Source organism: Salvelinus fontinalis, chromosome 28 (assembly GCF_029448725.1).
Source record: "Salvelinus fontinalis isolate EN_2023a chromosome 28, ASM2944872v1, whole genome shotgun sequence".
NCBI lineage: Eukaryota > Metazoa > Chordata > Actinopteri > Salmoniformes > Salmonidae > Salvelinus > Salvelinus fontinalis.
Window position 1 is genome coordinate 2461869 of NC_074692.1, and position 1153433 is coordinate 3615301.

At 43.4% G+C, this 1153433-nt stretch overlaps 13 protein-coding genes, 2 long non-coding RNA genes and 1 pseudogene across 34 annotated transcripts in view; 13 read left to right on the forward strand and 3 right to left on the reverse strand.

Annotated features, from left to right (window-relative positions):
• The first annotated feature begins 2957 nt into the window (after window positions 1–2957).
• LOC129825951 (cysteine dioxygenase type 1-like) lies at window positions 2958–12663 on the forward strand. The gene is made up of 5 exons (XM_055886116.1): window positions 2958–3168; window positions 4856–4933; window positions 5539–5693; window positions 7702–7871; window positions 11343–12663. Exons 1-5 carry the CDS (start codon window positions 2999–3001, stop codon window positions 11370–11372), a joined length of 603 nt encoding a protein of 200 aa, XP_055742091.1. The 5' UTR covers window positions 2958–2998; the 3' UTR covers window positions 11373–12663.
• Window positions 12664–60859: 48196 nt separating this feature from the next.
• On the reverse strand, window positions 60860–63052 carry LOC129825803 (uncharacterized). Its single transcript, XR_008754943.1, has 3 exons — window positions 62776–63052; window positions 62451–62523; window positions 60860–62035 (listed from the first exon to the last, which is right to left on the reverse strand). It is a non-coding gene; the product is annotated as an uncharacterized LOC129825803 (long non-coding RNA).
• Window positions 63053–78845: 15793 nt separating this feature from the next.
• Window positions 78846–81875, forward strand: LOC129825952 (transmembrane emp24 domain-containing protein 7-like). Of its 2 annotated transcripts, none has more exons than XM_055886117.1 (4): window positions 78846–78947; window positions 79271–79479; window positions 79578–79823; window positions 80081–81875. In XM_055886117.1, exons 2-4 carry the CDS (start codon window positions 79312–79314, stop codon window positions 80315–80317), a joined length of 651 nt encoding a protein of 216 aa, XP_055742092.1. In that variant the 5' UTR covers window positions 78846–78947; window positions 79271–79311; the 3' UTR covers window positions 80318–81875. The 2 variants fall into 2 exon arrangements, with proteins under 2 accessions (XP_055742092.1, XP_055742093.1); XM_055886118.1 differs by having other exon boundaries at window positions 78857–78947; window positions 79307–79479.
• Window positions 81876–83550: 1675 nt separating this feature from the next.
• LOC129825953 (protein fem-1 homolog C-like) lies at window positions 83551–88383 on the forward strand. Of its 2 annotated transcripts, XM_055886119.1 has the most exons (3): window positions 83551–84769; window positions 84981–85094; window positions 85436–88383. In XM_055886119.1, exons 1-3 carry the CDS (start codon window positions 84226–84228, stop codon window positions 86737–86739), a joined length of 1962 nt encoding a protein of 653 aa, XP_055742094.1. In that variant the 5' UTR covers window positions 83551–84225; the 3' UTR covers window positions 86740–88383. The 2 variants fall into 2 exon arrangements, with proteins under 2 accessions (XP_055742094.1, XP_055742095.1); XM_055886120.1 differs by lacking the exon at window positions 84981–85094.
• Window positions 88384–111550: 23167 nt separating this feature from the next.
• On the forward strand, window positions 111551–132800 carry LOC129825861 (geranylgeranyl transferase type-1 subunit beta-like; annotated as a pseudogene).
• A 5033-nt stretch (window positions 132801–137833) lies between these two features.
• LOC129825957 (E3 ubiquitin-protein ligase TRIM36-like) lies at window positions 137834–162849 on the forward strand. Of its 6 annotated transcripts, none has more exons than XM_055886128.1 (11): window positions 137834–138769; window positions 145234–145474; window positions 150168–150236; window positions 152390–152733; window positions 153184–153330; window positions 153902–153997; window positions 154673–154926; window positions 155610–155731; window positions 157536–157844; window positions 159456–159753; window positions 160016–162849. In XM_055886128.1, the coding sequence occupies exons 1-11, from the start codon at window positions 138683–138685 to the stop codon at window positions 160371–160373; spliced, it is 2325 nt and encodes a 774-aa protein (XP_055742103.1). In that variant the 5' UTR covers window positions 137834–138682; the 3' UTR covers window positions 160374–162849. The 6 variants fall into 6 exon arrangements, with proteins under 6 accessions (XP_055742103.1, XP_055742104.1, XP_055742106.1 ...); XM_055886129.1 differs by having other exon boundaries at window positions 137835–138769; window positions 150168–150200; XM_055886130.1 differs by lacking the exon at window positions 137834–138769 and adding an exon at window positions 140314–140747.
• A 503-nt stretch (window positions 162850–163352) lies between these two features.
• Window positions 163353–266030, forward strand: LOC129825956 (serine-rich coiled-coil domain-containing protein 1-like). Of its 4 annotated transcripts, none has more exons than XM_055886126.1 (11): window positions 166272–166558; window positions 169700–170951; window positions 172872–173065; window positions 179059–179149; window positions 182262–182382; window positions 198354–198510; window positions 200807–200884; window positions 203485–203562; window positions 205347–205424; window positions 212224–212269; window positions 261508–261695. In XM_055886126.1, the coding sequence occupies exons 2-11, from the start codon at window positions 169721–169723 to the stop codon at window positions 261594–261596; spliced, it is 2163 nt and encodes a 720-aa protein (XP_055742101.1). In that variant the 5' UTR covers window positions 166272–166558; window positions 169700–169720; the 3' UTR covers window positions 261597–261695. The 4 variants fall into 4 exon arrangements, with proteins under 4 accessions (XP_055742100.1, XP_055742101.1, XP_055742099.1 ...); XM_055886127.1 differs by lacking the exon at window positions 212224–212269 and adding an exon at window positions 226851–226886 and having other exon boundaries at window positions 166275–166558; window positions 261508–261590; XM_055886125.1 differs by lacking the exons at window positions 166272–166558; window positions 212224–212269 and adding an exon at window positions 163353–163485 and having other exon boundaries at window positions 261508–266030.
• A 43454-nt stretch (window positions 266031–309484) lies between these two features.
• On the forward strand, window positions 309485–905073 carry LOC129825955 (glutamate receptor ionotropic, delta-2-like). Of its 3 annotated transcripts, none has more exons than XR_008754971.1 (17): window positions 309485–310360; window positions 398969–399124; window positions 668969–669256; window positions 676960–677165; window positions 714500–714553; window positions 718775–718948; window positions 723173–723334; window positions 727965–728084; window positions 760863–760964; window positions 765701–765898; window positions 771758–772070; window positions 810167–810305; window positions 821393–821588; window positions 878740–878906; window positions 893600–893840; window positions 900032–900102; window positions 902598–902685. XR_008754971.1 is itself a non-coding variant. In XM_055886121.1 (17 exons), exons 1-17 carry the CDS (start codon window positions 310273–310275, stop codon window positions 903024–903026), a joined length of 3279 nt encoding a protein of 1092 aa, XP_055742096.1. In that variant the 5' UTR covers window positions 309485–310272; the 3' UTR covers window positions 903027–905073. The 3 variants fall into 3 exon arrangements, 2 of the variants coding, with proteins under 2 accessions (XP_055742096.1, XP_055742097.1); XM_055886121.1 differs by lacking the exon at window positions 900032–900102 and adding an exon at window positions 900344–900589 and having other exon boundaries at window positions 902598–905073; XM_055886122.1 differs by lacking the exon at window positions 900032–900102 and having other exon boundaries at window positions 309486–310360; window positions 902598–905073.
• Window positions 905074–910334: 5261 nt separating this feature from the next.
• LOC129825804 (transcription factor ATOH1-like) lies at window positions 910335–912130 on the forward strand. The gene has a single exon (XM_055885945.1). It carries the CDS (start codon window positions 910492–910494, stop codon window positions 911389–911391), a length of 900 nt encoding a protein of 299 aa, XP_055741920.1. The 5' UTR covers window positions 910335–910491; the 3' UTR covers window positions 911392–912130.
• Window positions 912131–948072: 35942 nt separating this feature from the next.
• On the forward strand, window positions 948073–973692 carry LOC129825958 (SWI/SNF-related matrix-associated actin-dependent regulator of chromatin subfamily A containing DEAD/H box 1A-like). The gene is made up of 23 exons (XM_055886135.1): window positions 948073–948688; window positions 949720–949846; window positions 949966–950110; window positions 950225–950288; window positions 950560–950651; window positions 950848–950943; window positions 951080–951158; window positions 951293–951849; window positions 964470–964666; window positions 965205–965295; window positions 967799–967898; window positions 968148–968207; window positions 968839–968914; window positions 969558–969693; window positions 969993–970124; window positions 970281–970376; window positions 970508–970625; window positions 970979–971094; window positions 971287–971475; window positions 971805–971923; window positions 972168–972350; window positions 972629–972738; window positions 972949–973692. Exons 1-23 carry the CDS (start codon window positions 948577–948579, stop codon window positions 973008–973010), a joined length of 3057 nt encoding a protein of 1018 aa, XP_055742110.1. The 5' UTR covers window positions 948073–948576; the 3' UTR covers window positions 973011–973692.
• On the forward strand, window positions 951860–964463 carry LOC129825960 (uncharacterized). The gene is made up of 3 exons (XR_008754972.1): window positions 951860–958451; window positions 959051–959123; window positions 959328–964463. It is a non-coding gene; the product is annotated as an uncharacterized LOC129825960 (long non-coding RNA).
• Window positions 973693–976300: 2608 nt separating the features above from the next.
• On the forward strand, window positions 976301–985429 carry LOC129825959 (tetraspanin-36-like). 3 transcript variants are annotated; one of them, XM_055886138.1, is made up of 8 exons: window positions 976301–976463; window positions 978480–978671; window positions 979083–979157; window positions 979300–979395; window positions 980487–980651; window positions 982588–982671; window positions 982795–982879; window positions 982957–985429. In XM_055886138.1, exons 1-7 carry the CDS (start codon window positions 976404–976406, stop codon window positions 982834–982836), a joined length of 714 nt encoding a protein of 237 aa, XP_055742113.1. In that variant the 5' UTR covers window positions 976301–976403; the 3' UTR covers window positions 982837–982879; window positions 982957–985429. The 3 variants fall into 3 exon arrangements, with proteins under 3 accessions (XP_055742113.1, XP_055742111.1, XP_055742112.1); XM_055886136.1 differs by lacking the exon at window positions 982795–982879 and having other exon boundaries at window positions 976304–976463; XM_055886137.1 differs by lacking the exon at window positions 982795–982879 and having other exon boundaries at window positions 976306–976463; window positions 980487–980636.
• An 18071-nt stretch (window positions 985430–1003500) lies between these two features.
• LOC129825961 (mitogen-activated protein kinase 4-like) lies at window positions 1003501–1023570 on the forward strand. Its single transcript, XM_055886139.1, has 7 exons — window positions 1003501–1003806; window positions 1006553–1006994; window positions 1007228–1007816; window positions 1015502–1015646; window positions 1016599–1016766; window positions 1016988–1017195; window positions 1020624–1023570. Exons 3-7 carry the CDS (start codon window positions 1007274–1007276, stop codon window positions 1021558–1021560), a joined length of 2001 nt encoding a protein of 666 aa, XP_055742114.1. The 5' UTR covers window positions 1003501–1003806; window positions 1006553–1006994; window positions 1007228–1007273; the 3' UTR covers window positions 1021561–1023570.
• Window positions 1023571–1029018: 5448 nt separating this feature from the next.
• LOC129825962 (G kinase-anchoring protein 1-like) lies at window positions 1029019–1049512 on the reverse strand. 5 transcript variants are annotated; one of them, XM_055886141.1, is made up of 13 exons: window positions 1049406–1049511; window positions 1045691–1045870; window positions 1037198–1037430; window positions 1036904–1037062; window positions 1036553–1036630; window positions 1035675–1035810; window positions 1034540–1034568; window positions 1034220–1034366; window positions 1033984–1034070; window positions 1033805–1033868; window positions 1033628–1033698; window positions 1033460–1033540; window positions 1029019–1029413 (listed from the first exon to the last, which is right to left on the reverse strand). In XM_055886141.1, exons 3-13 carry the CDS (start codon window positions 1037420–1037422, stop codon window positions 1029372–1029374), a joined length of 1119 nt encoding a protein of 372 aa, XP_055742116.1. In that variant the 5' UTR covers window positions 1037423–1037430; window positions 1045691–1045870; window positions 1049406–1049511; the 3' UTR covers window positions 1029019–1029371. The 5 variants fall into 5 exon arrangements, with proteins under 5 accessions (XP_055742116.1, XP_055742117.1, XP_055742115.1 ...); XM_055886142.1 differs by having other exon boundaries at window positions 1049400–1049501; XM_055886140.1 differs by lacking the exon at window positions 1045691–1045870 and having other exon boundaries at window positions 1049406–1049512.
• A 7642-nt stretch (window positions 1049513–1057154) lies between these two features.
• Window positions 1057155–1065474, forward strand: arrdc3a (arrestin domain containing 3a). The gene is made up of 7 exons (XM_055886145.1): window positions 1057155–1057670; window positions 1060066–1060147; window positions 1060338–1060485; window positions 1061254–1061356; window positions 1061506–1061762; window positions 1062235–1062537; window positions 1062661–1065474. The coding sequence occupies exons 1-7, from the start codon at window positions 1057391–1057393 to the stop codon at window positions 1062727–1062729; spliced, it is 1242 nt and encodes a 413-aa protein (XP_055742120.1). The 5' UTR covers window positions 1057155–1057390; the 3' UTR covers window positions 1062730–1065474.
• A 33994-nt stretch (window positions 1065475–1099468) lies between these two features.
• The window catches only part of adgrv1 (adhesion G protein-coupled receptor V1), a 197971-nt gene continuing 144006 nt past the window's right edge, over window positions 1099469–1153433 (reverse strand). For both annotated transcript variants that reach the window (XM_055886148.1, XM_055886147.1), the window contains 7 exons: window positions 1144064–1144180; window positions 1139225–1139403; window positions 1132193–1132350; window positions 1117774–1117895; window positions 1109047–1109238; window positions 1106172–1106349; window positions 1099469–1099927 (listed from right to left, as the gene is read on the reverse strand). In XM_055886148.1, the coding sequence (XP_055742123.1) occupies window positions 1099809–1099927; window positions 1106172–1106349; window positions 1109047–1109238; window positions 1117774–1117895; window positions 1132193–1132350; window positions 1139225–1139403; window positions 1144064–1144180 (1065 nt within the window). In that variant the 3' untranslated portion in view covers window positions 1099469–1099808. The remainder of the gene's footprint in view (window positions 1099928–1106171; window positions 1106350–1109046; window positions 1109239–1117773; window positions 1117896–1132192; window positions 1132351–1139224; window positions 1139404–1144063; window positions 1144181–1153433) is intronic.

The window sequence follows — 1153433 nt, forward strand, 5'->3', positions numbered from 1 at the left end:
AATTGGAGTGGGTCTAGGTTTTCCGGAATGATGGTGTTGATGTGAGCCATGATCAGCCTTTCAAAGCACTTCATGGCTACCGACGTGAGTGCTATGGAGCAGTAGACATTTAGGCAGGTTCTTTACTTTCGGGGGCACAGACTAATATATTCTGCTTGAAACATGTAGGGATTACAGACTCTGTCAGGGAGAGGATGAAAAATGTCAGTGAAGACACTTGCCAGTTGGTCCATGCATGCTCTGAGTACACGTCCCGGTAATCTGTCTGGCTCCACGGCCTTGTGAATGTTGACCTCTTTAAAGATCTTGCTCTCATTGGCTACGGAGAGCATGATCACACAGTCGTTCTGAACAGCTGGTGCTCTCATGTATGCTTTAGTGTTGCTTGCCTAGACGCAAGCGTTAACGGCATTTAGCCCATCTGGTAGAGCTCGCGTCTGGGTGTCCTTTTGTAGTCCGTAATAGTTTCCAAGCCCTGCCACGTCCGACGAGCGTCAGAGCTGGTGTAGTTGGATTAATTCTTAGTCCTGTATTGCCGATTTGCCTGTTTGATCGTTCATCTGAGTGCATAGCAGAATTTCTCATAAGCGTCCGGATTAATGTACCACTACTTGAAAGCGGCAGCTCTAGCCTTTAGCTCGGTGCGGATGTTGCCTGTAATCCATGGCTTCTGGTTAGTATATGTACGTACAGTCGCTGTGGGGACGATGTCATTGATGAAGCCGGTGACTGAGGTGGTATTTAAAAAAATTATAAAGTCAGTTAAGAACAAATTCTTTTTTACAATGATGGCCTATGAACAGTTGATTAACTGCCTTGTTCAGAACTACAGATGTTTACCTTATCAGCTCGGGGAATCGATCTAGCAACCTTTCGGTTACTGACCCAACGCTCTAACCACTAGGCTACCTGCCACCCCTGTACACCTGTATACTCCTCAATGGAATTGGATGAATCCCGGAACATATTCCAGTCTGTGCTAGCAAAACAGTCCTGTAGCGTAGCATCCGCGTCATCTGACCACTTCCGTATTGAGCGAGTCACTGGTACTTCCTGCATTAGTTTTTGCTTGTAAGCAGGATTGAGGAGAATAGAATTATGGTTAGATTTTCCAAATGGAGGGCGAGAGAGAGCTTTGTATGCGTCTCTGTGTATAGAGTAAAGGTGGTATAGAGTTTTTTTTTGTTTTGTTTTTTTCCTCTGGTTGCACATGTGACGGATTTAAGTTTGCCTGCATTGAAGTCCCCGGCCTATAGGATTGCCACTTCTGGATGAGCATTTTCTTGTTTGCTTATGGACTTAAACATCTCGTTGAGTGCGGTCTTAGTGCCAGTGTTGGTTTGTGATGGTAAATAGACGGCTATAAAAAGTATAGATGATAAACTCTCTTGGTAGATACTGTGGTCTACAGCTTATCATGAGGTACTCTACCTCAGGGGAGCAATACCTTGAGACTACCTTAATCGCGCACCTGCCGTTATTGACAATTAGACACACACCCCCGCCCCTCATCTTACCAGACGTGGCTGCTCTGTCCTACCGATGGACGGAAAACCCAGCCAACTGTATATTATCCGTGTCGTCGTTCAGCCACGACTCGGTGAAACATAAGATATTACAGTTTTAATGTCCCATTGTTAAGATAGTCTCGAACGGAGCTTATCCAGTTTATTCTCCCAAGATTGCACGTTGGCTTATAGAATGATTGGAAGAGGCAGGTTACACACTCGCCGACAAATTCTCACAAGGCACCTTGCTCTCCGCCCCCTGTATTTCCTTATTTTCTTCATGCGAATGACAGGGATTTTGTCCTTCTCTGGAAGCAACATTAAATCCTTTGCGGCCGACGCATTAAAGAAAAAATCTTTGTTCAGTTCTAAGTAAATAATTGCTGTTTTGATGTCCAGGAGCTCTTTTCGGTCATAAGAGACGATAGCATCAACATGATGTACAAAATATGTTACAAACAATGAGAAACATACAAAATAGCACAATTGGTTAGGAGCCTGTAAAACGGCAGCCCTCTGCTCTGGCACCATTCTATATACCCCCAAAAAATCTTTAAGTAGTACTTCAAAGTATTTTTACTTAAGTAATTTACACCACTGTGAATCTGTGACATGGTACCGATGTGATTAAGTGGTTTGTAACTTTGCTCCACGAGATTGTGTTAGCCCACTGAGCTAAAGCCTTTACTCGGGGCGCAAACGCATCTTTTCAGATCTGAGGCATGGTTACTCTTCAGTGTAGTTCACTGCCCAACCACCATTACACTTAAATTACTGGATGTGAGCTCCAAATTGGTAGTTTGCACAGATGTATGAAAAGCTTAGGTGGTATTATGATCTGATAGACTTTAAATAGGCCTATTCTCCTTATTTAACCAACAATGATAACAAAATATCTTGATTTTTCTTAATGCTGTTATTAGAATAAAATAATAATTAATAGTTATTATTACAAATCAATGTCACTGTACGAAACAGAGAAATATAATTGTTTTAAATTAAACTCTTGATTTAAATTTTCACAAGTGATATCATGTTTTGTTATTAGGCTACTAAAACTCTGATCTCTCGCTTTCTCTCTGACTCGTTGACTCAATTTCTAAGACCTGCCTCATTAAGGGGCTATTGCAGAAGTCAAAGCCAAATAAAAGAATGATGAAAAGAAAGAAGATTTTGTTAACAGCTGCGGCCAAGGCAAGGATTGGTCCAAGTTCTTGATGTGGGGGTAAATAATTAATAATATTTTAACACCAAGAACTTAAGTGTATCTGGTAAATAAAATACCTGCTATTATTTACAATGTTGATTTTAAATATTGATGTTATTCCCATAAAGGTTTTTCATATTTGAACTAATATGTTCACCCTTTTTCATAATGGTACAGTCCAAAAACAGTTGGCCCCAAAAAGAGTAGGCGACGCTATAAAGACTAGGCGATGCTCAAAAGTTAGTTAGAAAGCAGGCTTGCCGGGAAAAATACTCACTGAACCATGGAGCAAACCGAAGTGATGAAACCAGAAACTCTTGATGATCTAATCAAAGTTTTGCATAAAATCTTTGAAAGTGACAATATCAATGTGGAGGAGGTGCAAAATATAATGGAAGCATATGACAGCAATCCACAGGAATGGATGAAATTTGCAAAATTCGACCAGTTCAGGTAAAAAATAAACGAATAAATAGGCCTATTTATTATCTGGAAAAGTATTATTATGGCTCCTGTATTGTTGAGATTGAGTAGGCCTGTTTAATTTAAAAGATATCCTATGGCCTGATGATAAACGTACTATTTATTTTTTAAATCTGTACACAAATGTCACTAATTAGGCTGTATGCAGTTATCACCTTATCGTGAAATCCTGCAACTAATAGTATTACAATGAGTTGCAAAAACGCCAGTCATTAACTTGAAATTGGTGGGGTGCTGGTGCAAACTTTAACTTCACAAGTGATCAGCAGGCAAAGGCCCTAAACATTCAACGCATGACAAAGGCTTCTTCTCAGGGGATTTAACGGCAATTTTATTGACATTTTATTGAACCTTTATTTTACTTAATGTGATGTCTCTCATAATATATGTGCAATTATTGATTGTGTTATATATTATATTGTTAATATAGCCTACATGTTGCATTTTATCTGCAAAACTCATTTGAATAGGCTACTAAAAAAAGCATAATTATATAAAACTTTTGCCATGTAAAAAGGTGTAAGCAATAGATGTAATATTTGTCAATTATAGCCTAGCATGCATGCTCTCACTTTAAAACGTTCAAAAAGTTACTTTCGAGGATGTTTACAACAGAATGAGACTTTCAAAATGAGTTTCATTGTGTGCTTCAACAAAAGAAAACGCTCTATCCACAGTTTTCCCGGCTTGCACCATAAACTGGGGGTTGTTTTGGTTCTTGTGGGGGTAAATCGAGGGTGGGAACCCGTCCGCCAATCAGAATCTAGAGACCGATTCCTTTTGCGTTTGCTGTATGGTCACACAATCGGGGTTGCAGCTGCTACAAAAACACGATTTTCAATTCGCTCAAAAACGTGACTAGTGTGCCCATTGACTTTCGTGCAAAACGAGGGAACAGCATGTCTGTGATGGCTCGAATTACTTTATAGACGTAATGCACGTGCTGCTTACAGCACATACGCTATTAAATATAATTTATGATTAGAAACATGAACTGGGCCATAAGCGGTTCTATATCATCTGATATTAATACTCCTTTTTCAGTACTCCTAATAAATGTATATAGGTCAATCACTTAAGAATTTGAGAGTAGCATTTGTAGGTCTTTGGACAGAATTGTGGAAATTAGTCGATAAAACAGTGTGGAGCTAAAACATAGTTTTTTAAGTTTTCTGAATGCTTCACACCACTGAACAAAATACATTGCAATCCATCTGTTCAAACCCCTATTCCTCTGGTCTTACTCTTGCACTAACTGTAACTGTAATGACTGTAGACTCAAGATAGTTATGCCAAGATAGTTATGCCCCAACTGACTGTGCAAACGAATGAGCTTTGCATTCAATAATGTGAATGTCACTGCTTGGCATTAGTATTTGTGGCAGATGTTTTGCATGTACAGTATTGGGGTAATCAGAAATCAGTTTGTGGCTATACCATACGATTCAGTTTCCTAAATGTCAGTGAACAAAGGCAGTGGATGTCCTACCTTTTGTTCTCGTCAAAATCATGAGTTGACACACACCCCCAAAATGTTGGCGTGGTAGTCATTTAAAAGTCAGTCGCACACCCTATATATCCTCCCAATCATTTAATGGGTGAGCTCTACCTTTGCTCTAACCCACACTTCTGTTTGTGTTTTATGTTTGTGTTCCAGGTACACAAGGAACCTGGTGGATGAAGGGAATGGAAAGTTCAACCTGATGATACTCTGTTGGGGAGAGGGTCACGGCAGGTAAGACATTTTTTAGAAAACAATGATGCAAGTTATTCGGTCTGAGGCCATGAAATCCCTCTCGTTCAGAATGAATGTGGTAATTAAGGTGCTATGTCTATACCAGTGTATATATTGGCAGTGTCATAAATATTGACAGAACCAGTGGAATTGCAATATATGACTTGTCAGATAGAACATCAGTATAGTTCTAGTGAAATGAAGAAACCGGCTCCAGGTAGAAAGTGTGTGGAGATAACAAAGTCCAATGTTCTTGTGGAAGTCGATGTTATGCAAGTTTCATAAAGATAAATACATTTTTGGTAACCATATAATAAATTGCCCTTTTGAAACTTAACAGATATGAACAATTGGTCACGTTGCTTGAGGCACAGAGAAAGGAACACTATGTCAGATTGTAGCTAATATAGTTTGAGGAGTCAAGTTATACTTTTTGTCAGTAGATGTGTAATATCCAACACAAAAAGCAGAGTTTCTCTTTAAACAAGACTTGTATGTACACCACCATTAGTTCTAAAATACATGTAACCACATGTTTGATTGCTGAGCCCCACATAACACTGTTCTGGCACATTCTAAGACTGTCTGTTTTCCACCACGTGCAGCAGTATCCATGACCACACAGACTCCCACTGTTTCATGAAGTTGCTGCAAGGCCAGCTGAAGGAGACGCTTTTTGAATGGCCCGATAAAAAAACATGCAACATGGTTCAGAAATCTCAGAGAATCCTGCAAACAAACCAGTGTGCCTACATCAACGGTAAGACAGTTTAGTATTTCTTCAACATTGTGTGTGAGACAACATGAGGAGGCATTTGTTCATATGATTTACATGCATAATATCATCACGGTCTGATAAATGTCGTAATGCAATTTCTCATTCTTTAAAAAAATATTTTTTGTTTGTTTATTGAACGCAGCAAACTTCCCTCAATGTACTCTGAACATTTCATGACTCTAGGACCAAGAACATGAATAAAAATAGCTTCTAAAGTTTCATAATTGTATGTTTGTAAATAGGAAAATATGGTAAAGTTTCATGAGACAGCGACGATATGCATGTATATCTTTATAAACATTCACTTACTGAATATCTTCACTTTCATTTATTTGATCCTGAAATCTGGTTGTATATGTTAAAAAAGGATGGTACGTATTATACAAATTCTTAATGTATACTCTGGGACTCTGTGCTTTGTTTGGTCAATGTGCTGTGCTTGGTGTGAAATTACCATAAGCGGATCTCACAGCTATGTGATACATGAATGTAGAGATCGACCGATTATGATTTTTCAACACCGATACCAATACCATATATTTGAGGACTAAAAAAAGGCCGATACCGATTAATCGACCAATTTTTATGTATATATATATTTGTAATAATGACAATTACGACAATACTGAATGAACAATGAACATTTTTATTTTAACTTGATATAATACATAAATAACATCTATTTCGTCTCAAATAAAAAAATGAAACATGCTGAATTTGGTTTAAATAATGCAAAAACACAGTGTTGAAGAAGAAAGTAAAAGTGAAATATGTGGCATGTAAAAAAAGCTACCGTTTAAGTTCCTTGCTCAGAACATATGAAAGCTGGTGGTTCAATATTCCCAGTTAAGAAGTTTTAGGTTGTAGTTATAGGAATTATGACGCGTCGACTATTTCTCTCTATACCATTTGTATTTCATATACCTTTGACTATTGGATGTTCTAATAGGCACTTAAGTATTGCCAGCTTAATCTCAGGAGTTGATAGGCTTGAAGTCATAAACAGCGCTGTGGTTCAAGCTTTGCTAAGAGCTGCTGGCAAACGCAGTAAAGTTTGCATGAATGCTTATGATCCTGCTGCTGCCTACCACCACTCAGACAGACTGCTCTATCAAATATCAAATCATAGACTTAATTATAATATAATAAACACAGAAATACAAGCTTTTGGTCATTAATATGGTCAAATCTGGAAACTATAATTTAAAAAACAAAACGTTTATTCTTTCAGTGAAATATGGAACCATTCCGTATTTTATCGAACGGGGGGCATCCATAAGTCTAAATATTGCTGTTACATTGCAAAACCTTCAATGTTATGTCATAATTATGTAAAATTCTGGCAAATTAGTTTGCAACGTGCCAAGTGGCCCAAACTGTTGCATATACCCTGACTCTGCGTGCAATGATTGCAAGAGAAGTGACACAGTTTGCCTAGTTAATATTGCCTGCTAACATGAATTCATTTGAACTAAATATGCAGGTTTAAAAAAATATACTTCTGCGTATTGATTTTAATAAAGGCATTGATGTTTATGGTTAGGTACATTCGTGCAACGATTGTGCTTTTTTCACGAATGCGCTTTTGTTAAATCATCACCGGTTTGCCAAAGTAGGCTGTGATTCGATGATAAATTAACAGGCACCGCATTGATTGTATGCAATGCAGGACAAGCTAGTAATATTATCAACCATATGTAGTTAACTAGTGATTATGTGGAGATTGATTGTTTTTTTATAAGATAAGTTTAATGCTAGCTAGCAACTTACCTTGGCTCCTTGCTGCACTCTCGTAACAGGTGGTCAGCCTGCCACGCAGTTTCCTCATTGAGAGCAATGTAATCGGCATCCAAAAAGGCCGATTACCGATTGTTATGAAAACTTGAAATCGGCCCTAATAAATTGGCTATGCCGATTTTAAATCGGTCGACCTCTACGTGAATGTTTCACAATTTGGTTCTTATAAATGTGTGATGTTTACCTGTTTTAGATTCCTTTGGGCTGCACAGAGTAGAGAACGCCAGTCATACAGAATGTTCGGCCAGTTTGCACCTGTACAGTCCTCCCTTCAAGACCTGCCAGACCTTTGACCAGCGGACTGGACACAAGAACACTGTCAAGATGACGTTCTGGAGCAAATTTGGAGAGAGGACTCCATTTGTAAGACTTCTTTCAGAAATTGACCAAACACAGAACCATAGATGTATAGCTTATCATAGCCATATCATTACCTGTTCTTCTGACTGCAAAATTGGCTTATCTAGGGGGTTAACACTTAATATTATCTCCAATCACTGAGGTAAAGTTGTACAACTTTCTTTTACCTAAGCGGATAAGTGCATCACCCAAGCCACAGGAGAGTGATGCAATTTGTGAACGTATTGGTGAAAGGTGCCATAAACTTGTTTATATTATTCAAGTGGCTTGCTGTTGAAAGTCTACAGAGTACCGTCAGGCATTATATTTAATTTGATTGTCCCATAACTTTATTGAAACAATGGGACACCTGTTGTTGTAGCATGAATGACGCATGGATCTCTTTGAAAAAAAGTCCTGAAAATGGCTGGCAGCTTATCTTAGGTAGTTAAGATGCAATTACAAAAACAACATTTTTTGAAAGCTGTAAACTTGATGGTGTGTGGACCTTCATTAACTAACAGCATTGTTGTAAAAAGTTTTTTTCAACTTGACTGAGTGTTGTAAAAGTACATTTTTGGTGACAATAGGACAATGAGATGATATGTGTTTTGGTATCTAAACATCATGACAACACCTGGTTTGTGAGCGCCCCACACTATTCTGTAAAGATTACCTATTCCGTTGCCTGCAGACACATCCGTACTGTTAAGGCTACATTTACTTTTCCTTCCAAATGTTTACAGATGTTTAATTACACAGGAAGTCTAAGTCGTTTCAGCCCAGTAAAATAACAGTACAATCAACAATTCCGTGACACTCCCCTAGTATTTTAAAATACATTTACTGCATTTTCTATGAGTTTAAGTTTAGATTTCAAAGTTAGTTTAAGAATTTCAGGATTCTGTTTCCACAGGCCGCCAGATGTGTAACAGAAAGACCGTATTCTACACGGTAATAGCTTTTAATCTATAGAGCAGGTTGGAGTCTGCTTTTACATTTACATTTACATTTAAGTCATTTAGCAGACGCTCTTATCCAGAGCGACTTACAAATTGGTGCATTCACCTAATGACATCCAGTGGAACAGCCACTTTACAATAGTGCATCTACATCTTTTAAGGGGGGGGGGGGGCAGAAGGATTGCTTTATCCTATCCTAGGTATTCCTTGAAGAGGTGGGGTTTCAGGTGTCTCCGGAAGGTGGTGATTGACTCCGCTGTCCTGGCGTCGTGAGGGAGTTTGTTCCACCATTGGGGTGCCAGAGCAGCGAACAGTTTTGATTGGGCTGAGCGGGAACTGTACTTCCTCAGTGGTAGGGAGGCGAGCAGGCCAGAGGTGGATGAACGCAGTGCCCTTGTTTGGGTGTAGGGCCTGATCAGAGCCTGAAGGTACTGAGGTGCCGTTCCCCTCACAGCTCCGTAGGCAAGCACCATGGTCTTGTAGCGGATGCGAGCTTCAACTGGAAGCCAGTGGAGAGAGCGGAGGAGCGGGGTGACGTGAGAGAACTTGGGAAGGTTGAACACCAGACGGGCTGCGGCGTTCTGGATGAGTTGTAGGGGTTTGATGGCACAGGCAGGGAGCCCAGCCAACAGCGAGTTGCAGTAATCCAGACGGGAGATGACAAGTGCCTGGATTAGGACCTGCGCCGCTTCCTGTGTGAGGCAGGGTCGTACTCTGCGGATGTTGTAGAGCATGAACCTACAGGAACGGGCCACCGCCTTGATGTTAGTTGAGAACGACAGGGTGTTGTCCAGGATCACGCCAAGGTTCTTAGCGCTCTGGGAGGAGGACACAATGGAGTTGTCAACCGTGATGGCGAGATCATGGAACGGGCAGTCCTTCCCCGGGAGGAAGAGCAGCTCCGTCTTGCCGAGGTTCAGCTTGAGGTGGTGATCCGTCATCCACACTGATATGTCTGCCAGACATGCAGAGATGCGATTCGCCACCTGGTCATCAGAAGGGGGAAAGGAGAAGATTAGTTGTGTGTCGTCTGCATAGCAATGATAGGAGAGACCATGTGAGGTTATGACAGAGCCAAGTGACTTGGTGTATAGCGAGAATAGGAGAGGGCCTAGAACAGAGCCCTGGGGGACACCAGTGGTGAGAGCGCGTGGTGAGGAGACAGATTCTCGCCACGCCACCTGGTAGGAGCGACCTGTCAGGTAGGACGCAATCCAAGCGTGGGCCGCGCCGGAGATGCCCAACTCGGAGAGGGTGGAGAGGAGGATCTGATGGTTCACAGTATCGAAGGCAGCCGATAGGTCTAGAAGGATGAGAGCAGAGGAAAGAGAGTTAGCTTTAGCAGTGCGGAGCGCCTCCGTGATACAGAGAAGAGCAGTCTCAGTTGAGTGACTAGTCTTGAAACCTGACTGATTTGGATCAAGAAGGTCATTCTGAGAGAGATAGCAGGAGAGCTGGCCAAGGACGGCACGTTCAAGAGTTTTGGAGAGAAAAGAAAGAAGGGATACTGGTCTGTAGTTGTTGACATCGGAGGGATCGAGTGTAGGTTTTTTCAGAAGGGGTGCAACTCTCGCTCTCTTGAAGACGGAAGGGACGTAGCCAGCGGTCAGGGATGAGTTGATGAGCGAGGTGAGGTAAGGGAGAAGGTCTCCGGAAATGGTCTGGAGAAGAGAGGAGGGGATAGGGTCAAGCGGGCAGGTTGTTGGGCGGCCGGCCGTCACAAGACGCGAGATTTCATCTGGAGAGAGGGGAGAGAAAGAGGTCAAAGCACAGGGTAGGGCAGTGTGAGCAGAACCAGCGGTGTCGTTTGACTTAGCAAACGAGGATCGGATGTCGTCGACCTTCTTTTCAAAATGGTTGACGAAGTCGTCTGCAGAGAGGGAGGAGGGGGGGGGAGGGGGAGGAGGATTCAGGAGGGAGGAGAAGGTGGCAAAGAGCTTCCTAGGGTTAGAGGCAGATGCTTGGAATTTAGAGTGGTAGAAAGTGGCTTTAGCAGCAGAGACAGAAGAGGAAAATGTAGAGAGGAGGGAGTGAAAGGATGCCAGGTCCGCAGGGAGGCGGGTTTTCCTCCATTTCCGCTCGGCTGCCCGGAGCCCTGTTCTGTGAGCTCGCAATGAGTCGTCGAGCCACGGAGCGGGAGGGGAGGACCGAGCCGGCCTGGAGGATAGGGGAATGTTCAGGCTAGCTGTGTGCTGTTACGCTAGAACAGAACCAGACTAGTTCTGCTTGGGGTTTGCCAACAGCGGAGAGCTTATCTAAAATCCACAAATTGCACAACTTTACCTTGACCAAACCACTGTCTGGCCTGCACTATTACAACATTGCTTGCATATAGGATAAGATAAGAGTATGGGCACACAATGATCTACTACCACTTACCTTACCACATCTCCCCTCAATGAATTGAGAAAATAAATGCTTATTCAGGTTTCAAATATTGGTTTAGTGCTGGATTCCTCTCATATTTCTCCTTTGATGCATATCATGATGCTTCGGGCTATTGTCTAACTTACTGCTCATTTGTCTTTTACAGGAAACAACAGTGTCACAAGAAAATAACTAAGAAGCTGAAGACATTTGCGTTTTGAATGACAATGTTGTAAATTCAGTCAACATGACACTACAAAGAAGCAAAATGCGGACCTACAACTAAACAACCGTTTATATTGGAGCGGACAGTTCAAAAGGACATGTAGGTAGTTAGAATGGCTTTATCACTGGCCAGTGTGAGCTTGGCAAAAACTGATGAGCACAGGATGAATGCATGAATAGGCTTAGCCATGGATTGAATCTGCTCTTTGTTTGGTAGGCCTGAGGAGACCCCCTTCCCAATAACAGCATTCCTATGTGTCTGTGACCTCTAACCACACCTTTTGGACTGTTACGGCGGACGGTTGAAGTGTATAATGTATGAGTGGAAATAGGTTGTCTATTCAATCACACAAAGTGATGATCTAAAAGCATTCTGTGATCAACAGTTTTACACTCAATGGAGCACTTTTATTACAGTATAGATTTTTACACAGAATGATCTTAACACTTGTCAAAATAGTGATGTAACATGAAATAGTTTTGTAAAGTCAAATTAGAGCATTTGGCAAAGGTAAAGCTTTATAAATGTATTGGAAAATACGATGCCTGTAATTTATATTTGCCGTGTTCCGTTTTTAAGGATGAGAAGGGGTGTTAATTGGTATTAGCTTTAGTGTCATTCTTGAATGTGTTTCATAGGTTAAAACCAATGTATTAGGAGACCAGTCAAGGAGAGTCTGGACTTTAGGGGCAGGGTTGTATTATAATAAAGACAATGTTCTCACTTTTTCTCAGGATTTTGCCTGTTTTAATTGTAGATGTATTTATATAGTTTACAACATAGTGCCACAATAGCATTGTCAGTTAAAGAGATTCTACAGGACTTTTGTATACTTTTTAGCCAATAGTTCTGAAAGTAGCGCTCACGAGCCAAAAGTGGTCCCCGGAAATTGTGTTCTACGTCACATGTGCAGATATGTGCACCACATCATTGCTCTCGCTCTGCTGTGTGTGCAACTTGTTAGCTGTCACTCAAATGGCGAGGGGCTGAAGCTCATTGGCAATAACTCGAATTGCTTGGGGGCTGGCCCATGGGGAAGATTTTGGGATTTCGTAGCTAATTGAGGTCAGACAGTAATTCTGCTCATAGATTATGCATGTATGAACTAAACATAGACACATCCAGCCCAAATCTGGAGGCTTAAATAATTAGTAGTTGCCAAAATTACACAACATGACTGTAAAATGCATGATATAAGATATTGTGAATGATAAGCCTTGCTTTGACTGTTGACCATTAAACATTACATATGTCATGAGAAGTTGTTGTGTTTGTTTATTTGATCAATCTGTACTCTCCAACAAACAAAATGTTTTTGACATTACTGATATAAAACCCACTTTATATATATTGATATAAGTTCTCACTTAAATGTTTGCATGTACAGTACATTTGTTCTTGAAACAATATTTTATGAATGTGTTAAAATCTGAATTTGTCCCAGTATTGAATGTGGTAAAGTCTTGTCCTGGTATATGCTACACTGGTTAAAAGTGTTTGATAACAGTCCAGTTTTAATGAGGTGAATTAATAAGGCAATTGTAACTGAGATAGGAGGAACACTTTAAATGTATCGTAGTTTGTGTTCATTGTGTGCCTAATGACATTTGAATGAAACTTGAGAAAATGACTTGATAATGGAAGTATAGTTCCTCTACCAAAATTATCCTAATGCCAGTGATTCAGCTAACACGCATGTCCTCAAGCATAGCAATACATCAACTCATTGATGATGAAATGGACTGCACACACAACATATTTTACCTAATGTTTTTCACAGGGTAATATTTGGTGTGTGTGTAGGAAAATGCGTGCGTGTATCAAACTGTTTTATAATCTCAGCATGATACATTAATCATCGACTAACAATGGATTAATAGCAGTTTAAGGATATCAAATCAAATGTTCCTTCTACTGTGCCAGTGACTGTAACAATCTTGCTAGCTTGGAAATATCAGATGGGCGGGGTTTTGGTCTAGCACCAAAGTACATCAAGTACACAAGCAACAGCTAAAATTAGTGGAGTTAACTTCATGGCTATGGTGTCAGAATGAGTATAAATGTGTAATATAGGTTTGAGTTAAAAGACAGAGTTCATTATATTTCATAACCATAGTCTGTTCCTTTCCTAACGTAACCTTGCCTATGACCACAAACATAAGAGTTTCAAGCTGTGTCAGAGCACTGTGGTTTTACAGCCCCGCCAGTAATGTAGCTACGGGTCAGACAAATGCCAAAATTTGCCACGTTGCTCATTTAACTCCTCATGGTTCAGAGGAGGCTCATTAGTATCCTATCAATAACTAAGAATTTCTAACAGACAGCGAGAATGGTTTGTGTAAAACTAAGGATGTGTCCAGTCGAAACTTTGTGACCAGACTTTGTGACCATAATGCGACCAGACCTGAACACACACGGAGTTTGTCACAGATAAAAATGGTTACTGCATTGTGGTGGACTAAAGCCAAAGTTGCATAACCGTCTGGAGAGTACAGCATGAATATTGCCAGTGTGCACCTTTTATTGGAGGGCATATTAACCTACCACACATATTAATGGCACCTATTCCTAGGAACCTTGAGCTTAATCTGAAATCTGATACTTGTACTGGAAACTCAAATTAAACTTGATGAACACATGAGTTTGAAAACTGAGTAAGCAAAAATTGACGCAGTCATTTTCTAAGTGGTATAACCATAGAAAAATAAATAAGCTATTAATATGAGGAAAGATACATATAAATGGCATGGAGGGTGGTGACTATCTTATAGGTACTTTGAAAACTAAAGTGAAATGTTCACTTATGTGATCAGGTATTTAGTGCAAGAAACTGACTACCCACTGGACATTATGGTTGGAAATCATTTTGACTGCTGATCATTTTGTTCAGGAAAAACATTCATGTAAAATGCCCTCTCATTCATACCACTGACAAAACGTTTCTAAATGAAGCTCATGCATGGATGCAGGCCAATACAACTAGTCCCTTTGCAAGATTCTTACAAATAAGAATGAAAAATGTAATCATAAACTTGAATGGTTTTCGCTGTTGCACCAAAAATAATCAGCAGCACAAGCATGCAGAATTTAGTAGATTATGAAAATATATTTCACAAAATATTTGACCTTAATGAAATGTTTCCTCTTCATAGGACATCTACGGTGCACATTGTTCTCAGTGGACCACAGTATCATATCTTTAGACCAGTTGTGACAGTCCATAAAACATAATTGCCATGTTTATTTTCCAAACCACTCCTCTGTTCTGCTCTGACAATTCATTCTTATTGACTGGGAAAAGCACACAGCAAAGTCTGCATTCTGTCCACAAATGAAAACGCAGTGTTCTATGATTTATAACCTAGAGAATTGTTAATACCACTCCTGCCAATTCAGAAAACAGACAGGGAATCAATTTTATGAAATAAAGATCAACTAGGCCATCATTCTAAATTATGATTGCTTCTCAATTATAATTTCACCGTACTCTAATCATTGTAATTTCATAATTTCCAAATAATTTATATATTTTTTTTAAATATTTTTATATCAGCACCATACTGGTAAAAATATGCTACAACTTCCCGGAAACATAGAGCAACATAAAGTTCATCTTTACCCGAAACCTCATACAGGAACATGTGGTCTTTACCCAAAATCTTTACTGGCAAAACGATATGCCAATTTCCCAAAAACCTCTGATGACCAAAGTCTATGAGTGGAGTGGGGTGAGTGTGCATTGCATAACCACCAGTATTAGTCTCTGTCTCTAGAGATCTGTATCCTCCAGCAGCTCAGGTGGGTCAGATCAAGCAGCAACAGGCTTCACTGGTGACCGTAGGTTCAGGAAGGAACAAGATTCATCAAGGCAGACAAGTGTCCCCAAAAAGGCTGATATTCTGTATGGAATTGTGCAGTTGAGTTACCCAATAATACAAACATGCTTGTGAAATAGGCCCTTTTATATGCCATTAAATATGCGCCAGTGCTGTGAAAAGAAGCACAGTGTAGTGGCATGAAGTCAAACACATTTAACTGGTCACTAGAGAAACATGTTGAGAAACTTTTTTTCTTGGCCAGTCTTCCTTAAGGAGAATACAGAGAATCGAAAACGTGTCTCCTCCAAAAGAACACTTTGTTCAAGGTCTGGCAATCCACTTGCTGAAACAACTCCATTGCCTTATGTCACTCTGCATAACTGAAAGGAAGCCTGGGTAAACAGTAGCACATCTCAAAAACACAGTACACAGATGCACAGTGCTTGCCAGGTGATCAATGGGAGCATGGCATTCATCCTACTATTTAAGTGAGAATGGGGATATATTGGAGTGAACAAACTTAAGCAATAAGGCAATAAAAATGTCCAAAAACATATTTGTTTAAAGAGGTCATTGTGGATACAAATACATCAGTCCAGGACACAATGTGTTCTCTTTCCAATGATTGCTCCATCCTTTCAACTCCCCTTTACTTTATTATGTCACCAGTTACGTTTCCACTAACTTGTCCAGTTTGGACACACCTACGCATTCAAACTACGAAACAACAAATATGGAATCATGCCGTAACCAGAAAAGGGTTAAACAAATCAAAATCTATTTTAGATTTTAGATTCTTCAGAGTAGACACCTTTTACCTTGAACAGCTTTGCACACTCTTGGCATTCTTAACCAGCTTCATGAGTTATTCACCTGGAATGCTTTTCCAACAGTCTTGAAGGAGTTCCCACATATGCTGAGCAATTGTTGGCTGCTTTCCTTCACTCTGCGGTCCAACTCATCCCAAACCATCTCAATTGGGTTGAGGTCGGGTGATTGTGGAGGCCAGGTCATCTAATGCAGCAGTCCATCACTCTCCTTCTTGGTCAAATAGCCCTTACATAGCCTGGAGGTGTGCTTTGGGTCATTGTTCTGTTGAAAAACAAAATGATAGTCCCACTGTAAGTGGTGCGTGTTGGTGGCAGGGAAGTCAGGCACAGAAGAACGAACTTGGTATAAACGGAGTTGTTTAATAAATGCTGATAAAACTCCAAAAACCAAAATGTACAAAATAACAAAAGTGGGTACAAAACCCGTCGCACACCAACACAATACATACACATCACATACAAGCAAACAATCTCCAACAAGGACATGAGGGGAAACAGAGGGTTAAATAGACCACATGTAATTGATGGGATTGGAACCAGGTGTGAAGGAAGACAAGACAAAACCAATGGAAAATGAAAAATGGATCAGTGATGGCTAGAAGATTGGTGACGTCGACCGCCAAACACCACCCGAACAAGGAGAGGGACCGACTTCGGTAGAAGTCGTGACAGTACCCCCTCCCTTAAGCGTGGCTCCAGCACGCGTCGGCACCGACCTCGCGGATGACCCAGAGGGCGAGGCGCAGGGCGATCCAGATGGAGACGGTGGAAATCTCGCAGCATGGAAGGATCCAACACGTCCTCCACCGGAACCCAGCATCTCTCCTCCGGACCATACCCCTCCCAGTCCACGAGGTACTGAAGGCCCCTCGCCCGACGTCTCGAATCCAGTATGGAACGAACGGAGTACGCCGGGCGAGGGGCCTTCAGTACCTCGTGGACTGGGAGGGATATGGTCCGGAGGAGAGATGCTGGGTTCCGGTGGAGGACGTGTTGGATCCTTCCATGCTGCGAGATTTCCACCGTCTCCATCTGGATCGCCCTGCGCCTCGCCCTCTGGGTTGTCCCAGAGGTCGGTGCTGATGCACTGCTGGAGCCGCACGTCGGGGGGTACTTTCACGACTTCTCCTTGTTCGGGCGGTGTTTTGGCGGTCAACGTCACCGACCTTCTAGCCATCACTGATACATTTTTCATTTTCTATTGGTTTTGTCTTGTCTTCCTTCACACCTGGTTCCAATCCCATCAATCATGTTGTGTATTTAACCCTCTGTTTCCCCTCGTGTCCTTGTCGGAGATTATTTGATTGTATGTTTGTGTATTATGTGTTGGTGAGCGACGGGTTTTGTACCCACTTTTTATTATTTTGTCATTTTGGTTTTGGAGTTTTGTGAAGCACTGATTAAACAACTCCGTTTATACCAAGTTTGATTCTCCTGCGCCTGACTTCCCTGCCTCCAACACGCACCCATTACACCAAATAGTGCTATCTTCTGTATTCCACCCCTACCTTGTCACCACACAACTGATTGGCTCAAACGCATTAAGAAGGACATAAATTCCACAAATTAACTTTGAACAAGGCACACCTGTTAATTGAAATGCATTCCAGGTGACTACCTCATGAAGCTGGTTGAGAGAATCCCAAGAGTGTGCAATGCTATCATCAAGGCAGTGTGGCTACTTCAATGCATCTCAAATATAAAATATATTTTGAGTTGTTTAACACTTTTTTGCTTACTACATGATTCCATATGTGTTATTTCATAGTTTTGAGGTCTTCACTATTATTCTACAATGTATAAAATAGTCAAAATAAAGAAAAATCGTTGAATGAGTAGGTGTGTCCAAACCTTTGACTGGTACTGTATATAAATGCATTTAAATCAGTCAAGGATATTTGTATTGTCGTGGTAATTATTCTAATCAAAGGAGATACTTTTAGATTTCTTCAAAACAATCAAACTTTAATTACTGCAGTTATGGAGTTGGTCGGTAACCACCCTGGAGGTGATCACTGAGAACTCAGAAGAGCAGAACTGAGTTACAGCTCAGCTCAAGACATACCCTTCTGAACACATGACAAACAGCAGATGTGTGGAATGGGTCAAAAGGTTAGGATTTGCATGAAATAAATTAATAATTCACAGCAGTATCTGCTGTGAAGACTGTTCTCATTTTAAGGAAACCGGGGTTTGGCCCCCAAAACGAGGTTCCTCTCAACCCGAGCCATCTCTTCCTGGTACCTTCCATTACACAAACACCAATTCAGTCTGTGAACTGCAGGCTCAGTCAGACCGGAGCCATCTGCCTCACATGAATGGAATGTGGCTTGTTAGGTTTATCACCTAAGGCTACTGTCAGCGTTAACACAGACACATGAGAGTTATAAGAACCCTACGCTACGAAAACGTCACTTCCAGTCGTAGCTGTTTCGGAGTGCCGCTTTTTTAGGGAATCGCGTATCGCCACGGTCCGTGCCATGATGAAACTTGTACTCCTGTCGATCTGAATTAATTGGATGGTGAAGCTTGCATCCAGCCAACCAGAAAAGCAAGGGAAAGCAATTTGGGTCAGGCGATGTGCACTGAACACTCCTATGAAATCCTGAATAAGGTACTCGTCATCTATAGCTAACGAGACTCCAGATATAACTCTTTTGGCAGGCGCCCTGCTCTGAAGATAAATGGAGGTCACTTCCGAGGTGGGCAATTTTGCCAGATACAGTGCACGATTCTTCTGTTGTTCATTGACCAAAAACAAAACAAGGCCGCTTCTAGTCACCTTGATTGAATCCACCTTTCCCACTACTCTCTTCACAGTCCTTGATAGTAAAAATGGATCTCTCAAATGAACGTCCTTGTCCAAAAATCGCAGTCCAACAAGAAATACATTATTAGACCTATCCTTGTCTTCCACTACCACTTTTGCTAATTCCGTTCCATTTTTTTGATTTCACCGTTTTCCATTCATGGTCACAAACTTCAGTTGCTGTACTTTCAGATTCAAGCAACATTTTCACTTCCGCCAGCTCCAACCTTCTCTCTATTGACCCCTGGAGCCTTCATCAAGTTTTGATTCTGCAAAGCTGTGGTCCATCATAACATTCAATAATCAATCATCAATTCATTAATTAATTATTGCACCGTATGCGATCAATTATCAGTTCTAAACATGTATTCTTCTCTATGCTGCCTGCAGCATTATCTATTTTACCTCCGCGCTGTGGCAGACCAGGGGGTTTGGTCAAGATGTTTACACAGATCAGACACGGACAGAGTAGGATTAGCTCAGTTTCAAAGGTGTTTATTAAAATAATAGTTCAAAAGAAAAGAATAGGTCTCCCCCATGAGACCCTCTCCGGGATACCGTCTTCTTGGCTCCGGGTCTTACTGTATCCTGTGGGGATCAAAAACTGAACTCACTCCTGTTACCTCTGCAACTATCCCCAACTATACAGGAGTCCTTTCTCCTTTCTCCTTTCTCCTTTCTCACCCCCCACCACCACTCTCTTCCCTGTGTGCTGCTCTTCTGGCAGCTGTATGGGACTTGTACAGCTGGTGAGCAATCAGCCCTCGATTACTCACCAACTCCCAATCAGCCCCAATTAGTCCTGGCCGGAGAGCCCGTCGAGACCTGGCACATCCAGCAGATGAAGCCATCGCCTTGTGATGTATACTCCGTCTGTCACCAGGCCTGGACGAGTCTCCCCCTGGTGGCTGACCTGCTATACGCCACAGCGCATATTTGACAGTCGTTGGTCGGAGTCACCAGAGGAGCCAGTATTAATCCTGCTGTAGAATTCATTGCAGCCAGCAGGTCAAACTAACTACTAATGAAAACTGTTTGTCACTAAATCCGGCGAGAACTAGGACAATGAAAAACAGCTAGCTGGAGCTCTTTTGAGCAGTTGGCTGGATATGTCCTCACCCGCTATATGCTATAAGCTTAATGCTGATTGGTTTTGGTTCTGCCCACTATTGTGCTGTCCGGTCAGAACATGATGAGGCCCATATTGAACACTTGGTCACCACCAGACACAAACACAGACACAGCTGACTCCATTAAAGTTCTGTATATTGTTGTTTGGTTATTTTCGATGGACGCACAACACTTCAAGATAGTAAAAGAGCATGTGGGAGTTCGTCATTATACAATACTTGCTTCTTCTCGAGATGGCAGGTGAACACACTCTAACCTGATGTGTGCGGGGTGGAGCCCTGAGTGCATCCAAGCACCCTGATTGGTTGGATGGCGTGAAGGGTGATTGACAGTACTGAAGGCCAGTCAGGTTAAGAGGGCCGGCCTTTTTTACAGCCACCCCTGGATTTTTCTGCTGGAAATCCACACATTTTAAAAGGCCTCGATGGGGGGGGCTATTCCTGAAAGTGCCTAGTCCTATCCAGCAGAAGCCTAGTGGGATGGGAGACCAAGGGCCTAGAACTAGGGCAGGAGGTTTGGCATGTAGCACTGTGGGAGCTGACTCCTTGCCGACTGAGGCTGGGGGCTGTGGACCAACTGAGGGCAGAGACTGCAGACCTAGTGGGGTAGAGACATAGGCGGAAATCCCAGGGGGGACGGGGGGGACACGACCCCCCCGTCCTGGGGAAAATATGATTTGTCCCCCCAAATATATCACTGTAAACATAACTATGTAATTTCAATAATATTAATAATACGCAATGAAAGCACTTGTACTGATTATAGACACTTAATAGCACGTTTTTAAATTTCACAAGATTGCGACCCCCCCGCCCTTTGCCTCACAATGGTTTGATCCACTGCCAGTTCTTTAGCTGGCAAGGTAATAGAGGGCTCGTATCTACTGTCCGAAAGGCACTCAATGCACGTAACTGACGTGAGGTAATCCAGTCAATCGCGCCTTAGCAATGTATATATTTTTTTCATGTTGCAGGGTTCACACACTAGCTGAATTTGCAGAGCTAGCGCGCAAACTAAAGCAAACATTAACTATCAAGCTAGCTAGTACCTATTCCATTTATGTGGCGTCGTCAAAGATGGAATATTTGCTATCGTCAGTTTATTCCAAGATTAGCATGCAGCTGTAGTGCTTCAAAGTCCCCGTGATAAGGTTAGCGATAAACTGAAGTCCAAACTGAACAAAACTACACTCTCTTATACCATTGTCTTAAATATATTTAATGGTCTCGTTGCAAAAGCTAAATTGTCGCTAGTGAATTTTTTATTTTTTTCACCTTTAACCAGGTAGCAAAGATTATAGCAAACACCACAGAAACGGAATTGGTGCTCGCTAGCTTTGCAAATTCAGCTATTGTTGGAAGCCTGCCAATATGAAACAAACTATGTTAACATTTCAAAACGTTGCAGCATGTGTTGTGTAAATGTGTGTGTGCAGCTAGACCGGTCAGCCAGCCAGCCAGGTAGAAAAATGTCAGAAAAAAGTAAAAAGACGGACATCAGAGTATTTTTCAGTACACCAAAACGCAAAGTAAGAACTCTAGTAGCCTAATATCTCAAAGACCAGTTGATAAAATGTTCATAAGAAAGAAGTGAAATGCTAATGGAAATATTTCACAATGATGTCATTAGGCAGAGCAGGCAACAGATGGCACACAGACAGCAGAGCTGGGGACAGATATGCAGGGACAGACTGGCAGAGACAGGGAGTCTCAGGTAGGTTGTTGAGTCTTTGTTTGGCAACATTATGAAAGGTTCTCAATTTTTTTGATTTGTAAAATAGGGACATAATTGGAAAATGCCATGAATACCCCCACTCTCAATTTAAACTGGTGACTGAACCAAGATTTGTTTAAGGCAATGGTATTGCTGTTGTGATTAATTGTGTAGTTTTGGGTACCGGTAGTTAGGAGTACAGCAAACACCTTATTTCTTTTCTAGGAGACAGACTGTGAGTCAGTGAGGGTGGTGAAAGGGAAAGAGCCAAGGAGAGAGACTTGAGGACAGTGTCACAGCCACGGCAGGACCAGGTGTCACCCTTGTTGCCAGCAGCACCAGTATAGGGGACAGTGGCACAGCATCGTCCAGTTACCTCAGTGATGACACAAAACCATATCAGCCACACCCACAATTTATAGAACCGCAAACTCTTGCAAACGTTTCAAGAGAGAGGAACACTGCACTGATAAGGAACATTGCTATAACTATTATTAGTAGTAGTATTATAATGATTTAAACAAGTTGGGACAACCCTTCAGTTAACTACTGTACCTAACAATTATCCAGTAGTAGTGATTATGGTCCCTCAATATACATTTAACATATTACAACATAGTCTATGTGTTACAACACTACTTTTGGTGTCCCCCTCAGGAATTGCTCCTGAGAAAATTTCATGTAATTGTCCCCTCCAAGGTTGATATCAGATTTTCGCCCCTGGGTAGAGAACCTATAGCCTGGTGGAGCAGTGGACTGAGCGCTGGAGACAGCGAAACTAGAACGGCTGAAGGCTGGGAGCCTAGTGCTAATAACATTGGGCCTGCCAAGGACACCGATTCTGGGCCTGCCAAGGACACCGGCTCTGGGCCTGAGAGGGACACTGACTAGTGCTAGTGACACTGACTCTGGGCCTACCATTGACACCTGGTCTGGGCCTGCCAGGAAAACTGACTGAGAGCGATAGAGCTCTGGGCCTACTAGAAGAACTGGTAACACTGAACCTAGCCGGGCAGGAACCTAATGACCCACCTGGGCTAGGGACTGAGGGGCAACAAGTGCTTGAAACAGCAGATTTTATACACGTTAAAAAAATTTAGTTAACATTCCGCCTTCGGGCTAACTCCTCAATTTGTTTTATGCATGCCAGCAAAGCCACTACACAACACTAAACAATACATACATTGCACAAACTGTTAGGGCCTACATAAAGCTGTCCCAACAGCAAAGCTTTCATTTCAGCAGCATGGAGTGATGCTTTATTGCTGGATGACAGCATGGCCAATGTATTCAACCTTTTCTGGGCCATTGTAAGGCCTGGGTGTCGGAGTGTGAAGGAAAAGCGCAGGAGCAGCAAGTGCAATTACGAATGTTCTTTAATGAACACGTAACAAAATAGGCCACCCTACTAACACATAGGGAGGGGGAGAAAGGATCAGTGGCAGCTAATAGGCCGGTGACGTCGACCGCCGAACGCCACCCGAACGGGAAGGAGAGCCCGCCTCGGTCGAAGTCGTGACAGCCATGGTGTTGCATGTGAATTTTTGTCCTTTTAAGCTTGGAAAAGAGACCCTTAAATCCAGACCTGGACCACACACCCTCTCCACTGAATAGCAGGCTAGTGATTGCTTTGCAACGCTTGCGGTTAGCCATTGAGTCCTTCCAAATCACTCATTGTTGAATTTGCGATTTCCAAATTGTTGTGCATGTTTATGTCCAATGGCCGATGAGCACCGATACATTTTATCTATAATTTCACTTCATATGACAAGGATTGAAAACGATTTGCCAGTAGATTGTCGACTTGATTCATGATGATGACTGCTAGCTTACTAGCTAAGATTAGGAAAGTATGATGTTGACATGATCAGTCCATTTAAAGCTATGGTAGATATAACGTGAATTGACGTGATTTTATCTGTGGCCAATGACCTTGAGCCTTCTTGGATGGGCACTTCTAATGTAAATCTACGGCAGCACCCGAGAGGCTTGAATTTTCGAGCTCTCCCCGTAGATTTTGAGGTGACGTAGTGTCCCAATGAGTGACAGAACACTGAGCTAATCACAGCGCAACTAGAGAACATTACCAACCCCTAAGCTCTGTATTTTCCGCTCGCTGTCCCACCACCACAGAAAGCACTGAGCGAGGCTGAAACACATGCATTTTGGAGCTGTCTTACTCAAGAAAGCAAAAAAAAGAGACCATGGTTTTTTAAACATTATTTGCAAAAAGATATGTGGCACGTAATAATGCCAAAATAACATGCAAAACAGGCCAAAAAAACAGGTGGGGCTCAAAACACCCTGAATGACTGTTGCCACTAGGTACAACTATGGTACTTTCACTTATACCATGGTATAGTCTGTATCATGGAAATGTACCATGGTTTTATCTTTGAAGTATTATGGTACTGCCAAGCACCTAAATAATACCACGGTATTACCCAGTTTTTACTATGGTATACAGTGCATTCGGAAAGTATTCAGACCCCTTGAACTTTTCCTCATTTTGTTAGGTTACAGCCTTATTCTAACATGGTTTAAATTATCAATCTACACACAATGCAACATAATGACAAGGCGAAAACAGGTTTTAGAATTTTTCCTCCATGGATTGATGAGTAATTGAAAAACGGTACGGTTGAAAAAGATACGGAAAAAGGAGTGGCTAATAAGTCTGGCTGCACATCTGACTGGCAGACTTACTGCAAATTGAGAAATTATGTGTCACGTTCCTGACCTGTTTTCTTTTGTCTTGTATTTATTTAGTTGGTCAGGGCGTGAGTTGGGTGGGTTTGTCTATGTATGATTTTCTATGTTGGGATGTTTGTGTTCGGCCGGGTATGATTCTCAATCAGAGGCAGCTGTCAATCGTTGTCCCTGATTGAGAATCATACTTTGGCAGCCTGGGTTTCACGTGTGTGTTGTGGGTGTTTGTTTCCGTGTTTGTATTCGTGCCACACGGGACTGTTGTCGGTTGTATTCATTTTGTTGTTTTGTTTCATGTTAGTGTTCAGTTTCGATTTAATAAATTATCATGAGCACTACCCACTCTGCGTGTTGGTCCGATCCATGCTCCTCCTCGTCTGAGGAGGAGAACGACTATGACGACCGTTACATTATGTGACCAAACTCAACAAAAAGAAGAAGAAGCTTTATTATGAAGCCAAGATCATGATATAAAAACTTTGGAGTGGTTTAAATGACATTATGGGCAGAAAGCCAAATTCACTCCATCTTTCATCGAATCAGATGGCTTATTCATCACAAAACCATTTGATGTTGCTAATCATTTTATTGATTACTTCATTGTGTCACAACCTGATCTGTTTCACCTGTCTTTGTGCTCGTCTCCACCCCCTTATCTTACGAACTCTGCCCTGGACTACCGACCCCTGCCTTCCCTTGACCTTTCGTTTTCCTGCCCCATGTTTATATAATAAACGTCTGTTATTCGAACTGTCTGCATCTGGGTCTTTTCCTGAGCCGTAATACATTCGCAAAGTGGGCAAACTTAGGCAAGAAATGCCAACAACGAACAGTGAGCCATTGTATTCTTGCACAAAAAAAACAAATAATGAAAGAAAAGCATTGCAAGTTCGAATTTTGTAAAGTTAGTGTGGGAGAGGTGGAAATATTATTGTTATCGATCAATAATGACAAACCTCCTGGCATTAATAACTTAGATGGAAAGCTACTGAGGATGGTAGCTGACTCTATAGCCACTCCTATCTGTCATGTCTTTAATCTGAGCCTAGAGAAAAGTTTTTGGCCTCAGGCCTGGAGGGAAGCCAAAGTAATTCCGCTACCCAAGAGTGGTAAAGCGGCCTTTACTAGTTCTAACAGCAGACCTATCAGCTTGCTGTCACCTCTTAGCAAACCTTTGGAAAAAATGTTGTTTGACGAAGAAATGTGTCCTACTTCTCTGTAAATTAACAACAGACTTTCAGCATGCTTATAAAGAAGGGCACTCAACATGTACTGCACTGACACAAGTGACTTATGGTTAAAATAAATTGATAATAATAAGATTGTGGGAGCTGTACTGATACATTTCAGTGCAGCCTTTGATATTATTGAACATAACTTGTTGTTGAAAAAATGTATGTCTTATGGCTTTTCAACCTCTGCCATATTGTGGATTCAGAGCTATCTATCTAAAAGAACTCAAAGGTTTTTCTTTAATGGAAGCTTCTCTAATTGTCAAACATGTAAAGTGTGGTGTACCGCAGGGTAGCTCTCTAGGCCCTTGACTCTTTTCTATTTTTACCAATGACCGGCCACTGTCATTAAACAAAGCATGTGTTCATGTATGCTGATGATTCAACCATATACGTATCAGCAACCACAGCTAATGAAGTCACTAAAACCCTTAACAAAGAGTGGGTGGCCAGTAATAAACTGGTCCTGAACATCTCTAAAACTAAGAGCATTGTATTTGGTACAAATCATTCCCGTAAATTCTAGACCTACACTGAATCTGGTAATGAATGGCGTAGCTGTTAAATAAATTGAGGAGACTAATTGACTTGGTGTCATCTTAGATTGTAAACTGTCATGGTCAAAACATATAGGGTGGGTTGCACCAACATGGATTAACTCTTAAACTGGATTAAATCAAGGTTTATCTATTCATCTTGTTGCACCAAATGTTAAACCTAGTTTTAAATTAATCATAGTTAAATTAAATCCTTCCTCTAATCTAAGTTTAGTTTTCACTTTAAACCTATATTAATTTTAAGCCTGTTGCTCAATGAAAAAAAAAATATATATATAAACTTAGATTGGAGATTAGTTCTAAACTGCCACTTGAGGTGGTTTAACTGATAAAATGGCAGCATATCTACTGTGGGGAGACCAACATGAATTAATCAGAAAATAATTAGAGACAGGTTGAATCCTGTTGAGTTTTATGATAATTAACTCATTATTAGTAGGCTATTTACGTGCATATTTTGTTCAACAATTGAATTGGGGCTGATGATATGCCCAGCCTTGGTACGAATGATGATGTTATGCAACATGCTGGAACGGGCCTGATAACGGTAACTTTGTAGTGAAGTAGTATTGACGTTAGTTTTAACGTGCATTATAGGCATTGATATTTACCAGTTATTTAGACTTACTAAATATCCGTGGGTTAAATTGTCCGTCATCGTCACAGGGGTTATGGAGAGGGGCAGACTGCTGGGGAATCATCTTGCATATCTTCTTGGGTGATAGGACCAATTCCCTTGGACGGAGACCCCCCTCTGGCTACGGTCTGAAATAGCCCCCGCCTCTCCTCTGCCGCATCCTTTTTGGCTTTCGCTTTTACGTTTTTATTCCAGCACATTTTCATCCGATTTGGCTCCCTCTTCTCTTTAATCCGTGTCGATCCTATACATTTGTCACATAAAATGGCCCAGGTGTCTTCCTTATTTTTGACAGTCATGTTGTCTGGCTTTTTATCCTCCAGTACGTTATTAAATTCCTCCATCAGCTCTGACAAGAGTTTTTTTCATGGGCGAAGAAATTTGAACCTCTTTGACATGCCATGATCAGGTGGCTAGCGGACAAATAATACATGGCTAAATAACATTAAGTAACGGCAATAATAAATCATATTGTATGCTAGCTAGCTTGTTTTATAAACTAGCTAGCTACAGTAGCTAACGTTAGCTAACAAATTCGTTTTCTGTCTAGTACTGGCAAATAACAGATTTTATTTTAAATCAGCCAACCCATGAGAACCTTTCACGATGGAGTTGCAGTAGTTCTGTAAGGTTCTATATTTATTTTCTTAGTCAACCTTGTGTTCTGTTTCATTATGTTCTTGAACGTAGCCTTGTTTCTTTGTGTTCTTGAACGTAGCCCTGTCTTTCATTTTTGTTCATTGATTTCACCTGTATTAGTTACTCACCTGGTCTCATCAGCTTCTTATTTGGTTCAGTTCATTCTGTTTGTGCCTTTGTTAGGTATTGTTCGTTTTGACGCTCCTAAAGCCTTTTCCTAGCTTGTTTGTGAGAACAAGTTATAGCCTAGTTTTGATTCACCTACCTGTTTGCCTACCTGTGTATGACTATTGCCTGCCTGTGACCACGATTCCTGCCTTCTGCGAAGGCGAAATAAACACCTGCTGCGATCTGCGCGTGAATCTACACCTTTTTCTCCCTGAGTATTCATTGCAAGTTCTAACATTACATTGTTATTATTTTATCAAGGAACAGCAACTTTGTGGCCTCATTTGTCAAGTAGGTTAGCTACTTCATTTCAACTCACAAAATACCTCATATATTGGTGTAACATGTCACTAATGAAAGTTTAAAACCGTTAACCACAGATTTACTGATCCAGATTTAAAATTAAGTGGTGCAACACATCTCTGATTAATTATAAACCTAGATTGACAAAACCAGAATTACCTCTCATTCTAGATTAATTTAAACCATGTTGGTGAAACCGCCCATAGATGCAATGGTTGTAAAGATGGGAAGACACCACACTCCAAAAAGCAAGTTCTGCAGGCTCTAGTTTTGTCTTATCTTGATTATTGTCCAGTTGTGTGGTCCAGTGCTGCAAGGAAAGACCTAGTTAAGCTGCAGCTGGCCCAGAACAGAGCGGCACGTCTTGCTCTTCATTGTAATCTAAGGGCTGATATAAATGCTATGCATGCCAGTCTCTCTTGGCTAAGAGTTTAGGACAGACTGACTGCATCACTTCTTTTTATAAGAAACGTTAATGTGTTGAAAGTTCCAAATTGTTTGCATAGTCGATTTACACACAGCTCTGACACACACACTTACCATACCAGACATGCCACCAGGGGTCTTTTTACAGTTCCCAAATCCAGAACAAATTCAAGAAAGCGTACAGTATTATATAGAGCCCTTATTTCATGGAACTCCATTCCATCTCATATTGCTCAAATGAACTGCAAACCTGGTTTAAAAAAAACAGATAAACTAACACCTCACAGCACAACGTCTCTCCCCTATTTGACCTAGATAGTTTGTGTGTATGTATTGATAACTAGGCTATGTGTGCCTTTTTTAAATGTTTTATTATTTAGTTTTGTCCTTGGGCTGTTCTTGTCTGTTGGTTAGACTGGTTAGACTGTAAACTCTCCTTCCAGACTCACATTAAGCATCTCCAATCCAAAATTAAATCTAGAATCGGCTTCCTATTTCGCAACAAAGCATCCTTCATTCATGCTGCCAAACATACCCTCATAAAACTGACTATCCTACCGATCCTCGACTTCGGCGATGTCATTTACAAAATAGCCTCCAACACTCTACTCAACAAATTGGATGCAGTGCCATCCGTTTTGTCCCCATACTACCTACCACTGCGACCCGTATGCTCTCGTTGGCTGGCTCTCGTTTCCTATTCATCTCAAAAACCATTGGCTCCAGGTCATCTATAAGTCTTTGCTAGGTAAAGCCCCGCCTTATCTCAGTTCACTGGTCACCATAGCAGCACCCACCCGTAGCACGCGCTCCAGCAAGTATATTTCACTGGTCATCCCCAAAGCCATCTCCTCATTTGGCTGCCTTTCCTTCCAGTTCTCTGCTGCCAATGACTGGAACGAATTGCAAAAATCACTGAAGCTGGAGACTTATATCTCCCTCACTAACTTTAAGCATCAGCTGTCAGAGCAGCTTACCGATCATTGCACCTGTACATAGCCCATCTGTACATAGCCCACCCAACTACCTCATCCCTATATTGTTTTTTGTTTTTTTGCTCCTTTGCACCCCAGTATCTCTACTTGCACATTCATCTTCTGCACATCTATCACTCCAGTGTTTAATTAATCAATTGTAATTATTTTGCCACTATTGCCTATTTATTGCCTTACCTCCCTAATCTTACTACATTTGCACACACTGTATATAGATTTTTCTATTGTGTTATTGACTGTACGTTCGTTTATCCCATGTGTAACTCTGCTTTGCTTTATCTTGACCAGGTCGCAGTTGTAAATGAGAACTTGTTCTCAACTGGCCTACCTGGTTAAATAAAGGTGAAATAAAAAAATAAAAACATTTAAATTAATGTTCTGTATTATGCCATGTTTCATATTTTGTGTGGACCCCAGGAAGAGTAGCTGCTGCTTTTGCAACTGCTAATGGGAATCCTAATAAAATACCAAATACCAACCTGAAATGTGGGAGAATGTAAGATTTATGGTAGCCTAATCTTTGGCATTTTGTAATCATTTACAGTATTTATAGTCAAGGGGTGTTGTGCTGGTTTCGGCCTGCAGAAGGTGCTGCCCGCTCTAGTGGTTGCTTCACGCGCTCTCACTCTACAGTGGCTCTCGCGCTAGCCTGCTTAGTCAGTGAGTCAGTTGAACGAGAGAGCCAACTGAAAAGTGACGAGAGAAGCATCAGATAAGCAAAATATTTTAAATGTTATGATCACGGTGAGCGAGTTATAAAGCGTAGGATATGAAACACCAAGTTAAGCGGAGTGTAATTATATAATTGTTGTTCATTTTTTATGATGTTTTGATAGTTTAATTATTTATAAAAGTCTGTAAGCACAGAAGCTAACGTCGGCGGCATGGGATCAGGCGACAGGACCAATGAACGACCAGCATCCCGGAGTTGCCTCTTCACTGTTGACGTTGAGACTGGTGTTTTGCGGGTACTATATAATGAAGCTGCCAGTTGAGGACTTGTGAGGCCTCTCTTTCTCAAGCTAGACACTCTAATGTACTTGTCCTCTTGCTCAGTTGTGCACCGGGGCCTCCCACTCCTCTTTCTATTCTGGTTAGAGCCAGTTTGCGCTGGTCTGTGAAGGGAGTAATACACAGCGTTGTATGAGATCTTCAGTTCTTGGCAATTTCTCGCATGGAATAGCCTTCATTTCTCAGAACAAGAATAGACTGACGAGTTACAGAAGAAAGTTATTTGTTTCTGGCCATTTTGAGCCTGTAATCGAGCCCACAAATGCTGATGCTCCAGATACTCAACTAGTCTAAAGAAGGCCAGTTTTATTGCTTCTCTAATCAGAACTGTAACGGCTGTCACTCTCCTCATCCTCGGATGAGGTGAGGAGAGAAGGATCTTCAGACCAAAACGCAGCTTGCGGGAAATAAGCCATCTTTTTATTTATAACAACGATGAAGATGGCAACACGAAAACAAACACTTTAACAAACTTACAAAATAAGAAAACGACGTAGAACGAAACCTGAACATAAACTTACATAACTAAACATAAACTCACGTACAGGAAACAGACGACATCGAAACGAAACGAAACAAGCAAACGCTACAGTCCCGTGTGGCACGAACATACATACTGACACGGAAGACAATCACCCACAACGAACACTGTGACAACGCCTACCTAAATATGACTCTTAATTAGAGGAACGCCAAACACCCGCCTCTAATTAAGAGCCATACCAGGTAACCCAAAACCAACACAGAAACAGAAAACATAGAATGCCCACCCAACCTCACGTCCTGACCAACTAACACACATAACAACTAACATAAATAGGTCAGGAACGTGACATTACCCCCCCCACAAGGTGCGAACTCCGGACGCACCAGCACAAAGTCTAGGGGAGGGTCTGGGTGGGCATCTAACCACGGTGGTGGCTCAGGCTCCGGGCGCGGTTCCCACCCCACCATAATCCATCCTAGCTTCCTCCCTCCAAGAATGTCCACCCTCTTTTTTCCCCCACAAAATCCTCTTAATAACATACCCAATAAGGACAACACCGGGACAGAGAGATAAATCAAGACAGAGGGATAGATAAGAATATAGAGGTAGATGAAGATAGAGAGGGAGATCAGGATAGAGGGGCAACTCCGGACTGAAAGGCAGCTCCGGACAGAGAGACAGCTCTGGACTGATGGGCAGTTCTGGGTATCTAGCCTTTTCAGGCTGAAGGGCAGCTCATGGCTGACTGACGAATCTCGACGCTCATGGCTGGCTGACGGCTCTCGACGCTCATGGCAGGCTGACGGCTCTCGACGCTCATGGCAGGCTGACGGCTCTCGACGCTCATGGCAGGCTGACGGCTCTCGACGCTCATGGCAGGCTGACGGCTATCGACGCTCATGGCAGGCTGACGGCTCTCGACGCTCATGGCAGGCTGACGGCTCTCGACGCTCATGGCAGGCTGACGGCTCTCGACGCTCATGGCAGGCTGACGGCTCTGGCTGCTCATGGCGCTCTGACGGCTCTGGCTGCTCATGGCGCTCTGACGGCTCTGGCTGCTCATGGCGCTCTGACGGCTCTGGCTGCTCATGGCGCTCTGACGGCTCTGGCTGCTCATGGCTCTCTGACGGCTCTGGCTGCTCATGGCTCTCTGACGGCTCTGGCTGCTCATGGCTCTCTGACGGCTCTGGCTGCTCATGGCTCGCTGGCGGCTCTGGCAGATCCTGTCTGGTTGGCGGCTCTGGCAGATCCTGTCTGGTTGGCGGCTCTGGCAGATCCTGTCTGGTTGGCGGCTCTGGCAGATCCTGTCTGGTTGGCGGCTCTGGCAGATCCTGTCTGGCTGACGGCTCTAGCGGCTCCTGTCTGGCTGACGGCTCTAGCGGCTCCTGTCTGGCTGACGGCTCTGTAAGCTCATGGCAGACGGGCGGCTTTGCAGGCTCATGGCAGACGGGCGGCTTTGCAGGCTCCTGGCAGACGGATGGCTCAGACGGCGCTGGGGAGACGGATGGCTCAGATGGCGCTGGGGAGACGGATGGCTCAGATGGCGCTGGGGAGACGGATGGCTCAGATGGCGCTGGGGAGACGGATGGCTCAGATGGCGCTGGGGAGACGGATGGCTCTGGCCGGATACGGTGCACTGTAGACCTGGTGCGTGGTGCCGGAACTGGAGGCACCGGGCTAAGGATAAGCACCTTCCTACTAGTGCGGGGAGCAGGAACAGGGCACACTGTATTCTCAAAGCCCACTCTATAACTGATGCGTGATACCGGCACTGGTGACGCCGGGCTGAGGACAAGCACATCAGGATTAGTAGGGGGAGAAGATACAGTTTGTACAGGGCTCTGGAGACGCACTGGTAGCTTAGTGCGTGGGGCCGGAACTGGAGGCACCGGGCTAGATACACGCACTACAGGGAGAGTGCGTGGAGGAGGAACAGGGCTCAGGATACGCACTGGTAGCCTAGTGCGTAGTGTAGACACTGTAGGTACTAGGCTGGGGCGGGGAGGTGGTGCCGGAAATACCGGACCGTGGAGACGTACTGGCACTCTTGAGCATTGAGCTTGCCCAACCTTACCTGGTTGAATACTCCCGGTTGCCCGACCAGTGCGGGGAGGTGGAATAACCCGCACCGGGCTATGTAGGCGAACCGGGGAAACCATGCGTAAGGCAGGTGCCATGTATGCCGGCCCGAGGAGACGCACTGGAGACCAGACGCGTTGAGCCGGCCTCATGACACCTGGCTCAATACTCAATCTAGCCCTACCAGTGCGGGGAGGTGGAATAACCCGCACTGGGCTATGCACTCGTACAGGAGACACCGTGCGCTCTACTGCGTAACACGGCGCCTGCCCGTACTCCCGCTCTCCACGGTAAGCCTGGGAAGTGGGCGCAGGTCTCCTACCTGCCCTTGGCCCACTACCTCCTAGCCCCCCCAAGAAATTTTTGGGAATTACTTACGGGCTTTTCGGGCTTCCGTGCCAGACGCGTTCCCTCATAGCTCCGGTTCCTCTCCCCGGTAGCCTCTGCTCTCCTCAGTGCCTCCACCTGTTCCCATGGGAGGCGATCCCTCCCAGCCAGGATCTCCTCCCAAGTGTAGCAACCCTTTCCGTCCAAAACATCGTCCCATGTCTATTGCTCCTTCTTCTTCTGTCCCTTACTCCGTTTAGTTTTCCCTTGCCGCTTGGTCTTAGCGTGGTGGGTGATTCTGTAAAGGCTGACGCTCTCCTCAGTAGCCTCGGATGAGGTGAGGAGAGAAGGATCTTCAGACCAAAACGCAGCTTGCGGGAAATAAGCCATCTTTTTATTTATAACAACGATGAAGATGGCAACACGAAAACAAACACTTTAACAAACTTACAAAATAAGAAAACGACGTAGAACGAAACCTGAACATAAACTTACATAACTAAACATAAACTCACGTACAGGAAACAGACGACATCGAAACGAAACGAAACAAGCAAACCTACAGTCCCGTGTGGCACGAACATACATACTGACACGGAAGACAATCACCCACAACGAACACTGTGACAACGCCTACCTAAATATGACTCTTAATTAGAGGAACGCCAAACACCCGCCTCTAATTAAGAGCCATACCAGGTAACCCAAAACCAACACAGAAACAGAAAACATAGAATGCCCACCCAACCTCACGTCCTGACCAACTAACACACATAACAACTAACATAAATAGGTCAGGAACGTGACAAGAACAAAAAATCTTTCAAAAACAAGGACAATTCTTATTGACCCCAAACTTTTGAACGGTGGTGTATATATCAATATATAAACATAATTAATCAGTGTACTGGTAAAACAGTTGGTTATGATTGGGAAACCAGCTATACATTTAAACCCTACATGAAAATGTACATAGGAGGAACCACCATGTGGGTACAACATTTAAAATTACATAGAGTAATTAGAAAATATTTTGATGGAGAAGAAATGACTCTTTTCAAATTATAAGAAAGAAAGAACTTCCTTACCAAATACTGTTGTTTGTGTGTTTGTGTCTGAGTGTGCGTTTGTATAAACGGAGAATGATAAGAAAATAAGGAGAAACAGGGATGATGATGATAATGACTGTGCACCACCTAACTTTGCTTGTTACAACTGTGGAAAAGAGGGACACTTCACTAGAACGTGTCCAAACCCAAGAAAACACAGGGCAGTGGGGGAAGGTTGGAAAACCGGACCTTCAACGAAAACAATCCTTTACAACCCACATATGGACTGACGCGAGTTAGAGACTGTTGACTCCCTTGGACAGCATTGAAAGATTTTTTGTAAAACGCTCTTGAGAAGCCAATGGTTTGTCTCTTCGTCAACAGTGAGATAATATATTTTCTAGTAGATATTCGAGTAGATTTTTTTTGTAGATACTGTGTTGTTTTAACCCCCACCTTGATTAGTCTCCCAGATGCAAGGATGATTTTGAGACAATTCGAGATTACGTTCTACTCTTCCAAGCTATCCCTATCTCAGTTACACCCACCACATCTTGTCTATGGAATGCAGTCTTTAACTCGTTTGTCAGCTCAAGCCATCTCTTGTGACCATATGCCCAGATTAGCTGTAGGAAGTGGACACCCTAAAGACACAGCCTTAGTAGAACATAAATATCTTACTATTAGTTAAATATGAATTGTTAACCATTAATATCAAATAAATCAGATAAATTCGTTATTTCTCTCACACCAGATAAACTATTTTACATTTTCAAGGTGTCAAGACTCCCTTCATTCTTCTCACATGCTGTCCAAGGGCGTCAACTGTCTCTAACTGGCGTTGCAATGTCTGTCATAAATTCACATGTCCAAACCTCCCATGTCAAATGAATCAGTCAGCAATGTGGAGTGACTATGAAAGAGTTGCTCACAATGCCTCTCCCTACCTGTTAGAATTGATAGCACATGCATAAAACATCAATTCATTGCATGTTGTTCTGTAAATTTGGCAGGAAGAGATCTTCTCTGTAAATTGGGGATTACATGTGACTGGTACTATGCATAGGACGTATAAGATATCTTCTCAACTGCTCACAGTGGTTGGAAACAGAAAGACAGTTTTGTGTCACAGACTGGCTGACATTGCAGTGCAAATGTCTCACCATTGACAAGACATTTATATTATGGACAGATGATGGACCCTAATTTTGATGAATTAATGTGTTGTCAACATCAGTGATATTTGAAGCGTGAGACTGGTATAAGACATTACTTCCCACATATTCTCCAGTAGTAAATTGGCAGACATTCCAGTATTGGTTCTAATACAAGGTATCACACCCGTTACCAATTGAAAGGCACAAATACCATAACTACTCTCCAGGGAAGTGGGTTTCGCTAACTTAGAAAATTGTTAAATTGGCATATATTAGAGCGGTGAGTGAGTAAATCTAAACACTCTGGCCATGGTCAGGATGAGGTAAACTATAGCAAAATCATAGAGGCACTAAAAGAAGCAAAAGGGATTTCTAACAACTCGGCTTGAATATGAAAAAAATCCATGGATAAAATTGGGAAGCATTTTTCCTGCTGATGGGAAATATGCGAGAGCGGATACAAATTCATTGCTTTAACTAAATATGACATCCGCATAGCATAACATTACAGCAGTACAGTATGTACTGGTAATATATGTTAGCTAGCTACCTAATGTTAGTCGGCTACTAAAATATCAAAATTGTCAGTATATTAACTATGCTATCCAATCTTTATTGATTGATTATTCACGCCATTAGCTTAGCTAAATGGTATAGACATTGTGCGTTCTCAATGGACATTGTTAAATGGGGTGCTTTGTAAATTCGCTCTGGGTATTTAATTGGATTTCAGAGCACTCTCTATGAATGTACCAGAGCGCAGAATAACTGATGAATTTACGAAGGCTCAACACCCGTTGAATTAAAAAATATATATATTTCACCTTTATTTAACCAGGTAGGCTAGTTGAGAACAAGTTCTCATTTACAACTGTGACCTGGCCAAGATAAAGCAAAGCAGTTCGACACATACAACAACACAGAGTTACACATGCAGTAAACTAAATAATACAGTAGAAGAAAAAGTATATACAGTGGGGCAAAAAAGTATTTAGTCAGCCACCAATTGTGCAAGTTCTCCCACTTAAAAAGATGAGAGAGGCCTGTAATTTTCATCATAGGTACACTTCAACTATGACAGACAAAATGAATAAACAAAATCCAGAAAATCACATTGTAGGATTTTTTATGAATTTATTTGCAAATTATGGTGGAAAATTAGTATTTGGTCACCTACAAACAAGCAAGATTTCTGGCTCTCACAGACCTGTAACTTCTTCTTTAAGAGGCTCCTCTGTCCTCCACTCGTTACCTGTATTAATGGCACCTGTTTGAACTTGTTATCAGTATAAAAGACACCCGTCCACAACCTCAAACAGTCACACTCCAAACTCCATTATGGCCAAGACCAAAGAGCTGTCAAAGGACACCAGAAACAAAATTGTAGACCTGCACCAGGCTGGGAAGACTGAATCTGCAAAAGGTAAGCAGCTTGGTTTGAAGAAATCAACTGTGGGAGCAATTATTAGGAAATGGAAGACATACAAGACCACTGATAATCTCCCTCGATCTGGGGCTCCACGCAAGAAGGAGTGAGCAAAAATCCCAGAACCACACGGGGGGACCGGGTGAATGACCTGCAGAGAGCTGGGACCAAAGTAACAAAGCCTACCATCAGTAACACACTACGCCGCCAGGGATTCAAATCCTGCAGTGCCAGACGTGTCCCCCTGCTTAAGCCAGTACATGCCCAGGCCCGTCTGAAGTTTGCTAGACAGCATTTGGATGATCCAGAAGAAGATTGGGAGAATGTCATATGGTCAGGTAAAAACTCAACTCGTCGTGTTTGGAGGACAAAGAATGCTGAGGTACATCCAAAGAACACCATACCTACTGTGGAGCATGGGGGTGGAAACATCATGCTTTGGGGCTGTTTTTCTGCAAAGGGACCAGGACGACTGATCCGTGTAAAGGAAAGAATGAATGGGGCCATGTATCGTGAGATTTTGAGTGAAAACCTCCTTCCATCAGCAAGGGCATTGAAGATGAAACGTGGCTGGGTCTTTCAGCATGACAATGATCCCAAACACACCGCCCGGGCAACGAAAGAGTGGCTTCGTAAGAAGCATTTCAAGGTCCTGGAGTGGCCTAGCCAGTCTCCAGATCTCAACCCCATAGAAAATCTTTGGAGGGAGTTGAAAGTCCGTGTTGCCCAGCAACAGCCCCAAAACATCACTGCTCTAGAGGAGATCTGCATGGAGGAATGGGCCAAAATACCAGCAACAGTGTGTGAAAACCTTGTGAAGACTTACAGAAAACGTTTGATCTCTGTCATTGCCAACAAAGGGTATATAACAAAGTATTGAGATAAACTTTTGTTATTGACCAAATACTTATTTTCCACCATAATTTGCAAATAAATTCATAAAAAATCCTACAATGTGATTTTCTGGATTTTTTTTCTCATTTTGTCTGTCATAGTTGAAGTGTACCTATGATGAAAATTACAGGCCTCTCTCATCTTTTTAAGTGGGAGAACTTGCACAATTGGTGGCTGACTAAATACTTTTTTGCCCCACTGTATACAGTGTGTGCAAATGAGGTAAGATAGGGGAGGTAAGGCAATAAAATAGGGCATAGTGGCGAGGTAATTACGATATAGCAATTAAACACTGGAGTGATAGATATGCAGAAGATGAATGTGCAAGTAGAGAATACTGGGTTGCAAAGGAGCAAAATAAATAAATAAATACAGTATGGGGATGAGGTAGTTGGATGGGCTATTTACAGATGTGCTATGTACATGTGCAATGATCTGTGAGCTGCTCTGACAGCTGGTGCTTAAAGTTAGTGAGAGAGATAAGAGTCTCAAGCTTCAGCGATTTTTGCAGTTCGTTCCTGTCATTGGCAGCAGAGAACTAGAAGGAAAGGCGACCAAAGAGGAATTGGCTTTGGGGGTGACCAGTGAAATATACCTGCTGGAGCGCGTGCTGCGGGTGGGTGCTGCTATGGTGACCAGTGAACTGAGATAAGGCAGGGCTTTACCTTATCAAAGACTTGTAGATGACCTGCAGCCAGTGGGTTTGGCGACGAGTATGAAGCGAGGGCCAGCCAACGAGAGCATGCAGGTCGCAGTGGTGGGTAGTATATGGGGCTTTGGTGACAAAACGGATGGCAATGTGATCGACTGCATCCAATTTGTTGAGTAGAGTGTTGGAGGCTATTTTGTAAATGACATCGCCGAAGTCGAGGATCGGTAGGATGATCAGTTTTACGAGGGTATGTTTGGCATCATGTGTGAAGGATGCTTTGTTGCGAAATAGGAAGTTGATTCTAGATTTAATTTTGGATTGGAGATGCTTAATGTGGGTCTGGAAGGAGAGTTTGCAGTCTATAAAGACACCTAGGTATTTGTAGTTGTCCACATATTCTAGGTCAGAACCATCCAGAGTACTGATGCTGGTCAGGCGAGCAAGTGCAGGCAGCGATCGGTTGAAGAGCATGCATTTAGTTTTACTTGCATTTAAGAGCAGTTGGAGGCCACGGAAGGAGAGTTGTATGGCATTGAAGCTCGTCTGAAGGTTAGTTAGCACAGAGTCCAAAGAAAGGCCAGAAGTATACAGGTGTTGTCTGCGTAGAGGTGGATCAGAGAATCACCAGCAGCAAGAGCAACATCATTGATGTATACAGAGAAGAGAGTCGGCTAGAGAATTGAACCCTGTGGCACCCCCATAGAGACTGCCAGAGGTCCGGACAACAGGCCCTCCGATTTGACACACTGAACTCTATCAGAGAAGTAGTTGGTGAACCAGGCGAGGCAGAATATGGCCGGTGTCAGTAAACGTCAGGGAAAGAACGTAATTAAATTGTTGCCAGCAGCACAGTTAATCACCAATGCTTTGGCTAAACATGGAAAAAGCCTAACCAGCTCTGCTGAAATACACAGGAAACTGTTGTGTGAAAAACCCAGCAGTGTTGCAGTTCTTGACACACTCAAACTGGTATGCCTGGCACCTACTACAATGCCCCGTTTAAAAGGCACTTAAAACTTTTGTCTTGGAAGTAGCAAGCAAGCTAGCCAACTTTAGCCAGTTAGCTTGGGTGCTTGATTGACTTTGTGAGGTCAGAGAGCTTGGATCAGCCATGCTCCTTGGCCAGAGCGGGCAGTGTGCGCTCTGAACAGCCGAATTTCCAAAACACATGAAGAAGTCAAATGTTTAACTAGTAATTTGTTATGCTAACAAGCTAGCAAGAGGCTGCATAGCAACAGCATCAACTTCCGGTAGACATGCAAAGCTCATCTGAAAGGTTACCGTTTGTTTACAGTATACTAAAATGAACTAATAGTATATTGTATGAAGTATATACTCATTAAGCATGTAGTATATAGTATATTAGTATGGTATTTGAACACAGCTTGGGTATCTGAGTATATTGATAAAATGTGTATGTATGTTTTGATGGCAGGTTTGAAACCTGTTATCAAGATGGATAATGCGGGGGTAGTGGGAAAATATCGAAGCGTAGTGTGTGGGGCATTGGTCATTCGAAAAGTGAGTGTAGGGGCAATATTGGCAAAATTTATGACAGGAAAGTATGGTGAATTCCCTTACCCTAACCAATGAAACTATAAATGCTTAAGGGATTTTCTATGTCCGGGTAATACAATTAAATAAAATAGCCCATATGGCTTGAAAATTATTATTTTTCCGCAGTAAGAGTTGTAGACATAACTTGAATGTAGACATAACTTGTAACGACGTAAAAAAACGAATGAGGGTTTCCATCAAATTAAAAATCATTGCGGAGCAAATGTGTTGTAATAAAGGAATTTCATTATGTCGCAAGGGAAAATATATTCTGCTTTTATTGACCTCGCCAGATCTGTTTCCAAATCATCGACTATCGATTCAACTCGTTGACTGCTAAATCCCCTTTGCGCATGTAAAATCTTTGCAATGAAACACTTGGAAGAACTTTAAGGTTACTTTCTGGTAATTCTGTCATTATTATGTGCCAGATGTTAAGACTACAAACCATTATAATTGGATTATTTGCGGGATATACTGGTAATTTCATTAGCATTGGGTCTGTGTTACTGACTGAATTGACGTTGTGGGCAGAAAGAGGCTCAAGTATTGTGAACTATTTTAACTCCCAACGAAATGTAGATTTTCCCTTAAGAATTGGCTGATGTATTTTGTGGATTTGGCGCATTACATGTTCATCTTATAATAATACATGTTTAATAAGTGTGAAGCAGAAAGGGAATATCCTATAGAGGTTGGTATTAAAAATACAGAGTAATATTGTTTGGGTAGACTGAAATGAAAACAATGCCTTCTAATAAGGTGAATGGAAATATATTATTAGTTATTAGTGGTTTTTGGATAGTCTCTAATAATACCATGTTTTAGTATGCGGGTGAAAGTGAGTCGTGCTCGCTGGGCTATATCAGGCTGTAAGGGACGCAGTGGGACATTTGAAGCAGAGGTCTGAATAGTTGAATTGGAAAAGTTCTTTGACCGCTTCTGATTGACGTTGCTCAGTTTTGTAGTTTAGGTAACACCAGTGAATTTGAGCAGAATGTAATGTAATTTAACCCTCCTGCTGTGTTCCGGTCTAATTGGATCGATTTACAAGTTTTCTCTCTGAAAAATGTAGTTAATTTAATCTGATTGTCATAAGGTTCCATGACTTTGTCCACACAGGGCATCTGCAATAGGTAAGTAAATTATAATCAAAATAAATGATGATTTTCATAACATTCTGGGTGTTTTATTTAACTTGTGTACGTACACCTGTGGTGAACGGTTATCAGAAATTAATGGGTGAGACTACAATCAGTGTATAAAATTGAGTTCATGCACATTCATCAGATGGACACATGACCCCCACATACATGTGTATTTGAGCACACACACACACACACACACACACACACACACACACACACACACACACACACACACACACACACACACACACACACACACACACACACACACACACACACACACACACACACACACACACACACACACACCTCACTCCCCTTCTTGGCTTCCATGGCAACCCCCACGGCAACCTTTCCCCAGTAGAATCTTTCCCCCACGGGAAACACACCTGTTGGCATTCTCACAAACAATCACAACATTGTTTCCAAAATATATAGAACTTTTCTCGCAGCTCTGGTATATAAAGCTTTTTTGAGGCCTTGCTCACAATTCATTCTGTGGCAGCACAATGACCAAACGATATACTGTATGTGAGCCCTACTGGCCATAAATAGCAAATAGAAGTTCAAAACTTGTAATGTTCACAAGAACTTAAGTTCATAAAAATATCAAACACAACTTTAGATGATAATATATGTATTATTATGGATTTCTATTCAGCTATAATGGGTCGCTCATTTTGGACAGGGAACACAGCATTAACATGAAACGACACAACAGGAGGGCTAAAACCATAATCTGTTTCCATTACGTGGGACAGTGGAAAGTATCTAGTGAATGTGAATGTTTTAGTATTGAATATCGAGCTGATGAATATTGAACTGATGACGCCAACTTTTTGAAGGTCCTAGATTTGTTAAAACAGGTTTTATAATTTAAATAAATGCAACAGGTTAAAATGATAGGATTACCAGAAAGGGGCTCTGGGATTATTTGCTTTAGAAGGTGTATATTCCACTTAATGGAACACTGTATTATCTGATGTGTCTTAAGTAGGATTCTTTCTTCAAAGTCCACTACAGTATGTATGTTAAGGGAGCTCCCAAATATAATAAGGCCTGGCAAATTCTGTTTGTTTTTACCTTACATTATGACAGTTTTTAATACCATGTCTGGTTTGTGGTCTATTTCTATTGGTTTTAGTGGGTTTTCATGGGTTAGAGAATGTATTCCAAAAAAAATTTAAATGCCATTTTTATTTTCTGAGTTTTAATTGAACACGTGAATTATTTTGATAAGAAATGTACTGAAGAAACTTATTGTAACCTGGGATACAAAATGTATGAAATGTTGACTGTTTTTACATAATTAATCTAATAGAGAAATAAACACTTGTTTGAAGGGTTTGAATGACCTCTGACCTCTGTCCTGACTTTCCAGTGTGGTTTGATCATCCTCACTGGAAATTGGATGATGATTTAAAGGTCATATGTAATACTGAATTGAAGGTTATTTGTAATACTGATCACTACGGAGAAGTTTAAAATGAATAGTTATATGTGGGATTCGGACCACGAGAAGGATAGACCTGTCTCTAGCCAATCTTTCTATTCCTTGAATTAAGTTATGAGTACAATATTTTCTTCATTGAGTTATTAAGGGTAGTAATTATAATTTGATTTGCTGTGTTGTTGTTTTTTTACACATTAATCACGTTGTGAGTCATGTGTCAAAATGGGGCCATTACCATCATTTGACGTTTTGGGATTGAAATGTACAAACCTCGAGTGATATATAGAAGGGTATCGAGTGATATATGAACGTGTGTATTGTTGCGTTGTTTGTTTGTTTTGTTTTGATACAAATCTCACCAGATTGGGATCTCACCAGATCCTTACTCCCTAAGGATTAGTCCTCTAACTTCCTGACCCTGCGAATCTGCGATGAGGTCGACAATGTGATAAGGGGAGTATAAGCCAATTTGAACAATTGTTTGAACAGAATGTGCTGTTATTCTTTCTGACATTTGTCTTAAAAAGAGTTTTGTATTAAGAATAATTGGTATAAGTAATTTGTCATACAGTCAATGCTTGTCTGGATTTCCTGAAACAGAAATGAACTGAACTAAACTGTTGTTCTGATCTGTCCTCTTTTGAGATTATGGCGAAGGTGACTACAGATGGTATCTGGATGCATGGAAAAGGATCATTTGACCTGTAGTGTCTTAGCTCTTATTACTTATTTATATAATAAGAAATACTCTGAATACAAGAAATGGTACTGCAGCTTCACATTTTACTGGAATCAGTTAGTACCAGAATAACATAGAACAACACTGTGCATGACCAAGGATGCTCCATTCTTAAAGGGGACATCAGTAATTAACAGAACATAACATTCCCTCTCTTATACAATCAGAGTTACTTTTACCAAACCACAACTGAAACACTTCCCAGAACTTGTTGTAGTTATTTTGCATCTTTTAATTTGAACCTGAACAGTTAGTTTTTGTTTGTTTGTTTATAAGTCCAGTCTGTCTGGTGGACGGTGCCTTCGTTCTGGGTAGCGCCTAGGATTGTCTGGAGGCTCCTGAACATCCTCAGTGTGTGCTTGCTCCCTTATAGCTTCTGCTATAGCAGCACCTTCATCAACACGTTCCCTTCTTTCAGCCTGGGGTCTCTTTACTGCTCCACCGCCCTCTACAGTTCCCTGTGTGTCACTCTCAGGAGCTCTCTGTGCCTGTTCTCTCTCGATTGTTGTGCTGTTTTCCGTGGAATGCATTTGGTTAATGTGACGCCGCCACATTATGTCTGGGCTCACTTGAACCTGGTAAGTTCTGGGTCCCGTTTGTGTATGTACGGTCCCTCTTGTCCATTTCCCTCCTCCTCTGTAGTCTCGCACCATCACTTCCTGTCCTGTTTGGAGATGGCGCTCCCGGCCACCGGAGAGCATCTTGGCTTGTTTGTTCAGCACTTCATTATGCCTGTTAGGCTTCATGATGTCCAGCCGTGTGCGGAGAGGCCTCCCGAACATCAGTGCGGCTGGGCTTTCATTTGTCGTGGCATGTGGGGTGTTTCGGTAGGAGACCAGGAACTTGGCCAGTTTTGTTTGCAAAGTCCCTTCGTCTCGTTTTGCTGCACGGAGTCCTTGCTTTAGGGTTTGCACAAAGCGTTCTGCCAGCCCATTGGTGGCAGGGTGATACGGAGCTGAGGTTGAGTTTTTGATTCCATTTACTGACATGAATCTTGTAAACTCGTCACTTACAAAAGCTGGCGCGTTGTCACTTACTAGCTGCAGCGGCAATCCGAAGCGTGCAAACGTTGTTCTGAGACACTCTATCGTCTGAGCTGAGGTGGAGGAGTCAGTGCAAAACACCTCTGGCCATTTGGAATGGGCATCAACTATAACCAGAAACATGTGCTTTTCAAAGGGACCAGCGTAGTCCACATGAATTCTCTGCCATGGCCCTGTGGGCCATTCCCAAGGGTGGACTGGGACAGGAGCAGGCATGTGAAGGGTTTCCAAACATCCGCTACAGTTCTTTGCCATAATTTCTATCTGTTGATCCAGACCTGGCCACCAGAAGTGGCTCCTTGCGAGCAGCTTCATTTTGACAATTCCAACATGACCTTCATGTAGTTGCTGCAAAACCTGATGTTGGCATTTCTGGGGTATCATGACTCTCATTCCCCACATCAAACATCCTTGGTACGTTGTAATTTCATTTCTCCGCTGGAAATACGGAGTCAGCTCCTTTCTGCCAGTAGCTGGCCATCCTGACATGGTGTAGGTGTACACTTTTGACAAGGTCACATCTTTCCTTGTCTCCTGTTTGATAACTGTGCTTGTGACCGGTAGTGACTCGAGCTGAGCGGTATGGAAAATGTCCACTGCATCCACACTCATTTGTCTTTCTCTTGTACACGGCAGTCTGGATAATCCATCTGCATTTGTGTGGAGGGACGACGGCTTAAACTCAATGTCATACATATGACTGGCAAGGAACAAGTCGTATCGCTGTAACCTGGCTGCTGTCATTACCGGAATGCCTTTCTTTGGACTGAAAATGGAAAGCAACGGCTGGTGATCCGTAACCAGTGTGAAACGCTTGCCATATAGGTATGCGTGGAATTTCTTGACGCCCCACACTAGCGCCAGTGCTTCTTCGTCGATTTGTGAGTCGTTTTTCTCTGCATCGTTCAATGTTCGTGACGCGAATGCAACCGGCCTCTCTGACCCATCTTTTAGTGTGTGTGAAAGGACGGCCCCTAAGCCATAAGGGGACGCATCACAAGCCAACTTCACTGGCAGTTCAGGGTCGTAATGCATCAGGACCTGTTCAGATGTGATGAGCCGTTTTGCCTCCAGAAATGCATTTTCACACTGTTCTGTCCACCGCCATGTCCTATTCTTTTCCAGGAGCTGATTTAGAGGCTGGAGTACTGCTGAAAGGTTTGGGAGGAATCTTCTGTAGTAATTGATCAGTCCCGCAAAAGCTCGCACTTCTGTGATATTTTGTGGTCGTGGTGCCTGTACCACTGCCTCGATTTTGTCCTGTGTTTTGTGCAATCCATTGCGGTCAATTTCATGTCCACAGAAGACAATCTTGTCTTTGAAGAACTCACACTTCTGTAAGTTTGCCTGTAGACCATACTCTTTCAGTCTTTTCAGGACCTCTTCCAGGTTAGCCAGGCGTGCTTTGTCGGTGCGTACTGTTATGATCATGTCATCCAGGATACACTGGGTTCCTGGGATTCCTTGCAAAATCTGGTCAATAGTTCATTGCCAAATGGCTGGGGCCGATGCGATGCCAAAAACCAGGCGGTTATACCTGTATAGACCTTTGTGTGTGTTTATTGTCAGGTACTGTTTGGAGCTCTCTTCAACCGGTAGCTGCAGGTAAGCCTGTTTCAGATCGATTTTACTGAAGTGTTTCCCACCAGCTAGTGCAGAAAATATGTTCTCCAGACGTGGCAAGGGGTATTGGTCCACATGCAACATTGAATTCACAGTTACCTTGAAGTTCCCACACATTCTAACAGACCCGTCTTTCTTCACAATAGGAACTATGGGTGTGGCCCATTCGCTTCTGTCCACTTTCGTCAGGATCCCTGTATCCTGCAAGCGATCGATTTCCGCTTCCACCTTTGGTCTCAGGGAGTATGGAACCGATCTGGCTTTGCAGAATTTTGGGGTTGCGTCATCTCTCAGTACAAGTTTTGCTGTGAAGCCTTTTACTGTTCCCATCTGACCACTGAAAACTGTATTGTATTTCTTCAGCAAGTGTTCCAGTGTTTGGTCTGTGTCCTTCTCTTTGGACTGGAACGTGTGGAGCATTTTCAAATCACACCAGTTCAGCTTTATTTTTGAAAGCCATTCCCTGCCAAATAATGGGGGGGCCAGTTCCAGGCACCACATACAGCTGTAACTGCTGTGTTTGCCCCCCATAGCTCACTCTGACCTGCAACGCTCCCATTGGGCTCAATCTCTCCTGAGTAGGTCTTCAGCAACACATTTGTGTTCTTCAGCTTGATAGCCTTGAAGTGCTCATTGTAGACAGTAGTGGAAATTATAGACACTGCAGATCCTGTGTCCAGCTCCATTTTGAAGGGTTTGCCTTCGATATCTGGTGTCACCCATATTATGCTACTGCTGGGAGAAGTCACTGTGTTTAACTGCATTGTACCAATTAATCGTTCATCTGAATCACTGCCACTGTTCTCTGCTAGTGCATTCACAGACCCTTTAATTTTCTCAGTTTTCCTGTTGTGACTGAATTTTGCTCTGCATGCTCTTTGAATGTGCCCCCTTCTACTGCATTTGTGACAAATTTCATCTTTGAAACGGCAGTCCTCTGCTCTGTGACCATCTCTGTCACACCTGTTGCATTTTTCGGCCAAACGGGGGCGCTGTCGGCTGCGCGAAAACTTGTGCAGGGAAGTTTGTGATAGGTCAGTATTTCTTTTACTTTGCAACTCAAATGCATCTTTCGTCGCGATTTCCATAGTCACAGCAATTTCAACAGCTTTTGCAAACGTGAGATCTGATTCTGTGAGCAAACGTTTTTGAATGTGTTCATGTTTCAGTCCACAAACAAATCTATCCCTTAATGTGTCATTTAGGTTCTCTCCAAACTGGCAATGTTCAGACAGTTTCTTCAACTCTGCTACATATGTACTAACACCCTCCCCCTCATTCTGATCTCTCTTGTGGAAACGAAAACGTTCCGCGATGAGGAGTGGTTTAGGTGATAGGTGATTTTGCAATATCTCAACAATCTCTGTGAATGCTTTATTTGAGTGCTTCAGAGGGGCAGTCAGATCTCTTAGCAAACTGTACGTTTTTGGGCCAATTAAACTCAACAACGCTGGTACTCTCTTGCTATCAGCAATGTCGTTTGCAATGAAGTACTGTTCCGGTCGTTCAATGCAAGTTGCCCAGTTTTCTTGCGTGTCATCAAACGCATCTATTTTCCCGATGCTAGCCATTCTCTTTACCTCCGGCTCCACGGGTCTTTGATCTGCCGCCTCGTTCTCGTTAGCTCTCCCCTCGTCGTCACTGCTTGCTAGCTGTTGTGCTACAGGGTCAAAATCTTCCTCTCTTCCTACGAGCTCCATCTGCATTCGTGATGCACACTGCAGGTAATCATCCTCGTCGCCATTGTAGTGTCTTAGCTTTTATTACTTATTTATACAATAAGAAAGACTCTGAATACAAGAAATGGTACTGGAGCTTCACATTTTACTGGAATCAGTTAGGACCAGAATAACATAGAACAACACTGCGCATGACCAAGGATGCTCCATTCTTAAAGGGGACATCAGTAATTAACAGAACATAACATGACCAAACAGTGTGGACCTCAACCCCCCTAACCGGATGAAGAAATGGCGTTTACTATGACCTTGTCCTTCACCACTCCTACCGTGAGACCTGAGTCCAAGCCAGCAACCTGCACACAGCATCCAGTCGAAGCTATCAACTGCCTTTTCTCTCATGCCTTTTTCTCTCAGGAGTGCGACATAAGTCCACGTGGAGTGAGCATGGAGAGAAATCCTGTCAACTTCTTTCATGCTGCTGATGTACTGGTAGGAAAAATGGACAAGACATAATGGACTGTAAAGGACAGGTGAGAGGCATTATCAAGGGCCATCCACTTTGAACATGAAGAAGAACACGAAGACATGCCAGAAGGAGGAGTGCTGGGAGGAGGGGGTGGTCAACAGTGCCCGTAATTATTTATTTGGGGTATCAGGTTGACTGTGGAGGTCTGCGCACTGCAAAATGTACAGTAATTTAGATTAAGAATGCATTGAGATACCTATCTGTCATTAACATGCCACTCACGACAATGTGAGACAGGGATAAATGGGGGCTGTAATGAAAATAGTTAATGCTGGTAATAAGTAGTTCAAACTGTCAATTATTTTATTTAACCTTTATTTAGCTAGGCAAGTCAGTTAAGGACAAATTCTTATTTCAAATGACGGCCTACCCCAGCCAAACCCGGACGACGCTGGGCCAACTGTGCGCCGCCCTATGGGACTCCCAATCACGGCTGGATGTGATACAGCCTGGATTCGAACCAGGGACTGTAGATATGGTCCCCTGTTTGTAAATACACATTCTAACTGTATTGGTATGTGCTAAGTTGAATTTGAGTGATAGACTCAACGTGAAGCATTGAAGACTGTAATTGATAGTAGGGGTTTTATTTTACCATATTATCAGAATTCTCATTTTAAAGCGCATCAAAACATATGGCTTTCTGGATGATACAGTACAATTGACTTGAGCATGTTTTAGTATGTTTAATACTATGTTATAGGTTAGATAGAATGATTCATTGTGCAAAAGGCATTTGAAGCCAGAGGCTAATTACATACGGGGACCGAATGTTTGCATTAGAGTGTGCCAAATGATATGTGACCATTGCTGTGCATTCATACCCCAGCGTGAGGGTAACTTTACTATTGTAGTGGAACATCTGAAAGAGCTCAGTGGTGTTTGGAATCCATTTGGATGGGTTCAGTCATTATTTGGTGTTATGGGAGCTACAATATTTCATTGGTTGATTTATGGCTTAGGAATCTTTTTTACAATTATAACAATTAATGCATTATAACTTGTGTTAAGAAATTGTACAGCAAAGCCGTTGAGACTATTCTTGCCATGCCATTACTGACCCCTGAAAGAGATGCTTCAGAACCCTATTTTGTCACGATCGTGTGGTGGATTGACGGACCAAAACGCAGCAGTTGGAAAATAAGCCATCTTCCTTTTATTATGAAGAAGGCCAAAACGAAACAAAACACTGACACACTATACAAAACAAGAAAACGATCGTGAAGCTAAATACGAAGTGCACACACAGGCTACAAACGTATAACATAGACAATTACCCACAACCAATGAGAGCCTATGGCTACCCTAAATAAGGCTCCCAATCAGAGACAACCGAAATCAGCTGTCTCTAATTGGGAACTCATTCAGGTAACCATAGACTCTCCTAGATAACTAACCAACATAGACAACGCTAGACATATACACTCAACACAAAACCATCTACTACACCCCATAACCCCTTTACCAAATAAACACCCAAAACCAACAAAACATAAACATTCCCCATGTCACACCCTGACCTAACTAAAATAATAAAGAAAACAAAGAATAATAAGGCCAGGGCGTGACATATTTACCTGATTTATTTCCAATGCCTGATTTACATGTCTGTTGAAGACTATGATAATCCATAACACAGAGGAAAACACATTGAGTTAAACGTGTAGCATGTCCATAGGCCATGCTCACAGCAAGGGTTATGTGAATGGTTCTCCCAAGGTTGGGTTAAGGGCCTACCATCATGGTGACCATGTGGCAATATGGACAGTCTCAACCAAGCGATTGCCTTGTGTGTGATGATAAAGTATGTACTGATGTTTCAATTCATGTGTTCCTTTCCCCCTTCTGAGAATGAATTGCACCATGTGAAGGGTTCAAACCCAATGACAACGGAGGTCATTTACAATTGTAATGTACTAAGTGTACGAAAGTCTTTCCTTTTCCCTCTTTTTCCTCATGTTAATGCTTGTTTAATGGAAATGCTTATAAGTCATTTTATATTAAGTTGAGAGTTAGTCTCCAAATGGAGGACATATCATGGAAAATTACATAATTAGTCATGCCATCCCGTGTTTTACTGTTTTAAAGAATTGTCTCGTGTTAAATGCTAGTGTTTTTTCTAACCTGATACAAACTTGTCTTTGTGGGACTTAGTCATAAGACTGGGCCTGTAGCTAAGGTCTGCTTGGGTGCGGCCGCAGTATGTGACATCCCGTGGGTTTACTATCTACAGAAAGTCACATGTATGGAAACTTGCAGAAAGGAGTACAATATATTGTTTTGCTGTTGTGAACGCAGTTAGAAGGTTGAGCCATCGGGCTATCAACCTTGTGCTACCTTAAGTCTGCACAGACAACTAGTTACCTTTTACACACTATCTGCTGACTGCCACGTATACAGAAAGGGGTTGTAGCAGAGACCCGGCTATGTTCGTTAAGCTTTCAACTCTGAGCCGTTCTCGGTGATGGTTGATTTGCTTCATTTTTGCAAATCTTAGAATAAAGTGTTGTTTGAAGGAATCTGCAGTCTCTCTTCCCTTTGATTAGATATTCCACAACAGTGTTTTTTTCCCCCTATGAGCTAACTGGGTTTAAGAGTGTACTAGGCCTATGCTTTGCCATTGCAGAGCGAGTTGTCAACGTTGCATTATGTGAGCACCAGAAATTACTACATTTTTGGTCACTTTACCCGAAAAACGGTGGGACACTGAACATCATAATACATTGTAAACAACTACCATTCTTTCATGTTTCACTACATACTGCTAGTCCATTTTTGTACCATGGTTGCTAGTACAATGAAATAAATGTTTTTTGGGTCACTACCATGGCAGGAAAATACCATGGTATTTGCACCTGTACCATGCTATTTTCCTGCCCTGGTAGTGACCCAAAAAACATTTATTTCATTGTACTAGCTACCATGGTACAATTGCTATTGTACTCCCATGGTACATTTTTTGTAAGGGGTCAATGACCTACTTGTGTCATCAGTCTTTCATTCATATCATCCACTGTGTTGTAGTCCGGCATCTGATTCAGCCTGGCCACTTGATTTTATTTTATTTATTTGGGATCCCCATTAGCCGACACCAATGGCGACAGCTAGTCTAACTGGGGTCCGACATATAACGAAATAGACATTACAGACAAAATACTTTACAATTTACATACATTTAAAGACATTAACATGTAGTGTGTGTGTAGATCTATCAATTAAGCATACATGTCAGTACATACACACAACAAGTAGGTCACATGGGGAGAGGCGTTATGCCGTGAGGTGTTGCTTTGTTTGTTTTTTGAAACCAGGTTTGCTGTTCACCTGTGCTATATGAGATGGAAAGGAGTTCCATTCCCTCATGGCTCTGTATAATACTGTACGTTTCCTTGAATTTGTTCTGGACCTGGGGACTGTGAAAAGACCCCTGGTGGCATGCCTTGTGGGGTAAGTGTGTGTGTCAGTCCTGTGTGTAAGTTGACAATGCAAACATTATGGAATTTCCAACACATTACTGTTTTTTATAAAATAAGAAGGGACTCAGTCAGTCTTTCCTCAACTCTTAGCCAAGACAAACTGGCATGCATAGTATTAATATTAACCCTCTGATTACAATGAAGAGCAAGACGTGCCACTCTGTTCTGGGCCAGCTGCAGCTTAACTAGGTCTTTCTTTGCAGCACTTGACCATGTGACTGGACAATAATCAAGATAAGATTAAACTAGAGCATGCAGGACTTGCTTTGTGGAGTAAGGTGTCAAAAAAACAGAGCATCTCTATATTATGGACAGACCTCTCCCCATCATCACAACCTTTCAATCTATATTGAAAGGTGAAACATATATCTATATGTTTTGACCATGACAGTTTACAATCTAAGATGACACCAAGTAATTTAGTCGCCTCAACTTGTTCAACAGCTGCACCAACCATTACAAGATTTAGCTGAGGTCGAGAACTTGATTCGTACCAAATACAATGTTCTTAGTTTTAGTGATGTTCAGGACCAGTTTATTACTGGCCACCCATTCCAAAACAGACTGCGACTCTTTGTTCAGGGTTTTAGTGACTTCATTAGCTGTGGTTGCTGAAATAGAAAAGAGTAGATGGCCTAGAAAGCTGCCCTATGGTACACCACACTTTACATGTTTGACATTAGAGAATCTTCCATTAAAGAAAAACCTCTCAGTTATATTAGATAAATAGCTCTGTATCCACACGAGTGGTGGAAAAAGTACCCAATTGTCATACCTGAGTAAATGTAAAGATACCTTAATAGAAAATGACTCAAGTAAAAGTGAAAGTCACCCAGTAAAATTCTACTTGAGTAAAAGTCTAAAAGTATTTGCTTTTAAATATACTTAAGTATCAAAAGTAATTGTAATTGCTCAATTTTTACTCAGAAGTGAAAGTATAAATAATGTCTAATTCCTCATATTAAGCAGACCAGATGGCACCATTTTTTATTTACGGATTGCCAGGGGCACACCTCAACACTGTGACATAATTTACAAACAAAGCATATGTTTAGTGAGTCCGCTAGATCAGAGGCAGGGATGTTCTCTTGATAAGTGTGTGAATTAGACCATTGTCCTGTCCTGCTAAGTATTCAAAATGTAACGAGTACGTTTGGGTGTCAGTGAAAATGTGTAGGAGTAAAAAGTACATACTTTTCTTTAGGAATGTAGTGAAGTAAATGTAAAAGTTGTCAAAAATATAAATAGGAAAGTACAGATACACCAAAAAAACTACTAAGTAGCACTTTTTTTTAACTTAAGTACTTTATACCACTGATCCACGATATGGCAGAGGTTAAAAAACCATAACACAAAAGTTTTCTGAACTCTAACAGTACAGCTCCCACAATCTTATTATTATCAATTTCTTTCAACCAATCATCAGTCATTTGTGTCTGTGCAGTACATGTTGAGTGCCCTTCTCTATAAGCATGCTGAAAGTCTGTTGTTCATTTGTTTACAGAGAAATAGCATTGTATTTGGTCAAACAACATTTTTTCCAACAGTTTGCTAAGAGCTGGCAGCAAGCTGATAGGTATGCTGTTAGAACCAGTAAAGGCCAATTTACCACTCTTGGGTAGCGGAATTACTTTGGTTTCTCTCCAGGCCTGAGGACAAATAATTTCCTCTAGGCTCAGAATAAATATATGACAGATAGGAGTTGCTATAGAGTCAGCTACCATCCTCAGTAGCTTCCCATCTAAATTGTGAATGCCAGGAGGTTTGTCATTATTGATCGAAAACAGTAATTTTTCCACCTCTCCCAAACTAACTTTACAAAATTCAAACTTGCAATGCTTTTCTTTCATTATTTCATTATACATCAGTATGATGGCTCACTCTTTGTTGTTGGCATTCCCTGCCTAGGTTTGACCACTTGCTAATGAAGTATGGTTTTGTCATGAATAAGCCATCTGAGTCGATGAAAGATGGAGTTGAATTTGTCTTTCTGCCCATAATTTCATTTAAAGGACTCAAAAGTTTTTTCCATCATTCTTTATATCATTGATCTTGGCTTCATAATACAGCTTCTTCTTTTTGTTGAGTTTAGTCACATAATTTCTCAATTTGCAGTAAGTCAGTAAAAAATGGGGCAAAAGGAGTGGCTAATAAGTCTGGCTGCACATCTGACTACCTTAAAAACTCTGGACAAATCAGATTATTCCCCCGCAAACCAGGGATGGTCTCTACCTCTTACTCTGTATTTTTTGAGAGGGGCGTGTTTATCACAGATAGTAGAAAATAGGAGAATGCCTCTTCGATGTCTGGAATAAGCACAATCCTATCCCAGTTGCTTGCATAAAGTTCATGCAGGAATGCCTGCTCACAGAATTGCGTAAAATTTTGTTTGACTATGAATGGAGTGGGTACTTTGGGGATGTTAGTGTCTGTAATGCAAGCAACTGCACAGTGATCACTTAAATCATCAGGGAAAATACCAAAGGCCGAGTATTTATGCGGATTGTTAGTTAGAATAACATCAATAAGTGTTGATTTAGAGATGTCTTTTGGATTGAGACAGCCTTTATAATTTGAGGAAAATTCAGTGTAATGTACAGTCCTCTTCTGGCCTCAGAGTTTGGAGATAACCAGTCCCAGTTTAAATTGCCCCCATGAGCACTATTCATTTCCCCCCCAACCATGCATCAGTTCAGCCTGAGCATCCAGGGATTCTACTTTTGCAGATGGAGGTCTATAACATCCTATTAAATCTAAGTTCACAGCTTTCGATAACTGCAGTTTCAATGCTAAAAACTCAAACTGTTTTGGTTTAGATAAAGACCTTAGTTCAGTAACCACATATCTGTCTTTAATATAGATGACTATACCTCCCCCTTACTTCGTCGGTCACATCGATAAACATTATAAGCATCCAAGCCTATAGACTTATTTAGAACAGATTTCTCAAGACAGGTCTCGGACAGAACTAAGACATCTGGGTCTGCAGACTTTTATCATGTCCATTTTCGGCATCAGACTCCTCACATTAATATGCATCAGTCCCAACCCTGATCTAGTTTTTAAATAATTTGGAGTTGGAAGTTCATCCATAGCCAATGGGCCTGGGTTTTGGGTGAATGTTTCCTGACACCAAAAGCAGAAGAATAATAAAACACCTTGATTTGTTGCTCCCTAAAATCTTTCTGCACGTAGATGATTTAAACTAATCCAAACTACAGTCATCTGATACAACAAACACAGTTTTTAGCCAGACCAAACCTGTAGATGATCATTATTTTTTTGAGCATGTCACAGTAGGAGTCAAATGGTAACAAAATCAGATCCATCTGAAAGATTAAAGCTGCTATACCATCAGTCAAAGTAGCATTTAGAGGTATCTCTGGGGTAAGGAGATGAGATTGTTTTTGATAAGTGAGACTATGCAATGAGCCATAACCCATGTAGGCAGCAATTAAAACCATTTGTACAAAAATACCATTTTTAACCACTGAATCCAACACTTTACTAAAACAAAAAGAAAACAAATTAAAATATTATTTTGAAACCTTAAATCCCCAAAATGATCAGCCGTACCCGACAGGTCTAGTAGAGTCAGAAACCAAATGTGTGCCCGAACGTTGCTGCCTTACTTAGAATGCCATCGCGTTCAACAGCCGCTGCAGGAATGTGCTGACATGGACTTCGCCCAGTGTGTGGATCTGGTCAGTGCGCCAAGGTCATTGGATGTGCAGCCAGACTTATTAGCCAATCCTTTTGCCCCATTTCTTTCAACCATACAGTTTTTTAATTCCTCATCAATTTCAATGGAGCCTTAACAGCATTAGCATACTGGTTATTGTCCAGAATTTCAGATGACTGACGTGCCCAAAGTAAACTGCCTGTTATTCAGGCCCATGCATATACTTGGTAGCATTGGATAGAAAACACTCTGAAGTTTCTAAAACTGTTAAAATAAGGTCTGTGAGTATAACAGAACTGATATGGCAGGCAAAAACTAGAGGAAAATCCATCCGGAAATTTTGTTTTGAGGTCACAGGCCATTTCAATGCTTGCCTATGGGATATACAAATAGATAGTACCCAGATTGCAGTTCCTATGTCTTCCACTAGATGTCAACAGTCTCTAGAAAGGGTTTCAGGCAAGTTTTTTGAAAAATTAGCAAGTAGTTGGAAAAACTCCAATTTGTCTCTCATTAGAAATGTAGTCTTGTTGGCGCGTGAATGAGGTGCGCGCTCTTTGTTATTTATCTTCCCTATTGAACATACTATTCTCCGTCTTAAATATTATCATTTATTTAGATATTAGAATACCTGAGGATTACTTAGAAACATTGTTTGACTTGTTTGGACGAACTTTACTGGTAACTTTTTGGATTCGTTTGTATGCATGTTGAACGAGTGGATTACTGAATCAAGCATGCCAACTAAACAGACATTTTTTGGATATAAAGAAGGACTTTATCGAACAAAACGACTATTCATTGTGTAGCTGTGACGCTTGGGATTGCAAACAGAGGAAGATCTTCAAAGGTAAGTGATTTATTTAATCGCTATTTGTGATTGTGTGAAGCCTGTGCTGGTTGAAAAAGTATTTGTGTGGGGCGCTGTCCTCAGATAATTGCATGGTATGCTTTCGGCGTAAAGACTTTTTGAAATCTGACAACGTGGTTGGATTAACAAGACGTTAAGCTTTTAAATGATGTATGACACTTGTATTTTCATGAATGTTTAATATTACTATTTTTGTATTTTTGAATTTCGCGCTCTGAAATTTCACCTGATGTTGACGTAGGTGTCCCGCTAGCAGTTCATGCGCCAAAAATAGGTTTTAACAGATCAAATCAAATACAATTTTATTGGTCACATACACATGGTTAGCAGATGTTATTGCTAGTGTGCAAAATGCTTTTGCTTCTAGATCCGACAGTGCAGCCGTATCTAACAGGCAATATCTAACAATTCCACAACAAAACCTAATATCTAACAAATTCCACAACAAACCCTAATACACACAATCTAGTAAAGGAATGGGAGAATATGTAAGTATAAAATATATGGATGAGCAGTGACAGAGCGGCAAGATGCAATAGATAGTAAAGAATAGTGGCCATTTATTAGTGGATTTAGAACGCTCGTTTAGAACGGCCAGTTTCGAATGACGCAACAATCTGCATTTGAGTTGGCCACACTTTTTTCAGAAACAATTTACACAAACACAGTCCTTACAAAGTTATGTCCAGAATGTGAGCAGTTTATTTTTGGATGCAATATTCAGATATTCACAGAAGTATCTATAGCATAACACAATCATCCTAACCAGAAAAATGTAGGCTACAATTGTGCTAACTGAGGAAAGATTGGAAAGATTGACGCAACACAAGCGGTCATATTTTCTAACTCTCGGCTGACATAAACTACAATATGGATTATCTAATAGCAATTACTATGTATAATTAATCACATCACGGGTGATCAAAATAATTGAGTAAAACACTTTCTAGAAATCGAAAGTAATCTGAGGATTAGTTTCAGCGTGCAGCCAGGCTTTTTTCCCCCTCACAGAAACCAAATATAAATCATCAAATCAAATTTTATTAGTCACATACACATGGTTAGCAGATGTTAATGCGAGTGTAGCGAAATGCTTGTGCTTCTAGTTCCGACAATGCAGTAATAACAACAAGTAATATAACCTAACAATTCCGCAACTACTACCTTATACACGCAAGTGTAAAGGGATAAAGAATATGTACATAGAGATATATGAATGAGTGATGGTACAGAACGGCATAGGCAATGGTGCAGTACATGGTATAGAGTACGGTATATACCTATGAGATGAGTACTGTAGGGTATGTAAACATAAAGTGGCATAGTTTAAAGTGGCTAGTGGTCCATGTATTACATAAGATGGCAAGATGCAGTAGATGATATAGAGTACAGTATATACATATACATAAGAGATGTGTAATGTAGGGTATGTAAACATTATATTAGGTGGCATTGTTTAAAGTGGCTGGTGGTATATTTTTACATAATTTCCATCAATTCCCATTTTTAAAGTGGCTGGAGTTGAGTCAGTATGTTGGCAGCGGCCGCTAAATGTTAGTGGTGGCTGTTTAACAGTCTGATGGCCTTGAGATAGAAGCTGTTTTTCAGTCTCTCGGTCCCTGCTTGGATGCACCTGTACTGACCTCGCCTTCTGGATGATAGCGGGGTGAACAGGCAGTGGCTTGGGTGGTTGTTGTCCTTGATGATCTTTATGGCCTTCCTGTGACATCGGGTGGTGTAGGTGTCCTGGAGGGCAGGTAGTTTGCCCCGGGTGATGCGTTCTGCCGACCTCACTACCCTCTGGAGAGCCTTACGGTTGTGTGCGGAGCAGTTGCCGTACCAGGCGGTGATACAGCCCGACAGGATGCTCTCGATTGTGCATCTGTAGAAGTTTGTGAGTGCTTTTGGTGACAAGCCGAATTTCTTCAGCCTCCTGAGGTTGAAGAGGCGCTGCTGCGCCTTCTTCACAACGCTGTCTGTGTGGGTGGACCAATTCAGTTTGTCCGTGATGTGTACACCGAGGAACTTAAAACTTTCCACCTTCTCCACTACTGACCCGTCGATGTGGATAGGGGGGTGCTCCCTCTGCTGTTTCCTGAAGTCCACAATCATCTCCTTTGTTTTGTTGACGTTGAGTGTGAGGTTATTTTCCTGACACCACACTCCGAGGGCCCTCACCTCCTCCCTGTAGGCCGTCTCGTCGTTGTTGGTAATCAAGCCTACCACTGTAGTGTCGTCCGCAAACTTGATGATTGAGTTGGAGGCGTGCATGGCCACGCAGTCGTGGGTGAACAGGGAGTACAGGAGAGGGCTCAGAACGCACCCTTGTGGGGCCCCAGTGTTGAGGATCAGCGGGGTAGAGATGTTGTTACCTACCCTCACCAACTGGGGGCGGCCCGTCAGGAAGTCCAGGACCCAGTTGCACAGGGCGGGGTCGAGACCCAGGGTCTCGAGCTTGATGACGAGTTTGGAGGGTACTATGGTGTTAAATGCTGAGCTGTAGTCGATGAACAGCATTCTCACATAGGTATTCCTCTTGTCCAGATGGGTTAGGGCAGTGTGCAGTGTGGTTGCGATTGCGTCGTCTGTGGACCTATTGGGTCGGTAAGCAAATTGGAGTGGGTCTAGGGTGTCCGGTAGGGTGGAGGTGATATGGTCCTTGACTAGTCTCTCAAAGCACTTCATGATGACGGAAGTGAGTGCTACGGGGCGGTAGTCGTTTAGCTCAGTTACCTTAGCTTTCTTGGGAACAGGAACAATGGTGGCCCTCTTGAAGCATGTGGGAACAGCAGACTGGGATAAGGATTGATTGAATATGTCCGTAAACACACCAGCCAGCTGGTCTGCGCATGCTCTGAGGACGCGGCTGGGAATGCCGTCTGGGCCTGCAGCTTTGCGAGGGTTAACACGTTTAAATGTTTTACTCACCTCGGCTGCAGTGAAGGAGAGCCCGCAGGTTTTGGTAGCGGGCCGTGTCAGTGGCACTGTATTGTCCTCAAAGCGGGCAAAAAAGGTATTTAGCCTGTCTGGGAGCAAGACATCCTGGTCCGCGACGGGGCTGGTTTTCTTTTTGTAATCCGTGATAGACTGTAGACCCTGCCACATACCTCTTGTGTCTGAGCTGTTGAATTGCGATTCAATTTTGTCTCTGTACTGGGACTTAGCCTGTTTGATAGCCTTGCGGAGAGAATAGCTACACTGTGTGTATTCGGTCATGTTTCTGGTCACCTTCCCCTGGTTAAAAGCAGTGGTTCGCGCTTTCAGTTTCACGCGAATGCTGCCGTCAATCCACGGTTTCTGGTTTGGGAATGTTTTAATCGTTGCTGTGGGTACGACATCGTCAATGCACTTCCTGATGAACTCGCTCACCGAATCAGCATATTCTTCAATGTTGTTGTTGGATGCGGTGCGGAACATATTCCAATCCGCGTGATCGAAGCAGTCTTGAAGCGTGGAATCAGATTGGTCGGACCAGCGTTGAACAGACCTGAGCGCGGGAGCTTGTAGTTTTAATTTCTGTTTGTAGGCTGGAATCAACAAAATGGAGTCGTGGTCAGCTTTTCCGAAAGGAGGGCGGGGGAGGGCCTTATATGCGTCGCGGAAGTTAGTATAACAATGGTCCAGAGTTTTGCCAGCCCTGGTAGGACAATCGATGTGCTGATAGAATTTAGGGAGTTTTGTTTTTAGATTAGCCTTGTTAAAATCCCCAGCTACGATGAATGCAGCCTCAGGGTGTGTGGTTTCCAGTTTACAGAGAGTCAGATAGAGTTCGTTCAGGGCCATCGATGTGTCTGCTTGGGGGGGAATATATACGGCTGTGATTATGACCGAAGAGAATTCCCTTGGTAGATAATGCGGTCGACATTTGATTGTGAGGAGTTCTAGATCAGGTGAACAGAATGACTTGAGTTCCTGAGTGTTGTTATGATGGTCACACCATGTCTCGTTAATCATGAGGCATACCCCCCCCCGCCCCTCTTCTTACCAGAAAGATGTTTGTTTCTGTCTGCGCGATGCATGAAGAAACCAGCTGGCTGCACCGACTCCGTTAGCGTCTTTTGAGTTAGCCATGTTTCCGTGAAGCAGAGCACGTTGCAATCCCTGATGTCTCTCTGGAAAGTTACCCGTGCTCGGATTTCATCGACCTTATTGTCAAGAGACTGGACATTGGCGAGTAGTATGCTAGGGAGTGGAGCGCGATGTGCCCGTCTCCGAAGCCTGACCAGGAGACCGCTACGTTTTCCCCTTTTACGGCGTCGAGTAGCTTCGCCGGCTGGGATCAGGTCCATTGTATTGGGTGGAAGGCAAAACACTGGATCCGTTTCGGGAAAGTCATATTCCTGGTAGGAACGGTGGTTAGTTGACGTTAATCGTATATTCAGTAGTTCCTCCCGACTGTATGTAATGACATCTAAGATCACCTGGGGTACCAATGTAAGAAATAACACATAAAAAAACAGAATACTGCATATTTTCCAAGGAACGCGAAGCGAGGCAGCCATCTCGCCCGGCGCCCGGAAGTCCAAAGAGAAGACAAGATGAGTTTGGTCTGTTTATAATATGCATATTGAAGAGGTGTCGTCTACCATCGTTCACATCCCACATTCACTTCCTGAAGTTCTCAAAAAATGAGTGAACCCTTACTCACCTCATTTTGTTATAGCCTCTTTGGTCCGACAGACGATCAAGTGAAACCCAGAATGCATTGTATGTCAACAAACATGGCTCCAAACACAGCTGGAATTAGCTCAGTTCATCACAATCAGTACAACCTTTCAAAAAAATATTTTACACATTCTATGTGCCCATTACAATCTATGCAAAAATTGGAATGCATGATTTATCACCGGTAATTGAAAAACGTGAATAAAATAGTAAATATATCCATAATACCACACAAAACATTTTCTGATAGTGATTTATTGATACAAATGGCGCGTGCAGGCAGTCAATCACTTAACCTCTCACTCCCACTCTGAGCCATTCAGTGTTGTTGTTTATGTATGTAGCTAATGAGCATTAGCATTAGCAATGTCTTTCAAAAGGAGACAACTCACAAATGCGGAAATTCTGGAGATTTAAAAATATTCTGACAATGAGTCTGAGTCTGAAAGTCAGGAATCAGATTCTGACAGTGCCAGAGGACCAGTTGTCTGAGGACCCCTAATCCACTGACAAAGTCCGAGTTCCCTTTGGAGATGCTGGTGGTGATGGAGGCAGACCAACAGAGGATGAAGTACAGGAGTTCTGTGGTAGCTGGAAGGCTGCCAGCCATTTCACCCCTCCTGGCAGTGCTGTTTGTATTGATGAGTCCCAGTCTGGAGTGCAACGCCCCTTGCCATTTCCATCTGAGGCAGAGTGCTTCAAGTTGTTTCTGACAGAGGAGCTGGTGGGAGACATAGTAGAGACCAATCGTTATGCTTTGGAGCTACAGGAGAAGAGAGAGCCAGGAGTGGGGGGGACAACCACAATTAGTGAAATGTATACCTTCCTGGTGACAGTCCTTCTCATGGGGATAGTAAAGAAGAACTCCCTAAGAGAATACTGGAGCAGAGATCCTATGTTTGCAACTCACGTCTTTGCCACCCTCTTTTCCCAAGACTGCTTTCTAGTTCTGCTGCTATGACTGCATTTCATCAACAATGCTACTGCCATCCTAAATGACCCGTTATACAAAATAAGAAATGTCAACAGCTGGCAGTAAAGTGCCATGACAAACGAGACGTCCACGTCCTCTCCACTGTCCATACAGCAACCATGTCAGCCACAGGGAAGGTGGACCACCTGACGGGAGAGAGAAACAAACCAGAGAGAGAAACATCAAACCAGACTGTGTGCTTGACTATAATCTCAAAATGAGGGCAGTGGATAAGGCTGACATGATAAACAGCTTTGTGGAATGCACTCAGAAAACGACCAAGTGGTATAAGATATTTATCAATTTTTCCAGGGTAGCTTCAAAATACAACATGCCATTACTTCTGACGCAATTAGCAATGTTTTACAGAACTAATAGAATAATGTAACTAGCTACATCAGCACGATTGAATATAACGCCATAAAAGGATATGACATGAGTAACGTTACCTCGCGTGTCTGCGGTTATAGGAAATATACACAAATATATTATGCTCCATACACACAGTGAGCTACAGTAGAAACGGTATAACACGACACAATAACGTAATAAGGCACTTACTTTGATTGAAACGCAGTCTGGATTTGAAGATGGGTGTCTGTAGTGACATCTCTAGCACTGAGACGCTGTGCCACTTGGGAGTCATAAGGCCAGGGTAGTTTCAAAATACAACACATGCTAATACTTCCCTGACGCAATTAGCATTGTTTTCCAGCGCTAATCGAAGAATGTAGCTAGCTACCTAAGCATTGGGTATAACACCATAAATGTTATGAAATGAATAACGTTACATCGCGTGTCCGCGGTAATAAGGAATATACACAAAAACATTATGCTACAGTAGAAACGACATGCAGAAACTATTATAACGTAATAAGGCACTTACTTTGATAGAAACGCACACATTTCCAAAGGTATTATTGGTAACGAAAACAACTTTGATTGCGATGCAGGCAACAGATGGACAATATGGACACGTATGCTGGACGGCAGATGAGCAAATGTCTGCAGACTTGAACTGCACAAACAATTGAGAATTGTTTAGGGAATTTTGTCAGTGTCAGAAATGTCCGCAAAAGTAAAAATGACTAATTTTATGTGAATGAATAAGGCGGAACACACCTCAATTCAAACTGTTATTTGAAAATAAAATAGTTGTTAGAAAATAATATAAAATTGACAAGTTGAAAGCAACTTCTAAATAAAAACAGGCTGCGTGCTTTGGTTTGAGGGCAGGGCGGAATGAATGTACTGTTACGTAACAATCAAATTCTGGAATGGAGAGAACGTTCTAATACCACGCGCATAAAGAATTCATGCCCCAGCGACCATTAGAGAGATTTGGAACTCACGCATGAAAAGGTAAACATTTTATAAACTGCCTTAATTTTGCTGGACCCCAAAAAGAGTAGCTGCTGCTTTGGCAATGACTGGAGACCGTCGCTGGAGGCTCCGGACTGGGGACCGACTGGAGGCCGTCGCTGGTGGCTCCTGATTGGAGGCTGGAGGTTCCGGACTGGAGGCCATCGCTGGAGGCTCCGGACTGGGGACCGTCGCTGGAGGCTCCGGACTGGAGGCTGTCATGGGAGGCTTCGTGCCATGACTCCTCACTGGAGGCTTCTTGCCATGGATCATCACTGGAGGCTTCGTGCCATGGATCATCACTGGAGGCTTCTTGCCATGGATCATCACTGGAGGCTTCGTTCCATGGATCATCACTGGGGGCTTCTTGCCATGGATCATCACTGGAGGCTTCTTGCCATGGATCATCGCTGGAGGCTTCGTGCCATGGATCATCGCTGGAGGCTTCGTGCCATGGATCATCGCTGGAGGCTTCTTGCCATGGATCATCACTGGAGGCGTCGTGCCATGGATCATCACTGGAGGCTTCTTGCCATGGATCATCACTGGAGGCTTCGTGCCATGGATCATCACTGGAGGCTTCTTGCCATGGATCATCACTGGAGGCTTCTTGCCATGGATCATCACTGGAGTGAGGAGACTGCAACAGGGCTCACCAGGCTGGGGAGACATACAGGAGGCCTGGTTCTGGCAGCAGGCACAGGACTCACCAGGCTGGGGAGACATACTGGAGGCTTGGTTCTTGGCGCTGGCACCGGATACACTGGGCCGTGGAGGCGCACTGGAGGTCTCGAGCACAGAGCTGGCACAACCCGTTGTGGCTGTATGCCCACTTCCACCCGGCAAATGCGGGACGCTGGCACAGAGCACACCGGCCTGTGAATGCTCACTCGAGACACCGTGCGCATCACCCCATAACACGGTGCCTGACCAGTCACATGCTCCCCACGGTAAGCACGGGGAGTTGGCTCAGGTCTAAACTCCAACTCTGCCAATCTCCCCGTGTGCCCCCCCAAAAATATATATTTGGGAGCTGCCTCTCGGGATTCCGTGACCTTGCCATTCGCTCAGGGCGTGACATTAGGTAGCATTGTTCTCAGATTAGCTTTGTTAAAATCCCCAGCTACAATAAATGCAGCCTCAGGATGTATGGTTTCAAGATTGCATAAAGTCCAATGAAGTTCCTTGATGGCCGTCTTGGTATCCGCTTGCGGGGGGATATACACTGCTGTGACGATAACCAAAGAGAGTTCTCTTGGGAGATAATACGGTCAGCATTTGATTGTAAGGAATTCTAGGTCAGGTGAATAAAATGACTTGAGTTATTTTATGTTGTTACAATTACATCATGAGTCGTTAATCATGAAAAATACACCCCCACCCTTCTTCTTACCAGGGAGATGTTTGTTCCTGTCGGAGCGATGCACTGAAAATCCCGTTGGTTGTACGGACTCTGACGGTACGTCCCCAGCTAGCCATGTCTCCGTGATACAGAGTATGTTACAATCCCAGATATCTCGTTGGAAAGCAACTCTTGCCCTTATTTTGTTGACTTTGTTAACTAGGGACTGGACATTAGCGAGTAATATACTGGGAAGCGGTGGGTGGTGTGCGCGCATCCGAAGCCTCCCTAGAAGACCGCTGCGGCACCCTCTCCTCCGATGGCGTTGTTTTGGGTCGACCTCTGGAATCAGTTCAAATGCCCTGGGAGGTGCAGACAACGTATCCGCTTTGGGAAAGTCATATTCCTGGTCCTAGTGCTGGTTGTGCTGGTAAGTTGACGTCTCTCTGATATCCAATAGTTCTTCCCGGCTGTATGTAATAACACTTAAGGTTTTCTGGGCTAACAATGTAAGAAATAATACATAAAAAAACTAAATACTGCACAGTTTCCGAAGGACTTGAAGCGAAGCTGCCATCTCTATTGGCGCCATTTTGTACAAGGCACATGTTTATCAATAATTGGAAGAAGCAATTTCAGCATCTGGATGCTCCTTATTAATCACATCAGACCAACAACTATTTTAAACATCATCCACAGGGATACAGGGATAGGGATACAGCTTTAGAACAAAGTTCTACAGTATTGGTAAAAATGTGATCAATACTTGTGGATGATCTTGTTCCTGTTGTGTTTGTAAACACCCTGGTAGGTTGATTAATAACGTGAACCAGATTACAGGGACTGGTTACAGTGAGACACTTCCTCTTGAGTGAACAGCTTGATGAAAACCAGTCAATATTCAGGTTCCTAATAAAGTAGACCTCTTTGTTTACATCACATACACTATTGAGCATTTCACACACATTATTTAGATACTTACTGTTAGCACTAGGAAGATTGAAAACAACAACAACGACAAAGACCTGGGGTCTAGACAGCCACAAGCCTGGAACAATCCGCGGTCCCAGCCACAATGGCTAACCGCGTCGCGGGCTGCGTTCAAACCCTCAAGAAACCCCTGCTAGCTTGATAGGCAGCTAGCTAGCAGCAACGCCAAACAGCTTCTCAGACCCGGCCTTGGTCGGCAGAATCACTGAATAGATAGTAGCGGTCCCAGCAAATGATGCTAACCGCGCATGGGATCCAAACTCTAGTAACCAAACATTTTCAATAGACTTTCAAAATTTCCCAAAACAACACACTTTACAAAACACACAAGCTGAGCTCTCCCTTGTTCCGCAACATTTCTATAGGCTATGCAACTGCATGAGAAAACAGAGCGATAGCCTATATTAAAAAATGGAGGATCCCATCAGCTTTCTATAGGCCAGGCCTATATTTATTTCCCAACTTTCCTAATATTATTAAGCACATTGCTTCTCTTTACAACAGCCTTCTACCTGGCTGGCATGAAAATTAATCACAGGAAAAGCCTCCTCCATTCTCTATTGAAGTGCATAGATTTTTTTTTTTCCGCTTCCCCTGTTTTGAGACAGCTGCATGACAATGGTCCATTCTAAATCAAAACCAATTTCACACGTACAGTACCAGTCAAAAGTTTGGACACACCAACTAATTCCAGGGTTTTTCTTTATTTTGACTATTTTCTCCATTGTAGAATAATAAAAGACATCAAAACTATGAAATATCACATATGGAAAAAAAATTGTAACCAAAGTAGTTTGGTTACTAAAACTAATCAGAATGTATTTGAGATTCTTCAAAGTAGCCACCCTTTGCCTTTGACAGCTTTGCACACTTTTGGCATTCTCTGTGGATTTGTTTAACACTTTTTGGTAGGTGTGTCCAAACTTTTGACTGGTACTTGCAATGATACGCGCTGAGTGTTGGGACGCATGTTCAGGGAGTGAGTGTTTTAATAAAATAAACGGAACCAAAGGGAGTTACATGTAAAGGGCAGGTAATCAAGGAGGTGATGGAGTCCAGGTGAGTGTCATAATGCTCTGATGCGCGTAACGATGGGGGTGTGCCATAACAAGCAGCCTGGTGACCTAAAGGCCATAGAGGGAGCACACGTGACAGTACCCCGTACCCAACGTGTGGCTCCAGCTGCAGGATGCCGACCAAGATGACGATCAGGAGCGGAGCGGTCACCTCTGCTAAAGTGCAGGAACCTGTCAATCCAGCTGAGGCGCGGGAGCATGGTGACCTAGAGTGCTGGAGAGAGAGCATACGTGACAGCACCCCCTCCCCGACGCATTCGGCCCCAGCCGCAGGACGCCAGCCACAGGGACGATTCCGGGGATCAGGAGCGGACCGGTCACCCCTGCAGATGCGCGAGAACCTGTCACGCCATCTGAGGCACGGGAACCTGTCGAGTCAGCTGGGGCGCGGGAACCTGACAGATCGGTTGAGGCATGAGAACCTGACGAGCCGGTGGAAGCAGGGGAGCCTGGTGATCTGGCAGAGGCATGAAAGCCCGATGAGCTGGCTGAGGCAGGGGAGCCTGGCGATCTGGTTGAGGCATGAGAGCCTGTAGCAGTTCCCGGACCCGACGTCATTACTCTGACACAACAAATGTACTTGTGGCTGCAGAGGCAGTATTGAGTAGCTTGGATGAAAGGTGCACAGAGGTTCCCAGAGTAAACGGCCTGCTCCTTAGTCATAGTTGCTAAAATATGCATATTATTATTAGTATTGGATAGAAAACACTCTGAAGGTTCTAAAACTGTTTGAATGATGTCTGTGAGTATAACAGAACTTATATGACAGGCAAAAACCTGAGAAAAAATCCAAACAGGAAGTGGAAATTATTAGGCTGGTCGATTTTCAACCAAGATCCCATTGAAATCACAGCAGATATGAATGAGTTTTCATGAATGAGGCTTCCACTAGATGTCAACAGCCTGTAGAACTTTGTCTGATGCCTCTACTGTGAAGGGGGGCTGAATGAGAGAGGAATTAGTCAAGTCTGCCATGACTTGACCATGCTCGTGCACATAAGAGGGAGCTCTGTTCTATCGCTCATCTGAAGTCAATGTAATTCTCCGGTTGGATCGTTATTCAAGATTTATGTTAACAACATTCTAAAGATTGATTCAATACATCGTTTGACATGTTTCTACTGACTGTTACGGAACTTTTGGACATTTGGTCAGCTTTTATGGAACGCGCTTCGTGACTTTGGAATTGTTTACCAAACGCGCTAACAAAAGTAGCTAATTGAACATAAATGATGGACATTATCGAACAAATCAAGCATTTATTGTGGACCTGGGACTCCTGGGAGTGCATTCTGATGAAGATCATCAAAGGTAAGGAAACATTTATCATGTAACTTCTGGTTTCTGTTGACTCCAACATGGCGGCTAATTTGACTATTGTTCTGAGCGCCGTCTCAGATTATTGCGTGGTTTGCTTTTTCCGTAAAGTTTTTTGAAATCTGACACAGCGTTTGCATTAAGGAGAGGTATATCTATAATTCCATGTGTATAATTTGTATTATCATCTACATTTATGATGAGTATTTCTGTTGAAACGATGTGGCTATGCAAAATCACTGGATGTTTTTGGAACTAGTGAATATAACGCACAAATGTAAACTCAGATTGTTTTATATAAATATGAACTTTATCAAACAAAACATACATTTATTGTGTAACATGAAGTCCTATGAGTGTCATCTGATGAAGATCATCAAAGGTTAGTGATTCATTTTATCTCTATTTGTGCTTTTTGTGACTCCTATCTTTGGCTGGAAAAATGGCTGTGCTTATTGTGGTTTGGTGTGACCTAACGTGATCGTTTGTGATGCTTTCGCTGAAAAGCATATTTGAAATCGGACACTTTGGTGGGATTAACAACAAGATTACCTTTAAAATGGTATAAGACACATGTATGTTTGAGGAATTTTAATTATGAGATTTCTGTTTTTTTAATTTGGCGCCCTGCACTTTCACTGGCTGTTGTCATATCGATCCCGTTACCGGGATTGCAGCCCTAAGAAGTTTTAAATACATTTTTAAAAACACTCCCTGATGCTTCCCTTATCCCTCATTCTGTAACATTGTGCGCTGAGAGTTGGGAAGCAAGTTCAGGGAGTGAGTGTTTTAATAAAATAAATGGAACATAATGCAAAACAAGAAACAGTAACAGCACACAGACATAAAACAGAAATTATGACGCCTGGGGAAGGAACCAAAGGGAGTGACATATAAAGGGCAGGTAATCAAGGAGGTGATGGAGTCCAGGTGAGTGTCATAACGCGCTGATGCGTGTAACGATGGTGACAGGTGTGCGCCATAACAGCAGCCTGGTGACCTAGAGGCCGGAGAGGGAGCACATGTGACAGTACTGTATGTAAAGACAATATTAAATCAATAATAGTGATGGGTGACAATATGAGCCTAACACTTGTGAATGATATATTATCACTTATGAATGATGCCCAGCTTAAGGCAAGAAACAGTTCATGCTTTTTCGCGAATTTTTCAAATCAAGGTCGCACACCACATGTAGCCTAGCCCATAGGCCTATATGTTTTGATAAAGTTTGTATCACAACTAAAGTGGCCAAATAACTTCTTCAAATTAAGCACATTAATCTGCTTTACAAGGGGTGTAGAGCCTGGCATACATACGCAGCACATGAGTGACAAGTTTGAGGAAGATAATTTTCACCATAAAAATGCCCCTTTATAATAAAAGCATTACATGCATAATCGCGTTTGTGGTCACTTTTGAGAATGGTGTTTTTCTGCTAATGGAACATTCCCGCTTATAACTTACTGCCGTGTGCGCATTGCTGTGCTTATAATGTGAAGAAATACTGCCACAGTCATACTCTGGACCTAGTTTTGTCCCGTGGAATAACTGTTGTGGATCTTAATGTTTTTTCTCATAATCCTGGACTATCGGACCACCATTTTAGAACGTTTGCAATCGCAACAAATAATCTGCTCAGACCCCAAACAAGGATCATCAAAGTCAGGCAATAAATTCTCGGACAACCCAAAGCTTCCTGAATGCCCTTCCAGACTCCCCCCGCCTACCCAATGACGTCAGAGTACAAAAATCAGTTAACCTCTTTGGGCTCAAGGGGCAGTATTGAGTAGCCAGATAAAAGGTGCCCATTTCAAAAAGGCCTCGTACTCAATTCTTGCTCGTACAATATGCATATTATTATTACTATTGGATAGAAAACACTCTCTAGTTTCTAAAACCGTTTGAATTAAATCTGTGGGTGAAACAGAACTGGACTTAGAACAATTTTCCTATGACACCTTGCGTTATCGCAGCCTGTATTGCGCAGTAAGGTTAATTTTAAAAATGTAATTCAGCAAGTGCATTAAGAACTAATTTGTCTTTCAATTGCTGTCCAACCTGTGTTTTTTTAGTCAAGTTTATGAATAGTTTTCGATAAGAAAAGGTGCCTTTACAAGATGGCGCCGGACAGATTGCTTGACGTTATGGACACTATTCTCATTGTCTAAGCACGATTTGTGCCGCTAAATATGCACATTTTCGAACAAACTCTATATGCATTGTGTAATATGATGTTACAGGACTGTCATCTGAAGAATTCTGAGAAAGTTAGTGAAACAATTAATATATTTTGGTGGTTTATACGTTATAGCTATTTTTGCCTTGAATCAATGCTGTTGTTACGTTTGCTATTGTGCTAAGCTAATATAACGCTATATTGTGTTTTCGCTGTAAAACACTTGATAAATCGGAAATATTGTCTGGAATCACAAGATGCCTGTCTTTCAATTGCTGTACACTATGTATTTTTCAGAAATGTTTTATGATGAGTATTTAGTTATTTGGCGTTGGTGTCTGTAATTTTCTGTCTGCTTTCGGTGCAATTTCTGACTGTAGCTGCAATGTAAACTATGGTTTATACCTGAAATCTGCAAATTTTTCTAACAAAACATATGCTATACAACAAATATGTTATCAGACTGTCATCTGATGAAGTTGTTTCTTGGTTAGTGGCTATTTATATCTTTATTTGGTCGAATTTGTGATAGCTACTGATGTAGTAAAAAACTGATGGAGTCAAAATAGTGGTGTCTTTTGCTAACGTGGTTAGCTAATAGATTTACATATTGTGTCTTCCCTGTAAAATATTTTAAAAATCGGACATGTTGGCTTGATTCACAAGATGTGTACCTTTCATCTGGTGTCTTGGACTTGTTAATGTGTGAAAGTTAAATATTTAAAAAAAATATCTTTTGAATTTCGCGCTCTGCACTTTGAGCTGGCTGTTGTCATAAGTGTACCGACGTCGGGCTTGCACGCCAAACAGGTTAACCACCTAACTGAGGAACTCAATTTAACCTTGCGCAATACCCTAGATACATCTGCACCCCTAAAAACCAAAAACATTTGTCATAAGAAACTAGCTCCCTGGTATACAGAAAATACCCGAGCTCTGAAGCAAGCTTCCAGAAAATTGGAACGGAAATGGCGCCACACTAAACTGGAAGTCTTCCGACTAGCTTGGAAAGACAGTACCGTGCAGTATTGAAGAGCCCTCACTGCTGCTCAATTATCCTATTTTTCCAACTTAATTGAGGAAAATAAGAATAATCCAAAATTTATTTTTGATACTGTCGCAAAGCTAACTAAAAAGCAGCATTCCCCAAGAGAGGATGGCTTTCACTTCAGCAGTGATAAATGCATGAATTTCTTTGAGGAAAAGATCATGATCATTAGAAAGCAAATTACGGACTCCTCTTTAAATCTGCATATTCCTCCAAAGCTCAGTTGTCCTGAGTCTGCACAACTCTGCCAGGACCTAGGATCAAGGGAGACACTTAAGTGTTTTAGTACTATATCTCTTGACACAATGGTGAAAATAATCATGGCCTCTAAACCTTCAAGCTGCATACTGGACCCTATTCCAACTAACTACTGAAAGAGCTGCTTCCTGTGCTTGGCCCTCCTATGTTGAACATAATAAATGGCTCTCTATCCACCGGATGTGTACCAAACTCACTAAAAGTGGCAGTAATAAAGCCTCTGAGAAAAAAGCAAAACCTTGACCCAGAAAATATAAATAACTAATCGGCCTATATCGAATCTCCCATTCCTCTCGAAAAGTTTGAAAAAGCTGTTGCGCAGCAACTCACTGCCTTCCTGAAGACAAACAATGTATACGAAACGCTTCAGTCTGGTTTTCGACCCCATCATAGCACTGAGACTGCATTTGTGAAGGTGGTAAAGGACGATTTAATGGCGTCAGACAGAGGCTCTGTATCTGTCCTTGAGCTCCTAGACCTTAGTGCTGCTTTTGATACCATCGATCACCACATTCTTTTAGAGAGATTGGAAACCCAAATTGGTCTACACAGACAAGTTCTGGCCTGGTTTAGATCGAATCTCTCGGAAAGATATCAGGTTGTCTCTGTGGAGGGTTTGTCCTCTGACAAAACAACTGTAAATTCCGGTGTTCCTCAAGGTTCCGTTTTAGGACCACTATTGTTTTCACTATATATTTGACCTCTTGGTGATGTCATTCAGAAACATAATGTTAACTTTCACTGCTATGCAGATGACACACAGCTGTACATTTCGATGAAACATGGGGAAGCCCCAAAATTGCCCTCGCTGGAAGCCTGTGCGTTCAGACATAAGGAAGTGGATGGCTGCAAATGTTCTACTTTTAAACTCGGACAAAACAGAGATGCTAGTTCTAGGTCCCAAGAAACAAAGAGATCTTCTGTTGAATCTGACAATCTTAATGGTTGTACAGTCGTTTCAAATAAAACTGTGAAGGACCTCGGCATTACTCTGGAATAACTGTTTCAAGGACAGCTTTATCCCATCTACGTAACATTGCAAAAATCAGAAACTTTCTGTCCAAAAATGATGCAGAAAAATTAATCGATGCTTTTGTCACTTCTAGGTTAGACTACTGCAATGCTCTACTTTCCGGCTACCCAGATAAAGCACAAAGTAAACTTCAGTTAGCCTCTTGACGCTAGGGGGCAGATTTTTTTAAATTTTTTAAAATAACGTTCCCAAGGTAAACGGACTATTTCTCAGGTCCAGATCGTAGAATGTGCATATAATTTGCAGATTAGGATACAAAACACTCCAAAATTTCCAAAACTGTCAAAATATTGTCTGTGAGTATAACAAAACAGATTTTGCAGGCGAAAACCTGAGGAAATCTAACCCGGAAGTGATTTTTTATTTTTTTTATCTGTGTTTCATTTCCCGTCTTTCTTTCATTTAAAGGGGTATCAACCAGATTCCTTTTCCAATGGCTTCCTCGGGCTGTGACCAGGCTTTAGACATAGCTTCAGGTTTTTATTTTGAAAAATGAGCGAGATTTTTCAAAACTAGTCAGGTGTCCTTTGATTAGTTCCTGCGCGCAAGAGGGGTAGCTCTCCATTTTCTTTTCTCTCTTTTATTGAATAGGTTACGGTCCGGTTGAAATATTATCGATTATGTATGTTAAGAACAACCTGAGGATTGATTATAAAAAACATTTGACATGTTTCTACGAATATTACGGATACTTTTTGGAATTTTCATCGAATGGAACGAGGCTGTGGTTTTCTGAACATAACGCGCAACCCAATTGGCGTTTTTTTGTTATAAAAGTAATATTTATCGAACATAAAGAACATTTATTGTGTAACTGGGAGTCTCGTGAGTGCAAACATCCGAAGGTTATCAAAGGTAAGCGATTCATTTTATTGCTTTTCTGACTTTCGTGACCATGCTAATTTGGGGATAGCTGTTCTAGCATTGATTGATACACTCACAAAAGCTTGGATTGCTTTCGCTGTAAAGCATATTTTAAAAATCTGACGGATTAACAACAAGCTAAACTGTGTTTTGGTATATTTTACTTATGATTGCATGATTATAAATATTTTTTGTAATATTTTGCCTGCAATTCAGCGGTTGTTTAGGAAAATGATCCCGCTAAAGGGATCCGTAGCGCAGAGAAGTTAGTGCTAAACACAGCTGCTAGAATCTTGACTAGAACCAATTTTTTTTTATCATATTACTCCAGTGCTAGCCTCTCTACACTGGGTTCCTGTTAAGGCAAGGGCTGATTTCAAGGTTTTACTGCTAACCTACAAAGCATTACATGGGCTTGCTCCTACCTATCTTTCCTATTTGGTCCTGCCGTACATACCTACACGTACGCTACGGTCACAAGACGCAGGCCTCCTAACTGTCCCTAGAATTTCTAAGCAAACAGCTGGAGGCAGGGCTTTCTCCTATAGATCTCCATTTTTATGGAATGGTCTGCCTACCCATGTGAGAGACGCAGACTCGGTCTCAACTTTTAAGTCTTCATTGAAGACTCATCTCTTCAGTAGGTCCTATGATTGAGTCTGGCCCAGGAGTGTGAAGGTGAACGGAAAGGCACTGGAGCAACGAACCGCCCTTGCTGTCTCTCCCTGGCCGGTTCCCCTCTCTCAACTGGGATTCTCTAACCCTATTACAGGGACTTAGTCACTGGCTTACTGGTGCTCTTCCATGCCGTCCCTAGGAGGGGTGCGTCACTTGAGTGGGTTGAGTCACTGATGTGGTCTTCCTGTCTGGGTCACCCCCAAAGCCAATTCCTCCTTTGGCTGCCTCTCCTTTCCAGTTCTCTGCTGCCAATGACTGGAACGAACTACAAAAATCTCTGAAACTGGAAACACTTATCTCCCTCACTAGCTTTAAGCACCAGCTGTCAGAGAAGCTCACAGATTACTGCACCTGTACATAGCCCATCTATAATTTAGCCCAAACAACTACCTCTCCCCTACTGTATTTATTTATTTTGCTCCTTTGCACCCCATTATTTCTACTTTGCACATTCTTCCACTGCAAATCTACCATTTCAGTGTTTTACTTGCTATATTGTATTTATTTCGCCACCATGGCCTTTTTTTGCCTTTACCTCCCTTATCTCACATCATTTGCTCACATTGTATATAGACTTCTTTTTCTACTGCATTATTGACTGTATGTTTGTTTCACTTCATGTGTAACTCTATGTTGTTGTATGTGTCGAACTGCTTTGCTTTATCTTGGCCAGGTCGCAATTGTAAATGAGAACTTGTTCTCAACTTGGTTAAATAAAGGTGAAATATATATATATTTTTAAATACAGGTGTGCCAAGCTTGTAGCATCCTACCCAAGAAGACTCGAGGCTGTAATCGCTGCCAAAGGTGCTTCAATAAAGTAGTGAGTAAAGGGTCTGAATGCTTATGTAAATGTGATATATTTTTTATTTTCATAAATTAGCAAACATTTCTAAAAACTTGTTTTTGCTTTGTCATTATGGGGTACTGTGTGTAAATTGACGAGGCGGGGAAATAATTTAATCAATTTTAAAACAAGGCTGTAACCTAACAAAATCTGGAAAAAGTCAAGGGGTCTGAATACTTTCCGAAGGCACTGTATATCACACTGTACCACAATAAACAAAGTTCAAATGCAGAGACTCCGAGACCATTGATTGAGTGCTTTTGAAGTAACAGGTTGGCACGTAATCTGTTGCCGATCTCCGCTGCGCTGTATCAGCACAATGGACAGCGCTCTACACACTTTTGGTAATGAATATAGGCTACAACACAAATGCTGTAAATCACCTATTACAAACAGTGTATGTGAATGCAGCCGTAACTTCAGGAAGCTGCTGAGGGGAAAATGACTAATTATAATGGCCGGAGCAGAGCAAATGGAATGGCATCAAACACCTGGAAACCATGTGTTTGATGTATTTGACGTCATTCCACCCATTCCACTCCAGTCAATACCACAAGCCCGTTCTCACCAGTACCCAGTACCACGTAGGCCTAGTAAGCAAATGTTTTTATCGGTGACACAATCTGTATTTAGGCTAGTTACATTAACAGTAAACAAATACATTAAAGAAAAAGCGAATGGCGATTCAAATAACCAAAACAGCCGACAGCCTACTACAGTGAGATGCAGCTGTCTTGCCAAAAAAGTAGGCCTGTAGGCCCGCTTCAAACATGAAAAATCATGCCACTCATGAGTACAGCAACATTGTGATATGGCACAATACACTTCTGTGGATCAAATTCAACCTACGTAATTAATTAAGCAATGCCAGCCTACCATAAGCACGTTTCGAATACGTACAGTTCCATTTATAACCACAAAAACTAATAGGCTTCCAAGAAAACCATAATAGATGGTATCTATTTCTATGATGAAACATACCGACATGTCGCTATACCCAGGGGTGTCATTTGGGTTCTTGCATTGTAATTATTTTGAATTCTGCTTATATCACACTATACCACAATACACATAAAAGTTCAAATGCTGAGACCATTGACTGCTTTTGACCAAGAAGTGACAGGTTGGCGTGAAAACTCCATTGCGCTCTATCAGCACCATGGACAGTGCCCTACACAATAAAGCAAAGCCGTTTTAAACATAGGCTGGCTAGAGAAGTTATTTTGCCATTCCATACCCTAGGTTTTATTGAAATGACGCCACTGGTTATACCACCAAGATTTAGAGGAAAACCAACCAGCTAGATTGTTTCTTACCTTTTCAGAAGAGTTGCAGCCTCCTTGATGCTCTGTGGAACTTCCTTAGTTCCAGATTTCCCTCAAATGCCAATTGGATTAGTTGAGCATGCTTCTTCTGTGCTGACTGAACCCGTTTGTCAAAGTGGAAAATGAGTTCTCGCATGTAGCTGTGGACGCCCCAAAAGTCAATACATGTTTCAGTGCCGTAAGCATGGTCGGCATAGCGGAGAGAGGCCCAGAGAATTGTTGCAGGATATCAAGTGGGATCCATTTGTCCTCATTGGAGCTGGCGATTTCAGTCTGCAAAAACTGGCAAGCAACACTAAACTCAGCTAGCACCAAATCTGTTTGCTTAGATCCAGCACTGGTTTCACCTTTTTCACATCTAGAAAGTCATGGCTCTCTGGGTCAAGCGGCACACAGGGCCTCCACCAATTGGGTGTTGTGTTCTGACAATTCACCAATGACAGCATCAAACGTGTTGAAGTACAGTCTATTACACAGTCTCTTCTCCTCTTTCCTGCTGGCCTACTGTACTGTCCACCATGTATTGCTGGAGATTTTACTTAGATAACGTTGTAGTTTGCTTGGAGCTGGTGGTGCCACTGCACTGTGCCTCAGCTTCTCAATGCACTCCAACGCAATGCGGACCACTTTGACTCCAGTGTAAAGATTGGTTGCTTTTGCCTGGAGTCATTTGTTTGGAGGATCGAGAAGACTGAGGATTCTGTGTACCATGGTGGCCGTAACAAAGCCTGGGTCAGTCACCGCCTTCAGTGGCCCTGTAGCCTCGAGTGACTCTACTTCTGTGTTGTACGAACACGTGCATTCGATGTCAGAGAGGAACTTCACAATGCTGTCACAACTTTTAACAACCACTGACACAGTAGCCAGGTGTCCCCTTCTCCTTAGACTATGTTTGGGTACTTTGGCAAAGCCAATTTCTGATACCCATTGTGGCAGCTTAGCTGGTTTGTGCTAGCTAAATAGGTAAAGGCTAATAACACCAACGCTTTGATAGCTAAGCTAAGCTAACTAAACTCTATAGTGATGGGGCGTGAGGCAGAGTTGAGTGAAGCAGCTTCAACTATAAACTTGACCCCGCCCTTATAAATAATATAATTTTACAGGCAGAGGCGTATCACGTTGTTATTCACTTAGCCTACCAAAGATGAGAAGCGTTTTTTCCCGCGTTTATGGAAACCCTACAGAGTCATACCTTTACTCCCGAGTGGCGCAGCGGTCTAAGGCACTGCATCTCAGTGCTTGAGGTGTCCCTACAGACCCTGATTTGATCCCAGGCTGTGTCACAACCGGCCATGATCGGAAGTCCCATAGGATGGCGCACAATTGGCCCAGTGTCGTCTGGGTTTGGCTGGGGTAGGCTGTCATTGTAAAACAAGAATTTGTTCTTAACTGACTAAATAAATAAATAAATACCTAACTGCCACTCGGGCTTTCCATAGCCCTCCTACTGTACTGTCCACCATTGTGCTGATGCAGAGATACAAATTTCACACCAACCTGTCACTCAATCATTTGAACTTTTTTGCTATTTTTATATAGGAACGTGAAACTAAAACTGAGTGGGCACAAGTTTCAAATGAAGGGCTAAGCCCTTTTTGGAGCTGGGCCTGAGGTGAACATGCTCTCTAACTTGAGGTGTGTGGCTGAGCCCTGGAGTGTGTCCAAGCGCCCTGATTGTTTGAATGAACAGAGTTGTGAAGGTTGATTGACAGGGCCAGTCCTGTTAAGAGGGACGGATTTCTTTTTTTACAACAAACAAATGTTGGCCAGAGCAACAGATGGCTATATCTGTCTGCTAGTACAGGACTGGTAAAGGGCCAGTCTACTACTTTGGTGAGTGTTTTTTTTATACAGATTTTTCAGGGGGTGCTGCAGCACCATCAAACCCCTACTTCCTGTTGCTATGAATGTGTGGTCAAAGTATGTGTTTAGTAGCCGAGGTATGTAGCTGTAGGTAGATTGGAAGAATAATCTGACCCTGGTATCAGTTGTTAGTCAAATTCCCTTTGGGCCTTAGGTAGGACCTATGGTAAGTGACACCACAAGGGATCACATGGTTTATTCAAATGTTAGTCTGGTGGGTTTACAAAAATCTGACAAACATTGACAAGTATTTGATTTGCAAGCGAAGTGATATTGACAAATTTAACAGTAACAAGACTGTAGTGTGTGTGTGTGTGTGTGTGTGTGTGGGGGGGGGGGGGGTCATAGCTAGAATTGCTACAGCTTTTGTCCAATTAGCAGGTTAGGATAATTATGTTAAGGTTAGGAAAGGGGTTAGGGTTAGCTAAAGTGCAAAAATAATTCGAAGTTAATTTGACAAAAGCTTCTAGCTATGACCTTGGCTGCGTTCCGTAATTGTTTACGTTCTGGAACGTTTTATTGAACGGAAACGGTGCTGTAACGAACGACCCGTTGCAAAACGGGGAGGGATTGGGCAACGCTGTCAGCGTGGCAGCTGCCCTTTAAATGTCACTCATTGCTTCAAGCCACACCCAGCAAACGTACGTCAAATCATGTTCAAAAACGTATTGGGGAAACGTGTCGTACAGTACAAACCGTCTCGCAAGGTAGCAAACGTTCAAGCAAACTGAACGCACCTCCTGTTATAGTGCGTCCTCCGATAATTCTGACCAATGGTAGAAGAACGGAGGCGGGCCCATTTCATGTTAGCCAATGGGGTGATTCGTTGATGCTACGTCTCCTAGTAGCTACTTTCATCCGGATGAGGGATCTAAAGTGAGTAGCTTGAAATTAATCACAATATTGAACTAAAATAGCATGCTATTCGACGATGACTTAAAATATGTGTACAATAAATTATTGTAATTGTTCATTGTAAATCTTGCCAACTCAAATTCTAATAAAAACAGATTGCAAATCAATCGGCCATGTCAGCTAGCTATCTAAATTAGCGTATCAAGCTAGTCAATTGTGAATTCCGCTTTTGGTCTGTAGACCATTCCATTTCAGTCATATGTTGTTAGTTCACATGTCAATGTATACGTTTTTCTTATTTAGATATTTGTTTGAAGTGATCTAGAAATAGTATTGGTTTGCAGGTTCACAGCTATATCAGATTACCACTCTTCCACCAGCCACGATGTACAGCTATCATGGTACCATACGAGTGTTGGTGCAGGTTCTTTGGGCCCACCTGCTCTGTGGTTGGACGTTTGGCTCCGAGCTTACGTTTGAGCTTCCAGATAACGCAAAACAGTGTTTCTATGAAGATATTACCATTGGCACCAAGTGTACACTTGAGTTCCAGGTAAGTTGATTGAGGCCCTCACATTATGACATGGAGTTATGGGAATAACTATAGCTAAATTGCTAGGCTGTATTTTAAACAAAATATTTTCTCTCTAGGTTGTCACTGGCGGGCATTACGATGTTGACTGTCGTCTAGAGGATGCAGATGGTACTGTTCTTTACAAAGAAATGAAGAAGCAGTATGACAGCTTTACATTCACGGCTGCCAAGAACGGAACATATAAGTTCTGCTTCAGCAATGAGTTTTCCACCTTCACGCATAAGACCGTCTACTTCGATTTCCAAGTTGGAGAGGATCCCCCACTTTTCCCCAATGAGAACAGGGTCACTGCTTTAACCCAGGTAGGTCTGTTGTTGATGACTATTGCTGAGAGGTGTTTTTCTGTGCAATATTCAATATGGCAGTTCAATCAAAACAATCTGTTAATTCTTTACAACAGAATTAAATGCTATTGGATTTCAGTTTTCCCCAATTGGCAGAAACATAATGGAAAGAACAGTGTGCATAGGCATAGATTTCTTGTTATTTGCACTGCTTGCATGTCAAACCATACAGGGATCTTGTATGCCTTTTTTAAGCCTGTAAATACCTGTTTCAGATGGAGTCTGCCTGCGTGTCCATTCATGAGGCCCTGAAATCGGTCATTGACTATCAGACACATTTCCGTCTGCGGGAGGCTCAGGGACGCAGCCGTGCCGAGGACCTTAACACAAGAGTGGCTTTCTGGTCCATTGGGGAGGCCTTCATTTTGCTGGTAGTCAGCATCAGCCAGGTGGTCTTGCTGAGAAGCTTCTTTTCTGACAGGAAGACCACCACCACGCGTGTTGGATCCTAACATCCCACAGCATCTCATCCCGGTCACCTCCACAAGGGACTTCAGATCCAACGCCACCAACAACAGTTCATGGCAGAATGTTTTTTATAGATGCCATTCATAGAATTAGATAAGGTACGTTCAGGCTTTGAAGTTACTTTTAAAAACCCACTGGATTATCTAAATAAAATCTAGCAAATAATGTTGGAAATGCAACAACGTATTTATCATGTGGGGGCATATTGTCATTGTTGTTTACAACACTGTTTACCAGAATAATGTGAACAAACTGGTAGCCCGTCTTGCAGTTCTAATTTGACACCTACTTGATACATTAAATCATAGTTGCAGAATTTAATTTGTGCACAGTTCTCGCTTCCTTAGTAATGACAATTCAAACTTGGTTGTTAGATTCAAGTTGTGATATCAAACAAATCAAAAGTACTCTGTGTTGTAAACAATTGGTTTGTTTTTAATGTGAGATTCCACTCAACAGGCTTGTGGCAAGCAGAGGTTGTTTTGGGTGGATGGACCTTGACTAGGAGTTTAACTATCTCTTTATTGTAACTGGTGTTTTGTTTTGGTTTATATGGTTAAAACATAAATATGAAGCTGGTGTAAGCACAAAATTATTTAATTTATTTCATATTAGGCATGTGTGTGGTCATATGTTTGCGTACTGTTCATGATTGTTTCTGCACAGTCATCAGCTTGTTGGTAGTACAAGGAATTGTTTCCTTATTTGCATAGCTTAATAAACATTCTGGTAAACCCATTGTCAGACCTTCAATATTCAATCAATGAATAAACTGAGCCACATAAATAGATAGCATTTACAGGCAACTGCCAATATAAAGGAGACAACAAAGTGTCTTAATAGAGCATTGGGCCACCACAAGCTAGAACAGCTTCAATGCACCATGGCAGATTCTACAAGTGTCTGGAACCTTATTGGAGGGATGCGACAACATTCTTCCATGAGAAATTCCATAATTTAGTGTTTTGTTGGTGGTGGAAATGCTTCCTCAGATGCCGCTCCAGAATCTCCCACAAGTGTTCAATTGGGTGACAGACGGCCATGGCATATGTTTTTCATGCTCATCAAACCATTCAGTGCCCTGTGGATGGGTACATTGTCATCCTATGGGGCAAAATAATGGTCTGCCCAGCATTTTTTAAGATGACCCTAAGCATGATGGGATGTTAATTGCTTAATTAACTCAAGAACCACACCTGTGTGGAAGTGCCTGCTTTCAATATACTTTGTATCCCTCATTTACTTGTTTCCATTAATTTTGACAATTACCTCTATATTGTGATGCAGAATATTATATATCAGTATCATCAGGAATAGCTGATACTTTAAAATCCACTCACTGCTCAGGTTGCTAATGATCAACAAGTATTTAATTTTGTTCTTTACAAAGGACACAGCTTGTGGGCCATGTACACTTGTGAACATCATGAAAGGTGTGGTTGTATACAACACTGAGAAATGTGTAATGAAACATTTTATGATTACATTGTCATGTGATGATTTCAAGAACTGCAGAAAGTATTAAACTTTTTCTCAAATTAATCTTGATTCTATATACACACTCGGTGCTTGTTTATCAAATAATTGATCACAGAAAAAAAAAACATCCTCTGTACATTGTTCACTCAACCTCCAGGAGGTGGTTGTAGCCAACAAAATATATGCAATGCAATCACCATCTGCCTGTAAGGATATGCAAATATTTACATTTAAGTCATTTAGCAGACGCTCTTATCCAGAGCGACTTACAAATTGGTGCATTCACCTTATGACATCCAGTGGAACAGCCACTTTACAATAGTGTACAAATATGTTATTATTCGTTTAATACAGTTTTATGCGCAGATGCCAATTTTATTCACTACAAACCCCAAAAACTGTAATGACATCTTGCTCATCTCCTAAACTGATGGAGTCGGGTATGGTATCGCCAGCAGCATACCACCCTGCATACCACTGCAGGCTTGCTTCTGAAGCTAAGCAGGGTTGGTCCTGGTCAGTCCCTGGATGGGAGACCAGATGCTGCTGGAAGTGGTGTTGGAGGGACAGTAGGAGGCACTCTTTCCTCTGGTCTAAAAAATATCCCAATGCCCCAGGGCAGTGATTGGGGACACTGCCCTGTGTAGGGTGCCGTCTTTCGGATGGGACGTTAAACCGGTGTCCTGACTCTCTGAGGTCATTAAAGATCCCATGGCACTTATCGTAAGAGTAGGGGTGTTAACCCCGGTGTCCTGGCTAAATTCCCAATCTGGCCCTCAAACCATCATGGTCACCTAATAATCCCCAGTTTACAATTGGCTCATTCATCCCCCTCCTCTCCCCTGTAACTATTCCCCAGGTCGTTGCTGCAAATGAGAATGTGTTCTCAGTCAATTTACCTGGTAAAATAACGGTAAAATAAAAAATAAAATTTGCCTTTAACTGCTATTGCGTAAGCGAATACAAGCTATGTGATTGGATGGTTTCCTTTTCAATAAATAGTAGATTAAAAAAACGCATTGTTTTCGAATTGACAGCAGTGTACTCTGGGAAATGAGGGGACTCGATTAATCTGTCCGTGTAGGCGTATTGTGCACTGGGTTACAGTTGATTACATTTGTTTTGGAACCGGGCTGCCTCCGGGCGTGAGCCACATGTGCCCCGTTCAAAGCCAAACGGCGAGATCTGCTCAAAACAAATGTGACGTAACCAAGCATTTGGAGTATTGAGTAGGATTCTGAGTTGCAGATTACTTTTCGATTTGAAATAGTGCTCCTCCCTCGCCGTTTTTGCCCGTTTCTGTCACGTGTCCCACACCTCGGCATAATCGAATCCGCCCATTGAGTCGTGATGATCTAACCAGTGTGGTGGGTGGACAAATTTGCCCGCCCCCCGCCAAGAACATTATAGAAAAATAGCCATACTAGCTAGATTTTCTTGTGTTATTCCCTCTGGGATCGATTTAACGGGCGGGAAAAATTTACAACACAACAAGCTGATCAACGAAGAAAAAGAACGCATCTCAAACGACTTCGGCTGCTGGACAATGTTGGCTAGCTAGCGTAGCTGTACATTAAATACCAAGCGGGGCGGATGTTCTGGCCTCACCGTATTTCTTGATATTTAAACTGGATAAAACATCTAGATATACGTCGATTTACACATGATTCTGTGGGGAAATGACATGCAGAATTAAGGCTAACCCCCCCCCCCCAAAAAACTGCTTGATGAAATGAAATTGAAAAGGACGTCGGACAGCGTAGACTGAACACGCCTAGCTGGGGCGTATTCATTACGCCGATTCTTTTGCAAAACGTTTCTCAGACGGAAGCGAACGGGACGAAACAGGGAGGGATCTATCTGCATTTGTCCAATAGAAACTCGTTTTAGTTGCAAAACGTAATGTTTTTCAACTGTTTTGCTAATGATTACACCCCTAGAATGTATTCATTACGCAAACTTTTTACCGTTTAACAACCAAAAGGAACAGGGCGGGACCTACCTGAATGTGCCCAGTAAACTATCGGTTCCCGTTTGGAGTTGTCGGGTTCGCAACAGATTTTGCGTAATGATTACACCCATGGTATTTGGTTGAGCAGTGCCGTAGCTAGCTACCCAGCCAATGTTATTAAGTTAGCTATATTTCCGTCGCCAACAAACTTTTAATCGAGAAGAGGGGAAAGCAGAACATGCCAATGTTAATATATACGTTTTCCAGTCGCTAGCTGGCTGATTTCTGCCTCCCATTTGGCTAATTTAGCAATACGTAGTTAGCTAGTCACCTAGTATCGCGTGCCAAACTATTCAAGGCTAGCTAGCGCCACAAACAAAGGCTTCTGCTCAACACCTGCCACATACTTGTATCAAGACGCTCGTGTCTTAATCAACTGTGTCCGTGAACAAAGCTGCATAAATGGATTTACAAACGGCGGTGTTCAATGCAGCCAGAGATGGCAAGCTACGGTTGCTTCAGAAACTTTTGGAGAACAAAACTGGCGTTGAGGTTACCAAATTAATGGCAGAGAAAATCAACGGTGGGACCTCTTTGCTTATGGCTGCAAGATACGGACACCTGGATTTAGTGGAATATCTTTTGGAGTGTTGCTGCGCACCCGTTGAGGTTGGGGGGTCAGTGAATTTTGATGGAGAGACTATCGAAGGTGCCCCCCCTCTATGGGCTGCCTCAGCAGCAGGACACCTGAAAGTAGTGCAATCTTTACTTGGCCACGGTGCCTCTGTGAACAATACAACACTCACCAATTCCACCCCCCTGAGAGCAGCTTGCTTCGACGGGCATCTGGACATTGTCAAATACCTGGTAGAGCACAAGGCAGACCTGGAAGTAGCAAACAGACATGGTCACACATGCCTCATGATCTCGTGTTACAAAGGACACAAGGAAATTGCCCAGTATCTATTGGAGAAAGACGCTGATGTTAACAGGAAAAGTGTTAAAGGTGAGGTCACGCATTCAAACGTTTATTTCCCTTTATTTTATATCCCTGGGTCTACCTGAGCAACGAGATAAGGCCTAGTACCTGGCAGGTGCATTGCTCTGTTATGTCATGACAGATCATAACCAAAATGATGAAACATTCAGTAATATGCTGTTAAATGCAGATCACATTTGTCTGATACAATTTGCCAAACCTGTGTATGTTTTTTCAGACAGTCTTGAGGTAAATCCTCCATTTGGACATCTAATCAGGTCAACTAACAAGCTGGAGGAATTTGTGTTTAAACCAATTAGGGGACGTGATGCCACCCAGGCCTGTTATAAATGTAAGCCTTGCAATAGCCCACTCACAAGATCTGTCCCAATCCATGAGAATTTTACCCCCTTGGCAGGTGCTTAGATTGGCACATTGCTTACATCACCCTGGTCTACTCGTAGAGGGAAAGGGTTACAGGCAAGCATGTGGGAAGACATTTGCTTACCAAGTTATTTGACAAACATATTTAGTTATGAAATGTGGCAAATGTAACCTTTTTGTCTCTTCACTTAAACATCTACTTTCAATGAATTTGAATATACATTTGAATATATATTTATTTATTGCTAGAATGTCTGCAAAAATGGTTTCCAGTTTGCAAAACATGTATTAGTATTTCTTTCTTCACAGGTAACACAGCATTACATGACTGTGCTGAATCTGGTAGCTTGGAGATAATGAAGATGCTGCTAAAATATGGTGCCACCATGGAGAAGGATGGTTATGGAATGACCCCACTGCTGTCTGCTAGTGTGACTGGCCACACTAACATTGTTGACTATCTGACACAACACCAGCAAACAAACCACATGGAGAGGATAAATGCCCTCGAACTGCTTGGTGCTACTTTTGTGGACAAAAAGAGGGATCTTCTTGGGGCATTAAAGTACTGGAAGAGGGCCATGGACCTGAGATACAGTGACAGCAAAACATTTCTTAACAAAGCAGAGCCAAAGCAGTTGATCATGGCCTATGACTATGCCAGGGAAGTAAGTAATGGGGAGGAGCTAGACAGCCTGATCTCAGACCCAGATGAGATGAGGATGCAGGCCCTGCTCATTAGAGAGCGCATCCTGGGCCCCTCCCACCCCGACACCTCTTACTACATCCGCTACCGGGGAGCTGTATACGCTGACTCTGGGAATTTTGAGCGCTGCATTAACCTTTGGAAGTATGCCCTTGACATGCAGCAGAGCAACTTGGACCCCCTCAGCCCCATGACAGCCAGCAGCCTGCTGTCCTTCGCTGAGCTATTCTCCTTCATGCTCCAGGACCGTGCTAAAGGCCTTCTGGGCACTTCGGTCTCCTTCAACGACCTCATGGGCATCCTCAGTAAGAGCGTGCTGGAGATTGAACGTGCGGTGAAACAAACCCAGCCTGACCTGGCTCAGCTCAGCAAGGCCCTCTCCATCATCCTGCATCTCATCTGCCTGCTGGAGAAGGTCCCCTGTACCGTGGAGCAGGACCATTTCAAGAAGGAGACCATCTACAAGTTCCTCAAGCTGCAGCCCTGCGGGAAGAATGGCTACAGCCCGCTCCACCTGGCCGTGGACAGGAACACCACCTGCGTGGGCCGCTATCCTGTCTGTAAGTTCCCCTCTTTCCAGGTCACCTCTATCCTACTGGAGTGTGGGGCGGACGTCAACTGCCGCGACGAGGACAACAACAGCCCTTTGCATGTGGCCGCCTCCAACAACCACCCGGACATCATGAACCTGCTGATCGCCTGCGGAACTCACTTTGACAGCACCAACTCCCTGAAGCAGACAGCCTGCGACCTGCTGGACGAGAAGGAGATGGCCAAGAATCTGATCCAGCCCATCAACCACACCACCCTGCAGTGTCTGGCTGCGCGGGCTATCATCAAGCACAGCCTCTGCTACAGAGGCAACATCCCAGAGAAGCTAGAGGCCTTTGTGCTTCTCCACAGATAATGACTATTAAAGACATGTGTGCCACCATTCTCCTCACCCCATGTGCACTCTTTTTGATTTTATTGAAGTCCATGATGAACATTGTGTGAACCCCCCATACCCCCCCTGCGAAGCCAGAATTAAAAAGCAACTGCCCCTAAAAAGCAACTTCTTGTTTTGAAAACAGCCTATGTGGCATCGATATGAGTCAAACATTTATTGTAGTGTCAAAATTGACTACAAAGTGTAAATAGGATAATTTTGGTCAACGTCTGTCTCGTCCAAAACTGAGATTTGCGAGATGATAGGAAAAAATAGTATGTCACAGAATGAGGAGTACACTAACATTTTTTCTTCGGGTTGGGTTTATTTCAATCCTGCCCACAGCTGGCAGCAACCAAGTAATCATCAATTTGGAGCAGAGCTGCACGCAACCATAGTAATTCCCATGGCCAATTTGGTTTGACATTAGATATTTCTATGGGGCTAGTTAGGGACCATCAGCAAATTACACACTGTACATGGCTGAAAAAATAGGGCAAATCAGGAAGTGCAGCCCCCATTTATAGCTCTGTGGCAAACTGATGGAGATTTTTTAAATATGCGCATGCACAATATTTTTAGCTTACTAATTTCTACATTTTCCATGCTATTTATTAAGATATCATTGAGAGATTTCTCCATGCCCCCATCTCTTTGTTTCTTTCTATCTATGCAAAGATGGTGGAATGCTGGGACTTTTTTTTCCATTACTATGTTGCCAATATATGGACTCTTAACTTTAATCATACATTCATTATGCTCTCATTCAATGGTTCTGTTGTCATGGTTTTGTATCGGCGCAGTTGAGTGTAATGGAATTAACTAATTTCTCTATTAAAACCATGAAGCTTTATGAAGTGGTAATGTTTGCAAATACCGTAAGTGCTTTATTCCTCCTATGCACAGGCTATGATATGCGACTGTTCTGTTTAGCACTTGTCTGTGCAATATTTTGCATTATATGTGGTGACTGCCTGTTCCTTTGTTTCCATCATTTGTTACACTAAGCAAAGAGGGATGTGACAATTGCTGAATGCTGTTTGATTTTTAGTGTTGCGTGGTTTCAGGTGTTAACCGTAAAAGGTAATTGTGTGCAGATTTTGAGTAGGAGTGTATGCAACCCTTATGCTTCATGTTATTGACCTTTTGAACCTGATTTGTTCTATGGTGAGCTGAGCACAAAAACAATAGACATAGGTTAGTTGGATACTAGTATGGCCGTGCATGTAGTTTGAGGTTACAGGAAATTCATTGACATCTGAGCTTTGTACGGCATATCAATTATCGTATAAACGCTTCAGAGCTCTGACTAACCCAAACGTGAAACCTTTATATTTGTCCAATTGTATTCTAATTGAAAAGAGGGGAGGCCTTGTACAGTGGGGCTGAGCTTTGTGAAATAACCTTGCACATTAGCTTTATTCATGTGGTTAAAGGGCTTTTCATATTTTTAGAAATACATTTCGCTAAGGACCGAACCATGCAAATGTACAGTTCCACCAGGGAACTTGCTTTAATTCTGCACTTTATTACAACAGACTTTAAGACTTCATATGACAAAGTGACATATATCAAGTTAATATTTTAAGAACCAATTTGACAATAAACCCGTATTGCACTTGTCCTCATTGCCCCAGTGTTATGATTCAGCCCCAGATAGCTATGCAACAGGATGGAACTTTTGTAGTGACTTCCCTGCACACACCTAATTTTCTTTCCCCAGCACGTTAAAGATATTGCACAGTTACTGGATGTTCCTTTGAGTCATGGTGAGTAATGCATGTAGGGTGTTACTCTATTGTGAGAGAGTGTTACTCACAGTAGGCCTGTGTAGCTGGCCTTGGTTGGTTATGTTATTGTATTTCTCACTGTTCAACTTGTCTATCTTCTTTGTGTAAAACATGAGTTGTGTCAACTTGGGGTTCTTTGTCATGTTTGATCTCTTCAACTTTTCTCAACTCTGCTGAACAGTAGGCTAACTCGTCTCTGGAATATTCTCAAGTGCTAATTTAAAACTGAAACTAGGTGGTTTTCTACGTCTGGTTGATTGCGCATGTTCATACTTGCAGAAGCTGTAGTCTGTCAAGCATGGAAGTAAATCAAATTGTATTTGTCACATGCGCTGAATACAACAGGTGAAATGCTTACTTACAAGCCCTTAACCAACAATGCAGGTAAGAAAAAAATAAGTGTTAAGTAAAAAATAAGTTACAAATAATTAAAGAGCAGCAGTAAAATAACAATAGCGAGGCTATATACAGGGGGGTACCGGTACAGAGTCAATGTGCGGGGGTACCGGTTAGTTGAGGTAATATGTACAGTACCGTTCAAAAGTTATGGGTCACTTCGAAATGTCCTAGTTTTTGAAAGAAAAGCCAAATAAAATTGTCCACTAAAATAACATGAAATACAGTGTAGACATTGTTAATGACTATTGTAGCTGGAAAAGGCATATTTTTAATGCAATATCGACATAGGCGTACAGAGGCCCATTATCAATAACCATCACTCCTGTGTTCCAATGGCACATTGTGTTAGCTAATCCAATTCTATCATTTTAAAAGGCTAATTGATCATTAGAAAACCCTTTTGCAATTGTTAGCACAGCTGAAAACTGCTGTCCTTATTAAAGAAGCAATAAAACTGTCCTTATTTAGACTAGTTGAGTATCTGAAGCACCAGCATTTGTGGGTTTGATTACAGGCTCAAAATGGCCAGAAACAAATAACTTTCTTCTGTAACTCGTCAGTCTATTCTTGTTCTGAGAAATTAAGGCTATTCCATGCGAGAAATCGCCAAGAAACTGAAGATCTGGTACAGCGCTGTGTACTACACCCTTCACAGAAAAGCGCAAACTGGCCCTTACCAGAATAGAAAGAGTGGGAGGCCCCGGTGCACAACTGAGCAAGAGGACAAGTACATTAGAGTGTCTAGCTTGAGAAACAGAGGCCTCACAAGTCCTCAACGGCAGCTTCATTAAATAGAACCCGCAAAACACCAGTCTCGACGTCAACAGTGAAGAGGTGACTCCGGGATGCTGTGCTTTTAATGTACAGTCCTGGCCAAAAGTTTTGAGAATGACACAAATATTTATTTTCACAAAGTCTGCTGCCTCAGTTTGTATGATGGCAATTTGCATATACTCCAGAATGTTATGAAGAGTGATTAGATGAATTGCAATTAATTGCAAAGTCCCTCTTTTCCATGCAAATTAACTGAATCCCCAAAAACATTTCCACTGCATTTCAGCCCTGCCACAAAAGGACCAGCTGACATGTCAGGGATTCTCTCGTTAACACAGGTGTGAGTGTTGACGAGGACAAGGCTGGAGATCACTCTGTCATGCTGATTGAGTTCGAATAACAGACTGGAAGCTTCAAAAGGAGGGTGGTGCTTGGAATCATTGTTCTTCCTCTGTCAGCCATGATTACCTGCAAGGAAACACGTGCCGTCATCATTGCTTTGCACAAAAACGGCTTCACAGGCAAGGATATTGCTGCCAGTAAGATTGCACCTAAATCAACCATTTATCGGATCATCAAGAACTTCAAGGAGAGCGAAACAATTGTTGTGAAGAAGGCTTCAGGGCGCCCAAGAAAGTCCAGCAAGTGCCAGGCCCATCTCCTAAAGTTGATTCAGCTGCGGGATCGGGGAACCACCAGTACAGAGCTTGCTCAGGAATGGCAGCAGGCAGGTGTGAGTGCATCTGCACGCACAGTGAGGCAAAGACTTTGGGAGGATGGCCTGGTGTCAAGAAGGACAGCAAAGAAGCCACTTCTCTCCAGGAAAAACATCAGGGACATACTGATATTCTGCAACAGGTACAGGGATTGGACTGCTGATGACTGGGGTAAAGTCATTTTCTCTGATGAATCCCCTTTCCGATTGTTTGGGGCATCCGGAAAAAAAGCTTGTCTGGAGAAGACAAGGTGAGCGCTACCATCAGTCCTGTGTCATGCCAACAGTAAAGCATCCTGAGACCATTCATGTGTGGGGTTGCTTCTCAGCCAAGGGAGTGGGTCACTCACAATTTTGCCTAAGAACACAGCCAATGATTAAAGAATGGTACCAACACATCCTCCGAGAGCAACTTCTCCCAACCATCCCAGGAACAGTTTGGTGACGAACAATGCCTTTTCCAGCATGATGGAGCACCTTGCCATAAGGCAAAAGTGATAACTAAGTGGCTCGGGAAACATAACATCGATATTTTGAAACTCCCCAGACCTTAATCCCATTTGAGAACTTGTGGTCAATCCTCAAGAGGCGGGTGGACAAACAAAAACCGACAATTTCTGACAAACTCCAAGCATTGATTATGCAAGAATGGGCTGCCATCAATCAGGATGTGGCTCAGAAGTTAATTGACAGCATGCCAGGGTGGATTGCAGAAGTCTTGAAAACGAAGGGTCAACACTGCAAATATTGACTCTTTGCGTCATCTTAGGTAATTGCCAATAAAAACCTTTGACACTTATGAAATGCTTGTAATTATACTTCAGTATTCCATAGTAACATCTGACAAAAATATCTAACGACACTGACGCAGCAGACTTTGTGAGAAATTTATATTTGTGTCATTCTCAAAACTTTTGGCCACAACTGTACCTGTCCTCTTGCTCAGTTGTGCACCGGGGCCTCCCACTCCTCTTTCTATTCTGGTTAGAGACAGTTTACGCTGTTCTGTGAAGGGAGTAGTACACAGCGTTGTACAAGATCTGGATGGCAGGAATCTTTGCCCCAGTGATGTACTGGGCCGTACCCACTACCCTCTGTAGCGCTTTACGGTCGGAGGCCGAGCAGTTGCCATACCAGGCAGTGATGCAACCAGTCAGGATGCTCTTGATGGTGCAGCTGTATAACTTTCTGAGGACCAATGCCAAATCTTTTCAGTCTCCTGAGGGGGAATAGACTTTGTTGAGGGAGATGTTATCCTGGCACCACACAACCAGGTCTCTGACTACCTCCCTATAGGCTGTCTCATAGTTGTCGGTGATCAGGCCTACCACTGTTGTGTCATCATCAAACTGAATGATGGTGTTGGAGTCGTGCTTGGTCATGCAGTCATGGGTGAACAGGGAGTACAGGAGGGGACTGAGCCCGCACTCCTGAGGGGCTCCCGTGTTGAGGATCAGTGTGGCGGATGTGTTGTTACCTACCCTTACTACCTGGGGGCGGCCCGTCAGGAAGTCCAGGATCCAGTTGCAGAGGGAGGTGTTTAGTCCTAGGGTCCTTAGCTTAGTGATGAGCTTTGAGGGCACTAGGGTGTTGAGCTGTTGTCAATGAATAGCATTCTCACATGGGTGTTCCTTTTGTCCAGGTTGGAAAGGTCAGTGTGGAGTGCAATATAGATTACATCATCTTTGGATTTCTTGGGGTGGTATGCACATTGCAGTGGGTCTAGGGTTTCTGGGATAATGGTGTTGTGAGCCATGACAGGCTTTTCAAAACTCTTCATGGCTACAGACGTGAGAGCTATGGGTCGGTAGTCATTTAGGCAGGTTACCTTAGTGTTATTGGGCACAGGGGCTATGGTGGTCTGCTTGAAACATGTTGGTATTACAGACTCAGTCAGGGACAGGTTGAAAATGTCAGTAAAGACACTGGCCAGTTGGTCAGTGCATACTCGGAGTACACGTCCTGGTAATTCGTCTGGCCCTGCAGCCTTGTGAATATTGACCTGTTTGAAGGTCTTACTCAAAATTGGCTACGCAGAGCGTGATCAAACAGTCGTCCAGAACAGCGGATGCTCTCATGCATGTTTCAGTGTTACTTGCCTCGAACATGCATGAGAGCATCAGCTGTTCCGGACGATTATGTATTCACTCTCCGTAGCCAATGTAAGATCTTTAAACAGGTCAACATTCACAAGGCCGCAGGAAACAATTGCATTGTTTCAGTGGATAAATAGTTTTATAGCCTTATGGCCTTTTTGGCTTTTTACTCAGCCTACTTCTGCCGTGTCTTAAAATAACCCTGAATAATGCTCCACTGAAAAGGTGTCCTACATAAGGGCTGGCTCCAGTGTCTCCCTGCAGGTGTTTCAGTCAGCACAATGCCCAAGGCGAAAGGATGATGGCACACCTTGACTGAAAACAGTGCAAAGTCTTATAGCAGCCAGGTCCACATGCCATGCATAAGCAAATAAAAATCCCTTTACCCCTCGTATGGGAGCTCTTCACTTATCTGATAAATTGTTGGGTTTTCCATTAATAGTGGCCGGTGTGAGAAATTAGTCTCCAGCGTGAAAGATGGCAAAGTATTCAGACCCCTTGACTTTTTCCATGTTTTCTTAAGTTAGCCTTATTCTAAAATGTATTAAATATATACATATTTTTTCAGCAATCTACACACAATACCCCATAATGACGAAGTGAAAATGTTTTTTTTGAAATTTTTGCAAATGTATTACAAATAAAAAAACAAATACCTTATTTACATAAGTATTGAGACCCTTTGCTCAAAATTGAGCTCAGGTGCATCCTGTTTCCATAGATCATGTTTGATGTTTCTACAACTTGATTGAAGTCCACCTGTGGTAAATTCAATTCATTGGACATGATTTGGAACGGCACATACCTGTCTATATAAGGTCCCAGAGTTGACAGTACAAGTCAGAGCAAAAACCTAGCCATGAGGTCGAAGGAATTGTCCATAGAGCTCCGAGACAGGATTGTGTCAAGGCACAGATCTGGGGAAAGGTGCACAAAAATGTATGCAGCATTGAAAGTCCCCAAGAACGCAGTGGCCTCCATCATTCTTAAATGGAAGAAGTTTGGAACCACCAAGACTCTTACTAGAGCTGCAGCCTGGCAATCAGGGGAGAAGGGCCTTGGTCAGGGAAGTGACCAAGAACCCGATGGTCACTCTGACAGAGCTACAGAGTTCCTCTGTGGAGATGGGAGAACCTTCCAGAAGGACAACCAACTCTGCAGCACTCCACCAATCAGGCTTTTATGGTAGAGTGGCAGACAGAAGCTACTCCTCAGTAAAAGGCACATGACCAGCCCGCTTGGAGTTTGCCAAAAGGCACTTAAATGACTCTCAGCCCATTAGAAACAAGATTGAACTCTTTGGCCTGAATTCCAATCGTCACTTCTGGAGGAAACCTGGCACCGTCCCTACGGTAAAGCATTGTGGTGGTGGCAGCAGCATGCTATGAGTATGTTTTTCAGTGGCAGAGACTGGGAAACTAGTCAGGATTGAGGAAAAGATGAACGGAGCAAAGTACAGAGCGATACTTGATAACCTGCTCCAGAGCGCTCAGGAGCTCAGACTGGCGTCACGGTTCACCTTCCAACAGGACAACGATCCTAAGCACACAGCCAATACAACGCAGGAGTGGCTTCAGGATCAGTCTCTGAATGTCCTTGAGAGGCCCCGCCAGAGCCCGGATTTGAACTCGATCGAACATCTCTGGAGAGACCTAAAAATAGCTGTGCAGCAACGCTCCTCATCCAACCTGACAGAGTTTGAGAGGCTCTGTAGAGAAGAATGGGAGAAACTCCCCAAATACAGATTTGCCAAGCTTGTAGCGTCATACCCAAGATGACTCGAGGCTGTAATGAGACACAGAACCACCAGACGAAGAAAGCATGACATCTTACATAAGATCACCCCCCCCCGCCCCCAGAGCTTGGTTAAAATAGGTAACAACATGGGGAACTCTGGATCTAAACCTGGTATGAGGGGCACATGTGGAACAATTTCAACAGGTCCTTTAAGTGAGACCTCAGCTAAGCTTTCACTGGTAAATAGAGGCCTGGGGACACTTGAGCAGGCAGGCACCAATCTTCCAAACCACCACTGTGCCATGGCTTACCCCACTGAGTCAACAGTGAAGACAACGGGGCATATATATAGGGAGAGGTGGCATGATTATAGCAATGCCATTTCAGAGCTATTTTAGTCTCCCAGTCTTCCTTTGGGAAGCAAGCGGTAAGGCAGTGCCCTTGCCAGTTCTTTTACAGTGTTAGTCAGGGATGATTTTATTTGTCCTAGTGGTGCGACACTATTAACTTCTTGAGAATACAGGGGGTGCTATTTCGCATTAGCATAATTGCCTCTACAGACTAAACTGCCTCTTATTCAATTATTGCTGTTACTATATGCATATAACCATATAGCATTGGATAGAAAACAAGCTATGGTTTCTAAAACCGTTCCAATTGAGTCTCTGAGTCAAACACAGGTCATTTCACAGCACTTTCCCTGAGCCTGAAAAAGATTGCAAGATGTGTATGCTCGCTTCAAAGCTCTGCCTATATATGGTCACGCCACCTATGACCCGAATGACACTTCCTTCTTCTTCCCCTGGGTGTCTGGAAGACGTCAGAGGAGAAATTTTTTGTTTATCTTGTACTGACGTGAAATAAGACTTATTTCTTTAGCGTGACCGACAACTTCCGGTTTCTGAGATGCGCGTTTTCAGAGGTGGCATTGTCTTTTGTTATGCTGACGTTACGGATGAAAACTATCTCCGTGTCGAAGTTTGTTTCATACATGTGACCATATCACCGTAATGTATGTTTTTTCAATATAGTTTAATCAGATTATTAGAATTTTTTCGGGAGTTTTGCCGTGTTCCGTTCTGTGAGTTTTTTAACTTTGGACAGAGCCGTGCTAGTCGACCAATACCCAGGCTAAATGAAGAGGGAAAGTTGCCATTGTGAATGGATTGAACGACTCATCAGGACTAAGGACACCTTGATCAACATTCTGATGAAAGATCAGCAATAGTAAGACCCAATTTACGATGTTATTTCATATATCTGTCGTGCATGTGAACTGGTCGCGCGCGTCCAGCCGGTTCTGGCTGGCCTGGTTATGCTAATTAGCGATACATTTTGTTTTCGCTATAAAACATTTAAAAAATCTGAAATATTGTTTGGATTCACCAGATGTTGGGCTTTCAATGTCTGTACGCTGTGTATTTTTTCTGAAATGTTTTAAGACAAGTAATTAGTTATATAACGTTGGTCTCTGTAATTGTTCTAGCTGCATCAGCACTATATCAGATTGCAGCTGCAATGTAGAACTGTGATTTATACCTGAAAAATGCACATTTAAAAAAAAAAAACTATGCTATACCATAAATATGTTATCAGACTGTCATCTTAAGAATTTTTTTGTTGGTTAGTGGCTATCAATATCTTAGTTTAGCCGAATTGGTGATAGCACCTGATGGAGTAAGAAACTGTTGGAGTAAGAAAATGGTGTCATTTTGCTAACGTGTTTAGCTAATAGATTTACATATTGTGTCTTCCCTGTAAAACATTTAAAAAATCTGAAATGGTGGTTTTATTCACAAGATCTGTGTCTTTCATTGGGTGTCTTGGACTTGTGATTTAATGATATTTAGATGCTACTATTTAATTGTGACGCTATGCTAGCGATGCTAATCAGTGTGGGGGGTGTGGGGGGTGCTCCCGGATCCGGGTTAGGTACTCTGTAGAGGTTTTAAATAGATGTATCATCACACAAACTGACACCATTACACCCTGCTATCAGATTCCTGTGTAAAATGACAGATTTACATGTACTATTAAACGGTTTCATTTGCGCTCATTTTGCACATTCCCTAAAACTTGAAATCCATTTGTGGTTACCTGAAGGACAAGCCTCAGAGCAGTAGTGGAAAAAGTACCCAGTTGTCATACTTGAGTAAAAGTAAAGCTACTTTTAATAGTAAATGACTCAAGTAAAAGTTGAAAGTCACCCAGTAAAATACTTGAGTAAAAGTATTTGGTTTTAAATATACTTCAGTATCAAAAGTAAACATAATTGATCAAATGTACTTAAGTATGTAAAAGTATACATTTTTTCTAATTCCTTATATTAAGCAAACCAGGCGGTAGGATCTTCATGTGTTAAATTTACGGATAGCCAGGGGCGCGCGCCAACACTGACATAATTTACAAATGAAGCATTTGTGTTTAGTGAATCCGCCAGATCAAAAGCAGTACGGATGACCAAGGATGTTCTCTTGATAAGTGTGTAAATTGGACCATTTTCCTGTCCTGCTAAGCATTCAAAATGTAACAAGTACTTTTGGGTGTCAGGGAAAATGTATTGTGTTAAAAGTAAATTATTTTCTTTGGGAATGTAGTGAAGTAAAAGTTGTCATTTTTTGTTGTTGAAAAGTACAGATACTGTACAAGAAATATATACTTTAGTAGTACTTTAAAATATTTTTACTTAAGTGCTTTACACCACAGCCTTAGAGGGACAAGCCTGTTATTTAATCCTCCATCATATACTGAAAGACTGATCTAAAAATGTTTAGCATCCAAAGGTTGTCTGGGTGGTTACACTTACACACACTGATGCCCTAGTTTGTATTTTACAGTACTGTGATTCCTATGCTTTGATCCAGTTAGAATCCAGAACAGGAGAGCAGAGCATATAATAAGTAAAGGTCCAGTCACTGTGCTGTGATGAGTTGAGTTTACCTCTCACTGATCTGAGAGATGGGTCTCACTTATGCCTACAGTGATAAGGGGAAGCAGCTGTTAGCATGGGGGGGGGGGGGGGGGGCTTTTTGCTAAGCTATCTGCTTAGGCCCAGTTCACTTGCCTGCCAAGGACGCTCAATCCCCTGGATTTATGCGGTGGTGTGCATTACCCTTGATTAGTCTCTACATTGCAGCTGATACCACAAGGACTGCCTCCAGTCCTCAGCCTGCCATCATGTTTCTATAACCATCCCCTGCCTTTTTTAACAGGGCCTTTTTAGGCTGTCAACCTCTTCACATGTGAGCGTGGTCCCTGGGATGTGCTGTGAACTGTAATTCAACGTTTAGCTGCCAAGTACTGCCTACATGTAATAATAAAAATAAACTACTACTAATTACATGTTTTATTAATTACTAATTAGGAGTTGGCAGGAGAGCAGAAACCGACTTGCAAGTAGACTACTGGACTGATGCATTGCAAACACTTACCATGAGTCATGGTACTTTTCTGCGAATTACAAAAGGTCTCATACATCACAAAAGAAAACAGAGCCAGGTGGCAATGGAGTGAGCAGAGACCCATGAAGGTGCTTAACCAGAGAGGTAGAGAGGAAGCGACAGGGATAATTTTATTTTCACTTTTTCTGAGTTTTTGTATGGAGGCCAATGACAGTGTCACACTTGAATGGCTTATTTGCTCGAATAGACGTTGTGGAATGATTAGGTTAAGAGTACTGATTTATAAGTACGACACGTGACATCCCGCCAACTTTTAGAAAAAAAAGATTTATATCGAAGTTGTGCCTGGTCGTCGCTAGTTACCACAGCCACAAAGTCCTGAACTCCGCCCAGTTTGACCATTTATTTTCATAAAATGTGATTTTAACCCTAACCACACAACTGATCTAACCTTAAATTGAGACCAAAACCAAATGTTGGTTTTCATGAATTTTTACAATATAGCCAATTTTGTGTTTGTGGCTGTGGTAAGTAGTGGAAACCGTTCTGCCTGTTGTTGACACGCGTATCTGTACTCTCATTGGCAATAATGGTCCCACCTGAACTTGCTCAAAGATTTGTTTAACTAACCCAGAGCCTGTCGTTCACAATGGGAGCAAATTAATCATAGTGAGCAGAACAATCAAGATGGCAGAGCCAAGCACAAGCTAGTGATATTCCATTGCTGCGTTCTAGCAGTTATTTGCACATTTCCGTTAGGGATCGCCTACTTTGTGTGTGCGTGTGCAATAACTCAAGTCACCCGTGCACTCCTTCTAAACAACACAATTTTTTGAATATTTTGCAAGGGGTAGTCTACAAAACGCAGTCCACTCTGTTTGTTACATATTCTAGTTTTGGACGCACAAATTTGTATGGAGATCAAATGGTTCATTGATGATAAAATGTGCAGAATTTCGGCCAAAATCCATCTCGCTCCAGCTTCTCTCACTGCCGGCCACTGGGCTTCCTCTCATCACCATATTTGGTAGTGAGTGGAAACTCCAACCGGATGCTTCACATTTATATATCCAGTGAAATATCTGTCTCAATGTTCTAACTGCGATTGAGCTGTAACAGAAGGGAAGAGTGAGTAATAATGAACTTGCCACGTCAATTGAATTGACACCCAAACTCAGCGGGAAATCTGTCTCCCTACAGCAGGTGTCGTTTTTTCGCTGTTTTGTCCACCAAGCAAGGAGTTTTTGTATGGAGGTCAATGAGTGTCGAATTTGGCCAATAAAAAGATAAATGGCTTATTTGCTACGTGATGTATATTAGATCTAATATACGTTTCATAATGCCTAAGTTGTTGTGAATACATATATATTTAGGACACAGGTGACATCCTGGCAACTTTTAGACAAAAAAAAAGTTATATCAGAGTTCTCCCGAGATAGATATGCATATTCATGTCATGAGGCTAGTAGCATAGCATCTCTCTATTGAATACAGGCGGTTGACTTCAACAACCCTCATTGAATATTCAAAAATGTATTGCAATAATGAGATGTACCACCAATCCAAAGAAAGGTTAGGCGGGAGCTAGACAGCCCGCCGTGATGCTTTGTGGACAACGACCCAGAGACATGTTTCTTGTCAGTATATCCATAATATTTGGCTATAATAAGAACTAGAGACAGCCTCCAAGATGGCTGACCGTTGTTTTCAATGTAATCTACTCACTCTCGAATACGCAGATTCGTGGGGGCTGACATCTTGCTAGTTCCGGTTTCAGGAGTCCATTACCAAATATGTTTTACAACTAAACCAAGATCGACCACAGCCTGTCATTTCCAATGTGAACAAATGAGTTAAAGTGGGAAGAACAAGCAAGGAGGTGGGCAGAGCCAAGCACGAGCTAGCGAGATCCTATTGTCGCGTGCTAGCATACATCTGCATATTTATGTTAGGGAACGCCTACTCCGTGAAGTGCGCGTGGGCATAAACTCAATTTGCCATTGCACTCCTAAACAACGCGATTTTAAAAAAGGGTAAAGTCTACAAAACGTAGTCCACTCTGTTCATAACATATTCTACATTTGGGAACATCAAACTGTATTGAAATCAAATGTTTCACAGATGAGAATTTGCAGAATGTCGGCCAAAATCCATCTCGTTTCATCTTCTCCCAGTACCGGTCAGTGGGCACTTCAAGCGGATGCTTCAAAGCCAAGTTTGACGGGCAAGTACACGAGCAAGCGGTAAATCCCCTTGCCGCCCATTGTGATTCGCTTGTGTGCGTGCTGGCAGCATATAACGTTAACACCTTTTTGATTGAGCGTCAAGAATTCAGCATATGAAATATGTATGAATGTCTGGTTATTAAATGCCTAAATAGTTCACTAGTAATATGCTCTAAAACGCTCTGGTGACGAACACACTTTGTTGCCCTGTTTCAAATTGTCCATATGGATGGGAGAACCTATTCAAGTAAGTAACGTTACATACATTTCAAAAATGTTTAAAAAACGTTGTATTATTAGCTAGCTACAGTGCAGGCTAACTCAAATAAGCTGCTAAATGAGCTAGCCAGTAGCTAGCCAACTTTACATACTGTATAGATAGCTAGCTAAGTGAATTAAATATTACCAGCTACCTAACTTCATATTAGCTAGCTATCTTGATGTATTCATCACTGTAAAAAACAAACTCCAAATGCATTTGTAGGTAACCTAGCTAACAACCATGGAGGTGGGTGAAAGGATAGCAGCCCCAACTCAAAGTGAGAGAGTAAGTTAGGCTATTCTGGATAGGGCATGTACTTGTGTAGTTCCAGTCCCTAGAAGTGAGGACGGAGATAATAGTAACATAATATTCAGTGCAGTGTAATTTGAGTGTAATTAAGTCTGTTTCTTGTGAGGTTTTCTGTCCTCGGATAAAGAGAGCAATGGAAGCCTGTATAGAGATGAAGAGGCCCAATGAAGGGCAGTGGTTCTAAGTCCTGGTCCTGGGGACCATTAGCTCTGACAAATTGAAAGATTCCTTGATGCCCTTCCAGACTCCTTCAGCCTACCCAAGGACGTCAGAGGACAAAAATCAGTTACCCACCTAACTGAGGAACGCAATTTAACCTTGCGCAATACCCTAGATGCAGTTGCACCCCTAAAAACTAAAAACATTTGTCATGAGAAACTAGCTCCCTGATATACCGAAAATACCCGAGCTCTGAAGCAAGCTTCCAGAAAATTGGAACGGAAATGGCGCCACACCAAACTGGAAGTCTTCCGACTAGCTTGGAAAGACAGTACCGTGCAGTATCGAAGAGCCCTCACTGCTGCTCGATCATCCTATTTTTCCAACTTATTTTTCCAAAATGTATTTTTGATACTGTCGCAAATCCAGCTAAAAAGCAGCATTCCCCAAGTGAGGATGGCTTTCACTTCAGCAGTGATAAATTCATCAACTTCTTTGAGGAAAAGATCATGATCATTAGAAAGCAAATTACGGACTCCTCTTTAAATCTGCGTATTCCTCCAAAGCTCAGCTGTCCTGAGTCTGCACAACTCTGACAGGACCTAGGATCAAGAGAGACACTTAAGTGTTTTAGTACTATATCTCTTGACACAATGATGAAAATAATCATGGCCTCTAAACCTTCAAGCTGCATACTGGACCCTATTCCAACTAAACTACTTAAAGAGCTGCTTCATGTGCTTGGCCCTCTTATGTTGAACATAATAAACGGCTCTCTATCCACCGGATGTGTACCAACTTCACTAAAAGGGGCAGTAATAAAGCCTCTCTTGAAAAAGCCAAACCTTGACCAAGAAATATAAAAAACTATCGGTCTATATCGAATCTTCCATTCCTCTCAAAAATGTTAGAAAAAGCTGTTGCGCAGCAACTCACTGCCTTCCTGAAGACAAACAATGTATACGAAATGCTTCAGTCTGGTTTTAGACCCCATCATAGCACTGAGACTGCACTTGTGAAGGTGGTAAATTACCTTTTAATGGCGTCAGACCGAGGCTCTGCATCTGTCCTCGTGCTACTAGACCTTAGTGCTGCCTTTGATACCATCGATCACCACATTCTTTTGGAGAGATTGGAAACCCAAATTGGTCTACACGGACAAGTTCTGGCCTGGTTTAGATCTTATCTGTCGGAAAGATATCAGTTTGTCTCTGTGAATGGTTTGTCCTCTGACAAATCAACTGTACATTCGGTGTTCCTCAAGGTTCCGTTTTAGGACCGCTATTGTTTTCACTATATATTTTACCTCTTGGGGATGTCATTCGAAAACATAATGTTAACTTTCACTGCTATGCGGATGACACACAGCTGTACATTTCAATGAAACATGGTGAAGCCCCAAAATTGCCCTCGCTAGAAGCCTGTGTTTCAGACATAAGGAAGTGGATGGCTGAAAACGTTCTACTTTTAAACTCGGACAAAACAGAGATGCTTGTTCTAGGTCCCAAGAAACAAAGAAATCTTCTGTTGAATCTGACAATTAATCTTGATGGTTGTAAAGTCGTCTCAAATAAAACTGTGAAGGACCTCGGCGTTACTCTGAACCCTGATCTCTCTTTTGACGAACATATCAAGACTCTCTGTGTGCGGGAGATCTTCACCTACTTCTTCGAAGAGGGTGCTGTTCCATGGCAACACCATAGGCTACACTATGCACAACCAAAGGCTCTATACAGAAATATAATTTAAAAAACAGTACACTACACTGCCTATGCATCATGTAAATACTAAAACTGGTTCACCTCAATATCTAATTTCCTTCATCTGCATTGATCTGATTAACAGGAAAGCTGTAGTATTTCATCAAACGAGAGACTTAATTTCAATCAGTAGAGAATGTGAAACGCTTAATTGAAAGAAGTTCATTATCCAAGTGTTATAAATACATAATACATGCATTATAAATATTATAAATACAAGTTCAATCTGTACTTCCATGTACGTCTGGTGTGCATTATAAAAACAGGAAGAAAGAGGTGGCGATAGAGGTTTAAAAGACAGAAAGGGAAAGAGGTAAGAACAGAGGAGCAGGGAAGACAGCAAATGATTAATGAATCACAGTGCTGCCCTAATATTCTCTCAGTTCATCACAATTACATAATAGTGTCTCTAGTTGTGTCTCCTAACCAGCCTTGGGCTCCCAGTCGGCCCGAAGGTTATCTTTAGAACGGGTGAGGTGGTGATGACAGGACTGGGGGTTGGCATCCTCTTTCACATCCAAACATACCTGCAAACGAGACAGACAGAGAGAGAGAGATTGCATGTTTAAGCCTCGTGTTTTTTTAATTCTAAAACTCAGTCATCATAATCATCTGGAGGTGAAATGCAAAACGGACCTTGGATCATTAACTCTGGGACTACTAAATCTCTATTTCAATGTAAAGCATCTCTTTAATAATACTTCCTGTTGGCCCGACCAAGTGACCTCTCAACTCTGATCATGCTGTGCTTTCTGTGTAGCCAGTTCAGATGCGGGAAGGGTTCACAGAGGATTTAGGGAGAAGGGGAGAGAGGGATGAAGTGAAGGAGAAAGCCTTATTGAGAAAATAAGGTAGTTAAAGAGACAGTGTTCAACAGGAATCTGTGTGTGAGGCCTCACCTGGTGTCCACACTAAGTGGCTGCAGAGTACTTTATGATGAAAAACATGCAGACACACGAGGACAAACAATATAGCGTAGTTATAGTAATGAGGAAGTGTCTTACTATTCTCCATGGTTGGCTCTCTTACCTATTCTTTGAAGGTGGAAGGAGCAACAGTTATACACCTGAGCCTGCTTACTGCTCAACACAATCCATCAGCCTGCTTACTGCTCAACACAATCCATCAATCAGATTGATTCATGTGTGGATTATAGGGTGTCTAATTGTTCTACGTTTTTTCAATATGGGTGACTTAAAATAGCCTGTTTTTGTTTTGACATCACACCCTTACCTAAACAGCACCCACGCCTGAGAAGTAGAAATCAACTGCAGTTGACATAGCTAAGTAAATGGAAGAATACTCTTATTGCAATGTGGATGGTTCTTAAAAGAGCCTTTGGTTGTGTATAGTATAGTCTATGGTGTTGCTAGGGAACAGCACCCTCTTCAAAGAGGTATGAGGTGAAGATCTCCCGCACATGGATTGCCTCTCTTGCTGTGTTGTTGGACCCCATCCTCGAAACATTCTGCAGAGTAGCAGACTCCTCCTCTGGCACACAGCGGCGAGCTGCAGATCCCCTCCTGGTCCTCGTGTCCATCCTCATGAAGTTATGCAGGACACAGGTAGCCTTCACACGCCTGAATTTTCCCAGGAGGCACCCAGATGGTTTTCACAGCTCTCTTTATCTGAGGACAGAAAACCTCACAAGAAACAGACTTCGTTATACATTCATTATCTCCATCCTCACTTCTAGGGACTGGAACGACACAAAAGTACCTGCCCTTTCCAGAATAGCCTACTCTCTCACTTTGACAGTTGGGGCTGCTATCCTTTCACCCTCCTCCATAGCTGTTAGCTAGCTACATACAATTTTTTTTTACAGTTTTTTTTAAAAGTTCGCTAGATATCTTTACATATACAGTATGTAAAGTTAGCTAGATAGCTAGCTAGCTATGTTAGCAGCTCATTTGAGTTAGCCTGCACTGTAGATAGTTAGCTAATAATACATCGTTTTTTTTACATTTTCTAAATGTATTTACTTACTTGAATTGGTTCGCCCAGCCATGTGGACGATTGGAAACATGGCAGCAAAGTTTTTTGTCACCAGAGCGTTTTAGAGCATATTACTATTGAACTATTTACCCATTTAATAACCAGACCTTCATACAAACTTTCTATGCTGAATTATTGACGCACAATCGAACGTGCTGCCATATGCTGCCAGAATGCCCACAAGCGAGCCACTCTGGGCGGCCTAAGCGTCACGTGGCAATTTACTGCTTGTGCTAATGTGGTAGCGCGAGTTTCGACTTCAAACAAGGAAGCGAAATATAATCCATTGTTTTATATTGTGGTAGGCGGTTTTAGCAACAGCTGTGCTGGACAGTGTTCAACATGACTGATAGTTGTGATGGTATGGGTGGGGATGATGAACGTCAAGGACCTGGATGGTCTGCTATAAGTGCTGCTGACAGCAGTGGCACTTCTAGTGTTGAGAACGTGAAGGTAGTGAAAAACAAAGTAATAATGTGTTGGAGTGGGAAAGTTGTTATCGTGTTTGATGCGACCACAGGGTCTCATCTACACCCTATTCGATTAACCAATGGCCCTAAGAAAGAGATAGGGGAAGTCACATTAGCCCGGTTCATTGGTAATGGTAAACTGTTAATATTCTGTGCTGACCATGTCCATCAAGGGAAGATTCTGAAAATGAAAACTCTCAATGGGAAGAAAACCACAAGTCATGTCCCTGGAGCTTTGGCTAGGCTGAGGGGGGGCATTTCTGGGGTTCCATAGAGTGTATAACATAAAATGTAGAGGGGCATAGTGGTTGAAGCCAAAAGGCTGTTCAGTAAAGAAGAGGGGCAGAGAAGTGAAAGCCTATCAGTATTATTAATGTGTCACGTCCTGACCTTAGTTACGTTTTTGTGTCTCTATTTTAGTTTGGTGAGTGAGTTAGGGTGGGCAGTCTATGTTCTTTTTTCTAGGTTGTTGTTTTCCCTATGTGTTTGGCCTGGTGTGGTTCCCAATCAGAGGCAGCTGTTTATCGTTGTCTTTGATTGGGAGCCATATTTAGGTAGCCTGTTTTCCATTTCCATGTGTTGTGGGTGATTGTTTCCTGTGTTAGTGTTTGTTTCACATTTCAGGACTGTTTCGGTTTTCGTTATCATTCACTTTGTTATTTTTGTATTTTGTCGTGTTCAGTTTTATTAAACTATCATGGACACTTACCACACTGCGTATTGGTCCGATCCTTCATACTCCTCGTCTGAAGAGGAGGAAAATCGTTACATAATGTTTGAGAAGGTTGTACCTAACAAAGTATAGATGGGTTTCCTGGCTTTCACTGTTAGAGAATTTGTCCCACCTCCATTAAGGTGTTTTAAATGCCAAAGATTGGGAAATGTAGCAGCTCTGTGCAAAGGAAAGAAAACAGGTGCCAAGTGTGGAGCGGAACATGATTATGGTGAATGTGGGAACATTGTCAAGGTTAAATATTTGTCACGATCGTCATAATGATGAGACCAAGGCGCAGCGTGAGTAGAGTTTCACATATTCAATAAAGAGAAACTCATTAACAAAAGCACAAACGAAACGTGAAGCTACTGATGTGCACAAAGGCAACTATACGTAGACAAGATCCCACAACACAAACAAGGGAAATGGCGACCTAAATATGATCCCCAATCAGAGACAACGATAAACAGCTGTCTCTGATTGGGAACCATATCAGGCAAACATAGACATACAATACAACTAGATGACAACACCGCTAGACATACAAAAACCCTAGACATACAAAACTAGCGTGCCCACCCTAGTCACACCCTGACCTAACCAAAATATAAAGAAAAACAGATATCTAAGGTCAGGGCGTGACAATATTGTAATTGTGGGGGGCAACACAGTGCAGCATTTGGTGGATGCCAGGTGCAGAAAGAGGCAAGGGAAGCCCAAAGATACAAAATCACTCATAATGTCTCTTATGCAGAGGCTGCAAGGCAGATTGATGGAACTATTAGGCAGAATGATGGAGATAATAGGGAAATAAGTGAAATAATCTGTCTGTAAACAATTGTTGGAAAAATTACTTGTGTCGTGCACGAAGTAGATGTCCTAACCGACAGTATATACACACACACACACACACACACACATATATATATATATATATATATATATATATATATATATATACAGTTGAAGTCGGACGTTTACATGCACTTTGGTTGGCGTCATTAAAACTCGTTTTTCAACCACGCCACAAATTTCTTGTTAACAAACTATAGTTTTGGCAAGTCAAGTAGAGCATCTACTTTGTGTCATGGCTTTAGACATTTCTGATAGGCTAATTGACATCATTTGAGTCAATTGGAGGTGTACCTGTGGATGTATTTCAAGGCCTACCTTCAAACTCAGTGCCTCCTTGCTTGACATCATGGGAAACTCAAAAGAAATCAGCCAAGACCTCAGAAATACAATTGTAGACCACAAGTCTGGTTCATCCTTGGGAGCAAAGATCATACTTTTTGGAGAAATGTCCTCTGGTCTGATGAAACAAAAATAGAACTGTTTGGCCATAATGACAATTGTTATGTTTGGAGGAAAAGGGGGGAAGCTTGCAAGCCGAAGAACACCATCCCAACCGTGAAGCACGGGGGTGACAGCATCATGTTATGGGGGTGCTTTGCTGCAGGAGGGACTGGTGCACTTCACAAAATAGATGGAATCATGATGTAGGAAAATTATGTGGATATATTGAAGAAACATCTCAAGACATCAGTCAGGAAGTTAAAGCTTGGTCGCAAATGGGTCTTCCAAATGGACAATGACCCCAAGCATACTTCCAAAGTTGTGGCAAAATGGCTTAAGGACAACAAAGTCAAGGTATTGGAGTGGCCATCACAAAGCCCTGACCTCAATCCTATTGAAAATTTGTGCGCAGAACTGAAAATGTGCGTGCGAGCAAGGAGGCCTACAAACCTGACTCAGTTACACCAGGCCATGTCTAGGCTTTACAGTTCATGCAGCTTCTGATCATGGAATTTCGAACGCATTATGCATCTACACCTATATTTAAATGTGTCTACGTTGTCTACAGTGTGTCCGGATTCCCTTTTCCCGCTATATTCAAATGACAGTATGTATCCAACAAATGGTGGAATAGGCTAAATATGACACAAAAACTGATGGTAGTAGCTAACTACTGTAGCTAACTAGCCGGCTAACTTCTGTAGCAAGCTAGCAAGCAAGGGAAAAGGGATTGCAAACGGGCTAGCATAACTAAACTAAACATTGTTTTTCAAAATATCAGCTAGCTGGCTAGCATTTATGAGGCCATCAAACACGTTCCTCACATGCTAAGAATGCATTTCGTCCAACGTTATGATGAAAAGGTGCCTCTCGTTCCCAAAACACAAGTTTTCTGGAGAATTGTGGGAGGAGTGCTGATGATGTCGCCCACTGTATGTGCTTTCGGTAGCCTAACTGCATCCAGACTGAGGAGAAAACCGCACACAATGCATCCCTGACCACCTCACCTCAAGCAACAAAATGGAGTCGTGGTCAGCTTTTCCGAAAGGAGGGCGGGGGAGGGCCTTATATGCGTCGCATATAAGGGTTTTACCAGCCCTGGTGCGCAATCGATATGCTGATAGAATTTAGGGAGTCTTGTTTTCAGATTAGCCTTGTTAAAATCCCCAGCTACAATGAATGTAGCCTCAGGATATGTGGTTTCCAGTTTTCATAGAGTCAAATAAAGTTTGTTCAGGGCCATCGATGTGTCTGCTTGGGGGGGAATATATACGGCTGTGATTATAATCGAAGAGAATTCCCTTGGTAGATAATGCGGTCGACATTTGATTGTGAGGAATTCTAAGTCAGGTGAACAGAAGGACTTGAGTTCCCGTATGTTGTTATGATCACAACACGTCTCGTTAATCATAATGCATACCCCCCCGCCCCTCTTCTTACCAGAAAGATGCTTGTTTCTGTCGGCGCGATGCGTGAAGAAACCAGCTGGCTGCACTGACTCCGATAGCGTCTCTCGAGTGAGCCATGTTTCCGTGAAGCAAAGAACGTTACAGTCTCTGATGTCTCTCTGGAAGGCAACCCTTGCTCGGATTTCATCAACCTTGTTGTCAAGAGACTGGACATTGCCGAGTAGTATGCTAGGTAGTGGTGCGCAATGTGCCCGTCTCCGGAGCCTGACCAGAAGGCCGCTTCGTTTGCCCCTTTTACATCGATGTTGTTTAGGTTCGCCGGCTGGGATCAGATCCATTGTCCTGGGTGGAAGGCAAAACACAGGATCCGCTTCGGGAAAGTCATATTCCTGGTCGTAATGATGGTGAGTTGACGTTGCTCTTATATTCAGTAGTTCCTCCCGACTGTATGTAATAAAACCTAAGATTACCTGGGGTACTAATGTAAGAAATAACACGTAAAAAAACAAAATACTGCATAGTTTCCTAGGAACGCGAAGCGAGGCGGCCATCTCTGTCGGCGCCGGAAGTACTAGTATGCCCCCAATGCAATTCTGAAGTATAATACATCCAGTGTGATTTCAACAGATTTTTGTCAAATTAACAAATTATTGTCTTTTGTTGATTTTATATAAAAACATTCCAACCTCGTTTAGCATGATCTATTCAATTATGGCATAATTCTACTATTTGTATTAATTTGCATCACTGTCAATGACATACTTGTATTTTGAAGGCTAACCACAAAGTCCACTTGTGGTTAATCCTTATTGTGGCTAGCTTCACATAGATGGGTCTGACCACCATTAATCAAATAAGAACTGTCTTATAAATTAGGGTTATTTTACATGATGACACCTAGCTATCTATAACTACTGAAACAGATTGTCGTTTTGCTATGTTTTTGGGTAAGGACTTTGCGTCCAAGAGCTAGCTAACTTTTTTGTTATGACCAGCACTGTAGGTGCGCGAGACAACTTTACCAGCATCATAGCATACGTATAGATGAATCGTTGTGACATATGAAATACGAGTGATAGTGTAATCAATGTGTAATAACTACGTAAAAAATGTATGAACGCTTTCAATTATTATGTGACGTGCAGTCGTGTTCTGGTCCTGATTGGTCAACAAGCATTTTTGACATGTCAAATAGCAGCACAGCAAGTAAGTGAAAGAAATAGGTTTTGATTGTGTTTTATTGTTAATGGGACGTACGTAAATGACAACAAAATACATTTTTTGGTCAGTGTGGTTTGTGTATGTGTAACCTTTTATTTAACTAAGCAAGTCAGCCAAGAACAAATTCTTATTTACAATGACGTCCTACACCGTCCAAAACCAGACGACGCTGGGCCAATTGTGCGCCGCCCTATTCTCGGCCAGATGTGATACAGCCTGGATTCGACCCGGGTACTGTAATGACGCCTCTTAAACTGAGATGCAGTGCCTTAGACCGCTGCATCCGTGTGTGTGTTAACTATTTAACTCTACTAGAATACTTAAAAGGCTGCAAAAAATGTATGTATCGTTATCGTTTTTTTGGCAAGGAAAATATTGGATATCGGTATTGGCCAAAAAATGTAATATCGGTGCATCACTAGTCTGAATACTGTAATGAAACCGGCAGGGAGCAGGTCTCGAACCCTCGACCTCCTAGCCCGAGGTCCGGCGCGCTATCGACTGTGCCGCAAAAGCATGCTCAAGCGGCAGAGTCGATTTCCGCGCTTATAAACCCAGGGTCGTTACACTACTCCCTCCTTTCAAAGAGCGCGTCCTCGCGCTAGCTTGCGACTTTACGTCTTACAGGAACGCGCTCACCGGCCAAGCACACGCACTGTCGTGGATGCGAGGTCCGATCACTTCCGACACCAATGTAATGAAACCGGCAGGGAGCAGGTCTCGAACCCTCGACCTCCTAGCCCGAGGTCCGGCGCGCTATCGACTGTGCCGCAAAAGCATGCTCAAGCGGCAGAGTCGTTACAATACTTTCCAAATGCAATTTGTAATTTATTGTTATTCGGCATTTGCATTTCAACGGCCTAGAGGAAGGCTTACACACACAGACGACATTGACTTCGTTTGGTGAAATAGAAGGCCAAACTGAAGTCAGATAAAACCATCTGAGCTTTTTTATCCAGTGGTACATTCTTGGATAATAAAAAGTAACCCTTTCGCCTCAACTTCTAAAGTTAATTGCTAAAATATTCTCTCCACACTGTTAGACGATGTGTACATTACATTGTGTCAAGTACAGTTGGTCGGAGTGAGTTCTAGGGACATTTAGCTATAACATACTATAAATGGTTTAGGTCTACCATAAATCACACAGCACATGATGCTAACACATGTGTTAGACATTGACACAGGTACAGTACCTTCAGAAAGTATTCACACCCCTTGACCTTTTCCACATTTTGTTACAGCCTGAATTTAAAATGGATTAAATTGAGATTTTGTGTCACTGGCCTACAAACAATACCCCATAATGTCAAAGTGCAATTAATTAATTGAAAAGCTGAAATATCAGTCAAATTGTATTCAACTCCTTTGTTTTGGCAAGCCTAAAGTTCAGGAGTAAACATTTGCTTAATATGTCACATAATAAGTTGCATGGGACTCACTCTGTCTGCAATAATAGTGTTTAACATGATTACCTCATCTCATTATTTCATTTTAAATAAATGTGCAAAAATTTCTCAAAACATGCTTTCACTTTGTCATCCATTTGAATTCCGTTTGAATTCAAGCTGTAACACAACAAAATGTGGAATAAAACAAGGGGTCTGATTTCTTTCTGAAGGTAACGTTACTATTTTTATGAGCTCTCATCTGGATGATGCTAATCAGCCACTTCTGCTCAATGCCCGTTTTTTAAATGTATTATTTAGACGATGAACAGAAATCCTACTAGGAACTTGTTTATCGGTTGGATATATAAAAGTTACAAGTTATAAAGTATGTTACTTGTCTGGTCTGTTACTTATCATTAACATTTGTATTATTATGCAGTAGTTTCGTCCGGGGTAGGCCGTCATTGTAAATAAGAATTTGTTCTTAACTGACTTGCCTAGTAAAATAAAATAAAATAGTTTCAGCTGCTGATTTTCAGTTCTATTTAAGTAGTCAGGGACACTCCCATTCTGACAAAGCTAACCACTAGATGGCAGCATTGCAACTTGTTGAGTTGCCTGACAGGAATGGATAATGCCTTGGCTCGTGTTTATATAGGCTAGACCATGGGTATGCAACCCTGGGCCAAGATTCACAAAACACTTCTTACGCAAAAACTTAAGAAGCTGCTTATTAAGAAAAGAAAAAAAAGTTAATAAGGGCAATTCCTCAACAATATCTTAAGATTTTATGTCCTCAAATAGCTTCTTACAAATCATCCTAAAATGTATGTTGCTAGGCAACCGATTTAGAAAGCTATCTAGTTAGCAATGGCAATCACGTTAGCATATTTCCTACTGAGATTACTGTTCTAAAACATGTTCTTGGGTTTAAAATAGTCAATACTGAAACTTTCAGATGAAGTTTGTGTGAATTAAACATGTTCAATTGCTTCCTTGAGCTTATTCTCTCACTGCCCAGAGTTTAATTTGTAAACTTGGAAAAGAGAGAACAACCTCATATAACAAAGTGTTCTTAATAAGTCCAAGTAAAGGAAGTGGAATTGCTTTGCAAACCTTCATATATTATCTCGGAGTAATATTAACCTGAAATTTACCAATGAACTCATCAAATGGCAAACTCCCCAGCGCTGTCTACTAAATCACATTCAAAATGAATACCCTTGTCAAACGAAAGGCCTTTGTAAATTAATTTGAACAACTATTCCAAATCAATGTTTTGTGAGGGGAAAATTGTGCTTGATTTTCATTTTCCAGAAAAATAACGTTTGCTGGTGAAACTTAGACAATTTCACATGTAATTTTGGAGGGTCAAAATCACATTTCATTAGGAATTCAAGTCCACCAAGTTTATTAAACAGACTGTTAGGGATATGATACCACATAGAGGTAGGATTAGAGCAACATAATTTCAACCATTTAATTCTAAAAGCACCTACTAACGACTCAAAATCAATAGCCTGTAAACCTCCACTATCATAGTCTTTCACTAATTGTGATTTCTGAATATAATATAAATATAAACATCAGCAAAACGAACAGTAACACACAATTCCCATACAGCATTGCACAGGTTGAAGTCGAAGGGATTTCTTTGCCATGCCATCAATGGGTTCCAAATACGAACGGAGCAATAGACAGCCATAAAATCCCCATCCTAAAACGATTTAAATTATGTGAACAGAAAAGGCTTCCACTATTTATGCACAGTTGATGTGCAAAAGACACTGCTGATTGTGCTGGCCAGGTGGAACGCACAACTCATTATTCTATAGAACAGCAATGATGGCCTATACACATACATAGAGGGAACTGTTGAGGATGGATGGCTTTTTGACAAGTGTTGCCTACTCATTTCAAGTATACTTAATTGTCCTCTCTTTTGTAGCTATGTTTTTACTGGTCACACCACTTAACTTTTTGGTTGTACAATTTTTTTAAATCTTTGCCAGGTAAGTTGACTGAGAACACATTTACAGCAACAACCTGGGGAACAGGAAGGAATGAGCCAATTATAAGCTGTGGATTATGGTATGAGTGACAGCTTGGGAATTTAGACAGGACACCAGGGTTAACACCCCTACTCTTACAATAAGTGCCATGGGATCTTTAGTGACCACAGAGAGTCAGGACACACATTTAAACATCCCATCTGAAAGACAGCACTCTACACAGGGATATTCTTTTAGACCTGAGGAAAGAGTGCCTCCTACTGGCCCTCCAACACCACTTCCAACAGCGTCTGGTCTTCCATCTGGACCAACCAGGACCAACCCTGCTTAGCTTCAGAAGCAAACCAGCAGTGGGATGCAGGGTGGTATGCTGCTGGCTATCCATCGCTGACACCACCACCTATATTTAAGCCTTGCGATTTTTATTTTGTGGTACGGCATTTTCATAAATGTGTTACTGAACAAAAGTATAAATGTAACAATCTGATTTTACTGAGTTACAGTTCATTTTACTGAGTTACAGTTCAATATTACTGGTGTGCGTATGACGTTGGTAGGATTGTTTGATAAATCAGACTTTTACTATGCGTACGACCATTCTAAATTCTGTTTGTAAGTAGTATTTTAAAATAATTTCTATACAATATTGATAAATGAGGCCTCCGGTGATTTGAATTTAGGCAATCACTGAACTGATCAGTTGGTCTGGTGTGACAGGGTGGCCTATCCCTGGGCTACACTTTTGTCACTTTAAATCATAATCAATAAGAGGGGGGAATCTGATCCTAGATCAGCACGCCAACTGAGATGCTTTATGAATACGGGCCCTGAAGTGAGGACTACACAGAGAGCTACACTACATGACCAAAAGTATGTGGACTCCTGCTCGTCGAACATCTCATTCCAAAATCATCGGCATTAATATGGATTTGGTCGCCCTTGTTGCGGGGACAGTCACGAGCATTAGTGAGGTCGGGCAATGATGTTGGGCTATTATGCCTGGCTCGGAGTCGGCGTTCCAATTCATCCCAAAGGTGTTTGATGGAGTTGAGCTCAGGGCTCTGTGCAGGCCAGTCAAGTTCTTCCACATTGTTCTTGACGAACAATTTTTTCTGTCATGCTGAAACAGGAAACGGCCTTCCCCAAACTTTTGCCACAAAGTTGGAAGCACAGAATAGTCTAGAATTTCATTGTATGCTGTAGCATTAAGATTTTCCTTCACTGGAACTAAGGGGCCTAGCCCAAACCACTTTGAAAGTCACGGAGCTCTTCAGTAAGGCCATTCTACTGCCAATGTTTGTCTATGGAGATTGCATGGCCTGTGCTCGATTTTTAAACATCTGTCAGCAATAGCCAAATCCACTAATTTGAAGTGGTGTCCACATACTTTTGTATATATTGTGGATGTATGTATTAAATGTGAATGTCAAGTTTTTAATTTCCTTCGACATATCCCTTTATGGCCGTGGCTTTACCCACATTTCACATACCCCCCTAGAATCCAATTTAGGACGTTGTGGGTTTCGCGGGTCATCACACATCGGAGTTCCATACAGCACTTTAAAGGTATTGACCTAACTGCCTGCCTATAAGTGTCTATAAGCCAGCTGAATCAGTTGGGGATTTTTTTTTTTAAATAGTCATGGAGTCAGACGTCATATTGCAGTCCTATTCAGAATGCATTGATAAGGCTTGCCTCCTCAGGGCCCAGGAGTATCCCACCTGTATGACAGTGGCCATGACGTACATTGGCCTGGCCTGGCCTGCCTGGTCTTACTGGGCGACGACCTGAGTCGTCAATAAGGAGGCCTGTCTAATGGGCCTGAAAGCCCTGCAGCTAGAGGACGGAAGGTAAACACCTAGTCACTCTCCACTGCAGTTCATTTACCAGATGTACTAACAATGAGTTACTGTTATGTTCTTTGGTAGTGCCTTGAGCAAAGCGCTAAACCATCTACACTTGTTACAGGGCCGCTGCACCATTTGCTTCCAATCCCTCGGGGGAGTCGGGTTGTGAGCATAAAGACACGTTTCCGTTGTCTTTAGGTTGATGGACAATAAAGTATTATTTTCTTCTAATGTTAATGTTTGGTACTTTATAGTTTTTTGTGCTTTATGTGAAGGGAAACCTGTTTAACAATGTCAGCGTTGAGACCACTGTCAGAGATCACTGCGTCCTGATTTAACCAGTAAAACCCTTTGACACAGCAAACCTCGTCCTTACACGTACAAAAAAAGGCCTTTAATGTCTGCTTTCAGTTTCTATGCCATCCCAGAAGGAAGTGAAAAGGACACGAGGTTTGTGTACTGCGCACCATGCATCTGCTACACGCTCGATGACTGGTCGGGCATGGACATCCAGAAGGCCATCGACTACATCAGGAGGAGTACGGTAGGTCCGTTGTTTTACTTTGTCTCTTTCATCAAGCAGCCTGCTGCACTGAGCCTCCTCAGTCTTTTCGACAAGAGTTCAGCCCTCAACCACTACTTGCTAGAGTGTAGAACCGGGGTTTAAACCAACATTGGTTTAACCCAGTGTTTATTTCTGTTGTAGGCAACACGTCATAGAGATAGACCTATATCAAGCATCTGTGTCAGTGGTGGCCTTCTTTTGAAGGTGCGTTGGGATCAAAGGGCCGTCTTGCCAACTGCCTGACTTTTTACAGTCAAAGCCTCCAGAGAGAAACAGTTTACACAAGTCCTGAGTTTTATTACATTCTCACTTTATCCTCCCCTCCAAGTCACAAGGGGATGGTGAGACGGAGGTGATGAGACCAGCCACCATTGTATCCTGCTGGGCCTCATAATAGTGATTGTTTCCTCTGTGATAACCCCTGCCTTCCCATTACTGTAATCTAACAAAAAATGATATAGTACAGTCTGGAGGGCAGGCAGCGGAATTCCTGTCTGGATGGCTGTAGTGGATTACATTGAGCTGTGTGTGTGGTTTGGGGCCATGCAGTTGGCTGCTGTGACGTGGAGACAGAGGCAGGCAAGAACCCCATGCAGCGCTGGTCCTAAGCTCTGGGGGTTTTCTCAGACGCCTATAAATTGAGGATATGATCCAGACGGGAGGGAAGGCCTCTAATCCTCTTGCTGCCAAATTTGGTGGGCTTTTAACCTCTGGGGCAGGGCACTACAGTAAACATGACTACTTTCAACATTGTTACGTCCTCATTGTTATTGTTGCCAAAGCTGGTCTGCCTCATCAAGCGTGTGTATGAAGTGTGGTTTAGTATAGTTAGCAAGCAGCACTGTGGACACGTGGCCGTGGATTGCTCCATGTGGGCATTGATTGAGCAGCTTGTGTCCTGATCTCGCCTTTCCTCATAGATCACATATGTCACCCCATCTTCAAGTTATTGTACCGTTTCAGTGATGGGTATCTATCCCTCACAAGGTCCTATGTTTGCCTAATAATCTGAATGTTGTTTTTGCTTCCTCAGTCATATGACAATGGCATTGGCCAGGGGGCTGGATTGGAATCGCATGTTGAGTATGGCAGGCGGCACCCGGGATTGATTAATATTATGGGTCTAGAGCGGGATTAGCCATTAGCCCAAAACCTTACTCGAACAAATATCCTCTTAATTCCTTCCAATTAAGCCCTATTATTCCAGGGAATCCCCCGGGGTTAGCTAAGCTACTGCACAGAGATATTTGTGTAATGAAACCATGGGACGTTACACAAAGCATTTATATTCAAGTTAAGAAAAAAATGTGGAAATTAGAACCTTTATTTAACCCTGGGGGGGGGCTTGATTATTCATATTATCACAAATAGGTAGGTACATACTCCTAACTATCTGCCGAGTGCAAGGTTCTCCCTCATTGTTAGCGGCCGCCACACAAAGCTGCTACCGTGGCAGATTTATACGCCGCCTCCGCATCTTCCCCCATAAGTACACCTCCGCAGTTGGGAAGTGATCCAAAAGCTCTGATGCTAATGTTGTGACAGTTGAAAAGGGAAACTGGTGATTGATAGTGGTGCTGTGCCGGCGGCTGATAACCCCTGTCATTAAGCGGTCTTTCTGTCTGTCTGTCAGGTGGGTCCACATTCTGTGCCGTCGCCGCCCTGTGTCTGATGGGCAAATTAGAGGAGATGTTCAGCGAGAGTGAGCTGAACAGGATACGCCGCTGGTGCATCATGAGACAGCAGAACGTGCTACTCCTTCTGGGTGGGCGCCACACTCGAGGTAACGGGAACTGGGCTGGAACCTCCGCAGATATATCAGCGTACACTCACTATATGGTTCATTAATGCTGCTTTATTAGCGAAAGGTCCAGCAAATGAATCAAATATGTTCGTAGTATGCATTGACTTTCACTTAGCAGGCCTATGTTAAAATGTTTTATTTGAGTGATACAGCACAATGGGTACCAGTGGTGTTATGGATGGTCCACCCTCCAATAACGGGGTTGGAGGGCGGAAAGAGCGCCGTGAAAAGAGCGTGACCCCGGCTCAACGTGTTTGCTGGTCTGTAACCCACTGACAACGCCCCCGGTTAGAGGGAAATAAAACCGGCCAAAAGTTAACTCATACTGGAGCTTTATTCACACACAGGAAAACTAAGGTATATGGATGGTTCTGTAATAGAGAAATGAAACAAATAATGAGTATACACATGGAATGCAATGAATAAAGCAGGATGAATGTACAGTATGCATATCAATGGGCTACAGCAGTGAATAGAAATGGAACCGAACTGCAAAAGCACAAGGTAAGGACTAAGGTAAAAAGCATGTATTACACAGGACTAATGTTACACAGGAGTAATGAATAGCAATGGCTGCTAACAGTAATAAATGACAGCAGTGCAAGAAAGGACTGTATTTACTTGACAGTAAGTTACCTAAAGCAGAGTTACTTGTAAAGGAGACAGCATAAATGCATAACATAGTAGTTGCTATATTATTATGCTATATTATGACTACTGATAAACACAAACAATGGCAAGTTAGACAACAACAACAAATATCAGCAGTTGTCACAAAGTGCTTATGTTACCGGCCTCAGTTTACTATCTGAGGTGGCCTGTAATAGTAAAAAGAATGGACACAAATTTACATCTGCAAAGTTATGGCGCTTTTTATATTCTGAATGTTTTTTTCTCTGGTTCAATTGTCTATTTTCTTGTTCGTACTTTTAAAACATTCACATCAAACACGTGCACACTTTAAAATACACAACATTTACATTTAAGTCATTTAGCAGACGCTCTTATCCAGAGCGACTTACAAGTACATACATTCATACTTTTTTGTACTGGCCCCCCGTGGGAATCGAACCCACAACCCTGGCGTTGCAAGCGCCATGCTCTACCAACTGAGCTACACGGGACTAGCGGAATTAAAAAATGTTCCACGAATAACCTTTCACGTGAAAACCACAATGTATTTAATATTCATACAATAGTAACACTTACAGCTGAAGTCGGAAGTTTACATAAACTTAGATTGGAGTCATTAAAACTCATTTTTTCAACCACTCCACAAACTATAGTTTTGGCAAGTCGGTTAGGACATCTACTTTGTGCATGACACAAGTAATTTTTCCAACAATTGTTTACAGACAGATTATTTCACTTTATCACAATTCCAGTGGGTTAGAAATGTACATACACTAAGTTGACTGTGCCTTTAAACAACTTGGAAAATTCCAGAAAATGATGACATGGCTTTAGAAGCTTCTGATAGGCTAATTGACATAATTTGAGTCAATTGGAGGTGTACCTGTAGATGTATTTCAAGGCCTACCTTCAAACTCATGCTTGACATCATGAGAAAATCAAAATAAATCAGCCAAGACTTCAGAAAAATAATTGTAGAGCTCCACAAGTCTGGTTCATCCTAGGGAGCAATTTCCAAACGCCTGAAGGTACCACGTTCATCCGTACAAACAATAGTACGCAAGTATAAACACCATGGGACCATGCGGCCGTCATACCGCTCAGGAAGGAGACGCGTTCTGTCTCCTAGAGATGAACATACTTTGGTGCAAAAAGTGCAAATCAATCCCAGAACACGTGAAGATGCTGGAAGAAACAGGTACAAAAGTATCTATATCCACAGTAAAACGAGTCCTATATCGACATAACCTGAAAGGCCGCTCAGCAAGGAAGAAGCCACTGCTCCAAAACCGCCATAAAAAAAGACAGACTACGGTTTTAAAACTGCACATGGGGACAAAGATCGTACTTTTTGGAGAAATGTCTTCTGGTCTGATGAAACAAAAATAGAACTGTTTGGCCATAATGACCATCGTTATGTTTGGAGGAAAACGGGGGATGCTTGCAAGCCGAAGAACACCATCCCAACCATGAAGCACGGGGGGGGGGGGGGGGGGGGGGGGGGGGCAGCATCATGTTGTGGGGGTGCTTTGCTGCAGGAGGGACTGGTGCACTTCACAAAATAGATGACTTCATGAGGTAGGAAAATTATGTGGATTTATTGAAGCAACATCTCAAGACATCAGTCCGGAAGTTAAAGCTTGGTCGCAAATGGGTCTTCCAAATAAACAATGACCCCGAGCAAAACTTCCAAAGTTGTGGCAAAATGGGTTAAGTACAACAAAGTCAAGGTATTGGAGTGGCCATCACAAAGCCCTGACCTCAATCACAAAGAAAATTTGTGGGCAGAACTGAAAAAGCGTGTGCGAGCAAGGAGGCCTACAAACCTGACTCAGTTACACCAGCTCTGTCAGGAGGAATGGGCCAAAATTCACCCAACTTATTGTGGGAAGCTTGTGGAAGGCTGCCTAAAACGTTTGACCCCAGTTAAACAATTTTAAGGCAATGCTACTAAATACTAGTTGAGTGTATGTAAACTTTTGACCCACTGGGAATGTGATATTAAGAAATAAAAGCTGAAATAAATAATTCTCTCTACTATTATTCTGACATTTCACATTCTTAAAATAAAGTGGTGATCCTAACTGACCTAAGACAGGGAATTCTTCTAGAATTAAATGTCAGGAATTGTGAAAAACTGAGTTAAATGTATTTGGTGTATGTAAACTTCCGACTTCAACTGTATACAGTACTAGTCAAAAGTTTGGACACACCTACTCATTCCAGGGTTTGAATTTATTTTTACTATTTTCTACATTGTATAATAATAGTGAAGACATCAACACTATGAAATAACACATGAAATCATATAGTAACCAAAAAATCCAAATGTCTTTTATATTTCAGATTCTTCAAAGTAACCACCCTTTTAATTGATGACAGCTTTGCACACTCTTGGCATTCGCTCAACTAGCTTCATGAGGTAGTCACCTGGAATGCATTTCAATTAACTTATTAAAAGTACATTTGTGCCAATCAGTTGTGTTGTGACTAGGTAGTGATGGTATACAGAAGATTGCCCTATTTGGTCATAGACCAAGTCCAATTTATGGCAAGAACAGCTCAAATAAGCAAAGAGAAACAACAGTCCATCATTACTTGAAGACATGAAGGTCATTCAATCCGGAAAATGTCAAGAACTTTGGAAGTTTCTTCAAGGGCAGTCGCTAAAACCGCCAAGCGCTATGATGAAACTGGCTCTCATGAGGACCGCCACAGAAAAGGAAGACCCAGGGTTACCTCTGCTGCAGAGGATAAGTTCATTAGAGTTAACTGCACCTCAGATTGCAGCCCAAATAAATGCTTCACAGAGTTCAAGTAACTGACTCATCTCAACATCAACTGTTCGGAGGACACTGTGTGAATCAGGCCTTCATGGTCGAATTGCTGCAAAGAAACCACTACTAAAGGACAGCAATGAGAAGGGACTTACTTGGGCCAAGAAACACTAATAATAGACATAGACCAGTGGAAATCTGTCCTTTGGTCTGATGAGTCCAAATTTGAGATTTTTGGTTCCAACCACTGTGTCTTCGTGAGACGCAGAGTAGGTGAACGGATGATCTCCGCATGTGAGGTTCCCACCGTGAAGCATGGAGGAGAAGGTGTGATGGTGTGGGGATGCTTTGCTGGTGACACTGTGATTTATTTAGAATTCAAGGCACACTTAACCAGCATGGTTACCACAGCATTCTGCAGCGATACGCCAGGCCATCTGGTTTTAGTTTAGTGGGACTGTCATTTGTTTTTCAACAGGACAATTACCCAACACACCTCCAGCCTGTGTAAGGGCTATTTGACAAAAAAGGAGAGTGATGGAGTGCTGCACCAGATGACCTGGCATCCATAATCACCCGGCCTCAACCCAAATAAAATGGGTTGGGATGAGTTATATCGCAGATTGAAGGAAAAGCAGCCAACATGTGCTCCGCATATGTGGGAATTACTTCAAGACTGTTGGAAAAGCATTCCTTGTGTAGCTTGTTGAAAGAATGCCAAGAGTATGCAAAGCTGTCATCAAGGCATAAGGTGGCTACTTTGAAGAATATAAAATATATTTTGATTTGTTTAACACTTTTTTGGTTACTACATGATTCCATATGTGTTATTTCATTAGTTTTTATGTCTATTTTCGTTCAATGTAGGAAATAGTAAAAATAAAGAAAAACCAATGAATGCGTAGGTGTCCAAACTTTTGACTGGTACTGTATATATAGACAAAAATAACTTAATGTTTTTCTATATACTGCCACCAATATAGATAACTGACAACAATACATTCAGCTTTAAGATAGTAGCACCTCCGTAAAATCGTCTCTCTCTCATGCAACTGAGCGTGCGCATGCAGTTGACCAGCTTGTCAGCACAATTTTTCCCAAAACCATTAACATGTAAAACGAACTCAGAAATCCTTAACAACTGGATTCTTTATAAAATCTCCTAGACAAAATCCAGTACAAGTAAGCCGCTCATTAAACATAGCCACTGTGACTTGTAAATAGTTTTTACCTCAGCTAGCATCAACATATACTCTCACTCACTGTAAATCACGTTCTTCTCTCACTCAGTTCGACACAAAAACAACACAAAACCTTTCCTAACGTGATAATACCTTGACAAAGTTGTTAAATAGCATGTTATTACATATTCTTTTGATGTTTTGGAAGTTCTGTTACACACCTGTAATAGTAAAAAGAACACACACAAGTTTACATCTGCAAAGTTCTGCCACTTCCTTCATTCTGAAGAATGTGCAACAGCGTCATCTATTGGCCTGATGGACTACTAATGCTGAAGCATGTAGAATATACAATCTAGATTAAGACAAATACATAAACAAATTGGTTTAAAAAATATAATAATTATAAAGGGGTGTCCTTTTTTAGTGACTTTGTTTTCAACCCATTACACTTATACAAAAGCCCAACCTAAAACCCCCAAAGAGCAAGCAATTCAAATGTAGAAGCACAATAGCTAGAAAAAACTCCCTAGAAAGGCAGGAACCTAGGATGAAACCTAGAGAGGAACCAAGCTCTGAGGGGTGGCCAATCCTTTTCTGGCTGTGCCAGGTGGAGATTATAAGGCTACATGGCCATAAAGGCCAGATCGTTCTACAAAAATATTCAAGTGTTCATAGACGACCAGCAGGGTCAAGCAATATCACAGTGGTTATAGAGGATGCAACAGGTCAGCACCTCAGGAGTAAATGTCCGTTGGCTTTTCATAGGCTAACATTCAGAGGTCGAGACAGCAGGTATGAGAGGGAGGGAGATGAAGACAGCGAAAAAGCAGGTCAAGGGACAAGGTAGCACGTCGTGTGAACAGGTCAGAGAATGCGTGATTAGTGCGTTAACAGAGTGGACAGCCTTATTGGCTGAAGCTGTGAGTGATCGATAACTCTCACGTGAGGGGGAGAACTAGACCACGCGGCGCCAGCCAGCCAGACATAAACAAACATACACTCTGGAAAATGTCCTACAGCGCCTTCGGCAGGGAAATTCATAAAATTGTGCATTTAATGGGACTGGGTGGCATGATCTTACGGTCTAGGAGGTCTTACTAAAGGGGTTTGTAATCGAGATGGTAACCTTTGCTACCTGACCACTCATGTTTAGCCAACTGCACAGCGGTCACTGTGCAATGGAGATTATAGAACCGGAGAATATACAGGAGTCTTGAGAATTGATCCCGAGATACACAAGTGGATATTGATAGCGTTATATGAACGAACGGTTCCAGACTGTCCATTGTAAATGGTCTTTCGAAGTCCATGTGTTAGTGTAATGGTTACTTACCACCTGTGCATCTGAAGATTGCGGGTTTGCCTCAGAGAACACATTTTGACAATTTTTTTTGTTTATACTTTTGACAGCCCCCTCACAACACACACTTATTTTCATTTATTAGGTGGTTCTTAAAATAGCCTTAGGGTTCGTGGAGCAGTAGGCAAGTGGCATTGAGTGTTGTGTGTAGCTCCTGTGTAGTTCAGTCGGTAGATTATGGCACTTGCAAAGCCAGGGTTGTGGGTTTGATTCCCATGGGGGACCAGTATGTAAATGTATGCCCTCACTACTGTAAGTTGCTCTGTAGAAGAGTGACTGTAAAATGACCCCAAAACATGTTACTACTGCGTGTGTCTTGCGAGAACAGAGGAGAGATCAGACTCTCAAGGAAGAGGTTGTTGCTCTCATCTGTGAAATGCATGCCATCCCTATGGTACTGCTTGATGGCAGGGTGGTGGATTGTGGGCATGTGCCTGTCATGGAGAAATGCAAACAGTAGCTGGTTGACAGAGCGCTGGGCACTCTCTATGTGCTTGTTGATGTCCTCACTGGAACATCCAACTCCTCTGCTGTGTGATGTCAGAGAAGACCACTGTTGTCCTGGGGAACATTTGGATGACCTCCTCCAAATCAGCGTGCATCTGACACACCAGGGCTGTCCACTTTTGTGTGTCTACTGAGGTTTGGGCCAAATTGAGTAATAGCCATGGCCCGGTTTCCTCATAGCGATGAAACTTAAGCTTACGAGGGTTTTTAACGATGCGTCATTTCTATAACGGCTGAAGAATTCACATGCGTTTCCCAAAACACCACGTAGGGAGAACTTTAAATAAGTGCTTCGTTAGAGCATGTGTCGATACTGATGGGATCGAAAGAAAGGCAGGGCTGGTCTCGGGTCATAACGGCTGAAGAATTCACATGCGTTTCCCAAAACACCACGTAGGGAGAACTTTAAATAAGTGCTTCGTTAGAGCATGTGTCGATACTGATGGGATCGAAAGAAAGGCAGGGCTGGTCTCGGGTCAGCGTTCTCCATTCAAATCTTACCTTAACATTAGATACTGACGACAGATCAGCTCCTAGAGAGAAATTATCACCTATGGCTGCAAATATTGAGGCGGCTTATTCTAATGCTTAGGCTATGTACTAAATCGAATATTGGACACATCATAGCGCACGTGTTGTTAGGCCTACACATCATGAAATTGAGGCAAAAATGAGATGGTAGCCTGCAATTAGCAAAATAGAACTCAATTGATTGAACATGAAATTGATTTCAATATGACTGAAATATATAGGCCTATGTAGGCTACTGTATTTATATTTTAATGCAGTCATCTCGGTTTTCATTTGAAGCATATTTTTACCCTTTGCTCGTTTATAACGATGGCAAAGACATTGTCAACTTTGTATTGTAGTCAACTTTGTTCTGAATTTATCGGCGGTCACAGATGAAGATCAGCAACTTGATTCTATGTTTAGCTGAGATCTTCTGTGAATAAAGGGCAAAAAAGCATTTAACGACCCAGTTAGCATTCTACAAGTGGTCTGAGGCAGTCGGTAAATGACAAGTGTTTTCAAGTGTAACTGTAGTGACGATGGTTTTGGGAAACAGCTCAGAGATTTAACGATGCGCCTATGAATGTTTTGACGATGAACTTTGCCTTAAGATCAGTGCTCAACTTGGGCCGGAGCTGTCTGGAGAGCCCTGTCCGGAGAGCCCACTTCAAATTTTCAAGGAACTGCATACCGGCTCCTCTATAAAACAAAGTGACCTATTATCAGCCCGGATTCACACAGTGTCGAAAAAAGGTTGATCAAAGCGGAATGAAGGCGGGATTTGCATTCATAGGCTGTTTGAGAAGGTTTGTTTGAATCCTAAGCATCCTGCATACACATTGTTTGAAGTACAATATACCAACATAGCTACTGTAGTAGGTCAAAGCTGTGCGCTGGAAAACCTTGGTAGAGCATAGGTAATGTAGGCATTGTGGTGCTCTTGAATTTTCTTTATTTTTCGGTTTCAGACCAATCCCTACTTCTCACTTAAAATGTTTTTTATTTTTTTATTTTATTTAGTAAGAGATCTGTAGAGCGCCGGTGTGCTCTAGCTCTAAGGTGTCACAGTGATCCCCCCCCCCCCTGGCCTAATTCTAACCGCTCCTATTTTCAGCCCTAGACGTCTTTTGTTATACTAATTTTGAGAAGAACGTGGAACTACATCCTGTCCACTCAGGACCATTTGGTGGGCAGCTTCGCTAAATGACCAGACAGTCATCCAGGTAAGGTTACTCTGACTCTGTACAGGTGTAGATGGGGTGGGAGGGAGTGTTGGCCTTTGTCAATGGAAAACGCCCAGTAAGCCAATAGCCAGGGGGCAGGGATGTATAATTTATGAGGACACAGGGGAAGGAACAGGCCTTACGTTAAAGGAACTGTTTGGTTGAATTGGTTCTCAGATCATTTAGATGGAGGGGAATGAGAATAAAGAAGGAACAATATGAGAGAACTATCACACAAAAGTATTGTTAGAGTGCATGCAGTGAAGTGTAACAGTGGTTTAAAAATTATTTTGTGTAATGTTTCATTGCTAGTTTTTATTTTGACAATCTTTAGATGGGTTGCAGTTAAAAGAATGTATGTCATCATGGAAGACATACACTGAATGTACAAAACATTATGAACGTCTGTTCATTCCATGGCAGGCTGACCGGGTGAAAGCTATGATCCCTTATTGATGTCACTTGTGTTAAATCCACTTCAATCAGTGTCGATGAAGGAGAGGCGACAGGAAGGATTTTTAAGCCTTGAGACATGGACTGTGTGTATGTGTGCCGTTCAGAGGGTGAATGGGCAAGACAAAAGATTTAAGTGGCTTTGAACAGGGTGTGGTAGTAGGTGCCAGGTGCACCGGTTTGTGTCAAGAACTGCAATGCTGCTGAGTTTTTCATACTCAACAGTTTACTGTGTGTTTCAAGAATGGTCCACCACCCAAAGGACATCCAGTCAATTTGACACAACATGGGCCAGCATCCATATGGAACGCTTTCGACACCATCGCTATGGAACACTTTTGAAAATTTGTAGAGTCCATGCCTACAACACATTGGGGGAGGGGGGGTGCACGCAAGTCAATATTAGGAAGGTGTTCTTAATGTTTTGTACAGCAATCCTGCAAGAAAATTCCACATGACCTTGAGTCATAATTCATGTTGAAATGACTTTTTAATGGATTTTAATCCGCTTACAATCTGTCTTTTCATTATAATTCAATGATGGTACGTTCACTGTGCCTGGAAGGCTTTTAGTGGGGTCCCATGGAAGATGGACAGTTTAAAGGGGTCATGGTGCATTATTTATGGTCCCTTAAAACCTTTCAGTGATACCCATCCCGGATCCGGGATCCTCCTCATCAAAAAAGGTGACTAGCATAGCCTAGCCTAACGGGACAGGGATATCATATAATATAATTTTCATGAAATCACAAGTCCAATACAGCAAATGAAAGATAAACATCTTGTGAATCCAGCCATCATTTCCGATTTTTAAAATGTTTTACAGCGAAAACACAATATGTATTTCTATTAGCTAACCACAATAGCCAAAGACTCAACCGCATATTTTCACCATGTTTCTACCGCATAGGTAGCTATCCCAAAACCGACCAAATAGAGATATAATTAGTCACTAACCAAGAAACAACTTAATCAGATGACAGTCTTATAACATGTTATACAATAAATGTATGTTTTGTTCAAAAATGTGCATATTTGAGGTATAAATCACAGTTTTACATTGCAGCTACCATCAAAAATATCACCAAAGCAGCCAGAATAATTACAGAGAGCAACGTGAAATACTTAAATACTCATCATAAAACATTTATGAAAAATACATGGTTTACAGCAAATGAAAGATAAACATCTTGTGAATCCAGCCAATATTTCCGATTTTTTAAGTGTTTTACAGCGAAAACACAATATAGCATTATATTAGCTTACCACAATAGCCAAACACACAAACGCATTTATTCACCGCATAGATAGCATTCGCAAAAACCAGCAAAAGATATAAAATTAATCACTAACCTTGAACAACTTCATCAGATGGTCTTATAACATCAGGTTATACAATACACTTATGTTTTGTTCGAAAATGTGCATATTTAGAGCTGCAAACCGTGGTTATACATTGTGAAAATGTAGCAACATTTCCCCAGAATGTCAGGAGCTATTTTGGACACTCACCTAACCTGACCAAAGAACTCATCATAAACTTTACTAAAAAATACATGTTGTACAGCAAATGAAAGATACACTGGTTCTTAATGCAACCGCCGTGTTAGATTTTTTAAAATAACTTTACCATAACAAACAGCTTGCGTTATTGCGAGACAGCGCCTGCCAAAACGGCGGAGAATAGAAATAACATTTTCCACAGAAATACGAAATAATATCATAAATTGTTCTTACTTTTGCAGAGCTTCCATCAGAATCTTGTAGGAGTCCTTGGTCCAGAATAAATCGTTGTTTGGTTTTAGAATGTCCTTTTCTCCTGTCGAATTAGCAACCTTAGCTAGCCATGTGGCGCGAACATGCCCATCTTTTCTTGACGCAAAGAACGGAAAATTCCAAAAGTCCCAATAAACGTTGAATAAACTGATAAAACTCGGTTGAAAAAAACTACTTTATGATGTTATTATCACATGTATCAAATAAAATCAGAGCCGGAGATATCCGCCGTTGTCACACCCTGGCCTTAGTATTCTTTGTTTTCATTATTATTTTTAGGTAGGTCAGGGTGTGACATGGGGAATGTTTGTGTTTTGTCGTTTTGGGTGGTTATATGGTAAAGGGGGTGTTGGGTGTAGTGTATGAGTTTGTGTTGAGTGAATGTTTCTAGGTATGTCTGGTTGAGTGAATGTGTCTAGGTATGTCTATGGTTGCCTGAATGGTTCTCAATCAGAGACAGATGTCTTTCATTTGTCTCTGATTGGGAGCCATATTTAAGGCAGCCATGGGCATCATGCATTTGTGTGTAATTGTCTATGTTGAACGTTTGTTGCTTGTCTGTGCACTAACGTTTGTAGCTTCACGGTCGTTTGTTGTTTTGTTTCTGTTTATGTATAGTGTTCGTTTCGTTTTGTCTTCATCTCCAATAAAAGAAGATGTCTTCATTTCCCGCTGCGCCTTGGTCCTCTCTCTCACCCACTTATTATGACGATCGTGACAGAATTACCCACCAACAAAGGATCAAGCAGCGGTGTAACGGGAGAAAACAACAGGACCCCCCTACACAGGATTTCTGGACATGGGAGGAAATAAGGGACGGTAAAGGGCCAAGGGCTCAACATGGAGAATATCGCCGCCCTCGTGAAGAGCTGGAGGCAGCTAAAGCAGAGAGGCGGCGGTATGATGAGGCAGCACGGCGAAACGGTAGGAAGCCCTCGAGGAAATGCCAAAAATTTCTTGGGGAGGGGCTCATGGGGAGTATGGCGAGTCCAGATAGGAGATCTGCGTCAACTTCCCGTGCTACCCGTGGGGACCCTAAGAAGGAACCTGAGCCAGTCGGGCTGATATTGGAGGTGAGCAATGGGAATGATACAGAGACTGTTAAGGATTTATTGGGGAGGTTGGAGGAGAGGGAAATGAGGTAGCTGCTGTGTTGGTGCGTGAGGCACAAAATCCACCCGACAGAGCGTGTGCGGGAAGTGATGTTACCTGAGTCAGCTCTCCTTGCTCATCCTGAGGTGCGTGCTAACCGTCTGGGAATGACAGTCCCACGAACCAGGCCTCCTGTACGCCTCCCTAGTCCTGCACCTCCTATAGCAGCCCCACGTACTAACTCTCCTGTGGCAGCCCCTCGTACCAGTCCTCCAGTTCCGGCACCACGCACCAAGCCTTTTGTGCGTCTCCAGAGTCCAGTACGTCCTGTTTCTCCTCCCCGCACTAGCCCTGAGATGCGTGTCCCCAGCCCGGTACCACCAGTTCCGGCACCACGCACTAGGCCTAATGTGCGTTTCCAGGGTCCAGTATGCCCTGTTCCTCCTCCCCGCACTAGCCCTGAGATGCGTGTCCCCAGCCCGGTACCACCAGTTCCGGCACCACGCACTAGGCCTAATGTGCGTCTCCAGGGTCCAGTATGCCCTGTTCCTCCTCCCCGCACTAGCCTGAAGGTGCGTGTCTTTAGCCCGGTACCTCCAGTTCCGGTACCACGCACCAGGCCTACAGTGCGTCTCAGCCGGCCAGAGTCTGCCGTCTGCACAGCCGTGCCTGAACTGCCCGTCTGCCAAGCGCCATCTGAGCCATCAGTCTACCCAGCGCCATCTGAGCCATCCGTCTACCCAGCGCCATCTGAGCCATCCGTCTGCCCCGAGCCATTAGAGCCGCCCGTCTGTCCCGAGCCGTCAGAGCCGTTCGTCAGTCAGGAGCCGCTAGAGCCATTCGTCAGTCAGGATCTGCCAGAGCCGCCAACCAGACAGGATCTGCCAGAGCCGCCAACCAGACAGGATCTGCCAGAGCCGCCAACCAGACAGGATCTGCCAGAGCCGCCAACCAGACAGGATCTGCCAGAGCCGCCAACCAGACAGGATCTGCCAGAGCCGCCAGCCAGCCATGTGCAACCAGATCCATCAGCCAGTCATGAGCAGCCAGATCCGTCAGCCAGCCATGAGCAGCCAGATCCGTCAGCCAGCCATGAGCAGCCATATCCGTCAGCCAGCCATGAGCAGCCAGATCCGTCAGCCAGCCATGAGCAGCCAGATCCGTCAGCCAGCCATGAGCAGCCAGATCCGTCAGCCAGCCATGAGCAGCCAGATCCGTCAGCCAGCCATGAGCAGCCAGATCCGTCAGCCAGCCATGAGCTGACCAGCCAGGATCCACCAGAGCAGTCATCCAGCCAGGATCCGCCAGAGCCGTCATCCAGCCAGGATCCGCCAGAGCCGTCAGCCAGCCATGAGCAGCCAGATCCGTCAGCCAGCCAGGATCCGCCAGAGCCAGCCAGCCAGGATCCGCCAGCCAGCCAGGATCCATCAGAGCCAGCCAGCCAGGATCCGCCATCCAGCCAGGATCCGTCCCTTAGTCCGGTGCTGCCCCTTAGTCCGGTAATGCCCCTTATCCTGGTGCTGTCCCTTATCCTGGTGCTGCCCCTTATCCTGGTGCTGCCCCTTAGTCTGGTGCTGCCCCTTAGTCTGGTGCTGCCCCTTAGTCCGGTGCTGCCCCTTAGTCCGGTGCTGCCCCTTAGTCCGGTGCTGCCACTTAGTCAGGTACTGCCCCTTAATCCAGTGGGGTTAAGTTGGAGGGTGGTCATTTGGAGGAGGCTACGAAAGCGGGTAGTGACTATGGTGGGGTGGGGACCACGACCAGTGCCAGAGCCGCCACCGTGGACAGACGCCCACCCAGACCCTCCCCTAGACTTTATGCTGGTGCTCCCGGAGTTCGCACCTTAAGGGGGGGTTATGTCACACCCTGGCCTTAGTATTCTTTGTTTTCATTATTATTTTTAGGTAGGTCAGGGTGTGACATGGGGAATGTTTGTGTTTTGTCGTTTTGGGTGGTTATATGGTAAAGGGGGTGTTGGGTGTAGTGTATGAGTTTGTGTTGAGTGAATGTTTCTAGGTATGTCTATGGTTGAGTGAATGTGTCTAGGTATGTCTATGGTTGCCTGAGTGGTTCTCAATCAGAGACAGATGTCTTTAATTTGTCTCTGATTGGGAGCCATATTTAAGGCAGCCATGGGCATCATGCATTTGTGGGTAATTGTCTATGTTGAACGTTTGTTGCTTGTCTGTGCACTAACGTTTGTAGCTTCACGGTCATTTGTTGTTTTGTTTCTGTTTATGTATAGTGTTCGTTTCGTTTTGTCTTCATCTCCAATAAAAGAAGATGTCTTCATTTCCCGCTGCGCCTTGGTCCTCTCTCTCACCCACTTATTATGACGATCGTGACAGCCGTGTATACCGAACGCTTATCAGAAGACAATGTCGACGTACTTCGCGCACCAGAGAAGACAAAGAAATTTCCAGACCTGTCACTCCAAAAGCTCTTGTTCGGCCTCAGATCAAGCTAGACACCCCATTCCACCTTCCACTGCCTGTTGACATCTAGTGGAAGGCGTATGAAGTGCATGCATATCGATAAATATAAGGCAATTGAATAGGCAGGCCCTGGAACAGATCATCGTTTTCAGATTTTTCACTTCCTGTATGGAAGTTTGCTGCAAGTTCTGTTTTACTCACAGATATAATTCAAACAGTTTTAGAAACTTGAGAGTGTTTTCTATCCAATAGTAATAATAATATGCATATTGTATGATCTAGAATAAAGTACGAGGCAGTTTAATTTGGGCACAATTTTTTCCAAAGTGAAAACAGCGCCCCCCTATTGACAAGAAGTTTAAAGGGCCAGTAAAACAATGCTTCCATTGACTGTTATTACTCACAAAGACAATTGAGGTAGTATCATGTACTTACTATCATGTACTTACTGCATGTACTGTTCTTCTCTCTAGTAATGTGTAGCAGCCTATTAATGCTTTCCTAAGAAGAGATACATCTTGCATAAGACAAAGTATGGAAAAGTGTTGTGATGTTTCACTCGAAACATAATTGGGATCAGCTAGACATTATTGGCAATCTGTCAATTATGTCAAGATCTGTTTTATTGTAGGGGGTGCGTACTGGTGGCAGAGAAGTCAGGCATGGGAGAGCAAAAACTGATTTACAACGGCGCAGTTTAATAAATAAAACCACCGTAAACAGAACAATAAATCAATGGGTAAACAAAACCCGTTACACACCAGCATAACGTGCACAAGCACTACAATAAACAATTCTGGACAAGGACATGGGAGCAACAGAGGGTAAAATACACAACATGTAATGATGGAATTGAAACCAGGTGTGTGGGAAGACGAGACAAAACAAATGGAAAATGAAAGGTGGATCGGCGATGGCTAGAAGACCGGTGACGTCGACCTCCGAACGCCACCCGAACAAGGAGAGGGACCGACTTCGGCGGAAGTCGTGACATTTATTCATAAGCAAGTGGTCCATAGTGACAGTTATTGATGTATGCAATTTAATCCTGTTTTTGCAGCACTTTAGAGTTGCTCTCTCTTAAAACCACATCTTAGTTATTTCATGATATTATTTTTGGGTCTGTACAGCCATCAGGTGCAGCCACTAATTCATGTCGGGCAAATGTGAGGTTGTTAAAGGAGCTGTGGACCCTGTTTTCTATATGATTTTTAAAAGTCTGCTAGTCACATTCCAGTCTGACTACATTGCAGGCACCTGCCAGATCTCACAAAGGTGTTAAACCTGACGAAGATCCGTTTCGGATCGAAGCATTGTCAAAGCGGTAAATTTGGAGCATAAACAGTGTGCGGGCCTTCCTGTTATTTACAAACATACAGCTAACCACATCTTATGCTATAGCAATCTGATGCTTGACTGCGCAGTTGATGACATAGCGTCCAACCATTAGTTGATGCAAAGCAACGTCAGCAATGCAATCGAACGTGGAATGTGACCGAAGCCACAGTGCCCTTTCAGTGTCAGGTGCTGGGGGATGTCACATGTCTGACCTACCTTCCTCTCTCTTCTGGTCTTCGTGTCTGTTCCAGACCCGCTGCACGCCTACTTTGGGATCTGCGGCCTGTCGTTGATAGGGGAGGCCAACCTGCAGCAGGTTCACACCACCCTGAGTGTGAGCAAGAGGGCCGTTGAGTATCTGCAGCATCTGCATCAGACGTGGAGAGACACCTGAAGCTGACAGCAGCATGCCTCCCACCACCACACCCCAGCCTCCAAGTACTGCCATCATAGCCCCTAAGCCATGTGCAGCAGTTCTCTCGGTTACCTTAGAAATAGAAGCGATAGTGGGTCTCATTGAAACAGGGGGGAAAGGTGAATAAATAATTTATTGGGCCCATCATTAATTGAGCGCAAACTGGCGGAGTAGACGCTCAGGCCGGGCGAGAGCTCATTCTGCTTAGCGTCTTTTGAGCCAGATTCAGTGTTATAATGAAATGCTTTGTAGATACTGTATTTATTTCCCTTCCTCTGAGACACGTGCTCTTTAAAAGACTGAACTTCTAGCTGCTAGAAACACTGTAGGTTCTCTGCTACATTCTCAAAAGATCTTTAAGACTTTTTGCCTATTGCGTGTCGTTGTTATTTGGTCCAAATGTTTTTGTCGGAAACTGACATGGTCACTACACCGATCAAGCCTCTTGTGTTTGTCCAGGATAAGTTGTTTTTTAGCATCTGTGTATTTTGTTAACCTGTGTAGCTGGCTCCAGTAATATTTTGGGGTTATGGCAGTTTTCTGTACTCCTAGGCTGACAAGTCACGAGACCACTCCCTCAAACTTCATTCCTTTCTCTGAAATGTTCTTCACACAGCAAAAACTGGGCTCTCTAACCCGAGGGGCCTTTACTGTATGGATTTGCCTGTCGCTGCAGATGTGTTATTGGGTCAAAAGACACATGAATGTTTTGTCTTGACATGAACTATACAGAAAAAAGTTACATTGAATAAATTTTTTCTGTACCTTATAGAAATATTGAGTGTAGATATTATATAAATGTCACCTCTATCATGCAAGTGCTCAATCTTATCACTGCTATTTCAGTGAGGTAGGTGGATTTTATATATATATATATTTTATTTTTTTTTACCGTTATTTTACCAGGTAAGTTGACTGAGAACACGTTCTCATTTGCAGCAACGACCTGGGGAATAGTTACAGGGGAGAGGAGGGGGATGAATGAGCCAATTGTTGTCACGCCCTGGCCTTATTATTCTTTGTTTTCTTTATTATTTTAGTTAGGTCAGGGTGTGACATGGGGAATGTTTATGTTTTGTTAGTTTTGGGTGTTTATTTGGTAAAGGGGTTATGGTGTATAGTATATGGGTTTGTGTGGAGTACAGGTTTCTAGTATTGTCTATGTAAGAACGTTAGTAGCCTGTATGTTTGTGCACAACGTTTGTAGCTTCACGATCGTTTATTGTTTTGTTTGGTGTGTAAGTGTTTTTTTGTTTCGTTTTGCCTTCGTCATAAATAAACGAGATGGCGTATTTTCCAAATGCTGCGTTTTGGTCCGTAAATCCTCCACACGATCGTGACAGAATTACCCACCATAGGACCAAGCGGCATGACCAGCGGCAACAGGAGCAATACAAGGATTTATGGACATGGGAGGAAATTTTAGACCGGGAGGTACCAGGAGAATATAACCGCCCCAAAGCTGAGCTGGAGGCAGCGAAAGCAGAGAGGCGGCGATATGAGGAGCTAGCTCGGAGGCAGGAAAAGGAACCTACAAAGGATCTGGGTTACACTACGTGGGAGGAGATCGACAGGTGGGCGATCAACCCAGGGAGAGTGCCGGAGCCCGCCTGGGATTCTCTGGCGCAGTGCGAGGAGGGATACCGGCGAATGGAGGCAGCACGACGAAGCGGTAGGAAGCCTGTGGGAAAACCCAAAAAATTTCTTTGGGGGGGGCTTAAAGGGAGAGTGGCGAAGTCAGGTAGGAAACCTGCGCCTACTCCCTGTAATTACCGTGGAGAGCGAGAGTACGGGCAGACACCGTGTTACGCAGTAGAGCGCACGGTGTCTCCTGTACGTGTGCATAGCCCGGTGCGGGTTATTCCACCTCCCCGCACTGGCAGGGCTAGATTGAGTATTGAGCCGGATGTCATGAAGCCGGTCCTACATATCTGGCCACCAGTGCGTCTCCTCGGGCCGGTTTACATGGCACCAGCCTTACGCATGGTGTCCCCGGTTCGCCTACATAGCCCGGTGCGGGTTATTCCACCTTCCCGCACTGGTCGGGCAACGGGGAGCATTCAACCAGGTAAGGTTGGTCAGGCTCAATGCTCAAGGGAGCCAATACGCCTGCACGGTCCGGTATTTCCGGGGCCACCTCCCCGCCCCAGTTCAGTGCCACCAGTGCCTACACCACGTAAGAGGCTTCCAGTGTGTCTCCAGAGCCCTGTTCCTCCACGCACTCGTCCTATGGTGCGTGTCTCCAGCCCGGTATCACCAATTCCGGCACCACGCACTAAGCCTCTTGTGCGTCTCCAGAGTCCTGTGCATCCTGTTGCTGCTCCCCGCATTAGCCCTGAGATGCGTGTCCCCAGTCCGGTACCACCAGTTCCGGCCCCACGCACTAGGCCTAATGTGCGTCCCCAGGGTCCAGTATGCCCTGTTCCTGCTCCCCGCACTAGCCCTGAGATGCGGTTCCCCAGCCCGGTGCCACCAGTCCCGGCACCACGCACCAGGCCTACAGTGCGCCTCAGCCGGCAGGAGTCTGCCGTCTGCACAGCAATGACTGAACTGCCCGTCTCCCCAGCGCCATCTGAGCCATCCGTCTCCCCAGCGCCATCTGAGCCATCCGTCTCCCCAGCGCCATCTGAGCCATCCGTCTCCCCAGCGCCATCTGAGCCATCCGTCTGCAATGAGCCTGCAAAGCCGCCCGTCTGCCATGAGCCTGCAAAGCCGCCCGTCTGCCATGAGCCCACTGAGCCGTCCGCCAGACAGGAGCCGCTAGAGCCGCCAGCCGGACAGGAGCCGCTAGAGCCGTCCGTCAGACAGGATCTGCCAGAGCCGCCAACCAGACAGGATCTGCCAGAGCCGCCAACCAGACAGGATCTGCCAGAGCCGCCAACCAGACAGGAGCAGCCAGATCAGTCAGCCAGCCATGAGCAGCCAGATCCGTCAGCTAGCCATGAGCAGCCAGATCCGTCAGCTAGCCATGAGCAGCCAGATCCGTCAGCTAGCCATGAGCAGCCAGATCCGTCAGCTAGCCATGAGCAGCCAGATCCGTCAGCTAGCCATGAGCAGCCAGATCCGTCAGCTAGCCATGAGCAGCCAGATCCGTCAGCTAGCCATGAGCAGCCAGATCAGTTAGCCAGCCATGAGCAGCCAGATCCGTTAGCCAGCCATGAGCAGCCAGATCTGTCAGCCAGCCATGGGCTGTCCCTCAGTCCGGAGCTGCAGTCCCTCAGTCCGGAGCTGCAGTCCTTCAGTCCGGAGCTGCCATTCCTCAGTCCGGAGCTGCCCCTTACCCTGGAGCTGCCCCTTACCCTGGTGCTGCCCCTTACCCTGGTGCTGCCCCTTACCCTGGTGCTGCCCCTTACCCTGGTGCTGCCCCTTACCCTGGTACTGCCCCTTATCCTGGTACTGCCCCTGACCCTGGTACTGGTTCTTAGTCCGGAGCTGTCCCTTAGTCCGGAACTCCCCCTGAATGCAATGGGGTTAATGTGGAGGGGGGTCGTTTGGAGGAAGCCTAAGAGGTGGTTAGGTACTGTGGTGACGTGGGGACTACGACCAGAGCCGGAGCCGCCACCGTGGAGGGGAGCCCACCCAGACCCTCCCCTAGACTGTGTATGGTGCGCCCGGAGTTCGCGCCTCAAGGGGGGGGTTATGTCACGCCCTGGCCTTATTATTCTTTGTTTTCTTTATTATTTTAGTTAGGTCAGGGTGTGACATGGGGAATGTTTATGTTTTGTTAGTTTTGGGTGTTTATTTGGTAAAGGGGTTATGGTGTATAGTATATGGGTTTGTGTGGAGTACAGGTTTCTAGTATTGTCTATGTAAGAACGTTAGTAGCCTGTATGTTTGTGCACAACGTTTGTAGCTTCACGATCGTTTATTGTTTTGTTTGGTGTGTAAGTGTTTTTTTGTTTCGTTTTGCCTTCGTCATAAATAAACGAGATGGCGTATTTTCCAAATGCTGCGTTTTGGTCCGTAAATCCTCCACACGATCGTGACAATTGTAAACTGGGGATTATTAGGTGACCATGATGGTTTGAGGGCCAGATTGGGAATTTAGCCAGGACACCGGGGTTAACACCCCTACTCTTACGATAAGTGCCATGGGATCTTTAATGACCTCAGAGAGTCAGGACACCCGTTTAACGTCCCATCCGAAAGACGGCACCCTACACCCAATGCAATGTTATGTGAAATAAATAATAGTATAATTCTCTGTATCATGTCAAATCAACTAAACTTGTGCTAAAACTGGCTTGGAAGTGCATATTTATGTGAAACATGCCTACCTTTTCTTTTGTGCAGAGTGCGAGATAGAAAGAAACCTGTTTATGTTTCAGTTTAAAGTAACAGTAAATTGTCATCAGAGGTTGTTTAGTCTTAGATCTAATCAAGGAGATTGTCATTGGGGTCTGCAGTTTGCTGGTTTGCCAGTCATCAGTTAGTTAATCCACTCACCACTTTAATCAGCATCTCATGAAATCCAGCATCCCTCCCCTATCTTGATTTTTACTGCAAGGCGAAGGTGTGCCAACAAAATCAGCACGATGACAGAGTATAAAACAGAAGTACTTTATCAGTAGTACAACATTGCCCTGATCTCAGCTATACACTCTTAATTAAGACTACAATCCTTATGAAGACTCAGGAAAATGTCATTTTCTCTGCTACAAATAAAAAGTATACAGCATCGGACCTTGCATGTGACATGACATGCCATCTCTAAGCCAAGGACGACTTTACTTAAAAGTTACATAATTGTACGAGTAATGCATTTCTTAAGCCCTTTTAAACCAGTAGTTAAATAATGACTAAATAATTGAATGACTCAATCACACAAGCCAGTGCCGCGTGGGGTCCATTATGTGGCTTTATATGGTGCACTGATAATGGTTGTAAGACATGACATGGGCTTTCAAAGACCTCCGCTTGTTTTTTTTGTTTTGTTTTTTTAACCATCCGCCTGAAACCGCCATCTGGTGACGCCGTCGCGTTGCGTGGAACAAGTGGCATCGCAGCAGTTATGCCCAATTTAATCCTCTCAATCGCTGACCTATTCAATATAATTAACAGGATTATCATAAATCGCTGACCTATTCAATATAATTAACAGGTTTATCATAAATCGCTGACCTATTCAATATAATTAACAGGTTTATCATAAACGCTTGTCTTAAATTGTGGTTTTCGTTACAGCATGAAATCATTTATTTGAAGGGATATGCTGGGAAGACCACAATAGGCTTTAGCCTCTAAAGATTATTGTTGCTAAAATTGCTAAACAAATTGAACAAAAGAACACGTAAACTTTTAGGCAAAAAGGCATAGCCTATGTGTTTTCAGATTGTAATGAACTAACGTGTAGGCTAAACAACTCTTTATAGGCCTATCATGCATACATGAAGGCACTGTTGATTGAGGTGACTCCAATTTAATTCCTTAATTTTATCTCAGTAAAATCCATTATATTCCCAAACATCATGCGGTTATTATCTGTAATTTCAAAATAGCCATAGTCTTCATTTGTTGGGTGAAATACAAAGGGCTCAGTTGAAGACATCGCGGATGACGCTGCTGATGTCTAACTGCGCGGGTAAACGCACGCCTGAGATGTACAGAGAGGGCGGGGTTACGCATCAAAGATTATTTCTCTTGATAAATCTTGCAGAATGTTCTCCTCAAGCAGCTGGGGAATGAATTGCATGCTATTTAGGCTGCTCGATGTACTGAGGATGAAGATGCAACCATATTTCTCCGAATGTTACCTCCTCTCTTTTGGAAGCCAATCGATTTTTACAGTATTTGTTAGGCTATTTATTTGTTATTGACCCATTTTGTTAATTATAATCCCTGCCTTTTGTCGACATTATAAATCATTATGTCGGATACTGCGGATACCGAAGAAAATCAGGATATGCTACCGAGTTTGGTCGAGCAGATAGTCCAGCGAATAACAGCCGGAGAGGTAAGTGAACGTCAGATACGAGCCTATTGAAGCCACGCTGACATCTTCAGTATGGTGTCAGCTAGATCAAGGTGTGTAATCTTGGTGGAGAGGAAGGATGCTCAAGGTTTTGTGCCGTCCTTGGAACGGGATCAGGGACATAAAGATAACACGTGCATGAAATATGGGCTGCTGTAAAATAAAAATTGTATCTATGCTATCTGAAAGTGTGACTTGAGCAGTTCATGTGGGGTGCAAGATTCACAAAGGTGTTTTTTTCTCCATGAAATCCTATATTTGAGTTAATCCTCTTTATAGGCTACAAACAAATGCCCTGATCTCTTATAGTAAGTAACTCATAAATCAAGATATTGAATTTAAATATATTAATTAGGCTTTACAGGATACCAAGGGGTTGCATAAAGAATAGACTGCAAAAGCATGCTAAATTGCAGTCCTTAGAAATATTGTAGGCTTTTGAACAAGATGAGTCGGGGAATAGACCAGTCCTATGAACATACATTAATAATGACTATAATTTCTGTAAACAGCCTACTCCTACCCATGTAATATTTTCATTTGGGGAGAACTTTATTTGGATGCACCATCCATGTGCAAACATCTTGTGCAAACATGTTTCACTGCTAAACTGGTAGGGTAAGCTTTAGGCTATTTACACAAATTAGCTTAGGCCTACTGTTCAAGCCACTCATAGTCCATGAAGTGCCATATTAATTATCTAAAAATAATAGTGCTATGACTGAATGCACGATCTACACAGATGTCTCAAGTTTTGAGGAAGTGTGCAATTGGCAATGTCCACCAGAGCTGTTGCCAAAGAACTGAATGTTTATTTCTCTACCATAAGCCATCTCCAACGTCGTTTTAGAGAATTTGGCAGTATGTCCAACTGGCTTCACGACCACAGACCACGTGTATGGTGTCGTGTGGACAAGCTGTTTGCTGTTTTGAACAGAGTGGGCAGGCATAAGCTACTGACAATGAACACAATTGCGTTTTATCAATGTTAAATTTGAACGCACAGCGATACCGTAATGAGATCTTGATGCCCATTGTCGTGCCATTCATTCACCAACATCACCTCATGTTTCAACATGATCATGCACGGCCCTATGTCGCAAGGATCTCTACACAATTCATGGAAACTGAAAATGGCCCTACATACTCACCAGACATGTCACCCATTGAGCATGTTTAGAATGCTCTGGATTTACGTATGACAGCGTGTTACAGTTCTAGCCAATATCCAGCAACTTTGCAAAGTCATTGAAGAGGAGTAGGACAACATCCCACAGGCCACAACCAACAGCCTGATCAACTCAATGCAAAATTGGCAAATAGTGGTCACACCAGATACCGACTGGTTTTCTGATCCACGCCCCTACCTTTTTTAAGGTATCTGTGACCAACAGATGCATATCTGTATTCCCAGTCATGTGAAATCCATAGATTAGGGTTTAATGAATTTATTTACATTGACTGATTTCATTTATATGAACTGTAACTCCCAAAAATATTTGATACTGTTGCATGTTGAGTTTTCTATTTTTGTTCAGTATACAAATAATAGACCTAACAGTAACAATTGTGGTAGTGCAACAATATAACGTCTCTCGCTACAAACCTCGAGTTTTGGTCCAGTGAAACCTGATCCTATTGCCTTCCCTGTCTTTTGAATACTCAGGGCTGCGGCATTGTTACTATGGTGATTTCAGTGTCTCCACCCCGCCCCATACGGTTTTGCTGTCCGTCATTGCTTGAAATGCAGCAGCCTTTAGGCTGTTGCTGATTCACGACACTCGGTCCCAGCCATAGTGTCTATTCACGGCGTTTAATTCATTGTCGACTCGACAACGCTCGTGATTGCAGTAGTCGGCATCTTCAACATACGTTGGATACGTTTTAACAAGCTAAAAGACGCAAAAAAATATATGAATTCATCATGTCTGCAGTCTCGCGACGTAACTCAATTTTGCCGGTAAGTGACTAGTCTATGTACTAGTTTTAATAATACAAAATTATATGAAATATCCTCGTGGAACGTTAATCATTGCCTTTCACATTTCAAATGGCGTGATCGAAACTATATAGGCTAATTTTACAGTAATAATTAACTGTAAAAAAAGACAATGGAAGTTTTTGTGCTACCTATTTTTGAGGGAGAGGCTATACCGACACCCCGGTGCACACATTGATGAAGTATGTCGCGCAGCTAAGTGTTGAGTGGAGACGAATGGATTCGGTTCAGTCAGTCATCCTGATGAGCCCTTCCCATCAAGCTAGTTTGCCATGAGGCTGAGTGTTTCTTTTTTTAATAAGCTAAAATATAGGTGTTGACTGTGATAAAGGCACTGGATTATGAGCTGTCTTGTTAAATGAACAAATGAAGTAGGCAGTGGCATTGCACATATAGCCATAGATGCACAGTGACATACAGTGCACTCGGGAAAGTATTTATGACCCCCCCCTTCCCCATTTCCACATTTTGTTACGTTAAAGCCTTATTCTAAAATTGCTTTAATATTTTTGTTCTTATGTGTAGACACAATAACCCATAATGACAAAGTGAAATCAGGTTTTTAGAAATATTTTTGCAATTTTTTTTATGTAAATAAGGTATTTTTGTTTTTAATTAAGAATTCAGACCCTTCGCTATGATACCCGAAGTTGAGCTCAAGTGCATCCTGTTTCCATTGATCATCCTTGAGATGTTTCTACAACTTGATTGGAGTCCACCTGTGGTAAATTCCATTGATTGGACATTATTTGGAAAGGCACACACCTGTCTATATAAGGTCCCACAGTTGACAGTGCATGTCAGAGCAAAAACCAAGCCATGAGGTCGAAGGAATTGTCCATAGAGCTCCGAGACAGGATTGTGTCGAGGCACAGATCTGGGGAAGGGTACCAAGAACACAGAGGCCTCCATCATTCTTAAATGGAAGAAGTTTGGAACCACCAAGACTTCCTAGAGCTGGCCAAACTGAGCAAAATGGGGGAGAAGGGCCATGGTCAGGGAGGTGACCAAGAACCCAATGGTCACTCTGAAAGAGCTCCAGAGTTCCTCTGTGGAGATGGGAGAACCTTCCAGAAGAAGCACTCCACCAATCAAGCGTTTATGGTAGAGTGGCCAGACGGAAGCATGGTGGTGGCAGCATCTTGCTGTAGGGATGTTTTTCAGCGGCAGAGACTGTGAGACTAGTCAGAATCGAGGGAAAGATGAATGAAGCAAAGTACAGCGAGATCCTTGATGAAAACCTGTACCAGAGTGCTCAGGACCTCAGACTGGGGTGACGTTGTCCTGTTGGAAGGTGAACCGACCCTAAACACACAGCCAAGACAATGCAGGAGTGGTTTCGTGACAAGTTTTTGAATGTTCTTGAGCGGACATGAACTCAATCGAACATCTCTGGAGAGACCTGAAAATAGCTGTGCAGCGACGCTCCCCATCCAACCTGACAAACTCCCCAAGAAACCCTCCAAATACAGGTGTGCCAAGCTTGTCATACACAAAATGGCTTGAGGCTGTAAACGCTGCCAAAGGTGCTTCAAGAAAGTACTGAGTAAAGGGTCTGAATACTTATGTAAATTATATTTAAGTTTTTATTTTTAATACATTTGCAAAAAATTCTAAAAACCTGTTTTTGCTTTGTCATTATGGGGTATTGTGTGTAGATTGAGGGGGGGGGGAGAATTGAATCCATTTTAGAAAAAGGCTGTTAAATGTTTTAGGAAAAAGTCAAAGGGTCTGAATACTTTCCAAAGGCACTGTATGCCTCTGGTCATACTTGTGGCTCTTTGGGGGTGTGGCTTTCAGGTAGTTATTTTTGGCCACCCATCCCATGAGTGAATGTCATTCCACTTCAACTGAATGTCATTCCAGTGCACCGCTAGCTATGAATTGTATATGGTGTTTTAGGTAAAAAAAATAAAAAAACATTATTAGGTAAATAATGTCCCATTTGGAACACTGACAAGTAGAGCATTACAAGATCTATATCTCAGCTAAAAAATAAACGTCCCTTTTTCAGGACCTTGTCTTTCAAAGATCATTTGTAAAAATCTAAATAACTTCACAGATCTTGATTGTGAAGGGTTTAAACACTGTTTCCCATGCTTGTTAAATGAACCATAAGCAGTTAATGAACATGCACCTGGGGAACGGTCATTAAGACACTTACAGCTTACAGACGGTAGGCAATTAAGGTCACAGTTATGAAACCTTAGGACACTAAAGAGGCCTTTCTACCGACTCTGAAAAACACCAAAATAAAGATGCCCAGGGTCCCTGCTCATCTGCGTGCACGTGCCTTAGGCATGCTTCAATGAGGCATGAGGACTGCAGATGTGGCCAGGACAATAAATTGCAATGTCCGTACTGTGAGACGCCTAAGACGGCGCTACAGGTAGACAGGACGGACAGCTGATCGTCCTCACAGTGGCAGACCACGTGTAACAACACCTGCACAGAATCGGTACATCCGAACATCACACCTGCGGGACAGGTACAGGATGGCAACAACAACTGCCCGAGTTACCCCAGGAACGCACAATCCCTTCATCAGGGCTCAGACTGTCCGCAATAGGCTGAGAGAGGCTGGACTGAGGGCTTGTAGGCCTGTTGTAAGGCAGGTCCTCACCAGACATCACTGGCAAAAACGTTGCCTATTGGCAAAAACCCACTGTCCCTGGACCAGACAGGACTGGCAAAAAGTGCTCTTCACTGACGAGTCGCGGTTTTGTCTCACCAGGGGTGATGGTCGGATTCACGTTTATCGTCAAAGGAATGAGCGTTACACCGAGGCCTGTACTCTGGAGCGGGATCCGTTTGGAGGTGGAGGGTCAGTCTGGGGCGGTGTGTCACAGCATCATTGGATTGAGCTTGTTGTCATTGCAGGCAATCTCAATGCTGTGCGTTATAGGGAAGACATCCTCCTCCCTCATGTGGTACCCTTCCTGCAGGCTCATCCTGACATGACCCTCCAGCATGACAATGCCATACTGCTCGTTCTGTGCGTGATTTCCTGCAAGACAGGAATGCCAGTGTTCTGCCATGGCCAGCGAGGAGCCCGGATCTCAATCCCATTGAGCACGTCTGGGACCTGTTGGATCGGAGGGTGAGGGCTAGGGCCATTCCCCCCAGAAATGTCTGGGAACTTGCAGGTGCCTTGGTGGAAGAGTGGGGTAACATCTCACAGCAAGAACCGGAAAATCTGGTGCAGTCCATGAGGAGGAGATGCACTGCAGTACTTAATGCAGCTGGTGGCCACACCAGATACTGACTTTTGATTTTGACCCCCCCCTTTGTTCATGGACACATTATTCCATTTCTGTTAGTCACATGTCTGTGGAACTTGTTCAGTTTATGTCTCAGTTGTTGAATCTTGTTATGTTCATACAAATATTTACGCATGTTAAGTTTGCTGAACATAAACGCAGTTGACAGTGAGAGGAGAGGTTTCTTTTTTGATGAGATATATATATCTATATTAAAATGTTTTGCTCATCCCACTTGATTTTTTATTTAGAGTAGGATAACAGCCTACACAATAAATCACTTTTTTAATATTGGTATTTGGTACCATATCACCGGGATACAGTCTACTGCTCAATGGAGGAGAGTTTGCGCTACAAGCCGGCTTGCCGCAGTAAAGTGAGGGAAGTAGCTTGATAGTGTAGCCAATATCAGGCCAGGGTGACGGCTACAGCACATTCATTGTAGTGATTTTCACCGAAAATATACAACTAACGTCCACATTTTTATAAAAAAATAACTCCAGTTGAAAAGATTTCTGAACATGCTTTAAGGCCCAACTTCGGCAGACAAGTTCCTAATTTTCTCTGAAGTTCCTAGCCACATCTATAAACTAGATAGCTAGGAAGGGCTCATCAGGATGACCGAACCGAATCCGTTCTTCTCCTCTCAACTCTCGCTGCGCAACATACGTCATCATTTTGGGCACCAGGTGTGTCCATATAGCTTTCCCCTTTGAGGAATTGCTTGCTCTAACCATTTTTGCCTCAGCTAACCAACAAGCTGATGCATGAACTTCTCTAACTATGTGCATGGCCTACCAGGGTAGAGCTTACACGTAACATTTGTAAATGTATGCCTAGTCTCAGTATCAAAACTGGCCTCTTTCAAATGAAATGTTCAACAAGCGTTTACATAAGCCTATGTATGTTACTGTTGACCAGCGTTTCCCAAACTCGGTCCTGGGGACCCAAAGGGGTGCACATGTTGGATTTTTCCTTAGCAATACACAGCCGACTCAAAAAAAAATCAACTCATCATCAAACCAAAGTGTGTACCCCTTGGGGTCCCCAGGACCGAGTTTGGAAACCGCTGCTGTTGCTAGTCTCGTCCACCAGCCGGATCCATCTCTGTTGAACTGGTATGCGGTAGAAATTAGCCTGGAGATAGTTTACTGTAGACCTAATATTAATGTTTGTGTCCACACCAGGTCCCTATCAAGAACATTGAGCGTGAACTCATTTGTCCGATCTGCAAGGAGCTGTTTACACACCCCCTCATCTTGCCCTGTCAGCACAGCGTTTGTCACAAGTGTGTCCGAGACCTGCTCCTATTGAACCATGAGGATTCTTTCGATGCAGGCTCAGAGTGTTCCCTCCCTGGGAGCCCAGGGCCCCGATCCAGAGTGCACTCGCCAAGCATGGAGAGGTTGGATAGGCTTGCAAGATCAGGTGCGTTTGGGTTTGGCCGTTCATCATCAAGCTTAAATTGTGACAAGTGATGTAAATCTGGCAACATTACATGCAATTTGCAGTAAAGTTTTATGGACATGCCACACCCAGTTTCATTTGTATTTTCCTAGTTATTCTCTGGGTTGTAGAATGAAAGACGACACCACCAACCCCACCCTGTTTAAAATCATTATGTTGGCTGTTTATACTATTTCCTTTAATCTCATTAGGTTTTGAGATGGGTCTTAAGTTTCTTGAACAGAGTATAGAAACTTGACAAGCTTATTCAATTCATCGCTTTTGTTCTGTCTAGTTCCATGCCCTTAAAGCATGCACTTCCCAAAAATGTTAAATGATAGGTGTATTGTGAATATTTTGATTTTTGTAATGCCAAGCAATTTCTTAACGGAATGCCTATCATTTACACCACCTTGATAGGATGACAGGCTTGATTTATGTACACATGTCGGAACAAAGCACGACTATCCCACTAAAGCATTTAAAACGCTTTTGAATTAACTTGTTGGTGGGAGGGGGAGGTTGTCACATTCTTTATTTTGGGGGAAGCTAAGGGAAGCTGAGAAGTCAATGTCTAAATCCAAGGTGCAAACAGCATGGAGTGAGACAAGGCAGTCTTTTACTTAATCATGGGCCACTCCAAAAACACAGCTGCGGAACCCACAGCCCAACCAATTCACATTTGCCCGAACCTGAATGTGACCATTCTTCATGTCCGCATCTATTAACACAGTGGAAACATTCAATGCTGTTTTAGAAAAAGAGTTAGCGCTGGTAATAAAATAATATATCCTTAGTCATCTTAAGAATCATGTACTTCATTTAAATCCCCTTGGCATTAGTAACCATGGTACTTTTGCAGTGGATTTTGTAAACCATTTTCTTGTAAGTACATTGAAGAAATCTTAAAGGACATTGTTAACATGCTTTATAGTAAAAGTCTTAAATCTCTGACAGCATTTCACTAAAGGTTTCACCTCTGCTGAATGGTTGTCAGACCAGTGGTGATCATGGTGACGAAACCTGCCTGCGAGGAATGAATGAGGGATTAAATGAACTGAGCCCAGGGCTATATTTATCAGTCAAGTGCTGTAAAAGCTAATAGGTTTTGTGGAAACTCCTTTTATGTTTTATTAGGATTCGGGCTAGAGACCTTTTTTGTTGTTTTTAGAATGTTTAACTCAATGTACAGTACCAGTCAAGTTTGGACACACCTACTAATTCAAGTGTTTTTCTTTATTTTTACTATTATCTACATTGTAGTATAATAGTGAAGACCTCAAAACTATGAAATAACACATATGGAATCATGTAGAAGCAAAAAAGTGTTAAACAAATCAAAATATATTTTATATTTGCGATTCTTCAAAGTAGCCACGCTTTGCCTTGATGACAGCTTTGTACACTCTTGGCATTCTCTCAACCAGCTTCATGAGGAAGTCCACTGGAAATCAAATCAAATGTCTTTATATAGCCCTTCGTACATCAGCTGATATCTCAAAGTGCTGTACAGAAACCCAGCCTAAAACCCCAAACAGCAAGCAATGCAGGTGTAGAAGCACGGTGGCTAGGAAAAATGAGGGGTGGCCAGTCCTCCTTCTGGCTGTGCCGGGTGGAGATTATAACAGAACATGGCCAAGATGTTCAAATGTTCATAAATGACCAGCATGGTCAAATAATAATAATCACAGTAGTTGTCGAGGGTGCAGCACCTCAGGAGTAAATGTCAGTTGGCTTTTCATAGCCGATCATTAAGAGTATCTCTACCGCTCCTGCGGTCTCTAGAGGGTTGAAAACAGCAGGTCTGGGACAGGTAGCACGTCCGGTGAACAGGTCAGGGTTCCATAGCCGCAGGCAGAACAGTTGAAACTGGAGCAGCAGCACGGCCAGGTATACTGGGGACAGCAAGGAGTCATCATGTCAGGTCGTCCTGAGGAAAGCATTTCAATTAACAGGTGTGCCTTGTTCAAAGTAAATTTGTGGAATTTCTTTCCTTCTTAATGCGTTTGAACCAATCAGTTGTGCTGTGACAAGGTAGGGGTGGTATATAGAAGATGGTCTTTTACCAAATAAGGCTAAGTCCATATTATGGCAAGAACAGCTCAAATAAGCAAAGAGAAACAACAGTCCATCATTACTTTAAGACATGAAGGTCAGTCAATCCAGAAAATGTCAAGCACTTTGAACGTTTCTTCAAGTGCAGTCGCAAAAACTAGGGATGCACGATATATCGGTGAGCATATCGGAATCGGCCGATATTAGCTAAAAATGCCAGCATCGGCCCCATGTCAAGTTTAACGCCGATGTGCAAAACCGATGTCAAAGCTGACGTGCATACTTATATAACGTAAGTAGATGACATGATGACGCCACGAAAAATACAGCGCTGCACAGAACAAAAGCAGAAAAATACTAAACATGTTCAAGTCGAGCGGTCATTTGAAAGAGTAAGAAAATTTCAGCGAGACAACTCGAAGGCGAAATCCGTTAACGCCAAGATAATGGAATTCATTGCCCTTCACAATCAACTGTGCTCTGTCGTGGATGATGTTGATTTTTGCCGACTGATCGAGCCCCGGTACACAAGCTTTTTCAGATGTTGCCCTACCGGAGTTACACAGTATTGTTGAAACTCACATCCATGAGCTTCACGACTGACATTTGGACCAGCAATGTCAGCCCCATAACTATTATGAGTCTGACAGCACAGTGGGTCGACGAGGATTTCGTACTGAGGAAAACCGTATTGCATGCTCAAAAATGTGCTGGTTCTCATACCGCTGCTGCCATTTCAATGGCATTTGAGAACATGTTTGAAACATGAACACTCCTAGCTCCATTCGAACAACTGACTCAAGAAATAAGCTAATCAACTGCGTCTGCAGCAGACATTATACTCTCTGTCATGTCATTGAAACGGCTGCTCAACAAAACTGCCGACAGACCGTGGGGTTAAAACGTACAAAAGTACACAAGGCTTTGAACAAGCACCACGGTGGCATTCTCTCTGAGCTTCTTTACTGTGTCGCCACCATGCTTGATGCTAGGTACAAGGACCACTACTTCGACGCAGACAAACAGGGTTTACGTGAAATGTTACATACATAGCTGGGCAAGATGTAAAAGGACACAGTGACAGTGCACACCGAGGAAGAGAGGCCAGGGATAAGCAGTGAAGTTTCAGCTCTGTCTGACATGCATGATGAAATCCTGGTTGAGAATGAAACGACTGAACAAATGAACAATGAAACAGCACAGGAAGTAAGTGAAATAAATGGGTTTTACTGGTAATGGGGACATATGTAAATGCCAACAAAATAACTTTGGTCAGGTGTGTGTGTGTGTGTGTAACCTTTTATTTAACTAGGAAAGTCAGTTAAAAGGCTGCTAAAATTTGAAATATTGTTTTCGGGGGTTTTTTTTGGCAAGGAAAATATCGGTATCGGACATAAATGTAATATCGGTGCATCCCTAGCAAAAACCATCAAGCACTATGATGAAACTGGCTCTCATGATGACCGCCACAGGAAAGGAAGCCCCAGAGTTACGCTGCAGTTTTGCTCCGCTGCAGAGGATAAGTTCATCAGCCTCAGAAATTGCAGCCCAAATAAACGCTTCAGAGTCCAAGTAACAGACACATCTCAACATCAACTGTTCAAAGGAGACTGCATGAATCAGGCCTTCATGGTTGAATTACCGCAAAGAAACCACTACTGAAGGACACCAATAAGAAATGACTTGCTTGGGCTAAGAATCGTGAGCAATGGACATTAGACCGGTGGAAATTTGTCCTTTGGTCTGATGAGTCCAAATTTGAGATCTTTGGTTCCAACTGCCGTGTCTTTGTGAGACACAGAGTAGGTGAACGGATGATCTCCGTATGTGTAGTTCCCACCATGAGGTGTGGAGATGCTTTGCTTGTGACACTGTCTGTGATTTATTTAGAATTCAAGGCACACTTAACCAGCATGGCTATCACAGCATTCTGCAGCAATACGCCATTCCCACTAAGCACAAACCAGATGGGAAATCATTTGTTTTTCAACAGGACAATGACCCAACACACCTCCAGGCTGTGTAAGGGCTATTTGACCAAGAAGGAGAGTGATGGAGTGCTGCATCAAATGACCTTGCCTCCACAATCACTGGACCTCAACCCAATTGAGATGGTTTGGGATGAGTTGGACCGCAGCGTGAAGGAAAAGCAGCCAACAATTGCTCAGCATATGTGGGAACTCCTTCAAGACTGTTGGAAAAGCATTCCAGGAGAAGCTGGTTGAAAGAATGCCAAGCGTGTGCAAAGCTGTCAAGGCAAAGGGTGGCTACTTTGAAGAATCTAAAATATATTTTGATTTGTTTACCACTTTTTTTGGTTACTACATGATTCCATATGTGTTATTCCAAAGTTGTGATGTCTTCACTATTATACTACAATGTAGAAAAAGAAAAAAGACTCTTGAATGAGGTGTGTCCACACTTTTTTGAAATCTGTGAATTCACATATGTTTTCACCAAAACCTTTTTAAGAAGGCCATTTATTTTAAGCACCATGTTATTGTGTGTTAGCACTTGTCCACTGTAATTGGATGTGCATCAGTTTTAACTCCACTTCTGTTAACATACTGTATATGTTAATTGTTGGTCTCACTTCACTTTTTTTGTCCATTGCTTGCAGCCACACTGCAGAGAAGGTCGTTTGGGAGGAGAGGTAGACGCGGGTTCCATTTTTTGAATAGCTGTAGTAGTGAGTACAGTGTCACAAGATCCCCTGTGAACCCCAACTTAACTGTTACACTCCTGTATGTAACCACACGACTGACAATAGGCCCCTATTGCCTTTTATGTAGCTGATTTGGTAGACGTGGCATTCTAGCTTTTTGAAAAGTCTACTGAGCAAAGTCGCAAATGTATAGTATGTCCCACCAATTTATGTCTGCATTTGGTGTTTTGTTGCATTTTTCGAGCCTGGTGCTTTCGGGCTTTTGTGCTCTGCTTTCAACACGTGCATGTCTTACAAAGTAGGTTGGAGAATGAGTGTGTGTGAGCCACAGCTCTGGGCGGGATGTGAGTCAGAGAGTGGAGACTAGAGGTTAGCGAAATGGCTCAGGAAGTTACCTAGGAGTTGGGTTTAAAGTGGAATTTTTTAATGCCTGGGTAAATGAAGATGGGTCTCCCCTCCCTGTAGCCTCGGAAATATCCAGTACCTTGTGAACAAGTACCTTGTTGGGGCAGCAGGTAGCCTAGTGGTTAGAGCGTTGGGCCAGTAAAAATGTGTTGTTCTGCCCCTGAACAAGGCAGTTAACCAGTGTTCCTAGGCCATCATTGTAAATAAGAATTTGTTCTTAACTGACTTGCCTAGTTAAATAATAATAACAAATAAAAAAAAAGTACTTTTAGAAGAGGCAGGGGACATATTTCTATCTTACACAATATTATATTTTGTTTAGACATACCGAGATTGTCTAGACTATACTGCCTCAACCTAGTCTCACTGACAGTCTTGCCCCAGAAACCTTTTTTTGCTCCACGGTTCAGTTCTAGAAAATGCTTTAGACACGCATGTGTTTGGCTTGCGCGCCATGAGCAATCTCTACAGTGATCTCATCATTTGATGGGAGAACACCCTAGAGCACAATGCTTTAGCAGACATGATGATTTATTTTACGTTGAAGTGCTCAGTAGATGTTTTAAAAATGCTATGCCATGATAAGTATGCATCTGAACAACTCCTTTTTAAAATGGCACCAGAATTATTTAAGTCAGGATACATAACAGTTGTGTCCCTTTCATAGAGCTTAAGTCTTAAAAGCACCCTAAGGCTTTCAGTCTAAAAGCCATTCATCTTGACAGTTAGATTAAAGGAAGATAAAGGAGTTAAAAACATGTAGGGAAGATTAACTCCACTCTTTTTAAATGTATGTTCTTACCTTGTACAGTATTTGGTTTATTCACATACTCCTGGCAAGATTGCCTGCATCCCTTTTGCAATGCAGTCCTGGTTATGGCGATTGGGCTGTGTCGCATTGTGATGACTCAAACCATGTTGTGGTTTTTGCCCTGCCAGAATGGCCTTGCGATGACTTGTCAGTTTCTGCCCTGAGCTCTTTCCACTGCAGCAGCAGCAGGCAACGTGCCTCAGCCTGCTACCGTACACCTTGCCGCAGACACACGCTGCTGCAACACCCTCCCTCCCCCGACCGGCACACCCACCTAGCCTAAGTACACTGTCGTTTTACTCCCAGACCTCTCCCATTCGCTTCAGGCCAGGACACTTGGCCCCCGCCTCATCAACTTCCATCCCAAGACCGTCCAAAACGCCAAGCCTGCTCACTCACGACTACATCAGCACCCTCAGTCTCCCATCGCTACATGCCGTCACACACGCTTGCTTTGTGCCCACCGCATGTCTGTGTGCTGAAATTCAACAAACATCAATTTCTTTTTGCTTGCCATCTTTTCTTTGTACATTCAATCCACAATGTTCTGCTGCTTGCATCCATCATGTGTGTTTGTGAGAGTGTGTTAGGATATATTGAACTGGACAAATCATTTAAAAAATGAATTTCCTCTGCAGGTAGCCATTTTGCTGGAAATCGATATTACTCTATCTTACCCTTAAGTTGATTTGAGTTGATATTTTGGTTCTGTTAGTGGGTTTCCCACTTTGCACCTGATTTGTAATACATTTTACGTGAATCTGTTGGTGTCCAGGTCACTGTAAACATGCTCTTCCTATCTCTTGTGTTATCCATCCATGTTGTGTGAGAGACCATGTAGTGTGAGCTGTCCGAGAAGTTTGTTTCTGTAAGACACTGTGTGTGTGTGCTTGTCTGGTGCAGGCCCATCCTTAGATTGATGTGATTAGCACTCTAATGGCTGTTCTGTCTGTCGTATCAGGCTCTATCTCCTCACCAGGATGGAGGCGTGGCTCTGTGACCCCCCGCATCACCACTTTCCCATGCCCGGGTTGCCAACACGACGTGGACCTGGGCGAGCGGGGCATGAGCATGCTCTTCCGGAACTTCACCCTGGAGAGCATCGTGGAGCGCTACCGGCAGGCTGCCCGCGCTGCTGTTGCGATCATGTGCAACATGTGCAAGCCGCCCCAACAGGAGGCTACCAAGAGCTGCATGGATTGCAAGGCCAGCTACTGCAACGAGTGCTTCAAGTTCCACCACCCCTGGGGCACCCCCAAAGCCCAGCACGAATATGTGGGGCCCACCATGAACTTTAGGCCCAAGGTAGACACTATTTACCACCTCGGGGGGGGGGGGGGATTCATTGTGCTGTTGATCTCAACCATGTTGCTCTGCTGTTGATTTTAGATTGCAGGGATCAGCTCATGTCATTGATGGTGGACAATCATTGACGAGTTGATTGCGTTAATGATGCTGCCTTCAGAGATGTTGGTTTCATTTCGACTGACAATAAGTGTTATCTCTGCTTTTCTTTGTGCTTCTGCAATCCAGTGAAACTCGCTGGTTGTGGGAGATACCTGTTCAGTGCTAATAAATAGAAAGACGATTGAGAGGAGAGAGTATGTCATTTAGTGTTGACAAACTTTTGGGTAACCCTTTGTGCCATTTTGCATATGTGGTGTGACGAGTTTGCGATTAATTTTTTAAATTTTTTAATATTTTTTTTAATTTTTTAAATGACCACTAATCCAATGTGTGCTCATGGCCATCCAGGTGCTGATGTGTCCGGAGCATGAGATGGAGAAGGTCAACATGTACTGCGAGGTGTGCCGGCGTCCAGTCTGTCACCTGTGCAAGCTGGGAGGCTCCCATGCCAACCACAAAGTCACAACCATGAGCAGCGCCTACAAGATCCTCAAGGTACTTTATGACGATAACGATGTCTCCAACCATTCACTTGACCTGACCAGAACTTAATCTGATTTATTTACCAGGAAGCAAACAGGGAGTGAACTACCTGAATTTGTCCCAAAAAGTAAATTTGTTTTTCATTGCAAATGTTTTCTGTTGCAAAATATTTTGCTACGGTGTGTACTAATGAATACACCCCAGGAAAAAATGTTATAGTTTGGAAGTTGATGTTTACCCAACTGGCCAGTGACGCTGTTGTTTCTCAGCCCCCTAATGAAATATTGATCAGTTACCTGTACTAAGTGGCACACGTCCACATGATCAGTTTTCCTTTGTGAGCAGTGTAATCGACGTGTGGTCATCAACAACAAGCAAACCTCGTCTACCCCGCCTAGACGGAGGTCAATCAGCCACTGAAAGCAGAGGGACCGGGGACTCTGTGTCCTCTGGCTGTAATCTAAAAGGCCTGTGGACACGGGCACCGGGCCAGACTCATCCATATTTAATGCAATCATTTGTATCTTATGTTCTATCTATTGAGCATTTCTGCTAATGTTCTTTGTTGTTATTATACCAACAGGAGAAGCTATCAAAGGCTATCCATTACTTAATCAGCAAAGAGGACCAAGTGAAGACTCAGATTTCCCACCTGGAGGTGTTGATCAATGAAACCGAGGCAAGTAACTGTGTTGACAAGTAACTGTGTTGACAGAGTTAAACTAGTCCTGTGTTGTCTATTATGTCCACTAACAAAGGGACATTCTAACAAAGGGACATTCTGTCTGCCCTGAGAAGGAAGGTCACTTATTCAAATGATATATAAAGGCATAAACAAAGGAACATGTACTAATTCACATGAATTCCACTGCAGAAGCGTTTGCTCATCTGTACTGTATTATGTATTTTGTCCCTGTCTTGTTTTCATTTGTTGTAATAGTACGTCTATGCTAGTGTAACAGTATAACTTTAGACCGTCCCCTCGCCCCGACACGGGCGCGAACCAGGGACCCTCTGCACACATCAACAACAGTCAACCACGAAGCGTCGTTACCCATCGCTCCACAAAAGCCGCGGCTCTTGCAGAGCAAGGGGCAACACTACTTAAGTCTCAGAGCAAGTGACGTAATTGATTGAAATGCTACTAGCGCGTACCCGCTAACTAGCTAGCCATTTCACATCCGTTACACTAGCCATGTCCCAGATCTGTTTGGGCTATCATTCCAACTCCCTTGTCATGTCAAACTCTTCGGCATGACAAGAAGGCATGATGTGGCATGATGGTCCATAGGCTACTTCTAAGCAGTTGTAGGTTTCAATTAATTGTCGTGCAACATTTCTCTTACTTCTACAGGAGAACGGCCAGTTGGCGGCGCGTCGGACCAACGAGCACTTTGAGCGACTGTTCGAGACCCTCCAGGAGAGGAAGTTTGAGATGCTGCGCTCCATCGAGCAGTCGAGGACGCGGCGTCTGGACCAGCTTCGGGGCCAGGTGGACGAGTACCAGGGCATGTTGGAGAACAGCGGCCTGGTGGGTTATGCCCAGGAGGTTCTCAAGGAGACGGACCAGTCCTGCTTTGTTCAGACTGCCAAGCAGCTTCACACCAGGTCAGCCTCTCTCCAGCCCTGACTGACACTCCCAGTCCCAGCACATTGCCCTCTGTTATGGATAGTATACAGTAGAGACTGTCACCCAAAGGTTCCCGTCATCAATTGTGGGTAAAGGCTATTGTCTAATGGTGATATAATACTATTGTTTATAAAAGGGCAGTAATTCGATTGGCCTCCATTCTTAATAAACAAAGGGCCCATTTTCAACCTCTTTATTACAGGCCATAATGGCTATTTGATCATGGTGACTTCCCTGTGGCAACTCTAGACCTCTCGGTTTCTAATGGGGATTTGGCCCCTGTTATTTTAGTGCTGGAGAATTCAATCAGCTTATGTGGGTGTGGTGAGTGCCAGAGATCCCGTCAGCCATTGGTGTGGCTGGCCAGGTACCTTTTCCAAGTGAGAGATTGGAACGACAAAGCCTTGTTTACTTTCCCCATGTCCCGCTCTAGCTCTAATCCTGCTTATTGATCTCCATTAGTCAAAAAGCAGCTTGAGGACTTTATTCACGCTTTTACTTTTAGGAACGCTGTTACATTAATACACACACATTTCCCACACTCTCGTTTATCTTCCCCAGGAGATGATTTCCATTCTGCTCTGATGGAATGGCTTCTTGGTAGCGTGTAGTGTTCACTACAAAGTGAATAACTCTGCCATTTGTGTCCCTTCACTCCCAGGATCGCGAAATCCACCGAGTCTCTGAGGACATTCCACCCCGTGGCCGACCCCTCCTTTGATGAGTTTGTGCTGGACACTTCCAGAGAGGAGACCCTGCTGAAGGAGCTTTGCTTTGGTGGAGGTAAGACTCCCCCCCCCCCCCCCCCCCCCCCCAGTATTACGTATGTAACAATGTATACATACATCGTAATGGAATCCTAAAACTCAATTTGTTGACACAATCCTCATCTGTCACCTCAACCTGTTGGTCACTTACACCTCCTCCTGAGCTCTGCTCTCTGTTTAGATGCCGACCACCAGAAGCCCTTTAATTGAATAAGCCGGTTACACTCCTGATATACACGCAGGGATTTTGGCACTGAGAGCATTGCAGGGCTTTTTCTGGTCCACTGCCTTGCATAGACTCCCACGTCCATTTGCCCCGATTAAAGAAAATGGCACTGTGAGGCGGGCTGGATATAATTGTCTGCCATGAAAAGGAACTGATTTGATATGCGCATATTAAGTAAGGGGAGTGTAACCCAGGAAGTAAGCAGAAGGGTATTCATAGACTGTCATCTACCTGTGGCTGTGTCCTTAGAATGAGCTCCAGCCATTCTCACTCCTGCTAGAAGTATTACTGATCATAAAGGGCTCTGCTCTGTCGCGCCATAGTGGATCATGAAAAGGTCATATGAAACAACTATGTTGCTTACATATTAGAAATGCGTCCAAGTAATCAATTTTCCCTTTCTTGCGGGGAAAGCTGCTTGAAAGCCCTTGAAAGGAAGGCCATTGATTGATGTGGTTAATCTAAATGGTAGGGAAGGGACAGGAGGGTAATGATGCACTCTGTCTGAGAGGAGGAAGCTCTAAGAATTGATGCCCAGCAGTAATTGAATTGACGGTAGACATGAAAAGAGCAGAGGATGCAAAACTGTCTCCTATTTAACAAATGTTTGGCAGTCCTCATCACCATGGTTCACAGTGCTTGTAGGGTGGGGATCTGAGGATGGGACAGTGACAACCAAGGACACCTCCCACAAATATCCCCCCAAGAGTCGATGTGTAATTTCAACCCTGCTCATCAAGATGTCATTACAATGCCATTCTGGAGTCTTCTACGCTCACACTGGCTCCATATTTGAATGTGTCCCACTAGTTGAACCATAAAGACATTGTGGTGTGTGCTTTCTCCCTTCCTAATCCAGCCCCTCCAGAGACTGCAGTATGGTCTGAACTCACGGCCAGTAAGAAGGAAATTGACGTCTCTGTTTAGTCTGTCTCTCCCTCCCGTCCCGGCTGTAGCCTGAAAAATAGTCTGTTTCTCTGAGAATAGCTGCGCTCTCGGGCCGGGTGCCGGCTGGGTTTGCAGGCTGCCCAGTTCCATCTGCGGCACCCTCCTCAGCCCTGATCCAATTCTATGGGACCCTAGCTGGATCCGGCTGCTACTGTTTGACAGGAAGCTCTATCCGCAGTGAGCGAGGGGGAGAGAGCGAGAGAGGGTTTTGCAAAGTGCTTTTCCTGGCAATGTCTGTGCATAAATGAAACCTTTTTAAGAGCTTCTCTTATTCGTCCTATCCATTTTCCTGTCTATATTCTGTACTGTCTGTCTATGAGTTCAGTCTCATCTCTGGTCGACTCCATGCTCTTAATAAATAAACTTATGCGATTACATAAACCAATGTGTTGAATCAAGTTTAGGGTTCTTATAATTTTGGGGTTTATTTTTCTATATTTTCTGAATAACCAATACCATTTAAAATAATTTCTAGCATTAGTTTGTCTGGGACGTTCTGGCTCTAACAAGTCTTACTTGTCTAAGGTTTGCCTACTTATGTTAGTTTGTCGATTTAGAGAAAGACATGAATTGGCTGCAGACAAATTACACTTTAAACTGACCCCTCCCTCTGCCATTTACCTTTTCTCCTCCCCTCCCTCTCCAGTCCCTGACCCTCCCATCATCGATCTGTCCCGCAGTCGCGTCTACAACGAAGGCCTGGTGTGCTGGCAGTTGGCTGAGGACACCCTGGCCACAGACTACCAGGTGCTGGAGTACAGGAAGCTGGGTGTTGAGAAGGACGAGGAGGAGGGCAGCAGCCTCTGGCGCCCCACAGTCCCGGTGTACGGCCCCAGCACAGTGGTGTGCGACCTGGAGGCCAACAGCCTCTACTCGTTCAGAGTCCGCAGCTGCCGCAACTCCCTCTACAGCCCCTACAGCCCAGAAGTCACCTTCCACACACCATCTGCTCCAGGTAGGCACCAGGCACTGATGTCATACACACACACCAAACACTGATTATGATGATGTCATATGTGTATGGTTGGCACTGATGAAGAGAGAGTTGGCCCTGGGCCCTTAACCAAAACAGTGACAGACTAATAATTTCAAGCTCTACTGGAATAAATTCTCTGCAATAATTTAACAATGATTCAATTCCATTTTTCAAATGTAGGAACTGGGTAAAAACTAGTATACTGTACTGGGCTCTATAGCAATCATCTCTACTAGGCTGTGAAAGCAGCCCTGAAAGTGGGATGCTAATTATCCTAATTACAAAGAAATACATCTTATTTTCAGTCTTACGTTGGCATCCCGCCTGTGTTGGGCTTCGGGGCTGAAGTTAAGCTTTATTTTTTTCCCCCCTCCCGAGTCTGTCGGTATTTAGCAGTCGGATACACGGAAGATTACAAATTGACAGATGCTCGACTGTTCAAAGTGAACTGTGTGGATAAAATACAGTTGACTGTTAGGAAGCTACGGTGGGTCGGTCATTCATTTATAATTTCTGCGACCCATCTCCTTTGTTGAATCGCAGAAACATTGCCTTTTTGAAATTGCTGTTTTTTTTTCTTCAGACCGACTGAGCAGAGTTTAGATGCAGCTGAGGTCCAGAGTTCCAGTTCATCTGTTTATGATATTCAAAGCCTCTGTTTCTAAGCACTCTGAATAGCAATCACATGCCATCTGTAGAGCACTCTAGGGATTGGTATCACCTGTCTGAAACCCCCATGCATATAGACAATGGCTGATCCATTAGGATTTCGTTGAGTGTTTATCCTCCCCTGGCTCATTAGTTTGCCGTAAACTGAGGCTGGGCCCACTGTGGATGGAAGTCCAGTGATGGGACTGGGAGCCCACATTCCTTTGTCCGGACTGTGGGCACATGTAGCAGTGGGGTGCAAAGTGCGTTAGTAATGAGATGGAATTCTGGGTCAACGCTGGCCTCAGACATTACAGTAGCTTCAACACGCCTCCTATCACAACAACAGTCAGTGTAGGCGTAGACTTTAATCATTGCTGTATGACCATACATTTGTCCTTTTCTTATCCTTTTTAATTAAGCTTATCTTTTGGATGACTCCATTCAATTAAGTTTGTGCCGTTCACACAACAAAGGCTAAAGGGGTAAACGGCCAGTATTTTTGCCCTTGTTTTTATGGGAACGTCATTAATTCATGCGAATGAAGTCATCTCATAACATGGAGACAAAATGCAATGGTTCAATGCACAGGCATAATTATTTTACTTACGTTTATAGTAATTATTGCCTTTGGCGTTGTAACTATTTTTGGAATATTTTTATGTTCAGCAGCAGATGAGGCCTAGAAAATAATTTATATAGACCTTATTTGAGAAATAAGAAAACAAGCATTGTTTTGTATATCTTCACATCTGAAAATGTATCGTTTTGGAAATGTGTTAAATTCCTTAAGTTTGTTTCATTACTTGAACATCTTTATAATGGCGCCCTCATGTGACACTTTATGAAAGTCCACCTTTTCCCTGGCATCCAAAGATGATGTGAAATCCTATCTGCGACTGATGCTGTTCCTTTTGTATCATTGCTCGCTCTCTCCTGTAGTGTTTGGCTTCCTGTTCAATGACAAGTGCGGCTTCAGCTCGGAGCGGCTGACGTTGAGTAAGCTGCGTGACTCGGTGGAGAGTGCGGCCGGCATGGCCTTCCTGCTGGCTGCTGAGCGTGTGCAGACAGGCAGCTACATGGGCCTGGACTACATCATCGGTGACACGGGCATCTCTCAGGGCAGACACTACTGGGCCTTCCGCGTGGAGCCCCACTCCTACTTAGTCAAGGTGGGCGTGGCCTCTGATTCCAAGCTGCTGGAGTGGATCCACAACCCCCGGGACACTAGTAGCCCCAGGTAAACCCCACTTCCTCAGTCTTACTCTATTACTCACTAAGGATCAGGCCTGAGTCACAAAAAAGCCTGTGATGTAAGAAGCATTAACCTGTTAAGGGCTAACTCACGGACCAGGCCTTAGTTTCTCAACAATTCATTGTTATTACCTACTTTGTGGGTTTACTATTATGTATATTTTAACAGGCTTCCAGATAATGATGGTGCGTGCGTCAGAGTATAATTGCAATTGTAGGCTGCTTTCTCTTATCTCTTCCAACTCCAGGTACGACCACGACAGTGGGCACGACAGTGGCAGCGAGGACGCGTGCTACGACCTGTCCCAGCCCTTCACCCTGCTCACCGTGGGCATGGGCAAAGTGTTCATACCCAAAGCATCTATCTCCTCCGCCACCGCCGGCAATGACCACGGCAACCGGGTGTTGCCCATGCCCCAGCGCATTGGCGTGTACCTGGACTACGAGGCAGGCCGTGTCTACTTCTACGACGCAAACACCATGAGATGCCTTTACGAGCGGCAAGTGGACTGCACCGGTACCATGTATCCCGCGTTTGGCCTCATGGGTAGTGGCAAGGTTCATCTAGAGGAGTTCATCACAGCAAAGCGGCTGTCGTATATGTGAGATGTTGGGCCTTCCACACACCAAAGTCTCTCTCGCACTCTCAACACTTGCCTTTGAGCTCATGTTTCTCTCTCTCTGCTTTCAGTCAGGTATATTTTTGTAGTGATTTGTTTGTGTGTGTATGTACACACTATTTCAGTTGATTATGATCATGCCATTTCTTTGTTTTAATGAACAGCTATTTATATTGTACTACTAAGTCCAGTAATATGTAGCCAAGAGAAACCCGAAGAGCCTTGCAGCTAGTCCCACTCTTGTGCCTTTCATGATAAATAGGTAATCTAGCAAATGCTGTAATTTGTCTAATAATAACTGTGCAAAACAGCAAGGTTAGTCATCAGTTACAAAGGTGAGAGAGTGTATCTAAGTCACAAGGACCCCTCGGTGGAGAAACATCCCTACCAAAAACTGAGACAAAACGTATACCTAATCAATGTCCGTTGACAAGACTCACGGTCAACATCGGTTGGGTAGACCGCATTCGAATTTTTGACACATTCTCACAGGTGTTTATTTAAAAGACTACCACACCTTTCACATATTCTCTCAAAACCTACTCACTACTTCAAAGCAGAGCACATTTATCTGAATTGTAACACTAGGCATTCACATGCAGGGTGGAATTCAGACTTGAGATCTGCGTGTGCAACTCAGACTTCCCCTAGTAAATCATGGTGTGAACTTTTGGAATTGTGAGTTGACACCGGCCGATCTCAAGTTAAAATTGCGCTCTCACCGATTTCTAGTTGTTAATCGCAAAATGCTGACATTAATGAATTGAACTCTGACACGGCTGCCTCGGATGCAGTTGTTCAACAGCAGTGAATGTTTTCCTTTTAGCACCAAGAATGTGAAACCTAGGACACCCGACAGGTTCTTATTACACAAACTTTCACGGAACTCTCTGCTACGATGTAGGTTCTTTTTTGGACTACTTCATATTAGAAAAGTCTACAGAACTTACAGCCAGTTGTTACACAAGTTGTTGATTTGGCTCTTGAGAATCAAGAGGGGGCAGCGTTTCAGAACATTTAGATTAGAAAATATATTATGCAAATCGACCAAATTCTCTGTCCTCTAGAAAAAGGTGTCATTTTGACTCTATACGTTACTTTTATCTCGTTGTGAACATTTCACCCTACTGAATACACCTCTGGTCAGCTCTGGCTTTCCTACATGCGTTTCTGGACAGGACTATCTGTAGATCCAGTCATGTTTGTGTTTCGTTGAGGGTAAGGGTAATCGGTGTGTGTTTTCTCAGGTTTGTGGCCTGTGGGCCTTATGCTACCTACCTCCTATCGGCCCTGGAAATCCTTTTAAAACTATACCTTCCTCCTCGGAACAGGACTTAACTTTCCTTTGCAGCTTCCATAAATACATCACAATTATATTATACCGTAATATATAAGCCTTTAAGATTGTTCATATCCAATAATAAACTGGAAATAACTTTTTTCATTTCAACCTCCATATACATATCTAGTGTGACATTTTCTGTCAAATAAAACCTAGATCTGCAATTTATTCTCGGAGTTTGTATCTGCTGTGAAGTTTCTCAAGGCTTAATAGAAATTTGGGAAATTGGTGGAAAATTGTAATTGGACCTAGATGTAATCATGTCTGACTGAATTTGTGAAGTGAGCAATTTAAAGCTGAACATACACATCCCCCTTTCTGTGTTTGATGTGCTTAGGTCCATTTGAGTGTAGCGTTTCCTAGAATTTGTGGTGTTATTTTGTTGTTGCTTATCTGAATCCTATAAGGTCATGTTGAGTAACAACATAATCTGTAGTTTTAAACTCAATTCCTATTTACTTTAGAATTGGTGCGCATCATTTAGAGTTATTCTTTACCATTCTTTATAGGGCACAACACCTCTACCTGTTCCTTTTGGAATGACTGAAACACCTTTAAAAAGTCTATGCACTTAATTAACAGGTTCAGGGTTGTTTATTCATCACAGAATGCATTATTATATACAGAACAAACTGAATGTCTCTTAGATTAGGTGTTTGTGTTCATTTGCTTTTCTTGGGTCAAGTCACTGGTGGCCACAGCAGCTGTGTCTTTCACGGTCGATGTATGGTAGAGGTTTACTATATAGTGCGCATATTTTAGCAACATATCACTGCTAATTTTAGAAAAGGGAATCATATGGCTTTCAGTAGTAAGTTAAACCAAATATTCTGCAGACTCTCAATCAAATGGTTCAAGCTAGCACTTTAAACTGTAGCATGTATGCCTCTCGGCTGTGCAGGTCTGTATGAATTGGTGTGCAATATTACGTAGAATGCAGGAAATAGGCCTATTGTTTTCTCCTGTAAGTAATGGGATGCGATGTTTGCTTTCTGTGAGTATAATGCTTTAATGAACATGAAGCTTTGTTGGTCATCAGATTCTTGAAATACTAAGCTTTTTTTTTTTTAAACTTGCTGTTTTGTTGATTTGTATGAAATAAACTAGTGTTTTAAACCAATTGTTCTCTCTTTGTAGGTGTGCGTGTGTATTTATACCTAGTTGTTTTCACTTTTGAATATGGTTTTGCAAACAGAAAATGCTAAATGTTGATAATCCATGTCACCATATCACTCTACTGGGAATTGGGGTAGCAGGGCATGGAAAACTGGAACATTTTAAGAAATGCATATGTAACCGATGTGAAATGGCTAGCTAGTTAGCGGTGGTGCGCGCTAATAGCGTTTCAATCGGTGACGTCATTGATGATGTTGACCCGGATCACTGGTTGCTGCGGAAAAGGAGGAGGTCGAAAGGGGGGGTGAGTGTAACCGATGTGAAATGGCTAGCTAGTTAGCGGTGGTGAGCGCTAATAGCGTTTCAATCGGTGACGTCACTCGCTTTGAGACCTTGAAGTAGTGGTTCCCCTTGCTCTGCAAGAGCCGCGGCTTTTGTGGAGCGATGGGTAACGATGCTTCGTGGGTGACTTGTTGTGTGCAGAGGTTCCCAGGTTCGTGCCCGAGGGGACGGACTAAAGTTATACTGTTACACATACACACAGACTCCTCTTAAAGCCATGTACCTTTTCTCCTCCCCGCTCAGACCACGATCCAGCCATCATCATCATGTGACGCACGCTACTGCCTCTACAGATAAGGTAAGATTATCTACCCTTACAAAAAAGTCCTAAAGACCTACACAGTTACTAAACAAAGGCAACAATTCCTGCAGGAATCCTGTATGATTGATTAAATTCTGCATGGAATATTTGATAGGACACCTGCTTAATTGGCCTTATCCTGCAGGAATTTAAAAGATCCTGCACATCCTGGCCAAAAAAATGACATGATATTCCTACATTCCCCCCCCCCCCCCCCTCACCTGGTTGTCTAGGTCTTAATTGAAAGGAAAAACTAGAAACCTGCAGACACTCAGCCCTCTGTGGAATGAGTTTGACACCCCTGCTGAAAGGAATCTACTTCTGAAGGTCCTGCAGGTTTCTTGTAGTTCTATATTTTTGGGGGTGCTATTTTGTGCAAATTGAGATGTCTAACAGTGTTTTGAGTAATGTTGTAGTTGGAAACAGTAGTTGGTACCAGAAGACTGCAGCAGAGGACCCATTTCCCCAGACTGCAGCAGAGGAGAGGACTGAGAAGGCGTCAACCCTTCATCTCTGTAAGGCAAGGGGAGATTCTCAATTGGGAAAAGTCAGTCCTCAACTCCTCCGTCTTCTCCTCCATGACCCGGAAACGATAAGTGGTCGAGTGCTCGAGGCAAGTATCAATTTGTTAGTAGATGAACAGGGGAGCCTGTTCACCACCTCTATTAGCTGATGATCAAGAGTATCCTTATGACATCTAGCACGGAAGAAAAAAAAAATAAAAAAATCACCCACAGCTTTTTTCTCGAAGGAAAAAAGCATGCACATATTTCAAAACGATACATTACTTTAGCGTTTTAGCTACTTATTATTTTATCTATAAAATGTCTTGCACAACTAGCTAAATTTAGTTTTTTATCGCTTTGCAAATTTCATTTGGGATTCCACTCCTGTAAAAGTAATTTGCCTGGTGAGTGGGAATGGAGGAGTCTCATTTCATACAAGCACATGTTTCCTCGCCTCAGCTCCTCTACCTTTTTCAAAGCAGGAGAGAGGAGATATGAGTCGAGCAAAACCAATTGAGCTTCTCCCTAGGTTGCCTTGGTGAGGGGGCCTGATGTTGAAAGACCCGAAACACCGAATGACCCCAAGTTACATCCCTGTGTCCAAGAGCATTGTGAGATGTATCCAATCAATAGTACAGATAAGAGTAATGGTAGCAAACTAAATGTAATACAGCACGTGGAAAATGCAACACAGCAAAAAAGCCTATGCAATTATACAGAATGTGAATATGATATATTCTATGAATATGCTCTTTCATGGTAGCCTATGTTTGGTTTCCTGACAGGGCAACGGGGTGATTGAATGGCGGCACACCTGCAATTATGGTAAGCTACAGAACAGATGGCATTAAATAGCCTGTAACTTACTGTTCAACTGTTGTAGCTATGTTATTGCATTTTGATCAATACACAAGGTCAAATTCCATTTGACAAAGAAGTACAATTTTTGTAAGTGGCCATACTGTTACTTGCCAGCATCATCAGGCCAGCAATTGGTCCAGCGCATCACCTGCTTCATGAGGATGCTGCGTAGTCGTCAGGGAAGAAGGGGTGCACGCCACGCATGCTCGTGGGCTGTGTAATACGGAAGGAGGAAGCAAAGAGATTACATTAGCGTCAAGGCAGCAACATTACGATTTCCGTTTTTTCGATTGTGGCTTCAAAATAAAAGTGGTACAACGCTATGATCCGAAATCAATAATTTTGCAGCTTTGCATAGTGACTAATGTTAAAATTAGGTTACAAAATTATAACTACATTGGTGAAAAAACGAATTACTACTTTTCATAAGATAAATAATATAAAGGGGACGACATTGAGAAATGGTTGGAGCATTCAATAAATTAATGTAAAGAACATAATATTCTAACATAACCTACTGATCTAGCACTATAGTCTATGGTGTTATTTCCTGGGGGACTGGTCTACATTTCAAACAGCACTTTCTACTACACACATTCCATTGGTCCCAATGCAATACAGTGTAGTGTAGGCCTATACATTACATATTGGCTTATAAAGAAAAACTATTATGAGCTGATGCAAAAGTGTTGTTGGGAATACTCTGTAGGGTCTGTAGAATCTATATATGGTGTTATTTCATGGGGGACTGAGGTCTTGCATTGGGACCAATTGAATGGGTGGAGTAGAAAGTGTTGCTGGATATTTAGACCTCAGTCCCCCATGAAATAACACCATATATAGATTTTACAGACCCTAGTGAGTAATCCAAACTCTACTTTTACTTCGGGACCTAGAATATTTTGCTCTATGTAAGCCAATATGTATTTAGTGGAAATCAGTAGCTAATACAATAACAAAGCTGCACCCCCCATTGTTTAGGGGAAAAGCGGAGGTGTGGGCCTGGAGAAATTTAACCATTCTTAAATTCATAGACAGCTATGGATGCATGTATTTGGCTGTCAATGATATACAAATTATAGTGTTAACCATGTTTTAAAGCTACATGTACTTTGTTTATAAACATTTAGAGTAAAACAAGCTTATACGTTGGGGTTTGATGGGGTACAATCATTGAACTAAGCTCATGAGGCATTTATAAGTTATAGTCTTCAAGAATCAATGGGTACATATCATGCATTTTTAAATCCAAAAATGGTTGCAGCAACCGCTTATTGCTTCTTTTATTATACAGTATATTACATTGGGGGCATTTATTTTACCTTGAACGTGTTTTAAAACCCACATTTAATGCACATGTTATAAAATATGAGTCATTGTTAATGTTTAGACAATTATGTTTTCATATCCTGAATCAATACAGGGTTTGACACTTTTCTACTATTACGTGGTGACTTTTATTTTTTTTTAAATCCAAAATTCCGTGACCCGGAAGTACTAATTTAGTGTAGCTGGTAGAGATTATACGTCATTGAGGTGCATTTGTGCGATAGATTATTAAATCAACCATGCTATGCAGCCACATGCAAATCTTACAGATATAGCAAAACTATCTGTATTCAAACAATAGAGGTTTGAATATATTCAGACAAGCTTCGTTTGTCATTGGAAGGAGCAGCCTGGACATTGGAATTCAGTTGAAGGTAACACATTTCTGCTATCTTGACTAGCTAACTGCGGCTTCTTCGCCGGGACTCGCGCACACATGCATGCACCTTTCTTTTCAGCCAAAAACAGCGAGATTTGAGTCGTCTGTAGTTTTTGTATTATGGCAGTATTTGGTCCTAATTACTTGCCCGGACCATGATTTGCCCGTTCCATAAATAACATTGAGATTATGTTTGGACATTGGCATTTACAGCGTTGACGTTTGACAGCTCGAGCTGCCATCCTGCGTTCAAATATGGAAGCTAGCGAATGTAAGGAGGTAAAATTGGTTTTATATTGGATATTCGGTTTTCTCTGGTCAATGGCTACTAAGCCAAGCATGCCATGACTATGAAGATGGTATATTCTGAATCAATTTAGATTTTAAAAAAATTGCTGGGTGTCTTTCAATCTTCAGTAGCTGTTACGCAAAGCGTGCTATGACCAAAACAATTATATATTCACGAATCAGGGGAGAATATGTAAAATAAAATAAATCCACAGTTATTATTTAGAAAATGTGTTGGATTTTTTTGTTGTCACTTTCAATCTTCAATTCAATTCAAGACATGCCATGACTATGAAAATTATATATTCTAAATCACGGGAGGATGGACAAAAATTAACTTTATATTTATTTACATTGCTTAGTTTTTCTTGTTGTTTATGGTAACATTTACATAGTTATGGCATGATTTGTGTAAGAGCTATTGATGATTGAAAAATAGAAAATAATAGATTGACAAAATAAAAGCATATTTATTTTTTGTCCATCCTCCCTAGATTGTGAATATATAATTTTCATAGTCATGGTACGCTTTGTCTAAGAGCTATTGATGAGCGAGAACCAAATATCCCCCGAATATCCAATATATATATATTTTTTTATCTCTGTAGCTAATGTTAGCTAGCTGGCTAAATTCATAGCAAGGTGACAATTTACTAGCTACCTCATGATGTTACTCCAGATTACATCTAGTGAGTTATCAAGATACCCACATTAACATTTTAATAGTAATGTGTACAGCAGCTGTAGTTTGCTACATCATATACACCAGTGCAACAACTGTCAGTGTTTTTCAACAGTGAATTAGCTAGCTAGGCTAGTAGTCATATTACTCCATTACCTTTTTGGAAGGGATTTTTGTGGCATGATTGACAACATTACCTAGCTAGTGCATTGCATTAAACTTTAGACCTAGTTAGTCTTTTAAAGATGAGATGATGTGCCTATAGCCATGTTATAACTCCAAAGATAAGGCTTTTTACACATTTTTAATTATTTATAAAGGCATTATAAAGAATACAAATTGGTAAAAAGCCATATTTTTTGTCATCATGGCTAATGTGCCTAGTGAGATGCATAGGTCCTGCATTCCATGAAGACAATAGCATTTATAGTACAGTATCTTTTTGTTTGTATTGTTACGCGTTTTAATTTTTTATTCAGTTAAGAGAAAATTCTTATTTACAATAACTGCCTCCCCCGGTCAAACCTGGATGACGCTGGGCCAATTGTGCGCTGCCCTATGGGACTCCCAAACACGTCCGGGTGTGATTCAGCCTGGATTCGAACCAGGGACTGTAGTGACGCCTCTTGCACTGAGATGCAGTGCCTTAGACCGCTGCGCCACTCGGGAGTCCGAGTGTTGTCAGAACTCCTGTCACTTTCGGGTTGTTCCATTTGATTCCAACAAAGATTTTCTATTATATTGACAAGATAGTCAAGTAACCGCTCTAACAATGGAAATGAATGTCCTCAAAGATGGAAGGGAGGTGAGATCAGATGGGACTCTTCTAGCCAATGAAAGAGCAAAACTATTTTTATATGACAGTGGTTCCACACATTCCCATGACAAGGGAAAACTATTATTTGTATTTTATTCTGTTATATTCCATTCTAATGTTACTATAAAATATGTGTGCTCCAATCAACTGGGCTGCGGTCAAAAAGTGATTGAAATCAAATGGAACCACCCATCCTTTTGCACACCTTGGTTCTTCCATGAATTGAGAGCTGTAGAAAGATTTGTCATGCCAAGACATTACATGACTTGCCTAGTAGGACACGTGATACACAGTAGCATTAAAAGTAGTGCTCTGTAAAGGGTTTAGGATGCAATTTGGGATGCTGTCTATGGCATGTTTATGTTGATTTCATTTTGAAATCAGAAATACCCCCCCCCCCCCCCAAAAAAACAGGTTGTTATTCACCAGTACTGTCAAGTATGGGCATGACAGAGTATTAATTGCTTGTGTGATTTATTAACATTGTTTGCCAAGTAGCTTATTATAATAAAATGTATTTGAGATGTCACTAATGTTAGGCTGATAATATCGATGACCTCCTAGTTCTAAGACTCTTCTGCGGCTTTTGTACTGTGTACGCAATCTTTCCAGTTACACTCAGCCTAACTTGTGTTGAAATTGACTAGGCTTATTAGACATTCATATTGAATCTTCAACTCCAAGTGAAAATAGACCTTACTATCTCTGGTTTTTCTCTGTGGGACTTTGCTCCATCCATGCAATCTGTAACGCGTTGGAGGTAGCCTATCTCTGTATTTTTCATAGAGCTTCTAAGTTTGATAATACCCCCGTGGGCCATTTTTAGCCGGGATATGCAAAACATTCTATTTGAATAGGCCAAGATAAGGCTATAGTAAAGTTAGTTATTGTTTTATTTATGAGGTATTGTGTAATTCTATACATGTTGTGTGATCCATCATGTCTAATGGCTTATTCCAATGAATGTATAGCCTACTCTTAATTATAGGTTTCTGGAATTTTTTTCCCTCAGTTTAAAATTGAAATGTGTGAATGAGGACAATACTGTAGGCTGCTATATAGGTTAGATTTGTTGCATTGAAATGGCTACTTGGCCTATTTCTTCTATTTTGTCACTCTAGACAATACCATGTCTTTCTATCTTACAGAGAGTATAAATATAGTACACTATATTCAATTTTTTTTTTGTAGATTACATTACGCTTGTAGCCTAATAGTTTCAGTAGGTTGTCAAATGGTACTTTTGGAAATGCACACAAGGAAATGGACAGTGCATCTTCAGACTGATGATGGTTGTGGTGTTTGAGGTTATGTGGTTTCTCTCTGACTGTGTCATGTCTGTTTTGCAGAGTGACTGCCGCTGAACCTTGATGGGCGAATCAGGGTCGCGCCGCTCCACGCTCGTCTCCAGGCTGCCCATCTTCAGGCGGAGCATAAGTAAGAGGCAGGACTCGTTGCCCTCCTCCCCATCCTCGGCCGGCGTGGGCAATGGCGTTCACACCTCGTCCCCCTCCAGCACCAACTCCAGCAACAGCAGCACGGGCAAGCGCCGTAGCCTGTTCCGCACACCCTCCATCAGCTTCAGCAGCAAGAGGAACAGTGAGCCGCCACGCATCCAGACCCCTCCTCTGGACCCAGCCCAGGACACCAACAGCAGCCAGAACAACCCTCCGCTGGGCTTCCAAGATGGCGCTGTGCTTCCACGGGCCAAGACGCGCCACTCCTTTGGCTTTGGGGGCCACCGGCAGAAAAAGATCACCCGCTCGCAGACTGAAGACTTTGAGAAGGTGACCTCCACGGCCAATAGGAACGTGTTCATCAACTGCATCAGCTCAGGTACCAACGAGGGCGATGACTCGGGGTATCTGGATGACTTCAGCGGCGACAGCAAGTGCTCGTACAGGCAGAAGAAACCGCTGCTGCCCAAGTCCTTCTCTGCCCACCACCGCTTCTCCAAGAACACTGAGCAGTGCAAGCCCCCAGTGGTGAGTGTAGTGCCGCCGACGTCGGGGGGTACCCCGGGCTCGTGGCCAGGCGAGCTGCTGGGGGACAGCTCCCTGCAGTCGCCCATTTTGTCTGAGGACCGCACCACGGCCCTCACCCCCTCCGAGTTTAATATCCCCATCACAGAGGACTCTGTGTCTGAGGTGGACGTGCTGCTTGCCCCCAGCCTCGCCGCCACGCCAGACAACTTCAGCCATGTCGTCTCTACCTCCCAGGTGTTCTTCATGCCTGCCCAAGCTGCCACAGACAAGCCCCTACTGCCAGACACCAGCACCACAGAGTCTGAGACTGCAGTCCCTGTCACAGAACCAGCAACAGCTGCAACACCACCAATGCCACCGGAACAACCAACACAATCACAGGAAGAGAAGGAAGAAGGGGAAGAGAAGGAGGATGTTGTGATGGTGGAGGTCAGACCAGCGCAGACGGAGACTAGTGAGAGCGAGGCAGGCCCAGTGCGTAGTAAAGGCTACCATTCCAATCCAGAGCAGTCTGAGAGGAGGTCCAGGAACACAGTGCTCATCCAGGAACCAGGCAAGGGAGCGTGCTGCGGTAGACATGAACCCAGGTCATGTCACCTGAGGAAACCCCACACAGGTAAGAATTGAACAATTAATTGAATAACATGCGGAGTACTGATCGATCTCTATGCGATTGACTCATTGATAATACAGAGGAGGCGCATTGCTCTTGTGAAAAGCTAATTGTAAATTACTGACATGTACACTGAACAAAAATAGAGACGCAACATGTAAAGTGTTGGTTCCATATTTCAAGAGCTGAAATAAAAGATCCTAGAAATGTTTCATATGCACAAAAAACACAAATTTGTTCACGTCCCTCTTACTGTTTCTAATTTGCAAAGACAATCCATCCACCTGCCAGGTGTGGCATATCAAGAAGCTGATTAAACAGCGTGATCATTACACAGGTGCACTTTGTGCTGGGGACAATAAAAGGCCACTCTAAAATGTGGAGTTTTGTCTCACGATGCCACAGATGTTTTGAGGGAGTATGCAGTTGGCATGCTGACTGCAGGAATGTACACCAGAGCTGTTGCCAGAGAATTGATTGTTCATTTTTCTTCCATAAGCCGCCTCCAATGTCGTTTTAGAGAATTTGGCAGTGTCTAACCGGCATCACAACCACAGACCACGTATAACCACTCCAGCCCAGGCCCTCAACATCCGGCTTCTTTACCTGCGGGATTGTCTGAGACCAGCCACTCGGACAGCTGAGGAAACTGAGGAATATTTCTGATTTAATTAAGCCCTTTTGTAGGGGAAAAACTCATTCTGATTGGCTGGCCCTGACTCCAAAGTGGGTGGGCCTATGCCCTCCGAGGCCCACCCATGCCTGCGCACCTGCCCAGTCATGTGAAATCCATAGATTAGAGCCTAATGAATTTATTTCAATTGACTCATTTCCTTATATGAACTGTAACTCGGTAAAATCGTAAAAATTGTTGCATGTTGCGTTTTATATTTTTGTTCAGTATATTTTGGCCAAAGTGTTTGTACACAGTATTGCCTACCACCGTTTGAGACTGAATTTGTGTTTTCGGTCACCTACAAATAGACATTTTCTGTTCAAAGCGGTTGAAATTTACACTGCTTTCACATTCAGAAGGCAGAGGTATGGTCTACAATGTAGGCTATACGTTATGTACTCTTTGGTTGGATGATGTTGAAAGTACCAAAGTGAGATCGACAAGACTCATTAGGGGGTTGAGCAGCACTATTTTAGGCCCACGTGCCTGTTCTCAGTACAGTGGGAACTATTTCCTCTTAAAGGTATATTTATTAACCAATGGACAGCAGTTTCCTAAGACATTGTAGGCTGTAGTCACACCTGGATAACACCTCCTGTGTCTTTCTGAAACGGCCCACTAGACTCCACCGTTCACATACCAAACTTGAAACAGTATGGCACTGCTTGTAACATCCATATGTCTGAATAGTTTTCTGAAGACAACTGTTTGTGAACTGCATTGGCTAGTCTACTGGTTTTGGGCAGTGTTAGGCTAGCCATAATGATTAACACAGCACTGTTATTGTTCATTTCTGATGTAAGCCTATTTCTTGTCTGTCTGTTGCTTAGGTTACTTTGTATTGGTGATAACACGTAAGTAGTTATACTTGCACCTGAAAAGTGTGCTCCGTGATGATGTAGATCTATAACCCAAATTCAATCAATTAGTGAAAGTAGCCTTATTCCCTCACTATATTGGAAAAATGCCTTTACATTAGTGTAAAGGTAATCTAAAATAATTTCTTTCCATAAACTCACCGAAGCTGTTGTTGCAAAACACTGGATCGCTTCCAGCCCCAAGGCTTGTGATAGCCAATTGATTGTTTGCTTGTTTTTAAGTTTTTCCCCCACCGTGTAGTCTGCAATTGTTTGTCTGTGTCGCATTCGACAGTCTGCCTACTCGTCTGTTCGCCACTTCTTTGCCTAGCTCCCTGTCTCCACGTCAGCAAAAATATGATCACGTGTCTTGTGCTCTGCCCTCCACAGTGTCCATGTGCAGCAGCAGCGCCAGCCCCTACCACGAGGTGATGCGCATGGAGCGCCGGCTACGTTCCTCCTCGGAGGGTGCCGGGGGGCCACGGGGGCTCCACCTCAACCTCAAAGAGCCCCATTGCACTGCCGAGGGGAGCGTGCTGCTGAAACAGAGGACCAACTCGTCGTCCTCCAAGCTTGGCAGCCTTGTACGTGTTTACACTACACTACACTTCACTACAGCACAGTTACACTAGGATTACAGTAGAGGACAGTGCAGCAGGGGAGCTGGCAATGGTGCTAGCGGATCCTCACTGTAGACTAAATAGCTTAGTCCATGGCCGCATCCTTCTCTGGATTACACTCTCACACGGGGATAACAGACCGCCCTAAATTAAACAGACTAATCATCTCACTAACTGTGCTGCAGATCAGTGCAACAGGACAGCAACTTGTCACTCAAGGGATTGCGCCTGCCTCCTTCCTGTCTGGCCACTCCAATCCACATGCCTGCGTAAACACCCATGCTTTTGCAGCGAAAGTACTCATCGTGCAATGCAGTGGTTCCCAACCAAGTACTACAGGGCGCCACCGGGCAGAGCAAAATTCAGTTGGTGGTACAGTAAACAAAAAAGCTTGGGAACCACTGCTGTAGTGCACCACATTTTTCAGGCTTATACTAAGATCTATTTCATTTTCGAGGTGGCTCGACAACCCTCATCTTCCATACCCAGAAAGGAAAGCACATGTGAAATACGTGGGGCTAAGTCTGCGGTCGATAAAATCTAAGTGGCGGCAGACTCTGCAGTCTTGTTTTTTGCTCTGGTGGAGAATCGTGAAGTGTGGCTGTAGGAGTGTATTACCAATTTAGTCTCTTTTTGCCAGCTTCTTTTTAACTTTGTGGGAATAACAGAAGGCAATCCAGTGCGACGAGTAGAGCTTCAGTGAGACGCTAAAGTGTTCTCCATTGTCTGTTGAGTAGGTTTGTGCTTTCACGAGCAGTCAAGGGTGATGCAGAGGTGGACTAAAGTATGTTTTCTGGACAAGTACAAGGCAATACTGGGAAGATAATCCCTCCCTTCTCTGTGTCATAATTACAATACACTCAACAGCCAACAGGATATGCCTGCTCTGTCTTACACTTTGGGTACAAGATATACATATAATCATTCTAAACTGGCAAAAGTGCCTCAACTGTTTTAAGTGAAATTTTATTATGTTCGGTACATGTATTCACTTCATACGACATGCTTAGAGAACCGTGTGGATGTTGAAGGAACTAGTAAAAAGAACCATCATACTGTACATCCAGAGATTGTTAACCAACCCATTTTTCAAAATATGTGGGAATTGTAGTCTCCCCTGGCCTGTAGTAGACTGGTAAGGAAACATTTGAGTACTTATTTGAGTGACACACTTTGACACTAATCTTTTGTGTGAATGGGAGCAAACTAAGTCCATTATTATCTATATGAATAACCCCTCCTTAACTCTCATGAGGGGTGTATTATTCACTAGGATCCAAATGGGCCAAACTGGGAGGGACCTACTTGAATTTGTCCTGTAGGAAACACTTGTTTTATTACTGTGCAAAATGTTTTGCTATGGTGTGCGCTAATTAGGACTGACCATATTTAGTTGTCTGGTCGATTGTTTGGTCGATAGGCTGTTGGTTGACAATATATATATTTTTTAGTTGAGCAGTGTAAAATATATTTTAAATGATGGCACACGAGACACCTGTCAGATTCATGCCTGTCTGAGTAGACATTGCAAATGGCACACCAGTATCACCGGTAGTATATTTACCGTTAATTACCATAATTTCTAATCGACAATATTTATTTGGTTATGGTAATTTCCTGTTAATGCATTCAATATATTATTATTACTGTCTTGTCTTTGTAGGAGTGGACACGTAGTTTGCAGAGCGCACAACCTAGGCTACACTTATGATTAAAAAAAGTAGTGGTTTATTTCATTCTATTATCCAGTTGTCAATTTATTCATTGTCTTTTGTTTAGAGCGCCCCTGACAATCTTGAGTAAGGACGTGCACCAGATTACGCATAGAAGTAGGCCTAGGCTACCTGTCCTGTGTGCAAATGTAAGCTTATAAATGTGCCCATTTGGGGATCTGATACTATTTCTGATTGACTTAACTCACCATCACTGTGGAGCTTCTCAAAGTAATGTTTTCTTCGCCTCAAACAGCGAGTCAAGTCTGTTTTTACATCCATTGATAATGACAATAGTTCCTCAACAAAGTCTTTAGAGCTCTCTCCCTTTCCATAACCACTCAGCATGAAAGGGGGAAAAATGTCATGCTCTGATTTGGTGGAAACATCATAAAATAGGCCTACCTGATTACTTGTTATCCCTTGTGCAAATAGCTTACAGCTGTGTCTGTCCTGAGCTCACTGGCGTGGGAAACTAAGGGCCCGGAATATTTTATACAATGTCGCAAGTTTGCTAGCACGAGCATCTGGCCCGGACCAAGTTAATAGTTGACACAATGCCTCTCGGTCAACCAATACACCCCTGGAGTCTGGACCTCTACAACGGCACATTTTTCTCTATTGGTCCTCTTGAATTAACTCCACAGGCACAAAATGTATAATATCTACTGACCCAAAGTCTTTCTATGTGCAGAATAAGAGACACCTGCTTATTCTGAATGTTTTCCATATTACTGAGGTTGGCATTGATGAAATAGATCCTTGTTTTAACGAGCCACAGTTTTTAAATCTCTATTAGCATGAAGTTACTCACTCAAACATTATTGCTCTGTAAAAAAGGTCAGAGCTTGCACAGTGAAGGAGTTTTAATACACATCTATTACTGGGGGATGACATTTAACACGCTAATTTAGCTCCAAATTATGTATATAATAGATGTAATTTTACAACAGTGGGTGAGGACTGACTCCCTGTTCCAATAACTAGTACTTGAGAACACCTTAGTTGAGCATAAGGGCTATATTACCTCTTCATAAGTGGAGGCTAATCATTTCCTTCAAAGGTATTATACTTTATGCAGATGCTCTTACACTTGACTTGAGCTTGACATTTAGGGTCAGTTTCCCAGGCACAGATTAAACCTTCAATTGAGAATCTCGATTGAGAATGCTTCTTAGACCAATTATAGTCTTAAAGGGATACTGGCTATTAAGAACGTTATGACAGTGGACAACATGAGCTTTGTTTGGACATAATGACACTGCCTGGTTCTGATTCACATTGATGTACCCAACTTTAAAGGGATACTGTAGAGATTCTGGCAACCGTTTTTCTACTTACCCTAAGTCGGATGTACTCGTGGATACCATTTGTATGTCTCTGTGTGCAGTATGGTGACGACACCACTAAAAAGTAATTACAAGATGAGTAAAATAGGTTTCTTTGCCCATTAACATATTTTGTTGGATATGTGGTACACTACGGTGACATTTTGGCTAGTTAGTAGTACACATCCATCTTCCTGGAATTGTGTGATTTACCAGTGATAACTGCATCACATTTATCTCTCAATGTTATCCAAATGATATGAAATCCTTTTTATTTTTTTTATTTTTTTACCCTACCTTTAACCTTGTCCATAAGAATCGCTTAGATATTTTGTAGGTAATTCATATTTTCTAGCTTCTGCATTTCCTGTGCACCTTGGATATTTCCTTCAAATTTTTACCAACAGACCAACAATGGTAACCATTTTTCTGTGTACCGCCACAAGATGGCAGTGTATCCCTTTGAAACATGACAAAAGGAGAAGGGGTCGGTCATGTACATGATTCCTCAACCACTGCTTAGAAGTGGATGTCTTTGAAAATGTCATCAATGTTTACTGGGTCAATGGCTTCAAAATCTCAATGGATAAGATCATTGATTATGAGATTGGATTTTAATAACCTTTGCTTTGGTGACCCGTTATGGATCCAGTACAGCCATGAATGAACCCTTAAAATACATACAGTACCAGTCAAAGGTTTTTCTTTATTTTTACTGTTATCTACATTGTAGAATAATAGTGAAGACATCAAAACTATGAAATAACACATATGGAATCATGTAGTAACCAAAAAAGTGCTAAACAAATCTAAATATATTTGCGATTCTTCAAAGTAGCCACCCTTTGCCTTGATGACAGTTTTGTACATTCTTGGCATTATCTTAACCAGCTTCATGAGGAATGCTTTTCCAACAGTCTTGTTCCCATATATGCTGAGCACTTGTTGACTGGTTTTCCTTCACTCTGCGGTCCAACTCAACCCAAACCATCTAAATTGGGTTGATGTTGGTGATTGTGGAGGCCAGGTCATCTGACGCAGCACTCCATCACTCTCCTCCTTGGTCAAATAGCCCTTACACAGCCTGGGGGTGTAAGGGTCATTGTCCTGTTGAAAAACAAATGATAGTCCCAATAAGCGCAAACCAGGTGGGATGGCGTATCGCTGCAGAATGCTGTGGTAGGCATGCTGTGTAAGTGTGCCTTGAATTCTAAATAAATCACAGATAGAGCTTTGCTGGTGACACTATCACACCTCCACCTCCATGCATCACTGTGGGAACCACACATGCAGAGATAATCCGTTCACCTACTCTGCGTCTCATGAAGACACTGCGGTTGGAACCAAAAATCAGACCAAAGGACAGATTTCCACCGGTCTAATGTCCAGTGCTCATATTTCTTGGCCCAAGCAATCTCTTCTTCTTATCGGTGTCCTTTAGTAGGGGTTTCTATGCAGCATTTGGCCATGAAGGCCTGATTCACGCAGACTCCTCTGAACAGTTGATGTTGAGATGTGTCTGTTACTTGAACTCTTTGAAGCATTTATTTGGGCTGCAATCTGAGGCTGGTAACTCTAATAAACTTATCCTCTGGAGTATAGGTAACTCAGTCTTCCTTTCCTGTGGCGGTCCTCATGAAAGGCAATTTCATCATAGCACTTGATGGTTTTTGCGACTGCACTTGAAGAAGCTTTCAAAGTTCTTGCAATTTTCAGAATTGACTGACCTATGTCTTTCTAGTTTTAGCGTTTCTTGCTTTAATATGGACTTGGTCTTTTACCAAATAGGGCTATCTTCTGTATACCAGCTCTACCTTGTCACAACTCAACTGATTGGCTCAAACACATTAACACATTAAATAACACACATTTATTTTTAACAAGACACCTGTTAATTGAAATGCATTCCAGGTGAACCTTATGAAGCTGGTTGAGAAAATGCCAAGAGTGTGCAAAGCTGTCATCAAGGCAAAGTGTGGCTACTTTGAAATATATTTTGATTTGTTAAACACGGTTTTGGTTACTACATGACTTCATATGTGTTTCATAGTTTTGATGTCTTCACTATTATTCTTCAATGTATAAAATAGTAAAAATAAAGAAAAACCCTTGAATGAGTTGGTGTGTCCAAACTTTTGACTGGTACTGTACAAAATGTCAATGCAAACAGTGACCTATAACGAAGCGTTTATGAAGTCCTCTTATGTTTTAAGTTTGTCTCTAGATCTCTAGTATAATGGAAACACTTGAGTTAATGAGGGATATAAAGTATATTGAAAGCAGGTGCTTCCACTCAGGTGTGGTTCCTGAGTTAATTAAGCAATTTAAAAATGCTGGGCAGGCCATTATTTTGGCTACTATGGCTATGCCCCCATAGAATGGCAATGCCCCCATCCACAGGGCACAAGTGGTCACTGAATGGTTTGATGAGCATGAAAACGATGTAAACCATATGCCATGGCCGTCTTTCACAAGATCTCAACCCAATTTAACACTAATGGGAGATTCTGGCGCGGCTCCTGAGACTGTTTTCCACCACCATCAACAAAACACCAAATTATGGAATTTCTCATGGAAGAATAGTGTCGCATCCCTCCAATAGAGTCCCAGACACTTATAGAATCTATGCCAGGGTGCATTGAAGCTGTTCTGGCTCGTGGTGGCCCAACTCCCTATTAAGACACTTTATGTTGGTGTTTCCTTTATTTTGGCAGTTACCTGTATATGTCTGTATAGTGCCAGATCCCCCCCCCCCCCCCCCCCCCCCCCCCCCACCTAACCTTACAAGTTAACACACTGGGCTCTAGTTATAGTCAACTCCTGACCCTACTCTGAAAGTAAAGTGCCATGCATCAAGCTTGTTGTTAAACTGTGTCCAGCGCACCGAGTCATACAGATGTCTCCATTGTGTCCTCAGGATGTACTGAACAATCTGGGCTCGTCTGAGCTGGATGAGGATGACCTGATGTTGGACCTGGATCTCTCTGATGACCAACGCCAGCGTCACGGTATGGACACTCCCAATCCATTCAACAGCAAATCCACCGGCTTCATTCCGAATGGCACTATTCCTTACATTCCAAACTTGTTTTTACCCATCAGGCTCTGGTCAGAAGTAGAGCACTATATAGGGTGCCGTTGGGGACGCAGCCACCCTCTCTGCTCCTCTACTTCAGCCACTTGTCCAAGGAAACTTGGAGATTCTAGAATGACCTCTATATGTATCCAGGGACACACCCAAGTTCAAGCAGGACTAACTTGTTTGCTCAGATATTTAGGAAGTTTAGAATAGTTCTACTATAACTAAACCAAATACACTTGCTAGGACAGTTTTAAGCCAGTTCAGATGGTTTGTTCCCCCAGCATTGCTATCATTAGTTCCTTGATATTCTCATAACACTTAGCAACAGAAATGGTTAAATCTCAAGGCTTTTGATAATTTTTAAATATTTTCTCAGCAGCAGAAGACTGATTTTAAAACAAGTGTTGAGTGCGTCATAGGGAAGTGTTTTTGTAAGGATTTGTTTTTATTTTCTTACATTCACAAACTTTGTGACATAACCTCACTGGTTTTTATGTATCCTAAAGATATATTATGCATTATGTAAAGAATTGCAAAACAGAAATTACTGAGAAACAATTAATTGCCCTTATATGAATGCAAGATGAACGCAAAGATGTAGCCTATTATTAGGAGCAGGATGTGCTTGAGTGGAGACAACAGGCCAGATATGCCCCTTAGTTGACTCTTATCTAACGGGAGGTCTGAGTCAGTTCTTTCAAGACTTTCATATCTCTAGGCATGCAACATCTACGCCGGCTTGGATAATTACCTTCAATCTTAATTCTCTTAACATCCCTCTTTTTGGAGGTTGCATCAGAACACGCAAAAGTACCAGTAAACACGTACTGAGGGCAAAGCCTCTAGACAGAGAGCTTCCCAGGATGTCATCGCTAATACACATAAAAAAAAACATTTTTTTGCATAGTACGTTTTTTCTTTATACAGTGCATTTGGAAAGTATTCGGACCCCTTGACTTTTTCTACATTTTGTTACGTTACAGCCTTATTTTAAAAATGGAATAAATTGTTTTTTCCCCCGCATCAATCTACACACATAATGACAAAGCAAAAACAGGTTTTTAGAAATGATTGCAAATGTATAAATGAAGAAAAACTCACATTTACATAACTATTCAGACCCTTTACTCAGTACTTTGTTGAAGCACCTTCATGGCAGTGAAGACTTGAGCACAACTGTAATGGCTTGGCACAACTGTATTGGGGGGTTTCTCCCATTTTTCTCTGCAGATTCTCTCAAGCTCTGTCAGGTTGGATGGGGTGCGTTGCTGCACAGCTATTTTCAGGTATCTCCAGAAATGTTTGATCGAGTTCAAGTCCGGGCTCTGACTGGGCCGCTCAAGGACGTTCAGAGATTTCTCACAAAGCCACTCCTGCGTTATCTTGGCTGTGTGCTTAGGGTCGTTGTCCTGTTGGAAGGTAAACCGTCACCCAAGTCTGAGGTCCTGAGTACTCTGGAGCAGGTTTTCATGAAGGATCTTTCTGTACCTTGCTCCGTTCATCTTTCCCTCGATCCTAACTAGTCGTCCCTGCCGCTGAAAACATCCCCACAGCATGATGCTGCCACCACCATGCATCTCCGTAGGGATGGTGCCAGGTTTCCTCCAGACGTGACACTTGGCATTCAGGCCAAAGAGCTCAAACTTGGTTTTATCAGACCATGAGAGTCCTTTAGGTGCCTTTTACTGAGGAGTGGCTTCTGTCTGGCTACTCTACTATAAAGGCCTAATTTGGTGTAATTCTGCAGAGATGGTTGTCCTTCTGGAAAGTTCTCCCATTTCCACAGAGGAACTCTGGAGCTTTGTCAGAGTGACAATCAGGTTCTTGGTCTCATCCCAGACAAAGGCCCTTCTCCCCCGATTGCTCCGTTTGGCTGGTTGGCCATCTTAGGAAGAGTGTTGGTGCTTCGAAACGTCTTCCATTTAAGAATGATGGAGGCCACTGTGTTCTTGGACCCTCAATGCTGCAGAAATGTTTTGGTACCCTTCCCCAGATCTGTGCCTCGACACAATCCTGTCTCGGAGCTCTACGGACAATTCCTTCGACCTCATGGCTTGGTTTTTGCTCTGACATGCGCTGTCAACTGTGAGACCTTATATAGACATGTGTGTGCCTTTCCAAATCATGTCTAATCAATTGACTCAATCAAGATGTAGAAACCTCTCAAGGATGATCAATGGAAACAGGATGCACTTGAGCTCAATTTCGAGTCTTATAGCAAAGCATCTGAATACTTATGTAAATAAGTTATTTCTGTTTATTTTTAATAGATTTGCAAATACTTCAACAAGCCTGTTTTCGCTTTGTCATTATGGGGTATTGTGTGTAGATTGATGAATTGTTTAAGAATTGTAAAAAAAAAAAAAAAAAAGTAAAACATTTTTTTTTTTTAGAATAAGGCTGTTATGTAACAAAATATGGAAAGTCTGAATACTTTACGAATGCACTGTATACTAGCCTAAAAGGTTCAGACTGTGCTGTGAAATCCCTGCAAAGAATTGATAAATCGCACACTTAAAGTGAAGTGACGATGTGACTTACTGAAAGAGAGAATTAAGTGGAAAGTCTCTCACACTAACTCAAATTAAAGCACACACACACACACACACACACACAAATGCATGGATGCTCCTGTTTTAGTGCTCTCAGGTTGCTGCTTGGCATTTTTATTAAGAACCAGGCAGTTTCACAGCAATTTATGGGCTGCTGAGCTGAGCCACATTCAGTTTTACCTTGAAACTGAGCAAATCCACAACCCTTTTTTAAAGATCTGGTTATTTCTGATTGTCAAAACTGTTTTCTTAGTAGTTTCTGCATTAATGAAACGTTAAAACAGATGCCATTGTGTATTTTACTCTGCACTGTGAATGTAAAGGAAATATTTGATTTCTGTAGTATAGTGTTCGCTTTTAAATACTAACAACACTCGTTATAGCATATTGTCCAGGGTGGACTACTCTAAGCATGTTGTCAACTCTGTAAACGCAAGCCTGTTGCGCCACATGGCATTGACTCAATGGTTTTGTGTGTGTGTGTAGTATTCCGAGAGGACTCCAGCCAGTCCCTAGCATCCTGCCTGAACCTGATGCACTCCCCACTGGAGCCCAATGTAGACAGGATCCCTGGCAGGGAGGCCAGAGACACCACCATCATCCACAGGTGAGAGAGCCCTGCATCTATACCTAGTACATCATACTACAGCTCTCACTACACCTATAATGCTCACTACAGCTCTCCACCTACACTACACTTAGACCCACACTTACACTTATAACATTCACTACAGCTATCACTCATCCTTCACACATTCCCAACAGTGAGCAGTCACTGTATTTCCATGCAGAAAGGAAGGAAGGCTCATTACAACTCCTTAACAGAAAGTCCCATTGCTCTATATAGGAAGCCGCTATCACACAAAGCCATTAGCGCCAAACGCTTCCTTCCAGGGGTGGAACTGATTAGGTAGAACAATGAGAGCCACGAACAGGCATGGATAAAATTCTCATTGCAACTAAAGCATTGCTATCTTAATTGTTTTTTATTAGAGAAGCCTTTTGATGTGGCCTAGCAGGAAACGCTGATGGAGATTATTGCGATTAATGTGTAACATGCTATGTGTACCCCATGGACATGAATGTAACGTTCTGACTATAACTATTGTTCCCTGAAGGAGGGAAACGAGGTACAACATACTATGGGGAGTTGCACTTTCACGTCTTCGGTTGTAATCATGCCTGACAAGGCCAATGTAATCTGTGTCTCACTGGAAGCCCCACCTTCCACAGGCGATAAGTGTGAGGCTTGGTTTCATTCCTTCAATTTAATAGCACTCTTCACAGAGCCCAGGAACTGGCGGCGTTGGGCCAAATTGGTGTTGTACAGTGTTTGCTCCACTTAAAGTTTAGTGATTATGCTGCGGGAATTAGAGGTAATTTGTGGTTTAGTACGGTACCCTGCGTCACAACTTCATTGCTCCAGACCAGCGCAAGGGGGAGTTAGAGCACTGATTATGCTCTTGGGTCCTACTCTGTCTCTAACTGACAATGAATGAATGGCATACACAACATACATACATACATACATACATACACAAACACAACAAAATTACTTGTCATGCGCAAAGTCCTTACTGACTTGTCAAAACTATGTGTTTGAAAAACAAGTTTTAATGAACCCAACCTAAGTGCATGTAAACTTCCGACTTCAACTGTATGTGCATACAGCTCTCGTGGAGGGCGCCCTTGCGTACTGAACGGTAGCAATGACATTCGGAGGTAAACCTCTAGCCATTAGATTGGCCCTCTCATGGACAGGCCCATAGGAACCAAATCTCTGGCCTCACATGCCAAACCTGCCTGTGCGCCCTGGGATGACAGGTCCGCTTTAAAGGTGAATGGTTTCCGTGAACCTAGGCTGCCTGGTCCAACGGGAAGCTACAAGAATCAATGATAAACCCTCCCAGCCACAAGAATGAATTATCAGCCCTCCCTATGAGATAGCAGATCTGCACCCGAGTTGAGGCAACCGGGAACATACATCACCAAAAGTGACAGCAAATGCGCACTGCTCCGCAGCAAGGAGGGGGAGGGACTGTATCCCCCCCTGCCTGTTGAGTATGCAACTGTCGTCATGTTGATGGATCTAACCAGCACATGCCGGCCCGAAAAACGTGGGAGGTGCCTGAGCGCCATGTACATCATCAGAAGTTCCAGGTAATTGATATGCCGGGCACTCTGTGACACTGAAGTGAGTAACACTTGCACAACTCGCCCCACCCTTGGTGCGAAGTGTCGGTCGTGATCATATTGCGGAACAACGCCTGGCCCCTGAGAACCGCTTGTGACAGTAGCCGGGGATCCCTCCACTAGGCCAGTGCTGAAGGCATGTTGTGGGCAACTGAATCAACCGGTCTAGGTGGCGAGATGCATCCAAGCGCATGGTTAACGTAGTAGTAATCCCAGGGGAATGTACACTTTCATAGAAGCCATCATCCCCAGTAGACGCATGGACTGGCGAAAACATACTGTGCACCTCAACCAAATTTGGGCTATGCAGAGCTGGAACCTGGACACCCTCTCCGGGGATAGAAAAAAGCAAAGGGGTCGGGACTTTATGCCCCGTTCTAGACTTGTCCTCAGCAAGCATCTCAGAGTTTGCACTTTCAAAATGCTCTCAAATCAGCGGCTGTCACAGTCTGTGCATTTCAGTGATTAGATTTACCACCATCAACCTAAAGGATCTGTACTTTCATGTGCCCTTGTGCCCATATCACCGACATTTTATGTAGTTTCATTACAAGACGATAGATAGTCTGAGTTTTTAGTCCTCCCATTCAGCTTGTCCCTCTCACCTTGCATCTTTTCAAAGGTGATGGCAGCAGAGTCAAGGGAACAAGCAGTGTTACACACATCCACACAGTGTTACACACACACTTGTTCCTGTACCCAAGAAAGGAAAGGTAAACTGAACTAAATTATTATTGCCCCGTAGCACTCACTTCTGTCATCATGAAGTGCTTTGAGAGACAAGGTAGAGGTGATATGATCCTTATCTGACACCCTAGACCCAATTCAATTTGCTTACTGCCCCAATAGATCTGATCCAGGCTGATGTCCCATTTTCAGTGTCTAGGTTTTCTTTAAACCAGAAAAAGAGCTGAACTAAGCACCTCATAGGGACTAGTGAGCTACAGGCAGGAATCGGCAATGAATCGTAATAATGAGCCACCTATGCAGGAGTAGTGCCCTCTTGTGGACAGAGAGCGAATCACCCAACTTATTACTCTCACTCCTTGAACACGCTTCCAAACTAAGTTGTGCTTCCATGAGACTGTATGCCCTGGATGAAGCCCAGCCCCTTATGGACTCAAGGGGCTCCAGCAATGGATGACATAGCACTCCGTTTGGCCGTAACCAAACGTGGTGGCACTGACGTCACAGTAATGTTTTTGTGGAGGGACTCATCGGTCGCGCAGACCCCTTCTAAGGCCCCTTGCTCCGGGGGTTATCCAAGCCAAGTGCTCGGAGGCTGTTTCCTCATCAGAAGTACCCACAAGCCCCACTCCCTCCGACTCCAGAAATTGGAAATAGGAATGTGATTGGCATAATGCTGGGTGAAATCTAGTAAGCTTCATTCACCTGAAGTTATGCATGCTAGCTGACGTTAGCCATGATGAAGCTTCTAGTCTAGCCTCTTTGACCACAGCACGGGACGTCTTTTGAATAAACAAAATTAAAGCTAGCTACATATATTAAAGCTAGCTACATATACTAAACAAGACAGCTACCCAAGCACGTCCAACTTTAGGAAGTCAGAATATCTTGTAGTAGCTAGCTCGCCTCGGCAATTTGGATAACCTGGCTAGCACATGTTTGTTAGTTAGCCTGGTCTCGATAGTCTACATAGGACCGGATCACCGAAGTGGGACCCGGAGCCTTCTGGGAAGAGAGGCAAGCCGTGCTTAACCAAGGCAGACAGGAGGCGGGGGGATACCCACAGAACCTGGTCACCCTCTCTCTTTGAGTAGCCTCCCGTAACTGGCGACAGAGGGCACAGGAGCCGGTGAGAGAATCGACCCGACCAACGACCTAATCCATCTCCGCATCCCGCATCGGAAACACCAAGCCACCTAAAGCAGGGATCATCAACTTGATTCCGCCACGGGCTGATTTATTCATGAGGGAATGGTCGGGAGGCCGGAAACAATTACAAATAATTAGTAGACTGCAAATGGACCGCAAGAAGCCCAAACCGATATAATATTTGATTCAAACATAATCGTTTCAAACCGTGCTTACTTTTGTATACGATCACGTATTATGCGTGGGAATACTTGGGAACAGATTTTCCGAAATTAAATGTGGAGCTGATTTTATGGTGTTTTTAGTCTTATGTTCAACAATAATAATTCTGAAAATGTAAAATGCGACATGTGTGACTCCATGACTTCTAGCTAAGCTAGAAGGGGTAATCATTCTCCTAAAAGAGAAAACAGAATCACTTAAATTATTCCGTAAATTCAATGTGTGGGTTATAGGACTTGAAACTGTCATGGAAGCGGGCAACCCCACTTCTTTCATGAGCAATCTTTTCAATGAACTGTTCGGGCAGGAGAAGCTGGGTCCCATGCTGCTAATTAACATTGCGCACCGCACGGGTCCTCTCCAGAATGTCTCTTGTTGTATGATTATACAATTCCACAGTTGAAGTCAAACAGTGAATTGTTCGCCTTGCGGTGGAATCGGGGGCTCTGATCTATGCATAGAATAGGATCAGCATCCTGAGTGCCGACACTAAAACAGAGGGGGCGACCTACAACGAGGTAAGATCCCTGCTACACAAGCTAAATTTGAGATGCCGCTTCATCTACCCAGCAAAACTCATCTTGACCTTCCAGAACACAACACACACATTCTCCACTGCCAAGGAAGCTCAAGACTTCAAGAATCACATCAAACCCAACACACAAGGGGACGAGTATGATGGAACCCGATTATGACTGGCTCAACAGGAGAATATTAACACAGTGACAATGCCAATTAATAAACAATGTACAATCTATTGATGTTCCACACGGACTGGGGCTGCTTCCTTCTGGGGCTTTTGTGGCATTGAATCCCTACATGGGCAAAATATGGCAATATACACTGGCCAGTTTATTAGGTACACCTAGTACTGGGTCGGACCCCCCTTTGTCTCCAGCACAGCCTGAATTATTCGGGGTATGGATTCTTCAAGGTGTAGCATTCAATCGTTGCTCAATTGCTATCAAGGGACCTAACCTGGTCCGGAAAAACATTTGCCACACCATTACACCACTGCCACCAGCCTGTACCGTTGACACCAGGCAGGACTCTGCCATCAGCATGATGCAATAGGAACCAGGATTCGACAGATCAATTCGCCAGACTCCTCAATTGTCCGGTGTTGGTGATCGCGTGCACACGGTAGCTGATTCTTGTTTTTAGCTGATAGGAGTGGAACCAGGTGTGGCTGAAATAGCCCATCTGTGACAAGGACCCATGAATTATGCATTCCAAATGGCCGTTCTGCACATTACTGTTGTACTGTGCCGTTATTTGCCTGTTTGTGGCCCGCCTGTTAGCTTGCACGATTCTTGCAATTTTTTCCACCCACAGGATTGCTGCTGACTGTTGTGCGTGAAAAGCCCAGAAAAGCCCACATACTGGAACAGGCATGCCACGCACTGACGATCATACCACGCTCAAAGTTGCTTAGGTCAAACGCTTTGCCCATTCAAACGTTCAATTGAACAGTGACTGAATAGCTGTCTGCCTGCTTTATATAGCAAGCCACAGCCATGTGACTCACTGTCTTTAGGAGCGAGCCATTTTTGTGAACGGGATGGTGTACCTAATAAACTGACCACTGAGTGTAAGGTGGAAGTTATTCCCCTCCAAGTTCTTTTGCTACTGCTAATGAGAGTCCCTTATGGGCTAGTACACAATTGTTTTTATAATTTTTTATAAATGTATTATTGATGTCCCCATTCATTTCGGGCAGGCTATTGAATTTATCTCCCAGGGAGGACTTGGCCTACAGGCCATGATGAATTATTGTTTAGACTGCATTTCTTGCTCACATATCCTCTTTTTTACATAGTATGTAGCACTTAAATGCTTAATAAAAATGTCAAGGGCAAATATATGTTAGTCATATAAACGATATTGCTAATAATAGATGACAATGGATTAAGAACTATTGCTGCTACAGCCACCGTATCCTATTTGACGGTTTAGGCTTGCATATCTGTTATTTACTTTTCTTCATTACCCACCGTAACTTATGAGGTTTGCTAACGATACTGTAAAGGTCTGAAAATTGTTACCTATTTTGTTTTAATTTGTAAAAAAATGTCATACCTAAAGACAAAAAATATGCTCCTAAGAGACTCCATGTATAAGGCTGACACTCTCTGTTATGCTGCAGCCCGGTAATGATAGTGGGGGAGTGGAGGGGGCGGGGGAATGGTTTACAGGGAGGTTTTCTGGGTGGGGAAGAACCAATGGGTGAGTTTCCCTGTGGGTCCTGCTTTTTGTACACATCCATTGGCTTATAACACTAATGATCACAATTTTGTCATCTAATTAATTTTCCAATGCTAGCTATTCTCTTTTGGAATTTGGAAGGCCTAAATTGTCCCCTATCACCTGTTCCAGCTGTCTTGATATCCTAGCAAGAAACCATATTCATATAACAAGAAACACCTGCGTCATAAGGACGCACATAGAGTGCAGAACCATTTCTACAATCTGGCTGCTTTTTCATCAGCCTCAAACAAAAGCTGTAATCATAATGAAACTCAAAATCACCATCTTGGGTAAAGGGCGAAGACCAAGAACGCAGAATCACTTTTCTAAAATGCATCCATAATGGAAAGAGAATTGCTTTTATTAATGTGCACAGTCCAAATTCATATGATCCAAAGTTTTTTGATTCTCTGAACAGCATATTGTTGGAATTAACTGAATTCCATCTGGTTATTGGAACAGACATGAATGCCATTTTGGACATGGGGTACAAATATAATAAGACCAACTACAATCCACATGCAACCAAGCACATAATCCAGAAGCAAACAAATCCACTTTCTACTTAAACAGGCATAAAACATTTTCTCAAATAATATAAAATCTATCTACACTTCTATTTTCTAAAGCCAGCAAAATAGAAATTAGACATGTGAGCTTGTCCAATCATCACGCCTACTACTGCCAATTACAAATGTCCGAATCTCCTAAAAGAGCCACAAAGATGGCGTTTCAACGTTTCATTACTACAAAGTCCTACATTCTGTCATCAATTTTAAATTGAACTAAATTAATGTATAATGATCCATTTCATTCAATGACTCGTGGATTCTATTGGATGCCACCAAATGTTTTATAAAAAATAATGCAACTGCATTTGTATCTGGGTTGAATAAATCACAATTATGGAAGATATCAGAATTGGAAATATTAACAGCGTTAGTGGTAACAACAACAAAAATTCAGACCAGGTAGCTATTATTCTTTCCAAAGTCAAGACCGAACTTAATTTATTGAAAAGACAGAGAGCCGAATTTGCCATCCATTGAGTTGGACTCAACTATGGTAATCGTCCCAGTTGTTTACTGCCCAACAAGCTAAGCAGTAATGACCAATTAGCTGATACAGCAACTATTGAATCTGAAACAGGGGAATTACTATCAGAACCCAAATTAATCAAATATTCTCCTGCTTTTTATAATTCTCTGATTTGTAAATCCACACCAAGCCAGACGAGAGCATGTGAGTGGAGTTGAGTTGAGTTGAGCGGTCCACAATCCCGCTCATCGCTCACCACTCCAGCGCTTCATGTCCTTAACAACCATTCCACTAAAAAACGCTTCTCGCTCACAAGAAGAAAGAAAAAATGCTGATCCATATTCGCTCCATTTGTTAAAATCACAATTTAACCAACACCCATGTATTTTTGTGACTATCTGGACCTACCATTTGGTTTTAATGTATTGAAACCAAACCATATGATTTTAAATGAAAAGTATTTTAATAAACAACATGAAAGGTGACAGTAAGAAGTGCTCATTTCAAATATGCTACTTAATCTAATAGGCTACCTAATTAAACAGCGTACAAATAGGTCAGGAGCCAGACATGTAGCCGAAGAAGGAATGAAAATGAATTATTTAGGCTATTATGTATTTATTTATTTATTATTAGCCTATTATTTCAAGGCTATAGCCTACAAATAAATACGTTGTGAATAATTTGTAAGTGCGACACAGTAGGCTGGCATGAACATTAAGCGCTCAGCATTTAAACAATATTTTGTTGTATTCAATTATTATAGTCTATAAATTGCACATACAGTGCCTTCTGAAATTCAGACCCCTTGACTTTTTCCACATTTCGTTAGATTACAGCCTTACATCAATCTCCTTATAATACCCCATAATGACAAAGCAAAAACAGGATTTTAGAAATGTTTGCTATTTATATATAAAAAACTGAAATATTAAGTTTACCTAAGTATTCAGACCCCTTACTCAGTACTTTGTTGAAGCACCCTTTGGCAGCGATTACAGCCTCAAGTCTTCTTGGGTATGACGCTACAAGCTTGGCCCACCTGTATTTGGGGACTTTCTCCCATTCTTCTCTGCAGATCCTCTCAAGCTCTGTCAGGTTGGATGGGGAGCGTGCTGCACAGCTATTTTCAGGTCTCTCCAGAGATGTTCAATCGGGTTCAAGTCCAGGCTCTGGCTGGGCCACTCAAGGACATTCAGAGACTTGTCACGAAGCCACTCCTGCGTTGTCTTGGCTATGTGCTTAGGGTCGTTGTCCTGTTGGAAGATGAACCTTCTTCCCAGTCTGAGATCCTGAGTGCTCTGGAGCAGGTTTTCATCAAGGATCTCTCTGTACTTTGCTCCGTTAATTTTTGCCTCGGTCCTGACTAGTTGCCCAGTCCCTGCTGCTGAAAACATCCCCACCGCATGATTCTGCCACCACAATGCTTCACCGTAGGGATGGTGCCAGGTTTCCTCCAGATGTGACACTTGGCGTTCAGGCCAAAGAGTTCATCAGACCAGAGAATCTTGAAGTAATAGCCTTGAAATACTAGGCTAATAATAATATAGCATAAATAATTCATTTTCATTCCTTCTTAGGCTACTTGTCTGGGTCCTGAGTTATTTAGAGTGTTCTTGCTCACCTCCCTCACCAAGGCCCTTCTCCCCCAATTGCTCAGTTTGGCTGTGCGGTCAGCTCTAGGAAGTGTCTTGGTGGTTCCAAACTTCTTCCATTTAAGAATGATGGAGGTCACTGTGTTCTTGGAGATCTTCAATGCTGCAGAAATATATTTTGGTACCTTTCCCCAGATCTGTGCCTCGACACAATCCTGTCTCGGAGGTCTACAGACAATTCCTTCAACCTCATAGCTTGGTTTTTGCTCTGACATGCACTGTCCAACTGTGGGACCTTATATAGACAGGTGTGTGACTTTCCAAATCATGTCCAATGAATTGCATTTACCACAGGTGGACTCCCAAGGATGATCAATGGAAAGAAGGATGCATCTGAGCTCAATTTCGAGTCTCATAGCAAAGGTTCTGAATGCTTATGTAAATAAGGTATTTCTGCTTTTTATGTTTAATACATTTGCAAAAATGTCTAAAACATTTCATTTTGTCTGTATGGGTATTGTGTGTAGATTGCTGAGGATTTATTTTTATCCATTTTAGAATAAGGCTGTAACGTAACAAAGTACTTAAAGTACTGTAACGTAACAAATACTTTACAAAGGCACTGTAGGCTGTGACAACCTTAGACTTCAATAAAAACGAAACAAAAATTAGGCCTTTGAATTCACTTTAAGGAACACGAGTTTGGCCATAGTCTGTGCCTTCAGGCTCATGTGATGGTGCCTGGAGAGCAGGCCAGCAGTGGAAAGTAACCTCTCCACACTTGCAAAGCCACTATGGATGCTAAACCACCCTTCGGGCCACTCTTGCCATGCTGGGCAGAGATGCAGAGTTTTTTAAAATTTATTTGTAGGCTGAAAAGGTTAAGCAAAATAACCCTATCAAAACAGAATTCTCCTTGAAAGAGTTAATGTCAGGCCTATTGGGTCAAAATCAATGATAGCCTATAGACAATGGATAATAGAATGAAAATGAACTCAACTTTTAAAATATCCGATTTTTTGTTTAGAAATACTTTGATACATACTTTCCTTTCTGTTCGCATGTGCACGCATTGCCACTGAAAAACAACCCCCACACCATGATGCTGCCGCCACCATGCTTCACCGTAGGGATGGTGCCAGGTTTCCTCCAGACATGACACTTGGCATTCAGGCTAAAAGAGTTCAATCTTTGTTTCATCAGACCAACAGAAAAAGCGAACCTTTCCCGCCGTCCCCTAGTCTCGCACACAAACCAATTCGAGCGAGGGCTGCCTGAGCATGTGCCGAGACATACAAGACAACAAACGTATCTTTTAATTCATTGGGGCATGTCTCAAACCCAAACCCGGCTTGTTAGCTTTCGTTGTTTTGTTCGCTTTAGACATTTTATTTTGTAGCATGAATCGTTCCTGTTCACACAGAGGTGAAGAGCAGAATAATTGAAGGAATGAATCCGAGCCTCACGCGTATCACTTGTGGAAGGCGGGGCTTCCAGCGTGGTGCGTATTTCTTTGTTCTTGTCTGGCGTGATTGTAGATCCTTCAACCGAAGGCGTATGTTGTACCGAAGTTGACTGACTGAAAGGGAACCAGCATAACAGGGACGTATTCATAGAATACATTTTGTGCACTTTTCCCTCAGTAGTAGATATCTGCTAAAACAACACCTGCCATTATTGTGTATATGTGCACCGTGGCAGATTTAGCAATATTGTTGATTTGGCCGCACACTTGGAGGATAGGCTTATTTGAGCTTATAGAGTCAACAATAAAGATTTGCAGTGTAGTTTGTTATTGCCTTCATTATTTCCTGCCTGACAAGTGTTGGATGCAGATTGTTACTTTGTCTCGCTGTACTTTCATGTGGGCGACTTTTATTCGCAACTGCTGTGTTACCACATAGTTTCTGTGTTGGAGGTGTTGCCTCTTCCACGAAACGGGGATGTGCTATCTGAAGTCCAATGAGAAATTATTGTCATTGTTTTTGTTTCCAAAACGTTTTAAAACGTGTGCCCTAATGAACGCAACCCTGGAGACTACCTGGAAAGAGAGAGCTTTTTTTTCTTCCAATCAGAGCTTGGAATGATTTGGCACCGAGTACTGTCAGTGACAGGGGCCCGCCTGACCTCAGAGCAAGGTCGCACAGCTCCAGAACTGGAGTGTCCCAGAAGCGCAAAGTTCCCCTCAGTTCAGACACATTTGTTTTACCCTCCTTCGAATTTATGCTTACGAAAAAAGATTGCTGTCAGAGTGCAGTATAACTGCAGTACGCTCTGATTATTGCAATTATTCTGCAATTACTGCGTCCAAAATACCACAGTCGACTGCCATATTTGAAATCAAATTTCCACCCTTTCAATTTGCTTGTTGCCATGTGAACTGTCTCAGGCTTTTCGTTACACTTTTTTACTATTCAGAAGACATATTGACCAAGTGAAGGGCTCGCAAACATTTGATGGTGTCCAGATCAATCCATAAGGCAAAACCAGTGGCTGTTTGACAGCAGCCATATGTTTATTAAGCCCATGTGAAGGCTTATTTTAGTTGCTTGACAAAAAAACTCTTGGTTAATTGCTTTATTTCTCTGATTTGTTCTTTACTTGCGCTTTCTCTCTCACTTGAGACGATTGCACTGAGTTATGGGCGGCATATGTGGCGATGATGTCCTGAACGGGTCGATCTTGCCAGATGTAGCGTTTTTAAAGATGATGCCGAGTGGTGGAATCGCAGGCGTACCCTGATGGCAAGCTCCTAATGTTGATGCCGTGTGACAGGGGAGAAGGGTGCCACGCACGGGAGCATGCACATGTTTACACGGCAGTCTCGTGTGCAAGCAGCTAATTACTGTAGGAGGAGAAAGTCGTGGCCCGAAACCTGGCCTAGATATGAGATTCATCATCCTCTGTCCTTTCACCACCAACCAACCAGTGATACATAGACATGGTCCATTTGTTGTGAGGACCCTGGTCCTTTCTAAACAGCATTTATGTCTTCCACCACCTTGGTTTCTCATTGTTTTTATGCACACATTGCGTTGTGACGGAGACATGGAGAGTCGAGAGTTGCATGTTTTTTGGGTGACTGTACAGTGCATGTCAAGACTAGTAGGCAAATGCCCTCACAAATTTTACGAGGCTTTTGGGTTTGTAAATGGTTAACAGGCCCCCACATCTTTAGAATAAACAAATCAACATAAATGTGCTTGGAGCACAAACACATCAGGCCCTAATTCAGAGAGTTTTAAATCCTTGCAGTTCATCCCGTGCCAAGAGCTCATGTGTCCCAGCCATCACATGTTGCCCATCATACACACAAGCACGCACATACACACAGTCCAAGTCCAATTAGGCCTATCAGGAAAAAGTTCAGGTTCTGTGGGAGAATACGGTACAGCTGATTGGAGGACTTCACATGTAGCCATAGTCAAAGATTTAGAAGAATACAAACATAACTACAATTAGGAAATACAACAATTACAAATACCAGAAGTCTGAATTGTTCACAATCCTGGCTAGATAGAGGTACTGTATTTTAGGGTAATACTTGACAAAATCGATAACTGGTAATGACTTCTTTCCCTTAAACCGTCTAACTGGGGCAACAACATACATTTTTGGGGAAATAGCTAATTTTGGGGAAAGCACAACAACATCCCACGACAGATGGTTTACCACCAATCCTGTGGAGCATTGAATTATGTGGCCTGCTGTGTGTCTGGCTGGGAGAATAGGCAATACACTCACCGTAGTGTTGGTACAGAATGCTTATGTTGAGAGATGAAAGCAGCCCAGGACACTCTGCCTTTGGTCGACAGTCTCAATGTTAATTGACTCTGTGTTGTGAGGACAATGCAGCCTGGTGAGTGACAAAGATTTATTCATATTTATTGCAGTCCTAGCTAATGCTTTTTAGGCAGCCATAATTCATTTGACTACGTGTAAGTATTTGTCAGTTGGCCTTCTCTGGAAATGGAAAGCATTTACAAAAAGAGAAACATGTTGCCCTGAGCACAAGAAATCATTTTCTGCGGGAGTTCAGTCAAAATATTTAAACTCCAAAGTTAATTGGATTTTTCAGAATAGTGAAATGGATCCCGTTGAATGTTTCTGCAAAGAAAGCTTTGTATTGCAGCGTTGGTAAGTTGACAGCCAGTCACATCCTGTAGTAGTCCTAGTGTCTGCAGGTGCCTGGCTTGGTCTGCTCTGTGCCTGCCCTGCTCTGTTTATCCACTACAGGCCTACAGCACAAGCACCCAGAGACAGACCAGAGGACACTGGCTATCAGCCCTAATCCACAGCCTTGACGAAGTGACAAGATTGATCGTCCTAAGGAGAGACATCACGCCTCCTGTAGGTTATTCATCATCTTGCTGAGGAGACTGTCTGCAGCTGCATACATACACTATATATACAAAAGTATGTGGACACCCCTTCAAATGAGTGGATTTCGCTATTTCAGCCACATCCGTTGCTGACAGGTGTATAAAATTGAACACACAGCCATGCAATCTCCATAAACAAACAGTGGTAGTAGAATGGCCTTACCGAAGAGCTCAGTGACTTTCAACGTGGCACTGTCATAAGATGCCATCTCTCCAAGTCAGTTTTTTACATTTCTGCCCTGCTAGAGCTGCCCCGGTCAACTGTAAGTGCTGTTATTATGAAGTGGAAATGTTTAGGAGCAACAACGGCTCAACCGCAAGGTGGTAGGCCATACAAGCACACAGAACGGGACCACCGAATTCTGGAGTAAAAATCATTTCTACACTCACTACCAATTTCCAAACTGCCTCTGGAAGCAATGCCAGCACAAGAACTGTTCATTGGGAGCTTCCTGAAATGGGTTTCCATGGCCGGGCAGCCGCACACAAGCCTATGATCGCAATGCGAAGGGTCGGCTGGAGTGTTGTAAAGCTCGGCGCCATTTGACTCTGGAGCAGTGTAAATGCGGTCTCGGACAGACCGATAAATCTGGGTTTGGTAGATGCCTGGAGAACGCTACCTGCTCAAATGCATAGTGCCAACTGTCAAGTTTGATGGAGGAGGAATAATGGTCTGGGGCTGTTTTTCATGGTGTGGGCTAGGCCCCTTAGTTCCATTGAAGGGAAATATTAACGCTACAGCATACAATGACATTCTAGATTCTGTACTTCCAACTTTGTGGCAACAGTTTGGGGAAGGCCCTTTCCTGTTTTAGCATGACAATGCCCCTGTGCACAAAGCGAGGTCTATACAGGAATAGTTTATCGAGATCGGTGTGGAAGAACTTGACTGGCCTGCACAGAGCCTGACCTCAACCATCTAACACCTTCGGGATGAATTGGAACGCATACTGCGAGCCAGGCCTAATCACCCAACATCAGTGCTGAGATGTGAGTCCTCCATGGCTCCAACACACACAGAACCAGCCACTGCACACTCACCTCAGGAGAGCAAACCAATTCATCTGTGGCATCATGTAGACGTAAGCATTGATGACTGAAATATTTCAGACCACATTCATCCGCATCCCCTTGAGCAATTTATGCTTAATGTTAATCCGTTAAAAGAAGACTTTCATCTTGACTTCTCCGCATTTCTGAAATCTATAGTTTCTGTGTTTGTTTTGGGAGGGAGAGGCTCCATGTGGCCTGATTGGTCGACAGGCAGGAAATCAGAGGAGGCCTGTGTGATGGATCATGTCTTTAGTCAGGTGTTCTGTGTAGACCCACTCTCTCATCACTACCTATAGAAAACATGTCAATGTAAGTGCTTCTGGGGACATTTGAACGCTTGACTATGTTTTAATTGTTGCGGCTTGCAAACGAGAGTATTATGACGAGACGTTTTTGCTACTAGTTTTCCCAACTAAACACTCGTCTTGGATGGTCTTTTGTGCCAATAAAGCATTGGTGAACCGAATGCATCTCAATGTCCGTGCTAAAACTCTCCTGGTCTAGGTGTTATGAATACTGTTTTATAATGAGCTAGAGCCTCCTGATTTGTTTTTGTGTTGTTGTTGCATGCAGTCGCAAGCTCTCTTTGTTGTCGCTCAACTTTGGAAAATGTCATGTCGCACAACACAGCAGTGTAAAAAAAAAAAAGTCAACAGTATGAAAAATAAATGTCCGTGTAAAGGCCTTCCTTTCAATGACAGTCTGTTATGTATCGCTCAGATATCCAACTCACTCACGGTCTTCTTCGACAATGGCCTGCGTAGGTAGAGAACCAACTGGAGCGAATTTGGGGCCGCAGTCAATTTTGTTTGCAATCAAAACATCCCAATCCCCACATCTCCATTTTGCGGAGGAGGGTAAGGAAGTGAAATGACGGATTCAACTGTTGATAAAGTTATCTGGACACCATTAATCTCTCATTGCTCAAACTCTGGTCAGGTGGAAACTCTAATGCAATGTCTCGAACACAGTTGAGCAATGTTTTACGAGGACCACTCAGATTCCTTTTTACACCTAATATCTGCGATGGTAATCGCTCATATGAAATAATTCATCACAGCTCCTGTCCTCCCGGGAATGAAGTATTATCTCAAACGAGGAAGTGGATCCAATTTATATTTGCGGACATGGTTCATTTTCTCGGCTGCCTATTTGGAGCAACTCTGAAGTGACACCTGGACCTCTTTGGCTGCATGATGAAGGGGGGTTTATCATCAGACGGAGCAACTCTTTTAAGCGAAGTTCACACAGGCCCTCGGAGAGAATGTAGACTCATCTCGTCAACTGTTTTGTTTTTCTGTGTGAACAGGCTCTAGTGTTCTAATCTCTGAACACAACTGGCAAACTCTCAACCAGTCCATTTGAGATGAGTCTAGATTCTGTTTGAACTCTGCATTAGATAACGTGTCATTAAAGAAAGTGCTTTCTGTCTTTTAAAATGCTATGTTCAGCCCACAATACATTTAAGATGCTGTAGGCCTATTGGTAAAGGATGTTGTAAAGGGACTCTTTAGGTGAGCCCTAATCAACGAACAAACAGTGTAGGACATACTACTTTATTTTCAATGATTTGAATTGTGTATTTAAGCAAAAAGAAGTTGTGGTATATGGCCAGTATACTATGGCTAAGGGCTCTTTTTACGCACGACGCAACGCGGACTGCCTGGATACAGCCATTAGCCGTGGTATATTGGCCATATACCACAACCCCCGAGGTGCCTTATTCCTATTATAAACTGGTTACCAACATAATTACAAGACTAAAAAAATATTATTAGTAATTTCTTTTTCTCCCATACCCGGGGTATCCGGTTTGATATACCATGGCTTTCAGCCAATGGACTCAAACCACCCAGTTTATAATAGTGAATAAATAGGACTTTGGCACATTTGTTCTCCTTTGCAACTGTAGTATTTTAAGTTAGGAGCTATCTGTGAATATGCCCCCCCTTCTGTGCATGTTTGTTCCGATTTGTGGGTGTGAAGGTGGTGCTTCTGTGCTTGTGTTCCAGGGAGCCTTGCCGGCCGACCACCCTGCTGCCGTCTGACTGGTGCCTGGGCCGGGAGGACGAGGCCCCGGGGCTGGAGGCACTACCCCTCAGGCTGATGCAGCAGGACTGCACTTCCGTCAAGACCCTGCTGCTGCGCCTCCGGAGGACCCTGCAGGAGGTAGGCTGCAGTAGTACCACCTGTCACACCTTACACCAGGGGTATTCAAATCAGAGCCTAGATGTCCAGGGTCCTGCTGGTTTTCTGTTCTACCTGATAATTAGTTGCACACACTTGGTTTCCCAGCCAGGTTTAAATCAGTCTTTGATTAGAGGGGAAGAATGAAAATCAGCAGTGGAACTGGCTTCGACGTCCAGATTTGAATTTACACTCCACTCACTGCAGTACGCAAGCAAGGGGGGTGGAGGAATAGGGTAAACATGGCTCTTCCCCCTGCAAGTTCATTCATAACTACATAGTAGTCGATAGAAACTGTCATACCCATGGATTACAAAGGTCCTAGATAATGGGCATTAGTAACTCAATCATCCATTTGATAGCAACACATGATGTAGCCTACAGCAGAATGGTGGATGCCCCAGCAGTAGCAGCAGCACAGCAGTCCCAATACCAGCCAGTCTCTACCAGTATTCTGCTCTATCAGCTCTGAACATGGTATATTTAAACCTCAAAAACAAGTGCTGGAAGTAATTTACATTTGTTCATTTAAATAGCTGTGTGCTTTTGGCGTTGTCACACAGTGAAGCCTGGAGCTTGTTAAAGCCTCAGCCTGACGCCATGCCCTCCGCAGCTTTTTAAATGCCTTTGTGTATTTAATGGGGGTTTTAATTCTGGGAATGGATAGTATCTAGAGTGGCTAGGGAAACGCAATCAAATTACATCCCACTATTATAAATGTGATTAGCTATTTGTGTAATGGCTAATTAACTGAGAAATCACACAGCAGACTCCACGGTGTTTGGTTAACATTTAATTCTTGGAATCCATTCCACAATAACCGTGGACCAGAACCAGTCCTACAGTACCAAGCGTGGCTGCTCTGGTAGAAAAACAGTGCCTCTAACAGTAGCAGAATGATTATATTCCTTGGTGACAAGACATTAGGCACTGCTGGCCAAGCAGTAATTCACAACATCCTGTGTTGCTTTGAAGGTCATCTCCCCCTAGTAGCACCTGCTAGTAGCTGCTGTGTTTTAAACTGAGATCCAAGCCAACACAAAAAGATCACAATGCGAGTCCAATGATGCACTGTCTGATTCTCTCTGTTATTTGTTCGTCTTTTTGCGTTTTTCTCAAAAAGACCCATCAGCCAGATAAAATTTAAGTCTACATTAACAATTAGAGGCTGTACAGGAGAAGGGCCAGAGAGGAGCACACAACAGAAGAACATGAATATTGAAGAGGAAATTGTTTGCCCTCTCTGCTGACTCCGTACTCTCATTAACTTGCAAATGTGCTGCCTTCCATCGCCGTATGTAACAAGACCGCTCGGTAACAAGAAATAAGAATGACTTGTTTATTTACTTTGCATTTTATTTGCTTGACCTCGTGATATTGAGACCTGGCTGTTTTTCTTCTCCGTTCCCGCTCTGTGGTGTTTCATCCTCTCCACATCCAGAATAAAACGCTCTAATATTGGATATAACATAGCAGTGCGGGGCATCTCTGCTCAGCCAAAAGAATCTTATTGCACCGCATGCTTTTCAGAGGCTCCTAATACCTAAAGTCAAGTTTTTAAAGGGGTAAAAAGCATTTAGTCATTTGAAGCATTACATTTCCTAATTTGAATATGATGATTAAATACTCTATCGAAGTGGGCCGAGGGCCATGTTATTAATTTATCATCTCTGGTCACTGAGCTCTGGCACCTCAAATAAGGAGAAAAGCATGTCTATGAATGCTTTCAGGGCAGTGCCATGCCGAAATTGCACCTTATTTAATTGTTCAGACATTTCCACGCAAGCCTGTAGAAAAATGTAGACCTTAAACCTGCATGTGGGATACACATTGATGAAAGTTGACACAATCGGGCCGGACTAGTCTGACTACGTTGCACCTTTTAAGTGGACATAGGACTGCTTCTCTGAAAGGGGGCATCCAAACACATAATATATGACGACTATTACCCAGTTTGGGCAATCTATGTATTGATGTATGTTAATAGATAAGTGTACAACTGAACCTACATGTGACAGAATAGTCACTGTACAATAGTCTTGATGTCACTGTAAAGGGCAAGAAGGCGGCAAGTTATTTTAAGAGCTCATGTTTCAGCTACCCATTGCTGTGTATTTAGTCACATTCCTATTTCTTGTGACATATTTTATCCGCTCACCTCAAAACAATATGGTAACATTTCGAAATTGTGAATGTCACAGTTTTTTAATGTGCTCATGTTATTGATGTTTTTTTCCAGTTTCTTTCTAAATGTCACCTTCTCTCTCACCCTCCTCAGAGCACTGACACAAGTCCTGCAAGCAGCCTCCATTCTCTCCCCATCAGCCCCTGTAGTGAGAAGTCACTGCCCCTAAAGGTAACTGTTTTTACAGCTAACAACTCTGTTTCGCAAGGCTCAACCACAACCGGTACCTATCTATGCCATGCTGTATACATGTACAAGTAGTGCTTTTTCGAGCCTCAACACATTCAGAAGTGTTTTCTACTACCCGCAGAGTTCTTTTAAGTGATTTGTTTGTGAGTTAGATCTTCTTTCATGCCTGCTTTCTCTCGGCATGCCCAGGAACATTTTCCAGTCCTTCTGCTTCTTAAAGTGCCATAGAAACTTGACGGGGCTGAGTCTTTCTCAGCCATGGCATCAGTGGAATTTGATCTCAATGAGATGATCTCATTAATCCCTTTGGGAAAGTCTTGGGGTGGCAGGGGAGGTTTATCAAATGGGCTTTTGTCAGGGTTTCTGAGGAAAAGGGGATTTAGTTTGGTGGCGGGCGGCAGAGTTTTTGTTGCGCTTTTGGGGCGGAGAGCACAGGAGTGGAAATTAGGTCTGTGTGTGTCTCTGTGTGTGTGTGTCCTCCTTACTGACCTACATGGAACTATGGCACCAGCAAGAGCAGTAACACTGCACAGGCAGAGCGCTGTGTGACGCTCTGGTCCATTCCTACCTTCTCTTCGCATGGAGAGGGAGGGGGAGGGAGCTGAGAATAGGAGCCCATGCATTTGACGTTGTGTTGGATGACAGGGGAGACGGATGGGTCTCGTCCTGACGTTCCAGAAAAATCTGAGTTTAAAAATAAAACCCCGCAACCCACCTGAGACGAAACCGTGTCACTCCTTGTCCTACTTTGAGCAAAAACTTCCTTTAGGGAACATTTGTTATCCCTGCCTTTTTATAATTAGCGCCCTCGGAAAGCGGCTCCCGTGGAGAGCACAGCTTTTTTCACTGCTCCTCCTCGGGTGGAGGCGATCTCATTGAAATGCCAAGCTCATCAATTGCCTGATGTGTTCCGCATAACCTTTTCCCCAAACGCTACACTTTTGTGTTGTCTCTGTACAAACAGGTGGCAGGACAGGCAGCACTTTCTGACAGTCTGTCCAGAGGCCAGATAAGCCTGCAGATAAACCTGAACTTTTTAGAAAACTTTGGCAGCTTTGGCAACTGTGCCAACTGCTGTTTCTTGTCATGGCCCGGCCACATGTGCTGTAAGCATTCAACCCCCCCCAATTCTTGTTTAATTCAGTCAATTCGGGAAGTAAATTGAAATGACAATTTTCCTCAATGGATCGCTGATGAAAATATTTATGTTTGGAATTGGAATTGAGCCCAACCCTGATACAGACATTGAGCCCAACTCTGTTAACCTTGGGTGGTCAGGATAATTGTGAGGACGGAGAGATGCTGCATACGTAATGTTCTGTTTATTCATAGGGGTGATGGAGGGTAGTGTGCTGCTGTGCTTCCCTGCGAGTCTGTGGGACTGGGACCCTCTCTCACTCCCCCCCCCCCCCACCCCCAGAGGTCCTAGCTATGGTAATGTAGAGATAAAGTGCCTCTCATTGAACATCTCTAATGGAGACAGAATTAAGGATTCCCCTCAGGCGAAGGTTTAGAGGGTGTTTCATTTCCTTGTTTACTCTGTGACCTCCTCGGGACATGACCCCACCTAAGGGGGACAAAAACACAGGCTTTCATGGCATTATCTGGCTTATAATATTGACATTTAGTTTGAACATGTGCATAGCAAGGTCTATTTCAGAAAGAAACAAACTGTTAAGAAGGAGAGCGCAGTAACAGTGGGTCAGAAAACAGTGACTGACAGAGACGTTTGAGGTTGTGTGAGAAACCCAAAGCAAATAAATAACGGGCATATAGCAGCAGAAGGCACTAAGCCAATTCAAGTTTGCAACATGGGGTTACTTAGAACACATGGTATGATAGTTTGGTAACAGACTAATGGTCTTATAATGTTGTTGCCCATCCATTGCCTTGAGCTTACCTTTCTTTTGAAGGGATCTGCCAGGGCTCTCATTATAGCAGAACATCAGTAAGGGCAACTCATCCAAAGTGCACATTGAGCAATCGGTACAGATTTCATAAACAACATGGCCGCCTGAGAAAGCGCAGCAAGGGTTGAGGACCTTTGCACAAAGTATCTGCCGGGGGTTCTGGGCAAGAGATTGATTGGCCTCAACTTGCCTTATGTAACTCACAGCCACATTGTTCTAGTTTTTCTGCATTCGTGCCATACGCCATTTTCTTGGCTCCGTGTTGGTGGACTTTTGTTTCACTCTCACTCGCTCTTGCTCGCTCTCTCTAGACCAGGGCGTTTTGAAGTGGGCCATCTTGGTTGTGTGAGTGGGTGTATGGTTCCTGCCATGGTCTCTCCTGCCTAGGGCCTGCTCCATCCTCTCCTGTCTTTGGAAGTGCCTCTCTCCCCTATCTTTAATGGCTGCGGTCATAGTTTACCAGAGGAGTCCTTGCATGTACTCTCCACACAATTTTCACTCCTTTGTCCGCCTCCCTGTTCACTTAGAACACAGACCACTGTATTATGTTACAAATCCACATTCTAGCCATCACCAACTCTAGGGTAGTGCTGTGGTGGCTCAGTGTTCACCTCCCCTAACTTATTCCCTTTCTGAAGTACTGTATGTGACTTTGTCTGTACTCCTTTCCAGGAGCCGGGGAGGGAAGAGGCTCTGCTGCGGCAGCTGAGGGAGAAGGATGAGCTGATCTTCCGACTGCAGGCTGAACTGGTGAGAGGCGTACTGTAGCGCTACCACAATGTTTGAGAAGACTGTCTGAACATTGAATTTGTGTGTTGTCTTCCATTTAGAAATTCAGATCACTTCGATACAATAGAGTACAATTAAATACAGAATGGGATACGGGATTACAAAAGTGCTGTCTTTCAAAGTTGCCTGTGCAAAACAGAAACAACTTGGTCCGATTGACATAGCAGCTCCTTTTGGGTATGGAACACCTCAGCACGGTGCACACAGACAGCATCTCTGCTTGTAGGAGTTCCTCTGAGTGTCCTGGACTGGCTGCTCTGAGAGACAAACACACAGACTGTGGATAATATGCATTACATGGTTAGGAGCTAGATGGACATACAGGGAGAACAACAAAAAATATTAGCTACTCACCACTAGTGTGGATGATGACGACGACGACGAGCGAGTGAAGTGGGGGAGTCCATGACAACAGCAGAGGGCACTGAGGAGACTCTTCTAATAGTAGTAACACCCCCACCCATTTGTTTCCTTGTTTATGACTTTCTCCAGCCTATCACATGCAGCATTGCTCTCTCCTCTCCCTGTCGTTAATATAAATGAAAGAGAAATATGAAGGGGGAAAGTACAGTGTTGTTGAATGCTAATTTTAATCTGCTTTGACCAAATTTTAGAAAGCTACAAAAAAGTTAAACAAATAAATCATGTTTGGAATGTTGGAATCGGATCAAAACCCAGAATGCTTTAAATGCAAGACTGGAATGTCAAGTATTTTGGGAGGGTTTGTAGAGCTGTTGTCAAGTTGATATATTGCTCTGAGAAAGAATATAATTTGATACGTTGCTCCGGAGGCTTCACACATCGTCTTTTCTTTGTCACATGCCTCATGCTCCATAGGGTCGGTTCTTGTTTTGACATCTGTGTACTTGCACATTCTGGTTCTAGGTACCAATTGCTCCTCTATCCTTCTCCTCAGACTACCATATGGTCCATAGGAAAACACAGACTGAGCAATGTGTTGTTGGCCCAGCTCAGATAAGGATGGCCCAATCAATCAGGTTCCTCGTGAGTTGAGGATCTCAGCCAAAGACGAGGGATTTTGGAAGCCCCCGTACTGTTTGAAATCTGGCGCGGTTGGTGTGACGATACTCACTCTCCGGCAGATTGCATGCTACACACACCAGCCATGTCTGCTACGACAGCATACCTCACTTAAATTCAGGGCATATGCCTCAGATTTCTGAACCCTAATTGGTAGAATTGATATTAACAGAACGTAACACTCACCAGCAGCATTGCAGCAGAATCGTAAGCAGCCCCTCAGAAAAGGGCTGGATTTTCAAGGAAACGGCAGCTCTTTAGCCAAATCTGTCCACTGAGGAGCATTCATTTTGCCCGAGTAAGACCTTGCAGCACATTGGCCAGCACTCCCTGTCAGTTTTTTATTTTTTGGTGCACTTTGCGAGCTAACGTGGTTCAATATTTGCTGACGAAATTCTCCCTGCATGTCTTTCAAAAAAACATTCCTGCCCCAGTGATTTTAGGGGTTTGTTGGATGGAATGGAATATTTTCTGTGGTGCTTTTTTGGCATGTGGTGTTCTTAAACCGCATGCACTAAAAAGAGGTAGTAGTAATACTACTAGGTTCTGTGATTTTTCATAGTCAAACCACATGGTCAGGACAACTCCTGGCACTAACTATGTAGGCTGGGAGTTGTTCCTGACCGCATGACCTGACCAGGAAGAACTCTGGGCCGTAGTATGAGTGACCGTCTCTGACGTTGGTCTGTGTGTTCTGCGTGCAGGAGAGTGCCAAAGCTGCCCTGAAGCCCACCTGCCAAAAACCTGACCGAACTACGCAGACTGACCCTCTTGGACCAGAGGTGAGTCCACAGATCACTCTGCTAGAACAGAGATCCAAATGGAACTGTTGGGGCACCCCTGCCGTTTAGCATCTGTCTCTTTTCAAATGGAATATGGCCTCCCATAGATCTTTCCTTTTGGAGATGTCTTAGACATTCAGCAGCCTCAGCGGTATCTCACTCCCATTGTAAAGTGCTTTCTATTCTATGAGAGCTCTGGGTCCGGCCCAGTATTCTGTTCAACTTGCCTGGCCGAGGGTGTTGGGACCACGGGGCTTAACAGATGACTGCCTAAAATGAGGCATCTCTATAATAGCAACAAAAAAAGCATAGTGAGTTTGTCTTTCTTGTTGTCTCTGGAAACATTCCCCACTTCACATGCACACAATGACAATGGATATGGTTCTTAACTAAGCTACATACTCCTTTACACACACACAGTGCCCATCAACAGACATAGATAGCACATGTTGTGTTCACGTTTTCCTCACGATATTAAGTATGGCTTACTTTTTGCAAAAAAAATTAGAGACAACCAAAGAAATGACAGCTTAAGTAGATTTTAAGAGCACATCTGGAAACGGCACGATGTGACTGACTAAATGTCCGTGGCTATGTGTGCTCCTGTGTTCTTTCATTTCATGTGCCTAACGATTAGGTTAAATTTCAGAGTTACTCGTACTAAAAAGGTTTGTCTGTACAGTGTGGCGAAGCACATATGGACCAAAATGGTCACTTAATCATTTAGTTAAGGCTGTAACGGGCTGGTCTTAGTGGAGGGGTTCTCTTATCGCACATTTATATGGCTGGCATCACACAATGTTTGCATACAGCTAAGCAGTGGAAAAAGCACTGAGAGTGGGGTTCATCATCGGAATCATTAATTTTCTATCACTCTGACATGGGTTTTAGTGGGCGATGCATTCCTCTGCCCATACAAAGATAGGCTCGTGTATATATTTTTCTCATTAAATGTCTCTAGTCTTTGTTTGCTGTTCTTACTAATGTGCTTCCATAATGTACATTCAAATGGCCCCCTGTAATTGCCTCCACTGGTTCGGGGCCTAATGCAACACAAATGTGTCATCACCCCATTATACTTGGCCTTGAGTGTCATCGCTGAAAGGAACACGGGCGAATTGGAGATTGTGCCGATGAAGAAAGCTTGCATATATTATGTTATTGCGTAAGTCTTAAGGACTGCTTTTCTGAAGTTTTCCCTCTTCTTGCTTGGGGTAATGGAGTTGAAGTGGTGTGTCATGAAGATACGCGTGTATCGTCTCGATACATCAGCTGTCTCATGTACTGTAGCGTTCCACATGACCACGTTTTTACCGCTCCCAAGGTTTTACAGGTTACTTTTACTCAACAACAGCAGCAGCAGTAGTAGCAGCAGCAGACGAGTTGCCATCTTCAGGCTCCTGTGCGTATATACTGCAAACCTTTTATAGGTTACAACATCGAGGACAGGCAGTTATCTAAAGTGTGTCTACAAGTGGGTCAGCTATTTCGAAGGCTGGTGTGACTTCAGGAGGACGTCTTATTTTTTTGGAGCACTTTCTCCCTCTCTCCATTGGAGCTAATTCACTTACAGGGAGAGGCAGAGCAAGCACTGTACTCTCCGTCCAGCCACATACCACCACCAGACTGCCCTGTGTTCACTCTGTTTTGGTCATCAGTCCTGTCCACCCGCTCCAAAAGAACCAAGGCTCTGGAGCAAAGACTTCTCAAAGTCTCAGGAAAGTTGTTGGGCCAAGCACCCACGCATCACACAGCCGGAAGTGCATGTTCCTACATAGGTGAACCAATGAAGAGAGGAAGAATTGAGTTTGAAAATACGCGCTTCAAGTGTAGATAGCAAATGCATGAGCAAGGCAGTCGAATGACTCAGCAGAATTAATAGATGGTGAAGCCTCTCGCGTCTTCAGATACTATTTAAGGATTTCCAGCACTGAGAGGGGGAGAAAGAAAAAGAGTAGAGCGAATGTGTTGCCAGACGGAGAGGCTATTTGATGTCCTGCAGAGACTTAAGAGCTCGAGGTACAGGGTATTTGAAAGGTTTTTCAGGAGCTTGAATCGATTGAGATTGCGCATTAAATTGGCTTGGAGAAGTAAGCATTCTTAAGAGGGACATTTTTTAGGGAATCAAAAGTACAAAAGTACTGTGCAGCTCTCTTCCCTCTTTCTTTTCTCTGTGCCCCTCTCTCCAGTCTCCTTGTGGTCACTGTTGTCGCTACTTAAAAGGATGAAGGGTACCGCTAAAAGCCCGGGAATTTATAGTGTTGCCTGTAAGCTGTTGTAGACAGTCATTTAAATGGAAAAACACTTAAGCGAACATTTAGTCCCCCTCTATAGGGGAGATAAGATGTTACATGGATTGCCTTTTTTCCAGAAGATTCCTCTTGCAGTCATAAATCAGTTTTTAGTGGAATGACAGCACTTATTAAAGAGGCTCCATGAACATGGAGCAGACTGGCATCCCTGTCCCATGTGCCAGCCAGATGCCAGCGGGGATTCTGTGCTGGGAGCAGGCCACCAAGCCCTGGCAATGCAATCCTCCTGCTCTCCACTGCTCTGTAAACACCTGTGCAAAGGTACATGGCGACCATTTCAACTCGGACATCAAACTTCACCCTGCTGGGCTCTCACATCTCTCCTCGGCCCTGAACTCCATTCCCAACACTTTCAGCATTCCGAGAGGCGCCTGCGGAGCGTTCTACGCTTTCCTAATCTCTGATCCCAGCAGGAAAGATGGGGAGCGCACCAGGGGTATAAGAAGAGGCTTCCACTGCAAAGCACTTCCCACAACAAACCCTCTCTCCCCTCCCATTCAGTTTCTCGGTTTTGATTGTGTTGTTTTTATCGGTTGTCGTTTTATTCTCGGTACAATCATATTGTGTCTTTGAAGCTCATGTCCTCAACCCTGGCTCCTTGTTCAGAGGGAGCTGTGAATGACGGTCAGGAATGATAAATTATGTGCTATTGACAGCCACTGTGTTGACAACTAGATGCTAGTTGACAACTACACTGAACAAAAATATAAACTCAATTTTAATGATTTTACTATGTTACAGTTCATATAAGGAAATCAGTCAATTGAAATAAAGTCATTATGCCCTAATCTATGGATTTCACATGACTGATGCAGGTGCACAGCCATGGGTGGGCCTGGGAGGGCATAGGCCCACCCACTTGCACGACTGTGGCGCCAGACCCAGCCAATCAGAATGAGTTTTCCCCACAAAAGGTCTGTTTCCTCAGCTGTCCGGTGGCTGGTCTCAGTCTATCCCGCAGGTGAAGAAGCCGGATGTGGAGGTCCTGGGCTTGTGTGGTTACACGGGGTCTGTGCTTGTGATGCCAGTTCAACATACTGCCAAATTTTCTAAAACAACGTTGGAGGCGGCTTATGGTAGATAATTGAACATTTCATTCTCTGGCAGCAGCTCTGGTTGACATTCCTGCAATCAGCATGCCAATTGCATGCTCCCTCAACTTGAGACATCTGTGGTATTGTGTTGTGCAACAAAACTGCACATTTTAGTGGCCTTTTTTTGTCCCCAGCACAAAGTGCACCTGTGTAATTATCATGCTGTTTAATCAGCTTCCTGATATGCCACACCTGTCAGGTGGATGTATTATCTAGGAAAAGGAGAAATGCTCACTAACATGATGTCAACAAATTTGTACTCAAAATTTGAGAGAAATATGCTTTTTGTGCGTTATGGAACATTTCTGGGATCTTTTATTTCAGCTCATAAAACATGGGACCAACACTTTACATGTTGCGTTTATATTTTTGTTCAGTATAGATGGGCCTGGCTCTTTCTACGTGAAGATGGATATGTACTGAGAGTTGAGATCGAAACCGAGGAAAAGTGGGGAGATGATGTTATGGGAATTGTAAAGGAAGAGATTTAGAAGTGTTTTTAAGGCACCGTTTGCCTGTTTAAAATGTATTTAACCTTTATTTAACTAGGCAAGTCAGTTAAGAACAAATGATTATATACAATGATGGCCAAATGCTTGAATGGGACACATTTGTATCAAAGGTATATGAATCTAAACTCAGCAAAAAAATAAACATCCCTTTTTCAGGACCCTGTCTTTCAAAGATAATTCATAAAAATCCAAATAACTTCAGAGATCTTCATTGTAAAGGGTTTAAACACCGTTTCCCATGCTTGTTCAATGAAACATAAATCATTGCACCTGTGGAACGTCGTTAAGACACTAACAGCTTACAGACGGTAGGCAATTAAGGTCACAGTTATGAAACCTTAGGACACTAAAGAGGCCTTTCTACTAACTCTGAAAAACACCAAAAGAAAGATGCCCAGGGTCCTTGCTCATCTGCGTGAACGTGCCTTAGGCATGCTGCAAGGAGGCATGATGACTGCAGATGTGGCCAGGGCAATAAATTTCAATGTCCGTACTGTGAGACACCTAAGACAGCGCTACAGGGAGACAGGACAAACAGCTGATCGTCCTCGCAGTGGCAGACCACGTGTAACAACACCTGCACAGGATTGGTACATCCGAACATCACACCTGCGAGACAGGTACAGGATGGCAACAACAACTGCCTGAGTTACACCAGGAACGCACAATCCCTCCATCAGTGCTCAGACTGTCCACAATAGGCTGAGAGTGGCTGGACTGAGGGCTTGTAAGGCAGGTCCTCACCAGACATCACTGGCAACAATGTCGCCTATGGGCACAAACCCACCGTTGCTGGACCAGACAGAACTGGCAAAAAGTGCTATTCACAGACAAGTCGCGGTTTTGTCTCACCAGGGGTGATGGTCGGTTTTACGTTTATCGTCGAAGGAATGAGCGTTACACCGAGGCCTGTACTCTGGAGCGGGATCCGTTTGGAGGTGGAGGGTCTATCATGGTCTGGGGCGGTGTGTCACAGCATCATTGGACAGAGCTTGTTGCCATTGCAGGCAATCTCAATGCTGTGTGTTACAGGGAAGACATCCTCCACCCTCATGTGGTACCCATCCCGCAGGCTCATCCTGACATGACCCTCCAGCATGACAATGCCACCAGCCATATTGCTCGTTCTGTGCGTGATTTCCTGCAAGACAGGAATGCCAGTGTTCTGCCATGGCCAGTGAGGAGCCCGGAACTCAATCCCATTGAGCACATCTGGGACCTGTTGGATCGGAGGGTGAGGGCTAGGGCTACTCCCCCCAGAAATGTCCTGGAACTTGCAGGTGCCTTGATGGAAGAGTGGGGTAACATCTCACAGCAAGAACTGGAAAATCTGGTGTAGTCCATGAGGAGGAGATGCACTGCAGTACTTAATGTAGCTGATGGCTACACCAGATACTTACTGACTTTTGATTTTGACTTGCCCTTTGTTCAGGGACACGTTTTTCCATTTCTGTTAGTCACATGTCTGTGGAACTTGTTCAGTTTATGTCTCAGTTGTAGAATCTTGTTATGGTCATACAAATATTTACACGTTAAGTTTGCTGAAAATAAACGCAGTTGACAGTGAGAGGACTTAAGAAATATATATATATTACTGAGTTTAGTAGAATTTATCAATATGGTCGGTATTGTTAGGCCTAGAAGTTTGCTTGAGGGATGCAAAGTTTTGAGATTTATTGTATGAAATTCAAAAGTGAAAACTGCATTCTCAACTCTCATTTTAAGCCAAGATTGTTCCTCCTCTGTCCAGATCTACAACCAGCTAATTTAGGTCTCTGCCTCGTCCCCAATTCTAGATCAACCTCTCTTGACTAATGGTAAAGCACTGCAGAAAGTAATCTTTCTGCCCTACTTACACTCCCCTCTTTTTAAATGTCTTCCTACTTCCTCCTCTGTCAGCTGTCCCCCCATCTGTATATCCTTCATCTTTATGGTGCTGGTCTGTCCTCTTTAGACCTTCCTCTCCTTTCCACTCTTTTTGTAATTTCCCTTTTTTTCAATTTTCCTCCCCCGTTCTTCTCCCTCCTCCTCTTTCTGCTGTCCCTCCATCTGTATATCCCAGCTCAGTTTTATGGTTCTGGGTCTCTCCTACTTCTCCCAAGGCCCATATGAGTGTATGCTAAGGTGATTAAATGAGTTCTCGCCTGTGTCCAGACCACGGCGCTTAACCGTAACTCCTTTAGGGCTCCTGACACTGAGTGGGGAGGGGACGAGGATCATACACACCATTAAGCCTGATGTAATGTGTGGGGCGGGCTCCTGTGGCGTCTGCCCAATCTGCATGTTCATGTGCGGTCTGGACGGAGGCAGGGGTATTAGGGCCCTGAAAAGGGAAATCGTGTTTTTACGGTGATTTTACTGTGACCATCAACTTTTACTGGCAGAGGCGTCCCTCTATCTGCCTGCTGTGGTGCTGCAGCAGCTGCCCCTTACTGCAGGAGGCCCCTCCAACGTCCAGACGCAGCCAGGACCTTGTAAACACAGGAGGGCGCTAAGTATGGCAGGTGGAACCTAGAGGGAGACGTACAGGCCTGCAGTCAGGACTTTGGTACTCATACCTACTGGATCAGATGAAGGTTATGTGAAGGAAGCCATAACTTTCTTCCTGTCCTTGTCAACCGACCAGGAGGCCATCGTGCTCAGGACTGACTCCTGGTCCTACATCAACAGGACTAACTCCTTGTCCTACATCAACAGGACTAACTCCTGGCCCTATATCAATAATATCTACCAGAAGGATGCACTGTTTTAAAAATATATTTTAACATTGGTACCTAGTGCACTATGCGGCTGTAAAGCTGCCATGTTATCCACCCCTGGTTCCACCCTATTCCAGGTTTGCTGACATTGATCCCAAGATATTGGTGTGTTTTGTTTGCAGGGCAGAGCTTGCGGGAGCACGGTCATGTTGTCACGCAGGCCGCTAAGTAAGTGGTGTTTGATCTGAACTTGTGTGTGTGTTGTGTTTCCTGCATTGTGGACTACTGGAGAATGCTCCCTGCATTGTACTATACAGTACTGTAGAGAATGTCCCCTGCACCTGAAGCATGGCATGCCAGCTAGGCCCTGGCGACTCTGCCAGTTAGGGCACCTCCGGAACCCTGCTTTTCACCCTTGACCCTGATCTGTCAACCTTTGTCCACCCCTCCGTGTCCTGTCAGCTGAGCCACAGAGGTCATTGCCTTATGCACTAGCTGACCTCTCCAGTCGGATCTAGGTGCACTATGCTCTAACCCAGCCACATACGTCTCTGCTAGTGCACCGGTTGCATTATGAACGGTAGTATGAATCGCTCACTTTCCCTATGGTTCATATTGTGGCCCTTGTCTTCCATGATTGGTTTACCCAGGTTCTGCTATTGTTTCGCTTTGAGTTCTGTGATCGTGGTTTGTTACTAAGCAGTCTCCTTGCATCCACTAACAGCAAGTGCGTGCGTATACCAGGTGGAGTTGTGAGAGGAGTGAACAGACAGTGGGCTGCCTTGTAGAGTCTACCCATAGGGCAGTAGCAGGCATCGATGGATGAAAGCTCCTGTTGGTATGTGCACATGCAGTGCTCCAACATCCTGGACCAGAGTTATAATATGTCACTAGCTCTGGTCCAGGGCATAGCTAGCAGCTATCTAGCTCTGGTCTACACTAGCTCTGGTCCAGGGTGTAGCTAGTAGCTATCTAGCTCTGGTCCACACTAACTTCTAGCTACACCCTGGATCAGAGCTAATTATTGCGGACCAGAGCTAGTGCGGACCAGAGCTAGCTAGCTAATAGCTACGCCCTGGAACAGAGCTTGTGACAGATTATAGCTCTGGTCCAGGGCGTTAGAACACCATGGGCACATATACCATCTGAGATGCAAGCACATGCTCTTTGAGGTTCACAGGCCAGGTGGCCTCCGCACGCATAATCTGGATGCTTTTCATTGTTTGTGGTTGGTTGGGGTACCTGTCTGGGGTGATTACTAGGACTGTGTGTGTGGATATAATTCCTTGATCCTCATTGGTTTCCCTCGAAGGTACATCTTTTTGCCTGGTTCAGACTTGCAACCATACACAGGCAAGTACGGGGATACAAACAACCTCTGAAATACCCCCGAACTTTGGAATACAACCACTTCTGAGGTTGGTGAATTGTTGTATCTGAAAACATTGCTTTTTTTTATTGATGTCTCCAGGTTGTAGTATGTGTACACCAGGATTTTAGTGGTGCTGAAAAATGTGATCAATTTACCGGACCCATATGCATTGGGTGAGTAAACTGATTAAGACGTCCATCCACGGTGCTCAGAATGACAAATAACATTTAGAATACGGTAATTCATTTTTTTTGTAACAGCACGCCGAGGATACAAGGACGTGCGGCCATTCTTCCTGAATTCTGATGTGCACTTTGAAGATGTTAGAATAACTGTTCACATTTACTTTTCCTCGTCCAACAAGACGAGTAACGAACAGCAAAATCACTAGCCTATGTCAATCTACTATCCGCCATAGTAGAAAAGTTGACCTATTTTATTGGTCAGCTTGACAAGAAAGAAATGGCCTTTACCAAACAGACTCTGGGACAGTTGTGGGACGGTAGAGCCCAAAAAACAACATTAAAAAGCAATGAGTCTGATGCAACAGATCAGAATAATTATCTTAAAATGTTGATAAACTATTATTTCTTCACATTATACGTGCAGCAATGCACACAAGGCAGTAGGCTACGTGCAAATGTTTGTTCCATAATGCAATTAGTGGGGGAAAAACTGTTGTCTAAAGCACATGTGACAGAGAGGAAAATATCCTAGAAATGTAGAGAGGGGGAGATCTAATAGGCAACAAGTAGCATGGGCTGCTTATATGACTAGGATTGTGCCTTTTAGCTAATACCCTCTGGATATGGGTCTGATTTTTGCTAGGCTATTTTGAAGCAAGGTAAAGACATACCTCCATAATATGAAGTAAAACGTTCAGGTTTCAAACAATTAAGTCAACTGTATGTTTTCAAAATGCATACTGCCTCCAGCTCATTGCAAATTGGTGTGTGACGCGTTGATGAAACCTGCCTTCCGTTGCCTGTGAATTTGCTGTTTGAGATGCTGTAGCAGCAGCTGTCGCGCTGTCTGACAGATTTTCCGCTCAAAGGCTCCTGTATCTGTATGCTGTACGCTTGTGATGAATAAGATGCATGTTTTCTTGATGTATCTGTTTGTTTGTTTCTGGTTGTTGTGTGTGTCGTGCATTAGCGTTTGCGTGCGTGTGTGCACATTTGTATGCGCTTTTGTCTGTGTTGTGAGAGAAGAGTGCCTCTGCCCATAATTAAGAGGTGCCCTGTGCTGCATCATTGTGCAGGATTAGATTGAGATAAGTGTGCTGGCTCCTGGCCAGGCTGGCGTGGGACAACCTGAATGACTCGTGTGTTCCCCATTCAGCATAATGACATGTTACCCCAAAGGAGGACGGCCTAGGCTCTCCTAGCATCTCTCTGCTCTTCTTCTGGTAGCCACTTCCTGTAGAGTCCTGCCCCTCCACCGAAGGCACTGTATGCACACACACATACAGTGTCTTCAGAAAGTATTCACACCACTTTTCCTCGTTTTGTTGTTACAGCCTGAATTTTAAATTGGTTAAATTGAGATGGTGTGCCACTGATCTACATTGACATTTTTACAAATTAATGCAAAATGAAAAGCTGAATTTCTTGAGTCAATAAGTATTAAACCCTTTTGTTATGTTAAGCCTAAATAAAATTGTGCTTAACAGGTCACAATAAGTTGAATGGACTCAAATTCTGTGAATTTCAAGCATGGATTCAACCACAAAGACCAGGGAGCTTATCCAATGGTTCGCAAAGAAGGGAACATATTGGTCTATGGGTTAAAAAAAGCAGACATTGAATATCCCTTAAGGCATGGTACATTACTAATTACACTTTGGATGGTGAATCAATACACCAAGACACTACAAAGATACAGGCACCCAACATTGTCGTTACTCCACAATCCTAATCTAAATGACAGAGTGAAAAAAGGAAGCCTGTACAGAATAAAAAACATTCCAAAACATGCATCCTGTTTGCAATAAGGCACTAAAGTAAAACCGCCCCCCAAAAATGTTACCCTCTTTTTCTCCCCAATTTCGATTTTGTCTCATCGCTGCGTCCTCCGAAACATGACCTGTCAAACCGGGCTTAATAACATCCGCCCGCTTAACCCGGAAGCCAACTCTTCATATTTTAAAGCGTGGAGGTGGCAACATGTTATGAGTATGCTTGTCATCATCAAGGACTAGGGAGTTTTTTAAACAAAAATGTACAGAATAGAGCTAAACACAGGTAAAATTCAAGAGGAAAACGTAATTCTGCATTCCAACAGACACTGTGAGACAAATTCACCTTTCAGCGATACAATAACCTAAAAATCAAGGCCAAATACACTGGAGTTTTTTTTAACTTAAATCAGCATGAAAATATGTAAAGTCTTAAATGTCTGTCTAGCAATGATCAACTTGCCAGAGCTTGAATATTTTTTTAAAGAATATAATAGCCTAATATTGTACAATCCAGATGTGCAAAGCATTTAGACTTACCCAGAAAGAATCACTGCTGTAGTCGTGGCCAAAGGTAATTTTAGCATGTATTTACTCGGTGTTGAATACTTATCTAATCAGCATATACAGTGTGGCAAAAAAGTATTTAGTCAGCCACCAATTGTGCAAGTTCTCCCGCTTAAAAAGTTGAGAGAGGCCTATAATTTTCATCTAAGGACACTTCAACTATGACAGACAAAATTAGGGGGAAAAATCCAGAAAATCACATTGTAGGATTTTTAATGAATTTATTTGCAAATTATGGTGGAAAATAAGTATTTGGTCACCTACAAACAAGCAAGATTTTTGGCTCTCACAGACCTGTAACTTCTTCTTTAAGAGGCTCCTCTGTCCTCCACTCATTACCGGTATTAATGGCACCTGTTTGAACTTGTTATCAGTATAAAAGACACCTGTCCACAACCTCAAACAGTCACACTCCAAACTCCACTATGGCCAAGACCAAAGAGCTGTCAAAGGACACCAGAAACAAAATTGTAGACCTGCACCAGGCTGGGAAAGACTGAATCTGCAATAGGTAAGCAGCTTGGTTTGAAGAAATCAACTGTGGGAGCAATTATTAGGAAATGGAAGACATACAAGACCACTGATAATCTCCCTCGATCTGGGGCTCCACGCAAGATCTCACCCCGTGGGGTCAAAATGATCACAAGAACGGTGAGCAAAAATCCCAGAACCACACGGGGGGGACCTAGTGAATGACCTGCAGAGAGCTGGGACCAAAGTAACAAAGCCTACCATCAGCAAGGGCATTGACAATGAAACGTGGCTGGGTCTTTCAGCATGACAATGATCCCAAACACACCGCCCGGGCAAGGAAGGAGTGGCTTCGTAAGAAGCATTTCAAGGTCCTGGAGTGGCCTAGCCAGTCTCCAGATCTCAACCCCATAGAAAATCTTTGGAGGGAGTTGAAAGTCCGTGTTGCCCAGCAACAGCCCCAAAACATCACTGCTCTAGAGGAGATCTGCATGGAGGAATGGGCAGAAATACCAGCAACAGTGTGTGAAAACCTTGTGAAGACTTACAGAAAACATTTGACCTCTGTCATTGCCAACAAAGGGTATATAACAAAGTATTGAGAAACTTTTGTTATTGACCAAATACTTATTTTCCACCATAATTTGCAAATAAATTCATAAAAAATCCTACAATGTGATTTTCTGGAATTTATTTTCTCATTTTGTCTGTCATAGTTGAAGTGTACCTATGATGAAAATTACAGGCCTCATCTTTTTAAGTGGGACTTGCACAATTGGTGGCTGACTAAATACTTTTTTGCCCCACTGTACACTACTAGTCAAAAGTTGACACCTACTCATTTCTGGATTTTTCTTTATTTTTATTATTTTCTACATTGTAGAATAATAGTGAAGACATCACAACTATTAAATAACACATGGAATAATGTAGTAACCAAAAAAGTGTTAAAATACAAATTAAAATACATTATACATCAAATTAAAATACATGATATATTTGAGATTCTTCAAAGTAGACACCTTTTTTGCCTTGATGACAGCTTTGCACATTCTTGGCATTCTCGCAACCAGCTTCTTGAGGTTGTCACCTGGAATTAATTTAAATTAACAGGTGTGCCTTAAGTTAATTTGTGGAATTTCTCTCCTTGTTAATGCGTTTGAGCCAATCAGTTGTGTTGTATATCAACAAGGTAGGGTTGATAAACAGAAGATAGCTTTATTTGGTAAAAGACCAAGTCCATATTATGGCACAAATAGCCCCAAATAAGCAAAGAGAAATGGCAGTCCATCATTACTTTAAGACATGAAGGTCAGTCAATCCGGAAAATGTCAAGAACTTTGAGTGCAGTCACAAAAACCATCATGCGCTATGATGAAACTGTCTTTCATGAGGACCGCCACAGGAAAGGAGGACCCAGAGTTACCTCCGCTGCAGAGGATAAGTTCATTTAGAGTTACCAGCTTCAGAAATTGCAGCCCAAATAAATGCTTCAGAGTTCAAGTAACAGACACATCTCAACATCAACTGTTCAGAGGAGACTGTGTGAATCGCTGCAAAGAAACAACTACTAAAGGACACCAACAAGAAGAAGAGACTTGCTTGGGCCAAGAAACAAGAGCAATGGACATTCGACCGGTGGACATCTGACATCACATTTTTGGTTCCACCCGCTGTGTCTTTGTGAGACGCCGAGTAGGTGAACGGATGATCTGGTTCCCACCGTGAAGCATGGAGGAGGAGGTGTGGGTTGCTTCACTGTCAGTGATTTATTTAGAATTCACGGCACAGTTAACCAGCATAGCTACCAAAACATTCTGCAGTAATACGCCATCCCATCTGGTTTGTTCTTAGTGGGACCATCATTCAGAGTGAAGGAAAAGCAGCCAACAAGTGTTCAGCATATGTAGGAACTCCTTCAAGACTGTTGGAAAAGTATTCCAGGTGAAGCTTGCTGAGAGAATGCCAAGAGTGTGCAAAGCGGTCATCTAGGTGGCTACTTTGAAGAATCTAAAATATATTTTGATTTGAACACTTTTTTGGTTACTACATGATTCCATATGTGTTATTTCATAGCTTTGATGTCTTCACTATTATTCTACAATGTAGAAATAGTCCAAATAAAGAAAAAAAATGAGTAGGTGTGTCCAAACGTTTGACTGGTTCCATATGTTTTATTTTCCCTTAATTTAACAAGATTTGTTAGAAATGTTCTTCCACTTTTGACATTAGAGTATATTGTGTAGATCATTGACAAAACATAACAATCAAATACATTTCAATCCCACTTTGTAATAGAACAAAATTTTGAAAAAGTCAAAGGGTGTGAATACTTTCTTAAGGCGATGGAAAGAATACTTTGAGAGGTATATGAAAGGAAGAGTGAGGGAGATAATATTTGTTCATCTCATTTATTGAATAGATAGAGACCAGCATGATCCCAGTCCAAAAGCATGTCCTCATTCAACAGCTGAGCGGAATGCAGAAACAGTCTCACAAGACAATCTAAATTGAATTATTTCAGCTCCTTGAGTAATCCATATCCCTATCCAAATACTGTGCATTAAGAAAGTATTCAGACCCCTTCACTTTTTCCACGTTACAGCCTTATTCTAAAGTATATGTGTTCCTCATCAAGCTACACACAATCCTACATAATGACAAAGCAAAAACAGATTTTCTGATAAGTATTCACACCCTTTGCTATGGGATTCGAAATTGAGCTCAGGTGCATCCTGTTTCCATTGATCATCTTTGATGTTTCTACAACTTAATTGGAGTCCACTTGTGATACATTTTAATTGATTGAACCTGATTTGGAAAGGCACACACCTGTCTATATAATGTCCCACCGTTGACAGTGCATGTCAGAGCGAAAACCAAACCATGAGGTCGGAGGAATTGTGGATATGGGAAAACCTCCCTGAAGGACAAACATCTCTGTCAGGCCTTTATGGTAGAGTGGCCAGACGGAAGCCACTCCTCGGTAAAAGGCGCATGACAGCCCGCTTGGAGTTTGCCAAAAGGCACCTGAAGACTCGCAGACCATGAGAAACAGCGGTTATCTAGTCTGTTGAAACCAAGATTGAACTCTTTGCTCAATGCCAAGCGTCGCATTTGGTGGAAACCTTGCAACATCCCTACGGTGAAGCATGGTGATGGTGGCAGCATCATGCTGTGGGTTTATTTTTCAGCGGCAGGAGCTGGGTGACTAGTCAGCATCGAGGCAACGAAGCAAAGTACCGAGAGATCCTTGATGAAAACCTGCTCCAGAGTGCTCAGGATCTCAGACTGGGGGCGAAGGTTCAGCTTCCAACAGGACAATGACCCTAAGCACACAGACAAGACAACGCAGGAGGTGCTTCGGGACAAGTCTTTGAATGTCCTTGAGTGGCACAGCCAGAGCCCAGACTTGAACTTGATCAAACATCTCTGGAGAGATGAAAATAGCTGTGTAGTGACGCTGCCCATCCAACCTGACAGAGCTTGAGAGGATCTGCAGAGAAGAATGGGAGAAACTACAGGTGTGCCAAGCTTATAGCGTCATACCCAAGAAGACTCAAGGCTGTAATCACTGCCAAACAAAGGTGCTGAATACTTCTGAATACTTATGTAAATGTGATTTTATTTTTTTTCTCCAAAAATTCTAAACCTGTTTTTGGATTGTCATAACGGGGTATTGTTTGGGGAACAGTAAAAATGTACTTACTGTGATACATGGTCGTGTCACCTTGATGACAGGCACACTCTTGGCATTCTCTCAGCCAGCTTCACCTGGAATGCTTTTCCAACAGTCTTGAAGGAGTTCCCACATATGCTGAGCACTAGTTGGCAGCTTTTCCTTCACTCTGCAGTCCAACTCATCCCAAACCATCTCAATTGGGCTTTGAGGTCGGGTGATTGTGGAGGCCAGGTCATCTGATGCAAAACTTCATCACACTCCCTCTTGGTAATGTACATTTTTTTTCAGTGAATTCATCTGACTCTGGGTAAGGAGAAAACTGGTTAATTGCCAGAGTCTCGCACTATCCCTTTAAGGTAGCTTGGTGAGAGAACCACGTATCACAGTCATAGTAAGTACATTTTTACTCAAAGTAGCTATCAGTAAAGTTGGTGCTAGTAAGAAAAGACAAGTTTGAGTGTAACTGCAAGAAAAGCAAGGGTGTTCGTTTTCATTCACTGGATACCACTGCTAAAGTAACAGCTAGTGGGGATCTAATGACAAACTCAACAAACAACCCTAATGTTATGTCCAGATGACATGGACATATTTGGTCAGTCACTCCCTCTCAGGCAGATCGTAGGCCTATGCAACCCAATAAGTATCATTTTTTGCGGCTCTCTATCTATTGGTTATGACTTTGCACCAGTGAGCAGGCTGAACTTGGTGTCCGTGATAAGTTTGTCAAGGTAACCACAGCGGTCTAAAATGCTGACAGAAGGCCCAGTGCCCGCTGGGCCGCTGCCCCTGTACCCGGTGCATGGTGCGCGGTTGGGGGTGGGTGGCCGTCAGCAGAAGGTGAATCGTACTCTAGCAGTCCCCTTCTCCCCTGCGGCCAGGGGGAACAGAACGAGGAGGCAGCACCTCGCTGGGGACAGATGGCCCGACAGACAGCAACAGCTAGGCATAATGAACAACTTAATAAATAATTATCTCAACAATGACACTCGCTACAGGAGGAATAGGAGGACAGAACAGGCAAGCAGCCCACATAAACCATACACAGGAAGGCCAGTTAGATTCTGGAACCAGGCAGGCTTTTAGTAAAGGAGTGTACTGAGGACAACCCACACTAACCCTTTTATAGATGATCCTGGAGTCTTATCACCTTGTTACTGGGAGAAAATAGTTCATTTTCAAGAATACTCCCACACTGAGCTAATTAGTCATTTTTCTTACATGTACTGTATCAATCAGCTACACTATAGGTGCTATATATAGCACGACAGGCAGGGCGATGGGTCTTGGCCATAGTGAAGCCATAGTGCTTCACCCATGTCACCCCCCCCCACAGCCCTGGCGTGTTTTTCTGGAACTGGCCTATTACTGTTCTTATCAGTAGAGTAGGATGTTATGCCTCTTGGCTCATGGCACTGAACTTCTTCCATCTGCCCCTGACAACTCACTTCAAATGGTTCAGTGTAAATATTAATTGACTGGGGAAGCAGGTTAATCTAATTACTGTCATACCGCTGGATGCCAGTGGGGAAGACAGGGAGCGAAATGATTCATAGTCTCTCTCACACCAGCCAGATTACATTGTCTTTTTAGTTTAGTTTTTTGTTGTTGTGTATTTTACCCCCTTTTTCTCGCCAATTTCGATCTTGTCTCATCGCTGCAACTCTCCAACGGGCTCGGGAGGAGAAGGTCAAGTCATGCTCCGAAACATGACCCATCAAACCGCGCTTCTTAACACTCGCCTGCTTAACCCGGAAGCCAGCCTCACCAATGTGTCGGAGGAAACACTGTTCAACAACTGACAAATGAGGTCAGCCTGCAGGCGCCCGGCCTGCCACAAGGAGTCGCTAGAGCACGATGAGCCAAGTAAAGCCCCCCCGGCCAAACCCTGCCCTTGTCCGAGTCCCAGACGACGCTATGGGACTCGGACAACCCTATGGGACTCCCGATCACGGCCGGTTGTGGTACAGCCCGGCACGCCAATAGCACTGCGATGCAGTACCTTATACTGCTGCGCCAGATTACCATTTTTACAGAGTTGTCTAAATTCCCTTGATACTTCGTCTACTCCACTCTATCTAGAGTGGTTCCTCCTTTAAAAGTTGTGAGCTTACACCGCGGGACTTAGAGGTACCCAGAGTCACAGCTTCATTGCTCCAGACCACCACAAGAGGGAGTTAGAGCACTCGGGTCCGAAGGTTTTTATATGACCAATCATATCAAGTGGTTCCGATGACGAATTTGACGCGAGCCACCCGTCCCTGGTGACTTTTTTCAGAAAAGATGTCTGACAAAACATTACGGGGAAGCAAATGTAAGTAATTATAACATAACGAGTCAAGCAAAACATTTACAATTGAGAGGAATATGATAGTTAATGTAGAGATTAACGATTTTGCATATTTTTTGTCAAAGTTAATTTACGATAATCGCTATTTAGCTAGTTAGCTGACTAGCTAACGTTAGCTGGTGTAATGACATGAGTGTGACATTGTAATTCGTGTTGTTTAATGTATTTTAGGGACTCCTGAGAAAAGCAGCAAACCAAGCTGTCGTCTTAGGAAACAGTGGATGTAAAGAATCTAGTTAGCTAAAGCATTTACTGCAAATTGAATGTACAATTGTGTGAGCTTGCCTTGCCGTGCAATGCAGCTGAAGTAACATAGCTAGCTAACTATTTACTTGCTTATTGTGTAGTGGAGGATATAAATGACTGTATGCCTATGGATGTGTAGCTAGCTACAGTATGTAGCCGATCTGTGTATGGACCCTAAAACGTTTGGTATGAATATTAGTTCAGAGCCTGTCTATGAACCTCCGCTATCATAGTTGTTGTATCGACTTCAAGTCTGAATGGCATTAATGAAGCCTATGGATTGAGTAGAATATAATAACTTTATTGTGCCAAGGATGCAAGTCCTATACATGTACTGTAGTTATTACCACGCAAGAGATCCCCCACATTGTAGCCTGTACAATGAATATAGTCACTCATGTACTCCTCCTTGGCAAATAAAGGTGCGGTTCAGGTATGAATCTCTGTGAGACATTCTTTTTCAGTCATATCCAATACCAGGTGTATCAAACTCCATTCTTTGAATGATGCTGTCCCTGCATGTATGCATTACAATTATATACTTTAACAGTGTTTACCGCTCCTGGGACATCAATGATTACACGTTGTAACTATGCAATAGACTAGAAACAGGATTTAAGTAAAGGCTGATTTTGAAATTCACATATACAGAAAAAAAAGCCTATGCGTATCTAACTCCCTTCATCTGCATTAATCTGAGGACACAGGATAGTATTTCAATGAGATACTTAATTTCAATCAGTGGAGAATGTGAAATGCTTTATTGAAAATAGTTCATTATCCAGGTGTTATCAATACATAATATGGGCATTATAATTATGCTAATTGTAATATTATATTATAATTACAAGTTCAAATTGTACTTCAATGCACATGGTGTGCATTATAAAACGAGGAAGAAAGACGAGGTGGGGAGAGAGGTGTAGAAGACAGAAAGGGAAAGAGGTAAGAACAGAGGCAGACAGCAAATGATTAATGAATCACAGTGCTGCCCTAATATTCCCTCAGTTCCACATAATTACAGTGTCTCTAGCGGTGTCTCCTAACCAGCCTTGGGCCCCCAGTTGGCCCGACGGTTATCTTAACCTCTACCGCTTCTCTCTCTCGGATCCGGGATCCTCCTCATCAAAAAAGCTGACTAGCATAGCCTAGCCTAACGCGACAGGGATATCATATAATACACTGCTCCAAAAAATAAAGGGAACACTTAAACAACACAATGTAACTCCAAGTCAATCACACTTCTGTGAAATCAAACTGTCCACTTAGGAAGCAACACTGATTGACAATAAATTTCACATGCTGTTGTGCAAATGGAATAGACAAAAGGTGGAAATTATAGGCAATTAGCAAGACACCCCCAAAAAAGGAATGGTTCTGCAGGTGGTGACCACACACCACTTCTCAGTTCCTATGCTTCCTGGCTGATGTTTTGGTCACTTTTGAATGCTGGTGGTGCTCTCACTCTAGTGATAATATGAGATGGAGTCTACAACCCACACAAGTGGCTCAGGTAGTGCAGTTCATCCAGGATGGCACATCAATGCGAGCTATGGCAAAAAGGTTTGCTGTGTCTGTCAGCGTAGTGTCCAGAGCATGGAGGCGCTACCAGGAGACAGGCCAGTACATCAGGAGACGTGGAGGAGGCCGTAGGAGGGCAACAACCCAGCAGCAGGACCGCTACCTCCGCCTTTGTGCAAGGAGGTGCACTGCCAGAGCCCTGCAAAATGACCTCCAGCGGGCCACAAATGTGCATACGCTGACAGACACAGCAAACCTTTTTGCCATAGCTCGCATTGATGTGCCATCCTGGATGAACTGCACTACCTGAGCCACTTGTGTGGGTTGTAGACTCCATCTCATGCTATCACTAGAGTGAGAGCACCACCAGCATTCAAAAGTGACCAAAACATCAGCCAGGTGTTTCCTCGATATTCATTTAGCAGCGCGTCTCTGCCGAGATGCGCTTTCAAATGGATAGTCGTTAGCTCAATGGCTGGAAGTCTATGGGAACATCTAGCAATGCATGTCCCCTCTCTTTCTGACTATACAGTACTTTTCCATTTCTTTGCTATCTCTCACCATCACTCATTTATAACCCATTCTGCATCCCTATCCCCCTCTTTATTTATTCCCCTTCTACTCCACGTTCTTCCTCCTTTCTTCATGTCCTTGTCCCCTTTTCAGATTCCCCCCATTGCTTGCTCTTCTTTTACTCCCTCCTATTCTTTCCCTTGATCAAATTCTTCTCCTCCTCCAATGCCTTATTCACCGGCTTCACTACCGTGGGTTGCATGTAGTTTCATTAGAATGCTAATTCCCACCATGATTCACTTTCCTTCTCCACATCTGTGGGACCAGGACCACAACATCCTTTTATGTCCTCTCAATGTTACCGCCCAACAAACATCAAAAACATAATTCCAAGTGTCCAGTATTTTTTGATTTACAACTCTCTCCCAAAAAGTATGTTGTCTGAATTCGGGACTTTATGGTGGGTGGTTTTATTTGTGACCATTTCAAGATTACTGCTCATATGTACTGGAACGGATGTTTAAACTATCCACGACCTCATGTCATTCTCATGTGAAGAGCTGTGATAGTTGTTTCTTAAATGTTCAACTTTGCACACTCTTGGCATTCTCTCAACCAGCTTCATGAGGTAATCACCTGGAATGCATTTCAATTAACAGGTGTGCCTTCTGAAAAGTTAATTTGTGAAATGTATTTCCATAATGCGTTTAAGCCAATCAGTTGTTTTGTGACAAGGTAGGGGGGGTATACAGAAGATAGCCCTATTTGGTAAAAGACCAAGTCCATTTTATGGCAAGGACAGCCCCAAATAAGCAAAGAGAAATGACAGTCCATCATTAATTTAAGACATGAAGGTCAGTCAATCCGGAAAATGTCAAGAACTTTGTTTCTTCAAGTGCAGTCGCTAAAACCATCAAGTTCTATGATGAAACTGGCTCTCATCAGGACCGCCACAGGAATGGTAGACCCAGAGTTACCTCTGCTGCAGACTGCAGAGGATAAGTTCATTTAGAGTTACCAGCCTCAGAAATTGCAGCCCAAATAAATGCTTCACAGAAGTCAAGTAACAGACACATTTCAACATCAATTGTTCAGAGGAGACTATGAATCATCAGGCCTTCATGGTCGAATTGCTGCAAAGAAACCACTACTAAAGGACACAAACAAGAAGAAGAGACTTGCTTGGGCCAGGAAACACGAGCAATGCACATTAGACCGGTGGAAATGTGTCCTTTGGTCGTGAGTCCAAATTGGAGATTTTTAGATCCATCAGCCGTGTCTTTGTGAGATGCGGTGTGGGTGAACGGAGGATCTCCGCATGTGTATTTCCCACCGTGAAGCATGTAGGAGGAGATGTTATGGTGTCAGGGGGCTTTGCTGGTGACACTGTCTGTGGTTTATTTAGAATTCAAGGCACATTTAACCAGCATGGCTACCACAGCATTCGGCAGCGATATGCCATCCCATCTGGTTTGGGCTTAGGACTATCATTTGTTTTTCAACTGGACAATGACCCAACACACCTCCATGTTGTGTAAGGGCTATTTGACAAAGGAGAGTGATGGAGTGCTGCATCAGAGGACCTGGCCTCCGCAATCCCCCGACCTCAACCAAATTGAGATGGTTTGGGGTGAGTCGGACCGCAGAGTGAAGGAAAAGCAGCCAACAAGTGCTCAGCATATGTGGGAACTCCTTCAAGGCTGTTGGAAAAGCATTCCAGGTGTGCAAAGCTGTCATTAATGGAAAGGGTGGCTATTCGAATAATCTCCAATAAAACATATATTTGGATATAACACTTTTTTGCTCCCTCTAAACACCAAACAAAGGAAACATTTGTAATAAGGTCATCCAAAATAAATGATTCCATGTGTGTTATTTCATAGTTTTGATGTCTTTACTATTATTCTTCAATGTAGAAAATTGTAAAAAAAAAATAATAATAATAATAATAAAGAAAATCCCTTGAATGAGTAGGTGTTCTAAAACTTTTGACCGGTACTGTGTGTGTGTGTGTGTGAGAGAGGGCTGGGCTACATGTTGTGTGTATTCATGTGTTTGTCTCTGCCATGCTCATCTCATCTCTCCATGTTGTTTTGTTCTTTTGTTTTCCCATCCACCACCTTGGCTTCGCAGTAACCAGCATCATGTGACCGAGAAGGCACTGTGCAGGTAAGGGGTCCCTCTCTCTGTGCTGCATCCACCCAGCCTGCCTGCCTGTGCCATTCTGTCTGTAATCAAGGCAGGTTGGCACTCCTGCCCCTACAAACCATCCCTCTAAACACCAAACACAGGAAACATTGTAATAAGGTCATCCAACATAAATCAAATTTGAAATCTAGGAAATAACGGCCGGTGTTCCGAAGAAAAAAAACATATCTCTTTGATTTGCATGCTCCCGTCTTGATTGGTGGCAAATCACGTTAAACCACTGTCCCTGTAGGTGGCCTGTCTTTCATTTTGATCACTGTCTGTCGGTGAGCATTCTCTCTCGTTTCCACCAGGTCATTGGTCATCCTATGGCCGATTTCTGCCCACTTGGATTTTCACACGGTAACGGTAATAGCGAGTAATAGCTTGAATATGAAAGTAGTATAGTGTACCTAAACATTGTCTTTGTTTATTTAGGATTAGGTTTAAAATCAAATTTGAACAGAAACTGTGGAAATGGGAAGGGTTTAGTCATAATTAGGACTTTGTGGCTGTCCTGTATAAAACAGCAGAATGTTAATAATATTGACAGAAAAGTGTCAATATTAGGGTCCTGTAGTGTCCTGTAATACTAAATTTGAAGTGAGATACCTTCGGTCATTCATAACACTTCCATAAAGACACTATAATCGCATGACGCTGTACTTACATTAGTCAGACCCCTTTGTTCATTCATAACACACACACACACAGGTTTAATGATGCAAACACAAGTTAAGTGCATTCCTACCAAGTGTCTTGAAAGTCAGTGGAATATGTAGAAAAACAACTGTGGTGCACAATAATTACGTGTGTGAGGGGGAGTGGCTCATTTAGTGCATGTAAAGCATCTGTTTGCACTCTCTCACGCTCTCTCTCTCTCGTCTCTTTCTCTCGCTTGCTTTCTCACTCTCGCTCTCTCCATTCTTTCATTAATTCATTCATTACGACTCCAGACATGGACTTATTAATGAAGGGACATCTGTTTCATTAATGCTGAAAGGGGCCCCGGAGTCCGGCGTGCAGGCTGGGCAGACCTCTCGCTTACGGTTGCCAAGATTCACCTTCCATTGATCCAGTGGAGGTGGCCCTTTCTGTGCGTGTTCAGCCAGCACAATGCCCAGCCCAGAGAATCAGTAATGCCCAACTTGGACAGACCGCTCTGAAGGGCACGAATAATGGCGTTTAATTAATCATAGCCCAGGCAGGGACTTTGGTCTGTTGTGTTATAGAAAGGCATCATTGGGGCGGCAGGTAGCCTAGTGGTTAGAGCGTTGGACTACTAACCGAAAGGTTGCAAGATCGAATCCCCGAGCTGAGTTGACAAGGTAAAAATCTGTCGTTCTGCCCCTGAACAAGGCAGTTAACCCACTGTTCCTAGGCCGTCATTGAAAATTAGAATTTGTTCTAAACTGACTTGCCTAGTAAAATACAAATAAAAAACTTACGCGCTATGAAAATGGAGGCCTTGCTCTGGCTGGCGTCCTGGACTAAATAGCAAGGGTAAAGCATCCTTACAAACAGTGAGTCTCTTTCCTGTATGTGTGTGTGTCTCTCTGTGTCAGTGTGTGCGTGCATGTGGCTCCGTTTGACAGTTTGCGCTGTGCTCTTTGGTAAACAAGTAACTAATTGATGTGGCCATTGTAAACAGGGCCAGAGAGGAAGGGGGTGGGAGAGCTGCTGCCTGTCGATGTGCTGTGTCAAGAGAGAACTCTGCGGTGCGGGAATGTGTGGATTAGTTGCAGCTCTCTGGTGGATTGTCGTCAAGGTCAGGTGCTGCAAAGAGGGATCACAATTCCACCGAGGGTCAGGCTAATTGTGACCCAGCTAATTACGCTAATTAGCTGAACAAAATCTTCATCAGAATGGCAAAGGTTCAGGCATAAATGCACGATTAAAGACTGGCACGGATTTAACTGAGGTTATCTGACCGTTATGGTAACCGTTTGACTTTAAACAATGATACCGTGCAGTGAATAGCGTTTTATTTTGTGGGCTTTGTTTTTGTGTAAAGAGAGCATTGTTTTGCAGAATTCGGCGAATAATAGGTTTGTAGTCAACATAAGGAGAGAATTGTAAAGAACTTGATTTGAAAATATAAAATGTAATGGTTGATTATATCATGCATATATGGATTACGGATACAGGATTACATATACAAAGCCTTCGGAAAGTATTCAGACCCCTTGACTTTTTCTGCATAATATATATTTTTTTAACATATTTTTTTATAAATTAGAAAAATGGCCAACCTGTTTTTGCTTTGTCGTTATGGAGTATTGTGTGTAGATTGATGGAAAACAAATGATTTAATACATTTTTGAAAAAGGCTGTAAACTAACAATATGTGGAAAAAGTCAAGGGCATGTCTGGTGGGGGGTAAGTGTGTGTCAGCTGTGTGTAAGTATGCAAACAATTTGGGATTTTCAATACATTGTTTCTTATAAAAAGAAGTGATGCAGTCAGTCTGTCTTCAACTCTTAGCCAAGAGAGACTGGCATGCATAGTATTTATATCAACCTTTTGATTACAATGAAGAGCAACACGTGTCGTTCTGGGCAGCTACAGCTTAACTAGGTCTTTCCTTGCACCACACAACTGGACAGTAATCAAGATAAGACCAACCTATAGCATGCAGGACTTGCTTTTTGGAGCATGGCGTTATCTTTTTATTACAGACTTCTCCCCATCTTTACAACCATTGAATCTATATGTTTTGACCATGACAGTTTAAAGTCTACGGTAACGCCAAATAATTTAGTCTCCTCAACTTGTTCAACAGCCACACCATTTATTACCAGATTCAGCTGAGGTCGACAACTTATGGAATGATTTGTACCAAATACAATGCTCTTAGTTTTAGAGATGTTCAGGACAGAACCAGTTTATTACTGGCCACCCATTCCAAAACAGACTGCAACTCTTTGTTAAGGGTTTCAGTGACTTCATTAGCTGTGGTTACTGATCTGTATACGATTGAATCATCAGCATACATGGACACTTGCTTTGTTTAATGCCAGTGGCAGGTCATTGGAAAAAATAGAAAAGAGTAGATGGCACAGAGAGCTGCCCTGCGGGACACCACACTTTACGTCCTTGACATTAGAGAAGCTTCCATTAAAGAAAACCCTTTGAGCTCTGATAGATATCTCTGAATCCACGATAGGGAAGAGGTTGAAAAGCCATAACACATATATTTTTTTCAACAACAGGTTATGGTCAATAATATCAAAGGCTGCACTGAGGTCTAACATATCTCCCACAATCTTCTTATCAATTTCTTTCAACCAATCATCAGTCATTTGTGTCAGTGCAGTACATGTTGAGTGCCCTTCTCTATAAGCGTGCTGAAAGTCTATTGTTCATTTGTTTACAGAGAAATAGCATTGTATTTGGTCAAACACAATTTTTTCAAAAAGTTTGCTAAGAGCTGACAGCAAGCTGAATGGTCCGCTGTTAGAACCAGTAAAGGCCGCTTTACCACTCTTGGCTAGTGGAATTACTTTGGTTTCTCTCCAGGCCTGAGGCCAAATACTTTACTCTGCTCAGATAAAAAATATGACAGATAGGAGTGGCTATAGTCAGCTACCATCCTCAGTAGCTTCCCATTTAAATTGTCAATGTCATTATTGATCGATAACAATAATTTTCCACCTCTCCGACACTAACTTTACAAAATTCAAACTTACAATGCTTTTCTTTCATTATGATTATTATTTTTTGCATGAATACGATGGCTCACTGTTCATTGTTGGCATTTCCTGCCTAAGTTTGCCCACTTTGCCAATGAAGTAATCATCAAATGGTTTTGTGATGAATAAGCCATCTGATTCGATGAAAGATGGAGTTGAATTTGTCTTTCTGCCCATAATTTATTTTAAAGTACTCTAATGTTTTTTCCATCGTTCTTTATATCATTGATCTTGGCTTCATAATACAGCTTCTTCTTTTTGTTGAGTTTAGTCACATAATTTCTCAATTTGCAGTAAGATGTGCAGCCACACTTATTTGGCACTCCTTTTAACCCATCTCTTTCAACTATACAGTTTTTCACCAATCCATGGAGCCTTAACAGTTCTAATGCACATTTGTGGCCTGCTGGAGGTCATTTTGCAGGGCGCTGGCAGTGTACCTCCTTGCACAAAGGCGGAGGTAGCGGTCCTGCTGCTGGGTTGTTGTTCTCCTACGGCCTCCTCCACGTCTCCTGATGTACCGGCCTGTCTCCTGGTAGCACCTCCATGCTCTGGACACTACGCTGACAGACACAGCAAACCTTTTTGCCACAGTTCACATTGATGTGCCATCCTGGATGAACTGCACTACCTGAGCCACTTGTGTGGGTTGTAGACTCCGTCTCATGCTACCACTAGAGTGAGAGAACCGCCAGCATTCAAAAGTGAACAAAACATCAGCCAGGAAGCATAGGAACTGAGAAGTGGTCTGTGTTCACCACCTGCAGAATCACTCCTGTTTTGGGGGGTGTCTTGCTAATTGCCTATAATTTACACATTTTGTCTATTCCATTTGCACAACAGCATGTGAAATTTATTGTCAATCAGTGTTGCTTGCTAAGTGGACAGTTTGATTTCACAGAAGAGTGATTGAATTGGAGTTACATTGTGTTGTTTAAGTGTTCCCTTTATTTTTTTGAGCAGTGTATATATTAGCAACTAGGACTGAGGAGCAGGCAGTTTACTATGGGCACCTCTGTGCACCTTTCATCCAAGCTACTCAATACTGCCCCTGCAGCCATAAGAAGTTAAAGGCCCAGTCAACTTAGTGTATGTAAACTTCTGACCCACTGGAACTTCCGACTTCAAACTGTATAAACTTCCTACTTCAACTGTATATCCATAAAAATGATGCCAGCCGATTCATGATTTCGACTGGCTGAGAAACGCTGCCTGCTTGTCTGTCTCGTCCCGACTCCTGACACGTTCACTTCTATCCAGGCTGTTTCACAACCGGCCGTGATTGGGAGTCCCATAGGGTGGCGCACAATTGGCCCAGCATCGTCCGGGTTTGACCGGTGTAGGCCATCATTGTAAATAAGAATTTGTTCTTAACTGTCTTGCCTAGTTAAATAAAGGTTAAAAATTTTTTTTAAATGGGAAAGCAGGAGATCAAATTTGAATATTGAAGCAAATGTTGGAAATGTCGGAGAGATACACAGCAAGATTTATACAAATCTCCGCTGTTGAAAACTAAATGTTAGTCTAAAAGAAATGTGAGAATGTCTAGATGCTTTTTATAGTGGAGATCAAGTTTATCAGTTGCCTGGCTGAGCTGATGAGAATGTGGATTGCGCAGTCAGATGGAACAGAGTGAATAGGCACTTTAACGTCATAGATTTAGCCAGTGATAAATTGTGGAATTTTATTTTTTGTCTTGGACATAAGACTGTAAAAACACCAGCAAATTAGCTTCAAGTAATTTTAATTTAATTTAGAAAATCTGTTCCAAACTATTCAGAAAGTATTCACACCCCTTTTATTTTTTTAACATTTTGTTGTGTTACAAAGTGGGATTAAAATGGATTTGGTTGTCATTTCTTGTCAACGATCTACACAAAATACTCATGTCAAAGTGAAAACAAGTAAGTTAATGGAAAATACACTAATATATCTTGATTAGTTAAGTATTCAAATGCATGTTAGAATCACCTTTGACAGCAATTACAGCTGTGAGTTTCTGGGTAAATCTCTAAGAGCTTTGCACACCAGGAGTGTACAATATTTGCCAATTTATTCTATTCATTTTTTTAAAGCTCTGTCAAGTTGGTTGTTGATCATTGCTAGACAACCATTTTCAAGATTTGCCATAGATTCTTAAGCTGATTTAAGTCAAAACTGTATGCCACTCATCAACATTCAATGTCGTCTTGGTAAGTAACCCCAGTGTATATTTGGCCTTGTGTTTTAGGTAATTGTCCTACTAAAACGTGGATTTGTCTCCCAGTGTCTGTTGGAAAGCAGACTGAACCAAGGATACATTTTCCCCCTCTAGATTATTGTCTGTGCTTAGCTCTAATCCATTTATATTTATTTTTAAAAACTCCTTAGTCCTTACCGATTACAGGTATACCCATAACATGATGCAGCTTCAGCGGTCCCGTTCTGTGAGCTTGTGTGGCCTACCACTTCGTGGCTCAGCCGTTGTTGCGCCTAGACGTTTCCACTTCACAATAACAGCACTTACGGTTGACCGGGGCAGCTCTAGCAAGGCAGATATTTGACAAGCTGACTTGTTGGAAAGATTTGAAAGTCACTGAGCTTTTCAGTACGTTCCATTCTACTACCAATGTGTGTCTATGGAGGTTGCCTTACTGTGTGCTCGATTTCATACATCTGTCAGCAACGGGTATGGCTGAAATTGCCAAATCCCCTCATTTGAATTCAGGACAAAATGTTAATTTCTTTGCCACATTTTTTGCATTATTACTTTAGTGCCTTATTGCAAACAGGATGCATGTTTTGGAATATTTTCATTCAGTACAGGCTTCCTTTTCATTCTGTCTTATGTTAGTATTGTGGAGTAACTACAATGTTGTTGATCAAACCTCAGTTCTCTCCTATCACAGCCATTAAACTCTGTAACTGGTGGAACATCACCATTGGCCTTATGGTGAAATCCCTGAGCGGTTTCCTTTCTCTCCGGCAACTGAGTTAGGAGGGGCGCCTGTATTTTTGTGGTGACTGGGTTTATTGATACACCATCTAAAGTGTAATTAGTAACTGTATCATGCTCAAAGGGTTATTCAATGTTTTTTTCATTTACCGATAGGTGTCCTTCTTTGCGAAGCATTGGAAGACCTCCATGGTCTTTGTGGTTGAATCTGTGCTTTAAATTCACTGCTTGACTAAGGGACCTTACACATAATTGTGGGGTCAGAGATGGGGTAGTCATTTTAAAATAATTCTAAACACTATTATTGCACACAGAGTCCATCCAACTTATGTGACTTGTTATGCAAATTTGTATTATCTTATTTAGGCTTTCCATAACAAAAGGGTTGAATACTTATTAATTTGTAAACATTTCTAAAAACATAATTCCACTTGGATATTATGGTGTATTGTGTGTAAATCAGTGACACAAAATCTCAATTTAATCAATTTTAAATTCAGGCTGTAACACTACAAAATATGGAAAAAGTCAAGGGGTGTGAATACTTTCTGAAGGCACGTATACAAATCTATGCAAGGTTTTAAATATATTTTTTTGTCAAATGTTTGGACTTCTTGCGGTCAATTTGCGGTTTACAAATTATGTTTCGGCCCCCTGACCATCCGCTCAAGAAAAGAACGGCCTGCTGCTGAATCTGGTGTAAATTATTCCCTATATAATGTAAAACACTTTAAGACCTTGTGGAAAGTGCTATTTATATTCAGGTAATTTCATGTCATTCTAGTTTTTTTTCAGAGCTTTTCCAATATGTATGTACATCTAGTAGAAGGAACCATTTGAAAGCTAGCCTCCTGCACTTAATAGAGAAGTGTGTGTGTGTGTGTGTGTGTGTGTGTGTGTGTGTGTGTGTGTGTGTGTGTGTGTGTGTGTGTGTGTGTGTGTGTGTGTGTAAATTTCTCTCCATCACTCAGCCCTGCAGTGTTTTCATAGCAGCCGATCCAGTCTCTGTTAACTTAATCCTACTGTATGAGTTTTCTTATTGTTGCTACAGGTGGGGTGCTCTAGTTGAATTTAACCCTAAGTGACAGGCAGAGGGATGTATTATTAAGACTGCTTTAGGGCACGGTCTATTCCTGGAGCCTTTAGCTCAAACTTGTAACACTATGTCCTCTTAGTGAACAATGCAGACATACACAGCCATCCCTGTTGGACTGAAAATTGGGCATTTCAACACTGAACCCCTAAAAAAAAAAAGGCCTCCTTTTTTCTTCTTGTTTTTTTCTGTACCAGAGCAGGACATGAAAGTGGAGGCATTAATTATTCAACAGACACCCTTACAAGTAATTGATTTGATGTTGAGTTGGTTCGCATCACTCCTGCACAATCCAGTGAGAAAGGTGTGGAAAAGTCTAAGCTTTCATTCATGACCTGGAGCATAAAAACTAATCTGCTTATTTTGGGATCTTTCGGTCTGTGTTCCCCTGAAGCATTCAGCCCAAAGGGTGATGGCAAGTCTAAGGCTAAACCATTTTTTAGCAAAGCCCTCTCGACATTACCAGAATGATCGTTCCACAACGGATGACATTCAGCCGTGATACTCATATCTTTTACAAGTGCCAGATATGGGCTATTTTGAAGTTGGCTATTGTGAAAGTTTTTTTCTAGTATTAAAATAGCATTAGATTTAATTACTGCAAGTAACATTATTGGTTATAATAGTTGTGTTAAAGGGCCCTGATTTAATCAAGTGCTACGCAACTAAACTACAATGGGTTTCTCATCCCTGATATAAAACAAAATACTGAACCTGCTTTGTTTTGCATGTTGCTTTGTTTTATCCAGTCAGTGTTTAAGGAGGCAATGTGTTATTGGCATCTGGACTGATGCATCATTGACTCCCATTCAGACTTTGTTATGTTCTACTCTTTAATATCCCTCGATGGCTCGCCCATGAGCCTAGTTTGGTTGAAGTGTAGGTAATGAACACAAGCTGTGCTGGCTACCTGTGTCCATATGGGTCCCAGGAAAGACGCTCCCGACCATCTGTAGCGTCACTGCATTAGCCAGTGGCAAAATCTTTCGCCTCTGCTCCTTTCCTGGTTGGCTATTTTAATGGCTGCTTAATTCAAACTTTTTAATTCATCCTAAAGCTTTTCGGGTTTTCTCTTGAATCATCATGTAAACAAAACCAAAGTTCTAGCCAGGACCCAGTTGTAAGCTAAAAGGAGACTATATCAGAATTATAGTTCCCTGGTTAGCATGCAACCTAGTATTGTTTACCCCCGACTGGTCTAAGATTTTGTCTACACGCGTGAGTTGACAATGGTTTCTGTAGTGTTCTTCATACTGTATAAACACATGACAAAAGCAGAGGTAAGAAAGCCAACGAAGGCCTATTTTTTTTACTGGAAATTAAACTCATCTTGATCGTCCTCACCTCTTTCAGTGTCGATCTAATCATGTAACTGTGACAGTCATTGATCAAAAAGCAATTTTTCATGCTGAATAACCCAATATTAGTCAAACTGCGCACTGCTCTGCTTCGCTCGCGTTGGTCGGTCAGCGCTGTTGAAAATAGTTATATTTTTCTGGAATGAAGTACACTAAGCAATCGCCTGAGACATGACTCATCTGGCTATACAGTGCATTCGGAAAGTATTCAGACCCCTTGACTTTTTCCACATTTTGTTATGTTACAACCTTATTCTAAAATTGATTAAAAAGGCATTTTCCCTCATCAATCTACACACAATACCCCATAATGACAAAGCAAAAACAGAAGTGCCTTATTTACATATGTATCTGGACCCTTTGCTATGTGACTCGAAATTGCAATGTAATAAAGTTACCTTACACGTTATGTTTGCTGACAATTTGTTTGCTAAGCTATCCTTACGAACCGCATAGCTTATCATTACATCAGTATGTACCGATGTTATCTAGCTACAGTGGGGAGAACAAGTATTTGATACACTGACGATTTTGCAGGTTTTCCTACTTACAAAGCATGTAGAGGTCTGTAATTTTTATCATAGGTACACTTCAACTGTGAGACGAAATCAAAAATCCAGAAAATCACATTGTATGATTTTTAAGTAATTCATTTGCATTTTATTGCATGACATAAGTATTTGATACATCAGAAAAGCAGAACTTAATATTTGGTACAGAAACCTTTGTTTGCAATTACAGAGACCATGCGTTTCCTGTAGTTCTTGACCAGGTTTGCACACACTGCAGCAGGGATTTTGGCCCACTCCTCCATACAGACCTTCTCCAGATCCTTCAGGTTTCGGGGCTGTCGCTGGGCAATACGGACTTTCAGCTCCCTCCCAAAGATTTTCTATTGGGTTCAGGTCTGGAGACTGGCTAGGCCACTCCAGGACCTTGAGATGCTTCTTACGGAGCCACTCCTTAGTTGCCCTGGCTGTGTGTTTCGGGTCGTTGTCATGCTGGAAGACCCAGCCACAACCCATCTTCAATGCTCTTACTGAGGGAAGGAGATTGTTGGCCAAGATCTCGCGATACATGGCCCCATCCATCCTCCCCTCAATACGGTGCAGTCGTCCTGTCACCTTTGCAGAAAAGCATCCCCAAAGAATGATGTTTCCACCTCCATGCTTCACGGTTGGGATGGTGTTCTTGGGGTTGTACTCATCCTTCTTCTTCCTCCAAACACGGCGAGTGGAGTTTAGACCAAAAAGCTCTATTTTTGTCTCATCAGACCACATGACCTTCTCCCATTCCTCCTCTGGATCATCCAGATGGTCATTGGGAAACTTCAGACGGGCCTGGACATGCGCTGGCTTGAGCAGGGGGACCTTGCGTGCGCTGCAGGATTTTAATCCATGACGGCGTAGTGTGTTACTAATGGTTTTCTTTGAGACTGTGGTCCCAGCTCTCTTCAGGTCATTGGCCAGGTCCTGCCATGTAGTTCTGGGCTGATCCCTCACCTTCCTCATGATCATTGATGCCCCACCAGGTGAGATCTTGCATGGAGCTTGTGCAGGTCTACAATTTATCCCTGATGTCCTTACACAGCTCTCTGGTCTTGGCCATTGTGGAGAGGTTGGAGTCTGTTTGAGTGTGTGGACAGGTGTATTTTATACAGGTAACGAGTTCAAACAGGTGCAGTTAATACAGGTAATGAGTGGAGAACAGGAGGGCTTCTTAAAGAAAAACTAACAGGTCTGTGAGAGCCAGAATTCTTACTGGTTGGTAGGTGATCAAATACTTATGTCATGCAATAAAATGCAAATTAATTACTTAAAAATCATACAATGTGATTTTCTGGATTTTTGTTTTAGATTCCGTCTCTCACAGTTTAAGTGTACCTATGATAAAAACTACAGACCTCTACATGCTTTGTAAGTAGGAAAACCTGCAAAATCGGCAGTGTATCAAATACTTGTTCTCCCCACTGTACCTAGCGTTAGTTGGCTACTAATACATCAAACTTGCCAGTATATTAACTATATGCTATCTAACTAACTACCCAACGTTTATTCACTTGATTATTCCCGTCAAATTCCAGTTGAATATGGCTGGTGTCAGTAAGCGTAATTAAATTGTTGCAAGCAGCACAGTTACATTCACCAACTCTCTGGATAACATGAAAACAGCCTAACCAGCTCTGCTAGGGTGAGTAAAATGACCAGAGTGAGGTGTTCTCTCAATTGTGTCTGGAAGTAGCTAACAAGCTAGCCAATGTTAGCCAGCTAGCTTGGGTGCTTGACTGCCGTTGTGAGGTCAGAACGTTCGGATCTCAACCCTACTCCTCGACCAGAGCATCCAGTGTGTGCTCTGCAAGATGGTCGCCTCGCTTCACGTCCTTAGGAAACTATGCAGTAATTTGTTATTTTACATATTATTTCTTACATTGTTAGCCCAGAAAATTGTAAGTGTTATTACATACAGCCAGGAAGAACTATTGGATATAAGAGCGACGTCAACTTACCAACATTATGACCGGGAATATGACTTTCCCTAAGCAGATCCTTTGTTCGGACTTCCACCCTGGACATTGGTTCTAATCCCAGAGCCCGACCCAAAACAACGTTGTCGCCGCAGGAAAGGCATACAGAGCGGCCTCCTGGTCAGACTTAGAAGGTGAGCACAACATCCACTGCTTCCGAGCATATTACTCGCCAATGTCCAGTCTCTAGACAACATGGTGGACGTCATTAGGGCATGAGTTGCCTACCAGAGACATCAGAGATTATAACATTCTCTGTTTCACGGAAACATGGCTCACTCAGGACATGTTGTCAGAATCGGTACAACCCCCGGGTTTCTTCATGCGTCACGCCGACAGAAACAAACAGCCATTTATACAGCCATTTATGCTTATAGATCCAGATCCAGGAATTGTGCTTCCAGGAATTGTGTATAGATCTTTGCCACATGGGGCTGTGCATTATTATGCTCAAAACATGAGGTGATGGCGGCGGATGAATGGCACGACAATGGGACTCAGGATCTCGTCAAGCTGTCTTTGTGCATTCAAATTGCTATCTATAAAATTCAATTATGTCCGTAACTTGTGTTTCCTCATATCATAACCCCACCGCCACCATGGGGCACTCTGTTCACAACGTTGACATCAGTAACCCGCTCGCCCATACAACGCTGTCTGCCACCTTCAGATACAGTTGAAACCGGGATTCATCCACGAAGAGCACATTTCTCCATCGTGCTCTTCATCCATGAAGAGCACATTTCTCCATCGTGCAGTGGCCATCGAAGGTGAGCATTTGCCCACTGAAGTCAGATACGACACCAAACTGCAGTCAGCTCAAGACCCTGGTGAGGATGACGAGCACGCAGATGAGCTTCCCTGAGACAGATTCTGACAGTTTGTACGGAAATTATTTGGTTGTGTAAACCCACAGCTTCATCAGCTTTCTGGGTGGCTGGTCTCAGACGATCCCACAGATGATGAAGCCGGATGTTGGGGTTCTGATCTGGCGTGGTTACACGTTATGAGGCCAGTTGGACGTGCTGCCAAATTCTCTAAAACGAGGGAGGCTGCTTATGGTAGAGAAAATAACATACAATTCTCTGGCATCAGCTCTGGTGGACATTTCTGCAGTCACCATGCCAATTGCACGCTCCCTCAATACTTGAGACATCTGTGCCATTGTGTTGTGAGACAAAACTGCACATTTTAGAGGCCTTTTATTGTCCCCAGCTCAAGGTCCACCGGTGTAATGATCATGCTGTTTAATCAGGTTCAGCTCATGAAACATGGGAGCAAAACTTTACATATTTTTGTTCACTAGATATTTTCAAATGCATGCAACTTAAAGGTTTTCTCATGTAATTTCGATTTTAAATCATTAGAGCGATCATGAGGGAATTCTAATTGAGTCTGAAAAGGATATTCATATGCTAGGTAAGATATACAAAACCTTGCAGAGATCCTATCCAACTGACAATCTCTTACAAAAAAGATAAACTATAAGATAAACAATAATCCATGCATATGAGGGTGCAGTGAGATCTGATGGGTTGCCGATACCTTTCTAGGCAATCATCTTGAAAAAACATTACCTTAAAATTCTGGAAATCAACCAATCCTCCATCGTTAACACAATGGAAAGGTTTAATACTTTATTATCTAAATGTTGAAAGTGTGTGGGCAACATGGACAAACAAAATTGTGCCATTTGAGGCCATGTGACGGAGACATTCAGGCGCTGGAGATGGGGGTGTGAGCAGGTGGGTCTGGGCAGGTGTGATGTCACTGGATGTTTGTAGACACAAAGTCTCTTTTTCAAGGGAGACCTGGCCAAGAAGGCAGCAACAATCAATACATTACATAATTAAAACATACAACAACATGATTCCGCCTTTAAAAAAGCATTTACACTCCTCCGATCAATATTTTAAATTCAATCAGTGGTACTAACATATCTAGATGAAGCATGGATTGTAGATTAGCGTCTGGTGTACTAGAAGAGAATGCAGTCTTGCCTAATACTGTGAATGTACTGGGGACTTGAAGTAGCAACCACCTAGCAGAACAGGTATAGTAAATGCTGGTGGTGAAGGAGACCAGACTACAGAGGGAGTTTACCCAAAAGGGCTTTGTAGATGAACACATACAAATGTATCTTTCTGCGCATATAAAGTGAGGTCCAACCTACCATTTGGTACAATGTGCAATGTTGGGTGAGTGACTTGGCATTTGTAATAAAGCGCAAGGATGCATGATAAACAGAGTCCAGTCTCTGTAAGACAGAGGAGGCTGCATGCATATGCAACAAGTCACCATAATCAATTACAGAGAGAAAAGTGGCCTGAACAAACTTCTTTCTAGCCATACGCGGAAAGCAAGCCTTATTACGAAAATAAAAACCCAATTTCAATTTAAGCTTTGTCACAAGATTATCCACATGAACTTTCAAGGACAACTTGTCATCCAACCAAATGACCTGGGTATTTGTAGGATGACACTTTTTCAATGGATAAGCCACCAGATGTGACAATGCTAACATTCTCTGGCAGAGTTCAAGCTCTGGTAAAGGTCATGCATTTAGTTTTTTGTATATCAAAGACCAGTTTGAGACCATAAAGGGAGGCCTGCAGTGACTGAAAATCAGTCTGGAGCTCTTCAACAGCCTGAACCAGAGAAGGAGCACATTTAATATATAACTGTATCATCTGCATATAGATGTAACTTTGCTGGATGCATCCCATTTCCCAAATCATTAATAAGAATTGAGAACAACACAGGAGTTAAAATGGAACCCTGGGGCACACCTCTATTAATCTCAAGAAAGCTAGACTTATGATAGTCAGTATATACACATTGTTTTCTGTCAGAAAGATAGTTCCTTAACCAATTTACTGCCCCTTCACTGAGGCCAATGTTTCTGAGTCTATCTAGCAACAACTGAATCAAAGGCCTTTGATAAATCCACAAACAGCACAATGTTGCTTTTTATCAAGTCCATTAATTATGTTTGCCACTGCCATAGCTGCAGTTGTGGTGCTGTGCCCCGATCTAAAGCCAGACTGAACCCCGCTCAATATGTTATTTTCAATTAAGAAGTTTTTTTAACTGAGTTCACTAGGGATTCATAGACTTTGGCCAGGATAGGGAGTTTAGAGATAGGACGATAGTTATTAGCCTCTGAGGGATCTCCACCCTTTAGCAGTGGGAGGACATAAGCTGATTTCCAAATGCTGGGTATGGAATTGGTCAAGAGACTCAAGTTGAAAATGTGAGCCACAGGTTCAGTAATACCAGCTGCTATCTTTAAGAGGTAGCGGTCGAGGTTGTCTGGACTTTCAGACTTTTTACTGTCTATTGCCTTTAGGTCTTTATAGACCTCAGTATAAGAAACAGGCTCAAAGTTAAAAAGGTTCACATGAGGTCGTATATCATAGTTGACTGTAACAGAGCTTACATTAGAGGCCTGGGCCCCACCATTATCAAAAACTGAACTAGCAGACATGAAGTGCTTGTTAAATCCCCTAAAATATTGGCTTTATCCTTCACTTCATTAGAATCCATCATTAAATGGTCAGGAAGGCCAGAGGATACATTAGAACCTGACACTGATTTGATTAGCTTCCAGAACTTGGAAGGGTTGTTTAGGTTCTCTGTGACTGCATTTAAATAGTAATCTGATTTGGACTTCCTGATCAATCATGTGCATTTGTTTCTTAGCGCTCTGAAGTAGGCCCAGTCAACAGGAGCATTTGTATTTCTATCTTGAGCCCAAGAGATATTTATATTTTATTATGCTGATGGAGCTCATGAGCTGGGCCTTTCTGAGTTGGATCTGTCTGATTGCGCGTTCGATCAATTCAATTCTTTCAATCAAATGTATTTATAAAGCCCTTTTTACATACGCCAGTGTCACAAAGAGATATACAGAAACCCAGCCTAAAACCCCAAACAGCAAGCAATGCAGATGTGGGAGAACGAGGGTGAAATCCAACGTTGTGCTATATATTCATTGGCTATGTCAAAGCAATTTTTTTTAAAGATAAATATTGATACATTACTAGCTCAAACACTTTGAATCTGCAAAAATTACATGAATTAGTGGGTGATGGGGATTTCAGATCAGAAGTTGGTGGATAAAAAGCAAACATTGCCTCCGTTATCTGATAGTAGGGTGGTAGATGCACAGTTTCCCTTATGGCTCAGCTTAGGTGCCTACATACACCATAGACATATACATGTACATCATTTACACACACACACACACACACACATTATGTTCTTCTATCTTAAAATGTATTTCTATTCAAAATCCTATTTTCCCTTACTCTTACCTTAACCTTAACACGTAAACCAACCCTAAACATAACCACTTACCATAACTTTAATTGAAACCCTAAACCTAACCCCTAATGTCCCCACGAAATGTCCCAACGCGGTATAGTTTTTCTTGTTTTACTATCCTTGTGGGGATTTTAGGTCTCCACAAGGATAGAAAAGCCAACCTACTTACACATTCAGAGAGAGAGTGGTCAGGTCAGACCAATCCAGCTCAGAAAGGCCCATCTCACAAGCTCCATCAGCATAATATTTGAATTTAGGATGGAAGTGAATGTTTATGCCACAAATATTAGTGCATCAATCTGAATTCGCATGGATTCGTTTCTCTAATCAAACTAAAACGAACATATCAGAGCCCATGTATCTCCTTATATGAATTGTAACTCAGTAAAATCTTGTTGACGTATCAAATTGTCTTGAAAGGGAAAGATGCACATCCCTAATAAATAGTTATGGTTTAGTAGGTTGAGTCGAGTGACGCTTCTGCAAGGCTGCCTCTTGTAGCAGTGGAAAAAGACAAACTCACTAGTTGTTGGTAAGTTCTTTTTGGCTACCGTAGATCTCTATTTCTCTTTCAGATGTGGATATTCTACTGATGGACTTAAGTATATTAATGAGTATTATTGTTCAATAATAGAGGATTTAAGATTTAAAAGGTGAGATTCATTGCGGCTATATTGGCATTGCCAAAAGAGGAAGGTATTATGTACAGTTGAAGTCGGAAGTTTACATACACCTTAGCTAAATACCTTTAAACTCAGTTTTTCACAATTCCTGACATTTAATCCCAGTAAAAATCCCCTGTCTTAGGTCAGTTAGGATGACCACTTTATTTTAAGAATGTGAAATGTCAGAATAAGAGTAATAGTAGAGAGAATGATTTATTTCAGCTTTTATTTTTTTCATCACATTCCCAGTGGGTCAGAAGTTTACATACACTGAATTAGTATTCAGTAGCATTGCCTTTAAATTGTTTAACTTGGGTCAAATGTTTTGGGTCAAATGTTTTGGGCATTCCACAAGCTCCCCACAATAAGTTGGGTGCATTTTGTCCCATTCCTCCTGACAGAGCTGGTGTAACTGAGTCAGGTTTGTAGGCCTCCTTGCTCGCTCACGCTTTTTCAGTTCTGCCCACAAATTTTCTATGGGATTGAGGTCAGGACTTTGTGATAGCCACTCCAATACCTGGACTTTGTTGTCCTTATTAAGCCATTTTGCAACATCTTTGGAAGTATGCTTGGGGTTATTGTCCATTTGGAAGACCCATTTGCAACCAAGCTTTAACTTCCTGACTGATGTCTTGAGATGTAGCTTCAATATATCCACATAATTTTCCTACCTCATGATGCCATCTATTTTGTGAAGTGCACCAGACCCTCCTGCAGCAAAGCACCCCCACAACATGATGCTGCCACCCCTGTGCATCACGGTTGGGATGGTGTTCTTCTGCTTGCAAGCCTCCCCCTTTTTCCTCCAAACATAACGATGATCATTATGGCCAACCAGTTCTATTTTTGTTTCATCAGACCAGAGGACATTTCTCCAAAAAGTACGATCTTTGTCCCCATGTGCAGTTGCAAACCGTAGGCTGGCTTTTTTATGGCGGTTTTGGAGCAGTGGCTTCTTCCTTGCTTAGCGGCCTTTCAGGTTATGTTGATATGGGACTTGTTTTACTGTGGATATAGATACTTGTGTACCTCTTTCCTCCAGCATCTTCACAAGGTCCTTTGCTGTTGTTCTGGGATTGATTTGCACTTTTTCAACCAAAGTATCTTCATCTCTAGGAGAGAGAACGTGTCTCCTTCCTGAGCGGTATGACGGCTGCGTGGTCCCATGATGTTTATACTTGCGTACTATTGTTTGTACAGATGAACGTGGTACCTTCAGTCGTTTGGAAGTTTCTCCCAAGGATGAACCAGACTTATGGAGGTCTCAATATTTTTTTCTGAGGACTTGGCTGATTTCTTTTGATTTTCCTATGATGTCAAGCAAAGAGGCACTGAGGTTGAAGGTAGGCCTTGAAATACATCCACAGGTACACCTCCCATTGACTCAAATTATGTCAATTAGCCTATCAGTAGCTAAAGCCATGACATCATTTTGTGGAATTTTCCAAGCTGTTAAACTTCTCTGGGATATGTGGGACGCTAACGTCCCACTTGGCCAAAAGCCAGTAAAAGTGCAGAGCGCCAAATTCAAATAAATTACTATAAAAATCAAACTTTCATGAAATCACACATGAAAGAAACCAAATTAAAGCTACACTTGTTGTGAATCCAGCCAACATGTCTGATTTCAAAAAGGATTTACGGCGAAAGCACACCAAACGATTATGTTAGGTCAGTACATAGGCACAGAAAAACACAGCCATTTTTCCAGCCAAAGAGAGGAGTAACAAAAAGCCGAAATAGAGATACAATTAATCACTAACCTTTGATGATCTTCATCAGATGACACTCATATGACTTCATGTTACACAATACATGTATGTTTTGTTCGGTAAAGTTCATATTAATATCCAAAAATCTGAGTTTAGGTGGGACGCTACTGTCTCACTTGGCCAAAAGCCAGAGAAAATGCAGAGCGCCATTTTCAAATAAATTACTATAAAAATCCAACTTTCATTCAATCACACATGAAAGATACCAAATTAAAGCTACACTGATTGTGAATCTAGCCAACATGTCAGAATTCAAATAGGCTTTTCGGCGAAAGCAAACAATGCTATTATCTGAGGATAGCACCATAGTAAACAGAGAGAGAAGCATATTTCAACCCTGCAGGCGCGACACAAAACACAGAAATAAAAATATAATTCATGCCTTACCTTTGACGAGCTTCTGTTGTTGGCACTCCAATATGTCCCATAAACATCACAAATGGTCCTTTTGTTCGATTAATTCCGTCAATATATATCCAAAATGTCCATTTATTTGGCGCGTTTGATCCATAAAAACACTGGTTCCAACTTGTGAAATGTGACTACAAAATATCTCAAAAGTTACCTGTAAACTTTGCCAAAACATTTCAAACTACTTTTGTAATACAACTTTAGGTATTTTTTACGTAAATAATCGATAAAATTGAAGACGGAATGATCTGTGTTCAATACAGGATTAAAACAAACTGTAGCTATCCTTCTGGTCATGTGCCTCTAACAAACAGGACACAACAAGTGACCCTAATTCAAAATGGCCGTACTTCTTCATTACACAAAGGAAAACCCCTCAACCAATTTCTAAAGACTGTTGACATCCAGTGGAAGCGGTAGGAACTGCAAGAAGGTCAATTAGAAATCTGTATTCCCAATGAAAATCCATTGAAAAGAGAGTGACCTCAAAAAAAAGAAATCTGAATGGTTTGTCCTCGGGGTTTCGCCTGCTAAATAAGTTCTGTTATACTCACAGACATGATTCAAACAGTTTTAGAATCTTCAGAGTGTTTTCTATCCAAATCTACTAACAATATGCATATCTTGTCTTCTGGGGATGAGTAGCTGGCAGTTGAATTTGGGTATGCTTTTCATCCAAACGTGAAAATGCTGCCCCATATCCTAGAAAAGTTAAAGGCACAGTCAACTGAGTGTATATACACTTCTGACCCACTGGAATTGTGATAAAGTGAATTATAAGTTAAATAATCTGTCTGTAAACAATTGTTGGAAAAATGACTTGTGTCATGCACACAGTAGATGTCCTAACCGACTTGCCAAAACTATAGTTTGTTAACAAGAAATTAACAACCTAAGTGTATGTAAACTTCCGACTTCAACTGTATGTGCTTTTGCCACATTATATTCAAATGTTTATTACTACAAGTTCAAATTAACACTACCTTTAATAATAAACACTCCCTTTAATAGAAAAAGTCCCTTTAATAGTTTTACATCATTAAAGATATTAAATACATTTTCAGCTATGGTTTTGCGCTAATCTTTCAATTGAACTTGTCTATTTATCAATGAAAGATGCACTACAAAGTTTTTCAGCAGTTTTTACAATGATACATCGCCGACCCAGAATACAATGGGTTTTTAACATCTTAATTGATAGCTAACGCAATCAGCATGTTCTTCAAAAGGTAGAATTAGGATTGTCATTTATGGGAATAGATTCTGAAATGAATTAGCTCTTCTAAATCTCTGGACAGCAGACGGTACAGTGTGAGTGGAACAAGGGGTGACAGCACCAGTGGAGGAACCCGTGTGAGCACAGGGAAGAGAGAGACTGGGAGAAACAGTTGCCAATGTCTCTCAGATAGCGACTTGGAGGCCTCTTGTTAAATTCTACAATGCACTTATTAACCTTATTGTCTCTAGATAGTACCAAGCTGTAGAAAATGATTTTAAATGAGATTGCGGCCAGTGCGAGTGGCCTTGGTTAAAAGTGTCAGTTTTAGGGAAAAATAAGTAGCTAAGTGGTTTACAAATATTTTTGTAAATACTTTGCCTGTCCAAGGCCTAAGGAATGCAACAGCCTCAAAGGTCCTTCGCTGTAGGCAGCAAGGTCTTTTTTACATGCAGAGAATGCAGGAATTTTTGGTCTTTGACGACCCTTTACCACAGAAACCGTGTGTCTCTGCGTATGTGTGTGTGTTTACATACGTGTGCAAGGATTGACGTGCGTCTTTAGTGGCCTGCTATTTTGGTCTGTTCTAGCCAGCCAGCCCCCTGCCTATCTTACTGTATGTGGGCCAGTCAACTATGGTGGTTCAAGGAGATGGAGAGACTAACAAGAGCGGTGACAGAGCAGAAAATGGAGAAAGGCGCCATGGTGGCAGAGCTTTAAAAGCACATCATAAAATGATTGGGTGAAAAGCTGGACAGACTCCCCAGACAGCCTCTCTTAAGAAAGTGGAGAGAGGTAATAAAAGTTGCAGGGAATCTATCATGTCCTGCCCAAATGTTAGTCTGCGCCGCCTGCCCGCTGCCTCCCATTGGACTGAGGAGAGGGGCAAGGTTATATTTTGCAACTCCCTGAACTTGTCAGAACATATACAGCTTTGACTGTCTGTCTGTACCAAGAGAACATTGTCTCTGAGGAATATTAGATGAATCTGTCACTGTATGCCTCTGCTCTGATTTAGATGACTTGGCTCACAGAGCGCATGAATTCCATGTCTCTCTATACTCTAGTAACAGACTCTTTGTACGTTTGTCTTATGCTAATATAATTCCTTACATGTATAACAGGTCATCCTCATACATGATAATTACTAGCCAGACATTGCAAACAGAAAAAGAAAGGGAGCGATCGAACACTTACTTCAAAGCCAAACCTGTACAGGCACGGTGTTACACAGTACTTAAAACAATCCAAAACTCAAAGTATTACCTTCATTGAAACTAACCTCCAATACACCATTAGCGTAAATAAGATCAGCATACAGTGCATTCAGAAAGTATCCAGATCCCTTGCCTTTTTCCACATATTGTTACGTTATAGCCTTATTCTAAAATATATTACATTTAAAAAAAATCTTCATCACTTGACACACAATACCGCATAATGTCAAAGCAAAATTATTTAAATTTAATAACAGAACCTTATTTACATAAGTATTCAGACCCTTGGTTATGAGACTCGAAAAATTGAGCTCAGGTGTGTCCTGTTTCCATTGCCCATCTTCTAGATGTTTCTACACCTTGATTGGAGTCCACCTGTGGTAGATTCAATTGATTGGACATGATTTGGAAAGGCACACACTTGTCTATATAATGTCCCACAGTTGACCGTGCATGCCAGAGGAAAAACCAAGCCATGAGGTCGAAGCAATTATCTGTAGAGACAGGATTGTGTCGAGGCACAGATCTGGGGAAGGGTACCAAAAAAATGTCTGCAGCATTGAAGGTCCCCAAGAACATAGTGGCCTCCGTCATTCTTAAATGGAAGCTGTTTAGAACCATCAAGAGTCTTCCTAGAGCTGGCCGCCCGGCCAAACTGAGCGGGGAGAAGGGCCTTGGTCAGGGAAGGGACCAAGAATCCGATGGTCACTCTGACAGAGCTCCAGAGTTCCTCTGTGGAGATGGGAGAACTTTCCAGAAGGACAACCATCTCTGCAGGACTCCACCAATCAGGCCTTTATGGTAGAGTGGCCATACGAAAGCCACGCCTCAGTAAAAGGCACATGACAGCCTGCTTGGAGTTTGACAAAAAACACCTAAAGACTCTGACCATGAGAAACAAGATTCTCTGATCTGATGAAACCTTGTTGTACTCTTTGGCCTGAATGCCAAGCGTCATGTCTTGAAGAAACCTGGCACCATCCCAACGGTGAAGCATGGTGGTAGCAGTATCATACTGTGGGGATGTTTTTCAGCAACAAGGACTGGGAGACTAGTCAGGATCGAGGGAAGGATGAACAAAGCAAAGTACAGAGAGATCCTTGATGAAAACCTGCTCCAGAGCACTCAGGACCCCCAGGCTAGGGCGAAGGTTCACCTTCTAACAGGACAGCGACCCTAAGCACACAGACAAGACAACGCAGGAGTGGCCCAGCCAGAGCCCGGACTAGAACCCGATTGAACATCTCTGGAGAGACCTGAATGAAAATAGCTGTGCAGCAACACTCCCAATCCAACCTGACAGAGCTTGAGAGGATCTGCAGAGAAGAATGGGAGAAACTCCCAAAATACAGGCGTGCCAAGCTTGTAGAGTCATACCCAAGAAGACTCAAGGCTGTAATCACTGCCAAAGTTGTTTCAACAAAGTACTGAGGAAAGGGTCTGAATACTTATGTAAATGTCATAGTGCTTTTTTTTGGACATTTGCAAACATTTTTAAAAACCTGTTTTTGCTTTGTCATTATGGGGTATTGTGTGTGTGTGTGTGTGTGTGTGTGTGTTGATTGATGAATAAAAATAAAATAAAAATGTAATACGTTACAGCCTTATTCTAAAATGTAACAAACATTTTATGGAGTAAGTCAAGGGGTCTGAATACTTTCCGAATGCCCTGTATATGCAGCAACTAACACGGCTATAATTCAGGAACGTAACGTTACATTTGCTAGACCGTGATCTCAACAATTAAGAGTTTGAAGCAAACCCCGGATCAGCAAACGCCAGGGGAGTATCACATCAGGAGTGCTGAGAGAAACAAGGACAGAAGGCAGAGTGAAGCGTTTAGAGAGATGAGAAATCTAACATAAGCCTCATTTACTTCTACTCTCTATATGTGTGCGTGCGCAGGAATACCTCCTAGAATGGGGGCAGCGAGAATAGAATAGATTATGTGTGGACTAGATGTACTACACACGAAGAATTACAACGCAGAAGATTATATAACAAGACAAATATCCCCGTTATTGCTCCAGATTCAAAATGTTGGAAGATTGTCTTGTGTTCTCTTTTATCGGACTTGGAATTGGGGTCTCCCATAATTCAGAAGGCTCTGGATACTTAATCAGGCTGTTTAATCAGACTGTTTAACCCACACTGTAAATCTGTATCCTAAATGGCACCCTATTCCCTTTATAGTGCACTACTCATTAAAACATAAATTATCTATAAATACATATTTTCTGGGATGGAACACAAGGGAGAAGCATGACTCTTATTGTAAGCCATCTAAATGACTTCACATTCATATGTATGTGTATAGTATAGTTATTCTCATTTCTTCTCATGGGGCGGCAGGGTAGCCTAGTGGTTAGAGCGTTGGGCTAGTAACCGAAAGGTTGCAAGTTCAAATCCTCAAGCTGACAAGGTTCAAAATCTGTCGTTCTGCCCCTGAACAAGGCAGTGTTTCTAGGCAGTCATTGAAAATAAGAATTTGTTCTTAACTGACTTGCCTAGTTAAATAAAGGTTAAAAAAAATATACTCTTTAAGCCGCATTTAAAAGGAGTGTTTCATGCCATGGGGTATTAGTCTACATGCTGTAGGAGGGGAGCTTAAGTTAAATAGGATCGTAAGTGAGAATTTGTGTAAATATGTACAAGATTAGGCTAACGCTCATGTTAGCATCAAAAACACACAAAGCATTACCTTGACTGAGAAGTCATTTAGAACTAACTTCCAAGACACCATAGCGATAATAACAACATCATCGATACAGATATGCCACAATTAGCAGGGCTATAATTCAGGAACGTGATGTTACATTAGTTAGACCACGATCTCGACCAGAGAGAAATTACATTTGTAATGGTACCAGAAACGTCTCTTTGCAGGGTCATGTAGCCTACATTGTTCTCACCTTCAACCAGACCACAATGCCTCAGTATGGTTGTTATGTAATACTATGTCTTTTCTCCCCCTATGCAAAGTCTCAAATCCCAAGATGGCTAATGTACACCAATGCTATTTTTTGCTTTTTCCATCCGTAGCCTGAGGCAAGGACACATTTCTCTCATCATTGGTCAGAGGATGATGAAGTGTTAATTCATGAATGGTCTCGCCATGTGGTACCTGGACCAGAGAGAGAGCGCCCACTGGCAGGGGCTGTCGTTCAGCACAGCACCAAGGGATATGCATCCCTCGCACGTGTAATGCATACAATCACTCACTCACACACAAACGCATGTATGTAATGCGTACACTCTCTCACACACACACGCCCTCTGTGTGGGGTGGGCCAACTCATGCCCCTGCCACTGGACAGATTCAGGACACCTCAGGTTCATTAGTCAAAGCAAAGTAGGGTAGGTGCTGCGTGAGAACAACTCTCTCTGCCTGGATCCTCTCCTCTGCCAGTGCAGAATCCCCGGGCCTATGCTCTCTCGCTACACTCCTCTCCTTCGGCCTGCTGTTCATGCTTCTCCAGTTAGACCGGGGAGAGCTACAGCAGATTGGCGTTTTCCATGTTACCACATGCACGTCTGGTTTCATATTTCGGTTTATGGATGCAGAGACAGAACCTCTGAGTTTGATCTAAAACAATTTACTCCAACATTAATGAAAGCAGAGAAACATGCATATTGATGAGGGTATTCTTTGGAATCTGCACATTCCGGATATCCTTGAGGCACACAGTACGAATATTCTGTCGACAAATATGGCAGATGAATATTCAGTGCTAACATGAAATCTGATAAGCATAAATTGGCTGGGTTCTTTCTTCATGTGGTCCTCTGAGCGAGGCGGGCCACCCACACACACGCACACACTCTTGTTTCGGTTGTATGTGTGTGCCAGACTCGAAGCAAAGTGACCTGAGCTTCTGTCTCAGAACAGCGCTTGTTGTGTGAGATCTTGCTTCCGTGCCCTTAAAGAGGCCGGTCAACCATGAGAATGACCCAGTTTGAATTGTTTTACTGGAATGTTCTCAGAAACGGGTCTTTTTTTTATCCGTCCAATAATATGACGTAAGCCTGGTCCCAGATCTGTTTGAACCTTAATACCGATCCTTGCTACTTCTCGTCACACCAAACATAATGGCACAAAAAGGCTTAGTACCCAGGTCCATCGGTTGGCCTTCGGTGTGGTAGTATCTGGCAAACCCGAGGGTATATTCCACCCCTTGTGTCACGCAGCACTCCATGTCCAAACATCATCGGTGTTGTCTGTCAGTGCTATGATGACAATGTATCTGTTTCTGCCATGTTGTCCTCTCAGTATCAGTCACCAGAATGCCCTCGGAAAATGGCTGACAGAGATGGCCATTAAAGCTGTGTGTGTGCGTGCGTACCCTGAGAGACTGAGATGGGACTTTGGAACAGGCTGCCTCTCCCTCAGCCCCTGTGCAGGCTGTCAGAGGATACAATGGGAGTAATTAACGAGGGCCTCAGTCTCCTCCCTCATCCCTCTCCCCTCTAGCCGTCAATGGGACTAACACAAGACTGGCAGTGCTGGCCCTAGCTGTCAAGGCCCCCAAGGTGAGGGAGACATGAGACATGCAGGCATCTGTCCGTCGGGGCAGCAGCCCTCACTCCAACCACCGTTCCCAGAAGTGGCATGTGACAGCTCCACTCCAGAGGCCCATGAAGGACTTGACCACTCTCCTCTCCTCCTTCTCTCTCTCTCCTTGAGCACATGGTGAACTCTCATCAAACATACATAATTACCAAAACATGGTGCAAGTTTTACCCTATCCATCTACAAAGATAGACCAGAACTTAACCAGCTTTCTCTCTGTCTGATGAATCTTGCAATATAAAAATGTGACATCCAGAGAGAATGTATAGCGATATGTTGTAAAATGTAGGCTAATAAAGTCTAACTTGGGCTTCTTTTTTTTTCTTTTTTTTACAAAATATGAAATTATTCAGAATAAAAAATACTTTATTAAAACATAATTAGAGTTGCGAACTCATTTTTCTTAACACTCATTTGGAAAGCTTCTGGTTTAAGGGCTATATCTGAATATATTTCTTTTTTATTCCACTTTTATTTAACCAGGTAAGCTAGTTGAGAACAAGTTCTCATTTACAACTGCAACCTGGCCAAGATAAAGCAAAGCAGTGCGACACAAACAACAACATGGAATAAACAAGCGTACAGTCAATAACACAATAGAAAAAAAATAAAGTCTATATACAGTGTGTGCAAATGGCATGAGGAGGTAAGGCAATAAATAGGCCATAGTAGCGAAGTAATTACAATTTAGCAAATGAACACTGGAGTGATAGATGAGCAGATGGTGATGTGCAAGTAGAAATACTGGTGTGCAAAAGAGCAGAGAAGTAAATAAAAACAGTATGGGGATGAGGTAGGTAGATTGGGTGGGCTATTTACAGATGGGCTATGTACAGCTGCAGCGATCGGTTAGCAGCTCAGATAGCTGATGTTTAAAGTTAGTGAGGGAAATACAAGTCTCCAGCTTCAGCGATTTTTGCAATTCATTCCAGTCCAGAATTAGGTTCTGGAGATGGTTGTTTTTCACCCTGCTACTTTTTGACCATGTACCACAGGTACAAGATCTTCATTTGCATGTCTGTCCTCAAAGGTTCCGCAGGTGTGGTGAGCTTAGCAGTGTTTTATCCGACATACTCCACAACACCTGCACTTCTAGTGTTAACTGTTCCATTTTGTGGAGCTTGATGCTTGGGTCCATTGTGGACATGAACAACCCTTCCTGCCAATATCAGGGTGTAGGGTGAAGTTGCCTCTTAGACCCTGATCTTGGATCTTTTTTTATTTTATTTCTATTTAACCTTTTATTTAACTAGACGAGTCAGTTAAAAGAACAAATTCTTATTTACAATGAGGGCCTACTCCGGCAAACCTGGACGACGCAGTGCCAATTGTGTGCCGGCCTATAGGACTCTCAATCCCTGCCGGATGTGATACAGCCTGGATTCGAACCAGGTACTATAGTGACACCTCGGGAGCCCAAAGTTTGTCGTATTCCTCACTAATGGTTATGGTTAGGATTGGGGAAGGGAAGCAGTCTGGTTGGTGTGATCGTTGTCTGAGGAGTTTGTCATATTCCTCACTAATGGTTACGGTTAGGATTGGGGAAGGTGAAGCAGTCTGGTTGGTGTGATCGTTGACTGAGGAGTTTGTCATATTCCTCACTAATGGTTACGGTTAGGATTGGGGAAGGGGAAGCAGTCTGGTTGGTGTGGTCGTTGACTGAGGAGTTTGTCGTATTCCTCACTAATGGTTACGGTTAGGATTGGGGAAGGGGAAGCAGTCTGGTTGGTGTGGTCGTTGACTGAGGAGTTTGTCATATTCCTCACTAATGGTTACGGTTAGGATTGGGGAAGGGGAAGCAGTCTGGTTGGTGTGGTCGTTGACTGAGGAGTTTGTCGTATTCCTCACTAATGGTTACGGTTAGGATTGGGGAAGGGGAAGCAGTCTGGTTGGTGTGGTCGTTGACTGAGGAGTTTGTCATATTCCTCACTAATGGTTACGGTTAGGATTGGGGAAGGGGAAGCAGTCTGGTTGGTGTGATCGTTGACTGAGGAGTTTGTCATATTCCTCACTAATGGTTAGGATTGGGGAAGGGAAGCAGTCTGGTTGGTGTGGTCGTTGACTGAGGAGTTTGTCATATTCCTCACTAATGGTTACGGTTAGGATTGGGGAAGGGGAAGCAGTCTGGTTGGTGTGATCGTTGACTGAGGAGTTTGTCATATTCCTCACTAATGGTTACGGTTAGGATTGGGGAAGGGGAAGCAGTCCGGTTGGTGTGGTCGTTGACTGAGGAGTTTGTCATATTCCTCACTAATGGTTACGGTTAGGATTGGGGAAGGGGAAGCAGTCTGGTTGGTGTGATCGTTGACTGAGGAGTTTGTCGTATTCCTCACTAATGGTTACGGTTAGGATTGGGGAAGGGGAAGCAGTCTGGTTGGTGTGGTCGTTGACTGAGGAGTTTGTCATATTCCTCACTAATGGTTACGGTTAGGATTGGGGAAGGGGAAGCAGTCTGGTTGGTGTGATCGTTGACTGAGGAGTTTGTCATTGTGCAGTTTTGTGCAGTTTCACACTTGCCAGAAAAACAACCAGCCAATGGGTTGAGTAGTAGGTCAATGCACTGATCTGGGTGCAGCCCTAAGCGAAGCACTGCATGACACAATAGGAGAATGACAGTTTGCTCAACAAGTCTAAAGAGACTACTGTTCTCATAGCTCTTGACCAGGGCGTTAGCATGTTACTCTAAGTAGAGGTTAGTAAAGAAAACACGCTAAGGCCCTGGACCAGAGCTACTGTTCTCACAAACCACCACCCTGTGGCCTTTTACAACTTTGTATGTTATTATCATCAGTGTCCATTCTATTTATTTCTCAAAATGGTATAGCAAACTTACCAACCTTTTGTCTGTCTTCTATCTAAAACGTATAGGCTATGTCTCACTGTTACAGGTCTAGTGTGTGTGTGTGTGTGTGTGTGTGTGTGTGTGTATTACAATATATTCTGTTGGAACTCTTGTCAACACAGTGTAGTGTACATCCAGTCAGTCTTTTTTGACACATGAGTGGGTAGCTAGCTAGCTGCACTCCCTCTCCCCTCTCGCTGTCTGTTTTTGAACAGGAGTAAAGAGCAGTCAAGCATCGCAGCTGCTTTCTGGATGTGACACGCTGGCAGCTGCAACATTGTTATCAGACTACAAAGACATCTGCCATACTATTTGATGGAAATTCCATTTATGAGTGGCTTTTCTTCTCCTCGCCTCCTTTTTTTCCTCTTGATATTTTTCCTTATTGTTTATCCAGGTCCTGTGCTGTCGGGGAGAACAAGATGGGCCCAGTAAAGTATCTTGTCGGCTGCAGAGCTGACAGCTGCGTGAGGGGTGCTGCAGTAGGTGCCGGGTAGCTTTGATGTACATGGAGCTTTGCCTCCCATCATCTTTGCGCTCCATCAGTCCTCATCATTGTGCTCCCGGCTCCATGCACTCCTACTGCTCCAACTTCCAGACCTCTCTCTCTTTCTGCCTCATCTCTAAACACGTGATGTCACAAACTGGAGGAGCCTTCCTCTTCTAGCTACCTCTTGGAAACGTTGCTCTCCTTACAGTCCTAGGGCTCAATTCAGTCAACTCCACATTACGGTACTGTATTCACGCAGTAGGTCTCCTCCATCCTTTAGTGTCCACCCTGAGATTGGAGGTTGGGGTTTGATCGCTGGCAAAGTCATACCATAAACTCTTTAAATGGGACCCGAAGCCTCTCTTTTTGGCACGCAGCATTAAGGAGATGGACTAGGGTTAAGGCCCTGCGATAGACAAGCATCGTTGTACATCAACCTGCAAAAAAAAAAATTGTCTTGGTTTTGGGTACTGTAAAACTCTACTGCTACCATGTAGTCTCCTGTAGAAGTGACACTGTAAACATTGCTGAAGACATGGTGGGCCAGTGACGGACAGTGAGGTGACATAGGGCAGGCTGCAAGCCGCCTCTGTCAGGACCAATGATCGTCTGTTTCTCCCCTGGCTGTCACACCTTATTCTACTCTGTCTACACTTGTGTCTGGGAACGCTTAGTTGCGTAATCACTACAGAGATCAAGGACACTGATTGTACCACAGCTGGCTCAAGCCTCTGCACCGTGAGCCTTCTCTTCATTTGTTTTACAATACCAAGAGACAGGCGCGACAAAAGCCAGACATCTCCACAGTCCTTAATACAATGTTTTCAGTTTGTTTTGCTAGTTCATTATGTGTTGATCTGGGAAACTGCTTTTAGTTGTGGGTGGAGAAGGGGCTGTTCATGTCCATCCATTTTGCAGGATTTTTCGAGTGAGAGAGTCATAAGGGACTCGTCTTTTTTGTGCTTTTCACTGTCTTTTCTGCTCTTTGTCGCAGAGTGTCCCATGTGGAGTGTCCCAATGCACTAGCCTTAAGATATCTGGTTTTAGGGAACACATGAATGACTGCTGTGCCCAGCTGGTCTGTAGCATCAGTGTTTTCCACTTCATAAATTGCCTACACTTGTTTTAATTTAAAGAATATGGAACATTAACAAATATTTTTGCAGAGGCGCATGTTGAATATGCTAGGACTGTCCACATTTCCTCTTCCTCTGCCAACCCCATAGTAGAATAGTTTACGTATTTACCTAGCCGGCCTGTTGTGCATTCTAGGCAAGAGAAATATTCCACGCGAGGCACGTTCAAGTTACGAGTGCCAATAGGGGAGAAACGGTCATTCTGACAAGTAGTCAATGCACAACAATTCTTAATGCAATCGTGGGGAAAACACTTTTGACGGCAGTTTTGATGGCATTTGTTAAGAGGGGGATCCCAGCTTTCCAGTGCTACCGTGTTTATTTCAAGCATGGTTTGGGCGCAGCTGAGGTCTTAAAGGGGCAATGATGTTTTTAAAGGGCAATGACTTACTTTTCTCAATCTAATAATTCCTAATTATCATTTTAAATAATTATTAATACATAATAAAACAGATTGAAGGTTCTAAACGCTAATGATACTTATATGGTATTATTACAAATATTTATATAGGCCTACTGATTTGATTAGAGTGTCGACAATGGGGTAATCAACTGCTGATTACTGTGTAGCAAAGCCAATGTTTCACACCTGCTTCATTCTTCATGCCTAATAAAAGGAAGCTGGTGGAAGTTAGCAGAAGACTCTTGCAGGATTCTTATAAAATAAATCTGTAGGTCAGTTGCTAAACATGTATTTTATAAATAAATGACATTGCAATATACAAAGAGTTGCAAACACTTGTTGAAATTTCCTTCAGTAATTTAATTGTCAACAATAATGTTTTCAAATACACTGATCAAAAATATGAACGCATCATGTAAAGTGTTGGTTTCATGAGCTGAATTAAAAGATCCTAGAAATGTTCGATATGCTCAAAAAACGTATTTATCAAACATGTTGTACACACATTTGTTTACATACCTGTTAATGAGCATTTCTCCTTTGCCCAGATAATCCATCCACCTGACAGGTGTGGCATATCAAGAAGCTGATTAAACTGCATGATCATTACACAGGTGCACCTTGTGCCGGGGACAATAATATGCCACTCTAAAATGTGCAATTTTGTCTCACAACACAATGTCAGAGATGTCTCAAGTTTTGAGGAAGCGTGCAATTGACATGCTGACTGCAGGGATGTCCACCGGAGCTTAGAGAATTTGGCAGTACGTCGAACTGGCCTCACAACCGCAGACCACGTGTAACCACGCCAGCCCAAGTCCTCCACATCCGGCTTTTTCACCTGCGGGATCATATGAGACCAGCCACCCAGAAAGCTGATGAAACTGTGGGTTTGCACAAACTAAGAGTTTCTGCACAAACTGTCAGAAACTGTCTCAGGGAAGCTCATCTGCGTGCTCGTCATCCTCACCAGAGTCTTGACCTGACTGCAGTTTGGCATTGTAACAGACTTCAGTGGGCAAATGCTCACCTTCGATGGCCACTGTCACGCTGCAGAAGTGTGCTCTTCACAGATGAATCCCGGTGGCGGTGGGGTTATGGTATGGTGGCTGCATCATGTTTTGGGTATGCTTGTAATTGTTAAGGACTGGGGAGTTTTTCAGGATACGGAATAGAGATAAGCACAGGCAAAACTCTAGAGGAAAACCCGGTTCAGTCTGCTTTACACGAGACACCGGGTCCCTCAGTCGAGTAGTGAATTTCAAGCATAGATTCAAGACCTGGGAGACAAATTCACCTTTCAGCAGGACAATAACCTAAAACACAAGGTCAAATATACACTGGAGTTGCTTACCAAGACGACATTGCATATTCCTGAGTGGCCTAGTTAGATTTTCAAGCAGATTTAAGTAAAAACTATGGCAGAACTTGAAAAGGGCTGTCTATCAATGTTCAACAACCAACTTGGCAGAGCTTGAAGAATTCAAAAAATAATCCAAAACATGTTTTTACTTGCCATTATGGGTTATTGTGTGTAAAATCTATTTAATCCATTTTAAAATCAGGCTGTAACACAGCAAAATGTGGATGGAATAAGTCGAGGTGTATGAATAATTTCTGAACGCACTAGGCATAGACGATATCCTAAACAACAATACATTTCATTCATACATTTTCAGTCATTTTAATTGTAAAATCATCATTCTACTCAATACCACAACTAGTGTCACCAATTTGGGAGGTAAACATATAGATTCAATGGTTGTAAAGAGAGGAGCGGTCTGGCCGTAATAAAGAGATGCTCTGCTTTTTTGACACCACACTCTAAAAAGCAAGTTCTGCAGGCTCGAGTTTTGTCTTATGTTGATTATTGTCCAGTCGTGTGGTCCAGTGCTGCAAAGAAAGACCTGGTTAAGCTGCAGCTGGCCCAGAACAGAGCGGCACGTTAATCAGAGGGCTGATATAAATGCTATGCATGCCAGTCTCTCTTGGCTAAGAGTTTAGGAGAGACTGCATCACTTCTCCTTTTTATAAGAAACATTAATGTGTTGAAAATACCAAATTGTTTGCATAGTCAACTTACACACAGCTCTGATCCACACACTTACCCCACCAGACATGCCACCAGGGGTCTTTTTACAGTCCCCAAATCCAGAACAAATTCAAGAAAGCGTATAGTATTATATAGAGCCCTTATTGCATGGAACTTCCTTCCATCTCATATCCATCTCATCCATCTCATCCATCTCAAATAAACAGCAAACTGGGGCCTCCCGGGTGGGAGCTAGGCCACCAGAGACTCTAGGTTCGCGCCCAGGCTCTGTCGCAGCTGGCCGCGACCGGGAGGTTCGTGGGGCGACGCACAATTGGCCTAGCATCGTCCGGGTTAGGAAGGGTTTGGCCGGTAGAGATATCCTTGTCTCATCGCGCACCAGCGACTCCTGTGGCGGGCCGGGCGCAGTGCGCGCTAACCAAGGGAGCCAGGTGCACGGTGTTTCCTCCGACACATTGGTGCGGCTGGCTTCCGGGTTGGCTTGGTTGGGTTGTGTTTCGGAGGACGCATGGCTTTCGACCTTCGTCTCTCCCGAGCCCGTACTGGAGTTGTAGCGATGAGACAAGATAGTAATTACTAGCAATTGGATACCATGAAAATTGGGGAGAAAAGGAGGTCAAATTTAAATAAATAAACCTGGTTTAAAAATGTAAAAAAATAGATAAAGCAACACCTCACGGCACAACGCCTCCCCTATTGTATGTGTGTATGCATTGATATGTAGGCTACGTGTGCCTTTAAAAATGTTACACATAAAAATGTTACACATTACAAAGTAATTTTTGTTTTTCAAAATTTGTTCAAAATTACCAATTTTGACTTTGCCGTTGGCCTATCGAAGAAGAAATCGCTCAGTTCTGCCTCCAGGACAAAACTCATGACAATAAACGTCAACCTGCTCCACTCTTTGGCTACACCTGCACTCCTCCACTCTCTCTACCATCCCTATCCAAACAACATGTCTGGAGAAACACACGGTCACATACACACACCCCTTTTTGCTCAACAGAATTTGTATTTTCAACATCAGTTCAAACATCTCACTATCTGCAGGAATGATCGTACAAATGATTATTTTGTAAGTAGATGTAGCTGGCAATTTGAATGTCAGGAGAAAGAAACGGTCACTTTAATATTACACACTGTTCTTTCGCCTCTTATTTTTGTGTCCATTTTATGTGGAGATGAGATGATAATAATGATGATAACTAATGATGGGAAAAAACATGAAGCGTTAACGCTCCGTTCCTCCGTCCCGATAAGCCCGTTCTGTTTCCCTGGTATTACATTGTGCGATATTACATTGTGCAAGCACGTTGGATTCAATTTCCATTTGCACCTCGAAAGTTATTGCATTAGCTTTGCTCCTTGTAATTATATTGCCCTGCTCATAGATTTGTACCAAACATTGTAAGTCATTTTCTTTACTTTTTGGCTGTCGACTCGGTTCATTTCCTATCTACCCTCCCGTCGACTCAGATTGGGTTTAGTTAGTCAAACATTTTCTGGAGTGTCTGTTTGGATTTGTCAATGCCGACCGCGTGCATGCGTTTCCTTGTTGCGTGGCTATAGTGTAGTGTTGTGTAGTGAAGTAACAGGGTCGTGTTGCATAAGAGAGGCTGTGTTGTGTGACCAGGAACAGGTGTTTTTCTCCTTGGTGCCATGCTTGAGTTGTGTGCCACCTCCCCACACTGTGCTGGAGAGACTGAGTCTGCTTCTTGTTCTCCTTCTTTACAGAGCAAGGTTCCAGTTGATTAAGAAACAATTAGACAAAGCTCCGGGAACAACGCCTTGTCAAAATGTCACTGCAGTTCACCAGCTACGTTGGTGTTTGTATTTTGTTCACTTTTGTCTTTCTCTTTCTCTCCCTTTTTCTCTTGCTCTTTCTCTCATTTCGCAGACCATCCATCCAAGCCGAGCAACAAGCCAAAACAGTGCCAGCACAAGAGACAGAAGGGCGGCCCGGTCTCTCAACGTGGACCAATATAGCCGTGTGGTGGCTGAGCGCTCAACTACCAGTGACGTGCGCCACTGCCCAGCCCCGACCCAAACCCCGGCCCCACCCCTTTCCTCCAGTGGGCCCTTGGGATGCAGGGACCATTCAGCGGCCCCCAGGAGATCAGAAGAGGCTCTGTCCTCATCATCAGAGGCAGGGGCTCTCAGGAAAAGTGAATACCCAACCAGTCAGATCCCCCGGGCGATGGGGGTGGGGGGCAGCAGCTCCAGCCTCCAGAGTCGAGACAGCCCCTGCCGAAGCTGCCTCTCCTCAGACAGCGAGAGAGCCCCCGTGCCAAGCCCCCGCCAGCCTCCTCCTCCCTCCACCACCACCACCTCCTCTTCCTCCTTTACGGGCCGCCTAGGCCAGCCCCCCAGAGGGCCCTTGTCCCTGCACATGTACAGCCGCAAGAACGTCTTCCTGCAGCACTCGCTCCACACTGCTGAACTGCAGGCCTTGGTCCAGCATAACGGCTGAGGCGCGCGCCACACACACACACGCACCTTTCACTTTTCCCATATACCCTAAACATATCATTGAATGGACACATCACCGTCTGAATCATGGAAGTGAAGGTAATCTCTGGAATTTATCCAACAATCAGTGTCAACTCCCAAGCATCTTCCGTTCACCTCAAATCTAACACATTTCGTACATCTCATTCTCTCAACCCTAGCTCCTCCTTATCATTTTGCTATGGCAGACACTTTAAAACTATCTATATCACATCATTGGGACCTTTTCTTCTCTTCTTAGTAACAAATATGTTGTGTTACACTGTCATCCAACCAAACCTCCAAACAGTACCTCGGTAGGTACATGTCTATATGCGTTTCTTTGGTTCTGTGCATTTGACCATTTTGACATTTTATATTACTGTAGAAGGCTGATAGATGTGCTCACTTGAACACACACCAGTCAGTCAGCCTGCCTGCTAGCATTAACAAGGCACTCGTCCATCTATCACTTTAGATTAGCACTGAATGTTGAGCGTTTGCTTAGAGGTGCTAATGTCCACACATGCGTGAACCCACACACTCTAGCGCCATAGGGAATTAACTAATGTGAGAGTTGTAGCTACATTAGCAAAGCTGAACATGACCAAACCATGATGCTCATTGCACTGACAATGTGACCAACATAAACTACATGCCCAAAAGTATGTGGACACCTGCTCGTCGAATATCTCATTCCAAAATCATGGGCATTAATATGGAGTTGGTCCCCCTTTGCTGCTATAACAGCCCCCCCTTTTCTGGGAAAGCTTTCCGCTAGATGTTGGAATATTGATGCGGCGACTTGCTTCCATTCAGCCACAAGAGCATTAGTGAGGTCAGGCACTGATTTTGGGCGAATAGGCCTGGCTCGCAGTCGTTGTTCCAATTTATCCCAAAGGTGTTCGACGGGGTTTAGGTCAAGCTCTTTGCCGGCCAATCAGGTTCTTCCACACCGATCTCGTAATACCATTTCTGTATGGACCTCGCTTTGTGCACGAGGGCAATGGCTGAAACAGGAAAGGGCCTTCCCAAAACTGTTGCCACAAAGTTGGAAGCACATAATCATCTAGAATGTCATTATATTCTTTAGCATTAAGATTTCCCTTCGCTTTAACCCTAGCCCAAAACATGAAAAGCAGCCCCAGAACATTATACCTCTTCCACCAAACTTTACAGGTAGCGTTCTCCTGGCATCCGCCAAACACAGATTTGTCCATCAGACTTACAGATGGTGAAGAGTGAAGCGTTTTACCTTGTCAGCTCGGGATTCGATCTAGCAACCTTTCGGTTACTGGCCCAACGCTCTAACCACTAGGCTACCTCCTGCCCCAACACTCCTGCCGATGCTTGGCATTGCACATGGTGATTTTGTAGGCTTGTATGCGGCTGCTTGGCCATGGAAACCCATTTCACAAAGTTCCAGACGAACGTTACTTCCAGAGGCCGTTTGGAACTTGGTAGTGAGTGTTGCAACCGAGTACAGATGATTTTTACACACTACGCGCTTCAGCACTCTCCGGTCCCATTCTGTGAGCTTGTGTGCCATACCACTTCGCAGCTGAGCCATTGTTGCTCCTTCACAATAACAGCACTTACAGTTGACCGGGGCAGCTCTAGCAGGGAAGAAATTTGACACACTGACTTGTTGGAAAGGTTGCATCCTATTACGGTGACAGTCACTGAGCATTGAAAGTCACTGAGCTCTTCAGTGAGGCCATTCTACTGCCAAAGTTTGTCTATGGAGATTGCATGGCTGTGTGCACTATTTTATACACCTTTCAGCTACGGGTTTGGCTGAAATAGCCGAATCCACAAATTTTGAAGGAGTTGTCCACATACTTTTGTATATATAATGTAAGTGCATCCTTGTATCACCAAATCCTGGAGTCAAAGATCCCAACTCAGATTTTTACACATTCAGATAAGCCCATTTTAGGGAGTTTCATTCATTACAGGTCCAATGCAGCTGTTTTTATTTCAATATCAAATCATTTCTGGGTAACAATTAAGTACATTATTGTGATTGTATGCAATTAAAATGGTCAAAATGAAACAAATTGCTTTTTAGCAAAGAGCAATTTCTCAAGCCACGTCTGAGTTGGGAGGTGAAAACTAGCTGTTATTGGCAGAGATGTTTGTAACTTTTTTTATTGGTCTATTAACTAATTTACCACCTGGAGATTGCACCAGGTAGATCAAAACTCCATCCCACATGAAACAGGCAGAAATTGCAGGCAGTGTTTTCAAACGGCTCTTCCACTGAAAGGGTATGATCATCTTTTTCACTATTTCCCAGTATTATTCCAGCCTCATAGTGTGGAAATATATACAGGCATATATACAGGCAAACACGTTTTTGACTTTCACAGGGCCTTTAACCTTTTAGTAATTGCATGCTTTTTATCATTGTAGACAACACATATTTTGTACAGTGAAAGTGTGTGGGTCAAACATTGATTTTACAGTCTTTAATAAGAACAGACATGTCTGTCTACATTTGACACTTTTTATAAGTGGATATCAGAAACTGGTTGTTGCATCAGGGCCTGTATTCAAAAAGTGTCTCAGAATAGGTCTGATCTAGGATTTGTTTTGTCTTTAAGATCATCATGAATATGAAGACTTGGATAGGAGGTTCCTGATCCTAGATCAGCATCTTACCCCGAGACACATTACAACGGAGTATTGTATGAGAATAGAACCCTATCCTTGTACTGTCACTAATTTAAGGCAATGGTTATTGTTCAAGGCACAGCATTTAATAAGTAAGTACTCATGTTTGTAGAACACCATCATGATAGCAATGTTGACGATCCATGAGGATACTTGTCTTTCGAGATGCGTTTACAAAAACGGTCGTGAGCTGTAACGGTTAAGTGTATAGTAGTATACAGTTGTCAGTAGAGTCTTGCGGGAGAAAGCCTGTCTGTCGTCACGGTAAGCAGTAGAAAGTGGTACAGAATGCGCCATTATAGTTGGAGTGGAAGCAAGGACTCGTAGAGGTGAAGGAAACCCTGAAGAAGCGCAGCTTTACCCCCCGCGGTCCAGCTTCACTCCCTCAGGTCTACTGCTCCACTTTATTTCCCTCCTTTTTCTCGCTCTCTGTTTCTTTCTCCTTCACTCTCGTCCTCTGCTCTCCCTCTCTCAGCCTACATACACAAGCCCTGAATCCTCACACCCAGAGAAAGCGGCCTGGAGGAGGGCGTGTATTCAGTGTGCTATCTATCCTGTCTTTAGCGGGGCTTGTTGTATCACATGACTACAAGGAGGGCTAGTGGAAGAAGCCAGCTGCACTTACCCATGATGACGTCTTGCCAAACACAGCCAGCACACCAGCTTTTATCCCCCAAGCGTTTGACCCCCGATTCAACTATATGTTTGATACGGACCTTCTCAGCTTCTTTACTGCAATTTTGGGATATAGCAACATACTGTTCTTAGAACAAAGATTAATTTGTATTGTAAGGGCATAGTTAAAAGGATAAAGTTGCGTGTTTGAGTTTTGAACAATCGTGTGTACAACTGAAGAACAAGGACGTATTCTCTTGTAGTGGACAGAACGAGAGTCTCATTAACTCACGATTCTTAGCTGACCGTACAGTAGAGGACACTTCGTTCACTTTGAGCTCACCTATTTGTTAGTTTTATTTGATGTTTTGTGAGATTGGATTACAAAGACTAATGTCACCATTTTTATGAAGAACATGACTGTAATTATGCACTGGTGATGTGACGTTATATACTGTATATTGTACATAGATACAACCTGACAATATTAATTTAAGTCGATTTAAGGTTATTTAAAAATATATATATACAGGGTTCACAATGTAGAGAATTTTGAGATTAAAAAAACTGTTAAATGTTATAAAATCGAACTGTAATTTATCTCGACCACAATCGTTGTTGATTAAATGTTTTACCGACTAATTGTCATTGTATTATTTACTCCTAATAAAACATAAGAGGTGTGCGGTGTTGTCTTTGGTGGTATTGAACCAACCTTCTTCAGTTTGTTTCATTTGGGTGTTGGGTTATTACTAATTATGCTTGGATAACTTTGTCCCACATGGTTGACTGCTACTGTTTTCATTATAGTTGAAGAAACTCTGGAGATGTCTACTGGCTATGACAGAGGAGTGGATGAGAACACCTTCATAAAACACCTCAACCAATCAATCCTGTTGATTAACACAGTGAATATCGCAGAACTCCTTAAAAAGAATTCCACGAAGAGCCAAAGTGATTCCTGTAAGAGAGGCATGCTTGTTCTACATAGCACATTTCAATCTGAACGTTGACAATGTTTCACCACTGAATGCCACCCAGGTTTGTCTGGTAGTTTATCAACATTTACATACAGTCAGGTCAAAAATAGTTGGCACCCATGATAAAGATGAGTAATAAAGATTCAAATAATACTTCTACTGAGCAATGTTGTGTGTGTAGAATTACACAATTTCATGTGTATATCTAAGGACCTGCATCGCTATACTGAGATTTGCTCTTTCGACAAGGATGTATTTGGGCGTTTATGGCGCTTTTGTTTGTGTTTTTTCAGGGCCCCATACGACACAACGATGAGGATGTCATTGGCTGTTTGGGCTAAGTTTGTTTAAAAAAACTAAATGAAATCACAAAAAAGGTGTCTGGACCTTTATATAATTTTCCATTTACATACAAAATTGAGATTTGTTTGTAAAAAATTAGACAACTAAAAGATTTGCGACATAGAAATACTGTTACATTTACATTGTGTAATTTATTGACAGTCCAAAACGATCTCCAGAGATAGGCTATCGAAATTCAAAGCAACTTTGCCACAGTAGTGTACCAGCTGGCTGAAGCTAATTGGTAAAATAATTTAGCTGACACTTCCCACATGCAGACACCCGCATCAAACCACACCCCGAAACCAACTCACGTTTGAATTCAGTCATGGCTTATAGCATTTCTTAATGAACCTAACCTGAAACGGGCCAAATCATGAAGTGCAGTCACTCTTTACCAAGGGAAGCAAAACATCTCCATAACATCAAAGATCAACAACCATAAATTACATCAGCTGAGGTTCATTTCTGCAAATGCATCCTCCTTTTGACCCCAAACCCACCACTGTTGTGCGTGGCCAAAGAGCTCCATTTTCATGTCACCAGACCATACACCTGCTCCAATCCAAGTGCCTATGTCGTTTAGCAAACTTCAGGCTTTTGCATTTGTTGGTTTGCTTTCAATAAAGGCTTTTTTTCTGGCAAACCTTTCAAAGAGCCTATAGACATGGTGGTGGCATCTAATTGTAGAACTGGAGACTTAAGATGCGGCCAAGTTCTGTAATTCTCAAGTTTTGTCTCTTGGATTTTACAGTGAACAAAAAATATAAATGGAACACGCTGTTGTACATATCGATCCAGAGCATCCCAACCATGCTCAATGGGTTACATGTCTGGTGAATATACAGGCCATTGAAGAACTGGGACATTTTCAGCTTCCAGGAATTGTGTACAGATCCTTGTGAGATCGGGCTGTGCATTATCATGCTGAAACATGAGGTGATGGCGGCGAATGAATGTCACAACAATGGGACTCAGGATCTCGCTACGGTATCTCTGTGCATTCAAATTGCCATCGTAACTTATGCCTGTCCACATCATAACCCCTCTGCCACTATGGTGCACTCTGTTCACGACATTGACATCAGGAAAACCGCTCGCCAACACGATGTCATAGCGTCTGCCATCTGCCCGGTACAGTTGAAACCCGGAGTTGAAACCGGGAGTCCTCTGTGAAGAGCACACTTCTCCAGCGTGCCAGTGACCATCGAAGGTGAGCCATTGTCCACTGAAGTCGGTTACGATGCCAAACTGCAGTCAGTTCAAGACCCTGGTGAGGACGAGGAGCAAGCAGATGAGCTTCCCTGAGATCATTTCTAACAGTTTCTGCAGAAATTCTTCGGTTTTGCAAACCCACAGTTTCATCAGCTGTCTGGGTGGCTGGCCTTGGACGATCCCGAAGGTGAAGAAGCCGGATGTGGAGGTCCTGGGCTGGCGTGATTACACTTGGTCTGCAGTTGTGAGGCTGGTTGGACATACTACAAAGTTCTCTAAAACAACGTTGGAAGCAGCTTATGTTAAATTGCACGCTCCCTCAAAACAAAAAAAACTTGAGATGTCTGTGGCATTATGTTATGTGACAAAACTGCACAAAGTGCACCTGTGTAATGTGATGGCTTTTTAATCAGCTTTTTGATATGCCACACTTGTCAGGTAGATAGATTGTCTTGGCAAAGGAGAAATTCTCACTAACAGGGATGTAAACAAATTTGTGCACAAAATTTGAGAGAAATAAGCTTTTTGTGCGTAATGGAAACATTTTGGGAGCTTTTATTTCAGCTCATGAAACATGGGATCAACACTTTACATGTTGCGTTTATATTTTTGTTCACTGTACTTTGCCTCCCGAACTGTCTTCCTGTGCGTGGGGACAAGATTCATTTGCGTTTCATAAAAGGCAAGTTTACCATTGTTCCAGTGGTAGTAAACTTCTTCATCTCAGGGATAGGTGGCAGTATTCGGAGGTTTGGATGACAGGTGCCAAAAGTAAACTGCCTGTTACTCAGGTAGTTGTTTGTGTTTGTGGGTAGTTATCTTTGTTAGTGGCACTTAGCCCTGTTAAGCTTCACGGTCGTTTCTTTGTTTCTTGCTTTTGTTGGCGACATTAAAAGAAAAGTAAAATGTACGCTCACCATGCTGCACCTTGGTCTCCTTCTGACGATGGCCGTGACACTCTGATCAATTGTATTAGTAAAAAATAAAAAATGTAAATTGTTGCATACAATATAGCTCAGTATTTACATTTTAAATATTCAATTCATTTTATACATTATTTTTTGCTTGTCTTTCATCAAGTCAAGCTTTATTTAAACAGCACATTTCAGACATGGAATGCAACGCAATGTGCATCACAGGAAAAAACGAATTAAAACTATGACAATAAAAACATAAATATACTACACAACAAACATAAAAGGACAAAAACAAAAGAAGAAGAATAAAAATTGAACAACTAAAATCACCCTAAGGAAAAGCAAAGCTAAAAAGATGTTTTAACATCTCTTTTAAATTTGTCCACAGTTTCGGCCCCCCTCAGGTTATCTGGCAGGCTATTCCTAAGGCTGTGTTCATAATAACTCAAGGCTGTCTCTCCATGCCTCTTGGTCCTAGGCTTTGGGATAGTTTAAAGGCCAGTGCCAGAGGACCTGAGGGACCTACTGGGTACATAACTTAAAAGCATGTCTGACATGTATTGGGGTGCACAATCATGGATTCATTTAAAAACCAATAGAATAATCTTAAAATAAATTCTAAAACTCACAGGCAGCCAGTGCAGAGACCTTAAAACCAGTGTAAAACCAGTGCTCTCCATCTGGTCTTGGTCAGTACCCATGCTGCAGCATTCTGTATGTTTTGCAGTTGACCAATGGCTTTCTTGGGTAGACCAGACATGAGAGTACTACAGTAGTCAAGCCTGCTTGTTATAATCAAAGCATGGATGAGTCTCTCTTCATCAGCCTGAGAGAAAACGGCCGCACCTTGGCAATGCTCCTCGGGGGGGTAGAAAGCTATTTTGGTCACATTCCTAATGTGTGACTCGAAACTGAGTTCAGAATCTAAAATAACACCTAGGTTTTTTTTAAGGGTGTCAATCATTTTGGACTTGCCAGTATAGATAAGGACAACAGTTGGGCTTTTGAGCTCACTTCATCAGTGTTGAGTGTCAGTACAATGTACGGACCCTCCCTGGCTTACAGCCATTTGCGACCCATTGATCGATGTCACCAACATGTTTTGAAGCCCAGCCGCTGAATGTCTCTGTCACGCTGTCGTTTGTCACAATCAGAGTGGACGTGGATCCATCTCTCTGCTCTATCCTGCCTGTCAGCCCTTCTTATTGCATTGCCACTTGTTTATTACTAACAGCTCAGACGCCTGTTAGTGAACCACAGTGTCTTCCCTACTCTGTAAGCCTCTGAAAGTTATCTCTCTCTTTCTCTCTCTCTCTCTCAAGGCTCCCTGGCATGCTTTTCACTTCTCTCATCTCCTTTTCATCCTTAACTAGTTTTAGGCCTAAAAGGAGGCCAGGGCTAAACTTGAAAACGCCACCCGCGTCACAGGGAATTAAGAGTTCCTTGTGAATAAAGGCAGCAAAAGCACCGCAAAGATAAATGGGAATGTTGACTTTGATTGAAATAAAGAAACCTTTTGTTGATGCTCATCTCTGCCACTGTGAAATTGTATCTGTTATGTGTGACACTTTGGTATATATCTCACCGACGCACTGAAGTCTGGGTTTGGGCTGTGCTGTTGCTGGTAGGCGATTCTGTATGGTTCGTGCTGTCAGAGTAGCAGCTTTTTTGATTGTATTTCAATGAAGCCCTGTCAACATTGAATCGGTCATCCTTCCTACGTCTTATTGGAAAGGGAACATAATTCAACCAAACTTGGTTGCATCCCAAGGTTCTCTCTGTAAGGAAATATAAACCACAGCTATTGTTTAAGGGCACATATATTTAAGTATTCTATAATCATTTGATCCTGTTATTCATCCTACATATCAACATAAAGATTCTATTCACCTGCTCAGTAGATGCCATACTGTTTTCAAATTACATTAAATTCATAGCATATCTGGACTCCTGGACTCAGGGGTAGACGTAACATAGTAAATGAAAATCCGGGAAACTCAAATTAGTATGATATGTTACTTTTTTATTTTTATTTTATGGATCTCCATCATCCATTTCGTATGATGTTACAAACTGCAATTTGTACAATATGTTACGAATTTTTTAAACATATGATATCTTACTACTTCCAATTTGTTAATGGCTAAGGTTAGCTAGGGGGCTAATGTTAGCTAGGTTAGGGGTTAAGGTTAAGGGAAGGGTTATCTAGCATTCTAAGTAGTTGCAAAGTAGCTAAAATGCTAAAGTTGCCCGTAATGAGTTTCGAACACGCAACCTTTGGTCTGTTAGACGTTCTCAAAAAGTTGCTAATTAGCTAAATGGTAACGGTGTCCGTGATTCGAAAACGCAACCTATCCCACCCATCCAACCTACTTTTATTTTTGGCTTTTTAAGTAACCTTCTGTCTTACGTAACCATACCAAACCTAACATATCATACTTATTTGATATGTCTAGTGTTAGAGGTTTCTGAAATACAAGACAATCAGCCCTAACCCCTCCAGTGGTAGTGGTCCTCTGTGGCTCAGTTGGTAGAGCATGGCGCTTGGGTTGTGGGTTCGATTCTGGTTGGGTCCACGCATATGAAAAGTGTATGTACACCTGCCTGATTGTAAGTCACTTTGGATAGAAGCATCTGCTAAGTGGCATACTGTATATTACATATTATTATATTAGATGTGGCAGTAGTTTCACATATCCGTAAGAAGAGAGATGTGACACACTCTGACAAGATGTCGTCCAGACACATGTAGCCTTAGCATTAGATCCTAGTTTTAATCTCACTATCCAGGAACCGTGCCCACTGGTGTGCTATAGTATGAGCCACCCTCAGAGCTTCAGGCCACAGTTATCAGGGCGAAAGACTGTGCCAACGCCCCTCAAACCCAGGGAAGGTCAGTGTGTGCCAAGTGACCATGGCCCGCCACTCCCCTCGCCCCCTGTGGAGATGTCCGTCTCTCAGCTGACCGACAGCGATGCCCTCTAGACTCACCCCCAGAGAGACACGCTGGCACATGGAGATACCAGTGCCTGCGAAGGGGAGAGAGGCTTACACAGACTTAATGCAGACCACTGTGAAGGGAGAGGAGGAAGAAAGATAACTGGCAAACAATTGGGTAGGTGACGTCTGCGTTTTACATAAAGCAGTATACGGGTTTATACCACTAGTGTTTATAAACAAGAGACTGGGTAATGATGTACTGTCATATAACATAGTATGAACCGCTGCCCTAAAGGGACGGTTTTGAGAATACTCCCAGCCTCTCTTCCCTGCTTTTATTATTATTGTCATCCAAAGGGATTTATACTCCAGTAGCCCTGGCCATTTTTAAAGGACTGTGTGTGTAGTGTGTTTGCATGGAGGAGGGCAAACAGTCTTGTTGATCTAACAACATCAGATTGGAGTATCTCATTCCTCTGAGGCAATTTCCCAGAGATGAGGTGTATGCCTCATGCACACCGGTTGCGTCAAACTGCATGCGTTCCAGCAGAAGAACAAGATGAGTCACAGCAGTGCAGATTGCCTCCCGATGAAATTAACAGACTTCTGCCCGGAACGCATACAGTTTGATGCAACCAGTGTGTACAAGTCTTGAGGCTGCCTGCCGCAGCTCTGGGGTGTAATATCCGTATCTCCCAGACTTCCATTCACACAGCCCTCTGCTACAGCAAAAGAAAGGACACTACTTGTAATCGCCAATGAATACCCGTATTATTCTCTATGTCAAAGAGAAGGAGAGAGAGCGAAAGCCCATTACCCCTTACGATTCCCTAAAATAACAAAGATGTTCATATGCTCGATGCACAATAATAACGACGGCGGATCTTTATATGATAGCAGCATGTTTCTGGAATTTAAATCAAATCCTAGCGATCGGGCGAGTGATGTGGATTGCAGCGCTGAGGCGGCTACATTTCCGTCGGGGGAGTACGTGGGTGACAGCAGGCTCATTTGCTCTGTGATTATTGTTGGGGTCTTTTTAGGGTGTGAGGGGAGGGAAAAGCCTGTTCCTGTCACCCTGCTCCTTGATTAGGCCAATTATACAGGCCAGAAGCAGACCATATGGAGGCTGCTCTGTTTCAATCTGTCTTTGATATTGAATGATTGCCAAATGGCACCCTATTCCCTAAATAGTGCACTACTTTTGAACAGAGCGAGCCCTCGTCATTATCAAAACCAGACCTAAACACACAATATTACAGCAAGTCAGTTTAGAACAAATTCTTATTTACAATGATGGGCTAGGAACAGTGGGTTAACTGCCTTGTTCATGGGCAGAACGACAGATTTTTACCTTGTCAGGATTCGATCTATCAACCTTTCAGTTACCTGCCACCCATATATGCAGAAGATGCAGTCCCAAATCATTTTTACATCACAACGTAATGCATTATACCTGCTGACTTCTGTGTTACAAGTTTTGGGATGGGGGTGCCGTCGACAGGTAAGGGGTACTCCAGAGTATTATTCTCTGCTGGTTCAGGAGTCTTTTTTATTTTATTTATATTGTGGCAGATGGCAGGGAGAGGTGATGGGAGTGGTGATTGAAGGAAGATATCTGGCTCCACCCCTGAGCCTTATATGGACGTCATGCCCCAACGAGGCAAGCCGGTGGATAATTGAGCCATTGAGTACTTGGGGAAAAAAAAAAGAGGAAGCGGGCTGCACAAAGAGGGAGAGGACCGAGAGGGAAACGCGTTTTATGGAGAGTTTGAGAAGCGGGAGAATTATCTGTACGATTACCCGTTGTGGACTGGTTGCTAGATTCCCCCCCTTTCCCACCGTGTGCAAATATCCCTAATAAATTCCCCATTTGCATTCTAGTTGTGCTCCCTATGTGTATTTGGTAATTGAACTTGGTGACGTGGAAACCCCACACCCTTGAGCCTGCTACATATGGTGGAGAATGCGGGCAAAGCAAACAGACTTGGAGCATAATGGAAGCATTGGTGAAACAACTGGGGGAGGCAAACATAGCGCAACAGGCTATGCATCGGGAGCTGCTGGAGGAACAGTGTCAGCAGACCGCTCTCCAGCGAGCTGAACTCAGCCAGCTGACAGCCGCCCATGCCGACGTGGCTGCAGGCGCAGCAGTCTCTCGTCTCAAACCCAGTATGTTTATACTGAAACTGACAGAGGCTGACGACATCGAGGCTTACCTCCAAGCCTTCGAGAGGAGAGGCGGCTAGGGAGAAATTGCCCCATGAGCAATGGGCCAGCCTGCTAGCACCCTTCCTGTCAGGCGCTGCACAGAAGTATCAGGATCTGACGGCAGACCAGGCGACGCATTACGAGGGGCTGAAAAAGGAAATTCTGCGCCGATATGGTTACACCCTGATTAGCAGGGTGCAAAGATTCCATGATTAGCATATGATGCCACAGCGCCCCCCCCCCCCCCCCCCCCCCCGATCGCAAATGCATGATCTGATTAGGCTGGCCGAGAGCTGGCTAACTGCTGAACCACTGACGATAACGCCCCTCTAGAATGTGGTCATAGATACATTTCTACGCTCTCTCCCATTCTAAGCTAAAAAGTTAGCAAGTCAAGCTAACCCGCAGAGCACAGATCAGCTGGTGGAACTGGTAGAAGGTCAGCAGGTGGCTTTGGAGGTCCTGCACAGCGGACAACCACAGAAGGCTGAACCCTCCACTTGCCCCGAAGGAGTGAAAAAGGATGGAGGACCCTGCCTAGACCCCGGCCAAGGATGGAGGGACACCAACAGCCAGCTCCCCGAGTAGACGCCCCGTCCTGAACCTGGACAGCAGGAAGTGCTACGAATGTGGCGAGCCGGGACACATCGCCTGGAACTGTCCAAAACGCGATGTCCCGATGCCTTCGGCCTCAGCCAGGGGGGTAGCCACCGGGCATCCCTGCAGCTTGCTGGTGACATGCTGGGTTAAGGAGAGTGGTCCTTCCCCTGTCACCCCGATAAGAGCCAAAGGAAAGGACACCACGACACTTTTTGACTCCGGGAGTATGGTGACCCTGATCCGACCTGACTTCACCCAGTCCCCAAACCTGACTGACACCGTGGCCATCACGTACATACACAGTGATACCAACGCCTACCCTACCACATTCCTCCACCTAAAGACCGGGACAACACACGGGGCCAGTGGGAGTCGTCCCAAACCTGCCAGTGCCGGTCCTTATCGGGAGGGATTTCCCGATGTTCCGCCAATTGTGGACCAGTATGTCCGGAGCCGTGGGGAACCGAGGGAACCAGCAGGGAGGAGGAAGCCGGAGATGCGGAAGGGACACCAGAAGGAGTGATGCCCGGATGTGTGGATTCCAGGAAGTGGACCCCCAGGCGTCAACAGAACATCTCTCTTTATCCCCCACTTTGCCTCCCTAGCCAGCCCCCTGACAGATCTGACCAGGAGCCGATGGCAGGGAGTGGTGAAGGGAGTGGTGATTGAAGGAAGATATATTGCAGCTCGCTGGCTCCACCCCCAAGCCTTATATGGACTTCCTGCCCCAACGAGGCAAGCCGGTGGATCGTTCAGCCATTGAGTACTTGGGGATAAACGAGGAAGCGGGCTGCACAAAGAGGGTGAGGACCGAGAGGGAAACTGGTGTTATGGAGAGTGTGAGAAGCGGGAGAATTATCTGTACGATTACCCGTTGTGGACTGGTTGCTGGATTCCCCCCCTTTCCCACTGTGTGCAAATATCCCTTATAAATTCTCCATTTGCATTCTAGTTGTGCTCCCTGTGAGTGTTTGGTTATTGAACTTGGTGACGTGGAAACCCCACACCCTTGAGCCTGCTACAATATATATTTATATATACAGTTGAAGTCGGAAGTTTACATACACCTTAGCTAAATACATTTAAACTCAGTTTTTCACAATTCCTGACATTTAATCCTAGTAAAAATTCCCTGTCTTAGGTCAGTTAGGATCACCACTTTATTTTAAGAATGTCAAATGTCAGAATAATAGTAGAGAGAATGATTTATTTCAGCTTTTATTTCTTTCATCACATTCCCAGTGGGTCAGATGTTTACATACACTCAAATAGTATTTGGTAGCATTGCCTTTAAGTTGTTTAACTTGGGTCAAATGTTTCGGGTAGCCTTCCACAAGCTTCCCACAATAAGTTGGGTGGATTTTGACCCATTCCTCCTGACAGAGCTGGTGTAACTGAGTCAGGTTTGTAGGCCTCCTTGCTCACACACACTTTTTCAGTTCTGCTCACAAATTTTCAATGGGATTGAGGTCAGGGCTTTGTGATGGCCACTCCAATACCTTGACTTTGCTGTCCTTAAGCCATTTTGCCACAACTTTTGAAGTATGCTTGGGGTCATTGTCCATTTGGAAGACCCATTTGCGACCAAGCTTCAACTTCCTGACTGAATGAAACTTCCTGACTGACATTCCTGAATGTCTTGAGATGTTTCTTCAATATATCCACATAATTTTCCTGCCTCATGATGTCATCTAAAGCACAGCATGATGCTGCCACCCCTGTGCTTCACGGTTGGAATGGTGTTCTTCGGCTTGCAAGCTTCCACCTTTTTCCTCCAAACATAATGATGGCCAAACAGTTCTATTTTTGTTTCATCAGACCAGAGGACATTTCTCCAAAAAGTACGATCTTTGTCCCCATGTGCAGTTGCAAACCGTAAACTTGCTTTTTTATGGCTGTTTTGGAGCAGTGCCTTCTTCCTTGCTGAGCGGCCTTTCAGGTTACCCGGATATAGATACTTTTGTACCCGTTTCCTCCAGCAGCTTCACAAGGAACTTTGCTGTTGTTCTGGGATTCATTTGCACTTTTCGCACCAAAGTATGTTCATCTCTAGGAGACAGATTGCATCTCCTTTCTGAGAGGTGTAACGGCTGCGTGTTCCCATGGTGTTTATACTTGCGTACTATTGTTTGTACAGATGAACGTGGTACATTCATCCATTTGGAAATTTCTCCCAAGGATGAACCAGACTTGTGGAGGTTTACACAGGTATTTCCTGAATTCTTTTGATTTTCCCATGATGTCAAGGAAAGAGGCACTGGGTTTGAAGGTAGGCCTTGAAATACATCCACATGTACACCTCCAATTGACTGCAATTATGTCAATTAGCCTGTCAGAAGCTTCTAAAGCCATGACATAATTTTCTGGAATTTTCCAAGCTGTTTAAAGGCACAGTCAACTTAGCGTATGTAAACTTCTGACCCACTGGAATTGTGATACAGTGAATTATAAGTGAAATAATCTGTCTGTAAACAATTGTTGGAAAAATTACTTGTGTCATGCACAAAGTAGATCTCCTAACCGACTTGCCAAAACTATAGTTTGTTAACAAGAAATTTGTGGAGTGGTTGAAAAACGAGTTTTAATGACTCCAACCTAACTGTATGTAAGCTTCCGACTTCAACTCTAAATATAAAACATTTATCGGGGTGCTGCAGCACCCTCAGTAGCCCTAACTCCCATGGCTATGCATGTACTTCTATTTTATTGTCCATATGCAGCCTACATAAGTGTGTTTTATGAGCAATAAAGTGGTGGATATTTAGTGTGTATTTCAGGCTAGAGAGGAGCGTAAATCTATATGGCAGAAAGTGGTGGTTCTCAGATGAAGGACTCACAAGACACAGCCTGGAGCTACAGTACAGTCGAACAATGATGGATGACAATCCTCAACATGTGCACCACTTTAGCCTATTACATTCACACCAAACTTTAGTGACTGCAGGCCCTTTTATTTCTGTGAAATGGGTGCTAGTCACAGTGTGCTCTCTACATTGTGTGCCCATCGTTGTTCCACATGCACATTAACAGCCCATTATCAACATCTATGCAGGCCCACACTTCCTGGAACTCTCCAGGATTTCCACTCTGAGAGAGACTATATATCCTGTTCCGTTTTGGATTCCACCACAGCTGCTCCCATACACTGATACGCACTCCAGTTTAATTTCAGCAGGAGTCTACACGTTCAACAGCCGAGGCTAGAGAGTATTCATTTATCAGGCTTTACGGCACCCAAGATGTATTGCAGCAGTGAGCAGTCATGCATCTCAGTGATAATGATGACCCACCGACTCTGTGATTGCGTTAAATCTGTGTCGCTGCGACTGTGGAAGAGTAAACGCTGACACGTGGGCTCTCACTTTGGTTCCTACCTGCTTCAATTAAGTTCCTGCTGTTCCTCATTTGGGGCATGTGGCTTCTTTAACCTCCTCTTCAACTTGTTTTCCTCTATTAACCAACCAAACAAAATCTCCCTCCACTCTGCTCTCTTCACGGGGCCGAAGGGCCGCAGAGAGACTCAGAGACTGCCTTCAATCTCAGCAGCGGTGAAAGAGGATGTTCTCATCTCACGGCTCGGCTCCTCTGCTACTCGCCTATACGTGAGTGGCCATTTTAATCCACGCAAAATTCTCTCATTTTCTCCCGGCAGTGTCTCAGGGTGGCCGCAGCCCAGACAGTCCACCTCATTTCATCTCAACTCGCTTTCTCCTGCTTTCAGGGTGTCAGCTACAGAGCCAATTAGACCGTCTCTTTTTATCACCTGTATGTGTACATGTGTGTGGGGCTGTTGGTGATACAGAGGCGAACGTCTTCCTTTTGAGACCCTGAAAGGCCTTAATAGAGCACACCTCGTGAAAAGCTGTTATGAAGTGCACCTTTTGCCGAGGGTAACCAGACCAAACTAGACAAGTGCAAGGGCAAGTCATTTCCAGATGAAATACTCAAACTCAGATTGAGGCACTGAACACACAACTACAAAAGTGCATGGTGTTCTATCGGAACAAATTATAAATCATAAAAAGGAATGACCCAATTTCTCCCTCCACAAAATAATTCTGCTCTTCGCGCAGAAGAGCTCTTGTGTAAATAAAAGGAAACACAATGGCAAGGCACAATGCGACGACAAATTTAGAAAACAGATCACCAAAACACCAGCTTTCTCACAAATCGCAGTACATGGAGGATTGATGGAACTTATATCCGTGCCCGAATTGACAATTATTCGGAAGATGAAATTGGAATTGGGTCGTAGATGTGCCAGAGATCTATTTCAATAAAGCAATGCAAATATTGAATAATTTACATGAGGAGTTGATGCACTGTGTGCCTCATATATTTGGTGATTTAATAGGCTAGTTTGACTGAAATTCATAGGGCTGATGAGAGAGAGGGAGCAAGAAGGAGAGCTAGCTGTGGGTGATAGTCTACACTCCATCTCTGTTCCCCTGAAGTCCCTCCTCTTCCCCGCCTCTCCTCTCCCAAATGCATCCCGCTACTTTAATGGTTAGGGTATTGGGCCAGTAACCCAAAAGGTTGCTGGATCGAATCCCAGAGCTGACAAGGTAAAAATCTGTCGTTCTGCCCCTGAGCAAGGCAGTTAACCCACTGTTCCCCGGGCGCCGAAGACGTGGATGTCGATTAAGGCAGCCCCCCGCACCTCTCTGATTCAGAGGGGTTGGGTTAAATGCGGAAGACACATTTCAGTTGAAGTCATTCAGTTGTACAACTGACTGGGTATCTCCCTTTTCCGTTCCCTTACTTCAGGCTACAAGCAGCAGTAGATATTGTTACCAGTCTGCAAGGAGATCCATTAATTATGCAAAGCCAATGACTACAGAGACTAAGGAGGTCACCCAAATGGCACCCTATTCCCTACATAGTTTACTACTTTTCAAGGGAGCGCTATGTGTCCTCTTAAAAGTGGTGCACTATATAGGGAATAGGGGGTCATTTGGGAAGCAACCTAAGGACATTTCCCGGGAAGTACAACGCTTCCACTGCCCCCGTCAACATGTCTGCTTGTCTCCAGGGGGGCAACTCTGCACCTCTTCAACATTTATTACAACCAGTGGCGATTTTAGCATGTAAATCTTGGCGGGGCATGCAGGACGGACGTAGCGACATAACTATTTGTTTAGCACTTTTGAAATGTACAGCGACAGAATTCAGAACAAGGGCCGTTCTTACAGTGTTCTCCCTGTCCACCAAGTCAGAACCGTAGGATAAATAAAGGGGGCATATAAGCAGACAATGAAAGCTACAATATTCAGAGACCATGTTTGTATGCGGCTTCATTAACTCAATGATATATATTTTTTACATTGTTTGCAAACTGATATGTGACACGTATTAATGCCAATATAACATGCAAAACAGGCAAGCCCCACCTGCCCTGAATGACGGGTTGTCACTGATTACAACTATCCATGTCCTTGAAAATATGGGCTGTATATGAGATGAGAAGTCACCCCAACACAACCTAATGCAGGCAAACATATACAGTTACCAGAGGGTAGGACTTTCACATATGAGTTAGAAACACATATTGCCTCACCTGTGTGTGGATCTGTCAATATGCCTATGAAGTGAGCGGAGAACTGTGTGTGTGTATCCATGCATGCGTGCGTTAATTTATGTGTGTGTTTGTTTCTTGACACCATGCACAGGGATATGCTGCAGGTGTGTGTTGTTTTGATGCTGTGTCATTGTTCTTTGGACAGGTCTGTAGGTGATAGCTCCTCTCTAAGGACAGAGGCTGATTGATTTAAGCACTGTCCGATTCACCTGATACCCCAAAAAATGTAAATAATCTACAGCTCCTCATTAGTCAGTCTCTTCTGCAGGGATATTGACCCTAGTACACCACACACACACACACACACACACACACACACACACACACACACACACACACACACACACACACACACACACACACACACACACACACACACACACAGTCAAGATTGTGGAAACCCCATCCCACACACACACACACACACACATACACACACACACACACACACTAAAAGAGGGATGATTCAAAGGTTTACTCTGCATTAGCCTTAGATAGTAAAAACAAGCAGGGAGTTGTGCCAGAGCCCAGGAACATCTCTTGGTTACATCAAAGGATACATTTATATGCACAAATATTCCAGATACTGATCTGTTACTTGCTGTAGTTTGTTTCTCTGTGAACTTAGCAAGCGGATAGATGATATATGGCATCTGTATCATCAAGCTGAAGTTTTGCATTTTGACATCTCTTTACCTCATGTCAAATGTCTTGTGCATTCAACCTAATCTGCCAGGCAGTTCAAATGGAAGGGAGACCTCTGCTGTTTAGTACTGGTACTCCAGACATCATGATTTGAAATAACAAAAAATACCTTTGAAAAAGGAACACAATGTTCATGATTAATGATAGCCTATATTTCGCAGTGTATTATATTAACTTTATGTAGTACAGTCAAATATTGCTTTCATGTGATTATATACCATGTCCAGGTCAGCTCCAATGATGAGGATGGTGATGAAGACGTTCAAGTGGGCCGCAGCTGTTTTCAAGTAGGGCATACAGCCTGAGCAGACAGCTCTACACGGTGAATAGCTCCTTCTCCTAGCACTGAGAGACTGGCAGGGATTGTGTTGGAGCAGACCCTTGTTTTAGCACCGGCTTAGTGGACAGCTCCACTGTTCTAAGCTGGAGCGTGGGAAATGTCTTGTGCCTCATTTCCTCTTGACATTTCCAACCATCCTTGACTCTCACCTTATGTCGAGAGTTACTACTGTATCATTACCCCTGAGCCGCTCCTCTCCTTGACTCGGTTCAATACCCCGCCTGAGGGGCTAGCTAGGGTTCTCTCAAGGTAGAGAGAGAGGAAGGAGGAAAAAGCATCTTTGGACAGCGCAGTTGAAACATTTGACCGCCGAGTGAATGTTGTGAAAGACAAGTCTATCACGAAGAGCTTGTTTGTTGAGGAGGCCATCAAGTACAACATGCTATTTGATCAGGACAGCAGGAGTTCAACACTGTAAACACCGTTACCACCAATCACACTCATACTCTGTTAATATACGTTCCTCGTTCAGTATCAATATGTCTTTGCCTCCAGGGTCTTGGTTTATTCTTTGATCAGCTGTCACCCATCTCTTTCCATCAATATTTATCCTCCCTGGATATGATCTGCTGCATGGTAATGCATCTTTTGTTACGCTCCGGGGTGAAGTTTCCGCTAGGTGCAGATCTAGGATCAGCCCCGCCCCCTAATCCTAACCTTAACCATTAGTGAGAAAAATGATAAACTGACCCAAGATCAGTTTTTCTAGGGGCAACTTCTCCCTACACCTCTCTGTACTCCTCAAAACCACACTTCAATCCCTTCTGTCTCTATGGCAGACAACCCATTTATTACCCTTTCCCTGATTTTATATAGTATACAGTATCTATCTACCATATGGTAATGAATCTTATAGCAGAGCAGGCTGATTGGTTACCAAAGAATCCTCTCAGCCTCTATTATCTAGGACGTGTCTGAAATGGCACCCTATTCCCTATTGATGGCACTACTTCTGACCAGGGCCCATATGGCTCTGCACCACTGATAGGTCTCTGGTCAAAAGTAGTGCCCTCTATAGAGATTAGGGGGTCATTTCAGATGCAGCCTCTATGCAAAAAGATCTCCTACTGACTCCATAGACGCCATGATGTCAGTCACTGCATGCACCGTACAAAAAAGTCTCGCCACTTCATAAAGCTTCTATTTACACGGGATAAAGTGGAAGGCGCTGGTAACTCCTGAATCAACTCGATTGCTTTTTCCCGCTCCAATGTCGAGGAGGCAGCACTTTGATCGCATTTCGTTTGTTTGTTGCTATCAATTATTCACAGAGTGCAGATCACAATGTTTGGGTCTCTTCATTTCAGCCGCAGATTTAGTGCCAGAGAATAGGGAGTGATATAATGGTGCTCAGAGTGGAGCGTCTCTCCGTTGGGTTCAACTGCTAACAAAACCGTACACAGTGAGCTCCAAAAGTACTTCAGGAGCTCACTGTATTTCTCTCTGTCTCATTAAGGCGCTACTAAGTAGGAATTAAAAAGGAGCATAGGCACATAGCACTTCAGAAATAACCTAGGGAGATAGACAAAAGACAAAACAAGGCAAGGGAGCTGGTATAGGAAACAGTGGTCATTCGTCAGGGCTGTGTGGAATCGATAGGATACCCAGGGAGAAACCAACTCGTGAGAAGCCAACTCATGAACAGTGTCTTTGTCTGTATTGTACCTCTGAACTAAACAAACTTTACTCTAATAGCTTTTCAGCGATGTGAGTGTGGTTACGTGTCTTCCTCCCGGTCAAACAGAAAGGTTAATAAACGTCTGCCTTTCGGTTAATGAAAGGAATCACACGTTGAGATACAATAACTGCAAGGCTTTTCGTCACCATCCACTTCAATGGTCTTCAGTCCAAAGACAGACATGCAGGCTGGCAGACGGACAGACAGACAGACAAGACAGACTCTGCTCTCTGGTCTAACGATGTCGCAGCATCTCTCCAACACAGAAGTGTCCTTGAGGCAGCATACTATGTCAGTCATCAGACACCTGAATTGCACTTTTCATCTCTGTGATGCTGGGTCTCACAAGCTGCTGTAAGCTCATCAGAAACATTTATACACACCCCCTGATTAGATCTTAAGCCACACGCCACCCTCCTCAACCAAGGTGACATTCTCCCAATGTGCTATACACACAACCTGATGGTGAACCTGCACGTCTTGGAATAGAAACATCCCCGCTGTGCTTTAGTCAACGTTATGTCTACAGCACACATTTGCCTCACACTTAGTTTCAGGGAATGGTGTCACATGTTTTTAATTGTATAAGTTATGTGCAGTGTCCGTCTGCTTGTCTGTCTGTCTGTCTGCTTGCCTGTCTGTCTGCTTGCCTGCGGTAAAAAGGGCCCATGAGCACCAACGGGAAGTTCACAGGAGCGTGTCAAATGAAAGCTGAGTGTACAGTTGAAGTCAGAAGTTTACATACACCTTAGTCAAATACATTTAAACTCAGTTTTTCACAATTCTTGACATTTAATCCTAGTAAAAAATCCCTGTTTTAGGTCAGTTAGGATCACTACTTTATTTTAAGATTGTGAGATGTCAGAATAATAGTAGAGAGAATGATTTATTTCAGCTTTTATTTCTTTCATCACATTCCCAGTGGGTCAGAAGTTTACATATGCTCAATTAGTATTTGGTAGCATTGCCTTTAAGTTGTTTAACTTTTAAGTTGTTTAACTTAACATTTAACAAATGTTTCGGGTAGCCTTCCACAAGCTTCCCACAATACGTTGGGTGGATTTTGACCCATTCCTCCTGACAGAGCTGGCGTAACTGAGTCAGGTTTGTAGGCCTCCTTGCTCGCACACGCTTTTTCAGTTCTGCCCACACATTTTCTATAGGACTGAGGTCAGGGCTTTGTGATGGCCATTCCAATACCTTGACTTTGTGGTCCTTAAGCCATTTTGCCACAACTTCGGAAGTATGCTTGGGGTCATTGTCCATTTGGAAGACCCATTTATGACCAAGCTTTAACTTCCTGACTGATGTCTTGAGATGTTTCTTCAATATATCCACATAATTTTCCTGCCACATGATGCCATCTTTTTTGTGAAGTGCACCAGTTCCTCCTGCAGCAAAGCACCCCCACAACATGATGCTGCCACCCCTGTGCTTCATGGTTGGGATGGTGTTCTTCGGCTTGCAAGCCTCCCCCTTTTTCCTCCAAACATAACGATGGTCATTATGGCCAAACAGTTCTATTTTTTTTTCATCAGACCAGAGGACATTTCTCCAAAAAGTATGATCTTTGTCCCCATGTGCAGTTGCAAACCGTAGTCTAGCTTTTTTATGGCGGTTTTGGAGCAGTGGCTTCTTCCTTGCTGAGCGGCCTTTCAGGTTATATCGAATAATGTAGGACACGTTTTACTGTGGATATAGATACTTTTGTACCTGTTTCCTCCAGCATCTTCACAAGGTTGATTTGAACTTTTCACACCAAAGTACGTTCATCTCTAGGAGACAGAACACGTCTCTTTCCTGAGCGGTATGACGGCTGCGTGGTCCCATGGTGTTTATACTTGCGTACTATTGTTTGTACAGATGAACGTGGTACTACAAAAAAAAATTCTGTCAAGCAAAGAGGCACCGATTTTGAAGGTAGGTGTCACGTTCCTGACCTGTTTTCTGTTGTTTTGGTATGTGTTTAATTGGTCAGGGCGTGAATTTGGGTGGGTAGTCTATGTTTTCTGTTTCTATGTTGGTTTAAGGGTTGCCTGGTATGGCTCTCAATTAGAGGCAGGTGTTTGGCGTTTCCTCTAATTGAGAGTCATATTAAGGTAGGTTGTTTCACAGTGTTCGTTGTGGGTGGTTGTCTTCCGTGTCTGTGTATGTTGCGCCACACGGGACTGTTTCGGTATGTTTGTTCGGTTTTTGTGTAGTCTGTTTTTCCTGTCCGTGCGTTCTTCGTGTTACATGTAGTTCTTAAGTTTAAGTCTGTTTAGGTCGGTTTGTTATTTTGTAATCCTTCCGAGTGTTTGTTTTCGTGTTTCGTCTTTGTGTTAATAAATTATTATGTATGCACAACCCGCTGCACGTTGGTCGAATCACTACTCCTCGTCTTCGTATGAAGAGGAGGAGGAACGCCGTTACAGTAGGCCTTGAAATACATCCACAGCTACACCTCCAATTAACTCAAATGATGTCAATTAGCCTATCAGAAGCTTCTTCAGCCATGACATCATTTTGTTGAGTTTTCCAAGCTGTTTAAAGGCACAGTCAACTTAGTGTATGTAAACTTCTGATCCACTGGAATTGTGATACAGTGAATTATAAGTGAAATAATCTGTCTGTAAACAATTGTTGGAAAAACTACTTGTGTTATACACAAAGTAGATGTCCTAACCGACTTGCCAAAACTATAGTTTGTTAACAAGAAATTTGTGGAGTGGTTGAAAAATGAGTTCTAATGACTCCAACCTAAGTGTATTTAAACTTCCGAATTGAACTGTATATATTTTTTTAAGGCATATACATTTTAATTAAGGCATATACATTTGAACCATGTTCCATCCTAAAAATTGGGAATGAGCAAAGTTTTTGATTTCTTGATGGAAAAGGCATCTTAGAAGACATCTACCAGAAAAAGTATTTGAAAGTATTAGAAATACATAAACACAATAATAATAAAGTAAAGACCCCTGCCAACTAATATTTTTTTCTGTCTTCTGTAAGTTTAAAAAACATTACTTTTGCCTTGAAATTCCGTTACCAAAACCCCATATATTTTTGAGATTTTCTCATTTCTCTCCTTCATGAGGGAGGATAATAAAAGTTCACCGTTACAAGTAAAGATAGACCTACCAATTAGTGTTTTTAATGATTGATCAATTTTGTTTATGAATTAAGTGATTAAAACTCGAAACCCTGTTATTAAATCGGTAACAGAATTTCAGAACAAGCGGTAACGGAATTTCTGCAATTGATTTGGCTACAATGGGAAATCATAGTAGTCACAAACCACAGTTGGGTCCCTGCTACTGTCCTCCCTTCCACTGGCATACTGTTATGTTCAGCTGAGAACTGGTGGTCAAAGCAAGAGCGTGAAAAGTCTGGACAACCCATCTCTCTCTCTCTCCTCTCTCTCTCCAATTAATGTCACCTCTCCTGGCTCTTTCCTCCCATTCTTTCTGCAGACATCTTTGAAATCTTAATTCGGAGCAGATATTTAATTCGGAGCAGAGTTTTTCAAAAAACACGGTCACATAAAAACAGAGGGAAATTTTACCGAAATTCTGTTCTTCCAGTAAATGTATTCTCGTACAATTTTCAGCGTAAATTGTTAAAAGTAGTAGTTGTGCATAGAATGGTATGGTTTGTTAAACTTTGAAATCAATGTTTTTTATTTGGCATACATTTTAAGTGACGAGTCTAAGTGGAATTTCCCCTGCCTGTCTACCTGCCCCTCTATCTATCTGCCCGTTCATCTATCTCTCTGCCTCTGTCCCTCTGTCCACTCTTAAACAGTCGACCTGTCGTTATTGATGACCCCTGCATTATTAATCCCAGCATGCATTAACATGCGGCACCTTCCCTTTTCTTTATCACACACCTCATCCAATCACTGTAGTTAATGGGGTCGCACTGGCTCATTCAGTCTTCTCAATACAGCGTGACAGCAGCAACTGTATTCTCCACCCCCATGAGCCTCTCTGGTTCCGCCGGGTCACTCTGCTCTCTCATCAATCTGGCCTATCCATAACAACCAAGGCACACGGACATAAAATGATATGTGTGCCAAACTCATATTGACAGTGAGAGTAGCCTGCTCCAGTAAATGCTTTATTGGAGATAGTGGTGATTTTAGCACAAACAATCGTGTTAAAGTATTGCATTGATAGAAATGTGGGTTTATGCGATTGATTTTGTTTCATTGCATGGTGTTGTGGCCAATGTAATAAGATGAATAGGATAACGTGTAATTACACTGTAACAAGCATTGTAGCTAATTGTACAAACCAAGTTACACTGTAATAACAACATGTAACTGGTGGTAATTGCAGTCTGTAATTCCAGTGGTGTAACAACGAATGCTTGTCACCGTGCTTGTTAGAAATGGGCAAGTTTCCACTAAATTCATCAATTTAGTGTTTTGTTTTTAAGTCAGTTGCATACGATTCTGTAATAGCTATCACAAGGTTGTAATCTCTTATTGACAGATGCGCTGGGTGTCTCGAGATTGCATAGGCTCTAATTACCTTCCTGTGAATGCACACTTCATCATTTCCACTCACTGTTGATGCTAGCACTTGCCCCCAAAAGGTGTACAATCTGGGTTAAGTTTAAGTTTACAAAAACAAATCCTCAAGTGAGAGGATAAACCACGGAGTACATGTAAAATCTGCATAAGTGCAATGTTACACCAACACAATCTCACGCTCAATTCCTGCAAATATGTACAAAAAGTATTTCAGCATATTTAATGTGTTTTTGTGCGTTTTTTTTGTGTAGCTTAATTCGTGTGAAAAGACTAATTTGGGTGTGACTTAATTTGTAGAAAAATACCCATTCGTCTATGGGTTTCACAGCCCTATAATAATGATACAAGTTACACTACCGTTCAAAAGTTTGGGGTCACTAAGAAGTGTCCTTGTTTTTGAAAGAAAAGCACATTTTTTGTCCATTAAAATAGCATCAAATTGATCAGAAATACAGTGTAGACATTGTTAATGTTGTAAATGACTATTGTAGCTGGAAACGGAATATTTTTTATGGAATATCTACATATGTGTCCTGAGGCCTATTATCAGCAACCATCACTCCTGTTCCAATGGCATGTTGTTGCATTCTTTTCTGGTTTCTGCGAAATCGTTAAGAATAATGTAAAACCAGTCTGCATACCACAAAGGTGAATTGGTTTAGTCTTGACTTTTGGTTGACAGTGTTGGGGGATGGGTAATGTATTGATGCTCGAGTGCCAAATCAACACAAATTTGTTTCTATTTGTCTTTTTTTTATTTTATTTAAGGGGTTGATCAGCTTAATATTGCAGAAAGAATGTTGCTTCCAATGTAATTGTCTGCATCATTTCCAATCCCCCATATTTTTTGGGATAAATATATATATCCATACACGCATGCATACATATACACATATATACATACACATACCTATATAGACATACATGCTTTTTTAAAGAATATACCTTTATTATTATTCCCCGCAACCCTACCACCTATCCCCCAATTCGAGTAAACTGATAAACACTTCTGCTTTTCCCTTCAATTTATACATCTTATACCCATTTTACAGACACAGTCTACTTTATAATTCTCTCTTGTTTGTTCTTAGTACTTCCTCTATTTCTGTTGTCCATCCAGTTTTATTTCCACTTGTAACTGTGCTATTTCACAAAAGCTCCGCACCTTTACACATTTCACAGATCCCGTATGCCCTACATTGTTTATCTTGTTATTAGTCCCACCCTTCAGTTCCACTCAACCCTTTCCATCTATGGATTTTTATTTGCCATATATTTTTCAACTGTGCTGTGATGCTTCACAAAAGATTTGAAACGTCCTATTCTCATAGATTCTACAGATTGTAAATTAAAAATAAACATTTTTGCTAAAATAATTATTATATTATTGATTGATTGACTATGGCTTTTCCAATCCCCCAGTATTGCTATCTGTAGCGTTAGTTCTAGGCAAATGTTGCAATTCTTCAGCCATTCCTGGACCTGTGACCAAAAACGAGCTACATACGGACAAGACCAAAATAAATGATCTAATGACTGTGCCTCCTCACAGCAGAATCTGCAGAGCTGGGAAGATTGTATCCCCCATATATATAACATTCTATTAGTTGCAAGAATTTTGTACAGTAATTTATATTGAAAAATTTGAAGTTTTGAATCCGGCGTTGTTTTGCGTATCAATTCATAACCCATGTGCCATGTAATGGGTACATCGAAAATCTCTTCCCAACTATTTTGCAATTTACATGGCACAGCTGTCAGTTTTTTGGTCCTTAAATGAAATTGGTATATGCTTTAATTTATCACACTTTTCTTTAACCATTTCTGTTCTTTAATATAGGGCCGACATACAAGTTCCTTACTTTTTCCCCTTCTACTTGCCTCTTCCATTTTTGTGGTAATGCTGCAATTAATTGGTTGTAATTTTGGGTAGAGCAGACATTTCCACATGTCTGTCACGATCGTCTTGAGGATAATGAGTGGACCAAGGCGCAGCGTGAGAGAAATACATCTTCCTTTTATTAGACGAAGACGTAACGAAACACTCTTACAAAACTAACAAAACAATAAACGACCGTGAAGCTAATAAACGAAAGTGCACACACAAGCTACTAACGTTCAACATAGACAATTACCCACGAAAGCCTACTGTCTATGGCTGCCTTAAATATGGCTCCCAATCAGAGACAATGAATGACAGATGTCTCTGATTGAGAACCATTCAGGCAACAATAGACTTGCCTAGACAACTATACTAAACCCAACCCCATACACTCAACAAAACTCCCTATACAATACAAACACCCTAAACTAGACAAAACACACAAACATCCCATGTCACACCCTGACCTAACTAAACTAATAAAGAAAATCAATATAACAGAGGCCAGGGTGTGACAATGTCAACATTTCCATATGTGTCAACACAAATTTGTTTCTATTTGTCTTTGTTAATTATTTTTGATATGTTTGACTTATTTTTGTATATATTTATATATATCGTTTTAAATGTTATGATTATTTATTTGTGTTGTTCCAAATGTCTGAATAAAAGTTACAATCGGGGCGCTGAACGGGGGGTTCGCCCAGGGAGCCATACAAGCTAGAACCGCCACTGCGTGTGATATCTGAAAATGTAACTATCTAGATTATCTTACCCATATACATGGATGGACGCTTCACCCTCTCTGTCACGGATGCCATGGTTGCCCTTAGTTTGAAGATGTAATCCAGAGACAGGTGTTTTATACAACAGCCTTCTGTGTGTTCTCTTTTCAAATCTGTCTGCATATTTGCAGTCAAACTCCAGAATTTTCTCCATCTCCTTAGCTATCATTACTGATTTCAAAACTCAGTCCTCCAGAAAGTGGAGGGCAACACTTATGCAGTTATACTACATGATATCGTTCAAAAAAGCAGCATTAGAAAGGATTACCTACACATACTGACCAGCTTATGTTATAAACAGTTGGCTCATCTCTCAGCATGTCCAACCCACTCAATCTCAGCCAATCATGGCTAGTGCGAAGGTTGCTGGCTTTTTCCCTGGCTAAACCAACTAGGCTTATAATTTAACAATTGTATTCGTATTTACAGATGGCATACAAATGTGTTATTAAGGCACATGAAAGTTCACATGTTCCAGAAGGCATTTCCACCAAACCTTCAAATGGCTCTCCTGTGAAGTAGTGACACGTGACATACGCCTAGTTTTCTGAAACGAGTCACATAATATAAGTATTTCGTGACAACCTGGTTGATTAATAATATTGGGTTGTTAACACGTTTTCTTTTTATATAAATAAATGTGGGACACAAAAAAGGCAGTGTAGAACACCATTGCCCTAAATGCATTGCTCCAATAACTTTCAAAATAATTTTGTCCTCCAAAAATGTATTTTCCAATGAATGAAGTCGCATAAAAATGTGTGTCTTTTCCTACGGATTAGGTCGCACAAAAATGTGTGTATTTTCCACACAAAACGCACTAAATCTCCTGAAATACTTTTTGTACATATTTGCATGAATTGAGTGTGAGATTTTGTTGGTTACACAGGATTTAGCTTGTTAAAATGAAGCGCATCTTGTGGAATTCTTACTTGTAATTTATGTGTACTTATATTCCATTACCCATCCAGACAACCTGACCCTAATTTTAAAGCTTTTGGAAGCACCATCCAAGTAAGAAATTAAACACACTTGTACACCACAAGGTACATGTAATATATGCATTGGTACATTGTAATTACTAGGTGTTACACAGGATTTAGCTAGTTACAATTCAGTGTATCTTGAGGGGTACTTACTTGTAATTAGTGGACCTACAACGTATGTTACCCATCCTGATAATCTAATCGGCAGATTCTGAAATTGTCATCCAAGTGAGAAAATAAACACACGAATACACCACAGAGTACATATTTGTAATATCTGCGTAAATACAAGGTTGTCACTAGTTGTAACACAGGATTTAGCTATTTCAAATTAAGTGTAATTTTAAAGTTACCTATGAGCAGTTTCCATATAATCCCTTACTACTCATTACCAAGTGAAATACCTACGAACAAAAGATTTGCTTTTCCTTTTGTCAACTTTATTGCAACATGTAAAAATGTATTTCTACATTTCAAGGATTTTTATTGTTCGATTAATAATTTGATTAATTAGATTAAACAAAGATGTAGGCCTACTCAATAACATGAAAATAACTATTCTAGTGGTGGCGAGTAGTATTCTAGAATTGCCTTTTTCTTCCCTTTTAATATTAGAAGTAATAGTGGAAATCGACACATTTGTATCTGTCTTCATCTGGTAGTTTGTTTTAAGCATTTTCCAATCCTGGAGTCTGAGACCTTGTGGGAATCTGTGGTAGAGAAGAAGAATGTAGCTATGACAATTCACCCTCACCGGCCAGTTTATTAGGTACACCAGCCCGTTCACGAAAATGGATCGCTCCTACAGACATATAAAGCAGGCAGACGGGCATCGAGGCATTCCATTACTGTTCGATTGAATGTTAGAATGGGTAGCCTCCCGGGTGGCGCAGTGGTCTAGTGCACTGCATCGCAGTGCTAACTGCGCCACCAGAGTCTCTGGGTTCGCCCCCAGGCTCTGTCGCAGCCGGCCGCGACCGGGAGGTCCGTGGGGCGACGCACAATTGGGCTAGCGTCGTCAGGGTTAGGGAGGGTTTGGCCGGTAGGGATTTCCTTGTCTCATCGCGCTCCAGCGACTCCTGTGGCGGGCTGGGCGCAGTGCGCGCTAACCAAGGGGGCCAGGTGCACGGTGTTTCCTCCGACACATTGGTGCGATTGGCTTCCGGGTTGGAGGCGCGCTGTGTTAAAGAAGCAGTGCGGCTTGGTTGGGTTGTGCCTCGGAGGACGCATGGCTTTCGACCTTCGTCTCTCCCGAGCCCGTACAGGAGTTGTAGCGATGAGACAAGATAGTAATTACTAGCGATTGGATACCACGAAAATTGGGGAGAAAAGGGAATAAAAAAAAATTTAAAAAAGAAAAAAAAGAATGGGCAAAACAAGTGACCTAAGCGACTTTGAGTGTAGTATGCTTGTCGGGTCTAGGCGTGCCGGATCCAGTACCTCAGAAATGGCTGCCCTCCTGGGCTTTTCACACACAACAGTGTCTAGGGTTTACCAAGAATGGAGCGACCAACAAAAAACATAAAGTCAGCAGCAGTCCTGTGTGTGAAAAAAGCTCAACGATGAGACAGGTCAAAGGAGAATGGCAAGAATCATGCGAGTTAACGGGGGCCACAAACAAATAACGGCGTAGTACAACAGTGTGCAGAACGCCATCTCGAAACGCACAACTCGTCGATCCTTGTCACCGATGGGCTATTGCAGCAGACGACCAAACCAGGTTCAGCTAAAAAGAAGAAGTGTCTCCAATGGGCACGTGATTACCAACACTGGACAATTAAGGATTGGGAAAAACATTGCCTGGAACATGACAGCGAGTTCAGTTTACTTGAGTGGCCTGCACAGTCCCCAGACCTCAATACAGCATATTTGGGATGAGATGGAATGGGCTGTACACAGCATTAATGTAACGCCTTCCAATCTGCAGCAACTGCGTGATGCCATTGTGTCAGCATGGACCAACTATACTGTGTTATGTTTCCGACACCTTGGAGAATGCCCCAAATAATTCAGGCTGTTCTGGAGGCAAAGGGAGGTTCGACCCGGTACTAGATGGGTGTACCTAATAAACTATACTAGTTATCATCGTAATATCTCTAGTTTAGGCCTGCTACCGAGGTAGTTGTTGTGTTATCCAGCTAGCAATAATAGAGCATGCTTAAAACTAAGTTAGCTAGTGTTTAGTTACATTGAAAAGGAACTAATGTTACTTAAAATAAGATCTTTCGATTGTCATAAAAAAAGTGACAAAGGAGGAGGAATTTGTATACAAAACAAATGTGACTATGTGAATGAATGTCGCCGACAACTATCTAAAGGGGACTTCACAAACTGAATAATGACCATCCCCTAGAATTACAGCATAATATCACATCCACATTGGAAAGCTATTAGGAATCAGGACAAATCACCAAAAAAGTATGTGAATTTCTATGTGTGAAATTTCCTAAGATACAAACACTAGAGTCACTAAATTACCCAAACAAGTGTCTCCTCCCCCAGGTAGACCCATTGTAGCAGCAATTGACTATGTGACGTCCATCATTTCTAAGTTTGTGGACCACCACATTAAACTGATGGTTGAGAGTCTCCCATCTTATGTCAGACACTAGTCACATGATCTCATTGATAGAGGGCTTAAGAAGGATACCAGAGGGCACCCTGCTGGCCACTTTTGATGTGGAGAGCTTGTACACTAATATCCCACACACTGGAGGCTTGCAGGCACTGCAACACTTCCTTCAGCAGAGAGACCTTACCCTCGCTCCATCCAATAACTGCATATTATTATTTTGCATCTTACTGAACTGGCATTATCCAATAACTACTTAATCTTTGAGTCAGATTTTTTCCTTCAATTTCGGGGTGTAGCCATAGCCCCTTTTGCCCCCAACTATGCGAAGCTGTATGTGGGACAATTTGAGAAAATATTTACAAAACAGAGAGACACCCCCTACTTTCTAAAATCCTCCTATGGAAGAGATACATAGATGATGTCTTTGTGCTCTGGGAAGGAAGTCAGCAGGAACTAAATGAATTCCAAACTCTGTTAAATGAGAAAAAAAATGAATTACCTGGATCAACAAAGAGAATGATGCATTACATACAGACTAATACACAAAGCCCACAGACCGCAATACCATGCTACGTGCGGATAGTATGCATCCCCTTCCCCTCAAGAATGGTTTACCATATAGCCAGTTATGCAGGGTTAAACACAGCTGTGGCCACCAGTCAGATTTTGACAGCAATGCAATTCAAAATGAGAGGCTACAAGGACAAAACTCTTAATGCTGCCATGATGAAAATATCGCAAAAGCCCAGAGAAGAATTACAAAAAAGGAAGAACAACAGAGCAACTGTGTTTTGCACCAAGTACACCAAGTGTTCGGTGAAAATGAAAGGAATCCTGAAAAAGCACTGGCATATTTTGCAATCAGACAAACTAATTGCACAACTCTTCAAGAAACCACCACTGGTGGTCTATAAGCCTGGTCGCTTATAACCATTTTTTTAATGAAATTGGAAATATTTAAATATATACAGTATCAAGGTTTGGACACACCTACTCATTCCAGAGTTTTTCTTTATTTTTTACAATTTTCTACATTGTAGAATAATAGTGAAGACATCACAACTATGAAATAACACAATCTTTAAGTCATACCACAGATTCTCAATTGGATTGAGATCTGGGATTTGACTATGCCATTCCAAGACATTTAAATGTTTCCCCTTAAACCACTCGAGTTTTTCTTTAGCAGTATGCTTAGGGTCATTGTCCTGCTGGGAGGTGAACCTCCGTCCCAGTCTCAATTCTCTGGAAGACTGAAACAGGTTTCCCTCAAGAATTTCCCTGAATTTAGCGCCATCCATCATTCCTTCAATTCTGACCAGTTTTCCAGTCCCTGCCAATGAAAAACATCCCCACAGCATGATGCTGCCACCACCATGCCTAACTGTGGGGATGGTATTCTCGGGGTGATGAGAGGTGTTGGGTTTGCGCCAGACATAGTGTTTTCTTTGATGGCCAAAAAGCTCAATTTTAGTCTCATCTGACCAGAGTACCTTCTTTCATATTTTTGGGGAGTCTCCCACATGTCTCCCACATGCCTTTTGGTGAACACCAAACATGAACACCAAACATTCTTATTTTATTCTTTAAGCAATGGCTTTTTTTTCTGGCCACTCTTCCGTAAAGCCCAGCTCTGTGGAGTGTACGGCTTAAAGTGGTCCTATGGACAGATACTCCAATCTCCGCTGTGGAGCTTTGCAGCTCTTTCAGGGTTGTCTTTGGTCTCTTTGTTGCCTCTCTGATTAATGCCCTCCTTGCCTGGTCCCTGAGTTTTGGTGGGTGGCCCTCTCTTGGCAGGTTTGTTGGGGTGCCATATTCTTTCCATTTTTTAATAATGGATTTAATGGTGCTCCGTGGGATGTTCAAAGTTTCTGATATTTTTTTATAACCCAACACTGATCTGTACTTCTCCACAACTGTAACGGCTTTTCCCTTCATCCGAAGAGGAGGAGCAGGGATTGAACCAAAATGAAGCTTCTTGATATGACATGATTTATTAAATTAAAGACGAAAAAAAACAAAAACACTTTAACAAACTACAAAACAACAAACGACGTAGACTCACCTGAACATAAGCACTTACATGTCACGAAGAACGCATGAAACAGGAACAGACTACATAAACCGAACAAACGAACCGAAAACAGTCCCGTGTGGCGCAACGTACACAGACACAGGAGACAACCACCCACAAACAAACAGTGTGAAAACACCTACCTTAATATGGCTCTCAATCAGAGGAAATGAAAACCACCTGCCTCTAATTGAGAGCCATATCAGGTCACCCTTAACAAACATAGAAACACACAACATAGACTACCCACCCAAACTCACGCCCTGACCGTCAAACACATACAAAATAACAGAAAACCGGTCAGGAACGTGACATAACCCCCCCCCTCAAGGTGCGTACTCCGAACACACCACCAAAAGTCTAGGGGAGGGTCTGGGTGGGCGTCTGACCACGGTGGTGGCTCAGGCTCAGGACGAGGTCCCCACCCCACCATAGTCAATCCCAGCTTACGTCTCCCCCTCAGAATGACCACACTCTTACTCCACCCACCTAATTTAAGGGGCAACACCAAGATAAAGGACAGCTCCAGGACAAGGTAGCTCAGGACAGAGAGGTAGCTCAGGACAGAGGGATAGCTCAGGATAGAGAGGTAGCTCAGGATAGAGAGGTAGCTCAGGATAGAGGGGCAGCTCCGGACTGAAGGGCAGCTCCGGACAGAGAGACAGCTCTGGACTGAGGGGCAGTTCTGGATAAATAACAGCTCCGGGCTGAGGTGCTGTTCATGGCTGGCTGACGACTCTGGAAGCTCATGGCTGGCTGACGGCTCTGGACGCTCATGGCTGGCTGACGGCTCTGGACGCTCATGGCTGGCTGACGGCTCTGGACGCTCATGGCTGGCTGACGGCTCTGGACGCTCATGGCTGGCTGACGGCTCTGGACGCTCATGGCTGGCTGACGGCTCTGGACGCTCATGGCTGGCTGACGGCTCTGGACGCTCATGGCTGGCTGACGGCTCTGGACGCTCATGGCTGGCTGACGGCACTGGCAGATCCTGTCTGGCTGGCGGCTCTGGCAGATCCTGTCTGGTTGGCGGCTCTGGCAGATCCTGTCTGGTTGGCGGCTCTGGCAGATCCTGTCTGGTTGGCGGCTCTGGCAGATCCTGTCTGGTTGGCGGCTCTGGCAGATCCTGTCTGGTTGGCGGCTCTGGCAGATCCTGTCTGGTTGGCGGCTCTGGCAGATCCTGTCTGGTTGGCGGCTCTGGCAGATCCTGACTGACGAATGGCTCTAGCGGCTCCTGACTGACTAACGGCTCTGACGGCTCGGGACAGACGGGCGGCTCTAATGGCTCGGGACAGACGGATGGCTCAGATGGCACTGGGCAGACGGATGGCTCAGATGGCGCTGGGGAGACGGATGGCTCTGGCCGGATGAGGCGCACTGTAGGCCTGGTGCGTGGTGCCGGAACTGGAGGCACCAGGCTAAGGACACGCACCTTCAGGCTAGTGCGGGGAGCAGGGACAGGGCACACTGACCTCTCGAAGCGCACTATAGGCCTGGGGCGTGGTACCGGCACTGGTGGTACCGGGCTAAGGGCACGCACCTCAGGGCGAGTGCGGGGAGAAGGAACAGTGCGTACAGGACTCTGGAGACGCACAGGTTGCTTAGTGCGTGGTGCCGGAACTGGAGGCACTGGGCTGGAGACACGCACCATAGGGAGAGTGCGTGGAGGAGGAACAGGGCTCTGGAAACGCACTGGAAGCCTGGTGCGTGGTGTAGGCACTGGTGGTACTGGGCTGGGGCGGGGAGGTGGCGCCGGAAATACCGGACCGTGTAGGCGTACTGGCTCCCTTGAGCATTAAGCCTGCCCAACCTTACCTGGTTGAATACTCTCCGTCGCCCGACCAGTGCGGGGAGGTGGAATAACCCGCACCGGGCTATGTAGGCGAACCGGGGACACCATGCGTAAGGCTGGTGCCATGTAAGCCGGCCCGAGGAGACGTACTGGTGGCCAGATATGTAGAGCCGGCTTCATGGCACTTGGCTCAATGCTCAATCTAGCCCTACCAGTGCGGGGAGGTGGAATAACCCGCACCGGGCTATGCACACGTACAGGAGACACCGTGCGCTCTACTGCGTAACACGGTGTCTGCCCGTACTCCCGCTCTCCACGGTTTGCCTGGGAAGTGGGCGCAGGTCTCCTACCTGCCCTTGGCCCATTACCTCTTAGCCCCCCCAATACATTTTTGGGGTTTCTTCTCGGGCTTCCTTGCTAGCCGCGTACCTTCATATCTGCGGTTTTGAGCTTGATTTTCCGGCTTCCAGCCACGTCTCTTTGCTGCCTCCTCATAACACCGCTCCTGGGCTCTCGCTGCTTCCATCTCCTCACGAGCGCGGCGATATTCCCCAATGTGAGCCCAGTGTCCTTTTCCCTCCAATACTTCATCCCATGTCCAGGATTCCTGTTTCGTGGACCACAGTTCGTGGTCCCGCTGCTTGGTTCTGGTGTGGTGGGTGGTTCTGTAACGGCGTTCCTCCTCCTCTTCATCCGAAGAGGAGGAGCAGGGATTGAACCAAAATGCAGCTTCTTGATATGACATGATTTATTAAATTAAAGACGAAAAAACACGAAAACACTTTAACAAACTACAAAACAACAAACGACGTAGACGCACCTGAACATAAGAACTTACATGACATGAAGAACGCATGAAACAGGAACAGACTACATAAACCGAACAAACGAACAAACAAACCGAAAACAGTTCCGTGTGGCGCAACGTACACAGACACAGGAGACAACCACCCACAAACAAACAGTGTGAAAACACCTACCTTAATATGGCTCTCAATCAGAGGAAATGAAAACCACCTGCCTCTAATTGAGAGCCATATCAGGTCACCCTTAACAAACATAGAAACACACAATATAGACTACCCACCCAAACTCACGCCCTGACCGTCAAACACATACAAAATAACAGAAAACCGGTCAGGAACGTGACAACAACTTTGTCCCTGACCTGTTTGGAGAGCTCCTTGGTCTTGGTGCCGCTTGCTTGGTGGTGCCCCTTGCTTAGTGGTGTTGCAGACTCTGGGGCCTTTCAGAACAGGTGTATATATACTGAGATCATGTGACAGATCATGTGACACTTAGATTTTACACAGGTGGACTTTTTTAAACTAATTATGTGACTTCTGAAGGTAATTGGTTGCACCGGAACTTATTTAGGGAATTCATAGCAAAGGGGCAGAATACATATGCACGCACCACTTTTCAGTTTTTTATTTTTAAGATTTTTTCTAAACAAGTACGTTTTTTCATTTCACTTCACCAATTTGGACTATTTTGTGTATGTCCATTACATGAAATCCAAATATAAATCAATTTAAATTACAGGTTGTAATGTAACAAAATAGGAAAACGGTAAGGGGGGTGAATACTTTTGCAAGGCCCTGTATATTCAATATGCTGTGGTCTTTTAACAGTTTCGCTCAATTTATTCTGATCAACCTAGCAATTACGACCCACCCCTCACTATTGTCATTGGTTGCACTAATTGCACTGTTTGTCTACATTACCTGTTTCAAGCATTCATGACATAACCCAACATTTTTTTTTTACCCTATAAATTACTGGGAGGTTTTACATAATGGAGTGTGCAACTCTGTTTTTATAGCTTACAGTTTATTCACCTTTCGTGAAATAAACAATAAAAATCAACAGTAAACATTACACTCACAGAATTTCCAAAAGAATAAAGACATTACAAATGTCATATTATGTATAGATACAGTGTTGTAACGATGTACACAAGTACAAAAGGGAAAATAAATAAGCATAAATAATTGTTGTATTTACAATGGTGTTTGTTCTTCACTGGTTGACCTTTTCTTGTGGCAACAGGTCACAATTCTTGCTGCTGTGATGGCACACTAGTATTTCACCCAGTAGATATGGGACTTTATCAAAATCGGGTTTGTTTTCGAATTCTTTGTGGATCTGTGTAATCTGAGGGAAATATGTCTCTAATATGGTCATACATTGGGCAAGAGGTTAGGAAGTGCAGCTCAGTTTCCACCTCATTTTGTGGGCAGTGTGCACATAGTTTGTCTTCTCTTGAGAGCCAGGTCTGCCTACGGCGGCCTTTCTCAATAGCAAGGCTGTGCTCACTGAGTCTGTACATAGTCAAAGCTTTCCTTAAGTTTGGGTCAGTCACAGTGGTCAGGTATTCTGCCACTGTGTACCCTCTGTTTAGGGCCAAATAGCATTCTAGTTTGCTCAGTTTTTTTGTTAATTCTATCCAATGTGTCAAGTAATTTTCTTTTTGTTTTCTCATGATTTGGTTGGGTCTAATTGTGTTGCTGTCCTGGGGCTCTGTGGGGTGTGTTTGTGTTTGTGAACAGAGCCCCAGGATCAAGTTGCTTAGGGGTTAAGGGACTCTTCTTCAGGTTAATCTCTCTGTAGGTGATGGCTTTGTTATGGAAGGTTTGGGAATTGCTTCCTTTTAGGTGATTGTAGAATTTAACGGCTCTTTTCTGGATTTTGATAATTAGATGGTATCGGCTTAATTCTGCTCTGCATGCATTATTTGGTGTTCCACGTTGTACACTGAGGATATTTTTGTAAAATTCTGCATGCAGAGTCTCAATTTGGTGTTTGTCCCATTTTGTGATTTATTGGTTGGTGAGTGGACCCCAGACCTCACAACCATAAAGGGCAATGGGTTCTATAACTGAATCAAATATTTTTTTGCCAGATCCTAATTGGTATGTTGAATTTTATGTTCCTTTTGATGGCATAGAATGCCCTTCTTGCCTTGTCTCTCAGATCGTTCACAGCTTTGTGGAAGTTACCTGTGGCGCTGAAGTTTAGGCCAAGGTATGTATAGTTTTTTGTGTGCTCTAGGGCAATGGTGTCCAGATGGAATTTGTATTTGTGGTCCTGGCGACTGGACCTTTTTTGGAACACCCTTATTTTGGTCTTACCGAGATTTACTGTCAGGGCCCAGGTCTTGCAGAATCTGTGCAGAAGTTCTAGGTGCTACTGTAGGCCCTCCTTGGTTGGTGACAGAAGCACCAGATCATCAGCAAACAGTAGACATTCGACTTCAGATTCCAGTAGGGTGAGGCTGGGTGCTGCAGACTTTTCTAGTGCCCTTGCCAATTCGTTGATATATATGTTGAAGAGGGTGGGGCTTAAGCTGCATCCCTGTCTCACCCCACGGCCCCGGGGGAAGAAATGTGTGTGTTTTTGCCTATTTTAACCACACACTTGTTGTTTATGTACATGGATTTTATAATGTCATATGTTTTCCCCCCAACACCACTTTCCATCCATTTGTACAGCAGACCCTCATGCCAAATTGAGTTGAAGGTTTTTATGAAATCAACAAAGCATGAGAAGACTTTGCCTTTGTTGTGGTTTGTTTGTTTGTCAATTAAGGTAGGCAGGGTGAATACGTGGTCTGTCGTCCGATAATTTGGTTAAAAGCCAATTTGACATTTGCTCAGTACATTGTTTTCACTGAGGAAATGTACGAGTCTGCTGTTAATGATAATGCAGAGGATTTTCCCAAGGTTGCTGTTGACGCATATCCCACGGTAGTTATTGGGGTCAAATTTGTCTCCACTTTTGCGGATTGGGGTGATCAGTCCTTGGTTCCAAATATTGGGGAAGATGCCAGAGGTAAGGATGATGTTAAAGAGTTGTTGTCTGTATATTTGATCATTTCATTGAGGATACCATCAACACCACAGGACTTTTTGGTTTGGAGGGTTTTTATTTTGTCCTGTAGTTCATTCAAGGTATTTGGAGAATCCAGTGGGTTCTGGTAGTCTTTAATAGTTGTATTTGATCATGTATATGTTTTTTCTGTTTGTTCTTTGTTATATTTAAAAGCCAAAAAGACTGGAGAAGTGTTTTACCCATACATCTCTCTTTTGGATAGATAATTCTTTGTGTTGTTGTTTGTTTAGTGTTTTCCCATTTTCCCAGAAGTGGTTAGAGTCTATGGATTCTTCAATTACATTGAGCTGATTTCTGACGTACTGTTCCTTATTTTTCCGTAGTGTATTTCTGTATTGTTTTAGTGATTCACCATAGTGAAGGCGTAGACTCAGGTTTTCCGGGTCTCTATGTTTTTGGTTGGACAGGTTTCTCAATTTCTTTCTTAGATTTTTGCATTCTTCATCAAACCATTTGCCATTGTTGTTCATTTTCATCGGTTTTCTATTTGAGATTTTTAGATTTGATAGGGAAGCTGAGAGGTCAAATACACTGTTAAGATTTTATACTGTCAAGTTAACACCTTCACTATTACAGTAGAATGTTTTACCCAGGAAGTTGTCTAAAGGGAATTTAATTTGTTGTTGCCTAATTGTTTTTTGGTAGGTTTACAGACTACATTCCTTCCATCTATAGCATTTCTTAATATTACTCAGTTCCTTGTGCTTTGATGCCTCATGATTGAGTATTGCTCTGTTTAAGTAGACTGTGATTTTGCTGTGGTCTGATAGGGGTGTCAGTGGGCTGACTGTGAACGCTCTGAGAGACTCTGGGTTGAGGTCAGTGATAAAGTAGTCTACAGTACTACTGCCAAGAGATGAGCTATAGGTGTACCTACCATAGGAGTCCCATCGAAGCCTACCATTGACTATGTACATACCCAGTGTGCGACAGAGTTACCCATTTTTGTGCGACAGGAGTTACCCATTTTTGTTGATTATGTTGTCATAGTTGTGCCTAGGAGGGCATATTGGGGAGGGAATGCTGTCACCTCCAAGCAGGTGTTTGTTCCCCTGTATGCTGAGGGTGTCAGGATCTTGTCCGTTTCTGGCATTTAGGTCGCCACAGACTAGTACATGATAGAAATGATTGATTTTACCCTCCAGGATGGAGAAGCTGTCTTCATTAAAGTATGGGGATTCTAGTGGGGGGATATAGGTAGCACACAGGAGGACATTTTTCTCTGTTAAGATAATTTCCTTTTGAATTTCTAGCCAAATGTAAAATGTTCCTGTTTTGATTAATTTAATGGAGTGAGTTAGGTCTGCTCTATACCAAATTATCATACCCCCTGAGTCCCTTCCCTATTTCACACCTGGTAGTTTGGTGGATGGGACTACCAGCTCTCTGTAACCTAGACGGCAACCTCTTCCCGGGGTTCTTGTAGGATGACAATGTCCGTATTTCTGATTTCTTTGATGAAGTCCAGGTTCACACTCTGTAGGCCAAAGGCAGATGACCTCAGGCCTTGAATATTCCAGGATGAGATAGTGAAGGCTTTGTGTTCTATAAAGTGTCCAATGTTGCTGGTCGTGTGGTTTGGCCTCAGGCCAGTAAGTGTGAGCAGAGCCTGCTGAGCATCTGGTACATGCCATTGGCTTGGGCTAGTGTAAGAGTTTATAACTCTTCTGCAGTAAAGTCTTGTACACTCAGGTACATCTCTTTAGCTGCCACCTACACTCATTCAAAAACCAGTGTCCCATAGCACTACTTTGACCCTATCTGCTCCTGCACCATGCCAACGGCCTGGGAGGACGGTACACCACCACTCAACACACCCTGGAACTCTTCTGAAGTGAAATCTCATATACCCAAATACTTCTCTGCAGCTGCCACTTGAACATGTATTTTCTGTGATTTCTGTTCCATTTCTGCAGTACAGTTAATAACCATTGCTACGAACGCTAAGAAGCCAACGTTACTGAAGCATATTTCACTCGTTGGCCTATCCCTCTGTGCAGCAACAAATATCCTCTCAGGATCCTTCACCCTTGACCCATCCGCCTCTACTTTCTTCACTGCCTCAGCATACGACACCTTATACAAAACTCTGACTCTGGCCACTTCAACCTGCCTCACTTGCACCGGACACTTCCGATCCCCAGCAACATGGGCACCCCTACAGTTGACACACTTTATCCACCGAAACTACACAATCCTCTGTCCCATGTGTTCCTGCACACTTGTCACATCTTGGAATCTCCCTCCTACAAACTGCTGCAACATTACCATAAATGTTGCACCTGAAATAGCGCAAGTGGATTTCGACACAAAAGCTCGAACAGGATAACTGATATACACTAACATGACTTTGTCGGGTAGAGACTCTTGACTCAAAACTCAAAAGGACTGACAGTGACTCCTCTGTTTCACCGCGCTCCCCACTAGGTCTGTGTTGCACCAAAAGGCGGCCGTCACAAAAACCTGGAATCTTCAACTTGAATTGCTCCACCTCCACACTACCCCAGAAATCGACGCTACCCCAGGAATCACTCCATTAAATGGTGCCCTGTTCCTAAGAGCAAATCAAGAAACGGATCTTGACCCAAGTTTATGTCTGGATTTTGCACAATGACCTTCTCAACCCGTTTTTTGCCCCACTGTCACATGACGTCAGTGTCAACAAATTTGGTCCTATTCAAAGTTGTCGTTATTTTGAGCGTGTTGCGCAGATGGGTAGATGTTGACATGATATTAAATAATTGCAACGATGCATCCAAAGTGAGAATGTTCCCTAACAGCGAAACCCTTGCAGGGTTAAATGGTGGAATAAGAGTTTGCGTTATGAAAATGTCAAGTCCATTGATAAACCATTATTCAACCAAGCACAAATGACTATCTCACAATTTTAACCATAACTGTTTTTATGTGTCTAAAATTGTTTCATTTATGATTAAAGTAATTGACCCATTGTCAATTGATTAATTGATTTAACAATTTAAAGTATGTTTAGATGTGAACCAAACTCCAGAGGCCTTTATTGCAGACTTGTGTCAATGAGGTGGTCGGTTTTAAATTGGCTAACACTTATCACATGGTTTGTGCAGGCTGAAATATGGCGCGTTTGGATATATAGTTGGGATGCTATCAGCTACTTTAACATTTCTAACAAGCATGGTAACACACATTCATTGTCACACCTCTGTAATTACAGCCTGCAATTACCACCAGTTACATGTTGTCACGTTCCTGACCTGTTTTCTGTTGTTTTGTATGTGTTTAGTTGGTCAGGACGTGAGTTGGGGTGGGTAGTCTTTGTTATGTGTTTTCTATGTTGGGTTAATGTGTTGCCTGGTATGGTTCTCAATCAGAGGCAGGTGTTTGACGTTTCCTCTGATTGAGAACCATATTAAGGTAGGTTGTTCTCACTGTTTGTTTGTGGGTGATTGTTCCTGTGTTTGTGTATACCACATGGGACTGTTTCGTTTGTTCATTCGTTTTAGGTAGTCTGTTCCTGTTCGTGCGTTCTTTGTCTATATGTAAGTTCGTTTGTTTCAGGTCTGTTGCCTTCGTTTATTGTTTTGTAGTTTGCTCTAGTGTTCATTAGTGTTTCGTCTTTCATTTAATAAATCAGTATGTATTCATCACCCGCTGCGCCTTGGTCCGTTCATTCACCACAAGACGAACGTTACAGAATCACCCACCAAACCCAGATCAAGCAGCGGGTTAACGGGCAGCAGCGACAGCAGCAGTGGGTCAAGGAGGAATGGACATGGGAGGAGATTCTGGGCAGAGAAGGACCCTGGGCAGAGCCAGAGGAGTGTCGCCGCCCAAAAGTGGAGCTGGAGGCATCTAAAGCGGAGAGGCGGCATTATGAGGCGCTAGCAAAGCAGAGCGGCTGGAAGCCCGAGAGGCTCACCCAAAAATTTCTTGGGGGGGGCTAAAAGGGAGTGTGGCGAAGTCAGGTAGGAGACCTGCGCATACTCCCTGTACTTACCGTGGAGAGCGAGAGTACGGGCAGACACCGTGTTACGCAGTAGAGCGCATGGTGTCTCCTGTACGTGTGCATAGCCTGGTTCGGTACATACCAGCTCCTCGTATCGGCCGGGCTAGATTGAGCATTGAGCCAAGTGCCATGAAGCCGACTCTATATATCTGGCCTCCAGTACGTCTCCTCGGGCCGGCTTACATGGCACCAGCCTTACGCATGGTGTCCCCGGTTCGCCTACATAGCCCGGTGCGGGTTATTCCACCTCCCCGCACTGGTCGGGCGACGGGGAGCATACAACCAGGTAAGGTTGGGCAGGCTCAGTGCTCAAGGGAGCCAGTACGCCTGCACGGTCCGGTATATCCGGCGCCACCTCCCCGCCCCAGCCCAGTACCTCCAGTTCCGGCACCACGCACCAAGCTTCCTGTGCGTCTCCAGAGCCCTGTTCCTCCTCCACGCACTAGCCCTATGGTGCGTGTCTCCAGCCCGGTACCACCAGTTCCGGCACCACGCATCAAGCCTCCTGTTCGTCTCCAGAGCCCTGTACGCACTGTTCCTTCTCCCCGCACTCGCCCTAAGTTGCGTGCCCTCAGCCCGGTACCACCAGTGCCGGTACCACGCACCAGGCCTATAGTGCGCATCGAGAGTCCAGTGTGCCCTGTTCCTGCTCCCCGCACTAGCCTTGAGGTGCGTGTCTCCAGTCCGGTACCACCTGTTCCGGCACCACGCACCAGGCCCACTGTGCGCCTCAGCAGGTCAGAGTCGGCCGTCTGCCCAACGCCGCCTGCACTGCTCGTCTGCCCAGCATCGTCTGCCCAGCATCGTCTGAGCCATCTGTCTGCCCAGCGCCGTCTGAGCCATCCGTCTGCCCAGCGCCGTCTGAGCCATCCATCTGCCCAGCGCCGTCTGAGCCATCCGTCTGCCCAGCGCCGTCTGAGCCATCCGTCTGCCCAGCGCCGCCTGAGCCATCCGTCTGCCCAGCGCCGTCTGAGCCATCCGTCTGCCCAGCGCCGTCTGAGCCATCCGTCTGCCACGAGCCATTAGAGCCGCCCGTCTGTCCCGAGCCATTAGAGCCGTCCGTCAGTCAGGAGCCGCTAGAGCCGTCCGTCAGTCAGGAGCCGCCAGAGCCGCCAGCCAGTCAGGAGCTGCCAGAGCCGCCAGCCAGTCAGTAGCTGCCAGAGCCGCCAGCCAGTCAGAAACTGCCAGAGCCGCCAGCCAGTCAGGAGCTGCCAGAGCCGCCAGCCAGTCAGGAACTGCCAGAGCCGCCAGCCAGTCAGGAGCTGCCAGAGCCGCCAGCCAGTCAGGAGCTGCCAGAGCCGCCAGCCAGTCAGGAGCTGCCAGAGCAGCCAGCCAGTCATGAGCAGCCAGCCAGTCATGAGCTGCCCTCCAGTCATGAGCTGACTTCCAGTCATGAGCTGCCTTCCAGTCATGAGCTGCCCTCCAGTCATGAGCTGCCCTCCAGTCATGAGCTGCCCTCCAGTCATGAGCTGCCCTACAGTCCGGAGCTGCCCTACAGTCCGGAGCTGCCCTACAGTCCGGAGCTGCCCTACAGTCCGGAGCTGCCCTACAGTCCGGAGCTGCCACTCAGTCCGGAGCTGCCAGTAGTCCAGAGTTGTCCCTCTGTCCTAAGCTACCTCTCTGTCCTGAGCTACCTCTCTGTCCTGAGCTACCTCTCTGTCCTGAGCTACCTCTTTGTCCTGAGCTACCTCTTTGTCCTGAGCTACCTCTCTGTCCTGAGTTGTCTCCTCTATTTTGGGGGGGGGGCGTTGGTGAAGGTTCCTGGACCATGGTCGGGGGCGAGGGTCGCCACTCAAGGGACGCTAAGGAGGGGGACAAAGACAGTGGTGGAGTGGTGTCCTCGTCCACCGCCGGAGCCGCCACCGCGGACAGATGCCCACCCAGACCCTCCCCTTGAGTTTTAGGGGTGCGCCCGGAGTTCGCACCTTGAGGGGGGGGGTCCTGTCACGTTCCTGACCTGTTTTCTGTTGTTTTGTATGTGTTTAGTTGGTCAGGGCGTGAGTTGGGGTGGGTAGTCTATGTTATGTGTTTTCTATGTTGGGTTAATGTGTTGCCTGGTATGGTTCTCAATCAGAGGCAGGTGTTTGACGTTTCCTCTGATTGAGAACCATATTAAGGTAGGTTGTTCTCACTGTTTGTTTGTGGGTGATTGTTCCTGTGTCTGTGTATACTACATGGGACTGTTTCGTTTGTTCGTTCGTTTTAGGTAGTCTGTTCCTGTTCGTGCGTTCTTCGTCTATATGTAAGTTCGTTTGTTTCAGGTCTGTTGCTTTCGTTTATTGTTTTGTAGTTTGCTCTAGTGTTCATTAGTGTTTCGTCTTTCATTTAATAAATCAGTATGTATTAATCACCCGCTGCGCCTTGGTCCGTTCATTCACCATAAGACGAACGTTACACATGTTGTTATTGTAGTGTAACTATGTATTACTACAATCAATTACAATACTTGTTAGTGTAATTACATATGTAATTGCACTCTAATAATTACCGCTTAAAATGAAGTTTTACCGACGTGTACTGTCTTTCATTGCTATTGAGTTTAAAAATCCAACTTCGGATTTGAACTCACTTTCAATGACACGGGTAGACTAAGCTTTTAATTGCTCAAATTCTTATCATGTTTTATGGTTTAAACATTAGTTTTAAAATTGTGCTGTACATTAAAATATACAGATCAACTTTATGGGTATGTTACAGAATATGATATTGCATTTTATTAATGTGGTCCATGAATTGGTAATATTGAGCTCATCAAGGTTTTGCTTGAATAAGATTGTATGTATGTTGGAAACTTACACATGTACAGAATTGTAGTTTAGTTTGAAGATTGAATACTGTAGCCTATTTAAAAGGCACATACAATGGAAAAAGTTGGATGTAGGGTTCTCCAGTGACGGCTTCCTCTGGTGTATTAGGGTGGAGGCGTATCAGTTTGTGTGTGTGAGTTTTGTAAGTGGTGTAGGCTATGTCCAGTGTCCACTCTACTGCACTCCCATTGGTCTTCGCTAGTTAATGAGAAGACTGACAGTGTGGTGAAGAAGGCACAACGTCACCTCTTCAAACTCAGGAGGCTGAAGAAATTTGGCTTGGCCCCTAAGACCCTCAGAAACGTTTACAGATGCATCGTGGAGAGGATCCTGTCGAGCTGTATCACCGCCTGGTATGGCAACTGCACCGCCCGCAACCGCAGGGCTCTCCAGAGGGTGGTGCAGTCTGCCCAACGCATCACCGGGGGCACACTGCCTGCCCTCCAGGACACCTACAGCACCCGATGTCACAGGAAGGTCAAAAAGATCATCGATGACATCAACCACCCGAGCCACGGCCTGTTCACCCTGCTATCATCCAGAAGGCGAGGTCAGTACAGGTGCATCAAAGCTGGGACCGAGAGACTGAAAAACAGCTTCTATCTCAAGGCCATCAGACTGTTAAATAGCCATCAGTAGCCGGCTACCACCCGGCTACTCAACCCTGCACCTTAGAGGTTGCTGCCCTATATACATAGACATGGAATCACTGGCCACTTTAATAATGGAACACTAGTCACATTAATAATGTTTACATACTGCTTTACTCATCTCATATGTATATACTGTATTCTTTTCTAATGTATTTTTGTCAATGCCACTCCGACATTGCTCGTGCTAATATTTATATATTTCTTAATTCCATTATTGTACTTTTGAATTTGTGTATTGTTTTGAATTGTTAGATAATACTGCACTGTTGGAGCTAGGAACACAAGCATTTCGATACACCCGCAGTAACATCTGCTAAATATGTGCATGTGACCAATGCAATTTGATTTGATTTGATTTAGTTGGTTTTGGGTGTGAAACTATGTAATTGGATTGAAAAGATGAAAAGATGAAAAAGTGAAACACACGATTATTTCACTTTACACCTATCAAAAGCGATCAGATGATCCAAAGTGTTTTCCTACTGAATCTTTAATAGACGATTGTCATCAGATTTAAGATTAGCCTATGCCCAGGGTCCCCCGGTCTATGAGGAAGGAGCATGGAGATGCTCGCCACTGAACCAGGGCGGAGCCAGAGCCTGGCCAGATTGCCTCTCTCGGTTCATGTGAGATATCCCCGCCCTCTGTGCATATCATCCTCTCTCTGCCTCCATCAGTCTTCCTTCCAGGTAATTCTGTTCCAGAAAATGCGCGGCTGGCAACTGCAGCTGCTGTCCCTGTAGTTGGCTCTCTCTACCGGGCCTCCTTCCACTCTGTATACCTCACCCACCGACTGCTAGAGAGAATCCGCATGCGGAGCCTCATCGCGCGCACCGTGGTGAATTTAGACTTGATTTTCTGTCGCAGAAGAGTGGTATCTACACTTGCCAAATTCTTGAATATGGAGGTCCTTGTGAAATATAAATGTTATAATTTTTTTGTTTTATGTCTTAAATATCAGTGATGGATCCAGTCTTTGAAACGGCATGAAAATGCAAGTTTTTCAGTTTATTTTCATTCGTTCAAGCTGAGCAAATGCGTCGTGTCTGAGGCAGAATCTACGGTCTCCTCCAAATCAGCCCAGGATTTGCGTATGAGAAACGCAAACCACTGCGTTCCTATTTATCAAACATTGCATTTGGCTTGCCTTTATCCCCCCGTTTCGGATTGATCGGATGCACCGGCGTTGGATGCGACTGTGGAGAACTGCATAGCTTTCAGCATGATTTGATGTAAAGGGTTTTTCAACAGGGTAACTGGACGTCTACCTTTCTGAAAACAGCTACATTCAAGTCAAGTGCGAAAGCCATCGATAGATCATCCCTATATGGACTAGATCTTGGTTCCTCGGGATTTTGAAACTAGCAGGTCACACTCATCTTGGTTTTGGCGCTTCTTGGGAAAATTGCCTTAAACTGCCGGAGCCATGAAAGTTGTTTCAGCAGTGTTGTTCCTTGCCATATTTTGGAGTCAGGAGTGGGAGCCCGTGAATTCTGATTCGATCATACACATCGGTAAGTGCGCCTTCTCCCAAAATGAGTACGCTAATAAGGGTGCCATCCCTCTGCATGGATTTGCCTCGGCATAGATTTGGGTAGCCTATCTGTAATTGGCAAATCATTTGTGCCACCACACACCTCTAACGACAAGGACATTGTCAGTTCCGAAGCATGATATTGGTACGGGATACATTATTGTTCAATAATACAATTCATTTTAACCTCATACTGCAAAGCAATTTTTGATCTAACATCTCATGCGCAATTATACATAATAACTATTGAAGTTGCCAGCTGAGTTTTGCATATAATTATCGTGTATGTTTTAGTTAGGGAATTGCATGAATCATAATATGTTTTTATATTCAACAACCTAAAGATGGGAAATGTGAATACATGTTTTATACCGTAGGCTAACATGTAATATTAACTTACTGTATAGAATGGATCTCCTGTTCATTGCGTCAATTCTCCTGCCGCCTGAAAACAGGTGGTTTGAAAATTGCCTGATGTCTGCGGATTAGGAAGGAATATGCTGATATTCAATTGCTTACAGCAATATCTCCACAATTACATGTTAGCTACATGCAATTCACCTGGAATAGCCTCAACAATATAGGAATGGGACCACTGTAGCAGAGGAGGCTGGTGGGAGGAGCTGTAGGAGGATGGGCTCATTGTAATGGCTGGAATGGAATAAATGGAACCGAGTCAAACATGTGATTTCCATACGTTGGATGTGTTTGATACTGTTCCATTCCAGCCATTACAATGAGCCCATCCTCCTATAGCTCCTCCCACCAGCCTTCTCTGCACTATAGACAATGAGGCTATGTTGAGTGTGCAGATTGAAATGGGGTGTAGGAAAAATTGTGCTTAGATGTAGGCAATGAGAGGAGGGTCGGCTGAGAGATAGTGTATACGCTCTTGCTTGTGTGTGCGCGATAGGTTCATATTTGAATGGACACACATTGTGACCTCAAATAGAGCTTGCCAACTTGTAGTCCTTAAAACCAGAAATGAGTTACCTATGGTTCGTTCAGCCATTCCTGGGGGGAAATGAATGGGGGAATCAAAAATAAGGGCTGAGGTTAACACAGGCTTCAGCGATCTTATACCTTTTGTGCTATGAGATAATATCAGTCAGTTAACATGACCTTTATGAAATATGAAGACTTGCCTAGTTAAATCAAGGTTAAATACAAAAAAGTATAAAAAAAAATGTGCCGTATATGCTTGTTTTGATTACATAAATGCTTAAATTCACAAAAAGTGACGTTAGCTGAGGAAGATGACCTCATAGAACAAAAACGTTTAAGATCTCCTAAGCCTGTGTTTATCCCCAGCCCATATTTTCAGTGTTTACCCCCCCAAAAAAACATGAATTTCCCAATAGGCTTTCCTTTGGTCAATGAGCCATGGTGGAGTTGGCCTCCGTTAGTGCCTAAAAAAATATGAGCATTATTGCTCTCTGTGGGGGATGGAGAGATGGAGAGAGAGAGAGAGATGCACACCAATTTAGGGTCTCAACAATGGTACATTGCAACACACTGATGGTTAAAATGTTATGAGCAAGATAAACCTGATAGTGTTAGGTGCACTTAACGCCAAACGCTTTCCCTCATCTTAAACCACCCTCTCTCTATAGCTGTCAATCTCTCAAGTAAATTGGCCTTATTTATCTGATCATTCCAATCCCCAAGACTTTATGATAGCCTATTGTGAGGCCATTGTCATGCAATGCATTTTTCGTTTGTCGCACACCTGACAAAATGCAGAGAAGTCAATTTAGTGCATCAGAAAAATTGCCAGTGTGAAACAAGGTAGGGGTAGGGGATTTACAGTAGCCTATTTGTAGCTGTAGCTATTTGGGAAGATCAGGGACTTGGTTTATGGATGGTCTTTGGACAAGCTGTTTCTCCAGTGAAAAAAATGGGAATTTTCAGCCTACAGTATTAGTTACGTCCTATTATATGTACATTTAATTTTTTCACCCAGTTGTAATGTGATTTTAATGTCATTCTCTTTCTAATGAATGACAATACGCCATTGTTTGTTCATTTTTCCTTCGATAAACAACCTTTGGTGGTGCTTTTGAGTCATTACTTTCTTCCCCACCCTCAATCGATAGCTCATTTCCCTTGCTAGACGTTCCTATTTTGAATCACTAGGCCTACACGAAAGGTTACCCTTACGATTCCCCTCCCTGGTGGAAATGTCAGACTAGGCCACGTATTTGTTGTGATATTTCCTTGCATGTCACTGTCAAGTGAGAAAAGACAGCATTAAAAAAAAACATGTCAGGCCTAGGTATAGGCCTAATTATTAAAGGAACAACATTGTGTTTCATTGAAATACTTAGGTCTACATTGTCTACCAAAACAAGTGAGTGGTCAGGAGAATGAAAAGCTACGTTAAGCATAACTTTGACGATGTCAGAGGTAATCCCTTTCTAATCTATTTGTTGCTGTTAAAGAAGGAAAGGGGAAAACCTGAAATCAACAGACTGATATAGCCTAGTTGGCATAGCTTATAGCCTACTGCATCATCCTTTCCTGTGACGCTAGAATTTGAGGGAGCCATTTTCATATCGCACGCGTTACTTGATTGCTGAGGAGCCTTCTAATGATCTGCATGCTGAAGGGACAGGCCATGCACCGTGCACGGCATCGCAATGGCGTGCCACTTTACGAGGCTATTCAGAAAGTCACTTTGATTTATGTTGCAGGAAAGCCCCAAAGTCCCTCGTATTATCCGAGCTGCCTGGCATCGTCCTCACACAGCACATCCACCCGCTCACCATACACTAATGCAGAGGAGCCAAACATTCCCACCTGACAGTCCCACTTCAGGCTACTTTGTTCCTTCCGCAGACTAACAAAGATTCACGATTCCCTGTTTAATGCAGATGCCCTCTGTTTATGTTTTGCACCTAGTCAATTGAAATACAAAGTGCCCAAATCGAAATGCAGGAGGACAGGCTTATTATATTCCCCGGCCCCCCTAGTGGTCGTATTCCCCGGCCCTTCTAGGGGCTCCACTAGTGGTCGAGTCTTTAAAGCTTTCCAAGCTGTAATGTTGTATTAATATTCAATACTCCTGAGGGGGAAAATCTCATCTTTATTATTTATTTTTTAAATTATGTAATTTTTACGTGATGCATTATGGAAGTGACCTTATTAAATAATCTTCTTTTAGCTGTAATATGACAGGAGAACACTTCTGTTTTTCTCTTTGCCATGGTAGTGAAATTCAAAATGTATGGGTTTATAGATTTGGGTGTTCCTGGTGTTTTGCTAACCCATTTCGCAGCTGTCAAGGTTGCGTCCTTTTTAACGATGAGCTACACGTTTGTTTGAAGTGCTTCCTATCTATCCACCCATTGAGTACTGGAAGTGACATCGACATACAGTGTCTATGTTGGTGAGGCACTCATCCAGTAGCAAGGGTGTAACTTTGTGTTGGATATTTAGGGGTGGGGGGTCAATGTGTTCCGGTGTGAAATGGGTAGCTGTGAAATGGTTGTTTCTGGTGAATTTTGAAAGGAAATATTTTTTTTAAATCCTGATAATTTGGTTACTATACCCCAATCACAACTGAAAGGATATTACTTTAAACTGTGTTACTCTTAACAGTGAAGAAAGTTACCACCATGCCCCTTCTTTAACTATATTTAAATGTCAAAACCCCTTTAATTCTATTTGTGTACCCTTCACCAATCTTGGCTAGTACATGGTCTTGAATAACACATATCTTATACCCAGTTAACTCAAAAGGAGTTAAAGCAATTTGAGTCTATACACTTCTTACTTAGTTACACAATTTAATTGCACTATTAATTCATTAAATAATTCAGTGACAGTGAGAATATACAGCAAATCTTGAATATGGAATCAAATGTTCACGCAATTGACTTAAAAAACATGGCGCCTTCAGAAAGTTTTCACACCTCTTGACTTTTTTCACATTTTGTTTGAATTTAAGAATGATTAAATTGAGATTTTGAGCCGCTGATCTACAGTCGTGGCCAAACGTTTTGAGAATGAATATTAATTTCCACAAAGTTTGCTGCGTCAGTGTCTTTAGATATTTTTGTCAGATATGGAATACTGAAGTATAATTACAAGCATTTCATAAGTGACAAAGGCTTTTATTGACAATTACATGAAGTCGATGCAAAGAGTCAATGTTTGCAGTGTTGACCTTTCTTTTTCAAGACCTCTGCAATCCGCCCTGGAATGCTGTCAATTAACTTCTGGGCCACATCCTGACTGATGGCAGCCCATTCTTGCATAATCAATGCTTGGAGTTTGTTAGAATTTGTGGGTTTTTGTTTGTCCACCCGCCTCTTGAGGATTGACCACATGTTCTCAATGGGATTAAGGTCTGGTGAGTTTCCTGGCCATGGACCCAAAATATCAATGTTTTGTTCCCCGAGCCACTTAGTTATCACTTTTGCCTTATGGCAAGGTGCTCCATCATGCTGGAAAAGGCATTGTTTGTCACCAAACTGTTCCTGGATGGTTGGGAGAAGGTGCTCTCAGAGGATGTGTTGGTACCATTCTTTATTCATGGCTGTGTTCTTAGGCAAAATTGTGAGTGAGCCCACTCCCATGGCTGAGAAGCAACCCCACACATGAATGATCTCAGGATGCTTTACTGTTGGCATGACACAGGACTGATGGTAGCGCTCACCTTGTCTTCTCCAGACAAGCTTTTTTTCCGGATGCCCCAAACAATCGGAAAGGGGATTTTATCAGAGAAAATGACTTTACCCCAGTCCTCAGCAGTCCAATCCCTGTACCTTTTGCAGAATATCAGTCTGTCCCTGATGTTTTTCCTGGAAAGAAGTGGCTTCTTTGCTGCCCTTCTTGACACTAGGCCATCCTTCAAAAGTCTTCGTCTCACTGTGCATGCAGATGCACTCACATCTGCCTGCTGCCATTCCTGAGCAAGCTCTGTACTGGTGGTGCCCTGATCCCGCAGCTGAATCAACTTTAGAAGATGGACTTTCTTGTGTGCCCTGAAGCCTTCTTCACAACAATTGAACAACTCTCCTTGAAGTAATTGATGATCCGATAAATGGTTGATTTAGGTGCAATGCCACTGGCAGCAACATCCTTGCCTATGAAGCCCTTTTCGTGCAAAGCAATGATGATGGCACATGTTTCCTTGCAGGTAATCATGGCTGACAGAGGAAGAACAATGATTCCAAGCACCACCCTTCTTTTGAAGCTTCCAGTCTGTTATTCGAACTCAATCAGCATGACAGAGTGATCTCCAGCCTTGTCCTCGTCAACACTCACACCTGTGTTAACGAGAGAATCACTGACATGATGTCAGCTGGTCCTTTTGTGGCAGGGCTGAAATGCAGTGGAAATGTTTTTGGGGGATTCAGTTAATTTGCATGGCAAAGAGGGACTTTGCAATTAATTGCAATTCATCTGATCACTCTTCATAACATTCTGGAGTATATGCAAATTGCCATCATACAAACTGAGGCAGCAGACTTTGTGAAAATTAATATTTGTGTCATTCTCAAAACTTTTGGCCACGACTGTACACACAATACCCTACAATGTCAATGTAGAATTTCGTTTTTATACATTTTTACAAATAAATACATTTTTTCAAGATTAAATGTCTTTGGTCAATGTGTTCAAACCCTTTCTTATGGCAAGCCTAAATATGTTCAGGAGTATACATTTGTTTAACAATTCACATAAGTTGCATGGTCTTACTCTGTGTTCAATAATGGTGATTAACATGATTTTTTAATGATTACCACATCTCTGTACCCCACACATACAATGATATGTAATGTCCCTCAATCATGTAGTGAATTTCAAGCACAGATTTAACCACAAAGACCTGGGAGACAAATTCACCTTTCAGCATGACAATAACCGGTTGTTATATTTTACTGTTAAAATAAGGCTTCAGAATAAATAGTGATTAAAATGCCTGCATTTTTATGTGCACTCAGATTTTAGGCAAATTTGATTGGGGGGTAATTCACCACCTGAGTAGGCCTATTTGGAAACTCAAAACACATTAGCTAGATTGCTAACTCTAAAAATAATACCCACTCCTAGTAGCCATGCATTCATCTAACAGTTAATTTAATGTTCAAAAAATGTTGCAGGTGTGGCCTACCGACCAATGAGGACTATGCTATTGCAATGGCCAATATGCGCATTTCGCGTGCTCCGTATCTCAAAAACATCAAATATCTTGGTTGTCAAATAGTTTTGAGCTCAAAATTGACAGTTGAAAAATAACAATTATAACTACAGAAAGCTGAGAACATCCTCTCTTCAACTGTGACAATATGATAGTTGTGTTTTGCCCACAATTGGATTTTAAAATGTTATACAATCAGAACACCTTTTTTCTCACAGAGCATTTTCTTCCCCGGGAAAGGAAAGAGAGAGAGTGTCTCGCTGGACACAGCAGCAGGCAGTGGTTTAAAAAGTAGGCCTACTCAATTGTCATACCTGAAAAAGTAGTTTTTTGTTTGTTTTGTGTATGTTTGTAGACATGGAAGGAGTTGCAAGACGGTTTTAAAATGGCCTTTTGTCCGGGCATCTCGTAAACACACTGTCAGCACCATCTGTAGTTATCTACTTGAACCGACTCCGAGCTGGGGTAGTTTGTTTCAGGACCTCGGGCCTGTGCCGCAAGAGGGCGGAGTTAGCCGTTTGAGAGAGTGGTGAATGTGCTGCTAAAAAAGCACATCTGGGAGGCATATCCGGGGGACGCAGGCGAACATAACGAACAAACTACTGTTCATGATTTCACTCGTTCACAAAGAGGCAGGCACGATTATAACTCAGTCAGATCAAGAATATTAGCATTCTGAGCTTTGATCAATGTTGGGAGCAATATTTAGATGACCCGTAATTGATTTGATTTATTGTGTACAAGTGTGCCTTGTTAAAAGTTAATTTGTGGAATGTCTTTCCTTCTTAATGTGTTTGAGCCAATTAGTTGTGTTGTGATATGGTAGGGGTGGTATACAATGTAGAAAATAGTAAAAAAAAAAATAAGAAAAACTTTTGACTGGTACTGTATATATATACCTACTCATTCAATGTTTTTTCTTTATTTTTAATATTTTCTACATTGTAGAATAATGGTGAAGACATCAAAACTATGAAATAACACATATGGAATCCATTGCCTTGATGACAGCTTTGCACACTCTTGGCATTCTCTCAACCAGCTTCATGAGCCAGTCTAATTAATTCAAATTAAGTTAGAATGGAAGCAAAAACATTTGTTGTAGCACTTGGGCTACAGTGCTCTCTCTCTCTCTCTCTCTCTCACTCTCTCTATTGCCTGTAGTTTAACTCTGCCATAATCATATGACCAAATACCATTATCATATGAGAAAAATGGCTGGCCTTATTGTCAATGATGGGGTTAGCTTATTAACATACATTTGTTTCTGATTTTATGTGCTGAATTATTTATTTACTGTCTGGCAATATGTATAGCTAGCTAGCTGACTACATAGTACCAGTCTATTATGAATTGTACAGTGTAGTTAGCTAGCTAGCTATGTAGCCATTTATTCATATACAATCCTATGCGCTCCCCGCAAAATATGATGTCCTGCTCATTTCTCCTCTTTGTTGTTGGCAACACTTATTCATTGACTCACTGAGTGCTGCTCATCTAAAACTGCACTTGAAAAGGGGAAGATACTGTGCTAACGTTAGCCTAGCTAAAATAGCCAACCTAGCGTTGCATCACTTGGTATAAAACCATTTTTACACAATATGATCTCATCACCATGGCAATAGTTCACTAGTTACACAACAACATAGAAATGCAGTTGAAGTCGGAAGTTTACGTACACCTTAGCCAAATACATTTAAACTCAGTTTTTCACTCCTGGCATTCAATCCGAGTAAAAATTCCCTGTCTTAGGTCAGTTAGGATCACCACTTAATTTTAAGAATGTGAAATGTCAGAATAATAGTAGAGAGAATTATTTATTTCAGCTTTTATTTCTTTCATCACATTCCCAGTGGGTTAGAAGTTTACATACACTCAATTAGTATTTGGTAGCATTGCCTTAAACAATTTAATCTTGGGTCAAACATTTCGGGTAGCCACAATAAGTTGGGTGAATTTTGTCCCATTCCTCCTGACAGAGCTGGTGTAACTGATCCAGGTTTGTAAGCCTCCTTGCTCACACACACTTTTTCAGTTCTGCCCACAAATTTTCTATGGGATTGAGGTCAGGGCTTTGTGATGGCCACTCCAATACCTTGTCTTTGATGTCCTTAAGCCATTTTTCCACAACTTTGGAAGTATGCTTGGGGTCATTGTCCATTTGGAAGACCCATTTGCGACCAAGCTTTAACTTCCTGACTAATGTCTTGATGTTGCTTCAATATATCCACATAATTGTCCTTCTTTATGATGCCATCTATTTTGTGAAGTGCACCAGACCCTCCTGCAGCAAAGCACCCCCACAACATGATGCTGCCACCCCCGTGCTTCACGGTTGGGATGGTGTTCTTCGGCTTGCAAGCTTCCCCCCTTTTCCTCCAGACATAACGATGGTCATTAGCCAAACAGTTTTTTTTTTCATCAGACCAGAGGACATTTCTCCAAAAAGTACAATCTTTGTCCCCATGTGCAGTTGCAAACCATAGTCTGGCTCTTTTATGGCTCTTTTGGAGCAGTGGCTCCTTCCTTGCTGAGTGGCCTTTCAGGTTATGTCGTTTTACTGTGGAAATAGCTACTTTTGTACCTGTACCTCACAAGGTCCTTTGCTGTTCTGGGATTGATATGCACTTTTCGCACCAAAGTACGTTCAATTCTAGGAGACAGAATGCGTCTCCTTCCTGAGCGGTATGACGGCTGCGTGGTCCCATGGTGTTTATACTTGCGTACTATTGTTTGTACAGATGAACGTGGTACCTTCAGGCGTTTGGAAATTGCTCCCAAGAATGAACAAGACTTGTGGAGGTCTCCAATTTTATTTCTGAGGTCTTGGCTGATTTCTTTTGATTTCCCCATGATGTCAAGCAAAGAGGCAGTGAGTTAGAAGGTAGGCCTTGAAATATATCCACAGATACACCTCCAATTGACTCCAATGATGTCAATTAGCTTCTAAAGCCATGACATAATTTTCTGGAATTTTCCAAGCTATTTAAAGGCACAGTCAACTTAGTGTATGTAAACTTCTGACCCTCTGGAATTGTGATACAGTGAATTATAAGTGAAATAATCTGTCTGTAAATAATTGTTGGAAAAGTTACCTTTGTCTTGAACAAAGTCGATGTCCTAACCGACTTGCCAAAACTATAGTTTGTTAACAAGAAATTTGTGGAGTGGTTGAAAAACGAGTTTTAATGACTCCAACCTATGTGTATGTAAACTTCCGACTCCAACTGTACATTTATGAAATGTTAATGAACTTTTACCCGTTTCAAACTTTCAAAACATTCACATATTGAAGTGTTCGTGAATATATCTTCGTCTCAGCAAACACCAGAAAGAAAGAGAGAGAGAGAGAGAGAGTCTGCAGAAACAAGGGCAAAAAAATCTGTTTTGGTTATTGAACTACAGTAAGGAAAGGGATTTACACCCGGGAACAAAATTACATCACGAGTCCCTGATCTGTACTACATATATATGCATAATTATGGATTTAAATATCTTTCTCTTCATGGTGATGTATCCTGAATAGGTACACAAAGGTAGAAATATGCAATATCATTCTTTGCATATATGGGTATTATTCTACACACTGGCTATTATTCTAATGAATAACACATTTGGTTGGTTCGGACCAAATCTGAACCAATCATAGACGTCTGTTTCAAAAGTTTGGACATCACAGTATAGCACAGTAGAGCACAGCACATCAGACTACAGTAAAGTAGAGTACAGTATAATTCAGTAGAGTACAGTATACTGTACTCTACTTTATTGTGCTCTACTGTACCGAACCGTATTGTACTGAACTGAACTGAACTATACTCTCCTTTACTGTACTGTACTGTACTCTACTGTGCTTCACTGTACTGTACTCTACTGTCCTTCACTGTACTGTTCTTCACTGTCCTTCACTGTACTGTACTGTGCTTCACTGTACTGTGCTCTACTGTTCTTCACTGTACTGTGCTCTACTGTGCTTCAATGTACTGTACTCTACTGTGCTTCACTGTACTGTACTCTACTGTACTTCACTGTACTGTACTCTACTGTACTTCACTGTACTGTGCTCTACTGTGCTTCACTGTACTGTACTCTACTGTTCTTCACTGTCCTGTGCTCTACTGTGCTTCACTGTACTGTGCTCTACTGTCCTTCACTGTACTGTGCTCTACTGTCCTTCACTGTACTGTGCTCTGCTGTTCTTCACTGTACTGTGCTCTACTGTACTTCACTGTACTGTACTCTACTGTACTTCACTGTACTGTGCTCTACTGTGCTTCACTGTACTGTACTCTACTGTTCTTCACTGTCCTGTGCTCTACTGTGCTTCACTGTACTGTGCTCTACTGTCCTTCACTGTACTGTGCTCTACTGTCCTTCACTGTACTGTGCTCTGCTGTTCTTCACTGTACTGTGCTCTACTGTGCTTCACTGTACTCTACTCTACTGTTCTTCACTGTACTGTGCTCTACTGTGCTTCACTGTACTGTACTCAACTGTGCTTCACTGTACTGTGCTCTACTGTCCTTCACTGTACTGTGCTCTACTGTGCTTCACTGTACTGTACTCTACTGTGCTTCACTGTACTGTGCTCTACTGTCCTTCACTGTACTGTACTCTACTGTGCTTCACTGTACTGTACTCTACTGTCCTTCACTGTGCTGTACTCTACTGTGCTTCACTGTACTGTGCTCTACTGTGCTTCACTGTACTGTACTCTACTGTACTTCACTGTACTGTACTCTACTGTGTTTCACTGTACTGTGCTCTACTGTCCTTCACTGTACAGTGCTCTACTGTTCTTCACTCTACTGTACTCTACTGTTCTTCACTGTACTGTACTCTACTGTCCTTCACTGTACTGTTCTTCACTGTACTGTTCTTCACTGTCCTTCACTGTACTGTACTCTACTGTCCTTCACTGTACTGTACTCTACTGTTCTTCACTGTACTGTACTCTACTGTCCTTCACTGTACTGTGCTCTACTGTACTTCACTGTACAGTGCTCTACTGTGCTTCACTCTCCTGTGCTCTACTGTTCTTCACTGTACTGTACTCTACTGTGCTTCACTGTACTGTGCTGTCCAAACTTGTGAAACATAGTCGTCTATGATTTTTCGTTAATTCTGTTACCAATTTGGTAAAGTTTATACCACTTAATAATTAATAAACAAAAATTGATATCAGTAAAAACACTAACTAAGTCTACCTTTACTTGTTACTTCTGTGAATCTTCATTATCCTCCCTCCCCATGAGGGTGTGAAATGAGAAAATACTGTATCTTAAAGATATGTGGGTTTTGGTAATGGAATTACAAGGCACAAGGAAATGTTTCTTAAACTTACAGAAGGCAAATCATTTATCCGAAACAAACTATATGTTGATATTAGTTGGCAGGGGTCTTTAATTCAACATTATTGTGTTTTGAGGCATTTATAATACCTTTCCAGACTTTTTCTGGCAGATGTTTTCTAAGACCCATTTTCCATCTGCTTGACCAGAAATCAAAGCCATTACTTCATTTAGAAGATAGACAATTGTTGAAAAATGTATCTATGACATAATTTCCCCAAAATATCAACTCTTTGCTTTCATTTGACACCCAGTTTGATTTGCTCCTGTGAACTTCACACGTTGGTGCTCATGGGTCCTTTTACCATATGAAAATAAGGTACTGCAAAAAGGTTTTAAGATCTACGTGAAACAAGCTACGTATAAATGCAATTTATTATATGAATTCTCTCTTCTCTACTTATTGTCTCCGTCTTTATTATTACAACTTGTACGTTGGAATCTAAGGCCGACTAACATGTAGGTACCTAATCCGTGTAAACAGCGGGTAGGGTAGGCCAGATGGACTGGACCATTTCAAACGTGCTATTTTTGGAGAACAACAGAGGCCCTTATCCCAGGAACATACTGATAATGAGGAGTGTGTGTACCTGAAGACTGACTGCCATGTAAAGGTTTTGGCTTAATCCCTTCCTAGCCCAGCGACTATCCCCAGCAGGCCTTTGCCTCCAGGTGTGTGTGTGTGTGTGTGTGCATGTGTGTTTGTGTGTGAGTGGACGGAAGGCCAACATGCGCCAATAATCTCGCCAGGGCCGGAGTTATGAACGGACCTTAGGGGGCCTGGCCCGCCCTGCAGTACCTCCTTGCCCATCTTAATAAAATATTGAAAATGTATAATTTATTTGACTGAGACACGCTCTGACAGAAAAAGGCATTTACTCGCATTATTTTCAAAATTCTTCAAGCTCTGTCAAATTTGTTGTTGATCATCGCTAGACAACCATTTTCAGGTCTTGCCATAGATTTTCAAGCAGATTTAAGTCAAAACTGTAACATTCGCTGTATTTTTGGTAAGCAACCCCATTGTAGATTTTGCGTTGTGTTTTAGGTTATTGGCCTGCTGAAAGTGAATTTATCTCCTAGACTAAGTACAGGATTTTGCCTTTACAACTCCCCATTCCTTAACGATTACAAGCATACCCATAACATGATGCAGGCACCACTATGCTTTAAAATATGGAGATTGGAACTCAGTTAATGTGTTGGATTTCCCCCAAACATAACAATTTGTATTCAGGACAAAAAGTGAATTGCTTTGCCACATCTTTTGCAGTATTACTTTAGAGCCTTGTTGCAAACAGGATGCATATTTTGAAATGTTTTTATTCTGTACAGGCTTCCTTCTTTTCACTCCATCAAGTAGGTGAGTGTTGTGGAGTAACTACAATGTTGTTGCTTCTTCCTCAGATTTGTCCTATAACAGCCATTAAACTCTGTAGCTGTTTTAATCTCACCATTGGCCTCATGGTAAAACCCTTGAAAAGTTTCCTTCCTCTCTGGCAACTTAGTTCTGAGCGACGCCTGTATCTTTGTAGTGATTGAGTTAGGGTTAGTCTAATGAATAACTTCACCATGCTCAAAGGGATATTCATTGTCTGCTTTTTTGTTTTTTACCCATCTACCAATAGGTTACCCTCTTTGCGAAGCATTGGCAAACCTCCCTGGTCTTTGTGGTTGAATCTGTGTTTGAAATTCACTGCTTGACTGAGGGTCCTTACAGATAATTGTATGTGTGGGGTACAGAGATGAGGCAATCATTCAAAAATCATGTTAAACACTATTATTGCACACAGAGTCCATGCAACTTGTTAAGCACATGTTTTACTCCTGATCGTATTTAGGCTTGCCATAGCAAAGGGGTTGAATGTTTTGACTCAAGACATTTCAGCCTTTCAATTTTATTTAAAAATTTTTTTAAATTGAAAAGCATAATTCCACTTTGACATTATGGGGTACTGTGTAGGACAGTGACAAAAAAAAATCTAAATTGAATCCATTTTAAATTCAGGCTGTGTCTGATGCTGTCCGGACACAAATACTATGCCATTTAACACTATTTCTGGCCAGACAGCATCAGATACATGGGTTACATATAGTAAGATGGAGGGATGCGTTTTCACTCACTCGGATGTTTTCTCCGGTGAGATAGATTCAGCAGAGAGGAAGATTAGATTAGATTTTTATTTAGTCACATGCAGGTTGGTTACATTCATTTCTGTTAATGCATGTATTAATTAAAAGTCATTTACCGTTCTCATTCTCGGAGTGGAAACATTGTTTGCAGAGTACACAACCTGCTACACTTGTGAGACATTTTTTTGTTTATTTCATAGCCATCATTTATGAGATTTGTCAATTTTTTTATTCTTTTGTTTAGAGTGTTCAATGTGACTAATGAGCGTGTCTCTGGTTTCTCTGTCCAGATAACGTTGAAGTAGCGCACGCCTGGGCACGCATAGAAATAGGCCTACCTGGCCCGCTGCGTGCCAGTCTAGGAAAGTGCTCATTTGTGGATGTCTGATTTCTGACTGTCTTAACCCACCACGTCCACCACGAATATGCTGAGCTTCTCAGTCATTTTGTCTTTCGCTATCGAGAATAATACGATTTAAAAAAACACTCTCCCAACCTTGATAATCATCAAGCCTTGGTGTGAAAGAGCAAAATAGCATGGTCTGATGATCCCATATATTCAGGAGAAAAAAACAGAAAAAAAAACAGCTGTCTGTCCCGAGCTCACTGGCACAGGAAACTGAGGGCCTGGAATCGGCTAGTTGACACAATGTTGCGCGTTTGCTAGCGCTAGCTTCCGGCCGGATCCAGTTGATTGATTTGATAGCCTACAGTGTTGCACTCCACTAGTGATAGCTCAAGTCAAGACAGATAGAAAGGAGGGGGCAGACAGGCGGAGTAAAGAGATTCATGCAATAGAAATAACCTGAACTTTCAGCAAGATGTTTTCTACTGTTTTTATTTGTCAGCTTTAGGCCTATGTATTTTACTTAGTTGATGATGGAAGTTTTAGGCCTATTGCATTTGGCCTATAGGCTGTCTATGAGTTCCATGTACTCAGTTATTTAGCCGCCAATGGATCACAGTGTATTAATGTGTCCGTATGGCAGAGGCTGGTGCTTTTGCATTAGTGGAATTTTAATTAAGATTTTAATGATTAACCACATGGAAATGATTTTGATAAACGAAAACGTTATTATTGAAATTAAACTGTTCCACAAAAAATGCTCATATAAAATAATAATCACTGTCACGCAGATCGGTAGAAACGGCAGGAGAAATTGTGAGCTCCCACAAACTTGAAACTCAAGAGTTACTACCTAACGCCTCCATTAGAGAGCAGTTATTCGTGTTTTCAGAGTGTAGGGAGTCGACAGTAAATTCACAGCACCGTAAAACAGCCCTTATTATAAAGGCAAATGGCAACACCAATGCCATATATTTCTAATTGACTGAACAACTTCAAAGCCTACAAGTTGCCACGGCTGACCTGAGCTGCAGTCCACTAATGGGCCATACTAAGTCTTTTCATTCTGCTTTCCTCACAGTTCACTGGACCTCTGCAACTGCCTCCCACTGAATTTTCATCCAGAAATCTCTGTTCATTTATTAGTAGGCCAGTCCCGAGACATGACAAAAAAAAGTCTTTAATATGCCTATAAACTATCGAGCAAGCTGTATACAGATATAGCCATCCTACTTTTTCTTTTTTACAAGACTCACCACAGTCAAAGCGTTGAGTAGAGAAGGGTGTAAGATAAATGAGAGAGCGGAGAAGTAAAGAACACGGAGAGAGGCAGAGAGAAAACGACACCATATCATGTGTTTTACCAGTCCTCTTACTTTAGACCTGTGGACTATGCTTTGTATGACATACAATATAGTACTGAATGTGTGGTCCTGTGCTGGGGCCACCCCTACGAAAATATATGCATGCACTACTGCATATTGATTTGCATAAAAGCATTTGCTAAATGGTATATGTTATAAATTATATTGGTAAACTCTACATGGGTTAGCTGTACATATTGCTCGATTATTCACAGGGTGCATAACAGAGAACATTTCTCAGTTGCATTGTCTTTTCAACGTCGTGTTGAGAACAGGGGCAATTTGCGCTGTGTTTAGTGAACAAGGTCTCAGTTGACTGCAGCACCGCAGTACAGTATAGTGAGCACGCCAATCAAGGCTCGCGCGGCAGGCATTATTTGCCTGGTACATGATCATGATTATAATACACCATCTTGAATGGAAAATGTCAAGCAACGTTAATTGTCCGCCCGGGTTTTATTCACTCCTCGACTGACAGAATGGACTGTGAATACAAAAGGTTTCACCTAGTTTGTCTGATTCCTCCTCGGTTTCCGCTAGGCAGTAACAAAATCTATAGACCATTAAAAAAAAACGTGTTGAAATATGAATCGAATTTATTGAAATCCCCACGAAGACTTCTTCAATGGGAAGTAGATATTTGTTTTCATTTTGAAATAATTGATCATTTGGTTTTATGCACCAACTGAAGACACGGAGCCAACAAGTGAGCCTTGGTGGTATTCATTTAAAAGATTCCCAGTTTCCCCTAAAATTATTAATGCCAATTAGCTGAATTTTTTATTTTTTTATTTATTTATTTAACCTTTATTTAACCAGGTAGGCAAATTGAGAACACGTTCTCATTTACAATTGCGACCTGGCCAAGATAAAGCAAAGCAGTTCGACACATACAACAACACATAGTTACACATGGAGTAAAAACAAACATATAGTCAATAATACAGTGAAAAAAAATAAGTCTATATACAATGTGAGCAAGTGAGGTGAGATAAGGGAGGTGAAGGCAAACAGATATATGTATAAATAAATAAAATATAAAAAGGCCATGGAGGCGAAGTGAGTACAACACAGCAAGTAAAATAAAAACTAAAAAAACACTGGAATGGTTGGTTTGCATTGGAAGAAAGTGCAAAGTAGAGACAGAAATAATGGGGTGCAAAGGAGCAAAATAAATTAATAAATAAATACAGTAGGTAAAGAGGTAGTTGTTTGGGCTAAATTGTAGATGGGTTATGTACAGGTGCAGTAATCTATGAGCTGCTCTGACAGCTGGTGCTTAAAGCTAGTGAGGGAGATAGGTGTTTCCAGTTTCAGAGATTTTTGTAGTTCGTTCCAGTCATTGGCAGCAGAGAACTGGAAGGAGAGGCGTCCAAAGGAAGAATTGGTTTTGGGGGTGACTAGAGAGATATACCTGCTGGAGCGCGTGCTACAGGTAGGTGCTGCTATGGTGACCAGCGAGCTGAGATAAGGGGGGACTTTACCTAGCAGGGTCTTGTAGATGACCTGGAACCAGTGGGTTTGGCGACGAGTATGAAGCGAGGGCCAGCCAACGAGAGTGTACAGGTCGCAGTGGTGGGTAGTATATGGGGCTTTGGTGACAAAACGGATGGCACTGTGATAGACTGCATCCAATTTATTGAGTAGGGTTTTGGAGGCTATTTTGTAAATGACATCACCGAAGTCGAGGATTGGTAGGATGGTCAGTTTTACAAGGGTATGTTTGGCAGCATGAGTAAAGGATGCTTTGTTGCGGAATAGGAAGCCAATTCTAGATTTGACTTTGGATTGGAGATGTTTGATGTGGGTCTGGAAGGAGAGTTTACAGTCTAACCAGACACCTAGGTATTTGTAGTTGTCCACATATTCTAAGTCAGAGCCGTCCAAAGTAGTGATGTTGGACAGGCGGGCAGGAGCAGGCAGCGATCGGTTGAAGAGCATGCATTTGGTTTTACTTGTATTTAAGAGCAGTTGGAGGCCACGGAAGGAGAGTTGTATGGCATTGAAGCTCGCCTGGAGGGTTGTTAACACAGTGTCAAAAGAAGGGCCAGAAGTATACAGAATAGTGTCGTCTGCGTAGAGGTGGATCAGAGAATCACCAGCAGCAAGAGCGACATCATTGATGTAAACAGAGAAGAGGGTCGGTCCAAGAATTGAACCCTGTGGCACCCCCATAGAGACTGCCAGAGGCCCGGACAACAGACCCTCCGATTTGACACACTGAACTCTATCAGAGAAGTAGTTGGTGAACCAGGCGAGGCAATCATTAGAGAAACCAAGGCTGTCGAGTCTGCCAATGAGGATGTGGTGATTGACAGAGTCAAAAGCCTTGGCCAGGTCAATGAATACGGCTGCACAGTATTGTTTCCTATCGATGGCGGTTACGATATCGTTTATGACCTTGAGCGTGGCTGAGGTGCACCCATGACCAGCTCTGAAACCAGATTGCATAGCGGAGAAGGTGTGGTGTGATTCGAAATGGTCGGTAATCTGTTTGTTGACTTGGCTTTCGAAGACCTTAGAAAGGCAGGGTAGGATAGATATAGGTCTGTAGCAGTTAGGGTCAAGGGTGTCTCCCCCTTTGAAGAGGGGGATAACCGCAGCTGCTTTCCAATCTTTGGGGATCTCAGACGACACGAAAGAGAGGTTGAAGAGGCTAGTAATAGGGGTGGCAACAATTTCAGCAGATAGTTTTAGAAAGAAAGGGTCCAGATTATCTAGCCCGGCTGATTTGTAAGGGTCCAGATTTTTCAGCTCATTAAGAACATCAGCTGACTGTATTTGGGAGAAAGAGAAATGGGGAAGGCTTGGGCGAGTAGCAGAGGGGAGGGCAGTGCTGTTGTCCGGGGTAGGGGTAGCCAGGTGGAAAGCATGGCCAGCCGTAGAAAAATGCTTATTGAAATTCTCAATTATAGTGGATTTGTCGGTGGTGACAGTGTTTCCTATCTTCAGAGCGGTTGGAAGCTGGGAGGAGGTGTTCTTATTCTCCATGGACTTTACGGTGTCCCAGAACTTTTTTGAATTTGTGTAGCAGGAAGCAAATTTCTGCTTGAAAAAGCTAGCCTTGGCTGTTCTAACTGCCTGTGTATATTGGTTTCTGGCTTCCCTGAAAAGTTGCATATCACGGGGGCTGTTCGATGCTAATGCAGAACGCCATAGGATGTTTTTCTGATGGTTAAGGGCAGTCAGGTCAGGAGAGAACCAAGGGCTATATCTGTTCCTGGTTCTAAATTTCTTGAATGGGGCATGCTTATTCAAGATGGTGAGGAAGGCATTTTTAAAAAATGACCAGGCATCCTCTACTGACGGGATGAGATCAATATCCTTCCAGGATATCCCGGCCAGGTCGATTAGGAAGGCCTGCTCGCTGAAGTGTTTCAGGGAGCGTTTGACAGTGATGAGTGGAGGTCGTTTGACCGCTGACCCATTACGGATGCAGGCAATGAGGCAGTGATCGCTGAGATCTTGGTTGAAAACAGCAGAGGTGTATTTGGAGGGCAAGTTTGTTAGGATGATATCTATGAGGGTACCCGTGTTTACGGAATTGGGGTGGTACCTGGTAGGTTCATTGATAATTTGTGTGAGATTGAGGGCATCAAGCTTAGATTGTAGGGTGGCTGGGGTGTTGAGCATGTTCAAATTTAGGTCGCCTAGCAGCACGAGCTCTGAAGATAGATGGGGGGCAATCAGTTCACATATAGTGTCCAGAGCACAGCTGGGGGCAGAGGGTGGTCTATAGCAGGCGGCAACGGTGAGAGACTTGTTTTTAGAGAGGTGGATTTTTAAAAGTAGAAGTTCAAATTGTTTGGGAACAGACCTGGATAGTATAACAGAACTCTGCAGGCAGTCTTTGCAGTAGATTGCAACACCGCCCCCTTTGGCCGTTCTATCTTGTCTGAAAATATTGTAATTGGGGATAAAAATGTCTGAATTTTTGGTGGTCTTTCTAAGCCAGGATTCAGACACGGCTAAAACATCCGGGTTGGTAGAGTGTGCTAAAGCAGTGAACAAAACAAACTTAGGGAGGAGGCTTCTAATGTTAACATGCATGAAGCCAAGGCTATTACGGTTACAGAAGTCATCAAAAGAGAGCGCCTGGGGAATAGGAGTGGAGCCAGGTACTGCAGGGCCTGGATTCACCTCTACATCACCAGAGGAACAGAGGAGAAGTAGGATAATGGTACGGCTAAAAGCTATGAGAATTGGTCGCCTAGAGCTACTAGAGCAGAGAGTAAAAGGAAGTTTCTGGGGGCGATAAAATAGTTTAAAGGAATAATGTACAGACAAAGGTATGGTAGGATGTGAATACAGTGGAGGTAAACCTAGGTATTGAGTGATGATGAGAGAGATCTTGTCTCTAGAAACATCATTGAAACCAGGTGATGTCATCGCATATGTGGGTGGTGGAACTGATAGGTTGGATATGGTATAGAGAGCAGGGCTAGAATCTCTACAGTGAAATAAGCCAATAAACACTAACCAGAACAGCAATGGACAAGGCATATTTACATTAAGGAGAGGCATGCTTAATCGAGTGATCAGTAAGGGTCCAGTGAGTAGAGGTTGGTTGGGGTCGTGGCGATCCAGACAGCTGGCCGGGTATATGGCTATCGGTAGCAGCATAGGATGGAGGTCTGTTTGTAGATACCTCGTGCGTTTCCGTCGGTAGGTTCCGTGTAGTGGGGTTTTGTTCAGATAGCAGCCGATAGGACAGCTAACGATTAGCGGGCCTCAGGTGAGCGTTCAGGTAACGTCGGGACGGATTTGCCGGTTGGATAAATCCCTCGGGCAGATAACGTCGGCAGTCAGTCGTGAAGGCCCGGTGGGGTTCCGTATCTGCAGCAGCAACAAAAGAAACGGGTCCGGATGGTGATGGAACTCCTCAGCTGGCTAGCTCCAGCATGATTTGAGTTTGCTCCGGGGTCGACGTAAGCCAATAGTCACACGGTATGCAGCTAGCTAGCTGCGAAATCAAGGTGCAAGTGTCCAGAGCCTGCGGTTGGAATCCGGGGAAACTGGGAGAAAAAAAGTCCCGGAATGCTCCGGTCCGAGTCGCGTTGCACAAAAGTGCCGGTAGATTATCGAGCTAAAGGAATAGCTGATGACCGCAAAACGTGGGCAGCTGAAACACCAACGCTAGCTAGCAAACCGGCTAATTTCGGGGCAGCTACAGATTAGCTTCTGGCTAGCTATCGGAGTAGCTTCTGGTTAGCTATCAGGCTAGCTTCTGAATTAGCCCCTGGCTATCTTCCACGATGGATTTTCAGATTGAGGTAAATATTACTTATTGTAATTGGTGAAGCGGGTTGCAGGAAAGCTTTTGCAGGAAAGCTTTTGTAGTTGAGTTCTTGGATAATAAAATAAATAAAAGATATGTGAAGAAAAGGTGTAAATATATATATATATACAGGACACGACAAGACAATACGGAAAAGACGTCTGAACTGCTAAGCCACCTTGGAGAATAACGGTTGCTAGCTGACCCTGTCTATTTAATAGTCAATAAATCAACCAGACATGGTTGCAAAGGCCTGAACAACACTACTGTATGATTCACCATGACCCTTTCTTGCTCAACTCATCTTTCCACGCCAGTGGCTACAGTTTACCTTCGCATTCATCGTTAACCTGGCTCTCTTACACATAGCACAGAACAACCGGGCTCACCGACGCGAGCATTCATTGTTGGTATGACAGTATTAAATACTGTATCAAAACAGTTGGATTTTCAGCATGAATCGGGACTATACACAACTCAACCAGCATACCTTTAACGGGTCTTTGGTGTGGGTTTGCTTGTTTAATTGACATGCTGTTTATTAGTTGAATGTATCACTTGTAGTCAGGACACTGTTATTGTGCCATTGCTGTTGGACTGTTTAGCTCTGACTAGTAAGAAACAAAAAATGCTAAATAAGAGTCATTCTCGACATAACAGTGAGAGAGAGACAAATGCCTGGCTTTACCAAGCACCGCATTACTCTCTGGAGCTGAGCCTCCTTGGGAGAGGCTGTGTCGGTGGTCATCATTACCCTCTCTGCTTTAGAGAGCCCTTTGCCCTTCACACTCATATGTTGTTTTCTTCTGTTCTCTCCAGCCCCCCCCCCCCCCCCCCCCCCTCTTCTCTTGGGTTGAGAAGATCTTAGATCTAAAGTACTCTCTTCCCTCTTCCTCCCCTTCTATTTTTCTAACCCCATCTTCCCTCTTCTCTATAAGCATAAGAAAATTATTGTTTTTGTATGTCATTCCTCTTTAGGTGCAATCTGAAATGGTTACTGCTGTGCAATGTTCATGTCGAGCTCATTTTACCCCATATACTTATAATTTTTGTAATTTTTAAATTACCCCCTTTTTCTCCCCAATTTCGTGGTATCCAATTGTTAGTAGTTACTGTCTTGTCTCATCGCTACAACTCCCGCACGGACTCGGGGGAGGCGAAGATCGAGAGCCATGCGTCCTCCGAAACGCAGCCCAACCAAGCCGCACTGCTTCTTAACACAGCGCGCCTCCAACCCGGAAGCCAGCCGCACCAATGTGTCGGAGGAAACACCGTGCACCTGGCGACCTGGTCAGCGTGCACTGTACCCGGCCCGCCACAGGAGTCGCTAGTGCGCGATGAGACAAGGATATCCCTGCCGGCCAAACACTCGCTTACTCAGACGACACTAAGCTAATTGTGCGCCGCCCCATGGGCCTTCCGGTCGCGGCCGGCTGCGACAGAGCCTGTACTCGAATCAGAGTCTCTGGTGGCACAGCTAACACTGCGATGCAGTGCCTTAGACCACTGCGCCACCCGGGAGGCCACTTTTTACCCCATGTACTTGTCATCCTCAATTCCAAGGAATTGATGGGAGGATGATGAGAATATGTTTACAGAACATGCTTGATCATTGTACCACCAAGACTCACCTAATACCTTTTTTGCACTATTGGTTAGAGCCTGTAAGTAAGCATTTCACTGTAAGGTCTACACCTGTTGTATTCGGTGCACGTGACAAATAAACTTTGATTTGATTTGTTGCAAAACGATGTCTTTACTCGGGGACCGAATTCCCATCATCTCTACTTCAGCACATCAAAGCATGCACGGTTGCATATTTGGACAGTTTTACTTAACAGAAATATATGTTTTTGTCGTATTAAATAAAACGAATTATAACTCATGCGATAATACTTGTGCAAATGCCTTATTCAATTACTGCCTGTCTTGAGCATAAGTCTTGTAAATCTTAGAAAGTTAAGCTCTAAATCCTCTTTCGAAGAAGCCCAGTCTAATCGTGTGAATATTGTTGTTTTTGCCCCAGGAATTCCTTTGATTTCATGTGACCCTGAAATGGGACATGACTCTGTGCTCTCAGGAAAGGTTAAACACTGACTCGTGCCTCCACCTCATCATCATTTAGACCGCCCGCTGTGTCCGATACAAGTGGTGCAACACACTGTAGGGATAGAGCGTACAGGACTACACGTCATACAATAGGACACAGACATCATCATTGAGTAGAAGGAACGTTTTAGGAGGGGTGGGGTGATCAAGGTGGATTTACAGTAACTGTAAGGTTAGCAGAGGAGGCTTGCTGACGTCAACAGAAGTACAGTGCCCATATACTATTTACAGCATAGAGACACTAAAACATTGTAAACGCTGTCTCTAGTGAGGAGACGTGTGAGAAACATAGAACAGTGGAGAAGCTCAGCCGAATAAAAAAAATATCAAATTCGGGATACATTTGCCCAAGGTGTGTGTGTGTGTGTGCGCTTGTGCGTGTATCTCGGTAGATGAATGTGTAGGTTGGAGGTGCGAAGCTCCCAGCTCCCAGGTCAAGGAGAAGTAGATCCTGGGCGATGTTGGATAATAGGGCCTGGGTTGGTTCCCCAGGGGTAGCGCTGTGGCGTACACATCAACGCACCCGGGAGTTGTGATTAGGCACCTGGCCAAGGCAGTGCTACGTTAAGGCTGTCTGTTGGAGCTACTGTACCAGAGGGTGCATCGTCATAGTAGGTGTGTAATCTCATAGGATGTGGGGTAAAAATAGGACATGACAGGAGTTCTGACATTACTGTACTTGGGATTCATCCTGCGCGCTGTAAACTTTGCTGGCCAATAGTGTTTGTTTACTCTGTGGCAGACATGACATATTATTCTCACATTTATGCTACTGTAGTGTAGATACTTGGGTGTACAGTACCCATATGAGGATGATGATGGCTTTAGTTGTAGCCACCAGTCAATTATTTGTGTGTCATACACCCCGCCTGTATACAGATACTCACCTAGATAAATGCACAGTGTCTCATTTCAGATGCCAAATGTTTTTCTCTTCCTGGGAGGTATTCCTTTGCTGGCTTTAGTTTGTGGAGTTAAACCTGCTCTTAAATCGTTCACACACGATACTCTTACTACACCCTTGCCACAGCACCACCCCAACCCCCCAGCTGCAGCAGTCCCCAGGTATTGCCGAGTCAACACAACGATTTACTTGGTGAAGCCGCGTTCCCTGTCGAGGCACTAATAGTGGTCACCTTCACATTATACCTTTCCCGCCTGTGGTCTTATCAAGCTGTTCTCTGGAGATTCCAAGCTGAGGGCTCACTTATCATTCCTTACCCTTAACCCCTGCTGTCCACCACCGCATTACTCCCTACCCACACCTCATTACTCTTGGCTCTTGCCTTGAAATCCATCGTCTTTTCAGTTTTCACCTGCATGCGGTTTAGTCTCCTCCCTGTGGTGGTCTAAATTCATAGCCACAAACCTCCCCTTTTGACCCTTCTCATCATCCCTGGCAGTCGTGGTTGTGATAGGCCTCGGCCAAGGCTCTCGTTGACAGACTTAACCAAACAGGTGGAGAGGTCAGCAGGCCTCAAGCCTTCTGGCCCGGCTCCCTCTTAGCCCTTCTTGACTCTGTGATGATGGGGTCACTTCAAGGGCTGTCGCCGGTCACATGTACTTCCCTTAAAGCTGTGGCTGATCACACCTTACACCAGTGGCTTTGTTGTGGGTCAGCATTCTTATAAATCGATGCAACAGTACCGGCCCCTTTGACAGAAAGGTTTCTACGTGAAAGCAAAAGCTGAAAGACCTCAACGGTCCTCAAAATCTCATCTTTAAGGCACCAGCATACTAGATTCGGCTTGCTCCTAGAAGAACTCGTCTAGGCGACGTGAACGTCTGTGCCTCACATACTCCCTTAAAAAACTTTCTCTTGAAAAAAATAGAAAAAAGCAGCAATATTACTGTTTGTCCATCTTGAGACACCATAGCAACGAGGGCTGATTCCATTTTGTCGACTGGTCGATTGTTTGGTTGATAGGCTGTTGGTCGACCAAGAATTCTTTAGTCGAGCAGTAGCAACAACAACAAAATATATATATACATATATATATTTATCATGGTGTACAAGACACCTGTCTGATTTGCACCTGTCTGAGTGGACCAATCCATTGTGGAGGCCGTGGGGATGGCACAGTCCATCGCTAAGACATGTGCTACTGACATTGTATATGGTTATATTACAGTACATAACAACAATGGTGCAACACTAATACAAATTATATTATTTTATAACATGCGCTTTCTTCCGTGTTGGGATAGTGGTCGCTGTACGTGGTTCTGAAACAGATCAGTGCACTTTTGAATTGCCGCCTTTTCCTAGACCATGTTGCTATGTGCATTATAGCAAAGTTAACCAGCCTATTGGTGTTGAGAACAATGCGGCGGAGGCAGCAGTGGAGTTAGGAGATGAGAAAACAGCCCTTGCCTTATTGTCTAAGAAAAGTGAGGAGAATTGAATTAATTAACTTAAATAGTAAATAAACCGATCCATTTCGGAAATTGCATTCACGAATGAATGCGACTGTTTCTAGTCTTTGCTGTAATGAAGAATTGACTAAAAAAAAAGTACAATAAAAAAATAGACAATAAAATTATATTTGGCACACATAATATGCGCACAGCTCTTGCTCTTTACCTAATTTTTATTGATCTCCAGTATTTTCCACAACTAGTCAAATGTAATTCCACACATCTGAGCTCCCCTAAACATTCCTCGTTTCGAGTTGATTTGTCACGTCCGCTGCATCCATTTTGTTGTTTTGGTGTTTGGAGTTTGTTATAACCAATTTTTTGACGTGATTATGATATGCTATAGATCAGTCCCTATAGGTCACGCCCATGCGATGCATACAGGTGTCATGTAAAGAGAGGAAGTGTTAAGGGAATAGGGAATGTTTTTCCTAAAAAAATGAGGGATTTCGGTAACAGACATTTTTTTGGGCTGTAATTATGTTGCAGCTTAAGCAACATGAACAGCGCGATAAACAATTGTATGTTTTGTGGTGGTCGCTGCAGCAGGGAGGAGAGAAAGACAACGGGTGCTAGTCACAGAGTCACTCGCTGTATTTTTTTTTTAACACAACGCACAACAATTCTGAGCCCGGCCAGGCACAATCAAATCAATTGCGGGTCAGACTCCCTCAAGTAATTTGTGTTTCTTAATTATTTAATCAAACAGTGTGTTTAAAGCATCAGACAAGCTCAGTGAATATAGCTGATTTGATTTAAACACATATTTTTCCATATACAGTGTCTTCGGAAAGTATTCAGACCCCTTGACTTTTTCCAAATTTTGTTACTTTACAGCCTTATTCTAAAATGGATTAAATAAATAAAAAATCCTCAGCAATCTACACATGATACCCCATAATGACAAAGCGAAAACAGGTTTTTAGATATTTTTGCAAATGTATTAAAATTAAAAAACAGAAATACCTTATTTACATAAGTATTCAACCCCGTTGCTATGCGACTCTAAATTTAGCTCAGGTGCACCATGTTTCCATTGATCATCTTTGAGATGTTTCTACAACTTCAATGGAGTCCACCTGTGGTAAATTCAATTGATTGGACATGATTTAGAAAGCCACACACCTGTCTATATAAGGTCTCACAGTTGACTGTGCATGTCAGAGCAAAAACCAAGCCATGAGGATTGTCCATAGAGCGCCAAGACAGGATTGTGTTGAGGCACAGATCTGGGGAAAGGTACCAAAAAATGTCTGCAGCATTGAAGGTCCAAGAACACAGTGGCCTCCATCATTCTTAAATGGATGAAGTTTGGAACCACCAAGACTCTTCCTAGAGCTGGCCGCCCAGCCAAACTGAGCAATCGGGGGAGAAGGGCCTTGGTCAGGGTGGTGACCAAGAACTTGATGGCCACTCTGACAGAGCTCTAGAGTTCCTCTGTGGAGATGAGAGAACCTTCCAGAAAGACAACCATCTCTGCATCAGTCTTTATTGGAGAGTGAAGCCACTCCTCAGTAAAAGGCACATGACAGCCCACTTGGAGTTTGCCTAAAGGCACCTAAAGACTCTCAGACCATGAGAAACAAGATTATCTGGTCTGATGACACCAAGATTGAACTCTTTGGCCTGAATGGCAAATGTCATATCTGGGGGAAACCTGCCACCATGCCTATGGTGAAACATGGTGGTGGCAGCATCATGTTGTGGGGATGTTTTTCCAGCGGCAGGGACTGGGAGACTAGTCAGGATCGAGGGAAAGATGAACGGAGCAAAATACAGAGAGATGCTTGATGAAAACCTCCCCCAGTGCGCTCAGGACCTCAGATTGGGGCGAAGGTTTACCTTCCAACAGGACAACGACCCTAAGCACACAGCCAAGACAGCGCAGTCTCTGAATGTCCTTGAGCGGCCCAGCCAGAGGCTGGACTTGAACCCGATCTAACATCTCTGGAGAGACCTGAACATATCTGTGCAGCAGCGATCTCCATCCAACCTGACAGAGCTTGAGAGGATCTGCAGAGAAGAATGGGAGAAACTCCCCAAATACAGGTGTTCCAAGCTTGTAGCGTCAAACACAAGAAGACTCAAGGCTGTAATCGCTGCCAAAGGTGCTTCAAGAAAGTACTGAGTAAAGGGACTGAATACTTCTGTAAATTTAATTTGAATACATTTGCAAAAATGTCTAAACTGTTTTTGTTTTGTCATGATGGGGTATTGTGTGTAGAGGGATATTTTGTGTGATAATATTTGATACATTTTAGAATAAGGCTGTAACGTAATATAATTTGGAAAAAGTCAAGCGGTCTGAATACTTTCCAAATGCACTGTATATGGAAAAATACACATTTGAAAATGTTGACCAAACGATTGGTCAAAAGAACAGATGACTCTTGGTCAACCAAGAGCTGAAATGCTGTTACTCTGACCTGTTTTTGGTTGTTAACATTCTGTATTGCCAAAGGCCACAATGGGTCACTATCACTCGGATCAGTTTGCAAAGAGTTCCTTAAGGCCAGAGGGTCAGCTGCTGTGAAACTGATACAGGTCAAGAATTGGAACGTATCATCATGTCTAACTTTAGATCATTCTGTCACAGCCGGCCACGACTGGGGCGGCGCACAATTGGCCCAGCGTCGTCTGGGTTATGTGAGGGTTTGGCCTGCAGGGATGTCCTTGTCCCATAGTTCACTAGCGACTCCTGTGGCGGGCCAGGCGCAGTGCACGCTGACACGGTAGCCATGTGCACGGTGTTTCCTCAGACACATTGGTGTGGCTGGCTTCCGGGTTAAGTTTGTATTGTGTCAAGAAGCAGTGCGGCTTGGTTGGGTTGTGTTTCGGAGGACGCACGGCTCTCGACCTTCGCCTCTCCCGAGTCCATACGGGAGTTGCAGCGATGAGACAAGACTGTAACTACCAATTGAATACCACGAAATTGGGGAGAAAAGGGTGTAAAAGTAACAACAAAAAATAAATAAATAAAATGCAAAAATTCAAAACACTTTATGCTGATATTGATGATCCCGTTTTTCTGAGCTCGATTTGACCAGGTACATGTTTTTTTTATAGTTCTGTACTAACAGCGATAAGAAAAGGTATGCTATATTTTTTACTTTCAACTGCTACTTTTCTATCCCACACGTGTACACATGCTCTAGAGTTTTGGACGAATGGCCCATAATATCTGAACAAATAGTGTGAAAGGGGGTTGAGAGGTTTACGTTAAAGGTTGAGAGGGTTTTGAGGGGAAGACTGAATGGAGAAAAGAATGCGAGAGGAGAGACGGGTGGAGAGGAGAGGTCGGGCAGCCCTGCATTCGCTGTGTTTTGTCATGTGTTTGATCTGCCAGTGCTCCCCTGTCAGCCTGTCACCCAGTCAATCCACTGCGGTATTCAGCACAGCGCTGGGATCAGCCGTCTAGCCACACAGCTCATTTAGCCCGCTTCCCCATTTCATATGAGCCGAGTTGCACACATTCATGTTATCTGACGGGGAAATTGCCTTTCTTGTTATCGGATCTCGCTCTTTTACACAACGCCAGAATAGGTGCCGTTTCGTTTTTTGTCGTTGTTGTTAAAGCCCTTTCATTCCGCTCCAATGTGTTTATCATAACTGGCTGGGAGATTACACAGTGTGTATTAGACCTGTTTGTTATAATTAGAATGGCCAGAGGCTACGTGGAGCTCTCTCCCCCATGTTGTAAATGGCTTTGGGCTGCTGAGGGCGAGGAGTGGGAGATACAGCGGCAATGCCGCTGATGGCCATTTCATGTGGCAGTTCACGTTACTCTCACGAACACCGTCTCGAGCAAGAGAGAGATGACGCTTTACAAAGAAGTCCGTTCACCAATGAGATGCATTTTCAAGCATTTCAAAGAGCTGTTTTATATTTACGGATGTGTCTTCGAGGCGGCTTACAACATATTCTGTGGTTTGGAAATGAACTCACTTTTCGAGTTTTAACCTGTTAACAGTGACACGAACCTCAGAGCAAGTTGCAATGTGGAGATTTGACACAATGAGGGATCACAGGGAAACACCAGTAGCTGTGGTCACTGTTCCCCCTGGCCATTGTTGCCCTTTCTAAACCACTGGCATTTCTATGGTCAGCTCTGTCCCCGGCTTCATCTGCTCACTCCAATCTGTGTGGCGCTTGTTTGTATTTTAGGGTTTTGTCCCTGGACTAAACACTGCATGCAATTCCTCAAAGGCATGCTACTGTGTGTCCGCCACACATTGAGCTGTCCATGTTTAGCAACTGTCTGATCAGTCTTCAGCAATACTGTATGATGGTTGGACTGGATAACATTGCAGTTATGCGTTATATTTGTGTTGCTCCCCAGTTATTCTTTGCTCATGTACTATAGATGTAAAGTCCCTTCCATCTTGCTCTTCAGAGGCTCATATCTGGTAGATTCAGGCGGACTGGTGCTGTGCTTCATTTTGCATGATTGTGCAGCAGACCCACATCCAACTGAGCTGCTCGCTAGTTTAGCATAATTCCCCCTGTCCGTTTCCATCCACCACTCCTTCACATAAATGGGCCTCTTTCCTTCCTCCACCCTTCCCCTGTCTCTTTCCCTCTCCCCCCCCCCCCCCCCCCCCTCTCTTTCCTCCGCCTTCCTCTCCTTGGCCCACAGATAATTGGAGCCTGGACACATTCCAGAGATTTTCTGCTTAACATCGCTTGCTACATGGAGACGCGGCATTTCAATCCTCTTCAATATTGAATCGCCGCGGCTGTGCGCGGCCATTAAACATTTATACAATAAAATGTTTTTAATATGTCGAACTTTATAGACGTGTCGGAGCTGAAAACAGAATCCATAACCGTGTCTGGAACTGCTCCAGTCTTATCTGAGCTCTGTCTTCACCATGGTTTTATTTAACTCCGCTATAGCGCTGCTGCTCCCAAGCTACTCGCCCTTTAGCTATGGATCTTTGAGCTGTCGGTGATACAGTTTTGACCCTCGTGAATACAGGATGCGTCTGAGGAGAGCGAGAAAAGTGCGCAACACCGCTGTACACGGTGGGGGTCTGTGCTAATTTGAACTCTCGCTCAATGAAGCGCAGACCAAGTCAACTCATGAAGCGGCCCACACTTGTTAAACGCCACCGACTGAAACAGGCTTCTTGATACTAACATTGACACGTTTTATATTGACGGACTGGATCCGACAGCAACAAACCGTCAGCGTCCATAGGGCCTTAGTCAGGTGGTCCCGCTAGCACCGGCTTCACACATCGCTCATTAGTAGACCCTGTAGCTACTGACAGTAATGTCATAGCTGCTAATAATGTAATAACTTTTGCATTTTTAAAGTAATAAATGCTTTAATGTAATACATTGCCGATAATGTAATCAATATGCTGAACGCATAATGTAATAACGTTATTATTGTTGATTGTTACATTATAAAGTGGGTAACATTTCTTTCGTCAATATGTAATAACCTAAAATCCCTCTCTTTCTTTAATGGCATGCATATTAAGTGACACACTTGAGGGAACTTTGCATTTGCATCCATTGCCACAACAGACTTGCATTCTGACCTTGCAACAACAACACAAAAGCACTCCTCAATTTAAAGACACTACTTTGTCAGGTGATTAGCCAAATTCTAATTATCTTAAAAATATTAAAACAATTTCCCTCCCCCTTATCCCAGGATTGACCAGGCTATTTTGCCTTACAGGGTGGAGATGGAACCTGTCATGAGTCTGTGTACATCTTCCGTCTCCACACAGTAGGGAGAAGTAGTTCTTTGGCAGCCAAGAGGCACCCATTAGAGGGTGCACAAAGCACATGAGGATGGAGGGGGGGTGGTCCGGACAGGGGCTGCTTGCCCCTCCGGAAGTTGGAGAAGTTCACATTTTTTCAAACACCTGAAATAGCTTTTTTCCTGAAATCTAGAGCCATAGTCAAACATTGTGTGTTTACAAAATACCGCTGACAGATTTTTTATATATAATTATGATAAAACGTGGGCTTAAAAATGAAGTTTAGTAATTTCATTTCACATCAGATTATTTGTTGTTGAAAAGGACAAACCGGAGGGGGTACGTGCATTTGTGCCCCCTATGGGCTTGATGCTACTGCGACCACACCAACACCACCTCTATGACCGTCAGAGAAGGCTATGTTTCAATTCAGTCAACAACTCAGTTAGATCTATAAAAACCATGCCTATCTGTTGAGATTTTAGTAGTAGTTTTTACGTTATCACTAAGCTACAGACCGCATTGGCACATCGTTGTCTACTTAAGGTTGCCAACCAGCCTTGTGGCCCTCTTCTGGTCCCTACCTCCTACCTAGCCCCTTTCTTTCTGGCCTCGCTTTGCAATGAACTGGGTGCCGCATGTGAGGAAAGCTGTAAACATAGAATGCAATTAGGACAATTGTCATTGGTATGACGTTGTGTCAAAGGCTTGATTACCATAAGAAACATGTCACTACAAAGAGCCTTGACACGCTGTCATCATTCATACTGTGGTACGGCACTCAACACTGCTTGATTTGTAAGTGTGTGTGTGTGTGCTCCTCTTTAATAGCCCATTCCAGGGTGCAGCAGCTCTCTTCATCAGATGACTATTGGAGAATTATTAAATGATATTAAGTCTTACACTTTGGGATTGAAGCCTCGTGCAAACGTGTTGTACAGTATCCAATTTGTCAGGATTGCAAACTAACTTCATTATTATGTTTGCGCTCACTGTTTAAAAGCAACCCTGAGTACCTTGTTGTTCATGGATGTTAAAAGTGAAATGTTCAGACTCTGAGTAAAAAGAAACACCCTCCTTCAAAGAACAAAGTGAATTAGCTGTGGAATGGCAAGAGTTGATACATGGAGGTACTGAAGTGTAAACACAACTTTTGAGCTCTTCGTTTCTCCCCCCCCAAAAAATCTATTTCAGAAATGTCAAGAGGCCAGTGTTGCAGAATCTCCGCTTGAAGACGGTTTCATTGAAATGGTCAGGCTAAATGAAACTGGAAAAGATGTATTTATCTGGCAGTGGCGTGTCTGGTGTTAGTCCGGAGTTTCGAGGCACGGTGAGTGAGAAGGCAAAACACATGGTTGACTGATGATCCGGGCGGACATTTTGTGAGAAGTGAGACGTTTTCCAACTAACGCAAACAAATGAGTTGTTATCTGATGAGCTAACCTTTAGTAACGGGCGAAGATCTTTCGATCTACTGTATGGGCTCGTGTGGTGGTGCATCTGTGGCTCTGGCTGCGCTCCTGCTGTGTCTGATATCCTCCTCAATATCTAGAGGGAATCATAATGACAGCAGATAAAACTCCACTCAGACCAACACAAAAGAAGAGACTCCAAAGAAATCTCTCGGCAGCAGGGGTCGCCTATGATTGGCTCTTAAGTCCCCATTATGCCTATTCGGGTTTTCTACGTCAACTCGTCACTCGACAATTGACTGCTTGGTCCATCTTTAGCTGGAGCTGATGTCCCATCTCTTGGACATGCTGTCCATGATATCCATGTCATCCTGTCATGATCTCCTATTGTCACTTCTGTCACCATCCAAGAGCTACACTGAGCCCGTCTGTCAGCGAGCTGATGTCATATCTACATTAAAGTGATCTTGGAATCGATTGAACATGACTCCATTTGAACAAACCCACATGCGAAGACCATCACTGTCTTGAAGACCAGTAATGGAGCCTCCACGGATGATTTGTTGACGTAGTCTGTCGTATTGTCTTACAATGTGTTACTCTCTACTCAAAGTGTTTCCTGGTGCTATTAATGAAAGCCAGTCAGTCAGTCCCTTAACTGTCAGGCAACGGGAAGATAGTTGGCAGCTTCTCCATCATATTATAGTGCTGCTTATCTCCCATTTACTCCCAAAATAAATGTTTTGCAGACGAAAGCATATCAAATGCCAATGACGGCTAAATGACAGTGTCTCAATCATCTGCTCTTCTTTGCTTCCAGAGTTTGCTTGTTTCCAGCAAAATAGGATTTTCTGTGTATCAGAAGATTGTCAAATACTCTAGTCACCCAAGTCATAGACTGTTCTCTCTGGAGCGCCAAGTCTAGGACCAAAAGGCTCCTAAACAGCTTCTATCCCCAAGCCATAAGACCGCTGAACAATTAATCAAATTGCCACCTGGACTATTTACATTGACCCCCCCCCCCTTTGTTTTTATCCTGCTGCTACTCACTGTTTATTATCTATGCATAGTCACTTTACCTTGACTAAACTGTACCCCCGCACATTGACTCAGTACCGGTACCCCCTATATATAGTCTCGTTATTGTTATGTAATTTGCTCTTGTCACTTTTTTTATTCCATTTTTGTACTTTAGTTTATTTAGTAAATATTTATCTATCTCTATTTCTTGAACTGCATTGTTGGTTAAGGGCTTGTAAGTAAGCATTTCACAGTGAGGTCTACACCTGTTGTATTCGGCACGTGTGACAAATACAATTTGATTTGATTATCAGAACTCTATGACAAGCTTTCACATCAAGGCTCGATTTTAATTAGTGATTGTCCTGGGAGCTTTTACGTTCCCAGCTATTTCAGAACAAAGATGATATTTTCCTTTTACAAATCGGTGCATTATCAATTGGAAGGGAATGGGGAAATGATTCCTATACAAGCTCGCAAGTAGTTTCGGTTCGTTTAGCCAATACACGTATGCGGAATATAATTATTTGGAGAACTAGACATGCCTCTCAAGGTTCACGGCTGATGTTTATTTCAAAAGTATCGATTGAGTTGTAAACTGCAGCGGCGAGGCTTCCATTTTGCCTGTGTGAGTTCCGCGGCACATCTTCAGCCGAGGGAGAGCGGGTCTTTCGTTCAGTCTCCAACCAGTATACAGGGATTGATCTCCTGTAGAGAAATGCTTAACCTGAGTCATACGGGAACACAGGTAAACCAGTGTCTTCCTGCTACATACCAATGTTTACCCAAGCCTGAGAATGAGAGGAGACAGAAAACAGAGTGGGGGTGGAGAGCCTGTGTGTCAGGAGAGAGATTGGCTAATAGAGGAGCTTGGCTGTGTGGTGCGGTAGTGGTGGTAAGGAATCTGTGTGCAGTGTTTTTACCGGCTCTTTGCCCAGAGAAACACGCCCCTGTTGATTAAGCACACAGCTGTGGCCCCTGTGGCTCTCCTTCTCCGCTTCCTCGCCGAACAGGAAGTCCCAGCATGCACTGCTCTGATGTTGAGGGTCAGAGTTTAGCCTCCGGTTGTGGGCTGTGCATATGACATGTAGGGCCAGGAGCCTTTACCTGACCATGTGACCTGACCAGGACAAACTCGGGGCCTAGTTGTTACAGCTTATAACAGGGTCCAACGCTTTTTCTGGTCAAGTCACATGGCGTCTCAGCGGGGAAGCTGAGTCACCCCACTGTCTTTGTCCCATCCTCTAGCAGTCATTTTAGTAGATTAGATTAGAAAAAATGTGATGTCCTCAATGAGGGAATACATTTTGCAGCATACCCAATAAAGATACAGACAATTTTTATTTTTTTTAACAGATAAGCAAAGTATATTTACAAGCAATAGACTTGTATGTATGTTAGATGAGTGCAACATTAGGCAGGTAGCCTAGTGGTTAGAGCGTTGGACTAGTAACCGAAGATTGAAACCCCGAGCTGACAAGGTAAAAATCTGTCGTTCTGCCCCCGAACAAGGCAGTTAACCCACTGTTCCGAGGTCGTCATTGAAAATAAGATTTTGTTCTTAACTGACTTGCCGATTTTAAATAAAGGTAAAATAAATAACTTTAGTCCAACATCGGTCTATGCTCAATCGTTTTGTGGTTAGGAAGTGCTATACTGCACACACAATACATTTCTCATATTAATTTAACAGCGGTGTTGGCTGTGAGATCTGATCACTCTGTGCTGTAGGGACCCGAGGCAGACATTTGACAACTTTGAAAGTTGAAAAGGGAAACAATAGCACTGTGCTATTATGGTAGATTACGCATTCATAAATCAAGCGCTACCATGTTAACCAGCCCAAATGAAATCCCGGGCCATATTAATGCTGCATGATTTCGTCGGCTGATTGGGCTCCTCCGAGTAAGGGACATTGTGAGTAGGAAAATTTTCTCAGGGTTCGTGTTGCATTGTATGGCTGCTGTTCCAGGGTATGAGGAAATTGTTCCATATTTAGGAGGTGATGTGATGAGTGGGGATATAGGCGACGTGGAGACGACTCTGTTCAGCCCAAGGCTCCCTCAGGGTAGAACAGCAGCACTTTTTCTTTTTATTAATACACAGAGGACAATGCCACCATTTATGTCTTTGTGATGGTCATGTTGTGTCGGTTTGGGGTCTGAAATACAGTGCCTTCGGAAAGTACTCTGACACCATGACTTTTCCCACATTTTCTTATGTTACAGCCTTATTAAAGCATTTATTAAATTGCTTTTTTCTCATCAATCTACACGCAATACCCCATAATGACAAATCAAAAACAAGTTTTTAGATATTTTAGCAAATGTATATATAAAAAAAACAGAAATATCACATTTACAAGTATTCAGACCCTTTACTCAGTACTTTGTTAATGCACCTTTGGCAGCGATTACAGCCTCATGACACTACAAGCTTGGCACACCTGTATTTGTGGAGTTTCTCCAATTCTTCTCTGCAGATTCTCTCAAGCTCTGTCAGGTTGGATGGAGAGCGTTGCTGCACAACTATTTTCAGGTCTCTCCAGAGATGGGTTCATGATCGGGTTCATGTATGAGCTCTGGCTGGGCCACTCAAGGACATTCAGAGACTTGTCCCGAAGCCACTCCTGCGTTGTCTTGGCTGTGTGCTTAGGGTCGTTGCCTTTTTGGAAGGTGAACCTTCGCCCCAATCTGTAATATTTTTATTTCACCTTTATTTAACCAGGTAGGCTAGTTGAGAACAAGTTCTCATTTGCAACTGCGACCTGGCCAAGATAAAGCAAAGCAGTTCGACACATACAACAACACAGAATTACACATGGAGTAAAAGCTAACATACAGTCAATAATACAGTAGAAAAATAAGTCTATATACAATGTGAGCAAATGAGGTGAGATAAGGGAGGTAAAGGCAAAAAAAAGGCCATGGTGGCGAAGTAAATACAATATAGCAAGTAAAACACTGGAATGGTAGATTTGCAGTGGAAGAATGTGCAAAGTAGAAATAGAAATAATGGGGTGCAAAGGAGCAAAATAAATAAATAAATACAGTAGGGGAAGAGATAGTTGTTTGGGCTAAATTATAGATGGGCTATGTACAGGTGCAGTAATCTGTGAGCTGCTCTGACAGCTGGTGCTTAAAGCTAGTAGGGAGATACGTGTTTCCAGTTTCAGAGATTTTTGTAGTTCGTTCCAGTCATTGGCAGCAGAGAACTGGAAGGAGAGGCGGCCAAAGGAGGAATTGGTTTTGGGGGTGACCAGAGAGATATACCTGCTGGAGCGCGTGCTACAGGTGGGTGCTGCTATGGTGACCAGCGAGCTGAGATAAGGGGGGACTTTACCTAGCAGGGTCTTGTAGATGACCTCGAGGGTTTGGCGACGAGTATGAAGCGAGGGCCAGCCAACGAGAGCGAACAAGTCGCAGTGGTGGGTAGTATATGGGGCTTTGGTGACAAAACGGATGACACTGTGATAGACTGCATCCAATTTATTGAGTAGGGTATTGGAGGCTATTTTGTAAATGACATCGCCGAAGTCGAGGATCGGTAGGATGGTCAGTTTTACGAGGGTATGTTTGGCAGCATTAGTGAAGGATGCTTTGTTGCGAAATAGGAAGCCAATTCTAGATTTAACTTTGGATTGGAGATGTTTGATGTCAGTCTGGAAGGAGAGTTTACGGTCTAACCAGACACCTAGGTATTTGTAGTTGTCCACATATTCTAAGTCATAACCCTCCATAGTAGTGATGCTGGATGGGCGGGCAGGTGCAGGCAGCGATCGGTTGAAGAGCATGCATTTAGTTTTACTTGTATTTAAGAGCAGTTGGAGGCCACGGAAGGAGAGTTGTATGGCATTGAAGCTCGTCTGGAGGGTTTACACAGTGTCCAAAGAAGGGTCAGAAGTATACAGAAGGGTGTCGTCTGTGTAGAGGTGGTTCAGAGACTCACCAGCAGCAAGAGCGACATCATTGATGTATACAGAGAAGAGAGTCGGCCCGAGAATTGAACCCTGTGGCACCCCCATAGACACTGCCAGAGGCCCGGACAACAGGCCCTCCGATTTGACACACTGAACTCTAACAGAGAAGTAGTTGGTGAACCAGGCGAGGCAATCATTTGAGAAACCAAGGCTATCGAGTCTCCCGATAAGGATGTGGTGATTGACAGAGTCGAAAGCCTTGGCCAGGTCAATGAATACGGCTGCACAGTATTGTTTCTTATTGATGACGGTTGAGATACGCATCCATGACCAGCTCGGAAACCAGATTGCATAGCGGAGAAGGAGCGGTGGGATTCGAAATGGTCGGTAATATGTTTGTTAACTTGGCTTTCAAAAACCTTAGAAAGGCAGGGTAGGATAGATATAGGTCTGTAGCAGTTTGGGTCAAGAGTGTTCCCCCTTTGAAGAGGGGGATGACTGCAGCTGCTTTCCAATCTTTGGGAATCTCAGACGACACGAAAGAGAGGTTGAACAGGCTAGTAATAGGGGTTGCAACAATTTCGGTAGATACTTTTAGAAAGAAAGGGTCCAGATTGTCTAGCCCGGCTGATTTGTAGGGTCCAGATTTTGCAGCCCTTTCAGAACATCAGCTGACTGGATTTGGGAGAAGGAGAAATGGGGAAGGCTTGGGCGAGTTGCTGTGGGGGGTGCAGTGCTGTTGACCGGGGTAGTGGTAGCCAGGTGGAAAGCATGGCCAGCCGTAGAAAAATGCTTATTGAAATTCTCAATTATAGTGGATTTATCGGTGGTGACAGAGTTTCCTATCTGCAGTGCAGTGGGCAGCTGGGAGGAGGTGTTCTTATTCTCCATGGACTTTACAGTCTCCCAGAACTTTTTTGAGTTTGTGTTGCAGGAAGCAAATTTCTGCTTGAAAAAGCTAGCCTTGGCTCTTCTTTTTCTTTTTTTCTTTTTTCTTTTATCCCCTTTTCTCCCCAATTTCCGTGGTATCCAATCGCTAGTAATTACTATCTTGTCTCATCGCTACAACTCCCGTACGGGCTCGGGAGAGACGAAGGTCGAAAGCCATGCGTCCTCCGAAGCACAACCCAACCAAGCCGCACTGCTTCTTAACACAGCGCGCCTCCAACCCGGAAGCCAGCCGCACCAATGTGTCGGAGGAAACACTGTGCACCCGCCCCCCTCGGTTAGCGCGTACTGCGCCCGGCCCGCCACAGGAGTCGCTGGAGCACGATGAGACAAGGATATCCCTACCGGCCAAACCCTCCCTAACCCGGACGACGCTAAGCCAATTGTGCGTCGCCCCACGGACCTCCCGGTCACGGCCGGTTGCGACAGAGCCTGGGCGTGAACCCAGAGACTCTGGTGGCGCAGCTAGACCACTGCGCCACCCGCGAGGCCCCCAGCCTTGGATTTTCTAACTGCCTGTGTATATTGGTTTCTAACTTCCCTGAAAAGTTGCATATCACAAGGGCTGTTCGATGCTAATGCAGAACGCCATAGGATGTTTTTGTGTTGGTTAAGGGCAGTCAGGTCTGGAGAGAACCAAGGGCTATATCTGTTCCTGGTTCTAAATTTCTTGAATGGGGCATGCTTATTTAAGATGGTGAGGAAGGCATTTAAAAAAATAGCCAGGCATTCTCTACTGACGGGATGAGGTCAGTATCCTTCCAGGATACCCGGGCCAGGTCGATTAGAAAGGCCTGCTCGCTGAAGTGTTTCAGGGAGCGTTTGACAGTGATGATTGGAGCTCGTTTGACCGCTGAGCCATTACGGATGCAGGCAATGAGGCAGTGATCGCTGAGATCTTGGTTGAAAACAGCAGAGGTGTATTTAGAGGGCAAGTTGGTTAGGATGATATCTATGAGGGTGCCCGTGTTTACGGCTTTGGGGTGGTACCTGGTAGGTTCATTGATCATTTGTGTGAGATTGAGGGCATCAAACTTAGATTGTAGGATGGCTGGGGTGTTAGGCATGTCCCAGTTTAGGTCACCTAGCAGCATGAGCTCTGAAGATAGATGGGGGGGCATTCAGTTCACATATGGTGTCCAGAGCACAGCTGGGGGCAGAGGGTGGTCTATAGCAGGCGGCAACGGTGAGAGACTTGTTTTTAGAGAGGTGGATTTTTAAAAGTAGAAGTTCAAATTGTTTGGGTACAGACCTGGATAGTAGGACATAACTCTGCAGGCTATCTCTGCAGTAGATTGCAACACCGCCCCCTTAGGCCGTTCTATCTTGTCTGAAAATGTTGTAGTTAGGGATGGAGATTTCAGAGTTTTTGGTGGTCGTCCTAAGTCAGGATTCAGACATGGCTAGGACATCCGGGTTGGCAGAGTGTGCTAAAACAGTGAATAAAACAAACTTAGGGAGGGGGCTTCTAATGTTAACATGCATGAAACCAAGGCTATTACTGTTACAGAAGTCATCAAAAGAGAGAGTCTGGGGAATAGGAGTGGAGCTAGGCCTGGATTCACCTCTATATCACCAGAGGAACAGAGGAGGAGTAGGATAAGGGTACGGCTAAAAGCTATGAGAATTGGTCGCCTGGGACGTCCGGAACAGAGAGTAAAAGGAGCAGGTTTTTGGGGGCGATAAAATAGCTTCAAGGAATAATGTACAGACAAAGGTATGGTAGGATGTGAATACAGTGGAGGTAAACCTATTGAGTGATGATGAGAGAGATATTGTCTCTAGAAACATAATTGAAACCAGGTGATGTCATCGCATGTGTGGGTGGTGGACCTGAAAGGTTGGATAAGGTATAATGAGGTTGGTTGGGGTCACGGCGATTCAGACAGCTAGCCGGGCCATGGGTAGCAAGCTGGCAGAGGATGGAGGTCTGTTTTTAGCCAACTCGTGCGTTTCCTTTGGTAGATTAGTGGGGTTTCGTGTGGTAGAGGGTACCAATCCAATTGGCATAATAGATATAGTTATAGTGACCCAAGAAAATTATCCGATAGACCTATTCAGATAGCAGCCGATAAGACAGCTAACGATTAGCGGGCCGCAGATGGGCGTTCAGGTTACGTCGCAACGGAGGGGCCAGTTGGATAACTCCCTCGGGCAGATAACGTTGGTAGTGTAGTCGTAAAGGCCCGGTGGGGCTCCGCATCGGCAGTAAAACGGGTCCGGATAGGTGATTGTAGCCCAGGAGGGGCTGATGGAACTCTTCAGCTGGCTAGCTCTGGAATAATTTATGTTTGACGTAAGCCAATAGTCACTCGGATACAGCTAGCTAGGTGCAAGATCCAGGTGTAAATGTCCAGAGCTTGCGGTAGAAGTCTGGGGATATGGAGAGAAAATAGGTTCGGTATGCTCTGGTCTGAGTCGCGTTGTACTATTCTGGTGATAGCTGTTCGAGCTAAAGGATAGCTGATGACCGCCAACCGTGGTTAGCTGAATACTAACGTTAGCCAGTGAACTGGCTAGCTTCTGGCTAGCTTCTGTTGTGGATCTCAGATTTGAGGTGAATAATACTTTTTTAAATTTATTGGTGATTGCAGGAGAATTTATTGGTTGTTGCAGGAGAATGTTTTGAAGTTGAGTTTTTAGAAAAAATATATAAAAAGATATGCGAAGAAAAGATGTAAATATATATATACACGGGACACGACAAGACGAGGACAAAGGACGTCTGACTGCTGTGCCATCTTGGAAATGAATGTGAATATGAATATGCAGTGTTCAAATGTCCTTCAGCACCTTCAATGGGCACGAGACATCCATTATGAGTGAGCTTGTGCCTAGCATGAGCTCAATTTGAATGAAATCCCATGACTTTTTTACTGTCATTGTGTGTCCCAGATGCATCATCTCATATGGTCCCATACGAGCTAGTGTCCTGTAGGTTTTTGCTCCAATCCTAATCTAGCGCACCTGATTCTAATAATTGGCTGGTTGATAAGCTGGATCAGGTTAGTTGAAAGTCAGGTCGGAGGAAAACCTATAGAAGAGTAGCTCTCCAGGAACAGGGTTAGAGACTCCTGGTGTATACACACGACGCACGGACACACAATACGAACTGGAGAGCAATGCCACTGCTGTATTGCGGGAGCAGTCACAAGACATTCTACTCTGTCGGTGGGCCTATTTGCCGCTTTTCTGTTTTGGTTTGCGGTGCCATCACTGAATTATGGAATGATTATGATCTTTATTGGTTGTGAGCAGTATTGAGGTTAATAGCATTAATGCCCACTCATTTCCAAATGTAGTTTTTCATTTAACCAGGAGTTGTAAAACTACAATCAGCTTCCCTGTGTTGTAAATCTAATAACATAAATGGTTGACTACAGGCCCTTATTGGTTTGTCACTGTGGCACTTCAATTTGTAAGGCGTATACCCTAATCACCTGCCAACATTTCACTGTAATTGCCCTGCTAGCACGACGAAGGGAATATTTACTGGTCTTATTCAGTGGTGTGGCATGAATGAGCCCTTACAAGTTCCAGCCAGTGTCCACCAACCATGCGGAAATATAATAAGAGCATGAAACGTAGTTAAACACCGAGGGGCAGCTGTCGTAAAGTTTAATGTGTGCTTTAAGAAGATGGCAAGGTCACAGGAAATGTTATGAAATATCTTGAAACTTTACAATGGGCATAATGAACTTATATTCGCCGTAGTCGATAAGCCTTTGTTCTGCTTCGAGCCCATTAAAGTAATGGGTTATTCATGTTAGCCTCTTAAAAGGTTTATCACTCAATTTGAAATATATGTTCTCAGTCTTTACACTGGGACTATGGATATGCCCTCGTGAGTCCCTCGGTGGAAAGGCTGACATTGTTCTGCCCTCATGAATATCAGTCACTCGCTTCCTCCACCTAATTGCCAGTACAAGCTCGACATTTGCCAGCACTTTGAGGACTCAAGTTGTGGAGGAGCAATGCCCCCTGAAAGTACAAGTCTGGAGCATTTTTTTTCTGTCTTTCATGCGATCGATCGCATCAGGAACGGGTGACTCACACTGTGCAGACATGAAAGGGGGGGGGGGGGGGGGGGGGTTCAAAGGCTACTAGTGTGTAGGGCTCTGTAGTTGAGAGAGCCATGGAGAGCAAAACTCATTGGACATGGGTGGGTGTGGAGACGCCACTGTGTTCCTATGGAAGAGGGATACCCGGCCTACCCGGCCTCGCCTCCACACAGCACACCCTCTCCCTGTTCCTCAGTCCACATGGCCAAGAGCCTAACCGTAATTTACATAGTGTTAGGTTCTAAATTCTGGTTTAATAATCCAGACCAATACCAAAGAAAGCTCAGGCGAGATTTATTCACCACACTGGGTGTTGTACTGTAACTTCCAAAACAAGATACAACATAGCAAGCACATACTGTGTATTTAGACCCCCCGACTAGAACCCCTTCTCAAACAGACCCCCATTCTGTGTCTATGGTGAACAATCAATCTCCGTGGTTTGCAGTAGTGTCTTCATATTAAGAGTATATAATGGTATGAAACAGTAAAGATATAAGAACATGTTATAGAACAGTAATTATTATTATTTATCAGCTTTATCTATCAGCTCTAACTCTAACTGACACTTGGCTCCTATCATTCTTGCCCTCAGAGACCCTTGGTACTTTCCCTCTGCCCAAATACAATGCACATGGAATAATATCTACCTAACCATAGCAGAATGATTACTGCTGCTAGGCTACTTATAGAATGATATTAAAACAGGCTCAAATCAAAATGCATTGGTCACATAAGCATATTTAGCAGGTGTAGCGAAATGCTTGTGTTCCTAGCTCCAACAGTGCAGTAGCATCTGACAATACACACAAACCTAAGAATGGAATTAAGAAATATAGAAATATTAGGATGAGTTATATATATGTGATGGGATGTATATCCAACAATAGTATGGCCAAGATTGGCTCCCCTTATAGAAAACATATAAAGAAGATTGAGTACCGAGTACTACATCTCGTAAAGCAATCTCACAAGAGCAGGTGAATGATAGATCTAAAAACAAGTTAAGAATTCAGGTAGGCATTTTTATAAAAGTGTGTTGAAGCCAAATTAGATGGGATAGCTGTTACAGTATTTGGCATTAATTAAAAAGTCCAGGATTTGCTGGAATAAAGGTGCAGTAACAGCCAAGATCATAACCCTCATCTCAACTTAATGTCACCTCCAGTGGGCTTCGTTTAATCAGGCAGCCCAATGCTGATACTTTTTTCACTAATTGGTCTTTTGATCAATAAGATCAGCTCTGAAAATGATCTGATGTGAAAAGATCTGATGTGAATGGTCAAATAACCAATTAGTGGAAAAAAGATCAGAATTGGTCTGGCTTTGTAAAGGCAGCCAATGAGAATGTTATATTTTCACTGACCTTATTAAAGCTGCAATATATAACGTTTGGGGCGACCCGACCAAATTCACATAGAAATGTGAGTTCTAGATCTGTCATTCTCATATCGAAAGCAAGTCTAAGAAGCAGTAGATCTGTTTTTATGTGCGCTATTTTTATCCTTCCCGTTTTTAAATTCAGCTTTTGCGTCTTTTACTTTCAGTTTTGTACATCAGCTGAAAATACAATATTTGTGGTTATTGAAAATATATTTCACAGCGGTTTACATGATACAATGATTCTCTACAGTGTAGAGTCTACACTATACATTACTTGTTTTGTCACATTAACTGAAATTAGGCAAACTATTCGATTTCTGCATATTGCACCTTTAACAGATTTTATATCACCTACAAAAAAAGTCATCTGAAAACTTGGCTATGCATTACTTTTTCCCCAGGGAGTATCTTGATATTGCATGTTTTCCCTCCGCACATCGCACTGTGTTGGCTGTGCATCCCTAGCCACTATGAATGGAAGAAATCATTTAATGGCATCGCATCCAGTGCAGGTTGCTCTCCATGGCTCTGCCAGAGAGGTACAAGCGAGGTCAGAGAGGTGAGCCTTCCTGTTTCCCCCCTCATAAACAATCGGCCATGACAGTTGGCACAGCATGGCTTGTGCTCCAGACAGTAGGTGAGCAACAGCACCATAGAGAACAGTACACATTTTTGTCTTATGTTCTCTCTGTGCAAAACTAACATGAACAAAATATAGGGCACACTCTTGACTTCAGGCCCCAGAAGCCCTTACATGTTAATATAGCTAGGTTTGAATTAGTGTCTCGTTTTGCATCTCCTTGGTCTTTCTTTTGCTGACGCCAAAGAAGAGTCTACTTCTGATTTCTTCCTCGTCGTTTCGGTCTAATTTGTGTCACCACGGCACTTTGAAGCTTTCCGAGCAGCAATGTTTATATATAGTTTGACTTGAACCATTACCTACGAGAGAAGCTTATGTCATTAGGTCATTTACTTTCTTAACAGCAAGCTTGATAAAAAGACGACGTTATGGACTGCAGAATGGGTCAAAAGCAAGTTTGACCTGAGCTTGTTTGGAAGTCCACTAGTTGAATGTAGATTTTAGTTAATTACTCTATTCTTCAGGTAGTGTATAGACGAGGGGTGGGCAATAATTTTGGCTCATGGGCCACATTGGGAATTATTCTGAAAATGTTTTTACTTAAAAATCCCCCGGGCCGGATTGAATGATTTTGAGGGTTGAAAAGGAGCAGTAGGGTGAGAGTACTCCAGTGAAAGGGGGGCTGGTGGTTTCTAAGCATGCATCTCCTCCTCTGAAGCTGGGGGAGTGAGGAGAGGAGAGGAAAAGGGAGACAGGGAACTCTTTCCTCATTTATCGGCTTACATAATGCATGATGTGAGATTTTGCGAGTAAACGGTTGGTGAATTTTTCATGGGTTCAAGTTGACCAAGTTTTGTCAACTGAGGAGAAACAAAAGATGGTGAAAGTGGACATCTGAATAACAGAAAGATGTATCGAGGGGAAAAAAGGCTTGGACTAAAGCTATATTATTTAAGGGATGTTTGAGCTCTAGGATGATATTGCTAAACTGTGTGTGGATGGCTGGATGGCGGTCTCGTTCTTTAAGCTTGTGTGGCCTACCACTTCGTGGCTGAGCCGTTGTTGCTCTTACATGTTTCCAATTCACAATAACAGCACTTACAGTTGACCGGGGCAGCTCTAGCAGGGTACACATTTGAAGAACTGAGTTGTTGGAAAGGTGGTATCCTATGACGGTGCCATGTTGAAAGTCACTGAGTTCTTCAGTACGGGCCGTTCTACAGCCAATGTTTGTCTATGGAGATTGCGTGGCTGTGTGCTCAATTTGATACACCTGTCAGCAACGGGTGGGGCTGAAATAGCCAAATCCACTCATTTGATGGGGTGTCCACATATTTTTTGCCCATGTAGTGTGCCTTGTTCATAATGTAGAGGTCTCTGGGATCTTCAATACTTTTGTAGCTTGCATTTGGAATTTGTATTTAAAAATGATTACATAATCAAAATGTGTTGTAGACAAAATAACACAACGGGCTCTCTGGTATCCTAAATAAATAGACAAAGATTTGTAGTTGAACAAGTCATTTCCCGTGTAGACGTATTTTTTTAAAACTTGTGACTAGACTCGACTTGACTTGCTCTTAGAATGCACGACTTGGACTTGACTCGAGTTGACCCGTTCTACTTGGGACTCAAAACAACATTTTGTTTGTATACAGGGGGCGGAGGTTTGGATGCCAGGTGAGAATTTGTCGGCGAGTGAGTGAACCACCACTACCCTCTGTATTATTGGCCAACGTGCCAATAATAAAAAAGAAACGGGACGATCTACGATTAACAATATGCTACCAATGAAACATTAAAAACTGTAATATCTTATGTTTCATCGAGACTTGGCTGAACGGCGACACGGATACTATAGATCTGGCTGGCTTCTCCGCTTTTCAGGCAGGACAGAGCAGCTATGTCTGGTAAGACGAGGGGCTGGGGTGTGTGTCTATTTGTCAATAACTTGTGGTGTGCAATATCTAATATTAAAGAAATCTTGAGGTATTGCTCACCTGAGGTAGAATACCTCATGATAAGATGTAGACCACACTATCTACCAAGAGAATTCACATCTATATTATTAATTTGTCTATTTACCCCCACAAACCGATGCTGGCACTAAGACCGCACTCAACGAGCTGTATAAGGCCATAAAAGCAAACAACAAAATGCTCATGCAGAAGCGGCGCTCCTAGTGGCCGGGATCTTTAATGCAGGCAAACTTAAATCTGTTTTACATCATTTTTTACCAGCATGTCACATGTGCAACCAGAGGGAAAAAAACTCTAGACCACCTTCACACCACACACAGAGACGCATACAAAGCTCTCCCTCGCCCTCCATTTGGCAATTCTGACAATAATTCATTCCTTCTGATTCCTGCTTACAAGCAAAAACTAAAGTAGGAAGTACCAGTGACTTGCTCAATGCAGAAGTGGTCAGATGACGCGGATGCTACGCTACAGGACTGTTTTGCTAGCACAGACTGTAATATGTCTGGTTGGGAAATGTATGTACGGTCACCGTGGGGACGACTTCGCCAAAGCACTTATTGATGAAGCCAGTGACTGAGGTGGTATACTCCTCAATGCCATTGCTGTGCTGTGCTGCCTGCCCACTCACTTCCTGACATTATCCGAGCATGTAGGATTATATATTTGCACAACTTTTATCGAGCCAGTCATGCCACGGTGCAAGCCTGGCTGAGCCGAACATTTTATTCTGTCCTCTAAAGATGAAACATTCTCAACTCTGAGGTGTTACTGAGGAGTATACCACCTCAGTCACTGGCTTCATCAATAAGTGCTTTGGTGACGTCGTCCCCACGGTGACCATACGTACATTACCCAACCAGAAGCCATGGACTACAGGCAACATCCGCACTGAGCTAAAGGCTAGAGCTTCCTCTTTCAAGGAGCGAGACACTATAAGAAATCCTGCTATGCCCTCAGACGAACCATCAAACAGGCAAAGAGTCAATACAGGACTAAGATTGATTCCTACTACACCGGATTTGATGCTCGTCGGATGTGGCAGGGCTTGAAAACTATTAAGGACTATAAAGGGAAACCCAGCCGTGAGCTGCCCAGTGACGCAAGCCTACCAGACAAGCGAAATGCCTTTTATGCTCGCTTTGAGGCAAGAAACAGTGAAGCATGCTTGAGAGCACCAGCTGTTGTGGACGATTGTGTGATCACGCTCTCGGTAACCGATATGAGCAATACCTTTAAACATTAATAAGCCCAAGGGGTTAGACGGATTACTAGGACATGTGTGCAAAGCATGCAGACCAACTGGCAAGTGTCTTCATTGACATTTTTAACCTCTCCCTGGCTGAGTCTGTAATAGCTACATTTCAAACAGACTACTGTGCCCTAGATAGCGAAGGTAACCTTCCTAAATGATTACCTCCCGTAGCACTCACGTCGGTAGCCATGAAGTGCTTTGAAAGGCTGGTCATGGCTCACATCAACATCATCATGCCAGAAACCCTATACCCAATTTGCATACCACCCCAACAGATGCATAGAAGTCAAGGACCAAAAGGCTCCTAAACAGCTTCTACCCCCAAGCCATAAGACTCCTGAACAACTAAACTAATCAAATGGCCGCCCGGACTATTTGCATTGTTTTTACACTGCTGCCACTCGCTGTTTATTATCTATGCATAGACACTTTCCAAATTACATTGATTAACCTGTACCCCCGCACATTGACTCTGTACCAGTACCCCCTGTATATAGCCTTATGTACATTTCTTGTGCTACCATGTGATTGATTACATTTTTTTTAACTTCCGTTTATTTAGTAAATATTATATTAACTCAATTTTTTTGATCTGCATTGTTGGTTAAGGGCTTGTAAGTAAGCATTTCACGGTAAGGTCTTTCGGCGAATGTGACAAATACAATTTGACTCGACTTGGACCTTGATACTTGAGACTTGCTTGACTCGAATAATACTAACTTGGTTCTACCTCTGCATAACACCCTCTCATATTGAGGCAGTGTGATCTAAAATTAGGTCAAACGGAGGAGGAAATAGCATTATCACTATATAACTCAAATTTGATTCCTCTTCCCACTATTTATTCTCATTTGAATTTGCTTGAAAGAATTATCTCCCTACTGCAGTGAAGTAATCTAAGATTAAACTATGAGTGATCCTTATAACTCCTTATTTGACTCTGTTGATATTAACGCTTTGTCTGTCACTAACCTTACTTTAAATGGCTAACATACATTACAACTTGCATACATAGCCCCTGTAGTAAAAGAGGTTTCTAACCTCAAGGGCCTTTTCTTGGTTAAATAAAGGTAAATAAATATAAATACATTGCATAGATTACAACAACATGCTGCATATTTATGTGTGTGAAATGTTAAAGCACTGCTTTGAAGTGAACTATAACAATAGCTAAAAGCCATGAAGTCTGTACTATATCATATTATTTCACTAGCCTCACCAGGCTTCCATTTTACTGCCGTCAGATTTAATAACGTTCTCTTTGAAGTCGAGCTATTTGAAAATTAATACGAAAGGTTGATTGTTACCGGATTCACGCTCGACTCAATTACATAACATTTTATTATGTAGAGTTGGGAATGTTTCATCTTTACTGGACAGAATAAAATGTTCGGCTCAGCCAGGCTTGCACCGTAGCATGACTGGCTTGATAAAAGTGGCGCAAATATATAAGCCTACATGCTCGGATAATGTCAGGAAGTGAGTGGGCAGGCAGCACAGCACAGCATGCAGCCACTGAGACTACAATATTGTGTGCATGAAATTCTCCTTTAATAAGAAGAAAACCTTTTTCCGCTCACTGCTGATTTCCTATACGGTGATGCAGTGCGGGGAGTTCAGAGTAAGATATTTGAGGGACAGGTGAAGTGAGAAGAGGAGCATGACCCCATGATGAAACATCTCTTCTTCTCTAACCACAGCCACTCGGACCTGAACTCTTCTCTTCTCTAACTTTTTTCCCCTCATTTGGCAAGGATAAACTAGAGGCCATGAGTAACTTGGTAAAAAATAGTTTGGCCTATAGGGGGAGCTTTTAGAAGCAATCTCACTTGGACCCTACTATCCATCGCCCCGTTTGACCAAGAGACTTGAAACTTTCTATGTAGGTGACTTTCCTAATGCTGAGCACATTTGCCTCAAGGACCCATAAGGTCTGTCAGGATAGATTTCTCTCCATCTAAACTAAGGGATTGGTTAAGTGATGGCAGAGTTTTTGATAAATCAGAACATTTGATTGTACATGTCCATTTAACACTAGAACCGGTAAAGCAGTAATTCTGCTCATGAATTTAAAAAAAAAATGTATTACTCTGACATTTTTTAAGTCCCCCTCCATCCACGACTTTTCCTAAATACGTCTATATACACACTGCCGTTGTTAAAATCTTAATATCACAAACAGAACTGGAGTTATAACCAGTTTTATGAGGGCATGTCATTTTTTTATGGTTTTCCCCGTTGCCCCTCCTTTTCCACAGTAGGGCCTGCTCCACTCCTTCTCCCGACACTGGAATGTGCTGTGCCCAGTTGATAATCACCCCAATAATTGCCTCGCAACTGAACCTAAACTATACCGAAACAAATCTCACACATACAGTAGAAAGTGGAAAGTATTCAGACCTCTTGCCTTTTTCCACATCTTGTTATGTTACAGCCTTATTCTAAAATGGATTAAATATATATATTTTTTCAGCAATCTACACACAATACCCCATAATAACAAAGCGAAAACCGTTTTTTAGAAATATTTGCAAATGTATTAAAAATAAAAAACAGATCACTTTTAACGTAAGTATTCAAACCCTTTGCTATGAGACCTTCCAACCTGACATAGCTTGATAGGATCTGAAGAGAAGAATGGGAGAAACTCCCCAAATACAAGTGTGCCAAACTTGTAGCGTCATACCCAAGAAGACCGGATGAGGTTAGCGCTCAACAAAGTACTGAGTAAAGGGTCTGAATACTTATGTAATAGTGATATTTCAGTTTCATTTTTTGTAAATTAGCAAACATTTCTAAAAACCTGTTTTGCTTTGTCATTATGGTGTATTGTGTGTAGATTGATGAGGATAAAAAACGATTTAATCAATTTTAGAATAAGGTTGTAACGGAACAAAATGTGGAAAAGGTCAAGGGGTCTGAATACTTTCCTGAAGGCACTGTATAACAACAAATAATTGAAGTAAAGTACAGTATGATGGGGGAGAATGGGTGAGTTGATGAGCGAGGGGAAGCAAACGATGCATAATTATGTAATCACCAATTTTGAATGACGAGCAAGACGTCCCATTCTATTGTATTGGTATATTCAAATTATAAACTGAACATGGTATGTACCCAGTATCAGTCCACCAAATCCAAGCAGTTTTATCAGTCTACTCTGGCCTACTTGGAGTACACAGTGAAAGTGTGCGTAATTGACAATGGCAAGAAGACAAAGAAGAATGGATGCACATGCTGTGTTAATGCTGCTACAAGATCTGAACGAAAATGACTCAGATGTCATGGAAGAAGTTAATCATGACATATCTGATGATTATTCTTCTCATTCTGAGCCTCAGCCTGAATAACCTACACCTCCGAACCCTAAGCGCAAAAAAAGCAAGAACGGTGTACACTGAGCGCACCACTACCAAATGAAACGGTGAGACAGGAGACCATTTAGATGGAACAAGCCAGGGACAATGCTACGGGCAGATTATCGGCACAAAATGTCATCGCTGAGAAAGCAGGCCCTAGATCTCAAGCAAAAAACAACATCAGCAATGCTCTCACCAGCTTTCATTATTTATGTGTCATGGACGTGCTACAACATTCAGGTACTGAGGCTAACATGCTGACCACACAGCCCGCGTAGCATGCACGAGAGTTGCAAAATAAATGTACACATACATGTTATTCAATCATTGTACCCACACTGCAGGAGCGCGTCAACGTGCGTCTGTGTAGCCAGGCGCTAAAATATAACTTTTATTTGTGACGCTTGACGCCCTGTAAGTCCCGCCTCTCCCATCTCCTCATTGGTTTCTAGGAGCATATACCTACATGGGTGATTGAAAGATGAACTGAGGACAACACTCCAGTCCAGTTGGTGGTGGTAATGCACCTTAAAGTTGGTTGCCAACCGCCATATAAAGTCCAAAGTAGAAGAAGAAGCCTGACGGAGGAGAGATTACTATCTGTGGATTAATTGTCGAGGAGTAGAGGACCTTGTGCATTTCAGGTAAAATAACAACACAGTGTTTATATCCGAGGACAAATTATTTAGCAGCAGCATGTTAGCTAGCTAAATTGCCATAAATGTTTAATGCTTTTCGATCTGTCCCCAAATGAATATAGTCGGTCCAGAGTTCGTTTTGATATTTCAACCTGCGTGTCCTGATCGAGTCTTCTGTGGGTGGACAAATTCAACATTGGTGCGAGCAGTGTGGTGAGCATGGAAGGCAAACACGTAGCATGGAAACACTGCCTGGGATATGTCTGTTGATGAGCTGGAAGCCTTCATTTCAATCCTGTATGTTTGTGGAAAGAGTGTGTATATGGAGAGCGTCTGGTCAGACATGGATGGGACACTTTTCTTCTGAGAAACCATGTCACGGGATTACTTAGAGAGATCACGCTTTACCTTCATTTGGATGACAAAGAAACAGAGAAATTCACTATGGTATCCGACGTATAGATAATTGATTATCCTTGACTGTCATATCGACACTTATATTCATTATAATGCCATTATTACTTTTGTGCTGATTTTCACGATTTGACAAGCACACTTGGTGATTATAATGATATTTTGGCTTTTTTTTTAAATATATATTTTTTTTAGGATGTTTTCATAATTTGATTGTGCATCTTGTGTCTTGCGTCTTGGTAGTTGGGTTATTTTGGGCAATTGTTTTAATTTTGTTGTTATAAAAAGAAGCTGTTACCTTGTTCCACACATACGCTTTCTGTTTCATAGTTGTAAAAAAGGCACTCCACGAATAAAATTGATTGAACAATTAAACTTTTTTTTTTTTTTGTTTTTTTTTTGTTATATACATATAGCCTACAGCAACAAACTAATAAAAATGATATTGTGTTAATAAAAAAAGTATTCTAATGTTATCTTAGACCTTCATAAACACAACCAAGAGATTGTTTTATGATAGCATATATGAAATGTATTAATTATGCTGTTAGATTGTTGCAGTCAAAATAACTGCTCATTAGCTTGAAGGGGGATCCCTCGAGGCCCAGCAGTTTTAGTGTTAAATCCTTTGTAAATCCACTCCACAATGGACTATCAACTTCAAAAACGTTTTAGAGTCATCAAAGACATTACCATGATGAACCAAATTAAGCTTGGCATTGATATTTAAAAAAAAATATTAGACTTAACAATTCACTTTTTTGAAATATGTAATGCTTAAAATAATCCTAACAAATCTTCTTCTCATGGACTAAAACTCAGATTCACAAAAATGGGGGGCCCATGTTACATGTCTTGACTTAGTTTGAGAAAAGTTAAGGGATTGGTCAAAGAGTTATTGACAAATCAAAAATCTGATTTTACATGTCCATTTAAGCCACTGTAAATCCACTCCACAGTGGCCTATCAACTTGAAACTGTTATATAAAATCAAATCAAATGTTATTTGTCACATGCGCCAAATACAACAGGTGGAGACCTTACAGTGAAATTCTTACTTGCAAGCACTTATTCAATGATGCAGTTTTAAGAAAAAATAAGTGTTAAGTAAAAAATAGATAGGAAAGAAATCAAAAATAACAGTAACAAATAATTAAAGAGCAACAGTAAAATAACAATAGCGAGGCTATACACAATTGGGTACCGGTACAGAGCCAATGTGCAGGGGCACCGGTTAGTTGAGGTAATTGAGGGAATATGTACATGTAGGTAAAGTTAAAGTGACTATACATAGATAATAAACAGAGAGTTGCAGCAGGGGGGGGGGGGGGGGCAATGCAAATAGTCTGGGTAGTCATTTGATTAGCTGTTCAGGAGTCTTATGGCTTGGGGGTAGAAGCTGTTAAGAAGTCTTTTGGACCTAGACATGGCGCTCCGGTACCGCTTGCCGTGCGGTAGCAGAGAGAACAGTCTATGACTAGGGTGGCTGGAGTCTTTGACAATTTTTAGGTCCTTCCTCTGACACCACCTGGTATGGAGGTACTGGAAGGCAGGAAGTTTGGCCCCAGTGATGTACTGTGCCATGCGCACTACCCTCTGTAGTGCCTTGCGGTCGGGGGCCGAGCAGTTGCCATACCAGGCAGTGATGCAATCAGTCAGGATGCTCTCGATGGTGCAGCTGTAGAACTTTTTGAGGATCTGAGGACCCATGCCAAATCTTTTCAGTCTCCTGAGGGGGAATAGGTTTTGTTGTGCCCTCTTCACAACTGTCTTGGTGTACTTGGACCATGTTAGTTTGTTGGTGATGTGGACACCAAGGAACTTGAAGCTCTCAACCTGCTCCACTACAGCCCCGTTGATGAGAATGGGGGCGGGCTCAGTCTTCCTTTTCCTGTAGTCCACAATCATCTCCTTTGTCTTGATCACGTTGAGGGAGAAGTTGTTGTCCTGACACCACATGGACAGGTCTCTGACCTCCTCCCTATAGGCTGTCTCATCGTTGTCTGTGATCAGGCCTACCACTGTGTGTCATCAGCAAACTTAATGATGGTGTTGGAGTCGTGCCTGGCCATGCAGTCATGAGTGAACAGGGAGTACAGGAGAAGACTGAGCACGCACCCCTGAAAGGCACCCGTGTTGAGGATCAGCGTGAAGGATGTGTTGTTACCTACCCTTACCACCTGGGGGTGACCTGTCAGGAAGTCCAAGATCCAGTTGCAGCAGGAGGTGTTTAGTCCCATAGTCTTTAGCTTAGTGATGAGCTTTGAGGGCACTATGGTGTTGAACGCTGAGCTGTAGTCAATGAATAGCATTCTCACGTAGGTGTTCCTTTTGTCCAGGTGGGAAAGGGCAGTGTGGAGTGCAATAGAGATTGCATTATCTGTGGATCTGTTGGGGCGGTATGCAAATTAAAGTGGGTCTAGGGTTTCTGGGATAATGGTGTTGATGTGAGTCATGACCAGCCTTTCAAAGCACTTCATGGCCACAGACGTGAGTGCTACGGGTTGGTAGTCATTTAGGCAGGTTACCTTAGCGTTCTTGGGCACAGGAACTGTGTTGGTCTGCTTGAAACATGTTGGTATTACAGACTCAGCCAAGAACAGGTTGAAAATTCAGTGAAGACACTTGTCAGTTGGTCAGCACATGCTCGGAGTACACATCCTGGTAATCCGTCTGACCCTGCAGCCTGGTGAATGTTGACCTGTTTAAAAGTCTTACTCACATCGGCAACGGAGAGTGTGATCACACAGTTGTCCAGAACAACTGATGCTCTCATGCATGCTTCAGTGTTATTTGCCTCGAAGCAAGCATGAAGTAATTTAACTCGTCTGGTAGGCTCGTGTCACTGGGCAGCTCGTGGATGTGCATTCCTTTGTAATATGTAATAGTTTGCAAGCCCTGCCACATCTGACGCTCCTTGAAAGCGGCAGCTCTACCCTTTAGCTCAGTGCGGAGGTTGCCTGTAATCCATGGCTTCTGGTTGGGGTATGTACGTACGTTCACTGTGGGGACGACGTCATCGATGCACTTATTGATGACGCCAGTGACTGTACTCCTCAATGCCATCGGAAGAATCCCAGAACATATTCCAGTCTGTTGTAGCAAAACAGTCCTGTAGCTTAGCATCTGCTTCATCTAACCCCTTTTTTATTGACTGAGTCACTGGTGCTTCCTGCTTTAGTTTTTGCTTGTAAGCAGGAATCAGGACGATAGAATTATGGTCAGATTTGCCAAATGGAGGGCGAGGGAGAGCTTTGCACGCATTTCTATGTTTGGAGTAAAGGTAGTCAAGAGTTTTTTCCCTCTGGTTGTACATGTGACATGCTGGTAGAAATTTGGTAAAACGGATTTAAGTTTCCCTGCATTAACGTCCCCGATATGAACTCAGTAATTAAATAAGGATTTTAAGAATGATTACCTACCAACAGCACTAGACTAAGCTTAATTTTCATCATCCTTGTGGTATTGAGAGAAAGACATGGTAATGCTTTCACTGATTACACATAAAGGAAGATATCCTACAAGATATCCTACAATATATTCTACATGTCATCCTGTGAACCCCGTTCATTGCTGCTCGCAGCTATTTTTCATAATATTTTTTCACCTTTAAGTTGTTTGCTAAAAATATATACTATTAGCCTGCCAATACATATTCATAGCCTAGATAAATGATTAATGATTCACATATTTTGGGAGCTTGCAGTCTGTTTTTATACAGTTCTATACTGTTTTTACCATTAAAGCCTCCATTTTTGAGAGTTGTGCCTTCAACTGTACAGAATAGATTAATCTACCTTATAATTAATCTTTACTCAACAAAAGTACATATAGCTTTGTCCTTCAGAAAATGTATCCAATATTTTGGTGTTTATTTAAAATGGTCTTGCTTGACCAGGCCAAGAATAACTCATAGACAGTGAAGCAACATAAGAGCAATTCCACACCAGCGAGAGCATCATTTGTTTTTTGTGTCTCAGATTGTTTTAGCAATTCTCACGTAGAAACTTCATTGTTTGATTTGCCTTTTTTTAAGTTTGTATCACCATTTTTTTGTTGTTGAAAATTTACCATTCACTGTGTTGGTGATGCTCATAAAATTAATCACAACTTCATTATTAGCAGGGAGCCAATTTTGGGAATTGGATGTACTTGTAGAGTATATTGTTCCCAACAATATGTCTTAAAGTGAACTAAATAAAAAAGGATAGTTTTGAGATATTCCTATAAATGTTTATAATGTTGAATCAATTAATGTGAAAATGTGTATTTCTGAATCTAGACATACTCCATATGTTAGTGCACACTATAAGGACTATAATGACACCAATATGTTGTCTGTATCATGTACGGTTTCTCAAAAATGGTTTGTGATACAAATGTAAAAAGCATGTCAAACATCCTTCGTTCTATTGAAGTTCCTATGTGAGTATTGCTAAAACAATCGGAGTAACCAAAAATATGTTCTGCTCCCGCTGGTGTGGAATTGCCCAATAAACAGAAGAGAAGTAATTCACTTAGAGGGGCCGATGGGAACGGTCGGGGGCCTGTGGTGGCTGGTGCAAGCTGACCTTCACTCACAGTGTATGAGTCAAGCTGCCAATGAGAAGAACACTATTTTGTGATGGAGGAAGAAGAGTAGGAGATGGAGGGAGGGAAGAATGGATGGAGTGAGGGAGGAGAGGGGGAGTTGAAGGGTTTTGCAGCGGGGTGCCATTGAGCTTGAGGTCTTGAATAAAGAATTAGTAAGAATCAGTGCTTCACTCAACAGGCAGTTCTAGAGAAATCCTGCTCCCTTTGTTACTCTGCAGACGGTCTGAAAAAAAACAACCTTGCTCAGACCAATGGAAAGCCTTGGTGCTATCCTAGAGAGCTGACAAAAACACCTCTCTTTATCCCATTTACAGTTCCCATGATGAAACATGACAGTTTAGCATGCTATGCCCCATAAAGCCTCCATTAATGTGGGCTTCTGAGTGTCACCGTGATGTAGATCTGCCATGTGTGCCTTAACACCATACAGAGCCAAGAACAGGGGATAAAATGCAGGTCCCAAGGACGACTGGTCACCAGAGACAATAAGTAATACCATTTAGTTAATGTTCTCGTGTCAGGCGGCCTGCTTTGCTAACATTTTACTGCAGTGAGCTAAATCAGGGTCACACAGAGTGTTTCTTGGTAGTCTTTAACAAATCTACTTTGAAACAAAAGTATCCACCTCACAAACATGGGTATGGGCTTAAAAAAGGAAGACACGTGCACCATGTCAGATATAGAGTTGAAATGTATTACATTTTTAGTTTGCATCCCAATATTACAGTTTATATATAGTGCATTTGGAAAGTGTCCCTCAATCTACACTCCACAAAGCGAAAACAGGTTTTTCGACATTGTTGCAAATGTATTAAAAATAAAAACAGAGATACCTTATTTACGTAAGTATTCCTACTCTTTGCTATGAGACTCTAAATTGAGCTCAGATGCATCTTATTTCCATTGATCATCCTTGAGATGTTTCTACAACTTGATTGGAGTCCACCTGTGGTAAATTCAATTGATTGGACATGATTTGGAAAGGCACACGCCTGTCTATATAAGGTCCCATAGTTGACAGTGCATGACAGCGCAAAAACCAAGCTATGAGATCGAAGGAATTGTCCGTAGAGCTCCGAGACACGGTCGTGTCGAGGCACAGATCTAGGAAAGGGTAACAAAAAATGTCTGCAGCATTGAAGGTCCTGAAGAACACAGTGGCCTCCATCACCCTTAAATGGAAGACATTTGGAACCACCAAGAGGGGGTGACCAAGAACCCGATGGTCTCTCTGACAGAGTTCCTCTGTGGAGATGGGAGAAGGACCTTCCAGAAGGACAACCATCTCTGCAGCACTCCACCAATCAGGCCTTTATGGTAGATTGGCCAGACGGAAGCCACTCCTCAGTAAAATGCACATGACAGCCCGCTTGGAGTTTGCCAAAAGGCACCTAAAGGACTCTTAGACCATGAGAAACAAGATTCTCTGGTCTGATGGAACCAAGATTGAACTCTTTAGCCTGAACGCCAAGCGTCATGTCTGAAGGAAACCTGGCACCATCACCACGGTGAAGCATGGTGGTGGCAGCAACATGATGTGGGGATGTTTTCTAGCGGCAGGGACTGGGAGATTAGTCAGGATTGAGGCAAAGATGAACGGAGCAAAGTACAGAGAGATCCTTGATGAAAACCTAGTCCAGAGCTCTCAGGACCTCAGACTGGGGCGAAGGTTCACCTTTCAACAGGATAACGACCCTAAGCACACAGCCAAGACAACGCAGGAGTGGCTTCGGGACGAGTCTCTGAGATTCCTTGAGTGGCCTAGCCACAGCCCGGACTTGAACTTGATCAATCGTCTCTGGAGAGACCTGAATAGCTGTGCAACCTGACATAGCTTGAGAGGATCTTCAGAGAAGAATGGGAGAAACTCCCCAAATACAGGTGTTCCAAGCTTGTAGCATCATACCCAAGAAGACTCGAGGCTGTAATCGATGCCAAAGGTGCTTCAACAAAGTCCTGAGTAAAGGGTCTGAATACTTTTGTAAATGTGATATTTCAGTTTTTATATATATATATATTTTCAATAATGTTAAATAAAACTGTTTTTGCTTTGTCATTGTGGGTATTGTGTGTAGATTGATGAGGGGGGAAAAAACGATTTAATACTTTAGAATAAGCTATGATGTAATAAAATGTGGAAAAAGTCAAGGGGTCTGAATAATTTCCGAATGCACAGTGCATCACAGAAGACTGAAATATAACAAAACCGCTTGAAATAGAAACAATTATGAGAAATATTAATAACATCCAACCTATGAGGCCACTAGGTCATTTGACTGCAGGCAAGGGTTATGATACCTCTGATTAATACTTCTAAAGATAGCACATACTGTAGTAGTAGTAGTCAGTGACAAATATCAAAGCTAAGGTCTGGGCTTGGTTAAAACCCTGGATAGGCGACCAAGTGAAAAGCTGTAGATAGATCAACATTCCAGTAGGAGGTATTGCCCAGCCTATAGTTTTTTTCTGATAGTCAATATAACACTCAGATCTGACGTTGTTTCCAAGGTACAAATTCAATATATTAGAATATTTGTCTATGTTGAAAACTGGTTACAATGATTACATATTTCTGTGGTCAAAATTTCAGTCAATTCGATTTTTTTTTTTTCAAATGCGATGTTTTTCATACATAGATTCTACGTCACAATACGTTGAAACAACGCTGATACAACCAGTTTGTTCCCAGTGGATGTTACTTGCTTAATGGAGATCCCTCATACTTATGTAGGGGAGACTTGGAGGAATGAGCTGTGACTGTTCTGTAGAAGAAAAGTGTGTAGCCTTTTGTCTATAAATGATCCACACGGTCATGTGTAAGAGATTTCGATTCCCAAACAGTCCTCTTCTAATCACAGTGCCCCACGAGGGAAAGACGATCCAAACTTTTTGGGGGAGATCCTCTAGCGCTGTAACCCACATGTTAAAACTTCATGTTTTCAAAAAGCCAATTCATTTTAACCTATTGCACCATGAAGACTGTGACCCAGTTAGGAAATGTAAATAGGGATTTGATTTGAAGGGGCATATTAATTGGAACAGATGCCTTCTCCACTATTAACGTCTCTCACAGTGTACTTGCGTGAGCTGCATTTACCCTCCGTGTTTGTCCTCCCGCTGAATGCTTCAGCCGTGGTCTTAATCAGGGGCCAATAAAAACTTTCTTTTCTTTCTGAAGATAGACTGAATAAACACACGGTCATTGCCATCCACAGGGGCCCTATGAAATCAGTCAACAGTCTCCACTTCCTGGTCTAATGAACACACACTCTGACACGATTACCCAGGGGGCTTCAGACAAGTCATGCTGACCCAAGGGACAGCCTGTTTAAGAGACACACAGTGGCTTGCGAAAGTATTCACCCCACTTGGCATTTTTTCTATTTTGTTCCCTTACAACCTGGAATTAAAATAGATTTTTGGGGGGTTTGTATCATTTGATTTACACAACATGCCTACCACTTTGAAGATGCATTTTTTTGTTGTTGTGTGAAACAAACAAGAAATAACACAAAAAAAAAACGATTCACCCCCCAAAGTCAATACTTTGTAGAGCCACCTTTTGCAGCAATTACAGCTGCAAGTCTCTTTGGTTATGTCTCAAAGCTTGGCACATCTAGCCACTGGGATTTTTGCCCATTCTTCAAGGCAAAACTGCTTCATCTCCTTCAAGTTGGATGGGTTCTGCTGGTGTACAGCAATCTTTAAGTCATACCACAGATTCTCATTTGGATTGAGGTATGGGCTTTGACTTGGCCATTCCAAGACATTTACATGTTTCCCCTTTAACCACTCGAGTGTTGCTTTAGCAGTATGCTTAGGGTCATTGTCCTGCTGGAAGGTGAACCTCTGTCCCAGTCTAAAATCTCTGGAAGACTGTAACAGGTTTCCCTCAAGAATTTCCCTGTATTTAGCGCCATCCATCATTCCTTCTATTCGGACTAGTTTCCCAATCCCTGCCGATGAAAAACATCCCCACAGCATGATGCTGCCATCACCATGCTTTACTGTGGGGATAGGATTCTCGGGGTGATGAAAGGTGTTGGGTTTGCGCCAGACATAGGGTTTTCTTTGATGGCCAAAAGCTACATTTTAGTCTCATCTGACCAGAGTACCTTCTTCAATATGTTTGGGGAGTCTCCCACATGCCTTTTGGCAAACACCAAACGTGTTTGCTTATTTTTTTTCTGGACACACTTCCATAAAGCCCAGCCCTGTGGAGTGTACAGCTTAAAATGGTCCTATGGACAGATACTCCAATCTCCGCTGTGGAGCTTTGCAGCTCCTTCAGGGTTATCTTTGGTCTCTTTGTTGCCTCTCTGATTAATGCCCTCCTTGCCTGGTCTGTAAGTTTTGGTGGGCGGCCCTCTCTTGGCAGGTTTGTTGTAGTGCCATATTCTTTAACATTTTTAATAATGGATTTAAATGGTCCTCCATGGGATGTTCAAAGTTTCAGATTTATTTTAATAACCCAACCCTGATCTGTACTTCTCCACAACTTTGTCCCTGACCTGTTTGGAGAGCTCCTTGGTCTTCATGGTGCCGCTTGCTTGGTGGTGCCCCTTGCTTAGTGGTGTTGCAGACTCTGGGACTCTTTCAGAACAGGTGTATATATACTGAGACCATGTGACACTTAGATTGCACCCAGGTGGACTTTATTTAGCTAATTATGTGACTTCTGAAGGTAATTTATAGCACCAGTGTAAGGGCTGTCGTTCTCCTCTTCCTCGGACGAGGAGAGGAGAGAAGGATCATCAGACCAAAATGCAGCATTCGGGAAATAAGCCATCTTTTATTTAAACACAACGATGGCAACACGAAAAACAAAACACTTTCAAAATTACAAAACAAGAAAACGACGTAGACGAAAAAATCTGAACATGAACTTACATAACTAACGTAAAACTCACGGACAGGAACAGACTACATCGAAACGAAACGAAAAAACAACATAAACAACATAAAACAACATAAAACAGGTCAGGACCGTTACAGAACCCCCCCCTCAAGGTGCGAACGGCGGGCGCACCAGCACAAAGTCCAGGGGAGGGTCCGGGTGGGCAGTTGACCACGGTGGTGGCTCAGGCTCTGGACGCTGTCCCCACACCACCATAGTCACTTCCCGCTTCTGTCTTCCCCTCCCAATGACCACCCTAAAACTAACATCCCCTAAATGAACGGCCAGCACCGGGAGAAGGAGCAGCACCGGGACAAGGGGTAGCACCGGGACAAGGGGCAGCACCGGGACAAGGGGCAGCACCGGGACAAGGGGCAGCACCGGGACAAGGGGCAGCACCGGGATAAGGGGCAGCACCGGGACAAGGGGCAGCACCGGGACAAGGGGCAGCACCGGGACAAGGGGCAGCACCGGGACAAGGGGCAGGTCCCGGCTGATATACTCAGGCAGATCCTGGCTGAGGGACTCTGGCAGGTCCTGGCTGAGGGACTCTGGCAGGTCCTGGCTGAGGGACTCTGGCAGGTCCTGGCTGAGGGACTCTGGCAGGTCCTGGCTGAGGGACTCTGGCAGGTCCTGGCTGAGGGACTCTGGCAGGTCCTGGCTGAGGGACTCTGGCAGGTCCTGGCTGAGGGACTCTGGCAGGTCCTGGCTGGACGGACTCTGGCAGGTCCTGGCTGGACGGCTCTGGCAGGCCCTGGCTGGACGGCTCTGGCAGGCCCTGGCTGGACGGCTCTGGCAGGCCCTGGCTGGACGGCTCTGGCAGGCCCTGGCTGGGCGGCTCTGGCAGGCCCTGGCTGGGCGGCTCTGGCAGGCCCTGGCTGGGCGGCTCTGGCAGGCCCTGGCTGGGCGGCTCTGGCAGGCCCTGGCTGGACGGCTCTGGGAGGTCATGGCAGGACGGCTCTGGCAGGTCATGGCAGGACGGCTCTGGCAGGTCATGGCAGGACGGCTCTGGCTGGTCATGGCAGGACGGCTCTGGCTGGTCATGGCAGGACGGCTCTGGCTGGTCATGGCAGGACGGCTCTGGCTGGTCATGGCAGGACGGCTCTGGCTGGTCATGGCAGGACGGCTCTGTAGGGAGGAGAAGGAGAGACAGCCTGGTGCGTGGTCTAGGCACTGGCTGCGCTGGAGAGGAGGAAACAGCAGGAGAGAGAACCCGGAGAGACAGCCTGGTACGGGGGGCTGCCACCGGAGGACTGGTACATGGAGGTGGCACCGGGTCTACCGGACCGTGAAGGAGGACACGTGCTCTTGAGCACCGAGCCTCCCCAACCCCACCAGGTTGAATGGTCCCCGTAGCCCTGCCAGTGCGGCGAGGTGGAATAGCCCGCACTGGGCTATGCAGGCGAACCGGGGACACCACCTGTAAGGCTGGTGCCATGTACGCCGGCCCGAGGAGACGTACTGGAGGCCAGATACGTTGGGCCGGCTTCATGACATCCGGCTCGATGCCCAACTTAGCCCTCCCAGTGCGGCAAGGTGGAATAGCCCGCACTGGGCTAAGCACGCGTACTGGGGACACCGTGCGCTTTACCGCATAACACGGTGTCTTACCAGTACGACGCCTTCTACCTCCACGGTAAGCACGGGGAGTTGGCTCGGGTATCCTACCCGGCTTTGCCACACTCCTCGTGTGCCCCCCCCCCCCCCAAGAAATTTTTGGGTCTGACTCACGGGCTCCCTACCGCGTCGACGCGCTGCCTCCTCATACCAGCGCCTCTCAGCCTTCGCTGCTTCCAACTCCTCCTTGGGACGGCGATATTCCCCTGGCTGAGCCCAGGGTCCTCTACCGTCCAGGATCTCCTCCCAAGTCCAGGAGTCCTTGTTGCTCTGTTGAGCACTCCCTTGCCGCTTGGTCCTAGCGTGGTGGGTGATTCTGTAACGGCGGTCCTCCTTCTCTTCGGTCGAAAAGGAGGAGTAGTGATCGAACCAAGGCGCAGTGGAGTTTAACGACATATTTATTAAACGAAAACACGAACTATGACTCAACTAACAAAAACAACAAAACGGTGAAGACAGACCTAGACGACGAACTTACATGAAACAAGAAGAACGCACGAATGGGAAACAGACTACATAAACCGAAACGAACAACCGAACAGTCCCGTATGGTGCAAGACATAACACAGATACGGAAGACACTCACCCACCCACAAACAGTGAGAACACCCTACCTAAATATGACTCTTAATTAGAGGAGAACGCAAAACACCTGCCTCTAATTAAGAGCCATACCAGGCAACCAAAACCAACATAGAAACAGAAAACATAGACTGCCCACCCAAAACACATGCCCTGACCATAAACACATACAAAAACAACATAAAACAGGTCAGGACCGTTACAACCAGATCTTATTTAGGGGCTTCATAGCAAAGGTGGTGAATAAATATGCACGCACCACTTTTCTGTTTTAAAATGTTTTAGAATAAAAAAAAATAAGCATTTTTTTACATTTCACCTCACCAATTTGGACTATTTTGTCCATTTGTCCATTTCATGAAATCCAATTAAAATAATCTAAAATTACAGGTTGTAATGCAATACAATAGGAAAAACGCCAAGGGGGATGAATACCTTTGCAAGGCACTGTAGCCACGACACACTGAATTATCTTTTATGAACTGCGTCAATGTATTTCTCCATCACGCCAAAGCCTTCAAAGTAGAGGTTGAGAGACAAGCTTTTATGGTCATTATTCCAATATATTACTGATTAAATCGAGGTGAGTGCAAATTTTCTTTCGGGGATTAAAGATTATTCCACTATGCAGATTCCCCCTTTCATACTAATGAATGAAAGGTGACTTGTACAAGCAGGTCCAAGTGTCTGTAATTTAATGGTCATTTAAAATCAATTCAGTCTGCAACGTTCATTATGAGCAACTTTTAGCCTACCTGGGTTTCCTGCAAGCATATCAGTGTGTGCAACATAAGCCACAAGCTGCCATCAGGGACCAGCACTGGCATTTACAGTCTATAGATCCACAACCAGATCAGTCCAGATCAAGCTACTTTGCAGTTTTGTGCTTATCTGACCTCCCTCTTCTTGCTACCACAGCTTTGTTGCTTTACAGCATCTTCAATTCTCCCTGCGAAGGCAAAAAGCCTGTAAAATACACACCGTCCAATTTACTAGACCAGAGTGGGAGTGTTATTTTTTATCCAATACTTTGTTCTCTGTGTTCTTGCTCCTCTGTATTTGTTACATCATATTTTCAAAGGTTTTTTATTTTATTTTATTATTCCTAGAAGCAATAGTATGTACTTTATCTTTATCTCAATTGTCTATTTGAAATGTAAAAAATTGCATTAATACAGTAGTTGGGGACCTTTTGTAAAGATATCATGTTTGAGACATTTTGATGGAAGAATGTAAGGGGAACAATATAAAATGACCTCCCAGCTTCAGGGACACAAATCAGCCAACGGGGAACACTGTAATGAGTAAATTGAATTCTGTGCCTTTGTAACAGTATAACTTTAAACCGTCCCCTCGCCCCGACACGGGCGCGAACCAGGGACCCTCTGCACACATCGACAACAGTCACCCACGAAGCAGCGTTACCCATCGCTCCACAAAAGCCACGGCCCTTGCAAAGCAAGGGGCAACACTACTTAAGTCTCAGAGCAAGTGACGTAACTGATTGAAATGCTACTAGCGCGTACCCGCTAACTAGCTAGCCATTTCACATCCGTTACACTTTTATGATTTCATATTGGTTATCCATTAGATTTGATGTTCCAGGTTGAAACGGGGAACCTGGATAAAATGAAAGTCACTCACTCCAAGTACTGTATGCGGCAAGATAGTTCTGCACAGTCCATGAAGCACCAAGCAGTCCAAAGCACAAGGTCGCCGAAATCTAGGACAGTCCCTCCTCTGGCTCTCTCTGTCCATCACCTTAGTATCACCTAATAGTTTCTCCCCCTCAAGACCTTGACACTTCACCCTCCCCCGCTGTCCATTTCTTTCCCCCTCCCCCTCCCTGCTTGGCATGATTGATGACCATGATCCCTTGCTCTTGGGCAGATTATTAACTCTCTGCAGCGGGGTGGACGGCGCGCCGTAAATTTCCTTTATGTTGTCATTACTTACGCTGAAGTGCCGACAATAATGGCTGCATGTGCCTTACAGCCTCAGATCAAACTCCATGACTTCTCTGCCGAAGGGAAATAGCAACATTAATGGCATGTTAATAACTAAATATATTCACTGTTGTTATCCAAATCATTCCAAAGGGTAGGTTTAACAAAGCATATAAAATGTAACCATACTTTATAAGTCATATATCATATCATCAGTGATACCATTTAGGCCTATATAGTATTTAAGTCGTGAACAGTTATTGTTTCAATTCAACCCAGGGTTCAACTAAAAATAGACAATACATATAGGCCTAGGGTTTCAAGTTTTGGTTTATTTAAAATGTAATCTTCAAGTTAAAGGTAGACTCAGCAAAAGGATGTTGCCACGACCAGCACCACAGATATGGAGATGAGTGAGATGTTCACAGGTTTGCTTCACACTGTTCACTGTGGTGTAGCCAGGTCGCCAAAAACAGCTGAGAAGTTGAGCCTCGCGATTTAGTCCAATTCTTTAACTTCGAATTGTGTTTGGTTGTCATGCAACGCAATATCAACATTTGAAGGACATGTGTGTTTTGCTTGGATAGTTCCATCTGTGCCACTGACTTAGTTAGTCTGGGTTTAAAGGGGAACTGGACCTGCTGATTTTAGCTTGCTCTTCAAGAAATGCTGGCGGCCATGACAGAAGTGAAACGTGAGTTGACTTGGGGGTGTGGCTTGATGTGGGTGTTACTTGGGTGTGTCCTTGCCACCACCAAAATACACTCATCTGTCAGAACCTTGCCCGCAGCTGTTTCCCCCCCACTCAATCACAACAAATAAACCTCCTGCAGGTGGAGTTCAATAGCTAGAGGCAGAAGTATGCTGAGATGCAGGAGGAAGCTTTGAATAGGTCGGTAGCCTACAGAATAATATGAGAAGAATGCAATTGCTGAATTTATGTAGATATTCTAAACTAAAGTGTTTTGATAACTTTCAAATGTAGTAACAGGTCCATGTAGAATAAACAAACCTTTACATAAAACCATAGAGGCAGTGTCACGCCCTGGCCTTAGTATTCTTTGTGTTCTTTATTATTTTAGTTAGGTCAGGGTGTGACATGGGGAATGTTTGTGTGTTGTTGGTTTTGGGTGTTGTTTATGGTAAAGGGGTTGTTGGGTATAGTATATGGGTTTGTGTGGAGTACATGTGTCTAGTGTTGTCTATGTATGTTTAGTTGTCTAGGAGAGTCTATGGTTACCTGAATGAGTTCCCAATTAGAGACAGCTGATTTCGGTTGTCTCTGATTGGGAGCCTTATTTAAGGTAGCCATAGGCTCTCATTGGTTGTGGGTAATTGTCTATGTCAGAACGTTTGTAGCCTGTGTGTGTAAGTGCACAACGTTATTTAGCTTCACGGTCGTTTGTTGTTTTGTTCGTTTTGTTAAAGTGTTTCGTGTCGTGTTTATTTTTCGTCATCTTTAAAAAATAAAAGAAGATGGCTTACTTTCCAAAAGCTGCGTTTTGGTCCATCAATCCGCCACACGATCGTGACAGAATTACTCACCATCGGACCAAGCAGCGGAAAACAAAGCAACAGCAGCAATGTCAAGACTCCTGGACGTGGGAGGAAATTCTAGACGGGAGAGGACCCTGGTCACAGCCAGGGGAATATCACTGCCCCAAGGCAGAGATGGAGGCGGCACGGCGACACGGGAGGAAGCCCAAGAGACAGCACAACATTTTTTTTGGAGGGGGGCACTTGGATCAGTCGGCGAAGTTGAAGGGTGAGTCTGAGAGGGTCGAGGAGTTATTGGACAGATTGGAGGAGAGTGAACGAAGGGGAGATTATGAGACATTCGAAGAGTTGTTGACGAAATTGGAGGAGAGTGAAGAGAGAGAGCTGTTGGTTTGGCAGAGTATGCAATGCATTCTCCCTGAGGAGCGTATTAGCTGTCCGATGCCACCTGTGTCAGTTCCTCGTACTCAGCCTGAAACTGGTGTTAAAGTTCCGGAAGATTTGATGCCGGCTATACACACCAGGTCTCCAGTACACTTTCACAACCCGGTGTGTCCTGTTCCTACTTTTTGCACTCATCCTGAGATGCATGTCCCCAGCCCTGTACCACTAGTTCCGGCACCAAGCACTAGGTCTAAGGTGCGTCTCCAGAGCCCTTTACGCACTGTTCCTGCTCCCCGCACTAGCTTTGAGGTGCGTGTTTCCAGCCCATTACCACCAGTGCCTACACCACGCATCAAGCTTCCTGGGTGTCTCCAGAGCCCTGTTCTTCCTCCACGTACTAGCCCTGTGGTGCGTGTCTCCAGCACATTACCACCAGTGCCTACACCACGCACCAAGCCTTCTGTGTGTCTCCAGAGTCCTGTACGCACTGTTCCTTCTCCCCGTACTCGCCCTGATGTGCGGGTCCTCAGCCCGGTACCACCAGTACCGGTACCACGCACAAGGCCTATAGTACGCCTTGAGAGTCCAGTGTGCCCTGTTGTTGCTCCCCGCACTAGCCTTGAGATGCGTGTTCCCAGCCCGATACCACCAGTGCCGGCACCACGCACTAGGCCTAATGTGCGTCTCCAGGGTCCAGTATGCCCTGTTCCTTCTCCCCGCACTAGCCCTGAGATGCGTGTCCCCAGCCCGGTGCTACCAGTCCCGGCACCACGCACCAGGCCTACAGTGCGCCTCAGCCGGCAGGAGTCTGCCGTCTGCACAGCGATGACTGAACTGCCCGTCTCCCCAGCGCCATCTGAGCCATCCGTCTCCCCAGCGCCATCTGAGCCATCCGTCTCCCCAGCGCCATCTGAGCCATCCGTCTGCAATGAGCCTGCAAAGCCGCCCGTCTGCCATGAGCCTGCAAAGCCGCCCGTCTGCCATGAGCCCACTGAGCCGCCAGCCAGACAGGAGCCGCTAGAGCCGCCAGCCAGACAGGAGCCGCTAGAGCCGCCAGCCAGACAGGAGCCGCTAGAGCCGCCAGCCAGACAGGAGCCGCTAGAGCCGTCCGTCAGACAGGATCTGCCAGAGCCGTCAACCAGACAGGATCTGCCAGAGCCGCCAACCAGACAGGATCTGCCAGAGCCGCCAATCAGACAGGAGCAGCCAGATCAGTCAGCCAGCCATGAGCAGCCAGATCAGACCGCCAGCCATGAGCAGCCAGATCCGTCAGCTAGCCATGAGCAGCCAGATCCGTCAGCTAGCCATGAGCAGCCAGATCCGTCAGCTAGCCATGAGCAGCCAGATCCGTCAGCTAGCCATGAGCAGCCAGATCCGTCAGTTAGCCATGAGCAGCCAGATCCGTCAGCTAGCCATGAGCAGCCAGATCCGTCAGCCAGCCATGAGCAGCCAGATCCGTCAGCTAGCCATGAGCAGCCAGATCCGTCAGCTAGCCATGAGCAGCCAGATCCGTCAGCTAGCCATGAGCAGCCAGATCCGTCAGCTAGCCATGAGCAGCCAGATCCGTCAGCTAGCCATGAGCAGCCAGATCCGTCAGCTAGCCATGAGCAGCCAGATCCGTCAGCTAGCCATGAGCAGCCAGATCCGTCAGCTAGCCATGAGCAGCCAGATCCGTCAGCTAGCCTTGAGCAGCCAGATCCGTCAGCTAGCCATGAGCAGCCAGATCCGTCAGCTAGCCATGAGCAGCCAGATCCGTCAGCTAGCCATGAGCAGCCAGATCCGTCAGCCAGCCATGAGCAGCCAGATACGTCAGCCAGCCATAGGCCGTCCCTCAGTCCGGAGCTGCAGTCCCTCAGTCCGGAGCTGCCATTCCTCAGTCCGGAGCTGCCATTCCTCAGTCCGGAGCTGCCATTCCTCAGTCCGGAGCTGCCCCTTACCCTGGTGCTGCCCCTTACCCTGGTGCTGCCCCTTACCCTGGTGCTGCCCCTTATCCTGGTACTGCCCCTTACCCTGGTACTGCCCCTGACCCTGGTACTGCCCCTGACCCTGGTACTGCCCCTTACCCTGGTACTGCCCCTTACCCTGGTACTGCCCCTTAGTCCGGAACTGCCCCTTAATGCAATGGGGTTAATGTGGAGGGGGGTCATTTGGAGGAAGCCCAGGAGGTGGTTAGGGACTGTGATGACGTGGGGACCACAACCAGAGCCGGAGCCGCCACCGTGGATGGAAGCCCACCCAGACCCTCCCCTAGACTGTGTAATGGTGCGCCCGGAGTTCGCACCTTAAGGGGGGGGGGTTATGTCACGCCCTGGCCTTAGTATTCTTTGTGTTCTTTATTATTTTAGTTAGGTCAGGGTGTGACATGGGGAATGTTTGTGTGTTGTTGGTTTTGGGTGTTGTTTATGGTAAAGGGGTTGTTGGGTATAGTATATGGGTTTGTGTGGAGTACATGTGTCTAGTGTTGTCTATGTATGTTTAGTTGTCTAGGAGAGTCTATGGTTACCTGAATGAGTTCCCAATTAGAGACAGCTGATTTCGGTTGTCTCTGATTGGGAGCCTTATTTAAGGTAGCCATAGGCTCTCATTGGTTTTGGGTAATTGTCTATGTCAGAACGTTTGTAGCCTGTGTGTGTAAGTGCACAACGTTATTTAGCTTCACGGTCGTTTGTTGTTTTGTTCGTTTTGTTAAAGTGTTTCGTGTCGTGTTTATTTTTCGTCATCTTTAAAAAATAAAAGAAGATGGCTTACTTTCCAAAAGCTGCGTTTTGGTCCATCAATCCGCCACACGATTGTGACAGGCAGTCTTCTGCTAATATAACAATGTGCACCTTTCACCTTTCATTGTCATTCCCAGCTGTGACCGATACTTTGCCTATCGGTGTTTTTGTCTGCTGGTAATGGGGCTACCTTGGCAAACCTATGTCAGAGTGGTCATACCTTCCTGTGTGGTGTCCCGTATACAACAGGAGTTCCCAGATCCTGGTGCAGAATACACAGGGTTTCTCCCTCCCCATACTGACTGATACCATTCAAGTCAACAATTTAAAAAAAGACAATACAAGTAAAAGTTGTGGCTAGTAACATTTTAATGCCTAGTGCCAGGTCTCTCTCCATTCAGAGACATCAGTATCAAGCCTGTCTGGACTTCATCACATAATCTTGCAAGTGCTGGCACCATAGATGCATCTGTGAACCCTCACATGCTGACCAGACCGGACACGTCGCGTGTGCGAGCGTTGTAAAATAAATTTAGAAATCCATGTTATTCAATTATTGCACCCACACTGCTCGCACGCGCCAAGGAGCGTCTGCGTTGCCAAGGTCTAAAATAAAAGTCATTCCTATTTCTGATGCAGATCGCGCTGCAAATCCTGCCTCTCCCATCTCCTCATTGGTTTATAGAAGCAGGTACCCACGCGCCATCTCCTCATTGGTTATACCCACGTGGGTGATTGAAAAATGGCGCCGGAGGAGATGGCCGCCGTTTTATGGTCTCTTAACCAATTGTGCTGTTTTGTGTTTTTTTTTGCGATATTTGTAAATGATTTTGTACATAATGTTTCTGCAACCACATCTTACGGCAGAAAATACCTTTTGGATATCAGGACAGCGATCACTCACCTCGGATTAGACAATGATTTTTTCAACAACAACAACAAGCAGGAATCACACGATATTCTCCAAACACCCCGCAGGGCAGACATCCCAATTATTCGCATAAAGAAGCGACGCAGAGGAAGTAGAGCCGGATGCCTCGTCCGGATCCGCAGAAGACGAGTAGGAAAGCTGCCGTTACCTTCAATATTACTCGCCAACGTGCAATCATTGGACAATAAACTAGACGAGGTACGATCACAAATATCCTACCAACGGGACATCAAAAACTGTAATATCCCATGTTTCACGGAATTGTGGCTGAATGACGACATGGATATTCAGCTAGCGGGATACACGCTGCACCGGCAAGATAGAACAGCACAGTCCGGTAAGACGAGGGGGGGGCGGTCTGTGCATATTTGTAAACAACAGCTGGTGCACGAAATCTAAGGAAGTCTCTAGATTTTGCGATAAATTTCAGGCCACACTACTTGCCTAGAGAGTTCTCAGCTATACTTTTTGTGGTTGTTTATTTACCACCACAATCAGATGCTGGCACTAAGACCGCACTCAGTCAGCTGTATAAGGAAATAAGCAAACAGGAAACCACTCACCCAGAGGCTGCACTCCTAGTGGCCGGAGACTTTAATGAAAGGAAACTTAAATCAGTTCTACCAAATCTCTATCAACATGTTAAATGTGCAAACAGAGGGGGAAAAAATCTAGATCACCTGTACTCCACACACAGAGACGAAGCTCTCCCTCGCCCTCCATTTGGTAAATACGACCACAACTCTATCCTCCTGATTCCTGCTTACAAGCAAAAATTAAAGCAGGAAGCACCAGTGACTCGGTCTATAAAAAAAGTGGTCAGATGAAACAGAAGCTTGCCTTGCGGTAGTAGAGAGAACAGTCTATGACTAGGGTGGCTGGAGTCTTTGACAATTTTTAGGGCCTTCCTCTGACACCGTCTGGTATAAAGATCCTGGATGGCAGGAAGCTTGGCCCCAGTGATGTACTGGGCTGTTCGCACTACCCTCTGAAGTGTCTTGCGGTCGGAGGCCAAGCAGTTGTGATGTGAGCCATGACCAGCCTTTTAAAGCACTTCATGGCTACAGATGTGAGTGCTACGGTCGGTTGTAATTTAGGCAGGTTACCTTAGTGTTCTTGGGCACAGGCACTATGGTGGTCTGCTTAAAACATGTTGGTATTACAGACTCGGACAGGGAGAGGTTGAAAATGTCACTTGCCAGTTGGTCAGAGCATGGTCGCAGTATATGTCCTGGTAATCCGTCTGGCCCTGTGGCCTTGTGAATGTTGACTTCTTTAAAGGTCTTATTCACATCGACTGCGGACAGCGTGATCACACAGTCTTCCGGGAACAGCTGGTGCTCTCATGCATTTTTCAGTGTTATTTGCCTCGAAACGAGCATAGAAGTAGTTTAGCTCGTCTGGTAGGCTTGTGTCACTGGCTAGCTCTCGGCTGTGCTTCCCTTTGTGGTCTGTAATGGTTTGCAAGCCCTGCCACATCTGACGAGCGTCAGAGCCGCTGTAGTACGATTCGATCTTAGTCCTGTATTGATTGTTTTTTAAATTTAATTTCACCAATTTGGACTATTTTGTGTATGTCCATTTCATGAAATCCAAATAACAATACATTTAAATTACAGGTTGTAATGCAACAAAATAGGAAAAACGCCAAGGGGGATGAATACTTTTGCAAGGCACTGTTCACTGTAGGGATGACTTCATTGATGCACTTATTGATGAAGCCAATGACTGATGTGGTGTACTCCTCAGTGCCATCGGAGGAATCCCGGAACATATTCCAGTCTGTGCTAGCAAAACAGTCCTGTAGCTTAGCATCTGCTTCATCTGACCACTTTTTTTTATTGATCTAGTTCCTGGTGCTTCCTCCTTTAGTTTTGATTGTAAGCAGGAATCAGGAGGATGGAACTATGGTCAGATTTGCCAAATGGAGGGTGAGGGAGAGCTTTGTATGCGTCTCTTGTGATGCTGAGGGTCCCCATGTTGGTGTTCTCTATGTTGCACGTCCGGTTCCAAACTGGACATCTCTCAAACAACTGCAGCAGACAATTCTCATAAACAATGTACTTCCTCATCTTATGAGGTGGTGTTGACTGGGAGGGCATCTGACAGGGTGATATAATAGACAACCAAGTGGTAAATTGCAGTTTGTTATAAGGAAAGGACATAGCTTTTTGATAATGCACTTCACAACCAAAATGACTACTACTTGTATCTGCTTGGCTGGGTAATTAACCTACTAGTTTATCAAACCGGGTAGTTTTTAATAAAATTCACATTAAACACATTACCGTTATTGTTGAAGCCGTTTGTGTCAACAGGGCGGTAACTTGGGTCAAGCTAAATCTAGGTCGTCACTAGTTACCACAGCCACAAAGTCATAAAGGCCCGAGTAACAGGCTTTTATTTTTATTTGTTTTTTTAAAAACCTTTATTTAACTACGCAAGTCAGTTAAAAACAAATTCTTATTTTCAATGACGGCCTACCGGGGAACAGTGGGTTAATTGCCTTGTTCAGGGGCAGAATGACAGATTTGTACCTTGTCAGCTCAGGGATTCGATGCAGCAACCTTCCGGTTACTGGCCCAACGCTGTAACCACCAGGCTACCTGCCACCTCCATTTTACTGGCCACTCGTTTTAGTTTATTTCCCCATCTTCGGGATTGAACTGCAGGGGGACAACAGTGTGGTATTTGATGGGCGAGCATAGCTCTATGGCCCATGACATAGTGTTTCCAGGCTTGTGCTGCAAAAAAAACCTGACAGATAAATAGTGCACACTCTTCTCTCTCTTTCTATTCATCCTGGTTTTCCATCATTCTGTATTCTCTCTTCTGGCCTATTTCCTCTCTATCGTCCTGAGAGAAAAATCTCTTATTTCCTGTACGCAACCTTGAACCTGCACACTGATTTGTTGTAACCAGCACGTAGGTACACATTTTCCGTTCTCTAGCATCCTGCTTAAGTTAACCAGATGTGTGGGTGGGTGTGTGTCTGTGTGTGTGTGTGTCTGTGTGAGTTTGTGCGTGTTTGAAGAACTGTCGAGTGTAAATCCTATTTAAATCAGACAGATTAAAGTGGGGGCAGAATATGTATATCGTGTCGGGGCCTGGGGGTGGCAAGGTAAAACACGCTACGAAAAGGAAAGAACACAGGAATAGTCACGTCAATGACAATGCAATTTAGTGCAGTAGTAACACACAGGAGATTGCTTTGTTTATGAAGGTCATATGGCTTAGGTATCGTTTGAATAGCTCGCCGTGGCTGAGTGATTTTTTTTAATCATATTTTGAGAATAATCCAATATACAGTATGTTCCTTTGCTGAAAACACAGTTGAGAGATTACCACAGGGGAGGGAGAAAACTGCTCTATGTTCTAAGGCAGTGTTTTTCATTCCTGGGCCTTGGGATCCACAGGGTGTGCAGGATTTTGTACCAGCCCAGTCACACCGGATTCAGCTTGTCAAAGACTTGATGATTAGTTGACGAGTTTAATAAGGTGTGTTAATTAATGATGGGCTGAAACAAAAGCCGGCACCCCGTGGGGTCTGCAGGACTAGGACTAAAGGACATTGCTATAAGGGCTTTTTAGAATCTGTTCATAGAGAATCGTACTGGAATCGTCTTTCTCATTGCCATGTCAGATGGGTTGAGAAAGAAACACTCGGGTAATATGTTTCAATGTATTCCATGTATGCTGTCAGTTTTGGAGAGAGTCTAGGCCAGGGGTGGGCAATCATTTTTGCTTAAGGGCCACGTCAGGTTTTCAATTTATTTTCGGAAAGATTTGTTCCTCAAATGCAATTTTAAGGGCAGAAAAAGGGCAGTTATTTGAAAACGTATCGGTCCATTATAATTTCGACATACTTTCTATCTAGTTTTAGACATTCAATCGTGGCCTGGAGAGTTTTTTTTAACCCAAAATAATAAAATAAAAAAGTTTTTTACTGAAACCTCACGCGGGCCAGATTGAATGGGCTGTTATCTCTCCCCTGTCTTCCATATGAAATGTGGCACACTCCGCTCACATTACAAAGAGCTTAGACCTCAGATACAGTATAGATGTAGGAGCACGTCTAGATCTGATTGGAGGGTACCATAGCTGGCATGAATACATGATCTGTACAGTATGTTTTCCACAAATGTGCCTCTCAATAGTGTGATCCTTTGAGAAACATTTGAAGAGTTGCGTTCATTAGGATATTTCAGAAATACTGCAGTTCACAGTGCTCTCTCTTGGAAGTAGATAAGACAAAGAAAAGGTTAACTATGTGGGCCTGTGCTGTCTTCACAGGCACATGGCAGGGGTGTTTCATGACAGAACTAGCCCCGTATGAAAGTGCGCTATGATCTGACTTGCAGCTCTGTAGTATCTCCAGACATCATAAGGTTTTGTTCTTAGACACCCCCCCCCCCCACCCCCCCCCCCCCCCCCAGATGTGATGGTCCAAATAGAGCACAGTGTCCTCAGTAAACCAGGGGGGTACAGAAGAGCATGTGTGCCGCATGGCAAGGCTTTGAAAGCATCGCTAAGCACAACACGCTCATTATAGCCCGTCTGATCACTGTTTTGAAGCCAAATATACACACATGCCATCCTTTGCTGCTTTTGGTGAAGCTAGACTAAGCTAGACAAAGTCAATGCTTGATCAATACAGTATCTACAGTGAAAACACTGGAACTATTGATATGCATGGACCCTTAACGTTTTGACTGATCTCATCTGGGAAAGTCTGCTGTTGTTTGTTAGACACTCCCTGCTGGGAAACATCAGTCAGGAAGTTAAAGCTTGGTCACAAATGGGTCTTCCAAATGGACAATGACCCCAAGCGTACTTCCAAAGTTGTGTGCAAAATGGCTTAAGGACATCTAAGTCAAGGTATTGGAGTGGCCATCACAAAGCCCTGACCTCAACCCTATAGAAGGTTTGTGGGCCGAACTGAAAAAGCATGTGCGAGCAAGGAGGCCTACAAACCTGACTCAGTTACACCAGCTCTGTCAGGAGGAATGGGCCAAAATTCTCCCCACTTATTGAAGCTTGTGGAAGGCTACCCGAAACATTTGACTCAAGTTAAACAATTTAAAGGCATTGCTACCAAATAATAATTGAGTGTATGTAAACTTCTGACCCACTGGGAATGTGATAAAAGAAATAAAAGCTGAAATAAATCATTCTCTCTACTATTTTTCTGACATTTCACATTCTTAAAATAAAAGTGGTGACCCTAACTGACCTAAGACAGGGAATTTTTACTAGGATTAAATGTCAGGAATTAGGAAAAACTGAGTTTAAATGTATTTGGCTAAGGTGTATGTAAACTTCCAACTTCAACTGTAATTGCTACAAGCAGATGGTCCATTAAAGGATTCTCAATGCAGATTTTCCTGTGCAATTGTACTTGAGCAAACTGCAGTCTTTTTGTGAGGTCCGGTGCAAGCTTGTGTCGGCTGAGGAACCAGTACAGGGGTAGCATCCATTGTCTTGAAATGTCACTGCTTGAGATGAGAGTGGAGTACTTATCCAGGCTCTTACAATAGTTTCACCCCATTAATGTCTTTAAAATGGAATACTCTCCACAGGATTTTAATCATTCAAGGATTACATTTCCCTCTTCAAAGGAAAAACATGTATACATTTGCACAAAAGTTCTTCCGGTTGTCTGATCTGTACACAAGAGATTTTCACAGCATCTTTTGTTGTCTCCCATCTCTGCATTAAGCTGCGTAACCAGCTGCATGAGCCAGAGTCATGGAACACAATTCTTGGTCATCATGGGATGTCCTTTGCTGTCCTTCATAAGACATTCAGACCATTTTTATAATGAATAATGTAACACATTCATAGTTGATGTGATAGGCCTGAAGCTTGAAAATGTGACCCTTTAGCATGCCCTTTAACATTTGTTCTAGTAAACAGTTGCAGGTATTCAGCAATGCTTTAATCTATAGAAAGGTAATAGGTTCAACCCACAAGGCTTACAAGGCTTAGACAAGACGGATCCGTTTTGGCATTGCTAAGTAAGGACTCTTTAAAGATGACCAGTATGGGGAGAGACAGAAACAGTTTGTCCGAGAGACATGGCAGCGATCCTTGGTTCTCCGTCAGACAAAAGACGAGAGTATCCGTTTAGTTTTCTAATTAAATGTTTGATTCGAGCGGTTCAGTTTCCTTAATCCTCGTTAATTACCTAATTAGAGTGACTCTGTTTAGGGAGCCAAGAGAGCACAGAGAAAATGAATTAATGTTGTGATGTTTGTTCTCCTTCTCAAAAGGTAAGCAAAAACAACAACAAGACAGAACAAGGAGCCATTTGTTTCCCTTGGAGAATAGGGTTTAGGGAACTTGGCACCAAGTTCAGCAGGTTCTGGGTCCTTTGCAATTGAGCAGAGAGGGACCAAGTCCTGAGCAAAGGAGATTAGTAGTGGACAGTACCGAGTGGGACCATGACCATGATGTGCTTCTGCACAATTAGTGAATTCTGCTGTCCAATATTTGGAGAAAATGTTGGAGAATATACATTTGTGTATCTTTCTCTCAGTAACAAATAGGCACAAGTGTGGAAAGAGGAATGATTGTTTGGGGATTTGTGAGTCATTTGTGATTGAAGTGAAGAGGATATGCAGCCACTGTTGGAGGACAATGGAAGATGATAAAGAAGCATTTTTATCATCCAAGTTCCATTGTCCTCCAAGAGTGGCTGCATATCCTCTTCACTTCAGTTTTCTCCTCAAGATTCTTGCAACAGGTGTAGGTTTGTGTGTTTGATAAAACTCCAGAATTTAATGTACAGCCCATTTATAACACAATGACTTCACCCCACATCAAACTCTACTCCTTTAACTGAAAAGTGTTGGTTGGGGAATATCAAAGCAAACCAAAAAAGAGCAAATTGAAATGACAGTGAGAGCTGAACAGATTGCTAAAGCAGATTGGAATTTTATATGCAATTTTCCAGCTCATATGCGTAGATGACTGCTCTTGAAATCCTCCGAAATGAGGAAATAAATACTGTATCTGGTTATTTTTATGTGTGCTTATCCACATCGTATCATTAACCCATAAATTATTAAAGGGGAATTTAAGAGAACACATTCCATTCTCCCCAATGTGGCTTTGTGTAATGCTTATTAATCTATATTAAGTGTCTCTGGAAAATGATCTGAAGGCTGGCTTATGCTAGGAATGGTAATGCGAGGCTTCTGTGTGGTTTTTGTCACTGACTTCAAATGTCAGTGGGGGTTATAATAGTCTAATAGTAGTTTAATAGTAGTTCCATTTTTTACGAAAATGATTTGGATTGAAGTTACTGGTGGATTCTGTGTCTGTATCTGTAGAATAGGTCCACTTACCACACAACCTCTGTCTAAAAAAAACGACCCTAAGTCGTAGTGCAGAGTAGGTCTTACATACAAAAATTGCTTAAGTTAACCCGCAAAGACACCATATACACAGTATTCTCTAAGCAAGCAAAGTGTGTTTTATTGAGACTCATAGGCCTACATACAGTAGCACTTGGCTCCATCCTCCAGGCCACCAAGTTTGCTGCAGTGATGAATAAAACAACAGGCGTGGTTTGTTATGTTCTGCTGAGTCGCAGGGTTTTAAATGAACTAGCTGCTAGCAGACATCTGGGCTGCCACCGCTCCAGACTCCAGACTAGCTAGCTAGTCCCCATCTCTGTAAGGTCAGACTGCTCTTGGACGGCCTGCTCCCTGAAAGGCCTGCAGTGCTGATGGAGCACCCTGAGGAATAGACTGCCTACCTGGGAGGAAATGGCTAGATCTTATCTACATCAGGTCTGAAAATGACCGGAGTGCACCAAGTGGCAGTGTCTGTCTAAGTAGGTTTTGAGGCATGTATTTGTTTAATCTCTTACTTTACCCATGTTTTATTGACATGGAGTGGGCACCCTCTACTTGGTGTACGGAGGAATTGCTATTTGGGGTATGGGGTAACACATACAAATACTACTAGAGGGATAGGTTGACTACACTTTTGTAACCTAACCTTTGATTGTCATTAGTGAGAGTTTGATATTAGTATGATCTTTCATTTAGACTGCATTGTGGTTATTATTGCAGGCATTGTGCATCCTATCTGTGTACTGCTCTCTCTCTCTCCTATTCTCATGCTGTGTGACAACCCCCTGTGATGAGGGCCACGTTGTGTGTTAGCCTTCACAATTGGCTCAGCATTCCATTAGTGTCAAGCACCATAACACTCTGCACTAATTCCCTTCCCACACTCCACTCAGCCGGATGAGCGCGAAACATCTGGAAATATTGACATCGTCATTATCATTGGCGCTCATTAACGATGCTTTCTACACACACTGACCTCTGGAAAGATGTTAATGGCTATTCAAATAGAGATATTAATTACAGAGTTATGGGTTTTCAACTGACTTCAAGCCCAGTGATTCTAACCCAGCTGACACATTTGGTTCCTTGGTAGTTGTGGGAACGTACATTTTTGGTTTCCCATTGGTTCTTGGAACGAAGCCATAAGTTTCCTGTCTGAGAACGGAAGTGAAAATGTTTTCTGTTCTGGGCTTGAAAGTTTTCCTGGGAGGTATTGTTAACACTCTGAGAACAGAAATGCTAGATTATTTAAGGTAATCAAAAAACTTTCTGAGAACGGAAGTAGTGTGTTTTAGTAACACTGCTAGCTTTGGTTAACTGTGTTGAACTCCAAGCACAGATAGGACACATGGGAATTAATTTACTTAGGCATTAATCATGCAAACACATTTCTTTCTTTTTTTATTGTAGCACAGCCTCAATGAGATTTGAATCTATGATCTTCTGCCTCTCTATCCATGGAATTAGTCCACTGCGTCACCAGGATGGAGATAGCATGTCATGTTTTTTGAACTTATACAAAGCTGTTCATTTTAGTCTATTCAAACAGACCCCATTTCAAAGGAAACAAGCACTCATTAAGATCAGGTGTGGCCAATTAGTGGATGTGGCCAACACACCTGAACACACTTAACAAGACGGAGGATAGAGAGAGTTTTGTTGATGCTGAGAATGGAATGTATATGTTTTTTAACCTGTGGAATATATTATGCGGAAGTACTGAAATTCCCACAGAGCAATGTTGTTTCTTAAAGAGAAATCTGAGAAAATTACTTTAACATTTTCTAAATTCCAACCTAAGACACATATGGTTCCCAAACCGTTGGCTATCCTGCACCCTTCCCGGTACTTTTTATTTTAATTTGATTTAACCTTTATTTAAGGTTGGGAAGGTTGTATGCAAAATAACCACAGGACAACCACACTCTCACCAAGCTCTAAGAAACATATGGTTCTCAGAATGTGATGTGCTAGCTTAAGTTATATATTAACTTGGAGCATACTGTGCAGTTTTAGGCAGATTTTAACCAAACACCCCAACACCATCTGAAATGGCATGAAGCGGCGTGTGTATATGTGTGTGCATGTCCACGTTCGTGTTCGTGTGTGTGTGTGTGTGTGTGTGTGTGTGTGTGTGGCAAGGGGTACACTCCACATGACGCCTGTACCCACCTAGGTGGTACAAATCCAGCAACACCCCAAGCATCTGTGTCTTGATTGATGTGACATTTTCTGTCATTTTTTAATTTTTATTTGTTGAAAATGTGAAATTGTAAATTGATAGTGTTGTTTTGAGACTGATCATGTTGGTTTATTGTTCCCAGGGCACCTTGACAATGAGACCCTGGTCTCAATGGGTTTCCCCTGGTTAAATAAAGGTTGAATATAAAATGACCCCAATCTAATGGGGAACTTGCCCTCCCAGGCCCCATACGTCTGAGGCATCCAGCAGCCCCATTTAAGCCCACTTTTATTAAATGTCAGGGAGAAGGTGTCCCCACAGCCGGGGAAGGTGAGGGACAGCCACGGAGAGGCTTTAGATTGGCTCAGCAAAGCCAGGGAGCTGGCTGGCAGCTTCGCCGCCGCGTTAATGACGAAGACATTTATTACCATGATAATCATGAAAGTGTGTATTCAGCCAGCAGGAGAAGGGAAAATGGCACATGTGGATTTCACAGTACAAACCATGTCCTCTGCATCATTTCAATTTTACACAAAGGCGGTAATAGATTTCACAGAAGCAGATTGCTGATACCCACGTACACGCGGATATTTTTGTCACTTAGTCCTACCGTAAGATTTAGTCTCCTTCCTGCTGTATGCGAATTGACATGCCTTCTCCTTAGTCTATTTCAGGAACACATAGTTCCCTACTGACAGTGGCTGCTGTGAACTCACTCACCACTGCCCACACACCATTATATTCCCGCTAGCACAGAGTCACACATAGTGGAGCTCTGTGACAAGCTCTGCGACTCTGCCTGCCTGGTGCAGGGGTGGACACCTAGCCAGTCTCATCAGAGGTAGAAATTAAAGGGGGCTCTGTGTTTGTACGCGGCGGAGCAGTGATGATGAGAGGTGGCTGGGGCCGACCAATGAGGCGTGGAGTTATTACTGGGTGACTGTGCGTGGCCACGGCTGCCATACGGCATGATAAACATGGCGGTGTGTTGCCGTTTTCTATCAGACGATTACTGCACTCCCCTGGGCCTCCCGGAGCCAATTAATCACCCTTGTCTCCCAGGTGTCAGCTGCCACGTCCTTCTTTCAGACAAGGCATGGGCCGTAAATCTGACCGCCCTCACATGTGCACTCACAGGCCTCCCCTAAACACCACCCCTCCATCCACTCCCCCCGGCAAAAGCATACTAATTCTTCATAATCATCACCCACGCCGTCTCAATCTTGCTTTCGTCACAACACAGGACCATACATCACCTACGTGTTGGATATATGCTCTCCTGTATGGTCATGAGCCTTCAATTGCTATCAAGGTGGGCGGTTCCCTCCCCTCTGTCACTGTCATTGTTGTCATTGTCATTGTCATCAAAGGCTCTTCCATTATCATCATTATAGCCAGAACCGCCATGGGGCTGCTCCGTCACAATCAGCCCATACTAGGCTGTGGAGACCAGTGTAGGGAGAGATATTCTTCTGTATCTTAGTGGAGTATTGCAAGTTGGCTTCAGAGAGAGAAAGAGAGAGATTGATTCAGTATACAGGTATAGCCTATATAGGAATGATGTGCAATTAGAGCTAATAACTCTCCATCCTCTCTGCCGCCACTTAAATAGCCTTCTGAATCCTGCCTCTGCTTGGACAGCCTGAGAGACGTGTCTTTTCCTCTCCAACTGCACAGCTGCCCTAGTAGTCATCTTCTAACTGGTCTGGACACTACAAGGCTGACAAGTCTGTTTCCAAGTCTAACCCTGTCAGGAGAGAACAAGCTTCCTTCACACTCCCTCAATTCTTATTGTAAGTGAAGTCATTCCCGTCCAGACAATTGCTCATTAATGCTCAATTATTTAGTCTAAATACACAGGCTAATTATGTGAGCTCTATTGACGTTGTGAAATAATAGTGCTGGAAATTGGAAAAGAGCCTCTGTTCTGTTGGATGATTCGCTGTAGTTAAAAACGGAACTCATGTTGATTCTCTCAGTGTGTATTTTAACAATGTGTACTTTTCATTCAACAGAATAAAGGCCAAACGATAAGTGTTGTTTCATGAAAGGGAAGTCAGCAGGAACCTGCTACTGGAGACGTAATTGGACTAACTGACAAACTGGATATCCGTCAGGAAACCATAGTAAACAACAACAGGAATATCAGATACATGTTTAAAGCACTCAGGAATCAATAGCATTTCCCAAATGAATGTATTCTGCCTCCAATCCAAATAGCTGTTGTGGAAATAGCAATGATTACATATTGTGCATTTGAGCCCTGTTGCCCTTGGTGCATCGGTGTAAAGCTAGATGCAATGCCTTTATCGTCTCCTCGGATATATGTTGTGACGTTTGCCTTTTCCTCACAATCCAATTGTCCAAGAGCTGGAGGAGCCATGCTGGAGAAGAGTTTAGAGCAGGAGGAAGGCTGCTTGTAAATCAGCACGCAGCGCTGCCATCCACATCATACCAGTGCAGTCCGCCAGCCCTGCGTCCACACACACACACACACACACACACACACACACACACACACACACACACACACACACACACACACACGTGCACAATTGTTTTTTATAATCTTCACTTTTTCTCCACTAGAGAGATCTTGGAGACATTAATCAATGTGACAATGGCCATAATGTGCACAGTGGGGCCTTGACCTTCTCCTCTCTTTTGCTATGTGCTTTGTATGAGTTTGCACCTGTCAGTGTGCACAGACTAGTATGGTCTACCATCCCTTGATAACGTATCTGGTCACAGCTCTGAGATCAGATGTAGAATCACTCATTATTTCCCATCTGGGGAACATTAGGAGACAAGTGAAGAGAGAGATAGCAAATATCATAATTTAACAAGCTCAGTGATTTAAGTTGTGTTTGAAGGTCAGTAGAAAGTAAACAAGTTGTTATTATTTATTTATATTAAATTCAGTGGATTCCAATGCCGACCTTCAAAAGCACATTTGTATGTTTGGAGACTCTGTCCGTTGATTATTCATACTATTTTGATTAATCATGTTTGATGAATATATATGGATGAGCTCATTCCTAATTCATGTTTCTATGGGTATAAAGGCTCGATGCACTTAATCATCATCAATGGATCATGAATCACTCACTGAAATGAAAACTAATCACAGGTGGAAAGGCCTTAAAATCAACCCCCACCAGTAATTTATTTCCATTAAGATGTTTGAATTATTCTACCATTTAAATATCTGATGGTTTCAGTTAAGGGAACATTGAGGGGACATTGAGGGAAAATATTGTCCCCCTCTATAGCATTTCACACCGCCACGGGTGCGATATGCAGCTTTAAAGCGTGTTTTGAAGTCTCCACCTTGAGTTTTGTTTCTATGGCAACTCAATTCTGGGGCCCAGATAAAAGAGCTATTATTTTTGCGGAGGATTGGAGACAAAGTGAGTACGTTGCTGCTGGTTGGGAGGGAGATTTGTCTTGTCTGACAGAGTTCTGCAGGGCTTTGAAAGCACTGTCTTTACCAGGCGATTTCACAACCGACCACCAGCTCACATTTGATTTCATCCCAGTAAACGCTGATATTTAATAGTATATTTACCATACTACTGTACAACCAGTCAGACATAACAGCCCCATCACAGAGGGCTAAATGACATCCTGTAAGGTATAGGCCTATGCCGCACGCTCTCAAAGGGATAGGTATTCTATTCTTTGATCTGTTTCAATCAGACCTCTTTGTGGGAAATGTTTCTTTAGATTCACCCTGAACCACATTTGAGTCGCATCAATAATGCAGCTTAAATAGATGAAGGAATGCGTCTTTCATTTGACCGTTTATTCATGCGGCACTGTGTTTTTCTTTGTCTTTTTCTCGTTCATATTGCATGGCGTTTAAGACAATGCAAGGAAAACAAGACAACACACCGAACAATCATACAGTGGATGTCTTTTTTTTAGGACAGACTGTCGCTTGATGTTTGTTAGATAGTGGACCCTACGGTCTTTTCAGGGGTGCCAAGCGTCAGCAGTCAGGTGGACTTCAGGTGCAAAATGGTGGTATTTATGTACAGGTGCAGAAAAGGTCAATAAAGCTGGAACCATTAATATCATTTACATGATGCGTTGGCAAACATTTGACTGGCAAAATAACAAACAAACGAAATGGCTGATACACCGAAGCTGCTGGCTTCTAGCTACCGTTTTCAAACTAGTCAGACCTATAACTTTGTGTCAATATTTCCTCGCACAGCTGAGTTAGAGAGCCCTGGGACAACATATCACTCTAGCCTAATAAGCTCTCAGGAAATGGGCAATCTGAAATCAAATCAAATGTATTTATGTATATAGCCCTTCTTACATCAGCTGATATCTCAAAGTGCGGTACAGAAATCCAGCCCAAAACCCCAAACAGCAAGCAATGCAGGTTTAGAAGCACGGTGGCTAGAGAGGAACCAGGCTATGTGTCGGGGCTGAAATACTGGAGGCTGAGACAGGAGGGGTCAGGAGACACTGTGGCCCCATCCGATGATACCCCCGGACAGGGCCAAACAGGAAGGATATAACCCCACCCACTTTGCCAAAGCACAGCCCCCAACAGGTTAAAAGCCCAACTTCTAACACTGGAATAATCCAAAATGCACCTAAACAGGTATTTCATCAATTAATATATCTCACCAAAACCAATATTTCTGATTTAGGTCAATGGCCATTACATAATTAATTTCAACATATCAGGACACGATCTCATAACATTCAACATATATTGGGAAAACACCCTTCAACATGGAACATTACGATTATTGTGCCACGTGAACCTGTTGGTTAACTAAGCTTCCGGTCAAAAGTTTTAGAACAGCTATTCATTCAAGGGTTTTTCTTTATTTTGACTATTTTCTACATTGTAGAATAATAGTGGACATCAAAACTATGAAATAACACATGGAATCATGTAGTAACCCAAAAAGTGTTCAAACAATCAAAATATATTTTATATTTGAGATTCTTCAAATAGCCACCCTTCGCTTTGTTGACTGCTTTGCACACTTTTGGCATTCTCTCAACTTCATGAGGTAGTCACCTGGAATGCTTTTCAATTAATAGGTGTGCCTTGTGGAATTTCTTTCCTTAATGTGTTTGAGCCAATCGGTTGTGTTGTGACAAGGTAGGGGTGGAATATCAATCAATCAATCAAGTTTATTTTATATAGCCCTTCGTACATCAGCTAATATCTCGAAGTGCTGTACAGAAACCCAGCCTAAAACCCCAAACAGCTAGTAATGCAGGTGTAGAAGCACGGTGGCTAGGAAAAACTCCCTAGAAAGGCCAAAACCTAGGAAGAAACCGAGAGATGAACCAGGCTATGAGGGGTGGCCAGTCCTCTTCTGGCTGTGCCGGGTGGAGATTATAACAGAACATGGCCAAGATGTTCATAAATGACAAGCATGGTCAAATAATAAGCAGGAATAATTTTCATACAGAAGATAGCCCTATTTGGTAAAAGACCAAGTCCATATTATGGCAAGAACAGCTCAAATAAGCAATGAGAAAACAAAGACATGAAGGTCAGTCAATACGGAATATTTCAAGAACTTTGAAAGTTTCTTCAAGTCCAGTCGCAAAAACCATCAAGCGCTATGATGAAACTGGCTCTCATGAGGACCGTCATATGAATGGAAGACCCAGAGTTTCCTCTGCAGCAAAGGATAAGTTCATTAGAGTTACCAGCCTCAGAAATTGCAGCTCAAATAAATGCTTCACAGAGTTCAAGTAACAGACACATCTCAACATTAACTGTTCAGAGGAGACTGCGTGAATCAGGCCTTCATGGTTGAATTGCTGCAAAGAAACCACTACTAAAGGACACCAATAATAAGAAGAGACTTGCTTGGGCCAAGAAACACGAGCAATGGACATTAGACCGGTGAAAATTTGTTATTTGTTCTGCAGCGAAATGCCAACCCATCTGGTTTGGGCTTAGTGGGACTATCATTTGTTTTCAACCTGACAATGACCCAACACACGTCCAGGCTGTGTAAGGGCTATTTGACCAAGAAGGAGAATGATGGAGTGCTGCATCAGATGACCTGGCCTCCACAATCCCCCGACCTCAACCTAATTGAGATGGTTTGGGATGTGTTGGACCGCAGAGTGAAGGAAAAGCAGCCAACTAGTGCTCGGTGTATGTGGGAACTCCTTCAAGACTGTTGGAAAAGCATTCCAGGTGAAGCTGGTTGAGAGTATGCCAAGAGTGTGCAAAGCTGTCATCAAGGCAAAGGGTGGCTATATGAAGAATCTCCAATATAAAACATATTTTGATTTGATTAACACTTTTTTGATTGTTTCATGATTCCATATGTGTTATTTCATAGTTTTGATGTCTTCACTATTATTCTAGAATGTAGAAAATTGTAAAAATAAAGAAAAACCCTTGAATGAGTATGTGTCGAAAAGTTTGACCGGTAGTGTATGTGGACGTCACAGGCATGTTCGTTCTCCAAACTAGTCCACAAACAACATGCGGTTGTGAGTAGGCCTACAGACTGGCGATACAATGCACCTTAAATTCTAAATAACCAAAGTTAAAGGTCCATGCAGTCATTTTTATCTCGATATCAAATAATTTCTGCGTAACAATTAAGTGGGCTACCTTACTGTGACTGGTTTAAATAAAAATGGTAAAAGGAAACAAAAATTGCTTCTTTGCAATTTCTCAAGCAAGAATTTTGCTGGGACAGTCTGGGAGTGGTCTGAGTGGAAAAACTGAAAACTTGCTGTTATTGGCTTAGAGTTTTGGAACTCTCTCTTATTTGCTTGTCAACTAATTTACCACCTGGTTATGTTACCAGGCAGGGCAAAATGCCATCCCACCAAACCAGGCTGAAATTTCAGGCAGTGGGACATGTCTAGCAGTAGGAGCAGGGGCAGCAGGGTAGCCTAGTGGTTAGAGCGTTGGACTAGTAACTGAAAGGTTGCAAGTTCAAATCCCCGACAAGGTAAAACTCTGTTGTTCTGCCACTGAACAAAGCAGTTAACCCACTGTTCCTAGGCTGTCATTGAAAATAAGAATGTGTTCTTAATTGACTTGCCTAGTTAAATAAAGATGAAAAAATACATCTTTCCAATTTGTAAGTCGCTCTGGATAAGAGCGTCTGCTAAATGACTTAAATGTAAATGAATGTGCTAGGGAACATTAACAATCATTAGCAACATTTGCAAAGTGTGTTTGACGCCTTCTCCTCCAATGGGTTTTGAGAAGGAGGAGAGGAGAGAGGACGCGAGAAATATGCCATTGAGATTCTTCCAATGTACTTCAAATTCTAAATAAACAATCTTAACCTGCGTGTGATTGGACATGTCTAGCAGTAGGATGCTTGAAAATGCCAGTAACATGAACAAACATGATGAAACGTTTACAAAGTGTTTTTGTTGCTAAATGAGGGGATGGCAATGGGATTGGAATGTCTAACTTGAGGGACACTCTCCAGTGCACATGGTCCCAAGGACTGACTTTGTCGCTTGACGTGGTTCGTAGCATAGGCTACTGCAATCCTCAGGATGTTACCTTGCTGTCATTTTTGTGAAGGTCTATGAAGAGGGTGACCAGAAATCACACTGAACCGCAATTGGCCCCAAAAATGTGAGATTAGCTCCGAATTGGTGAGTTTACTGTATGAATCACCAATCTGTATCATACACGCAATCTAATTCTAAATGATGACTATTTGCAGGTCAGCAAAATGCATTTAGCATTGCTTCAGTGAGCAGTTGTAAACAATTACTAGCTCATTTGCTGCAGGCAACAAGCAGAGAGGAAATGCAAGGCCAAAAGAAGAGATACTGTCTCTATTTGGATTCCTGCAGGATGTAGGTGGAATGTTCCTGTATTGTATACACCCATTGACTGTGGCATACCTTACTTATTTCCCAGCAAATGGATTGTTGCTCTATTGATGTTTAGGCACACGTACAGTATGTGGCCCAAGAGACTTTCCTTAGACACGATGATCACTTATCATTCCCCTTTCCTCCCTCTCTCCCCCCTCTTGCTCTCTCTCTCCTCCCTTCTTTCTCTTTCCGAAGGGGCCATCTTTGATGAGTCTGCCAGGAAGGATGACGAGGTGTTTCGCATGGCTGTGGCGGACCTCAACCTCAACAACGAGATCCTGGAGACGGAGAAGATCACCATCTCCGTGGAGTTTGTGGACGGGAACAACCCTTTCCAGGCGGTCCAGGAAGGTAAGGCCTTGCCCTGCCCTCGCCCTCACCCTGCAGTCACTACAACCACCACCAGCAGTCCATCTCACACTCAGCGAGGCCAGAGGAGTGGCTGACAAAGTCCATTATTTTCCCCCGACGACTCTGCATGGTTTTTCTGTGGATATGCTTCAGCTTTTCAGAATGTCAGATGGAACCCACATGAATCCATCTGAAAATCCCTCAATATTCAGACCGAACCTTGATCAATGACACACTGAACTGAATAGCACTATATTAGGTTTTGAAGGTGTTCCCCAGAAAATGAAGAAACGGTTTGGGTTTTGGACATCTCTTTTACTGTTACAGTAGTTGCACCATTCTGAAAATGGTGTCTGTTGGATTCCACTGTACTTTACCCGTGATACTCTCGGTCACTGTTGATATGCACTCTAGGATTGGGAAGATAATCATTTTTTATTAAAAGGCTCGTCATTTTGGTTGATATTCTTCCAATATTTCTGAAATACGTTTCAATACGGCCATTACTTGAAACGCTGCTAACAATTAATTAAGCTGGTAACGTCGATGGCATTTGTCTCGGGAGATATCTGATTAAAATGCAGAGATGTGTGGCACAAAATATAAATGACCTCCTCTAGCATGATTCCATGATTTAATTAACTGATAATTGATAACAAAAAATACAACTCAGACCAAAACCTGTGTTCGACTGAACAGACCTCAACTAAAAGAGTCACATTTCCCTGGGTTTTAAATAGGTCCCTTCGGTTCCTTCTGACATCAAATAACCCTTACTATAACAAGCTCCTAGCATCATGTCATATTGTCGCCGGTAGCTACTCGGCCCTTATAGACCCCTAGCCTGGGAAGTCTGAACACAAGGAGAAGTCTGGTTGGAACCTGCTTAGCTAATGGACACTGGTTATTTGTGGATGGCGGCAGGTGTACAGTCTAGTGCAGTCTAAGAGCCTAATAGCTATTACCACTGGTGCTTTTGTTAAGCCTCTCTGGAGCATCTGTACCTGAGATGCTCTCTTGTCTTTGAAGTCTCATTGTGAGTAGTGCTATTACTGAATACATTACATGTGTTCTGGCTGAATGATGATGGTGGGTCTGCTTGAAGCATCTTTTGTTACTTGTATCGAAACACCTTTTTATCTGTTGCTCTGTGAAAAACGACAATAAAATCCAATTTGCTTTTGTTAATTAAAAAGGGTTCTTAATTCATTTCTGATCATGGCCTACGGAGTGATATATTCTTATAGTGATTGTATTTAGTGATATATTATCAGAACACACTTTTTTTTGTGTAGATGCATTGATGTGAAGAAAACATATTGCAGGACTATGCTCGGTCTTAATTTAGAATAATTGTTTTCCACCTCCGCTCATTTATAAACAAATAACTGTCCACAGAAAATAACAATGCACGATTCATGTTGGTGTTATAATACATCATATAGAATATAAACTCAGCAAAAAAAGAAACGTCCCCTTTTTCAGCACCCTGTCTTTCAAAGATAATTCATAAAAATCCACAGATCTTCATTGTAAAGGGTTAAAACACTGTTTCCCATACGTGTTCAATGAATCATAAACAATTAATGAACACGAACCTGTTGAACGGTCGTTAAGACACTAACAGCTTACAGACGGTAGGCAATTAAGGTCACAGTTATGAAACCTTAGGACACTAAAGAGGACTTTCTACTGACTCTGAAAAACACCAAAATAAAGATGCCCAGGGTCCCTGCTCATCTGCGTGAACGTGCCTTAGGCATGCTGCAAGGAGGCATGAGGACTGCAGATGTGGACAGGGCAATAAATTGCAATGTCCGTACTGTGAGACGCCTAAGACAGCGCTACAGGGAGACAGGACAGACAGCTGATCGTCCTCGCAGTGGCAGACCACGCGTAACAACACCTGCACAGGATCGGTACATCTGAACATCACACCTGCGGGACAGGTACAGGATGGTAACAACAACTGCCTGAGTTACGCCAGGAACGCCAGAATCCCTCCATCAGTGCTCAGACTGTCCGCAATAGGCTGAGAGAGGCTGGACTAAGGGCTTGTAGGCCTGTTGTAAGGCAGTGTGAGGGCTAGGTCCATTCCCCCCAGAAATGTCCGGGAACTTGCAGGTGCCTTGCTCGAAGAGTGGGGTAACATCTCACAGCAAGAACTGGCAAATCTGGTGCAGTCCATGAGGAGGAGATGCACTGCAGTACTTAATGCAGCTGGTGGCCACACCAGATATTGACTGTTACTTTTGATTTTGACCCCCCCTTTATTCAGGAACACATTATTCAAATTCTGTTAGTCACATGTCTGTGGAACTTGTTCAGTTTATGTCTTAGTTGTTGAATCTTGTTATGTTCATACAAATATTTGCACATGTTAAGTTTGCTGAAAATAAACGCAGTTGACAGTCAGGACGTTTCTTTTTTTGCTGAGTTTGTAATACATATAGTGTGTGCATACATCCATGTAAACATAGGCACGTACACTACTTTGGTGAGTCTAATACTATTTACACATAGGTCTTAGCATGGCTCTTAGCAGGGACTTACAGCTAATGCTCAGCACTTGCCTTTTTCACACCGACAGAACTTGTTGCTAAACCATGGCATAACATTCCGAAGGAGTGTTTATTCCAAACCTGGGACTTAGCTTCTCCCATCTGCCTTGGTTTACCCAGTGTCTCCACTACAATGCTCCCCGTACGTCTAACACGTCCTGTAATAGGCTTGGCGCTGGATTTGAATGGGATGGAAGAAAGGGAGCCCTGTCGCCTTGTTGTCATCTCAAACAGCAAAGACTGAACAAAGGCAACGAGAGGCGCCAAGAAGCCTGTCCAACTTTTCTCCATTTGGGAGGTGTTATGTCGTCACTGAGCATCTTTTTGTCTTACAAACATGTGGACACACACACACACACACACACACACACACACACACACACACACACACACACACACACACACACACACACACACACACACACACACACACACACACACACACACACACACACACACACTGTGTCGGTGTTGGGTTGCCAGACGACATCCTATATGGTGGGCTTTTTCACCGTTTGTGTGTTTGTGCGCGTCTGTGTTTGTGTGTGTGTGTATACATGCATGCATGTCTCTGTGTGTGTGTGTGTGTGTGTGTATAGTGACAGCAGCTGGGTGTCTGCAAACTCAACAGGCCTGTTTGTATTTGTATTTGTATTTATGATAGATGCCCATTAGCTGCTGCCAAGGTGTATTTTTATCTGTTTTTTAAATTCGATTTTACTGCTTACATGAGTTACTTCATGTGGAATTGTTACGTGAGTTATGTTATCAATGTTCATAAACTGAACTTCAATTAAACTGCTCAGTCTGCAACCCAGAATTTGTAAGATTGTGGTTGAATGAAACAGACAGAGTCCCAGCTACAATAGCCAAAATGTTTATTCACGAGGACGTCCCCCTCCGTTGGACAAAACCGTCCATTTTATACTGGCTCCTTACGCACATACCTTCACACACAAACAGCAGGTATCCTACGCACATACTGTATCACTACCCAGCCAACAAAGATTAGGGAGACCGTGAGAAGTACTCCCTGCCCTCTCCCAAATCTCCCAGAGGCTAGCCAGGTCGGCACCGAATTTTGCTCAGACAGTCTGTGTTTAAGATACTATAAAGATATATTGTACAGATATATTGTTTTACCCTAATTCTGACTAAATCTACACACATCATTAATTATAATTTTACTGACTATAATCAATTTCAAACAATTATATGGTTTCAGGGTGGAATATTCTAATCATTAATTAAACATATAAATTCCATTATCAGGAATAGAGTTCCATGTAGTCATGACTCTATGTAGTACTGTGCGCCTCCCATAGTCTGTTCTGGACTTGGGGACTGTGAAGAGACCTCTGGTGGCATGTCTTGTAGGGAATGCATGGGTGTCTGAGCTGTGTGCTAGTAGTTTAAACAGACAGCTCGGTGCATTCAGCATGTCCCTTCTCACAAATACAAGTAGTGATGAAGTCAATCTATACTCTACTTTGAGCCAGGAGAGATTGACATGCATATTGTTAATGTTAGGTCTCCGTGTACATTTAAGGGCTAGCTGTTCTGCCTTGTTCTGAGCCAATTGTAATTTTCCCTCTTTGTGGCACCTGACCACACGACTGGACAGCAGTCCAGGTACAAGCAACAAAACCAGGGCCTGTAGGACCTGCCTTGTTGATAGCATTGTTAAGAAGGCAGAGCAGCGCTTTATTATGTGCAGACATCTCCCCATCTTAGCTACTGTTGCATCAATATATTTTGACCCTGACAGTTCAACTTGCTCAATTTCCACATTATTCAACACAATATTTTGTTGAGGTTTAGGGTTTAGTGAATGATTTTTCCTAAATACTTAGCTTTTTTGTTTTTAGGACTAACTTATTTCTTGCCACCCATTCTGAAACTGACTGCAGCTGTTTGTTAAGTGTTGCAGGGATTTCACTTGTTGTGGTAGCTGACATGTATAGTGTTGAGTCATCAGCATACATAGACACACAGGCTTTACTCAGAACCAGTGGCAGGTCATTAGTAAAAATGGAAAAAAGTAAGGGGCCTAGACAACTGCTCTGGGGAATGCCTGACTCTACTTGGATTATGTTGGAGAGGTTTCCATTAAATAACTCCCTCATTGTTCTGTTAGACAGGTAACTCTCGATCCACAATATAGCAGGGAATATAAAGCCACAACACACATGTTTTTCCAGCAGCAAATGATGATCGATAATGTCAAAAGCTGCACTAAAGGCTAACAAAGCAGCGTTTTATTATCAATTTCTCTCAGCCAATCATCAGTCATTTGTGTAAGTGCTGTACATGGTGAATGCCCTTCCCTATAAGCATGCTGAAAACATTTTGTTCATTTGTTACTGTGAAAAAGCATTGTATCTGATCAAACACAATTTTTTCCAAAAGTTTACTAAGGGTGGTAACATACTGATTGGTTGGCTGTTTGAGCCAGTAAAGGGTGCTTTGCTATTATTGGCAAGCGGAATGGCTTTTGCCTCCCTCCAGGCCTGAATGCACACACTTTCCTGTAGGCTTAAATTGAAAAGATGGCTATCATCCTCTGTAATTTTCTATCCAAGTTGTCAGACCCAGGTGACTTGTCATTGTTGATAGACAACAATCATTTTTTCACCTCTACAATGCTTGTCTTTCATAATTTGGTCAGTTATGCATGGATGTGTAGGTTCAGAATGAGTTGTTGGCATGTCATGTCTACGTTTTCTAATCTTGCCAATGAAAAAATCATTAAAGTAGTTGACAATATCAGTGAGTTTTGTGTTGATTGAGCCATCTGATTCAATGAATAATGGAGCCGAGTTCAAACAAAGTTAGCCTGACCACGAGAGGCTCCTGAACTCCAATCCCACCATTAACAAGGAATCTCTAACGCTACGTATAAGCACACTTTGTTTTGTCCTCTACAAGGGGATTCTTGCAGGCACTACCCATTACTGTTCACATAATGGACAAACACACAGAGAGGACTTCTTGAAGCCAGATATTTATTATTATCTAGATTGCAGGGATGAGTTGCCAGGATCGTACACAGGGATTTGAAGGCGATGTTCTCAACATCAACATCAAACCTCTTTAAACCATCCCTGCTGCTGGAGCCCGAGCCGCCCGGGAGCTTGTAGAGATGTTCCTTCTCACCCGTCTCTGTGTAGTACCGCTTCAGCTTTGGAAGGGTTTTTTGGAGCAGTTTGCATCTGATTCTAAAATTCTATGGAGAGCGGGTGTGTGCTAAAGTAACCAGGCACAGCCTGTTCTCGTTGCTTTGCATGTGAAACACGGTTAATTGCGAAAGGTATGCTGATGCCACTTATGTTTAGACACTGCGTTATATCTCATCATCTCCCGCCATAACCAGATTAATTAGTGAAGAGGTAGATGTGCGTGCGTCCACGGTTCATATTGATCAAAGCAGTAAGGGGGACTGTAATTGGATAACAGCACGAGCGGTGTGTGGAAGGGGAGCTTTTCGCTCATGGAGGCTGCTTGTGAGTTCTAGTCTTTTTGTCTTCTGCTCTCAGATGTAGCGATAAGTAACGATTCCCAGTAAAACACCAAGCTGACAGCACACGGAGCTGTGGCTGAGACTGAGGTGGATAGGGCTTAGCAAGGCAAGTCTACAAAGTCTTCTTGGGAGGGCGAGCGACTTTTGAGGAAAAGAAGGGTGAAATGGTATATGACTGACAGACAGGTTAAATAATCTAGTTAAATGACATGCTGCTCTGTAGCAAAGTTGTGCCATACCTACCATTTTGTTGAAAGTGTCAAGAATATTGGAAGCGAAGGTGATAATGAGGCGAGACTAGGGTTGCAAAGCTACCGGTAATTTACCAAAGTTACTGGAATCTTCTGTAATTTTGGTAACAGATAATCTATGGCAATCTATGGTAATTTAGATAATTTAAGCTTGAATATCAAAACAAATCTGTATTCATTTATAGTATAATTTGTTTTATATCTGTGCCCATATATTGTACATGAGTTTCTAGTGGATAGACCATATGGTTCAATAGAACATAGCTTAATTAATGAAAAAAGCATCTAATCAACAATGGCATTTTTTTCAATTAACTCTGCAACTCTTCCAACTATTGGCTTTTTACACGACCGCCACCAGTTTGGCGCCAAAACATTTACAAAAAAGACATATTGACATATTAAAATAAAGAAATAAAGGATATTTCATGCTGAAACCATCATGTTAGCCCTTACACTCGTGGGAATTGGCCTATATGGATAGAGCTACATTGAAATGTTTCTTACAGAAGAAATAGGGATTGCAGAGCAATCAAAAGGGAACAGTTTGGAAATTATGGGGAAATTATTAGACTGAATCCAAACATTACACAGTTGATTTTATGTGCATTTGATATTTACTGTACTTTTTGCATTATTTGTTGATAACAAAATCTGACTATACTCAGTATTTGGGGTATATGCAACATAAGACAAAAAATGGTTTGAGTGAGAGGCATAACGTCTGCAAGTGGCCACATAATTCTCCAAAGTGTGCACAATTCCTACGCAATTTCAATGCACGTTTTTGACTCAAAGAAGAGTCTTCAACTTTAAGGTGCTATTTTGAGCTCTCCTAGCTGTGCTGTTGAGGAACTAGATCAAGCAGACTTGTAGTTGTTTTTGGAACACAGCCCTGCATCCCGCCATCACATAACTACTGTTCTTGTCTACCCTTTCCAAAAACGGTCCATTGACGCAATCTGGTCAGGTGGGCATCATGTGAAAGCTTGTTCTATTGCTGACATGGCTGGCTAAGTTACAAAATATGATCTTACAGTGTTAGGCTTTCACAAGTCAATTCAGAGAAGCAGATCGTCATTTTGGTGTGCATAGAATAGAGTCAGGAGTGCATTCAGGTACGTTTTCCCCGCCAAATCTCTTCACAATACGACAAACATCCCAGCTAGCACAGTGGATCTGGGCCGATTCCGGCTGAGAGTCTGGGCACTCGGCTGAGAGTCAGACTCGGCCGTCGGCAGTATTACTTATGGCTAGGATGTGGGGATTGAGCCTGGGCCGATTCCGGTGTGAGTGATCTGGCCCAAATGTATTACTTGAGGCTCGGGCCGATTGTGGCTACTCTCTGGCAGATGATTACACGGGCTGCTTTTCATTATTTATTTATTTTTCCATATTTTCTCATTGTTTCTGTGATCAAAAAATAGAATTAACAGTTAAATGAAATTCTTTAAGAGTCCTGTTTAAGTAGTATTTTAGTATTTTGATACTTTGTGCAAGGCAATTGATAAAGCATTGATAAAGCATTGATAAGCATTGATAAAACTTGTGGATGGTGCCTCACAAGTGGTGCAATGGCCTAAGACACTGCATTGCAGTGCAAACTGTGTTCCTACATATGCTGGTTCAATACCCGTGCTGGCCGCAACAAGGTGACGCACAATTGGCCCAGCGTCGTCTGGGTTAGGGGAGGGTTTGGCCGGCCGGGATGTCCTTGCCCCATCGCACTGTGGCGGGCCAGGCTCATGCACGCTGACGCGGTCACCCAGGTGTACGGTGTTTCCTCCGACACATTGGTGCTCTCGACCTTCGCCTCTCCTGAATATTTTGGGATTTGCAGTGATGGGACAAGACAATTTGATATGACAAAAAGGGGGTGAAAATAATTTTAAAAAATGTGGATGGTTATAATTTGTTTGTGTAAAATGTATAATAGTAATATTTAAAATGACTAAATCTGGAAATGTTCTATACATTTATTTAAATTTGCATCGGGCTGCATCTGGGGGGATTCTGGTAAGATGTTGGCTGAATTCCGGTAGACGGAAACAGCCCGATGTACTTGGGCCGATTCTGGGCAGTCATTCATTTTGATTCCGGGCCGAGTCCAACACCCAATTCCGGGCCAATTCAACCAGTTCCGGCCCCCCGGAAGAGGGCAGCTTCTGGGCCGATTCCTCATTGCTAGCAGGGATAGGCCCGTTCTGTTCAGAACAACCCAGGGTATGACACCATGTCATCTTGTACATCAAACATAGTGATCATAAACGTCAACACTGAATATTACAGGGGTTTTATGATTTGGAAATGTGCAGTAATGGGTGTTTGTCTTGCTTGTATGACATCAAAGCCGTAGTTATTATAATCCTCAACATCTCACCTTTCGAAATACATCGAGTCCGCTTTATTTACAGGATTTCCCTCACTCAGACTACAAAAAATGTGAACATGTTGCCCAATTAGCGGGAGGCAACTTTTTTATCACTCTCAGTGTTCAGAACCGCTGTCAGTCAAAGCCAATACTGCGCTGTGAAGCAGAGACCTTGAACTCTGACATCATGTATAGAATGTTACTGGACAGCCACTGCGTTCCAATTTAGGCGTTTATTAGTGTCCAAATCTGCTTTTTTGATCCCCGATATGGGTACGAGTGTAAAACGCTAAGCACTAATGGTACTCACTAAATTTATGGTTTATATTTAGGATAATGTTTTACACTTTGTCATTCAATTTTTTCTTAAAAAATGATCTTATTTGTTTTTAAAAAATATATATTTTACATGGGCCAGAGATAGTTACAGACACCTTTGATAATCTCAAGTACCCAAAAGGGCTACTAGATGCCTTGTGATAAATTACATAAAATCCTTGAAAGTTACCAACATTCTGGTAGTTTACTGGAAAACGTTGAATGTTTCCCGTAATATACACTTCCAACCCTAGGCGAGACAGACATCATAGAAATTAAATAAATGGAGTGAGATGAATATCTTCATGTTTGAGCTTTTTTTGTCGTGTACAGCCAGGATGGAGAGGATTGTGATTTTGATTGGAATACAATGGGACAGGAAGCAGCAGTAGACACTTAGAGCAATCAATGAGTCTGTGTGTTCTCATATTTGGTTATACGATAAAAAGCCTCTGCAGATATCCGCATTTCTCATTCTCCAGCCTCTCTGCGGGATGCCTCACCGGATTCTCAGAAAACAAGCTGAGTTTTTGACCAGAGCATATTTAATGACATCAATATTTTAGTGTTCGATGAAGCCACTCTGAGTTATGAAAGATACAGAGTTCACAGTTGGTTAGGATTGTGTTTTTGTTTGTTTTCGTAGGTGGGGGGGGGGGGGGGGGGGAAATCACAGGAAGGGAAAATGTCAGTGATTCATTCCCAGGTTAAGACAACAGATGTTTGCTCTATACAGCCCATTTATATAATCGACTAGGGACATGGGCTATACCCAATAGGGTTAGCTATCTGATGAGGTGAGGCACCATCGGGCTTCTCACCTGTTCCACGCATGCATGCAAGCACACACACACACACACGCACACGCACACGCACACGCACACGCACACACGCACACAGTTCAGATCATTAAAATGCAAATGCTGTACCAGATGGTCAGTGATATTGTAACCTTTTTATTTAGTAATTATGTTATGTGACCCCCTCAAATGAATCTACAGCATAGTCTCAGCTTACTAAGCAATGTAATGCATAAGACCATTTCATGTGAGTCCTCTTTCTCCCATCCCTCCATCACCTATCCTCCCCCTGGTCCTTGGCTGTGCCTCGGTCAGCCTGATATCCTAAAAGGATTCCCTCTAAATGCCAGCATTCAGCTTCATCGCCACAATCCAATTATCCAGACTCTAATCAATGGGGGGCATTTCCAGCGGTGAGGCTGTCATTTGTAATAAAGTGGCAATATGATAGCATTCTGCAGCTGACAGCTGGGTGAAACCCTTCTGCTGGGGCCCGTTGGCTCCTCAGAGGGACTTGGCCCCCAGAATGGCATGTCTGGCAACCCCTCAATGTGAACCTGGCAAGTTTTCCCAGAAATGATGGACAAAAGCTCCTTTAGTTATGAATGTTTGCGAGGCAGCGTTCCGCCGTAGGCTACATCTCTATTGAGCGCAGTGGTTTCCTGCTCACTCCGTGTGGTGTAATGGCTTCTACTGTGGTGTTGTCTGCAGGACTTAGCCTGGCAGAGCTTCCCCCTAACCACAAAGACCCTCCTTTACTGGTTCCCGGCAAAGCTGCAGAGCCCAATATGATGACATAATCATAAACAAACATAATCATCAATGATGACCACACAAACATACAGTATACATTCAAATTAAAATTATAAACAGTATGCCTCCCGAGTGGCGCAGTGGTCTAAGACACTGCATCGCAGTGCTAGCTGTCCCTGGTTCTAGTCCAGGCTCTGTCGCATCTGGCCACAGGGATGTCCTTGTCCCATCGTGCACTAGTGACTCCTGTGGTGGCCTGGGCACACGGTCAGCGGTGTTTCCTTTGACACTGGTGCGGCTGGCTTCTGGGCATTGTTTCAAGAAGCAATGCGGCTTGGTTTAGTTGTGTTTCGGAGGACACACGGCTCTCGACCTTCGCCTCTCCTAAGTTCGTACGGGATTTGCAGCGATGAGACAAAACTGTAACTACCAATTGGGTAGAAAAAGGGGCACATCCGTCCTGTCTCCCTGTAGCGCTGTCTTAGGGGTCTCCTACGTTCGTACGGGAGCTGCAGCGATGAGACAAAACTGTAACTACCAATTGGGTAGAAAAAGGGGCACATCCGTCCTGTCTCCCTGTAGCGCTGTCTTGGGCGTCTCACAGTACAGACATTGCAATTTATTGCCCTGGCCACATCTGCAGTCCTCATGCCTCCTTGCAGCATGCCTAAGGCACGTTCACGTAGATGAGCAGGGACCCTGGGCATCTTTCTTTTGGTGTTTTTCAGATTCAGTAGAAAGCCCTCTTTAGTTTCATAACTGTGACCTTAATTGTCTACCGTCTGTGTCTTAACGACCGTTCCACAGGTGCACGTTCATTAAATGTTTGTGGTTCATTGAACAGGCATGGGAAACAGTGTTTAAACCCTTTACAATGAAGATCTGTGAAGTTATTTTGATTTTTACGAATTATCTTTGAAAGACAGGGTCCTGAAAAAGGGACGTTTCTTTTTTTTGCTGAATTTACTTACATTCAGTAATCTTGCTCTGATTTGTCATCCTGAGGGTCCCAGAGAAAAAATATAGTGTAGTTTTGTTTGAAAAAATCTATTTTTATATTTAAATGTAGGAACTGGGTTCTCCAGTTTGACCCCACTGTTGTCTCTAATTACATAATAACACAAGGCTACAACAACAATAAATAGAAGTTTGCCAGCTCCAGGTAGGCTACACAGGTGGCACAAGTTGATTTGCAATGACTCCATTGATATTGTCATTTCAGCATATTTATTGTATAAAATAAAGAAAAACCCTTAAATGAGTAGGTGTGTCCAACCTTTTGACTGGTAATGTATATTTAAGAAATTGCCATGGTGGCCACGATACAAATTAAAAGTAGCCCAAAACCTGCAACCCGGGACTAATACATTTTTACCTGCGACATTGAATTTTCAAAGTAGCCCAATTTGTCTAGAAAACTGTAGACACGGAAACCCTGGTAATGGGTCACATATATACAGTGGGGAGAACAAGTATTGGATACACTGCCGATTTTGCAGGTTTTCCTACTTACAAAGCATGTAGAGGTCTGTAATTTTTTATCATAGGTACACTTCAACTGTGAGAGACAGAATCTAAAACAAAAATCCAGAAAATCACATTGTATGATTTTTAAGTAATTAATTTGCATTTTATTGCATGACATAAGTATTTGATACATCAGAAAAGCAGAACTTAATATTTGGTACAGAAACCTTTGTTTGCAATTACAGAGACCATGTGTTTCCTGTAGTTCTTGACAAGGTTTGCACACACTGCAGCAGGGATTTTGGCCCACTCCTCCATACAGACCTTCTCCAGATCCTTCAGGTTTCGGGGCTGTCGCTGGGCAATACGGACTTTGAGCTCCCTCCAAAGATTTTCTATTGGGTTCAGGTCTGGAGACTGGCTAGGCCACTCCAGGACCTTGAAATGCTTCTTACGGAGCCACTCCTTAGTTGCCCTGGCTGTGTGTTTCGGGTCGTTGTCATGCTGGAAGACCCAGCCACGACCCATCTTCAATGCTCTTACTGAGGGAAGGAGGTTGTTGGCCAAGATCTCGCGATACATGGCCCCATCCATCCTCCCCTCAATACGGTGCAGTCGTCCTGTCCCCTTTGCAGAAAAGCATCCCCAAAGAATGATGTTTCCACCTCCATGCTTCATGGTTGGGATGGTGTTCTTGGGGTTGTACTCGTACTTCTTCTTCCTCCAAACACGGCGAGTGGAGTTTAGACCAAAAAGCTCTATTTTTGTCTCATCAGACCACATGACCTCCTCCCATTCCTCCTCTGCATCATCCAGATGGTCATTGGCAAACTTCAGACGGGCCTGGACATGCGCTGGCTTGAGCAGGGGGACCTTGCGTGCGCTGCAGGATTTTAATCCATAACGGCATAGTGTGTTACTAATGGTTTTCTTTGAGACTGTGGTCCCAGCTCTCTTCAGGTCATTGACCAGGTCCTGCCGTGTAGTTCTGGGCTGATCCCTCACCTTCCTCATGATCATTGATGCCCCACGAGGTGAGATCTTGCATGGAGCCCCAGACCAAGGGTGATTGACCGTCATCTTGAACTTCTTCCATTTTCTAATAATTGCGCCAACAGTTGTTGCCTTCTCACCAAGCTGCTTGCCTATTGTCCTGTAGCCCATCCCAGCCTTGTGCAGATCTATAATTTTATCCCTGATGTCGTTACACAGCTCTCTGGTCTTGGCCATTGTGGAGAGGTTGGAGTCTGTTTGATTGAGTGTGTGGACAGGTGTCTTTTATACAGGTAACGAGTTCAAACAGGTGCAGTTAATACAGGTAATGAGTGGAGAACAGGAGGGCTTCTTAAAGAAAAACTAACAGGTCTGTGAGAGCCGGAATTCTTACTGGTTGGTAGGTGATCAAATACTTATGTTATGCAATAAAATGCAAATTAATTACTTAAAAATCATACAATGTGATTTTCTGGATTTTTGTTTTAGATTCCGTCTCTCACAGTTGAAGTGTACCTATGATAAAAATTACATGCTTTGTAAGTAGGAAAACCTGCAAAATCGGCAGTGTATCAAATACTTGTTCTCCCTACTGTATATGTGGACCATGTATATGGTCTACACTTGGCATGTAGGTTTTTCACTTACAGTGGCACAAATTGGGATATGGGGGAGGGGATTTATTTACTGTAGTGTTTTTGCAGACTGTAGTGTTTTTGCAGACATTTCTGTAGTATTTACTACAGTGGTTTTTGGGGGGATAATACTGTAGTATTTACTATAGTACTCCACAGTGTACTACAACATTCTATACTAATGTTAGCAGTTGATGTTACTCTTCAATAACACAGACTCCAAAGCAAATCAGGGGGAGGAAAATGTGTTTATTCAAAGAGGAGAAATCATGCTTGGAAGTAGATGGCAATTTCTTCCCTGTCCTCAGAGAATCTCTCCAGTGATTCTCTCCACAGAACAAAGGGACCCGGATGTAGTTTTATAACCCAGCCCCAGCCTGTGGTTGACCAATTATAATTCCTTGCAATAAAACAGTATCCTATTTCAGGTTCAATGTATAAACAATTTGGACCAATGAAAACTTGCCATGTAGCTATGAGTCCCGGTCTGAAATTCCTCCCATGTCTCTGACTCATTGATATTACGGAAAAAAACACTATTTCCATTGATCGTTAGTACTCTATTTATTTTATTTTTTATTTCACCTTTATTTAACCAGGTAGGCAAATTGAGAACACGTTCTCATTTACAATTGCGACCTGGCCAAGATAAAGCAAAGCATTTCGGCACATACAACAACACATAGTTACACATGGAGTAAAACAAACATACAGTCAATAATACAGTGAAAAATAAGTCTATATACAATATGAGCAAGTGAGGTGAGATAAGGGAGGTGAAGGCAAACAAAATATATATATAAATAAATAAAAATATAAAAAGGCCATGGTGGTGAAGTAAATACAATATAGCAAGTAAAAAAACACTGGAATGGTTGGTTTGCAGTGGAAGAAGGTGCAAAGTAGAGATAGAAATAATGGGGTGCAAAGGAGCAAAATAAATAAATACAGTAGGTAAAGAGGTAGTTGTTTGGGCTAAATTATAGATGGGCTATGTACAGGTGCAGTAATCTATGAGCTGCTCTGACAGCTGGTGCTTAAAGCTAGTGAGGGAGATAAGTGTTTCCAGTTTCAGAGATTTTTGTAGTTCGTTCCAGTCATTGGCAGCAGAGAACTGGAAGGAGAGGCGGCCAAAGGAAGAATTGGTTTTGGGGGTGACGAGAGAGATATACCTGCTGGAGCGCGTGCTACGGGTGGGCGTTGCTATGGTGACCAGCGAGCTGAGATAAGGGGGGACTTTACCTAGCAGGGTCTTGTAGATGACCTGGAGCCAGTGGGTTTGGCGACGAGTGTGAAGCGAGGGCCAGCCAACGAGAGCGTACAGGTCGCAGTGGTGGGTAGTATATGGGGCTTTGGTGACAAAACGGATGGCACTGTGATAGACTGCATCCAATTTATTGAGTAGGGTTTTGGAGGCTATTTTGTAAATGACATCACCGAAGTCGAGGATTGGTAGGATGGTCAGTTTTACAAGGGTATGTTTGGCAGCATGAGTGAAGGATGCTTTGTTGCGGAATAGGAAGCCGATTCTAGATTTAACTTTGGATTGGAGATGCTTGATGTGAGTCTGGAAGGAGAGTTTACAGTCTAACCAGACACCTAGGTATTTGTAGTTGTCCACATATTCTAAGTCAGAGCCGTCCAAAGTAGTGATGTTGGACAGGCGGGCAGGTGCAGGCAGCGATCGGTTGAAGAGCATGCATTTAGTTTTACTTGTATTTAAGAGCAATTGGAGGCCACGGAAGGAGAGTTGTATGGCATTGAAGCTCGCCTGGAGGGTTGTTAACACAGTGTCAAAAGAAGGGCCAGAAGTATACAGAATAGTGTCGTCTGCGTAGAGGTGGATCAGAGACTCACCAGCAGCAAGAGCGACATCATTGATGTATACAGAGAAGAGAGTCGGTCCAAGAATTGAACCCTGTGGCACCCCCATAGAGACTGCCAGAGGTCCGGACAACAGACCCTCCGATTTGACACACTGAACTCGATCAGAGAAGTAGTTGGTGAACCAGGCGAGGCAATCATTAGAGAAACCAAGGCTGTCGAGTCTGCCGATGAGGATGTGGTGATTGACAGAGTCAAAAGCCTTGGCCAGGTCAATGAATATGGCTGCACAGTACTGTTTCCTATCGATAGCGGTTAAGATATCGTTTATGACCTTGAGCGTGGCTGAGGTGCACCCATGACCAGCTCTGAAACCAGATTGCATAGCGGAGAAGGTATGGTGGGATTCGAGATGGTCGGTAATCTGTTGGTTGACTTGGCTTTCGAAGACCTTAGAAAGGCAGGGTAGGATAGATATAGGTCTGTAGCTGTTTGGGTCAAGAGTGTCCCCCCCTTTGAAGAGGGGGATAACCGCAGCTGCTTTCCAATCTTTGGGAATCTCAGACGACACGAAAGAGAGGTTGAAAAGGCTGGTAATAGGGGTGGCAACAATTTCAGCAGATAGTTTTAGAAAGAAAGGGTCCAGATTATCTAGCCCGGCTGATTTGTAAGGGTCCAGATTTTGCAGCTCTTTCAGAACATCAGCTGACTGTATTTGGGAGAAAGAGAAATGGGGAAGGCGTGGGCGAGTAGCAGAGGGGAGGCCAGTGCTGTTGACCGGGGTAGGGGTAGCCAGGTGGAAAGCATGGCCAGCCGTAGAAAAATGCTTGTTGAAATTCTCAATTATAGTGGATTTGTCGGTGGTGACAGTGTTTCCTATCTTCAGTGCAGTTGGAAGCTGGGTGGAGGTGTTCTTATTCTCCATGGACTTTACAGTGTCCCAGAACTTTTTTGAGTTTGTGTTGCAGGAAGCAAATTTCTGCTTGAAAAAGCTAGCCTTGGCTTTTCTAACTGCCTGTGTATACTGGTTTCTAGCTTCCCTGAAAAGTTGCATATCACGGGGGCTGTTCGATGCTAATGCAGAACGCCATAGGATGTTTTTCTGTTGGTTAAGGGCAGTCAGGTCAGGAGAGAACCAAGGGCTATATCTGTTCCTGGTTCTAAATTTCTTGAATGGGGCATGCTTATTCAAGATGGTGAGGAAGGCATTTTAAAAAAATATCCAGGCATCCTCTACTGACGGGATGAGATCAATATCCTTCCAGGATACCTCGGCCAGGTCGATTAGAAAGGCCTGCTCGCTGAAGTGTTTCAGGGAGCGTTTGACAGTGATGAGTGGAGGTCGTTTGATCGCTGACCCATTACGGATACAGGCAATGAGGCAGTGATCGCTGAGATCTTGGTTGAAAACAGCAGAGGTGTATTTGGAGGGCAAATTGGTTAGGATGATGTCTATGAGGGTGGCCGTGTTTACGGAATTGGGGTGATACCTGGTAGGTTCATTGATAATTTGTGTGAGATTGAGGGCATCAAGCTTAGATTGTAGGATGGCTGGGGTGTTAAGCATGTTCCAATTTAGGTCGCCTAGCAGCACAAGCTCTGAAGATAGATGGGGAGCAATCAGTTCACATATGGTGTCCAGAGCACAGCTGGGGGCAGAGGGTGGTCTATAGCAGGCGGCAACAGTGAGAGACTTGTTTTTAGAGAGGTGGATTTTTAAAAGTAGAAGTTCAAATTGTTTCGGAACAGACCTGGATAGTAGAACAGAACTCTGCAGGCAATCCTTGCAGTAGATGGCAACACCGCCCCCTTTGGCCGTTCTATCTTGTCTGAAAATCTTGTAGTTAGGGATGAAAATGTCAGAATTTTTGGTGGTCTTCCTAAGCCAGGATTCAGACACGGCTAAAACATCTGGGTTGGCAGAGTGTGCTAAAGCAGTGAACAAAACAAACTTAGGGAGTAGGCTTCTAATGTTAACATGCATGAAACCAAGGCTATTACGGTTACAGAAGTCATCAAAAGAGAGCGCCTGGGGAATAGGAGTGGAGCTAGGTACTGCAGGGCCTGGATTCACCTCTACATCACCAGAGGAACAGAGGAGGAGTAGGATAAGGGTACGGCTAAAAGCTATGAGAATTGGTCGTTTAGAACGTCTAGAACAGAGAGTAAAAGGAAGTTTCTGGGGGCGATAAAATAGCTTCAAGGAATAATGTACAGACAAAGGTATGGTAGGATGTGAATACAGTGGAGGTAAACCTAGGTAATGAGTGATGATGAGAGAGATATTGTCTCTAGAAACATCATTGAAACCAGGTGATGTCATCGCATATGTGGGTGGTGGAACTGAGAGGTTGGATATATAGTGAGCAGGGCTAGAGGCTCTACAGTGAAATAAGCCTATAAACACTAACCAGAACAGCAATGGACAAGGCATATTTACATTAAGGAGAGGCATGCTTAATCGAGTGATCATAAGGGTCCAGTGAGTAGAGGTTGGTTGGGGTAACGGCGATCCAGACAGCTGGCCGGGTAGCTGGCTATCGGTAGCAAGATAACATAGGATGGAGGTCTGTTTTTTTAATTTTTTTATTATTATTATTTTTTTTTGTCCTATTGCCCTCTCATCCTCTGCATTGTGTATTTATCTTTGAAATATTCTTACACTATGTATTGCATATATTCGAGAGTTTAGTATAATATTCTACGGTATACTACAGTTTACTACAGCATTCTACAGTAAGTACTGTAGTATTCTATAGTAAACTGTAGTATTTCTCTATGTGGGATGTCCAGGATTGATGTGTCTTACCAGCCACTTTAATGATTCATACTTTACACAGGCTGCTGTTGTGACACTATGATCCTCTGCCAAGCACTGCAGCATCCCACCTCTCATTCATTAAAGAAATACATTTAAAATAATCCACCCATCTAACTCTTTTGTTGGAAGAGAGAAATTTGACAGGCCAAAATTGGTCAATAAATGAATAAGCTGCCCAGAAACAATGAGACCGAGGCGAGCTAAAAAAGCCAGTACTTTATTACTTGTGTTTTATAGTCTCTATAAAATATGGTGCAAGGACTGGCCAAAAAAGCTTTCCCTGTTTTAATGTCATCAGAATCTCCCTTAACTGGTCCGTACAGCTCGGTAAGCATTCAGCATGCCAAGATGAAAAGACTTTAGAACACAGCTTTTTTCTAAACTATATTTAAAGCCTGAACATTAATAAATAATCTGATAATCAAACCACACTTTCTCTATCCCCCGTCTTCCTGTGTGTGTGTGTGTGTGTGTGTGTGTGTGTGTGTGTGTGTGTGTGTGTGTGTGTGTGTGTGTGTGTGTGTGTGTGTGTGTGTGTGTAGTACTCGCTACCTCCCCTGTGGTAATTGTCCGAAGCACAGACACAGCTTTCAGTCCTCTGAAAGGAAGAGCTTGGCCTCTTGTTCTGAAAATGCCTTCCCACAATGCACAGCCAGAGTTGTAATAATCACTTTAAATTTATTTAACATATTTCCTCTTTAACCTCAATCTTAGTCTTTCAGAATCACCCCAATGCAACCTGTCACCCTAATGACACTTTCCGGTCCTGAACTTCCCGAGCCGCTGTGAGCGGGAGAATGAGTTGCTCCTGACCAGCCAACCAGACCTTTTCGTCAGAGGGAGCCTAATTGTGCTAAGCGGCACTGGGCCCCCACCTCCTCCGCGTAGACGTGGAATACAAATCAGCCTACTGCTACTCCCATCACTGATTTCAATCACAGTCAGGATGGTAAAGTTTTCGGCCTTCCTCTTTTTGAAAAGCGCCCTCACCGATTCTCACACAGACATATTTGTCTGCATTTTCTTCTATGGCGGCGCCTGGGTGCGATGACTTCCTTTCTCCAGACATTGAGTGTGTTTGGAGCTGGCCCACACAGACAGCCACAGACAGGCTTTACTGGAGGTGTGAAAGCCCCTCTTCCCCAGGGCACCTGGCTGGGGAGGGGAGGATGCTACTTCCAGGTCCCATGTTGGCCCTTAAATCCAATCTGCACCGACCGCAGTGGTCAGAAGGGGCGGGACCAGGAGTGAGAACCTCAACAATGATCCACGCCAGACATTCTTCTTCTCCCTATTGATCATTGTGTATAAAATATTCCAGGAGAGGTAGTGAGTGCAATGGTGGATTCTCAGGGCCAGACCACCCCCTCCTCCCCCAACACAGTTACCAATAGGTTGGAGAGTTGGCCTCTATTCATTCGTGACCTCTGTGGAAGTAATTGGAAGGCCTCTTTGGTTATGTGAATGTTGATTCATGGTTATTATTTGCATTGTGTGATTCTGTCCTTGTGTCTATGGCAAACACCCACCGTACTTCTTAGTTCTCCGTTGAATGGAGGACATGTCTCCCCACCTCCTCCCCTCGTTTCCTCTCCTCCACTCTCCCCCTTTTTTCAGATCTCTCATCCCCTTAGTGACAACTAACTGGTGATCATCCATCACCATGGCAGCGATTAGAACCCCCAGGTGTTGACGTCTGGGACGGCCTGTCAGTCTGTCAGGCCTGTGATCTCACTGACACCGGGGCTGTAAATTACACCTGAATAGATGATGAAAAGAAGAATCCCTGTAAGTTTGCACTCGTTATCTGACATTCACTTCTCCTCTGTTCCTCTGGGCCCTGGGAGGGTCAGCGGGTGAACAGGGAGAGAGGTGTGATGAGCTTTAATGAAAACCTTCAACTGCCAAGTAATAGGAATGAACCTCAGTTGCCCTTCATATGGCATGAGGTTTTCTGAGCAGGATGAATAGGGTTTGATCATTGAATTTGTACGAATAACACATTGTACTTGAGATGGCCTTACAAAATTTGAATACCCGAGAGAGAATTTCACCCAGATTACGTCAAGCATGCTTGTTTTTGATGTCTGACCTTACACATGACGAGAGAAGAAGTATGAAACGTTTCCCTCTTCAATGATAAGTTTGACCGTTTCTTGCAACTAGAAAACCCTCTCCTCCCTCCGTCAATGTATATATTTTGCCCAAATAAAATAAAAGGCTTGATAATACATTTTTGAGTTGGTCAAAATTTTCAATTTTCAAATTTCCGTGCTAGAACAATGTAGCCCCATGTGCCCATGTTTTCGTATAACCCTGTCATCCCACTGGCGAACCACCATTAGGCCCTCGCCATCCGACCGGTGAAGCGGCAACACTCCCGCTATTCCTGAAGAGTTTTCTTGTAACCAAAGATCTTGACAGGCCTTTTTACTCATTCTCCCGTCTAGCTTGGCATTGTTTTTGGACAGTACAGACCAATTTGCTCCCTTTTTACGGCTTTTAGCAGAAAACCTCAAGAGGGAGGTGGAGCGAGGTGAGAAGGGGATTGGGGTCAGGGATAAGGACCAAGGAGAGGAGGGGAGAGGAGGGTTGGATTAGAGAGGCAGAAGAGCAGCTTGGGAATAGCGTGTGTGAGTATACTGCTTTCACTGTGAACCAGTAATAGTGCTATCTATCCCTCTGTTGACACTCTTTTTGGAGATGTTGGCTGAAATAATATGTTCCTGTGAATAAGGTATAGTCTATACTATCTGTTGGGGATCTATAAAGGGTATTACAATAAAGTAGATGACAGACACTGAGTGTACAAAACATTAAAACAGACTGACCAGGTGAATCCAGGTGAAAGCTACGATCCCTTATTGAAGTCACTTGTTAAATCCACTTCAATCAGTGTAGATGAAGGGGAGGAGACAGGTTAAAGAATGATTTTTTTAAGCCTTGAGACAATTGAGACATGGATTGTGAATGTGTGCCATTCAGAGGGTGAATGGGCAAGACGAAATATTTAAGTGCCTTTGAATTGGGTATGGTAGTAGGTGCCAGGCGCATCGGTTTCAAGAACTGCAACGCTGCTGGATTTTTCATGCTCAATCATTTCCCATGTGTATCAAGAATGGCCCACCACCCGAAGGACATCCAGATAACTTGATAACTTGACACAAATGTGGGAAGCATTGGAGTCACCATGGGCCACCATCCCTGTGAAACGCTTTCGACACCAAGTAAGGTCCATGCCCCGACGAACTGAGGATGTTCTGAGTGCAAAAGGGGAGGTGCAACTCAATATTAGTTAGGTGTTCCTAATGTTTGGTATACTCAGTGCCTTCAGAAAGTATTCTCACCCCTTGACTTTTTCCAAATGTTGTTGTGTTACAGCCTGAATTTAAAATGGATTACGATTAGATTTTGTGTCTACACACCATACCCCATAATGTCAAAGTGGAATTATGTTTTTAGAAATGTCTATAAATTAATAAAAACGCTGAAATCTCTTGAGTCAATAAGTATTCAACCCTTTTGTTATGGCAAGCCTGAATAGATTCAGGAGTAAAAATGTGCTTAACAAGTCACATAAGTTGCATGGACTCATTCTGTGTGCAATAATAGTGTTTAACATGATTTTTGAAGGACTCTGTACCCCACACATACAATGAGCTGTAAGGTCCCTCAGTCGAGCAGGACATTTCAAGCACAGATTCAACCACAAAGACCAGGGAGGTTTTCCAATGTCTCGCAAATAAGGGCACATATTGGTAGATGGGTAAAAACTAGCAATTACCTCAGCCAATCACAGCTAGCGGAAAGGCTGCCTTCTTTTTCCATGGCTAAACTAGGCTAATAATTTTACAATTTTATTCGTATTTACAGATGGCATACAAGTTTGGTATTAAGGCACATGAAAGTTCACATGGTCCAGAAGGCATTTCTGCCCAAAAAAACTCCAGATTTACCTTCAAATGGCTCTCCTGTGAAGTAGTGACGCGCGACATACGCCTAGTTTCCTGAAACGAGTCACATATTTTCAAGCATGGTGGTGGCTGCATCATGTTATGGGTATGCTTGTCATCAGCAAGGACTAGGGAGTTTTTTGGGGGATAAAAAGAAACGGAATAGAGCTAAGCACAGGCAAAATCCTAGAGGAAAACTTAGTTCAGTCTGCTTTCCAACAGACACTGGGAGACAAATTTACCTTTCAGCAGAACAATTACCTAAAACACAAGGCTAAATATATTGCACACTGGAGTTGGTTACCAAGATGACATTGAATGTCCCTGAGTGGCCTAGTTACAGTTTTGACTTAAATCGTCTTGAAAATCAATGGCAAGACTTGAAAATGGCTGTGTAGCAATTATCAACAAGTAATAGTAATGGACAAATATGAATGGACAAATATTGTACAATCCAGGTGTACAATCCAATTAGAGAGTTACCCAGAAAGACTCACAGACTCACATCACTGCCAAATGTTATTCTAACATGTATTGACAGGGGTTTGAATACTTATCTATTCAAGATTTATTTGTGTTTTATTTTCCATAAAATAAAAAAAATGGTGTTCCACTTTGACATTACCGAGAAATTTGTGTAGATCGTTGACAAAAAAGATCCAATTAAATCCATTTTAATCCCACTTTTTAACACAACAAAATGTGGAAAAAGTCAAGAGGTGTGAATACTTTCTGAAGGAACTGTACCTTTGTAGTTGAATTACCTATTTACATTCTCACTGGTGTATTCCTACCATGCACTTTGAGTCTTCCAGCTGGACACTCTCACTGTAGAAAACCCTCTCTCTCTGGCCCAGGGGAGACAAACTTTGTATCCTCTACCGCTAAAGTAGGCTACCATCCCCCCCGCCTCAGCCTGACACCTTTGCCCTGCGGCATAGGGCACTTCGCACCTCTTGCTGTAAGGATCAGGTTGCCAGGGTTACCTGACTTGGTCAGCTAATCAGTGGCTTAGCCTGGGGTTGGAGATTCCCACTCTTCAGTTGCATCCAGGAGCCCAGGTTAACCAGAGCTCTATAAACCCATGGGGTTCCTACCAACTCACCAGCTAGACCTTTCCACATTGACAATCCTTCACCCTGGACTTCCTAACGTGTGTTAGTGTATGAATGACCAGAAAATCACAAGTTATTTTCTCTAGTCCACTGCCTGTCTTGAGCATTGTGATAAACATGCGTTCTGAACACCTGTCACCTACTGATCATTTACGTCCTCGGGACGCTGGGACAGTTTTATATTTCAGTCATTTAGCAGACGCTCTTATCCAGAGCGGCTTACAGGAGCAATTAGGGTTAAGTGCCTTGCTCAAGGGCACATCAACCCAGTAACCTCGTAAACAATTCATTTAGTGTGCCGTTCACATAGTCGTCTCGGGGATTCGAACCAGCGACCTTTTGGTTACTGGCCCAACGCACTTAACTGCTAGGCTACCAGTCACCCATTTTACCTTTCTAAACCAGGGATGAGCAACTGGCCCTTTTGAAGGCACTCGGATAGATTTTAGGAACTCAGTCGGGGTCTCAACTTACTGTTACAAGTTAGAATAGTAGAATACACAAGGTGCAATTCCAAAATGTGGTTGTGCATCAGCAGTTTTTCTCTTGCAATATCAGTCACTGATAGTCAGTCAATTTTCCATGTCAGCCTTTTTTTTTTTTTTTTGCTACCGTAAAACATCAAATAATAGAGAAAGGGTTTTATTTGAGCCAGGTGTCTATTTCCTTAATGCACACAGCTTTTTCTTATTTGCATAGTTAATTGTTTAATTCCAGCATTCACTTCCAGCATTCTAATAAATTTCTTCATTTCCGCACTGATGTTATCATTTACACACTGTGTCCCGTTTCTTTTGTCTTAGTATGGCTCTATTTTGAAAAAATTACTTCCTTGACAGAATAATTATTCTCCTGTTAGATTGTGCATTTTCGGGCAGTTCTTACTTTTGCCACCAGAGGGATATCAGCCAATTTCTTGGGGTCTGTACTCCCGAAGTTGTTGACTGTTTTTGCGCATGCCAGTTAGCTAGCAGTATTCAGCTGTTAGCAGCCAATGGCTAGCAGTTTCTTACTGCTGATAAAAATGGATGATTGCCATCATTTTTTCGAGTCATTACTGATTTATGTAATGTAGTGAATCAAACATTAAACCTTGTAAATAATTCATGGTAATTCATGGTAACCTCGTAAACAATTCATTTAGTGTGCCGTTGCCCAGGTATTAAAAGGGACAGGCGGCATTTTGAAACTGCGTTTATTTGAAGTTTTACGTGAAGTTAGTTTTGCGGCCAGCTATTGTTATTATGGTCGAATTACCAGCTGGGCCACCCCCCATTGATTTTGTTTGTCAGTCTCACTCTGAAATAATTTTATAAACTGCAAACAGTTCTCTCCACCCTATGGCAAAATTAATAGAATTGGATGAAATTAGCTATAAAATTGCTAAATCTTCCGGTATGTACACAGACCCACATCCACATACATGACGATCAACTGCATCCCTTATTAAAGTTGCTCGTCCCTGTACTATTTTTTATTTATTTATTTTCACCTTAATTTAACCAGGTAGGCTAGTTGAGAACACGTTCTCATTTACATCTGCGACCCGGCCAAGATAAAGTAGAGCAGTGCGACACAAACAACAACACAGAGTTACACATGGAAATAAACAATCATACAGTCAATAATACAATAGATAAAGTCTATATACAGTGTGTGCAAATGAGGTAGAATACGGGAGGTAAGGCAATGAATAGGCCATAGTGGCGAAATAATTACAATATAGCAATTAAACACTGGAGTGATAGATGTGCAGAAGATGAGTGTGCAAGTAGAGATACTGGGGTGGAGCAAAATAAATTAAATAAATAACAGTATGGGGATGAGGTAGTTGGATGGGCTATTTACAGATGGGATATGTACAGGTGCAGTGATCTGTGAGCTGCTCTGACACCTGGTGTTTAAAGTTAGTGAGGGAGATATGAGTCTCCAGCTTCAGTGATTTTTACAGTTTGTTCCAGTCATTGGCAGCAGAGAACTGTAAGGAAAAGCGGCCAAAGAGGAATTGGCTTTGGGGGTCACTAGTGAAATATACCTGCTGGAGCGCGTGCTACAGGTGGGTGCTGCTACGGTGACCAGCGAGCTGAGATAAGGTGGGGCTTTACCTAGCAAAGACTTATAGATGACCTGGAGCCAGTGGGTTTGGCGACGAATATGAAGCGAGGGCCAGCCAACGAGAGCATACAGGTCGCAATGGTGAGTAGTATATGGGGCTTTGGTGACAAAATGGATGGCACTGTGATAGACTGCATCCAATTTGCTGGGTAGAGGGTTGGAGGCTATTTTGTAAATGACATCGCCAAAGTCAAGGATCGGTAGGATAGTCAGTTTTACGAGGGTATGTTTGGCAGCATGAGTGAAGGATGCTTTGTTGCGAAATAGCTGATTCTAGATTTCATTTTGGATCGGAGATGCTTAATGTGAGTCTGGAAGGAGAGTTTACAGTCTAACCACACACCTAGGTATTTGTAGTTGTCCACATATTCTAAGTCAGAACCGTCCAGAGTAGTGATGCTAGTCGGGCGGGCGGGTGCGGGCAGCAATTGGTTGACGAGCATGCATTTAGTTTTACTTGCATTTAAAAGCAGGTGGAGGCTACGGAAGGAGAGTTGTATGGCAACTCAACCGTCACTCTACCTCTACTCTCAAACAGGAACAAAGCACCCCATCTGTTACAGTATCTTACTAAATGTGACTGATTTTACTTGCCAGGCAGTTACCGATGAGAAATAGCAGTCTTCACGTCGAGCTGAATCTCCCATATTTCTGGGCTTCTGATCTCTCCTGGCTCTGTACTCCATCTCGCCCTCTTACTGTGGAACAATTCCCCCCTCTGTCTACTCAGCACATACACACACGCGTGCACACATACACAAACACAAACACACTTGTCACACTCGCAGCCACCTTGTGCCCAAAATAATAACACACACACACAACCACAACCTCCTTCTGCCCCAAATAATGAGGTGGCTTTTTAAAAAACATAGCATACCAGTTTATGTAATTAAAACCAGCCGCACATTTTTCAAACCGCTACCACAGAATGCTTTAAATACCAATACACTTGTACTGTTTAACGTGAAGGAGAGAGACCCACTCTGGAGGGAGCTGATTGCGTTGTGAGTTTTAATGTCAGGGAGCCTTTCATATGGGACTTGTAGTTCAAACCCCTACCTACTTTAGTTGGAGGAAGGTTAAGGATTTCACTGCCGGACCATAAAAACAGCCACAACTCCCATCCTCTTAATTGAATGAAGTCCTCTGCACGGTATTTGCGACAGACAGGCTAATGATATCGTCGCAGAGTGAATATAGAAACAGTGGAATATGTGTGCTGGGATTTATCCAAGGGATTAGAGCCCTATACCTTGAGTGGAGGCGAGGCAAGCCTCAGGTACACAGACGGAAACAGCCGCCTTGTGGAAACAGAAGTCCTCATGTGGGAGGTTTTAACACTGCATTTTGTCTCGTGTTTAGGGATGGATACCGTGGAGTAATCCAGCCCTGTTCACTTGGCAGCTGGCACCATGCTGGAGTATTGCTGGGCTGCCTTGGCTGAGCTGGCGGCTCCATAACACAGGGTATTAATCAGAAGGTTCATAATCACAGCTTTCACCGCATAGCAGTCAGTCTGTCAGTCCACCCAGAGACACACACACCAGAGCCATGTCACCATGGCAATGTCATCATCGTTGTGTCAGTGTCTCCAGGCAGGAACTGTTCTGTGCTCGCTGTGATTAGGGCCTCAGTTGATAGGTGCTGTATGTATTATACTTAGAAGCAGGAGAGTGGGGCTTGGTATAAGATACCCTTCTGGGTGGTTCCATGCCAGCGTGGCTCCTAAATATTTTTGGTATCATTTTTTTAGTAATTTTTAGATAGAAACTTCATTGGTAGGAAGGATGTTTGATAGGCTTTTTACATTTGTATCATTTTTTGTTGTTGTTGAAAATGAGGATGAAAGTGGCCATTTTAGGTCCTTTTTAGACGCTATGATATGTGAACCGTACATGATACAGACAACATCTTGGTGTCATTAAACCCCTTATAGTTTGCTCTCAGGCATGCTTTCTGTAAAAAAATAAAAAATCACATTAATTTATTCAACATTAAAACTGTTAATATGAATATCTCAAAGCGACCCTTTTTGATTGTGTTCATTTTAAACAATGTAAGTACATCAAACATAGCCTAATACAGAAGCATGCCTGTTCTACGAAATATATTCCCAAATAAATGTATTCTCAAATATTGTATTTTCATTGTTAACACTGTGTGCACTGAACTGACATGCATAACTGTTTCTGACACTCTGATTTTCAGATGAAGAGATTTAAATAGTCTATAATGCCCACCAACGCAGCGCAAACTCAGACAGTGGTGTGTAGCCTACTGTAGCTGCTGGAAAAGTCATTCAAACAGTGCCGTTTAAGATGAGGGAGGACACATTTTTTTCTTGAGCATGGCCTTATTTCTATTGCAGCATATTGGAGGACTGTCATTCATATTCCATTCACCCAGCTCAATGTTACATCGATAGGTTTAGGCTACTACATGATACTCAAATGTTCTCTACATTCAATTCTGCCTTGCACACTATTGCCTGAATCTAGCTGATCTAGGGTGTAATCATTAGTCTAACAGTTGCAAACGGGAGTTTCTATTGGACAAATTCAGGTTTGTTAATCACTGTTTTGTTCTGTTTGCTTCCGTTTAAGAAACGTTTTTGAACAGAATTGGTGGAATGAATACACCCCTGAACACAGTTCACTTTCATAACAGCCACGTTGTATTCCTTCTCGCATCTCTGCGCTCTGCTCCTCTCACCTTTTCCCTTTCCTTGTGTGACAAGGCAAAAGAAACTTTCCACGCCAAATATATCATAACCGCTGCACACTGCCTACATCGTTGTCACCATATTGTCTAAAGTAACGTCATAGTCAACATAGCTAATATGACTAATGCGTTAGTAAACCTGCTACAATCATGCAGTAATGTTACAATGTACAGTCAGTAAGCAGTTTAGCACTTACATCGGCGGGCCCCGGTGACAACAAATTAGTCATACCAAAAGCTTACCTTGATTTAGAAGACTTCCAGTGTTGTGTTGGGTAGTCATAGACAGCTAGCTAACATAACATCCCTCGGTTTGAGCAGGGTGTTTGAGTAGGCTAAACTAGTTAGCTGCATTTGCTAGCTAAGTAAGTGAAGCTGAAAGTGAAAAAAAATATGATTAAATCTCCCTCTCTATCGCTCTCTTGCTTCTCCTTCATTTTGGAAGAAATACATTTGTTCAAAACTGTTCAACTATTGTCTTTCTCTCTCTTTGAGTCAACTACTCAAAGTACTGCAGTGCTGGCTAGCTGTAGCTTATGCTTTCAGTACTAGATTCATTCTTTGATCCTTTGATTGGGTGGCCAACATGTCAGTTCATGCTGCCAGAGCTCTGAAATCGTTAGAGGACGTGCTCCGGAAGTTGTCATAATTACTGTGTAAGTCAATGGTAGAGGGTGAGAACCATGAGCCTCCTAGGTTTTGTATTGAAGTCAATGTACCCAGAGGAGGGCAGAAACTAGCTGTCCTCCGGCTACACAATGGTGCTACCCTACAGAGTGCAGTTGAGGCTATTGTAGACCTTCATTGCGAAACAGTGTATTTTAATCAATTATTTGGTGACGTGAATATATTTAGTATAGTTTTATCTAAAAAGTATAACTTTTGAAATATTTTACAATTTGGATTTTTAACAATTCTCGTCTGAGGAGCCTCTACTGAATTCAATGTCTATACTTTATCACTCAGGATGCAACTTTCTAGTGCTAATATTTAGTTATTAGTTATTATAACAAAATCAGACAACCCCAAAGTAGAATAGTTGACCTATTTACCTAGTCAGCTTGTTGTGTGTTCTATGCCAGATAAATATTCTCCTCGAGGCGCATTCAAGTTGCTAGAGCCAATGCACAACTGCTTCTTAATGCAATCGCGGAGAAACACTTTTGAAAGCAGTTTTGGCCTTTGTTATTAATAAAGGGATCCCAATTTTCCATTGCTACCGCGTTTATTTCTCTACTCCCTCAGTTGCGAGAGTGTCATCGTTTCACAAATTTGAAGAATGGAGTTTGAAGAATGGTCTAGGTGCAACAGTACTGATGGGTCATTTGCAAACAAATGGCTCTTTTTGAGCGGCTCTATTCTGTGAACCTCGGGAAGGGATCGCATCTGTGAAAGAGCCGTTCCTTTGGCTCCCTGATTTGCGTACTGTTACTATTGCTATCTGAGCTCCAGAGATTGATTATCTGCAGATAAATTATAAAATCATTATCTTAAGATGGTAGTTCTTAAGTGCAGGAACAATACAGTGAACAATTCAGCCTCATTCTGGTCATTGCAAATGTTTCCAATGAGTCCAATGGGTTAAATGCAGATGGACAAACCCCATGCCTATGTATATTTATAGCCATTATGCTGCATGAGTTGGGCTACAGGTGATAATGCTTATTGCTAATAGCACATCTGATAATACAGATAGACCATGCATAGGATATATGCATGATCCAATATGTAAAAAGAAATATTTGACATCATTTTTAGAAATAAGTTATTGGGCTCATATCTGGAGGGGGAAATTATTAAAAGCCACCAGAACTGAGCTTCTCAGCCCTTATCCATAAAAATGATCCCAGGGAGAACCCCGGGTTAACTTGGCCCCAGAATATCAATCTGAGATCGACTTAAGTTTCAGTCATAGGATTTTGGTTTGCACTCTGGAAGTGTAATGTACCTGTGTCTAAAAATGAACAAAATCTAAAATAGTAGTTTTGAGATATTAATAGTTTTAATGTTGAATAAATGAACGTGAAAAATTGTATTTCAGAATCTAGACATACTCCATATTTGAGAGCACACTTTAAAGTATGATAACACAAATTCAGATGTCTGGATCAGAACAGTTCACAGATCACAAGGTCTCACAGGAGGCGTGTTCAGGTCTAAAAAGGGTCCTAAAATGGTCACTTTCATCATGAATAAAAAGAAAATGGTCTGAGATACAAATATAAATAGCATATCAAACATCCTCCCAGTGACGTTTCAATGTGACAAATGCCAGAATAATCTGCAACGCTGGCGTAGATTGGCACTCCTTTCTTTGGTATTGGTGTTTGTGTGGGCACTTGTTTATGGGGACCTTTAATGTTGCAGACATTTTTTGGCACCCTTCCCCAGATCTGTGACTCGACACAATCCTATACCGGAGGACAATTCCTTCGACCTTATGGCTTGGTTTTTGCTCTGACATGCACTGTCAACTGTGGGACCTTATATAGACAGGTGTGTGCCTTTGCAAATCATGTCCAATCAATGGAATTTACCACAGGTGGACTCCAATCAAGTTGTAGAAACATCTCAAGGCTGATCAATGGCGACAATGTACCTGAGCTCAATTTCGAGTCTCATAGCAAAGGGTCTGAATACTTATGTAAATAAGGTATTTCTGTTTTTTATTTGTAATATATTTGCAAACATTTCTAAAAACCTGTTTTCACTTTCTCATTTTAGGTAGATTGATGAGCAAAAAATATATAATTCTATCCATTTTAGAATAAGGCTGTAACGTAAGAAAATGTGGAATAAGTCAAGATGTTCGAATACTTTCCGAATGCACTGTATGTCGCCTTCTGGAGTGGGTCAGGAATCAGCCTCTGTGCGCTCTGCCCTCACCCGCCATCTGTGGCCCCGGCCCCCCGACTCCCCAATCCTGTTACCTCTGCTCGAGTTTCTCCTTCTCTATCTGGCTCATTTCTCCGCACCTTTGTGTCTACGATAGCTATAAATATTTCATAGGCCAATTGCAGTTGGGAAAACAGTCCCGGCAGACTGAGTAATAAGCCTAAATCAAATAAGAAAAGAATTTGATGAAATGTAAGTGGTGAGGTGTTATAAAAGGGACTGTTTCTGATCACATTACACAGCAATGCCACGCTCTCTCTTCTCCCTTTTGACTTTCTGTCTTTATTTCTCTCTCTACCCCACTCGCCTGTTGGTGATGGAGTCCACTTCCCCTCTCTCCCTCCCCCCCCTTCTCTCCACTCCTCTCCCCCTGTTCCACCTCTTAGCTCCAAGAGTGCTACCGCTTCGCACCATAATGAAAGAGACTCTGCTCTCCCAAGCCTCTGAAAACGGGGGCCATTAAAGTGTATTAAAACACAATAAGATTTCTGTGTCTTTGTATGCCAGAGAGGAAAAGTTGCTACTGCCTCTCAGGACTGAGGCTGATCTCTGTCAGTCGCCACACTGAACCTGCCTGACAAAAAATAGATTCATATTCCGGGGATGTTGTTTTGATTTATGAATCATATCTTGTTTACCGTCACAAAAGAGGAGAAAATAAATCAGTAAATCCCAGGATTATGAAGCATGACTTCCGATCTCAGCAATGTGCCTTTCAAATGTCGAGATCTGAAGCCCTACAGACATACACACAGGGAAGGGGACTATAAGTAAATGACAACAGATGCAAGGGTTTACTATTTTGTTTTGTGTTTCTGACATATAGTTGTTTTATGACAGACAGTGCCAGTCAAAGGTTTGGACACACCTACTCATTCCATGGTTTTTCTTTATTTTTACTATTTTCTACATTGTTGAATAATAGTGAAGACATCACAACTATGAAATAACACATACAGTTGAAGTCGGAAGCTTACATACACTTAGGTTGGAGTCATTAAATCTCTTTTTTCAACCACTCCACAAATGTCTTGTTAACAAACTATAGTTTTGGCAAGTCGGTTAGGACATCTACTTTGTGCATGACACAAGTAATTTTTCCAGCAATTATTTACAGACAGATTATTTCACTTATAATTCACTGTATCACAATTCCAGTGGGTCAGAAGTTTACATACACTAAGTTGACTGTGCCTTTAAGCTTGGAAAATTCCAGGAAATTATGTCATGGCTTTAGAAGATAATTGATATCATTTAAGGCAATTGGAGGTGTATCTGTGGATGTATTTCAAGGCCTACCTTCAAACCCAGTGCCTCTTTGTTTGACATCGTGGGAAAATCAAAAGAAATCAGCCAAGGCCTCAGAAAAAAAGTAGACCTCCACAAGTCTGGTTCATCCTTGGAAGCAATTTCCAAACGCCCGAAGGTACCACGTTCATCTGTACAAACAATAGTACGCAAGTATAAACACCATGGGACCACGCAGCCGTCATACCGCTCAGGAAGAAGACGCGTTCTGTCTCCTAGATATGAACGTACTTTGGTGCGAACAGTACAAATCAATCCCAGAACAACAGCAAAGGACCTTGTGAAGATGCTGGAGAAAACAGGTACAAAAGTATCTATATCCACATTAAAACGAGTCCTATATTGACATAACCTGAAAGGTCGCTCAGCAAGGAAGAAGTCACTGCTCCAAAACCACCATAAAAAAGCTAAACTACGGTTTGCAACTGCACATGGGGACAAAGATCGTACTTTTTGGAGAAATGTCCTCTGGTCTGATGAAACAAAAATAGAACTGTTTGGCCATAATGACCATCATTATGTTTGGAGGAAAAAGGGGGAGGCTTGGAAGCCGAAGAACACCATCCCAACCGTGAAGCACAGGGGTGGCAACATCATGTTGTGGGGTTGTTTTGCTGCAGGAGGGACTGGTGCACTTCACAAAATAGATGGCATCATGACAATGTAAAATTATGTGGATATATTGAAGGAACATCTCAAGAAATCAGTCAGGAAGTTAAAGCTTGGTTGCAAATGGGTCTTCCAAATGGACAATGACCCCAAGCATACTTCCAAAGTTGTGGAAAAATGGCTTAAGGGCAACAAAGTCAAGGTATTGTAGTGGCTATCACAAAGCCCTGACCTCAATCCTATAGAAAATGTGTGAGCAGAACTGAAAAAGCGTCTGTGAGCGAGGAGGCCTACGAACCTGACTCAGTTACACCAGCTCTGTCAGGAGGAATGGGCCAAAATTCACCCAAGTTATTGTGGGAAGCTTGTGGAAGACTACCCGAAACATTTGACCCAAGTTAAACAATTTAAAGGCAATGCTACCAAATACTAATTGAGTGTATGTAAACTTCTGACCCACTAGGAATGTAATGAAAGAAATAAAAGCCGAAATAAATAATTCTCTACTATTATTCTGACATTTCACATTCTTAAAATAAAGTGGTGATCCTAACTGACCTAAGACAGGGAATTTGTACTAGGATTAAATGTCAGGAATTGTGAAAAACTGAGTTTAAATGTATTTGGCTAAAGTGTATGTAAACTTCAGACTTCAACTGTAAGGAATCATGTAGTTACCCAAAAAGTTTTCAACAAATCAAATATATTTTATATTTGAGATTCTTCAAAGTAGCCACCCTTTTCCTTTATGACAGCCTTGCACACTCTTGACACTCTCTCAACCAGCTTCATGAGGTAGTTACCTGGAATGCATTTCAATGAACAGGTAGGCCTTCTTAAAAGGTAATGTGTGGAATTTCTTTCCTTCTTAATGCGTTTGAGCCAATCAGTTGTGTTGTGACAAGGTAGGGTTGGTTTACGGAAGATAACTCTATTTGTGTCACGTTCGTTAGAATAAATGTCAGACCAAGGCGCAGCGGATGTTAAGTTCCACATGATTTATTAGAAAGTGAAACTAAGCAAAGACAAAAACAAGTAAACAATAACTAACAACGAACCGTGACTACAGAGATGCTACGTGCACAAACTCAAAATTATATCCCATAAACACAGGTGAGAAAAACAGCTACTTAAATATGATCCCCAATTAGAGACAACGATTACCAGCTGCCTCCAATTGGTAATCATACAAATCACCAACATAGAAAATAAACTAGAACACCACATAGAAATAAATAAACTAGACTAACCCCCCAGTCACGCCCTGACCTACTTTACCATAGAAAATGACCATAGACTCTCTAGACTCTCTGACCATAGACTCTCTATGGTCAGGACGTGACAATTTGGTAAAATACCAAATTATGGCAAGAACAGCTCAAATAAGCAAAGAGAAATGACAGTCCATCATTACTTTAAAACATGAATGTCAGTCAATCCGGAAAATTTCAAGAACTTTGAAAGTTTCTTCAAGTGCAGTCGTAAAAACCATCAAGCGCTATGATGAAACTGGCTCTCATGAGGACCGTCACAGGAAAAGAAGACCCAGAGTTACCTCTGCTGCAGAGGATAAGTTCACTAGAGTTAACTGCACCTCAGATTGCAGCTCGAATAAATGCTTCACGGAGTTCAAGTAACAGACACATCTCAACATTAACTTTTCAGAGAAGTCTGCGTGAATCAGTTCTTCATGGTCGAATCGCTGCAAAGAAACCACTACTAAAGCACACCAATAATAAGAAGAGACTTGCTTGGGCCAAGAAACACGAGCAAGGGACATTAGACCAGTGGAAATTATTTAGAATTCAAGGCACACTTAACCAGCATGACTACCACAGCATTCTGCAGCGAAACGCCATCCCATCTGGTTTGCGCTTAGTGGGACTATCATTTGTTTTTCAACAGGACAATGACCCAACACACCTTCAGGCTGTATAAGGGCTATTTGACCAAGAAGGCCAGTGATGGAGTGCTGCATCAGATGACCTGGCCTACACAATCACCCGACCTCAACCCAATTGAGATAGTTTGGAATGAGTTGGACCGCAGAGTGAAGGAAAAGCAGCCAACTAGTGCTCAGCATATATGGGAACTCCTTCAAGAATGTTGCAAAAGCATTCCAGGTGAGCTGGTTGAGAGAATGCCAAGAGTGTGAAAAGCTTTCATCAAGGCACTCTTTGAAGAATCTCAAATCTCAAATATATTTTGATTTGTTTAACACTTTTTTGGTTACTACCTGATTCCATATGTGTTATTTCATAGTTGTGATGTCTTCACTATTATTCTGCAATGTAGAAAAAAGTAAACATAAAGGATAACCCTTGAATGACTAGGTGTGTCCAAACTTTTGACTGGTACTGTAGGTATTCATCAGTATTTATTTCTAAGCATTGAGATACAAGCGTTGCCTTTTCGTACTTGTGGCTACTGTCACAAACACTGTATGGAAATGGAAACTCTGCTTTGGTTTTACGTCGCTGACTTTGACACGTCGGGGGGGAATAAAATGTCACACCTCATTGCAAACATTTTTGTCACCTCGTTCACATAACATGTACATCAATTCCACTTTAAATGCTTTAGCCTTCTGGAAGGTGAGCCTTAGCTAGTTTCTCTCGTCTCGGGGCACTGTTGCTTTTCACTTCCAGGTGACCATCATGTCTTTGGGTGTGGTGAATTGAGTTGCAGTCGCATATCCTTTCTTATTGACACCCAGAAGGGTGAGCTGCAGACATAATAAGTGCACTTACTGTAGATATGGAGATAGAGGCGTGTCTAGCTGGCTCCCAGGCTGCAGGTGGAGCGTCTCTGAGCTCCCAGCGTGACGGATGGCAAAACGCTGACCTTCAGCTCCACGGGGGGCACCTTCTGAACATGGAGCAATCATCTCTTGCTTAGGGACCCTGGAGTCTTTTTCTCTAAGGCAATAACACATGTGACCTTCTCTCCCAACATCACAATCAGAATCCCCCAATTCTCATAAGCTTAAGAGGTGAGAGAGGGGTTTGTGTGTGTATTGGGAGGTTTTTGACGAGGGGGGATTTAGATTTTGTTTCAAGAACTGATACCAAATCCCCCCACCATTGTCCCTCCTGCCCTTCAAGATTCCAGCTTTATATTCCGGCAACCCCTATTCCAGCAATCCCCCATCTCCCTGGTGATCGAGGGTCGAGGAAGAATTCTAAAGCAGGCGGAGAAAAAAAAACAGACAAAGAAAGAGAGGGAGAGATGATTTGTTGTTTCCGTTGAAAATAAGAGTTTTAAAGGTGACTTTTGAATACTGCAGTTTTTCAACTCTTTCGCTGCATGTCTGCCAGGAGATGCAGGGTTGGCAGGCGTAAAGGGACTTGGTTGAGGAGGAAGACCCGTCAATGCATCAGCCACATTGTCCTCTCTCTGTTGACCCTGCTTTATTGATCACACACACACACACACACACACACACACACACACACACACACACACACACACACACACACACACACACACACACACACACACACACACACACACACACACACACACACACACACACACACACACACACACACACACACACACACACACACACACACACACACACAGGCTATTTTCTTATATCACCTAATGAGATGTGTGTTTTCTCAGACTCTTTAGATTCAACAGTATTGACCGCCGGCATCTTAGCTAGCCTCCTAATGGCACTATAATGTCCAGCAACAATTTCTCTTTCAACCATTGTTGGTGATGAGCCTGAGAATGAAGGCAGGGCTAACGTTCAGCTCTATTGATTGACACATGGGGCCACTTTAGAGTGACCCTCGGAGGGACTCGATGGCCTCTCCTTCCTGTCATGGTCCGGTGCCAGTCAGGCGAGACAGTTAAACGGAAAAGGTGGCTCTGCGAGGTGCGGGTTCTCAGCATTGAAACCGCAATGTCTTCTTGCTCGTCCCCTCCACGTGGCTCATGGCAACTGCATGCATTCAGCAAGGCCCGGGAACAAGACACCCGTTGCATTGGTGACAAGAGCCATTCCCATCAGTTATCCTTGATGGACTTCACATGTTCTCTTTGATCATGAGGCTGGAGTTTGCAGGGAGCTTTAGAAAGACCATGTGTATCATGCAGCCCTTAATGCAACATGATGTACAAGCCACATGATGCTTCATCCACTCTATGCACTGCCCCTTTCATGGCCACATCCTCGCTCTCGCGCTCCTTCTCTCTCTTCCCCTCAGTTTGAAGGAAGGGGATAGAGAGTGAATGCTGATGATATGGGGGACTCTGGTTGCACGCAGTCAGTCACTCATCAGAGCAGTCTTGCTCAGACCAAAGTTGAAAGGAACAGATCATTAGAGCTCCTAAACCTCTCCCTGGTATTCCCAGATGCAGCGGGGCGAAGCCTCATTCCCTGTGTCTGCGTTCTTTCCCCCACGGGCAAACAATGTTCCTCTTCACTCCGAGTGCGCTGTGCCACTAGTGGCCATGTCTCTGGGATATACAGCTGTTCTCATCATTTCGAGTCACTCTGACATTAGGGCCATGTGTCTCTTTTGAAATATGATCCGATTATTCTCGACATTTTCATTGCCACTCAGAAGCTTCTTTTTTAGTGTCATAATTAAAGGCTATTTCGTTGTCACCTTACTGCCTCGCCACATTGTCTTGGTGTGTGTTGCTGCTATATTGGAGTACTGGCTCGTCATTATTAATTAATTGATTGCTTGTTTTCATCAGGGTGTCAGTTATGAACACAATGAACCTTAGTATTAATGAGCTCATGCCAGAATGAACTTTGCATTAATTGGTTTTAAGGGTTCGGTCGGTTTCCATGACAAAAGCAACATTTTGAGTGACAGGTGGGTTACCACAGTAACGGCAGTCGGAGGACCTGTGAGTGCTGTCTTGTTGGTATGCGCAATCCAGGAGATTTGGGAACGGTTTACGTGGGCGCCTAGTGGATGGAAGTGGATGTCTGTCCATCTGCGGGAGGAGCACCTGGCGTCTGCTGCCTCTCCTGTCAGAGTAGAGAAACCCCAGGAGAGGAGTGAAGAGAGCGGGGAGGAGATGTAGAGGAGAGTAGGGATGACATTGGGGAGGAGAGGAGAGGAAAGGGGAGGAGTGGGGAGAGCAGGAAAGTTAGAGGAGGAGAGGAAGAGGAGAGGTGGGAGGCGTGGGTGGGAGCTGAGGACTGGAATGAGCCATGCGTGTCGGAGAGCCAACAGAGAACACCAGGCAGTCGTCAGGTAGCAGCTAGCTCCACTCCCTGGGATGATGTCACTGGTACAGGCAGGTAGGAATTCTGCAGAGGCAACAGGACAAACAGGATTTCAGCCGGCTGGTCAGATCCTCGGGAAATGGAATATTAGTGCCAGATCAGTGGGCGTCTTCAATCAGCACTGGCACCCACTCGGCTTGCAATTCTTTACATCTCTCAGGAAACGGGCTGTATTTATCTAGATCTCTCTGCCATCACTGCTCTCCTCCCCCGGCCCGCCACTGAGCCCAAGCAGAATGGGATTCTGTCTCCCTCTCACCACCTCCTCAATGATTGATGACACCCCACACAGCCATAAACGAGACATCACAATATCCAGAAACCTGTAAAGAAAAAAAATGTGATGCACACGCAGCCTCAAGCATTGTTTGTGGAGTCCTCAATTTATTTTTTGTGAAGTTTCACAACAAAGTGACATTGATGCTGTCAAGGTCCAGGAGATGTTTGTGTGTGAATCCTTCTGGGGATACTTGTGTGTGTGTGTGTGTGTGTGTGTGTGTGTGTGTGTGTGTGTGTGTGTGTGTGTGTGTGTACGTGTACGCATTTAACTATACTTGTGGGGATCAGAAGTCCCCAAATGAACAGTAAACGGACAGAAATGTTACATTTTGTTAGTCCCCATAAGGTCAAATGCTATTTCTAAGGGGTTTAGGGTTAAGGTTAGAATTAGTGTTCGGGTTAGAATTAGGTTTAGGGTTAGGAGCTAGGGTTAGTTTTAGGGTTAGGGTTAAGGTTAAGTGTTGGGGTTAATGTTAGGTTTATGATTGTGGTTAGATTTAGGGTTAGGGCAAATAAGATTTTGAATGGGACTGAATTGTGCCCTCCCCGACAAGGTTAGTTATACAAGACTGTGTGTGTGTGTGTGTGTGTGCGCGCGCGTGCGTACGTGCCTATGTGTTCATTGAATGATGCTTATATGATTCGGTGGGTTTACTGTACATAACTGTCAATGGTTAAAAATGGGTAACTCACAAAAAATGTAGAGTCTAACTCAGTCACTTTCTGTGCAGACTGAAGCACAGTAGATGTCTAAACTTATCAAGTATTCCCATACGGTATGCCCTGCTAGGTCACATGCAGACTCAGAGGTCAAGCGGTGTAGTGCGGGAAGTGCTTGTTCGACAAGCACAGTGCCACACACCACTGATCTCATTGAATAAGCCACATTCTCTTTGGATTGTGTGCAGCAGTGCACACGGTCTATCTTTGCATGTAGAATCCAATGTAATGAACTCCTTGTTCAAAACTTCACTAAGACATATCAGGCATTTTCTAAAGCAGTTATTCACGTCAGTATCTGTTCTTATATTCTGCTGCTTACGGTGCAGTCTTGGAAAAAATTACAGACTGCAGAGGCTGAAAGTATAGCACATTTTGAAGTTGAGTGCTCACAAACTAGCTTGACATGCTAAACTGGAAGTGCACAGCCTTGTAGAGAGCAACTCTAGAAGAAGAAAAAAGCCATCAGTCTAAAGTGTTTTTTGAATTGTAGGGTGTCATGAGCGTGAGGTTCATTCTAGCCCCAGGCTTGGTCCAGATCCACGCTGCCTGCCTCGGAGGGGCAATGGGCGTTTATTTTGACATGGTTGAGGTTTTTCAGAACCGTAACTTGTTTGTTTTCCATTATGAGTTGTGCAATTGGATCATTCACTTGCCTGGGGCCAGTATAGGGGAAAGTTTCTGAACCAAGAATACAAAGAGCACCTTAGTGGACCCAAGTGTCCTATTAGAGCAATCCATGTCTAGCCTGAACTACAACCTTTTCTCAAGTGGCGATTAGGCGGGAAACGGAAAGAGAGGGAAACAAACATCTATGTACAGGTAACTGCCAAAATAAAGGAAACACCAACATAGTGTCTTAATAGGGCGGTGGGCCACCGTGAGCTGCCAGAGCAGTTTCAACGCACCTTAGCATAGATTGTGTCTGGAACTATATTGGAGGAATGCGAGACCATTCTTCCACAATATTTTTTTTTCCTGATGGTTTTTGTTGATGGTGGTGGGAAATACTGTCAATCAGTGGAGGCTCCTCAGAGGAGCAAGGGGAGGACCATACTCCTCAGTGAATTTCATAAAAATAAAAATTGTAAAACATTTAAAAATGTATATTTTTTTGATAAAACTACTAAATATAATCAAATAATTGATTATAAAACAGTAGCCTCAACAGCACTCTGTAGGGTAGCACCATGGTGTAGCCGGAGGACAGCTAGCTTCCGCCCTCCTCTGGGTACATTGACTTCAATACAAAACCTAGGAGGCTCATGGTTCTCACCCTCTTCCATTGACTTACACAGTAATTATGACAACTTCCGAAGGACATCCTCCAACCATTTCAGAGCTCTGGCAGCATGAACTGACATGTTGTTCACCCAATCAAAGGATCAGATAATTAATCTAGTACTGAAAGCATAAGCTACAGTTAGCTAGCACTGCAGTGCATAAAATGTTGTGAGTAGTTAACTCAAAGAGAGAAAGACAATAGTTGAACAGTTTTGAACAAATGTATTTCTTCCAAAATGAAGGAGAAGCAAGAGAGAAATAAAGAGTGTTATTTTTTTCACTTTCAGTTTCACTTACTTAGCTAGCAAATGCAGCTAGCGAGTTTAGCCTACTGAAACACCCTTCTCAAACAGAGGGGATGCGATGTTAGCTAGCTGGCTATGACTTTCCAACACAAACCTGGATCTCTTCCAAATTCAAGGTAAGCTTTTGGTTTTTCAAATTTATTGACACTGGGGCCCGCCGGTGTAACTGCTTACTGACTGTACACTGTAACATTACTGCATGGTTGTACCGGGTTTACTAACATGTTAGTTCTATTAGCTATGCTAACTCTGACATTACTTTAGCTAATATGGTGAGAACGATGTAGGTTGTGTGCAGCGGTTTGGTTTGGAAAGGTTTTTTCGCCTGGTCAAATACAACTGATGTGTTGTGCATTGAAGTCCACAAGCTAAGGGAAGAGGTGAGAGGAGGCGAGCGCATAGATGCGTGGCTGCTATGAAAGTGAGCTGTGTTTACGCGTGATCAGCGGTGTATTCATTCCGCCGATTCTGTTGAAAAAAACGGAAGCAAAGGGAACAAAAACGGGGATAAACATACCTAGATAGAAACTTTTGTTTGCAACTGTTGAACTAATGATTACACCCTATATCAGCTAAATGCAGGCAAGAGTGTGCAAGGCGGCATTGAACTTCACCGTCTGTCCATGTGTCAGTGTTTGTCACCTCAAATGTGTCTCTCGACCTGTGTGCACCCATATTGTAAACGTTCATTCATATGCTAGGTTGTAGCAACCTCATGATAGGTAAAGGGAAAATTAGAGTATCATATAGTAGCCTACACCTGACGCTGTTACACTGAACTGGGTGAATGGAATATGAATGAAAGTCATCCAATATGCTGTAATAGAAATAAGGACATGTTCATGAAAAAATAAAAAAAATAAAAAAAATAAGGCCTGAGAGGGTGTGGTATATGGCCAATATACCACGGCTTGGCTAGATGTCCTTTGGGTAGTGGACCATTCTTGATACACATGGGAAACTGTTGAGCGTGAAAAACCCAGCAGCGTTGCAATTCATGACACAAAGCGGTGCGCCTGGCACTTTAACAAATGACATCAATAAGATATCATAGCTTTCACCTGGATTCACCTGGTCAGTCTATGTCATTGAAATAGAAGGTGTCCTTAATGTTTCGTACACTCATTGTGTGTGTGTGTATGTATGTGTCTATACACTGCTCAAAAAAATAAAGGGAACACTTAAACAACACAATGTAACTCCAAGTCAATCACACTTCTGTGAAATCAAACTGTCCACTTAGGAAGCAACACTGATTGACAATAAATTTCACATGCTGTTGTGCAAATGGAATAGACAACTGGTGGAAATTATAGGCAATTAGCAAGACACCCCCAATAAAGGAGTGGTTCTGCAGGTGGTGACCACAGACCACTTCTCAGTTTCCTATGCTTCCTGGCTGATGTTTTGGTCACTTTTGAATGCTGGCGGTGCTTTCACTCTAGTGGTAGCATGAGACGGAGTCTACAACCCACACAAGTGGCTCAGGTAGTGCAGCTCATCCAGGATGGCAAATCAACGCGAGCTGTGGCAAGAAGGTTTGCTGAGTCTGTCAGCGTAGTGTCCAGAGCATGGAGGCGCTACCAGGAGACAGGCCAGTCCATCAGGAGACGTGGAGGAGGCCGTAGGAGGGCAACAACCCAGCAGCAGGACCGCTACCGCCGCCTTTGTGCAAGGAGGAGCAGGAGGAGCACTGCCAGAGCCCTGCAAAATGACCTCCAGCAGGCCACAAATGTGCATGTGTCTACTCAAACGGTCAGAAACAGACTCCATGAGGGTGGTATGAGGGCCCGACGTCCACAGGTGGGGGTTGTGCTTACAGCCCAACACCGTGCAGGACGTTTGGCATTTGCCAGAGAACACCAAGAGTGGCAAATTCGCCACTGGTGCCCTGTGCTCTTCACAGATGAAAGCAGGTTCACACTGAGCACATGTGACAGACGTGACAGAGTCTGGAGACGCCGTGGAGAACGTTCTGCTGCCTGCAACATCCTCCAGTATGACTGGTTTGGCGGTGGGTCAGTCATGGTGTGGGGTGGCATTTCTTTGGGGGGCCACACAGCCCACAATGTGCTCGCCAGAGGTAGCCTGACTGCCATTAGGTACCGAGATGAGATCCTCAGACCCCTTGTGAGACCATATGCTGGTGTGGCTGGCCCTGGGTTCCTCCTAATGCAAGACAATGCTAGACCTCATGTGGCTGGAGTGTGTCAGCAGTTCCTGCAAGAGGAAGGCATTGGACTGGACTGGCCCGTCCGTTCCCCAGACCTGAATCCAATTGAGCACATCTGGGACATCATGTCTCGCTCCATCCACCAACGCCACGTTGCACCACAGACTGTCCAGGAGTTGGCGGATGCTTTAGTCCAGGTCTGGGAGGAGATCCCTCAGGCGTTGTAGGGAGGTTATACAGGCACGTGGAGGCCACACACACTACTCAGCCTCATTTTGACTTGTTTTAAGGACATTACATCAAAGTTGGATCAGCGTGTAGTGTGGTTTTCCGCTTTAATTTTGAGTGTGACTCCAAATCCAAACCTCCATGGGTTGATAAATTTGATTTCCATTGATAATTTTTCGTGTGATTTTGTTGTCAGCACATTCAACTATGTAAAGAAAAAAGTATTTAATAAGAATATTTCATTCATTCAGATCTAGGATGTGTTATTTTAGTGTTCCCTTTATTTTTTTGAGCAGTGTATATATAATAAATTACAGTATGTCATTTAGCAGACACTTTTATCTAAAGTGACTTACAGTCATGCGTGGGTTGGGTTTAATTGCTTAATTAACTCAGAAACCACTCCTGTGTGGAAGCACCTGCTTTCAATATCATTTGTATTCCTTCGTTTCCTTTATTTTGGAAGTTACCTGTATGTTTGTACAGAACAGTATTGGGACTATCCGGCATGAAGCGATTCTTTGATCTAACAGACTCAGTCATATGGAGTTCTCCTTAAGATGATGATGGTGGTCTTTGAATTCTACGTATGGATTGTTTAAATTCAGATGCTGCCTAGAGCTTAGGGTTTGTCTGGCCTTCAAGGCCTCTGCCTCTCTAGGGCTGGATGCAGAGATGAGGTATCTCTTTCACATCAGAAACATCATGGTCTCTCCCACTAGCTTGCTCTCTTACAGGCTGGAGACGGTCTGTTTTGGGATATTTCACACAAGTAATAATTGATCGTTTTATGGTTTTGTCAGAGTAAATATCAACAAAATCCCTGTTGGTTCAGCATGAACTTACTGAATGAATAATATTAGACTGCTGTTCCCTTCGCTGCTTCCAAACGGATTCCAGCCTCATCAAACATGTCAGATGTGCTCTGCGTCGCCCTAGTGTATCAATGTATCAATAAGCGATGTCACAGCGATGTGGCTGTCTGATGACTAAAGCTACTGTTCTCCTTGGGGTAAGGTAGGATAGCATGGCCTGTATCCTCCTATGGGACGTGTGTGAGCCAGATAATGAAATGGCTGGACAGAGAGCTTGGTTTGTTCAGCTCTCTCCTGGGGTAACAGAGCAGCCTGTCTGTCATTATGGCTGCCCCGGCCGCATGCACGCTGACATGGTCGCCAGGTGTACAGTGTTTTCTCCGACACATTGGTGCGGCTGGCTTCCGGGTGAAGTGGGCATTGTGTCAAGAAGCAGTGTGACCTGGCTGCACAGCTCTCGACCTTCGCCTCTCCAGTGTCACGTTCCTGACCTTTTTTTCCCTTGTTTTGTATTTATTTAGTATGGTCAGGGCGTGAGTTGGGTGGGTTGTCTATGTGTTGTTTTCTATGTTGGGGTTTTTCTATGTTGGGGTTTTGGTATGATTCTCAATCAGAGGCAGCTGTCAATCGTTGTTCCTGATTGAGAATCATACTTAGGCAGCCGGGGTTTCACGTGTGTTTTGTGGGTGTTTGTCTACCATGTTAGTGTTTTCACCACACGGTACTGTTTCGGTTTTCTGCACTTCGTTTATTGTTTTGTATTTCAGTGTTCAGTTTCGGTTTTAATAAATCATCATGAGCACGAACCACTCTGCATATTGGTCCGATCCTTCTCGCCTCTCCTCGTCCGATGAGGAGGACGAAAGAGACTATCGTTACATCCAGAGTCCGTACGGGAGTTGCAGCGATGGGACAAGACTGTAACTACCAATTGAATACCACGAAATTGGGGAGAAAAAGGGATTAAAAAAATATATTCCAAAACATGCATCCTGTTTGCAAAAAGGCACTTACATAATACTGCAAAAAATGTGTTAAAACATTTAACTTTTTGTCCTGAATAGAAAATGTTATGTTTGGGGAAAATCCGATACAACACATTACTGAGTACCACTCTCCAAACATGACCCGCCAAACCGTGCTTCTTAACACCCGCTCGCTTAACCCGGAAGCCAGTTGCACCAATGTGTTGGAGGAAACACTGTTCAACTGATGTCCGAAGTCAGCCTGCAGGCGCCCGGCCCACCAATTAGGAGTAGCAAGAGCGTGATGAGCCAAGTAAAGCCTCCCCAGCCAAACCCTCCCCTAACCCGGACGACGCTGGGCCAATTGTGCACCGCTCTATGGGACTCGCAGTCACGGCCGGTTGTGACACAGCCTGGGATCGAACCCCAGTCTGTAGTGACGCCACAACACTGCGATGCAGTCATTATGTGGTATTGTGTGTAAATGGGTGAGAACAAACATCTATGTCATCCATTTTGAATTCAGGCTGTAACACAACAAAATGTGGAATAAGTCAAGGGGTATGAATACTCTCTGAAGGCACTGTATTTACTAGGATTGATTGATGCCTGACAGCTACATTACCCTCTCTGAGGGATTCTGCTGCGACTTGAAACTCATTAGCTAATTCAGAAATAAATGTCAATTAAAAGACCTCATTTTCACACTTCCCCCTTCGCTCCTCCCTGGTGACGCAACTCGGGGAGAGGGCGGAGCCTGATGAACCTGCGTGTCGATCATTATCCCACATTCAAAATGGACAGCGTTCGAATCGCTTTGAAGTTATCCAAGTGTCCCCCACCCCTTCTTTCATTTGCATATTTTAATGAGCTGAGGGCAGTGGAGCATGTTAGGATTAGGCCTGGTGGAGAACCAATACATCTGATAGTGATCCCCACAGCTTACCAAATTAACTTTTCTGACTGACCGCCAGTCACGTAACCAACCATAGCTCATAGCACACTGCACACAGCCAATGCATCCGTTTACACAGTAGAGTGTCGGGCCACAGACAGCCGAGTTGACAAAGACGCTTGTGTTAATTACCAACACATATGTGTCTCATTTCTAAGGTCACATGCATGATTGGGACGCGGTTCGTAACACTGTGTCATCCAACTGCTTGTTAGCGCGGTGATCGTCCTCGTCCCATTATGACACCTACGTCATAGCTGCTGTAGAAGAGGGTGAGGATGGGAGGGGTGAGGGGAGAAGCGGATAAGGAAGTGAGAAACCCTGAAAACTAAATAGTGTGCCACAAAATGTTGCTAGAAGTTTGCAAATGTTTGCCACTAGTGGTGAATTTCCAGCAAAACTCTGGCAGCAATAATCATATTTACGTATTAATATGTATTATTTACTTTCCTGGCAAACAATTCTCTCGAGATTCTATTTCAATCTGTGCCAACAATATTTATTGTCACTAGTAGCAAACAGTTTATCAGAAGTTGTTTTTGGTGAACACATGAGTTCCAAGAACAGTAACCATTGATGACCAGTAGGGGGAGAAGAAAAATGTGTAGCAAATGGAAACCAAGTGATCTAGCTACCTACCAAAGTTGTGTCCGGTGAGTGTCTAACTTATTAATTCAACTTCCTAATAAAGGTTCAAATGTGTTTAGCTAATTGTTTAGCAATGTCATGTTTTATGGGATAGAGTGAAAAACATGTTGTTGCTATATCAGTTTCAACCTGTCAGTGGCACTGACTGGCTAGCTAGTGGCTAGCGCATAGCTAGCTAGCTAATAGTAGCTATCATATTTTGCACAGCTAGCTTACTAATGATTTGCCTTATATTTTAAACACTTATATTTTTAGGTGAAGACTTTGCTGTCTTTTAATACCTATTTACGTGCCAATATGTTAGTGTCACTGTTCAGTAGCGTGTTAGCTAGCACAACAGCTACAGTAGCAACAATTTCAGCAAATTTGACATCAATGCGAAGCATAACTTTTGCAGATGGATACCCTTCCCCTACCCAAAAGCAATCAATCAAATCCATTTTTATTGGTCACATACAGTACATGTGATTAGCAGATGTTACTGTGGGTATAGCGAAATTCTTGTGCTTCTAGCTCCGACTGTGCAGTAATATCTAACAAGTAATATCTAACAAATTACACAACAAATACCCAATACACACAAATCTAAGTAGGAATGAATGAAGACTATATACATATATGGACGAGCGATGTCAGAGCGGAACAGACTAAGATACCGTAGAATAGTATAGAATACAGTATATACATATGAGATGAGTAATGCAAGATGTGTAAACATTATTAAGTGACTAAGATACTGTAGAATAGTATAGAAAACAGTATATACATATGAGATGAGTAATGCAAGATATGTAAACATTATTGACTAAGATACTGTAGTAAAGTATAGAATAGAGTATATACACATGACACGAGTAATGCCAGATATGTAAACTTTATTAAAGTGACTAGTGTTCCATTCCTTAAAGTGGCCAGTGATTCCTAGTCTATGCCTATAGGCAGCAGCCTCTAAAGTGCTAGTGATGGCTGTTTAACAGTCTGATGGCCTTGAGATAGAAGCTGTTTCAGTCTCTCGGTCCCAGCTTTGATGCACCTGTACTGACCTCAGTTTCTGGATGATAGCGGAGTGAACAGGCAGTGGCTCGGGTGGTTGTTGTCCTTGATGATCCTTTTGGCCTTCCTGTGACATCGGGTGCCGTAGGTGTCCTGGAGGTTGGGTAGTTTTCCCCCGGGAATACGTTGGGCAGACTGCACCACCGTCTGGAGAGCATTACGGTTGCCATGCCATACAGCCCGACAGGATGCGTTCAATTATGCATCTGTAAAGGTTTGTGAGGGTTTTAGGTGACAATCCACATTTCTTTAGCCTCCTGAGGTTGAAGAGGCTCTGTTGCACCTTCATCACCACACTCTGTGTGGGTGGTCCATTTCAGTTTGTCAGTGATGTGTATGCCAAGGAACTTGAAGCTTTCCACCTTCTCCACTGCAGTCCCATTTATGTAGATAGGGGGGTGCACCCCCTGCTGTTTACTGAAGTCCACGATCATCTCCTTTGTTTTGTTGACATTGAGAGTTGTTTTCCAGGCACCACTCTCCCAGAGCCCTCACCTCCTCCCTGTAGGCTGTCTCGTCATCGTTGGTTAACAAGCCTACTACTGTTGTGTCGTCTGCAAACTTGATGACTGAGTTGGAGGCGTGCTTGGCCACGCAGTCATAGGTGAACAGGGAGTACAGGAGGGGGCTGAGCATGCACCATTGTGGTGCCCCAGTGTTGAGGATCAGCGGAGTGGAGGTGTTGTTGCCTACCTTCCCCACCTTGGGGAGGCCCGTCAGGAAGTCAAGGACCCAGTTACACAGGGCGGGTTTCAGACCCAGGGCCTCAAGCTTAATGATGAGCTTGGAGGGCATCCCTAAAACCCGCCCTGTGTTGAAGGCTGAGCTATAGTCAATGAACAGTATTCTTACGTAGGTATTCCTCTTGTCCAGATGGGATAGGGCGGTGTGCAGAGTGATAGCGATTGCATCATCTGTGGATCTATTGGGGCGGTAAGCAAATTTAAGTGAGTCTAGGGTGGCAGGTAAGGTATAGGTGATATGATCCTTGATTAGTCTCTCAAAACACTTCATGATGACAGAGGTGAGTGCTACGGGCGATAGTCATTAAGTTCAGTTACTTTTGCCTTCTTGGTTACAGGAACAATGTGGTGGCCATCTTGAAGCATGTAGGGACAGCAGACTGGGATAGGGAGAGATTGAATATGTCCGTAAACACACCAGCCAGCTGGTGTGCGCATGCTCTGAGGACGCGTCTAGGGATGCCGTCTGGGCCGGCAGCCTAGCGAGGGTTAGCACGTTTAAATGTTTTACTCACGAGAGCCCACAGTCCTTGGTAGCGGGCCACGTCGGTGGCACTATGTTATCCTCACAGCGTGCGAAGAATGTGTTTAGCCTGTCCGGAAGCCAGACGTCGGTCTCGGCGACGTGGCTGGTTTTCCGTTTGTAGTCCGTGATTGTTTGTAGTCCCTGCCACATGCGTCTCGTATCTGAGCCGTTGAATTGCGACTCCACGTTATCTCCACTGACGTTTAGCTTGTTCGATTGCCTTGCAGAGTGAATAACTACACTCTTTATATTCTGCCATATTCCCAAGTCACCTTGCCATGGTTAAATGCGGTGGTTTGCGTGGTGTTGGAAGAGGCTGCTTGGGGAAGAGGATGCGTCAACTCCCTGGAAAGATGGAAAGATGTTTGTGTTGCACTCACTTATTAGCGCGTTCTTTTCTTGATAAATTAGTGTGTCATCTTCAATCTTGATAAGGTCAGTACAGGGACATCAAAGCTGGGACCGAGAGACTGAAAAACAGATTCTATCTCAAGGCCATCAGACTGTTAAATAGCCATCACGAGCTGGCACCCACCCAGTACCATGCCCCTGAACTTAGTCACTGTCACTAGCAGGCAACCAACCGGTTACTCAACCCTGCACCTTAGAGGCTGCTGCCCTACCTACATAGACATGGAATTACTGGTCACATTAATAATGTTTACATACTGTTTTACTCAATTCATATGTATATACTGTATTCTAGTCAATACCATCCTTTTCAGCTATTGCTGTATATATACTATTCTATCCTACGTATTCTACAGATATACTATATTCTATCCACATACTGTCCATAATGTCTATACATCCCATCACATGTACAGTCATATGTACAGTACCAGTCAAAAGTTTGGACACACCCACTCATTCAAGGGTTTTCCTTAATTTGGACTATTTTATACATTGTACAATAATAGTTGACATCACAACTATGAAATAAGACATATGGAATCATGTAGTAACCAAAAAAGTGTTCAACAAATCAAAATATATTTTATATTTGAGATTCTTCAAAGTAGCCACCCTTTGCCTTGATGACAGCTTTGCACACTCTTGGCATTCTCTCAACCAGCTTCATCTGGAATGCTTTTCCAACAGTCTTGAAGGAGTTCCCACATATGCTGAGCACTTGTTGGCTGCTTTTCCTTCACACTGTGGTCCAATTCATCCCAAACCATCTCAAATTGGGTTGAGGTTGGGTGATTGTGGCCAGGTTATCTGACGCAGCACTCCATCACTCCCCTTCTTGGTCAAATAGCCTGGAGGCGTGTTTGGCCATTGTTCTGTTGGAAAACAAATGATAGTCCCACTAAGCGCAAACTAGATGAGATGGCATATCGCTGCAGAATGCTGTGGTAGCCATGCTGGTTAAGTGTGCCTTGAATTCTAAATAAATCACTGACAGTGTCACCAACAAATCACCATCACACCTCCTCTTCCTTGCTGTTGCCCCTTTAAACATCCTAAAGTTAACATCCCTATAGTGTTCACATTCTTCTCATGGGAACCACACATGCGGAGATCATCCGTTTACTTACACTGCGTCTCACGAAGACAACGCGGTTGGAACCAAAAATCTCAAATTTGGACTCATCAGACCAAAGGACAAATGTCCACAGGTCTAATGTTCATTGCTTGTGTTTCTTGGTGCAAGTAAGTCCCTTCTTCTTATTGGTGTCCTTTAGTAGTGGTTTATTTACAGCAATTCAAACACAGCCTGATACACGCAGTCTCCTCTGAACAGTTGATGTTGAGATGGGTCTGCATTTATTTGGGCTGCAATTTCTGAGGCTGGTAACTCTAATGAATTTATCCTCTGCAGCAGAGGTAACTCCTGGTCTTCCTTTCTTGTGGCGGTCCTCATGAGAGCCTGTTTCATCATAGCGTTTGGTGGTTTTTGAAGCTGCACTTGAAGAAACTTTCAAAGTTCTTAAACTTTTCCAGATTGACTGACTTTCATGTGTTAAAGTAATGATGGACTGTTTTTTTTTTTTTTTTTTTTTTTTTTTTTTTTTTTTTTTTTGGGGGTGGATCAGCTTAGTATTGCGGAAAGAATGTTGCTTCCAATGTAATTGTCTGCATCATTTCCATTCCCCCATATTTTTTTGGGTAAATATATATATCCATATACGTATGCATACATATACACATATATACATACACATACCTATATAGACATACATACTTTTTTAAAGAATATGCCTTTATTATTATTCCCCGCGACCCTACCACCAATCCCCCAATTGGAGTAAACTTATAAACACTTCTGCTTTTACCTTCAATTTCTACATCTTATACCTATCTTACAGACACAGTCCACTTTACAATAGTTCTCTCTTATTTGTTCTTAGTCCTTCCTCTATTTCTGTTGTCCATCCAATTTTATTTCCACTTGTAACTGTGCTATTTCACAAAAGCTCCGCACCTATACACATTTCACAGATCCCGTATGCCCTATATTGTTTATCTTGTTATTAGTCCCACCCTTCAGCTCCACCCAACCCCTCCCATCTATCTTCCAACATCATCCATTTCGGATTTCTATTTGCCATACATTTCTCAACTGTGCTGTGATGCTTCACAAAAGACCTGAACCTTCCTATTCTCATAGCTTCTACAGATTGTAAATTAAAAATAAACATCTTTGCCAAAATAATTATTATATTATTGATTGATTGACTATGGCTTTTCAAATCCCCCAGTATTGCTATCTGTAGCGTTAGTTTTAGGCAAATGTTGCAATTCTTCAGCCATTCCTGGACCTGTGACCAAAAACGAGCTACATATGGACAATACCAAAATAAATGATCTAATGACTCTGCCTCCTCACAACAGAATCTGCAGAGCTGGGAAGATTGTATACCCCATATATATAACATTCTATTAGTTGCAAGAATTTTGTACAGTAATTTATATTGAAAAATTCAAAGTTTTGAATCCGGCGTTGTTTTGCGTATCAATTCATAAACCATGTGCCATGGAATGGGTACATCGAAAATCTCTTCCCAACTATTTTGCAATTTGTATGGCACAGCTGTTAGTTTTTTGGTCCTTAAATGAAATTGGTATATGTTTTTATTTATCACACTTTTCTTTAACCATTTTTGTTCTTTAATACAGGGCCGACATACAAGTTCCTTACTTTTTTCCCCTTCTACTTGCCTCTTCCATTTTTGTGGTAATGCTGCAATTAATTGGTTGTAATTTTGGGTAGAGCAGACTTTTCCATATGTCTGTGTTAGCTGCATGTGTGACATAACTCCACCAGTCCTATTTATGATATCATTCACAAAAATTATACCTTTTTTAAACATTTCTTCGATAAATACAGTTTTTTTATCAATTATTATATTTGAATTTAACCACAATATTTGTTGTACTATTTGTTCCGTCCTTTCAGGTGGATTAAACTGAAATTGCAACCAACTTTCTAAGGCTTGTTTAAAGAATAAGGATATTTTGGAGATCATTTCCTTTTCAAACAACCGAAAATGAGCAGGTGTAATCTGAATAAAGGGAAAAAGGCCCTTCTTGAACATAGGATGAGACATTCGTACCAGTTTACTAGAGAACCAGTTTGGATTTAAGTATAACTTTTGTATGACCGATGCCTTTAGTGAGAGGTCTAATGCTTTAATATTTAATAATTTCTGCCCTCCGAATTCATATTCGTTATATAAATAGGCCCTTTTAATTTTATCTGGCTTGCCGTTCCAAATAAAATTGAATATTTTTTGTTCATATAATTTAAAAAACAGGTCACTAGGTGTAGGCAAAACCATAAGCAAATAGGTAAACTGTGATATGACTAAAGAGTTAATTAGGGTGATTTTTCCACAAATAGACAGGTATTTTCCTTTCCATGGTAGCAAGATCTTATCTATTTTTGCTAACTTTCTATAAAAATTTATTGGAGTGAGATCATTTCTTTCTTTTGGGATTTTTATACCGAGTATGTCCACATCTCCGTCAGACCATTTAATTGGTAAACTACATGGCAATATAAAATGTGTATTTTTTAGTGATCCAATACGTAATATGGTACATTTATCATAATTTGGTTTTAATCCAGAGAGGATAGCAAAGGTATCTAGATCCTCTATGAGGCCCTGGAGAGACTCTAGTTGTGGTTTTAAAAGAAAACATGAATCATCAGCGTACAATGACACCTTAGTTTTTAAGCCATGGATTTCTAATCCTTTAATATTAATGTTTGATCTAATTTTAACAGCTAACATTTCGATGGCAATAATAAATAGATATGCCGATAGTGGACAACCTTGTTTTACTCCTCTAGATAGTTTAAAACTTTCTGAGATGTAGCCATTATTTACTATTTTACACCTAGGGTTACTATACATAATTTTAACCCATTTTATAAGAGATTCCCCAAAATTGAAATATTCTAGGCATTTATATATAAACTCCAGTCGTACTTTATCAAAAGCCTTTTCAAAATCAGCTATGAAAACCAGGCCTGGTGTCCCCGATATCTCATAGTGTTCTATTGTTTCCAGTACTTGCCTTATATTATCTCCAATGTATCGTCCATGTAAAAAACCTGTCTGATTAGGATGAATAATATCTGACAAAACTTTTTTTATTCTATGCGCCAAGCATTTTGCTAGGATTTTTGCATCACAACACTGAAGTGTAAGAGGTCTCCAATTTTTTAATTGGACTGGATCTTTATATATACCACTTGGGTCCTGTTTCAGTAATAACGATATCAGACCTTCTTGTTGTGTGTCTGATAATCTACCATTTATATAGGAGTGGTTAAAACAAGTTAATAAAGGTCCTTTGAGTATATCAAAAAACGTTTTGTATACTTCCACTGGTATGCCATCCAGCCCTGGAGTTTTCCCATCTTTAAAGGCCCCAATTGCAACAAGCAGTTCCTCCTCTGTAATTTGGCCTTCACATGAGTCTTTCTGTTCAGATGTTAATTTTACATTATTAATAGGAAAAAAATCCATACAATTAGTTTCAGTTAGTGGAGATGGAGGAGCCTGAAACGAAAACATATTCTTAAAGTACTTTACTTCCTCTTTCAAAATATCATTTGGTGAATCATGCGTGACTCCATCATTTGTCACAAGTTTTAATACATTTTTTTTGGTAGCATTTCTATATTGAAGATTGAAAAAGAATTTGGTGCATTTTTCCCCATATTCCATCCAGTTCGCTTTATTTTTATAATATATTACACTGGATCTTTCTTGAATAAGTTCCTCCATTTCTTTTTGTTTTTCCTCTAAATTATTCTGTGCCTCTATGGTACCGTTTTTATTGCTATCTAACTGTACTGTTAGTCCTTCAATTTCCTTTGTTAATATGGACTCTTTTGATCTAAATTGCTTTTGTTTTATAGATGAGTACTGAATTGCATGGCCTCTAAAGGCACACTTAAAAGTGTCCCATACAATAAGGGGATCTGCTGTACCTATGTTATGTCTGAAAAAGTCAGTTATAAAATCTTCTGTCCTAGTTCTAAACAATTTATCATCTAGTAGACTTTGATTAAATTTCCAATATCCTCGCCCACGTGGAAATTCTGTAAGAGAAATATATATGCCAATTATGTGATGATCCGACCGCATTCTATCCCCTATCAACACTTTTTTAACTTTTGGTGCCAGAGAGAATGGAATAAGAAAGTAGTCAAGACGACTAGCTTGATTCAGCCTCCGCCATGTATATCTCACTAAATCAGGGTATTTAAGTCTCCATATATCCACTAATTCCAATATATCCATGACATTCATGATTTCCTTAAGTGCCTGAGGGTGATAATTTGTAGTGTGATTTCCTTTCCGGTCTATAGAGCTATTTAAGACCGTATTAAAATCTCCCATTATAATAATAGAGTCTAGTGTTGCTTGTAGAGTTGATAAGTTCTTATATATATTTTCAAAGAAGCTTGGATCATCATTATTCGGACCGTATAGGTTAACAAGCCATATTTGTTTATTGTCCAATAACATATTTAAAATAATCCATCTACCTTGAGGATCTGTTTGGACAATTTGCACATTTGGATCAAAATTATTGTTAATTAAGATCATCACCCCTTTTGAATTTCTTTGCCCATGGGAGAAATATATTTTGCCCACCCAGTTCTTTTTCCACAAAAATTCATCTAAAACTGTTGAATGGGTTTCCTGTAAACAATAAATATTATAATCCTTCTCTTTTAGCCAGGTAAATACTGATCGTCTTTTCTTATTATCTGCTAAGCCATTACAATTGTAACTGGCTATACTTATTTCACCACTTACCATGAGACACACCTTTCATTCTTTTAATCAGAATATATTTTTGTAAACGTACTATTAAAACGTAACATAATGATTGAGTGTCTATATAGTTGTACCATGATATTTGCATTTCTACTAAGTAAACCTCCAATTGGTCCCTACTATTCCACCCGCTAAAAGGCCTCATCTCGAGATGGCTTGTCATCCCAATGCCCGGCAGACCACCCTCGACCCCCTGTATCCCATAGCCTTGAACCGACTGGGATCCATTCTTTGAAAAGAGCATACAGTTCCATTTACCGAATTGAAGTAAATCAATTGCCATATGCATTTCCATTGCCGTCACCTCGATTTGTATTATATATAGCTGTGGATCATCCTCTATTGTACCTTACATCTTTTACTTCTTCTTTCGCAACAGTTGTGGGATACACACATACACACTCAGCCCTTACCCCCACACAACCATAAGCTCACTTTCTCAACAGTTGCACCATCCCAGAGCCCAACTCAAGATGGGTCATGATTTCCAAATGCCATTGCAGTTGCAGCTGCATGAGAAGGCCTGCAAGACCGCGCAAAAAAATAAGCAAAAATTGAAATTTATTTACCATTGTCATATCCTAGATAATGGCCGTCAAATGTACACCCTATTCCTGAAAAAAACACCCACAATACGGCCACCAGTCATGACCATGTCCCCACGCATCTTCATGCAGTCCGACCTTGATTCTGTGCCACCAGGGCCACAATAATATACCCCCTCTCTGAATGTCCGAGTGTGACCCCCTCCCCATGGGTTACTGCAGCTAGTGTTGCCAGCACTGCCACTGCCTGGGTGGGGGTACCCCACCGGAATCCCCACCGGCTAGGTACAAGGTCGTCAAGGTTCTCATTAGCAGCTTTGAGAAATTCCTTGTATATTTTCCTCTCCCTTTAGGGGGCTTTGGCTTTGCAGGACCAACCCTGCCAAGCAGGCTCAGAATCTTGAGGGGGCAGTGCTGCTCTTGGTCTCTGACCTCATTTTAGCTGCATATAGACCGCTTACAGCGAGCACATAAAACAGTTAGGGACTTCTCCTTAATATCTGGGTCATTCAGGTGGGTGTCTAGGGTATAGGGCCATAGACAGTACCATTAAATAGGATAATAATTAGATATAATTTATTAAGATAAAAAAAATGTAGTTTTCCATGATAGGACAATAAATAAATAAGACGTATAATTCATTATAAAAGTATATCCATCATCTGAACAACATTGAAAGCCCTCTCATACCCGGCTCACAGCAATACATTGGCTCTGGGATATGCAACCATTTCATTACTCACTCACTCAACTGATGGACTGTTGATCTATTTGCTTATCTGAGCTGTTCTTGCCATAATATGGACTTGGTCTTTTACCAAATAGGGTTATGTTCTGTATACCACCCCTACCTTGTAACAACACTCTAACGTATTAAGAAGGAAATACATTTCACTATTTAACTTTTAACAAGGCACACCTTTTCATTAAAATGCATCCCAGGTGACTACCTCATGAAGCTGGTTGAGATAATGCTTAGAGTGTGCAAAGCTGTCATCTCGGCAAAGGGTGGCTACTTTGAAGAGTCTCAAATATAAAATACATTTGGGTTACTACATGATTCCATGTGTTATTTCATAGTTTTGATGTCTTCACTATTATTCTACAATGTAGAAAATAGTAAAAATAAAGAATAACCTTGGTATGAGTAGGTGTGTCCAAACTTTTGACTGGTACTGTATATATACTTTGGACTCCGACATTGCTCGTCCTAATATTTATAGATTCTTTCATTCCATTCTTTTACTTTTTGTCACGATCGTGTGGAGGATTGACGGACCAAAACGCAGCATTAGGAAAATAAGCCATCTCCTTTTATTGGTGAAGAAGGCAAAAACGAAACAAACACACTTATGAACTAACCAAAACAATAAACGATCGTGAAGCTAAATAAACGATGTGCACACACAGGCTACAAACGTTCTACATAGACAATTACCCACATCACATGAAAGCCTATGGCTACCCTAAATATGGCTCCCAATCAGAGACAACAGAAATCAGCTGTCTCTAATTGGGAACTCATTCAGGCAACCATAGACTCTCCTAAACAACTAAACCAACATAGACAACGCTAGACACATGCACTACACACAAACCCATACAATACACCCAACACCCCCTTTACCATATAATCACCCAAAACCGACAAAACACAAACATTCCCCATGTCACACCCTGACCTAACTAAAATAATAAAGAAAACAAAGAATACTAAGGCCAGGGCGTGACATAACCCCCCCCTTAAGGTGCGAACTCCGGGCGCATCATTACACAGTCTAGGGGAGGGTCTGGGTGGGCTTCCATCCACGGTGGCGGCTCCGGCTCTGGTTGTGGTCCCCACGTCACCATAGTCCCTAACCGCCTCCTTAGCTTCCTCCAAATGACCCCCCTCCACATTAACCCCATAGCATTAAGGGGCAGCTCCGGACTAAGGGGCAGTACCAGGGTAAGGGGCAGTACCAGGGTAAGGGGCAGTACCAGGGTCAGGGGCAGTACCAGGGTAAGGGGCAGTACCAGGGTAAGGGGCAGCACCAGGGTAAGGGGCAGCACCAGGATAAGGGGCAGCTCCGGACTGAGGAATGGCAGCTCCGGACTGAGGAATGGCAGCTCCGGACTGAGGGACTGCAGCTCCGGACTGAGGGACGGCCCATGGCTGGCTGACAGATCTGGCTGCTCATGGCTAACTGACGGATCTGGCTGCTCATGGCTGGCTGACGGATCTGGCTGCTCATGGCTGGCTGACGGATCTGGCTGCTCATGGCTAGCTGACGGATCTGGCTGCTCATGGCTGGCTGACGGATCTGGCTGCTCATGGCTGGCTGACGGATCTGGCTGCTCATGGCTGGCTGACGGATCTGGCTGCTCATGGCTAGCTGACGGATCTGGCTGCTCATGGCTAGCTGACGGATCTGGCTGCTCATGGCTAGCTGACGGATCTGGCTGCTCAAGGCTAGCTGACGGATCTGGCTGCTCAAGGCTAGCTGACGGATCTGGCTGCTCATGGCTAGCTGACGGATCTGGCTGCTCAAGGCTAGCTGACGGATCTGGCTGCTCAAGGCTAGCTGACGGATCTGGCTGCTCAAGGCTAGCTGACGGATCTGGCTGCTCATGGCTAGCTGACGGATCTGGCTGCTCATGGCTAGCTGACGGATCTGGCTGCTCATGGCTGGCTGACGGATCTGGCTGCTCATGGCTGGCTGACTGATCTGGCTGCTCCTGTCTGATTGGCGGCTCTGGCAGATCCTGTCTGGTTGGCGGCTCTGGCAGATCCTGTCTGGTTGGCGGCTCTGGCAGATCCTGTCTGGTTGGCGGCTCTGGCAGATCCTGTCTGGTTGGCGGCTCTGGCAGATCATGTCTGGTTGGCGGCTCTGGCAGATCCTGTCTGGTTGGCGGCTCTGGCAGATCCTGTCTGACGGACGGCTCTAGCGGCTCCTGTCTGGCTGGCGGCTCTAGCGGCTCCTGTCTGGCGGACGGCTCAGTAGGCTCATGGCAGACGGGCGGCTTTGCAGGCTCATGGCAGACGGGCGGCTTTGCAGGCTCATTGCAGACGGATGGCTCAGATGGCGCTGGGGAGACGGATGGCACAGATGGCGCTGGGGAGACGGATGGCTCAGATGGCGCTGGGGAGACGGATGGCTCAGATGGCGCTGGGGAGACGGATGGCTCAGGCATCGCTGTGCAGACGGCAGACTCCTGCCGGCTGAGGCGCACTGTAGGCCTGGTGCGTGGTGCCGGGACTGGTGGCACCGGGCTGGGGATACGCATCTCAGGGCTAGTGCGGGGAGAAGGAACAGGGCATACTGGACCCTGGAGACGCACATTAGGCCTAGTGCGTGGTGCCGGCACTGGTGGTATCGGGCTGGGAACACGCTTCTCAGGGCTAGTGCGGGGAGAAGGAACAGGGCATACTGGACCCTGAAGACGCACATTAGGCCTAGTGCGTGGTGCCGGAACTGGTGGTACCGGGCTAGGGACACGCATCTCAAGGCTAGTGCGGGGAGCAACAACAGGGCACACTGGACTCTCAAGGCGTACTATAGGCCTTGTGCGTGGTACCGGTACTGGTGGTACCGGGCTGAGGACCCGCACATCAGGGCGAGTACGGGGAGAAGGAACAGTGCGTACAGGACTCTGGAGACACACAGAAGGCTTAGTGCGTGGTGTAGGCACTGGTGGTAATGTGCTGGAGACACGCACCACAGGGCTAGTACGTGGAGGAACAGTAACAGGACGCACAGGACTCTGGAGACACACAGGAGGCTTTGTGCGTGCTGTAGGCACTGTCTTAACCAGACGGCTAGCACGCACCTCAGGACGAGTATGGAGAGCTGTTCCCGGTGACATTAACTCACCAACACGCTCATTCGGACGGATGCCGTGCCTCATGCACCAAACCAGTACATCCCTCATAACTCTCTCCTCCAATTTCTCCATTAATTCCTTTACTGTCTCTGCGTCGCTCACTTCCAAATCCGCCCTCACCAGCTCCTTACGGTAAGCAGGAGGAGTTGGCTCACTTCTCCCGACTGACCCAACTAAACTACCCGAGAGCCCTCCCCCAAGAAATTTTTGGGTTTGACTTACGGGGTTCCAGCCTTGTTTCCGTGCTGCCTCCTCATATCGCCGCCTCTCTGCTTTCGCTGCCTCCAGCTCAGCTTTGGGACGGCGATATTCTCCCGGCTGTGCCCATGGATCTTCTCCGTCCAATATTTCCTCCCAACTCCAATAATCCTGTGTAGCAGGCCACTGCTCCAATTCACGCTGCTTGATCCTTTGGTGGGTAATTCTGTCACGATCGTGTGGAGGATTGACGGACCAAAACGCAGCATTAGGAAAATAAGCCATCTCCTTTTATTGGTGAAGAAGGCAAAAACGAAACAAACACACTTATGAACTAACCAAAACAATAAACGATCGTGAAGCTAAATAAACGATGTGCACACACAGGCTACAAACGTTCTACATAGACAATTACCCACATCACATGAAAGCCTATGGCTACCCTAAATATGGCTCCCAATCAGAGACAACAGAAATCAGCTGTCTCTAATTGGGAACTCATTCAGGCAACCATAGACTCTCCTAAACAACTAAACCAACATAGACAACGCTAGACACATGCACTACACACAAACCCATACAATACACCCAACACCCCCTTTACCATATAATCACCCAAAACCGACAAAACACAAACATTCCCCATGTCACACCCTGACCTAACTAAAATAATAAAGAAAACAAAGAATACTAAGGCCAGGGCGTGACACTTTTAGATTTGTGTGTGTTGTGGTGAATTGTTAGATATTACTGCACTGTTGGAGCTAGGAACACAAGCATTTCGCTGCACCCGCAATAACATTTGCTGAATATGTGGATGCGACCAATCAAATTTGATTTGAAGGTAAGCAAATGCATGTATTATTCTCATACATTTAGTCAATCCAATCATTATTTGTAACAATTAGATCTTTCATTGCTTTAAACTAATGGTTACTGTAGCTCATGTTGTCTTTCTCTCTTTCTTTCTAGAAACAGTCAGTTACCAGGCGAAAAGAGTGATTGAAGCCTTCAATCAAACTGAGGACAGAGAATATATGTGCACAAGATTAAGACTACTTGCATGCATGGCCTTGAGATGTAAGTTAACAAAAAGTCATTTTGGAAATATAATATGAATTGCCATATTAGGCATAATTCAGTTTGATGTTGCTTTTCTTCCATCCAAGCCTTATACACCTGAGTCAGGAAGAAGAGACCACTAGTAGACAACTGTCTCTTAATGTTGAAGTCCCCAGTCTAGATTGAATATCATAATTAGTTGATTCGTTTGAATCAGTTGTGTTGAGGCTTGGCTGGAGGAACATCTTGCATACAGTGGCTCTAGGTACAGTTGGCCTCCCATTTAAAGGTAGATTTAGTAGGCCTAAATCCCAGTTCATGCTAGCTACATTGTTTGTTTATATAGCATTTATACAACTTTGTAATAGCTGACCCCGCTTTTCCAACGCCAAACCTTCCCATTAGCCGCTGTCTACCTTTTAAGATGCTAAAAAAAAGAACATGTTTTCAGTTTTTCTGTTTTCTGATTGTTTCAGTGCATGTATTCAACAAGCTTTGGACGAAGGACTTCCACAGGGCCGCCTTCTCTGAAGTTCACTCAAAAAGGCAATAGTTCTGTACTGGGTTTGATTTAGTTTTGTTATTTTATTATTTAAATGTTGTTCCTTCACTTTTAAATGTCCAATGGTTAAAAGCTCATTGCTCAGTTATTACTTGGCTCATGTAAATTCTGTAGTTGCCCCTTTAAACATCCTACGGTTACCATCCCTGTAGTGTTCACATTTTTCTCATGTAAGTGTTGTGAAAAAAGATTAAATAAGCTATTTATATTTGGTCCTGGCTCTTTTTTTAAATTAGCATGCTGATGATTTCAAGATTACTATTGTATTACTTACTTACTGACTTTATTGTCCCCATGGGGAAATTTTGTTGCAGTTTCACGTTTAAACGTTTAAAGTGACGTTTAAATAGAACGCCACACCAAACGTCACACACACTGCAGGTCGCAACAGAGCCGCGCCCCTATTAGACAGCATATTAACACCGTGCTTGTGGCACTTGGCATAATGTTTTCAGTGTGATAAAGACAAGAAAGCTGTATTGCTGGATTTATTTTGATCTGTTAAGACATTGCGTACATGTTGTTTAGTATATTTTGTAAATGTAGTATGTTTTGTTAAGTTCTCTGTGAGATGCAAGTTCATTTAAAGTTACATGCGATTTGGTTTAAGTAGATAAGATATTTTAATGTTGTTATACACAAAGTAACTTTAAACCTGATCTAATGTGCATGTTCATAATGGTGAATGTTCGCCACAAGTTTCCCACAATTGTGTGCCAGAAGTTGCCGCAAATTTGCCAAAACCGTTTGTCACAAAACTATTTTGCATGAGAAAATATAAGCCTACCTCAAATTTGCCTGAAGACTGTTTTTTTTCAGTAAAGAAAGGCAAGTTGCAAAGCACGGCGAGACACCTCGGCAACAACAACTGCCCAGTGGGTCTGAGGTGGTGCCCTGCTAGTTGGAACGTGTCTGAACCCAAGGTTGCCATGGTGTACTGTTGGCACTCAGTGTGGCCATTTCTGCTCCGTGAGGTGAATGGATACGGGGCCGTAGACATGTCTGGTGGTCTGGCCTGCTCTGTGAGAGACAGTTAGGCTCAACGACAGCAGGAAGAGAATAAGAGGGAGCAGAGGGAGAAGAGCTAACGCACAAAGGACAAAGGTTGTGCAGATGACTCATTCCATTCACCATATTTGACTCTCTCAGAACATAAAACAAAGAAACTTGGAAGAATATGCCATGGGAACTGGGAATTTTATAGAGGCTAGAGCCACGAGTCTAAAGAGTCTATCAACATGAAGAGGACATCACCTTTTCCCCCCTTAAAAAAGATAAAAGGAAAACGTGTTCAGGATTTGCTGTTTAGAGTTGGATAAGCTCTTTAATGGTTGATAGACAGCAAAAACAAGAGTTGCAGTCTATACAATAATGTTGTGAGAGAACTTTTAAAACCTTAATTTTCCTTTGTAAGAGCTCATTTTGTTGAGTTGCCAAATGGTGGAACGTGAGTAAAATGGAACTTATTCGTTGGTAAGATATATATATATATATATATACACACACACACACTACCGGTCAAAGGTTTTAGGACACCTACTCATTCAAGGGTTTTTCTTTATTAATTTTTGTTTTTACATTGTAGAATAACAGTGAAGCCATCAAAACTATGAAATAACACACATGGAATCATGTAGTAACCAAAAAGTGTTTGTCACATTCCTGACCTTATTTCCTTTGTTTAGTATTGTTTAGTTGGTCAGGATGTGAGCTGGGTGGGCATTCTATGTTATTGTCACGATCGTGTGGGAGTGAGACGGACCAAAACGCAGCATGTGGAATATAAGCCATCTTCTTTTATTTATGAAGAAGGCAAAACGAAACAAAATACTTACAAACGACCAAAACAACAAACGACCGTGAAGCTATAAACGTAGTGCACACACACAGGCTACAAACGTTCAACATAGACAATTCCCCACAAACAGCTAAAGCCTATGGTTACCTTAAATATGGCTCCCAATCAGAGACAACAATATCCAGCTGCCTCTAATTGAGACCCAATTCAGGCAACCATAGACTTTCCTAAACACCTACACTCAACCATAGACACACCTAGACAACTACACTAAACATAAACCCAACTACTCTAAATAAACCCCCTAAACCTTACAACCACCCTAAACACTACAAAACCCACATAAATAACCCGTCACACCCTGACCTAACTAAAATAATTAAGAAAACAAAGAATACTAAGGCCAGGGCGTGACAGTTATGTGTTTCTATGTTGGGTTGTCAACTAGCCTGATATGCGTTGTCTCTGATTGGGAACCATATTTAGGTAGCCTGTTTTGTATTGTGGGTTATTGTCTAAATCAAATCAAATCAAAGTAAGTTGCCTGTGTCTGCACTTGTCATTTATAGCTTCACGTTCGTTTTGTTGTTTTGTATTAGTCTGTTTAGTGTTTCTCTTTGTTTATTAAATAGAAGTATGTATTTGTATCACGCTGCGCCTTGGTCCTCCTCTCTTCCACATTACGACGATCGTGACATCGACGATGTAGAAAATAGCAAAAATAAAGAAAAACCCTTGAATGATTAGTTGTTCTAAAACCTTTGACCGGTAGTGTGTATACCTGTATAGCCTCGTTATTGTTATTTTATTGTTGCTCTTTTATTTAGTACATCTTTTTTTGTCAACTCTTATTTCTCTTGAAACAGCATTGTTGGTTAAGGGCTTGTAAGTAAGTATTTCACGGTAGGGTTGTACCATGTAGTACACCTGTTGTATTCGGCACATGTGACAAATAAAATGTGACTTTGATTCAATACGGGCTATTTTCTAATATCAATTAAATACCGGAGAGATGTGTGCTTGTGAAGTGTCAGAATGATGAAGTGCTTACATTCTTCCCTTCCACTGGAGTAAATGAAGGTCCATGTGAGTGACGACCATCACGGCTTATGCAGCTTATTAAAAGTGAGGCAGTAGTGCATTGCGGAGTGGGCAAATGGCTATGGATGTTAGGAAGCGCTCGACAGATGAGCCTGCTACTGTGCTCTGCTCTGTTGTCTTGTAAGGCAGCTGGAATTGATTGTTTGGCTGCCTTTAAGTCCAGCTGCTCTAACTGCTGTCACTGGAAGTTCCCTGGCTGCACTAGGGATGAGGGAGCGAAGCAGCCAAGGCCAAAAGGTGGCATTTTCATGCACTGGAAGTCTTTGGCGGATGCAACTCCTCTGAGGCACTTTGTTGGAAAGAGACAAGCTTACTCGGGATGTAACGTATGATGCGATAATTGTCCGTCATAAGCTATGGCTTATTTCTTTATTGGCCCCAATACTTTTTTGTCTCTGTCTGAGCCTTGAGGCTCCACAGTGTGAGTCTGCTATGTTCCTCTTATTGATATGTTATTGGATCATCCATGACACCCTCATTTCATTGTCACCTTTTCTTCAAGGTGGTTTATCTCTTGGAACCTCAATACAAGCTGACTCATTTTTTTCAAATGATTTTAGGCTATCATAGTGGAAGCAGCGAGGTGCTGATCGCTAGGTGCTGTATGTCACAATCAGTTCAACGTTTCTTAACCCCCAAGCTAAAATTGATTGAGTCAACATAGTGTCGTCCTCATCATTCTATCTTACTTAATCAACGTAATCACGTTCCGTCAAGGTGGCTTAGTTGGTTGAATTTGCAAAATGGCATCAAAGTACACAGGTTTTGATCAAACAACGTTGAATTCACGTTTGTTTGCACCTCTGTCAACTATTAACCAAAACTGGATGTTGGTCTGACGTCTTTGTCCAGCAGTGTAAATCCACTATTTTCCCTACAACCATTAACATGTTTTTTTCTTTTTCATTTGACCTGTGACAATAACAAACAATCATGTGTTTGCCCAAACGTCTTTAATTCAAGGCTAGTCATTGTGTTGTGCCTCATTGCCTAGGAATACATTGGTGTTTTCAAAAGAATTAAGCAAAGTACTGGCAGGGGTCATCCAGCTTGGCCCAGGGCTAGCGCTAGCCTCCTTAGGGGTTACTTTAGTTTCAGGCCTGGCCTAGCCTAAATGCAGCTGTTATTACCTGCGTTCTCCTACTCTGAAATGAATTGTCATCTTTCAGTTAGTGTATTTGTGTTTCATTCAGAGTTTTTTTAGTATAGCGATGTCGTGAGGTGCTGGAAATCCTTGATAGTTGTGCTTGAATTTTTCTATTTATTTTTGTAACCTTTATTTAACTAGGCAAGCCAGTTAAGAACACATTCTTATTTACAATGACGGCCTACCCCCATCCAAACTCTAACCCAGTGACACTGGGCCAATTGTGCGCCGCCCTATGGGACTCCCAATCACGGCCAGTTGTGACACAGTCTGGAATCAAACCAGGGTCTGTAGTGACACCTCTAGCACTGAGATGCAGTGCCTTAGACCACTGCGCCACTCGGGAGCCCAATTCTGTAAAAGGTGTAAGAACCCTGGTGTGTGTTATTATGTGTGATATCCTGTGTTTGGAGAACAATGGATCAAACTTGGCAGGTGGGGGTAGAGGTGGAGGTAGAGGTAGAAGTGGAGGAAGACCAAGAACAAGGAGAGTAATCTCTGATGAAATTCGAGAGACTGTGTGGTCAACCATGGTTTGACCTTGAGAGAGGCTGGGCAGAGAGTGCAGCCCAATCTGAGCCGCTTCACCACAGCATCCATCATTTGGACGTTCCACAAAGAGAATAGGTATGTGCTGCAGACATTGGACCTCTCTACTACTTTTACGACTTGACAGTAGTACAACATGAAGCACAATAAATACTGTTGATTCAAATACATACTGTAGGGGGGAAACAAAGTAAATGTTTCATGTATTACTGTATGTATGAAGTTGGGAGCTATACTACTTTCTAACATGTTTATCTTGTATATACTGAACTACTGTAGTGTTTACTGTACTGTATGCTATATTTTGTTTTTGTAATACTTGAAGGCGACCACCACGTGGTGTTGGAACGCGTTTATTTACAGACTAACAGGAGGCTGCCATTGCGCAAATGGTAGGTGAAAATAATGCTATAAGACAGTGGTGAAATCCAACAACAGATGATTGAAAACCCTGCCATCTTCCATAACATCAGAGTGAGCGTATCAACCATATCCCGCATCCTTAAGAAACACCATCTCCGGATGAAGGAAATCTACAGAGTCCCATTTGAAAGGAATTCCCAGAGTGAAGGATAAACGTACGAATATGTGCAACTAGGTCATTTACTAGTATTACACTCTTGACACATTTGAGACTCACTGATGTTGCCAGTGACCTTTACTATACAGCAATTACAGTATTTACTGTAATGTCAGAGAGTCATGGAGTTGAATGTAAGTCCCATCCCCCAGGAATATAGTCATAGATGATGCCGGATTCAATGTAGCGAAGATGAGGAGAGGAAGGAACATAATTTGTCAACTTGCCATCATTGAGGTACCTGGCCCCGCGGGGGGAAATGTCACCATATGCGCATCTATGAACCACAATGGGGTCTTCCACCGCCATGCCACCCTTGGACCATACAACACTGCCCATCTCCTTCATTTCCTGAACACCTTACATGATTCTTTTTCAGCCAGAGCAGAGAGGGCCAGGTGATCCTGAGCAGAAAATGTATGTTCTAATTTGGGACGTGAGTTTCCATCGGGCTGCTCAGGTCCGCAACTGGTTCCATGACCATCCCAGGTTTACAATTCTATATCTCCCACCATATTCCCCATTTCTCAACCACATTGACGAGCTGTTTTCAGCATGGCGGTTAAAGGTGTATGATCACAAACCCCATGAACATATGGCCCTTCTCCAGGCAATAGAGGAGGCCTGTGGTGACATTTCAGCAGTGTCCTGTCAGGGGTGGATGTGTCATGCCAGAATATATTTCCCCCTCTATCTGGAAAGGAGTATCACCTGTGATGTTGATGAAAATCTGCGGCTGGACCAAAACAACAGACATTACTGATTTTGCTTTCGTAATAGAGTATTTGTTTCTTGACTTTTTACTGTATTTTGACAGTCTTTTTATGTATTCCGTACAAATGATCTCACATACAGTACAGTAGTACAAATACTCCTATTTTTCTTCCAAAATGTATTTACTGTATGTTTGTATTTTTACTTTGTGTGCTTACACTATTGACATGTATTGAGTCATGCTGAAAAATAAAACTTACATCTTTGCATTTGTGTTACGTTCTTGTTTGAGTACACACAAACAACAGAGTATAATGACATATTTGTATTTACAATGAAACGGGTTCTGAAAGTAGGGTTTTGAATTATGTCACAGCGTGATCTCGGGTTGTCACCAAGTTAGATTTGTTTGATGTGTGCGTCTCGTTTTCATGGAGAGTTTCGTTTTTAGCAGGGAGTACATGACTTTGATTGCCGTGTTTCATCTCGCAAGATGTCTGTGGGGTTCGGGGGAAATCGGCTAACTGTTTTGTGTTTCGAGTTTTGAGTACCTGAGATGTGGTTTCAGTAACAATTGGGAAAAACTGTAATAATAAACACAAATAATTGATTCATTCATTCCTTATTCACTGTAATTTATTCATTAAATCATTTGTGTTTTTAATATACTAGTGACAGCCACTAAGGCAAGCTAGCAATGACTACCATTAGCATTCAGTGTGGTGAATAAGAATGCGCAAAAGTGAGCAAGTGCACAGCCATTTAATGACAATTATGGAAGCAATGTGGGCGGACATGGACGGAGACATATTGCAACTGACGTCAAAGGCGTGCACTGGAATTTCAAGATGTGTCCTGGTAAGTGGGTGAACGTTTCTGGTCATTTCTGGGGATTTTCGGAATTGTTTCTGGACATATACGTACACGTCTGCGTACAAAAGTGGTCCATTTGAGATTTACGGGACAAGTGCTGGGCCGAACACTGCCGGACACACACATTTCCAGAAATGGTGAATTTTCGGACTGGAGTGTTTGACTCGTAAATGTGCCTTTTCATGCAGTGAATGGGAAAGGGGGTAGGGAGTCAACGACCAACTCGACACAACATACCATTCGGGAAGTAGAATTAAACTTTATTTGAAAGGAAATGAGAGGCGAGAAAGAGGGAGAGAGAGTGAGAGTGAGAGAAAAAAAAAATCAAATTCAATACACTTCATAATCAAGATGACCTCAACACTCACCTCTGCTTTTCACATGGGAGCCATTGAGAAGAGCTGGCAGAATAAAAGACCTTGCCAGGGTTGGAACGGTTCGGGGAACAGAACCAAAAACCGTAAAATAACAAAAATGATTTGAGGAACAAAACCCAAACCGGAAAAGTTCCGGAACAGAACCGTTATTTTAAAAGCATGGGCACCGGTTAATAACGTTCTTTCACATTCCGTGCTTTTTTTTTTACAGTCCCACACAAACTGCAACAAGCACCTATGCAAAGCCCTTACTCCATAACTCAGAATCTTATTCCAGCGTCTGCCTGCCAGCTGGAAATCTTTTCCAGTGGGTGTGCGTGTGTGTGTAGGCCACCTGCTCCTACCCTCTGAAACATAGGTTAATGTAGCCTACTGACAACGTTACAAGCATGAGTCAGAAATTAGGGAGAGATTAACTTTCTCAATAGTTAACGATACTAATGATAGTTATCAGGTTTCACATTAGATTTATTAACGACAAAAAACATAAGACGTGTTTTTAATTGTAGTGCTGCTCTGCACACAAAAGTTTGTTAGCTAGCTAGCTAACGTTAGCTAACATCTACTCTGGTCCAATGTTAAGCCAACTCGGAAGTTCAAAGTTTATCCGTAGAAGACGCTCCTCCGTAGGTATAATTCTGTGGGCCTAATTCAGATAATGCATGTCATCACATGATGCCCAGCGCTTCAAGGCAAGCTTCTTCCTTCCTCTCTCGCCCTCACCTCACCTGCAAAATGTCAGTTGCATCTCCCACCCTACACTGTACCTGGCAGCACAATGTGTGTGTGTTGTCTTTCATTATGACTAAACCATGCTGTTATGGCAAAATAAAATTTGATCTTAACGACTTTCCTACACAAATGAAATTGCTTACCCACTCCACAGCATGCTGCTCTATCCGCACTGATTAGGGAAGTAATTAAATGTGGAGATAAATGTAAAAAAATATATATTTCAGAGGTTCAAAAAGGAACACGATATAAACTGGTACTTTTTTTGGTTCGAACCGGTTCAGAGCTTTATCAAATGTCTACCCACACTTTTGCATTGAACGACCCCCCCCCCCCGTATTTGTCACATTTGTGACGTGACAAATACAATTTGATTAGTTGGTCGGAACGAAATTATGGTTCTGTTCAGAACAAAACGATTGGAAAATAATTTGGGTTCAAAACCCCTGGTTTTATTGTGAGCCTTTACCTCCGCTGTATTACTGGTCCTGAACTGTCCTTCTGTAATGAGAGTTAAAACGCAATTACAGAGCCAGGTCGAAGGGGGGGGAATCAATGCCGCAAGGACTGACGATTCCTCCCAGAAACAGAAAGGTATTATTAATAGTTTTTTCTTCTTGTTTGTCTACTAGTTTGGGAAGGTGGGGGGTGGTGTGTTCTATTGAAGTGAAGGTTCCTTGCTTCGGCTGAATAGTCTTAATAAAGACAACTTTCTTTCTCAGATCTACTGTGTCTTTCTTTCCCTCGAGTGATTCCATCAATGTGTCCATCATTACGGTTTCCATCTTGGCCTTGAACAGAGGATAACAGAGTATAACCATCTCCCAGTAAACCATTTTGGTAATACGGCTGGTTCAGTATCTTTCACGAGGGTTTGGGACCTGGAGACTTACCTGGCACATTCACTTTGCATTACTACAATTTACAGTTTGAGGGGTTAGTAAAATTGATTAAAGAAATAGCTATGTCATTTTTATGAAGTTGTAAAAATCAATGAGGCAGTTACTCCTCAGTCGGGCAAAATGGCAAGGAAATTAATCCACTAGTGTATTCAAGGCCGTCTTGCCCTGGTGAGTTTTCTTTAAGGGAATTTTAGATTTCCATTACTCTTGTTTCTGCCAAATAACGAACCCATTTACTCAGCCACGGGAGCAGGTTGTTTGATGTGCTTGTTCTTTTATTTGTTGATTTCACATCATTCATTTGAGAAATATGAAACATTCTCTCTATGAAACACTATCCCCATTACATTTACACAAGCGTCATATCCAAGAAGACCCGAGGCTGTAATTGCTGCTAAAGGTGCTTCAACAAAGTACTGATCAAAGGGTCTGAATATTTATGTAAATCTGATATTTCATTTTTTTATTTTTTATAAATATGCAAATATTTCTGCAAACCTGTTTTTTCTTTGTCATTATAGGGTATTGTGTGTAGATTGATGAGAAAAACAACAACAATTTAATCCATTTTAGAATACGTTTGTAACGTAACAAAATGTGGAAAAGGGGAAGGGGTCTGAATACTTTCCGAATGCACTGAAAAGAAGGTATTTCTGTTTTTTATTTGTAATAAATTTGCAAACATTTCTAAAAACCTGTTTTCACTTTTTCATTATGGGGTATTGTGTGTAGGTTGACGATATTTTTATTTATTTAATCAATTTTAGAATAAGGCAGTAACGTAACAAAATGTGGAAAATGGGAAGGGGTCTGAATACTTTACGAATGCACTTCATCTTTTGACTACACTAACTTTTCTCATTACTCTCCTGTGCAAACTTTTCAGGATTCGCCCATTTAACCAGATGACGTTACTTTAACATTGTGCCAAAACTGTAATTCAATTAGGCCAATATCGCCAAGCATAATCCAGTACTGCAGACTTTTTAAGGTAAAACCTAGGGGATAATATTACTTTTCTGTCTAAAACTTGGGTTTCCTTGTGTTATTCAAACTTTCTTGGGCTCTATTCAAATCGTATTCTGGCAAGATTTGTATTCATATGAATGACAGTAATTATAGTACATTCTCAGTACTATGACAATAAAAATTCCTTGTTCCATGTGTCCTACCATCCGGTACTTTGAGTTGTCATGGCAACCACCGCCTGTCACATTCCATGCGAGTGGCACCTGTGACCTTATTTACAGGGAAGCAGAGCACCCAAAGCTCTGAGAGTTGATAGACAAAATACGTCTCTGGAATTCAATAAAACCAGGCACGTCTCTTTTTTAAAAGTCTTGACTAAAGGAGATTATTTTGATCTGTATGCAATCTCCCCGGCTATTCCGATTGAGGTCAGAGCAGTTGCTGTCACCCACATGCTGTTAGAATGCTTATTTTCAAACAGCTGGACCAGGGCACTTGAGTGTATATGCATATTATTTAATATAATACCTATTGCATGGAATTCTATCGGAATGTAGGGATTAAGAAGCCACAGTGGCCCATATAGATGTAGCCTAGGCTACCGCATGGGCTATGGTCACTGATGGGACTGATTTATCCCTCGAATATGGACATATATCCATTGGTCGAGACAGCAACCATGCAGTCAGCCAAGTGCAAAAGGCCTGGCCCCCTGCTCGCTGTGAATCCTAGATCAACTCGGTAATAAGATTTGGTACACCGTGATGTTTCAATCAAGTAATGCCCCCAGAGCTCGATGTGAACATGTCATGAATATGAACTGCTACTTATGACGCTTCAGAGTTCTGCTTTGAATTTAAAAGCATTATACCCACAGAGGCAGGTTTTGTAACTGTGTGATTCAACAGACAAGAAGAACGTGTGTAGCCAGATTGATGAATCGAATTGAATTCATCCCCTGTGTTGTGGAGTGTGTGAGTCAGGGGAACTTGGCCGCAGTCAGAGGAACTCTCCGTTTTACCTGTCAGTGCAGCAGGGCCTCAGTGCCCGGCTGTGAGTACAGCACATCGGCCAATTCACAGATCCTTAAGCATGATTTGTATTCCATTCGCCTTCATATCCTGGCTTTCCTCTAAGATCTGTGTTGGGAAAGAAAAGTCATATTCTTGTTTCAAAGCATCCGGCAACTGACATTAAGACAAAATGATTTATGGGCGAGGAAAAGAAGGTAGGCTGGCAAACATTGTCTTCAGATAGCTGAGTGCTCTCACGGAGGTAAGTCACCAGATCAGATGTCATGGCCTAAAGTCTTTCATCCTCAGGCAGGGAGGGAAGGCTGAGAGAGAGTATATATATCAGTGTGGGTATTGTCAGAATGCTAGTCTGGAATACTGAAAAAAGGCAGATATTAATGTAATGTAAATTTCACCATGTTCAGATCGCGTACCAGTCCTGTCTCGATAACAGAACAAACTAGTCAATTACAGATCAACTAAACCACATAACAGTTATACTGGCAGGATAGTGTGAATGTGCACATGAATCTACAGCTTTCTTGCCTGCCTGGCTGGTAGGTATGCTGCTGATATTGTTGTGCTACTGGTCCCTGGGGTCAGCCACACTGCTGGCTAGTGTCATTAAGAGGCTGTTGACCTTTGTGCGTTCCCCTGCCAGACTGCCACTCTGATCATTAAAAACTTCTTAGGGATCGGCGTACCGTCAACGGGACAGTTGTAAATCATGCAGCGCCATGTGGCACGATCGCAGATTCTAGAGAAACAACAAATGTCGGTACATATAAGTGTCTTATATTGTCTGAAAGCTTAAATTCTCGTTAATATAACTGCACTGTCCAATTTACAGTAGCTATTACTAAGGAAAAATACCATGCTATTGTTTGAGGAGAGCTCGTAACAACAAAACACTTTTTTTTTTAACAGCGATAGGTTTGATAAATTCACCTCTGAAGGTGAAATGTGTACATACATTAAGAAATCTTGCTCTGATTTATCATCCAAAGGGTCCCCGAGATAACATGAAGTGTCGTTTTGTTCGATAAAAATCATTTTTCATATCCTAAAAAGGTCCATATAGCATGCACGGTCGATTTTGTATTTCCACTCGTTCAATTTGCAAAGAAAGGAATCTGTGAAAATTGGACCCTGAAACGTTGTTTCAACAAGTCAAATCACGTTCGTATTTATTCCTCAGAGATCCTAGAACGTAACCAGACTTCACTATATCATTAGGAGTGCAGTATATCCTGTAGGACACCAAATTTGTTCAGAGAGCGATGCCTTCATGGCACGCCGATGAAGAACAGGCGGTCTTCACAAGATTGACTGTAACTTTGTCAAATAAGCACCAATCGGGGTCAAACAAAGCTAGCTAGATAGCCAATGAGCGTATCTGTTGCAAAATGTTGCTCCTAACCTTGTGTGACAGCAAGCCTTTTCCTTTCGGACAAAAATTATAAGAATATGGAGAGTTATGAAGTTATGAAAACTAGTTGTTTTGCAAATGTTGAACTTATAATATGGTTACTAATACTCGAAAATCGAAATCAAAGTCCAAGTAAACAGATTTGACGATATTCTTGCAGAAAAATGTAATGTGAATGTAAATGTCTCCTTCACGATATGCCCAATTGTACCTGGGTGACTTCACACTAAATGTCACGTAGTACACTCCTGGCATCGTGTGGACACCATCGGAATTACAAACAGAGTGATGGCTAGATTTGGGACCTTTCTGTTGCATTTCAAAGATGGTGGTAGATCTTGTACCAGATCTATTGTGTTATATTCTCCTACATTCCATTGACATTTCCACAAACTTCAAAGTGTCTCCTTTCAAATGGTACGAAGAATATGCAGCTGAGCTACAGGCAGTTAGATTTGGGTATGTCATTTTAGGCGAAAATAGAAAAAAAGGGGGCTAATACGTTTTTTAACTACTGCTGCCTGCTGCATTGGGCAGCGCACAGCCTCTAACAGAGAGAAAAAGAGTAAAATATGTAGTGGTATATATGCTACACCCTGAATGATATCAATCGGACCTTTCAATATACACCTTCTCAGAAAATGTCTCACTGTTTCCCCAAGGGGCAGAGAGATGCTCAAATCAAATCACATTTGATTTGTCACATACACATGGTTAGCAGGTGTTAATGCGAGTTTGGCGAAATGCTTGTGCTTCTAGTTTCGACCATGCAGTAATATCTAACAAGTAATCTAACCTAACAATTTCACAACAACTACCTTATACACACAAGTGTAAAGGAATGAATAAGAATATGTACATAAAAATATATGAATGACTGATGGCCGAACGGCATAGATGCAGTAGATGGTATAGAGTACAGTATATACATATGAGATGAGTAATGTAGGGTATGTAAACATTATATAAAGTGGCATTGTTTAAAGTGGCTAGTGATACATTTTTTACATCAATTTTTCCAATATTAAAGTGGCTAGAGTTGAGTCCGTATGTTGGCAGTAGCCACTCAATGTTAGTGATGGCTGTTTAACAGTCTGATGGCCTTGAGATAGAAGCTGTTTTTCAGTCTCTCGGTCCCCACTTTGATGCACCTGTACTGACCTTGCTTTCTGGATGATAGCGGGGTGAACAGGCAATGGCTCGGGTGGTTGTCCTTGATGATCTTTTTGGCCTTCCTGTGACATCGGGTGGTGTAGGTGTCCTGGAGGGCAGCTAGTTTGCCCCTGGTGATGCGTTGTGCAGACCTCACTACCCTCTTTAGAGTCTTACTGTTATGGGCGGAGCAGTTGCCGTACCAAGCGGTGATACAGCCCGACAGGATGCTCTCGATTGTGCACCTGTAAAAGTTTGAGTGTTTTTGGTTTACAAGCCAAATTTCTTCAGCCTCCTGAGGTTGAAGAGGCGCTGCTGCGCCTTCTTCACCACGCTGTCTGTGTGGGTGGACCATTTCAGTTTGTCTGTGATGTGTACGCCGAGGAACTTAAAACTTTCCACCCTCTCCACTACTGTCCCATCGAAGTCCACGATCATCTCCTTTGTTTTGTTCACATTGAGTGTGAGGTTATTTTCCTGACACCCACTCTGAGGGCCCTCACCTCCTTCCTCTAGGCCGTCTCGTCATTGTTGGTAATCAAGCCTACCACTGTAGTGTCGTCTGCAAACTTGATGATTGAGTTGGAGGCGTGCATGGCCATGCAGTCGTGGGAGCACAGGGAGTACATGAGAGGGCTGAGAACGCACCCTTGTGGGGCCCCAGTATTGAGGATCAGCGGGGTGGAGATGTTGTTACCTACCCTCACCACCTGGGGGCGGCCCGTCAGGAAGTCCAGGACCCAGTTGCACAGGGCGGGGTCGAGACCCAGGGTCTCGAGCTTGATGATGAGTTTGGAGGGTACTATGGTGTTAAATGCTGAGCTGTAGTCGATGAACAGCATTCTTACATAGGATGGCATGTGTTGTTGTGTTTTACATTTGCACAACAGTATCATGCAGATACACATTCAGGAAATCCTATTCAAGAGCACTGCCCTGCTTAGATGTTGCTGCACTCAAAAGCTGTGCTGTGCTTCAGCTTTGAATGCATATTCATTTCACGACATGCTTATGCAGTCATGCCAAATTATAGGCGCAGAATGAGGTGAGGATCATTTGAATACAGTCTTATTATAGTGGTATTTTAAATATTCAGGCTGATTTGCCAAGATTAGGAGGAGCAATTACTGCAATGATAAATCTGGGGTTGTAATAGAAAGAATTGCTCCTGCCAAATGTAAACGAAGCACTCAAGTACCCATGCAGGCAGTGGTCATATGACGCCATATAAAGTAGAGTGTACTGTAAACAGCATTATAGAAGCTATATAAACTAAACTAAAGCAGGAAGTACCAGTGATTCGCTCGATACGGAAGTGGTCAGATGACGCGGATGCTACACTACAGGACTGTTTTGCTAGCACAGACTGGAATGTGTTCCCGGGATTCATCCAATGGCATTGAGGAGTACACCACATCAGTCATCGGCTTCATCAATTATCAATCATCGTCAATGTCGTCCCCACAGTGACTGTGAGTACATATCCCAGCCAGAAGCCATGGATTACAGGCAACATCCGCAACGAGCTAAAGGCTAGAGCTGCCGCTTCAAGGAGCGGGAGACTAATCCGGACGCTTATAAGAAATCCCACTATGCCCTCAGACGATCCATCAAACAAGCAAAGCGTCAATACAGGATTAAGATTGAATTCGTCGGATGTGGCAGGGATCGAAAACTATTACGTATTACAAAGGATATTCCAGATGCGAGCTGCCCAGTGACGCGAGCCTACCAGACGAGCTAAACGCCTTTTATGCTCGGTTCGAGGCAAGCAACACTGAAGCATGAATGAGAGCACCAGCTGTTCTGGATGACTGTGTGATAACGCTCTCGGGAGCCGATGTGAACAAAACCTTTGAACAGATCAACATTCACAAAGCCGCTGGGCCAGACGGATTACCAGGACGTGTACTCATTCACTGACATTTTCAACCTCTCCCTGACCGAGTCTGTAATACCTACATGTTTCAAGCAGATCACCATAGTCCCTGTGCCCAATGAAGCGAAGGTAACCTGCCTAAATGTTTACCACCCTGTGGCACACGTCGATAACCATGAAGTGCTTTGAAAGGCTGGTCATGGCTCTCATCAACAGCATTTTCCCGGACACCCTAGACCCCCTCCAAGTCGCATACCACCCCAACAGATCCACAGATGATGCAATCTCAATCGCACTCTACACTGCCCTTTCTCACCTGGACAAAAGGAACACCTATGTGAGAATGCTGTTCATTGACTACAGCTCAGCGTTCAACACCATAGTGCCCATGAAGCTCATCACTAAGCTAAGGACTCTGGGACTAAACACCTCCCTCCCCAACTGGATCCTGGACTTCCTGACGGGCCGTCCATAGGCGGTAAGAGTAGACAACAACACGTCTGCCACGCTGATCCTTAACACTGGTGCTCCTCAGCGGTGTGTACTCAGTCCCCTCCTGTATTCCGTGTTCACCCACGACTGCGTGGCCGCAGACGACTCCAACATCATCACTAAGTTTCAAGACGACTCCAACATCATCACTAAGTTTGCTGATGACAGCAGTGGTAGGCCTGATCACCAACAACAATGAGACGGCCTATAGGGAGGTGGTCAGAGAACTGGCAGTTTGATGCCAGGACAACAACCTCTCACTCAATGTGAGCAAGACAAAGAAGCTGATAGTGGACTACAGGAAAAGGCAGGCCAAACAGGCCCCCATTAACATTGACAGGGCTGTATTGGAGCGGGACGAGAGTTTCAAGTTCCTTGGTGTCCACATCACCAATGAACTATCATGGTCCAAACACACCAAGACAGTCGTGAAGAGGACATGACAAAACATTTTCTCCTTCGGGAGACTGAAAAGATTTGGCATGGGTCCCCAGATCCTCAAAAGGTTCTACAGCTGCACCATCGAAAGCATTCTGACTGGGTTGCATCACCGCCTGGTATGGCAACTACTCGGCAGCTGACTGTAAGGCGCTACAGAGGGTAGTGCGAACGGCCCAGTATATCACTGGGGCCAAGCTTCCTGCCATCCAGGACCTGTACAATAGACGGTGTCAGAGGAAAGCCCCTAAAATTGTCAGAGACTCCAGCCACCCAAGTTATAGACTGTTCTCTCTTCTACCGCACAGCAAGCAGTACCGGAGCGCCAAGTCTAGAACCAAAAGGCTCCTCAACAGCTTCTACCTCTAAGCCATAAGACTGCTGAACAATTAATAACATCGACACCGGACAATTTACATTGACCCCTCCCTTTAATACACTGCTGCTACTCGCTGTATATTATCTATGCATAGCCACTTCATGTACAAATTAACTCAACTAACCTGTTCCCCCGCACACTGACTCGGTACCGGTGCCCCCTGTATATCGCCTCATTATTGTTATTCTTATTGTGTTACTTTTTATTATAACTTTTTATTTTAGTCTACTTGGTAAATATTTTCTTAACTCTTCTTGAACTGCACTGATGATTAAGAGCTTGTAAGTAAGCGTTTCACGGTAAAGTCTACACTTGTTGTATTCGGCGCATGTGACAAATAGTTTGATTTGATTTTGATATATGGTAAATGGCTTATTTTTTATATGATAAAGTTTGTCATGTAGGGATATTAGTATAACTTACTGTCAGACTGTAGTAGACCATGATGGGTTGTGTCTCAAGTAGCATTCTATTCCCTTTATTGTTCCCTACTTTTGACTAGGGCTCTGGTCAAAAGTAGTGGTCGACGTATGGAATAGGGCACCATTTGGGACATGACCATGGTTTCCAAAGCTTAAGAGCAATAAATGTAGGCTATCCAAAAGGTATAGTAGCTAAGAAAGGCAGAGCTATCCTCTGAAGCCTTGGTCGATGAACCACACCACAAACAATCACAGGCTTGACAGCGAGCTGCCCGAATCACTTATTGACTGAGGCAGTCAAAATCACTCAGGTCGACATGAGCGTTGGGCCCCGAACAGTTGTTCTGCCAGTGAGCCCCTTTAACTACTGTAATAAATGTTTTGGGGGAGCAGGGGCAATTGAACTTAAAAGATTAAAGCAAATATTAAATTAGGAAATGCGCCATTGGAATATGATTTAAATAGCGAGGCAGCCAGGAGCCGAGAAGACTTGGATGGATGTGGGAGAGCGGGAGGGAGAGGGACAGAGTGGAGGAAAGAGGTCACTGCTACCACTGAGCACATCCATTTCACAGTGTTTTCCCTACTCTCCCTCCGGACAGCAGCCCGCCTCCTCCTCCCCTCACATCCACCCACCATAGTATAAATATAGCAGAGAAACTGACTTTAGACAACAGTACCGCCAGCCAAAGGTTGTAGCCGAAATCGACGGAAGAGATATAATTTCTGCGATTGACATTTTATGAATACAATCGCCTATTTGTATTGTGAAATAGGTGTAACTGTCCTCATGGGTAACGATTTGGAATCTTTTCCAGACCAGAAACTTCCCGCCTCTCTCCCCCCTGCACAGTCGGCCCAGCCACTCCGCAGGCAATATCGATTTGTCTCAAGTGACCAATCCATTTAAGGTCCAGCAGCTCATTAGACCTCCAAGCAACAACAAACTAATGATTAGTTTAACCCTGTGTGCTACTGCTTGGGGATACGATGAGTTACGCTGTTATATGGCGTGTGTGTGCGTGCATGAGTAAGTGAGTAAGTGAGTGAGGGTATGGAGCATCTTGGTAGGTGATCTCACCAGGGATTCCCCAACCTTTCTCCCCTCCAGTATGTGCAGGCTTGATGAAGGGAGGGAGGGAAGGAAGGAAGGAGCAAGGTGAGTTCACTCAGACTCGCACTGAATAAAACATGACTTGCCCATGTGTGTTCTCAGGGGATGAGGTTCTCTCTTCAGCTTGTCTCCCTGGTCCTGGAAATGGGACTTGCTGTTTAGGTGCCTGTGTTCGCAAGCTGCAGAGCTAACCAGGAGAATTACGTAGTGACCTGACTGTACAGGCCTTGAGCAAACTTCGAGATGTGTCCGCTGTAAGAGGACTGTGTATTCTACCGTTGTATATAAAAGTGTGAAGATGTCATGCAGCCTCAGACTTGTATTCGTAGAACACCTGGACAGAGAAAGAACACAGCAGTAGAGACCTTGCGTAGCTTGGCACCGAGGTTATCTTTGCTGTACATCTCTCATTCAATAAACACATGAACACACTAATGTTTTTTATTAGTGTGATAAATAGCAGTACAAGCCAGGCTATAGTCAATCTGATACCAAAGAGCATTCTGCATACCGATGTGAACACCGGGGAGGCAAATCAACCTAGCAGAAGGAACGATCGGCTGAAATAACTCCAGCACACGTCAGGAAGTCAAGAGGGTCAAGGGGCATGCATCTCAACTCCTCTGCCTCTCTCAACCATCTTGTACCTCCTACATGGCCTGTCCGTCACACCTGTCGTCAGACGGCTTCTCCATATTCCGAATGGAGCGAACGGCAGCTTCTGGTAAGGGTCGAGGGGGAACGGTATGCTTCCTCAAACAATTCCTGGTGTCCTGAAGTTGAAAACATTGAGCGCCTGTTCACCTGACCTGGAGTTTCACGTATTATCACACCTGTGTACATACCGCAAACACCAAAGCGGCACTCAACGAACTGTACAAGATTATTAGCCAGCAAGAATCCTCTCACCCAGAAGCAGTCTTTATTGTTGTGGGTGACTATAACCAAGCCCGTCTGTCACCAACATCTATTCTGCCCCACAAGAGGATCCAGCATGCTTGACCATCTATACGCAAACATCTGTGTCACGTACAAAACCATCCCCCACCCCCATATCGGCCAATCAGATCACATACCTCTGTTGCTACTCCCCTGATTGGAATATGTTCAAAGATTCATTTACCCCATACGCATTCATCAACATTGAGGAATATACAGTACCTATCAAGGCACAAGGTGAGACCCAAATGCAGACACAGGAGGCAGATGTTTGGAGTCTTACAATGTTTATTAATCCAAAGGGGTAGGCAAGAGAATGGTGGTGGACAGGCAAAAAGGTCAAAACCAGATCAGAGTCCAGGAGGTACAGAGTGGCAGACAGGCTCGTAGTTAAGGCAGGCAGAATGGTCAGGCAGACGGGTACAAAGTCCAGAAACAGGCAAGAGTCAAAACCAGGAGGACTAGAAAAAGGAGAATGCAAAAAGCAGGAGAACGGGAAAACCGCTGGTTGACTTGGAAACATGCAAGACGAACTTGCACAGAGAGACAGGAAACAGGGATAAATACACTGGGGAAAATAAGCGACACCTGGAGGGGGTGGAGACAATCACAAAGGACAGGTGAAACAGATGAGGGCACGACAGTACTAGTCAAAAGTTTGGACACACCTACTCATTCAGAGAATAATAGTGAAGACATCAAATGATGAAATAACACATATGGAATCATGTAAATGGCGCTGGAGAAGAAGGCAGACATTTTATGTGCCCCCAACCGATTGGGTTTTTTGTTAGTTTAGTTGCATGGTTTGTAACTTCTTTTGTAACTTCTTTTGTACATAATGTTGCCGCTACCGTCTCTTATGACCAAAAATTACTTCTGGACATCAGGACTGCGATTACTCACCACAGACTGGCAGAATCCTAATGTTCATTTAACGAGTGTGACGAGGCTGACGCGAACGATATACTGCTTTCTCGGGAACAGGCCCAGATCCCCGTGATTTGTGTGAAGAGGAGGTGGAGAAAAAGGGGCCGGAGGATGGGCTGCCTTCTGAGAATTTGTAGGCGATCGAATAAACCCCCAATTCAATCGATTCTGCTAGCAAACGTACAATCTTTGGACAATAAAATAGATGACCTACGCGGAAGATTAAACTACCAACGGAACATTCAAAACTGTAATATCTTAAGCTTCACGGAGAAGTGGCTGAATGACAACACTATCAACATACAGCTGGCTGGTTATACGTTGCACTGGCAGGATAGAACAGCGTCGTCTGGTAAGACAAGGGGCGGTGGGCTATCTATTTTTGTAAATAACAGCTGGTGCACGACATCTAAGGAAGTCTCGAGGTATTGCTCGCCTAAGGTAGAGTATCTCATGATAAACTGTAGCCCACACTACCTACCTAGAATTTTCATCTGTATTTTTCGTAGCTGTTTACAAACCAGTCAGAGGATGGCACTAAGACACCATTGAATGAGCTGTATGCCGCCATAAGTAAAAAAGAAAAAGCTCACCCAGAGGTGACACTCCTAGTAGCCAGGGACTTTAATGCAGGGAAACTTAAATCCGTTTCTACCAAATTTCTATCAGCATGTTAAATGTGCAACCAGAGGGAAAAAGCTCTGGACAATCTTTACTCCACACACAGAGATGCATAAAAAAGCTCTCCCTCACCCTCCATTTAATTTGGCAAATCTGACCATAATTCTATCCTCCTGATTCCTGCTTACAAACTAAAATTAAAGCAGGAAGCACCAATCACTAGATCAATAAAAAAAAGTTGTCAGATGAAGATGCTAAGCTACAGGACTGTTTTGCTAGCACAGACTGGAATATGTTCCCGGATTCCTCCGACCACATCAGTCATTGGCTTCATCAATAAGTGCATGCATGATGTCATTCTCTCAACCAGCTTCACCTGGAATGCTTTTCCAACAGTCTTGAAGGAGTTCCCATATATGCTGAGCACTTGTTGGTTGCTTTTCCTTCACTCTGCGGTCCAACTCATCCCAAACCATCTCAATTTGGAAGAGGTCGGGGGATTGTGGAGGCCAGGTCATCTGATGCAGCACTCCATCACTCTCCTTCTTGGTCAAATAGCCCTTACATAGCCTGGAGATGTGTTGGGTCATTGTCCTATTGAAAAACAAATATTAGTCCCACTAAGCCCAAACCTGATGGGATGGCGTATCGCTGCAGAATGCTGTGGTAGCCATGCTGGTTAAGTGTGCCTTGAATTCTAAATAAATCACAGACAGCGTCACCAGCAAAGCACCCCCACACCATCACACATCTTCCTCCATGCTTCACGGTGGGAACCGCACATGCGGAGAACATCCGTTCGCCTACTCTGCGTCTCACAAAGACGCAGCGGTTTGAAACCAAAAATCTCACATTTTTACTCATCAGACCAAACGACAGATTTCCACCAGTCTAATGTCCATTGCTCATGCTTCTTGGCCCAAGCAAGTCTCTTCTTTTATTGGTGTCCTTTAGTAGTAATGTGTCTGTTACTTCAACTCTGCGAAGAATTTATTTGGGCTGCAATTTCTGAGTCTGGTAACTCTAATGAACTTATCAGCAGAAGTAACTCTGGGTCTTCCTTTCCTGTGGCGGTCCTCATGAGAGCCAGTTTCATCATATTTCTTGTTTGCTTATTTGAGCTGTTCTTGTCATAATATGGACTTGGTCTTTTACCAAATAGGGCCATCTTCTGTATACCACCCCTACCTTGTCACAACACAACTGATTGGCTCAAACGCATTAAGAAGGAAAGAAATTCCACAAATTAACTTTTAAGAATGCACACCTGTGAAATGCATTCCAGGTGACTACCTCATGAAGCTGGTTGAGAGAATGCCCAGAGTGTGCAAGCTTTCATCAAGGAAAAGGGTTGCTACTTTATTTTTGATGTTTCCTTTATTATTCTGCAATGTAGAAAATAGTAGAAATAAAGAAAAACGCTGGAATGAGTAGGTGTGTCTTGACTGGTACTGTACATCGTTAGTCACAGACTTCATTAGGAAATGTGTTGAGGATGTTGTTCCGACATGAACAATCCTGAAAAAACCCAACCAAAAACCCTGGATGAACGGAGATATCCATACATTGCTGAGAGCCCATACTGCAGCATTCAATGTTCGCACAACAAGGCAAGCATGTAGGGACGCAAAAAGACAATTCAGACTCAAACTTGATTTGATGTTTGACAATTCAGTCTCAAATCACACTTTGTCACTTGCGCCAAATACAACATGTTAACGGAAAATGCTTACTTACTCAAGCCCTTATACAACAGTGCAGTTCAAGAAAGAGTTAAGACATGTTTTCTTTTTTCTTTTTTACCCCCAATTTTGTGGTATCCAATTGGTAGTTACAGTTATTGTCTCATCGCTGCAACTCCCGTACAGACTTGGGAGAGGCAAAGGTCGAGAGCCATGCGTCCTCCGAAACGCGAGCCAACCAAGCCACGCTGCTTCTTGACACAATGCCCCCTTAACCCGAAGGCCCGAGTTCCCGAGTTGGAATTCCGAGTTGGATGATCGTTCAAAACGATTTCTCTCAGTCGGACCTTGTTTGTTCCCAAGTTGCCAGTTGTCTTGAACGCACTGAGGTCGGAAGTCTGAGATTTCCCAGTTCCCAGTTGTTTTGAACGCAGCATCAGATTGTAACTTTGGTACCTCAGGGTTGCCAGCTCAAACCCCTCTTTACAGGGGGTTTATTTTTATTTAGCGTATATACTTCTCGTGTTTGCCCCCCATTTATTGATAAATCCCCCATCATAGTAATATTTCCTGCATCATATCCCCACACGATACCTTCCCCCATTTCTACACCCCATGGACTTGAAACCCCCCCACAAATGAAATTAACCACCCCACAAACCCCCCTAAAATGGTTATCCCTGTTTAGCTTTCACGCTACGGTTAGGCTAGGCAGTAGGCTTGTATTTGATATGATCTGTGAGGTGAAAACATTTTATTTGCTTTGTGATTTTGTCAAGAACGGTAAACGACTTGTCAAGTCATGTGCTCTGGTTCTTGTATACACTGTAACAAGTACATCGACGATTTGTAAAATGCTGAAAAGTGGCTAAACTAAGTTCATATTTTTCAGGCAATGAGCGCAGCCATCTTTGACTTTGTTTATTTGCGTCTTATAGTGAATGACATTCTGGGATTAGGGAGTTTTTTCCAAGTCAAACATAAACAAACATGGCTGCCATCATGAAGAATTTAGCTGCAGTTAGCACACATTTATTTTCTAAACAACATTACATTAGTCTCTTGTGCTCACCAACGATGTGGTATTGTAAACTAGTCTAGCTGTTAGGTTGCTAACTTCTGTTTTTTGTTTTTGTCAGTGCAACCTATTATTTAGACTGGTTTATGGAATGAGTTTGGCTGTGGATGTGTTCCGTGGCACCATCCCTATGGTGAAGCAAGATTGGACTCCTCCGTGGTAAATTCAAATGATTGGACATGACTTGGAAAGCACACAACGGTTTATATAAAGGTCCCACAGTTGACAGTGCATGTCAGAACAAAAACCAAGCCATTCGGTCGAAGGATTTGCCCGTAGAGCTCCGAGACACGATTGTGTCTCTGCACAGATCTGGGGAAGCGTACCAAAAATGGAAACCTGCCACCATTCCTATGGTGAAGCATGGTGGTGGCAGCATCATGCTGGGGAGATATTTTTCAGCGGCAGGGACTGGGAGACTAGTCAAGATTGAGGGAAAGATGAACGGCGCAAAGTGCAGAGAGATCCTTGATGAAAACCTGCTCCAGAGCGTTCAGGAACTCAGACTGGGGTGAAGGTTCACCTTCCAACAGGACAACGACCCTAAGCACACAGCCAAAATAACACAGGAGTGGCTTCGGGACAAGTCTCGGAATGTCCTTGAGTAGCCCAGCCAGAGCCCGGACATGAACCCAATCTAACATCTCTGGAGAAACCTGAAAATAAACTCAGCAAAAAAAGACACGGCCCTTTTTCAAGACCCTGTCTTTCAAAGATAATTTGTAAAAATCCAAATAACTTCACAGATCTTCATTGTAAATGGTTTAAAACCACTGTTTCCCATGCTTGTTCAATGAATCATAAACAATTAATGAACATGTACCTGTGGAACGGTCATTAAGACACTAACAGCTTACAGACGGTAGGCAATTACGGTCACAGTTATGAAAACGTAGGACACTAAAGAGGCCTTTCTACTAACTCGGAAAAACACCAAAAGAAAGATGCCCAGGGTCCCTGCTCATCTGCGTGAACGTATATTAGGCATGCTGCAAGGAGGCATGAGGACCGCAGATGTGGACAGGGCAATAAATTGCAATGTCCGTACTGTGAGACGCCTAAGACAGCGCTACAGGGAGACAGGACAGACAGATGATCGTCCTCGCAGTGGCAGACCACGTGTAACAACACCTGCACAGAATCGGTACATCCAAACATCACACCTGCGGGACAGGTACAGGATGGCAACAACAACTGCCCGAGTTACACCAGGAACGCACAATCCATCCATCAGTGCTCAGAATGTCCGCAATAGGCTGAGAGAGGCCAGGACTGAGGGCTTGTAGACTTGTTGTAAGGCAAGTCATCACCAGACATCACCGACAACAATGTCGCCTATGGGAACAAACCCACCGTCACTGGACCAGACAGGACTGGCAAAAAGGGCTCTTCACTGACAAGTCGTTGTTTTGGCTCACCAGGGGTGATGGTCGGATTTGCGTTTATCGTCGAAGGAATGAGCGTTACACCGAGGCCTGTACTCTGGGGTGGGATCGATTTGGAGGTGGAGGGTCCATCATGGTCTGGGGCAGTGTGTCACAGCATCATCGGACTGAGATTGCTGTCATTGCAGGCAATCTCAACGCTGTGCGTTACAGGGAAGACATCTTCCTCATGTGGTACCCTTCCTTCAGGCTCATCCTGACATGACCCTCCAGCATGACAATGCCACCAGCCATACTGCTCGTTCTGTGCGTGATTTCCTGCAAGACAGGAATGTCAGTATTCTGCCATGGCCAGCGAAGAGCCCGCATCTCAATCCCATTGAGCACGTCTGGGACCTGTTGGATCGGACGGTGAGGGCTAGGGCCATTCCCCCCAGAAATGTCCGGGAACTTGCAGGTGCCTTGGTGGAAGAGTGGGGTAACATCTCACAGCAAGAACTGGCAATTCTGGTGCAGTCCATGAGGAGGAGATGCACTGCAGTACTTAATGTAGCTGGTGGCCACACCAGATACTGACTGTTACTTTTGATTTTGACCCCCCTTTGTTCAGGAACACATTATTCCATTTCTGTTAGTCACATGTCTGTGGAACTTGTTCAGTTTGTCTCAGTTGTTGAATCTTATGTTCATACAAATATTTACACGTTAAGTTTGCTGAAAATTAACACAATTGACAGTGAGAGGACGTTTCTTTTTTTGCTGAGTTTATCTGTGCAGCGATGCTCCCCATCCAACCTGACAGAGCTTGAGAGGATCTTCAGAGAAGAATGGGAGAAACTCCCCAAATACAGGTATGCCAAGCTTGTAGCATCATACCCAAGAAGACTCGAGGCTGTAATCGCTGCCAAATGTGCTTCAACAAAGTACTGAGTAAAGGGTCTGAATACTTATGTAAATGTGATATTTCCGTTGACAGATTAGCAATAATTACTAAAAACCTTTTTTTTCTTTGTCATTATGGGGTATTGTGTAGATTGATTAGTCCATTTTAGAATAAGGCTCTACCGTAACAAAAAGTGGAAAAAGTCAAGGGGTCTGAATAATTTTCGAATGCACTGTATTAGATGTTTGTGTAACGGCTTTCCTCCTCCTCTTCATCAGAAGATGAGGAGCAGGGATCGAACCAAAATGCAGCGGAGTTTGTAGACATGATTTATTAAAGAAAAAACACGAACTCGACTATACACTAACAAAACAAATAAACGGTGTAGACAGATCTGAACGACGGACTCACAATAACACACGAGAACGCACGAACAGGGAAAAAAGCCTACACATAAATGACACTGAACAAAACAAACCGAAACCAGTCCCGTGTGGCATAACGACATACACAAACACAGGAGACAATCACCCACAACGAACACTGTGAAAACACCTACCTAAATATGACTCTTAATTAGAGGAACGCCAAACACCTGCCTCTAATTAAGAGCCATACCAGGCAACCCATAAACCAACATAGAAACAGAAAACATAGAATGCCCACCCAAACTCACGTCCTGACCAACTAACACATATAACAAACTAACAGAAATAGGTCAGGAACGTGACATAACCCCCCCCATAAGGTGCGAACTCTGGGCGCACCAGCACAAAGTCTAGGGGAGGGTCTGGGTGGGCATCTGACCACGGTGGTGGCTCAGGCTCCGGGCGAGGTCCCCACCCCACCATAGTCAATCCCAGCTTCCATCTCCCCCTAAAAATGTCCACCCTCATCTTACCCCCACAAAATCCTCTTGGTAACATCAACGACAGGGGCAGCACCGGGACAGAGGGATAGATCAAGACAGAGGGATAGATCAGGATATAGAGGTAGCTCAGGATAGAGAGGGAGATCAGGATAGAGGGGCAACTCCGGACTGAAAGGCAGCTCCGGACAGAGAGACAGCTCTGGACTGAGAGACAGCTCTGGGTAAATAGCCGCTCCGGGCTAAGGGACAGCTCATGACTGGCTAACAGCTCTGGACGCTCATGGCTGGCTGACGGCTCTCGACGCTCATGGCTGGCTGACGGCTCTCGACGCTCATGGCTGGCTGACGGCTCTCGACGCTCATGGCTGGCTGACGGCTCTGGACGCTCATGGCTCGCTGACGGCTCTGGACGCTCATGGCTCGCTGACGGCTCTGGACGCTCATGGCTGGCTGAAGGCTCTGGACGCTCATGGCTCACTGACGGCTCTGGCAGATCCTGTCTGGTTGGCGGCTCTGGCAGATCCTGTCTGGTTGGCGGCTCTGGCAGATCCTGTCTGGTTGGCGGCTCTGGCAGATCCTGTCTGGTTGGTGGCTCTGGCAGATCCTGTCTGGTTGGCGGCTCTGGCAGATCCTGACTGATAACTGGCTCTAGCGGCTCCTGACTGACTATCGGCTCTGACGGCTCGGGACAGACGGGCGGCTCTAATGGCTCAGGACAGACGGATGGCTCAGACGGCGCTGGGGAGATGGATGGCTCAGACGGCGCTGGGGAGACGGATGGCTCAGACGGCGCTGGGGAGACGGATGGTTCAGATGGCGCTGGGGAGACGGATGGCTCAGATGGCGCTGCGGAGACGGATGGCTCAGACTGCACCTGTCTGGCGTAAGGCTCTGGCTGCTCCTGTCTGGCGGAAGGCTCTGTAGGCTCTTGGCAGACGGGCAGCTTTGCAGGCTCATGGCAGACAGGCAGTTCATGCGCCGTTGGGCAGACGGCAGACTCTGGCCGGCTGAGACGCACTGTAGGCTTGGTGCGTGGTGCCGTAACTGGAGGCACCTGACTGAGGACACGCACTTCAAGCCTAGTGCGGGGAGCAGGGACAGGGCACACTGGACTCTCAAAGCGTGCTATATTCCTGGTGCGTGGTACCGGCACTGGTGGCACCGGGCTGAGTGCACGCACATCAGGACGAGTACGGGGAGAAACAACAGTGTGCACAGGACTTAGGAGACGCACATGTGGCTTAGTGCGCGGTGCCGGAACTGGAGGCACTAGGCTGGAGACACGCACCATAGGGAGAGTGCGTGGAGGAGGCACAGGGCTCTGAAAACGCACTGGAAGCCTGGTGCGTGGTGTAGGCACTGGTGGTACTGGGCTGGGGCGGGGAGGTAGTGCCGGAAATACCGGACCATGAAGGCATACTGGCTCCTTTGAGCACCGAGCCTGCCCAACCCTACCTGGTTGAATGCTCCCCGTCGCCCGACTAGTGCAGGGAGGTGGAATAACCCGCACCGGGCTATGTAGGCGAACCGGGGACACCATGCGTAAGGCTGGTGCCATGTAAGCCGGCCCGAGGAGACGCACTGGAGACCAGATGCGTTGAGCCGGCCTCATGACACCTGGCTCAATGCCCAATCTAGCCCTACCAGTGCGGGGAGGTGGAATAACCCGCACTGGGCTATGCACTCGTACAGGAGACACCGTGCGCTCTACTGCGTAACACAGCGCCTGCCCGTACTCCCGCTCTCCACGGTAAGCCTGGGAAGTGGAAGCAGGTCTCCTACCTGCCCTTGGCCCATTACCTCTTAGCCCCCCCCCCCCCAAGAAATTTTTGGGGTCTCCTCTCGGGCTTCATCAGAAGAGGAGGAGCAGGGATCGAACCAAAATGCAGCTGAGTTTGTAGACATGATTTATTAACGAAAAAACACGAACTCGACTATACACTAACAAAACAAATAAACGGTGTAGACAGATCTGAATGACGGACTCACAATAACACACGAGAACTCACGAACAGGGAAAAAAGCCTACACATAAATGACACTGAACAAAACAAACCGAAACCAGTCCCGTGTGTGGCGTAATGACATACACAAACACAGGAGACAATCACCCACAACGAACACTGTGAAAACACCTACCTAAATATGACTCTTAATTAGAGGAACGCCAAACACCTACCTCTAATTAAGAGCCATACCAGGCAACCCATAAACCAACATAGAAACAGAAAACATAGAATGCCCACCCAAACTCACGTCCTGACCAACTAACACATATAACAAACTAACAGAAATAGGTCAGGAACGTGACAGTTTGGCTATTTTCTGAATCTTCGACTTTGATTCCGTTTCACTCATACACTCCGTTGCTTGAGCGTGACTTTAATGCAGTTAATTAATTCTCCACATTTTATTTTTCTAAACTTCGCTTCGCCGAATGACTTCATTGCGGTATACGATGAAGTCTAAGTAGTTACCTGACCCAGTGCTGTATATTGTTGGCTAGTTATCACGAGAATTGTCAGTCAATTGATTGCATTACCGTGTGCAATTGGAACATCATTCAAATATATTGAGACAAATCAATAGTCCCTTTATAAATGTGACTCTGACTTCATAAACGAGCTTGAAAAGCTCAAAATCTCCCGACTGGAGTATAGTACACTACTGCTGACAAGCTGCGTGGAGCAGAATCAAAGAATTTAGAGTAAAATAATATGAAATGTGTACCCCATGCATGGCTCCCGGAGAGAACATTATTGCTTTTGGTGCCGTTGACGTCAAAGAGGAAATTATGGGAAATCAGTGGTGTATGAATTGGGGTGTGATGCATGTCGACGGGCAGTGTCCGCCCAGAGTTCTCTTAACTGTATCTTATAACTGTGAGGGTGGATAGGGAGATGACCAGAGGGCAGAGGCTCTCAATCTGGTGTCAAAACCAGAGAAATCCAGTGGCGGAAAGAGGAGAATCAACAGAGCCTCTCTATCAGGTATCTAAAACTGCCCAGAGAAAATGAGGACTATCAATTTCAGCACTTGAAACACAGGAGGGACAAGGGATCAAAGAGATTGATGTGGGCCAATCTATACACAGGATGTCAACACAGGTTTTGCAAACAAGATTTATTGATGGCTTGCTCCCATTGATTGGGAAACCATAAATAAACACCCTGTTACTTTATACAAGGATTTCCCACTCCGATCTTGGACTGCTCTGTGTGTTGAACTGCTCTGTGGCTTTCACATAGAATTAGAATGGGCTATAATAATATCCTCCCTCATGCGCCATCAGATCTTTTGGCAACAATAAGGCTTTAAGGTTGCAATAATTTAACTAGGCAAGTCAGTTAAGAACAAATTCTAATTTACAATGGCGGCCTACCCCGGCCAATTGTGTGCCGCCCTATGGGACTCCCAAAGTTTAAGGGTTTTGCTGCGCCTTCTTCACCACACTGTCTGTGTGGGTGGAACATTTCAGTATGTCAGTGATGTGTACGACAAGGAACTTGAAGCTTTCCACCTTCCACCGCAGTGGAGAAGGTGGAAAGCTTCACGTTCCTCGGCATACACATCAATGACAAACTGAAATGGTCCACCCACACAGACAGTGTGGTGAAGAAGGTGCAACAGCGCCTCTTCAATCTCAAGAGGCTAAATATATTAAGCTTAACACTTAAAACCCTCACAAACTTTTACAGATGCCCAATTGAGAGCATCCTGAAAGCTGTATCACCGCCTGGTATGGCAACTGCACCACCCACAACCGCAAAGCTCTCCAGAGGGTGGTGAGGTCTGCCCAACGCATTACCAGGGGCAACCTTCCCACCCTCCTGGACACCTACAGCACCCAATGTCATAGGAAGGCCAAAAAAGATCATCAAGGACATCAACCACCTGAGCCACTGCCTGTTCACCCCGCTATCATCCAGAAGGCGAGGCCAGTACAGGCGCATCAAAGCTGGGACCGAGAGACTGAAAAACAGCTTCTATCTCAAGGCCATCAGACTGTTAAACAGCCACCATTAGCACATTAGAGGCTGCTGCCTATAGGCATAGATTAGGAATCACTAGCCACTTTTATACATGTTTCCATATCTAGCATTACTCAACTCATATGTATAAACTGCACTCCACACTATTCTACGATATCTTAGTCACTTCAAATTGTGTTTACATATTGCATTACCAATTTCACATGCATGTACTGTATTGTATTCTATACTACACCACTGACTGTTAAACAGCCATCTCCAGCCCATCAGAGGCGGCTGCCTATAGGCATGGATTAGGAATCACTGGCCACTTTAATAATGTCTCCGTACCTTGCATTGCTCATCTCATATGTATAAACTGTACTCAATACTATTCTTCTGTATCTTAGTCATTTTAATTGTGTGTAAATATTGCATCACCCATCTCATATGTATATACTGTATTCTATACTATGCCACTGTATCTTAGACTAATGCTGCTCTGACATATGTATATACAGTATATTCTTACTTAATCCATTCCTTACTTAGATTTACGTGTATTTTGGGTATATGTTGTGAAACTGTTAAATATTACTTGTTAGATATTACTGCACTGTCGGAGCTAGAATCGCAAGCATTTCGCTACATCCGCAATAACATCTGCTGAACACGTGTATGTGACCAATACATTTGATTAGATTTGAATCATGGTGAGTTGTGATTTTTTATTTTTTTATTTCACCTTTATTTATTTAACCAGGTAAGCTAGTTGAGAACAAGTTCTCATTTACAACTGCAACCTGGCCAAGATAAAGCAAAGCAGTGCGACACAAACAACAACACAGAGTTACACATGGACTAAACAAGCGTACAGTAGGTAGATTGGGTGGGCTATTTACAGATGGGCTATGTACAGCTGCAGCGATCGGTTAGCTGTTCAGATAGCTGATCTTTTAACCTGTCTAGGATCAGCGTGGCGCTAGCGGCACACCCCCCCCCCCCACTGAAAAACCAGTGCCGCGAAATTCAAAAAAAATATTTTTTTAAAATATTTAACTTTCACACATTAAAGTCCAATACAGCTAATGAAAGACACAGATCTTGTGAATCCAGTCAACATTTCCGATTTTTAAAATGTTTTACAGGGAAGACACAATATGTAAAGATGTACATCTATTACCTAAAAACACATTAGCATAATCCACCATCTTTTATTTGTCCACCAACACCAGTAGCCATCACCAATTCGGCTAAACTAAGATATTTATAGCCCCTAACCAACAAAAAAACTCATTAGATGACAGTCTGATAACATATGTATGGTATGGGATAGGTTTTGTTAGAAAAAAGTGCATATTTCAGGTAGATGGCATAGTTTACAATTGCACCCACCATCACAAATGGACTAGAATAATTACAATGAGCAACGTGTTTACCTAACTACTAATCATCAAACATTTCGTAAAAATACACAGCATACACATATCGAAAGACACAGATCCTGTGAATACAGACAATATTTCAGATTTTCTAAGTGTCTTACAGCGAAAACACAATAAATCGTTATATTAGCTTAGCACATAGCAATTAGCAGCCCAGCATTGATTCTAGCCAAAGTGAGCGATAAAAGTCAACATCGCCAAAAGATATTAATTTTTTCACTAACCTTCTCAGAATTCTTCCGATGACACTCCTGTAACATCACATTACAACATGCATATACAGTTTGATCGAAAATGTTTATATTTAGCCACCAAAATCATGGTTAGACAATGTGAAATGTAGACAAGCTGGTAAAGAAAAAGTCCTTGCGCCACTTAGACAGTGATCTACTCTTATACATAAATACTCATAAACGTGACTAAAAAATATAGGGTGGACAGGGATTGATAGACAATTTAATTCTTAATACAATTGCGTTATTACATTTTTTAATTTATCCTTACTTTTCAATACAGTTTGCGCCAAGCGAAGCTACGTCAAAAAACATGGCGTCCTAAGCCACTAAAATGTTTCGACAGAAACACGATTTATCATAATAAAAATGTCCTACCTTGAGCTGTTCTTCCATCAGTATCTTGGGCAAAGGATCCTTTCTTGGGAGAAATCGTCTTTTGGTGGAAAGCTGTCCTCTTGCCATGTGGAAATGTCAACTGCGTTCGGGATGAACTGAAAAGCGTGCCCAACTTTTCACATCGTTGCAAAAATAAATGTCCCAAAATCGCACTAAACGGATATAAATTGCTATAAAACGCTTTAAATTAACTACCTTATGATGTTTTTAACTCCTATAACGAGTGAAAAGATGACCGGAGAAATATAACAGGCTAAACTAACGCTTGGAACAGGTGCGCGCCGGTGTCCTCTAGGCTCATGACGCAGCTCCCAAAGAATGACTAGCTTCAGGGTTTTTTCATTTGTAGGGCCTGTGAACGCGCAATCGACCCCGTTGGAATCGTCATCACGTAAAGGCATCCAGGGGAAGACGTAAGAAGTGTCCGTATAGTCATAGCAACGACAGTGCCCTTTTAACTGACTTCAGAAGAGTGGCCAACATTTCTCAAATCTGACTCCATGTCAGGGAAATTGCTGTAGAATGGGCTCTGTTCCACTTAGAGACAAAATTTCAACTCCTATAGAAACTATAGACTGTTTTCTATCCAATAATAATAATAATATGCATATTGTACGATCAAGGATTTTGTGGGAAGCCGTTTAAAAAATTAGCCAAATTAGCATAAATAGTCTAAACAGCGCCCCCATCCCCAACAGGTTAAGTTAGTGAGGGAAATATAGGTCTCCAGCTTCAGCGATTTTTGCAATTCGTTATAGTCATTGGCAGCAGAGAACTGGAAGGAAAGGCGGCCAAAGGAGGTGTTGGCTTTGGGAATGACCAGTGAGATATACCTGCTGGAGCGCGTGCTACGGGTGGGTGTTGTTATCGTGACCAGTGAGCTGAGATAAGGCGGAGCTTTACCTAGCATCGACTTATAGATGACCTGGAGCCAGTGGGTCTGGCGACGAATATGTAGCGAGGGCCAGCCGACTAGAGCATACAGGTCGCAGTGGTGGGTGGTATACGGGGCTTTGGTAACAAAACGGATGTCACTGTGATAGACTGCATCCAGTTTGCTGAGTAGAGTATTGGAAGCTATTTTGTAAATGACATCGCCGAAGTCGAGGATCGGTAGGATAGTAAGTTTTACGAGGGTAAGTTTTGCGGCGTGGGTGAAGGAGGCTTTGTTGCGAAATAGGAAGCCGATTCTAGATTTAATTTTGGTAGATCAGGGAATCGCCCACAGCAAGAGCGACATCGTTGATATATACAGAGAAAAGAGTCGGCCCGAGAAATGAATCCTGTGGTACCCCCATAGAGACTGCCATAGGTCCGGACAACAGGCCCTCCGATTTGACACACTGAACTCTATCTGAGAAGTAGTTGGTGAACCAGGCAAGGCAGTCATTTGAGAAGCCAAAGCTATTGAGTCTGCCGATAAGAATGTGGTGATTGACAGAGTCGAAGCCTTGGCCAGGTCGATGAAGACGGCTGCACAGTACTGTCTTTTATCGATGGCGGCTATGATATCGTTCAGTAACTTGAGCGTTGCTGAGGTGCACCCGTGACCAGCTCTAAAAGCGGATTACACAGCGGAGAAGGTACGGTGGAATTCGAAATGGTCAGTGATCTGTTTATTAACTTGGCTTTCGAAGACTAGAAAGGCAGGGCAGGATGGATATAGGTATAACAGTTTGGGTCTAGAGTGTCTCCCCCTTTGAAGAGGGGGATGACCACGGCGCTTTCCAATCTTTGGGATCTGGGACGATACGAGAGGTTGAACAGACTGGTAATAGGGGTTGCAACAATGCCGGTGGATAATTTTAGAAGGAGAGGGTCCAGATTGTCTAGCCAAGCTGATTTGTACGGGTCCAGGTTTTGCAGCTCTTTCAGAACATCTGCTACCTGGATTTGGGTGAAGGAGAAGCTGGGAAGGCTTGGGCAAGTAGCTGCGGGGGGGTGCGGAGCTGTTGGCCGGAGTTGAGGTAGCCAGGAGGAAAGCATGGCCAGCCGTAGAGAAATGCTTATTGAAATTCTCGATTATCGTGGATTTATTGGCGGTGACAGTGTTACCAAGGCTCAGTGCAGTGGGCAGCTGCTCTTATTCTCCATGGACTTTAGTGCCCCAAAACTTTTTGGAATTAGTGCTGCAGGATGCAAATTTCTGTTTGAAAAAGCTGTTTCTGTTTGCTTTCCTGACTGACTGCTTGTATTGGTCCCTGACTTCCCTGAAAAGTTCCATATCGCGGGGACTATTCGATCCTAGTGCAGTCCGCCACAGGATGTTTTTGTGCTGGTCGAGGGCAGTCAGGTCTGGAGTGAACCAAGGGCTATGTCTGTTCTTAGTTCTACATTCTACTGACGGGATGAGGTCAATATCCTTCCAGGATACCCAGGCCAGGGCGATTAGAAAGGCCTGCTCGCAGAAGTGTTTTAGGGAGTATTTGACAGTGATGAGGGGTGGTCGTTTGACCGCGGACCCATAGCGGATGCAGGAAGTGATCGCTGAGATCCTGATTGAAAACAGCAGAGATGTATTTGGAGGGCAAGTTGGTCAGGATAATATCTTAACATGGGTGCCCATGTTTACGGATTTAGGGTTGTACCTGGTGGGTTCCTTGATAATTCGTGTGAGATTGAGGGCATCTAGCTTAGATTGTAGGACTGCCGGGGTGTTACACATATCCCAGTTTAGGTCACCTAACAGAACGAACTCTGAAGATAGATGGGGGGCAATCAATTCACATATGGTGTCCAGGGCACAGCTGGGAGCTGAGGGGGGTCTATAACAGGCGGCAACAGTGAGAGACTTATTTCTGGGAGAGATTCATTTTTAAAATTAGAAGCTCAAACTGTTTGGGCATAGACCTGGAAAGTATGACAGAACTTTGCTGGCTAACTACTCCCCCTTTGGCAGTTCTATCTTGACAAATGTTGAAGTTGGGTATGGAAATCTCAGAATTTTTGGTGGCCTTCCTAAGCCAGGATTCAGACACGGCAAGGACATCAGGGTTGGTGGAGTGTGCTAAAGCAGTGAGTAAAACAAACTTAGGGAGGAGGCTTCTGATGTTAACATGCATGAAACCAAGGCTTTTTCGGGTTACATAAGTCAACAAATGACAGTGCCTGGTGACACGCAGGGCCTGGATTAACCTCCACATCACCCGAGGAACAGAGGACGAGTAGGATGAGGGTACGGCTAAAAGCTATCAAAACTGGTCGTCTAGTGCGTTGGGGACAGAGAATAAAAGGAGCAGATTTCTGGGCATGGTAGAATAGATTCAGGGCATAATGTACAAACGGGTATGGTGGGGTGCGGGTATAGTGTAGGTAAACCAAGGCGCCGAGTGATGATAAAAGAGGTTGCATCTCTGGACAGGCTAGTTATGCTGGGTGAGGACACCGCATGTGTGGGAGGTGGGACAAAGGAGGTATCTGAGGCATGTTGAGTGGGACTAGGGGCTCCGCAGTAAACTCAAACAATGATAACTATCCTAACCAACACTGTACAAGGCATATTGACATTTGAGAGAGACATAAAGCGAGGCATAAAGCAATCACCGGTGTTAATTGGGAGAGCTAGCTAAGACAACAGCTAATCAGCTAAGACAACAACACCAGGTAAAATGGCGATGAATGGGCAGAGAGGGTCGGTTAACTACACACAGGGCCTGAGTTCGAGGCAGGGGCCAACAGATAAACAAAAGATAAACAAAATGTAGTACCGTGATTAATGAACAGTTCAGCAGGCATCAGCTATGTAGACAAGTGATCATAGGGTCCAGTGAACAGCAATAGATGGAACAGTTAAGCCGTGGGGTAGTCATTACTACTCTAGCACGCGGGAGACACAGCATTTAAAGTTAGCAGGCCGGGGTAAGTAGAAGTGTCTGCTCTGATGTCCGGTAACGCCGGCGGACCAGTCGTGGTGGTACGGCGGGCGCCGTGTCGAAAAAGGGTCCAGGCCAGATGGCGAAAGAGGTATTGTAGTTGTAGTAATTTTGTTTGCTATCCGGGAGATGTGCCTGGCTCACGGCTAACTGGTGCTAGCTACGGGGCAGGGGCGTTAGCCACTATAGCCACTCGGTAGCAGCTAGCTAGCAGTGATGAGCCGATGGAAAGGTCCAGAGCTTACGGCAAGGATCCGGTGGAGTAGTGGATTCTAGCCATATTGGGGTAGAGTCCGGGAGGCATCAGCTGAGTAGCCGAGTGATCACAGAGTAGCCTACCTGGTTAAATAAAGGTGAAATAAAAAAATATATAAAAAAAAAAGCCGGGAGGTGGGCCTGGCTCAGGGCCAGCGTCGGGGCTGGGTCACTCGGTGGCAGCGAGCTAGCTGTGATGATCAGGAGTAGTGGTCCAGGGTTTACGGCAGGAATCCGGCGTTGTAGTGTAGAAAACAGTCCGATACTGGCAGGCTGGCAAGTATTATCCAGGCAAAAAAAAACAAAAAACATCTGGTGTCTGTGCAGAATGTAAAGGCCGCTAGCAGTGGCTGACAATGACTAAATAGCTAGTAGCTAATTAGCTGGTTAGCTTCTGATGGCTAGCTTCTGATGGAGGTTCTGGCTAAAAGGTCTAAAAGAATAGCGGATCCGTGTCACATTGGGTGAGGCGGGTTACCGGAAGGTATATTTAATTTAAAAATGGTAAAGAGATTGAAAATAAATTGAAATATATACAAAAAAGATGAAAAATACAAAAAGTCAACGAGAGGTACAGCCTAGAACCAGTGTCTGGAGTGACGCCTCTAGCACTGAGATGCAGTGCCTTAGACCGCAGCACCACTCGGGAGCCCATATAAGATTTGTGTTGACAAGTTATTGATTACTACTGTATATGTAGTTCTATATGTACAGTATATGTCTATTTTAAGAATCAAGAATGGCTCAGGAAAGTAGTGTGGTTGACATTTCACTTCATGCCAAAGAGCCTAAGAATCCAATTGTAACATTAGACACACACTGCAAATCACATGTACACAATAGCTCTCTATTAGCTACTTGACTTGATTTTCTAAACCCTTGTTTTCTGCTCGTAATAACACCATCTCACCATGAGCACTTTCATCATTGTTTCATCATCATGATGACACAACAGCTCTTATTTGGAGCTATAATGTGTAAGTAATGTAGTTCGCATCCCAAATGGCACCCTATGCCCTATATGGTGCAATACCATACAGTACAGGGCGTTTTTAGCTACTGGTAGTGAGCAGCAGGCTGTACGATGCCTTCATTCATCATCATCACTTCTGTAAAATACGGGTTCTTTTTTTAAAGACGTGGGCTCTGAGCTCAGGAGATCTGAGCCATGAAGGGGGGCAGGCAGCAGTTCCTGGTCTTGGCTGCAGGATTGCATCTTTGGGATTTTTTTACAGTCACATATGGTATAGATTTATAGGAGCGGGAATGCATGGCAATGCTTTACAACCCTGTTTGATGTAACGCTGTAAAAGATGACATTTCAGCTTTATTAGCTAATGCCATTTGTAAAAACCCAGGGCTTTGCAACAAAGATTTCCCAGCGGAATACTGGAAATGCAGTTCCACTGAAATCCTTGGCGCAAAAAAAAAAAAAGAAAGATGAATGTGTTTGGGTGCCATTAATCATATCAGTGAGTAATATGAAATTCTGATGTGACAAATAACTATTTCGCAAACCAAATCTCCCACACGGCCCAAGTCTACAGTGTCTGTAAACAGACCAATATACTTGGCAAAGACCGTGACTACTATTGCCATGGCTAAACCACAAACTCAGAGCTGACACACTGACCCTTTTACTTTATATGCGAATCCCCATTATCACCATCACATCTGACATTTTCCCCACACTGGTTCTACTTAACTAACTCGACCAGTAGAAATGCCCCTCTTGCACTATTTTGAATTCTAAACTGGGTGGTTCGAGTCCTGAATGCTGATTGGCTGACAGGCGTGGTATATCAAACGGTATACCACAGGTATGACACAACATGTCCTTTTACTGCTCTAATTACGTTGGTAACCAGTTTATAATAGCAATAAGGCACCAGGCACTCCGCTTTGCGTCGTGCTTATGAACAGCCCTTAGCCGTGGTTTATTGGCCATATACCACACCTCCCCGTGCCTTATTGCTATAGGTCAAAATTTGGAAGAAGTTGTACGGGACGAAATGGAAAGAGGTTGCATTAGCCGAGAGGGGGAAGTGAGAGAAGAGTTATGTAAGTATGAGTGAGGGATGAGTCAAACATCCGTAATGTGTGTGTAATCTCCCCACTCTTACAGCCCAGAATAATTAAAGACATTAATCATGTGGTGCGGTGGCATATTATATCTTCAGATGGACCCTGGTTGGAGCTGGAGCTTAGCTACAGTATATGCATGAAACTAACAGTTACCTTACCCTGCTAGATAAATATAAGAGTGACGGGCCATATGTCTATTCATGGGGAGATCTACCCATCTCTCTGTCTGTCTGTCTCTCTGTTTGTCTGTCTCTCGGTTTATCTGTCTGTCCGTCGGTCCGCCCATCTGTCCGCCTGTCCCTCTTTCTGTCTGTCCGTCCTTTCGTCAACCTGCTTTGCCTAATCCCACCTTCAACTCTTGATTAAGGAGGAGCTGAACAATTAGTCTGCTGATTCCCTCACCTGACTAGGAGTCTCAGAGCTGGAGGGAGATGCTAATCTCTTATGCCAAGTATGTGTGAATTCTTCCTCTCTTTATGTTCAATTTATTTAGAGAAGAAAAGAGCCGATCCCATGTTGACCTTATAAATGAGCTCCATTTAAGGGTAATCCGGCTTACAGTTTACTTTCAACACATACATACGTGTGCACACACACACAAACAAACACACAAACGTTGGGGGGAGAAGAGGCTGAAGCAAGACTAGCGTCAATGCTGGAATCTGTCACTTTGCTTTTAGACAATCCATCTCACCTGTGTCACTAGGCCACTCCCAATCACTGTTTTCACACTGAGTCGCAGTGCACCACACATGCAACTGCTAGGAGAGAGAGCAATGATGTAGACATGAACAGCTAACCAAGATGGATAGCCGGTGTTAAAGCCAGATCATTTACATTTTAGCAGACACAGAACACAGAGTTGAGTGCATTGCTCAAGGGCACATTTCTCACCTAGTCGGCTCAGGGATTTGAACTAATGACCTTTCAGCTTCTGGCCCAATGCCCTTAACCGCTAGGCTACTTGCCAACACCAGACATGGACTGCGTCTCAAACATCCCAGCATCAAGACATGTGCACAAAGTGCACTCTTAGAAAAAAGGGTGCTATCTAGAACCTAAAAAAAAGGGTTCTTCTGCTGTCCCGATAGGAGAACCATTCCAAGAACTCTTTTTGTTTCCAGGTAGAACGCTTTTGGCATCCATGTAGAACCCTTTCCACAGAGGGTTCTACATGGAACCCAAAAGGGTTCTACCTGGAACCAAAAAGGGTTATTCTATGGGGACAGCCAAAGAATCCTTTTGGAGCCCTTTTTTTCTATAGAGTATGGGCCCAGCTGGTCAAAAGCAGTGCACTAAGGGAATAGAGTGCCATTTGAGATGCAACCATGACCTTTGGAAGGAGGTAGTCATTGGCAAACAGAGAGGGAATGTAAATTAATAACCAGCGTGTATGTGTGCTCGGGGAGTCTCCACAGATTAATCTGGCTGTAAATCAAATAATGTTGTTTTAAAAGGTCAACCAGTCTTGATCACCGAGGAGTCATAACTTGCTATGTTCTAAGGGTGATGATGGGGGTGGTGGGTCTCATCTTAATAGCCACATTAGTTAATGTGAACTCACCAGGTCATGAGGCCAATGTCGTGGATGGCAGACGGGGTCAAAGGTCAGAGCATGGTGAAGGTCAAGACTGCCAGACTAGCTCTCCCTTTTCGTTTCCTCACATTCTGTTATACTCAGCGTTTGTTACCGCCCCGAGATCAAAGGTCTACATTGTGGTATATGAGACAACCATAGAATAAAACGGAACAATAATTCTAATATATAGTAATACTATCACTATGGGTAAAACACTCAGCCAACATTAGAAAATTCCCTTCGTTCAACCCTGACGTCCTGTATATTTATATATTTTTTTATTTCACTTTTATTTAACCAGGTAGGCAAGTTGAGAACAAGTTCTCATTTACAATTGTGACCTGGCCAAGATAAAGCAATGCAGTTCGACACATACAACAACACAGAGTTACACATGAAGTAAAACAAACATACAGTCAATAATGCAGTAGAAAAATAAGTCTATATACAATGTGAGCAAATGAGGTGAGATAAGGGAGGTAAAGGCAAAAAAAGGCCATGGTGGCGAAGTAAATACAATATAGCAAGTAAAACACTGGAATGGTAGATTTGCAGTGGAAGAATGTGCAAAGTAGAAATAGAAATAATGGGGTGCAAAGGAGCAAAATAAATAAATACAGTAGGGAGAGAGGTAGTTGTTTGGGCTAAATTATAGATGGGCTATGTACAGGTGCAGTAATCTGTGAGCTGCTCTGACAGCTGGTGCTTAAAGCTAGTGAGGGAGATAAGTGTTTCCAGTTTCAGAGATTTTTGTAGTTCATTCCAGTCATTGGCAGCAGAGGACTGGAAGGAGAGGCGGCCAAAGGAAGAATTGGTTTTGGGGGTGACCAGAGAGATATACCTGCTGGAGCGCGTACTACAGGTGGGTGCTGCTATGGTGACCAGTGAGCTGAGACAAGGGGGGACTTTACCTAGCAGGGTCTTGTAGATGACCTGGAGCCAGTGGGTTTGGCGACGAGTATGAAGCGAGGGCCAGCCAACGAGAGCCTACAGGTTGCAGGGGTGGGTAGTATATGGGGCTTTGGTGACAAAACGGATGGAGGCTACCTGACCTGATGACAATGGTGAACTAGTGTCATAGTCACGTCTCAAGTGGCACTCTATTCACAATATAGTGCTGTACTTTTGACCAGACCACACAGGCCTCTCATTGTAAATATGCTGAAATAGACCATAACCCCTTATAAGGAACTCGATCTTTCAAAGACTGCATGTCTTTGGTGTGTTTCCAGCTCACTGACCATTTTAAAGATTTTGTTCTGTGGCCATAGATGAGGTCAGCCCTACACAGTCCTGCCACACCATTCCCCAGAGATCAATAAAAGCAAGAGTGGAAGCAACCCCATGTGTTGCTACTGTTGCTGCAACACAACCATCATAGAAAAAGAGGTTACTGTAGGCTGGTGCATTGCCAGCACTCTGTAATAGAGGTCAGGGTTTGGCTGTGCAGGTTGATCAAAATGCTGCTCCCTGATAGGAGAATGTAGTGGCAAGATTCTCTGTCACTGTGCAGATTTGGTGACGGGTCCTTTTTTTTTAGGACAATGTTAGTTAATTCTCTTTCTTTTTTAATGACGAGTGAAAATGTTATAGCGTCTGAAGCAACTCGCCTTGGGGTCAACGTAACATCCTTCCAGAATGGTTCTGATCGTGATGGAAAATGTAGTCTAGCTGGTATGAAACGTGACACGTAATTGAACATGTGTGTTCCGTTGCAGTGTTATGTATTTTGTTGATGGCTGCTCGGTGATGAATTCAAAGGAAGTATCAATAAGTATGGATTATACTCCTTCTTTTCAATTACGGTATGGACAGTAATCATATTTCATTGTTGGTCCTGATCTCGGCTATTTTTGCTTCGAGAAAAAAATGTGTTCTACAACTACGGTATATTTTGAGTTACCATTTTGTTCAAGAAAATCAGTATTGCATTTTTTACCCGTTTGAGCATAAAGCAACAACACCTGCTACTACAAAAAAAATGGTAAAACCTTACAAACATCGTAGCTCTTATGACGGTGCCGAACCTTCATTTCACTATTTAGCCCTCCAGTGAAAAGAAAAATAGGCCAGAAATGCTACAACAGCCCTGGAAAGATGTAGATATGTAGTTTCAGCTTGACTTTGACATCTCATTCCCTCGCGGAGCTTTTCTCTCGCTTTTCCCTCTTATCCTCCTCCCTTCACCCCCCCCATACGTCATCCCCGCTGCCCCATTTGAGTTCCACAAACACACACACACACACGCAAAAAGTCAGAATGTAATTCCAAATCTGTATCCACATTCCCTACAGCTGATCATGTGATTTCAGAGCTGTCAGAGTTCTAACTCAAACACACTATCAAACACATTGCTTATTACTAATCAGAGAATAACACAAGTGTCAGCTCACAAACACCCCTCCCCCTCTCTCCTCCTCTCCCTCTCTTTCTCTCACCCCTCTCTCGACCCCCCCCCCCCCCCCCCCCTCTTCCCCCACCCCTCTTTCTCTCTCTGTCAGTAATCCCTAATGGGCAGCTAGCTCTCTGGTTCTGGGCCTCTCTGTGTTGACACTGGGTGGCACCACTGTCAGCGAAAGGCACTGTAAATTATCCTCGTGATGTTAACCTGCCTGTGCTGTTAAACCTGCATGATGTTAACCTGCAAGTGCTGTTAACATGCCTGTTACTGACCTCAATTCAAGATACATTAAATGCAATTAACGAAGGCTAGATGTTTGGCATATGTAAGTACTTTCTATTGTAATAATTCCTTCATTTCATTTGTTGAGTGAGAGCGCCTATCTGGCGCTATTGAAGGTCAGTGCATGAATTGTCTCTGACATTAGCGCGGTGTTATGAGGGGGGGGGGGGGTCCAGACGTAGTGCAATGCACTCCATAGGCGATAATCTTTTCATCAATCATAAATAATGTGGAGATCAATCATATTCCTGCGTATATTACTGTGCCACAAGCAGGAGATAGACAACACATACCCAGACAGGAGACACTGACAGCATATGGGTGATGCACAGACCATGCACAAATGTGTATTTTACAAGATTGTGATCAGTAATCCTGGATGAAAACACCTGTACTTTTCAATATATCATGGCAGTTGGTGAAGTCAGATGATTGTCTACGTATGATGCAGCGTTGAAATTTGGTTTCTCGCTCTAGCGTATCATGCTAGTGTTGTTTTGACTGACAGCTGAGCCAAGTAGACCCAGATGTAGACACAGTGAGGGGTGGAGAAGGCAGGTGACTCCCAATGGCTCAGGTGTTTGTGTGTCCGGGTGCGCACGTGTGCTCTCACGTCTGTGTGTGTGTGCATGCATGTGTGTATGTGAGTGTGTGACTGCTTTTCTGCGAGCACGCATGTGCGTGTGAACAGATACACAGAAGAGGGGCCCCATGGTAAACACCTAGCTCCATGTAGCCCCGTAGTGAAGAACACGGGTCCACCCCAGAGTCAGATCAGCTGTTGTGATGCCGCAGTGGCTCCTGCTGAGTGGTGATGTAGAAGAGAGCCAGTAAACACAATGCCATATTATGCCCTACGTTCTGCTTCTTCATCTGCCTGGAGAAAGAAGCGAGAATGGCCTCTAATTAGCAACGCATGTGTCCGAAATGGCACCCTATTTCCTATGTAGCACACTACATGTAAATAGGGAGTAGGGTGCCATTTGGGACATAGCCAAAGGGATTACATTACTGTAACAGCCTACAGCAACACAGCTGGATCTAAACAGAGGAGTGCACTTTGAACATGACCAATCTCTTACTCACTGGCGTAACGCAGTTTCCCTGGACACCCCCGCAAGTTCAAGTTCACCACCCCAGACAGCCACTCCCAAAGTATAGACTACCGATCGCTGTCCATGGTGCTGAAATTGCGACATGTCTATGCGGCCGAATGCCTATTGAACCAATGATAGGCTTTCCAGGGCATGTATGGCTTTGCTTTAGCTAATAGATAAATGTTTTTTTTGCTAGGCATATTTGGTCGTTTAACATTTCACAAAACTATACACGGTGTTGCAATGCTGCCATTTTCTGACTGCTGGCTTGGAGGCAATAATGCATTTACTTGTTCAGTAATTTAAATTGGTAATTCAAAGATTGCAGATTGTAAAATACATTTTCGATGCAATAGCATACTAATCCGCTACCAAATGATTTTTTTTTTTAAATACACAACTGTCCTCTATAGGCTACCGAAACATGACATGACAAGAATATAGTTGTTGTGTATAAAACCAGTCTATTAATGCCAATCAGTCCAATGCCAATCAGTCCACTAGCTTACTAGGGATTGTTTCATTATGCAGTGTACTATCTATAGATATAGATTTGTATTTAAAGGGTATTTAGCTGCTATTCATACACTTAGGAAAATGACACATCAAATAGCATAACAATGAGAAAAAATGTAGTCGGCTTGAGGATAATTTGAGACACTATTTATTGTTGAACTCAGTGGGTTTTGTCTGGCTAAGAGCCTACACAAATTGGCTGCAATAGTCAAGGAAATTGAATCAAATTAAATCCAACTTGAGAGACTCCCCTGGTCTCCGGAAGTCTTCCTTTTCTATATGCAAATGTTTTCACCACAGCCTGTAGGTCCAGGTTGTAGGCCCGACTCTTTTCTATACTGAGTATTGCCAATCCAGTGACTCTTTCCTCTTTCCATTGCGCTGCACGGAATTTAGTCCTGAAGGATGCTTGCCAAAATATACCAGAGATAAGGGATTGTTGATATTGCAACCACACAACTCAAACGCTGGTTAACCAGTATTAACGAAATTGCAAACACGCTTCTATTTTGTTCAAGGACTCAAGAACTGTTGTCTGCTAAAGATGATAATCTGTTTGCATCTGACAATGTATTGGCTGTCCAGTATCCAGAAGACCTGTCCCCAGACCGTCCTATACAGTTAATCTCTTTCTGTAAAGTGTTGTGGCCCGGCAATAAAGAAGAATGCGAGGCTCAATTAAAAATGTTGCAGAACTGTTGTATTTTTAAGCACCCCTCCCTTCTGCCCAGTTTCCCTGATGTTGCTATGGCAATCGAGCTGTTTTTGCCATCCCTGTAACCGTCAGTTCTGCTGAGAGATCGTTTTCTAAACTAAAACCGATAAAGGATTACCTAAGAAGCATCTCGGTCTGATATTCACTATTGAACACATGAGTAAGCTCCAGTCATTGCACTGGCGCCGTCGTAGCCTTGACCACGGCATTTGTACACCGATATCCCCCGATGAATAACTTTTTGGAGGGTTACTGTCAAAATGATTTATTAAATGAAATTTTAAAAAAATAGACATCAATGACAGGCAGATGGGCCCCCAGAGTTTGTGGGCCCCTCCACCTTGCGGGGGGCTGCGGCGGTGTCTGGTACGCCAGTGCTCTTTGTGTGTTATTAGACTTAGCTTTGGTTCAAGAGTCTGTCTTTCAATCACCCACGTGGGTATAACCAATGAGGAGATGGTACGTGTGTATCTGCTTCTATAAACCAATGAGGAGATGGGAGAGGCAGCACTTGCACCGCGTTCAGCGTCACAAATATAACCGACTTCTATTTTAGCGCTTGGCAACGCAGACGCTCGTTGTTACGCGCGAGCAGTGTGGGTGCAATGATTGAATAACATACATTTAACATACATAATATAATAATAACATACATAATATACATTTATTTTTGCAACGCTCGCGCACGCAATTTGAGCGGTGTGGTCAGCATGTTAGAGTGGCATCATGCAGCATTAGAATGGATTTTAAAAAATCTAAACATATAGACCATAATAACAAAGCAAAAACAGGTTTGTAGAAATGTTTGCCAAGTTATTACAAATTAAAACTGAAATATCACATTTACATAAGTATTCAGACCCGTTACTAAGTACTTTGTTGAAGCACCTTTGACAGCGATTACAGCTTCGAGTCTTCTTGGGTATGACGCTACAAGCTTGGCACACCTGTATTTGGGAAGTTTCTCCCTTTCTTCTCTGCAGATCCTCTCAAACTCTGTCAGGATGGGGAGCACTGCTGCACGGCTATTTTCAGGTCTCTCCAGAGATGTTCGATCGGGTTCAAGTCCGGGCTCTGGCTGGGCCACTCAAGGACAGTAAAGGACTTGTCCCGAAGCCACTCCTGCGTTGTTTTGGCTGTGTACTTAAGGTCGTTGTCCTGTTGGAAGGTGAACCTTCGTCCCAGTCTGAGGTCCTGAGCACTCTGTAGCAGGTTTTCATCAAGGATCTCTCAGTACTTTGCTCCATTCACCTTTGCCTCAATCCTGGCTAGCCTCCCAGTCCCTACCGCTGAAAAACATCCCCACAGCATGATACTGCAATCACCATGTTTCACTGTAGGGATGGTGCCAGGTTTCCTCCAGACGTGACGCTTGGCATTCAGGCCAAAGAGTTCAATCGTGGTTTCATCAGACCAGAGAATCTTGTTTTTCATGGTCTGAGAGACTTTAGGTGCCTTTAGGCAAACTCCAAGCGGGTTGTCATGTGCCTTTTACTGAGGAGTGGCTTCCATCTGGCCACTCTACCATAAAGGCCTGATTGGTGGAGTGCTGCAGAGATGGTTTTCCTTCTGGAAGGTTTTCCCATTTCCACAGAGGAACTCTGGAGCTCTGTCAGAGTGACCATCGGGTTCTTGGTCACCTGCCTGACCAAGGCCCTTCTCCCCAATTGCTCAGTTTGGCCACGCGGCTAGCTCTAGGAAGAGTCTTGGCGGTTCCAAACTTCGTCCATTTAAAAATGATTGAGGCCACTGTGTTCTTGGGGACCTTCAATGCTGTAGAAATGTTCTGGTACCCTTCCCCAGATCTGTGCCTTTGAACTCATGAACTTTGACTCAAATCAAGTTGTAGAAACATCTCAAGGATGATCAATGGAAACAGGATGCAAACCGGAGCTAAATTTCACATCTCAAAGCAAAGGGTCTGAATACTTATGTAAACAAGGTATTTCTGTTTTGTATTTCTAATACATTTGCAAACATTTCTAAAAAACTGTTTTTGCTTTGTCCTTCTGGGGTATTGTGTGTAGACTGCTGAGGATCTTTTTTTAAATTTAATCCATTTTAGAATAAGTATGTAATGCAACAAAGTGTGGAAAAAGTCAAGGGGTTTGAATTCTTTCCGAAGGCAGTGTAGGAGAACCTGTTTCTTTTTCGTTTGGAGAAAATATCCTTTCAATTTTATTTAGCTATGTTCAATTGCATTCTTCATACTATAAAATAGTATAAAAATAATGCCACGGAATTCAAAGCAAATCTTGTCTGCTAATTGAACTAGTGTAGCCCACAGATATATGGCAAAGCCAGATGAGGTCCTTAAAATAAGGACAAGTCAGAGTATTGCTATTCTGTTCTTTTGAAATTGAAGAAAATGTAGTCTATCGTGTTTCTTTAGATCTGTCTAAAATAAATAATGTATTCATTGTAACAGTGTAGGATATATTAAATTGATTAATTCGACTTTTTAAAATGTTCCGAAGGTCTGCATCAGTGGCTTGCAGGCTGTGCGTGGAAGCCAGGAGATGGTAAACGTGTTTATGTTCATTAACGCTCAACTACAATTATTTGCTTGACAATCACCAGCTGGAAAAAAATGTAATGACAACAAACACTTATACAGCTTGCAGGCTTTTAGTGTAGCCTCTTTTACAAACCTGGCTTACTCCTACTAGCATTCTTGAAACATCACTTATTAGAAGTTTGCACATCAGTATTTCTTGTATTGTTACACACAATCAAGATACGGTAAACCTTTATCCTCATAGTAGACATTGAGCTTTTATAACCAAACGTGCTAAAACTTTGTTGTTGGCTGATGGTAGCTATAGCTAGCAGTAAATCCAAGTATAATTGCAAACACAAACACTGGCAGCCATAATATTCTGCAAGTTATATCGGCCAATAAAGGCATTTCAGCATTAATAAAGCCATACCTTGAAATAAACAATTATATTCATCTGATTAGTATTGGTTTATTCCATCCCCAAACACCATGCTAGAGCCTTGTGAGTGGGCCAGTTCGTTTAGCATGGCCCTTAGATAGGTGGCCATCTTCGTTTTTTAGAATCTGCTAGCAACATAACAACACTTTTTGGGCACTTTAGTACCTACCTCCATCACCGAAGACGCCCGCCATCATAGTAACACCGGTGGTGTCAGTGGACTTGGAGCCCACATTGACTGTGGGCACAGTACCCGTTTTTAGCCTCAGTTTCATGGCAAATCCACTCTTCTACTGTTGGTAGCCATTGTAATCGTTTGGGACAACGTGAGCGCCATGGGTTCCCCTGACCCAGTCTGCCCACTACATCCTCAAGAAACAATCCCGCTTTCTTCCCATTTTCTCACATTTCAGCCAAAAATGTATACCGGTGAACAGGGGTTGTAGTGCACTGCCGCCATCACCAGGGCATTCCCTTCTTGACGTCAAAGCCGCAATGTATTGTTGGTATATGAGTTTTCGATAAATGTAACTCAAATTGAGAAAATATAAGTGCATCATTTTCTTTATTTTTTTAAACATTTGCATAGTCTACGTTGTTAGATTTGTGGAAATATATCGGGCAACCTGCCCTGTTATCCGGTTTCCATTGAATATATCTTTATGAGAAGTGAGACTAAAGCCTGGTTCTCATGGCAGAGTACAGCTTACCTGCTCATAGTTGGTTAAAATCACACGATGCACACCATATGATGTCATCAGTGTCTATGGATAATGTCATAGGAAACACTTATCGTCTATCTTTTTAACTACAACAAATACAGTTCACTTCAAAAAGTATTCAGACCCCTTCCCTTTCTACACATTTTGTTACCTTACAGCCTTATTCTAAACTGGATTAAACCTGTTTTTGACAAAACAAAAACAGGTTTTTAGACATTTTTGCACATGTATAAAATATTTGTTTTAAACGAAATATCACAAAATTCATTAAATCAATTTTAGAATAAGGCTGGAAAAATTTTGAAAAAATTCCAGCGTTTTCACATATGTTTATGTTGGGGTGGTGCTCGAGATGTTGAAAAACTCTGGAATTTCTCTTTCGTTTATTTCTGGTGTATTTGATAAAAGCAGGAAACATGATGTGCTTGAATTTATTACTGCTTATTTTGGCACTACTTTGTGTCCACAGTCATGCCTCCTCTTGTTCTCTTGGTATTTGTGTACCAGGGTCGGGCTCAATTTGAATTGAAGACAGTCAATTCAGGAAGTGATTTGAATTCCAAATTCAGACATTTAAAAAACGTATGGAATAAATGTTTTCTACTTTTCAGTTTTTTGAGAAGTCATTGAAAATAAATGACTGTAAATGTTTACTTCCTGAATTGACTGCCTTCAATTCAAATTGAGCCCAATCCTGTTGTGTATGCTATTGCATGAAAACTTGAGAGCCCTCTTCCTATAAGTGATATAATTTAAGCATCAAATTCTGACAAGTTGGCCTTTTTCTCGCCGAGCTGCTGTCTTGCTTGTTTCAAACCACTTAAGCAGAAAACAGTTGGAGAGGACTATGGGGTCAGACAGCCTCTTGAACGCTGCTCTGGCTGCACAGACAAGCGATGCAGCGATCCACCCTTAATAAAGAGGTCCTCTCCATCTATCTTTCTCTCTCTATTTCTCTCTCTCTCTCTCTCTCAATTTCAATTCTCTCTCTTTTTCTCTCTGCACATCCTTTCTAACAGTACCACCCATTGACCTTTAAAACAGCTTGTTAGCTGCCCTTGTAATAATCATGGCAACAATGATGAATACTTTGATTAATCAGGACCAAGGCGGGAGATAGATGGGGTGTTGGTGGTAGGTGACTGTGAGATAAATAGACAGAGAAAGAGAGCCCCCCCCCTCAGTAAGGCAACATCTGTGAGTTCCACTTCCTCCTCATTAGTATTGCACTGGGATGGGCTTGTCTGTGGTTGTGGACCTCCTGCTGTTCTGTAGGTCAGGCTAATTAAAGTATATTAAACACTCACTCAACCAGGAGGTCTTCGCTGGCCAGCACTCAACTCCATAGACTGTCACTGGATACAGGACATCTACAGTAGACTGCCCCACTAACCCCACTCAACATGTTGATGATGGGCTGGAGGAGATGGAAGTTCTGAATTGATATATATCGGGCGGGAGGAAATGCACGGACACAAACATGCACACACACACATATAGACATATACTGTATGTAAACAAACAAGCAAGCACACACACACACACACGACACACATATCCAATAAAATCTCTTGGATAAATGATGTGCTGAAAATAATTGTGAGTATCACATCTATAGAGCCACAGAGATCTTTTGAGCCAGGAGCCTGGCTACGGAATTTAGTGCAGTTCTGGGTTGAGGCTTGGAATTCTGGATGCCAAGGAGTCAGTTAGTATTTTCCACAGATACTTGCCGTGGCTGCTCTGTACTAGAGTTTGGCCTCATATTCTAGTGGCATCTCCTACAGTATTGGTACTGGAAGCTTACCCAACAATACATAGTGTCCAAACAAGCCCAAGCTCATGTCAATATCGCCTTACATACTGAACATAAAGTACTGTAATCAAATTGGAAATCACTGTCAATGTCCAATCCACAGCATTACCAGCTTTTGTAACTACAAAGCCATCTAACATGGTAATGATTAAACGTAGCTGAGCTTGAAGGAGCCAAAGATATATTTTTATGTTAGCTTGAAAGCTTATACCGTATTTAGCATGCCAGTGTTAGATATGATTTATTTTACTATGAGAAGGCAATGGCGTCTCACTGTTTGGTCATTCTATGTGCTTTGATGCTGCTTCTGCTACTGCTGCTGCTGCTGCTATTACAGAGGAGATAAGCCTATTTCTGTCCACCTTCAGGGTACGGTTATTTCCGTCGACCAACCCCTTCGTTTTGGATGCCCCTTAGCACAGTAAATCAAATTAGCAAGGCTTTGGCTGGCCACTCTATTAACCTATGGTATATCTTCCATCGCCTATATCTCCCTCCGCCTCACTACTCCCACTAAAAAATAATTACAAAGTACAACATGCTGCATCCTATATTCTATTCACATCATGTAGCCTAGAAATGTATGTAATTCCTGTCTAATCCGGCATTTAACCCCGATGAGCAGCAACTTTGTGTGATGCGCCTGCTAATTAGCCCAATGAGTATGCATTTACTTGTGTAGGCAAATCAAAAACCATCTATAAAGCCACACGTGTGTGCAGAAACACAGCAGAAATACCGCTGCACAGCAGAAACACAGCAGAAATACCGCTGCACAGCAGAAACACAGCAGAAATACCGCTGCACAGCAGAAACACAGCAGAAATACCGCTGCACAGCAGAAACACAGCAGAAATACCGCTGCACAGCAGAAACACAGCAGAAATACCGCTGCACAGCAGAAACACAGCAGAAACACAGCAGAAATACCGCTGCACAGCAGAAACACAGCAGAAACACAGCAGAAACACAGCAGAAACACAGCAGAAATACCGCTGCACAGCAGAAACACAGCAGAAATACCGCTGCACAGCAGAAACACAGCAGAAATACCGCTGCACAGCAGAAACACAGCAGAAACACAGCAGAAATACCGCAGAAACACCGCAGAAACACAGCAGAAATACCGCTGCACAGCAGAAACACAGCAGAAACACAGCAGAAACACAGCAGAAACACCGCAGAAACACAGCAGAAACACAGCAGAAACACAGCAGAAACACCGCAGAAACCCCGCAGAAACACAGCAGAAATACCGCTGCACAGCAGAAACACAGCAGAAATACCGCAGAAACACCGCAGAAACACAGCAGAAATACCGCTGCACAGCAGAAACACAGCAGAAATACCGCAGAAACACCGCAGAAACACAGCAGAAATACCGCTGCACAGCAGAAACACCGCAGAAACACAGCAGAAACACAGCAGAAACACAGCAGAAACACAGCAAAAACACCGCAGAAACACCGCAGAAACACAGCAGAAACACAGCAGAAACACAGCAGAAACACAGCAGAAATACCGCTGCACAGCAGAAACACAGCAGAAACACCGCAGAAACACCGCAGAAACACAGCAGAAACACAGCAGAAACACAGCAGAAACACAGCAGAAATACCGCTGCACAGCAGAAACACAGCAGAAACACAGCAGAAATACCGCTGCACAGCAGAAACACAGCAGAAACACAGCAGAAATACAGCAGAAACACAGCAGAAACACAGCAGAAACACAGCAGAAATACCGCTGCACAGCAGAAACACAGCAGAAACACAGCAGAAATACAGCAGAAACACAGCAGAAACACAGCAGAAACACAGCAGAAATACCGCTGCACAGCAGAAACACAGCAGAAACACAGCAGAAACACAGCAGAAACACCGCAGAAACACCGCAGAAACACAGCAGAAACACAGCAGAAACACAGCAGAAATACAGCAGAAACACAGCAGAAACACAGCAGAAACACAGCAGAAATACCGCTGCACAGCAGAAACACAGCAGAAACACAGCAGAAACACAGCAAAAACACAGCAGAAACACAGCGGAAACACAGCAGAAACACAGCAGAAACACAGCAGAAACACAGCAGAAACACAGCAGAAACACAGCAGAAACACAGCAGAAACACAGCAGAAACACCGCTGCACAGCAGAATCACAGCAGAAACACAGCAGAAACACAGCAGAAACACAGCAGAAACACAGCAGAAATACCGCTGCACAGCAGAAACACAGCAGAAACACAGCAGAAACACAGCAGAAACACAGCATAAACACAGCAGAAACACAGCAGAAACACAGCAGAAACACAGCAGAAACACAGCAGAAATACTGCCGCACAGCAGAAATACCGCAGAAACACAGCAGAAACACAGCAGAAACACAGCAGAAATACCGCTGCACAGCAGAAACACAGCAGAAATACCGCTGCACAGCAGAAACACAGCAGAAACACAGCAGAAACACAGCAGAAACACAGCTGAAACACAGCAGAAACACAGCAGAAACACCGCAGCGTGCTCAGAAGTGGATCAATCGAAAGCAGTCTTTATTTCCCTCCGGGAAGGTCGTAGATTGTCCCTTGTAGCACATGATCAGAGTGTAAACACAGGGCCTGCTAGACTCATGTTTAAATATAGACATGATGAGGAGGGACTCGGTCGACTGGCATGGCACACACTATATAGTCATTGGTGTGTGTGCTGGATTGGAATACTCTCTCTCTCTCTCTCTCTCTCTCTCTCTCTCTCTCTCTCTCTCTCTCTCTCTCTCTCTCTCTCTCTCTCTCTCTCTCTCTCTCTCTCTCTCTCTCTCTCTCTCTCTCTCTCTCTCTCTCTCTCTCTCTATCTCTCTCTCTCTCTCTCTCTCTCTTTCTTTCTTTCTTTCTTTCTTTCAGGTGTGTCTGACCAGGTTGAATTTTGATGCACCTGAGATACTCAGCACGGTTGTCAATTGAAGCGGCTCATCCATTATTAATGCCAAATCGTGAATGTATGCTGGGGAATTGTGCTGCAGGTTTATAGGCTAAGTTCTATGACGGGCACAGACAGAAAGGCCCTGCTAGTGTGTTGTACTAAAAAGGGATATTGAGAGGTGTCAGGTCAGACTGTGTTTGAATATTTGGTGTGAATTGAGCCCTCTCCGACTTCTCCTGCTGGGGCCTCGTCGTCAGGTTCAGACAGCCTTTACCGCACTACCTCAGGCAGCTTCTCTGTTTAAATGGCCACAAGGCCCCCGGTGTACGGACAGTTAGGGATGCTGTGGAACGTGGTTATTGTTACAGTGGGACCAGGCTGCTGTAATGTAATATCATGGTGTTAGCAACAATTCACACTTTCGTGCCATACAGCTTTTTTGTATTTTTATATAACACGAGTGGAAATCTGAATATACATTGCAGTGCTGACTTATAGATGTTTGAATATACAGTGGTTTCGGAAAGTATTCAGACCCCTTGACTTTTTCCATATTTTGTTAAGTTTCAGCCTTATTTCTAAAATGGATTAAATTTAAAATTTAAAATTTGCAAATGTATTAGAAATAAAAAACAGAAATACCTTATTTTCATTAGTATTCAGAACCTTTGCTATGAGACTCGAAATTGAGCTCAGGTACAATCATGTTTCCATTGATCATCCTTGAGATGTTTCTACAACTTGATTGGAGTCCACCTGTGGGAAGTTCAATTGATTGGACATGATTTGGAAAGGCACACACCTGTCTATATAAGATCCCACAGTTGACAGTGTGTCAGAGCAAAAACCAAGCCATGAGGTCGAAGGAATTGTCCGTTGAGCTCCGAGACAGGATTGTGTTGAGGCACAGATCTGGAGAAGGGCAGCATTGAAGGTCCCCAAGAACACAGTGGCCTCCATCATTCTTAAATGGAATGAGCTGGCAGCCCGGCCAAACTGAGCAATCAGGGGAGAAGAGCCTTTGTTAGGGAGGTGACCAAGAACCCAATGGTCCCTCTGACAGAGCCCCAGAGTTCCTCTGTGGAGATGGGAGAAACTCTGCACTCTGCAGCACTCCACCAATCAGGCCTTTATGGTAGAATGGCCAAACAGAAGCCACTCCTCAGTAAGAGGCACATGACAGCCTGCTTGGAGTTTGCCTAAAGGCACCCAAAGGACTCTCTGACAAGGAGAAACAAGATTCTCTGGTCTTATGAAACCAAGATTGAACTCTTTGGCCTGAATGCCAAGTGTCACGTCTGCAGGAAACCTGGCACCATCCCTACGATGATGCATGGTGGTGGCAGTGTCATGCTGTGGGGATGTTTTCCAGCGGCAGGGACTGGGAGACTAGTCAGGATCGAGGGAAAGATGAACAGAGCATAGTACAGAGAGATCCTTGATGAAAACCTGCTCCAAAACGCTCAGGACCTGGGGCTTACAGCAGGACAACGACCCTAAAAATAGCCGTGCAGCAGCGCTCCCCATCCAACCTGACAGAGCTTGAGAGGATCTGCAGAGAAGAATGGGAGAAACTTCCCAAACACATGTTCCAAGCTTGTAGCGTCATACCCAAGAAGTCTCGAGGCTGTAATTGCTGTCAAAGCTGCTTCAACAAAGGGTCTGAATACAGAAGTAAATGTGATATTTTCGGGGGTTTTTTTTATACGTTTGCAAATATTTCTAAAAACCTGTTTTTGACCTGTCATTATGGGGTATTGTGTGTAGATTGATGAGGGAATAAAAAAAAAAAAAAAAAAAGGTTTTTTTAGAATAAGGCTGTAACGTCACAAAATGTGGAAAAAGTCAAGGGGTCTGAATACTTTCCGAATGCACAGTGCAAGACCCTTAGGTTCAGAATGATGTAAGTCTTCTGATGGAATTAGGTGTGGCTTCGCTGAACTGCAGAGCAATTGCAGACTGTCGAGTTCTTTTCAGCTTAGCTACGTCTTCTGTACCCTTGAGCGAGAGACTTAAATTGCGTCAGTCGCTGTACACTGGGCAACACTATCCAACTGTACGACAAAGCGGGATCTCGGATCTAACGGAAGAGGCCTCTTTTAAGCACCTAAATGAATAACCTCAATGGTTCTCAACAAAGATGAATTTAACTTTTTCGACGAGAGGGATCCATAAAAAGAGCTCTCCCTGTCCAGAGAGCTGTGAGCCAGCTGGAGCGAGCGACAGTAGTGGGATATATCTATTTTCTCCATTTAACGTCCAGTGAGATGTGTCAGTAATTCTGTTGAACACGTCTCGGGAAGCTAAACCAATCAGCTATGCAGGGAGATGCACCCTGGGAGAAAATGTGCTCCTGCTCTACGGATTGTAATGTAGGTCATGTGTCCATTTGATTTCATTTGGAATGTTTGTGATTATAAATATCCGCCTGCAAGGAGAGAGACTAAACCAGCCCAGCCCGGCTACAGATGGAAGCTTTTGTGGATTTTCACCAACGAGTAATGAACATGAGATCAAATCTGTCCCAAAATAAAAAATAAATAAAACAATGTTCAATGGTTCATGCAATGTCTACTGTTTCTTATGGTCATTTTGGGACGGTTTGAACTGAAGTAAGAATCTGGTAAAAAAAAAAAAAAAAAGATTAACTACATGAATACATTTGTGTGAATATACAACTGTACTGAACAGTGTTGGTTTACGTAACAGTTTCAGACTACCCGTGCAGCGGTTCATTGGATGAGGAAGGGATAATAAAAGCCAGCGGTGAGGTAAAATATTTAAAAGTACAGTAAAAGAAGAACTTCCGTGTAGAAAAAAAAGAACGTATCTTGAATGTTAGCCTGGCAAGTGTTTTTAGAATGTAGTGTCCTCAAGTGAAATGCCATCCCTCCTACATCATTGTGATTTATCTTCCCGCCTTTGTCAACAGCACTAATAGCAATGAAATGCAAATGAAAAACACAACCCCTAGGTAAACTGACAATCTACCACCAATAATATTATGATAGACAACGCCTTTTTGGAGACTTACGCGTTGGACAGAGTACAGAGATGTGCCACAGTCCAGGTATATTCTAACTGGACCTTAAAGCCAGTTCCACTGCTGATGTACATTCTTCCCCTCTAAACAAGGTCTGATTTAGACCTGGGACACCAAGTGGGTGCAATTAATTATCAGGTGGAACAGAAAACCAGCAGTACTCCGGACCTCCAGGCTTGGATTTGAATACCCCTGCCATAGCTCCTCCCAGTGTGGACCAGAAGCAGACAGTTGCAGTGGTCAATCCTGAGACTGTCCTGTCTATATGCAAGCTGCACATGAATGCTCACCATCCCTGGCTCTGGCCCAGATTAGCTCTTTCCTAAAGCTGGTTTGGGTGGGAATCAGCCCTTAAGTGTCGGACGCAACATTAGCCCAAGGACAGGAGAGAGCCTGGTTCTAAGCAGGGCTACCCTTCATTGCACCTAGACCCATGGCTACCATCAAGCAGCCCCCTGATCCCTAATCACAGCTCACCAGCCAGTGCTATCAATCAACATGATTGGATTTTTAAAAAAAGAAACAGAGGCATCCTGTTAGGTGAATATACACGGGCTCTGCTGTATAAAACCAGCAATTCCTAAATAACCAATCACTCCGATCGATTCAAAGCGCAATGGTCATTTACAAACAATCTAAATATGGATCCATTTTATATGTCAAAATCAGGGGTGGAATTTAATCTTGAGCTGGTGACAGTTCGTTGTCAAGCATTCATGGCAGCTCCACACAATTGTAGTCTATTATCATCCTAGAGAACGCCTGTCATGGTCTAAATCCTAATGATTGGACCGAGAGAGGGATTCGCTCTTTAAAGCAGAGAATCTGCCTGAGTGTCACTCACCCCTTCCTCTTTAACACTAAAGAGGGCGCTTGAGCTCGTCAGAGAGCACAAGGCTTCGAATGCCTTTGTGTTGGTAACACTTGGCCATTTCAATAACAGCTTTCATAATGGATGGTGTCATTGAAGGATAGATGGCTGAGGAGTCTACTCTTAAGCCAATGCCCTGGGATTCTTCTGGAGTGATGTGAAGGGAGCGCTTTTTAAACTTAATTTCCAAACTGCCACTTTGTCGTCCATCAATGGGGCCTGCATTTTCTATTTGAGCTAAGAGATCACAGATCAGCTCGTATTTATTTATTTCAAAAGCCGTTGTCCTTACGAACAGGGCCAAATAACCTAAAGGGCTGTCAGTCAAGGCTCAAAGATATTTTTGACAATTTGTCAGCTTGCATCAGTGCCTGTCTAGACCCCAGAGTTTTGGTATCATGTCTGAATTAAACAAAAGTAATGGTGAAAACCAAAAAATGTCATCATTTGTGTGAACATCAATGGGTAATTATTTCTGTATAAATAGTACAGTACCTTGCAAAAGTATTCATCCCCCTTGGTGTTTTTCCCATTTTGTTGCATTACAACCTGTAATTTAAATGTATTTTTATTTGGATTTCATGTAATTGACATAGACAAAATAGTCCAAATTGGTGAAGTGAAATGAAAAATATTACTTGTTTCAAAAATGTCAACAATATAAATTCACCCCCTTTTCTATGAATCCCCTAAATAATATCTGGTGCAACCAATTACCTTCAGAAGTCACATAATTAGTTAAATAAAACCCACCGGTGTGCAATCTAAGTGTCACATAAATCTGTCACACGATCTCATTATATATACAGCTATTCTGAAAGGCCCCAGAGTCTGCAACACCACTAAGCAAGTGTCACGCCCTGACCATAGTTTGCGTTGTATGTTTCTATGTTTTGTTTGGTCAGGGTGTGATATGAGTGGGCATTCTATGTTGTATGTCTAGTTTGTCTGTTTCTATGTGTTTGGCCTGATATGGTTCTCAATCAGAGGCAGGTGTTAGTCGTTGTCTCTGATTGGGAGCCATATTTAGGTAGCCTGTTTGTCATTGTGGGTGGTGGGTGATTGTTCCTGTTCCTGTGTTTGTGTGCACTATTACGGGACTGTTACGTTTTCGTTCGTTTGTCGGTTTATTGTTTTGTTCGTTGTATAAGTATTCTTATTAAAATTAATACTCACCACGCTGCATCTTGGTCCTCCGATCCTTCCTACTACTCCTCCTCAGAAGAGGAGGAAGACGAGCGTTACAGCAAGGGGCACCATGAAGACTAAGGAGCTCTCCAAACAGGTCAGGGACAAAGTTGTGGAGAAGTACAGATCAGGTTATAAAAATATATCAGAAACTTTGAACATCCCACGGAGCACCATTAAATCCATTATAAAAAATGGAAAGAAATGGCATCACAAAAAACCTGCCAAGAGAGTGCCACCCACCCGAAACTCACGGACCAGGCAAGGAGGGCATTAATCAGAGAGGCAACAAAGAGACCAAAGATAACCCTGAAGGAGCTGCAAAGCTCCACAGCGGAGATTGGAGTATCTGTCCATAGGACCACTTTGAGCCGTACACTCCACAGAGCTGGGCTTTACGGAAGAGTGTCCAGAAAAAAAGCTATTGCTTAAAGAAATAAATAAGCAAACACGTTTGTGAAGCATGGTGGTGGCATGGTGGTGGCATGGTGGTGGCAGCATCATGCTGTTTTTCATCGGCAGGGACTGGGAAACTGGTCAGAATTGAAGGAATGATGGTGCTAAACACAGAGAAATTCTTGAGGGAAACCTGTTTCAGTCTTCAAGAGATTTGAGACTGGGGCGGAGGTTCACATTCCAGCAGAACAATGACCCTAAGCATACTGCTAAAGCAACACGCGAGTGGTTTAAGAGGAAACATTTAAATGTCTTGAATGGCCTAGTCAAAGCCCAGACCTCAATCCAATTAAGAATATGTGGTATGAATTAAAGGTGGCTAGATGTGCCAAGCTGATAGAGACATACCCCAAGAGACTTGCAGCTGTGATTTCTGCGAAAGGTGGCTCTACAAAGTGTTGACTTTGGGGAGGGGAGGAGGAGGGTGAATAGTTATGCACGCTTATTTCTTGTTTGTTTCATAATAAAACATATTTTTCATCTTCAAAGTGGTAGGCATGTTGTGTAAATCAAAGGATACAAACCCCCCAAAAAATCCATTTTAATTCCAGGTTGTAAGGCAACAAAATAGGAAAAATGCAGAGGGGGGTGAATACTTTCGCAAGCCACTGTATTGGCTTGTCAGCCTGGAGACCAGGGTAGAAAGACCACTGGCTGCCATGTTGAGGGCAGTGGTGTCAGTTGAGCTGAAACTAGGGTATGACAAAAGTGAAGTGAAGTGTGTAGAAATACCCCCACCAGTTGAAGCTCATTTAGCGTAGTTCTGCACAATTGCTATTTGTAGAACAGCAAAAACAAACAGAAATCACCACAATATTAGGTTTATATTAGGTTTAAATGTCTGTGGATTGGCGTGCACAATGTACTACTGAACCTCATCATACATACATTGACTCATTTACTTGTGGAAGAGTGCATACAGAGCAACATGAAATAAATGCATAATACTGCGAATGCAACTATGCCATATCTATCCTACACATGCCTTGAAATAAAAGGCGAACATCAAAGCACTTACTTTGGCTGACAGTTGACAAGGACGCATGAAGACAAACAACCTCTATCCAAGAACGAAGAAAATCAGGAAATGCAGAAGGAAAATCTACACTTCAAGGCCGCGCCCACGATTCAGCACCCTGAATGGACAGCGCCTCGGTACAGGTAGGCATAGTGGAGCTCCTTGGCATGTGCTTGAATGGACAGTGTCTCTGTCTAGTAGCCAGCTAGAATTATTCCATTTGTGAGCAGTTAGACATTTTAGGGCACAGTTGAGTAGCCCACAATGCTTGAATGAAAATCATAACTGGCACGCAGATCATTGAAAATGGTAGGATCAATTGTAAATTGACACAGTATACCATGACAATGTCATTGTCTCGTGCACTTCCCACAAATTGTTGCTCTGCATTCAGAGATGGCCCCTATAATGTGCGTGCCCAGCTCATTTTTACATATGCCTGTCTGCATCACTCAGGGAAGGGGAAGGGAAACATTCTGTGAATATTGAAGCATTGCATCAACAAGGTGGCTCTGAGAAAATGGAAACATTGTATCAATGGACGATGTGGCTCTGAGAATATTGAAAAATGTTTTATCAACAAGGTGGCTCCAACAATATTAATATAGCAACACAGTAGCCAACGAGGAGGCGGCACGCGGACATTTTTCCCCAGGCTAGCTCGTCTCTGTCTGATTATTGTGTTGCCTGGGTGCTAATACTGTATATATATTTTTTAAACGGCGCTACATCCACACTATATCTAAATAACTTAGCAATATTTAATTACATTTTGCCAGCAAGACTGATCTGTTAGAATATCTCATTTGAATTCAGGAAGATGGACAGGCAAGACTGGTAGAGCGAGAGGTGAAAATGCATTATAGCAGAGGCAGGTAGGCTACAGGTAGGGATCAGGGATGCAGGCAGAGGAAAGGAAAGGGAAAGAGAGGATACCTAGTCAGTTGTACAACTGAATGCATTCAACTGAAATGTGTCTTCCGCATTTAATGAAGCAGGCTGACAAGAAGTAAAATAGTTATCCCAACTCGGTAATCATTCATTATTTGCATTATCTCAATTATTATTCTGTCACTGCATGACAATGCACATTTGTTATAGCCTAAAAAAGGTATTGTCAACAACAAAAAGCGTAACGTCTCTAAATAGCAAGTTGTTCAGTTATGTTTATTTTCATACCAATAGGCCGACATGAAATAAAAATTGCAGTAGCCCACTGGGCAAATAAATGAAAATACAACTAGGCTTACGACGCACTGCCTAAAAGGCTGACAGGCAAGGCAAATGGCACGGTCTCTGCCCTCTGCTTTCTAAAAGTGACAGAAAAGGCGCACAGGCTGGCTGCTCTACGATCAATGCTCCGCATGGTCCTAAACCAGCCAATATGCTAAACAGCCATTGCGTTTTAATCGGGATTGGAATGATTTTAGTTAACTTTTTTTGTTGTTGCCTACATTACATGTTTGGTCTTGAGCTAGGGTATGGTGACTGTCTTCAAATCAAATCAAATGTATTTATAAAGCCCTTCTTACATCAGCTGATATCTCAAAGTGCTGTACAGAAACCCAACCTAAAACCCCAAATAGCAAGCAATGCAGGTGTAGAAGCACGGTGGCTCGGAAAAACTCCCTAGAAAGGCCATAACCTAGGAAGAAACCTAGAGAGGAACCAGGCTATGAGGGGTGGCCAGTCCTCTTCTGCATGTGCTGGGTGGAGATTATAACAGAACATAGCCAAGATGTTCAAATGTTCATAGATAATAATAATCACAGTGGTTGTCGAGGGTGCAACAAGTCAGCACCTCAGGAGTAAATGTCAGTTGGCTTTTCATAGCCGATCATTCAGAGTATCTGTACCGCGCCTGCTGTCTCTAGAGAGTTGAAAACAGCAGGTCTAGCAGGTCACTGACGCCCCTGGTTTTGTTTCTATAATTGCTCACTGTGAGAAAACGCTCTGACACTTGTCACACGATCACAGTAGAGTGTGAGTAGCAGTAGACCTCAGAAGTAGGATCAGTCACGTGGTGTGTGTGTGTGTGTGCGCGCGTGCACCTGTGCATGTGTGTGTTTGTCTCTGTGTGTTTGTGTCTGACTGTGTCTCTCTCTGTGTGTGTATGCCTCTGTGTTTGTGCGCAATATACGCGCTAATGATGTTTTCCGAGTCTAGATAGCCTACTGCTCTCAGTTTGTCTCCACTGATGGTCTACCCATGATTATCTGTAGAACACTACACTAGAGTATGACTCGTGACTATCACAGGGACATGTGTCAAATTGCTACTTGTTTAAACTCTCTGTCAACATTTGGGTTTTAACAGGCGACACCGCCTGCCTGCTTTCTATGCCAAAATAAAGGTATCTCTATGCCAAAAGACAAACCAAACAAATGGAAATGAGTGCAGGAAAGAGAGATAAGTCAATTGCGAGAGAGAGAGAGAAGGCTGTAAGTTTATTGCTCCTCTTGTCCTATTTGGGGATGCGTTATGCATACTTAATTTTTGACTTGTGTTGTCTCTATACCATGCAGAGTATTGTGGTGCACTGCATGCTGGGTAATGGCTACAGGACATGATGAATGGCTAGTGGTAATGGCTCATGGGGCGGCAGGTAGCCTAGTGGTTAGCGCGTTGGACTAGTAACCGAAAGGTTGTAAGCTCGAATCCCCGAGCTGACAAGGTAAAAATATGTAGTTCTACCCCTGAACAAGGCAGTTAACCCCCTTTTCCCAGGCTGTCATTGTATTAAGGTCGAGCTAGCTCCCATAGACTCGACGATTGTTTTCACAGTGCATCTCATAAAACCAGCATAATCTCATTCCCATTCACGCTCATCATAACATTGTCAATATTGTAGATATGACGATTTTGAGATTATATTCTTCTTGTCCTTTTGCGTTTTTCCTCTTCCTGGCAACGTTTAATCTGATTTGTTTGAAATCAGACTACCTCTGTGTGGGCGACTCATTACTAAACATTCCTACATCTCATCACCAGCTATAGCAGCCATAGTTACCTCTATACACTCACTCAGAATAACATCCAATTAACCTCATTTCTCTGTGTCTTTTACCACAGTGACAAGAGAATCAGGTTCTTAAAAAAAAAAAAAAAACGCTTTTGAGTGAAACGAGAGCTGAAAACCACAGCTTAATGAGGTTGAATAGCAAGAGGAAGGTTTCTGGAAGTCAGGTAAACTTGCATGAAAAGAAAAAACCTGCCTTTTCTCTTTTCCTCTCCTCCCGCCTCATGTGCGTGATGTTTCAGCTCCATATTTTTCTCAGGGATGGGAGATAAGTGAAATGAGATTAAGGCATGGCCGGAGTAATAGGACATTTCTGACATCCCAGCTAAAGCGATCCTGTTAGCTCTGTCTGAGGGCTGTATGCTGTGACTAATCCAATCGCTGGTGGAGGGCTGCTGGGAGCAGTGCCGAGACAAGTTCCTGTGTGCCTATACACCTCTGTGTTGTTGTAAATGTGCACAATAATGCAATTAAAGCCAATCAATAATACACTTATCAGTGGAGAGCAGAGGTGGAAGTGGGGGGAAGCACCAACCTCCGGGATCCCTGCTCACACCACCCCAGCCAGACCCCCATGGGCATGGATACACAGAGCTCTCTCTCTCTCTCTCTCTCTCTCTCTCTCTCTCTCTCTCTCTCTCTCTCTCTCTCTCTCTCTCTCTCTCTCTCTCTCTCTCTCTCTCTCTCTCTCTCTCTCTCTCCTCCCCCCCCCCCCCCCCACCCACCCACCAGCTCCCTTCACATCCACCACAAAGAGTTAGGCAGACGCCTCTGCCTCTCATATGCTCTCTGCCACAGCGAGAAGCAGTTTTCATAAGGACTCTCGGTGTGAGTCACCACACATCCTCCTCGCCCACAGTCGTTCTATTCCCCCTGCTTTTCCCACCTCACAGAGCCCGCCCACTCACCTAGGCCCTTCACAACATCTGTCGCAAGTGCAATACATTACCTACAATATTTTCACAGAGCCACATGTAAATGCAGCGTACCACAAACAAACACTTTCACATCACCCGTTTAAACACAACCAGACACACCTGCCCACACAAACACTCTCTCATTTGTATATTTGTTTTGAAGACAGCAGTTTAGCGCCCTGAAGTACAATAATGATGGTAACTTTGATACTTCCATAAAAGGTGATTTTTATGTTTTAAACAGAGTAATATCCGTAATGCAAATAGAGCACATTTACCTTCTGTCTTTATTGGGCTAAACATCTGCTGGCGGCTCACTTTAGCCACCATTATGGTGCAGTATTCACAGTGGCCATTTTGTGGCAACAACAAGCAGTTGTTCGAACTTAAATACCTTTTTTTCCTGGTGTTGTGTTTATAGGAAAGCAGACAGATGAGTCCAGTGTGAGCTTTCCCTCCACAGTGTCTGTGTGCTAAACTCCATTGGCCGTTTAACTATAAATCCCCTGCAGGTCTCCCACTCTCCCTCAATGCTAATTAACCTTTATTGACTGCCTGCCGGGTATAAAATTCCAGCTTTATCTCCTGACATTTAAACGACTGATATAAAGTCAACCTGAAGTGTTGGGGCTGAAGCACCATGCGCAGTACACTATAGCCTTGTGTTCACATTGGCAGTTTGAAATGACCAAAATCCCCCAAAATTTTTGCATATCTGATTTGAATGTGTTATTTTTCCTGCAGTCTGAACAGCCAAAAAGCACACGGAATTCGATATTTCAAGCCACGTTTCAGTCAGATACAGATACAAAGTCAGATACAAATCTGATTCCTGAAAATGTGATTTGTGTCGGAATGGTCACAATTTAGACTATTAATTGACACATCTTGTTGCTTACTAGCTACTCTGTCGACAGTTTGTGGTAGCTAACTAGCTTGTTAGTTGTTTACAAACTAATTAGTGGAGGTGCTAGAAAGTTAAACAGCTACCTAGCCGTCTCGTTGACTGCTGTGGCTAGCCAAGAAGGACTTGTTTCGAAAGTTGGATCGTATTATCCTTTGAGACTTTAAAAGTGTTCTTACACTGTGATTTTGAACATTCAAAGCAACTGGGAAACATTCATGCCAGGCGTTGTTGTCACCTTAGCTTGCTACATAACTTCTGCATGACAGGATGCACGAGCACCACCACCAATCAGCTTACAACACTGTGCAAACACACGTCATTACTATGACAACTAGCGTAGCCATGTCAGCAAATGACTGCTGTTTGGACAGTCCGTATTCCAAAACGGATTTGAAAAACTTAACTGATTTGAGCATTAAGGCATGCAGTGTGAACAAGGCTTTGTTCCTAACAACCTCACAGGCGGTTGGTGTCACCTTAATTGGGGAGGACGAGCTCATTGTAATGGCTGCAGCGGAATCAGTGGAATGGTATCCATTAGCTTCGTTCCCGACAATATTATGAGGAGTCCTCCCCTCAGCACCTCCACTGATCAACCTACTGTCAAGTGTTCCTACTTGGTCACATCCTGGCACTATAGAGCAACACCATTGATTGAGTTCTCTAAGGTCAGGGAGTGTGAAGGGGGGGAATATGTTCTCTTTCCCTGGGAAATGGAAACACATTTATAAACCGCACTGCAGAAAGCCATTGAGCATTGATAGTTAGGCTGTTTCTGAATGAGATAAATGCCACCTACAGTCAGTGTTGAGAAGCTACTCTGAAGCTACCCCACGAAGCTCATCACTAAGCTAAGGATCCTGGGACTAAACCCCTCCCTCTGCACCTGGATCCTGGACTTCCTGATGGGCCGCCCCCAGGTGGTAAGGGTAGGCAACAACACATCTGCCATGCTGATCCTCAACACTGGGGCCCCTCAGGGGTGTGTGCTTAATCCCCTCCTGTACTCCCTGTTCACCCACGACCGCGGGGCCAAGCACAACTCCAACACCATCATTACGTTTGCTGACGACACAACAGTGGTATGCCTGATCATAGACAACGCATTCCAGGTGAATCTGGTTGAGATAATGCCAAGAGTGTGCAAAGCTGTCATCAAGGCAAAGGGTGGCTACTTTGAAGAATCTCAAATATGTGCTTAGCAAGTCACATTAGTGTTTAACATGATTTTTGAATGACTACCTCATCTCTGTACCCCACACATACAATTATATGTAAGATCCCTCAGTCAAGCAGTACATTTCAAGCAAAGATTCAACCACAAAGACCAGGGAGTTTTTCTCGCAAATAAGGGCACACATTGGTAGATGGGTAAGATTTAGTTTAGTTTAGTTTATGAATTCGACCATTTAAAAAAACAAGCACACATAAAACTTAAAAGCCATACATGCACATGAATAAAATCACAATAAAGTCTGGGACTTATTTCCATTGTGGTCCTCTTGAGACAAGATGGCGATACAAGAGACCCTGGGTATAAGAATAAAAAAAGCAGACATTGAATATCCCTTTGATTATGGTGAAGTTATTATTTACACTTTGGATGGTGTATCAATACACCCAGTCACTACAAAGACACAGGCATCCTTCAGTTGCCGGAGAGGAAGGAAACAGCTCAGGTTTAAAACCAATGGTGACTTAAAATCAATTACAGAGTTTAATGGCTGTGATAGGAGAATGGTGGTGGCTGCATCATGTTATGGGTATGCTTGTCAAAATCAAATCAAATCATCTTGGTCACATATACATGTTTAGCAGATGTTATTGCGGGTGTAGCGAAATGCTTGTGTTTATAGCTCCAACAGTGCAGTAATATCTAACAATTAATACACATACACACAAATCTAAGTAAAGGAATGGAATTAAGAATACTGTATATAAATATATGGACGAGCAATGTCAGAGCAGCATAGACTAAGATACAGTAGAATGGAATACAGTAATTACATATGAGATGAGTAATGCAAAATATGTACACTTTATTAAAGTGGCCAGTGATTTCAAGTCTATGTATATAGGCAGCAGCCTCTAATGTGCTAGTGTTGGCAATTTAACAGTCCGATGGCCTTGAGATAGAAGCTGTTTTTCAGTCTCTCATCACAGCTTTTATGTAACTGTACTGACCTCGCCTTCTGGATGATAACGGGGTGTACAGGCAGTCGCTCGGCTGGTTGTCCTTGATTATCTTTTTGGCCTTCCTGTGACATCGGGTGCTGTAGGTGTCCTGGAGGGCAGGTAGTTTGGGCAGACCGCACCAACCTCTGGAGAGCCCTGCGGTTGCGGGTGGTGCAGTGTCCGTACCAGACTGTGATTACAACCCAACATGATGCTCTCAATTGTGCATCTGTAAAAGTTTGTGAGGGTTTTAGGTGCCAAGTCAAATTTCTTCAGCCTCCTGAGGTTGAAGAGGCGCAGTTGGAACTTCTTAACCACATGGTCTGTGACCATTTGAGTTCGTCAGTGATATGTAACTTGAAACTATCCACCTTCTCTCATGCAGACCCATCGATATGGCTAAGAGGATGCTCCCTCTGCTGTTTCCTGAAGTCCACGATCATCTCCTTTGATTTGTTGACATTTAGTGAGGGGTTATTTTCCTGGCACCACACTCCCAGAGCCCTCACCTCCTCCCTGTAGGCTGTCTCGCCATTGTTTGTAATCAAGCCTATTACTTTTGTGTCATCTGCAAACTTGATGATTGAACTGGAGGCGTGCAAGGCCACACAGTCATGGGTGAACGGGGAGTACAGAAGGAGGCTGAGCATGCACTCTTTTGGCGCCCCAGTGTTGAGGATCAGTGAAGTGGGGGTCCTGACAGCTACTCCTTTCCTATAGGCAGAAACTCGAACAGGAAGTACATGTGCTTAGAACTATTATATGCTGGTCTGACCAGTCGGAATCCATGTTTCAAGATGGTTTTGATCAGGTGGACTGGGACATGTTCTGGGTAGCTTCCGAAAATAACATTGACAAAAATACTGATACGGTAACTGAGTTTATCAGGAAGTGTATAGGAGATGTTGTACTCACTGTGACTAGTAAAACCTACCCTAACCAGAGACCGTGGATAGATGACAGCATTTGCGCAAAACTGAAAGCCCGAACCACCGCATTTAACCATGGTAAGGTGACTGGGAATATAGCAGAGAACAAACAGTGTAGTTACAATGGCAAGAAAAAGTATGTGAACCCTTTGAAAATACCTGGATTTCTGCATAAAATGGTCATAAAATTTGATCTGATCTTCATCTAGGTCACAAAAATAGACAAACACAGTCTTTATTGAAAACACAGTGTAAACATTCACTGTTCCTCGACGTACACATCACGCCTTCTTCGCCCGCTTTGAGGATAACACAGTGCCCACGACGTGGCCCGCTACCGGCCAAGACGGCATCCCTAGGCGCGTCCTCAGAGCATGCAAAGACCAGCTGGCTGGTGTATTTACCGACATATTCAATCTCAGCCTATCCCAGTCTGCTGTCCCCACATGCTTCAAGATGGCCACCATTGTTTCTGTACCCAAGAAAGCAAAGGTAACTGGACTAAATGACTATCACCCTGTAGCACTCACTTCTGTCATCATGAAGTGCTTTGAGAGACTAGTCAAGGATCATATCACCTCTACCTGACACCCTAGACCCACTTCAATTTGCTTACCGCCCCAATAGATTCACAGATGATGCAATCGCCATCGCATTGCACACCGCCCTATGCCATCTGGACAAGAGGAATACCTACGTAAGAATACTGTTCATTGACTATAGCTCAGCATTCAAGACCATAGTACCCTCCAAGCTCATCATTAAGCTCGATGTCCTGGGTCTGAACCCTGCCCTTTGCAACTGGGTCCTGGACTTCCTGACGGGCCAATAATGTAAGAAATAACACATGAAAAAACAAAATACTGAAAAGTTGCAGAGGGGCTAGAAGCTCGGCTGCCTCTCTATCGGTGCCATTTCGAATGTCATTGGCAAGGACTAGGGAGTTTTTTAGGATAAAAATAAATGGAATAGAGCTAAGCGCAGGCGAAATCCTAGAGGAAAACCTGGTTCAGTGAGATTTCCACCAGACATTAGGAGACACATTCACCTTTCAGCAGGACAATTACCTAAAACACAAGGCTAAATATATACTGGAGTTGCTTACCAAGACGACATTGAATGTTCCTGAGTGGCCTAGCTACAGTTTTGACTTAAATATATGGCAAGATTTTTAAAATGGCTGCCTAGCAATGATCAACAACCACCTTGACAGAGCTTGAAGTATTTTTAAAAGAATAATGTGTATTGTACAATCCAGGTGTGCAAAGCTCTTAGAGACTTACCCAGAAGGACTCACAGCTGTAATCGCTGCCAAAGGTGATTCTAACATGTATTGACTCAGTCGTGTGAATACTTATGTAAAAGAGATATTTCTGTATTTCATTTTCAATAAATGTGTAGGTAAAGCATTAAGGTTAGGGTTAGGATTAGCCAACATGAATTAATTAAAAAGTCGTAAGTTGTTGCATAGTTGATAATTAGCATAGTTGCTAATTAGCTAAAAGGCAAAAGTTGTCCATGATGTGATTTGAACGCCCATCACCCCAGACCAACCTCCCCTTCTACCGTTTGTGTCTTAAGTAACCTATTGTCTTAATCTGTGATTGAAATGCACTGTATACAAAATCGTGAACTGCACACGAAAAAATACACTTTTTCATGTGCCTGTCACAAATGTCCAATATTCACAAGGATCTATGATACTATGATCTATGGTTCATAGGTGAAGCACTTGAGTGCAGGGTGGGCACCAGACCACGGGGTTCTGTGTGCTTGTCCTCTGAATGAGAGTGCAGAGGGAGAGGGAGGGGTAGGAGAGAGAGAGATAGAGAGAGAGATTATATTGGTTATGCAGATGAGCCTAGAGAAGTGAGCGCGGGGACCAGAGCGGCCGCTGAGGCATTGACGAGGTAATTTGCTGCCGGAGCTCTGGGAGCTGTGATGTTTAGCGGTAGGAGGCTGATGAGTAGTCCAGCTAGGAGGGGGTGGGGAGTGAGAGGGAGCGATATTGGACTGAAGACGACTCAGTGATATCCCCCCAACCCATCCCATCTCACACAGGGCAGATAGGAAGGAGGCCCACCAGTGGGACCGTGGCCCGACTTGAACTCCCTGACTTCTCCTCCTCTTGGCAGGGGCTCCTCTCCTCATCTGGCCCCTGGGACAGGGCACTGGTGCTAATTGGCTAACGATAGCCTGTCTCCACCAGCCCCTCCTATTGCGCCCCGGTAGCTTGCCCCAATGATTGGCTCACTGCTCGGCTGGCTTTTGTCTCTGGATCATGAGTCCAACGAGCCGTGACAGTAAATGGAGACCAGAGGGGATTCTGGGTGGGGTCATAATCTGGCGCGCAAAATTACAGAGTCAGAATTCTGATGAAGTCATAATTGCACAGATTTGGGGCTGTGATAGATGGGAGCTACAGTAGTTTGAAGTCAAACAGTTTGAAAGTCTCTGTGTAGATGATAATAAGTGCTGGTTGCTTCATTATCTCAGTAAATCCCTGTAATACAGGACAAGGTGACCAGGGAGGAACACTTCTCTTTTTGACTGAGCTTCACTACAAAGGATTAAGACACTTTTTTATTGACATTTTACTGAGCTTCTATACAGAGGATTACAGCACCTTTTTATTGACATTTGCTGAGCTTCTATACAGAGGATTACAGCACCTTTTTTATTTAGCATTGAATGATCTCTAATATGACTACTAGATGCTACACGACTCTGCATCCTTTCTGTTACAGGTGAATGATAGACAGCGCTAGTCAAAATGATTGCTGTTGATATCCGAGACCCAGCAAAGTTAATGGGAAAGCACTTTTCATTAATCCTTTTTTTTTTAACATTATTTTCCATTTCGAATCAACTTGAGCAGAGAAACTATAGAATCACATGTACGACTTAAAGACGAGGTAATAAAAGCAGACGCTGATTTAACAATGCTGAAAATAAACTATACGCTAGTTGTAAAAAGCAAATGTCTGTTTTTTTCCCCCTCACAGAACTTATTATTAATGCAGTTTAATGGAGTTTAAACAGCAGAAGGATTTGCACCGGGATTATAAAGCCATCAAATTGAACAGGGAGGAAAGGAAATGAATACATTGGGAATCAGCATACCATATACATTTCTTACCATTCCGTATGCGTCCGTCCCAACAAATGTTCAGAGTGCTTTCCGCATTGCTCATCCTTGAGCAAGTCTAAAAGCATCCTTCCAAAATAAGAGAGACAGTTCTGAGTTGACATGCAAATAAAAAAAAGCCCAGAATAGATCACCTTCTCTCGTTCCTCATCTCCATAGCAGATGGGACTAGTAGTCATTTCCTGTGTCTATGATATGGGTCCTGCATCCCAAATGGCACCCTGTTCCCTACCTAGTGCAATACTTCTCACCAGGGCCCATAGGGATAGGGTGCCATTTGGGATCCGGCCCTGTTCTGGCCTATTCAGATGTAGCTATTTATTTCTGTACCAGGGAGTCCATTGACATCCATTAACTCACCATACAGGTTCCCATTCACTAGATACTCACAATTATTCTTGACAGGCGCATAACCTCGCGTCTCCTCCTCATAGAACCTCTTTCATCATTTCATTTGTCAGCCACTTTAAACCCACACCCCTCAAGACTCTCCCTCTTCCTCCAACACACTTCCTCTCTCACTCCTGCCTTTTTTTATTCCCTTTCATCATATACCCTCCCACATTGTATTTATAGTGATCAGATGATCTGTTGCATTTCTGTTGCATGGTCATTATGTGGTGCCTCCTACTAATTTGCCACTACACTTCACACACAGCCCCCTACACCTCACACCCCATCTCACCTGTTCCCTCAACCTCCTTTTGGTCTCCATTCCCTCTGCTCTCCTGCTCTCCCTGGGTGTAATTCCATCCCCAAGACCTCTTCTGGGGCCAAACTGGCAGCACCATTGCCTTGCTGCCAGTTTGGTTGTCCCATTTGCTTGAAAGCAGTAATGCCCGGGAACAGGGTAAATGAGGCACATTCACACTCAATCTCCCAGCCGAGGCCCTGTAGAGGCCTGATTGGAGAAAAGTGGCGCTCTCCGTGGTGCTGAAAAATAAATGTCCTGCACGTCTAGCACTGCAGCTCAGCCATTCACGCGTAAGAAAGCCTACTTTGTTTTTTTTGGGAGGCAAGCAGGTTTTCATCGCCCACATTTTTGTTGCCGGTATCAGGGGTTCAGTTAAGACATAAATAACTGAATACGTACATGGAAAATTAATAGGTGATTAAGCGGAAGTCAGCCCTGATTGTCTCCTGTGGAGAGATGAGGCGGTGGGTCTGATAGAAGACAATGGGCCTCTCAGACACCACTGAGCAGGGGGAGGGACGTCACAGCGGCTCAGCACACAGATGAGACAGGCTGGAAAAGGACTGCTAAGTGCTGCAATACATTCATTAACTCTTTAATAGCAGAGAATGTTAAGCACGTTTGGCACCCTTGCAGAGGAGGCCTGGTTTTTACGGTATCCTGTTGACTGATCATAATTGTTCATTTAACTGATTAACACATATTCATATCCTCCTGCAGCCTCTGACAATCAATAGCATAGCGAGACAGGGCCAACAGTGTTGATTGTACCCATCCCTAGACTGCTTTACCAATGTCTTATGTTGCTGTGTTGTAGCAATGGTATCCCTAGGGCAGTGACCCGATGACTCTAACCCTTGGAAATATAATGAATATACTCTAACCACCATTTCGCCATTGCGACACATCTCCCTTCATCCCTCCCTTCCCATGACAATTTCTCTCTGTCTTTGTTGTTTCCCTGGTGCTTGTATATCTACCCCGTTTCCAACGGCAACTTGTCCTACTGCATAAGCCAACAGCACGGCCCGTTGTCTATTTTATTATTCACACACGGCCATTTCCTTTTTTCTTTCTCTCCAAGCTCTCTTATTATTCACGGGTGAGACCAGACTGTCACAGAGATGGGCCTCCACTGATGACAGCATTGGGGAGGGCCCTACCCCCTTCGCTTGCCTTGTCCACATCTCTCTCAGGGTCAGAGTTCAACTTGAGAGGCAATGGGGCCCATTATACAGTAAATGCAGTGTTGAAACGGAACACTTTGATTCTGTCATTACATCTTTACTCGCGTTTTGTATTATCATTGAGTCTATCTACCTCTGACAACTGATTCTTATTGAACCGTGCTATGCAACCTAAACCCCTTCGCCAGGGCTCATCTTGTAGACTGAGGTACAGTATGCGAAGAGGGAGCTTCGGGTTTATTTCCACCTGAAATCCCCTTTCTGAAGCAAAACACACCTGCTTCTTATGTATGCCTGGACTAGCTGTGTGTGTTTCTGCATGTTTGCGCTCTTAATACCTCCTATTGTACAGAACCGTAAATCATGCAGAACTCAGAACCCTCTCAGCTCCATGGACACAAAGACCGGCCCATGATTTATTTACAAGTTGATTTAATTATACAGTTTAGAATTAGCTGTTCTTCTAATGGAAAAAACATAAAGTAAACACAGCACATTGTCTCTCTGTAAGAGGAGCACACGATCACAAGCTGATTGGCATTGATTGTGGATTGCGACTGCCTGTGTGTGTGTGTGTTCGTGTGTGTGTGTGTGTCGTGGCAGGTGTGGGTGTTAAATAAATGTTTGCCTTTACAGGCCGTATTGTATCAGCTCATGACTGACAAGCAGCTCAGTTGATCAATGTCTTCATTTATGTGCCTGTTATGCAACATTGATATCGGGTGTAATGGCACTTGAATATCTTACCTAGTTATTTTCAGATGATCTCATTTTCCTATTTTGTACCTTTGTCCACTATGTGTGTGTTTTCTGTACCTGTTCGCTTCTCTCCCTGTAGGCTTTACAGACCCCTTGGCTGAAACCCTTCTAATTTAGTGTTTGGAACTGCTGATCTGAGTTTAATTCTACTATGTTGCCCTTAAGTCTCTAGACTTTTTGGCCCTGACGGAGACATGGATCACCCCAGAGAACACTGCTACTCCAGCGGCTCTCTCTTCATTTGACTACGTGTTCTCTCATAGTCCGGGAGCATCTGGTCGTCACGGTGGTGGCACAGGGCTACTCATACTCAAGAGGAGATTTTATATTTTCTCCCTCACTCACCTGTTGTCACGACTTCCGCCGAAGTCGGTCCCTCTCCTTGTTCGGGCGGTGTTCGGTGGTCGACATCGCCGACCTTCTAGCCATCACTGATCAATTTTTCATTTTCCATTGGTTTTGTCTTGTCTTCCTTCACATCTGGTTCCAATCCCATGTTGTGTATTTAACCCTCTGTTTCCCCTCATGTCCTTGTCGGAGATTATTTTATGGTATGTTATGTGCAAGTCATGTGTCGGTGTGCGACGGGTTTTGTACCCACTTAAGTAATTTTTTGTATATTTTGGTTTTTGGAGTTTTATGAAGCACTTATAAAACGACTCCGTTTATACCAAGTTAGTTTTCCTGCGCCTGACTTCCCTGCCACCAACACGCACCCATTACACCTTTCTATCCTCATTTGAATTCCATGCTGTCACTGTCACTTGTTCACCTCCCTTCTCCAGACCAATATCTGGAGACCTTCTCTCATTCCTCACTTCCTTCATCAACTCCTCCATGACCACTGGCTGCGTCCCCTCTGACTTCAAAATGACCAGAGTCGGTCCCCTCCTCAAGAAACCAACACTACCAGGTGACATGGAAAGGATCTGTTTCTGCATCACATGCTCTCATTACTGGTGTACCCCAGGGCTCGGTTCTAGGCCCTCTTCTCTCTATACACCAAGTAACTCAGTTCTGTCATATCCTCACATGGTCTCTCCTATCATCGTTATGCGGATGACACAACTACTTTTCTCCTTCCACCCTTCTGACACCCAGGCGGCGACGCCCATCTCTGCGTGACTGGCAGATATCTCAGCTTGGATGTCGGCCAACCAGCTCAAGCTCAACCTCGACAAGACAGAGCTGCTCTTACTCCCGGGGAAGGCCTGCCCGTTCCAAGAATTTCAAGTGCATTTGCAAAAACAATCAAGCGCTATGATGAAACTGTTACCTCTGCTGCAAAGGATAAGTTCAGTAGAGTTATCAGCCTCAGAAATTGCAGCCCTTATAAATGCTTCATGGAGTTCAAGTAACAGACACACCTCAACATGAACTGTTCAGAGGACACTGCGTGAATCAGGCATTTTGTCGAATTGTTGCAAAGAAACCACTACTAAAGGACACCAATAAGAAGAAAATACTTGCTTAGGCCAAGAAACACGAGCAATGGACATTAGACCGGTGGAAATCTGTCCTTTGGTCTGATGAGTCTAAATTTTTGATTTTTGGTTCCAACCGCCGTGTCTTTTTGAGACGCAGAGTAGGTGAATGGATGGTTCCCACCGTGAAGCATGGAGGAGGAGGTGTGATGGTGTGGGGATGCTTTGCTGGTGACACTGTCAGTGATTTATTTAGAATTCAAGACACACTTAACCAGCATGGCTACCACAGCATTCCTCAGCGATACGCCATTCCATCTGGTTGGCGCTTAGTGGGACTATCATTTGTTTTTCAACAGGACAATGACCCAGCACACCTCCAGGCTGTGTACGGGATATTTGACCAAGAAGGAGAGTGATGGAGTGCTGCATCAGATGACCTGGCCTCCACAATCACCCAACCTCAATGCAATGGAGATGGTTTGGGATGAGTTGGACAGCAGAGTAAAGGAAAAGCAGCCAAGAAGTGCTCAGCATATGTAGGAACTCCTTCAAGACAGTTGGGAAATCATTCCAGGTGAAGCTGGTTGAGAGAATGCCAAGAGTGTGCCAATCTGTCATCAAGGCAAAGGGTGGCTACTTTGAAGAATCTCAAATATAAAATATATTTTGATTTGTTTAACACATTTTTGGTTACTACATAATTCCAAATGTGTTATTTCATAGATTTGATGTCTTCACTATTATTCTACAATGTAGAAAAGTCAAAATAAAGAGAGAACTTTGAATGTGCAAGTGTGTCCAAACTTTTGACTGGTACTGTATATATATATATATATATATATATATAGAGATATATATATATATAGATAGATATATATATATATATATATAGATAGATATACACTGCTCAAAAAAATAAAGGGAACACGTAAACAACACAATGTAACTCCAAGTCAATCACACTTCTGTGAAATCAAACTGTCCACTTAGGAAGCAACACTGATTGACAATAAATTTCACATGCTGTTGTGCAAATGGAATAGACAAAAGGTGGAAATTATAGGCAGTTAGCAAGACACCCCCCAAAACAGGAGTGAATCTGCAGGTGGTGACCACAGACCACTTCTCAGTTCCTATGCTTCCTGGCTGATGTTTTGGTCACTTTTGAATGCTGGTGGTGCTCTCACTCTAGTGGTAGCATGAGACGGAGTCTACAACCCACACAAGTGGCTCAGGTAGGGCAGTTCATCCACGATGGCACATCAATGCAAACTGTGGCAAAAAGGTTTGCTGTGTCTGTCAGCGTAGTGTCCAGAGCATGTAGGCGCTACCAGGAGACAGGCCAGTACATCAGGAGACGTGGAGGAGGCCGTAGGAGGGCAACAACCCAGCAGCAGGACCGCTACCTCCGCCTTAGTGCAAGGAGGTGCACTGCCGGCGCCCTGCAAAATGACCTCCAGCAGGCCACAGATGTGCAGGGTTCCATTATTGATGTGACCAGTGCATGTACATTGGCAGCAGCCTCTAAGGTTCCGGGTTGAGTAACTGGGTGGTAGCCGGCTAGTGACAGTGACAAAGTTCAGGTCAGGGTACTGGGCGGAGGCTGGCAAGTGATGACTATTGAACAGTCTGATGGCCTTGAGATAGAAGCTGTTTTTCAGTCTCTCGGCCCCAGCTTTGATGCACCTGTACTGACCTCGCCTTCTGGATGGTAGCGGGTGAACAAGCCGTGGCTCGGTTGGTTGAGGTCCTTGATGATCTTTTTGGCCTTCCGGTGTAGATGTCCTGAAGGGCAGGAAGTGTGCCCTCGCTGATGCGTTGGGCAGAACGCACCATCCTCTGGAGTTGCAGTACGAGGCGATGATACAACCTGACAGGATGCTCTCAGTGGTGCATTTGTAAAGGTTTGTAAGGGTCTTAGGAGCTGAGCCAAATTTCTTAAGCCTCCTGGGGTTGAAGAGGTACTGTTCACGACATTGTCTGTGTGGGTTGACCATTTCAGATTGTCAGTGATGTGTACGCAGAGGAGCTTTTCACCCTCTCCACTGCGGCCTCATCGATATGGATAGGGGCTTGTTCCCTCTGCGGTCTCCTGAAGTCCACAATCAGCTCCTTCTCTTTGTTGATGGAGAGGTTATTTTCCTGGCACCACTCCACCAGGGCCCTCACCTCCTCCCTGCAGACTGTCTAGTTGTTGTTGGTAATCAGGCCTACCACAGTTGTGTCGTCTGCAATCTGGATGATTGAGTGTGAGATGTGCGTGGCCACTCAATGGGTGAACAGGGAGTCCAGGAGGGGGCTGAGCATGCACCCTTGGAGGATCCCTATGTTGAGGATCAGCTGAAACGGAATAAATGATTGTGAAATTCAACTGTTTTTTTGTTGTTGTTGTTGCCTACCTTCCCCACCTTGGGGGGGGGGGGGCCCGTCGGGAAGTCAAGGACCCATTTGCACAGGGTGGGGTTCAGACCCAGGGCCCCAAGCTTAATGATGAGCTTGGAGGGTACTATGGTGTTGAAGTCTGAGCTGTAGTCAATTAACAACATTTCTACATAGGTTTTCCTTTTGTTTCAGATGGCATAGGGCAGTGTGCAGTGCGATGGTGATTGCGTCATCCGTGTTGGGTAAGGTGGTGGTGATATGATCCTTAACTAGCCTCTCAAAGCATTTCATGGTGACAGGAGTGAGTGCTACAGGGCGATAGTAATTTAGTCCAGTTACCTTCGCTTTCTTGGGTACAGGAACAATGGTGAACATCTTGAAGCAAGTGGGGACAGCAGACTAAGATAGGGAGATATTGAATATGTCTGTAAACACTCCAGCCAGCTGGTCTATGCGTGCTTTGAGTAGGCGGCTAGGGATGCCATCTGGAAAGGCAGCCTTGCGAGGGTTAACACTCTTAAATGTCTTACTCACGTCGGCCACAGAGGATGAGAGCTTACAGTCCTACAGAGTGGCAGTTGCCCACGTCGGCGGCACTGTGTTTTCCTCGAAGCTGTCAACGAAGGTGTTTAGCTTGTTCGATAGAAAGACGTCGGTGTCCGCGACCTGTCTGAACCGTCGAATTGTGACTCCACTTTGTCTCTGTACTGACATTTTGCATGTTTGATTGCCTAACAGAGGGCATATCTTGACTGATTGTATTTGACCATATTCCCAGTCACCTTGCCACGCTTATATGCGGTGGTTTGCGCTTTATTTTTGCAAAAATGCTGCCGTCTATCCACTTTTTGGGGTTTGGATAGGTTTTAGTCATCACGGTGGGAACAACATCCCCTTTACACTTACTGGTGAACTCAGTCACCGTGTCAGTGTACACGTCAACGTTATTCTCAGAGGCGACCCAGAACATATCCCAGTCCGCATGATTAAAACAATCTTGGAGCATGGATTCCGATTGGTCAGACCAGTGTTGAACAGTGCTTACCACCGGTACTTCCTGTTTGAGTTTCTGCTTATAGGAAGGGAGGAACAGGATGGAGGTAGGATCTGATTTGCCTAAGGGAAGGCGGGAGAAGGCCTTGTAGCTGTCCCGGATGGGAGAGTAGCAATGGTCGAGAGTTTTTGACACGCAAGTAGCGCAGGCAATGTGTTGGTAAAACTTTGGTAGGGATTTCCTCTAATTCACGAGAAGAGTCTTGCACTGTGGAGGACAAGGACACTTGAGGAGTAGCACATGGCCCCTCGGAAAATCACTCTTTAGAAATATGGCCTTAATGGAACAGCATAATTCAACACTACAAACTCCTAAACCGTCCTGCAACATGCAGCAGGAAATAATGGACTGCCATGGGTGTTTATTTTATTTATTTGAATCCCCATTAGTAGATGTGTCCAAGCTGGTTGAGAGAATGCCCAGAGTGTGCAAAGCTTTCATCAAAGCAAAGGGTGGCTACTTTGAAGAATCTCAAATATAAAATTAATTTTGATTTGTTTAACACCTGTGTGGTTACTACATGATTTAATGTGTTATTTCATAGTTTGCATGTCTAGACTATTATTATCCAATGTAGAAAATAGTAAACATGAGTATGTGTGTCCAAACTTTTGACTGGTACTGTATATATACAAATAATAATATGTGTGTTAGTGTGCTTGTGTGTGTGTGTTTGTTTCTGTGTGTGTCCCCTCATAGACCCCGCCGTTCCATGAGATGTTGTTTAATCTTTTTTTTTTTGCTGTTTGATTGAGTAATTAGAGATGGAAGGGAGTTCCATGCGATCATGGCTCTGTGAATAGACTTCTGGTGGTAAGTCTTGTGGGGTATGCATGGGTGTCTGAGCTGAATGTGATTTGATTATGCAGACGATCTGAAGTTTTCATTACAGTAACGCTTCTCATTAAAACTAGAAGAGAAGCAGTTCATCTCTCGTCAACCCTCAACCAGGAAAGACTGGCATGTTGTTGATGTTAGTTCTGTATGTGCAGTTCAGGGCAAGGCGTGCTGCTCTGTTTTGAGCCAGCTGCAGCTGTTTGCTGCACTTGAACATACTACCGGACAGTAATCAAGATGGGACAACACCAGAGCCTGAACAACTAGTACAGTTACTTTTTGTGTATAAAACTCAGAACATATTTTAATAACAGACATACCTCCTCCCCATCTTCACAATAACTTTGTCAATATGACTTGACCACGATAACTGACCATCCAACATTATACCTCGGAGTTTAGCTTCTGCAACTTGCTCCATTGTCACACCTTTCATACACAACTCCAGATGAGGTTTAGGTCAAATACAATGCTTTTAGTTTTAGATGTATTTAAGGCCAGTTTATAATGAATTACGCATTCTGATACTCATTGTAACTTCTTATTTAGAATTTCAGTGAGTTCTCTGGCTTTGGGTGCTGACTAGTACAGTGTGGAATCATCCACATAAATAGTCTTTGTGGCTTTGTATAAGACCAATGGCAAATCATTTGTAAAAATAGAGAAGAGTAACGGCCCAAGGCAACTGCCCTGAGGGACATATCTGATGTTAAGAGAAGCTTCCCTTGAAGAACACTCTCTGGGTTCTATTTGATAAATAACTCTCAATCATCGGATGGCAGGTGATGTAAAGCCACAACAAGTGGGTTTCTTCTATAAAAATGTATGATCAATAACATCAAAGGCTGCACTGAAATCTAACAATACAGCTCCAACTATCATTTTATTATCCATTTCTTTTAACCAATTGTCTGTCATATGAGTCAGTGCAGTACAAGTTGAGTGCCCTTATCTTATATGCATGCTGAAAGTCAGTTGTTATATTGTTCTCTGAAAAATAGCGTTGCATTTGGTCAAACACAATTCTCTCCACCAGTTTACTAAGAACAGATAGAAAACTGATTGAAGCAGCAGAAGCAGCAAATGGTGCTTTACTATTTTTAGGCAGTGGAATTATTTTAGGTTCCTTCCAAGCCTGTGGACACACATACTCCTTTAGACTTTGGTTAAAGATATAGCAAATAGGGGTGGCAATACAGTCTGCTACCATTCTCAATAGTTTCCCATTATCACGTTTTAGGGAAGACCCAGATGCAGACAGTGTCAAAGTAACAAAAGTTTATAACTAGAACAGCGGGCAGGCAAAACGACAGGTCAAGGGCAGGCAGAGGTCAGTAATCCAGATCACTTAACCAAATTTAAAACAGCAATCCTGCTCTTTCATTATTAGATATTTTATACAAAAAAATATGATGGTTCACTGTACAATGTTGTCATTTCACTCCTGAGTTTTTCCACTTTACTAGTGAAATAGTCATTGAAATGATTGGCAATATCAAAAGGTTTTGCTATGAAGACCCATCAACTTCAATGAACGATGGAGATGAATTGGATTTTCATTTAAGGTATTCCAAAGTCTTTTTCCATTTTGTTTTATTTCGTTTTTCTTGGTTTGGTAATGACATTTCTTATTTTTGTCAACCAATCAGCTGAGCAACCTGACTTGTTTGCTTCATATTTTGCCTCATTTCTTTGAACCATACCATTATTCAATTTATCATCAATCCAGAGGGCTGCAACAGTTCTCACAGTTCATTTACTAACAGGTGCATGCTTGTCAACAATTGGCAGGGACACTTTTACAAATACTTCCAGTGCTGCATCTGGATTCACTTTCTCATACACAGACTAGGGCTGCGCAATAATCAAATTCAGATCGAAATTGCGAGATTGACGTTCAATAACCATATTGCAAGAGGCTGCGATTTTCTCCTTTCTTTAACACTCCGTTAATACAACAAAAACTAGTCTACGGTACCTCCTCCAATGAGATTCGCTAGACTCTGTTCATTCACTCTACAGTACATGCACAGAGGATGCTGACCAATCACAAGCGGGCCCTCTCACTCTTTTCTTGGCATGCACATGCTGGCCAATCACAAGCAAAAAGTATATGGAAGTATATTTTCTGGGTGATTTAAATATTGACTGGCTCTCAAACTGCCCACTCAATAAAAAGCTTCTAACTGTAACCAGTTTCCTGCAACCTGGTTCAGGTTGTCAGTCAACCTATCAGGGTAGTTACAAACAGCACAAGAATTAAAACAACATGTATTGATCACATCTTTACTAAGATATAAAAATTTGCTTTAAAGCAGTATCAAAGTCTATAGGATGTAGTGATCACAATATAATAGCCATATCTAGGAAAACCAAAGTTCCAAAGGATGGGCCTAATATAGTGTATAAGAGGTCATACAAAAAGTTTTGTAGTCAAGTTTTTTTTCATACAAGTTTTGTAGCCATTCGTATGTTGATGATGTAAAGAATATTTGCTGGTCTGTGGTGGATGAGGCAAAAGGTATGGCAAATAAGTCGGGCAACACAAATAATACGTACTGCAAGTTAAGAAATCATGTGACTAAGCTAAATAAAAATAAAAATATACTATGAAACAAAGATATATTATATAAAGAATGATAATAAAAAGCTTTGGAGCACCTTAAATGAAATTTTTGTATAAAAGCCAACTCGGCTCCATCATTCATTGAATCAGATGGCTCATTTATCACAAAACCCACTGATACTGCCACCTACTTTAATGACTTTTTCATTGGCAAGATAAGCAAACTTAGGGATGACATGCCAGCAACAAACGCTGACACTATACATCTAAGTATAGCTAATCAAATTATGAAAGACAAGAATTGAATTCCGTAAAGTCAGTGTGGAAGAGGTGAACAAATTATTGTTGTGTATCAAAAATGACAAGCCACCCGGGGTCTGACAATCTGGATGGAAAATTACTGAGGATAATAGCGGACGAAATTGACACTTCTATTTGCCACATCTTCAATTTAAGCCTACTAGAAAGTGTGTGCCCTCAGGCCTGGAGGGAAGCTCAAGTCATTCTGCTACCCAAGAATAGTAAAACCCCCTTTACTGGCTCAAATAGCTGACCAATCAGCCTGTTACCAACCCTTAGTAAACTTCTGAAAAGAATTGTGTTTGACCAGATACAATGCTGTTTCACTGAAAACAAATTGACAACAGACTTTCAGCACGCATATTGGGAAGGACACTCAACAAGCACAGCAGTTACACAAATGACTGATGATTGGCTGAGAGAAATTGATGATACAATGACTGTGGGGGGCTTGTTAGACTTCAGTGCAGCTTTTGCCTTTATCGATCAAAGTCTGCTGCTGGAAAAACGTATGTGTTATGGCTTTACACCCCCTGCTATAATGTGGATAAAGAGTTACTTGTCTAACAGAACACAGAAGGTGTTCTTTAATGGACGACATGTCAAGGAATAAGGAATAAGTTAGTCCTAAATATTTCCAAAACTAAAAGCATTGTATTTGGGACAAATCATGCACTAACCCCTAAACCTCAACTACATCTCGTAATTAATAATGTGGTAATTGAGCAAGTTAAGGTGACTAAACTGCTTGGAGTAACCCTGGATTGTAAACTGTCATGGTCAAAACATATTGACTCAACAGTAGCTAAGATGGGGAGAAGTCTGTCCATAATAAATCGCTGCTCTGCCTTCTTAACAACACTATCAACAAGGCAGGTCCTACAGGCCCTAGTTTTGTCGCACCTAGACTACTGTTCAGTAGTGTGGTCAGGTGCCACAAAGATTAACTTGGGAAAATTGCAGTTGGCTCAGAACAGGGCAGCACAGCTGGCCCTTAAAAGTACACGGAGAGCTAGCGTTATGACATGCATGTACATTTCTCATGGCTCAAAGTGGAAGAGAGATTGCCTTCATCATTACTTGTTTTTGTAAGAGGTGTTGACAAGCTGAATGTACAGAGCTGTCTGTTTAAAATACTAGCACACAGCTCGGACACCCATAAATACCCCACAAGACATGCCACCAGAGGTCTCTTCACAGTTCCCAAGTCCAGAACAGACTATGGGAGGTGCACAGTACGACATAGAGCCATGACTACAGTGCCTTGCAAAAGTATTCACCCCCCTTACCGTTTTTCTTATTTTGATGCATTACATTTACATTACATTTACATTTAAGTCATTTAGCAGACGCTCTTATCCAGAGCGACTTACAAATTGGTGCATTCACCTTATGATATCCAGTGGAACAACCACTTTACAATAGTGCATCTAACTCTTTTAAGGGGGGGGGGGTTAGAAGGATTACTTTATCCTATCCTAGGTATTCCTTAAAGAGGTGGGGTTTCAGGTGTCTCCGGAAGGTGGTGATTGACTCCGCTGACCTGGCGTCGTGAGGAAGTTTGTTCCACCATTGGGGTGCCAGAGCAGCGAACAGTTTTGACTGGGCTGAGCGGGAACTGTACTTCCTCAGAGGTAGGGAGGCGAGCAGGCCAGAGGTGGATGAACGCAGTGCCCTTGTTTGGGTGTGGGGCCTGATCAGAGCCTGAAGGTACGGAGGTGCCGTTCCCCTCACAGCTCCGTAGGCAAGCACCATGGTCTTGTAGCGGATGCGAGCTTCAACTGGAAGCCAGTGGAGAGAGCGTTACATTACAACCTGTAATTTAAATATATTTTGGGGGGATTTCATGTAATGGACATACACAAAATAGTCCAAATTGGTGAAGTGAAATGTATTTATATTTTTTTTATTATATGGAAAAGTGATGCGTGCATATGTATTCACCCCCTTTGCTATGAAGCCCCTACAGTGAAGCATGGTGGTGGAAGCATCATGCTGTGGGGATGTTTTTCATCAGCAGGGAATGGGAAACTGGTCAGAATAAAAGGAAAAATGGATGCCGCTAAATAGAGGGAAATTCTTGTTTCAGTCTTCCAGAGTTTTGAGACTGGGACAGAGGTTCACCTTCCAGCAGGACAATGACCCCAAGCATACTGCTAAAGCAACACTTGAGTGGTTTAAGGGGAAACATTTAAATTTCTTGGAATGGCCTAGTCAAAGCCCAGACCTCAATACCCCAAGAGACTTGCAGCTGTAATTGCTGCAAAAGGTGGCTCTACAAAGTGTTGACTTTGGGGGGGTGCACGCTCAAGTTTTCAGTTTTTTTGTCTTATTTTTGTTTGTTTCACAATAGAAAATATTTTGCATCTTCAAAATGGTAGGCATGTTGTGTAAATCAAATGATACAAACCCCCCAAAAATCTATTTTAATTCCAGTTTGTAAATTAACAAAATAGAAAAAATGCTTTTGAGGAATACTTTCGCAAGCCACTGTACATGGAACTCTATTCCACATCAGGTAACTGATGCAAGCAGTAGATTCAGTTTTAAAAGGCAGGTAAAAATACACGTTATGGAACAGCGGGGACTGTGAAGCAACACAAACATAGGCACAGACACATGCATACACACACGCACTATACATACATGTACACATACATACACGATAACATACACGTACACATGGATTTTGTGTTGTAGATATGCGGTAGTGGAGTATGGACCTGAGGGCACATACTTTTAGTGTGTTATAAATTCTGTAATGAATGAATTGTAATGTTTTTATAAATTGTATAACTGCCTTGGCAGCAGCTAATGGGGATCCATAATAAATACAAATACAAGCGCCTGTGCATCTTTAGTGATGTGGCAGTATTTTGGCTACATGCAAACCGATGTCAACCAAATGCAAGTGTTGTGCAAAAAGTGCCTCAGAGTTGTCACAACAACAAGAGGCAGCCCGACACGTATTAAATCACTTGAACCATCCCCTACTTTACGATGATTGCATGGTGGATAAAGCGCCTGACAGCAGCAAAGCCCCTCAGACACAGCCAGCCACCTATGTTAAGCGGGCATTGATTGCCTGTGCGTTTTCAAGTGCCTCATGTCCACCAAATGCATCAAACTCTCTGCGTTCCGCCGGAAGTCATTGATTGTCAATGGAGCAGGCCGCCACGCTACGTTGGGGAAGCCGCCGCACTGGGCTGCTGTGCTTTCTGTGTACCGTATGTATTCAATATGTTCCAATTGTGCGTTGCTTTACCATGTGGTGGTACAAACGGAAGTACACACACAGACTCCAACAAGCTAGCTTTTAGTTAGTTGAAAAGTAAGGCACACGTCAGTTAAGTATGGACAATGCGGTGCTAGACATCTGGCAAAACAAAAGGAATATAGATCGGGTGGACATCGGGCGTAACACCCTGTGAAGAAACATGCCGCATACACATAGAAGTCACCTATCTATCACATAGCCAAAGACATGATTCCTATTTACACAGTCAGCAAAGACGGCTTCAAGAAGATGATAATCAACCAGCTGGACAGAAGCTAAAAGATTCCACCCCGCACATATTTCTCCTAAGTCGCCATCCTAACACTTTATAACAAAACTAAGGGAGAAGTTGAAACAGAACTCAAACGTCCTCTCACTGTCAACTGCGTTTATTTTCAGCAAACTTAACATGTGTAAATATGTGTATGAACATAACAAGATTCAACAACTGAGACATAAACTGAACAAGTTCCACAGACATGTGGCTAACAGGAGTTGAATAATGTGTCCCTGAACAAAGGGGGGTCAAAATCAAAAGTAACAGTCAGTATCTGGTGTGGCCACCAGCTGCGTTAAGTACTGCAGTGCCTCTCCTCATGGACTGTACCAGATTTGCCAGTTCTTGCTGTGAGATGTTACCCCACTCTTCCACCAAGGCACCCGCAAGTTCCCGGACATTTCTGGGGGGAATGGCCCTAGGCCTCACCTGCCGATCCAACAGGTCCCAGACGTGCTCAATGGGATTGAGATCCGGGCTCTTCGCTGGCCATGGCAGAATACTGACATTCCTGCCTTGCAGGAATTCACTCACAGAACGAGTAGTATGGCTGGTGGCATTGTCATGCTGAAGGGTCATGTCAGGAAGAGCCTGTAGGAAGGGTACTACATGAGGGAGGAGGATGTCTTCCCTGTAACACACAGCGTTGAGATTGCCTGCAATGACAACAAGCTCAGTCCGATGATGCTATGACACACCATCCCAGACCATGATGAACCCTCCACCTCCAAATCGATCCCGCTCCAGAGTACAGGCCTCGAAGCAACGCTCTTTCCTTCGACGATAAATGCGAATCCGACCATCACCCCTGGTGAGACAAAACCCTACAACAGGCCTACAAGCCTTCAGTCCTGCCTTTCTCGGGCCTATTGCGGACCATCTGAGCACTGATGGAGAGATTGTGCGTTCCTGGTGTAACTTGGGCAGTTGTTGTTTCCATCCTGTACCTGTCCCGCAGGTGTGATGTTCGGATGTACCGATCCTGTGCAGGTGTTGTTACACGTGGTCTGCCACTGTGAGGACGATCAGCTGTCCGTCCTGTCTACCTGTAGCGCTATCTTAGGCGTCTCACAGTACGGACATTGCAATTTATTGCCCTGGCCACATCTGCAGTCCTCATGCCTCCTTGCAGCATGCCTAAGGCACGTTCACGGTGATGAGTAGGGACCCTGGGCATCTTTCTTTTGGTGTTTTTCAAAGTCAGTAGAAAGGCCTCTTTAGTGTCCTAAGTTTTCATAACTGTGACCTTAATTGCCTACCGTCTGTAAGCTGTTCGTGTCTTAACGACCGTTCCACAGGTGCATGTTCATTAATTGTTAATGGTTCATTGAACAAGCATGGGAAACAGTGTTTAAAACCTTTACAATGAAGATCTGTGAAGTTATTTTGATTTTTATGAATTATCTTTGAAAGACAGGGACCTGAAAAAGGGACGTTTATTTTTTTGCTGAGTTTACATGTTGCTTATTACGCAACTACAACAGACCTTTGGTTAAGTAGAACAACCCTACATTAAGTAGACCTTTGGTTAAGTAGAACAGCCCTACATTTGTTTGACAGTACACTTTATTGATGAGGAGTTTCAACTGAAAGGTCGGTGCTTGCAAAAATCATAGGTTACTTCCACGGAGATCACACAGGAAGAAAAAAATGCTCTGGGGTTGAGGGAACCTTTAGCCATCTGGGCCCTGAATGAGGAGCAGCAACTTGCAAGTGGGCATAACGAAATACTGCATAAACGTGGTAAAGGCCATCGCGTTGAATGACTGGACCTGACTCCAATGTTTTTTTGGCACAGGCTGCACCTTGCAATTGGTAGGCTATGTGTTCCATGTTTTTAAGGCACTTTTTTATTAATTGTATTTTTATTTCACCTTTATTTAACCAGGTAAGCTAGTTGAGAACAAGTTCTCATTTACAACTGCGACCTGGCCAGATAAAGCAAAGCAGTGCGACACAAACAACAACACAGAGTTACACATGGAATAAACAAGCGTACAGTCAATAACACAATAGAAAGAAAATAAAGTCTATATACAGTGTGTGCAAATGGCATGAGGAGGTAAGGCAATAAATAGGCCGTAGTAGCGAAGTAATTACAATTTAGCAGATTACCACTGGAGTGATAGATGAGCAGATGATGATGAGCAGATGAGGGTGTGTAAGTAGTGATACTGGTGTGCAAAAGAGCAGCAAAGTAAATAAAACAATATGGGGATGAGGTAGGTAGATTGGGTGGGCTATTTACAGATGGACTATGTACAGCTGCACCGATCGGTTAGCTGCTCAGATAGCTGATGTTTAAAGTTAGTGAGGGAAATGTAACTTTGACTTAATTGAGCCTACTTATACATAATCATACGTTTCCTATTCCATCTGCAGCCTATGGCTGCCTGAATAAATAATTTACTTTGATTATTTAAGAACTCAATGATAAAATAGGAAATAGGAATTCATCATGCTATTAATTAATACGTGCTGCGCTTATAGCACACTGTATTTTGATGATCATGTTATTACAATGTTACTATCATGTTATTACTATGTTACTATCATGTTATTGCAATGTTACTATCATGTTATTACAATGTTACTATCATGTTATTACAATGTTACTATCATGTTATTACAATGTTACTATCATGTTATTACAATGTTACTATCATGTTATTACAATGTTACTATCATGTTATTACAATGTTACTATCATGTTATTACAATGTTACTATCATGTTATTACAATGTTACTATCATGTTATTACATTTTAAAAACCTACTTCCCCATGGAGTGGAGTTTAGTCCACTGGTTAAAAAATGAATGTTTGTTCGTATTTAGGTGTAATAATCCTATCTATTATCATATGTATAACAATGTTATAAAAATGATTTCATTTGTTTTTTTATTCATCTCATTTTGGATGCGATGTTCTCTACCCTGACACTTGTTTTAACCATGTCGGATGGAATTACCAACTTTTCACCAAGTGTTTGAAAATCGCATTTCATATTGCAATATTGCAATATCTGGCCCAAAAATAGCAATTAGGTATTTTTGTCCAAATCATGCAGCCCTACATAAACACCATTTTTTTCAACATGATCTCTTAGGCATAAATTACTTTAGGCTACCCCCTAAAATTGATCGGAATCTATCAGGCAAGGTGTTGAGTCCTAACATGGATGGATTATTTGTGTTTGTGTACACACTTGAACGTGCCAGTTGGAGGCGCTTTGTGGTTTCGTTTGGAAACAATTGAAACCACCAAAGACCATCGAATTTATTAATTGAAATAACAAGAATTTGATTACAACATGACCGAACATCATAGCACTTTGTACAACTTTTCCAGCACTACCCCATTGTGCGTTTTGCATCTGATCTCCACATCAGCTTCTCCGTCATCCTTTATGTATCTGAAAGAAAGTGACACGTTCGTGCTAATTGGTTTTCAACGCACATGCTTTTCATGTCACTCCGTCACACAGCCCTCCTCAGTGATTAATTATCAGTAGAAACTATAGATTTAAAAGCACAAGTCTGTGTAAAGAGAGCAAGAAGAAGCTCAGTGAATCAAAAGAAGATGTAAGCATTCTTGGAGAGCTGTGTAAACCCATTTGCTCTGTGGGATAACACAATACACTAAACCTTTCCGCTTTTTTCACTATCACTCCATCAGTTCCTCCCTATAGAAATCAGCTTGAGTTTTCTGGTTGCAAGGTGGCTACGTGATATGAAACAACGTTAAGACTTCAGATGGGGAGAAAAGTGCTTGGGCTTTCTGCAGAGTGTTTTGGCTTCCGTGAGGAGAATACTTTTCGACCTGCCTTTGTTCCAGTTGTAGCCGGGTCACATAGGTGCTGCAGCGAATTGAACAAACAACAACAAGACAGAAACACCGAAACAAACTGTCACGTTCCTGACCTATTTATGTTAGTTTTTGTGTGTTAGTTGGTCAGGACGTGAGGTTGGGTGGGCATTCTATGTTATCTGTTTCTATGTTGGTTTTGGTTTGCCTGGTATGGCTCTTGATTAGAGGCAGGTGGTTTGCGTTTGCCTCTAATTAAGAGTCATATTTAGGTAGGGCATTCTCACTGTTTGTTTGTGGGTGATTGTCTCCTGTGTCCGTATGTTATGTTCGTACCACATAGGACTGTAGCGTTTGTTTGTTTCGTTTCGATGTCGTCTGTTACCTGTACGTAAGTTTATGTTTAGTTATGTAAGTTTATGTTCAGGTCTCGTCAACGTCGTTTTGTTATTTTGTAGTTTGGAAAGTGTTTTGTTTCGTTTCGTGTGCCATCGTAATTTATAATAAAGATGGCTTATTTCCCTGAGCCTGCGTTTTGGTCTGAAGATCCTTCTCTCCTCACCTCTTCCGAGGATGAGGAGAGCGTCACCCGTTACAGAATCACCCACCAAGCTAAGACCAAGCGGCAAAGGGAAACTAAACGGAGTAAGGGACAGGAGAGAAAGGATTTCTGGACATGGGAGCAAATAATGAATGGAGAAGGTCCCTGGGCTAAGGCAGGAGAAAATCGCCGTCCCAAAGCTGAGCTGGAGGCACGGAGGAGAGCAGAGGCTACCGAGGAGAGGAACCGGAGCTATGAGGGAACGCGTCTGGCACGGAAGCCAAAAAAGCCCGTGAGTAATTCCCAAAAATTTCTTGGGGGGGGGCTAGGAGATAGTGGGCCAAGGGCAGGTAGGAGACCTGCGCCCACTTCCCAGGCTTACCGTGGAGAGCGGGAGTACGGGCAGGCGCCGTGTTACGCAGTAGAGCGCACGGTGTCTCCTGTACGAGTGCATAGCCCAGTGCGGGTTATTCCACCTCCCCGCACTGGTAGGGCTAGATTGGGTATTGAGCCAGGTGTCATGAGGCCGGCTCAACGCGTCTGGTCTCCAGTGCGTCTTCTCGGGCCGGCATACATGGCACCTGCCTTACGCATGGTTTCCCCGGTTCGCCTACATAGCCCGGTGCGGGTTATTCCACCTCCCCGCACTGGTCGGGCAACCGGGGGTATTCAACCAGGTAAGGTTGGGCAAGCTCAATGCTCAAGAGTGCCAGTACGCCTCCACGGTCCGGTATTTCCGGCACCACCTCCCCGCCCCAGCCTAGTACCTACAGTGTATACACTACGCACTAGGCTACCAGTGCGTATCCTGAGCCCTGTTCCTCCTCCACGCACTCTCCCTGTAGTGCGTGTATCTAGCCCGGTGCCTCCAGTTCCGGCCCCACGCACTAAGCTACCTGTGCGTCTCCAGAGCCCTGAACCCACTGTATCTTCTCCCCCTACTAATCCTGATGTGCTTGTCCTCAGCCCGGTGTCACCAGTGCCGGTACCACGCATCAGGGATAGAGTAGGCTTTGAGAATACAGTGTGCCCTGTCCCTGCTCCCCGCACTAGTAGGAAGGTGCTTGTCATTAGCACGGTGCCTCCAGTTCTGGCACCACGCACCAGGTCTACAGTGCGCCATATCCGGCCAGAGCCATCCGTCTCCCCAGCGCCATCTGAGCCATCCGTCTCCCCAGCGCCATCTGAGCCATCCGTCTCCCCAGCGCCATCTGAGCCATCCGTCTCCCCAGCGCCATCTGAGCCATCCGTCTCCCCAGCGCCATCTGAGCCATCCGTCTCCCCAGCGCCATCTGAGCCATCCGTCTCCCCAGCGCCATCTGAGCCATCCGTCTCCCCAGCGCCGTCTGAGCCATCCGTCTGCCAGGAGCCTGCAAAGCCGCCCGTCTGCCATGAGCCTGCAAAGCCGCCCGTCTGCCATGAGCCTACAGAGCCGTCAGCCAGACAGGAGCCGCTAGAGCCATCAGCCAGACAGGAGCCGCTAGAGCCGTCAGCCAGACAGGATCTGCCAGAGCCGCCAACCAGACAGGATCTGCCAGAGCCGCCAACCAGACAGGATCTGCCAGAGCCGCCAACCAGACAGGATCTGCCAGAGCCGCCAACCAGACAGGATCTGCCAGAGCCGCCAACCAGACAGGATCTGCCAGAGCCGCCAGCGAGCCATGAGCAGCCAGAGCCGCCAGCGAGCCATGAGCAGCCAGAGCCGTCAGAGAGCCATGAGCAGCCAGAGCCGTCAGAGCGCCATGAGCAGCCAGAGCCGTCAGAGCGCCATGAGCGTCGAGAGCCGTCAGCCTGCCATGAGCGTCGAGAGCCGTCAGCCTGCCATGAGCGTCGAGAGCCGTCAGCCTGCCATGAGCGTCGAGAGCCGTCAGCCTGCCATGAGCGTCGAGAGCCGTCAGCCTGCCATGAGCGTCGAGAGCCGTCAGCCAGCCATGAGCATCGAGATTCGTCAGTCAGCCATGAGCTGTCCTTCAGCCTGAAAAGGCTGGATACCCAGAACTGCCCATCAGTCCAGAGCTGTCTCTCTGTCCGGAGCTGCCTTTCAGTCCGGAGTTGCCCCTCTATCCTAATCTCCCTCTCTATCTTCATCTATCTCTATATTCTTATCTATCCCTCTTTCTTGATTTATCTCTCTGTCCCGGTGTTGTCCCTATTGGATATGTTGTTAAGGGAATTTTGTGGGGGTCAAAAGAGGGTGGACATTCTTGGAGGGAGGAAGTTAGGATGGATTATGGTGGGGTGGGAACCGCGCCCGGAGCCTGAGCCACCACCGTGGTTAGATGCCCACCCAGACCCTCCCCTAGACTTTGTGCTGGTGCGTCCGGAGTTCGCACCTTGTGGGGGGGGGTACTGTCACGTTCCTGACCTATTTATGTTAGTTTTTGTGTGTTAGTTGGTCAGGACGTGAGGTTGGGTGGGCATTCTATGTTATCTGTTTCTATGTTGGTTTTGGTTTGCCTGGTATGGCTCTTGATTAGAGGCAGTTGGTTTGCGTTTGCCTCTAATTAAGAGTCATATTTAGGTAGGGCATTCTCACTGTTTGTTTGTGGGTGATTGTCTCCTGTGTCCGTATGTTATGTTCGTACCACATAGGACTGTAGCGTTTGTTTGTTTCGTTTTCGTTTCGATGTCGTCTGTTACCTGTACGTAAGTTTATGTTTAGTTATGTAAGTTTATGTTCAGGTCTCGTCAACGTCGTTTTGTTATTTTGTAGTTTGGAAAGTGTTTTGTTTCGTTTCGTGTGCCATCGTAATTTATAATAAAGATGGCTTATTTCCCTGAGCCTGCGTTTTGGTCTGAAGATCCTTCTCTCCTCACCTCTTCCGAGGATGAGGAGAGCGTCACCCGTTACACAAACGTATCAAACCAATGTATTCCATCAAAATTAAAATCAGGCTACTGTATGTATCCCTCTCTTTCTTCAACTAACAGAAAGCCGACCAAGGCACGTTATTCGAAATCTCAACGAGACTCATCCATTCTATACCAGAAAGAAGCATGGAGTTAAAAGTCTGCCCAGGTGTTGTCACGATACCATATTTGACTGACGAAATAAAATGAGGTAGTGGATGAAGTCCATGCTAGGTTACATGCCATTTTCTCCAGTTGTGGGTATGGGCTAGTGGGTGGTCGGGTGCAAGCATTGGTTTGTTTGGCTCTACATCAACTCAAACTGGTGTGCTAACTCCAGCACGGTGGAAGTGTCAACCCACTGTTTATCCGCCTTGGAATACCTGATGGTCAAATGCTGACCCTTCTACCTCCCGAGGCAGTTTTCAGCAGTTACGTGACTTTTGTAAAAATTCCACCTCAGGAAAAGAAAAATAACAAGCTGGAACTTAACAAACTGTACAAGGCTATAAACAAGCAAGAACACCTACATCCAGAGGCTGTTTTTCCACGTCACTAAGACACGTGATTCCCAACTTCCATCAACACGTCTCCAACACCACTAAAGTCCTGGACCACTGTTATTCTACCCACAAGCAAGCCCTCCCTTGTCTGCCATTCAGCAAATCAGATCAGGACTCCGTACTCCTGCTTCCCGTTTACAAGCAGAAACTCAAACAGGAAGTACCCATGACTCTCTGTTGAGAAATGCTACAGCGATTATGCTACAGGAATGATTTTCTTGCGCTAATTGGAATATGTTTCGAGACTCCGCCAATAACATTGATGAGATAACCACCTCTGTCACCGGCTTCATGAGAAAATGTATTGGCGACGTTGTCCCCACGGTTAGGGTTCGCTGCTTTCCCAATCAAAAGCCCTGGATTCATACAGAGGTTGGAGATAAACGGACAGGGCTACCTCACACAGAGCTATTGTAGACAACTCTGAGGCTACGGCCAAGGACAGGAATAAGGACAATAAGTCCCGCCATGACCTCCGCAGAGTCATCAAACGAGCAAAAGGACAATATAGGAATAAAGTTGAATCATACTACACAGGCACGGCCTGTGCGGTAGGTGCTTAGTCCACTCCTGTACTCGACTGCGTGGCCAGAGTCAGCCTACAGGGAGGAGGTCAGTGACCTGCCATTGTGGTCCCAGAACAACAACCAGTCCCTCAACTTTAGCAAGATCAAGGAGCTGATCGTGGACTACAGGAAATAGGGGGGCGAGTACGTCCCCATCCACATCGACAGGGCAGCAGTGGAGTAGGCACACAGCCAAGACAACGCAGGAGTGGCTTCGGGACAAGTCTCTGAATGTCCTTGAGTAGCCCGTTGTTATTGATAATTGCATTGTTGCATTTTGAGTTTGCAAGAAATGCATTTCACTGTACTTGTGCATACATTTTTAATTTTTTTATTTCACCTTTATTTAACCAGGTAGGCCAGTTGAGAACAAGTTCTCATTTACAACTGCAACCTGGAAGATAAAGATAAAGCAAAGCAGTACAACACAGACAACACAGAGTTACACATGGAATAAACAAATGTACAGTCAATAACATAATAGAAAAAAGAATGTGACATTAAAACTTTTAAGTATAGTACCCATGTCCGATTTGTACTAAACTTTTTCCTACCAATGAGTAACTGATTTGATTTCAAGGAGGACTGGCTTGAATTGTGAGGATGACCACAAACCTTATTTTCATCATGAGCCAAATTGATTGGTTTTCTACCCAAAGTTGCAAAGGAAATGTTGTGATCCATTTAATAAATACAAGAGACCAGCAAAATTGAAAAAAAAATGTGTGGTAGAATAGCCGCAACAGTGGCATCTAGCGGTCAGAAATGGGTACTTTCGCACAACTTATGGTAAATAATGCAAGCGACTTAAATTAATAATTTCTCTGAACAGGGGAAAAAAACAATCACCAGATTCGCAGGGAATACATTACATAGTATGGAGAAGCAATACTCCAAGCAACAGCTTCATACTACGTGTCAAACATAGAGAACTGATACTGTATACTGGTTGTTGGGGTGGGATTAGCCTGATTAGCCTGGTGTGGGGAGTCCATTGGTGGCTTTTAACCCCAACAAATATTCCTCATGTCTTTCTCATTGATAGGAAGAAGTTTGGTGCAAATCGGATGTTGGGTACTACATTTATTGAACATTATCTGAATCTTATAAAATAATATTTTTTGCCAAGATAAAATAAAATGTCAACAAAATAATGTTTCAAGAATGCTAATTGTACCCATTTATAACTACAGGAAAAAAATCTGAACAATCTGAGATGGTGGGTGTCATGGCTTGCGGAAATGACATGGAATAACTAATTTGCCTTACTGTCTGCTGACGTTTCTTCTGTGACATTACTGATTATGCTATGACGGGGATAGTATGGGATAGTATAGTCCTTGGAATGGTCTGTCAAAACACAGATGTCTAAAGTTGTCATAGTTATGCAAGGTGTGTGAATTTGTTACCTAAGTCCTTATTGGTTGAATGCCGTATTTAGTTGACTTTTTGAAAACAGGTTTTGTGATTTAATGAAATATGTCTCTTGAATTTTGGATTGAAAACATCAAACACCACTCAGCTTGGCCATATGCTGTGAATCATACCTTTGAAAGTCAGGCATACCACAAAAACATTCGTGTTTTAGTCCACTTCAACGTAATAATTGCTTTGACAAAAAGAATAATGTAAATGACCATGTAATTTGGCCCCAGCCCCATCCCTGCTTGAGTATTCTCTGTCAGAACCACCAGCATGCTACAGCCCTAATTCAGAATCCAAGTTAGTCAGTTGGCCCGGTATTACAATACTTAAGTATTTAGCTCTGAGTGACCGGGTCATGGTTTTTAATTAGGGCCAATGGTTTCATCCTCGAATCAGAAAGCAGGACCATGAAAGGTGTATTGTGACTGCAGCCCTTACCTCATGAATATTAATGAGGGATGCCAACGCAGCATCCGCAAATAGACCTCCGACTGGCTGTACAAATTGTACTGACGGAGTTGTCTGAAGTGATTTCACTGCATACAATCTGTGGCTGAAAATAGAAGACGAGGGGAGTGGGACATGCCTGTGGAATGTTGATGGCCGGGGGACAACTTTTGCAGGGTAATGAAAGGATGCTGATGTAAAATGTGACTTTACTACTGCCTATTCCTCTGCCCTGACCTTAAAGAGCCAATGAACACGCCGGTTGGCGTGTGTTTTTCTGTTGCTCATTAGAAATACGAGGTTTTCAGTCTTGGAGGTGTGTTTCCTGGCCGATTCTGTGTTTGGATAATGATGTTTGTTCATGATGAGACACTGTAGATACGGAAACCTATTTTAGTTCCTCAAATCCCCAGAATGAATCTCAGAACTCTGTAATAGATATTGACATTTTTGACAAAGATGTTTTAGTGATGCAATTTTCATCTAACTAAAGTGTTTGGTGTAGTATTTCTTAAGTAAAAAAAAAATGCACAATGTGTTGTCTCATGTAAACATAGTTGGAGCTGCTGGGTAAGTCTGTGTCACTGTCTATGCTATTGGATAGAGAGCAGTCACAGCAGCCCATTTGCCGATGTTAGTGGGCAAATGGACATTGTAAAAAAAAATACACCTTAATTTCCCTGTTGTGACGCATGGATGTGCAAATTCCGTTTTAGACGAGACTGACTTTATGACAAAAAGTATCCTATTACACTTTGTAGTACATTTTGACACTAGAATAATAACTGTTTGACTCACATCAATGCCACATAGGCTGTTTTCAAAGGGATTGTGTTGCTTTTTAAAGGCGGTCCCTTTTTAACTGAGAAGGGCTTACAGAGAATCCATAAACACACAGAGAATCCATAAACACACAGCATAATGAATGGATCCTAGAGAACATCTGGTTAAAGAAATCTGGGACTCCACCTTTGATTTTGATGACAACGTTGCCGTTTTCAGTCCGTCCTCTAAAAAAAGGGGTTTACCTTATTTGGTAATTGACCATTAATTAACATTAACACGTTTAGCATCTCCAGGCTGCGCGCTTTTGGAACGTCTACATTTTTTTTTAAATCCATGATGTATTTTTAGGCAGGTCTAAAGAAACATTATGATTATGAAGAAAATATATTTCAGAACAACAGAATAGCATATTCTGCGTTGGCCTACTGTATGTTATCTGGCTATTGCTGATGCCCATGGCAACCTTAGGCTGTAGCCTAGTTCATTTAGCATATGAGATATGATTATAAATCCCGTGCCATTATTTTATATTATATGATTTTATAGTAAGAAGAATATAATTGAACTTAGCAGAATAAACAAGAAAGGCGATTTTTTTTCCCATTCTCGATCGAATTTGAATATGCTTTATGTTTGAGCATAAAAGTGACCATTTGGCACAGGTCCTATACGCTAGATTTAGAGTTATTTGGCAACTTTAGTTGGGAATGATACACACCTTAGAATGTCTTAGAAATCAAACATATGTGTGGTAGCCTAGGGACATGTTCTTACAGTTCTGAAAACTACAAACTGTCCCAAATGACAGGTATGTTTTAATCACAGCGATAGCTTTATGAAGTAAAAACGCACAAAACCGTATTCAAAGATTCCGTTACGTTTTTTTTCTAATTCCATGGAGAGGCATGAGAGAAAAAAAACACTAAAGCTCAGCTTGATTGTTTCAAAAGAGATTGTCAATATATTTGTTATTGAAATTCAGTTTGCAGGAACGGGTACTGGCAGGGGCGCCGCCAGGGATTTTGGGCCCCATGAAAAGATATCACATTGGGCCTCACCACCACAGGCTACACCAACCCTGCACAATTTCTGTAACCGCACACCTCCAGAACCCAATCGACCCATTCAAAACTTTAAATAACTCTACCTTTGCAGGCTTGCAACTCTCTTGTAGTCCAATATTTACTGTAGGATATTTACTGACATTGACCTGTGATAATATAATACTGTGCAGACATGCATGCAACATTCTGCATACAGTGTAATTCACTATTTGATGCAAGACTGATACCCTCTATAAGAAATGTGCTGAAGGCCATCTTTTACAGTCTAAATGTCATTTTAATGGTAAAATTCTTGAATGGAAAATTCTCTTAAGATTAATGAAGAATTAAAAAATAATATAACAAACAAAATAATTAAATCAGCAGCAGATTTTTGAACTAAGTATACATACCAACTACAAAATAATCAGCTGTAAAAGTGGAAATGGAAAATGGAAAACAAAATGGAAATGAAAAGGCCTGATGGTGGCGCTAGAGGAAAGGTCAAGAGGTCACCAAATCACTAGGTTTCTTCCACTTCGGGTCTTGATTGTGCACAACCAATTTTATGGCAATCCAGCCATTACTTTGAGATATATCTTGTTCTCAGTCTGTTCTCAGTCTTGTTCTCAGCCTGTGTGCATCATGTGTGTAGTGATCCAATATCCATAGCCATGCCATTTAACAGTTATCACTGGCCCTTGCTCAGCCTTACTCACCAAGAGCCCAGCGCCGAACCTTCTTGCTAGCAAAGTCACTGATCAAGTTTTTGAAGTCCAGCTTTCTAGCTAACTGACTTTCAATGGACAGCATGGCAAGACTGCAAAGCCTGTCCTGGGACATAGTGGACCTCAAATAGATGTTAAATCAGTTTTAGCTTACTGAAAGCTCTCTCGCCACCAGCAACGGTTTACAGGCAGTGTGTAAAATATACGTAAAGCAATACACACCTCTCCAAAAATGCTTTGCAGGTGCGTCTTACAAATTGCATTCAGGAGCCCAAGAGGGGACAAGTTAGAGAGTGACAGCATATGCAGTGTTCAGGTGTCTTACTTCATTATGAAACTCAGGTGTAATATCTCTGGAATACTTCATGATCAGAGGTTGGCACACAGAAGGGACTTTATCCTCACTAATCTGCCTAACTTTCAGAACAGCAGAAAATTATTATACCATTTTTGCAGTGGTGTGGAACCTTGTGTCTAAGTCACGTATGATGTTGTCCATAGCAGTAAAAAACACTGTTCTGAAACACTGTTGCTGCACTGTCCTGAGCTGTCTCCTCTTCAGAGGTCTCATCATGGAATCCCTTCCTTTTCCTCTGGCGGCTGTGTTCCTTGTTAAATTGAGGTGCAACATCCATTTGCGTAGCAATCAGTGTTGCCACAGACAGGAGAGACTCCCATCCATCTCTAAGAGCCTGCATGTCTTCCTTTAAGGCTCTGATATTGGCTGCCTTTGAATCATGTGAGATTTTTCCTGACTGGAGAATCACAATTATGTCCTCAATGCATTGCAGTACCTGCAATCACGCCAACTGACATGTCATTCAACACAATGCTGCTTACCTCCTCCTTCAGTTGGGAGTAGGGCTGGTTCAGGGGTATGGGGATGTGGAGACAGGGCTGGTTCAGGGGTATGGGGATGGGGAGACAGGGCTGCTGAGCCTGAAGCTGCATCTGTTGGGCCTGGCACCAGGCAGGGACAGGGACAACTGATTTAGTATGAATAGCTTGCTAAAAGTTTGCCTGCAATGATTAAATGTCAGCTAAAAGAGGAGCGAAATGTAAACGCTCAGAATTTTCTGTGAAGATATTAAATGACTAATGTTAGGGGAGGAAAAGTAGCCTATTTCACTATGGACTAAGCAACAGGTTAATTTCCACCACTCATGGACTACACCCACCTTCCTTTGTGAAAAATTGAGTGACATACTGCCACATCTTTTTTTCTTTCTTTTTGTTTTTGGAAGCTAGATGATTCTTTAGGAAGCTTGATGACATGATGCTCCACCGGCACTCCTCACTCGCAATTCACTGCTAGCATGTACAGTTCACGCCTGGTTTGGGGGGCAGGACCGAACCGTTTCATGTAAATAGGGGGGGGGGGGGGGGGGGGGGCAATACAGAGGCTCTCTGGATGTTTACTTTTTGCCAAAAAACAGAAAAGAAAAAGACACCGTTATTAGTTTTATTAGTACATTGTAAATAAAATAATCTCTTAATGATGATAGGTTAATAATGTAATATTGAAAACAATTTCAATAATAGTTTTTTAGGGACCCTGTCAGTCACAGGCCCTCAGAATTGTCCTAACTTCCATATGGCTCTCCTAGGTACTGGAATGAGTTGCCAACGTCTCCATGGCCAGGAGGAACAATCTCATCTTCTGAGAGATGAGATGGAATTGGTTTGTCAGATAGGCAAAGTAAAAACAATACAAATACTCTCAACATTACAAGACAATCACACGAAACATAAATATAACTGTAGAGAGGCAAGTAAAGAAGTACAGTACTAGTGTGCAAAAGCAAATGAAGTGACTGGTTAGTGTCGTGTGTTGACTGCGAACCTGGTGTAGTTGAATGTCCGGATGGCAGTGGGCAAGAAGGGTTTAATTCATATTCAAATGAATGAATTTGACTCTCTCTCTCTCTCTCTGACAAAGAAACACAGAACTCTCTAACACACAAAAACACTAACTACTAGGTCATCATTCTTACCATAGCTGAGTGCTCTCCATGGTGACGACCACCTTGGATCCAATGCTGGCCACCTGATCCATGAGCCTGCCCATTCCCTTCACCATCTTACCCTGATGGAAAAAAAAACATGGTTCAATGCTTTTATCAGTCTTATTTATTTGGGTCCACAATAAAGTAAATTGTCATGGAGACCCAAATGTAAAACACACACACACACTCAAATAAGGGTCTCTCTTCCTCGTCAAAACATTTAGCCTAACGTTAGCTATATCAGCTTGTCTTCAAACCTGTCTTCAATAGTAACGTCACTCCAGCAGCACTGGCTATAGTCTACCTTGAACAAATACAAAGTCAGTGCAAGTAGTGAAGGCCTGGACAGTTTAGAAAGTATAGCTAATGCATTGTGTACTTAACTAGCTAGCTTAACATACCTTGCTTGCTTGCTCCTTGTTGAAGATGCTCTCTCATCTCTCAGTCCATGATGTGACAGACTATCGTTGGGACCACTCAAAAAGTAATCCTTGGATTACTTTGGATTTCTGGTTATTCAGAGCATACTAGCAGCTTCGCTCAAAGTAATGACAATTAACTACTTAAATCAAACAACGAGCAATGTTACTATTTATGGGGCGGCAAGTGGCCTAGTGGTTAGAGCGTTGGAGTAGTATCCAATAGTTTGCAAGATCGAGTCCCCGAGCTGACAATGGAAAAATCTGTCATTCTGCCCCTGAACAAGGCAGTTAACCTACTGTTCCTAGGCCATCATAGAAAATAAGAATATGTTCTTAATTGACTTGCCTAGTTAAATAAAGAAAAATTAAAATGTATCTAAGTCAGCTGCCAGCTTAACTGATGATTTTTGACTAACTAGAGTCCAATTCTTGCCTGTGTAGTCGTTCACACCAACTCAAGGATTAAAATCAGTGTAACTGTATCGGTAGACCATTCATCTACACCATGCGTTTACATCTTTGAGGGGTGAAGGCGAGTGGCCAGGGCTAGCAAGAAATGGGATGCTGCTTAAAATGACATAGCTAACGAATGAGAGCAAGATGCCTCTCGCTTCCAACACGTTTAGGATAGGATATTGATTGCTTTGCTACCTAAAATCTAAATAATTCTGAACTTCTGAAATTACTGCAACGCTGTTTATATATTTTGATCACTTTTCATGTCATTTTGGCCAGCAAAGTTTTTTACCCGCTGAAGTTTTTTACCCGCTGATTAAGCAACATCGGCTACTTGTCGACAAAATAAAAAGCTGAACCACTTGTGTTCATCACTACATTATTGATTGTAAATGACAACTTTATAGTATTACATTACTATATAAATAACAAGCTAATTATTCTGTGTCTAAACCAGCCTGATTTCATTGATCTGTAGCATGTTATCTTGAATGGGCCAAGTCAGCTATGATACTTTCAGGTCAGGGATATTTGAGCTTACGTTAGCATTTGCACATTGGGCATGCTAGCTAATGTTAAAAAAAACTTGGAACTGAACTATTTTACTTAAGTAATGATACAATATTTGTACCTTGCAATAAAGGATTTAAAGTATCCAAAACAACAAAACTCTCAATATCCACAAAAACTGATTTACGTTTTGTTGTGGCATTTTCACACAAAAAAAAGAGAGTCGACTCGTCATCCGACTGGTTCTCGTAGGCACCTCAAAAATATATAGGCTGCATGATGCGACTATATTGATGATTTGGAAAAAGTTCCGCTCTGTTCCTTGGCCATAGGCTATTCTGAATTGAATCGTGTCTTTACTAATACGTGACATTTGTTTTGATTTAGAATGGGCCTTCATCAAATGGACACCAAAGGAGGGCATGGGAAAAAACGACATCAGTACGCACTTGTGTAGCGACTGGAGTGTGACGTTCCTTTTTCAATCATACTGGGTAGGCTACTCCGGTTTTATAGCGGAGCAATGTGCTTAATATTAGCAGCTTATAAATAAATATAGTAGCACTAGAAAGCTTGGAGCATCCTATTTTTAGTGGCAACCATCATATTCTGGAGCTAAAAGGTAATGTGTCAGCCTACTAATGATTCAAATAAAAAATAAATCCCTATTACTAGGCTAACTATACTCTGTAAACCACCCTGCACAATCAATGAACCAACAGCATCGCCCAGGCCTATACATTCTGTCCCAGACTCATGGATATAAAGTATGAATAATAATACAGTCCACACTCAAAGGTGATTACTAGAGTTTGTGTAATTTTGGAGTAGCTACAGGCCAGACCAATGATGTCTTTGGTACATCTTAAAAAGTATATATTTTTCTGCCGTGCGTAATTTGCGGTAGGCTGTTATGCTATGTATTGTATAACCGCGCAATCATCGGGCTTGGGCTCATATATAGGCCTATGTGCATGTATAAGCAATAATATGCGCATGGGAGTTCTACATGCGACTTATTAAATGCTTTTAATTAATCATCACCTTAGAAAGCGCTGTCCATTTCGCTTTTAAACAAGACCCACAACGACCATGTTTTCCACTGAGTTTCAACCTGATGTCGACCTTCTTTCTTCAAGTTGATCGATCACGGTGAGGTCAAACAATGTAGCCTAATGGGTCGTTTTGAAAGCATGATACTTGTTTCGATTATGTGTTTGATATTGAACTGCAATTACATTTGCATTGACATTGGAGTGATTAGAGGGACAATAGAGGGCTGGGTACCAGGCTGTTCGCGAGTTGGGTCAGCGCCGTTCATATGCAGAGCGCATAGGAGGAGGTTATTGTGACTCAACCGTCATGTGGAATTTGACTGCAGCCATGACTCATGACTGCCGGTAAATGGTCACCGCAATTGCCCTACGCCTGACAACTAACTGTTTGCACATGATACGGGCAGTCCCTCCCGTTAGGATTGAGAAACGCTAGTTCATTTGCCTAATTTCCAAAGAAAAGGGCACACTCAGCCTATGTTTTTTTGAAAGATTTGCAAAGCAACACTATACTACGTGAGTCGAATATGAAGCAGGAAAGTGCTGTCTGGAGATGGAGCCTGAGGAATGAGAAGAGCAGGAGGGACCGGGGGAATGCGGGGGAGGCAGGGGTTGCTCTCAGATATATTCCTCTCCCATCCTCATCAATGGGGGGATTATCTCTCTCCATCATGTCCCAGTTCCATTAATACTGTCAGATCGGCAATGACACCCTCTCATTCCCCTGGCCAGTCCCAAATCCTCCTGTCTAACTCGGCAGCGTCTCTGTATGATAAGGTGCCTAATGGGGTCTTAGAGCCTAACTCCATGTTAAACATGCATTTAGTCAGGTCAGGAGCCTTCACAGAGGACGACAGCGAATGACACTTGGGATGACTGTGGCGGTTTGTTCCCGACCAGAGCATATCCTATGCTATTTCCCTTATCTCTGTCGGGGGGATTCTATAATCTGATGGCCACATATCCCTGGTCCCGATAATGTTGTTTTGAAAATAGTAGAGGTATCCATCCTTGAACATTTTTTATTGCCTGGAACACGGGTTAGTACAAAACAGTGTATTTTATTTCCTTCTCCTTTGAAGACGTACAGGGTTCATCTGAAATAATAAAATACGAGCAATATGGAGATGGTGTTTCAACTTGTGTTGTGGGAAATGACAGGCTGCGGGCTACAGTTTGTTTTGGGAATGGTGACCCACTCTGCTATTCTGGACTAACAGGCGCATTTGCTCCTGACATGAACTCCGTAGTCCCATCGCCCCTTGGGACTGTGCTGTGCTGAGAGGCTAGCTTTGCAGCCCGCCTTCTCTATTCTACAACCATTGCTTCAGGTTTCCATCGTATTCAGTGGAGTTGATCTGATTCTTTACACTAAATATGACCCACCACTTGCGGGAAAATGCATTGAAAGTATAGGAGGCATTACTTCACTCACTGCGAAAGGGGATCAGCATTTACCCACCTTCGGTGTCTTCAGAAAGTATTCATACCCTTTGACTTATTCCACATTTTGGTGTGTTACAGCCTGAGTTTAAAATAGATAAAATGTATTTATTTCTAACCCATGTACACACATCATAATGACAAAGTGAAAACATGTTTTTAAATTAAATACAGAAATATCTAATTTGCATAAGTATTTACACCTCTGAGTCAATACTTTGTAGAAGCACCTTAGACTCACAGCTGTATTCGCTGCCTTTCTGGGTAAGTCTCTAAGAGCTTTCCACACCTGGATTGTCCATTATTCTTTTCAAAATTCTTCAAGCTCTGTCAAGTTGGTTGTTGATCCACATTTTTTGCAGTATTACTTTAGTGCCTTATAGGCTCTATGCATTATACCGCCTCCAAAGTTCTAATTTACTTCCGACCAGGTTGATGACTCCCGGACTAATTCTGCTATTGTTTTTTATCATTAGCTGACTAGCTATCGTCGATGCATTTCTGACTGAAATAGTTCACAATGACTACGTTTAAATTACAGCCCCGCGAAGGAGGTGCTAATGAACATTGTTCAGTGCCTCTGTGTTCAGTTTCTTCCAAATGTAATGGTATTGTGAGCTTCCATCGTTTCCCGGTCGATGTAACGTAGAGCTCAGAAAAACGGTGGTTGGTGGCAGGAAGTCCTGACAACTTTACTGTCACCAAACACACAACGGTGTATAGTACACATTTCGTCGAAAGTCACTTTGTTGGGGGAAAATTGGGGGGCGACAATACCTAAAAAGGTGTTGTTCCTACTGTTTTCGCGTGGAACTGGCACATTCAAAAGAGACCTGGTGTTTGGGAAAGAAGACTGAAACCTCCTGCTCCGACTGAGGGGGATGAAGATCAAGGTGCGCTGCCTATGGACTGTGCCGTCTCTGACCCGGTCCAGAGCATGGGCCAAGCCAATGTAAATGTACATGTGTTTATTTGTTAGCAGCAAAATAATAATTTGTTTCTCTACGACATGTATCAATCATTTGTGTTGTAGTGAATATCAGTTTGTGAGGAGCTTGTATTGGCTTTAATTAGGCAATGAGAAACAGGGGTGGGGGAAAGAAATCAAGTAAACACAGAATAGCCAGAATGCAAGATTGAATACAATGTTAGAGATGTGGAATTGATTAACTGAACTGTTGAACATTTGCTGAAATACATTTTTTTAAACAAATCTATTCTACTGTAGATTTCTTCACAAGAACATCAATACTTATTTTTCATAAAACCACTAAACTTGGCACCCATGCAGGGGTTCCATTCAGGTGCGAGAGACACTTCTGCAAGTAGTGGTAAAAATAAGTGGTCAACCTTCCCTCTTATAGTTTTTGAAACCTGTAGATCTTTATAAATCCTTTCAACTAGTATGTCCTCCTGTGCACAGATGACAGTCACACCAGCTACAACCAGTGAGAAGGATTTGACCTTGCACCTGCCAGTAGTAAGCATGAGATCTCTTCAACTTCAGCTCTCCATTCTGTATCTTCGGGTAAGGGCAGTCAACATAACTTGGTACATTTGGGCACTTGACCTCTAAGAGTCCAGTGTGGTCTTACGCTGGGATCAAATATGATGCCATCTGGAGAGGATCCTAACCACGGATTATCTGGGTGCACTACGAAGCATAGTAGTATAGTAGTGTCTAGTCTTCTTAACTAGGGGCTCATTTAACTATACAGGAATACATTGTGTCTCAGTAACACAATTACCAAACACTGCATCAACAGATCTTTACCAAATAACATGTTAAGTGGGCAATTCTAAATTGGGATTGGGACCCATCATTAATATCTATCTACTGATCAGATTAAACGTTGACACTGTCTCCAACACATTTTGACCATGATGACAGTGTCTCACAGGAGATGTTTAACAAGGTCCCTAGTAGCTATCTATAACCTTTCCCTACGCTCATGCTGTGCGGCTTTTCACTCTTCCTCATGGACCTGTGACAGGCAGCCCTCACGGTGATCTCCCCTGTCAATGTATCTTTGTTAGATACTGTGTAGAAGACATGAATAACAATTATTTTTAGCTAGCAAGCATAACTTAACCAAGCTAACGAAAATACACACATTCTCAGGTAGATTCTGTCAACTTTACATCATTTTACGAAGTAACGTTAACTAGCTAGCTACAGTTCATAGTTAAATTAGCTAGCTAACGTTATATCTGTCACAGACTTGGTACTCACCTTCATAGTTGTCTGTGTAGCTTCCTATATACATCTTGAACCCCTTTTCGTTCTTGCTAGCTGGAGTCTCAGAGGCTGATTTAACAATTCGATGTACAACATTAATATTAATTTGAGGCAAGTCCTGAAGACACCTGGTAAAAAAATGCGACATAGTGGTAATAACGTTATATCGTCGATAACAACTAGACTGACCGGAAATTGCCAAACCGATAGGAAGTGTGTTTAGAACGTTCGATCATGGAATGTGCATAAGGGCTATTGCAAACAATTCTGTAAAGGCTTCCTTTTCACTCAGTCAATTAGGTTAGTATTGTGGAGTAACTACAATGTTTTTAGTCCATCCTCAGTTTTCTCCTATCACAGCCATTATACTCTGTAACTGATTTAAAGTCACCATTGGCCTCATGGTGAAATCCCTGAGCAGCAACTGAGTTAGGAAGGACACCTATGTCTTTGTTTGACTGGCTGTGTTGATACACCATCGGAAGTGTAATTAATAGCTTCACCATGCTCAAAGGGGTATTCAATGTCTGCTTTTTCTTTTGCCATCTACGAATAGGTGACATTCTTTGCGAGGCATTGGAAAACCTCGCTGGTCTTTGTGGTTGAATCTGTGTTTGAAATTCACTGCTCGACTGAGGGAACTTACAGATCATTGTATGTGTGGGGTACGGAGATGAGGTAGTCATTCAAAAACTATGTTAAACAGTATTATTGCACACAGAGTGAGTCCATGCAAATTATTATGTGACTTGTTATGCAAATGTTTACTCCTGAATGTATTTTGGCTTGCCATGATAAAGGGGTTGAATACTTATTGACTAAAGACATTTCAGCTATTTATTTTTAATTAGTAAAAATGTCTCAAAACATAATTCCGCTTTGACATTATGGTTATTGTGTGTAGGCAATTGACAAGACCCATTTTAAAATCAGGCTATAACACAACAAAATGTCGAAAAAGTCCAGGGTTGTGTATACTTTCAGAAGGCACTGAAATTATTTCCCCACTCCATCACTGAATGCATTGCATTCGAAGGGAGAACAGGGCAGGTAATGGGGAGAAAATGACCTTTTAGGCAAGTAGTGACCTCTCGCCTGGAAACCATGCATTGGATGTGTTTCATACCATTCCATTTATTCCATTTCTCTGCAATTTCATCTCTCTGCACCCAACCTCCACCCCCAATAGTCTTTCACAACACTGCCTTTGAATAGTAGACCTTATTGATTGCATCCAAACCACATGTGTTTAAATGGCAACCGAGGGAAAGTGTAGGGGAATACATTATGCAAAACTATGATTACAGAGGTCAAATGAGCCTCCACATCATAAAAGCCTGAGCATGGTCTTACGATAATGTTTGTAGCGTTCCAACTCCTATGACCACTCTATGGAAAGACGAGACACTCCCGAACACGTTGGAGTTTGCTCTACGACCCCCACGAGCCCCACAGTACTCGTCTGAATTTGGTACTGCCGATTTACCAACCTCTGTCTGTAGCGTCCGAACCGTTCGGGCGACAAACTACTATGATGTTCTCAAAGGACTCGTCTGAAGGTAATCCGGTACTGTTGTAAAAAATGTATGGAAGTATGGAGGTAGTGTTGTGCCAACAAAAAAAAGGGGATGAATATGTGACAAAAAAAAATCGATATAGGACAGACACTTCAAAACCTTATTCCTTATGATTTATTTTTGGACTGTCTGTTTTGCCATTTATGAATGTGTAATTCATTGCTTTTCTATGGGCTATAGTAAAAAAGTCCAGATTCAATATTTTATCAAATATGATTATAATTGAGTTGTTTTTATATCTACAGGGATCCTAAAATTCAAATAGCTAAATGATACATGGTATGACCACCTCCCCACAAAGGCTTAGACTTATAGAGGTTTGTTTTAAGGATGTGCGGCGCCAAGGTATTGTGTAGTGAAATATGATTTTTTTTTCGTTCTGATTTGCGTTGGCCCAGTTATGTCAAGCCTCCCGACTATAAAAGCCACCCAGTGTATAATTAGCTTTATACAAAGGGTTGGTCTAATCCTGAATCCTGATTGGTTGAAAGCGCATTCCAGCCGGTGTCTATTCCACAAATTACCACAGGCTAAATCTATGACGTTAAAATGTATTTATTCTGTTCCGTCTGACTACGCAATCCACTGTCTCAATACTTGATGTCCACAATAAAAAGGATCTAGACATTATCTCACATTTCTTTTAGACTAACATTTCATTTTCAACAGCGGAGATTTGTATAAACCTTACTGTCAGTCTCTCTGACATTTGCAACATTGTTTCAATGGCTAGCTCCTCTGAACAACGAGAGAGCTTATTTTCTATGCCAGGCGAAATTGTGCCTCATTAGCTCATTGTTATGGATTCATCCAAATAAATGTCACTAGAAAACAGCTTAAACAAATGCATCTACTATTGTTATTCTTTCTGCATTGTTTGACGTGACTGTACGGTAGCCATAGTTGGCTAGCTAGCAAGCAAGGGATAAGAACCTTGGCAGCCAATATGGCAATGGCACATTTCGATCGAACGACTGGGTCATGTCCATAGATACAGAACAAAAGGACTGAATATGTTGGTGACCTGTGGTATAAAAATGTGTGTGTGTGTGTCTCTGTGTATCGTAATGGTGTTAACAGAGGGATTGAGTGGTGCAGCCTGTAGGTCTGTGCTTCTTTAGAAGCTCCTCAAGACTGATGAGAGAAATCTCCACGCCATAGTAACCTTCGGTTCCGATCCCCAGGGTAGCTCTGAATGACGCGCTCCTCTTGTTACTAGGAAACACGTAAGCATGTTGTTGGTGACAGTACAAAGGTACGCAGTACTTACAATTATCCGCCATAGCGATAGACTGTTGTATAGTGGCCCATAATGTCTTGGCTTTGATGGTGTCGTAGCCACCAGGCACACTCAAAGCAATGTGTTGTGTGTGTGTGCCTATATGTTTCGGATTGACGCAGGTGACAAGGTCTCCAATTGTATTATTAGCGGTGTAGTGGAGGGTAAAGCGAACGTTTATGCCGCTTTACGCACCTGTTTTATTATTTTTGCATGAGCGTTTATCTGCTAATCGCCGAAAAATCCATTTAAATTTTTTTATTCACCCGGAACGCCGATCAGCGTTTAGACACTTATTAATATTTCACTACATGACTGGATATTATGTATCGTTTGATTGCTGATACCCCAGCAGTTTGTCTGGTAACCAGGGAGAGTATTAGAGTACAGTAGTACAGCTACAAGGCTACGGATATCGCGTATGTTCTACTGTGGCGGTAATGGCGTTGGCTTCCAAATAGGTGTTTTTGTTGTTACATCTAGGTCAGTTGATATTTGGTTCACTGTAGAGGATGTTACAGGGTTTGACTTGTACAAACCACCTACACCACTGGCATTAGAGTGAAAGACTAGTGGGCTGCATGCCTGTACTGTTTTCATGGGCGCTACCCGGCATCTGTTGCTACGACACATAGCTGGGTTTTTAATTGTGTTGCCACTGGCAGGCTTTTGAATTGCAAATATCTGCGCCAGAGCATTTCCTTAAATGTCCTTCCTTTCCATAATGAGCACTTATGACCGACTGACAGGGGAGACTAATGGTCGGAGCCAGCTGCTCGACATGTTCATTTGAGCTGCCGTTATCCGTGCGAGCTAATGGCTGTTCGGATGGCCACTAATGAGAAGTGGAGTGGCGCTGCCACCTGTGTCTGACCTGATGCGACCCCATGCTCCCTGGAAAAGGCCTGGGGGGGTTCAAGGGTCATACATCAGCCCTCCACTTCGCAGAGTCGGGAAATCACAGAGAATGGTCAGCTAATGGACTGTTGCACTTTCCCGGGTCAGTGCTTTGAACTCATTACTTTCCAATGAAAAAAATAATAATATGATTCAGATAATAAAATGCAGAAATGGGCAAGGCAAGGTAAGCAAGTGGAATCGACTAAATCACATCCCTCTGCGGGGTGTTTCTCGTGTGTTTACCCTGAATGACAGAGGGTAGGCATTTTAATTTGAATTAGGGTTGAAAAGATGGATGGAGCTGGATGGAGGCCTGTGTCTGCTGCAGCTTATGATTCATTCCCTTTGGTCCCAAACCACATCCTGTACCTTATGTCTCATTAACCTCCACTCACCAAAATTAAAATGCAGACCGATGTCTCCTTTTAGCAATTACATTATTGGCATTGGATCAATTAGCTTGTGTATGGCCCCACTGGGCACACACTGGTTGACTGACTCCCTAAGGTTCTTGTCCAACCTTGTGCTGCATGGGAAACAGACACCTCCTCCCAATAGAAATAGATGTAATTCAAATCAAATTGTATTCGTCACATGCTTCGTAAACAACAAGTGTAGACTAACAGTGAAATGCCTACTTACGGCCCTTCCCAACAATGCGGAGAGAAAGAAATAACACGAAAGTAAAACACATAATAATAAAAGTAATAATGAATACACAATGAGTAACAATAACGGGGCTATATACACAGGGTACTAGTAATGAGCCGATGTGCAGGGGCACGAGGTAATTGAGATAGATATGTACATATAACTAGGAATAAGTGACAGATAATAAACAGTAGCAGGCAGCGTATGAGTCAAAGAAGTTAGTGCAAAACGGGTCAATGCAGATGGTATGGGTAGCTAACTATTTTACTAACAACTGTATTTAGCAGTCTATCTTCCAGACTTGGTGCATCAGAACCGGCTTGCCATGCGGTAGCAGAGAAAACAGTCTATGACTTGGGTGGCTGGAGTCTGACCATTGTTTGGGCCTTCCTCTGACACCACCTGGTATAGAGGTCCTGGATGGCAGGAAGCTTGGCCCCAGTGATGTACTGGGCCGTACCCACTACCCTCTGTAGCGCCTTGTGGTCGGATAACAAGCAGTTGCCATACCAAGCAGTTTTCATACCAAGCGGTGATGTAGCCAGTCAAGATGCTCTCAATGGTGCAGCTGTAGAACATTTGTGGGTCTGAGGCCCCAAGCCAAATCGTTTCAGCCTCCTGAGAGGGCAGAGGCGTTTTTGTGCCCACTTTACGACTGTGTTGGTGTGTGTGGACCATGATAGATCCTTAGTGATGTGGACACCGAGGAATGTGAAGCTTGCGACCCGCTCATTACAGCCCTGTTGATGTGAATGGGGGCATCCTTGGCCCTCCATTTCCTGTAGTCTACGATCAGCTCCTTTGTCTTGCTGACGATGAGGGAGAGGTTGTTGTCCTGGCAACACACTTCTAGTACTCTGACCTCCTTCCTATAGGCTGTCTCCGTTGTCGGTGATCAGGCCTACCACCGCCGTGTTGTCTGCAAACTTAATGATGATGTTGGAGTTTTGTGTGAACAGGGAGTACAGGATGGGACAAAGCACTCACCCCTGAGGGGCCCCTGTGTTGAGGGTCAGCGTGGTGGATGTGTTGTTGCCTTACCTCACCACCTAGGGGCAGCCTGTCAGGAAGTCCAGGATCCAGTTGCAGAGGGAGGTGTTCATTCCCAGGGTCCTTAGCGTATTGATAAGCTTGGGGGGGGCACTATGGTGTTGAACACTTAGCTGTAGTCAATCAACAGCACATAGGTGTTCCTCTTAGGCGTTCTTATTGTCCAGGTGGGAAAGGGCAGTGTGGAGTGCAATAGAGATTGCGTCATCTGTGGATCTGTTTGGGCAGTATTTGAATTGGAGTGGGAATTCTATTGCTATGCATCTTCTTGTATTAGAATCTCAAAGGATTTTACAAATGCTTCAGTGGGTTAGATTTGCCTGTGGTACTAAAAGTAGGACATTGGCCCAGCTTGACAATTACTCCTCTGATCAAAGATACCAGTGATGGCCTCCCGAGTGGCACATGGTCTAAGACACTGCTAGCTGTCCCACTTGAGATTCTGGTTTGAGTCCAGCCGGCTGAGACCAGGAGGCCTATTTCTTATTTAACTAGGCAAGTTAGTTAACCTGTCTAGGATCAGCGAGGCGCTAGCGGCACACCCCCCCCCCCCCCCCCCACTGAAAAACCAGTGCCGCGAAATTCAAAAAAAATATTTTTTTAAAATATTTAACTTTCACACATTAAAGTCCAATACAGCTAATGAAAGACACAGATCTTGTGAATCCAGTCAACATGTCCGATTTTTAAAATGTTTTACAGGGAAGACACAATATGTAAAGATGTACATCTATTACCTAAAAACACATTAGCATAATCCACCATCTTTTATTTGTCCACCAACACCAGTAGCCATCACCAATTCGGCTAAACTAAGATATTTATAGCCCCTAACCAACAAAAAAACTCATTAGATGACAGTCTGATAACATATTTATGGTATGGGATAGGTTTTGTTAGAAAAAAGTGCATATTTCAGGTAGATGGCATAGGTTACAATTGCACCCACCGTCACAAATGGAATAGAAAAACTACTTAGAGCAACGTGTTTACCTACTTACTAATCATCAAACATTTCGTAAAAATACACAGCATACACGAATCGAAAGACACAGATCCTGTGAATACAGACAATATTTCAGATTTTCTAAGTGTCTTACAGCGAAAACACAATAAATCGTTATATTAGCATAGCACATAGCACATAGCAGCCCAGCATTGATTCTAGCCAAAGTGAGCGATAAAAGTCAACATCGCCAAAAGATATTAATTTTTTCACTAACCTTCTCAGAATTCTTCCGATGACACTCCTGTAACATCATATTACACAATCCATATAGAGTTTGATCGCAAATGTTTATATTTAGCCACCAAAATCATGGTTAGACAATGTGAAATGTAGACAAGCTGGTCAGAAAATGTCCTTGCGCCACTTAGACAGTGATCTACTCTTATACATAAATACTCATAAACGTGACTAAAAAATATAGGGTGGACAGGGATTGATAGACAATTTAATTCTTAATACAATTGCGGAATTACATTTTTTAATTTATCCTTACTTTTCAATACAGTTTGCGCCAAGCGAAGCTACGTCAAAAAACATGGCGTCCTAAGCCACTAAAATGTTTCGACAGAAACACGATTTATCATAATAAAAATGTCCTACCTTGAGCTGTTCTTCCATCAGTATCTTGGGCAAAGGATCCTTTCTTGGGAGTAATCGTCTTTTGGTGGAAAGCTGTCCTCTTGCCATGTGGAAATGCCAACTGCGTTCGGGATGAACTGAAAAGCGTGCCCAGCTATTCACATCGTTTCAAAAATAAATGTCCCAAAATCGCACTAAACGGATATAAATTGCTATAAAACGCTTTAAATTAACTACCTTATGATGTTTTTAACTCCTATAACGAGTGAAAAGATGACCGGAGAAATATAACAGGCTAAACTAACGCTTGGAACAGGAGAGGGTCGGTGTCCTCCACGCGCGTGACGCACCAAGAAAAGACTTGCTAGCTACAGGGTTTTTTGATTTATAGGGCCTGTGAACGCGCAATCGACCCCATTGGAATCGTCATCACGTAAAGGCATCCAGGGGAAGACGTAAGAAGTGTCCGTACAGTCATAGCAATAACAGTGCCCTTTTAACTGACTTCAGAACAGTGGCCAACATTTCTGAAATCTGAATCCATGTCAGGGAAATTGCTGTAGAATGGGCTCTGTTCCACTTAGAGACAAAATTTCAACTCCTATAGAAACTATAGACTGTTTTCTATCCAATAATAATAATAATATGCATATTGTACGATCAAGGATTTTGTGGGAAGCCGTTTCAAAAATTACCCAATTAGCATAAATAGTCTCAACAGCGCCCCCATCCTCAACAGGTTAAGAACAAATTCTTATTTTCAATGACGGCCTAAGAACAGTGGGTTAACTGCCTCGTTCAGGGGAAGAACAACAGATTTGTACCTTGTCAGCTCGGGGATTTGATCTTGCAACCTTTCGGTTACAAGTCCAACACTCTTACCACTAGGCTACCTGCCGCTGCGTAATGATGCACTGTCGTTTCTCTTTGCTTATTTGAGCTGTTCTTGCCATAAAATGGACTTGGTCTTTTACCAAATAGGGTTATCTTCTGTTTACCCCCCCCCCCCCCCTACCTTGTCACAACACAACTGATTGGTTAAAATGCATTAAGAAGGAAAGAAATTCCAGAAATTCACTTTTAACAAGGCACATCTGTTAATTGAAATGCATTCCAGGTCACTACCTCATGAAGCTGGTTGAGAGAATGCCAAGAGTGTGCAAAGCTGTCATCAAGGCAAAGGGTGGCTACTTTGAAGAATCTAAAATATAAATTATATTTTGATTTGTTTAACACTTTTTTGGTTACTACATGATTCCATATGTGTTTATTTCAAAGTGTTGATATCTTCACTATTATTCTACCATGTATAAAATAGTAAAAAAATTAAGAAAATCCCTTGAATGAGTAGGTGTGTCCAAACTTTTGACTGGTGCGGTATGTAGGTCAATTGCTCTCACAAAACTTGTTGGCTTTCTAAATGTACATCCCAAATGGCAACCTATTCCCTATACACTACCGTTCAAAAGTTTGAGGTCACTTAGAAATGTGCTTGTTTTTGAAAGAAAAGTAAAAAAAAAATCCCATTAAAATAACATCAAATTCATCAGAAATACGCTGTCAACATTGTTAATGTTGTAAATGACTATTGTAGCTGGAAACGGCAATTTTTTTTATGGAATATCTACATAGTCGTACAGAGGTCCATTATCAGCGACCATCACTCCTGTGTTCCAATGGCACGTTGTGTTAGCTAATCCAAGTTGATCATTTTAAAAGGCTAATTGATCATTAGAAAACCCTTTTGCAATTATGTTAGCACAGCTGAAAACGTGCTGATTAAAGAAGCAATACACCTGGCCTTCTTTAGACTAGTTGAGTATCTGTAGCATCAGCATTTGTGTGTTCGATTACAGGTTCAAAATGGCCAGAAACAAAGGCTCTCTTCTGGAATTCGTCAGTCTATTCTTGTTCTGAGAAATGAAGGCTATTCCATGCGAGAAATTGCCAAGAAACTAAAGATCTCGTACAACGCTGTGTACTACTCCCTTCACAGAACAGTGCAAACTGGCTCTACCCAGAATAGAAAGAGGAGTGGGAGGCCCCGGTGTACAACTGAACAAGAGGACAAGTACATTAGAGAATGTCTAGTTTGAGAAACAGATGCCTCACAAGTCCTCAACTGGCAGCTTAATTAAGTAGTACCCGCAAAACACCAGTCTCAACGTCAACAGTGAAGAGGCGACTCCGGGAGGCTGGCCTTCTAGGGCAGAGTTCCTCTGTTTCAGTGTCTGTGATCTTTTGTCCATCTTAATCTTTTCTATTTATTGGCCAGTCTGAGATATGGCTTTTTCTTTTCAACTCTGACTAAAAGGCCAGCATCCCGGTGTTGCCTCTTCATTGTTGACGTTGAGTCTGGTGTTTTGCGGGTACTATTTAATGAAGCTGCCAGTTGAGGAATTGCGAGACGTCTGTTTCTCAAACTAGACACTCTCTAATGTACTTGTCCTCCTTCTCAGTTGTGCACCGGGGCTTCCCACTCCTCTGTCTATTCTGGTGTATATAGTGCACCAGTTTTGACCAGAGTCCTATCGGCCCTGGTCAGAAGTAGTACACTATATAGCGTGAAGTGTGCTATTTGGTACGCAGATGGTGAGTTTTGGATGCTGATATTTTGAGGAGAGTAAAGACCTTACTTTCTCTTTCTCTTTGAGCTGAAAGGGGTTGTTTTTTTCACCTGGATTGATAAGGCAAGCTGCTTACACCACTTTCTTATCTCTGTGCTCAAGGCAAATACATTTTTTGTTGTTGCACATTGTCTTATTTGTTGATGTCGAGAACAGCTGTATGACTTATCGTCAATTCTTTTCTGTGAAGATACTGAGTGGCATCAGGCCAAAGATTTTATACCTCTCAAGATGTGATATATTCCAGCAGAACATATTGCGTGATTCATCTTTGTTTATATCTGATTTGAGTGCTGTGTAGGGATGTACTCACTGTTTCTTTTATATGGATACTTGTTATTTTGATTTCTCTCAAGTTGACCTTTTCTAAGAGAGTGGGTTTGGAGCAAGGCTCTGGGCTCTCCCTCGGAGGCAGAAGCTGTATCGGTTCATCACACTAGATTTCACTTTATTCCAATAAGGTTGCAATCTTATTTCCATACTGTTTGAAAACTGATGACAACTTCCTTTGTATGTTTTGCCTTTCCCTATGTATTAACTGGATAGTTATTGTGATATTTCTGGCACTGCATGGTGTGACTTCTCCCATACAAGACACAGACACAGACACAGACACAGACACAGACACAGACACAGACACAGACACAGACACAGACACAGACAGACACAGACACACACACGCACACACACACACGCACACACACACACACACTGTGCCAGTCAAAAGTTGGGACACACCTACTCATTCAAGGGTTTTTCTTAATTTGGTCTATTTTATACATTGTACAATAATAGTGGACATCACAACTATGAAATAAGACATATGGAATCATGTAGTAACCAAAAAAGTGTTCAACAAATCAAAATATGTTTTATATTTGAGATTCTTCAAAGTAGCCACCCTTTGCCTTGATGACACAGCTTTGCACACTATTGGCATTCCCTCAACCAGCTTCATGAGGTAGTTACGTGGAATGCATTTCAATTAACAGATGTGCTTTGTTAAAAGTGAATTTGTGGAATTTCTTTCCTTTTTAATACATTTGAGCCAATCAGTTGTGTTGTTTCAAGGTAGGGGGTGGTATACAGAAGATAACCCTATTTGGTAAAAGACCAAGTCCATATTATGGCAAGAACAGCTCAAATAAGCAAAGATAACAATAGGCCAACATTAATTTAAGACATGAAGGTCAGTCAATCTGGAACATTTCAAGAACTTTGAAAGTTTCTTCAAGTGCAGTCGCAAAAATCATCAAACGCTATGATGAAACTGGCTCTCATGAGGACCGCCACAGAAAAGGAAGACCCAGAGTTACTTCTGCTTTAGAGGATAAGTTCATTAGAGTTTACTGCACCTCAGATTGCAGCCCAAATAAATGCTTTACAGAGTTCAAGTAACATACACATCTCAACATCAACTTTTCAAAGGAGACTGCGTGAATCAGGCCTTTATGGTCGGACTGCTGCAAAGAAACCACTTCTAAAGGACACCAATAAGAAGAGGAGACTTGCTTGGGCCAAGAAACACGAGCAATGGACATTAGACTGGTGGAAATCTGTCCTTTAATCTGATGCGTCCAAATTTGAGATTTTTGGTTCCAACCGCAAATGTGGGAACTCCTTCAAGACTTTAGGAAATGCATTCCAGGTAAAGCTGGTCGAGAGAATGTCAAGACTGTGCAAAGCTGTCATCAAGGCAAAGGGTGGCTACTAAATCTAAAATATATTTTGATTTGTTTAGCACTTTTTTTGGTTACTACATGATGCCGTAGGTGTTATTTCATAGTTTTGATGTCTTCACTATTATTCTACAATGTAGAAAATAGTCAAAATAAAGAAAAACCATTGAATGAGTAGGTGTGTCCAAACTTTTGACTGGTACTGTACATACTGTAAATGCCTCTGTAAAAGCCCTCTACCCTACACATACTGTAAATGTCTCTGTAAATGCCCTCTAACCCACACATACTGTAAATGTCTCTGTAAAAGCCCTCTAACCCACACGTACTGTAAATGTCTCTGTAAACACCCTCTAACCCAGACTGTGTGCCTTGAATTCCAGTGCTGCCACAGCTGTCTGGGATGGAGCTGATGCCAAACACTGTGTTCCTCCCAAACAGCACCCTCTTCCCTTTGTAGTGTACTACTTTTGACCAGAGCCCTGTTTAGTGCACTACATAGGGAATAGAATGCTATTTGGGACGGAAGCCTCTGTTTGTGGGTCTCATGATTCAAGGCCAGTGTTAGGGGCCAGTGTAAGGTCTAGGGATATTGATCTTTCCTAATATAACCCATACTCACGGAGAACTTCTCCTAAGCAAGCACTTTATGAGGCAGTATATGACAAGATTTATGTGGGAGGCGTGTAGGTATGACATTGAACACACCCACTGTTGTACAGTACACCTTTGTAAAGGATTCAAGCCCCACAGTTCCTCTTGATTGCAATATAATATTCCCATGGAATGCTCTCACTAAATCAGCCCTGTGATTCCATTTGCTGAAAAAGCACATTTATTACTGTGGCTTGTATGCGTGTGGTGTGTGCATGTGCGTGTTATCTGCTATCACACGCTATAGCCTTTCTCTCTCACTAAACACATGAAATCACCTGCTCAGACAAATTCATTTAATGGAAGCTTCTTTTGGATATTGACAATTATGAAAATAGTGTTTGTGTCTGGGAGTTTTTGAAATGATGAACCCAGTGAACTGTGTCATTTCCTTATTGTGGATGGTGTCTTGTCCATAACACAGCCCCTCCCTGTGGTTCGTCTAGTGTGCACTCCAAATGGCAACCTGTTTGTTTCCTACATATACTACACTGCTTTGACCAGGGACCAAAGGGCTCTGGCCAAATGTAGTGCACTATGTATGGAATAGGGGACTCAGCCCTACTTTACTTGCTCCAAGCCACACAGTGTGGTAGTGTTCAGTGTTAGTCCACTTAACGTTAATATTTTAAAGGGCTGTATGACTCCACACACCACATGGGGTAGAATCAATACCTAATGTGAAATGGAGACATGTAAATTGAAGCTCAACGCTGAATTGTAAAAAGATCCCACCGTAGGTTGATTGGTTAGATGTTGTAGGAATGTTCGATACTGATGAGGGAATGAAGGAGTACTAATGAGTGGGGGGTTGGGGAAAGGGAAGGGCTGCGTCACTCCCTACCTTTGGGAAATCAGGATTTTGAACGAGTGCATGCGGATGGAGTGCTCCACTTTAAACGACAAGTTAGAAATGCATTTGGGACTTTCGACAAAATAAGAAATACAATGCAAGAGCAGAGTGGAGAGAAAAATTCAAGGACATTCTTGCTCTGAGTTTAGGTATATGTTTCAGTTTGAATATAGACACGCCTCATACGAAACACATCAATTCATCTTTGTATTAGAATATTCCATTTCTATTTCAGGAAAGCATTTAATTTTTTCCTTTTAGGAATATGCCGAAGTATGACATGATCTTTTTCTTTCTTTTTCCCCCATGTTTCCTTACTCCCTGTGTGCCTGGTCCTCTCCAATTAAGGTAAGAGAATGCTATATCAAAACCCTTCTGTTATTACTGTACCTCCACTCAATGAACTTTGTCCCAGTGGTCAATTACGGGGCTTAATAACGTCACACACAGTCCAAATTCAAATACACAATTTAAATGACCGTCTTTACACAGCCAAGCAATCCTTGGGACTATTACACAGAGGGTTTACTCTGTTACTGTTCAAACTAAATGCCAATCAGCTAGTTGTATGCATAGAAATAGAATGACTAGAATGGTCAAAGTGGTAATTATTTTGGTCATTATATTTCTATGGGGATTCTATCTTGTGTCTTGGGGCACAGCGGCCATTTTCTTTATATTGGTTGTTCCTCATTGGCTTGTGTTGAGATAATGAATGGCGAGTTGTTTTAGCACAGTGGATAATCACTACACTGCCCCCCCCCCCCCCCAGCTGGAACCATGCTAATTTCTAACTGTACCTGCCAGCTGGACACAATGATCCATGGCTGAGTTTTATTAAAGCTCTACCCGGATGCAAAGCACAGTGCGGATGCTCACCGCAGCGACTGTGAAAAACACTAGTTCCACCACGCAATATATTTTCCTCCTGCCAAGACCAATTTGCTACATATAAGAATAGACAGCACCTACTGGCTATTTAGGTAGCCCAAGTAACTCAATATATCTTGGTAAAATGCAATTCAATGTGCTGGGTCCTACTAGATGGTGAATTAATCACAGCGCTACTAGCAACTACTACTGGTAGACTGTTAATAGGAGGGATCTGCAGACAGGTTCCGATTTCAATACGGCACGTTCCAAAGTGTCATCCCAATTAACACTGAGGCGCCCTGCTGAGCTTCCACTGTGATGTTGTAGCATTTTCTCTTCCTTCATTTGCCTCGTATTTAATGGAGGAAGGATACGCTCGGAGGCTGGAGGATGGAATTAAAACCGTGAGAGATTACTGACTAAGATGCCTTTGTCACTCTTTTGTTTCCTGTGCGATGGGGGGAAGGGGTGCACAACTTGTATCCAGTTTTGTTGGCAGCGTTGATAGAGCGTGGTTATACCGTGTGGGATCCAAATAGGAAATGATGTCGTCGGGTGTTCTCGATCCATTCGAACCGGTAGCACGTTCTTCAACAACACCGCAGGACTATTTTGTTTGCATCAGAGTTTAAAAAACCCCAACAAGAATGGAGTTAATGAACACGCATCTTATAATTTGATGAGTCAAGATGAGACGACGACCTTTAGACAATTATTTCATCAACAGGCGTCTTACTGAGCATCAATCCAGACACTTTTTACTCAGAGGAAAATGAACACTTCGACCCAATAGGCAGGGGTGTATTCATTAGTGCACACCATAGCAAAAGTTTTGCAACAGAGTTTTGGTGCGTTTGCTTATGGTGAATACACCTCTAATATGTAATCATTTTCAGAGACAAGTTGTTTCAGATACAACTCCATTATAGATATACGTTACATTTAATACATTCAATGTAATGTTCAATATCATTTTATGTTATATTCAGTAATGTTGTAGCTTAACGGAGCACCAATACAAAAGAAAATGTCCTATAATCCAACCCCAGCCTCTCCTACCTAATCCACTGCTATTTAACATGCATGGGTACAGCCCAGCAACATGGCTCTGTCGTTATATGTAGTCTATAGACAGTCACTGGGCGCTCCATGCTTGGGAGCTGTGTCAAATCTGCCCTACAGCCCCTCTGGTGAGATGTGATTACTGCTTTTCTGTTATGGCCCAGACCCAAATAGGAAATGCCTGCCCTGTTTTTGCAATGTTCTTCCAAAGTCCATTTGTCACGTTCCAAGATTCTTAGGCCCATTGCCTCTACATTCACTCTCTACTGAAGCAGATATGGACATGTTCGGGGAAAAATGGATTTTGAAATGGAGGTGATGTTCATCACAGGTTGTAAATGGGTTTAGGCCAGTTAATGTACTCCGCAACAATGGGATTAGTGGATAACTTTGTCAATAATGTCTATGGAGTCCGTTTCACTTTGAAACCCCAGGAAATAGCATACAGCAAAATAGCATTCTGTGAGCATGCACATGTCTTGTTACGTGGTGAAACTAGCTAATCTTGCTCTAACATCTTATGAAATGTGAAAGGATGCAAATGTATAATGCATATGTCTTTACATTTGGTCAGATGCTTTTACCCAGAGCAACTTACAGTAAATGCATTCAACTTCATGTAGCTAGGTACGACAACCACATAGAGAGCTATTGCATATTAAACACTACATCTCATTCCAAAATCATGGGCATTAATATGGAGTTGGTCCCCCCTTTGCTGCTATAACAGCTTCCACTCTTCTGGGAAGGCTTTCCACTAGATGTTGGAACATTGCTGCAGGGATTTTCTTCCATTCAGCCACAAGAGCATTAGTGAGGTCGGGCACTGATGTTGGGCGATTAGGCCTGGCTCGCAGTCTGCGTTCCAATTCATCCCAAAGGTGTTCGATGGGGTTGAGGTCAGGGCTCTGTGCAGGCCAGTCAAGTTCTTCCACACTGATCTCGACAAACCATTTCTGTATGGACCTCGCATTGTGCAAGGGGGCATTGTCATGCAGCCAATTTCGCGACTGAGCCGTTGTTGCTCCTAGATGTTTCCAATTCACAATAACAGCACTTACACTTGACTGGGGCAGCTCTAGCAGGGCAGGGATTTGAGGAACTGACTTATTGAAAAGGTGGCATCCTATGACGGTGCCGCGTTGAAAGTCACTGAGCTCTTCAGTAAGGCCATTCTACTGCCAAAATGTGTCTATGGAGATTGCATGGCTGTGTGCTAGATTTTATACACCTGTCAGCAACAGTTGTGTCTGAAATAGTTGAATCCACTAATTTGAAGGGGTGTCCACATACTTTTGGCTATGTAGAGTATATAGGTCCCCCCTCTACCCCCCACCCGTAGATTCTTCTCATCTTCACAGCTACATAGACACGTCTTCAAAAGTGTGATTTTTTTCATTTCTGGGAATTGTGCCGTTTGTGTACAAAGCTTCTCCCTGCTGGATGCAGCTGTTTGTCCCTGGCTCCGATGCTCGTTGTCAGGTTCAGACAGATGTGGGCCAGGTACACATGCCAGGTCCCCAGCTGGGCACTGGCAACATCTCTGATCGCTCATCAGCCAACAGTTACCCAGCAACGCTCTTGTTATGTCTCTCCCTCTCCCCCTCCCTCTCTCCCTGCCTCCTTTCCTCTCTCTCTCACTCTCTATGGGCTTTGGTGTGTTATTAATGGCTCAAGCCATCTCAACTGATGGAGCTTGGTTTTTCTCGCTGCGGTACATTTTGCTATGCTGAGCAAGCCTCCTGTGGCCATGACTCATCGCCTGTGCCTAGCTCTCCACTTGTCCTGAGTAGCCTGGTACCTACACTGTCTGTCTTGAAATTCAGTGGAGGGGCAATGTCTCCTGTCGAGAAGAAATACAAAGTGTCTGAAAGCTTTTCTGTTATACAGGGATACAACTGTAGTGGAGCCTTTCGGCCATTTTACCTGCCATGTCTCAAAGCTCAAACAGCTTCACTAATGGATTCACAGACTTAAGAGCACTTTGAGACGCAGATATATGTTTATTGGACGTTCAATGTTCAAAAGTGATCTTTCTCTGGATCTCTTCTGATGAAAAAAATAGAGCCCTGAAAGGCCACGAAAACCTTATTTAAACGTCCTGTAATCAATAGGAAGTGAACTGTCTTTCGATGTTTCTTCAAAAACATCGACAAACACTTTAAACATGTGTTGCAACGGTCTTCTGAGCCAAGAAAATTCAGTCGATATATACAGTATATTATGAGTTCGATATTCATTAAACATTTCGCTATGCGTGAGTTGGACGTAGTCCTACAGTTGTTTCTCTCGCTATATTAGTGTTTAATCGCACACAAACAGTGGCGGAAAACCTCTTTACTTATTTTTGACAGTACTTCGTCAGCTTCCTTCTTTGTCTGCCGTCGAGAATCTCCTGTGGACAAACGCAGGAGGAGTTTCCGTGAGCTTGAAGGCAAGCATGGAGAACAGAGGAGCCCAATTATCTCCCCTTCATCCCAAAGTGTGCACTTGTTCACTTCTCTTGACTGATTTGATAGGAAATGACTAGTATAAGAAGTATGGTGGAAACTCCCATAGACAATGCCTCCACCAATCCAATGCTTGTGGGAAGTAGTGAACGAGTGTACATTTCAGGAGAAAGGAGATATTTTTGGGACCCACCCCCAGTCGTTACATTACAGAACAAGTAGCTCATCTTTAAAGTGGCCATTCTGATTATTGCATAGTGCTGGGAGCCTCTGTCCTGTCCTACGTGGGTTGAGGTTTGACAATAGTCCAGATCTCTCCTGTCACTAGAAATACTGCATGGAGGCCAGGGGACCAGCAGTCAGGCAGTATCTCTTACACAGACCAGGTCCTCACTAAAACACACGCACGCACACACACGCAAACACACGCACGCAAACACACGCAAACACACGCACGCACGCAAACACACACGTGCACACGCACGCACGCACGCACACAGTAGCTGAGCTTATCACAATTGCATGAGCAGTGCCAGAATTAGCAGAGCTGTCTTCTTCTCTTGAGCATGTTTGATATGCTGATTTAAATTCAGGGCCTCGCTGGAATCCATGCTCAATCAGCCACAGTGGTGAGCTGAAGGCAGAGAGTAGCTTAAAGTGAGATACTGCTGGCATTTCTGAATAGGGCAGACACATGACAAAAGAGAATCCTTAACAATCCCCGAGACCTCTTTGCTAACTATTTGGTTTTAGAAGGATTTAAGGAGACCTTAGCTTAGGAGACCGGCTTGCTGTCACCAGTTGTAACTGTGTGCGTTGGAGAAAGGCACTATGGTCAGTGTTGCTGTTCAGGGCTTTGTCAACAAGCAGCCTTAATAACTGAGTCAAACTGGGTCTACACACACAGAGACAGAGAGACACAGAGAGAGGAGAGGAGAGGAGAGAGAGAGAGAGAGAGAGACTTTTGGTCTTTCTTTATTGAAACATTCTCATTTTATTTCAAACTCGCCAACCCCCCCCCCCCCCCTAAAATAAAAAAAACTAAATATAGCCTGTACTGCATACATGTACCATACTCACCTTTCTATCTACCACATGATACAAATCACCATACACAAAAACAATACCCTCTCCTACAACCGTATATCCAAAACATCTTCCCCAGCTGTACAGACAGCCCCCCCCAACACACCATATCTCCTCAAACATCCCCACACATTTTATCATTTTATAGAACTCAAACTCAACCCTAAGGCGCGCAGAGACCATCCCATTAAACAGTAGTAAAGAGTCTGTTATCCCCCCACCTTTGACCCTGTTTCTCCTTGTTAGCCAAATAGCTAACTTTGCCTGAGCAAACAGAAAATTCAACAACACACATTTCGCTTTCTCCTTACTCGAATACCTGTATCCCATTATAAACATCCCAACAGCAAAAACCACCCCCAATCTCTCACACAGACATTCCAACTGAGACATTAATGGCATTAACCTGGTGCACACAGAAAACACATGAATCACAGTTTCTTTCATTTGACAGAAAGGACACCCCTGCCCAATTCCCGGATCAACCCGTGCCAACCAGCTGTTAGTGGCCAGGGCTCCATGAAGAACCCTCCACTGTAGGTCCCCTGACCTCTTTGGTACTGGGGGTTTGTAGAGCGCCCTCCATCTAAAACCCACCATACTCTCCACCCCACATACCCCCTGCCACTGATGTGCCTTCACTCCTGTTAGGCTTCTAATGTTCCTAACCTTAACGCAGAGGTTGTAGAGGGCTTTACCTCCCACCCCCTCAAACTCCCCCAGGCTCGGAGTGTTAAAATCTAACAAGTCCTCCAGACCCCCTTGCCAGTCCCCAGTCTCTGCCGTCACCTGCAGTGGCGGAAACGTTGGTGGACCCTCTCCCTTTGGCCTCTCAAACACCCCCCTTACCTGCTCAGACAGTGCCTCCTGGACCTCCTCCAGGAATCTCTCCAGCAGCCTAAGAGACGTTATTCCTGTTTGTTGAGCCAAGACCTCCGGGGTTTTCCACCCCTCCTCTCCCAGCATTCTCAGGTCACCTAGCCTTTGTACACCCCCTGCCATCAGTTGCCTCTGCAGGGTGGCAGACTGAACCGATCTCAAAGGGATGGCTGGGTTGTGGAAAATAGGCTCCTCCCACACCCACTGCCCAGGCTCCACACCCCCTTCTTGTGTGGGCCTTAATAGCTGCCAGGTCCTCAGCACCGCAGAGTAAAACTCTGAGAGACCTGCTGTACTCAGCCTCTCCAGCTTCACGAGGAACAGCTGCCGGTCCAACCCTAATCCGCCAGCTCTCCTCAGCAGTGCGCATGCTGGTTCCCTCCAGCCAACATCAGTATGGTACAGCAGTCTCTGCGCCGCCTTTAGCCGGAAAGCAGCCATCCTGCTCTCCAGTTCCACCAGGCCCTGTCCTCCTTCGTGGACGGTCATGTACAACACTGCTGCCTTCAGCCAGTGATGGCCCGACCAAAAGAAGTCCACCAGCTTGCGTTGCAGGTCTGCAAGCAGACCGGCGGGGGGGTTGAGGACAGCCAGTTTATGCCACAAGGAAGATGCCACCAGGTTGTTAATTATCAGCACCCTCCCTCTATATGACACTTGGGATAGGAGCCACCTCCACCTGGCCAGTCTTGACACCACTGCCTGTGACAGCCCCTCCCAGTTCTTCCTGACCCACCTCTCCGAGCCCAGGTACACCCCCAACACTTTAAGCCCTTCACAACCCCACTGCAAACCCCCTGGAAGCAGAGGAGGAGCCCTATCCCCCCATTCCCCACATAACAGAGCTTTGCTCTTTCCCCAGTTTACCTTAGCTGATGAAGCTCCCTCGTACACCTTCAGACTGGTCTCTAGTTCCTGCATATCTTGCCCATCACTGACCATCACAGAAACATCATCTGCATATGCTGAGACTGCTATTCCTGTCACCACACCCATGCCTGTCCAGCACACTCCCTGCAATCTCCTGCGTAGCAGTCCTAAAAAAGGCTCAATGGCTAGTGTGTATAGCTGCCCAGATAGAGGGCATCCTTGTCTAATGCCCCGTCTCACCCAGACTGGCCTACTGAGCCCCCCTCCCACCTTAACCATACATCACGCCCCAGCATACAACAGCTTCACACAGGTCACAAAACTCTTCCCAAACCCAAACACAGACATCACATTCAACAGATACTCATGATCCACTCTATCAAAGGCCTTCTCTTGATCTAAAGAGACCAGTCCAAAATTCACATTAGAACCTCTCGACAAGTCCAACATGTCCCTAATCAAGAACAAGTTGTCCGTGATTGAGCGTCCCGGTACACAATATGTCTGGTCCTTGTGTATTATAGAGTCCAGATGGGACTTCAGTCTGTTAGAGAGGACCTTGGCAAAAATCTTGTAGTCCGCACAGAGTAATGCCACAGGCCTCCAGTTCTTAAGTTCACACAAGTCCCCTTTTTTGGGCAGGAGAGTCAGAGCCGCCCGATGGCAGCTCATCGGACACTCTCCTACCCCGATGCACTCACGCAAGACGCAAAAGAAGTCCTGTCCAATTATTCCCCAGAATTTTTTGTAAAACTCCACTGGAAGTCCATCGACCCCCGGTGCACGACCGGGGGACATCTGGGTTACGGCCTCTGCCAGTTCATGTGACAACAGAGGAATGTCCATTTCATCCCTCTGTGCCCGAGAGAGCTTAGGGAGTCCTGCGAACAAGACCTGAGCACACATAGGATCACACATTTCTGCCCTATACAATTCAGTATAAAACTCCACAGTCCGCTCCCGCATCTCCCCCACCACAGAGGTCACCCGCCCATCAGAGAGCCGTAAACAATGCATACCCTTGGCTTCACTGCTCTGTCTTTCCAAACCAAAGAAGAAGGAGCTGGGAGCATCCATCTCCTTGAGCATGGAGAACCTAGCTCTTACAAGAGCTCCCTTTGCTTTAACCTGGAAAAAACTGCCCAGGTCCCTACGTAATTCGGCTAAATTAGCCTGGAGGCCTACATTGCCTTGCCCCACCATCTCTACCTCCATCTCACTAATACACCGCTCTAGTTCCCCCAATACTCTCCTAGCCTCTGAGGATGAGAGAGCTGTGTACTGTTGACAGAAAAGCCGAATTTGCACTTTCCCCACATCCCACCATTGACCCAGAGACTCATACTCCTCTCTTCGCTGCCCCCACCTTTCCCAAAAAGTCTGGAAACCTGAGCAAAAAGTGGCATCTTGTAAGAGCTTTACATTGAACTTCCAGTAAGATGCCTGCCGGGGCCCTGGTGAAATAGACAGCCGAGCCATGGTTATGTGATGATCCGAAAACCCCACCGGGAGAATGGTAGCGCCCAGCAGCCTATTGCTCTGATTCCTGGACATGTAAAACCTATCAAGTCGGGCTGCACTCACCCTAGCCCCAAAAACCTTCACCCATGTATACTGTCTTGTGTTGGGATGTTTAGTTCTCCAAACATCCACTAGGTTAAACTGATTAATGATGTCCCTTAACACCCCCACTGACACTGAATGAGGCTCTTCCCCATTTCTATCTGTTGTAAAATCCATTGTACAGTTCCAGTCACCTCCGATCACCAGCATCTCCTCAGGCGCTACTTGTGAGAGTTCCTGTCTAAGACTCCCAAATAGAACCCCTCTTTCTCTCCCTGTGTTAGGCGCATACACATTTATAAAAACAAAACCCATGCTATTAATTTCTGCTTTAACAACAAGCAACATGCCCTTACACACCTCCTTTGAGGAGCAAATTTTTACAGACAGACCCGGTGCAAAAAGGACTGCCACCCCTGCACTAAGATTTGTCCCATGGCTCAACACACTTGCCCCTTTCCACCAGAGCCCCCAGTAGACTTCATTCACCACATCACTATGCGTCTCCTGTAGAAACAACACATGTACTTTTTTTTGTTTTACATATTCACCCAACACACTCCTCTTTCCCGCATCTCTGGCGCCATTTATATTAAGCGAGCCTACCCGAAGAGTCTCCATAAGAAGTGGGAGAAAAGCCAGCAGAGAAATAGACCAATAGCAAAGCTCAAAAAGCCCCAGTGTCAGAAAGAAATTAAACATTTAAACAGTGTCTGAAGGTAAACCTTTACGCACTGTTGTGACCCACTTCCTCAACCTAAACCGTTTCCTTAATTTGATCATCCGTAATAAACGGAGGCAAATTTGCCACTACAACTCCTGTTGAAGGGGTAGAGAGAGGTGAAATTGACACCAATACATCCCTTACAAATATTCCGCTAGCAATTAGCCTACCAACCAAATTAGCCCTTTTCATGAACACACCCACAGCTTTGTTCATTCTAGAAGCAGAATGTATAAACTCAGCTCCTACCTGTTCGCCGACCGCGAGCAGAACCTCCTCCACCTTAACTCCGTTCTCAGGAACACACCTGAATCCATGCTGTATCGACAGCGTCTCCTCCACGCTAGGCTGAGAAGCCATCGCACACACCACACCTTACAAACTCCAGGAAAGTTACTCTGTCCTCTTCCACCCTAACTTGGAAAAACAAAAAAAACAAAAAACAATTTGGATACCGCTAAAACAAATACTGCATTAACCCTCCACCATAGAAAATAACATGTGAAGAAAAGAATCAAGAAAGTTAGTTAGGATAGAGCTTTCCACACCAAACACTCAAACTCCAAAAACACCCAGCATGCACTGAGAGAGAGAGAGAGAGAGAGAGAGAGAGAGAGAGAGAGAGAGAGAGAGAGAGAGAGAGAGAGAGAGAGAGAGAGAGAGAGAGAGAGAGAGAGAGAGAGAGAGAGAGAGAGAGAGAGAGAGAGAGAGAGAGAGAGAGAGAGAGAGAGATCATATGTCTTTCATACCAGGTCATATGTCTTCTCAAGTCATATTGACACTGGTCTACTACCATTGATTCAATGTATTGTTGTTCTGATTAATATTGTTGTTGTAGTTGTTGTTAATGGTAATCCCATGTCCACTACTACTATTATTATTGCTGTTGGTCCCACCATTTATTTATATATAAATATATATATATTTTGTATATATATACATATATATTTAATTTTTATTTTTCGATATGTATACTTTGACAATGTAATGTAAACAATTAGAGAGTGTCATTTCCCCAAATTTGAAACTCTTATTCAAGGTTTCAAAGACCTCTCTGATGAGGATAGGCTACCCGTCCTGTTGGGGGAGGACGCAGAGAGCTGTGGGTTGGCAGCGCACTACATTGCTGCCTGCCATAAGTTGAGGGACAGTGTCTGACAGACCAATCAACCTGCACATGTACTCTACTGTATGTTTATTGTTATTGTTGAATGTATGGTTATTTTGACACTTAGTTATTGTTGTTACTGTTGTCCCGTTGACCATTTTGATTCTCATTTTTATATTGTAAATAAGCTTTGGCAATATGTACATTGTTACGTCATGCCAATAAAGCAAATTGAATTGAATTGAATTGAATTGAGAGAGAGAGAGAGAGAGAGAGAGAGAGAGAGAGAGAGAGAGAGAGAGAGAGAGAGCAATGAAGCGTAATATCAAGACCGAGTCAGACAGATACGGCCAGAGGTATAGACAGCAGACAGTGAGAGAGAGAGCGAGACAGTGGCACACACTTGCCCACACTTGACCAGGGCTCGGGGGCATGGGCTGACATGGGGCCCTCTGCGTCTGTCACAGCCAATCAGTGTGGGCAGCTGGAGGCTGCCATTTAGCGCTGATTTGAGCTGAGCGGGGAGCCCACAGGGCCGACCCATAATAGGCCTCCACCTGTGTGATGAATCACCTGTGACACACATGGGCATGGAGGAGAGACATGGCCACAGGCACTAGGACACAACATCCAGCCAGATAGGGAGATATGCAGGCCCACAGAGACACTAACCACCACAGGATCAGAGTTACTGTCTGTGACAAGACAGACAGACAGACAAAAAACACAGTATCCAAGATAATGGGGCAGACCACTGCAGACAGAGATGGGACAGTTCTCAGTCATAGATTCAACACTAGGGACACAGGGGTACAGGTTCATATTAAAGTATAAGGTAACTATAGGAATGACACTTGAGATAATAAAGCCAGACCGTGGTTGGATACACAGTCAGGGAATAGCATACCACATCAGTAACACCTCGGCTGTCATCAGACACAAATAAACATCAGACATAAAAATAAAGAAGAAAAATCGTTGTGTGTATCTTAGAAAAAGTTTAATCCACAAGGATGACTTATAAAAAGGATGATGTCCGCTTGACTGTGTGCCTGTCAGAAGATATACACTTTAGAGGCATGATGCCATCCTCACAACAGGTTCCCATGAGTTTGAGCCTTGTGGTTGCCGGTAGGAGGTGTTTTGCAAAGTCCAAAACACGAATTGCTCCACATTGAATGCACCCCGTTGGGGGGGATAACATCAGTGACTGTTTCTCCTTTTCCTGGCTGCTGAAATGTGTGCATCTAAATAGATGTGATACATTAACAACACCCAACTGAACCGTCAGTTTATGTTCCGACACTGTCAACAGTTTTTCCCCCATCTCTGTTGATAAGGCGCGTTCATATTATATTGAGGAACCGGAGGTGGGAAATATCGAACATTTGCCAGATTTAATGAGGAAAGTGTTTTAATTGCAATGACTGTGATATGTGCTTGTCTTATCTACCTTAGTTGAATGCACTAACTGTAAGCCACTCTGCGATAAGAGCATCTGCTAAATAACCACAATTTAAATGGTCCTCTGTAGCTCGATTGGTAGAGCATGGAGCTTAGTGAGTTCGATTCCCGGGACCACTTGTATGCAAAAAAAATCATGCATGACTCTAAATTGCTTTGGCTAAAAGCTTATAACAGAGCCAAAACATTAGGTCTGTTCATCTACATAGGATGTTCAGCAGATGTCTTCATATTGAATAGTTGTCCCTTGGACTCATAGCGTCTAACTCGTAGTTTTTCACGGAATATAAGATACGTTTTGCATCTCCTCAATCTAACCCCAGAAACCATTTAATATCACGCCTGTTTATGTAACCGGTGTGAAATGGCTAGCTAGTTAGTGGTGCTCGCTAGTAGTGTTCCAGCCGGTGAATTCACTCGCTCGGAGACCTCGAAGTATTTGTTTCCCCTTGTTCCGCAAGAACTGTGGCTTTTGTGGAGTGATAGGTAACGATGCTTTGGGGGGTGACTGTTGTCGACGTGTTCAGACGGTCCCTGGTTCAAGCCCAGGTTTGGGCAAGGAGAGGGACGGAAGCAACACTGTCACATTTACATTGACAGTGAAATTCCCGCATGAATGTACGTTGCAAAGCAGCGTCGATTAAGGGAGAGCTGGTGCAGAGGAGGTCTGTCTGGATTTTTGGCTCTAGGCGTCGAGGCCTGGATGTGGCGGACATGCTAGCTAAGACCTGGAAAAGGTGGAGATGGACCTTCTTGTTCATTAACTCGCTTATCAAACTCTACTCTGCTCGCTATCAGTCTGCTTTTCTAAACTTCCTCCGCGCTTTTAAAGGAGCAGCTCATTAACAATGAAGGGATAGAATAAATAATTGATAGGAAACAATCTTCCTGCTCATTTCATACTGGAGGAGCAGGAACCACAGGGTTCCGACTATCCTCACCACAGAACGTAGTCTTAAATTGCACTGCACACGGCTCCATCTCACTGTCCCGCCAGCCTTCCCTTTTAACCTTACCTCTCCCTTCCTTCTCTTCTTCCTCCAGTCTTTCTTTTCACGTCCTCTCTTTGCTCTCTCCTCCCAAGCACTCCTCTTCCCCCCTGAGGGTTTCCATGGCTTATAAACCACAGAACATGTTCACATTGAGAAAGGTGGAACTGCGACAAGCAACTGTGCACTCCAGTACAGTAGATGGTGTTAATGCACAATAATGTTGGATGCCAGCTGCCGATAAACCCCATTAAAAGAAGGCCAGTGGGTGATAACGATAGCTGTCTAGCCGTACACCGGATGATAGTGTCCTTCACCCCTACGTGTCGGGCACGGTTTCTCCGGGTACACAGCAGGCGGGAGGCAGAGGCAACACCGTGTGCTAGCTAGCTAACAAGGTAGTCCACTGTGTCGCCCCAACCTCCCGCCTGCTGTGCTAGTGGGAAGGGGGTCGACCGGTAGACGGTGTCGGGCACTATTTTCTCCGCAGTTCTCTTAACGTTCTGTTCGGCAGGCAGGAGCGAAGGACACTGTCTACCGGTTTCGATCGCGCTAGCTAGCAACTCAGATAATACTTTCATTTCCCCTTTGACCCACATTCAAAGTCATACAAGAATGAAGATGTCGTTCTCGAGGGGGGGTGTTTATCCAGCAACCAATGGGATGCCCGCATGCAGGAATGCCCAGAATCAGGGGCTGCAGTTGCACACTATTGCTCATATTAAAGTATGTGGTGGCTGCATTTGAATGTCAAGACATGTCTAGGCATGTCGTGCTTGTAACGCTCATCTTCAGGTGAAAGAGAGGAGGACCAAGGCGCAGCGTGGTGAATGTTCATGATGTTGAATTTTAATGATGTATCCAACTAAACAGAACACTGCAAAATACAAAATAACAAACGACGTGAACAGACCTGAACTTGAGAACATATAAAACATGAACACACCGACAGGAACAAACGAACGAACGAAACAGTACCGTGTGGTGAACAGACACAGCAACAATCACCCACAAACAAACAGTGAGAACAGCCTACCTTAAATTGGTTCCCAATCAGAGGAAACGTAAAACACCTGCCCCTGATTGAGAACCATACCAGGCTAGTTGACAATGAACCTAACATAGAATGCCCACCCAGCTCACGTCCTGACCGACTAAACAATAGAGAACAAAGGAAATAAGATCAGGAAGGTGACAGTACAGGCACTGTGTATGTTATTCCCCGAGAGGGACCTGGGATCTGTTAGTGACCCTGCTAAGGATTGGTAGGTGAAATGAGAATGGTAGATAGTGGTTACGTCCCAAAAGGCACCCTATTCTCTACTTAATGGCACCCTATTCCCTACATGGTGCACTACTTTTGACCAATACCTATAGGGTTATGGTCAAAAGTTGTGAACTAAATAGGGAATAGGCTCCCATTTGGGATATAGCCTCTACTGTGCTGCTAAAGAAGACCTGGCTGAGTGAAGATCCTCAACATTGTATATCATTGAGAATAGACACTGTGGCCAATTATTCTACCCCTCTGAACTGTCTTGTAGATTTATTCATTTACATTTACATTTTAATCATTTAGTAGATGCTCTTATCCAGAGTGACATGCAGTTACTGCATAACTAGGTGGGTAGTGCTTAATTTATCAGGAGGTGCCAGAACAAAAAGTGAGCATGAGAAGGGGTGACCTGGGGGGGTGATCTGAGGTCTGAGATCTGTAAAGACGACCTTGTCTTGCAACCATCAACAACCTAGGCCTAGGAGTGTGGAGACATATTGTACAATATGAGGAGGAAATTATACTCCTAAAAAAGCTTTACAGTTTTACAATTTCACTGACTCCACCAATGATGCGATGCTCACGCACTGCAGATGGCCGATGTGCTCGGGCCAAAAGCCTATCTATCTTGTTTTACTTTGTAAATAATTATCTTCGCTCAATAGGCCTATTTGGAAGTTTATATAATACCTTGGTAGCCTCTACAGACAGATTAGGGTCTTCTCTTTTCAGCAGGAGCCATTTGCTTTCCAACATGTGTTTTCCCGCAATTGTATTTGAAATATTGCGAAAGGCCTGTTTTGGCTGCATGCTGTTCACTGATAGATTTGCTACACATTCCGGACTGTAGGCTATGCCTTATGACTGCGCTACACACAATCCACAGCTAGGCAATAATAAATGTTAAAAAACGATTGATCCTCTGTGGCTAAATTATAGACTTCTCCTGGTGTAGTATTCTGAATTATTTCATTTCTTTCTGAACAGGAATTCTATAACTTTGGCAAATGTACAGTACAGGTCAAAAGTTTTAGAACACCTACTCATTCAAGGGTTTTTCTATATTTTTACTGTTTTCTACATTGTAGAATAATAGTGAATACATAAACTATGAAATAACACATATGGAATTATGTAGTAACCAGAAAAGTGTTAAACAAATCAAAATATATTTTATATTTGAGATTCTTCAAATAGCCACCCTTTGCCTTGATGACAGCTTTGCACATTCTTGGCATTCTCTCAACCAGCTTCACCTGGAATGCTTTTCCAACCGTCTTAAAGGAGTTCCCGCATATGCTGAGCACTTGTTGGCTGCTTTTCCTTCACTCTGCGCTCCCGACTCAAACTGAGGATGGAAACATGATTAGCATAAGTACATTTTACCTCAATAAAATATATCAGCAAAGTCAGTGCTAGTAAGGGGGAGAAGTGATAGTTCACAAAATATTTTTTTTTACTAGGGGAGGGGTGAGGAGGGGATGAGAGGGGGGTGCGGGGATTAGTTAAGATACTCTTTGAAGAGGTAGGGTTTGAGATGTTTTCAGAAGATGGGCAGGGACTATGCTGTACTAGCTTCAGGGGGTTCCATTGGGGTGCCAGGATAGAAAAGAGATTTGACTGGACTGAGTAGGAGCTTCCCTCCTGTAGGGGTGTGAGGGCCAAGAGGTGGCAGAACAGAGTACTTGGGTTGGGGCGTAGGGTTTGAGCATAGCCTGAAGGTAGGGAGGGGCAGTTCCTCTTGCTGCTCCGTAGGCAAATACCATGTTCTTGTAGTGGATGCGAGCTTCAACTGGAAGCCAGTGGAGTGTGTGTAGGAGCGGGGTGACATGGGAAAACTTGGGAAGGTTGAGGTTGAACACCAGGGGGGCTGCCACATTCTGAATAATTTTCAGGTGTTTGATGGAACAAGCGTGGAGTAGAGTGAGTTGCAGTAGTCCAGGCGGGAGATGGCTGGATTAGGACCTGCACAGCTTCCTGTGCTTCGTATTCTACGGATGTTGTAGAGCATAAACCTGCAGGAGCTGTCCGGGGTCATGCCAAGTCAGGCAATACGCTTGACCTCATCTTTATTAGAGGCCTTCCCTGGGAGGAAGAGCAGCTCCGTTTTGTCGAGATTGAGCTTGAGGTGGTGGGCCGACATCCAAGCTGAGATATTTGCCAGGCACGCAACGATGCATGTCGCCACCTGGGTTTCAGAAGGGGGGGGGGGAGTAGTTGAGCCTTGGGGGACATGAATAGTGAGAGTATGTGATGCAGACACAGATCCTCTCCACGTCACCTGGTAGTGAGTGACCTGCCAGGTAGGATGCAATCCAAGACCTGACTTGAAGCATGACTGGTTAGGATCAAGAAGATTGTTCTGAGAGAGATAGCAGGAGAGTTGTTAAGAGACAGCACACTTAAATGTTCTGGAAAGAATAGAAAGAAAGGATACCAGAAAGGATACCAGTCTATAGTTTGAGTGTTATTTTTTTGAGGAGGGGAATGACTGGCCATTTTGAATTCAGAGGGGACACAGCCAGTGGTCAGGGATGAGTTCATAAGGGAAGTGAGGAATGGGATAAGGTATCTAGATATGGTCTGGAGAAGGGAGGATGGGATGGGTTCGAGGGGGCAGGTTGTCAGGCGGACGCAATTCACTTGTCGCAGGATTTCATATGGAGAGAGAGAGAGAGAGAGAGAGCGAGAAAGAGGTCAAGGCGTAGGGTAGTTCTGTGGGATTAAGGAGGGAGGAGAAGGTGGAAAAGAGTATCTTAGGGTTAGAGGCAGAAGCTTTACATTTAGAGTGATAGAAAGTGGCTTTTGCAGAGGATACAGAGGAAGAGAAAGTAGAGAGAGATCTCAATGGGCCACTCAGCCGCGGAGCAGGAGAGGAGGGCCGAGTCGGCCGGGAGGAAAGGGCACAGTGCGAGTCATAGGATACGGAAAGGGAGGAGAGTAGGGTCGAAGAGGGAGATTCAAGGGACAGAGTGGGAGAAGCATTTAGCAGAAGGAAGATATGATAGGATAGAAGAGGAGAGAGTCATGGGAGAAAGAGAGCGAAGATTGCGATGGCGCATGACCATCTGGGTAGGGGCTGAGTCGTAGAAAGAAATGAATCGAAGGCAGACGTCGGGAGGTCGCCCAGTACGAAGAGCAGTAAGCAATCATCAGGAAATGAGCTTATCAAGGTGTCAAACTCATTGAGGAACTCTCTGAGTGCACCTAATGGGCAATAGATGATAGTAATGTTAAGCTTGAGTGGACAAGTGACAGTGACATCATGGAATTCAAATTAGGAGATGGACAAGTGAGTGAGGGAGACAAGAGAAAATGTCCAAGTAGGAGAAATGAGTAGCCAATACAACGACCAGATACTCTCGGACTATTTATTTATTTATTTCACCTTTATTTAACCAGGTAGGCTAGTTGAGAACAAGTTCTCATGTGCAACTTTGATCTGGCCAAGATAAAGCAAAGCAGTTCGACACATACAACAACACAGAGTTACACATGGAATAAACAAACATACAATCAATAATACAGTAGAAAAATCTATAAACAGCATGTGCAAATGAGGTAGGATAAGAGAGGTAAGGCAGTAAATAGGCCATGGTGGTGAAGTAATTACATTATAGGAATTAAACACTGGAATGGTAGAATGTGCAGAAGATGAATGTGCAAGTAGAGATACTGGGGTGCAAAGGAGCAAGATAAATAAATAAATACAGTATGTGGATGAGGTAGATTGGATGGGCTATTTACAGATGAGCTATGTACAGGTGCAGTAATCTGTGAGCTGCTCTGACAGCTGGTGCTTAAGGCTAGTGAGAGAGGTAAGAGTCTCCAGCTTCAGAGATTTTTTGCAGTTCGTTCCAGTCATTGGCAGCAGAGAACTGGAAGGAGAGGCAGCCAAAGGAAGAATTGGCTTTGAGGGTGACCAGTGAGATATACCTGCTGGAGCGCGTGCTACGGGTGGGTGCTGCTATGGTGACCAGTGAGCTGAGCTAAGGCGAGGCTTTACCTAGCAGAGACTTGTAGATGACCTGGAGCCAGTGGGTTTGGCGATGAGTATGGAGCGAGGGCCAGCCAACTCGAGCATACAGGTCGCAGTGGTGGGGAGTATATGGGGCTTTGGTGACAAAACGGATGGCACTGTGATCGACTGCATCCAATTTGTTGAGTAGAGGGTTGGAGGCTATTTTGTAAATGACATCGCCGAAGTCGAGGATCGGTAGGATGGTCAGTTTTACGAAGGTATGTTTGGCAGCATGAGTGAAGGATGCTTTGTTGCGAAATAGGAAGCCGATTCTAGATTTAATTTTGGATTGGAGATGTTTAATGTGAGTCTGGAAGGAGAGTTTAGAGTCTAACCAGACACCTAGGTATTTGTAGTTGTCCACATATTCTAAGTCAGAACCGTAGAGAGTAGTGATGCTGGACGGGCGGGCAGGTGCGGGCAGCGAACGTTTGAAGAGCACACATTTAGTTTTACTTGCATTTAAGAGCAGCTGGAGGCCACGGAAGGAGAGTGGTATGGCATTGAAGCTCATCTGGAGGTTAGTTAACACAGTGTCCAAAGAAGGGCCAGAGGTATACAGAATGGTGTTGTCTGCGTAGAGGTGGATCAAAGAATCACCAGCAGCGAGAGCGACATCATTGATGTATACAGAGAAGAGAGTCGGCTAGAGAATTGAGCCCTGTGTCACCCCCATAGAGACTGCTAGAGGTCCGGACAACAGGCCCTCCGATTTGACATACTGAACTCTATCGGAGAAGTAGTTGGTGAACCAAGCGAGGCAATCATTTGAGAAACATATGCTGTTGAGTCTGCCAATAAGAATGTTCTGATTGACAGAGTCGAAAGCCTTAGCCAGGTCGCCGAATACGGCTGCACAGTAATGTCTCTTATCGATGGCGGTTATGATATCGTTTAGGACCTTAGCGTGGCTGAGGTGCACCCATGATCAGCTCTGAAACCAGATTGCATAGCGGAGAAGGTACGGTGAGATTCGAAATGGTCAGAAATCTGTTTGTTAACTTGGCTTTCAAAGACCTTAGAAAGGCAGGGTCGAATAGATATAGGTCTGTAGCTGTTTGGGTCTAGAGTGTCTCCCCCTTTGAAGAGGGGGATGACCGCTGCAGCTTTCCAATCTATGGGAATCTCAGACGATACGAAAGAGGTTGAACAGGCTAGTAATAGTGGTTGTAACAATTTCAGCAGATAATTTTAGAAAGAGAGGGTCCAGATTGTCTAGCCCTGCTGATTTGTAGGGGTCCAGATTTTGCAGCTCTTTCAGAACATCAGCTATCTTGATTTGGGTGAAGGAGAAGTGGGGGAGGTTTGGGCGAGTTCCTGTGGGGAGCGCAGGGCTGTTGACCGGGGTAGGGGTAGCCAGGTGGAAAGCATGGCCAGCCGTAGAAAAATGCTTATTGAAATTCTCAATTATTGTGGATTTATCGGTAGTGACAGTCTTTCCTAGCCTCAGTGCAGTGGGCAGCTGGGAGGAAGTGCTCTTATTCTCCATGGACTTTACAGTGTCCCAGATCTTTTTTGAGTTAGTACTACAGGATGCAAATTTCTGTTTGAAAAAGCTAGCCTTAGCTTTCCTAACTGCCTGTGTATATTGGTTCCTAACTTCCCTGAAAATGTGCATATCACAGGGGCTATTCGATGCTAATGCAGAACGCCACAGGATGTTTTGTGCTGGTCAAGGGCAGACAGGTCTGGAGTGAACCAAGGGCTATATCTATTCCTGGTTCTACATTTTCTGAATGGAGCATGCTTATTTAAGATGGTGAGTAAGGTATTTTTAAAGAATAACCAGGCATCCTCTACTGACGGGATTAGGGCAATGTCATTCCAGGATACCCCGGCCAGGTCGATTAGAAAGGCCTGTTCGCTGAAGTGATGAGGGGTGGTCGTTTGACCGCAGACCCATTACGGATGCAGGCAATGAGGCAGTGATCGCTGAGATCTTGGTTGAAAACAGCAGAGGTGTATTTGGAGGCCGAGTTAGTTAGGATGATATCTATGAGGGTGCCTGTGTTTACGGATTTGGGATTGTACCTGGTAGGTTCATTGATCATTTGTGTGAGATTGAGGGCATCAAGCATAGATTGTAGGATGGCCGGGGTGTTAAGCATGTCCCAGTTTAGGTCACCTAGCAGCATGAGCTCAGAAGATAGATGGGGGGAAATCAATTCACATAATGTGTCCAGGGCACAGCTGGGGGCAGAGGGTGGTCAATAGCAAGCGGCAACGGTGAGAGACTTGTTTCTGTAAAGGTACATTTTTAGAAGTAGAAGCTCGAATTGTTTTGGTACAGACCTGGATAGTAAGACAGAACTCTGCAGGCTATCTCTGCAGTAGATTGCAACGCCGCCCCCTTTGGCAGTTCTATCTTGGCGGAAAATGTTATAGTTAGGGATGGAAATTTCTGTGTTTTTGGTGGTTTTCCTAAGCCAGGATTCAGACCCGGCTAAGACATCCGGGTTGGCTAAAGCAGTGAATAAAGCAAACTTAGGGAGTAGGCTTCTAATGTTAACATGCATGAAACCAAGGTTTTTACAGTTACAGAAGTCAACAAATGAGAGCACCTGGGGAGTAGGAGTGGAGCTAGGCACTGCAGGTCCTGGATTAACCTCTACATCACCAGAGGAACAGAGGAGAAGTAGGATAAGGGTACGGCTAAAGGCTATACGAACTGGCCGTCTAGCACGTTCGGAACAGAGTGTAAAGGGAGCAGGTTTCTGGGAACGATAGCATAGATTCAAGGCATAATGTACAGACAAAGGTATGGTAGGAAGAGAGTACATTGGAGGTAAACCTAGGCCTTGAGTAATGATGAGAGAGATATAGTCTCTAGAGACGTTTTAACCAGGGGATGTCATCGCATATGTGGGAGGTGGAACAACATGGTTGGTTAAGGCATATTGAGCAGGGCTAGAGGCTCTACAGTGAAATAAGACAGTAATCACTAACCAGGACAGTAATGGACAAGGCATATTGATATTAGGGAGAGGCATGAGCAGCCAAGTGAATCGTATGGGTCCAGTGAGTGGTTGGGCTGGCTGGGGACACGGCGATTCAGACAGTTAGCAGGCCGGGGCTAGCAAGTTAGCAGAAGGGTCTTAGAGGGACATCACGATGAGGGAAAGTAGTTTTTTTCCTCCTCGTGCGGTGACGTCGATAGACCAGTCGTGGATTAGTAGGGTTCCAAGTAGCAGAGGGGTCCAAGTTCAATTGGCAAAATGGGTCCAAGTGGTCCAAGAAACTGGCCGATGGATGAGCTAACAGTCCAATATGCTCTAGATAGCTAGCAGACCGCGGTTAGCAGAATGGGCCTTCAGGGGACGTCGCGCCTGAGGGGCCTGTTGGAATCCTCGGGCAGATTATGTCGGTATTCCAGTCGTGAAAGATTGGTGGGGTTCCGTGCCCCGTACCGGCAGTAGAAGGGGTCCGGATATTGTAGGAGGAGCAGGAGCCCTCGCCGGGAGATGGGCATAGCATGGGCTAGCTCCAGGCTAATTGGTGCTTGCTCCGGTACGTAAACGTTAACCAGGAGTAGTCACCCCGGGTTGCGGTTAGCTAGCTGCGATGGTCCAGATGAAAAGGTTCAGAGTTTGCGGTAGGAATCCAGGGAGAGATAAATAGGTCCGGTATGCTCTGATTTGAAACACGTTGTACGAACTGGCGAGAGCTTTCCGAGCTAAAGGTTAGCTGATGACCCCTAGCAGTGGTTAGCTGACTGATAGCTGGTAGCTGGTAGCTAGTTAGCTAGCTAGCTTCAGTTGAGGAATTCCAGTTCCGATGTAAGTACAAATACTTTCGGAAAAAAAAAACAGATCCACACCACATTGGGTGACTATGAGAGAACACGTAGTCAGATGAAGAGAAAGCAGCTATAGTAGCTTTCTCCTTCAGTGCCAAAAAAAGTCAATGACCTGAAGGGCAGCATAGGATGAGATTAACTTGTTGTTTTTGACCACAGATCGGCAGTTCCAAACACTGCCGGAGACCAGGAATTTCACAATGGGTTGTGCACGCAGGGTACATTAAAACCTGTTGGGGATGGGGGCGCTGTTTAGACTATTTATGCTAATTTGGCTAATTTTTTAAACGGCTTCCCACAAAATCCTTGATCGTACAATATGCATATTATTATTATTATTGGATAGAAAACAGTCTATAGTTTCTATAGGAGTTGAAATTTTGTCTCTAAGTGGAACAGAGCCCATTCTACAGCAATTTCCCTGACATGGAGTCAGATTTGAGAAATGTTGGCCACTCTTCTGAAGTCATTTAAAAGGGCACTGTCGTTGCTATGACTATACGGACACTTCTTACGTCTTCCCCTGGATGCCTTTACGTGATGACGATTCCAACGGGGTCGATTGCGCGTTCACAGGCCCTACAAATGAAAAAAACCTTTAGCTAGCAAGTCTTTTCTTGCTGCGTAACGCGCGTGGAAGACACCGACCCTCTCCTGTTCCAAGCGTTAGTTTAGCCTGTTATATTTCTCCGGTCATCTTTTCACTCGTTATAGGAGTTACAAACATCATAAAGTAGTTAATTTAAAGCGTTTTATAGCAATTTATATCCGTTTAGTGCGATTTTGGGACATTTATTTTTGCAACGATGTGAAAAGTTGGGCACGCTTTTCAGTTCATCCCGAACGCAGTTGACATTTCCACATGGCAAGAGGACAGCTTTCCACCAAAAGACGATTTCTCCCAAGAAAGGATCCTTTGCCCAAGATACTGATGGAAGAACAGCTCAAGGTAGGACATTTTTATTATGATAAATCGTGTTTCTGTCGAAACATTTTAGTGGCTTAGGACGCCATGTTTTTTGACGTAGCTTCGCTTGGCGCAAACTGTATTGAAAAGTAAGGATAAATTAAAAAATGTAATAACGCAATTGTATTAAGAATTAAATTGTCTATCAATCCCTGTCCACCCTATATTTTTTAGTCACGTTTATGAGTATTTATGTATAAGAGTAGATCACTGTCTAAGTGGCGCAAGGACATTTTCTGACCAGCTGAGCTACATTTCACATTGTCTAACCATGATTTTGGTGGCTAAATATAAACATTTTCGATCAAACTGTATATGCATGTTGTAATGTGATGTTACAGGAGTGTCATCGGAAGAATTCTGAGAAGGTTAGTGAAAAAATTAATATCTTTTGGCGATGTTGACTTTTATCGCTCACTTTGGCTAGAATCAATGCTGGGCTGCTAATTGCTATGTGCTAAGCTAATATAACGATTTATTGTGTTTTCGCTGTAAGACACTTAGAAAATCTGAAATATTGTCTGTATTCACAGGATCTGTGTCTTTCGATTCGTGTATGCTGTGTATTTTTACGAAATGTTTGATGATTAGTAGTTAGGTAAACACGTTGCTCATTGTAATTATTCTAGTCCATTTGTGATGGTGGGTGCAATTGTAAACTATGCCATATACCTGAAATATGCACTTTTTTCTAACAAAACCTATCCCATACCATAAATATGTTATCAGACTGTCATCTAATGAGTTTTTTTGTTGGTTAGGGGCTATAAATATCTTAGTTTAGCCGAATTGGTGATGGTTACTGGTGTTGGTGGACAAATAAAAGATGGTGGATTATGCTAATGTGTTTTTAGGTAATAGATGTACATCTTTACATATTGTGTCTTCCCTGTAAAACATTTTAAAAATCGGAAATGTTGACTGGATTCACAAGATCTGTGTCTTTCATTAGCTGTATTGGACTTTAATGTGTGAAAGTTAAATATTTAAAAAAAAATTTTTTTTTGAATTTCGCGGCACTGGTTTTTCAGTGGGGGGGGGGGGGTGTGCCGCTAGCGCCACGCTGATCCTAGACAGGCTAAATTAGAAGGGGTTCAGCCAAGGGGTGGGGAAGGAGTGAACAGGTACAGAAAACGCACACATTGTTGACAAAGGTATGAAAGAGCAAAATAACTCGGTAAGATATTCAAGTGAGAGAGTGGTGTGGTGCCTTCCTCTCTTTCCTTTCTCGAAATAACTCTGCAGAAGAACTCAGCAGAACTGTATTTGTTTCAGCGATGAGACCGCCGCTTACATGACCACCGCTGACACTTCCATCGCTGAGAAAACAGGGGAGACTGAAGTACTAACAGTAATTACTAAATGCCTAGCAGAGGTGAAGAGCACGCCTCCCGGTACTAATTGCTGATTGTCCCCTGAGAGGAGAAACCACTCCCCCCTCCAATACAGCCACTGATGACCAAAACAACAGTCACAAATGCACCCTAATCCTGGTTGATGTGCCAACAATCAATTGCAAGGTATGAGCACTCAGCAGTTCGCACACCAAGTAAACTACTGGGAAGACAGACAACACTTGAAGTAGATAGTCCTAGAAATCAAAAAGACAGTATTGACAAAAACAGATTAAGACAACAATTTTAATGATCACCCCTGGAGATATCAGGAGTCCTCTAGTTTGAAGCACATTTAAACCTTTAGAATATGCTGAAAACAATAGCCAATCCAATCAGTCTAATAAAGCAGACACCTGGTTATAAAGAAATCAGAGGGATCATGCAGTGTATTATGTTATATTATATTGGATGTTATTTTAATGGTATATGTGGAGGGGTGTGTGTACCACATATCGGTGTCCATTAGGGTATACGTTGAATAATATATCATATCATATATAACATGAACAAATAATAAAATAATAATATATGCCACTTAACAGTCACTTTTATCCAGAGTGACTTTTTGTCCTATTGTATTGTTCAGCTTGTTGACTGTATGTGTTTCATACGGTTAATGGATTTCCCCCGTATTACTGTGGATTTCGCTCCGTGCCTTTGCTCCGATGTTTCACTAGGCGGATCACTCCTAGGCAGATTGGAGTTCTCATGTGGGCTTTAGAGCAGTATCATTTGTGACATAACAGTGGCACAACATTGACGTAATTGTAGAATGGTTGCCATAGATCACATCTCAGGCTGCCGTGCCAACACTTCAGTGACTATCGAGTGCTCGTTTACTATTGGTGTTGTGCTCCCTCTGCTCCCGAGGCCTTTTGAGATATGCTCATATATTATCGTCCTACTTCGTTTTTTTTCTATTAGTAGTCCTGTCACTTTTATATCACCTTAAAGTATTTCCAAAGTTGACGCATACGCACACACGCGCGCACACGCACACACACCACACAAACATAGGAAACAGATCGTGCTCACACTACACTCTGAGTAAAGCACAGTCACAGTGCATCCGACAGGGAAGACCTAAAAGTGTTCCCAACTGTATTTTGTTGACTGTGACTAAGGCCCATACAGAACTGGTTAAACAAGTGCTCCAGTTCTCTCCCACCTTCCACTTGGAACAAGCTACAAAAGGACATTAAACAACGGGAGCTCGCCTGTTTGAATGAGTTTAAAGCAAGGGTAAAAAACTATGGTGGACAATGAAGTGGGGAGCTGTCAATGTTTTGACCCCTAGATGCACCACACCTCCCCAAACCATCTTGCCTGCTTAATGTGTAAATGTATGTTTTTAAATTGTAGTGCTTTGTGTTTTATGTTGTAAATGTGTCTGAAACTTTCATGCTGCTATTTTGGCCAGGTCTCTCGTGTAAAATAGAGTTTTAATCTCAACGAGACTAACCTGGTAATAATAATGTTAAAACTGCTTAGTGGGTGGAGAGAAGTCCCTGATTAGCGCCTGTTTGATCCAAACTTCCTGGGCATGCAGGTTTTTATTTTTTCATGACCGCAGTCTTTTGAATGCTCGGTGGCCGTGGGCTATTAAAGCTGCCATGACGGAGGCTGGTGAGTGAGGTGCTCGTTAGCGAACCCACGGGGGGCTGTTGTGTGTGGGCCCGGACCCCCTAAGGAGAGATAATCACCCTGTTATTAATGACACACGCTGCAGGGCCAAGGGGGTGGTGTGGAGTGGGTAGCCGGGTGGGGTGTGTTGTGGTGGGGGAAGTCGAACTTTCTTCTCTTTGCGTGTTGTTGATGTCTGATGTAACACATTCTCAGGCAGTTCCCTGTTTCTTACCAGATGACATAGTCAACCTGTCAGAGCTACTAGGAGTAATGGGTGGATGGAGTCAAGCGCAGAGAGCAGGTTTAACAAACGTGGATTTATTTTCCAACACACAGGAAAACGATCATGCCCTAAACACACGGGCGCATGAAAAAGATAAGTCCAAAACACCGGACTAAACTGTTCCGAGAAAATACCACAATCCACTTCACAATCCAACACCAACATAACAGAAAACAAGTCCGCACAACAGCCAGCGGGCTACCTGCCCTTAAATAGCCTACCCACCAAACTAAACTCAAAACAGGTGCACCCAATCAGCCCAAACTAACAGAAACAAAACAGAAAGGAATCGATGGCAGCTAGTAGGCCGGTGACGACGACCGCCGAGCGCCGCCCGAACAGGAAGAGGCACCATCCTCGGCGGGATTCGTGACACAACCATGTAAGGACACACACATAATTACAAAGACTTCAAAGATATTACATTGAAAATAACATCTTACAGGATGTAAGTAAAATGAATACTCTTATTTAGGCAAATTTTCTGTGTAAGGTTAAGTACGATCTCAAAACTAGGCCCTGGAATATTTTAAATGTAATTTTACCTTTATTTAACTAGGCAAGTCACTTAAGAACAAAGTCTTATTTACAATGACGGCCTACCAAACCCGGACGACGCTGGGCCAATTGTGCGCCGCCCTATGGGACTCCCAATCATGGCCGGATGTGATGCAGCCTGGATTCGAACCAGGTACTACAGTGCACTGAGATGCAGTGTCTTAGACCACTGCGCCAGTCTGGAAAATGTGTCCCATTTATATGGAAAGTCTTGCCAAGTAGATGTATACCTCTTTAAATGTTATATGAATAATTCCAATGACAAAAATAGGTGCTGCGTTAAAATAACAAATCTAATTCAGAACAGAAAGCTCCATATTGATTAACAGGCAAAGACAAAGGGTTGAAACGTTCAGACACATTTTTTAAGATAAATCTGCATTTGTTGGGAACATAAATAGCTGGTAACATGCCGTATAATAACTCCAATGCCAAAATACTCTTGAGTACCCTTGATGTCGTTCTCATAAAATGTATATTTGTGTTTCAGTATTCAAAATAAAACACATTGCAAAATATAAAATATACAGGACCAGTCAAAAGTTTGGACACACCTACTCATAACATTTAACAAGTATTGGGAAAACACTCTTCAACATGGAACATGCCGATTACTGGGCACGTGAACCTGTTGGTTAACTACACTACTGGTCAAAGTTTTAGAACACCTACTCATTCAAGGGTTTATCTTTATTTTTACTATTTTCTACATTGTAGGGTAATAGTGAAGACATCAAACTATGAAATAACACATATGGAACCATGCACTGTAGTAACAAAAAATATATATTTTAGGTTTTAGATTCTTCAAAGTAGCCACCCTTCGCATTGATGACAGCTTTGCACACTCTTGGCATTCTCTCAACCAGCTTCAACCGGAAGGCTTTCCCAAAAGTCTTGAAGGAGTTCCCACATATGCTGAGCACTTGTTGGTTGCTTTTCCTGCAGCACTCCCTCACTCTCCTTCTTGGTCAAATAGCCCATACACAGCCTCGAGGTGTGTTGGGTGATTGTATGCCTTGAATTATAAATAAATCACAGACAGTGTCACCGGCAAAGCAACCCCAAAAAATCACACCTCCTCCTCCATGCTTCACCGTGGGAACCACACATGCAGAGATCTTCCGTTTACTTACTCTGCGTCTTACAAAGACACGGCAGTTGGAACCAAAAATCTCAAATTTGGACTCATCACACCAAGGGACAGATTTCCACCGGTCTAATGTCCATTGGTCGTGCTTCTTGGCCCAAGCAAGTCTCTTCTTATTATTGGTGTCCTTTAGTAGTGGTTTCTTTTCAGCAATTTGACCATGAGTCTCCTCTGAACAGTTGATTTTGAGATGTTACTTGAACTCTGTGAAGCATTTATTTGGGCTGCAATCTGAGGTGCAGCTAACTCTAATGAACGTATCCTCTGAAGCAGAGGTAACTCTGGGTCTTCCTTTCTTGTGGTGGTCCTCATGAGAGCCAGTTTCATCAAAGCGCTTGATGGTTTTTGTGACTGCACTTGGAGAAACTTTCAAAGTTCTTGAAATTTTCCAGATTGACTGACCTTCATGTCTTAAAGTAACGATGGACTGAATGTAAAATATAAAACATATTTTGATTTGTTTAACCCTTTTTTGGTTACTACGTGATTCCATATGTGTTATTTCATAGTTTTGATGTCTTCACTATTATTCTACCATGTAGAAAATAGTAAAAATAAAGAAAAACCCTGGAATAAATAGGTGTCCAAACTTTTAACCCCACTGTGTAATGTACGAATGCTTCCCAAATGGCACCCTGTTACCTATTTAGTGCACTACTTTTGACCAGTGCCTACAGGGAGAGGCACAGAGAGGCACTTTCATCATACTTTCCTCTGAAGATGCCACTTCTTTTTCCTCCGACTACTCGTTCCCAGTGCCAGCTCATTCATTAAATTAAGTAATTAGTGGTGGATGTGGCATGTTAACTGGCATCGCCTCAAAGACTGATTATTGTGGGAGCCGCAGTATATCTGAGGGGCCTGGCGTGGATGGCCGTTGTTCAGGCCATTCTTTTTCGGTTCAGATGTGTGTGATGAGAAGCACTGTGGCGTTGATTAAACGTTGCCGTTTGAGTGTTAACGCGACACGAGCCACTCTCACCCCAAAAGGAACACGTGGTGCAACAGAACGGAGACACAGATGGTGGGTGCAACAGGGAGGTAGCCTGAGAAAGCCATCGAAGAGAGTTGCGCAAATCATGCCCCTTCCCGAAATGTTGCCCTAAGGTCATGTACATGTTGAGGTAATCCTGCTTAAAGGCTGAACCCCGAGGAGTAGAAGTAGGAAGTAAGCCTATCCACAGAGTGAAGGCTCTTTGAGGTGAGGGAGATGAGGTAGGCTGTCCACAGAGTCCAGGCTCATTGAGGTTAGGAGAGAGGAAGTAGCCTGTCTAGAGAGTGCAGGGTCATTGAGGTTAGGAGAGAGGAAATAGCCTGTCCACAGAGCGCAGGCTCATTGAGGTTAGGAGAGAGGAAATAGCCTGTCCACAGAGTGCAGGCTCATTGAGGTTAGGAGAGAGGAAATAGCCTGTCCACAGAGTGCAGGCTCATTGAGGTTAGGAGAGAGGAAATAGCCTGTCCACAGAGTGCAGGCTCATTGAGGCTAGGAGAGAGGAAATAGCCTGTCTACAGAGTGCAGGCTCATTGAGGTTAGGAGAGAGGAAATATCCTGTCTACAGAGTGCAGGCTCATTGAGGTTAGGAGAGAGGAAATAGCCTGTCCACAGAGTGCAGGCTCATTGAGGTTAGGAGAGAGGAAATAGCCTGTCTACAGAGTGCAGGCTCATTGAGGTTAGGAGAGAGGAAATAGCCTGTCTACAGAGTGCAGGCTCATTGAGGTTAGGAGAGAGGAAATAGCCTGTCTACAGAGTGCAGGCTCATTGAGGTTAGGAGAGAGGAAATAGCCTGTCCACAGAGTGCAGGCTCATTGAGGTTAGGGGAGAGGAAATAGCCTGTCCACAGAGTACGCGCTAACTGAGCTCAGGAAAGATGAGTTAGCCAGTCCGCAGGATAGTACAGGCTAACTGATCATAGCGAATAGAGTTGGGACACAGCACAACAACACGGTGAGTTAGTGATAAACGATACAGGCAGAACCACACTGTGTCTGGGGTTTGTAATGATGACAGTCATAAGCAGAAGAGTAAAAGTGCAGTTCCACGTCAGCCTGGTGATTTATGGCGCCTGGATAACAGGTGGAGGGAGAGGAAAGCATCAGCAGAATTTGCGGGATGAGAGAGTGGTGGATCACACACACACACACACACACACACACACACACACACACACACACACACACACACACACACACACACACACACACACACACACACAGCCAAGCAAATTCAAATTCCAGTCGTTTCCTGGAGCAGTCAAGGTTAAGTGCATGAGGCAACACTTACATAAAGAATAGAAGTTTAAGTCATAAGAAGATTGAACTTAACTTGCCATGAGGAAGATCAGACGCTCTTTACATACATATCCATTAGAACAAGTCCCTCAAAAAGACAGTGCTATTCAATGGGGCTACACATACACATGTATTCATCCTTTCTAAATGATGTTCAATACTATTCGGACTTGTTAATCATTGCACTAAAAGTGACAGTAGCTGAATGAGCAGTAGAAGAAATCATTTCAATTTAGGTAGCTATTCGAATGGTGGCAGCAGTAGCTGTTGATTCTAGAAGCACTAGTAATGGTAAATTGCTTGAATTGTTTGGTAGTTTTGGCGCTGTTGGAGTAGCATTGCATTGCTATTCGTCGCAGTGGAAGTAGTAGGTCTGGTTAAAGTAAAGGTTGTTTTTATAGAAGCGCTGTACTGTAGTAGCCTCATGCTCAAATTAGTGTGAGCGCCACTGTGTCATCATCGTCTTTTGCCTATTTCCCCTTTCTTCTTGAACCCCTCTGGATTCTTGTTTGTGTCGTCTCTTCCTGTGCTCTCTCCCTCTCTGCACAGAGTCAGAGACTTGCTGGATTTTCAGTCAGCCGCCTCTGTTAAACGACAATGTGTGGCTGAGCATGTTTGAGTGAGCTGCACAGGAACTGTTTTGCTTTGAGACAGTGTCCTCTGGGGAGAGCTAAGTAGAGCGCTTCATTATGGTGCATCACCTTCCTGGATAATTATGAATTAGATGTATAACCCCGCTACAATAGCTTACAACACAACTGTCTACAGAGGGGTAATGTAGCTAGTAGCACTCCATAAGATACAAGTGGAATAGGGAGTGCAGGGAACTCATAGGGAATACACTGAGGCTGAAATTCAATCGAACCCGCCATGGCAATGTTAACCTACGTAGGGAAGGTTTCCCAGACACCGATTTAGCCCAGTCTTGAGCTAAAATGCCATTTCAATTAAGAAACCTACTGTCTGCGCATATACATCTTCTTATTCTGAAAACGGTTGGTGTCTACCTGTGAGAGCAATCTACCTGGCTGTAGTAGTAAAAGGAGGTTTTCACAGTACTCGTAACCATTCTGTGAATGTATTGGACCACGGGACAAGGAGGTAATGCAATAATGCAATGCTGATTCAATCGAGTTCAGCCTTAAGACTCAAGGCAGTCCCAGACGGATAAACAGTGTGCGTTTTTAGCTATTGTTTCAGCTAGCGCCCCATGCTTAGCTAGCTAATGAGTGCGCTATCGAGCATGAGCCTCGAAGCCACTGATCCACATTTAGATATTGTCCCTTTGTCCTGTCCCATTGTGTCACGCTACACAGCACTGTGCCCCTCGCTGCAAATGTGTGCCCCCACCTAGGGCTGTTACGGTGACCGTATTACTGCCACACAGGCGGTCACAAGTCATGACCTCAAAGTCAAATTCCACGTGACCGTTTAGTCACGGTAGCTAGTCTTCTCCAATCTCTGATGGTGCTGATGGTCATTGGTAGCCTAACAAACTTGCTAACTGATACTCAGCACTCTATTGCCTCTCTAGTCACTCTGACATCAATGTAAATCTTTTTGAAAATCAAACACTTCATGAGTGCCCATGACCTCATGTTGCGCAACATTTCTGTAGGCTATGCAATTGCATGAGAAAACAGCTTTCTGTAAGCTAGGCCTACTATATTTATTTCTCAACTTTCCTAACATTAAGCCCATTGCTTCGCTTTACAACATGAGTATAGCCTACCTGGCTGGCATGAAAATGATCCACGGGAAAAGTGTCCTCCATTCGCTATTTAAATGCAGGGATGACATGTATTTTTTGTTGATGTTCTGAGACAGGTGCATGACAATGGTCTATTCTAAATCAAAACTAATTTCACACATGTATATTATTTAGTATATGTAAAGACAATAAGGCAAGAAACAGCGCATGCTTTTTTGGGGGCGACTTTGTCAAATAATAGTCGCACACTTCATGTAGCCTAGCCCATAGGCCTATATGTTTTGTATCACAACTAAAGTGACCAAATAACTTAAAAAATTAAGCACATTAATCCGCTTTACAGCAAGTGTAGAGCCTAACTGGCATACATAGGCGGCGGGTGAGTTTCAAGTTTGGGGAAGATCATTTTCACCATAAAAATGCACCTTTATAATAAAGCATTACACGCATAATCGCATTTGCGGTCAATTTTGAGAACAGTGTTTTCCGGTAATTGATTGCATTTTGGAACATTCGCACTTATAACTAACTGCCCTGTGCACATTATAATGTGACGAAATAGACTAATAGTTTATCAACATGTTAAGCTAGACGTTCTGATCTGTTGCATCAGCCACATTGCTTTGAAACATTTTTTAATGGGTTGTGGTTGTATTACAGTGCATTCGAAAAGTATTCAGATCACTTGACTTTTTCCACATTTTGTAACGTTACTGCCTTACTCTAAAATAGATGAAATCGTTTTCCCCCTCATCAATCTAAACACAATACCCCATAAAAAAAACATCACATTTACATAAGTATTCAGACCTTTACACTGTACTTTGTTGAAGCACCTTTGGCAGCGATTACAGCCTTGAGTCTTCTTGGGTATGACGCTACAAGCTTGGCACACCTGTTGGGGAGTTCCTCCCATTCTTCTCTGCAGCTCCTCTCACGCTCTGTCAGGTTGGATGGGGAGTGTCGCTGCACAGGTATTTTCAGGTCTCTCCACAGATGTTCGATTGGGTTCAAGTCCGGGCTCTAGCTGGGACACTCAAAGACATTCAGAGACTTGTCCCGATGCCACTCCTGCGTTGTCTTGGCTGTGTGCTTAGGGTCGTTGTCCTTTTGGAAGGTGAACCTTCGCCCCAGTCAGAGGACCTGAGCGCTCTGGAGCAGGTTTTCATGAAGGATCTCTCTGTACTTTGCTCTGTTCATCTTTGCCTCAATACTGACTAGTCCCTGCCACTGAAAAACATCCCCACAGCATGATACCGCCACCACCATGCTTCACTGTAGAGATGGTGCCAGGTTTCCTCCAGGCGGGACGCTTGACATTCAGACCAAAGAGTTCAATCTTGGTTTCATTAGAACAGAGAATCTTTGTTTCTCATGGTCTGAGAGTCTTTAGTGGGCTGTCATGTGCCATTTACTGAGGAGTGGCTTCCGTCTGGCCACACAACCATAAATTACTGATTGTTGGAGTTCTGCAGAGATGGTTGTCCTTCTCCCATCTACCATCTACACAGAGAAACTCTGGAGCTCTGTCAGAGTGACCATCGGGTTCTTGGTCACCTCCCTGACCAAGGCCCTTCTCGCCTGATTGCTCAGTTTGACCGGGCGGCCCGCTCTAGGAAGAGTCTTCCGGTTCCAAACTTCTTCCATGATGATGGCACTGTGTTCTTGTGGACCTTCAACGCTGCAGAAATGTTTTGGTACCCTTCCCCAGATCTGTGCCTCAACACAATCCTGTCGCGGAGCTCTACGGACAATTCCTTCGACCTCATGACTTTTGTTCTGACATGCACTGTCAACTGTGGGACTTTATATAGACAGGTGTGTGCCTTTCCAAATCATGTTCAATCAATTGAATTTACCACGGGTGGACTCCAATCAAGTTGTGGAAAGATCTGAAGGACGATCAATGGAAACAGGATTCACCTGAGCTCAATTTCAAGTCTCATAGCAAAGGGTCTGAAGAATTATGTAAATATGGTATTTCTGTTTTTATTTTTTAATACATTTGCTCAAAATCCCAAAACCTGTTTTCGCTTTGTTGTTATGCGGTTTAGATTGCTGAAAAAAAAATATTGAATCCATTTTAGAATAAGGCTGTAATGTAACAATGTGGAAAAATTCAAGGGGTCTGAATAATTTTGAAAGCACTGTATGTGCAGTTGAAGTCGGAGGTTTACATACACATTAGCCAAATACATTTAAACTCAGTTTTTCACAATTCCTTATATTTATCGCCAGTAAAATTCCATGTCTTAGGTCAGTTAGGATCACCACTTTATTTTAAGAATGTGAAATGTCAGAATAATAGTAGAGAGAATGATTTATTTCAGATTTTATTTATTTGATCACATTCCCAGTGGGTCATACGTTTACATACACGCAATTAGTATTTGGTAGCATTGCCTTTAAATTGTTTAACTTGGGTAGTTTCGGGTAGCCTTCCACAAGCTTTCCACAATAAGTTGGGTGAATTTTGACCCATTCCTCCAGACAGAGCTGGTGTAACTGAGTCAGGTTTGTAGGCCTCCTTGCTCGAAAACGCTTTTTCGTTTCTGCCCACAAATTTTCTATGGGATTGAGGTCAGGGCTTTGGGAATGCCACTCCAACACCTTGACTTTGTTGTCCTTAAGCCATTTTGCCACAACTTTGGAAGTATGCTTGGTGTCATTGTCCATTTGGAAGACCCATTTGCGACCAAGCTTTAACTTCCTGATCGATGTCTTGAGATGTTGCATCCACATATCCATAATTTTCTGTCCTCATGATGCCATCTAATTTGTGAAGTGCACCAGTCCCTCCTGCAGCAAAGCACCCCCACAACATGATGCTGCCACCCCCGTGCTTCACAGTTGGGATGGTGTTCTTTGGCTTGCAAGTCTCCAACTTTTTCCTCCAAACATAACAATGGTCATTATAGCCAAAAGGTTCTGTTTTTGTTTCAACAGACCAGAGGATACTTCTCCAAAAAGTACGATCTTTGTCCCCATGTGCAGTTGCAAACCGTAGTCTGGCTTTTTTATGGCGGTTTTGGAGCAGTGGCTTCTTCCTTGCTGAGCTGCCTTTCAGGTTATGTCAATATAGGACTCATTTTACTGTGGATATAGGTACTTTTGTACTTGTTTCCTCCAGCATCTTGTACAAGGTCCTTTGCTGTTGTTCTGGGATTGATTTGCCCTTTTCGCACCAAAGTACGTTCATCTCTAGGAGACAGAACGCATCTCCTTCCTGAGCGGTATGACGGCTGCCTGGTCCCGTGGTGTTTATAGTTGCGTACTATTGTTTGTACAGATGAACGTGGTACCTTCGGAGGTCTGGAAATTGCTCCCAAGGATGAACCAGACTTGTGGAGGTCTACAATTTTTTTTCTGAGGTCTTGTCAGATTTCTTTTGATTTTTCCATGATGGCAAGCAAAGAGGCAGTGAGTTTGAAGGTAGGCCTTGAAGTACATCCACAGCTACACCTCCAATTGACTCAAATTATGTCAATTAGCCTATCAGAAGCTTCTAAAGCCATGACATAATTTTCTGGAATTTTCCAAGCTGTTTAAAGACACAGGCAACTTAGTGTAAATAAACTTATGACCCACTGAATTTGTGATACAGTGAATTTTAAGTAAAATAATCTGTCTGTAAACAATTGTTGGAAAAATTACTTGTGTCATGCACAAAGTAGATGTAATAAACAACTTGCCAAAACTAGTTTGTTAACAAGGAATACGTGGCATGGTTGAAAAATGAGTTTTAATGACTTATAAATGACTTATAAACTAACCTGTCTCTGACGACACCACCTTTGCTTTTTGATGTGCCATTCATTTAATTTGTATGGGGCGTCAAAATAACTTATGCTGCTCTTTCAGTTCAACACAAATTTGCAGCTGCATCTGAGGAGTCAGTGTGGTGTATTAGCAATGGTTATATACATACAAATCCTTGAAACAATTGTAAGATGTAGAATTATGTTATTTATGAGACTTCTCATGTTCAAAATCTGCTATGCTCCACTCTCCATTTGTGTACCTTCCTCTTAGCTGACTGGACTGACCAGCAGACCCAGTACATGGGTGTTGTGTGGAGTGTTCTTCCTGAGACATAAAATGAAGTTTATGCATGTTATTTGCACCTCTGTTTCATGTAACATATTTGAGAATGCTAAAATAACCATCATACAATTTACGGATAGCTCATTCGGTCTTGCTCATTCGGTCTTGCTCGATGAACGCCCATCGCCCGTTCCAGGCGCTGGAGGAGTGCTCTGCTGTAGCTGCTGCTGTTGTTGGAATAGTTGAGCTACTTGCATCAGCCTGTCGTTCATATCGGCCACCGTGTTGTAGTCCTGCATCTGATTCAGCCTGGCCATGAGTTGTTGGAAATCCATGCTCTCATTTAGTGATGCGTCATTCCCTCGCACGAAGAGGCTCATGGTGGGCCCCACAAACGAATTGTATCAATAAAATAAAAAAAACATTCAATAGCCACTTGTCTCCTTTACTGTATTTTACTAGGCTTGTAAACATGCTGACCAGACCGCAAGCGCGCGTGAGCCATCCTGCGCATGTTGATTTTGTCCACCCACACCAGATGCGACAAGGACTCTGAACCAACTATATTCATTTGGGGACAGGTCGAAAAGCATTAAACATTTTTGGCAATTTAGCTTGCTAGCTTGCTTTTGCTAGCTAAATTGTCCTGGGATATAAATAAACATTGGGTTGTTATTTTACCTGAAATGCACAAGGTCCTCTACTTCAACAATTAATCCACAGATAAAAGGGTAAACCAAGTTTATTTCAAGTAATATCTCCTCCTTCAGGCTTCTTCTCATTTTTTGGACTTTATATGGCAACTTTATGGTGCATTACCACTACCAACTGGACTGGAGTGTGGACCTCAGTTTATCTTTTAATCATCCACGTCGGTGTATGCTCCTAAAAACCAATGAGGAGATGGGAGAGGTGGGACAAGCAGCGCGTCATGCATCACAAATAGAACCAAGTAAAATCTTAGCGCCTGGCTACGCAGACGCTCGTTGACGTACACGAGCAGTGTGAGTGAAATGATTGAATAACATGTATGTGTAAATTTATTTAGCAACGCTCGTACATGCGACACGAGCGGTGTGGTCAGCATGTAAGAATAGCTAGCTACCAAGCTATCTGTTCTTCCACCAATGTTGGGTAGCTAATGTTAGTTGCCAACAATTAGTTGCCAGTTAACATTTAGTCAAACCAGTTTTAGTCAAAACAGAAACGTTAAATGTCGTACTCCTACAACTAAAATCCATGTAGCATGATCATGTTAGCTACAACGTTTGTTAACTAGCTAGCAACTAGTTAGTGTTTATTGACAATATTGGCTGTAGTAATTTCATTTGGCTAACTAATGTTAGCTAGATAGCTACTTCTGCTAACGTTACAGCTGCTAACTGACAGTGTTAACTAGCTATGTTTATCTAGCCACCTAGCTAGATTGCTTTGTTGACAAATAATAGGACCGCTTCTTACCTTGTTGCGGCGTCACATTCGGAAGGCTCTGGCCGTGGGGTGTAGAGTAATTACGGTAATCCTACTGAAATCTCCTTAACACAGAATGCCACAACCCCTAAAGTGTGTTGTCTTAGAAACAGAGAGTTTGACATCTGGCCCAATCTGTCCCTCCATGTCCTGATCCTTACTATTGGATCAACAGATGCTAAGAATCTTTTGGCTACGAATAAGGGCGGCTAAATCTGACAGGCGTGCTCAGATGTTCTAATTGGCAGAGTAACAGATTTCAGAGGTGATCAAACTCTCATTCTTCCTCTTTGTGTGTTGCCACAGACTCTCGAATTATTAAAGCGGAGAGTTTTCCCACTCATTTATTTAAATTTGTCTGCTTATTGACTGCGTCCTAAATAAAGTCAGATTTATTATGGATTAACTTGAGCAAAGATGTAACGTGCAGGAAAGTGAGTGAGCGTTTGTGTGTGGTGTGTGCGAGAGAAGATATCCACACACTCTTTAGTGCTGTTCCAATGTTTCTGTCTTTCCTCTGCTCCTCTAGCAAGTGTCTGCACACAGAGACGAGACCGAAATCTACAGGCGGGGAGGGGAGAAGCAGCATGGTGGACTTAGTGTGTAGTGGTAGGATGCCTAGAGTTAGGCCTACTTTGTCTTTAATCTGCTCTGTGATTGGCTGGCTGGTTTGTCATCAAATCAGCAACAGCGATGCCAGCAGTGCTCTGCATGGGTACCTGGGGTATTAAGCTCCTGTGTTCTCTGTTGACAGGTTTCATAACCCTGGTATTTGCTGCTCTGCGTTTTTGCAAAGTCACTCAAGCTTCCCCAGACAATATCAACGCTTTATCAATGCTTTCCTCCTGAAATGCAAAGGCTGCAAATAAAGGCTGCAGAGACGTCAGTAAGCAGAACATTGATGAACCAATGACCACTGTTGTTAGGGGGACATGGATGCTGGATCCAGTCAAACATGAATGTATTTTAACCATTGATTTTCTGCTCCTCAGCCTTAGTGCTCCCTATGGAGCGGGCCGAGGCTTTTTCACTGTGGAGACACAATAGAACACACACACACACACACACACGCGCACACGCGCACACACACACACTGCAATGTAGCCACCACAACTTTAGAGATCAAATCAGAGCTCATCTGGTCTCTCCTCACCGATAAGTATCTTTTCGAGTCAAATATTGGTCAGTACCTAGTTGGCACACAATTTCCATTTACAGGGATAGAGATCGAGGTCTCGACAACTCAAATCAAATTGTATTTGTCACATGCGACGTGAAATGCTTACTTACCAGCCCTTAAAACTCTTAAGGATTAGCCCCTTTTTTTAAATTTTCGCCTAAAATTACATACCCAAATCTAACTGACTGTAGCTCAGGACCTGAAGCAAGGATATGCATATTCTTGGTACCATTTGAAAGGAAAAACTTTGATGTTTATTGTAATGTAAAAGGAATGTAGTAGAATATAACACAATAGACCTTGTAAAAGATAATACAAAGAAAAAAACAACTGTTCTTTTGTATTTTTTTGTACCATCATCTTTGAAATGCAAGAGAAAGGCCATAATGTATTATTCCAGCCCAGGTGCAATTTAGATTTTGTATGTGCAAAGTTTTAGACTGAACCAATGTACCATTGCATTTCTGTTCAAAATGTTGTATCAAGACTGCCCAAATGTGCCTAATTTGTTTATTAATAACTTTTCATGTTCAAAATTGTGCACTCTACTCAAACAATTGCATGGTATTCTCTCACTGTAATAGCTACTGTAAATTGGACAACAATGCAGTTCAAGAAATAGAGTTAAGAAAATATTTACTAAATAAACTAAAGTAAAAAATAAAATACAAAGTAACACAATCAAATAACAATAACGAGGCTATATACTGGCGGTACCTGTACCGAGTAAATGTGCGGGAGTACAGGTTAGTCGGTTGGTACTGCTGGGGTTCGTACAATTAATGTCCATTAACTACTGGGACTAGATACCTTGTGATATTGATTGCTTAAGATAAAGCCAGTCTTCAACACCCAATGTAGACTTTGTGAGACTATAGAGACATTTGCATTTCATTTGATACAGTAGAGTAGATATTGAACTTAATTTAATGAAAGTAACAATCCAAGACCTTACTGTTGTGGATCATTGAAAACATTGAGTGAGAGTGAGTGATTGCTCTTGGAAAACACAACCCTTATCAGTGAACCTCATTACTAAAGTGCACAGGACGACCGTTTGCCAACGTGGTACTCAAAAGGTCATTGGATGAACTTAGGCTGCAGGTATTGTCTGACCCCCCTCTGGCCTTACCCTTAAGAGGATTGGAGATACTTTGCCATCACATCAGCCATGATGAAAGATAGACAGACAGGATATTTATACAGCCCCATCCCATTTATTCTGACCCAATACCAAATCTGGGTTCAAATACAATTTGAAATATTTCAAATACATTTACCGTTTGCTTTAGCCTGCCTGGGGTGCACGATGGGCAGAGTTTCATCAAGCACAGCTTAATGACATCAAGTAGTGTTTGAATCCAGGTCTGGTATTGGGTCAGAATAAATGGGAAGGGGCTGTGGCTGTGGCTGTGTGCAGTGTTATTCTCTACTGGGAGACACAGAGAGATGAGAATACATTTGGAATCTGTCTGACCTGTGCCTGCTACTATATATTACAAATTAATATACTTCAAATGTGAGATGTACTTTTCTAGTACAGCTTAAGTGTACTATATATACACACACTATCATTACACGTATTACAAGTGTCCTTTAAATGAATTTTTTTTCAATCTTTAAGTATACTGCAGTGGCAAGAAAAAGTATGTGCACACTTTGGAAATACCTGCATTTTTGCATAAATTGGTCGTAACATTTGATCTGATCTTCATCTATGTCACAACAATAGACAAACACAGTCTGCTTAAACTAATAACACGCAAACAATTATACGTTTTCATGTCTTTATTGAACACAGCGTGTAAACATTCACAGTGCAGGGTGGGAAAAGTATGTGAACCCTTGGATTTAATCACTGGTTGACCCTCCTTTGGCAGGAAACCAAATGTTTTCTGTAGCTGCGAATCAGACCTGCACAATGGTCAGCAGACTATTGGACCATTCCTCTTTACAAAGCTGTTTCAGTTCAGCAATATTCTTGGGATGTCTGGTGTGAACTGCTCTCTTGAGGTCATGCCACAGCATCTCAATCGGGTTGAGGTCAGGACTCTGACTGTGCCACTCCAGAAGGCGTATTTTCTTCTGTTGAAGCCATTCTGTTGTTGATTTACTTCTGTGTTTTGGGTCGTTGTCCTGTTGCGTCACCTAACTTCTGTTGAGCTTCAATTGGTAGACAGATAGCCTAAACGTTCTCCTACAAAATGTCTTGATAAATTGTGAATTAATTTTTCCGGCGATGATAGCAAGCTGTCCAGGCCCAAAGCAGCCCCAAACCATGGTGCTCCCTCCACCATACTTTACAGTTGGGATGAGGTTTTGATGTTGGTGTGCTGTGCCTTTTTTTCTCCACACATGGTGTTGTGGTTTCCTTCCAAGCAACTCAACTGTAGTTTCATCTGTCCACAGAATATTTTGCCAGTAGCGCTGTGGAACATCCAGGTGCACTTTTGCAAACTTGAGATGTGCAGCAATGTTTTTTTGGGAAGCAGTGCCTTCTTCCGTGGTGTCCTCCCATGAACACCATTCTTGTTTAGTGTTTTACGTTTCGTAGACTCATCAACAGAGATGTTAGCATGTTCCAGAGATTTCTGTAATTCTTTAGCTGACATTCTTAACCTCATTGAGCATTCTGCGCTGTGCTCTTGCAGTTATCTTTACAGGACGGCCACTCCCAGGGAGAGTAGCAACAGTGCTGAACTTTCTCCATTTATAGACAATTTGTCTTGACTGATGAACATCAAGGCTTTTTTTTAGAGGTACCTTTGTAACCATTTTCAGCTTTATGCAACCTCAAATTTTGCGTGTGTTTTTTATAGGGCAAGGCAGCTCTAACTAACATCTCCAATCTCGTCTCATTGATTGGACTCCAGGTTAGCTGATTCCTGACTCCTGACTCCAAATAGCTTTTGGAGAAGTCATTAGCCTAGGGGTTCACGTACCTTTTTAAACCTAAACTGTGAATGTTTAAATGATGTATTCAATATAGACAAGAAAAATACAATAATTTGTGTGTTATTAGTTTAAGCACACTATGTTTGTCTATTGTTGGGACTTAGATGAAGATCAGATCAAATTTGATGACCAATTTATGCAGAAATCCAGGTAATTCCAAAGGGTTCACATACTTTTTCTTGCCTCTGTATATGTTCACTATCATTACACTTAAACACACGTATTAATAGTGTACTTACATTTTAATATTGTAATTCAGCATAGTCATTCAAAATACAACTTTGACTACACAATAAGTGCTCGAGCCACAACTGCTTTGTAAATACTGAATGACCAAAAGTATGTGGACACCTGCTCATCGAACATCTCAATACAACATCATGGGCATTAATATGGAGTTGGTCCCCCCTTTGCTGCTATAACAACCTCCATTCTTCTATGAAGGCATTTCACTAGATGTTGGAACATTGCTGCTGGGACTTGCTTCCATTCAGCCACAAGAGCGTTAGTGAGGTCGTGCACTGATGTTGGGAGATTAGGCCTGGCTCGCAGTCGACGTTCCAATTCATCCCAAAGGTGTTCAATGGGGTTGAGGTCAGGGCACTGTGCAGACCAGTCAAGTTCATCCACACTGATCTCAACAAACCATTTCTCTATGGACCTCGCTTTGTGCATAGAGTTTTCGTGCTGAAACGGGAAAGTGCTTTCCCCAAACTGTTGCTACAAAGTTGGAAGCACAGAATCATCTAGAATTTCATGTATGCTGTAGCATTACGATATCCATTCACTGCAACTAAGGGGCCTAGCCTGAACCACGAAAAGCAGTCCCAGACCCTTATTCCTCAGTCAAACTGTACAGTTGGCACTATGCATTGGGGCAGGTAGCGTTCTCCTGGCATCCGCCAAACACAGACTGACAGATGGTGAAGCATGATTCATCACACCAGAGAACGCATTTCCACTGCTCCAGAGTCCAATGGGGGCGAGCTTACCACCACTCCAGCTGACGCTTGGCATTGCGCATGGTGATCTTAGGCTTGTGTGCAACGAACAGTTATTGTGCTGACGTTGCTTCCAGAGACAGTTTGGGACTTGGTATACGTGTTGCAACTGAGGACAGACAATTTTACTCGCTACGTGCTTCAGCACTCTGCAGTCCTGTTCTGTGAGCTTGTGTGGTCTACCACTCCGCGGCTGAGCCGTTGATGCTCCTAAATGTTTCCACTTCACAATAACAACACTTATATAGGGGAAGCTCTAGCAGGCCAGAAATGTTACAAACTGACATGTTGGAAAAGTGGCATCTTATGACAGTGCCAAGTTGAAAGTCACTGAGCTCTTCGGTAAGGCCAATCTACTGCCAATATTTGTCTATGGAGATTGCATGGCTATGTGCTCGATTCTATACACCTGTCAGCAATGGGTGTGGCTGAAATAGCCAAATCCACTAATTTGAAGGGTGTCCACATACCTTTCTGTATAAAGTGCATTCGGAAACTATTCAGCCCCCTTGACTTTGTCCAAATTATGTGACATTACAGCCTTATTCTAAAATTGATTAAATCGTTTTTTCCCCCCTCATCAATCTACACACAATGTACAATAATGAAAAAAGAGTAAACAGCTTTTTAGACATTTTTGCAAATTTTTTACAAATTTTTGTATTTTATACATTTGAAAAAAATTCTAAAAACCTGTTTTTTGCTTTGTCATTATTGGGTATTGTGTTTAGATTGATGAAGGGAAAAAACGATTTAATCAGTTTTAGAATAAGGCGATAAAGTATATGTCACGTTCCTGACCTTGTTAACCCTTTTGTATGGTTGTGTTTAGTGGGTCAGGACGTGAGCTGGGTGGGCAGTCTGTGTTGTTTGTTCTACGTTAAGTGTCAGTGTTAATTGACCTTGTATGGCTCTCAATCAGAGGCAGGTGTTTTCGTTTTCCTCTGATTGAGAACCATATATAGGTAGGTTGTTTCACATTGTTTGTTGTGGGTGGTTGTCTTCCGTGTCTGTGTCTGTGTCTGTGCACCACACTGGACTGTTTCGTTTGTTCGTTCGTTTGTGTCGTCGGTACCTGTTCATGCGTTCTTCGTGTATATGTAAGTTCGTTTGTTCAGGTCTGTTGACTTTGTTTATTATTTTGTAAATTCTCAAGTGTGTTTAGTTTTCATCTTGTTTAATAAATATCATGTCATATCACAACGCTGCGCTTTGGTCCAATCCATACTCCTCCTCTTCTTCCGAAGAGGAGGAGGACAACCGTTACAGTATAATACATATAGTAAAGTATATGTATCACGGACATACTTAAATATATCAATGAATTATGATTTAAGTATGTTTAGATATTTACATTTTTCACGCTTGGGTATATGTCTAGATACTGTATGTCAATAGACAGCCCAGCTGTGTTGCTGTTTCTTCATGTAATACCCATACAGCACAATACCGAGCCCCCGTGTCTATCTCTCACACCGGAGGAAAAATTTGAATCTGCTTGTTGATTGATTGAGTGAAATATGATAATAAATCTGGGGAATTGTGTGCGGCTCTGCACTTGTAGAGTTCTATCTGGGAGGATCTCAGTGGGTTGTCACCTTTCTGACTGATGCAGCCTGAAAGAGAGAGATTTATATCGGCCGAGCCCATTAAGGCAGCCGTTGGAGGGGGATTGCAAGCGCTTGGCTGGGACGAGAGTCAGCATCCAACAACAGGGGGACCATCAATAACATCACCCCAAGCCCGCTGTGTCTCCAGGAGGATGGATGGAGGGACAGGGGCAGCATCGTCGCTTGTGAAAATATAATGCAAGGCTTCGTGTGACACTTTCCACTTGAGGCACACAACTCAAGCAGCAACTCTTGTATTTAAACATGTCCGTTGTCAATGTTTTATCAGCGCGCAACATTTAATCAGTGGGCTGATAGACTCACTGACCCGCCAACACCTATGCATCCATTAAGCGCTAGGCTATTAGCAGGTGCGTTGTCCCCGAAGGCCACATTAATAGTGTGCACAGTGCACTGACCTTGGTGATTTTAACCATCAACCTCTGTTTACCCGTCTTATCCCTCCATTGTCAATGCATATCTTACTCCTATCTTTAATTATTCTGTAATGTGTGCACAACATGTGTGAGGCTGTCTCGGTGGGAGAGGATCAAGATGGGGGCAGCAGCGAGACAGTGACAGCCAGCTCATGTATGATGAGTCCTCTGATGATTTGCATCTGCGCTCCATCACACGAGTCCCATGACAGCCGGTGGAGCCGGTGCCGTAGCATTTAGAGGACTCATCAGGGATTCCATCAGTAGTCCGCCCGAGATAAGGCTCTGTTTGTAATATTCCATATATTCCCAATGGCACCCTATTCACTGTCTAGTGCACTACTTTTGACCAGGGTCCATAGGGCTCTGGTCAAAAGTAGTGCACTTGCATACGGCATATGGTGCCATTTGGGACACTGCCTCTGAGTCTCTGTCTTTTGTGGAATGGCTCTACAGCACACAGATTTTTGATTACGCTGTATAATGTGAATCCACTCGAGTACAAAACTCCCTATGTAATCTCCAATGAATTCTGCCACCATCCGAGCTAGACCTACTGTTATGGACTTAGCTAATTCAATTTGATAGAAACATCAATAGAACATCACCACATCAAACTGTTGGTCGAACTACAGCGGAGTAAGATAGTCTGCTTCTTCCTCGTACACTCCTCACCTTTCCTTTTCTTATGTTCCCCGTTCTATCTGTCTCTATTTCTTTGCCTCCTATCTCCCTACTCTTTGCTCTGCCGGTAGACTTTCTATTTAATGGCCCGGGAAATCAGATCCCTGCAGCTTCTTCCCTCACACCCCTCTTCCCATAAAAATGCCATTCGAACCACTCGCTCTTCCTCGCCTTTGCCTCTTATCGTCCTTCCTTATAAAAGGCTGCCGGCCCAAATGATTGTTACACACTAAAACCCCCAATTTGATGTTGTTGAGTGATAAAGAAATAATAATAAGGTGAAGATAAATGAATCTGGGATATGAAGTCTCTATTGGGGCTTAGAGATTGCTGGGGTGTGTTTGTACATTTGGTGGGGAGGGAGGAGAGTGTGCCATGAGACCTAGTACTGTAGACATGATAGGACTGAGCACGGACACGATGTACTAAGACTAGTTGTACTGGTCCGTTTTTTTTTTATGCACAAAGGAGATCATTGTGTTTTGTTCAAATTACAGAGCGTTCATTAAGCACTCCGACAAAGAGACATGGTAATTAATCAACCTTGTTCCATAAATGACATCATTAATAAAACAGAGAAGTACAGACACGCATGCACGCACGCAAACACACGCACACGCACACGCACACACACACACACACACACACACACACACACACACACACACACACACACACACACACACACACACACACACACACACACACACACACACACACACACACACTGCAGCAGCACATTATCAATGTATGCCTTGTTTCATTACCATGAGCACACATTGATTTATCGGATAGAGGCTATTTCCTCCCACAGTGAAGATGGAACTGTGAGGGACAGCAGCCATTTTCTCAAGTGAGTGGAATGAATGTGTACGGTGACAGGAATGAGCGAGATGTGTTCAAATGAGTCTGGTGACTGCTCGGTGCTTCTCTGTAGCCGAGACGACGCCGGTGGATTTGTGGTGTGCCTCTTTGAATAATTCAAAGGCGAGTGTCTCTCTTCCAAACAACACTAAACTACACTCAACACCGTTATTCTTCTCAACCCTGCTTCAGCAGCTGTTTATAAATTCTGCCATGGCAAGCAGTGGTCACATTTGCATGAAATTGACTTGTTTAAATACCCATAAAACATTCATGTGTGCCGTGATGCCACTGTCGCCGGCTCGCTGTCTCTGAGTCCATAAAAAAAAAAAAAAAAGTCATTATTTCTGTGTCGCGTTGGAGAGTGGTGTTTGCCACTGTTATGAACGATCAGAGAGCCCGATAGATTTATCACAGTGGGATAGGAAGGCGTGGGAAGAGTCAAGTTATTTCATTTGCACGTGCTCTCTGAGACATACTTCAATCCCCTTTTTAATTATCTTTTGTTGAACCATTTCTATTTCACTCCCTTTGGGAGAAGTGACCGTGTTGTCTGCTCCCAGCGGAGCTGTATGTGTGGAAGAGAAGGAGACGGAGTGATGATGAAGGCCTGTCGGTTCCCGCAGAGTAAAGCGCTAGCATGCCCCAGAGAGGGAGAAACTACAGAGCAGTGCCAGAGTTGAAGGTGTTATTGAAAAAGAGAAAACCGACTTTTGGCCTCACTCAACCATCGATCTGGTTACAATGAATGACACCGGCGCCGCACGAGGCACACACACACACACACAAACACACACACACACACACACACACACACACACACACACACACACACACACACACACACACACACACACACACACACACACACACACACACACACACACACACACACACACACACACACACACACACACCAATGCCCCTTTTGTCAGTCATTGCAAATACTAATATCTTACACATATTCCAGTTTGCATTTAGGCTCCATTCAAAATGCTAACTCAGGTCAGTGTTATCAATTATTTCAAAGCGAGAACATTGCTTTTATCATCATGGCAGTGAATGTTTCACAAACTCATCTCATTTCTTTGAGAGGTGCCCCAGAGTGACCTTTATTCGTTAAGGAGCTTTTCATGTTTTACAGGAGCCTGCGGTTCATGGAGAAATGCTTTGTGTACATAATGCATGAGCAAAACGCTCTGCTACACCGGCGATTGTGTAAAGGACACACACAATGTGTGGAGCGCTGTGTTCCTGCCTGTTTAACCATGTGTATGGCACCTGTCTTCTTATCTGAGGAACAACATGGGTTAAATTCAAACCTACTGTGATGGATGGGAGTTTCAGTGAGCACTCCTAGCGTCTCCAGATCATCTAAGAGATGGGCTACGGTTCCGCCGCTGGTGCCTGTCTCCTAGCCCACTCCTCTGTGGATATATTGGCCCTCATAGAGCTAGCGGCGGAAGAGAGGAGGAGGAGGAGGGAAGCACACGGGACCCCATCACAGCTGAGCACGTTTAAAAAGCTCCACTTGAAATATCACAGCTTCCACTGACAGAAGCAGGGCAAACCTTGCTCCCAAAAAAGAAAAGAGAGTCAGAGAGGTCTGTAAAAATCTGATTTCATTATGACACACAAGTCAAACAGCGGCAACTCTGAAGTCTTTTTGAAATATGTCACAGCACCCGGGCTGCCTGTGTTTTGTCTCCACAGGCAGTCTTTGAAGTGTAATTCACCTTAGTGGATGTGATGGAGCCTGGTTGGGATGAGCCCCAACAGGCGGTAGGGCTGAGCAGCAAGTGCAGTCGACAGGAAACTCCAGAGAGAGGGAGGGAGAGTGGAGGAGAGAAGAAGGAGAGGAGAAAAGAAGGAGAGAAGGAGACGCTGCACTGTAGGACTGCGAGGTCTCAGGTGCCTGCCATCCGTTAAGTGGGCTAAAATGGAGCGGCAGCCCATGCGAGCAATAGCAATAGCTACTCTCTCCTTGGAAAGGGAGCGGATCAAAAATAGCCAAAGCCACTTACTGTACTAGCTTAGATTAGCTAGCTTTCCCCCTAAAAGGCATGAGAGAAGAGAGCGTTGTCCCTGCTAGTGTTTCCCTATCAACCGAGTCTGCTATTATGATATCGCTAATGGCATTTTCAAAGCAATGTTAGATAAATGACTGTGCTTTGGAAAATTGCCTCCATGAAGTCTTTTTGGACCACAGCTCGTAATGACTCATAGTGTTTGATGAGTTTTCAGAGAGGTCCCCTGTGACAAGAAATACATCTCGGAAGGCTTTACTGTATGTACACAGGCTCATCTCTTATCCCTCTGATTGTGTATTTTCTTTCTAATAATACTTTTGTTTGTTCGACTGGAACATTCTGCTCAGGGTTCAACGTCGATATCTTAGACAACTGTGGGGAGGCGGGCTCACGTTGATATTTCAATTCTTATGGGGGGGGGGGGGGTGATTTGTTATGGGGGGTGCTTACCCCCCCGTTATTCAAAATCTGACTCTGATCTGTACATGACAAGACTATGCAAACGTAAATAGAACGCTATTCAAGTGTCTTAAGAACACCTTCTCTGACCCGTTTTATCTCCATGCATTGTGATCTCGACACACAGATGGAGCAACTGTCAATGTCTCATTCATGTTGCAAAATGACCTTTATACAACTTAAACCGAGTGTAATGGGACGGATTAGGTGACGGGGTGGCCGTGTGCTCTGTTTGTGGTTTAGGGGGTCATTGGAGCATTGCTAATGTTCTATTATTTACAGTGGAAAGAATGAATACTCGAGGGTTTTACTTGTCAATCTAAACAACCAACCATCACCGTTCCATCTGGGGGTTTTTTTGGAGCTCGAGGCAGTATGACTGTGATGCTCCCTACATTCTCTCCTTTAGGGGCGGTCCGGCGTCCTGGCCTCTTACCAACTGTATGCAAAAGGTTTTCTTGTCTTCTTCAGGAATGCTGAATTAGCTGTGCTGTTCTCTCCACGTCTCCCGTTCTGTCACACCTATGCGATGCAGAGGAGCAGTTGTTGTTACATCCTGTAAATCTGATGCTGTGATTTGGAAGTTCAGTTTTTTCGGGTACGCCTTTGGTCAACAACTCAGTTTTTTTTATCCGAACAAAAAGTTTATAAAAGGGTCTTAGCTTCATTGTGTCTTTGTCTTTTGTTCCTGACCTGCTCTGGTGAGATACATACACGGCGTTCAGAAAGTATTCAGACCAGGTCATTCTTTCCACATTTTGTTACGTTACAGCCTTATTCTAAAATGGAGTACATTAATGAATGTCCTCCTCAATGTACACACAATACCCCATCATGGCAAAGTAAAACAGGTTTTTATAAATGTTTGCGAATGTATAAAAATTAAAAATACCTTATTTACATACAGTACCATTTGTCACGTTCCTGACCTATTTATGTTAGTTTTTGTGTGTTAGTTGGTCAGGACGTGAGGTTGGGTGGGCATTCTATGTTATCTGTTTCTATGTTGGTTTTGGTTTGCCTGGTATGGCTCTTGATTAGAGGCAGGTGGTTTGCGTTTGCCTCTAATTAAGAGTCATATTTAGGTAGGGCATTCTCACTGTTTGTTTGTGGGTGATTGTCTCCTGTGTCCGTATGTTATGTTCGTACCACATAGGACTGTAGCGTTTGTTTGTTTCGTTTTCGTTTCGATGTCGTCTGTTACCTGTACGTAAGTTTATGTTTAGTTATGTAAGTTTATGTTCAGGTCTCGTCAACGTCGTTTTGTTATTTTGTAGTTTTGCAAGTGTTTGTTTCGTTTCGTGTTGCCATCTTTATCGTTGTGTTAATAAAGATGGCTTATTTCCCAAAGCCTGCGTTTTGGTCTGAGGATCCTTCTCTCCTCACCTCATCTGAGGATGAGGAGAGCGTCACCCGTTACAGAATCACCCACCAAAATACAGAGACCAAGCGGTATGGGAATGCTAAACGGAGTAAGGGACAGAAGAAGGAGCAATGGACATGGGACGATGTATTGAATGGAAAAGGTGTCTACACATGGGAGGAGATCCTAGCAGGTAGAGATCGCCTTCCATGGGAACAGCTGGAGGCACTGAGGAGAGCGGAGGCTACCGGAGAGAGGAACCGGAATTATGAGGGAACGCGTCTGGCACGGAAGCCGAAAAAGCCCGTGAGTAACTCCCTAAAATTTCTTGGGGGGGGGCTAAAGGGTAGTGGGCCAAGGGCAGGTAGGAGACCTGCGCCCACTTCCCAGGCTAACCGTGGAGAGCGGGAGTACGGGCAGACACCGTGTTACGCAGTAGAGCGCACGGTGTCTCCTGTACGTGTGCATAGGCCGGTGCGGGTTATTCCACATCCCCGCACTGGTAGGGCGAGATTGGGCATTGAGCCAGGTGTCATGAGGCCGGCTCAACGCGTCTGGTCTCCAGTGCGTCTCCTCGGGCCGGCATACATGGCACCCGCCTTACGCATGGTTTCCCCGGTTCGCCTGCATAGCCCAGTGCGGGCTATTCCACCTCGCCGCACTGGCAGGGCGACCGGGAGCATTCAACCAGGTAAGGTTGGGCAGGCTCAATGCTCAAGAGAGCCAGTACGCCTGCACGGTCCGGTATTTCCGGCGCCACCTCCCCGCCCCAGCCTAGTACCTACAGTGCCTATATTACGCACTAGGCTACCAGTGCATTTCCAGAGCCCTGTTCCTCCTCCACGCACTCTCCCTGTAGTGCGTGTATCTAGCCCGGTGCCTCCAGTTCCGGCCCCACGCACTAAGCTACCAGTGCGTCTCCAGAGCCCTGTACACACTGTATATTCTCCCCCTACTAATCCTGATGTGCTTGTCCTCAGCCCGGCGTCACCAGTGCCGGTACCACGCATCAGGGGTAGAGTAGGCTTTGAGGATACAGTGTGCCCTGTCCCTGCTCCCCGCACTAGTAGGAAGGTGCTTGTCATTAGCACGGTGCCTCCAGTTCTGGCACCACGCACCAGGTCTACAGTGCGCCATATCCGGCCAGAGCCATCCGTCTCCCCAGCGCCATCTGAGCCATCCGTCTCCCCAGCGCCATCTGAGCCATCCGTCTCCCCAGCGCCATCTGAGCCATCCGTCTCCCCAGCGCCATCTGAGCCATCCGTCTCCCCAGCGCCGTCTGAGCCATCCGTCTGCCAGGAGCCTGCAAAGCCGCCCGTCTGCCATGAGCCTGCAAAGCCGCCCGTCTGCCATGAGCCTACAGAGCCGTCAGCCAGACAGGAGCCGCTAGAGCCATCAGCCAGACAGGAGCCGCTAGAGCCGCCAACCAGACAGGATCTGCCAGAGCCGCCAACCAGACAGGATCTGCCAGAGCCGCCAACCAGACAGGATCTGCCAGAGCCGCCAACCAGACAGGATCTGCCAGAGCCGCCAACCAGACAGGATCTGCCAGAGCCGCCAGCGAGCCATGAGCAGTCAGAGCCGTCAGAGCGCCATGAGCAGCCAGAGCCGTCAGAGCGCCATGAGCAGCCAGAGCCGTCAGAGCGTCATGAGCAGCCAGAGCCGTCAGAGCGCCATGAGCAGCCAGAGCCGTCAGAGCGCCATGAGCGTCGAGAGCCGTCAGCCTGCCATGAGCGTCGAGAGCCGTCAGCCTGCCATGAGCGTCGAGAGCCGTCAGCCTGCCATGAGCGTCGAGAGCCGTCAGCCTGCCATGAGCGTCGAGAGCCGTCAGCCAGCCATGAGCATCGAGATTCGTCAGTCAGCCATGAGCTGTCCTTCAGCCTGAAAAGGCTGGATACCCAGAACTGCCGAACAGTCCAGAGCTGTCTCTCTGTCCGGAGCTGCCTTTCAGTCCGGAGTTGCCCCTCTATCCTAATCTCCCTCTCTATCTTCATCTATCTCTATATTCTTATCTATCCCTCTTTCTTGATTTATCTCTCTGTCCCGGTGTTGTCCCTATTAGATATGTTGTTAAGGGAATTTTGTGGGGGTCAAAAGAGGGTGGACATTCTTGGAGGGAGGAAGTTAGGATGGATTATGGTGGGGTGGGAACCGCGCCCCGAGCCTGAACCACCACCGTGGTTAGATGCCCACCCAGACCCTCCCCTAGACTTTGTGCTGGTGCGTCCGGAGTTCGCACCTTGTGGGGGGGGTACTGTCACGTTCCTGACCTATTTATGTTAGTTTTTGTGTGTTAGTTGGTCAGGACGTGAGGTTGGGTGGGCATTCTATGTTATCTGTTTCTATGTTGGTTTTGGTTTGCCTGGTATGGCTCTTGATTAGAGGCAGGTGGTTTGCGTTTGCCTCTAATTAAGAGTCATATTTAGGTAGGGCATTCTCACTGTTTGTTTGTGGGTGATTGTCTCCTGTGTCCGTATGTTATGTTCGTACCACATAGGACTGTAGCGTTTGTTTGTTTCGTTTTCGTTTCGATGTCGTCTGTTACCTGTACGTAAGTTTATGTTTAGTTATGTAAGTTTATGTTCAGGTCTCGTCAACGTCGTTTTGTAGTTTTGCAAGTGTTTGTTTCGTTTCGTGTTGCCATCTTTATCGTTGTGTTAATAAAGATGGCTTATTTCCCAAAGCCTGCGTTTTGGTCTGAGGATCCTTCTCTCCTCACCTCATCTGAGGATGAGGAGAGCGTCACCCGTTACACCATTAAACAGTTTGGACACACCTACTCGTTCAAGGGTTTTTCTGTATTATTACTATTATCTACATTGTAGAATATTAGTAAAGACATCAAAACCATGAAATAACACATATGGAATCATGTAGTAAAAAAAAAAGTTTTACATTTTAGATTCTTTAATGTAGCCACCCTTTACCTTAATGACAGCTTTGCACACTCTTGGCATTCTCTCAACCAGCTTCATGAGGAATGATTTTCCAACTGTCTTGAAGGAGTTCCCACATATGTTGAGCACTTGTTGGCTGCTTTTCCTTCACTCTGTGGTCCAACCCATCCCAAACCATGTCAATTGGGTTGAGGTCAGGTGATTGTGGAGGCCAGGTCATCTGAATTCAGCACTCAATATTAGGAAGGTGTTATTAATGTTTTGTACACTCTGTGTATAATATGCATATATAAGAGTATTACCCACTACACTCCCCCCAACAATCAAGCCTGGGTGGGGGATTTGTCTGTCGTGTAGGCAGTTGAAGACCCATATTTCCTCCAGTTGCAGCCAGTTGTATAATATACATACATATCCTCATCCTCCCCTCATAGTAAGAGCCAAGGCCGAGCACAGCCGCTGACCAATGAGAGAAGGGAAGGCATCTGTATCGTGGCCAATGGAAAGAGGGGTATTTTATCAGTGTGATTGGGGGAGTTGATGCGCACTGTGAGATATGAGCACGGTGGCTTGTCTTTAACTTGCGCTATTACTCAACGCGCGGTGCCATCACTGCACTTATCCCCCAAAACAAGTAGCCTGATGGATCATGACAGAAATGGGGAAATAAATACTTTTTCCATCCGGGGAGATAACTCAGAAGTGTCTAGTGTGGTGCATTGTTTCTCCGATGGCCACTGCATAGGTACTACAGTATAAAATCAACGTTTATTTTGTCTTATACACAGATTAGCAGATGTTAACGCAGGTGCAGCAACATGCGTGTGTTTCTAGCTCCAGCAGTGCAGTAAATGTCTTACAGTACAATAGTAATACACAAATCATTTTAAAAGGAAGAAGAAATTAAGAAATATCGGAACGAGTCCAGATTATAAATATAAATACGTGGTGTGTATAGACAGTAAGAAAAAGGTATGTGCAGCAGTAGTTATATGGATGAGCTATGTCGATATTACATCATTTACACATAAAGCGAGTGAACAAAACCACAGCCATATCCCATTTTCAATGTTCTCTAAAACCATTTAATGTTCCCTTTTGTCATCTCATTTTCTGATTTCGTGTTTCGAGAGTCACATGTCATTCAGGTCAAGTACGGGGGGAGATAAGGAAGCGATTGGGATCTGAGTTGCAGATCTAGCTCATTCCAACAGAGAGAGGGAGCCTCTGTGAGGTCTCTGTGATTTCATTTGACTTGTATGCTAGAGTATCTCTCTCGTGGTACACAGCCTCTGCAGATATGTCTCTGTCTCCTTTCTATAACACTCATCTTAAAGGGATAGTTAACCCAAATTACAAGTTACATTTGGAGACAGTGGCCACGTGAACAAAACCAAAACACGGACTGTGGTCTTGTCCATTGACTGCTTACAGGGTAAGGAAACCAATATGTCATTTTGCAATTTGGGTGAACTATACCTTTAAGCATCAAATAGATTTCATTTCAGACCTTATCTCAAGGAATTGTGTTCAGACATAGGCGAAAGTTGTTTGCAGTTTAGAAACGGTTTAATGACAAGCATGGCCAATTATAATGTGCCAAGTCATCAGTCAGCAATAAATGGTTTACCACCAGATTTAATGCCTCGCCAAAACAGTAACCTTGAATGTTGAAATTAAAACTGTACGCCTGTGAAAAATTATGACGCTGTTGTCAACGAAGTAAAGTCATTATAATTTTTGTAATAATAATTAAAATACTATTGACTCTTTTGATGCCTCCTCTTAAACGACAGTGATTACAATTCTGCCCTTAACCCATCTCTGTGCTTTGAAGTGTGATATATTTATATTTTTAATTAAACATATGTTTCTAGCTGATAATGTCGAGTCCAGTGAATGATGTCAAGATGATATTCAGCAGCTCAACTTATTTAACTAGGCAAGTCAGTTAAGAACAAATTCTTATTTTACAATGACGGCCTACCCCGGATGACGCTGGGCCTATTGTGCACCCTCCTTATGGGACTCCCAATCACGGCCGGCTCCCAATCACGGTTGTGATACAGCCTGGAATCGAACCAGGGTCTGTAGTGACGTCTTTGGCACTGAGAAGCAGTGCCTTAGACTGCTGCACCACTCAGGAGCCCAAATGTAGCATTCTAACAAGAAAACCTATATTGAGACACAGGTAGAGAGAAGAGCAGGTAGGGAGAAGTTCCATATTATTATTTTTCCATGCCTGGGAAAAAACACAAGGCCTGGTGTGATAATTCAGGTTATGAGGCATTTGATAAGGCCATAAAATGGGCAACTCTTGTCTTTGACTGGCTAACATCAACCAATAAACAATTAGGACTCATTATAGAGAAAGAGGTACTGGAATGCCCTTCCAAAGCTATTGTTTACTTATGCAGTTTAAGCGTGGATTTGCAAATCTCTGGTTATGATTACTGTGTGTGTGTATGTGTGCATGTGTGTGTTGCTGCATGTGTGTATGTGCCCGTGGGTGTGTGAGTGTGCGTGCGTGCGTGGGACAGGAACAAGCCACACCTCACCTGACCTTTATGTTCCAGCGGATAGTGTTGCAATAGGTCAATGAGACCTTTGCGGAAGCTGTCTTAATGACAAGAGGCTGTTTAACAGGCTTTACACAGGCCAGTCACTCCTGAAAAAACAAAGGATCTGCCACTCTCTGTGAGGCTCTGCCCAAGCCTTCTACTCTCTTTGTGTGTGTTCTCTACCCTGCCCTTCCCTTTTGCTCTCTACACTCTGTCTCTCTCTCTCTCTGTCTCTCTCTTGCTCTCTCACACATGCTCTCTCTTTCTCTCCCCCCCTCCCTCTACTCTCTCTGCCTCCTTGCACTCCTTCCTCCCCTATAATCTCTCATTTCTCCACTCTTTTCCACCACTGTGATATTTCTTACTTTCTATCAAAATTCTCAGTCCTTGAAATCAAATGTTGTTTTTTATGTCCCAAATGAAAAATATGTGAGACTCCCCTTGCTGCCACACTCGTAACTTGCTCTTGCTGAGGATGACACGTCTCTGAACTTGACATTTACTTCTAATACAATATGTGTTTTCACTTCATCCATGATTTATTTAAATGAAATTTCAATGAGTGGGACGTTGCTTTTCATATGTGAATTTTTTCATTGTTGTACAACACAGCTGAATGATACAGTACATGCACTTTATTTGCTATACAGGTCACAGAATCACACACGCATGCACACGAATGTTGAAACACACACACATGCTCACTTGCATGCGCACACATACACACACACACACTGTCACACCCTGACCTTAGAGAGCCTTTTTATTTCTCTATTTGGTTAGGTCAGGGTGTGATTTGGGTGTGCTTTCTATGTTCTATATTTCTTTGTTTTTGGCCGAGTGTGGTTCCCAATCAGAGGCAGCTGTCTATCGTTGTCTCTGATTGGGAGTCATACTTAGGCAGCCTGTTTTGCCACCTTAGTTTGTGGGATGTTGTATTTGTACAGCTCTGTGTAGTCTACCGAACGTTACGTTCGTTTTCCTTTTGTTGTTTTTGGGTGTTCATTTTTAATAAAGATCAAATGTATGCCTACCACGCTGCACCTTGGTCCGATCATTTCGACGAGCGTAACAGAACATCCCACCAAAGGACCAAGCAGTGTGGACAGGAGGACTGGACATGGGAGGAGATTTTAGACGGGAGAGGTCCATGGGCGCAGGCTGGAGAGTCTCAAAGGCCAAGTGAGGAGATAGAAGCAGCAATAGCGGAACGGCGAGGATACGACGAATTAGAGGAACGGCAACTGTACAAGGGGTCACGGCTAGCACGGAAGCCCGAGAGGCATCTCCAAAAGCGTTTTTTTTTTGGGGGGGGGGGGGGGGGGGGGCACACAGGGAGATTGGCGGAGTCAGGGTTCAGACCTCAGCCAACTTCCCATGCTTACCTTGGGGAGCGTGTGACCAGTCGGACACCGTGCTACGCGGTGATGCGCACCATGTCTCCAGTTCGCAGTCACAGCCCGGTGCGCTATATTCCAGCTCCCCGCATTGGCCGGGCTAGAGTGGGCATCCAGCCAGGACGGATGGTGCCGGCTCAGCGCTCCTGGCCTCCAGTGCGTCTCTTCGGCCCAGGATATCCTGCGCCGGCTCTGCGCACTGTGTCTCCGGTGCTCCTGCACAGCCCAGTGCATCCTGTGCTAGCGCCCCGCATTTGCCAGGCGAAAGTAACCATCCGGTCAGGACGGGTTGTGCCAGCTCTAGGCTTGAGAACTCCAGTGCGCCTCCACGGCCCACTGTATCCGGTGCCTGCTCCACGCACCAGGCTTCCAGTGCATCTCCCCAGTCCGGTGAGACCTATTCCGGTTCCACGTACCAGGCTTCCAGTGCATCTCCCCGGTCCGGAGCCTCCAGCGACGGTCCCCAGTCCGGATCCTCCAGCGACGGTCCCCAGTCTAGAGTCTCCAGCAACGGTCTGTAGTCCAGCGACGGTCTGCGGTCCAGAGCCTCCAGCGACGGTCTGCGGTCCGGAGCCTCCAGCGACGGTCTGCGGTCCGGAGCCTCCAGCGACGGTCTGCGGTCCGGAGCAACCAGCGACGGTCTGCGGTCCGGAGCCTCCAGCGACGGTCTGCGGTCCGGAACCTCCAGCGACGGTCTGCGGTCCGGAGCCTCCAGCGACGGTCTGCGGTCCGGAGCCTCCAGCGAAGGTCTGCGGTCCGGAGCCTCCAGCGACGAGCTGCGGTCCGGAGTCTTCAGCGACAAGCTGCGGTCCGGAGCCTCCAGCGGTGGTTCCCAGCTCAGAGCCTCCAGCGATGATCCACGGTCCGGTTCCTCCGGCAACGTTTCACGGTCCGGAGTCTCCGGCGACGATCCACGGTCCGGTTCCACGGAAGAGGAGGGTTCAGCGTGCGGAGCGGGGGCTACGTCACCGAGGAAAGGTGACCACCCAGACCCTCCCCTATAGAGTCAGGTTTTACGGCCGGAGTCTGCACCTTTGGGGGGGTGGGGGGGTACTGTCACGCCCTGACCTTAGAGAGCCTTTTTATTTCTCTATTTGGTTAGGTTAGGGTGTGATTTGGATGGGCTTTCTATGTTCTACATTTCTTTGTTTTTGGGTGTTCATTTTTAATAAAGATCAAATGTATGCCTACCATGCTGCACCTTGGTCTGATCATTTCGACGAGCGTAACACACACACAGTTTAGCAGATTGATTGTAAGACTCGATGCAATTGCACATCTGTAAAGCTCTAAAAACACAGGCAATTAGTAAGATGTAAAAAATTTAAATAAACAGAAATGAGATGTTTAATCCAATATACTTCTCATTTTAACTGTTCTACATCACATCTGTTTTGTGTAGAGACAAGATAAGTCAACAGTCATCATAATTCAGACTTTCTTACTTTTTTTCCCCGAGGCTGGCCTCAGAACTGAAGGAGTGTTGTCATGGCAACTAAAGCCTCCATATTCCCCTCTCAGTCTCCCCCTCTCTTCTTCCTGTGCCCCCACTCTTGCTCTTTCTCATTGATGTAATGTATTAAAATGTGTTCTCTTTTGTGCCCAGTGTGTTTAGACAGCATTTGTGACTTTCTGCACAACTGCAGAAAAACACAGCCTGGCTGCTTTGGAAATGCATCTCTCTATTCTATTTGACAAGAATATTTGGCTAGAAATAGAATATTATTGTCTTCAGGGCGTGTGTTGTGTGAATAGATTTTTGTTGTGTGTGTGTGTGACCGTCTTTTGTTGTGAGGGTAAAGAGGGAATGGGAGTCTGTGGGAGAAAATGCAGCAACTAGCTTTGAGTCAGACACAAACAACATGCATGATGAAAAATACATTATGAATCAGTTTTTTTGTGATGGTACTGTAAATAGCACCAGAAGTTCTTCCCAACACAGGGAGTTGGCAGCACCACATCTCCCTCCTTTAGACTTAGAGCAAACTAGGAGTTCTAGAATGCGTACACATTCTGACTGTTCTGATTGGTCCCAGAAACCAATGAGTTGGGCCAGAGCCAGCCTACATGATGACGTTATCAACTTTGATACTCTGATTGGTTAGAGACGATCCAATCCCTGAGGAATTTGTTTTGTACAACACTCCTCATTTTGAAATCACAAAAACGACTTCTAGAATGGCATATACCGACTGAATGTATGTAACAATCAATAAAACAGCGGAATAAAATTAAAAGGTGAGTCGTCAGGCAATCTCTTTGCAGTTCATATTGCACTACATGACCAAAAAGTATGTGGACACCTGCTTGTCGAACATCTCATTCCAGAATCATGGGGTAAAAATGGAGTTGGTCCACCCTTTGCTGCTGTAACACCCTCCACTCTTCTGGGAAGGCTTTCCACTAGATGTTCAAACATTTGCTGCATGGACTTACTTCCATTCAGCCACCTGAGCATTAGTGAGCTCGGGCACTGATGTTGGGCAATTAGGCCTGGCTCACAGTCAGCGTTCCAATTTATCCCAAGGGTGTTTGATGAGTTTGAGGTCAGAGCTCTGTGCAAGCCAGTCAAGTTCTTCCACACCGATCTTGACAAACCATTTCTGTATGGACCTCACTTTGTGCATGCATTGTATGGACCTCACTTTGTGCATGCATTGCCATGCTGAAACAGGAAAGGGCATTCCCCAAACTGTTGCCACAAAGTTGATTTGTGGCGACAGTTGGGCACTTGATTGTCTAGAATGTAATTTGTATGCTGTAGTGTTAAGATTTTCCTTCACTGGAACTAAGGAAACTTTCCCGATCCATGAAAAATAGCCCCAGACCATTATTTCTCCGCCACCAAACTTTACAGTTGGCATTATGCATTGGGGCAGGTAGCGTTCTCCTGGCATCCGTCAAACCCAGATTCGTCAGATGGTGAAGCATAATTCATCACTTCAGAGAACGTGTTTCCACTGCTCCAGAGTACAATGGCGGCAAACTTTACACCACTCCATCCGACGCTTGGCATTGCACATGCTGATCTTAGACCTGTGTGCAGCTACTCGGCCGTGGAAAGTCATTTCATGAAGCTCCAGACGAACAGTTCTTGTGCTGACGTTGCTTCCAGATGCAGTTTGGAACTCGGTAGTGAGTGCTGCAACCGAGGACAGATGATTTCTTTTGCGCTACATGCTTCAGCACTCATTCTGTGAGCTTGTGTGGCCTACCACCTGTCAGCAAAGGGTGTGGCAGAAATAGCCGAATCCACTAATTTGAAGGAGTGTCTACATACTTTTGTATACATAGTGTATATCAGCAACACAATGGCTACAAGGAGGTTAAGGTGGTGTGTAATCACCAAGTCCTTGACAAGTCGAATCAAGTGTTTTTTTTTTGTTCGGGGCTACAACAACAACAAATGTATGCTATTGGTACTCAAAAACCAGCTTGGAAACATTGTTTTACAGTACAGTATCCTTCACATTGAGTTTTTTCTATAAACAGCCATCATCGTCATCCCTCCTCCTCATTCTCAGCCATGACCCCGAACATCACCCTCCCACATCCACACTCACACCCCAGTCAGAGAAAGACATACAACCTACATCCTCCAGGGGAATAGTCCTTCCTTAACAATTGACTCACCAGCAGCATGGAAGTGCACCAAGGTATTTATCTTTATACCGAGGTATTTACAAGGCCTGTGTTTATAAACCTGATGTCAAATACAGTACGTTCCATTCCATCCGCAAGGAATTCAATTAATGTGTCCCCACAATCCCTCTTGTACAAAGACGCTACAAATAGAGCTTTGATTTCTGACGGCAATGTCGCCAGTACAATACAATAGCCCTGTTGTCCCTCCAGTCTTAAGCCTTCTGCTACTATTCCTTCCTTGTGTAATAAATTGGTCTTAAATACTTTTTCCAGGGCAATGCTGATTGGGCAAATGTCCCCGAGTGAGGCCGGAGGAGAGGAAAACAGAGGAGAGGCAAAGTAATAATGAGCGCTCCAGAGATCTGTATACTTCCATCCCTCCCTCCTACAGAGTGCCTGAATAGTGGCACTGTATTCCATTTCTCCACACCTAATTGCTACTTAATTAAACACCTCTCTGTGTGTGTGTGTGTGTGTGCCCTTGGAGCCATGTGCGGTAGGCTCCCTCGCACACAAGCGCTCGGCAAGAAGCTGCCAGCTCCCCCAAATTGGATCAGAGTCTCTTCAATTGGAATCGGTGTTGAAGTATCGAAGAGATTGGAAGGCTGTCCGGGAGCAGAATTAAGGCATTAAACATAGCATCTGTGCAGGTCCAGACCAGGCCTTCCCTATGGTAACAAAAAAGAAAGAGGGAGGACAGTGGGAAGAAGAAGAGACAGGAAGAGAGGAGGATGATGTGAGGCTAGGGGCACGTATGCCCGGTGCACACCATATGTGTATGCGCGCGTGTGTGTGTGTGTGTGTGTGTGTGTGTGTGTGTGTGTGTGTGTGTGTGTGTGTGTGTGTGTGTGTGTGTGTGTGTGTGTGTGTGTGTGTGTGTGTGTGTGTGTGTGTGTGTGTGTGTGTGTGTGTGTGTGTGTGTGTGTGTGTGTGTGTGTGTGTGAGAGAGAGAGAGAGAGAGATGCATTTGTCCTGTTTGACTAACATGAACCTCCACTTAGATTGGACTTGGACACCTGTCCACAAGCTGTCGTCTCTCCCTGTGTCAGTCTCTCCCTCTCTATCTCCCTTCTCTCATTCTTTCCCTCCCTGACTCTCTCTTGTTCTTTTTTTCTTTCCCTCCCTCATCTCTCTCTCTCTCTCTATCTCTTTCTTTTGTGTACAGCTCTGTGCTATGTTGCAATTTTTTGGGGTGTCTTCCTGTGGCACACTTGCCTTGTTGTCTTCAGTGAAATTGGTTTGCTGATGCCAATATTATCTTCAAGTGGGCTCCCTACCCTCCGGATAGGGAAATGCTGGGGAAATCAGTGGACATCCACGCAGCATTGAAGCCTTGCTTTGCTGTTGTCAACACAGACACAAAATCTGAGTCATGCATAGAAATCAGCTTACAGGCCCAAATCGTTATATTCCCCCCCTTACATAATCGTCACAACGTATTGCACAGTAAAAAAAAGCGGCGATTCAAGGGGGATACAAGTGTTCTGTGGTTTGATCTGGAATTAAGCAAGGTATTGACATGAGGAACAGTGACAAGTTTACTGTACAGCCTGCCTGCCTGCCTGATAAGGATAGGTGCATTGAGCTGTAGAGGATTCTTCAACCCGAGTTCCGTTGTTGATGTGGTTTGCCAACACACCGACCTGCTTTGCTGCTCTACACAGAGACATGCATAAGAAAGCATGATACTTCAACATTATGCTGCTGGGATTACCGGGGCCATCTGGGCTGAGCATACATACAGATAGAGTCAGAGGCCTCGCACACGAGTAGTCCCTTCGCATCTCATCCTCCTCATTTCTCTACCTGCCTTTCTTTCTCACTTTTCTCTCGGTCACTTCTCTCTTTCACTCGGTCACTCATGCTCCCGACATTTTGTTTATCCTGTCATATCTACACTCATCCACCCCTATGTACCCAGCCTCTTGTTTGCCTCCTCCCACCCTGCCACACTATGTCACCTTACACCCTACCTGTCTCTCACCTGTCTCTCACAAGTCATAGCTCTCAATTGGCTTTGGTACAGTGTCCTGGGTTTAGGCAACAGCAGATGGGGGTGAGGTGACTATATTAAGCAGGTACATACTGTACGTCCATGGATGACCCTCCACGCTAGTTCTTCCTCTGTGTGTGTGTGTGTGTGTGTGTGTGTGTGTGTGTGTGTGTGTGTGTGTGTGTGTGTGTGTGTGTGTGTGTGTGTGTGTGTGTGTGTGTGTGTGTGTGTGCATTCATGTCTGTGTGTGTGTGTGTATTCATGACTGTGCGTGTGTATGCTGCTACTGCTGCCGTTGCTCTGTGTTTAGTTACCTGGCGTTACCGTTCACCATGCAGCGAGGAGAGAGGGTAGCACTTTGAAGCCACATAGCCCCCCTCTCTGAGCAAGCAAGATTTGTTTACTTAGTTTAAATATCACGCCCAAAGCCCAAAACAGACCTTCGAACACAGCTCCCCTCTGAAAGTGCTCCTAGTACTGTGGCATTGACTCAGGACACATGGTTAAGGGGCTGTGAAATCTCTCTCTCTCATACTCTCTGCCACTCTCTCTCTTTCTCTCCTCGTCTCTCTCTCACTTTCTCTCTCTCTGTGGCTGCTGTTGAGGGATAGGCCCGCAGTGAAGAGCAGAGCAGGGGGGTCTAGTTTGATTAGGCAGGATGACGCAGACTACAAGGCTCTCAGCGAACCCAGCTGTCAGTCTGCTGTCTGTCTAAAGCCCGGATGACCCGGACTCTGTCTAGTCTGTCTCCTTATTCAGCATCCGATGAGTGAAGAGCGTTACCGGGAGCGTTGGTCTCATGGTTGCTCTATACTTAGCTACTTAACTTAAGAAGAGAGGAAATAAATGAGCTAACAGAGCAGGATGAGGAGAAGAGGTCTGCTATTGCGAGGAGAGGGGAGACAGGGGGAGACGGTTTCAAACGCGGTCGAGTCTTTGCTGGTTAATTACGTGTGTCGTCGGCAATTATTGGAAAGCCATTAATGTCAAGATGAACAGTGTGTCAGTACTTTATTCACCCTGGAGCATTGTGTAGAAGGGCTGTGCGAAAAGAGACGACAGAGTAATCTACTGCATCGATCCAGCAGCGCCACTATGCTACGAACACTGATTTGGGAAAGTTAAAAGTGATGGGTCCCACAGCTCATTTTCAAACAAACTAACATGTTGCAATCTCGGAATCTATCTTTGTTTACGGCAGGGGAAAAGTATCGAGAAGAAAGAACATACGCCTACGTTTTAAGAAATGTACAATTTCAAAGATTACCTTTTGGGGGGGGGGGGGGGGTATGTAGTCAATCGACATCAATAAGTCCATTTGTTTTTTCTTAAGGCTATATGGAAAATAGAGAAAACACATCATGTTGTGGAAACAAATTATTAAAGCAATCAAACTTTTTGTGCTCGAAGGTACCTTTCCTACTCTTCCTGAGAGGAAAAAAGCTGTTTAATGCTCTTTGACAGTATAGTGTGTTTGAGTCTTTACTATCTTAATGAGATGGAACTGTTCGCCGAAACTCATCAGCCACTCTCCGTTCTTATCTCTTCCCTTCCTTCATTTCTCCTCCCTTCTGCCCAACTTCCCTCCCTCTGCCCAACTTCCCTCCTTCTGCCCAACTTCCCTCCTACTGCCCAACTTCCCTCCTACTGCCCAACTTCCCTCCTACTGCCCAACTTCCCTCCTTCTGCCCAACTTCCCTACTACTGCCCAACTTCCCTCCTTCTGCCCAACTTCCCTCCTTCTGCCCAACTTCCCTCCTACTGCCCAACTTCCCTCCTACTGCCCAACTTCCCTCCTTCTGCCCAACTTCCCTCCTACTGCCCAACTTCCCTCCTTCTGCCCAACTTCCCTCCTACTGCCCAACTTCACTCCTACTGCCCAACTTCCCTCCTACTGCCCAACTTCCCTCCTACTGCCCAACTTCCCTCCTTCTGCCCAACTTCCCTCCTTCTGCCCAACTTCCCTCCTACTGCCCAACTTCCCTCCTACTGTCCAACTTCCCTCCTTCTGCCCAACTTCCCTCCTTCTGCCCAACTTCCCTCCTTCTGCCCAACTTCCCTCCTTCTGCCCAACTTCCCTCCTTCTGCCCAACTTCCCTCCTTCTGCCCAACTTCCCTCCTTCTGCCCAACTTCCCTCCTACTGCCCAACTTCCCTCCTACTGCCCAACTTCCCTCCTTCTGCCCAACTTCCCTCCTACTGCCCAACTTCCCTCCTACTGCCCAACTTCCCTCCTACTGCCCAACTTCCCTCCTACTGCCCAACTTCCCTCCTTCTGCCCAACTTCCCTCCTTCTGCCCAACTTCCCAACTTCCCTCCTTCTGCCCAACTTCCCTCCTTCTGCCCAACTTACCTCCTTCTGCCCAAACTTCCCTCCTTCTGCCCAACTTCCCTCCTTCTGCAGCTGTTCCTGTTTCTGTAAAAAAAACATAAAATGCTCCAGCATGGTTCCGGCTCACCTCTGGCTTCCTCTAGTCTGGGGTCAGAGTTGTTGTTGATCTCGGAGATGCAGCGTACGGTGTCTGTTGTGATGCTACAGCGTGCTGTTCCTCCTCAAGCACGTCTCAACAGTGTGTCCTCATCTGTAATGTTCATCTTGGGAGTAGGAGAGAAAAAAAAGAGACAGACTAAAACCGAGTCGGCGCTACGGCTGTGTAAGCACTCGTCTCTCACGTCAGGGGAAGAGGTGCGGCGACGGTGACAGTCGCAAGCTGTGGACTCCTCTTCCAGGGTCGGAGATTATCTGCTGCATTCTGGGTACTCTGAGACAGGTACTGCTGGTGCTTTCCATTGTGAAAACGCCACCTATTTCCCCCGTGTGGCGAGACGTCAGTTTGATATTTGTTCTGGATGGAAGAGCAGGCACACACAAATAATCACAAACACATGCTTGTACGCACACACACACAGAAGTAAAGATATGGTAGACATTCAATTATTCATGTGCAGACATTCAAAACTTACATCCCTTTTCTCCACACGCACATACACTATATATACAAAAGTATGTGGACACCTCTTCAAATTTGTGTACTCTGTTATTTCAGCCACACCCTTTGCTGACAATTGAGCACACAGCCATTCAATCTCCATAGACAAACATTGGCAGTTGAGTGGCCTTACTGAAGAGCTCAGTGACTTTCAACTTGCTGCAACACGTTTCCAGTTTGTTAAATATCTGTCCTGCTAGAGCTTCCCGGTCAACTGTAAGTGTTGTTATTGTGAAGTGGAAACGTCTAGGAGCAACAACGGCTCAGCCGTGAAGTGGTAGGCCACACAAACTCCCAGAACGGGACTGCCAAGTGCTGAAGCGCATAGTGCGTAGAAATCGTCTGTCCTCGATTGCAACACTCACTACCGAGTTCCCAACTGCCTCTGGAAGCAACGTCAGCACAAGAACTGTTCGTCAGGAGCTTCATGAAATGTTTTTCCATGGCCGAGCAGCCGCACCCAAGCCTATGATCACCATGCGCAATGCCAAGCGTTGGTTGAAGTGGTGTAAAGCTTGCCGCCATTGGACTCTGGAGCAGTGGAAATGTGGAGCGATGAATCATGCTTCACCATCTGGCAGTCCAACAGACGAATCTGGGTTTGGCGGATGCTAGGAGAACGCTACCTGCCCCAATGCATAGTGCCAACTGTAAAGTTTGGTGGATGAGGAATAATGGTCTGGGGCTGTTTTTCATGGTTCGGGCTAGTGAAGGGAAATCTTAACACCACAACATACGTTGACATTCTAGACGATTCTGTGCTTCCAACTTTGTGGCAACAGTTGGGGGAAGGCCCTTTCCTGTTTCAGCATGACAATGCCCCCCATGCACAAAGCGAGGTCCATACAGAAATGGTTTGTCGAGATCGGTGTGGAAGAACTTGACTGGCCTGCACAGAGTCCTGACCTCCACCCCATCTAACACCTTTGGGGTGAATTGGAATGCTGACTGTTAGACAGGCCTAATTGCCCAACATCAGTTCCCAACCTGACTAATGCTCGTGGCTGAATGGAAGCAAGTTCTGGCAGCAATGTTTCAACATTTAGTGGAAAGTCTTCCCCCGAAGCGTGGGGGCTAAAAGGAGGAAAAGGAGGGACCAACTCTATGTTAATGCCATCATTTTGGAATGGGATGTTCGACAAGCAGGTGTCCACATACCTTTGGTCATTTTATCAGATCTCAGGATAAGACCCAGATGCAGACAGCTGGAGTCACAGTTTATTGACCCATACAGGGGCAGGGAAAAGACAGGGCAAAGGCAGGCAGAGGTCTGTAATCCAGGGCACAGTCAAAAAGGTACAGAATAGCAGGAAGGCTCGGGGTCAGGACAGGCAGAGGTTCGTAAACGGGTCAAAGTCAGGCAGGTACAGAACGGCAGGCAGGCTCGGGGTCAAAGAAGGCAGAATGGTCAGAAGCGGGGAAACTAGGAAACAGAACTTGAGAAAGCAGGGAGATGGGAAAACACGCTGGTAAGACCTGACAAGACGAACTGGCAACAGACAAACGGAGAACACTTGTATAAATACACTGGGGATAATGAGGAAGATGGGGGACACCTGGAGGGGGGTGGAGACAAGCTCAAAGACAGGTGAAACAGATCAGGGTGTGACACATTTAGTGTAATTGCATAATATTTGTATTTATGACAGACACATGAAAGTAAACATATACACATGCAAATAAACACACAAAAACACTCACGTGCATACATGTACACATATATGCAACACACACAGAACCACACATTGACAAACACACAAAGCCCCCCTGTCCACACACAGCCCGGACAAGAGCAAGCACCATCACCCACACACACAGGCTCAGGGTCACCCTTTATTTCTGGAGGAAGCAGTCAGAGACTAAATGCAGGTTGTCACTGAGGCGCACAATAAGCCAAAGCTCCTTCTCCTCCAGAAAACATTGCTTTCACAGAGAGGAGAGAGTGAGAAAAAGACGCCACAGCAAGGCATCCAGCCAGCTCCCATCAACACCACGTGTCACTGACCATGGCAGAGAACAAGGTGACATAGTATCTTCATAGAAATCCTAATAGTCACAGACATCAATGCACACCACTGTGATTGTCTTTGAAAGCCACAAGGTTTTTAGGGTATATTACGGTAACTCAAATTCGGAAGACTTTCTTACGAATTTGAGTAATGATATTTAAGTCTTTTGGGAGCGAAACATCAAATGATGTTGTTTTTAGTTTTAAGTCAATTAAAGCTGTGTGTGTTGGTAGAGATTTGTTTGGGGTACACTGTGTGATTACGGAACTAAAACATTTGCTCATTCAATTATGTATGAACGGCGTTGCTGCTGCGTTGTGGAGTAGTTTGAACAGATTTTGTTCAGACGTCCTCTGTTTCTTCTGAGGGCGCAACCATCTGTCAAACACACCACTCTCTGTTCTCCTCTGTCACTCCAAACGTTCTCCTTCCTTTCCTCTTCTTCTTTTTGAAAAGCTATCATATCAAATGCTCTCTTTCCTTCCCTTTCCCCCTCTCGCGATCTCACCCGCGTTCACTCTCTCCCTCCTCTTTTTTTTCTACCCTTTTGTTTTCTGTCATTTCTCCTTGTTTTTCCTCTCGCTCTCTCTCTGTCCCTGCTGCTCTCCCTTCCCTCTCCTTTTCTCTCTCTCCGTCTTCCTCATTTCTTCTCTGTCATCCCTCTTTGCCTCCCTCTGTGCTCATGTGTGGTAAGGGCAGGGTATTACCATGGTGAAAATCAAGTATTTCATCAAACACCTGTGTTTTCCACTGAGAGGCGATGGTTAGGCTGCATTTCAGCTCCAGTGCATTCTCCTCCTTCGGAAGGACAGGCGTTTCTTGTTATTCATGAGATTCAGTGCAGGTTGCCTGTGTTTTTCGTCCAGGAGAACAATCCAATACCTATCTTAAGGATATCATGTAATGGCAGAAAATTAAGAGCCACCCTTGTTTCTAGGAAACCATACACAAAATGTATAATTTGACCAAATATTTAGGAAGAAATCATCATTTCATGGAGTCCGTGAAGGAAGAAACCACATGGTAAAAACAGATTTTCACCAAGTGAAATGAATTTATTGCGTTAGAGGTTTCACGATGCTTGTATCTAAACAAAATAAGATCATTTTAAGATTGTTCTATACATCAGTTGGGGTCTCTAAGCTTCAATGTGAGGTCCTAAACCTAGCATGAAATTGCATCTTTGTAGCTGTGTGGGGTAAGTTGAGCCAATGACCATGGGGTAAGTTGAGCCAATGACCATGGGGTAGGTTGAGCCAATGACCATGGGGTAGGTTGAGCCAATGACCATGGGGTAGGTTGAGCCAATGACCATGGGGTAAGTTGAGCCAATGACCATGGGGTAGGTTGTGCCAATGACCATGGGGTAGATTGAGCCAATGACCATGAGGTAAGTTGAGCCAATGACCATGGGGTAAGTTGAGCCAATGACCATGGGGTAGGTTGAGCCAATGACCATGGGGTAAGTTGAGCCAATGACCATAGGGTAGGTTGAGCCAATGACCATGGGGTAGGTTGAGCCAATGACCATGGGGTAGGTTGAGCCAATGACCATGGGGTAAGTTGAGCCAATGACCATGGGGTAGGTTGAGCCAATGACCATGGGGTAGGTTGAGCCAATGACCATGGGGTAAGTTGAGCCAATGACCATGGGGTAGGTTGAGCCAATGACCATGGGGTAGGTTGAGCCAATGACCATGGGGTAGGTTGAGCCAATGTAGGTAGGTTGAGCCAATTTTTTTCCAAGGCCTAAAGCAAGGCATTCATTCTGGGATATGAGGTAACACGGGACCTGGCCTAAGTTTGTTAGGTGTTAAGTCTGTGTTACAATATGCGTACAGTTATTATTGTGATTGTGTTGAATTGTATTTGGGAAATAAAGATAGACATGGTTTTAAAAAGGTAGTGGTAATATTTCTGCAAAATCTTCCCAACAATGCAGTAATCAATATCGGTAGTACTATAAAACAAAGTAATGTAGAACAAAAAAACACAATTAATAGAAATATGAAGAACGCGAGAAAGTACTGTAAGTAAGCTATATACAGGGTCAGTTCCAGGGTCAGTGCAAATACCATATTTACAATGTGCAGGGATACTGGAGTGGTAGGGGAGGATATGTATAGGGGTAAGGTGACTAGGCATCAGATTATATGAATAACGAAGTGGCAGCATATATGAAGATTGTATGTGAGTGTGTGTGTGTAGAGTCAGTATGAATGTGTGTGCGTGTTATGTGTGTGTGAGCCAATGACGTGTGTGTTGGAGTGTCAGTGCGAGTGAGTGTGTAGAGTCCTGTGAGTGTGCATAGAGTCAATGCAAAAATGTCAATGCAGATAGTCTGTGTAGCGATTTTGTTAGCTATTTAGCAGTCTTATGGCTTGGGGATAGAAGCTGTTCTGGAGCATGTTGATGTCAGACTTATTGCTCCAGGACCGCTTGCCGTGAGGAAGCAGAGAGAAGTTTGTCCAATACAGATTATTGTATGAGACAATATAGAAACCTTTTTGAGAAAGATTTTATTGAGTAAACATATTTATGGGTTTATTTTCATTTAGAAAATGTTTTTTTGCTGTAAAAATCGAAATGTAGCAATTTTAAGGGTGTGTCTCTCTAGATTTGGGGTGGGGTCGCAAGAAATTCTTGCAAAAAAAATTGGGTGCCCAGAAATTCTGGTGGAAAAAATGGGGTCCCCGCTGAAAAAGTTTGAGTAGAACCATCAAAGCCTAGAGTGCAAGAGGCCAATAGATTTACATGCGATTGGTTTTTTGATCGCTGTCAGATCTGCAGGGAACGATGATGTCACTTAGTGTTTTCAGTGATGCTGAGATGAACACTGCCAGTTGACTGACAGGATGAATCCTCATACATAATTAGCACAGGAGTCCAGGCCTCCCCCTCCTCCCTCTTCTTCTTCTCCCTACTCTCCATCCCTCCACCCCCTTCTCCTCCTCCCTCTCTTTTCTGCTTCCTAGACCATGTTTCAAATTAGTGTGCAAATATGTCCCTTGGAAATGCTGCTTCTGTTTGAAGTGGGTTTCTCTCTCTCTCTCTTTCTCTCTCTCCCCCTCTTTTTTCCAAAAATAATTCAGCCTTTAGCCAAAAGCTCATCAAAGCTGTCTTTATTCTCTTCCTGTTCCTGGAAAGGTGGAGTTCTGCTAACCGTGCCCTAGTGAGTCATGCTCTCCTGTCTTGTGTGTCATCACTGCCTGCGTGGGCGATAGCCATTTTGTGATTCAGATCTCGGCTCCCTTAGCATGGCAGCCGTACGTGAAACTGGAAGTTGCAAGGTAGAGATTGATGAGGAACGATGGTGGCTTCTTCTCCAGCTATTAACTTGGACAGGAAGAGACTGGAGTGACACGGGGGAACAGGCCCACTGACACGCCTTGACATCCCTGTCATCAGCAGGTGTGCTGATTTCAGGGCTGTTGTGTGAAACCGCAACATGTTGGCAGTGGCCAATGAGTGTCTTGGTATTTTTTCGGATGGACTATCTTTTACAAGGATAGCCACACATTTTTCAATTATAATTGAAAGAAATACACAAATGATAAGTTATCATCTTTTGTCTAAATGGAAAAACCATTTCGAGAATGAGAGCACAAGAGAGAGCACAAGGGAGAATGAGAGCACAAGAGCACGAAAGAGCAGGGGTGGTGGCTGAAGATGATGAATGGAGGAGAGAGAGGGACAAGGAGGAGGAAGAGGGACAAGGAGGAGGAAGAGGGACAAGGAGGAGGAAGAGGGACAAGGAGGAGGAAGAGGAAAAATACTCTGGAGCCCAGGTCTCTAATGACTCATGGGTAGATTCGGAGGAACGCTAGAAATTCACAGTGATAAATGACTCAATTTGAACTGCTTCAATTAGAAAGGAAACTTTGCATGCTGATTTAGTGGAGAACTGGGAAATCACAAAAAACACAACCAAAGGGAAAGACACAAAAAAGAGAGAGGCCTCACCTCCAGAGCAGTGGTTCCCAAACTGTAGGGGGGGGCTATTGTAATAGGAGAATGCATAAGGTACAATTACGAAATAGGGAAGTGCATCATCAGTTTTCCTCTTGTCATGTTAGTCATTGCAGACCTTAGAGAACATTGTATGTGTTGTCAGAAATGTCCTGATCAACTAGCCCATGTCAGCTAACATTTTGTAGCTAGGTTTTTTACCCTGATTTGATTGATTGATTTTGTTGTAATGTTTGAGTCATTCATATCACATGAACACACATAAGACATGGCAAAATACTGTATGTAGATTTGCAGGAAATTAGCTTTAAAACGGCAAAATGCTCCCTTCACCACATGACAAAATGCAAGGGGGGGGGGGGGGGTGCAGGATGTTCCCCATTGCTGGAAGGGGGGCCTGAGTGAAAAAGTCTAGGAACCCCTGTCCTAGAACACTGTAATAGAGAGGGTTGGCTAAACGTTTAAAACCTTGAGAAAAACAATAGCTCCGGGGTGAAGTGTCCACTAGGTACAGATCTAGAATCAGCTTCCCTTCCCCCAATGCTGATCTTACCCATTATTGGGGAAAAAGCTGAATCCAATATCAGCGTCTAGAGGAAAGTTCACCCTCCACCAATTCAACACAGCAGCTCCACGAGATTCAGCTCAGGGGTCCAAACTCATCTACATATTCAAACTTGACATACAGATGAATTCGGGAAGTTTACATACACCTTAGCCAAATACATTTAAACTCAGTTTTTCACAATTCCTGACATTTATAATCCGAGTAAAAATTCCCTGTCTTAGGTCAGTTAGTATCACCACTTTATTTTAAGAATGTGAAATGTCAGAAAAGTAGTAAAGATAATTATTTATTTCAGCTTTTAAATCTTTCATCACATTCCCAGTGGGTCAGAAGTTTACATACACTCAATTAGTATTTGGTAGCATTGCCTTTAAATTGTTTCACTTGGGTCAAACATTTTGGGTAGCCTTCCACAAGCTTCCCACAATAAGTTGGGTGAATGTTGGCCCATTCCTCCTGACAGAGCTGGTGTAACTGAGTCAGGTTTGTAGGCCTCCTTGCTCGCACACGCTTTTTCAGTTCTGCTCACAATTTTTTTATAGGATTGAGGTCAGGGCTTTGTGATGGCCACTCCAATAAGTTGACTTTGTTGTCCTTAAGCCATTTTGCCACAACTTTGGACGTATGCTTGGGGTCATTGTCCATTTGGAAGACCCATTTGCGACCAAGCTTTAACTTCCTGACTGATGTCTTGAGATGTTGCTTCCATATATCCACGTAATTTCCCTTCCTCATGAAGCCATCTAATTTGTGAAGTGCACCAGTCCCTCCTGCAGCAAGGCACCCCCACAACATGATTCTGCCACCCCGTGCTTCACGGTTGGGATGGTGTTCTTCGGCTTGCAAGCCTCCCCCTTTTTCCTCCAAACATAACGATGGTCATTATGGCCAAATAGCTCTAATTTTGTTTCATCAGACCAGAGGACATTTCTCCAAAAAGTATGATCTTTGTCCCCATGTGCAGTTGAAAACCATAGTCTGGCTTTTTTATGGCAGTTTTGGAGCAGTGGCTTCTTCCTTGCTGAGCGGCCTTTCATGTTATGTCGATATAGGACTCGTTTTACTGTGGATATAGATACTTTTGTACCTGTTTACTTCAGCATCTTCACAAGGTCATTTGCTGTTGTTCTGGGATTGATTTGCACTTTTCGCACCAAAGTACTTCCTCTCTAGGAGACAGAACGCATCTCCTTCCTGAGCGGTATGACAGCTGCGTGGTCCCATGGTGTTTATACTATTGTTTGTACAGATGAATGTGGTACCTTCAGGCATTTGGAAATTATTCCCAAGGATGAACCAGATTTGTGGAGGTCTCCAATGTTTTTTCTGAGGTCTTGGCTGATTTCTTTTGATTTTCCTATGATGTCAAGGAAAGAAGCACTGAGTTTGAAGGTAGGCCTTGAAGTACATCCACATGTACTCAAATGATGTCAAGAAGAAGCATCTAGGGCCTCCCGGGTGGAGCAGTGGTCTAGGGCACTGCATTGCAGTGCTAGCTGCGCCACCAGAGTCTCTGGGTTCGCGCCCAGGCTCTGTCGCAGCCGGCCGCGACCGGGAGGTCCGTAGGGCGACGCACAATTGGCATAGCGTCGTCCGGGTTAGGGAGGGTTTGGCCGGTAGGGATATCCTTGTCTCATCGCGCTCCAGCGACTCCTGTGGCGGGCCGGGCGCAGTGCGCGCTAACCAAGGGGGCCAGGTACACGGTGTTTCCTCCGACACATTGGTGCGGCTGGCTTCCGGGTTGGAGGCGCGCTGTGTTAGGAAGCAGTGCGGCTTGGTTGGGTTGTGCTTCGGAGGAAGCATGGCTTTCGACCTTCGTCTCTCCCAAGCCCGTACGGAAGTTGTAGCAATGAGACAAGATAGTAATTACTAGCGATTGGATACCACGAAAATTGGGGAGAAAATGGGATTAAAAAAAAAAGAAAAAAAAGAAGAAGCATCTAAAGCCATGACATAATTTTCGGGAATTTGACAAGCTGTTTAAAGCCACAGTCAACTTAGTGTATGTAAACGTCTGACCCACTGGAATTCTGATACAGTGAATTATAAGTGAAATAATCTGTCTGTAAACAATTGTTGGAAAAATGACTTGTGTCATGCACAAAGTAGATGTCCTAACCGACTTGCCCAAAACTCTAGTTTGTTAACAAGACATTTGTGGAGTGGTTGAAAAACAAGATTTAATGACTCCAACATAAGTGTATGTAAACTTCTGACTTCAAAGTCGTCATCTCCCTAAACTCATTCATTCATGCTCGGCATTCATACATACCTGCTGCTGATTCTGTGTCAGTAACGGTTCCTCTTACTTATCCTAGTCTCTCCCCTAATACAACCCCGTCACTCTCAGAGTCTGACACTTTTCATCCTCAACCCCCAGGAGATGTGTTAGCCACCACAACTAGTGTTTCCGCTTGTTATACATTACACTAGTCTGCCCTGGGCATGTGTTGCCGCTATGCCACGCACCACCCCCTGCCTTCATGAAATCACCGACTATACAACTGATTCTCAAACATTTCAAGTATTTCGACTGATTTCTCCAACAGTTAGATCCTACCACCTATCGGAGACCCATGTTCCCTTTATGAACTTCCTTGCATTACATGTCCTGGCAGTTATCTCATATCTTGCACCGCCCCCCCCCCCCCCCAAGTCCCAGCCCCAGTCCGCCCCTCCCTTCCCAGATATTGATGAGGCATTGACTCGCAATCTGCAGAGAAGTAGATTGGGCTGAGGGAAAGGTCATGGCGAGGAGAGGACTCCGCGTCCGCTCCGCTCCGTTTCATTTGTCGAATTGGATCAATAGGCAGGCCAGCTGGATGCCACAACTATCGTCAACAGTCATTTATCAATACAGTAATTGATACCTCAATTTGAAACACCAGACACATAAGAAATGTGAAATAGAGCCTGTGAGATGGAATACAAGTAATTCAGAGACGGCTTGCCAGGCCAAAGTGACAACGATCTTGTGCCGTGAGCAATTCAATCAGAGTGACTCCAAGCATTTAGGTGGCAATTGCACCCAATCCGTGTTCTAAATATGATTGAACAATTGATGAATAGGTCATTGTGACGCGTGCGAATGGAATGGGGGAGAGAGAAGAAGAGAGATTCTGTCCCCCCAGTGGCCAGAGTTCAATTTGTGTTTGCTCAGTCAGACTCTTGGCTGCCCATTCCAAGTGCTTCCCTGCTTGTGTTGATGGAGGAGTGAATCACTTCTCCAGCAGCAGCCCATACGGCCAGGGTGTCGCCGACTCTCCAAGAGAGTAGGGAAAAAGAAAAGAATGAGTTGCAGATTCCTCTCGTAAATGTGACAGCAACTAAAGCCTCGGCTATAATTTTTTTTTTTAAAAGCTCTGGAACCTCCAGGGAGACATTTATCTTGTGTGCTCAACAGCGGCAGGTTTCACGATGGAGAGCGCGAGAGCAAGGGAGGGAGGAGGGAGGGAAAGTGGGATTGGATCCAACTCCCAGTAGGCTTCCTCGCGGCCATTATTCAAGTGTTAATTCCCTATTGGACATAGATTTCAGCTGGCATACAACTCAAAGTGTCTGTAAGGTACAGTTTTTTGTCAAATAGTGATGGATGCAAATGCTTTATAATGAGAAGAATCCACAAAACAAACACACTCGCTCACGGGTTACGCACAGACACTTGCATACACACAGAGAGGCGAGAAACAGTGAAATAAAAAAACTCATACACACAGAGAGAATCATCCTTATATGTAATTTTTTTTGTAAAGGCTTTAAACACTATTTCCCATGCTTGTTTAATGAACCATAAACAATTGATGGACATGCACCTGTGGAACGGTCGTTAAGACACTAACAGCTTACAGACGGTAGGCAATTAAGGTCACATTTATGAAAACTTAGGACACTAAAGAGCCCTTTCTACCGGCACTGAGAAACCCCAAAAAAAAGATGCCCAGGGTCTCTGCTCATCTGTGTGAACTTGCCTTAGGCATGCCGCAAGGAGGCATGAGGGCTGCAGATGTGGCCAGGGCAATAAATTGCCATCTTCGTACTGTGAGACGCCTAAGACATCGCTACAAGGAGACAGGACGGACAGCTGATCGTCCTCACAGTGGCAGACCACGTGTAACAACACCTGCACAGGATCGGTACATCCGAACATCACACCTGCGGGACAGGTACAGGATGGCAACAACAACTGCCCGAGTTACACCAGGAATGCAGAATCCCTACATCAGTGCTCAGACTGTCCGCAATAGGCTGAGAGAGGCTGGACTGAGGGCTTGTAGGCCTGTTGTAAGGCAGGTCCTCACCAGACTTCACCTGCAACAACATCGCCTATGGGCACAAACCCACCGTTGCTGGACCAGACAGGACTGGCAAAAAGTGCTCTACACTGACGAGTCACGGTTTTGTCTCACCAGGGGTGATGGTCGGATTCGCATTTATCGTCGAAGGACTGAGCGTTACACCGAGGCCTATACTCTGGAGCGGGATCGATTTGGAAGTGGAGGGTCCGTCATAGTCTGGGGCGGTGTGTCATAGCATCATCGGACTGAGCTTGTTGTCATTGCAGGCGATCTCAATGCTGTGCGTTACAGGGAAGACATCCTCCTCCCTCATGTGGTACCCTTCCTGCAGGCTCATCCTGACATGACCCTCCAGCATGACAATGCCACCAGCCATACTGCTCATTCTGTGTGTGATTTCCTGCATGACAGGAATGTCAGTGTTCTGCCATGGCCAGCAAAGAGGCCGGATCTCAATCCCATGGAGCACGTCTGGGATCTGTTGGATCGGAGGGTGAGGGCTTGGGCCATACCCCCCCAGAAATGTCCGGGAACTTGCATGTGCCTTGGTGGAAGAGTGGGGTAACATCTCACAGCAAGAACTGGCAAATCTGGTGCAGTCCATGAGGAGGAGATGCACTGCAGTACCCCCCCCCCCCCCCCCCTTTGTTCAGGGACACATTATTCCATTTGTTACATTCCATTTGTCACATGTCTGTGGAACTTGTTCAGTTTATGTCTCAGTTGTTGAATCTTGTTATGTTCATACAAATATTTACACGTGTAAAGTTTGCTGAAAATAAACGCAGTTGACAGTGAGAGGACGTTTGTTTTTTTGCTGAGTTCATGTGCACACACTCACACATACACACAAGCACACGGGCACACATACACAGGTGTACACATGCACACGCGCGCACAGGCATGCACCCGCACACACACACACCCCTCCTCACCACACAAACTGTACAGTAGTAATAGATGTATAGGGTAGGTGAGTTGATAGTGAGCGAGATGGAATGCTCTGTCTGCAGCAGAGCATGTTATTGAGCTCTCTCATGTTCCCTTGTCTGGAGTAAATGGGGCCTTTCTGTAAAACAGTCTGCAGTCACTTCACTCTCACTCAGGTGTGACTGTGCACACACACACACGGGAACAAAGGGGCACACACACAAGCACGCACACATGTATACATGCAAGCTCGCAGACACACACACGCACTAGTTGGGACCAACCCTGGTACTATTTTCACAAGTATGTGGTACATTTTCACAACTCCTAGTACAAAATTCCAAATTGATGACACTTGTAACATAGCCAGTTTTCTTTAAAAAACCTGTCATTCTGCATTCCTTTGGTTTATTAACATCTCTCACCACACAACCATTGATTCAAAATATATGTTTATTGTGAAATGTAATTAGAAAGAAAAAAAATCACCGAAACACAATAATATCTTTTCAATTTTGTTGTTTTATTTACCAGTTAATCCAATAGTAAACAACGCAAGATACGCATTTCAAATCATTCTTAGAAGTGCTGAAAGTAATATGCTACAGTACTGTAAATTACAATAGATTATACAGTTTTCACATTAGGCAGTACTTACATTACCCAACAAAATTGACAGAAAATTGAAAAATGTCCATAATATCTATCCAATGTGTAATCAAAGGTGTGATTAATGAAGACAATCATTCATGCAAAAAAAAATAAAGAATCAGGTAAGATTTGCAAGATGCAAAATGTTTTGTACGCATTCATTTGCCTCAAGCCTGTCTTGAGCATTTGGCCATACATTGAATGTCACAGTGAATGTCCTTTTGGCATGGCAAATCCAAGCTTGACACTGGTCTAAATTGATGTCGTCGCATGCTTCATCAATGGCCAGAAAGAGTGTGGGATTTTCATGGGGATGGCGATCGTACATCTTCATGCTTAAAAAAAACTCTTCAATAGGTTTGAAGAGAGGAGAGTATGGGGGCAGGTATAGGTTCACAAATCGAGAATGGGCCCGAAACCATGTCTGAACCACCTCTGCATGGTGGAACCTGACATTGTCCCACACAATGACATAGGAGACCCCTTCACCTTGACAGGCCTACTCAATTTCATTGAGAAACACAATGAGATGTGTAGTGTTGTAGGATCCAAGTGATGGCCTACGTCCTACCACACCATCTTCAGGCACTTGGACGGTTGCCTGGCCCGCTTCATCAACAAATATATAATTGTGATGGGTCACCATCACCCTCTAAAAATAAAATGTGGCTAGTTATTTTTTATGGTATAGTTCCAATATGATATTGTGAAGTAGCATGTGCATCAAATAGTAACAGTAATACAGTATATCGTGCTGTACCTGATCATACTCGTCCCGGAGTTGTTTCACCCGGTCGTTGTTTCTCTCAAACTGTGTTTCATAGACACCTGGTGCCTATTCAAAAGGCGGGCGATTGTTGCTAGGCTGATGGATGCCACATTGGCAAAGGTGTAATCGCTCTCCTCACTGGCCTGCTGTATATGTCACCATTTCCACCACTGCCCACTCCTGCTGGTCGGTCAGCACACGGACACGGCCACCACAATGTTTTTTTTTGTCAATTCAGAGGGTAGAACAGAGTATACTGTCAATAGATCATACTGTAAGAATACTGTAACATGTTTTGTGAATTTACATGCATTACAATAATATGTAATTTACTGTAATAGTAAAGCATAGTCCATGTCCTGTAGACTTACCGTTTTTCTTGGTGAAATGTTCTCATGATCAAATTGACAGTTGATGTTTTCAAATTGGGGTGAACTAATCTGGCAGCCTCTGCCAAGGTAAGGCCTTTGTTTTCCACATGGTCAACGACGATGGCCCTGACTTCATTAGACACAACAGTTCCCTGCCGTCTGCCTCCCTCTCTCTGATGTCCACCTCTTTGACGGGGTCCATGCCCACTTCTTTGACCTCTTTGACATGTTGCATTCCCACCTCTGTGACCTCTTTGATGGCGCCCATGGGGCCCATGCCCCCCTTTGATGGGGCCCTCTTTGACCTCTTTGATGGGGCCCATGCCCTGCTCTTTGACCTCTTTGATGCGGCCCATGCCCACCCCTCTGACCTCTTTGATGGGGCCCATACCCACCTCTCTGACCTCTTTGATGGGGCCCATGCCCACCCCTCTGACCTCTTTGATGGGGCCCATGCCCAACTCTCTGACCTCTTTGATGGGGCCCATGCCCAACTCTCTGACCTCTTTGATGGGGCCCATGCCCTGCTCTTTGACCTCTTTGATGCGGCCCATGCCCACCCCTCTGACCTCTTTGATGATGCCCATGCCCAACTCTCTGATGGGCCCCTTGTCCACAAGCACTTTGATTTCTTCCTCTCCCTTGCTGTCTATCCTACATCATGCTGAAAGAAATTGCAAGTGTTCACATACCCCAATTGTGGTTACCACTATGTGAAATCAATGAGCAATAACGAGTAGCCATTATGTCTCAAAATCCATGTATAGTAGACAAACCAGTTTAAAATCTATAGGTTTACTAAACGGTTAAGTGATTAACCATTAAGCGCAGTTGGATTAAGTGATGGTCAAACAAATGAGAAGATAATCTTATGAAAAGTATTGTGAGCATTGCATTGTGAAAGGAAAGGATTTTATATGAAAGGTATTTCTATATTAAATACTGTTTTAGGAATTAGGTTTGGTGAAAAAGTACTTGTGCTTACAGTTTAGGAAAAAAACTGCATTTTTGATGATGTGTTTTGAGTTTTGTACTAAGAGTTGTGAAACTGTTTCCACATACTGTTCTAATGAAAATAGTACCAAAGCAATAAAAAAAACTATAACAGGCAATGATACTCCTGGGACTCACCTGAACTATGGAGACACGATTTAAAGTGGTTGTGTGTTGTGCATTGCAACCATAAGGATGCACTCTCAAACTTTTGTATCATTTCAGCCAGTAGTTTTGAAAGTGGTGCTCACGAGCCAAAAACGTGTCCCCGTTTTTTGTGTACTACGTCATCCAATTGTGAACTACGGCATCTGTTTCCTGTGAAATGTGACACATTTTGCACTTCGTATGATATCATATGAATTTTGCGATTCATGTGATATTTTACAAATCCAATGTGTGCAATATGTTACGAATTTGCTGATCACGCAGTACATCTTTAAACTTCTTCTATTTTTTTTTTACCTACCTGGTAAATACAATACAATATGCAATGAAGTGGTTGCGCCAAGCTACGGTTTAAAAAAAAATCCACTCAAAAACTATATTTTGGTATTTTTTCATAAGTGCAGTCCCAAAATGTTTTGCATGTCAGCAGTCAACTTTTTAAGACAATGGACTTTCAAGAAGCAATGTGTTACTTGCCACATCATCATATGATGCAAAACACATCATCATGGTGGACAGCTCTTGTGGACATTCATGCAAGTAGCCTGTTGGTTAGAGCGTTGGGCCAGTAACCAAAATGTTGCTGGATCGAATCCCTGAGCTGACAAGGTAAAAATCTGTCGTTCTGCCCCTGAGCAAGGCAGTTAACCCACTGTTCCCCAGGCCCTGAAGACGTAGATGTTGATTATGGCAGCCCCCCGCACCTCTCTTATTCAGAGGGGTTGGGTTAAATGCGGAAGACACATTTTCAGCTGAATGCATTGTTGTACAACTGACTAGATATCCCCATTGTCACGCCCTGACCTTAGAGATCCTTTTTATGTCTCTATTTTGGTTTGGTCAGGGCGTGAGTTGGGGTGGGCATTCCATGTTTTGTTCTATGTTTTGTATTTCTATGTGTTTGGCCTGGTATGGTTCCCAATCAGAGGCAGCTGTCAATCGTTGTCTCTGATTGAGAACCATACTTAGGTAGCTTGTTCCCACCTGTGTTTGTGGGTAGTTGTTTTCTGTTTTGTGTGTCTACACCAGATAGAACTGTTTCGTTTGTGCCGTTTTGATAATTTTTGTTTCTAGTGTTCGGTTATAATAAAAATAATGGACACGTACCACACTGCACCTTGGTCCTCACCTTCTCCTTCCAACAGCCGTTACACCCATGCCAATTGCACAATCCCTCAACTTGAGACATCTGTGGCATTGTGCTGTGTGACAAAATTGCACATTTTAGAGTGGCCTTTTATTGTCCCTAGCATTATTTTCGTGGTAAAGGAGAAATGCCCACGAACAGGGATGTAAACAAAATTTGAGAGAAATAAGCTTTTTGTGCGTGTGGAACATTTCTAGGATCTTTTATTTCAGCTCATGAAACATGGAACCAACACTTTACATGTTGCGTTAATATTTTTGTTCAGTGTAATTCTCCGAAGTGCCTTAATATTTGTGAATTAGCCTGGCTAACCATTAGCATCCGCCGCCAAAGTCATGATGATGCTAAACGAGGGCAGTTGCATGACCATCCTACATGTTGAATGGAATCTTGTTAGCTAACTCTGTTAGCCAGGCTTATTCAGCTTAAAACTAGACTGCATTTTATTCATTAAATACATACTCTTTAAAGCATTAATGGTAATTTTCTAGCCATTATATCATTTATTTAAAAGTAAAAAAACGGATTTGCCCCAGATTGCCCCTTTAAATTAGAAAATGATGTGCCATTGATGTCATTACTAATTTAGTACTGAAAAAGCCACAGTCTGTTTTATATATAATTATATATTGCAAGATTGATTCATTATTCAAAAGCTGAATTTATAAAGTGCAGCCTTCAACTTAAGTTTAATAATTAAAAATATATATGTTTTGACCACCTCAGATAGAGAGAGGAAGAGAGGGAACTAGAGAGAGAGAGACAGGAGTAGAGAGAGAATTAGAGAGAGAGAGGGAACTAGAGAGAGCGAGATACAGGAGTAGAGAGAATTAGAGAGAGAGAGGAAGAGAGAGAACTAGAGAGAGAGAGACAGGATTAGAGAGAGAATTAGAGAGAGAGGAAGAGAGGGAACTAGAGAGAGAGAGAGAGACAGGAGTAGAGAGAGAGAGGAAGAGAGGGAACTAGAGAGAGAGAGGAAGAAATGGAACTAGAGAGAGCGAGATACAGGAGTAGAGAGAATTAGAGAGAGAGGAAGAGAGGGAACTAGAGAGAGAGAGAAGTAGAGAGAATTAGAGAGAGGACGAGAGGGAACTAGAGAGAGAGAGAGGAGTAGAGAGAGGGAGATGTGTGTGTTCATATCTGGTGTGCGTGTGTTGTAGTGGTAGTGATGATATTGAAGAGCCCAGTAAACTCTTGTGGCACCACTGCTCTCCCATTGGCAGAGCTGCTGTTTGGAGTTTTTGTTCTTTCTCTCTCTCTCTCTCTCTCTCTCTCTCTCTCTCCTTACTCCTGTTTTCATTATGCCTTTCTCAGCAGCATTGTTCCTGCCTCCTCTATTCCAACACGCCCTTACTTGACACTCACATTACTCTGGCAAATGACTCTGCATCACAGCTCTGCTTGCCACTCCATGTTTCACCTTCCCAACTTTGTGACAAGAAATCCAGCGGTGTGAGCCAGTGCAAGGCACGAGGGGGCAGACAGGCAGGCAGTGGGGGCGTGGGTGAAGGGAGTGGGGTGGGGGGGTTGTTGGCCAGGGTACACAGCCCCGGAGGTCCGCTTTTAAAATAGCCTGATCCAGCCAAGAATGCACACCGCGTGGTTCTCTTCCTTTAAGATGAGAGGAGGCTCTGATGATGCACAGGGACACTGGTGTTGTCACATATGCTTGATTATGTGTCTGTGTTTGATTGTGTCTGTGAACAGGTGGGTGTCGGTGTGGGAGTGGGTGTTTTTCATTGTGTGTTTTTGGGTGGGTGGATGTTTGATTTTGGGTATGTGTGTATGTGTGTGTGTGTCCGACGTGCCCATTTGTGTTTGTGTGTCTCTGTGGGTATGTGCATACATACTGTACCAACATGGTACGTAGGTACTCCGGTTGTGCTAGTCGGTGTTATAGTAATTAATTGCCTGGTTGTATGCCATTGCCACAGTATTCGCACAGTCTAAGAATATTGCTTTAAATGAAGTGGAAGGAATGATTATTCCCACTGTTTCAGGATGCTAATTAAAATGATGAAAGAAGACAGTAAATGCTGTGTCTATCATTAGTACCCCCCCCCCTTAGATTTCTTCACAATTTATTGTTACAAAGTGGAATTGAAATGGATTTCATTGTACATTTTTGGTAAATTACATCAAATGTAATTTTTGGTAAATGTCTTAAAATACTCTGTAATGTCAAAGTGGAAGCTATTTTTAAAATTATTATTTTGTATCAATGAAAAATATTACACTAATATACCTTGATTAGAGCAATATTCACCCCCCTGTGTCAATACACATACTTGTTTTGTACATAATGTTGCTGCTACCGTCTCCTATGATCGGAAAGAGCATCTGGACATCAGAACAGTGATTACTCACCTCGAACTTTAACGAGCCCGATGTGAAGGATATACTGCTTTCTCGAGACCAGGCCCAAACCCCGATCATTAGCGTGAAGAAAAGACAGAGAAAAATGGTTCGAAGGTCAGGCTGCCTTCTGACAAATTGTAGGCGAGTGAGTAAACTTCCACTACCATCTGTACTATTGGCCAACGGGAAATCACTGGAAAATAAAATGTGTGATCTACGATTAAGAATATCCTACCAATGGGACATTAAAAACTTTAGTATCTTATGTTTCAACGATTCGTGGGTGAACGACGACACGGATACTATAGAGCTGGCTGGGTATTCCATGTATCGGCAGGACAGAGAAGCTACGTCTGGTCAGGCGAGGGACTATTTGTCAGGTGTGTGTCTATTTGTAACAGCTGGTGCACGATTTCTAATATTAAAGAAGTCTCGAGGTATTGCTCGCCTGAGGTAGAATACCTCATGATAAGCTGTAGACCACACCATCTACCAAGAGAGTTCTCATTTATATTATTTGTAGCTGTCTATTTACCACCACAAACCGATGCTGGCACTAAGACCGCACTCAACGAGCTGTATAAGGCCATAAGCAAACAAGAAAATGCTCATCCAGAAGCGACGCTCCAAGTGGATTTTAATGCAGGTAAACTTAAATCCACTTTACCAAATTTCTACCACCATGTGCAAGCAGAGGGAAAAAACTCGAGACCACCTTTACGCCACACACAGAGACGCAAACAAACCTCTCCCTCGCCCTCCATTTGGCAAATCAGACCATAATTCTATCCTCCTGATTCCTGGTTACAAGCTAAAACTAAAGCAGTACCAGTGACTCGCTCAACACAGAAGTGGTCAGATGACAAGTATGCTACTCTACAGGAGTTTTTCTAGCACAGACTGGAATATGTTCCGGGATTCATCCAATGGCATTGAGGAGTATACCACCTCAGTCACTGGCTTCATCAATAAGTGCATCGACGACGTCGTCCCCACAGTGACCGTACGTACAGTACATATCCGAACCAGAAGCCATGAATTACAGGGAACATCCGCACCGAGCTAAAGGCTAGAGCTGTCGACTTTCAAGGAGTGGACATTAATCTGGACACTTACAAAAAATCCCGCTACACCCTCAGATGAACAATCAAACAGGAAAAGCTTCAATACAGGACTAAGATTGAATCCTACTTCACCGGCTCTGACGCTCGTCGGTTGTGGCAGGTCTTGAAAACCATTACAGACTACAAAGGAAAACCCAGGCGCAAGCTGCACAGTAACGCGAGCCTACCAGACGAGCTAAATGCCTTTTATGCTCGCTTCGAGGCAAGCGACACTGAAGCATGCATGAGAGAACCAGCCGTTCCGGACGACTGTGTAATCACGCTCTCGGTGTGAGAAAGACCTTTAAACAGGTCAACATTCACAAAGCCGCAGGGCCAGATGGATTACCAGGACGTGTACTCAAAACATGCGCGGACCAACTGGAAAGTGTCTTCACTGACGTTTTCAACCTCTCCCTGACCAAGTCTGTAATACCTACATGCTTCAAGCAGACCGCCATAGTCCCTGTGCCCAAAGAAGCGAAGGTAACCTGCCTAAATCATCACCAGCCTATAGCACTCACAATCGGTAGCCATGAAGTGATTTGAAAGGCTGGTCACGGCTCACATCAACACCATCATCCTAGAAACCCTAGACTCTAATTCGCATACCGCCCCAACAGATCCACAGATTACGCAATCTCAATCTCACTCCACACTGCCCTTTCCCACCTGGACAAAAGGAACACCAATGTGAGAATGATGTTCATTGACTACAGCTCAGCGTTCAACACCATAGTGGCCACAAAGCTCATCACTAAGCTAAGGACCATGGGACTAAACAGTTCCCTCTGCAACTGGGTCCTGGACTTCCTGAATGGCCGCCCCAGGTGGTAAGAGTAGGCAACAACACATCTGCCACGCTGATCCTCAACACTGGGGCCCCTCAGGGGTGCGTGCTTAGTCCCCTCCTGTACTCCTTGTTCACCCACGACTGCATGGCCAAATACGACTCCAACACCATCATTAAGTTTGCTGACGACACAACAGTGGCCTGTTCACAGACAACGATGAGACAGCCTATAGGGCGGAGGTCAGAGATCTGGCAGTGTGGTGCCAGGACAACAACCTCTCCCTCAATGTGAGCAGACAAAGGAGCTGATCGTGGACTACAGGAAAAGGCTGGCCAAACAGAACCACATTAACATCAACGGGGCTTTAGTGGAGCAGGTCGAGAGTTTCAAGTTCCTTGGTGTCCACATCATCAACAAACTAGCATGGTCCAAACACACCAAGGCAGTCGTGAAGAGGGCAGGACAGCACCTTTTCCCCCTCAGGAGACCGTTTGTTTTATGTTATAAAATAAGATTTGGCATGGGTCCCCAGATCCTTTAAAGGTTCTACAGCTACACCATCAAGAGCATCCTGACCGGTTGCATCACCGCCTGGTATGGCAACTGCTCGGCATCTGACCGTAAGGCGCTACAGAGGGTAGTGTGTAGGGCCCAGTACGTCACGGGGGCCTAGCTTCCTACCATCCAGGACCTATATGCTAGGCGGTGTCAGAGGAAGGCCCAAAAAATACAAACACTCCAGTCACCCAAGTCATATACTGTTCTTTCTGATACCGCACGGCAAGCGGTACAGGATCACCAAGTCTAGGACCAAAAGGCTCCTTAACAGCTTCTACCCCCAAGCTATAAGACTGCTGAACAATTAATCAAACGGGTACCCGGAATATTTACATTGACTCCCCCCCCCCCTCCCTTTTTCTGTTTTTACACTGCTGCTACTCGCTGTTTATTATCAATGCATAGTCACTTTATCCATACCTACTTGCACAAAATAACTTGACTAACCTGTACCCCCGCACATTGACTCGGTACCGGTAGCCCTGTATATAGCCCCTATTTTTACTTTAGTTTGTTTATTAAATATTTTATGAACTCTTTCTTGAACTGCATTGTTGGTTAAGGACTACACCCTGTTGTGTTCAGAGCATGTGACAAATAAAAGTTGATTTGATTTGATTACAGCTTTGTTTGTCTGTTGAGTCTTCTTGTGTAAGTCTCTAAGAGCTTTGTACACCTGGATTGCACAATATTTGCCCATTACTGTTTAAAATTCTTCATGCGCTGTCAAGGTGTTGGGAGAGCATGGCTAGAAGCAGATTTAAGTCAAAACTGTAACTTGGCAACTCAGTCAAAATTCACTGTCTTCCTGGTAAGCAACTCCAGTGTTGTAGCTTACTGTCCTGCTGAATGGTGAATTCCTCTCCCAGGGTCTGGGGTAAAGCAGACTGAAGCAGGTTTTCATCTAGGATTTTGCCTGTGTTTAGCTCCATCCCGTTTCTTTTTATCCTGAAACACTCCAGTCCCCAGTCTTTGCAGATGTCAAGCATATAACATGATGCAGCCCCCACCCTGCTTGAAAATAAGGAGGCAGTTACTATACGATGGATTTGCCACAAAAGGCTTTGGTTTTACTTAGAATTTCTTTCCTTTGCCATGTTTTTTTGCAGTATGACTTTAGTGCCTTGTTGCAAACAATGTTATTGATCTAGCCTCAGTTTTCTCCCATCATTGCCATTGAACTTTGTAGCTGTTTTAAAATCACAAATGGCCTCCCTGAGCAGGGAGGTGACATCCCTGAGCAGTTTCCTTCCTTTCCTGCAGCTCTGTTCAGAAGGACGACTGTATCGTCGATGTGTCTGGGGAGTTTAATACATCATCCACGGCATATTTATTAACTTTACTATGCTTAAAGAGATATTCAATGTGCAATTTGTTACTGTTACACGTTTACAAATCACTGCCCTTCTTTATGAGACTTTCAAAAAGCTCCCTGGTCTTTGAAGTTGAATCTGTGCTTGAAATTCAATACTTGACTGAGGGACCTTACAGATGTTGTATGTATGGGGGACAGAGGAAGGGTTAGTCATTCAAAAATCATGTCAACCCCTATTATTTTACATGGAATGAGTCCATGTAGCTTGTTATTTCATTTGTTAAGCCAAATTTGAATCCTGAACAAATGTATGATCGCCTCAACAAAGGGGGTGAATACTTATGCAACAACTATATATTGGTTATTTTATTGTATTCATTTGTAAAAACTAAAATGTTCTTTTCACTTTGACAATAATGGAGTATTTTGTGTAGCTCAATGACAAAAAACATCCCAATTAGATATATTTCAATCCCACGTTAATACTTATGATACCAATTGCATGAGCCCCTGCTTTTGCTACTGGCAAGTGATTATGGCCAAAAACCTTATTACACCGTAATAATCCTATGAACTTTCCTTACTCAGAATGGTAATGTATGTCATTACTGTATGTCCTCTTTTACTCAGTTTGAAAACTTAAAAAATCTCTCTTTCTCTCTCTCTCTCTATCCCCTTCTCCCTTTCCCTCCCTCCCTCCCTGCACCCCCCCCCCCCTCCTCTCACCCTCTGTGCAGCCTGTGAGTTGATGAACAGGGGGATCCTGGCGCTGGTCAGCTCTATCGGCTGTATGTCAGCGGGCTCCCTGCAGTCGCTGGCGGACGCCATGCACATCCCGCACCTCTTCATCCAGCGGGCCACTGCCGGGACCCCTCGCTCCAGCTGCCCCCTCATCACCACCCGCACCCGCCAGGACGACTACACCCTCTTCGTGCGCCCGCCCGTCTACCTCAATGACGTCATCCTCCAAGTGGTCAGCGAGTACAGCTGGCAGAAGTTTATCATCTTCTACGACCAGGAATACGGTAAGGCTCCATGGGCGGCCATGTTAGGGGAAGTGGGGCGAAGCAGACTTGGGTTCAAATACTGTTTGAAATCATATTGGGGGTACTGTAGTTGACGTCCATAGGGAAGCATTCAATGATGTATGAAGATATGGGTTGGAGATCTGGTAGACTCGCCACATGGCAGACATTAGCAAGCTAATGGATATAGAGGCCTGAACTCTGCAACCCTGCATTCTGGAGGCCCATAGTTAATGCATGCACATTGTAAATGTTTCCCACCATCTCCATCAACCTTCATTATACTGGATTGTTTATGTACTGTATGTGAGAGAAAGAGAGAGAGAGAGAGAGAGAGAGAGCCTTTGTGTGTGTTTGTGCATGAGAGAAAGGGTCAGGCAGACAGAGATTATGTTCATCACTGGATGTGTATGGGTGTATGTGAGTCTGTCCTGTGTCTGGCATTGTCTCCACTCCCCATGTATGTCCCTATGGAGCCCATGTCCCATAATTCACTGCAGTATGTTAAAAGTATCAGGGATGGCTAAATAAGTGTGGCTCCCAGCAGACCAGCCAATGGAGGCATTTTGGGTCTCACTGCCAGTTGCACTGTGGTGTAGTGTAGTGCTATAATGAAGCTCTGCGGCTGCCAAGCCCACTCACCATCCTTAAACCCCAACATGGGTTTGAGAGGGTAGCGAATTAGAACATGGGCCTGCCAGGTATTAACCATACCGGTCTCTAAGCCCGAGCTCTTTGAGATGTAACAGTGTTCTCTCATACATCGCTTCGTCTTCTGAAAAACGGCATTGAGGACAGTAGTGTGTATGTTTAAATTGAATTGGGTTGCCCACTTTCCTCTATTTTCAGGTCTAGTGGTGCAGTCGGAAGACTGAAAACTGGGGGAGTTCAGTGTGTCTGTATGCAGGGGGATTTAAGAGTTCCCTGAGCTGTCGCTCCTATCAGCCTATCTAGCCTGGGTCCCAGTCTGTCTCTCCTCTTTTGCCAACTCCTTGTGAAATTATCATGCCAAATAAACGTGATCTGTGGAACAAAAAAAAAGAGATACAATTCCCAGATTTGCATGAACCCGGTGATTGGAAGGTAACTGTAGGGGTTATTGAATCAGGAACATTCTCCTCTGTCCTACTGGGCTCAAGACTTAATCTAGTTGGATAGCATATATAGAACATTTCCCAATAAATGGAATGTATTATGCTACGACGCTGGCTGCAGATACTGACTCTCATCTGGGGAAAAAAGGTGAAACCAACACTGGCTTGTTCCCCCTGCTGATGGTTTCTTTTTGAGAACGCGCAGGTGAAATCCCAGTTGAATGCTGGAGCCGCTGTGGGACACACTTTGAGATCCTCGAACCGAGACCATGTGCAGATAACACAGTGGAGGCGATTAAGTAGGCCCATTGTGGTTGATGGCGGGGAAGCAGAGAGGAAGCACAACGTTTGCATCCCAAGTTGTGCACTATTCCCTATACCTTTTGACCAGAGTTCTATTGGGCTCCTTATGGCCCCCTGGATGAAAGCAGTGCGTAGCCAGAGTCTCTTTTACCACCATAGGAATTCAAAGCAACCTTCCTATTCGTTTAGCATTGACCCTACTTTTGACCAATCTCTAGCCCCCTTTCCGAAACAGGAACTCCAGTGGATTTTGAAGTCAGAGCTTCTGCTGTACATGTATCACTCCCGATCGAGTTTGTCCACTACGACTACTGTGTGCTCATATTAGGCAGAAAATATATTGATTTTTTAGCCGTCTCTTTATTATTTGGATGATATTTACATAATTATTTGAATTGATCAAAGATAGCTAGTGTCTGCTCGTTTACATAGCTTGATATTTGATGAGAGAGACGATAAGTCTAGCAAATATAAACGTACGTGCAGTAATGTAAGGTGTGTATGACGTATACGGCGGTGCATTAAAGTTCATCCTATCCTATAATTGGTGTAAGCATCTCAGTAAATGTTGACAGAGAACATATCTCGAAAGAGAACCAGTACGTTCATCAAGACATCGGGTGACATATGCAGGGTGCCAGTTTGACAACCCAAACCTATGGATTGTAGAACATTACAAACATGCCGAACATACACGATCTGAAGAAATCAAATGATTTATTACCTTATGACATTTAAAATCGCAACATACTCACAGAACATTTCAAATCGCAACATGCTTACAATTGAAGACATAAGTAAAATGACATAAAACAAACGGTTGGAATCTACATAGGACTCTTTGGGAAGGTCATTCCAAAACGGCCGTCAACGGTTAGCTCCTGGTGAGCAGCTGTGCTCCTTAAGGTAGTAAAATAATAATATATGCCATCCAGCAGACACTTTTATCCATGCCACTGAATTAATTTTAAAATATTGATGGACGACTCTGTTACGGAGGAGTGTAAAATGCTTATTTTTAGGCTGGATCATGTTGTATTGTCTGTTTTAATGATGTCCTGTATCGATTGTTGCTGCCTTCTTGGCCTGTTCTCCCTAGAAAAAGAGACTCTGGGTCTCATTGGGCTTTTCCTGGTTAAATAAAGGTTAAATAATTAGTTTCTTACATTCGTGCGTACATACATTTTCGTGCGGGTGGCCTCAGCGGTAATCGAATCCATGGCCGTTGGAGTTGCAAGCACCAGGCGCTACCAACTGAGCCACACAGGACCACATCCTCAAGGTGGCTGTGATCTGAGCCTCAAATGTGAGCCTCCGTACTTCCCCATCTTAGTCTTTCATATTTACAGGGAGCCCTTTCTCTTCCAAGGTGTTGGAGAGAGATTTATGGTGCGATGTAGCCAGGTTTGTTTTTGAGCTCTTTGTAGTGCAGGTGTGTTGTGATGCGTAGTAAAAGCATTAGCCACAGAAGAGATGCTGCAGCTACTCTGGGATTGATGGAGGCAGCCCAAGAACTACATCTCACTCAATCAGCATAAAGGCATATAGCACACACACACACACACACACACACCCTCACACACACACACACACTTGTGGTTTGAGACACACACATAGGGGCATGAGAGTAGTAAGGCTAATGCAGATAAATCAAGGATATGTAATTGAATTTGGTTTGGCACCATTGGCTATGAATTGTAACAGCTCCCTTGATAAAGACAGATTAAGATAGTTAGAATAGGGAGACAAGGTTTACTGTTATGGGTGCACAACTCACTTGAAGTTGTTGTATTGTGCGGGGGATATGGTTAAGGTAATGAAGTGCTGTAGGGACTGAATGTAATATGGGAGAGGCTAAGACATAAACAGACTCAGTATCTTGTTACAGTCTGTTGAATATTGATTGATATGGTGCTACAATCACAGGCTTGACCCAGAGAGTCCAGGGACCACATGTATCAAGCATCTCAGAGTACGAGTGCTGATCTAGGATCAGGTCATCTCTTGTCCATGATCTTATTTATTATGATCTAAAAGGCAAAACTGATCCTAGATCAGCATTCGTACTCTGAGACCTATTATGAATATGGGCCTAGGAATTTGAACTGTCATATTCTACGTAGAATAATAGTGAAGACATCAAACTATGAAATAACACATTTCTGAGGGTGGTAAACTCTAATGAACTTATCCTCTGCAGCAGATGTAACTCTGGGTCTTCCTTTCCTGTGGCGGTCCTCATGAGATTCAGTATCATCATAGCGCTTGATGGTTTTTTTGACTGCACTTTAATAAACTTCAAAAGTTCTTGAAATTTTCCGGACTTACTGACCTTCATGTCTTAAAGTAATGTCTTAAAGTTCTCTTTGCTAATTTGAGCTGTTGAGCTGCTAATTTGAGCTGGATCAAATAGGGCTATCTTCTTGGTACCACCCCTACCTTGTCACAACACAACTGATTGGCTCAAACATATTCATAAGGAAATAAATTCCACAAATGAACTTATAACAAGACACACCTGTTAATTGAAATGCATTCCAGGTGACTACCTCATGAAGCTGGTTGAGAGAATGTCAAGAGTGTGCAAAGCTGTCATCAAGGCAATGGGTGGCTACTTTGAAGAATCTCAACAATAAAATATATTTTAATTTGTTCAACGCTTTTTTGGTTACTACATGATTCCATATGTGTTATTTCATAGTTTTGATGTCTTCACTATTATTCTACAATGTAGAAAAAAGTAAAAATAAAGAAATACCCTTGAATGAGTAGGTGTGTCCAAACACACACACACACACACACACACACACACACACACACACACACACACACACACACACACACACACACACACACACACACACACACACACACACACACACACACACACACAATGATCAAATTAGCCAGCACCAATGTTCAGTGGATGAACCCCATACTTTTAGCTTTGACTCACAGAGTGTATAGACCTAGACTAGCATCCCCTCAGTTCAGCAGGAGGTCTCAACATATAGGCCCCCTATAGGCTCCCTATATATATACACTGCTCAAAAAAAGAAAGGGTACACTTAAACAACACAATGTAACTCCAAGTCAATCACACTTCTGTGAAATCAAACTGTCCACTTAGGAAGCAACACTGATTGACAATACATTTCACATGCTGTTGTGCAAATGGAATAGACAAAAGGTGGAAATTATAGGCAATTAGCAAGACACCCCCAAAAAAGGAGTGATTCTGCAGGTGGTGACCACAGACCACTTCTCAGTTCCTATGCTTCCTGGCTGATGTTTTGGTCACTTTTGAATGCTGGCGGTGCTCTCACTCTAGTGGTAGCATGAGACGGAGTCTACAACCCACACAAGTGGCTCAGGTAGTGCAGTTCATCCAGGATGGCACATCAATGTCAGCGTAGTGTCCAGAGCATGGAGGCGCTACCAGGAGACAGGTCTGTACATCAGGAGACGTGGAGGAGGCCGTAGGAGGGCAACAACCCAGCAGCAGGACCGCTACCTCCGCCTTTGTGCAAGGAGGTGCACTGCCAGAGCCCTGCAAAATGACCTCCAGCAGGCCACAAATGTGCATGTGTCTGCTCAAATGGTCAGAAACAGACTCCATGAGGGTGGTATGAGGGCCCGACGTCCACAGGTGGGGGTTGTGCTTACAGCCCAACACCGTGCAGGACGTTTGGCATTTGCCAGAGAACACCAAGATTGGCACAGCTTTTGCAAATTATTGCTTTGCCCGCACATCTGAATTTGTAGCACATCTTTGAAGCCACCTTTGGACTCGTCTTTGGTAGGAGTTGGATTGTGCATTCAGCCAGTGATACAGCTACGTAATGGATTTGATAAGGCCTGCCCTTGTAGCTGAGAGAGAGGGGAGAGAGAGAAGAGAGTGAGACCGAGTGTGAAAGACAAAGAGAGAGAGCGAGAGAGAGAGAGAGCGACGTGGGAGTAAGAAGAAGAGGGGGGAGACAGCTAAAGTGCGAATGTGAGAGAGGGAGAGAGAGCTCAGAAAACATGTCCACATTGGCACGATGTAGACCCAATGCTGGCTAAAATATTGGCCCCACGTAGGCTTCCCACATTGGGCCCAAGGGCAGCCCTCACTTCCCCTGAAATAAGCCGACCCCTTTGGATCACATGGCTGTTACAATGGATCAGAAAGACAGTTAAGTTCTTACTATCATATATATTTTACCAGAAACATTTCACATTTACTTATCAAAGTATTTTAATATTAGGGATAGGTGTTCCGCTCACTGGCCAACAGCCAGTGAAATTGCAGATCTCATAATAAAAATTCCGAAAACATACAAGTGTTATACATCGGCTTAAAGATAAACTTCTTGTTAATCCAACCACAGTGTCAGATTTCAAAAAGACTTTACGGCGAAAGCATACCATGTGATTATCTGAGGACAGCGCCCAGCACACAAAACATTACAAACAGTAACCGGCCAAGTAGAGGAGTAACAAAAGTCAGAAATAGCAATAAAATTAATCACTTACCTTTGATGATCTTCATATGGTTGCACTCACAAGACTCCCAGTTACCCAATAAATGTTTGTTTTGTTTGATAAAGTCCCTCTTTATATCCAAAAACCTCAGTTTTGTTGGTGCGTTTTGTTCAGTAATCCATTGGCACAAAGCGCGGTCACAACAGGCAGAAGAAAAATCTAAAAAGTACCATTAAAAGTTTGTAGAAACATGTCAAACTATGTTTATAATCAATCATCAGGTTGTTTTTGTCATAATCGATCATATTTCAACCAGACAATATCTCCGTCAATAGAAAAGGAAAAACAAGAAAGGCGCACTCCTGGTCATGCGCAGGAAACATCTCTGGAAATTTCCACTCTCCTCTCATTGAAAGTGCTGTTTCTCCCTAATTTTTCAGAGTAAAAGCCTGAAACAATGCCTATAGACTGGCCACATGTAGTGGAAGCCATAGGGATCGTGAACTGGGTCATAAGTCTTTGTATGGTGGATAGGCTTTCAATGGAAAAACAGCCATTTCAAAATAATAGCTTTTCCTGGATGGATTTTCCTCAGGTTTTCGCCTGCCATATCAGTTCTGTTATACTCACAGACATTATTTTAACAGTTTTGGAAACTTTAGAGTGTTTTCCATCCAAATCTACCATGCATATGCATATCCTAGCTTCTGGGCCTGAGTAACAGGCAGTTTACATAGGGCACCTTATTCATCCAAACTACTCAATACTGCCCCCGGTACCATAAAGGTTTTTAACACACTTCATCATTGGCAGTGTACAATATAATTTATTTGTTGCCATCACACAACAGGATACTTCAACTGGAACGACACTCTCAGAAATGGTTTCACAAAAAGAACGTGTGAACTTAGAATTAACTATGCGGTTATATTTGAAGAAAGATGATTCTGAGATAATTTGCTGTAAAGTTCTGATCCCTAATTGGTTTGAAGGGTGTCAGCAATTTTTATCTTGTATTCTTTTTTTAACTTAACAACATGAATTAGGTATTTGTAAACTACGCCCCCAAATATTCTGATGAGCCCTCGACTCTACATTATGAGGTAGCTGTGCTTTTGTGGGCTAGACCTTGCTGGGCTTGGTGTGGCCTGGCCCATGTTGGGCTAGCCTGTGTTGGGCTGGTGTAGGCTTGGTGCATGCTTGCCTGTGTTGGGCTGATGTGGGATTGATGTGGGCTAGTCTGTGTTGTGCTTGTTGTGGGCTAGCCCGTGTCGGGCTGATGTGGGACATGGGGCCAATGGGGTCATTTTTGCTAGGAGATGAGCAGCCAGTCAGCTCTCTGGCTATGATTCATGTTTTATTTACCTCCTCTGTGAGACATCAGCCTCATCACTGCAGTGACAAATGTACTACACAGGTCTCACTCCAGCACACTGAAAAAGACATGCTAATGGCTATATATTCCAACCTTTTTCTACAAGAGCAAATGTGATAAAAGTGAATGGATAATACTGTGATTTTATAGTACCGGTATCCAAATACATATTAAGGGGAACAGTGAAAGGTGATCTCCAATAACCTTTTTTATAGTTTGTGGAAAGATGGTCAGTGAGTTTATTGACATGTCTTTAACTCGACAATAGCGGCTCAAATGTTTTATCTGGCATTCAATCTACTTGTTCACCAACTGTGACTGCCATGTCAGGTGTCCGCACAATGAATGTGATGCAAATCCCTCTCCCTTTCTCCATCTCGTCCCCGTTTATCCCCCTCTCCCTCCCCTGCCCCTATCGCTCTACCCCCATTCTCCCTCTCCACCCATCCCTCCCTCTTTCCATATAGATATCCGTGGGATCCAGGACTTCCTGGACAAGACGTCTCAGCAAGGCATGGACGTGTCGCTTCAGAAGGTGGAGTCCAACATCAACATGATGATTACCAGCATGTTCCGGACCATGAGGGTGGAGGAGCTCCACCGCTACCGAGACACGCTGCGCCGGGCCGTGCTCTTCATGAGCCCTGCCACCGCCAAGGCCTTCATCACTGAGGTACACACACACACCCACACACAGGTCCACACACACACGCAACACGCACAGGGGTGCACATGCACGCCCAATGCCTGCACACACACACACACACACACACACACACACACACACACACACACACACACACACACACACACACACACACACACACACACACACACACACACACACACACACACACACACACACACACACACACACACACACACACACACACACACACACACACTTAACAGAGTTAGATTCATAACCCCAGCTTGGAATGTCTCATGCTATCCAATCGCTTGTTTTGATGTAGCGTAATTGGCTAAAACAGGTGCTCACGTGTATTTGCAAGGCAGAGGATCAAAGATCGAGGTCCAGTGCGGGATCATGACGAAGGAAGCTATACTGTTAAGCAGGCACAATGGCGCCTGTTACACATAGGACCTCAACTTTTCCACACTACTACAACTTACTTTCTCTCTTCCACATCCCCACTCATATAACTCATGGAGACAATCACTGCTTAAAACACTGGGTCTAATTATTCCTAATATTGTATTATCCCCAAATTAGCTATGTTTACATATGATCAATAAGTGCTAAGATGCTGCTAATACATGACTAATTGTCAACTGATAAGCACTTAGGAAGCCCAATCCACAGTGTCAAATGGTTCTCTGTGGTGCTTCCCTGTTCCCTTTATTCTTACTCGTAAGATATTAGAGATAAAGGCCCAGTGCAGTCAAAAACGGGATATTCCTATGTTTTATTAGGTACACCCATCTAGTACCGAGTCGGACCCACATTTGTCTCCAGGACAGCCTGAATTCTTCAGGGCATGGAAATGTTGCTCAATTGGTATCAAGGGACCTCATGTATGCCAGGAAATCATTCCCCATACCATTACACCACCGCTACCAGCCTATACCGATGACACCAGGCAGGATGGGGCGATGGACCCATGCTACTTACGCCAAATCCTGACTCGACCATCAACATGACGCATCAGGAACCGGAATTCGTCTAACCAGTTTTCCTGCTCCTTAATTGTCCAGTGTTAGTGATCGCGTGCCCACGAGTCGCTTCTTCTTGTTTTTAGCTGATAGGAGTGGAACGCAGCGTGGTCGTCTGCTGCAATAGCCCATCCGTGACAAGGACTGACGAGTTGTGCGTTCCGCGGTGCCATTCTGCACACCACTGTTCTACTGCCCCATTATTTGCTTGCCTGTTAGCTTGCACGGTTCTTGCCATTTTCCTTCGACCTTTCATCAACAGGCTGTTTTTGTCCACAGGACTGCCGCTGACTGGATGTTTTTTGTTTGTCGCACCATTCTCGGTAAACCCTAGACGTTGTGCGTGAAAAGCCCAGGAGGCCGGCCTTTTCTGAGATACTGGAACCTGCGAGCCTGGCACGGACGATCATACCACGCTCAAAGTTGCTTAGGTCACTCGTTTTGCCCATTCTAACGTTCAATCGAGCAGTAGCTGAATGCCTCGATGCCTGTCTGCCTGCTTTATATAGCAAGCCACGGCTACGTGACTCACTGTCTGTAGGAGCAAACCATTTTCATGAACGGGGTGGTGTAAACTGGCCACTGTGTGTATATTTCCACGGTATGAATTTGGAAAAATACTGTGAAATTCTGAAAATTATGATAATGCCCTTTAAGTGTAAGAGCTATTTGAAAAGACTGCCTGAAATCAAATCAAATGTTATTTGTTACATGCTTTGTAAACAACTGTCACGCCCTGGCCATAGAGAGGCTTTTATTCTCTATTTTGGTTAGGTCAGGGTGTGACTAGGGTGCTAGGCATTCTAGTTTCTTTATTTCTATGTTTTCTGTTTCTATGTTTTGGCCGGGTATAGTTCTCAATCAGGGACAGCTGTCTATCGTTGTCTCTGATTGGGAATCATACTTAGGCAGCCTATTTTTACACCGTAGTTGTGGGTAGTTGTCTGTGTTCGTGGCCTGTATAGCCCTAGTCAGCTTCACGTTTTTTTTTTTTGTTGTTGTTTCTTGTTGGTGCCATTTAAAATAAATGTACGCTTACGACGCTGCACTTTGGTCCGGTCATTTCCCTGACCACGGCCTTTTTTTTTGTTGCTTGCATGAACGAGCGTGTACATGCTGGAATTAGAATGCCTCATACTGAATGAGAGAAAGGAGACGGCGTCAATGGCGTCCAATTAGAAAGCAAGTCTATTTTTCTTGCGTCTACGTGAAGCAATGCTGGTAAAGTGAGCAGATACATTTCCAGAAAATACTGTTTATGCAGTGTTACGTCTGGAATTGTGACATGAATAGTTAAAACGTGTTTATTTAGTGATAAGTTTGCCGCCAGTGCCAATAATACACGTTTGAAAAGATCCATTAATTTTATGCCTACCATTTATTTATTTTGAGCGCAGGCATATAGCCAAGGCAGGATACAGCTGGGGAACTCTAGGAACTCTGTTCAAGAGAGAACACTCTTATGTAGAAAGTATGAGACTAGCTAAACCCTTTATAAACTGGTAGGGTGTATTAGCTACAATTCTCCTCACGTTAGTGAGCCAACATAACAGGAGGCAGGTACGGTGGCTCCCGTAGGACATATAAGGTGAGTCAAAAGGAGCACAACAATAAGGGCTACATAGTGAACATAACAAATACAATGGTTTATTATGGAATCTCATGGCAATAAAGTTGACATACACTATGCAGTGTATGTTAGTGGGTGCTCTCTACTCTGTCTCTCTGTGTGGTTTCGGCTTAGTAGTGAAATGCTTACATACTCGTCCTTTTTTAATAATACAGTTGAAGATAAAAAAAAATATGAATAAAATCACAGTGAGTGAGGAATAACAAACAGTCAAAATAACATGGCTATATACAGTGAGTACCAGTACGGAGTGTAGGTGTACGAGATAAATGAGGTAGCTAGGTACATATAGGTAGGGCTTAAGTGACTAGGCAACAGGATAGATAATAGACAGCAGCAGCTGAATATGTGGTGAGTGTGAAAGTGTGTGTGTAAATGTGTGCGTGGCATCAGTATCCATGTGTATCGATATTATGTGTGTTTGGGCATATGTAGTGTGTGTGTGTGTGTATGTACACTACTGTTCAAACGTTAGGGATCACTTAGAAATGTCCTTGTTTTTTAAAGAAAAGCACGTTGTGTGTCCATTAAAATAAAATAAAAATGATGAGAAATAATGTGTAGACATTGTTAATGTTGTAAATTACTATTGTAGCTGGAAAAGGTAGATTTTTTATGGAATATCTACATAGGCGTACAGAGGCCCATTATCAGCATGTTGTGTTAGCAAATCCAAGTTTATCATTTTATAAAGCTAATTGATCATTAGAAAATCCTTTTGCAATTATGTCATCACAACTGAAAACTGTTGTCCTGATTTAAAGAAGAAATATAACTGGCCTTTAGACTAGTTGAGTGTCTGGCGCATCAGAATTTGTGGGTTTGATTACAGGCTCAACATGGCCAGAAACAAAATAACTTTCATATGAAACTCATCACTCAAATCAAATCAAATTGTATTTGTCACATACACATGGTTAGCAGATGTTAATGCGAGTGTAGCGAAATGCTTGTGCTTCTAGTTCCGACAATGCAGTAATAACCAACAAGTAATCTAACCTAACAATTCCACAACTACTACCTTATACACACAAGTGTAAAGGGATAAAGAATATGTACATAAAGAAAAATGAATGAGTGATGGTACAGAACGGCATAGGTGAGATGCAGTAGATGGTATAGAGTACAGTATATACATATACATATCAGATGAGTAATGTAGGGTATGTAAACATTACATTAAGTGGCATTGTTTAAAGTGGCTAGTGATACATTTTTGCATAATTTACATCAATTCCCATTATTAAAGTGGCTGGAGTTGAGTCAGTATGTTGGCAACGGCCACTAAATGTTAGTGGTGGCTGTTTAACAGTCTGATGGCGTTGAGATAGAAGCTGTTTTTCAGTCTCTCGGTCCCTGCTTTGATGCACCTGTACTGACCTCGCCTTCTGGATGATAGCGGGGTAAACAGGCAGTGGCTCGGGTGGTTGTTGTCCTTGCTGATCTTTATGGCCTTCCTGTGACATCGGGTGGTGTAAGTGTCCTGGAGGGCAGGTAGTTTGCCCCCGGTGATGCGTTGTGCAGACCTCACTACCCTCTTGAGAGCCTTACGGTTGTGGGCGGAGCAGTTGCCGTACCAGGCGGTGATACAGCCCGACAGGATGCTCTCGATTGTGCATCTGTAGAAGTTTGTGAGTGCTTTTGGTGACAAGCCGAATTTCTTCAGCCTCCTGAGGTTGAAGAGGCGCTGCTGCGCCTCCTTCACAACGCTGTCTGTGTGGGTGGACCAATTCAGTTTGTCCATGATGTGTACACCGAGGAACTTAAAACTTTCCACCTTCTCCACTACTGTCCCATCGATGTGGATAGGGGGGTGCTCCCTCTGCGGTTTCCTGAAGTCCACAATCATCTCCTTTGTTTTGTTGACACCACACTCCGAGGGCCTTCACCTCCTCCCTGTAGGCCGTCTCGTCGTTGTTGGTAATCAAGCCTAACACTCTAGTGTCGTCCGCCAACTTGATGATTGAGTTGGAGGCGTGCATGGCCACGCAGTCGTGGGTGAACAGGGAGTACAGGAGAAGGCTCAGAAAGCACCCTTGTGGGGCCCCAGTGTTGAGGATCAGCGGGGTGGAGATTTTGTTACCTACCCTCACCACCTGGGGGCGGCCCGTCAGGAAGTCCAGGACCCAGTTGCACAGGGCGGGGTTGAGACCCAGGGTCTCGAGCTTGATGACGAGTTTGGAGGGTACTATGGTGTTAAATGCTGAGCTGTAGTCGATGAACAGCATTCTCACATAGGTATTCCTCTTGTCCAGATGGGTTAGGGCAGTGTGCAGTGTGGTTGCGATTGCGTCGTCTGTGGACCTACTGGGTCGGTAAGCAAATTGGAGTGGGTCTAGGGTGTCAGGTAGGGTGGAGGTGATATGGTCCTTGACTAGTCTCTCAAAGCACTTCATGATGACGGTAATTGTTTAGCTCAGTTACCTTAGCTTTCTTTGGAACAGGAACAATGGTGGCCCTCCTTGAAGCATGTGGGAACAGCAGACTGGGATAAGGATTGATTGAATGTGTCCTTAAACACACCAGCCAGCTAGTCTGTGCATGCTCTGAGGACGCGGCTGGGAATGCCGTCTGGGCCTGCAGCCTTGCGAGGGTTAACACGTTTAAATGTTTTACTCACCTCTGCTGCAGTGAAGGAGAGCCCGCAGGTTTTGGTAGTGGCACTGTATTGTCCTCAAAGCGAGCAAAAAAGTTATTTAGTCTGTCTGGGAGCAAGAGATCCTGGTCCGCAACGGGGCTGGTTTTCTTTTTGTAATCCGTGATTGACTGTAGACCCTGCCACATACCTCTTGTGTCTGAGCTGTTGAATTGCGACTCTACTTTGTCTCTATACTGGCACTTAGCTTGTTTGATTGCCTTGCGGAGGGAATAGCTACACTGTTTGTATTCGGTCATTTTTCCGGTCACCTTGCCCTGGTTAAAAGCAGTGGTTCGCGCTTTCAGTTTCACGCGAATGCTGCCGTCAATCCACGGTTTCTGGTTTGGGAATGTTTTAATCGTTGCTGTGGGTAAGACATTGTCAATGCACTTTCTAATGAACTCGCTCACCGAATCAGCGTATTCGTCAATGTTGTTGTTGGACGCAATGCGGAACATATCCCAATCCACGTGATCGAAGCAGTCTTGAAGCGTGGAATCAGATTGGTCGGACCAGCGTTGAACAGACCTGAGCACGGGAGCTTGCTGTTTTAGTTTCTGTTTGTAGGCTGGAAGCAACAAAATGGAGTCGTGGTCAGCTTTTCCGAAAGGAGGGCGGGGGAAGGCCTTATATGCGTCGCGGACGTTAGTATAACAATGATCCAAGGTTTTACCAGCCCTGGTAGCACAATCGATATGCTGATAGAATTTAGGGAGTTTTGTTTTCAGATTAGCCTTGTTAAAACCCCCAGCTACGATGAATGCAGCCTCAGGGTGTGTGGTTTCCAGTTTTACATAGAGTCAGAAAAAGTTAGTTCAGGGCCATCGATGTGTCTGCTTGGGGGGGAATATATACGGCTGTGATTATAATCGAAGATTATAATCGATTATAATTGATAGATAATGCGGTCGACATTTGATTGTGAGGAATTCTAAATCAGGTGAACAGAATGACTTGAGTTCCTGTATGTTATTATGATCACACCACATCTCGTTAATCATAAGGCATACACCCCCGCCCCTCTTCTTACCAGAAAGATGTTTGTTTCTGTCAGTGCGTGAAGAAACCAGCAGGCTGCACCGACTCCGTTAGCGTCTCTTGAGTGAGCCATGTTTCCGTGAAGCAAAGAACGTTACATTCTCTGATGTCTCTCTGGAATGTTACCCTTGCTCGGATTTCATCAACCTTGTTGTCAAGAGACTGGACATTGGCGAGTAGTATGCTAGGGAGTGGAGCGCGATGTGCCCGTCTCCGAAGCCTGACCAGAAGACCGCTTCGTTTGCCCCTTTTACGGCGTCGTTGTTTAGGGTCGCCAGCTGGGATCAGATCCATTGTACTGGGTGGAAGGCAAAACACAGGATCCGCTTCGGGAGAGTCATATTTCTGGTCGTAATGATGGTGAGTTGGCATTGCTCTTATATTCAGTAGTTCCTCCCGACTGTATGTAATGAAACCTAAGATTACCTGGGTACCAATGTAAGAAATAACACATAAAAAAAACAAAATACTGCATAGTTTCCTAGGAACGCGAAGCGAGGCGGCCATCTCTGTCGGCGCCGGAAGTACTCCCAGTCTATTCTTGTTCTGAGAAATGAAGGCTATTCCATGCGAGAAATTTAACATTTCCTGCTGCTGGGTCCTGCTGCTGGGTTGTTGCCCTCCTACGGCCTCCTCCACGTCTCCTGATGTACTGGCCTGTCTCCTGGTAGCGCCTCCATGCTCTGGACACTACGCTGACAGACACAGCAAACCTTCTTGCCACAGCTCGCATTGATGTGCCATCCTGGATGAGCTGCAATACCTGAGCCACTTGTGTGGGTTGTAGACTCCGTCTCATGCTACCACTTGAGTGAAAGCACCGCCAGCATTCAAAAGTGACCAAAACATCAGCCAGGAAGCATAGGAACTGAGAAGTGGTCTGTGGTCACCACCTGCAGAACCACTCCTTTATTGGGGGTGTCTTGCTAATTGCCTATAATTTCCACCTTTTGTCTATTCCATTTGCACAACAGCATGTGAAATTTATTGTCAATCAGTGTTGCTTCCTAAGTGGACAGTTTGATTTCACAGAAGTGTGATTGACTTGGAGTTACATTGTGTTGTTTAAGTGTTCCCTTTATTTTTTTGAGCAGTGTATATAATAATCTTATGATATTTAAAGTGTGGCTGCTGTTGGAAGCCCCATGAATAATAAGGAATTCAAACAAGAAGGGGGTTACTGGTTTGTTAATCCCCCGTGGGATTCTGACCTTTACCTCAGTTAAAACATTCAGATTCCAATTGGAGCAGTAGAGAGGAGGAGTGGAGAGTAGGTTTGGATATCAGTGGACTCCACAGGTCGCATAGGGTGTGGTAATAACGGGTCAGAATATGGCCTGTGGTCTGCTTACGGGCTTCATAAGACTTCAAGACTTCCACCACAGGGAGCACTTGACATTTCCATGGGTGGAGACTCGGAAAGCTGGAACTCAAGTGACGGCTACTTTTCAAGTGCATTTGAAAAGTATTCAGACCCCTTGACTTTTTCCAAATTTTGTTAAGTTAAAGCCTTATTCTAAAATGGATTAAATAAATAAAAAATGTCTCCTCAATCTACACATAGCACCCCATTATGACAAAGCGAAAACAGGCTTCTAGACATTGCTGCAAAAACAAAAATACTGAAATACCTTATTTCAGACCCTTTGCTATGATACTCGAAATTGAGCTCAGGTGCATCCTGTTTCCATTGATCATTCTTGAGATGTTTCTACAACTTGATTGGAGTCCACCTGTGGTATATTCAAATGATTTGACATTATTTAGAAAGGCACACACCTGTCTAGGTCCCACAGTTGACAGTGCATGTCAGAGAAAAAAACAAGCCATGAGGTCGAAGGAATTGTCCGTAGAGCTCCGAGACAGGATTGTGTCGAGGCACAGATCTGGGAAAAATGTATGCAGCACTGAATGTCCCCAAGAACACAGTGGCCTTTATCATTCTTAAATGGAAGAAGTTTTGAACCACAAAGACACTTCCTAGTACTGGCCGCCTGGCCAAACTGAGCAATCGGGGGAGAAGGGCCTTGGTCAGACAGGTGAGCAAGAACCCAATGGTCACTCTGACAGAGCTCTAGAGTTCCTCTATGGAGATGGGAGAACCTTCCAGAAGGACAACCATCTCTGCAGCAGTCCACTAATCAGGCCTTTATGGTAGAGTGGCCAGACAGAAGCCACTCCTCAGTAAAAGGCACATGACAGCCCAAAGGCACCTAACGACTCTCAGACCATGAGAAACAAGATTCTCTGGTCTGATGAAACCAAGATTGAAGTCTTTGGCCTGAATGCCAAGCGTCGCATCTGGAGGAAACCTGGCACGATCCCTACGGTGAAGTTTGATTTAATCCATTTTAGAATAAGGCTGTAACGTAACAAAATGTGGAAAAAGTCACAGGGTCTGAATACTTTCCGAATGCACTGTATATTCGGACCAAGGTTGAATTTATAAAACTAAAATAAATTACCTCTGAAACGATGTTCTTTTCTACGGTTAGATAGTGTAAGATGGATACCGATTTGGGGATAAAATTGATGACAAGATTTCTCTAGCTTGGAGAGGATGCCCGAGAATGTTTTAACTTAATCAAGTTTATTTGTGAAGTCATTCGTCACAGGAGGGCCTCGTGAAATGCATTAGGCTCTTCTGCCAGATGGGAACTGATTGTAGCAAGGGCTGCTATGGCACACTACCCCTTGCTTCCTGTGTGTGTGTGTGTGTGTGTGTGTGTGTGTGTGTGTGTGTGTGTGTGTGTGTGTGTGTGTGTGTGTGTGTGTGTGTGTGTGTGTGTGTGTGTGTGTGTGTGTGTGTGTGTGTGTGTGTGTGTGTGTGTGTGTGTGTGCGTGTGTGCGTGTGTGTGCCTGCATGTGTGTGTATAGCAGTGTGTGCTCGTGTGTGTGCTTGCGTGTGCAGTATGTGAATGTGTGTAGTTTGTAGTGTAGGATGCCTGTATGTGTGTATTGTGTGTGTGTGCCTGCATGCCTGCGTGTGTGTGTTGCTCTAACACAGCAGGAAGGACTGTTAAACATCTGTTAGCTCCACACGTTGGTGTGGGCATGTTTTTCAACCTAAGCAGTGCTCCGCTCTCCAAACACACTTTGTAGACAAATACACACACACACATTCAACCCATTTTCCTGCGTTATTTAATCCTTTGGTTAGCTCTGTTTGGTTGGCTTTATGGCCAAGACATGGGCATGGTATCTCGTCTAAATGACTAGACTACTTGCTCTCCTCCTCCATCGTATCTGCATTGTGGAATAGGATTGCTACATAGGAATCCACTTTCACTAAGAACCTATTTTAAGAACATAGAGTGCCTTCAGAAAGTTTTCACACCCTTTTCCCACATTTTGTTCTGTTACAGCCTGCATTTAAAAGGGATTATTTTGAGATCAGTGGCGGTTAGTGCCGTTTCAGACGAGGGAGGAGGATTTTTATTCCCATGAGCATGGCCTTACCTCTATTACAGCCTTTTGGATGACTGTCATTCATATTCCGTTCCCCCAGTTAAATGTAACAGCGATAGGTTTCGGCTACTACATGATACTCAAATTTTACCCACAGTATACCCATCATGAGGTTGCTACAACTTAGCCTATGAATGAAAGTTTACAGCGTAGATGCACACAGGCCGAGAGACAAATTTGATGTGACAGACAGTGACACATGGACAGACAGTGACTTTCAATAACGCCTTGCACACTCTTGCCTGCATCTAGAGTAGCTGATATTGAGTGTAATCATTAGTCCAACAGTTGCAAACGAGAGTTTCTATTGGACAAATGCAAGTATGTTTATGTGGTGTATTGAGAAATATATGATGTGTTAATGAGTTTAGATTTAAAATGGTTGCAAATAGCCAATGGGATTTGTGTGCAGGGGTTGAGTTATTTGAATGAACAAATGACAATGGGGTTTCCGTTCTTGCACTGAAGTGATTGGATTACGAGACGAAAGGGCGGTTAAAGTTCAATGATGTATTGGAGAGTTGGGCTGAAGACACTGTAGAGAGTAGTCGACTGTAATGTGTTAAGGAGAACATTGAATACATTTGTTCCGTTTATTATAAGGACGCTTCTGAGTCTTCAGTAAAAGAACCCAGCGTCTTAGGATGCAACAACTGGCGACGATGATACCGGAATTCTGAGGCAAAATCCTCAGACTACTGATGACCAACCGAGTGAACGAGCTAAAAAGTTAGCTTGCACTAGTAAAGTAGCTGGTCAGCTGGGAGGTAAAGGCGTGTGGGATAATGAGAGCCATGGCCCTTTTCAGCAGTGAGACCGGTTTGTGTTTCCAGGAGGCTAACGAGAGCTTCAGCACATATGAGGAGCGTTTTTTGCAGTTTTTGAAAGCCAACGAGATAGCTGACGACCAAAGAAGAGCGGTGTTTCTATCAGTCATGGATTCCTAAGACGCTTATGCTGCTGAAAGATTTGGTAGCGCCGAAGAAGCCGGAAGAGGCTAGCTTCCAGGAGCTAATTTCAGCTCTGAGAGACTTTTATGCACCAAAACAGAACGTGTTGAGCAAGAGGTATGTTCAGAACAGTTGGCAGGAGAGACGTTAGCTGACTATATAGCATCGCTAAAGGTGCTGGCGGCTACATGTGAGTTTGGGGTTCTACCAGTAAGGAACTGCGGGGCAAGATGCTAAGCGCAGCATATGGGGAGAATTTAACATGTGCAAAAGTATTGGACATTGTCAACAACTTCGAGTGCACAGCCCAGAGTATGCAGAAATTCCAGCAGACACCGGTTCAGTTAAGAACCGATGAGTTGACCACAAAACGGGAAGTGCATCGATCCGGATCCTCCAGGGAGAAACAGTGGATGTCAGACCAGAGGGGGGAAACGTCAAAGCCCTGTCTTCTCTGTTTGGGGACAGGACATTCACAGCAGACCTGCCACTACAAGGAGTTCCAATGCAGAGCGTGCCAGAAGACTGGACATCTTGAAAGGGCTTACAGGGGGAGAGTATCTGCGGGGAACACCGTGTTTTCTGAGCAACGCTCTCAAACAGCACACTCTAATCCAGTGACGGGGACACTCTACTTGACAACAGATCAAGTTGAGGAGGCCGAACTAATATTGCCTGCAGGCTCCAGCACAGTCAGAAATCACCAGTCAGAAAAAGACTTGGGACTTTTTACTGATCGTGAGTGTGTGAAACCGTACGTGGTCATGGTGAGATGTAATGGGGGAAAGATAAAGATGGAGGTAGATACTGGGGCTGTCATGTCTATTATCTCAGAGAAGCTGTACAACAACAGATTTACGAAGCATAAACTGCAACCACGTGATGTTGTTTTGAGAACTTACTCAGCTCAGCCAATTCAGTTAATGGTACAGCTGGAGGTTAAAGTGATATGTGGTGCTCAGCTGTTACCACTACCTCTAGTGTCAAAAGGGAAGGGTCCTACGCTAATGGGGAGAAACTGGATTTAGCACCTCAAATTAGATTGGTCAATAGTGAACCATGTGTCAGACCCAGTTGCGCAGCTGTGCGATAAATATGCTGAGGTGTTTAGTGATGAACTGGGTAAAAGGAGTTATAGCCAAAATTCAAGTGTCAGAGAAAGCTGTTCCAAAGGTTTGTAAGGCTAGACCTGTGCCTTATGCACTCAGAGAGGCAGTAGACAAACAGCTTACAGAGCTGGAAAAACAAGGCGTGATCACACCCATAGAATAGTGAATGGGCAGCACCTATAGTTTGCGTTCCAAAGACAAACGGGGGTGTCAAAATATGTCATGATAACAAGGTGACTGTAAATGCATGGGTGGATGTGGACCAGTACCTCTTAAACAAAGACCCAGGACTTGTTTACTACTCTAGCCGGGGGTAAACCGTTCACAAAGTTAGACCCTACCAGCAAGTGGAGGTAGATCAAGAGTCAAAGCATTTTCTGACTATAAACACGTTGAAGGGTTTATACCAGATGAATAGACTGCCTTATGAGTATCAAGTGCTTCCGCTATATTCCAATGTATTATGGACCAGGTCTTACAGGATTTACCTGGGGTTGTGTGCTTTCGGGATGACATTCTTATCACAGGGAAATCGACAGGGACGACTTACAGAACGTAGAAGCTCAGAGCATATCTGGCTTTCCTTACCTACAGTTGAAGTCGGAGGTTTACATACACTAAGGTTGGAGTCATTAAAACTGTTTTTCAACCACTCCACAAATTTCTTGCTAACAAACTATAGTTTTGGCAAGTTGGTTAGGACATCTACTTTGTGCATGACACAAGTAATTTTTCCAACAATTGTTTACAGACAGATAATTTAACTTATCACAATTCCAGGTGGTCAGAAGTTTACATACACTAAGTTGACTGTGCCTTTAAACAGCTTACAAAATTCCAGAAAATGATGTCATGGCTTTAGAAGCTTCTGATAGGCTAATTGACATCATTTTAGTCAATTGAAGGTGTACCTGTGGATGTATTTCAAGGCCTACCTTCAAACTCAGTGCCTCTTTGCTTGACATCATGGGAAAATCAAAAGAAATCAGCCAAGTTCTCAGAAAAAAAATTGTAGACCTCCACAAGTCTGGTTCATCCTTGGGAGCAATTTCCAAATGCCTGAAGGTACCACGTTCATCTGTACAAACAATAGTACACAAGTATAAACACCATGGGACCACGCAGCCGTCATACTGCTCAGGAAGGAGACGCATTCTGTCTGCTAGAGATGAACGTACTGTAGAATGACCCACTGGAATTGTGATACAGTGAATTATAAGTGAAATAATCTGTCTGTAAACAATTGTTGGAAAAATGACGTGTCATGCGCAAAGTAGATGTCCTAACGGACTTGCCAAAACTATAGTTCGTTAACAATAAATTTGTGGAGTGGTTGAAAAATGAGTTTTAATGACTCCAACCTAAGTGTATGTAAACTTCCGACTTCAACTGTACAAATCTCCCTGGCATATTGCATAATTTATGCAGCATCATACAATACATTTTTAGACTCACCTTGTTGTGCTGTGCTCACTTGAACAGTAAGGGGGCGCAGCGGTCCTTCTTGGGCAAATTTTGTCATTAAACTTTGTCATCAAAGTCAACAAGGTTGAATCATGACATCAGTGATCTTCAAGTCGGAGCTCTAGAACGAGGCCTGAGTTCCTGACTTGGAATTACGAGTTGGACGACCGTTCAAAATGTGTTTTCCCAGTTGTCTTGAACTCACTGAGTCTGAGATTTCCCAGTTCCGAGTTTCCAGATGTTTTGAAGGTGGCAGAAGTCATGCTGAATTGACAGCATAGCCAATGTATTAAGCATTTTATGGCCCATTGTCACAAGCCGGCTCATAGCCTGTGACAAAAATGAGGGGACACGAACAACAGGTATAGGCCAATTTAAAAGTGTTCTTTATTATAAACTAACTAATAACTTAAACTAAGAAAAAGGAATGAGGTGTGGAAGTATCATAATGTAAGGTGTATGTAAAGTGCATGGATGCGTGAATATGTGTGTGTGACCATGACTGAGTAAAAACTATGCAAAACTACAAAGGAACAAACAAATCATGAGCATACCTGGAGGAGCAGAGAGAGAGGTGATTAGTGACAGTTTAAATACTTAGAGCCCAGGTGACTCCAATCACTAACGACCCTCCTCTGCCTGCAGGAGGAACCGCCCCTGCACTGCAGAGGAGGCGCCGTGACACAATGGTGTTGAATGTTTATCCTTTTACGCTTGGAAAATAGACCCTTAAACCTAGGCTTGGACCACACACCCACTCCACTGAATAGCAGGCTCGTGATTGCTTTGCAATGCTTGCAGTTAGCCACTGATTACTTCCAAACCACTCATTGTTGAATTTGAGATTTCCAACTTGTTGTGTAATGTTGATGTCCAATGGCCGATGAGCACTGATAGGTTTTATGTATAATTTTGCAAGTAGATTGTCGACTTGATTCATGATGATGACTGCTAGCTTGCTAGCTAAGATTTTGAAAGTATCAGTCCAATCAAAGCTACGGCAGATATGACTTGATTTGACATAATTTTATCTCTGGCCAATGATCTTAATCCTTCTTGGATGGGCACTTCTAATGTAAATCTATGGCAGCACCCAAGGGGCTTGAATTTTTGAGCTCTACCCGTAGATTTTGCGGTGACGTAGTGTCGCCATGATTAACAGAACACTGAGCCAATTACGGCGCAACTAGAGAACATTACCAACCCCTACGCTTCGTATTTTCCGCAGTTGTATGTGTCGAATTGCTATGCTTTATCTTGGCCAGGTCGCAGTTGCAAATGAGAACGTGTTCTCAACTAGCCTACCTGGTTAAATAAAGGTGAAATAAAAAAATACATTTAAAAAAAAGGCTGCCCCACCACCACAGAAAGCACTGAGCTAGGCTGAAACACCTGCATTTTGAAGCTGCCTTACTCAAGAAAGCAAACTTTATTAACTCAATGTTGGTATTGATGCCAAAATAACATGCAAAACAGGCTAAATAAAATAAGGGGTATTTAGCTAAACAGGTGGGTCTCTGGCTCTGCCCCACATGCCCTGAATGACGGGTCACCACTGAGAATGGATGACTAGATTATTGTCCTGATGTGGCCTGATCTTAACTGCATTGAGGAATAACTTAGATGTCTACATGAGAATCCGCCTGTAGAATAGAGGTCATCATGAACTTCCATCTCCAAGGGGATGTGGCATCTGTTTATGCTCTATCAATGTGAAGTGCTTGTGACAATGCATATGACAGGATGCTCATTAGAAAAGGGTCCCGGAAAGATAGCAATAAATCTATGGAGCTCTGAATCCTTATTCTCGCTAGCTCTCATGTACTCCTTTGATATCTAGAGAATATGAATTTTGCCATTTGATGTCCTTTCCTTGAAATATTCAAATGATCTCAGCATGAGAGTTTCTCATATCCAAAGTGAAATCCTAAAATGTGCATGCCCTCTTCGTTACAGAGTAACCTGCAAAATTGTTAGGATTTCCTAACAAATGAGGAAAGGCGAAGATACGCTTTGATGTAGAAATATGATGGACGTAGTGGAGATATGGTTAACCAGGAGATGCAGAATTAGCTAATATGGACAAAATGTTTTTTTTAGAGGACTAGTTACTAGTTTCCCTGGTTTGTTGACATGGGGTACTGTATGTGTAAAATGGCACCCTATTCCCGATATGGTGCATTACTTTTGACCAGGGCCCTATGCCCGATGTAGTGAACTAATAGGACAGGCAAATTCTAATTTGAAAGTTCCACTGCTGATTTTTCTTTCTTCCCCTCTAATCAGGGACTGATTTTGACCTGGTACGTAAGGTGGGTGCAGTTAATTATCAGTTAGAACAGAAAACCAGAAGAACTAGGCTCGCATTTGAATACCCCTGGTACAGTATAGGGAACAAAACAGGGTGCCATTTGAGACACAGAAAATGTTCTATAACAGAGATGAGTGGGAGATGGAAGCTGGAGGAAGAATAGGAGACTATTTTGAATGAAACCAACAGGAAGGTGATTTATAACATGCTCCCAATGCCTTGATGAAAACAGTCAATGACCCTATGAATTACTACCGCTGCCACTTTAAATTAACATTGCATGAGCACATTTTGAAATGATAATTATCCCGTAATAAGCAACATTCAAATTAAAAGTGTGGTACAGATTTGATTTGTATCATGGGTCCTGATGACGAAACAACTACACAGTGTTTTAGTCATACTAATTTAATTTGTTGTAAAGCACTCCACGAGCAGACAGATCCACCACTGTTTCTTTTAATAATTTGATTGATCTTATCATCAAGATGTTACGCGCAAGGGAGCGCATCAACAACGCAGACAAACACAGACAGTGGCGTCTGTGTTAGTTAATGGTTTTTGCTATCACAAGATGATTCTCGACTGCAAATGGAAAATGCCTTCTTCTTTTATCGCCACGTTGCAGTATGATCTATCGAGTTCCCAAATAGTGATTGTAGCCATTCAAGATGAATACTAACCATCTGGAAATCATTTAACGTTCCCTTTCTCGTTTCAAAATCAGATTTACAGAAGACAGCGCTGGCTGGCGTGCTTGTAATCACTTAGCTTCCATCATAGGTCAGAAAAGTGCCACCAAATTATTCGTACTTAAGAAGCTGTCTGAAGCGATTTTAAATAATCAAGTTGTAACATTGACAAATTATTTGTGACAGAAATCCAAAACTGGTCCTGGGAAACCACCCAGTGTGCTATATTAGGCTTGTTTTGGGCTGTGGAAGAGGGGACCGTTGGCAACACTGAGTGTGCGGTGTGTGAGTGTGTGTGTGCGCGTATGTACATACTGCATGTGTTTTGGAAGTAATGTGTGACGCTGACAAATGAGGGGACTGACACCACTGATCATACTAGTCTGGTGTGGTCACTACTGTGAGCGTTCACCTAGACAGACAGAGGAACAGACTATCGGTCTGACAGACTGACAGTCGTTGGGACATGGAGGGAGGTGTTGGGGAGGAAGGAGAAGCGAGGGAGGCCGTGTCCTTAGCCAGCGCCTCTCAGTCGTCACTCCCAGTGAGATGTGTGTCTGACAGTGTCAGGGACAGATGTCCATCACCCTGATGGTGACAGTGTGACATCTGGGCGGGGAGTGTTAGAAACTCTGGAGATAACATTGAGCTCACACGGCTGACAACAACAACACAACAGACAGATAGCAACAGCAGGTGGGGATGTAATAGAGGCTTCAATTATAGTGTGTTTCTCCCGCGCTATATTACAGTGATAAGAAGTCCTGTGTCTCTGTTTGGATAAGATATGTCAGTACTGTTGTTAAGATCTATTCTAGGGAGTCAGCCTCTCAGGGCTATCAGGGCAGACTAGCTGCTGTTTCCTAGCACACGCACGCACTCACACATACGTTTCTGACTGCATGCAATGGTTTGGATTAGGTACAGCTAGCTCAGTGTAGGGCTGTGTGACTGGTCACATCAGCTCAAGGTAACAATTAGACGGATGGCCCAAGTCAGACGTGCCCCCATCTTTCCCTTTTTCCGCTAACTCCATCTCTCTTCACTCGCTCTCTCTCCCCCATCAATCAGACAGACAGTCGGGCCCCCTGTTCCCACCACTCAAGGTCGGGGTCTGAGCAGCAAACAAACACAGTAGGTGTCACGCCTCTCTTACACAAGGTGGGCCACACAGAGCGAGCTCTGATTTAGTTCATGTTGAGTGAGTGAGACAGTGTTGGTCAGGTGACACATGCACCACAAGCAGAAGGAGAGGGAGTGAGTGGAAGTGGAAAGAAGTGAGAGAATGAAAAAGATCGAGATGGGGCAAGATCGAACTGGACAGCGGGACGGGTCAAAACGTCTGACCAATGAAAGTCAAGGTCAAAGTCAGTCAAACCACGTATGTCCTCCGAGAACCCAGAATACGTTTGATCCATAAGAGACGTAGGCTTTCGTAAGACCAGGCTTGTGACAGCAAGTTGACAAATGAGGAATGATGCTGACCTAGAGACCCTCAGTGGTCATGCTGACGAGGTTTCTCATGGGGTGATAACCCAAAGAGACAGCCCAGGGAAGGGGAAGATGGGAAGAAGAAGAAGTCACCATGGTGTGCCTTCTCTCCTTCCCTCCCTCTCTCCGCTGAATGACACTTAGGAAACTTTTCTGCTGTTCCAACACTTTCCCTCTGCCAAGGAAAGGAAGGAGCCATTTGAAATGCATTATTTAAATGAAAAAAAGGGCAGAGGCTGAGATTATGATTTGCTTGGGATTCGTCGTGTGTCGTGTCTCTCTCTACCGTCAACTCTGCGCCATCGGTGCCACTGCCGTAGCGACAGACTGTAGGAAGTCACCCGTCACAGAGGTGCTATTACTCAGTGGTGGAAAAAGTACCCAATTGTCATACTTGAGTAAAAGAAAATGTCTCAAGTAAAGGTGAAAGTCACCCAGTAAAATACTACTTGAGTAAAAGTCTAAAAATATTTGGTTTTAAATATACTTAAGTATCAAAAGTAAATGTAATTGCAAAAATATTTAAAAAGTTAAAGTATAAATCATTTAAAATTCCTTATATGAAGCAAACCAGACGGCACGATTTGTGTTCAGTGAGTCCGCCAGATCAGAGGCAGTAGGGATGACCAGGGATGTTCTCTTGATAAGTGTGTGAATTGGACAATTTTCCTGTCCTGTTAAGCATTCAAAATGTAGTACGAGTACATTTAGTTGTCATGGAAAATGTATGGAGTAAAAAGTACATAATTTATTTTAGGCATGTAGTGGAGTATAAATAAAAGTTGTAAAAAATATAAATAATCAAGTAAAGTACAGATACCCCAAAAACTACTTAAGTGGTATTTTTTGTACTTCACAACACTGCTATTATTATTGGGGAGGAGGTACTGGAACGCTTTTGTCCTTACCCTGATGAAGGAGAGAATTGGGGGGATGGGTGAGGGGGATGTGGGTGTAGAGAGGTGGGGATCCATGGACAGGTAGAGAGCATGTGCAGTAGTCCTTTGTGGTGAGGTTACGGCTAAGACAACAAACCATAGTGGAAATGGGTAACACTTTATTTTATACTCTTACTACCACCCGTATTTCTCTGGTATTTAATGTGAAATGACTCAGTAACACATTGGTATTTTCTAGTAATTCTTTGAAGTCATTTTTTCTAAGTTGGTTATTTCTTGGTAACATTATTGGCACTGTCAAGTTAGCTACAATGAATCCCAAAATAACCAAGAGTCAATTCTCTATAAATAATTATATGATTTCCCTGTCACCATGTTAGTACCATGCAGTGGTGGAAAAAGTACCCAATTGTCATACTTGTCATATATCTTTAAAAGTAAAGATACCTTTATAGAAAATGACTCAAATAAAAGTGAAAGTCACCCAGTAAAATACTACTTGAGTAAAAGTCTAAAAGTATTTGGTTTTACATGTACTTAAGTAAAAGTATAAATCATTTAAAATTCCTTATGTTAAGCAAACCAGACGGCACAATGTTTTTTTATTTATTTTTAATTTACGGATAGCCAGGGGCCCAGTCTAACACTCAGACATATAATTTACAAACAAAGCATGTGTTTAGTGAGTCCGCCAGATCAGAGGCAGTAGAGGATGTTCTAGGATGACCAGGGCTGTTGAGGATGACCAGGGATGTTATCTTGATAAGTGTGTGAATTGGACCATTTTCCTGTTCTGTTAAGCTTTCAAAATGTAACCAGTACTTTTGCTTGTCAGGGAAAATGCATGGAATAAAAAGCACATTATTTTCTTTAGAAATGTAGTGAAGTAAAAGTATTTAAAAAAATATTTAAAAAATTAAAGTAAAGATATCACAAAAAATGACTTAAATAGTACTATAAAGTGTTTTTACTTAAGTACTTTATAACATTGGCACTATGTAATGCACAATAACGTATTACCTGGAAATTGTATTTTTCTTCGACCACGGTGGTAGGGTACTGTTCATGCTGACATTTAAATGGTCATCATTACTGCTGTTGATGAATGTGTCATCTCAGTCCTCCACCCAGAGCCTCCTCTTAACAGATAGCACTCGCGGGTTTCGTCCCAAATGGCACCCTATCACCTATATAGTGCACAACTTTTCACTACATAGGCAGTAGGGTGCTATTTGGGATGCCTCCCTATACAGCACAAGGCCACAGGATGTTCAATGGGACTGCTTTAACCTTGAACTTTATCACTGTAATAGACGGCCATGACATTAAAGTCCTATCTCAAACACACATGACCAGAATGATGGTATAATGGTGGAACATTAAGGGTACAGAAGAAAGCTCTTAGGTTAGTCCTATTGACCTGCATTACGACTAATGACTTTCTCTGTGAACATATCAGATAGTACAATTGACAAGTGGTCATGGTGTATTGGTTTACAATAGGTTTTGTATTGACGTGTGTGTGTGTACACATACAGTATGCCATACGTGCACACGCATGTGTGTACCGTGTATGTGCCCATGTGTGTGTGCGTGTGTTTAAGATACAGTATACCGCCCCTCGTCTCTGAAGAATAGTGCATCAGATTTGTCTCAGGTGCCTGTACTCTCATTCAGCGATTGTTTACAGCCATTAGCCTGCCTATCCCCCAAGCCCCGCCCCTTTCTTCTGTCAATATGTCCATTACGCGTCCAATTAAATCTCACTGGCCATTCTCCCATCTCAGGCCATTTCTTCTCTTTTTGTTTTTAATTTCATTGGGGAAGGCATGACCATTTCTTACTCGCTCCTCCATTGACGGTATATCAAACCAGAGCCGGGCCTCCAAGGTGGAGAGGGAGGGACATAAAATCATAAACTACTCTTTAGTTAAATAGATAACCGTATACAGTGGCATTTTTAGATTGTTTTGGAATGAAGGATGAAGAATGAAATTACATGGTAATGTTTGTGCTGTGTCTTTTCTAATTCATGCACTTGGCTTTAATGGAAGTCCCGCTTGTAAGACGTATTAAATGTGAAATTGAAATTGTCTGTGGAAAGGCAGAAAGAGAGAGAGAGGGAGAGAGAGTTAGCGCCTCATGGATAGTTGCTGAATTAATGCTGGCTTCCTTCGCGTTGCTTGGGTGCGTAGGCTTTTCTGTCGTCTGATGATGAAGTGGATGGCATTTCTGGTCCTGATGACTGGACTGGCAGGTAGAATATTTGTGGAAATGTTGCTGTTGAAAAGGTGACGCTAGATTAACACCTTGGTGTTCTAAAATGTCAACTCATCAATTATCATTTGAATTTGTCGAATCTATGTGTTGAAACGCTTTGTGTGCTGTAGGCCTACTTTGTAGTTTACTTTTAGATGATATAGATATGTTTTACAGCTATACATCCTATTCTTGTCATCTCTATGTTCGGTATTGTTTCTACTGGTGAAAACAAATATGACACTGGCATTACAAACTTTCCATCACAAATGTCACCAATTTGCAAAAATCTGGCCCTAGGAAGCTCTGCGGCACTCTGCACTTGATATTTTACAAAATCAGAAAGTCCCATTGAATGTGGCTTGCAATACAGTATCTATTTTAGAAGACAAGCTTTGTTTTGTGTATTTCCCCCTCTCTTATTATTTAGTCATTCTCCCTATCGTATGTGATGAATGGTGACAGAGCCATGGCAGTAGGATGATAAAACTACAGTGGTTGGATTAGGCCTCTAATCCTCTTCCTCCACACTCCGCTATTACACATGCAGACAGACTTAGGCAGGGGTTAACCGTGGGGTCAAACTGATATGGTGATACTGTCACCAGCCAGAGTCCAACTGGGAATCACAGCACTATGGGTCGGTCCCAAATGGCACCCTATTCCATTTATAGTGCACTACTTTTCACCAGGGCCCACAGGGCCCCAGTTTCCCAATAGTGATGTAATTTAGGCTTACGAGTGTTTTTTTTGAACAATGCATCGTTCCTACAAGTCCGAATGTAACATGTGTTTCCCAAAACACCACGCAGAGAGAACGTTCACTAAGTGCGCATGCGTGGTTGCTGATCGAAAGAAAAGCAGCGCTGCTCTCGGATCAGCCATCGCCTAAATCGAACCTTAACTTTATAATTATTCCACAATACGGATGACTAATCAGATTCTAGAGAGATATTATTATAATACCCACTCTCTACAAATATTGAGGCGGGTTATTCTAATGTGTGTAAGCATTACCCTATGACAATATCAGGATTTGCCACATCATTGTGCACATGTTGTTACACACCATGAAATATATTGAGGCAGACTTTTCAGACTGCAGCCTAGATTTAACCAAATTAGAACTCAATTGAAATAACATGAAATCGATTTCAATATGATTGAAATACAATGACTGTACAACATTTTTGGAACATGTTCCTACTATTGAGTTGCGCACCCTTTTGCCCTCAGAACACCCTCAATTCGTCGGGGCATGGACTCTACAAGGGGTTCGAAAGCGTTCCACAGGGATGCTGGCCTATGTTGACTCCAAGGCTTCCCACTGTTGTGTCAAGTTGGCTGGATGTCCTTTGGGTGGTGGACCATTCTTGATACACATGGGAAACTGTTGATCGTGAAAACCCCAGCAGCGTTGCAGATCTTGACACACTCAAAACAGTGCGTCTGGCACATACTACCATACCCCATTCAAAGGGACTTCAATCTTTTGTCTTGCCCATTCACCGTCTGAATGGAACACATACACAATCCATGTCTCAATTGTCTCAAAGCCTAAGAATCCTTCTTTAACCTGTCTCCTCGCCTTCCTTTACACTGATTGAAGTGGATTTAACAAGTGACATCAATAGGGGATCATAACTTTCACCTGGATTCATCTTTTTATCTTTGATTTGTACCAATTTTGAAGACATTGGCAACTTCTCTCTGAATTTGATCAGCGGTCACAGAGAGACGGGTCAACATCTTGATTCTGTGTTTAGCGGAGATCTTCTGTGTATAAAATGACGACGCATTTAGCTGTTCTAGGCATGGTCTGACGTAGTCGGTAAATAATGTGGGTCTTCAAGTGGAACTTTAGTAACAATGGTTTTGGGAAACCGTGCCCCGCTCAAAGGTAGTGGACTTTATAGGGAATAGCAGCCTGTGCAGTTAGAGTTGGACAGACAGCACCAGGTGAGAAACAGCTGTTCTATCCGGGATTACTGTAATGTGCTCCCGAGGCAGGCGTTAACTCGACATAGAGGGACACGTCGAGCCACGTGTGTTAGTCATGTGGAAAGGGTTAACACCAACAATGGAGTAACCCCACTCACACAGGGTGGGGTAATCACACTGTCTGCCAATGTGTGAATAGAATGCAAAAACAATATGCATATTTCATTTTATGTTGGAAAAGGAATGAGGAATTGGAAAAGATTACATGCGCACATCCATTGCCTATGAGCAGGTGCTGGATGTTATAACACATTCATAGCAGGTGAAAAGAGACGGCACAATACATTCTATGCTCCCATTTGATTTATTCGGTTTCGACCACTCAGGTCGTCCTCGGGTCAGGGTTATGAATGACAACCCAAATAGGCTTTTCATAGGCTGCATCCCAAATGGTGCTCTTTAGGAGGCAGACATAGGGACGCAGGCATACTGCATTGAGCAGTAGAGACGGAGAAAAGACCTGGCGTGGTGTCGGTAACTGAGTGGAAAGTGATGAGGAGTAGGATGCAGAGGAATAGTTTTAGCCTGGTCAAGGGTCACTCACACACACACACACACACACACACACACACACACACACACACACACACACACACACACACACACACACACACACACACACACACACACACACACACACACACACACACACACACACACACACACACACACTCTCTCTCCGCCACAGGCAATCTCACAGCAGAGAGAAGTTGACATGGCTGTATCAAGGTTAACCTCTTAATTCACTGACGTGTTACTCCAGCCATTGACATGAGCGTTATTGCACTGCAGAGGGAAACACAGCTCAGTGTAGGATGCTGCTACATTCTTCTAAGATTTGGGTTTATGTTTCACTCAACTGTAGAGAACAACTGGTACGATCATGCAACAGTTACACAATCCGTAAGATAAGAGTAGAAAATCGAGTTGATGATAGTTGAGGAGTTAAGATATCGATCTGATTGAGACGGTTGCTTCTAGAACAAGTCACATTTCATGAGCTCTCTCTTGTCTAAACTTTCCTTACAGTTGAGATTTCAGTATTTCATTTATTAAGTGTGTAATCATAGGGTCTACATGACTAGTTATTGTACTTGACAGTTACTTATTTAGAGCTATTTCGGACAGCACATGTTTTTTTGTGCACTGGTATGTATTTCAGTTTATGGGATTCATTAAAGCACTAATTAGTTAACTAAAAATGTTTTAAAGAGATGACAGTTCTTTACAAGACTTTATTTTGAATTAGGTAAAACTAGAATTAGCTACATCATGGTGAGGGTGCAAAATTCAAGATTCACTTGCAACAATAAAACATTCTAAATGTAGAAGTGGTAACACGACAATCACTGAATTGCATCTAACTGATATTTTCTTTTACCTTTCATTTAACTCGGCAAGTCAGTTAAGAACAAATTCTTATTTACAATGACGGCCTACCCCAGCCAAACCCTATGGGACTCCCAATCACGGCCGGTTGTGATACAGCCTGGAATCAAACCAGGGTCTGTAGTGACGCCTCTAGCACTTTGATGCAGTGCCTTAGACCGCTGCCCCACTCGGGAGCCCATCTTGATTACTTGCAATCATTGAATCTCTATGGACATTTTCAACCTCTCCCTGAACCAGTCTGTAGTACCAATACGTTTCAACCAGACCACCATAGTCCCTGTACCCAAGAATGCCAAGGTAACCTCTCTAAATGACTATCGCCCCGTAGCACTCACATCTGTAGCCATGAAATGCTTTGAAGGGCTGGTCATGGCTCACATCAACACTATAATCCTAGACACCCTGGACCCAATCCAATTCGCATACCGCCCCAACAGATCCAAAGATGACGCAATCTCTATTGTACTCCACACTGCACTCACACACCTGGACGAGAGTAACACCTATGCTGTTCATTGACTACAACTCAGCATTCAAAACACCATAGTGCTCTCCGAGCCCATCACTAAGCTAAGGACCCTGGGACTAAACACCTCCCTCTGCAACTAGATCCTGGACTTCCTGACGGGCCGCCCCCAGGTGGTGAGGGTAGGCCACAGCACATCTGCCACGCTGACCCTCAACACAGTGGCCTCTCAGGGGTGCGTGCTTAGTCCCCTCCTGTACTCCCTGTTCACCCACGACTGTATGGCTGCGTGACTGTGCACAACTCCAACATCATCATTAAGTTTGCTTATGACACGACAGTTGTAGGCCTGATCAGATACCGGGGCAATGTGGTGCCAGGACTACAACCTCTCCCTCAACGTCGGCATGACAACGAAGCTGATTGTGGAGTACGGGAAACGGAGGGCTGAGCACGCCCTCATTCACATCGACGGGGGTGTAGTGGAGCGGGTCAAGAGTTCCTCGGTGTCCACATCACTATGGATCTATCATGGTCACACACCAACACAGCCGTGAAGAGGGCACAACAATGCCTCTTTCCCTCTTTTGCTGAAAAGATTTGGTACGGGCCCTCAGATTCTCAAAAAGTTGAGAACATCTACTGCATGGCAAGCGGTACAGATGCAACACGTCTGGAACTAACAGGACCCTGAACAGCTTCTGCCACCAAACCATAAGACTGTTAACCAAATAGCTCACCGGACTGACTATTTAACTATGTAACTATCTGCATTGACCCTTTTTAAGCAAACTTTTTTATTATTCATCACATACGCTGCTGCTACTGTTTATTATCTATCCTGTTGCCTAGTCACTTTATTCCTAGTTATATGTTTAGTGTCTTCGGAAAGTATTCATACCCTTTGACTTACTCCATGTTTTATTGTGTTACAGCCTGAATTCAAAATGGATTAAATATATTTTTTTCCTCATCCATCTACACACAATATCCCATAATGACAAAGTGATTTTTTTTTTTTTATGTTTACAAATGTATTGAAAAATAAATATCTAATTTACATAAGTATTCAAACCCCTGAGTCAATACATGTTATAATCACCTTTTGGCAGTGATTGCAGCGGTTAGTCTTTCTGGGACCGGGATTGTACAATATTTTCACATTTATTATTTTCTAAATTCTTCAAGCTCTGTCAAATTGGTTGTTGATCATTGATAGACAGCCGTTTAAGTATTTTTCATGTATAGCCTTACGGAGCTTCACGCTCGTTTTTGTTGTTTAGCGTTTTGTTGGCGACATTTAAAAAAATAAAGGAAAATGTACGCTCAACACGCTGCACCTTTGTCTGGTCATGTCCTAGACGACGTTCGTGACAAGTATCTGGAGCATCAGCATTTGTGGGTTCGATTACATGCTCAAAATGGCCAGAAACAAAGAACTTTCTTCTGAAACTTGTCAGTCTATTCTTGTTCTGAGAAATTAAGGCTATTCCATGCGAGAAATTGCCAAGAAAGTGAAGATCTCGTACAACGTTGTGTACTACTCTGTCACAGAACAGTGCAAACTGGCTCTAACCAGAATAGAAAGAGGAGTGGGAGGCCCCGGTCCACAACTGAGCAAGAGGACAAGTACATTACAGTGTCTAGATTGAGAAATGCCTCAAGTCCTCAACTGGCAGTTTCATTAAATAATACCCGCAAAACACCAGTCTCAACGTCAACAGTGAAGAGGCGGCTCCGGGATGCTGGCCTTCTAGGCAGAGTTGCAAAGAAAAAGCCATATCTCAGATTGGCCAATAAAAATAAAAGATTAAGATGGACAAAAGAACACAGACACTGGACAGAGGCCTAGAAGGCCAGCAATCCTGCCTTCACTGTTGATGTTGAGACCAGTCCCCATGCTTGTCTCAGAGCAGCGAGAAACAGTGCTGAAATAGTTGACCACAAGCGAGTAGGCTATTGCTTCAAATCCTATTGCTTCTGACTTTAATATGCTTTTTAAATAAATAAGACTTTCACCACTTTTAACAGCACATTACTCAACACTAGTGAGACTCATGTCGCCTACGGTAGGCCTACAGTATAAATACATTTTTTTTTTTCAATGACGTGACTCTCCGCCAATATCTACATTTAGAGGATTGGAGGATTCTAAATACATTTCTACAGGGCCATTTCTTGTTAGGGCAAATCTGATCTGTGAGAATATCTAAGGGGCTTTCATATAATTCTAAATTAATTTATTATAATAATAATCGCTTTTTTTTTTTAAATAATGATATGTTGGAGATGATTTTGTTTTCAAATAACCAAAAGTGAGCGAGAATAAGGTCATTCTTGAACATGGGAGGAGACATTCTTACTAATTTGTAAATTAAGCCAGTTTGTTATTTAGAATGATTTATTTCTGTTTTTAGAGGGAGAGAAACCAAAAACCTACCGTCGCCTCATGAATCTCCTGGTTATGGCCACGCTGGGTACCGAACCAGCATCTGTAGCAACGTAGTTGACACTGCGATGCAGTGTCTTAGACTGCTGCGCCACTCTGCTATACTTTGCGCCCAAACCATGAATGAGTGAGTAACTCAGCTCTATGTAGGTGCCGAGGCTATATGACCGCGCCACCAACTTGATTATTTAGCAGACATCACTCGCCTATATTCAGTCAACACATATCACAATATCATGGAATATAATTGAACATTTTCGTTTCTCTTAGAATAAAAACCTTAGTGTAACAACAGTTTTATTAAGTAATACTGACGAGTAGTAACAGAAAAATAAGTGTCTTTTTTTCCGTGTTGTGCACGTGTAGGACAGAGGAATAGCAGTTCTTACACTATTGTTCTACATTCAATCACCTTCTTCATCCTCATTAATTTCATTGAAATTCAATTTTGAAGTCGTGCACAATTATCAGTTTCTATTTGGTTTATGTCATCCATTCATTGTCAGTTAGACACATTAGCACCTTGGGACCTTAAAGCATAATCAGTGCTCTAACTCCCTCTTGTGGTGGTCTGGAGTGATGAAGCAGTGACGCAGGGTACCGTACTAAACCACAAATTACCTCTAAATCCCGCAGCATAATCTCAAAAAGTTTAGTTGAGCAACCACTGTACATATCTATCTCAATTGCCTTGTACCCCTGCACATCGACGTGATACTGGTACCCTGTGTAAATAGCCAAGTTATCGTTACTCATTGTGTATTTATTATTACTTTTATTATTATTATTATTTATTGTAACTTTTTTTTTTCCTCTATTTTCTTTCTCTCTGCATTGTTGGGAAGGGCCCGTAAGTAGGCCGTTCACTGTTAGTCTACACCAGTTGTTTACGAGCCATGTGACAAATAACATTTGATTCGATTTGACCTGACCGCCACCGTTTGTTAGATGGATGTTTAAATAATGCGTGTGTGGACACGACTTTATTCATATGTGTAGATGTATGAACACCCCTTTTCCATACAATCCATTCTATTTTGTCCAACAATTGATCAATTGCTATCCAAATGTCAAATGAGATGTCATCATATAAAATAAGGTCGGCGGTGATGTATTGCCCTGTGTGACATACATTGGAAATTGATCTATATTCACCATCATCTCCTCTATGGCTTTTGCCGGGGTTCAGGATCTTTATTCACTACTGGGAAGACAAATGACTGGTATGTTGACCGTGACAGTCCCCGAGCCTCCCCTCCCCATCACAACACATGAAAGCCACTCACTATGAAAGTCACTCACTTGGAATTCACTGTAATCATTTCTCTGTGGAGTAGAAAGCAAAGAGAGTGGAGAGGGGAGAGGAACCCATCATGGCAGACTGGTGGTGTATAGGCCAGCATTTCCGTGGGTCAGTCGCTGACCAATCCCAGCATAGCCACACTCAACACGGATGGTTCCGGTTGCACAGCTCTGGGGTGAAGCTTCCCCTCCCCCAATCATAACCTTAACCATTAGTGGAGGAAATAAAAAACTGACCTAAGATCAGCGTCTATGGGGAACGTCACTATACACCGGTTGTGTACAGTACTCTGTGGAGGGAAAAAGTTAATGATTCTGCATTGGCTTTCATCTATCAGAAGGGTGGAGGAGGATCAATAGGATGTTTGGTTTGAGTTTAGGCCCTGGCAGAGTCAGACAGGACTGGGCATGTCCTTGGAGCGACTGGGGCTGAATGGCTGGAGTTGAATTGATGGCCTGTGTAAATCAGTGTTGTATGACCAGGCCTGCATTGGTCTAATTAAGCAGGCGGTAATAGGGTAATTTAGAGTAATTAAGAAGCCGGGGGAGGGATCCACATCAAATCCCCTCTGGCCCCCCCAAGAGCTTGCAGGCCAACCCACATGTGTCTTATACCTTCCCCTCAGCTCAGATTGGACTGGCAGGAAGAATAAAGCCCCAGGGTCGTATTCATTTGTGCACACGGTAGCGAAACGTTTCACAACGGAATACCAAAACGAGAACTTCTTAATCAAGGTAATCCATGTTTCTTCTTCCATTTGGTGTGTGTGTTTTTCTCAGATGACAGTGGATCACAGTAGGGCCCGGCTCTGCAACCCTCTCTCTGTGCTAAGTGTGTGTGGGCCCCATTTGTGTGGCTCCCAAGCTCACCTAGGAGTCAGTGCCGTACTGCAACAGACACTGTGTGACAGTATGGCCTCCTGACAGTCCCGCACACAGAGCATGAGTTATAGATGACTGATGCCGCACTGTGAGTGAGGTGGCTGACATTAAACCAAAATGGCAAATGTGACACATAATGGTTATGATGTATTAAGGAGCATACGCCTGAGTAAGTGTGAGCTAAATGCGTAAAATGGAGGACTCTCACGCTCCAAAGAGAAGGCATTTCACAACTCCCTAAACCTGCTTGTTCTAAACAGTGCGACAGTTTTTTCTATTTTTTAAATACAGTACTTGAAAGAGCATGTGTTTTTCTGTGAGTTGAGTGGCGTACAGAGATGTAGTGGTACTTCAACCTTATAGAGCCCATGGATAGAAGTGCCAGGGCTTAGTCCATTGCACAAAATTGCTGTTTATTTGTTGGATATCATTCACCTACTCTCGTTGAAAGTAGTAATATCATCTTAGATTATTATTTTTTTAAAGACTGCACTAGTAACATACAAAGTAACATACATAAATTGCACCAATAATCAAAAACAACACAAACCCAACATTTATAAACCCCCAAAACGTTTGGTAAGATGTTGTGGTGTTTACGATGGTTCTGATGACATATACGTTGTTTAATTAAGACATAAAGTAGGCAGGTGTCTTTGACCAGAAGAGTAAAAGGGAAGAGTAACGAGTCCCATTTTGCTCCTGCTTTATGATCATAACAGATCTCTTGCTATTTATTTTTTGTATAGATCTGTTGTATGGCGGTTCTTGTTGTTCTACCCAGACTGCACGACACATTTCCTAATTGGGACAATAAATGAGTATTCTACATGCCAAAGCCTTCTAGAAGTGGCTTTGAACATCTCCAGGAGTCTAGCTAGATTTAGCACTGTTTTCTTGGGTATGTGTCAAGAGAGCATGGTGTAATTTTCATTTTAATAATTTTGCAGACACTATTATCCAGAGCAACTTACAGTAGTGAGTAGATACATTTTTGTGCTTTTTCCCCCATAATTGTCCCCCGTGGGAATCAAACCCACAACTCTGGTGTTGCAAGCACCACACTCTACCAACTGAACCACACGGGACCGCTGATCAGCTCCATCTCCAGTCTGCTTGATGAGTACTGGCTCTCAACTCTCTCCATTCTCTCACTGCCAGAGAGCAGACAGGTGGAACATATGCGATGATAACAATAATCCGAGCCCATGCGAAAGCAGCTATTCCCAGGGACGTCGCCGCTCCCCCCAATGTAAATTCCCTCTGTGTTGAGTGTCCATTCCAGTGGCCTATACTCATGGCATACAGCATGACTAATGGCAGAAGGATTCCCCTCTCATGTAAATTACATTGATCTGATGAATGTAAAAATAATAGAGAATAATCAGGTCGTTTTTGCGTGTGTGTCATCGCTGTTGGCCTGTTTGGAAGTGCACAGCACATTTTTCATGGGGGACCAACTTGGCTGATAACCCCCCCCCCCCATCACATTAGGGCTTTGGCCTTAACATATCACGGCCGCTCAACTTCTGCCAAGGGGAATTCTTTATTGGCGGAGGAGAACTTGTGTGTAATTTCTCAATCGAGAGTCCAGGTTCCCATGGTCGGAAAGGATTTAGCACCGTGCCTGTTATTTAAGAGCGACGGGGTGGTGGATGAGGAGCTCTCCCATTGCTCTCACAGTGTAATCACAGCGTTTTAATCTACAAGACACAGCGCCTTACCTGCAGCTAGCTGCCAGTCACATACAACAACAACAAATCAGTGACTCAGTCACTCACTAAATCCCTTCGCTTTCCCAGCCAGCGCAAGACAAAGCAAGGCAAGGAAAACATCACTAGGTTGTTAATGAGAGCCCTACTTCAAGCCTTCTAACCGGAGATAATCCTAAGCATCGAAACCACCCACCGCCCCATAAAACAAGACGTGATGTGCTAACGTTGCGCTAGTTACTACCTGGCCGAGGTAATAAGCTTACTTTTGCTTGGTTTCTTCCCGACCAGAACGTTTTTTTGGCTGCCGCTCTGCTGTACCAACGTGTTGTTCACTGCGCCCAGGCTCTTTCTAGACCCTGCACACAGCTCCAAGCCTGCAAGCCGGAGCATCAGAAGGAATGTCTCCGTGTCAACTCTGATGCCGCTGCCAGAATCAATAGCTTTCTCATTGGCCGTGGAGTTGAATCTGATCTTCAATAGAATGCCCCAGCCCTTGTTGGAGGTGCTTGTTTGGGGGCTTATTGTTGGTCCAGATTTCTTGTCGGAAGCTCTATTCTGGTCATCAGTTGTGTGTTTACAGCCTTGAACTGGCGTGTTTGTTGGCAGCAGTAGTGCCAACCCCCCAGAGGGTTGCATCTTCCCACTAGAATTCTGCCTTTTCTCTAATGAGGCAAAAACATCTGCCCTTGGACAAGCTGGGGAGAGTAATAATGGTTGTGTTTTACTTCATTTTAGTAAATACTTTCTTAGCTCTTTTTTCCTTAACTGCATTGTTGGTTAAGGGCTTGCAAGTAAGCATTTCACTGTAAGGTCTACACCTGTTCTGAGAGTGAGAGAGAGGCAGGGGGAGGAGAGAGAGAGAGAGTGAGTGTGTGAGGGGGTGAAAGAGATCATTTAGAAATAAGAGAGAGTTCAGTAAGTCACAGCCAGGGCTGCAAATAGTTCCCATCATGTCTGGCACAGACATGGGCCTCCAGGGTCATCATTGCACTCACCATGATGACACTGACTTGGTTGTCACGGTTACCTTCTGGCAGAGTGACTAATGGACAAGGTGGAGAGAGGGAGATAGAGAGAGCATGAACAAGAAGTGGGAGTAAGATAAATATTTTCATTATGTTTATATTGTAAATTAATAACTTAATTTCCAAGGTGCGCTTTGGCAATATGCACATTGTTACATCATGCCAATAAAGCTATTTGGATTGAATTAAAAGAGGGGGGAGACACAGAATGAGACATAGAGAGGGAGGTAGAGGAATATATAGAGAGGGGGAGACAGAGAAAGAGGGAGAGAACAAATAGAGCGAGAGGAAGTTTGAGAGAGGGAGGCCGAGAGAAAGGCAGAGAGAGGGAGGGAGACAGTGAGAAAGTGAAGAAGAGAGAGGGGACAGACCAAGAGAGAGTGGAAAGCCTCTGTCACTCTGTTTGCCTTAACCCACTGTCTCAGTCATGTTCCAATTGACAGGTTGTTTTATGGGACTTGTCTACAGTGTAATTATTAAGTTTTCTTCAGTCCGCAAGGCACTACAGAGGTAAGTGTATATGGCCCAGTACATCACTGGGGCCAAGCTTCCTGCCATCCAGGACCTCTGTACCAGGCGGTGTCAGAGGAAAGCCCTAAAAATTGTGAAAGACTCCAGCCACCCCAGTCATAGACTATTCTCTCTTCTACCGCATGGCAAGCGGTACCGGAGCACCAATTCTATATCCGAAAGGCTTCTTAACAGCTTCTACCACCAAGCTATAAGACTCCTGAACACCTAATCAAATGGCTACCCAGACTTTTTGAATTGTCCAACCCACCCCCATTTTTACACTGCTGCTACTGTTTATTATCTATGCATAGTCACTTTACCTCTACCTACATGTACATATTACCTCAATTACCTCGATTAACCAGTGCCTCCGCACATTGACTGTGTACCAGTACCCCCTGTATGTAGCCTCGCTACTGTTATTTTATTGTTGCTCCTTAATTATTTGTTATTTTTTTCTCTTATATTATATACATATATTATTTTTTGCTTCATTTTATTAGTAAATACTTTCTTAACACTTTTTTTCTTAAAACTGCATTACGGCTAGCGGAACCCCTCGACAACATTCCGCTGAAAAGGCAGAGCACGAAATTCAAATGTTTTTTTTTTTTTTTAAATATGTTACTTTCATACATACATTCACAAGTGCAATACACCAAATTAAAGCTTAACTTCTTGTTAATCTACCCATCGTGTCCGATTTCAAAAAGGCTTTACAGCGAAAGCACACCATATGATTATGTTAGGTCAGAGCCTTGTCACAAAAACACATACAGACATTTTCCAGCCAAAGAGAGGAGTCACAAAAAGTAGCAATAGAGATAAAATTAATCACTAACCTTTGATGATCTTCATCAGATGGCACTCATAGGACTTCATGTTACACAATACATTTATGTTTTGTTTGATAAAGTTCATATTTATATCCAAAAATCTCAGTTAACATTGTCACGTTATGGTCAGTAATGTTGTGCCTCGAAAACATCCAGCGAATTTTCAGAGAGCCACATCAATTTACAGAAATACTCATCATAAACTTTGATAAAAGATACAACTTATGCACAGAATTAAAGATATACTTCTCCTTAATGCAACCGCGGTGTCAGATTTCAAATAAACTTTACGGAAAAAGCACACCATGCAATAATCTGAGTACGGCGCTTAGACACAAAAACAAGCCATACAGGTACCCGCCATGTTGTGGAGTCAACAGAAGTCAGAAATACCATTATAAATATTCACTTACCTTTGATGATCTTCATCAGAATGCACTCCCAGGAATCCCAGTTCCACAATAAATGTTTGTTTTATTCGATAAAGTCCATCATTTATGTCCAAATACCTCCTTTTTGTTAGCGCATTCAGTTCACAATCCAAACTCACGAGGCGCGGGCAAGTCCAGGCGAAAGTTCAGACGAAAAGTCCCAAAAATTATATAACAGTTTGTAGAAACATGTCAAACGATGTATAGAATCAATCTTTAGGATGTTTTTAACATAAATCTTCAATAATGTTTCAACCGGAGAATTCCTTTGTCTTTAGAAATGCAATGGAACGCAGGTCGCTCTCACGGCCATACGCGTGACCAGCTCATGGCATTCTGCCAGACCTCTAGTTGAAACAGCTCTCATTCCTCATTCATTCTGCTTCACAGTAGAAGCCTCAAACAAGGTTCTAAAGACTGTTGACATCTAGTGGAAGCCTTATGAAGTGCAATATGACCCCATAGACACTGTATATTAGAAAGGCAATGAGTTGAAAAACTACAAACCTCAGATTTCCCACTTCCGGGTTGGATTTTTCCTCAGGTTTTTGCCTGCCATATGAGTTCTGTTATACTCACAGACATCATTCAAACAGTTTTAGAAACTTCAGAGTGTTTCCTATCCATATCTACTAATAATATGCATATATTAGCTTCTGGGCCTGAGTAGCAGGAAGTTTACTCTGGGCACGCTTTTCATCCGAACGTGAAAATGCTGCGCCCTATCCCAAACAGGTTTTAAGGGCTTGTAAGTACGCATTTCACTGTAAGGTCTACACCTGTTCTATTCGGCGCATTTGACAAATAACATTTTATTTGAGCACACAATGTTTGTGTGTGTGGAATTGCGTGTGTGTATGTGTGTGTGTGTGTGTTTAAGTGCTCTCCCACCGCCGTCCACCCTAATTGCTGCCGCCCTGATCTTGCTTTGCAGCAGCTGCAATTTCCCTTCCCTAGAATTAGTGTTCACCCTTCACGCTGTAACATTAGCTGCTCCACGATGCCGAAATATTAACGCTAGTTAAGAGTTGGCATGTTTAAATATTTATGCATGTTTGCATAAAGTATTCATCGATTTTTATTTTTTTTGCTACCCAAAGAGTACTCCGTTTTTGATGAGAGACTAGAGCATTTCCATATTGCAAGGTAATCCCAGCAGCACAATATTTGTGGCTAAATCCCATGATGTACATAGGCTCTGGAAATTATGGAAACTAGACAGTAGAGGACTGTTTGTTGAATAGCTTGACAGCTTTCAGTTAGAGTCATCAGAAAGTGAACACGCACTGTGTAACAGTGTCATTCACTTCAAAGTGGATAACGGCACCGTCAGATTCCTACTTCAGGAGTGTATTTCATTACACAGGTTGGTCCTGTGTGGCTCAGTTGGCAGGTCATGGCACTCGCAATGCCAAAGGTCATGGGTTCAATTCCTGCTGCGTCCACCCATACAAACATATTTGCACACATGACTGTAAATTACATTGAATAAATGTGGCTGCTAAATGCCATACATTTATATTACGTTATCGTCAGATGATTTCAAAATAAAAGTGGAAATTACAGTGCCTTCAGAAAGTATTGTATAGTAGTATAGTATGTGAATCACACCCCTTGACTTTTCCCAAATGTTGTTGTGTTACAGCCTGAATAAAACATTTGTTAAATTGAGATTTTGTGTCAATGAACTACACACAACACCCCAAAATGCCAAAGTGGAATATATATATATTTTTTTATGTTTTCAAATTAATTAAAAATGGAAAGCTGAAATGTCAGTAAGTATTCAACCCCTTTGTTATGCCAAGCCTAAATATGTTCAGGAGTAAAAATGTGCTTAACAAGTCACCTAATAAGTTGCATGGTCTCTGTGCAATAATAGTGTTTAACATGATTTTTGGAGGAGTATATCATCTCTGTACCCCACATACAAATATCAGTAAAGTCCCTCAGTTGAGCAGTGAATTCCAAGCACAGTTTCTACGACAAAGACCAGGGAGGTTTTCCAATGCCTCATAAAGAAGGGAATCTATTGGTAGAAAATAAATTAAAACTGTGAATATCCCTTTGAGCATTTATTTATTTTTATTTTCATTTTACCGTTATTTTACCAGGTAAGTTGACTGAGAACACGTTCTCATTTGCAGCAACGACCTGGGGAATAGTTACAGGGGAGAGGAGGGGGATGAATGAGCCAATTGTAAACTGGGGATTATTAGGTGACCATGATGGTTTGAGGGCCAGATTGGGAATTTAGCCAGGACACCGGGGTTAACACCCCTACTCTTACGATAAGTGCCATGGGATCTTTAATGACCTCAGAGAGTCAGGACACCCGTTTAACGTCCCATCCGAAAGACGGCACCCTACACAGGGCAGTGTCCCCAATCACTGCCCTGGGGCATTGGGATATTTTTTAGACCAGAGGAAAGAGTGCCTCCTACTGGCCCTCCAACACCACTTCCAGCAGCATCTGGTCTCCCATCCAGGGACTGACCAGGACCAACCCTGCTTAGCTTCAGAAGCAAGCCAGCAGTGGTATGCAGGGTGGTATGCATGGTGAAGTTATTAATCACACTTTGGATGCTGTATCAATACACCCAGTCACTACAAAGATACAGGTATCCTTCCTAACTTTGTTGCCGGAGAGGAAGGAAACCACTCAGGGATTTCACCATGAGGCTAATGGTAACTTTAAAACAGTTACCGTACCTTCAGAAAGTATTCATGCCCCTTGACTTATTCCACATTTTATTGTTTTAGTCTGAATTCAAAATGGATTACATTTCTTCTTATCCATCTACACATAATAACCAATAATGACCAAGTGAAAACATGTTTTTAGAAATATTTGCCCATTATTCTTTTCAAAATCAAATCTCGGTCAAATTTTTTGTTGATCATTGCTAACCAACCATTTTCAGGTCTTGCCATAGATTTAAAGCAGATTTAAGTCAAAACTGTAACTCGGCCACTCAGGAACATTCACTGTCTTTTTGGTAAGCAACTCCAGTGTGTTTTAGATTATTCTCCTGCTGAAAGGTGAATTCATCTCCCAGTGTCCCATCTCCCATAAGCTTTAGACTTTTATTTTCTTTGTTTCTACCGCGGCACGTAAGCCTTTGATAACATATTAGAGGTAGGGTACTTCTTAATCACTAAGAAGTACCTTTCAGAATCACCTTTATTCGCCAAGTACATTTACCTGTACCAGGAATTTGACCTGGTAAAGTGGTGCTGGCATCGCCTTACAACAAACAGATACACAGACAGATAGAGACAGATACAGACACAAATACTGTACACAAAGAATATGTCTTGAATTCCTGAATGTGTATTGACAAATGTTATCTCTGTTGTTGTGTTGTGCAGGTTGTGGAGACGAACCTCGTGGCATTCGACTGTCACTGGATCATCATCAATGAGGTCAGTGCGGAGGCAGCCACGTTGTCTGCCACGGTAACACAGTAGGGGTACTGCAGAACACTGAGAGAGGGGTGGGTGGGGGGAGAATCAGGAATGCATACAAACATGCTCACCATCCAAATACTCCAAAATGCTCACAAACATACATGCTTTTACTGGTTTTCACATGTTACTGCTGGGACATCGTTTGAATCCCACGTCTAATAAAACATTTGTTTCGTGTTGAAAGGACAGCAAGGGGCCAGGTTTTCTCTTATGGCTGTAATAATTCTCCTTTATCTACAACTTACCACACTGACGTTTTTCGGAGGGAAAAGCGGAAGCATTCATAATTGATCGTTCCCCTTCTATATACAGTATGTATGTGGGGACGTGGGGGTATGGCATGAAAACCGGCTGGAACGCTCTGCCCGCTCTTCTCTTCCTCCATCCCTTTCTCCCCCTCTCCCTTGCTCCCCTGCTATTTGGCTTGTTTCACATGGCGGGGGGCGAATGAGGACAAACGTCAACGCACTGATCCAAACTAATACTGACAAGTGTGGATAAAAAAGAATCCCACTTAAAGAGGAATTAAAATGGGGTCTGCCGATGACGGAGGGACATTTTTTCCTCTGGTAAAGTTGACGCAGGAGGGATTTAGGCTGCTGGGGGATGGGGAATGTCCCCTGTAGTTTCCTGGATGGTTTGGAGGGAACTAGAGGGCGCGGCCCAATATTATCTCCTTTCTCCCGAAATGTGCACTCATTCACTACTTCCCACAAACAGTGGATTGGTGGAGGCATGGGCTTGTGGGAGTTTCTTATACCAGTCATTTCCTTTCGAATCAGTAAAGGGAAGATAGATAGAGATAATACGTTGTTTTCAGTGAAACGTCACAATACTTTCGATTTGGCTGCTGCGGGGCAAGAAGACCCCCAGCTCCGCTACAACCATTGGCAACTACGTGCCGTTTTCAAGGGATCGTTAAATAAATGTTCGAACTATTTGGTTTTAACCTCTACCGAGCACCTACCCCGGGTCCGGGTGCACCCCCCCCCCCCCCCCCCCCCCCCACACTGATTAGCATCGCTAGCATAGCGTCACAATTAAATAGTAGCATCTAAATATCATTAAATCACAAGTCCAAGACACCTAATGAAAGATACAGATCCTGTGAATAAAGCCACCATTTCAGATTTTTATAATGTTTTACAGGGAAGACACAATATGTAAATCTATTAGCTAAACACGTTAGCAAAAGACACAATTTTTTTACTCCAACAGTTTTTTCCTGCGTCAGTAGCTATCACTAATTAGACTAAATAAAAATATATATCGCCACTAACCAAGAAACAACTTCATAAGATGACAGTCTGATAACATATTTATGGTATAGCATAGTTTTTTTTTGAAAAATGTGCATTTTTCAGGTATAAATCACAGTTCTACATTGCAGCTGCAATCTGAAATAGTGCCGACGCAGCCAGAACAATTACAGAGACCAACGTCATATAACTAATTACTTGTCTTAAAACATTTCAGAAAAAATACACAGCGTACAGATATTGAAAGCCCAACATCTGGTGAATCCAAACAATATTTCTGATTTATTAAATGTTTTATAGCGAAAACAAAATGTAGCGCTAAATTAGCATAGCCACGCCAGCCAGAACCAGCTGGGCGCCCCCGACCAGTTCACATGCACGACAGATATATGAAATAACATCGTAAATTGGGTCTTACTATTGCTGATCTTTCATCAGAATGTTGATCAAGGTGTCCTTAGTCCTGATGAGTCGTTCAATCCATTCATAATGGCAACTTTCCCTCTTCATTTAGCATAGGTACTGGTCGACTGGCACGGTTCTGTCCAAAGTAAAAAAACTCACAGAACGGAACACGGCAAAACTCCCGAAAAAATTCTAATAATCTGATTAAACTATATTGAAAAAACATACATTAAGATGATATGGTCACATGTATCAAACAAACTTCGAGACGGAGATAGTTTTCATCCGTAACGGCAGCAAAACTGTAGACAATCGCAACTCAAAATCGCGCGATTCAGAGAACCGGAAGTTGTCGGTCACGCCAAAGAAATAGGTCTTATTTCACGTCAGTACAAGATAAACAAAAAATTTCTCCTCTGACGTCCTCTTGACACCCAGAGGAAGACGAATGAAGTGTGTTTCGGGTCATAGGTGGCGTGACCATATATAGGCAGAGCGTTGAAGCGAGCATACACATCTTGCATTCTTCTTCTTGGTCAGGGAAAGTGCTGTCAAATGACTTCTGTTTCACTCAGAGACAAAATTGAAACGGTTTTAGAAACTATAGATTGTTTTCTATCCAATGGTATTAATTATATGCATATAGTAAGAGCAATAATTGAATAAGAGGCAGTTTAATCTGTAGAGGAAATTATGCTAATGCAAAAAACAGCACCCCCTGTATTCTCAAGAAGTTAATATCATCACCTATTGGGCATAGTCAGAATCAAATGATGTTTACCGATCATGAAAGCAAGCAGTTACTTTCTGTAGCACGCTGACGATCGAGCTAAATGTGCGCAATTGTTTTGCATGGAAGAATCGTACATTTGTAGGTCTGACTATGATATTACAATTTATTTGACAATCCCTTGAACACAGCACGCAGGTGTCAATGGTTTTAGCGGAGCTGTGGGTCTCCTTGCCCCCAGCAGCCAAATGGAACGCTCTAACCTCATTGTGACGTTTTATTGAAAACAACCTATTGAGCCACAGCCAGAGAGTCACAGTCCCCCCATGTTACACGGAAGGCCTGATCTTATCTCTCTAGGAGAACACTCTGGGTGTTGAAAGAGCCCAAATGTTTCTTACACAAACCTGAATCCTTGAATAGGGTAGGGATTCAAAGCTAAAGAACATGTCAGTAATACCAGACTATAACTGTAACGATTGTCATCGGGAGAAGGAGAGGAGGACCAAAGTGCAGCGTGGTACGTATCCGTAATACTTTTAATCAAGAATGAATACACGAACAAAAACAACAAAACGACCAACGAACAGTTCTGACAGGTGCAACAAACACTAACCAGAAAAGAACCACCCACAAACAAAAGTGGGAAAACAGGCTGCCTAAGTATGGCTCTCAATCAGAGACAACGATAGACAGCTGCCTCTGATTGAGAACCATACCAGGCCAAACACATAGAAATAGAAAACCTAGACCTACAACATAGAATACCCACCCACATCACACCCTGACCAAACTAAAAATAGAAACATACAAAGCAATCTACGGTCAGGGCGTGACAATAACAGACTGATAGCATTACTTCAACTCAAACTGAACAGCGTAGGTAGTAGCATCAACGTATTATTAAATATACTAGGTGACATTACAGTCCTGGACCTCCTATGGATGTAATATTGCTGGTCTATGTAGAGATAAACCCGCTCTCCTATTTCAAATGGCAATCGCCTTAGCATTTTGTCCACAAGTATTAGATGTCAAGTTAGATGACATTCTACTTGCAATATGGACTCCTAGGCATGGCTGATATGTCATGTAATCTAGACAGGATAATTGTGAAGAAAGGAGCCTGGACCAATTCATAACTGTAATTAAGCCGTAACCCCAGTCACGTCCCAATCATTTACACGCACTGACATTCCAAGAGCTTTTAGGACACCTGTCCACTGAAAGTCAAAGTAGTTGACGTTTTGTCAATTAATGAGTTCCAGCACTTCGGAGGAGAGTGTGGTCTTGTTAATACCTCCCTGACAATGTTTATTTGCTTGCACGCTCGGGGCATGTCAATGCTTTTTTGGTGGCAAGTTCTGCATTTGAGAACTTTCCAGTGTTTCAGAGCTTTACGAGATGATCGCTTCTTACATTTTCCTGGGTGGAATATTTCGGGCTGCTGCCCATTACAAAAGAGATTAGCTGTTGGCATGGCAGGTGTATAGTTGCGGTCTGTTTGGATGTGGAGAATGGCCACCAGAGCATTGATATTAGTGGTGTGTGTTCCTAGGATGTGGTCACCATCGCCAATGTCATGCAGCTTGGTTGGATTTTGGAGCTACCTTCTGCTCTCATCAACTCACCAGACCCCGCTCCCTGTGCTCTGCGTGCCCAGAGCAAAACAGGGAGAGATGTTTTTGGGGCAAAACGTCTGCCTGCAGTACGTCTGCCTGTCTGGCTGTATGTGTGTGTGTGTCTGTCTGTGTTCATGTGTCTTATTTTGTGCTCCTGCAGGAGATCTCAGACCAGGACGTCCAGGATCTGGTTATGAAGTCTATCGGGCGTCTGACTCTGATCAGACAGACGTTCCCCCTGCCCCAGAACACCAGCCAGCGCTGCGTCAAGCACAACCACCGCATCAACACCTCCCTCTGTGACCCCAAAGACCCCAAGGCTCAGACATTGGAGGTAACACACACACCAAAGCTGTGTACCAAATGGAACCATAGTCCTTATATAGTGCACTACCTTTGACCAAAACATCATAACTCATTGCAATATTATCATGGAAATGTAGCATGTCATTTCTCTGTTTTTATAAAAAAAAAAATTTACGTGTCCCGGAGCAGCAATATGTGTATACAATTATTGTTGAACACCAAGCCCTCAAATACAGCAAAGGAAGGGAGGAAAAATAATTTGTTCCCCAATATCTTATTGTACGACTCGTGTCAAACCACAATATGAAGTGTCATTAATATACCATTGATTTATGTGTGTATGTGGAGAAGCCTAGAGGGATAGATCTTGTGAAACTTAAAATGTAACAACCAAAGGCTTTGAGTAATGTATCTTGCATTGACAGGTCCGTGAAGGTACTGAACGGTAGTGTTACGGTGATAGAGATGGACAGCTTGTATGAAATGTTGAGAGACACTGCTCGTAGTCCAGGGAATGACTCCGGAAGGTACACATTGTACCCATTGCTTCAGGTTATATCAGTAACACATAGAGACTCTGCTTAGTAAGAGGCATTTTGTTCAGTAAAAAACTGACATCAGACAGACCGATAAACCTTTCATACAGAAAGGCATGCAGGAAGGCAGGCTGGCTTGCTGTCTGACACAGACAAACAGACAAGCAGGCAGACTTACAGACAGACAGTGTTGAGTGTGTTGTGAAGTGCTGAGGGGACAGACAGGGACAGACAGAGAGCAGGGGCAGTCAGTGGAGGACAGTGTGTGCCCGGTGCAGTGGTGAGTGGTGCAGTTAGGCCTGTTTTGTCTGTCAGTGTGGAGCCAGAGCAGCTCAGCGGTCAGGAGAGTGGCCCAGAAGAAGCCCAATTTCACACTGCGCTGGAGCGCATCATCTGGGTCTGCCTGACCACACTTTCTCCCCCCTCACACACACACACACGCACACGGTCTTGTATAACTAACCTTGTGGGGACACACAATTCAGTCCTATTCAAAATCCTATTTTCAAAATACTAACCCTAAACTTAACCTTTATCGTAACCTGAAAACCTAACCTTAACCCTAACCCTAGCTCCTAACCCTAAACCTAATTCTAACCCTAACACTAATTCTAACCTTAACCTTAAACCCCTAGAAATAGCATTTTACCTTGTGGGAACTAACAAAATCCCAGTCGGTCAAATTATTTTTTTTAAATGTATTCTGGGGACTTCTGGTGCGCTCACGCACACACACTCCTTGCCCCCTCCTGGATTGGAGCGCTCAGTGATCACCCAGCCTCTCACAGGAGCCAATCTCAGCAGGCAAGCCACTGCCGCTCCTCACGCTCCCAGAATTTACATGACCACCAGATGTTGGCCTTTAACTCAGCTTTGTCCCCCCCCCCCCCACCTAGATACCTCCCCAACACACACACACACACACACACACACACACACACACACACACACACACACACACACACACACACACACACACACACACACACACACACACACACACACACACACACACACACACACACACACACACACACACACACACACTCTCAATAGATGTTTAGCTCCAGTGCATCCACTCTGGCATTCTAGCTACCCAGGCCAACCCTCCCTCGCCCCCCTCCCTCGGCCCACCATTAATTTCACAAGTCAAATGCTTATTTTTCCCGCTGTGGCTGAAAACACAGACGGCCAGGAATAACAATAGTGTTTCTTCAGAGTCAAGAGGATTCACTGTCATGCTTTTTTCCCTCTCTCTTCGGGTTGTTGCTGTTCTTTATTCTGACTGTGGACCAGTCCCTATGGAACAGTTAGAGTACTGAGAGCTTTGTCATTTTTCTGAATACATAGTGCTCAGGCAGTTCATATTGGGCATTTCTTGGAGCATTTACCTTGAAGCTGCAGAGTAATAATCCTTTGTCGCAACCCAGTACCAACACATCCTGATCCCTCATTACTAGTGTTTCTCCTTTGGAATGGAGAGAACAGCAAAGACAAATGCACGCGTACAAAGTCCCAGTCATTTTGTACGAGTCATTTTGTGTGTTCTCCTCTAGCGTCCCACTCAGTGTAATTGGTACTGTCTGCTCCGTGTGTGTGCGCGCGCAAGTGCAGTTGTCTGTGTGAGCACGTGCGTATGTGCACAGTTGTGCCTACGTGTGTGTGTGTGTGATGAATGGAACTAAAGCACCATCCATCCACCATGCAGAGGTTTAAATTATCTGAACGTTTTCTCTGCGAATATCCGCAGCATTTAACCCATTATTCCTAATCATTATTATTATTAATGATGTGGTGGGAAGCAACAGTACAATCACCCAGCATACTAAAACAGGAAGTTGTGTTTTGCATGGGAGCCTGGTTGCATCCCAAATTGCACCCTTTTCCCTATAAAGTGCACTACTTTTGACCTAGGCCCGTAGGGGAACCCATTGGGCTCTGGTCAAAAGGACAAATAACTGCCAAAATAAAGGAAACAGCAACATAAAGTGTCTTAATTTGGCGTTGGGTCACCACAAGCCAGAACAGCTTCAATGCACGTTGGCATAGATTCTACTAGTGTCTGGAACTCTATTGGAGGGATGCGACACCGTTCCTCCACGAGAAATAAGTTGTTGATGTCGGTGGAAAACAGGTGCTGCTCAGGTGCTGCTCCAGAATCTCCCATAAGTGTTTGATTGAGTTGAGACCAGAATGCCATGACATATGGTTTACATCATTTACACGCTCACGAAACCATTCGGTGACCACTTGTCCCCTGTGGATGGGGGCATTGTTATCCTACGAGGACATAGCCTTGGTAGCTAAAATAATGGATTTTAATACATGACCCTAAGCGTGATGCGATGGTAAAGGCTTAATTAACTCCGGACCCACACCTGTGTGGAAGCACCTGCTTTCAATATACTTTATATCCCTCGTTTACTCAAGTGTTTCCGTTACCTGTAGTGCGCCATGTATAGAATAGGATGCCAGTTGGGTTGCGGGACCTGCCATAGCACTGATGCATTGTTGACCTTTCGCTGCTGTAAAAGCCTATGTCAGGGAGATGCCACGCTCGTTCCTCCTCCCCAGTGGGCGCCGGAATGCGGGGGGGGGGGCACTCGATATTGTGTCAAGTGTGCCGGAGCGTTGCAGGCTAATAAACAACGGCAAATCTAATGGCCACTCTCTACTCTATTTATTACATTCTCATTAAAATGGAGACAACACTCCTGCTAAATCACAGCGCAATCAATCAGGGGCCCGAATTTACTCTCCTCTCTCTCTCTCTCTCCCCGTGCATCTGTGTGTGTGCCAAATAGCATCCTATTCCCTAGTGCACTACTTTTGAGCGGGGCCCTCGAACATAGTGCACTATATAGGGAGTAGGGTGTCATCATTCTGAACCCTTAAAAGGAATGCATGTGGCGCGATTTGCGTGGTGGAGATTTTAAAGGCCGAGCTTAGACAAAGCCAAAGAGAAATGTTAAAGCTGCTTGAATCATTCTGGGGCCTTTTCCATTTTACCGGGAGCAGTCTGGATGTGTCACTCAAGCAGTAGTTGGAGGGGATGTTTTCCGAGGACATCAGAGACGTAGCTACCAAATGACAGGTGTTAGGTGTTGCTTCTTTACTGATGATCAAAGAACTGTTGAAATGATGCGAGCGCACGCGTCGATTTTCTTTCAAATGATGCCAGCCGAGGCTGCCTGCTCCTTATGAACACTGCATGTTTCCCTGCCAGCCGTCACAGCAGCTTTCAGATGGGTGCGGAGCTTACTTAGCCTGCGTCCGAAATTGCCCTCTATTCCCTGTATAGTGCACTACTTTTGACCAGGGTCCATAGGGCTCTGGTCAAAGGTAATGCACTTTACAGGGAATAGGGTGTCATTTGAATCATAGCCTTTGGGTTTCTACGCCGAGGAATATGAATATACACATCGTCTTGGTTTCACTTACTGCAATACCACTAGATAAGTCTGCTGTGAATTTCTCTTTCCAGTACCCATTTTTCCTCCTTCACCGCTCTGACTACCGCTTTTCTTTTGTTCCACTGGTAATAACTTTTCACTCCTTTTCCGGTCTGTTTTTTCCCTTTCTCCCTTTCTCCCTCTTTCTCTCTTTCATGTGTTGTCTCACCCTGCTCTTCTTCTGTGTCTTACTCTTCCCTTCTCTTCCCTTATTTTGTCTCACTTCCTCTTCCTCTGTCCTCCCTCCCTCTCTGCTGTTGCAAGATAACCAACCGCTACATCTACGACACGGTGCTGCTATTGGCCAACACCTTCCACAGGAAACTGGAGGACAGGAAGTGGCACAGCATGGCCAGCCTCACCTGCATCCGCAAGAACTCCAAGCCCTGGCAGGGCGGGCGCCCCATGCTGGACAACGTCAAAAAGGTACTGGTCCATATAGGGCAGGTCAATTCGAAACCTGGACCTCAAAGCCAGTTCCACTGCTGATTTTCATTCTTCCCCTCTAATCAAGGACTGATTTATACCTGGGAATCAAGGTGGGTGCGTTTACTTATCAGGTAGAGCAGAGAAACAGCAGGACTCCGGACCTTGTTAGGTTATTCTGAGGTCATGGCAAACTCCTAGTTCTGACGTATTCCGTATACTGTACATCATAATGTACATCCATAGGATACATTAAATATATGCATGAGATTGTATTTGCATGTCCTGTATAATGCTTGGAGCGAGGGATGGAAAATGTTGTTACCGAAGTTTTACCAACACATTGACTGTAGTACTCACTCTGGAAAAACATTGGACCACCGCTACTCAACATTTCGAAATGCCTACAAGGCCCTCCCCCGCCCTCCCTTCGGCAAATCTGATCACGGCTCCATTTTGCTTCTCCCGTCCTATAGACCACAGGTGTCAAACTCATTCCACGGGGGGCCGAGTGCCTGCAGGTTTTCGCTCCTCCCTTATACTTGATTGATGAATTAACATCACTAATTAGTTAGGAACTCCCCACACCTGGTTGTCTAGGGCTTTATTGAAAAGAAAAACCAAAAACCTACAGACACTAGGCCCTCCGTGGAATGAGTTTGACACCCCTGCTATAGACAGAAAATCAAACAGGAAGTACCAGTATTAGGTCTATTCAATGCTGGTCTGACCAAGCTCGCAATCCATGCTTCAAGATTGTTTTGATCACACGGACTGGGATATGTTCCAGGTAGCCTCTAAGAATAACATTGATGAATACACGGACACGGTGACTGAGTTCATCAGTAAGTGTATAGGAGATGTTGTACCCACTGTGACTATTAAAACCTACCCTAACCAGAAACCGTGGATGGATGGCAACATTCGCGCAAAACTGAAAGCGCGAGCCACTGCATTTAACCATGGCAAGGTGACTGGGAATATGGTTGAATACAAACAGTGTAGTTATTCCCTCCGTAAGGCAATCAAACAGGCAAAATTCAGCGGCTCAGACACAAGACGTATGTGGCAGGGTCTATAGACAATCACGGACTACAAAGGGAAAACCGACCACGTCGCGGACACCGACGTCTTGCTTCCGGACAAGCACAGAGCCACCGACGCGGCCTGCTACCAAGGACTGTGGGATCTCCTTCTCCGTGGCTGATGTGAGTAAGACATTTAAGCATGTTAACCCTCACAAGGCTGCCCGCCAAGACGTCATCCCTAGCTGCGTACTCAAAGCATGCGCAGACCAGATGGCTGGTGTGTTTACGGACATATTCAATCTCTCCCTATCCCAGTCTGCTTTCCCCACTTGCTTCAAGATGTCCACCATTGTTCCTGTACCCAACAAAGCAAAGCTAACTGAACTAAATCACCCCGTAGCACTCACTTCTGTTATCATAAAGTGTTTTGAGTGGCTTGTTAACGATCATATTACCTCTACCTTACCTGACACCCTAGACCAGGGGTGGGCAATTCCAGTCCTCGAGGGCCTGATTGGTATCCCTGTTTTGCCCCAGCTAACACACCTGACTCCAAAATCAACTAATCATGATCTTCAGTTTGGAATGCAATTTGATTAATCAGCTGTGTTTGCTAGGGATGGAGAAAAGTGTGACACCAATCAGGCCCTCGAGGACTGGAGTTGCCCACCCCTGCCCTAGACCCACTTCAATTTGCCTACCGCCCCAATAGATCCACAGACAATGTAGTCGCCATTGCACTGCACACTGCCCTATCCCATCTGGACAAGAGGAATACCTATGTAAGAATGCTGTTCATTGACTATAGCTCAGCATTCAACCCCATAGTACACTCTAAGCTCATTATTAAGCTCAGGGCCCTGAGTCTAAACCCCACCCTGTGCAACTTCCTGACGGGCCACCCCCTTGTTGGTGAAGGTAGGAAACAACACCTCCACTTCGCTGATCCTTAACACAGGGGCCCCACAAGGGTGCGTGCTCAGCCCCCTCCTGTACTCCCTGTTCACCCATGACTGCGTGGCCCGCAACCACAGGGCTCTCCAGATGGTGGTGTTGCCTGCTCAACGCATCACCAGGGGCAAACTACCTGCCCTCCAGGACACCTACAGCACCTGATGTCACAGGAAGGCCAAAAAGATCATCATAAACCACCCGAGCCATGGTCTGTTCACCCCGCTATCATCCAGAAGACTAGGTCAGTACAGGTGCATCACATCTGTGACCGAGAGACTGAAAAACAGCTTCTAACTCAAGGCCATCAGACTGTTAAATAGCCATCACTAGCCGGCTTCCACAAGGTTACGCAACCCTGCACCTTAGAGGCTGCTGCCCTATATAGACTTGGAATCACTGGCCACTTTAATAATGTTTACATACTGCTTTACTCATCTCAAATGTTTATACTGTATTTTATTCTACTGTATGGCACTCCCACATTGCTTAATCTAATATTTATATATTTCTTAATTCCATTCGTTTACTTTAGATTTGTGTGCATTGTTGTGAATTGTTAGATACTACTGCCCTCTTGGAGCTAGGAACACAAGCATTTCGCTACACCCACAATATCATCTTCTAAATATGTGACCAATACAATTTTATATGATTTGATTGGACAATATGATAGGAATGTTGATAAATCTCTGTAAAGAATATGTCAAGCAAGAGTGGCATGGACCTTGTCCCAAATGACACCCTATTCCCTATGTAGCCCTATGGGCCATGGTCAAAAGTAGTGCACTACGTAGGGAATAGGGTGCCATTTGGAACGCGACTATGTTCAGCTGTGTTCTGTCTTTGCGTTACCTGACAAGGTGCAATGCTGCTGTAGATCATATGCACACTACGTTATGTGAAAGACAAGTGATACTGTTGACAGACAAGGGATAGCCCTTCAATGGTGGTACTCATCTCTTCTTCCTCCACTTTTCTCTCAGAGGAGACCTGTGAAATGGAATGGGAGTTATGGACACTGTCTTGGGCATAGCCCTTCAATGGTGGAACTCATCTCTTCTGCCTCCACTTTCCTTTCAGAGGAGACCTTTGAAATGGATAGGGAGGTACTATAGGGGCACTGTCTTGGGCATTGAATAATACCCTGTTGGGGTTGTTGTTGCCGTGTTGAGGTGACATTGTGCTCTCCAGAGCTGCTGGGTTGGTGCAGGAGGCTAGGATGTGATGTTATCACCTTCTCCATCCCTGTGGCTCCTGGGGGGTGTACTGTACCTGTCGACATGTGTCTGCACAAACAAATGGACTCGTACGCGCACGCATGCACGTGCCCACACACACACACACACACACACAGTACACTCTCTCACACAAACGCACCCACACAAACAGTGGCGTCCTCACACCCTGCCCTCTGCCATGAGCTGCGTGAGCATTCAGTGAAAGTGACACCGGCCCCGCTATAGGGAAGGTGGGCCTGCAAAAGCCAAGTCCCATTGATTCAGTCCCTCTCCATCCAGCCCTGGGACTCTGTGTTTGTGTGAGGTGTTCTCTCCACCCGTTTTTAATTGCAATAACTGTGTATAGGTGCTGTTAATGTGGCGTGAACCTTGTTATTTTACTGTAAGCCAGCCATGTAATGGGCCAATTTTTCATTCCCTAGGGTGTCCTCACTGGATCACTGTTCTACGGCTTTATTAGGGGAACTGGCTGTTTATTGGCTTCTCAATGCGTGCGTTAAGGTGAACTCGTCTGGATACTGCTCATCAGCTCTCATAATTGGCCAGCTAATTATTCCTGTCAGCTCGGTATTGGTGCAATACATTCACAACAATTATCTTTGTGGTAATTGCACCTGCTGTGTAATTGCACCTGCTGTAGAGGACGATGTGCCAGACAGGCGGTAAAGAGAGAGTGTAGGGAGTGGGGGGTGTTGAGGGGGGTCTCTGCACTCGTTTGTGATGTTGGAGAGATGAAAGGCTAGGCACGGTGTTGCGCTTTGTTTGTGGCAGCCAAGGCCCTCTCTGGCGAAAGGGGTTTGTAAAGCCAGCTCTCGTTTTGCAAATGAGACCAAAATAAGAGTAGACTATCAACAGGCGATTATTATCATTATGATAATGTAATGGGGCTGCACGAAGATGACTAAATCTGTTTCCCAACGTGGGCGTTGTTCGTTGTTGCTCGGGGCAGTCGCGTTCTCGCACACAGCGCTGCAGAATGCCTTCAGCGCAGGTGCACTGCAGGCTGAATGATGAAAGGGGTGCGAGGGGAGCGAGGCAGAGCATTTGTTGATTCATGACCTCTGCACACATCAATGGAAATATCAAAGCGAGAGGGATTGTCTTCAGAAAACCCCACGCTTTCCCACCAGGTGATCTAGGCTGGAGGACTGATGACGTCTTGCTACTTACTATATATCATCTATTTCTTCCATTGGGCTCGGGAAATAGCCGATAGAAGTATCCAGTGTGACGAGAGATCTTTTATATGGTCCGTTTGAAATGTTTTCTAACTTTCTCAGGGACTACGTTCATTGTAGTGTCTTTGACCTTACTAACCATGTGTCCATATTAGGATAGACTCAGTCTCAACAGGACTATGTGCTTTTGTCCATTTTGACAGCCCTCTGACTTTGTGTCTGTCCCGTGCAGTCTGGAGTGAGTGGTTTGACCGGCTTCCTGGAGTTTACCGACAACGGAACCAACCCCAACATCTACTTCGAGATCCTGGGGACCAATTATGGCGAGGACAGGGGGAGGGGTGTCATCAAGGTAAGATAACAAAATATTGTTGTTGTTTTTGTTGTGGTTGGTTATTGGACACAGCGTGGTACTTGATGTGTACTTGTTGTCTCTGCTGGGGCCAGCCATACAGAAATGTATACATACATTTGGATAAAAGTGTCTGCCAAATGGCATATATTATTATTGTATTATATCATTACGCTTATGTGGTGCTCTTCAGCTCTGTGTATTGTCATTGAGGCTCATTGTCATTTAAAAAGCAGACTGTACATCTATTCAAAACAGACTTATACAGTAGAGTCATATTCATGAATATAAGGAAAGGTTTTGGCCACGTTGCCAAGATGCACAAAAAGAGTCATTTGTAAAAGCCAATGTACATGATCACATCAAACGTCATTTGTCACGTGCGCCGAATACAACAAGTATTCGGTTTCCCTTCCCGGGAAACGCTTACTTACAAGCCCTTAACCAACAGTGCAGTTCAAGAAGAGTTAAGAAAATATTTACCAAGTAGACTAAAATAAAAAGTCACAATAAAAAAAGTAACACAATACGAATAACAATAATGAGGTTATATGATGATGTACATGATGAACACCCATGAATGTTAATGTCTTATGGCCAAATCGGACGGGCTAGTGTGCGTCTTATGATAACGTGTTGCCCAGAGATCTACATGCAGTATGTCGATTTCCCCTGTTCTTATCTGATATGTATAGCGCCAGGTTAGACATTAGCTCGTTAAAGCTCACCTCTCTCCTTCAGGTGTGGACCCTAATTATGTTAATTTACCGACTGATCAAGTTTTAATAGATAATCATAGCCGCTCAATGGAATTTCAAACAGCCGCCCTCAGAGAATGATGCAGCGTTGTTTATCTTCCACTGTGCTGTTTATTTATCTAATTTTGGTTCTAGTGCAGCAGCCCAGCCGCGGTTGAAGAATAGAAGCACAAGACCCGATTCCCTGAGCACCACCATGCGCGATAATTCGTCTATTCTTTCCCCTCATTTTCTCTTAATTACTGTATTCATATATTCCCATATTTACTCACTCAAATATCAGTTGCTATCGTTCTGTTCCATCTGTTGTCCAAATACAGATCAATTACCGGTAACCATGGTGGCAAAGACGTCGTAGAGATGTCTGGCAGATGGATTGGTTATGGCAGTTTCAGGGAACATAGAGTCACAGAGAGACAATGTGTTCCTCTCAGATAAACAAAGGTGTTGACTCACCCTGGTCGTTCCCATAACCCCTGGTGAGTGAGCGAGGAACACAAACACTATCGATATCCTGACCCAGTCTTAATCCGGCACTACCACTCACCTAAATAGTAAACCCCGCCATGCCCGGTGCAGATCAGATGACTTCATGTCACGTGATGCAGTCGGTGCCTCAGATGTAAATCACAGAAGAAGATGTATTATTTTTATTTTTATTATTTAAATCACATTTTATTGAGATAGAAAGACACAATTGAGAGGGGTAGAGATAGAAAGTCACAAGTGAGCGGGGTAGACAGATGGGTAGAGGAACAGAGATATGAAGGTGGAGGCGGGGTTTAACCTAATGCCTCTAGGGGGATGTATGATCCAGAGTCGGCATCGCTACTACTAGACCAGACTCCGGCACACAAAAGAGAAGTATTTTTCTCATTGCAGGTTGGTGAAGTGGTGGTAGTTGTAGTCTCACCGCATTTGTGCGCAGATACTGAGTGAACAGCTCAGATATATATATGAAAACATGAAATGACCCTGGGAATTGATAGAACATCACTCGGAGACGCACAAATCCGATATAACATTTTTAAAAAATGGTTGAATCTTTCCTTTAAGAGTTACGTAACAAATGGCGCATCCTAGATGTGGACCTCCCTGAGTACCTTGGCTCACACTTGTTGTCACACTGCAGACAAATGGAGCCCAAAGTCTGAATGGATGAACACTAGGGGTCACTGTCCTTGAGGCTCCATGCGGGAAAGAGATGTGTGGCTTTTCTCTCACCAACTACATACAGTACATATTCATTCAAACACAACATACATGCACACACGGGCCCGCACGCATACACACACACACACACACACACACACACACACACACACACACACACACACACACACACACACACACACACCCCTGACGAATCCCAAACTCCACTTCCAGAGGGGCCACTGTAGGTTACAAATGAGATTGTCGGATCTCATTAGAGATAATGTCCTGAGAAACAAACATAACGTAACATGCTTCCAAAGATGAAATCCATCTTTAAGTAAAAAGTAATTGCATTAACTCTGATTCCTTAATCAGAGAATATAATTACTTTTGGGGGAATTGAATACACTGAACAAAAATATCAACATGCAATCATTTCAAAGGTTTTACTGAGTTACAGTTCATATAACGAAATCAGTCAATTGAAAAAAAGATCATTAGGCCCTAATCTATGGATTTCACATGGCTAGGAATACAGATATGCATCTGTGGGTCTAAGATACCTTAAAATAAGGGTAGGGGCGTCGATCAGAAAACCAGTTAGTATCTGGTGTGAACACCATTTGTCTCATGCAGCGCGACACATCTCCTTTGCATAGAGATCATTATGTTGATTGTGGCCTGGGTACTATTGTCCCACTCCCCTTCAATGGCTGTGTGAAGTTGCTGGATATTGGCGGGAACTGGAACGCGCTGTCGTACAAGTCGATCCAGAGCATCCCAAACATGCTAAATGGGTGACATGCCATGGGAGAACTGGGACATTTTCAGCTTCCAGGAATTGTGCACAGACCCTTGCGACATGGGGCCGTGTATTATCACGCTGAAACATGAGGTGATGGCGGCAGATGAATGGCACAACAATGGGCCTCGTCATGGTATCTCTATGCATTCAAATTTTCATAGATAAAATGCAATTGTGTTTGATGTCCGTAGCTTATGCCTGCCCATACCATAACCACACCACCACCATGGGGCACTCTGTTCACAACGTTGACGTCAACAAACTGCTCGCCCACACGACGCTATCCACAATGTCTGCCATCTACCCGGTACAGTTGAAACCGGGATTAATCAGTGAAGAGCACACTCCAGTGTACCAGTGGCCATCGAAGGTGAGCATTTGTCCACTAAAGTCGGTTATGATGCCGAACTGCAGTCAGGTCAAGACCCCGGTGAGGACGACGAGCATGCAGATGAGCTGAGACGATTTCTGAAGAAATTCTTCGGTTGTGCAAACCTACAGTTTCGTCAGCTGTCCGGGTGGCTGGTCTCAGGCAAACACGCAGGTGCAGAAGCCGGATGTGGACGTCCTGGGCTGGCGTGGTTACACATGGTCTGTAGTTGTGAGGCCGGTTGGACGTACTGCCAAATTCTCTAAAACTACGTTGGAGGCAGCTTATGGTAGAGAAATTAACATTCAATTCTCTGGGAACAGCTTTGGTGGACACTCCTGCAGTCAGCATGCCAATTGCACACTCCCTTAAAGCTTGAGACATCTGTGGTATTGTTTCATGACAAAACTGCACATTTTAGAGTGACCTTCTATTGTCACAAGCTGCACCTGTGTAATGATGATGATTTTGATATTCCACAACTGTCAGGTGGATGGATTATCTTGGCAAAGGAGAAATGCTCACTAACAGGGATGTAAACAAATTATTGTGCATATGAAAAATCTCTGGGATCTTTTATTTCAGCTCATGAAACATGGGACCAGCACTTTACATGTTGCGTTTATATTTTTGTTCAGTGTACTTGTTATAGTGCTACTATAACCTCATAAGCACTGTATGCACCATAACATCTGATGAGGGAAAAGCAGGAGTTGTTACGCCGTCTACTGAATAGTTGACATTTTGCATTTGTGAACGATCAGTTGGAAAGAGCAGAGAATAAGAGTTGCAGGTCATCGTACCACACTCTGATGCTTCAATTAAAGGACAGACATAAACAACTCAATACACTGATTTCAAAGGGCAATCTGCAGTTCAAACGACAACAAAGCACCACTGTGTTGAGAAACAGCTGAGGGATGGGGCTGGAAAAATGTAACCACTGTCGAATTCACAGATCAAAATGATGTTTTGAGGCTATCACAGATTGCCCATTTAACCTAGCTATGCCCCTTATTCAAAAGCACTCAGCTAACCCATTCTTCAACAAAATAACAAAGTGCAGTTATTCATGTATTGGCTCCATAGATAACGCGTTACATGTGGTCGTTTTTAGATATAAAGCACACTGCATGTTTCTATCAATGTGCTTTGTTCAAGTTGTCATGTACTGTGTGTGGGTGAATGTAACCAACACCTGAATCATTTTGGTACTTTCATTTTTTATTTTGAGTATCTGTGATAAAAAGACAAAGCCAAGTCATGGAACTGTCTTTTTTTTATTCTTTTTTTTACATTTAAACCTCCTATGCTTTATTGAAGTTGCTTTAAGTCACAGGTGACAACGGGCTTTTGCCTGTTTGATGAAAGGCTTACTCACAAGTGACAATAATATCAGATAAGATACACACAACGAACAACACATACACATCAATTAATACAAAGGATAAATACGCATTCATAAAATAACAAAGGGTAAGAATGTATGAAAATACAATGTAAGGCTTACCCGCAAGCGACTTCGCAATAAGATAAGATGCACAACAAACGTCAAATGACACATCTAGAAATACACATAATGTGCGTTATTATCAACACAGCACTCCACACTGCATCCTAGGGAAAGCCTATCTAGCAACTTCATTCCTCCCACACGATATCATCATGGATCCTGAATGTTGTTGTCTTTCATATTTGTTCATCTCCACTGGTAGAATTGTAAAGTCGGGCCTTGTTATTAAACTATGCTCAGGCACAGAACGGCTTATTCCAGTAATTGACACAGAGGTGACCCCGGACCTGGGACGGCTATAAGCTGCTGCTCGCCTTTCTTTCAATTCATTATCCGCACTGAGCCACACACTTATTGTATGCATGTTATTATCACTCTGTCTTTCTATATTCCCCCGCTCTCTCGTCTTCTCCTTCCCCTCTCTCTCTCTCTCACACACACGCGCACACACACACACACACACACACACACACACACACACACACACACACACACACCCTCTCTCTCATACAGTTGTCTCTATATTGATATAAGCGGGACATAGGCAATCTATCATAATTATTATTACCTCCGTGCAAGAATTTGTTTTCCGCACCATTAATTCGGGTGGCTACATGCAGCTTACAACTTTATACATCAATAATCTCAAAGCTCCAATGGCCAGCAGCATAGAGGACAGCAACGCTGTCTACTGGGTAATTGCTTCGTTAGCCATCATGGGACCTTAAGTAATTTCTGCCGGCAATGAAATAGATTTATATTTTCAATGTGTGGCTCTTAAAGAGGGTCACAATTTGATCTAATAGAATTCCCACTGAGCCAGGAAGAGAGAGAAGAGGAGAGAGTGAGATGGGGGGGTGATGTAGATGACCTATTCTTTAGGTAAAAGGATCGACAGAGGCTTGGGTCAAAGCAAGAGAGGCAGGCCGGGAAAGGATATAAAGGGAGTGTCGGCGGAATGTTAACCCACTAATTGAATAGCATTTCATTCATACTACAATGTTCGCCAGAGCGGGGTCACCCTGCCTATTCTGGCACAGCCATTATACAATCAGGATAATAGATATACAGTAGTACCTTCAGTGATATGTTTGGACTGATATAAAGTATTTATATGAAAGCTGGTGTTATTCTATTAGCCTTGACACTGTAAAAAGAAACATGTTTAACCCATGCACGCCTGCATGACAATTGAATGTCAGTTTGCATGAGTGTCAGGTTGTATGTCTTACTGTAAGTACCTGTTAGTCGAAGAGCATTTGCGCTTTTCACATTTACACCCAACGCCGTACCAAGACGTATAGTAGAGTGGCTTGTATGTATGCTGACACCTGCTCTCAGAAGAACATTCCTCACAATCACAGTGACACATGTTCATCCCTATAAACATCTAAGGTAGAGGCGTCTTCGGTAGAATGGCTTCTTGGTTTCTCACACTCCATTCCTTGGTTTCTTCCCATGAAGGACATGGAGAGACAGAGAAACTGTAATCAGAACCTTATGGGGGGGGGGACTGTCATAACTGTAAAATAACGTAAAATGAACTTGAATTGTCAGTATGTTGATAGATGATGGTGATAGAATATTGGTTCAGTGTATTTTTGCCCGGTGGTAGGGGACTTACCCTACCGGAAATGAACATGTTAAAAACATTTTGGAAATACAATAACTACACAATGTTATTGTAACGCAAATGTAATTGTAATACATTTTGTGCATTTACAATTCTGGAACCATGCAACATACATTTTGGAATACAAAATAGCTTATCAAAAGCAGGTACAATTGTCCGTTCGTGGTACAAGATATGAGAGCAACACCTTTTGGAAGGAAGGAAGGAATGAATCCGTTCAATGGAAAATATATTCCCGTCAGGATGTGTGTTAAATATGTGGGGGAACTGTACAGTGGAACAGAAGAGATCCCCTTGGGGTAGAGATCCCCATTTCCCCCCAATTTTCCGTTCCATTAGGCAGATTCAGATGTTGCTTTATAGAAGCTGTCTTTGCCTTTAAGGAGAGGCAGGGGAGAGAGAATCATTGATTTGTCCTGCTTCAGAGATTCTCTCTTTGCACTTCTCCCGGACAAGTCCCAGTAGATCGAATACGTGTTAGATGTCAGCCGTTAGCCTACATCAAGTTACCCTGGGTCAGGCAGACCTTGGCTGCGTCCCACTGCCCCCACTACTCCCTATATAGTGCAGTACTTTTGACCAGGGTCCATAGGGAAGCCCGTAAGCCTCGTTTCCAAAGTAGTCCACTTATGTAGGGAATAGGGTGCCATTTGGAAGGGAAACATTTTCTTTATGCACATTGTGCAATGGATGTTATTGGAACATTGTTAAAGAGTGGAGGAGGAGGAGACGAAGGACAAAGTACACCTTTTAGGCTTAAAAGGAAGTCAATATCAGTGTCTTTGTGTTCTTTCCCATTCACATATTCTCTCCTTTTTTTGTTTCTCACCACACATTGCATTCTGTTCACTATTTCTCTCTTTCCATGTAAGATCTGTAAGAGCAGCAGTCAAGGAAAGGGTAAATTTCAGTTCTTTGTGCCTGTTAGCACTGTTATCAAATGTGAAATGCAAATGAAAAAAAATAACATGTAGGGGAAAAGCTTTACAGTTTCAAGCGTCAGACGACTTTATTGTTAAAGTTTTAAGTCATATGTCTGAATTCATAGCCTGTCCCTATGTTACTCATGTTTTGAGACAACCGGTTAAAATGGAGTGTCAAAAAATTGCATTGCTCTCTCCTGACATGTTGCAGAATAATCGGAAGGCCTCGTTTCCCAAATAAATGTTGCATGACTAGTCTTTATGCTGCGTTATGCTGCTGTGTTGATACGGGTTCATGGATAGGTCAACTGTGTACATCCCAAATGGCACCCTAGTCCGTATATATGTTGCACTACTTTTGACCACAGCCCATAGGATTCTGGTCAAGCATAATGCCCTTGAAAGGGAATAGGGTGCCATCTCTGTTATTTAACGCAACTCCCAGTGCTTACATTAATATTGATACAGTACTAAGAGGCTTGCTATGCTGAACCATGTCAGTCCGTCCGTTGTAGTAGAGCCCCAAACCAAAACCACCAGCTGGCTATTATGAAATCTTCAACAATATATTGTATTTAAAGAGCAACCCTCTAAAATAAAATAAAAACGTCTCATTTACAAAACGTCTCATTTACAACCTGAAAAACAGCCTATGTGGCATCAATATGAGTCAGAAACATTTATAAAAAATAAAAAAAAGGTGCATGATCTGACAAATGGTGATCCTTACCCAGTGGACAAAACTGCTTGTACAGTAAATGACTTCATTGCAACCAGATTACAACCAGTGCTGGCTCTAAACGGGTTGTAATGTCCCCATAATGTAGCCATTTGAACCAGCTTTGATGATAGGTTTACTGACAGGTGTAAGAGTCTTGACGGAGGGTCATTGTCTATGTGAGGTAGGCTACTCTGCCGTGTGGTAGGATACTGCTGTGCTAGGCTAACGTTGCTGACTACAGGGCCACTGGCCACAGAGTACAACAACAGTGGACAGTTGTGACACGGTCGGTGACCCTCCCTCTCATCCTCAGGTTACCTTTGGTCAAAAGGAGATGATGGGATGCCCTTGTTGCCCCGATGTCGCCTCGATGTCCATCTTATCTTCATTCTGTCACCTGGTTTCAAACAAACGAGCCAATCCCCATCGGGGACTGGTAACGTGGCAAAACAGACCACTGACTACCAAAACCAAAACAAATACCATGAATAGAAACACACGCTTCCGTCAAACGGTTTGGAAGCAACCGCTTGAAATGAAAATCCCTACATACTGTATTACAGTCTAATTCCAGTACTTGTGGAACTGAAAGGAAGTCACTGTTTTTACAGTCTCGCCAAACGATGGCTAGGCATTTAATTGTACTATGTTGCATGTGGGAGTTCGGTTTCTGCAGTTGAAGATAATTTGCTGTCAAGGGTAGAGCAAGCAAACCCTGGGCTTGGAGATAGATGGAGTTGTGGTTGATTCACTATAGGCAGACTGCTGATCAGTTGATCAATCTCACACACAGCTTATCTTCTCTATCAGAGAGACGGAATAGACTGCACTAGAATTCCTCTGTTTTGAAATAGACACAAACAGTATTTCAGCTTGTGGACTCATGGCAACTCATAGAGAGAGGTCAATCTGACCACCTACAGTGCATTTTGAAAGTGTTCAGGCCACTTGACTTCTACCACATTTTGCTACGTTACAGCCTTATTCTAAAATGGATAAAAATAGTTTTTTTTATCATCAATCTACTCACAATACCCCATAATGACAAAGCAAAAACTGTTTTTTAGAATTTTTTGCAAATAAGGAATAAGGCTGAAACATAACAAAATGTGGAAAAAGTCAAGGGGTCTGAATACTTTTCCGAATGCACTATATATGCACAAGTAGGATTTACGGCTCTCAATCATTTATCTATGACTGTTTTCCTAATGGCACCCTATTCACTATATAGTGAACTACTTTTGACCAGAGCACTAAGGGAATAGGGTGCCATTTGACATACAGTCATATGTCCCTGCACGGCCTGGCACGACTCGAACACCATCATTAAGTTTGCCGATGACACAACAGCGGTAGGCCTGATCACCGACAACGACGAGACACCCTATAGGGAGGAGGTCAGAAACTTGGCCGTGTGGTGCCGGGACAACAACCTCTCCCTCAAAGTATTCAAGACAAAGGAGGTGATTGTGGACTACAGGAAAAAGAGGACCGAGCACGCCCCCATTCTCATTGACGGGGCTGTAGTGGAGCTGGTTGAGAGCTTCAAGTTCCTTGGTGTCCACATCACCAACAAACTAACATGGTCCAAGCACACCAAGACAGTCGTGAAGAGGGCACAACAAAACCTATTCCCCCTCAGGAGACTGGGGCCAAGTTTCCTGCCATCCAGGACCTCTATACCAGGCGGTGTCAGAGGAGGGCCCTAAAAATTGTCAACAACTCCAGCCACCCTAGTCATAGGCTGTTCTCTCTGCTACCGCACGGCAAGCGGTACCAGAGTCCAAAGTCAAGAGGCTTCTTAACAGCTTCTACCCCCAAGCCATAAGACTCCTGAACACCTATTCAAATGGCTACCTAGTCTATTTGCATTGCCCCCCCCCCCCCTTTTACAACGCTGCTACTCTCTGTTGTTATCATCTATGCATAGTCACTTTACTAACTCTACCTACATGTACATATTACCTCAACTAACCGGTGCACCCGCACATTGACTCTGTACCGGTACCCCCCTGTATATAGTCTCGCTATTGTTATGTTACTGCTGCTCTTTAATTACTTGTTACTTTTATTTCTTAATCTTATTCATATATTTTTTAACTACATTGTTGATTAGGGTCTCGTAAGTAAGCATTTCACTGTAAGGTTGTATTCGGCGCATGTGACTAATACAATTTGATTTGATTTTGATTTTCACGGGTGTTTAGACCATGTCAGAATTCATTTTAGCAACTGGATTTAAAAAGATCATTGCAATAGAAATCTCCTCTGTATCTGGCAAAGGCCTTCCAGTAAATGGATGATGCCAAGCATCTGCTTATTATTTTATTAATGCTGTTATTTTGGTCCTGGGTGGGTGTGGAATGAGAGTAGCCTTGTCGGTGTTCCGGGGTTTTAAACATAGCAGTCTGGAGAGAGAGAGAGAGAGAGAAGGAGAGAGAGAGAGAGAGAGAGAATATGCTCGGTTGCCACGCTGGCTCTGGGCATCATGACTTATTCATGTCTCTCTAATGATGGTTCCTCCTCTGCTCCCCTCAGAGCACTTGGCCATTTCCCACCTTTTGTTGCCAGTTCCCAGTCTGGTGTGGGGTGAGGAATCTCGACTGGATGTTGAGGAGTGGAGGTTTGGTCCTTTGTGGACTTATTATGGAAGAACATGGCACTTGCAACCACAGGACCGTGGGCACGCGTTAATGCAAGTAGCTTTGGATAAAATGTCGCTTTTGTTAAATGGAATGTAATGTTATATGCGCTGAGTGTACAAAACATTAGGACCCTGCTTTTTCCATGACATAGACTCACCAGGTGAATCAAATCAAATCAAATTGTATTAGTCACACACTTATTCTTAAGAATAAGAGATAAAAGTAACAAGTAATTAAAGAGCAGCAGTAAAATAACAATAGCGAGACTATATACAGGGGGGTACCGATACAGAGTCAATGTGCGGGGGCACCGGTTAGTTGAGGTAATATGTACATGTAGGTAGAGTTTTTAAAGTGACTATGCATAGATGACAACAGAGAGTAGCAGTGGTTTAAAGAGTGAGTGGTGGGGCTATGCAAATAGTCTGGGTAGCCATTTGAATAGGTGTTCAGGAGTCTTTTGGTTTGGGGGTAGAAGCTGTTTAGAAGCCTCTTGGACCTAGACTTGGTGCTCTGGTACCGCTTGCCATGCGGTAGCAGAGAGAACAGTCTATGACTAGGGTGGCTGGAGTCTTTGACAATTTTTAGGGCCTTCCTCTGACACTGCCTGGTATATAGGTCCTGGATGGCAGTGAGCTTGGCCCCAGTGATGTACTGGGCCCTTCGCACTACCCTCTGTAGTGCCTTGGGGTCAGAGGCTGAGCAGTTGCCAGACCAGGCAGTGATGCAACCAGTCAGGATGCCAATATGACACACGTTACATAAAATGGGGATTTCAAAAGAGAGAGAACGAGTGCACGAGAGAAAAGCACACTTGGGTACATTTGTAAACTATGCTTAGTTTAACCCTAACCTTGCCCCGAACTGCCGCTCTTATGGGTCAGAATATAATGATGTAATTACGTGTCGAAGGTCTCCAATGTCTCTTCGTGGACCGGGTTCGACTTCTCTGATGCCGGTACGTCTTCCGGTTACCGGGTGGAACTCTCTGTTTGTCCTCACAATGTCAGTGTCCTTTCTCTTAGTGATCTGTTTCCCTGCCCTTGTTCTGAAAGAGGGGTCTTCTAAGGACGGCTAAACAGCCATATAGTCAGCCATATAGGTGGTTCCAGTGTGGGAATGAAAGCAGTGTAGACACACGATTCCTTGGAGAGAATAACCGGGTGGTCCTGCTTGAATTCACCCTCTTAGACACAGCTACTCGTCCGTAGCATAGGTTGTTAAAAGGTTCCTTTGTCTTCTTCAACCTCGTGTTGCACTCCAGGGTTACAACTAATCAGACCTTGGCTGCAGCTCGTGGTCCCTAGTCATAATGTTAATTCTTAACTCACATGTTTTATGCCCTTTGGTCAGAAATGGGCGTTTCCGCCTTTAGGGGAGGTTCTCTGGGCGTAACGAGTTACGAGGCAAGGTCTGGATTTTACTCAGATCCAATTTAGACAACTAACTTCACATTTCATCTTTACAAAAACATTCTCTTTGATCTGGACATTTACCACACCACTACAGTATGCAAAAATCAAGTACATATAAGTTACAATGTTTTCGTTATAACGTCATCATTTAACGTTTAATAACATAACAAAAACGACATTTATTTTCATATTCCATCTATCGTCATTACTACCATTTTGACTGACGAAATATATTGTCCCAAAGTCCATTTATTGCATGTTACTGTTCAGAGGTAGGTTCTCCGTAGGCTCATCATACATTCCATTCCTCCACAGTGAGAGGACAACGGGATTTTGTCTGCTGCCTTAAGATTTTCAATGGGCGGGAGGTGTCATAAAACCCCCCCACCTCTCGACCTCTCCCCCGCTGGTGGGTGTGAGAGATATTCCTGTAGGATTATGGTCCACGGTATCCTGACCCGAACAGGCCAGTCATGACACTACCCTGCATGAATCTGCAGGTAGCTAACCAACCAGGATCAATGTTAGCCAGCTGACATTAGGCTATAGCAATGCGAATGGCCCTGAGATACGAATAATATTACTACCCAGATCATACATGTAACGCTAGCTAGCTAGCCTGCCAGCTAACATTAGCTAGCTAGCTAGCTAACAGTACACTTTAACTTGAAATGAAAATTACTTTCTGATCAGTTAGGATGCTCTCAAAATTAGAATGTGTACTATCTGAAAATGTAGCTAGCTAGACTCTCGTACCCATATACATGGATGGACACTTCTCCCTCTCAGGGTGTGACTAGGGTGGGCAATCTATGTTTTCTATTTCTTTGTTGGCCTGGTATGGTTCCCAATCAGAGGCAGCTGTCTATCGTTGTCTCTGATTGGGGATCATATTTAGGCAGCCTTTTCCCACCTGTTGTTTGTGGGATCTTGTTTTTGTGTAGCTGCCTGTGAGCAGCCCAGAACGTCACGTTTCATTTTCTTCTGTATTGTTCTTGGTGAGTTTCATATTTATTAAACATGCTTGTCTGTTATAAAAAGATGTTCTGAGTTTTTGACACAAATCAACTGAACCTGTTGTTCAGGATCCGGTCTTGAACCATTTGGATTACTGGACGGTAATATGGTCAAGTGCAGCAAAGAAAGACCTAGCAAAGCTGCAGCTGGCTCAAAACAGAGCAGCACACCTTGCCCTGAACTGCATCAACAACATGCATGCCAGTCTTTCTTGGTAGAGGGTTAACGCGAGACTAACTTCTTATTTTTTAGTTTTTAAGGGAAATATTACTGTGATGAAAATGCAAGATTGTCTGCATAATTAAATAACATTCAGCTCAAACACCCATACAGACACCACAAGACATGCCACCAGGGGTCTCTTCAGAGTCCCAAGTCCAAAACGAATTCATGACAATGCACAATATTATACAGAGCCATGAACTCCCTTCTATCGACAATTACTCAAGCAAACAGCAAAATTACCTTTAAAAAATGGATTGAACAACATCTCATAGAATGGTGAGGACTGTGAGGGGACACACATGCACACACAGACGAACTCTAACACAGTCTTAATTTTTGTTGTTGTATTGTTTTTATATCATTGTATTTAAAAAGTATGTGACTGTCCTTGTGTATCAGTGTTTTGTTACTTGTCATGTTTTGTGTTTTTTGTGGACCCCAGGTAAGGATAGCTGCTGCTTCTGAAAAAGCTAATGAGGATCCAAGTAAACAATGAAACCTTCTAGAGTGTTTCTATATTATGCATTTAAGACTGTTTCTTGCCTCAGACTGTCAAACATTGACCATCATAGCCGTCTATAACAGCTATACAGGCTTCGGGATGGACAGAGAATAGTTAAATATCTGATATGCAAACCAAACCATACAAATAAACTCATACCTTTTTCAACAATCACATTATGGAATAAACTTTTAGAGTAGATTTCCTGGTACAGTAATCTGGGAGAGTTGGATCATATTTTTCATGGTCCAGTTATGCCGCTGTGTGGTTGGAGTCACACATACTAAGGTGATTACAGCCGGGAAACCGATCTTATTGGTCCACGATTCCACTAGCCCTCCTTAGCTGTGATATCGCTGCAGGGCCCTCCCCTACCCTGGGTGACCAAACCCCTCTCTCCTCCTGCTCCCCTGCCTCCATCCAACCCTAGCCCTACAGGTATGTGCTGCATTACAACATGTAAACCCAGGATTACAGCAGGCAGCTCCGCACCTCTCGCTATGCCTCGCCATAGCTCTATGGATCAGCACAGCTAATTTCTCCCATGGTGCAAGGCTCCACGCCACCAGATTATAATTTCCAATGTTTCCCCTCCCCGCTGTGTACTACTCGATCCATCTGCCACACCTCAGTAACTGGACACATCAGCTCCCAGCATGTACAGTAGGATTCCCCACTCCCCCCAGCAGAAAGGTTGATACCTCCTGCTATCTCTGATCTTGCAGTCGGATCACGGTCTGTCTGTGCATCTGCGAAGCAGTACCACGCAGCGCTATATTTTTGGCAATTTCTACAGTGCCTTCAAAAAGTATTCACACCCCTCGAGTTTTTCCAAATGTTCTTCTGTTACAGCCTGAATATAAAATGGCTTACATTTACAGTAGATTGTGTGTCACTGATCTACACACAATACCCCATAATGTCAAAGTGGAATGTTAATAATCTGACTTTGGATGGTGTATCAATACACCCAGTCTCTACAAATACAGGCATCCTTCCTAACTCAGTTGACAGAGAGGAAGGAAACCGCTCAGGGATTTCACCAAGTTTTAAACCAGATAAAGAGTTAAATGGCTGTGATAGGAGAAAACTGAGGATGGATCAACAATGTTGTAGTTACTACACAATACTAACCTAAATGACAAAGTGAAAAGAACGACGCCTGTACAGAATAAAAATATTCCAAAACGTGCAGAATATAAGTTTTCCAAAACTTGCATCCTGTTTGCAATAAGGCAATAAAGCAATAGTGCAAAAAATGTGGCAAATAATTACTTTTTGTCCTGAATACAAAGCATTATGTTTGGGGCAAATTCAACACAACACGTCACTGAGTACCACAATTCATATTTTCAAGCATGGTGATGGCAGCATCATGTTATGGTTATGCTTGTCATCCACAAGGACTATGGAGTTTTTTAGGATAAAAAGAAAAGTTTAACACGAACTGTATATTTCCATAACTGATCACATTTCTGGAGGCTATAGACCTAAAGGTAAGCCTTTTATTCTGCCCATATAAACACATTTATTTCAGGCCATAGCCTAAAAAACTGCCGTTCATAATTTAATGAAAAGTACCAAACAGACACATTGTTTCACAGTCTTTAATAACAGACTCAAATACAAACATGCAATATGCTACAGCTCCTTCACAGCTGTTTCCCAACCAAATACAGGGAAACTCAACGTCTGGGCGGAGTGTTGTACCTTCGCTATCGCGCTTTGCTTCGACGAAAGCGTCCATTTGTCTGTTTTGCCTGTTTGCATTGAGGCAAAACGGCAGACGTAGATGGTTTACCTGTTTGTATGGTCTGGGTGTCAGTTTGAAAGGTCACAAGAGGTGTCAACGTGACAAATAGGAGTGTTTTGGACTGAGGGAGCTTAAAGACTATGCCGCGGGCCAGAACTTTCAGAGTTGCAAAAGTGAAGGGTTGTCAATTGGATCTCCCAGCCTGATCGTCATCCAAGAGACGTCACCGTCCTTCTTCTCTCAAACACTGTGACACCAGGCCCAAGGGTCAGTCATCAGCGAGATTGAAGGAACCCCATCGATTAAAAAAAAAAAAAAAAACTCTTAAACTGAGAACTATGTCCACGATAAACGAGATTCAGTAAAAGCAGCAAGATTACGTAAATGTGCTTTGCTCGGCTATACTAAATACTTGAATACGGCCCATTCTAATGACAGTCCTATATTCATGTTGAATAATTTATACTTCATGCTGATTTAGCACGTTCAAATATTTTCTTAAGTTGTGATTATGTAAGTCCCTGTTGGGTTAATTATGATGCAGTGCAATTTCAAGGTCGCCGGCCTTTTTATAAGACATTATGGTGTCCTATGGGTACGGGACAGATATGCTGACAGACAACTTACATCCGCGAGAAAGAGCACTTAACCCTCAGTTTAAAATATTAAATGGGAACCCGGCTCTACAAGCCAGCGTTCCAGTGGTCCCCCCCCCCCCCCCCCACATGTTACTACCCCCCACAACCCCCCAGTCTTGTCCCAGACAGTCTTGTCCCCCCATCTGACCCCTCTTTCATTCTGTGTCTTCACGAGGGAAGAACATGGGCAAAGATTAAGGAGGCCAATTCTCTCTCTCTCTCTCTCTTTTTCCTTGTTTCTGCTCCTTGTTGCACTGCCGAGATTGACAGAGCTCTTTAAGCTTGAACCCGCTTTGCTTTAGATATGAAACAGGGCCCGCGTTTGAAGCTGGTTTCTCTCTCTATTTTGCTGCGAGGCATGTAGTAGTGGAGAGGGTCTGAGAGGGAGAGAAGGAAGCCTTTTCCTTGTCAGTGCTGGAGCAGATAGATGGAGGCCCAAGAGGCCAGCAGGGAGCTGTTGGGCTCCAGAGCTGCAGACTAGTGGCCCTGTGCAATGCCCTGTAGGATGCTGTGTAAGCCAGGGAAGGCTCTCTAATCACAGACACATATTCATCTGTAAATGTCTGCTTTCAGACAGAATTAGAGCCACTGATGATTGGATGAAGTGCCCCACATCAGCGACATGTCTCTATAATCGATGTCCACTCAGACATCAGCATGATTGGTCTGTTCTGAGCAAGAGGATACAGTGCATGGATCCAATGGGAAGAGCGTAGCATCGACACTGTATAGTGTGCACACTGCAGCTTCTCTTAAAAGAGAGATTACACGGCCTGACATACTATAGAAATAGAATGAATTCTATTTCTATGTGACAGACACACTATGCATGTGCAAGGCCATGCATGTACACATACACACACACACACATAAATGCATACATTCACACTCACTGTCACTGTCATTCATTTCAGATTAGTTTTTTTCATTAAGCGTGTAGCTGATGGAACACATTTTATAGAATGCTTTATTTATTTACAAAGTTATTTTCATTTGAACTCTTGTTTTAATTTATACACACTGTTAATTGAAATAGGAAGGGAATATTAACTGTATTATTTTGATTAAATGCATAATTGACAATTCAATAACATCCCAGTATACTGCAATCGAATTCAATTAGAATTCAATCTCAAATTGCAACAAAACGTGTCCACAGTAAATTGAACAATAGGTGATGGTGCAACTACCACATTGTTCCCATGCTGTATATTATAAGGCAGTATTTTGCATTCTATTCAGAAAATGGACTAGCCAAATGCCAGATGGGCTGGTCCATTTTTTATCCAGTGGACAGATTTGCATTTTTTGGTGCAGAATTATTATTATTTGTTTTATAATAGGGTCCGGGATGATAGAAATGTCTGGACTAATGTCTGGTCCCAGTCCTTCCCTGATTACATTTTTTTTTTTTACTCTGATGAAGGCCAAGAGTCCGACAAGTAAGCTTTAATAAAAAATAAAAAAAAAAGGGATACGAGCAAGAGCAATGTGCTGGTTTCTCTTTTCTTTGAAGATATTCCAAAAATGTAGAAACAGCCATACAAACCAACTTTTTTTTGGTCTCTAAATAAGCATCAACTGCAGTATGTGGGAAATGTCTCTTTTACAATTGTAGCAGGCAATCAAAAACAACTTGGTACTCAGGTGGGGAATCAGAGAGTGAATTATACTATGGCTGTGGTGCCACTGAGCACAGAGAAAACAGCGCATCTCCTCCATGACCTGGACCACCTGTGCACTGTCTGCTGTGCTCTGCTGTGGTCAGCCTCCACCTCCCAGTAGAAAATAATGGCTTCCTCAGGGATTTTGCGGTCTTTGTGGGAATCAAGTAGAGGATCACCTGAAATGTTTCTTCCTTCTCAACACCCATCACAATAAGGCAGGGATACGCAAAGCACGGTTACCACGTTTCAGAGGTAGCTGGTTCTATTCTGTTGACTGTAGAGACCCTGTTTCATGCTCCGTTTAATCAAGCAGTACTGTGATTCCAATTAAATAAGCTCTTGGTTGTCCCGTGTTAGTGATTCTTAAGTGCTTGTTGGTCGAAATAATAGGGAAAAACAAGACTCAGGAGCGTATATTCGAAATCAAATTTGATGATTAAACAATGTCCAATGCGTTAGACAAATCCGATTTATATTGGTATACTGGATGAAAACAATGCAGTCATATTCACTAGCTGTGCTGACTGGTGGGGCTGCTAAAGATAAGAGAGCCATTGTTAAAGGTTGACCGTTCACTCTCTGTCCACCAATTCAATCATTGTAATGTTAATGAAGTCATTTGTGGAGTTGTGTGAGTAGAATTGATTAGGATGTTCTGGCCAATGAGGTAGCCCACCATCCCAACCCCTAATCCCACGGTTGATTGGGGTCAAACAAAAAATGTTCTATCCATTAACAAGATAAGGCAATGTCGAGTGGTCCAATTGAATCTTGTTGCACTAACAACAGTAGTTCATCAGCAATTTCGCGTTATTTCTCATCACTCACTCACCCTGCAATTACTTCCTTGACGCAACAATTCTAACACATCAATGGCCGTGCCACTTGGCCAATCTTTTTTTTTTAGGTTGCAATTCCATCAGAAACAATCTGTCGTAATTGCAATATGTAGGCCTACCTACCTGTGAGTTAGTTTCCTAAATCGTTTTAACAGTCTGACATTCCAAAAATGACAGAAGGACCGTTATTGTTATTGAGATAATGAGTATGTTGAAAGTGCCTAGCTACTTTCTCACTTGGACAGCTTGATCTGCTTTCAGAGAGGAGAGCTGTCTGACGGGAGAACTAGTTTCCAGTAGATGTAGGCAGAGGAAGTGACAGGCACTCACAGGGTAGTTGGACTGGCCACTGATTTAGCTCACTGGCCTGTCCCAAAGGGTCTAACGGGGAGTGACATGTCACTCTTTTGGCGGCTGGATGAGCTTACAAAGCTGTCATCAAGGCAAAGGATGGCTACTTTGAAGAATCTCAAGAAGCTCACTTTTTTTGGTTACTACCATAGTGTTATTTCATATTTCATAGAATAATAGTCTTCACTATTATTCTACAATGTAAAAAATAAAGAAAAACCCTTGAATGAGTACGTGTGTCCAAACTTTTGACTCGTACTGTTTAAATATATATATATATTCTCCGGACTCATTCTATTATATTTCTATATTTCTTTATTCCATTCTTTTACTTTTTAGATTTGTGTGTATTGTTGTGTATTGTAAGATATTACTGCACTGTTGGAGCTAGAAACACAAGCATTTCGATACACCCGTAGTATCTGCTAAATATGTGTATGCAACCAGTACAATTTGATTTGATTTTGTTTGCAATATACTGCATCACCGAGCTCAGAGAGTAGTAGTCCGAACGGGGAAGGTGAACCTTCAACCTGCCTGGCTGAGGCAAACACGCTATCCATCCACAGTGACTCGCTTACCAAGGTTAGGCGTTATTTCAATTAGCTAATATACAGACGGTCCTTTGTACTTGAGGGACAAAAATGGAGTGCATGTACTCTTTCCATCTTCCATCCAAAATACTCCTGTTAGGTGTTGTCACGTAGATAAACAAGGCTTGTTAGGTGAGGTGTCTCCTGAAAGAGCCTGTCCGATGTACCGTATACAGTAGATGAACATTTTGGCCTATGCAGCTTGTTGGGCCGTGTTCCAATTACTTTGAATGTCTATGCTTAGGTGTCCCTGGAGGGCCTGTGCGGAAAGTGAAAGTGGTCCTGTTCCAGTGTTTATGGTAATCCCCCTCTGCGTGTGAGCACGTTGGCAAACACTGCAGGCAGCACACAGGCCCGTCCCAGAACCGTTGGCCCCCACACCGTCAGCATCACCTGAGTGTCGATTGAACCACGGCACCACATCGACTTTCCACTCAGTGTTTACAGTATTATATTGACGTGAACCCACAACCCTGGGGTAAAATACTACAGTGAGAGTTCCCTGAGCGTTCCCTCATCGAGTAACAAGGCTAGGTTTATGTAAACACAGAGACGTGTAAATATAACCGGAGGAGACATTTCACACAACTCCTCCTGAAAACATAATAAGAGCTTGGTTTTAAGAATCTTACATCACTTTTTTACTAAACTGGCATCTGGCACCGCAGCATATAAATGATTCAACGGTTTAACCGCAATGTACCGTCGCAGCACGTCTCCTGATATTATGCAGGGCTTTCATCACTGTTCATAGATCGTTCCAGAGGTCGATGAGGTGAGAAAAAAGAGCAGGTATCACACTCCAATGCCCTACATTGTGAAGGGCACTGGACAGCTTGAGTGAGTAGCCTCTGGAAACATTCCCCCCGACCACTATCCACTTGGGCTTGTCCTATTGTGTTGCCTCTGTTTTGTGGCACGGGGTGTGTTGTTACTGTTGCTGGTCACTGGGGTGTTGGAGAGTTGCTGGAGTAGAGTGAACCAGTACACCAGACTTCACAGAGAGAGGGTATGTATCCCAAATGGCACCCTATGTCCTACATAGTGCACTACTTTTGACCAGGGCCTATTGGGCTCTGCTCAAAAGTAGTGCACTATATAGGGAATAGGGTACCACTTGGGACATAGCCAAGGGGTTAGACAGGGAAGGGCTGAGTGGAGGTGTGACTCCTAGCTAATCGATACAGTGGCGCGGAACTGACAGCAGGACCGCATTCACTCACTGGTCTCACTGTGTGGCTCTGGTTCAACTTCACCTGGCTCAGCACTGCACCATAACCTCAGCATGGCCAGACTCCAGGACCCAGGCCTACCCTAATTCTGTCCCCTCCCTTTCCCTGTACCCCCTGCCCAGTCTGCCCAGCTGTGTGTCTCCCCAGTTAGGAGACACAGTTAATCTGATCCAAAAGTCTGTCTGGGTGTACTCTCGATCCGATGAAGGAGATGAGATTTGGCAAGACTTTTTACCAATGTGGAAATGTCAGGAGGAGACGGCGATACGCAAGGAGCTAAAGGGAGTGTTTCAGAGTGCCGATCGAGACATTATGGGATGGTCATAGTGCCATTCTTTAGCCTCTGTCTGCAGCGCAAATTAATTACTTAAAAATCATACAATGTCATTTTCTGGATTTTTGTTTTAGATTCCGTCTCTCACAGTTGAAGTGTACCTATGATAAAAAAAATACAGACCTCTACATGCTTTGTAAGTAGGAAAACCTGCAAAATCGGCAGTGTATCAAATACTTGTTCTCCCCACTGTACATACAGTTGAAGTCGGAAGTTTACATACACCTTAGCCAAACATATTTAAACTCAGTTTTTCACAATTCCTGACATTTAATCCGAGTAAAAATTCCCTGTCTTAGGTCAGTTAGGATCACCACTTTATTTTAAGAATGTGAAATCTCTGAAAGATAGTAGAGAGAATGATTTATTTCAGCGTTTACTTCTTTCATCACATTCCCAGTGGGTCAGAAGTTTACATGCACTCAATTAGTATTTGGAAACATTGCCTTTAAATTGTTTAACTTGGGTCAAATGTTTTGTGTAGCTTTCCGCAAGATTCCCACAATAAGTTGGGTGAATTTGTGCCCATTCCTCCTGACAGAGCTGGTGTAACTGAGTAAGGTTTGTAGGCCTCCATGCACGCACACTTTTTTTCAGTTCTGCACACAAATTGTCTATGGTATTGAGGTCAGAGCTTTGAGATGGCCACTCCAATACCTTGACTTTGTTGTCGTTAAGCTATTTTGCCACAACTTTGGAAGTACGCTTGGGGTCATTGTCCATTTGGAAGATCCATTTGCGAACAATCTTTAACTTCCTGACTGATTTCTTGAGATGTTGCTTCAATATTTCCACATTTTTCTTTCTCATGATGCCATCTATTTTGTGAAGTGCACCAGTCCCTCCTGCAGCAAAACAGCCCCACAACATGATGCTGACACCCCCCGTGCTTCATGGTTTGGATGATGTTCTTCGGCTTGCAAGCCTCCCCCTTTTTCTTCCAAACATAACAATGGTCATTATGGCCAAAAAGTTATATTTTTGTTTCATCAGACCAGAGGACATTTCTCCAAAACGTACGATCTTTGTCCCCATGTGCAGTTGCAAACCGTAGTCTGGCATTTTTATGGCGGCTTTGGAGCAGTGGCTTCTTTCTTGCTGAGTGGCCTTCAGGTTATGTCGTAATAGGACTTGTTTTACTGTGGATATAGATCATTTTATATCTGTTTCCTCCAGCATCTTCAAGGTCCTTTGCTGTTGTTCTGGGATTGATTTGCACTTTTCGCACCAAAGTACGTTCATCTTTAGGAGACAGAACGCGTCTCCTTCCTGAGCGGTATGACGGCTGCGTGGTCCCATGGTGTTTATACTTGCATACTATTGTTTGTACAGATGAACATGGTACCTTCAGCAAGGATGAGCCAGACTTGTGGAGGTCTACAATTTATTTTCTGAGGTCTTGGCTGATTTCTTTTGATTCTCCCATAATGTCAAGCAAAGAGGCACTGAGTTTGAAGGTAGGCCTTGAAATACATCCACAGGTACACCTCCAATTGACTCAAATGATGTCAATTAGCCTATCAGAAGCTTCTAAATCCATGACATCATTTTCTGGAATGCTCCAAGCTGTTTAAAGGCACAGTCAACTTAATGTATGTAAACGTCTGACCCACTGGAATTGTGATACGGTGAATTATAAGGGAAATAATCTGTCTGTAAGCAATTGTTGGAAAAATGACTTGTGTCATGCACAAAGTAGATGTCCTAACCGACTTGCCAAAACTATAGTTTGTTAGCAAGAAATTTTTAATGACTCCAACCTGGTGTATGTAAACTTCCGGCTTCAACTGTATATAGGCCAATTCCCATGAATGTAAGGGGTTAAAGGCCCTCACTTGCAGGGCGTGAGATTTCTGTGTTGGCTTTAGTCAGATGTGCCAGGGTTGTATTAATACAATGAGGCCATGGACAACTCTAATTACAGGTTTGGATGAACGAGTGAATGATCTCAGCGCCCGTTAGTTGTATGTCTATTTTCTCGAGCTAGCTCCTCCAAAAAGAGCAGATTATTTGAAATCAATGCGGGAGCATTTAAAGGCTTGCTGGTCTTTTTTAATCAATTTGAATGAATGATCTTCACTGGATTGATCTGTCAGACGCCAAAACTGAAAGCCAGCAGCTTCTCACAATAGATGGATTGAAAGAGCTGTGTTAAGATACTGTAGAGACGAGTGCAGTGCTGGACTGATTTACATTTTGAAAGGTAGTGTTTGTTCTCTATAGCTTCCCTTATAGCATGGCAATCAATATTTTGAGGAATCTATTAAAGGGGCCAAAAATCCAAACAGTTAGCAGGGATTTATTTTGAGGGAAAGTGGACTACCTGTTGTAGTATATAGCAAGAGACTTGGCTATGTATGATATAGCACTACAGCACATCCTGCAGGCAGAATATGAATAATAGAAGACAAAAAGGGAACAAGACTCATGAAAAGGTTCAAAGCAAAGTTCAAAGTTCCATAAATAAGCTCTGATAAAATCACATAACGCTAAACATAGACTTTCACACACATAATGTACACGGACGCATGCACACACACTTTCAGTATACGTATTTTACTTCATGGGAATATTATGGTGGGGAAAAACTCGTCGGACACAAGTGGAATGCATTTGCAGCATGATGTAATAAAATGGTGGAGACTGCTGGGTCTGAGAGGGCGAGGATGAACCGACTGGAGAGAGTGAAGGGGACTAGTAGCAACATAACATGTGTTACAGTGTCTTCAGAAAGTATTCACACACCTTGACTTTTTCCACATTTTCTTGTGTCACAGCCTGAATTTAATAAATGATTAAATAGAGTTGTCATTCACTGGCCTACACATAAAACGCCATAATGTCAAAGTGTAATCATGTTTTTCGAAATTCTTACAAGTGAATTAAAAAGGAAAAGCTGAAATGTCTTGCGTTAGTAAGTATTCAATCTCTTTATGGCAAGTTGAAATAAGTTCAGGAGTAAAAATGTACTTAACAAGTCATATAATTAGTTGCATGGACTCTGTGTGCAATAATAGGGTTTAAGATGATTTTTGAATGACTGCTTCATCTCTGTACCCCACACATACAATTATGTGTAAGGTGCCTCAATTGAGCAGTGAATTTCAAACACCAATTCAACCAAAGACCAGGGAGGGAAGGGCACCTATTGGTAGATGGGTAAAATAAAAAAAACTGACAATGAATATCCCTTTGAGCATGGTGAAGTTATTAATTACACTTTGGATGGTCTATCAATACACCAAGTCACAATCAAGTGCCCCTGACTGCAGTGTGCAGTTCGAGGCCCCGGGCTCAATGTGGGCGGAGTGAAACGTTTGACTCCGCCCATGTTTGACCCCGCCCACCAGTTGTTTTTTTTGTCCATCTGAGGTTTGACAGTCACACACTGAATACAAACACACACGTTTGTGCAAGGCACACGTTGAATACAAACATATTTCATTTATGAAGATAGTAAGAAATATTATATAAAGTGGTACCAGCACATGTGTTATAGCACTTTTTGCTTCATGCTACATTTGAGACAAGCTACTGATATTGTTGCAGTGAACAACAGACTTGTTATGTATGTCATGTACTGTTAAAATTGTGTTGATAAATGTTATAACTTTGTAATTATATTATTTCATTGAGCATATACAAACAGTTACTACCTATCCTGATTTATAATGCTATTTACTTTCCTCATGAGAGTGGAGACAGACTACACCATATAGAGATACTGACAAGCTGAATGTGCTTTGTACCAGCTCCAGTAAAGAGATCAGAGACTCGGGTGACTTCCACGTCATCTTTACTAAACAACACAACACAATTAACAATTGAAACAATTAACGCAGCAGAGAAAAACAAGGTTTGACCACTCCTCAAAAACGGCTTCACTCCTGCTCATCAAAAGAGGCAGACAGTCATTTTCTTGTTGTCAACTGCCTCCACATAGAACATCTGATAATCTCTCTGTGACTGGAACGAGAACATGAATGATTCCTTGAGGAGAATACTTTCCTCTTCGCCCAGGCCATCATACAACCGTAGCTCTTTAAGGGTTGTAATGCGGTCTTCCCCGTCCATCCCAACTAGGGAGGGAAACGGTGCATTTAAATGTTTGGCGTTCGCACCACTTTGCTGCCTCGAGGGTGTCCCTTAGAAGAACATCTGCTTCCTTGAAGAAAAAGGAAGAATACATATTAAGAGTAGTGCCTCAAATTACACCCCACTTCCACAACACCACCATGCAAACAAAAGCCACTAGTACTAAAGGGGTTTTCAGAATTATCTAAAGCTACTCAACAAGCCATATGAACTATTATATCTTGCCATGCATCAAGCCTTCAGCATTACACACAGTAGACTACATACCCAGTTCACAGCTCCCAGTTCGACCGTGCATTTTGTTTTCAGTATAGTCTAGAAAGGAAACAGATTGTGGTCATTAAGTAATGTAGGGGAACCTCTAGGGATGTGTGTACAAGAATGCACCTTACTTTATCTAATAGTCTATACAGTACCTGATCCTGCAGAGCTGGATGCTGAGTTGACTTCTGGGGGGGGGGTGTCTGCTACATCATCCTGAAATATATTGGAGAGGGGGGGGGGGGGGGTGAGTTTAACATTGGTTTAAGACTATACCACTCATCATATGACACCTCCTACCTGTAGTGTGTTTTGTTTCGACGCCTTTTTCGATCTTTCTTCTTCAGACCTTAGTGAGTGAATGACATACATTTAATATGAAAATATTTTCAGGTCAGTCTGGCTACAGTGAAACAAGGATGCAAATGAAAAGTTTTTATAATGTTTCAGACTTACAGCATGGGAAAGTTCTGCAGGAGAACTAGGCACCACCATCGCCTAATTTCCTGCATGTTTTCCTTTGAAAAAGAAAATCACACAATCGGATGGGTATCCCCAAAAAACGTATATCAACTAGTATGCCTCGTCAGGCCCCAGAGAAGGCGAGTGGCAAAGCTGCCGTTACCTTCAATACTACTCGCCAACGTGCAATCATTGGACAATAAATTAGATGAGGTACGATCGCGAATATCCTATCAACGGGACATCAAAAACTGTAATATGTTTCACGGAATTGTGGCTGAATGACAACATGGATATTCAGCTAGCGGGATATACGCTGCACCAGCAAGATAGAACAGCCCAACTCCGGTAAGATGAGGGAGGGGCGGTCTGTGCATATTTGTAAACAGCTGGTGCACGAAATCTAAGGAAGTCTCTAGATTTTGCTAGCCTGAAGTAGAGTATATTGTGATGAATTGCAGGCCACACTACTTGCCTAGAGAGTTTCCAGCTATACTTTTCGTGGCTGTTTATTTACCACCACAGACAGATGCTGGCACTAAGACCGAACTCAGTCAGCTGTATAACGAAATAAGCGAACAGTAAACCACTTACCCAGAGGCGGCGCTCCTAGTGGCCAGAGACTTTAATGAAGGGAAACTTAAATCAGTTCTACCAAATTTCTATCAACATGTTAAATGTGCAACCAGAGGGAAACAAATTCTAGATCACCTGTACTCCACACACAGACACGTACAAAGCTCTCCCTCGCCCTCCATTTGGTAAATCCGACCACAACTCTATCCTCCTGATTCCTGCTTACAAGAATAAATTAAAGCAGGAAGCACCAGTGACTCAGTCTATAAAAAAGTGGTCAGATGAAGCAGATGCTAAACTACAGGACTGTTTTGCTATCACAGACTGGAACATGTTCCGGGATTCTTCCGATGGCATTGAGGAGTACACCACATCAGACAATGCCTTTATCAATAAGTGCATCGAGGACGTCGTCCCCACAGTGGCTGTACGTACAGACCCCAACCAGAAGCCATGGATTACAGGCAACATTCGCACTGAGCTAAAGAGTAGAGCTGGTGCGGGACTCTTTTAAGGTGCAGGACTCTAACCCGGAAGCTTACAAGAAATCCTGCTATGCCCTGCGACAAACCATCAAACAGGCAAAGCGTCAATACAGGGCTAAGATTGAATCATACTACACCGGCTCCGACGCTCGTCTTATGTGGCAGGGCTTGCAAACTATTATAGACTACAAAAGGGACGCACAGCCACAAGCTGCCCAGTGACACAAGCCTACCAGACGAGGTAAATCGCTTCTATGCTCGCTTCGAGGCAAGCAACACTGAGGCATGCATGATAGCATCAGCTGTTCCGGACGACTGTGTGATCACCCTCTCCGTAGCCGACGTGAGTAAGACCTTTAAACAGGTCAACATACACTGGCTGCAGGGCCAGACGGATTACCAAAAAACGAACCAGGAATGTGCTGACCAACTGGCAGGTGTCTTTACTGACATTTTCAACATGTCCCTGATTGAGTCTGTAATACCAACATGTTTCAAGCAGACCACCATAGCCCTGTGCCCAAGAACACCAAGGCAACCTGCCTAAATGACTACATACCCGTAGCACTCACATCCGTAGCCATGAAGTGCTTTGAAAGGTTGGTAATGGCTCACATCAACACCGTTATCCCAGAAACCCTAGACCGACTCCAATTTGCATACCGCCCAAACAGACCCACAGATGATGCAATCTCTATTGCACTCCACACTGCCCTTTCCCATCTGGACAAAAGGAACACTTATGTGAGGATGCTATTCATTGACTACAGCTCAGCGTTCAACACCATAGCATCCTCAAAGCTCATCACTAAGCTAAGGATCCTGGGACTAAACACCTCCCTCTGCAACTGGATCCTGGACTTCCTGACGGGCCGCCCCCAGGTGGTGAGGGTAGGTAGCAACACATCTGCCACGCTGATCCTCAACACTGAAGCTCTCCAGGGGTGCGTGCTCAGTCCTCTCCTGTACTCCCTGTTCTCCCACGACTGCATGGCCAGGCACAACTCCAACACCATTATTAAGTATGCAGATGACACAACAGTGGTAGGCCTGATCACCGACAACAATGAGACAGCCTATAGGGAGGAGGTCAAAGACCTGGCCTGGTGGTGCCAGAATGCCAGAATAACAACCTATCCCTCAACGTAAACAAGACTAAGGAGATGATTGTGGACTACAAGAAAAGGAGGACCGAGCACACCCCCATTCTCATCGACGGGGCTATAGTGGAGCAGGTTGAGAGCTTCAAGTTCCTTGGTGTCCCCATCAAACAAACTAGAATGGTCCAAACACACCAAGACAGTTGTGAAGAGGGCACAACAAAGCCTATTCCCCCTCAGGAAACTAAAAAGATTTGGCATGGGTCCTCAGATCCTCAAAAGGTACTACAGCTGCAACATCGAGAGCATCCTGACTGATTGCATCACTGCCTGGTACGACAATTGCTCAGACTCTGACCGCAAGGCACTACAGAGGGTAGTGCGTACGGCCCAGTACATCACTGGGGCTAAGCTGCCTGCCATCCAGGACCTCGACACCAGGCGGTGTCAGAGGAAGGCCCTAAAAATTGTCAAAGACCCTAGCCACCCCAGTCATAGACTGTTCTCTCTGCTACCGCAAGGCAAGCGGTACCGGAGTGTCAAGTCTGGGACAAAAAGGCTTCTCGACAGTTTTTACCCCCAAGCCATAAGACTCCTGAACAGGTAATCAAATGGCTACCCGGACTATTTGCATTGTGTGCCCCCCCCCCCCAACCCCTCTTTTACGGTGCTGCTCACTCTCTGTTTATCATATATGCAAAGTCCCTTTAACTATACATTCATGTACATACTTCCTCAACTGGGCCGACCAACCAGTGCTCCCGCACATTGGCTAACCGGACTATCTGCATTGTGTCCCACCACCCGCAAACCCCTCTTTTACACCACTGCTACTCTCTGTCCATCATATATGCATAGTCTCTTTAACCATATCTACATGTACATACTACCTCAATCAGCCTGACTAACCAGTATGTAGCCTGTCTTTTTACTGTTTTATTTCTTTACTTACCTATTGTTCACCTAATGCCTTTTTTGCACTATTGGTTAGAGCCTGTAATTAAGCATTTCACTGTAAAACCTACACCTGTTGTATTCGGCACACGTGACAAATCAACTTTTTTTTTTGATTTGATTATTCTGTACAGGCTTCCTTCTTTTCACTCTGTCATTTAGATTAGTATTGTGGAGTAACTACAATGTTGTTGATCCATCCTCAGTTCTCTCCTATCACAGCCATTAAAACTCTGTAACTGTTTAAATGTCACCATTGGCCTCATGTTGAAATCCCTGAGCGGTTTCCATCCTCTTCAGCAACTGAGTTAGGAAGGACGAGTGTATCTTTGTAATGACTGCATGTATTGACACACCATTCAAAGTGTAATTAATAACTTGCTCAAAGGGATATTCAATGTCTGCTTTTTTTAAATGTTTACCCATCTACTAATAGGTGCCCTTCTTTGCAACGCATTGCAAAACCTCCCTGGTCTTTGTGGTTGAATCCTTGTTTGAAATTCACTGCTCGACTGAGGGACCTTACTGATAATTGTATGTTTGGGGTACAGAGATGAGGTAGCCATACAAAAATAATCTTAAACACTATTATTGCACATAGAGTTTGTCCATGCAACTTATTATGTGACTTGTTAAGCAACATTTTTACTCCTGAACATATTTAGACATCCCATAACAAAGGAGTTGAATACTTATTGACTCAAGACATTTAAATGTTTTATTAATTTGGAAAATTCTAAAAACATGATTCCACTTTGACATTATGGGGTATTGTGTTTAGACTAGCGACAAAAAAATCTCAATTGAATCCATAAATTCAGGCTAACACAACAAAATGTGGGAAAAGTAAAGGGGTGTGATCACGTTCTGAATGTGCTGTTTTTGTTGAAATATACAAGAATTGGCCGTTTGTGCTTTTTCCAGATTTTGTTACGTTACAGCCTTATCCTAAAATTCATAAAATATTTTTTCCTCATCAATCTACACACAATACCACATAATGACAAAGCAAAAACAGGTTTTAAAAAAATAAAATGAAATACCAAATTTATATAAGTATTCAGACCCTTTACTCAGTATTTTGTTAAAGCACATGTTGGCAGCCACGAGTCTTCTTGGGTATGACGCTACAAGCTTGGCACACCTGTATTTGGGCAGTTTCTCCCATTCTTTTCTGCACAACCTCTCAAGCTCTGTCAGGTTGGTTGGGGAGCATTGCTGCACAGCTTTTATCAGGTCTCTCCAGAGATGTTCGATCGGGTTCAAGTCAAGTCCAGGCTCTGGCTGGGCCACTCAAGGACATTCAGAGCTGTGTGCTTAGGATCGTTGTCCTGTTGGAAGGTGAATCTGAGATCTGACTCTACTTTGCTCCTTTCATCTTTCCATCAATCCTGACTAGTCTCCCAGTCCCTGCTGCTGAAATCATCCCCACAGCATGATGCTGCTACCACCATGCCTTATTACCATAGAAATGGTGCCACGTTTCCTCCAGATGTGACCCTTGGCATTCAGGCCAAAGAGTTCAATCTTGGTTTCATCAGACCAGAGAATCTTGTTTCTCATGGTCTGAGAGTCCTTTAGGTGCCTTTTGGCAAACTCCAAACAGTCTGTCATGTGCCTTTTACTGAGGAGTGGCTTCCATCTGGCCACTGTACCATAAAGGCCTCATTGGTATAGTGCTGCAGAAGTGGTTGTCCTTCTGGAAGGTTTTGCCATCTACACAGAGGAACTCTGGAGCTATGTCAGAGTGACTATCGGGTTCTTGGCCACCTCCCTGACCAAGGCCCTTCTCCCCCAATTGATCAGTTTGGCCGGGTGGCCAGCTCCAGAAAGAGTCTTGGTGGTTCCAAACTTGGAGGCCACTGTGTTCTCAGGGACTTTCAATGCTGCAGAATTTTTTTGGTACCCTTCCCCAGATCTGTGCCTCGACAAAATCCTGTCTCAGGGCTCTACGGACAATTCTTTCGACCTCTTGGCTTGGTTTTTGCTCCGATATGCACTGTCAACTGTGGGACCTTATATAGACAGGTGTGTGCCTTTACAAATCATCGCTTTGTCATTATGGGGTATTGTGTGCAGACTGATGAGGAAAATGTTTTATTTAATCATTTTTAGAATAAGGCTGTAATGTAACAAAAAGGTGTCTGAATATCGAATCCCCTTTTAGCTTTGTCACCTACAAGTGTTCAAATTAAGTAAGATCAATGTGTCAAATAATTATCAAAATAACAGATATTTACATTTGTGTTCGGTCTGAAGATGACTCTAGCCTAACTGTACAATGCCACAAATAAGCATTGCCTTTAAATTGTTTAACTTGTGCTATATAAAAAATACCATGCTATTGTTTGAGGAGAGTGCACAACAACAAAACACTTTTATCATGGCAACTGGTTTGATAAACTCACCTCTGAAGGTAAATAATATACTTACATTCAGTAATCTTGCTCTGATCCTGAGGGTCCCAGGGATAAAATGTAGCATAGTTTTGTTTGATCAAATCTATTTTGATGATCAAATGTAGGAACTCAAATCAAATCGTATTATCACATGCACATAGTTAGCATGCTTGCTTGAAAAATGACGATTGAGATTATATTCCTTAAAAACTGCAACAGCCCACACTGCCTTCTCTGGGTGCAAGTCCTGGTACAGGAGAAGGGAATCAGGGGTGTGGACGTAATGTGATAATAGTGTCCACCAGTTGTCCCAGGACGCTAAGGAAACCCTGGTTGACAATGCGCCTCTCCTCTTTCTATGCCCAAGCCCATGCCGCCATCTTTGCAGCCCTTTCTTTTTTTTTTTTGCTGTTGTTACAAATCCCTTTGGCACGGCAGTCTAGGGGGGATGGTAACGAGACCCGTAACAACTCATGCAAAGTATAATAGTGATGTCACGACTTCCGCCGAAGTTGGCTCCCCTGCCTGTTCGGTCGGTGCTCGGCGGTCGTCGTCACCGGCCTACTAGCCGCCACCGATCCCTTTTTCGTTGTCTTTTTCATTTATCACTTCAGTGTTAATCTGCTAAATTTTACTTCGCTACTATGGCCTATTTATTGCCTACCTCCTCACGCCATTTACACACTGTATATAGACTTTCTTTTTTTCTACTGTGTTATTGACTGTACCCTGTTTATTCCATGTGTAACTCTGTGTTGTTGTTTGTGTCACACTGCTTTGCTTTATCTTGGCTAGGACGCAGTTGTAAATGAGAACTTGTTCTCAACTAGCTTACCTGGTTAAATGTTTTATTACCATAGCATTTTTGTATGTTCTTTATAGTTATGTACTTGAAAATGTATCAATTGACCAATTCAGCACATTTGGGCAAACTCCTGACAAACTTGATATAAAATATTGTGCAGTAATGTAATTATTCACTGGATCAGTCTGACTCTTTGCACACACACTGCTGCTATCTGGTTGCCAAACTCTAAATTACACCTAGACTCCTTTCTGAAAGTATGGCCTTTCTCTTGCATGTCAAAGATATATATTTTTTATTTAAAAAAATCTATTTTTGTTTATTTTTTACCAGATCTGTGTTGTATTCTCCTACATTAATTTCACATTTCCACAAACTTCAAAGTGTTTCCTTTCAAATGGTATCAAGAATATGCATATCCCTGCTTCAGGTCCTGAACTACAGGCAGTTAAATTTGGGTATGTCATTTTAGGCAAACATTTAAAAAAAGGGTATGATCCTTCTAACATTTCACATGTCACTTATAAACTGTACTTCCTGCTTGTCTTCCAGCTGGCCACCTGGGACCCAGTGCATGGCATCAATGGAACACTAACTGACAGGAAGTTGGAAAACAACATGAGAGGTGTGGTTCTGCGCGTGGTCACTGTGTTGGTGAGTACTGTTGTCTGTATCGGAGTTGGGTGAGGTTGCCCCTAGACACTGATCGTAGGTCAGTCTAGCATTTTCCCCAATCAGAATTAAGGTTAGGATTGGGGAGGGGAAGCTGACCCTAGATCTGTACCTAGGAAAAATGCATAGAGAATGGCCAAAAGTACGTATTAGCACGGACAGTGTCATTGAGGGCATCCACTCATTTTATGTAGTTAGCTGAGTGGGACTTCCAACTTCATTGGCTAATCCCTCCTGGTGACCCTGTTGGAGTCATGTCTTACCCGGGTCATCAGGTGGAATCAGCTAATCATGAAGAAGAAAATTGAAATTGTGGCACTGCCCATGCTGTCACAGACGCTACAATGGCACAGATACAAAGATGACTCCTCTATCTATCTCTATGGGAAATGTCACCAAGTCTGTATACGCCATGAGCCTGTATAGTGCTGTTTGATAGACCTGGCATCATAAAGATATCACTTGTATTCCTGCTCAACACTCCCAGATTTAAGTCAGGGTGTCTTTCCACAGGCCGTAAGTGAACGGGCACTTCATTAAAAGCGATTTCAGGAGGATGAATTGACACCATGGAGCTCCATTATATTGAGATTTGAGTCTCGCTATCTCGCCTCCAGCACTGATTTGAGTCTCTTGAGTGCTTTAAAGATTCAGAACTTTAAATTCTTCATAATCCAGCTTTGAAGTCTGGGGAGAAGAAAGAGATGATACTACGACTTTGTGGCTCTCCGTCTTTTTTTTCCTTCCAGATTTTCATCCCTTCAAAGAGAACATTTGAGTACGTTTCTGAACATGATCTATTTTCTTAGAAACGGTGTGGAGGAAAAGGGTGGAATGGGGTGGTGTGTGTGTGTGTGTGTATGCGCGTGTGTGTTTTCCCAGAGGCACAAGGGGAAAGGCTGCAGTACTCACACTGACAAGCCACAGATGGTGGTGGAGACCACTAGAGTATTTATTCTACTGCCTCGTTCTTGCTCCCTCTCCCTTTCTCCTCGGTCTCAATCCTTCTGTGTGTGTGTATGTGTTTGTGTGTGTGTGTGTGTGTGTGTGTGTCTCTCTCTCTCTCTCTCTCTCTCACACACACACTCCCTCTCTCTCTCTTGGTCCCTCTCATTCCCTAGACCTGTATGACTGACATCCGCCAGTGAGAATTAGTGTGAAATGTCTAGAGTAGTGTGAATGGACTACCGCTGTATATATGAGAGGTAGTGTATGGAAAGATAGGGTACCTTTTTGAAGGGTGTGTGGCTACAGAATGTTAGGGCGTCCTGATCTGTAGACCGAGCTCTATGAAGCAGACTGAGCATTGCGGTCATGCCTTAAGGTTTTTTTATGTCCTCTGTTTTCTGTGCTTTGTGATGCCCTGAGAGCCACCCGGACAAAAACCTAAAGTAACATAAAGTCTATATTTGATTGATATTTAGCTGTAATAAGCCAACCCTTGAATCCTGTCCTTAAGTTGTGGTTGAAATCTGGTTAAATGTTTATGTTGACCTTTAAAAAAAATGATCCATTGATGTTCAATGTCAGTATGTTGACAGATGACCGGTCGGTTTATACCAAATGACCGGTGGGATTATACCCAATGACCCCCCCCCCCCCCCCTCCCCGCCACTGCCATCTGTAAATATATGTTTTTATTTCAACCAATCAACTTATCATGTTCGATCGATCTGCTCATTGGCTAATTAAGTGCCAATTAGATCCCATTAGCAACACTCCCAATAAATCCTGTTGGTGACCAATTGATTTGATGAGGACTGTATTGACTGTTTACGTGCAAGGGGGAGAGCAGGGTAACCTGAAAGGGAGCCTCCACTACTCCATGAGGCCTTGTGCTCTCCTAAAATCCATACTATGTGGATATAAACTGTTCTCCATGGTAGTGAACCACAGGGATTAGCAGTGTATTGTGAATGGCACAGAGCGAGTGGCACCTAACGGCCCATCAACCCAGGCAAGCTGTATCCCTCCCTGGCCTGACATAATCTCCAGCTCTACTCTCTCTGCTCAGAGACTGTGGAATAATAACAGCAGTAACAACCTGTAAAGTGTTATTTAAAGCACAGGGCCACACCAGTCACCCATTGATTTACTGCCTTCGCATAGAGGCCTTTTTAGCGATGATCTATTTGAGTGGAAAATTGCCATTTCCAGCTCAAATGTTACTTAAGATATGAGGGTGTATGTCTATAGAAAGGGGTATGGGGAGTGGGGGGGTGTTTGCCTTGCAAACAAGGCATATGTTAGGGGAGACGGACTTCAGTCAATAAAACCTGCAGGCCGAGAGGATGCCTCCCTCTCTCCTGGTGGCTAATGAGCAATGGAGTCCCCAGGCCTTACTCGGGAGCTGTAGTTCAGAGAGAGAGTGTTCCACACCCCCATGACCCCCATCAGGCAGAGCAGAAGCCGCAGTGCAGGGAGTACAGGCCAGGGTCAGGGGATGTGGGCTCTCTATACGACTTTGCTGAGCCCCTCGGGTCTGAATGAGGGACTGTGCTGGTGCCATTAATATGTGCACTGTGTGGTTGATGGCAGTCTGATGGCAGTGAGACTGTTGTGGCTGTAGAGATTCTATAGAGATGCAAGATCTGATAGGCCCCAAGCTGGACAACCAGTGTCAAAGTGAAGAACTTTGTGGTTGTGTCCCAAATGTCACCCTATTCTCTATGGAGTGTGCTGTGGTCTCGTCAAAAGTAGTGCACTAAATAGGGAATAGGATGCCATTTGGGACGCAGTCATGTGTTATGTACACTTAGTGTACAAAGACCTTCCCTCCAGTTCAGAGCCACACACATCATGCACTTTGACTGTGTACACACATGTACCCACCGGAGTTGGGGTCATTCCATTTAAATTCCAATCATTTCAGAAAGTGAACCCAATTCCAAATGTTCCTCATTGTCCTGGCACACCATTGGTGGAACCAGCTTCTGAAAAAGTATCTGAAACCCTACCTCTTCAAAAATATAATAATCCAACAGCACCTCGCCGACCCCCCCCCAAAAAAAAACATTTTGTGAACTAACACTTGCACACCCCCTTACTAGCTCTGACATTTCGGATTGCTACTTTATTGAGAAAAAAATGTACTTACTATGACTGTGATATGTGGTTGCTATCTTAAAATGAGTGTACTTAACTGTGTCACTCTGGATAAGAGCGTCTGCTAAATTACTCAAATGTAAATGGGAGAGAATTGGAATTTCAGTGCATTTCCTGAATTGACTGGAATTCAAGTGGAATTGATCCCAACCCTGGTACCCACACAACAACACTGTCCAAACAAGTACTATATATATTGTAGACACACAAGCATGTATGCAAACATGCATGCACATGTACACACACACACACACACACACACACACACACACACACACAGCAATGCCTTTGATTTCAAAAGTGCTTAGTGCGTAAACTCATGGACTCAGACACACATTAAATCTCACACACACACACACACACACACACACACACACACACACACAAACACGCACAGTCTCACATTCGTGTAGTGCACATCCTACTGTAATAAGGTAGAAAACATACTGTCACAGAGGTACATGTGTAATGTTTCACACCTTATTACAGAATCATTTTCTCACTGCCGAGAAAGTTCCCCTGCAACACGGTGATCAAATTAAGATCCTACATCTGCATGTTAACCAGAATTTGTCATTTAGCCTATTAAACACAAACTTCGTTTGAAGTGAGAATTAGGCAGACCTGATGCCGAAAAAGAAAGCAAATGATTACCTACTTCACCCATATTTTATTTTTGCAAAAAAAAGTACTGTGTAGTACCAGTAGTTAGCTACACCGCTTTCATAGCAAAAAAAGTCATTAACTAATGAAAACACTACCTAGATTTGAATTGAGTTAGACTACCACCAAGCTACTGCAAAATGAAGTTACATTACTAGTTGAACTACATGTATTTCACTACTCCCCAACACTGCATACACACGTCAGGTTGTGGTTGGGGCTATAGAGCGTGCAGACTAGTGGGGTAGGCAGGTAAGAGTCACGGTGTGTGGTGTGGAGGGTCACTCTCTGATTGATGGTGCCTCATGGCTACAGTGGGAGTTGGCATGCACGTCCACGCTCCCGCTAATAGCTTATTGAGCGACGGGGGCCAGTGAGGATTCGAAAACACTGGCTTAATGTGCACACCATGTGTAGTCAATAACACCACCTAGGTAATACATCTGCCTGACATATTCCCAGAAATATTTCAGTTATCAATAGGGATTTATTAAAGAGAATGGAAGACAGGAAGAGAAAGGGCTACTGTTTCTGCGTTTCGGCAGATAGTCGAGACACTGTGCAGGATAGTCCATGACAATTAAGGTGGAAAGTGGAGTGTGGTCATATTTCTCTCTCTCTTTATTTCTCACCTCTCTCTCTCTCTCTCTCTCTCTCTCTGACTCTCATCCTTTCTCTCTTTCTCTCTCTCTCTCTTTCGCTATCTCTCGGTAATGTTACTCTCTGTTTGGTGTGTGTAAAACAATGCCGTTGACCTCTAGTATTATTGCACCAGCTTAGTGACATTGAGGGAAAACACAGCAGGATTGAATACGTTAACTGAAGAAGCATAGATCCATGAAGGGATTGTGATAAAGGACAGATGTGGTGGATACACAGGAAAACCTGTGGTACAGTGATGGCCGATGGAAGTGTAACAATTATACATTCTTTGACTTTGTCAACTGCAGGAGGAGCCCTTTGTGATGGTGTCAGAGAATGTCCTTGGGAAGCCTAAGAAGTACCAAGGCTATTCCATCGACGTGCTGGATGCTCTCTCCAACTACCTGGGCTTCAAGTACGAGATCTACGTGGCCCCTGACCATAAGTATGGGAGCCAACAGGCTGACGGGGTCTGGAACGGACTAATCGGAGAGTTGGTTGCCAAGGTGAGAGACTGTGGCTCTGTCCCAAATGGCAGCCTACTCCCTATATAGTGCACTACTTTTGACCAGAGCCCTATGTGCTGCAATGCTATGTCCAAAAAGGAATGAACTCACAATAGCACGTAGAATAATCCTCAGAATAATCCCAGTTTATTGGGATGAATATGATTTCAGAGCTATTAAAAAAAAAATTGTCTGTTCATCAATGTACAAAACCTTCCTTGCGGGAAACCCTCCTCCATCAATCCATCTATCCATCTATCCACCTTCATCACCTCAACCAAAAGCGGTTTACTTTACGAGGAGGAAGAGCAGTGTATATAAAACGTAATAAACTCATCCGTACACAACGCTCTATAATCTCTTATCAGAGGAAAGCAATTACAAACATGCAGCGATTAGGAATCACTGGCTTGGTAAACTGGCTTATTCTTTTAGAGTTTACATAGTTTCTATCCACAGTGTTGTTAGCTATTCGCCCTGCCAGGGCCAATAGTGGAATAAGAGTCTGTCCAACAGCCAGACAAACGAAAAGGCAAAGCTGTTTTGCCTTTTTCCGACTCTTTTTGATTCCCAATGCCATTCCACACTGATTCCAACACTGCCGCTTCCAATTTTCTTCCTTAAATGAGCGCTTCTGGGAATATGCCTGTGCGTAAGACTTAGAGTTTATCTTCCAGACCACAAACACAGGCCAAAGGGGAAAAAAATGGATATAATTTTTGGCGTATTACCTTTGCCTCTATTCCTTTAGGCATATTGTGTTTTTTATTGGGCTCCCGAGTGGTGCAGCGGTCTAAGACACTGCATCTCAATGCAAGAGGTGTCAGGCCCCAGTTCGAATCCAGGCTGTATCACATCTGGCTGTGATTGGGAGTCCCATAGGGTGGCGCACAATTGGCCCAGCGTCGCCCGGGTTTGGCCAGGGTAGGCCGTCATTGTAAATTATAATTTGACTAACTTGCCTAGTTAAATATAGGTTCACAAAGGTTGTCTGGAATGATACAGAGGATATAGATACATTGTTATTCATTCTTCAAGGATATTATTATTATTATAATTTTAAAATATATATCTTTAGGGGGTAGATCAGCTTCAATATTGCAGAAAGATTGTGGTTTCCATCAATGAAATTTCCAATCCCCCATATATATATTTTTGTAAATATATACAAAATATATATTTTATATACAGTACCAGTCAAGAGTTTGGACACCTACTCATTCAAGGGTTTTTCTTTCTTTACACTATTTTCTACATGGTAGAATAATGGTGACGACATCAACGTTATGAAATAACACATATGGAATCATGTAGTAACCAAAAAAGTGTTAAACAAATAAAAATATATTTTTCATATTTTAGATTCTTCAAAGTAGCCACCCCTTGACTTGATGACAGCTTTGTACACTCTTGACATTCTCTCAACCAGCTTCACCAGGAATTATCCAACAGTCTTGATGGGGTTCCCACATATGCTAAGCAGTTGTTGGCTGCTTTTCCTCCACTCTGCGGTCCAACTCATCCCAAACCATCTCAATTGGGTTGAGGTTGGGTGATTGTGGAGGCCAGGTCATCTGATGCATCACTCCATCTCTCTCCTTCTTGGTCAAATAGCCCTTACACAGCCTGGAGGTGTGTTGGGTCATTGTCCTGTTGAAAAACAATAGTCCCATTAAGCTCAAACCAGATGGGATGGCGTATCGCTGCAGAATGCTGTGGTTGCCATGCTGGTTAAGTGTGCCTTGAATTTAAAACAAATCACTGACAGTGTCACCACACCATCCCACCTCCTCCTCCATGCTTCATAGTGGGAACCACACATGCAGAGATAATCTGTTCACCTACTCTGCGTCTCACAAAGACAGAGCTGTTGGAACCAGAAATCTCACATTTGGACTCATCAGACCAAAGGAAAGATTTCCACCATTCTAATGTCCATTGCTCGTGTTTCTTGGCCCAAGCAAGTCTCTTCTTATTATTGGTGTCCTTTAGTAGTGGTTTCTTTGCAGCAATTCGACCATGAAGGCCTGATTCACGCAGTCTCCTCTGAACAGTTGATGTTGAGATGTGTCTGTTTTTTTAACTCTGTGAAGCATTTATTTGGCCTGCAACTTCTGAGGCTCGTAACTCTAATGAACTTATCCTCTGCAGTAGAAGTAACTCTGGGTCTTCTCCTGTGACGGTCCTCATGAGAGCCAGTTTCATCATAGCGTTTGATGGTTTTTGCGACTGCACTTGAAGAAACGTTCAATGTTTCAAGAAATGTTCAAAGTTCTTGAAATGTTCCGGATTGACTGACCTTCATGTCTCACAGTAATGATGGACAGTTTCTGTTTGTTTATTTGAGCTGTTCTTACCATAATATGGACCTGGTCTTTTACCAAATAGGGCTTTCTTCTGTATACCACCCCTACCTTGTCACAACACAACTGATTATCTTAAACGCATTGTTAATTGAAATGCATTCCAGGTGACTATTTCATGAAGCTGGTTGAGAGAATGCCAAGAGTGTGCGAAGACAACATCAAGGCGAAGGGTGGCTACTGTACTTTGAAAAATTTCAATGTACAGGGTTACTACATGATTCCATATGTGTTATTTCATAGTTTTGATGTCTTCACTATTATTCTACAATGTACAAAATAGTTTAAATTTTTTTTGATTGAGTAGGTGTGTCCAAACTTTTGACTGGTACTGTACATTTTCCTTTATTATCTTCCCCGGACCCGAACAACCACTCCCCTAATTGGAGTGAACTAATGAACAACAACACTTAGGCTTCTACTTCCAGCTCATACATATTATATACATTTTACAGACACAGTATATTTTACAATAGTTATCTTTTGTTTGTGTGATATTATTTCTTATCAGGAATGGATTTTCTAGAATAATTTTTTCTTGAATATTTTGTTTTGTTTTGCGTATGCTCATTCTTTGATGTGTCTGAATGCTTCCTATGAATAGTGTTTTTCCCTTGACCTTGACCTTGACCTTGTGTGTTCCAAAGCACACAGAATGCCCATGCTCATCCTGTGCACAATGGCCTGAATACAATGACAGTGCAGTGGGAATTTAAAGATGTCTGCCTGTAAACACACACAATACTGGTTACCTACCGTACATCGTAAACATTATTGACATAGTATATTGACATGTCATGAAGAGTCCTAAAAGTCATAAACAGACAATTCACATGAACCTCCCACTGATGTTGCATTACATTGAAACACTACAACAGGAGTTTCAATCATTTTAAAGTGACCGTTCACTCAAATGACAAAATTTGTATATTGGTTTCCTTAGCGCGTTATTGGTTTTGTGGATCAAATCTGACTCCGTCCATAGACGGCTTACAGGTTAAGGAATCCATTAGGTCATTTTGTAGTTTTGGTGAACCGTCTATTGAACGTTGTTGTTTAGTTAAGTTCCAATCCGTGTTTCATGAAAATATCCAGGTTAAATGATGATGATTGTAGTAACTCTTTTTTTTTAAGTGGATCAAGTTCATTAGGAATGTGTCTTGCAACACATTTAGATCTGTGCAAGAAAAATTTCAATAACTTAAACACACAGCTGTAAGGTCAAAGATCAATTGATCTCCAGTCAGCTTTGTGGCTACACACAAGCTTTCCTATTAGTGCACACTGAGTGACCAATGGGAGTGCATCCCAGTAATCTCTCATTTCACCTGAAGTGTGCACTCGTTCACTACTTCCCACATAAACAAAAGCATTTGGATTGATGGAGGCTTGGGCTAGTGAGAGTTTCCACCATATTTCTTACACCAGTCATTTCCTTCAAATCAGTGAAGGGAAGTGAACAAGTGCACATTTTGGGAGGAAGAAGAGATCATTGGGACATAGCCAGGGTGTTGGTTCTTCCACCACCAACACACTCACTGGTGTCGCCCCACACCCCAAAAGCATGCTGGGAACACACTTGGGTCCTCATATTTTTCATGTGCTGCGTACAGTAAATGACCATTTCTGCCTGTTTAAGCATGTTGTTTCCTTACCAGACCGTGAAATGAGCTAATTAAGTCAACTGATTGTGTGTGTGTGTGTGGTACAATAACATCAGCTCTTCTTACCCCGTGTGGGAACTATCACTCTTTTTTCCTCATTAAACTCATTTGCTAGTGCTAGTTCTGGAGCTATAACCAGGAGGGCATTCCAAATGGCACCCAATTCCCTTTTATCCTGCACCACCTTTCATTTAAAGTAGTCTACCATAAAGAGAATAGGTTGCAATTTGGGATGCAAAGCAGATGTGTGTACAGTGCTAGTTCGGTTCGGAATAACCCACGCTGAAACTGGTCGGCACCATTTAGATGTGGAGGCATTCAGATTCTCACACAGTTTGTGTGTCATACACCTGATGTCAGCTGGTAGGAGCTATTTAACCCCTGATATTGAATAAAAGCAGAGCGAAGGGGAACTAGTACTCTGTTCTTATATTAGTCATAGGGTGTGTCCCAGGTGGCACCCAATTCCCTATTTAGTGCTCTATTTTTGACCAGAGTCCTATGGTCCCTGGTCAAAAGTGGTGCACTATATAGGAAAAATCTTCCTAATATTGAGTTACACCTCCTTTTGTCCTCAGAACCTTTTGCCCTCAGAACAGCCTCATGTGTCGGCCCATGTTGACTCCAATGCGTCACATGATTGTGTCAAGTTGGCTGGATGTCCTTTGGGTGGTGGACCATTCTTGATACACATGGGATACTGTTGAGCGTGAAAGCCCCAGCAGCGTTGCAGTTCTTGACACAGTCCAACCGGTGCGCCTGGCACATACTACCATACCCCCGTTCAAAGGCACTTTACTATTTTGTCTTGCCCATTCACCCTCTGAATGGCACGCATACCTAATCAAAGTCTCAATTGCCTCAAGGCTTAAAAATCCTATTTTAACCCGTCTCCTCCCCTTCATCTACACTGATCGAAGTTGATTTAACAAGTGACATCAATAAGTGATCATATCTTTCACCTTGATTCACCTGGTGAGTCTATATAATGGAAAGAGCCTGTGTTCTTTATGTTTTGTACAATAATGAGACACAACATGTGGGAGGAAATTAAATTAGCCTTAGTGGGTTTATAGCTGACCCTGGCCTGCATAACTCCCCCCCCCCCCCCCCCCCCACACACACACACACGTATATCGTGTGTAACCTTGACAGGTTTGAACAGTTTTCAGTGGACCAACGTGTGCATTCTAATTCAGGCTCTCTGATTGGCTTGGTGGCTTAATGACCTATCGAGGTACCCTCATCCTCCGGTCTCTTCCTAAAAACAGTTTCTTGAAGATGACTGAACTCCTCCTATGCTCACACTATGACTCACAGCCATATTAATCTCCATAACCTCTGCTTCGCATCAACACAATAGACGGTCACACAGAAAATGGCCATCCCTCAATGTACCGATGCAATATCTAGGTAATTAACATGCTATTGTCTTTTCCCCTATCTATCTCGTCTGAGACGTGTGTGAGTATTAAGCGTGTCAGATAGCGAGCGTGGAGTCGTTATGTGCCTGTTTTGACAAAAGAAGGGAGAGGAGGACTGTTATCAGCAGCAGCGACAGAATAGCCATGGCAGAAAGCAGATGTGGTTCTATTGATGTATGCATGAGTTAAATGAATGTCTAAAAACAGAACTCCAAGCAAAGTTTCATTTCTCGTACCCCTCCGCCTTACCACGGAACCTATTGGATGCAGTGATTTCTGATATGTGTGTTCACAGAATCCCACTAATTGTCTTGAATTCCATACACCTTGAATCTTGGCATTAATGAATCTGTGTTTGTGTGTGCGTGCATTTGCGTGTGTGTGTCCATGCGTGTGTTTGTTTTCCAGCGTGCTGACATGGGTCTCTCGGCTCTCACCATCACACCAGAGCGGGAAAGTGTGGTGGACTTTACCACGCGCTACATGGATTACTCGGTGGGCGTGCTGCTCAGGAAGGCTGAACGCACCGTGGACATGTTCGCCTGCCTGGCGCCCTTTGACCTGTCGCTATGGGCATGCATCGCGGGCACGGTGCTACTGGTGGGCATACTGGTCTACCTGCTCAACTGGCTCAACCCGCCGCGCCTGCCCATGGGCTCCGTCTCCTCCACCACCCTCTACAACTCCATGTGGTTTGTCTACGGATCATTCGTCCAGCAGGGTGAGTTATTTTTTGTTGGTATACTTTTGTTTTCTTTAGAAATGTATTTTCATCACCTGGTGTGTATTATGTACCCTTTACTATCCTTGTTTTTGATAGTTTCATTGTTGTTTAAAAAAAATGGTGAGTATTGCAAGGGGATGGGTTTAAGTTGAAAGGAAAGAGAGAGAAAGTGAAATAGGTAGGAGAAGAGAGAGAGAGAGAAGTGTTGGATGAGGGAACCAGAGACAAAAACATGGTGACGGTTGTCTTTCAGCGTTCTTTCAAAGGTCAGGCTGAAATCCATTTCTCTGGATTTGAGGAAAAGAGGGTGAAGGGGAGCTTAGGGGAAATAGGAGAAGGGAAGAAAGCAAAGAAAAAGCAGAGAGCGATAATGGCACTGACTAAGAGAGATGTGTGTGAGTTTTTTTTCTTCAGAGTACCATTAGTATTTGTTATTATGCTCAAGGACTCAGAGTAGTACATTTTGGGCCACATTAATTATGCAAATTCTGGGAATGATTTTAGCGTTGGTGGAATATTTTTATTTTGGATGAGCCGCCGACGAGCTCACAGCAAAACAAGCAGATTCTCAATCTACGTTTTACTAATGTCGGTAATGATGATAGTGATAAATGTTAATTGTTCCCATTTATTCACAATCGATCTTATTTTAGTTGTAATTACACTTTAGTCATCTAGTCATTATCAAATTATTAGTAAACCAATTTTCACCTCAGTATCAACAACGAGGCAGACTGCAAGAGCTTGATGCAGGAGAGCCTTTGACGCCTTGGCCAATTTTGGCTGATTATGCGTTGAATAGACATCAACATCCCAAGGCTCTTGAACAGTTCATGCCTAAATACACACACAGGCCGCGTTTACACAGGCAGTACAACTCTGATATTTTTTCCCCCTATTGACAAATCCGATCATCTCCGATAAAGATTTGATGTGAAAAGATCTGATGTGATTGGTCAAAGACCAACTAGTGGGAAAAAGATCATAAATGGACTGCCTGTGTAAACGCGGCCATAGAGACACACAGACACAAAGATAAACACACACAGGATTACACACGGACACACACACACACACCATGCTGGAGGGGATACTGTTATTGAAATACTGTGTCCCAAACCTCTTCAGTATCCTGACACATCCCAAATAACACCCTACTCCCTATATACAGTATTTAGTGCACTACTTTTGACCAGGGCTCATAGGGCTCTGGTCAAAATGTGTGCAGTATATAAGGAAGAATTTGTCATTTTGGGACTCAGGCATTGTCCTCAGGGGTGAATTGATTTGGAGGTCCTCAGTACACAACAACATCCCAGATAGAGTCTGAAGATGGGCGATTCCACACCAGCAGGAGCGAAAAAATATTTTAAGTATCTCAGATTGTTCTGGCAATTCTCTCATATAAACTTCATTGAGAGAAAGGATGCTTGACATGCTTTTTAACTTTTCAGACCTACAGTATCAAATCAAATCTAACCAACAGTGCAAAAAGGTATTAGGTGAGCAATAGGTAAGTAAAGAAATAAAAACAACTGTAAAAAAGACAGTGAAAAATAACAGTGGTGAGGCTATATACGGGCACTGGTTAGTCAGGCTGATTGAGGTAGTATGTACATGTAGATATGGTTAAAGTGACTATGCATATATGATGAACAGAGAGTAGCAGTAGCGTAAAAGAGGGGTTGGCGGGTGGCGGGTGGCGGGACACAATGCAGATAGCCCGGTTAGCCAATGTGCGGGGGCAATGGTTGGTCAGGCCAATTGAGGTTGTATGTACATGAATGTATAGTTAAATTGACTATGCATATATGATAAACAGAGAGTAGCAGCAGCGTAAAATAAGGGTTGGGGGGCGGCACACAATGCAAATAGTCCGGGTAGCCATTTGAGTACCTGTTCAGGAGTCTTATGGCTTTGGGGTAAAAACTGTTGAGAAGCCTTTTTGTCCTAGACTTGACACTCCGGTACCGCTTGCCATGCGGTAGTAGAGAGAACTGTCTATGACTGGGGTGACTAGGGTCTTTGACAATTTCTAGGGCCTTCCTCTGACACTGCCTGGTGTAGAGGTCCTGGATGGCAGGCAGCTTGGCCCCAGTGATGTACTGGGCCGTACGCATTACCCTCTGTAGTGCCTTGCGGTCGGAGGACGAGCAATTGCCGTGTTGCAGCTGTAGAACCCATGCCAAATCTTTTTAGTTTCCTGAGGGGGAATAGGCTTTGTCGTGCCCTCTTCACGACTGTCTTGGTGTGTTTGGACCATTCTAGTTTGTTGGTGATGTGGACACCAAGGAACTTGAAGCTCTCAACCTGCTCCACTACAGCCCCGTCGGTGAGAAAGGGGGGTGTGCTCGGTCCTCCTTTTCCTGTAGTCCGTTGAGGGTTAGGTTGTTATTCTGGCACCACCGGGCCAGGTCTCTGACCTCCTCCCTATAGGAGGAGTATGCATGCCTCCTGTAAGACTCTATTATCTGTGAACCGTACATGATACAGACAACATATTGGTGTCATTATAGTCCTTTTAGTGTGCACTAACATATGGAGTATGTGTAGATTCAGAAACACATTGTTTCACATGAACATTAAAAGTATTAATATGAATATCTCAAAACTACCCTTTTTGATTTTTTTAAAATTTTAAGACATTTTGTTGGGAACAATATACTCTACAAGTACATCCAATTTCAAGAGTGGGCTCTCTGCTAATTCTGAAGTTCTAATTCATTTTATGAGCACCACCAACACACTGAATGTTAAATGTATTCAATGGGAACTCCCTCTGCTGGTGATTTGCTGAATGTGCAATCCTAAAGGAGGAATGTGATTGGTTAATGACATTTAATGCCAATCAGTGGAGGCTCCTCAGAGGAAGAAAAGGAGGACCATCCTCCTCAGTGAATTTTCTTTTTTTTAAATGTGAACCATTAAAAAAAATATAATTTTTAGAAAAAACGATACTAAATATATTCACGTTACCAAATCATTGATTTAAACACACTGTTTCGCAATGAAGGTCTACAGTAGCCTCAACAGCACTCTGTAGGGTTGCACCATGGTGTAGCTGGAGGACAGCTAGTTTCCGTCCTCCTCTGGGTACATGGACTTCAATACAAAACCTATGATGCTCATGGCTCTCACCCTCTTCCATAGACTTACGCAGTAATTATGACAACTTCCCGAGGACATCCTCCAACCTATCAGCTCTTGCAGCATGAACTGAGATGTTGGCCACCCAATCAAAGGATCAGAGAATGAATCTAGTACTGAAAGCATAAGCTACAGCTAGCTAGCATTGCAGTTAATAAAATGTGGTGAGTAGTTGACTCAAATAGAGAGAAAGACAATAGTTGAAAGACAATAGTTTTGAACAATATCCATTTCTTTAAAAAAAAAAATCTCTTTCACTTAGCTAGCGAATGCAGCTAGCTAGTTTAGACTACTCAAACACCCGGCTCAAACAGAGAGGGATGCTAGGTGAAGATGCGAGAAGTAATTATACAATGAGCAAAATGATCATGCTTGTATGTGGCTGCTATGAAAGTGAACTGTGTTTGCGTGTAATCAGGGGCAATGTTCCCTCCAAAACAATTTTTGGGCTGAGCACAAACTTGAATGTTGTGAAAATTTCGTGCAACTTCCGGCACGTGTTTACTGTGAACACTGAAGCTGTACGTGTTTTAATTGACTGTTGAAACAGTGGCTACTGTAGCTATTCGATCATAATGTAGTCCTACCAGACTGGCCTACTGTGGAAATAGGGGTTCAATCAAGTTTATTTTATATAGCCCTTCGTACATCAGCTAATATCTCGAAGTGCTGTACAGAAACCCAGCCTAAAACCCCAAACAGCAAGCAATGCAGGTGTAGAAGCACGGTGGCTAGGAAAAACTCCCTAGAAAGGCCAAAACCTAGGAAGAAACCTAGAGAGGATCCAGGCTATGAGGGGTGGCCAGTCCTCTTCTGGCTGTGCCGGGTGGAGATTATAACAGAACATGTCCAAGATGTTCAAAATGTTCATAAATGACAAGCATGGTCAAATAATAATCAGGAATAAATGTCAGTTGGCTTTTCATAGCCGATCATTAAGAGTTGAAAACAGCAGGTCTGGGACAGGTAGGGGTTCCATAACCGCAGGCAGAACAGTTGAAACTGGAACAGCAGCAAGGCCAGGTGGACTGGGGACAGCAAGGAGTCATCATGCCCGGTAGTCCTGACGTATGGTCCTAGGGCTCAGGTCCTCTGAGAGAGAGAAAGAAAGAGAGAAGGATTCTATCATTCAGCCTACAGTAGCAGCCAATGTGTGGTGTTTAAACTTTTGGAAAAGAAATCATGCTGGGCTTGACATTAACCTGTTTATCTACTTGTCCTTCAGACAAGGATGTGACTGAACATGTTGTACTGTTTGATGCAAGAAACCACTTATTCCCATACTATTATTGTTATGCGGCGCGACACAGGAGGACCCAAAAGAGCAGACTCAGATAAGGAAACAGGGATGAATGAACCAAAATATGTATTGTTGCACAGAGAGATATGGAGTGCAGATCCGGGGTAGCTCGGATGAGTTGCATTAAAACCAGATGTGGAGACTGAGGTTGGAGTTGGCTGAGTAGAACAGGGTAAACAGGTCCTGAGGGGAATCCAAGGTAGTGGTGGTGAGTAAAATCCAGAGCAAGGTAGTTGGGTGGTGAGATGTGGAACAGGAGACAGGAGCCAGAGACAGAGCATTAACTGCAATGAGCGGATAAACGGTGTCAGGCAGGGAAACAGGCACAGCAGAGTAACTGGATCTTCAGTACTAATAAATGGCTAGAATCATGAACTGACTGAGCAGAGATTACGATCTGGCAGAGTGGAAGTGGCAGAACTTGTAGAGTATTTGTAGAGGTCTTTATTATGGAACGAGTTGCAGCTGGTAGGGATCTGCTCTGACTCCAGCACACCTGTCTCCAACCACACAATCACAAGAGAGGGAGAGAGAGAGACAGAGAGTGTACAGGGGGAGTAACTGTAGATCAAGAAGACACCGGATGAACACCAGAGGGCGTAGCAGGAGCAGATGTGACAATTATTACAGAGAATCCGGCAAATTATGCTACCCTCTGCCTATTGGCTACTAAGCTTATTCAAGCCTGTCTCAAAATACAATACTTCCCCTTTAAGACATAGAACAAAGCTCTTTTCCTGACTCGCTTTTCAAAGATGGCTAGAAATGTACACATTTTGTGCTCTTGTAGGAACTCAAGTAAAAGTGAAAGTCACCCAGTAAAATACTACTTGAGTAAAAGTCTAAAAGTATTTGCTTTTAAATATACTTAAGTATCAAAAGTAAATATAATTGCTAACACACAGTGCATTCGGAAAGTATTCAGACCCCTTAACTTTTTCCACATTTTGTTATGTGAATGTGATATTTACATTTTTATTTTTAATACATTTGCAAACATTTCTAAAAATCAGTTTTGCTTTGTTATTATGGGGTATTGTGTGTAGATTGATGAAGGGAAAAAACTATTTAATCAATTTTAGAATAAGGCTGTAATGTAACAAAATGTGGGAAAAAGTCAAGGGGTTTGAATGCTTTCCGAATGCACTGTATACTTAAGTATCAAAAGTTAAAGTATAAATCATTTCAAATTCCTTAAATTAGGCAAACCAGACGGCACGGTTGTATTTTATTATGTTTATTTACGGATAACCAACACAGCCTACACTCAGACATAATTTACAAACAAAGCATTTGTGTTTAGTGAGTCCGCCAGATCAGATGCAGTAGGGATGACCATGAATTTTCACTTGATAAGTGTGTGAATTGGACCAGTTTCCTGTCCTGCTTCAAAATGTAATGTGTACTTCTGGGTGTCAAGGAAAATGTATGGAATTTCATTTTTTTACTGCACTATAAGGAATATAGTGCAGTAAAAGTAAAAGTTGTACAAATTATGAATAGTCAAGTAAAGTACAGATATATAGTACTTTAAAGTATTTTTACCTAACTACTTCACTCCACTGATAACTGGGCTAATAACTTACTAACTAGCAAAGAATATGAACAAATGAACATATGTGGCTATATGCAAATATCGCTTTGATCTCAAAACAAACACATAATAATCGTGACCACTCATGCTGTAAAACAGTCCAGTTCAAAATGAATGGCACAAATCCATATATGGCAATAGTCTATGTGCATGTAGGCCTACTGCAACTCTGATTGGTTATGGCACACCAGTCTGTGTAGAGTACAGGCCTGAGTCGTGCCTGTCAATGCAATAGAATCATACTCCGATGCGCTCTGCCTATAACAGAATATCTTGCATGGTTAGTTTTGCATAGTAAGTCTTGCATAGTTCGTTTTGTTTCGGTATGTTGCATTGAAAGTGGCTAGTATTGCGTTGATTCTATCACATTTCCCACAGTATAGGGAATTGATAGTGTTGATAGTGTTAACTAATGGGGAAATCTCTTGAAAGTTGAGCGAAATTCAATCTCCTGCTTCTCTGCGCGGGCTAGTATTTATTCTGCCCGCAGCTAGAGGGAACAATGATCAGGGATATATTCATTCTGCCGATTCTGTTGAAAAACATTTCTTAAACGGAAGCAAACAGAACGGGTCACAACTGTTGGACTAATGATTACACCCTATATCAGCTAAATGCAGGCAAGAGTGTGCAAGGCAGTATTGAATGTGCCACAGTCTGTCACCTTAATTACTCAAATGTTTCTCTCGACCTGTGCACCTACGTTTTAAACGTTCAATCATTGGCTAGGTTGTAGCAACCTCATTAAGGGTACAGGGAAAGTTAGAGTATCATGTAGTAGCCTAAACCTATCGATGTAACATTGAGCTGGGTGAATGGAATGACAGTCATCCAATATGCTGTGATAGAAATAAGGCCATGCTCATAAAAACAAAAAATTGTCCTCATCTTAAACATCACCGACCGCAACTGATTTGTAAGTATAAAATGCAGGCCCTCAATGTCCAGTCTGGAGTGTGAAGTCATGAGCTCTGATGGTCGGTTACTGCGTAGCAACCTAGCGGTGCCAAAAGCCCTGGTCTGCCCTAGAAAGCCTATGTAAATTACGATCGGCAGAACAGCCAAGCAAAAAAAATGTTGACGATTGTTTTGGTCTCTAAAATTAGTTTATTATGATCAAGTTCGATCCCCACTGTGAATTATTTTAAAGTTCGCTACAAATCGCGATATTTAATTAAATAGTGATCCATTCTGACTACTACATTTGTCTTCACACAGGACCACCTGCTGACACAGACCAATCATGGGCCGGCAGGCTAGGAGGATTCTCCCGGTTGACTCTCAGGCAGGATGAAAGGGACTATATTGACCCTGATCCGTTGCTAGTTACGGCCACTTTCACCATGATCCTTAGAGATTTTTGGGGTGCCATTCAGCCCCATTCAGCAATATGGCATGCTTCAAATTAAAATACTTCCTGCGCCATCGGGAGTTTTCCATAGGAAAACGTCAACGCTACCACTATCTACTGATTTTAATGTATATGATATAATGGTTCATATCACTCTGGAAATGTGATGTGTTTGAAGAGTATATTGTTCCAAACATCATGTCTAAACATCAGCAAATTCAAAAAGGGTCGTTTTGAGATACTCATTAGTACATTTTACATTTACATTTAAGTAATTTAGCAGACGCTCTTATCCAGAGGTGCATTCACCTTATGATATCCAGTGGAACAACCACTTTACAATAGTGCATCTAAATCTTTTAAGGGGGGGGGTTAGAAGGATTACTTTATCCTATCCTAGGTATTCCTTAAAGAGGTGGGGTTTCAGGTGTGATTGGTGGTGATTGACTCCGCTGACCTGGCGTCGTGAGGGAGTTTGTTCCACCATTGGGGTGCCAGAGCAGCGAACAGTTTTGACTGGGCTGAGCGGGAACTGTACTTCCTCAGTGGTAGGGAGGCGAGCAGGCCAGAGGTGGATGAACGCAGTGCCCTTGTTTGGGTGTAGGGCCTGATCAGAGCCTGAAGGTACGGAGGTGCCGTTCCCCTCACAGCTCCGTAGGCAAGCACCATGGTCTTGTAGCGGATGCGAGCTTCAACTGGACGCCAGTGGAGAGAGCGGAGGAGCGGGGTGACGTGAGAGAACTTGGGAAGGTTGAACACCTGACGGGCTGCGGCGTTCTGGATGAGTTGTAGTTTAATGGCACAGGCAGGGAGCCCAGCCAACAGCGAGTTGCAGTAATCCAGACGGGAGATGACAAGTGCCTGGATTAGGACCTGCGCCGCTTCCTGTGTGAGGGAGGGTCGTACTCTGCGAATGTTGTAGAGCATGAACCTACAGGAACGTGCCACCGCCTTGAGGTTAGTTGAGAACGACAGGGTGTTGTCCAGGATCACGCCAAGGTTCTTAGCGCTCTGGGAGGAGGACACAATGGAGTTGTCAACCGTGATGGCAAGATCATGGAACGGGCAGTCCTTCCCCGGGAGGAAGAGCAGCTCCGTCTTGCCGCTCCGTACTGCCTGGTAGTAATTGTTTTAATGTTGAAGAATTCATGTGAAACATTGTATTTCTGAATGTAGACATACTCCATATGTTAGAGTGCACTATAAGGACTATAATGACACCAAGATGTCTGTATCATGTACGGTTCATGGATCGTAGGGTCTTACAGGAGGCATGTATAGGTCTGAAAAGGGCCTGGTAGGGCCACTTTCATCATGATTTGTGATACAAATATAAAATGTATCAAAAATGGTTTGTGATACAAATGTAAAAAGTATTTCAAGCATTCTCCCTCCCAAGTAAGTTTCTATGTGAGAATTGACAGAAGAAAAAAAGAAGAAAAATATTTTTCACTGCTGGCGTAGAATCCCCCAAATCTAGATGAATGATCAAACATGACGATGCAGCACCAGCTTTGCCTCTTTGTCATCCAACAGAGAATACACACCGAGTGTACAAACCGTTAAGGACACCTGCTCTTTCCATGACAGACTCACCAGGTGAATCCAGGTGAAAGCTATGATCCACTTCAATCAGTGTAAATGAAGGGGAGTATAGGGCTGCTACGGTGACTGTATTAGTGTCAGACCGGCGATCACGGGTCATGACAGCAGGCAAGTTCCATGTGACTGTGTAGTTACGTAATTAGAAGCGCTGATGCTGCTGATGGTCATTAGTGTAAGGATCGACGCTGGTAGAGATGAGAAGCAGGTACAGGGAGTGAACATTTAATGATCAACTCGAGCGCCAGAGAGGGAGAGCGGGACCAGGCGTGACAATTAGTAGCCTACCAAACGTGCTAACTGCCTGGTACTCAGCACTCTATTGTCCCTCCAATCACACTGACGTCAATGCAAATGTATTCAAAAATCAAGTACTTCATGAGAGCCCGTGAGCTCATGTTGCGCAACATTTCTATAGGCTATGCAACAACTGCGTGAGAAAGCAGAGCTCATGCCTTTCATGCAACTTTTTTCAAATCTTAATTAGAGTTGCATCAGGCGGCCTTAGAATGTTACAAAAATCCAGACATATTTTGTATCACAATTTGTTTTTTACCTTCATTTAACTAAAGTTACATAACTCTAAATTAGCATATAGAAGGACCTGAATAGCGGCATATGCGCCCTCCCTCAAATCGTTTGGAGAAAATATAATTTTTATTTTATTCAGCTATGTTCAATTGTATTCTTCATATTATGAAAAAAATCTAAAATAATGGCATGGAATTCTAAGCAAATCTTGTCACGCTGAATGACGCTGGAGAGACGAAGCAGGTACGGGGAGTAACATTTAATAAATGACGGACATATAACGAGACAAGCACAGCGTCAGCAAACAGAAACTTAGACAAGAAACAATCAATGCAGCAGCAGGGAACAGAGCAAGGGAACAGACAAATATAGGGGAGGAAATTAACATGTAATAAGTGAGTCCAGGTGAGTCCATTAACGCTGATGCGAGTGACGAGGGAAGGCAGGTGTGGGTGATGGATGGCAGGAGCGTGTGATGCAGGGTAATCTGGCGCCCTCAAGCGCCAGGGGAAGGGAAGAGCGGGAGCAAACATGACAAATCTTGTCTGCTAAATGAACTAGTGTAGCCCACAGCCATACAGCATAGCCAGATCAGGGCCTAATATAAGGACAACTCAGGGTATGCTATTCTGTTCTTCTGAAATAGACAACATTTACTTCATATCATGTTACTCTAGTCCTGTCTAAAATAAATAATGGATTTATTGTGATAGTGTGGCTATATTACGTGGATTTATTAGACTTTTTCTAATGCATCAGTGGCTTGCCAGGAGATGTTATGTTAATTAACGTTCAATTACCATGAGCCCGGCAGTTATTTGTTTGACAATCACCGGCTAACCAAATTTCATGACCTGCCACAGCTGTAGGTGAGACAGGTAAAAACATTATTTTCAAACCTTGCAACAATTGCTTGTGTGGGTGCCATTCAGAGGGTGAATGGGCAAGACAAAAGAGTTAAGTTCCTTTGAATGGGGTAGGGTAGTACAGTGCCTTGCAAAAGTATTCTTCCCCCTTGGCGTTTTTCCTATTTTGTTGCAATACAACTTGTAATTTAAATATATTTTTATTTGCATTTCATGTAATGGACAGACACAAAATAGTCCAAATTGGTGAAGTGAAATGAAAAAAAAATACTTGTTTCAAAAAATTATACAAAATAAAAAACAGAGAATGGTGCGTGCATATGTATTCACCCCCTTTGCTATGAAGCCCGTAATAAGATCTGGTGCAACCAATTACCTTCAGAAGTCACATAATTAGTTAAATAAAGTCCACCTGTGTGCTATCTAGGTGTCACATGATCTGTCGCATGATCTTAGTATATATACACCTGTTCTGAAAGGCCCCAGAGTCTGCAAAACCACTAAGCGAGGGGCACCACCAAGCAAGCGACACCATGAAGACCAAGGAGCTCTCCAAACAGGTGGACAAGTTGTGGAGAAGTACAGATCAGGGTTGGGTTATTAAAAAAATATCTGAAACTTTGAACATCCAATGGAGCGCCATTAAATCCATTATTAAAACATGGAAAGAATATGGCGCCACAAGAAACCTGCCAAGAGAGGGCCGCCCACCAAAACTCACGGACCAGGCAAGGAGGGCATTCATCAGAGATAACCCTGAAGGAGCTACAAAGCTCCACAGTGGAGATTGTTGTATCTCTCCATAGGACCACTTTGAGCCGTACATTCCACAGAGCTGAGCTTTATGGAAGAGTGGCCAGAAAAAAGCAATTTCTTAAAGAAAGAAGTAGCAAACACGTTTGGTGTTCGCCAAAAGGCATGTGGGAGACTCCCCAAACATATAGAAGAAGGTACTCTGGTCAGATGAGCTTTTTGGCCATTAAGGAAAACGCTATGTCTGGCGCAAACCCAACACCTCTCATCACCCCGAGAATACCATCCCCACAGTGAAGCATGGTGGTTGCAGCATCATGCTGTTGGGATGTTTTTCATCGTCTGGGACTGGGAAACTGGTCAGAATTTAAGGAATGTTGGATGGCGCTAAATACAGGCAAATTCTTGAGGGAGACCTATTTCTGTCTTCCAGAGATTTTAGACTGGGACGGAGTTTCACCTTCCAGCAGGACAATGACCCTAAGGATACTGCTAAAGCAACACTCGAGTGGTTTAAGGGGAAACATTTAAATAATTTGTAATGGCCTAGTCAAAGCCCAGACCTCAATCCAATTGAAAATCTGTAATATAATTTAAAGATTGCTGTACACCAGCGGAACCCATCCAACTTGAAGGAGCTGGAGCAGTTTTGCCTTGAAAAATGGGCAAAAATCCCAGTGGCTAGATGTGCCAAGCTTATAGAGACATACCCCAAGATACTTGCAGCTGTAATTGCTGCAAAAGGTGGCTCTACAAAGTATTGACTCATCTCTGTACCCCACACATACAATTATCTGTAAAGTCTCTCAGTCGAGCAGTGCATTTCAAACACAGATTAAACCACAAAGACCAGAGAGGTTTACCAATGACTGGGTGTATTGATACACCATCCAAAGTGTAATTAATAACTTCACCATGCTGAAAGCTTTGCGAGGCTTTGGAAAACTTCCCTGGTCTTTGTGGTTGAATCTGTGTTTGAAATTCACTGCTGAGTCAATGTCTATGTGACTTATTATGTAAAACCACATTTTTACTCTTTTACTCTTATTGACTGAAGACATTTCAGCTTTTCATTTTTTATTTAAAATATATATTTATATGAAAAACATAAATCCACTTTGACATGATGGGGTATTGTGTGTAGGCCAGTGACACAACATCTCACTTTAATCCATTTTAAATGCAGGCTGTAATACAACAAAATCTGGAAAAAGTCAAGGGGTGTGATTACTTTCTGAAGGCACTAGTCAATAGGGCATGGGTCCCTAATTACATTCAGCCGTAGGCTGATTTGTCCATGAGCGGATGGTCAGGGGGCCGCAACATAGTTATAAATAATTTGTACACTGAAGATTTACCACAAAAATCCCAAACAGATATAGTATTTGACAAAAACAGTATAATTTCAAACCTTTATTACATTGGGATATGATCACATATGCCTATTTATTATGCATGGGAATACTTGGGAACATATTTCCTAAATTAAAATTGCTTTCAGCTGATTTCCTGGGGATTTTACAGTCTTTTATGTCCAACAACAACAACAACAACAAAAAATTGTATCATAAAACATTTTTTCACAGGAAACTTGGGGTTCCAAATAAAATCCCACATTGGCCGAAATTGGTCCTCGGGCCGCCTATTGGGGATCCCTGCAATACGGTAATAGCTCCTCCTTGCGCTCTAATAGTCTAGGTGGAAATTCCACCATTTTGCTTACACCTATCCCACTGTATCAGATCTACAGTGCTTCTAAATCACCTACTCTATCTTTTGGGACTATTAAGAATGGGGAATATGCCTGTGTCCGGCTTTAGTTGTTTAATAGAGATCTCTCAGAGCTACAGAACCCCTTTAAGACCCAAGTCATTTCTGAGTCTTTTGTTCAGTACAGCGTTTTGAAGTAAAACGAAACAGATTAGCAGATTAGCCCCTGAGATCTAATCTCTCTTTCAGACCAGCTCCAATTAACCAGCAGAAATACTAAGTCATATCGAAGTCTCCTTCCTCCATTTGGTCCCATGACTGAGGTCCAGCAGCACATTCATGCACATTCACAAGAGGAATTCTCCCTCGTGGGGACATTTCCCACATCCACATGAGGACATAGGCTATATACATTTTAGGGATTATGTTTAGGGTTAGGGTAAGGGGTTCAATTTAGGATTAGGGTTAGGAGTTAGGTGGCGTCCCGCCGAGTGTGTTCTAACACGCACGCACACGCACGCACACGCACGCACACGCACGCACACACACACACACACACACACACACACACACACACACACACACACCGACACCTACACAAACAGACCTACCGGCATCACATACACCCACAGGAATGTTTGGAAATATACACACCAGAACAACCAATTTCCCTTTCAATTGAAAACAATGCAGCACGCAAACACACACACACACACAGCTACAGTACTGTACAAATTGCTGTGTTCACTCTCCCTGCAGTGGAACTACAGACCTCAGGCTCTGCTCTAAAACCCCCAACCCCAGACGTCAGCCCCATCCATCCGTTGACTGAACACCCAGACTCAGGGCCATAGGCCACCATCATGCCCTTTCATACGCAATTTCCAACACCTCCTCCACCTCCTCCCTTTCATCCTTCTCCTCCAGGCAGCAACCCCATCGCTCTCCCTCGCCACGTCTGGAATCTACAAGGCCCACAACACTCTGTCATCATCCCCTCCTTTCCCTCGCCTTAGTCCGGAAGATTGCCGCTGTGGAAGGACTTTTATAAACAGCTTTGAGGGGCCTCATCGTGGGGACCCTTACTGTACAGAGAGAGACATGCCGCTTTCCTCCTGGCCTCTCCCCTTATCGCTGACACACAGGGCCAGGGCCAGTCCGCCTCTCAGCAAGCCCAGGATTTATCCAGGCTGCTATTAGCTTCCTAATCTGAGAAGCCATGGGCAGACGAAACGACACGCTGGAGCCCTGGAACTCTCCACATCCCTTTTCCCAGTGTCTGGTGTTGGATAGGCCAGCGGAGGCTGGCTGCGAAAGGCAATGTCACACCATGTAGGACAGCTCAGCCACAGCCTCATCCTCCAAGCCAAGACAAAAAGAGAATGCGAGCCAAGAAGGAAATCCAAAGAAACAGAAGAAGCCCAAAAGAGAATGATTCCAGACTGTGCGGATGGGACTCTAAACAGAGTTCATCAGTGCAACCCCCCATAAAAATAGACCGTGTCCTTCTTTCCATTGCCTTGTTAGAGAAATGGATAGCACAAGCAAGTTTCATGCTGCGTTTGTTCAATAATGGACGGGTGGGTTAATAGATATGGACAGACATTGTCTATGGCTGTTGCCTATATGTGCATCCCAAATGGCACCCTATTCCCTGCAACATAGGGCCAGTAGGAGGCACTCTTTCCTCTGGTCTAATAAAATATCCCAATGCCCCAGGGCAGTGATTGGGGACACTGCTCTGTGTAGGGTGCCGTCTTTCGGATGGGACGTTAAACGGGTGTCCTGACTCTCTGAGGTCATTAAAGATCCCATGGCACTTATCGTAAGAGTAGGGGTGTTAACCCCGGTGTCCTGGGTAAATTCCCAATCTGGCCCTCAAACCATCATGGTCACCTAATAATCCCCAGTTTACAATTGGCTCATTCATCCCCCTCCTCTCCCCTGTAACTATTCCCCAGGTCGTTGCTGCAAATGAGAACGTGTTCTCAGTCAACTTACCTGGTAAAATAACGGTTAAATAAATAAATACATAAATAAATAAATAAAAACATGCCCTAGTCAAAAGTAGTGCACTATAGGGAATAGGGTACCATTTGGGATGCACAGATAGGCAATAGCCATAGACAATGTCTGTTTGAACACTTGCAGCAGGATCGTCGATGCGAAGATGAATCATGCGGCAGGTCCCTCTCAGTGCTGCAGAATTTAATATTTATTCATTCCCCTCTCTGATTCACTTCTTGGAGCGTCACTCCAGCTGCTCTTTACTGCAAATGTCACACCCAGTTGGTGTTCTAGTGTGAGGAAAAGGAGAGAGGAGGGATTGGAGGAGTTCCAGGCCCTAGGGAACAGTGACTGATTTGAGAACAGAATCTGCAGTTCAAGAAACTCTCTGTTTGTGACTTTGTATTGTACTACCTCTTCACAGGTACACGCACACGCACACACACACACACACACACACACACACACACACACACACACACACACACACACACACACACACACACACACACACACACACACACACACACAGCCTAGTATCTCTCTGCATCTCTCCCACGTACATTCTCTCTGACTCTCATCTTAATGGATAGCTCTGACAGTGCCAAGTCTTCCCTCAGTAATGGAGAGAGAGAGAGAGAGGGGGCAGTGTGTGTTGTGGTCTGTGTTGCGGTGTGTGTGTGTGCTTAGTTAGCCTCACTATGGGAGGGTTACAGACTAAATCCAGGCCCAGATAGGCTAATTTCTCTTCCACCTCAGCCCTTTCTCTTCTGATTATTCTGATGTGAGAGACAACAGTGAAGCTGGAGCGAAGCCGGACGCCCTGCTAGCATGCAGCACCTCCCAGCACCTCCCAGCTCCTAGCTGCTACCAGTAATTACAGCTGACACATCACCCGCTCTCGCCCTAATCCCATCTCCCAGCATGCTCTCTGAGCACTGCTGACCTCACTACTCAGTTCCCTGAGAATGTGTGCGGCAGACGTTGTTTGGCGGTGTGGGAGACACACGGCAGCGTCGGAAGGCGTTCCGCCACACCTGTCACATCCTGTGGAACACGACCAGTGTCAGAGCTGACATCACATTTGTTTCACCTAATGGGACCATGGCTTGAGCTCACATGAGACAGGTCCTGTGGGGAGGCATCTTCATCACTTCCTGTTTTGACACCACAGACGGCCAGCTGCAAACCCCAGGGTCAATACTCATTTGTCAAGGTGTCAGGACCCATTTATTTTTTTTCCCCCTTCTAACTTTGGGATTTGAGGATTTTGTCACAGAATTTTGTCTAAGGGTGAATTCTAAAAGTAAAACTTGGTTAGTGTGAATTTGTGGTCATATTAAGATTCACTTTCACTCAGACTGTAGAAAAAGAGCAGTGTTTTAGGCAGGGCTGTTACACTTTGCCTTTAATCTCTTTTGGTGACTGAGAGCTTCAACACTATTAAATCAAATAAAAAATGAGATTCCTGCAAGTATGATTTTAATGAATCAAAATGTAATTGAATCTGCACGACAAATTGAATTGGAAGGATCAGGTGTCAATTTAATTCTACATTCGTGTTTCAATCGGCAGCTGTATTTAAGTACCTCTCTGTCCTTTTCCCAAGTAAGAGAGAGATATTATATTGGAGGAGCATAGACTTACCTTCAGATATTTCCTACTTATTTTTATTCTTCTCAGTCAAAGTGGGTTTGGAGATTGAGCAGACATATTACCAAACAAATGAATAATACATTCTGTAGCCCTATCCCCCCAAAAATAGCAGGCTGAAATAGAACCTATGCCGCTGATGATTCTCAAACCCTCTCTGGGCGATACTAACAGACAGACAGTGATTCTACTGTAGGTTGACATTATATATGTCTGATTAAGTGTGCCAGTCCTGACTGAGGATAGCAGTCCATCTTCCATTTCGTATAATATGCTACAAATTACAATTAGTATGATATGATTACAATTCGTATGATATGTTACGAATGTGCAATACGTATGATATGTTACGAATTCCAATTTGTTGTGGCTGATGTTAACTAGGTGTGTAGGTGGCTAACATTGCCTAGTCTAGGGGTTGGGGGTTAAGGTTGAGGGTTAAGGGGTTAAGGTTAGGATTAAGGTTATGGTTAAGAGTTAGGATTATGGGTTAAAGTTAGGGTTAGCTAACAAGTTAGCTTACCCTAACAAGTTAGCTAACAAGTAGTTGCAAAGTAGCAAAACAATTGTAAGTAGTTGCAAAGTTACTAATTAGCTAAAATGCTTAAGTTGTTCGCAATGTGATTTGAACACACAACCTTTGCGTTGCTAGTCGTTTGCATTAAACACCCACCCATCCTCTCCGACCAACCTTCCTCTTTAATTTTTTGGGCTACTGACTTATCTAACCATACCAAACATAACATATCATAGTAATTTAAGCGTCACAGCTTTTCATTTACTATGAAACGTCTAAGCTTTGAGGCCAGGCTGGAACAATAATGAGTAGCGCCATGTCTGAGAGGGGGGCGGCTCTGTCATACCGGTACAGCATTTGTGTGTGAACGGGCGGTGGGATTTCAACATGGGGGGGAATTCATCATGGGCGGGATTTCATCATGGGCGTGATTTCATCATGCCACACAATACAGCATGTGTTTCCATCCAACTTCTTTCTAACCTTCAAGAACCACTGTCCTTCATGACTACTACTTCAGGACAAGATCTCGAGAACTCATCATGAAATGATTATAAAAAATTCAGCTAGCCTCTGTCTCCATCCAGGGATGAAGCCTCAGTACTAAAGTAGAAGTTAAATATTGAGAGTGGCACAACTTCAATTGAATATGAGCTTCTCATACAAAATTACCGTCAGACTATGAGCTGAAAGAGCTGAAAGAGCGTGACGAGTCACGGGAGATCTGCTGAGGCAAGACAGACTTCAAATGTTCAAGTCCAAAACAGACATTGGCCGCAATTTTCTTGATAAGGAATCCTGTCTTTATTGTGTCAGCAGACTCCAGATCCCAAGTGTCAACTCATCTCGTGTCAAAACTAGCATAAAGGGTTTTCGACGATATCAAAGTCTCAACCTTTTATGTGATTGTTTGAAGTAGTCAGGTATGTCTGCACTGATGTACTGTAGTCATGTTTTAACCCTGTGAAATGGGATATTTGAAGGTAAGGATATCAGTAAGGCCTCAAAGAGGTGCACTCAACCTCAAGGAGCACGTCCACGACCCCTGTTCACTGCCAGGCAGAACCACTTTGTTTACACACGCTACTATCACCACCAGTGCCAAGTCATATCCATTGAAATAGTGCTTTTACTTATTTTTGCGATTCAATGTTTCAAACATATTGCTCACCATATTTCTGCTGCAGAGGGAAAAGAGAGGGGCCATGAGAAAACAAGTTTTGGTCAGTCATGTAAAAAGTGCAACAAAAAGAATTGGCTTCCTATCCTATTTTGCCTTCAAAAACTTAAACCGAAATTCTTTGTTCGGTATTTGTTGTCCGTTTCAAATATGGGTCCGCTTGCTACATACTGTATCGGCTACTGTACTGTGTACAGTGTCATTAATATTTATGCAAGCAGTCGTATTAACAGTGGCAAAACTGGCTCTGAATTTTCCCATTGTTATACTGCGAAACCTGAAATTATAAACATATTTTCATTGATTCCGAGACGGGGGGGGGGGGGGGACGACGACGACGACGACAAACCAAGTAAATAAGCTGAAAGGATTAGCTGACTGTTATTTTCCTTTTCAACATCAGAGGGATTTTGCTGATGTGGTTCAAAAGGAAATTTGTGTTTTCCATAGAATTGTGATGTCAGGCTTGGGAGTTTATCTTCCACCTCCACATGTGGCAGCCAGACAGGGCTGGATTCACACCGGATATTTTTTTGCAAGGAATACCATTTTCCCACTGGGCTAAAGACAGCCGTTCAACTGATTGTGGACTATTGATGACACAGCAACCTGCTCCTAAAGGCAGACGTAGGTGCAACCAGTTCAAAAAGGCTGCGTTTCGGTTTCTACATGCACCTCCACTTAAATGGTGTGCGATAAAGGCAGACGTAGGTGCAAACGTGCTTCATAAGTACACTTCCACGTTGCCTCATCAACATCTGTAAATGTAAATGGCAATCAATTTTGATTCATGACAAATATACCTATCCCCTCTGGGCGAAGGTATGTTGAATCCAAAATCGGTCAACATATTCTTTCGACACACTGCCGTTGAATGTGAATGGGTATTTTGGTTGAACTCGCCAAAAATGGGTCAATGTACAATCATTTGAACTAGATTTCAACCACAAATCAACAACAGGATGACAAGAGTTGGTTTGTTTCACGATGAGCTAATTAAAATAGCCACCAATATCTGCCCGGGCGACGCCGTGTCCTCTAATATGTTCTTGGAATCAAACACTCACTTTAGCAACAGATACATGACAAATATAACTTTTTCCTGTCTGTTCCAGGAAGTAGTGTGACGTCTTGTTCTCTGATATTCTTCGAATCAAACATTCAAAAAGATGTGAAAATGCAAGGAAGTGTAATAGACAATTATACGGCGAGCTCTGCAGGTATAATTTAGCGTAGGATCTTTTCTGGGGCTCCAGGAGCCATACAGGGGAATCGATAATACAGTAGGTGGGAATATCAGGCATGGCCATCCTCCTACTGTCCTACTGGCCATCAACTGTTCCAGGAACTGTTTCATTAGCTAAAGGTTGGGACATACAGTATGAGAAGACCGTAAGTTAAAAAATCTATTTAAGTAGTTCCTGTTCCAATTATGTTCCTATCTTGGGAAGACTTAAGACCTTTTCAGTGGTGAAACATTAACTCTGTGAAATGAGTCCAATATCTCTCCAGACTTCATTCAAGAAGAAATGCCTCAATTCGAAACCCGACTATTGAATAATTAGAATTTCAATCATTTCTTTATTCAATGACAAATTGCGTTGACTTTCACATATGAGACCAATTAAATGCAGAGCTCCCCTGGGTGATCATTTGAAAAAGGACCACTTCTCAGTTCCTATGCTTCCTGGCTGATGTTTTGGTCACTTTTGAATGCTGGCGGTGCTTTCACTCCAGTGGTAGCATGAGACGGAGTCTACAACCCACACAAGTGGCTCAAGTAGTGCAGTTAATCCAGGATGGCACATCAATGCGAGCTGTGACAAAAAGGTTTGCTGTGTCTGTCAGCGTAGTGTCCAGAGCATGGAGGCGCTACCAGGAGACAGGCCAGTACATCAGGAGACGTGGAGGAGGCCGTAGGAGGGCAACAACCCAGCAGCAGGACCGCTACCTCCGCCTTTGTGCAAGGAGGTGCACTGCCAGAGCCCTGCAAAATGACCTCCAGCAGGCAACAAGCTGTTGGCCAAGGTTGGTGTAGCTAGGTGGAAAGCGTGGCCAGCCGTAGAGAAATGCTTATTGAAATTCTTGATTATCGTGGATTTATCGGTGGTGACAGTGTTTCCTAGCCTCAGTGCAATGGGCAGCTGAGAGAGGTGCTCTTATTCTCCATGGACTTTACAGTGTCCCAAAACTTTTTGGAATTAGTGCTGCAGGATGCAAATTTCTGTTTGAAAAAGCCTTAGCTTTCCCAAATGACTGTGTATATTGGTTCCCGACTTCCCTGAAAAGTTGCATGTTGCGGGGACAATTCAAAGCTAGTGCAGTGCGCCACGGGGTGTTTTTGTGCTGGTCAAGGGCAGTCAAGTCTGGAGTGAACCAAGGGCTATATCTGTTCTTAGTTCTACATTTTTTGAAAGGGGCATGCTTATTTAAGATGGTGAGAAGGCACCTTTGAAGAACAACCAGGCATCCTATACTGACAGGATGAGGTCAATATCCTTCCAGGTTACCCGGTCCAGGTCGATTAGAAAGTCCTGCTCGCTGATGTGTTTTAGGGAGCGTTTGACAGTGATGAGGGCTGGTCCTTTGACCGTGGACCCATCACGGATGCAGGGAATGAGGCAGTGATCGCTGAGATCCTGGTTGAAAACAGCAGAGGTGTATTTAGAGGGCAAGTTGATCAGGATGATATCTATGAGGATGCCCATGTATACGGATTTGGGGTTGTACCTGGTAGGTCCCTTGATAATTCGTGTGAGATTGAGGGCATCTAGCTTAGATTGTAGGACAGTTGGGGTGTTAAGCATATCCCAGTTTAGGTCACCTAACAGTACGAACTCTGAAGATAGATGGGGTCAATCAATTGACATATGGTGTCCAGGGCACAGCTGGGAGCTGAGGGAGGTCTATAACAAGTGGCAACAGTGAGAGACTTATTTCTGGAGAGATGGATTTAAAAAAAATAGTAGCTTGAACTGTTTGGGCATAAACCTGGATATTAGGACAAAACTCTGCAGGCTATCTCTACAGTTGATTGCAACTCCGCCCCCCTTTAGCAGTTCTATCTTGATGGAAAATGTTGTAATTGGGGGTGGAAATTTCAGAATTTTTGGTGGCCTTCCTAAGCCAGGATTCAGACACGGCTAGGACATCAGGTGTGGCGGAGTGTGCTAAAGCGGTGAGTAAAGCAAACTTAGGGAGTTAACATGCATGAAACCAAGGCTTTTCCGGTGGCAGAAGTCAACAAATGAGAGCGCCTGGGGACACACAGGGCCTGAGGTAACCTCTACATCACCAGAGGAACAGAGGCGGAGTAGGATAAAGGTATGGCTAAAGGCTATAAGTACTGGTCATCTTGTGCATTCGGAACAGAGAGTTAAAGAAGCAGACTTCTGGGCGTGGTAGGATAGATTCAGGGCATAATGCACAGACAAGGCCATGGTAGGGTGCGAGTACAGTGGAGATATACCTAGGCATTGAGTGACGACGAGAGAGGCTGCATCTCTGGAAGCGCCAGTTAAGCCAGGTGCGGTCTCCGCATGTGTGGGGGGTGGGGCAAGGGAGGTAACCGAGGCATGTTGTGCGGGACTAGGGGCTCCGCAGTAAAACAAAACAATGAGAGCTACCCTAAACAACAGTACACAAGGCATATTGACATTAGAGGGTGGCATAAAGCAATCACAGATGTTGATTGGGAGGGCTAAGACAACAACAGGTAAACAGCTACGACAACAACAACAGGTAAATGGCGATAAACGGGTAGAGAGTGTCAGTTAGCTACACACAGGACCTGAGTTCGACGCTGGGGCCGACAGATAAACAAAATGAAGTACCGTGTTAATGAACAGTTTAGTAGGCATCAGCTGTGTAGCCGAGTGATCATAGAATCCAATCAGCAGCAATGGACGTCAGTTTGAATATGTCTGTTGTATATGTCAGTTTGTCTGTTTCTCTGGCTGTCTGTCGATCGGAACTGTTCAGTCAGTCATGTTGTGAACATAGCACATTATGACAGTAGGGGTTGCATCCCAATTGATAACCTATTCCTATTACTGTGCACTACTTTTAACCAGAGCCCTATTTGTTCAAAAGTACTGGTCAAAAGTAGTGCACTACAAAGGGAATAAGGCGGTCCATTTGGGACGCAGCCTAGCTCTGATGCTGAACCTCCGTCCTTTAAGCTCTTCCACAGCCACATGAAACATGTCTGAGAGATACATTAATGTGTATGAGGAGTCCGTTTGAATGCGATCACACAATGTACCCCCGCTGTATCGTCTGTGTGTGTATGTGTGTGTGTTGTCTGTACATGCGTGTTTGCGGTTGTAGCAGTTTGTATGTGTGTGTGTTTGCCTTTGTGAAGCTCTTAGAGCTCCACGTGTGTCTGGAAGCATGTACGTCTCCTCCATTATAATGAGACCTGCTTCTTCATTCACCTCCAGTCATTTTAGGTGTCAGTGTTTAGACATGACCTGAATCACAGAGCAGCGCCAGGAAGTCATTGGGTGGCTTTGAAATGGGTTTGCCCCTGATACAATCTTTGAGGCAGGTTAACTTGCAACCTTACAGGGTGCTAAAATGGCTTCACGGTGAATGAGACAAGAAAGCAGCAGCTTCTCACCTTGCCGTCACGATATGGTGTGAATTGAACAAGCAGATATTACAACACAACATTAATTTCCTTTCTTCTGCACGTTACTTCCTGAGGACGGTGAATCTGATGAAAGTAATAACTCTTGGGACCTAGCCATGCTCTGACACGTTTATCGAGGAATAGATTGCCTCACATTCAAACAGGCTCATTCCACAACATTCACCCCCCTCCTCCCCCACCCCCCTCCTCACGAAGGAAAATGATGCTGCCAGAGCCCGACAGCGGTGCTATTTGTTTGGATCAAAGGTGAAACCGTACATGATCATAACGTGAACAAGTACCACAGCATGTTCAGTAGTATAATGGTTAAAGATTGTATTTGTGTCTGTCCTTGGCAATACATGTAATACATTGTACTCAATCTTAGACACACAGAGGCCTACACACAGCGAACAACTAAACCCACTAGACAATAATCCAGCGCCATGGCAACTATGTAATCCTGTTTATTTTGAAGTAGCGCTCAGGGCGAGATAATGCTTCCACAGTAGATGATACATATTCAATAGCTCTCTTTGGCGACTGTGCACCCGTGGGATGTGTCCCGTCATTATTGGCACTCTCGCTCGCACTTCGCGTGCCAGTAACCCCTTGCGCTTCTCTCCCGGCAGCTGCAACTAAAGAGATCTCCTCTGACTCGTCATTTTTTATTTAAAAAAATGTGTTTTGATGATTTATCGCAGCTGAAAGTTCCAGTGTGGTTGCGTGGCACACTTTGAGAGCGGGGACCGTGCATCAAAGCGTAAACTGTATGCAAATTGATGGCATTATTTGCCAGCTAGCCTCATAATGGGATACTTGATGGGTTGAATAAATTGCAGTCACGCGGAACCTGCCGGTTTGGCTTGGTCCCGGGGAAATAAAGGTGACATGCAGAGGAAGCTGTATTCCCCTCCCGGGAGGTTTTCCTTAAGTTAGTTATCATCAGGGAGCTCTTGGAAAGAAAAGAAAGAAAGAAAGAAAAACAGATAACAGCACTCAAGAACTACAATCTCTGCTTCTCAAGGTGCCTCCGAGATTTAACGCTTTACAAGGTGGCTACGTATAAAACCTTTGGATGTTCTGCACCAGTAGCTTCAAAGCACTTATTTGAAGTTTTCTTTAACTACTGAGTGTCAGAGTTGGAGTGGGAAGATATTTGGTGTATGTCAAAGCAACCAGTGCTTCCATATTTTATTAATATCCTGTTCTTTTTTTTGCTCTGTTCCTGCTAATTTTGCTCACAGCAGAAAATGCAAAAGGAAAAGCAAAAACCACAGTGAGAGAGAGTACTTTTTTGACTTGCAAAAAAACGTTTCACTTTTGGATGAAAGGGTAACTTCTCTCTTGAAGATAGATCCACAACATGTAACAACATCGGTGATGTCGTGAAGGTAGTGTTGATGTAGTATTGTCGCATAAATAAATAAGAATCATCCTAAACGGGTCAAATCAAATCAAATTGTATTTATCACATGCGCCGAATACACTTTTACAGAGAAATGCTTGCTTAAGAACCTTTCCCAAAGATGTAGAGTTAAAAAATAATAAATAACAAATAAAATAGTAACTAACGCAGGAGGAATGAAATGGAGCAATGGAGCTATATACAGGCAGTACCAGTACCAGATCAATATGCAGATGTACGAGGTATTTGAGGTAAGTATGTATATGAAGGCAGGGTAAAGTCCAGATAGGCATCCAGATAGATTATAATGAGTAAAATAAAGAACAGAGTTGCAGGAGCAAATACGTGCGTGTGCGTGTTGTGTCGGTATGCCAGTCTGCATATGTAGTGTATGTGAATGTGTGAGGGTTTTGTGTGGGAATGACAGTGTAGTGTGTGAGTGACTGTGTATACTGTATGGTGTGTATATCAAGTCTAGTGAATGTGGGTAGGGTCGGTGCAGATAGTTTGGGAACCATTCATTTACTATTTAGCAGTCTGGTTATTTACCAGTCGTATGGCTTAGGGGTAGAAACTGTCTCGGAACCTGTTGGTCCGAGAGCCAATGCTCTGGTACCGTTTGCCGGACGGTGACAGAGTGAACAGTCTATGGCTTGGGTGACTGGAGTCTTTTTTCGACCTTCTTCTGACACCGCCTGATATCGTCATCATGGCGGAGGTGTTGTTGCCTACCCTCACCACCTGGGGCCGACCCGTCAGGAAGTCCAGGACCAGTTGCAGAGGGAGGGGTTCAGTCCAAGGGTCCTTAACTTGGTGATTATCTTGGAGGGTACTATGGTGTTGAGCACTTAGCTGTAGTCTATGAAGAGCATTCTGACATAGTTATATCCCCTCTTGTCCAGGTGGGAGAAGTGCAATTGAGATTGCAGATGACATGGCATATGTCAAGTGCAGACAAGTACTTGGGCACACATGTAGTCACATAAACCCTTAACACCCATCCTGATTTCACCCCTTGTCTGAATAAAGCCAGTTTTATTTTAGTAACAAACTGACAGGAGTCGTCTGGTGGTGACAAGTAATTATACGGAATGACATTCACACTCATAAACCTTAGGTTACAGTCGGCAAAATCATATGAATAAATGCTACTGAAAAAAATCGACTGTCTCTCAAGCTCATGGAGAAGTTATGACTAGTGGTGTAGTGGTGCCTGGAGAAGTGGATATACTCTAATTTTGCACAAAACGTCACTGCCAGAAGAAGGAAAGGTACCCTGTGTGAAATGTTTTATAAGAAACATTTCTTATGAATGACCTAAAACGTTAACTCCAATATTGGTCTTTCACAGTAAGGCCAACCCAAGCTGTACTATGCAAGTAGGCTAATAGTAGGCCTACTATTGAAATCACTAAATGAGGCTGTACACTGAGTCAGAAATTCACAGGTTTAAGAAAATTATCAATTGGATGTCTATAACAATGCATAAACCACATCAGGAGACCACTTTGGAGGTATGGGAATAATTGAAGAAATTTCAATTTTTGATTGTAGTAATCCTTTAATTAAAGTGTGCAGGCACCTAGCACTGTTGTTTGGTTAGCTGTTTCTGTAGCACACGAGATGTAGTTTGCAAAACAAATGGCTATAGGATTGATGCAAATAATCATGATGTCATTCTGCCAGGTAGGTAAGCATAGGCTACTTTGTAGCTAGTTAACATTTAATTGAGAAGACAATTAGGCCTATCATTAGCATCGCTATATTTTTCCTGTTTCTTAATTGTTTGAAACCTGGACATTTTACCTCATATTATGAGGCATGTCTTACCTTGCTTCAAAGAAGCCTATTGCCAAAATCAGATGACGCAATCTCTATTGCACTCCACACTGCCCTTTGCCACCTGGACAAAATGAACACCTACATGAGAATGCTATTCATTGACTACAGCTCAGCGTTAACCATAGTGCCCTCAAAGCTCATCACTAAGCTAAGGACCCTGGGACTAAACACCTCCCTCTGCAACTGGATCCTGGACTTCTTGACGGGCCGCCCTGGAGGTGGTAATGGTAGGCAACAACACATCTGCCACGCTGATCCTCAACACGGGGTCTCCTCAGTGGTGCGTGCTCTTTCCGCTCCTGTACGCACTGTTCACCCATGACTGCATGGCCAAGAACGACTCCAATACCATCAGTTTGCCAACGATGCAACAGTGGTAGGCCTGATCACCGACAACGATGAGACAGCCTATAGGGAGGAGATCAGAGACCTGGCCGTTGGTGCCAGGATAATAACCTCTCCCTCAACTTGATCAAGACAAAGGAGATGATCGTGGACTACAGGAAAAGGAGGGCTGAGCATGCCCCCATTCTCATTGACGGGCTGTAGTGGAGCAGGATGAGAGCTTAAAGTTCCTTTGTGTTAACATCACCAACGAACTGTCAAGGTCCAAACACACCAAGACAGTCCAGAAGAGGGCGCAACAACACCTATTCCCCATCAGGAGACTGAAAAGATTTGTCATGGGCCTCAGATCCTCAAAATGTTCTACAGCTGCACCATCGAGAGCATCCTGACTGGTTGCATCACTGCCTGGTATGGCAACTGCTCGGCCTCTGACCGCAAGACACTACAGAGGGTAGTGCGTACGGCCCAGTACATCACCGGGGCCAAGCTTCCTGCCATCCAGGACCTCTATACCAGGCGGTGTCAGAGAAAAGCCCTAAAAATTGCCAAAGAGTGCAGCCATCCTAGTCATAGACTGTTCTCTCTGCTACCACACGGCAAGCGGTACCGGAGCACCAAGTCTAGGTTCAAAAGGCTTCTTAACAGCTTCTATCCCTAAGCCATAAGACTCCTGAACAGCATACCAAATGGCTTCCTGGACTATTTGCACTGACCCCCCCACACACACATTATCACGCTGCTGCTACTCTCTGTTTATTATCTATGCACAGTCACTTTAACTCCATGTACATATTACATCAATTACCTCAATTAACCTGTCCCCCCACACATTGACTCTGTACCGGTACCCCCTGTATATAGGCCTGTTACTGTTATTTTATTGTTGCTCTTTACTTATTTGTTATTTTTCTATTTTATTTTTTATTTTCAGTTTATTTCGTAAATACTTTCTTAACACTCGTTTTTTCTTAAAACTGCATTGTTGTTTAAGGGCTTGTATGTAAGCATTTCACGGTAAGGTTGTATTCTGCGCATGTGACAAATACGATTTGATTTGAATTGCTTATGGTCATTATCCTGTTGTCTGTGGGCCTGGGCGCTCTGGGGCAGGTTTTCATCAATGATCTCTCTGTACTTTGCTCCGTTCATCTTACCCTCAATCCTGACTAGTCTCCCAGTCCCTGCCGCTGAAAAACATCCCCATAGCATGACGCTGCCACCACCATGTTTCACCGTAGGGATTGTGCCGGGTTTCCTCCAGACTTCACGCTTGCCATTCAGGCCAAAGAGTTTTATTTTGGTTTCATCAGGCCAGAGAATCTTGTTTCTCATGGTGTCTTTTAGCAAACTCGGACATCTCTGGGAAGAGTATTGGTGGTTCCAAACTTCTTCCATTTAAAAATGATAGAGGCCACTGTGTTCTTGGGAACCTTCAATGCTGCAGAAATGTTTTGGTACCCTTCCCCAGATCTGTGGCTCGACACAATCCTGTCTCGGAGCTCTAAGGACAATTCCTTATTCCTCATGGCATGGCTTGGCTTGGGACCTTATATAGACAGGTGTGTGCCTTTCCAAATTATGTCCAATCAATTGATTTTGCCAGTTGGTCTCCAACTCAAGGATGATCAATGGAAACAGGATGCACCTGAGCTCAATTTCGAGTCTCTTTACCAAATGGTCTGAGTACATAAGTATGTAAGGTATTAATGTTTTTTTATATAAATATATATTAGCAAACATTTCTAAAAAACAGTTTATTCGATCCATTTTAGAATAAGTCTGTAATGTAACAAAATGGGAAAAGGGAAGTGGTCTGAATACCTACCGAATGCACTGTATGTACTGTATATGATGGTTTGTATAGTGTTAAGAGAATTTTGTTCTCAATGTTCATAAACTGAACTTCAATTAAACTACTCGGTCTGTTGCCAAGAATTTGTAAGGTTCTTTGTTGAAATGAAACAGACAGAGGCCAGTCTACAATAGTCAGAATGTTTATTTACGAGAGCTCTGCCCATCCTTACATTTACATTGGTTTATATACCTCTCATTTCGTCATAACTGTCCCTCCTCTAAGACAATGACAATATAGTTCACAAGTCTTCTCCTTCTCATACATTGCCTGCCACCTGTTATACAATCTACAACAAGCCCAAGACTTCCTTCCCTGTTATCAGTTACACAGTGGTCACAAGTTGTCTGCCACAGTTCCTTGCCTGCTAACAGTCCCTCTTTCTTATGGACAAACATTATTTATAATTATACAGAGACAGGGTAGAATTCTGTTAGTTATAGTTCTACGTTAAATGTATACATCATTTAGTCATTATTTATAAAATTCATAACATATAGACATTATGGACAGTATATGAATAGAAAGGTGTGTACAGCAGTAGGTATATTGACTAAAATTGTCATGCCTACTCCCGCTCTCCCTCCCTAGCGCCTCGAAGGCACCAGGCTCCCCAGTGTTCCGCACCCCTGCCACCATCATTACGCACACCTGCCTTCCCTCGTCACGCGCATCTGCAAATTATTGGACTCAACCTAGACTCAGTCACCTGTTTATTACCTCCCATATATTTGTCAGTTCCCCAGCTCTGTTCCCCGCTGCTGCATTGATTGTCGTTTGTCATTGTGCACCCATGTGCTGACGCTGTTCCTGATTTGTTCTTTGTCTGTCCCTCATTAAATGTTCTACTCCCCGTACCTGCTTCTCGATTCCAGCGCCGGCCCTTGCAAGAATACAGTATACAAAGTACTGGTCAAAAGTTTGGACACACCTATTCAGTCAAGGGCTTTTCTTTATTTTTACAATTTTCTACATTGTAGAATAATAGTGAAGAAATCAAAACTATGAAATAACACACATGGAATCATGTCATAACCAAAAAAGTGTTCAACAAATCAAAATAGATTTTAGATTTTAGATTCTTCAAAGTAGCCACCCTTTGCCTTGATGACAGCTTTGCACACTCTTGGCATGTTCTCAACAAGCTTCACGAGTAATACTTTTCCAGTCTTGAAGGAGTTCCCACAAATGCTGAGCTCTTGTTGGCTGCTTTTCCTTCACTTTGCGCTCCATCTCATTTCATAGTTTTGATGTCTTCACTTTTATTTTTACAATGTAAAAAATTGCCAAATGAGTAGGTGTGTCCAAACTTTTGACTGGTACTGTACAGTACATATGAAGTAGGTTAAATAGTATGTAAACGTTATTACAGTGACCAGTGTTCAATGACTATGTTCATAGGGCAGCAGTCTGATGCACGGTTGAGTACCGGGTGGTAGCCGGCTAGTAAAAGGGACTAAATTTCAGGGCAGGGTACTGGGCGGGAGCCGGTTAGTGGTGACAATTTAACAGGAGAAAGAGTCGTTTTTCAATCTCTCGGTCTCATCTTTGATGCACCTGTACTGTCTCTACGCCTTCTAGATGGTAGCGGGCTGAACAGGCCGTGACTCGGTGGGCCAAGCCGACTTTCTTCAGCCTCCTGAGTTTGAAGAGGCCCTGTTGCGTCTTCTTCACCACACTGTCTGCGTTGACCATTTGTCAGTGATGTGTACGCCGACAAAGTTGAAGCTTTTCACCCTCTCTTTTGGTAATCAGGCCTACCACCGTTGTGTCGTCTGAAAACTTGAGTTGGAGTCGTGCGTGGCCACGCAGTCGAGGGAGAACAGGGAGTACAGGAGGGAGCTGAGCATGCACCATTGTTGCAGAGGGCAGGGTTCTAAAGTAGTGTCCCAGACAGTATGACTACTGAGGTAGTATTATTCTGGTGTTTCAGACAACATGACTACTGAGGTAGTGTTAGTCTGGTGTTTCAGACAACATGACTACTGAGGTAGTGTTAGTCTAGTGTTTCAGACAACATGACTACTGAGGCAGCGTTTGTCTGGTGTTTCAGACAACATGACTACTGAGGTACTGTTAGTCTGGTGTTTCAGACAACATGACTACTAAGGTAGTGTTAGTCTAGTGTTTCAGACAACATGATTACTGAGGTAGCGTTAGTCTGGTGTTTCAGACAACATGACTACTGCGGTAGTGTTAGTCTGGTGTTTCAGACAACATGACCACTGAGGTAGTATTAGTCTGGTGTTTCAGACAACATGAACACTGAGGTAGTGTTAGTCTGGTGTTTCAGACAACATGACTACTGAGGTAGTATTAGTCTGGTGTTTCAGACAACATGACCACTGAGGTAGTATTAGTCTGGTGTTTCAGACAACATGACTACTGAGGTAGTATTAGTCTGGTGTTTCAGACAACATGACTACTGCGGTAGTGTTAGTCTGGTGTTTCAGACAACATGACTACTGAGGCAGCGTTAGTCTGGTGTTTCAGACAACATGACCACTGAGGTAGTGTTAGTCTGGTGTTTCAGACAACATGACCACTGAGGTAGTGTTAGTCTGGTGTTTCAGACAACATGACCACTGAGGTAGTATTATTCTGGTGTTTCAGACAACATGACCACTGAGGTAGTGTTAGTCTGGTGTTTCAGACAACATGACCACTGAGGTAGTATTAGTCTGGTGTTTCAGACAACATGACTACTGAGGTAGTATTAGTCTGGTGTTTCAGACAACATGACCACTGAGGTAGTATTATTCTGGTGTTTCAGACAACATGACTACTTAGGTAGTGTTAGTCTGGTGTTTCAGACAACATGACTACTGAGGGAGTATTAGTCTGGTGTTTCAGACAACATGACTACTGAGGTAGTATTAGTCTAGTGTTTCAGACAACATGATTACTGAGGTAGTATTAGTCTGGTGTTTCAGACAACATGACTACTGAGGTAGTATTAGTCTGGTGTTTCAGACAACATGACCACTGAGGTAGTATTATTCTGGTGTTTCAGACAACATGACTACTGAGGTAGTGTTAGTCTGGTGTTTCAGACAACATGACTACTGAGGGAGTATTATTCTGGTGTTTCAGACAACATTGGTGTTTCAGACAACATGACTACTGAGGTAGCGTTAGTCTGGTGTTTCAGACAACATGACTACTGCGGTAGTGTTAGTCTGGTGTTTCAGACAACATGACTACTAAGGTAGCATTAGTCTGGTGTTTCAGACAACATGACTACTGAGGTAGTGTTAGTCTGGTGTTTCAGACAACATGACCACTGAGGTAGTATTCGTCTGGTGTTTCAGACAACATGACTACTGAGGTAGTATTAGTCTGGTGTTTCAGACAACATGACTACTGAGGTAGTATTATTCTGGTGTTTCAGACAACATGACTACTGAGGTAGTGTTAGTCTAGTGTTTCAGACAACATGATTACTGAGGTAGTATTAGTCTGGTGTTTCAGACAACAAGACTACTGAGGTAGTATTAGTCTGGTGTTTCAGACAACATGACCACTAAGGTAGTATTAGTCTGGTGTTTCAGACAACATGACCACTGAGGTAGTATTATTCTGGTGTTTCAGACAACATGACCACTGAGGTAGTATTAGTCTGGTGTTTCAGACAACATGACCACTGAGGTAGTATTAGTCTGGTGTTTCAGACAACAAGACTACTGAGGTAGTATTAGTCTGGTGTTTCAGACAACATGACCACTAAGGTAGTATTAGTCTGGTGTTTCAGACAACATGACCACTGAGGTAGTATTATTCTGGTGTTTCAGACAACATGACCACTGAGGTAGTATTAGTCTGGTGTTTCAGACAACATGACCACTGAGGTAGTATTATTCTGGTGTTTCAGACAACATGACCACTGAGGTAGTGTTAGTCTGGTGTTTCAGACAACATGACTACTGAGGGAGTATTATTCTGGTGTTTCAGACAACATGACTACTGAGGTAGTATTATTCTGGTGTTTCAGACAACATGACCACTAAGGTAGTATTAGTCTGGTGTTTCAGACAACATGACCACTGAGGTAGTATTATTCTGGTGTTTCAGACAACATGACTACTGAGGTAGTGTTAGTCTGGTGTTTCAGACAACATGACTACTGAGGTAGTATTATTCTGGTGTTTCAGACAACATGACTTCTAAAGTAGTATTAGTCTGGTGTTTCAGACAACATGACTAATGAGGTAGCGTTAGTCTGGTGTTTCAGACAACATGACTACTGAGGTAGCGTTAGTCTGGTGTTTCAGACAACATGACTACTGAGGTAGTATTATTCTGGTGTTTCAGACAACATGACTACTGAGGTAGTGTTAGTCTGGTGTTTCAGACAACATGACCACTGAGGTAGTATTATTCTGGTGTTTCAGACAACATGACTACTGAGGTAGTGTTAGTCTGGTGTTTCAGACAACATGACCACTGAGGTAGTATTAGTCTGGTGTTTCAGACAACATGACTACTGAGGTAGTGTTAGTCTGGTGTTTCAGACAACATGACTACTGAGGTAGTATTAGTCTGGTGTTTCAGACAACATGACTACTGAGGTAGTATTATTCTGGTGTTTCAGACAACATGACCACTGAGGTAGTATTAGTCTGGTGTTTCAGACAACATGACTACTGAGGTAGTGTTAGTCTAGTGTTTCAGACAACATGACTACTGAGGTAGTGTTAGTCTGGTGTTTCAGACAACATGACTACTGAGGTAGTATTAGTCTGGTGTTTCAGACAACATGACCACTGAGGTAGTATTATTCTGGTGTTTCAGACAACATGACTACTGAGGTAGTGTTAGTCTGGTGTTTCAGACAACATGACCACTGAGGTAGTATTAGTCTGGTGTTTCAGACAACATGACTACTGAGGTAGTGTTAGTCTGGTGTTTCAGACAACATGACTACTGAGGTAGTATTAGTCTGGTGTTTCAGACAACATGACTACTGAGGTAGTGTTAGTCTGGTGTTTCAGACAACATGACCACTGAGGTAGTATTAGTCTGGTGTTTCAGACAACATGACTTCTAAAGTAGTGTTAGTCTGATGTTCCAGTCCCAGACAACATGACTACTAAGGTAGCAGTAGCGGTAGTGATGTTGAGAGGCAGTGCTCAGCCAGTTAGGCAGCAGCAGGCTCTACGTCGGTCGGCTCACTAACCTTGGACTGATTGGCATTTTCTTCCCCTCCCTGAGAGAGTTAGGAGCAGAATAGCCTCTCCAGTTGCCCTTAGAGAAATGTACAAGCATTCCAACAGCCGTGAAGGGTTCTTGACAGTGTTTCATGGCGTTTTCTCTTTGATTGGAAATCCACTCTGGGCTGAGTGTCCTGCCTGCACTGGCAGGACTGCCTGGCGGAACTTAAAGGGCCCTTTTTAGTGAGATGCCGACTCCTTGACTGGCAGACTGATCAGTTGACAGTCAAAAACAGCCATTCTCTGACCTTGGACTCACTTGTGGCTGTGGAAGAAAAAAAATTCAAAGCTAGCCCTGTGGACTGAGGTTGCCTGAAACCAAGCTCACTCACTCTGGGCAAACGTGTTGAAGCCTTGAGGGCCTGACTTTGATCACTGCCTTCACTGTGTATTAGGTTGGAGCTGAGTTGAACAAATCAACCCATGTGTTCTTGCTATTTTCCTAGATGGACCTGCAGCAGTGTTTCTTTCTCTCTCTCTCTCTCACCCCATCCTCCCTCTTTATCTCTCTTCTTATCTCCCCCCCACACTCTACTTGTCTAAACGCATTTGTGGATTAGAAACGTGGTGCTGCTTACAGAATGATTTGTGTGAATGTATGTGCATGTATATGTATGTTTGCAAAGGAATGAAACGAAGGAGGGTGGAAGGGAGAGAGAGAGAGAAAGAGTGAGCTGGGTGGAGTAGCAGTGAGGAGTATGTTGCCCCTAGCCTGGCTGGAAGTGGAAATCAAAGGCAAGCAAGGAGAGCCTGGTCAAAATGGAGCAGCTGATTTGATGTGCATAGCAGGGTGGCTTTGAACCGAGTCGCAGGACTCCCTAATAAAAGTTGCATTACACTCTGGCTCATTTTCTAAAGATCAACATGCTACAGCCGAGAAAATGGGATGCAATCAGCTTCAACTACATCCTCCCATAGCAATCTCTCTCTCCATGGCAGGCTTTATCTTCAGGGGAGAGCTTTTCTCACTCACGCTGAGATTCCACCAAATACTCTCCCGCTCTCTTGTGCTGTCCGTCTGAATCGTCTCGGTGTTATTCTAGTGTAATGGACAAGCATATCTGCACTCTTTGGCCATGTGAACATAAAGGGCTTTCACGTGAGACCGCTATGATCCAGATGGATCACATGAATTCTCTACGTAGAACACTGTCCTTTCTACTGCCACATTTGGACCCAACAGTCCGGCTAGGTCAACTGTACAGCAACAGGCACTTTGTTTACAAAACTCAACATAAGCAATCAATGTTCTAGTGGAAATTGTATTTTGGACAATGTTACATCCATCACACATTGTTATGTATACATTTGAGCAGCATGTCTATGAAGAAACCACCTATTCTGAAGTTCTGTCGGATGACGTCCCAGGTCAGGACCACTCCGAATACTTTCACAATCAAAGAACGGTCTCTAGCAGATCAATTTACATCCCTTTGTTCCTAATGTGACTGCCCCTACCGGATGTCTTAATACTGTAATACACTGCTCAAAAAAATAAAGGGAACACTTAAACAACACAATGTAACTCCAAGTCAATCACACTTCTGTGAATTCAAACTGTCCACTTAGGAAGCAACACTGATTGACAATACATTTCACATGCTGTTGTGCAAATGGAATAGACAAAAGGTGGAAATTATAGGCAATTAGCAAGACACCCCCCAAAACAGGAGTGATTCTGCAGGTGGTGACCACAGACCACTTCTCAGTTCCTATGCTTCCTGGCTGATGTTTTGGTCACTTTTGAATGCTGGCGGTGCTCTCACTCTAGTGGTAGCATGAGACGGAGTCTACAACCCACACAAGTGGCTCAAGTAGTGCAGTTCATCCAGGATGGCACATCAATGCGAACTGTGGCAAAAAGGTTTGCTGTGTCTGTCAGCGTAGTGTCCAGAGCATGCAGGCGCTACCAGGAGACAGGCCAGTACATCAGGAGACGTGGAGGAGGCCGTAGGAGGGCAACAACCCAGCAGCAGGACCGCTACCTCCGCCTTAGTGCAAGGAGGTGCACTGCCAGCGCCCTGCAAAATGACCTCCAGCAGGCCACAAATGTGCATGTGTCTGCTCAAACGGTCATAAACAGACTCCATGAGGGTGGTATGAGGGCCCGACGTCCACAGGTGGGGGTTGTGCTTACAGCCCAACACTGTGCAGGACGTTTGGCATTTGCCAGAGAACACCAAGATTGGCAAATTCGCCACTGGCGCCCTGTGCTCTTCACAGATGAAAGCAGGTTCACACTGAGCACATGAGCACATGTGACAGACGTGACAGAGTCTGGAGACGCCGTGGAGAACGTTCTGCTGCCTGCAACATCCTCCAGCATGACCGGTTTGGCGATGGGTCAGTCATGGTGTGGGGTGGCATTTCTTTGTGGGGCCGCACAGCCCTCCATGGGCTCGCCAGAGGTAGCCTGACTGCCATTAGGTACCGAGATGAGATCCTCAGACCCCTTGTGAGACCATATGCTGACACATGCACATTTGTGGCCTGCTGGAGGTCATTTTGCAGGGCTCTGGCAGTGCACCTCCTTGCACTAAGGCGGAGGTAGCGGTCCTGCTGCTGGGTTGTTGCCCTCCTACGGCCTCCTCCACGTCTCCTGATGTACTGGCCTGTCTCCTGGTAGCGCCTGCATGCTCTGGACACTACGCTGACAGACACAGCAAACCTTTTTGCCACAGTTCGCATTGATGTGCCATCCTGGATGAACTGCACTACCTGAGCCACTTGTGTGGGTTGTAGACTCCGTCTCATGCTACCACTAGAGTGAGAGCACCGCCAGCATTCAAAAGTGACCAAAACATCAGCCAGGAAGCATAGGAACTGAGAAGTGGTCTGTGGTCACCACCTGCAGAATCACTCCTGTTTTGGGGGGTGTCTTGCTAATTGCCTATAATTTCCACCTTTTGTCTATTCCATTTGCACAACAGCGTGTGAAATGTATTGTCAATCAGTGTTGCTTCCTAAGTGGACAGTTTGATTTCACAGAAGTGTGATTGACTTGGAGTTACATTGTGTTGTTTAAGTGTTCCCTTTATTTTTTTGAGCAGTGTATGTTACTGTCTAGATATGGTTGACGATTCCTTGATTTTCTGTCAGAAATGATGGATGGGGTCCATAAAATGTATCATGTTGTGTCCCTCCAAAATGTTTTTTACTGATATTCACATGGCAGACAATGCAACTGAAATACATGGATATTACAATACATTAACAATAATACATTCACGTTGTAATCACAAGTGAAATTCATGACAATGTCTACATTCAGGGCACGCTGAGGGGCCATACTTGCGAACACTAGAAAAATCTCAAAGTCAAGTTCAAGCATAAACCAATCAGACAAGCATCGGGAAAACGCAGTGAAATCCTTGACATTTGGAAAATAATGAACAAGTGGATGGGCATGACCGATATTGTCCTGCTCAGTACCTACGGTTCTGGGATATTGCAATCTCTATAAAAAAAAAAAACATCCTTTCTGCAAATTCAAGACTCAAAAGGTTGAAGTTTGCTGTGAAAAGTCCTGAATTACAGTACCAGTCAAAAGTTTAGACACACCAGGTGTTTCCTACATTGTAGAATTATAGTGAAAACATCAAAGCTATGAAATAACACATATGGAATCATGTACTAACCAAAAAAAAATGTTAAACAAATCAAAATATATTTTTTATTTGAGATTCTTCAAAGTAGCCACACTTTGTCTTGATGACAGCTTTGCACACTCTCAACCAGTTTCACCTGGAATGCTTTTTTCTAAGCAGTTCCCACATATGCTGAGCGGAAGCACTTATTTACTCAAGTGTTTCCAATATTTTGGCAGTTACCTATACAACATTATAGCCTACTTATCATATGTGTTTTATGAAAGCCTAACATACAGTCAAAGCACATAAGAATATTCAAACTACTCTACAATAGCAACACCATTTTAACAGAACACAAATAGCATTCAGGCTATATGAGCTCGTGTCAACTGGAAATTTTATTCATAAGACAGATTAACCCAGAGGGCAGCACTGGATAGAATGGGTGTCAAATATTTTATTGAGTCTTTGCTGAAGGGATTGAAATGACTGGCACTTATTCCACATGCGAGCACAATGATCTGCGAGCTACAAGGATAATTTAGGCACATTTGTAACAGGCTTCAATAAAGGTGAGGCTGAAGCTCTACAGATCCATCATGGAGCTACAGTTGTCTTTCCCAGGAAGAGGCTCTCCTCTCCCTCCCATCTGCAGTGCAAAGTAAAGGTTTTGCATTAATACAGAGAACAAACCGGTGTGCCTTAGTCCTGACTGGCCTGTCTGCCTTGCTGGGGAAATACACACTCTACATAGAGCATACATTTGTCTCTTTATGAAAATGCAAAAAATGGAAGAAAACTATATTATATTGTCGAGTTGCACTGGAAAGTCTGTCTTTGTGGGTCGTAATATGTTGTCATGTGTGGGAATTTGTATACCTGACATCACAAATTAAGTTCCCTTGGAGAAATGTCATAATTTTATTTTCTCATGCCCAACCATACCTGCCATTTGGCTGACATTTTTCTTTTGTCTCTCTTTCCTGGTCTTGTTATCAGGTGGTGAGGTTCCGTATACCACCCTGGCCACGAGGATGATGATGGGGGTATGGTGGCTTTTTGCTTTGATCGTCATCTCCTCCTACACGGCCAACCTGGCTGCCTTCCTCACCATCAGCCGCATCGAGAACTCCATCCAGTAAGTAACTGACACATCACCACTCAGGGTGAAGTTTCCCCTAGGTACAAATCTAGGATCAGCTTTCCCTCCCCCAATCCTAACCAAAACCATTCGTGGGGACAATTTAAAACTGACCCAAGATCAGCTTCTAGGGGCAACTTCATCCTTCACCCCACAAAACCTCTGTCTTCGTGTTTTAGTGAAACCTGTCACACTGTACCAGAAACAGTTTACAGGCCCAGGTTGAGAAAATTAAGTGGGGGAAATACTTTACATTTGAATTGGGACTAGACTATTGGTTCCAAATTAGTGTCGTTTATTCAATCCACATGCTAGATAGACATTGTGTTATGAATTTGTGGTAATGTACATTCGTACATGTTTGTGAAATTGACATTCAACTGAGGACCTTATGTCAAGGCTTTCAGACAGTAAGTGTGTGCATTGTGTCTTCTGGCTAGTTCTCATTGTAGCAATTATTATGGAAGATCAAACTGATGCACAAGACAGACACACATACAGTAGGTTTACCTGTACCCAGACACATACATTTAAGATTAGGGAGGATAATAATTGGTTTATGAGCATGGCCTTATTTCAATTACAACCTAGCATACGAATGAACGTTTACAGCGTAGGTGCACAAGTTGAGAGAAAAATGTGAGTAATCAAGGTGACAGACAGACACATTCAATACCGCCTTGCACACTCTTGCCTGCATCTAGCTGATCTAGGATGTAATCATTAGTCCAAACAGTTGCAAACGAGAGTTTCTATTGGACAAATTCAGGTATGTTTATGCCCGTTTTGTTCCGTTCGCTTCCATTTAAGATTTTTTTTTAACAGAATCGGCAGAATGAATGCACCCTGATCACCTGCAAACAGAGTTCACTTTCCTAGCAGCCACATGCTAGGAAATCACTTTGCGCGTTGTGTAATTCCTTCTCTCATCTACGCTCTCTCCCCCTTTCACCTTTTCCCTTCGCTTGTGGACTTCAATGCACAACACAATAGCTCTCTGTGACAAGGCGAAAAAACCTTTCCAAGCCAAACCTTCATACCATCACCGCTAACTGCTATACACAGCCTACATCATTGTCACCATATTAGCTAATGTCATAGTAAACATTGCTACTAGAACTAACACGTTAGTAAACCCACTACAATCATGCAGTACAGTGTACAGCAAGCAGTTCAGCAGTTACTCTCTGTTTCAGAAGTGCGAAAAAAATCCCCTGGCCCTGATGATCTAGACCCCCGCTTCCTACACCTAGCTGCAGACATCATTGCTCCCCCTTAACATGTATTTTTAACCTCACGCTTGATGTTAAGGAAATGGTCCAAGTTATGGAAATCTGCTTTTGTACTGCCTCTCCTGAAAGGTGGAGATCCTTCGCTACTTGACAACTATCGACCCATATCAAAATTATCTGTACTGTCTAAGGTACTGGAGTCCTTAGTTAGTAGGCAGCTGAAGACCTACCTCCAAGAAAACAACATCTTAAATTAATTGCAATCAGGTTTTAGGTCTGGCCACAGCACTGTTTCAGCAACAGTTTTTAAATGACATCCACTGTGCTCTTGACAAGAAGTTACATTGTGTGTCTGTCTTTATTGTTTTTTTGAAGGCATTTGACACCGTGGACTATGTTAATGCAAAGGTTAAAATGTTGTGGAATTACTGTTCATGCTCTAGATTGGTTTATAAATTACCTATCAAATCATACACAATGTATAATGCTGATGGTTGTATAGTCCATAGAGTTGTGCTCAGGTGTTCCGCAAGGCTCCATTTTGGGCCCACTGTTGTTCAGTTTGAAAATGCCCAAAGAGCATTGAACATTCTACAACATAATCTGTATGATTTAAAGCTGGTTCTATTCTAAGACCCAAGTGCAGAATGTGTGAAGTAACAATGTTTATTGTAACAACCAGGGCAGGCAAACGACAGGTCAAGGCAGGCAGGGGTCGATAATCCTGAGTAGGAGCAAAGGTACAGGACGGCAGGCAGGCTCAGGGTCAGGGAGAGGCAGAGTTCAGTAGTCCAGAGGTGGAGCAAAGGTACAGGAGGGAAGGCAGGCAAGGGTCAGGGACAGGCAGAGTTCAGTAATCCAGAGGTGGAGCAAAGGTACAGGAGGGAAGGCAGGCAAGGGTCAAAAACCAGGAGGACGAGAAAAAGAGAGGCTGGGAAAAGACAGGAGCTGACAGGACAAAAGCTGGCAAGCTTGACAAAAAAGATGACCTGGCACAGACAGATAAAAAACACAGGTATAAATACCCAGAGGATAAGTGGGGCACCTGGAGGGGGTGGAGACAAGCACAAGGACACGTGAAACAAATCAGGGCGTGACATGTTCTAAATTTGGGTAAGACAAAATGCATGGTATTTTCAAATGCCAGGCTTGTTACTAATCATGTCATTGCTACATTGACTGGACATACTATAGAGCAAGTCAAAGTGTACAAATATTTGGGTGTGTGGGTTGATGATAAGCTGAGCTTCACTGTTCATGTGGAGAACTTGATAAGAAACTCAAGCTGAGAATAGGTTTTTATTACCGGCAAAAGGCTTGTTTTTCTCTGGAGGACAGGAAGGAGCTGGTACGATGTACATTACTGGTGGTTTTAGATTTTAGTGATGTTAAATAAATAGGCCATAGTGGCAAAATAATTACAATTTAGCATTAATACTGGAGTGATAGATGTGCAGATGATGATGTGCAGGTAGAGATACTGGGGTGAAAAAGAGCAAGAGAATAAATAACAATATGGGGATGAGGTAGTTGGGTGTGCTATTTACAGATTGGCTGTGTACAGGTACAGTGATCGGTAAGCTGCTCTGACAGCTGATGCTTAAACTTAGAGAGGGAGATATAAGAATCCAGCTTCAGTGATTTTTGCAATTCGTTCCAGTCATTGGCAGCAGAAAACTGGAAGGAAAGGCGTCCAAAGGAAGTGTTGGCTTTGGGGATGACCAGTGAAATATACCTGCTGGAGCACGTGCTACGGGTGGGTGCTGCTATGGTGACCAGTGAGCTGAGGTAAGGTGGGGCTTTACCTAGCATAGACTTATAGATGACCAGTGGGTTTGGCGACGAAAATGTAGTGAGGGCCAGCCAACGAGAGCATACAGGTCGCAGTGGGGGGTAGTATATGGGGCTTTGGTGACAAAACGGTTGGCACTGTGATAGGCTTCGTCCAGTTTGCTGAGTAGAGAGTTGGAGGCTATTTTGTAAATGACACCACAGAAGTCAAGGATCGGTAGGATAGTCAGTTTTACGAGGGTATGTTTGGCAGTATGAGTGAAGGAGGCTTTGTTGCGAAATAGGAAGCCGATTTAATTTTGGATTGGAGATGCTTAATATGAGTCTGGAAGGAGAGTTTACAGTCAAACCAGACTCCTAAGTATTTGTAGTTGTCCACATATTCTAAGTCAGAACCATCCAGAGTAGTGATGCTAGTTGGGCGGGAGTGTGCGGGTAGCAATCGGTTGAAGAGCATGCACTTAGTTTTACTTGCATTTAAGAGGCCTCGGAAGGAGTGTTGTATGGCATTGAAGCTCGTTTGGAGGTTTGTTAGCACAGTGTCCAAAGAAGGGCCAGATGTATGCAGAATGGTGTCGTCTGCGAAGAGGTGGATCAGAGAATCACCAGCAGCATCATTGATACAGTTGAAGTCGGATGTTTGCATACACTTAGGTTGGAGTCATTAAAACTCGTTTTTCAACCACGCCATAAATTTCTTGTTAACAAACTATAGTTTTGGCAAGTCAGTTAGGACATCTATTTTTCCAACAATTGTTTACAGACAGATTATTTCACTTATAATTCATTATAACAATTCCATTGGGTCAGAAGTTTACATACATTAAGTTGACTGTGCCTTTAAACAGCTTGGAAAATTCCAGAAAATTATGTCATGGCTTTAGTAGCGTCTGATAGGCTAATTGACATAATTTGAGTCAATTGGAGGTGTACCTGTGGATGTACTTCAAGGCCTACCTTCAAACTCAGTGCCTCTTTGCTTGAAATCATGGGAAAATCAAAAGAAATCAGCCAAGACTACAGAAAAGAATTGTAGACCTCCACAAGTCTGGTTCATCCTTGGGAGCAATTTTCAAACTCCTGAAGGTACCATGTTCATCTGTACAAACAATAGTACGCAAGGATGAACACCATGGGACCATGCAGCTGTCATACCGCTCAGGAAGGAGACGCATTCTGTCTCCTAGAGATGAACGTACTTTGGTGCGAGAAGTGCGAATCAATCCCAGAACAACAGCAAAGGACCTTGTACAAGATGCTGGAGGAAACAGGTACAAAAGTATATATCCACAGTAAAACAAGTCCTATATTGACATAACCTGAAAGGCCGCTCAGCAAGGAAGAAGCCACTGATCCAAAACCGCCATAAAAAATGCCAGACTACGGTTTGCAACTGCACATGGGGACAAAGATCGTACTTTTTGGAGAAACGTCCTCTGGTCTGATGAAATAAAAATAGAACTGTTTGGCCAGAATGACCATCGCTATGTTTGGAGGAAAAAGGCGGAGGCTTGCAAGCCGAAGAACACCATCCCAACCGTGAAGCATGGGGGTGGCAGCATCATGTTGTGGGGGTGCTTTGCTGCAGGAGGGACTGGTGCACTTCACAAAAGTAATGATGGCATCATGATGGCATCATGAGGTAGGAAAATTATGTGGATATATTAAAGCAACATCTCAAGACATCAGTCAGGAAGTTAAAGCTTGGTCGCAAATGGGTCTTACAAATGGACATTGACCCCAAGCATACTTCCAAAGTTGTGGCAAAATGGCTTAAGAACAACAAAGTCAGGGCCTCCCGGGTGGCGCAGTGGTCTAGGGCACTGCATCGCAGTGCTAACTGCGCCACCAGAGTCTCTGGGTTCGCGCCCAGGCTCTGTCGCAGCCGGCCGCGACCGGGAGGTCCGTGGGGCGACGCACAATTGGCATAGCGTCGTTCGGGGTAGGGAGGGTTTGGCCGGTAGGGATATCCTTGTCTCATCGCGCTCCAGCGACTCCTGTGGCGGGCCGGGCGCAGTGCGCCCCAACCAAGGGGGCCAGGTACACGGTGTTTCCTCCGACACATTGGTGCGGCTGGCTTCCGGGTTGGAGGCGCGCTGTGTTAAGAAGCAGTACGGCTGGTTGGGTTGTGCTTCAGAGGACGCATGGCTTTCGACCTTCGTCTCTCCCGAGCCCGTACGGGAGTTGTAGCGATGAGACAAAGTAGTAATTACTAGCGATTGGATACCACGAAAATTGGGGAGAAAATGGGAGAAAAATTTACATTTTTAATAAAAAAAATAAAAAAGAACAACAAAGTCAAGGTATTGGAGTGGCCATCACATGACCTCAATCCTATAGAACATTTGTGGGCAGAACTGAAAAAGCGTGTGCGAACAAGGAGGCCTACAAACTTGACTCAGTTACACCAGCTCTGTCAGGTGGAATGGGCAAAAATTCACCCAACTTATTGTGGGAAGCTTGTGGAAAGATGCCTGAAACGTTTTACCCAAGTTAAACAATTTAAAGGCAATGCTACCAAATACTAATTGAGCATATGTAAACTTCTGACCCACTGGGAATGTGATGAAAGAAATAAAAGATGAAATAAATCATTCTCTCTACGATTATTCGAACATTTCACATTCTTAAAACAAAGTGGTGATCGTAACTGACCTAAGACAGGGAATTTTTACTAAAATTAAATGTCAGGAATTGTGAAAAACTGAGTTTAAATGTATTTGGCTAAGGTGTATGTAAACTACCGACTAAAACTGTATGTACAGAGAAAAGAGTCGGCCCAAGAATTGAACCCTGTGGCACCCCCATAGAGACTGCCAGAGGTCTGGACAACAGGCCCTCCGATTTGACACACTGAACTCCCAGCACTGCAGGGAGTGCTGAGATGTTGGCCGGGGTCGGGGTACCCATGTGGAAAGCATGGCCAGCCGTAGAAAAATCCTTATTGAAATTATCGATAATCGTAGATTTATCGGTGGTGACAGTGTTTCCTATCCTCAGTGCAGTGGGCAGCTGGGAGGAGGTTCTCTTTTCTCCAAGGACTTTACTGTGTCCCAAAACTTTTGGGAATTAATGCTACAGGATGCAGATTTCTGTTTGAAAAAGCTAGCCTTAGCTTTCCTAACTGACTGAGTATATTGGTTCCTGACTTCCCTGAAAAGTTGCATATCGCGGGGGCTATTCAATGCTAATGCAGAACGCCACAGGATGTTTTTATGCTGGTCAAGGGCAGTCAAGTCTGGAGTGAACCAAGGGCTATATCCTGTCTTAGTTCTACATTTTTTGAAAGGGGCATGCTTATTTAAGACAGTGAGGAAAGCACTTTTAAAGAGCAACCAGGCATCCCCTACCAACGGGATGAGGTCAATATCCTTCCAGGATTCCCGGGCCAGGTCGTTTAGAAAGGCCGGCTCACAGAAGTGTTTTAGGGAGCGTTGGACAGTGATGAGGGGTGGTCGTTTTACATTGGACCCATAACGGACGCAGGCAATGAGGCAGTGATCGCTGAGATCCTGGTTGAAGACAGCAGAGGTGTATTTAGAGGGCAAGTTGGTCAGGATGATATCTAAGAGTGTGCCCATGTTTACGGATTTAGTGTTGTACCTGGTAGGTTCCTTGATAATTTGTGTGAGATTGAGGGCATCTAGCTTAGATTGTAGGACTGCCGGGATGTTAAGCATATCCCAGTTTAGGTCACCTAAAGGATATATATGCAGGCCTCAACCACTACCCTTAGAGCACTTGATTCAGTATATCATGCTGCCCTCAGATTCATTACAAATCAAAAACATCTAACACATCATTGTGATCTCTATCTACAGTGCTGTTGGCTGGTCGTCATTGACCTTGCTTAGGCTTAAACACTGGTATACACTGATTTATAAGGCCATACTGGGTAAAATGTTATTTTAGCTCGTTTCTTTTTTAATCATGTCGGTAAATAAATATAAATTACGGTCCCATTCTCATTTGCTTTTAACAGTACCAAGAATTAGAACAGGTCATGGTAGAAATAGTTTTAGTTAGCTCCATGGTCCTGGAATTCTCTCCTGAATATTTAAAAATTTGATGATCTAGTCTCTTTGGTAGAGTTTAAACACTTGATCAATGTAAATATCATAGAAGAGTGTAATTGTCTTTAGGACAGCTGTTTTTTGGTCAAGACATTTGTGTTTTTTTAACCTAATATGTAATTGTTGTACTGTATGTGTGTCTATAGTTTTGTTTAATGTTGTGTATGTACGTTTTATCGGTTTTTGTCTGAAACTTTGTTCCCACTGCTGCTATTGGACCAGGCCTCTGAAAAAGAGATGTTAACTGAATGAGAAAAACCTGTATAAATAAAGGTTAAATTAAACAATAAAAAAAGTTAACTTGGAAGAGTTCCAGTGTTGGATAGCTTTAACCATCTAACTAACATAGTATCCCTCTCTGTTTGAGCCGGTTGCTTGAGTAGACTAAACTAGCTAGCTGCATTCGCTAGCTAAGTAAGTGAAAGTGAAAAAAAAACTAACAAATAAAGCTAACTCTCTCACTCTCTCTTGCGTCTCCTTCATTTTTGAAGAGATAATTTGTTAAAAACTGTTAAACTATTGTCTTTCTCTCTCTTCGAGTCAACTACTCACCACATTTTATGCACTGCAGTTCTAACTAGCTGTAGCTTATGCTTTCAGTACTAGATTCACTCTCTGATACTTTGATTTGGTGGACAAGATGTCAGTTCAGGCTGCAAGAGCTCGGATAGGTTGGAGGACGTCCTCCGGAAGTTGTCATAATTACTGTGTAAGTCTATTGAAGGGATGAGAACCATGAGCCTTCTAGGTTTTGTATTGAAGTCAGATGTCCTCCAGCTTTTCGTCCTCCAGCTATACCATGGTGCTACCACAGAGAGTGTAGTTGTGGCTACTGTAGACCTTGTGTTTTGATACATTTTGATAAAGTATTTGATGACGTGAATATATATCGTTTTATCTAGAACTGATCACTTTTTAAATGTTTCGCTGTTTTTATGAAATTCACTGAGGAGGATGGTCCCCACCCTTCCTGCTGTGAGGAGCCTCCATTGCCTCACACTGCAGTTGACGGAGTGTGTATGAATTAATCCACGTGGGAATATACATTCGTAGCACTGCTCACTGCTCTCTCTAGCACTCTCTGTATCAATCAGGCAGTCTGCTGTTTCTGGAGAGATGGAGTGTCTGTCTGGGAAGAAGCCACATGGGCACATCCCCTCTCTAGGGGCCAGTGAGGGCCCTCTGTTTTCAATTTCCTGTGTGGCACAAATCAGATCTATCATCCTGTGGGTGACGTCACTCTCCCGGGCACAACGGGTAACTGGTTTACGAGGACTCCACGGTGGACTCTACAGTGTTTTAGGAGGATGAAACTCTGTGCACTGTGCCCACGCCGAAGGAAGACTAGAGCAGATCTGAGGGAGTGTGTGTGAGTTGTGGCAGGTAGAGGGGCACCAAGTCAACAGTTAGGAACCTTCTTCAACACCACGTCGATGGACATTGCATGTCTTTCCTAAGCCTTGTCTCTGTTTGCCGTCTCGTCTTCATCATTTGTTTGCTCCCCTCACGGTGCCACGCCTAAATCCCCACCGCTCATTTGGCAAATCAGATTCCGGAATGCCTAGCAGTAGTATGTTAATTGTGCTTTAGCGAGAATATCTCATCTCCCTGCTCCATCTCGCTGAAGAAGGTTAGGGAAATAAAGGGAGAGAGGGTGGGAACGCCCCCCCTTCCCTTTTTTGTTTTGTTTTTGCATGAGATGTCATTAATGAGCCCTTCTCAAATTGCTCCGTTCTACTTCTATGCAGCTAATTATGATTTCCATACATTTCAATGTATTATCTTTAATGTGTAGACTCTTCTGGGATCATTACTGCAATAATTAGAGCCTAAACTTCACACCCAGGGGCCTGTTGTTTGAAAGAGGAGAGATGTGCTACCTCAGACAGGAAACCCTCAAGATTTATGGAATGTGAATTCGAGATGGGAGGGGGAAAAGGGAAACAAACGCTGATCTTGTAATTAGATGGTCTGTAATCTGATAAAAGTTTGATTACCATTCTTGCACCGATTTTGGAAAGTGGATCTCTTGGATCTCTGCCCTCTTTAGTCCTTACACACATTTCAATCTTTTTCTATCCACAGATAAGGAGGGTCATATAGATAGTATTTTAATAGTGCTCTGCTACGGTGTGTCAGTGCAGCCGGTAAAGCTGAATGGCTTGACACAGTGACAAGAAAAAGAGACCGATTTAAAAGAAAAATAATACTCCAAGGTTGAGTTTTGTGGATGATTGTTTTTGTTAGATAGTGTTGCGAATCCTTTAGGGGGAGATTGGAGGACAGTGGAGCTGAAGCAGCAGAGCTGGTAGGAACAGAATGTGTGAACAGTGAAAAGATAGGAGTCGGTGGACATTGTGGGCGGATTGATCGAAGAGGAGAGATGGAGTACTGAGGATTGGGCACCCGTTTAGAGCGAGAGGAGATGGAGTGGAAGGATGAGCATAAGGATGGAGGGATGGATTGACGGAGGGTGTGTGTGTGTGTGTGTGTGTGCCTGCGTGTGTGTGCCTGCGTGTGTGTGTTGGGGAATTGGGCAAACACCTGCTTTGTCAGGGACAACATTAGACATTTAAGGGGCTCTCAATGTGTCTTTGAGTGTCATGAAAAGCGCTACACAAATACCAATGTATTCTTAGTAAACACCAATAAGCCTACAGTGGACACATCACACACGGTGGCTTCACAAGGTGAGGGACATGTTTGAGAGAGGGGTGTATTCATTAGTGCACGCTGTAGCAAAACATTTTTGCAATGGACAGCATTTTGCAACTAAGTGTGTGTAGGAAACAAGTCCTGGCTCTTCCCTCTCTGTTTCTCCCCTTTTTCCTTTCTGTTTGATTTCTACACCCCTGCTGAACAGGTATTTAGTTGTTTTGACCCTTTTCAAAAGTGGTGCACTACATAGGGAATAGGTTGCCATTTGGGACAAAAGCATATAGTCTACCTTAGTCTACGACTCCTCCACCCACCCCACCATCACTCTCCCTATATCCCCATGTGCCCACACATTATTTAAGGAGAATTTCCCCCTTCAAAGAGAATGCAAATGATAGACACGGGCACGTCGAAACGTGGAAGAGGGAAGTAGGAAAATTAAGGGCAAGGATTAATTGACAGCAATAAAAGATTAACATTTGGCAGCCAGGTTCATTAAAACCTCAAAGAGGGGTCAAAGTAGCTGCAGAGAGCAGGGGGAGTAGTGTGTGTGTGTGTGGGGGGGGGGGGCAGTATGCTGATGTAACGATATTCAATTAATTAATTCTCCGGTAAACTCGTCCTGTGATTGTACTTACTTACTTTGGAGTTCTCTTTTACCGGACTAAATCTGTCCCCCCCAAAAAACAGTCTTGATAACAACAGAAGTGTAACAATACTGACTGCGATGCAATTGTTGTTCTCCTAGTCACATCGGCAGCTTGTGTTGAAGCAATTTGACAAACAAACAGTAATTAGTCCCAGTAATGGTTTTCTATTACAGTTATAAATGATGAGTGTTTGAATACTTATCAAACCGTAGCATTGTAATTAAAATACCTTCATTTCCCTGGAGGTGGTGATGGTATGAGAGTGATTTTATTACATTCCTCTATTATTCCCCTTTTAGTTGAACTACAAGGAGCTTCTTGCCAGTTGATTGGCTGGCTTACCCTTAACTATATTCAGGTTATTAACTCAGCACTGACAAAACAACTATTTGTTTAACTAATGTGTGTGTGTGTGTGTGTGTGTGTGTGTGTGTGTGTGTGTGTGTGTGTGTGTGTGTGTGTGTGTGTGTGTGTGTGTGTGTGTGTGTGTGTGTGTGTGTGTGTGTGTACTTTTCTGCTGTGTGTGCGTGCGTGTGTCTCTCTATACATACTGTAGGTGAATGGGTTTGGAGTGTGATTATTTGCACGTGTGTCTATCATTCCACATCATCGTCGGGTTGTATCTTTGTACATGTTGAACTACATTTCCCCTAACCTCCCCCTCCTGTATTTGTCTATAGGTCTCTCCAGGACCTGTCCAAGCAGACAGAGTTGCCCTACGGGACGGTGTTGGACTCAGCTGTGTACGAGCAGGTGCGCAGTAAGGCCATGAACCCCTTTGAAAGGGACCCCATGTACTCCCAGATGTGGCGTATGATCAACCGCACCGGCGGGGCCGACAACAACGTGGAGGAGTCCAAGGAGGGCATCCGCAAGGTAGGTGGCCATACTACACTAAACAAAACACCCCCATTATCATGCAATAGTGGGCGAGTCCAAGGAGGGCATCCTCAAGGTACCAGACTTCACATAGTCTGTGCCATTTCACAGATGCTTTTATCCAAAACAGCGTACATTACAGTGAGCTCATACATTTTAGTATGTGTGAACCTGGGGGAATCTGGCTAACTAATGCAGGATGTGAACCCATGACCCTAGCATTGCTAGCACCATGCTCTTACCCACTAAGGCTCACAAGATCATGTGTGTTCTAACATTATTTAATATGCTGTGTCCTAGACCTCTTACTAGTCATGAATGTTTCATAGGGTTTCATATACCGCACCTCTGGCTGGGTGACACGTGTGACGTGTTTTTACATGTGTTCCTTATTGTCAGTAGCTTGTTAAGCATTCATTTCTAAACAGCAACTACAGACTGAATACTAGCATGTGAGTCACGGAGAGAGTGAAAGGGAGGGAGAGCAAACGATAGAGAGTGAGTGAGTGAGAGTGAGAGAGTAGGTGAGAGTGAGAGACTAGGTGAGAGTGAGAGAGTGAGAGAGTGAGAGAGTGAGAGAGAGAGAGAGAGAGAGAGAGAGAGAGAGAGAGAGAGAGAGAGAGAGAGAGAGAGAGAGAGAGAGAGAGAGAGAGAGAGAGAGAGAGAGAGAGGAGGCTGTACTCTAGCTCTCTAAATGTTTCTTGTGAGATACATGTATGCATGGTTTAGTGCTCATTCCCCTAGATATTTACTTACTACCATAAGTGCCTAGTACTGGTACATAAATGCATCATTTGTAAGCCTCAATACACATACAGTATATCCTCCCTGATGTTTTAATTCCTGAATTAGAGCTGACATAGGCTCCGTGTCCTAAATGGTACCATATTCCCTATTTAAGGCACTACTTTTGATGGGCCATGGTCTAAAGTAGTACACTAAACAGTACAGGGAGTAGGGTGCTATTTGGGACATACACGTGGTAACAGCAATTAAAGCAATAGTAAATGAGTGAAGTATGACTTCAAGTCTTCATCTCCTTGCCTTGAGGATTATTAGGGCTGAATATCTTATTAGTGGGTTTGGTTTCATGAATTAGTCAGCATTTTGTTGAGGTGATCAGCACTCCCAGGTGCTCAGATAAATATTGCATGACAGGGGTGTCACCCCCAGAGTAGCAGACAAGTACAACAACTGTGAAGCTTAATGCAGGCCACCACACCCACTGTGCTCTCTCTACCTGCCTCGCTTTTTTCCCCCTTATTCCCCCACCCTCCCCCTCACAGGGCTGTAGGCTCAACGCCTCCCTCTAGTGTGATACTGGTGTCCCTGACTCTCTCCCTTGCAATGACAAGAATCGTTTTTCCCTCTTTCTTTAAAAAAAAAAGATAGTTTTTACATTTTGAAGCAGTATCTCTGAAAAGCAGTATCTTTTGTCTGAAGGTCCAGTGACTCCGGCAGCCATGAGTGCATACCTTCCTTATGTATGTTATGCCTCTCTCTCCTGCTCCATGTTTTGTTGGTTGGGTGTTGACAGTTGGATACTCCACACACTGTCAATACACCCCCCAGAATCACAGTCCCAGGCAGTATGGATTTTCTCCACCACACTTTTCAGATTGCAGTCATTGTAGCAGAATAATATGATCTGTCAGAGCCCCTGCGTTTCTTTTATCAGGAACATATAGCAGGTCCCTGAAGGACAATCTTAGAGGTACCAATCTCTGCCACTTCAGTCAAAGCTCAGAACGTTCAATACTTTTTTAGGTTCCCCTCAAGCAGCATACCTCCCTGCATCCAGCTGCTGGCTTGCCTCAAACTAAGCAGCGTTGGTCCTGGTCAGTCCCTAGATGGGAGACCAGATACTGCTGGAAGTGGTGTTGGAGGGTCAGTAAGGGACACTCTTTCCTCTTAAGATAATGTCCCAGGGCAGTGCAGGGGACATTGGCCAGCTTATGGTGCAGTCTTTCAGATGGGATGTTAATTGTGGTCATTTAAAATCCCATGGCACTTATCACAAGAGTAGGGGTGTTAACACGGTTGTCCTGGTTAAATTCCCAACCTGACCCCGTTCTATCATGGCCATCTAATCATCTCCTTCATTCTCACCTCTCCACTCATCATGCCAGCTTATGTGTAGTGAGCGTTCTGGCACAAAATGGTTGGCGTGCATCAACCAAGTGGGTGCCACACATTGGTGGTGGATAAGGTCAGTTTCCGCCTTACTATGTAAAACGCTTTGAGTAGGTAGAAAGGTGCACAGTGTATTCGGAAAGTATTCAGACCCCTTCCCCTTTTCCACATTTTGTTATGTTACAGCCTTAGTAAATAATTACCCCATACTGACAAAGCGAAAATCGTTTTTTAGAAATGTTTCCAATTTCTAAAAAAACTAACAACAGAAATACCCTCTTTACATAATTATTCAGACCCTTTGCTATGAGAATCAAAATTGAGCTCAGGTGCATCCTGTTTCCATTGATCACGCTTGAGATGTTTCTACAACTTGATTGGAGTCCACCTGTGGTAAATTCAATTGACTGGACATGATTTGGAAAGACACACACCTGTCTATATATGGTCCCGCAATTGGTCGAACGAATTTCCGTAACAGGATTGTGAGACAGGATTGTGTCGAGGCAGAGATCTGGGGAAGGGTACCAAAAAATGTCTGCAGCATTGAACGTCCCCAAGAACATAGTTGCCTCCATCAATCTTAAATGGAAGTTTGGAACCACCAAGACTCTTCCTAGAGCTGGCCGCCCGGCCAAACTGAGCAATTGGGGGAGAAGGGCCTAGGTCAGGTAGGTGACCAAGAATCCGATGGTCATTTTGACAGAGCTCCAGAGTTTCTCTGTGGAGATGGGAGAACCTTCCAGAAGGATAACCATCTCTGCAGCGCTCCAGCAAGAAGGCCTTTAAGGTACAGTGACCAGAGAAATGCCACTCCTCAGTAAAAGGCACATGACAGCCCGCTGGGAGTTTGCCAAAAGGCACCTAAAGGACTCTGACCATGAGAAAAAAGATTCTCTGGTCTGATGAAACCAAGATTAAACTATTTTAGCCTGAATGCCAAGCGTCACGTCTGGAGGAAACCTGGCACCATCCCTATGGTGAAGCATGGTGGTGGCAGCATCATGCTGTGGGGAAGTTTTTCTGCAGAATGGACTGGGAGACAAGTCGGGATCGAGGGAAAGATGAATGGAGCAAAGTACATAGAGATCTTTGATGAAAACCTGCTCCAGAGCACTCAGGACCTCAGACTGGGGTGAAGGTTCACATTCCAACAGGACAACAGCCCTATGCACACAGCCAAGACAATGTAGGAGTGCCTTCGGGACAAGTCTCTGAATGTCCTTGAGTGACCCAGCCAGAGCGCGGACTTGAAACCTGATCAAAAATCTCTGGAGAGACCTGAAAATAGCTGTGCAACGACACTCCCCATCCAATCTGACAGAGCTTGAGAGGATCTGCAGAGGATAATAGAAGAAACTCCCCAAATACAGGTGTTCCGAGCTTATAGCGTTATACCCAAGAAGACTCGAGGCTGTAATCGCTGCCAAAGTTGCTTCAACAAAGTATTTAGTGAAGGGCCTGAATCCTTGTGTAAATGTGAAATTTCAGTTGTTTATTTATTTATAAAGTTACAAAAAAAATGTACAACCTTGCTTTGTCATTGTGGGGTATTGTGTGTAATTTGATAACGGGGAAAAACTATTTAATACATTTTAGAATAAGGCTCTAACATAACAAAATGTGTAAAAAGTCAAGGGGTCTGAATACTTTCCGAATGTAATGTAAATCTAATCCAAAATCTATTCATGGAATCTTAGCAATATATTATTATTAGATTTTTCACATATTGTTGATATCATACCCATTTGACTATCAATCTTAAAATCCTTAAGAGTCAAAGTGGGGGGGGTTCTACTAAGTTAACATATGGAATTGTTTTTAGATGTTCATACCAAGGACCATTTAGCTATTTCATTTAGAATTGAAGGACCCCATTGAAGGACCCCTTTAGGTATAAGAAAAACAAAAACTACTTCCATATATACTTCCATAAAAATGTTTAACTGGTACCGTGGTGCCTTCAGACGAGTTTTGTGAGCCTTGTGGGCGTCTGACATATACATGTTTGTGAGAGTCTCACCTTTCCGTAGAGTGGTCATATTAGTTTGTAGGCTAACGTCTGGAGCGTCTCCGACGCCACAGATGTTTTTGTTAGAAGACGGCGAAACGCCTCCGTTGGCGGATGCGGTGGATCCAATACTATGTATAACCATAGAGAAATCCTATAATAGTTTGACAAGTTACTTTTTTTGTGTCTCACGCAGCCAATGCAATGAAAATGTAGATCTCTAGCTTAAACAGAAGCAAACTACACGTAGCAAATAAACCATCCATTTTTGGTTGACCAAAATTGATACTCTCATTGAACTCCATATAAAAACTCCTTGCTTGGTGGGAGAGAAAGTAAAAACACATCCTGCTGAAGGGAGACAGAGTTGGGCCTCTTTCTTTACGTCTTCCACTCTGGCGGAAGTAAGCCATCTAGTGCGAGAGACTCATTGGAATGGAGACTAGAGCAGACACAGAAGTTTTGATTGAATAATCTCAAAAATAAAATATACATAAAACACTTTTTTGGTTACTACATGATTCCCCATGTGTTATTTCATAGTTTTGATTTCTTCACTATCATTCTACAATGTAGAAAATGGTCAAAAAAAAAAAAAATCGAATGAGTAGATGTGTCACAATGGCGTGTATAAGTGGCAGAGGAAGTCAGGCGCAGGAGAGTCAAAATAGAGTGTAGCATGGAGTACTTTAATAAAAGTCCCAGTAATTAGCTCCATAACACTCACGGAAAAATATAATACAAAATCTTGGTATGAAGACCCATAGCACACCTATACACAAAACACACAACACTTGACAACGAACAATCTCTGACAAACACATGAAGGGAAACAGAGGGTTAAATACACAACAGGTAATGAATGGGATTGACAACAGGTGTGTGGGAAGACAAGACAAAACCAATGGAAAATGAAAAATGGATCGATGATGACTAGAAGACCGGTGAAGTCGACCGCCGAACACCGCCCGGACAAGGAGAGGCAACGACTTCGGCAGAAGTCGTGACATTACCCCCCCCCTGACGCGCGGCTCCAGCAGCGCGTCGACACCGGCCTCGGGGACGACCCGGAGGGCGAGGTGCAGGGCGATCCGGATGGAGGCGGTGGAATTCTTTTAACATAGAAGGATCTAAAACGTCCTCCACCGGAACCCAGCATCTCTCCTCCGGCCCGTACCCCTCCCAGTCCACGAGGTACTGAAGGCCCCTCGCCCGACGTCTCGAATCCAAAATGGATCGAATAGCGTACGCCGGGACCCCCTCGATGTCTAGAGGAGGCAGAGGAACTTCACGCACTTCAGCCTCCTGGAGCGGGCCAGCCACCACCGGCCTGAGAAGAGACACATGGAACGAGGGGTTAATACGGTAATTAATGGGCAGTTGTAATCTATAACATACCTCGTTCACTCTCCTCAGGACTTTAAACGGCCCCACAAACCGCGGACACAGCTTCCGGCAGAGCAGGCGGAGGGGCAGGTTTCGGGTCGAGAGCCAGACCCTGTCCCCTGGTACGAACACCGGGGCCTCACTGCGGCGACGGTCTGCGCCAATTTTCTGGCGCCTTATGGCACGCTGAAGGTGGACGTGGGCTGCCTCCCAAGTTTCCTCAGCGTGCCGAAACCAATTGTCCACCGCAGGAGCTTCGGTCTGACTCTGATGCCAAGGAGCCAGAACCGGCTGATACCCTAATACACATTGAAAAGGGGTAAGGTTAGTGGAGGAGTGACGTAGCGAGTTCTGGGCTATCTCTGCCCAGGGCACGAACTTCGCCCACTCCCCTGGCCGGTCCTGGCAATAGGACCGCAGAAACCTGCCCACATCCTGGTTAACTCTCTCCACCTGCCCATTATTCTCGGGGTGAAAACCTGAGGTAAGACTAACCGAGATCCCCAGACGTTCCATGAACGCCTTCCAGACCCTTGACGTGAACTGGGGACCCCGATCAGACACTATATCCTCAGGCACCCCATAATGCCGGAAAACATGTGTAAACAGAGCCTCCGCAGTTTGTAAGGCCGTAGGGAGACCGGGCAAAGGGAGAAGACGACAGGACTTAGAGAACCGATCCACAACGACCAGGATCGTGGTGTAACCCTGTGAAGGTGGAAGATCAGTCACAAAATCCACTGACAGGTGCGACCACGGCCGTTGAGGAACGGGTAAAGGTAAAAGCTTACCTCTAGGCAGGTGTCTAGGAGCCTTGCACTGGGCGCACACCGAACAGGAGGAAACATAAATCCTCACGTCCTTAGCTAAAGTGGGCCACCAGTACCTCCCATCAAGACAGCGCATCGTCCGACCTATCCCAGGATGACCAGAGGAGGGTGATGTGTGAGCCCAATAGATCAATCGGTCGCGGACAGCAGACGGAACGTACAGACGACCAGCTGGACACTCAGGAGGAGAGGGCTCTGCACGTGACGCCCGCTCAATGTCCGCGTCCAGCTCCCACACTACTGGCGCCACCAAACACGACTCTGGGAGTATGGGAGTGGGATCCATAGGTCGCTCCTCTGTGTCATACAGCCGAGACAATGCGTCTGCCTTGACGTTCTGGGAGCCTGGTCTGTAAGTAAGCGTAAACACAAAACGAGTGAAAAACATGGCCCACCTTGCCTGGCGAGGATTTAGTCTCTTCGCCTGCCGGATGTACTCCAGATTGCGGTGGTCAGTCCAGATGAGAAAAGGGTGATTAGCCCCCTCAAGCCAATGCCTCCACACCTTCAAGGCTTTTACGACAGCTAACAGCTCTCGGTCCCCCACATCATAGTTACGCTCCGCCGGGCTGAGCTTCTTCGAAAAGAAAGCACAGGGGCGAAGCTTCGGTGGCACACCCGAACGCTGAGAGAGCACTGCTCCTATCCCAGCTTCGGATGCGTCCACCTCTACTATGAATGGCAAAGAGGGATCCGGATGAGCCAACACAGGCGCCGAGGTAAACAGAGCCTTCAGTTTACCAAAAGCCCTATTCGCCTCGGCCGACCACTGCAAGCGCACCGGTCCCCCCTTTAGCAGTGAGGTAATGGGAGCTGCAACCTGACCAAAACCCCGGATAAATCTCCGGTAGTAATTGGCAATCCCTAAAAAACGCTGCACCTCCTTTACCGTGGTTGGAGTCGGCCAATTACGCACGGCTGTAATGCGGTCGCTCTCCATTTCCACTCCTGAAGTGGAAATCTGATGCCCTAGGAAGGAGATGGATTGTTGGAAGAACAAGCATTTCTCAGCCTTGACATATAAATCATGCTCCAACAGGCGACCAAGCACCCTGCGCACCAAGGACACATGCTCAGCGCGTGTAGCAGAGTATATCAAAATATCATCGATATACACCACTACACCCTGCCCGTTCAGGTCCCTGAAGATCTCATCTACAAACGATTGGAAGACTGATGGAGCATTCATCAACCCATATGGCATGACCAGGTACTCATAATGACCTGAGGTGGTGCTAAATGCCGTCTTCCACTCATCACCCCTCCTAATACGCACCAGATTGTACGCACTCCTGAGATCCAATTTTGTGAAGAAGCGGGCCCCGCGCATTGACTCCATTACTGTATTGATCAAAGGTAGCGGGTAACTATATTTTACCGTGATTTTATTAAGGTCTCGATAATCAATGCACGGGCGTAAACCGCCATCCTTCTTCTTCACAAAAAAGAAACTCGAAGAGGCGGGTGAAATGGATGGCTGAATGAACCCCTGACGCAGGGATTCAGAGATATAATTATCCATAGCCACTGTCTCCGCTTGCGACAGAGGATACACGTGACTCCTGGGATATGCAGCGTCTACCAGGAGATCTATCGCACAATCCCCCTGTCGATGGGGTGGTAATTGAGTCGCCTTCTTTTTACAGAAGGCGAGTGCCAAATCGGCATATTCTGGGGGAATGCGCACGGTGGAAACCTGGTCTGGACTTTCCACCATAGTAGCACCAACGGAAACCCCTACACACCTACCTGAGCACTCTCGCGACCACCCCGTGAGAGCCCTCTGTGGCCAAGAAACAGTGGGGTTATGAGTAGTTAACCAGGGTAGGCCTAACACCACAGAATACGCAGGGGAATCAATAAGGAAAAGACTAATCTTCTCCTTGTGACCCTCCCGCGTTATCATAGACAAAGGTGCGGTGACCTCCCTGATAAACCCTGACCCTATTGGTCGACTATCTAAGGCATGAATAGGGAAAGGCATATCCACAGAAACAATAGGAATCCCTAAACTATAAGCTAAATTTTTATTAATGAAATTCCCAGCCGCGCCTGAATCTACTAGCGCCTTATACTGGGAATGCAGGGAAAAATCCGGAAAGGTGACAGAGACAAACATAAGTGCAGCAGAGGGCTCTGGATGAGTATGGTGCCTACTCACCTGGGGTGATGCCAGAGTGCCCTGCCTGCCTTCTCTATTCCCAGAGGAACCAACCCGGCACCGATCAGCAGTGTGATCTCTGCGATCATAGATGGTGCTCGAGCGGGTACCCCCTCCAGTCTCCCTGCGCACCATCCCTCCCAATTCCATAGGTTCGGGAGAGAGAGTGCGGGAGGATGGAACAACCAGACCCCGATCTAGACGTCCCCGAGTAGCCAGCATGTTGTCCAGCCTGATGGACATATCCACCAGTTGGTCGAAGTTGAGGGTGGTGTCTCTACAGGCCAGCTCCCGACGGACGTCCTCGCGTAGACTACAACGGTAGTGGTCGATCAGGGCCCTGTCGCTCCATCCAGCGCCGGCAGCCAAAGTCCTAAACTCCAACGCGAACTCCTGAGCACTCCTCTTCCCCTGCCTCAGATGATAGAGGAGCTCACCTGCTGCTCTGCCTTCGGATGGGTGGTCGAATACCTTCCGGAAATGGCAGATGAGCTCCTCAAAATGGTCCAACGCCTTATCCTCTCCACACACAGCGTTGGCCCACTCCAGGGCTTTCCCGGTAAGGCAGGAGATGAGGGCGAAGCTTTTCTCACGGTCTGTTGGTACTGGAGAGACCGTGGCCAGATACAAGTTCAGTTTTAGGAGAAAACCCTGGCAGCTGGCAGTATCTCCATTGTATCCCGTGGGTAGGGATAACTGGATCCTGTTCTGTTCCGGAGGGGAAAAAACGTTCGAAGGAATTCCAGGGGGTGGTGGAGGTACTGGACACGCTCCCTGTCTCTCCCAGCGGTCCATACTCTGGACAATACGATCCATGGCAGCGCACAGACTGTCAATCTCCGCCGCGTGTTCCAGGACGCGTTCCTCAACCTCCATTAGTGAAGTGCCTCCTCCTGCTGACTTCATTTTTATGGTCAGAGATTCTGTCACAATGGCGTGTATAAGTGGCAGAGGAAGTCAGGCGCAGGAGAGTCAAAATAGAGTGTAGCATGGAGTACTTTAATAAAAGTCCCAGTAATTAGCTCCATAACACTCACGGAAAAATATAATACAAAATCTGGGTATGAAGACCCATAGCACACCTATACACAAAACACACAACACTTGACAACGAACAATCTCTGACAAACACATGAAGGGAAACAGAGGGTTAAATACACAACAGGTAATGAATGGGATTGACAACAGGTGTGTGGGAAGACAAGACAAAACCAATGGAAAATGAAAAATGGATCGATGATGACTAGAAGACCGGTGAAGTCGACCGCCGAACACCGCCCGGACAAGGAGAGGCAACGACTTCGGCAGAAGTCGTGACAAGATGTGTCCAAACTTTTGACTGGTACTGTATATAAAAGTCAAAAGTTTGGACACACCTACTCATTTCAGGGGCGCTCAAATGTGCGTCTGTTCAAAGTATCAACCCTTTACCTTGATGATAGCTTTGCACACTCTTGGCATTATCTCAACCAGCTTCATGAGGTAGTCACCTGGAATGCATTTCAATTAATATGTGTGCCTTGTTCATAGTTCATTTGAGCCAATCAGTTGTGCTTTGACACAAGATAGCCCTATTAAGTCCATAATATGGCAAGAACAGCTCAAATAAGCAAAGAGAAATGTACGAAGCTGTCATCAAGGCAAAGGGTGGCTGCTTTGAAGAATTGCAAATATAAAATATATTTTGATTTGTTTAACACTTTTTTTGTTACTACATGATTTCATATGTGTTATTTCATAGTTTTGATGTCTTCACTATTATTCTACAATGTAGAAGAAGAAGATTTTACTGTAGTTTATTATATACTGTTGGGCTTTCAAGTATATCCTGACATAGTACTTTAATAGCATCGCTCCCATCACTGCTCATTTTCATGTGGCCGGAGGCCGAGGCTGTACGTCTTCTCTTTCACTACAGCAGTGTCCTCTAGAGAACTAAAATTGCCGTCGATTCCACATATGCATGCAGCTCTGTCTGGAATAACGAGAGTAGCTATGAAGATTATGCTAATAACCCAGGTAATGGTGAATCATCCTTCTGCTAGTTGGTTCTTTCTGGATGCAGGAGGAAATGGTCATGGCTCATCTCTGGAGAGATATAGAGGGAGGGAGGGATGGAGGGGAGATGGAAGGTGTCTTTTGCTGACTACAAATGAGGTCGTCCTTCACACTGCAGTGCTAAAAGTGAACTCAGTCATTTTTCTCATTGTGCCGACTTCATTACCAAGGGCTTATATTGCAAACATGTCCCTCACACTTAAGAGAGAGGGACGGGGTAGATGGAGATAGAGAGGGGATGATAGATGAATAGATGGATAGATGGATAGACTACATGACCAAAAGTATGTGGACACCTGCTCTTCGATCTCATTAAAAAAAGAATGGGCATCATGGAGTTTTATACCACTCCAGCCGACGCTTAGCATTGCGCATGGTGATTTTAGACTTGCGTGGAGCTGCTCTGCCATGGAAACCCATTTCATGAAGTTCTCGACGAGCAGTTCTTGTGCTGACATTGCTTCCAGAGGCATTTTGGAACTCGGTAGTGAGTGTTGCAACTGAGGACAGACGATTTTTACACACTATATACTTCAGCATTCGTTCAGTGAGCTTGTGTGGCCTACCACTTCATGGCTGAGCCGTTGTTGCTCCTAGACGTTTCCACTTCACATTAATAGCACTTACAGTTGACCGGTGCAGCTCTAGTAGGGCAGAAATTTGACGAACTGACTTGTTGGAAAGGTGGCATCCTATCATGGTGCCACGTTGAAAGTCACTGTGCTCTTCAGTAAGACCATTCTACTGCCAATGCTTGTCTATTGAGATTCATGGCTGTGTGCTAAATTCTATAAACCTGTCAGCAACGGGTGTGGCTGAAATAGCCGAATCCACTAATTTAAAGGTGTGTCCATGTACTTTTGTATATAGTGTAGGGTAGGGAGGTAGGTAGAGTGAGTGAGTGAGTGAGTGAGTGAGTGAGTGAGTGAGTGAGTGAGTGAGTGAGTGAGTGAGTGAGGGGGGAGGGAGGGGAAGAGAGAGCATGGGAGAGTAATGGCAACAGTGGTGTGAATTACAGTCCAGAGTGTGAATTACACCATGATATTTGGGTGGGGGTCTCTGTATTGAGATGAGATTTATTTATATGGGCCTAATAATAAACTGTAAAAATGAATTACCTTAATGTGGCATGACACAACTATTCATGAAAATGTGGAATGTTCGTCCACTCTAAAATAGTTCCAGCATCCAAACTGCATGTATACTCATGCTATTTGATGAATGGAAATAGACATCTGTTACAAAACACCAAAAGGTGTGCCTATTGTACAGAATACCTCAACTAGCCTGTATCCCTGCACACTGACTCGGTACCGATGCCCTCTGTATATAGCCTAGTTATTGTTATTCTTATTGTGTTACTTTTTATTTTAGTCTACTTGGTAAATATGTTTTTCTTCTTGAACTGCACTGTTGGTTAAAACTTCTTATGGCTGCAGGGGCAGTATTGAGTAGCTTGGATGAAAGGTGCCCAGAGGTGCCCATAGTAAACTGCCTGCTCCTCAGTCCCAGTTGCTAATATATGCATATTATTATTAGTATTGGATGGAAAACACTCTGAAGTTTCTAAAACTGTTTGAATGATGTCTGTGAGTATAACAGAACTCATATGGCAGGCAAAAACCTAAGAAAAATCCAACCAGAAAGTGGGAAATCTGAGGTTGGTCGATATTTAACCAAGCCCCTATTGAATACACAGTGGGATATGGATGAGTTTGCACTTCCTACGGCTTCCACTAGATGTCAACATCCTGTAGAACCTTGTCTGGTGCCTCTACTGTGAAGTGGGGCCGAAGGAGACAGGAATTAGTCAGGTCTATCATGACCTGACCATGCTCTGACCATGCGCGTTCACATGAGAGGGAGCTCTGTTCCATCTGAAGTCAATGTAATTCTCCGGTTGGAACGTTACTGAAGATTTATGTTAAAAACATTCTAAAGATTGCTTTTTGTGACTCCTGTCTTTGGCTGGAAAAATGACTGTGTTTTTCTGTGATTTTGCGGTGACCTAACATAATCGTTTGTGGTGCTTTCGCTGTAAAGCCTATTTGAAATCGGACACTTTGGTGGGATTAACAACAAGATTACTGGTATAAAATGGTATAAGACACATGTATGTTTGAGGAATTTTAATTCTGAGATTTCTGTTGTTTGAATTTGGCGCCCTGCACTTTCACTGGCTGTTGTCATATCATCCCGTTAACGGGATTGCAGCCATAAGGGCTTGTAAGTAAGCATTTCATGGTAAAGTCTACACTTGTTGTTTTCGGTGCATGTGTCAAATACAGTTTGATTTCATTTGATTTGACATTCAGCGCTTGCCATTGATTAGGCCTACATTAACTGATGCATCTTGTTGACAAATGTACATTTTTTGTGGCCTGAAACGTCGGGACAACTGAAATGGGGCTGAAACTGTCCCGGGAAAAACAGAATGGTCACTCTAACACACATGGTCAACTTACTAGACTAGGCTACAAAGTGTATTACCCTGAACTTCAAATAGGCCTTCCGTTAGCCAGTGATGTAGTTTAATAAAAAAAATAGGTCGTAAACTCCGATTGCTGGTCACGGTGAAAAAAGTACCGCTCCTTATACTTTCAACGCATTTTTTGGAACATGGTGGGTAAACAGCGTTTACTTGCATTTAACCTCCACTAGGTCTACACCACTGCTGGTAGCCTACCCTCTCAGCCAAGGCAATTTTAAACACATGACATGCATTTAAACACATGCAAAATAGATAGTCTACATTCAATACAATAGATGAGTTGAATCAAAACGTGTTTTACACCCTAGTTCATGAGTTGTCCATAATTCATGAGTTAATGCTTGGAGTCGTCACAGATGGTGTGACATCAAACACAACCTTTTATTTCTTTACATTAACGACATTTATGACAGTGTTATTTTTCATTACTAAGCATTTAACAATTGAACTAACATGGAACTTAAACCTATGTTTAGATCGTGGAACAATGTGCTATGCCTACATAATGTGTCATTACGTTTCACTGTGAAAACAGTACTCGAGGGCACTCAAATCCAAAATAATGAAGACCTATGCCATTGCAAAATCTAATGCTTCTAGCTGAAAGAGTCAACTAAAGGCCTACTGTTATGAACGTGTACTTGTTGGATGGATTGGATGTGCATTGGTGTCTAGCTGTAGGCTAGTTGTCTAGTGATATTGTCGACCATCATCAGCTGATCCAGGGAAAAAAAACTAATATTGATTGAAAATAGTAAAGCTAAATAAACGGTCTCCTACTTCCCGCCATGGATGGCACGGAGAACACCAGTAGTAAATGGTTTAATCCATGGTTTCATTGTGATATTTTATTTTCATATTTACCACTGTAAAACACATTAACCACTTCATTTTAAACAAATAGGAAAATAGTTCAATCAGCATTATTTTGTTGCATTTAGGGGAGATAACGTCTCATTATGGCTCCTCTGTAATTTGCACCATGGCTGAGTCTCTCTAGTGCCACTGCATAATTAAAGAAAAGAAAAGAGAAGCTAGAAGAAAAGATGCAAACAAAAGAGTTTAGTCTTCACATTGTAAAAGCTCTTATTTACTTTATCTTTCTCAGACCCCCCCCCCCCACCCCAGTATGCTCATTAGTTTCTTGTCATATTGAAATATGTTAAACGTGATGCAGTAAGAATGAGAGACATTGTTTACACGAGAGCATATCAATGAGCTGTTCTTCTCCTCTCTGACTGTCTGTCTGTCTGTCTTCCACTGTGTGTGGTCTCTGTGCGGAGTGGCTCAGTGCTCCGAGAGCCTCTCTAACACCTGTTTCACTGCCGGATGGCTCTCTTAAAACACACTGTGTGTGTGTGAGGGTTTGATTTGCTAACATCGGTTCGTCTGTGTACAGTCATGGACTCTGGCGACAATAATACGTAGCCAGAAGTAAATAATGGATTATTGGGGATTCTGTCACCATGGGCCTTCCTACACAACTCAAGGTAAGGGTAATTCGACACAAATATATATTTTGCATAAACTATCCCTTTAACCGAACTGAGTATGCTTTACAGTGTACTTTACTTTTGTAGGGGTTGAGTTCATCTCTAAAGCACTTAAAAGTCTAATTTCACGGTGATATGTAATTAGATTTCAATTAGATTTCAAAACCACAAACATAAATCGGTTCCGTCCTTTGATGCAGATAACAGTGTGCCTTTGTTATCCTGTCCCTCGGAATACTAAGAGAGAGAATGGGAGAGAGGGAGGGAGGGTCAGGGAGAATTTAGACTGAACATTGAAGGAGGAGTAGAGGGACAAATAAAAGACAAGACGGGCCCGAGAGAGTGTGCAGCTGTAGAGGGAGAGAAAGACAGAGGGAGAAAGAGACTGGCCTGCCTGCACTGATCTCACTCTCTGCTGATTGATTTAGTTCTGGGATGGTTGCTAGGCATCTGAAGGACTGGCTTTAAGTGAAAGAGAGAAAGAGCAAGAAAACAAGGGGGATGATATGGGGACAGGGCTAAGATAGTGAAATAATAAAGTGTGTGTGTGTGTGATTGAGTGAGTGAGAGTAAGAATGGGCTATGGCTGCATCGCCGTGGCCCCTGGGTCTGTTAAATAGCCTGATCTGTCATGACTTAACCGCATCCAGCCCTCGCCGCAGGAGTTTGTAATTATAGAAATGCATAATAAGAAAATCAATGAAAGAGCAGGGATGGAAATGGCAATTAGGGGTGGGGGTTTGGTAGGGGTGTTAGGGGGGGAGGTTGTATAATCTCCTGCAGCGAAGAAGAGGAGGCTGAGGGGCAGAGAGAGGAGTGATGTTAATTGATGGTGTATCGGGCTGACTTTTCATCTTCTTCCCTCTCTCCTCAGCTCCCCAGCCACCCTGTGTATACACTTGTCCTGGAGGAGACCTAACTATCATGGAGTGGGTGGTGGTGGTGGTGGAGGGGGATGTGCCGTCAGTCACGGATCCCAGTAATCTAAGATAACTTGAGCTTTTTCTAAAATTCTGTGTTTCCACCGCAGAATAGTGGGAGTACTGAGTCTATTGGGACTGCTAATATGGATGCTGTATTTGAGAGTATTTTTGCATGTGGAAATGTTGAGATGCTACCGTGGTAAAAATGACGTGCTATGGATGTGTGAAACTATGTGCAGTTATTGTCCTCTTTACTCGGCACCCTTCGAGCAACAGTGTTAATGTTTGCAGTTGAGCTAATGTTTTTTGGACTCTCGCCCTGTTCGTTTAGCATTCTTTTCCCCTTCACAAAGGACATTTGTATGGTTAGATCGTTTTGACACTCTCCCTTAACGAGACACTTGAGATAAATACAGATCATTACCAGATTAAAGGAGTACACGGAGCACACGGAGGGAAAGGCAATCACACCACAAAGGAGGTTAAATGTTGCAAAAGCTTTACTGCATAAATTGAGAGGGAAACATCAATGCAAAAACGACAAAGAAAAACTACCTTCTAAAGACAAGCTTAATCTTGACCCGCCCAGACCTGTGTTTTCCAGCAAGATGACCCAAATTGAATCATTCAATTTCACATTGGTATTCCCCCAGAAGAGAAGGAAAAGAGAATGAATCGCACCACCTTCGCTTTGTTTTGTGCCCCAAGGTCAATGATTGGATTGTAAATAAATTACAAAACAAAGAGGCCGTGGATCTGATGGAGGATACAGCGCCTGTATAAATTGTGCATGTGGAGCCTTCCCTGACCCTCTCTCTGTCTTGCCTCCCTCCCGATGCTGGTGATGCCATCTCATTCTCATTCTGTTTGCTCTCACAACCTCCACACGTCTTTATCTCTGTATGTCTGAGACAAGATGGCGCCGGGCCAAGGCCTAATGGGACTTTTGGAACAGGGAGACAAAATTACATCACGGTCCAGAACCAGGGAGGGAGCCAACCCAGCGCTCTCCTCTTCCCTCCTCCCACCCACGTAGGGGTGTGGGGGTAACCTCAGCCTTAGGCCAGATCAGATAACAGACAGAGGTTCTATAGCAGGCTGGGACTGGAGATTCTCCACAGAGCCATCAAACAGGCAAAAGGACAATATAGGAACAAGGTAGATTACAAAGGTAGACCTAGCCGTGATCTATCCAACGATGCCTGTCTACCAGACGAACTCAATCTATTTATGTATGTTTCGACATCCGACATAAGTAAGGTTTTTAATCTGGTCAACACTCGAAATACCGTGGGGCCGGTATTCCAGGGCATGCCAGACCAGCTGGCAGGCATCTTCACAGTCAATTTCAACCCCTGCTTGTTCAAGTCTATAATCCCCACGTCTTAAACTGACCACCATCATTCTTGTTCCCAAAAACTCTTAAAACTACCTGCCACAATGACTACTGACCTGTAGCACTAACATCTGTAATAATTTTGTGTTTGGTCTTTATTAGGATCCGGATTAGCCACTGCAAAAGCATCAGCTACTCTTCCTGGGATCCACATGAAACATGACATGATACTGTCACGATCGTCTTCTTGAGAAAGAGAGGACCAAGGCGCAGCGTGTGAAAAAATACATCTTCTTTAATGAAGGAAAAAACAAACACTTACAAAATGAACAAAAAAACGATTGTGAAGCTAAACAGAACTAAGTGCACACATGCAACATAGAACATAGACATAGACAACACCCCACAAAAGCCTACTGCCTATGGCTGCCTTAAATATGGCTCCCAATCAGAGACAATGAATGACAGCTGTCTCTGATTGAGAACCAATCTAGGCAGCCATAGACATAACTAGACAACATTACTCTACTCTGCCCCATACACATACAACACCCCTAGACACTACAAAACACATACATTCCCCATGTCACACCCTGACCTAACTAAAAAACATAAAGAAAACAAAGAATACTAAGGCCAGGGCGTGACAGATACATCCAGTACCAGTCAAAAGTTTGGACACACCTACTCATTCCATGTATTTTTACTATTTTCTACATTGTAGAATAACAGTGAAGTCATAAAAACTATGAAATAACACAAATTTAATCATGTAGTAACCAAATAAGTGTTAAACAAATCAAAATGTTTTATATTTGAGATTCTTCAAAGTACAGTAGCCACCCTTTGCCTTGATGACAGCGATGCACACTCCTGGCATTCTCGCAACCATCTTCACGGGGTAGTCACCTGGAATGCAATTCAATTAACAGGTGTGCCTTTTTAAAAGTCAATTTTCTTTCCTTCGTAATGCATTTGAGACAGACAATCAGTTCTGTTGTGACAAGGTAGGGGTAGTATACAGAAGATAGCCCTATTTGCTAAAAGACCAAGTCCATATTATGGCAAGAACAGATCAAATAAGCAAAGAGAAATGACAATCCACCGTTACTTTAAGGCATGAAGGTCAGTCAATCTGGAAAATTTCAAGAACTTTGAAAGTTTCTTCAAGTGCAGTCGCAAAAACCAGCAAGCACTATGATGAAACTGGCCACAGGAAAGGAAGAACCAGAGTTACTTCTGCTGCAGAGGATAAGTTCATTCGAGTTAACTGCACCTCAGATTGCAGCCCAAATAAATGTTTCACAGAGTTCAAGTAACAGACACATCTCAACATTAACTGTTCTTTTGGAGACTGCGTGAATCAGACCTTCATGGTCGAATTGCTGCAAAGAAACCGCTACTAAAGGACACCAATAATAAGAAGAGACTTGCTTGGGCCAAGAAACACGAGCAATGGACATTAGACTGGTGTAAATCTGTCCTTTGGTCTAAAGAGTCCAAATGTGAGATTTTTGGTTACAACTGCCGTGTCTTTGTGAGACGCAGAGTTTGTGAACGGATGATCTCTGCATGTGTGCTTCCCACCGTGAAGCATGGAGGAGGAGGTGTGATGTTTGCTGGTGGCACTGTCTGTGTGTGATTTATTTAGAATTCAATGCACACATAAGCAGCGATACGCCATCCCATCTGGTTTGCCCTTAGTGGGACTATCATTTGTTTTTCAACAAGACAATGACCCAACAAACCTCCAGGCTGTGTACGGGCTATTTGACCAAGAGGAAGAGTGGTGGAGTGCTGCATCAGATGACCTGGCCTACACAATCCCCCGACCTCAACCCAATTGAGATGGTTTGGGAAGAGTTGGACCGCAGATTGAAGGAAAAGCAGCCAACAAGTGCTAGAGTTCCCACAAAAACATTCCAGGTGAAGCTGGTTGAGAAAATGCCAAGAGAGTGTAAAGATGTCATCAAGACAAAGGGGGGCTAGTTTGAAGAATCAAAAATATAAAATATATTTTGATTTGTTTAACCCTTTTTTTGGTTACTACATGAATCTATATGTATTATTTCATGGTTTTGATGTCTTCACTATTATTCTACAATGTGCAAAATAGTAAAAATCAAGAAAACCCCTTGAATGAGTAAGTGTGTCCAAACTTTTGACTGGTACTGTAATACAGGACATTACTAGTCAAGGACTGAAATACATAAATTAAAAACGCCACACAGCCTACATATCAGTACATACACAATATCTAGGTCTAATATATAGTACAATGCAAATTACAATACAAGATATATCAAATGGCTGTGTCTCTCCACAGTCCCCTGTGCAGTAAGGTGTTGTTTTATCTGTTTTTTCAACTGGTTTTATTGCAAGCTTGTTACCTGGGGTGGCAGAGAGTTCCATGTAGTCATGGTTTTATTTAATGCTGTGCGTTTCCCAGCCTCTGTTCTGGACCTGGGGACCGTGAAGAGACCTCTGGTTGCATGTCTTGTGTACTGATGAGTGTCTAAACTGTGTGCCAACTGCTTGAACAGACAGTTCGGTACCTTTAACACATCAATACCTCGGACAAAGACCAATAGGGATGCAGTCAATCTGTCCTCAACTTTGAGCCAGGAGAGACTGACATGCATGCTACTGACACTTTCCCTCTGTCTACATCTAAGTGCGATACGTGCAGCTTTAGGACCTGTCTGGTCGACTGAGATGTCAAGAAGGCAGAGGAACGCCTTATTATGGATAGACCTCTTCCCATTTTAGTAACCATTGAGTCTATATAATTTGACCATGACAGCTTGCTATCTAGGGTTACATCCAGCAGTTTAGTCTCCTCAACTTGCTCAATAGCCACATTATTCAATAATAGATCTAAACGAGGTTTAGCGTTGAGCGAGTGATTTGTCCCAAAAAGTATGCTTTTAGTTTTTGAGATATTTAGCACCAGCCTAAAACTGACAGGAGCTCTATGTTAAATGTCTCAGTTATTTATTTTACTGTTGCAGCCGACGTGTATACTGTTGAGTCATCAGCGTACATAGACGCACAGGCTTTATTCAAGGTCAATGGAAAGTAATTTTTAAAAACTCGAAACAATAATGGCCCAAGCTGGCTGCCCTGCAGTACACCACACTCAATGAAATTAGCACGAGAGAGGCTTGCATTAACAAAAACCCTCTGTGTTCTATTAGATAGGTAACTCTCAATCCATAATAAGGCAGAGGATGCAAATACATAACACCTACATTTTTTCAGCAATAGGTTATGATGAGTGACATCAAAAGCTGTGCTGAAGTCTAACAAAACAGTTCCCACAATCTTCTTAACGTGAATTTCTTTCAGCCAATCATCAGTCATTTGTGTCAGTGCCGAGCATGTTGAGTCGCCTGTTTGAACCATTGAAGGGTGCTCTGCTATTCTTGGGTAGCAGAATGACATTTGCCTCCCTCCTTGTCTGAGTGCACACACCGTCTTCAGAGGCTTAAATTGAAAATGTGGCAAACAGGAGTCACAATGTATTCCACTACCAACCTAAGAAATGTAGCATCGGTACCAGGTGATTTGTACTTATTTATAGATAGCAACAATTTTTTCACCTCTTCCACACTCCCTTTGTGGAACTCAAAACTACAGTGCTTGCATTCCTTTATTTGGTTCATAATGCATGAATATGAAGGCTCGGCATTTGTTGTTTGCATGTCATACCTAAGTTTGCTAATCTTGTCAACAAAAAAGTTAAAGTGGTTGGCAATATCAAAAGGGTTTAGTTATGAACAAGCCATCTGCCTCAATGAAGGATGGAGCTGACTTTGCTTTCTTGCCTAGAATCTCATTTAAAGTACTCCAGAGCTTTTACTATCACTCTTTATATCATTTATCTTTGTTGAATAGTATAGTTGATCTTTTTTGTTTGGTTTAGTTATGTAATTTCTCAATTTACTCTATGTTTGACCAGTTTGCTGTTGTTGTCAGACTTATTTGCTATTCTCTTTGCCTCATCCCTCTCAGCCATTCAGTTTTTCAATTCATAATTTATCCATGGGGATTTGGCAGTTCTAACATTCAATTTCTTGATGAGTGCAAGCTTATCAGTAACCGGAAGAAGCAGTCTCTTACATGCTGACCACACCACTCACGTAGCGTGCACTCACGTTGCAAAATAAATGTACTCATACATGTTATTCAATCATTGCACCCACACTGCTCGCGATCGCCAATGTGTGTCTACATTGCCAAACACTAAAATATAAGTCAGTTTTATTTGTGGCGCTGAACCCCGTGCAAGTTCTGCCTCTCCCATCTCCTCATTGGTTTATAGAAGCAGATACCCACATGCCATCTCCTCATTGGTTATACCCACGTAGGTGATTGAAAGATGAACTGAGGTCGGTCGGTCATGGTAATACACCTTATTATGAAAGTTAGATGCCAATCGCCATATAAAGTCCAAAGAAGAAACAGCCTGGAAGGAGGAGAGATTACTAGAAATGATTCGGTTGACCGTTTAATGTGTGGATGAATTGTTGGAGTAGAGGACCTTGTGCATTTCAGGTAAAATAACAACTCAACGTTTATATACCAGGACAAATTAGCTAGCAACAGCAAGCTAGCTAAATAGGACACATTAGCTAGCAACTGCAAGCTAGCTAGCTAAATTGCCATGAATGTTTAATTACTTTCGACCTGTCCCCAAATTAATATATTTGGTTCGGAGTTTGTTTGGATATTTCAACCTGCGTGTCGTGAGGGTGACAAAATCAAATTGCGCACGATGTGGTATGGGTATGGTGTCACAAAATAACTTTTGTGTGAAACATTGTTGCATTTAAAGTGGAACTGACAGCATTTTAGTAACTTGACATCTTATTCAAATCTGTTCATATACACCCCCAGGAAGAACAAGCACAATAAATAAATAAATAAATAAATAAAACCGAAATAAAACATCTGTCTTGTCCAGGACCGGAGTCTACACAGACCGGTGCGCTATAGCCAATCAGAGTTACAGTAGACCATGATACAAACAAGCCATTTGCCACACGGGCTAGCCATCATTCACTTTGAACTGGACTGTGTGTTTACAGGCAGCAGCAACAGCGCAACTTTAGATCATTAGAACGCATTCGCCAAAAGCCACAAAATACACCTGAATGGATTTCTGAAAATATGTGACCAACCGCCTCGATTCGGTCATAATGTAGCAAAACTTGAAATTGTGATTTTTACATTGGATAAAAGTACACTGAGGTTGAGGAACAATGGGAAAGTCCTTTTGCTTTGAAAGTTGATAGACTTGAAACCCCACTTGAGAAAATGGCTCTTTAATGTTTTAATACACCTACTGGAGAGCTCTTCTTTGTCTACGCCCATTCAGCATCGTAAACACTCTCTTAAGCCTTAGCCCCACCCATCTCTTTAAGGTTTTCACATGTGTGACCATGTGGTAAACACACGCTATATCAAATAACATTTTATTTTAAATTATTAAAGTGTATTTGTCACATGCACAGGATACATAAGGTGTAAACTGATATCAAAAAGAGAAAGTGTCCAGATACAAATATTTTATAATTATTAGATGATGCTTACCTGAAACATTTGTCTAAATTGATGGGCCATGTGAAAGAAATGCTGTAAGCAGCCTCCAGCCACATCTGGCTAAGTGGATGGGCCAGTATTGTCTAGACATGTTGATGAAATACAATAGATGGCCGTAATCACCCCCAGACACACCTGGCTAATTTGATGGCTCATGTAATAATCTGGCCAAAGTGGTGTATTTTGTTTAGACATGTAGCTAGCTAGCTAAACAATGATCCCAACTCATACTACTACCAATACAAACATTGTCATAGCTGTAGTGTGAATCTGCAGGTACAGTGGCTTGTGAAAATATTCACCCCCCCTTGGCATTTTTCCTATTTTGTTGCCTTACAACCTGGAAATTAAATAGATTTGATTTACACAACATGCCTACCACTGAAGATGCAAAATATTTTTTCTTGTGAAAAATACAAGAAATGAGACTGAAAAACTGCAAATGATGGGTGGATGGGTTCCGCTGGTGTTTGCAATCTTTAAGTCATACCACCGATTCTCAATTGGATTGAGGTCTGGGCTTTGACTAGGTCATTCCAAGACATTTAAATGTTTCCCCTTAAACCACTCAAGTGTTGCTTTAGCAGTATGCTTATTGTCATTGTCCTGCTGGAAGGTGAAACTCCGTCCCAGTCTCAAATCTCTGGATGACTGAAACAGGTTTCCCTCAAGAATTTCCTTGTATTTAGCGCCATCCATCATTCCTTCTATTCTGACTAGTTTCCCAGTCCCTGCCGATGAAAAACATCCCAACAGCATGGTGGGGTGGTGTTCTCGGGTTGATGAGAGGTGTTGGGTTTGCGCCAGACATAGCGTTTTCCTTGATGGCCAAAAAACTCAATTTTAGTCTCATCTGACCAGAGTACCTTCTTCCATATGTTTGGGGAGTCTCCCACATGCCTTTTGGCGAACACCAAACGTGTTTGCTTATTTTTTTCTTTAATGGCTTTTTTTTCCTGGACACTTCTGTAAAGCCCAACTCTGTGGAGTGTACAGCTTAAAGTGGTCCTACGGACAGATCTCCGCTGTGGAACTTTGCAGCTCCTTCAGGGTTATATTTGGTCTCTTTGTTGCCTCTCTGAGTAATGCCCTCCTTGCCTGGTCTGTGAATTTTGGTGGGCGGCCCTCTCTTGGCAGGTTTATTGTCGTGTCATATTCTTTCCATTTTTTTATATTGGATTTAATGGTGCTCCGTGGGATGTTCAAAGTTTCAGATATTTTTTTATAACCCAACCCTGATCTGTACTTCTCCACAACTTTGTCCCTGACCTGTTTGGAGAGCTCCTTGGTCTTCATGGTGCTGCTTGGTTGGTGGTGCCCCTTGCTTAGTGGTGTTGCAGACTCTGGTGCCTTTCAGAACAGGTGTATATATACTGAGATCATGTGACAGATCATGTGACACTTAGATTGCACACAGGTGGACTGTATTAAACTAATTATGTGACTTATGAAGGTAATTAGTTGCACCAGATCTTATTTGGGGGCTTCATAGCAAAGGGGGTGAATACATATGCACGCACCACTTTAATTTATTTTTATTTTTTTTGCATTTTTTGAAACAAGTAATTTTTTTACATTTCACTTCACCACTTGACATCCTCCTAGCAGCTAGCTAGCTATCTTGCTAACGTTAGACTCTGTGTTTTTAGCTTGCTACATAAATAGATGCGCTAGCCTATTAGCCACGTTATGACTGACTTGTGATCATTGCCCTTGATAGTTTGATTGTATTGACGTTCCCAGCCTTAGTTACATTTGTCCATCTTTTCCAGAATATTGAGTCATTGAAACTGAAACAGTGGATCCCGAATGGAGGCAGCAAACAATGTAGCAGGCCAACTGTGATTTACAACATGATAGCAATATTTTATGGGCTACCAAGAAAGGTATTGGGGATTTATATTAATCATGCATTAAACTGCAACCATATATTATGCCAACAATGCCTTAGTGTATTTCATGAAACTGTTTTGTAGCATAAACTGGGAATTTTATATATTTTACTGATATTATGATTGTCTGTTTGTTTCATGTCTGCAAAGTAGTTAAAACGCTGTCATTTCCACTTTATGTCACCAGTTACATTGTGTGCTAAACATGAAATGTTGTTTGCAATGGAAAGTAATAGTTGGTCATTTTGATTGGGAAATGCTTAGTGGTGTGTTTTTTGTATTCTTATGATTGGGACCTACTGGCTTATTATGTCTGAGTTCATGGACTACTTATCCTTTAAGATCATGATGTGTGTGACTGCTGTCTTTCCATTGGCCCTATGCAGTGGTGCCTGGAGAAGTTGGTATGCTCTAATTTTGCCCAAAATGTCCCTAATGCCCTGCCCAGCGAAGGAAAAATGTGTGAAAAATCCTATGTTTTCCTATGTTTTTATTTTTCCTATAGATTTTTGCAGATATTCACATTCGAAATATTTTGTATGAAAAAATACTAAAATGTGATGGTCTGTCCACAACAATGCTTAAACCACAACAATCTGATTGGGTGGGCCTGTCAGGGCCTGGCTCCCCAGTGGGTTTGCCCTCTGTCCACCCAGGCCCATCCGTGTCTACTCCCCTGATACAAACAGCACATGATGACAATTGCGCAACACAAATAGCCTACTAACCAACACTTCGGCCAAAAACAATTCAATACCTGGTTTGCCTTGTTGCCTTAGTAAGAATTTACTGGTACATATAAGTTGAAACGTCTTTCCTACCCTACTGGCTACCGCTGTCATTCTTCTGTGAGCTGCTCCATACCAAAACCAGTTCAGAGCTGCACATTCTTGCTACCTGCAGATGATATTCTGCTGAAACTAGGCTATGTGTGGCACGCATGTGAATATATTTCAAGTGCTTTGCAATTGTGTAGGCTACTTTGTGCTTGACTTCTCTACTGTACTATATAAGTCGCATACGTTCACTACACTACTTTGATACACATCAGTAGGGATTAAGAAGTGAGTATAAGCAATGCCCACTGGAAAAAAAGTGAGTATACAGTTTACCTGCGTATACCCTCTACTCCACCATTGGCCCTTTGTGTTTTACAAAAAGTGTACTCTCCTACATGAGTGGGCTGCAATTACAGTTTATGTCCTTTCAGAATCACGAACCTGTCACTCACTAAAGGCCTATAGGTTCACCACTGTACTAACCTGTCACACACTGAAGACCTATAGGTTCTCCACTGTACTAACCTGTCACACACTGAAGACCTATAGGTTCACCACTGTACTAACCTGTCACACACTGAAGGCCTATAGGTTCACCACTGTACTAACCTGTCACACACTGAAGACCTATAGGTTCACCACTGTACTAACCTGTCACACACTGAAGACCTATAGGTTCTCCACTGTACTAACCTGTCACACACTGAAGACCTATAGGTTCTCCACTGTACTAACCTGTCACACTGAAGGCCTATAGGTTCACCACTGTACTAACCTGTCACACACTGAAGACCTATAGGTTCACCACTGTACTAACCTGTCACACACTGAAGACCTATAGGTTCACCACTGTACTAACCTGTCAGACACTGAAGACCTATAGGTTCACCACTGTACTAACCTGTCACACACTGAAGGCCTATAGGTTCACCACTGTACTAACCTGTCACACACTGAAGACCTATAGGTTCAACACTGTACTAACCTGTCACACACTGAAGGCCTATAGGTTCACCACTGTACTAACCTGTCACACACTGAAGACCTATAGGGTCACCACTGTACTAACCTGTCACACACTGAAGGCCTATAGGTTCACCACTGTACTGACCTGTCACACACTGAAGACCAATAGGTTCACCACTGTACTAACCTGTCACACACTGAAGACCTATAGGTTCACCACTGTACTAACCTGTCACACACTGAAGGCCTATAGGTTCACCACTGTACTAACCTGTCACACACTGAAGACCTATAGGTTCACCACTGTACTAACCTGTCAGACACTGAAGACCTATAGGTTCACCACTGTACTAACCTGTCACACACTGAAGGCCTATAGGTTCACCACTGTACTAACCTGTCACACACTGAAGACCTATAGGTTCACCACTGTACTAACCTGTCACACACTGAAGGCCTATAGGTTCACCACTGTACTAACCTGTCACACACTGAAGACCTATAGGTTCACCACTGTACTAACCTGTCACACACTGAAGGCCTATAGGTTCACCACTGTACTAACCTGTCACACACTGAAGGCCTATAGGTTCACCACTGTACTAACCTGTCACACACTGAAGACCAATAGGTTCACCACTGTACTAACCTGTTTCATACTGAAGACCAATAGGTTCACCACTGTACTAACCTGTCACATACTGAAGACCTATAGGTTCACCACTGTACTAACCTGTCACATACTGAAGACCTATAGGTTCACCACTGTACTAACCTGTCACACACTGAAGGCCTATAGGTTCACCACTGTACTAACCTGTCAGACACTGAAGACCTATAGGTTCACCACTGTACTAACCTGTCACACACTGAAGACCTATAGGTTCACCACTGTACTAACCTGTCACACACTGAAGGCCTATAGGTTCACCACTGTACTAACCTGTCATACACTGAAGACCTATAGGTTCACCACTGTACTAACCTGTCACACACTGAAGACCTATAGGTTCACCACTGTACTAACCTGTCTCACACTGAAGACCTATAGGTTCACCACTGTACTAACCTGTCACACACTGAAGACCTATAGGTTCACCACTGTACTAACCTGTCACACACTGAAGACCTATAGGTTCACCACTGTACTAACATGTCACACACTGAAGGCCTATAGGTTCTCCACTGTACTAACCTGTCACACACTGAAGGCCTATAGGTTCACCACTGTACTAACCTGTCACACACTGAAGGCCTATAGGTTCACCACTGTACTAACCTGTCACACACTGAAGACCTATAGGTTCACCACTGTACTAACCTGTCAGACACTGAAGACCTATAGGTTCACCACTGTACTAATCTGTCACACACTGAAGACCTATAGGTTCACCACTATACTAACCTGTCACACACTGAAGACCTATAGGTTCACCACTGTACTAACCTGTCAGACACTGAAGACCTATAGGTTCACCACTGTACTAACCTGTCACACACTGAAGGCCTATAGGTTCACCACTGTACTATCCTGTCACACACTGAAGACCTATAGGTTCACCACTGTACTAACCTGTCACACACTGAAGACCTATAGGTTCACCACTGTCACACACTGAAGACCTATAGGTTCACCACTGTACTAACCTGTCAGACACTGAAGACCTATAGGTTCACCACTGTACTAACCTGTCACACACTGAAGACCTATAGGTTCACCACTGTACTAACCTGTTTCACACTGAAGACCTATAGGTTCACCACTGTACTAACCTGTCACACACTGAAGACCTATAGGTTCACCACTGTACTAACCTGTCACACACTGAAGACCTATAGGTTCACCACTGTACTAACATGTCACACACTGAAGGCCTATAGGTTCTCCACTGTACTAACCTGTCACACACTGAAGGCCTATAGGTTCACCACTGTACTAACCTGTCACACACTGAAGGTCTATAGGTTCACCACTGTACTATCCTGTCACACACTGAAGACCTATAGGTTCACCACTGTACTAACCTGTCATACACTGAAGACCTATAGGTTCACCACTGTACTAACCTGTCACACACTGAAGGCCTATAGGTTCACCACTGTACTAACCTGTCACACACTGAAGGCCTATAGGTTCACCACTGTACTAACCTGTCACATACTGAAGACCTATAGGTTCACCACTGTACTAACCTGTCACACACTGAAGGCCTATAGGTTCACCACTGTACTAACCTGTCACACACTGAAGGCCTATAGGTTCACCACTGTACTAACCTGTCACACAGTGAAGACCTATAGGTTCACCACTGTACTAACCTGTCACACACTGAAGACCTATAGGTTCACCACTGTACTAACCTGTCACACACTGAAGGCCTATAGGTTCACCACTGTACTAACCTGTCACACACTGAAGACCTATAGGTTCTCCACTGTACTAACCTGTCACACACTGAAGACCTATAGGTTCACCACTGTACTAACCGGTCACACACTGAAGGCCTATAGGTTCACCACTGTACTAACCTGTCACACACTGAAGGCCTATAGGTTCACCACTGTACTAACCTGTCACACACTGAAGACCTATAGGTTCACCACTGTACTAACCTGTCAGACACTGAAGACCTATAGGTTCACCACTGTACTAACCTGTCAGACACTGAAGGCCTATAGGTTCACCACTGTACTAACCTGTCACACACTGAAGGCCTATAGGTTGGTTCACCACTGTACTAACCTGTCACACACTGAAGGCCTATAGGTTGGTTCACCACTGTACTAACCTGTCACACACTGAAGACCTATAGGTTCACCACTGTACTAACCTGTCACACACTGAAGACCTATAGGTTCACCACTGTACTAACCTGTCAGACACTGAAGGCCTATAGGTTCACCACTGTACTAACCTGTCACACACTGAAGACCTATAGGTTCACCACTGTACTAACCTGTCAGACACTGAAGGCCTATAGGTTTGCCACTGCGCAAATATGTCTATAATAGATATAAAGGCTGGTAAGTTTCATGAAAGAAGTATTTATATTTGGCCTGGCGAAGCAGTTTTATGCGCTGACTGAATGGAAGCTGATAATGAGTTTTTTACTCCGCTGGTCTTTGCTGGTCTCGGGAAGAAAATGATGAGTCCTCATTGTCTGAGACAAGAACGAGTACAAATGTATCCAACATCGAGACAAAACCAAGATATTAAATACCGCATCAGACTATTCTCAATTTAATCTTGTCTTTACTAATATGTACAATTAGTTTATATTTGAATGGCCGATTATGAAATGGGCAGGAACAGGGTCAGGGGGAAAAAGATGTCATCTGTATGCACTCAAATAGCGAACGGAGGCAGTGAGCTTTCCCACTGGTCTGTTTTGTGGGCTACTTCAGGTTTATAGTAGAGCAGGTGCTTAATATGAGCAGCTGAGAAATAAATAAGAACACTTAGGGTATTAGGGGGTAACTAGCCCCCCCCCCCCAAGAACAATGTCTAATTCCTGACACATAAAAAGCAATGTTTTGAGAGAAAGAAATGGTATGTGGATGAAGATCATGCTTAGGCGAATAAACTATATGTCACGTTGTTCGTAATAATAAATGTCGGACCAAGGCTCAGCGTACTTTGAGTTCCACATACTTTTGTGGAATAAAAGTGAAATAAAGTTTGTGGATTAAAAGTGAAATAAAGTGAAACTTAAGCAAATACCAAACAAATACAGAATGAACGAACCGTGACAACAATGCAGTGCTAACAGGCATCTAAACATAAACAATATCCCATAACCCACAGGTGGAAAAAATGCTCCTTAAGTATGATCCCCAATTAGAGACGATGATAACCAGCTGCCTCTAATTGGGAATCATACAAATCACCAACATAGAAAATAAACCTAGAACCCCACATAGAAAATATAAACTAGAACAACCCCCCAGTCACACCCTGACCTACTCTACCATAGAAAATAAAAGCTTTCTATGGTCAGGACGTGACACTATAAAGGGAAATAAATGACTGCAGTGTACACTTTAGTTATTTCATGAAATGTTTTTTTTTTTGGGGAAAAGGGGAGTTTTTCTGTTTTTTTTTTACTGCCCCCAGAGGTGCAAGTTACCCCAGTAGAAGATTATGCCATGGGGTTTCACACAAGTGTGTTAAAAATCCATTTAATCAGTTTTATTTAGAAATTCTTTAGTAATTAATACTTAAAAGCTAAGTATAGTTGTCTTATTTTAATTAATTAAATAAAACATGGGGGGGGAATGGGGTTGCACGTGTCACCATTAATATCTGCACTATGAGGAGATTTGATGTGAAGTCCCTCTTTTTAACTGCATATTAATTTCATGTGTTCTTCCTTTGTTTTGTTTTTTTCCCATACAATCCATTATGTACAACTACACTAAATATGATTTGGATAGGTTTTTAAAGGTTTTCAATAGTTGTTTTTAATTCCTTAAAACATATAACATTTCATAACAACAACTTAACTAATTCATTCAGTGTAACATTGATGTGGAAACTCTCTTATGCTCTGCTTTTGCACGATTTTTCATCATATCAAATCAAAGTGAAACGCTTACTTACAAGCCCTTAACCAACAAGGCAGTTTTAAGAAAATAGAATTAAGAAAACAAGTCCTTAACCAACAAGGCTGTTTTAAGAAAATAGAATTAAGAAAGTATTTACAAAATAATCAAAAGTTTAAAAAAATGTTATAAAAAAAGTAACACAATAAAATAACAATAATGAGGCTGTATCACCGGCAATAACCGATGTGCTTGTGCCGAAAGCTTACCTCTCTTTTGTTTTACTTTGTAGGTCTCAGTAGGTCTATTTGGAAGTTGATAACTTCGTAGCCTACAGACAGATTAGTCTTCTCTTTTCAGCAGGATCTGAGTTTTTCCTGCGATTGTATTTGAAATATTGCAAAAGGCCTGTTTTGTCTGACAGAGGTAATTCTATAACTTTGGCAAATGTATTTCAATGTGTCAGGGGTTCTGTGATACCTCCAGCACCCTTCACGTGGCTATGATTCTATAAGGAAATAAATGATTACGTGCAGGGTTGGAGAGATGCTCATGTCTAGCAGAGCAGGGAGAGAGATCATAGATCATATGCTTTTGTTTTCATTTTTACATTACAAACAGTGAAAATAATGTTTAATGTCAAGAGAGGTACCGGATCCTGGCAAATGGGTTCTGGAACAAAACAGTTCAAAACTGAGCACTGAGGTTAGGGGTAAAGTGTCTATGGGTAGATAATAAACAGCGAGTAGCAGCAGTGTAAAAACAAAGGGAGTGGGGGGGGTCGATGCAAAAAAGTCTGAGTGGCCATTTGATTCATTGTTCAGCAGTCTTATGGCTTGCGGGTGGAAGCTGTTAAGGAGTCTTTTGGACCTAGACTTGGCACTTCGGTACCACTTGCTGTGCGGTAGCAGAGAGAACAGTCTATGAGTGACATGAAATACATGCTGATAGCAGAGATTGGCCTGACTGTGCGTTACATGGTCCAATCGCCAAACCAAAGTATTTTATTTGCTTCAAGGCAGCAAATGTCAGTATTTATTATTTTACTTGTGGCTTACAAGTATAGGCCTCGCTAGACCAACTATAATTGATAGTGAAATGCAATAGAATACACTGATACCAAATTCACCTGAAATGTGGCTCAATGACAAACGTGTGATTCTATAACATAGGTTTAGCTGTAAAGTCCTCTGTTATGAACCGTTCAACACTTCTCCCCTGGTTTCATGGTCTGTCAAGTTTTGTTGTGTTATGAATGTATGTAATCAATTATTTGAAATGTCAAATAATTGATTACATACATTCATAACACAACATGAAACCAGGGGAGAAGTGTTGAACGGTTCATAACAGAGGACTTTACAGCTAAACCTATGTTATAGAATCACACGTTTGTCATTGAGCCACATTTCAGGTGAATTTGGTATCAGTGTATTCTATTGCATTTCACTATCAATTCTAGTTGGTCAAAACAAAAAAACATCTCCTACTATATACACACACATAGTAAACAATGCATTGATAAATCCGTCACTTTTTATTCCCCTGCAGATGTACATAAAAAAATAAAAAAAATAACATTGTACAGAGCGCAGCATGGGTGACTGGAGTCTTTGACAATTTTTGGGGCCTTCCTCTGACACTACCTAGTATATAGGTCCTGGACTGCAGGAAGCTTGGCCCCAGTGATGTACTGGGCTGTACGAACTACCCTCTGTGGCACCTTATGGTCAGATGCCGAGCAGTTGCCATCCCAGGCGGGGATGTAACCGGTCAGGATGCTCTCGATGGTGCAGCTGTAGAACTTTTTGAGGATGTGGGAACCCATGCCAAATCTTTTCAGGCTCCTGAGTGGGAAAAGGCGTTGTCGTGCCCTCTTCACAACATTCTTGGTGTATTTGGACCAACTTGAAACTCTCGACCTGCTCTAGTACAGCCCTGTCGATGTAAATGGGGGCATGTTCGGCCCTCCTTTTCCTGTAGTCTACAATCATCTCCTTTGTATTGCTCACGTTGAGGGAGAGGTTGTTGTCCTGGCACCACACTGCCAGGTCTCATCATTGTTGGTGATCAGGCCTACCACTGTTGTGTTGTCAGCAAACTTAATGATGGCGTTGGAGTCGTGAGTGAACAGGAAGTACATGAGGGGACTAAGCACACACTCCTGAGGGGCGCCCGTGTTGAGGATCAGCGTGGCAGATGTGTTGTTTAGTCCCAGCGTCCTTAGCTTAGTGATGAGTTTTGAGGGCACTATGGTGTTGAACGCTGAGCAGTAGTCAATTAACCGCGTTCTCACATACAGTTGAAGTCGGAAGTTTACATACACCTAGGTTGGAGTCATTATAACTCATTTTTCAACCACTCCACAAATGTCTTGTTAACAAACTATAGTTTTGGCAAGTCGGTTAGGACATCTACTGTACTTTGTGCATGACACAAGTAATTTTTCCAACAATTGTTTACAGACAGAATATTTCCCTTATAATGTATCATAATTCCTGTGGGACAGAAGTTTACATACGCTAAGTTGACTGTGCCTTTAAACAGCTTGGAAAATTCCAGAAAATTATGTCATGGCTTTAGAAGCTTCTGATAGGCTAATTGACATCATTTGAGTCAATTGGAGGTGTACCTGTGAATGTATTTCAAGGCCTACCTTCAAACTCAGTGCCTCTTTGCTTGACATCATCATGGGAAAATCAAAAGAGATCAGCCAAGACCTCAGAAAATAAATTGTAGACCTCCACAAGTCTGGTTCATCCTTGGGAAGAATTCCCAAATGCCTGAAGGTACCACATTCATCTGTACAAACAATAGTATGCAAGTATAAACACCATGGGACCACTCAGATGTCATACTGCTCAGGAAGGAGACGTGTTCTGTCTCCTAGAGATGAACGTACTTTGGTGCGAGAAGTGCAAATCAATCCCAGAACAACAGCAAAGGACCTTGTGAAGATGATGAAGGAAACAGGTACAAAAATATCTATATCCACAGTAAAACGAGTCCTATATCGACATAACCTGAAAGGCCGCTCAGCAAGGATGAAGCCACTGCTCCAAAACCACCATTAAAAAAAGCCAGACTACGATTTGCAACTGCACATTGGGGACAAAGATCGTACTTTTTGGAGAAATGTCCTCTGGTCTGATGAAACAAAATTAGAACAGTTTGGTCATAATGACCATCGTTATGTTTGGAGGAAAAAGGGGGAGGCTTGCAAACCGAATAACACCATCACAGCTGGTGTAGTATGATTCAATCTTAATCCTGTATTGACACTTTGCCTGTTTGATGGTTCGTTTGAGGGCATAGCGGGATTTCTTATAAGTGACTGGATTAGTGTCCCGCTCTTTGAAAGCAGCAGCTCTAGCCTTTAACTCAGTGCGCATGTTCCCTGTAATCCATGGTTTCTGGTTGGGATATGTACTTACTGTCACTGTCGGGACGACGTCGTCGATGCACGTATTGATGAAGCCGGTGACTGCGGTGGTAGACTCCTCAATGCCATTGGATGAATCCCGGAACATATTCCAGTCTGTGTTTTAGCAAATAGTCCTGTAGCGTAGCATCCTCGTCATCTCACCACTTTTGTATTGAGCGAGTCACTGGTACTTCCTGCTTTAGTTTTTGCTTGTAACCAGGAATCAGGATGACAGAATTATGGTCAGATTTTCCAAATGGAGGGCGAGGGAGAGCTTTGTATGTGTGTGGAGTAAAGGTGGTCTTTTTTTTCCTCTGGTTGCACATCTGAATTGCTGGTAGAAGTGATGTAAAACTGATTTAAGTTTGCCTGCATTAAAGTCCCCGGCCACTAGGAGCGCCACTTCTGGATGAGCATTTTCTTGTTTGCTTATGGCCTTATACAGCTCGTTGAGTGCGGTCTTAGTGATTGCACGTTGGCCAATAGAACAGATGGTAGAGGCGGGTTAGCCACTCGCCAACAAATTCTCACAAGGACCCCTGAACTCTGCCCCCTGTGTTTCCTTATTTTCTTCATGCGAATGACGGGGATTTGGGCCTTGTCTGGGAGCAAACTTATATCCTTCACGTCAGACTCATTAAAGAAAAAATCTTTGTCCAGTTCGAGGTGAGTAATCGTTGTTCTGATATCCAGAAGCTATTTTCGGTCATAAGAGACGGTAGCATCAACATTATGTACAAAATAAGTTACAAACAATGCAAATAAACACACACATTATAGCACAATTGGTTAGGATCCCGAAAAATGGCAGCCATCCCCTCCAGCGCCATTCTTTCTCAACATAGGTCACAAATAAAGCTATCCAATGTAAAATTGGAGCACAACTCATGAGCCCACCTCCGCACTGCTCACACCTAATTCAGTCCCCACCTGTCACTGAAAGCAGGGGGAAAGTTGCCAATTGAAAAGCTCTCTCTTAAAAACATAACTAGCTATCCAGCAATATGATATAAAATGCTGTGTTAAATAGCTCAAAGGCTATAAAGTAACATTAACTGTAAAGCTATCAGTCAGCAGTGGAAACATTTACAACTGCAATTAAGTCACGTTATGTTTTTTATGTATTTTACCTCAGACAATCTGGTAGTAAGGTTGCTAGCTGGCACTCATAGCAGCTTATGCTAACTAGCTAGCTGGCTAGCATTTACTGACAGTGAAGTTGCTAACTAGTAAATTAGCATAAACTAGCAATAACTGGGCCTAAATAATTGTCTAAATGACAGGTAGAAACACATTTATACCCATAAAGGGGTAACTAGCCCGCAGGGGCCAGGGAGGCGAGTTGCCTCCAACACGCTCATCCAACATATTACTGCTTTACTCAAAAATGATCTACATTTTTCTCGAAACATGTGGATTATTTATTTTAAGGCTTTCCTACTTGTATATTTAAAAAACTATTTTAGATCTAACTTCATTGAAATATATCTACAACTTTCTCAAAATGTAAAAAAAATGTAATACTTCAACAGTTGTGGTAAATGTATCTCCAAAAGTAGTGGTGACACAGGACATTTGTTGTTGAGCAAGTGCAGTGGCAGCCAGGGAAAGTATTGGGGAAATAATTTGGTGACATCTTGTGGTCTTTATGTGAATTACAGGGGGTGGCAGTTACCCCAGTGGCTAGTTACCTCCCAGGACCCTACTTCACTTCAAGCATCATCCACTGTTTGAGGGGCATGCTCTTGCTGCCCAACAACTGATATTCCGCCCAAACTGTATGCCATGGGCTCTCAAACCTTGTTCCTGCAGCTACCCAGTGCTTAATTTGGGAAACCAAGTGAAATCTGTTCAGGAACATCGATAGTAACATGTTTTCGCAACGCAACATATTTCACTAAACTGTTGACAGCCTTTCTGCGCGCTCGAGAAAGGAATGAAGGAGAGAGAGGAGGAGATGGAAACGCATGGTGGTGAGATATTCTGTAGAGCTAAAAGTAATGTGTCACCCTGTAATTATGAAAAATAAAAATTACTGGGCTCATAAGCCTATGAAAATATTACTAGGCTATACAAAATCAAATACACATTTCCTAGGTGGCAAAGGTCTGGATGGATGATGTAATTTATCGGCGAAAAAACAAACCCCCACCTCGCAACCCATGCGACCCCAAACTGTTCACACCCCTCTTGTTGGCAGAGAGAAAATGTTACAGTTATTTTTTTTAAATGTAACCTTTATTTAACTAGGCAAGTCAGTTAAGAACAAAGTATTTTTTACAATGAAGGCCTATCCCAGACAACACTGGGCCAATTGTGCACCACCCTATGGGACTCCCAATCACAGCTGGATTTGAACCAGAGACTGTACTGAAATGCAGTGACTTAGACTGCTCCGCCACTCGGGAGTCCAGGTGTTTTAAAGCTAATTTCCTGCAATTCTATGCATTCTTCCATGTCTTATGTGTGTTTATATGATACCAGGGGTCGAAGCCCGACCTGCGGTCCGTATTGATCCTGTTCTGTGTCCGGATTCAGTCCGCGGTACGCCAGTTGAGTATGGAGGGCCTCGGCTATATGTTCTCTCCCAGGCTCATGGATATCATTTTTGGAGCATAAGGTAATCAGTCCATCCAGTATGCATAATAATACAGTACACACTCAAAGGCGATTACTAAAATTTGTTTAATTTTGGAGAATAGGCTAAAGCAATTATGTACCAAAGACATTAAATCAGTTTCGTTTGATGTTTTTCTGCCATGCATAATATGCGGTAGACTGGGTATTGTATAAAAGCACAATCATCATTTTAATTCAGGTTGTTTTTTGGGGCTTGGGCTCATAAGCCTATGCATATGCATAAGCTCTAATATGTATATGGGTGTTTTGAATGAATCATCCCCTTAGAAAGCGCTGTCCATTTCGTTGTGTTAGGCTTTGAAACAACATCCACAACAACCATGTTATACACTGTTTCAACCTGCTGTTGAACTTATTTCTTCCAATTGATCATGGCAGTGAGGTGAGTTTTTAAAGTACAGTATGAAAGGCCTACTGTTTTAGTGTTTGATGTGATTTTTGATGTCAGAGTGGTTAGGGACAATATAGCCTGAGTACCAGGCCATTAGGACCTGATGGAGGGACAATAGAGCCTGAGTATCAGGCCATTAGGACCTGATGGAGGGACAAAATAGCCTGAGTACCAGGCCATTAGGACCTGATGGAGGGACAATAGAGCCTGAGTACCAGGCCATTAGGACCTGATGGAGGGACAATAGAGCCTGAGTATCAGGCCATTAGGACCTGATGGAGGGACAATAGAGCCTGAGTACCAGGCCATTAGGACCTGATGGAGGGACAATAGAGCCTGAGTATCAGGCCATTAGGACCTGATGGAGGGACAAAATAGCCTGAGTACCAGGCCATTAGGACCTGATGGAGGGACAATAGAGCCTGAGTATCAGGCCATTAGGACCTGATGGAGGGACAATATAGCCTGAGTACCAGGCCATTAGGACCTGATGGAGGGACAATAGAGCCTGAGTATCAGGCCATTAGGACGTGATGAAGGGACAATAGAGCCCTGAGTACCAGGCCATTAGGACGTGATGAAGGGACAATAGAGCCCTGAGTATCAGGCCATTAGGGCGTGATGAAGGGACAATAGAGCCTGAGTATCAGGCCATTAGGACCTGATGGAGGGACAATAGAGCCTGAGTATCAGGCCATTAGGACGTGATGGAGGGACAATAGAGCCCTGAGTACCAGGCCATTAGGACCTGATGGAGGGACAATAGAGCCTGAGTACCAGGCCATTAGGACCTGATGGAGGGACAATAGAGCCTGAGTATCAGGCCATTAGGACGTGATGAAGGGACAATAGAGCCCTGAGTACCAGGCCATTAGGACCTGATGGAGGGACAATAGAGCCTGAGTACCAGGCCATTAGGACCTGATGGAGGGACAATAGAGCCTGAGTACCAGGCCATTAGGACCTGATGGAGGGACAATAGAGCCTGAGTACCAGGCCATTAGGACCTGATGGAGGGACAATAGAGCCTGAGTATCAGGCCATTAGGACGTGATGAAGGGACAATAGAGCCCTGAGTACCAGGCCATTAGGACCTGATGGAGGGACAATAGAGCCTGAGTACCAGGCCATTAGGACCTGATGGAGGGACAATAGAGCCTGAGTACCAGGCCATTAGGACCTGATGGAGGGACAATAGAGCCTGAGTATCAGGCCATTAGGACCTGATGGTAGTTAGAAAGTTGGGTACTACCAAAGCATGTCCAGAGTGTATAAAAGGAGATTACCGTGACCGTCACATGGAATTTGACGGCAGTCATGACTCATCACTGTAACAAGGTCACCGCAACATCCCTAGTAGCAGCATCATGTTATGGGCATGCTTTTCATTGGCAGGAACTGTGAAACTGGTCAAGATTGAGGGCAAGATTGATGGAGCTAAATAAAGGGACATTTTAGAGGAAAACCTATTTCAGTCGGCAAGAGACCTGGGACTGGGGCGGAGGTTCACCTTGCAGCAGGACAATGACCCTAAACACACAGCCAGAGCTACACTGGAGTGGTTTAAAAACAGCAATCTAAATGTCATAGAATAGCCCAGTCAAAGCCCAGACCTCAATCTGATTGAGAATCTGTGGCAAGACTTGAAAATTGCTGTTCACCAATGGTCCCCAACCAACTTAACCTAGCTTGAGCAATTTTACCAAAAAGAATGGGCAAAAATTACAGGATCCAGATGTGCAAAGCTGGTAGAGACTTAACCAAAAAGACTCACAGCTGTAGTTGCCGCCAAAAGATGCTTCTATCAAGTATTGACTCAGGGGGGTGGATTTTTGGGGACGATTTTTGTTTTTGTTTAATTAACTTTTGTGTCACCCCCAAAAATATTTTGCACCTTCAAAGTGTTAAGTATGTTGTGTAAATCACAATTAAATACATTTTAATTCCAGGTTGTAACACAACAAAATGTGAAAAAGTCCAAGGGGTGTGAATACTTATGCAAGGCACTGCATGTGAGAATGCTCTTCATTGACTACAGCTCAGTGTTCAACAACATAGTGCCCTCAAAGCTTGTCACCAAGCTCAGGATCCTGGGACTGAACATCTCCCTCTGCAAGTAAATCCTGGACCTCCTGATGGGACGACCCCCGGTAGTGAGAGTAGGCAACCACACCAACACCCTCAATCACGGGGGCCACCAGGGGTGTATGCTTAGCCCCCTCCTGTAGTCCCTGTTCACCCACGACTGTGTAGCCACACACGACTCCAACTCCATCATTAAGTTTGCTTATGACAATGGTGGTAAGCCTGATCACCAACGGCGATCAGACAGCCTACAGTTAGGAGGTCAGAGAAATGGCAGTGTGGTGCAAGGACAACAACCTCTCCTTCAATGTCAGCAAGAACTGACATGGACTACAGGAGCTGATCGTGGACTACAGGGAACAGGGGGGGTGGGTGCACACCCCCATCCACATTGACGGCCCACTGCTGAGAAGGTCAAGAGCTTGAAGTTAGTTCCTCTGTGTCCACGTCACTGAGGACTTAACATGGTCCTCTCCCACCAGAACAGCATGAAGAAGGCCCGACAGTGCCGCTTCTGCCTCAGAACAGCGTGAAGAAGGCACGGCAACGCCGCTTCACTGAGCTCTTCAGTAAGGCCATTCTACTGCCAATGTGTGTCTGTGGAGATTGCATGGCGGTGTAGTCAATTGTATACACCTGTCAGCAACTGAAATAGCCAAATCCACTAATTTAAAGTGGTGTCCACATACTTTTGTAGATATAGTGTACTTGCATTCCCGTGTTTCTATTTGTTTTTCTATTATAATCTATATTATTATTATCACTGCATTGTTGGAAAGAAAGGAAAAAGGGGAAAGGGGGATACCTAGTCAGTTGTACAACTGTATGCATTCAACTGAAATGTGTCTTCCACATTTAACCCAACCCCTCTGAATCAGAGAGGTGCGGGGGCCTGCCTTAATCAACATCCATGTCTTCGGCGCCCGGGGAACAGTGGGTTAACTGCCTTGCTCAAGGCCAGAACGACGGGCTCTCAAGGTAAGAATTTCACTGTCCTGTTTTACACCTGTTAGATCATCTGCACATGGCTAATAAACTTTGAAACTTGAGATTCACCTGGTATCGTCACATCCTGCCCATGTTGTCAGTGTCCTGACCCCTCGTGTCAGGAAGTGAAGTCGCAGCTGTGTAGGGGGCAAACACTGTCACAACACCAGATAATACAGAGGGAGAGAGATAGAGAGATGGGGGGGGAGCTGATTGACTGTCAGAGGGTCACCGGCTGCTGCGTCCGAAGTACCTTCACTTATGGCTGTGCCCCAAATGACACCCTATTCCCAATCGGCCCTGGTCAAAAGTACTGCACTATATAGGGAATAGGCTGCCATTTTGGACGAAACCCATTAGTCTCAAGTATCATTTTTTTATCCGAGTGGCGCAGCGGTCTAAGGCACTGCATCTCAGTGCTAGAGGCATCACAACAGACCCTGGTTCAATTCCAGGCTGTCTCAGAACTGGCTGTGACTGGGAGTCCCATAGGGCGGCGCACAATTGGCACAGCGCCGTTAGGGTGTGGCTGGGGTAGGCGGTCATTGTAAATAATAATTTGTTCTTAACTGACTTGCCTAGTTAAATCCCCAAAATTGTCATGCTTTAGCATGTTTCCACTACCTGTGCTGGTAAACGAAGAGAACAGCTCAACAGTACCAAGTGTGTGGTGTGGTGCCGGATCCACTGGTGTGAGCCTATTTGAAAGGCCGTGGCTGTGCTGGTGAGAGCTGAAGGAGGGAGAGAGGATGAACATTTGAATCACTTCATAGATGAGACAGGCCTGTTAATGTCGATGAATAGGTGACCCCACTGGAGCTGTGACTCAAGCCACTGTGTCTGGGCGAGGCACCTCACTCCCTGCATATCGACCGACTGTTTTGATTAAGTTGCCGTCTGTGTGCCAGGGTACTGTCATTCTTTTGGAGAGAGGGAGCCCTAAGAATTGTCTCAGACATGAAAGAGGGATACTGGGGAGAGAGGGAAAGAATGAGAGAAGGAGAAGATGCTACGCCTCTGGCCCATTCAACTGACTCATGGCTTTAACAAGGGTAAGTCATACTACCAAAAGTTCCTAACAAACGATAGGGGGCTCTGTATTTCTTTCCTCGCGTTGATTTGTTTTGCTCAGCACAAGTCGAATATTATGCAATTAACTCTGCAGCGGAGAGGCGATGACAAATGGCGTTTGAGGCTAAGAAACCCCCTTTGAGGAACTAGCAGCGATGCAATTTCATGCGGCTTGTGCCAAATAGTGTGTGTTCAAAGTCGACAACGTTGTAATTATGCCACTTTTGCAACGTCTCAGTTGTTTAAGTAATAACAAAAACATAGCGGGTTTATGCAGCGGTTAAACCCTACTTCCTTTGTCAAATCAATAACCAAATCCTCTTAGGTAAAACTCATTGTTGCTCTGCTGTTTGGCTCAGATTATGTGCTCCTGTTCTTTGTTGGGTATTAGAGAGACGATTCAGATCCCTCCCCCACTGTTTAGTGAGATTAATTTTACCTACGTGTTAGCTGAAAAGATCAAAGAAACAACGTAGCGTAAATGCTAAATACATTTCAAGCGTGGTTTTGTGATTTAGATGGTGGTGTTAACCTTTTTCCGATATACATAGATTCAAAGGGGAAGATCATTCCTCGATCAGGGGGTCCGGGGATTGGGAAGAGGAATTTTGAGGTTAGATGATTGTGCAGTTGGATGTAGAGTAGCAAACGGGCCCTATTTTGAAATTCAGCAGGCTTTGACACAACATTGTCCCAATGTTGTCCCTGAAAATAACAGATAAAGACTTTTCCCACCCATCTTCACAATCACAAATGTTCATATCCTCACACACGCACCTGTTTCTTAGAGGGAGCTTGATCAAAATAGTGCAGTCCAAATCATTGGATATAAAGTTTTTGGAAACTGTTTATTTCAGTTCAGAAGTGTCCAACCTCATTGAATAAAACATTCTGGTAAATTCAAATTAACCCAATATTTTTCCCCTGATAAAAGTGTTTCCCTCTGAAAAGCAGGAGGTGACTACCCTGCCTAAAGGAGGTGGGTGGCTTAGGCTGCCATGTTACATTAGCCTTGTGAGGTTCCTGCGCCAGGCCCCTTATGTTCCTCTGTCAAATTACTCTGTAAGGGAGAAGAGGCAGAAAGGTATGTTCACCAATCCAGTAATTGGGTTTACTCCGCTCTCCCCAGCATGCACCATACTGTAGCTGGTGGTCCAATGGGTAGCCTATTTGATATGAACCCATCCATTGTAACATGATTTCATTTGTAACATGATTTCATTTATAACATGATTTCATTTGAAACGAGCACAATTACATATTTCAAAAGACAAAAGTACATACTTTTGAAACAACTGAGCAGGAAAGAAAAAAAAAAATTAAATATATTTTTTTCATGCCAGATCCTATTAGCAAAAACATTTTAGTTCTAGCCCAGTGAGCTGTCCTGGACTGTTTCTCCAACATCTGTTTCTAATTATTCTGGGTTTTGTTATCAGATCCCCGTCTTTGGAAATTGCTTTGCAGATTTGCATATGGTTGGCGATAGACTATTAATTGCTTTTTATATTTTCCTAAGGAAACAAAGAGAATTAATGACAGCTCAAGGCCAATTAAGGCGAAAAACAAGTGCAGGAGGAGAAGTTGTCACACACAGCATCGGTCTGTCGCCGCTGTCACCGTCGAGTGCATATGCGGTGGGCGGGAATGCCACCTGTGTGCCAACTGGTGCTCACCACCGCGAGAGACGTACTGCTGGGAAAGACTATCTCCACCGAGCCCAGAGACCAACCATAGTGGAGAATGATCAGAGTAAAAACTCATTGTGGTTTTACCACACAATGCTTCCTGGTTCCTTGAAAACAAACACATGCATAGATGGAGAGAGTGTGAGAGAGAGAAAGAGAGAGGGAGTATGAGGCATCTCAGCAGATGCAGGGAGAGCCTGGAGAGGGAGCTGGAAGGCGGTGAGGGACAGTTGTGAGCTGGCATGTTGAGAGAGGCTTTAAGAGATGAAGCTCCATCAGTATAAACAGAGGGTTGAGCCAGCCGGGAGGGAGGGAGGGAGGGAGGGAGGTTGGGAGAGAGATTGTTGGCTCTCTGAAGAGGAGAGAGAAGGAAGCTGTAGTCTAAAAGGTCAGACTGTACCTGAAGAAACCTTGGTCTGTCTCAGGTAGCCAGACCTTTCTCTGAACTGAGACTACGCTTGAAAACACTACCATAGAAGAAAAGTTGTTGCTTGCACCCACATTGTGTAAATCTGCCCTTAAGTCTGCCACAGTTTCATGAATCCTTGATTGCAATACCCAATTGTTAACCTCTGGAATCGTCAACTTTTTTAAACATTTGAGACCAGACATAAAAAACAACAAAGCACAAGCTCTCACAACCATGTTAGAAACGTAACAACCAAGAGATAAAACCCTACAAATTAGCCCCTTCAAATGAACTTAAACTGATTGGTAGAAAATGCCACTTTATATACATTATGTGTGAGTTGCAGTCAGTTTTGGAATGGGTGGCTAGTCATGAACTAGTCCTGAACATGTTTATAACTAAAACCATTGTATTTGGTACAAATCATTTCCTAAGTTATAGACCTCAGCTGAATCTGGCAATGAATGATGTGGCTGTTGAGCAAGTTGAGGAAACTAAACTTCTCGGTGTCACCTTGGACTGTAAATTGTCATGGTAAAGGCTTATTGATTTAATTGTTGTAAAGATGGGGAGCATTTTTGACTGTGATAAACAGATGCTCAGCATTCTTAACACCACAGTCAACCAAACAATTCCTGCAGTCTCTAGTTCTATCTAATCTTGACTATTTCCCAGTGATATGGCCAAGCGCTGCAAAGATGGAACTAGAGCAGCACGTCTTGCATTTCAATGTACACAGAGGGCGAATGTCTACAGGATGCATGTCAGTCTCTCTTGGCTCAAAGTAGAGGAGAGATTGACTGCATCAATTCTTGTTTCTGTGAGAAATATGAACGTGTTGAAAATTCCAAATTGTCTGTGTAATGAACTTACTTATAGCTCAAACAAACACACTTACACCACCAGACATGCCACCAGGGGTCTCTTCACAGTCCCCAGGTCCAGAACAAATTCAAGGAAACGTACAGTATTATGTAGAGCCATGATTGCATGGACCTCCTTTCCATCTCATATAGCGCAAACCTGGTTTCAAAAAGCAAACAAAGTAACATCTCACAGCATCACGCCTCTCCCCATGCGACCTCATTTGTGTGTGTATGTACTGACATTGATGTGTAACTGGTAGATGTACACACACACGCAATCTAAAACACCATCTATGCACACCCACACATTATTATTCTTTAGTTGTATTGCTACTTTTCTTTGTGTGTCATTTGTGTGTTTTTGGTTGTATTTTTTTTTAAATATACATGTAAATATATAGGTCTGTAATGTCTATGTTAATGTTTTTTAAATACATGTACATTCTTTGTGTCCATAATGTTTTTTGTTATGTATTGAACCCCGGGAAGACTAGCTGTCACCATTTGGCGTCGGCTAATGGGGATCCTAATCAAATCAAATACAAAATTTTAAAAAGTGTTAAGAAGCAAGATTATGTGCCCCTGTTTGTGTGTGGTTAGTCGTTGAATCTCCTCCCCTTGGTGAACATGTCGTTAAGTGTTTCAGTCTTTTGATGTCTGCTACAGAACATGAGCTGAACAAGCCACAGAGAAGTCTTTGAATTTGGCAACCTTTTATTGACTATATGGAGAATCTCCCCCCACATCACATTGAATGAACCTCTAGATCAGGGGTGTCAAACTCATTCCACGGAGGGCCTAGTGTCTGCAGGTTTTTGGTTTTTCCTTTCAATGAAGCCCTAGACAACAAGTTGTGGGGAGTTCCTTACTAATTTGTGACCATAATTCATCAATCAAGTGCAAGGGAGGAGCGAAAACCTGCAGACACTCGGCCCTCCGTGGAATGAGTTTGACACCTGTGCTCTAGATTATCCTTATATAATGTTTCACACGTAACGTATAATATGTAGCCTACGGCAGGTGACCTTATGATCCAATGTCTCATTATTATTTTTATTTCTTATTGTATGTCTGTATATATAATTATAATTTGTTTTATTTTTTCTTTCTTTGTTACGCTCATCTGTTATTGTCACTTTGTCCTATTGTTGTCTAATATCTTGTCATGTTTGTCTTGAATGTTGTTAATTGGAAAATGTAAAAATAAAATACTTTAAAAAAAAAGAAATGGAAACCTGTTCCTTATGTAATGAACTACTTTTAACCAGAGCCCTTTGGGCCCTGGTTAAAAATAATGTGCTATATTGGGAATAGGGTTCCATTTGAGATGCATAGGCTTACTAGCTCCAGCCTGTTCTCCCAATGCCTCTGTCTGGTAGTTGGCAACATAGTAGTTCTTATAAATGAGAAAAATGTTCAAAAAATATTATTAACAGATCTCAAAATAATTGACTGGATGGTAAACACACAGTTAGCAATCTAAAGCAGTATAGTATGTTCCAAAAGGGAGAGTTTGCCCTTTTGAAAAGGATATTGCTTATGTGTTGGAGTTGATTGTGATTTACAGTATTTAATAACCCTAAACTTGAATTTTATTTAGTTTATTGTGCTTTTAATGTTCTGTATTTACTTGTTCTCTATGTATCAGTGTATCAGTATCCTGTGTTTAAATGCCCACACCAATAGAAATCCACCTTTTCAAGCTGAAAGATGATGGCCAGAGCATACCCATGATGTCGCACAACAGGCATCACTTTAGTCAAAGTATGATTATACACTGCTCAAAAAAATAAAGGGAACACTTAAATAACACAATGTAACTCCAAGTCAATCACACTTCTGTGAAATCAAACTGTCCACTTAGGAAGCAACACTGATTGACAATAAATTTCACATGCTATTGTGCAAATGGAATAGACAAAAGGTGGAAATTATAGGCAATTAGCAAGACACCCCCAAAAAAGGAGTGATTCTGCAGGTGGTGACCACAGACCACTTCTCAGTTCCTATGCTACCTGGCTGATGTTTTGGTCACTTTGAATGCTGGCGGTGATTTCACTCTAGTGGTAGCATGAGACAGAGTCTACAACCCACACAAGTGGCTCAGGTAGTGCAGCTCATCCAGGATGGCACATCAATGCGAGCTGTGGCAAGAAAGTTTGCTGTGTCTGTCAGCGTAGTGTCCAGAGCATGGAGGCGCTACCAGGAGACAGGCCAGTACATCAGGAGACGTGGAGGAGGCCGTAGGAGGGCAACAACCCAGCAGCAGAACCGCTACCTCTGCCTTTGTGCAATGAGGAGCACTGCCAGAGCCCTGCAAAAAGCCCAGGCCACAAATGTGCATGTGTCAGCATATGGTCTCACAAGGGCTCTGAGGATCTCATCTCGGTACCTAATGGCAGTCAGGCTACCTCTGGCGAGCACATGGAGGGCTGTGCGGCCCCACAAAGAAATGCCACCCCACACCATGACTGACCCACCGCCAAACCGGTCATGCTGGAGGAGGTTGCAGGCAGCAGAACGTTCTCCACGGCGTCTCCAGACTCTGTCACATGTCCTCATGTGCTCAGTGTGAACCTGCTTTCATCTGTGAAGAGCACAGGGCGCCAGTGGCGAATTTGCCAACTTGGTGTTCTCTGGCAAATGCCAAAAGTCCTGCACGGTGTTGGGCTGTAAGCACAACCCCCACCTGTGGACGTCGGGCCCTCATACCACTCTCATGGAGTCTGTTTCTGACCGTTTGAGCAGACACATGCACATTTGTGGCACTACGCTACGCTGAGACACAGCAAACCAAAATTGCCTATAATTTCCACCTTTTGTCTATTCCATTTGCACAACAGCATGTGAAATGTATTGTCAATCAGTGTTGCTTCCTAAGTGGACAGTTTGATTTCACAGAAGTGTGATTGTCTTGGAGTTACATTGTGTTGTTTAAGTGTTCCCTTTATTTTTTTGAGCAGTGTATATATGGGCTTGAAGTGACAAGTCCGAACTGCCTACTTCGTGCAAATCCGTGTGAATGTGGTGTCTTTCCCTATGGTATGACATATTTTCAGCCTACGTTTCGTTTCAGGGCGAGGTTTTATTTGAATGTTACCACCCGCCAGCATGGCATTGTTTATTAATCAGAAACAGCTGCAAAGTTCTTCCTCTTCGTGACTGAGATGAGCCAAGCAGCCTTGTGTCCACTTTTGACCTGAAAATGATCATAATCCATTGGATCATTTGTCATTTGTCAAATTTTCACTTATTTTTGAGCTAGTCTGTATTAAAAATAGATATTTATCTTCCCCTGTTGCCCCAAGATGAATGGTTTTGGCCCCAAGATGAATGGTTTTGGCCCCATAAGTTTTGCTTCACTACACACACCACTGTTTTGATTGGGGTAACGTTAGCTGGCAACCACGAGTGGCTATCCAGATAATGAAAAGGCACCCGCAAAAGAAAATGTAAGGAACTTATAGTTAGTGACATGTCATTTGCGGCATGCACGATCACTATCATTTCACTTCCCCTGTGAGAACCATGAGCACGGGCTGGCCTGGATGCCAGCAACCTACAGAGGTTGCACCATGTCCATTACAATGTAGAAAAACACATATCAGCGATCTTTCAATAGTTATCCATAACACCTTCTTATTCGTTCTAACTATTTATACGTCAGAGATAACAATAGATTGCGACATCAAAAATAGGCCAGTGGTTTCCATCGGAGGCGAAGTTTTCCCGAAATCAATGCTTATGACAAATCCAGCTGACTAATCTTTTGAATACGGTGTAAAAGAAAACCAGCAACAACAGATAACATTAGCTAGCTAGATAAGGTTAGCAAGATAATTAGCTAGCTAGATAAGGTTAGCAAGATAACTAGCTAGCTAGATAAGGTTAGCAAGATAACTAGCTAGCTAGATAGCTAGCTACGGTTAACATGCTAGCTACACTGACAACTAGCAGTGCCCTATTTGTTGATGTTTATCAACTCCACGTGGAAATTCCCATTCCCAATCCTTGAATATGTATAAATAGCCTTTGTCATTCATTGGAGGTGGAACCTAAACGTGCATTTTATGTCTAGGACAGGTCATTTAAATTGTGGTGGCAACTTCCTCTGGGGGGGTCCTTTAAAGTCTCAAAACCAAGGGGATTCATAAAACGTTAGCATTAAACGTTCTGTACACTCATGTTGCAGTCATTACAAATCAGTTTAGAGGCCATCACCTCCTTTTAAATGATGCAACAACGACAAAAAACGCTCTACAGCCAATAACAAAATAACAACAAGCATGGATCACGTAAACAACATCAAGCTACACCAGCGTTTTTCTCTGAGCATAGAGGGAGGGAGGCGGAGAGGGGAACAGATGGATGGCTTTCATTTTGTGATTATGAATCTAGTGGGTTATTTAGTCATGTTTCCGGGAATAAACAATGCTGTGATTAGGATTCACCAGACGCCCTGTGTTTGATGAAAACGGCTTTTAATAATTATCTTGGCACAATTAGAGTCACTGGGCCCTTCTGATTGCCATGGCTCCTCCAGGCAGGCAGCACTCCTCATGTTCCCTCTCTTTTTTCAATGTCTCTACTAGTCTATTTATAGTATATATTTTTTCTTGGAATCACAACAATAAGGCAAAGACTTTGTGGTACCTGCATGTAGAGTTGCAAAATTCCTGGGATTTTGCAACCCTAGCTACGTTTTTTTCTCCCCTTTTTCCTGTTCTCTGAAATGGATTAGGAATCTATAGGAATCTCTACACTTTCTTCCCTTCCTTTGCGCAATAGATGTTGGACATTATTAGAGATAAAAATGGCAATGCACACATTTTAAAGCGCATAAAGTGTTCATAAAAGGAATGAAATGCATAGAAATAAAATAAATTGAATGGGAGTCCCCATTGAGTTTGAGTTTATTTTTACAGGGACAGTGCACATTAATCAACGTTTCAGTAAAAGTGCCGGTTTTAGCCAGCCGGCTGATTTTCAACCGCAGTCCCTGGGCAGGTTATTAAAAACAATTACAATATAGACAATAGCAACATAGAACAAGACATAGCATACAGACATAGCAACATAGGACAAGCAAGACGTAGCATACAGACAGAGCAACATAGAACAAAAAGCAGCAAGACAAAATTCATAAAAGCAACAAAGTGTTTCCACACCTCACAAGTTACAGACAACAGACATGGAAAGCGGCAACACACAGCTAGGGACCATGTTCACAAATCTGATTGACCTTTAGCCATGTCTTCAAGCATTTTGTGAAAGTGTGATATGTGGTGCAGTTATGTGTGTCTGATGGCAGTGTATTCCAGACATGGGAAGCTCTCACAGAAAAAGCGGATTTACTAAAGGTGCTTTTCCTTAGGGGAACTACACAGTCACCTCTCATGGCAGACCTTGTGGATCTGCTGCCATATGTTGGGTTTTCTGTTTAACAAAAATACAGAGTGGAGGGGGAGCCAAGCCATTTAGGATCTTGAATACAAGACATGCATCGGTGTATTGCACAAGATTTTCCCAACTCAGGAGCTCATGCTTTCTGGGGATGTGACAGTGATGATGGCTATTGGGCTTCCTATCAAGCACTTTGAGAGCCTGTTTAAGTCAATGATTAGTCTGTTCTATTCATTCTATTTATGTGCATTTAATCCTACCCAATAGTCGAAATCCAGATAGATAACCTTTGAAAAACTGGGCCCTGATGTGATTCCAACTTCCAAGCCTGTAGAATTGATATAGCCAACAACATTTTTCTGGAAGCAAAACTGTAAGACCCTGTGATATACAGTGCATTCGGAAAGTATTCAGACTGTCACGGCAGTCTAAGTCGTCCTCCTCCTCAGACGAGGAGAGGCGAGAAGGATCTGAGGACCAATGTGCAGCGTGGTAATTTTCCATGATTTAATTAACACAAAACAAGACACTTTACAAAATGACAAAACAAACTAACCGTCACAGTCCTAGCTGGTGCAAACAAAACACAAAGACAGGAAACAACCACCCACAATCCCCAACACAAAACAAGCCACCTATATATGATTCTCAATCAGGGACAACGATTGACAGCTGCCTCTGATTGAGAACCATATTAGGCTGGACACAGAAACAGACGAACTGGACACACAACATAGAATTCCCACCCAGCTCACGTCCTGACCAACACTAAACAAGGAAAACACATAAGAACTCTGGTCAGGACGTTACACAGACCCTTGACTTTTCCCACATTTTGTTACATTACAGCCTTACTCTAAAATATATATATTTTTTAATGATCATCAATCTACACACAATACCCCATAATGAAAAAGCAGGGGGAAAAAATGGTTTTATTGAAAATATAAAACAGACATACCTTATTTACATAAGTATTCAGACCCTTTGCTATGAGACTCAAAATTGAACTGAGGTGCATCCTGTTTCCATTCATCCTCCTTGAGATGTTTCTACAACTTGATTGGAGTCCACCTGTGGTAGATTCAATTGATTGGACATGATTTGGAAAGGCACACCCCTGTCTATATAAGAACCCACAGTTGACAGTGTATGTCAGAGCAAAAACCAAGCCATGATGTCAAAGGAATTGTCCGTAGAGCTCCGAGACAAGATTGTGTCGAAGCACAGATCTGGGGAAAGGTACCAAAACATTTCTGCAGCATTGAAGTCCCCAAGAACACAGTGCCCTCCATCATTCTTAAATGGAAGACATTTAGAACCACCAAGACCCTTCCTTGAGCTAGCTGCCCGGCCAAACTGAGCAATCGGGGGAAAAGGGCCTTGGTCAGGGAGGTGACCAAGAACCCAATGGTCACCCTGACAGTGCTGATGGTCACTAACAGAGCTCCAGAGTTCCTCTGTGTAGATGGGACAACCTTCCAGAAGGACAACCATCTCTGCAGCACTCCACCAATCAGGCCTTTATGGTAGAGTGGCCAGACGGAAGCCACTCCTCTGTAAAAGGCACATGACAGCCTCTTGGTGTTTGCCTAAAGACACCTAAAGGACTCTCAGACCATGAGAAACAACATTCTCTGGTCTGATGAAACCAAGATTGAACTCTTTGGCCTGAATTCCAAGCGTCACGTCTGGATGAAACCTGGCACCATCCCTACGGTGAAGCATGGTGGTGGCAGCATCATGCTGTGGAGAAATTTTTCAGCGGCAGGGACTGGGAGGCTAGTCAGGATCGGGGGAAAGATGAACGGAGCAAAGCACAGCGAGATCATTGAGGAAATTTGGAGAATCTCCCCAAATACAGGTGTGTCAAGCTTGTAGCTTCATACCCAAGAAGACTTGAGGCTGTAATCGCTGCCAACGGTGCTTCAACAAAGCACCGAGGTTTGGAAAAGGTCCCCAGATCCTCAAAAAGTTATACAGCTTCACAATCGAGAGTATCCTGACCGGTTACATCACCAACTGCTCGGCATCCGACCATAAGGCGCTACAGAGGGTAGTGTGTACAGCCCAGTACATCACTGGGGCCAAGCTTCCTGCCATCCAGGACCTATATTATATTAGGCGGTGTCAGAGGACAGCCCAAAAAATGTCAAACACTCCAGTCATCCAAGTCATAGACTGTTCTCTCTGCTACCGCATGGAAAGCGGTACCGGAGCGCCAAGTCTAGGTCCAAAATGCTGCTTAATTCTTTGGGCTGCAAGCCCGAAGCCGGGCACAATATGACAACAGCCACTTCAAGTGCAGGGCGCGAAATTCAAAAGATATTTTTTAGAAATATTTAACTTTCACACATTAACAAGTCCAATACAGCAAATGAAAGATAAACATCTTGTGAATCCAGCCAACATGTCCGATTTTTAAAATCCTTTACAGCGAAAACACTACGTATATTTATGTTAGCTCACCACCAAATACAAAAAAGGACAGACATTTTTCACAGCACAGGTAGCATGCACAAAACCAACCTAACTAACCAAGAACCAACCAAACTAACCAAGAAACAACTTCATCAGATGACAGTCTTATAACATGTAATACAATAAATCTATGTTTTGTTCGAAAAATGTGCATATTTGAGGTATAATTCAGTTTTACATTGCAGCTACCATCACAGCTACCGTCACAAATAGCACCGAAGCAGCCAGAGTAATTACAGACACCAACGTGAAATACCTAAATACTCATCATAAAACATTTCTGAAAAATACATGGTGTACAGCAAATGAAAGACAAGCATCTTGTGAATCCAGCCAATATTTCCGATTTCTAAAGTGTTTTACAGCAAAAACACAATATAGCATTATATTAGCTTACCACAATAGCCAGAAACACAAGCCATTTACCAGCAGCAAAAGTTAGCGATCGTAACAAACCAGCAAAAGATATATAATTTTTGACTAACCTTGATAAGCTTCATCAGATGACAGTCCTATAACATCAGGTTATACATACACTTATGTTTTGTTCGAAAATGTGCATATTTAGAGCAGAAATCAGTGGTTATACATTGTGCTAACGTAGCATCTTTTTCCCAGAATGTGCGGATATTTTTATGACACTCAACTATTCTGACCAAATAACTATTCATAAACGTTACTAAAAAATACATGTTGTATAGGAAATGATAGATACACTAGTTCTTAATGCAATCGCCATGTTAGAATTCTAAAAATAACTTCATTAAGACATCCAGCTTAGTTATGGCGAGAGAGTGCCCAAAATCTGGGCGCAAACTACTAGTACACATGTTCGACAGATATCTGAAATAACATCATAAAATGGGTCCTACTTTTGATGATCTTCCATCAGAATGTTGTACAAGGGGTCCTTTGTCGGGAACGATCGTTGTTTGGTTTTAGAATGTCCTCTTCTCCAGTCAATTAACACGGAGAGCTAGCAAAGTGGCGCGAAGCACTCCTTCGTGAACAAACGCAGACAAAGAAACACGCCTAACGTCCCGAAAAAATTTCAATAATCTAATAAAACTATATTGAAAAAACATACTTTACGATGATATTGTCACATTAATCAAATAAAATCAAAGCCGGAGATATTAGTCGTCTATATAGACAGCTTTACAGAAGGCAATACCAGGTCCCTTCTCGCGCGTTCCAGAAAACAGGAAATTGGGGTTACGTCATGCCAAGAGCTTTTATTCGACCTCAGATCATGTTATACACTCCATTTCTTCTCTCACTGCCTGTTGACATCTAGTGGAAGGCGTATGAAGTGCATGTATACTAATAAATATCAAGCACATTTATAGGCAGGCCCTAGAACAGAGCATCGATTTCAGATTTTCCACTTCCTGTCAGGAAGTTTGCTGCAAAATGAGTTCTGTTTTACTCACAGATATAATTCAAACGGTTTTAGAAACTAGAGAGTGTTTTCTATCCAATAGTAATGATAATATGCATATTGTACGAGCAAGAATTGAGTACGAGGCCGTTTGAAATGGGCACCTTTTATCCAGGCTACTCAATACTGCCCCTGCAGCCCAAACAGGTAACCTGTCTGGCTCTGGCGTTCCGCTAGCGGAACTCCTCCCACATTCCACTGAAAAGGCAGTGCGCGAAATTCAAAAGATATTTTTTTGAAATATTTAACTTTCACACATTAACAAGTCCAATACAGCAAATGAAAGATAAACATCTTGTGAATCCAGTCAACATGTCCGATTTTTTAAATGTTTTACAGCGAAAACACCACATATATTTATGTTAGCTCACCACCAAATACAAAAAAGGACAGACATTTTTCACAGCACAGGTAGCATGCACAAAGCCAACCTAACTAACCAAGAACCAACCAAACTAACCAAGAAACAACTTCATCAGATGACAGTCTTATAACATGTTATACAATAAATCTATGTTTTGTTCAAAAAATGTGCATATTTGAGGTATAAATCAGTTTTACATTGCAACTACCATCACAGCTACCGTCACAAATAGGACCGAAGCAGCCAGAGTAATTACAGACACCAACGTCAAATACCTAAATACTCATCATAAAACATTTCTGAAAAATCGATGGTGTACAGCAAATTAAAGACAAACATCTTGTGAATCCAGCCAATATTTCCGATTTTTTAAGTGTTTTACAGCGAAAACACAATATAGCATTATATTGGCTTACTACAATAGCCTACCACACTACTGCATTCATTCATCAAGGCACGTTAGCGATAGCAATAGGCACATTAGCGATAGCGAATAAACCAGCAAAAGATATATAATTTTTGACTAACCTTGATAAGCTTCATCAGATGACAGTCCTATAACATCAGGTTATACATACACTTATGTTTTGTTCGAAAATGTGCATATTTAGAGCTGAAATCAGTGGTTACACATTGTGCTAACGTAGCATCTTTTTCCCACAACGTCCGGATATTTTTCTGACACTTTTTCTGACACATATTCTGACCAAATAACTATTCATAAACATAACTAAAAAATACATGTTGTATAGGAAATGATAGATACACTAGTTCTTAATGCAATCGCCGTGTTAGAATTCTAAAAATAACTTCATTACGATATGCAGTTTACGTTATGGCGAGAGCGTGCCCAAAACCTGGCCGCAAACTACTAGTTCACATGTACGACAGATATATGAAATAACATCATAAAATGGGTCCTACTTTTGCTGATCTTCCATCAGAATGTTGTACAAGGGGTCCTTTGTCCAGAACAATCGTTGTTTGGTTTTAGAACGGCCTTTTTCCCTCTCGATTTAGCAAGCACACTTGCCAAGTGGCGAACCCTAACCCTAACCTCAAACTCAGAGAACGGAACACGGCAAAACTCCCGAAAAAATTTCAATAATCTGATTAAACTAGATTGAAAAAACATAATGTACGATGATATTGTCACATGTATCAAATAAAATCAAAGCCGGAGATATTAGTCGTCCATAACGACAGCTTATCATAAGGCAAATCCAGGTCCCTTCTCGCGCTCTCCAGAAAACAGGAAACTGGTGACACGTCATGCCAAGAGCTATTATTCGACGCCAGATCAAGTTACACACTCAATTTCTTCTCTCACTGCTTGTCGACATCTAGTGGAAGACGTATGAAGTGCATCTAAACTAATAAATATCAAGGACTTTAATAGGCAGGCCCTAGAACAGTGTATCGATTTCAGATTTTCCACTTACTATCAGGAAGTTTGCTGCAAAAGGAGTTGTGTTTTACTCACAGATATAATTCAAACGGTTTTAGAAACTAGAGAGTGTTTTCTATCCAATAGTAATAATAATATGCATATTGTACGAGCAAGAATTGAGTACGAGGCCGTTTAAATTGGGCACAATTTTCCCCCAAAGTGAAAACAGCGCCCTCTGTCCTCAACAGGTTAACAGCTTCTACCCCCAAGCCATAACACTGCTGAACAATTAATCACGCAGTCTATTTACATTGACACACCCCCCCCCGCTGTTTATTATCTATGCATAATTACTTTACCCCTACCTACATGTACAAATTACTTCGACTAACTGTACCCCCACACATTGACTCGGTACCCCCTGTATAGAGCCTCATTATTGTTATTTTATTGTGTTACTTTTTCTTTTCTTTTTTTACTTTAGTTTTTTTAAAATTTGCTTCAAACTGCATTGTTGGTTAAGGGCTTGTAAGTAAGCATTTCACGGTAAGGTCTACACCAGTTGTATTCGATGCATGTGACAAATACAATTTGATTTGATTTGAGTAAAAGGTCTGAATGCTTATGTAAATTAGATTTTATTTTGTATTTTTTTTTTAATTTACATTTGCAAAAATTTCTACAAGCCTGTTTTTGTTTTGTTATTATGGGGTATTGTGTGTACATTGATGAGGGGGGAAAAAAACATTTTCATCCCTTTTAGAATAAGGCTGTAACGTAACAAAATGTGGAAAAAGTCAAGGGGTCTGAATACTTTCCGAATACACTATAAGACCGATCCAAGAGAAGGAAGATGATGCGTTACAAATGGCCCCCTATTTCCTATATAGTGCATCATTTTCACTAGGGCCTATATGGGCCTATTTAAGGAATAGGTTGCCCTTCAGGACGCACATCCATAGTGCTGTTTGAACCAAATCACAAAATTAGAGGATTTCTGATTCAGACAAGAGTCATTCTGCAGAGGGCAATCACCTTGAACCCTGTCCAGACGCAGACTGGAGTGAGGTGACTGAAAATGTCATAAAGTACCATTACAGTTAATGAGACGTCAGAGTCCAAACGCATGTAGAGGGCCAGGCAGGCAGCCCTGGTGCATCTCTTACAGCGGTAATAACAATGAATCCTCAAAAGATTCACAGAATCTTAAAGGAAGCGGCCATGTCTCAAAAGTGTGTCAAATGTGAATGTCCTCACACCTGGGTATTTTTTCTTTGAATGGTGAGTTGATGTGGATGGTAGGTGTCCCATTAATAGGAGCTGCAGAGCTGCTGTAAAATGGGTGATGATTTGGTTACCTCTGACCATATTAACCTTGACTTCCGCTCTGCAAACAGACACTCCCATCTAAGCAAACGAAAGAAAAAAGGAATGACATATTGGTGATGAATATAAAGCTAGAATGTGCACTCGCTACATATTCAAATGAAAATAACATATTAAATTCCAATTATAGGATAGGCTAATCACGCATGTCTTTTTGTTTTTCATTTATTCTGTTCAATTGTCAGGGACCATGTACAATTAAAACAAGAAAAAAAATCATGACACTGACTATTACTGAGTAAAATACAAAACTGACCGAAGATCAATGTCTAGGGGCAACACTTTACCCTACTCCACAATGCATGCAACAAAATTGTCATGGTAAATGTTCATGTTCAATCATGTTACCATCTCTCGACTGGAGTGTCAAATAATAGCTTACGTGTCTCTAAATCTGTTTCTACCTCTAGAAATAGAATTACAATAAAGGGCGTAGCCCATCAGTCCACCACAATTTGACTGCACCCTCATGGACACACTCAGTAATTATATTTCTATGTTTCTACTTTTCTCTCAGGTGAAGTACGGGCATTTTGCCTTTGTGTGGGATGTGGCGGTGCTGGAGTATGTGGGCATCAACGATGACGACTGCTCCTTCTACACTGTGGGGAACAAGGCACCAGACCGGGGCTACGGCATCGCCCTGCAGCACGGCAGTCCATACAGGGATATCTTCTCCCAGAGGTACGTTGAACATTTAAGGCTTTATACGTGCTAATACATGCTTAGAACAAGTAATATGTCATATAATGTATGCTATTTATTCAACAGGTTTATCCAAAGCGACTTACAGTAATGCATGCATATATTTTTTGTATGGGTGGCCCCAGAAGGTATCGAACCAACAAACCATGCTGTAAACAGTGCCATGCTCTACCGACTGAGCCACACAGAGCTGCAAAAAAGCATTAAACACAGTACACTATAAAGTGTACAACTAGCAGGCAATATAGTGTGCAAACATACAGGCTACCCTAACTACACCATTGCCACATCTACAGTGTGAGAAGGATTTAGTCGTTTCTGTTTTTGAAGTCAACTGCTGTATGGCCTTTCAGTGAAATGTCGCCTTTGTTCAGTGGACTGGAGTTTGTCCAAGTCAATTTGTGAAAGGACATCAAATGTTATGATGGAATTACAGGTGGTTGATAGTTTGACAAAGTACACCAAGACAAAATGCTAAATCACTTGTCCATTAGAAATGAGCTTATATATGACTGACAAGGGCATGTAGTAAAGCTCAATCATTATGACATGCTCAAGTGCCCCATCCACCTGTAATGATGTGCTACTGCACTTGTCTTTGATTTCTATACACACTAAGAGAGGATCCTTCACGCCATCAAGAGGCAGATGCAAGCTGGATTTGTATTTAAAATTAACAAGTGTGTTTGTGTGCATGTGTAGGTCCGTGCGCGTGTGTGGGCGTCTGCTGCTCCTGTGTGTGTGTGTGCGTGTGTGGGCGTCTGGATGCTCCTGTGTGTGCGTGCGTGTGTGTGGGCGTCTGGATGCTCCTGTGTGTGCGTGCGTGTGTGTGGGCGTCTGGATGCTCCTGTGTGTGCGTGCGTGTGTGTGAGTGCCGTGTGTGTGAATGAGTCCCAGCGTGTGATTCAGTATTTCTGTTTATTCTATTTGCACCTCTTTGTTTTACTGATGCACACAACTGCAGAATGTTGCCACTAATGGTGGTTGTGAAAGTAAACAAGTTATTAATTGACAGTCCTATTTAATTCCTTGTCATTATTTCCAGGACATTGTCAGGCTCTTGGGGAGCGCTTTCCAAACTCATTTTAAAATAAAACAGTTTGCTAAAAGTGTTCCCTATGGTTCCCGAACAATGCAAGGGAAATTACTGAGACAAAATTGTTTTGGAAACATGACTTCTTCTGACTTTTTGGATTACACAAGTCAATGAAGCACAACAATGAAATGATGGAGAAATTGTATTTGTCTCCCAGCAGTGGCTGGTAGACAAATACACTCTCCATGGTGTTACCCACTATCGTCACAGGGTTGGAGAGTAACTGATTACATGTAATCTGTAACTGTAATCCATTACGCTACCAGCTAAAATATTGTAATCAGATTAGATACTTTTGAAAAACTAGATGATTACTTCTTCTTTTTACATTTCAATTCATAAAGGTTGTTTGCGAGAAAAGTAATACATGTACATTAAGACACCTTTCTGTTTTCTTAATAACATAAAATTCAGAATTGAAAAAAGGCGCAAGTTTAAGTTTGTTCCACCTGAGCAAGTCAGACCACAAGTCAGAGACCCCTATGATGACACATCAAATGTGTTTGAGGGATGCATTATGTCTTCTAATGCCTCTTAAGTGGAAAGTCATCCAAAAGTAAGTGAAGGTAATCAGATTACGTTATAACATTTGGGTAATCCAAAAATTACGTTACTGATTAGGGATATACTGATCATCAGTATTCATTATTAAACCGTGCCAACATTCCTTCAACTATTGCTATTTGAAGGCATGGAATAGCATGGGGTTGATATTGCGTTTTGAATAAAAATACGGATATCTCCAAGGGTTTTGTTGGCCTTGTCAATCAGAATTTCAAGTCCTGAAAAACAATAGAGACAAAACGTTGCCAAGCTACCAATAGTCAGTCAAATAGCCAGTGATTTTGTGTGTAATTAGAGTAGGAGCCTGTGCAAGTGCACAGGGTATTTTGGGGTCTCCAGTCTACTCACAGAATATTTGACAGTTTACAGTTCCCAGTGTATTAAGATTAAAAAGAATTGATCTGCTTTAACAGTGTGGAAAGAGAGAGGGTGTATGTGTGTGGGGGGGGGGGGGGGGGGGCTCTGCGTACGTGCGTGTGTGTCTCGAGGACAGTTTGTCGTTGATAGAGTACTGCCGTTACATTACTCATCACAAACACAACTTGTTGCTCACCTTTTAATAGAATCAAACAACCCAGATGAAACAGATGAAAGTTCCAAGAAGGAAGTCATGTTTCCCCACTTACCGGAGAGAGTATAGTGTGCTGGTAATGATGTGTGTTACCCAGACTGAGGTGATCATCCAGATATAGTGCAGACGGAGTCAGAAAGCTGCAGTTTTCAGGAATTCGATGAAAACGACTGATTTCCGGTGAGAAGCCTATGAGCCTTGCACTTAAATAGCAGCAGCATGTGCACACAGCCACACAAACATACATACAGTGCTTTCGGAAAGTATTCAGACCCCTTGACTTTTTCCACTTTTTGTTACATTATAGCCTTGTTCTAAAATTGATTAATACATTTTTCCCCTCATCATTCTACACACAATACCCCATAATGACAAAACAAAACAGGTTTTTAGACATTTTTGCTAATTTATAAACGTTTTAAAACTGAAATATGACATTTACATAAGTAATCCCACCCTTTACTCAGTACTTTGTTGAAGCGCCTTTGCCAATGATTACAGCATCAAGTCTTCTTGGGTATGACGCTACAAGCTTGGCACACCTGTATTTTGGGAGTTTCTCCCATTCTTCTCTGCAGATCCTCTCAAGCTCTGTCAGGTTGGATGGAGAGCGTCGCTGCACAGCTATTTTGAGGACTCTCCCAAGATGTTCAATCGGTTTCAAGTCTGGGCTCTGGCTGGGCCACTCAAGGACATTCAGAGACTTGTCCCGAAGCCACTCCTGCGTTGTTGTGGCTGTGTGCTTAGGGTCGTTGTCCTGTTGGAAGGTGAATCTTCGCCCCCAGTCTGAGGTCCTAAGCACTCTGGAGCAGGTTTTCATCAAGGATCTCTCTGTACTTTACTCAGTTCATCTTTGTCTCGATCCTGACTAGTCTCCCAGTCCCTGCCCCTGAAAAACATCCCACAGCATGATGCTGCCACCACCATACTTCACCGTAGGGATGGTGCCAGGTTTCGTCCAGACATGACGCTTGCCATTCAGGCTAAAGAGTTTAATCATGGTTTCATCAGACCAGAAAATCTTGCTTCTCATGGTCTGACAGTCCTTTAGGTGCCTTTTTGCAAACTCCAAGCGGGCTGTCATGTGCCTTTTACAGAGGAGTGGCTTCCGTCTGGCCGCTCTATCATAAAGGCCTGATTGGTGGAGTGCTGCGGAGATGGTTGTCCTTCTGGAAGGTTCTCCCATCTCCACAGAAGAACTCTGGAGCACTGTCAGAGTGACCATTGGGTTCTTGGTCACCTCCCTGACCAAGGCCCTTCTCCACCGACTGATCAGTTTGGCCGGGCGGCCAGCTCTAGGAAGAGTCTTTGTGGTTCGAAACTTCTTCCATTTAAGAATGATGGAGGCCACTGTGTTCTTGGGGACTTTCAATGCTGCAGAAATGTTTTGGTACCTTTCCCCAGATCTGTGCCTCGGCACAATCCTGTCTCGAGTTCTACAGACAATTCCTTCGACCTCATGGTTTGGTTCACTGTCAACTGTGGAACCTTTTTATATAGACCGGTGTGTCTTTCCATATTATGTCCAATCAATTGAATTTACCACAGGTGGACTCCAATCAATTTGTAGAAACATCTCAAGGAGGATCAATGGAAACAGGATGCACCTGAGCTCAATTTCGAGTCTCATAGCAAAGGGTCTGAATACTTACATAAATAAGGTATTTCTGTTTTTGCAAAAATGTCTAAAACCTGTTTTCACTTTGTCATTATGGGGTATTGTGTGTAGATTGCTGAGGATAATTTTTTTTAAATCCAGTTTAGAATAAGGCTGTAACATAACAAAATGTGTAAAAAGCAAAATGGTCTGAACAATACAGGTATCGACCACATTCCTTTTTTTCAATTTTTGCCTAAAATGACATAAAACCCTAATCTAACTACCTGTAGCTCAGGACCTGAAGCAAGGATATCCATATTCTTGATAGCATTTGAAAGGAAACACTTTGAAGTTTGTGGAAATGTGAAATTAATATAGGATAGGAGAATATAACACATTAGATCTGGTAATAAGATAATATATATATATATTTTTTTCATCTTTGAAATGCAAGAGAAACAGCAGGGGTTCAACCTTTAGAACCCTGTTCCTATATTTGAATATAAAAATAGATTTTATCAAACAGAACTATGCTCCATTTTATCTCTGGGACCCTCAGGACGACAAATCGGAGCAAGATTACTGAATGTAAGTACAATATTTACCTTCAGAGGTGAATGTATCAAACCAGTTGCCGTGATAAAAGTTTTTTGTTGTTATGCACTCTCCTCAAACAATTTCATGATATTTTTTCACTGTAATAGCTACTGTAAATTGGACAGTGCAGTGGAGTGGAGGGACACCGATCCCTCCGGTGGAGGGAAACCGATCCCGTAGAGGATAAATTGCCTAAAAGAGATGGGAATGCTTTGCCAGGAAACTATTACTTGAATTGTATTGTATTTCTGGAATCAGTGTCGGTGGAGCCCTCCCAAAGTGGTGGGGATATTGACCTTAGTAATGGCATTTAGTCACCAATGGCACAGTGAGTGACAGCGTTCTTCTCAGATCTTGAGGGTCCTAGGCGCTCTGTGCATGTGTGTGTCTTTCGGGGTCGATTTCCAGTTTGTGGAAATTACTTGATTTTTGTGGAAGCTCCACTGTGGCAGCAGTGAGAATGAGATCGACACCTGACATTGTCAATCTCTCGTCATCTGGAACAATGACAGAACTGTCACTTACAGTCCCATCCATCAACATTAGGCAAACTCACGCCCCTGAAACTCTCATTAAAACCCATAAGTGGGATTTAATGAATGAGTAGTTGACATTTCTGCTATCTTATCAGAGATTCCCTCAGTTGTTTGCTTCGTCCCCATAAATGGGTCGCTACACTGTCAAAATACATTTGCAAGTACAGTTTGTGGCTTAAGATTGCTTGTATGTTATATAGGGATTTGTTCAAAGTTCTAGAAATCATATTCTTGTAGCTGACTGAGATTTGATCAGCTAGATACAAAAATATTGCAAATGTAGTGGAGATATGTATTCATTGCCAAACATGCTATGCAGGTAGGTATTTAGCCATTTGCTTTCTGTTCGTATTCTTATTTTGTACTATTTCTTATTCTTGCATTTGGGGGGCAGGTAGCCTAGTGGTTAGCGTGTTGGGCCACTAACCAAAAGGTTGCTTGATCAAATCCCCAAGCTGATAAGGTAAAAATCTGTTGTTCTGCTCCTGAACAAGGCAGTTAACCCACTGTTCCTAGGCCGTCATTGTAAATAATATTTTTTCTTAACTGACTTGACTAGTTAAATAAAGGTAAAATTAAATAGTTGAGAAGGAACCTGCAAGTAGGCATTTCATTGGACTATGTACACCGTATACCATGCTTATCCCGTACATACGACTAATAAAACGTGAAGCTCTCTGGACTCTTTTCCCCTCTTATACCGCTTTGTATGATTCGAATATTGTAGTGGCCTAATTATACCACTAATTATGATGATTTGTGCCTGTGAATCTGGAATGGGCATGAGTGGCATTGTGAAGACAAACTCTTTGGAGGTAGCAGTCAGACAGTGAGAATACAGTTTGGCTGGCTGTGTGGGATTAGTACCATGGCCGTCACGCCTCCATTGTCCTCATTTAATAAGGAGTTGCTACTCCGAGTGCACTTTATGCAAGGAGCTTATTTTAGAACAGTTTCTCTCCTGTGCTCTTTTTGACATTGTGTAATCATGTTGTCAGAAATTCTCCCAGATGGACAATACTACCATTCCCTGTTTTTGATATTTTTGTCAGATTTAATTGTTTCTTCTCAAGTTTGGATGCAATGGAACAAGTTTGCACCCTTTTGCATAGGTTAGAACTAGAGATAAGTGAAGAGCAGAACACGATAAGATAATGGATTTATTATCCACATGGGGACATTTTGTATGCGGCTCTGTGCATACATTAAAAGCATACATATCAAGCATAGACAAAAGACAATAAACAATTATTACAAACAATAAATACAACCAATGAGGGTAGACAAAGTGCAGTTCATGTGGGAATCCTAATTATTCTGAACACAATACACATTCGTACACCATCGACTACAGCAGTGTTTCTCAACTCCAGTCAACTCCAGTCCTTGAGTACCCCCAACGGTACAGACTTTTTGTAGTCCTGGACAAGCACACTTGCCAACTAATCATCAAGCCCTGGATGAGTTGAATCAGGTGTGTTTGTCCACCCCCTAACAGCACAACAATGGACTGGAGTTGGGGAACATTGGACTCCAGTATCAACTAAAGGCCTGCCTGCTGGATCTATCAGTGTTTGTCATTTAGAAGCCTTATTGCCTCTGGGATAAACAATTGTTTGACTCTATTATTTTTATGCCCTGGTGCCCAGTATTGTCAACCTCAAACTCCTGATATAGAAGATGTCTGGGGCCCAAGAGAACCTTCTATAAATGATCTGTCTCCGTGAGAAGCAATTTGCCTATGAATACGAACCTGAGACACAATTCTGGTTTAGACTCTGGACCCCAGATTTATCGCGTGTGTGTGTGTGTGTGTGTGTGTCTCAATGTGGGTATTATGTGCCTTTGTCTGTGTTCAACTGAAATGTAGCATCTCAGATGTTATAATTTGTTTGCATCACCTTGGAATTTCTGCTGTTCCTTTTTTCCTTTCTTTTCTTTTTTCCTCGTCTTCTCTTTAGTCCTATCAAGTACGGTAGTTTGTCTGCCTCCGTCCAAACCATCTAATAACGTATGATCATTTCTGCAGCAGCTGGTTGCCTTGGCAACAGCTCCGGTAGTCCACACTAATCGCCATGCAGAGCCCAGGAGGCAGAAAGGCTGGTTGGTACAGCAGCCAGGTTACCCGTGATACAAGTCAGTGTTCGACGTCTATCCAGGTCTGAGGACATCGGGAGATGACGTGGAAACGGCCACTAGGGGCAACTGTGTTACCTTTAAGTATGTTTCGGTTTTGCTAGGGTGTTGTGGACAGGGATGGGTGTAAGCATCTGCCTCTGATTCCAAGTTCGAATCCAGCGATAGAAAGTTGTTTTTTATATTTTGGTTTTAAGCCTATCCCAAACCTTTGGAACGTCTTCGAAATTTGACGTTTGAGAAACATGGATGGACGTCTAATTTTGACGTGAGACGTGAGAGCTTCCCACCTAACTCCAGTGATAGAAACATGTCAATAGTCTGCATACATTATATGGTGTGACATTCAATCATTTTCCTGGAATGAGAGCTTGGCCTAACAACACCGAACTCCTCGGCAACACTGTGATGTCATGAAGTGTGTGTGTGTGCATCTGTTGTCACCAGAGAGCATGAGTGAGAGTGATCAGCCCTTTACAATCGGTTATGGACTAAAGCTAGGTCACTATTCAGAGTTCTCTACAGCCCAGGTCATGCAGAGCCTGAACGAGGAGAAAACCAACCAACCTACTGCGCACACACACATGCACACATTGTATAACTAACCCCAAGTGACACATTGGTGAACCCCTGATCCAGTCACAAGAATGACACGGTGGTTGAGAGGGACAAGGCTGTTCTTATTGTGTACAGGCCCAGATCAGCCATCCAGTCACATTGGAGGTGAAATTTCTCTAGCCTCAGTTGGAGCTCATCTGTTGGGTGATACCTCCTGTCACCACTGCACAGGGCCAGGGGGAACGTAAGCCCTCCATTGCTCCGTTCCCGCTCCATCACTCCATCTTACCGCGCGGTGACATATACAGTATAATTGGGGTGAGGAGGGGACGCCTCTTTTGTATTGCCTGTGTGTGGCTCATGGTAGCTAATGGAAACACATAGTGGAAAAATAACTTTTATTCTATTTGGAAGCCACAGTGTGCTGTGAGTACACCAGATGCATAGGAGACAGATCTTAATAGTAGATGCAATAGAATAAATAATTTGTTTATGTAAATAAAAACATGTCTTATTCTGTATATACCACATGAGGTGAACATAGGGTGGCAGTTAAGAGTGTTGGGCCAGTAACCGAAAGGTCACTGGTTCGAATCCCCTAGCCAACTAGGTGAAAAATCTGTCATTGTGCTCTTGAGCAAGGCGCTTAACCCTAGTCGGTCTGGATAAGAGCGTCTGCTAAATTACTAAAATGTAAATTAACAACTTGATGTGATATGTCTGTTTTGGAGCAAAATATGGCATTAATAGAGCAACATTTCCACAGAGATAAAACATACAGAAAAATGTTATCATATTACTCCAATTAGTGCAGGAAAGCAGTGATAAACGACTAAGCTCTTAGGGTAGCTTTCCACATTGACCAATCTTCTTTGGCCACGATCTCAAGTATTTTGTTTACACTTAAGTATAATCACTTTTTTTTCCAGTTCTTTTCTTTTAAGCTACGAAAATGGATCCGTCGTATGTGTCTGTGTGCGTGCGTGTGACGGGGGGGGTTGGGTTAAAGAGCAAAACACATATTTCTGTGCACTGTAAGGGAAATAAAGGACAATGAAGTATTCTGAAATATTGAAAAGCAAGCAAAAACCCATACTTGAAAAATCTTAGCACTTGGATGATTTCCGAGATTGATGGAATTGAATATGTTTGACGGAATTGCTGTCTGCATTTTGATAACCTTAGGTATCTCCCTCATTCCATTCCATTAGATTGAGTGCAATCCCTCTTTCCATTGTTTTCCGTTTTGGACCTGTCTTTGTCGGCGGCATAACAACTACAGTATCAATCGTCGAGCTCAAATCTCAGACCGACTTTGATTCATCAAGACGACATTTCTTCCAATATCGAATCAAAATCAAAAATCAAATCAAATTGTATTTGTCACAAGCCTAATACAACAGGTGTAGAGCTTACTTATGCTTACTTACAAGCCCTTAACCAATGCAGTTTTTTTTTAAATACCTAAAAACATAAGAAATAAAGTAACAAGTGATTAAAGAGTAGCAGTAAAATAACAATAGCGAGGCAATATACAGGGGGTACTGGTACAGATTCGATGTGCGGGGGTCACTGGTTAGTTGAGATAATTGAGGTAATATATGCACGTGGGTAGAGTTATTAAAGTGACTTATGCATAGATAATAACAGAGAGTAGCAGCAGCGTAAAAGAGGGGGGCAATGCCAGTAGTCCGGGTAGCCAATTGATTAGATGTTCAGGAGTCTTACGGCTTGGGACTAGAAGCTGTTTATAAGCCTCTTGGACCTAGACTTGGCGCTCTGGTACCACTTGCCATGTGGTAGCAGAGAGAACAGTTTATGACTAGGGTGGCTGGAGTCTTTTTTGGGCCTTTCTCTGACACCGCCTGGTATAGAGGTCCGGGATGGCAGGCAGCTTGGCCCCAGTGATGTACTGGGCCGTACGCACTACCCTCTGTAGTGCCTTGCGGTCGGAGGCCAAGCAGTTGCCATACCAGGCAGTGATGTAACCAGTCAGGATGCTCTCGATGGTACAGCTGTAGAAGCTTTTGAGGATCTGAGGACCCATGTCTTTTCAGTCTCCTGACGGAGAAAATGTTTTGTCGTGCCCTCTTCACGACTGTCTTGGTATGTTTGGACCATATTAGTTTGTTATGCTCAAGAAACTCAAGAAACTTCAAGCTCTCAACCTGCTCCACTACAGCCACGTCGATGAGAATGGGGGAGTGCTCGGTCCTGCTCTTCCTGTAGTCCACAATCATCTCCTTAGTCTTGATCACATTGAGGGAGAGATTGTTGCCCTGGCACCACACGGCCAGGTCTTTGACAACCTCCCTTTAAGCTGTCTTGTCGTTGTTGGTGATCAGGAACACCACTGTTGTGTCATCGGCAAACTTAATGATGGTGTTGGAGTCGTGCCTGACCATGCAGTCATGAGTGAACGGGGAGTACAGGAGGGGACAGAGCACGCACCCCTGAGGGGGCCCGTGTTAAGGATCAGTTGCAGAGGGAGGTACCACCTGGGGGTGGCCCGTCAGGAGGATCCAGTTGCAGAGGGAGGTGTTTAGTCCCAGGGTCCTTAGCTTATTGATGAGCTTTGAGGTCACTATGGTGTTGAACGCTGAGCTGTAGGCAATGAATAGCATTTTCACATAGGTGTTCCTTTTGTCCAGGTGTGAAAGGGCAGTGTGGAGTGCAATAGAGATTGCATAATCTGTGGATCTGTTTGGGCGGTATGCAAATTGGAGTGGGTATAGAGTTTCTGGGATAATGGTGTTGATGTGAGTCATGACCAACCTTTCAAAGCACTTCATGGCTACAGACGTGAGTGCTACGGGTCGGAAGTAATTTAGGCAGGTTACCTTAGTGTTCTTGGGCACAGGGACTATGGTGGTATGCTTGAAACATGTTGGTATTACAGACTCAGACAGGGAGAGGTTGAAAATGTCAGTGAAGATACTTGCCAGTTGGTCAGCGCATGCTCGGAGTACATGTCCTGGTAATCCGTCTGGCCCTGCGGCCTTGTGAATGTTGACCTGTTTAAAGGTCTTACTCACATCGGCTGCGGAGAGCGTGATCACACAGTCGTCCGGAACAGCTGGTGCTCTCATGCATGTTTTAGTGTTACTTGCCTCGAAGCGAGCATAGAAGTAATTTAGCTCATCTGGTAGGCTCGTGTCACTGGGCAGCTCTCGGCTGTGCTTCCCTTTGTAGTACAATAATAGTTTGCAAGCCCTGCCACATCCGACGAGCGTCGGAGCCGGTGTAGTATGATTCAATCTTAGTCCTGTATTGATGCTTTGCCTGTTTGATGGGGAATAGCGGGATTTATTGTAAGCTTCCGAGTTAGAGTCCCACTCCTTGAAAGCGGCAGCTCTACCCTTTAGCTCAGTACGGATGTTGCCTGTAATCCATGGCTTCTGGTTGAGGTATGTACGTACAATCACTGTGGGGACGACGTCATCGATGCACTTATTGATGAAGCCGTCAATCCCATCGGAAGAATCTCGGAACATATTCCAGTCTGTGCTAGCAAACAGTCCTGTAGCTTAGCATCTGCTTCATCTGACCACTTTTTTTTACTTACCGAGTCACTGGTGCTTCCTGCTTACATTTTTGCTTGTAAGCGGGAGTCAGGAGGATAGAATTCTGGTCAGATTTCCCAAATGGAGGGCGAGGGAGAGTTGCACGTGTCTCTGTGTGTGGAGCAAAGGTGGTATAGAGTTTTTTTTCTCCCTCTGGTTGCACATTTACCATGCTGATAGAAATTAGGTCAAACAAATTTAAGTTTCCCTGCATTAAAGTCCCCGGCCACTAGGAGCGCTGCCTCTGGATGAGCGTTTTCCTGTTTGCTTATGGCGGTATACAACCTGCATCGGTCTGTGGTGGTATGTAGACAGCTACGAAAAATACAGATGAAAACTCTCTAGGTAGATAGTATCGTCTACAGCTTATCAAGTCTCTGTTTCTGATTGGACGTTTCACTAGCATGTATTCCTCTTTTTCATTCCATCTGAGCCAACATCTGAGTCATCTGTTATGTGGGCCTTATCTAAATAAGATCCCTTAGTCTCCCAACAGTAATCCCAAATCAGACCTTACGATTCTATATGTGCCTATGGAGCAGAGGTTAAAGAGGTTAAAATAATGTCTATATTAGAGAATTTTATGTTATTGAAATAAGATATGCACCTCTGCTATTATTCATTTTCTAATTATGTAAACTACCTTTACACTACATTTGCATTTGAGATACTTTGGCAGCATTTTTTATTTGTTATACTTTGTAGAGGCACAGTCAAAGATAAGTGTTGTCATTCAAGTCACTTGTGTGGCTTTGTCCGTGTGTGTGAATGTGTGTGTGCTGTTCATTTTCCCCCCTGCGATACCGCAAGCCACACCTCTGAAATATAAATCTGTAAATGAACAGAAGGCTCCAATCAACCTTTGAGGGTTTTTATTGGATGTCATTGTTAATTTGCTTAGCTGGACAGCATAACATCATTAGAGAAAAGTAATAACTCTCTGCTACAAAACATATTCATATTTCTTATAATTATTTTGACAGGTTAATACAGCTGTCAGTCTGTGGCATCATTATTTGTCCGATATTGCCCTCTAGTGTTTGAGGACCATTCAAACATCTGCAGAGAATCAGGGTGAATCTCCAGTATTTTTTTGATTCCTAGTGTCCTCCCTCGCATTGGAGGAGAAGAGTCAAGGTTTCTTCTCTGACCTTCAATGTGTTTTGAGAATGAGGTGAGGAGAGGATGCGAGGAATCCAGGAAATACAATTGAGATTCACCCCTCAGATCATCATACAATGTGAATGACATGAATCATACTCAGTGCTTGCCTTTGAATAGAAAAACCTTATTTTAGTCTAGCCAGAGTCATATATATGGCATGGACTCTACAAGGTGTCGAAAGCGTTCCACGGGGATGCTGGCCCATGTCGACTCCAATGCTTCCCACAGTTGCGTCAAGTTGGCTGGATGACCTTTGGGTGGTGAACCATTCTTGATACACATGGGAAAATGTTGAGTGTGAAAAACCCAGCAGCGTTGCAGTTCTTGACACACACAAACTGGTGCGCCTGGCACCTACTACCATACCCCGTTCAAAGTTACTTAAATATTTGGTCTTGCCCATTCACTTTCTGAATGGCACACATACCGTCCATGTCTCAATTGTCTGAAGGTTTAAAAATCCTTCTTTAACCTGTCTCCTCGCCTTCATCTCCACTGATTGAAGTGGATTTAAGGGACATGAGTAAGGGATCATAGCTTTCACCTGGTCAGTCTATGTCAGTCTGTTTTGTACTCTCAGTTTGTATGCCTCTGTCTAGACTGAAACAAGGTTGTTGTATTCCTGGCACCACTCCGCCAGGGCCCTCACCACCTCCCTGTAGGCTGTTTTGTTGTTGTTGGTAATCAGGCCTACCACTGTTGTGTTGTTTGCAAACTTGATGATTGAGTTGGAGACGTGCATGGCCTAGCAGTCATGGGTGAACAGGGAGTACAGGAGGGGGCTGAGCACGCACCCATGTGGGGCTCCTGTGTTGAGAATCAGCGTAGCTGCACAGGGCCCGGGTTCAGACCCAGGGCCCCAAGCTTAGTGGTGAGCTTGGAGGGCATTATGGTGTTGAAAGCTGAGCTGTAGTCAATGAACATCATTCTTACATAGGGATTCCTCTGGTCCAGATGGAATACGACAAAGTGCAGGGCGATGGCACCATCAGTGGATCTGCTGTATGCAAATTGTAGTGGGTCTAGGGTGTCTGGTAAGGTGGAGGTTAGATTATCCTTAACTAGCCCCTTAAAACACTTAATGATGACAGAAGTGAGTGCTCTGAATTACTATTGCAATTTAACGTTAGAATGTTGCAAAACGAGTGACCTAAGCAACTTTGAGCGTGTTATGATCGTCGGTGCCAGGCGTATCTCAGAAATGTCCGGCCGCCTGGGCTTTTAACAGACGACAGTGTCTAGGGTTTGCCAAGAATGGTGCAATTAACAAAAAACATCCAGTCAGCGGCAGTCCTGTGGGCGAAAACAGCTCGTTGATGAGAGAGGTCAAAGGAGATTGTGAAGAATTGTGCAAGCTAACAGGTGGGCCACAAACAGGCAAATATATTTTATTTTATTTAACTAGGCAAGTCAGATAAGAACAAATTCTTATTTACAATGACGGCCTACCGGGGAACAGTGGGTTAACTGCCTTGTTCAGAACAGATTTGGACTTTGTCAGCTCAGGAATTTGATCCAGCAACCATTCAGTTACTGACCCAACGCTCTAACCACTAGGCTACCTAGCGGCGCAGTACAACAGTGGTGTGCAGAATGGCATCTCGGAAACGCACAACTCGTCAGTCCTTGTCATGGATGGGCTATTGCAGCAGACGACCCCACCGGGTTCCACTCCGATCAGCTGGAAACAAGAAGAAGCGGCTCCAGTGGGCACGCGATCACCAACACTGGGCAATTGAGGAGTGGAAAAACATTGCCTGGTCCGATGAATCCCGGTTCCTGTTGCCTCATGCTGATGATAGTCAGGATTTGGCGTAAGCAGCATGAGTCTATGGCCCCATCCTGCCTGGTGTCAACTGTACCGGCTGGTGGTGGTGGTGGTGTAACGGTGTGGGGAAGGTTTTCCTGGCACACGTTTAGGTCCCTTGATACCAATTGAGCAGCGTTTGCATGTCACACCTTGTGTCCCGAAGGGGGGTCCGACCCAGTACAAGATGGGTGTACCTAATAAATATGGCTCTGAGTCTAAGCTACTTACTCATCAGGGGAAGTAGATTATAACCTACATCCTGAAGAAAATGTGATGCAGTCCAATCTGAATGAAATGTAGATTTTTGCCCTATTCCTGTATACACCTGCAGACAATAACACATCTGTACTCAATTTGTTTGTGTGTGTGTTTGTGTGTGTTTGTGTGTGTATCTATGTGGGCGCATCCGTCTGTCTGTCCGTGCGTGCATGTGCGTGTGTTTGTGCATCTATCTGTGTGTGTGTGTGTGTGTGTCAGGATCCTGGAGCTGCAGCAGAACGGGGACATGGACATCCTGAAGCTGAAGTGGTGGCCACGGGACAGCCCGTGTGACCTGTACTCTGCGGTGCACACCAAACACCGCGGCAGCGCCCTGGACATCCACAGCTTTGCCGGCGTGTTCTGCGTGCTGGCGGCGGGTGTGGTGGTCTCCTGTCTCATCGCCATGGTGGAGACCTGGTGGACAAAGAGGAAGGGCTCACGAGTCCCCTCCAAAGAGGTGAGGAGCTGGGGGAGGCCAGGGTGGTTGTGGGGGTCTGTGTCTGGGGGTCTCGGTAACACTTGACTTGAACACTGTTTTCTGGATGTATGTCATGGTTGTCATGTCTACTGTACATGGTGTCAGTGTCATGATGTAACAGATGTGTGTACGTAGTCAGGAGAGCTGTCGTTAACCTGTCAGTCAAGTGGTCTGTCCCTTGCTGTGGTGTCAAAGCTGTCCCTGGCTAGCTGGTTAGGACGGACAATAAACAAACATTTGGCGTTTGATAAGATGAACACAGTGAAACTGCGGCACACTCCAGGGTTTTCCATCTATGCCACTGGAACGACATAAGGCGTGGGAACAAACCTCTTTTTAGAAGATACTGCGTCATAAATTTAACTGACATCTGTTGCTGTGACTGCACATGACATGGAATGCGTCCCAAATGGCACCTTGTTCTCTATATAGTGCACTACTTTTGACAAGGACAACCAGGGTCCATATGATTCTGGTTAAAAGTAGTGCACTATATAGGGAATAGGGTGCCACTTGGGACGCACACACACTGTATATGAGGGGGGCTAAAATGTCACCAGTTTCAAGTGTATTTGCAAAATTCAGAAAACGAAAGGGTCCGGAAGCTCACACAAGCTACACTGACTAGAATGGTCATGGTTTCAGGTCTTAAACCACCATGAGCATCATCAATTGCAGCAACAGTTACTCACTCAAAAGACAAAAAGTTCTCTTCAAACTGCATTTGGAATGTGGCTATCTAAATATTTCCTTGAAAGTCTGATTCCTCAAAGATAAGGTATTTTTATTGCCACATATTTATGTCCGTATAAAGACAGCCTATGGGATTGCTCCAGCATGCTCTAACCCAGACAGAGACAGGTACCAGAAAACAGTGCAGGCATTTCTAACAAACTGGTTCATTTTCTTCCTCGTGGCCCTCAAATAAGGACCATTCTGCCAAAAGCACCAATTTAGATGGACCAGTCCATCTGGCATTTATGTCTCTGTCCAGTCCATTTTCGGGACAGAGACAAAAATCCAGACTCTTGTGTTAACAACACCACAGAGTCATAGCGAAGAAGGCGCACCAGCTTGAAACAGAAACGTATCCAATATTAAAGGGCTGTACTGAATTCTGATATCCCCTGTACATTTGATTGCTAACACAAATGATTGTGCTATGCATGGCTGTACCTTGTCTCTCCTATCTTTCTTTCTATCGTATCTCTTCTTCCACTCGTCCACCTAATGAACAGGTAGGCATAGCCAAGACGTTTTTGTCACTTCCAGAGCCAAGCACGGTGGTTGTGGAAATGATTGTCCCCGAGTCTCGAGGACTGTTGACATCCCACTCGGCAAAGCTGATGTGAAATGCAAATGTACTAACGAGCAGAGAGTTATGCAATTATGGAAAATAAATATTGTCATGCCCAGTTTAGTGTTCATTAGTCATGTATGAATTAGAATCACAAATTAAATCAAGCCATGGAGTGGCACTAATTAAGGAGAATTTTTTTGAAAATGCATTTTGTAATAAAGCAAAGTAAATCTTAGAATGAGGGTCAGTTTACCGCTAAAATAATCCATTAACATTATACATATTTTTTATTTCACATTTAATTTCCTATGTTGCCGAGATCCCTCTCAACCCACCTATCAAGCCACAACCAACCATGCACACACCCTCATCAATAAATACCTCTGCCATGCTCTCCTCTCCTTCCCTTCCCACCTCTCCTATCCCCTCCTATTCTGTCCTCTCAGCTGGTGTCTGTGTGTTGTTGACTGGGTCACGACATCATAGCCACGCCACAGGAAGCCGGGTGCTCAACAGAATGCCTGTTTCATCTCTTCAGCTCGGCAATAATGAAAGCTTTTGATCAAGGCAGCGAGGCCTGTGTCGTCTCAAGTCTGTTCCCCATCATAGCACCCCACCCCAGCTTTCTATCCCCCTCTACCCCCTACCCATGACCCCCTGCACTCGCAACAGCTTTCATGTGTCAGGTTAACTAGTGAGCCTGTCTGGCCAGTGGTCATATACAAAGAATCCCAGTAGCCCCCTGCCATCTTTATTAACCTTCAATACAAGGACCCTGACTGACCAGTGTGTCGGTGCCTGGGGTTCAAGGTCTTTGTAATGGAGAGCGTTGAGAAATCAATGTGACTATCACATCACTTAATTTAGCACTCAAATAGTCCTATCAAAATTGCCCTTTACTTTGGTTAGGTACTGCATGGATATTGGTTGCATTTGTTTTAAAAAAAGACTGTATTTGCATGGTATTGATTTTAAAGAGTGAGTTTTGTCAAAAGCTGGGTAGTAGTGATCTGTTGCGAGCCCTCGTCCTCTTTGAATATTGAACTGATTTGGCTAATTCACATAAAACTGGATATAGAGTGCTGCATTATAAACTTTGAACTTCATACCATTTACGGAATCCAAGAGTTGTTGGGGTAGCCTAAAGCTGCCATGGTGAAAGTAGTGGTGTCTTAGCCATGTTGTTTAGTTGAGCCCTACACTTCACCCTACCCATGGCCCACAGCGACGCTGGTGACTGTGGTTACGGACCGTGGTTACGGTCGGAAGGGTAGTGGTGGTGAGGTCACATCCTGCTGGGCCCGGTGCAGTGTGTCAGACCCAGTGTGTCTGCAGTCAAGAGGATATCACTAGGAGCCATCAGCTTCCTCAATATACTGCACTACTGCCCTTTCTCATTAGGAATAGCCCTTCCCTCCGGTCCTCAATATAGGCTTCGTCCCAAATGGAACCCTATTTCCTTTATAGTGCACTACTTCGACCAGGGCTTGAAACCATACGGTCAAAAGCAGTGCACTATGTACTGTAAGGAATGCTCCCTAGCTCTCTCACACACAGACAGACATACAACAAGTTTACAGCGTGTCTCAGTAGTATGATATCAATCGCATTAGGCTTGTCGCAATTAAGCTAGTGTTCCTCTTTGAATGAAACCTGTACTTTGCACTGTACTTTGCACCTGTACTGACCTCGCCTTCTGGATGATAGCGGGGTGAACAGGCAGTGGCTCGGTGGTTGATGTCCTTGATGATCTTTTTGGCCTTCCTGTGACATCTGGTGCTGTAGGTGTCCTGGAGGGTGGGTAGTGTGCCCCCGGTAATGCATTCGGCAGACCGCACCACCCTCTGGAGAGCCTTGCGGTTGCGGGCGGTGCAGTTGCCATACCAGGCGGTGATACAGCCTGACAGGATGCTTTCAATTGTGCATCTGTAAAATTTTGTGAGGGTTTTAGGTGACAAGCCAAATTCTTTAGCCTCCTGAGGTTGAAGAGGCTCTGTTGCGCCTTTTTACAACACTGTCTGTGTGGGTGGTCCATTTCAGTTTGTTAGTGATGTACAGTCGTGGCCAAAAGTTTTGAGAATGACACAAATATTAATTTTCACAAAGTCTGCTGCCCTAGTGTCTTTAGATATGTTTGTCAGATGTTGTTATGGAATACTGAATTATCAAAGGCTTTTACTGACAATTACACAAAGTTGATGCAAAGAGTCAATATTTGCAGTGTTGACCCTTCTTTTTCAAGACCTCTGCAATCCGCCTTGGCATGCTGTCAATTAACTTCTGGGCCACATCCAGACTGATGGAAGCCCATTCTTGCATAATCAATGCTTGGAGTTTGTCAGAATTTGTGGGTTTTTGTTTGTCCACCCGCTTCTTGAGGATTGACCACAAGAGCTACTTAGTTATCACTTTTGCCTTATGGCAAGGTGCTCCATCATGCTGGAAAAGGCATTGTTCGTCATCAAACTGTTCCTGGATGGTTGGGAGAAGTTGCTCTCGGAGGTTGTGTTGGTACCATTCTTTATTCATGGCTGTGTTCTTAGGCAAAATTGTGAGTGAGCCCACTCCCTTGGCTGAGACGCAACCCCACACATGAATGGTCTCAGGATGCTTTCCTATTGGCATGACACAGGACTGACGGTGGTGCTGCTGGTAGCTGCTGGTAGTGCTCACCTTGTCTTCTCCGGACAAGCTTTTTTCCGGATGCCCCAAACAATCGGAAAGGGGATTCATCAGAGAAAATGACTTTATCCCAGTCCTTAGCAGTCCAATCCCTGTATCTTTTGCAGAATATCAGTCTGTCCCTGATGTTTTTCCTGGAGAGAAGTGGCTTCTTTGCTGCCCTTCTTGACACCATGCCATCCTCCAAAAGTCTTCGACTCCCTGTGCGTGCAGATGCACTCACACCTGCCTGCTGCCATTCCTGAGCAAGCTCTGTACTGGTGGTGCCCCGATCCCGCAGCTGAATCAACTTTAGGAGACTTTCCTTGCGCTTGCTGGACTTTTTGGGCGCCCTGAAGCCTTCTTCACAACAATTGAACCGCTCTCCTTGAGGTTCTTGATGATCCGATAAATGGTTGATTTAGGTGCAATCTTACTGGCAGCAATATCCTTGCCTGTGAAGCCCTTTTTGTGCAAAGCAATGATGACGGCATGTGTTTCCTTGCAGGTAACCATGGTTGACAGAGGAAGAACAATGATTACAAGCATCACTCTCTGTTTGAAGCTTCCCGTCTGTTATTCGAACTCAATCAGCATGACAGAGTGATCTCCAGCCTTGTCCCCGTCAACACTCACACCTGTGTTAATGAGAGAATCACTGACATGACGTCAGCTGGTCCTTTTGTGGCAGGGCTGAAATGCAGTGGAAATGTTTTGGGGGGATTCAGTTCATTTGCATGGCAAAGAGGGACTTTGCAATTAATTGCAATTCATCTGATCACTCATCATAATATTCTGGAGTATATGCAAATTGCCATCATACAAACTGAGGCAGCAGACTTAGTGAAAATGTATATTTGTGTCATTCTCAAAACTTTTGACCACGACTGTATATGCCAAGGAACTTGAAGCTTTCCATCTACTCCGCTGCGGTCCCGTCGATGTAGATAGGGGGGTGCACCCTCCGCTGTCTCCTGAAGTCCACGACCATCACCTTTGTTTTGTTGACGTTGAGTGAGAGATTGTTTTCCAGGCACCACACTCCCAGAGCCCTCACCTCCTCCCTGTAGGCTGTCTCTCCCTGTAAGCTGCCCCATTTGTTGTCCGTTTTGCATAACACCTCGATGATTTCCAGTACTTCCATTCTCCTTTTCCTTCATCAGTTGCAATCAGAAAAATGTGTCACCTAAAGATTCAACAATAGAAAAAATCATAATAATGTATTATTACTCTATGGGAACAAACACACACACACACACTCACGATCCACAAACACACAGCTCCCACTGAGCTCCAACCCAAAGCCACGTTAGCTGCCTGGGGACGAGCTGCGTTTGTATCTCTGTTTCCTTCCTGGTACGTGAATGCTCCATTCTGTTCATCCCAATGTGTTAGACGCCTGTCCCTGTTCAGGCCTCTGCTTCTATGTGATCACTGTTAGTGTTTCTGTGTTGCGTCTCTGTGTTGTGTATTGTTGTATTGTTGACACGGTGATGAGGTCACACACTCCAATGAGGCTTTAATAAACTCTACCCTCCAAGCAGATATATGATTTCGGTATTTGGGGTCTCGTAATTAAATTAAAGCATTTCAATCCTTCAATGTTGCAGGATTCATTTCCAACACAAACAGATTGCCAGGTGCATTTTGACATATCTAGCACATACATTAATTAGTTCATGTTAGTGTTGGGATAGGTCCCTTGCTCATAGGCACAACAGTAATATAGGCTACACACAGTAGGGCCAACTCTGTCTTTTAACCAGTTTAGTTAAGTTTATTAGGATCCCTATTAGCTGTTACTCATTCAGCAGCTACTCTTCATGGGGTCCACACAAAACGTAAAATACATGACACAGTACAGGGCAGTTATAGAATAGCATAAAGGCAATACTTCATTAAATCCTTATCCTCTGTTCACCAATGCATCTCCTTTGCTGCTATATTGTATGACTGTGTTTCTGTGGCTGTATACATGTACCACAGATGTTGATGTTACTTGGAGTCGTTTGGGTGGTGGGTGGTGGATCTGTCTTGCTATATACAGTGTGTAATGATAAAGGAAGAGAGGGTGGCTAAGGAGTATTGGACACTACACACAATGGACGGCCACTTGGTTCACAATACTGAGCACAAAATGTTTGATCATGTCTGATTTACTGTCCCTGCTGGCTGAAAGCTCTCATTCCCTTTTGGTTTTGTTTTGTAGATAAGTACACTGTGTTGAGGGTAAAGCGGGCGAGGGAGAGCAATACAAAATGCCATTTTTCACCCTTCCAGGTATATCTTCGAAGGCTCCTCCTCGGACGTAAAAAAAAAAAAAAACACAGAGCGTGTGTGTGTGTGTGTGTTTGTATGGGCTGACTGTGCTGTCTTTTCTACTCACCCCCGCCTCTCCTCCGACAAAATCCCTCCTTCATCCTCCCATTTGCCTGCTCTCATCCTTTCTCTGTCCGCCTGTACGTCTGTCTGCCACCGTCTCTCTGTCCTTGCACAAACACCCACCAACACACACACACAGACACAGGCCGATGGCACTTCCGCCAGGCAAGCTGAACCGTGCCACCACCAACATGACACCCATCACGACATCCCCCTCACCACTCTCAGGGCTGCCTCCTCCCCCCATTATCCCCAGTCACCCGCATGCTGTGACCTCCCATGTGCCTTGATCGTCCAGCACAGGGTCGAACCCGACGACGACCCCTCCCAACTCGTCCCTAAAATAAGAATGACCTCTTTCGCTGCCTCTCCTCCCACCTCCAGGGTATACCTATGACAGAAGCTTTAAATAGGAGCGGATGCTGTGAGATTCTTGTTAGAGCGAACTCAAACCATTCGGTTGTGGGAATACAACCCAGATTGTCATATTAATTGCTTTTCTGCTGACAACAACAGAACTATCGCATTGATGACATTTCTAGTCACTGGCACTGCCTGCCAATATGTGAGCTATGATGCCTTTCCTCCACTAGAGGGCTTGCAGCATGCTCTCGCCGACCAAGCATAATACGGTTTAGCGTGCAGTCATGTAATGGGCTAACAGGTGCATGTTACGCTCTATGGAAATGCATGTTTAGCTAAGGTCTGCAGTGCGGATCTCTACATTTCAATTCATATGAATGAAAGTGAGCCACTCAAACGTGAATGAGTTCCCCCCCAAAACGGAAGCCTACACATCTGATTGAAACAGAGGCCAATCGCTTAGAACACTTATCAACTCTGTCTTATATTTTGCTTTGTGTGTTAGCAAAGTCCTGCTACACATGACACTCTTCAGTTGATCCAACAGGCCGGTCCTCTCGTCGTACGGTAGTTACCCATAAGGTAACCTGGCTCTAGCAGTCAACTGACTGGCCCTCTGTCACTCACTGTTTTTCTCTCGCCACCTTCTTCCTCATTCCTTTACTTTCAACCACCCCTCCTTCCTCAATCCCCCACTCCTGGGTGTGTGGCATGACCAGATCACCACAAACAGTACCCCCTCCTGCCCCCTCCCCCTCTGAGACGGAGAGGGTAACCGGGGCAAGACCCCCCTCCACTCCACATGGTCAGTAGCTCTGTCAGTGACTCTGTGTCTGTACCCACCACCGGGGATGCCCTCTCCCAAAATGGAGTAAGCGCTATGTGTTCCCTCCACCTCCATCCAACGGTACCCCACTCCCTGCTCCCCCACAAGGGACGCAATCATCTTGCATCTTTCCTCTCAGCGCAAGCATGAAAACCCCTCTCTGAGTGTGACCATCACAAAGATGTGAACCAATCATTTTATGTGGATGTAGTAGTGCTATTTATATGTCTGTATCACACATTTTTTTACAAATCTAGTTTTTGTTCAAGATGAACATATGGGAAAGATGGGTAAACCCCTTTCCCCTCTAACTGTATTCACAAAACCAATCATTAAATACATGTAGCTACCTTGCACTTTAACTAGTGGGTAGATGTAAGCATCTGCACACATTTAATGCCTACGCAACAACGTAGCAAAAAATATTACTGAATCCTAATCTGACCGTTGTGTCGCATTTCTAATCTATTTTCTCGCTGACTTGCTCCAAAAGGAGCGGTCAGTAATTAATAAGACCATATTAATGCTTGATTGGTTGTTCGGCATGGCATGCTCAAATCTAACAGCACGTTGCCTTTAGCAGTGTGTGTGTTTGGATTCCAGAGGAGCTGCAACCCCCTGTAAACCCTGTAGATATATGTCTGTTTGTGTGTTCTCCTTACTGCAGCTCAGACTTCTCTGTCCCTACCTACCTCTCCTTACCTTACCTCCTTACCTTACCCCACCTATCCCTTTCGGCCCACCTATCCCTTTCGGCCCACCTACCCCACCTATCCCTTTCGGCCCATCACTTCAATCCCATCTCACTCTTACTTCATCTCACTGTCACTCCATCTTTGTCTATTTTCCTCTGTGTGCATCCATCTCTATTGGTCTCTTCTCCTCCTCGCTCATCAATCCTCGTTTCCTCCTTCTCTCCTCTGACTTTTTCCCCCTGATCTCCCTCAATGGCTGTCCTCACTACTCCTCAATCAACAACCATACTCATGCACTTTTCCCTCTTCAATCACCTCACCGTTCCATCACTCCGCTCTGTACCTCCCCTTTCTCCTTTCCTACTTTTCTCCCTTAACAACCTTCACTCCTTTTCCTCTCCCTCCTCCTTCTCCCCCTTTTATCCTCACTCTCCTTTGACCCTGTCCTCCGCCACCTCTCTCTCTCCCCTCGCCCCCTTTCCTGCGCACCCTGCCCCCCCCCCCTGCAGGATGATAAGGAGATCGACCTGGAGCACCTTCACCGCCGGGTTAACAGCCTGTGCACAGAGGACGACAGCCCCCACAAACAGTTCTCCACCTCCTCCATTGACCTGACGCCACTGGACATGGACTCTATGCCGGCCAACCGGCAGGCCCTGGAGCAGATCAGCGACTTCCGAAACACGCACATCACCACTACCACCTTCATCCCCGAGCAGATCCAGACCCTCAGCCGCAGCCTGTCTGCCAAGGCCCAACAGGGCTTCGCCTTTGGTCCCGTGCAGGACCACCGGACTGGGGGGCCCTTCAGGCAGAGAGCCCCCAACGGAGGCTTCTTCCGCAGCCCCATCAAGACTATGTCCTCCATACCCTACCAGCCCACTCCCCAGCCCAACTTCGGCTACGGCAACGACCCAGACCGGGGCACGTCCATATGAGGCGAGAATGAGTATGCCGCACGGCGAGAGAAGGATGAAATTAAACGCACTCAAAAAAATCTATGTACATAGGAATCTTTTTCAGTTCTGATTTTTTGAGGGGCTTTGCTTTTGTTTGGTGGGGGGGGGGGTGATTTTCCTGCTGAAACCTGGTGGTGAGAGGTCGGGGACTTGAATATTTGCTTTATTGTCATCATTCTCATGGTTGTCTAGGGATCTTTTGGGTGTGACGGGGCTCTGTTTTCTCTTTTTCGTTTCATGACATTTGAGGACTGCCTTTCTGAAGAAGCTTTTGGACCCAATAAGGAGGATATGTATTTGTTTTTTTACAACAGAAAACACTTTTCTGTTCTTGAAATCCACAAATCGGGCAACAACCCTATGCTCATTTGAAGGATGTTCTTGTCTTTGCCTTTCACCATATGAGACTCCATCCCACTCAGTTCTCTGGTGTTGATCATCAATGCCTGTACTCCAAATCTGAAATCTGCCCCAAAATGCGTGTCCATTGGCTCCACTACCCTGCGGACTGAGACCTCACTGTCTGAGCTCTGGGCACGCTTCGTCATCTTTGTGCACATAAGGCTCCATCAATTCCACTGCACTGTACCAGTGCCCATAGACCTGTATTTGATTGTATGTAGTTTGGATCTTTTTTTCTCACCTGTACTGTGCTGTCTATTTCAAGGTGAGCGCCTCAGCCTCTAAACAAACACTTGAGAGATGCATAGAGGGACAAAAAGGAACTGAAAATAACAGAGATAAAAGACAACGGAAAAAGGACTTTAAAAAGCAGCTGAGGCTATTGTATGTATTTTATTGAATTTGTTTTGAAAATCTATTTCAATCCGTGGAATGTGTTTGGTCAGAATGTCACACGAAAAAAAATGTTTGACGCTGTCTCATTGTTTTTTTTTCTACCAATTTTGAAAAGCGCTAAATGACTGCTTTAGTCTTACTCTGGTTTGCATCATCAATCATATTCAAAAAACAGTTGTGTTTTTTTTTACCTCATTTGTAGTTCTACCAGGACTCAGTCAGAAAAAAAGTCACATTTCATTCTCCAGTCCACTAACTGACTGTTGTGTAGCTGTAAGGGCAAACAGTTGAGCTCAGAGTGAGGAGAACCCCTTTCAGATAACATCCTCAGTACAAGCCATATCAGTACAGGCTGGCTTCACCTTGCCAGTTTCCTGCTTCAATAGGATTTCTTGCCATTGGAACTGTAGAGCTGATGGCATTCATTTTGAAAGATCTTTCTTCATTTCTTAAATGTTAAGGGTACTGTTTATCTAACTTTTTTAAAGTGCCAATTGTTTAATTGAGGCCATTTAAGGTGCAGTTTGGAGGGAGGGGGTCAAAAAAGATATATTTTGTGAAGGGAAAAGTGGAACCAAACCTTTTCACTAACACTGTATTAATATTTAATAATGTTTGTTGTTTAGAATGAGCTTTCAGTTTGTTATCTTAAGACTAAACCGCAAATGTTGTGCGTAGAGAACAGAAGCCGTGTTTGATGCAAGCCTTCTATATGTTCTTTTCTTAAGCTACGGTATGGCTATCGAATGACAATAGGACACAGACGATGTTTAAAGAAATTTTATTTCCTATTAATGACAGACACATTATGAAATATGTATATTTTACATGTTGATGCTATATTTGTTTAAAAAAAAAAAAAGAATATATCATATGAGCATTGAGTTAGCAGTCACCCTATACATTTGGTTTCCCTCAGTTCCAGCCCACACATAAGCTCTCTCATGTCATCTTGAGTTCATTTTGATTTGCTGGTTAATAACAGAGGAGGCAAGTTCTTAAAAAGAAGCATGCACAACTTGCCATGCCCCGTGACATGTTTTATTTCATACATAGAACGTACAGGATTACTTGATAATTTTCAACTGATTATGATGTGCAGTATTTAATATAGGCCTATTTTGTTGTATGTGTTGCATATTATTCAAACGGAACAAACTGAGGCCTCTGTTACAAGTGGCAAAGCTTTCTGTGTATAATTTGTCTAATAAACTTGTTTTCTACAGTGGTATGGTTTTTTGTAGTCTTTGCTGTGACTGCGTAGGCCTGCCAGACAAGAGGTTACAGTTTTCCATGTGTTGTCATGGTGTTGTGTAGCTCTGGTCCTGGGCATTAGTGTATGTTTTGGAACTCACGCTAACGTCCCTGACCAGAGCTAGGTGTTCGGGTGTGAAGTACACCTAGCCTGTGCATAATGGGTTTCTGGGGCCTCGTTTATCAAATGTTCTGAACTTTTATATACTCAATTTCTACTTAGGATGATTTCTTAAAATATCCGAACATTTGATTTATGTCTTTGCACCAATGGAAAATGTTGTGTTAGTCACAAACAAGCATGTTTGCTTTATACATCAGAAAAACGATGTGTGGAGAGTGGTTCGCACACAAATGTTCCTTGTGCGTTTTTCTAGTGATTTTTTCTTGCTTTTTACAACAGGCAGGGCGATGGAAAAGAGCGCAGACATTTGGGTGTGTGTCTTCAGCGTCTTCATTACTTTATATATAACATAAGGTGTAAAGTCCATGTTTTCATGATTAGTTCAAAATTCATTAAACATATCTATTGTTTGGTGTGGATTTCTATGTGTGCACGATTTACGATCAAATCTGTGAATGTTCTACAAATGAGGTTTCCCAGGTTCTAGGTTATGTTCATCTTCATCCCAGTGTGTTCTTCATCACTTTCAATGACACATCATAAGAAGGATACTCCCTCTTGGAACAGCTGGGCCCATTACTGGGTTGGGAGAGCACATCAGTTACCAAGCAAGTCAACGTCTGTCTAGTTGTGCCGTCATACCACCCCTTGTCATGTTTGGCGTGACAATGAGTGAAAAGGTGTAGGCGAGAGCACAACATATCTGGGACCAGGTTTGCTGGTTTATGTGTAAAGGAGGTGCTTTTGTTAACTCCGAAGACATTATTCTGTACCTTTTATGAAACTCTGGGAGTATTGAAATGGTGTCTGTGAAAGACCATCCAATAGCTTTTGAAACTACACTTTTGTAAAAGTCATTTTTGTCTGTTCTTTACAATATGGTGAGGAATAGGCTAACTCTCATTACTCAAGAAATTGTGTCGTTTCATTTTTAAGCATGATGTGGCGCTGTTTCACTGGAAACCATTTTGTAGACAATGTTGTGCTATCTGATCTGAAGAGAGAGAAGGAGAGCCCTTTGAATTGAATTGAGAGCGCGAGAGCGAGAGTGCGTGCACGTGTGTACAGCACTTTATTTATGATAGAACCTTTATTCAACAAAATGGAATATGAAACTAAAACATGAGGGATATTTTTCAAGGTCTGCACTTGCCATTGCCTAAAGTTGTGCCTAAAAACAAAAGGCACCTAATCATCCAAATTCTGGCTGTTCCATGAAGGCCTTAGAATTCCAAAGTAAATAAATACCAATGGTACACAGATCCATTATTATTATTAGGCTATTATTATGATTATTGTTGTTATCGTTATTATTATTGTTATTATTAGTAGTAGTAGTAGTAGTAGTAGTAGTATTAGTAGTATTAGTAGTAGTAGTAGTATTAGTAGTGTTATTATTATCAGCCTATTTCTGCATCCCTCCAGTGCACCTCGTTTCCCCGGAGACAGGAATGGGGTGAGCAGCATGCAGACTCCATCACGCTGGAAGCCCCCACTGGGTCACATTTTGAGCCCATTTTCCAAAGAGTCCCCCAAGCGTGTCGAATGGAACATAGAGTCGCCATTGTGCATGCGACATTTTAATAATCGACAGCTACAATATCCAACCTGTTGTTTGCTTTAGGAGCCATTCCATGCTCACTGGACGGCCACTTGTAGGTGGAGAGACGGACCTAGGCGCCAGTCCCCAAGCCTCGACGCCTTATGAATACATGAATAAAAAGTGAAAAGATTCGTGTAATTTAATCTCAGAAATTGTAGGATTTTGTCCGCTGTCCTGCATGGACGGGCTGGTCTCACATGTTTGATATTGCTAAACTTTCAGTAGGCTATATAGTCTTTTACAGGCTACAATTCTTTCCGTTATTGCTTAGGCCTACCGCCAAGATCATGTCTAAAGACATTACAACTTATTCAATCATTCCTGCTATGTATTTATTTGTATGACTTCATTTTCTCAATAATTATTATCATTGTTATTTATATTGTTACTCAGTAGCCTAGTCTATTTTCCTTTTAATAACTGAGTGTTAGGAAATGTGACATTGCGGCTGGTTTACGTATAGGCTATCTGGTTGCCTTTTCGGCTATTCTTTTATTTGATACTAGTTTCTAGCCTATAATATTTGATCATATTCTTAGAGATATCCATATGATTTGTATATTTAATTCGTTTAGATATATAATGTTCTTATCATTCTATAAGAAGGGGGGGGGGGGGCTGCGAGTGTCACTGTCCGAGCACTGTTCCACGCACACACTACTTCCTCCTCGCTTGCCACTGCTTCTGACAGTAAAAGCGCTGTCGAGCCCCCTGCTCATCTTTCCGATCCCTGTGAAGCTCTTTTACCAACAGGGCGTTCCGTAAACCGGATCAAAAGGTTTTGAACCTGTACAAAAGAAAATGAAACTCGAGATGGCCTTAACATTCATAGAATGGAGGAGCGGATCGGTGAATTGACAATGAGCACGAACCCCAGGAGCCGAGTTCTTTGGTCAAACTGTTTTCAGTTCCTAGAACCAGGATGGAATATTCTTTGCTTAGTTGGCGCCCTTTTCGTGGACTAAATTAATTTCTGAATTTCTATGAGTCTGGAAATGTTACCTTAAATTCAGCATAGGCAGATTTTTGGACATGGGAGCTACAGATCTTGAAGTATCCACACCCCTTGACTTTTTCCAGATTTTGTTGTGTTACAGCCTGCATTTAAAAGAGATTAAATTAAGATTTGTTTTTTTACTGGCCAAAACACGATACCCCATAATGCCAAAGTGAAATTAGGTTTTTCGAAATTTTTACTAATTAATTAAAAATGAAAAGCTGAAATGTCTTGAGTATATAAACATTCAACCACTTTATGGCAATCCTAAATAAATTCAGAAGTAAAAATGTGCTTAACAAGTCACATAATAAGTTGCGTGGACTCACTCAGTGTGCAATAATAGCGTTTAACATGACTTTTGAATGACTACCTCATCTCTGTACCCCACACATACAATGTAAGGTCCCACAGAGACCAGGGAGGTTTTCCAATCTCTCCCAAGGAATTGCACCTATTGGTAGATGGGTAAAAATATAAAAGCAGACATCGAATATCCCTTAGAGCATGGTGAAGTTATTAATTACACTTTGGATGGTGTATCAATACAACCAGTCACTTCAAAGATACAGGGGTCCTTCCTAATGTAGTTGCCAGAGAGGAAGGAAACCGCTCAGGGATTTCACCAAGAGGCCAATGGTGACTTTAAAACATTTACAGAGTTTAATAGCTGTGATAGGCGAAAACTGAGGATGGATCAACAACATTGTAATTACTCCACAATACTAACCTAATTGACAGAGTGAAAAGAAGGAAGCCTGTACAGAAGAAAAAAATATTCCAAAACATTCATCCTGTTTGCAACAAGGCACTAAAGACATATTGCTAAAAAAAAAAAGCTATTCAATTTTTGTCCTGAATACAAAGTGTTATGTTTGAGGCAAGTCCAATAAAATACATTACTGACTACCACTCTCCATTTTTTCAAGCATAGTGATGGCTGCATCATGTTATGGGTATGCTTCTAATTGTTAAGGACTGGGGAGTTTTTCAGGATAAAAAATTAAACGGAATGGAGCAAAGCACAGGCAAAATCTTAGAGGAAAACCTGATTCAGTGCTTTCCCCCAGCCACTGGGAGATTAATTCCTCTTTCAGCAGCACAATAACCTAAAATATAAGGCCAAATCTACACTGGAGTTGCTTACCAAGAAGCCCGTGAATGTTCCTGAGCGGCCGAGTTACAGTTTTGACTTAAATCTGCTTGAAAATCTATGGCAACTTTGGCAAAACATGAAAATGGTTGTCTAGCAATGATCAACAACCAATTTGACAGAGCTTTAATATTTTTTTAAGAATAATGGGAAAATATTGTACAATCCAGGTCTGCAAGCTCTTGGAGACTTCCACAGAAAGTCTCACAGCTATAATCGCTGCCAAAGGTGATTCTAGCATATATTGACTCAGGGGTGTGAATACTTATGTACATTAGATGTTTCATGTTCAAGAAATGTGCTAAAATGTCTATAAACATGTTTTCACTCTATCATTATTTTAATATTGTGTGTAGATGGGTGAGAGAGAGAAAAAAATATTTCAACCATTTTGAATTCAGGCTGTAACAACAAAATGTGGAATAAGTCCAAGGGGCATGAATACTTTCTGAAGGTACTGTTTATGGAAAATATTGTCAGCGTTTCAAAAGTTTTGCCTTAGACCTAATTTTATTTCATTGTTGACTAACTTACAACCAGGACAAAATGTAGGCAAGGCCCTATAGCCACAAGGAACTTGATGATGATGATGATGATGATGATGATGACACGGCTTTATGATCTCCATTTTCGTTTGACAAATGTAGGTTTTAATGACACTTTTCTGGATATTAGTCCTATGTCTTCTCTTAGAAGAGATGCATACAACTGGACACAGACCCCAGTTCAACATCTAGTTTACATTTGGTTGAGTTGTGAACTAAAGTGAATTCATGGCGAAAGCAACAACAAAAATGTCACCACTTCATTGGATTTAGGTTCAACGTTGGGTGAAAAAATACGAAATGACCTTAAGTTGATGACTTTTTGCAAGTCCAATTCGTTTTTCACGTTGATTGAACTGTCATCAATTGTATTTGTTGAGGTTGAAATGACGTGCTACGTCGTTGATTCAAGCAGTTATTATCCGGTGGGATAGGCCTACATTGTCAATTTCTAAATGACTGTCTTTAGTATTGAAGATGGGTTTTTTTTGGAGCCAATACCGCAGGCATGTCTATTGACATGCCTGCGGTATTGGACAGGTGCATGGACATCCTCAAACAGTCCACGAGCTGAAGCTCGCGCTGTCCACACTCCTAACCATATAGCTATATCCCTGCGTGTGACCTGAGGGACTGCCCTTTGTGCGGTTAAACAGTCTTTAAACCGAGGCATTATCATAAACAGTCTTGGCATAATAACCTCTCTCGGGTTTTCCGAGACTTCTCATTGGTCGCCAACACGCGCCTGCCCCAAGTACTCTTATTGGTCAAAGCGCCACGCGACCAGCTGAGAAAGGGGGCTCCCAGGCGCGTGCCGCTTTTTAAAGCGATGCCGCGCCTTGAGACACTAGAGAAGGAGTCCTGCACGCGACATAGTGCGAGCACAGTGTGCAAAATAAACGTTCTTGACAGCATTTTATATTTTGCTAAGTTTTTAGTCCAAGCCACCTGATTTATAGTTTTTTTTTAAATGGATGTTATCAGTGTTGAGGAATGGCGCAAAGGCGCAAAGGAGATGTGCGAGGTGCAGCACTCGAAAATGGAGAGGGGGGAGCAGAGCGAGTACCCATCAAGTCTGGCACTCATGGACAGCAGTGACCCACGCGCCTGGCTGGCTCCCATGCAGTCTGGCACCTGCGCGGCACACGCCGACTACCTGCTGCACTCGCCCAGCTCCAGCTTGGAAGGCGGGTTCCCGACATCCGGCCAGAGCCCAAACTTTAGAAAGAGTTCCAATAGTCCGCTCAAAGTGCGGGACTTGTGTCGGCTAAAGGGATCGGTGAGCGCCGAAGAGGGCAGACAGAGAGCTCCATCCAATCCCGGTAACGTTGTGCAGAAGGTGAGGCGCCAGGCAGCCAATGCGCGGGAGAGGAGACGGATGCATGGCTTGAACCATGCCTTTGACGAGCTGCGCAGTGTCATCCCTGCTTTCGACAATGACAAAAAGCTTTCCAAATACGATACCCTGCAGATGGCCCAGATCTACATCAACGCGCTGGCGGACCTGTTACAGGGTCCCGGTGTGGACTCGCCAAAGTGTGACCTGTTGTCCGCCACGGAGAGTCCCCGGGGATCCTCAGCATCCACCTGCCAAAGGAGCGCAGGCACTGGGCTACCGGTCCAGGTTAACGGGATCCCATTCCCCGTCGAAGACGGCTCGTTCTCTACTTTGATGGAGCAAGAAATGCGGTCTTCCTCGGGGACACCCAGTTCCAGCTCCGAGAGCAGAAAGGACTCCCCCCAGTCGAACCGCAGTGACGGAGAGTTCTCCCCGCATTCCCATTTCAGTGACTCGGATGAGATGCAGATGGAGCTCCTGAGTGAAGATGAGCTCTCTGAACTCAAGCTTTCCAGCCTTCACAAATTTTGAAACTTCACCCTGGACTTTCAAATCGTGTCAATCATATCTGCTGGCATATGCCTACATTTTATACGATAATAGATTGCTTTCCAAAATCATTTTGTTTGGTTTGAGAGTTATATTTGATCAACTGTTAGATAAAGATGATTTTATGTCAGATCATTTGGTTCTGCCAATTAAATTTACCGTCTCCTCGGGACCAGGGAAAGACCCCTTTGCCATGTCGACTGTCGCGCGCAGCATTGCCACGGGCTTTCCCAATCTCACGTCATGGACAGAACGTAGTCTTCCAAGAATTTGCCTGATATTATTTATGTACAGACCTTTGTAATTATATTTTCCATATAGCATACTGCTCATGATTTAATTGTTTATTTGTTTGTAAATGTCCCTGTATTAATTTGTTTGCGACTTCTAAAGTTAACAATGAGCACTTTAAAACACGAGTCAGAGGCTTGGAGCAACATGACTTTGTTATTGAACAACTGTTTTTTTGTAGTAGTAGTAGGCCTAATGCCAATTTAATATTTAATTTAGCCATTTTTTGTTATTTTTGTCTTTTTGGCTATTCACTTTAAATGCATTTATGTGTCTGTGCTTTCATTTGGATGATTTAAGTTGATTTATTCCTAATTGTGTTCTATTGTTTTTCCAATTGAATGTGTCATTTCAAATGTTTCTAAAACCTAGTGATTTACCGTTAACTGGTTCATTTTCTTTTGATTTTGAGAATAAAATAAGCAAACTGAAAACCATAATTGTCTGTTGTTTCGTGTTTCAATATGTCGATACTAGCTTAATCGAAGAAAATACATATCCTACACTTCAAAATCACAACTGTCATACAACTATTCCATGAAGGACCATGTTAACAAATCTTTTTCCATTGCATGACATGCAGAATCCCTTGCGGGAATGAGGGGAATATTAACTCTAACTAACTTATAGCCTGTTTTGCTGATATTAATTATGAAACCTAGTGTAAAGATCTAATAACACAGGTATAAAATATGTTTCTTTGTGATGATGAAGCTATTATTCTTATTCTTATCTCAAATGCATTTAGAAATATGCTGTCTCTAGAGGAGTGATTTTTTATATATATTTTAAAATATATATTTTAAAATATTACTCTATCCACCATAATCGACTTCAGGTTGACTTCCTTATTTATAAACAAAATCCAATCATGTGACCTTGTGGATATTCACGTTAATTCGGTTTATCTTGTGTTTAAGGCTAATAAATATATTGTTATTTTCTTGTGGTTTTGTCTCACCTTTCCTGCATATTCTACGCATATTAAGTAGGATATTGATTGTTGGCTTGAAATAAGTTAAATGGTGTCAAATCCTTATATCACTCATAATTTAAATAGTTTGCAAATACAATATATCCAGAAAACCAACCACTTAGGCCAAAGACACTTGGGTGAAAGCTAATTCCATCGTTAAAGTACATTGATAGGACATTGATGTGTTGAAGCAGAAGGCAAACAAATATATATTTAATTATTCTCTTCATGTAAATATCGCAAATCAATCAAAGGCACGGACACTCAATTATTCCGATAATTTATCTAAGTGAACAATGTTTTGAACGACGTGTCCTCAAAGCGCTCGCTCTCCATTTTTGGGTATCTGGTCGAGCAATTATACATTCTAACTTGAGTGTTTAGAGCAACAGTGGCACTTCTCTCAAAATTATTAGGCTAGAATTAAAACTTTGAGTTTTGGCGACATTTATACAATTAATTGTAATCGGAGTCTGCATTCATTTCAGGCTATTGTTGGCAGGCCCGTGGTCCAAGGTGTTGTATCGAAACACGCGCTGTCAGCTGGTGAGCGCTCGGTTCTCCTCCGTACACTGTGATCTATGTCCCTCGGGACTTGACTCACTTTCTAACCCCGCCATCCACATGCACACTTCTGCTTGCTGGCTCGCAAGATAGCCACACACAATCTCTCTCTCTCTCTCTCTCTCTCTCTCTCTCTCTCTCTCTCTCTCTCTCTCTCTCTCTCTCTCTCTCTCTCTCTCTCTCGCTCTCTCTCTCGCTCTCTCTCTCTCTCTCCCTCTCTCTCTCTCTCTCTCTCTGTAAATAATTGATGTACACTCTTTCACCCTCATTTGACGCATTCATTTTCGGTTTAGACTAAGCTACAGTGCAGACTGTCAGTGACATTTTCATGTATAGCCAGCCTGGTCTCTTAGACTAAACGTAACATAATAAATGTACATTTGCAACACTCAAATTAGTCTGATATGCAGTGGCGACCAGTCATTCAGCCCCACCTGTTTTGAGATTCCGATTTTTCGCAACAAAATAATATGTAAATAATAATAATAATATGTAAATATAAAAATAAAATTGGGGTGGCTTGCATGTTATTTTGGAATTAATACGTGTCACATATCAGTTTGCAAACAATGTAAAAAAATATATATATATATAATTGAGTTAATAAAGTTGCATACCAACATGGTCTCTTTTTTTGTTTTTTTTTGTAAGGCAGCTCCAAAATACAGGTGTTTCAGCTCAGTGCTTTCTGTGGTGCTGGGCGGGCCAGCAAAAAATTGGAGCATTGCACCGTGATTGGCTCAGTATTCTGTCACTCATGAAGACCTTGCGCAATCGCCAAGCTTCAGTCTTTAGTAAGGGTAGACATCCAAAATTTCAGCCCTTTGGATCCTACCATAGAGTTATATTACAAAGGCTCAAGGTCATTGGCCACAGAAATTATGTCAAATCACATTATATGTACAGTATCTTTGATTGGATCATGTCAACATCTGACTTTCACAATCTTAGCTAGCAGTCATCATCGTGAATCAAGTCTAATGGTGGCAAATCCTTTTCAATCCTTGTCAAATTAAGAGAAATAATGAAGAGAAAATATAGATAAAACGTATCGGTGTTCATCGGCCATTGGACATAAACATTACACAACAAGTTGGAAATCGCAAATTCAACAATGACTGGTTTGTAAGGAATCGGTGGCTAACTGTGAGTTCAAGACAACTGAGAACTCGGGAAAAACGAGCTACGACAGGTAAAATACGTTTTGAACTGTCAATCAAATCGGAATTGTAAATCCTGCATCTTTCTCTTTGATGAAAAAAATTGCCCACGAAGGACCACGGCGCCAAATTTCCTGTTCAAGCACATCGCAACAACGTCAGTCCAAAAATGTCTTCTGTTGCTTCATAAATTATGTAGGGTGCCAGAGAGATATGTACACTGCAGCTAAGAAAGTAATACTAAGTGTATGTTGTGTAGTAAGCTGTTAGTAGCCCATGTGCCTCATCCTAATAATTTTGTCTATTTTCACCAATGCGGTATTGTAAACACATCGTTCATGGCCGGTGTGTGCTTGTTTGCCTATAACCTGTTTTGAAGAAATGTAATCATTGAATATTGTAAGAGGCTTTCATTGGCTGTTTATATGCCCCCTTTATTTATGCTACGGTTTTGACTTGTTGTTCAGGGAGTACACTGTAAGAACGGCCCATGTTTTGAATTCTGTCGCTGTACATTTCAAAAGTGCTGAACAAATAGTTATATTGACTACATCCGTCATCGCTCGCTCATTAATGTCTTAATCAAAATGACGGATTGCCTCTTATCAGTTCATTGTCCCCTTATGCCATATTTGTTTAAGCAAGTCAGTCATATCCACTATGTTTTTTAAAAAGACAGTAAATGAGGCTGAAGTAACTGTTTCGCTGCCAGACAAGGCTCCTTTGAAAGCCAGGTGTAGCCGTGGTAAGGTGTTGGGACTGCTGTTGGGACTTATGTAAGCCCTAACAGTTTGTGGGCACCGTTTGTTACCGTTATAGTTAAATTAATGTATTGTTTAGTGTTGTGTTGTGTAGTGGCTTTGCTGGCATGCATCCAACATTTTTTGTTTGTTTGCCCCATCAAGATTTACATGCTAAAATCGCCACTGATGATATGTTAGCTTTGGTAGGGTTACATAAGACAGAAGGTATAAAGTGAGTGTCTAGCAGCCCAAAAGTTGCATGTTTGAATCTCATCACAGACAACTTTAGCATTTTAGCTAATTAGCAACTTTGCAACATAGCATGTTAGCTAACCTTTCCCCTTCCCCTAACCTTAACCCTTTAACCTACCTACTAAACTTAACACCGACCTTAATAAAACTCTAACTCCTAGCCTAGCTAATGTTTGCCACCTAGCTATTAGCACAAATCTCTCTCGGTTAAGATGACTTATCAATATATTCGGCTCTATTTACACTCATATTTGAAAATGTTAATTAGCATCAAAGTAGACATTATGCAGGACGACAAATCAATGCAATCTCCTGCATGTCATCTCTAGCTGAAACCTTTGATAAACAGGTATTGTGTCAATTTACAACGTGCACAAGACAGTTCAGAGAATTGTCGTTCTAAGGAAATATAGCAACTGTATTAATTACTACGTTAAGCTAACATTAGATAGTTAATGCAGAGAATGTTACCGTTGCCTCAAATCGGCAGTCTCGTCCAGATCACCATGGTCTTTGTAGTTGTTTATGATAGCCACTTTAGCAGCTAATTAGCATTTCCTTTTACAGGTGAATATACAGGCGAATATATTGATAAAAATCATCTTGTCCTAGAGAGATTCACACAATTATCAAAACGTCACGCCGGGGTAAGACTACAGGAAACACAGCCCTTATTAAGTGTTACTATAATCCCCTATGGGAAAAATTAATAGTGGAAAAACGATTGGAACCATTTCCGTTTGACTGTTAGGTTTTAATGGTATTATGACTCATACTGTGGTACTCTATAACAGATATTCACAAAGTAGGTACATGTGCAATGCCGTCGGGGGTACGCCAAATAAAAATATGATTCACATTTTTTTTTAAACGTTGGTAGTACTGCTACTACCAGCAGTACTACACCTGCACCTGTCGACGACACAAGTTGTTCTGCTTCCACGAGCACATCCATTGCTAGCATCAGTAATTCTAAATTTGCTGTTAGACCAGCTAGCATGGACACTTGTTGTGAATCTGATGCAGCCAAAGAGCTACTGCCCCTTACCCGGGAAAGCACCGAACAACAGACAGGGATGTTGGTCCATCGAAGAGGCACAAAAATTATGAGAACTACATTGATTTGGGGTTCACTTGTATTGGGAGTAGTGCCTTTCCTCAGCCCCAGTGTGTTATATGTGCAAAGGTACTATCTCACAACTCGATGAAACCTTCACTCATGCGCAGACATTTAGAAACAAAACATGCCAATTTGAAAAATAAGCCACGGGAGGTTTTTAAGTATTAAGACGACTTTTGAGTAGTAAGAAATGTATAAAAGCAACAGATACCATTAATAATAAGGGTCTAGAAGCGTCTTATATTGTGAGATACTGAGTGGCTCGGACATGCAAGCCCCATACTATTGTGGGGGACTTCATTCTTCCTGCTGCCGCGGATATGGCTGGCGCAATGCTGGTGGAAAAGGCCCAAAAAACTATACAGACAATGACTTCACGATGCATCAGTGACATGACAGGAGATGTTTTGAAACAATTACTGCTTTGCATACAAGCCAGTGAATTCAATGCTTTACAGCTGGATTAGTCAGCAGACGTGGCGGGCCTGGCACAGCTCCTGGTATATGTCCGTTACAATTATGGGGGGGTCAATTAAGGTAGACATCCTCTTTTGCAAACCCCTGGAAAATGGAGAGGATATTTTTAAAGTACTGGACAGCTTTGTGACATCAAATGGACTTTGGTGGTCAAGATGTGCTGGTATCTGTAATGATGGCGCAAAAGCCATGACAGGGAGACCATAGTGGAGTGGTAATGCGCGTGCAAGCAGTGTCTCCCAACGCCACTTGGGTACACTGCAGCATCCACCAAGAGGCTCTTGCTGCCAATGGAATGTCTGACAGCTTGAAATACGTTTTGGACACTATAGTAAAAATGTTTAACTTTGTTAAAGCAAGGCCCCTGAACTCTCGTATATTTTCTGCACTATGCAATGATATGGGTAGCGACCATGTAACGCTTTTACAACATACAGAAGTGCGCTGGTTATCAAGGGGAAAAGTATTGACACTTTTTTGAATTGAGAGAGGAGTTTAAAGTTTTCTTTACTGACCATAATTTTCACTTGTCTGACCGCTTGCATGATGACGAGCTTCTCACATGACTTGCCTATCTGGATGATGTTTTTTACGCAACTATATTCAATGTGCGGGACAAATTTGAGGCTATGATTAAGAAGTTGAAAACTTCTCTGTCTGCATTAACAAGGACAACACACAGGTATTTCCATCATTGTATGATTTTTTTGTGTGCAAATGATCTCAAGCTTACAGACAATGTCAAATGTGATATAGCAAAGCACCTGAGTGAGCTGTGTGCGCAATTACGCAGGTACTTTCCCCGAAACGGACGACACAAACAACTGGATTCATTATCCCTTTCATGCCCTGTCTCCAGACCACTTACCGATATCTGAACAAGATAGCCTCATCGAAATTGCAACAATTTTTTTGTTGTTGAATTTAATCAGAAGCAACTGCCAGGTTTCTGGATTGGGCTGCGCTCAGAGTATCCTGCCTTGGCAAATCGCACTGTTAAGACACTGATGCCCTTTGCAACCACATACCTATGTGAGAGTGGATTCTCAGCCCTCACTAGCATGAAAACTAAATACAGCAACTGAATGTGTGTGGAAAATGATCTAAGACTGAGACTCTCCAATACAACACGACATTGCAGAGTTATGAGCATCCTTTCAAGCACACCCTTCTCAATAACCTGTGGTGAGTTATTCACAATTTTCGATGAACAGATAAGGTTTTATATGTAAGATGGTTAAATAAAGAGCAAAATTATTGATTATTATTATATTAGTATTTGTGCCCTGGTCCTTTAAGAGCACTTTGTCACTTCCCACGAACCGGGTTGTGACAAAAACTCTCATTCTTATGTTTAATGTTTTAATAAATGTATCGTATAGTGTGTGTGGCAGGCTTACAATGATGGCAAAAAACAACAACAGCTGACCCTGGTGCTAGAGGGGGTACGCAGCTGGAGGTTGCATGTTTGAAGGGGTACGGGACTATAAAAAGTTTGCGAACCACTGCTCTATATGATCATATGTAGGCAAAATGTTCAGTGGATTAGCCCACTCTGTGGAAATGAGTTTATCGAAAAGTGTTGAAACATTTATTTTTTAAAAGATACTTTCCGCTTCTGCTCCCGCCCTCTGGTTTTAACCGGTTTTAACCAATCGCACAGTGTGCCCCGTGAACCCGATTAACGTGGAGAATAATAGACAATAATTGGGTGTTAAATTATTTAGAGAATTTATCCACACACCTTTATCTGGTTTTGAACATAGCAGCCATCTGTACTTGCTCGACTCTTGTGACCAGCAATAAACCTAAGTTATCGGATTTCCAGCGGTGCTCAGGTCCTATCATAGTAGCGTACTGATGTCTGCGTTCCGAACCTATAGCCTACTTATATCTGTAGCCGATATCACCAAATGTTTTCTACTTCCTTGTTTTTATTCGTCCACAAAACATTTAAACACCACTCTTTTTAAGAACCAACCAAATTCAAATGTTGTCAAAGTTAAATGCCTATTTCATGAAATCTCACAAATAACGTTGCTCATTTAATGGGGAAGAAAAGCATTGGCAGTTGCAACCGTGTTGGAAGTTAGTGTTTTCAAGTTGTATGGTCAATAAAGTTACCTTTTTACCATCATTATACCTATTACCAATTCTTTTTTCACAATTATTTATTTTGTTAAAAACTTATTTCATTTAATCAAAGTCCAGACTGACAGTAACGTGTGTCTCGGGAAAATCCTCAAAAATAACACTGACATGCAAGTTTGCTATGGGCAGACCACCTCATTTCAATGTTGATAATTGGGTAATATTTGGTTGAGACGTTGATCAATGCGATTACAACCTATATTCACCACTTGAAGAGACAGACAAAAAAGTTCATTTGAATTTCCAATGTGCTATCACTAGGATTTCAACCATCTAAAAGCACAACCAAATTCCAATGGAAAAACAATGTCTGGTTTTTAGTTTAGTTGTCACCCAAATGTCTATCACGGAGCTTTAAACCATTTAAAAGTACAGCAAAGTTAAAATGGGAATACATTGTCAGATATTTTGCTTATTTATACAACATATTAATGTGTTATCACTGTGCTTCATCTAATAGCATAACCAAATGACCTGGAATGGAGTTGAGATTACTTAAAAGTACATGGTGCAAGTGATCAATGCAATTCAGAAATTCTATGTAGAAGCAATTGTGAAAGATCTGCACAGACCTGCAATAACCTATGCATGCAATCTTGAACCTGCACACTTTATATGATTACAAAATAATACACTTATAGTTATAGTAACCTCAACATGTGGCCATGGATGTGTTACTAATTAAGGTTGAATGTTACATTGGTTTGTAAGATAGCCTTAACTTTATGCGATTTACTGTGTTACAAAAGTAATATTGAATTGTGTTTGGTTGACAAAGCAACCAAATACCAACATTTACAGGACGTGTATCTACTGCTTGGATAATTCCATTAATCCCATTCTTTAATTTTTACTTTTGGTTGAGTTGAATCCAACATAATTTGTTAACTTGTCTACAAGTTAACAGTCCATTTATTGTATTTCAGTTTAGATAGTTCCATCTGTGCCACTGACTCAATTCTGGTTTGTCTACAAATTAATAATTGATATGTTGGATTTACATCTTCCTCTCAACCAAAAATCTAAGTTAAAGAGCAGGACTAAATCAAATCAAACTTTAAATGCACTTTAAATCGAGTTAAATTTGATTCAGTCTTATTATTTAACTTAGATTTTTGGTTGAGATTGGGACCCGAATCCAACATATCAATTATTTATTTGTAGACAAACTGGAATTAAAGACAGGCTAAATGACAGTGGCACAGATGGAACAATCCAAGCAGAAGGCACATCCCCTTCAAATGTTGATATTTGGTTGAGTTGACCACCAAACACAATTCGATACCACTAAATTACATCTGAAATCAACCAGAGCTTGAAACCCTATGTCTATTGTACTGTCTATTTTTAGTTGAATTCTGGTTTGAATTGAAACAATAGCTGTCGATGACTTTGCAAATACTATATAGGCCTAAATAGTCTCATTGATGATATATGACTTGTAAAGTATGGTCACATTTAATTTGCTCTTTTAAACCTACCGTTTGGAACGACTTCAATAGCAACAGTGAATCTATTTCGCTTTTTAGTGGAGATCTCCCAAAAATCATTCTCACTATGGCACATTGGTAATAGTGACAAATAGCATGTCTGGACTTGGTTAAAACCCTGAATGGGAGACCAAAGGGTAGCTGTAGATAGATTAGTTCTCCAGTAGGAGGGGCTGCCCAGCCTAGTGATAGTGGATACAAGGTTGAAGATCTGACGTTGTGTTAAAGTTACAAATTCAACGTATTTTATACAAGTTTTGTCTATGTTTAATTTTTGTTACGATGATGACATAATCCTGTGTTTGAAATTTCACCTTCAAAACAACACTTTACATTGATGATTTTTTTTAAATCAAATATATTTTCACATATATTCCACGTCACAATACGTTGACAAATTACCTTGAAACAACGTTGATTCAAGTGTTTTCCCGGTGGGAGCCAGGTGGGTACCCTCTCCATTTCTGTCCTAGTGTAGGCTACCTAATCTTTATGCATCTCCACTCATCAGAACGCAACTGGTGGTATCACAGGGCTGGCTCCAGGCATAAGCGACATGAGCGGTCTACCAGAAAATAAATAAACATATATTTCTTTCTTTCTTAGGAACTCAGTAGGGGTTGAGAGTTAGAATTGTTTAACACACAAGGTGCAAGTTCAACATCTGGTTGTTTGTGGAGTTTTTTTCTATATATATTTGTAAGTTAGTCTAGCCAGCAGTAGCGGTGCGTGGGTAAAATCACCAGGGAAGCCAAGCCAGGGAAAAAAGGCATATTACAACCTATGTGTGGTGATAATTGCATTGTTTGCTCCTTATCCTGCTAGTTCACATGCCCTGAGATCGTGATATATAGGCCTAAGGCCGAGACAATAAGAAGATACAGTGGCAGAATAAATTCAACCATACCTTTTTTTTTTCATCACAAAACCGGAGAGCAACATCTATCTATTGAAGTCCACATTGAAGTCCACAAAACATATTGCATGTAACTAACAGTTACTAACATGTAACTAAATCTGCTTAAGGCCCCCAAAAAAGTCAATCTAGCGCTGGGTATCATGTCAGTTCAAAATAAACAACTGTCTCCAAAACAGCTGGGAGACAAGACGGTTTGAGGTTTCACGCTCAACAAAAACAGCCATTCCATACCCTTCTTGCGTAACAGTGGTGCAAGGAGAGAACCCGAGACGCAACGCTCGTGCAAGTATCCTATGGCTTCACGCGCACCATCAAGTTTCAACAACGTCATTTCACTTTTTGCATGCTGTCAGTCACACTCTCTATCAGTCTGTTAATAGCCATACATGAATGGTAACAAAGTTGATGGGTGGTTTTGGGTGGCTACAATACTTTAACTTAATTAGTCCTTTTTTTTGTTTTTTTTGTAAAAGCGATTACAGTTATAGTGGTAAAAAAGGCAGCGAAATTATAATTAACTCTTGTTGCACTTGCCACCGACACAAATTGGTCTGTGTAATGGCATAATGAAAAAGATCCTCAACTTTTATTCTGCCAATCATAACATTGCACTGGTATTGTTTCTCTTACTCCAGCTTGGTAGTGGAAGGCTAATGTTCTTTGTTGACTCCAAAAACATATCATTTTTGACGTTTCCAATGACTTAATATTGTCTTTGGAAGAATAAAAGTACTAATATTTAATCATATTCTTTCCATCAGCATTGAGGAGTGATATCATGTGCAATCATACTGTCCCATAAGAGTCCAAGCAACTGGCCAAAATGTAATTCAAACGGATTCAGAAGCAAGTGCATTCCATGGCTTTCTGAAATGAAAAGAGAGAGGCCCTTGAATTTCGTTTGAGATATGGAGTTCAGCAGTCCAAAAAGCTAGTACTCTCTGGGGACTCCAAAACAAAGGGTAGAACTGGGCTGTACTCCCCATCTGCTGAAGGAGAGAGGAGAGCAATGGGTTAAAAGAAAGAGCAACAAAACACAGGACCTAGGAGAGAGAAAGAGAGAGAGAGAGAGCGAGGGGGACAGAAAATGACAAAGCTACAGCAACATGCAGAGGGACAAGACACGTATGAAAAATATCTATTTGGATCATAAATCATGATATTGTGATGACATCCTTTCCATCACTTTGCAATGCCCATCAGAACTGTTGCTAAACTGCTGCAGTGCAGAGCGGCAGAGCAGCATCAAGTGTCTATGGTCCCTGTATTAGCGTAGCCTAGCCCACACTCAGGTCCACATAAGGCAGCTGGCCACGCAGAGAGCACCTGTCACACAGCCACCCTGGTCCAGCTCACCTGTAAATGCTGCTATTGAAATATTAATGGCCGCCATGCTAAGTGTGGGCGAGTGTGGAGTGTTTGTGTGGAGCCATTCACACACCTGCAAGCATATCTAGATATGGGGACTGCTTTGTGTCCTTTTAAAAAGATTGTTATCTAAGCAGGGTGGGGGAAATAATAGAGACGGTCACATGAGCCAATGAGTAAGAGGCGTGAATAATGCATTAACTTCCGAAGAACACCAGGTCTGTTGTCTGTTATCAACGCAAACTCCATGTCTCCCAAATATCTCGAGGCAGCGCTTCCAAAGTTTGCAGGTGATAGATCATGGAAATGTCTTTATGTTTGTCTAAGATCTGCAATATATCAGGAGAGAGGTGACCAGAGTGTCTTGAAGCCAAGGGATTGCCAGTGCTAAAATAGATAGCGGATGACTTCTTTAAATATACACTGAGTGTACAAAACATTAAGAACACCTGCTATTTCCATGACATAGTCTGACCAGGTGAATCCAGATGAAAGCTATGATCCCTTATTGATTTCACTTGTTAAATCCACTTAAATCAGTGTAGATGAAGGGGAGGAGACAGGTTCAAGAAAGCCTTGAGACAATTAAGACATGGATTGTGTGTGTGTGCCATTCAGAGAGTGAAAGAATTGAAGTGCCTTTGAACAGGGTATGGTAGTAGGTGCCAGGCGCACCGGTTCGTGTCGGGGGTTGCAACTCAACATTAGGAAGGTGTTCCTAATGTTTGGGATGAGCTATTTTGATAGATATTGATGAATGAGGCCCATACTGTGGTTCCCATTGTGTGGAGCCTAGCCCAAACACACTTCTTGACGTTTCTGGATGGGGATGTAGCGGATGTTCATTTGTCTCTGCGCATTAAAGACACTAGTGGTTGAACACGGGGTCTACCAGGCATTGTTCGTACTGGGATTGTCATTTTTTGTCTGCCACCTTCAAAGCAAATGTACATGGACTAACATGAGTCTTCTTGGGTAACCGTCCTATTCAAAAGCACACAATGGTAAGCCCATTATCCCCATTCTCAATGCTCGGTAAGCATCAGTTACATGCTTTGTGTTCGCGTTGCGGGGGTGTGTGCGCGTGTGTGTGCGTGTGCGTGTGTGTGTGCGCGCGTGTGTGTGTGTGTGTGTGTGTGTGTGTGTGTGTGCGTGTGTGTGTGCGTGTGCGTGTGCGTGTGCGTGTGCGTGTGCGTGTGTGTGTGTGTGTGTATGTATCTGATCCATATAGGAAACACCTCAACTGTATAGCTATTTCCTCTTTTGACACATTATGACCTCCACAGGGGTTGGCTTACTTTGAGCGTGCAGCCCCCCTTCAGAGATGTAATGGAGTGCAGTTTGACTGGGGGGGGGGGGGGGGGGGACGTGAAAAAGAAGCCCATCATTTTGGAAGTGATTGCACTCGAGGCACTTTTCCACTCTCACACCTTTGAACACGAGGGAACTCCTTCTGAGCAGGAAGTCAAAAGGTCTGACCTGGGTGAGGACTGTGGGGTCGTGTGTTGCCAAACAGGACAGCCTACGCACCCACCCACACACTTGACACCAAAGGCTAGCAATGTTCTCCACACCTAACCTTTAATAGCTGCCAAGTAGACCCATGTACAAAGCATACATGCGCATGCAAACCTGGGGAGTAACCCATACGTGATGGGTGACAAAGACCTCACTGATGAAACCTATGTTCTATAATAGATGACACATAGCTAGCTTCGCTGCAGGAATGTCCATCACCATATTTAGTATTTAGTGTTTTATTAGGATCCCCGTTAGGTACTGCTAAAGCAGCAACTACACTTCCTGGGGTCCACACAAAACATAAAACATAACATAATACATCATATTAATAGACAAGAACATCCCAAGGACATAACTACATACTGTACATGTAACATAAGTATACACCCTTTCATACATTTATGCCTTAATAATAATAATAATGTGGTTCATAGATGCACGTAAATGCAATTGCCAAATGCTATATCCATCCCAAAAGTCTGATAAACTGTCTGAAAATGTTGAACGATGACATAACATTATTGTCCTTGAATTACATCAATGAGACCACCTACACAGTCAGATGAACTAGAAATGGTTTGGGATCATGTACATTTTTACGTATCTTGTCCGTGTAAATGCTCCCACCTTCCAAAATTGCAATCAGCGCACAGCAATTGTTCGCTGTACAAAAGTATACAGTGAATGATCCGTAGAGAGAAGGTAGCTGAATGACCCTGTAGTAAATCTGTTGGAGATTTTGTTGTAACACTGGAGTGTCTTTAAAGTCCCAAGAAGATCCTCCTGATTCCCTGGATACAATAGCTTGAACTCATTACAGTGATAAGGTTGGGAGCAGAGCAGTGCCTGTCCCTCACACTCACTCTGTCCTTCCCTATTGTACAGTGGCTGTACAGATAATATTTCAGCTGGTCGCCCTGCTCTGGGGAGGGATACTGTATATTGTAGGAGTTTTCTTGTATTTGATTCCACTCCCTTTCATTGCCAGTGAAAGCCTCCCCCTAGTCCATTTCCCAGGAGAGCCCCCACTCTCAGGTATCCACAGGGTGGAGCAGGCCGGAGTGGGGCAGGCTAGAACAGACAAGGGTATCGCTTTCAGCTCCGTGAACAGACAACCCGCCCTCCTCTTTCCCTCCCATTTCCAATTAGAGATGCATGTCCTAGCCCTTTTATTTCGCTTTCCAAGATCTCCCATTCACCTCCAAATGAAAAAGGCCACCCCACAATAGGAGGGAGTTGGGGCAAGCGATTTATTTCATATTGAAGATTGGCAACGAACTAGGGGCGGCAGGTAGTCTAGCGGTTAAGAGCTTTGGGCTCTTGACTTCAATGTAAAATGTTACTAAGCAGTTGCATAAACTGCAGCAGCCTGCCCATTAGGGCGTTAGGGGTGCCCCACTTGTGATTTCTTTGTTTGTTAATATTTGTATTTAAAAACGTATATTATATAATTCATGGATTATGATTTAAATGCTCATAAAAGTGTGGTAAATGCGTAAATGTTCCTGTTTCAAAAATATATTGTTTAAAACAAGTTGTTCAGTTACTTACTACTCTGCCCCTCAGTGACTGCCAGCAGCAGCTGCTCCGCCTCCGTGAGCACATAGGCCATAAGAACGTTGCTTGGATTGATTTGCCATCTATTTGCTATGAGGGGGAACTGCCCCAATGAAATTGTAGCATTTCCTAGCATAAATTATAACAGCACAAAGTAAATGGACTGTCCTAGGGCGCTTAAATGTGTGACCGTTCAGTCAGAACTTCTGGGCCTGGTCTAGTCTCCCTCCCAATGATGAGTCTCTCGCTTCCCTCATCAACTCATCCCTGACCACTGGCTGTGTCTCCTTTTACTTCAAAATGGCCCTAGTCGCTCCTCTCCTCAAGAAAACAACACTAGAGTCCTCAGACGTCAAAAACTACAGACCGGTATTCCTTCTTTCTTTCTTTTTCAAAAACACTTGAGGGTGCTGTCTCTGATCAACTCTCTAGCGATCTCTTTCAGAACGATCTTCTTGACCCTAACCAGTCAGGCTTCAAGAAGGGTCACTCAACCAAGACTGACTGTTCTCTTCTGTGTCACTGAGGCTCTCCGCACGGCCAAAGCTTAATCTCTATCCTCTGTTCTCATCTTCCTAGATCTATCCACTGCCTTCGACACCGTGAACCATCAGATCCTCCTCTCCATCTTCTCAGGGCTGGGCATCTCAGGCTCTGTACACTCTTGGATTACATCCTACCTGGCAGGCCGCTCCTACCATCTGTGTCTGCACGACGTACTCTCCCGACTGGTGTACCCCAGGGCTGGGTTCTAGGCCCTCTTCTCTCTATACTCCAAGTCACTCGGATCTGTCATATCCTCACATGGTCTCTCCTATCATTGCTATGCGGATGACACTCAACTACTACTCCTTCCCCCTTCTGATATCCAGGTGGAGACACTCATCTCTGCGTGCCTGGCAGATACTGTATTTCAGCTTGGATGTCAGCCCACCACCTCAAGCTCAATCTCGACAAGACGGGGCTGCTCTTCCTCATGGGGATGGCCTGCCTGCTCAAAGAGCTCTCCATCATGGTTGAAAACTCCACGGTATTGCCCTCCTAGAGTGCAAATAATCTTGTCGTGACCCTGGACAACACCCTGTCATTCCCTGCAAACATCAAAGCAGTGACTCACTCCTGCAGGTTCATGGTCTACAACATCCGTAGAGTACGACCCTACCTCACACAGGAAGCGCCGCAGATCCTAATCCAGCCACTTGTCATCTCCCGTCTGGACACCTGCACACTCCAGTCGAAGTTTGTATCCTCTAAAAGACCCCGGTACTTGCCTACAGAGCAGCAAGATGAACTGCCCCTCCCTGCCTTCAGGCTACGCTCCAACCCTACACCCCAACCCGAGCACTCCATTCTGCCACCTCAGGTCTCATGGCCCTCCCACTCCTATGGGAGTGCAGCTCCCGCTCAGCCCAGTCCAAGCTCTTCTCTGTCCTGGCACCCCAATGGAGGAACTAACACTCCCACACAGCCATGCAATCTCCATAGGAAACATTGCCAGTAGAATGGCTTTGCGGAAAAGCTCAGTGACTTTCAATGTGGCATTGTCATAGGTTGCGACCTTTCCAACAAGTCAGTTCGTTCAATTTCTGCACTGCTATAGTTGCCACGGTCGCGAATGATAGGCCACACAAGCTCACAGACCGGAGTCATCTGGTGCTGAGACACGTAGAGTGTAATAATCGTCTGTCCTCAGTTGCAACACTCACTAACAAGTTCCAAACTGCCTCTCAAAGCAACATCAGCACAATAACTGTTCGTCGGGAGCTTCATGAAATGGGTTTCCATGGCCGAGCAGCCGCGCACAAGCCTATGATCACCATACTCAATGCCAAGCGTCGGATGGAGTGGTGTAAAGCTCGCTCTGGAGCAATGTAAAGCGCGTTCTCTGGAGTGATGAATCACGGTTCACCATCTGGCAGGCCGACGGATTAATCTGGGTTTGGTGGACGCCAGGAGAACACTACCTGACCCAATGCGTACTGCCAACTGTAAAGTTTGGTGAGGAGGATTAGTGGTCTGGTGCTGTTTTTCATGGTATGGGCGCTAGACCCCTTAGTTCCAGTGAAGGGAAATCTAAACGCTAATGCATACAATGACATTATAGACAATTCTGTGCTTCCAACTTTGTGGCAACAGTTTGGGGAAAGCCCTTTCCTTTTTCAGCATGACAATGCCCTCATTCACAAAACTAGGTCCATACAGAAATGGTTTGTTGAGATCAGTGTGGAAGAACTTGACTGGCCTGCACAGAGCCCTGACCTCAACTCCATTGAACACCTTTGGGATGAACTGGAACACCAACTGTGAGCCAGGCCTAATCGCCCAACATTGATGCCCGACCTCACTAATGTTCTTGTGGCTGAATGGAAGCAAGTCCCCGCATCAATATTCCAACATCTAGTAGAAAGCCTGGGCTGAAGTGTATTTGGGTGCACTTTATTTCCATTAATGTCATCCATACAGAAATGTGACACGGAAGGACAGCCCCGTGAGGGTCTGTATCTGTTGACAATGCCTGTATGGCGTTCTTAAACTTCATGCCCCCCCTACTCAGACACAAGATGTCAATAAGATGTCAGTATCTACACCAAGCCACTTCCTCGTGGTATTAGATCAAGCATGGCCCTCAGGGATACATACAGTGAAAGGAAAACTCATCTAATTAGTTTTAGGCTACTTAGTGCGAGTACTCTCTGATTCCTGCAGTTGACTCAATTCTTTGAAGAAACAATGTTGTAACGATAATACTATTTCATCAATGATTAAAAAATGATTGGATATAGACTCACCCGCTCACGAAATTGCATCGTTCCTACAGACAGTGTGTCACGTCACATGGCAATGGCTTGGTATAAAAAGCAGCCAGACAGGCATCAAGGCATTCAGTTACTGTTCGATTGGATGTTAGAATGGGCAAAACGAGTGACCTAAGCAACTTTGAGCGTGGTACGATTGTCGGTGGCAGGCGCAGCAGATCCAGTATCTCAGAAACGGATGACCTCCTGGGCTTTGCACGCACGACAGTGTCTAGGGTTCATTGAGAATGGTTCTACAAACAAAAAACAACCAGTCAGTGCCAGTCCTGTGGGCGAAAACAGCTCTTTGATGTTGAAGGAGAATGGCAAGATATGTGCAAGGTAACAGGAGGGCCACAAACAGACAAATAACGGCGCAGTACAACAGTAGGGTGCAGAATGGCATCTCGGGAACACACAACTCGTTGATCCTTGTCACAGATCGCTATTCCAGCAGACGACTACACCGGGTTCAACTCCTTTCAGCTAAAAACAAGAAGAAGTGGCCTCCAGTGGGCACACGATCACCAACACTGGACAATTGAGGAGTGGAAAAACATTGCCTGGAACATAATAGTGAGTTCAGTTTACTTGGGTGTCCTGGCCAGTCCCCAGACCTCAACCCAATAGAGCCTCTTAGGGATGAGATGGAAGGGGCTGTTCGCAGCATGAATGAACCGGCGTCCAATCTGCAGCAACTGCGTGATGCCATTGTGTCAGCATGGACCAACATCCATGTGGAACGTTTCCGACACCTTGTAGAATGCCCCAAATAATTCAGGCTGTTCTGGAGGCAAAGGGGGGTCCGACTCGGTACTAGATGGGTGTACCTAATAAACTGTCTGATGAGTGTAAATTTTTTTTAATCTTGTTTGAAAAGGTTGAATCGTGTCCATAACAATTCAAATTTTCTATCTCTCCTAAACGTTTACGTAAGACAGATTTCAAAATGGTTCTTCAAGCATTCTTTTAGTGATTGCTGATTTGATGGAGATTCCTTGATAAAGAGTCTACCTTTTTAATGTGAGAAATTTCAAAGCATTGATTTTGTTGCTTGGAGTACATGACCCTTCCTTATCTCCCCCCTCCTCCCAGATTAGTGCTATAGCTATAGCCTAGTGGTTGCAAGGTCAATTCCCCGAGCTGACAAGTTACAAATCTGTCGTTCTGCCCTTGAACAAGGCAGTTAATCCACTGTTCCTAGGCCGTCATTGAAAATAATAATTTGTTCTTAACTGACTTGCCTAGTTAATAAAGGTAAAATAAAATAAAAAATACATTCTGTTTTCACACCATCAGGCCAATCCACATCCTGCATCTCCAGGGGGAGCTCCCGTAGAGATCATTACCGCCTCACTGCTCATATCAATCAATCATTCTCCGAGGAACTCCTTCCATTTGTTTGTCTGTCTGTCATATTGCTCTCATCCCATGGTCCCACACATGCACTCACTTGTTATAAAGACCACTATTTTAATAGGCACCTCTTATGATATTCCATGTTTGTGTCTCTAGGAAAGTGGGAGGATATTGTGAAATTTGTGAAATGTGAACGGTGACAGAGGTACATGTCAACTCATAGCGGTTATACAGTATGTGTAGTATACCAGGTAAAGGAACATAACATAACAGATATAATGGTGTCACAATGAAGTCAAAGGGATCAGTGCTCTCTTGGGGGGGTCACGGACCCTGAGTCAGATGTGAAGCTCTACAGCTCCTATGCAATCCTAGACTTCTTCACTTTGATTTATTGGGATATACTCTGTGAACTTTGACAAGAACACGAAACCTAAAGATTTCACAAAGTTTAGTGTCCTACTAACATACCTGGCTACCAATCCAAATGGAATATTGTCATTGATATGTTACATTTACATTTACATTTAAGTCATTTAGCAGACGCTCTTATCCAGAGCGACTTACAAATTGGTGCATTCACCTTATGATATCCAGTGGAACAACCACTTTACAATAGTGCATCTAACTCTTTTAAGGGGGGGGGGGTTAGAAGGATTACTTTATCCTATCCTAGGTATTCCTTAAAGAGGTGGGGTTTCAGGTGTCTCCGGACACATGTTACGATGCCGCGTGGTTATTATTTGTTATTAGCTGATATTGAGTATTCAACATCATATATGAATACTGTATGTGTAGTGTCCCCTTATGAATGAAATAAAATGGTGGAATGTTAGCCTACAACGGGAAAGAGGAATAAAGAACACAAAAACCAACCACTCCAAAGACCGTCTTTGTTAAAGAATTTACCTAGCATAACTATTGTGAATGATCATTTTCTCCCAACAACGACATTTTTTACTTCATTTAATGGCTTCATGATCCTCTAATGCCAGACAAAATCAGTAGAATGTTATTATGCTTCTATTATGGCAACTAAGCTATGAGCTACGACTTTACTCACGATCGTAACACTTATCTCTCCATGTTGGCTGTAGACATCCGTATTGGAATCGGCTGACTAAACTTTTGGAAAGTACAGCCTATTCAAGACAATTAAGAAATTCAATAACTTCATTGGATTTAATTGCCTCCATTTGAATGATATTTTATCACCTCAATTGTTCTATTCGCCAAACATTACATTCACAAGTCCTGTAAGGTCAAACTGCTATATAGCAACACCTGGGGAACTGTTACTGTGGAATGCTGCTAACCTGGTCCCATATCTGTTTGTCATGTCAACAATAGTTATGCTAAGTAAATACTTTAATAAAGACAAAAACTATATTTTGGTATTTTTTTAATTAGTCCACGATTGATACAGTCCCAAAACGCTTTGCATGTCAAGCAGTCAAGTATTCAAGATATTGAACGTTCAAGAAGCAAAGTTTCACGGGCCACATCATCATGATGATAAGTTTTGCACAATATGATGCATTTTGCATCATCATGTGGCCAGTGACACTTTGCTTCTTGAACGTTCCGTATGTTTCTCTGGTAATGTGAGTGAGATGTATCACATGTGGGGTTCATTAAGAATCGCCTACTCACAGAATGACCAATTAAAAACCTCTGTTGGATACAGACAGGTAGGGTGGCATATGAGGTGAGACCCCTCACTTCCATAAAATTAGCCACTCTCCCACCTTCTGGTTATTCTCAAACATGCTTCTCTTCCTCACGCACTTGCTAGCGGAGGAAGGCAGTAATACATTTCTCTCGTATTATCAGAGAACCAAGGTTACGCGAGTAACCTTACGTTCTCTTTCAAATACTAATTTTGATGTATCAGAGGTCCACAAAAACTAAGGGAGTACGCACCAAGGTGCAGAGACAACCCTTCTGGGAAAAAAACTGAGGAGCAGCCTAATATTTTGTTCCAAATCTCAGCATAATGAGACAAAAACAGTGCCGAGATTTAAACTCCTCCTCAGTAGGAGAGGGCCCTTCCAGTCCCCTCTGAAGGCTTTCAATCTTGCCATTATAAATAAATATAATGATCCACAAATCTGGCAGGAAACAGTCGAAAAGAGAAAAGCCTCTTCCAAGGGTGGAAGACCAATGAGTGAAGAGCATGACACCCTTGCCCGAGCTCTCCTACAATCCAAGTGGATGCGAACTACACACACTGAACAACGACGGGCACATCCATCAACGGAAGGCGACAGGTGAATAGCCATAGGCTCCAATGTGCGACAATGGGAAATAGTCGACCTGGGGGTTAGGTCATTAACCCATACGCCAAGGGCAGTAGAAAAAAGGAGAAATATGACGTCTCCGTGTTTTTCAGCGGCTAAAAGTTGTAAGCACAATAGTCACATCACAGGATAATCTAAAGCTTAGAGACTGGGCGTAAGCAATGTGCCCCCCCTTAGAGACTGCACCATAGTTAGGGATAAACTGTATCATCGACGATCCTTGGCGGGCCAAGAACATGGTAAAGGACCTTGACAAAATTAACTTTTTCTCCGTCCAAAAGTCCTGCAGGGGCACAGGACCATGAAAACAGAATGTAGGGAGGAACAATCTGAATACACAACACTTTTCCAATATAAAAATGCATCAACTGTAAAAGCAGAGAGTGCATAAATGTCTGGCACTCTTTTCCAGGAGTCACAGACCTCTCTTTTTCCTTTCTCTTTTTTTTTCCTTTCCCTCACCGGCTATGCCCCAAATGGTAAAGCATCTGGGTGAAGGTGGAGAATTGCTTCGTTCGCAAGGGTATAATGATCCATGATGACATCTCTGAGGATCCTAAAAAAGGGGCTGAGTAGGTTTCCCAGGGAACCCTGGAAAACTGTCCTCCCGTAGAGGATTCAGGGTTCCCCTGCCTTGTACAGAGTAGCAGGGCCCTCTGGTTGGAAACCGGAGTGGCGCATACTCTAACTGGCTTAACTGGCTTAACATCGCAATCAGAGGTAAAAAGGCCATAGGCCCGGGGAAAACAGGGCCACAGTGGAGGTTTGCTCCGTGTATGTCGGTGAAACCAGAGAGACGGCTGACATGCGGACTTCGGCCTTGTCTTAACGCAGCCCTGACTGCTGTGAACATTCAGAGCGGGGAAGGAATAGCAACTGTTAAACCCAAAGTGAGAGGGTAGAGCCGTTGGTCTTGTACAATACCCTCCTCAGCCGCCAGGGCTGCGCCCTAGGTTGGCCTATCCTTCTTAGCATTCCTTGGAGGGATAGAAGGGCAGATCCTTGCTGCAGCTGCAACGTAAGGCTGCTTCCCTAAAGGTTTGGCCTGGTCCATCGGCCTAGCCTGAGTCTTAGAAAACTGCTGCTTCGCCGGGGACCTCACTCCCCCCAAAGCCATCTTTTTTCTCCCTCTCAGCTGTGAGGCTAGGGCAAAACGAAAGAACCAATGGGATGCCACTGGTCCCGGGTCTGTGCAGCAGGCAGAAGTTAAAGACTTCTCCTTCCTTTTTGCACGTCACACTTCTGCCGCATGAAGGCGACATTGGACCCGAACAACTCCCTAGCTGTCACATAGGCATCCAGTAGGGCCACTATCTCTTTGTCTTTTAAGCTAGGCTCATGGTATGACCACAGCCTTGGATGGTACTATGGGAGGAATGGAGGCTCAGGTCTGTAATCATACAGATCTCCTCCTAAGCATCTGGGTTTAGGGTCTCCTTCTCCAGTTGCTTTCCTACCTACTCCAGTATCTCAGCCTGATAAGCCAACAATAAAGAGGTAATGTTGAGGGCTCTAATTTCTTGGGGTGAGGCTTTGTGCGTTTTCTGAAATACGGAAGCAGCAAAGTGTTCCACCTTTCCAAGGAGAGAAGCGCTGGTGTCGTTACTGAAATGGCGCAAAGGGGCTGATATGGTGAACCAGTGACAGCTCCGCCATGGGAGGGTTGCCAAACCAGTAATCATCCATATTGTGCATGTCCAGGTTCAAAGTACCCTTAGCAAGAATCCTGCTAGTATGGGGTTTATCCCACAAGCTCCTGTCTTCCCTTGGTACTGCGGGGAGTTCCTGTATTGGGGCTGTGTGGGACTGGAGTTACTTGACGGGCCCTGAGACTGAACAGAAGACAGCCACTCGATGTTGAGTCTGGCTGCGGCCCCCTTGCAGACATGGAGGAGCACAAACTCCACTAGAGGAATGGCAGCTCCACTGCTCTGGGGCCATCGGGTCTGTGGGCCTGAAAGGGCGGGAGAATGGGCTCGTCGGTCCCCATCTCTTGCACTCAAGGATTTCTGTGAGATTGATCCCATCATCATCCTCGTCATTCCCAAACGTGCCTTCCTCTGACACTACATCGTCAGACAGTGAGGGGAGGGATTTGAGGCTATCCATGACCCCGCCCCAACTGGGCTCATTTGCGGAGAGCTGAGACTCAGCTGTCGCTGTTGGCTCGAAGGCAAGAGGAGCTAACTAGACAGAAGCATGTTCAGCCTACTCTTCAGACCTGCTCTAGTAAGCAGTCTGCCGTGCTCACATGACTCAGGGTCCTCGAGTGCCTCCTGGACATGAACATAGGTTAACTAGACTAGAGAAGGGAGCTAGCAATACTTTTAGCTTGCCTCTCAGAAAGCTAGCCAAGTTAGCCTAAGCCTTGCAGCATGGGCTAATTGCATCTCAATAGCTAGCAGTGACGCTAGCTACCAACAGAGACTGAGAAGTAGAAATTTGAATTTCTACTCGAAAACAAAAACCTTCCGATTATTACTCAAACTGTAAACACGGTCTGAAGACCTACGCTCGGCAGCGATATCCTTTACGGTTCGCTTGTGAGCAGGTAAGTAGGCAATAGGTATCCAGTCGAAATAAAGAGAGCTAGAAAAGTGACAATCTTCTGGTAAGGAACAGAAGTGAGAATCACCAGAGGGCGGGAGAGTGGCTCCTTTTATGGAAGTGAGGGTCTCACCTCATTCGCCACTCTACCTGTCTGTCTCCAACATACGTTTTTGATTGGTACTTCCGAGAGTAGGCGGTCCTTAGCGAACCCCACATGTGATACATTGAAACGAGTATTTGAAAGAGAACCAACATGTCCAAAAGTACCCAGACTCCCCATACTGGTGCATTTCCCCATGCATGCATTCAGACAGAACACCCAGTCTGTGTCCCTTCCCTGCTGTCCCATGCCATCCCCTGCTGTCCCCCTGCCCGTCACCCTGCCACTCCAGTGAGCGGGCTAAGTGTGCACTTTGGGGATGAGCATGTGATGTGAGGGCCTTTAGCTGCCAGAGAAACAGGGAAATAAATGGCCCCCTTAACAAAGATCCTGTATCCAGGCCGAGGCTGGCCATTGTCCTGCCCAGGGCCTGTCGCCGAACGTGAGACAGCCATGTCCCCCCTCCACGCAAGGAACCTAATAGGAAATCAAAGTTCTCTGGGAGAATGGGCCAGGCTCAGAGTTACCCTCCCTTGGGTCCCGCTGAAAGAGGAGTGCAGAAAGGCTCTGGCAGTGGTGGGGAAGGTTAATGTAGCGGATTGGCTTTCCCTGCCTGCACCCCTGGTCCCCTTTCGTCTCTGTCTGTGTACCCAGACCACGTATCCGCCCTGCTCCCCGATGCACGGCCTATGTGCCCACTCTTGATATCCTGGCCCTTATAGCGCTTGTGTGCTGGTGTGTTGTCAACCATACAGCCCATGATTATTCAACCTCTCTATCGACACAGGGTACAGTGCAGAATATGTGGGTCGTGTGCACCTGTGGATCAGTGGGTCAGTGTAGTTGTTGGTAAATGTCAAAGGTCAAGGGACCTACTGAGTGGAACATTTGAAATCCCAGGGTTTAGCCCAGGATTAGAAGGTGCTGAGGTGGCTCACCCTGCTGTGTTAAGCTGCTTAAGCCCCAGGATCCCTACCTGCCCTGGAGGGAGGTGTATCACAAAGGGGAAGTTAGCTAGGTCTGATGCTGCTGCTGATGCAGTGCCTCAGGCCTCCGCTCCCTCCACAGCTCCTTTCTGGGTTACCTGCAGGAGAGAACAAGAGCTTTTTACAGTTCAGATTCTTGGAAGGTGTTGGATGTCTGCAGTGTCACAACTAACAAAACCATTTGAAAACAAAGTGGCCCGGTGAATGCGCCTGCGCAATCTGATCCGCCGGTCTTTGTGCTGCTAGAGAAAACGGCCCTTGGAATCAAGGCGAGACACACCATTTAAATCCACAGATTTCCCCCTTTTTAAGTGCATTCTTCAAAGGTGAACATGCTATCTGAAACAGAGCTGTGTTACTGCCGAGTATCAGATCCTCTCTCCAATTCTCATTGACATCGGTGTAGAATTATTTGCAGTGTTCCAACTGTAAAATCAATAAAGAGAATTGCTGAAAACGAGTTGCACCAAGACGAGCAAGATTCCAGGTAGACTTGTAAGTGGAAATGTGCATTGTGTTAGAATTCTGGGGTTCAGCACAACCCTGTTTAGAGATGACGGAAGAAAAATAAAAAAAATCTGGGAAATAGTGTTCAACAAAAGAAACGAGTGGGAGAAACAGGGACAATAACCATGAGTCAGTGACAACATTGGACATTTGTGTCATAGTAGAGTCTATCTCATTAGTCATTAGTCGTAGGTCTACTCCTGCTTTCAGTTATAATACTGTACTTAGGCCTGGATTCAATCAGATCAAACATTAACCTGGTGATAGCTGACACCTGCAGGGCTGGTGTTTTGGCGGTGTCGGAGGAGAAACTGTGTTAGAACTGTCAAATCGGTGAGCAGGCTCGCCGTGTGGTCATTGTCACGAAGCCATACCCATTCCACCCGCGTTAGAAGTTCAGAACACTCAAATGTAAAATCATTAAACAAAACAATAAGTATTTATATTAGCGAAATCAAGGTGTAGTATTTAGTATTTTATTAGGATCCCCATTAACACGCATTCCAGTGTTCAAACTTGTAACAAGGCTGCATGGGATTATTACTAATGTCACTCGGGGGATCCAATAGCAATGTCTGCGAGAGATATTTCACCAGCAGCCGCTTGCTGATTTGGCAGCTCTAACGCAGTTCTATCTCTGACACCACCAAAACAACCGCTATGCGCATATTGGCTGGCGCAGATCTGATAGGATCTAGCCCTTACTACACAAACGTGTGGAGAGGCTTCTGCCTCTAAAACAACACACACGCTATTTACTGGGGTAGCTGAAGACTATTATAATGTGGCATAGCAAACAATAAAATCCAATCAACTCACTGACAAATCAACCCTATTTTGATTTGTCACTTCTGGTGATTAACATTTAAACTCATTCCATGCTTAGTTAAACTACATCCCAGACACAGCCTTAAGACTTGACTCCCTGAAGAATCCATGGTCTTACAAGACAGACAGCTCCTTCCCCTCTCCTCTGAGCGATGAACTGGCTGTCAATCAGCCCCCCAGTTAATTATCACTGAGTGTGAGACAGTGTCAGGAACTCTGACCCAGGGGGGGCGTGCCCCTCATTCCTCTCCCAGGAGGCCACTGGGGTCCACCCTGCCTGGCCTGGCCTGACACAGAGGATGCCTGCCTGTCTTCCTGCCCCATCGGCCACCTGACAGAACATACTGACCAGGCCCACCTCTCTTTGTGCACTGGCCTGATTGAGTCAGTTAACGATGACACCTAAGTGAGTATGAGAGAACACACTACACTATGTGGGTTGGTGTGGGAGAGTTAATAAGGCACACCATGGAGGTATATATGTGTTTTAGTGTTTTGGTGTGTGAGTGGAGAATGAGTGTGTGTGTATGTGTGCGTGTGCATGCATGTACCTAACCGTGCTAGCAGACTGTGCATATGTGCTTGACGGTGTGATCGAGTGTGTGTGTGCGTGCTTGACTGTGTGACCTGAGTGTGTGTGTGTGTGTGTGTGTGTGTGTGTGTGTGTGTGTGTGTGTGTGTGTGTGTGTGTGTGTGTGTGTGTGTGTGTGTGTGTGTGTGTGTGTGTGTGTGTGTGTGTGTGTGTGTGTGTGTGTGTGCGCGCCTGACTGTGTGTGAGGAGTGTGAGGAGTGTGAGGACCATGTCTGAGGAGACAGTGATGAGCAGGACCCCCTGGGACTTCAACTAATCCAGTGGGCCAACAATGGACTCTGGCGGCATGGGGCCTTTTACTGGGGCTGGCTGAGACAGGGGGCGTAAAATAACACAGTGACATGTTTCATTAGCTTGTTAAGGCTGTGTCTGCCCCTGTCTCTGTGTCTGCCCCCAGTAGAGCACTGGTCCCACCACCTCTCCTGACTCCACTCACCATACCACTGAGAATAAGAGTTTATCATCTGTTGTTCACTTTTTCTATTCTCCTTCCTTAATTAACAAGATCAACTCTTTGAATCTGCTACAGTTACTCTGTAATGGTTTCTTGAGTCCAAATGTGTTAGACTTCAGACACTTGGTTTGTTAGATGTTTAATATACCATTTAGTCCTAGATACACCAATATCACCTTGTCACACTATAATGATTTTGTTGTACCTTTTAACTTTACCTTATTTTTCGAAGTTATTAAAAGTAAATATAAAAACATTTTTATTTATGGAACATCCAAATACCATACCTTTGACTTTGCTGTATATTTTAAGTAAAATATACTGAGATGTAACAGCCCACAGCCACCCGAAAATACTTTACCATTGACCATCAATAAAAAAGCAATGACTGCACTGATATGTATACATGTAGTTGTTTTCATCATCAGGGATCCCCACATGACAAAATAGACCACAAATATTACTCCATCAGCATGGCAACAACAAATGAACCATAGTGATAGGTCCCCTTATCAAATCTGAATCCCAACCGCAGCCCGTAGAATTCCTAGGAGAGAAATGAAGCCAATTTCAATGACCAATACCTACATGTGTCTCAGTTCATAAAGACCAAAAGAGGGGTTGGATAAATAAATCAAGAGAAATACAAGAATGAAAATTAAAATGCCATCACCTTGTTGTAAGACGAAAGATAGAGAATAGAAGAAAAGCTTTTGGAAACCTATTGAGTTAGGGCCACCGAAATCACATCACTAAAGATTTGCCTCCACACAGCAAATGTTATATTGAACAATAACCCGTCGATTAGGAGCTGAGTCGGGCAGGTCTGAATAACATGTCTGGTCCTGGGTGAAGCTGCACTGGAGCTGTTGGTATTGGATTAGAGCTGATGTGAGAAGCCCACCGGTGGGGGAGAATACTGATCAGGGTAGGTGTAGGGACTGGAGAAACCACACATCACAAACACAGGCCCATGGTAGTGAGTTTCTGTGACCCCTCTGTCAAAGGAACTCACCAGAACCAACTGTTAACACAAATGTGCAAATACATCTTTACATTTAGCTATTTGTCAACTTTTTGTGATGCAGAACTTGAAAGGCTTGGATTCAAAAAATAAAGAGTTAGCAGCCAGGCTTTTTATGTGTTTTATAAAACATGGTTTCATACAGTATTAGACCTTTAATAAAGTGGCCATCCATTTTCTTCCTCCTTTACAGCTAATTCTGAACCATTAAACCCAGGAGAATCATATTAGCAAACAGCATGCAAGCTTAAGAGAAGCAATGGAGACCCTTCAATCAACTATTCTCTGAAGAAGATTGAAGTTACTGGCGGTAGCTTCGAGGTTAGAGAAGATTAGAGAAGTGGACCAGCAACTGGAGGCCAGCACACGTCTGTGCCGTATCAATCAATAAAGTATTCTTGTTCTTGGTCATGTTCTTGTTCTTCTTCAGTACACATAAACACATAACTGCTCCCCCACGGAGTCAGAGCCTAGAGAGCTGCAGCCTCACAGGGTCTCAACTAACCCTGTAACTTCAATCACCTCAGGTTACCTGCATTCTACCAGGGAACTCGGATTGCCACAGCACCTCTCTGATTTCTCCTGACAAATTGTCTTATCAGACTGCAGCCGATTGGGCGAATAAAAACATGACCTTTGCCTGGGCTCCCTGACATTCCTTCCGGCAGCCATCTTTGAGTACACTGATGGGGGAGATAAGGAGGATCAGTACAGCCACCGAAGTGGCTAACAAGGACCATTAGAGTCTTTTTCATGCATGCTGCTGGGGCTGGGGGGGGGGGTGCTGGGTGGTGCTAACCTTTCAGATCGGCGGCATCATTGTCCGGCATTAAAAGCAGGCGGCCATTGTGCTGGAAAGGTTCTCTGAGAGGAGGGTTAGGTAGGAGGAGGAGGAGGAGGGGAGGTAGAGATAAGTGGCTCCTCCTTTCGGCCTCACGCTCGGCTGCTCCAAGAGGAACCGGGGACAGGCCAGAGACACAGTGGGGGCTTTGTGGCGACTTATCAGGAGTGACGGCCCGGTGCAGGGAGGAGTGAGAACCAGTGAATAGGGAAGGAGTGAGGCAAGGAGAGAGGGATGGAGGGTGGAAGGGAGGGTGGCGGTGGACTACGGACATAATGAGAAAAGAGAGGGGTGCGGAGAGGAGACTGGTAAGCCTGCTGGGCAAGCATGAGAAGAAGAAAAATGCTCCCCAAGATCACATTCCTATCCTGAGTGCACAGTCATGAGACAGAGAGGAAGAGGGAAGGAGGGAGAGAGGAGTATACGTGGTAGAGAAAGAGAAACAGGGAGATGGTCAAGAGGAGATACACAATATGGAGGTGGGGTGACTATGGGAGCTTTGGTTACACTAGAGAACTTCTGACATGTCTGTTAAGCTTCTTTTTTTGTTGAGAGGGACAGTGATAACAGGGTGAATGTGTCTGTGCCACTTCCTCTGTGTGGTCTACTGGCAGGACACAATCACACCCAGGAACACAAACAATATCATGGAGCTTTCACGTCCACGTACACCAAAGCCCAGTGTACGTTCACATGAACTTCACATGAACTTTACATGACTCAGGCTGAGGTTCAATCCAATCGAGGGTGGTAGACACTGCAGCTTGTAGAGCAATGTTTCCTCATTCGCAATTTGCTTTCACTGTAAACGCTGTATATGACGACTCAATTGGAAATTATCTTTAAAAACGGCGTTGTTGGCTATTCTGCGTGCTGCCTTAGGGATAAAATCCCGGCCTCAGTATTTTTCACAATTACCATTTTATCAGTCTATATTTTTTCAACCACAAAACTCCTTAACAAGATGTAGAATTTGGTGGTTAAGACTTGCCCAGGAAGAAAACGGCCAAAGTAACAACAGCTTATAGTTTTTTCGAATGTTACGACAGCCTATTGTCACAGAATCACTTTTGATCAAACCCGATGCCTAATCATGGTAAACATACAATGCTGTGACAGACTGTGTTGTTTTTAGTAATGTTTTTGATGTACAAAAAACGTGAACCAAAACTTTTTTTGTGCACATACACAGGGGAATCCCCTTAATATTCAATTGTACTCATATTCAAGCAGGTTAGTGAGTTTGTATCCAGTCCATCAGACAGACAGACAGAGACAGTGGGACTGGGGAGAGACTGCTCCATGGCAACTGACCTGGCCTGGGTCTGGCGATAACCTCCCAGTGGCCTGCTGGGGCCATGCTGAGCGGGGTCATGTCAGACATCGGCCCCCGTGGCGTCAGCCCCTCTCTCCCACATATCCTCTGCCACTGCCTGCTGCTGCTGTCACCACCCCCCCGCCCCCCCTCCCATTCCCCACCCACCCCCACCCATCCCCCGCTGGCTTGTCCCAACGCAGACACAAGCCCACCAGCCCACGCCAGTAGGCGGTTGCTCCCATCTTCATATTCCCATCTCAGCCATTTCACAGTCTGCAATCCGTAAAGCAAAGAGGGCAAGGGACACCACTAACGAGATTTTCATTCTCTCCCTGTCTGTCTGTGTGCCCCCATGCCCCTCTCTCATTTTTCCTTTCCCAATAACATATCAATTAAAGAAGGAAAATATCATATTTTTTCATTTCCTCTCATTAAGCTGTAACACTGAGGCTTAAGCCTGGGTTTATTTTACATTTGAGCTGTATAAGAAAGAAGGCGATAGTATAGGTTGCTAATATAAGAGCGGTCGACAAGAAAGTGTAGCACAAATCGTATGTACATCCCCAATGTATCTATAACAGTCTAAAACGTATGTGCATATTTTCTAACATCGTGGAAATGAAATCAACAGAATATTAGACATATTTAATGCATAGGGGGAGGACATATTCAGAAGGATTTGTGGAACACATCAAATTTGAATTGACTACAGGATATTGTTTGCTTTGGGGCATTTACTAGGGTAAGCATATAGAAAAATGCAACGGTATTAAAGTACTATACTGGGTATGTCTATGTAAGCGAGACTAAGCTTTGAGTTATATTATGTAAGTCAAGCCAGGGGGATCAGTCATTCTGCCTCAGTGGATTGTGTTGGGTGCTCAACACTACTCTGGCAATCTTGGGAATTTGCTCATGCTGCTCTTTTCCAGTGAGCAACATGAATGAATGACGACTAAACAAAACTGACCTCCTGGACGTGAGCTAAAAAGGTAGAGTAGATTGGCTAAATTGAGAGAGCAGCCCTTCCAGGACTAAAGATGGAGGCAGAGAGATACCGTTGATCTAACTGTTGAGAGCCACAATCAATGTTTCTTAGACTGGCAACGGTGTCTGTTGAAATGATGCGTGTGGGTACACGTCAGTAATTCAGATCAGTTATGAGATAGTTGTGGTAGTGATAATGGTGACAGGTTGGGGGGGAAGAGCATGATATCTCCTGCCAGTCCTTCCAAGATCATACCCAATTACAGATGATTGAACAATCACAGACACTAATGCACAATTCCACTAGCGCACTAGTGAACAATCACAGACGTTTTCAATATGCACTTTGCCGTTTGACAGGCATCTTTTCCTACATATATGCGTGCATATCCACGTTCGTTATGACTAGTTAATAAGCCTAAGGTGTTTCCTCAAAACACCCACCCATTACACCCACCCACCCTCCTCTCTCCCCCCTGGGAATTCTCATAGTATATTAGCAGCAGAGCGACAACAAAGAGGAGACATGGTGAGGAGCGTCACATTCTCTTCCCACACTGCCTTTACCCTGGAGATGGGTTGATTCCATCTCCCCTCACTGGCTGCCACAGTGACCCGGTAGTACCCAGTGCCCCCTCCACTCAATGCACTCCCACCCCACCGTTTTAAATAAAGTCCCCAGGCTGTGCCACCCGGACCCGTCCTCACCGGGGTTTGACCCTAGTCTGCCACGGAGGGACACAGGGGACTCACCTCCCTTTCCCACATCTACTGGGTACGGAGGCAGAGAGAGATAGAACGAAATTCACAGGACAGTTACCGTCCCTGTTGATAACAGCTGGGTTTTACCCCTTATAATTCTTACTTAATCATACCTTACTATCTTTCATATTTTCATAAAGCACTTTTGGCCCTTCCAAGTCCATGAATTGCATACCAGTATTCCATGTTGACATTCCACAAGGCACAGACGTCATTTCAATGTCAGGTTTTGATTTACATTTGTTTCAGTTGTCAACTAACGTGAATTCAACATGAAATCAACAAAACAATTCACCATGTCATTGGATTTAGGTTTAAAAGTTGGGTAAAAAAAATGTTGATGACTTTTTGCAAATCCAATCAGTTTTCCACATTGTTTGAACATCATCACATTGATTTTTGGGGTTGAAATGATGTGGAAGCAACATTAATTCAACCAATTTTTGCCCAGTCGGATGACAACTCTAATAGAAGATTATAATAAAAAATAAATAATAGGTACAGAGGGATGTTTACTTCGCGTGCGTGTGTTTTATCCATCACATGATGAATATAAATTAAACTGTTAATGCAAATTATATACTGACATATACCCTTACCATAATTAGTATTATGATCAATCCCATCATGAATATCATCACTCTGTCAGCTCTTGGGTTTTGGATGTAATAGTCAGAGGCAATGGTTACTTAATGTTCTGATGATTTTTTTCTCTCCCAGTAAGGGTTTGAAGGGGTGATATGCATTCTCAGAAGAGCGGTGGATCAAATCCCAGACGTGTTGCCACGGAGATAAGGTGCTCCCTGCCGTCGTCGGGTCTCGGCCAAGTTGGGCGTCATGGCGACCGTATAGTGACAGGCACAGTGACAAGTCCACTGGAATATATTGAGTCAACCTTGAAAAGTGCTTTCCCAATGGGATCCCCAATCTCAATGTGTACTCCATCTTTAGATGGGGTCTTATCATGTACACAATCACTAATCCAAACGCTCTCTTCAAACCCCCATATTCATCTTCATCAACCACCTCCATTCTGACTCCCTGGCTACTCTTATCTCTGATCTGCATCTCTGTCCGTCTCTACTGAAAAGCATAGGAGGTAAAAGGTAAAACCATAAAGGATTCATACCTGCTAACAAACAGTGGCTGCCAGCTCACGTACATTTGTTATTGTGCTTTCCCATCTATTCTTTGAGGTGACAGTGGGAGCAATGAGGCATTCAACTCTTTCTAAAGAGCCCGACTTGAGTACTGTTACTTAAAGTAAAAGTTGTAAACACACAGAGAGAGAGAGACAGGGTGAGCGACTGTGCGTTCCTATGTGAGCCGAGAAACTGCAGGAAAACTTGAGCCATGGTTTGGCGTCCCACTGTGCGGGGTCAAGGCCCTGATCAGACTCCATGTCAGTGTGCCCATTGTCTTCATGGCAGTAGTGTAAGTTATAGGGTCTCCATAGTGATGGGGAGAGGAGACAGGGTGGCGGCAGAATGGCGCTGCTGTGCTGACACAAGCCAGGACTGTACATTGTAATGCATCCAGTCAATGTTATGCTATAAGGGTGCATGCCTTTTTCAACACATGAAACTCCAAGGCTCAAACAGCATTACAAGGCCATAAAAGCAGGTTAGTATTTATTTACATCTAATCCTTGTGAACCATCAACCTATCAACCTGGTTAAAATAGTATGCTAAGTTGATGTTGAAAAGCAGTACATACCGTCTGTTTTTTCTCCCAATGTTGGTGGATTTCACTCGGCAGCATTTCAACCCATCAAGGTCTAAGAGTTGGAACAACAACTGAATTGAATACAGGTGAGTAGTTGCACCTCATGCAATGAACAAAAAGTCAACCTAAATAAATGTAGGCCTATACGTTTATGTCTGTTCCATAGTGACGTGTTTTTGTGAGTAATCTTGATGATATTAATAAGAGTGGTTCACACCTGTAGATGTATGAGCCAAGAGAGTATCCACCCCAGCCCAAGGTAAGAGTATTTGTATGTGTTGCCCTCCTGTGGACACTACTGACATGAGGGTGGAGAAAAAAGTAGCTCTGTTATTACAGGGAGTGAGACCGTTATTATAGCTGTCACCGAGTGGACAGGCTCAAATCTTTAGGGTTGGGCTGAATAAAAATCCTTGTTAAATAATCTGTAATTATTGTATTATTTTAGCTAGCTAGTGATACAGTTAATTTCTTATTGAAATCCTATGTTAAAATTGTTAGCAAATTTTGAAACATGCCAGGTTAACATCAGCATTAAACAAGTTTGACTATTTATTAATCTCTGATGTGTTGGGATACATAGATGGGCGGCAGGTAGCCAGGTAAAAATTATATTTGTTGACGTGCCCTTAAGTAAGGCACTTAACTCAAATTTGCTTCAGGAGTGCTGTACTACCAAAGATGTCTATAACTAACCGAAGACAGACCAAAGCCTGTCGTTTCCATTGGAAACAAATGAGTCATAGCGGGCAGAAAAAGCAAAGAGGGGGGCAGAACCAACCTACGGGAGCATTGTAGCATGCATTTAGTCCCTGTGCCCAAGAACACTAAGGTAACCTGCCTAAATGACTACCGACCCGTAGCACTCACGTCTGTAGCCATGAAGTGCTTTGAAAGGCTGGTCATGGCTCACATCAACACCATTATCCCAGAAACCCTAGACCCCCTCCAATTTGCATATCGCCCCAACAGATCCACAGATGATGCAATCTCTGTTTCACTCCACACTACCCTTTCCCACCTGGACAAAAGGAACACCTATGTGAGAATGCTATTCATTGACTACAGCTCAGCGTTCAACACCATAGTGTCCTCAAAGCTCATCACTAACCTAAGGACCCTGGGACTAAACACCTCCCTCTGCAACTGGATCCTGGACTTCCTGACGGGACGTCACGCTGGTCCTCAACACGGGTGCCCCTCAGGGGTGCGTGCTCAGTCCCCTCCTGTACTCCCTGTTCACTCATGACTGCATGGTCAGGCACGACTCCAACACCATCATTAAGTTTGCTGACGACACAACAGTGGTAGGCCTGATCACCGACAACGATGAGATGTGGTGATGTGGTGCCAGGATAACATCCTCTCCCTCAACGTGATCAAGACAAAGGAGATGATTGTGGACTACAGGAAAAGGAGAACAGAGCACGCCCCCATTCTCATCGACGGGGCTGTAGCGGAGCAGGTTGAGAGTTTCAAGTTCCTTGGTGTCCACATCACCAACAAACTAATATGGTCCAAGCACACCAAGACAGTCGTGAAGAGGGCACGATAAAGCCTATTCCCCATCAGGAGACTGAAAAGATTTGGCATGGGTCCTCAGATCTTCAAAAGGTTCTACAGCTGAACCATCGAGAGAATCCTGACTGGTTGCATCACTGCCTGGTATGGCAACTACTCGGCCTCTGTCCGCAAGGCACTACAGAGAATAGTGTGTATGGCCCAGTACATCACTGGAGCCAAGCTTCCTGCCATCCAGGACCTCTATACCAGGCGGTGTCAGAGGAAGGCCCTAAAAATTGGCAAAGACTCCAGCCACCCTAGTCATAGACTGTTCTCTCTGCTACCACAAGCGATACCGGAGCACAAGTCTAGGTCCAAAAGGCTTCTTAACGGCTACCCCCAAGCCATAAGACTCCTGAACAGCTAATCATTGCACCCCCCCCCCCCCCCCCCCCACCACCCCACCCCACCCCACCTCGACTAACCTGTGCCCAGGCACATTGACTGTACCGGTACCCCCTGTGTATAGCCTCGCTGCTGTTATTTTACTGTTGCTCTTTAATTATTTGTTATTTTAATGTTTTACTTATCTATTTTTACTCAACACTTATTTTTCTTAAACTCCATTGTTGGTTAAGGGCTTGTAAGTAAGCATTTCACTGTAAGGTCTACACCTGTTGTATTTGGCGCATGTGACAAATACAATTTGATTTGTATATTTCCGTGCAATAACCCCATTAGCCCTTGCACTCTGGCAAAGGGGTAAAGTGTACAAAACCTAGACCACTCTGTTCATAACATATTCTAGTTTTGGGAACAGAAACATTTATTGAGATCAAATGTTTCATCGATGAGAAAATGTGCAAAATGTCAGCCAAAATCCATCTTCTCTCACTGCCATATTTGGTAGTGAGAAGAAACGCTAAGCGGATGCTTCACATTTATACATCTGGTGAAATGTCTGTCTCATTGTTCTATCTGTGATAACGCATTTTCTATTTGTGGTTAGCTTACAAGAAGTAACATCAAATATTTAGATAGACCTCAGTCTTTCGTTTCCAATGGGAACAAAGAGTCATAGTGGGCAGAACAAGTGACTAGGGGGCCAGAGCCAAGCACGAGCTAGCGAGATCCTATTGGTGCATTCACTAAATATCTGAATATTTTCGCCTACTCTGTGAAGTGCGCCTGTGCAATAACTCAAACCTCCTTTGCGCTCCTTCTAAACAACTCAATTTTTTAAAACTTTTGCAAAGGTTAAAGTTTACAAACCTTAGTCCACTCTTATAACAGATTCTCGTTTTGGAAACAGAAAACAGTATTGAGATCAAATGTTTAATCGATGAGAAGATTTGCAGAATGTCGGCCAAAATCGATCTCGTTCAATCTTCTCCTACTGCCCGCCAGTGGGCTTCCTCTCACTACCATGTTTGTTAGTGAGTGGAAACACCAAGCGGATGCTTCACATTGAAACATCCAGTGAAATATCTGTCTCATTGTTCTATCTGTGGTAACATGGTGCCGGAAGTGTAAAGCCGGTCTCGGCTTTAGTGTCTTTTTTTCTTACTATTGGTCCAGTCCTGAGTTATCTTGTCCAATAGATAGCGTTTTTATAGTCTTTCGCCGCAGTGTGAGTTCGCGGGAAAATAAGATAGCTAGGTTTTGTAGCTATAGTTTTAACTTGTATATCTAAATTAATGAACGTATTTTTGAATGTTTTATTGGTGAGTTTATCGTTAGATATTTTGAGTACATTTAAACTGTTGAGATCGGCTTTCAAACGAGTAACACGTGACTGGCTTGCTAGTTAACGATATTCATACAATTCATGGTAATCGTAGCTAGCCAGCTTTCGATAGCCAGAATAAGGAATATTTTGTACGGAGACAAAGAGCTCACCTCTCTTGCGTGCTAGTTGTGTAACGTTCAATACTGGCCGTTTGAAAATGAGTTTATTTAATTTAGAGCGGTTTCGTTTTGACAAGAATAAACCGACATCAAACCAGGACAAATACAGCGGTTCCGTAAGTCCAGAGTCGGAAAAGGAGAATAAACCAGGTATGATTTGCTTGATGACTGTAGCCACTAGCCAGCCATTATTAATGTAACGTTAGCTAACTCCCACCCCTGTAACAAAGGTTTTTATAACGCATAGTTATATCTGTGGGGATAATCTTTGCTGATACTGACTGTTGCCATCTAGCTAGCTAACGTTAGGTAGCTAACGTTGGCTGTTTGACAGGTGACAGCCATTGGCTTGCTTGGTAGCCTTAATAGCCAACAACACTAGTTAGCCAGCCAGCTAGCTAGCGTTATCAGTGGCTTTCTCTGGGGCGCCAGTTAACATTAACGTTAGCTAGATAGATGGCTACCGTTAGCTAATTAAACGATGTTTTTGGTTGGGAACGGGTAGCTAACAACAACAGCATACCTAGGCTATGGGCCTCGTTTTAAACCTATCAGTCCCGAGACTCAAGCAAAAATCGGCTTTTCATGTATCTTACTTCCATGTATCTGCATATCCAGCCTTAGATGTATCCTCACACTGAAGTGTTTTACCATTTTATTTTCAGGAAAACGAAGGCTACCATTAGAACACAAAACCATTGTACATAAACGGTTGCGTTCATGAGTTTTATTGACAAATGTCAATAAAAAAAAGGTCTGCCAAAGCAAAAACCGAAAGAATTTATATGAATGCAGACATTTTTGCTCACTGGGAAATGAATATCCAACTAGTCAGTGACAACTGTTTAGAGTTTGTGACCTCAACTATGTGAGCTTTTTACAGGTATTATAGACCTGCCATTTTCTATGATAAAGACATGTATGTTTTTAAATTCCCGACCCCGGGCCCCTTCAGTATCCGCCCTTGTCTCAGACACTGCACTAGCTCAGCCCCCAATAATCACACAGACTAATGGTTGGTATCTACAGATGCTGAAGAAAAACAAATCCAATGGTACGGCCCAGAAGTCTGTAGCTCAAACACAAAGTGCTTTTAAGAGGTTAGATTTCCAAAACGCACTAAGTGGGGTAATAAAATGATTGCTAAACTGTCTTTGCCCATATTTCTATGGCACATACAGCCCAAGTAACAACACCTGTATCCAACCTTGGAAAACCTGGGCGAGGAGTAGTATTTGAAGATGTCATCAGTGACTCTGACGATTTGGCAAGTGACTCGAGAAGTGATAAATTAACAAAAAGGGTGACGTAAGTAGAGCTGAAATATCTAGACTTAAATATTCCCCTTGACTTCCTTCAAGGTATAGCGAATTCCATATAGTGTAGCCTAAAATGCCAGTCTAATCTTGTAGTTCTTTCTATTTCAGTGAACCTGTGAAGGAATCACTGAAACGAGAGGTAAGAGAGATGACTGAGACATCTAAGGAAGACAAAATAAACAAGGAGCTGGAAGAGAGACTGGCCAAACTGCAGGAAATCTTCCCTCAAAGAGATGGGAAGGAGCTGCTGGAGGTAATGTCATAGTCACTTTTATTTCACAAGCTATAGTATAGTCTCTCAAAGATGGCTGCTGCTCAGTCTCTGTGGATACACATAGCTATATGTTCAACTTTGCTTTATTTTCAGGTGATTAAAAGCACAAGCACTTTGGATGGTGCCGTAGCCTCATGCCTGATATTTGGTGACAAAGGTATCTTTCATTTACTAACATCATAGACCGCAGGTTGCAGCCTGTCCCTACTGCACCCCCAAGCACAGCTTGACCAGTGTTTTCCATGGTTATGCCATGTTTTCTTCCGCTAATGACAACATAGCCTAGACCTCATTGTAATGATGGTTATCGGGCTTTGTCTGCCATTGGTAAAACATGAAGAAGGGGGAAAAAAATGGACCAAACCAGAAGTTGGCTTGGGCATCTGGCATGTGTATCTCCTCACACATTGACACAATTGTTTGTCCAGACTCAACGCGAAAGAGGAAACAGGATGGCTCCAGCAGTTCCCAAGACAGCGACGTGGTTCAGCAGCCCAGTAAGAAGAGGAGATCGTCTCTGGTAAGACTGGGACTAGCAACCAAACGGGCCGAAATGGGGATGGACTAACCTCGAACTTGACCATTTTAAGAAAGGCGTGTTTTTTTGTATCAAAAACATTTTGCTACGGTGTGCACTAGTAAAAACACCCCAGGCAGGCATTGTGTTGTTGCATCTTCTTGACAATATTAACCTTCACCGCGGTCTGATCCTCCAGACTGAAGAGTCTGAGGAGGGAGCAGAGCCCAGCTGGGAGAGACAGGAGGCCATGGTGAGGAAGCTGCAGAGGAAGTTCCCCGACCAGGATAAGGAGGTGAGGGGGACTGTTTTCAGACGTTGACACGGCAACCACATACACCTCGGTAGAGGACATGATCATGACACTCCAGGTGAGAGAATCCATATCTTAATGAAGAGTGTTTTATTCTACCCCGTCTGTCACTCTATAGGAACTGAGGTCCGTGCTCCAGGAACATGAGTGGAACGTGGACGACGCCCTGGAGGTGCTGCGCATGTTCTCGGACCCAGGTGAGATGACACTGTCCTCGCCCAGTTGAAACATCACTGATAATGTGCTGCTACAACCACTATATACTATATTTATTTGTACTGTACTCGTTATATTCATCAATTTGCCATTTTTACTGATTCTTCTGCTGAAGATGAAGACTCTGGTGCACCTGAAGTATCCAGCTCCCCTGATGTCAAGCAAAAGGAACTGAATGCCAAGAGTAATGCCAAACCAAGCAAAGCGAAGAGTGATGCCAAGCCGAACAGAGACCGTTGGGAGTCTAAGGATAGCAAGGAGGAGGCCAGGCGAAGCAATGCTTCTGTTCTGAAATGGATGTTCAAGAAACCTGCACCTGAATCTAGGTCTAACGCCTCGTCCTCTTCGACTTCTACCAGCCAGAAGCTCTCCAACGGGACCAGCGTGGCTAAGAAGGAGGCGTCGGAGAGGAGGAGGATGGCTCGCGCCTCCTACGAAAGGGCCAGCAGCTCGGAGGATGAGGATACGGAGGGGGCCAGCAGTGAGTTTGAGGGCGAGGACGACGAGCTAGATTTTGTGGCGGAGGACGAGGGCGCATCCACGCTCAAAAGCCAGATCCTGAGCTTCTTCCAGGAGGCCTCGCTGGATGAGCTGTCTCTCATCGCCGGCTGCTCGTTGAAGAAGGCCCAGAAGATAGTGGAGCTACGGCCCTTTGCTGTTTGGCAGGACCTGGTGAGTAAGAGAAACTTACCCATACGAAGAATGTATGCATGCATGACTAAGTCACTTTGTATAAAAGAGTCTGCTAAATGGCATAACGTCATATATTATGTAAGAGAGCAATCTCAGATGTGTCACTGCCAGCTGCGTTGCACAATGGGTCTGCTCCTCCACAAGGTAAACCCAGCAGGTTAGAACAAGATGAGGTTCTTTTAAACATGGAAACTGCAGGGAGGAATGAAGGGACAACAGGTGCTAGTTGATTTTGAAGAGTGTCGGTGCCTTGAAGGGTACGTTCAGAGAGTGTGTGTGTGTTACTTTCACTGCGGATGGGATGCGTTACACCCTCAGTTTTTTAAAGGGAATATATGAGAACTTCAATTATAGAGATGCTAAAGATAGTCTATCAAATTTAAAGTGTTGAGTGACCACACAAATCCACCTCACCCCCCCCCCTCTCTCTCTGAGACGTTTTTTCTCTCCATTAACATTAACACTGAAAATAACTGTAGTCTATATCTTCTCACTCTAAATATGTTAGTAAAATATCACAGCTTGGTATCTTTCTGGTCACGCTCCCCTATAATAGCGTGGTAGAAATGTTACCTACTGGAATAAAGCGCTAGTTAGATTTTTGGTCCAAAACACCCCAGCAGCCATCTGGAGCCGCATGGCCTGTTATGAGCAGAACTCTTTGGTTGCGTCCCAAATGGCACCCTTTTCCCTATATAGTGCACTACTTTTGACCAGGACCCATATGGTTCAAGTGAAAAATCTTGCACTATATTTTTTATTTAACTAGACAAGTCAGTTAAGAACAAATTCTTATTCACAATGACGGCCTACACCGGCCAAACCCGGACAACGCTGAGCCAATTGTGCGTCACCCTATGGGACTCCCAATCACGGCCGGATGTGACGCAGCCTGGATTTGAACCAGGGACTGCAGTGACGCCTGTTGCACTGAGATGCAGTGCCTTAGACCGCTGTGCCACTCAGAGCCTATATAGGGAATAGTATGCCATTTTCCACCGCTTATCCATTGCAAGAGTGTCATTACAGAGTAAACGACACTCTCATTCCTTCAAGTGCTGAATACAGCCGACATCTTACTAATGTGTATTGATTTCATGTTGAAGAAGTTTATTTATCCTATGCCAGTGGTTCCCAAACTTTTTATAGACCTGTATCCCTTCAAACATTCAACCTCCAGCTGCGTACCCCCTCTAGCACCAGGGTCAGCGCACTCTCAAATGTTGTTTTTTGCCATCATTGTAAGCCTGCCACACACACACTATACGATACATTTATTAAACATAAGGATGAGTGAGTGTTTGTCACAACCCGGCTCGTGGGAAATGACAAATAGCTCTTCTAGGACCTGGGCACAAATAATAATAATCAATAATTTTGCTCTTTATTTAGCCATCTTACATATAAAAACGTATTTGTTCATCAAAAATTGTGAATAACTCACCACAGGTTAATGAGAAGAGTGTGCTTGAAAGGATGCACATAACTCTGCAATGTCATGTTGTATTGGAGAGTCTCAGTCTTAAATGATTTTACACACAGTCTGCCTGTATTTAGTTTTCATGCTAGTGAGGGCCGAGAATCCACTTTCACATAGGTATGTGGTTGCAAAGTGCATTAGTGTCTTAACAGTGAGATTTTCCAAGGCTGGATACTCTGAGCGCAGCCATATTCAGATCTGACAGTTGCTTCTGATTAAATTCAATTTTCACAGAACCGCTTGTTGCAATTTTGATGAGGTTCTCCTGTTCAGAAATCGGTAAGTGGACTGGAGACAGTGCATGAAAGGGATAACGAATCCAGTTGTTTGTGTTGTCCGTTTCGGGGACAGTACCTGCGTAATTGCGCACACAGCTCACTCGTGTGCTTCGCTGTAGCACATTTGACATTGTCTGTAAGCATACAATGATGGAAAGACCTGTGTGTTGTCCTTGTTAATGCAGACAGAGAAGAGAACTTCTTAATCATAGCCTCAATTTTGTCCCGCACATTGAATATAGTTGCGGAGAGTCCCTGTAATCCTAGATTCAGATCATTCAGGTGAGGAAAAAACATCACCCAGATAGGCCAGTCGTGTGAGAAACTCGTCATCGTGCAAGTGGTCAGACAAGTGAAAAATTATGGTCAGTAAAGAACTTTAAGCTCGTCTCTCAAAAAGAACGTGGCAATACTTTGCCCCTTGATAACCAGCTCACTTCTGTGCATGGTAAGAGCGTTACATAGTCGCTGCCCATATCATTGCATAATGCAGAAAATACACGAGAGTTCAGGGGCCTTGCTTTTACAAAGTTAACCATTTTTACTGTAGTGTCCAAAATGTCTTTCAAGCTGTCAGGCTTTCCCTTGGCAGCAAGAGCCTCTCGGTGGATGCTGCAGTGTACCCAAGTGGCTTCAGGATCAACTGCTTGCACGCGCGTTACCACTCCACTATGTCTCCCTGTCATGGCTTTTGCTCCATCAGTACAGATACCATCACATCTTGACCATCAGAGTCCATTTCATGTCACAAAGCTGTCCAGTACTTTAAAAGTATCCTCTCATGTTGTCCTGGTTTCCAGTGGTTTGCAGAAGAGGATGTCTTCCTTAATTGACCCCCCATAAACGTAACGGACATATACCAGGAGCTGTGCCAGGCCCGCCTTGTCTGACTCATCCAGCTGTAACGCATAGAATTCACAGGCTTGTATGCGAGGCAGTAATTGTTTCAAAACATCTCCTGCCATGTCACTGATGCGTCGTGAACCATTGTTGTTTGATGAAGTCACTGTCTGTATAGTTGTTTTTTGTCCTTTCCCCCCAAGTCCTTCACAATAGTATGGGGCTTGCCTGTCCTAGCCACTCGGTAGCTCACCATCTAAGACTCTTCTAGCCCCTTCTTATTAATGGTATATGTTGCTTTTATACGTCTTATTACTCGACTTATTACTTATTTTTCAAATTGACATGTTTTAATTTCTGACGAAAGACTCATCGAGTTGTGAGAGTACTTTTGCACATATAACACACTGGCTGAGGAAAGGCACTACTCCCAATATAAGTGAATGCTTAATTAATGTAGTTTTCATCATATTTGAGCCTTTCCGATGGCCCAACGTCCCTGTCTGTTCGGTGCTTTCCCGGGTAAGGAGGCAGTAGCTCGTCGGCTGCAACAGATTCACAACTGTCAGTGTCCATGCTAGCTGGGCTAACAACAAATGTAGAAATTCTGATGCTAGATTTTTATGTGGAAGCCGAACAACTTGTGTCGTCGACAGGTGCAGGTGTAGTACTGCTGGTTGGAGCAGTACTACCAGTAGAGCTGGTATGTGTCTCTCTGGACACTGGCCTTGCTTTTTTCAAACCATTTATACATTTTCAAGAAAACGGTAGTGGAATTCCCGTGAGAAATTAACAGTTAATGTGATTGGATGTTAATTATTTGACTAGGCTTCCTGTATTTGACATTGTGTTATTTCGCTGAGTACTAGATGGTTGAATTTTATTTTTGGCAGTGAAACGAGGCTACTCAGGCGAGGGGGAAAAAACATCACCCAAATGTATAGCGCCTGTTGGAAAATCTAAATGTAGTGTTTGAAAATGTGAATCGCATTTTTATTTGGCGTACCCTCGACGGCATTGCGCGTACCCCAGTCGTACCCCAGTCGCCCTATGCCATGTAGTGTTTCTTTCATGGGGGGTACAAATCTGTCAAACGTGAGATGTTTAGACATATTGGGACCATATCAGGACACCTTCGAGAAGTGATCCTTCTTCCACTTGTTTAATAACAAAACATGCTCAACTCCATTACTGTGTAATTACAATTCCATTATCCAAGTAGGCTAAATTACCATGGAGCCACATGCTAATACAATGCTTCAACTAGAATAATATGGTTACTACACAGGTATACAAACGTAACTAAAAGTGTGTTACTGCAAATGCATATTTTCCACAAACCCAAATGTCAACATTTTAAGTGTGGTAGTCTTAGACCTACCCTCTATCCTCGTTTTCACATGAATTATGTCCATGACATAAACATCAGCAGCCTGGGTCCGTATTCAAAGATTTTTCTACCATTTGAAATCCTTGAGTGGGATTATTTGAGAACATAGCCCACTAGACAAATCATTACAAACAGTAGCCAGCCAGGTAGAACAGTTACACAATTTAGAAATAGAGATAAAATGAATCCCTTACCTTTGATCTTCATATGGTTGCACTCAGCAGACATTAATTTACTCAATAAATGTTCCTTTTGTTCGATAGTCTCTTTATACCCAAAACCTCCGTTTTGTTTGCGCGTTTTCTTCAGTAATCCACAGGCTCAAACGCAGTCAAAACAGAAAGATAAAAAAATCCAAATTGTATCCGTGAAGTTCATAGAAACATGTCAAACAATGTTTATATTCAAACCTCAGGTTGTTTTTATCCTCAATAATCGATAATATTTCAACCGGACAATAACGTCGTCAATTTAAAGGGTAAACAAGAAACGCACTTTCTCGGTCTGGCGCAGGAAAAAGCTCTGACACGGCAGGGTCCACTCATTCAGACTGCTCTTACTTCTTCATTTTTCAGAATACAAGCCCGAAACAATTTCTGAAGACTGTTGACATCTAGTGGAAGGCATAGAAACTGCAATTTGAGTCCTAAGTCAATGGATACTGTATTGGCATTGAATAGAAAACTACAAAACCAACAAAAGAAACTGCTTCCTGAATGGATTTTTCTCAGGTTTTCGCCTGCCAAATCAGTTCTGTTATACTCACAGACACTATTTTAACAGTTTTGCAAACTTTAGAGTGTTTTCTATCCAAATCTACCAGTTATATGGATATCATATATTCTGGGCCCGAGATGCAGGCAGTTTAATTTGGGCATGCATTTCAGCCAAAATTCCGAATGCCTAGAGAAGTTAATGAAATGTGTTTTTGTTTATTAGGCTACTGTGCAGTCTACAATACATACTGTAGTAAACATGGGAAAGTGCCTAATTCCTTACATAAGGGAGAGCAGGCCATGTCTGTACTACAGAATGCGGGGCATGCTGGAGACCGGTGTTATATCATAGTTGTGATGTCTTCACTATTATTCTACAATGTAGAAAATAGTAAAAATAAATAAAGATCCTGGAATGAGTAGGTGTGTCCAAACTTTTGACTGGTACTTAATTAATTTGATTAATGGTGTTTCTATTCCATGAAAAACCCTCTGAGTTTCCGTTAGGATGGAACAGAAAATATGGCGCTGTACAACGTGACGCTCGTAAATCCAGAGCATTGTCAGTTTGTAAATTCAGACCGTTTCGTTCCCGGAGCGCGCACTGGAATAATCAAGTCGATAAATGTTGGGTAGTTAGCCTATAGTTAATATACTGGCAAGTTAGTAGTTATACATCAAACGTTAGGTAGCTAGCTAGCATACCGGTACATACTGCTGTAATGATATGCTATGTAGTTCTTAAGGACAGAATAGCTAACAAACTGTTAGCCAACATAACGTGTAAGGTAACTTATTTGAAAAGTCATTACTTTATTACACTGAGTAGCAAGATACCCCTTGGTTCACACCTAGTTTGGCAATTAGACAGTTCTTTAGTAAAGGTTGAATAGTCTATTGTTCAGCTATTAGCCCCCCTCCCCAACTTGCAAGAAATTGTTGTTGTTCCCATCTCGTTCCTTTCCCTCTCCCACACATCATCATTCTGCGCCTGAGTGGCTCGCTTGTGGGTGTGCTGGTAGGATATGGCAGCAGCATCGGTTGTGCGTCAAGAATTCTGCATACAGTAGCACGTTTGTATGAAGGTGTGGTTATTCACAGGCAAATTGTTATATGCTATGGAGGTACATTTGTGCCTTTTTTGTTGAGAGCAAAACTTTTTAAAAACATTTTCAATCGAAAATAATTGTTCCGAAAGCAACTTTTTCCCGACACAAAGGAAGTCATAGCGGACACCTACGAAGAAGGACTGTGTGATGATGGCATCTCAGGTAAGCGGCACTGGGCGTTCTTCCGTTCAACTTTTACATAGCTAGTAGTTAGCTCCTACGATTCAGTGTCAGTTCATACCGTAGAATGATAAATCATGCCATTATTATTCTCAAGCTAACCAAAAGAGATTAGCGTTTTCGCCGTTTTCAGTTCAATTAATCTACCTTTCTTTCATGGCAACTCATAAGCAGGCCATGTCATATTTGTTTCATAGTCGATATATAATAATATTTCATGACAGTGTAACGGTTAGCTTCTTTTTTCTTTCTTTTTTACAGAAGGCTGAAAACACAATGTCTGTCACAAAGAGTTAGGGAGTCTTTGCAGCATGTAGATGGTGCAGGTATCATTGCATATTCCCATCACCTAATGAACAACCACAATACCAGTCTGGTGTTAAGCTTTCTGTGCTGTATTGACGTATCCTGAAAATGACATCTGCTGCTTTAGATTGAATGGTCATATCTACAAAAAATAAGCTATTTTCTTTACTTTCAGAGAGCGAGCTGATCAAGGGGTCGAAAATGTAGATATTGCCAGATGATCACTGTCCGAGGAACAGGCCGTGGAAGCTTTATTGCTGGCAAAAGTGTCCATAACCAGAGGTAATTAAACAGTTCTGTGTTCTTTTTCTCCCTCCATCTCTGCCTGTCTTGTTGTACATGGAACCTGTCTCACATGCATTCATTAAAAACCCTTAAGATGTCAGCTGCTAATTTTCAGATTTACACCACATAAACACAGCCATTTTCACGGGACTATCTGTTGCTATCTGTTGCTGCCAAGTCATGGTCCCGTGTGGCTCAGTTGGTAGAGCATGGCGCTTGCAACGCCAGGGTTGTGGGTTCAATTCCCACGGGGGGACCAGGATGAATATGTATGAACTTTCCAATTTGTAAGTCGCTCTGGATAAGAGCGTCTGCTAAATGACTTAAATGTAAATGTAATGATTTCCCTGGGGGTTAGCCTTGCAATAACCAAGTGGTGAGACACATAGCCCTCTATATTTTAAATGTTTCAGGTACACTCCGATAGGTGTCTGCATCACATACAGAATCTTCTGTTGTTTGTCCTCATGTCTGTTTTTCAGCATAAAGTACTCTGTAGCCATTTAGTGTTGACACCAGGTGAGACCACACACACACACAATAACAGTCTCTCTCCTTCACTTCATCCCTCTCCCACGTCTCCCTAAATCCTCTAGGTTATATCAGCTGTGTTGGTGAACCCCTCCCGCATCTGAACTGGTTGACACAGAGGGCACAGCATGATCATAGGTGAGAGGTCACAAGGTCGGGTCAACAGAAAGTATTATTAAAGAGATGCTTTACATTGAAATACAGACAGAGATGTAGTAGTCCCAGAGTTAATGATCCAAGGTCACTTTTGCATTTCACCACCTTATGATGACTGACCGTGTTAGAATAAAAAAAAACAAGGCTTAATCATGCTCTCTCTATCCATCTGTCTCTCGTCTGCAGGTAGGTTTTGATGTGAGAGAGGATGCCAGTCACGTTATCGTCAACTCACCCACTCTTAAGATAACCTTCTGGCCAACTGGGGGCCCAAGGCTGGTTAGGAGACACCGCAATTGTGATGAACTGAGAGAATATTAGGGTAGCACTGTAATTCATTAATCATATGCTGTCTGCCTCTGTTCTTACCTCTTTCCCTTTCTGTCTTCTACACCTCTCTCCCCACCTCGTCTTTCTTCCTCGTTTTATAATGCACACCATATATATGTGCATTGAAGTACAGATTGAACTTGTATTTATAATATTACAATTATCATAATTATAATGCATGTATTATGTATTTATAACACTTGGATAATGAACTTCTTTCAAGCGTCTTTCAACCACTGGTTGAAATTAAGTATCTCATTGAAATACTACCCTGTGTCCTCAGATTAATGCAGATGAAGGGAGTTAGATATGCATAGTTTTTCTGTATATATGAATGAATTACAATTAATTAATTATGAATGAATGACAAATCAGCCTTCACTTAAATCATGTTTCTAGTCTATTGCATAGTTACAATGTGTAATCATTGATGTCCCAGGAGCAGGAGTGGTAAAACACTGTTTAAGTGTATAATTATAATGCATACATGCAGACACAGCATCATTCAAAGAATGGAGTTTGATATGACTGAAAAATGTCTGAGATTCATACCTGAACCGCACCTTTATTTGCCAAGGAAGAGTACATGATCAGTGAATATATTCAATGTACAGGTTACAATGTGGGAATCTCATGCGTGGTAATAACTACAGTACTTGTATATACAGTTGATGTCGGAAGTTTACATCCACCTTCGCCAAATACATTTAAACTCAGTTTTTCACAATTCCTGACATTTAATCTTAGTAAAAAATCCCTGTTTTAGGTCAGTTAGGATCACCACTTTATTTTAAGAATGGGAAATATCAGAATAATTGTAGAGAGAATGATTTATTTCAGCTTTTATTTATTTCATCACATTCCCCGTGGGTCAGAAGTTTACATACACTCAATTAGTATTTGGTAGCATTGCCTTTACATTGTTTAACTTAGGTAAAATGTTTTGGGTAGCCTTCCACAAGCGTCCCACAATAAATTGGGTGAATTTTGGCCCATTCCTCCTGACAGAGCTGGTGTAACTTGATCAGGTTTGTAGGCCTCCTTGCTCGCTTTTGCAGTTCTGCCCACATATTTTCTATAAGATTGAGGTTAGGGCTTTGTGATGGTCACCCCAATACCTTGACTTTGTTGTCCTTTAGCCAATTTGCCACAACTTTGGATGTATGCTTGGGGTCATTGTCCATTTGGAAGACCCATTTGCGACCAAGCTTTAACTTTCTGACTGATGTCTTGATGTTGCTTCAATATATCCATATCATTTTCCTACCTCGTGATGCCATCTATTTTGTGAAGTGCACCAGTCCCTCCTGCAGCAAAGCACCCCCACAACATGATGCTGCCACCCCCGTGCTTCACGGTTGGGATGATGCTCTTCGGCTTGCAAGCCTCCCCCTTTTTCCTCCAAACATAATGATAGTCATTATGGCCAAACGGTTCTATTTTTGTTTCATCAGACCAGAGGACATTTCTCCAAAAAGGATGATCTTTGTCCCCATATGCAGTTGAAAACCGTAGTCTCTTTTTTTGTATGGCTGTTTTGGAGCAGTGGCTTCTTCCTTGCTGAGCGGCCTTTCAAGTTATGTCAATATAGGACTCATTTTACTGTGGATATAGATACTTTTGTACCTGTTTCCTCCAGAATCTTCACAGGGTTCTTTGCTGCTGTTCTGGGATTTATTTGCACGTTTAGCACCAAAGTACATTAATCTCTAGGAGAGAGAACGCGTCTCCTTCCTGAGCGGTATGACGGCTGCGTGGTCGCATGGTGTTTGTACTTGCGTACTATTGTTTGTACAGATGAACGTGGTACCTTCAGGCGTTTGGAAATTGCTCCCAAGGATGAACCAGACTTGTGGTGGTCTACAATTTTCTGAGGTCTTGGCTGATTTCTTTTGATTTTCCCATGATGTCAAGCAAAGAGGCACTGAGTTTGAAGGTAGGCCTTGAAACACATCCACACCTCCAATTGACTCAAATGATGTCAATTAGCCTATCAGAAGCTTCTAAAGCCATGACATTATTTTCTGGCACAGTCAACTTAGTGTATGTAAACTTCTGTCCCACTGGTATTGTGATACAGTGAAATAATCTGTCTGTAAACAATTGTTGGAAAAATTACTTGTGTCATGCATAAAGTAGGTGTCTTAACCGACTTGCCAAAACTATAGTTTGTTAACAAGAAATTTGTGGAGTGGTTGAAAAACGAGTTTTAATGACTCCAACATAAGTGTATGTTAACTTTCGACTTCAACTGTTGGACTTGCATCCTTGGTACAGTAAAGTTATTATATTCTACTCTATCCATAGGCTTCATTAATGCCATTCAGACGTGAAATTGATACAACAACTTTGATAGCTGAGGTTCATAGATTGGTATGAATATTAGATCAGAACCTAATGTTTTAGGGTCCATACATAGATTGACTACATACTGTAGCTAGCTACACATCCGTAGGCATACAGTAATTTTTATCCTCCACTACACAATAAGCAAGTACATAGTTAGCTAGCTATGTTACTTCTGCTGCATTGCAAGGCTAGCTTACACAATTGTACATTCAATTTGCAGTAAATGCTTTAGCTAGCTAGATTCTTTACATCCACTGTTTCACAAGACGACAGCCTGGTTTGCTGTTTTTTTTTAGGAGTCCCTAAAATATTAAACACACGAATTACAAATTCATTATCCTGTCATAATACTAGCTAGCTGACTAATGTTAGCTAGTCAGATAAATCGCTATTTAGCAAGTTTTGTAAATTAACTTCATGACAAAAAAAAGATGCTCAAACTTTGTCTACATTAACTAACATATTCCTCAATTTTACATATTTTGCTTGACGTTATAACTACTTACATTTGGTTCCACGGTAATACTTTTTCAGCCATCTTTGTTGAAGAACGCCACCAGGGACGGGTAGCTCGCGTCAAAATTTGTCATTGGAACCACTCGATATGATTGGTCATATAAAAACCGTGGGACCCAAATGCATAATGAGTGCTCTAACTCCCCCTTCTGGTGGTCTGGAGCAATGAAGCTGAGACGCTGGGTACCTCTAAGTCCCGTGGTGCGAGCTCGCAACTTTTCAATTATTATTACAAAATATTTGATATTTTTTTACTTTGAAGCCTCGTTTTTGCTTTCAGAACAATTATTTTTGATTGAAAATAAAGTTTTGCTCTCGACAAAAAGACAACCATTTGTTGCAAGTTGGGGAGGGGGCTAATAGCTGAACAATAGACTATTCAACCTTTACTAAAGAATAGTCTAATAGCCGAGCTAGGTGTGAAAAAAAACCGTCCTATCGCAGACCAGATTAGCCCTAACGACCAAGGGGGAGTTAAAGCACTGATTATGCTACCAGTCAAAAGTTTGGACACGCCTACTCATTCCAGGATTTTTCTTTATTTTTACTATTTTCTACATTATAGAATAATAGTGAAGACATCACAACTATGAAATAGCACATATGGAGTCAGTTAAGAACAAATTCTTATTTACAAGGACAGCCTACTCATTCCTCCCCGTCAGGGAATTGAACCCCAGTCTCCCACGTACCCTCCTCGTCTCTGGTAATGCCATTATAGAAGACCTTCAAACGCTTCTCAAAGATGCCCTCTGGTGGTCAAACTAGCACTAACTTGCAGTAACAGAAAAAATGGCTGGCAATTAAATGACTTGCCACAGAACGTTGCAGCAGTTCGCAGGGTGTGCCGCAGTATGACGCAACTTTTAAAGGAGGAACCACTGTAGGCCTGATCACCGACAACGATGAGACAGCCTATAGGGAGGAGGTCAGAGACCTGGCAGTGTGGTGCCAGGACAACAACCTCTCGCTCAATGTGAGCAAGGCAAAGGAGCTGATCGTGGACTACAGGAAAAGGCAGGCCGAACAGGCCCCCGTAACATCGACGAGGCTGTAGTGGAGCGGGTCGAGTGTTTCAAGTTCCTTGGTGTCCACATCACCAACGAACTATCATGGTCCAAACACACCAAGACAGTCGTGAAGAGGGCACGACAACACCTTTTCCCCCTCAGGAGACTGAAAATATTTGGCATGGGTCCCCAGATCCTCAAAAAGTTCTACAGCTGCACAATCGAGAGCAAATTGACCGGTTGCATCACCGCCTGGTATGGCAACTGCTCGGCATCTAACCATAAGGCGCTACAGAGGGTAGTGCGTACGGCCCAGTACATCACTGGGGCCAAGCTCCCTGCCGTCCAGGACCTATATACTAGGCGGTGTCAGAGGAAAGCCCAAAAACTTGTTAGAGACTCCAGTCATAGACTATTTTCTCTGCTACAGCACGGCAAGCGGTACCGGAGCGCCAAGTCTAGGACCAAAAGGCTTCTTAACAGCTTCTACCCCCAAGCCATAAGACTGCTGAACAATTAATCAAATGGCCACTGGGCTATTTACACTATGTACCTACATGTACAAATGATCTTGACTAACCTGTACCCCCGCACATGACTCTGTACTCCCTCTATATAGCCTCGTTATTGTTATTTTATTTTGTTTTTATTCTTTTTTTTGTTGAATTTATTTGGTAAATATTTTCTTAACTCTTTCTTGAACTGCATTGTTGTTAAGGGCTTTTAAGGAAGCATTTCACGGTTAGGTCTACACTTGTTGTGTTTGGCGCGTGTGACAAATAAAGTTTGATTTGATTGGTCAAAATATGCGTTTTCAATTGGACACCGTTTGGACACTTATGAAGTGAAAAGCCACAAAGCCCTTTTTAACTTGGAAAGACTCCGCCACCACCAGGTTAGAGATGTGATGATTGTGGCGTGAATTCAGTTGGCCCACTGTACTATAGTCCTCAATCATGACATAGCCACTTATCTGTTAGTCATGGTTTGGCTTTGTTGTAGAACAATACAATTGCCTCACTATCATGTCAGAAGAAAAAGATAAGAGCGATTGACTGGTTGTCGACACCTCTTTGTGTGTCTCTGCCTCTCTTGTCTGTCTCGCTGTGTGTCCGTTTCTCAGGAGGAGGTGTTCCACAAAGAGAACGGCCTGTCTGCAGAGCTGCTGCTGGGCTGCAGGGTGGTGCTGAGGGAGAGAGCTGTGGTCCAGGGCCTCATGTCCAAGTGCCAGACCATCTCGGGCAAGATGGTAAAGGGAGTCACCCAGGTCATAGACAAGGGCATGGGCTCCATGACCCAGCCCTCAGTCCTCAACAGAAAGTAAGTGAGCTCAACTTCCACTGCTGTCCTGGTTCATAGACGATTACATCTAATCTACTATAGGCCGTGTCCCAAATGGCATCCTCTTCCCTATATCGTGCACTACTTGTGACCAGAGCCCTATGGATCCTGGTCAAAAGTAGTGCACTAAATAGACTAGGATATGGTTCCATTTGGGACATATACTTTTATATTCAGACTGGGAGAACAACTCCTCATTGTTGTAACTACTAGATAAATCCAAATGCTAAGTAAATGCCATGGTAATCCAGTTATCCATTTACCATGGCATAATGGATGTATTCTGAAAACGGTTAAACCCCCACGTCTGATATGATTTGTCTAAGAGGAATAAAATAATAAACCTTTTGTTAACCCCATTAAACAACTATCACATCACAGTTAAGTAGGTTGTTATGCCACACTTCTCAGATACTTTTTTTTGCCTCTAAATGTCTTGTTTGGTTTGTCGTTGAAGGTCTTGTATTCTGATTGGTTTGTCTGTAAATGTCTTGCATTGTGATTGGTTGCCATGCAGGTTGCAGTTGAAACCCTACCAGCTGATTGGGCTGAAGTGGCTTCTCCTGCTGCACCAACACAAGCTGAATGGAATCCTGGCTGACGAGATGGTGAGATGGTTTACCCCTTAAGCCTCCTTCACACTGCAGGCCTTAATGCTCAAATATAGATATTTTTTTCAAATCCTTTTTATGTCTACTGACAGCAAGTTACACGTGATCGAATTTGTGTGTTCAGACAGCAGTGATTTGCTGACAAGGCTACACTAGTTGTCATAGTAACGGCGGGTGTGTGTGTGCAGTGGTGTAGGCTTATTGGTGGTGTTTGTGCTTCCTGTCACTCAGAAGTTAGTGAACACTGCTTTGGGGGGGGGGGGGGGTCAGCTTAATATTGCGGAAAGAATGTTGCTTGTAAATGTAAATGTCTGCATTTCCAATCCCCCATATATTTTTTGGGATAAACATATATATCCATACACACATGCATACATATACACATATATACATACACATACCTATATAGACATACATACGTTTTTTAAAGAATATACCTTTATTATTATTCCCCGCAAACCCTACCTCCGATCCCCCAATTGGAGTAAACTAGTAAACTAAACACTTCTGCTTTTACCTTCAATTTATACATCTTATACACATTTTACAGACACAGTCTACTTTACAATAGTTCTCTCTTGTTTGTTCTTAGTCCTTGAACACTGCTTTTTGCAAATGTGACAACAATGCCTGCCGTGGATGTTTCCCAGTTGCTTTGAATGTTCGAAAGCATAGGGTAAGAACACTTTTAAAGACTCAAAGGATCAGACGATCCAACTTTCAAAACAAGTCCTTCTTGGCTAGCCACAGCAGTCAACGAGACGGCTAGGTAGCTGTTTAACTTTCTAGCACCTCCACTAATTAGTTTGTAAACAATTAACAAGCTAGATAGATTTTTTAATTTCACCTTTACTTTATTAAGTCAGTTGTGAACAAATTCTTATTTTACGATGACGGCCTATCCCGTCATTGTAAATTGGGAGTCCCTGATGCAGTACCTTAGACCGCTGCGCCACTCGGGAGCACCACAGCACATGTTCTGTCAACAGAGTAGCTAGCGAGTAACACAATATGCCAAATAACAGTCTTAAAACCACTTGAGGGCAAATAAATCAGATTTGACCATCCAGTCACATGGTTATGAAGGTGGTTTGAAATGTAACTCGAAATATCCGATTCCACGTGCTTTTTGGTTCAGACTGCAGGAAAAGAACAGATTGGAATTAGATATGCAAATCAATAGGATTGGAGTCACTTCCAATTGCCAATGTGATCACTGCTTTAGAGAATACATGATATGTGTCCCAAATGGCACCCTATTCCTTATACACTGAGTGTACAAAACATTAGGAACATATGTTCTTTCCATGACATAGACTGCCCAGGTGAATCTAGGTGCAAGCTATGATCCCGTATTGATGTCATTTGTTAAATCCACTTCAGTCAGTGTAGATGAAGGGGAGGAGACAGGTTCAAGAAGGATTTTTAAGTCTTGAGACAATTGAGACCTGCATTGTGTATTTGTGCCATTCAGAGGGTGAATGGGCAAGACTAAATATTGAATTGCCTTTGAACAGGGTGTGGTAGTAGGTGCCAGGCGCACCGGTTTGTATCAAGAACCGCAATGCTGCTGGGTTTTTCACGCTCAACAGTTTCTCGTGTGTTTCAAGAATTGTCCACCGCCCAAAGGACATCCAGCCAACTTGACACAACTGTGGGAAGCATTGGAGTCAACATGGGCCAGCATCCCTGTGGAACGCTTTCGACACCTTGTAAAGTCCGTGCCCTGACGAATTGAGGTGGTTCTGAGGACAAAATGGGGTGCAAGTCAATATTAGGAAGGTGTTCCTAATATTTTGTACACTCAGTGTATAGTGCACTACTTTTGACCAGAGCCCTTAGCGAATAGGGTGCCATTTGTGTCTTAACCATATATAGTATATATATCTTTTTTAATTCTATGAATTTCCCCCTCCCCGTGTTCTAGAACTGTTACCAACAGAAAACATAATATACTGTGGCAAGATGGTGTAGAAAGGCCTCAACAGGGGTGTATTCACTAGAAAGCAAACGGTCTGAAACAGGGAGGGACTAACCTGAACTTGTCCAATCAGAAACGATTGTTTTTGTTGCAAGACATTTTCCGTTGCAAAACGGTTTGCTACAGTCTACACTTGTGAACAGATAACCGATTTAGATAAGTGAGCGTTTTGAGTAATATTGTGTGTGGGTGTAGCACCTGCAGGTGAATACACACAGACAGAGAGAACTAAAGGAATGGGTGAGAAATATTTATTTTAACATTCAAAAGGGAAAGGGGGGGTGCCTTGTTTGGTTTAAATCAGAGTTTGGAACTTTTTCGGTTCTGTTTCCTGAAACGGGTGCAACCCCTGGCTAAATACTGTTCGATTGCCAGTGTGGGATTGAAGTCCTTATATAAAACCTGGGGCTTCGTGATGCTGTTTTAGACTGATACTTTGAAGTGCAGATGTTGATCTCTGTCCCTCTTTCTCTCGCTCGCGATCTCTCTTAAATCGTCTTTCTTTCTTCTACCCGTCAGGGTTTGGGAAAGACCATCCAAGCCATAGCCTTCCTGGGCAGACTGCACCAGGACGGCATCGACGGCCCCCACCTCATCACAGTGCCCTCCTCCACCCTTGGTAAGGGCTCTACTCACGTCATGCCAGTCACGTTATAACCACTTTAAGCCTGTTTATAACCACTAACAGAACACATGACCTAAGCAAATGATCAGTGTATTATTGGCATGTGTCTGTTTTGTGAAAGACTTGTGACCATTTCACTTAAAACGACCGTTGCCCTTTATAATATCTGTCATGTTTGGCATAATGTTTCGTTTAGGCTGGGTAAATTGGACTGGATTTACTTGGCCTGTATTTTCTCTACAGATAACTGGGTTCGTGAGCTAAAGCTGTGGTGCCCTAGTCTCAAGGTGTTAGTCTACTACGGTGAGTCGTTTTCTCCCTTATCATCCATTCAGGTCCAGGATAATGTGGTAGATTGTTAGCTGTGAGTCTAAGCCGGGTTGTGTTCCCTAGGAACCAAGTGGAAGAAGACGGGCCGAAGCGGGGAGGGACTAACCTGAACTTGTCCAAACAGAACAGAAACACTCTTTTCATGATGAATACTAGGGCTGGGAATTGCCAGGGACCTCACAATATGATATGATCACGACACTTCGGTGCCGATACGATACGTATTGCGATTCTCACGATTCTATGTGTATTGGGAATTCGATGCGGTGATTTTATTTTTGCCATTCGATGTTCCAAACATATTGCTCATCATATGTCTGCTGCAGAGGGACAAGAGAGCCATGAGAAAAGGAGTTTTGGTCAGTCATGAAAATCAAATGGCTGAAAACAAATTGACTCCCTATTTGAAAGAAGATGGAGATCAAGCTATGAAGGAGAAATACAGGTGTTTTGGTGCAGGTGCAACCAACTGGCGCAAAAATAATATTGTGATATTGTCAAGATGATACGATACAATATAGCGTAAAAAATCATATCCCGATATGTAGCTGTACAGATGTCTTGCCCCCATCGCTAATGAATACACCCCCTGTTGTATGTTCAGGCTCTGTGGAGGACCGGCGGTACCTGCGACGTGACATCCTCAGCAATCAGGTGGACTTCAACGTCATCGTGTCCACGTGAGTACACATACACGTACGCACAATATTGTCGAATAGGTTTCAGTCTATTGGTGGCACCACGATGAGCTCTAGTGGAAGGGAAGAGCATTGCGTCCTCTGTACAGCTCCTCCGGGTTGATGTTTCCACTAGGTGCAGATCTAGGATCAGCTTCCCCTCCCCCGATCCTAACCTTAACCATTGGATGGGGAGATGCAGTTGCCCCAAATCAGCGTCTTGGGGAAACGTCACCCTAGAGCCTCGCAGCTGTGGAGGGGGGGGGGGGGGGGGTTTAATGGGCTACGTACGTGTCTGTCTGAACCAGAAAAGCACTTTGTAATGCATTAATGATTGATATTAATGAGCATTACACGCTGTTTGAGGCAGCCGTATGGGAAATGAAGGCACTGCTGAGTCTCCCGGGCTACGTGTCCAAACCTGTGTGTTGACAACACAATGAGTCAATTAGATACATACCGGGAATTCACTGGAACTAAAAGGCCTTGCTTCTTAAATGTGCTGAAGCATTCCCTAGTGTGTGTGTGTGTGTGTGTGTGTGTGTGTGTGCACGCTCGTAGCCCTTCCATTTTGATGTAGGTCTACATACGGAATGAAAGTTCAACTACAAATGCTCATGTTTGGGTGTAATCTCTCTCTGCGCAGCTACAATCTGGCCATCGGCAACGACAGCGACCGCAGTCTCTTCCGCAAGCTCAGACTGAAGTACGCCGTGTTCGACGAGGGCCACATGCTGAAAAACATGAACTCCCTCCGTTACCGCCACCTCATGGCCATCAACGTTAGTTCCCGGCACAACACCTCACACTTCCCCATTGACAAGTGGTAGAAGCAGTTGTAGTGTGCGATAGAGTTGATGTCCCCGTGTCTCCTCTGTCTCTCTGTCCAGCCATCAGTGTCTGTCTGAATCTCTCGGACATTCCTGACTCTGTCTGCCTGGCTCCGTCTCGCTGTCTGTGTTTTCTGACTCCCTGTCTCCGTCTGTCCACGTGTCGCCCCCGTGTCTCTGTCTGTCTACCTGTTTGTCCCTGTGTGTCTCCCTGATTCCCTGTCTGACTACCTGTCTCTGTGTGTCCCCAGGCTGAGCACCGGCTGCTCCTGACCGGCACCCCTCTACAGAACAACCTGCTGGAGCTGATGTCGCTGCTCAACTTCATCATGCCCTCCATGTTCTCCAGCAGCACCACGCAGATAGCCAAGATGTTCTCCATGGTAAGGTCAAGGGTCAAGTTTGGCGTCGAAATATTCTGGTCTCCATCTCTGAGACACTTTGCGAATACAGACCCTGGTACCACTCCCCTCATGTTAAGTGGGACTCTCACAGTAGGATGTGTGTTTTGATGTTTGTGTTGTATTTGTGCGTGGTAGAAATCCCACGAGGAACAGAGTAGTTTTGAGAGGGACCGCATCGCCCAGGCTAAACTCATCATGAAACCTTTCATCCTCAGACGAGTTAAGAGCGAGGTAAGGACACCCCGGAAGTGACTTACACTGAGAAATACTGGATGGTTCACACTGTGATATTTAAAGATGTGCGTGTGTGTGTGTACGCTCGTGTGCGTATGCACTCGTTTGTGTGTGTGTGTCTCTCTCAGGTTCTTAAGCAGCTGCCAGCGAAGGAGGAGAAGCTGGAATTCTGCGCCATGAGCGAGAAGCAGCAGCTGCTTTACCAGAACATGGTGGGCAAGCTCAAGACGTCTGCCATCGGAGAGAGTATGTACTGCACGGAACTGTAGTGTAGGTCCAGGGTGAAGTTGCTCCTAAATGCAGATCTAGGATCAGATTTTACTCTCCCAATCCTAATCTTATCCATTAGCGGGGGAATGTGCTAAACTGACCCAAAATCAGGGTCTAGGGAAATCTTCACCATACTCAGTGTAGTGTTACAGCAGTGGCGTGACAGACGGGTGGTGCATAGCTGGCACAATAAGCGTGTTTGTGTGATCGGCATCTTACACCCTGTGCCCTAATTTCAACTGAACTGTTTTCTCTCTCACCTTCACTCTTGCTCTCTCTCTCTGTCGCATGCTCAACCACTCGCTCACATCATCTCCATCTCTGTGTAGAGAGAGAGCTGTGCAACGTGATGATGCAGTTGAGGAAGATGGCCAACCACCCTCTGCTCCACCGGCAGTACTACACCACAGAGCGACTCGAGGCCATGAGTCACCTCATGCTCAAGGTTGCTGCTTTATTTGCCATTTTGTGTTTGTGTCCCAGTTTTTTTTCTTCTGTCGATTTATATAAATCAAGTAAGTTAATCTCCTAAGAAACGATGTTACCACCCTTATCTCTTCTGTCTTTCTGTCAACCCTCTCTGCCTTTCTTATCTGTCTCTCAATCTGTATATTTTTATTCATCCCCCTCCCCCTAGGAGCCGACCCATTTTGACGCGGACCCGGTGCTGATCCAGGAGGACATGGCGGTGATGTCGGACTTTGAGCTTCACCGGCTGTGCCAGCAGTACTCGTCACTGCACAAATACCAGCTGGACAAAGACCTACTGCTGGACTCTGGGAAGTTTCACCTGCTCCAGACGCTACTGGCCACACTTAAGACCAAGGTAAGGAGAGAGACTAGTTCTTTTATTACTCTGTTTTGAGTGTTTTTTCCTGACTCTTTCGTGGGTTTTGCCTCGTGCCTCCTCGGGCCTGTTCTGGAGGATGTAAATTGTAGTATGGCGTAGAATCGGGGTTACCTCTAGTCATTATGTTTCTATCTGCCATGTTGAGATCGTTTCAGGGGTGTGTTCATTAGTGCACACAGTAGCAAAACACTTATAAAGCATCTTATTTCAGGTTAGTCCCACTTGTTTTGTCCTGTTTTGGTTCCTTGTGAATACACCCGATATGTGATGTGGCTGTGCTGTGCTGTGCTCTGCTCTCTCGGCAGGGAGACCGGGTGGTACTCTTCAGTCAGTTCACCATGATGCTGGACATTGTGGAGATTCTGCTGAAACACCTGGGCCACCGCTACGTCCGACTGGATGGCTCCACACCCATAGCAGACAGGTGAGCTCCAGTTGAATTCGACCTTCTTTCTAACATAATTGTGTGCAGTATTTTTCCCATAGGAAGTGTAACTGGGGACATAGTGCATATAACATTCAAATGAAAAAGCTGTTCACTGGCAAACCTCAGATTGTTGGTGGTATTGTATCTCACTGCAACTAGTGAATCTCCTCCTTCTAGAGTGTCGAGAAAATGCACAAGAGCCACTGTAATCCCTAGACCCGCCTCTGTTTGTTTGGTGCAGAATCGTGCTGATTGACGACTACAACATGGACCCGGAGATCTTTGTGTTCCTGCTGTCGACGCGGGCGGGCGGCCTGGGCATCAACCTGACCTCGGCCAACGTGGTCATCATGCACGACATCGATTGTAACCCCTACAACGACAAGCAGGCAGAGGACCGCTGCCACAGATTGGGCCAGACTAGGTGAGACCGACAGGGAGGGGCCAGACCAGGTAAGACCAGGGGGGTGGTATGGGCTGGGCTAGGTGACATTTGGGCGTTAGGGAGATCTGTAGCGAGAGATGTCTCGCTTACAGAGAAGTCTTTATTAGTAGTGACGAGTTGCCATGTGGTCAGGAAAACCCCTCTGGCCCTAGAGAAGGTACTGTGAGGACAAAATAGGGGGGTCTAGTGATGCTGAGGGAATGGACACTGCTCTGATGAATGACTGAAGGTCCGTGTCTGTCCATCTCCTTCTGCAGGACTGTCCAGGTGATCAAGCTGATCCATAAGGACACCATAGAGGGTGGCATGCTACAGCTGGGCCAGAAGAAGCTCAAACTGGAGCAGGACATGACCGCTGCCGAGGAGGGTAAGGACCTGGGGGACACACAGTCGAGCTTGCCCATGTACACACACACACACAGACATTTCAACATCTTTAATTGTGAGAAAGAGGTGCTCGACCCAAAGCTCAGTGTCCATGGCCCCTCTCTTTTTCACGTAATGCATCAGTAACACACATTGAGAACAGGAGTCATCACGTTATCGTATGTTTGTTTTTTGTTTTTTTCGTGCCCAGGTGATGAGGGCACCGTGTCTGAGGATATGGCCGTCCTCCTCAAGGCATCGCTGGGCCTGTGAGGGTCCGGGAGCTCCCTCCCTGGAGTTTCATTGGGACTCAGCCTGGAGCATCCCACCCCTGATTGACCTGACCTGACTCACTGACTGACCGAACCCTGACATAGGTGGGTCTTTCCCTGCTACTCACTCTGCCCTTGAGACCTGAGACGCAGCTGTGCACTTCCAACAGTCTGCACTGGAGACGATATGGATGTGTTGATGGGATTATTGGCCTTTGCTGTCAGTAGCAGAGATGGTGGGTGTCGTTGAAGGTCAGTGGCGACTCTGCTCTGTGCAGCACCTGGGGTGTATTCACTAGGAACCAAACGGAAGCAAAAGTGCCAAAACGGGGAGGGACTAACCTCAACTTGTCCAATAAATTATCATTTTCATTGCAAGCGGTTTTCTGTTGCAAATTGTTTTGCTATGGTTTGCACTAATGAATACACCCCTACTCTGCTCTGAAACAATGCCAGGGAACAGGCTAAAAGTTTGTCAAAGCAACTCTGTCTGTGCTGCCTTATAGTGATACAATAAAGTCCTGCAGGGGACTACCAGGTGGTGACAGAGCTGCTCTGTTTATGTATCATTGTGATGTGACGTACTATTGTCAAAGCTGTTACTCGTCCGTTTGTATTTTTGATGTCCTTGTTGCAACATCAACAGGGTTTGTCGAAACATGAAATAAAGATGTCAATATTTATTTTCTTTCGTTTTAATGGTTTATTTTAGAAGTACATTTGTCTCCATTTTGTCAGATCTGGACCCATATCCACAGTGTCTGAGTCGAAAATTGGTCATAAGTGCCGAGAATAGACATTTTACTCCTACTCTTATGGGCAAAAATAAAAGCTATGCATGAAGCCTCTTTAGTCATAAGTCATACCCAGTAGGCAGATATTTAGAACGCCTCATGAGCTGAGTTAACCCGTTAAGAGTTAGGAGCAGGTGTCTTGATAATAGAAAAATGCAGCAAGTCAGGGGTCCATGCACCACATGCAATTACTTTGTAGTTGTTCAAATGTTTTGATATTTCTATATGATCAATCCATAAATGATCTAGACCTACATGCATCAGTATCTCTTGTGCCTTTGACAGTGATTTCACTTGATGCCTATTTCACACGGTCTGCTTAAATACTTATAGAGTAGGCTAATAAATAAACATGTTTTTTTAAATATTATTTAATGACCTACGTTATGTTACTTCCAAGTTATCCCTTTGTTTTGCAATATCACATTTGTAAAAAAGGGGGGGAAAGCCTAAATTGGGTATGCCTGTAAGTAGGACAATTGAATGCATCTAGGGCTTATGTTAACTTTGTGTTCGATAAAAAATGATAGACCTTTCAAACGTTCTATGTGACATTATCCGCAAGTCACCTGCGGCCTACTGTTGCCAAAGCGATTTAGATTTGTTAGACGGGAGTGATGAGTGTGTTGATATAAAGCTAATATTGTAGAAATTCTGCTTTTAACAACCATCAGATTTGATTAAAAAAAAAAATTGCATGCCAACATAGTAGGCGATAATTAAGAGAAGGCAAAGTGATTATATAAAATTATAACAAACATTGTACCATTGTCACAATCACCACGGGTGTATGAAGCGAGCTACTGCTTGCAATGCCTCATTGTTGCAAATGATGGGGAATAACCAATCGCAATGTCAATAAGCGTCATCACTATCTTTCCTTTGCTGTACAAACTCGGGATTACCAGGTAAGAAACGTCAACATAGAAATGCTACCCAAAAATTATTTACACAAACTCATTATAAATGACAGTCATCCATGATTTACCGAATTATATTTTGAAAGAGGAAGCATAATTATTTTAAGCATATGTTTTCTTTTCATTCTATCTCCACTGAATGATATAAACTGTAAGGATTTCTTTCCTAATAATAATCTAAAATTAACAAATGTACTGAAAGATCTGTGTGAAAGCCAATTTACAGAGGAGGAACTTCTCTGATTCAGAGGGGTTGGGTTAAATGCGGAAGACCTGTTTCAGTTGAATGTATTCATTTCTTACTTTTTAATGTATTTTCTTAAAACTACATTGCTGGTTAAGGGCTTGTAAGTGAGCATTTCACTGTAAGGTATTTGGTTGTATTCGGTCCATGTAACAAAATTTGATTTGATTTGAACCCTGACCTGTTCACCAGAGGTGTTGCATTGTCCCAGACCTGCTGTTTTCGACTCACTGTCTACCGCACCTGCTGTCTCTAACTCTGAATGCTCTGCTATGAAAAGCCAACTGACATTTACTCCTGAGGTGCTGACCTGTTGCATCCTCTACAACCACTGTGATTATTATTATTTGACCCCGCTGGTCGTCTATGAACGTTTGAACATCTTGGCCATGTACTGTTGTAATCTCCACCAGGCATAGCCAGAAGAGGGCTGGCCACCCCTCAGCCTGGTTCCTCTCTAGGGTTCTTCCAAGGTTCCTGCCTTTAGGGAGTTTTTCCTATCCACCGTGCTTCTACATCTGCATTGCTTGCTGTTTGGGGTTTTAGGCTGGGTTTCTGTATAGCACTTTGTGACATTGGCTGATGTAAAAAGGGCTTTACAAATACATTCGATTGATTGACTGAGAGCTGGTCCGGGCATGACCAGAAGGCGCTCGCGTGCGTACTTTGCAGGGAGTGACGTCACATCTAGAAAGCTTCTGCGTTGAAAACATCCCGGGACTACGAGGTCAAATCAATCTTTCGAATTATTAGGACACGTAAACGCCTTAATCAGAGTTACAGAGGTGTATTTGATCTGTGGATGTGCTTGCACTAGCAGCGCGCTTCTTTTGCGGAGTGAGGTGAGTTCGGAAAAACTGAAAGTATGCATTTTAGAAATAGTTTTCATATACAAACTTTATATGTCCGAACTCAGAATCAAATCATCTACACAAAAATAACATGGTCACTTTGGTAGAACGTGTCTTTTGATTGGCGATTTTCTGCATATCAGACGTGTCCATGTAAACAGAATTATTAGGGAAGTCGTTGCAAAGGATGTAATAGAACCATAATCTGGACCCCAAACAATCATGTGCATGGAATATATGTTTGATTTTAGATGATCAAAATGAAATGAATGCAAATAACTACAGTTCAAATAAAATACAACTGACTGAAATTACTGTCTTTTGACCATTTAGATCAGCTCTGAAAAAGATCTGATGTGATAAAATACCAATTAGTGTAAAAAAAGAATAGAATTGTCTAAACGTAGCCATGGAGCAATACAATTGTAAAGGTACGGCATTAGGACCCCTACATGAACTGTGCGCGGTACGCTCTTCTACAAGCATGTGATCATGTGTCAGCAAGCCACTCATGCTCAAAGCAGTCAGAACCCCCTTAAAATCAGAACAGAGACCAGCTGAAAGGCTCCCCACCACCATAACAACATGGATTGCGGAATTATTACATCGAAAATAGTCGTTTTGCTTCTAAGTTTAATATTTTGGGTAAGTGTTTGGTCGACTTTCTGTTGCTCCTGTGAGTTCTGTGTTCTTTCCACTGCTCTAAATTGCAACCTTACTTCCTCTATGGTGAGCAGTTTTTGGTGAAACGAAACCACTGTTTGGGCAATGGACATGGTAGGTTGTTGATTGTTATGGCCTGTACGGTATCTAATATCGATTTCAAATCGTGATAAATAATGTGCATGACATATTGAACATTACCAACAGGTTAGAGGAAGGAATTCTTCTTGGTTTGTATTTATGCTTACATTTCAACATCTCCTTATTCGCAGTATACTCATCTCAAACGTCTCTGAAGTGGGCCTACTTCCAGGTGCATATCAACACGGCCTGGTCTCATAGACGAGATATAGTAAACGTAAATCCTGGACATCCAAATTAGTATGATATGGTACCTTTGGTATGGTTACATAAGGCAAAAACGAAAGTAGGTTGGTTGATTGGCGGGAAGGGTGGGTACGAACGTCTAGCAACCCAAAGGCACTAAATGTAGTGTCTTGATTTACGTACAGAATATTACGAAATCCTCTGAGATGAGGTTGATCGACAATGCACATAAGTGACACCAACCACACCACATTTGTCAATTAGAGATTAATCCAGGGACGGACTAGCTAGGCGAGTTCTGGCAAATGTCAGATGGGCAGGTCTCTTTTTAGCCAAGTGGGCCTGTCTAAATTGTTTTTGTTATTTTAATGCAGAATTACCATTTCTGGGCCGGTATGGGGGCCTCAAGGGTAAAAAAATGGGCCTATGTGTTAGAAAAAATGTCCGGGATGATTTCCGGTCCTTGTCCATCCCCTTTTCAAGGGACAACCCCTCCCCCCAGACCATGTTGAGTAACTTGTATATTCCTAATTTATGACAGCTGCCTTTTCCTGTAAATTGTTCTCTCTCTTCTGCCAGATGTTAGGTTGCAGCATGGCATAGATTCCTAGGTGGCGAACACTCTCTAGTTCACAAACACATTTTAAATAAGGAGGAACAACCCTGTCTGTGTGTATTCACCAGGGAAAATAAACAGGTCAGCTTGTGTATCAGTGGTCAAAGCCACAGATATTTTCTCTCCCTCTCTGAACATACGCTCTGTTGTTCAAATCTAATTCTATACCATTTCAAAAATCAAGCAATGCAGCCAGTACAGGAGGTAATCTGGTTGAATGTTAGATGTTGACAATTATTTTTTATTTTTTTTACAAAAAAACAAGAAATCGAAACCTACAATCTGTTTGTGGTTCTTTTGAATTTTTTTCACTCATCTGGGGCACATGTTCCTGGAAGGATTAGGAGGGGGTGGTGGAGTGTGTGCATTCTACTCGGGGTGGGCTGGTGGGGGATCTCAGGACTGAGGACTCATTGGGAGAGAAAACGGGTCATGTGCCCTGGAGCTTTGAATCTAAAGGAGTATTAGGCAATGAGCAGCTCACCACCTGATCACTACAACAATTTGGAGACAGTAGTCAGGTGAACAAAACCAAAGCCTGGATTCCTGTCTTACCTTGTCCTGAGACTGCTTACAGGGTAAGGAAACCAATATGTGATGTGGATGAAATATTCATTTAAACTCTGAATAAACCTCCAGTGGGTTTGAGAGAAAGGTAAAGAGAACTGCTCAAGGCAGTCACCAAGGGCATTCTGAAACCTTTGTTTTTGACAAATCTATCTCTTTAGATACCTTGTGCATTAACCAGGTATTCAATGATTTTAGAGAGATGACTTCTATATGACTTGAGAGTTGACTATATACACTGCGTTTCGCAGGACAGTACTGCAGCTGTACTGCTGCAGAGTTGGCCTCACCCATGCTGCGTCCCAATTTTCCACCCGTCCCCTGAAGAGTGCACTTTCATACTTTGTGAAATGGATTTAACAATGGTGGAAGCTCCCATCCGCCAATGCTTACACCAATCCTATGCTTTTAAATCCATGATGGGGAGTGTGCAACACGGCCTTGATTAGCGGTATAAAGTACTCATGTTGTTGTGTTCTTCACTCTAGGCTGCGGGGGGTGCCCTTGTCTATGTAGGCTCTTATATGATCAAGAGCTACAGCCACTTTGACAACTTCCTGCAGGATAAGTACACGTTCATCCCGGCAGGCATCATCATACCCGTGGGAGTGGTGATGCTCATCATCGGGACTGTGGGCTGCTACGCCACCCTGAGAGAATCCAAAGTGGGCCTTAGCTTTGTGAGTATAAGCCTCAGACGCCTTGGTGGTGGGTGATGGTGAAAGGAGAGACTGGTGGTGCAGCCAGCCAGGTCTTTTGTAATAACACGTGTGTGTGTGTGTTCCAAATGGCACCCTATGTCCTACATATGGAATAGGGTGCCATTTGGGAGGCATGCACTGCAGAGTTGGGGTCAATTCTATTACAATTGCGGTTAACTCAGGACGTACACTGTAATTCCAAGTCTCTTCGATGCTTTTCAATTCATTTTTTTGAAATTGTAATTGTGTTTACTTTTGGAATTGAAATAGAGTTGACCCCAACCCTGATACATTGTACGCTCTGAGGATCTTTGTGTTTTAAGTCCTGCTGCTGCGCCCCTTGTTCTCGTTTCTCCTTGCTGATTTTATTGTCTCTCCCTCTCCTTCCAGTTCCTGCTGGTTATCCTGGCCATCTTTGCAGCAGAGGTCGCTGCTCTAGTGTATGGGTTCATCTACCAAAGAAGGGTGAGTGAATTCCACATTTGTCTTACAGGTTACAATAGACGAATACACTACGTGTTCAATTTGTGTAGGTGTATTACATGTGTAGTAGAGTATCAGTGCAATATTTGAATAGACATAGATTTAGTTTTATATACCTTTACAGATCAAAGGGGACTTGGAGCGGTCAATGAGTGACACGTTCATGAAGTATGATGGTGAGAACTCTGACACCCAGGCTGTGGATTACTTGCAGTCTCAGGTCAGTATCATGCCATCTCTGAACGAGCAGGGGGCTTACTAGGATTGAAACCCGAGATTCTCAATGTGCGACTACTCCCTGTAAATAGGCCGACCTCGTGGAGAAATTTGCCACTCTCCCGTTGATGGTGTTCTGGGTCTATGTTGCGGGCGTTTTACAAGAAGAAATCGCATGTTCAGTCTCGATTTTTAAACCTCTCTGGCGCTAGCAAGCACTGGTTGGCACCAATAATGTATACACTAGATTGCTGATGCTATCTATGTATTGGCTAATGAGAGGGTTTTGAAGACACCGGTCAACCGTGTTGGTACTCCTCAGAAAGGGCAGTCCCCATAGGTATAAGCAGGTTGGCATTTATTGAGATGACTCATGTACTGGAGGCAGCTCTGCAGAATGGTCACTAGCTGGCAGAGCCACAGTCATAAAATCTGATTTTAACCCTAAACTTAACCACACTGCTAACCCTAATTAATGTCTTAACTTAAATTAAGATCAAAAAGTGCATTTTTACGATATATACAATTTTGACTTTGCAGCTGGCCCATCTAGTGGAAACGGCTCTGTTCTGCATCCAGGGCAAGACTCATGACAATAAATGTCAACCTGTTAGGAATTAATTGAATTCTACTGTATTTCAATGAAATGTCTCAAGGACAGAATTACATGCATTTAAGTAATTTTTGCTGTTGACGGTAACATTAGTACTCTCTAAAAATAAGGAAAATGCTTTAAAACTATATATACTGTATACTTGGGTTTTTAGTTCTCATAATATAATTTAAAATGGTGCCTGTAATAGAATAAATGTGGCAAAAACGAATGTAGACATGAATAAAGGCATTTCTGTAGCTTTTTTACAATGGTGGAGGAGCACTAAAATGGAAGTTCAGTGGCTTTAAAACCGTGCCTAGCGTGTGTGTGTGTGTATATACTGTATAAATAATTGGCTTGCACAAAGATTACATGATACAGGAAACTAGGCTTTTGCCACCTTGGAGCTGGTTTAGGACCTATAAATAAGCCTACACGTGAACCACATTAAGTCGCTATGATATGAAACTACCAAGCATTCTTCCTCTCTCTGTATACAGTTGCAGTGCTGTGGAGTGCAGACCTACCTGAACTGGACCACCAACCCCTGGTTCAGCAAAACTAACAACGCTGTGCCCGTCTCCTGTTGTAAAGGGAACAACACTAAGTGTACAGGCAAACTGGACCAGCGAGACCTGCTCAATACCCGGGTATGGATCAATTCAGTAAACGTCTAACTGATGCTACCTCTTAAGCTAACTAAACTCGCTGGGGAGACGTAGCCTTTAGGCAGAGATCTAGGATCAGTTTGCCCTCCCCATTAACCTTACTTTACAAAAATTAAAAGCATGACTGGCCTTTGATCCATTTTTGATAGTCTGTCTTATTCATATCAAATCAAATTGTATTTGTCACATGCGCCGAATACAACAGGTGTAGACCTTAAAGTGAAATGCTTACTTACAAGCCCTTAACCAACAATGCAGTTAAAAATACCTTTTAAAAAAAGTTATAAAAGTAACAAATAATTAAAGAGCAGCAGTAAAATAACAATAGCGCGGCTATATACAGAGGGTACCAGTACAGAGTCAATGTGCGGGGGCACCAGTGTCAAGGTAATTGAGGTAATATGTACATGTAGGTAGTTATTAAAGTGACTATGCATAGATAATAACAGAGTAGCAGCAGTGTAAAAGAGGGGGGCAATGCAAATAGTCTGGGTAGTCATTTGTTTAGATGTTCAGGAGTCTTATGGCTTGGGGGTAGAAGCTGTTTGGAAGCCTCTTGGACCTAGGCTTGGTGCTCCGGTACCTCTTGCCATGCGGTAGCAGAGAGAACAGTCTATGACTAGGGTGGCTGGAGTATTCAACCATTTTTTGGGCCTTCCTCTGACACCGCCTGGTATAGAGGTCCTGGATGGCAGAAAGCTTGGCCCCAGTGATGTACTGGGCCATACGCACTACTCTCTGTAGTGCCTTGCGGTCGGAGGCCGAGCAGTTGCCATACCAGGTGGTGACGCAACCGGTCAGGATGCTTTCGATGGAGCAGCTGTAGAACCTTTTGAGGATCTGAGAAACCATGCCAAGTCTCCTGAGAGGGAATAGGTTTTGTCGTGCCCTCTTCACGACTGTCTTGGTGTGCTTGGACCATGTTCGTTTGTTGGTGATGTGGACACCAAGGAACTTGAAGCTCTCAACCTGCTCCACTACAGCCCCGTCCACGAGGATGGGGACGTGCTCAGTCCTCCTTTTCCTGTGATCCACAATAATTTCCTTAGTCTTGATCACATTGAGGGAGAGGTTGTTGTCCTGGCACCACACGGCCAGGTCTCTGACCTCCTCTCTATATGCTGTCTCGTCGTTGTTGGTGATCAGGCCTACCACTTGTGTCATTGGCAAACTTAATGATGGTGTTGGAATTGTGCCTGGCCTTGCAGTCATGAGTGAACAGGGAGTACAGGAGGGGACTGAGCACGCACCCCTGAGGGGCCCCCGTGTTGAGGATCAGTGTGGCGGATGTGTTGTTACCTCCCTTTACCACCTGGGGGCGGCCCGTCAGGAAGTCCAGGATCCAGTTGCAGAGGGAGGTGTTTAGTCCCAGGGTCCTTAGCTTAGTGATGAGCTTTGAGGGCACTAGGGTATTGAACGCTGAGCTGTAGTCAATGAATATCATTCTCACATTGGTGTTCCTTTTGTCCAGGTGGGAAAGGGCAGTGTGGAGTGAAATAGAGATTGCATCATCTGGATCTGTTAGGGTGTTATGCAAATTGGAGTGGGTCTAGGGTTCCTGGGATAATGGTGTTGATGTGAGCCATGACCAGCCTTTCAAAGCACCTCGTGTGTGCTACGAGTCGATTGTCATTTAGTCAGGTTACCTTACTGTTCTTGGGCACACGGACTAGGGTGGTCTGCTTGGAACATGTTGGTATTACAGACTTCGACAGGGAGAGATTGAAAATGTCAGTGAAGACACTTGCCAGCTGGTCAGCGCATGCTCAAAGTATGTGTAGTAATTCATCTGGGCCTGCGGCCTTGTGAATGTTGACCTGTTTAAAGGTCTTACTCACATCGGCTGCGGCGAGAGTGATCATTCCTACCATTTTTTTGTATTTATATTTGTTAGTCCTTACTCTGACTTGAAATTGTGTGTGTGTCACTCTAGGGTTGTGAGGGTTTGCTGGAACTGCTCCTTCAGGATGTGATGAGTTATGCCATGCTGGTCATCCTTGGATTTGCCATGTTCAAGGTACTGTACCTGGCCGTCCTCTGACTTAACATTTCATTTATTATGTCGCATTTCCAATATCAGACTTTGCACCGGTGTTTGGCCTAAAACTGCATGCTTTTGTGTTTCCACCTCTGAGGCCAGGCACAACCCCCCCGCTTCCACCCCAAAGTTCTTGGGCTGTGAAAGTCTTGTGGCCAGAATGGGGATAGTGGGACTTTTCTGAGATGTATGGACCTACTTTAATCTTTGGTGCCAGACAATTTACTCTGTACTGAATTTTACAGCATTTCTTTGTCCTTTCAGATTTTCGGGACGCTCAGTGTGTGCGTGATCACATGTAAAGTTGGCAGGCGACGTGGCTACCAGTCCCTGGATGCCTGATCCTGTTGGCTCGAAGGATAGTTCTGAGGCTTGTCTTGCGCTATCTCCTGACTCCTCTCCCCTTTCTCCAGCACTGAGACTATAGAGCCTTAGGACTTATGTTCCCCACTCCAAGATTTTAGCATCCTTTCAGGAACATTCTTACAGTTTTCATTCGGCTTTCCTGGGTAGTTGTCAGCCCACCGAACGTTGGGCAAACCACTGTCGACATTTGAAGCGTTGGAAACCACAAGATGCCATGTTTTTTTTAAAGATAGTTGCAAATAGGAATTACCACTCAAACTTTTAAACAATGGAAGTTGGTTTTGTTATTTCCTGCTGTGCATACTGAAGAAAATAAGAAAGGGTTTGCTCAGTGACATATCAGTATATGGGGTACACTCTATTTTAAAGAGGCAATCTGGGACTCAAACGATAACAAAGTGGCTAACCCTGCAATTATTTTGGTAAACAGCTGATGGATGGTGCTGGAGAAATGTAACCATTCTCAAATTCATAGACGGGATCTATGGATACAGAGACTTACCATATATTAGATCAAAATGTATGTTTTCCTTTTTTTCAAAGTGGTACAGTGTTTTTTTTCACAATTACATTGTTTACAAACAATGGAGTAAAAAGGCTTATATTTTGGGTTCTGATGGGGTAAGACAGTTTAACTAAAATCATGAGGCTTTTAAGTAATATTTTTCAATAATCAATTGCTATATATCATTAATTTATTGACCAAAAAAAGGCATGTGCCACTCCCAGATTGCCCCTTTTTTTTAAGGATTGAAATGTTATGTTGAAATGGCCAAGGACTTTTTTAGACTTCAACATATCAGGGTAGTAGGCTCTGTTTAATCAAGACTGGATTGTCTAGGATATACAGTATTACGTTACGAAAGGACTGTCAAGATTATTTGGGGAAATGATTTGATAAAACTAAGGGACAGTTTGAAATAAAGAAAATGCACCCCCCTCCCCAAAGTAAAAAAATATTTTCAAATGACCTTCCTCTTGTACTGTAAAAAAAACATTGCACACTCTCCCCACTCATAGAGTTAACTCAAAATAATGTTTATGACCACAAATAACTGTAGTGACCCTGTGTTTATATGCGTGGATATTGACTTTGTCACTTCAGCATGCTTTTGTGGCACTGTCGATGCCACACAGGGCTACGGGCCTTGAAGGTTGAGTGTTTGTCGACCGCCACGGACTAGCTCCCTGCCTGTTTCATTAGGGCTTACACTATGATCGGCGTCGGCTGCAGACAACGATCAACAAGAGGAATCAGATTTTTTTAATGTTTTGTTGCCATATTTCTCATTATATAAAATATATGGGATGAATTTCCCACTGACAGGTTTCTGTGCCAATGCACCGCGCAACCAGTAAACAAAGCGTTCCGACTTCAGGCGGTTCAGTATCATGGTTTGCATTTTCAACACCACAATAAATACTGTCGATCTCGACAAACAGAAAACAAATCCCTCCCTACCTTGTAGGCCTATGGAGTGTCAAGCCAAGTTTTTGATCCTCTCAGAATGTCATTAAACATTTTGGCGTTTTGTAACATGTCTCTTTCCATTCATCAATTGGCTGTTGCATATTTTGGATTAATTGATTTTATTTGGCAGTAAAAAAATTGACCCGGGTTGCACAATAAAGTCAGGGACTTATTTCCAATGTGGTCCCTATTTTTACATAACTACATATACACTTACATAGATGCAGGCAAAAGGTTATACTTTTCACACACTAGCCAGCTTTTGACATAATTTCTTTAGAAGTGTTTATGGTTGGTATGGCTTTGAGTTGCTGTGGTAGTTTGTTCCACTCTAACGCCGGTATAGAAAAATGTGATCTTACCAGATAGACTTTTATATTTCAAACAATGAATATTAGAGTGGTATTATGCTGGTGGACATCTCTAACAAATGAAAAATGTGGTAACTGGGGGCAGAGTCTGTGCTAATTCTGTGGTCCAGACCAAGTAGAATTAATCCCCCCCCCCAAAAGAATAATCACAGATAGCCAGCTTGCTTAAAATGCTTGACCTCCAGATGAGTATGAAGGGGGGGGGAGGTTTAAGTACAATTCTTACAAGGTTGTTTGCCACTGGACTAGTGCACTTGCCAGAGTCTAGGGTGTCAATTCCTTCCAATTGGGGAAAGATTTTCATGGGAATATTCTAAAATCTGCATCAAAACAATATGCGCATTTTCCCATCAGAGTTGTTTTTCTATCTAATTGACTTGTTGCCGATAAGTCTTTGCGTAAATACGTAGTGCACATAAAAAATAAATGTTTTGTTTAAATTCCCATGTACCAATTTGTAAGTCGCTCTGGATAAGAGCGTCTGCTAAATGACTTAAATGTAAATGTAAATAAAAAACTACAAGTTAAATGGGTTTCCATTGCATTTTTAACTCTAGGCCTTGTTTTGTCACAATTTGCATAGGTATAGTGAATGTGTCTACTCTGGTATCGCAGGTACATTCAGGGTATAGCCTACATGATTATTATGGACGAAAGTGTGAGAATTGTTATTTGTCAAATGGCAGTCAAGCATCGATCATCATATTGTCACCAGAGAAAGACCTTTGATATTTATTGGAAAGGAGCATCAAACTCATCACCTTGCACTTTCACCACCCTGTGAAGTTCATCATTTATTTAAGCTGTAGCCTCATAAACTCCATGCTTTCCTGAGTTGTACTGGGAGACCACACAACATATTATCATGTGACTACAAGTTTACTTCAATATGATGGTTATTATATCAGTATTTGCGCATAAGAGTTTCTACCGCCATTTCTCGCATAATACATTTTACACACACAAGCAGATCCCACCTTGTTCAGCGAATTTTATTTTGTCTACATTTTTTATCCAACATGTATTTTACTTGCATAAAAAGGTTGGATGAAAACCTGGTTAATGTTGAGGATGCTGGAATTATATTTTCCTACAGGAGACTTTCGAAGCAGCCTAATCAGATTCAAGCATTGTGACTGGTTGTGTTTATGCCACATATAAAAGGTAATACATTTGAAAAGTTAAATGACAAATATTTTGACTATAATGAATCTTTAGGTTCTAGGTGAGCGAGGAATAGCCACGTTAAGCTTATGAAACATTCAAGTCTCAGGGCCTTTTGCACCGTTATTCAAATGACAAATTCACTGCAGCTTAAAGTAGAATTTTGTACTCACCTGAAAACAATAATGCAATTATTCATTGCATTCTAGTGTTGTTGGCTAGTCTAGGTAGGATAATTGTATTGTCCCCAAACAAGATCAGTAGGGGAGTTCTTTCATGTACAATGATGGAGCTGGCCTCCCCGCTGCCATCAGCTATTCCTATTTGTTCTGAAAATTGATGCAGCGTTGAGTGCTTTTATGTGGGGTATGATTGCTAGTTAGACTATTGCAAATCTGGACAAACGATCCACTTACCACTATTGCCACTGAATGATGGCTAGAGGGCAGGATAGACAGTTAGACTAACTACACTGCTCAAAAAAATAAAGGGAACACTTAAACAACACAATGTAACTCCAAGTCAATCACACTTCTGTGAAATCAAACTGTCCACTTAGGAAGCAACACTGATTGACAATAAATTTCACATGCTGTTGTGCAAATGGAATAGACAAAAGGTGGAAATTATAGGCAATTAGCAAGACACCCCCCAAAACAGGAGTGATTCTGCAGGTGGTGACCACAGACCACTTCTCAGTTCCTATGCTTCCTGGCTGATGTTTTGGTCACTTTTGAATGCTGGCGGTGCTCTCACTCTAGTGGTAGCATGAGACGGAGTCTATAACCCACACAAGTGGCTCAGGTAGTGCAATTCATCCAGGATGGCACATCAATGCGAACTGTGGCAAAAAGGTTTGCTGTGTCTGTCAGCGTAGTGTCCAGAGCATGCAGGCGCTACCAGGAGACAGGCCAGTACATCAGGAGACGTGGAGGAGGCCGTAGGAGGGCAACAACCCAGCAGCAGGACCACTACCTCCGCCTTTGTGCAAGGAGGTGCAAAAGGTGCAAGGAGGTGCAAAATAACCTCCAGCAGGCCACAAATGTGCATGTGTCTGCTCAAACGGTCAGAAACAGACTCCATGAGGGTGGTATGAGGGCCCGACGTCCACAGGTGGGGGTTGTGCTTACAGCCCAACACCGTGCAGGACGTTTGGCATTTGCCAGAGAACACCAAGATTGGCAAATTCGCCACAAAACATAATTTATTAAAAGCTATCTATTAAGTTTTTAAAACACCATCATTTGTTTACAAGCATGATAGCTGTACTTTTAGTTTATGGTTGACACAACTTGTTATCCATTAGCCAATCTGCATTTCTCAAAAGGTTCAAAGCACGTGAATGCATCCAACTGGTATTTACGATTTCACAACTGGTAATTACCACCTTCCCACATGGTTATGAACACAGTATTGGAGACCTCTTTTGAGGATGACCTGGCATGTACATTTGCACTCCAGCACCAATGCAAATTTTATGTGGAAACAGCAGGGGTCCATGTCTCAATCTATGTCTCAATTGTCTCGACTTGAAAATCATTCTTTAACCTGTCTCTTCCCCTTCATCTACAAATTATTAAAGTGGATTTTAACAGTTGACATCAATAAGGGATTATTTCACCTGGATTCACCTAGTCAAGTCTATGTCATGGAAAGGGCTGGTGTTCCTATATATATATATATATATATATATATATAATTATTTTTTTATAATGTAATTGGGCTTCTCATTCTAAATCAACTTATATGGCAGCTTAATGACTTTAAATAATTGTGTAGTAGTAACACCAATGACATCTTTTAGGTTACTGAGGATTATCTTAAATGGAGGCCACAGGTGCTCAATTCTAAGGTCATTAAAGCCTTTAAAGATAATTTACTAAAGGGATATGATTAACCACTTTGTTCACAATGTAAATTCCCGTCATTTAAATCGAGTAACACCAATGACACATTGGATTTAGACACACAAAATGATCAATGGAATCCTCAAATGTAGGTGTGAATAGCTAATCATGTATTTCTATAGAACCCTCCTGCGATAACGGTGCCACTGGAGGGAATGCTTAAGGTCCTTGTATTTATATATAATAATGTAATTATTGATTTTCAAGGCTGTAACACCAACACATACAACTGAGCAAAACATAACATTCATTTTCATTTGAATAGCCTTCTTTGTTTTGATTTATCTATACTGTACATTAACTACTTTGGTTCACTTTCGAGTATTCAAAATAATATTTCTAAATCCCCCAAAATATCTCGATACAGCTCTACACGTCACTACTGGGACGTACTTTAAGTACTTTAAGCAATGCATAAAAATGACGTTTTGCAGTATAAAGGCATTATGTTGTATCATTGGTAAACAGTTCACTATAAACAAAACAATTCATGAACGATACAACATTTATAACAGTCCATACATTTTAATTGGGAATGAAAGCAGTATCACCCCCAATATTAGAATTTAATGCAACATAAGTTCTAGCAGAGCTGAACAGAGCTGATCAGCTGATATTAATGAAAAGCTCATCAATTACAATCAGAGACGGACTGGCAATTGGGCAGTTCTGGCAAATGCCAGATAGGCTGGTCCATCTTCAGCCCAGTGGACCTGTCTAAATGGGGGTAGTATCCATGACCAAAAACGCCAAGGTAACCTACCTAAATGACTATTGCCCATAGCACTGACATCTATAGCCATGAAATGCTTTGAAAGGCTGGTCATGGCTCACATCAACACCATCATCCCAGACACCCTGGACCACCTCCAATTTGCATACCGCGCCAACAGATCCACAGATGATGCCATCTCTATTGCACTCCCCACTGCCCTCACCCACCTGGACAAAAGGAATGTAAGAATTCTGTTAATTGACTACAGGCTCAGAAAGTCAATGGAGTTGATCATGGAATACAGGAAACGGAGGGGCGAGCATGCCCCCGTTCACATCTATGGGGCTGAAGTGGAGCGGGTCGAGAACTTCAAGTTCCTCGGTGTACACATCACTGAGGAATTAACATGGTCCACACACACTCACACAGTTGTGAAGACAGCGTCTCTTCCCCCTCAGAAGGCTGAAAATATTTGACATGGGCCCTCAGATCTTCAAAACGTTCTACAACTTCACCATTGAGAGCATCTTTACTGGCTGCATCACGGCTTGGTACGGCAACTGTAAGGCATCCGAATGCAAGGCGCTACAGAGGGTGGTAAGTACGGACCAGTACATCGCTGAGGCCGAGCTCCCTACCAGCCAGGACCTCTGTACTCAGCGGTGTCAGGGGAAGGCCCAAACAATTGTCAAAGACTTCAGACAGCAAATTCCCTGCCAATGCATTGTTGTTCGGGCCATTTTTTTCCTTTTTTTTATTTTTATTAAAAGGAAGGCTATATGATCACACCTGTATTAGATCCGTTGTATTACTTGTGAAGCACAGCTGAGTGATGCATACATTTAAATAACTCACGTCTTATACCATTATTTCTGCTTCCTCCACAAACTCATGTTGTTACTCCTATGAATAGAGAAAGTGAAATATTCCTGATGTTAAAAAAGACTCCGAGGGACAAAATGGCACCGTAGAGTAAACACTGTGTTTCAGCCAGCTCTCGTGGCATTCGTTCATTTCTCTTTACACATACATTTCTTGGCTTGAAAAAGTGGTCGAATTTGTGAAATAAGTTACCTTATAATGAGTCTTGATGGCTATTTCTCCGGAGTTTCCGACAACGTGCCCAGCAGAACTACTAAGAACTCGACCAAAACCGCAACCCCTGTAGATGTGCAGGATGAGCTAACCAACGTTAGCGAAGCTTACACCATTGCGGATCCATGCACAATGGATCTGGTGATCCAAAAGATGACTGACAACATTACTAAAGTGATTGATGTCAAGATAGGGACGGTCTTGGAAGCAATAGCAGGCCATTCAGCTGAACTACAGAAGGTTGTCAAGCGTGTTGATGAGGCGGAAGGAAGAACTGTGGAAACTTCAACTACATCAATGGACACTAAGATAAAGATACTTGAGAAACAGGTGTGCGAAATGCCTGAGCTCATGATGACTTGGATAATCGAGGACGCAGATGCAATATCCGTGTGGTGGGTCTCCCGGAAAATACTGAAGGGACACGCTCAGTAAAATTCTTAGAGGAATGGATTCCTGGCTACCTACAGATGGATACTAAGGCTGGATGTGTGAAGCTGGATAGAGCCCATTGCTCTCAAACATCATTACCCGGTCCCAACAAGTGCCCACGACCAGTGGTTATTAAGTTCCACAACTTCACCGAGAAGCAGTGCATCACGGACTCGGCCGGATCTGGCGGTATTCAGCGCCAAGGTTCAAGGGTCTTATTCTTCAATGACTACTCCACAGAGTACGAAGATGCAAGGCGTTTGATACGGTGACGGCTCGACTGAAGAGAATGAAGATGGACCTCGCACTGCTGTACCCAGCCACATTGAAGATTATTGTTAACGGAACGCCTAAGAAGCTTTACACACCTGAAGAGGCTGCTGCGTTTATTGGCTCTCTCAGGTAAATACGTTTACGCTACGCTTTTGCAACATTAGATAACTTTATTCAAATCTGGTCACAAAGCAGTGATGTGAGTTCTCTAGTGCTCTTGTCCAGTAACATTTGTATTTTTATATTTTTTCAGTAACTGCCACCATAGCTCAGACTGAGATCTGTGTGAATGTGTATTTGGTGCCCAGGCTTGGTCTTAGTTGGAAGAGCCTCAATGTTATTTTATTCATTTTCATTTTCATATGTATACGTGATGAGGCTTTATAGTGGTTATGTAAACTTAAGAGTCTACATTGGAGAGTTGAAATCCCCTGCATGTTAGCTAGCTAGTGGAACTTTACATGTTTATTTTTTGAGTGTATTATAGTTTGTTTATGTTCAGTGAGAATGGGGAGAGTTCAACACATTGGGAAAGGTACCGCCCTATCTTCAGTCTGCATAGTGGTTGGTTGAAGTGCAATGGCAGGTAAGTGACTGTGTTTATGTGCATACAAGTACATGGAACATTAGAGGGAGTCATAATCCCATTAAAAGGAAAACAGATGATATATAAATTGATATTGCTCTGTTGAAAGAAACTCATTTGGATGACAAGGAGCATCTGAAATTGCAACAAGGGGGGTTTGGAAAAGTGTTTTCCTCAACATTTACATCCAGAAGTAGAGGTGTGGAAAATCTTGTGAAAAATAACCTACCACTTAAGGTGTTGAAATGTGTGAAAGATTCATTTGGTCATTTTGTTATAATTAAAGCTACTTTACAAGGGCAAAACGTTTACATAATGAATATTTATTTCCTCCCTGTCCACCCCCCTGATTTCCTCACTAAGGTATCTCTAGACTTCTCAGAATTGAACTCAGATAATGCTGTGGTTGGAGGAGATTTTAATTATTTATCAATGATTTAGTATCTCTCCCTTTGAAAGGCTTCCTAAGACAAGTGCCTTGGGAGAGCAGTTAAAAGTACCCGGATCCAGCTGTTAAGGAAGCTCCCAAATTAAGTAAGGCCTGTCCATTTTGTTTGTTTTTACACATGCCAGCACCCTCCTGTTAATGAATATTTGTTAGTGGTTGATACTCTGTTTGATTTATTGTGTGGGTTCTTTTTATTTTGGTTTTAGAATACTGAACACAAATTACATTTTCTGAAGTTTCTATTTTCAGAGTTTTGGGTGCACACATGTAAATTCTCTTTATTAGAAAAAATGTACTGAACAACCCAATGTAAACCTGATACACAAAATACTTGAAATGTCTTTAAATAATGTCTGAGGTACAGGCAAACAAACACTCACTTAATAGGGTTGACTGACCTCTGACCTCTGTTCTGACTTCCTGGTGAGGCCTGATCACTCTCACTAGAAAGACTGAAGACATTGGGTGAGATTTAAAGGGGCTATGTAAACACTAATAATTAGAAGAAGTTAATCAAGTCCCCCTGTGTGATTCGGACCATGAAGAAGGACAGAGAGAGAGTGCTGCCCCTGAATGAGGGACACCTCATCACCACCCCAGATGAGGAAATGCGATACCCCAGGAAGGAAACGGCTTGTTTGGAGAACACACATTTCTCAGCCTTGACGTACAGGTCATGCTCCAGCAGTCGCCCAAGTACCTTGCGCACCAGAGACACATGCGTGGCACGTGTGGCGGAATAGATCAGGATATCATCGATATACACCACCACACCCTGCCCGTGCAGGTCCCTGAGAATATCGTCTACGAAGGATTGAAAGACGCCTGGAGCATTCTTCAACCCATACGGCATGACGAGGTACTCATAATGGCCAGATGTGGTACTAAACGCGGTCTTCCAGTCATCTCCCTCCCGGATACGCACCAAGTTATACGCGCTCCTGAGAGATCCAGTTTTGTGAAAAAGCGCACTCAGTGAAATGATTCCACCGCAGTAGCGATGAGAGGTAGCGGGTAACTAAACCCCACTGTGATGGAATTTAGACCTCTATAATCAATGCACGGACGCAGACCTCCCTCCTTCTTCTTCACAAAGAAGAAACTCGAGGAGGCGGGTGACGTGGAGGGCCGAATGTACCCCTGTCCCAGAGATTCAGCGACATATGTCTCCATAGCCACTGTCTCCTCCTGTGACAGTGGGTACACGTGACTCCTGGGAAGTGCTGCGTTTACCTGGAGGTTTATCGCGCAATCCCCTCTTCGATGAGGTGGTAATTGGGTCGCCCTCTTTTTACAGAAGGCGATAGCCAAATCGGCATATTCTGAGGGAATGCGCACAATGGAAACCTGGTCTGGACTCTTCACCGTCGTTGCACCGATGGAAACTCCTATACACCTACCTGAACATTCCTCTGACCACCCCTTTAGAGCCCCCTGTTTCCATGAAATCCTAGGATTGTGACTAGCCAACCAGGGAATCCCCAGCACCACTGGAAACGCAGGAGAATCAAAAAGGAAGAGACTGGTGCTCTGCCTGCCCTCTCGACTCCCAGACGAGCTCCTCCAGCACCGATCGACAGTGTGCCCTCTCCGACCACAACTAGTGCAGGAGGAGCCTCCTCCTCCGGTTCCCCTAGATGCGGCCCCCCCTAACTCCATGGGTGTTGGAGCGGGAGGGCTGGGGGGTGGAACAAACAGGACCCGCTCTGGACGCCCGCGGGCAGCTAGCAGGTTGTCCAGTCGGATCGACATGTCTATGAGCTCGCCCAGGGTGAGGGTGGCGTCCCGACAAGCTAGCTCTCTGCGGACGTCCTCCCGGAGGCTACACCGGTAGTGGTCCATCAGGGCCCTGTCGTTCACCCGCTGCTCGGCCCTCTGGTGGGTGGTCGAACACGGCCCGGAACCGGCGGGTGAACTCAGGGTAGTGGTCCCTTGCGGAGTTTGGACTCTCCCAGACCTCGTTGGCCAACTCCAGGGCTCTGCCCGTCAGACAGGAAACAAGGACGCTCACACTCTCCTCTCCAGAAGGAGTCGGGCGAACAGTAGCCAGGTACAGCTTTAGCTGGAGCAAGAATCCCTTGCACCCGGCAGCCGATCCATCGTACTCTCTCTGTGGCGCGAGCCGAAGAGCGCTGGGTCCGGATGCTGTGGGAGAAGTAGGTAGAGCAGGTGGAGGAGGAGCTGGAGACGAGGTAGGGAGGCCACTCCTCTCCCATCGGTCCATTCTCTCTATCATCTGGTCCATCATCGTCCCGATTCGGTGTAGGATGGCCGTGTGATGGAGGACACGCTCTTCCATAGATGGGAGAGGGGGCGCAGCTGCTCCTGCTGACTCCATGCTTTTGGTGCGGGCTTCTGTCATGTTAGCTAGGAGTGGTGGGTGTGGAGTCAGGCGCAGAGAGCAGAGGTTCCAGAAAGGACGTATTTATTCCAAAAATGGTCAAGCCAAAAACAACAGGCACAAATGACCACAAAACGGGACACCAAACAATCCGTAATGGAACAAAACACAAACCTCCACTGACAGAAAATAAAATAAGCCCGCACAAAAGCAGGCGGGCCTTGAAGGCTTAAAAAGCCCCGAATTAACCACAAACAAGGTACAGGTGAAAACAATAAAGACAAAACCAACAGAAAAGGGAAAAATAATCGGTGGCAGCTTGTAGACCGGTGACGACGACCGCCGAGCGCCGCCCGAACAGGGTGAGGAGCCACCTTCGGTGGAAGTCGTGACAGCTCCCTAGTATCTCCGAAGAACAGAGGTCTCTCCTAATGCCACCATTACCAAGGAAGAGATAATGTTTGCAATTAAGAATCTGCAAAATGGTAGGGCCCCAGGACCAGATGGGTTTTGTAGTGAGTTTTATAAGGAGTTTCATGGCCTGATCCTTGAGCCATTGCCTGATATGTTTAACCACTCATTTTCAAATGACCGCCTCCCTCAAAGCTGAGGGAAGCTAACATATCACTTATTCTCAAAAAGGGAAAATTCCCAGTCTTTTTCCCTATACGGACCTATTGCCCTTCAGAACTTGCTTTCTAAAAGAAAATGTTTTGTAAAATCCTAGCCACACGACTAGAGGACTTTTTGCCACTATTGGCACCAAACTGGCTTCATTAGGGGCCGTAACTCATGTAATAATGTCAGGCGGCTTCTTAATGTTATTCAAGCTTACCAACGGAGTGCTGTGGATGGTCTTGTGCTCTCCCTAGATGCAAAAAAAATATTTTACCTTGTGGAGTGGTCTTAACTATTCTTTGCACTGACTAAATTGGGTCTAGGTGACAACTTTATAAAATGGGTTAAGATTTTAATGATGACCCTCAGGCTGCTGTCCTTACAAATGGTCTAAATTCAAATATCTTCTCCACACACAGAGGTACCAGACAGAGCTGTCCTTTGTCCCCTCCTATTTGTGCTCGCTATGAAACGACCGGCCGAGGCCATCAGGTTAACGCTTGCTATACAGGGTCTGCTCATTGATGATGTTCATCATAAAATAAGCTTGTATACTGATGATGTTTTGATATTCATCTCTAGTACCGAGACTTCAATTACATCTCTTGTTAATATTATTTAATTATTCAGTGTATTCCCTGGCTACAATATTAATTTAATTAAATCAAAGGCTATGCCACTTGGTTGCCGTAGCTCTGTACCTACTACCTCTCCCCCTTTCCTTTTAAATGGTCTCCCTTTTTTTTTTTTTTTTTTTTTTTTTTTACAATTGAGGAGTACCAAGATGGCTGAGCGGTGGCTTCAATACAGTGACCCCTGTCAGTCATCCTTCATTGGTCCAGAATGAAGGAAGTTGAAGGTAGTTTTGCGAGCCAATGCTAACTAGCGTCAACACAATGACTGAAAGTCTATGTGTATATGCTAGCAGATACCCATTGACCTCCAGTCATTGCACTAACGCTAGTTAGCATTGGCTTGCGAAACTACCTCTAATATAAATACACTGAACAAAAATATAAAACGCAACATGTAAAGTGTTGGTCCCATGTTTCATGAGCTGAAATTAAAGATCCCAGAAATGTTCTATACGCACAACAAGCTTATTTCTGTCAATTTGTTCACTTTTTCTTTTACATTCCTGTTAGTGAGCATTTCTCCTTTGCCAAGATAATCCATCCACCTGACAGGTGTGGCATATCAAGAAGCTGATTAAACAGCTTGATCATTACACGGGTGCACTTTGTGTTGGGGACAATAATAGTCTTCTCTAAAATTGCAGTTTTGTCACAACACAATGCTACAGATGTCTAAAGTTTTAAGGGAGCGTGCAATTGGCATGCTGACTGCAGGGATGTCAACCAGAGCTTTTAAAATATAATTTATTGATAATTTCTCTACCATAAGCCGCCTCCAACGTTGTTTTAGAGAATTCGGCAGTACGTCCAACTGGCCTCACAACCACAGACGTGGTGTCGTGTGGGTGAGCAGATGGCTGATGTCATCGTTGTGAACAGTGCCCCGTGGTGGTGTGATTATGGTATGGGAAGACATAAGCAACGAACACAATTGCATTTATATCGATGGCAATTTGAATACACAGAGATACCGTGATGAGATCCTGAGGCCCATTGTCATGACAGTCATCTGCCCCCATTAGCTCATGTGTCAGCATGATAATGCATGGCCCCATGTTGGAAGGATCTGTACACAATTCCTAGAAGCTGAAAATGTCCCTTTTCTTCCTTGGCCTGCATGTCACCAGACATGTCACCCATTGAGTATGTTTGGGATGCTCTGGATCGATGTGTACGACAGCGTTGTTCCAATTCCCGCCAATATCTAGCAACTTCTTGGAGTGTGCGGAGTGGGACAACATTCCACAGGCCACAATCAACAGCCTGATCAACTCTATGCGAAGAAGCTCTGTCGTGCTGCATGAGAAATGGTGGTCACACCAGATACTGACAGGTTTTCTGATCCATGCCTCTTTAAAAGAAATCTGTGGCCATTATTCCCAGTCTTGTGAAATCGATAGATTAGGGCCTAATGATTTTATTTCAATTGACTGATTTCGTTATATAAACTGTAACAGTAAAATCTTTTAAATTGTTGAATATTGCGTTCATATTTCTGTTCAGTATAGTACAGATACCTCCCAAAATTGACTTAAGTAGTACTTTAAAGTATTTTTACTTAAGTACTTTACACCACTGAATGCTATAGGGCCTTCAAACTCAACTCTGGACCTCGAAGCCAGTTCCACTGCTTGTTTTCATTGTTGCCCTCTAATCAGAAACTGATTTAGACCTGGGACAACAGGTGGGTACAAATAATTATCAGGTAGAACAGATAACCAGCAGGCTCCGGACCTCGTTGGGTAAGAGTTGAATACCCCTGCTATAGGCTATTGGAACTGTGTGACTTTGGAAGAGTGGCTTCGTGAGCAATATTTTAATGTATTGCATTTTTTTACTTTATGGAATTGCTGTGAAGATTTGTTTCATGGTTGAATGCTTTGCATATTAGAACTTTCATTGTGGGGTAGATTGTGGTTTGAAAGCCGTGGAAAGTAGATTAAAAAATGTCGGGTAGGGATAAACCACTGTAAAATTCCCGACTGTTAGTATTACTGTTTCAAATTTTAATAATCATTAAAACCGTGTTTGATTACCGTGGTTTGAAAACGTGCCGTAGGCATGCTGTAAGGAGGCATGATTACTGCAGATGTGGCCAGGGCAATAAATTGCGATGTTCATACTGTGAGACGCCTAAGACAGCGCTACAGGGAGGCAGGACGGACAGCTGATCATCCTCGTAGTGGCAGACCACGTGTAACAACACCTGCATAGGATCGGTACATCCGAACATCACACCTGTGGAACAGGTACAGGATGGCAACAACAACTGCCCGAGTTACACCAGGAACGCACAATCCCTCCATCAGTGCTCAGACTGTCCGCAATAGGCTGAGAGAGGCTGGACTGAGGGCTTGTAGGTCTGTTGTAAGGCAGGTCCTCACCAGACATCACCGGCAACAACGTCGCCTATGGGCACAAACCCACCGTCGCTGGACCAGACAGGACTGGCAAAAAGTGCTCTTGACTGACGAGTTGCGGTTTTGTCTCACCAGGGGTGATGGTCGGATTTGCGTTTACCGTCGAAAGAATGAGCGTTACACCGAGGCCTGTACTCTGGAGCGGGATCGATTTGGAGGTGGAGGGTCCATCATGGTCTGGGGCGGTGTGTCACAGCATCATCGAACTGAGCTTGTTGTCATTGCAGGAAATCTCAACGCTGTGCGTTACAGGGAAGACATCCTCCTCCCTCGTGTGGTACCCTTCCTGCAGGCTCATCCTGACATGACCCTCCAGCATGACAATGCCACCAGCCATACCGCTCATTCTGTGTGTGATTTCCTGCAAGACAGGAATGTCAGTGTTCTGCCATGGCCAGCGAAGAGCCTGGATCTCAATCTCATTGAGCACGTTTGGGAACTGTTGGATCGGAGGGTGGGCCATTCCCCCCAGATATTTGCAGGTGCCTTGGTGGACGAGTGGGGTAACATCTCACAGCAAGAACTGGCAAATCTGGTGCAGTCCATGAGGAGGAGATGTACTGCAGTACTTAGCATCTGGTGTGGCCACCAGCTGCATTGACTGTTACTTTTGATGTTGACCCCACTCCCCTCCCTTGTGCACACATGAATTTCTGTTAGTCACATGTCTGTGGTACTTGTTCAGTTTGTCTCAGTTGTTGAATCTTATGTTCATACAAATATTTACACGTTAAGTTTGCTGGGGAAAAAACGCAGTTGACTGAGAGGATGTTTCTTTTTTGCTGAGTTTATATCTCAAATGTAAGCTGAAGCTAAAACACGCATTGGAAAAGGAGCAAGCCGAATTGTAAGGAAGGAAAGAAAAGTTGGCAATGGAACGGCAAAAAGGGCCGGTGACAGTCACACACACTCAAAGGGTTAAAACCTCAAACGTAAACACAGTTGTTCACACACACTTTTCATCATGCAGGAAGCTCTGACAGGGAGAAACCGTTCAGCAGCACCATTTACACTGGCCTAACACTCTGCAGAATGGAAGACGTGGTAAGGACAGAAATGTCCCTAGTGAACATAGGATGTAACAGCCAAACTGTATTGGCCTCCATTACTGAGACAGAAGGAACCAATGATGTATCCTTGGGCAAAGAACACCCTCCAGCTGACAGTGCCCTGGGAGTTCAAGGGTGCATTAAAAAGATGTGGGCAAGCAGTGTTGGTACCAGCAAAGAAACTTCTGATGTCAAGCAATGGAGTCAATGTAACAGAAGTCTGACAGACGCTGTTTTACTGAAACCCAAAGCTCAGAGCATTGGTCTAGTCTTCCTCACAGGAGAAGGAACGACCTAGACCTTCAGTCAAACTCAATTTCACCTCATTTCACACAGACATCCACGAAAAACAAAAATAACCCACCTAAGCTGGTTAAGGAATGGAAAAATGACTCTGAACAAACCAGGACAAAGGAGTTCAATTGCTAAAGAGAAGCAGGAATGTGAATGTCAGAAGAGACAGCTCCACATACAAGTCAAACCCAAAGCAAAAACAAGGAAAGTCTTAGAATAAGAGAGAATGAAAGATGGAACAGGAAGTTCATGCCAGAAGAAGCAACCATCCTGTTACCAAAGAACACTTACTAGACTTGACTGAAAGACTTTAAGACACTGAACAACTACACGACACACCAGTTTGTCTGTTCCTGTAAGAACCGACACTAGAGATGAGAAGCAGGTACGGGGAGTTGAACATTTAATGAACGGACATGGAACACGACAGGAACAGCATCAGAACAGGGGGAACAAAATGACATGACGACAATAATGCTGAAGCGGGGAACAGAGCTGGGGAACAGACAGATATAGGGGAGGTAACAACACAGGTGATTGAGTCCAATGAATCGCTGATGCGTGTGACGAGCGAAGCAGGTGTGCGTAATGATGGTGGCAGGAGTACGTAATGCTGGGTAGCTTGGCACCCTCGAGCGCCAGGGAGCAAGAGTGGGGGATCAGTCGGGACAGTACACCCCCCCCCAGGGGCGCCACCCGGTGTCCCACCAGGGCGAGCTTGACGGACCGGCTGAGGTGTGGGCGATGGACAAACCGGCCGGTGCGTAGGAGCCTGGCGAACCGTCCGGGGCGTGGGAGTCTGGCGAAACGGCTAAGGCACCCCCGATTCCATCGGCGGCAGCCTCCGGATCCGACATCACCACCAACCGAAAAGCCAGCACTCCCCGATGCTTAATTCGGTGGCTTCAGCATTCTGTAACAACTGACACTGTAGATGAGAAGCAGGTACAGGGAGTTGAACAAGACAGGAACAGCGTCAGAACAAGGGGGAACAAAACGACATGACGACAATAATGTTGAAGCGGGGAACAGAGCTGGGGAACAGACAGATATAGTGGAGGTAACAACACAGGTGATTGAGTCGCTGATCCACGTGACTAGGGAGGCAGGTGTGCGTAATGATGGAGGCAGGAGTGCGTAATGCTGAGTAGCCTGGCGCCCTTGAGCGCCAGGAAGGGAGAGCGGGAGCAGGCATGACAGTTCCAGTCTTAACCTTTGTTTTCCCCTTTCCTTTCAGCTCAAGAACACACTTATACCGTGCACACGTTTTTACATAAAGATCAATCATGCACATGTACACGAAGAGACACTCATGCACTCGTTCGTACATGAAGATCAATACATGAACTTGCATATGAAGAACTCACACAAACATTTTCTTTTGAGCTACTTACTAAAACTAAAGTTGTTTTATTGTTTAGCTTCATGCTGTCACAATGATGGGGTCGGTATTTTAAGAGACATTTTGTATGTATAAAATAAAATATAGAATTGTTTGTTCTGGAGAAGCTGTTTATTTGCATGGAACATCCCTTTACTGCTGTTGTGACACCTGGTGGCCACCGTTTGGGTTTACTTGTAGGACAGCATTTTAAGGGGTTATGGGTAAAGATGGTGTCGTGGACCGACCCATACTGGAGTGGCCACTGTTCATAAAGATTGAGGCGAGGTGAAGGAAGCTTGGAAATGTCAGAGATAGCCAGACTTGTAAATTGGGCCAAGGAACAAAAGTTGGGTTTGGAGAAATGCCATCAGTGCGTGCTCTGCAAGCAATACAGTGGATGAAGGCGCGTCCAGAGCGGGGTGAACAGATAGACGTGGTTCTGGACCGCGAGGAAGAAGAGTCTAGTGTAGTGGGAAGATGTGTGTTGAGGAAGAATGGCACCAGACATGATAAAGAAGAATCTGAACAAATAGGAGTGAAATCTTTGGAGAAAGTGGACCCTTGCCTTTTGATGGATCCATTTGTGGTTTCAGGGTGTGTGGGAAAGGAGTTTGGTGCAGTTGAATCAGTGACGGTAACTGTAGTGGACACGTGATGTTTGTTTCTTCTGAACTGAGGGAGCAGGCGTCATGTAACTTGGATCAAGATCTGTTTCTTGCTTTGCTCTTAGGAACAGGGCACCATTGAATGGAGTGATTTCTAGGGTAGTGTGGAGGTGGAGTGATTGAAATGTAAAGTTCCTGGTGTTTGTGACGCCCGCTGTTTGGTGCGACGCAGACCCGGGGGGGGGGGGGGGGGGGGGCGTGGTGAAACAGAGGTGTCACTGTTTTGTCTGGTAGAGTTTCTGACTCAAAAGGACTATGTCATGTTAGCATATATCAGTTATCCTGTTGGAGCTTTTGTGCAGACTCCACTGTTCTGTTTGAGGTGCAACGTTTATGCTCATGTTGCCGTAGTGTTTAGGGGGCAGATTCCAAGATGTGGGAAATGTGCAGGAGGCCATTGGACAGAGGATTGTGTATAAAGTTGTGTGTTTCAACTGTAGGGGTGCCCATGTTGCTGGGGATTGGAAGTGTCCGGTGCAAGTGAGGCAGGTTGAAGTGGCCAGAGTCAGAGTTGTGCAGAAGGTGTCATATGCTGAGGGAGTTAAGAAAATAGAGGATGGGTCAAGAGTGAAGGATCCTGAGAGGATTCCAGTGAGTAGTAGATTTGTGCCAGCACAGACGGATAGGGCAACGAGTGATTTATGCTTCAGTAAGGTTGGCTTCTTAGCGTGCATAGCAATGGTCATCAACTATACCGCAGAAATGGAATGTGTAGTATAAAAACTATACTGGATGAAATGTTGGGAACCATTAATTGTGCATGCACAATCCTGCTTTTGTCTATATGCTCATGAGCAGTTGGATTTTTTTTTTGTGATTCAGTTGGAGCAAGTGATTTCTCAGCCCCTTTTAGGCTCATACACACACCAGAAAAAACAGTAATTGGACATCATTAGGAAGAGGAACCTGCTCAGAGACCAGGAGTGAGAGAGAGAGAGAGCACGACATGGAAATGTTGCACTTTAATTCATTGTAAATGCAAAAGCCCACAAAAAAGGCACACCACACTAGTAGGATACTGTTTTACAACAGGATCTGTGTACGTTTGGCAAAACTTAACATTACATAGGCATTACTCCAAGGTAGGGGAATAAGGTAACTGGGAAAAGTATGTTTCCTGAAGAAAATGTGTCCTTGCTTTAGCTGCCTTAAAGAAATGTTATTGCCTTTAGAAAGCACACTAATTACATTGTAACATATGTAGCTATATAAAATGTTAAAGTTCTTACCAGTTTTTTCCAAGGAAAGTGGTATGTACTCAAAGTTAATTGCACTTTTGAAAAAATTCATCTTAAACTACATAGTTGAATTAACAACTCTTGTAGGCATAGTCTGGGTGCCCCTACAATCTAATAAGGAGTGTATCCTACAGGCCTATAACATATTATTCATATTTCCCAATATGACATATATGTTTTAAGGGGAGCGAGATGTTCAGTGTCCGTGAAAACGGGGTTAATAGCGCACTGACTGCTCTCAGGATTCCCCTCCGCTGAGATTGGATGACACCTCACCTCCATGACGACTCCTTCCGTGAGACCTCCTCCCCACCCCATTGATAATCTGGGCTCCCAACGTCCACTGTGAGGCAGCTGTTGAGGAGTTTCGGCAGCCCAAGGAACGGGTGTAGGGTGAAGTTGTCCTTTGACACCGATCTTGGGTCAGTTTAAGTGTTTTCTTGACTAATGTTTAGAGTAGGATTGGGGAGGGGAAGCCAATTCTAAATCTGTACCTAGGGAAATCTCCCCTTAAAACCCTTGACAGAGTGGACGGGGCTAGGGCCTCTATTTCTTGTCCTTATGAGACCAGTAGGTCACCCTAGTTGCTCAACTCGTGATGTCCTTAAGATGATATTCAGTGTACAAAACATAAGGAACACCTGCTCTTTCAATGAGACTGACCAGGTGAAAGCTATGATCCCACATTGATGTCTCTTGTTAAATCCACTTCAATCAGTGTAAATGAAGAGGAGGAGGCCGGTTAAAGAAGGATTCTTAAGCCGTGCTACATGGATTGTGTGTGTGTCATTCAGAGGGTTAATGGGCAAGACAAAAGATGTAGGTGCCAGGCGCCCATGGCTTAAGTGTGTCAAGAACTGCAACGCTGCTGTTTTTTCCGCGCTCAACAGTTTCCCATGTAAACTGTGGTAAGCGTTGGCGTCAACATGGGCCAGCATCCCTGTGGAATGCTTTCAACACTTTGTAGAGTCCATGCCCCCAACGAATTGAGGCTGTTCTGAGAGCAAAAGGGGGTGCAACTCAATATTAGGAATGTTAATCAGTTACATTCTGGACTTGTGTCCTGGTATAACTGAATGGTTGACTGAAGGGCTGTGGTCTAAGTGAGATCATATGAGAACCATGAGTGACACTTCTATTCTTGGTGGAACTGGTTTGGATTAAGGATACACGTAGCCATTGTATTGCGTGCAAACATAGACCATTTCATAATTATATTTTGTTCGATATAGCTAGGCTATATCAGAGAATAGTTTTTTTCCCCCTGTTAGGGCTATGGGATGGCGCTTCAGCAGGTGTCAGAGACATTGATTGACAGCTGTGAACGTGACGTCATATCGGGGGGCGCCGTGGTGGAGTTTGTGTTTTAGAAGAGGTTACAACGCTCCGTGTGGGAAGTACCGAAAGAAAGAGAGCAGCACTCAATAATTCATAGTGCAGCCTGTGCGCAGACTACCGGAACAGATATCCTCGTATCCTATTCCTAAATAAATAGTTTTATGCAATTAGCGGACACCTACAGTAACCACGATCTTGGTCACAGTCCCGCTGACTTTTTGACAGTCAAATAGACTAGGATAATTGTCGAAAACCTCCACAGATTGCGACAGGCTGCGATGTTCATCCTAGCATATGCTGTATGGTGAGTGCTCTCGCTGTGTTGTGATATCGTGCTTGCGCCTTTGTACTTTTCAATGGATGGGCCGATAGATAAAGATAACGCTACGCTCGCTGAGCAAAAGGCTGGCTACTGGCCCATGTTCATCAGAGGTTTTCACGTCCCGAGAAATTTGGGAATGACACTTTTTACCGCATCTTTTCTTTTTACCTTTAGAGGTTTTGAATGTTTCTTGTTGCGATCAGGGCGTTACAATGTAGCCACTACCACACACAATGATGCAGCCCGATGCATTGTGCTACAGTAGCCTAGCCTATAACCAACAAAAAACACTTCATGACCAAAAGTATGTGCCTATCAATGCCCATTCCAAAATGGGCATTGATAGGCAGTTGGTCCCCCATTTGCTGCCAACAGCTTCCACTCTTCTGGGAAGGCTTTCCACTAAATGTTGGATCATTGCTGCGGGGACTTGCTTCCGTTCAGCCTCAAGAGCATTGTGAGGTCGGGCACTGATGTTGGGCGATTAGGCCTGGCTCGCAGTCGGTTCCAATTCATCCCTAAAGGTGTTCGATGGAGTTGAGGTCATTTCTGGATGGACCTGGCATTGTGCACGGGGGCGTTGTCATGCTGAAACGGTAAAGGGGCTTCCCCAAACTGTTGCCATAAAGTTGGTAGCACAGAATCGTCTAAAATGAACTAAGGGGCTTAGCCCGAACCATGAAAAACTATTATTTCTAGGTCATCAAACTTTATAGTCAGCGCTATGCATTGGGGCAGGTAGCGTTCTCCTGGCATCCGCCAAACCAGATTTGTCCATCTGACTGCCAGATGGTGAAGCATGATTCATCACTCCAGAGAATGCGTTTCCACTGCTCCAGAGACCAATGGCTGCGAGCTTTCTACCACTCCAGCCGATGCTTGGCATTGCGCATGGTGATCTTAGGCTTGTGTGCAGCTGCTCGGCCATGGAAACATATTTCATGAAGCTCCCGACAAACAGTTCTTATGCTGATGTTGCTTCCAGAGGGAAGTTTGGAACTCGGTAGTGAGTGTTGCAATCGAGGACAAACAATTTTTTTTAACGTGCTTCAGCACTCGATGGTCCCATTCTGTGAGCTTGTGTGGCCTACCACTTCGCGGCTGAGCCGTTGATGCTCCTAGATGTTTCCACTTCACAATAACAGCACTTACAGTTGACCGGGGCAGCTCTAGCAGGGCAGAAATTGAACAAACTGACTTGTTGGTAAGGTGGCATCCTATGACAGTCCCACGTTGAAAGTCACTGAGCTCTTCAGTAAAGCCATTCTACAGCCAATGTTTGTCTATGGAGATTGCGTGGCTGTATGCTTGATTTTTACAATTAGCTGAATCCACAAATAGCTGAATCCACTAATTTGAAGGGGTGTCCACATACTTTTGTGTGTGTATATATATAGTGTATATGTTTAATGACTGTAATATTAGCCTATAAAATGGCCATAATAAATAACATATAAAATAACAACAGGTAACTGAAAATGATCACATATTTTCTGTCATAGGTCTACTAGTGTTTCTTTGGTATATATTACAACTTCTATTACTTGTGAATCTACAGGCTAGACTGGTTAATAAACATACAAATCAGTGGAGGCCGCTGAGGGGAGGACGACTAATGGTAATGGATGGAATGGCGCTAATGGAATGGCATCAAACGATGTGCTTGATACCGTTCCACTGATTCCGCTCCAGCCATTACCACAAGCCCATCCTCCCCAATTAAGGTGCCACCAAACTCATGTGATACAAATACCTTAATTAACTATGTAATGGGCCTATAGACTTTATGCCTATGTTACAAAAGGCAAAAAATGGGAAATAAAATGGACCGCAAGAAGCCCAAACAGATATAATATTTGACTTAAATGTAATAATTTCAAACCTTGCATACATTTGTATAGAATCATATCTCTATGTGTGGGAATATTTTGTAACAGATTTCCAAATGTTTAATAACTTGGAGCTGTTTTTCCAGTATTTTATGTCAACATTTTTACAAATATTATGTTTTGCTCAGAAAACTTGAGGGGCCAAATAAAATCACCCGCAGGCCAAATTCGGCCCACGGGCCGCCAGTTGGGGTACCCTCCTCTATACCTTTGAAATAGATCCAGTGTCAATAGGCCTATATTTGTCTCCATTGAGGGAAATGCCTATTTTAAAATAGAACAAGAGCATTGTATTTTCTACTGATGGGCTATGGCACAAATAATCATTTTCTCGAGCACATTTGTCAGGTTTGAACTGAGTAGGTCTATATACAAAAATATCCAAATGGAGCACATTCATTTTATAAATGATCTGGGCTTCAGATGTCAATGAATTTAATAGGCCAAACATGATCTGTTATTGTGCTGTGATATTTGTCTACTACCCCTTCTTATAATTATATAATATATCTAACCATCAAGTCATTTTAATGTTAAAAATAATAATTAGAATGTGGTCATGTCTAGATTGTTCCTCCACTAGACTATGCAATGCAGTAGATGGGCTCTGACGTCCCATATAAACATCAGGTAGGCCTATACATAAGCTATGCTATCTGTTCCTTGCATCTATTATATTAGGTAGGGATAACATGACACCAAGTAGGAGTTCTGTGTGAATGAGAGGCAAAAAAGTGACTTGTGCGTTATCACCATGCAGTCTACATTAAAATGCGGCACATTGGATATCATCTTTCTATTTCATGCATAACTTGCTTTATCTCCCCCCTCTGTCGCAGAAGCAGCAGGTGGTAATGGTGGCAAACAGCAGTATCCAGAAACCAGAGGGAGGCAGCGCCATGCTACAGCTCTAGCCACAGGCTGAGGAATTCCATGGACACTCATTAACTCAATGCCACATAACCGGGATTGAGTGGGAAGTTTGGGAATATCGGCCAGGGGAGGACTGAATGGGCGGGTCACTAACTGACTGGTAGACTGCTATGGAAGGAGCGGGATCCACTGGAATCTCTGTGAATGTAACTCTCGGCTCATTTCCCCAGGGGGAGTTGAGCTGGGGATCGCTCAGCTAGGATTAGAGACCAGTACCGAGTGTCTGCCTCTGCCATCCCATGCTTCTATCTGTAGCAGACACAGTTGGGGCGTTGCTATGGCAACACTTGCCCTGCACCGGGGTGTAGAGTTGTCTCATCACTCGCTCTACACTCTCTGATATCTGAGGTAGATGGAACAAGCTTGACTACTGTACACGTTGTTATATTCACTTTGTTCAAGAGTGATACACTTGAAATTCGATGGAGCTTATTCCAGGAAAAGCAATCAAACCCATGCAATTATAAAACACATTTCTATTTGAAATAATGACCATTTTACAGATGGGATTATTTACTTATGTGTATGTATGACTCCAGTTCCTTTTATTTGCTTTGTCAAATCATGTACCATCCTTTCAGATTTTTTTACCTCGTCATGCAATAACTGGTGGAGGTCACCTGAGCCATGGCCAAACAGGACTCCCCACTGTTCCTCCACGGCTTTGACCTGGGGGACGTCTTCATAGACCCCCGGCCCCTGGGCAGCGGGACCACTGGTCTGGTTCTGTCCGCTGTGGACAAGCGCAGCGGCCAACGGGTGGCTGTGAAGAAGCTGGCGATGCGTGACGTGGTCAGCGTGAAGCACGCCCTGCGAGAGGTCAAGATCACGCGGCGCCTGCAGCACGAGAACGTGGTACGCGTGCACGAGGTGTTGGGCCCCTACGGCCGCCCGCTTCATCGCGACCCAGCCCAGCTGAGCGCCCTGTACATCGTCCAGGAGTGCATGGAGATGGACCTAGCTCACCTGCTGGAGCAGGGGCCACTTCCTAGCGGGCACACCACTCTGCTCTTCTACCAGCTCCTTCGAGGCCTCAAGTTCATCCACTCAGCCAACGTGCTGCACCGCGACCTTAAACCAGCCAACATCTTCCTCAACACAGACCAGTTACTGCTCAAGATCGGCGACTTTGGCCTGGCCAGAATCGTTGACCCGCACTACTCCCATAAGGTGAGACTATTAGTTAAAGTGGGCTGCAGTTAGAAGGGAACAGCTAGCTCGGGGTCAGTATTCATAAAGCCTCAGAGTAGGAGTTCTGGTCTAGGATCAGGTCTCAGCTGTCCATGTCGTATTCATTATCTGAAATGCAAAATGTATCCTAGATCATCACTCTTAAGACGCTTCATGAATCAGGGCCCAGGAGTTTTTCCTAACCATGTGACCTGATCAGAAAAAGCTGGCCTTAGTCCTAGGGAAAAACTCCTGGCCCTACATGTAAGGCGGAGACATAAAAAAAAAACGACAATTGTACTGGATTTCCAAACGACACAGCATTCTACCCATATTAAGATGCCTCTTTGTGCATGTTGCTGTGTGGTCGTGGTGCGTGTATGAATAGATCCTTGCACCAAGTCGCATGCATCAACTCTGTTGCCTTGTGTCGACTTTGATGATTCTCTGCTTTGCGTAAATGGAAATGACCGCATTATCATCCGTCTTTAGCTAGTGCTAGAGACGCGCTTTCATAACCTAACCCGATTTTTAAGTTACCCAGTAATCAAATGGAATGATTTCCCTGTCTGTTTGTTGGGGATAAGCTTCTGGGAGATTCATGTGACAATGTACTGGTCTATTGTACTGCTTTATTATTGTGGTGGAACACTGTGTAACACTAGTAGCCCAGCGAAGGCCCAGTGGAAGGGGAACTTTGTCCTGGCCCGGGCCCAGACCCATAGATCTGATCTCGGGGCAGCACGGTGTAGACAGGGGAAAGAGATGGCTCAGGCTGTGAGCGGGAGTGTAGCCAAAATAACAAATGGGCAGTGCTGTGCTCTGCGTGAAGTCGAGAGAGAAAAAGCATCGATGCTGCTCTTACGCAGTGGATTGTGCATAGTTGGCCAGCTATAGAGTAGTCTGTGTATCAACTACACATCTGGCCTGGCCTCCCTTACCCATCATCAGAGTATGGGTCAAATGTGTTAGTTGCAACAGCTGATTTGGACATCAAACCCTTAGGCCTTTGTCCGGATAAAAATCAGGTTGTATGGATGCTAGAGTGAAAAGAAGGACTAACCTGGGACGATTCCTCTTAGGAAGCAGGAAAATAACCTTTTTTATGTCTCTCCTCTGAATCAACACAGGCCTGTCGGAGGAGTTCGGAGTAGCTATGTGAATAGACGTTGTTCGGACATGAGGGAACGAGGGGAGGCTGAATGGGACAGGAAGAGCAAGGGTGTGTTCCAAATGGCACCCTAATACCTACACAGTGCCCTTTGGATCCTGGTCCAAAGTAATGGAAGTATAGGGAATGGGGTGTCATTTGGGACACAACCTTGTTCTCCCTGTACCATTCAGCCTGCCCTCGTTCCCTCATGTTCGAACAACGTCTATTCACATACAGTGCATTCGGAAAGTATTTAGACCCTTTGCTTTGAGACTCAAAATTGAGCTCAGGTGCATCCTGTTTCCATTGATCATCCTTCAGATGTTTCTACAACTTGGTTGGAGTCCAGCTGTGGTAAATTCAATTGATTGGACATGATTTGGAAAGGCACACACCTGTCTATACAGTGCCTTGCGAAAGTATTCACCCCCCTTGGCATTTTTCCTATTTTGTTGCCTTAAATGCCTTGTATCATTTGATTTACACGACATGCCTACAACTTTGAAGATGCTAAATATTTTTTCTTGTGAAACAAACAATAAATAAGACAAAAGAAGTCCATACTTTGTAGAGCCACCTTTTGCAGCAATTACAGCTCGTGGGATATGTCTCTAATAAGCTTGGCACATCTAGCCACTGGGATTTTTGCCCATTTTTGAAGGCAAAACTGCTCCAGCTCCATCAAGTTGGATGGGTTCCTGCTGGCGTACAGCAATCTTTAAGTCATACCACAGATTCTCAATTGGATTGAGGTCTGGGCTTTGACTAGACCATTCCAAGACATTTAAATGTTTCCCCTTAAACCACTCGAGTGTTGCTTTAGCAGTATGCTTAGGCACAGATTTGGGGAAGGGTACCAAAACATTTCTGCAGCATTGAAGGTCCCAAAAACACAGTGGCCTCAATCATTCTTAAATGTAAGCAGTTTGGAACCTGCAAGATTCTTCCTAGAGCTGGCAGCCCGCCCAAAATACGTAATTGGGGGGGAAGGGCCTTGGTCAGGGAGGTGACCAAGAACACAATTGGCACTCTGACAGAGCTCCAGAATTCCTCTGTGAAGTTGGGAGAACCTTCCAGAAGGACAACCATCTCTGCAGCACTCCACCAATCAGGCCTTTATGATAGAGTAGCCAGACGGAAGCCACCCTTCAGTAAAAGGCACATGACAGCCCACTTGGAATTTGCCAAAAGGCACAAAGACTCTCAGACCATGAGAAACAAGATTCTCTGGTCTGATGAAACCAAGATTGAACTCTTTGGCCTGAATGCCAAGCATTACATCTGGAGGAAACCAGACACCATCCCTACGGCGAAGCATGGGGGTGGTGGTAGCATCATGCTGTGGGGATGTTTTTCAGCGGCAGAGACTGGGAGACTAGTCAGGATCGAGGGAAATATGAACGGAGCAAAGTACAGATCCTTGATCTTTCTCCAGAGCTCTCAGGACCTCAGACGAAGGCGAAGGTTCACCTTCCAACAGGACAAGAACCCTAAGCACACAGCCAAGACAACGCAGGAGTGGCTTCGGGACAAGTCTCTGAATGTCCCTGAGTGGCCCAGCCAGAGCCCGGACTTGAACCCGATCTAACATCTCTGGAGAGACCTGAAAATAGCTGTGCAGCGACGCTCCCCATCCAACCGGACAGCGCTTGAGAGGCTCTGCAGAGAAGAATATAGGGACCTCCCGGGTGGCACAGTGGTCTAGGGCACTGCATCGCAGTGCTAGCTGCGCCACCAGAGTCTCTGGGTTCGCGCCCAGGCTCTGTCGCAGCCGGCCGCAACCGGGAGGTCCGTGGGGCGACGCACAATTGGCATAGCGTCGTCCGGGTTAGGGAGGGTTTGGCCGGTAGGGATATCCTTGTCTCAGTATGTAAAAAAATATAAAAAATAAATGTATGCACTCTACTGTAAGTCGCTCTGGATAAGAGCGTCTGCTAAATGACAAAAAAAAAAAAAAAAAAAAAGAATGGGAGAAACTCCCCGAATACAGGTGTGCCAAGCTTGTAGCGTCATACACAAGAAGATTCTAGGCTGTAATCGCTGCCAAAGGTGCTTCAACAAAGTACTGAGTATGAATCCTGGTCTGAATCCTTATGTGATTTCAAATTTTGCAAAGATTAAAAAAAAAAAAAAGTGGTTGCTTTTTGCTTCATCATTATGGGGTATTGTGTGTAGATTGATGACGTAAAAAAATGATTTCAAACATTTTAGAATAAGGCTGTAACGTAACACAATTTGGAAAAAGTCAAGGGGTCAATACTTTGTGAATGCACTGTAGCTACTCCTCAGTCCAGGCAGCCATGTACATAATGTGTACCTAGCTACCGCTCTCTTTCTCTGAGTGGAACAGAATGTTCAGTACTGAACTCCTCTGACAGGCCTGTGTTGATTCAGAGGAGAGAGATACAGAGTGTGTCCTAAATGGCACACTATTCCCTTTGTTACGTTCTAAACAAACAGTGTAAAAATTCAAACAGATGACTAGGAATAGCTAAAACCAAGTGTATTCCCCCACTGGGTCAAACAGCTGCAAATACAAAGACATGTTTACACAAATGCATATATTTATACCCTCCTACGAGCTGGAGTCAACTCCTTGCACTTCTACACAGCCAATATATCTCTGTTGCCAGTCAGGAACTTAATTGGTTCCTCTCATTGGTGTAGCCTCCTGCTAGAACATTCATGGGTGTGGAAATGTATGTGTGTGACAGGACTGACTGTTCCTCCTCACTGCATCTGTCCTGACCGTGGCCCAAATTCCTCACTCCTCCCTACTCCACGGGTGTCCTACATTATCAGTGGCTGAAACCAGGTTGTTGCCCTTTGCCTCCCTCTTTAGGAGCCATGAGATTTAACAATACCACGTTTAAACAGAATGTCAACTTTCTGCACTCCCCCTTCCTCACGCAGTAACTTTCCATACACCTCCTTCTTATCCACCCTCTATTGACCCCAACATAAACAGTTGAAGTTAGAAGTTAAATTAACATACACTTAGGTTGGAGTCATTAAAACTTGTTTTTCAACCACTCCACAAATTTCTTGTTAACAAACTATAGTTTAGGCATGTCGGTTAGGACATCTACTTTGTGCATGACACAAGTAATTTTTCCAACAATTGTTTACAGACATATTATTTCACTTATAATTCACACTGTATCACAATTCCAGTGGGTCAGAAGTTTACATACATTAAGTTGACTGTGCCTTTAAACAGCTTGGAAAATTCCAGAAAATGATGTCATTGACATAATTTGAGACAATTGGAGGTGTACCTGTGGATATATTTCAACGCCTACCTTCAAACTCAGTGCCTCTTTGCTTGACATTATCGGAAAATCTAAAGAAATCAGCGAAGACCTTTAGAAAAAAATTGCGGACCTCCACAAGTCTGGTTCATCATTGGGAGAAATTTCCAAGTGCCTGAAGGTACCATGTTCATCTGTACAAACAATTGTATGCAAGTTTAAACACCATGGGACCACACAGCCGTCACACTGCTCAGGAAGGAGACGCGTTCTGTCTCCTAGAGATGAATGTACTTTGGTGAGAATCAATCCCAGAACAACAGCAAAGGACCTTGTGAAGATGCTGGAGGAAACAGATACAAAAATATTTATATCCACAGTAAAACGAGACCTATATTGACATAACCTGAAAGGCCTCTCAGCAAGGAAGAAGCCACTGCTCCAAAACCACCATTAAAAAAAGCCAGACTACGGTTTGCAGCTGCTCATGAGGACAAAGATTGTACTTTTTGGAGAAATGTCCTCTAGTCTGATGAAACAAAAATGTGACTGTTTGGCCATAATGACCATCGCTATGTTTGGAAGAAAAAGGGGGATGCTTGCAAGCCGAAGAGCACCATTCCAACCGTGAAGCACGGGGGTGGCAGCATCATGTTGTGGGGGTGCTTTGCTGCAGGAGGGACTGGTGCACATCACAAAATAGAATGCATCATGAGGTAGGACAATTATGTGGATATATTGAAGCAACATCTCAAGACATCAGTCAGAAAGTTAAAGCTTGGTCGCAAATGGGTCTTCCAAATGGACAATGATCCCAAGCATACTTCTAAAGTTGTGGCAAAATGGCTTAAGGACAACAAAGTCAAGGTATTGGAGTGGCCATCACAAAGCCCTGACCTCAATCCTATAGAACATTTCTGGGCAGAACTGAAAAACCGTGTGCGAGCAAGGAGGCCTACAAACCTGACCCAGTTACAGCAGCTCTGTCAGGAGAAAAATTCACCCAACTTATTGTGGGAAGCTTGTGGAATGCTACCCCAAAAGTTTGACCCAAGTTAAACAATGTAAAGGCAATGCTACCAAATACAAATTGAGTGTATAAACTTCTGACCCACTGGGAATGTAATGAAAGAAATAAAAGCTACTATTATTCTGACATTTCACATTCTTAAAATAAAGTGGTGATTCTACAGTTAGTTTTCCTCACATTCCCAGTGGGTCAGAAGTTTACAAACACTCAATTTGTATTTGGTAGCATTGCCTTTACATTGTTTAAGACAGAATGTTTACTAGGATTAAATGTCAGGAATTGTGAAAAACTGAGTTTAAAAGTACTTGGTGTATGTAAACTTCCGACTTCAACTGTACATTCATTATACATGTAAAGGAATCAATAAGTTATATTATGTTAACATGAATAAGTGTATTTCAAGCTAGACTTCAACACCTTTATAGTGTACTAGGGCAGCACAACTATTCCCTATAGTGCATTACTTATGACTAGAGCCTATGTGGCTCTGGTCAAAAGTAGTGCGCTATATAGGGAAAAAGGGTGTCATTTTCGCAACCGTAGTGTCTCCTGTTCTTCCTATGCCATGCTTACTTAGAGAGAGGCTGACAGGCCAATGCTCACTACAGCTGCTGGATTAGTCCTTGCATGATAGTACCACCATTTTAAGAATATTTCATCCTAAATGTAACGTTGCAAAGACCTTAGCAGCAGACGCAACAGAGAAAAGACGTCAGGGATCTGTCGTCAGCCTCCGACGTGGAGAGGAAGTTGACGGGCTGTTTGAATTGTTCCAATTGACCCGTGAGTGTGCCGCTGCGCTCGTGAAAGTAAGCATGTCAGCCTGTGACAGAGGGTTGGCAGGTTTCTTTAAGCATTACGTTTGTTGTCATTATTAGGGCCAATCTCTCCTCAATGGTGCTATACCATTTTTTTAATTTTGTTGCCGAATTTGTCATAATGACAGATGCTTTGATTTGAAGTGCTAACAACGCCTAACAACATTTCGTTACTGTCAAATATAGACAGGATGTGTCCCAAATGGCATCGTATTCCCTATTAAGTGGACTACTTTTGACCAGGGCCCATAGTAACGCAACAATGCACCTATAATGGTACATCTGACTTTTGGAACCATCAGTGACTGACTAAACTGTGCTTTTGGACAATAAGCAGACATTTGACAGATTGCTTAGTCACAGAAGAGGGGCTGCAGCAAAGGTGATAGGAGGAGGCCTAACTGAATCTCTCCGCCTGCTGAGCTAACCCTATTTAATTATTAATCACCTGGAGAGTGGGAGGAGGTGAGAAAGGAGAGAAGGATGGAGGGTGAGTGAGAGGGAGGGAGGGAGGGAGAAGTGAAACGAAGGAGAGTTGGAGAGGGGGAGTTTGTGTGGTCCTAAGGCTGTCTCTGCTGCTCATCATCAAACATTGAACAGTGCTCCGTTAACCATTGGCAGAGAGTGGAGGGGAGGGACAGAGAGGACAGGGGATGCTTACCTTGCACTGGGGTTGTGTAATGCAATAATCAAATTCAATTCAAGATCCTGCAGAGGTTGGTCGCAGTGAATGTTGGTCTCAGTCCAGTGGCTGTGTGTTTCATAATCTCATCTCTACGTCTATCAGGTGTGTGTGTTTGGGGGGGGGGGTACTGGAAAAAGTCCCCACAAGGATTGTAAAACAAGGAAAATTCTCTCTCTGGGACATTTCCCTGGTCGCCATGAAGACGAAGGCTATTTTAGGCTTAGGAGTTAGGGTTAGGGTGACAATTATGGTTAGGTTAATGGTTAGGGGTTAGCGAAGATAGGATTTTGAATGGAAATCAATTTTTTGTCCCCACAATGATAGCAAAGCAAATGATTTGTCTAGGTGTAATGGATGTTCTAAATAAAAACGAGGAGATAAAGTGGTCACGTCGTGCTGCTCTAACGAGATGAAGCCGGTGTGTCATTAGGCAGAATAGTGAAAGAGGGCCAATTCAAAGGAGGTAGGTGCAGCAATACATTTTCACAAACGCTTTATCTCTGATACTCTGTTCCACCATACTTAGATATATATTCTCAACTTTGTAACTGACATGAAGAAGAATACTGCCTTCTATAGCCTACCCATAAAGTGTGAGCGTAAAGAATTGGGGGCAGCTGTAAAAACGCCCTCCAAATATCTTAGCGAAAGAGCCATTAAAAAATGTACAAAGTTAGAGAACCTTCTACGTATAAATGGACTTGTGACGCTTACCCTGTGTGTGCTGTTGTCTGTGTGTATTGGCCAGGGCTACCTGTCAGAGGGCTTGGTGACTAAATGGTACCGGTCTCCACGCCTGTTGCTCTCTCCCAACAACTACACCAAGGCCATCGATATGTGGGCAGCTGGCTGCATCCTGGCAGAGATGCTAACAGGCCGCATGCTCTTTGCAGGTAAGAGGTCTATTGAGGTGGAGAGGTGTGGATATGAATATGATCTGAGAGATTTAATGATTCAGATAAACTGGGTAGTGCCCATTTTGTTTTTATGCTGTTGGGCAGTACTATCTATTTGTCTGTCCAGGATCTTTTTGGTGTTGCGAAGAGATAGTATACTTTGTTTACGGGGATGTAATAATACAGAAATGTCCATTTGCATGTCTGTTCTCTATCTGACCTGCTTAACAGTGTCAACAAGAGTAATTATTTGAAGCAAAATGTTCCAGGATATGGGTGTCTCCCAAATGGCACCCTACTTCCTATGTAGTGCACATATGTTTTTTTTTTTACCAGGGTTAAAAGTAGTGCACTATAGGAAATAGGGTGCCATTTGGGACAGAGCCGAGCTTTTATGTTGTCTCGCAGTGGCAGCGTCATTATAGCTCCCACTGCTGTTACGATGACACTGGCGGAAGTCAAAAGAAAAACAGATCATTTGGAGACTTGGAACAGAAACCAAACAGAAAAAAAGGCTTTTTGTGCTCACATGATATAATACTCATTTTAAGACAGTTTCGTTAGGCTTTTGGTGTCATTGTTTAATATTAATTTGGTCATGTACAGATACTGAATAATTGGGTCTGGATAAAAGTGTGTGGTCCATGATCGTGTCAGTAGCTCGTTAGTCATGAGGGTGCAGCTGTTCTTTTCCCAGTAGCTTGCTCCAACCATTTTAATACCAGTCTTTAAAAATACTTCTACTTCTAAGTTAACCTCAATTTCAACACTAGCCTTTAACAATTTCTTAACTTCTACCACAGAAATACTTTTGGACAGTTAAACAAGGCACCTCATTTTTCTTCATGAAAATGACCTTTTCTAGTTTTGGAATCATGATTTGATTTGATATAGTTCTTTACTCCTGGTACTCTGTCTTCCTGCCTGATTCCTCCTGGCTGCTCTGCAGGAGCCCATGAACTGGAACAGATGCAGCTGATCCTGGACACGGTGCCTGTGTTGAGGGAAGAGGACCGCCTGGATCTTCTGCAGGTCATGCCCACTTATGTCAGCCATGGCTGGAAGGTCAAGAGGTCATTTAGGGAGCTGATCCCTGAGGTGGAGGTGGAGGCGGATGGTGAGCGGGATGGAGAATTAGATGGAGCCTTTGTTCTCCCTTAAACGATAACTGTTTTATGCTAAAAATCATGAACACACATGTGTCTAACTAACTTGCTGCCTACTATTCCTAGAGAAAAAAATATTTATTCCTGATGCGATATGGCATTACTTGCAGCCACGTATGCACATCATTTGAAACCATTTTCTATTCTCTGTTCACATCTCTTTCTCCACTAGCCATTGATTTTCTGGAGCGTATCTTGACCTTTAACCCCATGGACCGGCTGACAGCAGAAGCGGCCCTGTCCCATCCCTTCCTGCAGCAGTACTCATTTCCTCAGGACGAGCCCATGTCGCCCCAGCCCTTCCGCATAGAGGACGAGCTGGATGATAGCCTAATCACGGAGCCTGGTCACAGCCAGGCCTTTAGCTCTCACTGGGACAGGTGTGTGTCTAGCCTGGTCCCAGATCTGTTTGTGCTGTCATGTCAACTAGTGACAAGGAGTTGACATGATAGCACAAACAGATCTGGGACCAGGCTAGTGTGTGTCAGCCATAGAGATACATCTAAACTCAGCAGAAAAAGAAACGTCCCTTTTTCAGGACCCTGTCTTTCAAAGATAATTCGTAAAAATCCAAATAACTTCAGAGATCTTCATTGTAAAGGGTTTAAACACTGTTTCCCATGCTTGTTCAATGAACCATAAACAATGAATGAACATGGAACGGTCATTAAGACGCTTACAGACGGTAGGCAATTATGGTCACAGTTATGAAACCTTAGGACACTAAAGAGGCCTTTCTACTGACTCTGAAAAATACCAAATAAAAGATGCCCAGGGTCCCAACTCATCTGCTTGAACATGCCTTAGGCATGCTGCAAGGAGGCATGAGGACTGCAGATGTGGCCAGGGCAATAAATTGCAATGTCCGTACTGTGAGACGCCTAAGACAGCGCTACAGGGAGACAGGACTGTCAGCTGATCGTTCTCGCAGTGGCAGACCACGTGTAACAACACCTGCACAGGATCGGTACATCTGAACATCACACCTGCGGGACAGGTACAGGATGGCAACAACAACTGCCCGAGTTACACCAGGAACGCACAATCCCTCCATCAGTGATCAGACTGTCCACAAGAGGCTGAACTGAGGGCTTGTAGGCCTGTTGTAAGGCAGGTCCTCACCAGAGATCACCGGCAACAACGTCGCCTATGGGCACAAACCCACCGTTGCTGGACCAGACAGAACTGGCAAAAAGTGCTCTTCACTGACGAGTCGCGGTTTTGTCTCACCAGGGGTGATAGTCGGATTCGCGTTTATCGTCGAAGGAATGAGCGTTACACTGAGGCCTGTATTCTGGAGCGAGATCAAATTTGGAGGTGGAGGGTCCATCATGGTCTGGGGCGATGTGTCACAGCATCATCGGACTGAGCTTGTTGTCATTGCAGGAAGACTTCCTCCTCCCTCATGTGGTACCTTTCCTGCAGGCTCATCCTGACATGACCCTCCAGCATGACAATGCCACCAGCCACACTGCTTGTTTTGTGCGTGATTTTCTGCAAGATAGGAATGTCTGCCATGGCCAGCGAAGAGCCCGGATCTCAATCCCATTGAGCACGTCTGGGACCTGTTGGATCGGAGAGTGAGGGCTAGGGCCATTCCCCCCAGAAATGTCCTGGAACTTACAGGTGCCTTGGTGGAAGAGTGGGGTAACATCTCACAGCAAGAACTGGCAAATCTGGTGCAGTCCATGAGGAGGCGATGCACTGCAGTACTTAATGCAGCTGGTGGCAATGTAAAAAATATCAAAAAAGTTTATATCAGTGTAAAAAAGGTAATCAAGTTATTCATTTAACCAATATTTCTGGCAAAAAAAGGCCTCAAGGAAAGTCCGCCAAAGTTCTCTTTGTTCCTCAGAGTTGTACAAATTAAGTGCCTTCGGATGATGGTGTGGTCAGTCAGACCAGTGTGGTCAGTCACACCAGATACTGACTGTTACTTTTGATTTTGACCCTGAACAAAGGGGGGGCCTTTGTTCAGGGACACATTATTCCATTTCTGTTAAACTGAACAAGTTCCACAGACTTTTCACTATGTCTTAGATGTTGAATCTTGTTATGCTCATACAAATATTTACACATGTTAAGTTTGCTGAAAATAAACAAGGTTGACAGTGAACTTTTTTGCAGTGAACTTTTTCATATAGTACTATGTCATTCATTTCTATTTAATTCTATGGTGTCAGCTAAACTTCACACAGAGACACATAGCAGCAGACGGACTTAGTGAAAAATAACACAGCAAAGCAACATAAAGAGATTATGAAAGGAACTGTGACATGGCTGTGCACAATGAATACACCAAAGAAAAGTATAAATAAAGTTGAGTAAGATGTTGCCGATTTTAAATGTTGCATGGATGTTATATATATAGAAGCTAATTCATTCTACTCTTAATTAAATCTCCTGGCAGACACTTCACCTGCATGCCGCTGTTGCCCTCTTAAAAGCCAGTACATAAAAAATAAACAAACCGCAACCTGCAACAATTTCAATGATTTTACTGAGTTACAGTTAATAAGAAAATCAATCAATTTAAATAAATTCATTAGGCCCTAATCTATAGATTTCACATGACTGTGATTAGAGATATGCATCTGATGGTCACAGATACCTTAAAAAAAAATAATCTGATCCACGCCCCTGTCAGTATCTGGTGTGACCACCATTGCCTCTTGCAGTGCGACACATCTCCTTTGCATAGATTTGATCCGGCTGTTGATTTTGGCCTGTGGAACGTCCCACTCCTCTTCAATGGCTGTGTGAAGTTGCTGGATATTAGCGGGAACTGCAACACGCTGTCGTACACGTCGATCCAAAGCGTCCCAAGCATGCTCAATGGATGAAATGTCTGAGTATGCAGGCCATGGAAGAACTGCTCGCCCACACGACGCCATACACAGTCTGCCATCTGCCCGGTACAGTTGAATGTGGGACTCAGCCGTGAAGAGCACACTTGTCCAACATGCCAATGGTCATCGAAGGTGTGCATTTTCCGACAGAAGGCGGGTATGACGCAGAACTGCAGCCAGGTCAAGACCCTGGTGAGGACGACAAGCACGCAGATGAGTTTCCCTGAGACGGTTTCTGACCATGTGCAAACCCCCAGTTTCATCAGCTGTCCGGGTGGCTGGTCTCAGACAATCCCGCAGGTAAAGAAGGTCCTGGGCTGGCGTGGTTACATGTGGTCTGTGGTTGAGGCCGGTTGGACGCACTGCCAAATTCGCTAAAACGATGGGAGGCGGCTCATGGTAGAGAAATACATTCAATTATCTTGCAACAGCTCTGGTAGACATTCCTGCGGTCAGCATGCCAATTGCACATCTGTGGCATTGTGTTGTGTGACAAAACTGCACATTTTAGAGTGGCCTTTTATTGTCCCCAGGACAAGGTGCACCTTTGTAATGATCATGCTGTTTAATCCGCTTCTTGAAATGCCACACCTGTCAAGTGGATGGATTATCTTGGCAAAGGAGAAATGCTCACTAACAGGGATGAAAATAAAATTGTGCACAAAATGAGAGAGAAGCTTTTTATGCATATGGAACTTTTCTGTGATCTTTTATTTCAGCTCATGAAACATGGGACCAGCACTTTACATGTTGCGTTTTATATTTTTGTTCAATATAAGTTGTCTACCAGATGATTTCAGTCTCGTATTCATTTATCTTTCATTGTGTGTGTGTGTGTGTGTGTAGACAAATTAGGAGAAAATGTAACGGGTATAAAGACAAATATTTTCTTCACAACAATAGATCGAAATGGCTACTTTAGATATTTCATTGACAAGCACTTTGTTTCCACTGTACAGGTATGAGACCAGCCTCTCATCAGACTTCTGCTGGCAGCAGCAGGGTGGGTGTCAGTGCTTGCCTGGGGTCTTGGAGGTGGGTGACCCAGAGGAGGATGAGGTCCTGAGGGATCCCAAGGCAGGCTCTAACCCCTTGTTGGAGAAGGCCCAGGTGGACCCTCGCAAGTATTCCAACAGCAGCTCTGCCGAGCGCTTCCTGGACCACTCCCACTCCTCTCTGGAGCGTGCTTGCGGGGGCGCGGCCTATACTGAGCTGGACTGTGACCGTTCCTGTGACTACAAAGTGGGCTCTCCTTCCTATCTAGATAAGATTGCGTGGAGGGAAGACAAACCGCAGCACTACTCCGAGCCCAAGCTGATCCTGGACCTGTCTCACTGGAAGAGGAACAGACAGCTGCCGGTGCCTGAGCCTAGAGGGGCCAGTGTGGAGGAGCTGCCTGTGGAGGAGCCGCCTGGGGACCTGTTCCAGGAGATATCTCGGTGGGTGGAGAGCACTCAGTCTCGTCTCCACTCCCCCAGCCTGCCCCAGGAACCCCTGCCTTACTCCAGTTCACCCCCGCTGCCCCTCTCTCCCACTCCCCTCCCCGCCCCCCTCTTCCACTGCTGTTCGCCGGTCCTACGGCCCTCAGCTGGGCTGGACGAGGACGACACACTCAGCCCACCTGCCTCATCCCGCTCCCCTCCCTCTCTGTTGCCCTCTTCTCCTCCGTCAATGTCACCTCCGATTCCTTCGGCGATCCATGAGCGCCTCCAGATGCTTCCCTCCAGGGGGCAAGAGGGCCCGTTTGACCTGGATGTGTTCATCACAGCCCTGAAGCTGTGTGGTCAGAGTGAGGACCTCGGTGGAAACGCAGACGGGGCCAAACAGGCCAACATCAATGGCGTATCCAGGCTTCCAGAGCGCAGACCATCCCCACGTCAGACTCCCAACTCCTGAAAGGAGCTGGGTCCAAGGCTAACGCAGAGAGTACTGGTAGACTGAATAGTGAACGCATGTAGAAGGGGAAAAAATGAAGTTGCACATGATTTAATGGGTACATTTGTTTTTTTCTTTACCCATAAATCATTGGGGTGTGCGACTTTCTTTTCTTTTTTTTCATAAGTAAGCGTTGCCTTGACACTAACCCTGCTCACTTAAACCAGTGGTGCTGCTACTTTGTTCAGAGCTACTTTTACTGTATGTTACAAGAATAAGAGGAGAGTGAGGTGTGGATCAAGTTCCATTTGGTACTGTTCGAACAACATAAGCTTCTGGTGGTTTTGCTACGGCATACAGTATGTCAGTGTGGTCACTGCTGTAAATGAATGTACGTTGTACAGCCTATGTTGCATCAACGCAGCGGTGTGTACGCATTACAAGAATGCCTGCAAAGGATCAACATTTGGCTGGAGAGGAACTCCCGGGTATTCCATCGCAGAATAGGTTGAAGAGAAAGCAATCGGCTATTTTTGGTTTACATTTTTGTTGAAATGACTCTTTTAAACATAACCCTTTTGGCTGTTAAGATATCTTCCGAATGAGAGTAGCTATACAGTAGGTCTTCCTGCCGCAAATAGCTATTTAGAATTATACGAATATCTTCCATTTAGCGGGAAGTATTATTTATTTATCTGAAAAGGAGTGCTCTCACAGTAACACAGTAAGATATCTGTCTAGCTTTTGCACACCCATGTTCTCACGGCAGGGAGATATAAACGGAAGAGTGACAACACTGTAGTCAGCCTGTAGCTGATTGTCATCACCAGGCTGACGTCAGAAAGCCTTCGGAATAGTCATGCACAAGGAGCAGCAGCTAAAAGGTCACACACTCATCAAGCACTCTAAACTCCTTGGCAGTGTCCCAAACGACACCCTATTATTCCCTATTCCCTTTTGACCAAAGCCCTTTGAGGATTAAAGGTGAAAAACGTGAATTGCCTGTGTTTTTATATATATTTCTGCAATATGAGGTTGGAATAATACTGTGAAATGGTGACCATTATGACGAGCAGTTTGAAAAGACCACCTGGAAGAGTTTCAAACCTCTCTGCCAATAACAGCTAGTTTCCAGTTTTCCCCTCCCCACTACCAGACAGTCTAGCACAATTCTTGCTAAGAAGCTATCTTTGTTTGTTTTCAATTAAAAATTGTCAAAAAATAATCACAGTAAGGTACTTCATTGTTACCCGTAAATTATTTGATATTGAGATAAACATGGCTGCATTGGACCTTGTTTAAGGTTCCATTTGGGACACACCCTTGTCTCCTGCTTTTACCATTGTTCCTACTAGTCAACGACAGCGAACGTTCCAATGTGGTTGGATTTCATAATGATATTATACTCTCGAGTCGTGAGCAATTAATCTCATTGCACAATATCACCTGGCATTCTAAAGGGGACACAATAAGCGAGCATAGTCAATTCTGGAAATTGCAGGGTGCAAACTGTTTTCAGAGCAGTGCGTTGTCATTTTAACATACAAAAAAAAAGCACATTGGACAGACACTGCCAGGGACCAGGTTCATAAAGACCAATTAGGCTTCATGTGCAGTGTCAGATGCTATCTGGGCAAGTCCATGTTATTTTATTGGTAAAATAGGAGTCCGCAATAATATCAGAAATATCTTATTAGATCCGATGTGCTTGTTGAGACAGAATTATGTACCTTTTAGTCTGGGAGTCGGGTTATAAATGTGCCTCAGAATAGGCCTACAGGCTTTTGCACACCCAAATAGGCCTATGCTTCCAGCTCGCTCGCTGAATGTAATAGTTTTGCATGGCTTGAGCCTTGATAAACTATCAAATGATTTTAACTATATAAATTGTGGACCATCTTTATTTGAGGATGTCCTGGTTGTATCACATATGGTAGAATCTGCAGCTTTTCCCAGCTGAAATCAATTTACACTATCCCTTTTGCAGTTCCTCTTTTTGCTGATCAACTAAAAATAAAAGTTTACTAAACATTTTGTGTAGGGTGTTTTTTTAAATTCCCTTTTCCTTTGACTGCTGATATCAACATACATCCTCTTATGTGCTCCGGCACACCTGGGGATGCAAATATTGGACTGTGACTCAAAGTCAAACCTCAACTCTCAGACCGTGTCCTTAAATGACAGTTTTGCAGAATTTCATCAGCTCTGGACTGAAGGTTCCCCTACTAAGCTTTCCCTCCCCCAATCCTAGTGGGTGAAATGCAAAACTGACCCAAGGCCCTCATCTAGGGGTAACTTTATTCAAGACACGCAGGTTGAAATATGAAAACAAACTCTGAACCAATAATATTAATTTGGGGACAGATAGAAAAGCATTAAACATTTATGGCAATTTAGCTAGCTAGCTTGCAGTTGCTAGCTAATTTGTCCTATTTAGCTAGCTTGCAGTTGCTAGCTAATTTGTCCTATTTAGCTAGCTTGCTGTTGCTAGCTAATTTGTCCTGGGATATAAACGTTGAGTTATTTTATCTGAAATGCACAAGGTCCTCTACTCCGACAATTCATCCACACATAAAACGGTCAACCGAATTGTTTCTAGTCATCTCTCCTCCTTCCAGTCTTTTTCTTCTTTGGACTTTATATGGCGATTGGCATATAACTTTCCTAGTTAACACGACGACCGACCGAACGAACTCAGTTCATCTTTCAATCACCCACGTGGGTATAACCAATGAGGAGATGGCACGTGGGTATCTGCTTCTATAAACCAATGAGGAGATGGGAGAGGCAGGACTTGCACCGTGTGCGAGCAGTGTGGGTGCAATAATTGAATAACATGTATGTTTACATTTATTTTGCAACGCTCGCCTGTAGTCAGCATGTAAGGGAGGACACAGAGAGGGAATGAACACACCAAGGCTCATGACTCAAGTAACACCTATCTGATACAAAACAAGTGCTTTCCTGACTAGGGGCTGGATTTAATCCATAACGCAGAAGATCAGTGTTGTGGCGTAATGTTTCTGTGCTTGCGGAGACCGCATTCACGGTAAATGCTGCAAAGGCTATGTCGGCTCAATCGAAAATTACCTTTACATTTCAACCACTCTACACCGCTGATCTTAGGCTTTACTGATTGAATCTGAACTTCAGCATTACGGATTTAACCGAGCCCTGAGATCCCTGCTCCAGTTTCACATGTACTTCAATGGCTCCTGAATTTTCAATTTTCTCTCTAGGCAGAAGAGAGTTTAGTCAACAGTGCCCCCCCTCCAGTGGTGGACTGAGCACATTGTTTTTGTCACAGGCCAGGTGCACTCGAGGCAGTTTCAGCGATACACACAATTAATAGCCTTAATCTCAATTCAACTTGAAAGATATGAAACATTTGATAGGGTTTGGAAAGAAAACACTTAATCCTCCCATATGTAGGCCTAACCTACCTAAACCCTGTTCACTTGTGAAATAGGGTGCTTCACTTTACTTGGACTAAGAAAATACACTTCATGACACTGTCATGAAGCATTATGACCATCATAATCATATAAACTAGATAAGCCCAGTGGCGACCCGTCATTCTATTTTTGTGTTGTTGCCTGTTTTGCATATTTTGGCATTAATTCGTGTCACATATCAGTTTGCAAACAATGTAGAAAATGTTCTTCACTTGAGTTAGTAAAGACATACAAACATGGTTTCTTTCTTGAGTAAGGCAGCACTAAAATGCAGGTGTTTCAGCCTAGCTCAGTGCTTTCTGTGGTGGAGGGGCAGCCAGAGAAAAAACAGAGTAGAAGTTGGTCATCTTCTCTAGTTGCGCAGTGACTGGCCGTCACTGCCGAATCTACACGGAGAGCTGGGCAGTTCAAGATCCCTTGGGTGCTGCCATAGCTTTACATTAGAAGTGCAAATCCAAGAAGGCTCAAGGTCATTGGCTACGGATAAATTGAAGTCAAATGACTTTATATCTATTGTAGCTTTGATTGGACTGATCATACTTTCACAATCTTAGATAGCAAGCTAGACAAGCAGTCATCATCATGAATCACATCCATAATCTACTGGCAAATCCTTTTCAATCCTTGTCATATGAAGAGAAATTATACATAAAACATATCGGTGCTCATCGGCCATTGGAGATAAACATTACACAAGTCGGAAATGGCAAATTCTACAATGAGTGGTTTGGAAGGAATCAATGGCTAACTGCAAGCGTGGCAAATCAATCACTCATTTTCTTCCCCTGCCTGCTATTCGGTGGAGAGGGTGTGTGTTCCAAGCCTGGGTTTAAGGGTTTAAAACTTGTCTGAAAGGGTCTCTTTTCCAAGCTTAAAAGGATAAACATTCATACGCAACACCATGGGCCAGAAAAGGTTGAATACATTCGCCATGCTGTCAATCCAGCATGACTTCTGCAGCGTTAAAACTTACAACTGGGAACTCAGGAAAAAAAACTAGCTCGGGCTGGGAAAATAGGTTTCGAACGGTCATCCAACTCGGAATTCCAAATCCGGAACTCTGGCCTCTTTCTAGAACTCCGACCTGACGCCATGATTCGACCTTATTTTTTTTGTTTGTTCCCAGTGGTCTTGAAAGCACCAGAAATCCAGAAAATACAAGACTTTGATGCCAAAGTTGAATACCAAAGTTTGCCCTCAAGGACTGCCGCGCCACGTTCAAGTGAGCACAGCACAACAACTGAGTCTAGAAATACGTCTTGTATATGGGTGCATAAATTATGTAATATGCCAGGGAGATATGTATACAGTAGCTAAGTACTACTACATGTATGTTGTGCAGTAAGCTGTTAGTAGCCCATGTGTCTCACTAAGAAATATAGCCTGTTTTGGTGAAACATCATCATCGAATATTGCAAGAGCTTTCATTGTCTACTTATTTCCCCCCGTTACTTATCCTACATTTCTGACTTGGTGCACAGGGAGAATACAGTAAGAACAGCCCATGTTCTGAATTCGTTCTCTGTACATTTATAAAGTGCTGAACAAATAGTTAGACTACTCACTCATTGTCTTAATTGAAATTATGGCTTGCCTCTTATCCGCTCATCGTTCCCTTATGCCATAGTTTGTACATCTCCATTGTTATATTGCTTATATAGGTCTACCTCATTAGTACCTTATTCATCATTGTAGGCAATGTTGGAATGATTTCTGTCACACCCTGATGTTTCACCTGTCTTTGTGCTTGTCTCCACCCCCCCACCAGGTGTCTCCCATCTCCCCTCATTAACCCCTGTGTGTTCTGTCTGTTGCCAGTTTGTCTTGTCCCGTCAAGTCCTACCAGCGTGTTCCCTGTGTTCTAGTTTTTCATAGTCTTCCCAGTTCTGACCTTTCTGCTTGTCCTGATCCTGCCTGCCGTCCTGTTACCAGCCGGACTCTGATTTGGATTATGACCCTTTGTCTGCCTCTTATTTTTATTAACCCACCCCCCTCTTCGGAGGACAAATATACATAATTTCCCCCAGCTTTTCTGTTACATATACATACAGTTTGCATACAGCAGTCACATAATAACACATGACCAAACATGAGCTCTTTAATCCCAACCCTCAGCCCATCCCACCTATCACCATAGACCACCCTCGTTTGGTTTCCATGTGCCATATCATTTTCAATTGTGATGTTTTACATGATTTGTCTGTCTAATCGTATAGTATCCACAGATTGTGAGCTTCAGATGAAAACCTTTCCTACGAGTATTATTTATTGACTGACGATGGCTTTCCCAATTCACCCAACACTGCTATTTGTAAGGTTAATTTTAAGTGCATGTTGTGACTTTTTTTTACCATTCCTGAACCTGTGACGCGAAACAGGCTACATAGGGGCAATACCAGAATACATGACCTATTGATTCCGCCTCTTCGCTGAAAATCTACAGAGCTGAGATTGATGTATGCCCCATATACAGTTGAAGTCGGAAGTTTACATACACTTAGGTTGGAGTCATTACAGCTCGTTTTTCAACCACTCCACAAATGTCTTGTCGACAAACTATAGTTTTGGCAAGTCGGTTAGGACATCTACTTTGTGCATAACAAGTAGTTTTTCCAACAATTGTTTACAGACAGATTATTTCACTATATCACAATTCTAGTGGGTCAGAAGTTTACATACACTAAGTTGACTGTGCCTTTAAACAGCTTGGAAAATTTCAGAAAATGATGTCATGGCTTCAGAAGCTTCTGATAGGCTAATTGACATCATTTGAGTCAATTGGAGGTGTACCTGTAGATGTATTTCAAGGCCTACCTTCAAACTCAGTGCCTCTTTGCTTGACATCATGGGAAAATCAAAAGAAATCAGCCAAGACCTCATTAAAAAAATTGTAGACCTCCACAAGTCCGGTTAATCATTGGGAGCAATTTCCAAATGCCTGAAGGGATCACGTTCATCTGTACAAACAATAGTACGCAAGTATAAACACCATGCGAAAAGTGCAAATCAATCCCAGAACAACAGCAAAGGACCTTGAAGATGCTGGAGGAAACGGGTACAAAAGCCACAAAAAAGCCAGACTACGGTTTGCAACTGCACATGGGGACAAAGATTGTACGTTTTGGAGAAATGTCCTCTGGTCTGATGAAACAAAAATATAACAGTTTGGCCATAATGACCATTATGTTTGGAGGAAAAAGGGGGATGCTTGCAAGCCGAAGAACACCATCCCAACCGTGAAGCACGGGGGTGGCAGCATCATGTTGTGGGGGTGCTTTGCTGCAGGAGGGACTGGTGCACTTCACAAAATAGATGGCATCATGAGGTAGGAAAATGATGTGGATATATTGAAGCAACATCAAGACATCAGTCAGGAAGTTGAAGCTTGGTCGCAAATGGGTCTTCCAAATGGACAATGACCCCAAGCATACTTACAAAGTTGTGGCAAAATGGCTTTAGGACAACAAAGGCAAGGTATTGGAGTGCCCATCACATTTTGTTAAAGGATTGAGGTCAGGGCTTTGTATGGGCAGAACTGAAAAAGCATGTGCGAGCATGGAGGCCTACATACCTAACTCAGTTACACCAGCTCTGTCAGGACGAATGGGCCAAAATTCACCCAGCTTATTGTGGGAAGCTTGTGGAAGGCTACCCGAAACGTTTGACCCAAGTTAACCAACTTTAAGGCAATGCTACCAAATACTAATTGAGTGTATGTAACTTATGACCCACTGGGAATGTGATGAAAGAAATAAAAGCTGAAATAAATCATAATTCTCTACTATTATTCCGACATTTCACATTCTTAAAATAAAGTGGTGATCCTAACTGACCTAAAACAGATTATTTTTGCTAGGATTAAATGTCAGGAATTGTGAAACTGAGTTTAAATGTATTTGGCTAAGGTGTATGTAAACTTCCGACTTCAACTGTATGTGATTTGTCATAAGTGACGAGCACCAAAAACTGTTTCACATCTTTTGTGTACCATTAGCACATAGTAATATCACAAAAGGAGACATGATTTTACACTGAAAAAGTAGTTTATTTAACTTGCAGTGAAAAGAAAAAGAATTAATAATCACACCTGTCATTGGCATCTCCCCAGAGAAGGCGGGGAGCAGACCAGAACAAAAAGAGGAGCTGCGATGTCAGTCAACAGAAAACATATCTTTAAATCAGAACAGCCTTCATTACAAGCCTTTTAATAACTTCTGCAGTGCGGCACATCCAGGCGTTGGTGTGTGTGATATACAAGGCATGCATAGTGCATGAAGACAGAGAGTAGAGAGTAACCATACAAACAAATAGACCCTGAAGAATAGGAGTGCTTTGCTTCGTTGTATTCTGCAGTCAATGTTCTTCCCTCTGTGGTCTTCATAGATCAGACTCTGAACCCTTTTTCCCCTTCCTGTTTCCCTGCCAATCAGAGGAGACCAGGAAGTATGGAGTGAGTACGGAAATGTTCTTACATTGTTAGTTTGGTGGTCCGCTTGTCTGGGGCTTGACTGTCTCCAAGGGCTTAAATCACTTCTCTATTTCATCACCGCATGGAACCTTTCAAGAGCACGTGTTATCCGTACAGCCCCCTTTAAGCGCGGAACACAACACGGAACACATCTAGGCTACAGTCCAAACACACACCCTATCCCCTCAGCCCTCAAATTAAGTAGACCCTTCTGATGACGTACCATGACAAGTATACACTTGCAGGGAAAGTGGCGAGGGAGGAAGGAATGATTTTAAAAATGGACCGCCCTTGCCCGGAAATTCATCACTCGTTCATCCCGCGATGATTGTGTTTTCAGACACCGGTAGCTTGTGGGTACTTTAAATGCACTACAGTCAATTATGAGTGCATGTCTACTTATTTTAAATATACAATGATTAATATACGCCTACTGTATGATAGCTAGAAAAATTAATTAGCTGACTAACGTTAACCTGACTAGCTGGAACTTCTGAAGAAGGAAAATGCTTTATTTCTACAATTTCCAAAAGATAACCAAACACAAACATATTTACTTTTTATGAGACGTGTTTGTGCTGTCATGTGCATTATTTGCATTAGTTTGTACTTACACTTGTATGTTGACTTCTCCATTGATGTTGCTTTTAAGTTTTCGCTGAATTCTTAGCGGATGTACAATCGTCGCAATTTGAATTAAGGAGAGTTTCAGGCCCCGGTGTGAACATAATTGTACACTCGCAAACTCGACTAAAAACGAGGGTTGAGGGGCTTACGTTGCAAACTTCCCTTGCTTGGCTAATCAGTGGGACCGCCCGCCAAGATGGCGATGGGGATTCCCCCAAGGGCATAAGGCGAGGGTGTGTCTTTTAGGAGTTTGGACAGCAGCCCTACTGGTCAATGCTTGCGCCTTTAACATCACTAAAGACCATGAGTCATTCTACAAAATAATACAAAAATGATGCCCAATATTCCCAAAGCTATTTTTTTTGTGCATGTCGCGGGTCGTTTTAAACTACTCTGGAGTCAGTATTTTTTGGTTTTATAACAAACTACATTGTTTAGCTAGTCATGCTACCCAGCAACATGATAACTTGACCATTGACTATGTACACATTTTGATTGCATGAAGTGAAAAGGAATACCCTCCTGGTTCAAAGTACTGTATGTGCCTGGATGTGCCGCACTGTAAGAGTGGGGTGTGTATGATTGTGTGTGTTTTAGAGCAGTGATTCTCAACTGGGGGGGGGGGGATTTAAAAAAGGTAAACCTTCGCACCGAAACTTATTTTGAAAGGATACCGCTGCACCACTTATTGTTGCTGACTTTACAAGGGCAAAAACTTTAAGGTTGTCATGATAATTGATGATTAAGAATTCCTAATGATTGAAAAAAAAACAATTTTAAAACACTGGTACGTGTTACTGTTCATTAACATTATTAGACTGGTGTTGATGTTATGTTCGGAGTCTGATCATTTATTACACCCCACTCCTGAACTGGCCTCCTAATAGCTTATTCTCCTGAATTGATAATAAATGTTTTCTCAGTTAAAAAGGCTGTGTAATTGACTTTATTTAATACCATAATTGAGAAAGTCTATTTTGCAAGGGAAACCTGCCCAAGAATGCAGCTGCAGCAAAACATTATAAAATGTAACAGTCCATAATATTGGGTCGCGACTCAATTGTCATTGTCAAATCTGGGTCCCCAGGCAAAACCAGTTGAGAACAACTGTGTTAAAGGATGTGTGTGAGAGCAGCTGTAAAGCGGCAGTAAAACTCCCAATAGGGTGCAGCCCGCAAAAATTCCAGCCCCCCCTAACGTTGAAGCCCCTGGCCTCTTCTTCTGTGGGGTTTATTGGCGGTTGGCATCCAACGTTACGGTGCATTACTACCATCTACTGTAGTAGATCGCCCGTGCCTCACACCTATGTACTGGAGTCATAGCTTAAAAATGGACCAATGGAAGTATAAAGAGGGGTTTATGCAGATGCAGGAATGTTCACATACAGGAACGCCCCGAATTGTGGGCTGCAGTTGCACCCTTCTCAAAAACTCACCATAAGCGTTGGGCGGAGCAAGCAGAGTGAGGCGGGTGGCAAAGACGGGACAGGCAGAGCAGTATGCTAGCAGGATAGTCCATATCTCCAATAATGTTTGCTCATCGCGCTGTTGTTTCCATTAGTGGATGAATTGGTCTAATTTAGCATGTGTGGTAAAGCCTCAACCCTTACCTACCTTTCCAATTCAAGGAGGGAGGAGGGAGGGAGAGTGTATAAGTGTGAGAGAGAGGGTGTGAGGAGGGAGGGAGAGTGTGTAGGCCTGTGTATAAGTGTGAGAGAGAGGGTGTGAGGAGGGAGGGAGAGTGTCTAGGCCTGTGTATAAGTGTGAGAGAGGGTGTGAGGAGGGAGGGAGAGTGTGTAGGCCTGTGTATAAGTGTGAGAGAGAGGGTGTGAGGAGGGAGGGAGAGTGTGTAGGCCTGTGTATAAGTGTGAGAGAGAGGGTGTGAGGAGGGAGGGAGAGTGTGTAGGCCTGTGTATAAGTGTGAGAGAGAGGGTGTGAGGAGGGAGGGAGAGTGTGTAGGCCTGTGTATAAGTGTGAGAGAGAGGGTGTGAGGAGGGAGGGAGAGTGTGTAGGCCTGTGTATAAGTGTGAGAGAGAGGGTGTGAGGAGGGAGGGAGAGTGTGTAGGCCTGTGTATAAGTGTGAGAGAGGGTGTGAGGAGGGAGGGAGAGTGTGTAGGCCTGTGTATAAGTGTGAGAGAGAGGGTGTGAGGAGGGAGGGAGAGTGTGTAGGCCTGTGTATAAGGTTCTCTGAACTGTACAGATGGTTTAAAAGCTCTTTGTATCCATAGAGCCAGTCATTTTCCCCCCTGTAGTCACACTCATTTAGAATGGCTGAAGCTTTAACAGTACTTAAAGCTCTGTGTGTGTGTGTGAGCAAGTGTTAAACTTGAAGAACATTGATAAGCGGGAGTAGGCCTACTTAAACATTGGTAGCATTAATAGCTAGCTGTATGCTACAGTGACTTTTGTGTTGTTTATAGTGAAAACGCTATTAAAACATTCCGATGTAGCCTAGATAATTCTGTGTTTCCGTCCCTTACAATCAAATCAAAGTATGCCTTTAACTCAATGCACTACTTTTTAAATTGAAAAATCTTTCTTTAGGGACAAATTTGAGCAAATTAACTAATGCCATTAGCGCGATTAATTATTTGAATCGTTTGACAGCCCTAAACATAATATACTGGGTCAGTATATCAACATTCCAGAGTGGGAAATCTGCCACTTTTAAAGATTTGGCCCATACTTCACAGCGAAATTGGGAGGCAATGTAACCCATCACAGTCCTCCTTTTACTTGTATAATTGCACATCCTGCAAATCACCAGCAGAGGGCGACCATTTTCAATCTATTTTCACATTCACTCGGTTGGTAACGCTTACAAATTGGATCACAACTCTAAAAGTAGCAGAGATCCCACTCTAACGTTGATATGACCACATTATGTTCAACAATATATAGAAAACATTTCCAAATCTAAAATGGTGGTTTGTTTTCAATATTCATGATTAGATTTGTCAATATTCATACATTAAGTAAAAAACGAAATGTTTTGGAATCACTCATATAGTAATGAGCTGGACAGAGTGAATAGTTCTGTTTTTTGTACTATTCTGGAGAGTGATGACTACTGCTGCTGCACTGTTACCTTGGTAATCTTCCTAGAGGTGACTTCCTGCCTGATCTAAGAGTGGGTCACACACATACGCACGCCTTAGATTTAAAAGACAACCCATTCGACTCACATCTTTACACAGGTTGAACAGCACAACAAACTGGGGTCATTCTACACTGCAGCCTTTATCCCTCTCTCTGAACCAGGCGTGAGCTGTTGGTTTGATTTTAGATAGGGACACTTGATGAGATACACTAAATGTGTATTGTATTGAGTTTTACTTGCAAGTGCGACGAGTATCTATGTGACGTCTTACCTGATGGTGTTTTGGCTGATCCGTTTGCAAACCTTTCACTTTCGACTTCTCTTGTTCAAGTGAGGCATGGAGTGATGTCACCTGGAGAGAGAAATACATGTCATTCAACCAGAACGACAGCTATGCACACGATTAATGGTTTGAGACACACGCACAGCACACACACACCTGTGAAGACAGCTCCTCTTTGATATTTAGAAGCTCTTCCACCTGCAGTAGGATCTCTGCTTTATCTTTCACTGTGGAGAGAGGAAGAGAATGAATGAGAACAAGTAGGCCTACCTAATGCATCAGTAATGGATTACTGTATAGTCTCAGATTGAATTAGGAGTGCAGTAGCTGTACTCTCTCCCTGCTGCAACATCTTCAGCAGCTGGGAGTTTCTGGCTTTCACTTCTTTGTATTTCACCTGAGGATCGAGAACAATAGCACGTTCACACCAACTGTAAATGCCAGATGGCGCTATTCTGTCTTCTTGACATGCTCCATCCAAAGCCCAGTACAGTATCCATCCAACGACTCACCTCCCATTGTGAAATGACCTTCTTTAACTTCTCGATATCTTGGTCTTTCTTCTCCAAGTCGTCCTTTAGCTGCTCAGTTCGGGGGTCCTGGCAGGTGTGATGGGAGTCACAGTTAGGCTCTGACAGATAGAGTTACCCTGTCCTCGATGGTCTCATCAGCAGTCACTCAATGGTCAAATATAATCCGAACACAAAACCATTACACTTGGAATGAACTGATTTGCCGTCGGTCTCACCGGTTCATGCTCCGTTGAAGTCGTGACCTCGGCGTCAGTGCCGTTAGAAAACTGCTCCCGTCTTTTCTCCTTCTGTACGATTTTGCTAACGTCATCCTCAAGCTTGTTGAAGAACTTGTCTTCTGGAGGTGCGGGCAGTTTGGGCTCCTGGAGAGTGGATTCAGCCTTTTAATTAGTAAAATCACTCGCACACAACCGACACAATTTGCACTAGTTCGCGTCATATCACCACCTGTCCATTACATTCATCCTTACATTACAGGGTATAAAACCCTCAACCGAAGCCAAACACCAAAAACAACAATGATGCCATACCTCACCTCTTTCTCCTGCTTCTTACTCAGCTGATCTGTAAAGGAGAATTATGGTTTTTACAGGGGGATTCAACAAGTCAAGTGAACATCGTCAAAAAACGGAATAATAACACGAGTGGGGCCACTGAGAAAACAGAGACAATTATTGCATATTATACGCACGCAGCGCCTGCTCAAAGTTGATTGCTAAACAAGTAGTCCTAGTGTTACTGCTATGCTGGTATTGTATTTATGAAATGCGGCAGTGCTCAATATTAAAGACCCAATGCAGCCTTTTTTCCCTGGAAGTTAAATCGTTTCTGGGTAACAATTTAGTACCTTCCTGTGATGGTTTTCAATTGAAATGGTCAAAAAAAGAGACAAAAATAGCTTCTTCCAAGCGTCATTTCTTAAGCAAGAATTTAGGTAGGACTGTCTGGTAAGGGTCTGAGTGGGGAGTGGAAAACTAGCGGTTATTGGGGCGGCAGGTAGCCTAGCAGTTAGCGCGTTGGGCCATGAACCGAAGGTGAAAAAACAGTGCCCTTGAGCAAGGCACTTACCCCTAATTGCTCCATTGATAAACGACAGACCCTGGCCGTGACCCCACTCTCAAAAGGCCGTCTCAGGGAGAGTTGTAATATGTAAAAACATTTTAAAAAATTCCAGTTCACACACACACACACTTGTACATGTCTGAAATAGGACAAATCTAAGCACTCACACAATTATTTCTTACTAGAATGTATTATTATTATTGCCAGAGGTTTTCAAACTCTTTCTTATTGCTCCTGTTGGGTTCTGACTTGAATTATACTTATTGCTGTCACTATATAATCATTTATTGATGAAGGAGAACAGGAAATATGTGTATGGAAAGTTACTGAGAGAGACAAGGTACAGAACGTTCACTGTTTGTTCAAACACGTTATTGTTATATATGAACAAATTTACCACCTGATGTCACCAGGCAGGCCAAAACTCCATCCCACCAAAACAGGCGGAAATTTCAAGCTGCTCTTACACTAAGATGGCATTATTATAAGTTTCACAATTGCACAGTATTATGTGTGTGGAAATATATATAAAACACAGGAAAATCAGGAATTTTTGGACTGCACTGGGCCTTTAACATAAGTGTAGCTCTAGCCACTGCTGGTCTCACCCCCTTCTGCCTGGAAGTCCTTCAGAGACACGGTCATCTTCTTGTCTTTTCCCTGCTGGCTCTTCTTCTTGTCTTTCTTCCCTGCCGCTGCTCCTCCTCGGGACTTGGGAGAGGGAGTATCTGTTCCGTCATCATCCTGACGGGAGGCAATTTAAAAGAACAGCTTCTGCTTTAATGGAACACTCATTTCCTCATCAAAAAATAAACATTTTGCTTCCGACCCATATGTGTGTAGTTCTCCCTTTATGGTTCTGATTTCTGTTAATCGTTTAACGATAGATGTTTTGTGACAGGGTGCTGTATACCCATGCCCACGGCGTTCAGGCCCTACTCATGCCTGATTGCTACTGACAAATTTAAGGACCGGCCCTGGCCGAACCCAGAAATAACTTCCTCTGCTAGTATCCATTAGCTGCTCGTCTGTCTGTCCCTTGCTTCCTCCACTGCATGCTGCGTTCTGTGCATATCTCTGCTAGTGTGAGTATCTATAGAAACGCCCCTGCTTGCTGTTCTGCTCAATGACGAGACAGAGAACAGTTAGTGACAAACGAGTTACCTTTCGTCACTCTAAACCAACAAAACTCAAGGAACATTATTATTTTCATTCAAATAATCTCTCCTGTGGACTCCGACCATATTCTGGTCTTATATTTGACACGGTTGAAGAACTTCTGACACCATGATATGTACTGCGCAGCAGAGCACAACCAAATGGCTAAGCTTCAAAATGTTAATGATCAATTTAGTGATACCAGTAACCTAGCTATTGATGAAAAAAAAAAAACAGGCACTATCCCTGCCCTAACACGATGTATAATGTCGGGGTCCATCGGGCTCGGGTAGCAGAGCTCTAGTGCTGCATTGGGGCAGTATGGTACCTGTTTGTGCTCCTCAAACTCCAGTTTACTTATAATCAGTGCCTTCTCCAGGTCTGCCTCATACAGCTCACTCGTTAACTGCATTGGGCAAAAACAAAGACGAAGAATAAGGATGGGATTAGCTGGGGGGGGGGGGGGGGGGTATCAGGTAAGGGTAACATCCATAAGAAATTGTAATGCCCATTCATGCCCACCATGTCAGGTGTTACCATGAGCCCTGCTCAGAAACAACCCCTAAGCAATCATGTAGATATGAAGAAAATAAATGAAATTGTAGGACCATATTTCACCATATCTCTAAAACCTATTTGATCCTCTCAGATCGGGGGGGGGGGGGGTGTCAGGTTCTACCTGGTAGTCCCTCTGTTTCCATTGCTGCCAGCCTTCCGGGGGCATGGCTTGGTCCCCTGCCACGGGATGGAGTAGCTCATTGGCCACACCCTGCAGAGAAAGGGAGGGGGGCGGGGCAGAGGACTTCTGAGGGAGCTTCTTAAAGGCAAGACTCCTTAACTGGGGACAGGAGACAGGAGTCATCATCAGTCCACAAGCTCAGGTGAAATAGTCGAACTGAAACCTTTGAGACCTGATGTTGGGAACACCAGAAATCGGTGTTCAGCGAGGAGGTTAAATGCCTCTGCCAGTCACCTCATTGGCCTCGCTCTGTTGCTGCTCTCGCTTCTTCTTCCTCTTCTCCTTCTTGCCGTTGCTCGCGGTGGATTTCCCCTCGGTTGCCTTCCCAGGCCGACCCTTTCCAGAGTCCCGACCACCTCTGGTCTTTCCTGACTCCGAATCGGAGTCCGAATCAGAGTCAACCTGAAGCAAGGCAAAGCGAGAAGCTGTGGTGTGGACGGAGATCATTGCTGATGTCATCTGTTGACCTATGCACAACAAACGCAAGATAGACGCAGAAAGAAAACATCAAATTAGGCAATGCGTAACAAAACCTTTCTAATCTGAACCTCTCCAGTGCAACCCTAACAATAAACAAAAAGAAAGCCATAAAAACAGACCCAATACCATAGAGATCCTATTAAATTACTAGAGGACTATGTAATGAAGCCTCAAACTTCCAGAATGGGACGAAAATTGCAGCCATATTGGTCAGGAAGAAATCCAAACCAGTCTAATTGGAAAGAAAGACAGTAGAGGCATAATCCTGATTTTACTGATGTAGGAAAATAAAAAGGCAGGCATGTGATGCAACATATATTGTAAATTACAATTATTGTCAACCTATAATATTGTCAAATACAGAGCGTTCAGAAAGTATTTATACCCCTCGACTTAATCTACATTGTGTTGTAGCCCGAATACAATACCCCATAATGACAAAGCAAAAACTTGTTTTTAGAAATTGCTGCACTTTTTACATTTTTTTAAATATAGGAATACCTCATTTACATAAGTATTTACAACCCTGAGTCAATACGTTAGAATCACCTTTGGCAGCGATTACAGCTGCGAGTCTTTCTGGGTAAGTCTCTTGAGGGCTTTGCACAACAATATTTGCACATTCTTCAAGCTGTCAAGTTGGTTGTTGATCCTTGCTAGACAGCCATTCCAAGTCTTGCCATAGATTTTCAAGCCGATTTAAGTCAAAACTGTAACTAGGCCACTCAGGAACATTCAATGTCGTCTTGGTAAACAACTCCAGCGTATTTCTGGCCCTGAGTTTAATGTAGTTATCCTGCTGAAAGGTGAATTTGTCTCCCAATGTCTGTTGGAAAGCAGTCTCATTTTACCTGCGCTTAGCTCTATTCCATTTATTTTTATCTTAAAAAACTCCCTAGTCCTTGCCGATGACAAACACACCCATTACATATGCAGCCACCACCATGCCTGAAAATATGAAGTGTGGTACTCAGTGATCTGTAGTGTTTGCCCCAAACATAACACTTTGTATTCAAGACAAAGTTAATTTCCTTGACACCTTTTTTGCAGTTTTACTTTTGTGCCTTATTGCAAACAGGATGCATATTTTGGAATATTTTTAGTCTGTACTGGCTTCCTTCTTTTCAGTTCGTCATTTAGGTTAGTATTGTGGAGTAACTACAATGTTGTTGATCTATCCTCAGTTTTTTGTCCAGTTTTAGTCTGCCTTGGCCTCATGGTGAAAACCCTGAGCAGTTTCCTTCCTCTCCGGCAACTGAGTTAGGAAGAACACATGTATCTTTGTAGTGACTGAGTGTGCTGATACACCACCCAAAGTGTAATTAGTAACTTAACCATGCTCAAAGGGATATTCAATGTCTGCTTTATATTTTTACCCATGTACCAATAGGTGCCCTTCTTTGCGAGGCATTGGAAAAGCTCCCTGGTCTTTGGTTGAAATTCACTGCTCGACTGAGGGACCTTACAGATAATTGTATGTGTGGGATACAGAGATGGGGTACTCATTTAAAGATCATGTTAAAAACTATTATTGCACACAGAGTGAGTGCATGCAACTTAGGCAACTTGTTAAGCTAATTTTACTACTGAACTTGAGGCTTATCATAAAAGGAGTTGAATACTATACTTATTGACTCCAGACATTTCAGCTTTTCATTTTAAATTAATTTGTAAAAATGTCTAAAAACATAATTCCACTGACATTATGGATTATTGTGTAGGCCAGTGACAATCAACTTCAAATTCAGATAACAAAAATGTAAAGAGGTGTGAAAACTTTGAAGGCACTGTACTTATAAATACAAATTATACAGGGGGGTGTTCTGTGTAAATAGCCTCTAAAATATATCTTAACAGACCAGAAATGTCTACATTTAGGTTCTTAGAAAGCTGTGAATACTATGATAAAATACCAGTTCTTGTTGCATTTACAACTTGTCTAAGTCCTATCATCAACTGAATGCATTGTTTGAATGGATTGTTTGGCATACAGTGCATTCGGAAAGTATTCAGACCCTTTGACTTTTTCCACATTTTGTTATGTTACAGCCTTATTCTAAAACTGATATTTACTTTTTCTCAATCGACACACAATACCCCTTAATGACAAACCCAAAAAGGTTTTGAAATTTTTGCAAAAGGTATATATATTAATATATATATAAAAAAACTGAAATATCACATTTACATAACTATTCAGACCCGTTACGCAGTACTTTGTTGAAGCGCCTTTGGCAGCGATTAGAGTCTCTCTCTCTCTCATTGTCCTGTTGGAAGGTGAACCTTCTCACCAGTCTGAGGTCCTGAGCACTCTGGAGCAGGTTTTCATCAAGGATTTCTGTACTTTGTCCATTCATCTTTCCCTCGATCCGGACTAGTCTCGCAGTCCCTGCCACTGAAAAACATCCCCACAGCATAATGCTACCACCACCCCCATGCTTCACCGTAGGGATGGTGCCAGGTTTCCTCCAGATGTGACGCTTGGTATTCAGGCCAAAGAGTTCAATCTGGGTTTCATCAGACCAGAGAATCTTGTTCCTCATGGTCTGAGAGTCCTTTAGGTGCCTTTTGGCAAACTCCAAGTGGGCTGTCATGTGCCTTTTACTGAGGAGTGGCTTCCGTCTGGCCACTCTACCATAAGGGTCTGATTGGAGGAGTGCTGCAGAGATGGTTGTCCTTCTGTAAGTTTCTCCCATCTCCACAGAGGAATTCTGGAGCTCTGTCAGAGTGACCACTCCCAGACCAAGGCCATTCTCCCCCGATTGCTCAGTTTGGCTGAGCGGCCAGGTCTAGGAAGAGTCTTGGTTGTTCCAAACTTCTTCCATTAAAGAATGATGGAGGCCACTGTGTTCTTGGGGACATTCAATGCTGCCAAAATGTATTAGTACCCATCCCCAGATCTATGCCTCGACACAATCCTGTCTCGGAGCTCTATGGACAATTCCTTCGACCTCATGGCTTGGTTTTTGCTCTGACATGGACTGTCAACTGTGGGACCTTATATAGACAGGTGTGTGCCTTGTCCAATCAAATTGTAGAAACATCTCAAGGCTGATCAATGGAAACAGGATGGACCTGAGCTTAATTTCGAATCTCATAGCAAAGGGTCTGAATTAGGGTTGCAAAATTTGGAGAACTTTCAATACTTCCTGAAATCCCTGTTGGAGGATTCCCAGAATAAGAAGGGAATAAGCAGGAAATCCAGAAATCTCCAACCAGGAATGCAGGGAATTTATTGAAAGTTCCTGGAATTTTGCAACCCTAGTCTGAATACTTGTGTAAATAAGGTCTTTCTGTTTTTTATTTTTAATACATTTGCTAAAATTTCTAAACCTGTTTTCGGTTTATCATTATTACATTTACATTTAAGTCATTTAGCAGACGCTCTTATCCAGAGCGACTTACAAGTACATACATTCATACTTTTTTTTGTACTGGTACCCCGTGGGATTATGGTGTATTGTTTGTAGATTGATGGGTATTTATTTATTTTTCATCCATTTTAGAATAAGGCTGTAACTAGGAATACACGATATAGTCGGTGAACATATCGGAATTGGCCGAAATGAGCGAAAAATGCCAAGATCGGTATCGGCCCAATGTCAAGTTTAACGCTGATGTGAAAAACTGATGTCAAAGCTGACGTGCATACCTATATAAGGTAGGTACATGATGTGATGACGCCACATAAAATGTTGCACTACACTTGCGACACAGCATTCCTAACCTAGCCACAATGGCTGCTGTGTGGATCAAGCAGACAAGTTGAGCAGTCATTTGAATGACCAAGAAAATTTCAGCGAGAGAACTAAAATGCAAAATCCATTAAACGCCAAGATAATGGCATTCATTGCCCTTGTCAATCAACCGTTCTCTGTTGTGGGTGATGTTGGCAACTGATCGAGAGCCAGTACATACAGTCCAAACGTTACCAAGTGCGCTATTGTTCAGATGTTGCCCTACCGGAGTTACAGACTAATAGCGTCACTGCTATTAGCTTCACAACATACTATGGAATGCTATTTGGGTCTTTGCATGTCAAAAAAGATACACGTTAAATAACACAATTTGACAATAAGACTATTTGATGCGTTAAATAAGCTTTTCATTTGACACGTCAAATAACACAGTTCTATTATAGCATGTTGTGTGTTCTGAATTTGCACGTGCAAGCCAAGTGCCACCACTACTATCAGTAGCCCAGTCAAAGCTGTACAAAAAAAGTCTGCAAACAAGCAAACACCGGCAACAAACGATGTGTTTACAATACCGCGTTGTAATAAAGCCTTATTTGTTCGACTGCAACTTCTGGGGTAGCTAGCTAGCTTTAGCTTGGTACCTAACTAGCACCAATACAACCAGCCTAAAAACAATGACCAGTAGAAACTGCAGTCATTTTCACTATTCTTAGCAATGATTTAGGAATGCTTGTGAGTAAGTATTAGCTAGGTAGCCACTTGTTGTTTGCCTATTGAAATTGAACAGCTAGCCAGCTACTTAACCCTGTTGCCCAAAGCTAACGATATAAGCAGCCAGCTAGCTTCATCTGGCTAGTGAGTCTCGACCTGCCTGGTTTGTGTTGTAAAGCTAGCCACAATAAGGATTAGGCCCAATAGTGGTATTTGCGGTTTGCCTTCAAAATAAAAGTACCTATTTGAAAGTGACGCAGAAAGTTACAATTGGTGGAATAATGCCATATTTAGACTAGATAATGTTAAACAAGGTTGTAATGTGAAGCAATGAAATGGGGTATCAGTCTACTCAGTGACACCCACAGAGCACAACTGTTTAGAGTATACGCAAATATTAGCGTTGTAGCTCTTATCGCGGGACTGCGACTGTGTGAAATCACCTCCCCAGACAGTCTATTGTGTGTATTGACATTCATATTGCACTGTACAAATTTACCTAAGGATTGGTGATCAATGAAATGGAGTAACAGTTTACTCAATACCCAAGATATTCAGAGTTATCAGACTCCAAAACATCCTCGCTAGAGGTCGACCGATTATGATTTTAACACGGATACCGATTATTGGAGGACCAAAAACAGCCAATCTGTGTGTGTGTGTATATAGACTGCTCAAAAAAATAAAGGGAACACTTAAACAACACAATGTAACTCCAAGTCAATCACACTTCTGTGAAATCAAACTGTCCACTTAGGAAGCAACACTGATTGACAATAAATTTCACATGCTGTTGTGCAAATGGAATAGACAAAAGGTGGAAATTATAGGCAATTAGCAAGACACCCCCAATAAAGGAGTGATTCTGCAGGTGGTGACCACAGACCACTTCTCAGTTCCTATGCTTCCTGGCTGATGTTTTGGTCACTTTTGAATGCTGGCGGTGCTCTCATTTAAGTGGTAGCATGAGACGGAGTCTACAACCGACACAAGTGGCTCAGGTAGTGCAGCTCATCCAGGATGGCACATCAATGCGAGCTGTGGCAAGAAGGTTTGCTGTGTCTGTCAGCGTAGTGTCCAGAGCATGGAGGCGCTACCAGGAGACAGGCCAGTACATCAGGAGACGTGGAGGAGGCCGTAGGAGGGCAACAACCCAGCAGCAGGACCGCTACCTCCGCCTTTGAGCAGGAGGAGCACTGCCAGAGCCCTGCAAAATGACCTCCAGCAGGCCACAAATGTGACTCCAAATCTTGCTAATTGCCTATAATTTCCACCTTTTGTCTATTCCATTTGTACAACAGCATGTGAAATTTATTGTCAATCAGTGTTGCTTCCTAAGTGGACAGTTTGATTTCACAGAAGTGTGATTGACTTGGAGTTACATTGTGTTGTTTAAGTGTTCCCTTTATTTTTTTGAGCAGTGTATATATATATACACACACACACAGTTGAAGTTGGAAGTTTACATACACATTAGCCAAATACATTTAAACTCAGTTTTTCACAATTTCTGACATTTAATCCAAGTAAAAATTTCCTGTCTTAGGTCAGTTAGGATCACCACTTTATTTTAAGAATGTGAAATGTCAGAATAATAGTAGAGAGAATTATTTATTTCAGCGTTTACTTCTTTCATCACATTCCCAGTGGGTCAGAAATTTACATACACTCAATTAGTATTTTGTGATGGCCACTCCAGTACCTTGCCTTTGTTGTCCTTAAGCCATTTTGCCACAACTTTGGAAGTATGCTTGGGGTCATTGTCCATTTGGAAGACCCATTTGCAACCAAGCTTTAACTTCATGACTGATGTCTTGAGATGTTGCTTCAATATATCCACATAATCTTCTACCTCATGATGCCATCTATTTTGTGAAGTGCACCTCCTGCAGCAAAGCACCCCCACAACATGATGCTGCCACCCCCGAGCTTCACGGTTGGGATGGTGTTCTTCGGCTTGCAAGCCTCCCCCTTTTTCTTCCAAACATAGCGATGGTCATTATGGCCAAACAGTCACATTTTTGTTTCATCAGACCAGAGCGCATTTCTCCAAAAAGTACAATCTTTGTCCTCATGAGCAGCTGCAAACCGTAGTCTGGCTTTTTTTAATGGTGGTTTTGGAGCAGCGGCTTCTTCCTTGCTGAGCGGCCTTTCAGGTTATGATATAGGACTCGTTTTACTGTGGATATAGATACTTCTGTACCCGTTTCCTCCAGGATCTTCACAAGGCCCTTTGCTGTTGTTCTGGGATTGATTTGCACTTTTCGCACCAAACTACGTTCATCTCTAGGAGACAGAACGCATCGCCTTCCTGAGCAGTATGACGGCTCCGTGGTCTCATGGTGTTTATACTTCCGTACTATTGTTTGTAAGAATGAACGTGGTACCTTCAGGCATTTGGAAATTGCTCCCAAGGATGAACCAGACTTGTGGAGGTCTACAATTTTTTTTACGAGGTCTTGCCTGATTTCTTTTGATTTTCCCATGATGTCAAGCAAAGAGGCACTGAGTTTGAAGGTAGGCCTTGAAATAAATCCACAGGTACACCTCCAATTGACTCAAATTATGTCAATTAGCCTATCAAAAGTTTCTAAAGCCATGACATAACTTTCTGGAATTTTCCAAGCTGTTTAAAGGCACAATCAACTTAGTGTTTGTAAACTTCTGTCCCACTGTTATTGTGATACAGTGAATTATACGTGAAATAATCTGTCTGTAAACAATTGTTGGAAAAATGACTTGTGTCATGCACAAAGTAGATGTCCTAACTGACTTGCCAAAAATAATATGTGGTAATATGTGCCATGTAAAAAAAGCTAATGTTTAGGTTCCTTGCTCAGAACATATGAAAGCTGGTGATTCCTTTTAAAATGAGTCTTCAATATTCCCAGTTAAGAAGTTTTAGGTTGTAGTTATTATAGGAATTATAGGACTATATCTCTCTATACCATTTGTATTTCATATACCTTTGACTATTGGATGTTCTTATACGCACTTCAGTATTATCAGCCTTATCTCGGGAGTTGATAGGCTTGAAGTCATAAACAGCGCTGTGCTTCAAGCATTGCTAAGAGCAGCTGGCAAATGCAGCAAAGTGCTGTTTGAATGAATGCTTATGATCCTGCTGCTGCCTACCACCGCTCAGTGAGACTGCTCTATCAAATATCAAATGATATACTTAATAATAACATAATAAACACACAGAAATACGATTCTTAGGTCATTAATATGGTCAAATCCAGAAACAATCAATATGAAAACAAAACGTTTATTCTTTCAGTGAAATATGGAACCGTTCCGTATTTTATAGAACGGGTGGCAACCCTAAGTCTAAATATTGCTGTTACATTGCACAACCTTCAATGTTGTCATAATTATGTAAAATTCTGGAAAATGTATTAGTCTTTACACAGTTCGCAACGAGCCAGGCGGCCCAAACTGCTGCATATACCCTGACTCTGCTTGTACTGAACGCAAGAGAAGTGGCACAATTTCCCTAGTTAATATTGCCTGCTAACATGAATTTATTTTAACTACATTTGCAGGTTTAAAACATTATACTTGTGTGTATTGATTTTAAGAAAGGCATTGATGTTTATGGTTAGGTACATTTGTGCAACAAAAGTGCTTTTTCCACGAATGCGCTTTTGTTAAATCATTAACCGTTTGGCAAAGTTGAAGTAGGCTGTGATTCGATGATACATTAACAGGTACCGCATTGATTATATGCAACGCAAAACAAGCTAGTTAACCTAGTAATATCATCAACCATGTGTAGTTAACTAGTGATTATCTGAAGATTGTTTTTTCATAAGTTTAATGCTAGCTAGCAACTTACCTTGGCTCCTTGCAGCCACAAGGTCCTTTTGATGCTGCACTCGCGCAACAGGTGGTCAGCCTGCCACACAGTCTCCTCGTGGATTGCAATGTAATCGGTGTCCAAAAAGGCAGATGAAACCGGCACTAATTAATCGGCAACGCCGATTAATCGGTCGACCTCTAATCCATTGTTTTCCCTCTGGAAAAGTGTGCAATACACATAGGTTGACAATAAATGTGGCTCAATTCACAGTTGTTTCTGCAATAAGAACAACGATGCTAATGTTCTCTGGGTGTCACTGAGTAGACTGATACACCATGTCATTGATCCACAATCCATAGGTAAGGCTGTACACTAAAATAAGTATGGCCCCAATACAATTCTGAAGTATAATACATCCAGTGTGATTTCAACAGATTTGTCAAATTAACAAATTATTGTCTTTTGTTGACGGTATACAACAACAATCCAACCTCGTTTAGCATGATCTATTCAATTATGGAATAATTCTACTATTTGTATGCATTTGCATCACTGTCAATGACATTTGTATTTTGAAGGCTAACTGCAAAGTCCACTATTGTGGCTAATCCTTATTGTGGCTAGCTTCACAGATGGGTCCGACCACCATTAGTCAAATAAGAACTGTCTTGTAAATTAGGGTTATTTTAGATGACACCTAGCTATATAGTTAGCTAGCTAACTATAGCTACTGAAACAGATTGTCATTTTGCTATGTTTTTGGGGAAGAATATTGTTTGCATCCATGAGCTAGCTAGCTTTTTTTAAATGACGAGCACCGTAGGTGCGCGAGACAACTTTAACAGCATCATAGCATACGTATCGATGAATCATTGTGACATATGAAATACGAGTGATAGTGTAATCAATGTGTAATAACTACGTAAAAAATTATGTGACGTGCTGATTGGGTCCAATCAGGTCCTGATTGGTCAACAAGATTATTTGACACGTCAAATAGTGTTATTTGACGTATCTTTTTTGACAAAGGCCCAAACGGCGTTCCTTAGAAATCCTAGTTGAGAATTAAATGACTGAACAAAGAAACAGCAAGTAAGTGAAAGAAATAGGTTTTGATTATGTTTTACTGGTAATGGAGACATACGTAAATGCCAACAAAATTACTTTTTGGTCTGTGTGGTGTGTGTAACCTTTATTTTACTAGGCAAGTCAGTTAAGAACAAATATTTATTTACAATGACGGCCTACCCCAGCTAACGATGCTGGGCCAATTGTGCGCCGCCCTATGGGACTCCCAAACATGGCTGGATCTTACACTTAGATGCAGTGCCTTAGACCACTGAATCCATGTGTGTGTTAACTATTTAACTGTACTAGAATGCTTAAAAGGCCGCTAAAATTGTAAATATCGGTATTGTTATTTTTGTCAAGGAAAATATCGGATATCAATATCTGCCAAAAATGTCATATCGGTGCATCACTAGCTGTAACGTAACAAAATGTGGAAAAATGGAAGTGGTCTGAATATTTTCCAAATGCACTGTATTTGCAGTTAATACAAATGTAAAAACAAATGAATCATTCTTCTAAAACCGGCTAGCTAGCTAACAAACATACAGTGCAGATAAATTGTTTAAATTCATTAGAAATAAGCTTTTTGTGTGTATGGAACATTTCTGGGATCATATTTTCAGCTCATGAAACACAGGACCAACACTTTACATGTTGCATTTATATTTTTGTTCAGTATAGTATTCTAGTTCCTAATTATATGCCCAATACAATGTGAATGCCTGGTTTTACAATTAGCTAGCCTGCCTACTTCTGATCTTCAAATAAAAGACAACTTTTGTTATGTAGCCTATGAGCCTACGTTATAGCGAGCAATCAAAGTAGTAAAACACTTGCTGGCTAGCTAGCTGGATGGAGATTCGTTTTACATATCACTTGATGCTGCTGCACTTGCCCAATGGACTAAAGGTGCCTAACGTTACTCCTTATAGTCCAAGGACTTTACATGTTCTGTTTGAAGGTGAATTGGCTCTAGAAGCCAAAACAGACAAATACTTCATCTAAACTTGAATCGATTCTGTTCTAAAAACAAAAAGATCACATCAGAATAATTTCACAAAGGATAAATACACACTTATGCACACAGTTTTAACACAGTGGAAGCCGACAGTATTTTTGTGTCATCTTTTGTGTCCTCTGTCTTCAGTTTACACACAGGTATTCGGAGCAACCTGGTCTCAGAGCATTTTGAATTTTTCTGTATGAAAATCTGTGACACTCCATTTAGTTTCATGTTACCAACACTTTAAATGTATCTAAATGTATGATATGGTATGTATTAAATTTGGGGATTTCTATCACCATTTCGTATGATAAATTACAAAATTACAATTCGTACATGTTACAAATTTGAAAAATGTATGTTTGCTAAATGTATGATATGCTACATTCTATTTTGTTGTGGCTAATGTTAGCTAGTTGGCTAACGCTAACATACGCTAGCTTAACGTCTGCTAGCCTAGGGGTTAGGGTTAAGTTTGGGAATTAGGTTAAAGGGTTAGCTAAAAGAGTTAAGGTTAGCTAACATGCTAAGTAGTTGAAAAAAAATGAGGTAGTTGAAAAGTTGCTAATTTGATCTAAATGCAAATGTTGTCCGTGATGAGATTCGAACGCGAAACCATTGGGTTGCTAGAAGTTCACGTTAGGGTAGGGTTTGCTAAAAATGATAAGATTAGGGTTAGCTAACATGCTAAGTAGTTGAAAAGTATCTAAAAAGTAGGTAGAAAATGTGACAATTTGCTAAAATTGTCCATGGTGAGATTTGAACGTTTGTGTTATACGCCCGACCAACCACCTTCCTTTCACCTTAAGTAACCATACCAAACATAACACACCAGATTTACGTTGACCACGTTACGTCTAGTCTATGCGATCAGGCTGTTCCGGGAGACAGGTAGCTAATTAGCACAGGTAGTCAGTCCACTGTCGTCTGCTTTCTGTAAACAAGCGCTGTAACATGGGAATAAGACCGTGTGGGAACCCTAACCCGATTAAAGGTGTGTAACGTTTTTAGTGAAAATTATTTCTCGCTGATATTAAATAAGGTATTTATGCTTCCAAAAACCGTACCGCAAATGGTGTTCATGTTCAGAGAGAGCGTCGGGGCGATTAAAAAAACTCCCCCGTACAGCAGAAGACGACTTCTTCGTCCAATGAATTGGCTATGTGGAATGGAACTGAGAGTCACGATGAAGGGCTACTACTGGTCTTCCTGTCCCGCAATGGCATTTCACTTATTTAGATAACTGGGTTGCCTTTAGTCGGTTGACACTTTCAAACTAAATTTACAACTCGGCGCAGAGGGGAGTGGGCATTCGGTAATTGGATAAATTGTCTAGCTAAAAGTAACGTTATCTAGTTAACTTGTGCTACTGAAAGAAACCGTGTCCGATTAGCTTGGTTCAAAGAAAGCATCGGTATTCAACGAAAGCATCGAATGTCGTTGCCTAACTAACTAAATCAGATAAAACAGCTCTAGCTAAATTGCTAACTACATATTGCAGCCATATCCATATGTGTTGCAGCTGTTGACTAACGACGCTAAGTAGCTAGCTCGTATTATGGTTCGTTTACATGAAACCCATGCTTTTATAATTTGGAAATCAAATCAGTTCATTAAATATATGTTTGAAGGGAAAATATTAATAAATAAAACATGTAATTCAAAACATACTTTCACCTGTTCAAGTAGTTAGCTAGCTAGATACCACACGTTCACCACTTTCCGTCGGCAAAGTAACTACGGTGGCCCAGTTGCCTAAAGTATTCTACAAGACAAAACGGGGCCGTGATGGCGAACTCTGGTCCCGGGAAGGAATATGCAAATAGCTTCACGTCAGCAGAGGGAGACAGAGGTCTACTTTTGCAACACTGTATTAATGACTGCCTTTCCAGACCCAACTGCCTCAACTTATTTATTTATTTTATTTAACTAGGCAAGTCAGTTAAGAACAAATTATTATTTACAATGATGGCCTACCCTGACCAAACCAGGACAACGCTGGGCCAATTATGCGCCACACTATGGGACTCCCAATCACGGCCGGTTGTACAGCCTGGAATCTTACCAGGGTCTGTAGTGACGCCTCTAGCACTGAGATGCCGTGCCTTAGACCACTGCACCACTCGGGAGCCCTTCATCCGAAGAGACTACATCATTTAATAGTAATTTTTTGTTGTTGTTGTCCCCCACAATTAAATCCGAGGGAGACTATGGATCTATCTCCATACGTTCTTATGTTAGTCACGCAATATTTCAGACACCACTGCCCCGATTTTGCACAAACTTGGTTGAAAGAAGCGTATTTACACAATTACACTTGTTGGCCCAAGGGTGGCGCTATAGTAATCAACTGCAATTCCAAAATTTGAACAAGCATATATCCTGTCCCATTTGAGCTACAGTCATGAGATTTTGTGCAGATATGCAGCTCCTTGTGTGCAGTATGTTTCCCATAAGGACCTATTACATTTTCTGCAAATTAGACTTAGCCTTTTTTTTCTCTCTCTCATTAATCCACGCAACAAAAATTTGAATACTTGTCACTAATTAGCACGGGGGGAGCTACATCATTCGTGCGAGGTGACATGTTTAACTGTTGCCTTTGTTGTTTGACTTTTTATGCGCTTTGAGATTCTTTGAAAAGGGCTATACAAGGAACAATGTATGTATGACTGCTGGTCTGACCAATCGGAATCCACACTTTAGGATTGTTTTGATCACGCGGACTGGGAAATGTTCCGGGCAGCCTCAGAGAATAACATCGATCTTTACGCTGACTCAGTGAGTGACTTTATAAGGAAGTGCATTGGAGATGTTGTACCCACTGTAACTATTAAAACCTACCCTAACCAGAAACCATGGATGGCTGGCGACATTAGCGCAAAACTGAAAGCGCGAATCACTGCATTTAACCATGGAAAGAGGACTGGGAATATGGCTGAATATAAACACTGTAGTTATTCCCTCCGCAAGGTAATCAAACAAGCCAAATGTTGGTATAGGGACAAAGTGGAGTCGCAATTCAACAGCTCAGACACGAGACGTATGTGGCAGGGTCTACAGGCAATTACAACAAAAAAATGACAAAAATAAAACCAGCCATGACACGAACACCGACATATTGCTTCCAGACAAACTAAACACCTTCTTTGCCTGCTTTGAGGATAATACAGTGCCACCGACGCGGTCCGCTAACAAGGACTGTGGGCGCCCCCTCTCCTTCTCCGTGGCCGACGTGAGAAAGACATTTAAACGTGTTAACCCCCTCAAGGCTGCTGGTCCAGACGGCAACCCTAGCCGCGTCCTCAGAGCATGCGAAGACCAGCTGGCTGGTGTGTTTACGGACATATTCAATCGCTCCCTATCCCAGTCTGCTGTCCCCACATGCTTCAAGATGGCCTCCATTGTTCCTGTACCCAAGAAGGCAAAGATAACTGAACTAAATGACTATCGTTACTAGCACTCACTTCTGTCGTCATAAAGTGCTTTGAGAGACTAGTCAAGGATCATATCACCACCACCTTACCTGCCACCCTAGACCCACTTCAGTTTGCATACCGCCCCAACAGGGCCACTGACAATGCAATCGCCATCACACTGCACACTGCCCTATCCCATCTGGACAAGAGGAATACCTATGTAAGAATACTGTTCATTGACTACAGCTCAGCATTCAACACCATAGTTCCATCCAAGCTCATCATTAAGCTGGAGGCCCGGGGACTCAACCCCAGCCTGTGCAATTGGATCCTGGACTTTCTGCCGGGCTGCCCCCAGGTGGTGAAGGTAGGAAACAACATCTCCACTTCGCTGATCCTCAACACAGGGGCCCCACAAGGGTGCGTGCTCAGCCCCCTCCTGTACTCCTTGTTCACCCATGACTACATGGTCATGAACACCTCCAACTCAATCATCAAGTTTTCAGACAACACAACAGTAGTGGGCTTGATTACCAACAACGACGAGGCAGCCTACAGGGAGGTGATGAGGGCACTCGGAGTGTGGTGTCAGGAAAATAACCTCTCACTCAACGTCAACAAAACAAAGGAGATGATCGTGGACTTCAGGAAACAGCAGAGGGAGTACCCCCCATCCACATCGAAGGGACAGTAGTGGAGAAGGTAGAGAGTTGTTTTTTTTTAAAGTTCCTCTGCGTACACATCACAGACAAACTGAAATGGTTCACCCACACAGACAGTGTGGTGAAGGAGCAACAGCGCCTCTTCAACCTCAGGAGGCTGAAGAAATTTGGCTTGTCACCTAAAACCCCAACAAACTTTTACAGATGCACAATTGAGAGCATCCTGTCGGGCTGTATCACCGCCTGGTACGGCAACTGTACCGCCCTCAACAGCAAGGCTTTCCAGAGGGTGGTGCGGTCTGCATCACCGGGGGCAAACTACCTGCCCTCCAGGACACCTACAGCATCCGATGTCACAGGAAGGCCAAAAAGATCATCAAGGACAACAACCACCCGAGCCACTGCCTGTTCACCCCGCTATCATCCAGAAAGCAAGGTCGGTACAGGTGCATCAAAGCTGGGACCGAGAGACTGAAAAACAGCTTCTATCTCAAGGCCATCAGACTGCTAAACGGCAATCACTAATTCAGAGAGGCTGTTGCCTACATAAAAACTCACTAGTCACTTTAAACAATGGCACTTTAATAATGTTTACATATCTTACATTACTCATGTCATATGTAAAGTATATACTGTATCTTATGCCATCTATTGCATCTTGCCTATGGCGCTCAGCTGTCGCTCATCCATATATTTATATGTACATATCTTATTCCATCCCTTTAGATTTGTGTGTATTAGGTAGTTGTTGGGGAATTGTTAGATATTATCGCACTGTCGGAACATTTCGCTACACTTGCTAACCATGTGTATGTGACCAATAAGATTTGATTTGCAACATTGAATCATGATCATTAGTGGTGCTTGGAGAAGTGAGTATAGGGGAGTCCATTTTACTTCTGTCACTTTCGGTTGAATTGTAAACGACTGGGATGTCCTAGAAACATTGTTACAGTGTGTAATGGTGGCTAAGATGTGCATGTTGTTTGTATAAAAATATTTTCAATCTACCACAGTCTTCTAAATCTAAAATTGTTACTTTGTGCGCCGATCTCCCCTTCTCTAATTTTGACCAAAATTTCCCAAAAAGCGCCCTGTTTTCCCATACATTTTTTATGACTTTTCCCATACATTTGTTTTCACTCTGAAAACCACACCTTTCTTTTATAGAAATACAAAAAAAAATGTTCTAAGTACACAACAATATTTAAACCACGTAACATTATTATGTATTATTTCTATAGGGGGAATTCGGAATAAGTGGGGCAAATATTGCATTTCCGTCTTCTGTGATCTCTATCAACATCTGTCCAGCATATTAGCCCAACACGATACATTTCTGAAATCCTCAAGATGTTTCATAATCAAACACATTGAAAAAAAAAAAATTAATCATATTTACAGGAGTCATGACTCAACCATATTTTCAGTTTGCATTTTGTAGACTGGGACAGCAGGTTAGATAAACTGGGACACCATTATTATAGTCCTAATTGTGCCCCAATGACAATTAAACTTTGTGTGATTTAGGAAACATCGGAGAATTTTTCATAAATGTATCATGTTGGGCTAATATGTTGGACAGGATGTCTGAAGAGGTTACAGAAGACAGAAATGCAATAAGTGTCACACTTTTTCTGAATTCACTCAAATAACAGAACTAATAACAGTACTACAATACAAAAAAATACAGGATATAGTACTACAAGAACCAGAGCCCTATGGATCTATTTTCTCCATTGGAGGGGGTCCCTAATGTAAACTGGATCTCTTTCCTCCATTGGAAAAGCCTATAAGACTGTCCCACTTTAGCTACTCCATGCTGTCCTACTTTAGCTAGCTATAGTCGGTAAAGCGGAAACAAATGACTAAATTACAAAATTGAAACATAATATTGTCAACTTTTTAATGTATTTTAATGCACCAGTACATGGTATGCACATTTACATCACAATTTGGCACAGTGCATTATTTGACAGTTTTATAACCTTATCATCAAAACAGAAAAAAGCTATGATCTTGCAGTGTTCTTCACAGGATGAGCTTCCTATTTGAAGCTTGCTCTGCCCCCTCTGATGTCACACCAATGAAGTGATGTGATTTTGATCATGTGGTTTCTCTGCAAGGGCTTAGTAACAATCGTTTTAGATGTTCTCTTGTCAGAACAATAAATAAACGCATCAGGATTAAGCTGTGTTAATTTATATGATATCCCACTCTTTCTGAATTCACCCTACTGTACAATGTAGGCTACATGTGATGGCAGAGTTTGCTAAACAAATGCCCTCCAATTGTTAGGCTTCAAATCATCACGATATCATTCTGCCAGGTAGGACTACTTTGCAGTCAACATTTAATTTGGACCGTTTTTTGGGGGAAGCCCTATTTAGACATTTTCATTAAAACAGCGCATGATGACTGAATTGCGCATTGAAAAGATTTAACCAAGACTTCAGACAAAACTTTTTCAATACCAGGTTTGCATACCCATTGTTGTCTTAGTTGGAATTTACTGGTAGATATCATGAGTTGAAATCTCTTTCCTACCCTACCGGCTACGGATGTCATTCAATTCTATGAGCTTCTCCCATGCGACAACCAGTTGAGAGCTGCACACTCTTGCTGCCTGATATTCCGCTGAAACTAGCTACACTACATGACCAAAAGTACACTATGGGTCAAACGTTTTAGAACACCTACACATTCACCTACACAAGGGTTTTATTCGATTTAAAAAAAATAATAATTTTATACTGTTTTCTACATTGTAGAATAATAGTGAAGACATCAAAACTGTGAAATGACACATGGCATCATGTAGTAACCAAAAAAAGTGTCAATACAAATCAAAATATATTTTTTCTTTGAGATTCTTCAAATAGCCACCCTTTGCCTTGATGACAGCTTTGCACACTCTTGGCATTCTCTCAACCAGCTTCATGAGGTAGTGACTTGGAATATATTTAAATTAATAGGTGTGCCTTCTTAAAAGTTAATTTGTGGAATTTACTTCCTTAATGCGTTTGAGCCAATCAGTTGTGTTGTGACAAGGTAGGGGGGTATACAGAAGATAGCCCTATTTGGTAAAAGACCAAGTCCATATAATGGCAAGAACAGCTCAAATAAGCAAAGAGAAACAACAGTCCAATCAAGGATTCTAATATTTTAGCTAGGCAAGAAAGTTTAGAAATAGGCCGATTTTTGTTATTTATTATTTAGGTCACAGGAGTCCCCACCACTGTGAAGGGGGAGTACATGGACTGCCTTCCAAAACTTGGGTATAGTACCAGAGATAATCAGGTAAAAAATATGGGTTAATGATTCAGCAGTCAGGGGGGCAGAGAGCTGCAGCAAAATGGATAAAGTGTATAAACTCTAGTGGATTTTTTTTACATGCATTTAGTACATCACAGATATTAAAATGATACTGCATATACCTCCACTATACTACTTTGATACGCATCAGTGAGGATTAAGAAGTGAGTATAGCCTACATATTGCCCACTAAAGAAAAAGTGGGTTTATGGGGTATACCAGCAAATAGCTCCCACTACACCACTGATCAGACATTGTATCGGGATTGAAGATTTACAAGAAGTCTAATCGTACTTTGCTTTGTGGAAGTATGTTTGTTGCCTCCATCAGTTAGCATTTTACTTAAATTATCCATTCTTATCTTATTTATTAACTAGGGATTTTCAAAATATGCCTTGTGCCACTTCTATCTCTCCTTGAAATTGGTGTGAAGTCTACATGCAACAGGTGTCATGCTCACTTGCACCCATTGACAACAATATCCAAGATAGCCACGAGATGGCGACCCGAGCCTCAAAGTCTGCAAAGACAGATCACATTTGTTTGACTCAAACCAAGCATCTATGGCTGTATTTACACAGGCAGCCCAATTCTGATATTTTTTCCCCACTAATTGCTATTTTGATCAATCAGATCAGCTGTGAACAAGATATGATGTGAAAATACAAATTAGTGGGAAAAAATGATCCGAATTGGACAACCTGTGTAAACACAGCCTTTGTGTATTATTTAGATTTTAATCAGGATTTTATGTCCACCAGCAATGGGTTTAGGCCTATTCATAGTTGTGCACAGGTGTGTAGGCCTTACTATAGCCATAAATACATAATAGCGTAAATTTAACAGTGGATTTTCACAGGAGACGACAAGAGGCGATTACATTTCAGAAGACATTAATTTTCATTAGAGGGAAGCGAGGTGGGCCTGGTTCATTCGGCAATGCTATAGCATAGGCGAGGGAGCGTGAACAGGGAGGGACAAAAGTTGGGGAAACCGAATTTATGCAAAAGCACTGCGATATCGCGGCGTTATTGACCAATCGAAGCCCACTATAGCTTCCAACCGTGGAAAAATTACCCAATTGTCATATTTTGTAAAAGTAAAGATATCTTAATCGAAAATTACTCAAGTAACAGTAATTCAGTAAAATACTACTTGAGTAAGTCTAAAACAATTTAGTTTTGAATATGCTTAAGTATCAAACGTTTTAAATATGCTTGAGTATCAAAAGTAAGTGTACTTGCAAAAAATACTTCAGTATCAAAAGTAAAAGTATATAAATAATTTCAAATTCCTTATATTGAGCAAACCAGACGGCACTTTTTTTCCCTTTACGGATAGCCAGAGGCATGCTCCAACACTCAGACATAATTTACAAACTAAGCATTTGTGTTTAGTGAGTCCGCCAGATCAGAGGCAGTAGGGATGACCAGGGATAATCTCTGGACGAGGAATTTTACCATTTTTACTGTCCTGCTAAGCATTCAAAATGTAACAAGTACTTTTGGGCGTCAGAGAAAATGTACTGAGTAAAATGTACATGATTTTCTTTAAGAATGTAGGGGAGTAAAAGTAAACGTAAAAAAATAAATAGTAAAATACAGACCCTAAAAAAACGACTTAAGTAAAATATTTTTAAGTACGAGTGGGTTGGCTGTTGATACCTAGCATGCTGTCTGGGCGAAGTCAGTGTGGCTTTGTGATGCATCATCAAATGTGGAAATCCACTGTAAAATGTAGGCTATACTGTATTATGCCTACCAACATGATATAGGCCTGTAGTGACAGGTTTGTTTTACTCATTTGACTTTGAGTATTGTTTTGTAGGGTGAACACCGTAAATAATTCGAGTTTAATGGATGCACGCCTGCTTTTGTAATACCATCAGCTGTTTAACCAAACTTGTTATTTGGCTGACTGCCACTCTCTACCTTGTTCCATAAGGCGGAAGGAGGGGGCTGATAAAGTTCTGCGCATGCTCTATGGGTTGTTTTTCACAAAATCATCGCTTAAAGTGAGCTGAGCGACGAAAGTTCCTTGTCTTTGACCAGAGACCAACGCGCAGACGGGCGGACGATAACAGCATCCACTGCTGTTATTAAGCCTTTACATCTAAATGAACTTTTGTCAAAGAAAGCCCTGATCATGCCCACTGCTTTTGCAGGGCAAAGATATTGATCGGCGTTAAAATACAGATTTTGTTTCTTATGAGATTATTTTTCATATACTTTCATTTTTCGGTAGGCTACCTGTGTTTTTTTTCACCATGGTGCTAGGAAAGGTGAAGAGCTTCACCGTCAGCTACGACTGTCTCAATGACAGCAATGTCCCCGTTTTCGCAAGTGGGGACTCGGTCTCAGGGAGGGTGATCATCGAAGTCACTGGAGAAATCCGTGTGAAATCTCTTAAAATTCATGCAAAAGGATTTGCGAAAGTTCGTTGGACTGAATCGCGAAATGCTGGCTCCAACACTGCCTATACGCAAAATTACACTGAAGAAGTAGAATATCTAAACCATAGAGACATCCTAATTGGACATGAAAGAGGTAAGAATATACAACCTTATTTGTAGCTAAAGAAATAACTTTGTTATTGACGTGCTCTGTGTAGGCTAGTCATGGTGGCTCTTGAGGTTCCATACATAGAATGCTCTTGTGATGTCAACCTATACTATAGGCTAACAATGAACACAATTTAATCTATAACAGAGACAGATATGGGGACGATCTATCAAGCAGCTCACAACAGTACCTTTTATTTGGTTTAATACTGACTATACAGCCGTCTATAACACATTATGTAGGCTATGTCTTGAGACATGTCAACTACAGTATTCTTCAATTCATTTTTATATTTAACATATGGGAATTTATTTAAGCATGATACTTCATAATCATGTAGGCATATAGCCTACATAATTCTAAAGTGTATCTTTAGGCTATCAAGGTGGCTGTCGGTTGCATAGTGAATGGGAGTCTTCTCTATCCTTCCTTCATTTTAGCCTATATAACAATTATATGAACCACAATATTTTCTCAAACGCAGTACATGAAGGTGCATAGCAGTCTGTTTTACATATGTGCAGTTTGATCCAAAAAATAGTTATCGAGCGATCATGTAAAGTTTAACGTTGTAGCTATTCTTAAGTTTCCACCATTGTTCAAAGCTGGTTCAATCCTGTTCAGAAACTGGTTGTGTGGGGTGAAGGGACTGGGCTTTCTCTCCGTTGATTGGCTGAAGTGCTCATGTGTCTTCAAATGACCTCATGCTTTTGCAGAAAATGACAGAAAAAAGTCGGCAACTTTGTATCCGACCTGTCAGCACAATGTTACAAAGTCGCATGAAAATACATTTCATTCGTTCCATTTAGCCTATTCTATTATGCTTTTATCTAGTGATTAATGCTAGCCTACTGTGTGTAGCATAATGAATAGTACATAACAAGGCCTGCAATTGGCTATGAACTAGAAATTGGAATATGATTATCTGGAGGCTAAACAATTTAGCCTATTTGCGGATAATAAATGTAGGATATTACTTTTTGTTCACTTCAGAATTACACATCACTGAAATTTGGTAGTCCTAGTCGCTAGAACAGGTTTGTTAGCTTGTTCCTGAGGTAGTTGATTTTTCAGCTGATTGGATAGAAAGGTCCGTCCGAGAATTGAAGTAGCTTAATTTAATGTGGGGTGGGAATTTATGCCATCAAGTATTTTGTACAGTGTTGCCCAATTTATAACTTAGTTACCTTTTCCTTGTTACTGGCTGTGATTGAATGTTTCTTGATGGTGAAAATAATGTATTTAATCTGTCTATGTATGGGGGATAATGTATGCATGTTGCTAATGTTTTTATATCAATTGTTGAATAGTTTTAAGTTTCTTGAAATGGTCAAAGCCTTACTATGTGTCTCCTATTGCAATCATGTATGCAGTTAAGGGTATCCGTGGCATTTAATAAAGGTTTAAGTAATATAATTTGCTTCTTTGTCTGTCCTCTTTTTCAATAACTGTGTGTGTTCCTCTATTCTATCCGTTACAATATTTTTCTGACGTGTAATATTGAGTGGGTAAAATTTCTCTGGTACTTGGTGCAGTACACGCGTCAGGTCTTGAGAGGGCTGTGCATGATAGTGAGCACGTTCGGTTGTGCCACTGACTGAATGCCGCACACAGTGAATGCGTTATGAGAGAGCCGGCTTGGGGAAGCTGCTCGCTCCGGTTTAGGCCGGTCCTCTCCTGCTCCAGTCTGCTTTTGAGTGACAGTTCGGCAGTTGTTTACCACGACTCTGCCGCTGCTTAAGGCTGGGAGGGAGCGCTGAGCTGGCAGAAACGGAGCTCCGGCTCCATAACGCGTAACTTTTAAATAATACACAGCAGGGTAGACATTATGTAAAGAAAAAAAATCGACAATTTCTTACAAATCATATAATGCTTAATAACGCCCCGTCCCCCCCTCCGCCTATTACACAAGAATAATACACAATGTGAGAAATAATTATTAGATTCTCTATTTTACAGTTAATCATTGATTGGGACAGATTATATCACTTATGTGCTTTCATAAAAACAATATTTTTATTTAATACTGATTTAAACAATGTGTCAAAGGATTCTTGTTCAACACTTAAAGTTTTATTTTTTTAAATACATGGGTAAATATGTGTTTCCAGAAGGGTCAAATGGATCTTTAATCATAGAGATCATAATTTCACATTTTCATTTTTTTCTTCTTCTCATCATTGTCATTACAAGCTGTGCCTTCCTGGTGTCCAAGAAATGAAAATGATAATAATTATGACGTGAAGTTCTATCGTGCTCTGTTCCCTTCTGTTGTGGCGGTGTTGCTTTACGTCTGTGTTCTTATACGTAGGTGACATCGTACTGTATATTTTCCAGGTATGGTATACGTGTTGGAATATTGTCCCTCCTCTTGTTTCAGACGATGACAACTCAGAAGAAGGACTCACCACCATCCATTCAGGACGACATGAGTATGCATTCAGCCTTGAGCTTCCACAGATGTAAGGATCTCCTCTTTACCTATCAAAAGACAGATTTAAAAAAAAAAAAATTAATGACAAATACTTATATTAATATCCGTATGTCTGTCCTTAGTTGAAGATTGAAATAGCGTCTGGCTTTGTTCTCCTGAAATGACCTGTTTTTGACCCCCCCCTTGTCTCTCTTTGTCCCCTCTCTTATCCCTCTCAGACCCCTGGCTACCTCGTTCGAAGGGAAACATGGCAGTGTGCGCTACTGGGTGAAGGCCGAGCTACACAGGCCATGGCTTCTGCCCATGAAGACCAAGAAAGAATTCACAGTCTTCGAACACATCGACATCAACACTCCCTTACTGCTGGTGAGCTTAAGGATCTTTCTCCTGTACAGTGTTTGTATGTGTAGTAGACTATAGGCACTTAATTGGTCACCCCTAATCTCTTCAGGGTCTTTAGAATTGTTCAATGGTTCATTTGGCAACGGCGATCGAGTTTCATTGGCAGCCAAGAGAGTGACTTAAAGGCAGATTACTAATTTCTAGCCACAATTGTTGCCTAAATATAGAAAGAATTAGCCAGTACCAGCACTCAGGCCCCTTACTTTTAATTCGTTGTAATCTGATTTGGCGTAGTGGCTGCCAGTGCCTATTATTGTGGTCGCAGAATGTGCTTGTCCCACATGTTGTTGATGTTGTCGTACCAACTGACACAAAGCACAGAGGACACCAGTGGACATAGGTTGTGAAAAACACGGTTTCCCCATACCTAACAGATTATTTCCTGATCAGTTGGTATTGTAGAGAAATTATGACATACAGCACATGGTTAAAATGAAGTGATGATGTTGAGTTTATGTGTGTGTGCAATTACTGCTGAGTGAGAAATTATTTTAAATATTGGGTTGTCTGTGACAGCCACTTGCTGTCTAAACATGCCTTCCGGGTATATGGAAAGAGAAACTGGTATCTCCCTGTATTTGAATGACAGGCCTCAGGCGCTTTATGTCATTATGCTAGCTGCACAAGGTGCAGTTTCTGTCAGGGGGCCAATAACATGTGTTTTCCCCCTAGGGAGGACTGCGTAGAGGAATAAAGACTTTTCCAAACACTTACGTTTCCTCTCTGTTTCAGTCACCCCAGGCAGGCACGAAAGACAAGACTTTATGCTGCTGGTTCTGCACCTCAGGTCCAATCTCCTTAAGTGCCAAAATCGAAAGGAAGGGTTATACCCCAGGTAAGAGGAACACCCCGACTCTGTCACCCTTATTGATTAGTCATTTGGCACTCTTGAAGATAGATGACTGCCTTATTATGTTTGATGCCATCTCAATCAAACGATCCTTTAACCGATTTAACTGAACCCCTTCTTTCTTGTCTTTGCAGGAGAGTCTATTCAGATCTTCGCCGAGATTGAGAATTGTTCGTCTCGCATGGTCGTGCCAAAGGCAGCCATTTACCAAACACAGACCTTCTACGCCAAAGGGAAAATGAAGGAGGTCAAACAGCTGGTGGCCAACCTCCGAGGAGAGTCGTTGTCCTCGGGCAAGACAGAGACGTGGAGTGGCAAAATGCTGAAGATCCCCCCCATCTCTCCCTCCATCTTGGACTGCAGCATCATCCGAGTAGAGTATTCTCTCATGGTTAGTACAGCTACTGCCCTGGATAGACCATCTCTTTCTCGCTCTGACCTTTGATAACCAATTCAAACAGGTTGAGAGAAATCTGTAGCTATCATCCATATAAATATGGAGTATAGTGTGCTGTAAAATGAGAATATGCGTCATCGGGATCCACATTGGTACTAGGCACTTTTGAATAGGTTTCTTGAGTGGTTCCTAGAAAGCTCTCTATGGTTCCCGTAAAGGCCTGTGACCTAGGCAGTCATGGCAAAGACACTCCCATTATACCTTGTGTTCTCTCCATACGCAGTTAAGAGGATCAGTCTAGAATATTAGTGGCAACACCTGTCTTAGAGGTGCTAATGACCTCTTTACCCTGTCATCGGACTGCCCCTTGCCTAAGTCTTAACACTGTTGAACACACAGGTTTGTTGTTCAATGAAGGTGGGCCTTCAGTTCTAACCCTCAGTTGTGTGCTGCTTACCCTCTCCAGGTGTACGTGGACATCCCCGGAGCTATGAACCTGTCTCTGAACCTGCCACTGGTCATCGGCACTATCCCACTGCACCCCTTCGGCAGCCGCACCTCCAGTGTCAGCAGCCAGTGCAGCATGACCATGAGCTGGCTAGGCATGGCCCTGCCAGAGCGCCCTGAAGCCCCACCAAGCTATTCAGAGATCGTGACAGAGGAGCAGAGACAGAGCCTGGAGGTGACCTCGGCCAGGGATGAGTTCGAGGGACCACTCTTTGCCTATATCCAGGAGTTCCGCTTCCAGCCCCCTCCGCTCTACTCTGAGGTATGCATCAGCACAGCATACACCCTCGACTTTTACACACTGCAATAAGTGATCATACTAAAGTCTGGTAGCCGAGAGGTCTTGGTCTTTTCGTTAAAGCAGCGTTTCCTCCTCTTCCTCTAGGTTGATCCCAATCCTGATCAAGCCAGCCGGACGGAGGAACGGAGACCTGACACTTGTCCGTCACGTTGAAGGAAACACAGAGTCCTGCCCGGAGAAGTTTTGGGCGTTTCTAGTCAACTCTGTTTTTGTATTTTTTTCCCCCGGTGACAGCGTTCGCACTCCGCTGTCAATGTCGAGAGGGGAAAAAAACAAACAAACAAATACCACAGGTGAACAAAGCCCTGCCCCCTCCCACAGAGAAAGGCGCAGGAAGTCTGCCTTCCTGTCAGCCTGCCTGGCCGGGGAAAGGCCGGTCGAACATCCACCTAACCTATGAGGGGGAAGAAAAAAAAACTTTTAGTGGAGACAGCCTTGGTGGAGTGAGTGATGACACGCCAGGGCCATGTCTGCCTATGGCTCTTAATCGCCTGCTTTTTTTCTGTAACCACTGCACTTGCGGACATGGCTTTCACATAGAGCAGAACTATCATGTCGAGACCTGAGCAGAAAAAAAGAAAAACAGGAAGAAGAGAATACAATATAACCACCACTGTCTGAAACGCTCAGCAGCAGTCAGCAATGGAGCAAAGACTAGCCTCCTCCTGCCTCATTTGGGATTTTTGCACATGTTATTCTTTGCTTGAGTTGTGTGGCTCCATTTTAAGAAGAAAAAAGAATCACTAATAGTTTTTTTTCTGCCTAGTAACACGCTGGACTAAAGAGACTGCAGGCTTAACTCATAAACTTCTTATCCGCACAACGTCGAACAACGCAGAGAACATATTTGGACAAAAACAATGCACTGACCTTGTTTAAGCTGTTTTAAGATGTTATTTTTCCTTATTACATTTCCTTAATGATTTGTAGACTGGACTTGAATGCAGTAGCACACTCTCTCCATCCAAAAGCTCTTTTTCTATATTGCCTCCTCAGTTTGGTTCAAAGTGTGGCATCACTTTTTTCTGGTTCTGTACTATGTTCTGTCCTTTTGAATTAGTTCCAAACTTAGAATGCCTTTTCATGCCAAGCATTGTTTGCTTCGTGTTTATGTTGTGCTTGTTCTGGTGTAGAGGAGCCGCAGGCTAGAGCTTGCCATTCAAGTATAGCATGAAACACAGAATTGTGTGTGTGTGTGTGAGATGGAAAGAGTGGGACATATCAGAATTCGCACACTCTGTGTCTGCAGCCCCTCTACTCATAGCACAGAGGCGTACAATACTGCCTAAAAAAAGCACTGTCTCAGGTGATCTTCTCACTCGCCAAACGGTTGAAAAAAAATAGTTTTGTTTTAATTGTACTGTTTGAAATAGCGAAAGGAGAATTTCTTAAAAAAATATATGAAAAAGTATATTACCATAACAAGAGAGAAGAGACATACACACAGAGCAGCGATGCTGCTTTCCAAAATGAACGACATTCCCCTTTTTGCCATCGCTGCACTTGCCGACTTCATTCACCAATTGTTTTATTTTCCAGACCAGTGAAGCCTGAAATGCTAGAATTATATATCATTTAAAAAAGTAAGACTACATGGTTTGATCTGCTTCAAATAACGGGGCAGACGCAAACCCAGCCCGGCTAAATGCTGGGGAAGAATTGGACGTTGCTAAAGCTCCACTCAAACTGGGCAGAACAAGTAGTGGTAGGTTGAAATGAGTAATACATTGGTTTTCAAACTCATTCAACACCTAGACCAGTAATAGTGGAGATTTGGCATCGTCTTAAACATGAGGCACTTTTTGATAAGGACAACATTTTTAAAATTGCATTGACAGTGAAGGTCTGTGAAGAGTTGGGGATCCACATCATTTCCTGATGAGACATTTAGTCAAACAGTGTTGTGTTGGACATAAATGCATTATTTCATCTTCTAAGACGTTTTTTGAAAGTTTACAGTTATAATTAGTTGACAAGTTTGTATGTGTGTGTGTGCTCTGTTTAGATCTAGCTAGCAACTATAAGAATACTGCTTACAGTGACAGACAAACTACAAATTAAAGTGATCTTATCTTAGTGGCCTTGACACAGAACTGACATAATTATGATGCTTTGTTATCAAGTGTCAATATAATTTACAACCTTACTCTTTTAGCTATTTTCTTTTCTTTGTATGTGTGATTATGCAGTCCTTTCATGCTTTTCAAAGGGACAAAAAGGGAATAATTTTTTTTTCCTTTTAAAGAAATTATTATTTTATTTTTTAAATGATGATCCCTGGACAAGCCTCTGTGTGTTTTTTCTGAATGTGTTTAGTGATGACTGGGCTAGTTTATGTACTTGGGCATTGATGGTTACGGTAGTTATCCAGTCAGACAACCCCATTTCTACTCACCTATCAGCTTCAGGGAACAGCTGTGGATCAGCAACCCTCCCTTCCCACTGAGAACGAATTAGCTTACAAATGGAATAGACCGCTATTCTAAGATAAAATCACTTTTGTTTGTTTTTTTGTTTAGATTTTTATCTTGGGGAATATGTATCAAGCTAAAATACAAATGAATAAGCTTAAATCTGTTTCAGGTTGGTCAATTCTATAGTCCATTGTTCGGGCCTCAGTGTAGTCCAGTTTTTAAAAGCTAAATTCCTGACTAACTAAAGTGAGGAATCAAAACGTTAGAAATGGGAGAGTGCATCTGAAGTGTTTTAGAAACAAAGTGCAATATTACTCATTTGAATTAGTTTCATTCACTATTTGTATGTTCAAATTAGTCCTTTTTGTCTTTTTATAGTTTCTTAATCACGATCATATATAGATATTGTATGAATGTCCTGAATGATTGTAACCTTCTGTCTTAGTATTTCTTTTGAGTTTAATAAACTTTTGTTAAAAATGTACATTGTTGTGGGAACCAGTAATTTCTTCTTGATGAAACCTAATGAAACTTTCAGCATGGGTTTTAAAAAATCTGATAACTTAGATCAGGTAAGTTATCTGAAATCAATTTAGTTAGGCTCATCCAACCATAGACTATATAAAGATCTTCATCTTTATATAGTCTATGGTTGGTTGAGCCTGACTAAATTAATATCAATATCGGTACAGCAGTCCCACATTTTGAAAGAAAGCAAGGCATCACTAACTTGGTCACTACACACGCAGCCCAAGCTTCCATAACTAGTGCAACAGCGCCTCTGCTGGTTGTTCCTAAAAACAGACATCATTACACTGGATCCACTATTCCAATCTTATAGTGTGAGCCTGACACAAGACTTGGGGCTCGATTCCATCCGTATGTTGAAGTTCAGCGCTATAGCGCAATTTGAAATGTAAAGGCAATTTCCGATTGAGCCGACATATGCAACCGTGAATGCAGTCTCTGCCAATGCGGGAACATTGCCTTTAAATTTCAATCGCTGTTCAGCGCTACGGATTGAATAGAGCCCTTGGTAGTGGTTTCCTAGAAAGAAATGACAAGCAAGTAGCTATAAACAATCAAAACTAAGTAAGGAATGCCAATACAGGCATGACCGTTACATCCACATGTACATGGTTTTACTTGTCTTGGTCAAAGTTGTGTATGTTACTGTAAAAGTGAGCTTGTTGTAAGGCCTCCCAACCCAAAACAGAAGTTTATATCCACCCAACTTATCTCCACGTTATAGAGCTGAACAGCTGACAAGGCGCCTTTTAATGGCATTTTTCTTGATGTTCGCATTCACTGTAAATGCCGCAAGTGTAAATTACCTTTACAAGTCAAATTCGAAGCGTGGCTTTATGTGCCTTGGATTGAATCCCGGCTTTACTCTAGTCTAATACAATGTGTTTACTTATAGGGATGTGAAATGTTGACGTGGGCTGTATCTTCTAGAGAGACCATGGATGTGTTCTTCTAGCAGGGTATTAGGGTTCAGGGGTCATGCCAAAGCTGATGTCTGAGGTGCTGGACACACAGACACCAGGGACACTGACTCCAGTTACTCAATGACCTTTCCTCTCAGGGAGCTCCAGGGGTCATGACCTATGTGAAGGTCATAGGTCACTCACAGTGGGTTGAGTACAGAAATTGGACAGGTACAATATGACTGAAAAGTCACGGTGACCCCCCTCTCCAGGAACAGCCGCTGACACCCAACACGGCTACAGCAGCATGGAAATACAGAAGAACAGACAGTGCCTTCAGAAAGTATTCAAACCCCTTGACTTATTCCACGTTTTGTTGTGTTCTAGCCTGAATTCAAATTGGAGTAAATCTCCCAAAAATTCTCACCATTGACACACAATAAATACCCTATAACGACAAAGTGAAAACATGTTTTAGAAATTTTTGCACATTTCCTGAAAAGGAAATACAGAAATATCTAATTTACATACACTACTGTTCAAAAGTTTGGGGTAATTTACAGTGGATATTTCCTTGTTTTTGAAAGAAAAGCAAATTTTTCGTCCATTAAAATAACATCAAAATGATCAGAAACACAGTGTAGACATTGTTAATGTTGTGAATGACTATTATAACTGGAAACTGCTGATTTTTTAATGGAATATCTACATAGGCGTACAGAGGCCCATTATCAGCAACCATCACTCTTGTGTTCCAAAGGCGCGTTGTGTTAGCTAATCCAAGTTTATCATTTTAAAAGGCTAATTGATCATTAGAAAACCCTTTTTGCAATTATGTTTGCACAGCTGAAAACTGTTGTTCTGATTAAAGAAGCAATACAACTGGCCTTCTTTAGACTAGTTGAGTATCTGGAGCAGCAGCATTTGTGGGTTCGATTACAGGCTCAAAATGGCCAGAAACAAATAACTTTCTTCTGAAACTCATCAGTCTATTCTTGTTCTGAGAAATGAAGGCTATTCCATGTGAGAAATTGCCAAGAAACTGAAGATCTCATACAACGCTGTGTACTGCTCCCTTCACAGAACAGAAAAGAAAGAGGAGTGGGAGGCCCCGGTGCACAACTGAGCAAAAGGACAGGTACATTCGAGTGTCTAGTTTGAGAGACAGACACCTCACAAGTCCTCAACTGACGGTTTCATTAAATAGTACCCACAAAACACCAGTCTCAACGTCAACAGTGTAGAGGTGACTCCGGGATGCTGGTCTTCTAGGCGGAGTTGCAAAGAAAAAGCCATATCTCAGACTGGCCAATAAAAAGAAAAGAGTAAGAAGGACAGCATCCCGGAGTCGCCTCTTCACTGTTGACTTTGAGACTGGTGTTTTGCGGGTACTATTTAATGAAACTGCCAGTTGAGGACTTGTGAGGCGTGTGTTTCTCAAACTAGACACTCTAATGTAACTGTCCTCTTGCTCAGTTGTGCACCGGGGCCTCCCTTTCTATTCTGGTTAGAGACAGTTTGCGCTGTTCTGTGAAGGGAGTAGTACACAGCATTGTACGAGATCTTCAGTTTCTTAGCAATTTCTCGCATGCAATAGCCTTCGTTTCTCAGAACAAGAATAGACTGACGAGTTTCAAAATAAAGTTATTTGTTTCTGGCCATTTTGAGCCTGTAATCAAATCGATACTCAACTAGTCTAAAGAAGGCCAGTTGTATGGCTTCTTTAACTTCTTATGGCTGGGGGCAGTATTGAGTAGCTTGGATGAATAAGGTGCCCAGAGGTGCCCATAGTAAACTGCCTGCTACTCAGTCCCAGTGGCTAATATATGCATATTATTAGTATATTTGGATAGAAAACACTCTGAAGTTTCTAAAACTGTTTGAATGATGTCTGTGAGTATAACAGAACTCAAATGGCAGGCAAAAACCTGAGAAAAAATCCAACCAGGAAGTGGGAAATCTGAGGTTTGTTGTTTTTCAACTCATTCCCTATTGAAGATACAGTAGGATATTGGTCATGTTGCACTTCCTAAGGCTTCCACTAGATGTCAACAATCCTTAGAACCTTGTTTGATGCTTCTACTGTGAAGGGGGGCCGAATGAGAGGGGATTGAGTAAGGTCTCTCCCAGAGTGACACGAGCTGACCATGTGCATTCATGTGAGAGTTAGCTTGAGTTCCATTGCATTTCTGAAGACAAAGGAATTCTCCGGTTGGAACATTATCGAAGATTTATGTTAAAAACATCCTAAAGATTGATTCTGTACTTCGTTTGACATGTTTCTACGGACTGTAACGGAACTTTTTGACTTTTCGTCTGCTCCTAGTGAACGCGCTTCGTGAGTTTGGATTTGTTTACCAAACGGGCTAAGAAAAGGAGCTATTTGGACAGAAATGATGGACATTATCGAACAAAACAAACATTTATTGTGGAACTGGGATTCCTGGGAGTGCATTCTGATGAAGATCATCAATGGTACGTGAATATTTCTAATGTTATTTCTGACTTCTGTTGCTGCACAATATGGCGGATATCTTTTTGGCTTGTTTGGGCCCTGAGCGCCGTACTCAGATTATTGCATATGAACTTTACCGAACAAAACATATATGTATTGTGTAACATGAAGTCCTATGAGTGTCATCTGATGAAGATCATCAAAGTTTAGTAATTAATTCTATCTCTATTTCTGATTTTTGTGACTCCTCTCTTTGGCTGGAAAAATGGCTGTGTTTTTCTGTGACTTGGCTCTGACCTAACATAATCGTTTGTGGTGCTTTCGCCGTAAAGCCTATTTGAAATCGGACACTGTGGTGAGATTAACAAGAAGTGTATCTTTAAAATGGTGTGAAATACTTGTATGTTTGAGGAATTTTAATTATGGGATTTCAGTTGTTTTGAATTTGGCGCCCTGCACTTTCACTGGCTGTTGTCATATTGATCCCGTTAGCGGGATCTCAGCCATAAGAAGTTTTTAATCAGGACAACAGTTTTCAGCTGTGCTATCATAATTGCAAAAGGGTTTTCTAATGATCAATTAGCCTTTTAAAATGATACATTTGGATTACCTAACACAACGTGCCATTGGAACACAGGAGTGATGGTTGCTGATAATGGGCCTCTGTACGCCTATGTAGATATTCAATAATAAAACTGCCGTTTCCAGCTACAATAGTCATTTACAACATTAACAATGTCTACACTGTGTTTCTGATCAATTTGATGTTATTTAATGGACAAAAAATGTGCTTTTCTGTCAAAAACAAGGACATTTCTAAGTGACCCCAAACTTTTGAACAGTAGTGTAAGTATACAGTTTGGCAGCGATTACAGCTGTGAGTCTTTCTGGGTATGTCTTTTAAGAGCTTTGCACACCTGGATTGTACAATATTTGCACATCATTCTTTTTAAACTTCTTAAAGCTCTGTCAAGTTGGTTGTTGATCATTGCTAGACAGTCATTTTCAAGTATTTTCTTAAATTGTCAAGCCGATTTAAGTCAAAACTGTATCTAGGCCACTCAGGAACATCCAATGTTGTATCTGTAAGGTACTCCAGTGTGTATTTGGCTTTGTGTTTTAGGTTATTGTCCTGCTGAAAGGTGAATTTGTCTCCCACTGAAAGCAGACTGAACCAGGATTTCCTCTAGGATTTTGCCTGTGCTTAGCTCTATACCCCAAAAACTCCCTAGTCCTTGCCGATGACAATCATAACCATAACATGATGTAGTCACCGCCATGTTTGAAAATATGAAGAGTGATACTCTGTGATGTGTTCTGTTGGATTTACAACAAATGCTTTTGTATTCAGGACAAACTCAAAATGTAATCAATTTTAAATTCAGGCTGCAACACAACAAAAAGTCAATGGGTGTGAATACTTTCTGAAGGCACTGTACAATGCCACGGAGGATACAGTATATTGATTCACACTGAATGCTGAACCATTACTAACTTTCCTCATCAAGGGGATACGACGTTAGGTTGAGATTCACCTGGTTGTCGCTGACCATGTTCGATCAGAACAAACTGGGTTGTATTGGGCTTTGAACATGATTTCTTCCAATCAGGCATTGATATCAAAGGATGGCCATAAGATGAAATACAATGGAGGGTTGTTTCTATTCCAATAGACAATGTACTAACTAACTGTACACATTGTTCATTTCATTCAAAGTGCCTTGCACTGCGCAAAATGAAGAAAGACAAATCGATACATTTATTTTGTAATAGTTCAGAAGAAACAATGCAAGTTTTGATCAATTTCTTAGTATTTTCAATTTGAAGTTGTGTTTGAAATGCCTTCATGGTTGGCATGGGCGAGAGATACATGACCTGTGAGGTAACAAAACGATCAGTGTAATACGTAGACAATCCATTGCGTTACGTCAGCTATGTTTTGTAATAATTGATTACAAAGCAAGAAAAGGAGTGTAGAATATTACCCACAATGATGGGAACATTCTGAGAAATGAAAAATGCACTATACTCAAGCAAGGCTATTGGCTCTACTCGAGCCTGAGTCAAGTTAACTGATTATGGCAGTATTTTTTATTACACCCAGCTGCACATAAATCTGGCCTCCAGCAGAACATTTCAAATGATTTTCTGCTCTTCAAAGTATGGATGCTAACCATATTTGACGCATCACTGTCATAGAAGTGCCAGGTAATCGTTCCACGCACATTTCTTTTCCATGATGAGTCAGCGGCCTGCTCAGCTTTGACCTAGCACTTTTGTGTCCCTTTGTGTGTCCCCCCCCCCCCCCCCCCCCCCCCCCCCCCCCACCCCCCCGGGCCCCACTCCCCCTGGCCTGGTCTCTTTGACACTTGTGGGTCTGGCCCTTTGTGCCTGGCTGACCCCTGGAACAGGGATAAAGGAGGGTGGGATTATTGGGGGGAGCAGCACGCTGATTAGCTAGTGCTGACGCTACGCAGGCCTCAGCTGTTTCCTCTCACAGGCTAATCCAGACACCGCAACCACTGCTCCAGTCAGTCAGTCAGCCCATAGAGACCTGTGACCAGGCACGTCCAAGGCCTTGATGGGAGAGACTTAGCTGCCTCATCATCACTGTGACATAACCACAGTTAGATGCACATATACATTTCTGCATACAACCAGAGTGAAGAACCCACTGGCCCCAGCATTCTAGCCTGGTCCCAAATCATAGAACAACGAGTTGACATGACAAACAGATGTGGGATCAGGTTACCAGCATTCCCCTCCCCAGGTGTTGCTATATAGCGGTTTTATAGTGTGAAACTTGATCTACAGCACTTGCGAATGTAATGTTTAGCCAATAGAACAATTAAGGTGATAAAAGCTCACGCAAATGCAGGCAAGGAAGGTATTGAATTTCTTACTTGAATTGGCTGTATAATCCCCCCAAAATGTCAGCCAATTCTCATACGGACGTCTGCAGCCCACATGGAGAGATAAGTGTTAAGATGGTGAATAAAGTCTAATAGCTTAGTTGCCATAATAGAAGCACAATACAAATTAATATGATACTGAATTGTCTGGCATTAGAGGATAATGAAGCCATTAAATTAAGTTTAAAAAAATGTGGTTGCTTGGAGAAAATGACCATTCACAATAGTTATTCGAGGTAAATTCTTCAACAAAGACTGTCTGAATATCTTAAGTGCCTGTCTGCCCTTATGGGAATGCTCAACAGAACAGAGCAAAAACCAACAACAAAGTTGACTCCTCTTACCCTACGGACTGGTCACTACTGATTTGGTTTCAATGACCAGTTTTCAAAGTCTGGGTTTTACATGTCTCTCTCTGTATTTGCTTACTTTGTAAATGACTTTTACGTCTATTGGCGTCTCCCGTTTCAGCCAGCTGAGACGTAACGAAGTGAATTACGTTTCAGAAGGAAAAGTCAACACTATTGTTGAAAGTGTGTCACAGTCGAAGGTTAAGTTAAAAGTTAACATTGGCAAGAGGTTTTGTTATGATTTTAATGGGCAGTCGGCCACGAGGTTACAGTTCCCATGCTCACTTTGTTCTTTTTAATCCTGTTTTCTAGTGAAATGATGTCGTCATTGTGATTCTAGCATGCTGCTCCCTCTAAAGTTAATAGTAAAGGTCACTGTCAAATGGTCGTTTCGTCTTGAGCCTTGAGCCTTGACCTATTGGCCTCAGTCGTCTGTCATCAGGCCTATTGGGCCTAAAGGTCATTTCTGATTGAGCCGACATATGCAGCTTTTTCCGTGAATACAGTCTCCGCGAACATGGGAACGTTGCCTTTAAATTTGAATAGAGCTCTAACGCGGATCTTCTGCGATACCTCCGCGACAGGGATTGAATCCAACCCTTAACATCATATTACTCCAATACCCAGCGGCATGTCCCTATTGAAAACTCAAAGTTAAAAGGGCCTCATCTATGATAGGGAACATCGAGTGACCACATTTTTGTTGCCGACCTAGAGAGAACACAAAGTGCTTTATAAAATCAAATTCCCCCAAGTATTTCTTCCATCAAATACATTGCTTGCACAATATAGCGTCTCAGAGCCTGATGGACTGGGAGCATAGGGACCAGAAGGCAACATTATGACAAGGATTTGGATGCCTGATGAAGAACTCAGGGTCGAAACCTAGCATCATGAGCAGCAGCGTTTTCCTTTCTGTTTAACATTATGACACGGGCCAGGAGTTTTTCCTGCTTAGGTCACATGCCCCTAGTCACGACGGATAAATCCAGTCTGATCAAGTCTCTCCTTGTTAGAAGACTGCTGGCATACAGAGTCTATTACAAGGAATCATTGTGCTTAGATGCATTTTAGCCGAGCTGTTCATTTCCGCCAGCCGTACTGCACACACCTCAGCTCAAACACTCTCCTTCGAAAACCAGGCTAGCAGTCTGCTATTCATATCTGACATAAATACAGATGTTTTTCTGCTCCGTTTTGTTTGTTAGACAGCGAGGCCAGAATGTTCCCGAACCTTTTAGAGAGTAAGAGCTCTTCATCAGCTTCCACAACAAAGAGAAGACTGGCTCATTCCAGTTTGAAGCCCTTTGACTCTCTCTGCCAAGTCACAAAGAGTGCGATTATTACAACAGACGTCACTTGTGACAAGTACTCTGCAAGGGATTTTCAACAACCTTGCGAAGGACAAGTTGTTTACCTTCGCGATGCAATATGCTGAAGCGAACCGACCGGCGTAGGACAGGAGAAAGAGCAGAAGCCTAGTGCACCATGTCAGCTTTGATGTGGCGTAGGCATTGAGGAAGAACAGGCGCAGGAAAACAGTCAAACACTGAAACAGTGTTGTACCTTGGTGAGACACTGCTCCTCTGCTGCCACATCATCAACACCTGTCACCATGGCAATGCGTGAGAAAAACACATTAAGGAAGAGGTGACAGCTGCAAGCGGAGAAATGGACACCTGCTGATGCCTGCCCTGACCACACTGAGCCTATGTGTGCTATGGGGGAACCTGATAGCCCGAGTCACAAAGCCACGTACCCATGCTGGGGCGCTATACTCTACAGTCAAGACCAGCATGTTCAGCATTCCTTCACACATATAGACCTGTCGGCACCACTGCCAAAGCAGTACAAGTTCAAGTCCCTTCTCACTAACACAGGCAATAGGCATAGTATTAGGGTTGTGTGTGTTTGCACCTCACTGCCCCCCCCCCCCCTCCAAAGAAAAAAGAACAAGCTCAAAGGCAAGCATAAAACTGTGCAAGCCCAGCAAGCTGGTCTCAGAGCGTTTCGTATTAGTCTCTACGTAAATCTGAGCTACGACTTTTATGATATGTTATGTTTTGTATGGTATGTATTAATCTGTGGATGTCCATCACCCATTTCGTATGATATGATACGAATTACAATTCATATGAAATGTTATGAAATTGCAAAACGTAATATATGTTATGAATTTGCTGAATGTATGATTTGTTAAGAAGTCTAGCTACCTGGCTAACGTTAGCTAGGCCAGGGTTTAGGGTTAGGGGTTAGGGTTAAGGTTGGGGTTAAGTTTAGGAGTTAGGTTAAAGGGTTAGGGGAAGGGATGACTAAAGGGTTAGGGGAAGGGTTAGCTAAAGGGTTAAGGTTAGGGGACGGGGACGGGTTAGCTAACATGCTAAGAAGTTGCAAAGTAGCAAAACATGTGTAAGTACTTATCTTGCCAATTAGCTAAAATTCTAAAGTTTCCCATAATGAGATTTGAACTCACAACCTTTGGGTTGCTAGACATTCATGTTATACATCCATCCGTCCACCCAACTTTCGGTTTTGCCTTAAGTAACCATCTGTTTTATGTAACCATACCAAACTTAACATATCATATTAATTTGAGTGTCCCGGATTTACATTTACGATGTTACGTATTGTCTATGAGACCTGGCTGAGCCTAGTGGAGGAAGGCATAGTGCATAGCCTACTGATCTTACTAAGTGACAACTGAGATAAACTCTGAGAAACTGTCTTCTCACTGTCAACTGCATTTATTTTCAGCAAATTGAACATGTGTAAATATTTGTATGAACATAAGATTCAACAACCGAGACATAAACTTAACAAGTTCCACAAACTTGTGACTAACAGAAATGGAATAATGTGTCCCTGAACAAAGTGGGGGTAAAAATCAAAAGTAACAGTCCGTATCTGGTGTGGCCACCAGCTGCAATAAGTACTGCAGTGCATCTCCTCCTCATGGACTGCACCAGATTTGCCAGTTCTTGCTGTGAGATGTTACCCCACTCTTCCACCAAGGTACCTGCAAGTTCCCGGACATTTCTGGGGGCAACGGCCCTAGCCCTCACCCTCCGATCCAACAGGTCCCAGACGTGCTCAATGGGATTGAGATCCGGGCTCTTCGCTGGCCATGGCAGAACACTGACATTCCTGTCTTAGGGAAAATCACGCACAGAACGATCAGTATGGCTGGTGGCATTGTCATTCTGGAGGGTCAAGTCAGTCCTGTCTGGTCCAGCGACGGAGGGTTTGTGCCCATAGGCCCAAGTGATCTCTGGTGAGGACCTGCCTTACAACAGGCCTACATGTACCACAGGATTGGTTCGGATGTACCAATCCTGTGCAGGTGTTGTTACACGTGGTCTGCCGCTGCGAGGACGATCAGCTGTCTGTCCTGTCTCCCTGTAGCGCTGTCTTAGGCGTCTCAGAGTATGAACATTGCAATTTATTGCCCTGGCCACATCTGCAGTCCTCATGCCTCATTGAAGCATGCCTAAGGCACGTTCACGCAGATGAGCAGGGACCCTGGGCATCTTTCTTTTGGTGTTTTTCAGAGTCAGTAGAAAGGCCTCTTTAGTGTCCTAAATTTTCATAACTGTGACCATAATTGCCTACCGTCTGTAAGCTGTAAGTGTCTGTCACGGCCGTCGAAGGAAGTGGACCAAAGTGCAGCGTGGTAAGCGTACATTTCCTTTTATTTTAGAATGTCGCCAACAAAACAAGAAACAAAAGAAACGACCGTGAAGCTTCCAAGGGCTATAGTGCCACTATAAGGGTAAGTATGATTCCCAATCAGAGACAACGATAGACAGCTGTCCCTGATTGAGAACCATACCCGGCCAAAACATAGAAACACAAATCATAGAAATAAAGGACATAGAATGCCCACCCAAATCACACCCTGACCAAACCAAAAAGAGACATAAAAAAGGCTCTCTAAGGTCAGGGTGTGACAGTGTCTTAACACCATTCCACAGGTGCATGTTCATTCACTGTTTATGGTTCATTGAACAAGCATGGGAAACAGTGTTTAAACCCTTTACAATGAAGATCTGTGAAGTTTTTGGGATTTTTACAAATTATCTTTGAAAGACAGGGTCCTGAAAAAGGGACGATGCAGAATAGTTTCTCTGAATATCTGGTTTAGTTTATCAAATTGTTCCAGTCTGAAATGCATTTAGTAAATATTTTCTCCTCCTTGGTTCACTGTGACAACTCACTACAACAACTGTCATGATGTTCCTTTACATAACAGCTCTAACAACAATTTCTCCATTCCTGTCTGTAGTTTCGTAATCATGCCCTCAGACTTTCACACGTATATGTGCATGCACACAAACGCGCACACACACGCACACGCACACACACACACACACACACACACACACACACACACACACACACACACACACACACACACACACACACACACACACACACACACACACACACACACACACACACACACACACACACACACTATAATGTAGCAGAGATTAATATGGTATGACGTTTGTTGTTAGTGGATTAGCCGTGTGTTAATTTCAGTAGTTTTGCAGGCAGGGATTATACGTGTGGGTTGCCAGTGGCGGGCGCAGGATGGCTTGGAGGTAAACAAAAGGCTTTGTCAGGCCTGATTAAATATCCCTAATGGGAGGCCACCATTAAAAGTCGCCCAGAATTCATTTTTGACTTGAACAGATTGCATTTTGGACAGATGCCTCCCCTTACTTTGCACCTTGTGCGATACCTTCTCTGAAGGGTTTCTCTTGTAACATTCCTTCCAGAGCAGATGTGTTCCACACACTCTGCAGGTCCATTGAGGACTTCTGATGTCTCAGAAACAACTCTTCCTAGGTAGAGTGATGTGTTCTTCAACATAACGGAGTCGAACAGAGCGAGTTATTAACAGGCAGAACCAGCACTCTCTGATGTTGGTTAAGAGAGCAACACAAAGTCACTGTCAGTGTGACACGAAGCTGACATAGCTGCTGTATGTGGGAATATGTGGTGCAACACGCTGTACCCTTTCAGTCTGCCCAACTCATGTTTTAGCGTACCCTAGCTTCTCCACGGTGGGTCAAGTCTATTCTGATCCGGGTAGAGGGAGACATTGCGGTTTACCTTAACTGTACTATGGTTGTTAGGTTAATGAGGATTTGCACCGTAACATAGAGATTTCTCGGGAGTGTTTCTTGCAGGTGGCATACCATTGTGACTAAAACAAATAACAATCTTGGAATCAACCTTTCAAAAATAGTTCCCTGTGAAGGCCTTTGGGAGTAAAGGTAAAAGCTGTGCCAAGGAATGCGTTGCCTGTGTCTACTACCTTCCTTGTAATTTTGAGTGTGATACGTTGCTCTGTTTCAAATCTGTGCATTTTGGGATGGACGACACACAAACGATTACACTGGGCAGGCAGTAAGTTGCTCATGCTGTGCTTTCATTAGGCCCCAAATGTTAGCATGGTGTCACTTAATACTGACGACTGCTCAAAGAGTCTAGGGTAGGGAGACTGGGGAGTACTTCACTTCTTTTTTTAACTTCCTCCCTCCGGGGGAGTGAGCTTCCTTTTTTAGACATGGCTGACTCAGTGCCCAGCCTCCCCTCTAGGCTCGAGCCCTCTCCACCCGATCAGTTTCTCCTGAGTCACAACGAACCACAACCCCCCCCCCCCCTACCACCCCCACCCGTGGCTGAGTACAGCAAAACAGCAGGTGCAGCAGGTGCCTGCCAGTCCCAGACGAGAACATCCCCCCCATTTCTCTCTCCTCGCCCCACCGCACCGCACAAGCATTCGGCAGCACAAATGTTTTTCTCCCTTAGTCACAAAGACCCCGCCCCCCCCTTCTATCTGATTGCAGCCTGTGAAATAGTAGCACGAACAGCACATATGCTGAAAGGAAAGCACTAGCACGCCTGCTTTATGGGTCTGAGAGCGTGTGGCAGATGCTCAGCCAAAGCAAGGCCTCACGTGGACCACTAACCAATTCCCTCTCTCTGTCCCACTGGAGATTCATGGCACACCGCAGCGCTCTCCATGCTAGTGCCTGTACAGTCCGTCTAGCCATCAGTTACTTTTCTATCTCATCATTCTCTGTTGGCTAGCAGCACATAAAATAAGGCATTCGTAAATGCATCTGTGTATGACAATCTGGTATCTGGTGTTGAACACCACTTGCGCAGCGTGAACTTGAACAAGCTCTCGGTCGGGGTCAGGGTGCTGTGTACGGAGACCACTACCACATGCCTCCACATCTCTGATCCAGATCCCTGTACAACACCGTCTTAGAAGAGCTGACACAGTCTAAAATAGCAGGGTGGCCCCATCAGGTCACCCACTGCAAATGGGGCACGGCACACTATTCCCACACGCTGATAATTATGACTTTTTAGATTTCCTCGGCCCAGGAATGAGTCAGGAAAGGCATATTTTATGTACACTGCTCAGTAAAACCCTCAATAACAAACCCATTCAAATCAATCCCTGTCTATAGCACAGCACCGCCTTAAAAGCTGCGGGATAGATGGACCAAAGACTAAGGGTGTGTATCGGCCATATTTTCTCCTGCCATTTGCTCTCAGTTTGTACACACACCGCCATAAATCTCCCCTGCTCTGCCAGGCATTTAGCAACCTTTATGGGGCGGTAAAAACAGCTCACTGGCCTCGCCCGAAATAGGACAGGGACACTGCCTGTTGACATCCTGAATAAAGGCTGATGGAACCAGAGAGACAATTTCAAAGTTGTGCAGGCATTGTTTGGTCGCTTAACCAGCTAATACATCTGAAACCCCAGCTGAACCCCAATCATCACAGTCCCTTCAAGTTGCATTAATGTAGCCTGGGTGCCAGTCTGTTTCTGCTCTCTCACCAACTTGACAACGGAGTAGGCAATGACAATGGAGTTGACCAAACAGATCTGGGGACTAGGCTAGCATTAATGCTGGCGACATGCAAAAGCTAAAAAGCCTTGTGGAGGACTGTGTCCACTGGCCATGGTGTTTGACAATTCCTCTAGGTGGGGTTTCATTGAGGCACTGTGGAGAGACTGAAACGGAATGACCTTAGCGAAAGGCAAACACTCCTAAGTGTGGTACCAGAGCTTATCAGCTGATCATAAAGGGCCCATACATTACCTGCTCTTTGTCTCTGTACTGAATGGCCTGGGAACAATAGGCAAGTACATGCCTGAAAGAAACAACAAAGGACACACTTGTTTCTGGGAATCAGCACGATTGATCATAAACTCGTTGCACTAAAAATAATTAGGGTACTCACCATATCACCTTACTAAACAGATGGGTCAGAGCCACAATAGGAAAACATCCAAGTCATGCCACATCAAAATAAATGTATAAATACATCATAAGCAAACTGCTCACATGAATATACTAATACATTCATAATATCTTGCCCTAATTGTGATGCACAACACCCTCCCAGGACTGTGCCTACTATGTAAGTCTGTGGCTTGTGTTTCCTATAATCTCTTAGCAACAACCTTGGTTTTGGTTAAATTACAATTTGATGAAAGCCACCAGGGGATCAGAATCCTAAATAACATTTGTGTTTGAGATGGTGATCGGATGTGAGATGTCTTCAAACTCAAAAAGCCAATGTGATACAACTGTTTCAGTTAAATGTTTATCTCCAGAAGCTTGAGGTGGGAATATGATTTATGCACACCATTTTTTTGTATTTAAAAAAAAAACTCTCTTCTTGCCCATATGTCGAATCCTAACAGCGAGCATGGTACTTCCATTTTCTGTATTCCCTTGTTCTATAATTGAGTCAATAGGGGAGAAAAAGATAGGGAGGCAGAGAAAATTGGGGCAAACTGCAGCTCTTCTTGTACTTGGCTGTACTTGCCAGGCTCCTGGGCTCTTGCTGTCACACTGTGAAACAAGTGAGAGCTACCTCATGTAGAGAAAAAGGGTGAGTTAGGGAGAGAGACATGGGAGTTTTGACTGCCAGCATTGCTGTACTGAAGCCACTGACTCCCACTCTCTAGGGAGTTAGGGAGAGAGACAGGGTGAGTTAGGGAGAGAGACATGGGAGTTTTGACTGCCAGCATTGCTGTACTGAAGCCACTGACTCCCACTCTCTCACCTTCTTTCTGTCTTTCTTCTCACAGCCCTGCCTTTTACTTTCTCTCTTAAGCCTCTCTCTATTCTGTACCCCTCTTTCCCTCCTTTGCTCTCTTATCGGGCTCCCGAGTGGCGCAGCGGTCTAAGGCACTGAATCTCAATGCTAGAGGTGTCACTAATGACACCCTGGTTCAAATCTAGGCCCAATCACTTGCCGTGATTGGGAGTCCCATAGGGTGGTGTGCAATTGTTTCAGGTTTGGCCGGTGTAGGCTGTCACTGTAAATAAGAATTTACGCTTAACTGACTTGCCTAGTTAAATATCATGTTTCCCCTCCCTCTCTCTTCTGTGCAATGATTCAGCCCTGACTCATGAAATCTCCTTTGGAGGGGTGTACCAAATTACTTTAGCTGGTTCAGCCAAGCCAATGACCAGCAAGAGGCTTGGCCACACACACCCTTACAGCTCCACCCCTCTGCATACTCACACATGTACACGTCCCCTAACCCAACACACACACACACACACACACACACACACACACACACACACACACACACACACACACACACACACACACACAAGGACATGTGCAGGAAACCTTTAACAAGGGTTTCAAATTTGGGGAAATGACACTCTCTAATGGTTTTATATTTTTAACATTTTGCTAGGAAATGTTGTCTCTATTTGCAGCACTTTTCTTGTGGCAACAGGTCACAAATCTTGCTTCTGTTGTAGCACTGTGGTATTTCACATAATAGATATGGGAGTTTGTCAACATTGGATTTGTTTTAATCTGAGGGAAATATGTGTCTCTAATATGGTCATACATTTGGCAGGAGGTTAGGAAGTGCAGCTTCTCTTGAGAGCCAGGTCTGCATATGGTGGCCTCTCTCGACAGCAAGGCCATGCTCACTGAGTCTATACATAGTCAAAGCTTTTCTTAATCTTAGTGCAGAGGATTTCCCCAAGGTTGCTGTTGACACATATCCCATGGTATTTATTGGGGTCGAATTTGTCTCCAATTTTGTGGATCGGGGTGATCAGTCCTTGGTTCCAAGTCCTGGAGAAGATGCCAGAGTTGAGGATGATGTTAAAGAGTTTAAGTATAGCCAATTGGAATTTGTGGTCTGAATATTTTATTATTGCATTTAGGATACCATAAATACCACAGGCCTTTTTGGGTTGAAGGGTTTGTATTTTGTCCTGTAGTTCATTCAATGTAATTGGAGAATCCAGTGGGTTCTGGAAGTCTTTAACAGCAGACTCTAAGATTTTTAATTGATCATGTATAGGTTTTTTCTGTTTGTTCTAGCTTGTTGTTATGGAGCCAGAATCAACGGAGAAGTTATCCATACATCTCCATGTTGGATAGATAGCTCTTCATGTTGTTGTTTGTTTAGTGTGTTCCAATTTCCCCAGAAGTGGTTCGGTTCTGTCGATTCTTCAATCACATTGAGCTGATTTCTGATGTGCTGTTCTTTCTTTTTTTCCTTCGTGCATTTCTGTACTGTTTTAGTGTTTCACCATAGTGAAGGCGTAGGCTGCGGTTTTCTGAGTCTCTGTGTTTTTGGTTGGATTAGGTTCCTCGATTTCTTTCTTAAGTTTTTGCTTTCTTCATTTTTCATTGTTGTACATTTTTTTCAGGTTGAAATGTTGAAACGTTTAGATTTGATAGGGAAGTTGAGAGGTATACTGTTTAGGCCTTCTACCGCCAGGTTTACACCATCACTATTGCAGTGAAACGTTTTGTCCAGGAAGTTGTCTAAAAGGGATTGAATTTGTTGTTGGCTAATTGTTTTCTGTTGGGTTTCTACACTACCCTCCTTCAATCTATAGCATTTCTTAATAGTAGGCCGTTTGTTCGCCATTGATGCCTCATGATTGCTCTGTTCAGGTAGGCTGTGACTGCTGTGATCTGATTGGGGTGTCAGTGGGCTGACTGCGAACGCTCTGAGAGACTTTGGGTTTAGGTCGGTCGTAAAGTAGTCAACAGTACTGCTGCCAAGAGATGGAAGTTATTGATCTCCCACTCTAGGATTGAGAAACTGTCTTAATTAAAGTATGGGGATACTAGTGAGGGGATATAGGTAGCACACAGGAGGAACTTTTTCACCTGTTGAGATTATTTCCTGACTTGTTTCTAACCAAATGTAAAATGTTCCTGTTTTGATTAATTGAGTAGATAGGGTTTAGGTCTGCTCTATACCAAATTAGCATACCCCTGAGTCTCTTCCCTGTTTCACACCTGGTAGTTTGGTGGATGGGACTACAGGCTCTCTGTAACCTAGAGGACAATCAGTTACCATGTTTTTTGTAGGATGACAATGTCAAGAGGTAGATGACCTCAGACCTTGTAAATACAAAGATGAGATAGTAAAAGCTTTGAGTTCCATAGTGTCCAGTGTTGTTATTTGTGTGGTTTAGGCCCGAACCATTAGGTATGTGCAGAGGATGCTGAACATCTGGTATATGATGCCTCTTAGGTCGCAGGATGGGGCTTGTGCAGGTGTATTAGTGGGGGTTGGGCCTGTTGCTCTGCTCACACCCTGGCCATATGTGTGGGAGGGGTGGGGGACATGGGGGGGGGCAGAAGGGGCATATGCCTGATCTAGGGGGGGCTATATAGGGTGTGGCTAGGGCTTGTGGGGGGGGGGGGGGGGTCGACTGGTTGGGGTGGGGATGTGGCTGGTGGAGCTGTGGTCTGGGTGTAGGTACTCTTGGTGTGCATCCACTTGGTGCAGGTCCTCTGGGAGGTTTTCTCGCTGGTGCTGGCGAGGTGTCCATTTCTCTGTTTCTCCTGTGTGAGGTGCTGGGGCTCCAGTTGAGGCTGATGTCCTTCAGGGTCCTGGCAAAGGTGGGGACTGTTGCCTTGTATAGGTGTGACTGGTTGTAGAGGCAGTTCAAGTCCAGGGTGGGGTGGTGGGCCAGGTAGACGTTAGGTTTTGAGGCACAGTCCTGGGAAATTCTTTCATTCACCCGCTGTATGGTGGCAGGATGAATGTATTTTCGTGGTAGCAGGGTGGAGATGACTACATAATGAGGAAGAAGCTTTTTCAATCACTTCCTTAAGCGCTGTGGCCACCCTTTCCTGCTGGGCTGTCAAGTCGTTTGTGCTTGTGTGAATTATGATGTGGCTGGGGAACTCTAGTCTGTCTCCTGACAGAAGCTCCATGGTGCGCCATTGCATTGAGACCAGAGTTTAGCCTCTAATTCTCTCTCTCTCTCTCAGGGCCCCCCTCTATGTAATACATGTCTTTGTTGTTACGTTCGTCTCTTGGAGGATGGAACGCAACACCCTGCTGCATCTCAACTCCCCGTGGAGTGAAAAAAGTGTGTGATCGTAGGTGCGGGGAAGGACGACAGAGGCAGAGAAAAATACCATTTACAGGGAATGTATTATTCCTTAACACAGTAATGTGGGGGAAAGGATCTGGACGGAACCAAAGCAAGTAAAAGTAACAGTTACTGAGTCCCCTCTCATATCTTACCTGCCTTCCCACTTCTTACCTGACCTTAACAATTTCAATATCCAAAAACACTAAGTCCTATTGCCATACACATACCTTCGAATGAGCGGCTACGAAATAGTATCCACAAAACTTTTACTGACCACCACAACAATCAACACAGGACATAAAACAAGCTCTCTTCCCCGACGAAGGAACACTGGCTTTTATCAAGCTGGAGGAGTTGGTAATGAAGAGACAGCTGTATCCCTGACGAGACAGAGGGGTCAGAGCTCCAATCAGCGATGGGGCCGACGAATCAGCTGCTTTAGGATTCCAGGAAGCCATTTCCTGAAATACACACACATACAAACCCACAGCAACACAGAAACTGGGGAACGTAACATTTGTCCATCTGTGAACCCATCTGTCTCTCTTTCTCCTATGGTCCTTATCCATCCCCCACACAGTGAGAAGTGAAATTTAGAGTCACTTTGGGTCAAGGGCAGTCCAGTTTACTCCAGTTCCGTGACTCACTGTGATCACTGGGACGAGGTGCCAAATAAAAAAAGCCTCTCATCTGACTCAGTTTTTGGCAGCCAGTTTCAGGAGACCACAATAGAAAGACAAAAGACTTTGGCAGGCTTGCTCAACATCATCGCTTGCTGAGTTGCTTGTGAGGAATGTATTACACATACCATTGCAATCCTCTCCAGACACCTTCAATCTGTCCATGTGCCAGTCCAGACCACGTTTCACGCTACTGACTGAGTGCACTCAGGGTAATGTGGACGGGTGAACTGTGAATGACTGTACTGGGGATTCTGAGAAAAGAGTTTCTCATCCTACCCATTTACTTAACACAGTTAATCAGATGGGTGATGATGTGTGAAACTATTTGCTGTGTCAAGAACTGTATATGGATAATACATGGATTGATGCACGTTATAGTATGTGTAATATACTTGAACACGTTTTCTGGTTTATATAGAGCAGGTTTTTTAATAATGGCTGGCCTGGTGTCTGGTGTAAATGGTGTCCCAAAAAGCACGCAATGCCTTATATAGTGCACTACGTTTAACCAGAGTCCTATGGCCCTGATCAAAAGTAAGAAATATTTTTCCATTTGGGACTCGCCCTTGTCTTAATTACACTCTTGAGGGGAGGATTTCCCTGAAAAAGATGATGTAATTTTTCAAGAGGCAGGGTGGGACTTTGAAATCAATTTCAAGGCCATTCGTTCTAATGCAGCAGCGCCAAAGCAGAACAATCCAGTTGAAACCTACACCTATTCTGTTCAGAATGTGAATATGTCATAGAGAGTACAACTGGACACCATACTGGTCCTCAGAGCCAGCATGATGGGAGGGCCTAGTGGACTACTAGAAGTAGGTCACTGCAAAATCTGGTTTTCTCAAGCCTACCCTAAACTTTTATGTCCCGGTTATTTGAGCATTTCCTCTGCCACGTTTCTAGCTGAGCTTTGAGGCCTTTCGTGATTCATTTCAGATTTACTGCAGCAATCCTGCAGGTCAGTGTGTGATTGCTTGCGGAGACAATAACAAGAACCTAAGTCAATGCTGAGACAGCTTTCAAATAACCATATGTTAAGGCGACTGATCTTAGGCTATTGGCTTGGACCCGAGCCATAAACGCCTTTTTCTGGATCTCAGACATCATCAGAATAGCCAGATAGCTAACGGCTAACTGTCTCAAAGCTAAAGCATGTCCCACTGGGCAAAGACATTAATTCAGTCTATCCCAAGTTGGTTCAAAGTCATTTCATTGAAATGATGTGGAAACAGCGATGCCACCAGTAGGGTAGCTGTTCCCTTTCTTTTTCCACCGCTGCTGCAATGTCACTACTGGTGGTGCGTTACAAACAGTTTGACCTAAGAAGTATGTAGAGTATAAAAAGGTCACATTAGCATAGAAAACACTTCCTGGGCCTCCCGGGTGGCGCAGTGGTCTAGAGCACTGCATCGCAGTGCTAACTGCGCCACCAGAGTCTCTGGGTTCGCCCCCAGGCTCTGTCGCAGCCGGCCGCGACCGGGAGGTCCGTGGGGCGACGCACAATTGGGCTAGCGTCGTCCGGGTAAGGGAGGGTTTGGCCGGTAGGGATTTCCTAATCTCATCGCGCTCCAGCGACTCCTGTGGCGGGCTGGGCGCAGTGCGTGCTAACCAAGGGGGCCAGGTGCACGGTGTTTCCTCCGACACATTGGTGCGGCTGGCTTCCGGGTTGGAGGCGCGCTGTGTTAAAGAAGCAGTGCGGCTTGGTTGGGTTGTGCTTCGGAGGACGCATGACTTTCGACCTTCGTCTCTCCCGAGCCCGTACGGGAGTTGTAGCGATGAGACAAGATAGTAATTACTAGCGATTGGATACCACGAAAATTGGGGAGAAAAGGGGATAAAAAAATAAAAATAAAAAAATAAAAAATAAAACACTTCCTGGTAAAGACTTCTGTGGTGCTCAAGTCAAGCTGAGCAACAGTAACAAGCAGTGATGTGTAATGAAACAAAATGTCTTTAGGGATGCCGGGAACTAGACAAACACCTCCAGACATAAACCTACTTGAACACATTAACGTTCTAGCCACGTCCCAAGAAATGGGACTAGAACATGAATAACTTCTATTCAGAGAACATGGCAATCATGTTCTGCGTATGTTTGGTGTCACATTGATGGACAATTCTCCTCACCCTCAGAAAACTGGACACTGGAATATTCTTTCAGCATGCCAATGAAACATGTCGAGAACCTTAATTAACATTGAATATTCTGAGAACATGGTAACCACGTTCTGGGTAAGTTCTGAAGTTCTGAAATGAAGGGAAATTGTTTCTTGGAAACAGTCCTTGGATATCACTGGAACATTCTCTAAAGTTATGGGCTCTTTCGTTGTTAGCTGGATTGTTATTGGAGAAGCAGGGTTACGTTCACTGCGTAACACTTTATTTCTCAACAGGCAGTTAAGGATGCCCAATATTGACCTGATATGCAAACTCAATAATAAGGCAGAGTGTTTGAGACTGATTATGCAAACCAGCACCGTTACCCTGGATAAACTGCACTAAACTTGTCTATAGTATGACCTGGATGTGATTGTGTGCACTCCTTAAAACATTTAGGTGACTCTCAGGAGCCTGGCATTGCAGCTCTTATGTCAGGAGGCCTCTAACTCCGTATTTCATGTTACTTCTCCTTGTTAACTTCACATTGGCTTCTTTGTTCTCAGTCAACAACCCACCCTAAGGCCCGAGATGGGATATGCTTTTTGTGTTTAAAAGAAATGTTGTGGGCCGACCTGCAGAAAAAAACTTGACTGGACCGGTTTCTGAGACAGTTGCAGCCGCTGGATCTAATCCGGCTAAGACCGGTTGTGTCTGGCACACAGGGGAGTCATTGTGACCGTGGCTCTTTGATGTGTCACATCCTGTTGCACATGGCCTCTCACTGTGGTCACTGCTGATTTTTTCCCACTATCATGCAAACCACTACTGTCTGTTCCTTTCACCCAGAGGAAAGGCTATACTAACTCTACATCGAAGTCCAACCAAGCAGCAAACTAGATATGTGAAAGATATTCAGCCCCTGTCCCCATCCCTGTCTGTCCCAGTGCCCCTCTCTGAGATGGCCCTGCAAGCACTCACCTATTTACAGTGGACCAGGGTGATGCAAACCCAGTGCAGTCTGCTCAGGGTCTCTCCTCCTCCGTATCAATAGCTCTGTTCCTTAAGGCGTGTCTCTCCTTGTCGCGGGCAGCAGAAGTGGCGAATGATAAACCAAACTGGTTGAGACCGGTTTGATGACCACGCTTAGAGGCCACTTTGTGACTCAGTGTTCTCCTTGGCACAGATAGCTGTCGGGGCTGGAATACTTTATCAGGGCCCTGCATGTCATCTGCTACTTTGCGACTGCACACACACCCACACACGCACGCACACACACACGCACGCACGCACACACGAGCAGTATACAATTATACAAGAGGGCCAGGGGTAAAGCCAGTTCAGTCCTCTATGATAGCAGTGAGACATGCATATACTGTACTGCCACATTGAAAATATCTATTCATTATGATTCCTCATAACCTAAAGCAGTGCTGGATTAAACACAGCTGCTTATAGACTGAGCCATGTGTGGTAGTAGTAAGTTGAACCGCTTCAGGCGAAGAGCTAAGGTCAACAGCTATAGCAATACAACTCATACCGTAGGCCCGCCAAAACTAGTATCTATTCCCAGCCCGCGGACGGGTTCAACGTAAAATCCAAGCTGTCCGTGCAGGACCCTGGCTTCCTGTGGTGAGGAAGGGTTAACCAGTCCCCTGTCACAGACCGCTGTGGGTTTCTGCCAACCAGACGGTAGGGTTCGCACGTCATATGTTCCAGTGACTTCGGCTAGATTCCGACCCCCCCCCCCACCCCCTCCAATTAGGCCAATGTTGGAGAGGGTTGTGTTTCAACATGGCTCAAGACGTTCACGGGCGTCTGTGCGTTTTGGCCCTCACCAAGGCATGTCAAACAAAAAGCCCTTTGACATCGGGGTTGGTACGGAAAGTGCCAAAGGGTCACGTTATCAGACTGAGGTGTCAGTGGTTTGATATAAAAACTGGGTCAACTGTCTGGCCACTCAGGAAATTCGATCTGCTCAGGTGGTACTCATTTATCTTAAAAGCATGTTTGTTTTTAGCTATCACTTTACCCTGACCTTAGATAGCCTCCGGTCTACAAAACGTGTTCAATTCATTTTAAGTCAAAGAAGTTATTTAGTCCTCTCCTCAATGGCCTCTTCACTGGCCGGTCTTATTTAGTTCAATAAAAAGTGGGTCAAACATTACACTTATTCTACAGGACCTATAGGCTACCCCTGAATACATACTGTATGTTATTGTCTGACTGTAAATACATTGGCCATTACACACCTCATAAAAATGCAGATGCATGTACTGAACCATCTAATCATATGTCACGTTCCTGACCGGTTTTCTGTTATTTTGTATGTTTGACGGTCAGGGCGTGAGTTTGGGTGGGTAGTCTATGTTATGTGTTTCTATGTTGGTTTAAGGGTGACCTGATATGGCTCTCAATTAGAGGCAGGTGGTTTTCATTTCCTCTGATTGAGAGCCATATTAAGGTAGGTGTTTTCACATTGTTTGTTGTGGGTGGTTGTCTCCTGTGTCTGTGTTTGTTGCGCCACACGGGACTGTCTCGGTTTGTTTGTACGGTCGTTCTTTTGTGTATTCTGTTTTTCCTGTTTGTGCGTTCTTCGTTACATGTAAGTTCTTACGTTCAGGTCAGTCTATATTCGTTTTGTTATTTTGTTAAGTATCAAGTATAGTTCATTTTTTGTCTTGTGTTCAATAAATTCATTATGTCCTATAACTACCACGCTGCACATTGGTCTTCTGATCCCTCTCTCCTCTCCTCGTCCGAGGAGGAGGAAGAGCTAGAGAATCGTTACATCATAGCCTGATCTATATCCTATCCTCTATCACCTGTTTTATTCTCTCCTCATCCAACCTGCTATCAAACCTACCCCTTCCAATACTGCACCCCCCTCTCTTTGTAAGCACTGGATAGCAGCCCCCCCCCCCCCCCCTGTTCCATAGCCTCTCCTCTGAAAACCCTCGCTGGACTACCCTCGTCTTCCAGTGCTCACTGAGATCCCTCTGCTGCTCAGCCATCCTCGCCCTCCCATTATGACCAACATTCCTATTACTACCCCCCCCCCCCCACCATTCTGGGCATGACTATGTTGACTTGGCTGACCTGGTATCTAGTTAATAGGACCTAGTGGATCACTGTGACAACCAGAGTCCTTCAGGGCCCATGAGATCGACCCCAGGACCAGAACTAGACGACATGCAAAAGAGAAGATTCTAGTGATGATGTCAGTGTACGGGACATCGTGATAGAACAGTACTGTCACGCCCTGTCCTTAGTTATCTTTGTTTTCTTTATTATTTTAGTTAGGTCAAGGTGTGACATGGGGGATGTATGTGTTTTGTATTGTCTAGGGTTTTTTGTATGTTTATGGGGCAGTGTCTAGTCTAGGTGTTTGTATGTCTATGGCTGCCTAGATTGGTTCTCAATTAGAGACAGCTGTTGATCATTGTCTCTGATTGGGAACCATATTTAGGCAGCCATATTCATTGGGTATTTCGTGGGTTATTGTCTATGTGTAGTGTTTAGTGTCAGCACTATTTGTTATATAGCTTCACGGTCGTTTGTTGTTTTGTATAGTTTGTCAAGTGTTCTTCGTCTTCGTTAATTAAATATGTATTCATTTCACGCTGCGCCTTGGTCCTCCTCTCTTCAATGTTACGACGAACGTGACAAGTACTCTACACAGCACAGTCCTTTCACATTTGTATGCTCTTCATTTTGACATGCATTTTGACTAATGCTTCCCCCTCACATCCTCCACCGCCCCTCCAACCTGCTCTTTCAACAGATTTCAAAGCCATTGGCATGTGACTGTGCGGTAAGGAATACTTTGGTAGTACAGCCTGTGATCGTATAGCCTTAATGAGGCCCTGCTTGCTTTCAGAACACATCAATCACCCAGGGAGAGCAGACACACAGGCACGTTGCAGACTTAGAGAGCCACTCATCTCTGACCAACCTGTGGGTTCTCATCCTGCGCCGGTCCCTTCCCATCACAGTGGGGTTGTAAAAGCTCTAAGTTGACATAAATTCACACAGCACGGACTCTGTGGCCCCAGCGAATTTTGCTTTGGGGTCCCTTTTCTGAGAAAGATGTTCCCGAGACACAGGGATCCTTTAGCTGTCAAAGGGCCCGTTTGTAATACGCCGGGTCACACGGGCTTTACAGAAGCACAAATCACAGACGTTTTGCAGACTACTTTCTTAAGAGCAGAGCATGTCGTAAACTTAAGTGCTTATCCCAATAATTTCTCTGAAAGAGCCTGATTCCACAGTATATGCTGGTTGTATTGTCATCAAGATACTATGAAATTAGCTCTGGTCCGCACTGGATTAGCTCTACCGTGACACGTGCCTTGGCAACTGAACATCCATGCCTCTATAGGGTTTCCTGTAGCGTTTCGATATGATATAACATTTATTTTCACGTCAACTGACGTGAATGACCTGTTAACCTCAGAAGTCAGGTGCAGGCAGTGGCAATAGAATCCTCAATGGCATTGTGAAAGGATTAAGAAGTACGGTAACACTGTACATGTTTCGTCTTTAGATTCCGGTTCATTTAATCAAGTGATGGATGCTAAACCTTGCTCTCCATCTCTTGCGTCAGAAGATCATCCACGAACTGCAAATGACCCTGAACAAGCCATTGGCTGTTCAACAAACATCAGCAGGAGGGGATTTGTTAAGGAATTGACTTATGCCAATGCCTATGTAGAGTAGTAACACAGGAGTTATTGTGAGTTAAGGGAAAAACGTTTTGCACAAGCTCACACATGCCAAATAGCCTACAGAACCATATACATTACTTTCTAACTGTGTAAACTATTAACCTATTTAGCTCATAGTCAATTCACTGCCATGTAATCAATCATTTCTAGGGTATGAACGTCTTCAAAGACCGGGCATTAATTGTGGTATAGAAAAACATCAAGTCCTTTATGAGTTATCTTAATGACAGTAGAATCCATGACCTTCTAATGTCTTGTCTGGTCACATCAACGTGGTTGACAAAGAGTGTTTTCAGACACATTATTTGAAACCAGGTCACACTATTGTGACGAATGAGAGGCGGTGTGTGTTCACACAAAAAGCCCTGAATAGCCCATGCCCGCACATTCAAACACGGGTGTCTTGAAGAATGCTAACGGGGCTGAATAGATATCTATCTTGAAGGTGCGGTGCTGAAAAAGACATGGAGAAAGGAAAGGCGATACAAAATGGTGAAAGGCTGACATGATCAAATTTCATACGATACCGTCCCAGCCAAACAAAGAGGAAAAAATCAACCATGTAAAGACATTGTCATAACATGATCCATCCATCGAGTCAAGTGAACTCAAAAGCAATTTAATTAACAAATATTGAAACGTTGGTAATACATTTTACAATCCTATTCACCTGGTATGCATTGTGAACTTATACTGAACAAAAATATAAATGCAACAGGCAACCATTTCATAGATTTGACTATTTACAGTTCATATAAGGAAATCCATCTATTGAAATAAATGAATTAGGCCCTAATCTATGTTTTTCACATGACTGGGAATACAGATATGCATCTGTTGGTCACAGACGCCTTAAAAAAAGGTAGAGGTGTGGATCAGAAAACCAGTCAATATCTGGTGTGACCACCATTTGCCTCATGCAGCGTGACACATCTCCTTCACATAGATTTGATCAGGCTGTTGATTGTGGCCTGTAAACTGTTGTCCCACTCCTCTTCTGTGCGAAGTTGCTGGATATTGGTGCGAATTGGAACACGCGGTCGTACATGTCGATCCTGATAAAATGCAATTGTGTTCGTAGTCCGTAACTTATGCCTGCCCATACCATATCCCCACCGCCCCCATCGGGCAATCTGTTCTACGTTGACATCAGCAAACTGCTCTCCCACACGATGCCATACATGTGGTCTACGGTTGTGAGGCCAGTTAGGCGTTGGAGGCGGCTTATGGTAGAGAAATTAATATTAAATTATCTGGCAACAGCTCTGGTGAACATTCCTGCAGTCAGCATGCCAATTGCACGGTCCCCTCAAAACTTGAGACATCTGTGGCATTGTGGTGTGTGACAAAACTATACATTTTCAAGTGGCCCTTTAATTGTCCCCGGCACAAGGCGCACTTGTGTAATGATCATGCTGTTTAATCAGCTTCTTGTTCTGCCACACCTGTCAGGTGGATGGATTATCTTGGCAAAGGAGAAATGCTCACTAACAGGAATGTAAACAAATTTGTGCACAACATTTGAGAGTAATACGCTTTTTTTTTGCATATGGAACATTTATGGGATCTTTTATTTCAGCTTATGAAACATGAGACCAACACTTCGTTATATGTTTGTTCAGTGTATATACGGTAACTGTCTGGTATAGAATAGTGGTGCTTGTTTCAGTTAAAAGAAACCAGAACAGAATTATTATAAATCCACTGTGTGTTGTTTATAAATCAAGCCTGAGGCTGTGCACATGGCTCCTGTATATTTGTGTGTGCATTTTGTGAAAAAGGGAGCACAGGCTTAGAAAAGAACAGGGGATTCTTCTCAGAGAAAAAAAAAAGTGTTCTGGTGGGAAAGTGCTGAATCACTGAGAGGAGGGCTGGTGACTGGGAGATAGGATGAGTCACCAGGCACCAGGCGCTAGACATTGGAGGAGAGATCTGAGTTATAGGCCTGTCACACTCAAGACCTGGGACATGAAGTGTCCCATTGCCCTTACAGCCTGTCGTTTCAAACTTGTTTACACTTGAGACAATACATTAACCTCATAAAAACATTCCTTCTAAATGCAGGATACAAACTATACATTTCCCTAAACCCATGTGCCTCATTCACTCACAGCCATATCAGATGAGCCTTCTCAGAGCCAATGGTAAACACATTTCCACACAGCAAAGGACTTTTTGAGAATGGAAAGAGTCCAAAGGTCTATTTCTGCTGCAGCTCCCCTCATAACTCCTGACCTAAGTGGCTGATGACAAGTGTTCGCCGGTGGCTGTGCTACGCTACTGGACACCGGCCAGGACCCACAGACCACAAACAGTCAAATCTGTGGTAGGACCCCCTGCATAAATTACACCAGGCCACAGAGTGATAACAACTACAGTATGTCACCCAAACGCAATATAAATACTGCACGTTTAAATGCTGAAGCGTTTCATCAAAAGAGTTCGGATTGTTACCCGGGTTACTTCCTCAAGAGGGAGAGAGCAAACATTGGCTTTTGAAAGATTAAAAGGGCAAAGTTGATCTGAAACCTTATGTTGGACAGATTGTTTCACTACAAGGGCTGCATAATTTAAGAGACAAAACAACATCCCAACCTTCTCATCTCATCACATCAAAGTATGCTGAACAAAAATATAAACGTAACATGTAAAGTTTTGGGGTCCGTCACATCTTTCATGAGCTGAAATAAAAGAGCCCTCTCAACTTTTGTGCATGATAACGCATGGCCCCATGTCGCAAGGATCTGGACACAATTCCTTGAAGTTGAAAATATCCCAATCCTTCCATGGCCTGCATACACACTAGACATGTCACCCATTGAGCATGTTTGGGATGCTCTGGACCAACGTGTACGACAGCATGTTCCAGCTACTACCAATATAAAGCAACTTCGCACATCCATTGAAGAGCAGTGAGACAACATTTCACAGGCCTCAATCAACAACCTGATCAACTCTATGCGAATGACATGCGTCGTGCTGCATGAGGCAAATGGTGGTCACACCAGATATTGACTGGTTTTCTGATCCATGCCCCTACCTTTTTTTTAAGGCATCTGTGATCAACAGATCTGTATATTCATGTGAAATCCATAGATTAGGGCCTAATTCATTTATTTCAATTGACTGATTCCTGAATATGAACTGTAACTCAGTTCAATCTTTGAAATTGTTTCATGTTGCGTAATTTTATTGTTCAGTTCTGCTGAAATGAGTCCTGTACAAGCTGAGGATGAGCTGGTGTGGTGTGGACAGTGTAAATGGGAGAAAGCCTAGCTTACTGCTGAGTTACAAGATACAGTAAAAGCTTTTTGTCAACTAAATGTAGCCTGTTTAGTGTTTGAATACAGTAACAGACATTTCAGGACAAGATTTGGGGTGCCATCAGCATCTCTGCCAGTAGACAACTCATCACACAAAATCAAGGTTGCTCTTAGTACGGAGTAAGAGTGGCTTCAATACTTCTCCACCTGTAACGCTCGTCCTCCTCCTCGTCTGAAGAGGAGCATGGATCGGACCAAAACGCAGCGTGGGTTGAATACATATCTTTTAATAAAGCAACGAAGACGAAAAAACACACTTGACAAAATACAAAACAAATAAACGACGTGAACAAACGAACGAATGAAAACAGTCCCGTGTGGCACAAACACTGACACAGGAACAATCACCCACAAACAAACAGTGAGAACAGCCTACCTTAAAATGGTTCTCAATCAGAGGAAACGTAAAACACCTGCCCCTGATTGAGAACCATATCAGGCTAATTGAAAAGGAACCCAACATAGAAACACATAGCATAGAATGCCCACCCCAACTCACGCCCTGACCATACTAAACAAAGACAAAACAAAGGAAAATAAGGTCAGGAACGTGACACCACCCTCCATTATAGATACGCCATTTGTTTTCCTCAGGGCGTCATATCATGAAGTTACAGATTACATTAGGTTGGAGTCATTAATATGGCTGCGATCCTATGACAACAGCCAGTGAAAGTGCAGGGCGCCAAATTCAAACATCAGAAATCTCATAATTAAAATTCCTCAAACATACAAGTATCTTAAACAATTTTAAAGGTAATCTTGTGGTTAATCCCACCAGTGTCCGATTTCAAAAAGGCTTTACAGCGAAAGCACCACAAACGATTATGTTAGGTCCCCGCCAAATCACAGAAAAACACAGCCATTTTCCCAGCCAAAGACACAAGTCACAAAAAGCAGAAAGAGAGATAAAATGAATCACTAACCTTTGATGATCTTCATCAGATGACACTCATAGGACTTCATGTTACACAATACATGTATGTTTTGTTTGGTAAAGTTCATATTTATATCAAAAAATCTCAGTATACATTGGCACGTTATGTTCAGTAGTTCCAAAAACATCCGGTGATTTTGCAGAAAGCCACATCAATTTCCAGAAATACTCAGAATAAACGTTGATCAAAGATACAAGTGTTAAACATGGAATTTTAGATCCACTTCTCCTTAATGCAACCGCTGTGTCAGATTTCAAAAGATCTTTACGGAAAAAGCAAACCATGCAATAATCTGAGGTCAGCGCTCAGAGCCCAATCAAGACAAAAAGATATCCGCCATAATGTGCAGTCAACAGAAGTCAGAAATAACATTACAAATATTCACTTACCTTTGATGATCTTCATCAGAAGGCAATCCCAGGAATCCCAGTTCCATAATAAATGTTTGATTTGTTCGATAATGTCCATCATTTATGTCCAAATAGCTACTTTTGTTAGCGCGTTTGGTAAACAAATCAAAACTCACGAAGCGCGTTCACTAGTTGCAGACGAAATTTCAAAAAGTTCCATTACAGTCCGTAGAAACATGTCAAATGATGTATAGAATCAATCTTTAGGATGTTTTTAACATAAATCTTCAATAATGTTCTAACCGGAGAATCCCTTTGTCTTCAGAAAAAGCAAATGGAACGGGCTCCTGGCACTCTGCCAGACCTCTGACTCAATCCCCTCTCATTCAGCCCCCCTTTACAGTAGAAGCCTCAAACACATTTCTAAAGACGGTTGACATCTAGTGGAAGCATTAGGAAGTGCAGCATGACCAATATACTACTGTATCTTCAATAGGGGCTGAGTTGAAAATCTACCAACCTGAAATTTCCCACTTCCTGGTTGGATTTTTTCTCAGGTTTTTGCCTGCCATATGAGTTCTGTTATACTCACAGAGATCATTCAAACCGTTTTAGAGTGTTTTCTATCCAAATATACTAATAATATGCATATATTAGAAACTGGGACTGAGGAGCAGGCAGTTTACTCTGGGCACCTTTTTCATCCAAGCTACTCAATACTGCCCCCAGCCATAAGAAGTTAAAACTTGTTTTTCAACCACTCCACAAATTTCTTGTAAACAAACTTTACTTTTGGCAAGTCGGTTAGGACATCTACTTTGTGCATGACACAAGTAATATTTTCAACAATTGTTTACAGACAGATTATTTAACTTATAATTCACTGTATCACAATTCCAGTGGGTAAGAAGTTTACATACACTAAGTTGACTGTGCCTTTAAACAGCTTGGAAAATTCCAGAAAACTACATCATGGCTTTAGAAGCTTCTGATAGGCTAATTGACATCATTGAGTCATTTGGAGGTGTACCTGTGGATGTATTTCAAGGCCTGCCTTCAAACTCAGTGCCTCTTTGCTTGACATCACGGGAAAATCAAAAGAAATCAGCCCCCAAAAATTGTAGACCTCCACAAGTCTGGTTCATCCTTGGGAGCAATTTCCAAATGCCTGAAGGTACCATGTTCACCTGTACAAACAATTGTACACAAATAAACACCATGGGACCACGCAGCCGTCATACCGCTCAGGAAGGAGATGCGTTCTGTCTCCATTAGATGAACGTACTTTGGTGTCAAAGTGCAAATCAATCCCAGAACAACAGCAAAGGAAATTGAGAAGATGCTAGAGGAAACAGGTACAACAATATCTATATCCACAGTAAAACGAGTCCTATATTGACATAGCCTGAAAGGCCACTCAGCAAGGAAGAAGCCACTGCTCCAAAATCGCCGTTAAAAAAAGTCAGACTACGGTTTGCAACTGCACATGGGAACAAAGATCGCACTTTTTGTAGAAATATCCTCTGGTCTGATGAAACAAAAATATAACTGTTTGACCATAATGACCATCGTTATGTTTGGAGGAAAAAGAGGGAGGCTTGCAAGCCGAAGAACACCATCCCAACCATGAAGCACGGGGGTGGCAGCATCATGTTGTGGGGGTGCTTTGCTGCAGGAGGGACTGGTGCACTTCACAAAATAGAATGCATCATGAGGTAGGACAATTATGTGGATATATTGAAGCAACATCTCAAGACATCAGTCAGGAAGTTGAAGCTTGGGTTTTCCAAATGGACAATGACCAAGCATACTTCCAAACTTGTGGCAAAATGGCTTAAGGACAACAAAGTCAAGATATTGGAGTGGCCACCACAAAGTCCTTTCCTCAATCCTATAGAACATTTGTGGGCAGAACTGAAAAAGCGTGTGCGAGCAAGGAGGCCTACAAACCTGATTCAGTTACACCAGCTATGTCAGGAGGAATGTGCCAAAATTCACCCAATTTATTGTGGGAAGCTTATGGAAGGCTACCCAAAACGTTTGACCCAAGTTAAACAATTTAAAGGCAATGCTACCAAATACTAATTGAGTGCATGTAAACTTTTGACCCACTGGAAATCTGATGAAAGAAATAAAAGCTGAAATAATTCTATCTACTATTATTCTGACATTGCACATTCTTAAAATAAAGTGGTTATCCTAACTGACCTATAACAGTGCATTTTTACTAGGATTAAGTGTCAGGAATTGTGAAAAACTGAGTTTAAATGTATTTGGCCAAGGTGTATGTAAACTTCCGACTTCAACTGTAAGTATCCACTAGGTGCGTAAAGGAACCGCCAGGGTGAGACCAGGAGGTGAGGCTCGAATAAGGCAGAAACAAAATATCCCAATGTGCTCTATTCTCCGTTACGTCTGCCAAGAAAGCCAGCGAAACCAGACCCAGCACTTACCCACAGTTGAGACGCATCCAGGGACCCTCTTTGTTTCCTACAAATATGAACAGAGTGGCAGATGAATAGGTCTTAGCTTTCAATGTGTGGACTGTGGAGCCTCCAACCCTGTTGCCCTTCATACATAAATTACCTCAGCAGCATAGAGGGAGTTTAGACGCCACAACCCTTTTGTAATGCATTTCCGTTAGAGCTCCTGACCTGAACTACTAGTCACTGGTTATGGCTTGTTTTTCCTGTACTGTAATAGCAGCAGTAGTAGTAGCATCATATCAGGCAGGCTACAGTCCTTCCAATGTTTGTCTGGAACTGAAAGCTCATTAACTAAATGAATAAGGAGTAGGGCATCTCTGGAGAGCATATTAGCTGCTGTTCTCAGTGTCAAATAATCAAAATTGACTACATTCATATTATGTTAGTAATTCTCCCTCTGGCTCTCAGCTTTGCCCCCCCAAAACTAGTTTCTATTCTATCCATTAACCAAGTCTAGCAATTTTTGAGGTCAGAGGTTAGGGGTCAGCGTCAAGTAACCACTGAGTTTACAGTTCCAAGCTGAACAGTGAACACACTCATTGGGCTCCCGAGTGGCGCAGCGGTCTAAGGCACTGCATCTCAGTGCAAGAGCTGTCACTATAGTCCCTGGTTCAAATCAAGGCTGTGTCATATCTGGCACTAATTGGGAGTCCAACAGGGCTGTGCACAATTGGCCCAACATTGTCTGGGGTAGGCTGTCATTGTAAATAAGAATTAGTTCTTGACTGACTTGCTTAGTTAAATGCGCACACTGCTGGCTCTCACTTTGCAGATGAAACAGGCTCCTTATTTGACATTTTAGTTTGGATAATTGAATTTGTTATCCGATTTGTCAGTTGTCATAGAACTTTTGAAGTGATGTAACGTGTAACCCATGAATAGTCTATTGTCTGACAAATGCTTCAGTATCCTGATCGTGTACATGCAGTACATTTACAGGTTTGACATTAGATTTAATCTCCAGGCTCAATATGAACTTTCATACTCCCCATCCATACTCCATATTTCTACCTCCCGGCGCTTTTGCAGACCCAAGCAGAAATGTTCAGACCTGATCTCCCAGGACCAGATTACTCAGACTGTGTAGAACAAGTTTGTGAAATTCCCCCAGGAGACTGCATGCATTCACAGTGTCCTCTAGTCTGACCCAACAGCGACTCAGCAATTCCACATCCTGCGTTACGCAGCTCGCACACAAGCTCTCCTCTCTTTATGTCCAACTGTGGACAGACCATAGACTGCTGCCAGCCGCTCCAAACGCAATCACAGGCAGACAAATTGAATCAAGACAGCCCAATGTAAAATAGCTGTTGAATTATTTATTAACAATGTTACACAAACCTTAGCAGCAGGTTTGAGGGTGCTGGCTCGTGTCCTAAAAACTTTACAAAATGTTTACCTCCAAGGAGAGATAAAATCACTTCAAAAACACCATCAAAGACTTTCACAAATTAATTTAGTAAAACATTTACATATTCATATATAAAAACAGACATAAAAACATCACCGGGTTTCATGATATGAAACAGCTAACGAAAAAACTACAACTTTTCTATTAAAAAAAATCGGGATGTTTTAGTGCAAAGGCAGTAGAAATATAAAAATACTGTTGTGTTTTTCTCTGTGGTATAAAAACGTGGGAGGTTAAAGGTGTGTGTCGGCGATGGGAATACGTCTAAGTTCAACGATCTGGGATGGGGCCGTACTCCCACCATCATGGCTCCCGTGGATCGACTCGTTGTCGCTCAGGTTAAGGCCAGATCCTAACAGGGAGAGAAAGACAGCACACATGTCAATCATCACTTATTGATCATGATCAACTCTGGTCCAGTGCTTAGTGCACGGTGAGCGTAGTGGAAGAATGCGCACTACGCTGTGGACCGGAGCTATGATAATACATGACATTAATACATGACATTCAGTGTTAACTTACTGATTCCTTAACAGAAAATCTCAAATTTTGTTTGTGGTTAAAGGCCTACAGAACATTTCTACATCAACAACTGCTGTAGTGTTCTGAGTGAAAGGTGAGTGAGAATGATAATCAACAACCAAAACAGCACGTAACTTATCACATTTGAACATTATCTATACACTTCAACCACAGTCAACGTGTCCAAATTGACAGGTAGAAGAGAGTGGTTCATGACCAGTGGTCCCAAAGGTAAAGGCATGAACAATAGGGTGTATCAAATGGCACCCTATTCCCTAGTGCACGACTTTTGACCAGGACCCACTAAGAAGTACACTATTAAAGATGCAGTCCAGGATGTTAAGCACAACAAATTTGTAACATATCGTTTGAATTGGATTCGTAACATATCATATAAATTCCGGGGGTATCATCGGATGGGGCCACAGTGTCTCCTGACCCCTCCTGTCTCAGCCTCCAGTATTTATGCTGCAGTAGTTTATGTGTCGGGGGGCTAGGGTCAGTCTGTTATATCTGGAGTATTTCTCCTGTGTTATCCGGTGTCCTGTGTGAATTTAAGTATGCTATCTCTAATTCTCTAATTCTCTAATTCTTTCTTTCTTTCTTTCTCTCTCTCTCTCTCGGAGGACCTGAGCCCTAGGACCATGCCTCATGACTACCTGGCATGATGACTCCTAGCTGTCCCCAGTCCACCTGGCCGTGCTGCTGCTCCAGTTTCAACTGTTCTGCCTGCAGCTATGGAACACTGACCTGTTCACAGGACGTGCTACCTGTCCCAGATCTGCTGTTTTCAACTCTCTAGAGACAGCAGGAGCGGTAGAGACACTCTCAATGATCGGCTATGAAAAGCCAACTGACATTTACTCCTGAGGTGCTGACCTGTTGCACCCTCGACAACTACTGTGATTATTATTATTTGACCATGCTGGTCATTTATGAACATTTGAACATCTTGGCTATGTTCTGTTATACTCTCCATCCAGCACAGCCAGAAGAGGACTGGCCACTCCTCATAGCCTGGTTCCTCTTTAGGTTTCTTCCTAGGTTATGGCCTTTCTAGGGAGTTTTTCCTAGCCACCGTGCTTCTACACCTGCATTGCTTGCTGTTTGGGGTTTTAGGCTGGGTTTCTGTACAGCACTTTGAGATATCAGCTGATGTAAGAAGGGCTATATAAATAAATTTGATTTGATGTAGTACACAAAAAAACGGGACCTGTTTTGTCTCGTGAGCACCACTTTCAAAACTACTGGCTGAAATTATACAAAAGTTCTGGACCATCACTTTAAGGGAATAATAGGGTGACATTTAGGAGGAACACAATGTGATGTAATCCAAAGAACAGAACGACCTCTAGATTACCTACGCAGTTATTTCAATAATACTTTTGATGACAGTCAATTACAGTGCATTCGGGAAGAATTCAGAACCCCTTCCATTTTTTCACATTTTGTCACGTTAAAGCCTTATTCTAAAATGTTGTAAAAAAAAAAAAAAAAATCTCAATCTACACACAATAACCCATAATGACAAAGCAAAAACTTTTTTTGCAAATGTGTTAAAAATCAAAACCCGAAATACCTTATTTACATAAGTATTCAGACCCTTTACTCAGTACTTTTGGCCGTGCTGCTGCTCCAGTTTCAACTGTTCTGCCTGCGGCTATGGAACCCTGACCTGTTCACCGGATGTGCTACCTGTCCCAGACCTGCTGTTTTCAACTCTCTAGAGACAGCAGGACCGGTAGAGATACTCTTAATGATCGGCTATGAAAAGCCAACTGACATTTACTCCTGAGGTGCTGACTTGCTGCACCCTCGACAACTACTGTGATTATTATTATTTGACCATGCTGGTCATTTATGAACATTTGAACATCTTGGCCATGTTCTGTTATAGTAGTTATGGTAGTTTATGTGTCGGGGGGCTAGGGTCAGTCTGTTATATCTGGAGTATTTCTCCTGTCTTATCCGGTGTCCTGTGTGAATTTAAGTATGCTATCTCTAATTCTCTCTTTCTCTCTTTCTTTCTCTCTCTCTCTCTCTCTCTCTCGGAGGACCTGAGCCCTAGGACCATGCCTCAGGACTACCTGGCATGATGACTCCTTGCTGTCCCCAGTCCACCTGGCCGTGCTGCTGCGCCAGTTTCAACTGTTCTGCCTTCAACTTTGTTGAAGCACCTTTGGCAGCAATTACAGCATTGAGTCTTCTTTGGTATGATGCTTTCAGGTCTCACCAGAGATGTTCGATCGGGTTCAAGTCCAGGCTCTGGCTGGGCCACTCATCTTCCTATAGGAAGATGAACCTTCGCCCCAATCTGAGGTCCTGAGTGCTCTGGAGCAGGTTTTCATCAAGGATCTCTCTGTACATTGCTCCGTTCATCTTTCCCTCGATCCTGACTAGTCTCCCAGTCCCTGCTCCTGAAAAACATCGCCACAGCATGATGCTGCCACCACCATCCTTCACCATAGAGATGGTGGCAGGTTTCCTCCAGACGTGACGCTTGGCATTCAGGCCAAAGAGTTCAATCTTTGATTCATCAGACCAGAGAATCTTTAGGTGCCTTTTGGCAAACTCCAAGCGGGCTGTCATGTGCTTTTTACTGAGGAGTGGCTTCCGTCTGGCCACTCTACCATAAAGGCCTGATTGGTGGAGGGCTGCAGAGATGGCTGTCCTTCTAGAAGGTTCTCCCATCTCCACAGAAGAACTCTTGAGCTCTGTCAGAGTGACCATTGGGTTCTTGCTCACCTCCCTGACCAAGGCCCTTCTCCCCTGATTGCTCAGTTTGGCCGGGTGGCCAGCTCTAGGAAGAGTCTTGGTGGTTCCAAACTTCTTCTATTTAAAAATGATGGAGGCCCCTGTGTTCTTGGGGACCTTCAATGCTGCAGAAATATTTTGGTTCTCTTCCCCAGATCTGTGCCTCGACACAATCCTGTCTCAGAGCTCTACGGACAACTCCTTCATAGCTTGGTTTTTGCTCTGACATGCACTGTCAACTGTGGGACCTTATATAGACAGGTGTGCCTTTCCAAATCATGTCCAATCAATTGAATTTACCACAGGTGGACTCCAATCAAGTTGTAGAAACATCTCAAGGATGATCAATGGAAACAGCTCACTTTTGAGTTTCATAGCAAAAGGTCTGAATACTCTTGCAAATAAGGTATTTCTGTTTTTGATTTTTAATACATTATGCAAAAATTTCTAAAAACCTGTTTGGGCCTCGTCATTATGGGGTATTGTGTGTAGATTGCTGAGATGTATTTATTTTTGTAAGGTAACAAAATGTGGAAAAGTCAAGGCGTCTGAATACTTTCCGAAGGGACTGTACAGCAAAAGCAGAGCTTTAAGGACAACAAGTGGGATGGTAAGTTAACGATTCACCCTCTAACGGACTGTGAAGAGCCTAATGAGTGTGCTGCTACTGACTTGACTGACTGACTGACTGGTCTATTACGCAAAACCTCATTCCAGACTTCCCTTCTATCTCCCTGACCTCTGCCTGCGTCTGAGAGAGGTCTAGGGTAGATCTGAAGGAGGTTGAGTGTGGCAACATATGGCCGGCCACGTAGAGAGGTAGAGGTCAGCAATACACGCCAAGAGGGAGGCAGTAAGGGGGACGGTTACAACACCGGCCAGGAGAAACGCTCTACCACAGCTTTTCTTTCTCCAAGTCCTTGTCTTGGATGTATTTAGGATTAAACATCTTGTTCAACCAGCGCTTCAGGTATTCCCCCGACAACCCCAGGTAATACAGGTAATAGACTTAGCAGATATGTGTGGTTATAATTGTTCCTTTGTGCTTTTCGATCTCGTTCACCTGTAGAATTCGTCTTCCCCGATGTTGTTGTAACAATAAGAGAGCCGTGAATGCCGCCCCATTCGTATGCGTGTTCAACTTGCGGCTGAATGACGGGGTGTACAGTTGAGCGATGGAGGAGTCAAGGCAAGGCCAGTGAAATGCTGAATCGTCTTCCATAACAACTATAGCTCACGCAGGCACGCACGTGCGCGCACACACATCGTACACAAACACACACACACTACACGTTAAAGACGGCTGAAGAAGAGTTAGCGCTCTCCTCTCCCCGAGGCTTGTATTTACGGTAACATTACCCTCTCTAGCCAATCCACTCTCATTAACACCTCTGACTAACTCCAAGTCCGCTGCCGCCAGGGACTTCTAATTGAGTTCGGCCACGGCGATAGACATGTGTTTTCCCGGAGAGTGGATACTGGCGTGTATTCACTGACCTCGCCCAGGGGCCCGGTTAGCACTGAGATGCCAGATTAACCTCTGTGTTGCACGGGGCCCTTCAGAGGCCACTCAATCAAGGGCCCGGCGGGGCCACCACGAGGTGGGGTCAAAGCCCAGATGGAGTTCTTTCCATGATATGGACACCTTGGTTATCAGGCCTGACTGGGAAATAAGGTAAGACGCATGACACGTCTCTCCCCCATGGGGTGTGTTTCTATAAACAGAAATCTTCACGGGTGAGAGAAGGTTCATGGAAATAACACGTGTCCTCTCTAAAGAATCCAACTACAGTGAACGTAGTAGCTATGTACAGTGAAGAGACATATCACATCTAAACGGTATGAGGATGTTATGCTGTGACAATAACAATAATAATAATAATAGCAAATATGACATGACACTCTCACAGCACTGCCATCTTGGTCCACTTTAAGGTTACAAAAGAACATGACATCACTATGCGATGTGCACTACTTTTGACCAGGGCCCATGGGGCTCTTGTCAAAAGTAGTGTCAAAAGTAGTGCACCATATTGGGAATAGGGTGCCATTTGGGGCGCGCCCTATATTTCCTAGAGAAACAGACAAAACAAAAGTCCTGAACACTCCTTGGCATGTTTTCAGCTGGGTCCCTGCCACTTGTTATTCAGGCAGCGTAGATCGATTCCTCTGTGATTTGAGAATGGGAGTGGGGAGCGTTGATATATCAGACCCCATATCTCAGTAAACATTGATGGCTGAGGAAAAATGGTTCCTACAGACAGGGTTCGCTGAGGACTGACCGAGCAGGGCCAGCAGTAATGGCTGCCATGGGCCCACGAACGAACGCACGTTCGCGTACACGCACATACACACCGACTCCAGGCCTCCATACACACCCATGCGTATGCACATGCACACGTTCAAATGCGCGCACACCAAATCACACAAAGGTTATAAAACCATATGTGAGTCCCTGTAAGCGGTGCGTAACTGGCTGCAGGGAAGTCAGGCGCAGGAGAGCAGAAACGGGTAACAACTGGAGTACTATAATAATGCAAAAAACAAGCTGCACCCAGAACAAACCAAATACGGGTAAAATAACCCGTCGCAAAAAACAGTCAGAAGTGCACATACACTTTACAACAAACAATTCCACACACAGAGGTTTATATACATGACAAGTAATGAGGGAATGTAAACCAGGTGTGTGGGAAAACAAGACAAAACAAATGGAAAATGTAAGGTGGATCGGCGATGGCTAGAAGACCGGTGACGTCGACCGCCGAACACCGCCTGAACAAGGAGTGGAACCGACTTCGGCGGAAGTCGTGACAGTCCCCCATATTCCAGATCAGGTACATGTATGCTCAAGTACAAATTGGAACTCTAACTGGATCGAATCCCCGAGCTGACAAGGTAAAAATCTGTCGTCCTGCCCCCTGACCAAGGAAGTTAACCCACTATTCCCCGGTAGGCCGTCATTGTAAATAAATAAGAATTTGTTCTTAACTGACTTGCCTAGTTAAATATATATATATTTAACTTTAAGATGGAATAAGATGTGATTTGCATGTATACTGACTCATCGCAGTATCCACTTCTCCCTCGACACCATTATGGTGTTGATGAGTAGGACACAGAGTTTCTTCTGACCGTATGACCTGATTAGGAAAAACTCTGGGCTCTAATTATTGGCTTCATATAGGCTGTAGATGACTGATGAATAATATGTCTGCAGGATAAGTGATAGTCTGTGTCCTAAATTGCTCCCTATCACCTACAAAGTGCACTACAGGGAATAGGGCGGCATTTAGGACGTCGGCCAAAGTGATTCTTACCAGTCTTTAAGGCAAATATAAGGTCGTCAAACTCCTGGGACTCCTCGTCGGCCACTAGGTTGTCGTTGGTGAAGCCTCCTCCGTCGGTGGTGTAGGTCCCACTCTGAGGGCTCTGCTTAAACACACTGCTGGGCTGACTGCCCGGACGCAGGGACGCACGCTCCCAGTCTGCGGACACCTGCCACACACACGCACACGCACACACACACACACACGCACACGCACACACACACACACACACACACACACACACACACACACACACACACACACACACACACACACAGGCACAGCATGACCACAAGTGCACACATAAAACGCACGCAGGCACGCGCACACACACATAAAAACGCAAATATGCACGCACATACACACGTACATGCACACGCATGCACGCACACAAACACACACACAGCATATCTTTACAGACTGTATACGGCATTAACAAAGACAGCCACTGTCCAACACGTTGAAATGACACTGATCAGAGGGCATGAATGATGTCAGGGTTACATTTCTAGAGTGTTTTTTATGAGCTAACATTTACAGTATTTGGAGTGCACAGTGGGTATCCTTATGTGTTTGCATAAACAACACAAACCAGAGACGGGCACGTAAAGGGGGGAACTAAACCTCCGTGATTAATGCAATGACAAAAACCAGTCCCATTCTGTCAGGGAGTCAGCTCAGGACAGCAGAGAATGGGACTGTCAGCCGTGTAATCACGTCTTAGACGTGGAGGGTCACGCAGAGTTTATGTTGTCAAAGGGGTTAACGCAGGACGAAGGCTCATGTGGGGGTTATGGGGTGAGAGGGAGGTCGCTGGCTCTGGGTCTCATACAAAATCAGTCTCAAATACGCAAATATTGCACTGAACCTGCTGCACTGGTGAATCCTTTCTCTTCAGAGAGAGAGTGAGAGACAGAGGGAGAGGAAGATAAATAACAAGGGAGAGAGTGGTGACAGAGGGGGGCACGGGAGAGAGAGAGAGAGAGCGTAAGAGACAGAGGGAGAGGAAGAGGGGGAGGGAGATAAATAAAAAGGGAGAGAGTGGTGACAGAGGGGGGCACGGGAGAGAGAGAGAGAGAGCGTAAGAGACAGAGGGAGAGGAAGAGGGGGAGGGAGATAAATAAAAAGGGAGAGAGTGGTGACAGAGGGGGGCACGGGAGAGAGAGAGAGAGAGCGTAAGAGACAGAGGGAGAGGAAGAGGGGGAGGGAGATAAATAAAAAGGGAGAGAGTGGTGACAGAGGGGGGCACAAGAGAGAGAGAGAGAGAGAAACAGAGGGAGAGGAAGAGGGGGAGGGAGATAAATAACAAGGGAGAGAGTGGTGACAGAGGGGGGCACGAGAGAGAGAGAGAGAGAGAGAGAGAGACCCAGATAGTTCCCAGGGCTAATCACTGGATGTCTGGATGAGTGGTGATGGGAAGAGAGAGTTCAGCACCATCACAGACAACCAGCCAGCCATGAGAACTGGCACATTGTGTACATAGCTAAGATATTTCACTTGGCTAAGCAATCTTGTGTGGCTTCCACCAAAAGAGACTGGATGTTTTTCAGCACACAGTATGTGTCCAGGTAGTAATATAACCCATCACTGGACAACTATCCCTGTCCTCTCATACATACCAAATGACGCCATCCAAGGCACAGACAGGGAATTATTGCATTGTGGAAAGAATCCTTGTGGAGTCTAATTTTCTCTTAGTCTGAGTTTTCCAAGAAACCCAGTTTCACCAGCCTCCCTCGCTCTCTGCCCAGTGACAGACAGACAGGTGTAATAGCCTATCTCAGTGTTTCTTAATCCTGGTCCTAAAGGGGTGCACATTTTAGTTTTTGCCCTAGCACTACACAGCTGATTCAAAAGATCAACATATCATCAACAGCCAGCCAGCCAGCCAGACAGACAGACAGCTGTAATAGCCTATCTGAACAGGCCTGTAATGACAGACAGACAGGTGTAATAGCCTATCTGAACAGGCCTGTAATGACAGACAGACAGACAGACAGGTGTAATAGCCTATCTGAACATGCCTGTAATGACAGACAGACAGACAGGTGTAATAGCCTAATCTGAACAGGCCTGCAATGACCATGCTGTCTGCGTGGTGTAATAGCCTGTAATTGGTACAGCGTCTAGAGCTGTGGTACAGTATGCAGCCACCATTTACCATATCCACTCTGAAGGGGGCTGACACCTCCCATGTACCAATCCCCTCCGCACCCCTTCCTCCTCCCCTCTCCATTTTCTCTCTAACTGCCCCCCCCCCCCCCCCCCCCCCCATCTCGTCTTCAGTGTAACTTCTTATAGGGTGTCCAGCAGAGCTGTGACCTAGCAGGGGATGAATGGACTGGGCCTGTGGAGCATGTAGGCTGACAGGTCATATTGAGAGGGCTTAGTTGTAGGGTAAAGTGGGCTACTAGTCGAGGAGAGGAGAACACTTCTCCGCATAGCAGCTCTCACACACGCACGTTAGTGTGAGCGTAAATGCGGGACAGCTGACTCAAGCCACTGTGCACAAACAGAAAGTGCGGAGGGACACGCTGTGTTTCCCTGAGGATCCGCTGACAAGGGTCTGAGTGAGGAGAGGACTTGTCAAACCGAGCCCAGAGAGAGGGGAGAGAGAGAGAGGGGAGAGGAGAGAGAGGGATGGGACTGGGGAAGGGGTTGAGGTAAGGGCTTTAGAGTAAGGGCACCGGGAAGGGGAGGGGGCAGTACGGGGGGTAAGGGTGACGCAGTCAGTCAGTCAGTCAGTCAGTCAGTTGGGGACTTGGGGGTTAGAAAAGGACTCCTCACCATTTTCTGTTGCTTTTTCTCCATAGTTTCGTGCAGTGAGGGAGGGAAAGATGGCAGGGTGTGTGTGTGGGGGTGTTACCTCCTCCATGGCGCTGATGAGGTTCTGGGTGGACTTGTTGATCTCCGCCCCTATGGTGGCGGCACTCCCTACACCGCTGTGGTAGGTGGAGTCTGGGCTGCCGTGGCTGTTCATCTCCACCGTGTAGCTGGCCTTGGATGGCCAACACAGCTGGTTGTGCATCAGGAAGTACACCGCAAACACGTACAGGCCCTGGGGAACAGAGGGTAAAGATCAAAAAACGTGGCACCTCCATTGCAATTCAAAAATGATTCGACCCTGCCAGGCACATCACGAATTGAACGTACACACAAAAAGGCTCCACACAACGCAGAGCGGCACGTCCCGTAGGGGGAAAGTTTGGATTGATTGAGAATGGTACAAGTGGCAAGGCGTCGTCCCTTGGACATGACATCACTGTCAGTCAGCAGCATCCTGATCTAGTATCTCTATCACATCCTCTGTGTCAGCAGACAGGCCAGTGTGAATTACTCCAGCACGTTCCTCTGTGAAATACCACAGTCCCGGCAGACATCTCACAACACCAGGTGGGCAGGAGGGGATGACGGCAACCATAGACAGAGATGGAGTGATGCACTGCACTGCAAACATAGTATTACCGCGCGCACACACACACACACACACACACACACACACACACACACACACACACACACACACACACACACACACACACACACACACACACACACACACACACACCCACCCACCCACCCACCCACCCACCCACCCACCCACCCACCCACCCACCCACCCACCCACCCAGGAGAACAGGACATCACCAAGCAATCTAGAGCAGGAAGTTCATCAAAACTGGGACTTAAATTAAACCAATTGCAATCTCTCCATGTCAGCAAAGCCCTGTTTCACCAGTGGCCTATTGATCTTAACAGCCAGGCAGTTTAGTCCGGCTCAGGGAGAGGAGAGCCACTCAACACTGATAGAGAGACAAAAGCTCCCTATGTAGATACAAATGTGGGAATCATTACACTTTCCTTGGAACCCTGACATTGAAAGGGAAAAATAAACGCTTGGCTTTTAATGGATACGAGATGCGAAGGGAACAGGCTTAGTACACTACCTGTTTATTGGTGCACTGTAAATAGGGAACATGAGCTTCTATCTGGGGAAAAAGCACACATATGGGAATGGACACAGTACACCCACAACAATCACTCAGAGTGCCTTTATAGCCTGAGCGGAGCGTGTGTGTATGTGGTGTGTGTGTGTGTGTGTGTGTGTGTGTGTGTGTGTGTGTGTGTGTGTGTGTGTGTGTGTGTGTGTGTGTATGTGTGTGTGTGTGTGGAGCAGCCACTATCAGTAGTCTCTGATAGAGTGAGAGCGGCCCCATCCTGACAATCTTCAGGGCGATTAGCACACGCCGTTTAAGGACCAGCCTGAGCCAGCACGGCCCGAGGAACAGGCTTTATTACCCACAGGCTGTTATGTAAGTGTTCCCTGCTCTGGGCACTTGACGTGTGTGTGTGTGTGTGTGTGTGTGTGTGTGTGTGTGTGTGTGTGTGTGTGTGTGTGTGTGTGTGTGTGTGTGTGTGTGCGTGTGAGACAAAGAGAGCGAGAGTGTTACTACAGGAGGTTAGGTCACGGCCCCTACACCACCATGGGAACCAGGGAGGGAGGAGAGAGGAGGGAGAACACAAGAGGTACAGAGAGGCACAGCGCTAACCAGCTAGCTGGCTAGGGAGAGAATGCTTTCAGTAGAAAACGAACAAGAGAGACAGAAATCAATTGAAAGGAGAGAAAACAGAGAAACAGAGAAAAAGCAAAGGAGAAACAGAGAGGTACTGAGATGGGCAACAGAAAGAGAACAAATGATAATACATGGACATCATAGCGCTTAGACCACTGGGCCTATCCCTCCTATGTCTCCTAGCAACGTGTGCTGGGTTGAATCGACGAATGAGGCTGCTACTTCTGCATGATCAACTCATCTCCAGCGACAGGGCTCGTGACAGGATCTGGGCTGCAATGAAGAGAAGTCTATTTATAGTCCGCTGTGTGGCCCGATCAGGAAGTGCGGGTGTAAATGTAATTTTGTAGCGGGTGCCTGGCGTCTTTCATTGTTCAAAGAAAGGGGGGCTGTTTGTTTGTGAGCTAATAATGTCCAAGCCCATTTACTGGCAGAGGGGCGGACACAAATCAAATCAAATTAAAGTTTACAGCAGCACACAAACCGTGCTGCTGTGATTGGATTATTCTTCTATAATTCGGGACAAATTCAGCGACAAGCGAGGACAACCCCTCGACAAGCGATAAGTCAGAAGAGAGAAAGAAAGAAAGAAAGAAAGAAAGAAAGAAAGAAAGAAAGAGAGAGAGAGAGAGAGAGAGAGAGAGAGAGAGAGAGAGAGAGAGAGAGAGAGAGAGAGAGAGAGAGAGAGAGAGAGAGAGAGAGAGAGAGAGAGAGAGAGAGAGAGAGAGAGAGAGAGAGAGAGAGAGAGAGAGACAAAAAAAGCCTTGGATACGCCAGCTCTGGGTACCATCTATATTGATAGACTCCAACGGTAATGCCCCTGTCTGTCTGTCCGTGTGGAGCGTTGAGAAGAAACGTACTAAATCTATGGTTGTCCTGAATAACGTGCTGGGGCACAGAGGTTGCTCTCACTCGAAAAACACTGAAACCAATACTTGGCAACTAGTAGTATATGTCTACGTTCCAAATGGCACCCTATGGGTCCTGGTCAAAATTAGTGCACTATATAGTGCCATTTTGGAAACAGCCTGTGTTTTATAGACACAGACGAAGTTAAGTACTTGTTATGTAATTTGTAAGTCACTGAAATTGACATCAAGGGAAATGTCTCTGTTGGTCCTTGCCTGCGTCCCAAATGGCACCCCTTTCCCAATATAGGGCACTACTACTTCCCTATATAGGGCACTACATCATATGGGCTCTGATCAAGTAGAGCACTATATAGGGAATAGGTTGTCATTTGGTACACGACCCTTATAGGGAGAGCAAACAGCTTGGAGACGTGACACATCCTTTCCTCCCCGAGTCGTAATACACACACAGCGACTGCTCGGTACTGTAAGACGGTGGCCCATCCAAGTTGACAGCTGGAGCTAGGTGCTGGATAGAGCCGATGATATTACACTAGACGCGGTAGGATGCGCCGGAGGATGTCTGCCCATGGAAGGCAAGAGATCCGAGAACGTACATGGCTGAAAAGCAACCGGGAATACATCTAGGATCACACTGTAAACATTGGCTATCTTGACCCTTAGGATCCAGACTTACAATTCTGCAGTGCCAAAAAAGAATCATGCTGGATCCACCCAGTTGCCAGTTCCACTTCCATAAATTGAATACGGTGCAAAGTCTTCTCTGTAATAGGCTGTGTGCCAAGCACCTTACTCCCTATGTAGTGCAATACTTGGTCCTGCAGACATACAGTACTTTGGTACACAGACATTTTACTGTACATCCCCTGATGGCTGCCTTCATGTACAGCTGTACTTTGAGGTTGCCTTGAAGCTCCAGAGCAGCGCTAACTAACCACTAAGCAGGATGTATAAAATATAGCCAAGCACACTGGAGCCAGCTGGTTGACGGCTGCTTACTGGAGGCCATGTACCGGGGCTGCTGTGGTTCAGAGCTGTTAGCCTAAATCATAAAGTAAATAGCATTGAGAGAGTCTATATAGTTGAAATGAATGCATAGAATCGACCCTTCTGTGCGTGGGCGCATACGTGCGCGTGCATGTGCACACAAGCGCGAGCGCACCCACCTATGCGCACACGCGCAGACGCGCACGCTCTAACATCTGCACTTGTTTAACGATTTTCAGCAATTAGCCGAAGTGAGCAGAACCATTAAACAGCCTTTTACAGTCATAGCAACAGCCACACTAACAACAATAACAACATGGAAAATTCTCCTCATGGAAAATGTACCGCATGAGCGAGATAATACAAAACAAACTGAAAGAGCATCCAACCGCAAACTGTGCAACCGAATAGAGGCACATAAGCAACTGGAGTAAGTTCATAGCCACAGAACAGCAGAAAGTGACATAATGTACTCTGATATTATGCCAACTCAATGGCTAGCTAGAAAGTAAATTAATTGAAAGAGATTTCTTAGACGGTCTGAGGTGGTTTGAGACACAGAAAACCTTAATCTGAAGATTTGTTATCTAGCCATACACGTATAATATCAAATCAAATCAAATCATCAAATCAAATCAAGTTTATTTTATATAGCCCTTCGTACATCAGCTAATATCTCGAAGTGCTGTACAGAAACCCAGCCTAAAACCCCAAACAGCAAGCAATGCAGGTGTAAACTTCACTCCATGCAACGTAGGCGAATGTGACTATATTATAAATCCTAATCATACGAATTGAATTACATTCCGCGAAGCCAAATATAAAAACCTGATACATGACGATGCATTATGGTTCGCAACATTTACGGTCGTCTCTATTGATGTTCATTAGCGTTGGCGACGACGTGGTACTAACGGCCGAATCACGACAACAAATGTCAGCGCTCTCATCTCCACGTTCCTCGTCTACCCACTAAAGTAATTGGTTTTGCTCCATAAAAGCAGACTCTCAAGGCAGAACAATTGTCCCTTAATCGTGTTAGGGCCGAAAGAGGCGGCAAGAGCTTCAAAAACAGCCTGGTGCAGGCGTCAATAGCAGAGAGCAGCAGCCGAAACAGCAGCGCTCGGGAAATCTAGGTCAGATGTGTTTGTTTAGAGCTAATCGATGGTCTCGGATGCAGCTCTCCTTGGAAGCTCATTACCTGTAGAAAAGGGTACTGTCTGTTCCAGCTCATTTCTTCCTGTCTTACAGAGACACTGTCCCTAGAGACAACTGCTTATAGACTGCTTTTGTCTTTACATCTAAGCCCAGGGCAATTGGAGGCTGTGGAGATTCTCTGGTTGAAACAAAATAACTTAGTTCAACCGTGTTCTGTTCTTTCTCCCTAGGGATGATAGAGCTGATTATTTTAGAATTGTGATGTGTGTGTGGGGGGGGAGTGGAAGTGGCTAGGGAGAGGGAGGTCTGTGAAAGGGGCTCGGGAGAGTCAAGGGAGAGAGATTCACTCATGAAAGACACTTCAGAGGCAGACTTTCTCTACACTTTCAGGGGATTCATCCTGTGTTGGAACTTATAGTGGCAGGGGAATTCGTAAAAATACACCACATGACCAAAAGCATGTGCACATCTGCTCGTCGAACATCTCATTCCAAAATCATGGGCATTAATATGGAGTTGATCCCCCCTTTGCTGCTATAACAGCCTCCCCTCTTCTGGGAAGGCTTTCCACTAGATGTTGGAATATTGATGTGGCGACTTGCTTCCATTCAGCCACAAGAGCATTAGTGAGGTTGGGCACTGATGTTGGGCACTTAGGCCTGGCTCGCAGTCGGCGTTCCAATTCATCCCAAAGGTGTTCGATGGAGTTGAGGTCAGGGCTCTGTGCAGGCCAGTCAAGTTCTTCCACACTGATTTCAATAAACCATTTCTGTATGGACCTCGCTTTGTGCACGGGGGCATTATTATGCTGAAACAGGAAAGGGCCTTCCCCAAACTGTTGCCACAGAATTGTCTAGAATGTCATTGTATGCTGTAGCGTTAAGATTTTCCTTCAATGGAACTAAGGGGCCTAGCCTGAACCATGAAAAACCATCCCAGACCATTATTCCTCCTCCACCAAACTTTACAGTTGGCACTATGCATTCAGGCAGGAAGCTTTCTCCTGGCATCCGCCAAACCCAGATTAGTCTGTCTTCCAGATGGTGAAGCATGATTCATCACTCCAGGAAACGCATTTCCACTGCTTCAAAGTACAATGGCGGCGAGATTTACATCACTCCAGCTGACGCTTGGCTGCTTGGTCTTGGAAACCCATTTCATTAAGCTCCTATCAAACAATTCTTGTGCTGACGTTGCTTCCAGATGCAGTTCGTAACTCTGTAGTTAGTATTGCAACAGAGGACAGATGATTTTTACGTACTACGTGCTTCGTTCTGTGAGCTTGTGTGGCCTACCACTTCGTGGCCGAGACGTTTTCACTTCACAATAACTTACAGTTGACCGGGGCCGCTCTAGCAGGGCAAAAAGTTTACAAACTGACTGGTTGGAAAGGTGGCATCCTATGATGGTGCCACGTTGAAAGTTACTGAGTTCTTCAGTTAAGGCCATACTACTGCCAATGTTTGTCTATGGAGATTGCATGGCTGTGTACTCGATTTTACAGACCTGTAAGCAACGGGTATGGCTGAAATAGCCGAATCCACAAATTTGAAGGGGTGTCAACATACTTTTGTATATATAATATATATATATATATATATATATATATATTTATATATATATATATATATATATATATATATACAAACAAAGCCATGTCTTAGAAAGATACTTTTGATATGGATAATGTTGGACAAAATAGGCCATACTGTTCGTCCATTGGACAGCTGATCAGATTACCTCATATTGGGGTATTTGTACATGGCATGGGCTTATAGGTGTTGTGTTACCTCAGCTATTGTCAAAATGACATCATGTCTGCACTCATTAAAGCCACGGGTTGACTTTACTGCGCTTCTGTCGTCTTTCACGTGCAGACGCTACATATCACTAGGGTCCTGTGTGACACACTTAATGGACAGATGACGTCTAGAAGAAAGTGACAGCTAGCAGAGACATTCACCAGGACTGGCCTGAAACAACAATTATTCCACTGTCCAGTCCACCGCCTACCTAACTCAACAATTTGAATGCTTTTATAATATGTCCTTTTCAAATGATACGGTTGCTTTAGGAGTGAGGAATCTACCCTCAACGAGCAAGCAACACCCCTTCAGAGTTCAGGCAATGAAGTGGGGTTGAACAGTTCAAACATCTTCAACACATTGTCAGTTACGCAACCGTTACGAAACGAGATATTAATGCTATTGGCTGTAGACTATACAGTCGTACAGAAATATCTGATGATAAAGTTATCTCTCCTCTCTCTCACGCTCTCTGATATGCATTCCCACACTGTACTGAGAGTACTGAGAGAGTGGTCTGGCCTGGGCGATGTCACTCTCCGGAGATATGGTATCTATGATAGCCCTCAAGAAGAGCTTTTCCCACCCTGCCCGGGCCAGACATCAAAGGATGGCTGCAAAGTCCTCGAATACCCTTCATCACACACACACACACTCATGCGAGCACACACATCAAGACATGCACGCACACATCAAGACGCAAACACACATGCGCAAGCACACACACACATCAAGGCACGCACGCACACACACACACACACACTCACGCAGTCATACAGACTCACGAATCACACACACACACACTCACGCAGTCATACAGACTCACGAATCACACACACACACACACACACACACACACACACACACACACACACACACACACACACACACACACACACACACACACACACACACACACACACACACACACACACACACACACACACACACACACACACACACACACACACACACACACACACACACACACACACTCAAGGGGCCAAACAGTGCAGTGGTTTAAGGGATCAATATATAATACAAGTGTGCTGACCGCCAAGGCCTCCAGAGACTGAGCAACGATAGATAGAGGGAGGCTGTTCTGAACTCACACACACTGACAAACAGAAACCGTAGGAGAGTTATTGCGTCAATGTCTACATTGGGCTCTTAAAGTATCCAGGAAGTAGTTGGTGCTCTGTTGTAACATTTACAAAACTAAATCAGGTTTCCCTCTCGATTGCCGTTTTGACAGCAATCGAGAGATTCAAGACACTAGACAGTAAATCAAGGTCAGTGGAAATCATTGTGTTATGAACATTAGGGTTAAATTGACTCTACCGGGCGTTATCTTAACCCTCAAGAGAGGGATAAGATGCCTGGAGTCAGTGTTGATAACTGGAGTTGGATTGGGACAGAGTACTTCGAACACCATTAAGTGTAACCAGAGACAGAGTTCAATCTATGGAGTTATGCATAGATGTGGGAGGGGACTCATTGTCAACATTTCCCAGCATGCTCTGTTGCAGGTAGATTTTTTTTCAACTGTTTGTTTCAATATCTGTATTTTCGCACGTACATTGAATGTTTTTTGATCTTACGCTACACAAAGAAAAAAATCAAATAATCTAAACTAACCCAATACATTTTTTATCTTACGCTACACAAAGAAAAAATAATAATAATCTAAACTAAACCAATCTGTAAGGGGTTGGATTTATAGCAACCGTTAACGAGACAGTTGTTCCAGTTTACATGGTGTAGTTCAGGGATGTTTTAAGAACTCAGTCAGGGTCTCAACTTACTGTTGCGAGTTAGAATAGTAGAATACGCAAGGTGCAATTTAGAAATGTGGTTGTGCCTCAGCAGTTTTTCTCTTGTTCTGTCAGTCACTGACAGTCCGTCAATTAGCCCATGTCAGCAAACATTTTTCCCGATTGCTAAATTAGTTCAGCGGCCAGCTAACTCCCTGTGAGTAGGATATTTACTACATTTAATGTTGTTTTAACTCCAAGAATATCAACACCATGACCAGAGTAGTTTCAACATAAAATGGGAGTAGGACCATATAAACCCCCCCAAAATAACATTACATTTGACTCCATAGGAGTTCAATTAAGCCTTGTGATTTTACTGTGAAAAACATGTCTGGATGACACACACAAAGACGCTGAAGATAACGACAAAAAGGTCTTACCAGCAGGCAGTTGAAGATGACGTAAAGGATGAGCATCCACAGGTATCTGTAGCCCAGGTGTAGTCCTGCCCACAGCCACACCAGGGACACCAGGGCAAACAGGTACAGCACCATGGGCACCTCTGCAGCACACACAACGGGGAACACTTAATACACAGTTAAAGCGCACAGGCACTCAAGACAGACACGCACGCACACGCAGACAGATCATTCTTAGAATGAAATAAATGACATAACCTATTTCGCAATCAGAAATTGGGAGCTTCCCCAAAGTTCAGAGTGTCCTGATCCCTGCTCTCTCTCCATGTCCTGGCTCTGGTCCATCATCCCAGTGCTCTGGTCCAGTATAGAGTAGTGAGCTGGATCTGGGGCAGCAGACCAGGCCCTTGAGGTTGATTAATGAGGCCTCTCTTAATCAGTACACTTTATACTGTAGGTCACAGATCCTGGCACCGGGCTGCCTAGTACAGTACACCATGTCTGCACCGACACACTCCTACGCTCGCACTCCTACGCGCGCACGAACGCACACACACAATCTGTGCCAACTGCTCAACTAACTCACTCTCGCTGAAGGGCGCATCGATAGATGAGAGAGAGAGAGATGGCGAGAGAGAGAGAGAGAGAGAGAGAGAGAGAGAGAGAGAGAGAGAGAGAGAGAGATGGCGAGAGATAGAGAGAGATGGAGGGAGAGAGAGATGGAGGGAGAGAGAGAGAGAGAGAGAGAGATGGCGAGAGATAGAGAGAGATGGAGGGAGAGAGAGAGAGATGGCGAGAGAGAGAGATGGCGAGAGAGAGAGAGAGAGAGAGAGAGAGAGAGAGAGAGAGAGAGAGAGAGAGAGAGAGACAGAGAGACAGAGAGAGAGAGACAGAGAGACAGAGAGAGAGAGAGAGAGAGAGAGAGAGAGACAGAGAGAGAGAGACAGAGAGAGAGAGAGAGAGAGAGAGAGAGAGAGAGAGAGAGAGAGAGAGAGAGAGAGAGAGAGAGAGAAATTCAAATTGAAATACCTATTAAAATTTGGCTAAAAATAATTGAATATGTCATTGAACCAATTGCACTTTATGGCAGCGAGGTGTGGGGTCCACTTGCAAAACAAGATTTCATCAAATGGGACAAACATCCCATTGAAACCCTGCATGCAGAGTTCTGTAAGATTCTCCTACATGTCCAGAGGAAAACTACAAACAATGCATGCAGGGCAGAATTAGGCAAATATCCACTAATAATAAAAACTCAAAAAAGAGCAATTAAGTTTTGGAAACATCTAAAATACAGTGACCCCCTCTCATATCACTACCAAGCCCTGCAATACCAAGAGCTGAGCAAAGAAAAGAGTCCCCTCATCCAGCTGGTCCTGGGGCTGAGTTCACAAACCTGTTCTACTAACACACTGAAGCCTCAGGACCAGAACATCCAATCAATCAGAATAAACCAAATTACAACACAGTCAAAACAAAACTACATTGCTTATTGGGAAACACAAGCACAAGCACAGAGCAAAATGCAGTGCTATCTGGCCCTAAATCGACAGTACACCGTGGCTAACTATTTGACTATGGTTACTGATCAAAACCTTAGAAAAACCTTGACAAAGTACAGGCTCAGTGAGCACAGCCTTGCCATTGAGAAGGGTAGACACAGGAAAACCTGGCTCCCTGTAGAGGAAAGGCTGTGCAACCACTGCACAACAGCAGAACCTGAGACGGAGCTGCATTTCCTGACAAAATGTCAAAAATATAAAACAATTAGAGAGTGTCATTTCCCCAAATTTGAAACTCTTATTCAAGGTTTCAAAGACCTCTCTGATGAGGATAGGCTACCCGTCCTGTTGGGGGAGGACGCAGAGAGCTGTGGGTTGGCAGCGCACTACATTGCTGCCTGCCATAAGTTGAGGGACAGTGTCTGACAGACCAATCAACCTGCACATGTACTCTACTGTATGTTTATTGTTATTGTTGAATGTGTTGGTTATTTTGACACTTAGTTATTGTTGTTACTGTTGTCCCGTTGACCATTTTGATTCTCATTTTTATATTGTAAATAAGCTTTGGCAATATGTACATTGTTACGTCATGCCAATAAAGCAAATTGAATTGAATTGAAATTGAGAGAGAGAGAGAGAGAGAGAGAGAGAGAGAGAGAGAGAGAGAGAGAGAGAGAGAGAGAGAGAGAGAGAGAGAGAGAGAGAGAGAGAGAGAGACAGAGAGAGACAGAGAGAGAGAGAGAGAGAGAGAGAGAGAGAGAGAGAGAGAGAGAGAGAGAGAGAGAGAGAGCGGTAAGCACAAAGACGGTCTACACAATGACAGGGCTGTTGAGCAGAGCCCAGAAAGTAGCCTCTCTTGTCCAAATTGCATCTGGTCCCAAAAAGTACTCCATAAAGCTAACCTCCGAACTACACTCTAAACCAGGGATGGGAAATGTTTTCGTTTTAGTGTTCATTTCGTGCAGTTGAAAATGAGCATTTTTTACAGCTAATTTCCTGCAACTCTTTACATTTTGCCATAGGATGGAGAGAAATATTTTCATTTTTTTATGTGATATCTAAGTGACTGACTAACAAAATCAATGGGGGCCCCCGGGCTCAAATTCAACCTTGATTACAAGTTTAGATAGCTGGCGCTGAGTCCCCCCACCAAAAAATGTATATATATATAATACATTTAAAAAAAGTAAAAACAATGTTGGCAATATTTTTTGTCAGACTGTCCTGCACCTGAGTGTGTGTGAGAGTCTGTGTGTATGTAAAGTACATGTATGTGTGGGTTAAGGCGGGTTAAGTCCTGGGGGGTTCACTAGAGACTTGAAACAGATCTATGGTGAAACTAAAAGCCTTGATTTCAGCATGTTGGAGCAGAGGGACTTTTGCCCGCCCCTCAGAGGGACTTTAGCCCGCCTCTTAACCTACTAAAGCATGTGCACTGACCTTGAACCACTCTCAGTTGATGCTGAGAGGTACAGATCTAGGATCAGCTTCCCCTCCCCCAATCCTAACCTTAACTAGGACAATGGTTGCCAACCTTTCCCCTTCCAAATCACCCTCAAAAGCTCTTGAGAACCACCATTCACAGAGTCACAGAGTTTATTTTTATATACATAACATAAAATACATTTGGTCAAATGTTGTCCATTTAGCAGTGAATGTAACTAATTAAAGGCCTATTAAAATTAGAAACAGTTTGCATTTAGATTTTTGTATGTACTTTTTATCCTCCCCCCAAAAATCAGTATGTTCATGTTATGTGCTCCAGCATTCATGACTCTCTCTTTTAGCTCAGCGTTGAACAATGAAGACATAGCGACTGGACACAATGCGCACATACAGAAGGTGAAGAGAGAGATCTGACATTTACATGAGCACGTTCCCATTAGTGTGTGTTCTTGCCTGTTGAGAACAGAGTGTTCCATGTTCCCTAGCCAGACCCGGGATAATAGATCCCTATTACCGTTCGTTTTGAACAGCAATGCAGATGTGGTCCTTTGATCCCCACTCTCAGTCTGTGTGTTGGCTGTGGGTGGATATTGACCAGTGCACTCAGTTTTATCCTGACTGTTACTGGGGAGACTCTCTGCCGGCCGGGGTGGAGTGTGTTGTGTGGAGCTTAGTGATATCGAAAGGTGATGAGGGGAAGGAGCAAGGAGCAAGTGGTGACTGGAAGACTCAAACTAGTGCAGGGTAACACAGTGCAGCATAACACAAGCAGTCAGTGCGTTCCATTGGGTGCTGGTTTAATGTAGGGCACACTGTTCAGTCCACTTCACAACTGGGCAGGAAACACAGGGCACGGGCCCAGGCCTAAGCAAATAGCCTACACATAGGTGCCACATCCACCACCTTGTCAGCTCTCTCCCTCTTCTTCTTCCACCTCTGTGTGCCAGTTTGCCATAATTCTATCACTCCGTGCGATCCTTTTTCCCACTTTCCCCCCGATCTCACGCTATCATAAACTCACACTTCCTTCACTCTCTCTCTCTGCCTCTCTCACACATCTGCATCCCTCTTCACTCGTCCCTCCTTGTTTTTTCCACCAGTGCAAGCACATTCCTGGCTGTGGTAGGAGTCCCACAGTGGGAGCAAGTTCCAAATGCCTGCTGGGAGGGAATGGCTGGTCTGCTGGGTCCACAGGGATGGGAGAGAGGAGCGGCGGGGTGCTTTCCATCACTTCCCCATGGAGATAATAAAGTCATTATCTTATCTTACTGTACAACCTTGAATGCAGAAAGGGCCTTAATAGACAACCTGCCAAACCCATAATCCTTCCCAATTTTTCGCAACACAATGGTGCCCACTTTTATCCAAAAAAGCCTGTTTAAACTTTTTGCCACAGTTTCCACTGGAAAAGGAGAGATCCCTTTTCTTGCCAAGATCAGAAGAGGAGAGGATAGGGCTACAGTGCATTTGGAAAGTAGTCAGACCACTTCCCCTTTCAGACATTTTTGTTACCTACCGGTTTATTCTAAAAATGGATTTAAAAAGAAATATCCTCATTGATCTACACACAATACCCAATAATGACAAAACAAAAACACGGTTTTAGAATTTTTGCAAATAGATTAAAAATAAAAACACTAACACCTTATTTACATAAGTATTCAGACCTTTTGCTATGAGACTCGAAATTGAGCTCAGGTGCATCCTGTTTCCATTGATCATCCTTGAGATACTTTTACAACTTCATTGGAGTCCACCTGGGGTAAATTCAACTGATTGGACTTGATTTGGAAAGGCACACAACTGTCTATATAAGGTCCCACAGTTGACAGTGCATGTCAGAGTGAAAACCAAGCCATGAGGTTGAAGGAATTATCCGTAGAGCTCCGAGACAGGATTCTGATGAGGCACAGATCTGGGGAAGGGTAGCAACATATTTCTGCAGCATTGAAGGTCCCCAAGAACACAGTGGCCTCCATGATTCTTACATGGAAGACATTTGGAACCACCAAGACTCTTGCTAGAGCTGGTGGCCCGGCCAAACTGAGCAATCCGGGGAGAAGGGCCTTGGTCAGGGAGGTGAGCAAGAACCCAATGGTCACTCTGACAGAGCTCTAGAGTACCTCTGAGGAGATGGGAGAACCTTCCAGAAGGATAACCATCTCTGCAGCCCTCCACCAATCAGGCCAGTAGAGTGGCCAGACGGAAGCCATTCCTCAGTAAAAGGCACATGACAGCCTGCTTGGAGTTTGCCAAAAGGCACCTAAAGGACTCTCAGACCATGAGAAACAAAATTCTCTGGTCTGATGAAACCAAGATTAAACTCTTTGGCCTGAATGCCAAGCGTCACGTCTGGAAGAAACCTTGCACCATCCCTAAGGTGAAGCATGTTGGAGGCAGCATCATGCTGTGGGGATGTTTTTCAGCGGCAGGGAATGGGAGACTAGTCAGGAGCGAGGGGAAGCAATGTACAGAGTTCCTTGATGAAAACCTGCTCCAGAGTGCTCAGGACCTCAGACTGTGGCGAAGGTTCACCTTCCAACAGGACAACGACCCGAAGCACACAGCCAAGACAACGCAGGAGTGGCTTCGGGACAAGTCTCTGAATGTCCTTGAGTGACCCAGCCAGAGCCCGGACTTGAACCCGATCAAACATCTTTGGGAATAGCTGTGCAGCGACGCTTCCTATCCAAACTGACAGAGCTTGAGAGGATTTGTAGAGAAGAATGGGAGAAACTCCCCAAATACAAGTGTGCCAAGCTTGTAGCATCATACCCATGAATACTCAAGGCTGTAATCGCTGCCAAGGTGCTTCAACAAAGTACTGAGGAAAGGGTTTGAATACTTATGTTAATGTGATATTTCAGTTTTATATTTGTTATACATTTCCATATATAAATCAGTTTTGTTTTGTCATTATGGGGTAAAAAGGAATTCAATACATTTTAGAATACGGCTGTAACGTAACAAAATGTGGAAAAAGTCAAGGGGTCTGAATACTTTCCGAATGCACTGTATGCCCCCTGTATATTTGGACTGACATGCTTCTCAGTGTGAGAAGACAAACTGTGTGGAGGTTCAACACAAACAAGCGAGCCGAAACCCAAGATGGTGCTGACGATACTGTCACAGAGGGGTTATCAGCTGTAACAACACACACAACACAGCATACCACTACACTGGCCCCTAGGCTTGGGTTCAATTAAGTTCACTAGCAACACAGGAATAATTTAATAATACTGGGGTTATGAATAGATGTGGGTCTGTTCGTGCCCTCTGTGTGTGTGTGTGTGTGTGTGTGTGTGTGTGTGTGTGTGTGTGTGTGTGTGCGCGTGTGCGTATGCTTGTGTTTGTGTGCACGTACGTGCGCTCGTTGCTGTGTGTTTGTGTGGTCTTGCAAAACTCTTTCCCCAAGCCCTCTTCTGTGAGTCCTGTGGCTGGGCAGCCCAATAGGTCTGGCTACAGGCCTGCTCTGGGCTGCTGTGTTAACATGGAAGAGTCAGCTAGGAGGGAAATGTAACTTGTCATCACACCTAAATGGCAGACCCACAAGATCCATCGTGGACTTCTTCTATAAGTCATGCGGAACTTGCCGTTTTGCTTTTCTTTTTTCTTCCCCATCAGTCTTCCTAACATGTATAATAATGGAAATAATCAATAGAATGAACGAAGAAAAGATAAGAACATTGGCCTAATTTAAATGCTGTAGTAATATCCGTCTGTTGACCAGACTCTGTTGACTCTAAAGATAACTGTTTAAAACACATGATCAAGCGAGGCTGGCAATATTTGTATCGTCTTGCAATGTATAAACGCCGTGCTTTGCTAGGGTCAACGGGTTTGATACACAACCATCACCATGGTTTTATTACTGGGTATCGGCTTATGCTATCGAACTGTCAGTCAGATCCATTCTGTGTGAAGCAGCAAGAAAAATACTTTACATAATGATAACATTGTGTGGGTGCTACCCATCCAACTCAATAGCGTGGTTGTTAAGTATTGTTAACAGTGCAATGATAAGAATGGGGGGGCAATACACATTAGATAACAACATTATACTCAACACTGTACTTAAGAAAAGGCTATCAACGGTTGTGCCAGCTGTAAAGGCCTCATACTCTTGGAAAGTCGGACAGTGGCCTAATCAAATACGTATCGTAAAAATAACGCGAGCTGAAAATTGTGGCCAACAGTACGACATCTCAGGGCCAAAGTAAGTGGTGGATAGACAGATTTGATCCGTCCTTTCCCTTAGAATAGACAGAGTGTGTAACCATTGGCTGTAATTTGGGATTAGGAGGTGGCCAGCTGTTTGTAGGACCACTCCCATGGCTGGTGACAGCCTGTCTAGGGTCAGTGATTGCATCGTGACTCCTCTAATTACTGTGGTATATATACAATAAGTACAGTAGGAGGACTCGTGTGTAGTGACGTCTCAATTGCACCCAGTATCAAACTCAAAATGGCATCCTGTCAAGTTTTTGCCTGCCTGTCTGACCGAGCCTCTCAATAATTTGCCCATAGAATTGTAAATCTGTCTGTATGTCTAACTCTAACCCCTGTGACACTCATATTTTCCCATTGAATGCAATGTACTGACAAAAACGTCAACCGTGTCACAGTCATATTCTCCCTTTGAAAGCAATGTATTGACAAAAACGTCAACCATTTGACACGTCTTTTCCCATTGAATCCAATGTATTGAGAAAAAAACAAAACGTCATATATTGTGACGTTTTTCATATATGGTGATGTGACAGGATGACGTTTTCCTATGATATCATGTTGGAACTGCACCTCAGTCTGTACAGCACAACCAACACTGGAAACGCAGAATCATGCACACGCCTTGATCAAGGTGATCTGTGTGACTGAAAAGCTGCATTTTCTAATAAACGTTTAGTATACACAGGGAAGGGGGGTGGGGGGGGGGGGGGGGGGTTCCCTTGGACTATTCTACTCCAGTCTTTTGTTTTTCCACACATGTTATCTAAGACGTTTCTTTATCCATCCGCTAAATGCACCACATCTTGTCCTACTGCAAGGTAACGAGCCTGACACTGACGCTGCATTTCACACCTGGCTGTAGAGTAGAGTACGTCTGCAGACTCACACACGGCATCGAATGTGAGTGACGTCAGAGGCCGCGGCATATTTCACAGCACTTTCAGAGCTGTACCTGCAGGTCAGGGCCAGACAGATGTGAAATAAGTGGAGGCCTGTGCTCATCTCAGCAGCAGTCCGGTTCTGGTAAAGGAGCAGAGGGAATGGTGTCCGTCGCCTCCTCTCGTCTCACAATGATTACGTCAGCATTCCAACAGGCTCCTCTGTCCTCTGTTGTTGTCTCTCTCTCCCACCGTCAATAGCAATGGTTATCAGAGGGGAGTGAGCCCACTACATGAGCCAGAGAAACTGAAATCATTCTGTGAATCATTAGAGATGGACGGTAGTTTTATACGCTATATGTCTTGCAAATAAATGTTATTTAAAAATATCCAATACAGCACAAACGTTGCAGAGTTAAAATCTGTCAGAAAAACAGTACCAGTGAATGAGACTATGAGTCTGGAAGTTAATATGAAGAGACAGGTTCAGGGATCTGTCCTGTAAGTGCGACTCATCAATAACAGCATTTGCCAAGAGGCTTGGCATCTCTACACAGTAACTCCTGTCATCCATGACACCCAACAGTTTTGGTTCCCGAGGCTCTCATCCCCGATTGGCTGAAACATTAGAGACGTTCAGCCGTACCTCCATGCCGACCATTAGAGTAGCATTCATCTGCATGTGGCACCCAGGGGCATCATAATGCAATTGCACTGGAGAGGGCCCTTTAGTGTGCTCTCTGGCCACTGATAAAAACATTATCTATCTCTACTACAGTAGCCATGTCTGCACATCAAGCCTCTCCGAGCCCAAATGAGAATCAGTCTTGGCCTTCTCGCCAGCTTCTCATCCTTCTCATCCTTGAGTTCTATAAACTCCAGACAGAGAGACCTCTGAAACCAACGGATATTACTGTGACTGCTTCCCAAATGGCACCCTACTCCCTACATAGTGCATTACTTTTGACCAGAGCCCTATGTGCCCTATAGGGAATAGGGTGCCATTTGAGACGTGCCCTGTATCTGTTTGTAGTGGAGCCTGCAGCTATTTTAGTGACATCAATTCACAATGACCAAATCCAAGCCAAGAGAATCAGCCTCATATTGAAATGAACCAGTCATTTCCGAAATAGAAGAGTTGGACCTACTGAAGAAAGTCTATAGCCTAGAACACGGTTTCTAAAACTCCATTTCCTGACTAAATGTAAAAAAGATAAAACCTTCAAAGTGTCATTATTGCAATTTTGAAACCCTTATTCAAGGTTTCAAAGACCTCTCTGATGAGAGTAGGCTACCCGTCCTGTTGGATGAGGATGCAGAGAGCTGTGAGAAAGTCAAGTGCCTTTTGTTGTGTCTCTGGTACAAAGAGCATGTGATGACTGTGGTCCTCCAGGACCTGTTTGAACAGGCCTGTATTTGCATGGTGTTTGCAAATGAAAAGAGGGCCTTTTTTCACCACAATCTCAGGCGAAAATCATGGTAATATGATAACAGTTGAGTGCCATTGCTTCAGGGTACACTGACAGTCAATTCTCTACTGCAGGAATCATCAACTAGATTCAGCCGATGGTTGATTTTTTCTTGAGCGGATGGTCTGGGTGCCCGGAACAAAATTACTAATAAATTGTAGACTGCAAATTGACCGCAAGAAGCCCAAGTTTGACTAAAACATAATCATTTCAAAACTTGCTTACATTTGTGTCTCTCTATTATGTATATAAGTACTTGGGAACAGATTTTTAAAAATGTAAATCACTTGGAGCTGATTTCCTACTGTTTTTACAGTCTATTATATCCAACAATAAAAAATGTTTTGCTCAGAAAAGTTGGTGGGGGGGGAGCAAATAAAACCACCCGCGGGCCAAATTAAATTGGGGAACCCTGTTCTATTGGGCTGCGATGTAAACAAACAACACTGAGGCGAACTAGGAGGAGCCTCTTCACACTTACGACACTTTATTGTAAAAATACCGTTGGCGACACACGTTACTCTCATGTAAACTCGCGTACTTGCTACGCCTTCGACTGCTACTTCCGGAGGTAGCGCACGACACTCAAACGACAGTTGCCCATCTTGAAGCAGATCCGTGTTGTCAGAATTGTCTCATTGAGCCAACACTCCGACAGCATAAATCGTAATAGCAGAGCGGTGTTTCTTTGAAACAGCTGAAATGTATAGACATTTTCCTAATACTTGAGAATTGTTTCATTGAGTTTTTACCTGAAATTAAATTAACAGCCGGTTACATTCTGCAATTGTTGCAGTAGCTACCAGCTGTACTGAGCCACGTAAAACTATGGAAGCCCATCTCCAATACCCAAAACATGTCAAATGTAGGTCATTCAAATAGGACATGTTTTTTTCCATTTGTAACATTGTGTGGTGATTTCAGAGGTGGCCCCACAGGTCCCAGAGTGATGGGGGGTGGGAAATTGTTTCCTAGGGCCCAACGTTTTTCCTGATCTGGTAGTAAGCTAACCTAACCAGCTCTAGACCTTAGTTGTAGCATATGACACAGTAATAAACTAGCTGTAAAAAATTGTTTTATATGGGCTATGATGGGCCCAGAATTTTTTTCTAATCAGATCATATGTAAAGAAAATATATATACACTACAGGTCAAAAATGTTGAACACCTACTCATTCAACAGTTTTTCTTTATTTTTACTATTTTCTACATTGTAGAATAATAGTGAAGACATCAAAACTATGAAATAACACATATGGAATCATGTAGTAACCAAAGAAGTGTTAAACAAACCAAAATATACTTTAGATTTGAGATTCTTCAAATAGCCACCCATTGCCTTGATGACAGCTTTGCACACTGTTGACATTCTCTAAACCAGCTTCACCTGGAATGCTTTTCCAACAGTCTTGAAGGAGTTCCCACATATGCTGAGCACTTGTTGGCTGCTTTTCCTTTACTCTGCGGTCTAACTCTTCCCAAACCATCTTAATTTGGTTAAGGTCGGGGGATTGTGGAGGCCAGGTCATCTGATGCAGCACTTCATCACTCTCCTTCTTGGTAAAATAGCCTTACACAGCCTGGAGGTGTGTTGGGTCAGTGTCCTGTTGAAAAACAAATTATAGTCCCACTTAGCCCAAACCAGATGGGATGGCGTATTGCTGTAGAATGCTGTGGTGCCATGCTGGTTAAGTTTGCCTTGAATTCTAATTAAATCACAGATAGTGTCACCAGCAAAGCACCACCACACCATAACAGCTCCTCCTCCATGCTTCACGGTGGGAAATACACATGCGGAGATCATCTGTTCACCTACATGCATCTCACAAAGACACGGCGGTTAGATCCAAAAATCTCCAATTTGAACTCCAGACCAAAGGACAAATTTCCACCGGTCTAATGTCCATTGCTCGTGTTTCTTGGCCCAAGCAACTCTCTTCTTCTTATTGGTGTCCTTTAGTAGTTGTTTCTTTGCAGCAATTCGACCATGAAGGCCTGCTTCGCACAGTCTCCTCTTAACAGTTGATGTTGAGATGCATTTATTTGGGCTGCAATGTCTGAGGCTGGTAACTCTAATGAACTTATCCTCTGCAGCAGAGGTAACTCTGGGTCTTCCATTCATGTGACGGTCCTCATTGGAGCCAGTTTCATCATAGCGCTTGATGGTTTTTGCGACTGCACTTGAAGAAACGTTAAAAGTTCTTAAAATTATCCATATTGACTGACCTTCATGTCTTAAATTAATGACGGACTGTCGTTTCTCTTTGCTTATTTGAGCTGGTCTTGCCATAATATGGACTTGGTATTTTACCAAATAGGACTATCTTCTGTATACCCCCCCTACCTTGTCACAACACAACTGATTGGCTCGAACGCATTAAGGAAAGAAATTCCACAAATTAACTTTTAAGAAGGCACACCTGTTAATTGAAATGCATTCCAGGTGACTACCTCATGAAGCTGGTTGAGAGAATGCCAAGAGTGTGCAAAGCTGCCATCGAGGCAAAGGGTGGCTTTTTAAAGAATATGAAATATAATATATTTTTGGAATTGTTTAACACTTTTTTGGTTACTACATGATTCCACATGTGTTATTCCATAGTTTTGATTTCTTCACTATTACAAATACAGAAAAACCATTGAAGGAGCAGGTGTTCTAAAACATTTGACCGGTAGTGTATATAAAAAGGCCTAGGCAGCCTAGCCACCCTCAATGTGAATATAAACCACATTTATCACATTCACATTTTCTCAGAACACCAATAAATTGCATTTATCGTCCAGCCAGTGTAAATAAGGAGTTTTAGAGGCTGTTGAAAACCTGTTTATGGACCTCATGGTACTGCTACCCCTCTCCTTGAGTGTGTGTGTGTTTGTGGGCGAGGCTGCTTTAGTGTGCCCCTCAGGGTGTCGGGCACAGGCAGGTACATGGGCTCTAAGGCTGAGGAACAGACGCCCGCAGTGTCAGAGGCATGCCGAGTCAGCCACTACAGCACGACGTGACTGTGTGTGAGTCTGTGTGTGTTTGTTAGGCCCGGTGGCTCTGCCTGCTCCACAGCGGACACACAAACACACTCCAGGGAGGGGTAGAGAGGTGCGCAGGGCTGCCTTAATCAACGTCTACGTCATCGGCGCCCGGGGGAGCAGGTGTTGTGGGGGTTAACTGGAGAACGGCAGATTTGTCCACCTTGCCGGCTCGGGGATTCGAACCAGCAACCTTTCGGTTACTGGCCGAATGCGCTTAACCGTTAGGTAGCTGTTTGTTCACCCGCACCCACCTGCAGTTGCTAATAACCCATCTGCAACCACCCGACTATATGAGATAAAATGAAGATTTGAGGCCCGCACCAGACCCCATAGAAAATGTGTTGTAGGCTACAGTCAGACAGACACACTATTTTTTGACAAGGGGTACAGGATTTTTTGGTTTCAGCTTATAATTTCCAACATTTTAGTAAACTATATGTTGGTCAACTTGTCTATAATTAGATACATGCAGTTTCTCTTCTATGTAGAGGACTAAATAAACCATTGCTCACCAGAAATAATGTCATAAATGACAGAATGAATGCTTCAATCTAGCTGACATTGACGTTCTCTCTGTCATCTCTGCATCTATCGCAGAGCAAAGACATTCCGGGACCGGGGATATGAGTAAAACCCCTGCATCACTAACACACACAACGTAGCACAGACCACACACGGCGTTGTGGAGTGGCTATGAGCAGCTTGCCAACCGCAGGACTCGCACTAATTCAGGCTTTGCTTTGTCGTTGGAGGGAGCGACCAAAACACTGATACTTAGCAACAATGGAGAGGGATTTGATTCACGATACCGAAGGACCAAAACAAAAGCCAGGGATAATGTGTGTGTGTGTGTGTGTGTGTGTGTGTGTGTGTGTGTGTGTGTGTGTGTGTGTGTGTGTGTGTGTGTGTGTGTGTGTGTGTGTGTGTGTGTGTATTGAATATCTTCTGTTTGCAAGGAACTGTTTCCACCCACTCTGCTTAAATCCAAGTGACGTGCACATTGCACACTGCAGTGCACGTTGCATAAAGCTTTAATCAAGGCTGCCCTATTGTGCCTGATCAGATGCGTGCTTGCTTCGTATGTGATATGAGTGTGCGTGTGTTGGGGTGGTTTCGCAGGCCATTGTAAAAATAGTCCAACAGCCTGGGTTGGGGATTAGATGTGTGTTGTAACAAGCAAGCTCCACAGGCTTTTCAGGGAACCTACCACAGAGTGTTGGAACAAGGACATCCTACCCACCATCTGTGGATGGGCCAGCCATGGGGGCTGTGGTGGGGGTTGCTAGGGGTTGTTGGAGATGGGTGAGACGGAAAAATAGAGGTATCTCTGTGGATGATGTATTCGCTATAGAGGCTGTCACCTCCTGGTCCTGTTGGTCTGTCTGGAAAGCCCTTGTAGCCAGGCTCTGTTGTTGCTTTTGTTGCCGTTGTTATTGCTATTGTTACAGTATGACAAGCCAATGTCCTGTTGAGATGTCCCCTCCAAGGCTGGAGAGTAGAACCATCATATTGAGGCTGTTCTGGACGGTATAGGACAGGGCAGTATGAACCAGTTCTGACCAGGTGGAACCCATTCTAGTCAAATGTATCTGGCAGCTTCATAACCCTGATTGACTACTACATGGACCACCGAGCAGGTCATCCAGTAGAGCAGTAGGCCTACAGACAGACAGACAGAGGCAGAAGCAGTCTGCTAGCCGTTCAGACATCGGGGCTGACTTGGTCCGGTTGCTCGGGACATGGAGGTGGCTAGATGCTCCAACCCATGTTATAAGTCCCATAGTGGGCAAACTGTGTGTGAATTCCCTTTTGTTTTCTTGCATGTATGTGTGTGTGTGTGTGTGTTTTGTGTGTGTGTGTGTGGGGAGGGGGGGGGGTAATATACCTGAGCTGTTGGTGCGTCCGCGGTACACGTCGTCGTAGGCCTTCCACTGCTGTGTGACCTGGTAGGCATGGATGAAAACCACTAGCACCCCGACCAGGCAGACGAGAGGCACCAGAGCTGCTGTACACAGAGCAGCATAGATATTAGGAATGAAACACCTGCAGAGAGAGAGAAAGAAAGAAGGGGGAGAGAGAAAGAGAGAGAGAGGGGGGAGGGAGAGAGAGAGGGGGGAGGGAGAAAGGGAGGGAGAGAGAGAGAGAGAGAGAGAAGAGGGGTGTTAGTACACAAAACTTGCAGTAAACAGCCAAGGAGAGGAGTAAAATGAAGCCCTGGCTATGTTCCTTTACTGCGCTGTATTAGTTAAAGATATTCTTGCTACAACATCCATAAACAGGAGCCAGGGCCTGAAACCTCTGATCCTTCATAAGACTCTCAGCATTCCCAGTGAAGAGCAAGCTTCAAAGACATTGCCTTTCTGCACAAACATCTACTTCAACTTTCCTCTCACAACCAGGGCAGCCCTGAAGCAACCCGGGCATAATATCTAAAGACGCTTAAAGTATTTCTCTATTTAAGGCTTTCGGGGGAGGGGGGTCTATTTTTTGTTGTCGTCTCCTTTTGAAAACAACGTCTTATTTATCGAAGGTTTATCGTCGCTATATCTGCTGTTTTGGCCGAGTCTTCGGAGTGCGCCAAAGTGACAGAGAGGTGGCGAGCGTGCAAGGAGGAGAGGGCTGCTATAGTCTACAAGCTCTGCTGTTGGTCAGGGAGCGAGCATTATCCTGCAGGGATCAAATCCACCACTATCACTGACCAATTCAAATAAAATAAAAAAATCGAACAGTTCTCTTCCAATCTCTGGTGAAATATTGATCCTGGATTCTGTGTCATATTTGATCTTATTTGAGCTTTTTAACCCAACATTATTATAAGGGGATAAGCTGAAGTACTGCACAGTTACTTTGGCACGCGCGCATGTGTGTGTGTTTAAGGTCACACTCAGTGTTGTTGTGTCCTTGCGGCAGCACATTCCACCATGGTTGGGGAGGGCAAAATATTCAGCACCACAGTGGGCCAATTGGCACAGTCAGACATGGCTCCCCAAATCAGTCTCACACAACAAACACACTCCCCAGGGAGTGCAGCAAAGACACTGTGTTCTTTCTGAAGGGGTATCCCTGCTCCGACGGCCCTCACACCACCCTCACAGTGTTAAGCCTAGCTACGGTGTCCACTAGGTTCAACTGTTCCCCTATGCCCAGACACAGTCACACCCCAATGGTCCCTTAATGACCACTGACACTTGTTATGGATCTAAAAATAGAGCAGGAACAATATTCATTTATAGCTTTTCTCTGGAGCATGTCTGTCTGTCTGTCTGTCTGTCGGTCGGTCGGTCTGCTTTTCTGTCTGTCGGTCTGCTTTTCTGTCTGTCTGTCTGTCTGTCTGTCTGTCTGTCTGTCTGTCTGCTTTTCTGTCTGACTGTCTGTCTGTCTGTCTGTCTGTCTGTCTGTCTGTCTGTCTGTCTGCTTTTCTGTCTGTCTGCTTTTCTGTCTGTCTGCTTTTCTGTCTGTCTGCTTTTCTGCCTGTCTGCTTTTCTGTCTTCTTTTCTGTCTGTCTGCTTTTCTGTCTGCTTTTCTGTCTGCATTTCTGTCTGCATTTCTGTCTGCATTTCTGTCTGCATTTCTGTCTGAATTTCTGTCTGCATTTCTGTCTGCCTTTCTGTCTGCTTTTCTGTCTGCTTTTCTGTCTGCTTTTCTGTCTGCTTTTCTGTCGGTCTGCTTTTCTGTCTGTCTGTCGGTCTGCTTTTCTGTCTGCTTTTCTGTCGGTCTGCTTTTCTGTCTGTCTCTCTCTCTCACTCACTCTCACTCTACTCCGTTCTATCTCTGCCCCTCCCCCCTACTCTCTCTCCCTCCCTCTGCCGCCCCTCCTCTCTTTCCCTTTCTCACTCCCCCTCCTTCCAGGTAATCTATTCGGAGGAATTCACTCCCATCATCTGTCCAGTCCCTGTTGTGTTCTAGTCGTGTCATTTAGAAAGGTGGGGAGCCTGTATTTGGCTCTGGGAAAAACAACCCAACCATCTTGTTATGACGAGAGGTTTATCTCAATGAGCGTGCCAACGGTGCCATCTCACAGGACTGCGCTAATGTGGCAGTGGAACAACGGACACAAATACAGCCCTACCCCTACGTCACCAAGGTAAATAATTGGCTGTGGTGAACATAATAAAATGTGAGGTACTGCATGTCAAATAATAATAATAAACTATTGCATCATGTCTTTCCTGCGGGAGAAGGTGTAAAACAGACACATACTGTTGTTGGTCCTTGCGGGAGGGGATGTTCCTGGAACTCCTGTGTTGCATCCTAATAATCTCGCCTTTCTCTCAAAGTGTGCACTTGTTCACTTCCCTTCATTTGTGGGAAGTAGTAGAACGAGTGCCCCATTCGGGGAAAAGGCGAGATGGTTGGGACGCACCCTTGCAGAACATGTTAAATGATGGAAATGAACTTTGAACAAATTTGTAGCTGGGAGGTGTGCTGATGTTTTGTGTGGGTATTTGCTGTTATTGTACATCAAAAGCCTCAGCAGGACATTGATCCAGCCCACACCATAGGACCAGGAAACTATCTTAAACGTTCAATGCAGCCGTTTTTTTAATCTTCATTTGAAATAATTTCTGGGTAACAATTAAGTACCTTCCTGTGAATGTTTTCAATTCAAATTGTCAAAAAGAAACAACAATAGCTTCGAAGGAAAGTGCCATTTCTCAAGCAATACTTTTGCTAGGATGTCTGGGAGTGGTCTGAGTGGGGAGGGGGAAACTGAAAACCAGCTCTTATTGGCAGAGGTTTGGGAACTCTTTCTTATTGATCTGTTAACTGGGTGATGTCACCAGGCAGGCCAAAACTCCATGCCCCCCCAACAAGTGAACATTTCTGGTCGGTCTTTTCAAACAGCTCTTACACTAAAAAGGCATTATCATCATTTTCACAATTTCACAGTATTATTCAAACCTCATAGTGTGGAAATATATATATAAAACACAGGAAATTCACATTTTTTGACTGCAATGGCCCTTTAATGTAACTTGCAGCAAGTATTACACGCTTGACCTTAACGTTATCATCGAATCATAGCGATACCAATTTTCTGACTGCCTATGCACAACATGCAGAGTGATAACATGTTGTCCACCTGAATGGCGCAATCATGAGTAAACAATCTTTCCCTGTAATAAAATCAAAGTACTGTGTTCAGAAGTTTAATCAAAATCACCAATATTTTTCCGTTTGCACAGCTGTAACATAAACCATACTTAAAAAGAAAAAACACGCTCCCACTTCCTCTCTGGTTGTCAGAATGTGAAACCTGGCAAATAATCTCACCCTTGTCAATGGGCCAGGCACGCCCAGGATAACATTGAAAAAAGGAGAGATGAAGAGGCAGAGGAAAGGAAAGGTTCAGCCAGGGTGAAGAATGGCATGAATGCCACAGACGGCCAGGAGGCAGGCCTGGAGCAGAGGAGGAATGAACCAACAAGCCAGGAGAGAGCAAATCAGGACAAAGGGCCGAGATACAACAGCATCGCACAGAACTACATGCAGAGCTGTAAAGGTAGACTGCAGGCTATATGTGAGACACATGGTCTTTGATTTATTAGGATCCCCCCTCCCCTATTAGCCGACGCCAATGTACTCTTACAAGGCCTAACTGTGCCAATAATTCTTATCTGCAGAGCGGTGTGAGACTGCAGCACCAGATATTCAATCTGGAGTTACTTAAGAATGGCCAACACCTTCCTCACACGTACACAAATGTATGCATAGACACACATACAAACAAACGTATGCATAGACACACCTACATGCACCCACCTGGCTCCTTATCAATTCAATGTGGAGTTAATCCCTCAGAAGTACAGCCTTTCAGTTGAATGTATTGAGTTGACTAGGTATCCCCCACTGGCTAGGTATCCCACTTTCCCTTCCATTTCCCTTTCCTTTCCCTTTCCTTTCCCTTTCCTTTCCCTCCTACCCTCAATCATTACTGATGCACACTTCACCCCCTGCACTGCTCTTAGACCCTCCACACTTCACCCCCTGCACTGCTCTTAGACCCTCCACACTTCTCCCCCTGCACTGCTATTACACAATCCACAATTCATCCCCTGCACGGCTCTTAGACCCTCCACACTTCACCCCCTGCACTGCTCTTACACAATCCACACTTCACCCCCTGCACTGCTCTTAGACCCTCCACACTTCACCCCCTGCACTGCTCTTAGACCCTCCACACTTCACCCCCTGCACTGCTCTTAGACCCTCCACACTTCACCCCCTGCACTGCTCTTAGACCCTCCACACTTCTCCCCCTGCACTGCTCTTAGACCCTCCACACTTCACCCCCTGCACTGCTCTTAGACCCTCCACACTTCACCCCCTGCACTGCTCTTAGACCCTCCACACTTCACCCCTGCACTGCTCTTAGACCCTCCACACTTCATCCCCTGCACTGCTCTTAGACCCTCCACACTTCACCCCCTGCACTGCTCTTAGACCCTCCACACTTCACCCCCTGCACTGCTCTTAGACCCTCCACACTTCACCCCCTGCACTGCTCTTACACAATCCACACTTCACCCCCTGCACTGCTCTTAGACCCTCCACACTTCAACCCCTGCACTGCTCTTAGACGCTCCACACTTCACCCCCTGCACTGCTCTTAGACCCTCCACACTTCACCCCCTGCACTGCTCTTAGACCCTCCACACTTCACCCCCTGCACTGCTCTTAGACCCTCCACACTTCATCCCCTGCACTGCTCTTAGACCCTCCACACTTCACCCCCTGCACTGCTCTTAGACCCTCCACACTTCACCCCCTGCACTGCTCTTAGACCCTCCACACTTCACCCCCTGCACTGCTCTTACACAATCCACACTTCACCCCCTGCACTGCTCTTAGACCCTCCACACTTCACCCCCTGCACTGCTCTTAGACCCTCCACACTTCACCCCCTGCACTGCTCTCACACAATCCACACTTCAACCCCTGCACTGCTCTTACACAATCCACACTTCAACCTCTGCACTGCTCTTAGACCCTTCACACTTCAACCCCTGCACTGCTCTTAGACCCTCCACACTTCACCCCCTGCACTGCTCTTAGACCCTCCACACTTCACCCCCTGCACTGCTCTTACACAATCCACACTTCACCCCCTGCACTGCTCTTACACAATCCACACTTACCATCTGGCAAAAACACTTATTCTCTCCCTCCCTCTATTTACCTCTCTGAATATATAATTTATGTTATATAATAATATACACAACGTTCTATATTATTATTATATTTATTATATTACTTCCCCTTTTTAACATCTTTTACCTTTACCTACAAATCACATAATAAATGTGATACATAATAAATATACTGTAATAATAATATAGAACTATGTCTATCTTTTCATTCCAACACTTCTAAAAAAGCTCTCCTCTCTCATTCCTTCCTCCTCATCCTCTGTTGACTCAGGGTCAATGTTCTGCCCCTCCTTGCCAAACAGAGGGTAACACCCACCACCACCCCCACCACTCAACCCCACCATCGGACCACAGCCCAGCAGACCAATAGAAGACAAGGAGGGCAGTGAGAGAGGGCAGACTTCAGACCTACCCACAATCCCACCATGCCTGCCTGCCTCTCGAGTGACAGACAGACAGACAAACAGACAGACCCAGACTGTTTGCTGTGGGATTACCTTTCAAGCCTCTGGTCAGTCAAGAGGCATTCTAATGCCGCCACTCCAGCTTGAGACAACAGAGCTTTGCCAATAATTAGCTCTGTCGCATGAAAGAAGAGGCTCCCTGGGAGAGCAAACATCTATCTGACAAAGCGAGTAGCCATGTGGCTGTGTTGCCTGGCTAACGTGAGAAGAGAGGTCTTAAAATGTCAAGTCTCACATTTCTGTCATGAGAGCTCATGCACTCACCAATATGACCAATATGAACACAAAGAAATACGCTTCGTCTTAGCGAATTGACATACTCCCATTTGACCTATTTATGATGCGAAGGGAGCTGATAAGACTAGAGCGTAAACACCGCGTCAACATAATACATCACGTATGTGTGTGAGAGAGAAAAACATCCCTCTACTGACGCCAGTGGTTGTGGGTGAAACCAATGTCCACCTGAACAGAGAGGAACCCAGCTAGGTGAGGTCCTGTGTTGACCGTGTGATGGGTGACTCTTCAGGCCCTGATGAAATAGGGGCTAACGCCCAGAAGACTAAATAGACCTCTGTCTACCTCACTCACAAAAACACGAAAAGAGACACACCTACCCATGACCACAGGCTAATTTTAATCGCAAGAAACCTCCCTTCATGCTAAGACACACACACAGACAGAATCTTAGGGAGGGTAAGTCTGTGTAAGGACCTGTGTGTGCAGTTTGAGAGGATGACCTCACCAGCACAGCTCCTGGAGGTGTATAAATAGTACCGTGTGGGTTATTTAAAGCCTTACCTCTCCACCTCGGAAACTAGCGGAGGGACAGCCTCCCTCCACCTCCAATGTAAAGAGAGAATCGTTCATTTTATGATCCATTCAGTAGATCCACCTTTGAACCTGCTGACGACACTAGCTTGTTCTAACCATAGACCTGGGTGTTGACCATAGCCTTAAAAGTAATTTGGACACACCTGGACTGGACTGGACCTCGGACCATGTCCACAAAGTACAGCGTCTGCAACTCAGGTCGTTGCAACTGGGCACGCATAGGTGTATAATAGATGTGCTACTCACACATCCCTCATCCGACTATGAATAAGCGTGTGTGTGTGTGTGTGTGTGTGTGTTTGTTCGTGTTATCTACTTTGTATGAATGCGTAAGCATATTTGTGTTTGTGTTGTACAAAGTAAGCATGTGAGTATTTTCCTATTCACTCTCACCAAGTGTGTTTGCTCTGATGTGTGTGTGTACTCCTTTGTGCTCCTGTACTTGAAGTGTGTGTTTCCTTCACTCACACATCCCCGTGCACCAGGCCGTAAACACTGTGTATGGTCCAGCCGAAGCCCCCCAGCAGCACGATGACCAGGATGATAATGACCAGAGCAGGAAGTCCCCAGCCCAGCAGTAAGTAGACCAGGTAACGCCGCTCCGTGTGCTCGTCGTTCATCACCAACACCTGCCAAAAGTTCACTGCCTGGGAGAGTGGAGGGAAGGGGAGGTGGAGGGGAAGGGAGGGGCGAAAGGGAGGGGTGGGAAAGAGGAGAGGGGGGGGAGGGGGCAGGGGGAGGGGAGGTGCAGAGGGTGATGAGAGGTTGAGGAGTAGGGGGGAGGGGAAGGTTTGGGAGAAGTGGAGTGGGGAGGAGAGGGGATTCGAGGAGGATAGAGAGCAAAAGGGGGTTAGTGAGGGGTTATCAGCCAGAAGGGAGGAAGAATCTCCAGCCGAAGAGCCAAAGGATTGTTCAGGAACCACATGGCTCACTACTGTTTGCTTTGTAATCGAGCGGAGTAGCAGGCTTGGATTATCTCCCTCGGTATTAGATGCTGTACACCTTGTCCTAGAGAGGATTACACTAAATACACTCCATAACTCTAGATTGTGATAATACCCGTAAAAGGCCTATCCACAGCCAGGTCCTCATCTTTTTCTGTACAAGAAAGGATCGCATAATAAACGGAGAACAGAACATTGCACATTTGATTCCATTGCATTCATGAGCTGAAAAGTTATCGGTGAATGGGTGGGTGTGGGATCAAATGCAAGTCACACAAAACCCTCTGCTTCCATGATCAGTCTCCTACTCCGAGTGTTGCATCATCATCAGCAGCAGAGAGCACGAGAGTAAGAGAGAAAGAGCACGAGAGAGAGGGAGAGAGAAACTATTGTGTAATGCATCATATTGAGCTGCTAATGGAGTGACACTTTGATTGAGCTCCATGTACATACTTCCTCAATTAGACCGACCAACCAGTGCTCCCGCACAGTGGCTAACCGGGCTATTTGCATTGTGTCCCACCCACCACTCGCCAACCCTTCTTTTACGCTACTGATACTCTCTGTTCATCATATATGCATAGTCACTTTAACCATATCTACATGTACATACTACCTCAATCAGCCTGACTAACCGGTGTCTGTATGTAGCCTCACTACTTTTATAGCCTCGCTACTGTATATAGCCTGTCTTTTTACTGTTGTTTTATTTCTTTACCTACCTATTGATCAACTAATACCTTTTTTGCACTATTGGTTAGAGCCTATAAGTAAGCATTTCACTGTAAGGTCTACTACACCTGTTGTATTCAGCGCACGTGACAAATAAACTTTGATTTGATTTGATCAGTGATAGCTGGGTGTGTGAATAAACAAATTATGAGTTGGGTTTTGTGCTGTTTCCTTCAGCACTATCCCTGGCTCTGGATAGGCCGAAGAGGCTTTGGCAAGTATTGGCTTGCCGTTACATAATGTTGTGGAGCCCTTTGGTAAGACAGTCCTAGCCGGGCCTCTGTATCCAAGATGCTCACCGTAAGGGCTCGTAGACTGGCTGATTCAATTAGGCACTGTTATGTTTTGGCTCTGGGCCAGCCTGTATTCCCCCATTGCACCGCTCAACTGGGCCATTGCAATCCAAAATGTAATTGTCCTGTGTTTTATATATATTTCCACACTATGAGGTTGGAGTAATATTGTGACATTTTGAAAATGATGAGAATCCCCTTTTAGTGTAAGCTGTTTGAAAAGACCGCCTGAAATTTCAGCTTGTTTTGGTAGGATGACGTTTTGGCCTGCCTGGTGACATCAGTAGGTGAATTAGTTAATAGACCAATAAGAAAGAGAGTTCCAAACCTCTCTGCAAATAAGAGTTCGTTTTCAGTTTTCCCCTCCCCAGTTTTCCCCTCCCTACTCCCAGACTGTCCGAGCAAAATTCTTGCTTGAGAAATTGCTTTTGCTAAGAAGCTATTTTTGTTTCTTGTAAGTAAGGTACTTAATTGTTACCCAGAAATGATTTGATATTGAGATAAAAATGGCTGCTTTGAACCTTTACTGCTGATTTAGTGCAACATGGATGGTCTGTGAAAGCCTCCCCCTGGCTGGCGTCCGCGCGTACGCCACTTAGCAAAAAGCTGATACCTGACGACTCAAGAAGAGGGAGGGTAGTGGGTGGATACCCCATCCGATCAATATTATGGAGTATAGGGAAGAGAGTAGGGATGTCGATGAAGCCGGGGATGTCAGCGATATTCTCATGAGCTACGACCGCAGAAAGAGAGAAGTGAAACCAATCTTGGTGGTTTTAAAGGGAAAGAGATGCAAAAAAAGACATGACAGAGAGAGAGAGAGAGACGGAGAGAGAGAAATATGTTACTTTGTCAATTTGACTGACTGACTCCAGGTCAGAGAGAGAGAGAGAGACGGAGAGAGAGAAATATGTTACATTGTCAATTTGACTGACTGACTCCAGGTCAGAGAGAGAGAGAGAGACGGAGAGAGAGAACTATGTTACTTTGTCAATTTGACTGACTGACTCCAGGTCAGGGGAAAACACATAACATTTTACATTTACATTTAAGTCATTTAGCAGACGCTCTTATCCAGAGCGACTTACAAATTGGTGCATTCACCTAATGACATCCAGTGGAACAACCACTTTACAATAGTGCATCTAAATCTTTTAAGGGGGGGGGGGGGGCAGAAGGATTGCTTTATCCTATCCTAGGTATTCCTTGAAGAGGTGGGGTTTCAGGTGTCTCCGGAAGGTGGTGATTGACTCCGCTGTCCTGGCGTCGTGAGGGAGTTTGTTCCACCATTGGGGTGCCAGAGGCACCATCACACACCAACGCAGTGTCTTCCTACGGCTGTGTGAACACTTTCCAGTGTGTATTGCAGTTGACCTTTTCCACCACCAAATCAGGTCAACTAATACCACGTGTTTCCATCACGCCAGGCTGCCAGCGTTCTGCAAACATTTAGCTGCGAGCCAGTCCAAACTGCACTGTTTCCTATTGACTTACGAAGAAATCTCAGAGTCAAACTTTATTCATTCAAACATCTCCCAGGTCATCTGGAAAGTATTTCAATCAGGCTTAAGAAACATAAATAATGGAGTTACGCGTACCGCACGGCTACTACTGTATGTCCCTGTCAGACTCCAAAGCTAAACTCCATTAGCTAATTAAATGCACTAATCTTTTATTTTTCCGAAAAATGACTTAGGTGCCCGAGACAGATTACACCCAGTACATAAACAACTAAAGCTTTCCTCCGCGTCACAAAGAACAGAGGTGGAGCGCAGCAGGTGAAGATAACAGCCTGTTATTGCAAGTCATTTGGGGTAAGACTCCGAGGTATGGTATATCAGCTTGTGTTGACCATGTGTAATTAACTAGGCCATGCTCAGAGCATTCCTGTCCCTGCAAATAGGTCACAGGTCATCTATACACCATCTCTGGGTTTAATTTAAGCTTAAATATCAAATATGAACCATTTGAAGCCTACATGTGATCGTTTGTAGAGCTGAGTGTGTGTGTGTGTGTGTGTGTGTGTGTGTGTGTGTGTGTGTGTGTGTGTGTGTGTGTGTGTGTGTGTGTGTGTGTGTGTGTGTGTGTGTGTGTGTGTGTGTGTGTGTGTTTCGAAGCAGTTACGTGAGAATGGAAGAGGGTCAGAAGGAGGTGTGTTAATGTGGGGGTTGGGAGGGGTGGGGGGGGGGGGGGGCTAGGGGAACTTGGAACCCCAATCTTATCACACAAGTACCAGCACAAATACACAAAATACATGCTAATCTGGGATTTTGCCACACATGACATAAAAACGCACGTGTCAGGTAAAGAACAAAGGAAAGAATGGACATCTATTTCTGCCAAGTGAGAGAGTCACAAAAATCCTATTTGACATGGTAGAACTGTAATTGTATTAATGAAATCAAACTATCTATGGAAAGATACAAACCAATTTCCCTTTCAAAGCCTCAAATCTGATCTAACGACTTATCATTTCAAGAAGTGCCCCGCAATTAAATTCAGGAAGAGTTGACAAATAACAAATGGCAGCGCAAAGGATATGAGCATGAGAGGTGCAGTATATCAATTCTAGCGTCCACAATTGGTCTTTGATGACAGAAATGCTGCCACTCAACGCCGACTATCGCACGAGAGAGAGAGAGAGAGAGAGGGAGAGCACCCTGACTGAATGACCCTCATTGTCCACACAAGCGGAAATGGGCATACATGGGCCTTGCGTGCCAACGTGTGTGCCAAGGCAGCATAGGACTATCAGAACAGCTTTCAACAGGTTGGCGCAGGTGTACAGATGGCCCGGAGAACAGTATGCCAGTCTTTCAGTGCCTGCTCTGTGCCATTGTTCAGGTCTACACTTCTTTAGACAAACCACCTGTCAACTGGTTGCATCTGACCTTAAATGAGGCTGATCGTTCAATAGAAATTCTATCTAGTGGGTTTTGAAAACACATAAATGATCTCAGTGGCGAACCTTGACTATAGGACTCAGGCCTTCAGTGGAACAAAAAATAATCTAATATGTAGTGTATCAAACAAAAAAAATCAAGAAAATAACGGAAACAGCATCACTTAATGCGCTTTTGTATTCATATGACTATGATTGGACTCACAGATGGAGCATATTTGGAAATGTAATGAGACCAATATTGTCCTGGTTAGTTTAGGGTTAGAGTATGTACGACATGTTTTAGAAAAGGAGTGCTGATTTAGGATCAGTTTTGCCTTTTATATAGATCAGAAGGAACACGACTCAATGTACAAGTGGGACCTGATCCTAGATCAGCACTCTGACTCGAAGAAGCTTGATACATACAGGCCCAGGGGTCAGCAGCAGGCCTTACCTGGATGAGCATCCAGCTGAACTGGCTGAGGTGGAAGTAGTGGGAGGAGAGGCCCAGAACAGCACAGCTGTCCTCGGAGAAGACACGACCACGGAACGCCGACACCAGGAAACAGATCTACAACACAGAGAGAGACAGAGCGATATAGAGGGACACAGAGAGAGAGAGAGAGAGAGAGAGAGAGAGAGAGAGAGACACAGAGAGGGGAGTCAGCTGAAAGGCCCACAGACATACACTAATGCACACAAACAAACACACACCAAAACGAATAATGCATAACATTTGCCTGTACACTATGCTCTTTACTACACAACATCCAGCCCCCTCAATCTCACACACACTAATACAGTTCATGCAAAATAACAATGGCACAAAAACACTTACACATTCCCTTTTACACTTTCCCTCCGCGGTCTGAGCTCAGACAGCTAGTATTAGGAACAGTTCGACATTTACTGGGGTGGGTGGGGTGGTCCAAAATAAGGGTGGGTTTTCTAACTTTTTGGGGTTTGGGGAGACTTGTGTTTTTTATTGAAGTGAATTTTTTCCCTGGTTTACATTCTCCATTTTGAAGGTTTTACTATATCATTTATTCCATCCTAGCCACATGTCCTCATCTGCTTGCATGCGCTTACCCTATATCAAGGTGTTTTGGTACTTCCCTTATGCACTACGCTTTTCCGTGCACTAACTATACCACAGGTAAATATAGTCGACCAGTCTAACTTTCTTTCCTGCCCTCTATTCACCATTCATAGTGACAATGGTGGTGGGTGGATTGTATGTCAGCATCTGCAATAAGCTAAGTAGCAATCATACCACACATAAAATCATTAAAAGCTGCAACAAGGTGCGTCATTGCGCATAAATAAAACCGTGAAGCCAGACACCACAGCTCAAAAAGCTCCCCTATTGATATTGTTTAGGGACAATAGATGTATCCTACCCAGACAAGCCTACAACACCACAATGCAATGAATAATTGCATTCATGTTTCCAAGTGAGCAATAAAAATGATACTCTAGGCTGTAAACTGAAGTGAAAATGTCATTTGAATAACGGCGGAAAAAGCCCTGCGATTTGAATCAGTTGTGGATCTACTCTCGTCAGTTTATAACGTGTAGAAAGGCACAGCAACAGGCCTTTCAGGCTGTATTTTAAGTTCTGATACTAAGATCTGTTGCGGATCAGATCATTCTCCCAAGTCGTCCTATAATAATGTGGCCACATATGCTCCTAGCTGGTCCAGTTATCACGGAAAGCTTAATGCACACTCTGCTTCCTCCTCTAGCGGCTATACCTCGCCCACTTATACCTAATGCTTCAACATAGCCTAAGTATAGCCTATACTGCAAACCGGGATGTTGAAGCGCCTGAAGTCGGTATGCTTTGCCTATTGGTTGTGCTGTGCACCGGCACAGACACCTGTTGATATAAAGATAGCATCAACATTGTCTGCAACCAGCTCTGATCGTAGTGTAATGAAACATGTCGGGAGAGTAAGCTCGTCCGTGGTGGCCGGCGAACCCTCAACCTCCTGGCCCGTAGCCCTGCGTGGCATCGACTGTGCCAAAAAAGCATGCTCCAGTGGCAAAGTCGATATCCACGTCTATGAACACAGAGTCGCTACAATTATTTGTGTTCGTGGTTATTATATACATTATATATATACGTTATATACATTATTTTTAGTTCCCTCCATGAGGGGAGAGGGTGTGCAATCTTTTTTTTACAGTACAAGGGGAGGGGAAAGGGTGTGCATTTTTGTTTATGACACCCCGAGTTGCACTAGTCCTATCCCTCCCCCCTCCTGTAGACCTGTTACATCACAATGCGCAAAGGCAGGTAGGACCAAAATAAATAACAACAACAAGTGACAAATACTTCCTGGGTACTCGTCCAGGAACCTGTGTGTGTGTCCTACCGAAAGGCACTGCAGTCCACACTGTGTGTGTGTTTGTGAATGTGTGTGAATGTGTGTGTGTGTGCGTGTATATACACTGACTGTACAAAACATTAAGGACACTTTCCTAAAATTGAGTTGTACCCGCCCATTTTGCCCTCAGAACAGCCTCAATTTGTCGGGGCATGGGCTCTACAAGGTGTTGAAAGCGTTGCACAGGCATACTGGCCTATGACAACTCCAATTTTCCCACAGTTGTGTCAAGTTGGCTGGATGTCCTTTGGGTGGTGGACCATTCTTGATACACACGGGAAACAGTTGAGCGTGACAAACCCAGCAGCGTTGCAGTTCTTTACACAAACCAGTGCACCTGGCACCAATACCATACCCCGTTCAAAGGCACTTAAATCTTGTGTCTTGCCCATTCACCCTCTGCATGGCACACATACCATGTCTGAACTTTCTCAAGGCTTAAACATCCTTCTTTAAAAGGCTAGGGGGCAGTATCTTCGTTTTTGGCAAAAAAACGTACCCATTTGAAACTGCCTATTTCTCAGCCCCCGAAACTAGAATATGCATATAATTGTCAGATTAGGATAGAAAACACTCTAAAGTTTCCAAAACTGTCAAAATTTTGTCTGTGAGTTTAACATAACCGATATTGCAGGCTAAAACCTGAGGAAAATCCAATCAGGAAGTGCCTCTGTTTTTGAAACCTCTCTGTTCTTATGCATCCTTATGCATCCGAGAGAAAGGCAGCCATTGTTACTCCCGGTCCTAGTGAAAAACCAACACTCCCGGTTGATATATTATCGAATAGATATTTGAAAAACAACCTGAGGATTGATTATAAAAAACGTTTGACATGTTTCTGTGGACATTATGGATATTATCTGGAATTTTTGTCTGCGTTGTCGTGAACGCTTTTTCCTGTGGACTTCTCAGCATAACGCACGAAACGAACGGAGGTATTTGGATATAAAAATATCTTTATGGAACAAAAGGAACATTTGTTGTCTAACTGGGAGTCTCGTGAATGAAAACATCCGAAGATCATCAAAGGTAAACGATTAATTTGATTGCTTTTCTGATTTTCGTGACCAAGTTACCTGACGCTAAGTGTACTTAATGTTTTGCCGAGCGATCGATAAACTTACACAAACGCTTGTATTGCTTTCTCTGTAAAGCATAATTTCAAAATATGAGACGACAGGTGGATTAACAAAAGGCTAAGCTGTGTTTTGCAATATTGCACTTGTGATTTCATGAATATCATATTTTCTAGTAATATTATTTGACTGTGGCGCTATGCTATGTTATTCAGCGTTGCTGATGACAATTATCCGGGATGGGTGGTTCAGAAAGGTTAACCTGTCTCCTCCCCTTCATCTACGCTGATTGAAAAGGATTTAACAAGTGACATCAATAAGAGATCATAGCTTTCACCTGGATTCACCTGGTCAGTCAATGTCATGGAAAGAGTAAGTGTCCTTAATGTTTTGTATACTGAGTGTATATCTGTGTGTGTGTGTGTGTGTATATGGTAGGGCCCTAATTTAATTAGCGATTGGGGGGAATTCAGAAAAGCCTTGACGACAGCTGAAAATACTGCAGCTCTCTAACGGCAGAGCTTAATTAACCCATGGGACAGAGCCTTGTGACACTGCCAACCACAGAACCATCTCTGCTTATGTAACTGTGGCTGCCACCTGGCCCGGTACCAGTGCTAAAGGCCAGGGAAGGAGGGATGGAAGGAGCGAGGGAGGGTGAGGAGGGACAGAGAAGGAGGACATCGAGTCTCCTAACTCTGCCTTTATACAGATGAAGCCAAGAAAGGGAATGAGCAAGAGACAGAGAGAAGAAGATGGAAAAAGAGCAGGTGAAGACAGCGCCTGCACACCTGCCAGACTGCCAGGAGTGATGGATAGGAAAGCTACAGCACATACAGCCGCTCCAAGCACACCTGCAGAATGATGCTTCGTCATCTGTCTTACAACTCTCTAGGTGCCCCCATCATCCTCGTCATCACAACATCATTCTGCAACTAACTCATCAATGTACCCTATGCTGGTGTAAACACACAGTGTTGTGTATTGCATGATATTTGAATAGAACAGTAGATCAAGATGTCATACCCTCTAAGTTTGTGTATAAGTTGTTGGGAAAGTAGTTCAAGTAACGGATTTGTGTCAAACATCATTGTCTGATGCTAAGAATGTGCTCACTCAGTGCTATAATTTGACACTTCTGAAGGTTCATACACATATGATGGCACCGGAGGAGATGGCTGCCGTTTTATGGGCTCCTAACCAATTGTGCTATTTTGTGTGTTGTTTTTGCGTTGTTTGTAACTTATTTTGTACATAATGTTTCCGCCATCGTCTCTTATGACCGAAAAGAGTTTCTGTATATCAGAACAGCGATTACTCTATCCTCCTGATTCCTGCTTACAAGCAAAAACTAAAGCAGGAAGTACCAGTGACTCGCTCAATACGGAAGTGGTCGGATGACGCAGATCCTAAGCTACAGGATTGTTTTGCTAGCAGAGACTGGAATATGTTACGGGATTCATCCGAGGAGTATACTGCATCAGTCACCGGCTTCATCAATAAGTGCATCGATGACGTCGTCCCCAGAGTGACCGTACATACCCCAACCAGAAGCCATGGATTACAGGCAACATCCGCACTGAGCTAAAGGGTAGAGCTGTCGCTTTCAAGGAGCGGGACTCTACCAGGATGCTTATAAGAAATCCGCTATGCCCTCCGTCAAACAGGCAAAGCATCAATACAGGTACTAAGATTGAATGCTACTACACCGGCCATTACGGACTACAAAGGGAAGACCAGCCGCGAGCTGCCCAGTGACACGAGCCTACCAGACTAGCTAAATAACTTCTATGCGGCTTTCAGGGAAGCAACACTGAAGCATGCATGAGAGCACCAGCTGTGCCGAACGACTGTGTGATAATGCTCTCCGTGGCCAATGTGTGTAAGATCTTTAAACAGGTCAATATTCACAAGGCCGCAGGGCCAGATGGATTACCAGGACGTGTACTCAGAGCATACGCTAACCAACTGGCAAGTGTCTTCACTGACATTTTCAACCTGTCCCTGACCGAGTCTACATGTTTCAAGCAGACCACCATAGTCCCCGTGCCCAAGAACACCAAGGCAACCAGCCTAAATTACTACCGATCTGTAGAACTCATCTGTAGCCATGAAGTGCTTAGAAAGGCTGGTAATGGCTCACATCAACACCATCATCCCAGAAACCCTGGACCCACTCCAAATCGCATACAGCACCAACAGATCCACAGATGACGCAATCTCTATTGCATTCCACATTGCCCTTTCCCACCTGAACAAAAGGAACACCTAGGTGAGAATGCTGTTCATTGACTACAGCTCAGCGTTCATCACCATAGTGCCCTCAATGCTCATCACTAAGCTAAGGACCCTGGAACTAAACACCTCCCTCTGCAACTGGATCCTGGACTTCCTGACGGGCCGCCCCCAGGTGGTAACGGTAGGCAACAACACATCTGCCACGCTGATCCTCAACACGGGGGTGCGTGCTTAGACCCCTCCTGTACTCCCTGTTCAACCATGACTGCGTGGCCAAGCACGGCTCCAACATGATCATTACGTTTGCTGATGACAGATTTTGTTGTGAGGATACAGAATCAATAAACCTTTTTTTTTTGTATTCCCCCCAGGTACCCTGTTTCTGGTCTCAGGTTCAGGAATGGCTGATAATGCAGAACTTTGATCTAAAATTGACCCTAGAAATAGTACTGTTGGGAGATCTGGAGAGACCGGGTCAGTCAATGAATAATATACTAATACTCGTGGTAAAAGTATTTATCTTCAACTCACAATCTGTGGATTCTATTCGATTAGATAGATTGAAATTGTATGTTAAACATCACAGCACAGTTGAAAGATATATGGTGCGTAGAAATCCTAAGAGGGTGGCCAGGAGAGATAGGTGGGAGGGGCTGAGGGAAGCTGAGGGTTGGGATGTGGAACTGGAGACAAGTGGGAGTGGAGTTGGTGGGCGGGGGACAGAATGACGGTCAAAGATAAAATTATACAAAAATGAAGTCAAAATAAAACATAATAAAAAAGTATGTTTGAATGACACCGAGGGGCAGTGTTTTTACAACTAATGCCGGTTTGCCTGAGGCTGATGCCGTGCAGGTGTTTGTACACATGTGTATACACACACTCTCATTCAAATGAACTCATGTGCACATACACGGACACACAGGTAAGTAGTGCCATACATGCACTCAAACATATTCAGTCTGCCTTGCTATTATGATTTTTGTTGTCCTTGATGTCTTTGCTGTTTTTTGCATTGTTGCTTTCTGTTTTCCTTTGTCTTTTTTCTCTTTTGTCCATCCAGGACCTCCATACCAGGAGGTGTCAGAGGAAGGCCCTAACAATTGCCGAAGACTCCAACCACCCGAGTCATAGACTGTTCTCTCTGCTTAACAGCTTCCACCCCCAAGTCATAAGACTGCTAATCAAATCGCCACCCAAACTATTTGCCTTGACCCTCCCTCCGTCTTTACGCTGATGCTTCTCGCTGTTCATTATCTAGGCATAGTCACTTGACCCCTACCTACATGTCCATATTACCTCAATTATCTCGACTAACCTGTACCCCCGCACATTGACTCTGTACTGGTACCCCCTGTATATAGCCTCATTACTAACCTGTACCCCCGCACATTGACTCGGTACTGGTACCCCCTGTATATAGCCTCATTATTGTTATTTTATTTTTTACTCTTTTATATTTTTACTTTAGTTCATTTAGTAAATACATTCTTAACTCTTATTTTTCTTAAAACTGCATTGTTGGTTAGGGGCTTGTAAGTAAGCACTTCACGTTAAGGTCTACACCTGTTGTATTCGGCGTATGTAACAAATCAAATTTGATTTGATTCCTATGACAGTACATTCAACAGTGGGAAGTTAGTTTAATGAATCTAGTTGACGTGGTTACCAAAACAGCTGTAACGTTTGATCGGTAGAAGAAAATCCTGTTCTGATGTCAGATTTGAATAGCAGAGACCACGATGCCACACTGTCTACGTTTTTTTCTAAAGTCCTGGGAAAGTGGTCAAAGTAGCTGATTTGGGTCAACAGTTACATTGTTTACAGCGAATAGAACGTTTGAAGTCACAGCTTCAGAATGAAAGTTTGTTACACAACGTTTGTGCGAGCCAAGGAGTTAGATTCTTGACAAATGTCTTTGGACAGAACATATTATATCTGCATATTGAGTTATATCAAGTCTCGTTGTTGGAATGAATACGTTTTCACAGCAGACGCAGGGACTAGTCTGGTTGACACTCTCTAACGTCCGGGTCACAAGAATATATATCAACCAAACAGGGTCACGTTTTTAAGATCCTGACACTAATAAGGGCTCTGTTCCTTAGGCCTACAGTAATGACGAGTCTTATAACTACTGCTCTTGCAACCCTCAAATCACCAGAGGACCATTTGCTAACATAGGGAACCTAACAGATTTCCATGATAGATCAACATTGGTGTCAAAAACCCTACAAGGATCCTATGATAGGTAGCTGGGGTCACTAGCCCAGAGCCATCGCCTATCCATGATGACTATCAGTAAACATCAAAGACCAACAGCTCTCCATATAAGCACATAAGCCGAGAGAGGGAGCAAACAAGCTCTCCCTTCCAACCAAACAGGTTATGCATTAGGTTGCGCGGCCCTATCACGCCACAGCTACGCTCAATCTACTTCACAATGCGGTCGCCCAGGCAACCTAGGGCAACAAATATTGCATTAAGCAGTCTCATTTCACCTCGCCCCCGAGGTAACACTTCCACTAAGGTGGTTGATTCCTTCCCTCTCTCCCTCTCCCTTTCAGAAACTCTGAGCCAGCACTCATGAATCGTTGCAGGTTTTGTCACCTCTCCTATAGGCCTGAAACCTATGTTGAGTTAGGGGCTTTATTTAAATAAACAATGAGGTAACTCAGTTTTCCGTTAGTTTTGCAGCTCTGTATGGTGTGAGAAGGGGAGGGATGATTCAGGAAGGAAACCGGGGCAAGAGCTGCCTGGAATGGAGCCTTTGAACCAGGTGGCTACTAGGAAGTGTGATTCCGGGCAGCAGTTATTTGCCCCGAATAAAACCTTGGCCTGGCCAAGGGCACAGCATGCCACAAACACACACACACACACACACACACACACACACACACACACACACACACACACACACACACACACACACACACACACACACACACACACACACACACACACACACACACACACACACACACACACACACACACACAGTATTATTCAATTATTCCTGTGTAGCTAGTGAACTTAATTGAACCCAAGCCTAGGGGCCAGTGTAGGGGTATGCTGTGTTGTGTTGTGTGTGTTGTTATCTTTGTTATCCTCATCTTCTCATGCCTTGACAGAGTTTATTGCATAGCAGTGAGAGGGTCAGGTCTCCTCAATAAGACCAGCCCCAGACAGAGCCAATTCATTGATCATAGCAAATTAATATTTTCTGGATTATCAAGGGGCTGAGGTCTTGGTTAGAGCTCTATGGTGTGGGCTCAGTGGAGCATACAGGACAGGATCAGTGGATCACTGAGTGAATCCCCTGCAGATTTAATTTGGGTACCTATCCATTTACTGCCTGGGCTTTCTAACCATGCCCTTAGATGTCTATCTAGAAAATCCACCCTAAAATAAGCAGTCAAACAAGTGTTGCACAGCAGCCAAGGACTCAGGGTTCTGAAAGCCCACAACTCATGCCTTTTGTCCCCTCTATTGACACCTTTCTGAACCCCAGTCATTTCCATTGAAGACATGTTTCGGCTTGGTCTTCTTTTTTTATTACTGTGTGAGTAATATATTGTTTATTTGTTTTATTTTACCGTTATTTTACCAGGTAAGTTGACTGAGAACACGTTCTCATTTGCAGCAACGACCTGGGGAATAGTTACATGGGAGAGGAGGGGGATGAATGAGCCAATTGTAAACTGGGGATTATTAGGTGACCATGATGGTTTGAGGGCCAGATTGGGAATTTAGCCAGGACACCGGGGTTAACACCCCTACTCTTACGATAAGTGCCATGGGATCTTTAATGACCTCAGAGAGTCAGGACACCCGTTTAACGTCCCATCCGAAAGACAGCACCCTACACAGGGCAGTGTCCCCAATCACTGCCCTGGGGCATTGGGATATTTTTTTAGACCAGAGGAAAGAGTGCCTCCTACTGGCCCTCCAACACCACTTCCAGCAGCATCTGGTCTCCCATCCAGGGACTGACCAGGACCAACCCTGCTTAGCTTCAGAAGCAAACCAGCAGTGGTATGCAGGGTGGTATGCTGCTGGCGTGATATTGGCGTGATATTGGCGTGATATTGCACACAATATTGCCCGTTCATACAAGAGC

Excerpts from the sequence above, each read along its gene's own strand:
- arrdc3a (XM_055886145.1), top strand. The coding sequence starts at position 1,057,391 with ATGGTGCTAGGAAAGGTGAAGAGCTTCACCGTCAGCTACGACTGTCTC. Across the intron at positions 1,060,486-1,061,253 it reads TCAACACTCCCTTACTGCTG|TCACCCCAGGCAGGCACGAA; the intron begins GTGAGCTTAAGG and ends TCTCTGTTTCAG. Across the intron at positions 1,062,538-1,062,660 it reads CCCCTCCGCTCTACTCTGAG|GTTGATCCCAATCCTGATCA; the intron begins GTATGCATCAGC and ends CTCTTCCTCTAG.
- LOC129825953 (XM_055886119.1), top strand. The coding sequence starts at position 84,226 with ATGGATTTACAAACGGCGGTGTTCAATGCAGCCAGAGATGGCAAGCTA. Across the intron at positions 84,770-84,980 it reads TAACAGGAAAAGTGTTAAAG|ACAGTCTTGAGGTAAATCCT; the intron begins GTGAGGTCACGC and ends ATGTTTTTTCAG. Across the intron at positions 85,095-85,435 it reads CACCCAGGCCTGTTATAAAT|GTAACACAGCATTACATGAC; the intron begins GTAAGCCTTGCA and ends CTTTCTTCACAG.
- LOC129825804 (XM_055885945.1), top strand. The coding sequence starts at position 910,492 with ATGGATGTTATCAGTGTTGAGGAATGGCGCAAAGGCGCAAAGGAGATG.
- LOC129825952 (XM_055886117.1), top strand. The coding sequence starts at position 79,312 with ATGTACAGCTATCATGGTACCATACGAGTGTTGGTGCAGGTTCTTTGG. Across the intron at positions 79,480-79,577 it reads AGTGTACACTTGAGTTCCAG|GTTGTCACTGGCGGGCATTA; the intron begins GTAAGTTGATTG and ends TTTTCTCTCTAG. Across the intron at positions 79,824-80,080 it reads GGGTCACTGCTTTAACCCAG|ATGGAGTCTGCCTGCGTGTC; the intron begins GTAGGTCTGTTG and ends TACCTGTTTCAG.
- LOC129825955 (XM_055886121.1), top strand. The coding sequence starts at position 310,273 with ATGAAAGTTGTTTCAGCAGTGTTGTTCCTTGCCATATTTTGGAGTCAG. Across the intron at positions 821,589-878,739 it reads CCAAGGAGGGCATCCGCAAG|GTGAAGTACGGGCATTTTGC; the intron begins GTAGGTGGCCAT and ends CTTTTCTCTCAG. Across the intron at positions 893,841-900,343 it reads CACGAGTCCCCTCCAAAGAG|ACACAGGCCGATGGCACTTC; the intron begins GTGAGGAGCTGG and ends ACACACACACAG.
- LOC129825956 (XM_055886125.1), top strand. The coding sequence starts at position 169,721 with ATGGGCGAATCAGGGTCGCGCCGCTCCACGCTCGTCTCCAGGCTGCCC. Across the intron at positions 182,383-198,353 it reads GACACCACCATCATCCACAG|GGAGCCTTGCCGGCCGACCA; the intron begins GTGAGAGAGCCC and ends CTTGTGTTCCAG. Across the intron at positions 205,425-261,507 it reads CTGACCCTCTTGGACCAGAG|ACCATCCATCCAAGCCGAGC; the intron begins GTGAGTCCACAG and ends CTCATTTCGCAG.
- LOC129825961 (XM_055886139.1), top strand. The coding sequence starts at position 1,007,274 with ATGGCCAAACAGGACTCCCCACTGTTCCTCCACGGCTTTGACCTGGGG. Across the intron at positions 1,007,817-1,015,501 it reads ACCCGCACTACTCCCATAAG|GGCTACCTGTCAGAGGGCTT; the intron begins GTGAGACTATTA and ends TGTATTGGCCAG. Across the intron at positions 1,016,767-1,016,987 it reads GGTGGAGGTGGAGGCGGATG|CCATTGATTTTCTGGAGCGT; the intron begins GTGAGCGGGATG and ends TTTCTCCACTAG.
- LOC129825951 (XM_055886116.1), top strand. The coding sequence starts at position 2,999 with ATGGAGCAAACCGAAGTGATGAAACCAGAAACTCTTGATGATCTAATC. Across the intron at positions 3,169-4,855 it reads GCAAAATTCGACCAGTTCAG|GTACACAAGGAACCTGGTGG; the intron begins GTAAAAAATAAA and ends TTTGTGTTCCAG. Across the intron at positions 4,934-5,538 it reads TGGGGAGAGGGTCACGGCAG|CAGTATCCATGACCACACAG; the intron begins GTAAGACATTTT and ends CACCACGTGCAG.
- LOC129825958 (XM_055886135.1), top strand. The coding sequence starts at position 948,577 with ATGAGTTTATTTAATTTAGAGCGGTTTCGTTTTGACAAGAATAAACCG. Across the intron at positions 950,652-950,847 it reads AGAAGAGGAGATCGTCTCTG|ACTGAAGAGTCTGAGGAGGG; the intron begins GTAAGACTGGGA and ends CTGATCCTCCAG. Across the intron at positions 965,296-967,798 it reads GAATCCTGGCTGACGAGATG|GGTTTGGGAAAGACCATCCA; the intron begins GTGAGATGGTTT and ends TCTACCCGTCAG.
- LOC129825962 (XM_055886140.1), bottom strand. The coding sequence starts at position 1,037,422 with ATGACATCAGCAATGATCTCCGTCCACACCACAGCTTCTCGCTTTGCC. Across the intron at positions 1,034,569-1,035,674 it reads GGACTTCCAGGCAGAAGGGG|ATCAGCTGAGTAAGAAGCAG; the intron begins GTGAGACCAGCA and ends TCTCCTTTACAG. Across the intron at positions 1,033,541-1,033,627 it reads AAGAGGAGCTGTCTTCACAG|GTGACATCACTCCATGCCTC; the intron begins GTGTGTGTGTGC and ends TTCTCTCTCCAG.
- LOC129825959 (XM_055886136.1), top strand. The coding sequence starts at position 976,404 with ATGGATTGCGGAATTATTACATCGAAAATAGTCGTTTTGCTTCTAAGT. Across the intron at positions 976,464-978,479 it reads TTCTAAGTTTAATATTTTGG|GCTGCGGGGGGTGCCCTTGT; the intron begins GTAAGTGTTTGG and ends TCTTCACTCTAG. Across the intron at positions 978,672-979,082 it reads CCAAAGTGGGCCTTAGCTTT|TTCCTGCTGGTTATCCTGGC; the intron begins GTGAGTATAAGC and ends CTCTCCTTCCAG.
- LOC129825957 (XM_055886128.1), top strand. The coding sequence starts at position 138,683 with ATGTCGGATACTGCGGATACCGAAGAAAATCAGGATATGCTACCGAGT. Across the intron at positions 152,734-153,183 it reads CCATGAACTTTAGGCCCAAG|GTGCTGATGTGTCCGGAGCA; the intron begins GTAGACACTATT and ends ATGGCCATCCAG. Across the intron at positions 157,845-159,455 it reads CCACACACCATCTGCTCCAG|TGTTTGGCTTCCTGTTCAAT; the intron begins GTAGGCACCAGG and ends TCTCTCCTGTAG.